The sequence below is a fragment of the Ceratotherium simum genome, chromosome 18 (assembly GCF_057802395.1).
Source record: "Ceratotherium simum simum isolate JZ-2026a chromosome 18, ASM5780239v1, whole genome shotgun sequence".
Lineage (NCBI taxonomy): Eukaryota > Metazoa > Chordata > Mammalia > Perissodactyla > Rhinocerotidae > Ceratotherium > Ceratotherium simum.
Genome location: NC_141917.1, coordinates 51976632 through 53130064, shown reverse-complemented (window position 1 = coordinate 53130064; position 1153433 = coordinate 51976632). Strand labels below are relative to the sequence as shown.

The 1153433-nt window shown below is 40.3% G+C and overlaps 2 protein-coding genes, 2 long non-coding RNA genes and 2 pseudogenes across 13 annotated transcripts; 2 read left to right on the top strand and 4 right to left on the bottom strand.

Moving 5' to 3' along the window:
* Positions 1–42083: 42083 nt before the first annotated feature.
* LOC101392861 (B-cell CLL/lymphoma 9 protein-like) lies at positions 42084–52417 on the bottom strand (annotated as a pseudogene).
* Positions 52418–266419: 214002 nt separating this feature from the next.
* LOC147914644 (uncharacterized) lies at positions 266420–338093 on the bottom strand. Its single transcript, XR_015555060.1, has 5 exons — positions 337972–338093; positions 276979–277078; positions 275919–275975; positions 268786–269011; positions 266420–266694 (listed from the first exon to the last, which is right to left on the bottom strand). It is a non-coding gene; the product is annotated as an uncharacterized LOC147914644 (long non-coding RNA).
* LOC147914643 (uncharacterized) lies at positions 336676–344489 on the top strand. Its single transcript, XR_015555061.1, has 3 exons — positions 336676–336844; positions 338284–338414; positions 344294–344489. It is a non-coding gene; the product is annotated as an uncharacterized LOC147914643 (long non-coding RNA).
* A 62698-nt stretch (positions 344490–407187) lies between these two features.
* Positions 407188–428337, top strand: CD180 (CD180 molecule). The gene is made up of 3 exons (XM_004422889.3): positions 407188–407451; positions 422760–422926; positions 426557–428337. Exons 1-3 carry the CDS (start codon positions 407362–407364, stop codon positions 428283–428285), a joined length of 1986 nt encoding a protein of 661 aa, XP_004422946.2. The 5' UTR covers positions 407188–407361; the 3' UTR covers positions 428286–428337.
* A 263-nt stretch (positions 428338–428600) lies between these two features.
* Positions 428601–979205, bottom strand: MAST4 (microtubule associated serine/threonine kinase family member 4). 10 transcript variants are annotated; one of them, XM_087443360.1, is made up of 32 exons: positions 978545–979205; positions 830134–830287; positions 804292–804416; positions 728682–728756; positions 700927–700958; positions 697871–697918; positions 686013–686048; positions 550451–550539; positions 514571–514640; positions 509153–509231; positions 502950–503107; positions 500931–501006; positions 498903–499112; positions 493577–493678; positions 490677–490809; positions 485749–485816; positions 483081–483166; positions 476621–476829; positions 475084–475222; positions 473333–473465; positions 472285–472450; positions 470327–470428; positions 464633–464755; positions 464330–464442; positions 462389–462516; positions 461808–462043; positions 457576–457776; positions 455046–455275; positions 454372–454494; positions 445973–446109; positions 443501–443682; positions 428601–443134 (listed from the first exon to the last, which is right to left on the bottom strand). In XM_087443360.1, the coding sequence occupies exons 1-32, from the start codon at positions 978908–978910 to the stop codon at positions 439242–439244; spliced, it is 8022 nt and encodes a 2673-aa protein (XP_087299486.1). In that variant the 5' UTR covers positions 978911–979205; the 3' UTR covers positions 428601–439241. The 10 variants fall into 10 exon arrangements, with proteins under 10 accessions (XP_087299486.1, XP_087299480.1, XP_087299482.1 ...); XM_087443354.1 differs by lacking the exon at positions 457576–457776 and adding an exon at positions 796077–796124 and having other exon boundaries at positions 428602–443134; XM_087443359.1 differs by lacking the exons at positions 457576–457776; positions 978545–979205 and adding exons at positions 796077–796124; positions 855383–856706 and having other exon boundaries at positions 428603–443134.
* A 75926-nt stretch (positions 979206–1055131) lies between these two features.
* LOC147914642 (small nucleolar RNA U3) lies at positions 1055132–1055203 on the bottom strand (annotated as a pseudogene).
* Positions 1055204–1153433: the final 98230 nt, after the last annotated feature.

Sequence of the window (1153433 nt, the reverse complement as noted above, 5' to 3'; positions counted from 1 at the left end):
CAGGCAGGAGAATTGAGGAGAATTAGAACAATGTTCTGGTGATAGGACTCCAACAGAGAAAGATCAATGCCTCCCATAATTAAGGATTGACAAATTAAAGTGTGGAAGAGAGTTTCCACCATACTTGAGAGCAAATTCCTACCAGAAACATTGTGGCTTGGGTGTGACTTCTCAAATTTCAACTGTTTGCCTGTATTTCTGATGACCATCTGCTCCTGGATTCCCTAAAGCCAAGCTCCACTACTGATCCCTGTGACTTCAAGTTGGGCACCCCTCGTGCTATGCCAGCCTGGCATGCCACCGGCCATCTATTGCCAGGCCTTTCGGATACTATATTCTACCTGCCACAAATAGGTAGTTTTCTTTCCTATCATCTGTTGTGCAGTTCTAGTCCCAATTCCCGACTTCTGTAGTCTGTGCCTCTTGCAATAATTAATGAGGTTCTGGTCAGCTACGTCTTTCAATATTACATTTACAATAACTATTCCAACTCAGTGTGCTGTTACAGTATTCTTTAGGGACTAGAAGATAGTTTACTAGCACGGAGTTTTAAATCTCTAGCTTAATGCACTGTAAGAATTCACAAACCTTGTAAGGTCTCTGGGCTCAGTTTAATACATACCTATTGATTGATCCAGGTCAGACTGTGCCCCTCTATTAAGCACACACTCTCATATGTTTATCAAAATTAATAGAGTCGGAGAAGGAAGGAAACAGTGACTGAAGTGAAAAGAGCTTGGTAATAAGGTCTTTTTCATATCTTGTACTGGGAAAGGCTGGCCTACAATTTGGTGGACAGCAAAGCCTTTGCTGCTGATTGTAACTCTTCTTCCTAGTGCTTGGTAAAGGAATACACAAACGCAAGAGTCCTTCTGGGGGAGTTACTAGGAGTTGAAAAGCAAACATCATGCTAATCTTGAAAAACCAACTTGTCTATTATTTTGAACTTACAATTCAATATATATAAAGAGAATTACATAGTCTATTATTTATTTAAATCTTGTCACAGGTTGAATTGTGTCCCCCCAAAATTCATATGTTGAAATCTTAATCCCCTGTGTCTCAAAATGGGACTTTATTTGGAAATAGGGTCGTTGCAGATGTAATTAGTTAAGATGAGGTCATACTGGAGTAGGGTGGGCCCCTAATCCAATATGACTGGTGTCTTAAAGGGAGAATTTGGACACAGACAGAGGAAGAATGCCATATGTAGTTGAAGGCAGGGATCTACGAGCCAAGGAACACCAAAGATTGTCAGCAAACCCCTGAAGCTAGGAGAGAGGCAGGGAACAGCTTCCCCTTCACAGCCCTCGGAAAGAACCAACCCTGCCAACACCTTGATCTCAGATTCCAGCCTCCAGAACTGGGAGATAATAAACTTCTGTCGTTTAAGCCACCCAATTTGTGGTACTTTGTGATAGCAGCCCTAGCAAACTAATACAAAGCTTGAGCAGACATGAATTATATTCTCTACAATATTTTAGTAACATTTTCCATCTTGCATTAATAAAAGTGCAGCACAATTTGTGCACATTTCAGAATTTTGCCAGCACAAACCCTCACCTCATCAAAATCACCACAGGGAGGGAGAGAAAAAAGCCCAGGTGTGTGTATGCAAACACACGCTCGCTCTTCTGAAGAAACTGAAGGAGCACTTAATTTAGGCATATTTCCAAAGAGGCTGAAGAAAGAAAATCACATTTAAAACAAACATTTACCCCCGTTGCTAAGTAAATGCCTCACAACATTACAATAGTATCAGACATGAAAATTAAGCCCAAATTATGCAGCTGAGCCTAATGCTGTCTATTCAGGAGCTAGTGACAGACAAAGAGAAATAGTTGCATTTTGTATGATAATTGGTTGGGGATGTGCAGCATGCATTTAAAAGCCATGTCAGGACACTTTTGCATATCAGGAAACAATCTCATTAACACATTTCATGAGACATTCGTACAGTCAAAGAATTTTAGTTATCCCCAGGGTCTTGGACAAGGAGTACAATACAAATCACAATAGTGATTTGTATACAAATCAGTAATAGAAAAGATAAATAATCTTTATATCGCCATTGGTGTTGTCAATCTCATGATTTCATCTTTATTAATATTTCATCACTGTTTTATTGGAATAATTACAACTTTGCAGTAAAGTAAAAATGTGTGTTTATGGAAATATGGAACACGGAAGTATATTACTTCCATTTAGCAGACACAGTGGAATCTACTGAAATCAGAGTGCAATGAGATAGGGTAGGAAAGAAAAATACTAATTTCTTGTTTGTTGTTTTCAAATTTGTACAAAATCCAAAGAATAAAACCAGCCCAAACAACAGGTAACCTCCCCAAACTTGATCTGGTGGTTTGGCTCCATGAAACTTGCACTGAACGAGACATTAGGTTCCATAGCTGACCAAGGACTTTGGAAGTCACTGCTCCTATTCTGACCTCACATTCTAGATCTGCCCCACACCCACACCCAGACACATAGGGCTCAAGGCTCAAGACTCCTTCTGAGTAATTCAGACAGGACAGAGCAGCATGTGGTATCCACCCAGCCAGACCTTAACCAGCCTCATTTCCAAAACCTGTCTGTTAGAACTAAGGTAAGGGTGAGTCACGGGGCCCCTGCTCACCATTCAACCTGTTTAGGAGCATTGCTGTCATTTTCATAGCTAGACCTGCAGGCAACATATACTCTGTTATGATAGGACAGGGAGTGTTCACCTCCTCTAGGATCTGATTGGCAGAGCAGCCTTAGTACTTTATAGTAGTTCTTAGAAGTGTTTACAGAACAGCGTGTTTTGCACCACAGTGTAAATAAAGCACACTGTGTGAAGCCTGTCCCAACCGGTGTGGAATAGGGGACAGTGAGCAACTTCAGTTTTCCCAAGAAGGGGCAGTCTCTCTCTTTACTCCAAGCACGATAGAAGAGGCATTAAATTTAAGTGAAAACAAGAGAGAGGTAGGTAAGATTTAAAGAGCTTTGGGCTCTAAAATAAGAGTCGTTTGTCTTTCTTAGAGTTCAGAGTCTCCTTGGGGAGTTTTAAACAATGACAAGATAGGTTTACCTTTCACCCATTTTGGAATACTTAAATTCAGTGCACCTTGAAAGATATCAAAGAAGTGTATAAGACTAAGTGGTGCCTCCTGATTTCAAGACTAGGACTCTATGTTTTTTTCTGTTGTTATGAAATCTCTGTGGAGCTATAGGGAAGAAGTTAGTTATTCCAACTCTTACTCAATGTACACCTCACATCCCACCTATGGGTGTTCTTCCTTTAGGTGTTGTTGCTGCTAATTCTCTTTAATCTCCTCTTTCTTCTCTGTGCTTGGCCTTCAAAAACTGGCTGTGCACTGTACATTCAAGTAGTCCTCTTGTGGGCAAAAAACTAAAATTAAATAATACAATGTGCTTTCAAAAACAACACTTTCTGTCTTCAAGCTTAGTATGTCCACATACAAAGAAAGATCCAAGAACTCACCTATTGCTATACTTTATCTTAGTTTGCTTGACTTGTAAACTGAAGGAAGGATTTTCATGTTCAGTCATACTCAGGAATAGTGAGGGAAAAGGAAATTTGGATTTGAATAAGGGCTCACTAAAAAGGAAACATTAACAAATGGATGGAAAAATCAGCTTAGTATAGAGACAAAGTTATGTTAATCTCAAATCCAAACTCAAGTGGGCAATACAATGCTCTAATAAGCTGAAAGTTAAGCTTTGAAATCCCGGAACTCTCATGTTCCCAATTAAATTCCAGATTTATTTGTAATTCCATGGTTGGTTCAGCTTGCCTAGAAGTAGGGAGAAAGGGAAATGAGATTTCTGTTTTCATGTTTCTCTTCTTTGTGTGTCTCAGTGATGAATGGTGGGTGAATGAGGGCAAATGGTTTTGACCAATTGAAGAAAATTTGAAAACCCTCTTGCTGCCGCCTCTGTCTAGTTTTCAAATTATTTCATTCAATGGACAAGATTTGATAATGAGAGCTCAGAGAGATAACCCTTTTCCCTCCCAGCTATGCCAGAAACTCCCACAATCACAGTCTCCTTGATTCAAAAGCCATTATTAAATCATTCTTTCACTAGTTCAACAAAAATTTATTGAGCACATACTACATGCCAGATATCATTCTAGATCCAGGGTTACAGCTGTGAAACATTTGACAAATGTTCCTACCTTCGTAGACTTCATTTGCAGTGAGAGGAGATGGACACGAGACAAGTCAGTGAATTGTAAGGTGTCAGGTGGCTGAAAGGGCTATGTAGAAAAATAAAGCAGGGTAGAGGGATGGAAAGAAAGGCGGGATGAGTGAGTATTGAATTTCAAAGTGGGGTGGGCAGGCAAGATGGCTGAGAAGAAAATATTTCAGCAAAGACGTAAATGAGTGGGGAGGACTAGATGTAGATATTTGTTGGAAAAGCATTCCAGGCAGAGGGAATAGCAAATACAAAGTCTTGCACATGCACCAGACAGAACATCTGTCCAAGCATGCTGTCTCCCTTCTCCTACCAATGTAAATGTCACGTAGAGTATCATTCTGCTCTAAGAAGGTAGCCAATAACATGTGAATCCTGCACTGATCCCACAGGTTACTCTGCTCAGCAAGACTACGACAACAATCTGATGGTATGAAGCACCTTGGGACTTTGTCCATGTGTTACATCCATTTTACATAGCTTTCTATTTGTTTTTCTTTTATACAGGTAATATATAAATACTTTGTTGTTGAAAAGATGCAAACAATGCAGAAGTTTATATAGTGAAATGCGAAGGTTCCAGCATCCAACTTCCCTGTTCTACTCCCCATCCACCTACTGACCTCCTCACGCCAGAAGAAACTACTGTGAATAGTTTGATATCCATTCATCAGTCTTTTCTCTGTGTATTTACATACATATAGGTGTACATGGAAACAGTTTTATTCATGAATGGGATTGAACTTTGCGTATGTGTGACAGCTTGGTTTTCATACCGAAGAGGGTGGAAGATTTACCTGAACTAATACAGAAATATCTCATTATTCAATGACAGTGTAGTATTTCGTGGTATAGATTTACCATAAATTATTTATACTTCCCACTGATGGAGTTTTTAAAAAAAATTTTTAAATGAATATCTTATACTCAAATCATGGTGAACACATGTGGTTCTCTAGGATAGACATACAGAGTTTGGAGTAGAAGGATATACGCAGGTTTTTAGAGAATTTTTTTGGTAACAGCTTCTTTGAGATTTAATTCACATACCATAAAAGTCACCCATTTAAAGTACATGATTCAATGGTTTCAGTATACAGTCATGTGACACATAACGATGGTTCCGTCAACAAAGGACCACATATAGAATGGTTGTCCTATAAGATTAGTACCATATAGCCTAGGTACTACAGAATCACCTAATGAACAAATTTCGCAGAACGTATCCTCGTTGTTAAGTGATGCATGACAGAATTCAGAGTTGTGTAGTCATTACCACAATCAATTTTAAAATATTTTCATCACCCTAAAAAGAAACCTCATACCCTTTAGCCATCGCTCCTCAATTCCCTCATCTTTTTCAGATCTAAGGAGTCCCTAATCTACTTCTGTCTCTATGAATTTGCCTATTCTGGACATTTCATATAAATGGAATCACACAATTTTTGGTCTTTTGTGTCTATGTTCTTTCATTTAACATAATGTTTTCAAAGTTCATTCACAACGTAGCATGTATTAGTACTTCATTTCTATCTACAGCTGAATAATATTCCTTTATGTGGATATACATTTTATAGATCCACTCATCAGTTGAAGGACGTTTGGGTTGTTTAGACCTTGAGATATGATGAACAATACAGCCATGAATATTTGTGCATAAGTTTTTGTGTGAACAGATGGTTTCATTTCTCTTGGGTATATACCCAGGAGTGGAATTGTTGGGTCATATAGTAACTTTATGGTTAACCTTTTAAGAAACTGTCAGACTGTTTTCCAAAGTGGCTGCACCGTTTTAAAATCCCACCAGCAGTGTCTGAGGTTTCCAATTTCTCCACATCCTCCCTAACACTTGTTATTATCTGTCCTTTTATTACAGCCATACCAGTGGGTGTCAAGTGGTATCATGTAGTCTGATTTGCATTTCCCTGAAAAATAATGATGTTGAGTATCTTTTTGTGTGTTTGTTAGACATTTGTATATATTCTTTGGGTAAATGTCTATTCAGATTCTTTGCCCATTTTTAATCTTTGTATTACTGAGTTGTGAGAGCCCATTATATATTCTAGATATAAGTTTGTCAGATATATGATTTTAAAATATTTTCTCCCATTCAGTGGATTGTCTCTCCACTTTCTCTATGGTGTTCTTTGAAGCACAAAAGTTTTTAATTTTGATGAAGTCCAATTTAACTATTTTCTCTTTAATTTTTCTTTTGGTGTCATGTCTAAGAAGTCAAGTCATGAAAATTTACTTCCATGTTTTCTTCTAACAGTTTATAATTTTAACTCTTACATTTAGGCCTATGATCCATTTTGAGTTAATTTTTATATATAGTGTAAGGTCGGGGTCCAACTTCATTCTTTTACATGTGAATATCCAGTTGTCCTAGTACCATTTGTTGAAAAAACTCTTCATTCCCCATTCAATTGTTTTGCCACCCCGGTCAAAAATCAATCGACTGTAAATGTGAGGGTTTATTTCTGGGTTCTCTGCTCTATGCCATTGACCTATATGTTTGTCCTTATATCATTATGATGTTGTCTTGCTTACATTTGCTTTGCAATAAGTTTTGAAATCAGGAAGTGTGAATCCTTTAACTTAGTTCTTTTCCAAGATTATTTTGGCTATTTTGAGTCCTTTGCATAGTCATATGAATTTTAGGATCAGCTTGTCATTTTCTGCAAAGAAGCCAGCTAGGATTTCGATAGGGATTGCATTGAATATGTAGATCAATGTGGAGAGTATCACCTTCTTAACAATATTGTCTTCTAATCCATGGACATGGGATGTCTTTCCATTTACTTACAGCTTTTAAAATTTATTCCAACAATGTAAGTTTTCAATGCACAAGTCTTCAACTTCTTTTGTTGAATTTATTCCTAAGTGTTTTATTCTTTTTGATGCTATTGTAAATGGAATTGTTTTCTTAATTTTATTTTTGGATTGCAAGTGCATAAAAATACAATTGATTTTGTATATTGATCTTGTGTTCTGCAAACTTGTTGAACTTATTAGCTCTAAAAGTTTTTTGTGGATTCTTTCAAATTTTCTATATATAAGATCATGTCAACCACAAATAAGTATAAAATTGGTTGTGGGATTTTTGTAAATGATCTTTATCAGGATGAGGAAGTGAGCTTCTATTCTTAGTTTGTTGAATGCTTTTATCATGAAGGGGTGTCGGATTTCACCAAACGCTTTTTCTGTATCTGTTGAGATGATCATGTTGTTTTTGTCCTTTATTCTATTGATATGGTATATTACATTAATTGATTTTCAGATGTCACACCAAACTTACATATCTGAAATAAATCCCACTTGGCCATGTGGGATTTTTGGGCCGTGTATAATTCTTTTTATAGGTTGCTGGATTTAGTTTACTAATATTTTGTGTGTGTGTGAGGATTTTTGTGTTTACATTTATGAAATGTGGTCTGTAGATTTTGTGTGTGTGTGTGTAATGTCTTTGATTTTGCTATCAGTATAACACTGGCCTCATGGAAGGATTTGGGAAATCCCTTCTCTTCTATTTTTTGGAAGAATTTGTGAATAATTACTAATAACTCTTTAAATATTTGGTAGAATTCATCAGGGAAGCTATTTGGGCCTAGGTTTTTCTTTGTGAGCAGTTTTTTGACTACTCATTCAATCTCTTGTTATAGATTGTCTACAACGTCTTGCGTCAATTTAGGTGGTTGTGTTTTTCTAGGAATTTGTCCATTTCGTTTAAGTTATCTAATTCATTGGCATGTAGTTGTTCACAGTATTCTCTTATTATCCTTTTTGTTTCTGTAAAGTTGATAATAATGTCGTCTTGTTCATTTCTGATTTTAGTAATCTGATTTTTCTCTCTATTCTGTTTTTCTTGGTCAGTCTAACCAAAGGTTTGTCCATTTTGTTGATCTTTTCAAAGAACCAATTTTTTTATTTTGTTGATTTTCTCTATTGTTTGTATATTCTCTATTTCATTAATTTCCACTCTCATTCTTACTATTTCCTTTCTTCCATGTATTTTGGGTTTAGTTTGCTCTTCTTTTTCCAATGTCTTAAGGTGGATGTTTAGGCTATTGATTTGAGATAGTTATTCTTTTTTAACATGGGTATTTATAGCTATAAATTTCCCTCTAAGTATTTCTTTACTTGTGTCCCATAAGTTTTTGTGTTTTGTGTCTTCATTTTCATTCATCTCAATGTATTTTCTATTAATCTTTATGACTTCTTCATCGAATCATTGGTTATTTAGGAGAATGTGGTTTAATTTCCACGTCTTTTTAAATTTCCCAAATTTCTTCTTGTTTTTATTTCTAATTTTATTCCATTGTAGTTGGGGAGCATACTTTGTATGATTTCAATACTTTTAAATTTTTTAAGCCTTTATATGTGGTTTTTAGAAATATTTTTGATAGATATTGTCACATAGCTCTCCCAAACTAGTACATATCTTCTCATTATATGATTACTTAAAATAGTCAAAGGATTTATAGAAAATCAAAGTAAAAATAAGATATATTTTATGATTCTCTTTCTAAATTTACTTAATCATTAAAATTAGCTGAAATTATGGTACTCTTATGGACATCATAGAACGATAAGCGAAGTGTTCCCTTAACACTATGGTCTGTGATATGCTCCATATTTAAAATATACGACCTGCAATCCTCACTATAAAATAGGTATTAATATTCCCATATTGCAAAGGAGGAAAATGGGTCTCAGATTATTTCAGTAACTTGTCCAAAATCATATAGAAAATGAGGACGTGTTGGGGTTAAGAAACGAGCTTATTTCTACCATCATACTCTTCTCCTAACACCGAGGAAAACGGGTTGCTTGGAGACCATGCTTTTCCCTTATCTTTTCTTGTTTCTGTAGTACCCTAGAGCCCATCAGGAGTCATGTTCAGACAATTCTTGGCAACCATAAACTTCCATTTTCCATTTCCACTTTTACCTTTTTCCTATTCCAACAGCATCTTTTAATTAGTATCATGCTTATTGTGTTGTTCCCAGGTGAATTTGCTAATAGGTAAAAGGGATTCAGATCCTGTTACACTTAATGCAAATGCATTGATATTTTCATAATTCCAAATTAGCCCCTTCTTTTCTTTTGAGTTGGCAGGTACTACACAAGCCTGGTTCTGATTGTGTTGCTTTTGTTTTCTCCATGAATCCCTCAGAGGGGGGAAAAGATTATGTCAATGGAAAATAAAATCATAGTAACAGTTGTGTGTATAACGTTGATAAGCAAAATTAAAATAAACTAGATGCCACATTTTACAAATTCTTTGGAAAGCATTTTTTTTAATTTACAAAGTCACTCTGATTATCTTATTCAGTAATAGTTAAAAGTCAAAAATAAAATATAAAAAACATTGAATAATTAGATTGTGAATCTTCATCAGGGCAATGGCTGCCACACAATCTGTTTTCTGTCTTCAATGTACAGTGCAGGACTTAGAACCTAGTAAGTACTCAATAAAATATGGTTGACAGATAAATTACTAAAAAAGAAATGATTTATGAAAATAATGTTTTTACTATGCACTACTAAATATGTACTCCTTAATATCCCTCCTAAAGAGTTTATTCACACATCCCACAAATTTTCACTAGTGGCCTATGATGTGCCAGGCACTGCATAAGGAACTGGGGCCACAGAAGTGACCTGGGCAGATACAAGCTCTGATTTTGTAGACAGTCAATCATTAAACAAATAGTCATAGGAATAATTAGATAAAATTGTGATAAGTGGTTCATTGGGAAGTATATAGTGCTAGAATATCATATAACACAGATCTTCACTGGCTGTGGAAGGCTTCCCTGAGGAAATGACATCTAAGCAGATCCTAGAAGGAAGTAAGGGGCTCTATGCCGATGCTTTTTCTCAGGTCTGCACAGTGGATTTTGTGTTGTAAAATATTGAATTGTTCATGCCTTTAGATAGGGCATGCACGCTCCAGTAATCTACCATGTTCACAGTCTTGGTCTGACTGATATCTGGCCTGCATAAAAATTTGTGTTACCTGCCTGGCCCCTGTAAGTCTCTGAATATGTGAATATTGGTGTAGAACCTTGGCTCTTGTTTTTGTAAAACTCAATCTATGGTCAGAAGTGCATTCTACATCTTGGTCCGGTACACACTCATTTCCTGTATGTGAATGTGCAAGAACATATCCTGACTACTGATATATTCCATTTCACTATTTAAAAAACTCGGGACATGGTCCAATCAGTTCATTTTATTTCATGAGACAATAATGTGCTATAAACTATAGTTAAAAAAAAAAAACTTATAGTTTGAGAACCCAGAGAAAACACTATACTAGGCCAGTTTTTCATTGTGCACTAAACAATTACTCATCGTAAAAAAAAGAGACATCTTTCTTCCCACCATACCTCCCAAACTCCAGGGTCAAACCTACTATAATTCTTGTCCTCACAGCCAGCTCCCCACATGCTTGACTACTTTGACCTCTAGAAAGCCGTAGCACAGGAAATGACGAGCAAAAACTAGACAAATTACCCTACTCGATTGCACATAACCTTTCAGAAGGCTCTTCTGACTGGATTTCCAGCACTCCCACCTTCATATTGCAAGTCTCAGTTTAGAAGATGATGAAATAAGGAAAACAGAAAGCCAGACAGGAGAGGAGGAATCATAGAGAGACTTGGTTGGGGCTTTGGGCCAGCAGATCCTCCACAATAAAGGAGTTCATTCTATGGCATTTAAGAGGTTACATATTAAAATTCTGAAATGGGACTTGGACCAGCATGAGCTTCCCTGGGGGCTGGAGGAGAGGCAAAGGAATGGATGGTGACATATGTGAGGTGAGTCTAAAGTCCAGAGACACAGAGTTTGTGACGGGCTACAGGGCCCAGATGCCTGTCAAGGGTCACTTTGGGCAATGCCAAGGCAAAAATCAGCATGTGATCCTGCCTCTCTGGGAGAGGCCATGACAATCCACCTCCACTATGAGTATCTGGAAATTGTTTTCACATATCTGCCCCCTCAACCCCAGCCCCACCTACCCCCTGTTATTGCATTATTTAATGGGATTAAGAAAGCTGGTCTAACAATGAGGCATCATTCAACACACTCTATTCTGAATAAAAATTTGAAAGAATAATATTTGGAAGGGACACTTTCTGGGCAGCTCTAGACAAAAAAAATTACTTAACAACCCTTGTGGAAAAATTACAGTAGTTTACAAGAGTGGAGGAAGCCACGATAATTTGGAAGCAATGTATGTTTCTTTGGAACAGATTTAACTAATAGAAGACACTTGATTTTGCTGGTAATAATTGCAACAAATTTCCCTGATGAAGTAGGTGAAATGTTCCCATGCTTGGAATTTTATACAGAATTGTTTTAATATGTTGACTTTTCCTTTGCTGGTATTCTAGAGTCAAAATACAGAGTTTCTCTACAACCCTAGCAACACTTATATGGAATTCTGGATTGTTGAGGTTAAATTAGACTTCTTTTCAAAAAGTCAGTTACTGCAAGTATTAGAAGGATCTTGGTATACACAGCCTTATTCATACCACAAGAACATAGCCTCTGTCAAAAGACGGTTTCTATCAGTTTCTGCTTAGTTGGTTTATAATTTCAGAGCTTTCCCTGAAGCATGCATGAGGTCCTACTTGACCTATTTACAGTACGTGGCTAGAACAATCTGTTAGGTTGGGCTCTCTGGCAGTCTTCCTTGGTTTTCTGGAGTTAAGTCCATCTGCTTTTGCTGCAATTTAGTGTTTAACATTAGTATAACTTGGAAATGTAAGTTCAGAATTCCAGTCTAGGTGTCTCACTTATACCCAGGAACACGTACTTTTACTGTGGCTTTGTTATAACCCTCCTATAGGTGATGCGCTTTGCTGAATACAGCTTGACACCTACCGGTCATTGTTCTTAGGCAGTTTCTGCGCCTCATTAGTCAGAATAATTGAGAACCGGCTGGATTTGTAAAACAAAGTCCATTGGCTTAGCTTCAAATTCTCCTTGCATTTGTCCTACAGTGGATGACATTAGGAAGATGACAGTGATAGCAGAGCAACTGTTGTACCCAATAGCCTAATGGCTTAGCTGCTTGACATAATGACCGATATGTTCTGCAGTGATGTCTGCTGGCAGGGGGTGAGGCAAAATACTGTCTGGCTGGGACAGATAGGGGCCTCACTCTTGGAAAAAAAACATATTTGCTGGGTTATTGTTGGAAGAGCTGTTTGAAAATTCTTCAAGCAAGGGGTAGGGGTGGTGAGGAGTTGCAGGCACAATGCCAAAAGGGTCCCTACCTCCCTAGCTCATAATCCCCACAGATGAAAGCCCATAGGGACAGAAACAGAGATAAAAAGTGCTGACTACTTGGACCACTCCTTCCTGCAAGCTCATTCTGTGCATAAAGTGAGAGAAAACCTCATGTAAACCCCAGACTTTGGGAGCCACAACTGCACAGGCCTTCAGAGTCAAGGAAGACCTGCACCTGGGACTACAGCCACACTGAACAAGCCTCTCACTCATCTCCTACAGAGAGCAGCAGCCAGAGATATCAAGCCAGCATCCCAGGGGATACCATGCCTCACGACAGGCAGATTCTTAATGTCCGAGGTTAGAGGGTGAACACTGAAGCCAAGTCCAGCATGTCCACCTCACTGAGCTTCCATCTGTCTGGACTCCCCTGCTGTCACTTCCATGTCTCCAGCCATTGTTTAGACTCTCCTTACTGAGCTCCTCTCAGGTACTCTGTCTTACTCCACTTCAGTACTACTCTTTGAGTGTTACTGATGACTTATAGCTTTACTCTTTCTTCTGCTTCATGTACAAATGATCAGAGTGCAAAATTCATGGGATTTGGAATGAAGCAGATCTGGATTTGATTTTTAGCTTTTTTGCCTATTTGTAGTGGCAGCTTGAGCAAGATGCTTAACTTCTCATCTGTAATCCTCGCAGGATGACTGGAAGAATTAATTCATCCCTTCATTCAGCAAATGTTCATTAAACCTCCTAAAGTGGGAAAGGCAGAAAGCACAGTGCACGGCATGTAATAAGTACATGATAAATAGTAATTATGCTTATTATGATGAGAATAATAATAGACACAGAAGTAATATTAAACACTAACCTATCCTGGGTCCCACATGCTTAGCCACTTCATTCTGAGCTCAGTGAATATCTATCCCATTGACTATTGTTTCTATGGCTTTTATTGAGCTCCTAATTTCTAGTCCATTCTCACTGTATATAGCACTTCTTTCTTGACTTGACTCTTGCAAAGTTCTCAGGTTATAGTCCCGTCTTTTTCTCTAGATAATATAGCCATCTATGAGAATTTGAACTCCTTCACAAGCTTCGTGTATCAAATGACTCTCAGTAGAAGAATTCCAGTGTTGAGGAGACATTGGCTGGCATCCTGAGAAATCTCCACCTGCCATATGGTGTGGTAAATGTCATGAGGTAATTGCTTCCTTTATTTCAGTCCAGCTCGCCAGGAACCTGATGCCACCTCTCTAACACACAACACCAATGGCTTAACTGTGCTCAGGCTTCAAAAGCAACTACTTTGAATGTTCTAACCCCTTGGCTTCTCTGAAGTCTCCACAATCCAACAGAGCTTGGGTTTCCCCAGTTCATCCTCATAAGTGCAGCTCTCTAGTTTTCTACTAATTGTGCTTGTTCTTACCACTAGTTTTTGAAATTGGTTCTAAGTTAATAAGAGTGTTCCCAGTACAATTACCAAGTGACTATTCCCTTAGTATTTGTGGTTAATAAGCCCCAGCTCATGTTCTCAAAACTTTAAGGGACTTCTTTATAACTGTTTATGAATGTTTTGTCTATCTTATTTTCTTTACTTAGAACAAAATACTAATGATGTATTTTTTTATTGTTCTACAGCTGATTTATGTCATTAAGTGATAGCTTCTGCAATATGGGTAGCTCGGGGGTATTGTCTTTCTTTAGCTGAATATATTGTCTAATTTATTAACCACATGTATGGATAATTGGTCAAATTAGTTGCTTTACCTAAGAGGCCTTGTACAACAAGCCTTTTATTTAGTTTATTTTTCTTGGTTACATCATTAGGGTTAGGTAAGCAACAACATAATTCATCCTTAACTTCTTGTAACATTTATTTACTAATTGCGTCATTAGCCATTTTGATATTTTCTCCTAGGGTTGCAAATTCAAGTTCCCAAATGGAGTGGGAAGGGCATGTGGAAGAGAGCTGAAAGGAAATGGTGAGTCCATGCTCCACACAGGCAAGCCCAGTACTGCCAGGGTTTCTGATTTTTCAGAATGTTAATAAACTAGGTACTAGAGGCCAAAAAACTATCAATGGACCAGGCTTAATTTATGGAACGGCAGTTTACAAGCCCTGATTTACTGTCTTAGAGTTTTCGTTTCCATGAGTATCCTTTACATAATAAAGGCCAAGGTACTTTGATATTGACATTCATGCTGTCAGAGGATGAGTACATTTCATTATGCTAAGTATAGTAATTATTTTTATTTTATGACTTCAAACATATTTTAGAGTGTCATTGGTTAATCTGTCGACATTTCAACTGCTTCTGGAGAATGTGTACGTTTGTGTGTAAAAAATAAATGACTCTCCTCAGTTCTATACATAGGCATTTTCGTATTAGCATAATGTACATGTATCTGTAGAACTTTAATTGTTTCTACATTCATATAATGTCTCAAAGGCTTTCTTCCCACAGTTATTAAAGCCATGGAGATTATAAAATTCAGATTTTTCCCTCAGATCTTCAAGGTCGTGGCAGAAGAAGCAACTCACTAACATTTTGGTTGACACGTCCACAGGTTTGTTGTTCAGTATTAGATAGGGCTCTCTCCCTCTGGTTAGCACATCATGTTCCCCTGACTTTCATAGAGTGTTAAAATGTTACTAGAATCTAAATTCTTCATTTCCTTTTTCATCTGTGTCTCTATAGTTTCTTGATATGGTCTTAATTTCATCCTAGAAAAAAAGAAATCATGGCCACTATGGACTAGTCCCAATCTCTAGTGGATTATAATGTGCCAGGGAACCTGAGAGTATCTTAATAGACTCACACAGAGATCAGTGACTATGGAGGGGGAGAATGGAAGGCGAATGCAGAAGTGAAGGAAAAAGACTTCTTCTTTCACAGAAACTTTATGATATCTTTGACAAATACAAGTGGAACTTCTGCTGGAGAACAACTGGAGGAGTGCACACTTACCCAAAAAAAGCTCTGCCCTCCCTGGTGGCCTTTACCCTCACCCTGCAGAGAGCTTATTTAATGTTTCAAAAACATGCTGCCCCTCTCAAAAGTCTCGGCTAATTCTTACATAAACCAGAAGAAATCTGATCCATCTCTGAACAAAGATTCTGCTTATGTTGCCCCAGCAGGATATTTTCTTACTCCATTAGATTTCAGTTTCCTTGTCTTTGGCCGATTTTTTCAATAAATTTTTTGGTCTTAAAATTCAGCAGAAGACTAAAGTTGCTGTAGCATTCACCGGGATCTTTATACTTGGATCACGATATGGTAGATACTGCCGTGTACCACTTGGATGCCCCCTTCAGGGCCAAGGGACTCGTTTCCTCAGCTGCCAGGATTGTTGGGAGCAGATGGCTCACAGCTGAGTCTCAGGTCAGTATTTGCCCCAGCACAAAGGAAGCTGCCTCATCCAAGTCAACATACCCTCCCTGGAGGCAGCTGGCACCCAATGACCGGTGCCGGTGGCCCTTACCTCAGTTTGGGAAATCTCTGAAGCACCATCACAGTGCCACACATCCCGGTGAGACCAGCTAAGGCCTCTGTTGCAACCACATTGTAGTTCAGTTTCTCCTTCTCACAGCCCTGCTTCTCTCATTTTACCCCTGTACACTTCCTGCATACAGCTCTCTACCTCAGAGACTGTTTTCTAGGGAATTGACAAAAGAGAATTGATACCAAGAGTGGTCCTAGGAAGCAGACTCTAAATTGGAATTTTTGAGCTAGATTATCTGCCAGCCAGCTGGCAATGAGAACTCCATCAGGAGTGGTGGGTAGGGTATTAATAGTCCTTGGTGTGCTATACTGGTACAATTGTTAATGCTATTTCTAGTGGTGAACTGGAATGGGATACCAGCTAAAAAGAATGTACTGGTTGGTGCAATATCTGAGGAGAGTTTAAGAAGTATGGGGGAAGTAGTAATCATGGAGATTATGAAATTAGATGGCTGTTCTGGTGCTACTGATATGTTGGATAAATATAGCAAAATGCTGAGGAAGATTAATCCCCAAAATAAGAGAAAATATGAAAGTTAATGGGTCTTATTGGCAGCATAGATAGAGACTCATGTCTAGCAACTGTAGGAGAGAAAAATCTGAGAACCAGGCCCAGAGCTTAATTATAAGCATAGCAGAGCTCAGAGCATGTTGAAGTCTCAATCCCAACCAGTGCGATTCACTAAGATCAATTTCTAAACTTGAGCCTTATCTCAGATTCCAACTCATTGACAAAAAGGGAAGCCATGTTCTGATAAGAAAGTACCCTGCAGCACCATAGCAAGAATATACAGGAATGAGTCTCCTAGTCAGAATGGAACAACATCCACCTCCTTGGGTAACCATATACAGGGAAAGGGGAATAACCACATGTTTGGAGGTCTCTTTGGCAAAGGTTCTGTGTTAACATTGTTAGCTGAGGACTGAAAGCCTCATCTTAGGCCCGGTCAGAGTGCTGGTATCTGAGTGCCAGGTAATAAATGGAGTCATGTCCCACGTCTGGCTCACAGAGGGTCTAGTTGGTGGTCATTTCCCCATTTAGCATGGAAGGTCATGCTTAGCAGTTGACAGAAACCCTACAATGGTTCCTTGGCCTGTGGTGAAGTAGCCATTATAGCAGGTAAGGCAAAATAGAAGTTTATGAAACTGCTCCATCTTCTATCCAAGAGAGTGAATCAAAAAGATTTTTGCATCCCCAGTAGAATGTCAGAGGTTAGTGTCACCCTTAAAGACCTAGAGTGGTGGTCACCTTCGTGTCTCTACCTAATTCACCAGTCTGACCCCTACGAAAAGCAGATGGATCCTGACTGATGATAGTGGACTTCCAGTAACTCAACCAAGCATTAGCCCCAATTGTAGGCACTGCACCAGATGCAGTTTTCTGCTCAAGCAGATTGACATGGCCTCAGGAACATAATCTGGCAAATGCCTTCTTTTCCATCCCTATCAAGAAGGAGGATCAGAAGCAATTCCCATTCATGTAGGAAGGACAATATTTAAGATCTTGCCTCAGGGCTCTGTCAGTTCTCTAACTCTCTGTCATAAGGTGGTGTGAAGGGACCAGAACCATCTGAACATTACCTAGAATATCACATTCGTCCACTAGGTTGATGGCATGTTAATCGGATTTGAACATCATTGTAAAACACTTTTGCTCCCGAGGGTTAGAGAGAAATTCCATGAAGATTTGAGTTTCTTCCACATCAGTGGACTTTTTAAGAGTCCAGAGGTCCAAGGCATGCTTAGACATTCCTCTAAAGTAAAGGACAATAATGTATTTAAGTTCATACTCAATTAAAAAGTCTATCTTTTTTGATATCGCTTCTAATAATAGAAATCGTTACATACAAGGTAACCACTAGGCTTTTTGCTTGTTTCTTTTTGGTCTCAATTCTTGTGCTTCTAGAATACTCCAGGACCTACACTTCCTTTTTTAATTGCCAGTCACTTTTTGGTGAGTGTGTCTTCATTTTGGCCAAAAAATTAAAATTAAAAAAAAGAAATATATGACGCACTTTCAGTTTTATGCACTCTATGCTTTTCCTCTAAATCCATCAAGTATTTCCCTTGTGACTATAATTCTATAGAGAAACAAGAAGAGCAAATAACAAGTCAATTCGAAAATATTAATTCTACATGGAGTATGTTAAGTAATTAAGAAGACATATCTATAGTGGTATAAATGTATAAATTAGATAAGAATAAAAAGTAAAATACGAACCCTCCCCCAAAAGGCATTTTGGCACATATGAGTGTTTTTCTAGAAAAAAATTACTTTGGGATATACTCTAGCAAAATTAAAAAGTAACAGAAGATTAGTCATCAGGAAAATGCAAATTAAAATGACAATGAAATACCACTTTATACCCACTAGAATGGCTAAAATAAAAGATAGAAAATAACAAGGATTGGTAAGGATGTGGAGAAATTGGAACCCTCAGACACTGCTGGTGGGATTTTAAAATGATGCAGCCACTTTGCAAAACATCCTGACAGTTCCTCAAAGATTAAACAGACTTACCCAGACATACCACATGACCCAACAATTTCACTCCTAAGTATATAACCAAGAAAAATGAAAATAAAGATCCACACAAAAACTTGCACATGAATGTTTATAGTAAACGTTATTAATAATAGCCAAAAAAAGTAGGAACAACCCAAATATCTATCAACTGATGAATGGATAAACAAAATGTGGTATATCCATACAATGGAATATTACCCAGCAATAAAAATGAGTAAGTTTAGATTACATGCTGTAACATGAATGAACCTTGAAAACATTATATTAAGTGAAAGATGTCAGATGCAAAAGGCCATATTTAAATAATTTAAATAAAATGTCCAGAATAGGCCAATATATAGAGATAGAAAGTAGATTAGTTGTTGCCTTGGGCTAGGGTGGGTGGGAGGAAACGGAAACGACTGCTAATGAGTATGGAATTTCTTTTGGGATGATGAAAGTGTTTTAAAATGGGTTGTGGTGATGGTTGCACAACTCTGTGACTGTACTAAAAATTATTGAATTGGTGAATTGTATGGTATGCGAATTACTTCTCAGTGAAACTGCTATAAAACATGATAGAAGAGAGACAAAGACTTGGAATATAAGGTATAGTGCACAATGCAATGAAGAAAGGAATGCAAGGAAACCTACCATGACGACGATGCAGCAGGCTGACAAGAGGTGGTACATATTAGAGCCAACAGGGCTATAGGAAGAATATCTTCAATAAGAAAATAGGTGTCATTACACAAATCACATGTTTTAGAAGTACAGTATGATATTGACACAATGAAGGCATGTATTTCCTCTGATGAAGAACAAAGAAAGACAAGGAAAAGCGCTGTCTGAAACACAACCACCTCCACGGGCCGAGTCACTCAGGAGTGAGATGACCAACAGTCACTCGGAATTCATCAGTGATGTCTTTGCTCCAATGACAAAACAGCTCGAATCATTTCCCTGTGATGGGTTTGTATTTTTTCTGAAAGTGATGTGTCACTTTGATAGCATATTTGTTCACACAACAGTCTTTCCTTCCTAATCATTTATGGAAAATCGTCCAAAAATATGTTTGCATCTTAAAATTTGTTTTTCTTTTATAACAAATTTTATATTTGTTATAGAATATGTTCTGACTTTTTCTTCTGACATGTTTTTAGAGACAATTGATCAAATTTTACCTTCTGGAAAATTTAAACTTATTCTCACGTAAGAAACATGTAGTTTAAAAGGTCAAATAACCCCAATATCTTAATGATTTTCTTAATCTCTTTTTTGAGGATAAATTGTTAGAATCCAATAGCTCTAGTTTTGCTCTAGCTTTAGAGAAGTTTTGGCTGAAGTTTAACAGTTTTTAAAATTTCAACTCAGTTTCTTTTCATTCTATTAATTCAAATATAACTCGATCAGATTATTCCTATTTAAATAGTTAATTACTTCTAGCTTATGTAATGCATAATAATTATAATTTTCTTCTTTTTATTTTTCTGTATTTGCAAGTTTTTCTGACATGATCATATGTTACTTTTAAAATAAGAAAAGTACTATTTAAAAATCTAAGCCCCTCAAAACTATCTTTGAATATATTAATATGTAATATTATGTTATCCGATAAATAGTATAGGATTGACTGGCTAATTAAAAATAATATCTTTCTCTCCATCATCCCATACCTCAAAATATTTTTAAGATACATTAAAAGTGTATATTAAAAAATAAAACCCTTGAAGTACAGTCAAAAATAACACATGGATGAGGAAAGTTTTTGTAACCTCACATCAAAGGCAGAACCATAAAAGGAAAAGTAATAGATTGGTGGACATAAAAAATGCACTTTTATATGTGAAATAGCAATGTTAGCATCAATGAAAGACAAAAAGAAAACAAAAAGGACGTACTCATAACATGTGACATACAATGGAGTTATTTTTTTAACTTAAAAAAAAGAGATGTCAATAGAAATAAATGGGCAAAATATATAGGCACAAAAGAAGAATTACAAAGGAACAATAAAATATTCACTCTTTCTAATAATCAAGGAATGCAAATTAAAACACAAATGAGATATTACTCTTCCCTAGCAAAAGAATTAAGGCATTTTATTACAATAGAAGTTTTATATATATAATGTAATAATGTACTGTATATATAAAACTTTGTATATTAGCAGGTCATGAATTTGCTGAAAGAAAAGATTTTTGTATGAAAACAAAGAATGAAAAATAATTGTGGAAAGCTCTTATTCCCTTTTCTAAATTAAAAGTTCTTTTTAGAATAAGTTCTGGGGATTTAATGTACAGTGTGGTGATTATAGTTAATAATACTGTATTATATACTTGAAAATTGCTAAGAGAGATCTTAAATGTTCTCATCACAAAAAAAGAAATGGTAATTATGTGATGTGATGGAGGTATTAGCTAACCTATGGTGATGATCATTTTGCAATATATAAATGTACCAAATCAACAAGTTGTACACTTTAAACTTCCACAATGTTGTGTGTCAATTATATCTCAAAAAAGCTGGAAAATAAATTAGTAAATAAATAAAACTTCTTCTTGGTTAGGGACTTTCTCTCATATATTGTTGAAATCTATTCATCACTTGCTGCCTGTCATTGAACTTAAAATCTAACCCAGTGGTTGGCAATTAAATATTTAATATTTATCTGCATGAATCCATAATGATGTATCGGTTTAATAAAACAGTAGTTTTTGGTTCCCAGAATTCTTTTTTCTGCATGGTTGAGTCTTCACCCACCGAGGCTGTCACTTCTCACGCGGTGAATGAGATTGCTGATCTTGCAGAATAGGTGGGTGGAGCTCTTTTGTCAGCCTACAGGGCCCCAAGGAAATAAGGCCTCATTGTCCAGTCCAGGAAGGAGCAGCAATTCCTCGGCAGGCAAGTCTCCGCAAGCCCAACCGTGGTGGCCCCATTTGGGTCAGCTATCAGCAGGCTCAGCTGTTAGCGCTTAATAAGTCACCCGTGAATTATTCAAAAATACTGCTAAAAGATTTTCCATTTTTATGCTCTAACAAAAATAACGTTGCAAGCTAAATTTAAGCTCCTATATTATAATCGACTTGTGTCAGCCCACTTATATCTTAAGGCCTACAGGTTTCTATTTATTTAGGAAATGAGATTGTATATACTTAGGGGACCAAGCCTCTAAACAGGATTGTCCCAGAGACTGCTATCAAAACATCAAAGGAATATGTAATAAAAGCTAACATTTATTAAGCACATACCAAATTCCAGATATTGTTCTAAGTACTTTGCATATATTAATTCATTTAATCCAATGAGAAAATTTTACAGTTGGAAAATAAGGCTCACCAAAAACATCACTGACCTGTCTAATGTCACACAACTGGAACAGCAAGGCCAGAATTTGAACCCTCGTGATAGGATTCCTGAGACTTTGTTCTTAACTTACCTTATAAGCTATTGATAAGAGAAAAGAAAACAAGGCTGAATATGGAAGAATACGGGCTATTTTTCTGATTATAAATTGTTCTAGCAAATATAAAGTTGGAAATTTATGATGTGTCTAAAGAAATAAAATTACTATCTCAGAATTTAAAAGTGAACGAAAAGGTTTCAAAGTCAGGTAGGCTCTGGCTAGGATTGTGAGTTAAACACTGTGTAGTTGAATGGTGATTGGCAGCGATTTGCGTCTTGTAACGTGCACCAAGCCAACACACTAAGCCTCATTACCTCAGTCATATTGAATTACGTTTTGTAATTTAATGAAATGTGAAGTATACCATGAAGTGCAGTCATCAGCTCAAAGTGCTGATGTGTTCTCTGGCAAAGGATCAACTGGGCAGACCAGACTCCCAATCTTCCCTACTGATGGAGGGGATCAGATCATGACCCTGCCACATTTTGGCCAAAGTACAAAATGCTTCTTTTTCTACATCTTTTCTCAAAGTGCTTATGTTAGAAGTAAAATAGACAAATTATATTTTTATTTTTATTTTTATCTTTTATTGTTATTTTTCTTTTCCTTTTGATAAGAAGCCCATGAGTAGAGAGATTTCCAGAAAAGGGTAGCCCAAGATTTTGAAGACTCTACTATGAGACAGAGTCTTGCTCAGAAGGACGGCTTTAGTGTCAACATAGTCGAGACATTTAAGTGTGCTCTTGTATTTTTTAGAAAGATTCCAGTACTTTGGTAACTAGATCCTATTAGATGAGCTGCAGGAAGAACCTGCCTCATGCCCAAGCTGTTTTCTTTGTTTGTTTTATTTTTGACTTTTTGTTTTTATATATGAAGAGGGTGTTACAGTGAGGTTGCAGAGCTCTGTGTTGAATTGACGTTCTAAAGGTGCCTCTGATGGGCCAGCCAGGCGGCGCAAGCGGTTAAGTGTGTGCGCTCTGCTTCAGGGGCCCGTGGTTCACAGGTTCGGATCCCGGGAGCACACCTACGCACCGCTTGTCAAGCCATGCTGTGGCGGCGTCCCATATAAAGTAGAGAAAGATGGGCACGGATGTTAGCTCAGGGCCAATCTTGTGGCGGTGTCCCATATAAAGTAGAGAAAGATGGGCATGGATGTTAGCTCAGGGCCAATCTTCCTCAGGAAAAAGGGGAGGATTGGCATCGGATGTTAGCTCAGGGCTAGTCCTCTTCACAAAAAAAAAAAAAAAATGTGCCTCTGAAAGTAAAATAAAGGCACGATGTCAGAGGAGAGGAGGAGATAAGACTGGCTTATGCCCTAGATCTCTTCTATTTTGTCTCTGGTCAATTACTCCGTGAATAAAGAAAAAGAATCAATCCCTTAAAACAGTGATTCACAAATTGTGGCCCTTTCCAGCAACACCTGGAAATTTGTCAGAAATGCAAATTCTCGGGTCCTGAATCAGAAACTCTTGGGGGGGGGGCGTGGCTCAGAAATCCTCGGTTTCACAAGCCCTCCAGGTGATTCTGATGCACTCTCAGGTTTGAGAACCACTGGCTCAGGCTGCTCATAAGTCTTTCTCATCTGTCCACATTTAATAGTCAACAATTAATATTTGAGGAGTAAATAACAATGTTGACCCAAATGCATAAAAATAGGGGATATAGTCATTATGAGTTACTCCTGATCCGCGCAGCTGTGTCAGGTCCTCACCTTAAGTCCGATTTGGTGTTCTAACTCAGGTATCACATCCAGAGGTGGGAGTGACAGGAAATAAAAACCAACATTCCCTTAGTTGTAAATACCATTTCAAAAATAAACATTCTTGCAGATAATCTTTGTACCCTTCCCAATTATTTACTTAAAACATACTCTTAGAAGTGGATTTTCTGAGATAAAAGACCATGAATATTTAAAATTGTAATCTATTTTGCTAAATCCCCCTTGAGAACATTATAATAATCTATATCCTCATCCCATGGGTGCAACACATTGCTTGGTTCAATCTTTCATATTTTTCCCAATTTAATTGGCAAAAAATTATGACATTTTAAATTTGTTTCTCTCTATTATCAATGAGATTAAATAGTCTGTCAGATGGATTTACTTGTCACCTGTATTTCTTCTTTGAATAGCTTTCCTTTATTCTTTTTTATTTCCTCATATAGTCTCTTAGAATATGCTAAGTGATACTGATAGATTTCTTGTTGCATCCCAGGGATAAATTGCAGTTCGGCATGATTCATATGCATATAAACACACACATTCCCACACTCAAATGCACACACTGGATTCAATTGATTAATATGTTTAGTATTTTTCATCTACCTTCATAAGAGTAATGGGACTAGTTTTTTTTTATACTTTTCTCATCTGATTTTGATATCTAGGTTATACTACCCCTACAAAATGAGTTGGGTATTTTTCCTCTACTTTTTTATTAACAAGTTTTTATAATGTATGGATTACCTGTTTCTCAAAGTTTTGATAAAACTTGCTTAAAAATCTGGGGGCAGTTGGGTGTTTTTTGTGAGAAAACTATTTTTGCTATAATTTCAAACTCTTGATAGTTATTGATTTACTGAGATTGACTATTTCTGAGTCAATTTTGATAATTCATTTTTTCTGGGAGAATAGTTTACAAATGTTGACTCAAAAATATGGAGGAAACCTGATTAACCAATTACAATCAGGAAACTCAAAGGCTATTGCAGTCTCTACAAGCTAATATGTAAAGTTTGATTTTTTCAAAATATCTTTTTATTTTGAGCTAATTTAAGAATTACAGAATAGTTGCAAAAATAGTACAGAGTTCCCATATGCCCTTTATCCATCTTCCCCTAACATTAACATCTTACATTACCCTAGTAACATTATAAACACCAAGAAAGAAATTAGCATTACTACAATACTATTAACTAAACTACCGGCTTTATTTGGATTTTACCAGTTTTTTCACTAATCCTGTTCCAGGATCCAATTCAAGATCTGGATCATTTTACTTAGTTGTCATGTTTCTTTCAAATTGTGATATTTCCTCGGTCTCTCCTTGTCTTTAACCAACTTGACACTTTTGCAGAGTACTGGTCAGATATCTTGTAGACTGTCCCTCAGTTTGGGTTTGTCTGATCCTTTCTCAAGATTAGATTAGGTTATGCTTATTGAGAAGAACACCAGAGAGATTTTCCCTTCACAGTGTATTATATCAGGGTTTAAATGATGTCAATATGTCTTATTATTGATGATGTAACTGTTATCATTTAGTTAAAGTGTTATCCACCAGTTTTCTCCACTGTATTTTGGGGAGATACTTTGAGTTTGTTCAATATCCTGTTTTTCTTAAACTTTTATCCACTAATTTTAGCAGTCATTGGTGGATCTTGCCTGTGGCAATTATGATGATGTTCTATGGTGATTTTCTATTTTCTTCGTTCCTTCTACATTCATTAACTGGAATTCTTCTGTAAGGAAGAGTAATCCTTGCTTTATCCTTATTTATTCTTTCAATTATTTATACCATCATAAACTTGTGGATATTTTTTTATCCTCCTCTAACTCTGAAATCAACCACTTCTCCAAGTAGCCCTGGTTACTTTTATTGGAGAATGGTATTTTGAAAACAAGTTCTGGACTGTGGATGTTTTAATCTTATTTTATACTCTGTGTCTTTTATTTTTTATTTTATTTTTTTGTGTGTGTGTGTGTGTGTGAGGAAGATCAGCCCTGAGCTAACATCCGTGCTAATCCTCCTCTTTTTGCTAAGGAAGACTGGCTGTAAGCTAACATCTATTGCCAATCCTCCTCCTTTTTTTTTCCCCCAAAGCCCCAGTAGATAGTTGTATGTCATAGTTGCACATCCTTTTAGTTGCTGTATGTGGGACGCAGCCTCAGCATGGCCGGAGAATTGGTGCGTTGGCACACGCCCAGGATCCGAACCCGGACCACCAGTATCAGAGTGCGCTCACTTAACCGCTAAGCCACGGAGCTGGCCCCTACTCTGTGTCTTTTAAAAAGTGAGTTTAATTCATTTATATATTTTTTTTTTTTTAAAGATTTTATTTATTCAGTTTTTTCCCCCCAAAGCCCCAGTAGATAGTTGTATGTCATAGGTTCACATCCTTCTAGTTGCTGTACGTGGGACTCGGCCTCGCGTTGGACGGAGAAGTGGTGCCTCGGGGCGCTCCCGGGATCCGAACCCGGGCCGCCAGCATCAGAGCGCGCGCACCCAACCGCCAAGCCACGGAGCCGGCCCTTCATTTATATTTTTTATTGAGACTGACATATTTGGAGTAATTTCTATCACCTTTTTTTATGTTTCTGTTCACTATGCATTTTCTTTCATTTTTTACATCTTTTCCACTTTCTATTAACTTGATGAAATTTTCTTTATTCTCTATTTTTTAGTTCTGCTGACTTCAAAGCTGTAGAGTGGGGCCAGCCCCGTGGCTTAGCGGTTAGGTGCGCGCGCTCCGCTGCTGGCGGCCCGGGTTCGGATCCCAGGCGCGCACCGACACGCCGCTTCTCCAGCCATGCTGAGGCCGTGTCCCACATACATCAACTGGAAGGATATGCAGCTATGACATACAACTATCTACTGGGGCTTTGGGGGGAAATAAATAAATAAAATCTTAAAAAAAAAAAAGCTGTAGAGTGTATTACATACTTCATTATTACCACTAAATTTTTAATATAAATATTTACCTAAAATTTTTTCTAGCAAAGTGCAGTGTTATTCAGTGTTTCTAGCCCCCTCCTAAACAAGGCACCCATCCATATAGCATCTATACATTGACTCCTACCCATCTTCAATGATTGCTGTCTCTAATTGTACTTCAATATTTAAAAAAATTTTATTTGAGTATACATATTGTAAGTGTATAATTTGGTCAATTTTCATAAAATAAATAATTAAATGCATTGTATAAAATGTATGCAGATCAAGAAACAGTATTACCAGCACTCGTAGAAGTCCCCACTAATCCTCTCATCCTGGAATTGCATCCTCCCCACGACTCCTGCACAGGTAACCATTACTTGACTTCCAACCACATAAATTTTTTTTGCCTTACTTTGTTCTTTTACATCAAGGGATTCCTGCAGCATTTACTCATTTTTTTTTTTTTTTTTTTTTTTTGGTGAGGAAGATCAGTCCTGAACTAACATCCATGCCAATCCTCATCTTTTTGCTGAGGAAGACCAGCACTGAGCTAACATCTATTCCCAATCCTCCTCCTTTTTTTTTCCCCCTTTTCTCCCCAAAGCCCCAATAGATAGTTGTACATCATAGTTGCACATCCCTCTAGTTGCTGTATGCGGGACGCTGCCTCAGCATGGCCGGACAAGCGGTGTGTTGGTGTGAACCCAGGATCTGAACCCGGGCCGCCAATAGCAGAGCTTGAGCACTTAACCGCTAAGCCACTGGGCCGGCCCCCATTTACTCTTTTATTTTTAGCTTAATTCATTCAATATTAGTTGTGAGATTAATCTATTTTTTTGCATATAGTAAATAGTTCAGTCTTGTTGCTGCATACAATTTTGTTGTGTGAATACAAAACTTATTTATACATTCTACTGTTAATAGGCACTTGAATAGTTTCCAGGCCTGGGCTATGTCTGCTATATATTTTGGTGAATATGTATAGAAGTCTGAAGCCAGCATGACTTTTGTCCCATTTTAGGTGATCTGTTTCTTCTGTCTCAATGCTTTTACAACTCTTCGCCTTTGAATTTCAGGATGTCATTAGAAATTGTTGATTGTTTTCCAATAATTTTGCCTAATGAAGTAATTCTTTTTACTCTGCACAGTCAAAACTTCTTTCAGTCCAATTACAATTTTTTTCTTTTACCTTTTTAACTCTTTTTTAAGTACTTCATTCACACTCATTATTCATATGTGGGACCTCTGTTTTTGCATTTTATATCTATTACCTTCTCTGATTATTTCCAGCTTTCTGTCCTTCCCCTGTGTATGCTTTAGAATTTCCTCCTGCTCATCCTCCATATTACTGATTTGTGTTTCTGCGTTGTTGATTCTTCTCTCTCTCTCTCTCTCTCTATATATATATATATATATCTTTCAACTTATAATATCATTTAAAATTTTGAGATAACTTGTTTTCCTAGCTAAGCTGGTACTTTTTTTTTTTTTTTTTTTTTTGGTGAGGAATATTGGCCCCGAGCTAACATCTGTGCCAATCTTCCTCCACTTTCTGTATGTGGGATGCTGCAATACCATGGCTTGATCAGCGGTGCATAGGTTGGCGCCCAGGATCCGAACCAGTGAACCCCGGGCCACCAGAGTGGAGCACGCACACTTAACCACTATGCCACTGGGCCAGCCCCTAAGCTGGTACTTTTTAATTTCAATCTATTTATTTATCATTTCATTTTTTATCTCTTTTCTTAGAGTTCATGTTTTTCTCTTTTTTCTATCATCTCTTTCAAATGAAAGTATTTATTATCTACTTTTTTTCAGTTTCCCAGAATAAATATTTTCAAAAGCCATGCTCTTTTTTGGAATATGGTATTTATTTTCCTCTTTTTTATTACAGATTCTTTTCAAAAGTCTCATTTTTTTCTTTGCTTGAGTTAAAAAGGAGACAAGGCTATCTATAACTGTCATTTTTTAATAAACAAACAATAAATAGTATAGATGGAATCTTCTTGTACTTCCTCTGGTGGTACTTGGGTGAATTTCCTGTCTCCCCTTCAAGTCTGGGCTGAATGCCTGTCCAGAAAAGTTAAAGTAACCTTTGGCCATTTAAGTCATCCAGCAGCCTTTGGTTGAGGAGATAGCTGGGGATTATGAGCCATCATAATCAAAGAATTTTGTGATTGTAAGCTTTTTCTATATGTTTTTGAAACTACTTTACCAAATTCCAATTCTAATGAGTTGGGAGAATATTGTGTTTTACTCAGTAGATGCTGTTTCATTCAGTAAAACCATACTGGTACAAATTTAACATCAAGAATTCCCACCTCTATGTCCTTTCTGTTTGGTGAGAGGGCATATATTTTTTTTCCACCTCCAGCTTCTCACCTTCACATATTATCATGCACTTACAATTGTAATATGTAGTAGCAGAAATAGCTCCAAGTGAATCAAGTGCCATCTCTTCAACGATCCATCTTCTAGACACTACTTCTTCAGATTACCGTTGTTAATAACCTTCTGGGACAATGAATACTGGGGGAAAGATCCCTTGCTTTCCCCAAGGGACCTATGATCTCTAAATGCAGCACAGACACGGGTTCCCAGTTGCAGTGGTTTCTCCCACCGCCTGCCAATTCTTTCAGCCCTTGACTTTCAAACTAAGGGCTATTTAGAGGAATTTTCCAGAATGTTCTCTTCTTACTTGTCACAATTCATACTGCCCCATTATTCTTTCAGTTGTGTGGTAGCTCATTGAATCTTTCTTTGCTTTGATTAAAGGTCATTTTTTTTTTTTCCTGATAGAAATGTCAGAAATTTTATAGTACCAGATTGACACTGTTGCAAAGGTTAAGTGCCGGCATAATTTTATTATATATTTTTCCCTCTCTGTAATCTTTTAGTCAGTTTTGATGACTAGTAGGGAAGGACTGCTAAACTTGTTTTCACTTCCATTTTCTGCTAAATCCTTGTTTTTGATATTAGAAGTCCTGGATTTTTTTTTTTTTTTCTTTTTCTTTTTCTTTTAATGAATCCTGTATGGACCTAAACCTTATAGAGTATGATATCTTGGGACAATTCACCACTTTCTTTATCTGTTTAATAAATGTGGCTTTCCTTAAGTTAGGTTTAATACATGTGGAGCTTAACTGTGGTTATGGCAACACACTTCCCAATTTGCTCACTTTTTTCTTTTCCTCTTTTGATTTTGAATGAGGCAATTACACTCTTTTTCACATATGCAGAATTCTTCTGCTGGGAGTAATATTACAACTTACTTTGCCAATAAAATTTCTGTTGCAGCAATATGGCAGAAAGTAAAGCATTTTTTCCATAGGAATTCAATTTTAGTTAATTTCTCTAAGGTTTCCATGCATATTTTGAATACACTACAATCTATATACAAACAGGAGAGCTTTTGAAATTCAATGGCAAAAGATGATGAGAGATACTGTAACACCACTCTCATATAATCATCTTGTCTTAAAACTTCCTTTGCATGGTAGAGGAGTATGGGGCTGGGAGAAATGCCAATATAAAGGTAAGTTATTAAAACTAATGTTCTTGTGATCCATAAACCTCTTGTTTCCACCTCTTTCACTTTCTTTTAAGGTCAAATTTGAATCAAGGGCTGTCAGTGCCGGCATTCTAAAGGAATGGTGACAGTGTTCACCAAGAACTTAACTGAATAGAACTTCTTTAATAGGAAGACTCAACATCATAAAAAAATAAATTTAAAAAAATAAAATAAAATAACATAGAAGCAGTGGGGCTGCTCCTTAGTTTGTCCTTCTCCGGGGGCATCACCTATCTGAATCATTAAATTTCATACAAGTGTGCATGAATATGGTATAGTGAAGAAGTCGATGGAGTGGTAAGTAAAGACTAGATTAGGAGTCAGGTGATATGGGTCTAGTCCTGCCCTTGCCCTTAACTAGTTGTGTGACCTTGGGTAGTCACTTTACCTCTCCAGGCATCCGCTTCTTAATCTGTAAAATAAGTGTGTTACATTAGAACATTACAAGTTCCCTCCCTTTTCTCCAGTTCTATGAAATACAAACAACCTCAAGTGAGGAATTACAAACAAGAGCTCTGCTAAAAAGAAAAAAGGAAAACCACTTTCCTGAGATATCAGTCTCGAGCACAGATCGTGGAGTCTTCACACAGCTTTGGCCGGTGACCCTGAAGCTCATGGACGAGAACGAAAGCAATCACATAGGCAGGAAGATAGAAGTAGTGTCAGTAGCCCCTGGGATATGCTTAGATACTGTCCAACTAAATGTTGTGGGAACGACACTGATCACCACGGATATCGCTAGAAATTCACTTAGTCAAATACTGGAATAAGCCCGGCAATTTAAAACCAATTGTGCCACCAATGTTGCTACCTTAGACACATGGCAGCTGTTACTCATCATGTCTGAGCATCATCACTGAGCCCACTCCTCCCACTCCCTCTTCCACAGAGCATTCCAGAAACTGCCTCCAGTCAATTAGGATCAGCATATAATATCTGCCATCCTAAACCCTAAAGAGTTACTCAATATCCACAGTAGGTACATTTTAAGAAACCTAAGGGAACTTGCAACATCCTACAGTGCTTGCCAATTACTTACTGAGAAATCATCCTTGAAGACACTACACAGCTGAAAATACTTTGAGAAAATTTGGGGAAGCAATTTCTATTAAATATTCTCGGCTTATGGAGTTTAGTTTTATCTCTACTTTAATTTTAGTTATAATTGATCCATTATAACGACCTGATATTAATTCCTTCTTACATGGATAAGGCTTGGAAAAAGGGGACTAAGAGCTTGAGAATTTTGCCTTGTGGTAGAAGGGGTGCTGGAAACTTTCCAAGGAAGTGTCCCGCCCTGGAGTGCCTCATCATAGGAGGACACTCAGAACGACCTCAATTGGTCGTTCCAGCACATTCCCAGCAAAAGTACACTACTAGATCTGGGAGAAAGAATGCATTTTTAATTGCCATTTTTTTCTATTTATATAAGAAACAAATACTCAATGTCAAAAATTGTAAAAGAGATAGAGAGTGAGAGAGAGAGAATTATAAAGAGAAAGCAAAAATTACCTGCTATCCCACTATCTTGGAAAAACTGCCATTAATAGTATATGTAGGTATTTCTAATACAAATTGATAATCAGAACATATAACTCTGTTTTATTCCTACTAGAAAGGCCCATTCTTATAGCATTGCCCTACCCTCAAGCATATTTTCATTTGTCAGCTCAAGTTTTTTTGAAGTTGGGAAGTTCCTTTCTCACCTCACTGAATCCCTCAAGCTCTAAAGCCATAAAAGAACAAACTTGGGATATAGCTTTTAATGCTCAGGTTTGTGTTCTTTGAATTTTCCTTTAGAAACAAAGATATATTTTTATTTGGAATGGAACCCAGAAACTCTAATCAGAACAAAGGAAATGTCCAGATTCGTCAGTCTCCAGTTTACTTTAGCAGTTTCAAGGTTTGTTTGTTTGTTTGTTTGTTTTTAACATTTCCATTTGATTTTCTTCTCTCCCCCACCCTTCACTGTTTAAAGGGTGAGCGCTGTTTCAGCATCTCTCTAAAGCAGAATTATGCCATTGCCTGGAGCCTAGTGACAGCAACCTGATGTTTGCATCAGTGTTGCTGTAACAATGAGCGTTGAAGTGGAGGAGAATGAAGATACAGTCTGCATTTTACTATGATTTCTAGTGCTTTTTAGCTTTCTTGGCCCACTTGCAGGAAGGAGAGGACTTTAGGAATTATGTTTGTTTACATTAAGCAACTGTGCTAACTCTTCATCCGAGGACCATTTGGAAGCTTCTCCTCCCCTTTGGAATGTTGGCCAGCACCGCGTCCTTCCCTCCACACGGTAAGAAATGTGAACTGCCTGATAACTCGGCTTTTTAGGATCGGTGTGTTTTCTGAGGAGTGTCAGTGTACTCCCTACCTGTTGGGGATCACAAACCATGTGACTGATAGTCAAAGAGAACCCACAGGAGATTCCCCTTTCAGGAAAACACATCTGTCAGTGAGATAAAGAAGAGGGAACCGGGTGAGTAAACTTCTGCTGACTGAGGGAAAGAGCACAAGCGGCCAGGACGCATGTCCATGTGAATGGGTGGAAGACTCCAGCAAGATGCCTGCTCTCCTCTTGCTAAAAATGCAGTGCACAAAGAAGATGAGAGGACAGTTCTGGCAATGTCTCCATGAAAGCACGTGCAACATGCTCTGAAACACCAAAGAGAGGAACTGCCAAACCCTTGAGAAAACTACAACCACAGGGCCTCCTAAAACTTTCCATAGGGCCAAAAAAAAAAAAAAAAAAAAGTTAAATCCACCCCCCTGGTTAAATTAGCTATTCATCTTTCAGCCTTGTACTCCATACTTGTCATCCTGTTTCCTGGGAATCAAGGATGGAGCCAGGTAGGGACGTAGTCAAAACTGAGGAGAAGGAAAATTAAATTGTTATATCTGGCTTATCTTTTTTCAGGAAGCAATGAAACAACTGTGAGGCATATACTGCATACTTCATGTCTTGGGTCAACAAGGAAGCCATGCCAAATGTCAGATTAAATATTCCACAGCTGAAGTGTTTGCATAACTTTTCGGTGGCTACCATTTAAAGAAAGAAAAACAGTGATGGGTCTTTAAAAAAAAATATTCCCTTAACTTGACATGCTCACAGTGTACTGCCAGCAATTGCTCTTCGCTTGGAAGACGAGGCCATGCATATCTTGTCCCTGGAGCATCATTGCCAGCTGGCAAAAGCAACTCTGTGCTTCCATTCGCTCCAGGAGCATGCAGCCCCACTGTGCGCTGTGACGGTCACAGCTGCACTGCTATATTGTTAACCATGTCGGCTTTGGCTAAGAAGCAAGTCATTTTAAGAAGGAATTTCCTGGTTCTTGAAGTGTCTGCCGTGTTTCAACAATGAGTTTGCAATCGCTGCGTGTGTTTTCAGTTTGGGTTGGCTCTGTGGGTCTGCTGAGGAAAGTGGAGACAGGTCTTTTCTTGAAACAAATAATAAGTCTGAACAAATCAGCTTTATTGTCATTGGCTCTGGCGTGGTTTGGATTAATTTTAGCTTGATATTTCTAAAGGATTGCTCAAGAGGTGACTTTCTTCCGTCTCAGGTTATATGAGGGAAGGGAGAGAACTGACATATCCTAAGCACCTACTACATGTCCCGTGCTTTTCATGTGTTATCTCAATGGCTTTTCCTAACAATCGAATAAAGGAGCTGTTCCTCCATTCATTTTACTACTGAGAAAATGGAGGTGCCAGGAGGGTCCTGCACTCACCCCAAGTCAGGTAGTGTAGTTAAGAGCATGGGCTGTGAAGTCCAATGGCATTATTTCATCCCAGTTCTGCCACTTACTCTCTGTGACCCTGGGAAAGTCACTTCACCTCTCTGCTCCAAATTTCTCATCTGGAAAGTGGGAATTGTCCATCCAGGATTAAATAGAGTAATATGTGTAAAGTGATCAATATGGTAACTGGTCAATAACAATAAATTGTCATGCAACAGTGCAGAGATGTCAATCTAGTGCAGCTCCTTTCCAGACTGGTGCTAATGCGCCCTCAGCACTCTGCTGGTCAGTGCTGCTCTTCTCCACGGGGAAGGTTTAAGTCAACACTGATATCCAGGAGACTCAAAGTAGAAGGCGATTTAACATCCTCGTTTAACAATTATTTTCCCTGTTGAGGCAAACGAGGCCTGTAGCTCTGGTTCGGGCTCAGGCTCTTACAAAGGCAGATCTCGCTGAAAAGGAACCAGAAACAGAGGAGAACGGATGGAAGATGTAGAGACCGGACGGCTCTGTCGTCTCATTGTCCAGGTCAGTGGCTTGGATTCAGAATTAAAAAATAAAAAATTACCACGTGATATGTTTTCTCATGACAGCTGATGTCTGCTCTGTTCACTGCAGCAAAAGCAGAGCTTAACTGGTGATGCTGATACCTATCGCGCCTGGTGCCTGATAATCAAACTGTAAAGGTGCCTGCCACCTAATGCTCAAACGCCACCTGGGTGCTTCCTGGGTGCCAAGCTCTGTGCTGGGCCCTGAGATGCAGAGATGGATCAGATCACCTGCAGAGCTCCAAACAAGTGATCAAGTGAGCCTATACAACGCAGAGACCTTGCTTTTCATCGAGGCTGATTAAATTCTAGACCCTCTGGAATGGATTCAAAAGGAAGCCTTGTTTCCTTCATTAGCTGTCACATAACCTTAGATTTTTGAGGCTTTGTGAACAGGCTTAGGTAACTTTCTTTACTAAAGCAAAATCCACAAGTAGGAGGGAAGCCCATAAGGCACCAACTTGGTTAAGCATTTGAAAGTTTTTCCAGCCTCACAAGGATTTCTTGGGCATCAGTTGCAGCAATAACTACCCCAGGGAACTGGAATCAGGAGACCTGAATATGAGTTCAGTGTTGCCACGTAAAAGCTGTATAATTTTAGCCAAAATCACTCAACCTGTCTGAGTCAAATTTTTTATCTGTAAAATAGAGAAGATGAATAATATTCAGGCTACAGGTTTATTATCGAGGAGTGAATAGATTGTCTTTGAAAGCCTTTTTATGTAGCAAAGACTTGTAAGTATTTATTCTTGTTACTTCTATTTATATTTTCACTTCCACCCATTTTGGATAGATTTTGCATAGTGTGACTTTCAGATGGTAAGTTTCTTGCATTATAGTTTGATTTCTGTGAACATTTCAATAAAGAGAGGGTGACAAAGAGCAGCATCAACTTTTCAATCCCTCGTCCATGAGGGGCAATGGGTAAAAAGAGGGCGTCGCCCACTATTTGTTTGGTTTTTGTTTTTAACGATTGTTTGTGCATTATTTACTTTATTTCAGGGATTGTGCCAAATACTATGTGTGTGTGTGTAAAATCTCAGTTTATTCTCACAAAAAACTCATTAGATATTATTATTTTCATTTTACAAATAAAGAAACTCTGGTTCTGATGGCCTAAGCAATATTCTTAAGGTCAGAAATCTGGTGAGTGGTTGAACTGGGATGTGAGCTTCTGCCTGCTTGAGTCCAAAGTACAGGTTCTTAATGACAATCTACTCTGTGTCTGAAGATGATAATAATAATAATCTGAAATGGGAAAGGGATGACCACTAGCAATGTCCGTTTTTTATGTTTATAGGAAACAAATGTGATCCTTTATGGCTTTCTTTGAGAGTTGGATAAGATTTATAAATATGTTCCTACAGAGAGGAATTTATGAGATGTGATCTAAGCAAAAGACAAGTGAAAAGTATAAAATACTGTATAAATACGTGGTGCTTTTACCCAAGTCCCTTTTCTAACACAACCTCTGTCTTCCCTGGACTGGCCTCAAGGGTCTTGTATCATTATCACCCCTTAGCCAGAAATAATCTCATCAACTCTGAATTCACAGAGCCTCTTAGAGGAATGTTTTTATGATTAATATTCCTGCCTCAGGGCCTTTGCACTTGCAGTTCTCTCTGCTTGAAACATTATTCTCCCAAAAACCTGCTCAGCTCATTTGCTTACTTCATGGAAGTATCTGTTCAAGTGTCCCTTATCAGACAGACGCTACAGTTTGACAGACCTGACTAGGTCTTTCCTCATCACATTCTACAAAATAGCCACATCCTCCTCATCACTCTATCCATTGCCTTGCTTTATTTTTTTTCAAAGAAAATTTTCTTGAAAATTTACAGAGATTTTATGTACAATGTCTCACTTGTGTCCTAACAATTCTATAAAATAGGTCAGTATTTTTATTCTCATCTCTCTTAGTCAGTTTGGGCTGCTATAACAAAATACCATAGACTGGGTGACTTAAACAATAGACATTTATTTCTCACAGTTCTGGAGGCTGGCAGGTCCAAGGTCAAGGGGCTGGCCAATTCAGTTCCCAGGGAGGACCCTTTTCCTGGCTTGCAGACAGCCATCTTCTAGCTTGTCCTTCCATGGCAGACAGAGAGAGAGAGACAGAGAGAGCTCTGGTCTTTTCCTCTTCTTATAAGGACATTAGTCCCATTCATGAGGGCCCCACCCTCATGACCTCATCTAAACTTAATCACCTCTCAAAGGCCCCACCTACAGATACCATCACATTGGGGGTTAGGGTTTCAATATATGAGTTTTGGAGGGACACAAACATTCAGCCCATAATACCATCTTACAGATGAGAAACCATAACTCAGGGAAATGTAATGACTTTTCCAAGGTCAGAGATAAGGGAGAAGTCATATTTCAAGCTCAGTTTTTTTCCACAAGTCTAGAACTCTCTCTCTGAAGGACCACTGCCTCTCCTTGTGTTGGAACCCATAAATAACTGCTGAACCGGGGATGAATAAATGGATACTGAGGTAGAGCTTCCCTTGGAGACGTGGAGGAGAAGGACTCTTCAGGGACAGAAAAACTTCTCATACAGGCAACATGTAGGTAGATTTCCACTTTCCTTTTTTTTTTAGTTTTTAATTTTTTTAACTAACTATGGGTTTTAAAGTTTCTTTGTACTAGGAAATTGATCCTCACACTGTTACCTACTCGCTCTTTAAGTTGAAAGAACGGAGGCTCTGTGAGATAGAATAACTTGAATAGGCCACACAGTAACTAAGGTGAGAGAGACAGGATTTGAACTCAGACCAGGCTGTTACGTTTTTTACCTGCAAGGGATCCCAGTTCTTAATATGCCCATTGAGAAAGCATTGTGTGCCCTTCTGTTTGGTCTGCTTGCTCCAGTGGGCGTGGGTCAGAATAGCGTTCTCTCCTCCCATAGAAGTGAAAAAAGATATAAGTCTCTGAAAATTTAAAGCCTTGGTCATTCATTCTCCTCTTCTAAGTATACAATATATACAATGTTTTTTTTTTTTTTTTTGGAAAAAGTCCTTAAAGGTCATGCATTATTTTCTGGATTTGATGAGCTCTTTAATCCCCAAATATTTGTGTAATCTGTCATTAAGCCTCAGAACTCCTGGACCCCTCATCTGAAGTGAATCCAGATTCCAAACTTAACGAGATTTATCCACCGCTAATCTCTGTATCTATTTTTAACAGAAATATCTTATTTATTTTCAAGACAGAACACGTTTCCATAATGCGCCACCACAGCAAATTCTGCATCCTCATAGATGGGAGTATAAGACAGAGCAGAGAGCTAGATCTCAACTCAGGGACTCTTTTGTCTTTTATTTTTTAGGTAGGACTATAGATAGAAGGAAGGACTGTGTGGTTTAGAAATTATGCAGACTAATTCAAACTCAAAGCTAAATTTAAATTTGTATTCTTGTCAATGCATGGTTATGCTTCATAATTTGTAATTACATTCTCTGTTCTATCCCACCTGGGCCAAAGCAAAATAAATCAAAACTAACAGAAAAAAACAAAAACAAAAATCCAAAACCTGCTTTATTCGATGACAATAATAAATGTGGAACATTCTGTCAATTCACATGATGAGCTGATTTTCCCTGGTACCCACTGTACATAAAAAATTTGCACGAAGCTAGTGTTACCTAAGACTCTAGCCTTCAGGGAGCCGCTTCAGGCCTGCACTAATGATGCCAATAACACCATCCCCCTTTGGAACTCTTCTTTGGAAGTAGACCCATCTTTTAAGGTTGTCTTGGAAAGAGGGGAAGAAATGCTGGGCAGACAAAACTAAGATGCCCACCATACTTTTTGCATCTACAATATGAAGGATTGAGACTGATTAAGAGAATGCTAAGGACCACTTAAGCTCCAATATTCTCTGATGACCTGATTTTCTCCACATGTAATATGCTATTCTGCCAACTCCAATCACATTTTCTTTCTTCGCAGAAACCCAAACTACTTTACATGGAGCAGGCTGCTTAATGTGATTTCCCTGTGGGCAAAATAAAATGACTTTTTGAGGTTCAAAATTGATTCACAGCAAATCAATCAACAGGGAGCTAGAACAGTTATCTTCTTCTTTGCTTTCTTATTCTGGACTCACGAGCCGTACAGTACACCACACCCTTAGCTGTTCATCCTACTTCTAACTGGCTTCAGAAATTGCCGAGTGCTAGATCGTCTGTGGTAGAACAATGAATGGAATATAGGTGTATCGCATTTCCAGCAAACCCAGAGGTCCTGGGAAATAAAAGTTTCAAACTTTAAAATGTACTAAAGCTTGTTATTTAAAGTATTGACATGGCAAAGAATCACTTTCTTCAGCAGATAATACTCTACCGGCTATTCTACTGGGCAAGTCTACATTTTCATAAGTTAGATTTATTTAAAGGGAGTACAGCTGTGAGTTAATAGAGAGCATTAAACTCAGGAGTGTGACTAAACTCCTTGTGGGCTGGCTGTGGCTTGTCTGTGGTGCCTAGAGCACCAATGGCTTGGGGTTCCTCATTATCGTTGCATTTAGAGGCTAAGAATCTTAGAAATGACATTTCTTAAAGGCATGTGCTCATGGCACCCATTTGTCTATGGCTACTTTCAGAGTGCTATCATCATGATACCTAAGCAAGTTTAATGGAAAACATTTCAAAAATGAAGAGTCTTCAGAAGATTAATTCTTGAATGTAAATAGAAATAAAGTGTAGAAAATAGTAACAAAAAAAGAGGGATGGCTGCAAAAAATTAAGATGTAGGCGTGTACTCAGAATATTTTCTGAAATGGAGAGACACAGACCTTCTTCTCTTCTTTGTGTGTGCTCTGTACTTCTAAGCCCTCATTGAACTAAGCAGGGACTCCTTTGAATAAGAAACTAATTTGGAGATGCCACAAAAGAATCATTTTATAATGGCACTGAATCTAATAAAATTTTAACCTCTAGCTCTTCTGGAAGGACACTGTGAGGAAGGTTTTTATTAATGCCCAGTGTCCACAGCTTCAAGAGGCACCATTGGCAGTGTAGGGCTGTCATCAGCATGACTTTTCTCCTTATCTGATGTGGGGAGTGATTTCTGAGCCAGCACAGAACCCTAGTGTTATAGACTGAATGTTTGTATCTCCCCAAAATTCACACGTTGAAACCTAACCCGCAATGTGATGGTATTTGGAGGTGGGGACTTGGGAAGTGATTTGGTCATAAAGGTGGAACCCTCATGAATGTGGTTGGTGCTCTTATAAAAGAGACCCAAGAGAGCCCCCTTGTCCCCCCCACCATCTGAGGACACAGTGAGGAGACAGCCATCTATGAACCAGGAAGAGGGCCCTCACCAGACACTGAATCTGCTGAAGCCTTGATTTTGGACTCCCAGCCTCCAGAACTGTGAGAAATAATTGTTTATTGTCGAAGTCACCCAGTCTATTATGCTATTTTGTTACAGCAGCCTGAACTGACTAAGACACACAGATAGCCCTGATATTGCCTGACTGCATTGCTAAGAAGCAAACTTTATAAACTTCCCTTTCCTTTTCCAGAACTCAGGCATTTTACCCTCCTTGTTAACACCTTGTTAGTTCATACAAACCCCTCTGTCCTCTGTTGCTTAGTTTCTCTGAAGCTATTTATAGTGCTACGGCACCAGGTCCGTTTTTGCCTGCCGCTCAGAAAGCCAATCGGTCAGATGACGAGATTGCAGAGAGAGAGGGTTTAATAATCACAAGGCTGCCAAGCGAGGAAACGAGAGAATGGATCTCAAATTCACTTCCCCAGAAATAGGGACTGAGGGATATTAATGGAGTAGGGAGCAAGGTGGTCTGAAATGTTTGGAGGTGAGGAGAGATGAGGTAATTGGTGATGATGATCTGCACAAGCGGAGTCAGGCTTCACGCCTCTTCATAGGGGCATGTTCACAGAATGGCAGCGTTAGCACGCCCTGAGGGTGGAGTTCTAACCTCTTGACGTCAAAAGGTCACTTATCGGACATTTGTCTACGTGGGCCCAGTTGATGGGTTGGTGGTCTCAGCTGGTTGAGGTGGACAAGGGGTTCCAGTTGAAGAAAATAGCTCAAACACCCATTACCATGGTGACCCCGGCTCCAGGGGGATGTTACCTATAGGAACCTAGTGGGAGTCAGATAGCACATTGCCTAAACAGCACAGTTAACAATGGGTAAGCTTATCATGCAGATTTAAGTCCTCTCCTTCTATTCTGATAAGGTTCTAGGTAAGACCATCCCCTCCTTGTTCCTGGTACAGGGAAGAGTATACCTTTACAAATGGAGATTTTCTTTACAAATGTAAATATCTCTTATAAAGGGCAACCAGAACTAAGAATGGGCTTAGCAAGGACCCTCCCAGATACCCAGAGATGTCTATGGTGATGGCCTGTTCCCGGGGCAGGCCTCCCATCCCAAACTCCTTTGATCAGTGAGTAGGGGTGGGAGCCAAAGTGTCTTTCAGGCAGAGACACATTTGGAGGTGGCCAATTCCGATCCCTCATAGTTACTAGCTGCTTAATCATCAATGGCCAACTGTTTGCCAGTTTCAATAGCTCAGGTTATGTCTTCTTCGAATCTACTCGTAATTTCATAAATTGAGTATCATGTCCCAACCTGTGAGGCTTGTTCTAACTGCTCCCTCCACCTCTCCCCATGTTAGGGATAATGTAAAGTGGTTAGAGAAAAAATTGTATGCCTAACCTTCAATGAACATCTATATTCAAAACCCTGGGGAGTATCCAAAGTTGAAGCAGACTCAGACTCAACTCTCATTTAGTTTCAATTTATAGGAAAGATAAAACACAAAAAAAATACTTTACAAGAAAAGGACGAAAGAAAGTGTTTGATGTCAGCAGCAAGTTCCAAGGAAAATGATGTTCGGTCTTTCCGGGGAGATCAGGAAGAGTCTCATGGGAGTCATTTTTGGGTTGAGCCTTAAAGTATTCTTTTTTAAAAAAAATTTATAAAAAACAATATATTTCATTTTTCTGATGTCACAGCCCCAGTGAGTGGTTTTGTACCAAATTTAATGGCAGTTACACAGAATGTTTTGTGCGGGGGAGGAGGAAGAAAGGGAAGTAACCACAAAATTTAAAAAAACAAAATCAAAAACAAAATCCTGGATAACTTTTAGCATCTGTTCCACTCCCACATTAATAAAATTCACCTGGGAATTCAGAATAAAAGGAGAACAGAAAACAAGAATGGAGGGAAAGGAAGGGCATATTGGCAAAGAAAAAGTCACAGGGGAGAAAAAAGCCACAAAACATCCCAAGGACAGACCTCGCTCTCCCTCCCAAAACCAGGAGGACGCTCAGCAGGGAAGCTGAGACTCTACTAGACTGATCTCCCCAAAATAACGTCGCGTGTACTGCAGTGCCCAGGAGGAAAGAGGGAGGGAGGCACGGCGTGAGCAGCCTGGGGTGGGGGTGGGGCATAAGGGAAGGAAACACACTTAACAGAGGCCGCAATGGCGAAGGGTGAGGGGGTGGATTTGTATAGAGAGACACACAGACAGGGCTGAGGAGTACTTAAACTGAAAAGCAAGTGTCCTAAATTTCATTATTTTTTAAAAAGAAAGATTTCCTTGCTTTCCCTACCCTATGCTGAACTTAGTAATTTCTTTCTTTTTCCTTTCTTTTTTTCTTTTCTCTCTCTCTTTTTTTTTTTAGTGTGTTTTGTTAATACTTTGCTCTTGCTTGAGAGAGGCCAGTGATCTCACTGGGTTGAGGACTGGCATGGATGTACCTGTACCCAACCTGAGACCCGAGTTTCCACTAACCCCAGACCTCCCATGCCAGGCAATGCTAGTGCCATTCTGGGGGCTGGTCTGCCCATCATCCCCTGTGCAAAAAGCCAGGTGTAGGACCCTAGGGCTGTTTACGGCCTGGGACTTCCCCTCATGGAACTATTTCAGGGTCTGGCTGGGCTTCTTGAATGTAACAGAGGACAGATTCAACTCAGGTATGACCTTCTGCCCATCTGGGTCCATAAACACTGAAGGCATGCTGTTCCCCAGCACAGTGAAGGGCCCCCTCGGGCCTGCAGTCTTCCAAAGTGCTGCTGAATTTGGAGGCAGGTTGTTGGGATGGCCAAGTGTGCCTTTTCCTGCAACACCCATGTCTCCTGGGAAGATGCTCTGTCTCCACTGGGGCCATGGTAAGGAAATGGTACCTGCTGTGGAAGAGATCCAGACTGGAGGGAACCCCTGGGAAAACCAATCTGTCCTTGAGATACCATCCGAGGTTCCTGAGACCCATGACCCTTCGTAGGATTGTGTGACATCAAGTCAGGCCCCATCAGAACACCATGAAGCAGTATTTTGGATCCCATGGCATTCAGGAAGGGCATCTGTTGAGAGTGAAAAGTAGCTGGGTCATTCCCCTTGGGCTGAGGGTTGGCACTGAAACCTGAAATTCGAGGATTTTGCATACTAATGCCCGTTCCTGGCATGTTATTCATTGATGACAAGTTGAGTGAAGGAGCTGGAGGAGAGTTGTCATCTGAGTTGACTGCAGTCTTGATGGTATGATGGTATAATCAGGTAAAACTGAGCATTGCAAACTTGGATATTTTTCAGACATCATAATGGAGAGCAGGTTTGGGGACAGCTGGGCTCTGGAGGCAAGTTGTGTTAGAGAGAAGACATCTGGATATGCACAGAAGCAGATCAACAAGCAGAGCAGCAGCAAAGCCTAGGATGCGGCTGTTTAGTGAAAGCAGCAGAATCTGGGCCTGCCATCAGGCTCACCATGGACACTGGAATCTGGAAGAGCTTGAGGTTCCCCGAGGGCAAGCCCAGCATGATGACTGGACTGTACGTGGCGGGCGGTTTCAGAGGGTTCATAACAAGAGAATGCACATGGCTGCTTGACACAGATTTATTCAAGGGCTTCTGCCCCAGGTCATGTCAAATTGGAGGAGCTGTGTTGAGGCTAATGGGGTTTCTGAAAGGATTGAGAGGTAGCGGTGGCTATGACGGAGCTGGCCATTAATCATGCTGGTGGGTCTGACTGGTTCCCTAGATTTTGCAAACCACTCTTTGTTTCCTGGACCTTATGGGAAGGAATGGCCTGAAGCCCATGCCACACTCCTGCTGAGGGTGCTCACCAGATGGCAGGGGAACTATCTTCTCCTGAGCAGGCAGCATCTCAGAGCCACCTGAGTGTAATTCGTCATCTCCCCAGGGCACACAGAGCCTCTCATCATTTGAGGTATCATCTAAGAGTTGAATCCTGTGTTGACATTTAAATTGACATATCCCTTCATGACATTAAGGACCATCCCAAACTCAAGGCCCATTTGTAGGATATCACTTTTGGAAAGTCATCCCTGGTAGGACTCTGAGGGAAAACGAGAATGTTCTCTGAGAGCCTGGGATCATCCTAATCTTTTCCATGCAGAGGCTGATGCCTGCCATGCTTACCCCAGGGAGAAGGCCTTGACGTTTCTCTGCCAGCTGCTGTTGAAACATCTCTGCAGACAATTTTGAGGCATTTTGGAACCACTCCCCCCTCAGTCAAGACCACTTAAGACCCTTGGCCAGGAGAGAAGTTTTAAAAATCTGCAATTTTTGACATATTGTCTGGCCAACTGACTCCAGAAAGACCTGGTCTGGATGCAGAGTTGAGGACATTTGCCCCTTCCATTTCAGAGCTTATCATTCCTGCAAATCCAGGGAGGCATATCTGATCCCTGGCATGTTGGCGTCAAGGGCCATGACCCTAGGAGCAGAGAATGTGGTATAGTCATACTATCAGAAGATGGCTTTGCTTGTCCAGGTCACTAGGGGTCATCTGGTATCGAGGATGAGGCCCTTGAACAAATTCCCAAGGTCCATGCTGATAAAGCTCCGTATCCTGGAGGGAGCACTGTGGTACAGCCATTTGTCCCTGATTCCTCTTCTTCTCTTCATAAAAACTCCTGCTGTAATTTCAGCCAAACTGTCTGCTCAGGAGTCATATGGTCTGGGTGGTTGGGTCCTATGGCCCCAGACTGGGAGTTCATGGAAGGTGGAACCGCTTTATCTGGAGAGAAGGGCACATCTCAATATCCCAGAAGGACAAGTGGAGCCCCCACATGTGTCTGGAGCCCAGTCCCTTGCCGAGGCTTTGGCGTTGAGCCATCATGGCCTGTATGAACCCTTGTAGTCTTTTCAGAGGTCCATCTAATAAGCCGGCATTCTGCGTTCTTTGTGTTGCTGTGAATGTTTTCTCATCAGGGAAAAGCATACGCTGGCTGTCTCTGACTTTGTAAGGAGTGCTCCAGAAGCTCTGGCGGCTCATGAGATAGTCTGTCTGGGCTCTCTCCCAGGGCGGAGGAATCTCCACTGGACACTAGTGGAGAGGGGGCAGACACTGAGAGCTGCCAAGGAGCTGTTGCCCCTGTGAGAGACAGAGCCAACTGCTTGGTTTGGAGGCATCAAATTTGGCCCAGTACCAGGTAGGAGCAGTGGAGTAGAGCTGGCAGGGCTGCCTACTGAAGGAATCAGTTTGTTCTCTACCTAGGCCTATCTCAGGCCAGGGGACAGCAGGTTTGTGTTCTGGTGGCAGGATGCACAGAGTTGGCTGCAGTCTGGTATTCAGGGAGGAATTCTGGCCCTGGTTGGCTGGAACTGGGGGTTGTTGTGGGAGAGGTTTCATTACAGGACAGATATCTGTGTGTTCAGAGGGGCTTTGCTCCTCTCTGTCTTGCTGCTAAGGATGTTCTAGATGTGGAAAGGGGTGGTAGTTTCAACTTAACCCTCAATGCAGCTTCTGCAGCTTGAAAACATATGCACCACTTGGGCTAATGTCTTATGAGCTGGCGTGGGCTTTGGACAATAGTCTGGCTATGGGAAGGTCTAGAAGAAGACCTGTGGGTCACAGAATTTGCTGGGGTCATCAGTGTGTTGCATGCTGGGAATCCTGGGACTTTATGTGGTCAGCAGAATTACATTCTTTAGGCCAGGGGCTCTCTGACCAGAAGAGTAGGTGGGAATACCTTGCTCCCTTGGCACCACTTCCAGTCCCATTGATCAGGCCCATGCTCCCACTTTGCCCAAGAAGTGCTTGAGGGGTATAGCTCCCACTCTTGGAGTCACAGGGGGTGGGGGGTCTGGGATTGACTGGCCAGCTCCGTGATCACTCTGCCTGGAGAATTTGGAAACCAGGTGGAGGTTCCCAGATGGGGACGTCACTGCAGGGGGAAGGCCTATCACCTCGTCCTTGACTCGGGCTTTGACTCTCTTTCGTGGTGGAGACTTCCTCCCTTTGGGGTCAGTAGAATGCGCTGACGGAACTCCTGAGCTTGCAGTCACAAACACAGCTCCTCTCGGACCGCAGCAGGAACAGCTGCTGAGGCAGGGGCAGCGGCCTGCCACTTGCTGGGTGTGTCCCTTCACACTGGCCGCCTCTGGGTCTTGTTCCTCTTTGTTTTTCTCTGTGCTGGAAGTTGGCCTTGCAGCTTCAGCATTCTCTGGGTGTGCCTCCTGCTGCCAGAGGAGAACCTTTCATCTCAAGGGCACACAATACACAAGGGTTACCACACGGCAGTGTTGATCCTGGAGCTCGGGGATCTAGAAGCTGTGTTCTCAAAGGCAACCCTCACCTTCAGGACGTTCAATTTGCTCTTTTTTCTACATTGGGACACAAAAGAACTTTCCAAAGATGACCTTTGCCTCCCAAACAGAACTGAATTTCTAGGTCAAAATCAGGCTGACACCAGCTAGTTCCACGTTCAGTCCCTGGGGGCAAGGTGGAGGCATGGAAGTGGGGTGGGCTGCAGGCTGCACCCCACCGCCCCCCAGCTCTTAAGGTGGATCATGTAAAGGAAGCATATGGGAAATAAGCTTAGAAAGGTAAGTTGTGACAAAATTTAGGAAGTCTTAAATGCTTGATTGTAAATTTGGAGTTTTTCAGTAAGGAGTGAGGAACTACTGGAAATTTCTAAACTCGGGGCTAACGTGATCATGACTTGGCTTTAGAACGATTCACTCTCCCATTATTGTTGAGAGGAAAGAGAGTCAAGGTGCTTTCAGATGCAAGCAAGAGAATACCAAACCAAGATGGCTTAGATGTTAGAGATTTATTACCTCAAATAACAAGTCCCATCCATAGCTATAAAGAGAGATTTGGTTGTTTCTCAGAAAGCAGTGGTGATATGTGAAACCAAGGGATTGGTTGAGGGTGTCAAGAGAGGACATGGAGACAACAACAAAAAAGTGACGAATAATAGAAATTTAGAGAATGTCAAGGAGGAAAGTTAGGAAGCAGAAAAACAAAAAATAAATTCCTTATTATCTAATTTTTTGCCACTTCTAGTTTAGTGCAAGAGCTCACCTTTACCCCCTAAATGATTATTTTTAAATGAAAATCATTCAATATGAACACTCAGTCTCTCAGGAATATTACACTCTCATTTCAGAAAACCAATTTAGCCAAGCATGAGGATAAGTAAAAGAGTCCTTTATAGAGAACACCTCTGATCCATTTCAAAATAGTTTTATTTACTGTAACCAAAAGTAATTAGAGCATTCATCCCTAGTGGCCATTTGTTATCTTATGAGAAGTTTCCACATTCATATCGGGAGCACCCACTGAAATCCATGAAAACGCAGCAACCCACAGATCAGTCTCCCACTGGAAAGAGGAAAGGTGCTGTTTCAGAGACTTGCCACGACTGTCTATAACCAGGCCGGGTGCTCACCCAGAGTTTCAGACATGAATGCCCAAGTCGGGGCACCTCTTCTCGTGTCTTGGCAGAGCGCCCTGTAAGACGTTATTATAATCACTATGAGGTTCTATTCTACATAGCAGGATAAAGGGAAGTGGACTTGAAATTAAAAAATGAAAAGACTAGCATCTTTCACTTTTGACCTAACCTAGTTAAGTGTCGCCTCTCTCTTTCTTCTGTGCATTCTTCTGTGACTCTAGGTTACCCAGCCAAGACAGGCATCCTCAGGACTCTGGCACATCACGGTTTTTCTCACCAATAGACCAAAATTACCCAGTCATAGAAAATGGGCGCTAATGATTCTGTGAGGAAACCAAAGAGAATGAAGAACTTGGTAGATGATGAAGCAGATATCAAGCAACCTGTCCTTGTAGACGGATTCTACTGCCCACACTGAAGGGCTCGACTCCTTGCCCCGGGGGAGATGTGCTTTTGCCACAAACTTGAATTCAACAGCGCTTCACTCTGAGGACTTGGTCTTCACCTCAGTGGGGTCTTCACTGCGGGTGTTCCTTTGGGGTCTGGCATGGTGCTGGAAACCCACTGAGGGGGGAGTCACTCAGTCTGGAATCCTTGGAGATATGTAATTCACTTGGGGACTCAAGGCTCTTGTATGGCCATACAGTCAAATGTGATTTTTTGCCCTAGTCACATATTCAAGTCAATCTGCATGGGTTTTTGTAAAAAAAAAAAAAAATTGGTCTAAGCACAGCTACACCAAGTGTGGTCTGTGGACTGGGGAGAAGTAAGTACAGAACTCAGCAGTAAGCATTTAGAAACTTTTATAGCAATTTGATAGAGTAATTTTTTTAAGTCCATTAAATCTAGTAATTTAAAAAAGGGAAATATTTTGTATGTCATTTATTGCTGTTTCATTTTTATTATAATTCATCTTCTAACAGTTGATTTTATATCCTGCTTCTGGATTGTATTTTCTGCTTCTTTGAATACCTGCTAATTTTTTTATTGGACTGTAGAGAGTGTGAATTTTCACTGTCAGGGGCTGGATTTTGCTGTGTTCCTTCACATAGTGGTGGACTTTGTTCTGGCAGGCAGTTACGTTACCAGGGATCAGGTAGACACTCTCCAGGTGTGCTTGTAGGTAAGGTAAAGGCAGTAAGTGGTGAGCAGAGGCAATAGTAGGACTCACCTTATTTGCTTCCCTTCTCTGAAAGGCTCATACTCCTAAAGGGACTTTTGTCAGATATCTGAAAACCATTGTTTCATATATTTTTCTGGTTGTCTAATTGTTTAAGATGGAAGAATTGATCCCTTTTACTTCATTATGGTTAGAAACAGATGCCCTAGAACTTCATCTTAACATATTTCATCTTGATATCCAGTAATTCACTGATAATAATTTTACTTTATTTTATAAAAGTATCAATCTACAATGGAAGAGAAGTCAAAAAACAAAACAAAGCAAAGCAACAAAAGAAAAACCGAATAACTCAATTAACAAATGAGCAAACAACCTGAATAGACATTTCACAAAAAAAGATATGCAAATGACCAATAAACACATGAAAAGATGCTCAAAATCACTAATCATTAGGGAAATGCAAATCAAAACCACAATAAGATACCATCTCACACTCATTAGGATAGCCATTATTGAAAACAACAGAAAGTAACAAGTCTTGGTGAGGGAGAAATTGGAATCCTTGTCCATCACTAACAGGAATGTAAAATGGTGCAGCCTTTGTAGGAAAAACTATGGTGGTTCCTCAAAAAATTAAAAATAGAATTACCATATGATCCAGCAATTTCACTTCTGGATATATACTCAAAAGAATTGAAAGCAGGATTTCAAACTGATATTTGTACACCCATATTCATTCATAGCAGTATTATTCACAATAGCCAAAAGGTGAAAGCAACTCAAGTGTTCACCGACGCATGAATGGATTAAAAAACATGTATATCCATACAATGGAATATTATTCAGCCTTAAAAATGAAGAATATTTTGACATATGCTATAACATGAATGAACCTTGAAGATTTAAGTGAAATAAGCCAGTCACAAAAGGACAAATACCATGTGATTCCAGTTATATGGGGTACCTAGAGTAGCCAAATTGATAGAGTCCAAAAGTAGAATAGTGATTGCCAGGGACTGGGAGGAGAGGGAAATGGGGAGTTATTGTTTAATGGGGACAGAGTTTCAGTTTGGGAAGGTGAAAAAAGTTCTGGAGATGGACGGTGGTGATGGCTGCACAACAACGTGAATGTACTTAAAGCCCCTGAACTGTACACTTACAAATGGAAAAACAGTAAATTTTATGTTATGTGTATTATACCACAAAAAAAGAATACTTGAAAACAAAACAGCAACTGTATCATCCCTCCAGACAGCTTCAGAATCACTGATCTTCAGAGGCTAAAGGGAGGAAAAGGCCTAAGTGAGGGAGAGTTGGATGAACTTTCTACCTAGGATTAAAGATGACAAACAATAGTCTTTCAGGCCACCCAGAGCCCACTCAGCCAGGAATCAGGAAGGTCTGAGTATGTCACATCTATAGAACCTGCCATGGTGGTTATTTGTGTATCATCTCAATCAGCAGTGAAGTCCTTAACAATGATCTGTGCGGTGGACTTCACAGACAGTGAGGAAAGTAGAATCCGGGGAGGCTGGATTGTCTTCTGCAGTGAGTCTTGGGGAGAGACGTCCAGAAGTTGGGTAGGTGGCGGCTGCTCTGAAGAGGAACATAAGCAATTATTCCCTGTGGTCTGAATGGAGGAAGAGGGACAATATCAACCCAGGACTTATTGTTTATCATGAAAAAGAGAATGCTATTAATTAATATATATATAACATGATCCCATTTCTATGTATTAGGAAAATAAATATATATTTCTACATATACATGTATAGAAGAAAATTCCCTGGAAGGATATAAACCAAAATGCGAACAGTGGTTATATCTGTGAGGTTGGATCATGAGTGGTTTTTATTTTCTCTTTGTAAGTTTTTTTTTTTATCATCTGTTGTTTTCACAATGGGTAGGTAAAACTTTAATAGTCAGGGGCAAGAAAGCAATTTTTATTTAAAAATTAGAAAAGGATTGAAGCGGGATGTTATGTGACCCAGACTTGAGGTACCTTTAATTTTGTTTTTGGAGATTTATGCATAAAATAGTCTATGTTTCATTATTTCTCATTCTGTTTTTAACATTAGAGATCTGACTAGCAGTTTACACATTATAAGGTAACAATGCTTACCATTCTATGTACTGGAAATGCATTTCATTCATCTAGATCAGATAAGATTAGAGTAATTAAGGTCACTGGACTTTGTCATGTAACAAATGCTTAAATCCGACTCTAATCTCATTCATTAATGCCACAAACAAAAGGGTTAATTGCTAACATAAAATGTTTCATACTCATCCAGACCCAAATACTATAATATTAAATGTTATTAATGCAATGCTTTGTATCTTTAGAGAGGAGCTGATGTATTCAGCACTCTAAGAGTTACAGATTTATTAGTTCTGAAGAGGTTATCCCTGGGGTAACTCATTATCGCTCGTACAAGCACGGAATGTTCTGTGACAGGAGAATGTCCAAGATGAAACAACCCAATTAATCCAGATGGGGCATGCATGCTGTGACTATGGAATAGGAGCAGATGCTGTCAACTCCTGAATTGTCACCAGGCAGCCTTGTGGCTGAGACAGTGCCCCACTAGCACAGGTTGGCTGCTGATGTGGGAATGCTGCTAGCCTGTTGCCACATTGGACTCATGCTCAGTTGCCTCACTTCAGCTCTGACCCAGCTGGAAAGGACAATCCTGTTGTCTTATGATTCTCCTGCACCAAGCCTTTTGCCACTTTAAAAAGAAGACAAACAAACTGATTTGAGTCTTAATCTCTCTCTCTCTTTTTTTCTTTTTCCAATTCTGGCAAAGGTGCTAAGGAGTGAAAGTTCCCAAAGGCAGTCTTGAAAGATCAGCCTCCAAATATGTTATCTCAAAACTGGAATCTTATGCAGCCATTAAAAATGATGTCATAAAAAGTTTTTAAAGACATAAGAATGTGTTCACTTCATGCTATTATTGTGAAAAGAGCAGCATACAAATGTAACCCTATGAATATAAGGTATGATTCCAATTTTCTAAACTAAAAAGATGGAGAGAGTTTCCATCTACTGTAAAAGATGAGAAGGAGTAAAAGACTTAAAGTCAACATTAGATGGGGAGAGTAATGCTGGTTTTGGGGGTTTATTTTTTTGCTTTTTTTTTTTTTGCCTATATACTTTCTTACATTTTCCAAATTTTCTAAAGTAGAAATATATTACTTTCTAAAAAATAAGAAAAGACTCCCAACAAATGTTATTTTCAGGGTTAGTCTGAAAACTAATTATAGAGTAGCTTCTACTTCTTGATATTAATTCAACAGCAACATATATTTTCCTATAAATCTCTTTCATCTTACCATGTCAGGACGAGGCTTAAACAGAAATTGTTCAACTATGCCACATTTTTCTCAAACTGCAATCTTACATGGACCTTGACCTTCTCTACCACAAAATGAGAAAACTTTTCCAGAAGGGGGAAAAGACACTGTCCAATCAGCTCTGCTTTTTCTCAAAGCTCTACAGGAAGAATTAATAAAGAGGCTGCCTTGGGCCAAGCGGTCACGTCCTTTGGGAATGCTTTTCCCTCTCCTTGCCCTGACCCCAGGAAGGAAAAAAATAACAATTGGCATTCATACTGTGCTCAGAGCTTTAAAAGTACTTTCACACATAATAAGAAGAATGAAAAGAGAAACTCTCTCCAGAACAGTCTGATGCTCTGCTGACAAACACACCCCTTACCCAAGTGCGTGCTAACTTGGGTCACAGAGGCAGCCAAATGAATCACAGAGGCACAGGATGAGAGAACTATGTCTCAGAGCTGACGCTATGCCATGCACTGTTCTATTCACTCCACATATAGCATAGAGTCCTTATGACAACACTGAGAGGAAGGCGTCATCACCTACATCAGGGATCAGCAAACTACAGCCCGTGGGCCAAATGCAGCCTATAGCTTGTTTTTGTAAATAAAGTTGCGTTGGAACACAGCCACATCTGTTCGTTTATTGCCTAGGACTGCTTTCCTGCTGCAACTGTAGAATTGAGTAGTTGCAACAGAGACTGTTTTCCTGCAAAGCCTAAAATATTTATTATTTGGCTCTTTACAGAAAACATTTGTCAACCCCTGATCTATATGATACCTATGAGGAAAATGAGGCTCAAAGAAGTTCGATAATATCTCAATGTCACTCAGGTACTTACCGGCAGGGCCAAGATATAAACATGTGTCTGTCTTACTTTAGGCCCATATCCTTTCATGTCTCCAAATGAGAACTTAAAGAGTAAGGCCCCAACATCCTCCAAAGTATCTTGTGCGTGTGGCACATTACAAGCTGAGAAAGATGAGACGTGGAAAACAGTGCTATTATGTTTAAGACACATTATGAGACATAGTAACTCTTGGATTTCTTAAGCTATGTAAAGAACACTCCACTGTAAGTCATCTTTTTCCTTCGACTTCTAATTTAACTCTACAGCAAAAATTATAAGACAGACCATTTAAAAAAAAAAGTAGTGGAATTTCATATGCAAAATTGGCATTAGGTTTCATTGCATAGCTTTCACATGAAAACGGACCCTAACACATTTGATGTGTTCCCTTAGTGTGATGTGGCACCACCTGTATGAACTTGCCAGGTTCTTCCCAGCCTAGAGAGGGAGGGGTAGGGAAACGTGTGCTCAGAGTAAAAGTCTAACCTATTCTTCATTTTTAGCATGGTTTTTGTTTTAAATGTCAGTTTCTCTTTCAAAACCTCTTCTGTTTCACTGCTTAAGCACTCAATTAGCTAAGGCAGGGGACTTGGCAGAGACTTTTGTACCTGATGGAAGAAACTGCTACCTCTCACCTGCTCATACTACCTCACCCATTGGTGACGTAAAAGTACAAGGTGCTAAAGATGGAGACCAGAGAAGGGTGGTGGGCTGGCTCAGTTCACACCAGGGGCAGCAAATGTAGGAAAGGCAGCATCTCCCCCAGATCTTAGTCTTTCCTAAACAGAGTCCAGCGGTTTTGTGGAGGAAAAGTAAGGGAAAGTCTAGAGGATTTGTCCTTGGCATGCTCAGTGGCGAGGAGGACCTGCTTCATTTTTTTTCTTCCCCTAAAGAAGGAAAATGTCGTGACTTTGTGATAAGGTAATTTCTCTAATGTTTACAAAAAGGCATGGAGATTCAACTGTCTTCTGGAAGGAGCCAGCAGGGGCAGAATGAATATAGAAAGCATAAAGTGATATCCTTTCCAGAGAAACAGAAAGGAAGGAGATTAGAACAATGTGGTGGAAGTAAGAACAGTGAAGTATCTTAAAGTCTGTAAAGTCGTAAATGCTAGTACCCAGAGGAAGCTACTATCATACAAGGAAAGTAAAAGCCTCAGCTGCCACTCTCGTCACACATTAAGAAGAGTTAGCAAGAGACGGAAAGTGGAAAGAGGTTTCCCCTTTATGTTCCCGCCAGTAATGTATAAGAATTCCGGTTGCTCCACACCCTCACCAACACTTGGTATGGTTAGCCTTTTTAATTTTAGTCATTCTAATAGGTGTGTAGTGGTATCACCTTGTGTTTTTAATTTACATTTCCCTAATGACAAACAATGCTGAATATCTCTTCGTGGACTTATTTGCCCTCTGTATATCTTCTTTGGTGAAGTGCTATTCATATCTTTTGCCTGGTGTTTAGCTAGGCTGTTTATTTTCTTATTATTGAATTTTATGAGTTCTTTAAATATTCTTCATATAAGCCCTTTATCAGATATAGATTTGCACATATTTTCTCCTAGTCTGTAGCTTGTTTTTCATTCTTTAACAGGGTCTTCCAAGAGCATAAATTTTTCATTTTAATGAAATCCAACTTAGTTTTTTCTTTTATGGATTGTGTTTTGGTGTCATAGCTCAGAAATCTTTGACTAACCCAAAGTCACAAAGGTTTTCACTTATGTTTGCTTTTAGAAGTTTTATAGTTTTTGGTTTTATAGTTAGGTCCATGATCCATTTTGAGTTTATGTTTGTATATGGTGTGAGTTGTGGACTAAATTTTTTTTTGCACATGAATATCCCATTGTTGAAATGGCTATTCTTTTTACACTAAATTGCCATTACACTTTGTCAAAAGTCAGTTTGTCCGTATATACGTGGGTCTATTTCCATGATCTCTATTCTGTTCCATTGATCTACTTGTCAGTCTTCACACCAATACGACAGTGCCTTGATTGCTGTAGTTCTATAATGTCTTGAAATTATGTTGTATTAGTCCTCCAACTTTGTTCTTTTTGTCAAAATTTTTTTGGCTATATCACATCCTTTGCATTTATATGTGAATTTTAGAATTAGCTTGCTAATTGCTGAGGTTTTGATTGGGATTGCATTGAATCTATAGATCAGTTTGGAAAGAACTGGTATCTTAACAATATTGAGTAGTTTACTCATGAATGTGATATATCTCTCCATTTACTTAACTGTTCTTTAATTTCTCACAGCACAGTGTTATAAATTTCCGTGTACAGATCTTTCTCATCTATTTCAGATTTATCCCTAAGTATTTCATTTTTTTGATGCTATTTATTGAGATTTTTTATTTCAATTTCTAATTGTTCCTTGCTAGTATATAGAAATACAATAGAATGTTTTATATTGAGCTTGTATCCTGCAAGCTTTCTAAACTTACTTGTCAGTTCTAGTAGCTCTTTTTGTGGATCCTATCAGATTTTCTGCATAGTTGATCATGTTGTCTATGAATAATGACAGTTTTACTTCTTCCTTTCCAATCTGGATGCCTTTTGTTCATTCATTTTTGGTCTTATTGCACTGTCTAGAACCTCCAGTACAATGTTGAATAGAATGGTGTGAGCAGACATCCTTGATATCTTCCTGATCTTATTCCTATAGATCATTTTAGAAGTAGTTTTTAAAGTAGAAAGAAGAAAAATGCAAGAAGTGGGTCAATATCATTCAAGTAAAGATTTAAGAGGGGAAAAAGAGTAGGGCAAGGGAAGAATAAGCAGGTGGGGGCAGGGTTTAAGCAAATTCTGTGGAAAGGTCAGGCGCTGTTCCAGTCTTTGGGGAAATCTGATGTAGGTAAATAGCATTTGTAATCTCCATAGCTGGGCCCCAGTGCGGTCAAGCTGGAAGAGGGCTGATCACAACGTGACTCCACTAGTGATTGTGGATTTGTCCCTCCAATGCGCTTTTGCATCGTAATTGGGGGAGACTACATTTTCACACTCACAGTAACCGTTTATTTATCGGCCAGTAAGATTGAAAATATATACGCCTCAAATCCTTAGTTACAGTCTCTAGGTTGCTGGGATCTGACTCAACTTCTGGACATTACTGAGAAGTAAAAGCACACCGGGATAAAGAGACCCAAAAGAAAGCAAAGAGATCCAAGCCCCAGATCCAGCATGAACATATTTCTTACCCGTAGGATAGCACCCCATGAAAAAGAAGTTGAGTTTAAGTTAAAATAATTCTGCTTGGAACTGAATCAGACCTGTTCTCAAAATGTAGGCCAAGTTTCATGCTCTTCACAGAGATTTTGCGGTATGCATCTCTCTGTATTATGATACGTGAACGCAAACATCATCAGTTTGTACTCATGTAGGCAAGTAAGCCTGGTGCCACAAAAACACCACTCAATCAGCAGTCGGGAGATTTGGATTCTAGCTTCATCAGACTTTTAAAAAAGCATAGAGCAAATACAGAGGCAGACGTGAGCAGCGGGAAAGAACGCTGGAGTCTCTGGAGTGAGAGGGGAATGGAGGGAGACAGAGAGGACAGTGAGCGGGGTCCCAGCCATTTGGAAGATTCACCTGAGGGCTGAGAGGTAGAGCAGGGCGAGGGACCCGGCTCTTCAGTGGGATAGACATGGGTCTCAATTCCAGCTCTACCTCTTCCTGTGTGTGTTAAATCAGGTTCTTTACTTCTCTTGCCTTTGTTTCTCATTCTGTAAATTGGGATGATAATAATGCCTGCGACATAAGGTTTTTGTGTGGCTTAAATTGTGCCACACAAATGTGCAAACCCCTTACAAATACGCCTGGAATATGAAAGTAGAATCTGATAACATTACAGCTGAGGTGACTTCATTCATTCGACAAATATTTATTGAGAACCTACTCTGCGCCAGCACTGGTCTAGGCACTTAGGGAACATCAGTGACCAGAACAGAGGGAAACCCCTGCTTTTGTGGTGCTCACACTCCATTGGGGGTGAGGGACAGCAAACACAATAATGAGAAAATGGTACAGTATGATTAAAAGTGATAAATATCCAGGAGAAAAGAAATACAGCAAGTAAGATGTTAAGGGGGTTGAGGGTGCTAGGAAGTCTCAGTTATCATAATTAAGGGGGCGGTCAGGGCAGGCCCCTTTGAGAAGGAAACATTTAAGAAAAGATGAAGTGGGAAAGCAAGGCAGTCAGCTATGTGGGAAGAGAATTCTCAGCAGAGGAAACAGCAGTACAGCGTGCTCAGGCAGTGGCATGCCTGGGTTGTTTAAAGAACAAGGAGATCAGTGGAAGGGAGAGACTTGTAAGGGACGAGTCATGGGCCAGGTCATTAGAGCTCTGTGGGCCCTGATGAGGACCTGGGCTTTTACCCTGAGTGAAATGGGAAGCCATTGGAGGGTTTGGCGTAAAGTGGTAATGATCTAATTTCTGTTTGAAAGGCTCCTCTAGCTGAGAATAAACTCTAGAGTCACAAGGGTGTCAGTAGATACAGGGGGAGATGATGTTAGCTCAGATCTAGGGCGGTCACAGTGGACGTGATGAAAAGTATTTCGAAGGTAGAAGAATGAGGATTTTTGGAAGAATTGGATGTAGACTGTAAGAGAAAGTGAAGAACTGAGTTTTCAGCCTGAGTAATGGGAAGGCTGGATTTGCCATCAATAGAAGGAAATAAGCTTTAGGGCCAGATTAGGAGTTCAATTTGAGGCATGTTACGTTTGAGATATCTATGAGTCTATATGTCTATTAGTGATGCTCACATGAAATACAGTATGTAATCTGGACAATCCTTAAGCTGTACCCGTGAAAGGAAGAAGCAGATGGGGTAGCTTGTTCAGAGAGAATTTGACTGGAGGTAATTTCACCCTCAGGCCAGAAAATGTGAGGTCACTGTGTTAATCCTGTTGCCTATCACCTGCTTCCTCTCTCTACTGTCACTGTTTACACATAAAAGTATTTTAAAAGTTAAACAAAGTCACATGACTCCCAGATTTTCTTTCCACTTTGCCTGTTACATTTCATCTAGAATGTTCATTCTGAGCTTATTTCCTAATATGAAAGGTACAAGACTGAAGTTTGGTTGTCACCTGGCTGGATGACAATGGGAATTCTGGACCACTTGACAACTCACCCCCAAGTCACCACTACATATACCATCACATGCCTTACACCTGGACTGAGCCAGGCACTATGTAAAAGCACCCTTTCCTTTCTTCCACCCTCTCCCCAGGCCTGAAGCACCAGGGTCCCACTTCAGCAGTCTTGTTGCGAGGCCTGCCTGGGGCAATACTCTAGGGATGTGTTGCAGATGCTCCTGTCTGCAGGAAGGAAGCCCTGCATAGCACATCAGATGAGGCAAAACCACATTCTATCAGCCACGAAAGTTATTTGAAAGTTTCCTGAGGACTTTAAATCTGAGCAAGCGGAAATGGTAATGATGATATTTATGGCGTTTTCCCACAGCAAAGCTGATAGGAAGTTGCCGCTAAGCCCTGTTCTCCCGGGGGCGGTAGATGTGTGTGTTGGTGATTCATGACATCAGGAATCAAGGAGACGCCTTCCTGTCCCTCAGTTCTGTTTTCATGTCCTTCTCCTGTAAGCTCTGTCTCTGGAGGGCAGATGGCAGGCTCTGGGGAGCTACTCAGGGGAGCTATAGTGCCATTGCTGTATTTCCCCTTCTCTGTGCACTCCTTTGAAGACACTAGGTCACCTCAAAAGCCAGTTTCTGACTCATTTTTTCTTAACTACCAAAAAAAATTTTTTTGACGTTGCTCATTAGATATTTGAACTGAAGAAAAATGATAAAAATCAAAACAAGGTTTATCCCGAGATTCAAAAGAAATGAGGAAATATAATTCCCAGCTTAAAACCCAAACTGTTCTTTTGAAATCTATTTAGGGGTGGGGGAAACATCGATATTTTGCTTCAGTGCCTTAGTACTTAAAAGGGATATATTGGGATCTATAATTTAACTGCCAAATCCAACATTCATATCCATCTGGACAGTTTTAAAAGGATCCTTGAGCCAGTCAGAATTGGCAGTTGGCTGTATAATCACACCTGCATATGGCACAGGAGTTTTTTTAATGGGCGACAGTTAGAGCATGAAAGTATTGCATGGTTTGCCTTTGTTGAGAACCCGCACTTCAACATGTTTGCACGTGTGAGTAATTACATTTTAAAGCTCTCTGTTAACAAGCCTTTGTTCTTTATTTCCTACAAATCAAATTAGTTGGGGACCCAGTTCATTTTGAAATTATTTGGAAAATGTTTTGGTGTTCTAAAATTTCCTTTGTACCAAAGTTTTGCAAAGTTAAAAGGCAAGCCACAAACCTCCACAACCAGTGAAAGAAAAATGCATAAAACCAACAACAAATTAAATATGACAAACACCCACACAACAGGAGAATGTAAGTAACACGTGTGTCTCTAAATACATGTCAACCTCCGTGTGGGATTTAGCTCCAACTCACTGTAGATGAAGACAATCTTTAATGCTTATAAATTCAGAGAATCTGGCTTCAAAAACATCACATTTGTCTCAGTCCACTTTAGGCTGCCAGGTCTCTCCTTCTACCTCCCTTGTAATTGTAAGTCTAACTGCACATTCCCCCAGCACCATCCAGGAGTGAAGCTGTTGTATAATTGGGAGCTACTCTTTGAGATGATTTTCAAAGAAAGATTGAAGGTAATGAGGAACGGAGCCTCATTACGTGGGAGAGCCCAAGCAAGAAATTGTCTTCAACCACCTACACTGCCTCCTTTGCTGGTAAACGGAGCTCGATTTGGGAAAGGCAGTGAGAAAAACTGCAGAAAGCACTTGGGACATTCTTGTTAAGGATGGCGCATTGACTCAAGCTACTCTGCCTCTTTAGAATAACAGTCACTGGCATCCCTACGCAGGAGATTCCGTCTAAACAGCTTTTGGGAATGCTTTAATAACTTTCAACCACCAACATGGAAGGAGACATCCAAAACACATGGAAAATTAAAAATTGTATTTAAAATGCAGGGTGGGGCCTATAGGCAACTTCTCTCTCACATGTGCAGGGGATCTGTGGCTACTTTGGTTGTGCTGGGCCTTCCCTCTTCCTCAGTCTACCATTTACCCTCCTCTTTCCCCTACTTTCTCTTTTCCTATCCATGCCCTTGCTGGACCATCAGTTTCTGCCACCAAAATTGTTACCCTTTGTGTGTAGAAAATACTCTTGAAAAATCAGAGATGCCTAATGTGAAAGACTGTAGTCAACGCAAATATCACTTGAAAATAAAATCATGTTTCTAACTAAATTTGGTTCTCTTGCTTTGGTAGATATAAAGCAGATATATAAGTTTATAGGATAAAACTCATGCCTGGTTTTGACTCCTGAAATAAGTGAAAAAAAAAAATCGTTTTATATTTCTTAGCCAGGCAGTGAAGGAATCATTCTTGCCTTTCCAAATGGGCAGGGCTTTTAAGACTTGGATGGGGCAAGGTCAGTACACAAGATTTTATAATCATCACAAATATGACTTGAGCACTCAAGCCTGGGAGGAATGTATACTAGTGGGAAGGGTGGGGATAACATTTAGAAAAAGAGCTGTTCTTAACTAGGATTGTTAAATTTGGATTGCATAGTAGTTTTCTTATGACTAATTTTTGTTTCTGATGACAATAATCCAATTCTTAAATGGAAAGAAAGGGATTCATATTACACAAAACATGTCTCAATTCAGCCACTTCATGAACGATCAATGACTGACATGAACACGAATTTATATCTTACATAGATGGAGCAGTCAGAGCTCAGTAGCAGATAACGAAACCACTGTCGCTGTTTAAGTGGAAAAGAATTTAAAAGGAATCAAATGCTTACAAAATGGGTAGAAGGGCTCTAGGATGACTTGTAGAACAATACCACAGAATGTGCTCACCAGAGGGACTGTTCTCCATCATCAGGTACCCAGGAAACCAGGGAGCTTCTGTTCCCACTGCAGGCTCTAGTTCCACTGCACCGCTGCTGAGGTCCACCCCAGTAGAACGGATGCCCTACCTCTCGACACGTGTGAAGCCGGAGATAAACACTGGGATCCCTGAACTGCTACTACAGGAAAACCATGACTGCACACACACGCAGAGTCAGATTCTGCTTTGCATATGCCTTCCATGCTCAGATACACTTGCTTGGAGGAAGTTAGGTTATTCGAAGAAATAAGACAGCTGGAAAATATAATATTAGTTTCCCAGTCTCTATTATGACATAAGGTGGTGGTTCTCAAACTTTGCTGCGTATAAAAACTACTTGGAGAGCTTTTAGAATCCAAATACCCAGGCTACACCTCCTAACAATTCAATTTAAATCTCTGGGGCTTCAATTTGTTTTTTAAACTCCACAGGTGATTTCAATGTGCAGCCAGCATGGAACCAGACTCAAGACATGGCCTCTCAAACCTCATTGTAGACATGAATAATCTGGGTATTTTGTAAAAATATAGAATTTGATTCAGTTGGTCTGAGTTGGGGTCCAATATTCTGCATTTCTAACAAGCTCTCAGGTGATGCTGATGCAGATGACACTTTGAGTAGCAGAGATGTACAGCAGTAGTTCTCAAACTTGACTGTGCATCAGAATCACCTGGAGGGTTTGTTAAAGCATGGATTGCTAAGGCCTGCCCTGAGAATTTCTGATTCAGTAGGTCTGGGGGGAGCCTGAGAATTGGAATTTCTAACAAGTTCTTAGGTGACGCGGAAGCTGCTACTCTGGAGACCGCAGCACCACTGTTGCAAAGCATGTTTCAAAGGGTTTGGAACGGAGTTCACTGAGCCAGTCACTCTATCTGCAACAGATGGCCACCATGTGGAGTTTCTAATGAATTCAAAGAGTTTATATTCCATTTGGATGCAACAGATAGAGAGAGACTCAAAGGAGAAAGTGAAATCCAATTACTTGCACCAAATCCAGTTACATTTCTCTATCTTCCCTCCATGCATGAAATTACTGGTGAGTTAGCTGGGAAACATCACAGGAACATATAGCTGGATGGCAGAAGCAAGGAAAAGAAAAGAGAGAACATTAGTCTTCTATATCCAGTAAACAGACAGGACTATTCATCTCCACATTTACTCTTTGGAGAATCAAAGAAAAATGTGTGAATGTTAGATGGATGACAGAGAGAATCTATGGCTCATGTGGTTCCCATGATAAGAGATTCCAAGTGACACCCAGCTTACAGCTGGTTTATTAGATATACATCAGATGTTGGGTATTGTGTCTTCACTGCAATGCATGCTGGGGGAAAATCTCCTGAATGCATCATCAGTCAACAGCTTTGAGAAAGAGTTTTATCATAAGCTAGGAAAATAAGATTAGTGTAAGGCAATAATAGTTTTCAAACAATGTGTTTCATTGTAATTTACCATATCAAATAGAGGTTCGCTCAAAATCATGGTTTGGGATCATTGCCTACACTTTATTAGAACACCTCCTATTTCCCCATTTACATTTTTTCTACTCCACATTCAGATAGTATTGGACTCCCAAAATGGAGGTCCAGTCTCTCACTCACGGTTACTGCATAAACCAAATGAACCTGAGAATACTATCATGACCCGAGCCTCTAAGACCTCCATTTATTGAGGAATTGAGATAGCTAAGCACCTGGACTTACAAAAATACAACAGCCACCAATACGGAGGATGAAAGCACCCCATGTGAGCAGAAAGTTTGACTAGTAGTTTCTGACTCTTTTCTTGAGTTTCAACTCAAAATGACCACAATGTCTCCCCCTAACTTGCCCCTAGTGGTTCAAAGCATTTTCTCTGACACCAGTAGAGAGTCTGTCAAAACTACTGAAATGCATGGTGTACTCTTAGGCCTTGGGAATGCAAAGATGTAGATGACAGTGAGCTATTTTTACTCATGACAATTCTGACACCAAATGAGAGGAGGTTTTTTTTCCTCACAGCAACCAGTTCTCTCATTCTACAGACACTAACCCCAATTCTGACACTAACTATCTAGAGTTAGAGTAGACCCCACAGGTTAAGGGCTCAGTCTCACAAGACTGCCCCTCTACTTCAGACGCCAGTCACAAATACCAGGACTTCCGTACTTCTGACAGAACCACTATAAATTGGGGTTTTCCATGACCCCATCCTCAGATTCAATAATTTGCTAGAATGGCTCGCAGAACTCAGAAACACACTTTACTTACATTTACTGGTTTATTATAAAGGATACAACTCAGGAACATGCAAAAGGAAGAGATGCATACGGCAAGGCCTGGGGGTGGGGGTGCTCAGAGCTTCTATGCTCTCTTTAGGTGTGCCACCCTCTAGCACATTGATGTGTTCACCAGCCCAGAAGCTCCCCAAATCCTGTCATTTAGAGGTTTTTAAGGAGGTTTCATTACATAGGCATGATTGATTAAATTATTGGCCACTGGTGATGAACTCAACCTCCAGCTCCTCTCTCATCCCTGGAGGTTGGGGGATGGGGCTGAAAATTTCAAGCTTCAGTTGAAAATTTAAGGCTTGGTCTTTCTGGAGATCAGCCCCCCTCCTGACATTAGTTAGAAGGCCACCAAGAGTCTCCTCTTTAGAACAAAAAATGCTCCTATCACCCTTATCACTTAGGAAATTCCAAGGGTTTTAGGAGTACTGTACCAGGAACTGGGGACAAAGAACAAATATCTTTCCATGATACCATATACAGGGTCTACAGCCTTTGAAGGTCTTACAACCAAATTGTGGAGGTAGGACGTGGACGTGATAATACGATTAACAACGCAACAATGCGTCATCTTTGAGTGTTATAGGCATTCAGAAAAGAGAGGATTCAATCACCAAGGGCTAGAATAGCCTGGACAAATCCAACCTCCCAGGGGAGAGTGGAGCTTATTGCACTTACTCTGTACCACGCTAGGCACACACGTACAAAAAAGAAAAGCCCTGAAGCTCAGTTCTTCTGATCTGAGGGACAGTGGAGAAAAGGAGAGAATGGAATCAGGAATGAAACTCCACCTCCATGCCTGGATTTCATTCTCCCTATCACCAGTCTATACCCCAACCTTGGAAAGAGGGGGATGCGACAGGGAGGTAGGGGGAAGGAAACTTTAGTAACATTAGATGAACGACTGTTGGAGGTACTGGCCTGCTTTCCTAGTCACAATGAAGAGCAGCTTCACCCTTAAAGGAACCCCAACCTACAATTTGGCACCAACACAAATGTAACACAGGAGTGATAGCATTGGAGAAGGCAGCTGGAGGAAAAACAATGCAAGAACATTTCAGCCCACCACACTTTGCGTAGGCTGTGAGGGAGGCCAAGAAGTACTTGTGTGGTCCATAAGAGTTACAGAGGTTCTGAAAGAACCTGTAGAATGGCAAAGGCTCAGGGACAGATGGAAGATGCTTCTGTGGGCAGGAAATTCAAGGCAGCAGCAAGTGGACAGGACCTTGAGTGTTGGAAGAACACTCCAAAAAGCCAGACAGGACCAGTCATACCTCAGCAGGAACCAATCAATGAGCAGATCAATCTGGCCACTCCTACTGCAGAGGCCAGCAAAAATCCAAAAGTCACATCAAACGTTTAGTTAGATCAGACAATTGCAAGAAGTTCAGAGAAAAATATAGGTGTGTTCTGTGATTCTAAGAGAAAATGTAGTTGGTACGTAGATAAGGAGCTCATTCATATAGACGTAAAAATTGAAGTCATGATAGGGAATGAAATCTCTGAGGGGCAGTGTAATAGAAGCCAATCACATAGAGAGAAGGAATGTGGCTGTAAAAGATGGAGAGGTGACCACATTAAATTTGCACTTCTCCGTTTCGCTGTAGAAAGTGAGGCTCAAAGGCAGGGATGGCAGTTTGTGATTTATAAAGATGTTGTTGAAATATTCTAATGCTACCCAAAACGTGTTGCCAATTCACTATTCACACATCAGATGCTGGGAATTGTGTTATCAACACCATGTGGCAAGGAAATTTGGTTAAAAAAACTTTTGAATTTTATCAATGTACCGTCAGTTAATGATTATTAAAGAGAGACAGCAGAGCGGCTTCTGAGGTAGGTGAATGCATATAAAGCAGCCAAGGAAGAAGATGGCTTTACAAAGAATCGAGTGGTCAACAATGCTGAATGTCCAGTGAAGCCTGAAGTCTAAGCTAAGGCCTTGTAAGGGATAGAGTTAGAAGAAACCAGAATAAAACACAAGGGGTGAGGATAGACAGAGGGAAAAAGACATTTCTACTCATATGAGAAATTTTGCAGTATAAAAGAAAGAGGGTGTATTTCAAAGGGTTTAGAGACAAGTTTTTGAGTAATCAATCATTTAATATCTATTTTGGGGATTCCTACTAAGTTAGGAAAACCTAGTCCATATTCATAGACAAAGAGGAAACGGGCAATTGTAGGAGAGATGATAAGGAAAGATGTAAGATAAAGGAGTGTGTGGGGGAGTGAAGCTCTGGAGGAAGAAGGAAGGGTTTGAGGAGGTGGGTAGGGAGTGGAGGGGATCTCCTCTTCCTTTAAAAGGTGGAAGTGGAAGACAGCACCATGGAGTTCTAGACCACGAATTGCGGACAAGGTAAGGAGGCAGTCATTGCTTACAGTGTGGTTTCTCAACTTCGGCATTATTAACATGTTGGGTTAGATAATTCTTTGTTGTGGGGGGCTGTGCTGCACAGGGTGTTGTAGCATCCCTGACACCTTCCCATTAGATGCCAGTAGCAAGTCTCCAGATGTGACAATCGAAACGTCTCTAGACATTACCAAATGTCTTCCAGGGGAGGCAGGGGCATAACCGTCCTTGGTTGAGAACCACTGGGTTAGAGAGACTCGTGGGAGACACCAGGCTGAGAAAGCTGCTCCCATATGCCAGAGGAACTCAGACCTCTAAGAGGAGAGTCCATATGGGAGAAAGAGGACCGTGTGTGTGCAGGACAATGGTATAAACACTGAGGCGGGGGTTATAAAAGATGAGGAAGGGGCTAAGTCTGAATAGAAAAATCTCCCTCCCTCTTCAGTGGTCTCCTAAAGCAGCAAGGTCACGTGGCCTTGTTAGAGCAATTTACTGCCTTTCCGAAAGGCAGCCATGAATCTCACAAAATCCTTGTCAGTGTTACACATGTGGTGGTAGCTGAGGTTTAGAGTTGACACATCTCTGCTCTTGCAAAATTATGTCATGTATTTCTTAGGTTCAAAAGCCTTGTGGGGTGTTTACAGTCAATTATTGCAGCCACTGATGTTTCAAACTGTACGTGATAGGGCTAGAGGAACACATACCCTGCCACACAGTGGGTCCTCACAGCCCCCTCAAAACCCCAAGGCCGTGAGTCACATGCCGTGGGACAGGGAATGTGGTGGCCGGGCCAAGTGGGCAAGAGTGGTTGGTCTCCATGTTCTCAGGAAAGTTCTGTGGGATAAAGATGAGAAGAGTTACATCAACTGGTGAAGGAAGTAAAATTGTATTAAAAATTAAAAAGTTACTACCTTAGAGACAGGCACCTCCACGCCCTAAGGATTCCTGGTATAGGAGGGAACGTTTATCGATCCTGACTGACTCTATTCATGAAAGACCCACCCTAAACTGTTCGGGGAAAATTGAGAACAAGAGAGTGCTCCAGAGGGATAAGTTTGGGAGGGTCGGGGTGGAGGGGGTCCAGATGGGGACGCGTGTGTGTTACCTGATAATCGCTTCGCGCCATAGCAATTCGCGCCATAAAATGTAACTGTTTAAATGTTTTAAATTAGCCAATCATGTAAGACCGCGCCAACCTTTTCCCGCTTTGTGCTTCCAAACCCTATATAAGAATTTGCCCTTTAAGGTCCGGGGTCGACTCCTCTGTCTCCTGCGAGAGATACGTGTCGACCCGGAGCTCCGCTTAATAAACCTCTTGCGTTTGCATCAAGCTCGGTCTTCTGTGTCTGTGGGTCCGCGCCTTCCCGAGACTGGAGTTGGGGTTTCCTTTTTGGGATCCTACATTTGGGGGCTCGTCCGGGATCTGCGCGGTCACCCCAGACTCCGAAGACCCCCTGGAGGTAAGCCTGAGTGACTGGGTGTGTGAGTGTGTGCGGCGCCGCGAAGCATTGTTTTGGTTTCCGTATCTGGGCAGCCGCCGCTTCGGGCCGTGAAGACCGAGCGGCTGCAGTGGCAGACGTGCTGGGAACTGCAGGCTGCAACCCTGGGGGACGCCCCAAGGGACAAGGGGAGTCAGGAAAGCCTGACCACCCCCCCTTCAGGTGGAAAAAGAAACGGCACTCTTTTTCCCAGGGAGGACACGAAAACCCTTCCCGTCTGAAGCCGCCTTCGGTTGGCTTGTAGAGACGCCAACTGGGCGAGGTTGTTTATATTTTGGTGTGTCTTTGGTGTTCGTTGTTCTGTTTTTGTTCATCACGTGGACCTCATTTGACGGGATGGGATCCTACAGCTGGAGGACCTGCCTTCTCCCTGGACTACTGCAGATGGTGAGATACGGGAACGCCTGACAAAAGCCGGCAAAAAGGTAAGACTTCTTACCACGTCAGCCTCCCGGAATCTCTATCTGCGGAGTCCGGCGGAAGGAAATGGTGAGAATTTTTTCTCTTTCTAAATTTAGATTGGCAGGAGAAAATATTTGGGAAACTAGTTTCTTGGGCTTTTAGTGACTCTTGGTTTAAATTTGGTAGAGTACTCTTGGTTTTTGATCTTGATCCCTTTTCCTCCCAAAGGTAGTCTCTGTTTTTCTCTTTTGTCTGTGTCTTTTGTCATAAGAAGGAAATACCACAGGGTAGGGCCTTGAGCATAGGCCCTATTAGCCTGCTGTCGGGCCGGCCCACAGACTGGTGAGTTTGTGGGTCTCACCAGACCGGCGTCTACAAACTTTGCTGTGGGTTATTATGCACATGAAGTGAAGGTCATTGCCGAGGGCATCTTGGAAGCCAAAAAGGCCGCAAATTTAAGTGGGCGCGGGTCGAGCAGTTAAGAGCCATTAGGGCGCTCGCCACTTTCAGAAGACTCCCGTGACAGGATAAGTTGGGTCACGGAACGGGGTAGATGACACAGGTCCCCCGCCAACTGCAAGAAAATGTCCGTGCAACGACGAGGTACTCTGTAAAGCACACAGTCCCCGACCCCGCGGCACCTCCCCCCCAGGTATTATTCTGGCTCCAAGAGACCTAAGGCGTGGCGTGGTTAAAGCTGTCATTGTGCACATAAGAAAAACAAACCAAAAAAAAAAAACCGGATGAGGTTTTTCCTTCTGTCTTGTTCTGTGTCCTGAGAAAACTTGGCTTTGTGACCAGTGAGAATATTCTCCTTGGTCTCCACCATACGGAAGGTGCATTTACCGGGGTGCACCTTGGTGGCCAGTCGAGTACACTGGGGTTCCGAACTGTCTCTGTCCGGCTGTGCCAAGCTCTCAGGGGAGTCTAAATATCTTTGGGAGTGAATTCTGTGGATCATGGGGGCTACATCATCTGCGCCCTCACCAGGGACGCCTCTTGCGTCCATGGGAAAGATTTATTCTAAGCGTGGAAAGTTACCTCCGGGTCTTTCCTTAAAAAGGCTTATTGGTTTGAGTCACTATTGGAATAAATATACAAGTGAAGATCCTACTCGTCAATGGCCAGACGACGGATCCTTTGAATTAGAAAAACTTCTAAATTGGAAAAAAAAAAAAAAAAATGTTTTGAGAGCTCTCACATAATTGCTTAATTGGTACCTAAGAATTAAGGCTAAAAAAAGGAAGGAAAAAATTTGACTAGTCTTAAGACCTTGACTCAGGTTACAATTGAATTGAGAACATGTAAAAGTGTAAGTGTTGATAAGATTATAAAGGTTGGAATGTTTGAGCTAATTTTATATAAAGAGGTTACATCAACCTTGCCTGAGTATGTTTTAAAATGTCTGACTGGGAATGCTCCCCTGGTCCAAAATTATAAGATCAAGACCTATTGATAAAAATCTTAATGATAACTATGTTTAAAGGTATAAGAAGTGATGAAAACTGCATGAAATTTTGTAGGAAAAAACTGATGTTATTTCTATTACAGAACTGGTTAACAAAAATAGTAATTTAAATGATGGCTAATTTTATCTGAAGTCTTATGAAGTCTTGTAGGCAATCTAAATAATTATTGGGAATAAGTAACTAAATAGTTGTGAAAAAGATGAACGTTGGATGAACTTTATACAATAATTATGTGTTATGGTGGTTACAGCTTCCAAACTCTTTCTGGTAACTTAAAACTTTAGAGTTTTGCTAAATTTTATGATAAAAATTCTCTGAGTATCATCATTTCCAAATAAGATAAGATATTAGACATTGATTGCTAAATATACATTTGTCTACTTTTGGCTTTTCATTACAGAAAAACTAAAAGGTGTTTTAGGTCTATTGGTAAACGTGTTTTATTAAAAGATTGTACTATAAAGTAACATATTTCTAGAAGTTATGAAGTGTTCATAAATTTTCCAATCCACAAAATGCTAATGTAAAAAAGTTTATAACTGCTTACTTAGTTTTTACTTAGAAGTCAAAGTCTATAAGGGTTAAAATTTCTAATTAATATATGTGATTGAAGCTACTAAAAAATTAAGAAAAATATGTCTGTGTACAAGAAAAGTAAGATGTATAAAGAAAGAACAAAGAATGGAGATGTTTTGTTTGGTCGATTAAGAAAGATAAATTTGTCCTCAAGTACTAGAAGGGAAAAGAAAGACATGGGACAAATTCTAAATGTAAAAAGAAAGTTATAAGTTTGTGAAAGAGGAATTCTGGAAAAAGAGTTTTTACATGGTCAAGTTGGCTAAGATTAAAATAAATTTAATTAAGTAAATGAGTTTTAATATCAAAAGTAAGCTGGTACAAAATTATAATTTGGTCTTATTTCTCTTAAAAGGATAATTTTCTTAAACTTGATAAAGAGGTTACAAAAGATTTTTCTTTACCTTTGAGTAAGTCTACCTAAAAGACAAAAAATCTATGTTTTGTTAAAATAATTTCCTGTGTTCAAAAGACTGAGGTCTCTCTATTAAGGCTTTTTGGACTGTTAATGCTATGTTTGCTTTGACTGTTTATATTTTTGACAAGCTCCCCCAAAATTCATATCTTAAAGTCTTTTTTTTACTTTTTTCTTTGAGAATTTTCAAAGGGCCCTGGAACTTCTCAAAGAAATTTGCTCTCTTCCTATAAGGGGAAAGATACTAAACTTATTAGGCTGATTCAGTATGTTAAATTACATGGAAAAGATTGTCAGACAAATGATGATAAGTCTGCTTAGGTGCTATTATGTGGGTAAATGTTATTGATATAGGTGTTTTAAAATTGTACAACATTACTGAAATGCTGATCTGTCCTGATTATCAGTCATAATTCTGGTTATTATTATTTTAAAGTGTTGTATGTCACAAAATTAACCAAATTTCTCTGTCAATTGCCATTTTGAGGTCTTGTTCTTTACAGACTTATTTCTTTGCTCTAATGCTTTTGCAAAATGTTTCAACTTCAGAAAAATTCATAGAAAGGACTCTGACATTTACACTGAAGTACAGGCTTCTGATAAACTTTCTGATCATAAAACTGAACTTGATAAGAAATTACAGAAATCTGTTGGAGAGACTGATAACTTCATGAAGCTGCTAACAAAAAGATTGGGATCAAGAATGGATTACACAGGACTGAATGAACTGATTATAATTTTTATGATTTTTCATTTGAAGTATTGCTGAATTTTTAATGTTTTGTTTTTTCAGATTTAAGGAAAACTTTTTCTCTTTTCTCCTGAGCTAGCTATGACTTATAGCAATTTGGTAAATAATACTTTTGTAAGTAAAATTGAAATATTTATCTTTTTCTCTCTATCTGATCCCTCGAATTTGGAAACTCTTAGTGAGTATTGTTGTTTTCATGGCAATATAGTTATTTGCATAAGTTCAATAAGAATCTGTTCTCCTTGTAACAGGATGACTGGAACATCATATTTGCGATATAACCATACAGCTTTTGAGGAATGAAGATTGGACTTTATGGAATAAAGCCACGTGGAAATATTGGCCTGGTACCTTGTGTTCCAAGCAGCACTTACCAGGATAAGTAAAGAATGTCACTTATCTGGCAGGTACAAGGAACCTTGAAATATTTTGGGGAAACCTCGGAATAGAGGAATTCACCCAAATTTATAGGTATTGCAGGCAAAGTCTGGTGACAAAATCCTTGGCTTGGCTTTCCTGGCCTCGAGAGGCCTTTAAAGTTCAATGTGAGATTCCTTATAAAAAGTTCCAGCAAAGCAGATTTGAAAGAGCCTATGTGATCAATTGCTATTCTTGCTGTACTTATGTTAATAATTGGGCCAACTCTATTAGAACTAGACTTATTTTGCAAACTAGTTAGTTTTAATTTTGCTATCTTAATAAAAATGAGGGTGATTTTAGAGAAAAAAATTATATTTCAGTAAAAACTATAGTATACATTTGCAGATATTAGATCCTAGTTTTGTTAATTGTCTTTTGAGGTTTTTATTTTATATCTGTTGACTAGACTGGATCCTGATTTCTTCCAGTCTCCTGAAATATCTGGCTACAGATCTCCAAACTAACGTTTTTGATTTTTTCCATCATTTTCATTTGGAATCACTGAGAACTGAACCTGCCCTTTTTCCTGAAGCCTTACAAACTGAAGCTGATGGACTTGATACCATAATATAGGCGTAACCTTGAGAGCCCACCTGCATCACCATCTTCCAAAAGGAACTCAATTGAACTGATCTATCATCAGGACTATGAAATGTGTTCAATGAGATGAAACAATCTACCAACTCAGCTTCTGGACTATGAAACTTCTTTAAGTTTCAAAAGGACTGTGAAACTTTTAGTTTCAAAGGCGGGACTGTGGGAGATCAAGATTTGGCCACCCTGAAATATATCTCTTTACCTTGATTGTTTTCTCTGAAAGACATTTGACCTCCCGCAGTACCTACTGGGCAAAGATGGCACAGACTGTTTAACTTAGTACGGGGAGCTTACTACGCCTTAAATGGCTCCAACCCTGAAATGACTGAAGCATGCTGGCTATGCCTAGCGGTCAGCCCCCCCTTATTATGAAGGAATTGCCACCATGGGGGTCCATAATAACACCACGGACCACACGACTTGTCTTTGGGGCAAAGAAGGGCGGATAACCCTAACGGATGTATCGGGGACCGGTTCAGGACTATGCTTAGGAAAAATTCCCCCGGGCTACCAGGCTCTATGTAATAAGACTGAAGTCAGCCTTCCGACCACTCCTGGTTATTTTTTGATACCAGGGCCCAATAGGTGGTGGGCTTGCTCCACAGGCCTGACCCCCTGCGTCTCAACTGGCGTATTCAATTCGTCACAAGATTTTTGCGTGCTTGTGCAGTTGGTGCCTAGAATTTATTATCATACTGCCAATAGTTTCGAGGATGAATTTGACCAGAGATCCAGATTATGGAAAAGAGAACCAGTATCCCTCACCCTGGCTGTACTCCTGGGACTGGGAGTTGCCACGGGCGCAGGGACTGGCACTACGGCCTTAGTCACAGGAGAAAGGGGATTAACTGCCTTGAGCAATGCTATAGATGAAGACCTCAGGACCTTAGAACAGTCCATCTCTAAATTAGAGGAGTCCCTCACCTCCCTGTCTGAAGTAGTGCTCCAGAATAGAAGAGGATTGGACCTGCTGTTTTTAAGAGAGGGAGGACTTTGTGCGGCCCTTAAAGAAGACTGCTGTTTCTATGCAGATCACACAGGGGTAGTCCGAGATTCAATGCAAAGATTAAAGAAAAGATTAGACATGAGGCAGCAAAGCAGGGAGGCGCAACAGAGCTGGTTTGAATCCTGGTTCACCAAGTCCCCCTGGATGACGACCTTACTATCCTCCCTAGCAGGACCCTTGCTGATTCTTTGTCTACTTTTGGTTTTCGGACCGTGTGTTTTCAATAGAATTACTGCTTTCATAAGAAAAAGGGTCAATGCAGTGCATGCTATGATGCTCCAACGCCATTACCAAGCTCTCCCACGCAATGAGCCACTGATAGTAGACACCGAAAACTAGGTTCTAAGATTAGAACTAGGGACAAAAGAAGAAGTGGGGAATGAAGGAAGTAAAATTGTATTAAAAATTAAAAAGTTACTACCTTAGAGACAGGCACCTCCACGCCCTAAGGATTCCTGGTATAGGGGGGAACGTTTATCGATCCTGACTGACTCTATTCATGAAAGACCCACCCTAAACTGTTCGGGGAAAATTGAGAACAAGAGAGTGCTCCAGAGGGATAAGTTTGGGAGGGTCGGGGTGGAGGGGGTCCAGATGGGGACGCGTGTGTGTTACCTGATAATCGCTTCGCGCCATAGCAATTCGCGCCATAAAATGTAACTGTTTAAATGTTTTAAATTAGCCAATCATGTAAGACCGCGCCAACCTTTTCCCGCTTTGTGCTCCCAAACCCTATATAAGAATTTGCCCTTTAAGGTCCGGGGTCGACTCCTCTGTCTCCTGCAAGAGATACGTGTCGACCCGGAGCTCCGCTTAATAGACCTCTTGCGTTTGCATCAAGCTCGGTCTTCTGTGTCTGTGGGTCCGCGCCTTCCCGAGACTGGAGTTGGGGTTTCCTTTTTGGGATCCTACACTGGAGATTCTAGAACTCCTCACTTCTGAATCAAATTGGTAAGAATAATAAGTCTACCATTTGCAGGTATAAGCTTAGGGATACAAACCACTGTGTCAAGGAGCTAGCTCCTTCAAATCCCTCCTAATCTCTAGTCCCCACTGCCACAAAATGATTGGTAACAGTGACTATTGGGCACTTATTTCTTCACATATTAGGTATTTTCAGTAGCAAAGCTATAAATAGTTACCCCACCTCAGTAATACATAAAATAGGATTGGGAAACTTCCTCTGGCCATGGACATGGCCGTCTATGCTGTTGTTTAGTCAGACACATGATTACAAGAGGTGAGCCCACTTGATTCAGTATCAAGAGGGCTAGTGATACATCTGATGTCACCAAAGTCAGAAATCCACTGGTCTATAGCCCATGGCACATCAAGCCCATGGCACAAGATGGAGACATGTATTGAGAAAGTGGAGGAGAAGAGAAAAAACTCCCCTCTCCTGGTGATTCTGATCAAGGGAATTTTTCCTGTCTGCTTTTATGGAGGAAAATACCTTCAAGAAAGTGAAGTAGAGATTCCAAGAAGAAATGCCTCTCCCATTCCACCAAGCTTATCTGACCTGCCACTCAGGGGGAGAATTTATTTTATTTTTTCGGAATCCTCATTGCATTATCCCTCTCACCACTTGAAAATAACCTCTTCTGATGACATGAGGAAGAGTGCTTTGGAGAAATAACACTGGATGCACTCATTCATTAATTCATTAACTTGACCTGTATTGATTGAGCAGCTGGCACTATGTTCAGTTCTGTGGATAAATAATGAATAAGACCTGGAATGTTCCTGCCCTCTTGGAATGTGATTGGAAGGTGTGGTGCTAATCATCACTCTGCTTCAAAAAGCTGTTGGTCTTTAGGCTTCTTTTATCCATAAAACAAAAGGCAAGGACTTCCAGACCTATTCTATCTTTAACATCCACAAAAGGTGAGTCAGTCTACCAAAACATTTGGTCTATGTTACGAGCTGAATTGTGTCCCCCCACCACCCCCCAAAAAAGTCGTGTTGAAGTCCTAACCCTTAGTATACCAGAATGTGACCATATCTGGAGAAATGATTTATAGAATTAAGTTAAAATGAGGTTATTAGGGTAGATCCTATGCCAATATGACTGGTATCCTTATAAAAAGAATTGTGGACACAGACAAGTATAGAGAGAAGACCACTTGAAGACACAAGGAGAAGACGACCCTCTACAAGCCAAGGAGAGAGGCTTCAGAAGGACCCAATCCTACCAACACCTTGATCTCAGACTTCTAGCCTCCAGAATGGCAGGAAAATAAATTTCTACTGTTTAAGCCACCCAGTCTGTGGCATTTTGTTATGGCAGTCCTAGAAAACTAATACAGTCTGTATTAAGACTCGCTCAGAAACACTTTTTTAAAGATATGCAGGCCTGGTGCTAACCCACCAAACTGAACGAGAATGTCCAGGTATTAGGGCCCAACTATATAAAAAATTTGGGAGAGTGTCACCAACTAGTGCCCCAAGGAACTAAAGGGTGTGTTTGAAAGCATTTAACTCTTTTTCCAAGTTGTTTTTTTATGCTAAGGAGACACAACCAGCAACCATCCTGAAGCTAACCAAGCTTCCCTACCAGACCTACACCCATGACCTTGCCTTATTTTTAACGTGAAGATCTCTTCAGGAGGAAATTAAGCCTCATTACCGTAATCTGCAGTGTACCCACCTCTCCATTTGGAATATTCATTCCCTGACTGAAATAAAAGTTCTTGCATTCCTTTGTTCTGGGACCACCATGACTTTAGAAATGATTCCTCATGGCCTCCTATTTCCTGCAAATACACTTTACTTTCTGAGACAACTTCCACTGGTGTAGAGTCTTATTTAACTCACCAGGAGGCGAGCCCACTTGGCTCAGTATCAAGAGGGCTAGTGATAACATCTGATGTCACCAAAATCGGAGATCCACTGGTCTATAGAACTTAGTGAAGCATCAGTCTGCTCACCCTGGTGATGTCTCTCATTTTTTTGGATGTGTAATTTACTTTCACGGAGACATTTACTGAACCTTCACCTCATGTCAGATGCTGAATGAAACACAGGGATGAAGAGACCAGTCTTCCTGAGACGTCCACTGTCACAAGTCATTTGACCTCTTCATATCTCTCTTGGTTTCCTTCAAGGAAGAAAAATACAAGGCAGAAAAATAGTGCACTGCTTGCTTCATAGGGATGTTTTGAAATTTAATCACTAAATGCTTGTGAAAGCTCTCCATGCAGCCTTTTGATGAAACAAACTCTCTAACTACAAAGTATTGTTTAACATGGAGGTGCAGCCTGGAGGCACTGCAGCCTCCAGCAAGGGCTAGCTCCTTTTTTATGCAAATGAAGCACCACCTTAATCCACCTGGCAAATTACAGAGCCTACAGCAAGCTTTAGTCAGGGGCTCTGTGGGTGTCCTTGCTACTTCCTCCCAATTCCTCTCTACTTTTTCACCTCAATTGTTTCAGTGTGTTCCTGTCAGAAAATCCCACTAGTATAATTTCACACCAATAGCCTTCTTGACACCCGTGTGTTGTTGTATGGTGGGGAAATACAGTGTTGACTTAAACATTAGTGTGACTGAACTAATTGGCTTTGTCACTGTTGTACTCACTGTCATCTTCTTGTAGTAGAGCCCTGAGGAAATGTATGAGGAGGGTTGGCTCCTATAGTTGAAAGGAAGTAGAGAAAGGTATTTAGAAGACTTGAGTTATCTAGAAGCCAGTAGGAGAGGACGAGGCAGAGAGAGCGGGGTAGTAGGAAGTTGGAATGGGGAAGGCTCAGTGGCAATTTAGCCAAAGGCCCTTCTTATCTTTGAGGCTTTTTGCATTCACATTGATATTCTTAAAGGAGAGAATGTAAGCACCAGAGATAGGAGTCAATCAGAGCTTTCCAACAGATATGCAGAAAATGGCTTACAGGTGTGCCAAAATGCCTAACTATTGATTCTCTTCAGCCCTGGGAGCACTCTACCGGCCTGGGGGAGCTGGTCCCCAGGCCTGTCCTCTCCCACAGCTGTAAGCCTAATCAGGGCGTCCACATTCCCTTCAGTTTAAACAAGATGTAGAAAAGCATCTTTTTTTTTTTAATGTGTTCTATGCTGGGAAAAAATTTAGGGACAACTCAATTAATGACCTTCCACAGCTTCCTCTATTTTCACTGCTTCCTCTCTTAGCTTTCCAGTTTAATCTCTATACAACACCCAGGCAGATCCTGCTAAAATGCCCTCCTTGGTTCAAATCCTTCCCAAATTCCATCGTTCTTCAGGTAAATCCCTTACCATGGCTAACAAAGCCCTTCATGACCTGCCTCTATGCACATTTTAGGCCTCCCGTGTCACCATTTCCCACCTCATTCTCTGCTCTGACCAAGCTGAACTGTTTTCAGTTCTTCCAACAAGTTATACAGACTCTCAATTCAGGGTTTTAACACATGATGCTCCTCTGTCTGGGACACCACTGCCCACTCCCAATACACACACACACACGCTTGCTTGTTCATAAGGGAAGGAATCATATTTGTTTGGCCCACCACTGGTATCCAATGCCTAGTACACTGTTTCACGTATAGTAGAACTTGTGGGATGGGAGGGTGGATGAATAGATGAGTTTCTTTCATACTGGACTGTGAATAGTTATGTTACTTTTAACTTTTTTGTTTTAGTTTCTGTTTCTGTTTTGTTTTTAATTCTACGTCAGTACTGGAAATAAAATAACTTTCCCCTCATTGAATATCTTCAAAGGGTTCCTACCATCTCTGGCCACATTATAAACAGAAACTTGAAAAAAATCAGGGTTCTGTTAGCAAAGAAGAAGGCTGGGAAATAAATACTGGGTAAGAAACTACTAATGTGTTCTGTTGTGTTCAGGAGAAGGAAAGAAGATAGAGGGAGAAAGTAAGGAAGGAAGGATTACAATTTAACAAATATTGAGTTTCTATTACACAATGGGCATAGTGCTAAGTACTGGAGATATGGTGGTATACAAGCTAAAGGGTCTGTCTTTTCAGAGATCTTGGACTCCGGCTGGGAATCCATACACTCAGAGAAATAATTTCATTTTGAAGAGGGTGTTAAAAGAAGCATAGTTGCCATGAGCAAGCAGAGTTAACCCATTCAACCTAATCTACTTGGTTAACACTTCGTTGGGGGAAGGGACACCTAAACTGAGATTTGAAAGATGGTAGGGGTTGTACAAGCAAAGTGCAAAGTAAAAGAGTGTTCTAGGCTGTATGCCAAAGGCTTGCCTTCTAGAGAAAGGATGACAGGTTCAAAAAGCTGACAGGATATCAGTGGGGCGGGAGTATAGACAATGAGGAGTGTGCCCTGAAGTAAGTGCGGAGAAACAGGCAGACCATGCTATCCAGATCCTAGCTGATCATGTTACAGATCTGAGGCTTTATCTCAAAGGTAAGTGAACACAAGTACTTCATGTTGAGGAGTGAGGCAATTAGATTTGTGTTTTGTAAGATCATCTTGCACATACCGTGGAGAATGTTCAAGAAGGACAAGAGGGAACGTAGGACCCTATACCGAAGGTCCCTATTGAACATCAGATTACATTGCGTGAACTTCCGGTAGCAGTGGGACTGAAGAATGGTAAATGGATTGAAGAGAGACCTAGTAAATAGAAGCAACAGGGCTTGGTGATTTAACTAGCTAGGGGACGGGATGTGAAAGAGAAGAGAAAAGGAAGACTTGCTATGTGAAATATGCTGCCACTTACTACAATGGGGGAAGATGGGGGGTTGGCAGGTATAAGGAGTGGATAATGAGATCACTACTTCATACTTGGGTCTAAGGTGACTGAGAAATATCTCTATTGAAGAGTTATAGAATTGCCAGTACAGTGGTTCTCAGAGTGTGGTTACAGGGCCAGCCTTTCAATACCACCAGGAAACTTGTTTGAAATTCACATTTTCAGGCCTCACTCCAGACCTACTGAAGCAGAAACTTTGGGGGTGGGGCCCCTGCCCTATAGCCCAATGTTCTTCACCTTAAAATTCACTACTTACCACGCTCTGCTTTTTATGAATTCTAGGATGCAATGAGATGTCATGGAAGTAACAACACTGGGAATTCAGAAGATATGAGTTCAAATCACAAGGCCCTCCTTTAATAAGGCTTCCAGGTGATTCTGATTCACTCCCAAATTTGAGACCCACTGGACTGTAGCAAATCTGTGATGAATAGGAATAAGAAAGGGTTAGAAGAAAGAAAAGAAAGCAGGACAAAGGATACATCAGACCTTCACTATTGTGGGTGGGAAATTATTCTTCTTTCTCCTACTTTGCTGACCAAACTGGATTGATTGGTTTAATTTATCACCTCTGATTGACCTGTTTTGCATCTCAATGATGGCTCTTCCTTTCAAAAGGCCTCCCTTGCTGCATTTTCTCTTTGCCAATTTCAGATGGCTGCTAGAGACATCTTAATAAAATACAGAAGTGACCATAACTGTCCTTGGTTTAAAAAGCTTCAGAGGCCACAGGGGGCTACTCAACAAATCCCAAGTTCCTTAATGTCAGCCAAGGCTGTCTACACTCTAGACCTGGAGTGACCACTCACCCACCTACCCACAACTTGTGCTCAAGACCAGCTGAGCTGGCCATCATTCCCAGAACATGCTTGGTACTTGCCCACTTTTATGACGTGCCTCTTGTTCTTTCTCCTCCATCAGTACTCTATCTTCACCTGCTGATATCTTACCCACAGCCCAGAAGTCCTCAGTGACACTCTCAGGCAATGATGTGCAGTGACTGGCTTATACACTCATCATTGAGTGAATTCATGCTGGTAGCATGAAGTCAGCCATGATGGGAGGATTTACATCACAGAAATTAGCACACATTACAAATCAGGCTCCGCTACCCACCCACCCACCCAGAGATCCAGTTGTTAAATATTACCAGTACACCACTGCCAAGAAAGGATGAGTCTGTCCTCCTATGACCTTCTACAGCAAAGGTAGACACACCACGGGACAAATCTGGACTACTGCCTATTATTTTATATAAAGTATTATTGGCACACAACCACACCCATTTGTTGACGTGTAGTCTACAGCTTCTTTCACACTAAGAGAGTAGAGTAGTTGCAACAGAGACCCAACTGCCTGCACAGGCTAAAGTACTTACTATCTGGACCTTTATGAAAAAGTTTGGCAACCCTCACTTTAGCACAATATTGTATATTCACTACTTATCACACACTGCTTTTTATGAGTACTAGGATGCAGTGAGATGTCATGGAAATAACACTTGGAATTCAGAAGATGTGGCTCAAGTCTCTACTTGCTAATTGTGAGTCTTGGTCAATTTACTTAACTTTGTTCAATTTGAATTTTCTCATCTAAGAATGGCCTACCTGAGCGTGATGTTCTGAAATCAAACATATGTGAAAACAGCTTGTAAATTATAAAGCATTATGCAAATATAAGATAATGCAACTGTAATTTATGTGTAGATCTTCATTCCCCACTAGACTCTCAGCACAGGCTGCGCACCTCCTTCATGCTTGCCTCCATCACAGGTCACATCTTGCACGTGGGTGGTATTCATTGTGTTACTGTGGAACGAAGGATGAATGGTGGGGATTCCCTTTTTCAAGCTCTAATAGCTAAATTTGTTTCTCAGTAATGACGGCAAGATTAGCCTAACAAAATCTGTGAAACGCTCCTCTGGCCTTCTGGCTTCCCTGACTGCTCCATTCCCTACTTTACCCATGCTGCTGCTCTTCTTCCGATCTGAACCTCCTTCCTTCTGGGAGCCACCTTGTGCCCATTAAATGCAGATGTAATTTGTGTGCGCTGATAAAAATAGGTAAACAGTCTTTTGAACAGTCTCCTTGGGATATAAACATGAGATGGCTTTATTTTTTTTCAAACGACTGTCCACCACATGTGCTTTGTTGAGCCTCTTCTCCCACTTGATGGTGGTTCCTTATAGAGTGTCTTCTCCAGGTTTTATAATTTGCCTATCATTTTCAGTGTTAGCCTGTGTCCTTTGAATCTTTCATTTTGTTCACTAATTATTTTATACACCTGGAGCAGTACTGGCATACAGTAGGTGATCAGTTAATGTTTGTGGAATGAATGGCCTTCGGTATTTAATATTCAGTCCTCTTCATTTCAAGACTAGCGTCAAACTCAATGCAGAGGTGCATTCATCCTCTCTGCTAGCACTGGCTAGGCCTGTCTGGGGGAAGGGGAACACACACTCCCTCTTCCTCTTCCCGGCTCTTTCCCTTCGGTGTAGGGGCCAGGAGAAGAAATTAGGAGAGGCATTTTTCCTTAGGGGACTGTTTTGGTCAGGCTGAAATCTTCTCCTGGGCTGATTGCCACTGCCTCTCTTGCCAGCACCGACCAGTCACCAGTGTCTTCACACGGCACTCGTCCGCATGCTGCCTGTCTCCTAAGCCAAACACATGTGTTCCTCAGAGGAAACGGCTGGGGTCTCCTCAATGCATGGTTCCTGGTGAGAAGACTCAGCTGTGACTTAACCTTTCTCATCATCCCCTCCTTCAGCTCCCACCTTGTTGGTCCACCATTCACTGGTGATCTACTCCTGCTATTTAGGCTGCTCTCTTCGGTGAGACACTAGCAAGCTAAACTATCTTTTGTTGGTCCACTAAATCTGAAAACAGTTCACACATTTTTGCCATGCTAAGTGGTAGGAGTACAGGCTTCTTGGTCTTTACCTCTTTTTGTAGCCCCACAGTCGCTCTCCAATTCTCTTTCTCTACCTCTGCTAGTTACACTGTTGCCTAACAGGGTAATGAAATTGCAGCACCCTCAATTTGACAGGTGATTCTCTGGAGACCTTCCTGCACTGGCTTCAGAGAAGCCCAGGTCCCCACCTGACTGCCACAATGTGAAAATAAAAGAGATCTTCTCTCCAAGAACACTATGCTTCCTAAAAGCGACCAGGATTTCTCCACCCAGTCTTCTTGCTAGAATCATCAGGTTGGGGAAAGGAAGAGTGGTTGATTAAGGGAGCTGATTCTGGGGCCTCCTGACAAGCGTTTTAGGATGGAAGGACAGCTCTAAATATTGGCAGCTCTCTAGACTTTGTAAATTGGGTTCTTGGTGATTTTGGTATCCACTTTGGCCTTAGCCAAATTCTGGGACCCCAAGAAAATGCATTTCCACAGCCTGTTATAATTAAACGGTGATATCTTTTAAACTCTTCAAATGTAAAAGCTAAAGTAGTTGTTGATGGTAGAGGGGGAGGTGGTAAGGTCGAGGGTCAGGAGATTCCAGGAGAAGCAGCCATCCCCACCTTCACAAAAGTGCCCCGGACTGCAGCAACTCGAAATAAGAAGACTCTATTTCCAAAGTCCTAAGGTTGTCTCAGGATTGTGCTTCACATCTAGTGTACTGTTGGCCATGGAGTCCTAAACATTCTGTACCAGGGAGTTGGAAGACTGTGGAAGGAGCAATGAACAGAGAGCAGATGAAAGTGAAGCAATGACAACTAAGGTCCAAGATTAATGAGATGGGCTCGGAGGAGGAAAACGTTGGATTTCCTTGGAGAAAGACTAGATGGAGTCTGAATCATGAGTCCTAGTAACCCCGCATATTAGTAAAATGAAGTAAAGGGACCATTTAAAACTTTTTGTGTGTGTGTGAGAAAGATAGCCCTGAGCTAACATCTGTTGCCAATCCTCCTCTCTTTGTTGAGTAGGACTGGCCCTGGGCTAACATCTGTGTCCATCTTCCTCTATTTTACATGGGACACTGCCACAGCATAGCTTGACAAGCGGTGCGTTGGTCAGCACCAGGGATCCGAACCTGCAAACCCTGGGCAGCTGACGCCAAGCGTGTGAACTTAACCACTACTCCGCCGGGCCAACCCCCCAATTAAAACTTTTAATAAGAACTACTTGAAATTCTTTAAATTAGAGAAACTGTCATTTTTCATTATCTTTCTTATTTTCCTTCCAATTAGAGACATCTTGAACAATGTTTAATAGTTGTTTTCTGAGAGAATATTTCTTCTCACAAAACTCCTCCGCCACAGAAATCAGTGAATAATCTGTAAGTGTTCTCAAATGATAAAAAGGGATGGAAATGGAAAAGTAATTGCATGTCTTGCACCTGCCTCCTGAAATTCATTAACAGCTTACGGTACTCTGAAATCCTCTTTGAGGTTGTTAAAAACAATGGCACAATTGTTCTGCCTCATCCTGTGTTTTATGATTCCAGCACTTAAGTGGAATAGACACAGAGAAAAGTTTTAGATACGTAGCTCGTTTTCAGACACAGAAAAGATCTCTGCGTGCCATTAATTCTGAATTCTCACCACTTCTCAAAAGCACCTGTTTTTGCTTCAAGGGGTTATACCAACTCGAAACTAGCAAATTAAGGAATGCATGGAGCAAAGAGAAGTCTGAAAACTGGTTGTCCTTTTAAAGTAATTCCACAAGCAGAAACCTTTAATCAGCAGCTTCTTCACTACTATAATATATTTAGAAGAAACACTGCATTTCCTTATACAGAAATGCCAAACAAATTGAGAGGTTTAGATGCACAGATAAGAGACTCTTTCTCCTTTCCATATCTCACTCTATTGATGTTCCTCAAATACTGCCTGTGTGGACACCACCTCGGACTCCATGGATGCTGCCTCTTGCTTAGTACTGTTTGAACAGGGCTTCTGCAATGTGCTTCATCCAGTTTACTCCCCACAGTCATCCTGCAAAGCTTCCATGACAACATTTTCACAGAAAAGGAATCTCACGTCTCTCACTTGCTTCCCCCATGTCCTTTCTGTTATAGCTGTTTGTGAACGACTCTTTCTAGAAGACGATATGGCAATCATTGCTGCCATTCATTGAGCATCTACCATGTGGGGCTATACTACATTATCAATGCCTCTTCTCAACAATTCAGAAAAAAGTATGTTTTACCCCATTTATAGTGGGCAACTGAGGCTCAGAGAGATTGTGATTGGTCAAAGACCACCCATCTCTCTGTAAGAGGTTTTGTCTCAACAAAAATGGTAAAAAGGTTATAACTTGGGCCCTGTTAACAATTCTAGGGACGAATATCTGCGGGGTGATACTAGACTATTTATTCCAAGAGTTCAAGTAAATCTGGTCAATTCGTCAGGAGTTAATTTAGACCCCAATGTCCCAGGTGCTGAGAGGGATAGAGAGTAAGCACATGATGACATCCTCCTGCCCCCAGGAATATACATTTCACCTCCCAGACAAGATTAGCCTGGGATAGAGAATCAGACCCAACAGGTACAAGACAGTATATTCACAAAGTGAAAACTGTGTGGCAGACAAAAAGTGTTAAAGAGGGTCAGATCAACAGCTTCGATTTCAGGAAGGAAGAGGGAACTGAGATGGGCCTGTAAAACTCATTGTGATTTCAATGAAGGGACAAGGGAGCAAAAGGTTTTTCAGACCAAATTTCAACCAGTTGCTGTTTAATCAAATCCAAGCCTTCCCCCATTTCTGCCCAAAGGTGAAACCTCACCTTGCTCTCACGTAGTGCCTGGAGCACAGGGTTCCCACAGAGTGCGAGCTTAGGGAGCTGACCCAGGCTGCTCTCAGCACCTCCCAAACCCGAGGAGTTAGCCAGAACTGTGGACCCCCGGGGGCTGCTGCCAATGGCACTCAGCTCTCATTAATCGACCAGATAGTCAATGTTTAGTTGCTATCAGTTCTCCCTGGAGTGAGGTGTATTTGCCTTTCACAGTCATGACAGAAAAGAGGCAGCTATCGGTCTACCTAACTATTCACGGTCCTCATACAACCTAGCATCGGTCATCTTTCCATCAGAAAAAGTGTTTCTCTGGGAACCACACTTGTGTCATTAACTATTCTCTAGCCCCAAGCAGCCTCCTTTGGGACAGCTGTTTTGTATGATGCTTTCAAATGCTCGGGTAGAGTACATTTATTAACTATTCTAGCATTTTCTAAGCTTATAAATTTTACGAAAGTTTTGCCTTTTTTTGCCCTAAATATATATATATATTTAGAATGAAAATATTATTAAAAATGTTCAGCTTAGTCCCTGGTATGTAGTAGGTACCCAATCACCATTAACCACTCTTATTCTTCTTGTCTCTTTCTCTTTCTCTCACAATTTACAGATGAAGAAACTGAAGCTCATAGAGATTAAGAATCTTGCCAAAGTCACAGATCTAAAAGTATTGGTCATAGGAGATGAACTTAGGACCGTGGGAGGCCTACGTGCCTATTCTTTCTACTAGACAAAACTGCTTCCAAAAATATAACCGAAAGTTTAGTTTATTCGTAATACATGAATCAGATAGTCTCTCTCTCTCTCTCTCTCTCTCTCTGTCTCTCTCTTTGTTTTGGTTAGGTTTATTGAGCTATAAGTTACATACAATAAAATTGAGCTGTATTAAGTATACAGTCTCATGGGTTTGGCAAATCCATACAGCCATATGACCAACACCATGATCAAAATATAGAACTTGCCATCACCCCCAGAATCTTTCCCTGCCCCTTTTTAGTTAATCCCCTCCCCCAACCCTCAGGCCTTGGGATTTGATTTCTGTTACTATGGTTTTGTCTTTTCCAGAATGTCATATAAATGGGTCATATAGTATTCAGTCTTTTAAAAATTGAGATCCAATCCGTGTACCGTAAAATTCACCCCTTTTAAGTGTACAGTTCAGTACATTTGCAAGGTTGTGAAACTATTACAACTGTCTAACTCCAGAATATTTTCATTAGTCAAAAAACGAACAAAAAAAAAGAACACATGCTCATTAATAGTCACTTCCCCTAGCCCCTAGAAACCACTAATCTACTTTTTATCACTACGGAATTGCCTATTCTGGACGTTTCTTATAAATGGAATCATATAATATGTGACCTTTTGCATCTGGCTTCTTCCACTTAGCATCGTGTTCTCAAGGTTCATCCATGTTGTATCATGTATCAGTACTTCATTCCTTTTAAGGCTGAATAACATTCCACTGTATGGATATACCACATTTTGTTTATTCATCCATCAGTTGATGAACATTTGGGTTGTTTCTACTTTGGGGCTATTATGAATAATGCTGCTATGAACATTCATGCAAAAGTTTTTGTGTGAACATATGTTTTAAATTATTTTGGGTATACGCTGTACCTACAAGTGGACTTTCTGGCTCATATGGTAACTCTATGTTTACCTTCTTGAGCAACTGCCAAGCTATTTTCCAAAGTGGCAGTACTATTCATTTATATTTCAATTGGGTTGTCTTTTTTATAGCCTTTTATCTGACTCTTTTCACATAATATAATGCTTTGGAAATTCCTTCATGTTGTTGCACTCCCATTTATTGCTGAGTAGTATTCCATTGTATGGATATACTATAATTTGTTTATCCATTCAGTAGTTGAACATTTGGGTTGTCTCCAGTTTGGAGTAATTATGAATAAAGCTACTATAAACATTCTTGTATGAGTTTTTGTTTGAACATATGTTTTCATTTCTTGTGTGTAAATAGAAGCAAAATTATTGCATCGTATGGTAGTATATCTTGATCTTTAAAAGAAACAAACTGGTTTTCAAAGTAGCTGTCCCATTTTGGACTCCCATTAGCAACGAATATATGCAATAACTCATGTTGCAATAGCTCCTTGCCAGCACTCGGCCTTCAATATTCTGTTGGGTCTTTTGCCTTCCCATATAAACTTTATAATTGGTTCAATGATATTAACAAAATAAGTTTTGAGATTTTGACTTAGATTTGATTAAATTTATAGGATCAACTTGGAAAGAACAGACATCTTGATAATATTGAATATTTCTATCCATATACATGGAATGCCTCTCCCTTTATTCAGATATTCTTTGATTTTTTCCATCAGTTTTATAGTTTTTCTCACATAGATATTCTAATATTTTGTTAGATTTATACCTAAGTAGTTTGGGGTTTTTTGTTATTATTAATGTAAATGGTATTATATTTTTAATTTCAAATTCCCATTGTTTATTGCTGGTATATTGAAGAAAGCAACTGACTTTTACATATTAACCTTATATCCTAAAACCTTGCTATAATTACTTACTAATTCCAGGAGAGTTTTTTTTTTTTTTTTTTTTTTTTGCTGATTATTTGGAATTTTCTACATAGATAATCATATCATCTGCAAACAAAGACAATTTTATTTATTTCTTCCCAGTCTGTATAACTTTTATTCCTTTTCTTGTCATATTGCCTTACCTAGCACTTCCAGTACAATGTTAAGTAGGAGTGGCAAGAGCAGAATTTTTGCCTTGTTCCTGATCTTAGCGGAAAGCATCTAGTTTCTAAGCTTTAAGTATGTTTTGGGTTTTTGTAGATGCTCTTTATCAGGTTGAAGAAGTTCTCCTCTATTCCTAGTTTGCTGAGAGTATGGTTTTTTAAAATTATGAATGGGTATTGGATTTTGCCAAATGCTTTTTCTGCATCTATTGTTCTGATCGTATGATTTTTGTTCCTTACCCTGTTGATGTGATGGATTCCATTAACTGCTTTTTGGATGTTGAACCAGCCTTGGAGTAAATTCCACTTGGTAATGGTGTATAATTATTTTTATATGTTGTTGGATTTGTTTTGCTAATACTTTGTTGAGGATTTTGGCATCTTTGTTCATGGAGGATATTACTGTGTTGTTTTCCTTTCTCGTAATATTTTTGGTTTTGATATAAGATTAATGCAGGCCTCATTGAATGAGTTAGGAAGTGTTCCCTATGCTTATATATTCTGAGAGAGATTGTAGAGAATTGGCATAATTTCTTCCTTAAAATATTTGGTAGAATTCACTAATGAATCCATCTGAGCTGGCTACTTTCTGTATTGGAATGTTATTAATTATTGATTTAATTTCTTTAATAGATATAGGCCTATTCAAATTATTTATTTCTTCCTGTTTAAGTTTTTTAGTTTATGTCTTTCAAGGAATTGATCTGTTTCATCTAGATTATCAAATTTATGGGCATAGAGTTGTTCATAATATTCTTTTTTTTTTTTTTTTTGTGAGGAAGATCAGCCCTGAGCTAATATCCTACTGAATCCTCCTCTTTTTTACTGAGGAAGGCCAGCTCTGAGCTAACATCTATTGCCAATCCTCCTCCTTTTTTTTTCCCCCCAAAGCCTCAGTAGATAGTCATAGTTGCACATCCTTCTAGTTGCTGTATGTGGGACGTGGCCTCAGCACGGCCGGAGAAGTGACGCGTTGGTGCGCGCCTGGGATCCAAACCCGGGCCGCCAGTAGCGGAGCGCGCGCACTTAACCGCTAAGCCACGGGGCTGGCCCCATAATATTCTTTTATTATCTTTTAATGTCTATGGAATCAGCAGTGATGGTCTCTCTTTCATTTATAATGTTGGTAATCTGTGTCTTCTCTCTTTTTTTTCTTAGTTAGCCTGGCTAGAGGCTTATCAATTTTATCGATCTTTTAAAAGAATCAACTTCTGCTTTGTTAATTTTCTCCATTAATTTCCTGTTTTCAATTTCATTGATTTCTGCCCTAACTTTTATTATTTCTTTTCTTCTGCTTATGTTGAATTTAATTTACTCTTCTTTTTCTAGTTTCCTCTGGTAGAAGCTTAGATTATTGATTTTAGATCTTTCTTCTTTTCTAACATGTACATGCAATGCTATAAATTTCCCTTTAAGCACTGCTTTCACTACAACCCACAAATTTTGATAGGTTGTATTTTAATTTTCATTTAGATAAAAATATTTTTTAATTTCCCTTGAGGCTTCTTTGACTCATGTGTTAGTTAGAAGTGTGTTGTTTAATCTCCAAGTATTTGGGGATTTTCCAGCTATCTTTCTGTTATTGATTTCTAGTTCAATTCCATTGTGGTCTGAGAGAATACTTTGTATGATTTCTATTCTTTTAAATTTGCTAGGATGTGTTTTGTGGCCCAGAATGTGGTCTATCTTAGTGAATGTTCTGTGTGAGCTTGAGAAAGCAGAGCCAATGAGGACAGATGTATCTATACTACTAGATGTGGTAGCAGCAAGTTTGTGAGAGTTCTCTTATTTTTTAAATATTTTTTTTAAACTATGATATACATGCAGTAAAGTTCCCAGATATTAAATATATAGCTCAATAAACTTTTACAAACTTTGACTCATATAACCACTATCCAGATCAAAAAAATAGAACATTACTAGGAATCCACTGGCAATCACGTTAAGTTCACTCTGAACTATCATGACTTCTTCAAAATGGTGGTTGGGCACAATATATGGGGGAAAATATTACAAGAGGAGAGTAAAACGGTGGGACAGGGGCCGGCCCGGTGGCGCAAGCGGTTAAGTGCACACGCTCTGCTGCGGCGGCCTGGGGTTTGCCGGTTCCGGTCCCAGTCGTGCACCAACGCACCGCTTGGCAAGCCATGCTGTGGCAGCATCCCATATAAAGTGGAGGAAGATGGGCATGGATGTTAGCCCACAGCCAGTCTTCCTCAGCAAAAAGAGGAGGATTGGCAGATGTCATCTCAGGGCCGATCTTCCTCACACACACACACAAAAAAATGGTGGGACAACTACAGCCCCATTTCTGTGGTTGGTCACCGTGGTATAGTGGAGTTCATCATCTCCATCCTCTATGACACAGTCTAGATTCTCTTCCTTCTAAGCCAGCATAGCTGTCAGGCTAAGTGATTTGCCTGATGGAGTGACCTCAGACTTCAGCCCTGAAGATCCCTGGTTACCATGCTTATAAGTCTACTGTTGGTGTAATTTCCCACTTATAGGTAAAAGTGAGCATGTGACATCCATGAAATGACCCACTGGATCTCCTGAGTTCCAAAATGGACTCTCTGTCCCAATATGCCACGGGAAAATTTACCTCCTCTTGATGATCAGGATCCAATACCCCTGCTAATATGGTAGCTCCTTTCTTTGCCCATGATCCACCAAAATCAGAAACCCCAAATTATCCAAGTTGTGATGGGGGAGAGGGGTTGGCCAGTCAGTTCCTATAGTTTTTTGTTTAGTGGGATTCTTGCTGTGGTCCACAGCAGAGGTATTACTTCTCTTGGAAACAGTATGGAAGCCACTAGCCATGCGTGGACATTTAATTTTAAATTAAACTAAAATTCACACTAGCCATATTTCAAGTGTTCTATAGCCACATGTGGATAGCGGTTACCATATTGGAAAGCACAGAACATTTCCATCATTTCAGAAAACTCTATTTGACAGTGCTACTCTAGACTCACACATTCTACGAATTAGACACACAGTTCATATAATGGCCATTGATATATATTTTATCGTATATTTTATTTATAAATATATTTATCTTGACAGTACCCCAACCTCACAGACTGTCATCTCTAATTTGACACTTTACCTGTGTTTTCAAGAAAGCAATTCCAACGCTGTCTCAGGCTGACAACTTCTGGGCTATGTAATATATGGTAGCACAAGTGGATCATATGGTCATGTGCCCTTTGTCATAGCTCCCCCACCATAAAATGGCTCTCTTGATCTGAGGCAATGTCAGTTAATCAGACATTCTGTGTGCCTTTGGATAATGGTGCTGGCTTAGGCACCATAGGCAGGAAAGGAAACGTCATACTGGAAATCAAATGTCTCCTGGTTAGGATAGTTCATGGCCCTTACCAAGGTAGAAGGGATCTCATATAATCAACTTTTCATGTAGCTGGTTAGTCTCCTTGAGGTGTGGAGCCATATCATGGGCTCAGAATTTCTCTCAGCTGCCGACAGATTGGACATTCATCAACAACAATAACTAGATCACTATTGGTGCAAGCAAGTCCATGCTCCGGGGCCCATGTGTAGCCTCTATTTCTTTACCATAGCTATTCCTAAGCTACTCATAGCTTAATATACAAAGATCCTCACCCTTTGAGGACCCTCTCCCATAGGTCTGATTACATAACTCTTCCCCAGACTACCTTGTCTTCATTCTTACAGTCTTGTTCCATCCTGATGAGTGCTAAAATATAAACACCATAGATCGGTAGTCATATACAATGTACCAGAGGTTATGTTGAACTGTTCTATTAAAGATGCTATATCTAACACAGCAGTTGTGACGAGCACTACCACTGGGTTAAGTTTGCAGTAATCGGCTGTCATCTGCTTTTTGTAGGGGAAAGACTGGTGACTTAAAGGAGGATGTAATGAGAATCACTAGCTCTGTATCATTTAAGTCTTTGAGAGTGCAATAATCTCTGCTGTTTCACCGAGGATGTAGTATTGCTTTTTAAATTTACAACCTTGGCCAGGAAGGGGGACATTTTCAAGGACTTCCAGGAAAGACCTTGGTCTTTTCTACTCTTCTCTACAGGTCGAACAATAAATGTGAAGCTTCTTCCAGTTGCTAAGTATGTCCATTTTGATTATGAATTTGGGAAATGGAATAACTGCCACACGGATCTATGGATTCAAGGAGCCTACTGTAAGATAGACCTGGGTGAGGATTCTGCTTATCTCCCAATTGTCTCTGCCTCGTTGCAGTTACTGGATTTCATAGGCCACCTCCAATTATCACTGTGTAAGTTTATGAAATGGAAGAGAGAGTTTTATAGTATGAACTCATAATGCTATCTTGACTGGAGGTGTAGAGGTCTTAATGCTTTGCTTTTATAATATAACCTTTTATCCATCAGAGATTGGCAGTTACTACTACATGTATTTGATTGGTGTGAAGTGTTTTTTTTTACATATTTTCCTTATTAGATCATAAGTTCTTTCACATTGTCCTATGTGTTGTTTGATGTTCCTGCAAAGGCCAAATACTAATAATTAGTCAATAAATGTTTGCTAAAGAAACAATACCCTTTATAGGTTTTCTACACTTATGACTTTATAAATGACTAACAATAGTTTTCCAATAATAATAAATTGAAGTGATTTTAAAATACGCTTATGGAATCTGACACTCCATAACTGTAAGATATTAGCCCCCACATTTGGACATAATGTGAACTGTCTATGCACCATTCAAAACACAGTTGGTTCCAAACACCAATTACTGGCTCAGCCTGTCACCACATGTTGGCTTTAATCTCTCTTACCAGATCCCACTTTTCCGCAAAGGGCAGGAGACCTGGCCATCAACTGCACCGAGTGCAGTTTATAACGTCCACCACCTGACAGGAGCTGACCTGTGCTCACTCTCAAGCTGGAGAAATCCTGATGTAAGTCTCTGGTTTATCAGTTTCCAATAGGTGCTCTGGGGCAGGTAATTGAACCACTCAAGCCTCAGGGCAGAAGGCAGAGGGGTGGACTCATGTCAAAATAGGGAGGCTTCTTCTGAACCACTAGTGGTAGTACGAAGAAGAGGCATTTCTAGGCATTTCTAAAAGTGATAATCCTGAGATGACTAAAAAACAGGTGTCCATCATCTCCAGTAATAAATTTTAAAAAAGAAAAGAATTGTATCCATTTCTCTTAACAAAAATCAAATAGCTTGAACATGAAAAGTCAGCACTTTTTCGATACTGTATTATTCTACCTTCACTTTATTAAAAATTTCACATTTTCATAAACAGCTTTTAATAAAGGAATTAAAATACTTCCTTTTCCTTTTTTTATCTTTTTAGGCAGCAAAGTCACTGGCTCCCTGACAATCCAAGGCAGTTGCCTCTTCATACACGCAGCCATTGCCGTAGTTATAGCTTTTTGACAGCGGGATCGGGGCTGGATAAATCGACTTCAACATTTTTGTTAAAAATAAAAAGCCCCACAAACTGGCTCATCGTTTCCAACTGGCAGAAATATAAATAGCTGATGCACTTTACTATGCATAAAGCCAAACAAAGGCCCAAAGGCCGAAAAGATGTTGTCTAAAGGTGATTAGAATGTGTGTGTTTATGGGATCAAGATGTGACCACCCTCTGGCTTAGGGTCTATCTGATTTGGTCTGTTTATAAATAGAATTCCAAAGTGAATGAACCCACTTCCTGTTAGTCTCTCTCAATCTTGGTTGTTTTTTTTTTTTTTCCCTCTAACGTATGAATTTGATGTCTTGCACTGTTTGGAAGGAAAAAATGCTGTTTGTCATTTATCAAAATCTAAACAGCTGCAATCCAACAATCTTCCTTCAATTTTAATAGTAAGTAAATAAATGTGAGTAATGACTGTATTATGGGAACATGTGGACCTGAGGTACAAATTCAATGAATTTTGCTTCCAATTCAGTTTCACAAACTGTCAGATTTTCTTAAGCTCCCTTCAGGTTTCCCAACTTTGCTAGATTTCTATGGGCAGCAGATTCTGCAGAAATATCCTCGTAACTCGCTCCCAATCCATAGTGCTAAGCCTGTTTGGATTTGAAGATTTTTTTTCTCTTGAAAGTTCAAAATAATTTACTTTGAGAGCAAGAGGGAGTGTTTTAAATGTGCTGGCTTGAAAACCATGGAGCAATTAAAGGCATCATTAGGCTTTCCAGATAAGTTGTAAAATGGACGGGAAAAATGTGCATTTCTCTATAATTCCACCCATGTGACTCATCCTTAACCCACAGTAATTATGGACTTAAGACTTCCTTCGCTCATTAGCCAGCCAAGTCAATGTACTTATACTTTGGATCAAACTCTGGGTCATTTAAGTATTTCATAGAATTAAGGTGATGAAGGCCCTCAGCCAACAATATTTATTATGAACCCACTGTGTGCCCTTTACAGTTTATATCCTTCAAAAAGCAACAGTGGTCTGCCTTTGGACATTTGAAGGGTGTTTGCAGTAAATTACATGGTGGGACAGCTTGAATTAAATAATGGTCTTTTAGAACCAAGTTAACATTCAATTCTATTGAAAGACTAATTTGAAAATTAAAGTTCTATTAAAGTTCTATTTTTCTGCTGAAGCATATGTAAATATAAAACTAATTTGGAGAGACTCCTATGCTAACATAAAATATGCTCTGAATAAATACATCCTTTTCTCCTAGCTAAGAGTTTTCAATCAAAGGATTTTCCAAGGTTGACTAGGACAGCTATACGATAACTACTGGGTCATTATTAATTTCTTATTCCTTCCCTAGGGCACTCCCCATGACAACTGGTCTAATGGTCTAAAGCTTCTTTAGTATTCTCAAGGCCCAATTTTGTTACTATGCCTCTATTCTCAGCAGGTCAGAGGGAAGTAAAACTTTTCCTTTTAGCTTATTAGTTGTTAGAGCATGAGAAGCTATATCAAGACATGATATAAAGAACCATCCACCACCAGAGATGGTGAACTTCAAACTGGATGCACTAACTGTGTGAGACTTTAGGGGTCATCACTCTTGGGAGGGGTTAGTGCATGCCACACAAAGCACAGATAGAAGAGTACTTCTAATTACAGCCATGGTGGACTAACAGGCTTACCTTTCTGCCTTAAATAACTAGAAAACTGGACCAGTTTTTAAGCATTGGACAATACTCCACACAAGACTATGATGCCTAGGAGGAAAGAAACAAAGACAGTAAGGTCTATGAGTGCCCCACATCACAACCTTGAGAACATTTCCAGACTACTGCAGAACGAGGAGGAGGAACCCAGTCAGAGCCTAGTGGTTTCCCCGTGTTGAGGAGATGGAGTTTGGAGTTCAGTAAGTGGCTAGAATTTGCAAGGCAAAGTACCAGAGAGGAGAGAGTTGCACAGAGAGAGAAAGACCTACAGAGATATATAGAACGTAAAGTTCAAGTCTGCCTGAGTTCTGACTTGTGCGTGCATGAGAGGAAACTCTGAGGGCCAAGGGGAAGTCATCAGACAGAAGTAGTTAAATAATTCCTGCAGCTTAGACAAAGCTGGGGGTAGTTTGTTTTTCCACCACCCGGAGACTAAAGACTTCCTAACACACAGGACATTAAGTAGTGTCCCCATAAAGGCATTGCCTCAGTAGTGAGGCATAATTAGGCCTAGAATGAAGTCTGTTCTGGACCCACCCTAACAAAGCTCAAAACAAAGGATCAAACTGATTCCAAGTAATTTCACTTCATCTCAGAACAAAACCCCAAAATATTTAACAAAATACAAAAATTTAAAAAAAGAGAGAGAGAGAAAATATGGTACCTAACAGTGTAAAACTACAAATATTATAAATATTCTTCACATGTTCAGGAAGGTAAAAGAGAATGTGAGCACAATGGGAAGAAAAATGTTCGATATGAAAAAGACGCAAATCAAACTTCTAGAGATGGAAAATATACTACCTGAGATGAAAAATTCACCTAATGGGATTAACAAGAGATTAGATTTTTCAGAAGAAAGATTACTAAATGTGAAGATGTAACAGTTGAAATTACACAAAATGTTTTGCAGAGAGAAAAAAAGTTGACAGAATATCAATGAGCTGTGGGATGACACCAAGTGACCTCCCCAGAAGAAGGAGAAGGGGGGAGGGGCCAAAAAAGTATTTGAAAAAATAATGGTTGCTAATTTTCCAAATTTGATGTAACCTGTAGATCACGGATCCCAGAAGAGCAACAAATTCCAAATTCCAAGTAGAAAGAACATTAAAAAAATCACACCTTGGCACATTATAATCAGTTGCTGAAAAATTGAGAAGAAGGAAATCTTAAAAGCAGCCAGAGGAAAATAAGACACATTACAGGGGAACAAAAAGAAGAATAACAGCAGACTTCTAGTCAGAAACAGTGCAGACCAGAAGAGAGCGGAGCAACATCTTTAAAAAGAAAAAGTCTCACAAACTAAAATTCTTTCACCTTCTTTTCTGTCTAAGGCAACATGAGGATGTGACGTCTACAGCACAAACTGCCAACCGGTCACCATGAGGCAATAGCTTGGGGACCAAAAAAAATCATGCTAAGAATGACAGAGTAGAAAAATAGAGCCTGGTCCCATCCATTTTTGAGTAGCCAAGTCAATCTTGAAACCTCCTCACTCTGGATTATGTACTAAGTAAATAAGAAACATTATGTTTTAAGCCACAGATCATCAGGTTCCTGTTATGTGTGGCCAAATAAAGACTAAGGTCTTGGGTTTCCTTCTTCACTTGGAAGATAAAGTTCATTTAGCATACAATGCCTCACCTAACCTCCTCTCTGTCTCTGTCATGATCCCCTAGTACGCAGCTTTGCCTCTAGCCTTAGAGAGAAAATACCCCCCTCTCCTACCAGTGCAAAGATCTCCATTTGGGTTCTGTGTCTCTCTTTTCTTCCCTGTTTCCTCCAGGAACTTGTGTCTTCTAGAATTTCTAACTACTCTCCTCCCATTGCTTTTACTACTCTTTCCTTTTTGCTTAGTTCAGTTGACTTCTCACTGGGTAGAATTTATCTTTTTCTCTTTAACACGTCAAATTAGTGGTCAATGCTTTGTGTTCTATATCCCCACCCATCAACTTGTTCCTCACCTTGCAATATTCTATTTCTTCTCTTCATTCTGATTCCTCATGAAAACCTCCCAATACTTCCTTGCCATATGTGATTTTTTTTACTCTATATGCATTCTCCTTGACTTCTACAATATATAACCTTTCATCTAAAAACTCTTCAACACTAACTTTCATGATATATTATTCTGAATCTTCTGCCTGTCTCTAATTGCTTTTCAGTGTTGTCAAGAACATAACATTCTCCTATTCCCTGGCTATGGCTATTCCCCAACATTCAATTTCTGGCATTCTGCTTTCACCTTTCCTCTAAAAAACTCATCCCTCATGGTTGTAATCCTTATACAAATGCAGGTAATTTCCAAATCTCTAGCCCCCTAATCTCTCACAAATTCTCAGTGTCATATCTCCGATTGCATTCTAGACAATCATGAGGCTAGTCAACATATCTAAAAGCTGACTCATCTTATCCTCAATCCAGCTCCCCTTCATTATTTTTCTACACCTATTGAGGGTACTACTATTATACCAGTCACCAAACTTGAAATTTTAAATTCACCTTCAACTATTCCTTCTCTATCCTTTATTTAAAAGCATTCATAAATTATGATCAAATCTTGTTTTGGACAATGTCACCCTATTTTAGATCTTTATCATCTTCCACTTATAAAAATTCAATAACTTCAGTTCTCCAACCTTCAAATCACTCTCCTTCCAATGAATTTACATCTGTACTCCACTAGAAGCATATTGATACAGCATTCTTTTTACCAGATCACACTTAAAATGGCTTCCCATTACCTGCTAGATTTCTGAATCCAAAAGTGGCTTTGAAGGAGGTAAAACCTGGCACAGCAGGTAGCCTTTAGAACCCCACTGTAGCAGAGGTCTAAGATTATTAAGTATTTTGTATACAACACCTGCAGGCATCCTGCAATTAATTACAGGTTTGATGGGCTGTCAGCCGTGGGTAATAAAGGTGGAACTTGATTTTCTCAATTCTATGTGATTATTCAGAAACAGGGTTTCTTGATTCTTGGCAAGTATGTTATCAACAGACTTGATATTAGCAACAAACCTTCAAGTAATCTTCCTTCCCATGCAGAACTATAACTGCTAAATCAAGCTTCATACCTTTGATACCCACTGATGTTTCAAAGCCCATGTTCAGACACAACTCACCTTTCACCACTTTCAGTTCTGCGTTTTGATCCTCTATTTCTTCCTAATTATAAATGTAAAATGTAATTTTTCTTCATTTTGTCTTCAGTTGCTATGATGTGATCTCCATTGACCATACAAGCTGTGAAAAATTGTAAAGAACGCTTTTAATTGTGCATAATAAAAAGATTTGGGCTTAACTAACAAAATATTAACCCAAGCCCTTTAGTTCAATTATGTCAGTCGCACTTTAAAATGATGAGAAATATGCCAATGTGTCTAATGTGAAAATATATGCAAAGCATGTTTTTTTCCACTTTAAGCTGAGGTCTCGGCCTTTGATTAGACCAAATCAAAGAGACAAGATCCCTATGTTTCATTGTCAAGGAGGAAGAGGATTGTTTTCTAAATTTGTAATCAAGGAAATGTTCAAGGCCTCTGATGGTAGGGTTCATCTTGATTTTATTGACTTTGTTTATATTTTACAAACCATTCTTTTGCATTTTATAAATAATAACAATTTTATAATAGTAACACAATTTCATTTCTAGGGCTGTTTCTAAGCTTGGAAGTTAGTTTGGTAACAGATTTTACTTCAAAGATAAGCAATTTACAATAATAGGAATAACGAATTTGGGAGTTTAGATTCCTGGGTCTTCCTCAGAACTCTATGAGTAATCAACATTGTGATATAGATCAATGGTTTTTCAATGTGCACAGAATCACTTGTGATATTTATTAAAATGAAGATCATGGGACTCCATTTCTAGAGATTTATTGTTAGTAGCTCCAGAGTGGGGACCAGAAATCTACATATGAAGCAAGTTCCCCAGGAATTGAGACAAGTATTCTTCTGAATACACTTTGAGAATTACTGCTTTAGGCAAGTAAATTTCTCTGGGTTTCAGTTTCCACATCTGTGAAATGAGGGAGCTGAATTAAATGTCATTTGGGGATATTGTCAGCTTTTAACATTTTGTGACTTAATTAAAGTGTTTCCTGTCACTAGGAATAAAGTCTTGATCAGTTCAACATAAGTGGCACTCAAGTGACTGACCTTCTCTTTTTTCATTAGTGTACTGCCGAAAGGAACATTTTGCTATTTCTATATCTACTATTATCTTTTTGTGTATCCATAGTACCTCAAAGGTAGCCTTTTATGACTAATCCCAACAGCTGCCCATCACAGAACTTAACAACAGGAAAAGGCAATAGAGACCATAACATCCCAAATAGGAGGTCATCCAGCCTGTTCTTGTTTACTTCCATTATTGGGAACTCACTATCTTGAAACATGGAAATGTCTTTCTTCTCTTAAACGAAAATCTTTCTCATTGGAGGTTCTATCCATAAGTCCTGGTTCTGATCTATGGTTCTATACAGAATAAGTATGATTCCTCACCCGTGTGACAACCATTTGAATACAGTCTATGTTCCATACTTAGTTTCAATTCTTAAATACTGTTTATGTTTAGTTGCCCTTCAGCAGATCTCTCCCAAAATGTGTACCCAGCTGTTCTCTGGGCAGTATCGTTTATAGTAGGACCATGCAAAACCAAGGGAAGGGAGATACATTTGAAACCCACATCACAGAAAAAGGAAATATTTCCCTAATACGTTGTTCTAAATTAAGGTGTGCTTCCTCAGATCCACATACTTACTTGCTTTTCTCCTGGAACAGCCCCAATTCCCCAACACAAGCTCACCTCATGCCCGTACTCCACAGCTCTTTATTCCCAGGACCTTCTTTATTGCCAATGAGACAACAGGGCCTGTTGGACCTAGTCAATAGCTTTTTTTTTTTTTAATCCAAGAGGAAACAGGAGTTGATCAATAACTTTTTCTTCTTCCCTCCATCACCACAGCCACTACTCTCACCGGATAGCTGAAGATAAAGAAATATTATCTTCAGGGAAACAACAAGAAAGATTAGAGCTGATGTTTTAACATAAACAATGGGAGATATAAAGCAATGGAATGGCAGTTTTAAGCTGGTGAAAGGGGAAAAAACTGCCAGATAGGTGTTCTATATCTAGCAAAAATATTCTTTAAAAATAAAAGCTAAATAAAGACATTTTCAGACAAGAAATGATGAGAATATTTGTTGCCAGCAGAGCCATACTATAAGAAATAATAAATAAATTTCTTCAGATTTAAAGGAAATTATCCCAGATGGAAGCATTGAACTGTAGAGACAAATAAGACTAAAAAGAGTAAATATAAACATAAAAGTAAAATAAATATATAATATTTATATGAATATAGAAAATATAAAATAAAATGTTTTACTTCATAAAAAACAAAGTAAAAAAGTCTGTCTAAGGAAAAAATAATGTTTTGTAGGATTTATAGTATACGTAAATTCAGCTATATGAGAACAACAGCAAAAGAGCAGGTGGGGCTGAGAGCCTCTTACATTATCTATGAAGTGGTTAAATCTTAATTCAAGGTTTTACGAAGCTAAAGATGCATACTTTAATATATAGAATAAACACTAAAAGGAAATACAAAACTATGTTAATAAAATGCCAACAAAACATATAAAATAGAATAATAAACATACTTGAATATTCCAAAAGAAGGCATGAAAGAAGTAACAAAGCAACCAGACAAGATGGGAAAAATAAAAAATGAAATAGTAGCCTTAAACCCGACCATATGACTAAATACATTAAATGTAAAACAAACACACAAACCTAAATACTCCAACTAAAAGATGGAGGTTATGAGAAGAGATTTTTTTAAAATCCATGACTCAATATGTGCTAGTTACAGAAGGCACACTCTCAATATAAGGATCCAGAGAGAAGAAAAGTAAAAGGATGGAAAATGTTATGCCACATGACCACAGATGCTAAAGAGGGATATTTTATTTTATTTATTTTTTTTATTTTTATTTTTATTTTTTATTGATGTTTTAATGGTTTCTAACATTGTGAAATTTTGGGTTGTACATTTTTGTTTGTCCATCACCATATATATGACTCCCTTCACCCCTTGTGCCCCCCCCCACCCCCCACCCCCACTGCCCCTGGTAACCACAGTCCAGTTTTCTCTGTCCATGTGTTGGTTTATATTCCACATATGAGTGAGATCATACAGTGTTTGTCTTTCTCCTAAAGAGGGATATTTTATAATGAGAAAAGGATCAACTTATCAGGAAGATGTGATAAGCCTAAATATATAGGCAGCTAATGCCATAGCTTAAAATATATGATGCAAAACTGCTAGAATTAAAAGAAAAAACAGACTAATCCACAATCATAACTGGAGATTTTCATGTACCTCTCTCAGTCAGAGACAAAGCAAGATAATTAAAATAGCAGTATATAGAAGACTTGAAAAACTCTATTAAAAAACTTGACATAATTAATATTTATATACATTACAACTAACAAATGGAGAATACAGATACTTTTCAAATATACATGAAATAATAACAATGTAAACCATACGTGTGTCCTTTAGATAATTCTTAGTACATTTCAAAAGATTGGCTCATTCAGAATACATTCTCTAACCACAATGAAAATTAACTAGAACCCAATAACAAAAAGTTAACTAGAAAGTCCCCAACATTTGGAGATTAATAACATAATTCCAAATAGCCCATAGGTCACAGAAATCACAATGGGCGTTAGAAAAGATTTTGAAGTAAAAATAATGAAAACACAACGTATTAAAATCTGTGAGACTATGCTAAAGCAGTGCTTAGAGGAAAATGTACTGGCTTTAAATGCTTATATTAGAAAAGAGTAAAGGCTTAAAAACAATGATCTAGGTAACTATCTCAAGTGTCTAATAAAAGAAAAAGTATTCTCAAAGAAAGAAAGACGGCAATTGTGGTGAACCCAGAGACACCCCACTCAGACCCTCCATCAACACCAACGAAGACAGGTTGCTCCAGCTGTCACAAGGTAGCCTTGGCTGCCCAGCTCCATCAGGGTTTGCCTCAATTGCAGAGAACCTCCTTGCTGAAGGGCATGCCCTCCTTGGGCAGCCCATATCCAATGACTGACTGAGTTAGAGGGATAAAGTCCCAGACATTTCAGACCAATGCAAGACACCCCAACAGCCTAAATACCCCTCAAACTCCCTATAGGGTTGTCTGAGCTTTTTCAGGCTCTGTCACAGATTTCTCCCTCTGAACAATAAGGTTTCAGCCTCCTCCCTTCCATGGTAGCTAATCTCTAATAAAATCCTTCATGCCAAACTCCATCACAGGATCTGCTTTCAGAGACAGACTTTCAACAGAACAATAAAAATAAGAGCAGAAATCAATGGAAAAGGAAATGGACCAAAAAATACAGAAAGTCACAAAACCAAAAATTGGTTCTTTGAAAGATCAAAAACATGAATAAACATCAAGCAAGACTCATTAAGGGAAAAAAGCAAACAAAACAAAACAAGCAGTCAAACAAAATGGTTTGACGTTGATACAGTCAAGATATAGAACACTGCCAACAGCACAGGAATCCCTCCTATCGTCCTTTTACAGCCACAAGCACCTCCCTCTCCTCACCCCGCAATCCCTAATCCCTGGAAACCATTAATCTATTCTCCGTTCTATAATTTTATCTTTTCAAGAATATTATATAAATGAAATCATATAGTACAATTTTTGTTATTGGATTTTATTCACTCCATAATTCCCTGGAGATTAATCCAAGTTACTGTGTATATCAATAATCCATTCCTTTTTGTTGTTGAGTAGTATTCCATGGTATGGGATGTAAGAGTTTGTTCAACAAGTTACCCATTGAAGGACATCTGTGTTGTTTCCAGTTTTTAGCTATTAGAAATACAGCTGCTATGAACATTCATGAACAGATTTTTTTAAACATAAATCTTACTTTTTCTGGGATAAATACTCAAGTGCAGGGCCTGCCCATTGACATAGCAGTTAAGTTTGCACGCTCTGCTTTGGCGGCCCTAGGTTCACTGGTTCGGATCCTGGGTATGGACCTACTCACCGCTCATCAAGCCATGCTGAGGTGGCATCCCACATAGAAGAGCTACAAACCTACAACTATGATGCACAACTATGTACTGGGGCTTTGGGGTGAAAAAAGGAAAATAAAGAGGAAGATTGGCCACAGATGTTAGAGCAGAGCCAATCTTCCTCAGAAAAACAAACAAAATTCTAAAACAAAAAAAAAATGCTCAAGTGCAATTGCTAGGTTATATGGTAGTTGCATGATACTGTGGACTGAATTGTGTCTTCTCGAAATCTATATGTAGAAGCCCTAATCCCTAGTACCTCAGAATGTGACTGTATTTGGAAATAGGGCCTTGAAGGAGGTAATTAAGGTAAAACGAGGTCGTATGGGTGGCCTTCATCTAATATGGCTGGTGTCCTTATAAGAAAAGCAGATCAGGATAAGACAACACACAGACGGGGGGCGACATGGCAGGACACATTGAGAGGAGGCCATCTGCCAGCAAGGAGAGAGGCCTCGAAAGAAGGTCTGCTGACACCTTGATCTTGGATTTCCAGTCTCCAGAACTACTAGAAAATAAATTTCTGTTGTTTAAGCCACCCAGGCTGTGGTATTTTGTTATGGCAGTTCAAGCAAACTAACACACACGGCTGGTTTTATAAGACACTGCCAACCTGTTCTCCAGAGCTGCTGTACCTTCCGCACCAGCAATGATGAGTGATCAGTTTTTCGGCACCTCCTCCAGAACGTGGAGGAGCTGCCATTTTTTATTTTAGCCATTCTGATAGATATGTGGCGATATCTCATTGTTGTTTTAATTTGCATTTCCCATGTGACTGATTATGTTAAACAACTTTCCATGCGTATATTTTCCATCTGCATATCCTCTTCATGTCTTGTGTCCATTTTCCAGTTAGATTTTTTGTTTGTTTTTTACTGTTAAACTTTGAGAGTTCTTTATATGTTCTAGATGCTAGTCCTTTGTCAGATACGTGGTTTGCAAATATTTGCTCCCTGTCTGTAGTTTGTCTTCTCATTCTCTTAACACAGCCTTATGCAGAGTAAAATTTTTTAATTTTGATAAGCTCCAATTTATCAATTTTTTCTTTTATAGACCATTTTTAGTGTCAAGTTTAAGAATTCTTTGTTTAACTTCAGATCCCAAAGATTTTTCTCCCATTTTTTTCCTATAAGCTTTATAATTTTATTTTCCTTTTAACTACATGAACCATTTTGAGTTAATTTTTGTATCACGTATGAAGTTTAGGTCAAGATTCATTTAACGAAAAGGCCATCCATCCTCCATTAAATTGCAGAATCCCTTTATCAGATTCTGAATGGGATGTGTGTCTCAAAAAGGCTAATAATAATTGTTTTACAGAAAAGAACCTCCATAAAGATCCCTAGCCTTTACTGAGGAAAGCAAGCACACTGTGAGTCTCTGTTCATGTTCTTGCCTTCAAACAATGGACGTGAGCCCTCTTCTACCCTCCCTAGCTGGAGACATAAAAGAGCAAGTGAGCACGTTCTAAGATCCAAAATTTTCTGTGGTGATACCTATAGGTTCATGACACTCTTATTCTGCTCTGATTCAAGATTATGTTTGTGTAGGATCAATGCTTTTTTGACTTGTCTGAATTCCTGTGTTAAACCTCCGGCCTATTTGAACTCAAGGAACTAGCCCAGTGACTTAAGACCAAGCTGCTTCTTTGCAATTCAGTGTCTTGTACACTGGACCAACAGACTCTCCCAAACTAGATTCCCTGCCTCCTCCAACCACTCTGCACTTGGTTCATTCACATCCTTTTGTGAAATTATGAGAACTTCCATAGTTGATCTTCCTTTCCCTGGAATTGGTACCATTAATTAGGTAACTTAACAGAGGGAGGGAAGGTGAGCTGAATATTTGATCCTAGAATACAGACTGAGGGAGTCATTTGTTCTGTATACCAAATATTTCTTCTTCTGGGCACATGAATTGTGGTACCTTACCCCTTTAGAGTTCAGAAAACCATGTGAATTGCTTTGATTCATAAAATACAAGCTGAAGTGATGCGTTCCATTTCCTGGGTGAAGCCTTTAAGAACTCAGGTGCTTCACCATTGCCTCCCTGTATAGGTTAGTGATGCTCCAGACGGAGAGGCTCCATCAGCCTTAAAATCTAAGTGAAAACAATATGGGACAGAGCCCTGGCTACCCAAATGGACATGTAGCATGAGTGAGAAATAAATTCCATTGTTTTAAACCACTAAATTCTTTTTATTTTTTACCACTGCTCAATTGCATCCATCCTTATTGATATAATCCCAATGGCATTATATGTATTTATTTAGTTGTGAAAGTTCATTAAATGGAAATCCAAATTCGAATTAATCTTTATATTTTTGTTAGTCTATTTATAGAAATAAATTTACTAATTGAAAAAAAGTTATGGTCACACCATGTTCCTGAATTAGAGTTTTAAAAACACAGTTTCTACATGTAGATTAGTAACAGCATTCCATGGGCTAAGATACAAGCACACCAAAATTCTTTCCTGGCCCTGAGTCAATACGTAATATTTTTTGAATAACTATAATCCACAAGAGGGAGATGAAGCGATTAAACAGCAAAATGCTGAGCAGAAATAGCTAAGTAAATATTTCAACTCTTTGACAACAGCTTAACAACAAATAATTTAACAAAATTTTATACCCACTGAGCAAGGTGCTGGATGGATAAAAGAGAAACACAGCTCTTTGTGCTTTAGTCTGTGGATGAGGAAGATACTAAAGAGATTATGACAGTAGAGATGTGCTCCGGGTTCTGCGGGAGCATGGAGGAGGGGTAAATGTCACGGTATCCAAGTTTACACATCATGGTGAAAACCCGTTTTCAGATCACACCCCCACCGGAAAGTTACGCTCCTGATTAACCAGAGCAAAATTTATTCCAGAACGCTTAAGGGCAGAACCCAGGAGAAGCCAGCCAGAGAACACAGTGTACTCAGATTAAACAGCCAGAAAAATGCAGGGTCCTCCAGTAAAGACAAGAAGTCACACCTCACTAGGAAGTAATTAGAGACAGGCATTTCACAGAGCTCACCGAGAGGAGCAAAATCTCCCTAGCAGTGGAATTGGTGAGGCCTGAACCTGCTTAAAGTGAACTTTGAGAAGTGCGTAGGCAGAGACAAAGTCTCCATAACTTCAGGGACCTCAACAGAGAAAATTGTGTGGAGTTCACACACGACAGTCAGCAATTCATGGACAACGCAAAGCAAGAGGCACCCAGAGGGGGAATATAATTGAGACCACGTTTTTAAGACACCAGACTGGGGTTTTTCAGCAATTCTTTAGTGAGGATGGAATGTATATTAATAGCAGTCCTTGATCTGTGTGTGTGTGTGTGTGTGTGTGTGTGTGTGTGTGTAATTATTCTGAATTGTTTTCCTTAGTTTACAGTCAGGTCTAGAGTTCTCATTAGATTGTGGGTTTATTCATCTTCAACTAATCTTACTTCTATCTTCATTAAATCCTAAATTGAAGAACCATTCTAGGAAATGTTAGAGGTGGTTTGGGTTGAAGTGACCTGAATATTCCCCAGAGTGGTGAAAATGAGTTAAGCAGCACCCCACACAAAATGGTATCTTGACAAGGCTGTTCTTGCATACTATGCTTACACCCTTTTATAGTAGTGATGAAGGAAAAATGATGCGACTAGGAGATTAAGTTGAAAAAAGGAAGAGAAAGCATTTGAGGGTAAAAAAATCTATAAAAATTAAGCAATAATATTCCTCTTCCTCACCATCACATGCCAAATCATAATTTTCTTTCCATTTACAAAACATGCCTTTTAAGAAGGTCCATACACTGTGACCCAGAAATTCCACCTCTATGACTCTAACCCTAGAGAATGATTAAAGATGTGCATGGAAATTTATAAGCAAATAGTATGAATTGCAGAATTAATAATATTGAGGTGATATTAAAATTTTAAAAGTTTATAAATATTAATAAGAAATGAAACTAAATTAAATTATTTTTTCTAAATTGTGAAGAAAAAATGATATATAATATTTTAGTGATCTCATATTAAGAAATGGAAAGCTATGATCAGCTCGGCTCAAATGCCAGGGAACCCTCTAACCTCTGGCCAATTCTTGATAGAATGTACAGCGTTGAAACTATTCTAATCCTGGATCTCAAAGTGCAAGCTTGGATTAGTTTAGAATTTACCTCTTACTTCTTCCTCCTTCTAAAAATGAACACTTAACAAAACTGAGAATTTCAGAAGTTGAGTCATTATCGTGGTTTTTTTCTTTGCCTGCCTCTAAAGACAAGATACAAAATGTACTTCATGAAGCCAGACTTTGAACCAGAACTTGATTATCATACTTGCAATTAATCTTAGTGGGTGATTTCCTTGTCATCAACCAAATCACCAAGTAGGTATTTTATTATGTGAAGATTGTGTTTAACACTAAACTGGGGCTACAAGGCTACAGAAGCTGTGTGTGTAAGAGATGGGCGTTGGCTTCAGGGTGCTTTTTCTCCAGCAGACTAGTTACACCCACAGGAATGAACCAGGAGCAAATGGTGCAGGATGAAATGGAAAAAAGAGCTCAGTCAGCATGTAGAGGCTAGGTGCCATCAACACACTGATGGAAACTCAATAAGGGCCACAGTGACTAGGGAAAACTTGATAGGAAAAGTGAGTTTGAGCTAGCCCTTGAAGGATAAATAGGATTTGTATAAGGAAATAGTAGGGAATTCCAGGAGTACAGAATAGTCTGAATGAAAGAAGGGCACTAGGGATAGGTTTGTTTCAGGTTCAAGGGACTTGACATAGAGGGGAGCAATGAAAAATGAAGGTGGGAGAGTGCCTGGGAAGAAAATAGAAATAAGTCCCTCTGGACAAAAAAATGTTATGGGTCTTTTGTGTTTGTGGTGTGTGTGTGTGATATTTTTCTTGAAACTTGAAAGGTAAAACTGCTTTAAATGTTAACTAGTAGTCCTGATGAATCTAGACTTAAACATTTCCTTTGTGAATACTCTGTATATTTGACTCAAGATAATGAAAAGTAACAACAAATTGGGTTTTCTCCATCAAAAGAGGGTGATAGCCACAGCCCAGGTGCCCAAATCATAACTTGTAGAAACTTTCTGAATCCTCCTCAGTCATCTTCAAATAATAATAGTGACCAAGCTGGCTGCTCACACTTTCTGCCAGCATCAGCATTCCTATTGTCAAGCCCAGGTCTCATTAACAAAAATTCTTTCACCTCTGCTTATAAAAAAATCCTTCCTATCCGCTGCTCAGCTCTATCGTGCTATCCCTTTCCTTTGCACTAATGAGGATCCTATATTCTATATGTATTTACTACTACAATTCAGTTACCAGCCATATTTTGAAACCACCTGAGGTATGCATGAAGAGAAGGAGAGGGAGAATGGATAAATAGAACAGACAGATGAATACGGATAGGTGAAAAGCCAGGCAGATTGCAAACAATCTGGAATGGATGGAATAAAAATTCCATCTCAGCCCTCAAGGAGTTTACAAACCAGCAGGAGCCAGGTATGCAAATCATGATAACATACAATGGCTTCGATGCAGAGATACACAATGCATATTCAAGTAGGGGCCAAGGAGCACCCAAGTCTGCTAGGTCAAGATGGAGAAAGCTTCACAGAAGCATTCGAGATAGAAAGAATAGATGGGAACTCTTTGAGCAGGCTGGGTGGAGGCATTCCAGACAGTATGACACGTGTGGAAAGACACAGATGCATTAGAAAGTATAACATGTTTGAGAACCTATAGAGAATCTGATATGGCTGAGAGGAGGGTTGGGGGAAGAAAGGTGGGAGACGAAGTCTGATAGGTGAGCAGCAGCCTCTTCATGAGGCACCAGGAAGAAAATGTCAAAATGGTGGAATAAGCTACAGAAAAAACTAAAAAATATTCAGTTCAGTCATAAAAGTAAAGCATGCTTCACGTTTTTCTTTTTAAAGAGTGTTTTATTTAGTATTCACATCTATTTTCAACTTGGTTTTAATGTGTGCCAAACAGTGATTAGATAAAAAGACTACGTAAAATATGGGTAAGGTAGAAATAGTAACAATGCAAATAATGTCCATCTACTTAGTTTAAGGAAAGGAAAGTTACTGTTCTCTGTAAAGCCCCTCTCAGGTCCATGCCCTTGCCTTCCTGCTCAGAAATAACCATTAAAGAGCTGCACCCAAGCTAAGCCCATGCTCTCTCCACTCCCTGCCTCCCTGCGGATATGTAACTGCCTCTTTCCTTCCCATCCTAATCTCATTCCAGGACCACAAAAATAAATGCTTTTATTTTTTTCTTGTTAACAGGAAGGGATGTCCCAGATTTACACCAGAACGCTGAGGCACAGGCAAGTGGAGTGAGTTGCCTGCCTAACATCCTCTTCCTAATTGGTGGTAAATTCAGAACTAGCACCTGGAGCTCCAAATTCCAACTCTAGTTTGAGTCAGAAAACTGACCCTGATTTTACCTCTAGTTCTGTCATTGTCCCACCTTGCATGGAGCAGTCACCCCTTTTACGAAACTCTCACTTCCTCGGAATTTTGTAGTTTGAATCATAGGGAGATTGCAAGAAACAGATGATAGAGAGAACAGACTGTAAATTGCTATCCCTGTATTTGGGTAACTTTAGGAGCAGTACTATAATAAATTATATCTTCTCTATTGCTGCTGTAATATTTATTTTGAGGGCTTGAGGGTACATAGTTCCCTAATGTTTAATGGACTAATTATCAATAGTCTGAGCCAAGAGGTGTGTCCAATTAAAGTCTGAGTCACTAGGAGCTTCAATTTAAATTTCAAGAATCCTGTTGGCTCTAGATCAAGGATGCCATTTCAAGTAACACTAAAATGAGAAAAATTAAAACTTATCTTTTGTCCTCACTAAAGGACCAAAAAATTACTGCAAAAATTAAAACATTATAAACAAGTACCATGGGGCTCTGCTCTCGTATGCTGGGCACAAACCTCGGACGTGTTTGAATTTTGCCTGCGTACGTCTATTTACAGACTCATTAGGGAAGGTGGCTTTTTAAAGGCTTTGTCCTAGGCAGGAAAATCATTATTCAGCCAGTAACTTTCAAGCTTCAAATCATTAGCTATTCTTCCCTCATCTAGGTCTTATCTGTTTGTCCTTTAGAATAAAACAACCACAATGGCTGGAACAGACATCCAAAGGCGTTTAACTATTGAGTGTTGGAGTGGGACGGGACTTCAAAGACTGCTGAATCTAACTCTGTCTGTGTACAATGAGGGAAACTGAGACGCAGAAAAATATCAATATCCGTTGCAGGTCACGGAAAGGTGGGACTCAGAACACTGTTCATTATTCTTTTTACTCCATCAGCCATTTTGTCAGGCAACAGTCCAGGCTCTGCATCTCCGACACAAAATGTCCGCCCTTGCATGAAGACGCTGTTGGCCAAGCCTGCGGGCAGATGAGCCACAGCCCTCGACTCTTCTCTTTGACTCGATGCCTTTGCTCAGAAGGAGCCAGCAATCTGTGTTTCAACCCCGGGAAGCCATCTGGAAGGGCTCCCCAGCAGCCCCCAGAGATACACCAAGCCTTCCAAAGTGAGCCTGTTGGATCATCAGTCCTGTGGGATCCCGGGGCAGGGAGGGGTGGTGATTCCCTGATGAAATACGTTTGGGAGAAACAGCGCATTAGCCTATCAACGCCCTACAACAAGCTGCCTGACTTTGTTTAACCCGAGGTCTTTCCAACTTATTTGACCACAGTTTCCTCTCTCCTTTATTTTTCTTTTTATATAATCATTTTTATCCCACAGAGTTATATTCTGGGGAACGCACCTCGTGAATCCTGCACTAAGGAAGTTCTGCCCACCTCCTTTCCTCAAGTCAGCTTTCCAAAAACCACCCCTGCTCCGCTTGGGCATGCAGGTAAGCAGAGCTTCATGGCCGCTGGGTGGATTCATTTCATCACTTCACTGTAGAGGATCCAGAACATCAGTTACTGTGACACATGTCAAGGCAATGATACTTGTAGAAGACTTGCTGCTAAGTTTCTTCCACAAGGCTGTGACAGGATAAAAACATCAGATCCTCATTCCCATCCCTAAAAGAAAAAAAATCACCTCAAACTCTGTGCCAGTGCTTTTGTTTTTTTAGGCAACAAAGACACATTTTTCACATCGGATCATATATTATATCAAACATAATTCAACTGATCCTTACAAATATCAGTGTTTATAGGTGAACTAAAATCCCTGTTCACTATCTAACTCCTTTCTGAAAGCCAGTTCTTTCATTTATTCATATTCATTAAACAAATATTTATTTAGCAACTACTATATGCCAGATACTGTTCCAGGGGCTGCAGATATGGCTGTGAACAAATCAGATCAAGGTACCTACACTCTAGGCTTACATTCTAGTAGTGGAGACAATCGCTCAACTAATCAATAAATAAACAAACAGATAAACAAATCTAAACATTGTTATTATGTGCGTGTATATAGAATATAATAGAATATATATGATACCAGGTGATGGTAAGTGCTATGGAATAAAATAAAGCAGGAAAAGATGATAGGGAATAAGATGGGTGATGATATTATTTTAAATAAAGTAGTCAGGGAAGGTGTCAATCACATGTTTGTAAAGAACCAGAAGTTTGCTTTGTTTTCTGACCATCTCATCCTACGTGTGATCCCCTGAACACCTCTGGGAGAGGAAGGCTGGAAAAGCAGAAAAAGATGGCTGCCTTTCTCTGTGACGCATCTCCCAGCACTGCCTCAGCGGCAACCTGACTCCAGTAGCTACGCTTTTCCATTCCACTGTGGCCATCCAGGTCAGACAGCCTATGGAGAGTCACCTGTCTCCCTTCAGCAAAGACTCAGTTGAAGGTGTCATTTGAGAGTAGATCCATGTTGATGTTGCCCACTGCCTTTCATCCCAGGGTTACCTGGAGGTGGGAGACCTGCCCTGGGGGGACAGGATGTGATTTGGTGCTATGCAAATGCTTACAGGGGATTCAGGAATTGCACATTAAATAATATTGTTGTTATCTTTTAGTTCTCCCTTAATCCTTCTGGTTCCTTCCAGGAAAAGTCTCAGATCAGTGATAGTCCCTAACACTCCTCCAACACTGCTAGCTTTCTTTTTTTTTTTTTTTAACAGGAAGGGACCAGAACTGGGGTCAGAGCCTTAGACAATAACAATATCTAGCCAAAATTTAACAATATTGATTTATTTTCGTTGTATTTAATTTTGCTTAAAATAAATTTATTTAAGCAAAAGTGAGTAAATTTAAAGAAAATATTTAGTAAATAGCAGTACAGGTGATTTTAGATGTTGCAAAAATTGTGAAGTTGGAATACGAGTGACTGAAGTTAGGAAAACACTATCTTTGCCTCACAAAGCTGATGGCAAACTTCTTGATTTTCTTCTTGCTGTTAGATTTAATTATCACTAGATAAGTGATAAGTGCACTGACTGAGCACTATGGCTACTCAGACCGCCATGGTTAGCAGTAATTTTTATCTCTGTGCTATATATGGAAATTCCTGCCTGCATCTGAATACTTTCCTGATGATAATAGTATCCCACTGATAACCAATATGTTTCAGTCCTCTTTGAATCTGCAAGCTAACCTTAATCCCTTGAAAATCTTCCTCCATGTCGGTTTGGCAAAAATAAGCAGCAATCATGAACACACTGTATCTCCCTAACCAACCTGACGACTGTTTCAAGGGTTTCTGGTGACACTTGTAAGTGGTGTGCAGAGAGCCTCCATGGTGGCCGGAGAGTGTAACTATAATTTTTCCTTTGACAAAATGGCTAGAATTATTATAAAAATCCTGGCATCTGTCATTAGCGTCCTGGAAGGAGGTGAAAATTCACCCCAAAGCAAGGATATTTCAGCTGGGTCAACTTTGCCAACTGAACTGATCTAAGTACCCATCCATCCCTCATTCCTCATGTCCACAGATGGGATGCTAGATGTACTGATGTTGCAGTGGTGTTAAAAATGAAATATCTCCCCATAAATTCAAGCATAGTCAAAAGTGACACTCATGTCACACCTAGACCTTTCTCTCCACCCCCTCTCTCTCCCTCCACGGTCACTTCACATGTTCTTCCCTGCCAACCTGTCTGCTGATAGAGGGGCTAGACAGCCTGAAAAATATATTTTTAGCACAAAGCATCTTGGTATAAATCAGTCAACACATCGAGAGAACAAACATTTTATTCCTCCTGTCTTCTCTCTCTCTCTCACATACGCAAACACAAACACAACCTTTCCTTTTTCCAGAGTATGAATCCACATGTGAATTTATCTTATCCTTCAAAGTTCTTGCATTTTGATATTATCTTAAAACTTAGGATTATCTCATTCCAAGAAACTAGTAAATCCAAACAATCCTTTCTTCAGTTCTTCAGTTCTCAATCACTTTGTTCCTTGAAAAACAGAATGTGAAATTCAGCTTTATGCAATCTTCCCCTCCTCTTAAAAGTAGCTGCTTACAGTTGTTGGTTGTTATTCAAGTCATTTCAACAAAGATCACGCCTGAGATTGGCTTTCTATAGGTAATTGACAACGATATTTTTAATAGTCCTAGAGAAAAACTAGAAAAAATTGGTTGAATCTATGAATCTTTCAAATATATTCCCAACGAAGCCATGTTGAGTTAAATTTCCTAAGCAGACAGTAAATTCGCTGAAGGAGTAGGTTATAAACTGATATCTGAGAAGAAGGGAATGAGTTATTCCACTGATCTTTCTGTTTTCTGCCTTCTGCTCACAACAAGGTCAGGGAGGGTACAGAGTGATGCGAACCAAGGCCAATGGGGCTGCGAGAAGTCATGCTGCCTTTTTGCCTCTGAGTGCACATGGGCTGGGGCTGGCTTACTTTTTTTTTTTAAAGAGGAAACTTTTTTTTTTTTCGCCCCGAAGCCCCAGTAGATAGTTGTATGTCATAGCTGCACATCCTTCTAGTTGCTGTACGTGGGATGCGGCCTCAGCATGGCCGGAGAAGTGGTGCGTCGGTGCGCGCCCGGGATCTGAACCCGGGCTGCCAGCAGCGGAGCGTGCGCACTTAACCGGTAAGCCACGAGGCCGGCCCGGCTTACATTTTTTTTTTTTTTTAAACTTTATTTATTTATTTATCCCCCCAAAGCCCCAGTAGATAGTTGTATGTCATAGTTGCACATCCTTCTAGTTGCTGTATGTGGGACTCAGCCTCAGCATGTCTGGAGAAGCAGTGCGGTGGTGCACGCCCAGGATCCGAACCCAGGCCGCCAGCATCGGAGTGTGTGCACTTAACCACTAAGCCACAGGGACGGCCCCCGGCCCGGCTTACTTTTAATTTTTAATTTTTTTGTGCTTGCTGGCGACCACTGCTCATCCTCAAGACATAATCCAAACAGAAAAAGTATAGATTTTTCAGACTGGCTCCACATGGAGTATCTACAAAGGCCTACAGTGCACCTTGGATGACTTTCAAGTTTTTTCAAAGCCATCTGGAGTCTTTTAAAGTTGTCATTGTTTAAAGCGTCCACCTACCACGTTTACTATTTCTCACTCTCTGCGTCTGGTCACTTCGGTCATGATGCCGATTTCTGCTCTACCAACTTAGGTTACGATTTCCTGTTTTTCTCTTTTTAGCCTTAACTAACTTTCTTCTCCATCTCACTCTTGCTACTTTAACAAATTTCAAAGATCCACATTAGCAAAATGAAATTTTTATGACACAAGACTTTAACTGAATTTCCCTTGAAAAGCACAAAATAAAAGCACAATTCAAAGAAAAGTTGGCTCAACTTGACCCAACAATGTTCTTCAGTAAATTCAAATAAGGGCAATTTGCTGTCCACTCATCTATTCAAGAACATACCCTGTCGGTATCATGGAAATCCCATAAGCACTGTTCAAGGGTAAAAGGTACACTCAGTTCACATTCTTCCTGTTTAGATAACATAGTCTTAATCAGCAGAGATTAATCAAATAGAGATCCCTGGTTCCTGGAAAGGATTGACTCCAATTTCTCTTTCCAAGGAATTGGAAATGAGAAGTCAAAGGGTCTTTGCCTCCTGGGAATATCCAAAAAAAATTAAAAACACATTTCCTCTACCAGTATTTTCCAAACATAAGAAGGTTGATGAGTACATCTAGGCTTTGAAAAACTTTTTCTGTGCAATGTATAACCTAGAGAAATACATAGTTTCTGCTTTAAATTGAATATATTTATGAGCCTTGAACTCTTGCAGAAAAAGTAAAAGTCCCAAATCTGTGAAATACAACCTTCCAAAATGTAAAGTTTTACTGTAGAAGGCTAATTTTCTTATCCTTTTTGTCTTGAGAGTTACTAGAAGTACTTAGGCATATAGATTATCTATCTATCTGTCTGTCTACCCACCTACCTATATATCTATCTACAAAAGGGTTTTTTGGGATTATTGGGTTGGTCAATCTACCACTAGATTATAAATTGATGTTCTCAAATGTGGTCATCTGCATGAGTAGATCAATAGCAAACAATTTATAATGTTCTGTTCCTCAGTCCTCAACTGATTTCAATTATCATGTGTCATTCTTCTCTGTTTGGACATATAAAGTTAAGAAAAATGAAGTTCTGAATGCGCCTGAGTTATGTGGAGAGGTGAGTTTGTCACCGACTAGGGGCCTCAAGGAACTCAAAGGTGGGTTTGGAAGCAATTAACTGTTTTTCCAGGTTGTTTCTTTTCCTTTTGTGCGTTAAGGAGATGTAACCCCCAGCCATCCTAAAACTGAGCAAGCCAGGATGTAACCCCCAGCCGTCCTGAAACTGATGAAGGCTCACCACAAGAGCTATGCCCATGACCTTTGCCTTATCTTTTTTTGTGTGTGTGAGGAAGGTCAGCCCTGTGCTAACATCTGCCAACCCTCCTCCTTTTTTGCTGAGGAAGATTGGCCCTGGGCTAACATCCGTGCATCATCTTCCTCTACTTTATATGGGACGCCGCCACAGCATGGCCTGCCAAGCGGTGCATCAGTGCGCACCCGGGATCCGAACCAGCAAACCCCGGGCTGCCGCAGCGGAACGCGCACGCTTAACCACTTGCGCCACCAGGCCGGCCCCCCTTTGCCTTATCTTTAATACAAAGATCTCTCCAGGAGGAGCTTAGGCCTCATTATGTGGAAGCATGTTCTCCAACTGAGCCTGTGCAAGCGAATACCCACCTCTCCCTTTTGAGTATTTATTCCCCAACCAAATAAAAGTTCCTGCTTTCCTTTGTTTAGGACACCATGACTTTGGAAATGATTCCTCATGGCCTCCTATTTGCTGCAAATACACTTTACTTTGTGAGACAACTTCCACTGGTGTAAAGTCTTATTTAACTCACGAGGAGGCGAGCCCACTTGGTTGGGTATCAAGTTCAGGGTAGTATTGGAAGTCATTTCCAGTAATCTGGCACAGTGATACATGAAGATGAAGAAAACTCAGTAAACATTGATTATGCTCATTCCCTCCCACCCCCAGCCTGAATGAATCACCCACAGTGACCACCCACAAGGTCCTGTTTTTACTTAATGATTACTCCATGCTACCGTGACCAAGTAAAATCTGATTACAGTATTTCAGGACACTCAGAATTCTGAGTGCTATAAAACCCAAATATATGTTATATTTCACTCTCCCCTTTTCTACACAATGTCCTTATGGAGAAGAATGCATCTTCCCTATTATCAAAGCTTAGAAACAATAAATACCTAGGATCATAAGGTTCAAGAAATTTCCCTGAGAATTAGGAGGGGTATTTATATTTTGTAATACTGATATATCATTGAGTCATTTTTCTTCAGAGAGCTAAGTTACTTCTTGGAAATAAACTCAGAGCAATGAAAAAAATTGGTTTAAATCTTCTGGGCTACTTTTAGGGCTAGATTATTATTCAGTGTAAGTCTCTTTTAGGGACTCAATTTGCAGTTTTTCATCAGTGAACATCATTTGTTCATAAACTCAAAATACAAATTGTTTTAAATCTATCTCTGAATATAATAGGAAGAGTAATAAACGAATTATATTTACTGGTAAGGAAGAAAAGAAAGACAAAGAGATAAGTTATGTCATATAGTATTTAGAAAAGAATCAGTGAGAATAAAATAGAGCACTGCTGGCACAAAGAATCTCCTCTCACCCTTCTCAGCTTTGCTAAGTGATAGAAGACCACACGATCTGAACAGCTACAAGTAAGCTGATGCTTTTGGCTGGGTGTTTCAAGGGCAAAGAGGTAATACTAGGTTGTTAAATATGCAAGCACCTTTCCAATAACACTGCTGTGCAAATGTCAACATCTTCAAATAAATGGCAGGTCACTAAAAAGCTAATAATTAAGTCCCAGTTTTTTGGCTAGACATCAAAAAGGTGACACATACCTAACATATAAAAAGCATTGAGATTTAACTATAGAAATGAAAATGGCTACTTCTGGAAATACCTCAGTTGCACATTTCTGGAAAATAAGATTTTTTTCTATTTGAAATGGTCTTTTAATAGATGAAACATGAGAATATGAAATGCAGAATCCCAAAATTCAGGTAATTTTTTTTATTTTTATTTTTTTGGTAAATTAGTCTGCTGTTAAAGAATGAGTCAGGAATAGAAATGTAAAACTTTGAAAGATTGTCCAGTTCAACCTTTGAAACAACGCATTCAATTGAACAATGCCATAGGAAACTCCCTTACCTTCTCTTGTTCCAAAAAGTACTTAGGGTGGAATATATACAATATGTTCTGAGCCAAGTGTAATGAAATGCATAGAAAAAAAGCACCAGAAAAAAATATGTTAAAAGTCAAAAAGTGTTTGCCTTGCAGTGGTAGAATGACCAGTGACTTTTTTCTACTTTTCCATATTTTTTAATATCTCTTTATTTTCTAGATTGAGCATTTATAACTTTTATAATCACAAAAGAGAAGGAGGGAGGAAAACTACACTCATTTACTCACTTATATACCAAACACTTCGGGAGTGTCATGCTTGATGACAGAGGAGATACAGCGCATTTCTCAACTAAATTCTGAACCACCTACATCAATCTTCCGGGAAGCTCGTATCTGGAAATCATAGATTTCCAGAGACGACTCTAGACCAAGCTGATTCTTATCCTCTGGAGTGGGGCTCAGGGAGCTGCATATCTGAATCACCCCCAAGGGAGTCTTTTGCACACGAGTTTGAGAAACTCTGCTATTGAGACACACTGGAGGAACTTCTATACCTGACTGATGTGCAAGTCTTCCCTAAGCTGAAACTTAGAGGAGAAGTGATTTATCAGGTAGAAAAAAGACTCAAGAGAAGAAGGACAAGGTGACCCTAACATCTGATTCTTCTAGCTCAGCATTTCTCAATTCTGGCAGTCCATTATAATCATCTGAGACTTTGCTTCTCAAGGATGCCATGCAAGATTCCTGGATAATTTGCATGCCTGTTAAGTTTAGAGAACCACTTTTGAGAAGCACCCTAGATTAGGGCTTCTGAAATGGATACCTTTCATTAACTTGACCTTCCGGTAGCATATTTTACCTGTCTTCTCTCCTAAATTTGTACATGTCTTGAGTGTAGTTTGTTTCTCTTTGCTTTGAATAATGCTTAAATTCACCATAATCCTATCACTTAATTATATAGAATAGTAAATGAAAGTGCCGTGTCCCTAAAGTAATTGACAACTAATATCAAATATTCTTGATCTTTCTCCTGAATTTGTGAAAATATACATCAATTCCTTTCCATATTGGGTCCTTTGCACCCACTATTCCCCATCCCTGAAAGAGTCTTCTCTCACATTTCACTTGAACTCTGACTCATGCTTCAGGTCTCTTGTTAAAAAGTTATTTCCTTAGAAAAAAATTCTGATCTCCACACTCGGTCAGTTTCCCCAGTATATGCTTGCGGTTTTTAATTAATAGAAAATTTTTATTTTACTCTTTTGGCTAGCCAATAATTTTAGAATTTCCTACAATAATTTTGACCAGATGGGGGCATATTTTTAAAGAACTTTAACACACAATGCTGTAAAGCAGTCATCGGTAATTGATAAAATGTTTAAACTTTAAGCACTGCAATACACAGAATTTTGTTGCATAACTGAAAAAAGAGTGAATTTCATCTTAGATTGGGGATTGAGGTATCAAATCATAAAATTATGAACTCACTTTCTATTAGATGAGAAATCATTTCTAACTCAACTTTTTTGGTCATTAAAAAAAGTCTTTATAAAATTCTGTTTCCTTCAATGTAAAGTTATTTCTTTGGAGTCATGAATCTTCCCTCTACATAGTTTCAGAACTCCTTTTGTGAACCATGTTTATTGTGTCTACCATCCAACAAGTGTGTTGGTACTTAACATTGCCAATGAATATGATATTCTGTGGTTTAAAATTCTTTGGTTATTCTCATAGTACTATTTACCTGGAATCATAGGGGTCTACACCAAATGTTTACACTTACTTTATGTTGACCTTATCTCTTCTCTATGTATTTTTTTATTGTGAAACTGAATCAAATTAATTTAGAAACTATTTTAGTCATCTTACACCCATTTAAAAAATATGCAAGTCAAGCATGCCAAATATTTCCTCCTGGGCATAGTTTAGAATATATAAGTATAAATTATATCAAATTTTAAAATTTCTATAAAAAATGATTGCTACAAAATCAGCCAAGTGCTAAGGTGATTATTGAAACCATTCCCTCCCGAATGTTTTATCATTTTCATGCTGGTTTCTCATTTTTCTACACCTTTACATGTTTGATTTTAAAATGCATCTTTTCTCTCCCTCACTTTTAAGTTTTTGTAGAGTCTCAGACTAGTTTGTTTTACATGTTTTCTGCATGCAGACACTAAATTTTATAGAGCTTATTCATTTTTACCATCTTTCACATAACACGAAGCAAGCGATCAGTTAACATTCTGGTCAGCACTCTCTTCTGGCAGTGACTGGCTGACTGGATGCAAGAGATACTTTCTCTAAGACTCTCCATCTCTTCCTCAAAAGTGTGTGGGGTACCAGGCAGTGATGAGAAAGGGAAATGCTTTTATAGCACTATAAACCACAAGCCACGCATTCGCTGATGTTAAGAAGCACGTGTGCTGGCAGGTGCCGAATAAGTATTTGTTAAATAAGTTAGTTAATTCTCTCTTGCAAAAGACATCATTCAAGACACATCCGATAAACTAACTTTGTTAATTATAGCATTCAGTCCCTCTATCTCTTTTTATTTTGTTTGATTTTTGGCTATGCAGTCAAAGATAGTTAAAATCTTTCACCACAGTTGTGTCCCATTGAGTTTGCCAATTTCTCCTTAATCTCTAACGAAGTTCCTGCCCTTGTGAAGCTTATATTCTAATCAGGTGGGCTGTCAATAAAATAAGCAAGCAAATACACAAAAATGTATTTGTTAGTGGTAAGGGCTATATTTTAATCATAAATTTTATCTTCAATCAATACAAAAATATAACGGTCGTTTTTTTCTAATAATCTCCACTTAAATCTTTTTTATGCTATCATGGCAATTTCTAATTCTAATTGTTAGCATTTGCCTAATACAACTCTGTCCTTTTATTTTTAACCTTTTAGTTATATTTTATTTTGAGAGTCTGTGTCTTTTAATAGAAGAGTTAATTCCATTCACATTTGTTATTACAAATGACATTTGGACTTATTTAAATAAGTATACAGGGTTTTTTATATTACTGATTTATTTGCAGGAAAACTAGACCATTTAAGGAATACATAGCTAAAGTAGCCTAGAAAGGAGATTACAAATGAAGAAACAGGATATGAAGGAACCAAGGGAAAAGCATTTGGTCAAAAGATGAAAGATGGTCAACAAGCTCAAAAAGCTACCAAGAAATCAAGTGAAGTGATTGATGGCTTAAGTCAATAATGGCCTTAAATTTTCAGCAAGTTGGGGAAAGAATAGGAGATAAAATCAAGGGCAAATAACGCGTATTATCTTCTTTACGAGGCTTGCTCTCCTCTCTCTCACTTCAGAGTCCACTCTGTTCATTTCCCTTCTCTTTCCCTCCACCCTGCATTCTCCCTGCACACACATGTGCACAATTATTAACAGTTGCATTAAGAGGAACATGGGCATACAACAAACATTCATTCTCATAAAACATCTATGGCTGTACTGATCAGCTGACCTAATCCTCTAGAAGGGCATTCAGTGCACATCCCATTGTCATTCAGCCAAAACAGAGCAGTCCCAGCAGTTACAGCCTGTGGAGTTGTGCCATCCACTCTCAGGAGTTGATTTTCCAAACTCAGATGTGTTTATTCTAGGTTTTATATGCTGCATTCCAGGATTTAAAAATTTTTTTTAGTGCCATGGACTCTTCCACGTTCTCCTTTGTTTCTTTGCTAAGTCATTGCTACAGGAATGTAGCCCCTGAGGGAAGATTTTTCTTAAACACACACTTAGCGTGATTCTTTGACTAGAACCAAAACCTAAATCACACTTAAATTCCACTGACTGCAAAGTGAAGAAACAGATCAGTAGTACTTATTTGCTAAGTGATTCTTCCTTTTAATTGTTTTGATTGCTTTTAGAGGAATGGTAATTTTTTTTATTGAAAATTGCATTAATATCTAATGTTGCCTGCCAATCTGCAGTCTTGTGGTCAAGCTAAGTTTGTAGCGAAAGGAACATGGATGAAGATCCAGATGATTTAAGTTTGGGTCCAAATTGTGCCTCTTTCTAGTTGAGTAAACTTGGGCACATCATTCAATCCTCTGGACTTCAGTTTCTTAATTCCTTAACTATCAAACAGAAATAGCATCTGCAGAATTGCTATTGAATTACTGAGATAGTGTGACATACTTGTTTATGGTAAACAGATAAAAGAAAATTATATATTATTAGACAGGCAGTATGGCATTGTAGAGTTAGAACCAATCAGATCTGTATGCAAATCCCCACTTTATCATTTATCAGCTATATGAACCTGAGCAAAGGTTTACCCTCTCTGGGCCTTCATTTTCTCAAATCTGTAAAACAGAGAAACTATCAACTAACCTAATATTTGTTGTGAGGATTCATAATCATGTATGTAAAATATTTAATAAAAGCTAGTATATAGAAGATGCTCAATAAATATTATATATCCTTGATTTCATTATTATGGCTACGACTGGGAATACCCAATTGTTTTTGAGTGAGAAAAACCATTTGTATAAGGAAATATTTTTGTCTACAAGCTAGCTGAAGAATGAGAGGAGTAAAAACAAAGATGAGATATTTTAGGGACAGAAAGCATCCACATCTAGTCTAATGTCCTGGCTCATTTTCTAGAACATTTCATTTAATTCAGCTTTTCTGAATTTTTCACCAGACTCCTCATAGCTCTTTGGAAGGAGGGAGATTATTATGTAACCAGGATGAGAGCTGTCACAAACTTTATTAACTCTAAGGAACCCAAAGACCCTTTTCTAATCCTGTTTTTGTTTAGTTATAAGCAAATCATAGAAGCAAGTAGATTTAAAATTTACACTGAGGTAATTTGTTATTTTGCTTGGCATTTTTCTTAATATAAATCTGATATATTAAAATCCCCAAATGAAGCCATTTTACTGTCATATTATGTTCCCAAGAGTCCCTCTTCTTTACTGATATGTGGCTTGATACATTCCATCCACCTAGATTGGTTTTAGCAAAGAAAGGTGGAAACAGTAGATGTTCAAAGCGCTTGGAATGAATTGCACAAGTCAACACAACAGCCTTGGAAAATGCACTTTCATCAGTGTGATTAAAACCCGTCCTTAATTTCAGTCCACAGCGTCTGCTCATATCAGACCATCTCAAGTCAAGACCCTCCTCTACCCTCCTCCTTTCAAACACTTTATCTCCAAAATCCACAAAAGAGATTGAATCATCTCTCTTCATAATTCTAAAATTATAATCATATGTTTGATTCCACATGCTGGCCTGGATCTCTCATTCCAAATTAAATTAATTCTCAAAAGCAAATCTAAATCAGAGATAACCATATGCTCTCATCTCATAACAGGCACACAAAGCTATTTCTAGGATGTTGTTTTATTGTGTAATCATCAGTGATTCCACTTTTAGGGTTTTTCATGTATTATACTGACCACAGGAAAATCTAGGTTAGTAAGCATGACATCATATATAACTCCTGGACAAATTATATCAGTAACACCTGCAGGTCATATATAAAAACACCGGGACAGAAGCCAGAAAGAGGCCTTGGAGCACAGCCAAACTCCAGTCGCAGAGGCCACATCGAGCACAAGTGGAGCAGCCCTGAACCGAGTTTGCACGTGACGGATGGACCTGGGAGGCAGTGCCATATCATCAGTCCTCATGGTCATCATCTGGAGGTGCCTTTTGGCATATCTAGGAGGGTTAGTGGGAAAAGGAGAAATTCCTGTGTTACCGTAAAGCTATTAGTAGCTCTGCTTATTAAACTAGTTTACTTTCTTCTTTCTTAATGTTGAACCATGCACCTCAAATACCACAGCTCCTTCTGCATAGACATAAGAAAAGCCTCTATCAAGTAGAGGGAAGAAACATATAGGATCCCTCTGTGAAAAGGCAAAATACAAATAAACAGCCAAGACTGAGAAGCCAAACCATGCAGCCAAGAGGACAAGCAGTGCTCAGAAAGAGATGTCTTTATTTAAAGAAAAATACGACAGCCTTGGAGATGATTACCTGGCTAGATTCTAATAAGAAATACCACTCTCAGATAGGCCAAAGATTTATCCAGCTCAGTATTTAGTCTTATACAGTGCCCCTAAGCAATTTTATCTGGAAGGATCTAACTGCTATCATTGCCAGCAAACATAATTAGAAAAAAAAGAAGAAGAAGCTAGGAGCGTACCTAGACCTCCTCATCCTTTTATAACAAGTGTAAAGTTACCCTAAAACATTCTAATGGATTCCCACAGGGAACTGTAGCTGGTGGGATGGTTCTTTTACTGCCTGTACTACGTTTCCAATTGAAAGGAATCTGTTGTGGAGGGAGGGAGTCTCAATATTTTAGCTGACGGTGGGTCAGAAAATGGAATAAGGAGTATATTGTGCACAGGAATAGAAAGAAAGTAGAAGCCCAAACTGCCTCCCATGGATCATCACCAGAAAACATCAAGAACCACAGGCCTGATTCCTGTTAGAAAAATCTTAAGTTTTATCACCTCCTCTGCATATTATTTTGACTTGACTCTGGTTCTATCCCAATACAAATCTAATAAGACACAGGAGAACTTCTTCGCCAATTTTTGGTTGAAAGTCTATACTCAGAAGGATAAGAGTGTTGAAGTTTCAAAAGCTGCTTTTGTCTGGAAATCAAGGATTTGAATTCTGCTTCCAGCTGGGCCGGAGAGAGAAAGCTCAGAGGCCCAGGCTTTATCCAGAGTAGGGAGACTTGTAAGGAATTTCTCTCTACTGAGATGAGGTCCCGAGGACCCATTCCCTCAGGTTTAGAGTAAAGACCTAGATTTGGCCCACCTCCTCTCAACCCTGGTGAACCGCAGAGAGGGCTGTCTTGGTGCCGTGTGGAGCTGAAGAGGAAAATTAAAGGAAAAGGGCAAGAAGCTGTCCCTGAGAGGTTGGGCTTCAGAACAACCGTAGCATGAACCAGGACCGAGGGTATGCCACCCACCGGAGCCATTCCAGGGTCCCTGAACTTGGTTTGAGGCAACCCAAATAATAGAGCCTCAGGTGTCTGACAAATGCAAAGGCAAATTCCCTCTAACTAAGCTCACTCAAAAAAAAATAGAAATCTTGAATAGTCCATAGTAACAATTTAAAAAATGATTAGTCATAAATATTTCCTCCAAGAAAACTTAGGCCTACATATCTTCATTAAAGAGTGCTATCAACTTGTTCAAGAAAGAAACAATTTCCAATCTTATCCAAACTCTTCCAAAGAATTACATAACATTGACAACAAAACCAGATGATGTCAATATGATACAGAAAATTGACAGGCCAATCTCCCTCATGAACATAGATGCACCACATAAATAAATAAATAAATAAGAAAGTGAAATCCAGCAAAATCTAAAGAGAATAATACCTCAGTACAAAGCTGGTTCATTTTTTTAAAATCCAAGAATGCAGAATTTTTCTAACATTCAAAAATCAAACAACATAAATTACCACATAAATAGAATAAAGGGGGAAACTATATTATTGTCTCAATGAATGCAGATAAAGTATTTGATAAAGTTCAAAGTCTATTTATACTAAAATCTTTTAGCCAACTAGGAATGGAAGGCACGCCGGAGTTTTTTTACAATAGTAATGCTGTGTAACAAACCACTGCAGAGCCCGGGGGTGCCAGCCGTGGTTACAAGTCCTTGGGTGCGTTATGACTCTGAAGGGCTCAGCTGTTGTTGGTTGGACTTAACTTAGGCTGAGTGTTGTGTTCTGGTCTGCTCCACGTGTTTCCTCACTCCGCCTGAACAAGCAGTAGTCCCGGGCATATGGTTTGTCACAGTGGATGGCAGAAGACAAGCAAGTGCACTTAAAATATTTGCTTACATCACATTCACTGACATCCCGTCGGTCAAAGAAAGGTCACATGGCTGAGTTCCATGTCAAGGGATAGGGAAATATACTCAGCATTTAGGTGGCAGAGTGTTTAAAAGGTACAATTCTAACATAGGGAGGAAGTAAAGAATTAGAAATAATGATTAAATGTGCTACAGAGGAAAACTTCCCTAATCTGATAAAAGGTAGCTACAGAAACTCTACAGCCAACATCATATCCAATGGTGAGAAGCTGGAAGTTCTCCTTTTGGTATTAGGACTATGACTAGGTTTCCTACTATCATCAACATTGATCCTGTGCAGTGAATTAAGAAATTTTAAAAGGACATAAGAATTTTTTTTTTTTTAAAGATTTTATTTATTTATTTTTTCCCTCCAAAGCCCCAGTAGATAGCCGTATGTCATAGCTGCACATCCCTCCAGTTGCTGCACGTGGGACGCGGCCTCAGCATGGCCGGAGAAGCGGTGCGTCGGTGCGTGCCCAGGATCCGAACCTGGGCCACCAGCAGCGGAACGCACGCACTTAACCGCTAAGCCACGGGGCCGGCCCGGACATAAGAATTTAAAGGAAGAAAACTATCACTATTTGCAGATGATAGGATTAATTATATAGAAAATCCAAAAGCATCTACGTGTAAACCTTAAAATTAATAGATGAATTTAGCAAGGTCATTGGACACAAAATTTAATACACAAGAGTCAATTGTTTTTCTATATACCAGCAAGAGTTAAAGAACAAAATTTTTAAAAAGAATTCATTTACCATAGCATCAAAAATATCAAGAACAGGGAATAAATCTTATCAAAGGTATGTAAGACCTCTAGATGAAAAAATATAAAACTTTATTGGGAAATATTAAGACCTACATGAACAAGAGATTTACCGTGTTCATAATTTGGACATTTTGAAAAGATGTCAATTCTCCCCAAATTGATTCATAAATTCAATACAATCCCAATAAAAATCCTAATGAGCTTGTGTGTGTGTGTTTGCTTTTTTAATTTGACAAGGTACTTTTAAAATTTATTTAGAGATTCATATAATATGAAAACACCAAGAATAATAATGATACTCTTGAAGAAAAAAGAACAATGTGGGGAGACCTGTTTTACTGGATACTGAAAAATATTATAAAGCTATAGTAGTAAAGACAGCATGGTATCAGCAGAGAAATAGGCAAATAGATAATGGAACAAAATAGACAGCCCAGAAAAAGACCCACTAAATATGTGCATGCTTGGTTTATGAGAGAGATGGCACCAAGGATCAGTGGGAAAAGAACTACATAATAAATGGTCCCAGGACAAATATCTGTATGAAAAGTATTTAAATCGAACACTTACCTCATACCACATGCAAAGATTAATTTCAACTGGATAAAAGAGCTAACTATGAAAGGCAAATATATAAAACTTTTAGAAGAAACTATAAGAGAATTATCTTTCAACCTTGGGGTACAGAAAGATTCTTTTTTTATGTAACATTTTTTATTAAGATATAAATAATGTACCATAAAAATCACTCTTTTAAAGTGTACAAGTCAGTGATTTTTAGTATATTCACAGAGTTGTGCACCCATCACCATTATCTAATTTTAGAACACTTTCAACTCCCACCCAAATAATCCCCTTTACCCGTTAGCTATCACTCCTATTCTCTCCCGCTCCAAGCCCCTAATCTACTGGCAGCCGCTAATCTACTTTCTGTCTCTGGATTTGACTATTCTGGCCATCTCATTAATATTTGGTCTTTTGTGACTGTCTTGTTTCACTTATCATAATATTTTCAAGGTTCATCCACGTTGTAGCATGTATCAGTAACTCATTCCTTGTTATGACTAAATAATATTCCATTGTATAAATATACCATATTTTGTTTATTTATTCCTCAGTTGATGGAGATTAGGGTTGTTTCCTCTTTTGGCAATTATGAATAATACTTAATGAACATTCACATACAAGTTTTTGTGTGGGCATATTTTCATTTCTCTCCTGTCTTCAATACCTAGCAATGGAATTGTTGTGTCATATGGTACCTCTATGTTTAACATTTGGAAGAACTTCCAAACTGTTTTCCATAGTGGCTGCACGATTTTACATTCCCACCAGCAATATATGAGGCTTTCACTTTTCTCACAAACTTGTCAACACTTGTTATTGTCTGTCTTTTTAAATTTTAGCCATCTTAGTGATTGTGAAATGGTATCCCATTGTGGTTTTGATTTGCATTTTTCTAATGACTAATGATGTTGGGCATATTTTCCTGTGCTTATTGGTCATTTGTATATCTTTTTTGGACAAATGTCTTATTCAAATCCTTTGACCATATTTTTAATTGGATACTCTTTTTATAGTTGAGTTGTAAGAGTCCTTTATCTATTGTGGACATAAGTTCCTTATCAAATATATAATTTGCAAATATTTTATCCCATTCTAAGGGTTGTCTTTCCACTTTCATGATGGTGTCCTTTGAAATATACAAGTTTTTAATTATGATGAGCCTAATTTACCCTTTATTTTTTGTCACTTGTACTTTTGGTGTTGTATCTGAGAAACCATTGCCTAACCTGTCACAAAAATTTACTCTCATGCTTTCTCTTGAGAATTTTATAGTTTTAGCTCTTACACTTAGAACTGTGGTCTATTTTGAGTTTATTTTTATGTATGATGTGAGGTAGGAATTCAAATTCATTCTTTTGAATGTGGATATCCAGTTTCCCAGCACCACTTGTTGAAAAGAGTGTTCTTTCCCCTATTAATTGGTCTTGCCACCCTTATTGAAAATTAATTGACTGTAAATGTAAGGATTTATTTCTGTACTCTCAATTCTATTCCAGTTATCTACATGTCTATTCTTATGGTAATTCCCCACTGTCTCAATTACTCTAGCTTAGTAGTAAGTTTTGACAAGTGTGTTTAGTAGTAAGTTTTGGGAAGTGTGAGGCCTCCAACTATGTTCTTCTGTTTCAAGATTGTTTAACTATTCTGGGTCACTTGTAATTCCAGATGAATTTTAGGATAAGCTTGTCAATTCTAAAAATGCAACTTGGATTTTGATAGGGACTGCAATAAATATGTAGATCATTTTGGAAAGAATTGCCATCTTAACAATATTAAATCTTTTGATCTATGAACATGGAATGTCTTTCCATTTATTTATGTCTTATTCAATTCCTTTTAATAAAGTTTTATGGTGGTACATATTGTCCTTTTGTTAAATCTAAGAATTTTTTTTTTGGTGCTATTGTGAGTAGAATTGTTTTCTTAATTTAATTTTCAGATTGCTCACTGGTAATGTTAGAAAAACAATTGTTTTTATATATTGATCTTGTATCCCACAACCTTGCTGCACTCATTTATTAGTTCCACTAGTTTTTTAGTATATTCTTTAGGATTTTCGATACACAAGACCATCTTATTTGAGCCAAATATAGCCAAAAATGTAGAGATCATGTTGTTTCTTCCTTTCCAATCTGGATGTCTTTCATTTCTTTTTCTTGCCTAATTTCCTTGGCTAGAACCTCCTGCACAATATTGAATAGAAATGTCAAAAACAGACATCCTTGTCTTATTCCTGGTCTTAGGGGGAAAGCATTCAGCCTCTCACCATTAAGTACGATGTTAGCTATGGGTTTTTATAGATGACCTTTATCAGGTTGAGGATTTCTCCTTTTGTTCCTAGTTTATTGAGGATGTACAGAAGGATTCTTAAAGTAGACAAATTTTAGTAGAGTAGAAGATTGATCAATTTAACCACATTAAAATTACAACTTCTGTTCATCAAAAGATATCATATAAAAAGAGTGAAAAAAGAATCATGGAGTTGAAGATATTTGAAACACATATTAACCAAAAGTTGGCTATTTTTCAAAATATATAAGAAACTCCTATAATTCAATTAGAAAATGGTAGGCAACTAATAGAAAAAATGAGCAAATGACTTGAACAGGTACTTCACAAAAGAAGAAACCCAAATAGCCAGTAACCCAATGGAAAGGTGCTGCACATTAGGAAAATGAAAATAAAAGTCATGATACCATGACTCACCCATCTAGCTGAAAGAATAAAAGTCTGACAATATTGAAAGTAGGCAATGATATAAGCATCAGGAACTATTCTCTTGGTAGGAGTGTAAATTGTTATGACAACTTTAGAAAGCTGTCATTATCTGGTAAAATCAAATATATGCAAACACTAAGATCCAGCAATTCCACTCTTACATATATATACCTTAAAGATATGTTTGCTTATGTATACCAAGACTCATGTTTAAAAATGCTTATAGCAGTACTGCTCATAATTACCAACTTTTTGAAAGAACTTGCATGTTCACCATTAGTAGAATGGATATGTAAAATGTTTTATGTTTTTATAATGAAATACTACATCAAATAGATTTGAATAAATTACAGATATGTAGATAAACTTACAAATGTGTCTCTAGGAAAAAGCAAGCCATAAAATAGTAATTACAGTATTATTCTATTTACATATAGTTTAAGAACTAGTCTTTTTTTTTTTTTTTTTTTTGTTGAGGAAGATTTGCCCTGAGCTAACATCTGTTGCCAATTTTCCTCTTTTTTTTGTATGTGAGCCACCACCACAGCACGGCCACTGACACGTGAGTGGTGTAGGTCTGCGCCTAGGAACTGAACCTGGGCCACCAAAGTGGAGGGCACCGACCTTAACCACTAGACCACTGGGGCTGGCCCAAGAACCAGTCTGTTTTTTAAGGATGCATACATAGTTGGTAAAAAAAAAAAAAAAAGTAAACAAACAAAAAAGGAGTACTAGAAAAGTCACAGTCAGAGTTACCTTCAGTGCCATAAGTTACTTTATAATGATATAGTGAAGACAGAGTGGTGAAGGATATGGGAGAAAATCCGTGGTTCAGCAATGTTCCATTTCATGACTCGATGGAGTTATATAGGTGTTTGCTTTACAGACAAATGTTAAAATGTACCTCCAATCTGATGCAATTTTCTGCATATCACATTTTATGAAAAAAATGTTTTAAGCCAATAGGCAAACACATTGCTTTTCCCTGATTAGATTACACCTACCCATGCTGTAGCTAACCCTGCCTTTTACCAGAGATAGATGTTTGCAAAAATTAAATCTTGAAAGGAGACTCTTACACGGAAACTCAACACAGAAAACAGATCAAACCTAGCTCTTCTGTCTGAAGTGGGTATGGAGGCCAGGATCACGGTTCACTAAAATCTCTCCCTTGGACACCCCTCGCGCAACTCAGTAACACCTTCATGAAATCCTAGACCTCCAGGGCATGAACAGGTTGGAAACACTGTTAAAGACTGTTGGGGCAAGAAAAAAACCTTGAATTTCCTCTAACTTAAGCTCCTCATTTTACTGAGAAGGCTTTATGACACGCCCAAGGTCATCCAGCTAGTTAATGGCGGAGTTGGCTTAAAACCAGATTTGATTTTTAGCAGTGTGTTTATTTTCATGGCTTAGTTTTTCAATGAATATAGCATTGAGAATCACTCATCTGTAATTTCAAATATGCCTTTCAGAATTTTTCTTACAGCAACTAGTTCTACTAGCAATGCATTAGCAATAAACCAAAGCACAGCCTACAATTCTACGGGGATATATGTATATATGTATTAATAAATATACATCTATACTATATATCATATATATACTAATAAATATATATTATAATGCATATTCATGCAGTATATATGTTCTAAAAAAATAAGGCCACTGTATAAAGGTAAAATCAGTTGGGCTACTTTAACCTCAATGAAAAAAGCAAGCCAGGGTAAGCATTTATTATAGGGTTGGTGAAAATCAGCTGTGTTTTTTCTCCACTAAGTCAAACCAGAATGAAATGGGTTGAACACAGCAGGATGAGAGATTGAAATCATCATACATCAGAAGAATTTCCTTGTAGTATGAGTGCTAAATGTAGAAGTAAAATGTGTCACCTCTTATAAAGAAAAGATTCTAAAATTCTTTTCACTGATGGTTTGTAAAACAGAATAGATTTCTATGGAACTTTTATAGTAATTGGAAGGACTAACCACTTTCTTCAGAGGCATTTTATGTGTAATAAGATAAGATTCAGGCTGCTATGGAGGTGTGGCTCCAGGGCCAGCCTCATCCTATTCCCAGCCCTGTGTGGCAGGCAAGGAGAGGCACTGTCCATATCTGCCTTCAAGAAAGAACTTGCCAGTCAGCTGTGATCAGTGGTATTTGAGACAAGGTCACCCTCTTCCTGGGTAGTCTCCAGCCAATGTCTCAGCACAACAGAGGTACCAGGGCACCATTTCTGACAACGTGGGATGCCTCTGTGGGTAATTTTTGTGCCACAGTACCCATTGGACTGGCCAAGACTTTCCAGTCTGAAGCTCTGCATTCTGAAGCTCTTCCTACCTAATCCTCCTTCCTTCCCCTTCTCCTTTTATAGGAAGCCGACCTACTTCATGATCTAAAGGTTTTCCTTGCTTATTCTTGCTCCTTCTACCTTCTATCTTTTGAGACCATTACCACCATTCATCTCTGGCCCCTTGAACCCTGTCTCGTATCCCACAGAACCCAGCTGACACAGAGGGGCAGAGAAGCTCTGGTCTCTTCAGTCTGTGCTCTCTCCTTTCCTAAGGACACTGTAGTATGCAGTTACAGAAAGAAGAAAGTCATTTTACTTCATTATAGTATATGCAGTTTAGGGAGAAACAAAAAATATATATTTTTAACATACTGCTCTAGGAAAACTTATCATACCCACAAAATGGTTCCTTCCCAGAAAATTTTTGAAAGGGCTCCTTTTCACTCCACACCATCCATCCCTTCCCTCTTCTTTATAAGATTTAGAGAAAAAAGAAGAAATAAGAAGGGCAAGAGACCAGAAGAATTTCTCTCACCCTCTATCATGGGCTAGGAAGAAGAAACAATAGGGAGGGGTGTGGTGGGGGGCTCCTGGGGAGATTGTGGAAGGAGGCTTCATCAGGATTTGCTCCTGCTGACCTTCTGGCCCTCGCAGTCCATTGTATCTGGTTGTCACTACCTGTCTAATTCCACCAGCATATTTTATCCTCCTGAGACACCCTTACCCTAAAGAAATGGCAGAGAAGTCCCATTGCTGAGGTAATCAAGACTCATTAATGCTTTTTTTTCCTGAGGGATGGAACCATATTCCTCTTCATCCTAAATGCTGTCCTTGATGGTAGTTCTGTTTGAGTTGGACTCACCCTTTGCAGGGCTTCGTCTTAACAAGCATGTTTCTGGTGCCTGAGCTCTCTGTGTGCTTGTCTGTTTCCTTGCCTCCCCACTCTCCCTTGGAGTGTGTTTGTCCTTCTGGTCCACTGTTTGGTAGCTTTAATATGTGCCATGACTCTGCTTGTCGGACAATGTTGACAGGCAGCCTCAGAGGTTAGAATTGGACAGACGAATTCACCTCTGTGTGCTTGCCTGGACAATCATCAGGTTTGGACAAGGGCTGACAAATCATCTCCATTCACAAGATCCAATCCAAACCCACCTCTTCCTTCCAGTAACCCAACTCTGGCTCTATTGATCTTACTCTGTCTTGAACATGAGCAATCTACTTTCTGCCCCACTCATCTCCATCTACTTTTTGAATTTTATTGTTCACTTCTGTGCATAGGAGACCCTTGAGAGTTAAGGTTTATAAACCTATAAGCTGTGATTTTGAACACTCAGGGCCTACTCACCCATGGCTATTCGTAGTTCTACTTGCAGACATCGTGAACTCAGAATTAGCCCCAGTTGTGACTTTTTCTCTGGTGACATCAGAATTGATAAAAGAGAGCCCATGGAGGAAAACAATGCAACAGTTATATCTTATTTAGCTTGAGGAAAATACTTACAGAATTCTCTATTCCTATGTGTCTTTGGAACCCCCTAAACTCCTGATCCTAACACACCACACTTGCACACATGCGTACATAAGTGCACAGATACACACACACATGCAAACAACTTGGGCACTCTTCTTTACTCTCAAAGCTCCCATACCCACACCTCTTTGACTCATATTGTCTTGTCTCTCTTCCTACATGAAATATAATCACTTTTACCGTGGTTATTTTCGTCTCGTTTCTTATGTATCTTTGTACCCACGCACCTATCTTTAACAGCAGAATCATGGCAGGCATAAAATAATTCAAGGAGAAAGGAAGGGAGGGAGGGACTAAATGAATCTGGGGTTCATTTAAATTTAAGATCTACCTAGACAAGTGAACATGGATCGGTAATTTGTTTCTAAACCTGAGTTTTCTCATTTGTAAAAGGGGAATATAATAATGCCTTTAGAATATTTCTTTTCTAGTGCCTATAACTCTATATAAAATCTAAAATTAGAATTGCTGTTAAATCAGAAAACAATTTGTGTTCACCCAAAACAAGCTAACCTTTCTATATATTTAAAATGTAAATATTAAATATCAATTTGTGTTAAAAGCAATCAATTTAGTTTTAAAGGTTCATGCTGTGAGATTAATGTTCTACAATAAAATTTCATTTAATTCTCACCCTTACCCCTCAACTACTTTTTTCAGCTGAAAATTTTTGTTTATATAAAAAATCTTTTCACTTATGTTCACCATGACAGCCTGAGTTTTCTCATCTATTTGTTCAGGTTGACTTAAAATACACCAAGATATTTTGTGGATGAAGCAATTGCACTGACATTATAAAGTAAAATCTTTCAGAAAGAAATTGTTTAGACTTGTCTATGTGACCTATTTGTTGAATTCTCCCAGAAGGCTTTATGCCAGGAAGAATAATTTCTTCTCCCTGTAGATTAAATCAAATATATATTGCCAATACACAGACACACTGAGCTGCCATCCAATAGGTTGACTCATTTGAATTTATAGTTATGATAAAGTCATTTGGAAAAACAAACTCAAGCTGTTAATCAGTGAGAACTAATCCCAGATTCAGAATCCAGTCCACAAATGGGACTGAACCACCATGGCCGTGAACACTCAATCATGTAAATGTTCCCCTGAAGGCTCTGAATGACAAGCCTGATGGAAAAAAGGGGGAATATTGGGCCTACAACATTGCTCACCAAATGTGGTGACTAAAGAGAACATGAAATTCCGTCTGGGACCCAGAGTCTTTGGCAACTTTCAGAGCAGCTTCTGCCTTTGGTGGCAAAACAAAATTTGATATATTTTTTTCATTGTTTTTGAAAGGGAGTGAGTATAACCATTTTTTAACATTGGCTCCTTTGTGTTACAGACAGTCTGTTAGCACACATTTTCAGATTCACTTCAAAAAGGAAACAAAATAGAAGTGTGGCTGCATGTTAATTACCCAAAAACATGGTGCACCAGATGGCCACCAAGGTCTGCTTCCGTCTAGTAGGTAAATAATGCTTCCCAATCCCTTTGTCCCCTCTGAAAACCAAATTTTGAATTATTTTTCCTCCAGTTACTGTTAATGCAGGAAATAACCAAGGGCAACAGAAAAGCTACATTTACAAGTGGACCATAGGGGATGAAGGCAAATATTTTTTCCCTCTTGCTAAATTCTGCAGAATTATTGGGTCCAAAAGAAGTCAAGAAAAATTCTTATAATACCAAAAATCATGGAGTTGGGCCTTTAGTCAAAGCACAAACACCAGAGAAAACTAGTTGATTTTTCCAAAGCAGGCATAGTATTTCTGGCCTTATCTGCCTTTTTGATATAGGTGTGACGATTCTGACTTCAAGGTTCCCCTCACTAGGCTGTGTAATGAGTCCTCTTGTATTACTTATGAGAGATTTTAAAATTCATTAAGTCAGCATTTACAGTCATGGCTTATTCTAAGAAAAACAAAACTTGCACTTTTAAAATGTCTTTCTGCTGAGTTGGGTATACATAATAAATTCTGCGTGACACTTCATTTACTACATATCACCTCAGTATGCTCCATGGTTGAAAGCATTAACCTCCATAATACTTCTGTAAATTTGAGGGGCAGGGCAGTACTCTTGAGACACTGGCCTTTGGTCCTTTGCTCTCTGATGGACCCCTTACTTTTTTGCTTACGAAGTAGGTAATTGGCTTTGCCTTCATTGCTACAAATGAGGGATATGACAAGTGAGAGAGCAGAAACAACCTGCAAGTCTTTGGTTTTTGTATTTTAAAAACTGGGAAGAAAGCTTCCTCTCCCTAGGGAAGGAGTCCCATGTGCTAGCAGACGAGCAGTTAGAGGAGACAAGGTGGGACCATGCACATACAAACCACGGCTTCCCAGTGGGACTAGAGATGATGGATGATCAGCACCAGGCCAGAGCATGGGCATCGCGGCCACTCCTTGCACATTTAAGGACAAATGTCCTTCCTTCCGAAGCTTTGGCATCATGTATGCTTCACACATTTACATACAACCCCAGGGAAAGGAGTGGGGGGAGGGGAAAGCGAGATTCTCAAGTTGATGGAGATTGGCAGAATAAGATCTCAAAGATAAGATAAGATCTCAAAATAAAACTCAGGTTGAGTTCAAGGAAAATAAAAAACTTATTTTGCATAACTGAGGCCATTTTGAGGGCTATACCTATAAGGCTTATAAAGACAATCTCGAAGTTTGAGAAAAGGTGATAAGGGAGAACAGAAAGACGTTTCCCAAATGAACTTGAGACAGATGAAAATGAACAGATTAACAATTCTCCTGAGGAAACACTCGCGTTTAAGAATATAGGCCATGCTATCTATGAGAGTTTCCTGTATGCCAAGAGCTTTGCCTGTGTTAACTTATCCACTCCTCCTAACAGCCTTGTGAGGATGGCAGTACTGTTATCTCCAACTCACAGATTAGGAAAGTGATGTTCATAGAAGTAAATAACGTGCCTAGGATTCAAAACTGGGCTAGCAGGGTTAAAGGTGCAAAATACGGGATGTTAACTTCGGTGCTCTGCTGCACCGTGAATGTGCGGAACTCACGCAGAGTAGGAGGAGCTATTTAAAGCATCCTCCTCTTACTCCCTCAGCCTCCTTGGCTCCGAATCCAAAAAGAATTTGGAGCTCTGACTTGCCCTTCAGAATGCCATCTAAAACTACAAATTCATCACGACCCATTTATTTCCTTCATTTCCCAGTCTCTCCATGGTGTGATTAGGATTAATTACTCTATTTCCCAGTAAAACTAGTATTTTTTAGTGCCTTAAAGTAAAATGCTATGTAATTGAAAAGCAAGGCATAGAATTAAACCCATCTCTCCCTTTGGAAGTTTTCTGCTTATCTGAAAAGAAGTGGTTTTCATATATGTATATAGTATAAAGAAGACTCATTTCTTTTTTATGAGGTCAATCATCATTTTTTCCATATAGAACGAGGAAAGTGTCAGTTTTTATAAAAAAAGAAAACTAGGAAGAGGGATAGTTGTCTATGGGATTAGAATTCAAGAAAATGAAATATTTTTTATTGAAAAAAATTAAAGGTTATACATTGGCCAGAACTATGAGTAAACAAAATAAAATTTTCTTCTTTGTACGTTTTTGTTTTCTTCTCTAACTTCACTGATATTTTTTCATTTTATATAAGTTGACTCGTTTTAAGTAGCACCTCCCTATAGACCGAGAATCTCATAAGAAATATGGATTCAACTTCCAGATGACCAACTGTCTGGCCCAGTTTCCAGGACAGGAGCCAAGATTTGATTTAAAATAGAGAACCAGATAGTTTCTCAACAAAGTTTGCTGCCTGATTATCCAAAGAGCCTGCTCAAGTCTCCAGTCGAGTTTATCCAGGGCACCCTTTGTAGTTTCCACTCATCAGATCTTGCAACCACACGCCGTATCATTGACGTCCTCTTCAGAATGCTAGCTTGCCTTGCCCTTATGGGCAGAGTTTTCCTTCTGCCTTGCTGGCCGCCCCTTCTAAGGCTCCTTTGCTGATTCATCCTCCCTACTTGATCTTTAATGGCTGGAATTCCTCAAGGTTCAACCCTTGGCTCTCTCTTACCCAACATTCTCTCTCCAGATGATTTCATCAACTCCCCCAGCTTTTGTTATTGTCAGAAGCCAAGGACCAGTAGAGGTGAACCTCTAGACAGAGAGACCAGACCTCTTTGCAAGCCTGGTCCCTATGTCTACAAACAGCTAACATTTATTGACTGTTCACCAAGAGCTATGCCAAGCACTGTACATGCATATTTTTAAATTTAATCTTTTATATCTATTTTCATATTTTATTTTGTTTGTTTCTAAGTATACATGTAATAACATACACATTCTTCTGAAAATTTAAATGACAGAAAAAGGTGAAGAGTCATCTCAGCCTACCTTCTGCTCCCCTTCCTACACCACCTCATTTTACGCCCACCCCAAGTATCTACAGTTAGTTTGATGTGTATTCTAACTTAATCTTCACAACAATTCAGTGTTGTGAAGTTGTTGCTTCACAACTGCTACTGTTATCCCCATTTTACAGATGTGGAAGTGATGCACGAGATTTAAAAACTTGTCCAAGGTATCATGGATAGTAAGTGGCAGAATGGAGGCTACAAGTTCAGATTTGTCTCACTTGAGCACCTGCATTCTTCCATTTTTATTTTGCCACTTCAGCTGAGTGTCACTCAGAGGCACCCCAAATTCAACTGTTCAAATTTGAACTCACAATTTCCTGCCCTGCACCCACTCACCAAGCCTGGTCCTTCTCTTGGGTCTTAATGTCAGCTTCCGACACAACAAGATACCCATTTGTTCACTGAGAAAACTCTAAACACCACTCCCCTTTCATAATTCATGTCTACTCGGTCACCAAACCTTCCTAAATCTCTCTGGATCTGTGTGATTCTCTCTGTCACCACTGCCACCAGCGCCTCTTGACTAAATCTGCTTCCAGACTCGCCACTTTCCAAACCAACCTACGCACAATCGTAAAATGGACCTTTTCAAAATGCTCACATTGGAGCATGTCATTCCCCTCTTTACGATCTTTGGTTTCCCATTGCTCTTAGGATAAAGTAAAATATCATTAGTATGGTTTACAAGGCTCTCTTTAGTCCAGTCCCTGCCTACTTCCCTGGCCTCCTGTTCCAGGTCTCTGTACTCCAGTCACACTGGTCTTCTCTCAGTTCCTCAAACAAGTCACTCTCCTTTCAGCCGCAGAGCCTTCACACATGCTGTTCCCTCCATCTGGAGTTCTTTTTCTCTCTTTCTTAACCTGCATAACTCTGTTCATGATGCAAGCCTTCAGTTGCCCAGGAGAGCCCTTACTGCCTCCCTAATTTTTTCTAGTGCCACTCTTATATGCTCTCCTATCACTCTTTACTTTGCATTTATTACATTTATTATCATATAATTAATTCATTAGTTTAATTTGTTTCCCCTACGAGACAGTAAGCTCGTGGAGGACAAGCACAGGGTGTCTCTCACTCACCCCAGTGCCTGGAGCATGGCAGGCTCATCAGAACTTACTAAATGAAATTCAGTGTGACCCTTGGTAAGCAGCCTGCTTAATTGGCTCTCAGGTTTCTATTCCTGGAAAATAGGGATGGCAGCCCTAGCTTAGAGTCACATTACCTCTTTCAGGCAAGTTGGATTCACACCCAGCAGGCCTGGCTTCTGGTAAGAGTAGCTAGAGACAGTTTAAATAGTTCAAGGAGTTAAGGATGTTCTCCAGTGGACATCCCTGGGGAACAGAAATGGGGCACTTCAAATCTTGGCCTGCTCCCTTCCTTCCCCGCTCCAACCCAAAAGTCATTAGGGGAAGTCTAAACACTTCAAAGCAAGAGTACTGGAAAATCTTTTGCAAACTCACTTCTCTGTATATTTCCAAACAGTACTACTTTAATTGATTCAAGTTTGCAGGATTGGATTCTAATTTCAAGACAACTCCCCAAACAATTCACCACAGAACAGAACATTAGAATTATGGTAGATATAATTAAAATGCCATTGCATTCTAATATTGTCTCTGCCTCCATTGCTCCCACCCACAATTGGTTTTCCGCACCAACAAAGAAACAGCTGTATGATCAGCGGGCTTCCATCTGTGAGCTTCCATCTGTGGTTTCTTTTGCACTTGCACCAAGCGGATCTGGAAAAGCAAAATGCGTTCTATTCTTGATTTTACTCTTTTCCTCGTTTCATGTGGCAAAAACAATAGTTGAAAGACGCTTTGGGGCTTTCCCTAACATTAGTACTTCCCAGAATTTCAAGGGTAGATAGTTAATTGACATTAACATGTCAATGTTAATGACATTCTTTTGGTCCTCTGATTAATGTGATCATCAAGAATTCAGACGCAGTTGAGGAGGTGAAGGACAAAAGGAGGACAATCTTTATCACATTACCTGAGAGTGAACTGTAAATGTTCAGGGTAATGGCATTGTTATGACTGTGCCTCATTCAACCTAGAAAGAAATAGAATCTGAAAAAATGAAATGATGAGGCACCTAGTACTTCAGAACAGTAGTTGTCAAACTTCATTCCCCACCATCACACTCCCATCAAATATTCATAAAGCAGGTTCATTTCTTACTTGTCGCCTCAGCAGACTTTAAAGCCTGGGGAATGGGAAATGTGCAGGAAGTTGTAGTAGTCTAATTCTGATCACTTAGCTCTTGTTTCCACCAGTTTTCTGGATGTTTGTTCTTTGCAGCAGCTGTTTGAGCCACTGCTGCCATAGGCTCCACATTTTATGTGTGTGTGTGTTTAAGGAGGATCAGCCCTGAGCTCACATCCACGCCGATCCTCCTCTTTTGCTGAGGAAGACTGGCCCTGGGCTAACATCCGTGCCCATCTTCCTCCACTTTATATGGGACGCCACAGCATGGCCTGACAAGCGGTGTGACGGTGCGTGCCCCGGGCCACCAACAGCAGAGCGCTCACGCGCTCACACTTAACCGCTACACGACGGGGCTGGCCCCCTAGGCTCCACATTTTTTAACATGCTTTTGAAGAATCAACTGGCAATCTGTTACTCATCCTTCAGTACTCAATTCAAATGCCACCTCTGCAGAAAGTCTTCCCTGATTTCTCCAAGAAGAGTTAAGTGCTTAAGTGGTCATTCTATTTTTCTGTTGTTGCATGTTCATGCCAATTATACCTCTGATTACTATGCTATAATTTTTATTTACATGTCTAGATCCTTAATTCACTGATTCTAATGTTTCCTATTTTTGCTTATCTCTCCAGACTTTAAAATATAAATGAATAAATGAATGAATTTGTTTCTTGATTTTTATAAATTTCTCAATGGTACAGCAAAATGCAGCAAATAAGTAAAATCTCTGTGAAATATAGTATGACATCTGTTGTCCAGAACACTCTCTATAATCATGAACAGGAAGAAGGTTTTTTGAAGAAATAAACTACAAAGATAAACTCAAATTCTTGGTTTAGCTCCTCATTTCTACCTCCTCTCTGATCATATTTTTGCCATTTTTAGATATAAAGAATTAGAAACCAGCTCTAATTATGTAACTGTGACAGCTTACTTTACAATGCCAAACTTTAATTTCCCCAACTAAGACTTGTAGGGTTGGCATGAGGGTTTGATGGGATAATGCACAGTGCATGTAACAGCACTCATTATGTGTCTGACAGAAAGTGAGTAGGGAACGGTGCTTCACTGTCATATTTACGAATATTAGGAACTTAACATCACATTTTGATTTTTCAGCTATTCTTCCTCTATCCTTGCTCTTACAAAGCTGTTAGCCATAAAGAAATGATCAAAAGACAGGAAATGAGAGGAAAAATGGCCTAAAACCCAGAAAATCCATCTTTGAAGAGTAACAATATTTTATTTATGTCAGATCCACATGCAATCTATCTAAAGGAATTTTCACTACCCACATGTCATTTCTTCTTTGATAACTAATGATTTGACATATCTTTTGGCTCAAAAAGCTTATCAGCCTATAATGCAAGGTTTGTGTTTACTGGGAGCAGGTGCCACAAAAGCAGCTCTCAGATAAACTGTGTTGAACTAGCTGCTTTCAGACATCAGCAGTCTTCTATATGTGTATATGTAGTATACACATATTAGCCAACTGTCTTTAAAATATCATAGATTACATATATGTATCAAAGGCACTAAAGCATTGGTTTCATAGCTATAGTATTCTAGTTAAGACTAATAGAAAAAAGACCGTAATATATCAAAGGGTAACCACATTTATATCTGCTTTTTAATCAGTGACTCCAAATGGTCCTTTTTTTTTCCTTACAATAAAAAATAATAAACTGGACATCAGAGGCCAAATTTTGAATTTAAAAAACAAAAAAAGTTTATTCCTAAGATTTTCATCATGTGTACAAGGATCTCTCATTTGCCACCCAAGTAGGCACAATCAATCAGCTAATCATCAACAAACACATATTGAGGTCCTGGGAGATGCTAGGTTCTCTGCTGCTAGTTGAAGATTCTTAGTTAAATGCAACACAGTCCCTGCTTTCAAGAAACTTATGTTCTAGTAGATAAGACAGGCTAATAAATTAAAATTGTCATACTTGGTAACAAATGTTATTTTAAAGTTAGTAATATAGCACTTGTGGAACCCAGAGGTGGTGGAGGATCATGGAAGCCTGCCTGAAAGAAGTGGCGCAAGCCAAATTTTAAAGCATAAACAGGAGACATTAGTCACAGAAGGAGGAAAGGGGCAACCCGGGGGAGGGACCGCATGTGCAAAGGCATAAAAGGCAAGTAGAACTTGTCCACTGAGCTACAGATAAATGGTGCCAAGTGGGGTAATCTGGAGGCCATGGAGAGGAGATAAGGCTGGAAAATAGCTTAAGATCTGGAAGGGCTTGTGTGTAAGGAACTTACCCTTTCTCATGAAAGCTATTGAGAGTCATTTATAAAGAGTAAATTGGAAAGCGACATAACCAGATTTGCATCGCAGTAGATCTCTCCAGCTGACTTAAGAGAATGGACCATATGCAGAGATATATCCAACTTTGTCACCCATAGGCCATGTTCTTACATAGCAACACAGTACACTGAGGCACAGAAACAGAACTAAAGAATAGTTCACAAACAAAACAGAGTTGCACTGCATGAGATGCACTGATATCTTTTATTCTGCTTCATTGTTTACAATTCTGGTCTTGGCCTACTATGTTAATTTCACAACCTTCTAATGCGATGTGACCCATGGTTTGAAAAACCCCTGATAAGAAGAAACAGACCAGAGTCAGGGACATCAGATAGGAGGTTATTGTAGTAATTCAAGCAACAAGAGTTGCAGACCTCAGCTAAGGTGACATAATGAAAAGGATCTGGTAACTTTTGCCTTATTATTAGAGCTCTCTTTATTTCACTTGCTCTAACCTAGTTAAGCGAACTTGGCAGTGTTGGTGCATTTCTGAGATAATCATCATCTGAGTGCTTGCCATGTTTCACACTGCAAAGAGCTTTACACGTATATTAACTCTAATTCTGACTGCAACACTGCAGGATGACTATTGTTATCTCCATTTTAGAGAGAGGAACACCAAAAGGCCAGAGAAATTAGGTAGAATTGCCAAGGTCACATAGATAGAAATTAGCAGATAGGTACACAGCCAACATACTTAGCACTAGTTAATTTATGTTAACTACTGTACAGTAGTCTATTGAATGAATACATGGCAGGAGCTCTTAATGATTATTTAGCTTATTTCCAGCTTTTTGCTACTATAAACAATGCTATCATAGACATTTTAGAGTGGAATTCCTGGATCATAAGGTAGGATTAGGTTATAGATATACTTTACCCTTATAAAGGAAGTTTCCATCAATTCCATTTTATTGAGTGTTTTGAACATCAGTAGGATTTTTCCCCAGGCCTTTTCCACTTCTGCGGAAATCATCGTATGATTTTCTAATGTAGCTCTATTATTATGATGGATTTTTAACGTTTTTTCTAATATTAAACCATCTTTGCACTACTGGAATAAATCCTACCTGTTCATATTTCTTTTTTGTTTTTTGTGTTTTTTTTGTGAGGTAGATCAGCCCTGAGCTAACATCCATGCTAATCCTCCTCGTTTTGCTGAGAAAGACCGGCTCTGAGCTAACATCTATTGCCAATCCTCCTTCTTTTTTTTTTTCCCCAAAGCCCCAGTAGATAGTTGTATGTCATAGTTGCACATCCTTCTAGTTGCTGTATGTGGGAGGCGGCCTCGGCATGGCTGGAGAAGCCGTGTGGCGTTGCACGCCCGGGATCCAAACCCAGGCCTCCAGTAGCGGAGCGTGTGCACTTAACCGCTAAGCCACGGGGCCAGCCCCCATATTTCTTTTTTAATGTACCAATGGAGTCTGTTTATTATGAAATATACTAATATTTAAATTTATTTAAGACCTTTGTATTGATATTCATAAGTAAGATTAGCCTGTTTCTTTTCTGTTGCAATCTTGTGTTAGCTTTTGGGATGCAATACCTACCTCATAAAAACAAACTTGAATTTTTAATTCTTTTTAATGCTCTGGAGTAGTATAAGTAGCATTATAATCACATCATCCTTAAAGGCTTAATTGAATTCTCCCATGAAACCTTTGGGAGATGGTGTTCTTTTGTGGGGTGTCTTTAGCTAATTTCTCTATTTTATTAAGGTACTTTTTCTATGTAGATTGTCTCTCCTGGGATCAATTTTTATAATTTTCATTTTTTTCTAAAAATTTATCTACTTAGTTTAGGCTTTCAAAGTTTTTCCATTGAGTTATGTAGTCTCTTACAAGTATTTAAAATTTTTCTGTTTTCATGGTTGTTTATTTTTGTCCTTCTTAATTGTGTATATATGTGCTCTCTCCCCTTTTTCCCTAATCAGGTTAGCTAGTGCCTTATGTATTTTTTTTTTCAAAAACACAGCTTTTGATTTATAGTATTTCTGTTTGCTAACTTGTTAATTTATACCTTTAGTTTAATTAATTCCATTCTTCTGCTTACTTTGGTTTATTTTGTGTTTTAATTTTTAACTTTTGAATCGGGTTTTTTAATTCTTTATTTTCCACTTTTTAGTCTTATGGCTGTAGAATTTAACGGCATAAGTTTCCAGGTGTTAGAATGTTTTGTGGGGTTTCTTTTTGTCTTTACTTTTTAGTTTTGTTGCATTATGGTAAGAAAATGCTCCTGTACTATATCTAATACTTGAAATTTATGGATTTTCTATAGCCTAAATTAGGGTCAATTTTTATGTATGTTCCTCATACACTAGAAAAACATATTTTATATATATTTAATTAGGTAGCTGTATATAATCTATTTAATTACATAGAAAGACATATATGTATATTTGATGATGTTATTTAGGTTTTCTATATCAGGGGTTAGTTAGCAAACTAAAGTCTGGCCGAGCCTGTTTTTGTAAATAAAGTTCTATTGGAAAACAGCCACTCTATTTATTTATGTATTGTCTCTGGCTGCCTTTGCATTATAACATCAGGGTTGAGTACAGTCACGTATCCCTTAAAGATGGGGATACATTCTGAGAAATGCACTGTTACGCAGTTTCGTCGTTGGGTGAACACTATGGAGTGTACTGCAGGGGAACAAAATTTGCCACCCCAAAATGTGACTCTGTAAGATGGGGATTATTTTCCACTCAAGAAACAAAAGACTCAAAGTTTTTCTTGTTACCTCCCCCTTAACTGCCTAAAAGAATACAGATTAAAAAACCTGTCTTGGGAAGTGAGCCTAACATGAACTTGGTGGTAGACAGGGAGGAACCTAGAAAAGCCTGTTTATTGGGCTTCCCTCTGTGGTCTTCTGTTTGTCTGTGATCAAACACTTGTCTTGCCTTTGTTCCCTTTGAAGTCCTTGACTCTCCCCACCCCCAACATCTTCTTCTGCCTTTAGCTGAGAATGGTATTTAAGGTGAGGTCTTCGGGCATTTTGGCAAGTTGCTCGGTTTTCCTGCGTTTCTCCCATGTATGCATGTTATTAAACTTTTGTTTGTTTTTCTCCTGTTAACATGTCTCATGTCAATTTAATTCTTAGACCAGCCAGAAGAACCTGGAAAGGTAGAGGAAAATTTCTTCCTCCCCTACAGAATTTACACAAACCTAAATGGTACAGCCTACTACACACCTAGGCTAATGGTACTAATCCTACAGGACCACCATCATACATGCAGCCCATTGTTGACAAAAGCACCGTTACGCAGCACGTGACTGTATTGCCACAGCGACAGTAAGGCCCACAAATCTAATATATTTACTACCTGGCCCTTTACAGAAAATATTTGCTGGCCTTGTTCTATCTCATCACTAATTTTTAGTCTAATTCATCTGTTTTGAATTTTAAAAGTGTATTAACATTTTCTGATATTATTAAACTTTTGTCTATTTCCCATTCAAGCTCCTATAGGGTGAAAGCTGCTTCTGTGAGTGTGTAAATATAAGTAATTTTTATATTTTCATTGTGAATTTTAGCCTTCAGCTTTATAAAGTATCTTTATCTCTTTTTATTATTATATTTTGGTTTAAATTCTAACATCAGATAATCAATGTTTTGACCACTGCTTTATTTGTATTTACTTGATGTGTCTTTGAGAATTATTTTATTTTCAACAATTCTGAATCTCTTTCCTTTGGGTGGTCTCATATATAATGTAATGTTGGATGCTGCTTTGCTCATCAGTCAGAAAAAATTTTAATAGGTCAATTAACCACATTTTATTTTTTTTGATATAATCGCTATTTTGGCTTCAACTTTGTCACATTGTTTTATGTTATATAATACACTTATGAGCAATATTAAGAGATGATAACTTCTTATTTTTTTTGCCCCTGCATCCCCTCCAGTACCTGTTTTGAAATAATATTAATTAATTTCCAAATAATAACTATGAAGTAATTAGTATGCTTTTTCTACTTTTCGTATGTTTTCTTCGTTCTCCCCTAACATTTTGATAGTTGTAGTGTGTCAACACTTTCAGAGTATGTAGCCATTCCATACTATACTTTCTCTTATATAACCACCATTTACAGTTCTACATGTCAGTATATATTTAGTATTCATCATCAGTACTTATATCAATTTTCTGTCATTCTTTATTGTTGCCTGAAGCTCATTCTCTAGTAGATTCCTCAGAAAAAATATTCCCTGAATTATGACATGTTCATAACAGTTTGTGTGCAACTTTTATATCAGGAAGTCATTTTGGCTGGGTATAAAGTGATTGGCTCACATTCTCTTTTATTGAGTATCCTCAATATACTACTCTATTGTCTCCTGGCATAAAGCATTACATCAAGAAGTTTGATGATGTCAAATTTTCTTTTTTTGATAATTATCTTGGTCTTTTTTCTAAGTTTTCAATTTATTTTTGTTTTTCTTTGAAGTCCAGTAATTTCACTATAATATGACTTGCTGCTGTCTGAATATTTTAAATTACATAATTCTGTGCCAAATTTCATAGACATACAGTGAGCTCTTTCAATATGTAGTTTTGTCTTGTTTTAATTTCAAAAACATTTTTTTGAATTATAGTTTTTAGTATTTGTTCTCTTCCATTGTTTTTGTTTTCTTATTCAGTGATTCCTAATTAGAGGCATGTTAGACCTTCTTTGTCTACCTTCTTTATCTTTCACTTTTTCTTGAATTCTTTTCTCTTGCTGCATGCTTTTACTTTTTGCTTACTATTTATCTTCAGTGTTATTGGTTGTATTCATTTATTCTCTTGTTTGTTCAAGTTTAGTCTTCACGTCTGAAATCATTTTTTTTTTTTTGGATTACTGATTCTTTCCTGACACCTGTCATCTCACTTCTGAGTTGTTTTATTTACATTGTTCTTTCATATCACCTATAACTTTCTTAATTTTTAGCTCTTTTTGAAATGTTAGGTTATCAGGTGATACTTTTTCTTTGTTTTGTGGGCGTGTCTTTCTGACCAATTTTCTGTAGGGACATTATTATGCTCCTTATTCTGTTTTTTTTGCTTGTAATTACTTTACATTGAATCCAGTTTAGTTTTCCTTAACTTATAGCAGGGATGGACGACAGGTCATAATAGCTTTTCTAGCATCACTTATCTAGAACTGTGCCTTGTAGTTTTAACGAAGTGCTAAAAGATACAGCCTCGTATTGCATGACAGTCTCTTGGCTCTGCTCCCCTCCCCCACTTTTATATAAACCTTCTCCTTCTGCTCCTACTGTCACTGTTCTGCCTAATTTACATCATCTTCCTGTCGGTTTCTCATAGGTTTGTATTTAGTTTTGAGAGTTAATAGTGCTGCTCTGGTTTCAGACCTTACCACATCCCTTGAGCTCATCCTCAAAGCGGTATGTAAAAACATTTTCCATTTTCAGCTGCTGTTCTCAAATTGACCTATAGTATTTTTTAGTAAGCACCTGTTGTTTATTTTTCAACACTCCCACTTTTTGCTTCTTTCTGCTTATTCACCCATAGATTATACAATGTCATGATTTGTCCGAACCTCCTCTAATCTGTGGTTTTAGGAATACCTTGTCTCCTAGTTTTGTCGTAAATAGTGTTCTTTTTTTTTTTCCAAAGTGACTATCCTAGTTGTTTGTCTGCATTTGTAGACAGATTCCAGAAGGTTCAAAAATTACACCACTTCCATCATTTTTCCAAAATCCTCATCCAAGTTTTTAAAGTGGTCTTTAAAATGCTTATCTATAATAACAACCAACACTTACAATTGTGAAATTTTTATACTTCCTCTTCCCCAGAAATTATTGCTAAATCTGCATTACATTCTCTTTCTTCCTTTTTTAAAAAAACTAATCTTTCAGGTGACCTGTATGGAAATAGGTTCCAAGGACACAACTCCTGTTTCTAAATATGTTTTTCAATTGTTATTTCCAACTATTTGTTCCTATATCTTGGACTAAAATCCTCCCAAATCCACCAAGTCATCACTTCATATACTTCCCATTCCAGTTTTATTTTTTTTCTTTGTTATTGGCCCCTACAGATTTTCCCAGATATATTTTGAAATTGTTTGAAAATATACATTTTATCCTGATTTTTTTCTGTTTGTAATGAGTAGGGACCCTCAAAAGCTCAATCTCTCAGGTTTCTGGAAGCAGAGGACCAACTCATCTTTTTTAGCGTATATGTAGTATGTACTTAAACAGAAAATGAAATGTCCTACCAAGTGAACATTTAGATAGTTTTCAATTTATGGCTTTGACTTACAGTGTTTTAAAAACATTCTTGAGTAGTTTTGTGAGTATTTCCATAGAATACTTCTTCATTCTTCAACATGGAATTGCTCTGTGCATATTTTAAATTTTAGCATAAATTTTCAAATTGCTCTTCAAAGAGGCTATTAGAAAGATCTATATTCTTTCATTCCTAGCTTAGCACTGCTACACTTTTCTGAGAGTTGGAAAGCCTAACAAGTATACAGTGCTCCCTGTTGTAGAGTGGAAGTGAGTCGAAGGTCAAACTAGAAAGAAGAAAAAGATTACAACAGAAGTTCAAGACAGCAAGTAGAGTAAAAACAAATTTAAAAGAGAAGAAAGCAAAGGAAAAAATTTAAATGACAATAGAGCTTTAAAGGTAATGTGAATAAAACAAATTAAAGGACAAAAAGAAATTTAAAGTTAGAGAAGCAGGTAAACTAAAGTAGAAATTTTTAAGTATTATACAGCCTATATCACAGCAAAGATAAATATTAAAATATTACCTAGTTTCTGAGAAACAAAACAGAAAACCACCTTCATACATAAGCAAACAGCACAAAGAAAGTAAAAAAGAAGAAAAAATGTTGACACCTCACTGAAGGCAGGCTTTCTGCAGCAGAGTACCTCACAGCAGAACATGGAGACAAGAGCCCTTAGGAGCTCTTTTTAATTCTTCCCATTTACTGATACCGACTGTGCTTTAAAACAGCTTTAGAGAAAATTATGTTCTTGTTAAAGAAAGAGGAACGCTCCTTCTCTGGCTTCAGCTAAATGTAAAAAAGTGGTAGAAGTCCACTGATATTATGAGACTCATCCTCATCCTCCCCCTCTATTTTTTTCAAATATAGTGACTTTAAATCTCAATCCACACGCTTAGGTAAGTGAGACAGTATAACTTTGTTTATTACTCAACTAAATTTCTATTTTGAACTCCCGTTATGTCAGATGACAGAAGCTAATTTTCATCAGTATGTTGTCTCCCCATCATCTTCAGCACTGAGTCTAAGTTCTAGGGGGTTGACCAAAAATGAAGGCACGGTGGAGTACGCGACATTCTTCCGAGTCTTGAAGACTTCTATCTACATGGGTAGGTTTTGAAATATTCATTAACTTGTTGGGCACTCAGTTTGATCCCTGCAGGACTTTAGGCAGCCATCTCTGCTCTCTTCGTGGCTTTTTTAGGGCTAAGTCTTCTCCACTACTTTCAAAGAATCTCTACTCCAGGACATGGGACCATTCTGGTACTTCTGCGCAAAAGTGGCAGTCTAAGATCCTTTTGGAATGTCACCATAATATATTTCAAGCTCTCTCTAGTGTCTCCCAAGTCTATCTGGTGTCTCCTTACCTTCATGGGGCAGTCCAGAAAGCAGGGTCCAGGGTCCCTCTGTCCGGGACACAGAGTCTCTCTCCTCCGCAGCCCAAGGAAATCTTTTCTCTTTTCCAAAGAAAGCTCCACTCTGCTCAACTCCACGCCACCTGTTTCTCTTAAATCTCAGGCCTTTGGAAATTTCTATCGAAAAAGCATCTAGGAAAAAATGAGACCTAGCCAACTATCAAATTGAAAGATAGAAAAAAAGGGAACTATTTGGAGAAAAAATATTGGATAATAGTTTCAGAAATATGTTTTTATCATGTAGTCCTTTCACTATGTCTTGCTCATCTCAAAAATTTTTGAACTAAATTCAAAAGGTTGCTTTTTATTTTGATCTTTTATTTTTTAGATTTTTAGAAACACATTTTCCCCTTTTAATTTATAATATTCTTTTTTGCATTAAAATATTAACAAGACCAGATTAACACAACACTTAATTATTAACACCCCTCTCCTTGGCTAAACAAATATTGCCCCTACGCTTTGTGAGATTCTGTGCTAAAATTTGGAAGTTGGCTTTTAAACTTAATTTAAAAAGAAAACAAGCCTACAATTTTGATAAATGTGAGCTTTTCATTGTCTCCCTTTGATTTTAAAATAATCTTAAATTTTAGAACTTTCTTTTTACTTGAATTGAGACCAAGTTTAGAAAAATGGTGAGAGGAAAGGGAAGGGAATCTTCTCCCTCAGTATCAAGTCTACAGATGTGGAATCAAAGCTTGCTTCTATAAGACAATTTCCAACAATTTTATATTGTTTAGTTTATGTCTCTCTTTTTTCTCCCACATCTTATGGAGGGAAAAGAACTAGGTGTTACTGACAGCCAATTAAGAAGCTTTTGTGTAAAAACTCCTCAGAAGAGCTGGATAAGGGAACTTGAAATATATCTTTTGATGTAGTTTCAGAGGGCAGTGGCAGCCCTACTTAAAAACTAAATGTATATAATTTGAAACCTTCATCCCATGTATCATTCTTGACATATTTTTTTTCACATTAACAATCCAGAAATCCAGTTCATGCAAAGCTTTGTGACTATTCTAACTTAAACATTCAAAAAGCCATTACAAAGAAATATAGTCTATGATGTTCACTTTTGTTCAAGGACAACTATGCATAAACCACCCTAATAGGAAGAATGTAAATATCCTATATTAATAGGTGATACAAAAAGAAAATGAGACAGTGGGCATTTGGATTTTTCTACATCATCGTTTTTCTACAAATTGTTCCCAATTTCCTCAAATAAGTTTCACATACAAAATGACTGCTAATTGTTTCACTAAAATGATTTCCTTAAACTTTCTGATGCCATTTCTTTAACACAAAACCTGTACATTAAATGAAGGATTCTAATCATACATTCTCATTGACAATAGCATAAAGGGCACGTCTATTATAATGGTTTCATAGAGAATATAATCAAGTTAACTGAACAGGGAAAAAATCATAAAGACTGAAAAAAGCATCAGAAATAGAAAAAAAGAGAGGATGTGAAAGAAAAAAATAAATAATGAGGCTTCCAAAAATCTACAGTATGTGTTTTTTGCTATCTGTTTCCCAAAGTGTGTTAAAATACATCCATTCCAATCAGGAATAGCCAATTATTTAAATTTGTACTCAACATAGAATGCTAACTGAGGCCGTGAGAAAGAGTGAGCAGATGGAGAGACCCTTGAGAGAGCTGCTGTAAATAAAAACTCCTGAGACAGAAAGGATCCTTTCACTCAAAGGAAAAATCCAAGCTTTTCCCTGAAAAAATTTTCTCTTTGTGCACTTAGCTATTTTAATAAAGAGTGCAATACAAACGTGCAATAATGAGTTGGGTCCATCAGGATATTCAACCTTCCCAAACAATGTCCAACTCTTTGTTAATAATTCAGTATGGTTGACCATTTTGGAGAAAAGAAGATTCTCCTTTCAGAGAGCTATTTTTTACCAACTACGTTCAACTCTGAATTCAGAGTTCAAACTCACTTTGAAGCTAGTAGGCCAGAGATCTCGGCCACTTTCTCACTGGTCTTCCAACCACAGCAGTTGGTAGTAAAACAAGGATGCTCATTTGGACATGATCATGATGGTGGCAATGAATCTCATTGCTAATATTCACACGGTCATCCTCTATGGAGTGGGAGGAAGGAAAGGAGGTAGGTGGGATTTTATCTTACATATTACTTTTTTCATCGACAGCTTTTATCCTGCAGTCTTTTTTTCCCCTTGCCTTCTCTCTGTCCTTTCCATCTTTACTCTGTGCAACCTCTCCAATACCTCCTCATCTTGCCTTTCATGAACTGAAGTAAATAACCTGGTGGGTATTCTTCCCTACATTTCTAACTGGTCATTGAGACTATTGAAGGGAGGACTTGCCTTATCAGAAATGAAAACATTCTAGAAAGCTACTGCTAGCAAAAGACTATGGTCTTGGCATAGGAATAGACAAATAAGTCAGCAGAATGAAAGAGAGTGAAGAGAAATAAATCCTGATATTATAATATATGACCAAGGTGGTATTTCAATCAGTAGGAAGAGGTAGTTTATTTCATGAATGAAGCTTTAACAACTGGTTATCCATCTGGAAGAAAATTATGTTGGACTCTTAATTCACACCAAATGCAAAAAAGAAATTCCAGATGGATTAAAGATTTATGTGTAAAAATTAAAACAATAAGAACCTTTCAAAAATGCTCTATGTAGAATCCTAGAGGCAGAGGATACTCTTTTACCAATTCTGGGAACCCAGATCCACAAAAGAGGAAGTATTGAGGTATTTAAACATTTAAAATTAAAATTTTTGTTTGATAAAAGGGACCACATTGGGAAAAATATTTACAACACATATGAAAGTTAAATGGTTAATATCATGAGTACAAATAGCTCTTATAAATTAACAACAAAAAGGCAAACAATCCAATAGATATTGGGGTAACAGATGTAAATAGTCAACTGAAAGCAGAAAACCAAAAAGCATTCAACCCTGTTGAAGCAACAATGAGATAATTTATATCTATCAGATTGTCAAAAATTAAGAGTAATAATACCTGTTTTTGGCAGAGATTCAGGAAAAAGCCCACTATATTTCTTGTGGAAATGTAAATTTTTAGAGTCTTTTTTGAAAAGTAATCAGCAATATTTATTAAATTGAAAATACATATACCATAATCCATATAATTCCACTCCTATGAATTTATTCTATAGAAACAACAGTGCTAATCTATAAAAGAATATATTTATGAAGCATTTAAATGAAGAATTATTTTAGTGAAAAGAAAAGAAATAAAGGGAATGTTAATCAAAAGGGGAATTCTTGAATAAATATCACTGCATCCATAAAATGTATTTGGCAGCATTAAAAAGAATGCATTAGATACATGCCAATTAACTTAGAGGGATTTTTTCAGTGTATGGTTCAGTAAGGAAATCAAGATTTAGAGAAGCTTATATGATATGACCATTTTTTAAATGAGAAAAAATAATACTGTGTGGATGACTAAATGTTTTTTTCCTTTTTAAAATAATACCTTTATTGACATAATTCAAAGTATACAATTCAGCATGTCATTTATTTTTATATTCATTTTAGACATTCATGGAAAACTACCAAAGCTAGCTTACAGCACAGAAAGACTGTCTAGCCAAGCAGAGGAGAGCAACACAGAAGCACTAGGAGCTCATCTTTGGGGCGCAGGCAGAGTGAAAGACAAAAAGAACACCTGTGGTTACTCATGCCGTGGAGAAGCATTCTTGGTGAAGAAGGTCAAAGAGCAGGATACTCAAAATATGTTTCACCTGGAACTTCTTGCTGCTGCAACAAAACTCTCCTTTCTCCTAATTATTCCATTACAGGAGCAAACAATATTAGAAGACCATAGCTAAGAATTTGATTGACACCTCATTCTAGAAAGATTTTCTACCATCTGGCATCATCTCTTTTCACCTATAGATCTACCCCACATGGACTCATGCATTAAAGGCAAGAACAGGTGACAGTGAGGTGTCGCACAGTTCCAGGGAGCAGCAGTCTCACCCCCCTGGAGGTGTGCAGTGTGGCAGTCCTGGCCCCATGAGGTTTGAATATTGAAAATACTTCAGCAAACATTAAACTGATGATTTTTACTTTCTCCCTTAATGCATATTGCATTGCAGTTTCTCATCCTGGAGGTCAAGCTATGAAAACTATCACCCCTGGCAGGAAAGGGCTGGAATTTCCCTTCTTAGGGAGATTTTAGGCTTTAAAAACCAGACATTGTGGAAAGAAAAGCTTTGTTAAATTCCTGTGTCTACTCCGTTAGCATCCTGGAGGGCCCAGCAAATGGACTGCTGTAGTGTGGAGATGATATCCCAAGTACCCTTGTTTAAGGCTTAACAGGAGCAAAGAGGAAGAAGGGTGCCAAGGAAAATCCTATTCCTTTATCTCTATCCTGAGGAAAATAAAGGGGAACCGGGGGGGAAAAGCAGCAATTGGACCTGTGTTTCCTGATTGCCCCTTGCTGGGCTTTGTTCCCAAGCTGGAGTCATGAGAGGGAACATAGAAGTCAAGATGCTGCCCCTCAGGCTGCCAGACGCCCACGTGAGCTGGACCCCAACTAGGCAGGGCGTCACAGTCAGGTACAGAGGAACCCTGAGCTTTGCTTTAGAGCTGATCTTCACCCCTAGGTGGCCCACAGGCTGAGTTGACAGAGAGTAGGCCTGCCAGGGACCTCACCAGGGCAAGGCTAGGAGACCTTGCAAAGGCAGGGGGATGTTGACACAGGCCGGTGAGTCTCCACAGCCACCGAGAGCTATGGGGAGGCTGAATCAGCAAGGAGAAGGGGGCTGAGGCTCCGTGGGCACATTCTAAGCCAAAAGAAGCCACCTGCTTACCAGCTACAGGTACAGAGCCAGTAGGGTCAACCCCAATAGGGGGCCAAGGGACAGTGCCTAGGAGCTGGCTGCTACCAGCCACACACTAGGGTGAGCTAGAGGCCAGGGGCCATTCATTTCCTCACCCAGAGGCCATTGAAAGGAGAGAAATGGAGAGAAAGAGACTTTCAAAAGACCGAGCATTTTTGTTTAAAAGAGGTGTTATTCTACCTGAAGGGAGTGATCAGGAGAAAGGTAAAACATTAAATGCATTGGGCATTCAGTTCATTTTGTTTTCCTGCTAAACACCCAGTGACGGCAAAGGGAAATGCCAGCTAAACCACAAACAAAAGTAGTTAATTTTCTCTGCAAAACCAAGTGGCGGTGCAAGTTAAATGCACTGTTGGAGCCATTCACTCTCTCCCGTGCTGCTCCCAGATAGGATCCCTGTGGGCCCCAGGACAACCTCTGTCAGGAGGCTCTGCCCCCAGGCCTACTTCTGGATTTCTAGGGCCATGTCAGAGAAGCAGCTCCAGGGCACACAAGAATCCCCCTAACCACTTGGAAAACCCAAAGAATACAAGGCTAACTATTGCCAAAATGTGTATTCCTCTTAGCCCCCTCCCCAGAGAAACTGAGGTACAGAAAAAGCTACTTGTAAAAAGTTATATCATCAACAAGTAATGAGCTGCAGAGCTTAAACAGCGTGTAAATAAAACTCTTCTCCGCGCCCCCGTACTTTGCTGTCTCCAGCCTGTTTCCACTTCTCCCTCATTTGGGCCTTGGGTCTTGGCTAAACCAAGATGTTCTGACTTTTTCCTTTTTCCTTTTCTTTTCAAACCACAGTAACTCACACAGGAGCCAAACTCCTTAACTAAAGAATAATTTATGACAGAGCAACTAGCGTTTTAAACAAAATCGTTCAGGGGAAGAGGAGAGAGAAGCCGCTAGGTCAGAAGTTGATTCTTGAGTACGGTATGCCGGTGGCCTCCCCCCCAGGTCTGGCCTGCCGGGATTATCACATTACTCCAAGGGCCTGTGCCAAGCAAGGCCAGAAACAATGCTGCCAGGATCTTATTCATCCCCTCCATGCTCTCAGCAGAGCCCACAGAGCAGTGAGGCTCTCTGCTCTAAGGACACCGGCCCTGCTGGAGGGCTTGTTTGTCACCAGTGGGAGAGTTATTGAAATGTAAGAGGTTCAGTTGCCTCAGTGAAGAGAAGCCATGTTGCTTGGATAAGTGAGCCTTAAGCACACCACGTGGTTTAATCGAAGGCAACACAGCCCACCAACAAAAGTGCTAAGTGGTGCTTAGCAAGGCAAGGCCCAACCAGCACAATACAAAAAGATGACTCATTCCAGACTTCGTACACACATGCTCAGCGTCTCCTCTCCACTCGAAAATCACAGCAGGAGCCGTGGATCATGAAACCAAGTTCCACGCCTAGGTTACCTTATCAGCTATTCAGGTTCAAGACCAAGGTGTCTGACCCAGATGCAAATAACTTAGAGTTGGCATGCAACCTCGGACAGTGGGACAAAAACAAAGCCAGCTGGGAAAATCTATGTGGTGGGTGTCACTGGAGGCAAAGGTTGAGCCAGGACTGGCAAAAATGCTATTTCTCCTTTTTCTATTATAGAGAAAGTTTCAGAGTCTCTGTAGAAAATGAGACAATTAAGTAAATGCCCCCCGGGAGACCCAGCAGTGAGTATAGGAACAAATAGTGTGCGGGCACTCGCTTGAGTGAGAGGGGCTGGCTTGGCCGTCTTCACATCTTCAGGTGCAGGGAGCGGCTGCTGTGTTGGAGAGCCCACGTCGTAGTGATGGCCCTTCCTCCTCCCACCTTCTGGGGTTGCTGACCAGAGAGAGCTGTGTCAGAATGCACAGTGTCACTGCTGATGCCGTCTGCAGAGAATCGTCCTGCCCTGCCTCCAGGATCCTGTGTGCCTACGGTAAGCTGGAGATCTGTGAGCTTAGGGAGCTGCTGTCATCTACAAATGGGCCTCCTTGGGGATTAACTGGGCTGGCAAAGAGTGAACAGGCTCGTGAACACTTCTGTGGTGTGGTAAAATGTGGCTGACTTGGCAAGGCTACGCTGTATATGAATCAACTACATAAGTGTCACTCCAGTCAACTCAACAAATACTTCCAGCAGAATTTCCCAAATGGTTTATTAACAGTACATATTTTGCATTTCAAGAGCCAGCTTTCCTTTGGAAGACTATGAAGTATACCAATAATCACAGAAAATTCCCCATATCACATATGCTGTTTACTATGGCATAGCCATATAACATCTAATAACTTTTCCTCCAGATAAAGAAAATTAATTTAATCCACTCATTTTCCTTTTACTATCTTTTCAGTTCCATTGGAGAAAGAAAAGAAAAAGTGGAAAACAAATTATTTTTGTTTTAAGAGAATTAATATAGCTAGGAAAGTATGCCCTGCCAGACCAGTAATGATAGGCCCTGCCTGGCTCCGACAGTAGATACTGTTTCAAATATTATAGCGTTTTGCTGATGAACATGCCCCATTGAATTCCTAACCATTAATTTTCTAAATTGTACTTTTTAAACTTGACAAAACTTGTTTGGTTACTGAATTATATCCTCTTCTGTATTTCTTCCTTCAGAATTTTTTTTCCTTAAAGAGGTATTATCCTTGCTTTGCACAACTTTCTTAACAGTTAGATGTTCTCAATGTACTTCACATTCCCCTCCATCCCCACTTGTTAATTTTCACATCTGAAAGACGGATGGTAAAAGCCAGTGTCACAATCAGAAGGTGTTGTCTTAATAACAATCCACTAGAGGAGGAAGGGGAACACGATGTCAAAGCGGGTCTGACCCGGGATCTGCATTTTACTCTGGGGCTTCAACAACCTTGATTTTCTTTAAAAAGAGCCATATCAGATACAAACCCAAGGACCCCACTTCCTGAGACTTAATGGTTTATGCCCAGCAGACAGAGAGGACCTCATGGTACCGGGCTTGTTGCATCCTCCTCCTTGTTGGTCTATACAGAAATCCCAATAGATAAACCACCTTCCAGGACCAGGAAGGAAAATAATTTTTTTTTAAATATAGAACTATATCACCAACATTTACTAGGATACATGTCATTTTTATTATCATATCCCAGATGCCCACAAATCCCAAAGTGAATTCCATATTGAGATTTAGGTTGCTATTAGGAAGACCACAACTTCAGAAGGGAAAGGCTTGCCTTCTTTCATGAAAGTACGAGAAGGATACAAAGTAAAGAATGAGAAAAGGCAATAGAGGTCTAAAATATATCTATTAATACTGATCTTATTAATATTTAAGACTGAGCTTTAATATTGAGCTTCAGATTTTCCACCTTTCTCTTATTATGAGAAATTCTTATGCCATAAAGAACATAATCACTTAAAGCTTTACTTCTATCCAGTCTATCAATTGCTTTTGCTGAAAATCAGTAGGTTCCAAACTTTCATGACCCCTCAGTCATGTTACCCACCTGGGATTCTTAACCTGAGGTTCACTTGGACGGAAAAAAGAAATTGGTAGTGGTATCTGTGACTTAGTCAACAGTATAAATTGCAGACATTTTCATATCATGTAATAGCTAGACATATGGATGAATTATTTATGCTACCATTGTATTGAAATCTAGTAATTTTTATCAAAACTCACCAGTAGATATTTTTAGTGTATTTATAAACAAGCAAATTTATTACTATACTACACATTTAAAAAATATTTTGGTAACTACATGTCAAAATAATCCTATGTATGTTACTTTATGCATTACATTTTTTTCTGAAAAATAAACTAATATTATTCTGAGAAAGAATCCACAGACATTGCCAGACTGCTGGAGACTGTGGCATACACACACAAAAGCCGAGAAACTGCATACCAAGCCTACACAATTGCTGGTGCAGCCCAGGTGACATATGGAGAAGAATTCAAAGGAGCTAGACAGAAGAGTGCCATGCTTAGTTATCCTTGTTGGCCATGCGTGTGGGGATGAAGAAACACAGGAATGTGCAGGATCTATCTGCTATTCCCAACTCTAACACCTGTGGGCCACATTTACATATTTGTGGGGGGAAAATGGTGAGCCACAGCATGGTTCAGTCATCATAAGAAAATGCTTATTCCTTTTGAATCCACTATTGCTGAACGTTCTCTTCGCAAAATTCATGCAGCTAATTCCATTGTAAGGATAGTTTTAAAACCCCACCAGTGCTTCTCTATTTTGAGGCCAATCTAGGAACAACAATCTGAAACAGTGTCCCTTCTTCCATAGAGATGTTAATTATTTTTAAAATAATCTCACTTAAGGCCTTATATTGAGACTATGCTGTTGTTGAGTCAGCTGCTTCCAATCTTGTCACATATTTTTGCAGCTTTGTGCTGCCAGTGATTGTAGTTTCATAGTCATTTCAAATACCTTCTCATAAAGTTCATTTCAAATTCCCTCTAGTGGAGAAGTCTCCTATTAAATCACTCCCTCAGCAGATTGAGTGTCAGCCATGCGGTCTGGAATGGAGTACTTAGCATTCCCAAGGAGTGGCTAAGGAGAATGCAGGTAATTGATGTAATTAGCGGCACTTGTACATTAAAAGCATTTTACTGCATTTCCTGACCCAGCGGAGGCCCTTTTTCTGATTAAAATAATAATAATGATAAAGTTGGGCATTTAAAAATGTAATGTATAGAAAAATGAAGAGGTACAGCATAGGGAGTGGTCCACACTAGAAGAGATCGTCAGGAATTGGAAGCTGGGTCTTCCAGAAACTTGAGGCCTGAAGAGAAATTCCTTGTGAAATTTATAGCAGTAACTTTCTCCATGTCCTTCACTGTTCTTTTCTACCTGCCTACTCCTTCCCTTCTCCTCTCCTCACTATTTTCTCCTTTGAATTTCCAAACCTTCTCCCTCTCTCCTCTTGTCCATTTTTCATTCTCTCCTCTCCCTCTCTTCCTACTATTTTCTAGCTCTTTCTTCTATTTCTTGTTTTTTTCTCCTTTAATTTCCATTTTTCCTTCCCCTTCCTAAAGCCCTCTGAGGAAATCCCACCTTCATAAAGAAGATAGAGTAGTCAAAGTCCCCCTCAGGTGGTAGTGTTTGCATGATATATCATTTCCCATTCTTTTACTTTCAAACTACCTATGTCTTTATACTTGAAGTATGTCTCTTGTTAGTAGTATAATTTGGGTCATGCATGTGTGAGTGTAAGTGTGTTTTAATCCATTCTAATAATCTCTTTTAATTAGAATGTTTAGACCATTCATATCAAATGTAACTATTGATAAAGTTGGTATTAGTTCTACCATTTTGCTATTTGTTTTCTAATTGTCTAATCTGTTCTTTGATCTTTTATTCTTCTCTTCCTTACTTCTTTTGAATTAAGCAAATATTTTTTATTATTCATTGTGTTTCTTCAATTGGCGTTTTAGCTATATCTTTTTGTATTATTTTTAATGGTTACACTGGAGGTTAAAATATGCACCAACAACTTATTATAGTTTACCTTGAATATTTTATGATATCACAAACATTGTTTTTACCACCCACTCTGCCTTTTGCTATGGTTATCATATATTTTAATTCTACATGTATTATAAACCCCACAATGCATTGTTATTTTGTTGTCATTTTTTTAAAACTGACTTTTATGTTCACCCATATATATATCCTTTCTGGTGTTCTTTCTTTCTTGTTAATATAGTTTCAAAATACACAAAGCAAAATCTGATAGAACTGCAAGAATAAATAGATAAATCCACAATATACCCCTTCTCAGTAAATGATAGAACACGTAGACAGAAAATCAGTAAGGATATAGAAGACTTAAACAACACTATCAACCTAATAAACACTTATAGAACATTCCATTCAATATCAGCAAATACACAGTCTCTTCAAGTGGACACAACACATTTAATAATATACACATTAGTTTGTGCCACAGGACAAAACAACTCAAAATAAATTTAAAAGACTTTAAGGTGTATGTAATACGTTCTTTTACCAGATAGGAATTGAATTAGAAATCAGTAACAGAAAGCTATCCAAAATACCCAAATATGTATCAACTAAATAACACATTTCTAAATAACCCATGGGACAAATAAGAAATCAAAAACGAAACTGGAAAGTATTGTGAACTGATAAAAAAAGGGAGTATATTAAATTCAAAGTTAGCAGAGGAAAGGAAATAATATAGATTAGAGCAGAAATCAATGAAATAGAATAAAAATACAAAAGAGAATATCAATGAACCCAAAAAGCTGATTCTTTAAGAAAATCAATAAAATTGCTAAACCTCTGGACAACTAATTAAGAAAAAAAATAAGCAGAAAGATACAAACTGTCAGTATCAGGAATGAGAAAGGTGACATCATTACAGATTCTGCAGCTATTAAAAGAACAATGAGGGACTATTATGAAAAACTTTACACCAATAAATTTGACAATTATATGATCAAATTCCCTGAAAGGCACTAAATATCAAAGCACACTCAAAAAGAAATACAGAACATCAATAACTAAATATTAACTAAAGATACTGAATTTTTAGTTAGGAACCTTTCCACAAAGAAAATTCAGGGCTCATATGGCTTCATTGGTGAATTCTACCAAACACTTAAGGAATAAATAGCATCAAACTCTACCAGAAAATTGAAGAGGAGGAAATAAATCCGAACTCATTCTATTAAGCCAGTGTTACTTGATATCAAAACAAGATAGACATTACAAGAAAAGAAAACTGCAGGTCAATATCCCTAATAAACATAGCTACAAAAGTTCTTAAAATTTTAGCTAATTGAATCTAACTACATATAAAAAAGATAATACATAATGACCAAGAAGGGTTGATTACAGGAATGCAAAATTAGTTAATGTTCCAAAATCAATCAAACATCCACTTATGAAATAAATGTCATGGGGAAGCAATGTACAGCATGGCAACTATAGTTAATAATATTGTATTGCATATTTGAAACTTGCTAAGAAAGTAGATCCTAAAAGTCCTCATCACAAGAAAAAATTTTTTTAACTATGTATAGTGATGAATGCTAACTAGATTTATCATTTTGCAATATATACAAATATCAAATTATTATATTGTACACCTGAAACTAATATAATGTTATATGTCAATTATACCTCAATAAAAATTCAAGAAAACTAGTTTATTGTGATGGAAAATCAGAGTCTGGTTACCTTTAGGAGTGAGAAGATGCCTGAGTAGAAGCACAAGGAATGATTCTGGGAGAGGCTGGTAATGTGTATATTTCGTTCTAGGTAATGAATATGAAAATGCATGAACAAAAGGAAGAAAACAGTTTCATTAAGACTATCAACACTAAAAAATAAATAGGTGTTATTCACAGGTGAAAAACAATAACAAAAATCTGCTGGCCCTTTTCAGAGACCCTAAATTAAAACAACAACAAATCTTTGCATTTGATGTCATGAAAATTTAAACATCTATATAGAAAAAAACACTGAACAATTAAAAAGGCAAATGATACACTGGTTTTATAAACTGCAACATATCCTTAAGATACAATGAAAAATAGACATCAGCTATGGCCAGAAAATTCTCAAAATAAACAATACAAATTGTTGACCAACCTATAAAAATTATGTTTATAAAAAAAGAAATGCATTCCAAATCACAAGTCACCATTTTTAGCTTATCAAAATGCTACACATTTTTAAAAGATAATAGTACATTTAAGAGTGAGGGAATAAAGTGCTCTCACATATTGTTGGTGAGAGAATAAACTGGTACAACTTTCAGATAATAATTTGCAAACGCCTTAAAAAGATGTACTCATTTTAATACATGAATCCTTTTTATAAGAATTTATCCAAGAAAAAAATATATGCACAAATATTTACTGTAGTGAACTTATTGAATGAAAAAGTTAGCAAAGTAATACACAGAAAATTCCATTTTCAGAAAAATACACTTATATGCATATAAAAATATCTGAAGAGATCAAACTAAAACGTAAATAAATATAATACCTGGGATGGGGGTATTATGGGTAAATTATAATTTTCTTCATTTTTTTCTATTTGTATGTTTTAATTTTAAAAACCATTTGATTTATTTAAAATTCTACAATATGACCCTTAATTTATATTTTTGAAAATTATAAATATATTTAAATGAGCATATATATATAGAAAACGACTGTAAAATTATCACAATATTTACTGCAATAATAGCCTTTGAGATATTACATTTTTTCTTTAATGTTTTTTGTTTTTTCTTCCTACAATGACCATATATTTCTTTTTATAATAAAAACGAACAATTAATTTTTTTAAATAAATGAGAGATTTAGTGAAGTACTAATAGAAAGTGTATATACATAAACATGCTTTTCAGTTAGGCAAAGCAAGAGAGTCCACCATGGAAAATGGTAGCTAAAACTGTTCAATTATAAAATAGTTAAATTAGAAAGAAACAACTAAAGTAAGCACAATAATGGAGAAAAGTCAGTGGAAAATCCATGAACAGAAAGGCCTCAAGGATTCCAGTGCTGACCTAGAGCATTGCTGGCGGGGCCATTTCTTTACATAATCCAATTAGGTCTAGTTAGCTGAAAATATTGAGTAGATTGAAAGAAAATCTTCAGAGTGGCAGATCTGTTTTTTGTCTCAAGAGTTACAGAGAGACTTTCTCTCAAGAGTTAAAGAGAGAGATCCTTTCATACTTTTCCTGAGGACATTGATGCTTTCTTGAGACTCAGATGTCCAAGGCATCTAGACCAGAACTAGTTTGGCTTTGAGCTTGCAGGAGTAATCTAATTTTGTCTACTGCATCTTTTATTACTGAAACAGTTGAGACAAAATTCTGGCTATTTTATAACCAAATCGCAAACCTAACCAAATTCTCCAGTTGTGCACAGTGAAAAATGCGTGCAATAACTTTCTCATGACACATCCTCAATTTTAGAACCCATTTAGAACTCAATGACATTCGGACTGAAAGAACCAATTTGTTTCTTTTCTAACTTTACCCCAATATGTGATGAAATGTGGCTAAGAGAAATGGCTTATCTAACCCCTGGATGAATGAAAACCATTTTGCCATGTGGTGACTTGAAAGATGTTTTAAATTTAAAGTATATTTCAGACAGTGGTTGTTAGAAAAAGCTCTACACACACAATAGGACTTTATCTTGTTTCTCCGGATCAGTAGTTTTCAGTGTGGTCCTTGGAGCAGCAGCACTATTAGAAACGCAAATTCTTGGGCTCCACTCTGCTACTGAATCAGAAACTCCGGGGTTGGGGCACTGCAATCAGTTATTTAAGAAGCCCTCTAGATGATTCCAATAAATACAAAGTTTGAGAATGACTGCTGTAGGTGGTCTTTGATGCAGATCCTTAAAGATCTACTTAGAGAACAGAATAACATGATGGCTAACATCTACAGGAAAAATTTTCTTCCGTGATGAAACTTCTACAGCATTGTTTATCATTTATTATGTCTGAAAGGCAAAAATTCTGAAATTTACCAGAATTCTTATGATGAATAAACAACATAGTGACATTTCAGAAGCAGAACCACACGTCAATGTGTTCCTATCTAACATGGAACATGGTGAAGACAGCAAAACCCTATAAAAAGAACCTTGGTCTTGTTTATCTTCCATTACACGTTGTCACATAATATCTCTTTGTACCCTATGTGTGTTCATGAAGTAGAACTCGTGCTAACACCAATGCCCTGAAATCTTGGCATCCACCAACACTAATATAATAAGAATGTTCTGCTATCATTACCATATAGCTCAAAAATTAGAGTTTAAGATTACCTTATTTACTAACTCAGAAATAGAGGATAGAGGTGAAGAAGTTGGGGGCATACATTTCCAAAGATAATAGAAATCTGAAAATTATCTATATATAGCTATGCTGAGTTTACATTCTACAGCAAGGATGATTTCTAGAAAAGAGAATCAGAGTATTCACTTTGGAAGAAGGGAGTGAAATTTGGCAAGAGATTCATGTCCATTTTTAATTATACAGGAAAAATATATTGGTAGGGACAATGAATAAAGCCATTTTTGTTCCACAGTAATCTCTAGCATCTTCAGAAAGTTTTGAACACATCCTCTCTTTAATCTTTAAAGCAGAGTGTTTCAGTTATCTGTAGTGGTTATCTATTTATTTTACTCACAAATCTGCAATTTGGGCAAGACTGTATGGGCACAGCTTGTCTCTGCTCTGCATTGCGTTGGCTGGGATGGCTTGAAACCTGGGGGCTACAGTGAGTGAACTCTCATTTACTCACGTGTCTGATGGTTGAAGATTTAGCTGGGATTGTAGGCCAAACACTTACCCATGTCTTCTTTATGTGGCCTTGGCTTCTAAGGGGGAGCATTCTGAGATAGAGCCAGGTGGAAAGCCATTTTACCTTTTGTGGCCCAGCCTCTGAAGTCAAAGATGGCAAGACTTCTGCCATACTCACATAGTCAGAGCATTCACCACCCTCCCAGGATCAAGGGGAGAGAATATAAACCCCACTTCTTCATAGGTGAGTGCCAAGTTTCTGCAAGAGCATGTAGGACCAGAAATATAGCTATGGCTACTTTTACAAAATACAATGTGCCACAGTCCTCTGTCCACAACAATTCACATTCCTTCCCTGGACGTGAGAGTAAGCAAGCCTGCAGATGATTCTGGACTCTATCCTTAGAGTCAACCCAGCTGATTCCAAGTGGAGCAAAAGAGAGCTATCTCCACTGAGCCCTGCCGAGGTTGCAGACTTATGAGCAAGAAAATGTTGTTTTGTCTTAAGCCATTAATTTTTGGATTGGTTTGTTTCGCAGCAATAGATAAATGGAACACAGATTCTCAACTTTCTCCCTGGCTAAACACAGGTAGGAGATACACTGCACAGGAGACACTATTCAACTCAACCAGATTTTAAAATAAGATAGGTTAGCTCTCAAGCTCTAGTTTATTCTGTTTCTCCAGAAAGCATTTTGGAATACAAGTAAGTGAGAGTTATATCATTATAGTGATTACCCTGAATTCATTTGAATTTATACAAAAATCATATGTCACAAATTTTGGTCTGTTACCTATTATTTGTGACACACTTCACAACTTATTACACTCTGGCACTTTACGACAAGTTATAGGTTGAAAGCCACTGTCCTAGACACTCTTGGGGGTAAATGTTGCTTCAAAAAAGTTTAACAAATAACTCCAAAATTAACAAGAGGACACAAAACCTGAGTTTAGTTATTTCTGTCTTTCAAGAAGGTTCACCTACAGTAGCTTGCTGCTAGCTGGAGGGGAGCATGTATAAAAGGAATGGGAAATGGGAATATTATCAATAAGCAACTTTTTCTTTTCATGCTAAGAGGTGCTGGAGGAACCATCAGTCGCTCTCTCTGATACCTAGCCCATTGGGCAAGTGCTTCATAAGCACAGTGACCAGATTTCTCAATGTGCCCAGTAGAATCTTCACATTCCATCTGATTTCACATTCTTCCCCCCAAAATTTTGAATAATAATTTTTGTGGTTATTATGTTCATAAGTAAAGTGTTCAGAATAATAACTTGTGGATTTGTGGGATGTCTTCTGATGTCTCTGGACAAATCTTTGGAACAATTTCTAAGAGAATAGATCTGAATAATGTGCTTTATATCCCAACAGTTAGTTCCAATCTGGAATCAAGACATGGGAATCATGTTTGCCCTGGATTCATCATGTTAGGCTCTGTTAGCACTCCTCCTCCTAACAATCTGACTCCCTGCCAGTTATAACACCACATCTGTTGGTTCCAACTGGGCAGTAAGTAGAATTTTCACCAAAATCACTCAACACAGTTTTCCAATCTTCTCTATTGGCACTTTAAATTCAGCTTCTAAGGGCTTTGTAAAATTAATTTGCTTGCTCAGGATTTCATAATCCCTTTATCTCAGTATGCAAGGAAGCTGTGGGAAGAAAGTCTTTGCCCAAGTTTCTGTTGACTGAGGAACTTTGCCTTCTATCCAGCCCAATCGCCTTGCAGAAGAGCCCTAGCTATACCACTTCCATTAAAACACCTTACCTGATTGCCTATTAAATCATCCCCATAATCAAAACATTTTGTTGAGTTTTCCAACTGGAACATGGGGTCTGATAATTAAGTCATCAGACTTAAAGCTTTCATACCATTCATTAAAATTTTTCTTGATCTAAAAACAAAGCCCCAAACAGGTTATGATCACTATAAAATGGAAAATCTGAAAATTAAAACAAGTGTCCTAGTACATGCTGTTCTCAAAATCAAGCCAAGGTCTTGGTTTTAATCTGCAAGGAGCACATACTTTGCACATATGGGAAGGCACTGGGTCCCTAGTGTGCCGAGCTAAGCCATAAATAAAGGGCATGTCACATGACAGATAAAAGCAGAGCCTGATTTCCCTGTCCACTCTGAACACCCAAAAGATCAGAAGGTCAATTCTTGTCTCTGAAGTCCAAAACCATCAATTATGAAGTCTTTCACTTAGGGATGACTTTTATTTTCATCAGTCTCCATAAACTTGGAAGCACTGGATATGCAAGTTCATAAGAGGAATGTCTCTAACTTGCTCACAAATACATAGAGCAGACTTGTATGTGTATACGCATATGCATAGATATTTGATAATAATACTTAACACCAGCTCTCAATATTTTGTGAAACAAAAGCAAGCCATTATTTGCATCCATAAATGAGCCCCTCTCTCTTTTTCACAAAACCAGGGCTTTTTAAATAAAAGATTCAATATTCCCGTGAGGCAGATCTCTGCCAATTGCCTACTACAATCATCATTTTTAGTGCACTTCCAACTGAGAGAGCTAACTTTGAGCATTAGTGGGACGCTCTACAGGCTTTATCATCTATTTGCCCAAATCAAAAAGACCGTAGCCCTGGGGATCACTTACCGTAACTGGCTTCTTCCTCGTTACCCAGCGTTAATGAAGAGATACAAATTTGGAACATCTTATTTGTGCCAAGTGGCCAAAATGGAAGTTTACAAAAGTAAACTGGGTAAACAGCTTTTGAGGCTGGGCCACAGGCATCCAGGAAGCCTGCTATGGCTGGTGAGGCCTGCTGTGTGTTCCCCTGGCCCTGCGCTCTGTCATGGGTGGATTAGACCCAAATTCTCCCTGCCAGTCAGGCTGGCCCATGGGTTTCACAATAGGGTGCCTGGGAGGCTCCGCATCCTTCAGCACTGTGGCTCCTCCAACTCAGCGTGGGGTGCCAACCAGGAAATGGATGGGAGTGTGAGGAAGTTCACAGTGCTCAGGCTCTTTTCTGTGTATCTCAGCAAGAAATCTTGCTCAAAGAGTTCGAGTTTAGGTAGTTTTGAGATGAAATGCAAGAATCAAAAACTAAAGAATTTTCATTGGCTTCGTTACTTTCTGACTGTGGAACAGTGAAAACTGTCAAAAATAACTAGCTCTCATGTAGGTAGGCAGGAAGTGAGACCACATTGAATGGCCCCTTTTATGTCTCTTATCAATGAGATATCAACTGCCTGTGTCTAAACATGTCTAGGTCCTGAGTTTAAACAGTGGCTATTTCCCAAAGGTTTGGAGCTTCTGCAGTGAGCCTCCCTTGGGGGCAGAGACTGTATCTAACTCACTATCAGGTTGCTAGAAGTTAGCACAGTTCCTAGCAAAGGTGCTCTGTAAATATTAAAAGAATAAAGCATTGTAGGCACAGACAATTTAGGGTGTAAACATGCTCTAAGGTCATCCTAATGTTCTGGAGCCTGTTCCTTAAATTTATGTATATGATTCACTAAAGCTCTTTCAAGTGATAATTGTTTAACCAATATTTTTATCATCATCTGCAGGGAAACAATTACAGGCTCTTAGGACACCCCTCCCCCTGCCAAGAAAAATAATCTCTTCTGCTTATCTTGTACTTAGTACAATAATAAAGAGTTAAAAGTGTAGAAAAAGGCTTTTCTCCTGGGAGAGCAGAATTAAAATATAAGTTGCCGCTCTTGCCTGGTAGCCATGCAGATGAAAGAGAGATGCTGTTAAAGAAGAAACAGTGCAAACACAACGCTAGGGAGCTCTGTTGTTCCTAGAGAGCACTCTTTATGGAAGCATTTTACCACAGTCCTTCCTTTCTCAAATCACAATGACAAATAAATATTAGTTCTTAGAGGGATCATAAAGACCTTAGAGTCTGGAAAACTAGACTGTGGGGTAACATGCTATACAGTCCATGCAGCTGCTAACAAATATGGCTTTTGTTGACAGAGGAATCATAAAAGTGGCCAAGAAGATCCCTGTAAAAAGAATATAGCCAGTGAGGGTATCACATCTTAGAGGAGGCTGAGACCTTCTTGACCTGGGATTGAAGAAGCCAGAGAGAAAGCATGGAAACAAATTCCTATGACACCTCAAGAAGAGAGTATTGGTTAGCAAAGCACAGGAAGGTAAGCCCAGCACTGACCACCAAGTGTAAAATCTACCTGACAAAAGTATTATCACGTCTTTTTCACACTATCCAAAATATTATATATTGTATATCTGATATACAAACATATGAGATGCAAAAAGGAAGAGGAATGATAGGAAAAGTAATCACAACTAAGACAGCCCCGGTAGCCAAGGCTGAAGGCATTGACTGGAAAAGCTCCAGTCATCAGCATCTTCATAGAAGAGACATTACTATCATAGGAAAGCCACCCCGGTGAGGACCAGCAAGATAAAGGATGACCCAGACCAGGACCAGTACCAAGGCTGAGATGTTGCTTCTCAGCACCTGTGAGTTGAGGCTTTTGCCAATCCAGGGGGAAAAATCCAAGTTCAAAGAGAATAAATCTGCATAATATGTCTATGTCTGTGCCCATTCATTTATAGTCAATTTGCATTTATTAGAAAAATAAATAAATAAACCGTATCTTTGTGTGTGGTGTGTGTGTGTGTGTGTGCGTGTGTAGCTAGCTCTTACATACTGGCTTAAGCGCTTTTACTGCTGGATTTCTCTGAAGAGACTGAGTTTGTCAACTTGGATAAGTCTCTCAAATTTTCAGACATATTGCTCTCATCTGGCAAACTAAATCACTTGAGAGAGACTACCCATGGTATAAGCAGGCTCAAGAAATGCCCAAGCACACAGCCATTTTACAGATTTCCCATTTTTGCTGCCTTGGAAATTGCAGAGTACCAAGGCTTTCTCAAGACTCTGGTGCCTTGCTTTGGCCTAAATTCCTCTCAGACCCATTTATCCACTTCTATTAGGTTTTGAGCACAACAGCTGGATAGGTCAGGGAACGGCTAAAAACATTTTCAGTGTATTCAAAACAATTATATTTTATTTAATCAGATACCTCTATTCATTCCATAAGAATGTTGGGAATATTCTCTTCCTAGTCATAAAAATACCACTTAATCTACTTATTTTCTGAAAGAACTAGTTTTGTTCCCAAAGAATGACTTGAGTCAATGCTTCCCAGGATTTTAAATTTCACAATATTGTAAAATTAGAAAAAATAATCTGGGGAGCTATATAAGTTACTGATTTATTTTGCTAAGTAAGCACAATAAAAATTTCCCACTACTATCCCCATTTTATTATTTTTTAAAATTATATTTTAAACCACAACAAGTAAGAATAATATAAGATGAACATACAAACAAGGAAATAACTAATTTAGAATTATAAAAACTTACTACATTTTCCCAATTTTACTTAATTTTTTATGTAAGCACGTTTAAGCCATGTTGAAACCCGATGGTTTAAACTGAAGTGAGATTTCTCTCACAGGTAGAATAGAAAAGCACATAGCCAGGAAGGCACTGGTGAGGGTAGATTGTTATAGTTCTCTGAAGATTTTGATGAAAAAGATACTAGAATGAGAAACAAACATCAGCCAGGCTGGACAACTGAGAATTGTTACAGAACTGTGTCTTTTCTTTTCTGCTGCTTTCCTCACTGACATTTACATTGGTCTTTAAAACAACAGGAACAGAGCATCTGTCTTCCCTGCATGTACTAATTTGACTCAGAGATACTCTCATACAAGTATGTACACAAGATGTTAATATTGGAAACCTAAACCCCTCCCAGATCTGTTTCCATATTTAAAACGAGACTCATATTTAATAAATAAACTCTTGAGCTCATTATGTTTGCCCCATGTCACATACCTTGTCGCACATTAGCCGGAAGAGAACACTGTGTTCTTCACCAGACAGTTTCAGCAAAGCACATACTGGAATTGAGTTTTCTTGCTGACTTGATTTACTTCTGCAACTCCTGCAGCAATCAAGCCAGAAGGATATAATTAGAAGGAATATGTTCTTTAGTATTTAAAGTGTAATCATTGCAAACCAGGCCAAGGAGAAATGATACCAGGGTTGGACAGCTTCTATCAAGCAGGCATCAGGGTAAATTCACAAAATGCCAAACCATTAAGCAGAACTTTTAGAGAGACCACTATCATTTACTAAGTATGCTTCCTGAGAAAAGCACAAAAGGCATAAGTCCCTATAATGATGTCAAATTTTCTTCTGACGTAAGTTACTCCTGGTTATAATCAATTTGTTTTCTCTATTGGTGCATACGCTTACTTCAACTAAGCTAATTCTGTGTCCAGTTTGTATTATTCTTGATTTTTGAAAAAATTACTTTTTGTGACACGTTTAGCTAGGGTTTTTCCTTCATTCTAGGTCACTGGTTTTCCCCACCTTTATTAGAGAAGAAAATTTACTGGCTCCTTTTTGTCAGCTGCACTTTACAAATCAAGCCCCCTAAATCTTCAGGAAAGTCCTGGCTCTATCTACAGACCCCTTTATGAACCCAGTGCCATGAAGAGCTAGGGAACCTTCTGCTCAACCTCTACTAACCCACTGCCATAAAGTGGTAGGCAACCTCCTGTTCAACCTCTACTAACCTGGTGCCATGAAGAGCTAGAAAACCTCCTGTTCAACCTCTACTAACCTGGTGCCATGAAGAGGTAGGGCAACATTCTGTTCAACCTCTACTAACCCAGTGTCATGAAGAGGTAGGATAGCCTTCTGTTCAACCTCCACCAACCCACTGCCATGAAGAGGTAGGGTAACCTTCTATTCAACCTCTACTAACCCAGTGCCATGAGGAGGTAGGGTAACCTTCTATTCAACCTCTACTAACCCAGTGCCATGAAGAGCTAGGGTAACCTTCTGTTCTACCTCCTCTACTGACCCAATGCCATAAAGAAGTAGGGTAGCCTGTTCAACCATTCCATGAGACCATAAGGTTGCCAGCATCACAGGGATCAGTGACATGGAATACCAGAACTCTGACCTTTACTTCCAGCTCCCATCCAAAGCCCAGCAGAGGACTACTAGCCAAGACGGGGCAGAAAGTCAGCCCTCTGATGCAAACCTCCTGCTCCCAAAACATAGCAACAATAGGGAAAATATACAAAGAAAATCCCCCCAAAAGACATAGGCAGATTAAAATGCAGCTAAATTCTTCTTATAAAAGGCATTCAGAAATGCTGAAAGCAAAGGTATAGAAATTTCTATGTGGCAAAGAGCTGCTGTGGCAAAATAATGGGAGACAAAGAATTTAAGGCAAAATTATTAATAGAAATAAGGAGAGATACATTCTAATAATAAAATAATCATTTCACCAAGGAGTTCTAACAAGAATGAACTTATTTGCTACAAGTAATAGAGTCTCAATATAAATAGAATAAAAGCTGATAGAATAATAGGGGGTAATTAACTAATCCACAATATCAGAGTAGGATATTTTAACAGTCCTCTATCAGACAAAGAAAAAACTTGGACTATATAAGATTTAAATAAAAAATTAATAAGACATATACATATTTATCTTTAGGACAACACATCCAAGAAACGTAATAATTTTTTTTCAGTTCATGTGGAAACTTCATAAAAATTGATCACATACTAGACCACAAAGCAAGTTTCCAAAAATGTTTCATAATCTACATAATAAAGACTACACTTGCCAATGTAATTTAGATGAAAGTAAATAATTAAAAGATAATTTATAAATATATTTGAGGGGCTGGCCCAGTGGCACAAGTGGTTAAGTGCGCATGCTCCACTGCGGCAGCCTGGGGTTTCCAGGTTCGGATCCCGGGCGTGCACCGACACATCATTTGTCAAGCCATGCTGTGGCGGCGTCCCATATGAAGTGGAGGAAGATGGGCGTGGATGTTAGTCCAGGGCCAGTCTTCCTCAGCAAGAAGAGGAGGATTGGCAGATGTTAGCTCAGGGCCGATCTTCCTCACAATAAATAAATAAATAAATAAATAAATAAATAAATAAATTTGAAAACCCAAAATGCACTCCTAAATGACTCCTTGGTTAAAGAGGAAATTAAAATGGAAGAGAATGACAGTAAACATTCCACTCAAAACTGCAGCTGACGTGGTATGGAGAAATAAATTACTAACTTCTTTATGAAGACAAGGCTAACATGAGGTAGAGTTTAATGAAGAAAACATCACATAAGTCCATAGATTCTAAGAGACTAATAATGACATTTGAACTCCTGTGCAATGTCTGATGTCCTATCGGACATTATTGCATCCGCTCTCTGGTGTTTCATTAAGCATTTCTGTGTTATATTTTTACAAACCATAAAAGGTTCGATAGCTACAAGGTTTATGCTTAAAGAGTCAGACCAGGAACACAGAAGTCAGATAGCATGGGTTTGAATTTCTGCTCTATTTCTATGACTAAGGGCAGGTTATTTAGCTTCTTAAGCCTCAGATACTTCACCTAAAAAAATTTACATAGTAATAATCTCTACCTTGCAAACTCCTCATGATGTTAAATGATTTGAAATACATAAAACATAGTGTAATGCCTAACCAACAGTAAGAGTTCAATAACTGTGAACTAGTATTTTTACATATACAGTACTCATCTGGTTACTTGTTCCATCACTCCTCCATGATTGTATGCTCCTACCTGAAGAGAGAAATCATATTTTGTTCATCTTCGACTATGAAGAGCACATTCTAGTGCCAAGTACACAGTTGGTGCTAAATAATTTGTTGTATTAATGAATGAAATTTAGGAAAACTTATCCAAGCTACTTTGGTGTTAGGTATCAAAATTATCTAACAAAATGAAGCAATAAATATGAAGATATTGCTAATGATTTGTAATTATATTTAAGTCTGATATTTAATTACCACTTCTCACTGAGTATTGACTTGATGCTTGAAATAGAGTCAAATCAATTTTGCTCCAAGTCTGATATTTTCAAATATTCATTAAGAATTAAAACTGTTCAATAATAAGATATTACTATTGGGTGATGTTGGGGTTGGAGCCTGGGTTGGTTTTCTAATTTTAGACATATGATGATGATGGAAAACATCCACTCACAGATAAGACACACAAAGACAAATGCATAATTGTAAAGGGCATAAAAGACACAAAATGTGTTGTTAGATGGAAAAAATACAATTATGTAAAGCTAGGCTAGGATCCTTTGTATTCTGACAGAAAAAATTTAAATTCTATAGTTTCCAGAATCGCATGGTTCCTACAAAATTTAATAAAATTAAAATGCTAATTTCATCTTGATTGCAGCACATTTCCTTTTTTTCTTTTTTCTGTTTCTTTTTTTGTTATTGAAGTAACATTGGTTTATAACATTATATCAATTTCAGGTGTACATTATTGTATTTTGTTTTCTGTGTAGACTACATCATGTTCACCACCTGAAGACAAATTACCATCTGTCACCGTACACATGTGCCCTTTTGCCCTCCTCCCTCCCCCCTTCCCCTCTGGTAACCACCAATCTAATTTCTATATCTATGTGTTCGTTTGTTGTTGTTGATTTTTATCTTCCACTTATGAGTGAAATCATATGGTATTTGACTTTCTCCATCTGACTTATTTCACCTGGTAGAATACCCTCAAGGTCCATCCATGTTGTCACAAATGGCAAGATTTCATCTTTTTTACAGCGGAGTAGTATTCTATTGTGTATATATACCACATCTTCTTTATCCATTCATCCACTGATGGGCACTCTGGTTGCTTCCAAGTCTTGGCTATTGCGAATAATGTTGCAATGAACATAGGGGTGCATGTATCTTTTCTAATTAGTGTTTTCAAGTTCTTTGGATAAATACCCAGCAGTGGAATAGCTGGATCATATGGTAGTTCTATTCTTAATTTTTTGAGGAATCTCCATACTGTTTTCCATAGTGGCTGCACCAGTTTACATTCCTACCAGCAGTGTATGAGAGTTCCCTTTTCTCCACATCCTCTCCAACACATGTTGTTTCCTGTCTTATTAACTATAGCTATTCTGATGGGCATGAAGATGTGTCTCATTGTAGTTTTGATTTGCATTTCCCTAATAATTAGTGATGTTGAACATCTTTTCATGTGCCTGTTGGCCATCTGTATATCTTCTTTGGAAAAATGTCTGTTCAGATCCTTTTCCTATTCTTTGATTGTTTGTTTTTTGTTGTTGAGTTGTACGAATTCTTTATATATTTTGGAGATTAACCCCTTATCAGATATATGGTTTGCAAATATCTTTTCCCAATGGTTAGGTTGTCTTTTTGTTTTGTTGATGGTTTCTTTTGCTGTGCAGAAGCTTTTTAGTTTGATGTAGTCCCATTTGTATATTTTTTCTTTTGTTTCCCTTGCCTGGTGAGACATGGTATTTGAAAAGATACTGCTTGGACCAATGTCAAAGAGTGTACTGCCTACATTTTCTTCTAGAAGTTTTATGGATTCAGGTCTTACACTCAAGTCTTTAATCCATTTTGAGTTAATTTTTGTGTATGGTGTAAGATAATGGTCTACTTTCATTCTTTGGCACGTGGCTGTCCAGTTTCCCAACACCATTTATTGAAGAAACTTTCCTTTCTCCATTGTATGTACTTGGCTCCTTTGTCGAAAATTAGCTTTCCATAGATGTGTGGGTTTATTTCTGGACTTTCTATGCTGTTCCATTGATCTGTGTGTCCATTTTTGTGCCAATACCATGCTGTTTTGGTTACTATAGCTTTGAATTATATTTTGAAATCGGGGAGTGTGATACCTCCAGCTTTGTGCTTTTTTCTCAGGATTCCTTTGGCTATTGGGGCTCTTTTGTTGTTCCATATAAATTTTAGGATTCTTTGTTCTATTTCTGTGAAAAATGTCTTTGGGACTTTGATAGAGATTGCATTGAATCTGTAGATGGCTTTAGGAAGTGTGGACATTTCTAACTATATTAATTCTTTCAATCCATGATTGCAGAATATCTTTCCATTTCCTTGTGTCTTCTTTGATTTCTTTCAACAATGTTTTGTGGTTTTCACCTCCTTGGTTAAGTTTATTCCTAGGTATTTTATTCTTTTTGTTGCCATTGTAAATGGGATGGTATTCTTAATTTCTCCTCCTGCTACTTCACTGTCAGTGTACAGATTTCAGTGTCAGTGTACTGATTTTTGTATGTTGATTTTATACCTTGCAACTTCACTGTATTCATGTTTCTACAAAATTTGATAAAATTAAAATGCTAATTTCATCTTGATTACAGCACATTTAATTTTTTTTGAATCCATTAATTATATCTGGTAGAGCTCTGCAGGTTTTTTGTTATTTTTTTTCCAGTAATGTCTGTGCAGTTTAACTTCTATTAAAATTCGTAGTACCTTAATGTGGGCTGTGCTTGGCTGAGTCCAGTAAAAGGCCACTGTAGATAACTGAGGGCTAATGCACCTTGCTGCTCGTGCAGACACCTCTGGTGCTCTTTTCAAAAGCTAATGTTGGGGCAGAACAGGCATCTCTTTTCTTCTCTTACTGAGTGAGTCTTTAGACACTGGAACATATCAGGAATGCAAGTTTTTTCTGAAGATTGTTAAGAAAAGAAAACAAGAGAGAGAGAAGAAAGAAAGAAAGAAGGGATGGAGGGAGGAAGTGAGAGGCAGGTTATTTTAGCATAATAGTCGTGCTGTCCTAACCTAAATGGAGATGGGACAAGAAACTAAACCACATGGTGATGGTCTTTCCAATCCTTAGATTTAAATTTTTTCAAATTGTTGAGGCTTAAATTAAAAATAAAAATCATGCAACCACACATATACACACCCACAAACACGAAGATGATCTGAAATGAAAAACTTTAAATATAGCATTAGTTTCCATGACAGCACATCCCAAGAATGGAGATTCATTTTAGCTCCCCATGAAATACAAATGTATCCAGTAATCTTGCATGCATCAGCTTCAAGCTACCAAGTCTTCTTTCTCTCTACCTGAATCCTAACTTGTTAAATGCTGGAAGGTCAGTGTCAGTTCTTTATCAGCATTTTTAATTTAGTTCTCAATGATTGCCTTTTGTGGATCCATTGTCTCCCTTACCAATAAACCACCTTTCTTCTTTATTGCTTTCTCTTTCTAGTACATGAGAGTAAAGTAACTTAACATTTCTTGTTAGAGCATAGAAACTACCCAACCTTCCACAGAAACACCTTTGAAACAGGTGAATTAACTAGTGAGTATTTTGAAGAGGGGAAGGAGATAGGATACATGTCAGCTTAGGAGCTGTGCGTGTTGATTGGATGTTCAACTGTCCTTAACAATATGACACCTCTCAGAAATGCATTTCTTTAATTTATAAAATTGTCCCAAAATTTTAATAGTGTGTGCATGTGTGGAAGGGAAAGATTGAATTCCACCTCTTCTCAGGGAAATTTTCAGAGACATAAATGCCTCTTTTTTGAAACATCACTGCATCCAAATGCCTCTATTCAACCTATCTTTAGCAAGGCTTTGTGTCTCCCAAATGAAAAACATCTACCTACCTGTTACATACAAGGAGTTTCAGTTGCTTTGTACCCATAGCTAACCCAGCCCTCCTTAATTATCTGTCTGTTGCACTCCCAAGATCATTTTTTGGTTCTTCCTAAACTCATTTCTCGTACTGAATGCTGCACTATAAGATACTAAAATAGGTGTGACGTTATTAAACTTCCACATATGTAGTCCTGCATAATAGTTCCTGGGTTGATCCTAGTGGTTTTTGTTTTTGTGTTTCAGTTTGGAAATTCCTGAGTTATATACAGATTCAAATCAGATTACATCATTTCTGGGATAGTGTTATTGCTAAGTGTATTGTATTAAATTCAAATTCATATATCAAAATGTTCAGTTAATCAGAATATTCATTCAACTAGAAGTCAGTCCTACTGGAGATAAACAACCTCTTGTGAAATAAGATAAGTCCACTAGTGCTAAACCATAAGGAATATGCAATGAAGTCATCACTACTTTGTCAGCCACACAATTAGAAAAAATTTTAATGGGTATTTATGAATCACAAAAAGGGAAGGCTGATGGCTGCAATTCCTAATCTTAAGGTCCCACACTTTTTTTCATTCTTTAAAGGACATTTTAAAACCTCCTAGGAAAAAAACTCAAATAACTAGTACTCACAATGACCTAGCTGCCGTACCACCCCAATTTTCTTAAAGGGACTACATAATGAATGCTCTTTATATTTTATCTTCCCTAATGTAAATGTCTTGACCCTTTGGACAGTGACTATAACTTTTTTAAAAATCTGATTTATTTTTCAGCATTTTGTGTGTAGAAAGCAATTATTAAATAATTGTTGAATGAATGAATGAATGCAAGAACAAAATTCTGTGAACAAAAGCAGCAAAACAATTCTGCCAGTTATGCCAGTGAAGATGCTAATCACAGCATGCCACAGTGCTAAGGGTGTGTACACAGACCCCACCTTCTTCTGTACCTTTCCTCTGGGGTGAACAGATGGGTCTACGGTCTGTAAGCCCTCTCATAGACCTATTACCTTGCACTCTACCCCATTTCTCTGCCTAATTAAAGCATTCCTTCTGAAAGACATTACTAAGTTAAAGATGTTTCAAACCGGATGTGTGTGACATGCAGAAACATTCTGGCCCAAGCAAACTGCAGTCTCTTCATCTGGGTGACGTAAGCACTGGCCTTGGCTGTACCCAATTTAGACATCAGAAACTTGTCCATTTGCACTACGCTATTTACCCATTACACTCATTCAATTTTCCCACATACCTTTCCCAATTATCAACCAATTTAATCCATTTAATCTCTCTCTACTACAGTAAATATGTTCCCCTTTAGCATTTACTAGCACTTGGGCCAGACTTTCAAGGGCCTCTAACGGGGTTTGTGATTCATTTATTTTTCCTCTTCCTGTTCAATTTTGTACTTATGACTCATCACAAAAGTGGATGCTACTGCTGTAGACAAATGCACTGGCAAGAACATAACTACACAATTGGCCATTTAGTCCTGAAACTAAATGAAACAGAATAATGGCTCCAAAATTGATCTGGACCACAGGGCAGAAACCATACTCAACCTCATTCAGCACAGCACCTGCCGCAGAGCTGATGTCTGGGTGCCATTTACTTTCCTTTCCATCATCATTGATAATAGCAGTGCTTTCAAATGGAACAACATCTCTCCTGCTGCAGATCAAAAGGATTTAGAAAAATATCCTATCATCTTATTTGAGAGATAAATAAAGTAATAATTCAATTTCCTTGGTTTTTCTGGGACATTGGCAGCTAATATTAATTATTATCTCTAGCCATTGGGCACTGGTGAAACTAGTAAGTACTTCTAAATGAAAATAAACAGCATTTGTCTATTTTTGCTTTGTGGGTGAATTAGCCCATTCTATGTTTTGGAAAGAGGAACAGTCTGGCTCATCTGACCCATAGACACTTCTCTCAGGTACTTCAAAGCACCCCTAACTTTCTCCTTCAGTGCTGATCGTTTGGCATAAAGATCCTGAAGGCTGATTTGTAATCAGTTTACCTTTTCATCATCCATAATATGTAGTATACCATCCCTTCATTAGGAAGGCTTCTCTGTCTCCATATGTTTCTTTGCACTTCATGAAAGCTGTTTCTCCAATGTGCCAAGAAAAATATCTCAACACTACACAAGAGAAGTACACATGAAACCTCAGGAACCCCAGCATTTGCCACTTTGAAAATTTTGTCATGGAAAGGAAATCCTTTGGTATAACCAAAAAACTGATCAAAAGATTGTCAAATTCATAAGCACTTTATAAGATGACAAATTCTTGGGAAACATAATTATTTATTTGGCAGCCTTATTGAAATAGGGTCCTTCTTTGATGTGGCCAGTTTTGAAAGTCAAGGGCTTTCCATGACCAGTGGATGAAGTAACAATATCCCCCACACAAATCAGAAAAAGAGGGAAAACGTGATCACCTAGTCGGCAATAGCCACATTAGGGTTCACAAGCCCAAGGTGACTAAAAAATGCATCATGGCAAAGATGGCTCTTTGGCCACCTAGTTTGCATTTCTCCCTCTTCCTTACTTAGAGAATCTGATTTTATTCAGGGAGGCAACACACCCAGCTAAAAGAGTATATTTCCTAGTCTTTCTATAATTAGTAGTGACTGGTGAGACTTGACAGGAAGTAATCGGGTGGGGCTTCTAGGAAAGCTTTTTAAAGGGAGCTGATTCCCCAGGAAGGTGTTCATTTTCTGCCCTCTCCACCACTACAAACCACTTCTTTCTGATTGGAATACAAATGTGATGGGCAGCAGCATTCCAGCAGTTATTCTGGACCATTGCGAAGATGGATGAGAGGTGCAAAGGATGATGAAGCAAAAAGAAGAGACGCCTGGGTCCCTGAGAACTATGGCCCTGATTTGCCTGCCCTGGACTTCCTACCTCTTACGGGAGAGAGAAAAGGAAACCTGTGTCTTTTTAACGTCGCAGTTATTTGAGTCCTCTGTTCAGGGGATTCTGCCAAGCCTAATACTAACTAACAAACTGATCAAGCAATCGTACAAGTTGATGGAGCCCTATCTGTGTTCTTAACACTTAGTTAGGTGCTTACATTAAGATAGCAGGCATTCAAGAGGTTATCCCTGCCCTCTTCTTTGAAACATTGGGAAATAAGAGTGACATTGAGCGCAATGAAGTGTCAACGGTTCTGTCAGAAATACTCATGCACTCACATGGCGCTCTGTGCTTCTGTTATGATGCCACTTTCCGTATGATTTCTCCTTCTTGGTAAGACTGGGTAATCCTTGCAATAGAAGCTGCTCTAATTCATGAAACGGGTAATCAATAAGCGCATTACAACTATGACACGATGATGATGATGGCATGTGAGTTTCCTGGCGCTCTGCTTGCCTCTCACAGCTAGAGATGGGTCCAGCTCCGTCTGTCCTGTGTCTGGGACACTCCTCGCAATCAAGAAGCTCCTGCCTAACCAGGTGAGTGCTTGGCCTTGTTAAATTAAACCAGGAGGCCGCGAGACTGAGGTGTCTCTAATGCCCCGGCGGCCTGCATAAGCAAACCAAAACCTAAGCCTGTAAATGCCTCAAAGTGACAAAATCGAAACCTAAGGATGACCAATCACAAATCGCCATCTGGGCTGTAAGCTACAGCCAATCAATGATTTCCTTACTCTACCTCTGCCAAAGTACCGGCAGCAGTAAATGAGAATTCCAGTTACTCCACATTCTCAGATGCACTTGTTCCTGTCATTTTTGTTTTAGCCATTCTAATGATATACAGGGGTATCTCACTGTGGTTTTAATTTACATTTTTCTGATGACTAATGATAGTATCTTTTCATGTCTAAATGGCCATTTGTAGATCTTCTTTTGTGAAATATCTGTTTAACTTTTTGCTCATTTTTAATTGGTTTGCTTAACTTATTATTATTGAATTATAAGACTTCTTTCTATATTCCGGATACAAGTGTTTCATTCTGGATGGTACCTATTATTGTGCCTTCAAGTTCACCAGTCTTTTTTCCTTCAGTGTCTAATATATTAAGGCTATTCTGTGAATTTTTCAATTCATGTATTTATTTTTTCAGCTATAGAAGTTCCACATGACTCTCTTTTTTAACATCTTCCAGTCCTCTCCACATTATGTTTGTGTTTTACTTTATATTATGGAATATTTCAAAGAGACTTTAATATTTAATTTTATTTATTTAAACTTAGATATTTAATTTATAATTTTATAATTTATAATTTATAATATTTAAATAAATTTAATATTTAAAAGACTCTTTTAAAGTCTTTGTCTGCTAATTGCATCATCTCTGTCATTTCTGGGTCTATTTATTATGCCTGAATTTTCTCTTGGTTGTTGGTTACATGTTTTGCTTCTTTTGATCTCTAGTAATTTGGGACTGGATATTGCATTATGAATACTGTGTTGTTGAGTATTTAAATTGTGCTATCTTCCTTTAAAGAATGTTGCCTTTTGATTTGTCAGGCAGTTAAATTGAAAGGACCAACTTGATCTTTTTTTTTTAATAATTTTATTTATTTATTTATTTTCCCCCAAAGCCCCAGTAGATAGTTGTATGTCATAGCTGCACATCCTTCTAGTTGCTGTACGTGGAAACGCGGCCTCAGCATGGCCAGAGAAGCGGTGCGTCGGTGTGAGCCCGGGATCCGAACCCAGGCCGCCAGCAGCGGAGTGGGCGCACTTAACCGCTAAGCCGTGGGGCCGGCCCCCAACTTGATCTTTTTAAAGCTTGTTTCTAGGCTTTGCTGGGACAGGTCTAATTTGACCATACTCCTGAAGTTTGGCCTTCTAAGAGTCTCTTCTGAATGCCCATGTGTCCACTGAGTCTCTCCATTCTGGTTAAAACTAGAATGTTCCCAGCCCAGTATGACCTCTTGGAATTGTTCAGTTTACAGCTCCTTGGTCATTCTTTGTCCACTTGAAGTTTCACCCTGTACATATACAGTTTAGTTTTCATTCAAAAACTCAAAACATCCCCTCATGTGGAGTTCTGGAGCTCTTTTTCTGAGAAGCTACCTCTCTTTTGGTACTCTGTCCCACCTTCCTGCTGCCTCCGTTTTCATGAACTCTGATCTCTGTCAACTCAATCGGTGAAACCACCAATGCTCTACTTGAGTTCCCTCTCTCTGTGCCAGGGTCCATTGGACACATACAGGCAGAAAGCTGGGTTAGTCATAGGGCTCACCTTATGGTTCTCTTCTCCTATGGGACACAGTCCTGTCTGCCTTTTGTCTGATGTTTGAAACCAATTGCTTTGCACTTTTTTCCAGGTTCCTACTTGTTTACAGTAGAAAGGAAAGTCCATTACTAGTTACTCTGCCATGACCAGAACCACACTTATCCTAGATGAATATTTCTGTGTGTGGATGTGTAATGGGAGGGTCATTGAGAAGAGAGACATTGGAGCAACTGTGGTGTACGAGGGCAGTGGGTGCAAGGAAACAGAACTGAAGATGAGTGGGTGAGTATATGCTCCCTTCAAATAAAGGACTTTTATAGACTGTGTACGTGAGCCTGTGACATCCCTCAGGAACCAACTATGTAGATTATAAGCATTATACAATAATGGCAGTATACATTCAAGTATAAAAATAATGAGATATTGACTATAAATACTTTAGGATACCAGAAAAGAGAGATATAAATGGACTAGAAAAAACAAGCATATTTATTTAGAGGAGGTTAGGTTTGAACTGAACTCTGAAAAAGTGATAGGTTTGAGATAAGCTAAAAAAAGTGAAGACAGGCTTATGAAGGAAATTTCCAAGTCTTCAGCTGCCTCCAATAGGGAAAACTGTCAAGGCTTGCATCAAAAAGCCGTTTGAATCTGCTCAAGTGGTTAAGCTCTGTGTGGATGCCTGGGATCCATTTCCTCCCTAGTTAGCACTACATATCCACCCAATTTATGAGATATCTGTTACAGTCCTTTGAAAACAATAATGTAAATAGTTATCTATATCGTTATTAATCCACGCATGCGGGGTGGAGATCAGGTAGCTTTCTCCTTGAATACTCACCAGCTGTTATCAGAACAACTCTTTTATTGAAATGAACAGAATCCAACCTATAAAGGCAGTGAGTGTCACATGTTTCAAATATAACCTTTACCCAGTTAAACTTGCCTGACCAACCCAACGGTGATATCCAATGATACCACTTGGATATACTCAGATCTGCTGTTTTAACGACATCAACAGGATTAGCAATAAACAGGTAAATATGTTCTAGGCAATAAATCTGCAAATAGACATTCAGGATAGCACTAAAAAAAAGTTCTCCATTCTTTCCAATGTAATCACAACAAGCAATATTTTATGACTACTTACAGATGCATACAAACGTTCATGATCTATTGGAAGTAGTGTCTTGATGTGGTATGACTTGCAAAGACCTTAGACATCTTCTGCATTATTATATACTTGAGAGAACATTTCAGCATTGTGAATATTCTGTATTTCACATGTCAGGTGGTTATGTGACTTGGTGAAAAAATCACCACTTATTCTGGTCACATCTGAGTTACAAATTGAATGTACTACCTTGAGAACATCATTTAATACTTCTCTATGCCTGAGTTTCTCCATTTCTAAATTGAATTATTTTCTAAACTACTGAACAACTTGGTGGAATGAAGGAAAAACAGAAAGTTGTTCTGATAAAGCAAATATTCTATGTACACTGAAAGAAAAATAATTTTGATAATATAATATGGAATTATTGCTGACAAATTTCCCCCATGGACACTACCATGAAAAATTAAAACTGAAGACAGAAGCAAATATGGCATTAAATTCTTTCAATTTTTAAGATAAATAGGAGGCATCAATCATTCTCATTTTATCCTTTCCTCTAGCAAAATAGAAATCTTATGGCTTATAAGATAGCAATAAAATTATGCAAAGAAGCTGCACTCAGCAAAATAATTGACTCTATCATTAAAGATCAGGATTATAAAAACACAGAGCTAGGGCCGGCCCGGTGGGTTAGCCGTTAAGTGCGCGTGCTCCGCTGCTGGTGGCCCGGGTTCGTATCCCGGGCACGCACCGACGCACCGCTTCTCCAGCCATGCTGAGGCCACGTCACACATACAGCAACTAGAAGGATGTGCAACTATGACATGGGACTAGCTACTGGGGCTTTGGGGAAAAAAAAAAAGGAGGAGGGTTGGCAATAGATGTTAGCTCAGAGCCAGTCTTCCTCAGCAAAAAGAGGAGGATTAGCATGGATGTTAGCTCAGGGCTGATCTTCCTCACAAAAAAAAAAAAAAAAACACATAGCTAAAGAAAGATGTTTATGCAAAATAGAAAAGATCCATTCCTTAGACCAAAAAAAATTTGGACAAATGTCTTTCATGTATTTAGTTCACCAAACAATTACTATTTGGCTTTAATTCTTCAGAACGGTTAAGCCAATCCTTCTAATAAGATGATTTCCCTAAGAGTTACAATGTAAAGCAATAATTAATTGCATTTAAACAGATAAAGTTAACATATAATACTTTTAGTCAATGAATGGAAAGAGGTTATTCATTTTGAGCAATATCACCATTGTTTCTCTGGACTCCTAGCACCGTGGTGGCATGTGATAGGTGCTCAATAAATAGAGGTTGAATAAATAAATGCATAGTAGTGGGAATTTCTCATAAGATTAGTTATAGAAAAGTAAACAAATCCAAGAAATTTATAATACACATTGGCAAAACATGCAACTTATTTAAAAAGTTATTTTCAAGTACTCTAACATTGTTTTAGCCCTGTACAGTAAGTTTTTTTGTCCCCAACCACTAAAAACTAAAAGAAGAAAGTAAGGCTTATACTTTAGGGCTCGATTGAAACCTGCGAATTAATCCACAAAATCAGGAAACAATTTGTATACGAAGACCAGGGGTTCCAAGATCATTTTTCTGTGGTCCTACAAGTAGTTACTTTACACCATCCTGTACTTCACACACTAGCAGTGTTGGGCAAAGCAAATATGTGGATTAACCTGGTTCTCCTTTTCCATTCTATTTTCATTATTCCCATCCCCGAGCACTGTTATTCTAAGATATAGCCAATCTGCTTGAGTATGCAGTTTCACAGCTGTTCTTAAAACAAAATGTCTTAAAACAATACCTAAAACGATGTGTCTAAATAATCTCAAGCATATAGTGGCAAGGTATTCTGTGATGCCAAGTGGAACCATGAGGAAGCACTGGGCTCATCTAATTACGGGCTGGTGTCCATCTGAAGAGCGGTTGGGGCAGTTACCCAGCCACTTAGCTGTGTGCCCTGTTGTCTTCATTACCACAAACCAGCCACTTCTATTTGTGTTTTAGTCTCCATGGTGGCAAGATAGAGTCAATAATAATGAGTTCAGAGTAAGAATTATTCACAATACAGAAAAAAAAAAGAGTCTACCAAGCACTTTGAGCTCCTGGGAAACTGTATAAACACTGTTTATCATTTGTATTCTGAGACCCCGTCCTTTTGGAATCATGTGGTTCCCAGCGCCATGTTGCTGTGCATTCATTCCACATTGGCAGCTTTTTCTGTTTGATGTTTGGACATAACGGTCCAAGGTTTCACGGTTTCTAGCCAAACTTTTTTCTTTCTTTTTTTTTTTTGGTTTAAGAGAAAAATTTTCCTATGCCCATAATCATGCATTTTTCCTTCTCTTTAAAAAAGTGAGGTTCTTTGTTGTCGCTTCAATACCAAGTGTTAATTTGGAAGTCAGGAGACAATGTGCAGACACTGTGATTTTTAGACAGCATTTAATCACTGATCTAGGTTCACTTTCCATTACCATCAAATGAGGATGGCAGACTACACAATCTTGGGGCACATTTTTCCAAATGTAGCCTAGGGGCAAGAATATTTGCAGCAGAAACACTTAGAGGGCTCAATCAGAATGGAGTAGGTACCATCCTAAGTTTCACTAAACAGAAATACTTAGTTTGAGACATTTTCAATAAGCACCCAGCCATAGTTATCCATGATAAGGTTTGAGAGCCACTGCTCCAAGATCAGCAATTGGTGACGTCCTGGTTTCAGGGGCTTCTAAAAAGAGATTCAATGGCCCTGAGAAAGACATCCTTAGTGGGGCTGACTCTGCCTTACACAACACCTTTCCTCAGAACATGTTGGGCAGAGCCATGGTGAGCTTCTCTCTGCAGTGCAGTGTGGCGCAGTGTAGGGAGGGATCCACAGTGGTGAGGAGAGTCACATCTACCAAATCCTGATCTTAAGAGAGCAAGGCCTGGGTGTTTTCTTAGTCTATCCCTGTAACAGCTTTCCCCAGTGCTGACTACAAGAAACATGATGAGAATGCATGGTCTCAGAGAAATCCAAATCCTACCAACTAGAGTTAATCTAGTTAATCATCAGTATAGAGTGATTTGTTCTTTTACTTCTTGGGAGTTTATAGAAGCACTTCTGATGCCAAATCAATGCAAAGGCTTTTCTTAAATCCCTGCTCTAAAGACCATCTGACTTTTAGGTAAAGAACATTTAGGTAAAGAACCTCCAAAAATGTCTTTTCCTTCTGTCCTGAAAGAAGAATGCATCTTTAAGACCCTCTTCAGTCTAGCCAAGATATAGTATGAGGAGGATAGACTGTTAGAACACCAATCAACTCTACAAACAGGAAAAAGATTGCAGAGATTGGTCAAAATCCTCACTCAGTACGACCAGACAGAGAAGCTTTCACTACATTTAATGCATCATCTTTTACTTCATTACTAACCTGCCACTCCCACCTATAGACAGTGGGGCTTTATACCTGTCAAAGAGTTTCTTTGACATTGTTCAAGAATAAAATTAGAAATTTGAGCTATATCATATCATATCCTATATCATATGATACGTATCACCTATGTCATATAATTTTATAGAAAGTTTCATCTCAGTTTTTTACAATATTCTTTAAAGACAAAAGAATTCTTGTCATTTTCCTAGAAGAAAAAATGCTTTCCACCTCATGAAGAACAATAAAGAAAAAAGGCTACATGGCATATAGCCTTTTTCATCTAAACAGTTAATGGAAGGTAGCTACAGAGGTGTGGTATAAAAGGGTTCCTTGTAGCGATGGAATAGTTCTGTATCCTGGTTGTGGTGGTGGTTACATGAATCCATACACAGGATAAATTTTCTTAGAACTACAAACACACAAAATGAGTGCTCATAAAAAGTAGTGAAATGTGAATAAGATTTGTGGTCTAGTTAATTGTTTATGCCAATGTCAATTTCCTGGTTTTGATAATGAACTAGAGTTATGTGAGATGGTACCATGGGGCAGGGGCAGGTGGGGAATAGCCGAGTGAAGAGCACATGGGACCTTATTATTTTTTATGACTTCTTGTGAGTCTTTAACTAGTTTAAAAGAAAAAATTAACAGAAAATTTGGGAATTCATCCCATTGTTTATTCCTCTTCAAATACACTGATGGCCGACGCTTGACCCATACACATGTTATCTGTGCAAAATATACTTGATTTAATTTGAAAACATTCAATAGGAATCAGAGTCAGCTTCACTAATCACTCACCACCTTTTAAAACGCAAGCTAAATTCGACAGAACATAAGTAACCCAAAAGTGAAATTCGAGCAGGTGTTTTAGCTGACTCATAAACACAGATTTCTCAGACTTTGAAAAACTGTCAAGAGATTTATTGCCCAGACCCGGGCTGTTCAGTCACTTGAGGGACTTGCCTCTCTTTTAACCCTTCTCTGTACACTCTTGCTTTTTCCTCGTTATAGCTTCCTATCTCCTCTCACCTCTTTACTTGCTAAAAACAATCAAATTCTTCTTGGAAGTTCCTGGATTTTCCCCCAGAAATTGGATCTTCATTGAGCATCATGGATGGTCTCAAGGATTTGAGAGGTGATTTCTTGTATATTTCTCCTTCTATGCTCGGGAGAGCTTGAGGAGCACCTGCCTGCTCTGTACACTCTTCTGAAATGATTGCAGAGGAAGTGATTTGAGTTTTAATTGCTTAATCACCATTTGATGGCACTTCAGGAACCCCAGCTTTACACTCAGCCTACTATTGCCAATGAACCCTAAACAAAACCAAAATTGGTAACACGGAAGTGTGTTTGGGCGGGCGGGTGGGAGCAGGCAAGGGATGTGAATGCATGTTAAAAAGAATTAGAGGTGAGTGGGAAAAGAGGGAAACCTGTATGTTAAGAAAAGAAGATCTGTATCTCTCTTGGTTTCAGTTTCTTCATCTATAAAATGGGAGTTTTGACTGGAAAGACCAATACAATAATGTTCTGTTATTTGGACCACTTTAATAAATTAAGCAAATGATCCAAAAAGCAGAGAAAATCACTTCTCCAAACGCAGCTCATTTTGTAGATCAAACACTAACATTTTCTTGTATTTTATTTTGGAGAATTCAAATACAGGGAGCAAGGAGAGATTTCAGAAATAACTTTCTCCCTGATTCTATTCATAATTTAATTGTAGCCCTCGGATCATGCCTGATTCCACTCCTGTCCACAATCTTCAATCTGTTTCCTAGAGCTTTATCTGAGCGAGAATTGGCATAGAGAGAAATGGTCTGCTGTTCTTGGTCCTTCCTGTGCACAACCCACACTGAGAATTGAAAAAACCGTGAAAACCATGCTGCAGGCTCCAGAGCTGCCTTGTCCATTGCATGGAGGAAAGAATGTTTTCCTATCTCAGTCTGCCTTGGCCCTGCAGGATTTATTGCCTCTGAAGCCCTCTGGATCACCCCAGTTTGTATAAATAGGAAACACAATTCCAAGTAAAGAAGAAAAGGAAAGAGAAAGCCGGAGCAAACTAAGAACTATAGGTACAATGCACAATGAAAAATTAGCATATTGCTAAATTTCCTTTCCCTTAGATTATACAATTCTGGACTTCCAAAGAGCTTGAGATCATATATAGTTGATGCAAATAAAGTGCCCTGGAGTCCCAGATGGGAAGTTCATAAGTCCAAACTTAAACGTGGTGGGGTGCCCCATTGCAGACACTAGAAATATGATTTCAATCTGCCTGGGTCACATTCTCTCATGATGGGTGGGCCCTGTAAATAGCGAAGTGCTGGCGAAAAGGAAGTATCATCTGACACAATCCAAAATGCATTTAGGAAGTGAGAAATTGAACAGAATTTAATGATAGAGTAAATTGTGATACTGCTAGAGGTTGTACAGTAATAGTGCGGAAAGTTATGCCTAAGCTTTCATAGAGAACAATTTCCAAAACAATGAAAACTTGTAGTTAAGTGAGACACTATATCTATCTGTATATAGGGTTACAGTTTATCTGTATACATAAAATGCATAATTGAAAAACTGAGTTTACACACTTTTAGTATCCCCAAACTTCAATTTCCTTATCTGCTGCTGCAAATAGCTACATCAAGAGGTCATAGTTCACACCAGCATTCTAATAGTGCATTGGCGGCAAAAGCTACACAGATGTAGCCCTTTCACCTTCTGGGTCTTCCCGTGTACGTTTATGCACAGTTGCAGTGACAAGCTATTGCCTTCAGATTGTGCTTTTATGGGATAAGATTTAAATTGGTCCCTAGAATCTATTTACAGAGTAGAAAATGCTATTTGTGAAAACTCTGATAAGTGAGAGCAGGAAGTAGGGGTGGCATGGAGATAACAATGAATAAGAGAGAAACAATTCCTGTTTGGGGTGCCCACAGCTTTGTAGTGGACAGAGAAATAGCGGGATCTGAAGATGTATGCTTAGCTGATATGGGAGCTTCACATGTTCTGGAAAATTCTGGAAACATCCCAGTTTAATGAGCAGATGAACAGTGGCATCAATCACAAATAATGAATATGAGAAGGATATGCAGGGTGATGAGTTTGGTGTCAGACATGTTTGATTGTTAGGTGTCTACAAATCATCCCCAAGTGAATAATCTGTAGCAATCAAGGGCTCCAAGAGAGAGGTCCCAATTGGAGATGCAGCCTTGGGATCATGACAGTGTCCATGATCAAAGCTGTGAGTGTGGCTGAGGTTGCCAAAGGAGAGGGCATAGAGTGAGGAAGGAGAGGAAAGGGAATTTAACTCTGGGAAAAATATCCATGAGAGGTGTGGATAAATGGGGAGGCATCCATGAAGGCATCTGAGAAGACGCAGCAAGACACGGGAGCAAAGTGTCACACACCCAAGGCAGGATAGCATCAAGGAGGAGGGAATCATCAACAGAGGAGACTCAGGCAACAACATGGAAGATTTACCACTAGATCTGACAACTTTGTTATATTGGCAAGATAGTTTCAAAAGAGAACAAAAAGAGGGAGTTCAGGGTGAAATTATGAAAGCCTTGGACAAACTTATGTACTGAGAGTGAAGATCATTAGAAATGAAATAACTGAAGATCAAGAAGAGAGGAGAGATTCTTTATAAAGTAGAGTTCACAGAATGAGAGTGTGTTGGGAGGAGTTGGGGAGTACAGTCAGCAAAGGGGTTCAGGACACAGGTGAAGAGATGAGCCCTGGACAGTGAATGAATACCTCTCTCACTGAGTGAGTAGTAGACGAGAGAAGAGGTGCAGGAAGTTGAGAGAGAGCACCTTGGTATGGCTTCTATTTTCTCCAAGAGAAAGGAGGCAAGGTTACCAGTTGCCAGTGAATGGGGAGAAAGTGAGATAAGGAAAATGAGACTAGTGTGAAGGTTTTATTCATTCAACAAACATTTACTCAATACCTACAATGTGCCAGCTAGGACCAAAAATGGAACTCAAGTTGCTCACAGATGCAGGACAAAAAAAGGTATAGAAAACCCACCAGAAGGAACTTGAGCAAGAGCTGACAGGTTACAGACTGAAGGATCACCCCAACCAGGCTGGAGACTGTGCATTGCTAATAGCATCAATATGAACATTTGAATGGAGTGAGAGTTTCTCTAGCAGTGTCCAGAAGTCTAAGTGAGGGAGTAAAATGTAGATGCTTAAATGGATCCAGAACTGGGTACTGTGAGGAGAGTGCAGCAGAAAGGCAAGGGGCAAAGAGAGTATTGGTGAGAGAACTAGAGAGTAAGGTATTGGTGAGACAGGGAGGTATTTAAATAGAGAAGGAAACGCAGCCTCTAAAATGCTGACAGACCTGGACACAATGGAGGATTCGGAGCACTGACTGTCTCAGTGAGCTTGAAGGGAAAGTTTAGGGAGGCAAAGGAGTAAGATTGGTAGACACACAGGAGGTTTTTTTCAAAACATAAGACAGCAACTATGATTTCAAAAGATAAATTCTTCTGGAACATGTTCATGGGAGTGAGTTGATGAAATTGAGGCAACGGTGACTAGGAGATCAAGAAATTTGGAGGCTAAGGAGCTAGGATTGTGGTCCACATAGACATTGGAAGGATAAACAAGAGTGTGATTCATGTGCAGGAGTTGGGTCAAGAAATGGATGATCACTTAACAATGGAAGGGATCTCAAAGGACGAGAACTTTTACACAAGAACGAGTATGTATTGACCTGGAAGTAAAAATGGGAATTTAAGGGGACACCCTCAATCCTGATCCAATGGCATGTGGCATGTGGAAGAGAGAACACCATCACCGGACAAAATCAAAAGTAATGTTTTCAGAAGCCAGCCAGGTTTCTATTACGGCAATAAACTGGAGGAAACATTCAAGAAAGAAGATATTGGGGAGACTGGTGAAGGGAAGTTTGCTGGGAAGGATTGGGATGAAAGGCAGTAGAAAAAGGGATGTGGAGGAAAGCCCCAGGCAATAAGGGCCAAGAGTAACAGGATGGATTCCTAGAGAAGCTAGTATTTTGGGAAGTATCCAAGGATGACAGATGCTGAGTCAGACCAACCTAGATGTGAATGAAACTCTGGTTGATAAGTTATTTCAGTGACTGCTGAGGCTTGCGTAAGGAAGTTGTCTACTGCCTACTGCACTCTGGTGCAGTTGACGGCAAGGTGGAAAAATGGTGCCAGGCAGTGAGAGTGGAGTTTGGGAAACAAATTGGAGGAATTGCCATGGTAGAGCTGCCAAAGAGAAGGGAAAGACAACAAGGAAAGATGGAGTTTCCATTGGACTTAGTGTTGGCATTGAACAGCATGAACGTCTCTCATATTCCTACCATTCTATTTTCTCCCATATGGACATTGTGAATCATGTAACTGACCAAATTTCTTTTCACTGGCTGCCAGGAAGCTCAAAAACAAAATTTTGGCCTGTTGCTACAAGACTTTAAAGCATACATTTGGAGTAATAACTATGTCCCAGGTTTCATCTTATTTTTACTAACCTTATTTCTTCCTTTCATTGATTTTTCTCACTTTTTTTTTCTTTTTCAGCTTGTTTTTTTTACAACACTTACTCTGTTTAAAATAAGAATGGGTAATAAATAATAAACATTTTAGTCTGTGCTTAATTCAAGCTTTGCACAGAGGACATATATACTCAGATTCTAGACACCTGAGAAGGAGCATTTATTACCACAGAACTTTTAAGAACATGAATGATTCTGCAAGTCACATTTGCTGCCAGGTTTACATCTTGTACGTAGTCATGCTCTACACAACGACATTTTTGTCAACGACGGACCGCATATAGGATGGCGGTCCCAAAAGGTTAGTACCATGTAGCCTAGATATGTAGTGGGCTATACTATCTAGGTTTGTGTGAGTACACTCTACGATGTTCATATAATGACGAAATCACCTAACAACTTATTTATCAGAACATACCCACATCGTTAAGGGACACATAACTAACTGTACACTATAATATTCAAATTAAAATTGCATAGGCAGTGCTCAGGCTCCAAATTCCATGTACTTCATCATCGAAGTGACCATAAAATTAATTGTCCAAACTCAGGCACTTTTGAGAGTCACATAAGAAGCACCACTAATAATTAGGCCAGGATCTAATCTAGTCTCAGTATCTCCTGAGACTTGATTACCTTCCACATAGATCAATTTTAAAATATGGGTTTAAGTTCCAAATTGCCCACATTATTTAAGGAAAATCCTCAACTCTGTTATATTATGCTTGCCATTTTCTAAAAGAAGACAACTTTGTATAAGAGTTTGTTCAGTTCCAGAGTGATTTGGAATATCCACAGGGCTCTGCTGACTTTCGACAAAGGATTTTAAAGCTACTGGTCGTGATGGCCAGGACCTCTCCTGCCAGTCAACCAAGCAACTGGTTAGCTCATTACACTCATGGTGAAAGTGCCCAGAGGATGGAAATGAAGGAGAGAGATTGACTTTAGACAGCTGTTCTGTTACCTTCCCTGCGCCACTGAAATTCGTTCACTTGATTACACCTATTCAATATGAAAATAAGTCTCATGCATTTGAAATGCACACTGTAAAATATCACATCTACCCTGTGGACCAAATACAAATTGAAATCATTTGTGTTGGATTATGGCTTCACATGAGCTGTCAGAAAATGACATTCATGTCCATTTTGGTAGACAAGTAAAAAAAGATCTTAAAAGGAGCTTTGTCCTTTTTTTTTTTTCTACACTAGACAGTATAAAGCCATGTCCATATCTCAGATGGCCCTTTGGTCTCATGCCTGGCGACTCACTGAAATGTCAGAAAGAAAAATGCAGGGCACAGTTCCAACCAGATGAGAGTGGGGAACAAAGGAAATTCCCGATAGAAATGTGGACTGACAAGCTTCCCGTTCTCAAATGGAACTCCAAAGACCACCCACGCGCAGGGTTTTCCCAACTCTGAAGGAAGGGCCCACCCTGTATCAGAGAATTTATATTAGGTATCTAAAAATAGCATGTAAGGGCTGAGTTATTTTAAGCTTCCTACTCTGATAGATCCATTTTCCAGATCATTATTAAGCAATGCACCCTTTAGGAGGAGATGGTCCAGAGACTCTGTGAACGTTTAGGATGCTTCTGACTATAACTCTGATCTACTTGCTCCTGCCAAAGGGTTGCAGTGATACAGGGATAGGAGACCTCTTACTCCAGCTTCAAGTTTGTAAAGCTGAAGGGCATTTGGTCCCAGAAAGGTTCTGTGGGCAAGTGAGGTGTTAGGTCTCTGAGGGGGAAATAAAAACCCTAGCTGAAGTTTGAGCTGAAGCAGAAAAGGGGCATTGAGAGGTAGCACAGCAAAGCAAAGCCCATGGGAACTGGGGTGGAGTCATTCACGGAGGCCGGCCGTGCTTCCAGGTGCCTTTTATCTACTCCCAGCCCTTCTCTTTGGACGTCGGTTCACTTTGGCATCGAGTCAAAACCTGAGCACCTTTTGGATGAGACACTATACCATACCCCGTGTGGTTCAGAATTCATCAGTGTGGGGTTTCCTCCCTTCATGCACCTTGAGGTTAAAATTAGATACACTAAGGGGCCAGCCCAGTGGCGTAGTGGTTAAGCTCACGCACTCTGCTTTGGCGGCCCCAGAGTTTGCATGTTCGCATCCTGGGTGTGGACATACACACCGCTTATCAAGCCATGCTGTGTGGCAGGTGTCCCACATATAAAGTAGAGGAAGGTGGTCATGGATGTTAGCCCAGGGCCAATCTTCCTCAGGAAAAATAAGGGGAGGATTGGCAACAGATGTTAGCTCAGGACTAATCTTCCTCACCAAAAAAAATAATAATAATAATTAGAGACACTAAAAATGGTCTAATTCTCTGTACACATCTGCAAGTATAACATATCTTAGGTCAATATTTATATAATAAAATTTAAACCTCCAACAGAATTTATCAATGCTGCTGATGATAGTAAAAGAAGATGTGCTATCTTTTTTTTAAAAAATTATCAGTTCCTACATATGAGCAATTTGTTAAGCATCTTGTGTGCATTAGCTTGTTTACTTCTACAACCATCCTGCAAGGGAAATTCTGTTAATAAGTCCCTTATACAGATGAGAAGAACTGAAAACAGGTAAGTGAAAAGATAAATAAATTAAGCAATTCACTTAAAGACATATGATCAGTTAGTGACAAAGCTACGATTTAAACCAAATCCTTTTGACTTTAAAACCTTAAACCCTCTAAGTTTATTAATGAAATTTCTAAAAGGAATCAATACAAAAAACTTTTAATCTTATAGCATGTGTAGGATCAACTAGTAATACAGAGGCTCCACTTGAACTTCTTTCCACCTTCTTTCTACCTTTGCAAAGATGGTCTAACCCACATGCAGTTAATTTCAAGGACTCAAAGGTTTGGGAATAACATTGATGAGCAAGAAATTTTCTTCAACACTTTGAACCTATTTGTGGGTGTGCTAATGCCCTCCATTCTAAGAGTATTTTTCAAAGAAACAAAATAGGTTTCAACTGCTTCTGCATTAAGAAAGGATTCATGGTACATTAAAAGAAGGCAAAGTAATACAGTGGTTTTTACATATGGTAGATTGTATAACAAAGCACCAGTTTATTCTCCTATGGTTTTGCAAATCATTTACTGGTGATGTTCAGAAAATACGTAAATTACTAGAATTTTTGCAAGAAAAAAATCTGTTCTTTGTCAGTGTGTAAATAATCTCTGACTATATTTACCGAGGATAGAATGAAATAACATTAGGCAGTTAACCAGGAAAACTCTCTTAATGTGGATCTTTTTGCTATAATCAATCAAGTGGATAACGGTTGCCCTGAACAGAAACAACCTGAAATCGTTAGTCGATCTGGTCTCAATAATTCTGTTTCTTTTCTGCTTAAAGATCCCACTACTCTCCTCCAATGCTACCAGAGTTTATCCTAATAGATCCGTAAAACTCCCTATGAGAATCAAACATAATCTTCAACATTTTATAGAACGAAAATCTGGCTTTTAAAATTGTTACACTTCAGACTGCAGCTACTCCCCTGACAACATAAGTAGAGAGCTCCACCAGAGTCTTGGCTCTCCTCAAGCCCCAAGTGTTGAGATAAGCAGAATGTGGAGACAGCACTGTTGTGTCACCCCTCCACATTTATGTCACCACTTTGTCACTCTCGTCTGTCTCACACTAACTGCTGTCCCAGCTGGAGACTTCTGCCTCTCTTTTAGTTTCGCTCTCAGTTAGTGGGGAAATTTGATGGAATCTCCCTGGGATATAAAGTAAGAACGGTTTAATTATTTAAGACTCTATAATAAAAGGGGGGAATGGTAAATTCCAGTTTGTTCAAAAAAAGAGATGTATTTAAGGCAGATTTGTAAAGGACATTCCATCTCTCCCTAAAAGAGCCAGGTTAACAGCTTTAACAAGGAAGAGAAATGCCCCTCCCACAGGTTAACATGGTGCCCCCTGAGAGAGGCACTCAGTTTCCCCGCAGGTTGGCAACATGCGTGACGGCAGGGTCTGTTGCCTGGGAGAAATGAACTCAAATTCTGGCTTCATCTGCTGTGTAACTTAAGAAAGTTACCTAATCTCTCTAACCAGAGGCCCACATATGTAAAATAAGGATGATAATAATAATATCTACTGCACTGAGTTGTCCTGAGAAGAAGATGGAGTAACACATGTAGGAGTTTAATACAGTGCCTGGCAGGCACTGCCAGTAATAAAAGCATTATTACTTTATTATTATGTTCCACATGAAGACCTAGTGCTAAGAAATGTTTGTAAAACCTAGTAAACTTAGAATGTTTATTGGCAGAACTAATGGTAAAGCCATAGCAATATATTCAAACAAATGTATTTATGTTTTATGTAAACATGGGGTTTTATTATTCTCTCCCTGTCACGTAGTTCTCTAGTTCTGTCAACTTGCTTTTATTAATTTTCTTCACTGAAGTAAAATTATACCCACATCTGAACAATTAATGATGTTCTGGGACACATATTTGCTAAGGTCTTTGCTTAAATGAGAACTTTCAAATGCAACCATTTAGCTTAAATATTATCAGTAAAAGCACCTTTCCCATTTGTTAACAAGTAAGCAGAGAAGAAATTCACGAATTTAAACAAAACGTTCCACACGTTGTTACTGTCATTGATATTACCCAAGTCCTACAGATAAGGTGATAAAAATCAGCATACGGCAGCACTGAGACATTGAGGGGATCTCTGATAGTTCAGGCCACGGCACCAGTGGGTCAAGAATCAATTAAATTCATCAGAACAGACAGTCATGTCAAAAACACAGTTTCACTCATCATAGCCATACACTGTGTTGACTCTCCATTAGTGATCTGTCCTTGCAAATTTCAGATATCCAGCCGTTTTCGTTTATGATGTGTAAGATTCCAAAGGTTGTAAACACTCGAGATGGAGAAATGATTCTAGGTGGTCTTGGTAAGGGGGAAGAGGACATAATTAGGAATGACACAGCAAAGAGGAAGAAAGGCAGACTTTAATCTGAGAACAGAAAATAACTTTTCTAACTACACCAAAAGCTAACATGATATTATCCAAAGGAACATGAAGGAAACCAACAACACAAAATAATTTGATGAAGCCAAATGAAGAATTTTAATTCCTCAAACCTCATTAATGCAATTTTGAGCCGAAAGCAAGAGCATTGTAAAATAAATAATAGTACACATTTCCTTTATATTGAATGTGAAATGAACAGAATAATCAAGAGGGAGCATTTATATTTCAGACCACGACTTTCGTAGCCAGGTTGGAGACTTCACCAAGGAGCTGAGTGAACGAGGGCAAGGACACACAAGAATCTCAACTTTTCTCCTGCCCCATTCTCTGGCTTAGGATGGTGAACACCTCAGCCAAATGAGACCAGGAAACCCGGGAGATCTTTTTCTAGAACTCATATTTTGGATTCAGAGATGAATCATTCCAAAACTGGCAGCGAAAGTGTGAAGAATTTGGAAAGGCACAAGGAGAGCTGTGCAGCCAACGCTGATGCCTCAAAGAGGAGGGAGTCAAGAGGGCTGAAGGACAGCCAGAGGACAGCCGGAAAGAGTGGGGGAGGGGAAGCCAGAATGGCTCTGGAAGAAAAGTGCATGCTGAGAAAGAGCTCTTCCAAAGAGGCCCAGAGCAGGCAGCCTGCCCTTGTTTTAAAGAGAAAGTGTTTTATTTCATCCAAAATGGTTGGTCTCTGATATTAGGCTCATCCCTTTCATTCCCCTCTCGCCCCACTTCCCCAGGTAAAGCTTGTTTGGTGCTGGAAGAAAAGATGGCAGAATTAGAGTTAGTGACCTTAATTCTCAATGCTTTTGGATGTGCTTAATTAAAACTCAGCAAACGAGGGAGATGAGGGAGGATTGGGAGATCAGAACGTGAGGAAGAACACGGAGTGAGAGAATGGTTGGGAGCCTGTAGGAGCTGTAAAGAGAAGAGGAGGAGGAGAGGGAACTTCAAGTGGAGAAGACGGAGGGGTCAGGAGGCCCTGCTGGGCTTGAGGATCTTGGGACATTTTCAGACGCAAAACATATGGATGAAGAAATAAACAATACCAATTCCTATGGCTGAAATGAAAAAGAGGTCTCCATTTCCTGTGGAAAAACTGGAGCCAGCTCAAAACACTGGTGGTGATCGTGTTTATTTTTCTTCACAAACGCTTTACTATAAAATGCTAATATTAAATAATCTTGAAGTTTTAATTTGCAGGCTCAGTTAAGTTGCAGAACAGCTTCCCTTGTTTTTATTTTAGAAGAGTTGGGACCATGGAAGTCGATGGGGCCAGCTCTTATCTGATTCATAGAAACCATCTCACTTGATGAGCCAACACCTCCCGTGGGAATCTGTTAAGCAATGTGGTCTAAGCCCCACATATTCCCAGTAGGGTGATATCTCAGAGGACTGGCCAAGGAGTGGGATTGAGAAATGTGAATTTTGCATCCCAGCTTTCTAGGCACTTTAATGAGCAATCACGTGAAATCCTGGAACTCTCTTGATACTAATAACAGTCCTTGCATTTAGATAGCACTTGAGTATTTGCCAAAGCCATTTACATCAATGTTCTCATCTGATTCTCACTGTAGAAACAAGAAGGATTATGTTTCCTACTTTTCAGGTTAGGATACTACTAGGACTCAGAGAATTTATGGGACTTGCATGAAGTCACACAACTAATAAGGTCTTCTACCAATCTACTTCTGCAAATATACAAAACGCTTACTAAAGTAACTTTCATTTCAAATCATTAAATTGTATAGTACTTAAGAAACTTACAAGAAAGTGGATGATTGAGAACGCTAATACAAGCATAGTATTGGTAATTAATCTGATCAAAGACATTTTGCTTCTCTCAGTTTGTGTATGTAAGAACTGAAGTATAAGTATTTGAAAATCTGTATACATCATGAATCTACTGCATCTGGTTACTACACAAGAATTATGGTATTCCTACTCACTATTTTAGGGAAAAAAGTTTCTGCAGAATTCAAGGTATCCTACATATGAGAAAGGCATACATATTCCATAAATCCAAATCAAAGCCCTAGATTCCTTAACAGAAAAGAGCTTTCCTGTTGAGAGAGAGGTTGGTATGATGGTTAAGCACACAGACTCTGATGCCAGTCTGCCCTGAATTTGAAGCTTGGTTCCAACACTTACTAGATATCTGATGCTGAGCAAGTTACTTAATCTTCTGTGCCTCTGTTTTCTCATCTGTAAAATGGGCATAAAATATCACTGACCCATTGAGATATTGTGAGAATTCAATGAGTTAATATCTTTAAAGTGTTTAGAACCATGCCTGATACGTAGTAAGCCCTAAATGTGTGAGTTATTACTATTTCCATCTGCCAAGCAGTATATACTAGGTGCGTTTGGGTCTTATGCAATTTACAAAATAAGCCTGAGAGAGAGGTATTATTAAACTAATCTAGAAGAAAAAAAAAGCCTCTGAGCAGTCCAGGAATTAGCTCCACATCACACAGCTGATAAATATCACAGGCAAGCTTCAGTCTAGTCTCTCCAAGTCTAATTGCCCTTAATATTTCCAGCCAGAAAGAGAGTGGTGGGGTACAGGTCAACACGGCTGCTGTGTGTTATCCTTACAAACATACATCCACATTTCAGGCTTCAATTCTAGAAACCTATAATTATTCATTTAAAAGCTATTCTTTTAACAAATGAAGTCTCTTAAAGAACCTGGTATTGGTTTGACCAAAAGAAGTCATGAAGTTACGAGGCATGCTGCAATTATACTGGATCTTATAGTCTGCCAAACGTTTTCGTAGAGAGTATCTCATCTCATTTTCACAGCAAATGGTCATTGTCTGCATTTTATAGTTGGAACCACAGATTCAGAGATGCTGGATCATTCTGGTATTTCTAGGCCACATCATTATGGAACCATCCTGAATCACAGGTCTTTCCTCTGGACATTTTCATCTCTGCTAATTTACACTTGACTTATGTGTTGTGTCTACTTTTCTTTGAAATAAGTAATGTATTCTACTAACCAGATGTGCCCCTGCTGAGCCACTCACCGAAATACATCCTACTGTACCTGCCACAGGATATAAGCCATGCGAGGGAGACACACCCAATCCACCAGAACCACATTAGCTCTGTGATGAAGGTCCCTGCACAGCACGGCTTATTCTTTAAGCGGCTTCTCCAGTGAGTACTAATGGAACATTGGTGGAAAACTGAAGAGATTAAAAAAATAAACTTTCTTTTATGAGTGACTAAAAATTGCATATCTACATCTATAGTCACTAGGGTGGTTTCAAGTAACAAAAGAAACAGAAAAACTGCCTTTATTAATTTTACTTTTACCAGAAAAATATACTTTACTAATGAGCATTAAAAATGTGGTCATGTTCAATCCTGTCTCAAACCAAAAAAGGGGGCAGGAAATATATGCATATATGGTGTTTTTCAAGGTTCTTATATAAAAACTCTCAGGAACATCAATGTGGAATTAGGGTGTTTTAATATTTATCCAGTGAAGGGATGGTGAAGCTAGCCATGTTTTTCACTCCTGCTTACTAAATCCCAGGAAAAAGACCCAAAGGAGCTTCTCTGAAATTTTACTTCTACATAATTTCAAAAGTACTCCCTCCAAATTGCTACTCAGCAGAAAGAAATCACTAGTTTCAGATCACTCGGGACCTATAAATTCAGAAATCAAGAGAAAAAGCTTTGCATCCACTGATTTGACGTGAGTGATGCAATTGAACAATTTCATAGGACTATTTCAGAACTGCAGTTCTAAGTAGAAAGCAAAAAATAAATAGGATGCCACAGTACTTCTCACTTCTCCAAGAACTTTAGACAAATCAGATTTTATACCCTCTTCAGAACACGTCTCCATTTCAGTGCTCATTCCGACATCCTCTAAGAACAAAGTGTTTCCAGGACTAACTTCAAAGGCAATCACACAAGCAGGACTTATAAAGCTTTATACCACAAACACTTCAAATCAGTAGGTATCTTAAATCAATTTTGCCAATATCATTAGCTAGACAATGAAAGCGAAAATAATCCAGTTTTTTCAGGTCCGTTATTCCTCCTTTCACAAACTGGAAAAAATTATATTATTATCTGTGATTCTAACTATTGAAATTGGCACCCTTAGAAGTTTTCAGTAAGATTTAAATCATGTGTATTTCACATGGGCCAAAATGGGAGCGATGCAGGGAGGAGTTCTCTTGACCTGATTGAATTCAAGCTAATTGTTTTAGTGTTTAATTAATGACCTGGTGACATGTTTTGAAAACAACAATGTTTCAGGGCCGGCCCCATGGCGCAGCAGTTAAGTGCGCTCACTCCGCTGCTGGCGGCCCGGGGTTCAGATCCTGGGCGCGCACCGACGCACCGCTTGTCAAGCCATGCTGTGGCGGCGTCCCATATAAAGTGGAGGAAGATGGGCATGGATGTTAGCCCAGAGCCAGTCTTCCTCAGCAAAAAGAGGAGGATTGGCATGGATGTTAGCTCAGGGCTGATCTTCATCACACACACACTGAATAAATAAATAAATAAATAAATATAAAAGAAAAGAAAACAGCAATGTTTCTAAATCCCTTAGCAATGTCAAATCCAAGACTTCCTCCTCACAATTCCTCCTTCAATTCCAACTCCATTTGTAATAAGGAAACCATTCTGTTATGGTGGCTGAAAAATGCCTGTCTACCCCGTGTCTGTGGACTGTGTCATGAAACAAAGAAACAGAATATAGAACAACAAAGAAACAGAAAGGTGCAGTAGGAACAGAGCTGAGCTTAAATAACTGGGCAAGTTGGCCCCAGCCACAATAAACAGCAGATTATTTGAAACCGCTCTTGCAAGGCTCCTTCCATCCTTCATAATGAGAGCTCAGGAATAACTAGACATAAAAGGAGAGGACCTGCAGAGGTACATTAACAATGCCATGAAAAATAGAGAAAAGATAAGGGAAAACACTGCTGTTAAAAAAAAATAATAATTATTGCACAATGTATTCACTTTTGCATTTGCATTCTCTACAAGAATTCAAACATTGTTTTCTCAAAAGCATGCCTAATCCATTTTTAACCTGAAAGAATATACTTTGTATCAGAGAAATACATTGTTAAATTACAAATGCCCTTTGAGAATATCAGCTTCTGGCTGGTTGCACAGTTTCCTGCTCCTTCCATCCACCACGTTAGTTTGAGTCAATGGTGCTACTGTGGACTAGCAGAAGAAAATCTGTCACTCAAAAGTTTTTCCTCACAGTCTTTTTCCCACTTGGAAGGCATGTACGTAGACCACCTACTCTGCTTCCATTTTTTAAACTAATTACAACTCAAAGGGTCTCTATTTACAAAACAAGATTTGTATTCTCTATAACTTCTTTCCCTCTTTTCTTCTCTCTAACTCTTACCTAATTACTCCACAAAATCTCTCATTTTCTCTTGGTTATATATGCAAACAATAACAACAAGAAGTCCTTGTTGTTTGGAGTTCCAGAAGTATAAAAACACTACTACCAGCACAACTATATCAAATAAAAGGAAAGCCTTTAAATTTTAAATGACATTAGATAGAATAAACATTTATCTCCAAAGCCCTTTGAAGTATTCACAAATCTAAAATCTTCTCCAAAGTTTCTATCTAATTCCTCATCCTCCTTTCCCTTAAGCACAATCAACTAAGAGAAAAATATAATAACATTTGGCTTTCTCATTTTACTAATGTTGTGATAGTATTGCTCTTTTTCTCTTATTTTATTGCAAATGAGCATATGTAGCTATCTCGTGGCTTAAGTAGACTATAAATTTGTCTAGAAATTTAACTATTCTTTATGACATTGTTCCTGTGGAGAAATATGTCGGTGTTCCAGATACTTCAACTTCAAATTAATGTTCAAACAGAACTCATTCAAAAGGTGCAAAACACTGACTTCTGAAGAATCTGACACAGTTCACTACCTATTAAGGACTAACAAAAATATGAAGCCCCTAAATGGGCCTGCTCTTTCATTCATTGTCATTAAGAGCTGTATTGAAAGCCAGGGTGGCATGGCGGTGAATAATTCAGGCTTTGGAGCCAGATAGCCCATGGACCAACCTTAGATCTGCCACAGACTAGCTGGGAAAGCTAGAGCAAGTCACTTACTCTTTTAGTGCCTAAGCTTCTTCATCCGTAAAACAGGGATAATTGTAGTACGTAAGTCATAGAGGTGCTATGAGAATTTAATAAATTAATTCATATAGAGTTCATAGAACAATTTTTGGCAGATAGTAAAACTTCAATAAATGTTTGGGACCATCATTATTGTTATTATTTTATCAGACACTAGAACTCTTCCTCTCTTGTGTCTCCTTACCAAAACTCACATGGGGATGGGTACACCAAGGAGCTCAAAAAAGACTGGATGACACCCAAATGTGTGGTATGTGTGATAAGAGCTGAGTAATTTGGGAAGCAAGGAGGCCTGCAAAGTGGCTACTGCTATCATCTGAGTTGACAGGGGCTTGAAATAACTCAGCCACAGTGGGAATGACGATGGGTAGATAGGGTCAGGAGATGTGACAAACTCTAAAAATCAAAATGGGACTATTACCCTCCTCCCAACACTCATGCAAACACTCCTGATGTGGGGCAGAAGTCAACCAGTAATAGAAAACCAAATATTGTTGGGACGAACTCTGCCGTATTCCCAGAAATCTGCCTACTTTCTAGAATCTTCAGGACTCAGTTGTGGAAAGAAGTTGAAATGTATGATCCCTAAGATCCCTTACAGTTCTTACGTAATGCCATTTTCAATATTACTGAAGGATTTTCCTTAACAAACACCAAGATGTCAGAGGCAAGAAGAGGGTAGGCACTGTAACATTTTATTTCTTCACAAATGAGAACAATCTGGAGCAAATAGGGTAAAATATTAACATTTGTTAAAGATGGAAGATGAGAATAAGGGTATCATTCTATTTTCTGAATTGTGTATATGTTTCAAATATTTGATAAGTAAATTAACAACTAAAAAAAAATGCAAATACAATCCATGAGAGGCAGAAGCTAACGTGTAGTCAAAATGAATAAAAATACACTGATGTGTCTGTTAAAATTTCTATTTTAGTTTCTGGTTATATGTTTTCACTTGAAGGAATTGGATCTAGATAGACAGGAGGAGAAATAAAGAGGCCAGTTTAGGGTGGGGTGGTGAGGCAGCCAGTTTCCATCACTGTACACAGGATGGAACCCTGGACAGATGGAGGGAAATGAGCTGTTCACCGAGTGGTCTTAATTTCCTCCAAAATAAGCCTCTTCATGTTCAGGTTCTAAAATGATCCCAGATTCGGTTCCAAATAAGGACTCAATGTTGAAATAATGCCTCTGTCTAAAGTCACCCCATCTGAGAAGTCTCCCTTGACTCCCCAGGCCTCATTAGCTCCCTCCTCTCTGGGCTCATCACACTACAACGGCATCCACCACACAGGGGGTGTTGGGGAGGCTTCAGTCATGTGATATTGGGGAGCGGCTTAGCATAGCTTGCTTAAGTGTAGGAGTTTGAGGGTAAATCTGCTCTCGATCTTGATTCTTTCCTTTTGCCCTCCAGGGTTAGACTGTTAGAGTGCTCCATCGTCTTCTCTAATGAACTTACTTGTGCAGTAGAGATCCATGTTCCTTTTCGCCCTTGAATATTTTACTTTCCTCATGCTCTGGTTTAGGGATTCTCAAACCTGCTATGAGTGGCAGAATATTTGGGGAAAAGTATTTTAAGTATACAGTTATAAGGCGCCATACCTGACACACTGGGTCAGAGTCTCCCCTCTTGGGGCCCAGGTATCTGTGGCTGAACTGGAAATTGAACCCAGGTTTCCCTACTCCCAGACGGGCATTCTTTTACATTTTGTGGCTTTATTGTTCATCCCCAAAGTTTGGAGCCCTTACACCTGTCTAAAGTGAGATTTATTTCTAAATTCCTGCCCACAGACCCCAGCAAATATTTCATTAGGAAGAAGATGACTCCATGCAGTGAGAAAGCATGGAAACAGCAGGCTGAGGCCTCAGGTACAGGAAATACAAAGTGAGGAACATACATAATCCAGAAGGCCTAGCTGGCTCCTGAGTCATGTCTAGATTCCACACAGACTGCTGAAGTTTGACTAGCAGTGAGGCAATAGTAAGGTGGTTACGAGCACAGCTCTAGAGTCAGACTTGTCTGAGTTCAAATCCTGATTCTGCCACTTACCAGCTGTGACCTTGGGCAAGTTACTCATCATCTCTGTTCCCTCCTTGATCAAGTGGAGATAACAGTGGACCTCCCTCATAAGGTTGATACAGGGATTAAATGAGTTAAAACCTTAAAAAATTTTAGAACAATGCCTAGATCCTAGGAAGTGCTAAGTGTTAGCCACTGTTATCATCATCAATGACACAATTATTATTTGTCCTGCTATTCTATTCCCTGGACTGAGTCTTAACTGCAGGAAACTCTCTTTCTTACAGATATGCAAACCAACTAGTTCTGAAATTACATTCACCCTTCTGCTCCATGGTTTGTATGTTCTGTGCTTCTAATAGGTCCACGTCCACGTATATGGGCAGCGGCCAAACTGGCTGAACAAATAAGACAAAGAGGGTAAGGCTCAAAGGCTAACAGGACCTCATCAAGGTTGTACCAGGACGTTCTCTGAACCCTGTTAGAATAGTCACTACTTGCCTGGATTATGAGCAAAGAACACATCCCCAGCAACAAGACTTTTCCTGTATCATTCCATCAAATATCCCCCTGGACATAGCAGTAAATGTATAATACTACCGTTTCCATTTATGGCCAATCATTTTGTAGGTGGGTTAAAAAAGGGTTTTTTAAAAAACATATTGCTGAACTTTAAAATATCTTTGGTTCATAGAGTTGGAAAAACAGAACTGGAATGGTGCTATATGCACAGGCAAAAATACAGTCAGACCACAGAATCATAAATGTCACAAAAACTCACTCTCCTGTGTAATGTTGCTCATGTCGAAAAAAATTTCTCACATGCTGCTAAAATCCCTGAGGCTATAATATCTTGGACCATTGTCACTATATCCCTTTAGCAAGGAGAGATGCAGAGAGACAGCAGGGGAGGCACAAAGCCTTAGCAGCAGAGAAAATGCTGCAAGAGTGTCTTAGAGGCAGAAAGGACCAGAAGGCATCAGCTGGCCCAGCCTTCTCAGTATCACGTGTGAGCAAACGGAAGCAGGAGAGGAACCTGTGTCACCCAAGGTCACCTGGATGATTGGCGGCACATGTGGAACTGAGGTTTCAATGGTCCACCTCCAGTCTAATGCTGTTTTTACAGTGCTTCGTGGTGCTGTTGTATACAGGAGGAAAAGGGTAAAATTACATTTTACATATAGCATTTTGATTAAATATATTTTTAGTCCAACTAAAGTAACTAAGCAGCAAGGAATGTCCTTAGTATAAGTGTAAGTGTCCTTAGTGTAAGTCCTTTTGTGATTTATATTAGCTTTTTGGTAACCCAAGCCATTAATAAAAAGTAAAAGAAGAGACATCATTTTATAGAAGTATGCTTTATATATTCTATTCTAAAAGCAAAACATATGCATTTGAGCTAAATTAGACAATAGTGCAAGACCAGAAACATCAAAATAAGCCTTAGACCCACCATCCAGTCACTCTTAACAGGTTGGTATATTTCATTCTAGTTTTATTTTTCTGTCATAATTTTTATATATTTGTAGCTAGGTTGTACACATAATGCTGAATTTTCATTTTCACTTAACAGTATAACATAAGCATTTTTTTCTCCATTTTCAAAAAGCATGCTCTGAGAGAAAACTGGAAAAGAGAAAAATAAAATTCATTTTAACTTAACAATTAAAATTTATATTAATTTAAACATTTTAAATAAAATTTAAATCATCCGTAATATTGCACCACTGCTACATGGTCTTTCCTATCGCTGTCTGGCGTGCTGTCCCACTCTTCCGTTCTCCCTGTATGGGCACCTACTCTACTCTGTGTTAATTCCAGGGCTTGGCTTTGGAGCTCAGAACACATCAACTGAACAGAGGAGAGAAGAGGAATTAGTAAGAGAGGTCAACCCCATGACCTCTCCCTTACCTCCTGCTCAAGTTCCACCCCAGCCTAAACTTCCTCCATTTAGGATTCTATAACTTGTGGTCAGCTGGAGGAGGAGATTCCAAGAGGATAAAGAGGGAACAGAATGATCCAGAGAAGGGGAAACAGTTAAAGATGTGGCTTTGACCGCAAGTGTATAATAAATCTCAAACAGAAAGCCACCCAAGGAAGTCAGGGCCAAGTGGGTGAAATCCAAGATGGGAGAGTGGAAGGAAGAATAACAGAAAAAAAAGAGAGCAAAACTAAGAAATAGGAAAATATAAAATAAAAAGAGGAGATTGACAGAGACAGAGAGAGAGAAACTGCTATTCCCTTCTTTCCTACCTGCTCTTCTGTGGCCTGGACTGTTAATAATGTTACTGCCCACAGCATGATGGTGAATTATGTGATAAATTTTTTCCCTCCAACTGATACTCGGCTTGGCTTCTCCATCTTATTTTCACTTTGATTTAGGACTTTCCCTCTGCCCGCCACGCCCTCAAATGGGAGCACTGTGATCACTGAGCTCCTGTTACCACCTGTCCAACAGCTGGAACAGAAACTTGTGAGAGCCAATGGTGGAAACAATGGCAGGACAGGTGTATGACGTTTATAGACACATTTGAGAGAGAAGGTTCTGAGGTTTCATATCCCTCAGCTTTTACGATGATGTTTTTACCTTCTTCCATAAAACAGGTTTCCACTTCAGAAGGGATTGACCATCATTTCAAGTGATTGGCCATAGTAGAATTATTCAGTCGAGATTTGCACTGCTGTCCTTGACATCTTTCCTACAGTGGAAAAAACTGTCTGTGTAGCTTTCTAATGGGTGTCTCTGGACATACCTACTGAGTTTAGAGTTCTATATTTAAAAATTTCTTTAGGCAAGGAAAGATACCAGAGAGAAGGGGTTAGTAATTGAAAGCTATTAAAACAAGAAAACTGCATGTTCCTCAGTTATGTTTTCCAGGGTGAATTTAATAGATTTATGAGAATTTACAATTAGATAATATTTATAAAATAATTGCCCATTGTTTAGCCTAAATATTCTGAATATGACAGCATTTATTTGTAAATTAGCTACCCAAGATACTCTGAGAGCCAGAGGTGAGCTCATCTGGCTTCCTCATTCCCCTTGACACCTGGCTACTCCGCACCTCCTGGGGGTATCCCCACTAAACCTGAACTAGTGTGAAAAGTAAAGATTATCCTAAACTGGACAAGTTTCCAATGAGTGCTGCAGAACTCCTCCCCTGGGTCAGACCTTGCACCTTTTCTAAATCCTCACAGGCTCATTCATGGTGGAGCGTGAAGCTGAAGAAGAAGTAAAGCTCTCCCCTCCAGCTTGTCTTCAGACACTTCCCACATCTCATGCAAACGCCTGTGCCAATACTAGACTGACAGGCCTCACACACAGTTACCCCAGGGTTCTGTCTTCGCAAGTCAGCTGCCACCACACCATCTGTGTATGTGCATGTACATAGATACGTTCTCCACTCAGAAAATAACTGCAACTGTATTTTCCTGTATCTTTGAGAGGCCTCTTGGAAAATAAATAAAAAGAATAGAATCAAGTCCAGTGATCAATCATGGCCAAATATGTCAGGCCAATGACTTTATGACTTGGAGGTTTTTGAAGCACCAGGCTGAAACCAAATCGTACTGCGACCAGGCTGTACAGATGTATTTCCACCTATATGAAATAGGAAAAGAGGATAAAAAAATCAGACAAATATAATGTTTGAAAGAAAAAGAAAAGAGTAAGTATGCATTATTTCTTGAAAAGAAGATAAACCTATGTGAAAAAGAGTACATACATATTTTTCTCATATGCAAGTAAACCCATGTTAAAAATCAAATGTTCCCTTTATCTTCTTTTTTTTTTTTTTTTGTGAGGAAGATCAGCCCTGAGCTAACATCCATGCTAATCCTCCTCTTTTTTTCGCTGAGGAAGACCGGCTCTGAGCTAACATCTATTGCCAATTCTCCTCCTTTTTTTTTCCCCAAAGCCCCAGTAGATAGTTGTATGTCATAGTTGTACATCCTTCTAGTTGCTGTGTGTGGGACGCGGCCTCAGCATGGCCAGAGAAGTGGTGCGTTGGTGCTTGCCCGGGATCCGAACTCTGGCCACCAGCAGCGGAGCGCATGCACTTAACCACTAAGCCGTGGGGCTGGCCCTCTCTTTATCTTTGATCTGCTTTTGTTCTCTTTTAGATTTATAGTGTTTTCTCATTTCTAAGGACTTATCCCTTATTGAATCTTGTCCTCAATTCTCACATTTCCAAAAGAAATGTTAAACAACCCGCCGTGCCCCCCTTTTTCCTGTATGGAAACGACATAAGTAGCAGGTCAGACACAGCAGAGAGGGTGCCTACTAAACACTCACACCAAATCTTCCTGCCAAAGTTGCACGAAAGAAAGTTTACGAAGGTCGACTGAGCCAGGGCCAGAATGCCACGAAAGCATATTTTATATTAAAGTGAGCTTGGCCAAGAGTCTCTTCTTTCCGAGTTCTCAGGCAGACGCCAGCTCACAGCCTCATCTTAGGACTAACAGCATAGCCGGTCCCTGGCCCCTAGACACCGCCCAGCAGAACCTGCCAATGGGTCTGAGAGTCCATTAAAAACACATTCCCTCAGGTTAAGACGCTGCCTGTTCCTAAATAACCTCTTTTTAAATTAATCCAAATGTTAGGAAAGATAAAATAATAATATATTATTTATCTGCAAAATCGTTTTGTAAGTATCGTCCTGGCTCTTTTCTCTCCTGATTGGAAAAGCTTCCTGGGATCTGTGTTTGTTTCTGTCTCTTAGTAGTTGTGTGAGTGTTCACAAATTACTTTATCTTTCTGGGCACTATTGACTTTTACAAAAATAAGAGAAAATATTTACCTTCTTGGATCAGTCATTATTCCCAGATTCATTCACTTATTCATTCATTCCAAAGCACCCTTCCAGGAGCTGAGAACACAGCAGTACCCCAAACAGGTAACATCTATGCCCTCTTGGAGCAGACAATAGTTGGGGTGGGGGGAGGGCAGGCTTCAAGGAGACAACAAATACACAAATAAATAAATAGTTGCCTGGTGGTAAGTGCTGTAGAGTGTTCCCTTCGTATATAAGGTGATTAGCCATGGCCTTCAGCTGGTCATGCAGATATTTGATGGAACAGCTTTTCTGGCAGAGGTAAGAGCAGGTTCAAAGTCTCTGATGCAGGAATGTGTTTGCACTTTCACACAACAGTGAAAACACCAGGGTGTCTGGAGCACAGTGAGTGAGGGAATCAGCGGTGGGGGTTGAGGTCAGAGAACTAGGAAGACTGAGAAGCACGTAGGCCCTCGTATGCCGGTGTAAAGGGCTTTGGGTTTTACTCTGCATGAGACTCTGGAAATTCTAAGCAGAGGCAGGACATGGTCTGACTTGCATGGTGAAAGGATCACTCTGGCTCGCATGCTAGGATTGAACTGTAAGGGCAAGGGCAGAAGCAAGGAATCCACTTAGGAGGTCAAGGCAGTAACCCAGGAGGGAGGTGGTGGTGGTTTGGCCTGGGATGGTGGCAGGGAGACGGGAAGCAGTGGCTAGATTCTGAAGATACTTTCAAGGTTGAGGGGCAGGACTTGCTGATGGTTGGAGGAAATAAATGAGGGAGAACAAAGTCTGATGTTGGCACACAGTAGATGTTCTATACATGTTAGGTTTCTTTCATTTCTTTCTTCCTAATGGACATTGGAGATAAAGCATTGGAGAAAGGAGGGATTTGGAGGAATAGGAGGAATGAAGACTGAAAGGGAGAGGACAGAGCATGGGCTTGGTTGGTCACAAAGACCTACCTGCCTGGGTACCTTTTTCAAGCAGCATGAGATCTTTGAAAGTTGCTCAGGAGGAGGGTCTCTGCCCCATACTTCAGCCCTGTCCTCTGCTGCCCTAAGGGAAAGCTGCAAGATGAGGGGAAAAAATTCTTAAGTGTTGATCAGGCCTTAAGGTCTTAATCAAGTCTCATCAGGGCTTAAATCTCCCCCCTCCCCTCAACACCCACACTGACACACGCATGGCACTGGACACCTTCTGGAACTTGGATGCAACTTAAGGGAAGATAGGAGCATGAGAGGACCAGAACTGACTGGGTTTATTTTTACTTCCCAGACAAATGAGGGCTCAAATGATAAATAATGTCATTAAAAAAAACAAGCTGTGTTTCAGCCACAGCCCAATTTTGTGGAATGAGATGCTACCCACTAGAGTAACAATTCCCTAATGTTACTATCTACTCTAGTAGTTTAATATTCATCTGTCTATGTTCCTCCTATAAAAAATATATCTGAATTGCATTTTGCAAACATTTCTTATGAATTTATTTATTTGATTATATTTCAAAATCTCCTACTCCAGCAGGGTAAAATAGCTGAATTTATCAGCATAGGACAGTCAGACTGAAGTAAACTATCTAGAGCCTTGAAAAAGGTGGCATCACAGGCAGCGAACCCTTTTCCCGGGGCTTTGCCACAGTAGGACTCATGGAGCCCAAGGGACACCAGACATCTGGACACAGTGGCAAACCATGAAAATTGGGAAATCTACAGGGCCCTGCCGTTTCTTCCCTTGATAAAAGACAGCAAAGAAAAAGCAGTCTTTTCCTTTCCTTCAAGTTTCTGAAAACCTTGCCATGTTGTGCTGATAGTGAGCCTCAGGCAGAATTCTGGACTCCTGCTCTAGTCTCTCCCTGGGTGCATATTATGGAGACGAATTATGACCATCAGGAAATACTTGTTTTACCCTCACTGCTCTGGGAGTTCTTCTCACTCTCATACCTTAAGACAAAGTTTCATTCCATTTCCTTCTCAACATTGGCCACAGCCATTCCATGCTCTTGCTACACTTCAAAACTTATTTCTAACAGCCAGAAATCACTTGAGATGAGAATGAACGTCTTTGAAAAGCAGAGGGTTTCTAGATGCCAAAAGCTTCAGAAGAGAAGAGTGAAGCCAAAGGAGGCTGGGTAATTGCTCTCGGGTATGAGAGGAGACAAAAAAAATAATGCTGTCACATGACATTCAGGTTTTCTTCAACTTTACAAAATGTTCAGGTTACATACTATAAGACGCTATTTTTAATAACATCTTTGAAAGGATAAATTTGAGAAATGAAGGACAGGTTAGTGGTTGCAGAGATTTGTGGGGGAATGCAGGAGGAAGGTGATGGGGTTATAAAAGGGCATCGTGAGGGATCCTTGTGCAGTGGTTGGAATTGTTCAGTATGTGGGGGCTCAGATTTGGCCACGTCAAAATATCTCTTTACCTTGATTATTTTCAAGAACAAAAGACTCTGAAAGAAACTTTGACCTCCCCCCGCTAACTACCTAAAAGATATTTACCATAGATAACTCTGGGTATGGATAGACTGGGAGGGTCCTTGCTAAGCCCATTCTTATCAAAGCTCTGAAAACCAAGTAAAAGTAGAAGTTACCCTTTGTAAGAGACATTTACATTTCTAAGGGAAATCTACATCTGTAAAGGTATCTCCCTCTCTACCAGGAAGAAGGGGGGATGACCTTATCTCTAGAAACTCTTATCAATGCGGAAGGCAAGGACTTAAATCTGCGTAATAACCTTACCCTTGTCTACTGTGCTTTTCTGGTAATCTCCAATAGCTGACTCCCCCCACCCCCAACATCCTCCTTTGTCTTTACCTGAAGATGCTATTTAAGATGAAACCCTCCGCCATTTTGGCAAGTTATCCAGCTTTTCCTGGGTCTCTCCCATATATACATGTTATAAAGCTGTGTTTGATTTTGTCCTGTTATTCTGTCTCATGTTAATTCAATTCATACTCCAGCCAGAAGGACCCAGAGAGGGTAGAGGATATGTCTTCCTCCCCTACAAGTATCTTGACTGAGGTGGTGAATATACCAACTAACACAGGTGATGAAATTTATTGAACTTAACACACACACACAAGTCGTGCAAGAAAAAGTGGAGAAATCTGAATTAAGATTTCTGAATTCTATCAATGCCAATATCCTGGTTGTAATATTATTGTATAGTTTTGCAAAATGTTACCATGGGGGAAACTTGGCACAGAACACAAGGGATTGCTCTGTATTATTGCTTACAACTGCATGTGAACCTACAATTGTCTCAATAAAAATTCAATTTAAAAAAAGTGATTAACAAAAAGACACTCAGTGTTTAAAATTGTCTTCAGGCTACAGATGCCATCAAGTCAAATGCAGAAAAATTGACAAAGAGCATATTTATTGGTGAGGAATGGTTAATAAAAAATAATGAAAAGTATCCAATCTAGCTAATAATTAGAGAAATGCAAACTAAGACAGTAAAACATCATTTTCACCCATCAAGAGTTAATATTAAAATGAAAAGATGTGGTGAAGATATAATAAGACCTATGCTCCCACACAATGATACTATGAGTGTAAATTGATACAATACTTTTAAAAAACCATTTAATAGTTTATAAAAATGATCCATGGTTGGTATTTAAAATTCAAGAAATAAAAAATATTAAAAGAAGAATGCAAAAAATCATTTAAAATTCTATCACCCAGAAATAGCCATTAACACTTGGCAAACATTTCAGATTACTTTCTATGCATATAGCCAGACAGATAAAAATAACAATTTAAAAAAATGAATCATATTATACATAATTTTAAAACAAAAGCATTTAATTCAGTTTTCCTTGAAATTAGCAAAAGAATATAATGGCCTTGAAATTGAAGGAATTGCTGAATATCTGGTAAAACCTTCTTTGTAGCAAGCAATATTATTTCTCAAGAGATTTTTCCAATTTAAAAAGATTAGGTAAAGGGGCTGGCCCAGTGGCATAGAAGTTAAGTTCATGCACTCCATTTCAGCGGCCAGGGGTTCATTCGCAAGTTTGGATCCTGGGCGCTGACCTGTGCACCTGTGGGAAATCAAAATTGGCCACCCTGAAATATGTCTCTTTACCTTGCTTATTTTCTCTGATGGACATTTGACCTCCCCCAAACTGCCTAAAGAATTTAACATAGAAGATCTGTTTCAGGAAGGAGTTACTACCACATGATGGCTGTAAGATAATGTAAAATAGATGCTACAATAGGAAAGGCACCATCAAGCCCATCTTATAAAAATTCTGTCTCTCCCTGGCCCTGAAAGGAGTTGCCAGACAAACATTTACATTTATAAGGGAAATCTCCATTTGTAAAGGTATCTCCCTGTCTGTAGTGGGAAGAGGGGAGATGATCTTATCTCTGGAAGCTCTTTTCAGTGTGGAAGGAGAAGACTTAAATCTGCATACCCTTGATTATTGTGATTTCTGTCTCCCATCTGTCTCCCTCCCCACCCCCAACATCCTCCTTTGTCTTTAGCTGAAGATAGTATTTAAGATGAGAATCTCTGCCATTTTGTCAAGAAACTCAGTTTCCCTGGTTTCTCCCATGTATGCATGTTATTAAGCTTGGTATTATTTTCTCCTGCTAACCTGTCTTTTAATTATTTGGCCAGCTATAAGAACCTTAGGGGAAAGGGTGGAGGGGGATTCTCCCTCTTCCCCAACACACCACTTATCAAGCCATACTGTAGCAGCATCCCATATAAAGTAGAGGAAGACAGACATGGGCACAGATGTTAGCCCAGAGCCAATCTTCCTCAACAAAAAAAGAAGAGGCTTGGCAATAGATCATTAGTGCAGGGCTAATCTTCCTCAAATAAATAAATAGATTAGGTAAAATATTATGAATGGGGATTATTATGTGTCTCTATGTGTATTTTTAATATGTGTTTATTAATAAACATCTATTTCCATTTTCAAGTAGTAAAATTTAGTCAACTCTGTGATAAAAAGCAGGAGTCTAAACAAGCTCATAAACTAACCACAAATATCCCATCCTATTTTCTAAACACACAAAACACTTCAAAACAAGCTTACTGATAGGATGAGTTTTCAAGAAAAAATTGATCATGGAATGCTAAGCCACAAGCAAAATCATATATAAAACACAAAAAACTATATAGGGGTTCCTGAGCTGGTAGCGATTATAGCAATTTTAAATACAGAGAAATTACACATGAGTTCAGATTATCAGTCCATCTCCTTCTCCCTGAACTACCTGTCCAGTGAAGATTTGGCTGTGTGGTTTCATCAACCCTTTTACATACAGTCAGTAACTCAGAACAATACCATGTTTTAACTTGCCTCATGGTTTTCTTCTATAACTTTTTCCCCCAATTTCTAATTGCCTTTCTTCTTTTTTTCTTCTTCTTGATTATTAGACAGGTGAGTACATTCACTTTTCACTAAAAACCTTCAGGTTTGGAATAATGAAAGGTATACATCAGTATATACTATCTTTTTAAAATAATGGAACCATATGCTTTGACCCAATAATCCTATAAATTTATTCCAAAGAAGTGACCAGAGATGCGTTCAACATTTATGTGTAAAGCTATTTGTTATTATTTATAATAATAAAAATTAGAAACAATCTAAGTAATCAATAGTAAAGGATTTTTTAAATAAATTATAAAGAAGTATAAACCACAAAAAAGTATTTTCTAAATGTTCACATATAAAAATGCAAATGCACAGAAAAATGTCTGAAAAGGTACATGCGAAATTGATGACAGTTACCTCTGAGGATGTGATATACTGGAGGACTTTAATTATTTGAGACTTTTAAAATGAAAATACATTGGCGTATTACCTGATTTAATTTTAAAAAATACACAAATACTATTATTAATGTTCTACAAATCCTACATAAAGAACTAGATCAAAAATAAATAGCAATGAACAAAAGTACATCCGTAAGATGAGTATTAATATTTTTGAATAAATTTTAGTGATATGAGCAAACGTTCATTATATATTACTAAGTAAAGAAAAAATAGAGGATAAAATGCTCTATCTGCTACAAATATCTGTGTATATTCATGTATAGGAAAATAGAAGAAAACACACCAAAATAGTAATACTGTAGTTGTTATACCTGGGCTCTGAAATAGCAGTGATTTCTTTTTTCTTTCTACACTTATTCACTTTCCAAGTTTTCTGTATTTTTTTTTCTTTTTTTTGCTGGGAAAGATTCGCCCTGAGCTAACATCTGCTGCCAATCTTCCTCTTGTTTTTTTCCCTCCCCAAAGCTCCAGTACATAGTTGTATATTCTAGTTGTAAGTCCTTCTACTTCTTCTATGTGACCCACCACCACAGCATGGCTACTGACAGACAAGTGTTGTGGTTCAATGCTCAGGAACGGAAACCAGGCCACTGAAGCAGAGCATGCCAAACTTTAACCACTAGGCCATCAGGGCTGGCTCCTGTTTTGTTTTTGTGTGTGTGTGAAGAGGATTGGCCCTGAGCTAACATCTATTGCCAATCTTCCTCTATTTGCTTGAGGAAGATTGTGCTTGAGCTAACATCTGTGCCAGTCTTCCCCTATTTTGTATATGAGATGCTGCCACAGCATGGCTCGATGAGTGGTGTATAGGTCTGTGCCTGGATCTGAACCATGAATCCCAGGCTGCCAAAGTGGAGCGTGCAAACTTAACCACTATGCCACCTGGTGGGCCCCTGTATTTTTTTACAATAAAGGTAAAAACAGTTTAAAGCCAAACCACAAACTGAGTTCTCTTCTGAAGTGAACAGTACATTTCCATCAATTCCCAGGAAAAGACTTTCTGCTGGATATTCATCATAAAGGTTGTGCATGGGAGATGACACACAATGATTCCGCTAACTAGAAACCAGCAATGGTCTGACACGAGCTGGGAGGTTCGGTCAGTTTTACTAAAAACAAACAAACAAAATGGGGAAGCCGACTAGAGAGAGTCTTAAGAGTTTTTCTTAACAGTCAGCGAAATGAGCAAACACCTACTAGACATCTTCTTGGCCTTAATAAACAGGTGCATCCTGAATGGCAGCTCATGTAATGTTGTTGTTACACCCTGGAGACTGTGGGTTAAAGGTGAGAAGTTCTAACAGAGGTGGTAGCTTTCAAAGCGAGGTGAGGAGCCCCTCTCTGGATGGAGATGATGATGATTTCTACGTGGTCTGCTGAAGGCAATGGGCTGGACCAGTGGGCTGGCAGTGCTCTATCACTATAGACAAGAAAAGTAGCAAAATACTCTGTAACCTAAATGACACATTTTATAAGTTGGGCTTTACACAAGGTTTTAAGTAAAAAGTGACCTGGGGGAGAGATTCTCACCCATGTTATTTTAGAAGTTCAAAGTTCTCAAATGATTTCAATAGACATCATAAAACTCTCAAACCAAAATTAATTTTAACTCACTTTAATTTCTTTAAATGGCAAAAAATATATACACCATGCAATTCTTTTAGGAGGTTGTGTGTATACATACATATATGTGAACAGACTATGTGTCAATTCACACACATGTTCATGAGCATGCATGCACACACACAAATAGGAGTTGCTGAACATAGCAGCGGGCATTTCCTCATCATCTGAGGCCCATTCTGTAGGAAGCTACTAAAGTTTAAGCTTTAAGAAACTTCACTTGTGTAGACCCCTTCCAAGGCCTTGAGTTGTCCCTAGTAATCTGCTTAATTGACCATAAGTTTTGATAAAATTTGTAAAAGAAGATATTATTGTAATTTTCTACTTAGATGGCCCAACGTTGTGTATGCTTTTGGCCCCACAAATCTGGATCTATGGCTCAGTAGCATTAATATGGCCAGTGTGTGGCTAGAAGGAGAGGAGCTGAGAAGAGGGAATGATATAAACATTAACTGAGTGCTAAATATGTTCAAGGCCCAATAAAAGACATTTTGCACAAACTAAAGCTTCAATAGAATCCCAGAGCTTCAATTTCCCTCTTTGGACCTGCCCTCTCACTTCCTGGCTCAGTGTGAAGTCAGTTCAGCTCAGTTACGGGGCCCACAAAGAAGCCTGGGTCACAAGTACTGCCAGAGGCATGAGGGTAGTGGGAAAGAGAAGAGATGTTTATCCCTGCCTCGATTCTTTATTTTCTTCCACTTCCTTTCTTTCCTTGCTTGATAATATTGCATTTTATTTATAATGCCCTCCTTGGTTTTAAAGTGCTTTTTAACATATTTCATCTGACCCTACAACCACCCTAGAAGATAGGCAGGTCCTATTAAAGCCATTGACATAAAAGAAAACTAAGATTTGGATATATTGAGTAGTTCAGTGAAGGTCATAAGACAAATAACAAACAGAATGGTCACCAGAAACCAGGCTTTCTGACCTTCTAGGTCACCCAGTGACCTTCGCCTACTCCATCCCCTGAAGCAGTGTAAGAGATAAATGATAAACAGACCTCTCTTCAACAACATAACACTAGTTTCTACAAAAATGCCCCCGGGACCATCCCAGGCTAAACTAGAGCCACACATAGCTGCAGGAACTCAGGAGCAAAACCACTAACATAGCGCTCTTTCCTCTTGACTTTCATTATGAGAGCACCAAAAGGAAGCCCAGCCGTCCAACCCAAGGCCAATGCCAAGCACTGAGCCGCTGAATCTCTGCCTCTAAAACAAATGCTTTGCTCTTGGCCTACACCACCACATCCCTCAAATCTTAGTCTTCTCAACCGTCTTCCACAAGCTTCTTCCTCTCCACCCCCTCCCCACTGTCACTTTGGTATTTCAACAAATTTGCCCTTTAAAGAACTCAGATCTCATTTCACTGCATGTGGAAACCTTTGAATTGAAAGTAGTTGAATTGAAAGTAGTTCTAATGTCAAAACAGAACCACTCATCTTCATCCAATATTATTAAAATAGAGAAAGGAGTTGAATGTGAAGATGGCCAAAGAGGTGACCTTGCCAACTCTGCCCAAATTCCCCAGCTACAGGAAATTCTTTTCCCTCCCTGACTCAAATGAAAAGTTTTTATAACTCAGACTGAGCCAACAGAATGGAAAACTAAAAGTAATGGACATGAAAAATGATTTCCAGAGAACATGGCCACATTTCTAGAATAAGCGGGTTATAGTCATTGCTTTCCTCTCTTAGCCACTTGTTTCTTCATTACCTCTCTGCCCTCCCTTTCACTCTACCTTCCCTCCCTACCACTCTACTGAAACGGCACACTGGAGAGTCTCCAACAGCCCTTCCTGAGAAGTCAAATAGCTTCTTTACTCAGCCCTTGTTTCCCGCATTCCTTAGGCGGCCCTTCGCTGTGTTAACTTCCCCTTCCTGAAACTCTCCATGCCTTTGGCCGTTGGGACTTGCCAGGGTTTGGTTCTTCCCTGTTTCTCCACTTGCAACTTTTCTCTTTTATTCTCTGGGTCTACTTGCAAAACATTCTGCTAATCTCTGCCCTTCATCTGTTTTGCTATTTTTCCCATTCCCATACCCACAACAAAAAGGATTCAAAATCTATGTGTCACCCCCCAGTCCATCTGAGAGATAGGCCACTTGTTTCTACTTGCAAATATAAGTTGTTTTCAGAGTTTAGCTCAGAAAAGACTCTGGAGGAAGGCATGGGAAACCAGGAATTTTCCTTGGGTCAGGACATACATAATCTCAGGCTGAATGAGGTTGTCCAAGGATTCAGTGAAAGCTCACAGATCTCTCTGCCAATGTCTTCCCCAAGGTGGAAGCAGATAGTGAATCTTTTTACGTCCATCACAGATGCCAAGGACTCAAGGTCCATAGCACAAGGGCCATATGCTTAATTTGATACTCTAATAACCAGAATCTTGTTGCTGATCAGTCATAAGCTAAATTGAAAAATAATTAAAAGCATCTTTTGCCTGTCAGCACTGAGTGAGAATCAGCACATTTGTCTAATAGAAGGGCAATGTAATTAAAGAAGTTCTGAATAATGGAATTAGGAACTCACAGAGGGATGTGCTTACCCATAGTGTATCCTACTTAAACAAGGCATTCTCCAGAGTGTCCACATGTCACATGACCAGGAAAAAAAGCAGTGGTCATTGACTAAATACTTGATTTGATAAAAACGGAGGTAAAACGCCTTGCTTTCCCAATAAAGTATTCATTGAATGTTAATAAGTAGGTAGCAATAAATATGATTTTAAGTTTTATAGGGTTTCTTATGATTCATTCATTCAACAAGTTACCTAATTGATTGTTGAACATGTGTAGGCACTGTAGGAAATGTAAAGATAAATTAGAAATAGTTCCTCTGGACAAGAAATTGACAATCTAGTAGTATGACTAAATACACACTTAAATGTCTATAAAATAAGTGAAAAGTACATGATGCAAGAGCTATCCAGATAAAATACTACAGGTGTAGCTTTTTTTTTTTTTTTTTGGTGGGGAAGATTGGCCCTGAGCTAACATCTGTTGCCAATCTTTCTCTTTTTGCTTGAGGAAGAGGGTCCCTGAGCTAACATCTGTGCCAACCTTCCTCTATTTTATGGGATTTATGGGCTGCCGCCACAGCACGGCTTGATGAGCAGTGTGTAGGTCCACACCTGGGATCTGAACTCATGAAGTAGCATTTGATCTGTATTGCATATCCCAATTCATTCATTAATTTGACAATTATTTATTACTTGCTCACAAAACGCAAGGATGTGAAGGATACAGAGTGAAGGAACACAGTGATCCAGCCACTATGTAGCTCGGAGTCTCATCAGGAAAGCACATATCACACAAGCAACTGCAAGAACGCTGAGAATCACCAAAACAATGCACTGGGTCTTGTAACTTGACAATATCCAGTCAAGTTCTCCATCCCCTATAAGATGTCCTTGTGCTTCCCCTTTCCTAGTCAGGAAGCCCCAGAACGTGGCTGTGGAGTTAAAAGAGTCTACCTCTGATACAAAAGATCCATTTACAAATCATAAACAATATTGGTGTTTTATCTCCCAAGAACCCCATCTCTAACGAGAAATGAAATTAGGGCAGCCAAACATATGTTGGCCATTCAGTTGACCATGGATGTAGCCTGACTAAATACTAATGTTCCTCAATTAGACATGATAATCCTCTTCACAAAAGCCAGATAAGCATATTATGTGTTTATACCAAGCCACTTAGTTTATTGGTGAAAATGGCCTTAGGTAGCTGAAAGAACTCAGCTGGGACACAATCTCAAGACTGCAGGTAATAAACAAGGTGACTCCTTTTACGCCACATAAGCAAAAGCATTCATATCCATCCTCGGTAATTCATTCATTCCAGATATAAAAACAAACTCATTAGTAGATAGTTTTAAAATATACTATGGCTCTGTATAAAATGGAGGTTTCTTTATAAAGTGTTTAAGGTACTTTTTCTTAAAAAAATAAATCATCTTTTTCTGAAAGCCTAAATGAACTTTAAGAAATCAACAAGCCTACCTCATTTATTCACTGATTCATTCTCTCACTTGTTTGTGTATTCCACACATATTTAGCATAGTGTGCTGGACGCTACACTTGGAGTCAAAGATGAATAAAGCACAGCCCCTGCCCTCAAGGTGCCCACAGTCCAGCCGTCGAAGTACAGAAGAGGGAGCGATCAACACCAAAGGTTAATGATGGAGGTGGGTCTTAAAGGGACGCAGCAGCATTACTGGGCCCAAAAGGTAGCCATGGGCATGCCAGGCCAAGCTAACAGCTGAAGAGAAAGAGCCCAGAGGCTTATGGGATAGCAATGAAGAAACTTTCACGTTTAGAGCTTGGTTTAATTAAATATTAATTTAACAAGACTTTTTATCCTGAGAGAGTCTTGGAAGAATCTAAAAATAAAAACACATTGGCTATGGGCTTGAAGTGTTTCTATCTAAATAAAATCCTCCTAGAAGTCCCATCTTCAATCTGAGCTTGAAGGTTTATAAAAATTCTGTTGGTTAAAAGCTTGCCTTCTCCAGAAGGGAAGGTAAACTCTAAATCCTAAGAACAAATGTGGAAAAAGAGTCAGAGTGTAGTGAGTGGTTTAACAGGTACAGTTACTTGAGCAAACACACCAGAATTATCAACAAAACAGACCTTTACAAGAGGGTAAACAATATGAATCTGTTATTTTAACAGCCCAGTTTCACTGAGAGAGAGAGAGTACTTTTATAGTCATGAAATAATGACAAATGTTTTCCTCCCATTCTTCCATTCCTACATTCCAATAGCCTTGACCAGTATCATCTGATGTAATTTATATTCTTCCACATCTGGAGTCTACAGGGGTTAAGAATTTGACACAAATACGTTAACTCAGGAGAGTGGAGATTGTGCTGGATTTAAGGCCCAGGGCTCAATCTACCATTCTCCTTCCAAACTAATTTTAGACAACACTTTCAAAAATAAGCTATAAATCAGAAAGGAAACGAACTCTGAGTCACCTTGTAACTAACCAAAAACACCTCAATTCAGTGCCACCACACCCTCCAACTTAGAAGGACCAAGGGCCAAGAAATCTCATAGATCTTGTGTCTGTCATGCTGAAACAGTGCATTTTTGCTTGGAACTGCAGAGAATTCCCCCTCCCCTCCCTTCCCATCCTTAAGATGTAGGAAGTGCCCTTTCCTTCTGCTATACTCTCTGGGAAGGGAGTAGACTCTTCTTTAGTGGCTGTTAATTTTTTTCTATTATTAGCTCATTTTAATTTATTTTTATTGTTAATTGTACAGTTTAATTAATTTTGACAAATGTATAATTCTGTATAACCTTTACCCCTGTCAAAGATACAGAATATTTCCATCACTTGAGAACTTTCCCTAATGCCCCTTCCCAGTCAATTCCTGCACATCCCCAACAGAGGCAACAACAGCACTGATTTCTATTTCCATAGAATAGTGTTGCCTGTGCTAGAATTTCATAAAGATACAGTCATCCAATATGTACTTTTTGTGTGTCTGGCTTCTTTCTCTCAGCATGTTTTTGAGATTCCTTCACGTTATTGGGTGTATTGGTACTTTATTCCTGTTTATTGCTGAGTAGTGTTACATTATATGAATAAACCACAACTGTTTGTCCGTTATCCTGTTGATGCATATTTGGGTTGTTTTTGGTTATAGGCTGTCAAGAATAAAGCTGCCATAAATATACCTTAAGAAATCTTTTTGGGGAAAACCACTTTCATTCCTCTTGGGTAAATACTGAAAAGGATCATAAAGCAGGTATATGTTTAACTTTGTAAAAAATTTTTTTTAAAAACTTGCAAAACGTTTTCTTTGGAGATTGCAACATCGTACCCTCCCCCCAGCAATGTATTGCTGTTCCGTGTCCCCAGTAAAAGTTGCTGTGATCAGTCATTTTAATTTTGACTAATTTAGTAGGTAGGGAGTGGTATCTCATTGTGGTTTTATTCTACATTTCCCTGATGACTAATTGCATTGACAACTTTTTCATATTTATATAAGCCATTCATATATCTTCCTTTGTGAAGGGTTTGTGAGGTATATATATATATTTTTTTTTTTTAATAATACTGGTGTTTGTATCCTGCGTTTTTTCTAAATGTGTATATTAGTTCTAATAGATTTTTTAAAGTTTACATAGGATTTTTTATGTACCAAATCAGTTCATCTGTTAATAAATATTTTTTTATTTCTTCCTTTCCCATTCATATAATTTTTTTTCTTCCCTGATTGCACTCGTTAGGCCCCCCAGTACAATGTTGAATAGAAGTAGTGAGACATCCTTGCCTTATTTCTGATTTGAGAGGGGAAACACTAGTCTTTCTTCATTAAGTCTGATGTTATCTGTAGGTTTTTCATGGATGAGTTTTATCAGATTTAGGAAGTTTGCTTCAATTCCCAGTTTTCTACAAGCTTCTATGGTGAATAGATCTTGAATTTGTCAAATGCTTTACTCAATCTGATGATTGAGATGATTATATGATTTTTCCCTTTATTCTGTTAGCATGATGAATTGTATTGATTGATTTTCCAATAATAAACCAATATTGCATTCCTGCTATAAACTCTACTTGGTCGTGATTATCGATTTTATATTTTACATATGTAAAATATAAATGTGTATATATAATATATAATACATATGTAAGTATATACATATACACATATCTCATAGATTTATATACTTATATATTTAAACTATTTTTTTTCTAAAATAAGAATTTAAATCAATAAATTTCACTCATCACTGGTTTATCTGTATCCCACACAACTTTTTGGCTTGGTTTTCATTATCTTTCAGTTTGAAATATTTTAAAATTTCCTTCATGTGTTCTTTGACCAATTTAGAAAGGTGCTCTTTAATTTCCAAGTATTTGGGATATTCTAAATGTCTTCTAGTTGTTGATTTCTAGTATAATTCTATTGTACTCAGTAAGATTTCAACCTTTTGGAATTTACCAGTAGTTATTTTATGGTCCAGCGTATGATCCATCTTGGTGAATATTCTGTGTACTCTGGAGAAGAATCTTTATTATGAAGTTGTTAGAAGAAGTGTTCCATAAATATCAATTTGGCTACGTTGGTTGGTAGTTTCGTTCAAATCATACAAACACACATATATGATTCATGCTCTTTGTGCTATTATATACTCTATTTCTACAAATATTTTAAAACAAGTTAAGAAATTAGGAGGAAAAGAGTAGTTACAGTTACCCAAATACTTACTTTTTTGACATTCTGTATTCCTTCCTGTGGATCTGTGTTTCCATCTGATATCACTTCTGTTGGGTCTGAAGAACTACCTTTAATATTTCTGGTTAAGTGTCTGCTTTTGTTTTTTAAAGTCAGTACCGCACCTTAATTTTTGAAGGATGTTTTCTTTGAGTAAAGAATTCTAGGTTGACCTTATTTCTTTCAACACTTTCAGTACCATTCTTTTCTCCTCTAGATAAAGATATTTACTTTCTTTGGCTTTCAGAAACTTGACTGTAGTGGACCTACATTTTATTTTCTTTATGTTTATCATACTTGGGGTTTGCAGATATTCTTAGATCTGTTGGTTGATATTCTTTATCAAATTTGAAAAATTTTTGATGATTGTGTCTTCAAATATTTTTCCTCCTCTGTCTCTCCATACATTTTTTCTGACGCTCCAACTACACGTTGTTATATCGTTTGATATTGTCCCATAAGTAGCTGAGGCTAACACGCAGACAATACACAAACACACACACTTCAACAGATACCTCTCAACAGAAACTCTTAAATACGCAAAACCTTCCAATGTCTGAAATTTGGGACCTACACGCTTCCAGTCATGATTAAATTACGCACACACACATACACCACAAAAACAAACACGAATTTACTGGTGCCAACACTTCTTCCTTTGTTTTAGGAAGACCAAAAAAAGGCAAGAAACCAAACCACATCTGGAAAGGTGGCTTCATATGGCACGAACCACACAAGTTTGACTGCCTAGATTGTCAACCAGCTTAAATTTGTTCCTGTGCATGATTATCAGCTCTGCACACATGAATCTCTGATCACCTTTAAAGTTACATTTAGCCCATTCATTTAGTGAAAATGCAACTTCTTTGGAGATCAGAATCTCTTATAGCTAGGATGGTCATATAATTTATTATTCAAACTGGGGAGCTTTGACAGTTTTAATAAATATGCAAGGACAAGAGTCATACACCATGACTAGGACATATGGTCACCTGTTTATATTGTGTTCATGAGGAAGTAGTTATAGAATGGTCTCCTGCCTGGAGCTGTGGAGACAAGAAAGGAAGGTGGTTCTAACACTTCTTTAAACTACTTGTAGTCAGCATGCTATGGGAAAGTCTGTTACTTACTTTCTCTGAAGAAACAGAGGTCTGAGGAGGTATACAGATCTACTAGTTTCAAGTGGCCAGTTCTCACTTTCCTTTCTTTTAATATATATCTTGTCATGGTTTGAAAGACCACTTCACTCTAAAGGCAGGAATCAGCATTATGTATATGCTGCGTATATGTGTGAGGGGATAAGGAGAGGGAGAGGAAGAGAGAAGAGAGCTAGAGAGAGAAAATCTCTTTTGCCATTTTTTCTTGATAGGCACATTAAATTGCTTTCATCTTTTCTATTGAAAGTTGGAGAAGCGGTGTTCAGGTCCTATTCAGACCAATTACATAATTTGTTGTATTGTCTTCCTTAAGGGCCCTTGTGTGACGCATCAAAGTGAAAATCTTTCTTTATTAAAGGTTATCTCATTGTGATAAGTGGGAAAGCTAATCAGCCAAAGAAGAAAAGAATGGAAAGATCATTCAAGGATTAAAATAAATAGTTTGTTAACGGGAACAGCTTTATCCTAGTCCTTGAAAAATATTCTATCCATATCCTTTGAAAAAGGTTTGCAGCATAAAGCATCCTCAGTCCTCTTCTCTTTAGTCCCTTGATTCTATTTAATAGTTGTTCCAGAACATTTTACAGCCATTCAGCTTGGTTTCCATTGATTTCTTTAACTGTGCTCAGAAAATATGATCACAAAATGTTCTCATGCCATTGGGGTATGAAAGAGAAAATATAATAATGTTCTTGCAAAATAAAAACCTTATTTGTCCTATAGTCCTGGCCAGATAGGAAACATTTTTAAAGAAGAAATGAGCAAATGGCTTCTCTATTGTTTCCTCTTAATTAGATGGATAAGAAACAGGAAATGTTCTTGATACGGGTAATGTAAGTAAATGATGATGTATAATTGGCAGATTTCTGACAGAGGCTTGATTGGTCTGATGTCATCCATGCATAAGTGGGCAGGAGATACTTAAATGGAAAAAAACAAAACAAAACACTGATGCTGTTTGGGCCAAGGGTAGCATTTAATACCGCAACATGGTGCGTTGCAGTGAAAAATAAGGCATTCCTCTAAAACGTCTAGAGTTCTGCAGCAGACATTTGTTTGCAGTGCAGATGTCAAGAGCTGCATCTCTCTAAATTTTAGTACTATACCCATGTATGAATACTAATCAGAACATAGATCATCATAGCTTTATTAAGACAGTTTATAAAGATTCTGAACTTAAAATTTGAACTTTCAGGAAATGAAAAGAATGATAAAAACTTCTCTCCAGTTAGTCTATTAATCGTGATATAAGAAGGTTATTCATTTGACCTAAATCAGGTACAAATTGGAAGAAGCTGGAGGACTGCTCAGAACCAAGAGATAAAAGAGGAGAGACAATCAAGACTAGGATCAATACTTCCTTTAGCGCCTTCTAGATAAACTTTTCACCTGTACTTTGTTGAGGAGATTTGGTATGAAACACCAGTTACCATTGCAGTTGATGGCAACTTAATCCTTCTAATTGCCTGGCCAACACCTTGGAGTCATCAGTGACTCCTGCATCTTATATCCAATCCACCAGGAAATCCTGTTGGCTCTACCTTCAAATGTATCCAGAATCTCAACAACTCTTACTACCACCACTGCTGCTACACGACCCACGCTACCATCATTTCCCAACTAGATTACTGCAACAGTCTCCTCTAAGTGATCCCTCTGTTTCCAATGCTTACTTCCCTACAGCCTAGCTTCAACCCAACAGCCAGAGCAATCATTTTAAAAATAAGGTAGATCTTGTCACTCAGTTGCTCAAAACTCTGCAATCGTTCCTCATTTCACTGAAAACAAACCCTAAAGTTCTCATAATGGTGTATATGGTCTACACATACTGATGCAGAACCACCAGCATCATTCAGTCAATAATCCTACCACATAGTCCAGTAACCAGGTCCACACTTATACACAAGACAGAACAGACTATTTCCAACATATAAATGATATAACTATGGAGTCAGAAAGTCTCCCTCACTTAAACACCCTCCTCTTGCTAATGGATAATAGAAATTCAAGCAAGGAGATCTTTATGTTTGATCTTATGACTTTGATCTTTGTTGAATAATAGATATATTTAGAGAGGCAAAATGTATGCTCTTAGGAATTATTTATATTTAGTAGCATACGAATTTCTCCTACGCTTTTGGCAGTTAATTTTGATAGAAAAATAACATGAATGCTGCAGTAAAGAGAGAGGGAAATGGAATCAAATCTTACAAAATAAGGAGGCAAAAGACACCGACCACAAACTTGAGCTGCATCATAATTTTACCAAGGGCCAAAACTAAAAATTATTTGTGTTAAAAATGTAGTGGTCTTTTAAAAATTCACTATCAAAAATAACAGTTCATGGGGATGGCCCAGTGGCATAGTGGTTAAGTTGACGTGCTCCGCTTCTGCAGCCTAGGGTTCCCATCCCAGGCAGCGACCTACACACTGCTCACCAAGCCACGCTATGGCAGCATCCCACATACAAAATAGAGGAAGATTAGCACAGGTGTTAGCTCAAGGATCATCTTTCTCAAGCAAAAAGAGGAAGATTGGCAACAGATGTTAGCTCAGAGCCAATCTTCCTCACCAAAAAATAAATAAATAAAAATATGAATAAATAAATAAATGAATAATAACGGTACACACTTTTTGCAACAATTCAAGTAATACAAAAATATATAAAGAAAAAGAAATCTTCACGCACCTTTAATACTATTCCCAACACTAGGATACATTATTCTAACAGTTTAGTGTATATGTTTCCACTGAAATACACTTAAATTTAAAGAACACCCCTAAGGCTAACTGAGCTAAAACTTTTACAATCAGTTCCACTATAGCATTTCTTCAAAAAAATCATCTTAGCTTTCTATAGAACATTTGAAGGTAATTATTTAAAAAAAAATAAAATCTTTTATGACATCTCTCACTAAGTCTGGCAAACTAGCTCATTAGGCAATTTTTTGCTTAAGTTTGAGATTATTGTCAAAGGTCATGCATTCTTTCAAAAGAAGGAAATGAGATACTAACATCCCAGTGGAAAACTTACAGAATTATTTTCCTTGTTTTTTCCATTGAAAATACACTTGAATAAATCAATGATAATTTCTGTGATTGAATGCTAACTCAGAAACAGGCTCTGTGTTCAATAAGGACTCTTGATGAATTATCTCCTGTAAATTTTCAAAACAAGCAGAGGTTTATTCTGGTTTTACAGATTACACAGTTAAGGACTAGAAATTTTAAGAAATTTCCAAAGCCCAAAAAGAGAATATGTTAAAACTAAGGTTTCTCTGATTTATAGGAAAGTGTCTATAAATCAATTCAGATTCTGACTTTTTTGGTTTTCAGTCTGGTCTTCAAATTTTTGAAAAACATGTCTTGGACTAAAATCTTTCTTTCTTTTTCTTTTGCTAAAACAAAAGAGAAATGCCTTTTCTTTTGAGAAAATGGAAGAAGAACCAAGGTAACAAAATTACTACAATCAACTCAGCATAGTATAAACTTGTAAACTATCCAAGGTTTCTTGGAACCATTTTTAGAATATGGGAAAAGAAATAGAAATCAAGAGAGGACATGGCTAGAACCTGAACTAAAACAAAGTCAGAAGGCAAAGTGCTAGACTGAGATGGATTGGGAACTAAGCAAACAGATGTAGCAGAATCATATTTAGAAATGGGAAAAAAATTCTCTTTCATTTATTCAGGACAAGACGACAAATAAGTTTTACCTCCTGTGTGAACTCCGTCTGATGGATGGTAACTGCCTGCAGTTTTATGCTGAAAGGGGTTATAAGGCTGTCCTTGGGCTCAGCTAGAAAGTGTTAAAAAGACTTTGACAAGTCTAATTTGGGCATAGAATAGGGAATGGCAACATACATGCTGTGCGTCTGCTATCTCTTAGTGAGTGGACAAAGAATAAATGGGGACTAATAGTCACTAAGTGCTTGCTTTGCATCAAGTGCTTCATACACACTCTCTTACTAAATTCCTACAGATCCAACGAGGTAATGTTATAATCTACATTTCCCAGATGAGGAAAATCATTCTCTGAGCAAACTTTGCAGAAAGAGAAAGAAACGATGACTACAATAGAGGTAAGGGAGCAAAGGGCCAGTCCTACATATGGAAAGTTTGTGAGTCAGCTGTTGTCATTCAGGAAGAACCTATGTACACTAATGTCTTCCTATCCCATCGCTTCCAGTGTTTCCAACCTTCCTTCTATTTAAGTATCACAAATATTCTGCAGTCTAAATTGTCTCATTTCTTAAGATGTGCCATTATGCTAATTACAACCTCTTTATAAATGGTGAATAAATTTTCCCTTTGGAAATTATTTTAGAATTTGAAAGAAACTTTATTTGAACTCTCTGATTACCACTCCTAGACCACAAAGAGATTATTTTAGAACAATCAAAAGGAAAATATGCTAGCCCAAGAGGAAAGAACTCATTAGCAGTCTCAGCTACCCAGATACTCAGCTCCTGATGACGTGATTTGCATCTTGATTAGCCATTCTCTCCCTCTGGGCCTTAGTTCTCTTGATTGGGGTTGGACCAGTCCCTCTAAGTTCTACCTAGACTCCCAAATGTTGTGGTTTCTACGAGTTCAAATCCAACTCTTACTAGAAAGTGTCAGAGAGGCTTTACTATGAATAGTAAGTAATGTTGGTTGGAAATAAAGAATAAACGTTTCTTTGTTTCTTTTTTCAAATCATGTAAGATATTTTTAAAACATATTGGGCCTCTGCTAGCTGAAATCTCCTTGCTAGGCCCAGAGACGCAAAGGGAGTCATTCATTCGCTCAACGTGTGTGTACTGACCACTGACTATAAGTAGATTTGAGAGGAATTCAAAGTTGTATCAAGTATAAATTTGCTCTAAACTTATGAATAATAAAGGTACTTAAGTAACTAAAACATAGAGCAGAAAGTAAGAAGGATCATAGGAGTTATACAGGTAAGTTTCTATGAGAGGTAAGTGGAAGGGCATATTGGGGCTACAGAAGTGGTAAAAGAAGTTCTCATATAGAGCCTTGTGAGCAGGCCTTCAAAGATAAGGAAGACTTGGCCACACAGGGAAGAGTGTGAAGAGGAAGATGATCTAGGCAGACGGCCCAGCAAAGGCAAGGAGGTGGGCAAGTGCAGAATATAAATAGAGAAGAGTAAAACATTCATCCTGGCTGGACCGAGAAGTCCCTACAAGGGAGTAGTCATAAATGACAGTGGAAAATAACACAGAATTTTCAGTGCCAAACAAAAGAGTTAAAGATTTTATTTTCTAAATTAAATCCTTTTGAGCAGGAGAGTAAAAATCTTTGCCATCTGTCAGATTAATCTGGCAGCAAAATGTAAGGTGAATTGGACTGAGAAGATCCTGGGGATGAGATCAGTTAGGAATTACTTCAATGTCCAACCAAGAACTAACAAGTGCCTCAATTAGCATCATTACAGTGAGAACAGAGAAAGAGGGGCACAGGCAAAAACTAATAACAGTCATAATGATAGCTCACGTCATTGGGTGTTTACTGTGAACCCTGCACTGTTCTGAGAATAAGTAAATAACTTGTTTATCCTCACATCAGTGCTGTGAGGTAAGTTCTATCTTTCAGTGTTACAGATGCAGAAACTGGTTAACTGGCACAAAAAGGTTAAAATTGCTTAAGGTCATCCTTTAAGGGATTCAACCTCTGGTTCCAGAACGTTGTTTCTTAACCATTCTGGTACACTGCTTCCCTGCAGAAATAAGATTACATGACATGGCCATTGATTGATGATGAGAGGCAAGGAAGAAAGAAGAATCAAATCTGATGCTAAGATTCCAAGTCTGGTTGCCAGGAAGATGGAGAAGCAATTGTAAAAAGATGGAGGAGAAAAAATGTGGGCAGGTTTGGAAGAAAGATGATGAGTTTAGGGCCTGTTGCTTTGAAATGGCAGCTGTGATTGAAGGTAAATAGCAATAACAAAAAAACGGAGGTGAGGAATTTGAAAGAGAGACTGGGGGCCAGTGATACAGACTTGTGTGGGTGAGAGTTGATGCCATGACATTTCCTAGGCAGAGACCGTGGTGAGAGGAGCCTAAGGTCAGATCCTGGTGGAGCATTTAAATGGAAAAGAAGAGGAACCGAGCAACAGAAGGGGCGAAAACCCAACACTGCCCACAGAGAAAGAGAATGAGCCTGGAGAGCACAAGCTGTGGAAACTCAAGAAAAAGTGGCTCCAAGAGGAACAAATGAAGATGTCAGTGGAATTAAGGAGGAGAGAGCAGTGGGTGAGGCCATCCAGGAAGGCCCTTTCCAGTGAGTTTGATGTTTTGTAATGATCCAAAAAAAGCAAAATCATTTCCATAAGGACTTAACTCATGATCAAGGACACGGAGAAAATCTGATTTGTCGTTGAATGCGACTCATGCTCAAGAAGCAGAAATGAGCAAATCATTACCTGATTCTCTCAGGGAGCCACTGCATGTATATGTAAAATATAAAATAAGTAGATAGGTAAAATATGTAATAAGTAAAATAAACATTCCCAACTTACCTATATCACTTGCTCAATTCTTGAGAAATAAATTACCGAGTGACTGACTCTATTGATAAAACGGCTACTCCATGACCTCATTTACTAGATAAAGCATGCTGTGGGCTTCTCAGCCCCACCTGCCATTGCATACACTGTTGCTCCCCCCACAAAATATGTGAGAAACTCATCTTTGAATGTAGTAAGGAAAAGAGTTCCCACCTCGTCCCGATTGTCTGACGGCTAGTTGTGCCATGGGAAGGTGTGTGGCTTCATGCCAGGTAAGTCAAGGATGTGGACTCTGCCGTCCCCTCCCAAGTCTCCCTGACCAGTCATGCTGACTCAGCCTGAGTCCTCTCAGCTTTCGGCCACAAGACCCGACTTCAGCTGAACCAGTGATTAGCAATGATGTGTCCTTGGAGAAGGACACAGTACAGGAGTCTATTTTAAAGGAATGGAGAACCACATTTACAACTCCAATTTTCCCTAATTCTCAGAGGTAACTGTGACATTTGTGAGAACAGGCAGTAGCCACCCCATAACAACCTGAGTCCATGTTTATGCTGCTACCAAACCATTTTCTTTTTCCTTTATTTCATCGCTTTTTGTTTGTTTGGCTGTCAATAACAACGCCTAGGAATACAATGACATAAGCGACCTCCAACGTTGGAAGGAAGGAGAAATGCCAGTGATTAAAAGTCAGAGAGATTCATATTTAGAAACTGAAATAAATGCCAGTTACATAATTCCACAGACTAGGCCCCTGATGTGGCGCAGCCCCCTTCCGGTCCAGTGCCTCTGCTCCCCTGCAGCCCTCTCACATCTGTCTCTGGCTGGCAGAATTCAGCACAGGGAAGAGCCTAGTTGCCATTTGATAGAACACATTTAATTCCCAGTAGGGAAAATTAATTGTCTTCACAATACTGCTCTCAATGTAAATATATCGTGGATTTAATTCCAAACCACCTACTAATTTGCTTTAAATTGGCCTGATAATAATTATTGCTTAAAGTTACAGCAGTGCGGGCCGGCTCTGTGGCTTAGCGGTTAAGTGCGCGCGCTCTGATGCTGGCGGCCTGGGTTCGCATCCCGAGGCACCACTTCTCCGTACAACGCGAGGCCGAGTCCCATGTGCAGCAACTAGAAGGATGTGAACCTATGACATACAACTATCTACTGCGGCTTTGGGGGGAAAAAAATGAATAAATAAAATCTTTAAAAAAAAAAAAAAAAGTTACAGCAGTGAAACAGCTTCTGCTTTTTGAAAAAGCCCATTTTGACAGCAGGTGCTTTTTATGCCACTGTAATCTTTCCCATAAAGATCATTATCACTTAATTGTAAATGGCAGCTGCTTTGAGGGTATTTTGGTTCCTGATGATGGTTTGATTGATGATTGGAGTGCCAGTTCCACTATCATAAAGAGCCTGGTCTGCTGGGATTTCCAAAAGGCATCATCAAAATTCTTAATATTAGCTCACATTGGTTCACTCTGTCACAAACTGTCAGCCATGGGGTAACGTTTTTTACAAAACACAAAGACAATTATCTTTTCCTTTTTGGTCAAGAAACTTAAAAACTAAACAAAACATTTGCGTGTGGCTTCAAATAATATGTTTCTTCAGCTTCCAGCTCAACCAGATATACTTTGAAGAAAACTAATTTAGGCAAAGCGTTTTGTTCGAAGGATATTATTATATTTAAAGAGGAACAGTTCTCTAGATTTTAAGAAAAAAAGTATGATGATGGTAATACATCCAAGACTTCATGTTTTTAAAAGTAATACCTGTCTTCTTAGAAATCCAATTTTGTTATTTTCTCCAAACTATATGATAAACATAAAAGTGAGACGTGGTTACTTATCCTTGAAGCTCGTGCCATCCTTAGGTCGCAGGCCCTCTAGATGCAGGTCGATCTACATTTGTTTTCCGTCACAGAGAGGGAGGTTGAATACATCACTCGCAGGGACATTCTGTCCTCTTTGGGAGCCTAACCCAGCAGAGGCAAGACACATACAATCGCCTCTGTCCCAGCCCTACTCCTCATCTAACTTCTTAAAGACATGCAGCTGTGTGATCTCTGGTGCGTCTCTCAACTTCTCCATGCCGTGACTGCCTCGTCATAAAATGATGCTGACAGTATGACCTGATTTTGTGCAAAGCAAACGATATAACCTACATTAAGTTCTTAGAAGAGTTACTGTCACATATGAAGCATTCAAATAATATAGGACATTTTATGTTCATTTTAAAGAACTGCACATTTCTTTAAATGTACAGTTCTTTAAAGAACTCAGTTCCCTGAGCTTCTTCACAGGGTCAGGCCCTCTATGGAACAAAAGAATAAAATACAATCTCTCTCCTCTAAAGCTGAGCTCAGCAGGCTGCAGCCTGTGGCAGCATATTTTTGCCTGGCCCCCCCAAGCTAAGAATCAATTTTATATTTTTAAAGGGTTGTAAAGAAAGCAAAGAATAATATGCAACAAAGACCAGTAGAGCCCTCAAACTCTAAAATATTTATTATCTCGTCCTTTACAGAATAAATTTGCCAAGTGCTGCTCTGGAAGAGCTCTCAGTTAGTGAGCGAAACTAGTGAGTACTATGGCGAGAGCTCCAGAAGGAACAGAAATGTCCTAGTGGGGGAACACCAGGCTATTAATCTTGCTCGGGACAATGAGGAGAAAGTCACGGGAGGCTTTACAGAAGAGGTAGACTTGCAGAGTAGGTAAGATCTCATCAGCCTGAGAAGGGAAAGGGGTATGCACAAGGAAAAACATCATCAAACACTAGGATTATCATTTCAGGAATGATGGTTAATCGAGTGTGGTTGTTTATAGGATGCCTGTGTGGTAGTTGGTGGGGGGGGGGGGGAAGGACTAATGGCCAAAAATGAGTGTGGAAAGAGCCGTAATGTGAAGGGCCTTAGATGCTCTACTACTGGTTAGAAGTTTGAAGTTAAAAAGTTATCTCCAGGGCCGGCCCCGTGGCTTGGCGGTTAAGTGCGTGCGCTCTGCTGCCGGCGGCCCGGGTTCGGATCCCGGGTGCGCACCGAGGCACCGCTCCTCCAGCCATGCTGAGGCCGCGTCCCACATACAGCAACTAGAAGGATGTGCAGCTATGACAGACAACTATGTACTGGGGCTTTGGGGGAAAAATAAATAAATAAAATCTTTAAAAAAAAAAAAAAAAAAAAAGTTATCTCCAGGGGCCGGCCGGTGGCGCAAGCGGTTACAGTGCATGCACTCCGCTGCGGCGGCCCAGGGTTCGCCGGTTCGGATCCCAGGAGCGCACCTACGCACCACTTGGCAAGCCATGCTGTGGCGGCGTCCCATATAAAGTGGAGGAAGATGCTCACGGATGTTAGCCCAGGGCCAGTCTTTCTCAGCAAAAAAAGAGGAGGATTGGCAGATGTTAGCACAGGGCTGATCTCCTAGCAACAACAACAAAAAAAGTTATCTCCAAAGGTTTTTAAGTAGGAGTCTGACAAAACTAGACTAGAGATTCATAACAATAATTCAGGCTACAGTACAAAAAGTAAATTGTAAAGAAATTTTGGTTTAGGGCCAAGATGGACCAACACGAACCAGATTTAGCCTTCTGCCTGAAACAACTAAAAAAAAACTAGACAAAATATATAAAACAAAGTTTTCAGACATTGACAACAGGCAGTACCAGACAATGACTCCAGAGAGAGGGGGAAAAATGAACTGAGCCCTGAGTGCCCAGATTCTTGGGTGGAAAGAAGTTCCAGGCTTCAGCATAGGAGAGGAAAATAGAGCATAATGAGGAGAAAAATCAATCAACAGAAACAGACTGAGAAATGATAAAGATTAAGAATTGGTAGACAAGCATATTACAAGTTATAACTATATTATAATGTCCAAATGTCAAAGTGACATCTGAGCATCTTAAGTAGAGAAATAAAAGATATTTTTTTTTTTTTCGACTTGAAACAGCACCTTTTTATTATTTCACCTCTATATTATATCAGGGTCTGAAGTCCTGGAAAGGCCTACATGGGTCCTTTGCTCAGGGTCTCCCAAGGCTATAATCATGGTGCTGCCAGGGCTGCAATTTCTTTTTTTTTTTTTTTTTTTTTTTTTTGTCTTTCTTGGACATCTTTTATTTTAACCTTATAAGAATGAGAAAAAATGCTGAATTTTCTAAATGTGGAGAGATCTATTACAGATTTCACTGAGAAAAATTACAATTATGACCTTCTACCTGGTTTTACAGTCATCATATTTTAGATAAATTAGCCAGCCAAATGGCACTGCAAATTTTACTTTTCATTTTGTAGTTACTTCTTTAAAAAGCTTATGCAAGCAGTTTAATGTGTCCACAATTTCCTCCAAAGTGTGAATATGAAAATGATTTTTTTTTTAATTTTTTGTTTATTGCAGTAACATTGGTTTATAACATTGTAAAAATTTCAGGTGTACATCATTGTACTTCTATTTCTGCATAGATTACATCATGTTCACCACCAAAATACTAATTACAACCCATCACCACACACATGTACCGAATTATCCCTTTCACCCTCCTCCCTCCCCCCTTCCCCTCTGGTAACCACCAATCCAATCTCTGTCCCTATGTGTTTGTTTATTGTTGTTATTATCTACTACTTAATGAAGGAAATCATACGGTATTTGACCTTCTCCCTCTGACTTATTTCACTTTGCATTATACCCTCAATGTCCATCCATGTTGTCACAAATGGCTGGATTTCATCGTTTCTTATGGCTGAGTAGTATTCCATTGTGTATATATACCACAGCTTCTTTATCCATTCGTCCCTTGATGGGCACTTAGGTTGCTTCCAAGTCTTGGCTATTGTGAATAACTCTGCAATGAACACAGGGGTGCATGTACCTTTGCAAATTGGTGTTTTCAAGTTCTTCGGATAAATACCCAACAGTGGAATAGCTGGATCATATGGTAGTTCTATCCTTGATTTTTTGAGAAATCTCCATACTGTTTTCCATAGTGGCTGCACCAGTTTGCATTCCCACCAGCAGTGTATGAGAGTTCCCTTCTCTCCACATGCTCTCCAACACATGTTGTTTCCTGTCTTGTTAATTATAGCCATTCTGACGGGCGTGAGGTGATATCTCATTGTAGTTTTGATTTGCATTTCCCTGATAGTTAGTGATTTTGAACATCTTTTCATGTGTCTGTTGGCCATCTGTATATCTTCTTTGGAGAAATGTCTGTTCAGGTCTTTTGCCCATTTTTTAATTGAGTTGTTAGCTTTTTTATTGTTGAGATGCATGAGTTCTTTATATATTTTGGAGATTAAGCCCTTATCAGATGTATGATTTGCAAATATCTTCTCCCAATTGTTAGGTTGGATAGCCACATGCAAAAAAATGAAAGTAGACCCTTACCTTACACCATACACAAAAATTTAACTCCAAATGGATTAAAGACTTGAATGTAAGACCTGAAACTATGAAACTTCTAGAAGAAAACATAGGCAGTACGCTCTTTGACATCGGTCTTAGCAACGTCTTTTCAAACACCATGTCTGACTGGGCAAGAGAAACAATAGAAAAAATAAACAAATGGGACTACATCAAACTAAAAAGCTTCTGCACAGCAAAGGAAACCATCAACAAAATAAAAGATATTTTTTAAAACACTTAAATTGAACTTCTAGAGACAAAAAAAAATTGTCTAAGATGAAAAATAAACTGGATTGGATTAACATAATATTAGACAGTACTGAAAAAAGTACCAATGAATCTGAAAACGTAGTAATAGGAACTATCCAAAATCACACACAGGGAGAAAAGAAGCCCCCTCCCCAAAACTGAGATGGGTGTTAGTGAGCTGGAGGAGAACATCAAGCTTTCTAATATACGTTCACTGAGTCCTGGAAAGAAAGAAAAAAGAGGTTGGTCAGAAAAATATTTGAAGAAATAATGGACAAAATTTTCTAAACTGAATATAAACTATAAACCCACAGATTCAAGGGGCTAAATGAACCCCAAGCACAAGAAACATGCATGCAATAACACCAAGTTTCATCATAATCCAGTTGGTTAAAAACCAGTGATGAGTAGAAAATCTTAAAAGAAGCTGGGACAGGGAGCAGAAAAAAATAATTGTGCTGAGTGAAAGAAGGCAGAAAAAAGAGAGAACATTCTACTTATGTCAAATTCTAGGACATACAAACTGATCTATAGTAGCAGAAAGCAGATCAGTGACTGTCTGGGGACGGAGGTAAGTGGGGAGGGGGTGAGAGGCAGATCACAGAGGAGCACACGGACTCTTCTGAGGGTGAAGAGTATATCCATTTTCTTATTGTGGTGATGGTTTCAAAACTCCTCAAACTGTACACTTTAAACGTGTACAGTTTATTGTATGTCAATTATACCTCAGTAAATCTGAAAAAAACGATGTTCAGGATTGAGATGCAGAGGCAGGGATTCATCTAGGAAATAATGACAATAGACAAGTGGAGAAATGCTTAAGACCAGAGTTAGAGAGGTGACTTTGGGAATGAAGAGAATAAACAGGTGTGAGATATCCTTCTGAGGCTGAATGGACAATTGGGAACTGGGTGTGTGGTGTAACTCTCAACATTGTTAAGAAACACGAGCATCTGACTGAAAGGTAATGACGTAAGTTCTAAACATGTCCTAGGGGTCATCTAACTACAAATTGAAGAAATAGTTTCATATATAGTGCTTGATTTCAGGAGAGAGATCTTGGTTGGAGATATAGGCTTAGAGAATAAAACTGTTCACATAACCACTGTCTCCAATGGCAAAAATTTACATTTTGCTTTCTAAGAAAAAAATTCCAAAGAAGCAAAAGCCTCTGTATTCTTTGCTGTGTTCAATTAATTCAAACCTCTCAGTCCTGGAGGCATCAAAAACAAGTGGAACACAAAATAAAGAGCTACAGCAGAAGGATATTTTTCCTGGATAACCCTACAAGCAAGGGGGCTACCTAGTCAGTATTTTGACTTTGGGAGAGAAAAAAGATTGCAGTCAGACAAGGCTGCCTCTTGCTCTCTGACATTTAACTTGATCCTGTATTTTTTTTCCACCTTCCACATGTAGATCAAATTCAAACTCATTAAACTCTAATTGATCAGAAACACTCCCCTGAAAATACAAAGATGGAATGTAGCATTGAATAACACTTGATGGGGCCGGCCCCATGGCTTAGCGGTTAAGCGCACGCGCTCTGCTACCGGCGGCTGGGGTTCGAATCCCGGGCGTGCACGGATGCACCACTTGTCAGGCCATGCTGAGGTGGCATCCAACATACAGCAACTGGAAGGATGGGCAACTATGACATACAATTATCTACTGGGGCTTTGGGGAGAAAAAGGAGAAAAAAAAAAAAGGAGAAAGATTGGCAATAGATGTTAGCTCAGGGCCAGTCTTCCTCAGCAAAAAGAGGAGGATTGGCATGGATGTTAGCTCAGGGCTGATCTTCCTCACAAAAAAATAAATAGATAAATAACACTTGAAGTTGTGTTTTTGTTTTTGTACTCGTGAGTCACACCCTGGCCTGCAAACTATCCCTTCTACCTGGTCAATTCAGAAATCCGTGTTTCTAGGGTGGGTACAGGCAGAGAAGACAGCAAAGCTTCAGATGGATGGAATAGAAAAAAAGAATTCTAAATTTCACTGCACAAGTATGTAGCTAGGACTCCCACAAGGACTTCCTTCCATAGGAAGATAAACTAGTGGTTCTCAAGGAACTCCCCTTGTGCTGGTTATGAAGTAACTGTTGACCGTAATTTTGCAGGTCACGGCCAGAAGACATGGCATGGTAAAATCATCATCCTCATAAAAGGATGTGTTACTTGCAAACACAAGCAGATACTAACATCATTTACTTTGCTTTTAATTATCTGAGATACACTGTATCCAAGAAAAACAATTTAACTGAACATCCAGGGGACAACAGTAGATCTAAAGAGCAGAACAAGGCCACTTGGAGCACAGCGTCCAACCCCGGGTGCAGAAGGGGTGAGTGAGCGAACCCCAAGTCTCTTGAAGATTCGTTGGTCAAGGTCTTAATACATTCGTTAGACTTTTATTCAAACAGGCTTTTTTGAGTTTTGAAAGTTTTAATAGCTTTCTTTCATTGCCTCTAATTGTTTTCTTTCTTCTGTGTCCTCTTTCCTACTTGTAGCTTTCATTTATTTCAAAAGAATTAACAGTATTTGGACCTCCTACATAATGATTGTCAAAGAGATTCTGCGCTCAGTTTAGTTTAAAATACAATATGAGAGGGTGAGAAATATAAGTCTAGAACAACTGCTATTTTAAGAACAACATGTAACCCAGAAGAATGGAATTACTCAAAAGAGGCAGCCCCCTGAGGAAATATATGACAATAACTCTTAAAAAGTAATTAAAACATTCCTGGTATCCTCCAAAGTGGCCAGAAGAATTTAATTACAAACATCATAGCTACATTATGAAGATTTACACCAAGGCTAGAAGCAAGAAGTGACCAAGCTGGGAAGGACTTAATCACAGAGCATCTTAGTTATGTCTCTCTCAGGGAACCACTGGTCTCCTCTCTCACAGGAGCACTTTTCACGGTTTCTGATAGTATTCACCTAAGCTTTTTAAAATGCTCTGTAAAGCTCACAAATGACAATGATGGGAAATGGTAAAGATGTCATATTAAGATCTTCTGTGAGCAAAAGTAATGAGAGCATCCACATCTAGAATGGTCAGTAGCCATCACAACACCAACCAGAGTATACATCCATCCCGCAAGACATTCTCTCAGGTTCCATGAACAAGATGGTCAGCTTCCAGCACAGTGACATTTAAGATTCTCCATTAGGCCTCATCTGCCCTAGAATAACTAACCTCCCACTAACTTAGAGTTCTGCTTACCTGATCAAGCCTAAGACTTGAGTCACTAGAAATGGGAGTAGATTAAACAACAAAGATAATGTTATTGTTTTCAGAAGGCTTCTTTTGTAATATAGGCACTACTTAGGAGCAGAGGAGACGGGTCATATCCTACTAGCCAAGATCCCGATCCTCAGGATGCTTTTGGCTGTAAGTAACAATAAACACAGATGCAACTGCCTTAATCAATTAGAAAATTTATGATCTCATGTATAAAGTACAAATATAGGAGACCCATAGACACATACTGTGGTACAATAAGAAATATATTTGCGGGCCGGCCCCATGGCTTAGCGGTTAAATGAGCACGCTCCGCTGCTGGTGGCCCAGGTTTGGATCCCGGGCGCGAACCAACGCACTGCTTCTCCAGCCATGCCGAGGCCGTGTCCCACATACAGCAACTAGAAGGACGTGCAGCTATGACATACAACTATCTACTGGGGCTTTGGGGGGAATGAATGAATGAATGAAGGAATGAATGAATGAATAAATAAATAAATAAATAAATAAATAAATAAAAATAAAAGAAACATATTTGGTCTTTGTCCCTGGTTCCTGGCACAGAGATCCTAAAACCTTTAGATTTTCCTGGGTGAGAGGAGTGTATTTTGTTGTTCATAATGAACCCCTTTCAATGACATCTGAGTTCATGCTAATGATGGGACTTACGCTGGGGCCCTTAGTAGCCTCATGATGGGACTGGTCACCAGAATGACCAAGTGACTAGAGTGTTGGAATTTTCGGTCCCAATCACCAACCTCCAGAATGAGATGGAAGGGTTAGAGATGAAGCCCTATAAAAGCTCTTGAATAATGAAATTTGATGATCTCTGGGTTGGTCAACACATCAAGGAACTAGGAGAGTGGCATGCGAGGAAGGGGAAAGAAGTTCTGTAAACCACCCCCCACCATACCTTGACCTATGCTTCTCTTCTGTTTGTCTGTTCCTGAATTGTACCCTTTATAATAAGCCCGTAATAGTAATTAAAGCACTTTCTTGAGTTCTGTTAGCCATTTTAGCAAATTATTGAACCTGAGGAGGGTATTGTGGGAACCCCCTGATTCATAACTAGTTGGTCAGAAGTACTGGTGGTCTGGAACTTTCGATTGGCGTCTAAAATAGAGGCAGTCTTGTGGGATTGAGCCCTTAACCTGTGGGGTCTGTGCTAACTCCTGGTAGGCAGTGTCAAAATTGAACTAAATTGTAGGACACCCAGTTGGTGTCCAGAGAGTTGTAGAATTGGTTGGTGTAAGGAAAACCCCTCACACATTTGGCGTCAGAAGCATTGTGAGTAGAAACAGATCATAATACATACCAAGCTGGGTTCTAGTTGAGGGCTTGGCAACTACAACCCACAGGCCAGATCTGACCTACTGCTTTTTTTTTTTGGTAAATAAAGTTTTATTGGAACACAGCCTTGGCCATTCATGTGTGTGTTGTCTATGGCTGCTTTTGTGCTGCAAGAGACAGATGAGTAGTTGTGACACAGATCATATGGCCATAAAGCCTAAAATTTTTATTATCTGGCACTTTACATAAAAAAGGTGGCTGACCCTTGCTCTATGTCTATCTTCCTCTAATTCACTAGACTCTGCTCTCTTCCATGTATTGACTCTATGCCCAGACTCTATGCCTATCCCAAGTCAAAAAGGAGATATTCCAGGTATCATATCCAAGTATGACAATATTCCCAGGTATAAAAAATAAAGCCATATTTTTCTTGTATCTTTTGTAAGGAAGCTTTTCCTAGAAGCCCATAGAATACTTTTATTTATGTAGCATTGGCCTAAAACATGTCACAAGCCAATGTCTGAACCAGTCACCAGCAAGCCAACTGGAACTGCCATGATTGGCTTAGGCCCATCAGAATCCATTCTCCAGGCTGGGGGTGGGCCAGCCTCTCCTGGAGCACGTGGCCGTGGCCATGGGGACAAGAGTGGATTTCTAAACCAAATCAGGATGCTTTTAGGATAGAGGATGACCAGGAGAATGAACGTTGGCTACTGCTAAAGGGGTGACTTTTAGGAAAGGTAGAGGAACGGAGCTTGACCTGGATACCCGCAGGGGAAAATACTGCCAAGAAAGATACAAGAGGGGGGCTGGCCCCGTGGCGGAGTGGTTCAAGCTCCGTGCGCTCTGCTTTGGCGGCCCGGGTTCACGGGTTTGGATCCCAGGCGCAGACCTACACCACTCCTCAGCTATGTTGTGGCAGCATCCCACCTACAAAAGAGGGAGATTGGCACAGATGTTAGCTCAGGGCGAATCTTCCTCAGCAGCAACAAAAAAGAAAGAAAGATACAGGAGGAAATGAAGAAGATTCTAGAGAGGAGCTAGCAAGGGAATTCATGACACCCATTTTGAGGTTTTCTACAACTAGTCCCACAGTATCCAAAACACTGAATGCCTTATTGTCCACACGGCTCTACTGTAAAAAAGTAAGCTATATACTCCCTTGAAGAGTGGCACCAAGAGAAGAACCAAGAATGCAGTTCTCCTGGGGAAAACTCTCTGGAGTAATTCTCTGATCGTGTGTGCTTAATAACTACGTGACAGTCACATTTGATGCAAGTTATCAAAGCAGATCCAAATGACTTCTAAAAACTATTGTTAGAAAAGAGTTCGGGGGCCCACCCGGTGGCAGAATGGTTAAGTTTGGGTGCTCTGCTTTGGCGGCCTGGGGTTCCCCAGTTCAGATCCGGAGCATGGACCTACTCACCGCTCATCAAGCCATGCTGCAGCGGCGTCCCATATAGAAGAGCTACAACTCCACAACTATGATATACAGCTATGTGCTGGGGCTTTGAGGAGACAAAAGAAAAAGAGGAAGATTGGCAACAGATATTAGTGCAGGGCCAATCTTCCTCAAAAAAAAAAAAAAGAAAAAGAAAAGAGTTCAGAAGGTATCCTTTCCAGCCATCACTAATCAATAAATACTTGTTACATAAAATGTATTACAATATAAAATTACAAGAGCATAAACAAGTAAGAAGTGTAGCTCATGTTTTGACCTTCACAGGCAGACTTTTCATAACTTCAATATGGAGCAATAATTTTTAAACATTTCCTATGTATAGCTCTTCTCTGATACATTAGAGTAAATGACAAGTGGTTTAAGTTAAGGCAAGTCTGGACAGACTGCAGTATATTCTTTCAGTTGAATAATTTTATGGGTTCTGACCTTCAATAATATGTATATTTGATACCACCCATTTAGCACACAAACATACATTGTTATATCTTAGTAATAGTTTCACTAAATTACAAGTTGACGGATTGTGTGCTCCTCCCCAGTGTAGGTATTTTGTTTCCTCCTGATAAACGCTGCCCATAATAGGTGCTCAACATAAATTGAATAAAGAACTCTACCTTTTTAGCAATCCATGGTTTTAAAATGATTTGCATTCCAAAATTTTATTTGTAAACTTGAACTTGAAAGTCGAGTCAAATTTCCCCCTTCAAACAAATGTTAAAGATAGTAGTTAGGTCTCTAGAGTAGTTTATAAAAGATTCTTTAACAAATAATGCAGCTAATGTAGTTTACCTTTACAATGAAAAGCTCTGAAAAACTGTACTAATTGAAGGCTGCAATGATCGCTTTGGAAGTTCGTGATTTCAGATCATTAAGAGTGCCGTTGAAAAGTAAAAGCGTTCAGTAGCCATCACGACAAGGAGCACCTCCACAATTAAAAGCATTACAACAGAGAACATAGGTCCTAGCCCAAAATGCCACCCTATTTCACAATCACTAGCATCCAAAAAATTCTTTACCTGGCTTTTTGTGTGTCAGCACAGGCTGAAAAAAATCACACAAGCACACTAGCAATTTTCATCTAAAGAATAGTGATACCAGGGGCCGACCCAGTGGCGCAAGCGGTTAAGTGCGGGAGCTCTGTTGCGGTGGCCCAGGGTTCGCGGGTTCAGATCCCGGGTGCACACCGATGCACTGCTTGTCATGCCATGCTGTGGCGGCGTCCCATATAAAGTAGAGGAAAACGGGCACAGATGTTAGCTCAGGGCCAACGTTCCTCGGTAAAAAAGAGGAGGATTGGCGTCGGATGTTAGCTCAGGGCTGATCTTCCTTACAAAGAAAAATTAAAAAGAACAGTGATACCAGTTCAAATAAACTAATATTTTCATTTTGTTTGACTCATTTGACAAGAAAAATTTTACATGCCAGTCGCATTGGAGAAAGAGAAAGAGAACACGGGGGACGGAGGATGGAGCGAGATGAGGAACACTGCACAATTTATCAATTAATGAGGAGAATATTTTTCAAAGTATTGTTATTCCACTTAAAATAATCCAGTATAAGTACTTGAAGTTACACAGCTTTTAGGTCTTATTTCTAAAATCTTTTGTTCAAAGGAATCTCTCTTAAATTTAGGATCAAATCCCATAAACCATGGAATCAATTGCTCTCTTCTCTTTGCATAGATACCTATTACAGATGCAGAAATGGTTTTAATAGTCTATCTTGTGCCTCGATTTAGCAACTCAAAACTAATTCTTAGAGTAAAATTCAAGTCACATGCTTGCTTGCTCCCTGCAGCTGGTTTTATAAATAGCATAATTAGTCAAAGATGGCGAAATCATGTCATTTGCTTCCCAGGAACAGCCCTGCAAACCTTGCAGTGTCTTTCGCTAATGGAGAAAGCAGAGGTTGTGTAAACCTTGCTCCTCAGTTGGACTCAAAGCATAGAGTTAATTTTCAATATCCACATTACTTACACTTTAAGACTAGCTCAGGATTGATTTCTTATTCACCAATATGTTTAATTAAAGCACACAAAACAAAATTACGGTCTAGGTGATATTTTGTCTAAGTTCAAATTCTTCATAGTCACCAGATTTAAGGCAATAAACAAAGTATTTGGTGATTACTTGAAGAATAAAGGAGGTGTTATTTTGTAAAAGTGATGACTGCTCATAAAGAAATCAAGTGATAAATGAGAATTTTAAAAATCATGTCAATCTTGTAAATTACCATTGCTGTTTGGTCAAAAACTTTCTAGACATCTCTTTATGAATATGGACGAATAAAAGATGGGCAGATAGATCGATGAATAGACTGAGATCATTTTATCAAAGTAGATCTGTATTATATGTTCTACTTTTAAATTAAAATCTTGAGTTTAATTTTACTTGAATTTAACAAAAGAGAGTAAAGTGAAATTAAAGAAATAGCTAAGCTTTAGATAGATTCTTCCAATGTTAAAAATATAGTATACAAAACCTTTAAGAAATAAGAACAATTTCCTTTAACTTTAGGCAATACCCATGGATGCCCTGTAAAAGATAAAGTATTAATCTTATATTTCTTCCTACTTAACCCTCTTTAACATCTTTTTTGTCAATCAATTTTATATGCTCAATGCTTATAATATTTAGATTCAGTTCTGTAATCAAAGTTCTCACAGTGGTTTCAAGTATTAAACCTAAAAGGATTCAAACATTAATTTCTGCTCTTTTACAAAAGCTTTCCCATTTTTTCTATATTTTGATATGCCTCTTGGTTGGCTGTGATACCAGACCTCTTAATCTCAAGTTTGTGTGCCTGATGCCCAGCAAGCCAAAGACTGAGATGTGGGTGCTTGGAGATGGAGACAGTTTTATTCAAATTGGCCAAAACGGGTAGGTGGGAGCCTGGGTTCACTCAAATCCACCTCCCCAAGAACAGAAAGCAGAGGAGTTTTATAGAGCTTGGCAGGAGGGGCTTCAGGGAAACAAAGAGGTCACTCCTGATAAGCCTCTTGGCAATCTGACTTCTGGGCTTCAACAGCTGCTGAGGGCCATCCAGTGATCACAACCTCCCTGAAGGCATTCTCTTTCTCCTGCAAAACAAGTCCTCGAGACCCCTGAGTAACGCCTCAAGTTAAACAGAAAAAACAGCAAATTGATTTAACATCTACAGTACCCCTCAGGTACCCAGCTTCACTGGCCCTCGCCACAACATGTACATCTGCAACCAGGCCCTGCCACTACACAGGCACGTCCTTTCCTTCTAAGATCAGGAATAAGAGAAAGGTGTCTACTCTCACCACTCTTTTTTAACATAGTACTAGAAGTCCTAGCCAGAGCAATTAGACAAGAAAAAGAAACAAAAGGCATCCAAATCAGAAAGGAAGAAGTAAAACTGTGTCTGTTTGCTGATGACATGATCTTGTATATAGAAAATTCTAGGGCCAGCCCCGTGGCTTAGCGGTTAAGTGCGCGCGCTCCGCTACTGGCGGCCTGGGTTCGGATCCCAGGCACGCACCGACACACCGCTTCTCCGGCCATGCTGAGGCCGCATCCCACATACAGCAACTAGAAGGATGTGCAACTACGACATACAACTATCTACTGGGGCTTTGGGGGAAAAAAAGGAGGAGGATTGGCAATAGATGTTAGCTCAGAGCCGGTCTCCCTCAGCAAAAAGAGGGGGATTAGCATGGATGTTAGCTCAGGGCTGATCTTCCTCACAAAAGAAAAAAAAAAAGAATGCAGGTTTAAAAAAAAAAAAAGAAAATTCTAAAGACTCCACCAAAAAACTAGTAGAACTAGCAAATGAATTCAGTGAAGTTTCAGGATACAAAATCAACATACAAAAATCAGTTGTGTTTCTATATGCTAACAATCAACTATCTGAAAAAGAAATGTAAAAACCAATACCATTTACAACGGCATCAAAAACAATAAAATACTTAGGAATAAATTTAACCAAGGAAATAAACTATCTATACACCAAAAATTCTAAGACATTGATGAAAGAAACTGAAGAAGACACAAATAAAGGGAAGATAGTCTGTGTTCATGGATCAGAGTTAATATTACTAAAATGTCCACACTACTCAAAGCCATCTATAGAGTCAATGCAATCCCTATCAAAATTCCAATGACATTTTTCACAGAAATAGAAAAAACAATTCTAAAATTTGTATGAACCATGAAAGACCCCAAATAGCCAAAGCAATCTTGAGAAAGAAGAACAAAGCTGGAGGCATCACATTTCCTGATTTCAAACTGCATTACAAAGCTGTAATATGGTACTGGCATAAAAACAGATACATGGACAAATGGAACAGAATTGAGAGCCCAGAAATAAACCCATGTATATATGGTCCACTAATATATGACAAGGGAGCCAAGAACACTTAGTAGAGAAAGTATAGTCTTTTTAATAAACAGTACTGGTAAAACTGGATATTCACATGAAAAAGAAGGAAATTAGACCTGTATCTTATGCCACTTGCAAAAATTAACTCAAAATAATTAAGGACTTAAACATAAGACCTGAAACCATAAAACTCCTAGAAGAAAACATAGCAAAAAAGTTTCTTGACATGGGTCTTGACAATTATTTTTTGGATATGACACCCCAGGCACAAGCAACAGAAACAAAAATCAACAAGTGGGACTATGTCAAACTAGAAAGCTTCTGCACAGCAAAAGAAGCAATCAACAAAATGAAAAGGCAACCTAGGGAATGAGAGAAAATGTTTACAAGCCATCTATCTGATAAGGGGTTAATATCCGAAATATATAAGGAATTCATACAACACAATAGCAAAAAAAAATAATCCAATTAAGAAATTGGCAAGGGACCTGAATAGACATTTTTCCAAAGAAGACATACAAATGGACAGCATGTACATGAGAAAGTTCTCAAATCACCAATCATTAGGGAAATGCGAATCAAAACCACAATGGTGGGGCGGGCCCCGTGGCTTAGCGGTTAAGTGCGTGCGCTCCGCTGCTGGCGGCCCGGGTTCAGATCCCGGGTGCGCACCGACACACCGCTTCTCCGGCCATGCTGAGGCCACGTCCCACATACAGCAACTAGAAGGATGTGCAACTATGACATACAACTATCTACTGGGGCTTTGGGGGGAAAAAATAAATAAATAAATCTTTAAAAAAAAAAAACCATAATGGTGTATCACCTCACACCTGTACACCTGTTAGAATGGCTATTATCAAAAACACAAGACATGGCTATTGTCATTATTTGCTATTAAATAAAATGATCTCTTTAATATTAACAAGTGCTGACAAGGATGTGAAGAAAAGAGAACCCTAGTGCATTGTTGGTGGGAATGTAAATTGGTACAGCAACTATGGAAAACAGTATGGAGGTTCCTCAAAAAATGAAAAATAGAACTACCATATGATCAGTAATCCCACTTCTGGGTATATATCCAAAGGAAATGAAAACACTATCTCAAAGAGATATCTGCAATCCTATATTCATTGCAGCATTATTCATAATAGGCAAGGCATGGAAACAACCTGTGTCCATAGACAGAAGAATGATTAAAGAAAATGTGATATATACATATATATATATAGTATATATAATACAGTGGAATATTATTCAGCCACAAAAAGGAAGGAAATCCGACTATTTACCTCAACCTGAATGGACCTTGAGGGCATTATGCTAAGTGAAATAAGTCAGACAGAGAAAGACAAATACTGTATTGTATGATCTCACTTATAGAATCTTAAAATATTATACTCATAGAAAGAGAAAGTAAATTGATAGCAGGAGCTGAGAGGTGGGGAATATGGGGAAATGTTGGTCATAGGGTATAAACTTTCAGTTATAAGATAAATAAATTCTGGGGATCTAATGTACAGCATGTTGATTATAGTTAACAATACTGTATTGTATACTTGAAAGTTGCTGTGAAAGTAGATCTTAAATGTTCTTACCATAACACCAACAAAAAAAATGGTAATTATATGATGTAAAGGATATGTTAAATTACCTAATTGTGGTAAATATATACGTTTATCACAATATATACGTTTATCAAATCATCACATTGTACATCTTAAACTTACACAATGTTATATGTCAATTATATCTCAATAAAGCTGGGAGAGCAGCAGAATTTAATAACAACAAAAAAGAATAACTAAGAACCTATCCTGAGCAAAGAAGAAAGAGGTAAAACGTGAGGCCAGAGAAGTAGGCAGGGGTTAGATCCCACAGTGCCTTGTGTCCCAGCCATGTTGAAGACTGTGTTTTAACCTAAGTGCAATAAGAAGCCATTGTAAGCTTCAAAGAAGGGAGTAAAATGCAACTTGAAGTGTAAAAGGTCATTCAGGGTTCAGTATGGAAAAAAAGACTGTAAGAAGACAAAGGTGTGAGAGTTGAAGGGCCATTAGGAAGATGAGGAACAATTAGGAAGCTCAAGGCAGGAAACTGTGAAAGCACTTCCAGGAGAAATGTGATTTTGAGTTGATCCAGGGTGGGGAAGGCAAAGATGAAGAAACAGAAAGAGATTCAAGATACACTAAGAGAAAGGGTCATCAGGATATGGGTCATGAAGGAGAGGCAGAAGTCCAAGATGACTTCCAGTTTCTGGCTAATATAAGTGGGTTGATAGAGGTGCCATTTACTGAGAGGAGGAAAACTGAGGCAGAGTACCTCTGGGGGAAAAGATTGAGACGTCAATGGTACATCAAAGTGAATTTTAGAATACCCTTTGAATATGTGGTTCTGGTCTTCATGCGAGCTTGAGGTGAAATTTGGGAGTTGTCTATACGGTACTGGGATTTAAACCGTGATGTAGAGGGAAATGGCTAGAGGAAGAGTGTAGAGTAAGCCCAGAAAGGGCCCAGACCTGAGCCCTGTAGTCCCAACAATCATTGGCTGGTAAGAGGAGACGCCTTCAACAGTGCCTGAGAAAGAGCTGTCAGAGAGAAGGAAGGATTCAAAACATATGGTATCAGGAAAACCAAGAGATAAAGTTTTTCAAAGAGAGGGAATATTTAACCACTGAGAGGTCACATAAGATGAGTAAAATGTCCATTGGATTTAGCAACTTGGGAAGTCATTGGTAAATTTACTGAAAATTGCTTCTGGGGAGGGATTGGAGTACAATCCAGGCGTCAGTGGCTTGGACAGAAAATGATTCTGTCACATGATTTCTCTGCTTTTGGTTGTAAATTCAGGCCACTAAGGTAGCCTAGGTTTCTTGAGGATTGGCTCAGTTACGTGATACAAAGGGCCATATGTGTTATCCACTATAATGACATAGGAATTCACCTGCCTGGAGCGAGCTGCAGTCTCATGAGATTCACACATCCTGAAGAGAAGAAGCAATTGAAATTTCCACCGAGTGCAAAAACAAATAATGAATCAGCTTTGAAGACATATGTCTAGCAGCCGTCTCAGGACTCCTTTCGAAATGGGTGATACGTGCATACAAGCATTGGATGGAGGAAAGAAATCGCTCAAAAATAAGACAGTATTGGCTTCCCTTTCCCAGCCAAGCAGCACTAGAAAACACTGGATCTAAATTAGTGTAAGAAACATACCGGGTTTCTTGTTTGTTGGTTATGGGGTGGTGATGATGGGTTTTGTTGTTTTGTTATTGCTGTCATTATTTGCTATTGAATAAAATGAAATTTTAAAACTGAGTCCATCCATAACTGTAGCATAGCAAAAATGTACTGTTTTCCACCTAAAACATAGGTGTCATATTTCTAGGGAAACATTTTAAAAAATACATGTGCTATGTTTCCAAATTCTTCACACTGAAAACAGAAAGGTTAAATAAATTATGATTCTTTCCTCAGAGTAAATGATCTGCATTCTACTATGACTAAGAACCACTACTGGTCAACTTCAGGCTTTCCTGCTCTGGTTTCTTTAAAAGACCGTTTGGCAGACTGAATTATTTCTTCTAACTATTTGCTTAAAACAGATATTTCGTAAGTCTATTTTTTCTCTTTATAGTTGAATGTACAATTGTAAATTTAAAATCTTTAAGTAACTAGAAAAAGAAGACAAAAGATACCCTTACTCGATTTAAATAAATATTTTTCAAATAAAAATGTGTACTAGCAGTCTAAATTATACATTTTTCCACATTGTGCCCCATATACAGAATCTACTTATACTACCATTAACTTGGAAATTTATAGTTGAGAAATTTAGAAGTTGAGAAAAGCCTTAGAGATCTTCCTAGTCAACTAATAATCACAGAAAATGAACATATCTGCATAACGTTTTTGCATGTAGTCTGCACAATGTTGAGTTTCAAATTTCTAACCAGAGACATATGGTGAATATTGGAAATAACCTTTGTCCTTTTGAAAAATTAGAATTTGAATGCTGTGTTGTGGAAATTTCTCTTCTGGAGATATAAGAGTTCTAAGATATAGTCACATCCATACCGTACATATTAACCAAATGGGAGATGAGAAAAGAGAGGTGAGTAGGGGTACAAGGGGAGATCAGTCAAGCGATCTTTGCCATAATCCAGGCACGAGGAGAGTAGGGCCAAAGTCTCAAGTGCTGGTGGTGGGAAATGATAAATGAGAAGAGGGGAAGGATGTAGAATGGAAAGTCAAGGGGATAGGGCCCTGAATGATTGCTCTGTATGTTAGGGATGGGAGAGAAAGGAAAACACGAAGGCAGGTGAAATTTTCAGTTGCAGTGAGAATGGGCCACGTTGAAAGAAATATGGAACCTAGAGTGAGACTTATGAGAAAGAGTATGAGGTCAGTTTTAGATGTACTGCACTGAAGTAAGGGTAGGACCACCAAATCATCAGGAAGAGACAGAAATGCATTGTAGTTCAGGAGAGAAGTCAGGCCCAGAGAAGTAGATTTGTAAGTCATCTACGTTAGCGTGATGGTCGCATCAAAAATGGATGAGCAGTGTGAGGGCAAGAACAGAGAGGGAGGAGAGCAAAGGATTCCTCCTGATGCCCCTGAGGAAAGCCAGTGTGTTATTGGGCAGCAAATAGAAGTCAGTTGGACATAAGGGATCCCTTGTCAAAGAAGTATAGGTTCATTTATTCTTTCAATACACATAAAAATGCTTAAATCTCATAAGCAGCTGCAAACAGATTCTAGAAGAACTTTAAACATGAAGGAGACAAAATGAAAATAAATGAGATATAAGAGGAACTAATTGCAAAGTGAAATCTGAAAATAATGTCAGAGTAATCGCACTTTTTAAAAAAAATTGAAAGATTTTGAAATGAATGGGTAAAACAGGGATTTTTTAAAAGAGTTCTTCCTGTCTTTTGTTTTCTATTATCCAGAATACAATTTGTTGAACCCAAATATGAGACTCTATGCTCGTCATTTTCTCTTTCTAGAAATATTAGTTTTCCCATTTAAGAAAACATTTAAGAGATTCTAAAATTAATTCCATATTTTAAAAGGCTTACTAAGTGGTGTGGGTGGAGAGAGAGAGAGAGTGTGTGTGTGTGTGTGTGTGTGTGTGTGTATAAAGTGCTTTAACCCCTTGAGACTGTTAGGTCAGCAACAGGAAAGACTAAGAGTCTTTCAAGGGGTAATTTCCCATGTAGCTCACAGTGGGAGTAGCGGTAAGGATAGAGGCCACAAGCCTCTACCATCCCTTTCCCTGTCCTAAATTAGGTTTATTTTATCCTCAGGACTTTCTTTATCTACAATTAAAAGAACTAAAATTGAATACATATATTTTTCAGGAGTGACAAGTCCTTTTTCCTTTTGTAAAGTGAAGACAGAAAATCTACCATTTGTTAACATTTCTTCTTTTGATTTCAAAAACCCAAAAATTCGATACAGCAAAACAAAGGTAAAATGTTTACTAAGATGGAGGTGTTAAAAAGTAGAATGAGTATATAATTGAATACAGTTGGCCACCTTGGATTGCTTCTTCCAGGAGGTAGGATCTGTGCTCACAATGCCAGCTAGAGTTTACAGGCTATTTCTCTCCCACCACCTTTCTAAATGCAAAAAAGTTTCAAGTGTCCCAACCGGCAGATGTGCCAGGGCCTTCTGGAGCAGACATGTCCAAGGAACTGGGAGAAAAGAGGCTTGGGGAAAACCCAACACTTTTTGAAAGGAAGAAGAGCAGATATAAAAATGAAAAAGAATTTTTCCTAGGTGGTTGAAATTTTTCGTGTTTGCTGGCTGAGCCGTGGCACGCTCAGCTCCATTCTCCAGCACTGACCAGTTCTGGCTGCCTGCCACCGCTGCTGAGTTACAGATATGCCGCCCCACGAGGCACTTTGTCATCTGCCCCTTGTTGGTCATCATCCTGGCTAACTCACATTCACATGGTATTAACATATCAGGAAACAGAGCTGACAGTGAATATTTCAGTACACCCAAAATACACCGTGAGTGTCATTTATGTTGACAGAGAGCAAAGGCTGTATCGCTAACAATCCACATTTTGAGCTTATCAATGTGCAAATGTCACTCCCTCAGAGTGGTTCTCCCGGGACCCCATTTAAAACTTCAATCACTTGTCTACTCTAGCTTTGCTCTCCTCCTCTCTCTCTCTCTAATACACACCCACACACACGCACACACACAAGTAACACACATATGTATGTACTTATTATCTGTTGTGTGTGTTTCCTCTACTAGAAGGTGGGTTCTGTGAGTAGAGGTATTTTTTTCTGTGCTGCTCACTGCTATATCCCCAAAACCTACAAACACACCTGCCATATAAAGGCACTAGTAGATATTCAGTAGGTGAATATGTGAGTTATGCTATTTTTATTTAGTGCCATCAGAACAGTTTGCTTATAACTAGATGTGTATATTTAGATTGATGGTCATAAACTAATGCTATATGAGCTGAAAGGAGCCATAATATTCTTTTTTCTCACCAATGACTGCTGATTAGTTTGAAGATATATGTTTTCTTGCTAAGTAACTGTCAAACACTTATAAAATTATGTCAGGACTCAAATGTATAATAAAACTGTGGACATTTGGGGAGGGTTTTTTTTTTTTTTTTTGTGAGGAAAATCAGCCCTGAGCTAACATCCGTGCTAATCCTCCTCTTTTTGCTGAGGAAGACCGGCTCTGAGCTAACATCTATTGCCAATCCTCCTCCTTTTTTTTTTCCCCAAAGCCCTAGTAGATAGTTATACATCATAGTTGCACATCCTTCTAGTTGCTGTATGTGGGATGCGGCGTCAGCATGGCCGGAGAAGCGGTGCACCGGTGCGCACCCGGGATCCGAACCCGGGCCGCCCATAGCGGAGCGCACGCACTTAACCGCTAAGCCACGGGGCCGGCCCCTTGGGGAGGGTTTTGAACATAGTGATTGTACAAGTAATTTCAGGAGGCATTTGATTCTAAGTTATCCGTAGAAGAATAAAAAGTATAATTTACCTCTTTCAAGTATTTCCAATATAGACATAATAGGCTCTTGATCAGCACTTTACAAATTGCTGGCTTTGATAAACAGAGCCAGTGATGGACTCTGCCCAATGAGAAACAAAGAGTTACCCACCTTCAAATGTTGACCTCATCTTAGACACTGGCGGTGATGATGATAAGAATAGCAAAAATCACAACCCTAATTGGCAGCCACTAATGTTTATGGGATATTTTATATGCACTACCTCCCCCCACAACTTGATGAAGTTGATCCTATTGGTACTAATTAAATGAAGTAATTTGTGTAAAGTACTTATAACCATATCTCACACCTAGTAGTTGCTCTAAAATTACGAGACGTTATTTCGATTATCATTTTAAAATGAGCAAATTCAGTTTAGCAGCTTGTCCAAAATCACAGACAGTAATTGGTAGAAGTGAGATCTGAATCTGAATCTAGAAACGAACTGTGTCTCCAAAACTGAGCCCTTAGCTTCTGGACAATTCTGCCTCCCTTGGGCTCTTTCCTCCACCCCTAATCTCATTCCTCCATGTTCCAAAATCCTGCACCTGTTTATAACTTAAAAGGCTGAGTCTGGGGGCCAGCCCCAGTGGTGTAGTGGTTAAGTTTGGCATGCTACACTTCTGTGGCCCGGGTTCAATTCCCGGCACAGACCTACACCACTTGTGGCCATGCTGGTGTGGTGACCCACGTAAAAAGCAGAGGAAGATTGGCAACAGATGTTAGCTCAAGCTGAATCTTCCTCAGCAAAAAAAAAAAAAAAAGGCTAAGTCTGAATAATAGAATCAGTAAATATGGTTAATCAAAATTATTTACCTGAAGAAAATTCAAGTACCTATGAATTCATTGATTTTTTTAAGGTAAGCATTAATTTGTAAATGCTCATATACTGACACTTTTCATACTTGCTGTCACTGGTCAAAGTCTTGGCTGGATTGTTGAATGAAATTGTCACCAGTTCAGCTCAGCTAACTGGAAATGTGAAAAATTCATTCCTTCTACGTTGGACAACCCGCTAAATTTAATTGCATACGATAAAGTGAGCAGCCTCAACCTAATGCCATGAACACGATTCTGAAAAACTTCTTTAAACCCAATTTCCATCATAGACATTCTTCTCTCTCATTGGATTTCATACAAATTACTTTTTGTCTTTTATTGAAAAAAAACTGGATTCCTAAATAAATAAAGTCATGTACAAACAAAATACATGCTGTAAAATCACATTAGAATGATAATGTTTATAAAAAGCTACCCATTTGAATTATGACAAGGGACAAAATATTACTGACAAGTCCACACTCCGAGTAAGTCATAAGGTGCCATAAGCCAGGCTTGCGGTGTAGCGTCTGAAGATGCAGGCAGTCTGGCCCACTGTCTGCCTAATCTGCTTTGAGAGCAGCAGGAATTTGAGTTAAGCAGTATTTCTGTCCTTTTCTATTTCCCTTACGGAATCTTCAAATAATAGCACACAGATATAATAAGTAATTCATTTATTTATACATTTCCTACCAAGTATTTTTCACCCTAATCTGCTTTAATGAACAGCTCTTCCAGAGAAAAGAAAGCTGACCATCTGGCAGACACAACCCAAATACTTATTTTAGTCAGAGTAATTGAATATGAGGATGTGATGAGGAGAATGAGATTTTGCTGAACAGAGCTGATCCTAGTCAGCAATTCCTAGCTAATCAGAAGCTAATCCCACTTCAGCTGCATGAAACCTGAAGCTAGGAAAAACTCTAAGCTTCTTTCAAGTACCCAAGAGTCACCTTCTAGAAATAACGACTTCATCTAAGAGGCAACCTATGCTCTTTGCACCATCCAAGCCTTCTAGGTCTATAAGTTTAGTTCAAATTTGGCCTCCCGCCTGGGGGCATCCCAGCCCTCTTTGCATGGCCCTTGTACTTACCTTACACTTGTCTTCAAGCTGCCCTATCTTCCCACCTTCCTACAAACAACACCACTTTCTACTGATGCAAATGATTTTTAAGTCTTATTTCTATAACAAAAGCATAAATTCTTTGAGGACAGAGGCTGCATCTAATTCTTCTAAAGCAAATGCTTTCAGAGTAAATGCATGATTCATTGATTTAAATATAATTGTTTATATGGGATACTTAGTCTGTGCTATCAGTTTGCTGCAGGAATCGACTGCCTAAGTAATTTCTGCAGTCTGGTTTGAAGAAGTGTTTTAAATTTAATCTGGACTTGAGAAATTACTAGAATCTTCTCTTTTTTTGTAGGAGGAATTGATGCAGAACTAAAAAACAATGACAACACTACTTCCTTGTTGTTTTTCATGATGAGGACCAAGTCCTGTTATCTACTTCCAGTCAATTCTTTGCTATTGAAAGTGGTATCCATGGCTTGGTCCCTGACATTCGTGTCACCTGGACTCTTGTTAGAACTGCAGCAACAGAGGCTCCACCCCAGAACTAGGGAATCAGAATGTGCAGTTTAACAAGATCCACAGGTGAATTATATGTACATTAAATCTTAAGCACTGATTTAGTTCATAACTCTTTTTCTTTATAACATTATATTTTGTATTTTATTTGATTGGATTTTTTTAAAGTACTATGTGTTTGACGTGACAAATCAAACAGTATAAAATTGTATATGTAAAAAGTTAATAATCACTCCCATCCTAGCCACCTGTGATAATCAATGTTAAAAGTTGACTGTATCCTACATCTTTCTCTGGATTCATATATACTTACACAAAAATACATATGCACATAGCTGATAAGTTCTGAATGATGGAACAATCTTATTTTCAATCAGCTCCAGAATGTGGACATTGACACAAATTGGCTATTAACCCAAATCAGCATCAGCTGCCTACATCTGCCCACGTCATTTCCCAGATTCCTGAGGTCCTAATGGGCATTTCCACAGCAATCTGTGCACAAATGCCAACCTCCAAGCAGTAAAACAAAGATGAATCAAGAGGATAGAATAAATCCCCAGGTTACGAAGGCCTAAGCCTTTGTATATAATGTATTTCACATGATGGTTTGCACATGATGTGAATAGAACCAAATGTTTATGTAATCAAATCAGCACATTGTGGTATTTTCTTTCTCCATTTACAGTCGGGCAGCACTAATAGTGATGAAAATTATATGGCTTGATTCAGAGGACAAAGGACATTGTAAGCACAATTTGACCCTGAGGTCAAATGGTAATGTTACAAAGCCAGAAAATGGCTCTGTTATATAGTCAGAAGTTTTCCCTACGCAAACAACACACATTTCTGTTTATTGCAGTAACATTGGTTTATAACATTGTAAAAATTTCAGGTGTACATCATTGTACTTCTATTTCTGCATGGACTACATCATGTTCACCACCAAAATACTAATTACAACCCATCACCACACACATGTACCCAATTATCCCTTTCACCCTCCTCCCTCCCCCCTTCCCCTCTGGTAACCACCAATCCAATCTCTGTCCCTATGTGTTTGTTTATTGTTGTTATTATCTACTACTTAATGAAGGAAATCATACGGTATTTGACCTTCTCCCTCTGACTTATTTCACTTTGCATTATACCCTCAATGTCCATCCATGTTGTCACAAATGGCTGGATTTCGTCGTTTCTTATGGCTGAGTAGTATTCCATTGTGTATATATACCACAGCTTCTTTATCCATTCGTCCCTTGATGGGCACTTAGGTTGCTTCCAAGTCTTGGCTATCGTGAATAAGGCTGCAATGAACACAGGGGTGCATGTACCTTTGCAAATTGGTGTTTTCAAGTTCTTTGGATAAATACCCAACAGTGGAATAGCTGGATCATATGGTAGTTCTATCGTTGATTTTTGAGGAATCTCCATACTGTTTTCCATAGTGGCTGCACCAGTTTGCACTCCCACCAGCAGTGTATGAGAGTTCCCTTCTCTCCACAACCTCTCCAACACATGTTGTTTCCTGTCTTGTTAATTATAGCCATTCTGACAGGCGTGAGGTGATATCTCATTGTAGTTTTGATTTGCATTTCCCTGATAGTTAGTGATTTTGAACATCTTTTCATGTGTCTGTTGGCCATCTGTATATCTTCTTTGGAGAAATGTCTGTTCAGGTCTTTTGCCCATTTTTTAATTGGGTTGGTAGTTTTTTTGTTGTTGAGATGCATGAGTTCTTTATATATTTTGGAGATTAAGCCCTTATCAGATGTATGGTTTGCAAATATCTTCTCCCAATTGTTAGGTTGTCTTTTCGTTTTGTTGATGGTTGCCTTTGCTGTGCAGAAGCTTTTTAGTTTGATGTAGTCCCATTTGTTTATTTTTTCTATTGTTTCTCTTGCCTGGTCAGATGTGGTGTTTGAAAAGATGTTGCTAAGACTGATGTGGAAGAGCGTACTGCCTATGTTTTCTTCTAGAAGTTTCACAGTTTCAGGTCTTACATTCAAGTCTTTAATCCATTTGGAGTTAATTTTTGTGTATGGTGTAAGGTAAGGGTCTACTTTCATTTTTTTGCATGTGGCTACCCAGTTTTCCCAACACCATTTGTTGAAGAGACTTTCTTTTCCCCATTGTATGTTCTTGGCTCCTTTGTCGAAGATTAGCTGTCCATAGATGTGTGGGTTTATTTCTGGGCTTTCGATTCTATTCCATTGATCTGTATGTCTGTTTTTGTGCCAGTACCATGCTGTTTTGGTTACTATAGCTTTGTAGTATATTTTGAAATCAGGGAGTGTGATACCTCCAGCTTTGTTCTTTTTTCTCAGGATTCCTTTAGCTATTCGGGGTCTTTTGTTGTTCCATATAAATTTTAGGATTCTTTGTTCTATTTCTGTGAAAAATGTTGTTGGAACTTTGATAGGGATTGCATTGAATCTATAGATGGCTTTAGGAAGTATGGACATCTTAACTATGTTAATTCTTCCAATCCAAGAGCACGGAATATCTTTCCATTTCTTTGTGTCCTCTTCAATTTCTTTCAGCAATGTTTTATAGTTTTCGGTGTACAGATCTTTCACCTCTTTGGTTAAGTACAACACACATTTCTTAGGCATCTACAATGTAGATTATATAAGGAATAACGATTTTGCAGGAAATAAAAGTTATAGCTTATCCTAGGACAACGGGTAGCTGGAGTCATCAAAATAAGACAAAGTTGAAGAAACAATAATAAAAGGCAGGGTATGCATCAAATTGTGAACTGACCAAGTCCTCTGAAAGATGGCTTCCTCGGTGTGGGACAAGTCTAATTCGGGAGCCCCTGATATGCACAGTTATTACATCAGATACTCAATTAGCTCACGTAGTATTTGTACATGGCCCAAAAACTGGCTGTACGTTTTTTCCTACAGATAGGAATTTGATGGGTCCATCTAGCGCCCCATCAAGGGGTGGATCAATGAAGGGCGTAAAGCCCTTCCTGGTAAAGCAGTTCTCCCTGATGGCACAACCCCCCGGCACAGGGCACAGTTTGTCATCAGAAATGGAGTCAGTCCTTTTAAGGTATCCTTGAGATCTCGTCCCACAGCTTAGCTCTCCAAATATCTAAATCCTAACACTACAGGGTTTTCAACTTTGACCCAAGCCTTCTAGTCTGGTCTAGTCTGTTCTGAAGAATAACTGTAACAAAAGAATCCTTAAATAAATAATGACTAGGTAATACCAGTTGGTGATGTAACACAAGGTCATTAACCAAGACCCAGTGTCCTATAGTTAGTGGAATTGATCAGGATCCAACTAGCTCAGAAACAACTTTATTTCTCCTTTCTTGTGAAATCTTGCTTGTGTATGTGTAATAGAACTCCATTACAAGAGGAGAGGCAGTAAAACAGAACACTGGGGAGGTTGAAAACACTTCAAAAAGGGTGATATTTAAAAAAATTTTTCCCCACGAGTTACTCGGCCAAGAACATCCAATGGCCTGACTTAAAACACGAAACAAAAAAGCGCTAGGAATCAGCATTATTGAGTGAGAGCTAACTCTGTGCCAGGCAACATGCTAAATGTTTTACCTACACTACCCCTTGTAATCACTAACACAACTCAGTGTGTTAAAAATTACCACCAGGTTACAGATGAGGAAATAGAGGCTTAGAGAGATTGAACGGCTTCCAAAGGTCACACAACCATAGCAGCAGCAGAGATGCCTTTTGATGGCAGGTTTTTCTGCCTCTGGAGCCCGTGGTCTTTTACATGTTTCTATGGAGTCTCCAGAGTAAAGACATTAACATATGCGGGAAATAAAGCGCTGGATTTGGAGTCACAAAGTGGGCGTCTGCACACTGGCTCTGCCACCTGCCACAGGCAAATTATTTAACATCTTTAAACAGCAGAGCCCTCATTTTAACAGAGGCTGTTTTAAGAATTAAATAGGTTTACATGGAAAATAAAGTGCCTGGCATGCGGTAAGACTTTATAAATCTTACTTCCCCCAAAGTGATCTTCCTCCTTAGCCATTTAGAAGAATTGCAGACTCATCCTTGACGTCTATTTTTAAGCGCTGCTGCATGGTAGACAATGAAGAAGCAAGTGCCGTGAGTGCTTAGTTATGGCGTTGAAAGAAAGATGACATCATCCGTAGATACATTGAAAAATGAGGTGGAATAAAAGGTGGTGTTTTACCTTTCCCGTTAAAGCACAGCTTGAAACATAAATCGACAAAGATTGTTATTGTCCTAATATCAATCCAATTAATTCAAACAGAATTTGAAATTAACATGTAGATTTCAATACAGGGACATTATTACTTTTTAACTAGTGATGTATATCTAGGCTAATACATAAACAGTACAAATCTTATTTAGCAGAAAGTCTGCTACTAAGCGAGGCGACGTGCAGGGCTCCCTAAATCTCATCAGTACAAAAGCCAAAAAGGTTAATCCTGCTTTAGCCGCCTAGACATTAAAAGCTGATCAGCTGCTTCTGTCCTTTTGTTCTGTCCCACCTGCACAAATCCTAAAGGCTCCATCTAATGCTGCTCCAACGTGCTGGGTGTCAGGAGGGCCCCAGGCTGGTGACATGAAGGGACTCTACTGAGATTGTTCCATCATCACCCTTACCCCGCACATACTGCCAGAGGGCTCAGGCGTGGTGGGCAGAAACTCAGAGAAAGTCATCCATCTGTCCCAGCTTTGTGTTGTGTAGGGTCTTATGAGAGTTGGTACATTCTCTTTATTTTCAAAAACAAAGAACGAGAGAGAGAAAGCAATCAGATTTTTGAAGTATCAGGGGTTATAGGCTGGGGCTGGTACATCTGCAAACTGAGAATGTGCAGGAGCTGTGGTGCTCCAGGTGCCAACCCAAGAAGCTCTGAGAGTAGACAAGGCAAGAAAGACTGAGTCACAGAGACTTCTGCAGCTCAGTGGGTCTTTTGCTAACATCACACAAACAAACAATCAAGAAAGAAAAACAAACAAACAGGAAATTATTTGGCCCAACACGTGCATTTTGCTGATTGAAAAAAAAAAAAAAGGAAGGTCCAGAACTGGGGAGGCGGGGAGGAAGAAACTCAAGTCTCATTTAAAAGACAAAAAAAAACCAGGCCTCTCTTTGACCCAATCTCCTCCTCTAATTATCATCTCCTTTCTCTCTTCCTCATATTGCCTAAGTTCAAATCCTGCTTTTGTGAGATTTACTAGCTGTAGGTTCATGGGCAAGTTATTTAAATGATCTGTCCCTTATTTCTTCATCTGTAAAAAGAGGATACTAAGAGTCCATACCTCAACCCTCATACAGTGCTGCTAGGAATGTAAATTGGTGCAGCCACTATGGAAAATAGTAAGGAGATTCCTCAAAAAATTAAAAATAGAACTACCATATGATTCAGTAATTCTACTTCTGAGTATTTATCCAAAGAACACAAAAACACTAATTCGAAAAGATACATGCACCCTTATGTTCATTGCAGCATTATTTATAATAGCCAAGACTTGGAAACAACCTAAGTGCCCATCAACAAATAAATGGGTAAAGAAGATGTGATATATACACAATGGAATACTACTCAGCCATAAAAATGATGAAATCATGCTATTTGCAACAACATGGATGGACCTTGAGGGGATTATGCTAAGTGAAATAAGTCAGATGGAGAAAGACACCTTATGATTTCACTCATATGTGGAAAATAAACAAACATGTAGACACAGAGAACAGATTGATGATTACCAAAAGGGAAGGGGAGTAGGGGGAAAGTGAAAGGGGTAAAAGGGAACATTTGTGCAGTGATGGATGGCAACTAGACTTTTGGTGGTGAACACGATATAGTCTGTACAGAAGGCGAAATATAATGATGTACACCTGAAATGTACATAATGTTATAAACCGATGTGACCTCAATAAAGAAAAAGAGTCCATACCTTATGGAACTGTTGTAAGGATTAATTGAATACCTGGAAAGAGTGCTGAACCTATGAGGGACAATACGAGACCGGGGCAAGTCTGGGTCTGCCCATGTCTGCAGGACGGGACTGGCCATTAGACTTTGAGACTGTCCCTCAGTGCTGTGGGGGTCAGTATGAAGCAGAGTTCTAGAGTGGGCATTTTAAGTAAAGAGGCTGAGGGTAGCATGTAGTCCATGGAGGAGGGGAAACGGACTTTAACTCGAGGTTTTGGACATAAAAAGCTGAGCAGGTGGTGGTAGAAAATAAGGAGGAACAAAGGGGCCTTTGGGAGGTGTCCACTCCGTGGGGAAGAAACTTTGGGTTGGGAGAATAGAGAAATGGTGTTGGGAGGGGGAAGAGGAGGACGCAGGCCAGAAGGTAGCTCATACCCAGCATCAGTGAGCAGAGACCCCACGAGAAGGTAAAGAGCACTGCTGTGTGAGTTCAGGGTCTCTGAGAAGCAGAAACCAAGACAGGATTAGATACAGAGGAGATTTACTGGAGGAAACACCTGTGAAGGAAATAGGGAAGGGAGCCAGAGAAGGTAGGGGAGAACCTTGAGACTGTGATGCAGGTCTGAGTCCTGTGAAGGAGAGGGGGATGGAAGGAGGTTGGGCAGGAGGAGTCCCAGACTACAATGCCATTCCAAGAAAGTTGTGGCCAGGCCAATGGGAAGTCCTCAAGTCAAAGTTGCCCATCAGAGGAGCCCCACAACTTACAGGAAGGGCCTGTGTTAGTCCCCCATTGAGTCCAGTCATTGGCTGAGAGAAGCCTGTAGGAAGTGAGGCTCCAGGGGGAACATGGTGGTGGATCCAGCAGGACAGCAGCTGGAGCCATCAGTCAATTATGCTCCTGGAGCAGGAGATTTGAGAGCTCATTTTCATGGCCACCACACTCCACTTGTGCTACACAGATTTATTCTGTACACAGGCTTAGAAACAGCTCCTCCATGGCTCCTGGTTGGCATTTCTTACTAAAGGAGGTTATTGGGTCTCAGGGCCACAACTGGTTCTCCTCCTCTTCCTCCTCCACTATCCATTCTAAATTCCCTCACCCTCCACTATCACCTTAGCAGATCTTGGTGGCTTATTTGGTAGTGTGATCCAAACTTTCATTCCTTTTGGGGAATCACACCCTTCTGGGCCCGAGGTTGCTGCACGTATCAATGGGGTAAGGGAGTGCTGGCAGATGCCAATGTGGATCAGAAAGTTTCCATGCACATTCCTCCCTGCTCCAGTTGTGCAAACACAGTCCTACTGTCCCTGCTGGGCAGGATCAGTTACCCCTGCCAGCATGGCAACTTTTCTTCTTGCCTGCTAGCCCCTGGACACAAGTTGTCCAAAGTGCTTTGTCAGTAGAGGTAGCTTGGACTTCAATAGGACCTGACCACATCCTCCGGCAGAAGGTTATCCTCTTCAACCCCTTGAGCCCAGAGTTTCAGGGACAGGAAAATCTCCAGTGGATTACTGGAACCACTCCTGTGTCCACCCCTTATTTCCCAGATTCATATATTTTTCTTATTGGAGACACGGTATCATAGAGAGGTCTCTGATTTAATGCATAAACTGCATCTTGAAGGATGGCAGTCCATCCTTTTGTAGAGTTGCCTCCAAGCCAGTGCTTCAGCTATGCCTTCTGATGACCGTTCCAGAACTTTTTAAGGGCAGCTCCTTCTAGATGGTGGGCAGTGCAGTATGTGATAAGATTGGTGGATCCTATCGTCATGATCCCACACCTGTCCCCCCTTTGCTATAAAGTCGGATCCCTGGTCAGACCTATGTCTGTGGGTCAGGCATTCGGTGAGTCCCTGGATAGTGGTACTGGCTGAGATTCTGCAGACAGGAAAGGAAAACACATACACACAGTATATATCTATCCCTGTGAGGATGAACCACTGTCCCTTCTGGGACGGGCCAATGTGGCCACTTGGCAGTAACCAAGTGGCCAGTTGAACTCCCCAAGGACTATACTATATCAGGGGCTCGAATTTGGCTCACTTGCAGACAAGTAGGGCATTCAGAGGCAGGGGGCCTACATCTGAGTGGTGCACAGTTCACCACCACCATTCCATCTACACTGCCAAATGTACCACGTGACCTTGAGCAAATCACACGTCGTCTCTGCAACTTAGTTTCCTTTTACGAATAATAAGGGAGGCTGGACTAAACGTTCCCTGAAATTTCTTCCATGTCCAACACTACGAAATACTACAATATAAAGATCTGAGATATAACTGAACAGGGATGGGGGTGTTCCTCTAACCCCCGAGTCCATGCATGGCGAGCCCTTCCTTGAATTATTTGAATTACTATTTTCTGTGGAGAATTGTATTGGCAGAAATTCACAACAATTTGGATTGTAAAACATTTGAGGTTTTGTTCCTTTCAAGTAAACTAGGCTAATGCCTACTAAAGAACCCACTTTAATCAAGGGAGAAAACTACATTTATTTTTCATTTCACTAATTTGCACTAGTGGATTGTTAAAAAAAAAAAAAAAGCTTTCTAAACCTCTGCCTTCTCCTCCCGCCTCAAATTCACTACTCAGTAGGGGCTGTAATCACCACCAGCCGCGGCCCTTGGTTTAAATCACTTAGGATAGGGTATCACCAGGGTGGCAGGTGTAACCAACAAAGTAAAATCCAGATGTTTTATTATCAAGATTGGGGTCTCAGGGCTTCAGCCAGTTATCTGTTTTCCTGCCTCCTCTGTCCCTGCTGTTTCTCTCCCTGAGAACTTCCTGGTTCCTCTCGTCCAGCTTGACCTCATACAAGTTACTCAAGTTCTCTGTAAGCTTGCTCAGTTTCTTCACCTACAAAATGAAGATAATTATGTCTGCTCCATAATGTGATTGTGAAGATTAAATGAGATAATGTACATAAAGTGGTTAGCCCAGATCTGGAGGGTGGTAAGTGTTCAATACAAGATCATTTTCATTATTTTGATTTGTTGAAAATTTAATTGCTTCGTTCTGCTCCCCCATGCCAGTAGATATCTTCAGCATTATTTGCATAGGCTTTGGGTCTCCTCTCATCTTTCTCAGTTCTCAGGAGGAAGTTAATCTTAATTTCCATTGTTCCCCTGTTCCAGACACCGGCATTTCACATACGTCTCAGCCTTGGTAATTTCCCAAAGCCCAGGACTCTATGTCAAATTCATACTTCCAAAGTGAGGATGCTTAAAAGGAATTTTATTTCAAATATTTTAAATAGTCTTCCCTTCCTATACCCAGAAACACAGTCACTTTTCCATTCATGATAATTGGCACAATCTGTGAAGAAAGACTTCGTGTGCCCAACAAAGATAAGCCATAGCTCTGACTTGGTCCAAAGTACCAGGGTCTGATTGGGGGGCAATGTCCAAGGAATATGTGCTCAAAGCAAATAATCTGATGAAAAGTGTTGTCCCTAAAATAAAGTCACCACCAAATATAAGTCCATCTGTTTGCCCTCCTCAAATTTAAAAGCAGTCCCATCAAAACTCTTATTTTTCAATGGAAAGAGGCTACAAGTTTTGGATGATACTACCTACAAATGTCTGGTTACAGGTGATGGTTTTCAAACCTTACCATTTTCTTTTATTTGTGAAGTTGTCAGGTTGAATCATCCCAAAGTCACAGATCAGGGAGCAGGCTCAGAGCAGACATGCAGTTTGCCAAGGATCACAACGAAGATGGAAGGGCACTAAATCCCTCCTTATTTAAACTATATTCGAGTCAGCAAACTTTTTCTGAAAAGAGAAAGATGGTAAGTATTTTAGGCTTTGCAGGCCACATATGGCTTCTGTTGCATATTCTCCTTTATTATATTTTTATGACCCTTTAAGAAAGTAAAAATCTTAGCTCACCTGCTGTATTAAAACAGCAGTTGGGTGGATTTGGCCTCCAGGCTATAGCTGGTCAACCTCTGGACTAGAACAACTTTGCTGATGTATTATTTGCATTTTATTTTTATCCCTGTCCCATGAACCAGATAAAATTAAAAATGCCTTCAGGTTTCACAGCTAGTTTTTGTTTTTGTTTAGGGGAGGTGGTATTGTTTGTTTGTTCAATAGCAATTATGGGATTTGGGATTCTTTTTTCATAGTTAATTCTCTTCCCAAAAGTTTTAAAAATAAATTTAGAATTCATAGGTCTCTAAACTAATGGATCCTTCTGCCTAAAATAGCTAAATAATTTGACTATATTTCTATGAAGAGTAAAACATGTCAGTTCTAATCCCTTTGATTCAAAAATATCTGATGTAGCCTAAACTTGCAAGGATTCTGCATGGCGTCCTTTATTTCCAAAACTGTCTGGATATAAAGGGGGAGACAATGAGCCTTCTGAGCTTCTTAAGCTGAACTGTACCACTTGTCAGCTCTTTGAAGGCAGCCAGTGAGTCTTGCTCTGAGAAGTTCGTCAGACCGTATGAATGGCACACAGAAAAGTCAAATGAACGTAAAGAATTAGGTTTTTTCGTCAACATCCGCTTTTGTGACTATTTAGTCCTCATGACTTTTTTAGGGGTTAAAGATCATTTTCTATGTTGACTCAGTAAAAGCAAACAGGAAATCAATACCATGTTAATAAATACAAGGGTCACCCTGGGTGAAAATAAATCGTTCTTCATATGTTATTGGCCTTAATCTGTTATGGGAATTTCTCTTCTTATGCCCTAGAGTTATAGGAAATATGGAGTTTCAGTAAACCAGATGCTAAGATGACCTTCTGCATAATCTATTTCATATGCTAATGGTTTCACAAACCCACTCATTTCTATGACCAGGTGGGTCAAAATCTTTTTGGCCTAGTGTTGATGAAAAACATATCCCATATGTTATGCATTACACAATTGGCATCCACGCAATAGAGACAGGGTCCATCCTTCTCCTCTTTTCCCGCACATTCCTTTAGAGAATTAAGGATTGGTGACAGCCAGAAGCTGGATACTATATGTGCTCCTTCAGTTCCTGGGGGAGCGTTTCTAAACCAGGCCCCGGGTTACAGTCAGTCTTTGCCTGCTGTTCTACTGTTCTACACAACTACCTGTTTCTCTTTCATGGACCTCAGTGACACCTTCCCCTCTTTGTGCATCTTTGTACATTTCTTTTGTGTTTTCCTCATTTCCCCTTAAATAACAGAATTACACTCTGGGCTATTTCTGTGATGTTTTAAATTTGAATCTGTCACATACTCCTGTCCAATAACAACAACCAGATCTCATATTTAAAAGAAATGTATCACCGACCCATAACTAATTTTCTTTAAAGTATAATCCATATAGAATTTACATCTAAGTACTTGTTATTCCCACTGCTGAATTCTTCAGTTCCTAGTTGTGGTCTAGGTATAATAGTCTCTTCTCCAGCAATTTCACTGTCCACGCAAAACCAAACATACACCATAGAAACCAATGGTTCTCAAACTGTTATGTGCACAAGAATCAGAAAAACTGGTCAAAGATACAGATCACAGAGTCCTATCCTCAGAGATCCTGATTCAATGTGTCTGAGGTGGAGCCTGGAAATCTGAATTTTAGCAAGCTCCCCAGGTGACTCTGATGTAGGCGGTCCATTGGACAGGTATATAGTCTAACAGGTTAAGGTCCTTTGGGAAACACTCTGAAAATCATGGGGTAAAAGTTGGGCTGAATTTGCTTAATGATGTCACAAGAGAGGAGTAATATAATAATCACCAATGTGTAAAATTACAGGACAGTGTATTAATCAGGGTTCTCTAGAGAAACAGAACCAATAGGATGTGTGTGTGTGTGTGTGTGTGTGTATGTGTATGTATGTATGTATGTATATATTTTATTTTGTTTTAAAGAATTGGCTCACGTGATTGAGGAGGCTTGGCCAGTCCAAAATCTGATGGGGGAGTCTGGCAGGCTGCAGACTCAAGGAAGAGTTGCAGTTTGAATTCAAAGGCAGTCTGCTGTAGAACCAGGAAGAGCTGAGGTTGCAGATGAAGTCTGAAGGCAGCCTGCTGGAGAATTCTCTCTTGCTCAGAAAAGGTCATCCTTTTATTCTTTTCAAGCCTTCGGACTGATTGGATGAGGTCCACCTGCATTAGGGAGGGCAGTCTGTGTTACTCAAAGTCCACCAATTTAAATGTAAATCTTACCTAAAAACATCCTCATAGAAATATCCAGAATGAAGTTTGACCAAATATCTGGGCACCAAGGTCCAGCCAAGTAGATACATAAAATTAACCATCACAGGGTACCCAGTACAAGGGGTTGAGATCCAGGAGTCATGGGTTGTAATCCTATAACCCTCTGCTCGTCTAATTCATCAGTTTTCCAGCTTTAGTACCACCTCTGGGATATAATTTCTAAAGTAAAATTCCCACCTTTAATAGGCAAACACACCTATTGACTGTTTTGAAGGGTTGTTGAGCTGACGATACCCTACTCTCTCTCTCACCCAAATTGCCAGGAGAGTGATGGCAAACATTTCTAAATAATTCCTTGTGGTTAAGGATACGCTCAGTGACTTTGGGATACACTTAACTTATACATTTAGGAATCAAAGTCCTCAACTTCTTTAGTATCAGGCTCTAACTAATTGAATAACCTGATTATAAAGAAAAAGACTATAACAGGCTTTGAAATAGGCTGAGGTTTTCCCATTACTTTAATGTGTAGGTTGTAAGCTGAAGATTCAGGACGCAGTTTTACTTTCTTTCTGATATTTTGCCATTCATTCATTCAATCACTTAACCTTTGTTAAGCTACTACCCTGCTCTAGGTTTCAACATGCTGGGCATATTAACGTAGGTAAGATAGTCTCTGACCTCAAGTAGGTCAAAATATAATGAGAAACATACGTACAGCAAAAATCATCATAACCAGTGTCTATTATATGATAGGAACTGTGCTGTATATTATTTTTTTCTAGGCCTCACAAACTTCCTGAAGGGTAGTTAATCCCATTTTACTCTGGAAAAACTGAGGCTAAGAATGGTTAAATAACTTGCCTAAGATCTCATGGCTGGTTTCTAAGAGACTGACCTATAAATCTACTAGTGCATATTTCTGACTCTGAACTCCACACTCTCATTCTACTATACAACTATCAAACAACAGAAGCCCAGTAATTGTCCATAGTCAACATGGCGTGAAGAAAGAAACATAAGGATGATTGGTTTGGAAAATATGAAATTTAAACTGGCCCAAATGGGCAAAATTTTCCCACACTAAAATGATAAGAAAGGATATTCTAAGTAGATGCAACAGCATAAAAAAATGGTACGGTAAAATGAAAGTGCCTATTTTTAGGTATCTAGGGGTAGACTGTTACAGGAGAATGTAGGGATGTAAAGAAGAAAAATTCAGAGATGATGCACAGGATATATAGAGTCTTAAACATTGACTTTTCCCCACAGGTATGGAGTGTTTTAAATTAAGAGTTTAATAGCCATTCTGTCATGATGATATCATAGTCTAAACAGCCAGTATTAAACTGTAGTTATTATTCAACTGAGTTATTAACTTTTTTCCATTCAATCAGCATTTACAAGGGAATAGAAATCTCTTAATTTTAAAAATATAACAACATTAAACTTAACCTATTTGTTAGTAACATGATGGTTCCAACTTTAAAAACATCAGCTTATCATAAAATGTTAAAAATAGTGCTTGTTTCAATGGAGGAAAATCTGTTAAAAGCAACAGAAATTCATATTTATATAATAAAATGGTTTTTCCTTTAGAGTTCTAATAATCAAAGTATTTTTATTGTATATTTTGTTATTGTAAGCTAAAAATAAGTTGGTTGAATGAGGTAAATGCTTTTTTGTCAGCCCTTCAGTCCTCACACTCAGGGGACCCCTCATCTCCTCTGTCATCATTGCCCTTAGTAGTGCTGCTGGCAATTCCGTCACCAGCCACCAACAGGAAGGAGAAAACCAAAGGCCAGCTACTCAACAAAGCACTTCAACTTTGTCTGCAGAGCTTTGATTTACTTTTGGGGTGCTAGTTACAAATTCCAACCATATCCTAGACAATGGGTCCACACCGTTCAATTGGTGTCCTTGAATTAACTGACATTACATTTGATTTGCAGTTGAATAACTTGTATTATGGAAACTCAAGCTTTAAGACAAATGCTGGTACAACACACTGGAAAATATTTCTAAAATGAGGTTTAAAATATCTGTATACAATTCAAAAGCCTACTTACTTCTCTTTAATCTTTAGGTCTTTCAGGTTAGAAACCATTAGTTCTTTTCCATCGCTTACTTAACGTGATTCAAAATATCCAGACTTTTGAAGGGTAGAGTTCTACAGAACTCATTTATAGGCACACCCTTTGTTCCCAACTTCCTTCATAACTGTGATTGTAAAAATCCACCAAATGATTGCTGTATGTTTCCTTATTGGGTTATCAGAGGCAGCATGGGTCTTTGACACTCCCTTTTAAAAAATATATTCATAAGTTAAAACTCTAATTTCTTAAGTCAATGTCAATCAAACCGGGTTCCAAGGAACTCCAAGGGAATCTGGAAGAATTTTCTTTTGCTTTTAAAAGGAGCCTATGTGACTTCCAAGCTTGAGAAACACTGTTTTCCAAAGGCGATATCTAGCTAGTTTAACACAGCAAACATCCTTGCTGTTTTGGGGGCAATAAAGTAGAAAATGCATGCTCTGTACAGACATTCCAAATTTTCTTGGTACTTACATGTTCATTTTCATAGTGAAATTTCTGCAGGGTAGAGCCTGGAGGAGGGTATCCAAATGCCAACACAAACAAATATTATCAAAGCTGACATCGTTTCAGGAAGCAGTGCCTACTAGAGAAGCTACTCCGCATCAGAACATTAATATTTTGAAATATTTTATAAGAAAATTCTATTACAAGTCAAAAACCATGACAACAATCTCCAAGATATAGTCCAAGTTCTTCACTTGTCCAGGAATTTTGCTGTATCAACAATGTTACACATAATCTAGCCATTACTGGGGTCTAGAGATGCATTTGTTTCCTTTAGCATGGCATTTGACAGCATTGGGTATTAGTGAGTAGATGGTATGCATGTGCACCCAGATATATACACGGAGCAGGTTTAGAAACCAGGTGTAACATATAACAAGTACATATTTGTACATGCAAATTGAATCAACAGAAGCTATTTGCTCAATCAGAATTTTTTTTCATAGACTGTCACAGAGGCTTGCCACTCCACGGACTCCTTTCCTCAAAGAACTTAGTTCTGTCCAAATCTTGGTTCTGTGTGTTTCCTCTTCTCTCTAACATCAAGAAAACTTCTTATTACATGATCATCATAAACTTTTATGGGCCTCTCATACTCATGTGTGTGTGATTTTGCTCATGTGTACACTTTTTTCTCTTCCAAATCGCTAAGAGATTCAGTTTGGTCTCTTGAAAACCTGAATAAATTCTTGGATTAAATCAGTCAAATCAAATGTTGGCTAAAGCACCAGAACAAACACATTTGTGCTTGTGGAAAGTGTCCTGGGGTTATTGGTCAGACCCACTTTGGGTGTTGGATTGGTTCCTCACATAGCACCTGGAGAAAGGTCCATACTTCTTAGGAAAAAAAAAAAAAAGTCCTCCTCAGAACCATCTACTGCATTCTTGAAAAAGTTAAGCGTTTCATTTATATTCTGAAAACGAGTGATTGGTGTACCTGTTGTGAACCAATTGTACTAAGGGTACAAAGCATAAAACTGAAACATTTGTCCATCTAAATCTTCCTTGAGCATCTGTGCTCAGTGATGAGGATAAACAGCTGAAATGGATGTATTTTCTCTCCTCTAAGCGCTAAAATCTACTGAAAGAGACACATGTATAAACAAATAATTATTGTACCATATAATAAGTGCAATAAGGATACGTGAATTAAGTAATATAGAACCCAAAGGAGGGGAGGGTTTTTGTGTGTACGTGTGTGTGTTGTTATTTTTCCCCATTACTGGTATCTTTTTAAAGAAGCCTCATGAGATGGAGGCAAAACAAAGAAGTTTTGAATATGCATCTGGAAGTATCCCACAGGGACGAGGGCTTCATTGTATTGGGATTGACTAAGGTGCTGATTATATAAGTATCATTACCTGCCTGTGTTGAGCTTTGACTATTTCTAGCACGTTGCTACAAATGGAGGCTTCTCAGTGGTGGTGCCAAGGAAACTGTTGGAGGTTGCCAGTCATTTTAGAGAAACGCCACAGAACACTGCATGCCAGATGGCTACTGATGAAAGTGATGAAAGTTCATGCTTGGAAATGAAGTCCAATTCCATATTTGGTCCTTCTTTCCTTCTTTCTCTTCTGAATGCATAAGAGAGCACAAACCTAGCCTTATTCCACTCTTGCCACACAAAATCCTTGTTATGCTTTCTTCTTTTAACAGGTCCTGGAGTGATGGAGTCAAGTTAAATCTACTTTATTCCCAACGCTCAGAGCCCCAGTTCTGCCTGTCTCTGAGCCAGGCCCTTTCTCTTTTACCTCTTATTCATGACTGCCAGAAACTACTGTCAATGGAACTCACTCAGGGTCGGCCTGCCAGGTACTAAAGTTTCTGTGAGGTAAGTTTTTCCCATCTCAACACCTCATGGAAGGGGAAAAAAGAAATGCCCCTCTGGAAATGTTTTAATGGTTCTGTTTTGTGGAAGAAGTTCACCTTGACTCTTTTGAGGACATTTCCCACAACCACAACCCCTGGACACCTTTTCTTTCTTTGACTAGTACAAAGTATTAGGGGTAATTGTTTCTTCCTCACTCCTAATGTCCCAGGTGGAGGCAGCTCCACTGGGGTAACAATCCTGGTCTATCTCTCCTGACCCCTCTTCTCACTCTACTCCAGGGAAGTAAAGTGGCAATGGGAAAAGTAAACTGAGCCTGCTTCTCCCAGCATCTTGCTTCTTTCACACTAGGGCCAGGTGTGGGTTCTGTGGGTTCTTAGTCTGGGTTCAGTATCAGTAGGCCATCTTGCCTAGAGTCATACAACCACTGTCCAAACTGAGTTTTAGCACAGTAAAGGTGACGTTTTGGTTTTCTATCTGTTATGAGGTCCTCTCAAATACCTCCTGCAGGTGAGAAGCAGTGATATGAACTCCAAAAAAGTAGCCTTCACCCTCTGAGTAGCTTCTTATTGGAGAGAAAGCACTATGTCACTTTCTGTTCTTTGGCCTTGAGATATAGGAGGCCTCACTAGGAGAAAGGAAAATGGCAGTACATCTCTCAATCCATCTTGAGGCTACAAGAAAGCCCTGAGATGGGGCAGAACAAGTTAGGAAGATTTCACTTTGTGGTGGCTTTAACTTGATTCTTGTCCTTTAGAGTAGGTAAAAAAAACATTCTGACATTCAGATGTTCTGTTTACATAATTGTCCTGAGTCTCCCCCTTCCTTCCACCTACTGTGTCCTCATAACTACATCTCCAAAAATCTTTGCTAAAGCTTTCCAAGAAGTGTTCCGTGGTCTCTGACAGCCAGAGTACTATCTCCCTCCTCTAGTTTTCCACTGTACCTGCTCTAAGGGCATTTGAATGAATGAGTGAAAGAATGAATAATGATAAAAGAAATGGAATATCCCTTGCTTGCTCATCTGTAGAAGAGAGATGGAGCCTTCCCTGATCTTTTACTTTTCTGCCCCATTGAAATGCCTCAGGGACAGCAGAAGTCCAGAAGCTCTTCACCCAATAGCCTAATAAAAAGTGTGAAGAACAAAGCAGCTCAGAATATGTAACTTGATTTTCATCACACTGGACTTTGTTTTGCATTGCGTTGGACTTTGGGGTCATCATAAGGTCTGTAACCTTTAAGGTTTGGAGTCTTTTCATTTCGGGCCAGATAGCCAGACCGCCCAGCCTGAGACCAGGTCTCCACCGGCACAGGATGGTGAGGCAGAGGGCAGTTTTCCAGGCAATTTGGAAGAACAGAGACTGAGCTTGGCTAGAAAAGAGCTGAGAAAAGCAATTCTGATGCCTGGATAATCGCCCCCGGTGCTTGCAAAGTATGCCAGTGGAAACCTGTCCCAGGGGTTCCAAGCTTAGAAAGTAAAGTGATTGAAGCTCAATCCAGAATTAGGGTAGTCAGGCAATTAAGCAGGGGAACAAGTGGGGCCTTTGCCTGGAGCAACTTCTGTTCCATCAATTGAAAGAATTTACTTACCCTCAAAGGAAAGTTATTCCAGCACCTGGCACCAGAATTCTCAATATATGAGCTTTGCAGTTCCTTTGATCTGCACTTACTGGTTCCCAGATTATCAGGCAGTAACTAAGGGAAGGAACATGTTCTCTAGCTGCACTTGGCCCATGAGCTGTGATCAGCTCTAAGGGCTGCAGCCCCATGCAGTTAGCCTACTTCACATATAGGTTTACTCATCAGGGCTCCCTTCCAATAACCCAACTCAACAGAATTTAGTCACTTCTAAGGTCAGACTATATCTATATCTATGCCACGGGTTACTTTTAGCTTCATACATCTTTCATCTCCAAGCCCCAATGACGTGGTGCCACCCAAAGAGACTCAAGGTACTATTTTTTTTTTTTTTTTTGGAGGAGGAGGGACTTTGGGTTCAGGCAGTCCTGGATTCAAATCTCAGGTGTGTGACTCAGAGAAGTAATTTCGCTTCTCAATTTCTTCATCTAAAAAATGGAAATAGCAAGACATAATTTTGTATATTTGTTTTAAGGACCAAATGAAACATTTTATGCCAAGGACAAAACAGTGACTAGTGTACAGTAAGTGTAGAATAAGTAGAATAAGTGATCACTCCCTTCCTCAACCCTTTCTCCCAGGCAGGACCTGCAGCGCTGTTCAAAACCAGCGGTTCTGGTGGTGTGCTCATGAGAGCTGATTGTTAAATTTTCAGGAATTTTGTGAGCCAGTTAATGACATGTTGGGAGCTTGAAACTGGCCATGATGGGAGTATTCACATCACAGAAATGAGCAGACATTGTAAAGGGCCTTCCACCCACCTGCCCAGAGGTCTGGTTTATCAACATACCACCAGTTGTCCTGAAGGTGTGATCCCTGCAACAGCAGCAACACAGTCACCTGGAAACTTTTAGAAATGCAAACTAATCAGTCACACCCCAGCCCTGATAAACCACAAACTCTGGGAGTGGGACCCAGAAATCCGTGTTTTAACAAACCCTCTTAGTGAGAGTTCTGCCCAGCATGTTCAGTGACTAGCAGGGAGATCAATGAGGCTGGAGTGAAGCAAGTCAGATGGAGAGTGGTAAGAGGAGAGGCGGTGGTGGTGGTGAGTGTAGCAGACCACTATAAGGATTTTGATTTGTGTCCCAAGTGATAAGGGAACCATTGGAGAGTTTTGAGCACTAGAACATAATGTCTTGTTAAATCTCATTTAGAAGGATCATTCTGATGGCTGAGAATAGACAGGAGGGACGAGGTTGCTAAGAGAAGACAGCAGGTTGGACCAAGATGGTAGAGCTACACGTGGTAGGCAGTGGTTGGCTTCCAGATATATTTTGGAGATAGAGCCAATAGGATGTTGTTGATGGTTTAGATGTAGAGAGTGAGAGAAAGAGAGGAACCAAGGATGACTCAAAAGTTCTTAAGCCTGAGCAACAGGGAAGACATAATTTTACTAAGATACAGAGAGAATGGGCTGATAGAAGGTGGCAGGTTGGTGATTAGGAGATCATTTTGGACATGATAAGTTTGGTAGTCTATTAGATGTCAAGAGTAAATGTCAAGGAGGCCATTAGAAATGAGTTTGGGGGAGAGGCTGGGCTGAAAACTTAGCTTTGGAAGTAATCGACTTCCAGATGGTACTTGATGAGTCAGTATAAGAGAGTGAATGCAGATGGAGAGAAGTGGGTCCTGGCCCTGGAAAGCATAAAGGTCTGGAAGATGCGAAAGAATCAGCAAAGGGCACAGAGAAGGAGCAATCAGTGAATATTATTTCAACACAAATTATGGAAACACTCAAAGAGTTGAAATAATACATTGCCAATAGCTATACAACTTCAGTTGATGTTTCCCAGGGCCTGCTACATGTCATTTCTTAACCATCAATGAAGAATATAGTCTTCGCTCACCCTCTACGTTAAGGCAGAGTCGAGTTACATGTGAAGAGTGATCCACTGAGCCAGTCTGCTCTTCCTTCACCCACCAAGATCCTGCAGGTCTCGCTTCTCCCTAGGGAGTAGAAGCGTTGTTACCACAGGCTAATCACAGCCGGCAGCCAGTTCAGCAGACCAGTCTGAAAGTACACCTGTGTTTGTGAATGTTTGTACTTTATCAAGAAGAACATGTAATTACCTTAAAAATATAATTTTCCATCTTTAACATAAGCTGGAACAGTCAAACCTCCTTGAGCTCAGAGTGCTTTTACAAGGACAGTTTATACAATTACCTGTTTAAGCTTTTAAAAGTCCCTGACTCATTCGGGCAAGTGAGGAAGCAAGACAAAACATCAGTATCTCGCTGGAAGAATATTGTGGTTATTGGCACTGAAACAAAAATAACACTATGATAAAGGCATTGTGTTCCCCAAATCAAGTGAATGCCTCATTTTTTCTTAAGAAATCTTCCCGCATTGGGGACTTTATGAATTGTGAATGTTTACAACCTACACGATGTGGCCTTGGACAAGTTCATCTCTCTGATCGTTAATTCCCTCCTGGGTAAAATGAGGATAGTAATACCTACACAATAATATGTGCGTGGGAAGCACCCAACACAACACCTGACACTCAATAACTCCCTCCCACACTTGAAAGAACTGCTGCTGCTCTCTGTCCTACCCCATCCCTACCTCGCAGTCCCTCTCCAATCTGGAAGGCAAGACAACGTGTTCTGGGGATCGTTTTTGCCAAAGCAGAACATTTTGAATTGGTTGTTTATTTGTAGACAATATTAGGACATAGCCTCATCAAAACAGCTGTGAACAAAGCATAAAATAACTTTTTAAAAACTTACAAAGTGCAAAGCAGATATCACTGACCTTTTACTCCATCCATGACCTTCACCTCGACCCTGAAGCGCTTCCTCAAAAGATGGATTAGGGAGATGTAGTCTATTTCCCACATCACTTAAGTTTTTATTTATTTATTTATTTATTTATTTGCTGAGGAAGATTCGCTCTGAGCTAACATCTGTTAGCTCAATCTTCCTCTATTTCGTATGTGGGTCACTGCCACAGCATGGCCACTGACCAGTGGTGTAGGTCTGTACCAGGAACTGAACCCAGGCCGCTGAAGCAGAGCACGCTGAACTTAACCACTACGCCGCTGGGCCAGCCCCTATTTGAGTTTTTCTAAACTTAATATTTAGTGCTTATTTTTTAACCTAGTCAAAGCATATGATTCAAAAGGCATCTTGTGGTGGACACACGTCATTTTAACATTATACATTTATTCCAACTCATAGAGTGGACAATGCCAAGAGTGAACCCTAATGTAAATTGTGGATTTTGGCTGATAATGATGTGTCAATGCAGGTTCATCAGTTGTAAAACATGTACCGCTCTGGTGGGGGATGTTGATAATTCAGGAGACTATGTATGTGGAGGGGTGGGGGGCATATGGGAAATCTCTATACCTGTCTCTTAATTTTGCTGTGACCCTAAAAATGCTCTATAAAATAAAATCTGTTTTAAAAGTTTAAAAGCAAAACTAAATTATATTTAAAAAATAATTTTTTTTAAAAAAGTCATCTTGAATTAGCATGTAGCCATCTTTGTGGTCAATAGGAAGGCTCAGTGATAACCAAGGAAATAGTTCTCAAATGCAGATCAAAGCTTAAGGCAGCAGTCTTGCTCAAGGCAGAAAGCCAACAGAATGGCCTCCTCGGGGATGAGGGTCTGAGTCAGGGCTGGCTGAGCCTCCATCCACAGATGGGACTTGGTATGTGAATCCCTTCAAATGCACTTTCCCCAAGTAACTGGTTCTCTCATAAGTTAGACTTCCCCAAGGGAAACTTTTCATTTTACTTCACTCTGGCTCCTTTAGAAACTTCATTAAAAATGAAAAAAGATCATAGCAAACAACAAGCAATAGGGCAATTATTGTCACTGTCTTCTGGGAGAATGCATCCAAGGCAACCCAGATTTTACCGCTGTAAAGGAAATCCAGAGGAGTTGTTTCTTGACCACTCCCTCTTTCTTAAAGCTCTCCTGCCTTAGCCTCTGTGACATAGGTTCTCTTGAAGTCCCTCCTGCTTTTCTGACAGGTCCTTCTCTGTTTCCCCAGTGAGTTCCTCTGCCTTCACCTACTTCTGAAATGTGAGGGCTCCTTCACTTTCCTCATGCTTCACATGCTCACACTCAGATTCCCCCTCCCAGACACAAAGAAGCTCCTGGATTTCTCATCTGGCTGGGGTTTCAAGAGATGGTGTTAGACCCAGGAAAGGAGAAGACCTAGTTTGGAAATTTGGAGCAAATGGGGTAGCAGAGTTGAATGGGGAAGCATTGCCTGAACTGCCAGTGTAGAGAAAATCAAGAGCTAAGTCTTTCTGTTGCTCTGATTTCAGTTACTATTTATATGCTGAGGAATCCCCAAAACTATATTTCTAGCACAATATTTCTCATGGGCTTCACAAGCTTATATCTTCCCCTGAATATCCCACAGGGAACTAAACTAAAATGTCTAAAGTCATGTTATTCATCTTCTACCTTCAAATCTACTTCTCATTCTGTTTTCAACACTTTTTGTGGGACCACCGTCTATCTAGTTATCCAAGCTAGAAACCTATGCCCAATTTCTTCCACTCTCACTCTCCAAACCCATCAGAAATCTTATAAATACCACATGCCAAATATTTTGTGGATCCATTATACCTCTCCATGTCTAAGTCAAAGCATCAAGCAGTTCTATAAGCTGCCCTGATCTGGCTCCAGGCTAGCCCTAGTGATTAAATCCAGGAGACATCAGACCTGCTGGTGGTGTCCTGCAAGGAGAGCTCAAGAGACACATCACCCTTCTGGCCACACAGATTTTCTCCTGTCAGTAATTAGTTTTTACCCCTGTAGTAAAGTGCTGGGAATTTTTAATTTTCTTTGACATTTTACATACTTCTTGCCCTCCCAGTTTCTCTTTTGGCATATAATCAATTCTTGAGAATTCTGGGATTCAGGTCTTTGCTCAGCCAATGCCTTCATCATCTGTTAGCAATGGTAAAGGGGTCCACCGCGAGTCAGAATGATGCTGTAGGCTCATGACCATGACAAGCTGCACATGCAGAGGTTTCCAACACCAAGAAAAGCAGACATGGCCTTGGGTCCTCTGTGTCCTGGGAGAACACCATCAAAGAAGAGATGTGAATATAAACTAGGGAAAATGCTGGAGAAGGTTATTAGGCATTTCCTATCTTTGTTATGAACCTAGGAGTCCAGTTCCTGTTTGAGTACCCTGAAGAAATTAAAAGATGTAGAATTTGGGTATAAGCAGGCGTTGGGAGAAAGGGAGGACACTGCATAGGTACATCTCCATCCCAATCAACAGAAAGAAAATCAGAAAGGATTGTCAATTCTCATGAAGTTAAGACATCATTTCATGGTATTGTATTACTCCAGAGATATTTAATGAGAATCTACTCCGGCTAGGCGATAGGGACAGACAGAGAGAGCTGCAAATACGATAACCAAGATTATTGTCTTCAACAAGCTTACAGTACAGAGGGAGAAACAAGCACTTACAAAGCAATGTCATTAGAAATGACACTAGTGTATGGGGGAGAGTGGGGAGGGGCTGTATGTGGCCATGTGAAATGCGTAGAGAATCAGATTTAGGGGAGAGTGAAGAAAATCTTGCTGGAGGAAATGAATCCAAGTTGAGACCAGAAGGCGAATAAGAGTCAGTCAGGCTGCAGCAAGGGGAACGTAGTTGGGGGAGAAGTGTTCCGGGAGAAGGAAACAGTGTGAAGAAAGGCAGAGATGAGAAGTTCAGTCTGGCTTGTGTAGAATTCAGACACAAAGTAGTGAGATAGAAAACCAGAAAGGCAAACAAGGTTTGGGCTTTGAAGCCTCTTATTAGTCACATGAAGAAATTTAGACGTTGTTATGTTTTGTGTCTTAGAAATATCACCTTCAGTGGGGAAAATGGATTACAGTGAGAGAAGACTGAAGGAAGGGTTATTTATTAGGAGGCTTATTGCAATAATTTAGATGAGAAATTCTGGTGGCTTTTATTAGGGGAATAACGATGGGGATGTAAATAAGCGGTTGTGTTCAAAAACTATTCAGGGGTTAGAGTCCATAAGAATTGATGACAACATGTGAGAGTTGAGGATACAGAGAAACGAAGGATGAATTCAAGTGTCTGACATCATGGTTGGGTGGGAATAGCATTCGCTATGGTAGGAAACTAGAGGGAAGAAGCAGGTTTAAGGAATGATAACAGAGAAGCATAATAAGCTGAGTTCCTGAGGTGTTAAATTCTACATTTTTACAGTGTATTCAAGCGGAAGGATGCAGTTAAGTAATTTATTAATAAGGCAATTAAGTATGAAAGTTAGAAATGAGATCTAGAGAAGAGATAAGGATTACGGAGTCAACAGTATGTAACAGTGAATGATAGTAGATGACATCTACCGTGGAGAAGTTGAGAACTGAGACAGACTCTAGAACAGGGCCCAGGAATTGGTCCTTGCAGAGATGGAGAAGATGCCTACAGAGGAAGGAGGAGCACTGCTGTGGTCTGGAGAGCAGGATCTTTTCAGAAGGAGGGAGTTGCCAGTAATACACTGCAGTTATCAAAAATGGAATCTATATGTGTTGGTATGTGAAGATGTTCAAAATACATTGCGTGAAAAGAGCGTGTCAAAGAACAATATGTGTGGTATGATCTCAGTGTATTTTTTTCATATTGAATCTGAATTGAATATTTGTAGAAGGACTCAAAAAAATTGTCAAAAAGAGGTAAGAAAGTGAGACTGGAGAGTCACAGAGAGAAAGGGACTGTAAATTAACATTTAATGTACCTCCAGTATTGATAGAATATTTTACCTTGAATGTGTATTACATTTGTATATTTTTTAAGTTAATTTAAAAGGGTGGGAGAGATCAACAGTATCAATGGTGCAGAGAAATAAAGTAAAATAAAAATGAAAAATATTTATTAGCTTTGCAACAAGGAGGTCATTAGCAAGTTGGTGGAAGTCTTTTCAGTGGAGTGATGGGGTTGCATTTGTAGATGGCTGCAATGAAATGGGAGAAGAATAGGAGAAAATCTGTGTAAATAACTCATTCTAGAAGATGGGTTATAAAGAGAAGGGAAGAGATAAGGTAGTTACAGGAGGAGCATGGCATTCAGGAAAGGGATTTTTTTTTATATGGAGAGTTTAGAGCACATTGACATTTTGGAATTCACTTCATTAGGAAGGGAGCTTCTGTAAAAGCAGGAAGGAGGACAGGGATTTAAGAGACATCTCAGAGAGACTGGAAGAGATGGGACTCGGGGAAAAGGTACAGGAATTAACCTTGGAGGAGGAGAGATACCTCTCTCACTGCAAAAGAATGGGGAAAGGAAAGAGTAAAGGCGATGCAGGTAAGTCTGTAGGGTTGCTAGCAGTAATATCCACCGTGATCTTTGGCTTTTGAAATTTCCCTCGATGCAATAAAAATATAATCAAATTCCATGCTGCAGGCCTGCAGCAGAGTAATTTAGAGTTTGAATATTGATGCCTCTGATAAAAACGTATTCTTTCTTTAATATCTGTATCATGCAAAGCAAGCACATGTAATAGTAAAAGATCTGATGTACAGTTAGTGTTTTTGAAGGGGTTATCATTTATGCCTGGATAAGTTGTATAAATTATAAATTACCTCTTCCTTATTTACACCCAAGAAGTCATGCAATACGGTAACATTATTTAACGAGTAACGCTGTGAGTTTCTAGAGGACAAGGTTTATGTCTTTGTCTTTATGGACCGAACTCAGCACATGGCCCAACACAGAGTCACTGCCCAATTAATGTTTAGTGAAGAAATGAAGGTAATCCTGAAAAACAAGTTGGTGCTTTATTCTGACCTATATCACCACTCAAATTTTTAAATGTATATATGTACGTATATAAACTGCTGTACAGATTTTATTCTTTAAAGCCTAAAATGAAGCAATGGCAAGGGTGCTTTCAGGAACAGGGAGGTAAGAAGAGGTTACAACAGCTCTTAACAGTGAGGACTTGCCTGTGTGTATTTATTCCATATTGCTCACTCCAGCGTTAGTCTTGACTTCAAAGCAATAGCACAAGTTAATGCATTTTCACACCTCAAAAAAGGTTACACTCTTCATGCCAGCCTACTGTGGAGATTATAGGAGAGAAACCACAGGGAGCAACCAGTTGCTAATGAGCATCCTCCAGAACATCCGAGGACTTTTACCAATACATCCACTCACCAGAGCTGCACAGCACAAATTCAATCAGACCTTTCATTTGGAAATTATGCATCCCAATAGCAGACTCTTCTGAAGGACCAGATTGCTCCAAGAGATTGCAGGAAGTGGAGCTTTGTACATCTAAATAACTGGCTCCATTATTTTTTTCTCTTACTTGGCTACAATTACAATTCATTACCATCTGAAGGCTATTTACCAGTCTGCATAAAAGAGTTAAATGTTAAGCTAGCAGATTGGAAATATGTCCACGTAACGTGATTTGCTCTCCCCACTGGCACTCATAATGGCAGCCTAGAAAAAGGGCCAAGAATGTAAAACATGTCCCATCGACTTAGCCACATCCCCAGGCAGACCAGCTCTGGAGGGTTAAGGCAGACTAACCAGAAAGCCGTTATTGATCTGCACTCTCTGATTTTACTCAATAGGAAGAAGACCTCTCAGAAGCACTAGATTTATTTTTAAAAGTACATTGAAGGGCTAGCCTTCTATGCCAAGCACTCTCCATATAAATTATAGGATTGCCTTATGATGGCCACAGTACGATGGCCGCTGTTTGATTGCAGCATCCCTTCTGAAATACTTTGTGTTTCTTTCTGCTCTCCTTCTCATCACATACGCTAGACTTTGACAAGCTAACCTCCAGCGGTTTTCTTTCCTTTGCCAAGTTTAAGAGATTTGAGAAATAAAAAAAGAAAAAGAGAGAAAGAAAAGAGTGAGGGGATGACACAAAATTCAAGAGTAAGCAGAACAAGATGGAGGTCTCGATGCGGGTGTGTGACATCTTTCTTCTGGGCAGTTTAAGGTGAAATTATGCAAACTCACCTAGACTCCCAAGTATATCCATGGCATAAGCATTCATCGCCTCATAAAAGCAAACAAGCAATCATCTGAAAGTGGAGCAGGCAGAAGCGCCAGGGAATATTAACTTGGTGCAAACTCTACCAATAACTCATGGAAGCTGGTGGATCACTAGCTCCTCAGGTGGGGTAATCTGAGACATTTATAACTGTCCCCCAGAACTCCCCAACAGGATTGAGTCCTGGCTGCGCACAGCAGTAACCTGCTCAATAATGCCCCCATTGGCTTCCTTCCCCTCCTTCTATCACTTCCCCACTTTCCTACTGGTGTTTCCTGGGACCAAATCCTTGTCTTCAGGGTCTCCTTCTGGAAACACCTAACCAAACACAAGCAAAAAAGGTCCTTCCTTCAGGCTCCACAAGGAGCTCCCCCAGCTCCTCATCATGGAGTTTCCACCACACTCCATTCCATCATGGGCATTATAGCAATTGCAATTTCCATTTGTGGGTTTCTAATTTAGAGACATTGGATAGAGCTCCCAAAACAACTTCTCCCTCTGGGAAATGACACCACCAACATTTCTTGAGAGCTCACCTTGTAGCACAAAGCATCATAAGAATCAATTCTCGTGTATTATCTTCTGACCTTCACAATAAAGAAGGATCAGTGTTATCCCCGCTTAACAGATGTGGAAGTCCAAGTACAGGGAGGTTAAGTCACTTACCAAAGTCTAACAGCAAGTGAGAGGGAGAGCGGGGTTGGAACGCATGTTGCATTGGCATCAATGCCCATGACGTTCAATTCCATGTGCTCTCCATAAATCCTGCTAAGTGGCAGTTATGGGGTCCATATATTTATAGGGCTTGCGTTGGGCAACTGGCACATTTGGACTTATTGAAACAGTTGATCACTTTCCTTTTTCTTTCCCATTAGCAACTTGCAGTCTGGTCTGCTTTACCTCGATCCTCAACCATTTCCAATATACAGTTTAATATCATGAGTGGTATGGCAGAGACAGATATTTGTCCCCACACATCGCTCTCCACTTCTTCCCTTGGACAAAAGAGCCCCTTAGTTTTAACTGAACACTTAGCCGCCAGCTAGAGACTTCTTCTCCCAACCCGACTTGCAGTTAGATATGGCCGAAAGGATGTGAGTGGAAGTGCTGAGGACAATTTCCAGGACCTGCCAGCTTCTGCTTTACCTGCACATCTTCCTTCTCCCTGCCTTTGGGAGAGAATTCAGAAGTGGGAGTCACAGAGTGTCGACACTGACCAGGAACGCGAGGGCAACACCCCTACGGGGTGGCAGGACAAGCTAGAAGAAGCCTGGTTCCCAAGAGCCCCACACAGACAGAGCCAACTTGCCCATCCCTCTGATCACCCACCAGCACATATTGTCATATGAGAGATAAGTAAACTTTTATCTAGTTTGAGCCACTGTTATTTGTTCTACTTTGAAGCAGCCAAACCCAAATCCTAATACAAAGAGAGAAAAGAGAACGAGGGCCTGAGCGGAAAGTCAGCAAGCAAATGGTGTAGGACAATCAGAGGAAACCTCAGAAAGGAGAGCGAGGCTCACAAGGGGATGAGCTATATTTTATTTGTTTGCTTGTCTAAAGTTTCCAGAAACACAAAGGAAGAGGAGAAAATCAAAGCCAGAGAAGAAAGGAAAAGCAACGACATTCTCTTTTATCCTGCCTCTTAGGAGGCTGTGGGTGGCAGGAAAACAGAAGGGGAAAGGAATCCCCAGCTGTTACCAGAGCCCATAAAAAGTTCAAACTCAACCTTCTGCAGGGAGCAGGAGATGTCATTGCCTTCAAAGCAGAGGGGGTTCCTGGGATTAACTAGGTGTCCACAGAGGTCTTTGCACATGCAAGGACCTCAGTCAACCCTGGGCCTCCCTCACCCTGGAATAGAGCAAACCTCCTCAAGTTAAGGGGAGGGTACAGGTCCGTCACTACAGTTGACCATGGTTCCACTTTACTCACAAGTATGATAATCATATAATGCAAATGTGTGCAAATTTTGTTATTTTCTAAGAGGACACACGCTTTGAAACGTTCATTTCCAGAGCCCACTCAATGGGACGTTGTCAGTTATTTATGTAAAAACAAATACAGCTACTCTGAATTAAGGAACACTTTAAAAATTACATGCTAATCATTTTTCCATGCAATGCCTTACCACAGCAGGCAATTTTGTGAGTGAACATCATTGACTGACTTTCAGGACTTGGCAAAGCCCCAGTCCCACTGAGTCCCACACACAGTGTTGCTTAAGCTGGCAGGCAGACCTCGGCAGCTCAACCACACTTTGCTGGTGCAGTGGTTCTTGATGTGGCACTTTATAAGCAACACGCAGATCAATTGGAGAAGCAAATTAGCTGTGGTCAGTGAATAACGATAAGTAAGAAAAAATGCACCAGCAGCAGACAACTTGATCAGGACATATCAAAACTTAAAAGCCAGCAACGCTGGAAGAACATAAATTAGAGTATGCCAATCCAGGTTTCCCATCTCCTTAATTGTCATGATTCGTTCTTGCCTTTAAAACCCAACTGAGAACCTACTCTGAAGAATTTCAAGACGCCCAGTCCTAGGGGAGTTTTTCTCCCTCAACCATTTCTGAATCTTTCTGGAGAAACTTACACATCACACAAATCTGCCCTGGCTGTTACCTGGCCCTTCAATCAGCCATCTTGTTCTCAGCAACTCGTCCCTTCTGTGGGTCATTACTTGCCAGCTCACAACTAGTTGTCTGGGCTGTTGTATTTTTCCTTGTACTCCTTCTCTCTGAGCATTAACACCCTCAAGTATGGCTGTGAATATAATGTCTACCAATAGACAGGATAGAGGATAACAATGCAAAAAGCAAATCTTAAACAGACTACCAAATATCATCCATCCAAGGATTACACACAGACCAGGCCACTCCATAGGTGGTGTGATCAGCTCTCATCTCAGTCTTCCCATGCCTGCCAAAATGTTGTGAGAGAAGAGAAGGAGATCTTACTTTACTCTAACTGGACTTCAAGAAGTCCAGGACCCCTGAGCATCTCCACTAGAACACAGCTTCCTTTTTGCCCTTGGTCATTGGTTGGCCCTTCTGGTCAATATCCTTCAAAGATGCAACTTTGACTCAAGAAAGGTGACTTCCATATCATCAGGCAGAGCCTCTTGACTCCTTAACGTCTTGAACCTGATTTGGGCTTTATCTTGCAGAAACCATTTTATGTACTTGAGTATTCTATTTAAACCACTAACTAAACAGGATCTGTTAACAGCTTAGAAGAGCAATTATCTCTCCTGCCCTCCACTTTATTATGACCAAGGTTTCAGAAGTATTGGGGTTCAATAGGCCTGGATTAAAACCATTGGAGAGCACTGAGAACATAATAATTCCCCAGCCCATATGAAATTCAACATTAAAACAATCATAAACCACGATATAAGTACAAAGAAATCCAACTAAATTCTCATTTTTCTCATGATGATGATTTTAGTGCCTTTTTTTAACACCAAACAATTTTTTAATTCAAATCCTTTCTCAAGATGCTCTCATTTTCTTTGGGATCCTTTCTTGCTAGTGCCCCCAGCTCACTCAGCTTCCTGGGAGGCCCAGCATTGGGTCCAGTGTCAGAGTCCCCAGTTACACATGAGGAACCTAGTCCCAGAGCCCTGCTAACATCATGGCAGCATCTGCCTAGAAATCCACCAACCTTCCCCAAGTAACAAAATAATGTTCTCTCCTCAGTGTCTTCCTACCGGAGTATTCCCGAGAATAATGGGCTTTTGTACTCAACAGACAGGTTGAGCTGGCCCCTAGATTGTTTAGAACCAAAGGTAGCCCTCCCTTTCTTTTTATCCTCAATATCCTTTAGGGCTTAAATCTGAAAGTCAAAGGAAACTTCATAAGACTCATTAATTCAACAATGTTTGTTGAGCATCTATGCTGAGTTGAATAGGGTCCCCCAAATTCACATCCACCCAGAACCTCAGAATGTAACCTTACTTGGAAGTAGTGTCTTTGCAGGTGTAATTAGTTAAGATGAGGTCATATTGGAGTAGGGTGGACCCTAAATCCAATGACTGATGTCATGTCCCTATAAGAAGAGGAGAGGTCACACAGAAATGCACATGGGAAAGAAGGCCACGTGATGAAGGGGGCAGAGATTGGAGTGATGCAGCTACAAACCAAGGAACTATCTCCAGGGATTGCTAGCAACCACCGGGGTCTAGAAGGGAGGCATGGAACAAACTGTGCCTTCAAGCCTCCAGAAGGAATCAACCCTGCCAACACCTTGATTTCTGACTTCTGGCCTCTGGAACTGGGAGAGGGTATATTTCTATTGTTTTAAGACTCCTGGTTTGTGTTAATCTGTTATGGCAGCCATGGGAAACTAATACAGCTCCTAGCATTTTCTAGTCACAGTACCAAGCACTAAATGTATAGCAGTGAGCAAGACAAGTAAGGTCCCTGTTCTCATGTAGCTGAAATTCTAGTGGAGAAGACAAACAAACAGCAAGCAACCCAATACATAAATAGGATTACTTAAGAATATGATCAATTTTATGAAAAAACAAAACAGAGTTATGTGATAGAGCATGACCAGGGTGAAAGGTGGTTGGGATATTTCCATAACGTTCACAGAAAGTGTCTATACTACCCACTAACTCTGCTCCAATCCAGCCAGGACTCTCCAGGGAGTGTGCTCCCTTCCAATTCTGTGTGTTCCTCATCCCAACCACAGAGATCTGGCCTCTCTTCTCCTCTTCCAAATCTCAGGGCTGTGGAGTTCCAAAGGCAGCTTTGCTTCTGATCTAACACTGTTTTCACCCACTGAAGTTTTTCTTCCTTCACATGCTCCCCAGCTTGAACATGTATCAAAACTGACAAGAATTGGGTTTTTTCACCCCCATCCAGCTTGTACATAATGGATGTCAGTACATTTCCTCACCATACTAAGAAAGCAGATCCAATTTGACTTAATTACCACCAGAGCTCTGTAAACAGCCACTCGTTAGTGCCGAGCCCCGTGGTTTATGAAGAGAACACCACAAATGACAGGAAGCTGCAGGGAGAAAAACAGTCTGAGCTGCCTTTGGCATGTGCATTTTTGAGTACAGATACTTCTATTCATCAATGGGGACATTCAGGAAATCTGGTCTGCCAAGATGATATTCCAGAAAGGAGCAATGGAGACCCAAAGTGTTGTAATTATGAGGCCATCTCTGAGAAGCCCTACAACTAGAATGCAACATACTCCATGGCAACCAGAATCAGCTAGACACGGTGAACCAACCTAAGTGTGCATTTCAGTGCTCCCTGTCCCCCACCACCCACCTTGGCAGTCTGGAATCAGTGCAGACCCAAAAGCAAATGCATTTCACCAGAACTTCCCTTCAAAAGAGAAAAATTTCCACCCAACAAGTGCATGGTGTCACAAGTTGCTACCCCACCATCTGATAGACTGAAAACTGCAGCATGAGCACAGAGAGGAAGAGCAGGTGATCCAAAAGCAGGTACCTCCATCCTCGACAGGGACACTGGAGCCCTGAGCTGAGGGCCTCACAGCACATGATGAGGAGCACGACAGAGGTGGCACGTGCTCAAGTGTGAAAGTGGGGATCTTGTTAAAATGCAGATTCTGGTTTAGTAGCTCTGGGACAGGGGCCTAGAATTCTGCATCTGAAACAAGCTCCCAGCGATACGGACAGGTCTGGAACCCAGAGAACCAGCTGCAGTGCGAGGAGGGACAGGGAAGGGAGTCCACTTAGCAGGCCACCGTGAGCGCCTAGGAGTCCAGGTAACAAGCAATGGCACTCTGCTTCTCGTGGAATGCCCAAATGGGGACAATGATAAACTTTGTTGCTTATTAGATGTAGTTTATCATCAATGAAAATAATTTATTAATAATTCAATAGTGTATAGCAATTCTAAATGTTGCATTAAGACAGGTTCAAAGATAAATATAAATAATTTTTAAAAGATGATAAATCAGAGTATCTCAAATCAGTTTGCATGTGACAATCGTCTGGGGAGCAGTTAAAAATACCAGTGCCCCAACCCACAGCAACTGAATCAGGGTCTCTTGGCCTAGTGTGTGTAGGGGGCGGGGGAGGGAAAGGAAGAGGCAGACAGCTCTGAAGAGAGGGAAGAGAAAAATTCAAAACAAGAGGGACGGGAGAGAAAGATTAGATCCACACATCTCTTACTTCTGTTCTCACTTCATTCAAATTCCTTTTCTCTCTCGCGTTGATGGGCTCGCCTTCTCCCCAGCATTCTAATCAAAGTGTGTTCCGTGGATCAGCAGCATAAGCATCACTTGGGAGCTTATTAGAACAGAATCCCAAGGCCCTCCTGACCTGTTGAATCAGAATCTGCATTTTAACAAATCCCCAGGTAATGAGCATGCATGGTAAAGTCTGAAAGCGCGGCTCTACACGTGAGCCCAAGCTTTCCTGCACAGACACATGCTAGGTACAAAGACAATCATTAAGCTGCTCTGGCAATGCAAACTGAGATCAGCTGCTGCATATACCCCCGCCAGGCGACTGTAGGAGAGGGTGCCTGAGAAAGTGTAATTGATTTACAACAGCATCTGGCTGTACCCCAGTGAAAGCTAAGTTGTCTCTTTCTCTGTATTGATATAATTACCAACATGAGGGGAAGCAGGTTCTTTCTTCAGATCAAGTAACCTTGTTATTTATCAGCCTGTGCTAGCTCCGTTTCTGATTAGCAATTTATTCTGGGTGGTTATTGACTGACCCCATTTGGCTCTCATTATTCATTCTGTTCCCACCAGCAACAATTATTTAGCTCTCAGGATGATGGAAACAGATGCGGTTATACATGTTTGCATTTTCTGTACATTTTCCTATGTTTCTTGCCTGCTTCTATAAACATAACATTACTTAAAGACCATGATTGGCTTTTTAACTCCTCACAGTACCTAGTAAAGCAGCACGTACTGAAAAATGTAATGGATGGTGCTGGATGATGCCAGGAACCATCCTTAACACTGTTCATCTCAATTCTCCATCTCATGAGCTAGAAACAAAATTGTTTTAAAGCCACATTGGAACACCCTCAATTCAACAAAACTCACCACCTGCCTCTGTGCACTGACCCTAGGCTGTAAGTCAATCATAAAAGCAGATGCTTTCACCAGCTTAGAAGTTGTTTCCCAAGAGTTCATTTCAAAGTCATTTACTGGAACTTCAAGTGAATTATCCCAAAACAAAACCTTCAGTTCCCTCTGTTGCCAGGCTGGACCCCAAGAGTAGGAAGTGATACTCTTAGAATACTCATCAACAGCAACAGTGTCAAATTACATCCAAAGGGTTCTTATTCAACTTGATGTTGGTGCTTCTCATGGTCTTCCATGAGAAGGAAGAGTTTGTATCAGAAAACTATTAGGAAGTAGGAATGGATGATATTACAGTTTCTGACTTTTGTATATTCCATAAGAGCGTTAAAGATGGATAGCACTAATTTTTCAGGGCAACTTTTTTTAATTAAAACTTCTGATGTTCCTTTTTCTTGCAAAACGTGTAGGTGTGCCTTAATTTTTTACACTTATTTTCCACAAGTATCACCATCTGTGACTCACAGATGACCTAAGAATAGGGGAAAAAAAAGGAAAGGAGAAATTAAAGGAGAGAAACAAAAATGAAAGTGATCACAAGCCTAGTGCGGCTGATGTACTAGAAGGAATTAAAAGGTTGGTTATATACACGAGGGAAGGACTGCTTAGATAGAAAATAATCAAATTTTAGACCTGGAAAGGACCACAGTCACAATTACCACATTTTCACTTAGGGCAGTTTTTTCAAATGGGGGTGGGGGGACTGACTTTGCCCCCTAGGGAACATTGGGCAATGTCTGGAGACAGTTTTGGTTTTCACAACTGGTGGAGGTGTTCTACTGACATCTGGTGGGTAGGGGCCAGGGATGGTACTAAACATCCTGCTACACACTGGGCGGCCCCCACAATAAAGACTCATGCAGCCCAAAATGTCAATATGCCAAGACTGAGAAATGGCCTTGGAGGTAAAGAGCAACAACAGGTAAGATGATCACGGGGGGGTTGAACAAAGAGAGGCATTCCTGAGGTGGTTCTACAGCAAGATAATGAGGTAGAGAATTGGAATGGCTGACCCGACAACTCAAGGTTCAGTGTAGTTGAGATGATATTGTGTGTCAAATACTAAGAATGAGACAAAGTCAGAAAAAGAGACAATTGTTGGAAGACTTATGGGTAGAAAAAAACAAGATGCAAGGAACAGGTCAAGGAGAGCAGTTCCGGACTGAGCGCCCCTGCTGTTGTGAAAGTAGACAGGACAGCTTCAAAGAGTGCATCAGCCTGATCAAGAACTTCCTGCATGTGGAGCCTGACACCTTAGTTGAGCTTCAAAGTTGGTAGAAGTGGAGACTGGGCCAGTTTCTGTGCAACAATTCATTAATATGAACAGGAGATGTCTGTAAGGAAGAGCCCTGTAACCTGCAGGGCATCAGCACACAAAATGGTCTCTGACCTCCAGGCGATAACAATCTCATTAAGCGGAAGTTTACACATACATGCTGATGAATCCTAAATTTTTATCTTTAGCCAGACCTCCTCTCCTGAACTCCTAAATGATGTATTAAATGTCAATTCACCTTCTCAACTTAAATATGTAACAGGCAACTCAAATTAACATATCTAAAAATAAACTCTTGATAATCCCCCAAACCTGTACCTTCTACAGTTTTCTCCATCTTAGTTGCTCAAATAAAAACTTTGGAATCATTCTTTATCCTCTTTTACTCACACCAAACATCCAATCAGTCAGCAAATGCTCTCAATGTTACCTTCAAAATGTATCCAGATTGAAAACATTCTAAGTGAAAGAAGCCTGTCACAGAGGCCTGCATATTGCCTGATTCTATTTGTCTGAAATGTCCAGGACAGGCAAATCTGTAGAGACACAACATAGATTAGCGGTTGCTAGGGCTGAGGGAAATAGGAGGATTGAGGGGTGATGGCTAAGGAATGCAGGGGTTTTTTTTTTTTTGGAGGGGTGATGAAAATGTTCTAAAATTGATTGTGGTGATGGTTGCATAAATCTGTGAATATGCTAAAAGCCATTGAGTTTTAATGGCTTTAATGAATGGTATGTGAGTTTTAACCTCAATAAACCTGTTATAAAAGTTTTACATATACTCAGGTACATCATCTCTAGAATCTGACCTCTCCTCCCCATCTGCACCGTGACCACACTGGCCGGCGCCCCCAGCAGCCCTCACCTGCATTCTTGCAGCAGCCTCCTGGCCGGACTGGTCACTGGCTGCTCTTCCTGCTCTACTTGGACCCTTCTCCACGAGCAGCACAGTGACCCCTTGAAAACATAAATCAGATCCCATCATTCCCCTTCTCAAACCCTTCTGGCGGCTCCCACCTCACAGGAGGGAAAGCCAGAGTGGCCTCCCAGGCCGCACACAAACTGGACCCCACTTGCCACCCCAGGCCCATCTCCTCCAACTCCCCGTCACTTACTGCTGTAACCAATAGCTGCCTCTCTGCTTCTCAAACACCCAGGCCTGCTCCCTCAGGGACTTGGAGCTTGTTGTTTCCTGTACCTCTTCTTCCAGATCCAAAGGCCTTATTCTCTCACCTCCGCCAACCTCTGCTCGAATATCACCTTCGCTGTCAGGCCTTCCTGATGACCCTATTGAAACTGCAACCCCCCCTCACCTCCACCACTTCCTAGCCCTGTTTCTTATTTTATTGTTCTCTTGAACACTTATCACCATCTAACAGAGTGTGTATTTTACTTATTTCTTTTTATTCTCTGGGTTCCCCAAAATAGAAGCTTTATGAGAGCAGTATTTTTGTCTGTTTGTTCATTGCACGGTTCCTTAGCACCTAGAACACAGCCTAACACAGTAGATGCTTGATGCAGATTTGTTGAATGAATGAATGAAACAAATAAAGGACAGTGTAGGATAGAACATAACTAAATGTTAAACTATATAAAATTGAAAATATAAGCTATAGAAGTTTTAGAATGAAATCACCTCATATCTCTGTTTTAAAACCCTGATATCTTTTACTTTCTTTTAAGTATGTTCTATTATAGCTACAGTGACCTTATTTTCAAAACCAGTAATTAGTAAACAGAAAAGGAATGTATTGTCTTTAGAGAAGCAGAACTGTAAAAAAAACATAGTAAGAACAATATACTTTTAATAATTTACTGAGAAAAGACTGTTCCTTCCAAGAAAGGGGCAAGAGTTCCTTCCAATCTGGACATCATTCTCTGGTTAACTTGTCTTCTGCTGGTTTTGGCTTAGCCCCCAAAATGAGAAAGCAGTTCTCTTATATGTACTTAAAAAAAAAAAAAAGCAGGGAGAGACGATGAGAAAGAGGAGAGCAGAGGCCCCATGCATGGCTGGAAAAGAAAAGTGACCACAAAGAGCCAATAAGTCTCTTTGATTAGGATATGACTACAGGGTTTGGCACCTCCTAGGGTTACTTGAAGTCCTAGAGTTCCTCATCTTCCCCAAAAGAGCTTTTGAATCAGATAAGTGATTGCAGATGAATAACAGAAAATATTCTAATAAACCTAGGAGAAAATCATGATTTGATTAAGGACTCAATAATGATTAGTGAATGGCCATCTATCTGTACCTATGCTTAAGCATTTCTCTCAGCCTTGCTCTAATATCTTATTTAAATAGATTTTAAAATAGAATAGTTATGCTTAGCCACATTGAGTGTAAAACCATGCTAAGTTCTCAGTTAACTGTGCCTTGGGAGAACCTAGAGTTTGGGGCCACACGGACCCCTAGTCCAGGAGCCACTATTTACCCAGTGGTCTCATAACAAAACTAAATTCAAATCACCCACAGGAAAAGGGCAGTGACCTGTGGAAACCCACAGCTACAAATGAGTAACAATATTACATTTCTGAAGACAGGATTTGTATAATCAAAGAAAACTTAATGGAAAAAGTAGAATTTCAGATAATGAAGGGTTGGATAGGTGGAGAAAAGTGAGAAAGGGATTTAGGTGGATAAAAGGGATTCTAGGTGGATGAATGTAAAGACAAGCCAACTAGTATGACCGCAGAGAAGCCCCCCAACTCATGCCTCTCCAAAAATTTAAAGGAAACTGTGTGTCCCAAGGGAAGTCTCCAGAGGCACAGTGATAGCTGTGGTCTGGAAGACAGTGCTGGAGTCGACGAGCAGATTATTGCCAACAGCGTCGATATTTTCTCCACTTCACTTTGCGCATAAGCAGGTCTGCCTCAAATATTTTCAGAGCCTAGGGCAAGAGCATAAGTGGAGGCCCACATGCCATATATCTGAATTACAAATCAAGAAAGCAAACTATCAAACAAAATGTGTTCTATTCTCCTACCTTAACAGGTATACCTTTTCAACAACCTGGATGGCCATACTCCAAAGTAGAATTCTCAGAATTTGTGTCAGAACATGACATCAGAGGATGGCGTGTAGGAGGGAACCAACCCTAGCCTCTGACCTGTGGACTGTCCCTTTGTCTTCCCAAACCCAGCTCTCTCCTGCACCTCCATCCACACATATGTGGACACTCAGGCTGCAATCATCCAGACTCTGTCCAGAGCAGCCATTTGACTACCCTTCAGGCCCAGCAGTTGGCACATCAGTGGTCCAGGCTGCCTTCTGGAGATAGACCTGGAGAAGAGGAACATGGAGGCCCTAGAAGTGTGCTCAGGGCCATTTGGGCAGAGAATTCCAGAGTTCTGGGTACGAGGGGCATGATCTTGAAGGAGTGGTGCAGGCCCTAGATGGTCATATGCGGAAAACATGCATGGACAAAGGCCAGAGAGGATCTATAGCGTGTGATCCCTTTGTCTGGGTGATGCAGAAATCACTGCCTCAGAAATTGTCTTACGTCTCCTAATGCTCCCAATTCAGGTGGAAGAATCAAAGGTCATACATCTCCCAATCAAACAGCAACACACCTCTTACTGATTCAGAAGATTTCCATTATATCGACATCTCAAAAAATCATTCAGGAGAGGGGCCAAATCTTACTTACAGAAGAATTCCAACAACTAAAAGTAGATATCCTTCCACCAGGAAGCGGATCTTAAACCCCTCCCCCCTTGAGCATGAGCTGGACTCAGGGATTTGCATCCAAAGAACAGAGTGTAGAAAAGGAAAAATAATAACTTTATAGTGGAGAAACCTGGCAACCACTATCTTAACCAAATGATCAAGGTTAACCTCATCAGTGAAAAGTCATGTTGATATCCTGTACCCCCCAATAACATATCTTGTTGATGAGGAGGGGCCTTCTCTGTGGTTTTCCCCCCAAAAACCCATAACCCCAGTCCAACCACGAGAAAAACATCAGACACGTCCAAAATGAGAAACATCTGCAAAATACCTGGCTAGAACTCCTCAAAACTGTCAAGGTCCTAAAAATCAAAGAGAGACTTGAGTAACTGTCACAGACCAGAGATTAGGAAGACATGAAAACTAAATGCAGTGTGGTACCCTGGCTTGGATCCTGGCACAGAATAAGGACATTAATGTGGAAACTTGTGGAATACATCTGGATTTTACTGAATAGTACTATAATAAAGTTGGTTTGTTCATTTTGACAAATGTACTGTGGTAATGTAAGATGTTAACAATGGGAAAACTGGGTGTGGAATGTATGGAAACTTTCTGTATTATCTTGGCAACTTTTCTATAAACCTAACATTATTCCAAAACAAAAAGTTATTTAAAAATATGTTCATCCACAGCATCAAAGAATCACAGTCTATCCATCATTCTGTCTCATTGCAGCCCACATTCACTTGAAGGAACAATGGGATGGCATTTCACAGATCTGGAATGCTGATTTGGGGCCCTTTTCCACGAGATCTCAAAGATGCCAATTCTCACGGTCAAAATCAGTCTGATCCCAGAAGGGCACATAAATGACAGCTCCTTGGAACAGCAAGATGCGTCTATAATCATTCCAAAGAAAATAAATAAGGTTAGAAGAAGAAGAGAAAGGGAAATTCCTTGTGGCATGTTTACAGTTTGGAACAGCATAAAACAGGGAACAAACGACACATATAAAACTCCAGTAATAAACTTGAGGAGGAATCCTCAAACAGACCACAGAGGCCGACTGTAACGCTCTGGGATAGAACATTCAGCTATAAAACCTCCCTCTAGCAAGCATACAGTAGGCACTGCACAAAATTGACTCAAAATAAAATGAATTGTAAACATACGCCATCGCCTGCCTCTACTGTTAAAGACGGGATGTTAGGAGTTTGCATTAAACTCCAAAGATCGACTGTTTTTAAGAAAAGCATTTGGTTTATCATGGGAAAGTAGCACAAGACCTAGATCTTGCCATGTTCACTCAACGTTCCAGAAGAAAACATGGTGAATCCTGTACACACAAATGTATAGGATTTGATAGTGAATGAAACACCTGACTTGAAGTATATTCAGTATAGTAATTATAAATTTGCTCCAGGCAAAGCTAACGTCTTTCCTAATTAATTTAGGTATCCTTCCATCAGCTGCACTGTTTCAGGGGGGCAAAATCATGTAACTCTCCCATCACTGTTCCAACTCAAAAGAGAATATCAGGAAATGCATAAGTACCTCTTTCAAAAGCCACATTTTGCTCTCCTACTGGGATTCTTACTGTTGAGAAGTTGCTTTGAAAGTGCTTAATTAATTACGTGCAACTCTAGGCCTTACAAAATTTGGCAGCAATTTAGAAACACTGTTTACATAGGATTAGCTACTTTTGAATAGGTGTTTCAAAATCCATGTAGGACTTAGTTGTTAAACCTTCCTTTGTCAGATCACCAAAGCAAGAGAAAGAACATATACGTGTATTGAGCGCAGTCTATGTGCTATAAATTACACATGCTTATTTTATTCACTCCTCCCCCATCTCTATGAGGCAGGTAATAGCCTTCTCTTACACACAAAGTAACCAAGTCTGTGAGAGCTGAAGTCTCAGATAAGGCTCCTTGGACTCCCACACTCCTAAGAGGGCCAGAATAGAGATTTGAACTCAGGACCATTTCCTGTGGAAGTGAAAGATATTGTCACAAGCCCATACTGCTTCCCAGAAATACTTTGGAAGACAGGGAGGGGGATCAAGATCTGCTGTAGACAAATTTTGAAGTAAACAAAGTTTCTATATCTAGCCATGCTCTGAGCATTTGCTTTGCCCTCTTCTCCTTTCCACATCCAAAATTCCTGTCTTGGAAATCATTCCCGCAGGTTTACAATCACTTCAGTTGCAATTAATAGAAATCTCAGCTCAAAGTGGCTTAGATAACACAGGAAATTTTTTAGATCAATCAGTAGAAACTCCAGAAATGCGGTATATTTCAAACCAGTCTCTATCAGGGACTCAAACAATGGGGCTGGGACCTGTTTGGTCTCTCATTTCTTTTTTCCACATTCCCAGTGTTGTCACCCTTCTCAGAGTGGCCTTTCCCAGTGTAGCTCCCAGGGTGAATGCTTCCTAATTTGAATCCAAAGAGAAGCATGTTAGAAATTGAGATGAGATAGAGAGATGAATATGGCCAGAATAATACAGAAAGGTCCAAATTATGCCTTGGCCCAGTAAGCATTGCCCCTCATCCTCATCACCACCATCCCCATCTGTCACCTCCAGCTTTGTGGCTTCCCATGGGACATATGGAAGGGGCAAATAAGACACCAGTCTACTGCTCACCAGGTGCACATTACCTGCAAAGCAGAGTTCCCTGGTAAATTCAATAAGAGTCCTTGATGTAGGCTTAAGACTTCAGTATAGTCTTTCCCTTCCAGCCACCAAGGAATATGTCATAAGAACTTCCAGATACATAAATGCTTCTGTGAGAAGAGGAGAAAGATCCTACCTAGCTGACAACATGGTGAAAAAAGAGAAAGAGAAAACAGATCCAGGACCAACATTTTATTCTAAACATAACTCAGATGGAGGAAGCTGCAGAGAGAGCCATGCCCATGTGTGGGACTTCTCCCACTGGAAAATGTGATTCCATTAATGTCTTGAAATCTGACCAAGTCATTTCAGTATTACTTCCTCTTAGAAAGGGAAATAAATTATTATCAGGCATTGCCTCCAAGGCTGGGAAGCTATTTGTTCCTAGAAGGAGCTTTCTAGCTTCTTAGATAGAATGAGTAATGTTTCTTATGATACTGCTAGGACAGGACAAGTAAGCCAAGGACTAGCTGGGAACTTTGCTTTGCATCACTATTCTGGGAAAACATGACCTTAAGCAACAGGTCAACTCTACTTGATTTTTCCACAATGAAGTAACTGACAAACTCCATATGGATTTGTAGTACAGAAATTTGTTGAAAACTGTCTGCAAGCTAAGTCTGGTCTTCACACCCAAGTTATTCAGAGCTTAGAGACTATCACCTATTGAGTAACTCTAAGCAAATCCTTTTCTTTCCCTCTACTTTAGTTTTCTCATTTACTCATTGGGAGAAAGTGGGATTGGCTGAACCCTAAGATTTTTTCCAGAGGTCTCAAATATTGGAAAGGAAGGGTATTTATATATAAATGTGGATTCGAGTATTTTCTCTTAAGAAGTAACATTTATTTTTACACTATCTTGTTTTACAATAGATGTAAGGCTGTTGTTATTTTTTAAACCCAGCAGAGAAGACTCAGTGCTTTAAAATGATATATAGTGCCTCATGTTCAGAAGACCCTAGGTAAATATTTAGTAGTGGTACTAATGGAGATGAAGGTACTCTTACTCAAGGGTCTAGTAAAGAAATAAGATCTTGGTCACCAACTCAGATATATAAACTATTCCTATACTTGTGTGAATTAATAGACCCAAACAACAAAAACAGTTGACAAAAATTAATGTATTTGAGTCTACAGAAATATTCTAACAATATTCTATGTCCAGCTTAGCTTTTGGCTTACCACGGAAGTGAAAATGTTCCTTCTTGCTCATTTTCTCTTTCCTCAAAGAGTATATTACTCTTCTGCCCCTCAGCATAAGCTCTGTGTTCGATATGTCTTCGATTCTAGTGCTTTTTTCTCCATTATTAGTATTTTTTGAATAAGCCATGTGGTGTGGTGAAACAAACATGGGACCAAAAGAACTAGGTTAAAGGCCCAATTCTTCTACTTAATAAGTGTGTGACCTAGGCAAATGACCTTTCTAATATAAAACAAGGAGAATGATTACATTTACTTTACAAGATTATTGTAAAAATTATTTTTATTTATTTACTCCTCGTGCTCTTTCAGAAAGGAGTCAAGAAGCTGCCATGAATATATAAGATAGCCTACGAAATGGGATCAAGAAAAGACTGGAAAAAAGCAAGACTTGGGATGTGAAATATAATTGGGAATAAAGTTAAAATAATTCATCACTCAAAGACCTAAACACTTGCTACAGGTAAGCCACAAATTGGACAGCAGTGGTCAGGAAATGACATCATGGACAGAGAGTGCCTCGCAAGGCATCAGGCCTTACAGGATCGTTGCTTGTTTTTGTGGAAAAAGCCCACGCTTGGAAAGCATTCAATCTCAGTGTGACCACTGGCTCTGTGATTTATCTTTACAGCCTCTCAGAACCTCATTTGCTCATGTGTACAATGAGGAGAATTAATCCTACTTTGCTGGGGTGTGGAGCCATGAAGTACCTTGCACGTAGTGGACGTCAGCTTCCTGCCCCTTCTTCTCTCCTCGCTCCTCCTTACTTCACTATCTCCTTTTCACTTACTGCAGGTAGTAAACACTCCTTGTGAGGAATTTTTTGTAGTTCACTAAATTACCCTCTGTTTATCGCGATGTTATTTATAATAATTATTAACAGCAACACAATTCCCATATCAACCTCAGAGAGTTACATACATCTGTATTTGCTAGAAAACTGTTTCTTCTCAAGATGTCAACAATAATAACGAAACAGAAAAGTACCTTTAAGAACTTGCCCTGAAACACACAGAGCCATTAATGTCACGTGCAATATAGCAGAGTTGAGTTCTTGACACAAGCTTAATTAGTTCTCTCCCATAGGACGGCATTGCCATAATTAAACCAATAATGACAAGGCAAAAACACACCCCTGGGCAATTGAAGACATTCTGACAATAATGAGAAATGGCAACAGGCACTGTGTAGCAAGGCTGTTTTCTAGTTGCTGTTGTTTAATTATCACTGGCACAAGAAAGCCAGTCCTCCCATGCCAGATAACGTCTGTCCCTGAGAGAGCCCTGTTTTAAACAGAAAGCAGGTCTTTCAGCTTTATACTACGCCTACCTTTACAATCTCTTGGTAAATAAAAGCAAGAAGATCCAGATGTATATAAAACCTTGTACCTGTGCTTATGTGGTACCGTATATCATTTCCCCTGGTGATGATATGATTAATAGCATCTGTTCTGTGACCTAATTATAGCCAAATCATGCATATTCATGACAGGGAGGGGAGGAGAGGAGCCTGGACACATTAGGAGCCTACCTGCAGGGGCAGTTTCCTCTAAAGGAGAGTGCTACATGAGACCCCCACAAAGGCCGCTGTTCTGAGCGTTCACTGACACCCGCTGACATGGCCGGAGGGCACATTTTTCTCTCCTCCTTTCAGGCTTGGTGGAAGTGCTCAGTGTCCTGGAGACACCTTTCTCAAAACCCTGGAGAGGGTCCAGGGAAGTGGAATGAGGCAGGTTGGACTCATTGGGATACCCTTCAAAAATGTTTGGTGGGGTTCAAAATTCAAAGACAAAGAAAAGCAGTACCATGTGGTCACACATATCCCTACACTTGGTATGTTGGGGATAATACAGCCTCCCATTCCCGGTACATTCAAGACTCTATCCGTGTCCAGTCGGACCTTGATTTAAACACTACCACCTTCAAGGCTCAGCTGAGTACCTGGGGGCTCAAGGAACTAGGAAAAATAGAACCAAACAAAGATGACTGCTCGGAATATGTAAAAACTGCTCAAAAAGTCTTCAGTCTGCATTTTAGAGTAATGTCTCTCTGCTAAGCCTTGTTTTGGCAGGACTTTGGAAGGTCACAGGCATTAACAGCTCCTAGGACCTTTGCCATAATCCTCCAACAGGAACTCGGGTGCTGAATATGCAGGACCAAATGAAGAGTAGTACTTCTCAATCTAAAACTTGGCTCCGTGGTAATTTGGAGACCCTGTTTTTCTTTTCAGAAGCACTACTGAATCCTCTCTGTCAGTTTCCTGGGCTCAGCCTAGTTTTCAGGGTAGCACACAAACAAGTGTTTGCCAAGCAAATAAAGGAGTCCCCTCAGAGGAAGCAGGTACACAGGTGGTTATGCTTTCCTCAAAGATCTAGGATGCTAGCAGACATAATCAATGGGCTCCGTGATCGGGCACCCTTGGAATGTATCCACAGTCACTGCAAAGTCATAAGTCGATGCTACTCCCAGATGGTTCCTCACACATGATATTCAAAAAGGTTCACCTGCTTGGAAATAATTTATAAGAATCTTTATTGAGATGTGATTCAAGGCAAGGTGTCAGAATATTTCCAAAAATGTGCAGATTTCTGCAGTGATTGAAACACATCCTTAGCTAATTCTAGATAATGTGCTAGAAATTTCAGTTCTTATGCAATCAAGATGCATGACTTATTATATTCAAAACCCTATGAGGGATACAACAGAAATTACAAAATAGTCACTGATCTCTAGGAGCTTAAAACCTATGTGAAAAAGGAAGTGATGTAAAATGAATAGCCTTAATGTGAAACAGGATGTGATGAATGCCATAGGATGCTGCAGAACTTAGGGCACCTTGTCCAGGCATAGAAAAACAGGAAATTAGACAAAACCCAGAGACCTATTATTCCATCTCCAAATAATATGAAACTCCTTCTACACACACAAAAACATAAACTTTCTTGTTCTTCGTAGATTAGGTCCTAATTGATACACATTTCAAATCAATTATTCATTTTGTGGCCTAATGCTATTACCTTCTCAAGTAGCCACCACTATAAATTCACCAAGATGACGAGGCCAGTTAAACAGATTACAAATGACATGTTCTAGTGGCACCACAAACCCGGAAGGCAAACCAAGTCTTCAAGATGGAAAGTGTTTGACATATTAGGATTTAATCTTGCTGTCTTACATTTAACTGACGGTGCTCGTGGGAGAAATGCCAGACACTCTAAATGGAAAGTTCATTGATTGAATCTAACCTCAAAGTTTAAAAATACACAATATCAAGATAAAACCCTTAGTTTAGGCCTAAACCAAAGACCATTTAAAACTCAATTTAGTACTTGGTAAATATTTATTGGTGACTGAGAGAATACAATTACCATTCACATCGTACGATATTTTGTCATTCAGGTTTTCCACAGCCATTTATTATTTACTCCCCAAAATACCATGGCCCACATGAACTAAGGACATTACAGACAGGAAGGGAAGGGAATGGATCTCAGTGCTCTTGACTCAGGGGTATTCCACGTGCTGCTAACAGCTGAACACTTGGAATGTGTATGTCCCAATACGTGTGCTGAGCCTCCCAACTCATAACATCATTGGCACCATCATCTTTATACTGACTTAAACAAAATCAGTACCAAGGAACATTTAAATAATAAGTCCCCTTTCCTTTATCCTTCCACCTTCCGCATTCCCTCTTTTTACCTTGACAAAGGAATTCATTTATAACTAAGAATTTGATCAAGCTGTGTGGACAATTAGACATCTTAGATAGGTCATTTTTCACTAAATTAGGATATAAAATTTAGGTCACATCTTTAAATATTCTAATTGAATGACTTCAAGCTCCCTTATCAAGAATGAATGATGGTCTTCCCTTCCTGTGATAAGTTCAAGACCCCAAAAATGTTGACTCAGCAGAGAATCAGTCCTGGTGATCACCTCACAGAAAGAAAAACACAAAATCAATCTCAGCAAGCTCCTTGGAATGGCCACCTTTTCTGCTGCTGTTGTTGTGAGAACCATTACTTGGTGGTGTTGAAATAGCAGCTCAGCACAATCCTTGTCAACTGCTGGGACAGTGCAATGAACTAGGCATGCCCCTTCCCCGCGGTGAGTCTGCGCATCACAACAGCTTCATGCAGAATAAAGGCCTCAAGGAGCTGTGGTGATTTAAGCATGTGCCCACCTGCACTGGACTAAGTTTGTCCTGCTCAGGCCTTAGACACGTGCCTTGCATGTTGCTTCTCAGCCACAGAAGCCCCAGCAATGGCTCAAGACGCTCCCGTAGTTGGAACATCTGCTGCTGCTGGTGCTATTGCCACCACCATGACCAACAGGCCGCCCTGCCACAACTGACAAGGACAGACCTGTGCACTGGCTGGCTGGACCCGCAGAGGCAACCGGCTGCCCTGTTTCCCAGAGCTGCGGGAAGGTGGGCGGATCTGAGACACGCTTCATAAGGCTCTATGAAGACATCGCACGTGACCGAGCAGTCAGCTGTGCTCGGGGCCTGAAGCCACAGTCTGCCCTGTAACACATCCCTCCTTCCCTGCCTCATGTCTTTTTTCCCCTCAGTCTTGCTTCCCTAGAATGATAACCTCTCCTTAAAGCACAGGGAAGCATGGAGGCTTTTCCCTCAGGCTGTTTTCTAGTGAATCTGGGCTAAGACTCCACCTCTGCTGATTAAACTAAACGTCTCAGGTTCCCAGTACGTGGAGAAAATCTCTCTCCGTGTATGTTACCTGCGGCTCTATTCACTCTACATCATTGTAGCCTGGGCTCCCAATGCTACGGTAGTTAGTTACGGGGTACTTGCAGCATGCACGCACGCACACGTGCGAGCACAAGCACACACACGCTCACGTTATCTCCAAGAAAACATCACACCTCCATGCCAGTGCCAGAGTTGCTAGGACAGAAGGACCTTCAATCCTTAACCATACTGTGTTCAGAACCCCACTCCCCTTTAACACCATGATGTTGGTGTCACATTTGAGAGTAGAAGAGAAAGGATCTCCCTCTTCCAGTCTCAAGAGCCACCTTATTTCTTGCCTTAACAGGACTGATTTTTTTTTTTAGGGAAAATCTCAGCTTATTATACAAGGTTATGAGAAAATCAGGATCATTCAGAAGTCTCTTTCAGTTAGCCCCCTTGGATGGCCCTCTATTCCCCTGTGGGTCACAACAGGACATCACAAAGCAGATCATGACAAGGAAATGTCTTTCTCCCCTCATCATTGTTTAGCCAGGACAAAGTCTACTGGGTGACATTTATTCAGCTTTCTCCACTATATAATTTGAATGGCAAATAAAGAACTTTCTCACCAAAACCATCCAGTCCCTTCTTCCCTTCCTGATGTGTTTTTAATTCCTGGCCTTGAATTCCTTTCTTAAGAACCTTCTGGATACATGTGAATCTAACCTGGATAAGACCATGAAGTGGGGAAGACAGGGAGGGGAATGGTTATATAGTAGCTAGTCAACATACTTGCAATAGATGCATTGGCAGAAAGCCTGGTCCTAATGTAATTGGATGTCACTCAATGACTTTCAGCCAGTGTACACTGAGCCCTCACTATGTGCTAGGCACTGTGCCAGGTGCTGGGGAAAAAGAAAAGCAAAAATCATTATCTCCATCCTGGAAAGACACACTGGAAAATGATTGAGGCTTGTTCTGTTTGCTTTATTATTATCAATTGTATTATAAAACTTCATGTTTTATAATAAATAAATATTGAAACAAACCCATATCATTGTCCCTCACTCTGAGTGCATTTGGGGAAGTCATACAGAAGCATAAATGCCTCTTTACAGTTATGATCATTGTTTACAAAGTATTTTTCAATAAATATGATGTCATATATATCATGTCCTTGCACAAACCTAAATGTTAACATTTCAATAATTGTATATAACAGTACCTTTCAATAATTGTATATAACAGTAATTTTTATCCTTCTTTCTGTTCCAGTAGGCCTTATGAAAGTGACAATCTCCTGCCAGTGACAATGGCTTGTTAGAATAGTGGTCAAGTATCCCCTTCACTCCTGCCCCCTATGCTGAGCCTCACCAATATATGACATTTCATAGCGATGAGGAACCAGAGTTTACTTAAACATTACTCGACTTAGCATCATTTGGGTGATTGCTCTCTTTTGTATACATTAATTGCTATAGCTCACTGCTATGGACATTTTTAAATAAATTATTCTCTCTTTCTTTTTGGGTTATATTCCTCAGAGTAAGTGTGTAACTTTTATTATACCATGCCAGATCCCTGCCCAGAAAGACGAAAACAATAGAGAGCCACTAACAGAGCAGTTAATGTGTCTGTGTCCCCTTAGCCCACTAAGGTTGATCGCTTACAGCTATTTCTGCTAACTCAAGCTGTTTTCATTTTCATTTCCTCGATTATTTTCAAAGCTGTGTATTCATTCAATGTGATGTTTTACTTCCCGTATTGCCTTCTATGTAAACTGTCTGTTCAAACCTTTTGACACTTAGAAAAAGTGAGCATTGCCCATCAGAATGGCTATTACTAACAAGACAAGAAATAAGTGTTAGAGAGGATGTGGAGAAAGGGAACACTCACACACTGCTGGTGGGAATGCAAACTGGTACAGCCACTATGGAAAACAGTATGAAGATTCCTCAAAAAATTAAGAATAGAACTACCATATGATCCAGCTATTCCACTGCTGGGTATTTATCCCAACACCACAAAAACACTAATTCGAAAAGATCTATGCAACCTTATGTTCATTGCAGCATTATTCACAATAGCCAAGACCTAGAAACAACCTAAGTGCCTATCAATGGAGGAATGGATAAAGATGATGTTGTGTATATACACAATGGATTACTACTCAGCCATGAGAAAAGACAAAATCTTACCATTCGCAACAACGTGGATGGACCTGGAGGGTATTATGCCAAGCAAAGTAAGTCAGACAGAGAAAGACAAATACCATATGATTTCAATCATATGTGGAAGAGAGAAAAACAGCAACAAACAAACACATAGATGCAGAGAACAGATTGGTGGTTACCAGAGGGGAAGGGGGTGCACGGGAGGGTGACAGGGTAAAGAGGCACATGTGTAGGTGATAGATGGCAACCAGACTGTGGTGGTGAACACAACGTAGTCTACACAGAAGTCAAAATATAATGACGTACACCTGAAATTTATATAATGTTATAAACCAATGTTACCTCAATAAAAATAAATAAATAAAAAGTAAATTAGAAGAAAAAAAAAGGAGTGAGTGTTTATGAGCAATAGGTGGAGGTAAGAAGAGACTTAGGACACAGTAGGGCCAATGGGCTTGACTGCCAAGGGTAGGGTCCTAAGCATGGGGCACAAGTCCCAAGAGGAAGTGGGTGGGATCAGGGGAATTCAACCCCTGGCCAGACCTACCTTCTGCACAGAAAGACACAGACCTCCACCCAAGAAAAGGAAATTCCCCAACCTTTGTGCCAGTTCCCAGACCATGGAATACAGCCAGTCTTCTACATGAGCCGGCATTTTCAAAGGCCTTTCAGACATGCCTCACAGCTCCCAAATTAATCTGACCACCCCCAATTTGCAAAGAAAGGAGCTGAGTCACAGAGGGTTTGGCTGACTGACTCGCAGGGTTAGTGGGAGAGCCGGAGGCAGGAGGCAAAGCTCCCGAATTCTTGTCCTGGGTTGGGGGGGGGGGGGGGGAAGCCACCCTGCCTATTTATTGTGTCCATGAAGGAACAGACAACCAATTGTGATTTGCCCAGCTCCCACAAAAGAGCAATTTGCTGCTTTGCCAACAGTGGGACGTGAATAGACTGGCCCTTGTGCTGCGAGGATGCTGAACCCAGTTCTCTGCACCGAGCGAGAGCAGCCCAGCCTGCTCGCCAGCCATATCATGTGCAGGCCGAATCCCCTGGGGGTAGGAAGTCTTCCATGCAGCTGGAGATGGCTTGGGTATGAGAGAGTCAGCAGCTTGGCCATTAAAATGCATAGTGCGGGGCCGGCTCCGTGGCTTGGCGGTTGGGTGCGTGCGCTCATGCTGGCGGCCCGGGTTCGGGTCCCGGGCGCGCCCCAGGGCACCACTTCTCCGTCCAACGTGAGGCCGGGACCCACGTACGGCAACTGGAAGGATGTGAACCTGTGACATGCGGCTATCTGCTGGGGCTTTGGGGGGAAAAAAAATGAATAAATAAAATCTTTAAAATGCATAGTGCGTAAAAGACAATTTTTTTTAAAAAAAGAGGTAAATTAATCCTAATTTCTGAATTACACATTCAGACTCATTGACTCTCCAGAGGCTTAAAGACAACATCAAAATGCCTGGTTAATCTAACTGACCCCAAAGTTGCTTATAGCCAGCATCTTGCCCAACATCCGTGTAGGCTGTAGCACTACATTATTGGTACCCAACAGACCAGATGTTTGTCAATGAATGAACGTTTTCTAAAAAAGCCAGGGACTCTAAAAACCAGGTCTCCAATGTTCTGACTTTTATATTTTGTATCATCTGGAAATGAGAGAAGAAGGCAGAACTGTCTGCTTCCAGATTGACCCTTTTCAACTCACTGAAAGGCAATTTGGATGCTACTTAAAGAGCTAGGTCTATTCTCCCATACAAAACCAATTGAGATTCTGTTGTCAGAGTTTTATTTCACTTTCCAGCTATTACTGAATAGACACATATATATATTTTTTAAAGGGATAACGGATCATGAAAAGAAGAGCAAGATTTTATGAAACCAACGTTCATGCACCCCCTGGGAAATTTACTGCTAAGTGTATGTAGTGGGAGTCTTGGAAATGAAGATAACTCTTTAAAAGCCTTTCCTTCGAAGTGTTGTAATCATTCTAAGCAAATAAATAAAGCAGCATTCGCTCTGGCCTCGTCTGCAGCTGGAGGCAGAGAAGCACAAAGGCCACCAGTGCTCTTGGGGTCCTAGGCCAGCTCTTCTTGTCTCCTATTTGCCTCGTGCTCCTTACAGAGGGACAGACGGTGCGTTTATTGCTGGCAAATATCCAACATTTACCTTGACAAGAATGCATTCTGTGAGTTTCATTCTCCAGTTGGAGGAACCACTAGGGGAAATGCTTCTGTTTTTATTAGGCTCCCAACAAACCAGCTCTTATACGCATAATCTGCCAAGAAGGGCAGGCACACAGGTGGCAGCTTGCTCACTGTGACACCTGGGGCTGCTCACGCCTGGCTTGGGCTGCTGTTCCCTTTAGCTTCCATGGCCCCTAGCACAGGAAGCAATAATTCAAGCAGTATTAACTGAGGACCCACGTGTGCCAGGTTCGGTGTAAGTGCTGCAGATATAGCAATGAATGAAAAAGACAAGGTCTTTGCTCCAGGGTAGCTTATTTTCTAGAATAGGAAACAGACAATAAACAGTAAAATAATAAATAGGTGTGACCACTGCAAGCACTGTTAAGGCCTGGTGAAAATGTAATTGGGCGACACGAGAGTGAGTGACTTGTGTTACATTGGGTTTCAAGGGAATTCTCTCTGGGGAGATGACAATTGAGCTCCTTGAGGCTGAGTGATGAAGGCAGAACGAATAAAACACTTGATAGAATGGGCAGAGGGTGGAAGCATTTGTGGCCTTAGAGAAGTGTCCACGAACTCTGCGAAGCCCATCTCAGGCTGTCAGACTTACCAGAATAGGTGCCTAGGAGACCAATTTACCATTGAGACACACAGCAGAGAACCAACTGTGGCCCTGGAGCTCTTCTCATGAACTCCTCATTGTAAAGTTAAAGAGCAAAGGCTTAGAAAGACAATGAGTGATTTGCCCTATGTCACGTGGCTTCAGGTAGGTATGGCAAGCGCATGGGCAGGGTGGGGGCTATGAGGAGGTGGTGATATTCTAAGTAGAATAGCCTTTCTGGAAACTTTAAAATTATTGCAGGCTCTTCACAACAGGGAAGGAAGACCCTGAATTCTCATAAGAAAGAGGTAATTGCCTAAATTGATCAGGGTGGGCCAGGTTATGTGGCCATAACAAATAACTCCAAAATCTTAGTGACTTAAAAGCAGTTCAGATTGCTTTTCATAGGTCAGCAGAAAGGACCTGTTCATCATAGTCAAGTCACCATCTGCAGCATTCCCCAGAGGGATGGGAGGGCTCTGGAGGGTCTCACATTGGCAATGAGCTCTCCCAACTCAGGTGACGATGTCACTTTGCTCACAACTCATTGGCCAGAACCACTCAAATGGTCGCCCCAACCCCAAGGGGGGTAGGATATACAGCCCACATATGTACACAGGAGAGAGAAGCACTGGAAGTTATTTGACACATTGTACTTAAAACTGTACACTGAGTTCTTCTATACTCTACAGGCTGCACCAGCAAATAGAAAAACCCTCCACAGGACCAAACAACAGGCCTTCCATTTTCTATCCTAGAAAGGCTGAGGCACTATCAGGTATAAATTAACCAGAGAACTGATTAGGAGAGAAATCCCCAACGAGCAATCACAATTGTTACCGTCAATAGTAGGAGGGAGGGGAAAAGTGTGGTTGGCTGAGGAGGAAGAGGCCATGATAAAATCTGGAAGTCAGTTCCCACAACTTTCAGGGCTTTGGACCATGGATCTAGGAATGTTAGGAATAGAAACCCTAAAATAGTTTCTATTATAATAACATAGTTAGTAGGAAGTCTTAATGTTATTATAGAAGATGGCTCCAACGGTGACCTGGCTCCAAAAATAGTCTTGGCTCTGACACAGAACCTGCTCACCTTCAACCTTCTAGAGATGTTTCCCTGCCAGGCAAGGCTGTCTAAATAGGTAATCTCAGTCCCATGCATCCCCTGGGACAATTAATACCAAAATAAGACTCACCCACGTGCTCATACCAACTAGACCTTGCCTTAGGAATAGGCACATACAGATTTGCTGCCTGCCTGTGCCTCAGCACCTGCAGCCCACCTACGGTTTCAGCCTACTGCCTCTCCCAGGCTTAGTGAGCTAGTGCAACCCGGGGATTATTGCACCATTGCTGCATCTGGTATGAGATACAGAAAACGCCACAAACATACACACATGCACATGCTCTCTCTAATCCAAACAGTGTGAATACTGAAAAATAGAATTATCTTCTATTCTCTTTCACCCCAGCATAAACGTCCATGATAGAGGTTTAGGCATCTGATCCCAAAGGCCACAATGAGATGAGTTTAAAAACTCAGTCCAAGGATCCAGCACTTCAAAGAAACCGCACAACAGAGTTCTAGTCACATGAACCCCAAGAATGCGTTGGTTATTTTTAAATCTTCAAAATCTTCCCACTTTTCCCACCTACATCACTCTCTCAGAATCCCCTTCACCAAAGCCCCGCTACTAGAAGGAGAAGCATTCCAAAATCACACAGACTTAACGGCTACAGAATTCTTCACCACTTTTCCATGGAAATTGTGCAGAAAAGCTGGCTTTACAGTAGGATGTCAAAATGGCCTCAGCCTGCCGGCCTCTCCATATGAGACACTGGAATCCTTCTTAAGGAAATTCCACCCAATGACCTTTTTCAGCACATAATTAGAGCGCGAGGTTTTCTTAAGCCCTGTGCTAAGATGTTTCTGGTATAAACCCATTGGTGATCTGAAATCTCCCGTGATTACTGGAGATTGCTGTGCCACTTCTCAGAGTTCAAAAGCCAAGCAGGCAAATACCACTGGGCTTTGGGGACATGCAGCACCGAGGTGTTTGCCAAACTAAAATGCTTTCTCATTAGAACCACACAAAATCTACAATTACTGGTCTGCTGAGGCTTTGGAGAGAATTCCTGTACATTTTCTCCACCTCACAAAGAATCTGCAGGAGTTTGAAGACCACCCCCACCCCCACCCCCATCTGGCTCAACTTTGTCAAGGCTTGTTTTAATCGTATTAAAATGTCACATCTGGGGGATAAACTTTTTCATGGGGCCGCACATATGGTCTTTACAAGGGACTTTTAATGCTGATTCATGAGCTGTTTCCTGCTCAAGCTGAGGTTCTGGTTCAACTTCTCAGTTTTCTCTCCCACCTTTCTCTCTCCTTCCTCCCTCACCTCACCCCTTCCCCACCTTCACCACTGGCACTTGGTCTAGTTTCACCAGTTCCACAGCTGGGGAAGGAATTCTCCCTTGTCATCTACTGTGCAGCTCACTTCCTCCATTGAGTCATCCAAGAGCATTGGTTTCACCAGCTAAGAAGTAATTTTTCAGGAGTGGTACACCCTCACTCCTCCAGGGAGCCCGCCAAAACTCTCTCTTTATAGGCTCAATCCTCACTAAAATGTCCCTATTCCATGTCACCTTCCAAGGTTAATATGAGAAAGGACTCTTTGCTGATGTGAAAATGGGTGAGTAGTGGGTTACTGGTATTGACTACAAGGTTATTGTCACTATCGTGGTCGCAGCTAACATTTTTGAGGGCTTACTCTCTGTCAGGCACTAATCTATTTCTCTTCCTAGATCATCTCATTCAATCCTAAAAACAAATGCATGAGGGGCAACTATTATGATCCTCATATTAGAGATGAGGATGCTGAGGCTCAAGGAGAGTAAATGACTTGCCCAATGTCATACAGCGAGTGAGTGATAGAGCCGGGATAAAAACTCAGCCAGCCTGACTTGGGACCTCAATCTCTTAGCAGCAGTGTTACTAAGCGATTCATAGAGAAGCACAGAAGGTGTTTTCCCAGGAAAGGATGCTCTCTTAACCTGTGACCTACCCATTGTCTGCTCTCTCCTTCTTTCCTCCTGAGGAACAAAGGAACTCATCCACCTTGCCGAATGGCAGGGATTTCAGTGAGGGAGAAGGTGGCCCACCTTCCAGCCCAGCACGGCCTCACTTCCAAACACAGTCTAATGAACAGATTTCCATTCCCCACCTATGTGAAAAGAAGGTAGACACAACTGCCAGCTTTCACAGTCTTGGGCTCCCCTGGGACCTGTCAGGGTCTCCATTTAGTACCTATGCAGGCCTGCACCCTGAAGGAATGACCAGCCGCCAGTTTCTGTTATACCAGGATGAAAACCAAAGTTCTCAGCTCAACCTCAGTCCCCAGACGGCCACTAAGTAGATCCAGGACGGAATCATTGCTCCAACCGTGGCAGAGTCGGGGTCTGTGATTTGGCGTAAGTCTCTGAGTCTCAGTTACAGGGAGACAGGGCTGCTCTACGTCTGCAATGAGTCTGTGGTGTTAAAGCACAGTCCTGTCACACAGGTCTCACGTGTTAGTTCTTTCTCTGGAGATGGGTGGTCTGCCCTCCTGTCCTGGCCTTAGTGAGCTGCACTGTAGGATCTCCAAATCCCATAGGCTCCTCAGCTCCTGACTGATCCTGATTCTGTGACCTTTGACGTTCTCGCTGGTTCCAGTTTTGTTGAGTCCCTCACCCCTGACCTTCACTTTACCTCTCTCATTCCTGGCACCATGTCCTCCTTCCCTGATCAACCCCTGCCTCAGGGCCGGCCAGCCCACCACATGTGTATAAGGCTCCTCGGGGGCACAAGAGTGAGGGCCACCATGTGTTTGAGCAGCATACTCACGGTAGGCCCAAGGCAAGATTACTAAGCAGGTGCCTTGCTTCAGCACACCCATCAAATGTGCCCAGTCTGTCCCACTCCTGGCTTATCTCCTAGACAGATCCTGGCGCTGGTTTCCTCACTCTCATACTCAGAGATTTTGAGTAATATTTTATAGCTCGCAGAATTAAGCACAAATCCTTGCTGAGGCATTCTAAACTCACCCCACCCCTTCCTTTGGCCAACCTTTGGTTTCACCCTCACTACACCTCTCCGTGGAAACCCTGCTCCAGCCAAGCAGAAGCACTGCCAGCTCCTGTACAGCCCCTGACCTTCAGCAAGTCTCTTCATCTCTCAGGACTTCAAGTTCACCCAAAAATTGCAGGGGATCTCTAAAGCCCTTTATCTAAAATATTCAATTCTCAGACTTGAGAAAATGAGGGCTCATTTGACAGCAACAGAGCTAGACAGCCACGTTTTTTTTAACCTTGGGGGGAGTTATTTTTGAGTTCACATTACCTTAAAAAACAACTGCCACTTCATTTTATCGAGCATCACCTTGACCTGTGCTGCCTATCTGGTCCCTGGAGTGGTTCCTACTCTACAGACAGGCCACGGTGCAATAGCAAGTGTCCTCACATCCCTCCAGACCATGCCCAAGACTCGCCAGGGTCTGGAATGATCCAGTAATAAAAACGGACTAAAGATAAAGTTGCTACAAGGGAGAGAACATTTATGAATGAGATTTTTCTCATTACACTAACACCAGGAAGCGAATCATTCAACCTCCCACCTGCCTGAAATTCCTCCCTTTAGATCTACAGGATTCACCATCTAATAGTTTTTATAGGAACAGGAAGGAGGTTCCCCCTATGGTGGGTATTAAAACAAACAGGATCTGGCAGTGTGAAGAACCTCTTATTTCTCTAAGAAGAATCTGAGACAGAGAAGAAAGTGCATGTACGTAACACACAGTTTTTTACATACTGTCCGAGTGTATAAGCCAAACTCAATTTACAAATTATGACACGAATATCCATTTCTATACAAAGCCACAAACCCCCTTTTTGTTTTTTAAGGGTTTATGATGCTACATTCACTACAGGCAAGAAGACAGGAACTGAGAAACATAAAACATCATGGAGGTTACAGATGCTACAGAAACCGCCCAAGTCTTGTTTTTACAAGGTACACATATTTTTTGCTCAAAGTAAATAGGCCCTGGCCCACACTTAGCCACTTCCAGGAATTGCTTTCCTCCTTTTTTTACTCTTCATTCCTGGAGGTGGAGCTCGCAGGACACATGAACCCCCTAAAACAGTATCCACATCCTCGTATGTATGTGTACCTGTGCATTTCTTTAGGAAGGGAACCCGTAAATTTCATTAAACTCCAAAAGGATTCAGAAACCCAACAAAGTTCAAGGACTCACCATTATACTAGGAGGCCCTCATCCATCTTTTAGGGCGGGAAATAATCAAATGGAGCCACATGGATATCTCTAGATTCCACAGACTATTTATACCAGGAGGGGCTGCCAACAGACATCTACAATCTGTAGCCTCAATGCTAGGTAGGACCCTAACTACATTATATTCAAATTATCTTGTTTCAATTCAAAAAAATATTTATTGGACACCTACTTATGCTAGGACTGTGCTAAGCATTAGTGATATAATTGACATGTACCAGTACGGTTGTGTGGGCTGTTAAAATATTGAAGTTCTTTCATACTGCCCCCTCCAACGTCCCCTCCCACTAGAACCCCTGGAGTTCCCCCAAATCCCTCAACTAAAGGGTTGACACCTGGCAGGGCAGAGGGCCTCCAGGACCCTCCTCAACGCTGCAGTCAGCGTCTGGGTGGGTTGATTGCTCCCAGAGTCATGGTCTCTGCTAACATTTTGAATATCACCCCCGGATATAATCATGAGAAAAACTAGGCTGGTCCTTGCCCTCTTTTCCCTTCCAGTCTGTATTAACCAGAGTAATTAATAAAAGCTGCTGTGAGGACACCAAAATCTTAGTTGCTTAATACACTAAAAGTTTATTTCTCACAGTCCCATGCAGGCCGGCAGTATACCTGTCAGGACCCAGGCTGTGACGTGTGTTACCTCACTTCCATGGTATTCTATTGGCCAGAACCGAGTCACATGGCCAGTTTGACTGCAAAAGAGGCTGTGAAATGTAGTCTTCCTGTGTGCCCAGAGAGTAAACAAGATTGGTAAGCATCTAGCCATCTCTGACACACAGTCTGAACTTAAGCCTATTGATTAAACAATCACATTAATAAATATAAAACAGTACCGTGACAAGCTTCTCTCTCACTCTGTTACCACAGGTCATCTGGACGGCTCTGTATGTTTTAAAGGAGTGCTTCTCAAAGATTAGGTGCATCTGAAACCTGGAGAGCTTGCTGAAACCTGGATTTCTGGCCCCACCCCACATTTCTGATTCAGTAGGTCTGAGCACTTGGTTTCTAAGAAGTTCTTAAGTGATACTCATACCAGGACCGCGCTTTGATTCCTATGCCAGAGTTTTCCTCTCTCAGCAAAGAGGGCCTGAGCTAGGAATAACTCTCCGTTCCCCTGCTTGGCACTTCGGAAGCCCTTCTCTCCTCTCTCAGGTTTTCATCTCCCTCTGGGATTTTGGCATTTAGGTGGGATTGCTATCTTTCTAATTGAGGTGAGGAGGGCCCTGAGCCCTTCAAGGCTAATTGGTGCCCTCTCTCTCTCTGCCCAGGGTCTTTGCCCAATATCAGATCTCTCCATAGATAGACAGGGCCATGAGGCCACACCGTGGAGAGGTCTTCTTCAACCACCCTCCTGTCCTTTCCTTTCCCCACTCCGCAAAACGCAACAGCCCTCACTTTCTTTTTGAATATTAACTCTGACCAGAAAGAACCACATACTAACAATTTTACTACAACCAGGAGCTAGCAAATCAAATTTTATCTGAAATAATGACTCTTCAGTTCCTCTTAGAATCCTGACTCCCCAGATGTCAGTGAGTCCATTGCCCACTGTGTCTGTTTCATGTCCAGACATCTGTGCTTTTATACGGTCCACAGGCAGCCCATGGAGTGGAGTCGGATAGAGTAGAGTTCAAACCCTCTCACTACCTCTGCAGCTACGTGACTCCGAGTCTCAATTTTCTCATTTGTGAAATGGGGTAGCAAAACCAACCTCATAAAGCTCTTGTGGTGGTGAAATGAGATGAATCATGTGGAAGCTCCAGGCACAGACAAGGTTGAACCCCAGCCTGCAGCCCAGGGTGTATTTTTCAGTTACCCCATATACAGAGAATATTAGTCACTTGAGATGCAGTATCACTGTCAAGTGCTCGCAGCATTAAACAGCGAGCAAACATACATGTTTTTACACCAGATCCCAACTCTAGCCGTGTGACCCTAGACAAATAAATCACTTAACCTCTCTGTGACCCTTTGCCACCCATCAGAAGGGAAATTTAGTTACCATCTTGTTTCTCCTGAGGGCATTCTGCAAATAAATAGGAAAGAAGATTAAATTCTTTGAGCTCCTTGGAAAGGAGTATTCTATAAACTCAAACCTATAATTACATGATCCTCCAATATCAAAAAGTGAACCGTTTGATGCAAACTTGTTTTTAAGGTGAAAGATTTGTCTCCTAAGAAGGAATTATCTACAAATAATACCCACTGCAATTTTAAGTGGGAGGTTGGTTTTTGGTTTTGGGTTGTTTGTTTTGTTTTGTTTTATGTTTTGTCTTAGCTGATTTATACCCAGGTGAGCCTGAACATGAGAGCTATAACCTGAGATCCAATCCCTAAATATTTAGAAAGGTTCCATAGCAATTTGAGGATTAAACCTCAATACATCATTCAGGAGAAAGCAGGAGTCACTATTTTAATGCAGGGCTGAGTCCTAATGTCCTCTCTCTCCTCTTACCGCACCCGGAGTGCCTGGACCACTTAACGTGTGCTCCAACAGCCTCCAGAATCTGGAAATATCCAAAAGTAGTGCTGCTGCTGAAAATAAATTAGGAGGACTTTGCCGCCATCCATCAGGAAACTGAGTATTTAGCATAATGTGCTCTTCCCGCTTAAAGACTCTGAACGACATCTTTTTCATTCTGCTCATGACAGGAAATGAATCATTCCCTGCTTCAGTTGGCCAGTGAAGTTCCATTTTCCCATCTGAGGGCGTTTGCCTGCAGCAGGATTTTTCTCTCCTGAGGGCAGCACTGGAAAGGCCTCCCAACACTCAGAATTTCACAACAGGCCTGGACCAGACAGGGGAGGTTGGCGCAACACAGCACGTGAAGAACACATGTCCACCGGGCTGGGAATTCAAAACGTGGTGTCCCTTCTGCTTCATGCTCCATGGAACAGCAAATCATCAGAGATTTGTGTGTGTTTTGTTTGCTTCCTGTCTTGCTGCCTTGCACAGAGAGATGAGACTTAAATATCCCAATATCAATCATGCTGCATAGTAAAATGAGAACTTGCCAGCGTAGAATCTAGTAAACAATATTATATCACCAAACGGATTCTAGTGAGTGTGAGTCGACACATTTTGTAATCTATCTCCTTCCCTATGCCACCCCAAAGCACTCCTTCCACCAGGGAAGCCTGAGCCGGTCCTAAGTGTTCATGGAGAAAATAAGTTAGGAAGCAAGTAAAAGAAGAGAAAGTTCATTGGTTAGTGCCTCGGTGTGCCAGACTCTCTTCTAAGTGCTCCATGGGGCTTATCTCATGCAATCTGAACACATCTGGCCTAAGGATGGTCCAGCCCTACGGACTAATGACTTCTTCCAACCCCGTGTCTTCTCCTACTTCTCAGGAGCAGCCCTCACATAATGTCTCTGGTTTTAAGTAGGGACACTTGATTAGGGGCAAAAATGCAAACCCACAAAACAAGAAAGGGTGTGGTCACCCCCATATAGACAGGGAGCCATGGAGGGCTGACCCGAGAAACAGGACTTCCCCACCCACAGAGGGAGCCTGATCCCAAGCCCCTGTTTAGAGCACGTTCCATATAGAGCACTGTATCTTAAGTGGGTTGTGTGCCAAGAAAACAAGCAGATGCAGAGACGAGGGGCAGGCCTTCTAGGTGAGGAGAGACCACACTAAAGCACAAAATGACCCAGAACAAATGCCAAGGAACAGCAAACTGATGGTTCAACCACACTGACAGGGAAAGAACAGTGGGCTAATTACATATGAAAAGACAGAAGGAAGGAAGGAAAGAGGAAGAAAGCGGAGAGAGGAGAGAGAGGAAGGAAGAGAAGAGAGAGACACAGACAGAGAGAGACAGAGAGTAGGGCCGCTTGTACTGTATTTGGACAGGATCCTTCTTCTCTCCAAAGTGCAAGCAAAATGATGGTTAACCCTGATGTTGAAAGTAGACTTGATTTTATCCCTTTCTTTCTACGCTACTCGTCCCCACCTCCCACCCCATATACACGCACAGAGCAGAAAGTCTAGTGATTTTCAGTTTGAGGGTTTGAAATGATCAGTCTCCCTGGAACCATGGGTTCAAATTCTAGCAGAATAGAGCCCTCCTCCTTTAATGGCTGCCAATTGGAGGTGTATTCATTTTCCTCAAGGTCCAAGTGGGTGAATTTCCAGTCTGTAGCAATATTCTCTGTTATTTATCAGGGTAAGTAGGACAAAGATGGGTGTATTATTATGAGGGTAAAAGAGAAAAAGATCTAAAATGCACGATGGAGAAAACACTTTAGCAAATTACCCATCTTCGTGAGGAATAATCATCTGTTAACTTAGGTGAGTGTGAGATGAAAGGTCTTGATTCCAAGCATCAGTAAAAGAATGTGTTGATTAGAATTGAGTCCAGGGCCAGCCCTGTGGCTTAGCGGTTAAGTGCGCGCGCTCTGCTACTGGGCCCGGGTTCGGATCTGAGCGCGCACCAACACACCGCTTCTCCAGCCACGCTGAGGCCGCATCCCACATACAGCAACTAGAAGGATGTGCAACTATGACATACAACTATCTACTGGGGCTTTGGGGAAAAAAGAGGAGGACTGACAATAGATGTTACCTCAGAGCCAGTCTTCCCCAGCAAAAGGAGGAGGATTAGCATGGATGTTAGCTCAGAGCTGATCTTCCTCACAAAAAAAAAAAAAAAAAAAAGAACTGAGTCCAGCCAGGAGATGCCAGAGCAGGAAATTCAAACATATTCGGATTTGCTTCTGACCACGCATGATTTTAATTGAGGCGTAACAGCTTTTGTAAAAACAAATGATTAACTGTGACTATAAGATGAAAACGAGGCCATCTAGTGGTTCCAAGGCCATTTGTGGTCAAGACCATTGACGCTGGAACAGGACAGCCTAGGTTCTCTCCCTGATCCATCCCTTATTGAAGGGTGTGATCTTGGGTAAGTCACACAACCTCTCTGTGCTTCAGTTTTCTTATTTGTAAATTGGGGAGACAATAGTACCAAGATCATTGAGTTGTTGAAATATTTAAAATAAATGAGTTAATACATGCACAGCTATGAGGAACAAGGCCTGGCAAATAGCACAGACTTGAAAGTGACAGCTCTCATGATTTCAAACACATCTATAATGGGATAGAGCAGTGATTTTTGAGGAACTGGGAGGAAGGAGGGAAGACAAAAAGGCACCGCCATCTACCTTGTTGTTTAAGAATCGCTACCCGAAATGAGAGCTGTTATAAGGGATGTGTGTTGCCTCTGTGAATGGTGTGAGGGTTTAAAAAAAAAGTCAAGAATAACTGAAACACAGGCATTAGTTAGTTTAGTAGTTAACCATGAACATTCACCATACATAGATACATAGCTGAAAGAAGTTATTTCATTTCCAACAACACTTATCTTCCAGACCCTAGTAGCTAAATGGGAGCTACAAATAAAGAAAACCATGATCCTCACAGTTTAGAGTGGCCACAGCCTAAAAAGAAAAGATGCATTACAATGTAAGGCTACAGGCACTGCTGTAAGAGTGTGTTCAAAGTGTTAGCAGAGCACAGATTGACTCTGCCTGGGGAACCCAGAAAGACAATGTGTGCCGCGTCTTGAAAGATAAGTATTGGTTCTCTAGGGGATAAGAAAGGCTTCCAGGGGCAAATGGGACGAGACTGTGAAGGGCTTTATATGATATTCTGAAGAGGATGAACTTTATCCTGTAGACATTGGGGGCTCTATCAACAGTTTACTGAGTGAAGTGGTGTGACTGTCTGTGTTTCAGAAAGATGCCTTCCGTGGCAATGTGGAGGATGGGTTTGGTGGGGAGACAGCTAGAAGGCGGGAAAATAGGCAAAGACTACTGCAATAGCCCGAGCGTAAAAGGATGAAAGCCTGAACTAGGACAGAGTCACCAGGGATGGAAAGATGAAGATGGTTGTGTAGGAGAAGTAGAAATATCAGGACATGGTGACCACTTAGAGGTCAATTAAGAGTTAGGAGTCAAAATGATCCCAAAGACTCCATCTTGCACTACCAGCTGGATGGTGGTGCTTGATTTGAAAGAATATGGAATAGAAACAAATGTTCCTATTTGGATTTTGGTGGAGGTAGGGATGGATACAAATTTATTTGGACATGATGAGTTTGAGGAGCTTCTGAGGCGATCAGATGAAGGTGTCCCATCGGTAGTTGGGACCAAGTCCTGGAGTGTAAGCAAAAGGTGGGAGTCTGAAACATAGACTTAAACATCACTGGCATTCAGGCTATCTTTGAAGACAGAGTCAAGGAGAGCACGTAAAGTGAGGGGAAAGTCAAGGATGAATCCATAGGCACACAAAGAGAGGGCAGCTGATGGAGGTGTCAGAGAGACAAGAGTGTGGCTAGAGCACCTGGTCGGGGAAGAACTCAGCTAAACTTTGACTCCTCAAGACTCTCCTTTTCACTGTGTATATTGACGAGAAGAGTGTTTACCTCTATTTGATCTCATGATGAACAGTTAAGTAAACATCTGTGAAGAATATAGAGCCTGAAAGGTGGCATTGGAAACCTCATTGACGTATAACAGGGACACTACTTTCTGTCTCACTACCCTTTCAACAGCTTAGACTCTGGCACAGGACTACACATGTTCTTTGTACGACCTGTCACCATTGAAGGATTAGCCTTTTCACCTCCACTGTTTCTCAAGAGGCACCACCCCATTTCTGGCTCTGTGACAGATCACGCTGGCTACACACAGCCTTCTCTGCATTCCACATTGCTAAGTGTCAGGCTTCAGTAGGTCCATAAGCTTTTACAATCTCCTAAAAGAATCTTAACTTTAAATGTACTCTCACGGTCTGAGTATTTGCAAAAGACACAGGACAGCTATATATTTATCTGTTTTAGCGATGTGTAATTGAAGTCAAAAGAACCACGGATTACAATTTTGTCTCTGTCCCCTATGCTAGCCACAGGACATCAGACACTTTACTTAAGCTTTTTAATTGCCAGATTACTCATCTGAAAAATAGGGATGATCCTTTAATTTGATGCTATTGGGTGCCAACCCTGCATCCATTCTTCCTTCTTAACAAGACCCCAGTTTTTCCAGGTATCCACCTCCTCTCATGCAGACACAAGCTTCAGGACAGCTGATCCATCCTTAACTCCAAGAGTGGATTTGATTGATTGAAGAGTAATTATGTTTGCTTTTCCAATGATTGGTATAGAAACAGACAAAATTCTGAATAATAAAATGTAAACAAATATCTACTGCAGACATTCGGGGAAAGTTCTGTCACTTCTAAGAGAGTGCCACACACAGAGATGATCTCACTCTGGACTTCGCTGTGTTGGGCTGTGAGGTCTGGAACTACTGCCACCATCTTGCTTCTGGCTTGAGAGTGAAGCCAATGTCATGGATGGCAAATGAGAGAGAACAAGTCAGAGTTGCACTTGACATTTTGGATCGCTGAATCAACCAACTCTGCAGACTGCTCTAATTCCTGACTTCCTGTTGTGAGAGAGAATGCATTTTCTTATCATTTAAGCCAGCTTGCTTTTGGGATTTCAAATATTCTGACAAAGTGGTGGTATCCACTTCAAAAGATTGCGGTGAAAATTACACAAAACCCTGTGAAGGGCTTGGAATGGAGGAAGTCCTCCAGCAGCAGCTGTTGCTACTAGTGTATTGCTCTATCACTTCCATTTCAACTCACCCTCCATGTCAGTGATTCTTTGCAGGAAAGTTCCATCTTGTATGGCTCACCTTGGGAAACTATCACTTGAACACTGCATATTACTTCGTTCTACAGTCTTGCAGTTGGCGAACTACTATATTCATAAACTGAGTACTCTCCATATCGTGTGCACTGGGCTGAGCACATTTCCCGAGTTATCTCACTGAATCTTTACAATAATCCTGAGTCAACTGCTCACTTTTAATATCCCATTTTGCAGATGATAAAACTGTGGCTAAAGAAACGGACCTGAACCTAGGCTTATACATCCAAGCCTAATATTATACTGCTTTGCGTTTGAATGTTGAAATGGTACATCTCATAGGCAGCTGTGAAGGAACAGAAGGTGCCGCCTGCAGCTCATCCATGTGTAAAAACTTCTGCAAACGGGCATTCCCGTCTGTGAAGCTCCAGATGGGGCTCGCTGAGGTAGAGAATTGAGGCTATTTAGACTTAGCTAAAGGGTAGAGAAAACATCCTGAAAGAGAGTAAGCAAATGCAAATGCTGAGATGCACATGACTGACCTGAGCAGATTAAAGTAACTGGTGAGCTTACTGGAAAGGAGCACAGGCTCCGAGAACATTGTAAACATCAGAGAACGGCAGCAAATAAGTTCCCTGTGTCAGACAAAAAACATATTTATTCTACTTTGGCCTAAATAGAGGCCAGGTAGGGGCCAGCCCGGTGGCATAGTGGTTAAGTTCACACGCTGCGCTTTGGTGGCCCAGGGTTCGCAGGTTCAGATCCCGGGCGGGGACCTATGCACCGCTTATCAAGCCATGCTGTGGCAGGCATCCCACATATAAAACAGAGGAAGATGGATGCAGATGTTAGCTCAGGGCCAATCTTCCTCAGGAAAAAGAGGAGGATTGCCAACAGAGGTTAGCTCAGGGCTAATCTTTCTCACCAAAAAAAAAAAAATAATAATGGGCAAGTATATGATCATTTCTGGTCTAAAATATATGTTATATATGAATGTGTATAGTCATGGAAAGACAACTGGAGAGAAACATAGCAGTATTTTAGCAGTGATTTCTCTGGATGGTGAAATTATAGATATTTTTATTTATCTGCTTTGAGTTTTCCCATATTTTCCAAATTTTCTAACCAAAATTATTTTATATGCATTAATTATACAATTAGAAAAATAATTCATAAGTAATTGTGTGTGTGTGCACACTCACGTGCATTTTATATTAACCAGTCTTCCTCTGCTGGGACAGCCCAGCTTTAGCCAGCTCCTCTCGTTTTTGCCCAGGCTCTCCTCTCCTCTAGCCACTTGCCACATTTTTGCTTGTTCCCTGCTTCTCTTCCTCGAGGGAGTGAGCTCCTCCCATGAGGGGAGGGAGGCAGTCTAGAGATGCATCCTGACACCAACCAGCTGTCCTGCTCCAGCAGCCACAGAGCCAGGACGGGAGATGGCACCTTGGGCGACAGGCACTCTAAGCAGATTCTGCTGAGGGGAACAACTTGCTATCAGATGATGACTCCCCAGGGGCTCCACGCTCAGTCTGTGAGAGAACTAGGAGGTAAATGTGATCAATGAACTATTCCAAGAGGTAACTGGAAGAAAAAGGAAGGATTCTCTGAAAATTCAATAGTACTAGAAAGGGACAAAATAACATTTCAAGACACATATTAATCTTGATATTAGAAAATACCCATCTAGTTAATATGGCACTTGTCTTATGTTTTGGAACAAGGAAGGAAGGGAGGAAAGAAGTGGGGGAGGGAAGGAGAGATGAAAAAGGGGGACCAATAACAACAGAAAAGGCTTCTCTTCCTTGAAATCAGTGTCAGAGTTAAACAAAGAAATTACCTTAACAGCCAGATCCAGGATTCTCTTTAGGAAACTGTTTCTTGATGAAAACATCTTAATAAGGTAGAGTGTGAGGCTGTGAGGACAGGGGTTAGCAGGAGACAAGGCAACAATGGATACACCGTGAACAATGTGGACTTTGAAGAAAAAGTGCATCCAATTCTCAGCTGAGGTGATGTGCCTTTCTGAGAGGTGAAGATGTAAATTTGCTCCTAATTCCCTCAAACCCTTGGTAAAACCTACAAAACACACACACAGAGGCCTGGAGAAATAAGGGTAGTTTTTATGGAAATCAAAAGGACTGAGTTTTATGTCAGTGTTGGCACGGGGGTGGGACCCAGCTACCCAAGATGAGACCCTCCATAAACTGAATTTATTTAGCAGAAGCAGGAGCCTGGGTCCAGAAATAGCATCCACGGTGATCATCAGGGATGGTCTGTGAGCGTTGCCATGTGCTGTCATGGATGAACTAGTTTACTCCTCACAACCACCCTCTGAAGTAGGAACTACTCTTATCTCCATGTTACATGAGGAAGGTGAGGCGCAGTGCTCCAGAGCCCATGCTCTCAATCACTAAGCTTAACTACCTCTCCTGAAAAGAAGATACATCCCTGGGAACTGACAAAATGCTAGTGAACTTTTCTTCACACTTTTGGATGGGAGTGAGTTTCAAGGCCATCTTGTTTATTCACATCTGAAGTGGCAGCAGGGCCCAACTGACATTTGGGTCAAAGTGATACAGAATGCTTTGTAGTCAGACACCCCAGTTTTGCTTTCTAATTTCTATCTCTGTGACTTTGGAAAAGTTGTTTATCTTCTCTGATCCTCCATTGTCTCTTCGATAAAGTAGTGGGCCAGTAAGAAGACCTGCCTCAGAAGATCAGGGAAGTAATAAATCAGCTAATGAACCTAAGGCATGTAGTGCGGGGCCCAGCACGTAAGTGCCCAATAAATGGAGCCTTTTATTTGTTCTCTGCAGTTAAAATATATACCGATGCTGAGAGTGTGAGCAAACAGCTGGCCAGCAGCAAACCTGCTCAGACTCTGACGATCAGGTGCACCTTCTGTAAATGGAAAACATCTGGTTTACTTCATATGGGCCACTAGGGTTTCAGTCAAATAAAATAAATATAGGCCTAAAGAAAACGTAGGGAAAACGTGCATTCAAAAGGTCACTTTAATGCATGATTTTGTAAACTGAATATTAAAATGGGAAATAAAATGTTCCTGCCACTGTCTGGATATATTGTGATTAATTGCAATCTGCAATTTACAATACCACTTTTCTAAGGATTAAAGTTTCTTATTCCAAGTTCAATACACATGTTAAAACTTTGCTTTCTTTCTCCCACCAGGATTATTATAGAGGAGCCTGAATTAAGATTAAACAAACATATAACAAACCCATATCACATTTTCAGCTGGAAAAAAAAAAAAAAATGAAAGCCTGGATCAGCCAATCCGCCTCTGTACTTCCAGCTGGGCCATAAATGTCAGTTGTTCTACTTAAACAGAAACAGAGGGCCTGTCTCATGTCTCTGTGGGAGCCAAGTGAGATGAGAAATCAGAGAAAAGAGACGATTGTTTTAAAAACTGCAATGCTGGGTGTACTTGGAGTTCTCAAAAAGCAGTAATTGCTGAACACCAAATTTTGAGCTATCAAAGGGCCACTGTTCAAGAGTTCAACTTCATCCCACAAGACGGCTTTGACAACATGTGATGTGAATAGAAATGTCTCTATACATTTTCTTTCTTAAAATATTCTAGAGAAAATACAAAAGCTGGTAAAAGAGAATCACACAGTGGAAGGGACATGATGAACTGTCCTTGCTTTCAAAAATCCTCGAAATTCATCCTGCAAAGACAGTGAACTAAATTGTAGGGTCATATGCATTCATGTTGATGTGCTGAAATTAAGGATAAGAAGTGTAAAATTGAATCTATGAATTTGTATCCATAAAATAACTCCTTTTTTAAAAAATTGTATATTTGATATGTCTTAGATAAAGAAGAGCTCTCAGTAAAAAAAAAAAAAAAAAAAAAAAAAAAAACAGAAATCCCAATGTTTTCAGAACTTCAATTGGCTTAAATTGAATGTTTTATCTTCCGAAAACAAACTCAGAGTGCTTGAAGGAGAACACAGGAAGGTCTCTCTACTGCACCCCCACTCAGGCTTTAGCGACTTGTCCAGAGCGGACACCAGCCAACCTTTAGCAGCCATGCCCTAGCAACTTCTTGGTCAACTCATTTTGCCCTGTGCCTTAGAATTGGACAATCCCAGGTGCCAGTTCAGGGAAACGGTTTTCCCACAATTCAAGGAAAGTAAAGCTGTTAATCACATCTAATGAACAGCGGTTGGTAATACAGCACAACTCTCTCCCCACCCCACACCACACGCCCTACTCCTATTGAGAAGCCCATGCTCTGTCTGTGACTGTCCGTGGGTCATGGCCTTGCACTGCGAAGGTCACACTCAGGGCAGAAGGCACAGTTCTCAGAATATTCAGTAATCCCCTGCTGGGCGGGGCAAAATCCTTGGGGAAAAAAATCTAAAGGAACAAAAAAATCACGTTGAAAGTGTTTTGAAACAGTGAATTTTGTGTATGGCAAACAGAGGATCATTTGATTTCATTTTGTTTTTTAAAATGCTGGTGGGCAGAATGGTCTGATGTGCCACTTCTGTGGGAGTTCCCAGCAAGTTCACCCAGTAGGAAAATCTACCCCAGGAAATCTCCCCTCCAAAAAGAACACATCCCCCCATCTCCATCTCCTCCTGCATGTACAGAGGTTAATAATTTAGCAGTGTATGTTCCTTTACCAGAGGCAGAGGGTATCCTGGGGGTATTAAAACGTTACCTGCCCAAAGATCACTCCTCATTTAGCTTTTCAATTACAGTCAACTGTTTGAAGACGGGGATGTAGAATGGGTACGTTTGGGTGGAGGCTAGAGAGAGGTGAAAGGGACCCAGCAGCAAAGGGAGGAGAGCAGAAACCTGCCTGGGCTTCACAACAGGGCTGTCTAAGCCCGTGGGGTAGGGGTTGGGGCATAAAAAGGCACATTCAGCACCTGGGAAGATTACACAGAGTAAAGACTCATATTTCCTACTCCTTAATTGGTTTTCCCCAGAAAGCCCAGCCAAGACCAGGAAACAGGAGTGGGCCAGAGCACATACCTGCAACTGTTCTTACGTTACAATGAAAACATAACAGATTTAGGGAAAACACCATCACAGCCCCCTCTTAGAATAAACCAGAATCATCTTAGAATCACAGATGTGCAACAGCATGAAGATATGTAATGGTACATGTAGTTCAGGAGTTCTTAACATTTGGGAAGCCGTGGACCACTTTAGGGAACGTGACAAAAGCAATGAACCTTCTCTCCGGAAAAATGCCCATTTACACAAAGATATAGCACATCACAAACTATTTTGGAGGGTTCACAAGATCTCTGAAGCCCTCTGGATCATGAACAAAAGCCCTCTAACCCAGCCACCTCCGACTCACTCCTACCCAATCATAAAATGAGGAAGCAGAGGGCCCAATGGGTAAAATAATATCTCTAGTTTTGAATAGCCAAAGGTGCAGCAGAGCCAAAGCTGGTTCCATTTCCCTCGATTCCTAAAGCAGAATTCTTTCCACTGCTTTGTGAATCATTAGAAGAAATTTCTATCCTTCTTGTTTATATCTCAGCCCCAAGATAACTTACATAAAAATCAGCATCTTCTGCTGCCACTCAACTCTAAAAGGGGCCACAGGGCAAAATGTAAGGGATCCAGACAATTAAATAAGAGCATCCTTGTTTTATATACAGATTCTTTTTTTTTAATTCTGGGAAAAGAACATTCTAATGAGAGCTGTCTGGATCCTCTTAAAGTGAGCATCCCATTTATCCCTGTCAGCCTGCTCCCCATATGACCGTGCTCGAATCGTCTGCTGCATGCACAAATGTACTCGTCTACTGCTGGCTGGACATCTTTTTGAAGCAGTTTCATCTTATTCTCATTAGTGTTCAGCTGAGAACTCTGTCCCCTTTTCCCTCTCTCTATTCAGAACACGGGCTGCCGTTCTTTCCAAATCAACATCAAACCTTCCAAGTTGTCATGGGGCGAAGCATCCCTGCCCCCCCCCACCCCGCCACCACCACTTCACACCACTGACTAATGAATCCTCTTGAAACCCAGGCCTGAAGAGTAAGCTATTTTACTGGGAAGGGCCCCTTAGGCAGTAAAGTAGGGATTTAGGTGGGCTCTCCCAGAACTTCGGAGCATGTAATAAATATATCTTTATCACTTGGCTAGGGGGCCTGATTGAAAGTTACTGTGGACCAATACTTTTTGGATCCCTTTCTCCCTTCACTTTGCAAGAGCAAGAACTAGTCCTTAGAGAAACACAGATTCTAGGAAAAAGTAGAACACTAGTTGCATAATTTTTTTTTTAACCAAGTATGTAGAATGTTAATCTTTCCAAGATTGGTCATTATCTGGGATGCTGTAGTCACGATCTAACGGAAAGGCAGCACAGAACAAGAATGCAGGTCCTTGGGGCACTAGCTGGACCTGTCCCAATGAGAGGAGGTCTTGGTGCCAGGTCAGATCATTCTAGGCCACCAATGGTGACCATTCTAAGCCTTTGCATGACTTGAAAGCTTTTGCCCATTTCATCTGCCCTCTCACCGAAAGGCTTTCACAGCAAGGAGGGTGCACACAGCAGAGCCATCTTTTGGGGACTCCTTAGGAGCCATGTGTTAAACTCCAGGGTCTAATTTGGCTCCCAGGGGCTGATTGAATCCAGGAAGCTGCAGGAAATGCACCCATCCTTACTACCCCAGAACAGCTTCAAGCCCAGAACACTCTGGGATCATCCCCATTTCTCACATGGGAGAACCGGCAGACATCCTAGTGCTGGACCATTGCCGGGCAAGGGACAGAGCTGTCTGTGGCAGGGCCTCACCAGCAGGAGAGAGGAGACAAGCTGGCGTGGTTCCCCTACATGGTCACCTGGTTGTGTGCTTTAAAATGACTCCTGGAGGTACTGGCCCTGGCTTAGCTCTCTGGAGCTCGCTCTAAGCTAGCTACAACCTCACCAAGGAGTGTTTCGACATCTAATCCTCAACTCACCAACAGCTTGACCATCTTTAAGATCAAGCCCGCCTCTCTTGTGTTCCCCACCCTGCTTGGGAGACCGCCTCCACCAGTCCCACTAGGCTCCGAATCCGGGACCATTTACCTCTGCCCCTTCTCTTCCAGTGTTTTGATACCACATAAATTGTGTGATCTACTTCCCTTTTCATTTTTGAGTCCACTTTTGGCAATTCCACTTCTGGAATTCAAAAGAACCGAAAGCAGAGACTCGAACAGATATTTGTACATCCATGTTCATAGCAGCATTAATCACAATAGCCAAAAGGTGGAAGCAATCCAAATGTCCGTCGATGAATGAGTGGATAAGCAAAATGTGGTGTATACATGCAATGGATATTATTCACTCACAAAAAGGAATGAAGTTCTGATATGCTACAACATAAATGAATCTTGAAGACATTCTGCTAAGTGAAATAAGCCAGTCACAAAAGGACAAATATTGTATGATTCCACTTATGTGAGTTACCTAGAGACAGAAAGTAGAATGGTGGTGGCCAGGGGCTGGGGGTAGGGGGAATGAGGAGTTACTGTGTAATGGATACAAGGTGTCAGTGTGGGAAGTAAAAAAGTTCTGGAGATGGATGGCGGTGATGGTTGCACAACATTGTGAATGTACCTAATATCATTGAACTAGACACTTAAAAATGGTAAAAATGATGTTTTATGTTATGCATATTTCACCACAATTTTTTAAAATATTTTTAAGTGTCTATATTTGGAAGGAAAACAAAACTAACAAAAAATCAACCAAAGTGTCACCTCTCTGGGGCACAGGTGCTGAATGCAATACTATTGAACTTGAAGAGAGAAGTCACTTGTCAGACTTCCCTTCACTTGCTCACTCCCCTGTTGTGCCTCAACAGCTGCCCTCAAGTTGCTGATGGCTCCTGGGGGCCTGGGAGGCGTGACATGGCTCTGGGAGCTGGAGCATCCCTGCAGACCCAAGAAGATGCCATCTTTCCCACATATTTCTGCTGAGACGATAAATATTCACAGTGTGACATTCTGAGAAAAAATTACATAAAAGCAATTTTCCTCAGTACTATTTCTGGACCTTGTATGAGTCACTCATCCCCTCTGAAGTGCTTGCATTGCTAATAAGGGCTTTCACTACACTATACAGCAAGAATCTTTCAAAATTCTATTGGGATGGAGAATAAAGAAATTGCTATTTCATCCTTAAGTTTATCCTGAACGGTTAGAGACAACTAGATGGAAGAATTAACCACTTACGCAGTGGGTGCTTTATCTACAAAGCTAACCTCCTGGGAAGTACTAGCTCAATGCATCTAGAACCCCCCGTGCCTGTCTCAGTCATGTTTAATGCTTCCAAGAGCTTGTTGTGCCAGGAGTGAGAAATAGAGTGACACGTTCCTTAGAGATAAGTCCAATTCCAAAGAGTTGGGATGTTGCATTGAGTATGACCAACGATATTTATAATGACCACCTTTATAACTGCTGTAAGTACAAGAGACCTCAAGGTTGAAGGGCTCCTAAAAGATCAATTCAAAAGTCACCCTAGATAGACTAGGGCCCTAATCCAAAAGCTTCTCATAAATGGGCTGTTCACGGGACAGACCGTTATCAAGGGATGGGTGCAAATTAGCGCCTGACTTCCTTTCCATCTACATCCCTGGTGGAGTGAAATACGCATGCATATGAGGCTCCTTTGAAAAATATAAATCATTAAGTGAAGAATTCTATCAGCCCCCTTTGTAAAAATGAGGAAACAGAGACACACCAAGACGTTAAAGAGTGTGATGCGAGGCCGCTCTTAGTGGCTTCAGGGCTTTCGCTTTTCCTCCTCCACTCCACTTACATTCTAAATCCTCAAAACTCAAGGAGCACCCATCTGCTGAAAGCAACTTGGATCCCTTGTTCTATTCAAGAGAGGGGCAGAAGACCAAGGCAACAACCAGCCAAAGAGAACTTCTTCCTCCTCCCCCTTCTTCTGTAGATGACCTACTGGATAGAAGAGCCCCTTACATTCAAAGGAGCAGATGATCCCCTTTTGAAGGGGACTTCTGCTTCCAGTTAACCCCCCTGAAATGAGCTGCTTTCTCCTCGTGTCCAGGTAGATGTTGTCTTATTTACTGTTTTCTTATTCTTCCTCTGAATAGTATTGTCACCAAACAGAACATCCTTTCAGGAGTCGTTTCTGTCACTGACACCAAAGTTAACTCCCTTCCCCATTTCTGTTGAATTCTTAGACTATCAGAGAAAAAACCAATACTAGAGATTCAGTCCAGTCCCCGAGAAGTTCAGTGACTTGCCCGAAGTCACACAAATAATTAGTGACACACCTAGTTAGTAGCATATCATCTTTTTCTCATCACTCTATCCCTTATCTCTAGCTCAGTGCCTGGCCTGTAGTAATCACTCAATCCATACTTGATATAATAAATGAATGCTCTTTGTGTCTCACATGGAACCAATCATTCTGTTTCTTGATGGGAGGCAAGATAGGGAACAGAAATGTAAACCATCTCTGTTAGTATTTGTTTGGCCAGCAAATGGAAGGAACAGGCGCCTGGGGCTGAGAGTGCACTCCATCTTCCTATATGGAAGGTCGCCTTTCTGTCACCTGCCCATCTAGGTGTGGTCACGCTTTGTGTAGTGTGTAGATGAGCACCACGCCTGGCCCTTGGTCTTGCATGGGAAATTATGAAATCGTGTGCGTGTGTGCGTGTGTGTGTTCATGCATGTGTGTGCACGTGTTAGGGAGAGATGGGGCAGAGGCAAAAAAAAATCATCACTGACTCTTACAGGTAGGGACAGTAGGTGGTGAGAGAGAAAGAACAGGAGCGTGTGCCTAGGGCTTCAGTCCCTGTGCCACCAAGTCCCTCTGTGTCAGGCGGTGTTGGCAGGAGACATCATGCCACATTTGCAGGTGAAGATGGAATTGAAGAAGAGCAAATTCTTAGTCACTGTTATGGAAGCCTGAACCCCATCAATACTCCCTCCCATTGAGATGGGAAAAACTTTGCTGCACTGAAGGGTCTCTCCCCCTACCTGTGAGTAGGTGGAGCACAGAAAAGCTGCTTCCCTTGTGTCGAGAGTGACCCTGAACGGGTAACAATGATTCACAGCTAGGATAGCTCAGGGCTGGACTCCATTTGAGGCCATTGACTGCTCCCTGGCCCACAGGTGGGTCAGCTCGGCCCTGGGCCCTGCTGTGTGTCCAAGCAGGACGGGCTGAGGGATAAGGTCTGGCTTGCTTGTTACACTTTTGCGTGTGGCTGATAAAGCTTTTGAGCATTTTCAGAGGCCATGTGTCGTCTGAGTGAAGAATGACACTATGATTTTCAATCTAATTTACTATAAATTGTACTTCGAAATGCTTTCCAAACCTCAATGCATTAAAAAGGGCAAAACTATTGCCTCTGTCTTCCTTTGCCAAAGAAAATCAAGAAGGAGCCAGTGTTGGTGCAGTCCTATTCTCTGTCAACGGGATGACAAAGTGTTGTAAGCTTATCTCCCAGCTCCCTTGTAAGGACAGAATCAATGCAGACAAAGGCAAGAGGGGGCCCTTTGTGACGCACTCTCACTTTTTCTTATCCCTATATATTGGTTTTTTATTTGAGGTTATGGGCCCGAAATACTCTGAGCAGAGGTGCAAAATTAAAAGCATCTTAAAAGTTGTTCAGACCTAAAGACAACAAAAATCACAAGTTGTGGTTAAATTCTCACGAGGAATGTTATCTAAAGAGCTTATTATATTTTCAAGTATAGAATCATGTCTGACACAAGGGTGTTCAAAAGATTTTTTTCATTTAAAGCTCCACAAAGGCAATATATCACATTGAGAATGAAAAGACGTCCGAGAAATGGTTTTCTTCTAAGCAGAGACAAGAACAGAGAAATGGACAAGACAGAGCTTTTAAGTGGGACCCGCTGGGAGCTCAGTCGGGCTGAAATAGTGCCAGCAAAACCTCAACTGGCCCATCAGCATGTTGAAGCTCAATGACTTTTCACACTTCGAAATCTAAGTGACAAGCTTGTCTCAGTGAAATTACTACAATCTTCAAAACCAACAAGACTCTCAGTACAGGTGGCTAAGAAGGAAGAAAATGTTTCAAAACAATAATGGATATGAGAAAAATGGAAGTAGAAATAGAAAAGATGTTTGAACTTGAATTCATGGTTCTTTGAGGACTTTTCCATCATTAGTTCATTCCTACATCAGGATGCTAGGGAGATAAGGGTGGTTCCAGAGAGCAGATGAGATAACCAAGGCTGAGGTACCACAGGCCGGGTCTAGGGCTTCTGACCAAATGTCGACCTCTTATGTGCCTCCCCTTCCAAATTCCCAGTGGCACCCTGAGATGCTCTAAAACCAGGTGCACAGTCAAATCCTGCCTCTGCCTGTTTTGGTAACTAAGAATAGCTTTTACATTTTTAAATCAAAGAAGAATATTTTAGAACAAAAAATGACATGAAAAGTTTCAGTGTCCATAAATGAAGTGTTACTGGAACATGGCCCCATTTGTTCACTTATGTGTTGTCTGTGGCTGAGTTTTATGCCACATGGCAGAGCTGAATAGTTGCAAGAGACCTCATGGCCCACAAAGCCTAAGATGTTTACTATCTGGCTCTTTACAGAAAAGTTGCCCATCTCTCTCTAAGATCACAAGAGGGAAAGAATGAAGAACAGGGAGCATTCTGAGCGCCTCTTCCCAGGACAAGAGAAAAGAGGCCTGTTTTCTCCATTAAAGATTCCCTTCATCAAGGCAAAGAACCCAGAGGCCATGTCGCTCTTGAATGCTGAGGCCTGAGATAAACTACTCTGTCAAGAGATTCTGACCCCTCTGATCATTTCCAGGGTTGTGCAGCCGTTAAAGTAAATGATCTGTGCATTTTCAGCTCCCGCACTCAAATTGCTTGGGCCCCCCTATTATCTCATGGTAAATAGACTGTAATCACACAAACGTGTAATTACATCAGCTAAACACTGAGGAGGGAAAAAGAGGCAAATGGCCTCCCAGGTTGTGGCACTGGGCTGAGTAATGTCAGACATTCCACACACTCCACAGGGCAGAACCCTGGACTTGCCTTGTTGGTAAAAGGACCTTCCCAAGATGAAAATTACTTGGATTGAAGGTTTTAATACTGCCTCTCTCTTATAATGTTCAGATCGAGTGTCAAGCAAGTCTGGATCTTGGGGTAGTTGGCATTTATCTGCTGACTATCCCCCAGGGCTTTGCACCCAAGTGTTCAATGCTTCGCCCAGCTCAGAGAATGTTGCCCCATTTGCGGGAGAGAGGGAAGATAATGCAGGATTGTTTGCCAACAACAAGTTCAATTCATCCCTTTGTTAAAATGAATCTGAAGAGCTGCTGCATCTGTGTGCGCTGTGAAGTCAGCACAATTGGCATTGTTTATAGCCCAGTTTGTTGTGGCTGCTCCATGTGCACAGATTTGGCGAGGGGAGAGATTTCCATATTAAAGTCATTCTTCTGAGTGCTTGGTGGTTGCTTCTCCAGCTACATAAATCTTTCCTTACCACGCTCCTGTACTTGACAGCCCAGCCTGGAATGATTTGGGGATGGGGGTAGTGCATAGAGCAGCCAGTGCTGTGAGTCTGAGGATGAACAGGCATCTTGAAATGGAGAGAAAAGGCCAAAGGAACACTCACAAACAGAGGACACACAATGATGCAGTTCTAGTTTCAAGCATGAATTTTTCCAACAAAAAGCATTCTAAATATCCAATCTTCAGCTTGGAAATGCTTGAATTCCAAGTATCAAATAAAAAAAGTTTTGAATCTCTTTAAAAAGGAAGGAAGGGAGGGAGGGAGGAAGGGAAGGAAGGGTGTGATGGTTTTTTGATATTTCAAATTGGCTAAACAACAGGGCAGAAGGGAGGGCAGCAGGCATTTTGTAGCAAATACACACCTTCTCCCACTTATTCAATCACTCACTAATCTAGGCACTGCTATGAAAGGATTTTGGGGGATCTAACCAAAGACCTTAATCAGTTGACTTTAAGTAAGATTATCTTGGTAGGCCTGACTGAATCAGTGGAAGCCCTTAAAGAAGGTTTGGCTATTCCCCAAGTCATACTCCAGGTAGCATCTAGGTCTACAATTGCTCTCCCTTCACTGGAACGACCCTCCTTGCCTACCTGTGAGTAACAGCTTCTGCCTGTGCTGTGGGGTTCCAACCTGCTCTTGGTCTTCCTTCCCAGACTGTCTGCCCGTGGATTTCAACTTCCACAATCATTTAAGTCAAATCCTTGTAGGATTTATCTATCTCCCACCGGTTCTGCTTCTCTGGTTGAAGCTTGTTCTCTGGCACATAGAGAGGACAAGCTAATCTAGACCCCTAGCATTACAAAGTCCACCAGCAACGTTGTTCTCCACCGCCACTCCACCTAAAGGATATGATACTTTTCTATCAAATCCGTGGATCACTAGGGCCATGATTTTCAATAAGGGGGTTGTAGGCCACTGTAGCAGAAATTCTAAGAGTGTCAAGTTCACAAAGCCTCCTGCAGGTTCTGCTGCCCTCCTCCCACACCTCAGCTGAGAATCCTTTCATGAAGGGCCTCTGTGCACAGGCTGGGGCACTTTGGTCTCATTTCTTTCCTTGATATCGTGTTCACCCAAAAGAGTATCCAGGTAGGAGAATGTCAGGACCCGGCAATGATGGAGTGCTCACAGACCACCAGATCTTGATTCACACTTTTCTCTGTTCTCCCCACTTCCAGCACCAGAGCAGGAATGATTAGGCGTAACCGGGGCATTGTTTGTTAATTTGCGTACTCCTTGAGTTACTTACTCAGTATTATCTGTCGAAAACCTTTTTTCTGTATTTAGATCATCTGGATCCACTACTCCCACCTGGCCTTGGGGCAGAGTTGGAGGAGGGTGCAGGTTTGCATGGTGGGGAAGGGGAGTGTCTGTCCTTCAACACTGGCCTATCCTGGGATCCTCAGGTTCCCTAGGGAAGGATGCAGAGGGCCTCTACGTGGCAGAAGAGGAGGGGGATAAAAGAAGGGAAGGGAGCAGGGATGGGGAAGAGCCCCTATTCCATCAGCCTCCCCATCCAATCTCCAGAATCCCCATCCAGGGAGGCCTCAGATCCAGGTGGGAGTCCCTGAGGCTAGAAACTCCTGTGTTTGATTTTATGTTTATGTCGGGTGTGGAGTCAGATCAACAGGCGCTCGAAACGCAAGGTAGGAGGTTTCTGCTTGTTGTTTACTTCAGAAACGACCAGGAGAAGTTGACACACAGGTAGGAGGTGTTTAATGATTCACTAATTTAAAATTCTATGTATGAGAAGACACAGTGCACACAGTCCCTATCAAGATCAATTAATCCTGTGGTTCTGCATCAGAGAAAGCACAGGATTGAAGCTGATGCAGTAAACAGGAAGAGGAACACGGGTTCCCCGTTCAGTATCCCTGCTCGTGTGGACATCCGCAGGCTGAACACGCTGCCCAGCTCAGTAATATCACGGAAACAGTATCTTCATATTTTCTTTATGAAAATGCTTTCTTTCACAGAACATTTATCTTTAGCAAAAACTATTTCTTTGGGGATTAGACTATAGGATAATATCAATTTGGGAACAGACTTTTGGCTAAGATTGAAGATTCTTACTTGGCTGGATCAAGTTTCCGGAAAGTTAAAAAAAAAAAGAAAACATTTGAGACAAGGCACCCCTTTGTGTAGAGTTGATTCAAAATCAACTTTGTATCAAAGGAGGGAAAAATGACACTGATCATATGAATACTATTCCTGAAAGGAGAGAGAGCATTTTTACCAATTAAAAACATATAAGCAGACATACATTTACACACACACACACACACGTACACACACAAACACCTATGTTTCAGGCTCACCAAAAGCAAAAGAAGTAATACGTTCACACAACTAAACTTTTGCATCTTTCAAAACTAAAAAAATTAACATTATTACCGAAATAATCCTGAAGCCTGTTAGTCTCAATGAGGCTTATGAACTTTCCCGTAAAACATGCATTATGTCTATGATTAATATATTTCTGAACCAAAAATTGAGACACCATGTCTGACACACGGAACTTGCAGGGGGCAGGAGGACAGTTCCAGGAAATCTTGGACACATGGTTGCTGTAATGATCCCACATGTTGACTAGCACCAACTTTGAAAGTTCTTCAGTAATAAGAATTACGTTTCATATATTCCTTATATCCCTCCCCCTACAAAGGGCCTAGAAGATTACTGATCATGCAGCAAGTCTCAATATGCTTGAATGGTCCTTTATGGTTTATAAAATACTTTTACATTTCTTATTTCATTTAATCATCAAAAGTACCTTGAGGGGCTGGCCGGGTGGCGTAGCGGTTGATTTCAGCACACTCCGTTTAGGCAGGATTTCAGCACACTCCGTTTAGGCGGCCCAGGTTTGTGGGTTCAGATCCTGGGCGCAGACCTACACGGGTCATCAAGCCACTCTGTGGTGGTGTCCCACATACAAAATAGAGGAAGATGGGCACAGACGTTAGTTCAGGGCCAATCTTCCTCACCAAAAATAAAAAAAGTTACCTTGAAATGAAAGCAAAAAAGCTATTATGATTGTACCCATTTTATTGGAAGTACTATTAAATTTCCTCTTTTGTCATTATAGAAAAAGGGACCAGATGCCAAAGGTCACACAAATAGCAAGTGGCAGAGCTGAGCCTCATAAACGCTCATTGGTTGATTAATGAATTGATTGATTCAAGGAATTGCTCTTTATTACCTGTGTAATCGGCAAAGGTAAGAATAGAACCGAATACTTTGCTGATGTGGTAGGATGCTCGTTCCCAGGCAGCTCTGCTATGAGTACACTGGGAAAACCTCTCTGTAAAGGAATTTGGCAATTTATATGAGAAGTGTTTAAAATATCCCAATTTTCCCAAAAATCTCAACTCTAGGAATCTATCCTACACACAATCCAATGTCCAACAACGGAGGACTGATTAAATCATTTTGCATCCATACAATAGAATATTCTGTAGCCATTAATAATTTATCTTCAAACAATATTTAAAGACAGAAAAATACTGTTGATAAAATATTAAGTGACAAAACAAGCTACAAACCTTGATTGTAGAATGCATTTTTAAGAATAAGAAACAAGGAAATGCAACAAAATATTTGTGGTAGTTATCTTTAGGTGGTATGTTACGGGTCACTTTTATTTCCCTAATGCTTTTCTTTATTTTCACATTTTCATATGATCAGAAAATAGTTCTTTTTTCCCACTGAAGAAATAAGGAGGGGGGCTGGGTCTGGCCACCCTAGTATCTTGAGCTCCAACAATTTTCAGCAACTAAAATCTTAGCAGTTAGGATGTACTGGGATGAAACATGGCAGAGATGAAATTATGATCAGAGGGAAGGCTGCAAGGCATCAGAGGGCCAGTACTGAGGACGTAGGGCCTCATTTCCTCAAGAGCAGTGGGTAATGAGGAGGGATTGCACAATGGGCACTTCCCAGGCAGGAAGAGCGGAGAAGAAAGGAATCAGTGCCCTGGGTGGCTCCAGACCAGCAGGGTAGGAGGGGCTACGGAAATACAATTGGAAGCGGTCAACAGGGATGGGCCTTAGGAAGAGGAAGCCATATTATCTCTAGGCTTTCCCAGGTCTGAGATGAACAAGCCACACGGACATTACTAAGTCAGCTTTTCAGAACGAAGTGCAGGAACTGGGTAGTGGAGAAATGGGGAAGTCTCCTTGAGTTCCACTTCCTCTGCTTTTCAAACCCCAACAGATGCCCCTCTCCATAGCCACTGTTTCCTAAAGTCTGTCCTTCTCCCACGAGATGCCTTCTGCCTGTTAGGGCTCCATTAATTTCCCTTATGGAAGGGAGCACAGTAGACACGTCTCAGAGTGCCCAGAAAGACGCTCCAGGATCCCGGCCTCTGGGCTACACATCCTGCATAAAAGAGGCTTAAGAGAAGGAGACACCTGAATGCTCCTGTCTCTCAGACGTAGCCCCTCACCAACCTATTTTCCACCCATGGAGCTGCTGTGTCCCTTATAGCTACTTCATTCTTCCCTCTCCCGCAAGTCCTGCCCTTGGTTCTGTGTCCCTAATATGACCTAAAGAGTGTGTGTGTGTGTGTGTGTGTGTAATGGGGGGGGTGGGGTGTGTCCTCTGCCGGGTACTCCACAGGTTTCTTATCTATAAGCGCTACCAGCTCACAGGTATTTCCCCTCCACTGGAAGGGAGCTTCACCTCCTGGGTCTAAAAGAGGAGACAGGTACAAAAAGGGGAGAATTCTGCCATCTGCTTTACAACTTGGCATATACCGGGAACTTCTTCCATGTCACTGAGCACCATCAAGAAGACACTGTAAGGAAATTTGGGACAGGCTTCTCCCCAGGCTTGCCGCATGGAGAGAACAGTGAGGTCAGAAGCCAGCAGGGATGCGTGAAGCTGCTCCCTATGTTTCAGAAGGCTGAAGCTGGCATGGAGGCAGCTTGACATAATGGACGGAGCAAGCTTGCTTCAAATCCCTGCTGAGAGCGTTATCTTAGACAGGCTAGTTAATTCCTCTAAACCTTGATTTCCTCACCTATGAAATGGAAAAATACGAATTCCTTGTATGGATAGTTTAAGAAAGAACGAGAGGCAAAGTGTACAACGTATATTTAAACACAGTTTCTAGAACATAGAATTCATCCAATAAATGGTGGCAAATAGGAAGGCAGAAGCAAAACAAGGACTGAAATCCTAAATTCTTACACAAGCACCCTCTTCCCTCCACACAATTCTCTCCATTTGATAGTGACATTTTTAGGGAAATTAGGGCTGATTAATAGGAGGATAGATGATAGTTCATATTTTTATCATGTTTGTGGTGTATATTTAATATTCATATTAGAGAAGAAGGCTTATATGCAGAAAGGTCAACTTGGTGAAGGTGGTCCTTGTGACACATGTAAAGATTAAAAGGAATGGGGAATAAAATAAAACACAGAAGTAAGAGAATACTTCAGAAATAAGTAGAATTAATAATGTAGGCATGGGAGAGTGGGAAATAGCATTACTCTCATATCAGAACCAAAAACATATTTGATAAGAAAACGAGAGACCAATATCCTTCAGGAACAGAGATGCAAAAATCCTTAATAAAACATGAACAAATTGAACTAGCAATATATGAATAGAATAATATATTATCACCACGTGGGATTTATCCCAGGAAGGAAAATTTGGTTCAAATTGATTTGAAAATCAATCATATCAGCAGACTAAGGAAGAAAACCCTTATCATCATCTCAACAGACGCAGAAATCGAATTGATAAAATTCAACATCTGTTCTTGATAGAAATTTCCAGCAAACTAAGAATTGAAAAGAACTTCCTCAAACTGATAAAGGATATCATGGAAAACCTACAGCTAGTAGCATACTTACTGCCGAAAGAATGACTGCTTTTTAACTAAGATTGGGAACAAAGCAAGAAGGTCCAGTCTTATCATTCCTATTCAACATCTTACTAGAGGTCCTAGCCACTGCAATAAGGCAACAAAAGAAATAAAAGGCATCCAGATTGGAATGGAAGAAATAAAATTGCCTCTGTATCCAGAAAATATGGTTACCTACATAGAAAATCTTAAAGAATTTGCAAAAAACAAAATGGGCTACCAGAACTAATAAGTGAATTTAGTAAGGCCCAGGATACAATACCAATATTAAAAAAAAACAAAAAACAAAAAACTGTAATTTCTATATACAAAAAATGAGCAATTATAAGTTGAAACTTTTTAAGTAGATTTACAAGAAGACCTGAATAAATAGAGAGCTAAAACATATTCAGAAATTGAAAGACTCAATAGTTAAGATGCCAATTCTCTCCAAATTAAGGTACAAATTCATTGCAAACCCAATGAAAATTTCAAAAGTTTTTTTTGAAGAAATTGACAAGCTGATTCTAAAAGTTATATAGAAAAGCAAAGACCTGAAATAGCCAAAACACTTTTGAAAAATAAAAGGAAAGGTGGCGGTTTAGAAAACCTCACTTCTCCTCCTGTGTGTCTCCTTTACTCTCACACGACTACCACACTCACAACACTTCCGACAGCAGATGTGTGGGGTTTTTCCCCACACCAAGCAATTCTCTGCAACACTAGCTGGGTGTCCTACAATTTAACTCAGTTCTGTCACTATCTACCTGGAAATAGCGTCAGCTCCCACAGGTTAAGGGTCCAGTCCCACAAGACTGCACCCCCACATACTTCAGATGCCAATCGCAAGTCCCAGGTTGTCACCTGTCCTGCTGACCGAGCAGCTGTAAATCGGAGTTCCCACGACTTCTTCCTTGGGTTCAATCATTTACTAGAATGGCTCACAAAACTTATGGAAACACATTAACCAGTTTATTATAAAATGATTTGATAAACAATACAAAAGAACATCCAGATGGAAAAGAGACATAGGGCAAGGTATGCAGGAAGGGGCACAGAGCTTCCATGCCCTCTCCAGGTGTGTCACTCTCTCAGCACCTGTACATGTTCACCAACTGGGAATCTCTCAGAACCCCCTACTTTTTGGATTTTTGTGGAGGCTTCATCAAGTAGGCATGATCGATCATTTCCAATGTCTCTCTCTTTTCTTGAGAATGGGGAGTGGAGCTAAAAATTCCAAGTTCTAATCATCTTGTCTTTCTTGTGACCAGCTCCCATCCAGGAGCCATCCAGGAGCCCATGCAGAGACATCTCATTAGAACAAAACACACTCCCATCACCCAGGAAATTCCAAGGGATTTAGGGGCTTGGGCCAGGAACCAGGATCAAAGACCAAATATTAGAACAAAAGATGCTCCTAGCGCTCTTCTCACTTAGGAAATTATAAGGGTTAGACCAATATAGTGTGTGTGTGTGTGTGCGTACGCGCGCGGGCGCGTGTTTTCTAAATGTCACCTCTAATTTCAAGACTTCCTATAAAGTTACGATGATCAAGACAGTCTGGTACTGATGAAAGGATAAACCCATGCAAGGGAACAGAATAGAGTCCAGAAATAGACCCACACATATATGGTCAATTGATTTTTAACAAAGGTGCCAAAGTAAGGAGAAAGAATTTTCAACAAAAGAGGCTGGAAATTTTAGACAGCCATATGCAAAAAGTGAACCTCAACCCATACCTCATGCCACACACAAAAATTGACTCTAAATAGATCATAGACCTAAGGGTATAACCCCAATTCTATAAAATTTCTAGAAGAAAACAACAGAGAAAATCTTTGAGACACTGGGTTAGACAAAGATTTCTTTGATAGGACGCAAAAAGCGTGAACCACAAAAGAAGAAATTGATAAACTGCACTTCACCAAAATTAGATGTTTTTGCTGCAGAAAAGACAGTTGTGACAATGAAAAGAGAAGCCGCATACCATGAGGAAATATGCACAAAACGTGTATCTGGTAATGGACTGGTATGCAGAATATATAAAGAACTCTTATAACTTAATAATAAGAAAACAAACTACCTGAATTAAAAATGGGCAAAAGATTGAAGAGACATTTCATCAAAGACATACAGATGGCAAATAAACACATAAAAAGACTCTCAAAACCATTGGTCACTAGGGAAATGTACCTTATGATCACATTGAGATACCACAGCACACTTATAAGAATGTAAACAAATAAAGAACTGGTATTAGCAAGAGCTGGCGAGGATGAGAGCCCCTGGAACTCTCACACGTTGCCCATGAGCATAAAAAGTGGTATGGGCATTTTGGAAACCTCTTCAGTAATTTCTTAGAAAGTCAAATATATGTTTCCCATACAACACAGCAAACCCATTCCTAGGTATTTATCCAAAGGAAATTAAAATACAGATTCACACAAAAAACTATAAACAAATGTTTATAGCATCTTTATTTATAATTGTCAAAAACTGGAAAAAAATTAAGTGAATATCATCTGGGAGATAGAATAATTGTGGTACATCTATATATTGGAATACTATTCAGCCATAAAAAAGTAACTACTGATACATGCAACAACATGGATGAATCTCCAAAGTGTTATTTTAAGTGAAAGAAGCAAGATACAGATGGCTCCTATTTTTATGACATTGTGCTGAGCTTCCCCAAACCTTTAAAAAAAAATCCATCACCTCTTTTCTCTTCTCTACCTTTCCCCCTTCTTTGCCCCTCCTTTGTCAACCTAGTCTGTAGCAGCCTAACATCCTGGTTCAAAGTTCAGGCTCTTCGAGGTCAGACAGACCTGGGGTGAGACCCTTTCTCACCTTACCCTGTCCATGTGACCCAGACAGGTGAGCTCTCTCTCAGCCTCGGGGCCCATCAAGGTAGCTTGTTGCTGGGATCATTCCCTCTGCCTCACCATGACACCCAAACGGTGGGCCTGCCTAGAGAGGGAAGCAGAACCACAGCTACTGCAGCAGAGGCTGCTACTTGCCCACCCAACCACCTTCTCCCTTCTTCCTTAGTAACAGACACCTACACGGTTAGACACATTGCCCAGCTGAAAAACCACATTTCTGAACCTCCCTTATAGATACAGGTGGCCAACAAGATTTAAGCGGAAGTTATTTGGGAACGTTTCAAGGAAAGCTCTTCAAAAGAAGTTGACTCAACTGGGACGCAGGCGCCTTTACCCATCTCCTTTTTTTCTTCCAGATGTCTGCAAGGCAGAAGTGATGGATGGAGCTACAGCAACCATCTCTTGACAGTAAGATGACCTCGAACATAGAAGGCACGCACTAAGGATGGAGGGAAAAACAAGACAGAAGGAGCCTGGATTACTAATGACTGTGGAGCCGCTGTACTAGTCCTGGACTGCTTGCTTCTGTTTTACACGAAAGGAATAAAAAGAGCCCTATTTTGTTAAAGCCGCTGTTATTTTGAGTCTCTATTAGTAGCAGTCAAAAGCCATTCCTAACTGATTCAAGGATCTACTTAACTTTGTAAAACGATACCGAAAACTAGAAAGAGAAAGTTAAAAATGAAAAGTTGTTGATAGCTTGATTTCTCCCCTGGTTTAGCTTTCTGAGAACAAATTTGCTGATGTCAGAAGATTTCTATTATTTTAATTCACTAATCTTTGCTCTTTTTCAGTTAAACTAAAAATGAATAGAAATGTACAAGTTATGTCACACCACTCTATGTCCCCAGAAACTGCATGAAAAGAGTACTGATTCCTGTTACTTGTTCCAAATCAGGAAAAAGTTACCTTAGCAGCCAGATTACTAACTTCCTCCCTCCTCTCATATTAATACCCAATGTACTCAAAGAGCATCAAAGCACTTCCTTACAACTTTATAATTTTGGACTCTAAAGAATTCAGACAATTTTCTCTTGATCCTTGAAAATATAATTAAATCTACAAAACAGGTATAAGGTGCAACCTTAAAAAAGAAAAAGTGAAGTCCCATATGGGTAAAGAATAGGGAGAATTGCTGATTGAAGTGATTTAAAGCAGATTTATAAAAGAATAGCTAGAAGAAATGATAAAAATAATGATAAAAGTACCTCTTCGGGTTATAAAATATCAGAGGACCAGCAGCTGTGTGTCTGATTGCCCCTAGGCCTGAACCTTCTCGGCCTTGTTCACACCACCTCACAAATCCTCATTCACACCACCTCACAGACTGTCCTGGGGGAGCCATTTGGAAAAAGCAAGGACTGTACACAGAGGGCATCACCAGCACTGCCAGGTATGGGACATAAGGCAGAACTCTCATCCACACTGGGCTCCTCATCTAATTTCACCCTCGTCTGAGCTTCCTTCACCCCCACAATATTTCTTAGAAGGAGGGTTTAAACCAGTACAGAGGAAATCAAAACTGAAAAGGTTCTGTTGCGTGGACTTCCAATGGAAGGAAGCCACTCTGCACGCACAGGGGATGCGGCCCCGTGGAGCACTGCCCAGGGAACCATCCCAAGGACACTTCCCAGACAACCATCAGCACAAACGTGTCTGCTTGGTTTATGCCACTGGCTAACAAAGCTGAGAGGGACAGGGAGTCACTTCAATTGAAGTTTAATTTCAGCTCTGGAACATTCTCTGAGAAAACCTGCAAGATCATTCGCACCATGGAGAGCACTGATGTTGGCTTGGGAGGGTGGAAAGAATAGAGATCTAGGTGTCTAAAGACTTGGGCATGGATCTGCCATGATTTTGTTATATGACCTTAGACTAGTTACTTAACGTCCCTGAGCTGCAGTTTCCTCATCAGGAAAATTAGGTTGATAACACGTGTATCCCAGGATTAGGTGAAAAACGATGGCCCACAGGTGCTCAGTAAAAGTGGATTCATTTTCCTCTTCTTCCACACATTTCCATAGCCCCAAACTGGCAGCCTGCAGGTCAAAACTGGCCTAGAGACATGTTTTTTGCTGCATATTGTGTGTGTGTGTTTTTTAAGGAGCCACAGTTGATTTTCCTAAAATCGCAATTTCAGTTTATCTTGAAAAACTGCAATGGTAACCCTGGGCCTGCATTTCTCCACGGCCACATGACTGTTGGAGGTGATTGTTTACACAGGGCAGATGTTATCTAGCCCATTGGCTTCCTAACCCAGCCGTGTTCATTCCCTTGAGTTAACTGCCTGACAATATACAGTCAAAGAGTCTGCCAAATCTGCCAGCAACCACAAAGAGGTCCACTCAAACCACCATCTTTTCTTCCCTCTACTGCATCACATGTTCCTTTGGTACCCTAATCCAGTACTAAAGTTAAACATGCCATTTGGCTAATTCTATTCACGATGGAGAAATAGATTGAATGTGAAATTGAAAGTTCAGTCAACCAGTTACAGGAAACTAAGTTATGCATGAAGGAGGTAGAGGAGACACACACACACACACACACACACACACACACACACCCCATGATAGACTGACATTAGTTAGGTTCATTTGTTTCCCTTTGTGAATTCAGTGAAATGAATTTGTGGGAATAAACAAATAATAAATCATGCACTTAAGTTCTACAAGTGTTAATTAATGTTTAAATGCATTTCTGTATTCTAAGATAATTTACACATAAAATCAAAAATTAAATTAACTTCATTATCAAATAAATAGATAATGGGAACAAACTGTTAGGAGACCATGGAGAGACAGGTAATCTCATACTGTAGTTGGGAGTACAAAATGGTACAACCCCTGCAAAGGGGAATTTGGAAATATCTAATAAAATTCTAGCAACTTTACCATTTACACCCCCAAAAACTCAATTCTAGGAATCTATTTTGCAGCTACACCTGCGTAAGTGAGAAATACCATAGACATAAGTCTATTAGTTACCTACTGCCACGTCACAAATATGGCGACCAACCGTCCCGGTTTGTCCAGGACTGTGGGGTTTACTGAAACTCATAACTTTCAGTGCTAAAACTGGAACAGTCCCAGGCAAACCGGGTCGGTTGGTCATCCTAGTAACAAATTGCCCTACCATTTAGCAGCTTAAAACAATATACTTTTTTTAACTCCCAGCCTCTGTGAGTCAGGAATCCAGGCACGGCTCAGCCGGGCCTCTGCTCCACAGTCGCTCACAAGGCTGTGAACAAAGTGTCAGATATGGCTCGGGTCTTGTCTGAAGGCACAACTAGGGGAGGACCTGCTTCCAAGCTCACTTACCTGGCTGCTGGCAGGATTCAGTTCCTCAGAGCTATTGGAATGAAGGTTTCGGTTACTTGCCGGCTGTGAGCTGGAGGCCTCCCTTAGTTCCTTGCCATGTGGACCTCTCCAACATGGCAACTTGCTTCATCAAAGCCAACAGAAGAGAGAATTTGCTAGCAAGACAGAAGTCACAACTTGGTAAACTAATCACAGAAGTAACATCCCTTCAAAATTGCCAGATTCTATTGGTTAGAAGCAAGTTACTCAAGGGGAGGGGCTTACACATGCCAGGAGGTGGAAATCACCTGGGGCCAGCGTGGAATCTGCCTGATCCCTGGCCTGGGTGTAGCAGACATGTCTGTGTTCCATTTTAAGTCCCCTCGACTCCCACCTCTTGCTCTAGCTACTGCTGCAGCCAAAGCCCCAGGTCGCAATGAGCCTTACACAGGTGCAACCTGACAGTGCTTTGCTTCTAGCCTGTGATGACATCTGATACCAATCTTAGTATTCTGAGGGGTAATGTACATGGACAGCAGCATAGTGTTTCTTCACTTTTATTTGAAAAGAAAAAATTTAACAGCTAGGGGGCAGAAAGCTGAAGTCAGATGCTATAGGGGAAAAATCATGGCCCTCCGCCTGGGTTCCCAGTTAAGTTAGTCCGTACACCCAGAGCCCACTGATTGAAGGGGAGCCTGGGTCTCCTTGAAGGAGAGCCCTGCACGTCCATTACAAGTATAAACAATAAACATTCCCCCAGTCTTTCCCCAAAGTGACCTGTGGCCACATACCAGAGTAACTGTATATTGTGGCAAGGGAAATACAGAGACCTTTCAAGGAATGGTGCATGTGGGTTCTAACCTTACACCACCACCAAGAAATCACAAATGCCATTTACTACTGTTCTCTGGTTAGAGAAGAAAGTATGGAGGACAGGTGATAAATGAAATTCTGGCCAAAGTCCACCTCAAGGTGGAACCAGTAGTTATTTTTCCAGTAACTGAGTTTATAATTGGGATAGATAAATCTAGAAGATGGAAACCCTTCACATTTGTTCCCTGAATTTTGAAGTTAGAGACTTTAAAGTAAGAAGGAGCAAGTGGAAGGCCACTGTGATTTTTATAACTCTAACAGCTTTGGGTGATAGGTACATGCAAAGCAAAATCAGATACCACCTGCTTTCTTCCGAGGCATCATTTGAGGTGGGGCTGAAAGCCTGAAGCCAGAGTGTGTCCTACAAGTGTGACTTGAGGCATATTCGGCAGGTTCCTGGACCCCTAAGTGCGTCCTCCAGCCACTAGTCTATCTTTGTAAAAGGTATTTACCCCTGAGAGGAGTAACACATTCACAGGAAGTCAGTTATACACTCTACCGCCCATCAGAGGATCTTCTTAGCCTCGACTAGACACTCACACTCAAGATAATCACAGGCCACCACTCGTCTGCTCAGAAGGATGTAGGGCAGGACCACAGGTCACCATCAGGGCAGCACCAGAGGTTTCCCTCAGTAAAAGTCCTACCTCACTTGATCAGCCCACATCAGCCATTCAGCACTAACATCTCCCCAGGAACAGCTCAGGTACAAGGGATGAGATCCACACTGGGCAGGTGTGGGAGCTAACCTGGCTTAAAATCCTCACTCCCCAAAGGAACCAGTGTCTCCTGTAACAACTCCCTAGATATGGCTTTCATTGCCCCCAAGGGACACCCATTACAAGTCACCACACTCACAGAAGACCAAAGCACAGTGTCCCTAGCAGATATTTATGGTTCTTTATAGTTCCTTCCAGTCCAGATGCTATTTACCAGTCAGGGGTCATTTTTATCATCAGCAATGTTGCCTAGAAATATAGTTTGCATTCTTCCCTTAAGAGGTTGCCAGAGTAACAGAGCTATACACTTAACCAAAGGTCAAGTTCTCGTGCAGAATGAAAAGGTTTGTTTACCCTTTACCCACCCACCCCTATATGAAAGAGTCTCCAAGTCTGCTCTTCTTTAGGAAGGAGCTACTGTAGCTCCAGGAGCGTTCCAATGTCTTTGGGAGCTGCATGGAGAGATATGGGTGGAAGGAGAGGAGTTTCAGAACTAGCTTTATCTCTTCCTCTTGTTTCTCTGAAGCAAGCCCTGCCTGAAGTATGAGGCTGACATGCTTTTGTTTTGTTTATTTGTTTGTTTCAAATAGGGAGGCTACTGTGGCAACCACCCAGCCAACCTTAGCGCTTCATCTGACAGACAGAGACTGAGGAGCTCAGGAATATTAGAGCAGAACATAAATGTCACCCACTCTCTACTATGCCCTTCAAATCAGAGAGCAGGACAGTCTTACCCAGGGTCCAGAAAGTCACCTATCAAGCCACATTAGGCTCACCCTGGGTGGGTAGTCAGGAACAGTTCTCCTTAAACCCTGGGAGCTCCACTGCTCCCCGGAGGGCCTGCATGCCTGCGACACATGTCCTGGGTTGGGGGGAACCTCTCACCTATAACTTCTTCTCGCAGGCCCCTGAGCCCATGGGCCCCCTCAACTCTCTGCTCCCTTCCATAGTGCACCCGCTTTCCCTCTCCCAGATTTTGTCACTTGGCTCCATTCCATGTCCCCTGGGATGGAGCTAGAAAGAGTTTAGGGTCCAAATGGAGGAAGGGCGGAATGAAGGTCAAACATTTATTTAGACAACAATCAAAGCATTTTCCTTGTCAGAGTGAGTGCCTCAGTAAAAATATCCTGCTCTATTTTGCTAAAAGGATCTTTGACTCTTCTACCCCTTTGAGTTACATTAAGAAAAGATCTTTTTCTGTCCTCTTAGCTTGATGGGTGCCATAACCCAGGGGATGGGGGGAAGCAAAAAACTCATTCTGCACATAAATACTTCCAATTTTACAGAAGCCTGCCTTGTTTGTTCCAAGAAACCTGAATGTCTGTGGAAAAAGGTTCTCTCTGAATGAAGATGTCACCTCCTCCCAAGGATGTGCAGCAGGCAAACTCTTTATGGAGACCTGTATTTTCATCTTTAGGACTCTGCTCTGTCCTCCTTACGGTCAAAATCTCCCTTTGCAGCTCGTGGACTGGCACCAGCCCAACAGAGAAAACTCGGTTCTCTTCTTCTGCAGCAAGTCCAATATGTGTCATTAATGATTCTAATGGTGCTTTGGTCAAATGTCCAGAGAACCAAGAACAGACCCTGGAGGGAGACAGATGAGCTGGCATTCGTGGGCCGAAGAGAGTTGTGCGGCGATTCCTTAATGAATTTGTTTAAAGGGGGAGATGAAATGTAGGGCAAAGTCCAAGAAGACAGAGGGGGAGAGCTGGGGAAAGAGAGCAGATGTTGTAAAAGATCCTCTTTCATGTGTCCTGTGCACTAGAAATCTGCAGATGTATGTTGGCAGGGCTACAGTCAGAGAACAGAGGGAGGGAGTTTACACATCTGGAAATCATTTGGCTGGGGGCAGAGTTCAAATGCTTTCTGCTTCAGCTGCTTTCAGACATACCTTGCCGTGCAGGCCGTTGCTGAGTGAGGGGCGGCCATTCACAGGGTCCCTCTGGCCTCACTCCAGTGGAAGCCCTACCCAAGCCAGTGGGTTTTCCTCTGTATCAGTTCAGTCACGTGGAAAAGTTGAAATGATTATAAAAAGAGAGAAGGGGACAGGGGAAGGAGGGGAGCGAAGAAGAGAATACACCACAACTGAGAGAAGCCTGGCTGGAAATCAAGAAACAAAATGTACTTGGACCAAATCCAGTGCATGAGTTAACTTGAGAGCAAAGAACACCATTCAGGGGAGGAAAAAAAAAAGAAAAAGGGATAAAAAAGCCTTCTCTGCTTCATAGTGACACCCAGAGATCATGCTCACACCACATTTACTTTTCTCAGAAATCCTTGTACATTTTGCCTTCATTGATTTCAGGAATGTAGAGGGCTCTCTTGATCCTGAGGGAATTACTCCCTTTGGAAGGATTTATGGGGTTCTGCAAAGAGAGAGAGCAAGGTCTCTGAATGCCCGGTCATCACCCCACTGACCCACAGCCTCCTGCTGCCACTGTGAGACGTGGTCCTCCCTCCCAGAAGGGGGCAAGGTCACCTCGGGTGTTTAGCTTCCCTCAGAGAAGAAATACATCTGCGGGGTGAAACTGTGTCCTGGCTCAAAGTTCCTACCATGCTCAACTGTGCAGACCAGATTGGTTGCAGCTGCTGTCAGGCTTGGCGTGGGGTTCATGGAGCCATGTGTGGCGAGGTGAACTTGCACAGAGGGGTAATGAGTTAAAGGCACTGGAGTGTACCCAGGTGGGTAACATGGTCCAGGACCTCAGAAGGATCGAGGCCATGTGGGGGGAGAACAGAGCATGTGAAAAGATGAGTAACAAAATACAACCAAATATAATAAATGCCAAGTGTGGGATAAAACACATTCAGATGGATCTCCTCGTAATCTCCAGCCCCAAAACCTGCCTAACTTCCTGTTCCCTCTACCTTGATGGATATCCCTGCCCTCCCCCCAGTTGCCCAAGCCAGAAATGTTCATTTCTCCCCTTCATCACCCTGTGGATCCAACTTGGCCCAGGTCCTGTTGATGTCATGCCCTTTGCATCTCTCAAATGTGTCCACCACCCCCAATCCCACCACCCTCAGCATCTCTAGCTGAAATCACTGTAGCTCTCTCCAAATTGGTCTCCCTGCTGCCAGTTTTGTCCCCTTCTCTGAAATATCTTTCTGAAATATCAAATCTGAGCATGTCACTTCTCTAAATGGTTAAGTGGTTCTCCACAGCTTTCACGATAAAGCTTCACCTCCTGAGCATGACATACAAAATGTTCACGATCTGGTTTTTGTCTACTTTCTAAACTTGATCTTCAGTGGTGTTCTGGTAAATGTTTAACAACCAGGCCTCCAGACACACCATGCATTATCTTATACAACTCACACACCTCCTCGGACAGTGAACTTCTTCCAACTTCCTGATCACACCGGAATCTCTCCCTCACCCGGGCTGTTGCACATCTTTCTCTGCCCAGAAAGACCTTCTTTCTGCCTCCCTTATACCAAGTAATCCTCCAAGACATAGCTCCTCCAAGAAGTCGCCCTATAGCAAGCAAAGTGAACTGTCAGGGGCTGACGAAATGCTGCACAGTAATTGTGTGCTCATGGTGTTTGCTGCTCCAGCCAGGCGCCATCGAGAACAGGCACTATTTCCATCTTTGTATCCACATTGCCTTACACGCTTCCTGGCATGCAGTAGGTGTTCAGTAATCACTGAATTAAAGAATACAAACAGTGCTCGTTTTTTAATTTACTAGTTACACTCTACCCTCCTGTAAAAAGACTCAGGGTTGTGAATCAGTGCTATAGGCCTTGCACGAACAGTAACCTATGGGACATACAGCAGTCAGAGTGGCCAGAGAAGACTTCTTGGGGTAGAGTTGCCAGATTTAGCAAATTAAAATACAAGATGCCCAGTTAAATTTGAATTTTAGATAAACAATGAATAACCTTTTTAGTATAAGTATGTCCTATGCAATATCTGAGAAATACTTATAGTAAAGTATTCATTTATCTGAAATTCTTATTTAAGTGGGCATCTTGTACTTTATCTGGCAATCCTATCTTTGAGGAGGCAGCGTTTGAGCAAGAATGTGATGGATGAGTCAGACTTAGAGAGGACAAAGAGAAAGACTGGTTCTTCTCATTGGAGACTGGTGGGAGGGGAGAGAAGTGCACCGAGAATGGAAACCTGCAAGGGATTTTCAGATTGGTCTGGTCAGAGCGTGTGGTTTGTGCCCACAGAGGATGAGAGGCTGAAAAGGAGGAGAACACTGAAATTGAAATTAAAATTAAAGGGACCAGGGAGGAGACCACTGTGATAATTTGTTCAGAGTATATAAGTCCTGCCCTGGCCCAGAGGTGACTGGGAGAAAGGACAGAAAGAACAGGCAGATTTCTGAATGTGTGGAGGTTGGAAGGTGGGGATCTAAGGAATCCACAGAGATTTAAGACTCAAGAAGAGAAACCAGATTGGAAGAGGCAGGCAGAGGAGGATGAGCTTCCTTTAGACAAAATGACTTTGATGTGCAAGTAGGACCACCAAGGAGAAATGGACAGCCGAGTTGGAGACGGGGTGCCAGGGCCTGGGCATGACAATAACTGCGGAGTGTCCCTACATACGTGACTGTGATGGTTTCCAAGGGCTTTCTGTCACTTACATGCCCTACATACATGACAGAGGAATGGGACGATCCTCACAAACATCCCAGGCACTGTCATGTTCTAATATGCTGACGCGTTCCACGACTCCTCATTCCAGAGCTTCTCCAGAGTCCACGAGGCCACTGGGGAGATGTCTCGTTCTCTGGCTTCCTGAGGGAATGCTTGACGCAGTTCACTATAAGACATTCATAAGATGGAAAAGAGCATTTTTCCAGTAAGTCGTCTAAAAGTATTGTAAAGTTCAAATTTAATGTAGTTCAAATCTGTGCCTGAACGGAGCAAATTGCTTATCTGAAATTGGCCGAGGCACCGTCTGTGGAAACAATAGCTATGCAAGTGCTTTGAAAATTATAATACACTACGCAAATCTAGGAATACTATTATCCACACAAACTGAATATCTATAATATATAACTGAAAAGAATCATCCAAACATCCAAAATTATGTTTTTGTATTGTCAGACATCTGGGTATTTCAAGACAATCAAATTCAACCCTCTCCCTGACACTCCCTATGCCCCTTTTGTCTTTCTTTTACATAGCACTTACCACCATCAATCATACTTTATAAGTAATACCTTATTTGTTTTATGTTTCCCCTGACTACCCACAAGAATATATGAGCCTTGAGGGCAAGACTTTACATGCATTTTGTTTATGGCTATACCTTTCCATGCCCCAGGCAATGCTTATTTCTGACTGAGTGAGTTAACGTTAGTTTTCACAGGAATGATTGAGCTTCCATAGATATATCTTGGTAGCTAGGAAAGACAAAAGTGAAAGAAATCTCAGAATCACAACATCCATTATCCTATAACTGGGCATCAAACTGTCATGCAGGCCTATTAGGAGACACTGTCCACGTGAACAACTGGATTGTCCTCACAATAAGACATTTGTAGGCCAATTCCCAAGTCCTTCCTGGTAGAGGACACTCTAGGCATCTCAGGTGACCTGTGAGAGTTAATTCCCCTCCCTGAATAGGGACCGTTCTAAGCTTGGCTGTTTGATATTTCCTCTCATATCCCAAAAGGCTTCAGAGCCTCACTCCACCCCTGCTGAGGATTGACTCAACAAAGACACCATGTGGACTGTGCTTTTCTCATCCTCCCGGGATATTGTGCTTGTTTCCAGTGCCAGGGAAGAGCCACATTTGAATTCAGACTCCAGAGCTCAGCATGTCTATTTGAGCCCATGGTTTTTTTGCACAGTTCAGTCCCCTGTTTCCGTAGCAATCTAACTGCCTTAGAGTGTTGACTGGACACCGCCTTGTACGTGGTGTTCTGCAGAGCAAATGGAAGAGAAAGGATTCCTGCTCAGCTTCCCAGCATGAACTGGCATCCCTAATGTAGACAAACACAAAAACACACCGCAGTTGAAGCTCAGATGAGCCTTGAAAGGCATCCAGCTGCACTCTTAAACCCAGCTGGTATGTGTCCTGGTTAAATAATGGAACAGACTGGCAAGTCTTGGAGAACCCAGTGCTGAAGTCCAAAAGGCTGTCATGTCTGAGTGTGCTCAGCCTCCCTGGGAGGCAGGAGGCTGGGGGAAAAAAGACTTAGTAGCAGGGTGTTAAGGAAGATGGAGAGGTCCTAACTAAGGAGGACCCTACTAGATAGCTGACTCCTTCTTGGAGTCTACTTAAAAGGAGATGGATGAAAATTAGCGGCGACAGGTGGGCCACAAGGCCCACAGAGGGCAAACTGGAGAACCTGAAGAAGTCATGGTGGTGGCATCTGAATTCCCAACAGGTCATCTTAATAGGAAACCTCATGCCCCTCTCACCACTCCCTCCATCTACCACTCTGCCTCCTCTCTTCTCCTGTGTGTCAATCACCCGACCACCCACAAAGAGACCAGAGAGGAGGCTCCCCTGCTATCTCCTTCTACCTCAGGGGACTGCCTCCTGCAAGCCCTCCCCTTCCTCTGAGAGGCCATCCGCTCCACAGAGCTATCAACCCTTTCTCTTTTCCATTCTGTCCTCAGTTGATTCATCACAGTATTCCTTTGGCCTCTTAATTACTGCCAGACGGGAAGCTGATGGGTCGGGCTTTATAGACACTATTACTGCCAGATCCTCTTCCCTTCATTGTCTGGAAGCCTGTCTTTATTTAAGCCCTAATCTTTTTTGCCATTTTTGACCTAGTTCCCATTATTTTGTATTTTTCCATATTAAGTTAAATAAGCCACTTGTCAGCCTGCGTATATCTTATTGGATCCAGCTCTTCTTTTGTGACTCAAATGAATGCCTGATGGAAAAAAATTCCACCAGCCAGTTCTAGGGATTTATCCACTTTCTTAACTTACAGCATAAAAGACTAGATGGAAAGCCCCTTTTAAAAATTCTGGTGATATTCCTTTACTAGGCAAAGAGGTGCTGTAATTCATCACCATCCTACTTCCTACTGCCTTCAGGTGGACAAATATGTTTAAATAGATCAAAAATATGAAGCAAGTATGTATAAAGCACTCCTTATGACTATTAAATATACCTATTCCTGGATGAAAAATTGATAACAGTTGAATGTGCTCCACAGATGGGAGGAAGAAGAAATTGAGCAAGAGAAGAAAAGGAGAGTGAGGAATCAAGAGTTGAACAACAATAATTAGACACCCATCTAAGGCACAATTAATCCTCTGTTCTCACCTTAAGCCCCAGACAACTGTATCTGTAACTGAACAGAAGACTAAGAGGCACTGCTGTGGAAAATATTATTTCTTGAAACATGCATGGCATGACCATAGGTCTGAACAAAGACACCTTTAGTGATAAATAACCCACAGACTGGTCCCTTGCCCTCTCTGGGCATATTTCAAAAAGAGTCACATGCACTGTGTTTGTACCACAAACCCTTTGCACCAAACCAAACTTTTCAAAGCTCTCACTATTACTTTAATATGCTCTTATCTTGCTTATCCATCATTTAGGGAAACATTAGGACTACTTCAGGGTGTTTTCAGGTGCTATTCTTAGTCTATTTTTCTTCTTCAAAATCAAGTAGTTTCACAGCCAATCAACTGAAACTGTAGAGCACGTGGGCCTCTTGGGGATTACACCCAGAAACAGCGACGTCCAGGTGGTTTTATTGTCACTGCAAGGAGTGGCAGCTGCCTTACCCGGACTGGTGGCAACTTGCGTTGTGCAATCCAGAAATAACGTCTGGGATAGGTGAGAAATAAAAAATAAAACCTATAGCTTTTGACCCTTCAAGAAGAGCTGATGCTTAGTTTTCCAATCCTCATTGAATTACAGAGTCAATCCATTCTATGTTAAAAGAATATTTTTTGTTATTGATAAAACATCAACAGTAAAAAATAAATAACATAAATAGCTGTGACAAAAATATGCTATGCACTTGTTATTCATTATTTTAACACAAACATCTACCAGGTAGGTATTATTATGATGTACACTTTATAGGTAGAAACCTGAGGTTCGGTTAGCTAACAGGTGTCAAAGGAGACTTGGTAGATGCACACAGGCCCAGCTGAACCCAGAGCCCAGGTTCTTAGCTACAATGCTTTAAAATACGTTCACGAGAGAAATTTTTTTAATTCGATATGTAAAAAGGAGAGCAAAACCAATTATAACCACACTCAGAGAAAACTTGACAAAACCTCTTATACAAACATACATTGTTTATACATCCACAATTTAACAAAAAGGGGGGTGGAGATCATGCTTAACATAACATACTGCTTGCTATACGAGCTTTGTATTTTCATTTGAAATATATTGTGGAGGTCTTTACATCAGTAAATACACTTCTACTACGTCATGTTTAATGACTGCTTTCCATTGTTATCCCTACAGAATAATGTATATAATCATCCTCTTTTTGGACATTTTGGTTCTTAGACAGAGTGCTCTGATAAACATCCTAATAGCTGACTTCTTACACACATTTTTTTTTTTTTAATATCTCATCCTTCGACTTTTTTTTTTTTGTGTGAGGAAGATCAGCCTTGAGCTAACATCCATGCCAATCCTCCTCTTTTTGCTGAGGAAGACTGGCCCTGGGCTAACATCTGTGCCCATCTTCCTCCACTTTATATGGGACGCCACCACAGCATGGCTTGACAAGAGGTGCCTCGGTTCGCGCCTGGGATCCGAACCTGGGACGCCAGCAGCGGAGCACGCGCACTTAACCGCTATGCCACGGGGCCGGCCCATTTACACATATCTTTATATCTTTCAGACAAACTCCTGGAAACAAGATATACATTTTTAACATGCTGCCAAATTGCCTTGGGAAGTGTGTGTGAATTTCATTCCCTCCAGCAACGAATAAAAGAGCCCTCTTCCCCACGCCATTACCAACATTGGGTATTAGCGTCTCATCGTCTCTGCTAATTTGAGAGGAGAGATAATAAGATCTCACTGATGTTTTATTTGCTCTTCCTTAAATAGTACAGGGTGGAACATTTTTCATATGTTTTTTGGTCTTTGTACTAGTTCTTTCGTGAAATCTCTACTGATATCTATAGCTCATTTTTCTTTTAGGGCTTGTTATATAGTAATCATTTGCCAAAATAATGTGTCAAATATATCTCTCCCAATTTTTTCATTTGTTTTTAATTAAGTTTTTTAATTGCAGAGAACTTTAAATTTTTCTTTTCTTTTTTGGTTTCTGTCATTGACATCATCCTTAAAAAAGAATCTGTTCCGGGCCGGCCCCGTTGCTTAGCGGTTAAGTGCGCGCGCTCCGCTGCTGGCGGCCCGGGTTTGGATCCCTGGCGCGCACCGACGCACCGCTTCTCCGGCCATGCTGAGGCCGCGTCCCACATACAGCAACTAGAAGGATGTGCAGCTATGACACACAACTATCTACTGGGGCTTTGGGGAAACAAAGGAGGAGGATTGGCAATAGATGTTAACTCAGAGCTGGTCTCCCTCAGCAAAAAGAGGAGGATTAGCACGGATGTTAGCTCAGGGCTGATCTTCCTCACAAAAAAAAAAAAGAATATGTTCCTTCTTCCAGTTTATAAAAATACCTAAATTTTCCTCTTGCACCTCCAAAGTATTTTTTACATTTAAACGTTTAATCTACCCAGCATTTCTTGGTGTAAGACGTAGTTTGTTTCTTACAATTTATTAAACCAAATGTCCCAACACCATTTACTAAATAATCTATAAATTCATAATTAATTTGTAATTACATCTTTATTTTATACCAAAACTTTACATATACTTATGTTCATTTCTAGAACTATTGCTCTATTCCACAGACTTTTCTCCTGATTCCTATGACACTATTATCTACTTTAGTTTTTACAGCTTCCTAAGCCATATTAATGTCTCAGAGGGCAATTTTCCCTTCATTATTACCAACCGTTTATTCATTCAAGTTCATTTAAGAGTTATTCTGTCAGTTTCCCCCAAAAAAATGGTATTATGGTTAGAATTGTGTTACACCATTAGAATAATTTGGAAAGAAATGAAGCCTTACAATTTGATTAAATCGTTCCTCCCAGGAACAAGCAAGCCATATCTATTTATTCAAATTTTATTTGCTTTCGCTCAATAATGCATTCATTTTCTTCATATACCTTATAATGTGTCCTATTATATGAATGGAATCTTCTTCTTCCAGTTATATTTTACAACAGGCTATTGTGAAATGTAAACTTATACAGCTGGAGCCCAAGTTGTCCTCATTTTTACAAGGGTAAAGTTGATGCCAAAAGATACTAATTGTCATTCAAAAGTCACCCACTTCAGTGAAGGGGGTCAAAAGGTACAAACTTTCAGTTATAAGATAAATAAGTCAGGGGGATGTAAGGCACAATGTGGTGACTATAGTTAATAATATTGTATCATATTTCATATTTACTAGGAGAGTAGATCTTAAAAGTTCTCATCACAAGAAAAAGAAATTTGTAACTATATGTGGTGACGGATGTTAACTAGACTTATTGTCGTGATCATTTCAAATCATGTCATACACCTGAAATTAATATAATGTTATATGTCAATTACATCTCAATACAAAAAAAATCACCCATTTCATTTGTGACGCAATTTAGCGTATGGGGCACTAGCTAGTCCTGATGACTCTGACTCTGGGACAGAGCCCTAAACAGTCCACTTCTCCTGGTCTCCGCCACCACCCTGTCGAGGCACCAGCTATCTTTGCCTGGGCTGTGGTCCTCCTGATTTCACACTTCCTCCTTTAATCCATTCTTTCAATCTCACAAGTAAACAAATCATATTACACCCCTGCTTAAAACCTTCCAGGGGCTTCTTAAATCCAAATATCTTACTCTGGCCAACAAGGCTCTATAGGACCTGGGCCCCACATACCTTTCCAATCACATCTCCTGCCTGTTCTCCATTCTCAGCATGCTCCACCACCCTTGCCTTCTTCCAGCTCTGCACATAATCACTTCCTCCTCAGGGCCTTTCTGCAAACTGTTCCTCAGCCTGGGAGCTCTTCTTCCAGACTGCTGCTCCTACTGATCATTCAAAGCTCACCTTAAGTGTCACTTGCTCAACAAGTTCCTCTCCAATCATTCAATTTAAAGGAGACCCCATCACTCTCATATCACATCCTCCTGTTTTATTTTTATAAAAACTTTTATCATGAAATTTTAATTTATTTGTGTATTGTGTATCATTTCCCCTCAACCTGTCTCCTCTATCCCCATCTTGAAGGCAAAGTCTCAGAACAGTCACAATTTCTGTCTTGAACACTGTGGAATCATCAGGGACTAGATGAGTGCCTGGTACACAGCAGGGAGTCAAAGAAATCAGTGGAATGAATGAACTCGGGTCTTCTGAGTGGCGGTGAGCATTGTTTGGTGGGAACAGCAAGCATTTCATCACCTGGCAGACCTGGCTTGCATCTCACTTCCAGTCCTGCTTTAATCTGAGTCCTTGGGGAAAATACTCCAAGTCTTGGAATATTGCTTTATGTAGTCATAAAATGGGGTGAGTAGTAATTGCCTCATAGTATTGGTTTCAGAGTTAAATGAGAAAATATACATAAAGCACTAGCTTAATTCCCGGTACATAGTAGGTACTCAAGATATGTTTGTTCCTTGCCCGTTCTTAAGCTATTTTCCCTCACCAACTAGCATCTTTACCTGTGTTGCAACTGGGAAGCTATGGAATTTAGTTCCCAGAGAGCCTCAATAATAGATTAAATGAAACTTGCAAATTAGGTACAAAATAGGAAGTGCTACCATGTAGGACTGGTCTTTATTGCAATTTGTTTTCTGAAATTCAGAAAAAATAGACATTTCAGCAAATTATTCTCTACCCTGAATTGAAACATAGAGTCAAAGACAAGGACAGTCAAGCAAGTCAACAAAAAAGTTCATTTGGCTACAAATCAACACAATTTGGATCTCTAATCTTAATGCCACATTAGGGGAAAATACTCATTGCTCAGATGTCACCTAGCACATTGGAATTATAAAAGGGGGCATTAAACATAACCCCCAGAGGAGGATCCAAAATTCAAATAAATCGATGATTATGGTTTCCTCGAGCGATTTCACTGAGTCTCCATGAGCCTCCAACATCAGGGGAGTACATAAATTATATAAGGCTATAAAGTCTGACACGGTAAAAGTGGTTCACTCTGAAAAAGGAAATTAATTCTTTGACCTTGACTATCAAAACGCCACCATTGATTTTTCTACACTTTCCTTTAGAATTTACAATTGAAAGTCTCCTTCACTTTGTTTCTCTTTTATTTATATTTTTGAGGTTTAAGCCCATGGATACAAGTTCCCTAAATCTTAGGAAGGGAGGCAGGTCACCGAAAAGGCCAACAAGCCCAATTTGTGGCACTCTCTGAATCGTGAGTGGCCCTGCTTAGGATCAGGGCTAACTCTACTTGAATACTACCTGGAAAACAGGGGGCACAAAATTACGGGTCACCCCCTATTATGAAGAGGTTGTATGAGCCTGTTGGTTTTGTGTTTTTTTAAACAAATATGCAGTATGTTTTCTCAAGAGGTACCAGAGAAGATCCAGCCGGCACCAGGAGGAAGGAGCACCAGCCAAGCACAGGGATTGAGGGCGCAGACTCCACAGCGTCTTGCTGGGTTTGAATTCCTGTTCCACATCTTACTAGCCATGTAACCTTGGGCAAGTTACTTTACCCTTCTGTGCCTCAGTCTTCTTGTCTATAAAATGGAGTGATAATAATACTGCCTACATTGTAGGGTTGAAATGAGGAGCCAAAGAGTTAGGATTTGTAGGGGATTTAGTAAAGCTTATTAAAGCCTTTATGTAACTCGATTGTAACGCAAGGGAGATTTTTAATGTTTTTGTTCTGTGAACTTGTGTCCTCAGTGGGAAGGGAAGAGATAAACCCCTCCCACTCCCCTTAGTGGGTAATGGACAGGATCTCTCATCACCTTGCCCCACCCTGCCCTAGCTTGTCCCACAAGGTGGAAGAGGAAAACATGAGTCGTCCACTCACGTTTATCAATGAAAAACTGACATAAGTGAAATGAATAAAAAATCCAGTGTACTCACCTTAAAAATCAAAGGAGGATGCCCAAATTAAATCCCGGTTCTTGGGTTTCCAGTCCTCCCTGCCACTTTCTACAGGTGTCATTACACATTGTGACCTGTTCTCAGGGTGCAGATCCTGAAGGTAAGTTTCCATTGCTCAGCAAAGTGCATAATATAAAAATCTCCACCTTCAGAGGCCCCCACAGTATTGAAAGAAGTAAAATAAGACATCATTCTAATGCTCCTGCAAATATAAAGCCTCGAGATGGAAAAGAACCCTCCAAACTCTCCAGGGTGGAGATCTGACTGTGCCCTGCTCCTCGCCACTCCCTGCCTTGCTATGCCTTACCTTTGCCCCTGAGTACTGGGTGGTCTTTTTGAAATCTGAAAACAACCTTCAGTCCAGTCCATGAGAGCGGCTCATCTACTGCGAAGAAATTTAAATGAAACTTCAGAATGGCCTTCTTTACCACTAGATGGGGTGGTTTTTAAAATCAAAGTTTGTGAAAGGGAAGAGGAAGGGCAGTCTGTGAACCTAGCCTGGGTGCCCACCAGACGGGGCCAGTCCAAATGAGCTGTGGATTGCCCAGCACCCAGGGCAGACTCCACTAACTAGAGGGAAATTCTGGAAAGTAAGAACAAAGACAGCATCAGCCACTTATCACAACTGTAATAATGAATAGCCACAACGGCAATGGCAGGAGAAAGCAGAGAAAATAAAACGTTACAAGACGGAGACGCAGTTAGAAGAACTGCATGCTGATCATTTTTCTTCAGGACACAGCATTGAGAAAAATTAAGTCTTTAACCTCTGATGGTTTCCTGTGGCTAAGCCACAGAAATCTAATTGAGAGACTCAGGTCCACAGATATCTGCTGTCTGCTCTGGCTGCAGAATCATATTATTAGAAGCCTTTGACTCGATTACTGTAAGAAACAAAGAATTGTTGCTATAGCATCATTATATAGACTGTATACCCAAATGAGGCTTTTCTAGTCTTTGTTTACAAGTCTTTCCCCCCATTATCTCCAGCAAACAGATGAAGGAGAAACCTCGGGGAACACTGTATTCTGTTTGGTTCTGGGGGTTTTCCAAATGCCTTTTGTATTTCCATTGTAGAAAAGACACAGAATTGAGTGCCTGTATAACAGACAGAGGACAATTACTTCTGGGATAGCATTGTATTATTACCGAGATGACAATACACTTTCTTATCTTTGGGTTAGTCAAGATGTTGGAACCACAATGGCTTCTCACGATTGTGTGCTTGCTGCTCATTACATCTGCCCATTGCACATTCTGAGACAGTACAAATGTATCTTTCCATTTGTTCACAAAATTTAGCTCCAACAGTATCTAACCCCAGCCGAAAGTTGGGGTCTCAGCACTGTTTTGTACTTTTTCGTTCTCTGGCTAGTGGCAGGTGTAAACAACCTGACAAAGCCAGTGGGCTTTCAGAGGAGAAAGAGGTGGCTCAGACGTAGTTCAAATCTTCCTCCCTGTTCTCCGTTAGAGTAACTTTAATCAGTGTTGACTTAAACCTCCATCTCTTCTTCATCAGGAAGATCCCCATGTCAAACACCCTCTCCTCTGGTGGCCTCTTCTAGCTCTCCCAAAACAGAGCATTTCTCACACTCTTTATTTCCAATTACAATGATCTCTCTGCAACTCTGCCTCCCCGCCTTGGCGTTTGAAACCCTAGCGCCAGGCTCAGTGCCTGGGTCTCAGGAAATGTTCTCTGAATACATGAATGGATGAACAAGTCAATCAACCGAGAATTGCAACTAAACTGTCAGGAAGCCTCAAGAACATGGAACGTTGACACTTGCTAGGAGTACGATTCTCTCATTAGCTATGCAGTTGAGGCTGCAATTGCAAATAGAGGACTCCCAAAGGAGCATGGGGATTTTTGATCCACCAGAAGTGTCCAGTTTTGGTTGTATTAGCTTAATCTTCTATGGCATGCAGTTTACACAGCCTGTGGGGGTATAAAATTTAATATCCAGTATATTCTAGAAGTCTATCTGCAAGTGTTGCTCAGCTCAAGGAAATAATAATAATGATGATAATGATAACAAAAATAACTAGTAAGGGATAACACAGGTTATTTACCGTAAAGAGTAACACTATGAGTAGATGTTATTTTTGGCGATGTCCTTGTTCTGGAGATGGGCATGTGTTCATGGGTATTCATTATTCTATTAAAAATATTGAACCGCAGAGGCCGGCCCAGTGGCATAGCGGTTAAGTTCGTGCACTCCGCTTCAGCAGCCCAGGGTTTGAAGGTTCGGATCCTGGGCGTGGACCTATGCACTGCTTATCAAGCCATGCTGTGGCAGGTGTCCCACATATAAAGTAGAGGAAGATGGGCACAGATGTTAGCTCAGGGTCAATCTTCCTCGGCAAAAAGAGGAGGACTGGCTAACAGATGTTAGCTCAGAGCTAATCTTCCTCACAAAAAAATATTGAACCGCACACATCTTGAACCAAACATTATGATCAACAGTCAATAAAATTCTGTGCAGCTAGGGGTTAAAAATAAACCAAAGAGAACAAATCTTCCCACAATGTATAATCCTCAATCTATTACTATAATTATCTGTCTTTGCAGAGCACTTCAACTTAAATAGCACTCAGTGTTCTATTTCACTTAATGATTTAGGTTTTTGTCTCAAGTTTCATAAAATCCTTTGTTAATATTGAAAGTCGTAGGGCTGGCCCCGTGGCTTAGCGGTTAAGTGCGCACGCTCCGCTACTGGCGGCCTGGGTTCGGATCCCGGGTGCGCACCGATGCACTGCTTCTCCGGCCATGCTGAGGCCACGTCCCACATACAGCAACTAGAAGGATGTGCAACTATGACATACAACTATCTACTGGGGCTTTGGGGAAAAAAAAAGGAGGAAGATTGGCAATAGATGTTAGCTCAGAGCCGGTCTTCCTCAGCAAAAAGAGGAGGATTAGCATGGATGTTAGCTCAGGGCTGATCTTCCTCACAAAAAATAAATAAATAAATAAAACTGTTTAAAAAAAAAATATTGAAACTTATAGATAGACAGTGCTCAATATCCATAAGTGACGTGAATATGTGATAACAAGGCTTTGATTATACGCAGATGTTCTGTTTTAGGGGACGTTATGGACTCATGACCTATTTGAATCTACACAATAAAATGTTAAAAAAAGAAAAAGAAAAACAACAGGGTCCTACTACATTCAGGCACAAAGCTTAAAAGAAAGACTGTGAAAACCAATTAATCCTTATTTTCCCTAATTCATGAGCAATGTCCTTAGTTGTCATAAAAACTAATCCCGGTTAAAGTTCAATTCAGAGGACAGAATTGAATTAACCAACGTGCCAACAACAATAACAACAATAAAGAGAATAATAACTGAGTGATGACTTTACACTCGTAGAAGGCTTTACTGTTTCCATGACATTAGAAACTGTATTTGTTACCAATGCTAGGATTTACTCAGCATGCAGCCAGCGGAGCAGAGCACCAGACTGAGCTGGGTGCGTAAGCATTAGTGACAGTGATCTCGCTGACGAGACCACCCATAGTTTCTACATCATTCGCTCAGGAGTCAGTATGAAATTTGACCATATACACTTCTTCTTATGGCCTGCTCAGTACTTACCTACAGAGAGCAACACAATTAACAGGACTGAGATGAGAATCTAAGTAGAGGGAGCATTTTACCCTGTGAGGCTACAATTGTGCCTAAGATGCAATTAGCTGCAGGTTGAGAGCTAACCCTGAACACAAGAGGATTTTTAATCATGAAGAAAATGTCATTTTGCTATATTTTATTGGAAGGAACTCTGGGTCACAATTTAAACCTGGGCTATGAACAATTGTTGCCTTTACAACAATTGTTCTAAAAGTGGTCTTGTGGGCTGCAATGGGTCATGCACGGACCTTGGAGGGAAGTGCAACGTCACAGAATATTGGCTAAGGAACGGGCTTTCTTGAGGAACATGGGGGCTTGCACAGCTAGGCTCAGCAAGGGTAGAGGAGGCGGGGTCACCCGTTGTCCCGGTAGAGAGGTGGCCAGGGCGTGCCTCTGGACAAGCGGTGTGGCTTACGTTCCAATAAAGGAATCCAAAGCCTTTTTCTCTGTATCTTTGTTAAGGACATGCAGGAGAAGGTTGCTTCATTATAGGAAGTACAGACAGACTCCTGCTGCTAGGTGGGCTGGGTTTAGATGCCAGCTGTTCCCTGGAATTGTTCAGGAAAGGCAGCCACCCAGCATCCAGAGATCCTGAGGCCCATGGGGGCTTGCAGGCCTCCCTGCTGGGGAGAAAGCCACCCTTCATGTGAGAAGCTGAGCTTTGGCGCAGCATCTCCCCCTGCCAGAGTGAGACCCTAGGACAGACTGAATCACTGTCAAGGCAATCCAGAGAGGGCACCTAAGGTCGTTTGCAGATATCTATCTCTTGCATCACAATATGACTCATGAAAGTTTACAAGAGACTGTGAAATAAAATCATGCTAACCTGAAATCTTTGTTTTCCTGTGTCTTGATTTGGTTATATTAGAATGATCCTGTTATGGCTAATGTCCAATAAAGTCCTCTGTTTCTTCTTGTAAGGAGAGGGCATCCTTGGCCGGATCGCTTTCTTTTCTTAGAACTAAGTGTACGTATTTCTCTACAAAGCAATTGTCCATCCTTTTCTTGTATAATCCATTACACTAGGGCCAATACTGGGAAAAAACAAAACCACGGGGTAGGCCACATTTGTCATCAGAGCTCCTTGCCGGCACACTGCTGTCTCCCTCCCCAGGTCCAAGACCCTGAGCCAGGTTGCCCACTTGAGTCTCAGCTGCAGGGCACGAAGCTCCCAACTGGACCCCCTTTCACCAACAAGACCACCTGCTTTGTGCCCCGTTCTCTAACAATAAATGGTGATTTGATGTACAGATACATTAATGCTATTAAATTTTTTCACTAGATAGTGTGCAATGAAATGAGTGATGAAAATCCTAAACACTCAGGATCTTTTTGTCAGGGAAGGTTTCCGAGTTCTTTACTTTCTGTCTTGGTCCTTTTACACTTGGATTCAGTTTGGCTTGCTGCCAGATAGGAGGCTGGACTGTAACAGCTGATGCACCCTCATATAACGTGCGTGAATTCCTTTGGTTAAGTCCGTATCATCCTTTTGTCCTGATCTATATCTTCTAGCTCCTCCATTTTACCTTTCACCCCTATTTATTGTGTGTGTTATTTTTGCAGACCACTTTGTTCCCTTTATGGAATGAGGATTTGTGTAAATAAATTAGTAATGAATGTACGCTGTGGGTGTTGCTCCCTAATAGTCAGTTTTGGGTGCATGTGAATCTCAAAAATGGAGCCACAGTCTCAAGTTCTTGTTGATTAGCTATTAAACATTTGCTTGGTTATTAATAATGCCAAAACAGTGTGCTGTGCTTGGAACCCAAAAATCTCAGTTTGATTCCCAACTCTGCATTTGGTTATTTTCCCTAAATTTTCCTTTTTCCTCTGTTATTTCTCCACACTGGGGAGGGGCGGGGTGTCATAGAAAAAGAAATGCAGAAGGCATATTCCACAGGAAGCCATCAAAGACTCGGCTATAGTCTTGGCAGCCCTTTACTGTCAGGGAAAGGTTTTTTTTAAGAAAAAAGGAAATATCAGATTGAAATAATTATTAACTGATTAAATACCAAGATAATGTATGACTCTCAAGTCTCATTAACAAATGAACTGCTAGCCAACCCTCCAAGCTTCTTTAATGAGACCTTTTAATATTCCTTAAACTAAGTCTCCTAAGGTCTAATACAGATTGCTTGACCTTGAGCCCAAATCAACAAAATGCTCCCAAGCTTCCCCATGCCCTCCCGGTGAGGTTCTGGCAGCTGGTGTGGCCACGACACAGGAAGTGCAGCGGGTACTGCACGGCGCGTGCCCAGGAGTGTCTGCAGCGCTGGAGAAGCAAGCAGGGACCTGTCTGTTTCCTGTGGTCTCCAGGAGCTGGGAATTAGACCAAGTCACACCACGTTTCAACTACAGCAAATCATCAGCAAAACAGGCAAACGGCAACAGTGCAATGGAAACAAGTAGGTGGTACTTTTTCAACACCAAAGATGTTGTCCTGAAAACGTAATTAACAGGCTAGAATATAAACAACACACCTTTCTCATAAGCCAAGAAGTCCTGCAGCTGTCAGTTGATCCCAGTCTTCTGATTCGCTTCTCCACAGGGGACATTTGAGACCCCTTCCTAATATATATGAGAGAATAAATGAGCAAAGAAACGACTAAATAAATGGCACGCCTGTCAAAGTTTCAGAACCACTCAAGGACACAATTAGAAACTTCAACATAAACCCCAGGCCTTCTGCTTCTGTTAAAATGCTTCCTAGTTGCTCTTAGTTCTATATTAATCAGCCTCCAGCTGGTTCATGATTTGTCATCATCGAACGAGACTCTTTCCATTTTTTATATCAAGTTAGGAATTCAATCCCTTTGGGATGCATCTCTCTGAGATCTATAATGATTTTTTTCTTCTCAAATATTGTGTCACATTCAATTCTGATAGCTGTAGGACACAGGGGATCTCTTCTCATTGTTTTTAAATCATCAAAATATCTGAATATTTTAAGTATGACTATGTGATGAATTGTCCTAAATAAATTACTTAGATCCACAATGTACTCTGGGACTTGACATCCAAATTGAAGATTCCACAAATCAAAAGTACTATATGTACGAGAAACAGCCTGCTGCTCCAGCATGAGCTAGGGTAGATGACAAGAGCCCACCTCCCCAATTATCTCCCTCCACACACCCCATCACCCCCCATACACAATCTTTCCCTCCACATAACCTTCCAGATGGACATGAAGGCACCTCCACAAAATATAGGCCAAAAACTACTACCCCAATTATAATTCAACTGGAAATTCTAATAATAGATATACGGTTCTTGCAGATACTTCAGAACATTAAAAAGCAATTTTTTTGGTATTGCTGTAGTTCAGATTCTACCACCATGTTGAGTATCTAGTTTGTACCACCATCCTTGGAGTTACATATTCTCATTGACATAATTTTTCCCTAAGCAGGAACCAGTTGATTTCTATACCATGAATTGTATTTCCAGCTGGGTCAATGTCTCTGTAGTATGAATTTTCTGGGCGATATCACAGCTACAATTTTCAGGATTGACTTGCACTGCTTTCTCTAGCTATGGCAGAAATCCAGCAGTTTTCCCAGGCCTCCTGCTTTGTGAGTGGTGGAAAATGTTATAGTTGTGCTGAGATGGAAGTTGATGAAAATTATATGAGAAGTAGAAAAAAATATGTGTGTGTGTGTGTGTGTGTGAGTGTGTGTTACTCTATGTACAGCCCTCATCTGGTTGTGGGGGAAGCAAGTGTTGGAACAGAGCAGGTCTCTTTTTCTTTCAAAGAGATCTACACTATTTTACCAGATTTATCTAAATACAAATTGCAAGACAATTTAGACCTTTTCCCTTTCACTTCCTTGCATTTTTCTTCTTAGAATAATTTCTGATCTCAACTCCTGATTCTGCCACACAGTAGCTTTGTGATAGTTGACAGTTTACTTAATTTCTCAGAGCATCTCCTTGAGAATGGAGATATTAACATCATCTGATTTAGAGAGTAGCTATGGGATGAAATAAGGGATCATCAATGTAAAGTTCTGGGTGCTTCTGCTCACTTGCATTAGATGCCTTTCCACTCCTGCCTTTCTTCAAGAGTAAGATTATCTGGACTGTTATATCAGTGCCCCACCTTCAATGTACAAACTTGCAAAATATCAGCTTTTCATCCTTCTGTCAGTAAATGCACACACAAAGTGCACAAACATGAAAATGTTCACTTTTAATAACAATGGTACAGGCATCAAGGTAGTCACATATGAGACAACATGTTTTAAAGTAAGGAATTATTTTCCAAGTATTAATTTACCAACTTTCCACAAGCCAAGTTCCCAAAGCACTCAAGAACATCTGAGACCCTGCAGATTTCATGTTTCCCCTAAGGGGGCACTAACTGTTTTCAAATACATGCCCGTAAGTGTGCCAGCTCTCTATGGAAAATGCAACTGGATTAAGGAAAGGTAAACTTAACCCATCGTTCTGATGTCTACAATGTCACACTTCAAAGATTCCAGGAAAGAACTGATTGGGATTAAGTATACTTAATATTCAATAAAAATATTTAGTATTGAATTGTAAGAGTATCAATCAAGGTATGTTTTCCCTTAAAAAACAAACACAATTCTATCACTACTCCCCATAACATTTAATTCTCCTAAAACATCTTCAATACGCACACACACAAAAATAAGCATCACACACACACTCTCCATTCTTTTGATACAAAATATTTTCTATGTGAAAGGCTCTGTAATTTTGTGTTTTCCTTCTTTATTTGCAACCGTTTTTTTTTTAGGACTTTAAATTAGGTGTTTTAACAGCGCCACCTTGTGGTAATGAGCCATTGCAAATTCATCCACCCACCATCACTTCTCTCCCCCCACGTTTTCTCGCTTCTGACTTGTGAGCTGTTTTTCCATTTGTATTCGTTAATCATTCCCCAGCATTAGTGTTACTGAAGAAGATAAGGATTTCATCAAAATGAAGTAAGCCATTAAAAAAAACTAACAAAAAAGCAATAATGGGAGCAGAACAGTAGAACCTGTACACTTAAGAATATGTCACTCTTCAGGGGAAAGAAGTGTAGCTAAACATCAACCAGAGATTTATTAAGAAGCAAAAGGAAGAGAGGCAGGAATTCCAAAAGGCGGTTTAAAGGGAAAGCGAGCCTGATATAAAGCATTTGGGCTAGAGTTTTCCTCTTCTATCCACCACATTCTCTGCCGTACTGCCAGTCTGAGAACCAAGCAGCTCAGAACAGCAAGCAAATGCATCCCAGCCACAAACAATGGAATATTAAAGCCATTGATATTCTTCTCACAGCAGCAGGAACTGTAGCCAGGTGCTAAAGGAATTGGTTGTTTATGAAGATATAATCAAATATTCCTTCCTTCCTTTCTTCCTTCCTCCTCATTTCTACTGCCTCTCACTTAACTACCAGCGTCCCTTTCCCTAGGGACCAGAGTGCTACTTCGGGAAAATAATAAGAACGTACAATTTTTTTTTCCTAAATCAATTCCAAAGATTCAGACGTTTGTTAGGAGCATAACGTGCAGTAGCAGGTCTGGCCAGTTGGTCTTCAAAACAGGTAATACATGTACTTTTTTGAGGATTAGATCATTAAATCCATTGAAAATTTCATCCAGCCTTTGAAAGTCCTTGACTTTTTCAATTTTGAAACAGCTCATCATGTGGATTCACATGGTGAAAAATGGGAGGGAAGCAGTGGAGACTTGAGAATGATGCCCAGAGAATATCCACACACGAGAGCACCCGAGCTGCTGAAGAACCTTCCCTGAGCAGAGAGCCCCGAGGGGAAGGTGGCCTCCTGATGTGAAGGTCAAGCTCAGATACATACCCACGTGCACACATGAACACATGTGCACATATGCATGCACATGAATACGCATGCACCAGAACAATCATCCAGTCCATTGGCACAAGCATAGGGTTTCACCCAAGCTCCTTGAATTGACCTTCTATGGAAAGACGTGTCTTCTCAAGTCTCAGACCTGGGACCAGGTCCCAGAGATGGGGGCATGGGATGGGGGTCTCAAAAGTCAAGTTGTCAAGTTTTGTGGAAAATGAAATTGAGAGGAGACAATCTTTGTCTATCTGAGATTTTGGTTAAGAGGAACAAAAGCTCAGCATTGGCAGATGACTAATGGGGGTGAAATAGTGGGGGAATTATATACCTGACTATGAGGAGGATGAGATGGCTGGAGCAGCCAAAGGAAGCTCTGGCTGAACCACAGAAATCACCAAAACTCAATATCTTATCCATGAGTGTAGAGCCCTGAAGGCCTGCCAAAGTCAGGCACGCATCGTGGCTCATCTTTCCAGGTCTGAGTGACGCCCAACCAGCCTGACGACTATGTCTGAAGACTGAGCAGTGAATTCCTGTTCCTTCCTGGTGACCTTACATTACTTTCCAGTAAGTTCTCCCCTGGTACAATTGTTCCTTTATCTGCACAGGAAGGGAATTTGTGATTCCTTCTGGAAACCAGAGCACTGTGAGTGCCAGGCTTACTCTGCTGGCTCCTGGCTCAGAGTCTGACCATACACAGACCTGGAAAGAAGCCCAATCATGTGTGGGTCATGATGCAACAGCCTGGCTCTGGGTGTGGGAGGCGCTAGGATGGGTGGTGGCTTTAACTCTCTAGGATCCGGTAGCCTTTTGGCGACCACCCAGCAGAAATCACTATGACTCCACTGGTGTAAAACATGAGTCAGCAAACTGCAGCCCCTAGGCCAAATCAAGTCTGCCACCTGTGTTTGTAAATAAAGCTTTATTGGAACATAGCCATGTTCATTCACTTAAGTATCCTCTATGGCTGCTTTCCCACAACAAGGGCAGAGTTGAGTAGCTGCAACAGCAACCATTGGTCTGCAAAGCCTAAATTATTTACTATCTGGCCCTTTACAGGAAAAATGTGCTGACCTCTGGTTTAAAAGAAGGATTATCAAGAGAAGGCAGTGTGGTGTACTGGAAGGACCACGAGAAGGGGACTCCAAAGGCTTGGGTTCTAGTCCTGGCTCAGTTAGAAACCACCGGGGTCTCCACCTTGAGCGTCTCTTCTAGCTGCAAAGGATACAAAGTTCTGTGATTTAAGCATTTAGTAATGCACATGGTTTCAAATGCCAATTTTATTGCCTGATACTTTCCATTTTCAAAAACTGTCATTTTTCTACGTGCAATCCAAGGATTGTGATATTTAAAAACATTAGATTGGAATCTATACCTTGTGCTTTAAAAAGAAACGTCCACACACATACGTGCATGCACACACAGATAGAAGCACACATATACACACACAGCAGAGCAAGCCATCCAGCCCATCACTATGAGCATACGGTTTCACACCCAAGCTCCTTCACTGACCTTCTATGGGAAAGATATGTGTCTTCTAGGCTCTCACCATTTGCTCAGAGAGAGCTGCGGTGTCTAGGGCCTCACCATCTGTAAAGCTGCGATCAAAACATCACTATTCAGTTACCACCTAAGACACAGCTGTAGAATTATGGAGAAGTGTTTTTACAACACTAAGCAATTGTCTGAGTCTGTCTCCTGACTGAAGAGAGAAGAAAGCCTAACTCACAAAACCTTTCAAACCTTATAGCACATTTATACACAATATAGTGGATGCTATCTCATTTACTTGTACTCCCTACCATCTGTAGTTAGTGGCTACTTTATGAGACTTGCAAACAGTTGCCAAACATCTCTCAATCTAAGAAAAATTTAATGTAGTGAAGCTGATTTTAAAGGAGGGTTCTGTCTTAGTCTGTGTCTCCCCAAAAGCAGAGCCTGAGACAAGATCATTTCTTTTGGGAAGTGATTCCAAGAACAGGAGTGGAGGACTAGGCAGATTGAAAGCGGGAAGGAGAAGCCCGTCTGAGGGCCCTACGTTGAGCTGGTCTCTGATACGGGCCGTTGCAGCTCCATCCCCCTGCAGTTCTTAGAGTGGCCTTGCAGAATGAACCCCGATGTCGTCCTGAGGAACACAGAGGGGAGTATTTATCACCAACTCCCCTCAGGGCCCCTAGGGTTTTAGTTCACTCCCCATTTCAGCATGTGCCTGGGATAGAATGGTCGACCTGGCTTCTGCAAGCAAGATCCTCAGAGAAGCCCCAGATCAGAAAGCAAGAGTTACATGGTGCAGCTGAGACAAGTTGCTGACAGGTCACAACTGCACATAATTTCACAGCAATGGCTGGCGTCAAAAGGTAGACTAAGAGGATAGAAGGAAGGGCATAAGAAGCGACTCATACAGTGTGTAATGCTTAAATTGTACTACTCTGTCCTCCCAGCACATTATCAATTGGGTTAGCGTGATCACAATATTCCCTCATCCAGCATCAGAGGAGCACCTGCCTCATGCTAGGTACCTGGAATAAAGAGATGGAGACGCTGTCCTTTCACTCAATGAGAATTCCATTTAAAGGAGGATATAACTTTGTAAATAAATCATTTTAATGCATTTAGATTAACACTACTAGTTAGTTAATATGTGAACACAGATTATCCTGCTTCTCTTGGATGGGTAGCAATGAATGGAGGTCAACATAAGGGAAGTCTTCAGAAGGAGGGTGATTGATGTCTGAGAGGTGTCAAGGGACCAATAGAAGATTTTCAGGAAGTAAAGCAGGATGGGAGAATGAATCACCCATGCAGAGTCATGGAAGTTGGAAAAGTCAGAATGTGTGCAGGAAAATACAAGGACTTTAGAAAGGTTGAAATAGAGATAACATATGGAGGAATGGTCAGCCATGAAGAGGCAGCAGGGAACCATGAGACCCTGGATTCCATCCTAAGAACCTTGAACTCTATTCTATTGACAATAGAGGAACGTTGAAAGATTGTAAAAAAAAGTAAAGGAGTGATTCAGTTTACTTTTAAGAAACATAATTCTGATAACATCAAGAAGGGAGTGTATAGGGGCCAGCCCAGTGGCACAAGCGGTTAAGTGTGTGCGCTCCGCTGCGGCGGCCCGGGGTTCGCCAATTTGGATCCCGGGCGCGCACCGACATACCGCTTGTCAAGCCATGCTATGGCAGTGTCCCATATAAAGTAGAGGAAGATGGGCATGGATGTTAGCCCAGGGCCAGTCTTCCTCAGCAAAAAGAGGAGGATTGGCAGATGTTAGCTCAGGGCTAATCTTCCTCACACAAAAGAAAAAGGGGGGGAAGGGGGGTTTATATCATCTCAAAGGAATTTCAGAGGTAAATTAAACTTTGTGTATCTTGATGATCCCAAGATTAAAATAATTCAGCTCTGTCAAACATTTCAACTCACGGAACATACAATAACCTGTTTTTCTGTAAATGTTCAGAACATTACAGCTAAATTTAGCACAAGAATAAATGGAAACCACTGCAGGTTTTCATCAGAGCAGAACCTTGTGAGAGTGCAGGTCTGTTATTTATTATTTAGTGTGCACAGCACTTTATAGTGTGGGCCTAGAAATAATTTAAAGCACTGTTCATTTCCCCAGCCCTTAATTTCTGTGAAGTACTATGGTAATTCAGAAAGACTAATGCCAGGACTCAGTCCAGAAATGGAGGTTTTTCCCATCTTGTTGAGGAGAAAATCAGTCATTTAGGTTTTTTTGTTGAGACCATGAACAATGGGCATCCGATAAATAAATTTAAGTTGAGTCTTTCTCAACTTAAATTCGGCAAAATGGAGTAATTCTAAGGCTCCTTACAAGAATTTGTGGGCCAAGTACAAGAGATAGAGTCATATCAGTGAAAAAGAAGGCAAAGATGTGAAACTGAACATGAAGGGACAGACACAGAGACAAGAGAAAGACTTAAAGGACCAAAAAACTTGCTGTGCCTCAGTTTCCACATTGCCTAGAATGAGCAAGTACCCCATTTCCCCCTTTGTCAGACCATTTGCAGTAATTAATGCTGATGTTGGGTGGCTAGGACTATGACCCATTTCTAAAGAGGCCTCCAGAGACCATCAGCTTATGTTCAAGCCCCACCCCCGCCTCCTGTAGCCCAGGCTTTCCTCTGTTTTGGAGCCATGGCCCACTTTGGTGGTCTGGTGAGACCTGGAGACCCCTTTCCTTTTTCTATTTTCTAAATAATAATGTAGTTAAACACATAAAATAAAATTGAAATACAATTACCAAACTATTACAGAACACATTTTATGATATACTAATACATGTGCTTCTTTATCGGTACACTAAATTTCAAGGTCTAATGGTGACTCTAATAACTAGCATGATTTCAATGACGTGATGAGCATGAATGACATTATAAAATATCTGCAATACCGTGAGGTGACATGAAAGTATCAGTAATTACAATTGGTGACAAACTTACATGTGCTGGTAATACTGCTATGGTTTATTGCCTACTGATAAATGATGTTGATGCTAAAGCTTGGTTAGAGGCCAGCGAAACAAAAGATGTAATTCACAAATCCCCAGTCACGCCTGCTAGCCACACTTCTGAAGGTGTGGCCTCCGTCTTTCAATCCATCTCCTGGAAAAAAGCAACTCCAATTTCAAAGAATTCCTCAGATCTCCATATAATAGAAGTTGCAATTTTTAAATCAATTGATTGAAAACATACATAATAACTAAAAGCTACCATGAATTTAGAGTTACATAGAAATATGTGAATTTTATAAATCACAACCCCATCTGTACGTATTAGAACTAGAACAGTACACATATACCCATACGTGCAAGCCCTTGTATTCATTCAGGCCATAGACAATGCATTAAGCACAAGAATTTGGAAAGCTGTTTTTTAACATAACTGATGTCCGTTTTGAAAAGGAATATTATTCCAAGTATAAGCCATAGACTTTGGTTTCTGTACGTGACCTTAAACAAATTAATTCAGTTTTCTCATCTGTAAAATGGGTATTAAAATTATGCTGACTTCATAAGATTACTGTGAAAACTGAAGTGAGCTAAAGAAGTGTTTTTCTAAACAATAGGTTATAAGCCATTTAGCAGGATGTAAGATCCATTAGTATGTCACAATCGGCATTTTTTAAGTGAAACAGAATAAAATGGACAATAGAAAAGTTTGTCACACATATTAACAGTAAGTGTTGTTTTGTGAAACTTTTATTCCAAATATATATATATAACTTCGTCCTGCTGTAAACTTTTTTTTAACTGTGAGTTATGAAAGTTATTTTTTGAATACTGAAATAAAACACGTGAATTATATAGCAGAAGGCCCGGCCCACAGCAAGCTATTGTTAGTGATAACAGTAAATCATTGGTGCCCCAAGGTCCAGAGTCACAGATGGGGGCCACTCCTTTAAAGAGGCTCCTTAGTGACCTGGCTTGCTAGGAATGTGTGGGACCAGCATTTTCAACGTACTCTAATCCTGCAGAGGGACCAGAACAAGACTTACCATGGAGAGGGGAGAAAATAAAAATATGACTCTGGAAAAACAGCATAGAGTTTTATTTAGTTTACCTCAAGAGACAGCTTAATACCCTCTCTGTTAATTACTGGCCATGTGCCCTCATACTAGTCATTTAACTTCTGTGGGCCTCAGCTCCCTAAAAGTGAGAATAATAATAGTAGCTACCTCATAGGGTTGTCAGAAGGATTAAATTAGTTAAATATGAAAAGTACTTACTGTCCTGGCACCTAGTGAGCACTCAATAAATGCTAGCAGCTGTTGTAGCTGCTGTTATTGTTACTATTACTAGCTGCTGTTATTATTATTATTACTACACTAAGAATAGACAGAGCTACCAATCTTGACCATTTTTCTACTTCCTCCCTTAGTTTCAAATGATTTTTATCTTTTATTGTGATTTCTGCAGGAAAACAAAAAATTCTTTCATAACCAATTAAAGGCTACAAACAACTTTATCTTTAGGAAGTCCTTAACCACCTACATTCTTCTCTTCTCTGACATGTAAGTTATTTTTCCAGGGTCATTCTTTGTGTTTCTGTCTTGTGTGGCTGGCAGAAGGGGTGTATGTGTGTAAATTCTCGCATCCTAGCCCTATGCTGGAATTTCCCTAGGAGGTCCAAAGGCTCTAAGTCCACCTCCTTCCAGCTTCCAGGGGGGAAAGACCACATGGAAATGATATGACTCGTGCAAATGGCTTTTGAGTTTTTCTAATATTCACAGACATACTGGCCCCTGGATTAAATCTAGGATTTAATACACCAGAGCCCAAACCCTCCACAGTGTCTCGTAACCACCTGACTGGAAATAGACTTTCTGGATGACCGCTGAGTTTCTAAATCACATTACTCTTTTGTCATGTCACACAGCAGGTAAACAGTGGAATCATTTAGAACCTCAACATCAAGGAAAAGCACACACTCCAGAAAGGAATTAGCCTTTCCAAGGCTGCATTTCTGCTTTGCCCTCCGCTTGCCCTAGAGGTGTCTCTTAAAATTGTGAAGATCCACCATCCTTGAACTCCCACACATGTCCTCCAGGGCCCGCCAGCCGGAAAGAGTACCACCCACTAAGCGTCCTACCCAAATCTCTGTGCTGTGTCTCCTTTAAGTCTCCAGAGGCAACATTTCTGATCCAAAGTAAATAAATTGCCTAGGGGGCCAGCCAGAATCTCATGAGAATAAATAACAGCAACCAAAAGCAGAGCCAAAAGAAATCGACCACAGCAGAGAGGTATTTTCCCAACTTAATACATTTTCTAAAATGAAAGTTGATACACTAGCACAACCAGTATCTATATACCCACCACCTAGATGCAACAGTCGTTCATATTTTGGCATTATCTATGTGTGTAGGTATCCATTTGATCGTGTGTGTGTGTGTGTGTGTGTGTGTGTTGACTGAACCATTTGAAAGTAAGTTCCAATATCATGACGCTGCACCCCTAAATATGTCAGTGTGTGTTTTCTCAGAATGAGGACCCTCTCTTATATAACCTTAATAGAATGATCACACCTAAGCAAATTAAGAATAATCCCATAATAGCATCTTAGTCCACGTTCCAATCTCCCTCCTTATCCCAAGAATTAAAGCATTGTGTTTGATTGCTATAGCTCTTTAGGCCCTTTTAATATAGAGCAGTGCTCCTACCTCTCATTTCAGTGACGTTAGGTTTTGCATGTATCCGGGCCAGCTGTCTATAGGAGTCCCACATATAGTGATGTCCCATACAGTGAGCACTGGTAAGTTGTGATGAGAAGGGGCAGGAGAAGAGAAAGGTGTGCAGCACAGGGTAGCAAGGAGAGTAAATTGGACTTTCCATCTCACTCAGAGTGGAGGACAAAGGCTCCCTGCCCTCACCCTACTTCTCCACCCCAACACACTTCGCTGCGGCCACAGTGGCCTCCTTGCCGCTCCCCGGCATGCTAACAACATGCCCAGCTCCACGTCTCAGCCCTGACTCTCCCCTCTTCCTGGAATGCTTTCTCCCACATATCCACCCTCTGCAGGTCTTTGCTCAGGGAAACCTTCCTTGAACATCTCATTTAAAATTGCAAACCACTCCCCGCACCTTATTTTTCTTTACAGCATGTTCTGCCATCTAGCTTTCTGTGCATTTTGTTTCAAAAGCTGATTGCCTGTCTCACCACCTGGGGTGTATGCTCCTCTGGGACAGGCTTTTGGAAGGATGTGCTCACTGCTGCATCCCCAGCTGTATTAGTGCTGGGCTCCACTCAATCCACAAGCGTTTATTCAGACCCACTGCTGTGCTCCAGACCCTGGCAATGCAGCAGGACATCAGGTGCACCCCTCAGTGCTGACACAGCCTGGCTGTCCAGTCCCTGATGCCCCAGGCCAGCGGGGAGGCCACTGCCCAGCATTAAGAATGGCTCTCAGAAGTCAGGGGACACCCTGGGGCTGCCCAGAGCCATTCTCCAGCCCTGGCATTTGCTCAGAGCTGGGCCTGACCACACATGTCACTCCTGATGTCCCATTGTCCCTCTCCACTGCGTCTACTGCAAACTCTCCCTTCCCCTCCCCCAAAGGACCACTTCACCCCCTCCAGTCACCCACCCTCCCACCTGTCCTCCTCAAGGCCATTGTCCTGATCTTCCTAAGAAGCAAACATGGCCAAGCCGTTACCTCAGCTCAAAATATCTCACCGGCATTCCTCCCCGCACAGGATAAAATGTAAGCACCTCGGTTGACAGATACACAAGACCCTTCTTGATCTGACTACCACCGCCCCCACCCCCATCTCCTGCCACGCTCCACCTCACATCTGACGTCACTAGATTATTTTCAGTAGTTTCTGGAATATCCGTGCTCCTCATGCCTTGCAATTACTTTACCTTCTGTCCAGCATGCACCTCCACTCCTACCCCATCACCTCCACTGTGTGGTCCTGGGGAACTCCCACTCTTCCCTCAAGTTTCAACTCAAATGCTCCCTCCTCTGGGAAACTTTCCTGCCTCCGGAGGTGAACTTGGGCACTTCCCTCTGCTATACTCACCCAGGGCATTTTGTTTAAAATGAAAATCACTCTAACAATGACACCTCACGATTATTTATTTCTCTGTCTGCCAGAGAGAGCTCAGCGCAGTCCTGAAAGGCATGCCCTGTGACGGGGCTGGGGTCTCTGCATCTTCCTATCGACAGAGTCTTTGGCAAAATACTAGGTGTCTAATAAATTTGGACGACTTGGTCTAAGTAGCCATTTTGCCCCAGGCAGAGCTGTTTGCTGAGGGGCTTAAGGGTCAGAGTTGGTGACCCTGATCTTCCCCATTCTGCTTTTACGGCTCAGGCCTAGAGTTAATGGTAAATGCCCTCATTGTTTCATTTGCTGAAACATTATGTAAACGCAACATCAGGCGGCTGTTTGACTGGCAACAAACAATTCTGCATTCCAGAGCACGCTGACCCTGTGGCCGGTTCATTTTGTTTGCTTTTCACTTACAAAGAGGCTCTCATTTAAGGCTCTGAAAGTTGAACCACATTCTATGTTCCATCATGCCCTCCTTAGTACAAAAGTGAGTGTGCATGTGTGTTTTTAGGCTAATTTTCTATAACTCAAGAATCTTCTATATTGTGAATATACTTCTGTTATTTCTACCTATGACGTGTTCACATGGCTGCAATATCACTTAATGTTATTATTCAGAAGTTTTCAGTGATGATTATTACCCATCACAGGACCTGCGTCCACCGTCCTGTGTAGTGGGGGTGCAGAAGGACTGTCAGGCTGCTGGCACACTCCTGCTAAGAGTTTACAGACTTCAGGCCGCAGGTGAGGAAGCATTTCTCGCAGGGTCTTGAGACTCCTTCCTTGGCTGTTAGCATTGTTTTAGTTTGTCTGGTTTGAACCGAAGCCAGCTGAATCTCCTCCAAGTTCCAGTTTTGGTCAGATCTCAGGAGACAGCCTGTCTGGTTGTTCAAACAACAAATATCTGCCTGAATATCCACCCAACCTGGAGCCATGGCAGATCACTGATACCTTGTGACCCTGCCAAGTATCCGCATTTGTGGTGGAGGGGAGGGTAATGACATTAAATGCTGTAATCTCCACATCTGAGGTTACTGAAGCCTAAATAAGTCCAATGAGCAGACAGTGAGGCTACAGAGCCGGTTCCCACTTGCACAATCCCTGTCTCCTGCCAGGCATCCATGTCATCTTCATTTTTTCCCCTATTTACTCATGCATGTCTCCTCTCACGGCCTCAAAGCACTTTTGATTATTTACCACTAATTAATGAGCATATAATGGGCCTGACTCTGATCAGTTGCCTGGAAAGGTAGGAGACAACTAGAAGAGAGGTCTCCACTCACAAGGAGTTTATAATCCAGAGGTGGAGACAAAAAACATAACATTAAAAATGGAATACACATATGGGATTATTGTATTATACACACATCTTAGGGGCATTTTGATCAATAGTTTTTTCTGAGATCATCTTCAGATTGGCATTTACGATCTGTCCGTGAAGGGGGCAGAGGCGGGGTGGGATTTGATCCAGTGCTTTAAATAATCTACTTTTAAAACATTTAAGGGCCGGCCCCGTGGCTTAGCAGTTAAGTGAGTGCCCTCCGCTCGCTACTGACGGCCCAGGTTAGGATCCCGGGCACGCACCGACGCACCGCTTCTCCAGCCATGCTGAGGCCGCGTCCCACATAAGGCAACTAGAAGGATGTGCAGCTATGACATACAACTATCTACTGGGGCTTTGGGGAGTAAAAAAAAAAGGAGGAGGATTGGCAATAGATGTTAGCTCAGGGCTGATCTTCCTCACAAAAAAATAAATAAATATAAATAAATAAATAAATAAAACATTTAAAAACATTTTGGAATTGAATTACAATGACTTCAAATATTTTTCCTTTAATTACAGTCTGACTTTTTAATTTAGTGAAAAATTCCTCATCAAGTTTACCATTTTAAGTTTATGTTTAAAGGTGTAAGAATACGTATAATTTAACATACGCTTTTCTCTTCTCTTTCTTCCTATATCTATCTATCTACATACATATATATATCTCCTTGTTTTTCTTTTTTACTGGGAAACTCAGAGCAAATTTTAATGCTAATGCTAATCTCCAAACACTGATATAACAGAAGTATCTAGTAATTAATATTATAAACACCTTAGTAAAGAGGCAGCTACGTACAGTAGAAAGAGCCTGGGCCTTGGAGAAAGGAAGCATGAACTGGAACCTGCTCCTTTCTCATTATGTGAATTTAGAAAACAGAAATAATCCTTATCTCATGGGTTTTTTAATGAAGAAAAGGATTAATGTACATGAAGTATCCACCACTGTGTTACATGTGCTGTTTTAAGCTGCCGGGTATAGTTTTGGGAATTAGGTATAAATCATTAAAAACCACGATAACTTAACTTCCTGTTTTTAAAAGTTAATAAGTGTTTATGAATTAACTGTACTGTCTTTAAGGATGAAATCGTGCTCTCAGGCCTGATCTGGAGACTTGTGATAACCAGACACCTGCAATACGACAGTTTAATCCAAGTCGGGTCAGGCGTAGTTAGTAACAGCTTTAAGGAGGGTTGTCTGTTAACAGAGGTTTAAATTAGGAGGGATGTGTTCTGACAGAGGGAATGGAGAGGACATTCTGTGCAAGGAGCACATGAGTGAGACTGAAGGACAGGAAAAAGCTAGACAACAGAAATTGTCACCTACTAATTACGCCAAGAAACTCAAGTGAGCTTTCAGAAGCGTCTGTTTCTCCAAATTGTTTTGTTGTTGTTGTTATCTTAAGAGATGCAATCACCAACCACCCTGAACCAGACGAGCCCCATCACAAGAGTGGGCACCTGCGCAGATGAGCAAACTGAGCCTGCCCTGCCGAATACTCACCTCTCCTTTTGAATATTCATTCCCCATCTGAAATAAAAGGGCCCTGCTGTCCTGTGCTCGGGGACAGCTACGACTTTGGAAATGATTCCTTGTGGCCTCCTATTTGCTGCAAATGAGCTCTACTTTGTGTGACAGCTACTTCTGGTGGAAAGTCTGATTTTAACTCGCCAGGATATCAACTCACTTTGGTTCAGTAATGAAATCAAATCTATCAACTCAAGTAGAAACTCTCGAGTCCCTCTGGAGAGACAGCACGGTACAGTGGAATGCTCACAGACTTGGCACTCAGCTGGCCCAAATTTCTGGTCAGCCACTGGTAGTTGTGTGACCCTGGGCAAGGCATGTGACCTCTCCAAACCTCTACTTCATCATGGCAAAATTGGTCAAATAATACCTCCCTCGTATGGAAGATTAGAGATGATCTATGAAATTGCATGACACAATACCCTGTCCACAGGGTCTAATAAATAGTTTATTATTACCTCTTAGTTGTCATTAGCTCTTGTAATCCCCCAACACCAGTGTGAAGCACATCTCTAACATCACAAATGAAAACTAGCCAACGATCCAGCCAAAACAAGAGCAGTTACTGATGAGCTAGAAAACAGACAATAAACAAGAAAAAAACTTTTTGTAGGCCTAGCAAGATCAACCAGGAAAAAAAAAAACAGAAAGGATAATGATGGAATATTACAGAAAAATGTTTTGATGTGCCCACAAGGAACGAGGTTTTAGGGGACCTGGTAGCTAAATATTAGGAAACCAGAGTTCACCGGCTCCTTCTTATGACCTTCAGTGAGTGCAGCCATGTTCCAATGCAGAGTTGCCCAGGCGGAACCAGACAGAAAAAACTGGGCTACCCAAGTAAAATTGCAGACATCTGATCAAGAAATTCATTATGCAGCTGATGGAATAGCACCGAATGATACCCTTCCTGTGGGTGTGAAGATTCATATGCTGATTTGGGAGGTGGATTCTGGCCATTGGAAGTGGGTACTCAGGTGGAGGTAGTGAGGTTTCCTTCTCCCAGAGTTCCCCAGGGTGACTCACAACACAACAGTGATCAACAGTAGAAGGACAGTGCTTAGGGGCTGACTCTGCTCCAAAAAGACAAGGAAAATAAGTAAACCCACAACAACTGGGATCCAAAACATTCCTTAAGAATTTCCCTGCAAAAGTTTCCATTCCCTCAGGGGCCAATGAGTGGGATCATTTCAGGAAAGATACATCCCGTTCATGGGTCCTGGGTGCCAGATCTCAGACAGCAGCATCATCCCACAACACACAGGAAAACAAGGAAGCAAAAACCGTAAGCTCCAGAATCATTTAATGTAGTCACACTATGTCCTAAATCTTGCAAAATGAGAATAAATATATTGTACGCATTGGCTATACAAGGTGCCCTGTGTTCTCTAAACAGCTCTACAGGATTTAGCCTAAAAGATGTATATTTCATCTATAATGAGCTTTAAACATGTAGTTGACAATAATTGTCTTCTTGGAATTCAGAAGAGTTTTTGAGGTGATGCTGCAAAAGGTCTAGCTCTCCTAACAAAACCAAACAAATACAAACTCTAACCCGAGAAGTTTGTGCTGCTGCCTTCTTACTCTTCTCACATTTGTTAAATTAATTAAACAAGGATGCCATTAGACTGAGGTGGCTCCCATGCCTTGGCGGCCTATGTAAGCAAACAGAAACCTAAGCCTGGCAATGCCTCAAGTTCACGAAATCGAAACCTAAGGACGACCAATCACAAGCAGCCAACGAGACTGTCCCAAATAAGGCAACCACTGAAGCTATAGGCAATCAAAGAATTTCCTTGCTTCAGAGTCTTCTCTATAAAAGTCTTGCCCCTAGCTCCTCACTACCTCTGGTTTATCTCTGCCTGATTAGAATCAATATTTGATCAAATAAACTCTTAAACATTTTAATATGCCTCAGTTTCTCTTTTAGCACATTCAAACTTGGTCCTAATTACCCTCCTAGCTTACTGTCATGTTCTCTGACACTTACAAAAGGAAAGTGTTTTAGAGACCATCCAGCCCCCCACCTCCACCCCACCACAGTTTAAAACAAGTGAGCTAAGACTCAGGGAGGTTAAGGGCTGGCCACGATCATAATGATGCTAATGTTTACCCCTCCATGAATGCCGACCAAATAATTTTAAAGACACTTAACTATATCTACATAGGTTGCCACACCTCAGCACATATGAGTGACAAACGCTACTCAGTTACAATTGAGAGAAAAACTAAAATGAAAGTTACAGTGATGTGTCCTGTCCAGTCACGTGAGAACACTACTCTTTTGAAGGTTGCCACGAATGCACTACAGTTTGGATGTTCATATCAGACCAAAGACAATTTGTAAATCATGAAGTGTTTTTAGTCACATGAAGCTTATAGTAACAGCCCTCCAAGCAATTCATGCATCATAGAGAAGCATTTTTAAAATTATCATTTTATAAGGCTGTGTTTTTAGAAGCAACTTTAAAAATATTTCACTAGGGGCCGGCCCGGTGGCGCAAGCGGTTAAGTACATGCGCTCCGCTGCAGCAGCCCGGGGTTCGCCAGTTCGGATCCCGGGCACACACTGACGCACCGCTTGGCAAGCCATGCTGCGGCAGCGTCCCATATAAAGTGGAGGAAGGTGGACACAGACCGGCCCAAGGGCGGTCTTCCTCAGCAGAAAAGGAGGAGGATTAGCAGATGTTAGCACAGGGCTGACCTCCTCACAAAAAATTAAAAAATAAAATAAATAAAAATAAATAAATAAAATAAAAATACTTCACTGAAATGAATATTTCACTAAAATGGCTAGAATTCTGAAATCTGACTGCAGCTTCCTATACTTCCTATCCTCCCCTGACCCTCCAGGCCCCCATCAGTCCACGCTGGATTCTGGCCCCACTTGCCCTGCAAGAGCCCGCGGGATCCATCATTTCAACAATGCTCATCCCGCTGGCCTCTTGAGAAAATCATTCTGGCCTCTCCCTTGGTCTCTCTGCCACAAATCTGCAAGTCCCTCTCTGAGGCCTTGCGGTCCCTTTGTTTGCCTTGAATAAACCTACTTCCACATTGTCTATAATACCAGCAGCAAACTGATTCCACATTGCAGCCTAAACCCTCCCCAAATCCACACGGAGGAGTGGGCTGTCCAAGCCCCTACTACAGGTACCAGTTTATCAGGAAGGTGCACTAAACCAACACAGGAGTAAATCCACAATATGTTGCCAGTGAACTCAGCTTTCCACATGAAAATTTTCACCCAACTGGCCAGACGTAAGCCCACGCCGGGTTCCCCACAACGTGTATGTATAAAAGCATTCCACATGGCACCACCTTCTCTCTGTGGTGGCCCCAGTGACTTGGATGGTTTGCCCACAGACTGAGTCACAGATCTTAGGATCAGCTGACAGAGCAGCCGAGTCAGCACTAAGGGGCCAATGAAAGGCAGAAACTGCAGGATGCAGGGTGCAGTATTATTTACCAGTAACAAGTGATTGGCACTATCATCTCAATTTGAAGCACTCACATAAGACTCTTATGAAGTTGTCTGTTCAGGAAAAAAAATCTCAAAAAAAAAAGAGAGAACTAAAGAAAAATGGGAAATATTTGCTATCATGGCAGTCAGGAAAAAAACTTTTAAATACATTTTGAACAAAACTTTGCTACTGTTCATGCAGTTTTTCCTATACTTAGTAAATGGGAGTACCTATCACTATAGAAAAATACGTGAGGGGAAAGACAATTTCAACTAAGTCCAAATGCTGTGCTATATTCAGTACATGTAATATGTAAACCCTAATTTTTACATATAAACATAGGTATGCAGTTTTTTAAAGAGAAAATCAGAACATTCTCCTTGCTATCACAAAGTGACTATTAGACAAGTATTTAAAGAATGTCCATTTGAAGGCTGTCAAGTTATTGCCCTGCCCCAGAATCCCACCCACACATGCTGGTCTCGCCTGGACCTCAGTGCCATTTTATTAGCATAGCCTCTCACTTGACATTAATCCCAGCTCTTTTCTGTGTTCCCTCATCTCCGTCGCAATGTTGCCCGCCTGCCATTGCTGTCTGTTGCTTCTCCTATTTCAAAAGCAGAGAGGTTTCTTTCCTTTGCAAACTTGCTTCTTCCTCAGCTCCCACATATAATTTGGTTTTATCAATCGTTTCCTCCCTCACTTCTTCAGTCTCCTATTCTTCACTCACATCCTTCCTCTTGAGCAACACCAATGGAGCTTGAGTCTCTATCCCCCAACACACCCATTTTCCCCTCCCCAGCAGCTTGGCTTACCATCCTCTTTCTCTTGTGTTCATTATCTCCAAACTTTCGAAGGAGTAGTCTACTTGAAAGAGTAAATGACCTCTATTTCCTCACCACCTCCACACACCATAACCACAAGTGCAAAGAGACAGGCAGCAGAAATGAGATGGGGCTGGGTGCCGCTGAGGCAAACTGGAGGGGCAGATCACCCCAACCACATCCCTGATGCAGGGGCTCCAGCCAGCATCCAGCCCCAGAGGAATCAGGGCCCTTGGGTGGCCAGATCACTTAGGTTTGGAATTTGGGATTTTTATGTGGAATCTAACATTTTTTTAAATTAGTAATTAATTTTATTTTTAAATATTGAGCATCAAATAAAATACCGCTTCTGGTTGGATTCAGCCTATGGCCTTGAAATTTGAAAACTATGATTTTAGCCTTTGCCTTCCTTCACCCGACACGCTCCAAAAACAGTCCTCTTAAAAGTCATCAGTGACCTTGTAGCTGCTACAAACGGTGGCCTTTCTCATCTCATTTTCCTCAACCTTCTGTGTGGGGGGCATGATTTATCACAAACTCCTGTGTTCAATTGCCATAACTAAGGTTCTGTGATTCCACCCTCTCCTCATTGTTCTTGTCTCCTCTTAGGCTTATCTTGCCTGATCATTTTCTTTTTTCTCTTTCAAAAACCCCTAATTGCAAAGCTCATCTAATATCTGGGATTCACCTATTCCCACAACAGAGCTCTCTTGCCAAAAATCTCCGGCTTCTCTCCCCAGCTCCAATCTCAAACTTCTGTGTGTCGGGTGCAAGAACCGCCAAAATACCCGGTGCTGACTCATCCTCTTCTCTAGCACCATCGCCACCAAACCCACTTATTCCATCTCTATCCTCCTAGCCAACTAGCCTCAAAATTCCCTCAGCCTCAATTGCTCCCTCTCTCCTGACACCCAGTCGTCACTTCTCTTCTACACCATCTGCAAACTTGTCATGAATGCCTCTGCCTCTTCTTTCTTCCTCCTTGATGCTCAGTTTAACTCTCCAGCTGGACTGTTAATCTCAGAGCCTGCAAATCAGTCCCCCAGGCCCAGGCCCTTCATCTCTTCACCTCTGCTCTGCTGCCAGATTCATCTTCCTGAAGGACGCAAGTCCTGGCCTTCCTGTGCTCAGAATAATTAAATGGCTCCCCGTTGCTTACACAGAATGGAACTCAAGACCCTCTCTGAGCTAACCCTCCCCAACCTTTTCAACTTGTTCACCCTCCACTCCCCTTCAAATGCCCTGCATTTCAACCAGATGTACTTATCTGTTCCCTAAACACTCCGCTTTCTCTGCTTAAGCCACTCTCCTGCATGAAATAGCCTCCCTTCCCTCTACCAAACTCCTAAATGGCAAGCAAAACCCTTTTTAAACGCCCCAACTGCCCCAAACGCCCAAATGTAATCTTTCTCTTCTCAGAAACCCTATAACCCTGTATCTGTTCCTCTGGCGGGACTGATCACGGCCCAGCCTTGGTTAGAGTTCTTGGTGTAAGTGTCATCTCTGTAAGATGGTGGGTTCCTTGGAGTGCAGGCTTTGGGCCTCGTTTGTCTTGGACCCTGCACAACACTGGCACAGTGACTTCCATCTACATATTTGAGGACCAGGTGACTGAGCCAGTCTCCCGACTGCCTGTGACAGTAATAATGATCACCTCATAGGTTTGCACCAGCAGGGGTGGAGTCTAGTAGTGTAAGAAAGTGAGTCTGCTTCTCTGTCAGGCTGAGGCAATCTTGGGATCAGAATGATATACAGTACACGTGGTGGACAAGTTTCAGGTGCAATCCCACTTATTGTAGCTTGACACTGGTTCATGTCAAGTGAACTTTAACTGCGACTTCCAGTTCTCCTTCCAATTTGAGATTAGAGCTATCGTTTTGCTACCAGTATAGCAAGCTTCTTTGTGTCAAAATACTTCCCCTCAAAGATGCCCCCTCCATCCTGCCCCCTGGTACTCTATCCACTGTATCACCCTGGACTTGTCCTCCTCCAGGATTCAGCCCACAGCAGCTGATCCACAAAGTTGCCTTGGGCTATAAAGTTTCCATTTCATCCTCCTTAAAAATAAATGTAGTATTTTTTATTGAAATAGGAATACATCCCACGTGGATAAAAATAATTCAAACAGAAAAAAATAATTCAAGCTGAATGAAAAGTCTCCCTTCCACACCATAGTTCCTCATGTGAAGAGTCTCTCAGTCTTCTAAAAGACAACCACTATGACTTTTTTGGGGTACTCTTCTAGAAGTTTTTCCCCACTTGTAAATATATATAAAATATTATTGCTTTTTTATAGAAACAAAAGAACACAATGCACCCTTTTGTACTGCTTGGTTTTTGTTCTTAACAATATGCAGTAACTTGTAAATCTAAGTTAATACATGCAAAGCCCTTAGAACAGTGCCCGGCCCACAGTAAATACTGAATAAATCACTCTTCACAGGGAGGATCTCAGAGGACATCCCGGCATGCAGGAGTTTAAACCAATTAGACCCCAGGATCACCCAGACAAACACTGTGGTTCTGCTGGACAGGAGCCCAGAGGTACTTCTTGTCACTCACATTCCCAGAGACAGGCTCCCTGCAGGCTTGGCTGTCACCTCTCCCCATCGTGTGGCGTTTGCAGGAAAGCCTGCCACCAGGGCTCACGCTCCCCTAAATGAAGTCACACCCACCTTCCCCTAATCCCATCAAGTCTAAACAATTCATGGAAGAGTAAGGCCTCGTGATGGGTTTTGCTGCAACCACTTTCAGAAAACAGAGAAAAAAGCCTTCTTGAACTTTAATTTGATTACATGGTGTTGGGGGAGAGAGGGAGAATGTCCCTCTGCCCTTTCCCTTAAGGTTCTTATGGCTGGCCAAATAATTAACAAGACAGGTTAGCAGGAGAAAATAGTACCAAGTTTAATAACATGTATACATGGGAGAAAACAGGGACACTGCGTTTCTCAACACAATGGCAGAAATTCTCATCTTAAATACCATCTTCAGCTAAAGACAAAGGAGGATGTTGGGGATCAGGGGTGTCATTTACAGGAGATTACCACTAAAGCACTGTAAACAAGAGTAAGGCTATTATGCAGATTTAAGGCCTCACCTCCCACATTGATAAGTTTCTAGAAATGAGGTCATCCTCCCTCTTCCCAATTCAGAGAGGGAGATACCTTTACAAATGGAGATTTCCCTTGTAAATGTAAATGTTTGTCTGGCAACTCCTTGCAGGGCCATCTAGAGAATGTGGCCAGAGAGACAGAATTTCTGATAAGATGGGTTTGTTGGTGCGTTTCCTATTGTAACATCTATTTTGCATTATATTACAGCCATCAGATAGAAGATCTGTTCCAGGAAGGAGTTACTACGTCAAATTCTTTAGGCAGTTAGTGGGGGAGGTCAAATGTCCGTCAGAGAAAACAATCAAGGTAAAGAGATATATTTCAAGGTGGCCAAATCTTGATCTCCCACAATGGTAATGAAAGATAAATTATTCCCAGATATAATGAGCTGTGTTGAATCAGCACCCCACTTTTGCCCAAGCTGGCTCAGCTCTGCACTAGGTCATGGGGTGTTTCTAGAAGGAGAGTCCCAGCATTTGGCTCCCGTCCCAAACCTCTCCACTGAGTCTTCTAATTAGAGCACAACTCACAGGAGATGTAAATTAAGTTAATCGGGGCGAGGGCAAGGCTGCGGGTTCCAGCGGCCTTGGGAGGAGACCAGAGAAGTCTGTTTGCCCTCATTAGCAGTTTTCAGTTTGGACAACTTTGTTCAAAAGCTCTGGAGAACACGTGCCCTGTTTTCACCATTTTCAGTTCCCTAAGTGGAGGCCGGCAGCACTTCTGTTGTTCCAAGGGCACACCTGGCGAGACTTTCACTTTCCCTGCTGACAGCCACCTCACCAGAATGCACCTGTCAGGCTGGGCCACCACAGAGGGGGACAGGAGCAGGGCAGGACAAGAGCTCTTTGAATATTGAGTTATTTGGGTGTCTGTGGAATTTGAGAGAGCTTGTGACTGCATTTACGAAGGAAGCTGGTGACTTAAACATTGACCGCTCCTGAATGAATAGTTGAGTCAATTTAAATTCAATCCCCTCAGAGACTTTCCTTTCCAAGTACAGTGTTCCCCCGTTATCTGTGGTTTCGTGCAGTTTCAGTTACCAGGGTCAACCCTGTGGGAGAATATTAAATGGAAAATTCCAGAAATAAACAATTCATAAGTTTTAAATTGTGCGTTCTGAGTAGCATAATGAAATCTTGCACCCACCCTCCCGGGTCGTGAATCGTCCCTTTGTCCAGCGTATCCACACTGTATATACTTTGGGCCCGTTAGCCCATTAGTTAGGAAAAAACATAGTGTGTATAGGGTTGGGTACAATCCACAGTTTCAAGCATCCATTGGGGGTCTGGGAACGTATTCCCCATGGATGAGGGGGGACTACCGTACACATGGTTTTAGGGGCTCCCAGACACATGTGCTTACAGTGTCCCCCCAGCAACTGACAATGGGGAGCATTGCCACCAGTGGCACTCCTGAGTCTCATCAGGGGAAGAAACATGAGATGCTTGACCCTTTCATGGTACTCGCTGAGAGACTTCTGTGGGGTGAGGGACTAACAACAGGGCCTGTCATAGACAACTGTTCTTGCCACCAACTCTCCGAAACCTTTCCCAAAGCCCTGCAGCTCCCGACACACGTACCCACATAACTGCACACACACAGGGAAAGTGAGCCTCCTTTCAGAACAGCTGCAGCTTCTTAATGAAACAGCCTTTTCACCGAGCCTGTCATGCAGACTAGTCCCAAGCCCCTGTCAATGAGAATATTAAAAGTCCAGGAAGAAGTTGAGTAAACAGGGCAGTTACCTAAAGCGGCACTTAGCCAGGCCACCTGGACCAACAGAGATCCAGGGGCTACTGAATGACCTCAACTGTTCTGGACCAGAACGAGGAGAAACTTTTGTGAGCAAAATAATAATCAGGCCAACCTCCTAGAGCCCTGGGTGTGAACACAAAGCTGAGGGTCAGAGGGGCGCCCCAAACAGTGTGTCAAGGCTGAGACCAACCTCAGGAGGAAGGCCAAGGATGCACTGTGACTGGGTCATGGATGGAATGTAGGCTGCGGGCTGAACAGGGGGAATTGACCAAGGCCCCTGTGCACAGATGTGGGAGAGGAGTGGGGCATAAGTTTAGGGAAGGGATCAGACACTCCCCAGGGAAGGATGGATCACAACTCTGTGCAGCTGTCTGGAAAGTTCAGGGCTGTTGAGCCGTTCCACTGACTTTAAAGAATTAAGATGTTTGGGGTAGAAGTTCCAGACAACACTTTGAATTTAGTCTCGCTTCCAGTTGCTTAGGCCAAAAGTCTTGGCGTCATTCTTGACACCTCTGTCTCTCTCTCTCTTTATCTCTCTCTCCCTCCCTCCCCACAGGCAGTCTATCAGGAAATTCTATTGGCCCTATTTTCAAAATATATCCAGATTCTGCCCATTTCTCACTACGTCTGCTGCTATCTATCACACTGGTCCAAGCCGCCATCATCTCTCGCCTGGATTACTGAAATAACTTCCCCAGGGTTTTGTTTCTATCCTCGCTCCCCTACTGTCCACACAGCAGCCAGTGAGATACTCTGAAAATGTAAGTCAGATAGTGTCCCTTCTCTGCTGGAAACCCTACAGTGGCTCCCCATCTTACCCGGAGGAGAAGCCAAAGTCTTTCCACTGCCTTACAAGACCCAATACAGCCTGGCCCCACGGCCACAAGGCCTCATCTCCCACTACTCTCTGCCTCACTCACTCACGCCAGCCACTGGCCTCCTCATCCTCCTCGAACTGACCACACCTGCCTCAGGACCTCCTCAAATTCAGTTTCCTCAGCCTGGGAAGCTCTTTCCCCAGATATATTCATGCCTCACCCCTCGGCTCCTTCAGGCCTTTTCTCGAATGTCAATTTCTCAGAAAGTTCTCCCTCATCTAAAATCGCAAGTGTATACAAACCCCCTTTGAATGGCTCTATTTTTTTTCATATCATTTATCGCTTTCTAATTTATATATAAGGATATATACATATATAGAGTGCATTCTTTATATGTTTATTATGCTTTCTGTCTTTCTCCACATTAAAATGTAAAGTTCAATGAGAGCAAGGATTTTTACATAATTTCTTAATTGGTGGATTCTTTGAGCCGATTAGCGTGTCTGGCATATAGATGGCTCTCCAAATAAGTAGTTTAAATGAAAGAATGAAGTAATTTAGGGGGTCACAAGCCAATGAATGGCCCTTTCACTAGACTAAGAGCTCCTCCATGGCAGGAAATATACCATCCATCCATTCATACGTGTCTTAGGTATTTATTAAGCACCTACTCTGTACCAAATACTATGCTGAAGTCTAAAACACAATGGTGAACAAAACATATATGGTCCTGCCTTCATGAAGTTTACAATCTAGTGACTAGAGACAGATACTCAACAAGTAATCACACAAATAAGGAGATAATTGCAATTGACATAAGAGGACTATGAAAATAGTCCAGGAAAGACATTATGTTATGGGTTAGGTTGGTGGCAGAGGAGATGGAAACAGCTGAGCAGATTCAAGATTATTTAGAAGGTAGAAAATAAAGGTAATATCAATGGATTACACGAGGTTGAGGGGAATGACAAAGGTGAGTCCCCATTTTCTGGTTTAAGAAACTGGGTGGATTAAAGTACTATTTGCATGAATTAGTACAGTTAGCTGAATAATGGTTGCCCAAACGATATCTGTGTCCTAGTCCCTGGAGCCCGTAAATGCTGCTTTATTTGGAAAAAGGGTCTTTGCAGACGTGATTAATTTAAGGATCTTCAGATAGGGAGATTATTCTGGATTATCTGAGTGGACCCTAAATGCAATCACGTGTATCCTTATAACAGGTAAGCAGAGGGAGATTAAAAGATGATAAACACACATATACACACACACACGCACACATACACGCACTACTATTGGTTCTGTTTCTCTGGAAAACCCTCACTAATACATCAAAGAATGCTGGCAGCCACCAGAAATTGGAAGAGGCAAGGGGCAGGTTCACCCCTGAAGCCGCCAGAGGGATTGCAGTACTGCTGACACCTTGATTTCAGCCTGGTAGAACTGATTTTAGAATTTTGGCCTCTGGGACTTCGAGAGCATAAATGCGTGCTATTATAAGCCAACCCATCTGTAGTAATTCATTACAGAAGCCACAGGAAGCTAATACACAGGAACCACTAGAAGAGGAGCATATAAGAATGGGGGGCATCAGGATTCAGTTTGGAACATGAAATCTGAGATGCCTATCACACACCTAATGGAATTGCAAGTCAAATAGGGATTTGGATAGGCAGGTGTGGGACAGACGGAGTGGTCTGAGCAGGCGTCATAAACCCCAAAGTCCCAGGGACTGGAAAGCATGAGATGTCGTGTGGGAAGGAAAGACGGCCCAGTACCACATCCTGAGGAACTCTCAACATTGAGAGGTCAGGTAGAAAGGTAGCCCGAAAAAGAAACAGGAGTGCATGGGGCCTTGGAGGCCAAGGGAGGTGAGAATGACTGAGTGATCAACTCTGGAGCAGAATCCAGTCTGGAGTAGATTTAACAGTGAGTGGTTGACGAGGAAGCAGCGACAGCCAGTGTGGCCAATTTCTTCCTGAAGTTCGTTTGGCTTGGAAAGTGCATCAAGAGAGCAGTTAGTTGCTGTAATTATTGGATCCAGAGAGGCTTTTTGATTCTTATTTTCAGATAGAAGAGTTTGGAGCATTGTGTGTGACGTGGGAAATGACCCAATCGAGTGGAAATGGGTGGAAATGCAGGAAATGCTGAAGCCTGCGAAGGCTGAAAGTGGAGCATGCAGAGAGCAGATCTCAATCCAGGCTGTAGCTTAGGATCCCCTGGGGACAGTTTTAAAATCTTGATGCCCAGCCTGCACCCAAGACCAATTACATCAGATTTTCTGAGCTGGGACCAGACATCATTGCTAAAGCTTCCCAGCTGGTTCCAGTGAGTCGTCCAGGGGATTCAGGGCATCTGGAAGGTGTGGCATTGGGTCCAAGGAGGATCAGGTTGCAAGCACAGGTGCAGGTAGGTCTGGAGGTTTGGTGGGTATAAGTTAGGGAGTTCCCAACTTCTCCTTTGTATCCAAAATTTAAGACAAGGCCATGTGCTAAGCATGTGCTGAGCATATAATGGAATACAGGGGAGGCTGAGATCTGAAGAAAAGGAAGAAAAGATGACATAGTTCACACTGAGAGTGGAAAAGGGATGATACCCCAACTGGAGACACGTGGTAAGAGTGCTGGAAAGGGCTGTGAATTTATAGCCACACTGTCCGTCCATCCATCCATCCGAAATTCTCAGACAGACACCAGAGTAGGCTGTGGGGATAAAACACAAGCAAGACATTGTCCCTGACCTCACAGAGTTCACAGTTCAGTGGAGGAGGAGACATAAGTAAACAGAAGATTCAGGAGCTGTAATAGAATCAAGCACAGGAGATAGTTGGGACCCTAGCCCTTGTGGGGACAGAAGTCATCTCCTTCCATCACAGTATTTGGCATGTAGGATGCTCTTGAGACATGTTCATTGCACTCCAAGCACATTTCAGTTATGGAGAAATAGAGGGGGAAATGACAACTCAGCCTTTATTCTCCAGCCATGACTACGGCAGCCCTAACACAGTAATGACATATTGGCAGCACAGTGCTACATGGGGTCTCCGGGCAGGGGAAAGTCTCCGAGCTGTCAAGAAGCATGGAACGCGGAGGCCAACATGGGACTTTCTACATGGTAATCTCCATGTGACATTCAGAAAGTGGTCACTAGGTGGCAGGGTTAACATTTGCAAAACGACTGCCAGTAGCTGGATACTATGTGGAAACTAATCTGATACCCCTTGGTGCCAAAAACCCAAACCTCCTGACCCACAGTTTCCTGTGCCCACGTGATCAGCAAGGAGAAGAAGAATAAATAAATGATGGCTTTGGGTCGCTGTTTAATGTGAACTCACTAACATATGGTTATTTCGTTTCATTCATCTCTGTCCTCTAGAACTACACTGTCCAATACAGTAGCCCCTGGTCACCTGGGCCTCTTGAGCACTTGAAGTATGGCTATTTCAATGAAAAACCAAGTATTTAATTTTATTTCATTTTCATTCGTTTAAATATAAAAACTGATACTCTATTCAGTTGTTGAAAAACTTTTAAGTATGCTTGGAACAACTTGGGTATGTCAATCTACTTGCTCAACTGTAAATTTTGTGAAACCTAAATACAGATCAAGTATGTATTTACAATGAAAATGTAGTGACAAAATTGAGATGTGGGAGCCGGCCCAGTGGCGCAGCAGTTAAGATCACTCACTCCACTTCAGCGGCCCAGGGTTCGCAGGTTCGGATCCTGGGCGCGCACCGACGCACCACTTGGCAAGCCATGCTGTGGCGGTGTCCCATATAAAGTAGAGGAAGATGGGCACAGATGTTAGCCCAGGGCCAGTCTTCCTCAGCAAAAAAGAGGAGGATTGGCAGATGTTAGCTCAGGGCTAATCTTGCTCACAAAAAAAAAAAAAATTGAGATGTGGTGTAAGTGTAAAATATAAAATATACAGTATGAAAAATAGAAGATAAATATCTCATTAATATTTTACATTGATTACATTGATTTTTATATTGACTGAAATGACAGTATTTTGATATATTGGACTAAATAAAATACATTATTAAAATTAATTTTGCCTGCTTCTTTTTATATTTTTAATGTGGTTGTCTTAATCTGCTCAGGCTGCTGTAACAGAATACCATCAACAGAGTGGTTTAAACAACAAACACTTATTTCTCACAGCTCCGGAGGCTGGAAAGTCTAAGATCAAGGTGCTGGCAGATTCAGTGTCTGATGAGGGCCTCTTCCTGGTTTGGAGACCACCAGCATCTTGCTGTACCCTCACTTAGCAGAGAAAGAGATCATCTCTTTCGTGTCTCTTCTTACAAGTGTGTTAATCTCATTAGGAGGGCTCCATCCTCATGACCTAATTACTTCCCAAAGGCCCTACCTACAGATACTATCAAACCGGGGATTTGGGCTTCAACATATGAATTCTGAGGGGACACAAATATTCAGTCCACAGCAGTGGACTACCAGAAAATTTTAAATTACATATGTAGCTCCCGTTATGTTTCTATTGGACACTGTTGATCAGAAGGAGGTGTAGAGTTAGCCTAGGCATTGGGACTGTTGTTTAATGAGACAGCAGGAGACTGGGTGAGTGAGAGACAAGAAAGAGGATGGGAAATGAGGCTGAGTTGGAGGTCACAGAACAGTGGGCTGTCATTCTCCCACCTTGCTCTGCTCTTGACCCTGAGACCCTGACCAAATAGGCATTTTTTTGTTTCTACCCCAAAGGGAAAGTGGATCCAATTCCTGGGGGGACAGAGTAGCTGGGAAGGGTCTCTCAAATTTCACCCAGAGCCTCCTCCACACACAATCCCTCACCTCTAAAGTGGGACCCCTCTCTGCATTCAGCAGCGCTGGCCTCAGTACAGACTCTGTCCTGAGAGCAGTTTCAGAGGAGGTTTGTTGGGGAGGGTGAGTGGAGCAGAGAACGGGCTTCAAACGTTTCTTCAAAGCATTGGGGACAAAGCTAATTGTTGTTTTGTGAGGAAGATCAGCCCTGTGCTAACATCTGCCAATCCTCCTCTTTTTGCTGAGGAGGATTGGCCTGGGCTAACATCTATGCCCATCTTCCTCCACTTTATATGGGACGCCACCACAGCATGGCTTGACAACTGGTGCATCGGTGCGTGCCCGGGATCCGAACCAGCGAACCCCGGGCCGCCGCAGCAGAGCGCACGCACTTAACTGCTTGCGCCACGGGGCCGGCCTGAAGCAAATTGTTCTGATGGGCTTTTCCCTTCTTCAGACTTCCCTATCACCTTCCTTCTCCTTTTTTATCTCTGGTGCCCGACTCCCTAGGTTCAAGCCCTATGTCAGCCACGTAGCCAAATGAGCTTGAACAACTTATTTAGCTTCTTTATGTTTTTTTACCCAGAAATGGCTACTCAAGAGGGTAGTCATAAAGATTAAACGAGTTAATATCTGTTACATACTTAGAACAGTACCTGGCGATAAATAGTAAGCATTATGTGCTAAATATTAGTATTATTTTCCCAAGGAAAAAAAAAGATAACTTTTTTTCCAAGTTCTTTATGAAGATGGTGAATAGTTAGCATTGTAAGTTGTAATTAAAAAAACAAACAAACAAACTTCCAATTCTAATTTTGCAGATGAAAGTATAAAGAAAAAAGTGACCACCCAACAAAAGGCACGTCTCTTCTGGAACAGTGAACCATGGTCAGGCTATTTTCCTGGTAGAATTCTGGATTGGAAATGGGTCCCCTCCTGCCCAGGGAAGCACCCAACTCTCCAGGTATCCAGCTTCCTGCTCCATCCTCTGCAGAAAAACAGAACTTGAGGCCCAGGGCCAGGATGTGCATAACCACCTGTCACAGGTCTTGGTTGTGGGGGTAATTCAGCTGTTCCTCTAATTCAGCTGTTCCTCTATTAGCGCACCATTTTGGCATCACAGTTAACCTCCCCAGGCACTACACAACTGCATCGCCCCACCAAGGCTGAACATTTTTCTCAAAAAACCATGGCTTGGGATAGCTCAAAGTCAGTTCCAACAGGCTCTAACATTATTGACTTACATGAAGCAAACATTTTTTGTCATTTGTTTGGTTTCTTATTGGCTCTTGAATATTTAGTTTGCACATTTCAAAGCTACAAGTCAGCCTCACTTTATGCAATAGATATAAATGTAGTTATATTTTGAAAAATTGGATCATCGAAAATGCACTAGATTTGGTTACAGTTTAAAGGAATTCTATGATGCAGTGCAATCACAAATAAACTGAGTCCTTTGATAAAATAAATCGTTGCATTTTATCAGTTCTACAAGTTTAAATCTTTACGGTAGATTTGTTTAAAGCAAATTAAACTATATTTAGAAAGTGAAACGGGAGTTTTAGAATTTCCTCTTTTTTCTTCTTCTTTTTTTGTTTGTTTGTTAATAATAGACTGCAACAGGAACAAATTGTGTTCCAAAGAGGAAGACTATGCTAGAATTCAAGCTACAATCTTACAGTTTTCCCATACTTGGCCACCATTGATTGAATCTCTGTGAAGACTTTCTCTTACCTTGATGTCTACTGATGGCTGGTCTTATCACAACAATACATGTTTCTTCAGCAATACAAAATGGATTTTCTCTCCCTTGTTGAAAATCCTAGAAAACACCAACTCTTGGCTTCTTATTTTCTTCTCCACAGGCTCCCACATACTTGCACCTCATTTGAAAAAGAAAAGGCCAAAAGCTAGGTTTGTACCATTTCGGAGGTGACCTGCCTACTGTGTTAGTCAATGTCGGTGCCCTGGGGGGTGTCAAGTCCCAGGAATTTAGGGCCCGCTCCCTGACTTACCTCCAACCAGGCTCATCCCATTGGCCAGGCTCAGTTCACCACTGGGGCCCAGGCCCGGAAGTGGAGGAAGCTCAGAGCTGAGATCTGAGGCAGCTCTCCTCCCTGACCCTGCTGACCGCTGACCTGATCAGGCATCTGGGCAACCTCACAAAGACTGGAAGATTGGATGCCTACAGAACAAAGTTCCGAGGAGAGAAAACACATAGATGCTGCCTGGGCCTCCAAGATCAAGAAACTTGACGATCCCACAGAAAAAACGTTCTGACGAGTAAGGAACAAATGGGGTGTAGGACAATGAAAAGCCATAGCTAAAGGTGAGGCTCAAAAATAAAAAGGAATATAAAAATCTGCGGGAAAGAAAAGTTAGTGATAGACGCTATTGAAGCAAGAATCGAATGCTAACAAAACAGGCCGACCTTACAAGAAAAAGATTTTCAGAAAGGAAATGCAATAGAAGTGAAGTGCAATAGAGGTGAAGGGAAACAGGGAAAGAAAGACATGCAACATGTCTGCAACATGCATGAGGGGCAAAGGATAAGAGGAAGAGGCCTTTCCTGGGCACAGAGGTTGAGGGATCACACGGTTCTGACCAACTCTTCACCCATCTCTACCTAGACTGATAAATTCCCACTGTTGGGGTTGGATTTCTTTGGTGTTTAAGTCAGAAACAATAGTAACTTGGTAAACACTTGTAGACACAATATTTTTCAAGATTTTGAAATTAAAAACTCTCAAATGTAAATTGCCCCAGACTAGCAAATCTTGCCCTCAAACCCAAAAACCTTCAATAGGTTCCAACTATGCAGGAGCTAAGAGAGAAGTATTTGGAATAGGTTTTATTGGTGCCACTTATGGGAATTGGGATGTCAGGAGTCTATGTTGGGTGAATAGTGCCTCTCGTCAGACAGGAGAGCTTGGTTCCATTCTCGCAAATTCGGTGGCTTTGGGCGTTTATTGGAGGAACCCAAGCCCTGCTTTAAAACAGACAGAAGCTGGTGTGCGAGATTCAGGCCTCTCTAGAAATGTGTTTAGAAAAAGTGCAAGTGTTCACATGTTGCCACAATCAAAGCCCTTTGTGCAGAATCTTAACTTTTTACTTCTCTCTCCTCAGCTCTTCCCCAAACTCCTCCGTCCTCCACCCAGGGCATCCACACGCAGGCTGAGGGCTCAAGAACTCCTGTGACTGGAGAGAGCCTCCCTCACAGGAGGAAGCAGCAGCAGTAAACAGAGATCGGGTATGCAAACCTGGTAAGCCACCTTAATTAGCTTCTCTGTATGTACAAATATTTCCTCTCAGCCCTACTCAACAATCAGCAGTCGTGATGTGCCCTAATTACGGCAATAAATTGGGCCTGGGGCAGCCACCTCCTGCTCCACCACTACAGAGGACTGTTTACAGTGGCCATGCAGTCAATCCATCTCCTCAGCACTGGAAAGTCACCACAGCTCACAGTGGTCACTGGTTGTGAGCAGGGAAGCCCGTAGTAGCCAACAGCATCAGGCATTCAGCCGCCCCAGCAGTAGCTCAGAGCTGTAGATTCTGTACAATTAAGAAAATGTGTCTGCATGAAGCGAGGAGCGGGCCGCAGGCCTGAGGACCAAGTCAGCATGTCCTCGGCATTTACTGAGTCCAGACGTCTTTATCCTCTGGGCAGGAAGTCAGAGTCCGTCCAGATGGCATCTTGATTGCTCTCAGCCCAACTGATTAAATTTCTAAGGCTGACATCTCTTCCAAATACCCTCTCCATGCTATGAAAATGTGGTTGTCAAATAAGTGCCAGGAGGAATCCCTGCAGACGACGGCAAACTGGGAGGGCCCAAATGTGAACCTGAGTGCCTGGGACAGCGGCGCCATGCAAATTGCCTGCCACATGGCAGGGCCTCTGGGAGACTTTCCACAAAAGCCGGGGAATTTCTGGAGAGGCAGTGTGGTGAAGGGCAAGATTGTGACGTTGGGATCAGACAGATGGAGTTAGGAGTCCTGGATCCTCCACCTTCTGACCTGTGACCTTGTGCACTCTCTGAACCACTCTGTCTCAGCCTACTCACCATACATTTGGGATAACAATAGGACCTACTTCAACAAGTTTTTCTGAAGATTATGTGAGAAAATGCACGTCAAGAGCTTCCAAGGGTCCCTGGCACCTAGTAAGGGTCCCCTGCACACATTTTATTAGTAGTCTTCTTTATTTTTGTCCCTAGCTTTACTTTGCCTTCCGAGGACCTGCTCCTTAAAAACACAAACCTGAATGAGAGCAAGGGGCCAGCCCGGTAACTTGCACATTCTTTGTTTAGGAAATAATAAATAATTCTCCATAGTCCTTTATGGGTTACCTTTCTTTCACAAGCACTCTTGAGAGGTAAGCAGCACAGGCAGTATTTCTCTTTTATAGAAGTTGAGACTCTGAGAGGTTAATGACTTGTCCAAGGTCACATGGGTAGCAGTGTCTGAAGGGGGAAACCCGTGAAGGCTATTGAACTCCTGTCTGCCACTATCCTACCACACGACGAAGTCAGTGCTGCACACGGAGCAGAGGGATGACAGGCTCCCCTCCAACCACCACCATCCCGCCCCCCACAAACGCTTCCAGTCATAACGATGGGACGTTCTGAGGTGCACCAGAATGAAGAAAGGACGCCATGTCGCCATTTACAGAAATGACTGCCTACCTCTTTGCTTCAGAAAATCCTTTCCTCCCATGCTTCGCTGCGAAGGGCTATGGGAATTTAATCTAATACAATGCTCACAGCAAAAAGCCTGACAAGAGACAGGATGTGAAAAATGTTCCAGAAGGCCTAAAAGTAAATGGCTTAATAATATTATGAATAATCTTAACTCTTGGGAATGTTAGATTCATGTTTTTCTTTACATTCCTAAAAAAATAATGGCAGGGTCAGATTAAATTGCTTTAAAGCTTATTTTTAGCTTTAAAATTTCTGATGTTAATGTGCCAGTATTAGCACTACTTTATTTCAGAGTTGAGAGTTTGTCTCAGAATCCCAATTCCCAGTCCTGTGCTCTAGTCCCCGTACTCTACTGCCTGTTATTATCATATCCATTTAAAACTTGAGAGAAAAATCCCAAGGATGCCTTTAACACTTCTGCCTTTATAAAATACACCACATGAAAGGTAACTTAGTGAATGGCACTGACCTTATGGTTAATTAGAAGTTAATGTTTGACAAATATTCTAATGTGTTACACATATTACCAGAATCATATATGTGTAACCGGATGACCACAGATAATAGTGAAACCTAGATTTGGGGAAATGTCTTTACGTCAGACAGTTTTTAAATTGTTATAATGTGGGCCCCAGGGAGTGGATATTTCCAGTATTAGTCATCTCGGGAAAAGGTGAATCCTGGGGCAGGAAATGCAAACTGTCTCTGGATCAGGCAAGGAAGAACACTCCCTTTCCCGGAGTACAGAAGCCAGGAAGGCAAGGTGGGAAAAGCCTGGAGTACTTTTTGCAGTGCAGGGAGCTGGCTCTGTCACATGAAGATGCTGTGCCTGCTTTGTTGCTGGTGGTGGTGCTGCTGGCAGAAGTGCCGTGCACAACAGGGCAGAGAAATGGCCAGTTCTGGAGCAGCAGGATCAAGGGTGGCTTTGTGGTGCTGTCAACACACTGAGCTTGAAATCAAGCAGGATGTGAGGAGAGCTATGTCCCCTCTCCAGGCAGGAGAGGGCCATCAGCATCACTTGCTCTGTCTAGCCTGGTGACCTCACAAGAGCCATCAACTGCAAAGGCAGCAGCACAGCAGCGTGACAAGAGGGCTGGAGGGCTCTGCTCCCACGTGCCCACCAGGCAGCACAGCAGGAAACCCTCAGAGACGTAGGGATGGCTTCGAAGAGGGCTGTACTTCTGGCCTTTATGGCTCTGAACCTTGTGTCATAGTAATTTGGTAAAAAAAAAAAAACAAATATGGAGAAATATAACAATAAGAAGTAAAATTGACCATAAAATGCATCGGAATATTCAAGTTTAAGTAGAATTTTAGATGCAAGTAGATTTAACCATCTGGGGCCATGGGAGAGCAGGCATGACCCAAAAGCAGAACAGAAACTAAATGAGCAGAAAGAAAAAAAAACGATAGGTCGCTTAAACACCAATTGGTGCCCATAAGCTATAATGGAAATTAAATATGTAATTCTTTGCTAAAGTTAGATCACAAAGGCATATCTGGGTTTGTATACCCTTGAAAGAAAGTAAATTAGCCCTTGGGTTATCACTAAGAAAGGGCTTGAAGAGCTGAACAAGGTATCCTAGGGCCTCACATCACTCCCCAGACTATAACCACCTGGAAACACAGGGAACTGAGTGCACAGGCCGCCCAGACATGGAAGGGGGCCATTTTGTGGACTCACACATGGGCTGACCGCTGACCCAAGGGATGAACTGTGTGGAAACCTGGTGGAATAAAAGACAGAACAAAAACAACCAAAAAGAATGGTTTGGGGTTTGTATGTAAATATGTAATACAAGGGTTTTTGAACTTTATGAAAACTTCTGGAGTCCACAAAACTGTTTTTTCTCTGACTTGGTTACTGGTCAGCATAAATAAATGTTTCCGGTGACTTTTCTCATCTTCTCCTTTCCCTCTCCATACCTCTGCAAGAACTGCTTCTTAGAAGGGGTGACAGCAGTTCCACTCATCCACGGCACTATGCATGAACTGAGATTGCAGCAACCACGACTCCCATTGCTCCAGCCACACTCCTCTCCGTTTTTTGTATTTGCCAGGAAGGGTTGAGACCACCTGGAGCAGGAAAGAAGGAGCAATTGTCAACAAAAAGCAAATGTAACTCCATTTTATTGGCTCAAGCCAATGACTGTTACATAAGTAAAATGGAAATCATTATTTTGAAATAGAGTAATGGGATTTTAGACAAAGTGCCTTATAGATAAGCTAATTCAACTCCATCTTTTTTACAGATGAGGAAATTAAGACACAGAGAGACTTTTCCAATGACACACAACCAGTTAATGGCAAAGCCAAGACTAGAATTCAAGTCAGTGCTTTTCTTCAGAGATTTGGAAGATATTCAGATAAACAGACTGTTGGGGATTATAAAGCATGAACTTGTGACACAGTTGGAGGAACTAGAGATTTTTAACCTAGAAAGAGGATGATTCAGGGACATCATATCTATTTTCAAATATCTGAAGGACTGGCAAGTAGAAAAGGACTTGAATTTGTCCTGTTGGCCCAAAGAAACAAGGAAGTTAGAGGGGAAGTCCCTATTGTGGGGAAGTTAGAAAAAAGACTTTAATGGTTTCGTATAAACCTTTTATACAGTCAAAACTCACCAAAACAATTTTGGGGGGGATAGTTAGTAAGTTTTCTGTCACCTGAGACATTTCAGAATAGACTGGAAAATAACGTAGTGTGTACGTTTTTGTCTACAGAAAGGGATGGGGTAAGGGGTGTGGAGGAGAGCATTCAGGCATGAAGATCATTTGGATGAGGTGACCTTTAAGAGTATGTGATTCTTTACAACCTGGGACCAAATAAGTGTTTCATTCTTGCCTCTGAACTCTAAAACCTATCTTCCCATCTATTTGCAATAGTTTAAATTTTAATCTATCTCATATTTCAGGGTATTATGCCCTGAATATTTGATTTGAATGCTGTGGCAGAAGGTTACTCATATTCATTTATTTTCTTTTACTCTTATACACCAGCAGTGAGTCTTTTGAATCCATTATGCAAACACATGCAAAGCATATGCAAATAGTGTGGCCTCAGAAAATGACAAAATCGTGTGGCCTTAACTGAGCCATCAAACCTTTCTTTAATAAGGAAAATAATATGCCTTTTCAATGTCTCTGGGGCAGGAGACAATTTCCTGAGAGTGATATTTACATGACATGGGAATTGGTTACTCAGAGGAGCCTTTGCCTCACATTCTTCATATTTATGTAGGACTTTAAGGTTAAGAAAGCATTTTCATCTAAATGATCCCATTTGATCCTCATAATTACCCTGCAATGTCAGCAGAACAGTAATTGGAATTCCTGTTCTCCTTTACAGATGGGAACTAGAGAAGTGAAAGGACTTGCCCAAGTTCTCTCGGTTGATAAGCGATGGATCTGAGGCTCAGAACCAGACCAGACCCAGTCCAGAGCTCTTCCCACTACTCCACGACGCGTGCCTGCTTTACAGAGGGCCGTCTGTCGTCACTCTGGCTTTGCTTAGACTGTGTTTTACCAAAAGTGTCTTCAGAGGTGCTTTGGTTGATGAGGATGGCATTTTAAGGGTGACCAGAAAAGGCTGAATATTTGTAGCAGCCCCAGCACAGGGCCAAGTGCACGCTTTCTCCCAGCCCCTCTGCTTTTTAGCATCTGCTCCGAAATCTCCAGATGAAGAACTTTCTTCCCCCATTTACTCTTCAGCTCCTTCAGGAGGGAAATTCTTTCTTAAACTGTGGAGAGTAATAGCACAGTCTCTGCAAGGAGACTGCCTGGATCTGAAGCCCCCATCCACCACTATCTAGATGTGTGGGCTTGGAGAGGTCACTTAATTTCTCTAAGCATCAGTTTCTACATCTATAAAATGAAGGCAATCATAGCACATCTTTGATAGAATATGTGATAAGGAGATAACCAAAAAACAACCACACCCACCCCGTGTCTGACACAGAGTCAGTGCTCACTAACTGGCAGCTGCCGTAGTATCGTGGTAGTGGTAGCATCTCAAATCACTGTGAAGTCCGATGCTAAGAACTGGGCTCTTGGAAATGGAACGGGACAGTAGTAACGCCGAGTATCTCCTATAGGCCAGAGGGTGGGAGAACAGATGGTGTCTGAGGTAGCTAAATGCAGCCCGGTGACGAACCCTTGATCTTTGACTTTCTTTAATCATGACCACATCTTACACCATAATGAGAGTAATTGCAATGCTGCTGCAAAGCTATTTCTAAGAAGAAATAGAGCCAAGGTTGATATCCTTAACTCTGCTCTCTCTTAGTCAGACTGTCTGTATATGGCAGTGTCCCCGACTTCCCTGGGTCACGCTGTGAGGGAAGGAGGGTGTTCCACCCCAGCTGCTTTAGCAGGCCTGAGTCACGCGGTCAAGGGATGGATTCAGCCTCTGCCTGTGCCAAGACCAGAGTTGGGCACTGATGAAGTGGCCAAGGCAGCAGCGGAGGTGCAAGAAGCAGCTGCACTCCCTTTCTAGGGACAGCCCTGTTCCCTTCTGCTCCAAACCCGGCTCTAGCAGGCGCCACAGCAGGACTCCTCCTTCCGTCTGCCGCCACAGGGCGCTCTGCCCTTCCAGCATGCCTCAGCACATCTTCCAGTCACTCACCTAGGACAACTAACAAGGTGGCCTTCTTTCTGAGGACAGTTTCCTGCTTCCGCAACCTCGCTCATGGAAAGGTCCCCGGAAGCTGTTGGAGTTGGCCAAAACCTTGACGCTGGCCTAAAGCCAATAGAAGCCATCACATTGAGAGTCTGTATGATCAGCCCAAGAGGGCTGCACAACTCAATTCATTTTTGCCAGGAAATGTACCAAGCCATTCTTCGGCTGAGGCCTGAGCTATTTTTGGCAAGGATGGGTGGTACGCAAAAGGCACTTCCCCTTTTTTGCAGCGCAGAGCCACCAAATGCTGAGCCATCAACAGCATTTCTTGTTCTGAGATCACCCTTCTGAGCACCTCTCTGGCTGTCAACTTGCTGAGGCCACCATAGCCTGATTCGCTTCCTCAGCCCCAGGCATTGGATAAGCCCACCACGCTGGGGTTGCCTCGGTCCAGTGATGGCTCCCCGTGTCAGCTGCTTCCTGTTGGCAGTGCTGTTTTCTGCCAGCTGTAGAGTCATCACTTCCTTGGATTGGATGTGCAGCGAGGTGAGTCCAAACTGTTTGTCTTTATCCAGATTAAACTGTCTGGAAATTTGGAGATTCAGCACACAGTCCCACCTGAGCCTTGGCATCCCAATAGCCACTGTCGTTAAAGGGGCAACGAGGCATGTAGAAGTTTTTCTTTATTGTGAAAAAGGAGCCAAAGGGCTCAGCCAGGGGGTGATCTCATAGATTCTTAGTAGGAAGAAGTGAGAGATTTCCTCCTCTGCAAACAATTCCCTCAAAATAATCCTAATTGGGACATAAGATATCAACAGTCTCTCAGTGCCAAGAGCAGACCTCCAAACCTGCTTCCAGATGAAGGTACTGTTTGTGCAACATCCCAGCATGTGGCCGCTTCGCCAAACAGTCCTTCAGTTTCCTGGATCTCAGAGTAGGGGTTGTAAAGACGACCTGTGTCAGGTCTTAGAGCATATGAAGATCACTCTGAAGGAGGCCGGCTTTCTCCTCAAATTGGACAGCCCTCCATCTGTTTTACTAACCCACACAAGTAACATCTGAGAATAGAGCCAAATCGCACCTTCTGTTTTGGACCATAGCAATATTTATCAACCTGTGGGAAGTTCTGGGAGGGTGGTGAGAGAGAGAAAGGAGAAAGGCCTCATTCTCTTGCCATCTTCTAAAATGCTTCAACCTTCCTCCCACTGTGTCTGACCCCAGCAAGTGTCCAGCACCACATAGCCTGTCAGGCAATGGCTGTGGACAGGAAGGATCATCAGTCTCGGTAGCTGGGTGGGCTGCTTTCCTAGATTGCGACTGAAAGAAGAAAAAGAGGCAGGAGGAGCATGATGCAGAACAGCAGTGCTTGGGGGCCATGATCAGAAGAATGATACAAGAGAGACCTGCCAGACAAGAGAGAGAATCACAGCCAGGACTGGAATAAGGCCTAGAAGCGGAAAGCAACAGAAGCTTGCTAGTCTGGTATTAGGACGGAATCAGGACACGCTCAGACCAAGAGGAGGCATGATGCCCAGGGGAAATTAAGGCTGGGAAGGTATATTAGTTTGCTCAGGCTGCCATAACAAAGTATCACAGTCTGAGTGTCTTAAACAACAGAAACTTATTTTCTCACAGTCTTGGAAGCTAAAAGTCCAAGATCAAGTCGTCTGCAGGGTTGGTTTCTTCTGAGGCCTCTCTCTTTGGTTTGTTGATGGCCTTCTTGTCCCTATGTCTTCACATCATCTCCCCTTTGCCCCTCTGTGTCTGTGTCCAAACTTATTCTTCTTATAAAGACGCCAGTCATATTGGATTAGGGCCTATCCTAATGATCTCATTTTAACTTGATTACCTCTTTAAAGACCTATCTCCAACTAAGGTCACATTCTGAGGTAGTGGGATTAAGGCTTCAACATATGAATTTTGGGGGAACACAATTCAGCTCCTCACAAAAGAGCACAAGTAAGAGGTTTTTATCAGCCCAGAAGGCTGTCCCCTTATCATTCAGGTTGGAAGGTCAATTTCACACAGACATGTAAGTGGCCGTGAAAAAAGGAGAGGAGGGGGCATACCACCTCCTAGTGATCAGGTAGGCATGTCATCCACCTTCTGGCAATATCCTCAGATGGGACAATATTACCATTATATTTCTGCTCATTGTGAAGCAGGCTATTTTAAATGCCCTATTTTTAAGCCTACCAGTTCAAATCTTAAATCCCCACATCACTGCAAAGCCCTTTTGAAGCCCACAAAGGCCCTCACTGCTGGGAGATTTTGGAAAGCCCGTGGAAATATTGGACCAGTCTAGCTTCCTATTAAGGACATCAGGCCCCAGAGTTGCCAATTCCTTTTTGCAAACGACTTCTGCTTTGGCAGAAGGAAGGAGAAAGAGACAGGGAGAGCCCCCTAGTCCTTTTGATGCCTGTCCTGGGGACTTCTGTGCTATTCAGGTGGAAGGAGTGGTGCTGAGGGTCCCGGGATCTCCAAGCCTGGACCCACGCTGCAACAGGAGCCTTCCTTTTTGGATAAGTCAGATGAGACTGGAATCGGCCAACACAACAACCTCCCTGCGGCCCTCCCTCTGAAAGGACTCTGAATTTAAATGCCTTGGGACCTATTCAATTAACATTGGCTCCATATTTTCCTTTACCTCTTCTGTAATGTCTGAGTTCAGAACAGCAGGCTTCTAAGGCTGTTTATTGAGCCCTCCCTTCTAGGTGAATACGGGGGAGGGAACTGGGAGATACAACTTGTTTTGGAAGGTAAGGAACTTCTAGGCTGCAGGCAAGGGGGATAAAAGTGGGAGTGGTGGGAGAGGAAGCTTTTGATTTAAGGGTTTGGCCCTTTTTCAAGTGCAAATCACCCCAGTTTGTCCACTCCCCTACTTTCCTCTTTTGTTCTTCCCCTCCAGTTTAAGCACAATTCACCACATACCCTATGTATGTTCACGTGACCCCCACTAACTTATCAGGCCTTATTCTGAAAACAAAGTTTTGTGTTTTATTTTGCTTTGTTTTGAGTTCAGTAAAGTTTTTATTGAAATAAAACATACGTACAGAAAAGTTCATCAGTCCTAAGTGGACAGTTCACTGAGTTTTCACCAAGTGATCACATCCATGTGACCAGCACACAGATGGAGAAACAGAACATTCTCAGCACCTCAGAAGCCCCCTCGTGCCTCCTCCCAGATGCTAGCCCCCAAGAGCATCCAGAACTCTAACTTCTATCGCCATAGATTGATTTTGCCTTTTTTTGAATTTTACATACACGGGACCATACAGTGGGTACTTTTTTTTGTCTGGCTTCTTTTGCTCAATGTTAAATGTATGAGACTTGTGTGTAGCAATCATTTGTTCATTTTCATCGCTGAATGATATTCGGTTGTATTACTGAACCGCCATTTATTTATCCATTCTACTGCTAATGGACATTTGCATTATTTCCAATTTATTTGCTATTGTGAATGCTGCTGCTTTGGACATTCTTATCTACTTCTTTAGTAAACAAAGGTACAAATCTTTATTGGGTGGATACTAGGGAGTGGATATATTTGGTCATAGAGTATACATTTGTTTAACTTTAATGGATATTGCCAAAGTGTTGGTACCCATTTATTCTCATTGGCAATGTATACGAGTTCTGATTGCTCCATAGCCTCACTAATACTTGCTATTGTTTGTTTTTAAATTGTTAAAGCATTCTGATAGATGGGAGGTGGTATTTCATTGGGATCTAATTTTTATTTTACTGATAAATAATTAAATTGAGTACATTTTCATACTTTTTTGTTGTCCATTTGCATATCCTTTTGTGTGTGTGTGTGTGTGTGTGTGTGTGTGTGTGTGTGTGTGTGAAGTACCTTTTCAAGTCTCTTACCCATTTTCTCTTGGGCTGTCTGTCTTTTTTATTGATTTGTAGGGGTTCTTTGTGTATTGTGGATACGAGTCCTTTATCAGATTGCAAATATCTTCTCCTACTCTGTGGCTTGCATTTTCACTCTCCTAATGATATCTTTTAACGAATAGACGTCCTTCTTTTTAATGTAGTTTGATTTATCATTGTTCCTTTATTTTCAGTGCATTTCTGTTCTGTTTAAGAAATTTTTGCCTACCCCAAGGCCACGAAGATATTATCTCATGTTTTCTTCTAGAAGTTTTACAGCTTTGCATTTATTTCTATTTCTAGGTTTCACATGTAGATCTATAGTCCATATGGAATTGATTTTTGCATATGATGTGAGGTAGGAGTCAAGATGAATTTTTTTTTATTGATGTTTTAATAGTTTTTAACATTGTGAAATTTTGGGTTGTACATTATTGTTTGTCCATCACCATATATATGTCTCCCTTCACCCCTTGTGCCCACTCCCCACTCCCACCCCCATAGCCCCTGGTAACCACAATGCAGTTTTCTCTGTCCATGTGTTGGTTTATATTCCACATATGAGTGAGATCATACAGTGTTTGTCTTTCTCCTTCTGGCTTACTTCACTTAACATAATACACTCCAGGCCCATCCATGTTGTTGCAAATGGGACAATTTTGTCTTTTTTTATGGCTGAGTAGTATTCCATTGTGTATATATACCACACCTTCTTGATCCAATCATCAGTCGAGGGACACTTGGGTTGCTTCCACTTCTTGGCTATGGTGAATAATGTTGCAATGAACATAGGGGTGCATAGGCCTCTTTGGATTGTTGATTTCAGGCTCATTGGATAGATTCCCAGTAGTGGGATGGCTGGGTCATAGGGCATCTCTATTTTTAATTCTTTGAGGAATCTCCATACCGTTTTCCATATAGGCTGCACCAGTTTGCATTCCCACCAGCTGTGTGTGAGGGTTCCTGTTTCTCCACATCCTCTCAAACACTTGTTGTTTTTTGTCTTGGTGATTATAGCCATTCTAACGGGCGTGAGGTGATATCTTAGTGTTGTTTTGATTTGCATTTCCCTGATGATTAATGATGTTGAATGTCTTTTCATGTGCCTATTGGCCATCTGTATATCTTCTTTGGAGAAATGTCTGTTCATTTCCTCTACCCATTTTTTGATCAGGTTTTTTGGTTTTTTGTTGTTCAGTTGTATGAGTTCTTTATATATTATGGAGATCAACCCTTTGTCAGATGTATGTTTTGCAAATATTCTCTCCCAGCTGGTGGGTTGTCTGTTCATCTTGATTCTGGTTTCATTTGTCTTGTAGAAGCTCTTCAGTCTGATAAAGTCCCACTTGTTTATTTTTTCTTTAGTTTCCCTAGTCTGGGTAGGCATGTCATCCGAAAAGATTCCTTTATGACCAATGTCGAACAGTGTGTTGCCTATATTTTCTTCTATGAGTTTTGTAGTTTCAGGTCTCACCTTCAGGTCTTTGATCCATTTTGAGTTAATTTTTGTGAATGGCGATAGCAAATGGTCCACTTTCATTCTTTTGCATGTGGCTGTACAGTTTTCCCAACACCATTTATTGAAGAGACTTTCCTTTCTCCATTGTATGTTCTTAGCTCCTTTGTCGAAAATTAGCTGTCCGTACATGTGTGGTTTTATTTCTGGGCTTTCAATTCTCTTCCATCGATCTGTGTGTCTGTTTTTGTACCAGTACCATGCTGTTTTGATTATTATTGCTTTGTAGTATGTTTTGAAGTCAGGGATTGTGATGCTTCCTGCTTTGTTCTTTTTTCTTTGGATTGCTTTAGCTATTCGGGGTCTTTTGTTGCCCCATATAAATTTTAGTATTCTTTTTTCTATTTCCATGAAGAATGTCATTGGGATTCTGATTGGGATTGCATTGAATCTGTAGATTGCTTTAGGTGCTATAGACATTTTAACTACGTTTATTCTTCCAATCCACGTGCATGGGATATCTTTCCATTTCTTTATGTCATCATCAATTTCTTTCAATAATGTCTTGTAGTTCTCATTGTATAGGTCATTCACCTCCTTGGTAAGATTTAGTCCTAGGTATTTTATTCTTTTTGATGCAATTGTAAATGGTATTATCTTTTTGAGCTCTCTTTCTGTTGGTTCATTATTAGCATACAGAAATGCAACTGATTTTTGTAGATTGATTTTGTACCCTGCAACTTTGCTGTAGTTGTTGATTATTTCTAATAGTTTTCCAACGGATTCTTTAGGGTTTTCTATATATAAAATCCTGTCATCTGCAAATAGTGAGAGTTTCACTTCTTCATTACCTATTGAATTCCTTTTATTCCTTTTTCTTGCCTAATTGCTCTGGCCAAAACCTCCAGTACTATGTTGAATAGGAGTGGTGAGAGTGGGCATCCCTGCCTCGTTCCTGTTCTCAGAGGAATGGCTTTCTGTCTTTCCCCATTGAGTATGATGTTGGCTGTGGGTTTGTCATAAATAGCCTTTATTATGTTGAGGTACTTTCCTTATATTCCCATTTTGTTGAGAGTTTTTATCATAAATGGATGTTGTATCTTGTCAAATGCCTTCTCTGCGTCTAATGAGATGAGCATGTGGTTTTTATTCTTTGTTTTGTTGATGTGATGTATCACGTTGATTGATTTGTGGATGTTGAACCATCTCTGCATCCCTGGTATAAATCCCACTTCATCATGGTGTATGATCTTTTTAATGTATTGCTGTATTCAGTTTGCCAAAATTTTGTTGAGGATTTTTGCATCTATGTTCATAGAGATATTGGCCTGTAATTTTCTTTCTTTGTATTGTCTTTGTCTGGCTTTGGTATCAGGGTGATGTTGGCCTTGTAGAATGATTTAGGAAGTGTTCCATCTTCCTCTGCTTTTTGGACTAGTTTGAGAAGGATGGGTATTAAATCTTCCTTGAATGTTTGGTAAAATTCACTGGAGAACCCATCTGGTCCTGGACTTTTATTTTGTGGGAGGTTTTTGATTACTATTTCAATCTCTTTACTTGTGATTGGTTTATTCAGATTCTCCATTTCTTCTTAGTTCAGTTTTGGGAGGTTGTACGAGTCTAAGAATTTATCCATTTCTTCTAGATTGTCCAATTTGTTGGCATATAATTTCTCACAGTATTCTCTTATAATCCTCTGTATTTCCGTGGTATCCGTTGTAATTTCTCCTCTTTCGTTTCTAATTTTATTTATTTGAGCCTTTTCTCTTTTTTTCTTAGTAAGCCTGACTAAGGGTTTGTTGATTTTGTTTATCTTCTCAAAGAACCAACTCTTTGTTTCATTAATCCTTTCTACTGTTTTTTTGGTCTCAATTTCATTTATTTCTGCTCTGATTTTTATTATTTCTCTCCTTCTGCTGACTTTGGGCTTTGTTTGTTCTTCTTTTTCTGGTTCTGTTAGGTGTAATTTAAGGTTGCCTATTTGGGCTTTTTCTTGTTTGTTAAGGTGGGCTTGTATCGCTATGAGTTTCCCTCTCAGGACCGCTTTTGCTGCATCCCATATGGTTTGGTATGGCATATTTTCATTTTCATTTGTTTCCAGATAGTTTTTGATTTCTCCTTTAATTTCATCAATGATCCATTGGTTGTTCAGTAGCATGTTGTTTAATCTCCACATTTTTGTCACTTTCCCAGTTTTTTTTCATGGTTGATTTCCAGTTTCATAGCATTATGGTCTGAAAAGATGCTTGTTATGATTTCAATCTTCTTAAATTTATTGAGGCTTGCTTTGTTTCCCAACATATGGTCTATCCTTGAGAATGTTCCATGCGCGCTTGAGAAGAATGTGTAGTCAGCTGTTTTAGGATGAAGTGCTCTGTATATGTCTACTAGGTCCATCTCATTCAGTTTTTCATTTGTCTACTATTTCCTTATTGACTTTTTGTCTGGATGATCTATCCATTGATGTAAGTGGGGTATTAAGATCCCTTACTATTATTGTGTTGTTGTTAATGTCTCCTTTTAGGTTTGTTAATAGTTGCTTTATGTACATTGGTGCTCCTATGTTGGGTGCATATATATTTAAAAGTGATATGTCTTCTTGGTGGAGTGTCCCTTTTATCATTATATATTTCCCTTCTTTGTCTTTCTTCACCTGTTTTATCTTGAAGTCTACTTTGTCTCATATGAGTATGGCAACACCTGCTTTCTTTTGTTTGCCATTAGCTTGGAGTATTATCTTCCATCCTTTCACTCTGAGCCTGTGCTTGTCTTTAGTGCTAAGATGTGCTTCCTGAAGGCGGCATATTGTTGGGTCCTGCTTTTTAATCCATCCTGCCACTCTGTATCTTTTGATTGGAGAGTTCAATCCATTTACATTTAGGGTAATTATTGATATATGTGGGCTTAATGTTGCTGTTTTGTCATTTATTTTCTGGTTCTTTTGCGTTTCCTTTGTTTCTTGTCCCATTTGTTTCAGACTGCCAATTCAGTTTGGTTGTTCTGTCTTACGACTCTTCTAGTTTTCTCTTTGTTTATCATATGTGATTTTGTTTTGATTATTTGTTTAGTGGTTACCTTGAGCTTTGTGTAAAAAATCTTGTGTATGAGATACTCCATTATCTGATGGCCTCCTATTTCCTTATACTAAGTCATTTCAATCACTTTCCTCTTCCCCTTCTAAGTTGTTCTTGTTATACCTTATTCTATCTTGTGTTGTGGCTGTATGTTTACAGATGAGGTTAAATTTATTTTTGGTGAATTCCTTCCTTTGATTTTTGATTTTGGTATTTAAGTGGTTGCTAACCTATTCCAGTAAAGATCTACTATTTTTCTGAGTTTATCTACCTATTTTTATCCTTGCTCCAAGCTTTGTATTCCCTTTCTCTTCTTGTTTTCAGGCCTGAGGGCCTTCTTGAGTATTTCTTGTAGTGGAGGTCTCGTGGCCATGAACTCCCTTAGCTTTTGTTTATCTGGGAGAGTTACTATTTCTCCATCATATTTGAAGGATATTTTTTCTGGATAGAGTATTCTTGGCTGAAAGTTTTTGTCTTTCAGTATTTTGAATATATCATTCCAGTCTCTCCTAACCTGTAAAGTTTCTGTTGAGAAATCTGCTCAGAGCCTGATGGGAGTTCCTTTGTACATTATTTTTTGTTTTTGTCTAGCTGCCCTTAATATTGTTTCTTTGTCCTTGACTCTGGCTAGCCTTACCACTAGGTGTCGTGGTGTGGGCCTTTGCCTGTTGACATGTTTAGGTGACCTGTTGGCTTCGCTTACTGGTATTTCCTGCTCCTTCCCCAGATTTGGGAAATTCTCAGCTATTATTTCCTTGACTAGGCTCTCTGTTCCTCTTTCCCTCTCTTCTCCCTCAGGAATACCTATAATTCTTATGTTACATTTCCTAATAGAGTCAGATATTTCTCAGAGACTTTCTTCATTTCTTTTTAGTCTTAGTTCTCTCTCCTCTTCTATCTGGAGCATATCTGTATTCTTAACCTCTAAAATGCTAATTCTTTCCTCCATATTGTCAGCTCTGTTCTTTAAAGATTCCAGATTCTCCTTTATCTCCTCCATTGCGTTCTTCATCTCCATCAGCACTGATTGGTTTTTCTTTATGATTTCAATCTCTTTTGTGAAGAAACTCCTAATCTCATTGAATTGCTTGTCTGTGATGTCTCATATTTCGTTGAGTGTTTTTATGATAGCTATTTTGAAATCTCTGTCATTTAGGTTATGGGTTTCTGTGTCTTCAGGGTTGGTTTCTGAGTGCTTGTCATTTTCCTTCTGGTCTGGTGATTTCATGTATCTTTGCATTGTGGTTCCTGTGTTGGCTTTGTTTTTCCTCATCCTGGAAATCTATGGTTGTAATTTCTACCCGCCGCCACTGTGTGGGGGTAAAGGGCTGTGTAATCTGGGCCCCCTGTGCTCTGCCCCAGCTGTTTGCTGTGATCCGCGATCTGCAGATTGCTTGGTCTGGTCTTGTCGACTGGGTCCAGTTTGCGTGGGGGGCGGGGCTCTCTCTTTTGCCCGCTGGGTCCCTAGCATGGGGGGCTTCTCGTTCGCCCCTCGTTATCCGCTCTCTGGGGTACTCAGATGTTGATGGTACCCTGTAGCAATTCTGAGTCCTCTGTGTGGGAGTTTCCCACTGGCTGAGAGAGCCCGAAGAGCTACGGTTTCCCCACAGAGGGCCGCCCCTCCCCCCTCTCTGGGAGCTGCAGGGCCCAGGATTGCTGATCTGATGGGGAGGGAGAGGAGTTCTCCTTACCTTTCCCCACTTCCTCGGGGGGCCCAGCAGGTTCCACTCTCAGATGTGCGGCAGTGTGGATCTTTCTGATCCTGTTTTTCACCGTCTAGGATTCTGTTGTTGGTCTGTGACTGTTCCTTTTGTTGTATCTTATCGGGGGAAGAGTTTACGGGAAAGCTCACTCCGCCATGACGCTGACATCAGTCTCAAGATGAATTTTTTAATAAAAGTTCTTGTTTGAAAACAATTTCAAACCTAGACAAGTTCTAAAAATATTACAAGCACCCATAAACAGTCCACACAGAATCTTCATTGTTAAATGCTACATTCTCTCTCTCATTCTTTCTCTGTGTTTGTGTGTATCATAAGTAACAAAATTAGAACACGAGCAAGTCTTTGTAGGCTGACAAATATGCAAAGCATAGCTGGAATTCAGTGGTCTGTGATTTGGATTCTAGTAACATTTTATTTTATTTTTTTGTGAGGAAGATCAGCCCTGAGCTAACATCCATGGTAATCCTCCTCTTTTGTTGCTGAGGAAGACCAGCGCTGAGCTAATATCTATTGCCAATCCTCCTCCTTTTTTTTTTCCCCCAAGCCCCAGTAGATAGTTGTATGTCATAATTGCACATCCTTCTAGTTGCTGTATGTGGGACACGACCTCAGCATGGCCAGAGAAGCGGTGAGTTGGTGTGCACCCGGGATCCGAACCCGGGCCGCCAGTAGTGGAGGGCGCGCACTTTAACCACTAAGCCACGGGGCCGGCCCTCTAGTAACATTTTAGATGCACTCAGGAATAGTTGCTTGGGAGTACAGGCATGCCTCCTCATTTCAAATAGGCTTACCTTGGCTATGCTGTCCCCTCAAAACCATGGTAGCAGAGAGTCCTTCAGTCCTAGGTACGGGAGAGAGGGGTGAGTAGAGCTCTTTTTTAGGAGAAGTCCAAGCTCATGGATACAGGGGTTTCCCAATAGCCCTAGATAATGACATCATGTTGTGATGAGCCAGTTAAATGCTGACTGCTCTTGTTGAGTGCTTGACACACATTATCTCTTTAAGCCTCAGACGTGGCCTGAAGAGAGGGGTTATTATTTTCAATCTACAGTTGGAGAAAAAGGAGTCTCAGAGAACACAGCTTGGTGGTTGAAAGCTGGGATTTGAACCCAAGCAGTCTGACTCAAGACAAACAGAAAATGAACTGCATAGAGTTGGAATACCCTTTGCCCAGAGGTGTCAGACTGACAACAGAGTTTTAGGACTACGCCCTCTGGGAATATTTTGCTTTATTTTCAGAGAGTAAATGTTACTCTGGGATTTGGCTCAGTCAACTTGCCATCTCTGGATAGAGGAGTGATTAACGAGGGAGGTTGGGGTTCAGTGTCCCAGGCTCCTTGTGCATGGGGGAGCTGGCTGCTGCTGTGCCAAGTGCAGATGTGACATCGAAAGGGTGGGAATCAGCGCTTGAGTGAAACTCAAAGTGTTCTAAGTTAGAAAATGATTTCAGCACTTGCGAGGAGAAAAGGTACAGTGGGATGTCAGGGAGTTAGAGAACAGCAGAAAGAAGCAAAATAAGATCCTGACTGAAAAAAGGCAAATGAATAACTGGAGGGAAAAGGAATTGCACACCTGGATGCAACGCTTAGGAGACCTGCTCTGTATGAAAGGCATTGTTCTGACACGTAGCTAGAGACGAAGTGGTTGGTGCAGGTCCGAAAGCACAGCAGGTCCTGAGTAAATGCCCCATGACTTGGAACGGGGGTTGTTGTGAATACCACGTGGCTGTACGAGCTCACGTCAGGAAGGGCCCTGTCTGCGGTGGAAGCAGCCACAGCACAGGAGTGCGAACATGACTTTGAAAACTGACCCTACACTGAGGTCTAGAGCAGGAAGGCCGGACTGATAGAAAGCGGTCATGTGGGGCTCAGAGAAACTGCAGCGGCTGCAAAAGTGGCGGTGGCTGTCTGGCTGAAAAAGCAACTGCACTCGTGCTGCTGGCAGCAGGCCCAGCCCTGGGCAAAATGGCAGTGGCCAGGCAGTATTCCTTTCTGCATCCTGCCCTCTCCTTCTCTGTGGCATTATCATCCTGCTGTTCTGGAATCCTGTGCTATGCCAGCAGAACTCGCTCTCAAAAAGTTTTGATATGAATCCTCACAGCGAGAAAGACATGACCTCACTGATGTAGTATTTCTATCAAAAATGTATAATCTGAATCAAATCATGAGGAAACATACAAACCCCAAATGAGGGACATTCTGTGAAATATGAGCCTGTATTCTTAAAAAAAAAAATCAATGTGATGAGAGACAAGGACTGAGGAATTGCCTCAATTAAAGGAGACTACAGAGACATGACAACTAAATGTAGTGTGTGATCCTGGATTGGAGAAACAAAAATGACTATAAAAGACAATATTGGGACAAGTGGCAAAATTTGAATGTAGACTGTATGTTGGATAATAATATTATATCAATGCTAAATAATCCGAATTTGGTAATGGCACTGTGGTTGTGTAAGAGAATATCCTTGTTCTTAGGAGATTTAGAGGTGAAGAGTCATGATGTCTGCAATTTACTCTCAATAAAAAAAGAATGAGAACAGAAGTGTGTGTGTGTGTGTGTGTGTGTGTGTGTGTGTACTTCCTGCCTTAAAAAATACAATAGACTGAAAACAATTTAATACTGCTTAGATGATTCCAGAGCGTACGGTGCTTTGGTGTCACCATTCAAAATGGTAATTTTAGTTATATGGGAGTATGATTGCGAAAGCTGAAGGGGAAGGGCTAGGGGTGTGGAACCCAGAACATTCTCTGACATGTTTTGTTTTTAAATTCTCTTATAAGCTGCGATTCTTGTCATTTGTGTCTTTCTCCCATGAATCAAGGGCAGAGAGTTCATTGCAGTTTCTATATAACTAGAGATTAACGTTATGACACAGGTTCGTGGTGCGACACAGGCTCTTCTCAGTACCGCTTGGTAGTGTCATCCACTGGTTCTCAGTTTGTCACTGGGTTGAAACCAAACTATTTCATTTTCCTGCCTTTCCATTTGTTGGGAGCTCCCTCTGGCCACTGGCTCACTAGAGCTCCTGCTCGACTCTCAACTTTCTGAACCACATTAATGCAGTACAGTGCTGGTGAAGCACACGAAAGGAGTAATGTAGACCTCACGGGCACTTAGATATTCAGGAGAAAGCGGGAGTTGCCAGCATCGAGCCTTTTGCTGTAGGGCCAGAATAGAGCAAGACGAATTGAGGAAAGGCCCCTTTCTCCAAGTGTACGTGACGTCAGTTCTGCCAACGGAGACCAGGAAAGAAGAATGTCTCCTCAAAGCTAATCTGGAGCAGTAGCTGCACACACATCTTCTCTCTGGGCTGTCCATGTTCATGGGCACCAAAGAGGGGTCTGGCCACACGTGGTTTTCCCACCAGTCAGCTAACTCTAAGCGATAAATGCAAAGTGTGCATTTCAAGGACAGCAGGTGGATTTGCGGCAGTGCCTGGAGGACTTAGGGTCTATAAAACGAAGAATGGATTGCAAGGAAATATAAATATGGCGTTTTCCTCAGCGATACTCTTAACATTGTCACAATATAGACAAAAACTGGATTTTCTGTAGCTGTGCATGCTCGCTGTAACTACAAAAAGTGCACCACTCAGCAGAAGTTGGAGTGAGTAAAGCAAAAAGCAATTAAAATGATGACATCTCTAAAACATCATGCTTCAGAACAAAGGTGGATATGTGTAGCCTTCTGTTTCCAGCTAAGCAGGCCTGTTTGCAACTCAGTGTGAAGAAAGCTGCTGATCTAGTATTTGATGGGGCAGGTCTTTCCCAGACCAAGGCATCTCAATGGAGCCTCTAGTGAGACCGCTGTGTGCTCAGGGAAGGCAGGGTCTGAAAGGTTGGATTAAATCACGGGGATCCTGACGTGATCTGAGAGACAGCCTGTGGTTCTGGGATGCCCATCTTCTTTGTGTCTCCAAGTGCACTTTCCTTGGAGATCATTTCTTTCTTTCCTAGGAGCCTCCCCATGCAGAACATATCCCATCAGACCTGCATACCTGCCCCTCCATCCTTAATCCAAAGGCATCTTCCAGATAAATTATGACCCCATAATTCTATAGGCTTCTAACCAACCCCTTTCCATTTTTACCTATTTAGTCCAAGACGTATAACTTGAATTAGAGCATCTAACAAGCAGTAATTGGCAGCCTCCAGAATATCTGACTCTCCTGGGGCATAGGAGAAGGAAGTCCTTTGAACGTGTGTGTAGGGCTGTGCCCAAATGCTGGCATCTATTATCAGCAGACTGCAGTTCCAGAAATCCAAAATTGATTCATACTTCAAGATTGCAAGGCCTCATGAGCTAAGGTCTGTGCCACACTGCTAGTTTTTTTAAACACCGTATTAAGAAAACTTCTAACATATACAAAAGTAGTTCATTACAAGGCAGCTCCATGAGTGTGTCACTCAACATTCAACAATCATCAACGTTTGCCTGCTAATCTCATCTATCCACTCCTCCCCTCCTTTTTTGCTACAGTATTTTAAAGTAAATTGCAAACATCCAGTCATTTTACACCAAATACTTCAATATGCATCTCAAAAGAATAAGAACATTTCTGTTACATAACTGGAAGGCCATTATCATTAACAAAATTCACAATTCCTTAATAACATCTAATACCCTGTTCTCATTCCAAGTTCCCTGACAGTCTATAAAATGTCTTTTCCCAATTTCCTTATTTGAATCAGAATCTAAGCAAGGGCTACTGTACCATTTGTTGGTTATGCCTCTTAAGTAGCTTTTATATCTCTTTGTCTTTACAAGAGCAGTTTCCTCCCTGGTCCTACTCCCCTCTCTCTCCCCTCCACCAGCATCATCCATATGTGGATGTGAAAACAGAGTCAGTTTTCCCACAGACTGTCCCACCTTCTGCCTTTGGCTGATCTCTGCCTGAGATGCTGCTTAACTGAAATCCCCCATATCCCTTGTAGACTGGAAGTTAGGTAGAGTCTTGATTGGATTCAAGTTTAATTATTTTTTTGGCAAGAATACCTCATAGGTGGCACTGTGTCCTTCATGTTGTATTACATCGGAAAGTATGTAATGTCTGATTCTCTTATTTTGTTCATGCTAATCTAGAGTTGATTTGATTGTTTTGAAACTGAAATAAAACATTTTCATGCATCCGAAATCAAGACTATAAAACAAAGTACATTCAGAGAAGTCTTGCTTCCATCCCTGCTCCTCTATCTGGTTCCTTCCCTCCCCTTAAAGACAACCAGTTTGGGGGTTTTTTCCATGGTTTCTTTTTGCAAATATAAGAAAATATACACATACCTTTCTTACACCAAACCTAGCATACTACATGCTGTATACTACATACCATATACTATATACTATATACACTGATATACATTATGCACCTTGCTTTTTCCACCTTACAGTATACCCGGATATCACTCCGTGTCAGTGTATGGAGATCTTACTCATTTCTTCTCAGCTGCAGAGGGTTCCATTTAGTGAATGTACCATATTTTGTTCAGCTAGTATTATATTGATGGATAATCTGGTTATTCACAATCTTTGGCTATTACCAAAAAAATGCTAAAATGAATAATGCTATGCATAAGTCATTTTGTGATTTTGCAAGTATTATATTTGGTAAAGATTACTAGAAGTAGGATTGCTGCTCAAAGGATACAACATGTAATTTTGCTGGATAGTCAGCCAAATTACTAAATCTGATATTAATTTACATTGTTTCTCTCATCAGAAAGAAGCCAACAAAACATATAACTGTGAAAATTTAGATCTCAGAGAAATTCCTGACACTTTACCAGACACAACAGAATTTTTGGAATTCAGCTTTAATTTCTTGCCTACAATTCAAAACACCACCTTCAGCAGACTCACAAACCTTATCTTTTTGGATTTAACCAGGTATGTATCTGAGTTCTTTGTGTGCACTTGTGATGTTTTACTTAAGTGATGACACACCTTGCATTCAAGTTGTTTCTGGGGCCTTCTTTTGGGGCACAGGGACAATCTGCTTATTCTGCATGTTTACCTGTTCCCGTGAAATGTTTCTATGCAGGTGAAATATAATTTAAATAAACACCACCCAGGGGAGAGGAAAGTGGATCGTTCTCAAACTAGATTGCATCAGCAGTGCTGTTTAAGAAGTTCTAAGGAGTATTGATAACAAAACTGAAATAAATCTTGTACTAAATCAGATGCTATATCATACTACATTTTAGCATAGTTGACTATTCCTGGATGTGACGTTACAAGAAAAATTTATAGGAGAAACACATACAATCTACTAACTTGTTTTCCCTACAAACTGAGAAAAGAGTTCCATTACTTGGTTTTAGAGGCAGAATCAGGATTCTAAATGCTGAACCAGTGTTTGTGAAGCAGTGGGCGGAAGTACCACAGGAAAATAAGGAAAGAAGCAAAAGGGAAATGCGGCGTGTGCACGCGCGGCAGCTCCGTGTACTCTACTTTGGTCCTTCAATTTGCGCTGCTGCAGATGGGGAAAGCAGTCACTTCCATGGTACTAGTTAATCTGTATGACCACCACTGTGAGGGAGGCATGGTGAGTATTACCATCCAACTCGTGTCAGATGAGGAAATGGAGGCTGAAAAAGATTTTGTGAGCTTGCTTACGGTCACACAGTAAAGAAACTGGGACTCTGCTCTCCTGACTCCCAGTCCAAAGTCCCCCAAATGACCCCAGACCACTTTCCCAGCCAAGATTCCATGTGCACATGCTTAGAAACACTTACCTGAGAGAAAGCCTTGCCCTTTCAGATAGAGACAAAGATCATTCTGCTACCTACCTATTATGCCCCAAGGAAACTGACTTTCCCTCTCCCTTACTATTTCTTATTTTTAGGTGAAATCAGTTTGACCACATTTTTAAGGAGTGCGTGGGCAAGGATAGCTTTTCTAGCTGGAATACTCCATTTCCTCTTCTGTTATTTTCAATAAGGGATAAAAATATGACCTCATACTTTCTAAAATCCTCCTCTGCTCCCCCTCTGCCTTGTATCTGGCCACAAATTAGAAACTGCTTTTATTACTTGATGCAGTTTTTTCTTTAGCTTTACCAATATGTTTTCTATTTTCTTTGCTCCTTCCATCTTGCTCTTCAGACCTTCCTCTCTGGAATAATTTCTCTTTTTCCTGAAGTATATCCTTAGAAATTCCTTTAGGGAAAGTCTGTTAGCAATAAACTCCCTCAGTTTTTGTTTTTTCTGAAAATGTCTTTATTTCATTCTGATTCTTACAAGATAGTATTTTCTGACATACGATTCTAGGTTGACAGTTATTTTTTCTCAGCCCGTTGAGGCTATCTTTCCAGTCTTCCATTGTTGCTGTTGGGCAGTCACCTATCTGTCTAATCATTGTTCACATATAGGTAATCTTTTTCTCTCTGAATGTTTTCCATGGCTTCTGTTCGTCTTTGGTATTCTGTAATATTGCAGTGATGCATTGTGTAGATTGTTGGGCTTCTTGAATCTGAGGTTGGTGTCATTCATCAATTCTAAAATATTCTAGCCATTATCTCTTGGAACCTTAGCTTGCCTCCATTCACTCTTTTATTTTCTTCTGGATCTCTGATTAGACTTACATTGCATCTTCTCATCTATCCTTCATATATCTTAATATCTCTTTCTTGTTTTCTATCTCTTTGGTTTTTTGGACTATATTCTAGGTAATTTTCTCATATCTACTTCTAGTTTATTAATATTCTCTTCAGCTATGTCTAATCTCTTGATAATGAATAAACTATTCATTAGTATTCTAATTTCAATTATAAACTTTTCCATAAATTTCATTGATTTTTCATTTTACAAATGTATCAGATCAATTTTAACATTATTCCTTCATCATACTTTTCGTTCTTACTATCCCTTTAAAGATATCAAACATGTGCTTGATATAAACATATTTGTCATGTATTCTGATAATATCAGAAATATCATATTTTTTTATGTTACATATATATTATCAGGTATATCTGATACTTCCGGTATCTGCTGCCTTTTAAAATCTGATTCTGTAGAACTTTTTCTTTTTGCTGTGCTTCCCTTATGTGTTTAGTGTTTAGTAAATTTTTATTTTGAGCTCATTCATCTTTTGGAACTTCGTGTAAATCTTTGTTTAAAATGCTTTCCTGGAATTAGATAATACCAATGAATTATTAATATTGTTATATGTGACAGTGCTATAGAAAATAAGCCTATATATTTTTGGAAATGCATACTGAAATATGTATGGGATGTCTAGGATTTGATTCTAAATAATCCAGGAGAAAGAAGAGGGAAAGGATAAAGCAAAGCAGCATAAATGGCAAAATCATGAGAATTGTGGCATCTGTATGATAGACATATGAAGGTTCATTGTACTATTCTCTTTATTTTTATGTAAATTTGAAACTTTTACTTATAAAAAGTTAATTAAGTACATAACTCCAGAAAATGTTTCTATTTACTTCTGCCAGTCACTACCATCCTGGAAACATTTTAAATTAAATTTTCCACTTGGGTTTTTTTTTGGGCGGTCCGCAGAGGTAGCATAAATTCAGGCCGGAATCCTCATGAGTGGAAGCTTATGGTTAGGGAATCTCAGAGGAGACTTTTCTTGTTTCACTCACAGCCAAGGCCACAACAAATATCCTCAAGGTCTCCCTCTGGGAGCTTTCTTTTTTCAAGGTCATCCACTGAAGGGATCTCTTTTGAAGGTCTTGTTAGTTTGGAGGGTTTTGATACAATCTCCTCTCCTGCTTGGACACCAAGCTTTGTCTCCGCCACTGGTACATGTGGCTCATTAAAACCCGGACTCTAGGCCACCAAGGATTAGCAGATATTGGCAGATATGACAAAGCTAACTCCAGGGCTCACCTGCTCCTACGGAGTCAAGCTTCATTTTCACAATGCATTTCTAAGGAATTGCCTTATTGACCTCCAGGGCAGTTTTGTGTGTGTGTGTGTGTGTCTGTGTGTGTCTGTGTAATCCAATATTTTTAGGTGCAATACCAGGATGGGTTTCTTTGAACCTCTAGTGTTCCATATGTCTATGGAGCATTTTCATATATATATCATTTTACTTACAACCATTCTACAAAGTAATCATTATTTCTCTTCTTTATAGATGAAAAAACAGAGGTTGAGAAAAGTTGTGACTTGCCAAGAATGGCACAGATTCATATATTATGCATTATTATGACATATTTTATATTACTTAAAATAGTAAATTTTGATTTTGTCTACAGTCAAACCTCTAATTGTTCCCTAGATTTCAAGCACAAACCTCTGAGAATTCAATCTAAAGGGGCAAGATATCTGGAAAATTTTCTAAATTACAGTGTTCAGAACTGAGGCTAGTCTTGAATTCACAGGCCATCTGTGGATACTGAAGAAAGTTTCTTATGTTTTACTTTGAATAATAATGTATACTGTTTTTACTATACACAAATGATAGCTTTGTTAATATAGGTCACTGTGACATGAGTTTTTTTCTTTTTTCTAATTAATTATTGTTAAATACTATTATCTTTTTAAGGTGCCAGATTAACTGGGTACATGAAGACAGTTTTCAAAGCCATCCTCAATTGGACACAATTGTGTTGACTGGAAACCCCCTGATATTCATGGCAGAAACATCACTTAATGGGCCCAAGTCACTGAAGCATCTTTTCTTAATCCAAACAGGAATATCCAGTCTTGACTTTATCCCAACGCACAATCTGGAAAACTTGGAAAGTTTGTATCTTGGAAGCAACCATATTTCCTCCATTAAGTTCCCAGAAAGCTTCCCAACACAGAATCTGAAAGTCCTGGATTTTCAGAATAATGCTATACACTACCTCTCTCGTGAAGACATCAATGTTCTGAAGCAGGCCACCAACCTAAGCCTTAACTTCAATGGCAATGACATTAAAGGCATTGAGCCTGGGGCTTTCCATTCAAAAGTCTTCCAAAGTTTAAATTTTGGAGGGACTCTTAACTTGTCAGTTATATTAAATGGTTTGCGGAACTCTACTACTCAGTCTCTCTGGCTGGGGACATATCAGGAATTGGATGACCAAGGCCTTACTTCAGCCATGTTTGAGGGACTTTGTGAAATGTCTGTTGAGAGCATCAACCTGCAGCAGCACCATTTCTCTGGCCTCTCATCCACCACATTTCGGTGCTTCACTGGAGTCCAGGAATTGGATCTGACGGCAACTCACTTGGACAGGTTACCCTCTGGGATTGAGGGTTTGAGCTCGCTCAAGAAATTAGTTCTCAATGTAAATCATTTTGACCAGTTATGTCAAATCAACGCTGCCAGTTTCCCATCCCTTACAGACCTCTACATCAAAGGCAACGTGAGGAAACTTGACCTCGGTGCTGGCTGTTTGGAAAAACTAGAAAATCTTCAGAAACTTGATTTAAGCCACAGTGACATAGAAGCTTCTGACTGCTGCAATCTGCAACTCAAAAACCTGCGCCACCTGCAGTACCTAAACCTGAGCCACAATGAGCCCCTGGGTCTCCAGAGTCAGGCGTTCAAAGAATGTCCTCGGCTAGAACTCCTGGATTTGGCGTTTACCCACTTGCGCGTTAATGCCCCACAAAGTCCTTTCCAAAACCTGCATTTCCTGCAGGTTCTGAATCTCTCTCACTGCCTCCTTGATATCAGCAATCAGCACCTTCTAGCAGGCCTGCCGAATCTCCGGCATCTGAACTTACAGAGCAACAGCTTTCGGGAAAGGAGCATCCCAGAGACCAACCTACTTCAGACAGTGGGCAGCTTGGAGATTCTGATTTTATCCTCCTGTGATCTCCACTCCATAGACCAGCAAGCATTCCACAGCCTTGGAAAAATGAGTCACGTAGACTTAAGCCACAATAGCCTGCCAGGCAACAGCATTGATGCTCTTAGCCATCTTAAGGGGATCTACCTCAATCTGGCCACCAATAGAATTAGCGTCATCCCACCCCATCTCCTCCCCGTCTTGTCCCAGCAGAGCATCATTAATTTAAGTCACAATCCCCTAGACTGCACTTGCTCAAACATTCATTTCATAACATGGTACAAAGAAAACCTGCACAAATTTGAGGGCTCGGAGGAGACCACGTGTGCAAACCCTCCATCTTTAAGGGGAGTTAAGCTGTCTGATGTGGAACTGTCCTGTGGGATTACAGCTGTGGGCATGTTCTTTCTTGTAGTATTTTTATTCTTGTTGACCATTCTGCTCATTTTTTCAGTTAAACACCTTCTTAGGTGGAAATACCAGCACATTTAGTGCTCAAAGTTTCTAGAGATGGCAAATAAATGTGTTCAGAAAACTTGCCCCAAGAAACTGTCATCTGTTAGTGAGCAGACATTTCAGGCGGGTTCCTGGAGCTGGCAGGGATTCGCCATGCTTTTCTGAGTGCCAGGACTAACGAACCTCCCTGGCAAGGAAACTGACGAGGGCCGAAGGGCCAGACACTGCTGTGAGAGCCACAGCCATTTCCTCCCATGGCAGGTGGGTGGGGGTTAAGGGAGGATCCATGGCAGAGAAAGGCTGGGAGAGGAACCCACCAGGAGGCCGTCTCCCTTCCGTGCATGGACATCCCTCGAAGTACCTCCCGCCCTGTCCCCAAAAGGAGATTATCAACTCCTACATCTCAGTGACCCCAGGACCCCGACTCTCTCTCTCGTGCTCAGGCTTGTGTCTGAGTTCTCAGTAATGTAGCCATTTGGGAAGCTTATTGGGGATAACGTCTCAATGCTTATTTTAAATGAAAAAGGGAAAACAATGAATTTTTTTAAAAGAGGCTGAGAAACGAACTTTGCCATCAAATTTACTCCATGAACCTCCTTAATCCTTAGGTCTCTAAGGTCTCTACAATGCCACTAAGGTGCAAATATCTTCAAAAAAAGCCCCCACCCTGGCCTGACACCCCTCCCTCAAGGTTTATGATTTCTGCTGCACTGGCCCCCCTCACTCCAGAACCAGGAGGCTCCTTCTGCCTATCTGGTGTTCTTGCTCTTATGTTACATAATTTACAGGTGGGCTGTGGGCCAAATGCCCTTCTCATTTGGGTGTCTGGTCCTCAGAATCTTCTTTCCCACAGGAACCATGAGACAAATGATGGGCCAGCCCTCAAAAGCCTATTCAGGGGCCGGCCCCGTGGCTTAGCGGTTAAGTATGTGTGCTCCACTACTGGCGGCCCGGGTTCAGATCCCGGGCGCGCACCAACGCACCGCTTGTCCGGCCATGCTGAGGCGGCGTCCCACATACAGCAACTAGTGGGATGTGCAACTATGACATACAACTATCTACTGGGGCTTTGGGGAAAAAAAAAGGAGGAGGATTGGCAATAGATGTTAGCTCAGAGCCGCTCTTCCTTAGCAAAAAGAGGAGCATTGGCATGGATGTTAGCTCAGGGCTGATCTTCCTCACACACACAAAAAAAGCCTATTCACTGGGGACAGCAATTGAGATGGCACATTTATAAAGAAAACTAGTGGAAGAAGGCGTCCCTGCACACTAGCTGTCGGGAATAAGACGAACTAGCTGAGTGAATGGTTTCTGTTGAGGCTGGGGGTGTCAGCAAAGGTTGTACCAGTGACAGGAAGGGGACAGGACCACTGAATGCAGTTAAAGAAAGATGACAGGGAAGCTGGCAGGGTTGTGACTTAGGCATTCCCAAGGCCCAAAGGGTCACACTCATGCAGGTCTTATCTTCAGCAGTCTGCATTGCTGGACAAGAGTTGAGAACTCTTGTACACAGGTGTTGCATTTAGAAGGCCTTGATTAAGTTCTATAACCAATTTCAGGCTAGAGATGGTGAATTCAGTTATAAAATTCTGATTGGATGTCAAAGTAAAAATTAATTCACTTTAATATCCAATCAGAATTTATTAGCCCTTAGGTTGAGGGCTATGATTCTGACCCCAATTCCAATGTGGGTTATTTTCCCCACACCAACAAGCAATTCTCAGACACCAGCTGGATGTCCTACAACTCAACTCAGTTCTGGCACTACCTACCTAGAGGTGGCATCAGCTCCCACAGGTTAAGGCTCAGTCCCAAAAGACTGCTCCCCCCTCCCCTTCAGATGCCAATCGCAAGTTCAGGTTGTCACCTGTGCTTCTGAACTACATGCTAAGGATTGGAAGCTCCAATGACTCCCTCCTTGGGTTTGATTAATTTGCTAGAACTGCTGATAGGACTCAGGACACCAGTTGACATCCCCAACTCCTAGGCTCAAAGGCATCCTTCCTTCAAAGCCGAGAGAGGTGGCAGAGATAAATGGGTACCAAATCCCTCTGCACCCTGGGTAGCCTGGGCCTGGTGAGAGAGGAAAAGCAGAGCACTACTCTGCTAATGAAATGAAACATCACACAATTAACTGCTTTAATTATCTTGAATACCAGCATTTGGGAAAACAAGTGCCTGAGAAGGGAGCTTTCCTGAGGGAGCATTGGAGAGGCAGTCATTTAATGGTGTGTGTTCAAGAGGAAAGCGGCTGGAAGTCAGAGGACACTGGGACACATGCCCTCAGCCACCTTTCTTCCTTCCCTGGCCTAGGATGGTGGGGCATCATTCTGAGAAGGCCAATCCAAGCTACTGCTGGGTTGGTATTGGCCTTGAGTCTGGCAGCGACCAAAGCCTTTTCTCAGCGAGTTTTGGGCTCAGAAGGGACCCAATGCGGAAGTGGGCATGGCTGCCCTAGCCAGGCTCCCTATGTGTGCAGAGCAGGGCTCCTCTAGGCAGCTTCCTAACTGCTGCTACAGTAAGGGCCCCTCGTTCTAAGACCTGAAGGCAGTGTCGGTTTAGACAGGTCAGACAGCCAACCCTCCCAAGTCAGAGAGAGCACGTCCCGCTGACCACAGCAACCCGCGCTGCCCACTCCTGTGCAGGAATCATTCACCATTGGGAATTCAGGCAGGAATGTTGCAGGACACATAGTTATTTTGTTTTGTTAATTTTGTTCATTTGTTTGTTAGCAAATTAGATGACCAGCTCCGGAAAGTTCAGGAAGTATTCCTGGTGAATACGGTGACCGTGAAGACGCAAAAACCATGCTCACTGGTCCCTCCCTCCCTTTCCTCTTTTTTCTCTGTCCCTTTTCTTTCCTTGCTGTTCCTTCCCTTCCTTTTTTCCTTTGCACCTTCTCTCCCTCTGTGCTTCCCTCCTTCATTAGTTATTTTGTGCTTTCCTTCCTTCCTTTATATCACAAGAGTATGGAAGTCCACACTCTAAGAATCCAGTCTAAGACAGCACCAACCCACTGAGTTCTCTGTGTATTCTAGCAAATTTAAGCTTCTTCCTACCTTAAGGATTTAAGCTGCAGAGGGAAAATACTAATTGCTGACCCACCACTCCATAGCCACATTGTCCTCCGTAACATTTAATGTGTAACTTGGAAAACCAAAAGCATTCTGTAGAACCTCTCTGATGTGGATTGCATCACACTAAATACTATAGGGTCCTGAGCCCTAGCACAATGTAATCGCCCATCTTGCTTTCATTTCTAGGGCATGAGACCCTTCCACACAATGCAACTTGCTACGCCATAACTGCACACTGATCTAGGGCTTTGTGACAGCTCCTCTGTTTTAAGCAACGGTAAATTCATCCGACAAAGTCAGAAAGGGAGCTTTTTGATGGCTGCTGTCAATTTTATTGCTTTATCCTGGTTACTAGGATAGAATCTGTAGACATGGTGTGATTATCAGTTTTATGTATGGCATGTTGTTGTTGCTCTGACAAGCTACTCCTATAAAAATGGGTTATTATTGCAGGTTGTAGCTCAGTGAGCTGACCCTGCATTTCAAAGCGTACTGAGGCAAACAGCACTGAAGTCCATAAAGGCTGACTGGCCTTCCTCACAGAGGACTCCCTGCGTGAGCTGCAACTCTCACAATCTGGGAGCAAATTATACCTTTCCCCTGTGCCAGCGGCCATTGCTGCTAACTGAACCCAGCACAGACCCAAACACAGGCATTACCTGTAAAGTTCCAAGACAGCAAACCATCTTATCATTCCTGCTAGTCCAATTCCCCAATAAGTGTTTGTTTGCAATTTTGAAGTTTACAAAGGTATTAAATAAATGGCTTTTTAATGTTTTTGTATATTAGTATAGGATGCAAGACAGGTAGCTGACGTTGTTTTCTATCTGTCCTGAATGCTGAAGAAAAAATTAACTTGAATTACAGCAAGAGAGGATGCGGTTAGATTTAAGCAAGTCACGACTGTGGGTCCCGAGTGTTGAGCTGGAATCAATTGCCTGATACGTTAAGAGTTAGAATGTGTAATCTGGGGAGAGTTAGCCTGAAGGTTGCAGAGGAATGGGCCGGCCCAGTGTAGCTCCCAGAGCTCCCAGATACTGGTTTATCAGCAGAATCATCCGGAGGATTCTTTATAAAACAGATTCCTGTGCCCCACCCACCCTTAGATATTGGGATTCTGCTGGACTGAGGTTGCCCCTGGACTTGCAGCTAAATGATTTCATGTGAAATTATTCTCTAATCTTAACTTTATCAACCAATAGCAGAAGCATGTGTTAGGCTCCGTGAGTCAAATGAGCTGAAGAACTGCTCCATATCCTGGCAGAGGAAGTTTTCTTAAAAAATTGGGAAAAAAGGGCTAAGGAGCCTTCAAATCCGAGGGTGAGACATCCTAGGCAGGCAGCTCGTTAGTCTCTTCTGTGGTCACTGCCAGGCCACAAGAGTCTGCTCCTAAACTACCCTGCTCTCCCTCCTACCCCCACCCACTCCCACTCCAGCCGAGCTATTTACAACCAGAAAGCATTTATTAAATATTGTGGGTCTTGAAAAAGGAAAGGACTCATTGACAGATTATTTTTAGAAGCCGTTATTGCTTATGAAAGATTAAGCAGTGAACTTCATGGAACATCCTCCTCTCATCCTCTCCATCTTCAGATAATATTCTCTAAGCATTTGACTATTCAAGACATGGTACTAGATCCTGCAAAGGCAAGCAGAGGACTGTGGCCACCAGAGATCCATCTCCGTCTCCCTTCATGTTGTTTTACGGGGTCTCTAAACAGCTTGTGTCTCCCTTTTCCTCTTTCTCCGGTCCTTGGAAACAACCTAAATATCCAACAACAGATAAATGATGAAATAAATTAGGGGATGGTCTGAATAAATGGGAGACAGTCCATGTTTTTGGGTGGGATAACAACATTATAAACATGTTGATTCTACTAGGAATTGGAGAAATACAAGTTAAAATGAGATAAAGTTTTATGTCTATTAGCCTGGCAAAAAGAGAAAGCTGGATAATAGCGTAGGTGGGATGAGGAGTTATAGGAACTGCAAGCACTGCTTATGGGTGTGTATACTGGTGTAGCCATTCTAGGACCATGAGGCAATAATTAGTCGAATTAAATATGTGATGACCCACAAATTCTGCACTAGGTATGTATCCCAAGAAAATTTCACATTTCCACAACAATATTCATTGCAGCATTATTTATGGAGGGGGAAATTCAAAGCAATTTGAGTGTTCATCACTAGGAAAATGGTTAGGTAAAATGCAGAAGACTCTCATCATGGGGTACTATACAGCATTAGAAGCAAGGCACTAGATACAGCTACAGCAATGTAGTTGAATGTTAAGCATATAGTGGTGGAGGAAGTTGACAGATGTGACTGCTGGTTGACTCCTGAGCTGGACACAGGCAATCAAAGGCTCCTCACCCCCTCCCATTCTTGGAATGTACACTCTGCCCACCGTTCCCACAGTGGGAGCCATTTTCAAGGATGCAGCCTTGAGAGAGCAATGTGTTGTTGAGACCATCTGGATGGTATATGTGACTGAACCCAGTTAAGGTTCTATATGCACCTCTAGGATTTTGTGGGGGGCGGGGTGTGTGGAGATCTACTCATCTTGTGGCTGTCCAAGAGAAGCCTTGTATGTAAGATCTCTTGCTCATTGAACCTGCCACCTACCTATCTGGAGCGGTCTGCCTCTTTCTTTGGTCTCTTCTTGACCTCCATGTACAGGGGCCAGTTTGCAAATCAACATATAGGGCTTGATGGAAAAAGCAAGCAAACCCAAAATGACATATTAACATGATCATTTTTATAAATTAAAAATACATGCCTACAAAACAATGACGCCTATATTTTGTAAGAACACAAAAAGATAAACAATTAACACAGTGGTCTGTGGGGTGGGAGAGGGGATGAAAGGGCATGTAGGGATAAAGGAAACGACCCTTGGCCTAAGCCAAGGTTGATATGCCAAGAACTGAAGAGGAGGATGAGCGCAATCACCCGCACCTGAGCTGCCCTGCGGTGGCGTCCACATCATGAGCTGCCCCACGGCTGTCACAGCAGAAGCATCTTAGAGACACTGAAATCGATTCATGATTTAAGAGCAAGCAAAAGAGCAGGGCACCAAACCTCAGGCCCACTATCATTTCATTTGTTTTGAAAAACAAAAAAATCTATATAAATTGAAGAATGAGAGTGGCTGGTGGAATTGCAGTGATTCAAACATTTTTCTTCATGCTTTTTTCTGTTTCTAATTTGTCCTCAGTTACGGTGTATTGTGCAATAAAGGGAAAATGAGGGTTTTTTTTTTTAAAGACGACTTTTTGTTTTTACAAATAAAGAAGTCATTGGTTGTGAGAACTTACAGGTACTGAAAAAGGAGGCAGTCTTTTTCTAAGGCTTTGAGTTTTCAAATGCAAATAGTCAGGCTCAAGCTTCATGGCTTGCTCTTTCCTTTTCCTTGCGGACAGAAGGAGGTACAGCTGTGCTAAGGATCCCCACCTGAATGGGGCAGTAGGTTGGGGAGCTGGGACTCACGCTACACGGTGGCCCGCGCTGATGGGCGTGGCGTGGGCGTCCACAGGAATTGCCCTCAGTCCCGACAAGAGTAAATCTGTCTCCAGCCTGGGCAAGCCACTTCAGCACAGTACTGTTTAACACAGCGTATGTATTCCAAAGTGACAGAACTTTCAGGCAAAGGATTTTTATTTAGACAGGTTAGGGCTGGAGGATATGGTGATGCCAGCCTGACATATGGGGACTTGGTAGCTGCAACATGCTTGCTTCAGGCCTTGCAAACATCTTCATTCTTCACCTCCTGGCTGCTGACAGCCATCTCTGGGCAATCCTTAATCAAACAGATGAATATTTGCTAGAGCTTTTCAGCTTTACAATATTAACAGACTTTTTGGAAAGCCATGTGGGGCAATGACTAGTAACCATACGCGGCAGATCTTTCTTTTCCCCACATCTGAACAGGCTTGACTGGCATGTGAGAGTGTACAGGGAACTTCAGTCTTGGGAGCAGATTCCCCTTTTGAAGGGCTTGTGTGCATCAAGTACTGGGAGTGACTGCCATCCGCTGGTGACGTACAAGATGGTGAGCTTGGCGTTTGGACTGCACGGTCCCAGAAATCAGAGAGATGCTGCTGCATGTTTTCCTATGAGGACTGGTGCCAATGACTCCAGTCCGGGGTCTGAGGTGTCTGAACTGCCAGAGAACTTGAACGTGGGCGAGACTGACTAACTTGCAACATGCAAAAAGCAATGAAACTGAGGTTCAACAAAGCTGTGGTCATTTCTAGCTTTCCTAGATATATGAGACGTGGACATTAACTGGGGTAGGAGGTAGAGAAGGAGAGGTATAACACAAATGATTGTCTTGAAGAATGAGTTAAAAACATACTGGTAGGAGGAAAATTAAATTTAGAGAACTACCCTACCATTGAGTTCCTTAAGGCCTGGCCTAGATTGAAGGAAGCAAAGTTCTGTAGTTAAAATAGCTACACTTTTTCATGTTACATTTGTGTTGTGAACCAAAAAAGCTAGATGGGAAATGGCTTACTGATTAATTGGAACTAATAAAGAAGCCCTATTACAGAGAATGATTAGCTTCCTTGGCTCACGGTTTCCCACCAATAACCAAACTTGTAATTTTGTACCATATGATTTTTCTGCATGTAAAGAAAGAAAAAATGAGATGGCTTAGATCATTTGCCGAGGGGCCTGGATCTGAATTCAAGTACATGACACCTGGTAATGATTAGAAAGGTCAAGAGCTTTAGACAGAAATCTAAACTTTTTAGAAAAGTCTGGATTCTAACCCAAGCTCTCTTTACAGGGTGTGCATCAAGCAAATTACATAGCCTGTCCGTGCCCGTTTCCTCATCTGTAAAATGGGGACGCCAACACCATCTGGTTTGAAGATTGTGTTAGGGCTCAAATGAGATGGAAGATGAAAAGCATCTTGCCCACTACTAAGCCGATGTATAGAAAGTGGACAATAAAGGTCAGGCTGTTTCCTTCCTTCCTGATGGTTTCAATGATTTTTAATTAGGAGGAAGGAGACAGGAAGGAGGAGAGGAAAAGAAAGATGAAACGGTAACTGATGGAGCAAGGTTTGGGGAGAACTCAAGGAAATGGCGTCACTGAGAAAGGACGGACACCTTTCCCCAGACTGTAGGGAAGGTGGTGAGTGTGGCGTGGAAGTTGGTAAGTTCTGCAGGCACGAAAGAAGGCTGGTAGGAAACACAGGAAGGAGTTAAAGGAAGACTTGATCGTGAAGGATGGAACATGTTTGTGTAAATTTAAAAAAATTAACAAACCATTCCACTCAACAAAAAGCAATCTGTAACAACTCATGCTTTCCATAATATAGAGTTATAGTCAGTAACATTTTGGAGATGGTATGGATGTGTGTATATGGGACAAAACTTTTTAGTCATTATCTTTTCATGCTAAATTTTTATTTCAATGTTATGCAACTGCATAAGTATAAATATTTGTTCAATATACAACAATTATGACATCCATAGGGAATTTCTTAGAGAAAATAAGACCACAAACACTTTATTGCACAGATCCTAACAAACTTTTAAGCTGGTAAATCTACAGCTGGGAGTTCTACCGAGGAGCACATCTTACAATCACAGGAGACGGACCAAATAGAACACAGGAGAATTTCTACCAGCTGATTGGAGAGGTTTACAACAACAAACAGGTATTACATGAATGCAACCTTAGGTACTCTTTACTCATCCAAAATGCAAAAACATATTTGGCAAAAATGATAACACACTATACAAAATATACATAAAAAATATCATTTGTAAACAAGCAGCTAGTTGTGCTTTAAAGGAAACTGGACAGTTGAAAAGCAAAGGCTGTAAACCATGAACTCCCGCCCCGACAGACCTGTCTCGATGTCTGAGTGCAGAAGGACTGCGTTACGACAACCGCCAGACACAGATATGAATTATAAACGTTGAGACCGCTTTTGAAACTCATTTAAGTTCTTGTAAAATATTTGTTTCTTCTACAACTTCAAAACATAGTGATGGGAAAAGGCTAAAACTACATGGGGAAAAAGATTAGGGGCAAGGAGACTTTCTTCTTTTTTTGCCATTGCCAACCTCTTTTCCAATGAAGGACAACCAGGCAGTAGGTTAAGTTATGCCTTTGTTTTTGGAGTGGAGTTTACAGCCTTGGTAAATGATTTACAATACACAGGGCTGTAGGATGATGCTGCGCTTAGATGAACAATTTTATAGCCTGAAGATACTAAGACATCCCTGGCGGGGGGGGGGGGGGGGTGCGGGGGTTGGGTGCTGGATTAGCATTTATTGGTAATTTTTTTCTCTCACAAAATAAAACCAAAAATCCTGCTCTGGATCCCAAGCAGCTTATAAATACTTATCTGTGTGTATTTCTCTTAGTGCCTTAGTACGTATGTCAGCAAGTGCTGTCTTACAATACAAAAGAAGCCACCAGGAAAACTGCAACAGAAAACAAACAAAAAACCCCATCAGCACTAAAATGATTTGACAAATTCTATATATTCCATGGTATAGAAAATTTAAATAAGGCTTAGCAAAAGTAAAAAGGACAGTCACATTCAAGCACCAAATAGCTCCAACAAGTCTTTTTGTTACAAAAATGCTGCTCTTTATTAATACAGTATTTTTTTGCATACAAATAAAGAGACCATGTTATGAAATGTATGGAGCTACTCGATGCATCAGGAAAGAATGTGAAACCCAGGAACTTGCTAAAAACAGCAAGCTTCATCTACAACATAAGGCCCCAGCTATGTATTAAAATGTATCTGATGTCCTGATTATTCCTTAATATATATGCTATGATGCCAAAATCCACCCCCCTTTTCCTCAAAAAAGCAAATTTAAATCCTCTTCCAATGCCTGATGCTTATTACTCAACCTAAGTACTAGCAGATTTGTGTGCAGCCAGTAATTTTCCTTTTTATTCAAAAGCAGGGCTGGCGCAGGACTCCTACAAACTGTGTGCTTTTTGGACTAGTGACTCATAGCATAAAGGCCTGAGTTTAAGAGCATGAGAAGGAGGGAAAGCAAGGGAACAGAAATGAAGTCACGTGTGTTCATAGCCCCCGTTCTACCTAGGGTGAAGACCGGACAAACACACCACAGACAAGGACAACTGGCCTTTCAGACAGTTGGACCCAGGATCAAAATGTCCATTACCACGACCGTGAAATGAAAACGGCTAGCTCCATTCTTCCAGCCATTCCTAATGGAGGAGGATTCCAAATGCAGCCATTAGAGTAATTCTTGCTTTAGATCTGGAAACACAGGGAGCCAGATACAGTACTACCAAAATCTCTGGTTAAAAAGACACATGAAAACTCACAATCTACTGTATTTAGGGCTTTCTTTCATCTTTAACTCTACTCAGAACGTTTTAACCTAGAAAGATGTAGCCTTGAAATATTCTCTTAAACCACAAAACAAAACACGTGGGTGGATGTGTACACACACGCACATGGGTGCAGCTGTTCTTTTACACACACCCCTCTGTAACCATTTTGTTTCCTTACTACATCATGATAGGTGGTAAAGCAAAACTCTTACTTAAAAAAAAGCTGGAGTAAACGACGCAATCAGCAGCAAGGTATTAACTCTACATCCCAAACCAAACACATTGCTAGATATTTACAGAGAAAATCTTTTTCCTCAACAACCCTCAACTGCAAAGGTTTTTTTTTGTTTTCTTTTGTACAAACACTATCTGGTAACAGTTTTACCGGTTACAATTGGGAAGGCATTTGGAAGTCCCCTCTTTCTTTCCATCGCTCTCTCTCTCCCCTTCTCAGTGAGGCTCCAGGCTCCGCCTGGCAGACGCGCCCACACAGTGCTGGTTTCACATGGTAGCCAAGACTCGGTGACACATTCAGGTGGGGTCTCCCCTGTCCCGTACGGTCCCTGCCTCATCACGAGGCCTTTTTGTGAGGGCTGCTCCGCAAGCTCTCCTTCCCCCGCCTCTGCCGTACCACAGAGTCCTTCTCGGAGGAAAAGGCGACGGGGCGGTCAGGGTTTGGAGCTGGGGACAGCTTGGTTACCTCCCTGCCCACATTCTGTTTCCTAGTCTGGGGAGGCTGGGCCGGGGCAGGCTCTTTCCCTTTGGTTTCTCCTACGGTGGCAGTTACCAAGAGGGCCCTGTCCTGGGGGCCGGCTCCCCCCGCCACGTTTGTGTTGGGGTGGTGCGACTCCAGACTGATGGTGGCGCTCCGAAAGGATGGCAAAGAGTCGCTCTTGGTCATGTGGGTTCTGCCATCGCCCCCAGGCAGGGACTTCCTATGGTCCCTGGTGCTGGAGGCTTCGGGCTCAGCCGTGGCCCCGTTGGCCCCGGCAGACGAGGTGTCACCGCTGGCTGCAGAGGCCTCTTGAACTCCGGGTCTGGCTTCAGGAAAACTGGAGGAGGAGCTCAGCGACTTCTCCGGGAGGCCGGCAGATCGGAAAGAACTCTGCCCGGTGGCTGAGGGCGACCGCTTCATGCCGCTGGGCTTGCCTGCCTCAGTCGGTGGCTTCTGGGGACCGAGCCCCTTCCCCTTGGCCTCCGGCAGGCCCTTGCCCGCCGCGGCCGGCCTCTCGGCGCCTTTCAGCCTGGCCTCGCCGGGCGCCAGGGGAAGGCTGGCCTCCAGCTTCCGGCCGTCCGCTGGAACATAAAGTGCTTCTGTGCATCGCTTCCCCTCGGCCTTCCTGTCTGTGGGCGTGGCCTGCGGACTTGGGCTCTTGTCTGTCTGTTTGCACAAAGTGGGGCAGTCTTTCACAGTGGATGGTTTGGGGTGCTTTGGAGACAGGTTTTGCTTTTCACTGACAGTGGGAAGTTTCTGGTCTACCGACTCACTAACCGCTGGGTGTCCTTGCCGTGGCAGATGCACGGGCTTCTCCAGCATCTCCGGGGGATGCCCACCACTGGCAGGTTTCAGCTTAGTGTCTAGAGGACCCCCTTCGGTGTGCAGCGGGACTGAGGGCCCACCTCCTCCCTGGCCAATCGCATCACTGGCTGTGCTCCGGGAGCCTGGGAGGGCGGGTAACGCATCCAACATACCCTTACTGCTGCCCTTCCCCTCTCGGCTGGGGCCACAGGGGGGCTGAGTGCCAGGCTCTTTGCCCACCACAGGCCCAGTGCTTGGCTTCTGAGAGGAGAGGGGCCTGTCTGGGGGCTTAGACTTTGGAGGGCCCAGGTCCGGGCCAGGCCTGGGCTTGTGGCTGCTGCTTTCACTGTGCACAGCAGCAGGCTTGGGAGGCTCCTGGAGGCCCAGGCTGGGTTCTGCAGCACCAGGCTTGCTCCCCGGCTCTCTGCCTGAAGGGGGGCTTGGTGCACTGCAGTGCTGCCGAGCGGCCAGGCTAGGCAGTTCTTTGGTAATCGGTGGGGGCTGAGAGCTACTGCTAAGATGCTTTTGTAGAGGCTGTTCTTTCCTTTCTGGTTCCTTGGGACCATCTTTCTGCAAAGACGGGAAACCGGAGAGCTTTCCGCTCTTCCCACTCCCAGTCCCGGGAGGCTGCAGAGACTGCCTGGCAGGAGAGGCTTCAGGCTTGGGTTCCACACCACTTCTTCCCTTGCCCAGCTCCCTCTCCCAAAGAGGCCCCACTGAGTACAAAGAGGAGTCCTCCCTGGCCAGGAACCTCCCCTCATCTCGGCCATCTTTGTGGATCGTTTTCCCACAAGGCTCCCATGCTTTCTCCACGGCCTGGGTCTGTGTGTAGAGATCTGGGCAGGCCCTTCCTGCAGAGTGGAGATTTTTGGACTTGTCACTGGTCTTAGCTTCCGGAGGACGCAGCTCCACAGAGGGGTCTCTGCAGACGTCAGCCCTTGCAGCAGCCCGCTCGCTTCTGGCTGTGGAAGGGCCCCTCTCAGATGACTCCCTCAGGCCCAGCTTCTCCCTCGAGGGGGCACCTTCAGGTGGGAGGGGGCTGTGCAGCCTGGGTGGGTCGGCAACATGGAGGTTCTGCCCCAGGAAGGGAAGGCGCATAGTGTCGGGGCTGTGGTCTTGGTGCTTGCTGAGGCCGCCCTCTCTCCGCTGCGGATCATTTTCCGCGATCGTCACGGGGCCCCTGGCAGCATGAGAGACTCTTCTGTCCCGCTTCAGCTCTGGGTCGGGCAGGGAAGCTGCTGGTGCATTCTGGAGGCCCCGACTGGGTGGTGGGAACCGAGGCTCAAGCAGGTAGGATTTATTCATCTTAAAGCTGGCAGGGGAAGGCTCCCTCTGACCCGAAATTTCACCTTTCTTGCCCCCACTGCTGGGGAGAGCAGGTGGCACAGAGGGCCCTATGTCACTGCCCGGGCTGGGGCTCTGCGCAGGCTCTGGGGAAAGCAGCTCTGTCTTGGAGGCCTGAGGTCCAGAGAGGAGAGCAATGTCCAAAGTGCCCTCAATTGGCTTCAGGCATGACACAGACCTACCTTCCAGCTTGTACTCCGAGGGGCTTTTCCGGACAGGCGACTCAGGAGCAGCCAGTCCTGGCTTCTCTGCTCCGCCGTCCACCCGGCCAGCTAAGGCCTTGAGAGGGACAAAAGAGACAGCACTAATCTGAGCTGCGTGGGCGCCACTGATGAATGCCCGGCTCTCGGAGGCTGGCGGGGCCTCCTGCTGCATGGGCCGGACTGTGTTCCCAGGCGGGCATTCATGGCCACTAGATGTCATCTTGGGCTTGAGCACAGTGCAGAGGCCGTCATCTTTGTCTTCAAGTGACATCTTCTTTCGGAGGTAATCAATATTGGCCAGCTTGCTGTCTAACTTCTCACATCGGAGACACTCCTTGGCCTGGGGGGCCTTCTCCATGTTTTCCCCCTTCCCAGAGGTGGACCTATCAGTGGAGTGACAGAGACCGTCTTGGAGGGTGCCAGGAGCGGAGGCTCGCTTGAAGTCACAGGTGCCCTGGCCATGGTCCCCGGGTGCTAGGCTGTAGCTAGCTGCTGCCCCGTCTGAGGTGACGCCCTCACTGGCTCGCACGCTGGCCTGCTTGTGAAGAGCATCTTTCAGCAGACTGCCCAGGGACTGGGCCTCCGGCATGGCTGCTTTGTTTTCAAAATGATTTGACCTTTCTAAAGCCTTTGGATGTATTTTCTTCTCTCTCTCTTCTAGCCTAAAAGTAGAGAGGTTTTCCAAATCACTACCAAGTCCGTGGGATTTCTGGTGGGATTCTTGCTTCTCTGGGAAGCCGCCTGCTTTCTTCACCACCACCTTGGCCTTCAGCTTCTCTCGGTCCACGTCTTCCATGGACTCCTGCCTTCCCAGCTTCCGGGAGACGGGGCGTTTCAGGCAGCCTTGTTCCACAGGCCGGGCCCGGGTGAGCGAGGGTGCGTCACACACGTTCTCCTCCAGGCTCTGCAAGGTCACTTCCCGCTGGGATGGCTCCCGCTGCACCTCCTCCTGGGTCACCTCCAGGCTGTGCTTGCGGGAACACAGGTGCTTCTTGTCGCTGCCATAGGCGGGAGAGAGCTTCTCCTCCGACTGCACACGCTTGAGCAGCGGGGACCGTGGGGGCTCTGCGCTCTTGGGCCTCACGATATGTCTGACGATGGTGGGAGGGGAGTGCATCTTGCTAGGAAAGGCTTGAGCGATCTTGGAATTGCCCAGTGAGTGTCCCAGCAGAGGTGACGGTGACCGCTGCGGGGAGGTGGGCTGTGGAGTTGGAGAGGGTGTCCGGGCCAGGGGGGAGAGCGGGATGTTGCCAGCTGACTTACGCCTTCCGGACCGGTATCGCTGCCCACTGAGCTTGGGGGCCAGACCATGGAGAGTGCTGGGCCGGATGTGTCCTGACCCTGCTGGGGAATTGGGGGCACTGGAACTTGGGGAGCTGCTCTGGGAGGAGTTGGTACCTGTGGGTGGAAAACAGAATGCTGTGAGCAACGGCCACCTTCCTTTTTCTTTCCATGCTTCCAGCCAAACTGTTTTAGGTGAGGTCAGGTAAAGGTCAGCAAATTGCCTGGGCATCTAATTCTAATGAATAAACACTTTTCAGATAAACCTCCCCCACTCCACGGTTGAACCCAATACTTCCTGTCTTATTTTAATGGTCCAAAGAGCCATATCTCATGACCTCCCTGTAAATCCTGTTCTCTGTCATTTATGTCCTCAGCCTTCTTCCTTAAGTTGGAATAAGCCTCATGTCTTTCAGAATCTCAGGGGGTGACTCTGACCTCCTCTCAGCTCTCCCTGCTGTCTAGGCCAGGACCCTCACTCACCAGATGGGAAGTCGGGGGTGGAGCGATAGCTGGGCGTAGGGGATCGGGGAGACAAGCTGTGAGTGGGGGACCCCGGGAGGCTCTCCCCTGATGACAGGGATCGATTCAGACAGGAGAAACTTCGGCTGGTGTGGAGTAAAGGAGAAGGCTGCTTGGCTAGTTTTTTGAAAAGGGATCTCCTCCTAGAGCGAAAACAGGAGACAACCGATCAGACTCTGCACTCAGAAGCACCCCTGCCTCCTGACAATATCAGTGTTTTCAGTTCACACCTCTGTCAGTCATATGATGAAACAGTGAAACAGTGATACGATGGTAGATCCTACTAAAGAGTAGGATCCCACTTTTAATATAAAAACATTTTTATGACTTAGAAAGGAAGAGTCTTTGATGTATACAATGGAAGCTCTCTTCTCTTAATTCCAAACACCTTAAAAAGAGCTGGGAAATTAGGAAAAATATGAAATATATTAAACATATATTCATTTATTTACTTGTCAGTTTATGAGGAGAGTGTTCTCCTGAAAGCTTCTTAGTAGGGAGCCCTACACACACTGACACAATTTAATTAAAAGATAACACAACGTAAATCTCTGGAAGAAAAACCCTCATCTTGGATATAGAATTTTTTTTTTTTTTTTGTGAGGAAGATCAGCCCTGAGCTAACATCCATGCCAATCCTCCTCTTTTTGCTGAGGAAGACTGGCCCTGGGTTAACATCTGTGCCCATCTTCCTCCACTTTATATGGGAGGCCGCCACAGCATGGCTTGACAAGTGGTGTGTCGGTGCGCGTCCGGGATCCGAACCCGGGCCACCAGCAGCGGAGCGCGCACACTTAACCACTACGCCATAGAGCCAGTCCCTAGAATTCTTTTAATTGTGATATTGGGCAGAAGCTTTCTCTATGAGGGGCTGTTTGCTGTGCTCATTCCACGGTGGGCTCGTGAATATTCCTAGCGACATTGTAAGCTGTGCATTTACATGGAAAAAATGAGAATGGTGAACTGAAGCTTATCACAGTAGCAGGGCAAAGACACCACGCTGCAGCAGATGCAAATGTGATCTAGCGCTCAACAAGCACATCTTAAAGCCCAAAGCGCAGCTTCAGGCGGCTTAGAAGTGCAGGTGGCTGCAGAGTTCCTTCACATCACGTGAGCCTGACTCACCCCCGGGGAGCTTAAGCAGAAAGTCTAAACACTGCCACCCCTCCAAACCTATATGACTTAAGGCACAGTAAAAACACAAAGCATGCGTGCACACACACACACACACACGAGGGATCTCAGAATTCATGTGCGTGCATCATTTTAATCAAAGTAATAAATGTCCTTGGGTTAAAAAGTCAAATAGTTTTATAAACGTACAATGAAAAATAGCAACTCCCTACTCTGCCATTTGCCCAGTGCCCCGAGAAACCACGTTCTACTCCTTTAGTTGTTCTCTCCCATTGTCTGCATATTCCTAAGTAACAAGCTTACAGTATTTTGTAGTTTTCCAGTTTTAGAGATTATCTGTTGACTTTGTACCACAGAAGATGAGAATTAAGCTCTTACACTACCCCTTCCACCTCCTGACCACATGCACTTCCTCTTTTCTATTCCTCCCAATAGAGTTAAACCCAAATTTTTGGTTAGAAACTGATGTTTTTTTATTTCACATTATAAATATTGCTCACAGCTGGGCCATGTAAAGCATAGCTCTATTTCCTTTCTTGTATAAATTTGTCTTCCTGGAGTTAATAAGCATTCCTTTTGCATTTGCTTATTTTTCTACATTTCTGTCATCAAAAATCCTCTTAATATGATCAGGCACACCAGATCCAAATGCGTAAAGGCGGGATGCCGCGGCATCATGCCGGGAGCACGTCCAGACAGTTGCCCGGCAAGAAATGTCCCCAGCAGAAGCACATACCACATCTTGCCAGCGTCTGCAAAGAGCACAAAAAGATACTCACGGTGCCTCCCAGAGCAAACATGGAACCGGGTCAGATTTTCAGTCAGTAAAACAAAGCCCTTTTATTTCTAGGTTTATTTGGTTTAAAGATATAGTTATTTTGGAATATCTAGCATTTAAAAAATAGCAACTGTTTGTTTCTAGATAATGTAAAGGACATTATTAAATGTAGATTTAATGCTAAAAACTGCCTGAAGGTCCAGTTCCTCAGGTCTAACTCAACTGAAATGAAGTCTAGAGGATTAAGAAGCAGCAAAGGGCTTTTCCTGGTCCACACACACACACACACACACACACACACGAAAAAGCAATCTGAATCCCTCTACAATGTAACTCTGTGAATTTTTTCACTATGAAAAATAATGCTATTGTGAACATGAACTTGAACGTATAAATGTAAGTGAAGCGCAGCCTAAAACTCCTCACCGAGAAGTGGGTCTTCCCATACGTAATTAAGTAGGGAGTAACCTTCCTCCAGCCCGGTATATGCCACACTCACACAGCACGCTGCTCGAACCAACCTTTCCAGGCTCTCTTTCTTCTTAGACTTCTTGCTCCGCCTCACCATCCGGCTCTTATAGCTGTTTCTCCTGGCTGGTCCCGTTTTGATTGACGTGTTTTCAAATGGGGTAGTAGTGATTGACACCTTATTTCCGCTCTGTAAACCAAATGGGGTGGTATTAAAGGAGAGGCTAGGATGAAACAAGATGAGAACAGAGATGGGAGATTCAAAGACGATCAAGATCCACAGGGACATACACACAGAAGGCCTTCCAGTTCTGAACACCCCTCGGGCAGTGAAGTCCCGATGGAATACAACTAGGGGAAGGCAAACCGTAAGGTTTCTCTAAGACGGTGGGCTCTGGGCTCCAGCGGCCTGAGCTCCAGTCCGAGCTCGGTGACCTGAGCAGGTTGCCTCTCCTCCCTCCGCCTCCACTGCCTGTACTCTCTAACAGTGGAATCGCACCTCTCTCAGAGGGCTGCATGGGACAGGGCTGGTAAAGCCTTTGACACCGGGTATGACACATGGAAAGGGCTCTATAAATACAGTTCTCTTTATCCGTATGTATTAAGGATAAATGTGCCCAGAGGCTGTCTGCTCTTGGTTGATTTATTTTTCTTTTTCCTCCTTTTTCTGTTTTCCCTTTGACCTAGAAATCATAGAGTAGCAAAATTGAAGGCGACTTTTATTTTTAATTATTTTAAAAGGTTCCTTTTCTATCACCATAAAGCCTGTCAGCTTGCAGAGCCGGAAAGTTTATGCCAGCGACCACGGAATAACCTCTCTTCAACCAGGTCACACATGGTGAGGTGATTCCTGGTGGCCTTTTGTGCCCTTTCACTCGGTCATGGGACAGGGGCTTGCTGGGCAGGCCCTGGGGACGGATTTGAGAGTGGAGTCAGAAGCCAGGCTGAGGGGGTTCTGGGGGTGCCCAGGGCAGGTGGGGAGGACTGATCCCTTTCACTCTGGCATCAATGACGTCTTCTTGAATTTTTTAATAACCAGGGGAGAAACATGTCGTTTCAAAGTCACACATGGCCCTGATTACCTTCAAAAGACAAGAAGTCTAAGGAGTAGGGCCTTTTAAAAGGTCTATGCCTGGAAGACATCTAGCAACTCAGCTCTAAGTGGTCTTAAGTGATGGCAAGTTAAGTACAGAGGGGGCAGGGGACTGGAAAAACAGGCAGTGACTGTTTTAATACTAATACCTACTCCCCCCCAATTTGAGAAGTAACACGTGCCATTACAAGAAGAAAACAGTAAAGCATAAATAAAAAAATAAAAATCATTGAGAAGCCTACCACTCAGCTGACACTGGTAATATTTCAGTATATTTCCTGCTGGTCTCTCTTCAGGCATGTATAAATTATGCACATATATAGCCATAATTTATAAATAATTTTAATCTTAATTAATCTACTATTTAGTTTTATGTTGTTTTTTCATTTTACATTACATAACTTTGAAAAATTTTCCCCTCATCATTGAGTATTCTCTAAGAACATAATTTTTATTGTCTGTATAATAATATGCCATGAGATGAGTGAGTCAAAATTTAACTATTTCCCTACTGCTACTGTTTTCTACTTTTTAATTCTTATAAGAGTTGAAATAAATATCCCTATCTACAAATCATTGTCCTAACCTTTGACAGTCTCCTTAGATTATGTAATCAGACAATACACTGAATCTAAAGGTCTATCTGAACTCTTTAAAGACTCTTGGTACCTACTGATATGCTATTTTCCAGAAAGTTTATGTCAATATATACTCTTGCCAGCAGCACATGAGTACCTATCTTCACACAGGCTTGTCAGAACTGAATATTAACATTAAAAAAATTATCAGTTTCATAGAAAAAAGTTATATCGAGTTTCAATCTTCATTCTTGGACAACTAACAGGCTGAATGTTGTTTCATTTATTTTGGTCATTTGTATTTCTTCAAGGAATGATTTGTTCATGTCCTATATCCAATTTAGTATCCGAAAGTCTTTGTATTTTATTATTGATTTTAGAGTTCTTTATATATTTAAGAACATATAATCCCATACCTAAGGTCATAATTGTAAAAGAAATATTTGGGGGAAATTGGATTTGAATGTGAACAAGAAAAAAATATATTATTTTCATTCTGAAATAAATTATATGTTCTATATGCAAATGACAAAACTTAAAAAAAAAAAAACCTTTATCTGATAGAAGAGACTGACATTCCATTTATTCTTTAAATGGAAAATTCAGCTTATGAAAGGCCTACTGATGAAAGTTGTTTGAAATGGTGTCTCCTCTTTACAAATTGAACGAGGGAAGCCATGCTAAAATTCTAGTTTTTCCTATATGCCTTGGGTGAAAGAAAAGGGCAACAAATGTGGGTGGAGTTCATCTTCACTGAAGTTCTTTCAATGCTTTTCCACATTCCTGCACAGAGTGGACACAGAGCCGTAGTGATCACGGGGGCGGCTCTTGTTCATGCGCCCCGAGCCTGAATCCAGTCCTACCCTTTCCTAACACAACTCAGCTTTGACATTCACATCTTTATCTATAAGAGGCTAACAATGCCACCTGGCACTTTAAAAGCACATTTTGAATATTATTTTTCACATATATTCTTTTACTTCATTTTCACAAGTCATGAGGGTTGTATTTTTCACAACCTTATGAAGTGGGAAGGGATTGTTATCCTTGCATTATAGATAAAGAAGACAGATTCAGAGACAATGAGATTCTTCTTTCCTAAGGTCACAGAGCCCAGTAGAAGAGCCCAAACGTGCCTCTCCTGCCCCTCCCCCAGTTCTCACTCCTCTGGGCAGGGCAGGCCCTGATCCTCCCCTCTCTTGTCCCAGCAGAGTACAGGCTTGTATTTAATGAGTGGTGGTGAGGGGACCAGGCACTGGATTGACAGGAGGAACAATCATAACATCAGGTTGTAAAGAAGAAATTTAGGAGACGTAATAGCATCATAAACATTATATAAAATGAATATCGTATAAATGCTGAACATTTCTCACCAGAAAATAGTTACGCACAGGGCTTGCTAAATCAGAGCACATCACTAGGCTCTGTACAAATGTCCCCTTCCCCTCTAAAAACCAAACCCAGTTTTCTCGTTTCTACACATGGCTGTTCCAGAGGACAGTTCACCTGACTTATGGAAATACACCAAGAGATAATTTCCCTAAGGGAAATACAGACACGAAAGATGCTGAGCGCAAATATTTGGTTAGAAACGTCAATAAATATGAAAATGGTAAATGACTGGACAAATAACTTGAGAGAGAATAGGTGAGCAATCTCAAGCCTGCCACCTGGTGGATCCATCGGCTGTAGCAAGTGTTGCCTGACCTTGGTGCCATGTGGCTCCCTGGGCAGCTTAATCCTCAATCAATTCTTTTGGAGAATGAGCAACCTCTCATCAGAGAAATTCTGCGGCACTTGTTTAAAAAATAACAAAAAATGGGGCCAGCAGTCTGCTAAATGTTCAATTAGTTCACTTTTACTTTAACCTCTCTGTGTGATTAGTGCATGGTGGGACTGGCCGCACTGAACACAGTAGCAGAAGTCAGGCTACCCAATCCCTTCTCTCAGTCTGGGTCCACATTAGCTTATCAGTTGGCCTCGAGTAACTCATTGAACTGGACTATTTTTACATTTCTTTCTCTGCAAAACGCACAGGGGGAACGGTGCTCTTCCTGCATAGCCGCGTCCTTGCCCTGATTCACACCCTCCACAATCCAGGCTCAGCCTCCTGCATGCTCCATCCCACATAGGAACCCAGGCTCTAGCCACACTGGTTCACTTACGCACCTCAAGTACTTTGAACTCTGCTGCCCTTGCATTTTTACGTACCCTCTTTGATCTGCTGAGAGTACCCTGCACTCCCTTCCCATATACTAAATCTCCACCCACCCTTCACGTCCCTGCACAGATAACCCCCAACTCTTCATCCCTGGCCACCCAGGTGGAAAGCCACCTCTCTTTCAGAACTTTGGCCATATTTACAGTCTGTTCCTTATGTTTAACACTGTGATTGTAGCCTGGTATTGCCACTGTTTTCTCCTGTGAACACGGGACTGTCAGTTACTGGCAATAAGAGAACTTCCCGTCTGGAGCACTATGGGGTAGCAGTGGAAAGCGTGGGCTCCAGAGCCACGCTGCAAACCTCTTCTGCTCCTTCCTAGCAGATACGCTGGGGCTGCTTTGCTAACTTCCCTCTACTTTAACTTCTTCACCTGTAAAATGGGGACATTTATATTTACAGCCCTTATCTCACAGGCTGTGAGGATTACATGAGTTTATTCGTGTGAAGCACTCTCTATCACCTCTTACTCTGATGTGCCATTTTTTGGGTGACCTTTCAGTACCTGGCACAATGCTCTGCACATTTCCGGAGCTCAGCAAATACGTGAGGATGGGAGTGCTACTATTTGATGGCTCCCATTTTTCAGTACCCAGAGATTCCTCAGAGTTCACAGAAAGGAAATTTTTGAAGCAGGGGCAGGAGAAGTTTCAGGGCTTCTCCTATGCATTGGGGATTTAAACTAATACCATCCTAAGAAAGCAATCTGGTTGAACAAAAAGTTTCCTGGATTAGAGAGGTTCAGCCAGGCAGTTTATCACATGAGCAGGGGGAGGACTGGGTCAATATAGCCTCCACCCACCACTGCAGTGAGTGGAGAAAGATTTCAGTGCGTTTAGGAAGTTCTTTTACAAAGATTAATGCTACCCAAAAAACAAATGCCTGGTGACAGGAGAGGTTTGAGGCAAAGCTGAGGAGCACATTTTAAGGGATTCACAGAGCCAATGGGGAGTTGATCTGGATAACCATGAGATTCTGTAATTCCACAGAGCCAGGATGCTAAGCGACTCGAGACGAGTTTCCCTGAGCACGTAAGTTAGTGCTTCCGTAGCAGGCTCACTTTGAAGTTGTGAAGACAAATGAGACTAAATGTGAAGACATGAAACACGGAAAATGCTTACTATGTTCACAATCCAAAAGATAAGTAAGTATTATACACGTATTTCTAACGTAGACACACAGCCCTAGCTGATGGTTCCTCCAGCTTTTTCTAAGGGTGCCATGAGATCTTTCAAAGTAGTCTGCAAGTATAAAACATCGTGTAAACAGCATTGAAGAATACCAAAATGCAGCTAGTACTCTGATGTTCTGCCAGTGATGGCACATAGGAGCCCAGTGGAGACACTAGTCACTTTACACTTTGTCCAAGAATCGCTGGTTAAATGTAGAAGAAAGCTGCATGTTTACACAGTTCGCTGGGAAGATAATTAAATCCCTTGTATCCTCTCTGTGTCATTACACTGGTTACTCCTCTTGAGTGCTTCCTTACACATCAGAGGCAGGATGCTCTGCTTGGATCTGTGACAGAGCACGCCACAGCTTCGGAGGGTGCCAACGGCTCTCCATACAGCATGTTTACACAATTTCAGAGACACACATGGACTAGACCCAGGAATGAAGGCACTCCATAACCAGATGAGGGCAAAATGTTATAAATGAGGTCATTTGATTCTGCCAAGAGATCTTGCCAGAGACCTTTAGAGGAAATGTACATTCAAATTTCATAGAAGCAGGAAGAGAGGTTTTAAAATCCAGAGTCATATTAAAATACTTTATAAAATAAATCATAAAAATGATAAATTATGTCCAGCAAAACACACAATTATTTTCTAAGGACATATATTTCAGTTTATTATTTCTTCTTCTGATTTTATGAGCAGATAGAGGAAATGATGCAGGGCTATGCTGTGGCAGGACCCACGCTGCAGATAACACAACACTGTCATAAAGAACGGAGAGGGCAAACGTGTCACCATTTAAACCCCCTTTGACCTTTTAATTCCTGATGCCAAGATTTGGAAAAGCTCTGGTAGGATGAATAACAACTAAGAGAAGCTCACCTATGAAACGCAGACTTATTATCTAAAACAAAGGGTCAAGGTGAGCTCCTAAAAAGCTCAAGGAACATCTTAGAGACAGATAACACCCTCTGCATGCCTACCTTTGTGGTCCCTAACCAATGGGAAATGCTTATATACAGATACAGGAGACAGAGGGAAAAAACCAAAAACTTCTCTGGTCTCTTACTCACAAAGGGCCGATCTGTGAGCCAGCGACAGGGCACCCGGGACCACGGGATCGGGTATTGTGAGGGAAGCAGCTAGCCAGACTCAGGAATCTTTGTATCTCTCCTTGACTTTGTCTTGGGGAGTCTGAGGTCATTTCAGGTGACTTTCACAGCCAAGGGATCTCAAAGTCAGCAATCCTGCTCTGTTTCCCATTTCTTGGACATTTACTCTGAGAGAGTAGTTCCATGCCAGTTGGAAAAAGAATACTATCAGAGACAGATGGTGAATAAAACTAAAAAACCCAGGTCTTATCTACATAGGTATCAGAACTGGCATTTGTCTCTACTCAGTAGCCGTATTGTGAAGTGTAGATTAACTCCAGCCATCTTAAGGCTTTTACTACCAAACTGAATGGCATGTACAACACGACATGAGTCAAGACACAACAAAAGTAGTCGTGAGGTACTTGGCTCCTCCCATGGTAACTTCTGGACAGCAAGCAAAGGAGGACCCCAGGGTTCACCTTAATTCCATGAATATTTATTGAGTACCACCTACATATATACCAGGCACTGGGTAAGTGCTGGGACAACGTGGGAAGCTTTAACAGCAACTCCCCGTCTCTCCCGTAGAGCTGCTGTCAGATTCGCTGTGTTCGGCATGACCATAGGCTGATTTCCAACACAGCCTACGGCTCTGCAGTGTTCTCTCAACATTCAGTTCTACCCCTCCAGTGATCAATAGCATGTCTTTGTGAGGAAGTTGGCCAGAGTCAGGGGAAAGCCCTGTGGGTATGCCAACAGCAAAGCCAGCCCCCAACCTCCAAGGGGCCTGAGCCCAAGACCAAAATCTCCTCACTGCTGTGAATTAATCAAGGGCAATAACTCTTTTACAATCTACTACTTCACACTGGACCTTTGAATATACATGCTATTACTACACCCCAAACCTGGATCAGACCCTGAAGCTTTCAAAGAACACGCTTGTGTTGGCTATGGAATGACAGAGAAGGAAAGAGAAAAGTCATCTAACTGCACTTACTTTTGAAATGCTTTATATACCCACTTCTCTAGAGTACCTTCCAAATTCCTAATTTTCTTTCAAGTTCCAGTTAAATATTACTTCCCTGTGATATCTCTCCCTACTCATAGAACATTATCTCCAAAGTATGACAGGCCTCCCCTTGTTAAGCCCTGACTGTAAAGTTGTCCTTTATCTACATATAGACATCTCCTACATCTCCCATACTTCTCAAGGGCAAGGACCATACTTTAATTCCTGTGTTACCAATGTCACACTGTACCTGCCTCACAGTGAGTACTCTAGAAACAGTCTCTCCACGGGTGGTATTCAAATGACATATATGTGTTGATGCTTTATTTCCCTAAATAGGCTGTAGGTTATTTGAAGCCATGGCTCACACCTCTGTCTGGTACCCCGGACAGCCCCTTACAGTGCTGATGAAGCAAGAGGTCATCCAAAGCTATTGATTTGTAAAACAATCCTACAACTAGAGACTGCATTTCTGACCACAGATAAATTAGTCTTCTTTTTGTGAAAAAATTCAAAATCGAACTCAAATTCACCCTTACTTGTTTCAACCAGATCCATATTTGGAGCTATAACTTTATATTCTACAGTCAGCAGGTGGCAAAGCACACAGCAGAACCGAGAGGATCGGTGTAGACTCTCTCTCCACTCACATTCATGCTTCTTTTGAGCCTCTGACCCACAGGCTTTATTCAGCTTACATTTCAAATAGAAACTGATCTCCATTCAAATTCACTGGCATGAGAGGGGGAAAGGGCTCATAATTGCTGGAACCCCCTCTTCCATCACCACCTATTTCTATGATTTACAACATTTGTGTATATTCACAATTCTATCTTTCAAAGGAAATCCAAGTCTCAGACTAAGCTTTCAGATCAGACCCCACAGTTTAATATCACTTTGTCTTCCACTATACTAGAATAAAACCACTGAATGTTCCTGAAGAAAATCACCTTTAGAATACGTGGTTTCCAAACAGATTTTACTATGTAAGGTACTTAAAGAGAACTTACTATTTATAATTTAGAATAAGAAGCAAAATTAAATTAGGAAGTGATTGTGCAGATATAAGGACGTGTTTTTCACAACAGAAAAACAGAATTCACGATATCTTTGTCTTTACATTAAACTACAGACTACTCAAGACTTTCTCAGTAATACGACTGTGCGTGTATGGGTGTGCCACAGAGACAAACTCTGGAACTCAAGCATAGAACTCTGGTCCTAGTCCTTTCTGGCCACCGGCCTCATCTGTATGGCCACGACATAAAAAGGACAATACCTTTAGCAAGAGCTCTATCACTTCTGTGTGGACAAGCCCATGCACCGGTTCTCCATTGACGTGTGTGATCAGGTCCCCAGCCTTCAGTCCCGCGTGGCATGCTGGACTTCCTTCTTCTACATTCTACAGTCCGAGAGGAGAGTATATATTCGTAAGCAAATAAATGACGACCCTAACGCCTACTGTTTCTACTGGCAGAATATTCTGAGTTAATTAGCAAATGATCCTAAGCTCCTAAGAGAAAATCCGAAAGCATGGTTAGCATTCCTATTCTGCCGTCACCCTAAGATAGGATAAATCCTATAGTTCCTTAAAACATTTCAGGTGATTTGAGAAGGTGTTTTTTTTTTTTTTTTTTAAAGAATATCAGGAAAAAAAAACTACGGAAAACAGGATGGAAATAGGACTGTCTCTGACTATTTCTACCAGCTTGGTACAGAGAGTGGACAATCAAATATGAAAACTGAACAGAACTATGAGAAAGGATTCGTTTTTGCTAAATTCAATTCCAGCACATAGATAAAGGGAAAGAGCAGTAAAAGGAAGGGGAACAGGTCCCAAATGGCAGCTTAACAGAAAATACATTTGCTGTTAACTACGTCTCAGCCAACTTGTCCATTTTCCAGTTTTGCTGGGAATGAAAACTAATAAGAATGAGAGACCGTGGGTCTTACCCAAACGATATGGTGCACTGTGTAGATGTCACTGTCTCCCACGTACACCCGGATAGCACGGATGGTGAAGCCATAGTTCTTTCCTGAACTGTGGATCACAATGGGCTGATGGGGACTGGCAGAAGCCCCTGAAGAATCTCGGCTGGGAGAGGAATCCCGTGAAGAAGAAGGGTCCGAGGACAGGGAATGGGGAGACATTGGGCTTCCCAGTGGAGACACAGCAAACATATCTGCAAGAAAGCAGCCAGCCATCAATGCTGATCCTGGTCACACCAACACCCACGCAGCCAGCCCTCAGCATGCCAGCCCTGTCAGGAAGGGAAGCATGGTCACAAAACAAGTCCATTCGCTTCTAATAGCAGAATAAACAAGAAATAGTATAAAAATATTTATATTGGTAACTAGCATGGATTTCAAAACAGAAGCCTGTCAAGGAAACTTCAAAAGTTCTCTATTTTAATTACTTTTTCAATTAATACTCTAAAATCGTAATTTCTTAGTTTTCTGCACTAATTCAAACACACAAAAAACTTAGCTACCATCTGGCTGTGATATTTTTATTTAATTCATTTTATTTTAATTAAGGAAACAAAGCATAGATGCACGGATTTTCAAGCACACCGTCACACAGAGGACTGTATGGACCACAGTAAAAGATCCTCCAACTCCAAACCTTGCCCTAAACAACTTTAACATGGTCCTTTTCAAGCACACATGACCAGGACAGCAATTTTCAGTTTACCAGCTGCTTTCTACATTATTATTGAACTACTACTGATTAAAGAATTTGATCAAGAAAACACTGAAATGGCAACTGTCTATACAAAAATCACTCCTTGTTACTATGGTTACAACTGATTCTGCTCATATATTACCTGCAAGTCTTAATAAGGTTTCTAAGAGGATAATGCAGGTGAAATAGAGAAATTTTAAGAGAAACTCAGTTCACGTTCCAAAATACCAACTCTCTGTTTTCTTTGTTTTATAAGCAAACACACTTTTAATTTATAGTTTATATCACTGTTTCATCTATGTGAATCTAACCAGATCTTAGCTGGTCATGTGAAATTGTGTGTGTTTGAGAAAAAGAATCATCTCCAAAAGATGCTGAGGTTTAAATGTGAGCTCAGCCGGAGCCAGGCTACAGAGTGCCCAGCGCTATTGAAAACTCACCAGTTGTGGTGAGGACCACTGTGGCCACAGTAAGCTGAAAGTATCCATGCTACTATCATTGTTCCAATTCTTATGTCTGTCCAAAGTAGAACAAAGCTAAATGTGTCACTATCCATGCTCCTTCACTCTCTGGCTTCATGTGACATCTTGGTGCTCTTTTGCTGGTTACCTTCTGTCTAATCCAGAGGCCAGGTGAAGAGACACACACTGGTGGGCAGGGGACTTCAAAACATGCAAGCAGGAAGGGACCAGGTGGACACACATAGACCCAAACTGCTGAAAAGCCAGGCCCCCAATCCTGTACCTCATGACGGTTTCCCTTATCTCTCCAAAGTGAGTAATTTCTCCACTTTACCACAGTGTGGGCTTTCAAAAGTGAACTGGACCCCATCACACCCACCTTCCTGACTGTGGCTGCACTGAGACCTCTGCCTTCGGGTACGAATAGTCATTCAAACTAGGGAGACACGTGTTTGTTTTATGGTGCTAAACGTGACGTCTCCCAGAAAACAGAATATGCTCGAGTGAGCCTTACCCCCAAATGAGCATTTGTTTATATCCAATTTCTTTCTGCACAAATTTGAAATTTCAAAAATGTAAACAATCTCTTTTATACGTGGCCTGTATTCTTCCAAACGCAAGCCATCTGCAATATAATTCATTTGCCACTTCCACTCTCCTGCTGTCATTTGAGTGATAAGTCACAACCACCGGGGTGTGTATTTCATCTCTGCCAGCGGAATTACTATAGACATCGTGATTCATAGAGGCAAAACCAGGTTGTGGAAAAACACTGCAATTCAACAAAACCATAATTAAGCGCAGTTTTCTAATATGGGGCAGAAAATGATTTGACTACCAGTAGGAGGAAGCAGAGCTCAACAGACAGGGCTGGGAGAACTTATCACCTCAGTGCTGTGACTCTCTGCATCCCCAGAAATGAAAAACTTCTGTCCCTTCTGCCTATTTCCTCATTAATTAGATGAGAAAAACTATACTTAGCTTTCCAACACAGATGCTGTAAACAGCTCTGTATAGTATATAAATGATGCATAGTCTACGGAAGAAAAATTATTCAGGGGAGGGAAATTTATCACTTAACTTGGAGGGGAGAAAAGAAAAGGCAAGAAAACAAATAAAGAAATAAGGCTTTGTGCCTCATCTCCTGATGCAGAAAGAACAAGCCACACATGCTCCCGGGGAGCTCCAGAGGTCCTGCAGGGAGATGCTCAAGGGAGCTGTGCCAGGATACCCCCTACTCCTGCTTCAAGCCATCCTGCATCTCAGGCAGCATTCCATGGGGTGGGGGGACACATGCACAAATCACACAATTTCATGCGAGTCGATGTCTCTCTACCTCCTGGGATCATGAGGGACAGAGCACTGGCAGAAAGGGATTTTGTGACTTTCCCCGAGATTTTCTTTTTTTCTGTGCTTTCTAACCGCTGCCGAGCCATGTGAGAGGCGGGTTCACTGGATGGCTTTGAGGAATTATCTGTATTGTCCACACACTCGCTTCGTCCATTTATCTGATCCAAGTGCTCTGAAAAACTGCCAACTGTACAAAGAAGAAGGGATAAACATGTTCAGGAAAATCTGGGATAGGAGAGGTGGGGAGAGGGGAGAAGAGAGAGAAGGAAGGACAGAGGCTGGAAACACACTCCCACGCAGCTCCGGAGTCCTCAGAGAGTCAGGCAAACATTAACAACACATGACTGGTTTGAGAAAGGTGACATGGAGGAGGAAAAGACAAAAGTGGTGTCCACTCAGGTTTCATTCTACTTGTAGACAAGTCTGCTAATTCTCAATCAACGCCTCCATTTAACGAGGAGAATAATTACTTTCTAGAATCTATATTTTACAACCCTTATAAAGACAACTCTTCTCCCCCATCATGAAAGGCCATACTCTGAACCAAACATCACCTTATGAACACCACGACTGCCCACTGTATACTAGGATTACCCTACGTTACTAATGATCATTATTAGCAATGCTGTTAATAATGGTTTTTTGACTGTGGACATCATTTAATTACTCCATTGCAGGCTTATGCCTGTCATCTCCTACCATCTTCCTAGGCCACATCTCATGCTAGGCTCAGGTATGAAACTTACAGAAAAGTGCCTAACGTTTCTCCTTTGACTTCCCACACCATATGCCCCCTTTTATTCTAAGCTCCTTGTAAATTTCATAAGACAAGACAAAGGATATCGTGTGCTACGTTACTCAATGGCTCACTACATCTTCCTGGCTTCTAATCTAGACAGTGCTGATCTGCCCTGAAGTTACTGGACCAGTGGGACGATCCCTTCTGCTCTAAGCCAGCCATGCCTTCTTTATTTTTAATTTTATTAACCCTTAATATAAACTGGAGGGTTTTTTTTTTTTTTTAGTTAAAAAATGAGGACTTCCCTCAGCAGAGGATCATAAGAGAATATAACCATGTAGGAGGATGCAGAAATGAAAAGTCACTCTTGTTGGTCTGTGGACTACACAGGCCAAGAGTAAAGACAGTTCTTGAGCAGGAATGACATGTTGAGTCCCCCAGAGAAAAGTCGAATGGCCACTCCTTTTGGTTTTTCCTACTCCTTCTCTCATAGGCTATCAGTTTTCTGTTTTCTTTCTTTCTTTTTTAATCATTGATAATATATCTTTGTCCATCCAGAAAAAACAATGCTAATCTCATTTTTACTTCTAAATGCTACATATAAGTCCCCTGTGCTTTACAAATCATCAACACTATCATCACCTTAAAATAAACAATCTAAGCAGAGAATTTAATACTATTATAAACTATCCGTTGAAAGACCAGCCAGCACATTTTAAAGTGCTGACCATATGACATTCTTTGTCTAGGAAAGAGTGAGGCTTAATTAGACTTAACTAACATTTCTGTTACACTGCTATATATACACTACTCCGTTGTACAGTTGAAGCTTGGCCCTAGTTCACGGGAGGTGGCACAGGCCCTACAGGTGGGGTCCAAGCACAGGGAGGCCTGGGATTTGGGAGAGTGGGCTTGGGCTTAGAACAGTTCCTGGCCATCTACTTTCCTATAGGTATAGGAAAAGATTCACGGGCTTCCATGTGGCACCCATTCGACCCACAAACAAAAACAACATTAAGGTAAATTTCAACAATCTTTCTACTCCCATATGCCAAACTCAATCTCGCTTAACAGTACATCTATTCCATTCGCTCTAAATAAAGAGATCAACTGCCGAAGGACTTGATAAAAACTGCTTCACACATCGAAAAATCTCATCTCACAAAACGTAAGTTCACTTTCGGGTAAGTTACACGCTCCCTTCTTCTCATTTCTAATTTGGTTTGGATGGGATCATTGACAAGTATAAAATGAAAGCTGAATCTCTTTACAGTGAATAATTTGTTGGATGCATTCAAGCACCACACCTAAGACTTCAAGACTTTTACTTTTCACTGATTCAAATACAAGGTAGTCATGAAAAAAGAGAAACAGGTATGAAGCTGTATTTCCCTAAACGCCAGAGTGTGAATATACAATGTTCTCTTTTATCATCTCTCCTTTTTGCCTCCACCATCCCATTTCATAGCACTGTATATAAGCGTGTATTTCTTTTCTGCCAATGGTGGAAAATGTCACCTTAATGTTCTGTAAATGTCAGGGGTTCTTCCTTTTTGATGGTGGAGCAATATAAAAATCAACAAATTTAATTTTACTACAGTCACGGTTTTCAGATTCCCTAATTACCCTGGGCTATGAGCAAATCAGCTCATCCCTCTATTCTGTACAGCCCCCAAGGTCTTTGATTATTTTAGTGTGTGTATGGGGGAGAGAGAGAGAAAGGTGGTTGGAATCTATTAATCAAAATGCATGGCAGGACCTAGGCAGATTTTTTTTTTAATTATGAAAGTAATCAATCAAATGCTTAGACACTATTCCCCTTTCTTTACGTCCTCCCTTTCTGACAGTGAGCAGGCTGAAGAGACTAAGAGGTCATAAACAATTCACCATATTAAGAAGTTTTAAATGGAGGTAAGTATACTCTATGCAGAGTAAGATAATAAACTAAGAAACAGAAGAGACCTTGGTAACCAGAAATACAAACTACTGAGCTATCTACATTTGATTTGACTACCAAGATGAACTAAAAATGGTCAGGAATCTTAGACTACTAGGTTGTTTCTACACTACTTCTTCATTGCTATTCTCTTGGCTTTATAAAAGCAGTAGGACAAGTGGAATCATCCTACATGGAAACAGAACTGAGGTGAAGAGAGAGAAGAAAGAAACCCAACATTATTTTTCCGCATGATAAACTATACGCACATGTGGAGTTCCACAGAACCAAACTTTTTAGTGATGCTAAAATAAACCTAGCCTGTAAAATTTGTTTCTTGAAATGATTTCTAAAAAACTCTACACTATGAATATTCAGTTAGTTAAAAAAATTTTCAGGAAAAATCTTGGAATCACTCATGGTTATCAATATAGCATATTGAATATGACTTAATGAAAACATTTATTATAGCAACCCTAAGCCATACCCATGTTTTATTTTTTTAAAAAAGCATAAATGCACATTGCTCTGTAGACAGATATGCTGTGCATAAAATTTTTATAAACCAAATAATATTTTAAATGCAGTTCAATGGCTTGCTCTGAGGGAAGTGCAAGTTTGATTACCTAATGAGGATACCTCCATTATTAAGGGCAAGCAAGTCTCCATGACACACAAAGCATTTTAGAAACTTGTGAAGACATTGTTCCTGTAGTCAGGATGGTTATTTCACATAAAAGTGACATTATAAAGTGCTTCATAGAAAAGACCCAAAACTCTTTGACTGCCTCCCAAACAGCCAAAGATGTCTCAGGAGTTTCTTTATTCCAGTTACCCAACCTGGGAAGGTCACTGTTGTCTGCTGTGGAGTTGTCTCATATGCACATAAAACACTACTTTGAACTGTGTGGGTATTTCTGCCTCCCTTCTCCCCTCTCAGTCCTGGATGCGTGGAAGGCAGTCTTGCATCTTGTTGCACTCACTGAGGGTCTAGTGTGGACAGGGAAGTTATTTGGTACAACATGGCCCCATAACAAAACCAATTCCTTCAAAGAAACAAGCACTCATTTCAACATTGGAAGGAAAACTGGCTTTATACTATACCTTATGGGTGATTTAAGACATCTGTGAGGGTAATTTCGACCATTTGACTATTTGATATTGTCCCTTACTCCTAATTTTAGCTAGATGCAACTCCACAAGACACGCCTTTGTATTAACAACAGAGAACATGCTCCCTTAGTGTGTTCTGACTGCCATCCAAGGATCCCACCGAAACTCAGCTGTGAAAGCTAAGGCTGGCTCTCTGGACAAATGGAAGCAAGAAGGATGTGCCGTGTGGCCATGCACTTCTGAGACAGCTGATCTTAGTTCTCAGAAGGTCATCCCCCAAGCCCAAGAAGCGCGGCCACGGAGGGAGTCTAGTAGCACAAAACACCCACCACCACCGCCTGGGAGGCCAGGCCTGGGACTCAGAGCACCACAGTCACTTCCCAGGGCGGTAGATGATGCTCCGATGGCAGGTTCCGGCCTAGGGGCTTACCTGACAGAGTGGAGCTGCTGATGGTGCTGGCCGGGGTGGTGACCTCGGGCTCCTCCTGAACACACTCTGCCGGAGGAAGGGCTGGCTTTTCTGGCTCCTCACGGGGGTCTCCGGGGCAGGGAGTAGCAGCGTCTTGTCCTGGCTCTGTTGAGATAGCCAGTTTGGGAAGCAGGCCAGAACTGAGTTTACGTCTGTTGCTTTCTGTATCTGAAGAGTTGGATGTGGACAACTGTTGCCTTAATTAAAAACAAAAACAAAGTCATACATACATACAGGAAACTGTTCAAGGTGAATTCTGGAAGAAACCAGGTAACAGTGGAACTTGGAATAGCCTAACCAACACATGTCTAGTGCAGTGGTTCTTAAAGCCTGGTACCCAGATGAGCAGCACCAGCATCAGCTGGGAACTTGTCGGAAACGCACATTCTCTGCCCCCAGCCAGACCGACTGGATCAAAGACTCCGGGCCCAGCAGTTGGTGTTTTCACAGGCCTCCAGAGGATTCTGACGCACACTCACATTTGAGAACCACTGCTCTAGTAGCTACTGTTTATGATATTTTTTAACAGGCATTTCACATACATTTCAGAAAATTCCGAACTCCAGCTTAATGTTTCTGTGGATGGCAAAGTTGTGCTTTTGGTTTTGTCCCCAGGGTCTTCCTTCTCTTCTCCTGAATTCTGAGTTACTCGATCTATACTGCTGAAAACCTGGAAGGCAAATAGTCAGTGCTTATTAATAGCTTCTAAAAGAGTGTGTCAGAAAAAACTCCAAAACTTGGAAGAAAAACCTGAGACCACGACTAGAGTTTGAATTGGGACCGTGAATTTAGAAGGTACTTTCCAATGCTGTTGACTTAGTCATGAGATGAATGGTCACTGTATAATTTTTTTCTTTTGGAGTGGGGAGCTATGAATCCATCACCCTCTCCCATATCTCATTATGGACTTGGTATCTGCAAACAAAATCCATAGATGCATTCAGGTTTCTAGGCCTAGGGATCAATGCATACCTTAGATTACTTTTTAACCATGAAGTCAATCAGAAAAACAAAATCACAGAGAAGAAGATTTAATGGCCACCAGATAGGGGTGGGAAAGAGAAAAACGAATTGGAATTGAGTGTGAAGAGAATAAATTACCTGTCTCAAGACTTGTGCGTAGGGGTAGATGCAGTACATATTTGGTTACGAGTCAGAAGTATTTCTTTGGCTTATAAATCACACATACAGACAGGCAGCTTCCTATGCTGGTACTGGGATTTCTGAAGGGGATCAGCACTTAGGCAAACCTGAGATCTCTGTGTCCCACAGGAACGATGGAAGGTAAAACAGGCTGAGAGCCGGTGCAGGAAGCACTCCCTACTGTCCCACTCTGCCACCAGCTGCTCTCATGGGAATGGCCCTTAGACCTCCTACAATCTACTGGGGTTAGGAGGAAGGTGGTTAAAGAACAGGAGACAACGGGAAGGAAACAGTGTTTAGGGGTTGGCTTTGACGGGCCAGAGAATAGGTACTGGTGTCAGCCCACACTCAGTGTCATCACAGCTTCTGTCCTGGCTGTGAACAGACCTGCCACCACTCCAGGGAAATCCCTACCTCTCTATGTCGTTCCTACAAACAGGGAGGGCAGTGTGGGCCAATCTGCAGATGCACTCTAGGTAGTCGCTTAGAAAAGGGTACAGAACACTTTAAAATCACTAAATGCTATAGAAAAGCTAAACAATAATCATGCAAAATGCCATGGCAACAGAAAATATATAGCTACTGAAAATAGCAAAAGGGAAGTAAGGTGCCCTCTAGTTTCACTTCCATTTTCCTAGGGCCTTGCCCTGCCTCAGGACTATCAGGTCTCTTTGTTTTGTTTGTTTTTTAATCTTACCACAATCAGTAAAAAACCATCTTTCTCAAACATCGATTTTATTATCTTCTACCATTTCTAAAATTCTAACTTGGCTTCCTATTGCCTCTTTAATATAGCTTACATTTTCTATTACTGGTTACAAGGCTTTCTCACTCCACAATCAATGGTTCCCCAGTGTCTCAGCTTACGTCAAGGACAAAGCCTTCTCTTTTGTGTCGTATTCTGTGCGATACTAGGAGAGGGCTCAGTGCACAATGAGCTCAACGTTCTTGAGTATAAGATGAAAGAAACAGGGGCATGCCCCACAGCCGGGCACTAAGCTAGACCAGGGCACACAAGGCGAGGTCAGCATATACATGGCAGCATGTACTCCAAAGATAAGATTCTGAGTGCAACTCTGTGCCTCTAAGAAAAAAAGATTAATCTGTGAAGAGTGAAACAGAGAAACAGAGTCCTGCAGCGGGGCCAGCACTCTGGATTATCAAGATGGTGGGGTCACTTCTCCTAAACAAAAAGGAATTTTAAGTACAGGTGATGCCAAACTCCAAAACACTGTAAGTGGTTTGCACAATCCTGCCCAGTTGTTTAGGGGTACCTACTGTCTGGCCAGTGGGAGGTTCTCCCAGAGAGACCCTATATATTTATGCTATATTTCACTTACTTTTGAAAACCTATGTGAACATGAGGAAAACTGCCGTATTTCCACATTAAAGTCTTCATCATTCGTGTCATCTTCTTCCTCAGTCTCCATGTGATGATACTTCTCTGACCGAGCTGCAGAGAAATGGTTGGCAACAGTTCCAATTACTCAGAAATCTAGTTTTTACTTTAGGTATTTTAATTATGAGTTTCTATATCAAAGCAACATTATGTTTAAGAACTCACAGGTTCAAGATTGGAAAGTGCTATCGAAAGTGGAGATAATTTTCTATAAACAATGTTTTATATCAGATAATGCACATACTATCAAAATAACTTGTGTCATCTTCGGATTCCAGTTGGGGAATAAATTCTGCCTTCTGTCTCAGCAAACTGTTCCAGTCTAAAGAGCGGAAGAATCGATGCTGTTTGACTTCATATGCACCACCTTGGGGCGGGGAGTGGAGGAAGGACAGAGAGGAAAGTGTTAAATTATCCTCCAAGCAAAGGGAAACATCTGTTTTTAAGAACAACCAAAAAAAGAAAAAATCTATCAACAGAGAAATGAAGAAGTCATGGACATCTTTTTCATTCCACAACCAAAACTCCCCCAAAATTTTCCCATAATTTATCAGCAGGAGATTTGATTTTGCTAACAGCAGTTGCTATGGCACAGTTTTTTCTTTGTTAATTTTTCCATGACTTCCTCCATTTTTCAAAGGTTAATGATGCGGCCACTTAAAATCACATTATGCTGAACCTGGGGACATGGACGCACATTGAGCCAAAGCAGACTTGCTCATTACACACCCAAAGAAATTCTAACAGGGTGCAAAATGTGTCCACAGCAGTATTTCCTCTGGAGGTAAGGTTAATAAAGATGAATTTTTCCTAAATAATGGTTACTCTTCAATGTTATTGGCTTGCTTATTAACACATGTAGGAATTAGATTCTATGTATTACAGATTCTTAAGTAAGAAACTGGCAAACCTCTTTGATAGATTTATAATGCATGTGATGAAAATCAATTATAATTCCTAAGTTTTAGGCTTCTTTTTGCCAAGTCAGCATGATAGCACCATTCAGTGAAATAATGTTTTTAAATTCAGTGCATGATTTGAGAGTGATTTTGAAGGGCAGGTCCCATCAAAATATTACACCTTACCCCATGTAAAGGGAAGAATGTACACAAGTTATAAAATCACAGTGTGAGAATCAGGCCCCTGTCCTGCCCACCCCCACTCCCTTGATGTGGGAGATAAGGAAGAACCAATCCTGCAAAAACACGAGGAAGAGAGATTTCTCACAAGACTAATACCAGCGTCTAATCAGCCTCCCTGGCAGGAGATGCCCTTCTAAGTGTGATGTAAACGCCTCTTGAATGCAGTGGTCACCCACGCTTCTCATCCTTTCCTCAGTTGGGTACAGAAGGAACAGGATGAGAAATGCAAGCTGAATGAAAAATGGGCTTGGATCTTGGGGCGGGGGAGCTGTCTGTGTGGTTCAAAGATGTGGCTCTGTCCCCATCACGCCTCTCGAGCACAAGGTGCAAGGCAGAGCTCCAAGCCCAGCCAGGGGAAACTAGTGTTCTGAAAACAATGGAATGAAGAGAATGGGGTAAAGTGGGAAAATCACCCCAAAAAAGGGAGAGTGGATTCTCCTTTACAAAGCATTCGACTGGAATCTTTATCCAGGATCCCATCCAGGCATCCTCCGTGTTTATGGCACAATGCTCAAGTCTGATGTTGGTCACAACAGCAACAGCATTAGCAGCTGTGATCTGAGGGCTGACTTTGACAGGCATTGCACTGGATGCTAGAGGCATCTTGTTCCCTTTGCCTAAGTAACTAAAAGGGACCCCACGACGAAGTAGGCATTATCAACTCCATTTTTGGATGTGGAAACTAAGGACAAGCATTGAAGTATTCCGGACCAAGATCACCCAGTGAGTAAGGCTTAGAGGGGCTGAGCTGAGTTCTGTCTAAAAACACCCAGGTCCATCCTCAGTGCCATAATGCCACATGCCATACATGAGGGAGGCACGTTTTATTTCAGGTCCTACACTGCCATCTCTCTTGCACAGACTGCGAAACGGATTCACAACTGCCAATATTGGGGAACTGAGTCGAGCAGCCGATTCACAGCACCTCTGCACAGTCCAGTGCCAGTCCTCCACGGATCCTGCCTCTCCTCTACCCCAAGCAACATCCCCAAACACAGCTGCAGTGAGATTTTCTTCTAGTGCTCTCATCTAGGAGGAGCTTACAAGGCTTAAACATTTATCCATCCAACTCCCTCACTGAACCAATGTCAATGAGGTCCAAAGAGGCAAGCCCTACTTAGTGGCGCACCACACACCACACTGTACTTCAGCTGCTGCTCATGGGGCCACACCAAATGACAGCTCTGACGCTTCGAGGCAGCTCAACGTTACCCAGAAACACACAGTTCTCTAGAGCCAAGGGCTCAATCAACACTTCTGGAGCACAGCCAGAGTCTCTGGCTTTTCACTCCCCTGCCTGCCACTCTTTGGGACCCAAGTCAGGGAGAGCATTTGCTTCATCTCTGTGGACGATGACAAATGTGTCCTCCCCAACGAGTCACGGCCCACTGCTGACCCGGCTCACATTTCTCACCCTTTGGCCTTCATGCCGCACTGGGAAGAGGTTGCTTATCACCAGGTCCTGTTTCTCATGCACTTTTAAAGAGATGGGGAACAAAAGAATTAAAGGGACACACTGGGGAAGAATTACCTCTGGGCTAAACTGTTGGTACAATATGGCTGACGGCTTTATGAGCCAAATACAAACCATCAGACACAGGAACTCATGCACATGACAGCTTTCATTGTAAGAATTCACCAGGAAGGGCAGGGAAGGGCAACTAGTTATTTCTTGAGGTCCTATTATGCACTAGGTTAATGTACTAGATACTTTCGTGAACATGTTTATATTTAGTCCTCACAATAATCCTGTCAGGTGCACAACACGCCCATTTTCATAGACTAGGAAACTGAGACTCAGGGCAATGGAGAAACTACTCTAGACCTCCCTCTGGGTACATGGGTGGGAGTCAGTCACATCCGAGCAGCTCTAAAGTGCAGTCAGCCAGGCTGCCACTCAATACTCTACAAGTTCAAGAGTCTAGTTCAAGGATGACATGTTCCTCATGTCCAAAGCAAGTATGCTTTGGCACTACTGTTCTCTCTTGCGTTTTTCTCTCCTTTCATGGAAGTTTCTCAAACATCCATCATGTTCTTCACACTCCTTTTCTCAGCCTCTCTAGTCTCTCGGGCAAATGTGCATTCACACATTTTCATGATGCATTATTTTGCCCGCTAAATATGCATTAAATCCAAAATGCTGTCATTGGAAGCAGCATGGCAGGCCTGCGGGATTCTCCGCCTTATTCTCCGGGCCCTACTGGGATCTGTCATGTTGGACCTGCCTGTTTGGCAAGCACTTCCTGACAAAGCTAAGAGCTCAGGCAGGGTCTTCTAAATGTCTCTTTTGAGCTTCTGCTAGGAGATTTGTTTCTCAAATTGTCAAAGACTGAAAGTAGCGGTCAAGGAGAAAATGTGCAGAGAGATAACATGCAGCATACAATAGATAAACATGAATGTACTGACCATCGTCACAACCCCGTCTCATTAAATCCAGCCCAATCCAGAATCCAAGTATTCTCAGAGGAGGGAAACGGACAGAATATTAAGTGGGAAACTCCAAACTGACACATGAACACTGAGGGGAAGGGGACTCTTTCCAGGGGGTGCGCTGATTGCCATATATATATATATGGGAATATATATATATATACACACACACATATACACATATTTGTGTGTGTGTGTGAGGAGACCAGCCCTGCGCTAATATCTGCCAATCCTCCTCTTTTTTTTTTTGCTGACATCCGTGCCCATTCTCCTCCACTTTATATGGGACGCCGCCACAGCATGGCTTGCCAAGCAGTGCGTCGGTGCGTGCGCACCCAACCGCTCGCATCACTGGGCCGGCCCCTGATTCTCATATATTTTTAATCATACCTTAGGACAACACTTCTCCGGGAGAGTTGATTAGAACATATAAATAAATATTTGTATTGGTGCAGGAGAATCTTAAAATGCCACTGCTTCTCATTTTTGGCTCAAAGAGTAAAAATCCTGCCTCAAAACTCTGCCCCATACAGAGCCTTGACACCAATTCTTTGACAGTGATTCATATCTCTTGAACCATAAAGCAAATCTGACTGCAGGTCAGAGGGTGAGAAATAACAAGTTTGCTACTCACTTCAGACAAGAGGAAAATCAAATAGGATGGGAAGAAATATAAAGTACTCTATTCCAAGAGTTCAATCAGCTCAAAGGTAGGGGTACTACCAGCATTTCTGTATCTTGTATGTCCAAAGGGGAAAGCGTGAGATTACACATGCAGAAAATTAACGATGACAATACCAGCAGCAGTGTCACATCTGGTTCTAAGAGCCAGAGTGCCTGATCTTGTCTCCTCACAATAACCCTGTAATGTGGCACTACTATAAGCTCCATTTTACAGATGAGGACATGAGGGAGAAAGGGAAATAACCTGCTCATGCTCACACAGCCGAGATTTAAACTCAGGCAACCTGACTCTGGGGTTTGTGTCCTTAACGTCCATTTAAATCGCCCTTCCTAGTTAAAGGCCCACCCACTGAAAAAGGCAAAAAGGCACACGGTATTCCAGTAAGAGGCTCAACTCAAAGAGGTTTTCCCAATTGAGCCCTGATTTTAAAGCTTCTTGGATTCTCTAATGCAGGGTCTGCAAGATTTTTCTGTCATGGGCCAAATTCAGGCTTTGGTGGGCCCTCGAGTCTGCCATGACTCCTCAGCACTGCCAGTGCAGCATGACAGCAGCCAGGACAATCTGTGAGTGAATGGCATTACTGTGTTCCAATAAAACTTTATTTACAAAATAAAGATTTGGTCCATGGGTTTTAAAGCATTCTCATAGGCTCTAGTAACACAGCACTCCATACTTAAGCAAGAACAGAGTCCTCCAACTGGGAAAGCTGTGGGCAAATGTGGAAAGCAACACAAGATATATATTTGGAGCTGTTGCAAATGATTTTTGTCTTGGAAAAAATAGGGGAGAGAATTATTTCTTCAGTGTTTTTTGATATTTCTATTAAAATGGGGTAGAATGAAACAGCTCAGAGTAAACAACCATCAAGTCAACATTTTCACTGATGAAAATTATGGATACTGTGTGTGTGCGTGTTTCTATTTAATATTTAGTCTCATTTAGATAAAATCATATCCTGGGGCAGGCTGGGACGCTATATTGAAATCTCTAAGTGTATCTACTCAGAATAGAAGGAAGAAAAAGAAAAGGAGGGGCAGAAACAAACAACTGGAAGCAGAATAGTCAGGAAAAATAATCAGCAAGAAACAAACCTACTATCTCCTTAATCTTGAAAGTCAATGGTTTTTAATCCTCTGTCTTGGGCCACGGTGCTGATCACCATGATGGCACAGCAGGGTTCAACCCCAGGCACTCATTTCTAGTAATTAGTTCAAGTACCGATAACCTGCTTCAAAGCCTTTAGACAGTATCGTGCTGGGTCAAATCCTTCTGGAAATATATATTTTTTTAAAAAACCCAGACAAAAAAAAGCTCCACATCTTTAATCCTCTGTTTCAAATTATTTAAGATGCATGCTTGCAGGACAGAAGAGTTACATATGCCCTTGAGGTTTTCTTCCAGAGAAGTTTTATTTATTGAAACAAATTAAAAATAATTTCTGCTTTGCAAAAAACAAGAACAAAAACCACAGACAAACAACAACCCTCCTAGTGTACATACCGCTCTGAATCAGGAAAAAAAAAATCTAAAATATGATTGTTGTAATGGGTTGTAGTCATGTTCTACATCAACTAACAGATGTTTCCTATGCCAAAAACAAAACACAAACAAAAACCTCTGAGTGCTCCACAAAGATATTATTTCTTGCATATTAGCAAAATTAAAACATATGTGCTCTAACCTGTTCCCAGTCTCTCCAGGGGATTCTGCCTGAGAAGCAAGGTAATCAGATCCTGGGCATCGGGTGGTGGCGCCTCATCCTTCTCAGGCCAGTTGATTTCATCTAGAGGGAAGAAAAGTAGTTTACGACTTGATTGCTTAAATGCTGGTCCAGGTCCCAACAGCCTGGACATCACTTGGGAGTTTGTTAGAAATGCAGACTATCAGGCCCGACCCCAGACCTAGTGAATCAAAATCTGCATTTAACAAGATCTTCAGTTGATTCCTAGGACCAGTCAAGTTTGGGAAGCAGTGCTTTACAAGACATGAAGAGCACAGGTTTCAACAAGGCAGGGGGAGAATATTTCAATAAGCAGTGTCTTTCATTTGTCTTTTTGATTCATTTTTTTTGGCAGAACTAGCTCACAACAAATTGCTCCTTCTAGTTATTAAGAAGACTTAATATAGTAGAAACTCTGAACACCTGCATTTCAGGTGCTCACCCATCCAGGGATCACCTGAGAGTAAGATTTTCTCTCCAACGATTCTCAAATGAGGATTTGGCCATAGCCATCGAGTTCTTCAGCTCCAAGAAGCAAAAAATAATTTTGTAAAAATAACTGTTTCCAGAGACAAAGAAAAGGTCCAAGTGCTAAGACTGAAGAAGAAAAAAAAATCCAAAGTAATCATAGTAATGGAAGTATTTAAAATCTGTCATAAGTAGTAGAATATGTTCTACATTCTAAAGGAGTTGGCCTGAAGATAGGTGTGCATGCTTGTGTGCATGGAAATGCAATAAAAACATGAGTTATATCTGTGTGTGCCTGCCTCTAGCTTCCTCTGCCGCAGTTTAAATCTGATTTGGAAAATAAAACATGAATATGCATCTGAGCCGTGAGGCATTGAGAACAAAGCCAGCATTTGCTGCTTGTGTTAATTAAACAGTTGATTCCTCTTGCCATTCAGGCCTTGGTATATCAGAAAACAGCCTAGTTATAAATCCATAAACAGCTCAGATATTGTACAAAAGGGTTATACACTGCAGGCAACTCACAAATCTACTTTGTTAAAGTTTACAAACATGCCTGGCTTGCAAAGTCAATGACAGAAAATAATGCTGTGATTAAAGGGCTCCTCAGATCAAAATGAATTCTCTCCCTGTTTCCACTGCTGGACCCTGTAAGCACAGTCCAGAATGAACCGGAGGTGGGTGATGGAGATGTCAGTGATGACTGACAAACTTGGAGGGAGAGGCTTTTTTCATCTACGCTTTGGGGAAATTTACGAAAACAGCAGGTAGGGTAGTAATAGAGCCTATTTAATTATCATTTAGTTTTGCCACAAGCCGCATAACAACAGTTAGGGTCAGCTTGCAGGTTAAGATCTAAAGGTTATTGAATTTTAAATGAAAGATGAACAGCTGTTACAGAAATAACATTACACCATAACAACTACCAATGAAATCATTAACAATCTGTGGATTAAATTTGCTTCCTTCCCATTCTCATTATTTATTATTTGGTAGACATTTGTTTTAGGGTTTATTACATTTTTGTTAATTTCTTCACTGTGCCATTAGCCATTTTTCCCATTTATGTAAATGGTACCCACATTAACCTTTTCTTCCCTGGTGCAACTTTCCTATTATGGAAAGGAAGACTGGATGGCAGTGAAATCATTTGCAAATCCCACATCAATTTCTTTTGCAGAAAAAGCACACCATAAAAGTCGGTTACACTGCTAGTACAATTCCAGATTCTATGTTAACACAACTTCCTCAGATCAATTTTCAACACAAATTGCTCTCTTGAGATTGTGAAAGTCAGTTATGTGCTATGATGAGTGAGTTCTTTTAATTCGTTGGCTAAACCGTTTGATAAAGGTTAACATTTTAGCAGTAAAAACTGCGATACTCCACAGAATTACATTAAATAGCTGCTTCCCAACAGGAGCTTAAAGATAACTCCTGATGATACTTACCACTGATGACTTGTCCAAATAGCTCTTCTGGAGTGTCCCCAAAGAATGGCACACATCCAACCAGAAATTCATAGAGGATAATCCCCATGGCCCACCAGTCCACCGGCTTCCCGTAGCCCTGCCTCAGAATCACTTCTGGTGCGATGTATTCAGGTGTGCCACAAACCTAAAAGATGATTGCAATATTAGAATAATTGGAATATTAGGCATGAATTAAAATGAGCAAGATGGCTAAACACCAATTATTTTGTCCAGAGTGCACCTGCTCAACCACATGGAACCACATGGACAAAGAACTTAAGCACAGCAATTGTAAGCTGGTATCTCTAATATCGAAGGTGATAAATTACTTAAATACCAAAAAAGGGAAATTTAAAATGCTGCTCTAATGCTAAACTATGTGTAATGTGTAATTTCAGATTGAAGATTGGACCCTTTCTGGTAGTTTTACTTATTTTAAAATATTAAAAACATTTGTAATCTTTAAATTTAAAATAATAATGCATTTTTTATCTGTCACTGTCAGAGATAGTTTTAGTATTTATATGAAAAAAACATATACGCACCCTGGTTACTCCATAAAAACATGACAGTTGAGATGTGTTTACCTTAAGTAACTTTACAATGAACAGATTGTGGGCACATGGTAATGAGGCATGCTTAAAAGGAAATGGGCCATGGCTTGGATTTTAGCATCCGTGATTGTACCATGCATCATGAGTTTCACGAGTACTCTACTGAGACTCCTGAATTCCTTACAAAAACAGTTTTCCATTTGTCTCTCTCACACTCTCACTTGTGTGCAATTAGATCGTTCGTCTTGCTAATAGACCATAATGCTGGGGAAGGAATGCGGAGGAGCGGACAGTTCAAAGAGGCCCAGGGAGAAAAATGGAAGCAATTTGCACTTTATTAAATGCAAGGCTTATACAGACATCTAACCCCCCCGGTACTAATGTGAAGATGGCCTACACAAGCGGATTCCGAATTTCACTGGCAATATTGTACTTTGCATTTCTCTACAGACCTGAACAGCATGCAAACTTACCTGTTTGTCCAGGAACTCTCGAGCGTCCTTCTCAATATGACCTTCATAAAGATTGGTAGTCATGCTCATTAGTCCCACCTTGGATAATCCAAAATCTGTCAGCTTTATGTGCCCCATGGAGGTGACCAACAGACTACGAAGCACAAGGACATATATTACAACACTCACTTTGAAGCTGGTTCTTTTTTTTTTAGCTTTCTCCCTCCCCCATCAATTTGTAAGACTATTTAGTATATAGTATCAACCTTATTACAAAACCCCGCCTGGGAAGAGGTGAAGGCACACAAAGATGTCAGATACTTTGGATCTGGCAGCTGAGTGTAATTCACAAGGGATGGCCAGAGACCAGGTCTGGTTAATCTTTGTTGGAGCAGCCACACAGAGTATCATTTACAACTTGAAACTCTTAGAAAAATTCAAGTATGTAATTCTGACATTTTCCTTTTCAAAATAAGGAATTACAAGAGAAAGGGCTGCCAATAATCCCTCGTCACACATCAGGAACTAAGATAAGCAACCCATCCATGATCCAAATGAGACATGAGATAAAGAACTCAGAACAATGTAGCATTGTTTCAGATTTCAACTTCAGCTTGAATGAAGACTTCTACTCATTAAGCACAAAACCTACATTTCTTTTACATGCAAAGAATTCACATTTGACAGCTTTATGAACACACATATATATTTTTTGCTGAGGAAGATTGGCCCTGAGCTAACATCTGCTGCCAATCCTCTTTTTTTTTTGGCTTGAGGAAGATTAGTCCTGAGCTAACAACTGTGTCAATCTTCCTCCACTTTGTATGTGTGTGGGACACCGCCCCAGCATGGCTGGTGAGTGGAGTACGTTCGCGTCTGGGATCCGAACCTGTGAACCCAGGCCGCTGAAGCGGAGTGCACGGAACTTGAACTACTCGGTCACGGGGTCGGGCCCTGAACTTATATTTTTAAAAATTTTCATTTTAAGTGGAAAGATAAAAATTTTAATTAATTAAAAAATGAAAGGAATAGAGGAGTTGGGGGAAAAAAAGCTACTGGAAGTAAATATGCCAAAATTCTAATAGTTGTCTTTGTTTGGTAATGTCGTGAATGCAATTTTTTCTTTAAGTTTTTCTGCATTTTCCAAATTTTTTGGAATGAGCATGAGTTAATTTTATCATAAAATTTTCAGTACACTTAAAATCTCTACATATTAACATGTAATGTATTTAGAGGTGTCTCAAATTAGTGGACAAAGCATGAAACATTTAATAAACGGTGTCAAGATGAATAGCTAGACATTTAGGGAAAAAGAGTCTATCTGTATCTCAAATCAGACACTAAAATGAACTTCACATAGATTAAAAATTAAATTAAAAATTAAATTGTGAGTAAAATAGAGTATAATATCAAGTATATCATCTTGGAGTAGGGAAGGATTATCTATGAGACTAAATACAGAAACTATCCAGAAAACAAGCAGCATTCTACACAGCTCTTTGAATGTTTACATAGTAAAAAAATTTGAAAAATTAACTAACCCTGGCTTTATAATCATCTTTTTCTTTTGTTTCTTATAAGCTATTATTATTAGCAGCATAGCCTTTAAAGGATTATATAAAAATTATCATACATATTGTTAAAATAATTCATTTAGGAATATTATGGGAGAATTCTAAAATGTGCAAAGCAACATTAAAACATTTTTATAGACATAGAAAAACTTTTTGTACTGTGTGAAAAAAAGACCTATGTTTCATCAGTGTACATACTTGTCTGGTTTCAAATCCCTGTGTACAATTCCATAATTATGCAGATACTCCAAGGCCAGGACTGTCTCAGCAAAGTACATCCTGGCCATATCAACAGGGAGAGGACCCATGTTTTTCATTAAGGTAGCACAGTCGCCCCCTATAAAAGACAAGAATAAGATTCAGCAGGTATAGTATGAGCTAGGATTAAAGGAGACTGTCAGTTTAGATCGCAGAATGTCAAAGTAGAATGGCCTCTACCCTCAGACACAGCATATCACGTTCATAAGTGGAGACTGTGTGTTAAGTAATCATGTTTCTAACTAAGATGTGGTACGGAGAAAATATAGATTTTTATTTAAGAAGCAGTACTCATAAGAGAGCAGATCTGGCTCTGAAGTGGAATAGAAATTTGAAGAACTGCTGGCATAATTTTAGAAACATGGTGACAATTTAAAATATACCAGTATAAAAAACATGGATTCCAGAATCAGCCTGCCTGAGTTCAAACCCTAGCTCTGACACTTACAGGAGGGGAGATCTTAGGCAAACTAGTCTTAGTTCTTTCATCTGTAATATCGGGATAGTAACAGTGCCATCCCTCTTAGGATTATTGTGGGGATTAAATGAGGTAATCTATGTAAAGAATTTAGAATACTGCCAACACAGATTAAACATGTGAAAAATCTTAGTTATTGTTGTTAAAATAACCACAACAAAGGTTAATACAGCAAAATATTGGTGTGGTGAAAAGAAAGGGAGGAAATCAGGCAAGCTATGTTTCTGTCTTGTATCTACCACTAAGTACCTAGTAATCCTCTCTAGGGTTTCAGTTCACTCATCTGCAAAATGAAAAGGTTCAACCTAAACGATATTTAACGTTTCTTCAAGTTTTATAGTTTTGGGACTGTGTTCGAACAATTACAAGAGCTTAAATTAGATGCTTTGAAAATTTAGAAAAGCCCTTGCTGATCTATTCATTTTATTAACTTTGTTTATGTCAACAAGTCATGGCCACTCAAACACTCAGAAATTTAGTGTAAAACGGGTGAAAATAAGATTACTTGGAGCATTTAAAAGGTAGATCGTAATTACTCAAAAAAAAATAATAATTTTCTTGAATGTATCTCCTTTCTCCTAACTCATTTTTAATTTCATACCATAGACCAAAAGGATATATTTTTAATTCACTCTTTAAGAAGTTCAATTATAATGAATGTTTTTATGATATGTGATAAAAATAAGTAGGGAAAATCCCATCATCTATATTCTAACTTTAATGACCAATTGAGAGGAGGTAGTTAGGACTAAAAGCTATTAAAAAACGAAAACAACCTTTTTCCACATAGCACTAATTTTCCCTTTGTCATAGTAGAGCAGGCACTTTACAAGCAATTATCAGACAATAATGACTGGGAATATAGCCATCTCATCGCTCGGCCTCAGTTCCTAGGTGGATACGACCATTATGTGGCACAAATACAGAAGCTTCAGCCACACCTATGCGTGAGGGTTTCTGGGAACAGATGTCATGTTCTCTGTGTTAGAGAAGGTTTACCTTCCACATATTCCATGACCATGCACAAGTGGCGCCTTGTTTCAAAGGAGCAATACATGCTGACAACAAAAGGGTTTTCTGCAAAAGTCAGGATATCCCGTTCCACAAAGGCCTGCTGGATCTGGTTTCGGAGGATGAGGTTCTGTTTATTAATCTTCTTCATGGCAAACCTCTGCCGGGATTCCTTATGCCGAACAAAGTAGACCGCCCTGAAAAGGAGCACAAGAGTTGGGATTCACAGGAAGAGAGGATGCTTCTGGGTACAGTAAACCATGCGATCATCAACTCTTTAAGTTCATACGGCAGCTGGAATTCAGCTCACACACGCTATGGGGGCAGCTATAAACATCCCAGTCCAGGCTAAAGTCCTCTGGCTAGATTGATTTTTTTTTTAAAAAACTCTTTCAATAAAGTTCACAGGTCATACATAAGGCATCAAATTCATCTTCACTGCCGAAGGAAGGAAATGGACAGTCTCCAGAGTGAGCTATTTTCCAATAGCTAGCTGACGTTTTCAGTTTTTCCACAAATAAAACAAAATCCAGTATATAAGTCAGAACAGGAAAGAATTAACAAAGCACATACATATCATGAGCTAGGTCTGTTAGGTATTTTTTCTCAACTGACTAAAGCAATAGTTTTCTATATGATACCCTTGGGATCTGCAAAAAGGACCAGAGCTTCTTAGAGTAGTTGGCTTCCAACTTGAGAGTAATTTATTGCCCATGAAATTTACAGATAAAAGAGAAGCATGTATGAGGCTGTCCTGCAACAAAGAATAGCATATTGCCTCACTACGGACCTCGGCATGAGTTACACCTGTGCCTGTTTCAACAGAAAATGCATTTCCAACATAAAAGGGGACAACAATACACTGCTTTTCTGTTCCACCTGATCCCTGAACAAGGGGCCAGGTAACCTCATTATAAAAGTGAGCAGGATGCATTTAATCTCTGCCGAAAGCCTCACCCAAATACTCTATAGAACCAGTTCTGGCAGCGGAAAGACAATGGACTCCCTGAAGCTTTGAATGATGTGGAGAGAACAATTAGGAGGAGGAGTCATATTAAAACCCCACCTGGAAACGATGAGCAACAAGGAAAATGTCTTAGATGGGCTCCTTTTCTCCTAAGTCACTCCTTACTTGTCATTATCATAGGAGAACAGGTTTGAACTCTCAGGTTAGGCAATGCTCAAATAAGTAATAATTTACCTAAAGAGCCATCAATCATTAGAAGTGTGTAATAGGTTACATGAGGTTGTTCTGCAACAAACACAATGATCAAATAAGTAATGTTACCTAAAAAGCAATCAATCCAGTAAAGTATATCCAACGGCCTGCCTCCTAAAACAAGGGGTATCTGATCTGAGATGCATTTTCCACTAGTTATTTTCATTGTTCCTGAAAAACGAATGCAAGGGGGACTAGAACATCCTACATTCCTGCTGAACCAATATATCAGGGTGATCCACTTCCATAAACCTTAAGTATATGTAATCTCAGTTTAATCGATATTCACATTTTCTCCTTATGTGTTCAACCAGGAATTTATTTTTCTTTGAGGTATGCATATCTTTATCTTGGTCTTCTCATTCTATCTGCCTTTTCCCTTCACTCATAAAAATCACACTTTTTTTTTTTGTCTCTGTTTAAACTTTACTTTTTTTTTTTGGCTTACTCCTTGTTTTCTCTCTCCTCATTTCTCTGGTCTTCCGGTTCTTCCTTTACTGTATAGTAAAAAGCTCGCTTAACCACACTCCACATAACCAACTCAAGGAATAATCTAGTGCTGTCATTCCCACCATACAACAAACTGACATGGGAGCTGGCCAGCTGGGTGCCTAAGGGGCTTTCCACATGGGCTAGTGGTCCTCTTTCAGGATGCCCTGACCCTTGGGCTCCTCCCACTAGCTCATTTCCACATTGTTTTTCTGGCTAGGCTTGATATCATGATTAACTAATTTAAACAAATATTCAAACTGATGAGACATGAGTATGAAAAGGAACAATGGTGTTTATGAGAAAACTAAATGGAATGCTTTGGAAAGCCTTGATAAAGGTGAGTTACTAAATACAATTCCCACTGATTTAGTATGGGTGAGATTTCCAAAAGTTGAGAAAATAATAAAAATCTAAATTCCTACATTCAGATTGCCTCAAGTTCTTCTTTACCTTTAGAAAAGCTAAAACTGGAAAACAGAAACAACGTATTATAAGTATGGTTTATATTGGCTGTCTTAAAATGGCCTTACATCAAAAAACTAGTAAATTGATATATACTTAGGTTAAATTAAAATGTTTAAAGTACATATCTTCTTTTATGATTTCCTACTTTGACCAACTTTTTAACTAACCAACCAAACACTCATTCTTTCTAAATCAGATTAAAGGCCTTTACAATATTTTTCTTTTTCTAATTATTGATGGATAAAATCAAAGTTCAAAGAAAACTGAGCTCTCAATCAGGTGATGGTAGCAGGACAGACAGCTACAAAGGGAGCACAGAAAATATAGGACAAGCAATGTAAACAAATATCAAGAAGAGGGATTTCTGAAATAGAGAATCTATTTTTTAAAATGAAATTTAGAATTCAAAATGTTAAAAGGACAAAAAGTGTCTTTATAAAATCACTTGCCTATTCTTGAGAGTCAATGGAATATAGCTTACCTTCCATCCCGTTTTCAATATTTAACATTGAAAAAGGTTAGTGCTGAGGACCCTCAGACATATGATATTATGAACTTCACTTGTACTATCAGACCGTTGCTATTTTGATTTTCAATAAAGCATCATCACTTCTTACATAAATAACTGCTCAGCAGTATGTTTGAGAACAATAGGAAGTAGAGGAAAAAGAATGGATTTGTATACAATTTTATTTAAGAACAAAAGAGAAAGATACCTCAGCCCCAATCTGACCAGCACCCAGACCAGATTTCTTGGTGTCACTGTGTAAAAAATGGCTTCAATATTTATTCCCACATTTTCAGTTCATAAAATTTGAGTTGACATTCTACTTTCTCTTGTTATGATATACTTAGTAATAATCAGTTAATCTTTAGAAAAATTTACCTAACCAACCGAAATTAATCCTATAGGTAGACTGAGATATCACTGCCTCAGGACACACTTATCTTGATCAAGTCCCAAAGGTCAACTAGACTTCTTAATTAGAACTTGCTGTAGCTGGATTTTTGTTTGTTTGTTTTGTTTTATGTTCTTTGTTTTTCACATTTCCGTACTGCCTTGGGAATATTATTCTTAATGCTGAAATTTGTTTATTTAGTAATAATTGTTATCTCTCATATACACTTTTCCTCCTTCCCTGTAAGTCAATGTTTCAAATCTACTTAAGTCAGCAGAAAGAGAGGGAGGGAGAGAGAGATTGAAAAAGAGAGACAGACAGACAGACAGCAGCCAACAGACAGACATCTAACACTGTTAAGCAGGGCTATAAACCTCCCAAGGTTATAAAACCGACTGAACTGCTTCAGCCCCACATGTCTCTCCTTTCCAGCCCCAAGGGTTGTCTTCTTTGAAAAGGCTGCTTCTGTCTATCTTCTTCCACACTGACCTCCCTGTGAAACAGGAAAACCCAGGGGTGGGAGGTGATGCAGGGAGGGGGCAACCAGGGACCCTGTTCTCTCTGAGCCCAGCTTCACTACAGCCATGCAGAACTGAGGGGGAGGGGAGGAATGGGACAAAGCTGATGAGATCTAGAGCAGAATGAAATCAGTCCTCTCTGGAGTGTGACTGTCTAACGCGCATAAAATTATGCAGAATCCGAGAGCCCAACACATGAATCTGTGCGAGCACATCTGCTTGTGGGGATGCGAGTGCAGGTGTCCGAGGAAAGCTGAGGACGGCCATGGGGAGAGAGGGTGCAGGAGGGGGCCCACGTCAACTGGCACACACGGGCTCTCAGGTAAATGACGCCGTCCTCTGAGAGGTGAAAAAGAGCATTGTGCATCGAGGCTAGAAAGGAAAGCAAAGTGGGGGAGAAACCCTGTGCCTTTCAAATTTAGTTTTTTACGTTTTAGAATTTTAAGTCAATCTTGTTCTTCCACTTTAAAAACATTGGAAGTTGTAATTTAAAAATCCAGATGTTAGTGCTCAACTGAAGAAGGATCTCTATATCCCAATTAAGATGGCTAAAAGATATCTCATAAAACATGTTATAAAACAGAAGACTACCTAGAGGAGAAGGGGCTCTGCTGGGAATCAGAGTGTCTGTGACCAGGCCTTTCCCTTTGTGTGGGGAAAGACCAGAGTGTCTTTCCCCACAACTCAGTGGAAAAAATATCAACTACCCCACAGGGCTCTTGTGAGAAGAGAACACAGATACAGAAACCAGCACAGCGCCTGGCACACAGTAAGTGTCAGCTTTCCACGGAGTGCTAAGTTGGCCTGAAGGGATGTGTAGCTTCCAGTCAGGGATCCAAAACATGTTCAACAGAGAAGGAAATGAGATGCTTATCAAATTAGCAAATTGGCTTTATAACATGACTTGTGACTACGTTTGATGTTGAGACAACCATGACGTGTTTTAGCACGACTGGGAGATGTTCTTCCTAATGAGAGGCTTAGTTCCCAGCAGTCACGGAAATCAGTGTCACTCTGAGTCACTGACGTGAGCGGTAAACTCTGTTACACTGATGCCCATGAAAGCCTCTAACAGCCCCAGTTCATCTCCTCATAGAGGGATCCACTTGTTCAGCCAGCTGACATGAGCCTGCAATCAGCATCTTGACTGGGCAGGCCAACGGGTGTAGCTCTATTCAAATTTTAAACTAAAAATAATTAATATGTAGAGGAACTCTGTCAGAAATGTAATGAGAGATTAAATCTGAGAAGAGCAAAAGAGGAAAAAAAGTTTTGGCTGCTCGGCAGAGGCTCCCGCAGGCAGCTTGTGAGCCCATTAACGACTTGGCCTGCGTCCTGGGTGTTGACTGAGTCACAGCTTGTTAAACTTGTATATTCCCAACCATTCCCCAAAGTGTGATATACCTCATCTACTAGACGGTGGTTTAATTGCACTACAAATGCGTTAACTCAACCAACTAGAACTTCAAATACTACTAAGATATATGCCCAAGTTTTATAAGAGTGGCGCGTCACAGATAATCTTATTCCAGAATTCCACCGCCAATAAAATCTAGCAGTGCTCACACCCACTAAATCAAAATTCAGTCTTCTCTCCAATAAAGGAGGAGATCCTCCGATGACCTCCAAAACTAAAAATAACTAAAAACAAATAATAAGCAAACAAAACCCACAAACAATTGCATGCTAAAACAATTTTCTTAGGTAGAGAAGTTTCAACGAGGTCCTTGAATAAAGTATTGCAAAAATAAAACGTCAGAAAGCACTTAGAAGCCACAACACGAAATATGCCATTTGACATAATCCTGAAAACAAATCAGTGAAGCACAGAAAGGACTAACAAATATTTAAGTTCTTCACTAAGTTAACGGTGCAGAAAATATTAGAGGTTAAAAAAAATCGTAAGAAGAAACATCCCTCATGGCACAACAAAAATCGCTTTTATCTCATCTGCTCATATGCGTGATAAATGGCAATAAATGTCTATGGGATTGTTTATTGCCCTCCAAATACAGATGGAATTGGGATTAATAATTAAACTAGAGTTCTTGGGCTGTCTAAAATGGATCAGGACATAGTTTGTGTATTAATTACCCTTCCAAACTATTTATTAGTAATTTAGAAGGATCATGTCTCCGTTGACCCTATGCCATGAGAAGGAAATCATGTGTCTATAAAAATGGATCAAGGAAGGGACACCACTAATGTGATCAGACTATAGCACAAAGTTCAACCGAAAAAAAATCCTGCTGTAATATAAAGATTAAAAGAAATGTATTGTTCTAAATTTTCAACCAGCCTCTTATTTAAGTACTTCTTTCCAAGGCTGACTGCTAGTCAGATGGGAATTAGGCTAATTCTCAAGTAGTAATGCTACATATGAATGCATATATCTTCAGAGATATATACTGTATATGTCCAGATGTGTGTATATGTATCTATGTATATGCATACACACATATAGACATATGTATGTATGTCATATATAATATATATCTCATATCAACTTGTGAACCCAAAATGGCAGAAAGAAGGAGGTAGAAACAGGCATATATAAAAATTTTCCTTTACTTTATAAATTTTCCTTTACTTTACATGTTTTCCTTTACTTTATAAATTTTTACTTTATGAAGTCTCCTCCTCAACCCTCTAAAGTAACTCTAGGGTCACTTGATGTTTTCTGATGGAGCATCCAGTGAAACGTGATTTTGGCTGCACCCTATGCCAGTCAATGAAGGAGCAGTGATCTGAACACTCAGATCCCTAACAACATATATTTGGCATAAGATAAATGTGAAGAATGTTAGTACTCAGGAGTGTTAAAATACAATAGAGAGTTTTCTTGAATTACTCACCCATAGGCTCCATTACTAATCAATTTAATTGTTTCAAAATCACTTTCCCGAGGTTTCCTTCGAAGCTTCAGGGAAGTATTAGAGCTCTGGGAAACAAAATACGGAAGTTAAAAAATAGTTGAGAATTTAAGAAAATGATTTTAACAGCAAAATAAATAACACCTGAATTACATGCTGTGTTGGTGAATACGCTGAAGTGCAGTGTTCTAGCAAAGGAGCCCGGGGGGCAGCTTGAAGATCAGTTTTCCAGAGCAGTGCTGACCAGCTCCTCCTCATGCCAGTGTCTCCGCCTCACATAAGTGAACCCCCATTTCCAGGAGATAAGGCACCAAGCTTTTGAAAATTCCTTATTTTAATTTATTTCTGTAAACTATTTACGTTAGCCTCATCCTAGTCTTTTAAAGATTTTATTTATTTATTTTTTCCCCCCAAAGCCCCAGTAGATAGTTGTATGTCATAGCTGCACATCCTTCTAGTTGCTGTATGTGGGACTCGGCCTCAGGATGGACGGAGAAGTGGTGCCTCGGTGCGCGCCCGGGATCCGAACCCGGGCCACCAGCATCAGAGCGCGCGCACTTAACCACCAAGCCACGGGGCTGGCCCTAGTCTTTTAAATTTTTGAGATTTAAGTCCCAAATGCCAAACCTTCCTTCTGGTCTCATTTGGCCAGAAAAGAATGGGCTAAAGTGCTGTTCATGGGTTGGTGGATGATGGTGCTTCTCTGGCCCTGAGCAGAGTATGTCTATTTCACTCCTGTGGCAATCTTTCTTGTGTGGAAAAGGTAGTTGGCAATGAATGGGACACCCAAACACAGAATGCCTGCCTTTCTTTACTTCCATACCATAAATCTTACCACAGTTTAATTTAAATACCAATTTTCAAAAAGGTAGCTCTTTAAAATTTTAGCTCAAAGGACAAGAATAAACAAAAAAAATTTTTTTTTTTTTTTAAATTCTCTCACATCCCATGTATCCTAGCACTGAGAGGGTGTTACCAGCCTCTTAGCTCCCTCTGCAGAGCCCAGAATTCCCTTCCTATAATTTTGGAAGAAACCCCCTGACTCGGGGTATATGCCATCCTCCCCCATTCAGTGCTGTCTTCGCTGACCCTGTCATCAACTCATCTTTGGAAGACATGGGTACCCAGCTTCCCACCTTCCTCTCTGTCTGTGTGTCTCTCACCATCCTGGGTGACTTCAGAGTCTACATAGACAACTTACCAGACACCCTGGCCTCTGGGCTTCTTCACCTCTGCAACTTGAAACAACCCACTCTCTCCTCTATTTCCCCTTGGCCACTGGCCACAATGACCCACAGGACCTGGGTCTAGTCATTACCTGCCAACGCCCCATATCAGAAAACGTGGTCATTCAAGACTGCGCCACTTAGTTGTTTCACCACCCCCACTACAACTGCTCTTCCGCAGCTTTGGGCTGCAAGGTCCTGTCTTCTTACTCTTCCCCACTCAAGTGACCTCACTTACGCCCATGGACGACTCCTAAGTCACTTAGACCTCCACCAAAAACTCTCCCTCTCAGTGCCTGAAAATACTACACCTTATATACCACTGCCAGTTTGATGGCTCTTGGATGTCTCAAAGGAACTTCAGTCTCAACACATTCCAAATTATGACAGTTTTGATAATTTAAAAAAAAATCTATCATTTATTTAGCATTTACTATGTACTGTTGTCCTAACCATTTTACAGACTATCTCATTTAATCTTTTATATCTATTTTACAGATGACATCCCACAAAGAGAGCCCATAGCTAGTAAGAGCTGGTGGAGCCAGGTTTCAAATCCAAATCGGCCTCCAGAACCTGGTCCTCAGTCCCCAGGCTACACAGCTGACCCTCCTTCCTGGCTGCCCCCACCTGCTCTGTCCGGGTTCCTCTTCTGGTGTCCACAACTAAGGAAAGCAACACCAGCGTCCAGGACTTTTCACCTGTGCCACTGCAGCCGCCTCTTAACTGGCTTCCCCATGTCACCCCTGCCTGCTCCCCTCACCCAATCTACTTTCCACATTGCCCTCAGTGTGATATTTTTTTCAAGTCAGAACTCTGATTGGGTCATCTCCCTGCCCACTCCTCCTCTACCCCACATACAAATATACTTCCTCCAAAGCTCAACAGCTTACCATTGTTCTTTAAAATAATAATAATAAAAAAAAATTGACAAAGATGAATAAGGAGGACCTCTGTGTCCAGTGTTTACTCCAGCTCTCCAGTCCTTTGCTCTTAGCCCTCAGATGCACTCTGCTCCCCTGTGTCACAGTCTTTGTCCATGACGTTCCCTTGGCCTGGAATGTTCCCTCTGCCCCTTCTCATCCTAGTAACTTCTCACATCTGAGCTCAAGTGTCATTTCCTCGGGAGATGTTTTTGGACTGGCAAGACTAAGGTAAAGCTCTCGACGTTATGTTCTAGTAGCACACGGCCTTTTTTCTTCATAGATCTCATTTAAGCTTATGATTTCTATTTTTGGGGCATGATTTCTTTTTATTAATTTGTTTCTCATTGAAGAGAGGGGCTAAAACTGTATGCCTAGTGCCTTGCACATAGAAGCACAATAAATATTTGTTGAACAAATAAAGTAATTAACACAGCCAAAATCTCCAGATGCTAATCAACAGAAAAACTAACATCATATTTCATCAAGAAAGATACTTACACTCACTGATTCATCTGTTTCTGGTGTTTCTGCTGTCCCACTATCATAGTTTCCCAACTGAGCCATTTCTAAGTTATAAAAAAAAAAAAAAAGCAAAGTTTAAGAAAAATAGGGCAATTGCAATTAGACAAGAGTATTATGCTAAAGCAAAGGAAAAATAATTTCTCCAATATTGAAAAAAGAAAAATTTACTCTATGTTCCAATGTACCCATGGGAAAATCTTAAATCCAAAATGGCAAGAACCAGCAACTGATGTTTGTAAATTGCTCGTTGCGCACCCTTCCCTGGAACTCCATTTCTGATGAACACCTAGACACAGGTACTTTAGAGCTGGGCCTCTGCTCCAGCTAGCAGGATTCACTGGCTGACGCAGTCACTACAAGCTTGGAAAAGGTTTGGGGAGGTCAATGACTATGCTATCCAAAAAGAGGCAAGTCTTCCCAGGATCTGATAGGCACCCAAGATGTACTAACTACAGCTCAGAGATGATTCTCAAGTTGTGGTGAGCATCTTTCCTCCATTCCTTCACATCTACTGTGAGATATCCTGCCTAGTACACTAAGAATTCGCAGATAGTCAGAAAGGAAGTAATAGTAGTGGTTAAGAGGGGTTTGGAGACGAAAAGACTTGGGTTACCACCACTATCAGCATTTACTAGTGACCTTTTAACCTTAGGCTCTTCCCCTGTAAGATGGGAACAATATTATTTATCTCTTAGAGCTTTTTATGAGTATGATTTATGATAATGCATGTAAAGCTCTTAGCATGTTGACTGACAAAAATTAAGCGCTCGTTGAATATCGATTGTTATTTATTATTACTGATTTTATCATGGAAAGCAGTCAGTCCTGGGCTGGATGCCACCACATGCTTGACACCAGCTTAAGCACGACTCTGGCGGTCTAGTTAAAAGAGACAAAGGTGCCTAACGGCTCAACCCACACTGAACTTGAGTCTACATAAGTACATGAGAAAACTGATTAATTTTACTGTTCATTTTGATTTTTATACATAAAAAAATGTTTTATTAAAAAAAAGAACATGAAAGAATTTTCTCCAGAACTTTGATAGTGGTTACGTCTGAGGGGTAGGATCACAGGTATCTGTATTTTCTAATTTTTCCAAATTGAACACATATAATAAAAAGTTATAGTTTTTATTTACCTATTTTTATATGCATCAAATTATTTCTTAGGCTATTATTTCATGTATTCATGTTCTTATAAATATAATCATCCTTTTTTGGGAGAGATTACACATAAAAGATATGAAGCAAAACAACGTTGGACCAAGAACATACAATGGAGAAAAGAAAGTCTCTTCAACAAATGGTGTTGGGAAAACTGAATAGCCACATGCAAAAAAATGAAAGTAGACCCTTACCTTATACCATACACAAAAATTAACTCCAAATGGATTAAAGACTTGAATGTAAGACCTGAAACTATGAAACTTCTAGAAGAAAACATAGCCAGTACGCTCTTCGACATTGGTCTTAGCAACATATTTTCAAGCACCATCTCTGCCCGGGCAAGAGAAACAATGGAAAAAATAAACAAATGGGACTACATCAAACTAAAAAGCTTCTGCACAGCAAAGGCAACCATCAACAAAACGAAAAGACAACCTAACAATTGGGAGAAGATATTTGCAAACCATACATCTGATAAGGGCTTAATCTCCAAAATATATAAAGAACTCATGCATCTCAATAACAAAAAAACTACCAACCCAATTAAAAAATGGGCAAAAGACCTGAACAGACATTTCTCCAAAGAAGATATACAGATGGCCAACAGACACATGAAAAGATGTTCAAAATCATTAACTATCAGGGAAATGCAAATCAAAACTACAATGAGATATCACCTCACACCCGTCAGAATGGCTATAATTAACAACACAGGAAACAACATGTGTTGGAGAGCATGTGGAGAGAAGGGAACTCTCATACACTGCTGGTGGGAGTGCAAACTGGTGCAGCCACTATGGAAAACAGTATGGAGAGTCCTCAAAAAATCAAGGATAGAACTACCATATGATCCAGCTATTCCACTGCTGAGTATTTATCCAAAGAACTTGAAAACACCAATGCGTAAAGATACATGCACCCCTGTGTTCATTGCAGCGTTATTCACAATAGCCAAGACTTGGAAGCAACCTAAGTGCCCATCAAGGGACGAATGGATAAAGAAGATGTGGTATATATACACAATGGAATACTACTCAGCCATAAGAAACGATGAAATCCAGCCATTTGTGACAACATGGATGGACATTGAGGGTATTATGCAAAGTGAAATAAGTCAGAGGGAGAAGGTCAAATACCGTATGATTTCCTTCATTAAGTAGTAGATAATAACAACAATAAACAAACACATAGGGACAGAGATTGGATTGGTGGTTACCAGAGGGAAAAGGGGGAGGGAGGAGGGCGAAAGGGCTAATTCGGCACATGTGTGTGGTGATGGGTTGTAATTAGTATCTGGGTGGTGAACATGATGTAATCTATGCAGAAACAGAAGTATAATGATGTACACCTGAAATTTATACACTGTTATAAACCAATGTTACTGCAATAAAAAAAATAGTAAAAATAAAATAAAAGGAGCAAGGAAAAAAAAAAAAAACAACGTTAGAGTGCTGCCTTTAGAGAAAAATTAACAAACTCCGGATTCTAAAATAACTGGAGACTGACACTAACTTTCCCAGTTTATCTGTAGGGGAAATTCAAGAACAAAAATGAGCTCAGGAAAAACAATGTGGTTTCTTGGTGTCATTCAAATGCTGTCAACATCCTACACGACTAGCACTTCAGATTCACAGACTAGGAAGTGAACTAAAATGTATTTGGTTGGAGGGGCCCTCGAGGAAAGGGACAATTTTAATATTGTTTAAATAAAATGGTAACGGCAGCTAACCTTTATTAAGCTTTACTACTTCTTGGGTAGAGAGATAACTCAAATAATCCTGAAAACACCTCTAGGAATAGGTACTATTATTACCCCATTTCTACAGAAAGAACATTGAGGCACAAAGAGATTCATCAACAGCATAGTCAAGGTCACACAGCCGGCAGCCTCGGCCGCCAGGGTGCAAGCCCGGGCAGTGCCACTCCAGACCCTCACTCCTAACGGTCAAATGTCAGGCTTTAGGTTTGTTAGTGTACATGTTGACAAGAAGGGGAAACAGAGATAGATCCAAGTTTGTAATAATCACATTTTAAGTGACAACAAATAGATTAAAAACTATCCTTGGATCTGAATCAAGAAAATGAAATGTCAAGAGTTAAAAACATAACTCCCAGTGATAAATTTGTGTTAGTAAACTCGAAACTTGTCAAAGATCACTATTAATTTTTTTTTAAAGACTCTATAAAGGTACCTAAATGGGCCTCAGTTTATTCACCTACTAAAGTGCAGGCCACAGTGATATTTACTGCCAGGTAAGAGCCCACTCGGTCTGCAATTCAAGGGCTGACACAACCTTAACCACATTGGCGTGAAGAGTCACTATAATACACTTTGACAGCCTCCCCCACTCCAATTATTTTCATAAAAAAACAAATTAAAAGATGGTTCTGTTTTAAATAGAATTTCTGCTAAATAACTATTATCTGGGAAATACATATTATTTGTAAGCAGTGGGTAGTAATGGAATGGAACCAAGAGTCAGCTTTTGAAGCAGGAAGCTAAGGCATCATTTTGTAATGCCTGAAGAGATTTTTAAAACTCATCTAAATACCATTAAACATCTGCCCTTTTTATTTCATTGATTTAAACCATTTCTGAAGACTCATGATTCAAAAAGGTAAAGATGGTAATTTAAAAGCCATGGGGAAAAATCTCTCCCCAGGCAACTTTTCAGAAAAGCAGCCACCAGTCTCTGATAAGTGATGAATCTGTTGTGGTATTGCTTTCAGTACAGTATAAATTTATCTGGCATTATCTCCCAGTAATGCATGCATCATTTCACTGGAAGCAAAGATCCGATGGCCCTAAGAGCACACAAAGCAGTGGAAATAGGAGAGCAGGGCGGAGAGCAGCAGGTTCCCTGGCTTTAGATGGAGAATAGCTGTGCCAACAGTTACCATCATTACAAACAATTTAGCAAGATAAACACTGTTTGCAAATTCACTTTAATGAACCAGGAAGACAATTTCGAATGAAGGAGTCTATGATTGCTTTTGAGTCTTTTTAGGCAGTATATAACCTAAATGTTTTAAATGACAACCCCAAACAATAATGAACGGAAAAGGTGGAGGGAAGGGCAGTGGTTTCCCAATATTAGATTTTTTAAAGATCACTAACAGGGCACTTCCTCTTCTTTGTATTTAATAGCATTAGACCTATTTTTTTCATTTGAATCAACCATAAATCCTTTTATAAGCTTTAAAAAAACATTTTTTCCCCACTGGCTCTCCTGTATATTCCTATTTTTAATACTTTTGGGGGACAAGTAAGCAAAACTATATCTACCAACACGGCACCTGATTTAAAGTAATCTATCATCAGCTACATTACTTCTAAATTACTTTAAATTTAAATTTCACTTTTAAATTAATTATAATTTCTTTATCAACATTTTCAAAATTAAAAGTACGCTCAAGAAGAACCGAGAGAATAAATACGCAAAGAAGACTGAAATCTAAACCCTTGCGGGACACTCTGGCATTGCCAGGCTGACAGGCCCCTAAGATTTCAGGGCCTCTCCCCATACCCCAGGTAAACACAAAATGGGTCGTGTTCCCTTGCTCCTCCGGACTCAACTTCTACCACTTGCCTTCAAATCACAATCAGCCCCCAAATTTGGACTTTTCCATAGACAGAGCCAAAACAGGAAAAATAAAGACTCATCACATAGTTCTTCAAGGAGGCCATGGTGTGTAAGCAAGTGAAAGGAAAGTCAGCCCCACCAAGGTACTCACCTTCCAAAGGATCCTTATTGAGCCCCAGCTGGCTGATGATGTACCTGGGAATGTCAGTCTTAATGCCCTGCCCTTCTTTTGCATGGCCTTCTGCTGCTTCCAGTAGGTAGTAAAATTCTTCAGGATCAAATTCCTAGCAGAAGACAAACACAGATGGATACTTCTTTGAGCCAAAATTCTCTGAGGTTTTATTACACAAATTCCATTCACAATAAAATTGCTGGATGTACATGGTTGTGGGTTGTTTACGCAGAAAGGAGGCAAATGGCTTACTTCATTTAAAAAGTATATAATTCTCACTTCATATTCAAAGCCTATTTATATTCTAAAGCGATACATTTATGTACTTGGTAACCCAAAGATGACAACCATTTCCAATTTCCTTGTAATGCAACTTTGAAGGTACTATGCTCCACTTGACATATCTATCTTAATGAAAATGAACAGGCCTTATTTTTTAATTGTGCCTTTTTAGCAAAGTTTTAAAAATCTGTGAATCTCATCCAGAAAATTCAGTTTCTTTCTCTGCAGAAATAGCCACAAAAGGAGTAACGTTAGAATACATTTTCTCAAAGGTTTTGCAGGAGACTTCCTTATTACAGAGGTGTCCATAAACATTAGAAAGAAAAATCTCAAAATTACCACTTTTATCAGTAAACTCTAAAATTAAGTTATTAATATTCATATAATGTGAAGATTAAGAAAAAAATATGACATTAGTGCTTCCAATTACCTCTGTCTTCTGTAAAAATTTGATAATACATTTTTTCCCTAAGTATTTTGCTTTCTTTGGCTGTCTGTTGCTTCCAGTATGTAATAAAAATCTTTAGGATCACATCACTCTAGATAGATCCGTGGATTTATGTGTTGTAAACAATTATGCCTACAGATTTAAAGCACGGTTGCTATTTTCAGTCATATTTCTTAGGTTTTTTTTTCCCCTCAGGATTTTTCTCATTTTGATTAGTGCCCCAAATAGGCAACTTTGGAATCTCAGCATTTCACCAGAGAATTACTCATAAGTTTCTAAAGGCCATATAAAAAAGCATGCTGCAAATGGGGTAAAGCTTTAAAGAGCTTTAAACTCCATTTTAAAGAGCTTTAAACCTTGCCCAAAGCGGCAACACTTGCACATCTACTTCTAAATTCACTTGCTTCTGTCTTGGAGAGGCTGTATTTTTACTTTTTCTCGTCTGATTAGAAGTGATTACTGTAAAAAAGTCATTTCCTCTTTTAAGGTAAGATCTTCTCTTAGCATATCTGCTGCTGTCTAGAGAAATACATTCTAATGATAAATGGTATTTTCCCCCAAATTAAACTGCAGGAAGTACAAGCCCGAGGTGCATAATTCAAAAGGTACAATGAGAGAAGCAGTAAAAAGTAAGTTTTCCTTCTGCCTGCATTCGCCAGTCACACAGCTCTCCTGCCCAAAGGCAGCCAGAGTACCAGAGACACTCAAGGGCAAATGCTGCTGCAGGGCCGGCCCCGTGGCTTGGTGGTTAAGTGAGCGCGCTCCACTGCTGGCGACCTGGGTTCGGATCCCGGGCTCGCACCGACGCGCTGCTTCTCCGGCCATGCTGAGGCCGCGTCCCACATACAGCAACTAGAAGGATGTGCAGCTATGACACACAACTATCTACTGGGGCTTTGGGGGAAAAATAAATAAATAAAATCTTAAAAAAAAAAAAAAAAAAAAAAAAAAAGGGCAAATGCTGCCTTTGCCCCTGTGATCCAAGGGGTCCTGGCCATTGAGGGAAAGCCCCACCCCGCCCACCCCTACCTTCCTCCTCAAGATTTCCCTCCACCACGTCTCCTGATGCACTGGTATATATTCATGGGGCTGTGAACATTTCACTGTTATAAAAAGCTATAAATGTTAATTAAAATAAGAGCAAAACCAAAGCAATACCACCATATACGTAAGTGCGAGTGTGTATGTAAAATTCTGAAAAGCCGTATTGTACATGGTATTATAAATACTTTAATGGCCAGTGAAACTTAAAATTAGTGAGTTTTGATACTGTGTTAAGTCCCTTAAAACTATTCTTATGTTGAAAGCTTCATATTTGTTCACAGTGTTGACTAGAAATCTCAATCAAAATTATATAAAATAAAGCAAAAAAGGAGAATGATCACTGATTAAAGAAAATATAATTTTTTTTTTTTTTAAAAGATTTTATTTATTTATTTTTTCCCCCCAAAGCCCCAGTAGATAGTTGTGTGTCATAGCTGCACATCCTTCTAGTTGCTGTATGTGGGACGCGGCCTCAGCATGGCCGGAGAAGCAGCGCGTCGGTGCGCGCCCGGGATCCAAACCCGGGTCGCCAGCAGCGGAGCGCGCTCACTTAACCACCAAGCCACGGGGCCGGCCCAGAAAATATAATTGATAAAATAAACTTATCTTTGAAAGTCTTATTCCTTCAGGTCTGGAGGAGGCCCTTTTGTATTCTCCGAAATGGGTTGCTGACTAGCACTTATTTCTAACATGCCACATTTTAAATATAAATAATAACTAGAATCACAAGTCACCATATATCACATCTCTGATTTCCCTCTCTCTGCATCTTGGCAACTCCAGAAAAGTGAAGCACAGCAAGTGTTCTAAATTAGCTGTAACATAGTATGCTGACATAGGCTCAAGCACATTATTTCATGATCATTTTTCAAGTTTGACCAGAATGTGATATAATGATCACCGATACAGCACAAGTCCTAGAATTCTTACTTAAAATCAGAAAAGAAAAATCACACATGGATGCCATCATAAACATTCACGAGTTGTAGTTCCTCTTTGCATTTAGCTCTGGTCTTTGAAGCCAAATGGAACTGGAACTTTCCGGTGGTCACTGCTTTCCCACAGTTAACAATAAATAACAGAGTCACATGTAGAGGCAACTTACCAGGCACTCTAATAACCGAGCAGGGCGAGCAATAACAATTAGGATCTTTCGAACCAGTTGTTTAATAAATGCCAATTCTCCACTTTCTGAACGATCATGAGCCTACGGGAGAGCAATGAAAAGAATGATGATACAGTGCTGCTCCATTAAATGGAAAAGAAAATCAGCAAAGCATGCTAATTAGATAACTGCAAATATTCAAAAATTAAGTGATTTCGAAAATACTTCTAAGAGATTGATAAGCAGACAGTATCTCTACATAAATGGACACTATTAAACTTCTATACTGCAAAATGGCTCTATTAGCTAAATTTTAATTGCAAAACTGTGATTTATTCTCTGTGTTAAAAATCAGATGTTAGGGCTCTTAATGTGAACCATGAATGAAGGAGACATTAAAAGTTTATGACGTATTAAGTACATGGTAGAAGTAGATAGAGTAGGCAGCTGATGAGGAACCTTGATATTCTGGATGTAACATCTTAAATGTCTGAAATGGCTACCATACTGAAGGATTGCTTTTGTTATCCTGGGCATTGAACACATTCAGAAAATCCATTTTATATATGCAACACAATTAGCCTATAAATCAGCTATTTCATAACATATAAGAAGTGTGCACTGCTTATTTCAAATATTAGGTTGATAATGTTTCTACTTGGATATATACACATGAATTTGATTTCACATACTGAATAAATAATACCTAGGCACTCAACTCAGTAAAATTTAACTGACTTAAAATCTTTTTAAATTTTATTTTACATGTTGCCTACACGTGAAATCTAAGCACAAAAAGTATCCTGAGAACAAAACTCAGTTTATTAAGAGTCATTTTAATTTTCAATGATATTTTCTTGAAGAAATGATGTAAATCTGTATCAAGGCAGACTTAAAACGAGTTATAAAAGTTTAAATCTAAACTTCTATGCATGCTCACTTTTAGGTTTTCTTAATTTTTAAATTTTTATGATTTATTTTCCTATAAAGATTAAAAAAATATGTCAAGGTGATGCTGGTGTAATAGAATATAATTTCACAGACACAGTAATAAACGCTTAAAATCATTCTCAAAGGTGCTTCATTCTGACAAGGACTAGCCCCCCCATGAAAAGAACTGGCAGACCAAATCTATGAAAAATGATTATACTTAGCAGTAATATGTCTACTACATTTAAGCCATCAAATCAAAGGCAACTTTCCAAAATGTAGGTGCAGAAACCAGATACAGGCAAAAGCAAAACAGCTAACATTTAAAAGAAAAAACACAGGATAAATGAGCATTGGTAAATAATTGTAGAATAGAATGTGTTCAAAGAAAACCAACTAGTAACTATAACTACAGGTCCTAGTAACTAAAAAGGTTGCTAGGATATATATAAGGAGATACAATATTTAAACTGTCTCTAAGTTTTCTCTCCAATTTTTGTTTTGCAACAAAAACAGATTTTGGAAGACATAATGAATGCCAAGAAATATGGTTATATGTCTTCTTTATAGTTTATCCTTAATCAAAACTAAACAGAAAACCTTAAAGATGAAGCAAACACCTAACATCTTGATCGATAATTTGGCCTAGAAACCGAATTTCCTCTCACTATAATTACTATTTTATAAATTTAGGGATATAAAGAAAATCAAGAAAGACTGAAAGGGGCCAGCCTGGTGGCGCAACAGGTAAGTTCACATGTTCCGCTTTGGCGTCCTGGGTTTGCCGGTTCGGATCCTGGGTGTGGACCTACCGCTCATCAAGCTATGCTGAGGCCGCGTCCCACATAGAAAAAGTAGAAGGATCTACAACTAGGATATACAACTATGTGCTGGGGCTTTGGGGAGAAAAAAGAAAGAGGAAGATTGGCAACAGATGTTAGCTCAGGGCCAATCTTCCTCAAAAAAACAAAGAGAAAAAAAAAGAATCTCTTGTGTCAGATCTTAAAAAAAAAAACAAAAAACAGACTGAACATGTTTTGGTGGTTTCTTCAAAGGGAAACAAGAACTCTATATCTCAAAAATTTTAAAAGTAGTTTAGATTATTCAAATTCCATTCCAAAAATTGTAAAAATAATCAGTTCATTCCAGCTTCTTACTTCTAAGAATTATCAGCCACAACCAAGGCCAAAACATAGAAGTTATACTAACACAAATAGTATTTTATCTACTGTCACTGGGGGAGGAGGGGAGCTTTGTTAAAACACCACCAAGCGAAACCACACTCTTAGCATGAGAAGAGAAACAGTTTCTAGGTTGCCAGCAGCAAACTCCAATACTCAGGGATTCCCTGTGTTTGTACTTTAAGTGTTGGCCACTATAAAAAATACTGAGATCCGGATTTAAGAGAGGGTTACAGCTTTTTACGTATTTTATTTTCTTTGGTTAAATACACCTAAGTGAATAAAAGAATGGAGACATAAAAGCATTTATCTGGAATTGACCTAGACCTCAGGACTTTAAAAAGGCATCAAGCTGCTCAAATCTCAGGGAGATCTTGCCTGGGTATGCAGAAGATTGACAACAGGGAAAAGTGGCTGGGAGACAAGCGGGCAGGCACACAATGTCACAGCTGGGAAGTGACAACAATTGCATCATGGGACAAGCAGAGGAAGTTCCCACAATTCCACTCTATATAGAAGAGACAAGTTCCCCGGTGACCACTTAGCTCCAAACTCTGGAAGGACATCGTAAATGTGATTCTGCAGACAGTTTTAGTTTTCACAAAAGGACTGAAGGAAATGTTTACTTGTGAAGATTAAACAAGAAGACATTCTAATTCTTACCCAACAATGCCCTTTATGCCACAAGTACACGTTACTCTGCCCCAAAGAGGAATTCCTCTAAAAATCAGCAATTTTCTATCTATTATATGGCCCATTCAGATGATTTTTGAAACCCTACGATTTTAATTGCCGTTCAACAATCTGTGAAGTCTATCACTCAGAAACAAAACCAAGCGGGAGGTTTCAATGTAAATAGGTTTGGATATGGATTTTACCCTTTTTAGGGAATGCCTAGAAAGGAATAAAAAACCTAGGACTAGGCGCCAGCCCCATGGTGTAGTGGTTAAGTTCTGCATGCTCTGCTTTGGTGGCCTGGGTTTGCAGGTTCGGATCCGGGTGTGGACCTACACCACTTGTCAGCCATGCTGTGGCAGTGTCCCACATACAAAATAGAGGAGGACTGGCACAAATGTTAGCTTAGGGCCATCTTCCTCAAGCAAAAAAAAAGAGGAAGATTGGCAATGGATGTTAGCTCAGGGAGAATCTTCCCGAGCCTCAGCAAAAAAAAAAAAAAAAAACCAGGACTAAACTGGTAATTATGGTAACATCCTGGGACAGAACTGTGGAATGAAGGAAGGAGTATCTCACAAAGAGTTCCTCTCTTATCTGCCTCCTCTGTTTAAAAATGCACTGTTAATTATAATATTCAAAGTATTTTCATAAAAAGTAATATGCATAGTGTTTTAGCATTTTCCAGAAGCTGATTTGATTAAAAGGAACAGCAGCATTAGATTATGTGATGATAAATCATAATAGATCAAATATTTTGGCATGCAGACATATGCATCTTCCTCCTCCCTCCTTCCCAGTTACTGAGGAATCAATAAATACCAGGCATGGTGCTAGGCACCAGGGAGTTAGAGATGATTTGGAAATGATCCCTGTCCCTCAAAAAACCCACTGTATGCTGAAGAAGTGAGGGCCCAAAACAGATCATTACAATGCACTGTGGTTAAATGCACTGAGACAGAGAGTACAGCCACAGGCCATGTTATGGTTTTCACTTGTAGGCAGAAGGGAGCCACTGAAGAATGTCAGATAGACATTCTTGCAGCTGCACAGAAGTATAAATTTGAGGGGTTAGGACTGGAGGGAGGCAGACCAGTGAGGATGAGGGTCTGAGTTAGATAGTGGTTATAGAATAGGAGGGAGGAGTTGATCTCACATCAGTGGGTTTAGGGAGAGGGAGTCAGAAGCCATTCATTCAACACATACTATGTGTCACACCCTATCCTAGGTGAACAAAACAGACAACATCCCTGCCCACACAGACACTATGTTCTAACGCAGTGCTATTCAAAGCATGGTCTGAAGACTGGTGCCAGTCCATGAACTGTTACCAGTCTGTGAAGAGATAAGCACAGTTATTGAGAGTAAACATTTAGCAACTCCTATAGCAATTTTATATTTCTGGGACACCGAAATGCATGGTCATTTTCCTGTAAATTAATTTTCATTTTAATTTATAGGAGAATTGGTCCACGAGAAATTGGAAATGAACAATAAAACCCCAAAACAATGTGTTAATCCCCAAAGATAGTCTGAGAAACACTGTCTTAGTGGGCCGCAATAGGCTGAAATGTGAGAAGTGGGAACAGAGTATAGAAAACTCAGTTGAGAGGTTTGGATGGGAAAGGAAAAAAAAAATATAGTGGCTGCTAGCCAGAGAGGGACCTTCTTATTTTGCCACAATCAAATTCAGTAGGGGCAAGGACAAATGGATTTCTAGAAAATTAGGATGCTAATATTTTCTCTCAGTTCCATGCAATTATTTACATGTTCATGCTTATAGAAAACCACCTTCGATTATGTTTACATGGGCATAATTTATGCCCTATGAGATACAGAAATAGCATATATCCAGGCTAAATATAGGCTAAATAGGTTTTACTTGTAGGCTGTGGCTGATCAATTTCAGTCAGAATAGCAACATTATGCACTAATTCCACTCCACCATACACAACCCCTTCCTGTCCTGGGTGTTATCAGGAGCTGGGCATGCACGAGTTAGACCTAGACAGGTCCTGTGTTTATCTGTCATTTTGGAATTGGATATTTTGTTAGAAGAAGAACTGACACTAATGAAAATATACATTGCCATTTACTACCCAACACCACAAGCAGGTTAATTAATAGGACACACGGCCTGGAAGGAGCTAGCAATTTTCCATTTAGCTTTTGGAGATATTAGAACTAGATAGCATCATCAAATAACGCACATACACTCAGGCAATTTATAACTTTATGGTTGTAGGGGAAAAAATCACTACTTCAAAATCCTTCAAAATCCACTTATCCCACAGCCATAGATTGTTGGGTCCCAAGGTTCCTGTAAAGGTTATTACATTAACTTTCTATTACTAAAAATGACGACCAGAATCAATTTATAGCAAGTAGCAATCAATTTTTTTTCTTCTTCTTCTTTGCTTCCCTGGTATATAAACTACATCTCATGGTTAAAACTTGTTAAGCAAATGCTCTCATACAATTTTTCTTTTTTCAGAGGAAAAGCAAAACAAATCAGAAAACTTTATATGGGGTATGATCCATACCTCGTGTAGCAACTTATCTAATTTGTGCTGTAATTCAAGGAAGTATCGTGAGGTGATGAGCCCCTGGTGGGATTTATCCAAGCAATCTCGAGCCAGTTCAATAATCTGATGGTGAGTGAAACTAAGCACTCCATCCGCGAGGGGGAGGACATGGTCAGGCGAGTAGCTGGTGATAATTTCCTTCAGACGTTCTTCCATCTGAGCCGTGGCCTATTTAGAGAAGAGAGGCACACATGGATATCATACAAGGAAGTATACGTGTGGACAATCCAATCATCACATTCCTCTTGCATTTTCAGAGACCTCCACAAGTTATTACACAGAATTCTAGCAATTAAATTTGAAAGCAGCCTCACTTCTGTATGATACTATAATGATGGATACATGTCATTATATATTTGTCAAAACCCACAGAATGGACAACACTGAGAGTGAACCCTAATGTAAACTACGGACTTTGGGTGATGATTATATGTCAATTAGGTTTATCGACTGCAACAAATGGACCACTCCAGTGGGGGATGTTAATGGGAGGGGCTGTGTGTGTGTGGGGCCAGGGAATATTTGGGAGCTCCCTCTACTTTCTGCTCAATTTTGCTGTGAACTTAAAACTGCTCTAAAAAATAAAGTCTATTTAAAAAAAAAAGAAACAGCAGCAGCAGCCTCACCATGTGGAAGAAAGGTTTGAGGTATATGAAGGAAGGTGAGTATCCCAGGGTGATAATTACTTCTTTTCTATGCCCTATCAAATGTAAAATGGTCCATGTAAGCTTCTTCAAATAATTCAATATCTGTGAATTATTATGCTTTCATTACAATCTTGGGCTCTTTCAGATAGTCAAAAATATCAAATAGCTCTGTTTTTACCTATTCAAACATCAGAACTGTTGCTAGAGTTCCACGGGGGCAGGGGGCAAGAGTTTGTTTTCTTGGCTGTGTTTTAATGTACCAGGAACAAGCATCTTACCCACTTTATCCTTTTCTCAAAAAACTACCTCACGTGCAAAAGGCCAAGGGGATTCCCTTGGTAACATAAATCTAAAATTTTCTTTCCAGTTTTCATTTCATTCCTGTGATCCCCTATTGCCTAATCAAATTCTTTGCTTCCATTAACTGTACATGTGGGGAGACTCCCTCTGCCTCCTGCTCCCCTCTAAAATCCTAACTACTATTAACTAGTCTAGTCAGGATCTGTTTCCCTGGTGAACAAGTGACATGTAATAAATAGCTAAAACGGCTTTAATCAATGACATCAATGTCGGGTTCATTACAAATAAGAAGTACTCCACTCTTGATTTACGAAACCAAAGATTTCCTTTTGTTCTCTTGCCTACGGCTACAGAGGTAGTGGGGGAGGAACAGGAACAAAATGGAGAAACTGCCTCTTCCCAGATGTGTAGGACCACTCTGGTGGAAAAGCTGTGGAAGCGAGGTGACGGGGACTACCCGACAGCAGCTCGGTACAGCCAGGGTGTCTGGCAACAACCTTCACCAAGTCCTCTCTGGCTCAATTCCAATTCCTCTTGCCAGTCTAATGGGGAACACTGCAATTGTACCTCCCCCTCTAAATTAATAGGGTTAGATACATTATTGCTAAAGGGATAGGAAGTCAACAGAAAAGAAAACTTAGGTAAATTTCTTGACATACCATTCTACAGGCTGCTGAGGAAGAAAAACAGTCTCTGCCTGCCAACACAGCAGCAGGCCCAGAACATGGGCACAAGGAGCACGCGGGCCTAGGCCTCTCTCTCCAAGCCGGCTCTCCGCGCAGCACCTCACCAGGCCCCCCAGCGGGCGGTACAACCGCAGGATTCACTTCAGCCGGTTCAGCACACAGACAGTGTCGCTAGTTCTCGGCAGTTTATAAAAACGTTTAGAGATTTTATCTTTCCAAGAAGGCTATGGTACTGTTGTATGCAAACCACTACTGGACGGGACCATTATTTCCCACAACAAAACCACCCTACAGACGCTAACCCTATGTTGCCGTTCATTCAGATGCTAGGAATCTTCAACTCAATTCATTACCTTTGGGAACCTTTCTTTGTAGACATGGTTCATCATAATTATTTCATGGTCACAGCAGGCGGGAGAACGTCCAGGGCTGCAAGCAAAGCAAATTACCCTTTTAAACTTGCCACAGCATGAAACGAAAATAAGCCTTTTATTTATAAACAATTGGTTGCATCAAAAGTACTATGCAACATTCGTAAGAAAAGTATATTAGGTAATAAACTACAAAATCAGTCACTAGTACACATGTACACATAATACCCATAAACACAGAGATGCCCTAAAAAGGATTCAAAAAGAAAGCTCAAGAAGTGAAATGCCACTATTTAATAATAGCTACAATATAAAACTAGCTCACAACACATTCTTAAACTGAGATTATATTTTGTATGTAGCACGCACTTGTGTAGTTCTGGAAACCAATTAATGAACTGCCATAGGAAACAAAATAGGGTAGTTACACACAACCCCACCCAGGACACGTTGAACAGTGTAATTTCACAGTTTCATCGTACACCTGCGCTCTGCCACGTACCACTCAAGAGCTTTAAGAGTCTGCCATGGCACAGGTGTCACCACTGAAATCCATTTTCTAGGCTAGCAAACGTTTATTTAGGATGCCGAGGTAGGCACTGTTTACAATATGCAACAGAGGCATGCAACTGTTGGGCGTTTTTCTCTATTTCAGCAGTAGGTTCACATTCCTTCCTACTGGCATATAGTTATGCAACTTCAGTGTGAGTATTTATATTCCTGGGAGCTTATAGCTTGCACTAGATATCCTAGGAACTGCTTTCATAAAATCTAAAAGGGCACCTGTGTGGTAAGATACAATGTCATTAAAGGAATTCATATAATTGATCTTTTATTCCATATCTCAAAATAACCTAACACACCCACAATTATCCAGTGTGGCTATATTTACTATCAGTTTATGATACTAAGTAAGAAAGGTACAAAGGGAAAACCCTTCTCAGTAAACTCTGATATTCAACTGAACATCTGACAAACTATTTTTTATAATAAAACCTTAATATATCAAAGTACACCAATTCTATAGCATCAAAATCTCATACTGTAGTGGAGCCGAGGATGGACTGCCCTGATCCCCCTGGAGAGAAGGATGTGTTGTCCCAGCTGCTGGGGCTGCAGAAGCCTTCTGCTCTCAGCAACCTTTAGGGATGGCCTCAGCTGCAGAGTCACCTCACGCCAGGCCAAGTCCTTCCCAGGGTTCTACATCCAGTGACTGAGGTGAGATTTAAAGGAAGGGTCATTTAGCCCAGAGGGACGACTCTGATGGTCATGCCATCCCCAGAGCTCCCTGAGGGGTCGGCTGTGGCTGTTGGGTCTGTACTGCAGCTAGACTTCTCCCTCTGACCAATCCTGATTCCTCCCCCCGTTCCACAGGTGCTGATCCTGAGCACTCCCTAATAAACATCCTGATCTCTGTTTTAGAGTCTGCTTTCTGAAGAACCAAACTGTTTAAAAAATAGATTATTTTTTAAAACAAGGTCAAAATAAACCTGGCCGTACTCAGGGTCAAATGGACTACACTTGGCATCCACAAAATTCAAGGGACACAAACTCCTGGAGAAAGTAAGACTCATGATGAGAAGAAAGAATGAAAGATCTGGGTTTTTATAATGTGGAATCTGAATTCCACGTGTGAATCTGAAAGTGCTGTCTTTCCTTTGCAGTCAAGCTTCTCCCTCTTAAAATATTAACTGCTTTTGCACCGTACCTAGATTGTCTTGAAATTTTCAATGGCTATAAGTTTTTATAGGTGGTCCCTTTAGCCCATCATGACTACTGCCACTACAGTAATTAGCAAATTGTGAGAATTTAAAAGAAAAGTAATAAGATGCCTTTCAATGGTAATTAACAATATCATGTGTAGATGGAGAAATCGCACTATATTTATAGTAGTTCACAAATCATTTAACATGTATGAATTAGAGGAGCAAAAGTCTTCCCTTGAAATGGTCGAAAAGAGATAATCCAATTAAGTAACATTTTCCAACCAGGTCTACACACCTCAGACTTCGGGAACGGGGGCGCATGGGCGTGTTCCTGCATCTGTTCTCCGTGGCGATGCTCTCGGTGGTGCAAAAATGTTTCGATAAGAAGTGTAATTCATCTGGTGTTGGTTGGTATGGTAACTGATGCAATTTCTCCTGGGAGGAACAGGATGACTAAAAGAGACCAAAGTGAGGTTACATGATCACCTCAAAAAGAAATTCTTCAAATAAGTATGATATCAAAGCACTAAACTTTGATATACAACCATTTTATATTGTTCCCTTTTCATGTTATAATTACAATAACTAGTGCCTAAATGTATACCTTGATGCTTTCTCTGGGAGGTCAAAACGGCTTCCATATTTCATCTCATTTGTCTATAAGACAATTTCCCAAAAAGACAGTTTCCTATCTGGAGAAAACATAGGCTCTGAAAATGGATAGGACTCAGTCAAAGCCAAAGCAAGAAGGTGACAATTGGAGTGAGAATCTGAGTGCCCTAAATGACACATTAGTTCTCAAGTGAGTATGGTACCCTCACATCTACTGCTGTTCACAATCAAATACTGTGACTTTTAGGTAAGTACCATCACATGAATTCTCTGATGTGTGATCATAAATAAGGTAATGAGGTCTCTCTTTACAAAGCATGCTGTCCTTTGACGCAATTACCATCGATACGTGCCCTGTAAAAAGGGGAAGGAAAGAAGGTACTTTTCTCAAAAATGCCATTGTTTTAAAAATTGGCATTTTTTTCCTTTCTTCTTTGGCTAACACTATCATTTTTTTTTTTTTTTTAACAGCTTCGGTGGTGGTGAAGTTTTTTATCTCTTGAGTATAGATTTGCTTTTTGAAAATCGTCACTCAATACTTGGAGCAAGACAAGGTAGAAAAGGTAAATGGATAAATAAAATTGCTTTTAGTCAATCTGAGAAATATAACTACAAAGCAAAGAGACCATTGTTTTTGTTTTTGTTTTGATTGGAAGGTGAACCCTGTAAGCAATTCTAACAAAAGAGATCAAGAAATGTTTGAGTAATGGAAACATGGTTAGAATAAGCATACATTGAAAGATACCATTCATTTGAAAATTCAGTTATAGTAGGCTTTTTTAATTAAAAAAACTCTGTCGTTACATTAAGAGCACACTTCATAAACACAGAAGCACCGCAATGCAGTCATTCTAGAAATTAATGACTAGAGCTTAAAAATATCCTTATACCTTGAAATTATAAAACACCTTACTAAGTACATACAGACACAAAGAGGGTTTTTTAAAATAATGTGGATTATTTTATAAACCATAAAAATGAAAACACTATGAGAAAAACTTATGAGATAAACCAAAGCTCTATTCAGAAAGTACAGGCACAGCCTTAACTGCTCTCACTATGAGAAAAGAAATAAAACACATCAACGAAGTCAACTCAAGAAATCAAGAAAAGAATAATAAAATTAATGCAAGCAGAAGATAGGCAGCAGCGATAAAAGCAAAATAAGGAAATCAGTGAACAGAATAACAGAATTAAGAACTGTACATATGTCTCAAAGGTACGTCAATGTCCACATTCTGTGTCCAAGATTTCAAAACTCCCAAAGCCATAAGTTTATTCTTAAGTTTACAGTAATCCCTTTTGGTGGCAAAGCATCAACTGAACTGATAGGAAGCTATTTAAAATACGTATTTAATCCACTTAGTGTGAATGTGATTCAGGTTGCAGTGGAAATACTAATATATTTGACTATGAGCTGCTGGCCCAGTTGCTGTTGGGTTGTTATGTACAGTACAGGGATCATGTTACCTTTCTAAAATGCGAAAATTAATTCCAAAACACACCGGGCTCCAGAGTTTCTCATGAGGTATTACGGACCTGTACTTGCATGGGGACGATACCAAGAGACTTGAGGAGAGTGGTTCCCTCCGTGGAGGGAGGGAGGATAAAGGGATTGGGTGGGAAGGACTTTAGTGGTGTCTTTAACATTTTATTTATTAAACAAAATAAAAATTTATTTTAAAATAGCCATAGCAAATTTAACAAAATGTTAATGTGTTAACTCTAAGAAGAGAATATGGTGGTTATACCATAAAGATAGCCATATAACTGAACTCCACAGGGAATGTGCCCTGTGTTTACTGATGCGAGTATGTTAAACTGAATGATGCAGTGGTATAAGTAAGTATTATAACCTTAACAGTATTAAAGAAGCGAGGAGGAAAGGAGCTTCTCTGGGAGAGAGCCTCTTCTGTCTCAGTTGGAACAAGCAAGGTCTAAATAGGAAAAGGGTGACATCAAACCCAAGTCACACTAGGAGGAGTCTACAGCACTGGGAACAAGTGTAGGCCAGTAAAATATCCTGGGGATTTGAAAGGTGCCAAAAGGGGCCCAAAAAGTGAGTTGATATTGGACCACAGAGAAGTCCAAGGTTCAGTTTCAGCAGCGACCTGGGACTCAGAGGACTCGCAGTGCCAGTGAAGAGAGCTGCCAGGACAGCAGACAGTCCAGGGGCTGCTCCCAAAGCCTCATACACTTATTGAAAAGATACCTCCACTGGTCAAAACATCCTTAGAATGCCACTTCTACAAGAGTTTCAAGAATGAGTTTGTGAGTTTCCCAATAAACTGAGTCTCATTACTTTATATTTCTAGTATGTTCTCTAAGTGTGGTGCCAGTGAATCTCAGCACCCAACTAGTTTGCATATGACTTTTGACTACATCATAAATCAAATCCACTTTCAGAGAGTGAAGATTTACATACAAAACTGTGCTGCTAGTTCTCAAGGCAATTAGAAGAGTTGCAAAAAATGTTATGAATAATGATATCATTCAAATAAGCATTTAGTCTCTCAAGATAACCATTTTGTAAAGGACAGTATTCTTATGTATGCATAATTTTCTACTTGTTATTTATTAAAAGTAATATCATTTTATGGCCATACCTCATATTTATAGATATTTATATTCTTATTTCCATTCTTTCCCTCAGCATAAAAATACTTTATCTAGTAAGAAATATATGGGAGAATGCCCTTCTACTGCTGCAATTCAATATTATTTATTTTAAGATTAAAAATTATGATCTGAATATTATCTTGGAAAAGTTCCACAAATTAATTTTAACTGCAAAATTTGAAGTTAAAAGAAGTTGCAATACTGAATATTCTCTGGAAGGAATGATTAACTTCACATGACTGAATCTTTCCAATTTCAGAATACAGCATTTTTAACACTTGCCAATTTTGCAGTTTCTGTAATATTCAAAGGATAAAGACATGATGTTTACGTTTCAGCATAAGCAGTTCTGGAATTCAGCTAACAACACAATGACCTGTAAAACTTAAGCTATATTTTTAAAGTGTTTATAATTTTATTTGTATGTATTCTGTATTTTTATTTAAAAAGTAACTAAAAGGCATTTCTGATTGGCCAAATGACTAAGAGTTAACCCAGGAAACAAGAATCTAAGAGCGATTCAGGTTTGATTTAGAAAAGAAGAAAATGCAACTACTAAGCGGTTTTGCACAATTTTTGCCCCAATATTTACAGGACAAGAACACAAACTGAAGGAAATGAGAAGTAGCAAATGGTGAGCAAATTTTCGCTTACCATTTTTATCAACAACCAACAGGAAGAAAAGATAGCTGAACTTTGTGCAACAGCACCTACACTCCACAAACTTCACAGTTCCTTATGTCTTTTGGCAAAGAGAATAATTTTGAAAGCTAAAATTTCATTTTGAAGGAAAAAATAGGAATCTGAGATCAACAATTATATGATACTACCTTCTTCAATAAAATAAACACTTCAGAGAAAAGCTGTCTTACCTCTGGGTCAGAAGCTGTTAGAAACATGGAATATGTGTGTGTGACTAGAAACTGTCTCGGGAGGCACATATGGAATCAGGGACAGCAGTGATTCCATTATGACAGATGGCCAGGTCAGGCTTACTAATTACAAGGTTTGTTTTAAGAAATACCATGTAAATTCCTTAAAAAGAGCCAGGGGCCTGGGGTGTAGAACACTTACTGTCTTCTTATTGGTAAAACAAGGGGGTTGGTAAACAGCCCCTCAGTTCATTCTCTGTGCTGCACATTTTTGATCCACAAAATGAAGAAAACAATGGTAACTACCTTACAGGGTACATTGCTGGGATGAAAAGAGCCAATGCATTGTAAGTAGACTAGTGCCTAGCACATAATAAACATTTATTTAAAAAATGTTTTTTAAAATTATTTGTATCAGATGAAGTCCGATTCTACGTAGCTCACCCCTTTTTTATAGATTTACTTTTCTTTTTTTTTTTGGTGAGGAAGATTGGCCCTCATGTAACATCCATTGCCAATCTTCCTCTTTTTGCTGAGGAAAATTAGCCCTGAGCTAATATCTGTGCCAGTCTTCCTCTATTTAGTGTGTGGGATGCCGCCACAGCATGACTTGATAAGCAGTGTGTAGGTCTGCACCCGGGACCCGAACCTGAGAACCCCGGGCCACTGAAGCGGAGCGAGTGAACTTAACCACTACGCCACCAGGCCAGTCCCTACAGGTTCACTTTTAAAAATGGTGTATGATTTACTAGTTAGAGATGGAAAGGAGAATGATCCTCTACTCTCCCCTATTTTTCTTGCAAAAGGGAAATTTCTGTATCCAAACTATAATAAAACTTGACTGAAGGGCAAAGCAAGGTGGTTTAGTTGAAGTAAAAAAGAATTTGGAGTCAAGAGACATAATATAAGTTTTGAGCATGGAGATGCCCAAGTGTCTGGGGAAGAACAATAATTAAAATTTAGAAAATTACTCTTTTTTTCTCTCTGGTCAATCAATTTTAGCATTTGTTTCCACACTGTGGTTGTTCACATTTTCAACATCTACAATATGGGCCAATAACTAATGATGGTTCCTGACACAATAACCAAGGGTGACTTTACTGTTATTTAGTGACAATTTTATCCACTGAAGCCACTCAGGAGTTTTAAGCATCGTTTCCTGATGTGAAGCTGATGTGCCACTGAAACTACTCAAGGTTGTCAGGATGTTTCACAAAATTGATCTAAATGAACAATAAACTCACATAGCACAACAAAATGGAATAACGGATAGGAAAACAAATTACCTCTCCTCAATAAAATACTATAAGGAGATGGTAAAAATAATCCAACAGATTTTAACAAGTCCGTTTTAAAGGTGCTCCAGAAAACCTACATTGTATTGCATATGGAATTCTGAAAACACAAAATATAAGGCATTAGTGATACCAGTTAGAGTTTAAAAATTTAATTATAGTTTCTTTTCAATTCAAGTATTATTAAGCAGCTGAATCTATATGCTTAGCACAGTGCTGGAGTCTGTGGGAAAAAACAATAGCTGGATAGCCCTGCACAATAAACCACAGATTTTGACAAAAAGGAAATGGAAACGAATCTGAAGGGCCTCTAAAATCATCATCAGGGCCACATTCCTGGCTGGTACAAGAGCATTCAGACCACTCCATTAGGTATTTATTGAACACCTATAACATACCAGATCTTTCTAAATGACCACTGGCTTCTAAAGCTCTGCAGAGACAGACACCTGACAACATGACTAATTTAAACTGAGGAAGCATATATCTAGCCTACTGAATCATTTCCAGTAATTGCTAAGGCTCTTGTTGAAAGGTTATAGTTTGGGGCAAGCGTATCCTTCCTCCTCTATTCTATTTTCATGGTTTCATCTTGTCTCTTTATTTATCTTAACTTACTACTAAATTCTTTTAATCTCTCCTTAAAAGAAAGTTCTTACCTAGAAGGCACAGACAAATTTAAAGCTTGCCAAAAAACCCCCCCAAAACAAACCCTGCATCTAAGCCACACAAGAGAAAAAGACCCAGGCCACAAAGTTTAATGGCATTTTCAGTACTAATATCACTGGCGTGGAACCAAAGCAATAAAACCAGATTGCATTTTTCCCCCCAAAACACCAAATGGTATTAAAACGAAAGCTCCCAGTCTCCTCCAAACTTGTGATCGTGGGACTTACTCAATTTGTGTACCAGAGTTTAAAAGCTTGCAGCAAAAAGTATGCCCTTTTTATGTTTGTCAGCTCATCACTTGATGTGTAACCTATGCAGAGTGGCAGACATGCAGAATTTATCTTCTCCTTCCTACCAGGAAACACGCAGAGAAAACAGCCTGCATAAGAGCTCTGTGGTTGTGAGGGAGAGCAAAGAAGTCGGGCACTTACAGAAACCGTGGAGCTGGGTGTGTTTGTCCCATAGCCAGAGGAGGGGAGAGAAGCCAGGGACCAGCGGCGTCCATCAGTCCTATTGAGAAAGGGAGATTAGCTTAGGCTAATGCTGGAGTAATGTTACCCGGAGACCGCAGGGACACCAAGTATTCTCAGTCAAACAAGGGACACAAATACAGTCAGTGAGGATATGGCAATGCTCAGCAAGGGCCAGGGTAAACAAACATTATACAGCAGGTTGACTTTTATTTAAACTGAATCAATACACCCAAACAAGTAGCAAGTGAATGGGTTGATCCATATTATTGATCTCTCACTAATACACTTTGACAAAATGAATACCAGGGATAATTACAATGGTCAGACTCAGCATATTCAAATGAATAAAAAGAGAAAGAGAGGAGGAAAAATACTCTTATCTGGAAACTGATAACTGGGGCCATGATCTTTGGAAAGGCCTGAATTCCAGCATGGTACAAGACTTGCACTGCATCCTAAAGACTTGCCGCTTATTATTTTCAAGAGAACAGTTCCACTCAGCACACCTAGGGAAGAAGGGATCAGCGGGCTCATGGCTGGCTCAGGCCTTAAGTGGCAAATAACTTTAGCACTAAGAAAAGTGACTGACCTTATGCTCCAAATGTCTTAAGAGTTCCTGCCTTCTGACATGACCTGGCTTTACAAAGTGTTGCTGCAAAAGCCTCTGGCAGAGTTTATGAGTATGCAGCCCAGCTCCGGCCACTGACAGCAGGGGCAGAATGAAAATCCTCCACTAGTGATAGAACCTAATGCAAAGAGTAGAGTTGTCTGCCCAGTCATAAAAGCAAAGCTGTCAGGAGTCTTGAAGAGACTGGTTTTTATCTCCAAATGGTTATAGAATGGGTAGCTTCTGGGTGGGACTCTGGTTTTGATTTAGGGTCATTACAAGGGCCTCAAATGAGTAAATGAAGTAGTAGAGACAATACTGTTGCTAAGACAAGGGGACACCAGAAAACAAATTTTCTGAAATCTCCGGCCCTCCAGAGACATTACTTTAATAGCAATTTCAAGTAAAGACTGTGTCTTCAAAATCACATAACATTGTGAAAACAAATACATGCACATTTGCCAAGGGGAAAACAGAAAAAACACACTGTATAAAGCGCTATATTGCATTCTTAGACAGAGTATCATATGTAGACTTTGTAATTCACGATTATATTAATTTACCAAGTGAGAGATAAGAATGGACCAAATTTACCACAGACATATGCATAATAAGTTGAAGTCAGGGAATTCAACAGTATTAGACTTGAATTTGAGAAATGTCACAATTAGATGTTCATGTAAAAAACTGACATTTTAGCCTAAATTACATTCAAGGGAAAATATAATCATAGGGTACCATAGATGTTGCCTCCAATAAATGCAAATGGTCCACAAAGACAAAATGGAGAAATTCAAGTGGACAAATCACAGAAGTACTACAATGTTAAGATTTTAGTAAAATTTACCTCTCATTTCTGTGATCATGATTGAAGTACAATTGAATCAAGTATGTTTTTAAAAAAAGAAGCAAAATAAGATGTTTATAAATATACCAGATAAAATGAATGGGGAGAATTAAGCCATATATTCTTTAAAAATATTTTTAAACAAGTGAAAATGTTACAGACTTAAGAAGACAATTATAATAACTTGCTTATAAAGACGTCTATCAATTAAATAGACACAGATTGGTCCTATTTTATTTGGCTACTTATTAAAGACTTAAAAACTCATGCCTGTACTTTATATTTTAAACACCTCCAACTTTTAAAAGAAAAGCATATGATTTTAAAAGAATTATTCAGTCCATTTAATAGCAATTATCTTTGGAAAGAGTGAGGGACACAATTTCCCCAACCATGATTTTGTTTTGTGATTCATTAACTCTCCTTTCCCTCAGGTATCAATGAACATATTTCAGACGAATGAACAATTCCAAGAGGCGACATGTTCTTATGAGTTCTGAAGCATAAATTACACTTGCTTACTCTGGAAAACACACAACTAGAAAGACGTTTAAACAAGAATGTGTTCAGCACTCTGTGTAGCCACGGACCAGAAATAATTTATGTCTCATAAGGTTCCCTAAGTTGTCCGTGTCTATTTACTCAAATGGAGCACAAAGGACCATGACAACTGCACATCAGAAGTTACTATATACGCTATATACAGTAGTACTTAAGGAAGAGCATGCCCTTTCTTCAAGAAAGCTATCACACAAGTGCAATTTGGATCCCACTAACAATGTTGTCTTTTCTTTGCAGTAGCTATCAATAAAACGTTATCTGAAGACAAGACTACAGTCTTGCCAAAGCAACAAGGCTTTTTTGAAAAGAGTATTTTCTTTGTGGGTGGAAATATCAATGTTACACTAAATGAAAAAGTAAGAAGGGAAAAACATCTGATGGGAACACAGGATGCAAAGAGATTGGCAAAAAAAAAAAAAAACATTTTACACCACCACCCACAAAAATTTAGATTAATATGGTGTATAACAAAGAATGAAAAGTCCCAATATCAACCTGGCTATTATAACTGTATAAAGAGGAAGTAGATTTCTTTATTTGTTTAATTGTCATGGTCACCTGGCGTGATCCATTTTATATTCTAGTTGGTATTGGAACAAGTTGAACTATGCCAATATAATGTAACCAACCAAAAGAGTAACTCTGCCCACAGGCACTCAACAAGTGTCTGATGACCTGAAGTCAGCAAGCAAGTCTGTTCTAGTAATTTACTTGTGAAAACATATTCCGAGATTTAACCTGGTAAATATCAACTAGGCAACTAGGAGACACCCATGGCATATACTCAGGGCTGTGAATTTCTTTTCAATGCAAGTGAAAGCAATTTATAACGCAGAAACCTCTGCAGCTTCTGGGAAAGGCAGAACATTATTACCTTCATCTTACCACCAAGGAAAAAAAAAGTTGAGGAACTCCACGATCAGATGGATTGTAAATCAGTATCACAGTTATTAGCAAAGTAAAATATGTTTCCTTGTTCCAGACAAAATCTACTATACTATGATGCTCATTTTCATCCTTATATTTTAACTTACTATTAAAAAATTAACTTGATAATTTTACTGTCAAATATGTATCAGATAATATGGAAAGGAAGTGTGTGTCATCATATTTTCCAGTCTAAGCTATTACATTACAGGGGATGTCTACCAGGGGAGCATTATCACATGGTATAAGTAAAATCAGAAAAGATTACTAAGCCTTAACTTTATCCCTTCACCCAAGAATAATTTTTAAAACAGGACAATCTCTCCTCTGTTGGACTAAATATACAAAATAATAAAATGTGGGAGATTTAAAATGGCATTACTTCCTAAAGGCTCAGAGCTGCATATGAAATGGAAGGAAATGGAGAGACCTAGGAGTGGAATTTCTGTTTCCTGAATGAAAATCAACTTTAAAATGGAAGAGAAAGACCCCAGATGTTAAATAAAAATATGCCAATTTGAGTTTTCATAGCAAACACAGGGTTCTGCTTACTTGACTAAAAGTATAAATAGATGATCACTCATGTCCTAATCTAAATTAATACTTTTTGAAGAGTGTGGAGGGAGTTCCATCTGGAAATTCGTGCAAAATGAACTAGAGGTCTCCTGTGATAATCTTCTGTCACGGTTTATGGTTTATTTGTCAAAAATTAACATGCCTGGGGGTTTGTGTATTTTTTTAATAGCACAGAAACCAGATTCATCTGTCCTCCAGTCACCCACTTAATTATTAAATTCTCTTCATTTTTATAAATCTGGCAGGATTAAGAGACTATGATTTCTGTCATGTTTAAATGCAAGCTGTAATGAGGTTTGCACTTTTTTATTACTTAAAGTAATTAAATGCATTCTCTTTTTTAAAGAGATTTGTTTTAAAGACTATGGTGGGTTCTTGTTTATCAATTTTTATAAGATTTTGTTTTTCACTTAGCATAGTTGCACCATCATGAATTAATATTCATTGGGCAAACACAGGCTTTGTGGGCCCAGTTAATTTTCACATTTCTTTACAGTGCTTAAAATGAGGACTGAAAGAATAAAAGTCGGAATTGGGGAAAATCGGAGTATGGGTCTCAAGAAGTTCCTCGGAGCACTGCTTAATTACTCTTGTGCCCTCCCCACGGTGGAGGGCTGGCACCTCACACACATGGGCATTTACCATATGGTGGGGAATGTGTGATGTTTACAAGGGAATCTTAATTACTGAGAATTCTGGAAATGCGGCAAACTGACCCTTTTCTCTGGAATTAGTAATATGAAATACGTAACAAATGGCTGTGAGGACACTGCAGGTTTTGCTGGTTAGTAACATGTTAAATCTATTTTTTTCAAGCTACCTATGTGTCTTAATAAGTGCTACTTTAATTCACTTCAAGGTATGGTTAAGTCTCTGAGGAAAATTTAGCAAATATCTAGGACATTCAGTCCATAAACCAAATTTGTCCTGAATATTCAGAGATCTGGCTGAAGGGGCATTTTGTTTTCTGTGTGTTTTTCCTGGGCAGAAGAGGACACGGTATATATATATATGTGAGAGGAAGGACGGAGCCCAGGAAGGTGAAGGTTTGAATACGACAGGGTGAAGTACACTAATTCCACATGCAGGACACAGAAGAGGTGGCTGTGCGGACTCCTCTGACTTGACAAAACCACAGAAGATCCAGAACTGAAAAGGTTTAATATTAGATCACACGCACACTATCCCTGGAGCAACAACCACACTTCTTATTGACTCAGTGACCCAAATATGAGACATAGGTATCTATGATATTTGGTGCCCATTTCTCACTAAGATAGGAAGAGAAAACATAAACCATCCTATAGTTCACGCATGGCTTTATTTCAGGGATCACTAAATTGCTGGCTTGATGCTCTCAAATAAAGGAGCATCTTAGAGAGTTTAGTATACCTGGTGATCTCAAGAAAGGTCATTTTTACTTAAAAAAAAAAAATATTTCAACAAAAACAACTGCACCAGGACACACAGATAAATCAAGTCCTTATAATACAAGCTCAGATAATTCAGTAAAAATCTGTTGAGCATCATGCATGTATAAGGGACTGCACCAGGGATGGGAGAAAAGATGGAAACAGTCATTTCCTATCCTCATTGGGAGCCCACCATCTAGTGAAACCAAGAGAAGTACAGATAACTCTACCATGAGGCAGAAATCATTATTAAAACTGTTAGAGCAGGAGTGTTTATAACAAAGTTCTGCAGTGGCCTAAAGCTATCTTTGGCCAGGGCAGCTTCAGAGAAGGACCTCGCAAAGGAGAAGGCGGGGGAGTGGGGACGGCAGGGATGATGGGAGAGGGGGTGGGGCTTGGGACTTTCTAGATAACACTTGATTATTCCACTCACAAGAAGCCCTTACCTCCGTGCAAATGAAAAATGGGCTGAGGCACTGGGGGAGAAATTTCTTGGACTATCTTGAGGGCTATTTCCTGTAGAGAGAAAGAAGAGAAAAATTTACAACATGATTTTGTTTTTGTGTCATTTTCCACATCCAGAATCTTCTCTTTAGTAATAAGTTTCTGTACACTTTTGTAAAATGTCCATCTCCTCAAAAATGTTTTAGTTTTACTTAAAGCAGGGATTGGGGTGGAGGGCTCCAGTTCCAGCACAGCTTTCCAAGTGTGCGAGATATATGCAAAAAGACATTCATCTAGATCACCAACCAGCAATCTTCCAGATATTCAATAATTTAAATATTACAGTCCTATAAAACAGCAAATACACAGTCACGCACTGTATAACGATGTTTCGGTGAACAACAGACAGCACATATGACGGTGGTGCCTTAAGATCAGTACCATAGAGCCTAGGTGTGTAGTGGGCTGTACCATCTAGGTTTGTGTAAGTACACCCTATGATATTCGTATAATGACAAAATTGTGTAATGACGCATTTCTCAGAATGTATCCCCGTCGTGAAGGGCCACATGGCTATACAAATGTCTTGGTTCTTATGTTAACATTTCAAACAGCAGGATGAATGGGGAAGTATATGTTTCAACTGTGGGAGTGCTTTCTAATTTAGGAAGGCAGCCTTAGTCTTTTTTATTTACAGAAATTTAATAAAAGTCTGAGTTCTTAAAAATAAATCCTCATATTCCAAAGCACACATTTTAAAGGTAGAAATGTCAGAACTAGTCATAAAATACTGGGAAGAAGCCAGCAGTTTGGACCTATTTCTAAAATGACCCAGCTCTATCTCAGCATGGCCAGAGTGGCCAGCAAAATCAGCCCTCATCAAGACTTTCATCAACTGTCCCTCTGCTCCTTAGCAGCTGGGCTGCGACTGGCCAGGCAGCCTTTAAAAGCCAAAGCCACACAAAGCTTGGCAGAGGCTGTTCTCCCCAAGTCCTTCCGAGGCAGGCGGAGCACGGACTGCTCATATAAGGAGGCAGCTCCTTGGGGGCTTGTTACTTTTTCTATTAGAACACTCAACCTGCTGCCGATCATTGAGAAATTGAGCTTGGCAGGCAGCTGGTGAAGAGAAGTTCAGGACACTCCAGACCACTCTGCTTCCCTTTGCATGTTCAATGAGATTGGCAGAATTGTGAGAGGACTGGATGGGACTGCAGCTGGTTTAAATAAGGAGTTGAGGAAAGGCTGCAAACTAATCCTGCATATTCTTGAAACACAGAAAATAAATCAGGAAGATACATTTAATCCTTTACAGCAAGCCAGTTGCCACATTACTGATTCTTTAGTGGAAGCAACAATTGTAATTAAGTGTAAGGAATACAAGATTGCACGTTCAAGTCAGTACCTAGCTGTAAAGGTAAACAATTTATCACCTGTATGCAACAAGATTAGACTAACACATTAAAGAGGATAAATTTAGTGTTACTTTGAGAACTTCTGGACTGGCTACACCTCTAATGAAATTTTTCAATTAAATCAAGGTTGCAAATTTTATAGCGATGTCTTCAACAGATGCTATTAACTTTATGACAGACAGCACAATTCAAGCCATTTAACTGGGAAGAGCTGAGAAGCTCATTTCTTTATGGATAGAGAATCAAGAAGCATTTTTCCCCCTGCTGCAATGAAATTTATCATGCCTTTGCATCTGTTGTTCCTTGGGCCCCTGGAGAAATGGATTCTGCTTTTGTCATCCAGTCATCCGGGACTCTTTTGTCCATTTATCTACACAGCTAAATTAAGTTCTTTCAACTTTTCTCAACAGCCTTCATTCCCCTCGCCCCCCTCCTCAACTTAGCTTGTACATCACTCTTCATATTCCTTAAAAGGTCTTGATGATTTCAAGATGGCTGAAAATTTTGATTCCTGAAGAGAAACAAATCTAACTCCAGAAATCTTCATGTAGATTTTGTTTTTTATTTGAAACAAACATGCACTTTGCTCACACCCCATATAGAGCAAACTACCGGTAAATTATTAGGAGAAACGAACAATGGATTGTTTGAAGCCAAGGCATTCTGAGAACAATCCCTGCTCCCCTATTCACTTAGAATAAATAATAAGGCCAATGAAACTTGGCACCAAAGTCTTAGCCCTGTGTTCTTTGTAAAGAGAACACTATATCTAGAGATTTTAATGAGATCAACCAGAACAACTACAGAGAGCTTATTAAATATCTTTAAGAATCTGAAGAAGGGAGAAACCAGGAATTAACTTAAAACCCTTTTCACTTTTAGCGATTTTAATGAGTGGCTCCCTGGAAGCCATGTAACATCTTATAATACACAGTGACCCATCACTTTGAGGATGAATGGATAGAGACAGAGATACAGAGGTACCTTAATTTAACTCTGCTCTTCAAAAAAAAAAAAAATCAAGGCTACCATTAACCATTTCTAATCTTCGACTTTTGCCTTACCATCTTGTGCTGCCTTTCCAGGACCATCAATTGAAAATATTCCTCATTTTCTCCTCAGCTACTCCTACACTGCTGTAAAACCAAACTCAAATTCCTACATCTTCAATTTCAAGACTATACAGCCATCTGTATTATTTCACTAATCACAGATCTTTCTTCTTGTTTCATGTCAGACTGAAGAGCTAAATTGAAATGGAAACACCCCCCCCCATTACAAAGGCTCTTAAGCATAGTGAGATATTAGAGAAAATGATGGTGGTGTGAACTAGAATACCTGATAATTCCTTAAGGGCAAGAGACTAATTTGCTTAATTTGAGGGCAGTTCAGCAAGTCGAGGTAAGAGAAGAAATGGAAGGACTTCAGGAAGGTGACAGAAACAACCCAAACACAGCAGGGCAATGCAGGAGAGACAGGCTCTCTGGAAGCAGGGAACTCAGACTGGTAAAGCCAACGCGCTGTGAACTATGTTGACTGGTACTAAACAGTGGGAGGCCTTAGGGGTGTTTGGAGGCAAGAGAGAGATGCTAGAGATTTTAACCTGGCATGTGTGTGCTGGGTGGAGAGGAGTGGCCAAGGAGGAGGGCTAGATTATGACATGGAAGGCCAACAGAAAAGATATTTTGGTGAGCAAACCAAACATAATTGGTGACGGATTAGAAACAGTGACGAAAGAGATTACAGACTAAAAGTGAGTGATGTTTCTAACGTAGGTAGATTGGAGAATGACTGCCTCGTTAATAGGGAATTTTGAGAGAGTGGGGTGGTAGTGACAGTATAGGAAAAGGGCAGATGAGTATTCTGTAGATTTTTGTGTCGTTTATCATGGAATTCCTCAATTTTCCTTAGGGAGAAATTACAAGATTAGCAGATTAGACAGTAGAACTCAATCTTTGCAGTCTTGTTCTTATTTGAAATAAAAATTGATTTCTAAGTTATCTACTAGGTCTCTGAAGACTTAGGGACACTATTTTGTTGTACAGTGATCAAAACACTGCTAATTTAGAATAGATCACATTATAAAGCATGGCTTATATATTCTTAACTCAGAGATGAGGACGAGACTGCCGTGGACTTGCACAGCGCTTCCCCAGGATGAGAAAGCAAGATGGACTGAAACCAGAGTCCTATACATGACCTTCACTCCTCACAGCACTGCTCTTCGAATTCATCCCCCCATCTGCAAAGCAATACCTGAGAGACCCTCAAACGAAAACTGGTGCCAGTTAATTCTCTGCCCATATGTGCAGCACTCGCTTATAACTCCAATCCTGCTGCTCTCAGGGATTTGCTGGCTCTTGGATGTTTGAGTGCTAGGACACTTTATAGACTGCTGGTATCGCTGCTGATGTTTCTGACCTGGTAAAGTAAACCTTAGCAGGTCAGGCATTGGGTAGGTAATTAACTCCATGATCCCCAGGGGGAACTAGCATGGCTAATACACAAGCAGTACATCAAAACGGTCCTTTACCTAATGGTGCTGCTCAGGGTGCCTCATGTTAGAAGCAGTTATTGTTAAGAAAGTGATTTCTAGATTAATTAAATTGTTTGATTGCTTTGTAATTAGGTTGGAAAAGTCCTGTGTCTTCACCACAGAGAAACAAGCTGCAAATCTTTTTAAGAGGCATATGCTATACCCACTATAGATCATTAATGCACTTTTAATAGCTGTCTGTTCACAAAATGATAGTTTCTGGGTGCCTTGATTGTCTATCAGGACTGAGGGAATCCAAGAATTAATGATAATTGCCGTTTGAAACTCCTGGTGGATCAAACATCGAGCCCTATCCGAATCCCTGCTGTCATTACTCTATGATCGCTTAAATGAGTTGTGATGTTTTACACAACAGTCGGTGCTGTGTTTCCTAGTGCTTTGTGGAGATTCTCACCGACGCACTGGCTCTGCTTAAAAACTTGAAGACCAAACTTCAGGGAATCAAACCTAGGATCTTCCTGCAAGATGAATGCCAGCAGAGACAGTGGGCACTCGAACAGCTATGCAGGAACCTCAAGCTGAGTGAACTTGGAAAAATAATAGGCCCAATCACCTGAGAGGTTTGAGCCTATCCTTCCAGACCCAGCTGATGCAAGAAGCAAGTTAGGAATCTTCCTCTCACTTAGACAGCTGTCTCAGAAACTGGCTCCTCTCCAGGTATCATCATAGACTATTAACCAAACCTAGGCAGCTGTTTGGAATCTAAGTGAATACAAGAAAACCTTGATGGGCCTTCAGTGGATTGTCTCTGCGTAAGCAGTGAAGTGTTCACAGCAGGTCAATGCATAGAAGCAGACTTCCACACCTGGGTTTTCAAGTAAAGAGAGGACTATACACATGAACCAAGGCTTTCTTAAAATTCTGGCTCTCTGAGCCTCTTTTAGTTTTCCCCGTCCCTGCCATATGGATCTTTCTATGGTCAGCACCAGTCCTCACTGGCCCCTGACTGATTCATTCAACAAATATTTATTAGTCCTCCACTCCATAGAGGGGAATGGTATGATTTGATTTATACTTGAGAAACATCCCTCTATCTGTTCTCTGGCCAACGAGCTGTAAGCAGGCAAGAGTGGAAGCAGGGAGATCAGTCAGGAGGCTGCCAAGGTAAGAGGTGACAGTGGTTTGGAGAGGGAGACTGTACATCTCAGTATGTTCTGGCTGTAGAGTAACAGGGTTTCCCGAAAAACTGGATTGAGTAGAATGATGGGGAAAAGAGAGGAAACGAGGATGACTCCTAGATTTTAGGACTAGGCTAATGGGTAGGTGGGTGGCATTAACTGAGATGGGAAGACTGACAGAGGATAGGGCTTGGGAGTGTGAGAGAGAATTAAGAGCAAAACTTAGATACCTGGGTAGGCTTTAGGCTCTTTTACTTAGGGAGGTACCATCTCAAATAATTTCAAATATATTAAAATGTGCTCATAGTCCACATTCTATGTAATTACATATAACAATGTTTAGTTGCAGTTCTCAGAATTTAAAAATTCTGTTATTTTTTAACTGTACTTTAGAGCAAGTAACATTTTTCCACCTCACACTGTTTAGTGCCTAACAGATTTAACAGCCCTGATCTGTTTCTGACATTCAAACCAGTCCACAGTGCTAGTGAAAGGTTTGTACAGAAGGAAACTTCTAGAAGCTAGTGAGATTTGAGTGATAATAATTTCAATCATTTTGTCTCCTGTCACCATAGGTAAAACTGAATGGAATATAACGACATGTGTACTATATTCCATTTCTTTCTTCTACTCACTAACTTATAATTTTAAACTCTGGTGAGGAATAAACTCTGATTGTATGGGTAGACACACAAAAAGTGTATCTTGGATTCTCAGTGCCTAACTTAGTCCCTGTTATATAGTAAAATAAAAATGTATTGATTTTGGTTTTTTTCCTAACTCAATAATTACGTATTATTAAGTTCTTTTTCTGCACAGAGCTTTGAGATACCTGCTAGAATAGATTAAGTAGGTTAAGTTGGTGAACAAGACCCAAAGAGCTAAAAATCTGCTGACAGAATGAGATCTGTACGTTGCTGACTCTAGACTCATCTTGCGAAACCAATTCTGGATCCTTATTCATGTGAAAAGGAAATTTTCTTAAACCAAAGCCCTTAGATGTATCAAAATTACTTTCTACAAACAACCTCTCAATGATGATACCATATAGAGAATGTACTGTGTCACAACAGACTATTGACAAATGTACATGGACTGCTTTCTAAGGAATGACTGATGAGGTTACAGGGTGGAAAACATGTAGGGAGTAGAAAAGAGATCCAATAACAGGTCAATTTTTATGTCATGAGACTCGCACAGATGCCTATTGTCTCCATTTCATGAAGCTGTACCTCTGGAATTTGTGTACTGTATTTGAAACGCTGTGGCATTGACGCGAATCCCTCAGAGATGTGTTATAATGGGTTCTTGAGAATGCTGTAGCTTTTCATTGACCCTTCCTTATTACTCTGAATTGATGTCATATCTCAAGGTGATCCTGAGTAAAGATTGGTGAATGTCAAGAGTGATGAAGAAAGTTGATTTTTAGTTGTATGTTTCCCCCCGCCTCCACAGTAATTCATCTTCCCAGCAATAGAGAAGAGATTACTTTAGCCTTTGTTTAAAGTTACTGAGTAGCGTTTGTAAGGTCAAGGAGGGGGGGTAGGAAGGTAGCCAGTGTAACAGATACTCCTAAATTTCATGCAATTTTATGAAACTTGATGCATTCTATTAATCTTAGACAATTAATTAGTCTCTGAATCTGGATAAAAGACTGAGTTAAAGAACGTAACCTAAGGTGTGCATAATATTTTTTTTTCTATCTCACATGAAGGCATTTCAATTCTTTAACATAATTAGATACAAAAAATTTCCCTTTTTACCTAGAAGAGGAGTGGATGCTATCAGGAAATTGGTTCTTCTCAGATCGTTTGCTTCAATTGCTGGGTAATTTCTAGTCAAAGAGGAAGTATTGAAATGAAATGCTGCACATCCATATAACTTGCTAAATGTAATCTAAATGTATTCTCTATTATAAACCCCTTCCTTTCAGCTCCTCTTAGTTAAAAAATAAATACTGAATTTAAGGTGGTCACATTTAACAAATGCTAAATGTTCCTTTGGCTTCTGATACACAGGAATTCTATCTGAAAGAAGTAAAATACCTGTACCTATTTTTTTTCTTTTAATAGTTAATCATTTTTCAGTTTCTAACTTCAGAAATATGTTCAGACTTAAAAGAATCAAGGACATTTAATTCCATTGCTTCATAATAAAACAATATGTAATGTGCCAAGTATCTAACAAATCAGAATTCCGACTTTCACTTCCCATAAACCACACAGATCTTGGAAATCCCCGGGCCCCGAGACTTTCTCCTCTAACGGTTTTCTCTTAGTCTCCTCTTCCATCTCGTTAGATCAATAAATAGTTCTCAACCTGGGGTGCAGAGGAGAATCACTTGGGAAGCTTTGAAAATGCTGATGTCCAGGCCCTACTCCACCTCTTTTAAATGAAGTCATTCTAATATGCTGCCAGGGTTGAGAACCACCACCTCAGAATTTTCTTAGAATGTCCCTTTCATACATTCACCTCATTCTGACCTCCCAGTATTCTCGAAACAGGACTAAGACCTGAAATTCTTTCCCTTTCAACCCAAACAGCATCCTACCATGTCGACACTCCAGAAATTCCACCTACCCACAGGTGCCCTCTACTTTAATCACGAAAGTTAGTACACTTCCCTCACCCAAATTCTATTGCTAGCTACTTTCCTCTAAACTCAGTCAATTATTTCCACAATTTCTCCCTTTCTCTAAAACAGGAACATCCCCCAAGCTGAGCTGTGTATCATTCCTATGTTCCTGGGCTAAGATTAAAAGTCTCTGTAAAAGGAAAACATAGGGAAGAAAATATTTATTAATCATAATCTTGTTTACACTTTACTATCACCTTTAATCATTTGATTTTTCAAACCAGTTTTCATTTTAGTCAGTACCTAACAGAACATGAATGAGATATTTGACTTAAAACTGCATATCTCATGCTTTCCTTTTTTCATAGGCAGAATGGCTATTAATTGGCTCATGTAATAGTAGAACATTTAAAATTGTTTGGACAATTAAAATCAAGGCATGGGGTCTTAATTGAACAAGTGATTATTGGAAGCAAAAATAAGATCACTCTAATTATTCTAATCATTCCTCCTTGCAGAAAACATGATTTGCCCTTAGCCATGATAGAGACATGTCCATTCGGGGCCTTATTCTGTTTATGTTCTGTACATGTGTCCATGATATTTTTAGCATAAACTCCTAAGTAACTGTTGGGTGGAGTGAGAGGAGCTTATTTCAAACAACATGCAACCCCGAGATTCTGCATGCACAAATATCAACCTTCAGAGAATCACTAACCTAAGGAGCCACAGTTATTAATTATAATGTGTTGAACCCTTCAAGTACGTTGGGGTGTATTGAGGCAGGAAAAAAAGTTGTGATTACTCTCTTAAAGAGCATGACAGGGTCTTTAAGGCTTTCTTTGAATGAAAAATTAGGTACACAATAGGTATATATTTTGGCACGTTAAATCATCTGATAAATACTTATTTTACTTAAATGTAAGACCTGAAACTTTATGACTACTAGAAGAAAACATAGGAAATAAGCTCCTTGATATTGGTCTTGGTAACAATTTTTTGGATATGACACTAAAAGCGCATGCAACAAAAGAAAAAACAAACAAGTGGGACTACATCCAACTGAAAAGCTTCTATACAGCAAAAGAAACAATCAGCAAAATGAAAAGGCTACCTATGGAATGGGAGCAAATATTTGCAAACCATCTATCTGATAAGGGGTTAACATTCAAAATATATAAGGAACTCATACAACTCAATAGCAAAAGAACAGTTTGATTAACAAATGGGCAAAGAACTTGAATAGACATTTTTCCAAAGACACGGAAATGGCCAAAAGGTACACGAAAAGATCCTTGGCATCACCAGTCATCAGGGAAATGCAAATCAAAACCACAATGAGATATCACCTCACATCTAAAATGGCTAGGTTAGGATGGTTAGAATGGCTATTATCAAAAAGACAAGAGACAACAAGTGTTGGAGAGGATGTGGAGAAAAGGAAACACTTGTGCACTGCTGGTGGGAACGTAAACTGGTGCAGCCACTGTGGAAAACAGTATGGAGGTTCCTCAAAAAATTAAAAGTAGAACTACCATACGATCCAGCAATTCCACTTCTGAGTATTTATCCATAGAAAATGAAATCACTATTTTGAAAAGATATCTGCATTCCCATATTCACTGAAGCATAATTTACTATAGCTAAGACATGGAAATAACCTAAGTGTCCATCAACAGAGGAATGGATAAAGAAAATGACACATACATACAAAACAGTCATAAAAAAGGAGATCTTGCCTATTGTGACAATGTAGTGAGGGCATTATGCTAAATGAAATAAGCCAGATAGGGAAAGACAAATACTATATGTTCTCACTTATATGTGAAATCTAAAAAACCCAAACTCAGAAATAGAGAGTAAAACGATGGTTGCCAGGGGCTGAGGGTGGAGGAAATGGGGAGATGCTGGTCAAAGGGTACAAATTTCTAGCTGTAAGAGGAATAGGTTCTGGGGATTCAATGTACAGCATGGTGACTATAATTAATAGTACTGGATTATACATTTGAAAGTTGTTAAGACAGTAAATCTTAAATGTTATCACCACAAACACACAAAAAAAGTGATTATGTGAAGGATGGAGGTGTCAACTAACCTTATAGTGGTAATCATATCACAATATATACGTGTATCAAATCATCATGTTGTATGCCTTAAACTTACACATGTTATATGTCAATATCTCAACAAAGCTTGGGGGAAGAAAAGAGTCAATGTATCCTGGGCACTTTGCTAGACCCATTGAGTCAAAGATGAGTGATATTTGGGGCTTCCTTGAAGTGATGTTGGCAGTGACAATGGATGAAATGGAGTACTGGCAATTCTAGAGACTGTTTAAGCTAGAGTTTTATATTCTGAGAACATTCAACGGGTCAGAAATGGCCAATCACTTTAGCTGTCAGGACAGGGGAAGTCAGACTAGTGCTTAGCAGTTGGACAGGAAAGTACTGGCAAAATTTCCCCCTTTTTGGCTACAATGTGGCCTTTGGAGAAAGTCACATGAAGCAGACCATCTCTGACCACAATGCTGTCACCACCTGGCAGGGAAAAAAGACCCAACAAATCATAATGGGATACTGTGCTCATGGTGGCATACATAAAGTGAGGAAGCCATGAATTTAGAATAGAGAGGAATGAATGGCTGCACAGAGGTGACCTTTGATCCAAACCTTGAAGGAAAGTGGTAGATGAAAAAGTGAAGGGTAAGGAGACTTTTGAGGCAGAGGAAACTGAACGAGAAAAGGACAGAGTCCAAAGTGAACAGCATATTTTTACGTTTTAATTTTTTTATAAAAATAATTATACACATGGTAAAAGAAATTCAAATAGTTCAAGAAGGTATACAATAAAGACTAAAAATCTCTTCCAACCTCTAACTCCCATTCATTGATTCATTCAAACATTTATTATGAGCTCCTATGTGCCAGGCACTGCAACAAGCTTTGGGCCCCCCTGCCCCTCCTCACCCCCAGTTCCACTCTTCAGATGTAACCTCTTTGATAGTGTATGGATTTACCCAAAAATACGTACAAATGTACAAGCATGTATATTAAAACATTCCCCAAATAATACCATGCCATATATAGTTTTATATATATATATAAAGTTTTATATACATATAAATTTCTATACTTGCTGTTTTTTCTTAATAGTCTACCTACAACTTTCTATATCAGCCCATCTAAATGTCTGTCATCATCTTTAGTACCAAATAAAATTCCAGTATGTCTTATACCATAATTTACTTAGTCTTCTATTAATGGATATTTAAACTGACTTCAGTGTTTTGGTGAGTCAAGGAATATCTTCTGAACACTTAAGTGACTCTATCCAAAAGCGAAATTCCTAGAAGCAGAACTGCTGGATCTGAAAGACAGTTCATTTTTCACTTTGATGCTACAGCTAAACTGCTCTCCAGAGACACTGCACTGACCTATACTCTCACCAGGGCACATGGGGCGCCATCTCCCCTCAGTCTTGCCGATACTGAATTTTTTCAGATTTTGGTGGCATCACATTATTTTGATATGCATTTCTTTAGATTACGAGTGAAGCCAAGCATCTTTTAATATATTAACTGACCATCCGTGGGTTTTTTTGCGCACACTACGTGGCTCATACTTTATTTCTCTGAGCTGTTATGCTAGTCTTCTTTTTTTATTGATTTGTTGTTTTGTTTTTGTCTTTTGCACATTGAGGCAATTCTGTCAATATATTGAAGATGTGTCTCCCATTTGAGCTTATCTTGTAATGTTGCTTATGGTAACCTTTCTGTGGAGAAATTCTTATTTAATCGAATTTATCAACAATTTTCCATTATGGCGTTTAGGTTTTGTATTATTTGAAAGGCTTTCTCCACTCCCAAATTATTTTCTAAATGCAATCATATTTTCTTCTAGTACTTCTATGGTTTCTATTTTTTTAATTAAAATTTTTTCTGTATGTATACGGGATTTAGTTGGTGTAAGGGGTGAGATGGCTGTCCAGTTCACTTCTTTTCCAAATAGCTAATCAAATGATTCCAGATCACTTATTGGCTCTAATAATCTACATTTTCCCCACTGATTTAAGCAAGGCACATTTAAGGAATGCCAAGTAATCTGATGCCATGGAGGGAGAGTTGTGGGAAATTAGGGCAGGGCAGTGAATGGTGGGGAGCACAGAGAATGGATGAAGATCACACTAGAAAAATCTGAAGGCCTATTGGAACTATCCTTTAAGGCAGTATTCCAGGTGATTCTTCACCTGGGTGGGACCCAGGGGTCCCTAGTTCCTATTTTTATCAAGAACCCCTGGTAACTCAGGCACACTAGTTTCAAAATCCTAGCTTTAGAACAGTGATTCTTAACTTTGGCTTCACATTAAAATAGCCTAGGGAACTTGAAAAAAGCCCAATGACCAAGTCACACCTCAGTCCAACTAAATCAGAATGGACATTAGGGTAGGGCAGGATCAGTCAGGTTTTAAAGCTCCCCAGGTGACTGCAATGTGCAATCAAGTTTAAGAAACACAGCTTTAGATTCTGCTGAAGAAAGTGGATTTTACAGATGAAGTTGTTCTCTAACCTTACTATGTATCAAAATCCCCTGGGGAGCTTTTAAAACGATATATACTGATGCTAGGCCAGACACATGAAGTTTCTGATTTAATTGGTCTGGCACCTGGGATTTTTTCCCCCCCAAACCCCCAAGTACCTTAAAGAGTTTATTGATGTTGTACACCTGGGTATTTTTTAAGCTCCACAGGTGATTCTCACGTGCAGCCAGGCTTTAGGACCTACAGTGCAGTAATTCTCCAACTGTAGAGTGCATCAGAATCACCTCGAGGATTGGTCAGACCACAGATTACCGGGCACCACCCCCACAGTGACTTAATTAGTAGGTGTGGGTTGGAGCCTGCGAGTTTGTATTTGTAGCTAGTCTCCCGGTGCTGGTACTGCTGGTCTGGGATCACACTTCGGGAAGCACTGCACTCGTGTGTGTCATGACAAACTATGGAACGCTTTTTTTTTTTTTTTTTTTTAAAGATTTTATTTATTTTATTTTTTCCCCCCAAAGCCCCAGTGGGTAGTTGTATGTCGTAGCTGCACATCCTTCTAGTTGCTGTATGTGGGACTCGGCCTCAGGATGAACGGAGAAGTGGTGCCTCGATGCGCACCCGGGATCCGAACCCGGGCCACCAGCATCGCAGCGCGTGCACTTAACCACCAAGCCACAGGGCCGGCCCATGGAACGCTTTTCTTTAGTTAAAAGACATAATTAAGTTCATGTCTTTAAACAAAAAAATAGCTTCAATGTAGAAGAGAGATGTGATGGAGGTGGGCACAGGCAGTGAGAGCATGCAGAGAGAAAACGCCCAGTTCTCATTCTACTGCAAAACCCGAATCACTGGCTGGAGAGGGGGGCCAGGCACAACACACACTTCAGGGGAAAGTAACACTTAGCAGGGAGGGTGTAACAAGACGAGGAGGTTGAGAGGTTGCTAGCTTGGGTGAACAGGTGGATGATGTTGCTAATAACTGAGAATAAACAGAATTGGTGATAATCAACTTGGAACTGGATAACAGTTGGATTTAAGGTACTGATGGGACTTCAGATGGAGTAAGCTCCAGTAAATAGAAACATGCATCTGTGTTCAGGAGAAACGTCCAGGCCCAAGATAAACCTGTGGGAAAAAGCACATGCATGAAGCAGAAGACCTTGGTCAAGGAGCGCTTGCCACAAGTAAAAGGGTGACGAAGGACATAACCCAAGGGATCTCAATAGTTAAAATGGATAAGGAAACAAAAAAAGCCAACCAGAAGGACGGAAATACAGAAGAAAGTATCATAGAAAGCAAGGGAAGAGAAATATTCAAGAAGTAGGAAATGGTTCCTGGTATCAAATCCTGCAGAGTGCTCAGGACGAATGATATTATTTTACAAAGAAGTCACTGGATCTGACCACGGGGAGATCATGGTTTCAGTGGAGCAGTACGACAGGAGTGGAGTCAGCCTGAGAACATCTCAACGAGGCTTGGCCAAGTTGGCCCCGAATACCAAGGTTTTGGAATAGGAATTGCTGGCTCTGTTTCACCAAGACATAAAATAGAACAAATAATAACATCTACCTTTGGTTGTTTTTATTTTTAGTTTTTTGGTGAGGAAGATCAGCCCTGCGCTAACATCTGTGCTAATCCTCCTCTTTTTGCTGAGGAAGACTGGCTCTGAGCTAACATCTATTGCCAATCCTCCTCCTTTTTTTTTTTTCCTTCCCCAAAGCCCCAGTAGATAGTTGTATGTCATACTTGCACATCCTTCTAGTTGCTGTATGTGGGATGCGGCCACAGCAGGGCCGGAGAAGCAGTGCATCGGTGCGCGCCCAGGATCCGAACTCGGGCGGCCAGTAGCGGAGTGCATGCACTTAACCGCCAAGCCATGGGGCCGGCCCTACCTTTGGTTATTAATTGAATCAAGTTATAATTTTAATTAAAGTAAGAAGTTTCAAATGTTTCATAGAATGATTTAAAAACCTAATATTAAAAATGTGCCATTAGGTGGAAAATGGAAGAGATAGTCCCTGAGGGGTTAGCTTTCACATTTTATGATATGAAGCTACAGCAAAACAAAAATGTTTCCTCTATAGGATACAGGATTTACAACTTTTGAAACTTGGCACAGAAAATTTTTTTTAGAATATTTTTATTAACATCTTTTTTACTAAAAGATAAAGGAAAAAGTTCTGCTAAATAGTTTTGTAATGTTTTCCAAATGCAATTAACTCAGACCCTTCCCCCAAAGACATTTTTATTCAACAATATATGTCATAAAAAACACAGCAATCTTCACTCAGATCCTACACTACCCTCTGGCAGACGCGTGCTTTTCTGGTGACGTTAGGTAAAAGTTAGTAGCGTATGCCCCTCACCACCGTGGGGCTAAGGATAAATTAGACAGAGGGGATAACTTCAGAACTGCTACTAATATTGGAAAACGCTAAACATAAAACTTTAACTGCTTTAAACTGGAGGCATATGGTGAGGGTGGAAGTAATATGCACATGGGATTTTGCTGGGGAAATGTTTAAATCCATAGAAAAGGAACTGCTCACTTTTAAAATAACTTAAAAACCTGATTCTAAAGGTAACACATGCTCAGGGTGGAGGACTGGGGAAACACATTAAATTATAAAAACGAAGTTGGTAATCCTACCAATGGAATGTTGTGGTGTTTTCTTTAGTCTGTTTTTTGATAGTATGTACATGTATACACAAACATACTTTTAAATAGGATCATCAACCATATTCAGTTTTTGTATCCTGCTCTTTATAATTAGGTTGTAATTATAATTTTCCTATGCTATTATTTTTTTAAATGTGATGATTTTTCAATGGCTACAAATTAATCATTATACAGATGGACTACAATTTAAGCATCACTCTTCTTACTATTTAATGTTTAGGCTGTTTCTACTTTTGTACGATTATAACTATGCTACAATTAACATCCTGAAATACGTATTTCTAAGTACTATTTTTCTGATTATTTCCTTAAATTATATTTCATGAAGTGCAAATAATAGTTCAAGTGATATGAACTATTTTTAGGGTTTCTGACATAAAATATCACTTTTCTAAAAAGATTATAAATTTATATTAATGTACTGAGAATACCCATCTCACTAAACCAGTCACCAGAAATGATTACTACCATGTGTGCTTTTTAATATTTGCAAATCAGGTGAAAACTGATACTTCATTATTTTGATTTGCATTTATTTGATTAGGGAGAGATTGAACTTTTCATCTGTTTACTTGTCATTTCTGTTTCTTCTTTTGTGAGCTGTCTGTTCATGTTCTTTGACTATTTATTTAGTGGGGCATTCGAATTTTTTTTAACGTTCATCTAAAAGAGCTCTTTATGACCTAATGTTAAACTTCTGCCCATTATATTTGCTGCAGGTATTTTCTCAGTTATCTGTGTGTTAATTTTGTTTTTTAACTTACATAATTTTAAACTCTTAATATTCTCGCAGTATCAATTTTTTCCTTAGCATTTTCTTCCACTTTTTCATGCTCAAAAATTATTTCCCCATCCTAAACATATTAAATATTCAACTATGTATTAATTTTACTTCTTAGGGTTTAATTTTTACAGGTAATTTAAAATCCATATGAAAGTCATTTTAGTATATAGTATGAAGGAAGCTCACCTCGCATATTTTCATATAGATAGCCAATTTTCCCAACACCATTTGCTGAGTAAACGATTTCTTTCTCGGTGGAGTGTGAAGTTTCTCTCATCATACCATCATCAGTCCCCGTCAATTTTTATTTCCTGTGTGAATGACTGCTCCATTGTTATCACTTTATGATGTGTGTTAATCTCAGGTAGTCAGGTCTGACTCACTCAATTCACTTGGCCAATTGAATCTACTCAGTCTTCCAGATGTACTCCAGAGTCGTCATGTCAAGATACCACAGAGAGCATTTGTCATCTTTACGGTCACCCAGTATCTTCTGAGCAGCCTCCCTATAGAAGAGGAATTTCCCATATCAGGAGACCTGCCTCCCCAAGGCTGATGCCACCACCCACGTTTCCAGCTTTCCTTGCAATTAGAGCATGAGTGAGGCTTTGCCAATTAAGTCTAAACTCAACTTTGGCTTGAAAGAAGGCAATATGAGGAAGCAGGTGCCTAAGGAATCAACTTTGGTGGCAAAAGTGATGGCAGAGGCATCCCTCTTGGGGAGCAACATTGCAGAGTTTCTGAAATCCAGGGATTGGGGCAGCAGTAGCCAGGACTTGCTCTGGCACAGTGCCATGTTGTGGTCTCGGTGGTTTTCCAGGCTCTGTGGCCTTCAATGCTCACTCTCTGGCCCTCCTGAAAATTCTGTGAGCTACCTAATACACTAATAAGTTCCTCCTCTGCTTCAACTAGACAGAGTGAATGGGGAGCTTGCAATGAAGGAGACAGAGTTATACACACACACGCAAAATCATAAGGATTCTGAGTAAAATTGCTTTAGAACTGTAATTTAATTTGGGAAAATTATAAGATTTGGCCTTTTCTCCAATGAATATGACATGTCTTTCCATTATTCAAAAATAGTTTAGCTTTCAAATAAAGTTCTGTTTTCTCATGGCAATCTCTCTCAAGACTCTTTGAGGTTACTTCAAAGGCATGGTATTTTACACCCTGTTGTTTTTTTTTTTTTTTGGAGGGTGGGGGAAGGAGGCATGGGAAAAGACTGCAGAATGCTATCATAAATTGATTCCTTTCTTTTATTATCATTTCTAACTGATTATAGCTGGTAATATACAATAATATTAATTTCTATATATTCATCTTATATACAACCTACTTAATGTTTTTATTAATTTTAATACTTATACATTTAATTCTCTTAGATAGTCTAGGTTATTTATATCATCTGAATATAACAAATTTTACCACCTCTGAGTTACAGATTTTGTTTCAGTTTTATGTGTTGCTTGATTGCAAAGAACCTCTAAATAAAGTTAAGTATTAACGAGAAGAGATTTTAATAGAATTACTCTAGTATTTTGCTAAAGTAAGATACTGGCCATTCATCTAAATTAGATATGTCTTACTACATTATGGAATTCTCTGTCCACTCTCATTTCCTAAAGAATTTTTAGCAGAAACGGATGTTTAATTTTATAAAGTGCTCTTTCAACATCTATTCAGATGAACATTGCTATGATGTATTAATAGTGTTCATAACATTAAACCAATTAGCATTCGTGGGATAAACCTCAGTATTTTAAGTAAATAATTCTTACAGTGTTCTACTAAATTTTAACATTTATATTTTAAATTGAGTGGGTTGGTCGTTTTCCTACTCTGTGTCATATGAGTATTTTCTTTTTATTTTCTTCTGTGACATACAATGAAATCATTGCTTTCCATGCTAGTAAGTTATTATCTTTAAATGTTTAAAAACACATCTGGATGCACATTTTACTAGTTAATGAATTCCAAAAGGATACAGTATAACTCTTGTTTCCTGCTCCACTCCCCAAAGTAAGTCAAGGAACGTGGCATCAGTGTACTTCTGCCACACCTCCATCTCTCATTTAGTCGATACGCGCTCTGGATCTATACTGTTATTAGTGAATCATTATTTATACTATTACATATTAAAGAATCTTTTTAAACTTTCATTTTTCTATTAATGCTCACCCATCATTCCCATTCTTGAGTTCTTCATTTTAATTTAACTATTAAGTCATCTTTTGTATATCTTTAAGTGAGTTTCTCAGAAAAGACATGGAAAGTATATTTTATGTGATCTCAAATATATGATAATGCATTAATACATTCATAGATACATATATGTGTATAAAATCTTAGCAAATAGAGTTCTTTGGCCACAACATCAGTATCTAGCAATTTGTAGAAGGGGAATCTGAGGCTAGCATGAATTTTATTCCTTTGTAAGCAATCAGTTTTTGTTTCTTTTTGTTCAGATGATTATTGGTGTTTTTCCTTCATTGCTTAAAAATTAAAAAGCCATAGGACTGGGGCTGGACCACTGGCATAGTGGTTAAGTTCGTGCGCTCTGCTTCGGTGGCTCAAGGTTCGACGGTTTGGATCCTGGGCGTGGACGTGGCGGCATCCCACATAAAGTGGAGGAAGATGGGCACAGATGTTAGCCCAGGGCCAATCTTCCTCAGCAAAAAGAGGAGGAATGGCAACGGATGTTAGCTCAGGGCTAATCTTCCTCCCACACACACACACACACACACACACACACACACACAAAATCACAGGACTATATGTAGGGGAGAGTTTTATTTCTTTATTATTTTTGTTACTCGATTTTTCTTCTAACTTGGAAAGTCTTCATTAATAGTATCTTTGATGATTGGTTTTGTTCCATTTATCTGGTCCACCACGAAAAAGATATATTGTTATAAATTGATTAATGAATTCCAAATTTATCCAAAGTGGATGTTTAATACAAGAAAGTATAGTTTCTCAAATATACCAGAGAAAAATAAGGCTGTTGAGAGGGCAATGAATGTCTTTGGTCAGCTCAAAAAGTAGCTTTATTGTGGTGGGAGGTGACTGCCAGATACTTTGGTTGTTGGCACAGGTACCAAGTCTCTGTGTCAGGGCCTGCAGTACAGGAAGGGGAAGCCATCTTCCATCTTCTGCCTTGTGGGCTGTCATACTATTTCTGAGGTCTAGCCACTAGTTGACTGTTTTTTTTTTTTTTTTTTAAAGATTTTATTTATTTTATTCGTTGCCCCCAAAGCCCCAGTAGATAGTTGTATGTCATAGCTGCACACCCTTCTAGTTGCTGTATGTGGGACTCGGCCTCAGGATGGACAGAGAAGTGGTGCCTTGATGCGCACCCGGGATCCGAACCCGGGCCGCCAGCATCGCAGCACGCGCACTTAACCACCAAGCCACAGGGCCGGCCCTAGTTGACTGTTTTTGAATCATGAGATTTTGTGTTGTACACAGGAGTAATTCTTTCTAAAGATGTGACCAATCATTGGTATATTATTAATATCCAGTATTATTGCAGTTTTACAAATTGGGGACGGCTGGATGTTATGGCTATTTCAATGAAAAGCATGACCAGCTAACAAACACACGACCCATAAGTCAACCCCTTACTCTGAAGTATGTTAATGTCAGTGACTTACATTTAGGTATTAGAACTTCTATCTTGCTAGTAAAGACAATTTCAGGAAATGAAATGGTAAGCACAAGTCAGGTTAGATAGACACATATTCATGAAAGAAATGGTTAAGGCCTCACATCACCAGAAGAAACGAACATCCATCATTTATGTCAACAATAACAACAGGAGGGATGAAATAAAACAGCTTCACAGAACTACTGACAAAGGAGACTGCTATTGCTTATGTGAAATTTGTTGTCAGGGGAGGTATGTACATCCCTTGATGTTAAAAGTCTGCCTGGGTCTCTGGAGGAAGGAGAAGAATTTGCATTTGGCCTTTCTCTTTTGAAAATCAAAACTGTCAAATGACATGACTAGTGATAAGCTTAAAACCCACATTTCCTACTGAAATAATGGCACAAAAGTACTAAATGTGAACCAACTCTCATGTTTTTTTCCTTTCAATTTCAAGGATGTTAGAATGTGTCCATTCCCAAGCCAAATTACTGATCCCACAAGGAAGTGGGCTTTTTAACAATTAATGAACTTGTTTCATTTCCTGCATTTGGCCTATTCAAAATGATTTGCATCTCTCAACATCGAAGTGGGGCATGCTCTTTGCCTAAGGATCACACACATACACAAGCACAGACACACACAGGCACACACACACTGACTCATTCTCTTCCTTCCTTTCTCAAAACCTACAAAACTAAATTCATTCCTTCAACGACTGGCTGGTCACTCTGGTAACTATTGTGGAGTAGTTCTGGAACATTCCCACATGTGCAAAAGGAGGCTTTTAGGCCTAATTGTTCCAGTTCATGGATATATTTACGACAAACTGAGATGTACTGCTATTCCAGATAAACAAGGAGAGGCTTTCAAAGTGTGCCTGGAAGACCCAAGCAACAGGACAACCAGGTTTCCCATCAAAAGTCCTTCCAAATGGAACAATCATCCTCAGATGCTAATGAAATGAAAAAAGTGACCATATCCAGAACATGCTTGTGGGTCACTTAGGCATACCCCGCCCTCTCCATCTTAGGTCTGTGGAGTCCAAACTGCTATCCCATGCTAACTCTTTTCCGAGAGACCATTTTTCATCAGACCTAGAATACCAAAAGCATGACGCCAATGAAGAACACAAGGCCAGTATAAATTAATCCTGAGAACATAGGATGAAGAAAATCTCCTTTAAAATAAAAGAACTAGAAATACGGAATTATAGCCTTAGAAGGAATATTAAAAAAGAATATGAGAAAATATATGTAATCCAACTTCTTCCATTAAGAGAAAAGGAAATTAAGGCCAAGTGAAGATAATTGATCAAAGTCATACTTGATTGATAGGAGACCACCATAAAACGTTAAGAAAACTAACGGGCAATAGACATTCTTTATATCTAAGGGAAAAAGGTGAACATAGTCCATGTAATTAAATGCTGTTTTTTTGTTCATTGACATCTGACCCTTTAATAGATGGATGACTTTAGAATATTTGAAATCCTTAGGTGCACCTGTAGTAGAGACTCCACTAAAGAGGGGGAAGTGGGCACGAATTCAGCAGCAGGGTAGTTAGGGGATGCACAGGTTTCATAGACGAGGATAGGAATTTTCTCTCAGGCCACTTGTTTACTAGGTAGGTGCCATTTCCTGCTGACCATCCTTGACCTGACGGAGTCACACAGGGACCTGTTAGTAAACCATTACCCCACTCATCTCCTGACTACCAGTTACTCTTTTACTGTATTATAGCAACACAGTTCCTTCCTAAAATAATCTGGAATTTTTCTCTATCCTTAAAACACACCAGAAATGACAACCATAACAACAAAATGCCTGCAAACCTATGTGTTTCTTTTTGGAAAAGTAAGCTTCCCCCCAACACACACTTCAGGTGGGGGATCCAAGTTCTTTGAAACAGTAGGACAGAAGAAACACACATGGAGAAAACCATTGATCTAGACACTGTGTAAAGCCCCAGAGAGAAAAGTGAACCAAAGCTCACTCGGCGGATGTCCCAGGACTTTCCTGATCCCTCCAGAAGGCAACTTCAGGGCCAGATTCCAGGACTCGCTGAGAGGGGTGCAAGAAGCAGTGACTAAGAAACTGGGTTCCAGACTTGGCTCTGATGCCAAGAAGCCATGGGATCCTCAACACTTGGCCGCACAGTTTCCTAGAATGGTTTTCAAACGTGCATGTGTGCATGTGTACACGTAGCTCAAGTGAAAGATAACGCTCTAGCCCAAAGGGTGACAAAGGCTGATCTTCTCTAGCTGAAGCAAAGGCGGAGCAGGCGGGCTTTGAATCCCATGCAAATCACCCGTCCCACTCCCTGTCCCTGAGGCAGCTGCTCTGGAACTGCTGGGGTTTTGATCCACTGGAGTTGACTTTTAAAAACATGCCATTCATTTCCCAAATCAGCTCTAAACTAGAGTAAGTACACCATCCGAGGGACCTCCAAAGACTGGTATGCCAACATGAAAATATCACAGACTACTAAAAACGTGTCCCAGCAGAGACCGTTACAAAGATGCCACATTCCACTGCCAGCAACCCACTTGCAGACTCCAACAAACGCGTGTTCTGATTCGCTTCATATTTACACACCATGGTGTCCTATCATTTTAACAACATTGTGAATTCAGATTGCTTATAATAATACTTTAGCAGTTTTTAAAACCTCACACTGTTGTGGCACTTTATAATATTACAAATACTGTCACATGTAAGCAATCATAAGAGGTTGCAAGGGCAAGTTCTATTTATTTCCATTTTATAGATAAGGAGGTTAAACCTAGAGGGTGATTTCCCCAAAGTAGCACTGCTGACACATGCTAGAGCTGAGCTAAAATCTAGATCTTTACCTTGAGGTCCAGTGTTTGTTACTTACAATATTTAATACTTTCTTAGCTGTTTTTCAGTTTGTTGTTGTTAGTGCCACTATTCAGACTCCTAGCGACCCTGCGTACAGCAGAGCGGAACCCTGCCCAATCTTTTTGCGCTATCCTTTCAACTTCCAGCACTGTATCAGACGGTGCTCCACTGCTATTCACAAAGTTTTCATGGTCAATTTTTCGGAAGTAGGTGGCCAGGTCCTTCTTCCCAGTCTGTCTAGTCCGGAAGCTCCGCTCAAACCTGTCCACCATGGGTGACTCTGCTGGTATTTGAAATACCAGTGGCATAGCTTTCAGCATCACAACAGCGTGCAGCCAGCACAGTATGACAACCGACAGACAGGCGGTGTGCTTCCCTGACTGGGAAATGAACTCAGGCTGCAGCAGTGAGAGCACCAAATCTTAACCACTAGATCACCAGGGCTGGCCTGATTAGTTGTTAGAGATCTCAAAATTAGCAAGGCTCAGGTAGCCCTGTTACATAGCAGCTGCAAATTTCTACACTAGAGTCTAGTCCTCAGTGTCTGGGAAAGGCGGAACACAAGTGCGAAGTGTGATCAGATCTGCAGCTTCGTGCAATAGTTCCTTCTTCATTCACCTTATAAATTCACCAGGTCACCATGATGTCACTGGGTAAAAAGAACTAGCTATTGTTTCACCTAGGGAGAACATACTTGAGATGTACTTAGGTACGTGTAAGGTTATGTTGGTGCCTATATAGCACATTCTTGATGCTTATTAAATGTTATTTGCAGCAGGCATTAAAGAGCATTTCCTGTGGATACAATCTCTGACTCTTAGGGCCTCAAAAATTGAAGTCAGACAACAATGGATGGCCCAACAACACAAATACAAGACAATAGAAGCCCAGCATGTTAAAGAATTCCTTCCCAGACTAAGTTGAGAACCAACCAGAGCTTATTACAAAGATTTATGTATAATGCTACTCACCACAACATTACTTATGAGAACAAAGAATGAAACAGCCAAAACAATTCATTACGGGGAGGTAGCTAAGGCACATTCATGAAATGGAATATTTTGTATTGGTCAAAATCAAGTATTTAAAAAAATATTAGACATTTAATGATATATAAAAGTTTCAAAATATAATACCAAAAGAAAATGATCTAGACAAAAAATTATATCTATGATTCTATATTTATACATGTATATACAAATGTATATGCATATACATAAATTTATGTTTGCATGCACAAATTTATGTATATATAAATGTTATAAATATTATACCAGATGTAGATATTTAAAATATACATAGTTAGACAAATACTCAAATGTTATGTAGTTAATCCTGACTAGTGGATAAGAATATGAATGATTTTCATACTATTCTTTCTACTTTCTTGTATTTTCCAAATTTTCTACAATAAACACATATGGCTTTTGTCAATACAAAAAAAGGTTTTTAAAAACATTTTTAAAACATCTAAAACATTTCAGTTTTTTTTACAGCAGAGATCATCTCTTTTTCCTAAAACTATGACTTGACTCTTCTCAATTCTCTCACCTCTCTCCCCCAGTCTAGGAAAACCAAATTGGCTATCAACTCCAATGCAGGTCTGTCAGTGGGCCCCTCTCCCCCACAGCTGAACCCTCTAAACTTGAGATGGTTACCACAGTGTCTGTACACCTTAACATTTCATGAGGAGCTCTGTAATTACCCACTGTTACTCCTAACATAAAAGCTTAGAACTTGAAAAGCCTGCAATTTGCATGGCTTTTGTAAAGAAGTACTCACACATTGCTGCAGTAAACACAAAAATCTGCATTAAAGGGTCATTAAAGCTGAAACTGTAATTATGCCAGAGTGAGTAAGTTCAAAGACAGAGATGGCATTACTGCACACGATATTTAAGAAAATGCTCTTTAGCATATGTACTTGAATTTAAAATACAGACTTTTAACCTCCCTTGCAGGTTGCCCAATAGGTAAAGGTGACTTTGGTTGTGTTGAGCATCTAGCCTTCTATCAAGGGCACTGGGCACTTAATGAAGCTAGCTGGCTGATCCCCATGCTACGAGATCCCTGCCTCAAGTTCCTTTATCCCTGGGGGACAGTGAGTTTTCCTGTGATACAAATCCACACACTCTCACCAGCTAATGGGCTGAAGAAGATAGTCTGTATTTACATACAGCTGAGGATTTCTAACTTAAGTTCAAAGACAACTTGGGGGTAAGCTGGCGATGAGTATGCCAGAATCACCATAGTACCAGGAAAACCACAGCCACGGTGACAGTCACCAAAGCTGTCCAGCCTGAGAGCATCAGGTTCTGAAAACCTCGAGGGTAAGGAGAGAAGTGATTTAGCAAGGATTTTAAATACACCTTTTCACTTCCTAGGTGATCATTTATCACATAGATATCTTAGAACAGAAGCAGCCAAATATAAGGCAATCTCCTATTTTTCAACAAGTAGATAAAAAAAGTTTTGTTTTTTCTTGGGGGGGTGCATTTTGAATATGTAACTTGCAGGGATTTAGAAGACATAATAATACACGTCATTTATCTATTTTAAAACAATGAAATACTTAATTATCACACTGTATGAGATTTAAACCTGAAAATGTCTAATCCAAAAGTAGACAATGTTAATAAATCGATTATTTTAATTTCTAACTATAATATTTTACAGAATTTGAAATTAAAAAGATTCTTCTATCTCACTAACTTTAAGCTATTTTGAGACTTTATCAAGAATTCTTTCCCTTGGATGAGGAGAGGGTGAAAGGGGTAAAGGGGCACATAAGTATGGATGGAAACTAGACTGTCGGTGGTGAACACGATGCAGTCTATACAGAAGTGAAAATATAATGATGTACCTGAAATTTATATAATGTTATAAAGTGACCTGAATAAAATAAAAAATTAAAAAATTTATAAAACCAAAAAAAGAATTATTTTCCCTCCCCAATTTATAAGAATCTCTTTTCTCACAGAAAAAAACAACTTCAAGAATTTCCAATGTCTGTTTTCCATCAAAAAGAGAACAGTTCCTTAATTTTGGTAAGACACCGCCTGGCTGACTACCCTGTAGAAGTCGGAGGCTGTTAGCACCTTAGCAACTGAACTATTAAAGAGCATGAGAGACAATAGCTGCCCATCAGCAATGGCTGAAACAGATGATATAATGGACAAGGTGAATGAAAGATTTGCTAAACGACTTTCAAAGTAAAGTTATTAAGATAATGTAGTATAATATGTGGGGCTTCGTAAGTACTTAGATATCGAAGAGGACTTTCTCTTTTAGGGAGAAAACAAACCTTGCCTTCCATTAGGGAGTACACTGCATTTTTGGGCACCAGAGTAAAACGAAGCTCTGTGCCTTTCTTTATAAACAGTTATTTACTCTTTCAACAAATATTTGTTGAGAGCCTGATAGGAATTGCTGACTCGATAGTAAAATTGACCACTCCCTCTTTCTGGGAGCCCTGTCTTCTCTTGGGTTCTGAGACACTCCATTCTCCTCTTTCTCTTCCACCTCTTAGGTGGCTGCTTCTCAGTTTCTTGCTGGCCACTTGCCCTTGCAGAACCTCCAAACGCGGGCAGTGCAGACTCAGTCCCAGGTTCTGTCTTCTCCTCACTCCAAAACTCTTCCCCTCAATGATTTCATCCCCTCCCAAGGTTTTAAATACCATCTCTGCAGGAATGGCTTCCACACTGACATCAGCAGCACAGGCTCAACCTCTGAGTTGCAGACCCGTAAAACAACTGTTTGTTTATGTCCCTTAGATGCCTCATGGGCACCTTAAATTCAACATGCAGCAACGTGAACTCGTAAGCATTACCTCAGATCTGTTCTTCCTGTCTCCTCCATCTTGGGAAGTGCCCCTTCTACCATCCATATTCTCAGAAAGACTTCTGGAAGCCATCTCTGATCAACTTTCTCTCACCCACATCTAATACATCACTAAATATTGTCAATTCTAAGTTGAAAAATACATAATTAAGATCCAACTGGTACTTTAGAAACCAAACCAAGCCAAAGAAAATTCATAGTTGCCGCATAAACACAGAAAAGTTGCAAAATTTTGATCCAAAAAAAAAAAGAAGAGCCCTTCACAATGGATGGGAGAGTAAAATCTTCCTGAGTGTCTGCCCAGGGGACCCATGTTCTAAAAACAAAAACAACTAATACCACTTTTGTTAACACAGGAGAGCTTGGAAATTAAATTCAGGAGTCAGCTTCCAAAGCTTCAATTTATAGTGAAGGAGAGACCAAAAAGCTAAATCAAAGGCCATTCAGATTAAATTCTACATTTAGAGATTAGGGGAATATGACAGATGTCAGTCATTAAATCATTATTAGGAATAGATTACACGCAAACAATGCAGTCTTCTCAAAGAACCAAAACGATGAACGCAGGTCACAAGGCAGATGGATCTGCATGAGGTAATTCACAAATAGTAATGATGTTGGTATATACCCCCTATAAGTGACTCAACACAAAGCAATACCAAAAACTAGGAAAACACATTGACTGACGTCAGTCCATCTGATTTTATCATCCTTTTCCTTAAGCAGGAAGGGCAAGATGTGTCACTACTCAAGCCCACGATTGGCAATTACACAAAGGCTAAGGATTAAAAAATAAAACTGTGAGTGCTTATATGGAATAAACTTATATGGAATAAGAAAGATGGGATTTCCCATAATTCAGAGAAACTGATTTATGAAATACTTAAAATCACAGAACAGATGCATCAAGAAATCATATAGCTTAGAGGTTAAGAAATCTGGTCCTGGGCTCATTTAAGGTTTTAATAAAACCAGATAATTCCAAGGTGATGCTCCATGCAGGGTTGACTAAATTTAGCCATACGATTTGCCTATTTTAACCGATATAGAATGAAACTCTAGGAGGAGGACATCAAGGTGCTCTGACTGAACACAGCGTTTTCCACATTTAAGTTGATTTTGTTGAGATCTGCTTATCATTAGAAAAAAATGCCAATGAGTGAGCATATCAGAGATTCCACTTGAGTAAAAAAAAGAAATTTTCTATCATTTTGAAGAAAGAATGATTATATGGGGCATCAGGAAACTTAATTCCTATTAAGGCTAACAATCAATTTGCTATGACTCAATGGGCACATAATCTTGCTTTGTCCTATTCCCCACATATAAAGAACCAAGGGAACCATTTGTTGTACTATCATGGCTTTGTGGCCAGAGGATGTTACTGCCTTGCTGAATGAACATTTTTATTAAAGATCTACAAAGCAGATTTAAACAGTTTGGCAAATAATATTTCAAGCATGGAAAACCTGCTGAGGGCTTCTGAATGAAAGTCACAAAATAAATGAAACACAGGCACCACAGCACTCAGGGTTATGTCCCTAGTCTCACTAAAGTTTTTTAAAGGAGAAACCTTTCACTGATACCTAAAGATTATTCATCCCTATTAACTCAGTTGTTCCCACCAGCAAACTAAAATTCACAAGTCACAGCCTTCCCCGTGAGCTGCATGCAAACCTGATGGCACCACAAATACCTGAGCAGAAATGTGCAAGGGTATAATCTCCCCTCCTCATCAGGGAGTTGAGAGAAACTGCCTGAATGCCTTTTTTGTTTGCTATCTTCCTCTCTTTGTAGGCTAGCCTACAAAATTCAGGATGTTTTCAGAAAAACTCTCGCTGCTCAAAAACTCGCTCGTGGCTTGGGAAAACCCTCACCCTACATGACAGACTAAGAGTGTGAGAAGGTGAAGAAATGCATCACCAATACTCAACTTGTTAAGCATGAAGAGGGCAGGGGCAACAGTGAGGCCAGAGCAGGCGATTCTTAGAGCAAGACCAGCCTTGTTAACAAAAATGAAACTCTACAACAACAAAAACGGAAGAAATCAGAAAGAAAAAGACTGACAAACGGGACCACAAAAAAATTAAAAGCGGGAAAAAGAACAACTTACGTAAAGCAAAAAACACCATTAAAAAAAGTCAAAAAGCAAATCAGAAAAGAATATCAGTGAGATTACAAAAGATTAATAACACATGCACATTGAAAATACTAAGATATTCACCTCACACTTGTTAGAATGGCTATTATCAAAAAGACAAGAGACAACAAGTGTTGGTGAGGATGCAAAAAAAAGAAACCCTTGTGTTCCTACTGTTGGTAGGAATGTAAACTGGTGCAGCTACTATGGAAACGAGGATGGAGGTTCCTTGAAAAATTAAAAATATAACTACTATATGATCCAGCAATTCCACTTCTGAGTATATACCCAAAATCAGCATTATTTGCAAGAGCCAAGACACAGAAATAACCTAAGTGTCCACAACAGAGGAATATATAAAGAAAATGTGGTACATATACACAATGGAATACTATGCAGCCATAAACAAGAAGTAGAGTCTGCCATTTGGGACAACATAGATGGATCTTGAGGGCATTTGGCAAGTGAAATAGGTCAGACAGAGAAAGACAAACACTGTGTGATCTCACTAATATGTGGAATCTAAAAAAACCAAACTCACAAATACAGAGAAAAATCAAAAACCACCAGATTGGTGGTTGTCAGAGGTAGGGGTGAGGAGTGGATGAAATGGGTGAAGGTGGTCAAAAGGTGCAAACTTTCAGTTATAAGATAAATAAGTTCTGGGGATGTAATGTACAACATGGTGACTATAGTTAACACTACTGTGTTGTATACTTGAAAGTTGCTATAAGAGTAACTCTTAAAAGTTCTCATCACAAGAAAAAAAATGTGTAATTATGTGAGGTGATGGCTGTTAACTAAACTTACTGTGGCAATCATTCACAATATACACGAATAGAAAATCATTATGTTGTACATCTTAAACTACAATGTTATATATCAATTAAATCTCAATAAAACTGGAAAAAATACTATGATATGTTTGGCTTATATTGATGGAACTTGAAAAACTATAACATTAGTGTTGGCAACGGTAGAGTAAAATAAAAAGTTTCAACATATGCATTTTAGTCACATGCATAGATGTACAGACACGTACATACACACACACACAATGCATATGGGAAAAAAAGACAAGAGATACAATAAAATGTTAACAGGTGTTATCTCTGGGTAGTGGGTTTATAGAGGATTTATATTTTCCATGTAATTTTTCATATTTTCGACAAACTATCAGCTTTACTGTTACAACCAGAACATCACATTTTTTTTTTTTTAACCATACTAGCTGTGAAGATTAGAGTCATAGGAACATAGCCTGCAAAACGTCTTATGATTTTTTACTGTATCTTTAAAATAGCACAGAGTCACATGGATATTGGTAAGCAGATTAAGGACTTGGGTGGCACTGAAGGCCAAAATTTCAGGTTTTACTAAATCCCTTACTGCCCAGCCACTTATCTTCCAAGCTTATGGGTCACATTCTCAAAGCAGTGGGTTATTATGAAGCTCTTTGCCAGTAACAGGAATGCTCCCAGGTATGTCTCTGGCACCCTAGAATGTTTACTAATCCTGTTCTATCTCAGACTGGCTTCTTTGAATTCATTAGTCCACCTTGGTTACTTTTTACCTATCTCTGCTTCATTGCCAGACTATTAACTCTCAATTCTTTGCATCAGCATGCCTGTCTGCAAAACCATTGCCTTTTGCCTCCATCCAATTCAGTGTCACACCTGATGAACGAGTACAACTGACCCAGCCCAAATGCAAGGAGAGCAAGCTGTCAAGTGGGGAGACCAATTCTCATGTGTGGCTCAAAGAGAGACTCTAAAACAAGTCCAAAAGAAGAAGGTCCTCACAATTTTATGAAATAATAACTTTATTGAAAAAATGGTATCTCATAGTTTCTACTTGGAAATCACCTTAATTTATACGCTGGGTTGTGTTTGTTAAGCCAATGTCCCAAGGATGGAGGTGGGGAGGAGGGAAGATAATGAAGGATCAAAGATAATGTGCATCAAAACGTTCACAAGGATTCATCTTGAAGAGTGGGATTTGGGGTATTTTATTTTGTTTCCCAACCCCCATGTGCCTACCTAATGCTTTGCTGGGTTTTCCAAGTTTCTACCCAGAGTTCTATTATTTTCATACAGTCTCTCCAGTTCTCTAATTATTTTCACCTCTACGAGCCTCCTTTAGCTCAGTTATTTCTTTGGAAAAGGACTTGGTGAACAGAGCAGCAGCAAATACAGTGGTGACTAATCTTTCAGAAGTGAGGCCCCTATATTTTATTTTATATATATATGATAATTTATGAAAGTTTTTCCAACTAGATACTAATCTAACAGGTTATGTGGACTCAGAGGTTTAGTGATATTTCCCGTCTTTAATAATCCCTAGAGTTGTCCAACAGGAAGTGTGACTCCTTTCCTTCCTTCCAAAAACTCTCTTATAAATGAATCTAAGTAGTCACCTGAAAATTCCCAGTAAAACAATTTTTGAAGACACAAAGGTTAGGTATTTTGGCCAATAGAGCAACATTTGCTCCTAGGACTTTAAAAGCCTGGAGTCAGTAGGTCTCAATTATTTATCTACATCCAGTCTGTGGCTCATCCTTTCTAAGTATTATTCTTAGAGCTCATACTTTTACCTTTTGAGTCAAAATACAATATGGAAGGGATATTGTGCTTGCAGAATTCTAAAAATGGTCTCCTCAAGATTCCTGTCCCCTAATTATTCAAGCAAACACTCATCTAGGTACTACTATGAAGGGATTTTGCAGATGTAATTAAAGTCCCAAGTCAGCTGACCTTAATATATACAGATTATTCTAACCCAATTAGAAGAGCCCTTTGAAAGAAAGAATTTTCTCTGGCTGCTGGCAGGAGAAGTTAGGGATCTGAAGCACGACAATGATTGGATGTGCCATTGTGGGCTTGAGGATGGAGGAGGGCAGCCTCTAGAAAGCAGCCTCCAGCTGACAGCCAGGATGAAATGGGGGCCTCAGTCCTACAACCGCAAGGATCTGAATCTGTCCACAAGCTGCATGAGCTTGGAAGTAGATTCTTTCCCAGTCTCCAGCTCAACTAACACTTTGATTTTGGCCTTACGATACCCTAACCAGAAAAACTAGGTGAGGGTTCCTAGGGAACTAGGAGCTAGGGATTTTCTACCTTCCTTTGATTTTGGCCTTGTGATACCTTGAGAGCCCTTCCAAGCTCAAACAAATCAAGCCTACCTAGACTTCTCCCCTAAAGAACTATAAGTTAATAAATGGATATTGTTTTAAGCCACTAAATTTTTGGTAATTTATCACACAGCAATAGAAAACTAATGCAGGTATTATTTTGTTTTCTTTATTGGTTTTACTTTTATTATAAAACCACTTTACTTTATTATAAAACCACTTTACTTTATTATAAAACCACTATATGGTAATTTCCCTACCTTCCTATTCCCCAAAGATAAACACCGCTAAGTTTCTCCTTTCTCTTTTCAAAAATTCCCTATGAATATGCATGAATACACAAGTGTGTATGTATGCATATATGCCCTCTAAAACACATACACACATATAAAACTCAACAATGTATTTTTTCACTTAATAATCTATCCTGGGGATCTTTCTAATATCAGAACATAAAAGCCCACCTCATTCTTCATAACAACCATGAAGTGCTGGATTATATGCCTGAATCATTTTCTATTAGACTAGCCCCTTATTGAAAGACAGGTTAAATAATAAAGTGGTAACAACTTACCTTTCCATTTGCTAGTTACAGGCAATGCTAGACATGATTTTCTGTTATTTTGTGAGAATATCACTAAGATAAATTCCTGGAGATGGATTTGCTGGGCCAAAGGGTCAATGCAGTTGAAATTTTAACCAGTACTGAAAACTGCTAACCAAAATGGTTGTACCAATTCACACCAACACTTCTACCATGTGAGAAGGACTGCTTCTCCACACCTTGCTATCATTGGAGTCTATCAATTTTTTGAAATTTTTGACAATACGCTAGGTAAACAATACTATCTCGTTATTCTGGTTTGCATTTCTTTTACGATTGCGATGAATCATCATTTCATGTTTTTGTTAGCCATTTTTATTTTTTTTTCTGTGACCTGCCATTTACATCTTTTGCCCATTTTTCTCCTGGTACACTCACTATTTTCATAACAATTTACATAAGCTCTTGGTACATTAAGGCAATCAGATGTTTGCCAGTTATGGGCTATAAAAATATTCTTCACACTTTGTTTTCTTTTGCTTTTGTTGACTACATAGAAATTGTCATTTTAGGAGAGATACACTAGTCTTATCCTTTGGGGCTTCTGGATTAAATTTCATGCTTAGAATCTTTCTGGATCTAGGAGCCTGTGATTTTCTCGCTTGCTTTTTGTAACGGGACTGTCCTGTTCACTGTTCTTTTAGGAATCCCGGGCTCTCCACAAACACTATTTTCTTTGTCAAGATAAGCTCCAGAACACTACACCAGTGTCTCTCCTTCCTCAGAGCACTACTGACACATCTACACAAATAAATTAATGTTCTCATCTCTACCAATTCTTTTGATGGGTATAAATTCGTGTGTCAGTGGCAAATGGCCTGACTCACATAATCCCTACTTAAGAAAAATAGAAAGTGTAACTTTATCTTTTGGGTCAATAGGCACTGAGAGATGACAGTTTTTCTTTCTCATGGAGACATCTAGGAACCCTCACCTGGCATTCTGTGTAACAAACACACGATGGAGACTGTAGCAATAGGAAGGAAGAAGTAAGAGGCGTGGGGAGTGAGGAGGCATTTCACAGTATCAAGACATGAGGACTGGTCCTTCATTTAATTACATTTTCTTCTTTTATACAGAAATAGGAATCTATCAGACTGTGATAAATGATACTTCTCACAAAAAATCTGACAGACTTCTACCCTTTCTGAGTGAATAATAACCTGTTTTGGCTCCATAACACAAGGAAAAATACTCTCAGAACCTGAAAGACTGGCTTCTCAGCCCACTCCTCTGATTAAATATTACTAAAATTATGTCTGAATGGAACAAATTAAGCTAAGTCTACATAGAGAAAAGAAAAAAATAATTAAAAGGATTATTAAAGTCTTAACTACATTTTCTCTAATCTCAATATTAGAACTGAAGAAAATCACAACAATAAAAGACGAATCAACAGGCACGTAAAGTACGGTACAATTACTGCAGAACACTACAAAGAGGAGCAGGATCCAATGTTTGTAATCACTATTGAATTATCTGTAAGAAACAGAATTCATCACTCACTCAGCACCTCGTATGTACTGCCAGGCACTGTGCTGGAGGAATGTAAAGATGAAAACAAGATAGGATTCCAGTCCCCGCATAAGGTATTTGGCCTTGCTAGACCCTCTGTCAGCTTTTACTGTTATGACAATGATGTAGTATAAATCTCCACAGTACAAATGGTAATAATATAGACAGTTGTGAACCCATCACACAGCTTTGGAAAAATAATATTACCAACTGCTTACCCCTCATCCCTGAGGTATGAGGTAACTAATATCATGAAATTGGTCTTTAAAATTACCAAGTTTTCCTTCAGACTCTTACTACAAACGTATATATACATATGCATACATATTCATGTATCTATGTGTGTGTGTAGCCCTAAACAAAATGTTGTATGTAGCAACATGTTAATCTTACATGAATGGTTTAAGTAATACTCTTTTGCAGTTTGCTTTTGTTGCCCAACACCATCCTTGAGTTTCACCCACATAGACATGTGCAGTGCTAGTTCATTTGTTTTCTACGTGCACGGTGTTCTGTGGCTGACTATGCCACGATTCACTTATCCATTTTCTAACTGATAGATATTCACATTGCTTCAAATGTTCAGCTCTTACAAACAATGCTGCTATGAGCAGTCTAGAACATGTCTTCTTGTGTATATGTGCAAAAGTTTCTCTGAAGTTTTACCTGGGAGTGGCATTTCTGGACTTCGGTGGTCTTGTGACAGTATCACAATTTTATCAATTTATCTTTTACCTTATTTACCTTATCATCTTTCATTTATTACTATGGGGAAAATAAAATTTCATTCCAAAGGGGCACCTACCTCTCTCTCCCCCTTCTGCTCCTCAAACATGTTACAGATAACTCCCCCTCTTGACTTGAGAGCCCCTCTGAGCAAAAGGATTGCCTTCTGGGGGAGAGTCACAGCCCTACTTTCAAATATGAAATCAATATCATCTGAAAGCCCATCAGTGTTAAACTCGAGTTTTCATAAGAGTACAATGGAGGTAGGGCTTACTCGTTCATCCTTTCAACCCACCATCCTTAAGACATTCTGAAGACATCTTCCTAAAACACATATCCTCCCCAAAATCCTTGAAAGGCACCCAAAGTCAAATTTCCTTCTACTCCCTGACTTTCCTCTCTCTCTCCACCTTTATGTTCTCTTACAGCCACGCATACACATCTCACACTCTAGCCACACACTGAGAATTCCCCTTCTCTCACTCCATTTCTACCTGCCAAAATCTTGCCCATATTTCAACATCTTGAGCAAGTGACTCCTTCAAACTCTCCCAGACTTTCCTGATTGGAATTAACCCTTTTCTTCTTTGCACCATATTGGATAGAACTTAAAAAACAAAACAAAACCACGATGTACAAAGCAGTCTTCATTGTAGTTGTTGTAATATCGCTCTACCTGCCTTGTAATTAGTACTTGAGGCCAAGGGCCTCATCTCTTGAATCTTCATTGTCCCTACAATGGTTATGGACGCATTAGATAAGTGAAATATGCCACTGCCAGGTCAAAGTTTAGATAAACTCTTGCATACCTACAAGAGAAGACACGTTCAAGACTGCTCATATTTTGTAAGCATTGTTTGTAATAGCTAATATATATAATAGATAATTTCAACTTTACGGAGAAAAAAATGCTAAATAATTCTGATGGAATTTAGGACACCTGACCTCAGAATATGGCATGTTAGCATACTGAATATTTTAAGATGAAGGAATCTGAGAAACAGCATGTGCAGGAAGGACTTTCCGACCTGCCCCTAAAGTAGGTCATAAAACCCTTATGTGAGAAGTACCCTCCCTATACCCGGAGGAAGGAGCATACTTATCTCTGAAGACAAAGGGACACAGAGGAATGTGAACGAACAGGCCTTGCTAAGTTTCCCCCAGTTTACTACAATTAGCTCACCTTTGTCCTGTCACATCTTTGCACAACTTTCCATCCTTCATCAAATCTAGCATAAAAACACTCAGGTTTAACCGTTTCTTTGTGTCTTCATTTCCTTATGAAGGCTTGCATGTCACGTAAAACTTGTATTAAATAAATTTGTATGCTTTTCTCCTGTTAATCTGTCTTTGGTTACAGGGTGCCCAGTGGGGAACTTATAAGGGTAGAGGAAAAATATTTTTTCTTCTCTACTGTTCTTAACAGCAATCCTCTTCATGTGAACTAACATTTCTGCATTTCCTAAAGATAATCCTAACATGGAAATGCCTTGTATCATCCACAAATTTAGAAATGAAAAAAGACATAATTGAAAAGAGACCCCATACAAAAAGGAATTCTCAATTTCAGAGTCCATAAGCTCTGAAAGAGAGGATAAGGTTTGGGCTGACTTATCAGAAAGAACAACTTATTGATAAAACAACAGGAAAACCAAGATAATAAGATGTGAAGACACCTGAATTTCAAAATGCCTGGATTATTTTAAAAACCAGCAAAAATAAGTACAACAAAACTCAAGAAAGGGTAATTTACCTGCATGAGCAGAGAGAGGCGAGTGTGGTCGAGGCAATGCTGGTGACTGCCCATTGCCTATCAAGCTCTTTCGGTTGCTTGTTCGGCAACTGTCAAAAGGAAAGTAAAAAGAAAGCTTTAGAAAGAGAACACAGCATCAATAACGTTCAGGTATATTCAACATAGGTATAGACTAGAGGTTGAACAACCTATCTGCTCACGCTGCTGATAAAGTTTTTGCAAGATAATATGCACTCGCTAATGTTTGAGGGGTGGCTGCCTCTTGCATATTAGAAAACATAATGTATTCACACAGTATAACACCATCAGTATTCCTCACCACCAGTGAAGCTATAATCAAATGCCTTCTTTCAGCTCTTGACTGCAAATTTGTAAGCCATACACACAAGTGATAAATTAAGGATTGAAACCAGCAAACCACAGGTAGCATCTTTGTTGACACAAAATTTCTAATACAAAATTACGTGCAATGAAGTGCAATGACATTAATCTTACAATGATGCACTAATTAAAAATCTAATTATTTATACAAATTTCATATTTGTGCCTTTTGTCAATAGAACAGCTGATGCCTAAGATGAATGTATTTCACTACTCATTCATTTTTCATCTTGTATACTGCATTCAAATTCCTTATTAAGGTAAACATTTTGGAATCATAAAAACAGATTCTAGTTTGTATTAAAATAACAGCGGGCCGGCCCTGTGGCTTGGTGGTTAAGTGCGTGCGCTGCGATGCCGGTGGCCCGGGTTTGGATCCCGGGTGCGCATCGAGGCACCGCTTCTCCGTTCATCCTGAGGCCGAGTCCCACATACAGCAGCTAGAAGGATGTGCAGCTACAACATACAACTATCCACCGGGGCTTTGGGGGGAAAAAATAAAATAAATAAAATCTTTAAAATAACAGCAAAGCCTTTTTGCACAGGCACACTACCTACTGTTTTTATCCCCAGTGAGGAGAAATAAATTGCTACATATGGGCACAGGGCAACTATTTTTTCCTGTTTCTGCTAGCAGAAAGTTATAAAATGGTTAATTTGATTCCAAAGTAACTTTCATAAGCCTCAAAGGATAAGACAAATGCAAAACTGGTTGATGACGGAGTAGACATTATCTTATTTTCATCTGCTTTTCTTCAGTACAGACGGGCACTTCATTCTCTATTATCAGTACAGTAGTTAGACAAGGCTAATAAAAACCAGCAGGTTACCTCATTGAATTCACCTCTAACAAGGTTCAGGGCACTGTGATTCCACCCTCCCACACTCAGGCTGCCCTCAACCATCAATAAAGGTTTATTGTAATGTCTTCTTAACGCAGAACATACATCTGTTATATCAAGTTCTTGAAATAGGAATTTTCACCTGACTTCTAAACTAGGTATAGGAGACATATTTGAGAGTTTGTACAAAATATTTGAAAGGAACATTTCTAAATATTCAAATAATACATTTCAAAACCAAACCCAATTTCTTTCAGCGATATTGACGCGGGAACCAATCCTCTCTCTTAGATGTTTGCTGCTTACTATCGTTTGTCTGTCCGCGTTCCCATACTCATAACTTCTTAAGGTCAGGCTGCAGCCTTTTATTTCCCTCACTGGAGCAATCAACAGCCCATAGCACTATCTGCGAGGTTAATTAAGATCGTGTTTACGCAGCCTTAAAGAAGCTGTTGAATAAGAATAGACCCTTGATACTTAATTATGAAGGTGGACTGTGATATCAGCTCGTCTATCAAGAACTGTATTCGCCTAGTAAATTCATAATTATTAAATCAGATAGATTGTTTTTAAAAGATACTGAATAATGTATTTAGTGTTAATTCAAATTAATGTCTCTTTTCATTTCAATACAGGAATATTAAATATATCAACTTGCTGATGTTAATAAAAGAAATTATAAATGACAGATTTATACCCTGTAAATCTCAGTTAACTTATGCATTAATTTGAGCAAATTAATTGAAATACAGGTTAACTATCACAAAAATGGCTACTTGTATTATTTTTTACATTTAGTATTTGATTTAAATCATTTATGAAGATTTTCTCTTGACATTTAATTATTAATGTTTATATATGTAAATAAAATGAATAAGAAATGTGTATCAATAGAAATAGTAATCTAGGGCCGGCTCCGTGGCTTGGCGGTTAAGTGTGCGCGCTCTGATGCTGGCGGTCCGGGTTCGGATCCCGGGAGCGCCCCGAGGCACCACTTCTCCGTCCAACGTGAGGCCGAGTCCCACGTACAGCAACTAGAAGGATGTGAACCTATGACATACAGCTATCTACTGGGGCTTTGGGGGGGAAAAACTGAATAAATAAAATCTTTAAAAAAAAAAAAAAAAAAAAAAAAAAAAGAAATAGTAATCTAATGAATATCTTACATAGTGAAATATGCTGACTTACTTAAAGCTAAAATTTAGAAAATATTTCTTAAAGAAAACTTTAAAAATTTATATTTTCCTAAAAACACATAGAATGACTAATACACTACCACAACAAGCAAAATAAATAGGCAACAATTTAAATTTAAAACAAAAACACTTAATAAAGAACTCTCACAATATTATCAGTTATTTAAAATCCACCAAAAAAGGGTGGAAAAGTACTGATTTAAAAAATGTAATTCAAAAAAATCTCAAAAAAATGTCTAAATAAAACCTGAAAATGTAATATACTTGTTTAGTCAATATAAAAACATAAAAATATAAAATTTAAAAATATGAAAACAGTCTATATTACATTCATCCTGTGTTTGCCAACTCTCTATAAAAGTTTGTAATCTTTACAAACAGATGATTATGAACGCAATTTAGAGTGAAAGAAAACATGGGCTACTTCGTCCAGGAATACATGAGCAAGTTAAAAGAAGTTAAAAACAAATTGCCTCCTAATTTGAACAGTTTCCCATATTTAAGGTACTGGTAGCATGTTACACAAAACCTTAAATATCAGAGGCATATCTTGTGGACAAACGCTATGAACAAAACAATCAAAGCACACTCCATAACTGCAAGTGTCTTCTCTAACCCCTCTGTGGATCTTCAGCATGAAGCTAGAGAGGGTATTAAAATTATAACAGTTGGAACTTTCTTGAATCTCAACAATCCAACAGGAAGCTTTTAAAAACGCAATACTACTCAGTATGGCAAAACCAGACCATAAAATACAGGCCAAGACAGAGATCTCCACATGTACACAAAATTTTCACAGTCATGAAGAGTCTAGGCCTCACCAAAGAATTTATTTGTTGCTAACATTCTTAGGGTAAAGAGGCATTTTATACTGCATTTAATCTCCAAATAGCTAAATCCTGATATATATATATTAATACTTTTAGAATCCTGGGACCTTACTGAGACATTCTGTAGATAACTTTCCAAGGTGGGGCAGAGGGCAGTCCAATCTCAGTAGTACCTGCTTCTGATATCTCTGAGAGTCACCTAATTTATTGCTTTAAAAACTGCATTTAACCCCATAGTAAGAAAACTATGGGGCAGGACCTATGAGTACTTAGTACCCAGATTGCCACAGCACCTGGCACTGCCCACGTTAATAATGACACTGGTGCAAAATGCTGAGCTGACTTCTGTTGTCATTATTTATTCATCCAGGTAGCATGCACTTTTCGATGAAAAGAGAAGCTTATAGCATCCAAGTGTGAGGTAGGCTCCCCAGGTGCTGGTGACCACACCCTACTCATTTAATCTACAAAGCGATACAGTAGTAGAAATATTGCCACTTGGGCAAGATCAAGGTCCCTTCCCTTCCACTAACATGACTAAGTCAATTCAGTCTTACTTTTTCTCAAGCAGTGTCACCCGAGGTAAAAACAAGTGATGTCCTACCAGGTAAAACAGGAACATCACTTCTCTAATAGCAGAAATTTCTCAACTTGTTTAAAATTTATCCTCACCTAAGCATTTGAGCTTGTAAAGAGTTATCTCCAGTTTTCAGCCTTAGAGACACAGGTATATGATTGCAAAAATGGAACCGAAGATCAGTTATGAACTGAAGTTTCAGCTATCCATCCCCAAATGCATTCTTTCTGCTTCATTCTTTAAGCAGAAGTGGAAGCCATTCACCCTGCCCAAGTTCCTATCTGAAAGCCAAACACAGGCATACCCACTTCCCAGAAAGCACCTCCTCCTCTTTAGTTCTCCAGTTGAAGCAACACATGGAGACACTCTGCCTGTGGATAACACGCTCAGTTCATTCTCTCAATTTGGAAGGTGACACAATGGCACAGTTAGATTCTTTACTTGCAAAATCTGAATTTAGCACAGACAACACACACACACACACACACACACACACACAGTACAACAAACACTGCTGACGGTGGACTTGGGATCTGAGAAGAATGGGAAGGGGGAAAGACAATGACAGTACTTTTGAGTGAGTAGAACTGGCTGGCCCCTGGAGGCTGGGAGGCAAGGCAGGCAGGGACAGAACACTCTGTGAGTAAGAAAGCCACAGTTGGATGGGCACTGGGGTGGAGATGTTTTAGTGTGACATGAGCCACCACCAGGAAGTGTTTTATGGGTCGGCAGTGAGGATTGAATAGGGCACCACTCCTGCTCCCTGACTTCACTGTTCCCATTCTCTAAAGCAGTTTCACAAGGAGCTTCTCAATCTCCTAATAACCACCCACAGCGCCTTCCATTTGCTAGGAAGACAAAGAGCTGGATCGTGCATTTCATCATCCAAGTCAGGCCCGACTCAGTGTGAGACAAAGAGAAATACGGGCTACTAAGCTGAAGGAGGGGTGGGGAAGGTGGTGCATGTATTTTTGGTCCAAAACATCTCTATTCCATTTTTGCTTAGGTTGTCCTTATGCTCAGGGCTCCATATGGAGGGTCTGGCGGGACCTCTAAGCATTTCACATCTGGATCTGTCATATTTCTCATGGTAGAAGAACCTGTTAATTATCGCCTACCAGGTCTGTAAAAGCCATGAGGCCCACCAGGCTATGGCCTTTTGCAATTGTTCTGAGTAGCTGAAATCCAGATTAATTTCAAATTACATTCATTTTGAGACATGAATACTGATCATGTCTGACCATGGCAAGACAAGCTGAGGAAGGAAACCCCAACAGGCAGTAATTTCTAACAGTCACAGCTGACTTGAAAGGTCAACACTCAGTACGACACATGACTGACCACCACTGAGGGGCAATGATCTCACAGCGAATTGCATAAAAAAAGCCCCGGTCATTCTGAAAAGCTAGGCTACAATATATTAATTCATCTTGATGAAAAGTTTGATAAATTTGCACAGGAGACCAATTATAGACCTAAGCTTTACTGCACATGAACATCTGCTAACCATTTCCTAATACCTTAATAGAATCTGAAAGTAGGAATCTTCCTAAAGCAAAGTGGAAGGCTGAAACGCAGGAAACCGGGCTTGACCAGGAGGCAGAAACTGTCTAGCTAACACGGTATTGCTGAACAAATGCTATAAATCAGGTAGGCTTCTGTTTCCATACAATGGAGGGTTGGACTAGATGATAAAAATAGTTATATACTTTTTTTTTTAGCCCCAGAAATTTTAAAGAGATAGAAAACATAGAAAAATAATTCAATAATTCCTACCACCTGCAATGAACAGATGTGTCATTTTGTCATATTTGTTCCCAACCTTTAAAATCTATCTATCTATCTACCTACCTACCTACCTACCTACTTACCTATCTATCTCAGAGATAGGGAGAAATGTACCCTCTGACATCCAAACCAATAAACATTTCCACTCCCCAAACAGGCGACTACTACAAGAATTACAGCCTGTGACTTTCCCATCCACTTTTGTACTTTAGCATTCCATACATGTATACCTATGAACAACGTTTGTGTATGTGTTTACATTTTTGCTAGTGGTATCACATATCAGGAAAATCTAACAAAGACTTGGAGTTGTGCAAGAGATGAATGGCTTTCCTTTCAGTGGCTTGTTAGGCTTTGTATAGTGGACCCTCCAGGGGATTATCTGATTCTATATAAGGGTGTACACCTTTCATTGTCTTTCTAATGACTAGGCTATTTTAAAGCTCTGTAGGGGTAGAAGTTAAGTTCTAGAAATCTGGTAGTAATACAAGTGATTCTTGTCCATAATAATGTAAATGAACTTTGTATGGTACAGATACAATTGACCTCCACTCCATAGAAAGACAACCCCAAACATTTAATATCATTGTCCTACAAGATATTAACCAGTTTTACATCTACTAGCAAATTCATTTCATCATTCCTGATTGAGTGAATATCCATATCTGTATTTATGTCTATATCTATACATCTATATCTCTCTGCATAGCTGGCTTTCAAAATCTCCTTTGAATTTGTTTTAATATTTTACTGCTGTCCTCATTAATTAATAACTTAAATAAAATCTTTGACACGTTCATTTGATATTTCTATGACAGTCATGTTTTTGACTTTTGTAAAAATTATACTTTAGAACACACTGTACATTATAGATATTCTGTACTTATGTTTTCACTCAACATTATGTTTTTGAGATTCAACCATGGCAACATAAATATGGTCTAATTCATTCCTTTTTTAGATTATTCATTGGAAGCAAATTTTAGTATTCTTATACACATTAAAATTATACATACCGTGGACATTTCTTTTTCCTTTTTGCACATGAAATATCTAGGCCTCTGTGTATTTGCAAATCTGATTGCAAAAGCCTTGAAAAATATCTTTGAGGCTGTATTTGAAAGAAAAACTATATCATGCAACATAATCCAAATCTTCCATAAAATCTTCTTTGGATACTTTCCCCCCAAATCTGATTATTCCTTCAGAAATATTCCTACCTTATCTCCATTTCTGCCTTTATATTATTGTCTTCTTCCAGAAATAACTTTCTTTCTTATGTAAATCAACCTATCCTTTCTCTGGGCTTCAAGTCTTCAACTCTACCCCTTTTCCTGAACAGCAGCACAAGGCCATACCTGCTGGCTGGCTGGACAAGCATTAGTCCTCCTTAGAAGGCAGCAGAGAACAAAGCATTAATAGTTCTGCCTCTGTGACATACTTTGTTACTTATGTGAAGTTAAGGCACTGCCAGTGTCTCCCCTATGGCCCGTCAAATCAAGGCTCCATCCAGGCTTTCATTAGTTCATTCAACAAATTCCTTTTTGAGTCCCTAATATATGCTAGGTACATACTATTCTAAGCAAACAAAAGTCCCTGCTGTCCTCAAGGGGCTTACCTTCTGGAGGAGGAAGCCGATAATAAACACAATAAATTCGTAAAATTTATAGTATGTGAGATGGTGATGACATTTATAGTATGAGAGATGGCAGTGAAGAAAAATAACGCAGACAGTAGGACAGAGAGTGCAGGTGTGGGAAATCACAATTTTAAAGAGGTGGTCAGGAAAGGTCTCACTCTCACTGGAAAGGATGAGGGAGCCTTCAGTAAGAGCAAAGGCCTTGAGGCAGGAATGCTCCAGGAACAGCAAGCAGGCCAGTGTGGCAGGAGGGGAGGAGCCAGGGAGAGCAGCAAAACATGACGGTGGAGAGATGACAGGGGCACATCTGTGGCAGCTCGCAGGCCATAGCACAGAGACTGGTTTTTAGTCTGGATAAAGATGGAAGCTGTTCGAAGGTTTTGAACAAAATCTGATTTTTGTTTTTTGAGGGACTTTTTTGGTGAGGAAGATTGGCCCTGAGCTAACATCTGTTGCCAATCTTCCTCTTTTTGCTTGAGGAAGATTGGCCCTGAGGCACCAGCTGTGCCAACCTTCCTCTATCTTTTTGTATGTGTGACACTGCCACAGCATGGCTTGATGAGAGGTGTGTAGGTCGTCACCCAGGATCCGAACCTGCGAACCCCAGGCCACCAACGCAGGGTGCGTAAACTTAAACACTATATCATGGGGCTGGCCCCCTGATTTTTAAGAGAATCATTCTGGCTGCTAGATTGAAATAACTGAAGGAGGAAGTAGAGAGACCAGTTAGGAAGTTAAGTTGATGTGCATTTCTAATACACTCTCATCTCCTGTGATTCTACTTTAAAACATAGTATTTTATTTTTAAAATTAATTCATGCAAAAAAAAATGGCCCCAAAATTCATTGCAAACATTATACAAGTCCATGCTCTTTTGTACAGCCTCCAAAAAACTGCAGAAAGAGTAAGTGCTGATACTGTGCTGACAACAACACAGGCCTGAGTGCTTTAGGCCTTCAATGTAATGACCTAGTTCATAGTTATCCGGGGATGTAATGATGAATGTTTATTATTGATGTTATCAGCTTGATATTTGAACTTAAATTTTCCACTAGCAAAAAAACTCCTTTTTATTTATTTATTTATTTATTTATTTTATTTATTTTTTGAGGAAGATTAGCCCTGAGCTAACATCTGCTGAGAATCCTCCTCCTTTTGCTGAGGAAGACTGGCCCTGGGCTAACATCCAAGCCCATCTTCCTCTACTTTATATGTGGGATGCTTGCCACAGCACAGCTTGATGAGTGGTGCGTAGGTCCATGCCCAGGATCGGAACCCGTGAACCCCGGGGCGCCAAAGTGGAGTGTGCGAACTTAACCACTATGCCACACGGCCGGCCCCAAAAAACTCCTTTTTAAAGGCATTAATTATAATAGAAATGAATGGTTGCTCACACTGTTTTCACTTATGAGCAAAAAATTTAGGCTAATTACACACCTAGAGGAAGGGAGAGGTCTCCAAGCTTTCAAAAATTCTGAAGAAAATCAGTAGGAAAATATATATTTTACTGTATACAGTACTTGGAAATATATCTAATCCATTAAGATAAGCCCATAGTGAAGTCTGGCCCAATTTTCTGTCTTCATAGAGGAAAAAAGAAATGGCTGAACATACAGGTATTAGCAAGACACTATTCACTGTAACAAACATTTATGGAATGTCTATTCCTATGTACAAAGTACTATGGGAGATAAAGAAATGAAAATATTCTCAAAGTGTTTAAAGTATGAAAGAAGAGATAAGACTCATTCACAGATAACTGTATTCCAAGGCAGAATCTGGAAGAGAGGCACAAACAAAAATTTGTTGCTATCTAAAGTGTGAGATAAAATCCCAATCAGCTTTGAAACATATTTTCATAAATCATAAGCACTAGAATTGCATAGTACATAGTATGCATGGCAAATTATCCTTCTATTTCATAGGTCTTCCATAAATAATTCCTTAATCTCAGTGATCTGCCAGATACACACAAAAATTTTTAAATCTTTTTCTTCCAAGTTATTCCGTTTGGCGGCTGTTTCAAAGCTGGACATACCAACAGAGCTATTTCTATGTGGCTGACATGGTGAGCTCTGATGTCACATGTTAGCACACGACTGATGGGTAGCTGACATTCACCATGTTATACCACAGTGATCCTGGCACACAGAGTATCCACTCGTTCATTCAGTAAATATCACCGGGGATTCCACACGGAATTTACAATCTAGGAGGGGGGATAAGTTCCTTGAGGGCAAAGGTTATATTTTATATAATAGTGAATCTCTTTGGATACCCAGAAAAATACAGAAAATAAAAATGATTTGAATAAATATTCAGTAGATATTTTTGAATGACTAACTAAATATGGTTCCTGCCTTTAAGTTTATAATTTAACCTGGAGGAAAAACATAGTCTAATTTATAAGACTAAACTGATTGAAGACAATATTATAATAGAGTCTAATACTACTAGATTGATCAAGGCCACGTGTAACTGAGAAAACACAAAGAGCTGACAGGTTTGTGGTGCTATGTGGATGGGGTGAAACATCTCATTGGGAGAACCTACATACCCGTCATTCTGAATAAAATTACAATGGGATAATCAGTGGAATTAAAAGAGAGCCCTAACACAGTGGTCAAAGTCAAGGAGGAGTCGGTAATGATACGAGATTTACAGCAGCAGAGTAAGTTCAACTGCTGAAAATGTTAGAAGTAAAAAGTAATTAAAGTGAGAAGCGTCTCAATACCTGTGAATTTTTTTAGTGCAATTTATCTGCAACACAGTCACAGGAGGTACCTGGTCTGTGCGCCTCCTAGGAATCCTAAGACAGCAGGGCAGGTCATCAATTTGAATGAGGACACTTGAGGGCTGGGAGAGTCAATGAGGAGACGACTTCTGGATTTAAGATTAGTCACACAGAGCACAACAGCTCAAACCTCACACCAGAGACACATAAAAAAGATTGTTTCTACTTGGGATGAGGTGTGAAGAGAGTGTAGGGAAGGCAAGGTAATTAATTCTGATCTAAGTGTTGAAGGGCATGTGCTTTATCTTGGGAAACTGCTCCAAGGGCTGATGTGGCCAAAACATTGTATGGAGTCATTCAAAACTGTGGTCTAATCTGTTCTGTAAGGCTAAAGAGCTGCTAGCACCTGGCTGGGCGTACCTGGGGCTGGGCCATCAAAGTGGCAATGAGAGGCAGCTGGGGGAGGGGTGGAGTCGTGGCCCCCAACTTTATAACTGGGTAAAGAGTCAGGGTCAAATACCTATGAGGCCAATACCCAAGCCTTTGATTGTTCCCAGGGCAATTGTGGTCAGGGACCAAAGATAAATCTACAGACGTGTTGGGGACGCAAAGAAAAACAAACAAAATACAAACTAATGTTTTTCTAAACCTCCACTTTGCACGTGTGTGTGTGTGTGTGTGTGTGTGTGTTTGGGTGGGCTGGGGTGGGAGGATGTGTGTGACATAAAACATTTTTTTTTTAACTCTCATGTTTCCCTCAGTATGGATAAAAGGCACAAGTTGAAACATTTTTTCCTAAGTAGCAGAAAACTAAGTTCAAAGTCCAACTATAAAAATTACTTTTAATCAATTTAATAGCATTGGATTATGCTCAGTTGGCCAATGACAAGGAAATAAACAATGAAAGTGGTGGCAGCACCAAACCAGAGTAAACACAACAGCTTAAATCTAGCATTCTGATCTGCCTTTTTGGAAATACCACAATAAAATTTTACTACTAACTTCTTTCCCCTGTACTATTTCCTACTTTTATTGTTTTTAAGAAATGGTCAAAGCTTTAGAAGGCTGGATTGGAAGATTTTCTTATATCCAAATAAGATTTGGATATATATATAACAGCTGAACTGATATAATATTGTTTTTCCTATTCAAGCCTTCTCCATTCAGAAATTAAATCTCAGTTTAACTTGCTACACCTAGAAACATTTAATTTGGTGGATCTATTTTAGTCTTGTAGGGTAATTTAGCTACATAATTAAACAGTACCCATAAAAATCAAAGCTCTGCTCATTTTTTCACATTCAGAGGACTCTGGGATCGCTTCCTCCTGACCCACAAAAGGCAGGAGAGGCCGCTTCCGTGACCACCGGATCTCCTTTTACGACACTCAACAGAAATTTATGACAAGCCCAGAATGAACAGCATGACTACTTAACACCCTTCCAGCTCGGAAAGCATTTTGCATTTACAGCAATTTGGCATAACGCTTTGCCCACGAGGGAACTGTCCCTGACTCCATGTGCCTCCGCAGTCGGAACACAAACACACACACATGTAGAGCCGACACCAGAGCTCCACTTTGTTCTCTTCTGTGAGGAAAAGTCATGTGGCAAAAAGCCAGTATCTTTCTGTTCAGTATGTTTTACTGCTAGCTGCGCCTAATTCAGTATCTTGCAAAACGACATTCTGTTAATGACATGCATGTCAAAGCTGTGATAATGGGCAGAAGTAGAAGAAAATGTTTCCTAAATGGAGAAACAACAGGAAAACTGCCAAATGGAGATTAAAGTTAGTTGTGTGTTCATCCCGTACTTAAGCACTTGGTCCCCTACTATTTATGTCCAACATGAAAGGGACGCAGCCCTCCAAGGAGGGAAGAATAGCCCACCTTCGTGAAAAGCACAGAAGAAAACAAGAGGTCAAAGGAATGTTTTCCCTTAATTAACTTGACATATGTCTTTTCTTTTTCTCATTTGCATCCACTGATGTTTTCTTAGCCGGTCTCTCATTTTGCAAAGATGAAATTGGCCATGAGGAGCCAATTCTGTTGCTAAAGACAGGAGGGCTGGGGAGATACCAGAAGAAGCTGGCCTTTAAGTTGCTCAGTATTCAGTCTGGGTAATGAATGCTCCTCACTCTTGCCATATGTGGCCTGAGTAACACAATTTTAGGTCTGGAAGACGATGCAGTGACTGCCAAGGCGGCACCACCAGCTAGCGGAAAACAGGGCCATGGAAGGGAGGTCATGTGGCTCCCACAATCAGGGCACATTGAAAGTTACAAATCTGCGTTAGACATAGAGACACATTTAATCACTTCTTATGTGACTGTATAGCAATTCTAGTCCACAAAGGAAGAGACAGTTCTGTTTTAGATTTCATGGATTGGCTATTTCTTAGGAGAGTGGAGCTAAGAAATATAACTACTTGCCGTTGGTAGATCTGGTTTCAAATTCCAACCTCCTTAAGCCTCAATTTACTGATCTGTAGAATGGAGATAAGAATATGAACTACCTCAGAGGGCTATGAGGGGATTAAACGAGATAACGCACGTAAAGAAATTATCATAGTGCCTGGCACACAGCAAGTGCTTCATAAATATTAGCTGTCAAAATAAACCATTTTGGTCTTTCTCTCTTGCATACATTCTCTCATGCATATATGTTTTCATACTCAGAATGTTACACTAAGGCCTTCTCTCAAGGATCTTAGAACAAGAAGCTTAAGAATGCCCATGGAGGGCCGGCCCCGTGGCGTAGCGGTTGTGTGTGTGCTCCACTGCGGGCGGCCCGGGTTTGGATCCCGGATGTGCACCATCGCACAGCTTGTCAGGCCATGCTGTGGTGGTGTCCCACATAAAGTGGAGGAGGATCAGCACAGATGTTAGCTCAGGGCCAGTCTTCCTCAGCAAAAAGAGGAGGATTGGCATGGATGTTAGCTCAGGGCTGATCTTCCTCACACACACACACAAAAAAGAATGCCCATGGAATTAACTTCTAAAATCAATACAATGAATTATGCAAGAGCTAAAGAGGCGGGTTCCATTTACTGGATAGTAAATGTAAATATTAACACAGTTATAGAAAGAATGTAACAATAAATTGGTTGGTTGGCTTTGGAAACATAGAAAAACAAAAGCTGCAGAACCACAAGTTCAAGTGTCCATCCAAGCACTGGCCAAGGGCTTCAAATTGGAAACATCAAAGTAGAGGGACATGCAAGTGACTGCACCCAACAGACTTCAGTGTGTCAGACCAATTGTCAGGACTACGTGCATCAGTCCACCTCAGCTCAATGCCTTAATCGTTCAAGCCAACTAACATCCCTTGCTCTGCTACCATACTCCCCAAGCAACCTCTGATAGCTTCATGGAGAGGTCTACCTAAATGTGAATAACAAGAACAATAATAATAGTAACTGCTAACTTTGACTAAGTGTTTAATATATGCAAAGCAATGGTTTAATTTTCATGACAATCCTATGAGGTAGGACTTTTTTTTTTTTTTTTGCTGAGGAAGATTTGCCCTGAGCTAACATCTGTGCCAATCTTCCTCTACTTTGCATGTGGGTCGCTGCCACAACATAACCGCCAATGAGTGGTGTAGGTCCAGGCCCAAGAACTGAAGCCGGGCTGCCAAAGCAGAGCATGCTGAACTTAGCCACTAGGCCAGGGGGCCGGTCCCAGGTAGGACTTATTTTTATCCACACCTTATAGACGTGAAAACTGAAGAACTGAGAAGTTCAGTTTTCTGGAGGCAGTAAGCCTGACCCAGGCAGAAAGACACCCCAATGTCAAGGGCTTTTTGTCCCGGGATACACTTGTATACAGAGTTTTCAGGCTCATGGTAGACAGACAGATGTCATGATTTGGACATTCCCTCCTCCACAGTGTATTCTTAAGGATCCAAAGGCAGATGACCCAACACACGGATTATCCATGGCAAGCAGGCACTTCCTCTTCATCCCTGCCCAAACCAGCTGGTCTAGTCAGACACAACTAGGGAAGAGAATTGTGTTGAAGCATGTGTGAATCCGATTTTTTTGTTCTACTGTTTTTTAATGGATTTCAAAACTGAACCCAAATTTCTGGATCATGCCCCTTTTAATATGGCTTTTTTTGCTTCTCTATTTCTAGATACCTGACTCTTTAAGTGTTAGAGAACACAGACATTAAATCTGTGATGTGCAGCATCTTTGTATGCACTGGCTTTGGAGAAAAGGACCAATTGCCCACACTGTAATATGCATCAGGAAGCGAATTTGGCCAGCAGAAGATCTAAAGCGTACAATAAGGTATAACGAGTGTGTTATTGAGACAAGCTTTTTTGTTTTTAAGTTGAAGTATTTACAAATGATATATCTCAAAATAAAACAAACTCAACACTATAAAATCCACACATTTACAACTTCTATAAACTTGTGACCCCAAATCTTAGATTCTTTGTTGTACTTCTTCTTTCAAGATGCCATTCCTTTAGTCTGGCATCTTCCCCTATTCTTGCTCCCCAGAGACCTCCCAGACTCTAGGAGAGCATGTATGAGAATGTGTCTGTGTGTAGAAAGAGGCTTCACCAAATTGAGTGAGTTACATTGATACTACTACAGGCGTTCAGCCAAGTTAGAGTGTCATGAAAACATCAGTTACTAAGGAAAAGTTTAATGCTGGCTTCACTCACCTTCAAATCCTGGCCTGCCTCTTCTGGGCATGGCCATCTAGTTCTCATAGGTCCAGCCTTGTGTTTAAAGAGGTGACCTCATTTGTCCCTAGCCTGGGGTTTGGTCCTTATTAGTAAGTACCTTGAGCTCCAGAAACACACCAACTCCGCCTCTTCACTGTATTCACCAGACATCCAACCTAAACGCATTCTGCCATGACTCAGAGAGTTCCTGTTCATTGTGTTCCTGGATTCCTGTTTATTAAAGTTATGGAATCCCTGACCTTCACACAAAAACATTTTTAAGTAGAAATTCAATGGTATAGAGAGATGGCACCCTACTCTGTAAAATTTCCATACTGAAAAGGACCCTGAGTAACTTCCCCATATGAAATTAAATTGCATATTAAGACTAGAATTAGGATACTTCAACTTACAGAAAACAAATCATTGACACTATGAAAGAAATGAATGTGAAATCTTCCACTGGCTACTTTTGTTTGTTATTTTTCTAAATAGACCCAAAATCCTCCTGCAAGAGCAAAACACATATGAAAACAACAATGCAGCTGAACCATCTTAAAAATAAAATCTGTCAATAGCTACTAAGTGAGTCATTCCTTTGGCATTGTGGTCACATCATATTTTCATTTGCAGTATAATCATAAAATTGTAGGGCTCACTTACATAGCAAAGAGTATTTTCTGCCTGGGTCTTCAGATATTAGCTACACTGACTGTTTATTACACCAGGCACCAAAGTTTCTGAACTCACATAATTATACAGTAGGGAGCAAAACCACTTTGTGCTACTAGCTAATCTGCCTCATGGACAGTACACCAAATTGTTGATGCTATGTTTTTCAAATGACAAAAATAGTCTCTCATTTTACTTAAAAAAAAAAATCACACGAAGACCTTAGTTATGTATTTTTGCATCTGAAAGGTTCAATATTTTAAAATAATGTAAAAGAAAGCAGATGAGTGGTAAGCCATAGGTCATGTCATCTTTCTACAAAATGGAGGCTATAAACAGTCTCACAAGAATTATCTCCTACTCTCCTCTGCCAAAAATACAACCATCAACTTGGTTTTCTTGTTTTAACTCAACTTGGCTTTCTGACGTGCGGCTTTATGACTCTGCCGAAAACCCCCCAAGGTTTTTAAGGGTGTCTCTACCCCAGGCAGAGGAGGACTGGTACCAGGCCCCAAGAGATGTGCTTACGCGTCTTCAATCAGGAAATCTGGGCAGGGAGACATTTTCCTGAGGTTTTAAATAGCTCCATTGTTTAGTTAGGTGATATTGTGTAATTGAGAGTACAAAAAAAAACCAAAAAACTGCCTACCCAAGATTTGACAGAAAGTAGGCAGTCATGTTAAAAAAAAAAAAAAAAAGACTGAAGACCAAAATAAAATAAATAAAATAAATCAACATACAATCACCTAAACTAGAAATGCAACTGTTAAGGAAAAATTCCAATATTCAAGCAGGCAAATTGTTCCTATCCTAATCAGATTAAGGCATTTTCTCAAGTAAGTCCTATAGAAAGTAAAAATACTTAACAAGGGAGTAATTTTATCATTGAGAAATATGAAATAGGGAATGAGGGGGTAGGGGAGGTCCCAGAAGGATTATTTACTGTGTCTATAATAGATTGTTAACCTAAGACATATAATTCCATTTATAAAATATTTTTTAGAATTATTGTATTATAGCAAATATCAGTAGAACTAATAATTAATGTCTGTGTTCTAATTAAAAAAAAATACTGGCAACGAGTCTGGCACCATAGTCAGGAAGAAGTGTATATTAATGATAGATAATAACTGTCCCTCAAATACTCTGGGTCCTCATTGTCACAGCCTTGCTTCAGAGATTAGTCATTTTTCAACTGTTAAAACTTCCTCTTAGAGAAAGAACTTTGATTAGTTTTCAACCTCCTCTTGTAAGATATGATTTTACCTCAACAAGATTAATCTCTAACTCATCTATGAGAAAGAGTTAATCAATTTGTATAGAAATGAAGAAAATTGCTTCCCTAATCGTTTTAAAATGTTTTTTTAAAAATTGATAAGATTCAGGAATAGAAATAGGGTTGGCAACTTTCCTTAGGATGGCTCATTTTTTGGTCATTCTGTCCTCCAATTGCTTTTTATGTACTAAATGAAATATGTATTTTTAAAAATTTACCCCACAGTAAAGACCTAGTTCTGCCTGACTCACACTAGCCTGAAATCAAATGACCAAGAAGTCCAGAATTGAGGGAAGAAAGAGGTACAAGGACTGAGGCTGACAGAGACTGCCTTACCGCCTGAGAACCAAGAAGCTGGAACTTGCAACAAAACGTCTCTGCTTGCCCACTCACTTTTCTCTTTTCTTGAGATCACTCAACAACCACCCTAAAATGAACTGTCTTCTCTCTGTGGAAGATTTTTGTTTCTTATCAAGCCAATTTACCATCCACGCCCCCCCCCCCATACACACCCCTTTTTGACCTGTCTCTGAGATGACAGAGAACAAAAGAGGATGTAGGACAAATGATCAGTCTTATTCCAAAAACCCTGAATGAAGTAGTTAATAAGGTTTGCTACAACCACAAGATAGGATAGCATTCCAAAAATGCTTACAAAGGCAGAGGTGGAATGTAGATATCAAATGTGATATCAAACATGTTTAAAATATACAGAATGCAAAGAAAATGCACCGGAAGGAAATGTACATAAATAATAACGGTGATTATGTCTCAGTGGTAGGAGTCTGGGAGTATAAAAGTGTGTGCTTATGCTTTAGTTTTCAAAAAATTTAATCATGAATCCTGTAATCTCTTAATCTGAAAAAAATATGTGTGTTTTACAAAGAAAAGCTGATGTCTTTTAATATTGCTAGCCACGATTCCCCAGAGGAACAGAGGAAGGTAGAGAGTGATGACAAATGTATCCTGTGACAGGATAATTTATTGAGATATTAACTTGTATTCTTTCTACTGAAGGAGAACAGAAAGTATGGTTTCCTTCCCTCATTCCAAGAAGTCTTTGTGTTCAGAGTCTGGGCTCCTGGGTCTTACAGGGTCTTCCTTGGGTTTTGGTTACAGGAGTGGAAGAAGTTAGGAGGCAGCCTGAAGGCAAGTAGGTTGGTTCTGAGCACCCAATTTCAATGTGGCGAGGGTGTTTCCCCACAACAGCAAACAATTCTCAGACACCAGCAGAGAATTCAACTCAGTTCTGACACTATCTACCGGGAGATAGGGTAAGATTCCACAGGTTAAGGGGTAAGTCCTATAAGACTGCCCCTCCCACCCCTTACTTCAGACGCCAGTCGCGAAGCCAGTCGCGAAGCCAGTCGCGAAGCCAGTCGCGAAGCCCAGGCTGTTACCTGTGCTTCTGATCTACTGGCTACAGATTGGAGGTTCCCATGACCTCTCCCTGGATTTCAGCTGCCAGTTGCAAGCCCAGCTTGTTACCTGTACTTCTGACCGACTGGCTATAAATCAGAGGTTCCCAGACCCCCTCCTCGGGTTTGATTAATTTGCTAGAACAGCTCACAGAACTCGGAGAAACATTTTAATTACTAGATTACAAGTTTATTATAAACGGATATAACTGAGGAACAGCAGGCAGAAGAGAGGCACTGGCAAGGCACAGGGAAGGGCGCGGAGCTTCCATGCCCTCTCCAGGCACACCACTCTCCCAGCACCTCCACCTGTTCACCAACCGGGAAGCTCTCCGAACTCTGTCCTTTAGGGTTTTAGTGGATGCTTCATTACACAGGCATGATTGATTAACTCACTGACTGTTGGCGACTGATTCAACCTCAAGCCCCTCTTTCCTCCCTGGAGTTCAGGGGTTGAGAGGGAAAGCACCAACCTTCTAATCACATGATTGGCTCCATTGGTAACCAGCCCCCATCCTTGGGGTGCTTTCCAAAAGTCATCTTATTAACATAACAAAAGACATCCTTATTATTCTCAACACTTAGGAAATTCCAAAGGTTTTGGGAGCTGTGAGCCAGGAACCATAGGATGAAGACCAAATATATATGAGAAATATATTTTGGTCATCTGAATGACCAAATATATATTTTTCTTACAAATCACAATATCGCAGCAAGTCTCCACCCAGTCCCTTCCCTAAGGACAAAACAGCCTATGAGTGATGCTCCTCCAGGGAATGGAATGGGGGGAACTACCTAAGCCTAGAAGATGAGGTGAGCTTTTTCCGAGACTGAGGTGGGGAATGGGAGAAGGCACAGGTGTCTGGTTGTGTATCTGACTATGTGAGTGATGAGGACCTGGGTCCACTCCCTTGCAATGTAGGGCTCCAAGAGGCACAAGATGACAGGTCCCATAATGGGCATGTGTGTGGCTGGGGGACAAAGGTGAGCAGGATAGAGTTAAGAACAGAGCCATGTTTTGCAAGTGCCAGTTACAGATTTTCCTGCTACAGTAGGCATCCCAGAGTACCATACCCCAGCGTAGAACAGGCCTCATCATTCCACATGGGCCTGGACTATAAGCAACTCAGATGAGTAGGAAACAATTGCTGGTTTCCCCATCACTTGCCCACATCAGAAAGGCTGTATCAAGCAGCTATGATGTGGCGTCAATTGTGGGGACGGTTGCATGGGTGTATATTTATCTCCAAACTCATCAAGTTGTCTACATTAAATATGCACAGTTTTTTGTATGTCAACTATACCTCAATAAAGTGATTTTAAAAAAAAGAAAGTGGCTATAGTAGAAAAAGCGAACACCAGATCACCCTTGGTTGAGACGTACCAGCCAGCCCTAACTCACTCACAGCAACCCAGAAACCAGCAAACTATCTCTCTCACGAAATCACCAATAAATGTCATTTTATTATTTTAGCAAAAGCCCATCCCTCCTCAGATTTAAAACATGAAAACAGACACAAAGCACAGAATGTTGACCATACAGTTTGCTAATGGAAGGAACCATTTGCTCCCCTTTAATTACAATCCAATGGCTCCTGGCTGTGTTGTCACAGTAGCGCTAATCAAAGCCAGACCAGGCCCAGTTCTAATAGTTATTAATGATGTGGGGGAGCCACTGCTAGACCCTGGCATGCTTGGTCAACTCAACAAATAGCACAGCCATGAGGAAAAAGGTCTCCTTGACTTAAAATGCCAATAAAAGCCCCACATACAACCCTGGAGTTGCAGAGGCTTGAAAGTGAATGCAGGTAATCTCAGTGGTTTGCTCTAAACTAGCAGTCCTTCAGGGGAACCATTTGTTTGTTTATAAATTAACCTCCTGAGTTACATGAGTGCACTCATAAATGAAGACTACCCTTTTAGAATATCCACACAGAGCATACTCTTTTTATAGCAGTAGACATAATCAGTTACTCCAAAATAATAAAGAACTCTATAGACATAATCTTTCCCTAGCATTTATTGTTAAATATAGTCACACCTTTTGGAGCTTTAATTACCGAATTTATATTTGGGTGGTGATTACCACACTGCATTGGAATATCAAGTATCACATTCAATTTGCAGAATACTTACAAAGTTGAAGGTGCGATGCCGAACCTAACTAGAATCACACTGTCACATGTTAAGAGGGCATAAAGCTCCCAGTATTGGGGTTAGTGATGTGGAATGAATCATATGTTATCACACAGCCCGAGATTTCAGGAAGGTCACCTGGTCCTCACTATAGAACTGTGGCTGTGGAACCGATGGGGAAAAATCACTTCAGTAAGAAGTCAATTAGGAATCCAGCACCACAGGGAGAAGGGTCGGACCTTGTCATTTTGGAATCGTTACATACCCCACCACGCTCCACCCAAATGCCCACAAGTATGACTTGGCATGAACCCCAACCATTTCCTTCCTGAGACTTTTCCAAAAGTTGCAGAAATGCCATGCTTTTGTGGTGACAGAGAGCATTTCAATTACGTTAGGAGCTCAGGGCCCAGAACAGATGTGTTGCTTTTCAACATCTTACATAAAGGCACTTTAGCAGAAAATATCTGAATAAGCTCTGAGGAATAATTCTAAATTCCCTAGGTGTGGCTTGTGATGACACCACAACAAAAGATATAAGCCTTTTAGGTAAGCTTTTTTAAATGACGAGATTGCACAAAGCTAGATAAGACATTTTATACTAAGTCACTGGCCAACTGGTTCACGCGCTAATCTCGTTTGAAATGTGGTCAGCTGTGAAGAGTAGCTGCCATGAAGGGCCTCTTTCATTGAGACCCAAATAGATAAACAGGGTCATAGCTATAACGAAATGTAATACAGTGTAAAAACCTGTTCTGAGATTTCGTTGTTTATATGCATCTCCAGATGAATGGCATATGTAGACGCGGATTCACAATGACGTATTATTTGACAATAAACTAACACTTTCTTTGAAACTTAAACCTATTTTGCTTAACACAGAAAGTGGTTGCAATCGCAAAGATAAAGGTAACAACTGTAATGAGAAAATGAACATAGGCAGACTGTCTTCCCACAGCAGAGTCAAAGTTAATCAGTTATTATATTGCAAAATCTAGATCATTCTAATGCGACAAAATTCACAGGGCACCACGGATCATTGCTTCGGATCATCGTTGTAACTGCTTAACTAGCTCTCAGTTACTTTAGAATTGGCTGCTTCGCTTATGACTTTGACCAGAAGCTTCCGTTTCTTGGTCGAAAAGCACAGAACATTTTTTAGAATATGCACAATGCCTATGCTGCAATATATCATGACAAACTAGCTCAGCCCGATCCTAAATTTCTTCTCTATGTGGTCTCCCCAAAAAGGAGAGGTATCTGTAACAATGTGAAAAGAGCAGAAAGAAATTAAGACCCAAATAAAGTAATGCTCACAACTCCATCCCTTGCAAAGAACAAAATTCCACTTTGTTATTTTAATGTTAATAGCTGCCACTTTTTAAAAAGTGCTACCAAGTCAGCAAGAGTTTCCTTTTTGTTTTTTAAAGGGTGAGTTGTTCACAGTAAGAACTAATTAACTGCCAAGAATGAGAAGGGCTTCAAAAAGAATACTATCCTATTCAACAAATGCTGGTTTCTTCCTCTGTACATCTACTTTAAGTCAGACTATTCATTCCTAATCTGAGAGGTCTGTAAATACAGTCAGACCAGGGCAAAAAGTATTTCTATATTATTCTAAGACATAAAATACTTAAATAATGTTGAATTGAAATTTACCTTATTTAATGTGTAAATATGGTATATCACCTCTAATTCTTTGAGGTCTGTACAATATTAGACACAAAATAAACAGCAATAAATCTGAGCTACTATATGTTTGTAATTGCTATACATATGTGTTTATGTATCTGTGCTTAATAAAATATATAATATACTTCATTTCCTTTTTATGAAGTTTAGAGTTCTGTTATTTTCAATAAATCCTTTCATTATTTGCATAAATTTCTATGGTAAATAACCATCTCACATATTGACCTATGTGACTGTGTGGAACAGGTAAACCCTCTGGTCAAGAGAGACCAGACGAATGCTAACAGTAACCAAGTTAGGTAAGAAGCAGTCCTTATTTTGTTCTCAGTGTGGAATATTCTGCACTTCTCCACACTTAATATGGTGTTTAAAATTGGTCTCACTCCAAAATGACTCCTTGTAGTTCTACTAGAGACTGTAAACTCCTTGCCGGCAAGCTTATAACTTATTCTTTTTGTGACCCCCGTCTAATACTTGGCACAAAGACACACTTGATTAAACCCTGCTGAATAAATGAGTAATCTTTAAGAATAAGCTAATAAAAATGAGAAAAGGAAAATTTTGCTGAAAACGAGAGAGGAGGTAGTTTGGTCATAATAAACCCTGGCCTGATAAATCTTCCTTTCTGAAATTAGTCAAAGTTACCATTTTACAGTTCTCGTCGAGAGCCTAGAATCTTCATTAGAAAGCAGTGACTGTGCTTTCAGCATAAGGATATGCTGAGAGCTTTACAAAGTCAGATTCTACCCCCAGCCCCCAGGGGCTCAGTGTAAAATGGATTACACGGACAACAGAATAATTGATGGACAGATTTAAGTAACTGTAAATATCCTAAAAGAGCCTATCAGCTAAGGGATTAAAGTAGCAACAGGGCAAGAGTTTTTGGAAGGGGGACAGATGGCTTTTGACAAATAAGCACACCTTCAAAGCAAGTGACAGAAGTAGGTCACGATGAGTAAGTGAATTTTCCACTGTCTCACTTCCACATGTATCATGGACAGCAAAGGATACCAGTGATCTAATTCTCCACCTAGAAGAGCTGTACAAATTAGTTCTCTAACGAAAGGAGCTGGAATTAAAACTGACTTGTCAGGGAAAACCACCATCCTGACCTATAAACAGGTCATAGGCAGTAAGGTCAATGGGCCTGACAAATAACATGCACTTAATACAAATCCTCACATACCAGAAAATCTATCAATTTAGATTGCAGCTGCACGAGAATAGTAAGGTAATTCCTGCTCTTTTTCCAGCTAACAGATCCATGCAATCAGGTTTAATAGGGTTGCACCAATTAACATATCCAACAAATCTTCACTAAGTCTGCATGCAGTTTTTCAGTTTTTAACTTTGAATGCAAATTACCTCTATTTTAGGTTTGATAGGAAAAAAAACTGGTAAACTATTTTTAAATACAAATTCATTTATTTTAGTGCAAATGGAGCATACCATTGTAAATGTCAAATAGTCACCATCCGTTATGATAATAGGGTCCAGCCAATCTTACTAACTTATTCAAAGTTCACTGCATGAATGATCAGAGCTCTCAATCACCAGACAGAACTTAAAATATGTCCTTATTAAAAAAAGCAAAGGCAACAAATCAAGTTAAAGAGGTGACAATAGATGACCCTCCTCTGCCATCTACTCTGGGAAATGCCCAGTGCTTTCTGCTGGAGCAGCCACTTTGTCTGTCTATGCAGAGGACACCAGGATGGGGTAGTACTAGGGAGACTGATGGTCTCCACCTACCAGAAACTTACATTAAAATAAGTCTGCTGAAATACACATATATTTTACCCTAGTGGGAGATGACCTGCAGATGAAAGTAAATGTTTTCCTTCACAGTGGAAAAAATGTTATCCCCATTTGGAAAGATTCCACCCAACGGACATCAGTTTTATTTTTTCCAGTACAGTTAATGAGGTAGGCAGCCTCATTCATACTTTGAACAAAAGTAGTAAAAGATTATCTGCCAATTCTGAAGCACCGGTTGAGGCTATGGGAAAAATAATTTTCACTGTAAAAGCTGACTGGCGTGGGATCAACACTCATGACCTTGGCCTCTTTAGCACATGCTCTATTGAACCAAGATACTGAATAAAAATATAGCTATGGGGACACCCAAGGCTCTACAAAATGAGACACTGTCAGCGAGTGGCACATTCAAGATACGAAAGTGCTGAGGCAAAGAATATTTACATGACATTAGGCGCTCCAAATATATAACGCTCATATGGTTTTAATGTTTCAAACTAAAGCCACTTGAAACTACAAAATAGAATGGAGGGGTTTAAAACCACAATCTCATTATTATAAACAAAACGGGTCTTACTCCAAGGAAATCTTGCAGTTTGTGACGACAGGGATGGACCCTGAGGATATTATGCTAAGTGAAATAAGTCAGACGGAGAAAGACAATTACTGTATGACTTAACCCATACGTGGAAGATAAACAAACACATAGATATGGAGAACAGATTGGTGGTTACCAGAGGGTAAGGGCAGGTGGTGAAGGTGGTAAAGGGGCACATGTGTACAGTGACGGATGGCAACTAGACTTTTGGTGGTGAACATGATGCAGTCTATACAGAAAGTGAAATATAATGAGGCAAACCTGAAATTTACGTTATGTTATAAACCAATGTAACCTCAATTAAAAAAACAAAACTAAACGGGTCTTATTCCAAATATTGCTCCTGGGACTCTGACCGATTTGTCTCAAGACTGCTCTGGAACGACGATTCACAGAAATGAAAAAGTATTTTTTTTCTGAATTAAAATGTCACTCCGACAATCTATTTCTGTCACCAGGGTTACAGTTACCTCTTCAAGAACCAAACTGATGAATATGTCATTTTACGACAGCTATCCAATAACCATCAGTTGTCATCCCGGAGCTTTCCCTCAGTCCTAACCTGGGTCAAGCCAAAGTTTAAAAAGAAAACAACCCTAAACCATCAAATATCGCCTCTGAGACTATAAAACAAAAGAGACATAGAACAGAGGTATCATGTCACGGAATTACTGAATTAATTATAGAGCTTTTGTATTGTACTGCCCTGGGAAATTATTTCTTAAATGAAGACCTATAAGGATATGAATGAATGATATTTATCCACATGTACATAAAATATTTAGATAATAAAAATATACACTTAATTTGGAATTTGGATTTACAATTCTCTAGATGGTCCTAAAAATAGATAACACTTCACACTGAATCATGTGAAATCCTGGTAAACTTCAACTTCAAACAAGTCTACATTTTTAATTTAAACAAAAAAATTCATTAAATTCATTTGCAATATGTAATCCAGATAAGTTTAAAATGTATAAAAATAATATATGTCAATGGAATACTACCAAGCCATAAAAAAGACAAAATCATCCCATTTGCAACAACACGGATGGAACTTGAAGGTATTATGTTAAGTGAGATAAGTCAGTCAGAGAAAGACAAACACCATATGATTTCACTCATATGTGGAAGATTAACACATGGACATAGAGAACAGATTAGTGGTTACCAGAGGGAAAGGGGGTTGGAGGGTGGGCATAAGGGGTAAAGGGGCACACATATATGGTGACTGATAAACCATAATGTACAACTGAAATTTCACAATGTTATAAACTATTGTGATATCAATAAAAAATAATAAAAATTAAAAACATTTAAAAAAAGGAAAAAAAATAATGTATGAGTCTCATTTTCAGCTTAATTAGGATCAACTTTATACAGACCTGTACACAGCATAAACTTGACAAGGCCACAGACAGTCATTTCAATGATGTGGTTAACATCAGATTATGAACTCAACAAGACTGAATTTATACTTTCCTTCCTCCTACTCTTTTCCCCATATGAGCAAACATGCTATCCCTCTAAAACTCCTAGACTCCTGTCACCTCATTTCTCCTCTCTGTGGACCCAGAAATCATGCTGCCAACAGAGGACTTCTACACAGAAAATGCTTGTTGTCCTTGTCTTGAAAAATAGAGTGAAAAAGCAAAACAAACTCAACAATCAAAAAACACTGTCACTAGGCCATACATTTTTGCAGCCCCAATTTCCTGCTCAAATCCTATCATCTCTTTCTGTCCTTATTTCCTTTTCCTTAGAGATGGAATATATAGGATGGTGAGGTTCCCCAACGTACTCTAACTATGAGGAAAATGCCAGCAGTACCATGAAACTTCAGTCACTATCGGATCCTCCCATGACCAAAGATGCTTAAATCCCAAACACTACTCCAGAGTAAAAGAAAACACATATGCCTATGGAAAAGCTAAGTATATGGTGCTGCGGCTTGTCCTGCCTAGAAAACACTACTTAAACCATGTGCAAATCATCTTCCCACTCCCACCTCCATTTTTCACTTGGGGACACAGAGGGCCCAAAGATTAGATTCAGTCCCTGAGTCTAGGCAGCCCTAAATACTTGAAACTCCCGGGAGAGAAACAGTCGACAGTAATTAACTTTGGCACTCTTCATTAATCTTTAAGTGGATGACTCTTAATCCCCAACCTGGAACTCTTTCCTACACTCCAGACCCTCGTATCCAACAGTCAGCTGCACATCTCCACTGGAGTATCTCCAGAAGCTCCAATTCAGTGAGTCCCAAACTGAAATTATCATCTTTACCCAACGTGTCCTGCTTCCTGTGTCCCCAATTTCAGTGACTGGCACCATTAGCCAACAGCCTAAAGTGGAAATAAGGGCACAAACTCTTTTGCCCCTCCTCACTCTAATCATCCAATTGGTCATCCAGTCCTGTGATTCCACCTCCTGAATGTCTCCTTTCACCCTCACCGCCACCACCCTGGTTGTGGTATTATCACCACCTGGGGCCTGGAAGCCTGTTGAAGCTTGCTCTAACTGGAATCCTGGCTTCCTTCTTGTCCAATCCCAACTCATCCTCCACTGCCAGGAATCTTTCCAATGGGCAAATGTGATCTGCCCTACATAAAACCCTTCAGTGGTTCCTCCTGTCCTCAGAGTAAATTCCAGGTCTCTATCCCCCTAATCGAATTTCTCCTCAACTCTCACTCCAAGGTCTCTCTGTACAGCTATTTGTCTCTTTGCCTGGAATATTCTCTTCCATCTTTCATTGACCCTTCTCTCACCCACCAACCTGGTTTACTTCCCTGACAGCCCACTTTTTGTTATGTGTCCCTGGGATGCTCTCAAAGCCCTCTATATTCCCCCTACCACAGCATGGCTAAGAGAGGGTAAGCACAGACACTAAATCACACACACAGTTATAAATTCTTGTTAATCCTTTGTATTTTCCTTCCTCCATACCCACCCGTACGTTCTCCATGAAATTGCAGGCTTTCAAGAAGGCGGGAGCTGTCTGTCTCTTTCACCACTCCCTCCCCAGTACAATGTCTGACATCAAGAAGATACTCAACAAACATTTACTGAATTTATGAACAAACAGATGCAGAGAACAGAGGGCACATTGTACCCAGCTCCACATTCCAAGCCTCATCTCCCAAATGAAATCTCCTCTGCTTTAGTTGTATTTTCTTAAACTCAGAGGTGGCCATAACAACAGACCCTACCCTAAGGGGTGGCTTCCAGGAAGTGAGGATGTTTCCTGACTGAATTGCTTAAAACAGACTAGGACCGAAGCAACTCCTTCTTCATCCAACTCTCTATTCATTGACAATCCACAAACCTTTTTTAGACTGAAAACTCTCATGGGGAAAAGGCTTATTATTTTTAGGGAATGTAGAGATTCTACTTTTCATTCCGATAGGTAAAGTTTTTATTTGAAAAGATCTAAAGAAAACTACAAAGAAGCTCCCTCATCTTCCATGCAGTTCCATGGGTAGAGGCAACTATGCACCCAAGCACCATGTCTAAGGCTCCGTCACTAATGGGGTTTCTTTCTGGAGTGGTACCATGAGGTCCCATTAGCCCTTCCAGATCCTTATGTGCACAACACATTCACATTCATCTGTGGCTGTGTACAGGAATATGGAACACAGCCAGCGCTGACCTTGCTTCCACGGCAGAGTTGGGACTCTGATGAGAATAAAGCACATATGTATGAGCTACAGGTCAAGACACATATATTTTACTTTGTGTTTGTAATAACTGTATATTTCAATGAATTCTGTACCTCAAATAAATGTGAACTATAGTAAGACCATCTATCTTAGTACAACATTAAAGTAAAAAACTGCTGCCTTCTACACTAATTCTCTCAATTGTATCATTAAATATGTAGATAATAAATATCCTGATACATCTTCAACTAATAACTCTGATAATTTTCCACAATTACATAAACATCCCTTCCCGATGAAGATAACTTTTAATAATCTTATATAGAAACATTAAAATAGGATATATTATAGCTATTCTGCCTTACATATTTAACGTGATATATTTGGATTTTCACAAATAAAGGTAACTGGCTAATTTAAACCTGATTTCTTTTCATAGGGAGTTTCATTTTCATTAGCATTCAGAATTAAAATATACAGTGAAGCCCAAAGGTAAGGAGGGCAGAGTCCTCGCCATCCACATCTGTGTCAACTCCATGAGTCACTAAAAAATGATGGATTGTTTTTCTCATCTCTTTTGAATGGAATCCTGTGGTCTCAAGTATTATAGGAGGGAAAAATGTGCCTAAGGGGCTCTGATTCACAATTATTCTGTTTCACGCTGATCAGCATAAACGATCATGATAGAAAATTGCATGCAAACCCCAGAAGAGTCAATAAAAGAAATTGATCCATAGCAGCAACTAAAGGAGGAAAAATTGCTTACAGCCTATGCTTCAAGCTTCCTATCTAACTTGGTGGAGGATCTTTTAACCTGAAAATGATCCCACGTTTACAAAGCATTCTTACGGCCGCACGAATTACCTTTCATAAGCAGATGGGCAAGTCAAATCTCAACACTTTGCTCCACTCCCAGGTTTATTAGGCTAAGTTTGTACCCAGATTAACACGGAGGCATTTGTAACGCAACTTCAAAGCCAAAAGAACTCCCTGCTCCATTTGAAACTAATATCGTGAGATGATGTTGTAACAGGCAAGTGTTATGACATGTAAAAGTATTCATAGTTCTCTCTTCTAAAAAAATAATATTCTCTCCAAAATGCAAAGTTGAAGATGGTATGTAGGTAATGAGAAAAAAAATGGTTTCCATTTTCTGAAAGGATTAGGATAAATTTTTCTTGCCACTCTTCTTATTCAGAACATACTTAGCCCTTCACCATTAGAACATTTATAAACTCTAGGAAAGAAAACGACTTTAAGACTAGTAAATGAGAAATGCTTTATCACTATTATTCCTCAATTTCTTTTTATTTCAAAGATCTCACTTTCCAGCTGGGAAATACAATTCAAGCCTGGTAAGCAGGTAGGTGCAGCCCAGGATCTGCGTGTTCATGGCCCTATTTAACTAGGGAAACGCATACGGTTATGACAGAGATCCTGATGCTCTGATGGCCGGATGCTGAGACGCAGGCTTCTCTGATGTAAGCAGGGGACACAGCCACGTCCCCACAAGCCCCGGCTTTTGGGTCCCTCCAAAGGCCAACGATCGGGGTGACAGCTGCCTCTAGCACACTCATGTTGCTGCTGTTGTTTGTTTTCATATACTTCTGGGCATTCCTAGCTACCTGCTAAGTCAAACCCAGCACAGTGTCACTGCTTACTTCCCAGGCAGGTGAATCAAAGGTTACTTCTCTGGCATAACATCCCCTTACTTTTGCCAGGCCCCCAAGTTCCAATAAACTCGAGAAAGGTCAGCCTTTCTCTATACTACTCCAGTGTCTGAGCTGCCAAGGATGTCGGTGAGTTTCTGATCCACCTATTCCCAACCTAGAGTCCAGGGACTTCCAAGGGGTCTACGAACAGAATCCATTGGGTCTACGAGCTTAGACTGTTTTGTGGTTCTCACTAACCACAAACTGAAATGTATCATTTCCTTCACGAGCATTCACAGTATTAGCAGTCCTCTTGATTTTGCCACCAATAGAAATCACATATACTTTCATATCAAGTTACAGTTGCTGCAATTATATTAAAAAATCACTTATACTCATTATCACTTCAAAATTACAGTAGTTACTAGACCCACCTCTAGATCTTGATATCTGAGATGCTAATAAAGAATCACATATACCACAAATTTTTTAATGTTTTAATTACTATTTCAGTATAACTGGTTTCTTTTATAATCCCATATACTTTATTTTATGGATTTTAAACCATTATTCTGAAAAGTAATCATAGGCTTCACCATACTGCCAATGGAATCTATTTTAAAAACAGGTAAGCAGTAGAAGGCCCAGGAAGTCTTGCCAACGTCACACAACCAGTTAGTGGCAGAAATGTGACTAAAAATAAGATCCTCTGGTCACACTTCAGGGATCCTTTCATTATATTTCATGGCTTTAGTTGACCCTAGCTAAGAAAAAATAAATGAAAGCTGAGGATCCCCAAAAGAAAGAGCATGTAATGCTTGTTCCAGGCATTAAGGCATGGGGCTCTCAAATCTATCCCCCTTCCCTTCTTACACTCACTCATTATCATCAGTACATGTGGAACCAGAAATTTCTTCTTTCAAGGTATCCAACATTAAGTTTAGATATTGATAAGTGTGCCACAGAATTTAAACATCTAAGTAACAGAAACCCAGTTCTCCTATTTATCATCAGAGAAGATTATCCTCAACTGCCCCAAATAGTATTTAAACATTACTTAGGATGAAGATTCTATATCCTTTCTAGAAAACACATTTAAAAGTCTTTCCCACTGGTCACAGAAAGGTAAGAAAGACAAAACATGAGCGAAAAATAAAAGGCTTGAATCACTTCACACCCACCAGGATGGCGACTATAAAAAAACAAACAGAGGGCCGGCCCCGTGGCTTGGCGGTTAAGTGCGCGCGCTCTGCTGCTGGCGGCCTGGGTTCGGATCCCGGGTGCGCACCAGCGCACTGCTTCTCCGGCCATGCTGAGGCCACGTCCCACATACAGCAACTAGAAGGATGTGCAGCTATGACATACAACAATCTACTGGGGCTTTGGGGGGAAAAAAATAAATAAATAAAATCTTTAAAAAAAAAAAAAAACAGAAAACAATAAGTATTGGCAAAGATGTGGAGAAAGTCACACCCTTGTGAACTGCTGGTGGGAAAGTAAAATAGTGCCACTGCTATGAAAAACGGTATAGGAATTCTTCAAAAAATTAAAAATATAATTACCATATGATCTAGCAATTCCCCTTCTGAGAAGACATCAAAAGAACTGAAAGCAGGGATTCGAAGAGATATTTGTATCCCCACGTTCACAGCAGCATTATTCACAATAGCCAAAAGGTAGAAGCAAACCAAGTGTCCATCGATGGATGAACAAAATGTGGTATATACATACAACAGAATATTATTTGGCCTTAAAAAGGAAGGAAATTCTGAAACATGCTATAACATGGAGGAACTTGAGAACATTATGCTAAGTGAAATAAGCTAGTCACAAAAAACAAACACTGTATGATTCCACTTATATGAGGTATCTAGAGTAGTCAAATTTATAGCCACAGAAAGTAGAATGGTGGGTTGCCAGGGGCTGGAGAAAGGGGGACATGGGGAGTTGTTGTTTAATGGGTATAGAGTTTCAGCTTTGCAAGATGAAAAAGTTCTAGAGATTAGCTGCACAACAGTGTGCATGTACTTCACACTACTGAAATGTACACTTAAAAACGGTGAAGATGGGGCTGGCCCGGTGGCGTAGCGGTTAGGTTCGCGCGCTCTGCTGTAGCAGCCTGGGGTTCACAGGTTCAGATCCAGGGCGCGGACCAACCCACCACTTCTTAAGCCATGCTGGGGCGGCGTCCCATATTAAGTAGAGGAAGATGGGCACGGATGTTAGCCCAGGGCCAATCTTCCTTAGCAAAAAGAGGAGGATTGGCAACACATGTTAGCTCAGGGCTAATTTTCCTTACCAAAAAAAAAAAAAAACAGTGAAGATGGTACATTTTATGTTGTGTATATTTTACCACAATTAAAAATGTTTTTTTAATTCTAAAAAATAAATAAACCAAAGGCTTGAATGGAATGGAAAAGAGATGAACCAACGATTAGAACAAAAAAAAAAGAAATGAATGCACAAATGAATAAGTTAAGGAGGCATATTTATGCTACATTTGCTAAACAGTCTTTCAATACTCAAAATATCACTAGTCATAATTATCCCACCATCCTGCCCTACCCCCATAAGTTTGTAAATAACTCAGAATAAAAGTACTCTTATCTCAAATGAGTTAAAATAAAGCTTTTTGGGTTAGGAGGATCTATCCTTGGTCCTCCGGCACCTTCACTCTAACCTTTATGAAGCAGATGCGTTTTGGTTGTCTCTGAATTACAGAACCCAGGATTCACGGAAAGACTTGCTCACTTTGCTTCTCCACGGTCACCTATCTGTAAGGCCTGTAAGCGATGGGGATCCAGAAACACTGACTTCATTGCTTATAGAGTGCTTTACAGCTGGGGCTTGGAATGATCAAAGTGTGGTCATGTGCTACCATGTAATTGTTGGCTTCTCAAAGATTCCCCTAAAAAATGTCTAACTAGGTCAACGCCCACAGACTCTAGTTTGCTGGGAAAGATGAGGGATAGTCTCTGAAAGCCAGATCTAGCATGTAGGAAGTTTTTCTAATTCCTTTATTTCATTATCTCTCAAGAGACTGAAGTCATGGCTTTTAGTATGGACTGAAGGCAAGTTGGAAGAGAATATATATATACACACACAATGGAATATATAACACAGAACACTCATAAGTTCTTTAGAATGTCTGTTGAACCTGTGTATTCACCAGAAGCCTCAGTCTCCACAGAGGACATTTCTCACTGAACACTGTTCTTGCTCAGTTCAGCTTGGCCCCCACAAACTTTTTATGCCATCTATAAGGTGGTATTTAGGTGACACTGTGTGTTCATCAATAGCATACTTGTTCTAAAAGGTAGATATGGCTGTTTATCATTGGTAATTTATGAGCCTGCCAAATACCAGAGGAGGGAGGGGAAAATATCAAACTCAAAAAAAGCTAGTGTTGCCCAAGGTCACAGCATGGAGGTTCAATCTTATTTCACACACACAAATCAGATCAATTGAAGATGGAAATGCATAATACATTAGACAAACAGTTTCAAACCTTGATAAAAGCAGACCTTGGAATGTGCATTAACAGCAATTTGCATTTAGTAATGTTTCATTTTTGAACATTAAATGTGTTGAGGGGGAAAAAGCAAATAAAAAAATATCCAATTGCTTTTCTGAAATATTGATGACAGTACAATACAACTTCAGAGCAGTAATAACTCTAGGAATTATCTGCCCCATGACAATATCTTTTATCCTACACTTTGCCCTTGCTGTTTACTTCCCTCCATTTCCCAAGTTCCACAGGAGGGATTTTTATTCTTTAAGAAGCTTTTCATCCTAAAGCATATGCAATGTTCATTCCAGACTTGAATCTGGTGATGATGTACCCTTCTGTCACTTTTTTTGCTAGAGAAAATATGGAACACCAGACTGCCAATCTAGCAATAATGTACCATGCAATATAAGAGTCACAAACTTGGAAGGAACCTCAAGTAGACATAAAAGCTACTTGGCATTATGCATCAAGATTCATAAACATGTTCACATCACTTTGGCCTAGAAATCTCTATTCTGGGAATTTATCCTAAGGAAATAGTTCCAAAAGACAGAAAAAGCTATATTCATGAATATGCTCACTGTGGAGTGCTTTCATTCAATAAACCTTTATTAAGTATCTATTATGTGCCAGGCACTATGCTGGCATAAAGTCTCTGCCTAAAGACATTCACAGTCAGCAGGGAATTCAGATAAGTGTACACAGAATTACAACATGTTGGGATAAATGTTAACAGGCCTGTACAAAAGCCCTAGAAACACTAAAATATGCTGGAATAGAAGAGCAAAGAGAGTCGAGGAGAACTTCATAAAATTTTAGGTAATGCTTTTATAATTTCTTCACAGTATTCTTTTTAAAGACACAAGGTAATGTTAAAATATTGAAAAAATTCCTTTATTATTCTAAAAAAAATTCCTCAATATATTTTGAAAAATAAAAAAAAAAATAAACAAGCGTAATTGCCCTGAATAGCTCTCAGAAACCTCCCATCTTTCTCTCCACTATGTGTGGGAGCTGGAGTGTAGCCATCGATCACAGTCTTCATCTGCCACATTCCGCCAGTCTGTTCTCCATCTCAGTTTTCAACTAGACACCAGGGGGTCCCTAATCAAAACTGCTGTGGAACTCTGAGTTCATTTTGCTTAAAACACAAAAATAAACAAAAAAATCTTATCGTTCCTTTGAGAACTTTCTCTTTCAAATGGCCCAGAGTTGCTTCAGAAAACTCTCGCTTTAAGATTTCACATGGTCCTTTGCTAAATAGGGTGTTTACAACATGTAAAGATTTGTAGTGTATCTAGAAATGAAAAAATTTCCAAAGTTTTGGGGTTGTGTTGGGCAGTTTTTGAAGAAGCATAGATTGGACACACCTAGTAATACATAGTGATAAATAATCTAAACTAAATTGGGATATGTTGCAATTTAAATAGCATGTGTGTATTTACACTTAGATTAGAGAAAATTCTATTCCTGTTACATGCATAACACCCAATTCAAGTCAAGACATGCTACAAATCAGGGTGTGGGAGCCGTGGAGATGCCTCTCTCAGCGTGTTCTGTCCTGTGTCCTGTGTCTTGGCTCAAGGCTTTGGCCATACTGTAGAAGCAAGCAGGGGCTTTAGAAGGATTCCTAGAGAAGGACACACCTGAATGATCTTTCCTTAAAGAGTGCCTAAAGAGAACTTGAAATAATCAATGGGAAGAAGGAAAAGAATCAACATTTACTGAGTGCCTATTTTTGCTAGGCATTGCCCTGGGTCCTGGGTTGGCCAAGTCTTTCTGTAAGGGGCCGGACAGTACATATTTTCAGCGTTGCAGGCCAGAGTCTCATGTTACAATGACTGGATCCTGCTATTGTAGCACGAGCAGTCATAGGTAATACCTAAAGGAATTGGTTGTGGCTGTGTTCTAATAAAGCTTTACGTACAAAAACAGGTGGTAGGCCAGCTTTGGCCTGTAGGCTGTAGTCTGTCTACCCCTGACCTAAGTGCTTCACAATTTATCTTATTTAAGGCACAAAAAAGGTTCACTGGCTACTTTTCATACTTAAAGATGAGGAAACCAAGTCTCAGAGGTAGGGTGACCTACCAAGGCCACATGACTAGTTTGTTGCAGAGGCAGGATTCCAACCAAGGTCTGCCTGAATCCAAAGTCTGAACTCTCTCTACTATATGAATAGGGTCCTTAGGTTGAATACAGGTGAAGAAGAGGAATCATCTTGAGTGAAATAAAAAAAAATGAGAAGTCTAAATCCTTCCTCTTATTTAACATTAACCAATCTATGCCTATCAATGACAAGACACAGAGGACAGCAAAAATGTTGGTAAACAGGGTTACAGTTGAAATACTTCTCCCAAAAGAAGCTTCTGGAATATTCAGTACTGAACTCCTTCACACCATAAGGGAAAAGGAACCAAATTCTGTATTATAATGTGTCAGATTATGGCAAAGCTATAATGAGGTCACTCTGTCACTCTTCTAGAATTCTAACACCCCCTGAGAAGATTTTGTAAAACAACCCCATTGATGTTCACATATTCAGTAACTCATTCATTCCATGCCCAGACAGCATACTATATAAGTACTTAAAAAAAGGATGTGGCACCTGTCCTTCAGGAACTTTAACAGAGTTGGAGGCAACACAAAGACACTAAACAGTTAACTACCTGCTGATCTGAATTGCCACTTGAGCATGAAAAGAAACTACAGGTCTGATGTACACTTCAGGGCCTGAAACTCAAGGGAGAACAGACAATAAATATGAGTGTGCTTCTTCTCCTACTTGAACCTTATTCAAGGTTCCTAGTCTTCTTATTCCCTTTGAGAGATCAAAGATTCTGTTTTCACCATGGTTGTCCTAATTTGGAACCTATTCTACTGGAACCTAAGACCAGGTTCTAAGTCCATCCAGGTTCCAAGTTGCTTCCCAACTTGAAACTTTGGTACCTAAATATTAATGTCCTCATCTTACAACGAGGGGGTTTGACTAGATGTTTCTGAAGGCCTCTTCCAAGTTAATCCTTCTATGAATCAGTTTTTAAACATACGATTATTTTGCCCAACTTTCAAAAAAAAATAACATCCTGGATGAAACTTAGATGTCTATACATTTTAATCCATGATACAGGGTTCTTTAAATCCTTACAGTAAGAAAAACTTTCAATTATTAAAACTATCTCCCTTAAAAAGCAGAAAGTATCACTTAGAGAGTTACACAATTTATTTCTGAAAATTAAATGATGATTTTTCCCAAAGGACAGAGGGGAAAGGAAGATGTGGAGCAGATGGATTCATTGTTCCCCTATGGAGAAAAACATTTCCGCACCTTGCAAAAATATATTAATTGGCCTGCCATCTGGCAAGCCTGCTCACATACATAAGGGATAAAGTTTAGATCTTGAGGTTTAATATTTAAGCCTGTGGGGAGATGGTAATTGGAATATTTCTGAGTTAGCATGAGTTTTTTTAAAGGGAACATTTCAAGAGAGATCTGAATACAGGCAGAGAAAAACAGAACCTAAAATGTGAGACCATCCAAGGTAATATTACTGGTGTCAATGGCTTCGCCTGACTCTGTACAAGACTAGTGAGCCAGCCTTGGACACTCCCTCATCAGGTGAGGCTGTGCATTGGCTCAGCAGCTTTCAAAGTGCAATTACGAATGCTTTCTCACAACTTTATGGACAACTCCCTCAATACCTTCTTGTACATTATAGATATTTTTCAAAATTTCTGGAAATCTTACCATTGTAAAGCTTAGTATTTAAAAGAATCTCTTTAAAGAAAAAAGCAGCTCATAAAACAGGAGATACTATAAAATAGGAGTTTGCGATATGTATGTACACATGTATGCACACATGCACCCCCCAAAAAACTTGGAAGGATAACCCCAAATTTCTAAGAGTGGTTATGTCTGAGTACTAGAAATTGGGGTAATTTTTTTCTTGGTGGTTGTTTATATTTTCTCCATTCTCTGTCTTGAGCATGTGTTAAGTTTAAATTTTATTTTAAAAGCTACATATGTTCCATTGAAATTAAAATATAATAAAAATAATGAAAGGACTTGGCAAATTATTTTACAGAGTAAATAAGGTACTTTGAATTTATCTTTTGAAAAAGGCATATTTTGTCCTGTCTTCACTTGCATAGAAAAACCCCCAAGATGCCTTCAGAATCTCTATATTTATTTTCTAACAACCATAATCTATGTCTTAAACTACATACCTTCCAAATCTTCTACCTCATGGCCCTATTTCCTTCCCCAACGAACAACCCCAAATTATTTTTAACCATTTCCTGCCAGTCAAATTTGTTTGTCTGATTTCTTATTTCTTCACCTATGTAGCATCAAAAGGGCTATTATATATTAGTAATGAACCACACGATTTAGTTAGTTTATGTTTTCTTCCAAATACCTCATTCTGATGGACTTTCCTGAGACCTACTTGAAACTATCAACCATGTAATCCAACTACGTGTTAATCATCTTCCTCAAAAAAATGATTTTAAAAAAGGATGATACAATCTAACATGGTATCCTGGCTGGGATCCAGGAATAGAAAAGGGAAATAGGGAAAAACTTGTCAAATCTTCATAAAATATGGAGCTAATTTTTTAAAAAGAGGGGCAGGGGAGAACAAAACAACACATCTTATTCTAATCCTATATTAGCATTATCAAACGATTAAAAAACACCCAAAACTTTTTGAGGTGATGGAAATATTCTACATCTTAATTGCGGTGATAGTCATATGACCATATTTGTCAAAACTTACACACCTAAAAAGAATGATTTTACTGTATGTAAATTGTACCTCAATAAACCATATATATATATATATATATATATATATATATATATATATATATATATATATATATAAACAACAACAAAACAAAACACACCTAGGTGCCTGGACTTTCTTTTTCTAGAGTGAGTAAATATAAGTGGTAAACCCTCTGTCAGTAGGAATCTGAAGAAGTCTTGGGCCTGGATTAGTGGCCATGAAAAACACCTTTTTTAACATTTAAAAAAGTACCTGAAGGGAAGACTTCTCTCACTCCATCTTTAGAATGGGGCAGCCATTCCTCAAAGGCAGCTCACATATCCTAACACTGAGATCTAAGGAATGGCCAGTGAAGGGTTTTTGTGGTTTACAGAATTCTGGATACAATATTTGTACCCTTTACATGTTGTAGATTATTTATACTTTATTTTAACACAATTGTTTTATGCATAACAAACCAGTTACTTCTTAGCTCTCTAAATACAATGATTTTCCCAAAGAAAAAGATGTATTTAAGTGAGTGCCATCAATTCACCTCCTGAAAAACATAGTTAGCATTAGCATATTCAAAGGGAATTATTATATTTTTAAAAGGTGAAGAAGGAGCTTGTAAGTAATTCATCTCTAAAATCTCCCAATAGATCTTTTCTGGCATCCACATTGTACTGCCATATAAGATGCAAGAACTTCTGTCTCTTCTATGAAATGAACTACATGCACTATTACAGGCTCAATAAGGATTTTGAGATGTGTGTGCATAACATATACATTCATGTGAATGCACAGGATTTTATAATACATAGAGGGAAATCTCAGAAAAATAAGCATGGATGCAGTGAACTGTTATTCATTCAAAAGGCCTGTAAGAGAGCAGCTGTTCAGAGCTACACCATAAGTAAAACCTCAATTTTAAAAGCACAGCCCACTCAAATACCATTATAAACCGTGAAACTTTTAAGATGAAGAAATTACAGGAGAATACATATACAATTTCCATTAATGGGAAAGAGAATCAGCAGGTGGCAATTTTAAAACAAAATAAAATATACTTCTACTTTTCACTCTCTTCTCTCAGACAGCAGGTGGTATTTCTACAGCAAAGACCAAAATTATCAGGGCTCTATATTCCACAAATATCTTTGAGTTTCTAAGAGCCTGCTATACTATAAAAATTAAGATACTAAAATCTTACTTTACAAATATTATTTTTAACATTAGAATATTATTGGAGCTATATTTCCTTTGGAGACAAGAAAGTATAGTTAAGTTTTTATCCAGATTTATCACTTACTACTGGTGAGATTTGGGCACAATTAATTTCTCTAAGCTTCAATATTTTCATCCGTATAATAGATATTATAGATGGGATTAGATGAGGCAACATATACCAAACGGCCTCAACAGATAGTCTCTCTCTCCTTCCTCCTCTGCTGATGCTGGTAGATCTCCGACACGTTATTACATGTTACTGTAATTATCCGTCTACGTTGCTTTCTAACCCAACTAGATTGAACTATGTGAGGAAAAGGATCATGCCATATACATCTTTGTTTCCCAGGTGACAATCACAGCCCTGGTCACAGAAAAGATACTCCATAAATATTTGGTACGTAAATGAATAAATGACGCGATGTGATAAATCCCCAGATCCTGTCCACAGAAGTCAAACATAGTCAAACTAGGTTACTAGGTTATCAGGTTTCAGAAGGTGATTCAAGATCATCCACAAGCCACAAAGCAGGAAAAGGATCAGAGATTCCTAATTCATAAACAACCCCCTCCAAGTATTTTTAAATGTAATCAATGTCTCATGTTTCAGAGGTTAATCAGCCAGCTCTTGGCTTCTGGTGTCTCTATCTTTTGGCCCAGTTCATAATCATTTGACTCCTCTTTAGTGCTTCTAAGGCAGCCAAAGAAAAGGCATTGAAAGAGGAGCTGCATGGCCTTCAGGACTGGGGTACCCCCTCCCAATCCAATCCCTAAGACATCTTAAGAAATGCAGTCTATGACTAGAAGGCAAAAACATAACAAAGCAAAACCAAACCAAAATCATTTTAGTGGAATAGGTCTTAACATAGAGTTTAAAATATATACACACCTGGAACTTCCCAACAAAATCCATCCATGTTGGGCCATGAATCCCCTCCAAACATATTAGTTTCTTATTAAATAGATTTGAAACCAAACCTGTTAAGTGGCTGCAGGAACAGCTACAAGCCAGTGCCTGCAGGATACGCCTAAAAGAATAGAAGGTTTGAAAAGCGAAGGCTGTTTCCTCAGCTCCAGGCTGGGCATGTCACTTGCTTGGGAACTAGAAAACTGGCTTAAAATGAGAACTATAATCTTTCTGGAACAATAGGTCATGACGAGCTTCCTTAATGCCAAAATAAGTGTTTAGAGATGACTTCTGCTAACTGAAAGAAAGCGTAAAGGGCATATATATTTACTCTGGCTTGAATACAACATTGCTGAATATGTCTATCAGTGCCAAGAGCCAGAACCCATTTCTTCATGGATTTCAAACTTGGGACCCATTCCACAGAATGTTTATATTTCCTAGGAATGGCATCAAAAGTTGCATCATATTAATATCTAACCAGCTAATTATTTGCACCTTTTGACCCCCAAATCACCCTAGGTCTGATGAGAGAAAGTAGACTAATTTTAAGGTTAAATCTCAAAAGGTAAGACAAACCACAATTTCTCTTATTTAAAGAGTTTCCTTTAAGAAGTCATCAAACAATAAGTAATGAATCACAATTTCAGAGAAAACTGAAGTCTACCTACCAAGAGGGCATCTTGGCAATGGTGATGCTGACAGAATGACACTAAAACCACTAAGATACAAGAACCGGACTGAAGAGAGCAGAGCTCTGATCTTGAGCCTGGATTCCTACATTAAGAAGACTTATAAAAACCACTATTGATTTTTTCGACTTAAAAATCCTAGATTTCGGGGCTGGCCCAGTGGCGTAGTGGTTAAGTTCATGCACTCCGCTTCTGAGGCCTGGAGTTCACAGGTTCAGATCCTGGGCGGGGACCTACACACCACTCATCAAGCCATGCTGTGGCGGTGTCCCAGATACAAAATAGCTAATACAGGTGTTAGCTCAGGGCCAATCTTCCTCAGCAAAAAAGAGAAAGATTAGCAACAGATGTTAGCTCAGGGCCAATCCTCACCCCCCCAAAAAAAAAAAAAATCCTAGATTTCCAAGGCTAACTTGTCTGAAATTGACAAGAGAAAAGACATCTATTGAGAAAGAATACTACATACAAATTTTTACAGGTCACATAGTAAAAATATGCAACTTTTATTCCTTACTAACTCTGTGGTCCAAACATCTAACCCCAGACATCAAATCCTAAACATACGGGAAATTATAATTCATTAGCATAGAAGCTCAGTTTGCAGAATCCATAACAAGAATGGGACCTAAAGCACCCCTGAACTATCCCCAACTCAACCTGCTCCACCACTGGCTACCACGACCATCTGAGATCACAGATAAAAAATTCCTTTGCTTAGGGACCTATGGTTCATGGAAAATGCAGATTCATAATCATCCATTCAACCTGCCAAGTGAGTGTGCCTATCAGCCTTTTTGCCACCTGTCTGCCCTTTGGAGCGGTTGAGCAAGCACAGGCTAATTTTACAATGAACTATTTTTTGGATTAGCAAATTATTTGTGTCTATCTGGATGGGTACTAGAATGGAGAATACCAAGCAGATAAAAATCCTCACATGGAAAAAAAATCCATCCGACACAGCTTCAGTGTCTCTAACGCTCAGTGTCTGACCAAGGTAACCTACTTTGAAAAGTCTTTGATTTTGTATCAAAAGTCTTGAGATTAGCCAAGTGAAAGTAATATTTTTACAGGAATTATTTCTCACGTTCCAAGATCAACAAGCCATTCCAAATCAGACTTAAGAAATAACATTACATAATAGTCACTTAACGGCTATTGTTCACAGTAACAAAGGTTTCATTTACCATATTTCCTAGAGTGCTTTATTCAGTGGCAGTTTTTCCCATGACATTTTTTTCCCTTAACCCCTCCATACATCTGCAAAAATAAAACATTTAATAATTATAATTTCTAATGTAAAGATACTCATCACATAGCATGTTAAAAGATATGTTAAACGGACATAGGTGATTTTCATGCAGGCCACAGGTTCAGTGATTTTCTTCAGATTTAGTAGCTAAGAAATCTGGTAGTGGCTAGATAATATTCTGATAGTGACTCTCAAGAGAGAAATACAATAACATCAGAGTCAGGGTCCTGAGACATCAACACGCACCATAATGTTTAAAATTAGACAGAAGAACTCATAGCAAAGACAGCTTAGCAAATACTCATATGGCAAAATGAGCCTGGTGAAGCCACCTGTTTTCTTCCCTCTGCTTCTACACCCTAGGAGACCTCAGCAAGTTTCACCACTTCCTCATTCCTCCCCCGACCCCAGGTGATTCACTCAGAACCTAATACATTATCTCCAAAGGGTATCTGCAATTTGAACTTCCATGTCATGTTAGAAAGTTTCCAGGGACATGGGGCTGGTTCTCACCTTTGAAGAGCTAAAAGGTTATTCAAGAACTTCAGAATACAAATGGTGGTTGGCCCACCACGTGTCAAGATCTGGATTTTGCCTGTACTTTTGCCTGCAGTTAGTTTCCCAGGAGATCCCAAACTCTGAATCACTGATAAATGTAAGATCACAAAGTCAGCGGAACATAGAAAGTCCAGGGTTTTTTACTAAAGCAAGTAATGGGGAGCTTCAGATAAGAGAGAAACATTAATGACCATCTATTCTTCTTACCAGTCTATTTTACCCTCAAACGCCAATCAAAGCCTAAATTCTCTGCTTGGGCCTTTTTTCTTTAAAACAAAACAATATGATGTTTCAGATTGATATTGGTATAATTACCTTTTCTAATAAGCATGTCCAATAGCCATTAGTGTAGCTGAAACTCCCACAGGTCCTTGCATTCTATTAATAAGGTTTAAGGTCGACATTTTCAGAATTTACAGCCAAGTTCACAAGGGAACTTTCCTAATTACTAAGACAGAGGAAAAGAAAATAAAGTACCATATCTACAAGTGTTAACAACTGTGTGAACTTTTATTTAGAGATCTCTCTAGTGACAAACTGTGCCACATCACAAAAACCAAATTTGCTAGTATACAGCCAAGACTTCTACTGACAGAGATTGACTTTGCTTTTAATAAATGCCTTTATGCACACCCTGTGCCTACTTTCATCCAGGTAGCCCCAGGACCATTTTAATATCCTGGCTCTACTATTTAACTTTCAAAAGGATTACTCAGTTACCATGATGTCACTCCCAAATGACTAGGTTACATGTAGTAAAGACAGCTCAGATTAAAATAGCTTTGTGCATGCTCACTCACACTAGAGATGGGTGTGTACGGCAGGGGAGGTGGCGGTTCAAGGCCTCCAGTCTTAATCTCCCTGAGAAACCAGCCTATTTCCATTTCAACCAACACAAGGAAGAATCTCCCGAATTATTCAGAATGAGCCCTATTCCAAGCTTTCTCCTCTATGGGCCATCTCCACACAGGGACTCAAGAGATTTCTCAGCCCCAACATCTGTCAGTTTTTAGCCCAGGAGGCAGATGGTCTCTATCCTGAGGCTTACAGTTCCTCTGTTTTAAAGACATTACTTAGGCTTCTGATAACAGGATATACGTGTAAAGAGAAGCAAGCAAAGCCATAAAAGCACATAATGTTCTACTCCCTCACTGTGAACTCACTGACACACACACACCTCTCCCAGTGTTGACCAGTTACAGCCTGAATAGCCCACGCCTTCCCAAGGAGCATACGCTCCATATTCTAACAAGTTATTTTCTACAAACTTCTTTTGAAATTTACTTTTTGCACTCTCACACATTTCTGTCATTCCTTTCTTCCTCCCTCCTTCTTCCCTCATGAAAGAGCTACATAGTCAAGAGGCAAAACAATCTGTAATCCCCTATTGTAAGCTTCACACTAGAGGCTAAAAGCAACATTTTGAAATGTGCATATTCCTGCTCATGTCCTCTTCATCTGGTAGCTTTAATAAGGTACACGATGAACACGGAGTCTGCGAGAACACACTGCCCTGGTGTAGGGCGGCCAGGCTCTCCGGAGAAATCACTCAGCGAGTTGCTGGAAGCTCCTGGCCTGGCGTCTCAGCTTTCTCCTCTTCCCTGGGAGCATCCCTCACTAGGCTGGGGTGAGGAAGACTCAGGAGTGAGGGCCTCACGGAACAGGACCAGTGTGAGAGCTAACTCGGAGAGAAGGATGGAAAGGCAAGCCCCGCAGTGACGCGCAGTCCTGTCCTGCCTGCAGAAAATACAGTCTAGAGAACGAAGAAAGGAGAAGGATGAAAGGAAGCAGTTATGAAACAGGCCTGGGCAAAGCAAGGAGTGGGAGGAAATGGGTGCAGACTCGGGAGGGGCAGAGGCTGCAGGTCAGGCGTGGAGAGGATGAGAGGAGCAGCAGCATGACGTGCACCAGGTTTCAGCTGTGGAATAGACTGCAGGGGAAAGGCAGGGTACCCGACGCTCAGGCCCAGGAGCAAAGTGGTGGTGGGTGGGGGCTAGAGACGCTCAGAGCCAGGGATTTAAAGAAAAAGAAACCCTAACTGTAAACAGGTCAGAAAGGAGATACTCATAAGACCGTGCAAAGGAGTTGAGCTTTCAGAGAGGAGGTGAAAAGGAAACTGTCATTGCCTATTTGGGCAATGAAGCAGACAATAAAGTGAGCAACAGTGAGTAAGGGGATATGATTCAGGAAGAGGGCTGACGGGCCAGCTGTGAATGCACAGAGGCTAAGACACAATGATGTGTCACTGCTGTATTTAGCTACCCACAGAGAGCGGTTACCACCCACGGTCTCCAATTCCTCACTTCACTACTGTTTTCTGGCTCATCACCCCCCACCCCCACCCCATCACTCTGCTGCTGCTGCTATGCTGAAGTCACGCATGACCTCCCAGTTGTCAGACACAGCGCACACGTTCGAGTCGTCTCTCTGTGGAGTAGCAGTGTTGACTATTCTTGGGATTTCTGTGAGAACACTGTGGACTTCCTTCCTTCTTATGGGACTCTCCTCGAAGTCTCCTTTCCTTTTTCTATCTGCATCTCTGCCCATTCCTTAAATGGGCATCTTTAACTCTCTCACAGATTAATCTAACATATTTCTCAGATGGTCCTAATGATGACTCCCAAGCCTATTATTTCTGGTCCAGCCTCCCTGAGTGCCCTGGACCTACACACCCAACTACCTGCCTAGGGGCTCTTTATTTCCTGCCTCAGAGCCTTTGCCCTTCCCAGATGCCTGCTTCCAAACTCTTCCCACAGATGACTCTTTCTCATCCTTTAAGTCTCCCATTAAATATTACCTCCTCAAGGGGCCGGCCTGGTGGTGTGGCGGTTAAGTTCTCATGCTCTGCTTCGGCGGCCCGGGGTTTGCTGGTTCGGATCCTGGGTGCGGACCTATGCACCGCTCATCAAGCCATGCTGCGTCGGTGTCCCACACAGAGCAACTAGAAGGATGTACAACTATGACATACAACTATCTACTGGGGCTTTGGGGAGAAAAAAGGAAAAAAGGAGGAAGATTGGCAACAGATGTTAGCTCAGTCTTCCTCAAAAAAAAAAGAAGAAGAGCTCTCTTAAATATTACTTCCTCAAAAGATGTTCCCTGACCACATTATCTAAAGTAGCACTTACACTGTTCTCTCTCTTCTCAGCTCTTGCTTATAGCCTTCAGAACACTGACCACCATTTGGCAACTGACTTATTTAGATGCTTGTTTATTTGTGAGGTCTAAGCACTCTGTCCTGTTCACTACTATATCCCTTGCCCAGCACAGGATATTGGTGTTGCAGATATTGGCTGAATGAAGGAATGAATGCTCCATTGTACTCAATATACAACAGATGCTCAATAAACCCAGATTAACTGAGCTTCTGGGGATAGAAGAGGTGATAAATCTTCCCCTCCCCAACTCTTATATGTATAGGTGGTCCCTCCATCTCCCTGGTGCCCCAAGTCAAAAATCCCATTGCCATGTGGAATTTTTCTTCATCCCTCAGAGCCAATGGCTCATCAACTTCTATCAATTTTATATTCTTAATATCTCTCAAAGGCATAATCTCACTACATTCTTTGCTCAGGCCTGCAAAACCCTTTAGATGGGCTTCTGCTATAACTTATGAATTGGTTTCTAGGTCTCACACTCCCCTCCCAGCCCTAAACTCCCCAGTGCTGCTAGACGTGTCTCACTCTCTAGATAAAGGCCAAGATCCACAAACACCAAGCACCTCGACTCTCCTCCTCAGCCTCATCACCCACTACTCACCCCCTTGCTGTAATGATAGTAACAATATTAATAGTTAGGATTTATGTTTTTAGGAGTTTTTATGGGCCAATCATTGCATTAAGCATTTTACACATATGAACACATTTTCATCTTTACAACAACCCTGTAAGTAATTTACTTAACCCTATTTTATCGGTGGAGCAATGGAAGTCCAAAGAAGTTAACTTACACAATATCATTCGAACCCAGGTGGACCTGCTTCAGATCAACTCTCTTAAGCATTGTGCTATACTATATCACCTCTTCAAACTCCATGCTTCAGCAAAACTGAGTTCTGGTCTTTTATGCTTCAGCAATACCGAGCTACGTACAGTCCCTTGAACTCTGTATTGCCAAGGCCACTATGCCTTTGTATACGCCATTTCTTTGCCCCTTGGGAAGGCCCCCTCCTTCTGTCTGATAAATACCAACCCATTCTTCAAAACCTCCCTAATGTGCTGTCTTTTCAGTGTGGTGCCTCTCCTCTGCCTGAGACCAAAGTCTCTCTTACCCCTTGACCACTCCTACAGCTTATGTGTACCTTGTAAATACTCCTCTATTGCCATGGTTTGCAATGATTCATTTGCATGTCTTCACTGAAGGTAATCCTATGGCTTTCAGCTTTGGGTCACAGTGCCCAGGCACACAATAGATGCTCAATAAATGTGGATTTAACTGGGCTTTCAATAAAAGGGTTGAGTATAAGTTCACTAACACTCTACCTGTCAGGGCAGGAGAGAGGTGTATTCTCCATACTCTTTAAAGACATATATTCATGAGCAAAACAAAAAGAAAAACTCACCAAACAGTACAGATGTATCTAAAGGGAAGATGCAGCATGCATAAAAATTCAATACATTCTGACAACTACAGCAGTTAGTTTAAGATCCCTGAATGTACCTGCTGTTCATAGCAACTGCTGAGGAATGTGATTTCAGCAAGACAAAACAAAACCAAAAAAGACTTTTATCCCATGGGTTCTCAGAAAAATACATTTGGAAACTTGCTGAAAGTGATTAACTGAGTCACAAACCGCTCACTGGCATGGATAAGAGTTTTACTGATTTGGATGTCACTGAGGTTTAGAGATCATCGCTTAAGCCCAATGCAAATATGACATTTCTGACCACTAAGGTTAAGATTCAAGCATCTTCTGGATTTTCTAGGCTGCGCTTCAGCAAAACTAAAGGTGTACCTCAAAACTGAGCAGCAACATTTAGAAATCAATGATAGCCCCTTCTTTACAGCGTGACATAGAGGAGATATAAGTGAAAGAGAAGCTTGGTCCCTTCTCCTCAAAAGTTTTTAATCCAACAGGAAAAGAAAAGATGTTATAAACATAAGCGGTAACATAAAGCAGGCAAACTAATTTCCATTCTGAGTTGTGAGCAGATCAAGTCAATGGAATATCCACAGATCTACGAAATTTACAATCTCTAAAGCACACAATCATTACTTCAGTTTAAAACAACAAATTTTGGTTGAAATAATCTGTCCATTCAGCCTAGATTTCTGTCCCTCAAAGCAGCAGGTCGATGGTTGTATTGAGATCGCCTTGAGGAAATAAGGGAGGGGGAGAGAAGGCCAAAGCCAGTCATAAAAAAGGAACCGTTTCCAATGGAACATGTGAGCTTTACAGCAAAACAGCAGACAAAGTCAGTGTGCATCCAGACAACCCAATGTCTGCAACCCAATGTCTGTCAAGACAAAAAGAATGAGAAAAACAATATATCGTCTTTGGGACACAGCACAAGGAACCCAGGCTTTCAGTTCATCAGTTCTGTGTAAGAATCTAGACCTCAAATTAAGTCCATAGGCTCCTTTCCCCAAGAACTCAGAGAGTTGTAGGCCCAGGTAGGGCTCTGAGTTGGAAGAGAAAGCTTCCAAGTTTTCCTGTGACAGGGCAAACCAATAAACTAGTGCCATGCTGAACTGGCAAGGCAGATGTGACGGAGCAAACCAAAAGGCTTCCATGATGACAATCTCTACCATAACATAGATTTAAGGGAAGAGTCTGAAACCATTCAACCTCTCTTTCTTTTGTCTAAGTGGTACAAACATCTTATCCCTAGGAGCTCTAAGATGCTCATTCACAGGCTCAAAGCTGGGTTTTACTCTTTGATAGATGCAAGAAGTTGATGTTAAAGAAAAGGGTAAGAAGAAATCCTCTGGATTACAACGTTAATCAGAACAAATAGCCGGGATCAAATGCACAAAAGGAATGTGTGGAAAGGAAGCTAGGCTTGGGCAGGAGAGATATTCCCAGGGCTAAGGCATGTCCAAATGAGGGAGAGGGCTAGGCACCCTCGCCTGGACACTGGGCACACCCTCCATGAAGCTGGCGAAAGGAGAGGACAGCTTGGGAATGGCAAGGTCCTTTGGAAAGAACAGATTTGGGTAAACCGATCAGCCATGTAAGGAACAGTGTTAACGTGGGTCTTGGAGGAGGAGACAGACTTTAGAACAGTTAAGGGAGGTCACAGAATGGGAAGAGTCACACTGTAAGCATATGCTACATGTCCTTAGGGAAGGACATAGAGCCAGATTTGATCAGTGTATAACAGGAGACTACAACAGCCACATACATACTGTCCTGGAGAGGAGGACACCGCCCTTCATCTTTCCTACCCTACATAACAAATATAAAGTAGTGCTGGCCCTTTGAGACCAACAATGAGTAGATGTATGTAGATGATCTTCAGGACACATATTCCCAAACTCCACGAATCCCGGAAATCCCCAGTAACAAACAGGCTATGACAACCTTTACTCTTAGAAGGGAGGGAAGAAAATCCACCTCCCTCTCTGTTTCACCAAACTGAAGATATGGGTCCCTGACCTGGGGAGTGGAGACAGCCCTCCCACACTCTCCCACTTTGCTGGGAAGAACCCAGGTTACTTTAGAACCTAGGCTCTCTGTCAGCGTGAGCTGTTGGAATCGGACTGTTGCAGGCTGGACTGCTGGAAGGCCAGGGTGAAACCAACCTGAGAATTCTTCATGCATTTGACTCTCTCAATAATACTATCAACAGGTGGGTGAGGGGAAGAAAGGCTCTAGCCACTTGTCAGGTTCAGACACACAGGTGTGATGCCAGAGCAGACTTATTTTTCCAAGAAGTGGCTCTAGTGAGAGCACAGACTGCATGACAGCCAGGACAACACCACTCAGACTAATATTTAAGGGCCCCTGACAAACTGAAAAAGTAAGAAGTTATAGGACGTACCGCCCCGAGGAGCAGTGGCCTTGTTTACGCACAGCGTGAATCTCTTCAACTGATTAATTGTTTTGGGGGCTTGGTACATGGATGACAAAGCTTGAACAAAAATGACCAATACCAAAAGAGAATGTCTCTGAACACACATAGCAGAATGATAAAAGCATAGCCACCTTATTTAAGAGGCACTTTAGAATCTAGCATGGTTTAGTGGCACCAACACTGTTCAAGTTGCATTAATAGTAAGCATGACTTTAAAATCTCCATGATATCACGCATGTACATGTATGTGTTTTACATATGTGTACGTGTGTGTGTATAAACAGGGCATGTGAGAGTATTCTAGGACACTTCTGAAATGTAGGAAATACCATGGGAAATTTCAAAAGGAAAAATTACTAAGTCTTCCAAAGTATTGTGTATCTGCATTTACGCTACAAAACATTATCGGTATAACCCGACAGAAGGAACCGTTTTCTTGTGTTCTTTGAACACTGGAGCAGAGAGATTATGACGCCCCAAATCTGACAGCCAGCATCCTGTTTATTGACTGCACCATTGCTCTCATGCATGTTCACGTGTACGTGCAAGGCAACTTTTAAAGAAAAACAGAATCTGTATTTACACAACTCAGAGGGTGTGCCCCTCTAAAACCACAATAATGCCACCTCTCTGTGCTGGACACAAATGTGGAGAGAGGAGAAACACCCCCTTTAAAATCACATTCTCTCAACCCAACTGTCAGCAACTAACTCTGACCTGTCTTTCATTTGTGGCACGAGCTTCACCTTGATTTTTGAAGTCTTTCCCCCCCCCCCCCACTTAATTCTGTCAAATATATGTTACAAAGTGAAAAGGCCAGTCCCCTATTAGAAATAAATGTCAGCAAGCCAGTAAAAAAAACAAAATGGCAAAGTTATGCAGACCTGTCTCTTTAAGCAGACAATATGAAACAGGCTAAGTTGAGCTATCTTTGCATTGTACATCTGCATCTTATAAAGGTCAAATATTTAATAGAGGGGAACATCTGAAAGGCTCTACAAAGAGAGGCAGAAGCCCTGAGGTCTGGGTAAGCAAAATGGATAAACACGATTAGATCAAAGAGACAGACTAAGACAAAGTATCTCCTCCCCCTTCCCTTTTTCTCTCCCCACCACTCACAACTCAACGTCCCATTATCCACATTTCAAAAGAAGAATTCTGGAAGCACATTCATCAGAATTACCCAGGAAATCTGAGAGGAGGAGGGACTACCTGAAACAGTGCCCCCCTGGCAGGGTATAAACTTTTCAAACTGTCACCCAATAAACAAAACCCCAGTTGCTAAGGGAGCTCCGGCAGTCGGGCGCCTCAGAAACCAAAGCATTCCCTCTCCAGGCAAAGGATTCCCCCGTTTTTACCTTTGTGTCCGCCGAAGCCTGTTCCCACTCCTCAAATGGGGCAAAGTAAAGTTTGAGAGCACAGTCCAAAAATTGGGGTCAGACATATCCATTTCTTTCTCTCTTCAATTCACTGCGGGTTCAAGGCCATAAGGCCAAAACGGGGAGGGGGGAAAAAAGAAAAAAAGATCCCAATTATCTACTCACTCCCTCCAGAGGAAGCGTGCTGTGAACTGTGACCTCAAGAACAACTTGGAGCATATCAGAGAAGTACCCGTCCCAGCCTTTAATTAGCACACAGCCATTTCTCCGAGGTTCGGGAAACTTATTTCCTCTTAGGTTTGCCCTCTCCTGGTCAGCCCTGGCCAGCTGCAAACAGTCATTACAAGAGTTGGGCCGTGCGTTCTGCTCAAAATGCTGTCTGTGTGTGATTCAGTCCAAGGTACTTTGTCATCTGTTTGGCAGATACCATTTGCAGCTCCTGCGGGGAGGAGGGGGGAGACGACTATTTTAAGTCTTTGGTTCCGGGAGGCTGTTGCTTATCGGCAAAACCATTCAACATCCGAACATGCCCAGTGCTGAGTTTCCTTTTGGTATCTACATACAAGGAAAGGAATTTAAATAGAAAAGGCTCCTCTTCTTCTGCCTCCTCAAAAAACGGAAACTTACAAAAAGCACTTTGAGCAAACTGGCCTATTGGGGGACTCGAGCCGGACACCTTTGCGCAGCCTCCCCGCCTCCCGCTGGAAGGGGCTGGGCGCGGGGACCCTTCCCCGGGCAGACACTCCCAGGAGCGGGGCCTCATGGGAAAGGGGGCAGGCGGGGACCTGTGTGAGCCCCGGGGAGGCCGGGACACCGAGCATCCGAGCATCGCCGCCGCCGCCGCCGCCGCGCCCCCGGCCCGCAGCCCCAAATGGATCATTCCCCTAAAATAAATAAATAAATCGAGCGGTGGCTCCGGAACACCGTGAAGCGTGCGTCGCGCGCACCTGAAGGCTGGTTTGTGATTCACTGCAGAATGGATCACCAATAAAACACTCCAAGGAAGTCAGTAATAACTCTTTCCCCAGACGCTGTTTGTGGTGTAGGAAAAGCACGCCAATGGGATGTCACGCTCACCTAAAACCTCAGTAAACTAAATTTACGCGTTTACAGCCACTTGATAAATTACTAGAGTAGACACCTGTTTGGCTGCAACGACCTGTCTAGGGAAAGGTCAGCCATTACCTGTAAAGACACTAGCTGGCATTCATTTAACAAATGCTAGAATTATTTTCCTTCCAAGTGGTTAGAGCTTGAAACGAAGGAATGAAGGGGAGGTTGAGTTAATGTTATTGTTATTCATTTTGAAGAAAGGCATGGTATTCAAATAACTCCCCAAACCCACAAATGCCTGTGTAAAAGTATATAAAGAAAAAATTAGAATTTAAAGTAACGGCCCAAAATCTGGTGTAATATGGCAACAGATACTAAACTAAAAAAAAAATTTTAAGCAAAAGTCACTTGTTAAAAAATAGTTTGGTTCATCCAGTAAATACTGGGAACAAACTGCTTAGAGAAATATGAGGGTGACTATGAGGGGGTCAGCTGACAAGGGAGGAGGGCAAACAAATAAGAGAAGTCCACCATGGGGTCCTCTGTGTCTACTTCTTGTGACCCAGAGACCCCAAGGAATCTAAGAATTGCTGATAATAATTCTTATACAGGACTTTCTTATATATCATCTCCTCACATTTTCATAGAGCCTCTGCTCAGACCCTTGAAGTAGACAAAGATAGAGAAAGAAGGCAATATTTTCTCATTTTGCAAGTGACAAAATACTCTTGACCAGATGCTTAGGGGCTTGGTCCAGTATTTTTTGCCCCATACTAAGCCATCTCTTCTTTTTAAAAATGTATTAAGTATTAAAAAGGTACTTTTTATAGGCCAGAACAAATACAGTACCTAAGCTCTAAAGCAGAGTTTCTCAACCTCAGCACTATTGACATTTTAGGCTGGATAACTGTGTTTTGTGGGAACTGTCTTCTGCATTGGAGTGTGTTTAGCAGCAACCCTGACCTCTATCCACTAGATGCCAGTTGTGACAATCAAAAATGTCTGCAGAGGGGCCAGCCCCGTGGTCTGGTAGTTAGGTCGGGCGCACTCCGCTTCAGTGGCCCAGGTTAGCGGGTTCAGATCCCCAGCGCAGACCTACACCACTCATCAGCCATGCTGTGGCAGCAACCCACATACAAAATAGAGGAAGATTGGCACAAATGTTAGCTCAGGGCTAATTCTTCAGTGAAAAAAAAAAAAAAAACAATGTCTGCAGACATCACCAAATGTTCCTTGGGGGCAAAATCACTCCTGGTTGAGATCACGGCGCTAGATAAAGGCTCCCTCCAAGAAAGGGGGCATAGAGCATTGGTTAAGAGCAAAAATCTTGGATTTGAATTCTGCCTCCAACAGTCACTGTGACTTTAGGCAAGTCACTTAATCTGTGCTTACTTCTCCCATTTTTATGGTGACCATAATAGGACCAACCTCTAGAGGTTGACAAACATAAATGAGATGACATACATAAACCCCTTCATGCAGTATCTAGTATACACTGTACATAAATGTCCACAATAGACAGAAGCTAAAAGAATACCATGCTGAGAGGTGTAAGACTGGAGTAGGGGGCATCCCACATGGTGCCCTCCACTTTCATGATACCTCGAACATGCCTGTTTCGCTTCGGGCCACTGAAGCGGAGTGCGCCCGACCTAACTACCAGACCACGGGGCTGGCCCCTCTGCAGACATTTTTGATTGTCACAACTGGCATCTAGTGGATAGAGGTCAGGGTTGCTGCTAAACACACTCCAATGCAGAAGACAGTTCCCACAAAACACAGTTATCCAGCCTAAAATGTCAATAGTGCTGAGGTTGAGAAACTCTGCTTTAGAGCTTAGGTACTGTATTTGTTCTGGCCTATAAAAAGTACCTTTTTAATACTTAATACATTTTTAAAAAGAAGAGATGGCTTAGTATGGGGCAAAAAATACATGAGCTGCTGGTCACACTGTATTATAATTGACTGTTTATGGCTGTCTTCCCTATTAGTCTGTGAGTTCCTCAAAGCTAAAGCCATGTTTTATTGATCTCTGTATTTCCAAAATCTGACAGTTACTGATTTATATAAGCATTTCATAAATGCTTTTTGAATGGAGACACTTCAGATGCCCAGGTATCTATTCTTTAAGATGCCCTGAAATTATCAGTATTAACAAGTCAACTGATTTTCTCAAAGAATCCTGCATTCTTAAGAATCCCATGAGGATATTTTTAAATTCTAAAGACTTTCTCTTATTGACTCATTTTTATCTATATTCTATAACTGGAAACAGAAGTGTAAACATTCCTCAGGTCTTATCATGGATCTAAGAAATGTCACAAGCAAATCCAAGGGGCATTCTCTTTGAATCCTCCCTCCCTTCAATCCCCAATAAGCCCAGGGAATAATTTTTGTGCTCAGTTTTAGGTATTTGAGTTTAACAGGGATAATTACATATTAGAGGCTGCCCAGAGAAGAGCAATCAAGATGGTAAAGGGGACTTGAAAGTGTGCTATATAAATTATGGGTTGAGGAATTCTGTGTTGAAAGTGGAGAAGAGAACATTTAGGAAACAAGTGACAGCTGTCCTTGAATACTGACATAACTACAATGTGGAAGAGTCTTTGGGTCCAAAGATAAAAAGGGCTGAAACAACAAGGGAGCACTTCCTGTAAGGGTGTTGGAGTAGAGGTAACTTGAAGGAGATGCTGTGAGTGGGACTCAAGTTCTGGATGGTTTCAAGACCTGAAGACTCTGTACCTCCCAACTCTTGTATTCTCTATGGTCCTTCTAGAAAAGCCTATGTATTTGGGCAACACCCATAAAGATGATAGCAACTAAAATGGATAAATCGATGACATAAAACATTTATTTCTTCTCTTGATTGAATGATGCATATCCTGGCCTGTGGGCAACAGATGTCATTACTATCTCCAATCCTGTACATTTTGAGAAATCTACCATGCAGATTCTCAAAGGGATGGGTAAAGATATGAGTATTTTTAACTATGTATACTTTAATATGTTTTTTGCACTTAAAAAAGGCTTGGTAGAATTTGGATTGTATCCAAAATTAAAAAAATAAATAGGTAAAGTGCATGAGGAATCAGAAATGAACTAGTTAATATAGTGAAAGTAGCTAATATATTCCCACACTCCTTTAAGATAAGAATAGGTGTGGCACTAAAGTGTAACTTTTCTTCTAACCCGTTTGACTTGATTTGGGAAACTATGATTCACAAAGTAATGCAGTCAGTAAATAGAAGAATTAAAATTGTCAGAACTACTGACATTGTCCTACAGACAAAATAATTATATGGGCAGAAACTAGAGTATAGTTTAGTTGCAAATGTAGTAAAACTGGCTACAGAACTAAGAGGGAATTGAGATTATTGGAAATTCTTAAGACTATAGTTGGTCTAGGTCAATATACAGATATTCATCAAGATTTTCTACTTACTGCCCAACAACTAAGCCTACACAGCAATGGACAAGCTTTGTGATCCAGAATGCTCATTCACTGAATCAGGATGATATAATCTGCCATTGTTTTTAAGAGAAAGGTAAATGGGATTAAAAAATAAGCTTGTCACGCTACTGAAATGCTAGCTTAGGACAAAATGAGTATTTAAGAAAGAGTCAAATTCTTCACTATTCATCCTCCTTCCACATATAAAATATTCCAAGTCCTTTTCACTGACTTGAATTCTCCACTTTACTTCTCAGCCTCTGACCCATGCCCATTCAGTAGAATTTTCCTCCACCCTACACAGAACAGTGTTAAAGATAATATCCCTGGAGTCTTACCTTGAGTTTAGACAGTATAGGAAGGAGACTAAGTTTTCCAGTGTAGGTATGAGGTTTGGGAAGCTGTCAGCTCCCTGCACTGACACTCTGGCCATACGGCCACATCCAATGAGAAGATGCTAGGGAAAGTGGGGTTGATATTGAGTTTCCAAATGTGTTCTACCTCATCTTGGCCTGGGCTGGGGATTCTACTATAAATTAACTTTGACCTCTGTCTACTCCCATCTTCAGAGCATAGAAGTGACTACCTCCCCAAGGCTGTCCACACCTACTGGTCTACTTGGATCACCTTCGAAATGCTGTCTGGAGAGTTTCACTCTAGGAGTGTGAATAGCAAACTGCCCATCCTGAAGCAGCAGTCCTTGTAATCACTGCACATCTTAAGAAATAAAGCTTAAAGACTGGGCTAGAAATGTGAAGAAAGTCACATCAATGGGGAGCAGATTGAAAGAAATCTCTTCTAGAGTTATTAAGCAAATTTTTTGCTCACATTACTAAAATATGAAGGAAGATAAAAAGATCAATGAAAATTAACTTCTAGGGATAGATTTGAATGCTGAAAACCAAGAGACAGATTTAAATAAGTAGGGTTATATCGACTCAGGAATGTTTAAAAAATTCTAAAAAAATATCACAAAGTAAGAGAGATTCAGATTTCTAAAGTGAATAGAGAAAACAAAAAAGACAAAATTAAATTGATTTATCTTTCCTGTTAGGTTGAGCAGAAAACTGCACAATTCCCAAGGGCCGGGTGAAGGATAAGGTTCCAAGAGGGGAAAGGACAGCTGAAGACTGGCCAGAATGGGAAGAGAATGTAACGCTTTCCTCAGATATTCCCTGGATCCCAGGAGAATCAGAGGCTCAGAAAATGTAGCAAATAACAATAACTTGATAAAATCTGAGAGGAGAGAACAGATAGATGTGGGAAACAAAGCGCTTTTCTCGTAAATTAATGACTCCTTGATTTGTATGATAGGGAAGTAGAATAGAACATGCATGATGGCAGCCCAGCACAGGGGACTGAGGCGAGTTCCATAACTACTGCTTGTAAGCATATCACCGTAGCAGTCTATCCTCTGACTTTTATGCAGAGGAAGGTCCTGGGAGAGCCCCTCAGCTTATTCTGACGGAGTTCTACCCCCTGGGAGAGGAGCTGGACAGGCTGCCAGAAAAGGTACGTATGTCATCCATACAAGGCTGGAGGGGTCATCCTGTAGGAAGGAGACTACCAGGAGAGAGCCAGCGATCAGTGTGTCTCTCCATTCTAAATCAACTGTCTGGAAGATCCATCAATAAGCCACACAGAGCACTAGCCTCTAACAGAGCTAGGCAATCCAATTACGGAGCAGAGAGAGCAAGGCTTGGAGATGAACGCCCTCATCTGACAAACAGGAAGGCTAACTCCTATCTTGTTTTAAGACCAAACTTCCTTGCCACTTAGTCTAGGCAGCCTTCCTGTGAGCCTCCTTATCCCCACTGGGTTAGGTATCCCTCTACTAGGCTCTGCTCCTGACAGCTCCTGCAGGAAAAGGGTTCTTCCACTGTATCAAATCAAAATCCGTTTGTCTGCAGATCAGTCTCCTTAGAGTAACAGCTCTTTGAGGGCAGGGCTGTACCTTCCTCATCTTTAAATCCTCAATACACCCATCAGGATGAATGTTAAGACAAGAGAGAAAGGGAAGAGGGATTTGCTCAGGTTTAGAAAGATACCTGATAGCAAAATTAGGTCTAGAATCCCGATATTCTGAAGACTCACCTTGTATATGTTTTAAAAAGATTTTTCTGTCTATTCTTGAGTGTCATGAGTCTATTCCATTATCTATATACGCTGTACATGTTACACAGGTCTATTGTCTCAGATTTCAAAATCTCAGAAAATAGAGACCAAACATATGCAGCTGTGTGCACGTATACATGTATATGTACATACCTAGTTTGTATGAAATGCTGAGTGCTTTTTGAGTTTAATAGTGACCCTTAGTTACTAATCATTGCATTAGACTCTCAATCTGGAGTTAACTTCAAGGACATAGTGTTTCTTGATCCAGAAGCTTGGGTCTAAAGTACATCATTTCTCATCCACCTCCTAAGTTTACATTTACAATTACAGTGCAATTATAAGGAGTGTCAATTTGGTTTAAGTGGGTCAGTGTAGTTATATTTAGCCCTTTAGTAGATGACACTAAGACCTTTCTGTAATATAAGATTAAGGTTAATTTATCAGTTCTTCTCTTCTTGAATATTTTTCCAGATCAGACATCTAAAGTTATGGAAAATTATCCCATTAAACTAAGAGGTAAGAGTTTCCATTAAAGTACCACATAGGGAGCATATACAGACTGAGGTAGAAACCATGTGCTTCTGTAACAATCAGAATTTTATTCCATTGTTAAAGTTGATTCAAATTATTCCACAAATCAGAGGAGAATATGTCAATGAAGGCAAAAAATTTTTTAGCTATGGAGTTCTCAAGTAAGCTTTAGTATCTATATCTATTGTTACGTGATTTTTATACCAAAAAAATTTTAAAAGAAATATTAATTCATAGGAGAATAAGATGTTAGGCATGAAAAGTGTTCACTCTAGTTATCGTAGAAATGCAATTAAAACATCAGATTTTTTTACCCATTTAAATGGCAAAGATTAAAAAAAGATAATACTGAATATGCTGGTAAAAGGGCAAGGAGATAAGTTCTCTCCACTAACTTTCTGGAAAACAATCTGGAGAATGGAAATACACACACACAGACACATACATTACTTCTACACAGACACATACACACAAATGTATATTGCATATATACACATATACATATAATATACACACACAAATATATATTTGAACTATAAATTGACATCCTGGAATTTACACAAATATAATCAAGTATGTGCACAAAGGTTTACGCATACGGAAATTAATCTCAGAATTCCTTATAATAGCATAATATTGGGGGAAAAAACCCAAAGGTACAAGATAAGGGCAATTGTTAATAAATACTGAAACAGGCATAAAATGAAATATTATAAAACCAATAAAGACCACTGTGGTAGATGAAACAGATTCCAAAGATATCCAAGGTTCTAATTCCTGGAATCTGTGAACATGTTACTTTATATGTTAAGAGGGATTTTGTAGATGAGATTAAATAGACAAGGAGATTAGCCCAGATTATCCAGGTAGGCCCTAAATGTAATCATTAAGTATCTTTATACGAGGGAAGCAGAGAGGGGGCCAGCCTGGTGGCATGGCGGTTAAGTGCGTGCGCTCCACTTCGGCAGCCCAAGGGTTCACAGGTTCGGATCCCAGGTGTGCATCGACGCACCGCTTGTCAAGCCATGCTGTGGTGGCGTCCCGTATAAAGTAGAGGAAGACAGGCACAGATGTTAGCCCAGGGCCAATCTTCCTCAGCAGAAAGAGGAGGACTGGCATCAGATGTTAGCTCAGGGCTAATCTTCCTCACACACACACACACACACACAAAAGAGGGAAGCAGAGAGAGATTTGAGTACAGAAGGCGGCAATGTGACACTGAAGTAAGGATGCTATGCTGCAGGTTTTGAAGATGGAGGAAGGGGTCATGAGCCAAGAAATGAAGGACTGCAGCTCTAGTAACTGGAAAAGGTAAGGAAATGTATTCTATCCTAGTGTTTCTGGAGAGAGCTCAGCGCTGCTGACACCTTGATTTCAGTACACTTTCATTTTGTTACACTAGTAATCTGTTAGAGTAGCCAGAGGAAACTAAAACAATGTTTTAAAAAAATATGTAATAAATGGGAAATGCTCCTGAAATGTTTAAAAAAAGAAAAAGATGTTTAAGAAGGCGTTCTATGATATAAATTGTTTAAAATATAATATATATGAATTTATATGAATAAAAAAGGTGGAACTAAACAAAGTATTTTTAGTCGACATCTATGAGTGTGAGATTATGGTTGATTTTATTCTTCTTCATACTTTTTATATTTTTTTACAACGAGTCTATATTATTTTCAATTAGAAAAAAAAGCTAAATTTCCAGAAGCCACAAATTTGACAGTATCTTTTTATCATAACCTAAAAAGTTCAAGTTCCTGAGAATTTTAGAATACTTCGAAGAGTTTACAAACTTAGTAATACACACTTTTAGTTGGATATTTTCATAAAATTTGATTGACATTTTTTGACAAACACAATAAAATGCATATGTAAAACCTCTACAAACCTTAGAAATAGATACTAAAATTGCTTTTAAAAAGAAGTCTTTCCTACTCCCAGGAATTTTACAATATGAAAATGAAAAATCTCTGTTTTCTAGACATAAATCCTTACCTGCTATGGCAACTGGGCAAATGAGTATTTTCAAAGCTGACTGGGTTATAAATCCATACAGTGCTTTGTTTTTGGATAAATATATCTTATTATTTACACATTGGTCAGGCTGCACATTTCATGTGAGCAGCTTTGAATTCCAGACCTGCTTCACTACATTATGCTGTACATGACAGCTTTCTTCTTTCTTTGCTCAGAAAAATCATATACTCTTAAAAAGCAAGCTCAATTTTAATATTAGCCAAATATATATACAGTAAAAAATGATGTTCTTAACTTCAAAGAATTGTATTAGCTACAATTTGGGATTACCTCTCCCCTCTCCCCAACACACACAAACTTGTTATTTTCTATGAGGCTAGATAATTCAGATTTTACTGTCTTTGTTAGCTAGACCGTACGACTGAAAGGCAAAGACCAAGTTTCTGGTACCAACCATGGAAATATTCTTTGAACCAATGTATTGTCATACATGTCATAGAAGACAACCATATTCAAGTTCATAGTGATCAACAAACTTTCAAAAAGAAGTTATTCCAGTTAATAAGAGCTATAACAACAGCCAATCATGTCATCCAATAAAGGCACAGATGGGTGATGGATGAATATCAATATGAAACAGAATTATCTCTACCAGTCGCTCCCAGGAAATAAAGTACATAAAGAATTATAAAGAATGCCAATACACCAAGGATAAAAGAAAACCAAGGCCAGATGACATGTACACAGCAAAACAGAAAATTGAAGAGGGTAGAGCAAATCTCACTTAAAAGTGGCAGAAAAATACACTAGTTTGAAAAATTAGAAAACAGGAGAAAAGTAAACTGGGTAAGGTTTCACTGTACATGAAATGATAAAAGAACAATAGATTTTCATGTTTTCTTCCTGCTGGCCACACCCTGGTTATGGCCTCTGATGGGGCTCAGGGCAGGCTGCCCCAAAATACGCCCAAGTGGCATACTGATTATTTTGAATTAAAGTTACTTGAGAAACAGCCAATGCAAGAAGGAGACTCTGACCCTGCTCTCCGGCCCCCTGAAAGCAGGAAATGAATCTCCCATGTGAAAGGTATCCTCCCTGTGCCAAAAGGTAGAAAGACATCCTTATTGCCAGAGATAGGGAATTCAGGGCAAGGCAAGTTGTGTAAACAAACTTTGCTTCTTCACTAATTAGTGCCCAAGCCTAAGTTTCTCCGTCCTGTCAGTTCTTCACAAATTTATTGTTTCTTTGGTTAAAGCTCTATACACAGCCTTCTTTGGTCACTTCTTGGGTCCCATATCTAAGAGACCTCCATACATATGAAAGTAATTTTTTTTTCTCCTTTTAATCTGTCTTCTGTCAATTTAATTATTAGACCAGCCAAAAGAACCAAGAGGGGTAGGGTAAAACTTTTTCTCCCTAACACCTCCGTTACCTCTTGCCTGGATTAATACAATACCCTTCCCACTCCCCATTCCAAACTATTCTTCCAAAGCTGCCCAGCTCCAACATGTGCATACAGTCATTTTACTCTCAAAGTTCAATGGCTCCCCACTGTTCTAGCAATATTTCTTCAAGTATGGTTTCTGTACTACCATCACTGAATTACCTAGAGTACTTGTTAGAAATGCAGATTTGGGGAGGCTTCGCCACACTCATGGATTTAGGATTTCTGGGAGCAAAGCCCAGGAATTTGCATTCTACCCAAGTGCCCAGGGGAGTCTTATGTGCATTCAAGTTGGAGAAGTTCTTCATAGGAAAATCAAAACCTCTTTAAATGGAATACTTTATGACGTGGTCCCTTGTTATCTCTCTTGCCTCATCCTTTGACACATGTCCCCTTGTGTCCTCTTGTGGTTTATGCTCCAATAACAATAAAATATGTACTTGTCAGAAATATTGAATTACTTTAAGGTCCCCAGACACAGTAGCTCTGCCATACCTCACTGCCTTTGCACATCCTGTTCCCTGTTCCTAGAATTTCCACCTCCTCTGCCTGGAAAATTTCTCCTCATCTTTCAAGTATGAGCTGTAAGGTTACCTCTCCAGCAAAGTTTGCCTGACTTTCTCTTGCAGACATATGTGTTTCTTCTCCTGGATCTCTAATGAATTTTACGCATGTACGTGCCTCTTCTATGGCAGTCATTCTACTACAGCAGGACTGTGTGTTTATAGATCCAATTCTCCACTAGGCTTTAAGCTCGCCAAGTGCAAGGACAGTTACTATTCATCTGTGTATGGCTCGTAGTACACAGTAGCTACTCAGCAGAATCCTTGGCTGCACATTACTTTCTAAGGTTAGTTTAAAAAAACCCACATCTGTTATTTTTCTATTTCTCCAACTTCTACACACAAGCCCTAGGGGGATGCTTCCAAAACCATGTTGCCTTTTGTCAATTAGTTGGATGATTTTTCTTGTAAAGCACTGTCATTATTGACAATCTTCATGATGATTAGTAAAAAGAACAATAAAAGTTTAAGTCTATGAATTTTGGTAGATTTTAATGGTTCATTAAAAAATGAACCAAGAAACATTATTAGCTTTTTACTTTCCTTGACAATAAATATGGCTGAAGTAAAGTGTTACTTTGTCTCCCCTGTAAAGATGGCTAAAAACAAGAACTCAAGGAGCCAGGGTGACCTTTTTCCGAGGCTGGAAACTCAATCTTGGGGATATGATCAACACACACTCCCACTGCAGGGAACAGATGGGAATTGAGAGTGTCACAGCAGTAGTGCTCAAGGCTTGCGATCTGCTGGCTCCACCTCATAGCCTGGGGCTCCTGGCTCAGATATGTCAACTTCTACAGCAAAACCTTCTATCTCATTTAGGAGGAGTTGGAAAGATGAACAGGCACAGCTGATCTAAGCAATGATTGACGATCAGCTTCCTCTGTCCATCTCCTCTCCTAGAACTTCTCTTCCTTTTTGGCAAATGCCTATTCCTACATCTTGCTCTTATTCCACAGTCAACCAATCCCATCTAAGGGTTTAACAAAGAATTAATATTTTAGTTGCTAATGTTGAAGATGTGACTATTCAGCTAAGTTTACATTTTAAAGAGGATTGAAAGTTTTAGAGACACGTACAAGGAGTAGGTATTGAGCAGAGCCCACCCACGACCGCAGGAGTCCTAGTTTAGTGGATGACGCTACCTACCAGAACCCGGAGACGGGCTTCCCAAAGAGTGCTGGCCATCACACCATCCCGCACCCCTTTTCATGAGAGAAAACCAGAAGTGAAAGTGCAAAACCTTCCACTGAAAGGGCTGTCAGTCCCTGATGTGGATACTACCGTCTCTTATCTTCCACATAGGCATTAAGGGTAAATGACTTATATACTAATTATGCAGCCACCAAAAATGACCATTATAGATTATATAACAGCATGGTAAAATGTCACATAAAAAAAAACAACAGAGGGGCCAGTCTGGTGGTGTAGTAGTTAAGTTCTCGTGCTCTGCTTTGGCAGCCCAGGGTTCGCAGGTTCGGATCCCAGGCGCAGACCTATGCACCGCTTATCAAGCCGTGCTGTTGGCAGGCATCCCACCTATAAAGTAGAGGAAGATGGGCATGGATAGCCCAGGGCCAATCTTCCTCAGCAAAAAGAGGATTGGCAACAAATGTTAGCTCAGGGCTAATCTTAGACACACACACACAAACACACAACAGAAAAAGTATAGCTATGGTATGATTACAATCATATAAACTCATGTATGCATATAGAAAAGGATTGGTAGGCATGACAGAAAACTGAAAACAGTTCATCTTAAGTGATTTGTTTTATTCTTTCATTTCTGCTATTGTTGTTTTCATATATTATTAAAGCACATTATATATTTTAACAGTTATTTCCTGGTCTTTAGTAACTTGCCCCACAATTATATCAGTTTGTTCTACTGCCAACCCATCTTTCCTGAAGCAACTCCAACTGCCTTCAAATGACACTACTTGATGCAAACACATAGAAAAAGTGGGAGGGCCCAGGTTGTCTCTGGTGGGTGCTCGGGGAGGGACAACCTTCAACCGTTCAGAAACACTGAACTAGAAATTGCTAGAGGCTAAAAGATAAACATAATCATCATTGTACATCTTGAGTGGCATTTGACATTATTAAAGTCCTTTCTCTCCCCTTCAAAATAATCATTTCTTCTATTTATCCTTTGTTAGTGCCTAGTACCATAGCTTTAAGAACATTACTGCAGAATTCATGGCTCAGACAGATCCATCTAGTGATTCTGTCCCAGAAATGGGATCAGATATACTTCAGTGAGCTGCCAGGTATCCATAGAGTACCTAACAGTTGAAGTATTATTTGTTACTTTCAACTTTATTGGGGAAGTAAAGTCTGCTGCATGTAATTTTCATAACTGGAGAGCTCTGCCCAGTCTCCCAAACCAGAGAGGCTGTGTATGTGCTTTTAAAATATAAGCCAGGTAATAGAAGTTCTAGGTGGGTCTAATATCATTTCATCAACATGCAATCAATGGATTGAGCCCATTCGTTAACATAAGTATTCAAACAAGAACAATTTCAGAGGGGAAGGGGAGAAGTCTTCATGGTATCTCATAAATATGAGTCATGCCATCAATTACTGAATTCTTTTCAATGTGCTATTTCTTAGGGAAGTAAATGAAAGAACAAGTGGGAAACAATGAACAGATCAGAGTAGACAACCCAGACAGCCAGTTTTCACAAACACATAGTGAGTATCAGAAGAATGTCTCATGCCTGGAGTCTCTGTAACATCCCTCCTCCTACCCTACTTGCCACATCAGAGCAGATTAGGGCATAATTGCTTCTCCGAGTGAAGTAGCAATTTAAAGTCCTATATTTCAGAGTCAGTATGTCTTGAGAAGCTTTCACTGAAACAATTCTAAACCTTGCATATTTTTATTTTTCATCCAAAGAATCAGCAATTTAGGAGGGAATAACTAAAATCATAACATGCTATTCTCCTGGAAATAGCAAATAAAAAAACAATAACATCAGGTTCTCCAATGAAATCACATCTAATCTACCTGTTAGATTCCAGAAAACTCTAGAATAGATTGATATCTAGAAGTTTCCAAGACCGGTTAAGTAACTTAAAAAAAAAAAAATCTCATGGAGCAATATAACCACATAAATTTATCATCAACTGAGAGAAAAAGTAATATAGAATAGTTATGGTCATACTGCTCTTTAAATTTGGGTATGAAAACTGACTTCATAAATAGAATATACTTCTAATTAAAGTTTATTATTGATTTTAAAACAAAACTAATAGTTTCTAAGGCCATATAAAAATGTTTTTATTTCTTTGGTAAAAGAGAATAAGCAAAGCATGAGCAATAGAAATCCACTGATAATCCATAAATTTCACCTGATGAAATTATTTTAACTTCTTGCCACACTGAACCTTCCATAGAGCTGTCAACAACTGGAAAACTCTTAAGTCTGAATTTCTCTTCTTCTGCATCTCTCTGTGGAACCTGGGTGGGCTTGCTGGAGAGCAGAGAGATGCCCTAGGGTAGACCTAGAATAAAGCTGCAAAAGCAAAATTCTCAGCTAACATATATCTGGTCTTTGACTATTCTGGCTTGAACTACAGATAAAAAAAAATCAATGAAAATAAGACATAGAATACAAATATTTAAAACAAAGATTTAAGATAGATGGTCTAAAAGTTCTTTTATGTTTTAACTAAAAAACATTGATCATGTTTCCTTATGCTAGAAAAATGTTTCCTTCTTCCTTAAAAAAAACTTCTGCCTAGTATGAATATGTGTTGAATTGCAGACTCTTGGGAATGCCCTTAAAAAGTTTGTCTGAAACTGTATTACTTTCCTTAAAGGAGCTGGTTTCAAAATGTCAGTGGGGGCAAAAAATAACACTTCACAATGTAAAATAGTATTTTCACAGGGCTATGCTTATGTGCCAAGTGAGTTCTGGCCACATCCACACCTGTGTTGCTGTGGTGCCTCCATTCCCACATACCAGAGACTCTGCCCAGTTTGCTCGAATAATCCTGGGCTGTCACATACTTCAATGAGACAGTGAGAACTCCAATTAATCTATGACTGAGCAAAATCGCTCTGAAGACAACCAGCTCTCCCCAGATTTTCTATACTGATACTATTTTTGAAGCCTTGAGAATAACTGGCTTCCTAAAGGGAAAATAAATTGCCGCAACCAGATTATGCACAAGGAGGGGCAAAGAGAGGGACATGATTAGAGGTGCTTCTGAGAATCCAGGAAGAGGCAGGATTCAGGGCCATTTAACAAACATCAAGGTCCTAGGAACTCGCACCTTTGGAAGCTCCATCTGACATACTGTCAAACATTAAAATATACCCACATCCCACATTAAATCTTTTTTCCTGTGAAACGTTGTATTTTATATTTTTGCTTTATATCTAAGCAATCATCACACACACCTGGGAATTCCCATGAAGTGCAAAAATCTAAAATAGAAATTGTTTTCAAATATTACATTTTTGTGAATGTTAAATTTAACAACGAAGTTGTATGTTATGTTTACAGACAAATATCTCATTTCCTCTAATAAAGCTGTAAGCCACAACCTGATTTCAGACATGTTAAAATGTGATAAATGCATGTTTTCATAGATAAAATACGGCATAGATTTTGATTCTGTAGTTTTCTTCTTGTGTTTTTTGAACCAAAATATCTTTCCCCTTTGCAGACTCAAACTTGTTATAATTCTGTGAACGTCTCCTCGTGCTCAGGAAACTGAGTGTGTATGGAGAGGTGGTATCCCACAGTGGCTGAGAACATGGACCAGAGCCATTGCCCGGGTTTGTGATTACAGCATCAATACTTACTGGTTCTGTGCTCGTGTTAAGTTATTTAACCTCTAAAAGCCTTACTTTCCTATTCTGTAAAATGAAAATAAGAGTACTTACCTCACAAGACAGTTGCTAGGATTATGTTAGTATTTTTTAAGTGTTGAGAACATTGCATGATATTTGAGAAGTATTAGTCATGTTACTCTTATGAATGAAATGATTCTAGAAGAATCATTCACTCTTCCCAGCAAAGCCAGTCATCCATTGGGGATGACAGAGTCATCCATTTCTGTCTTGAAAGAAATGGATGGACTCTACATTTTGGTCAGACATATTCATATACCAAGTCCTACACCATAGTTAATTCTGCCCTTCCTTTCCCAGAGAGTCTTCTCTAGAATAGGCGCAGGAGTGATCCTGATGCTAAGGATAACCCCTTCCCGGTTAAGGGTCAATGAGTACAAGATCAGAGAGATTAAACACCTCCTCTCCTCAGAATAAATACTAGAGTCACTTCCCTCTAGTGGCTGAGATAGACAATTACAACTCTCCCAGCCAACTGGAATTCTTTGGGTCTGTTGTAAAGGAAATAATTCAGAGGATGGTAAACTTAAGTGAAAAGTCAATTTTAAGCCAGTGGGGAGCAAGGCACAGAATAACAAACCATTGAGTTTGTTTTTTTTTTAAATAAAGCAATATTAAACATTTGTACAGTGTCATAAGTATTAACCTTAGCATCACAAAAAGAGCAACTTTAATTAAATGTAACCCTATTGTATTTAATACCTAATTCATTGTCCTCTAAGTATAGTCAGTGTAATCCACATGATAAATAGCTTTTTCTTTCCCTAAGTTTTTTAATGGATGGGGCTCATTAGTTTACATAATTATCCCTAAAACTAGGACAGTGCTCCCACTGTCGCTCTTCAGTAAAATATTAATCCTACCAAACCAAATATTTGACATGATCTGTTGGGCTTGGAGTGTTTTCCTCAAACCATTAACTTCTCAGGGGTATGGGGAGACAGGGAAAAAAAAAAAAGAAAAAGAAAAATACCAAGTCTTTCACCACAGTTTTGTTACATAAGCAATATATCACAAAGGGAACGGGATTTTCTTTAAGAGTATTCTCATTATTTTTTAGCAGTTTATGTCCTAAGCCATTTCAGCCACCCAGGCATCCAGCTCTTCTGAAAGGTTCTGATTTTAAAAACACATTGCACATGATTCATCAGCATACACTCTGTGCTGTACACTGACAGAGGAAGATTACACCAAGTAAACTGTACAAGCGTGACTCACTTTTCATTTATAAATTCACTGAAGAAGGTTAAAAAATGTCACCTACGAGACACAGAAGATCTTCCTAAAACAAGGCTCTCTTGTTTTTTTCTCGTAGACTTTATACACACATATATACACATTTGACTTAAAAAAAAAAAAACTCTTATAAAATACACCCATTAAAGAGCGTATTTTATTCTTTCATGCAATTAAATATACAGACATCAAGAAATATTTTCTCTAGCACATAAAGTACCATGAAGAATCTAGTTAATCTACATAATTTCCTACTCAAGATATTGAGAGGTATACAAGAACACACCACACATATACACATGCATATTAGTGTGAAACAAAATATAGATGGTGTTGGAGAGGGAAGAGTTTGGGATATTTTTATTCGATGTGGTAGCAATTCTTCTAAGGTGTGATGTTCTCTCAGCATTTGGACACACAGGGCTGGTAATAAGCACAGGCAAAGAGACTAAAATGCATAATTACGAATTCTCTTTCTATAACAAAGATCAATATTTCTCTAAAAACCTATGACCCCACAAAACTAAACATACTCTTACCACACGATCAAGCAATTGTACTCCGTGGAATTTACCCAAAGGAGTGGACAACTTATGTCCACACAAAAAACTGCACACAGATGTTTATAGCAGCTTTATTCATAATTGCCAAAACTTGGAAGCAACCAAGATGGCCCTCAGTAGCTGAATGGATAAAATGTGATACATTCAGACAATGGAATATTATTCAGTGCTAAGAAGAAATGAGTTATCAAGTCATAAAAAGACATGGAGGAATCTTAAATGCATATTACTAAGTGAAAGAGGACAATCTGATAAGGCTACATACTATATGATTCCAACTAAATGATGTTCTGGAAAAGGCAAAACTATGGAGACAGTAAAAATATCACTGGTCGCCAGGGGCTGGGGAGGGAGGAGTGAATAGGCAGAGCACAGAGGATTTTTAGGGCAGTGAAAATCTCTGCCCATAATGATGGATACATGTTGTTATACATTTGTTCAAATTCACAGAATGTACACCACCAAGAGTGAAGACTAATGTAAACTATGGACTTTGGGTGATAATGGTGTGTCAATGTGGGTTCATCAATTGTAACAAATGTACCGCTCTGGTGGGGATGTTGATAATGGGGGAGGCTATGCATGTGTAGGGGCAGGAGGTATATGGGAAATCTCTGTACCTTCTCCTCAATTTTGCTGTGAACCTAAAACTGCTCTATAAAAAGACTTAATTTTAAAAAACATTCAAAAAACCCTATATTTTAAGCCTAAGGATATCTATGATTACCGATAAATTATTCTTAAAAAAAGAAAAAGACAAAAAAAAACCCCTATGATCTCTACTGTCTACAAAAATAAAGCTTGGTCTCAGTCCCCCTCTCCAGACTCAGCACTTAACACTTCTTCCCCTCTGTTCGTTCCTACCACTGTGCTCACCAGGAACCAGAGCTCCCTATACCGTAACCACAACACGTGCTCTCACACCTGCCAGATCTGCTCCTGCTGTGCCCTCTGCCCAGGAGGGGCTTCCCTGCCAGCTCCTCTTCTCTTCCTGATTGACATCTTTTCATCCTTCTACAGTCAAATAGCATCTCCTCTGGGAGCTCCCTGTTGAAACTGAATCAGACAGAATTAATCCTCTCTCTCCTTGTCTGTTATTATATTACACTTAACTGTTGTCATATCTGTCTTCCCTGAGGGAAGGTCATGGGTCATTCATCTCCGTAGCCCAGCCTCTACTATGGGGTCATTATTGGCAATCAATACATGTTTGTAGGACGAATGAGTGGTTCTACAATGTATGTCTATGTGTAGGTGGCTTCAAATCTCTTTTAGAAGTAGGTGGTATGCAAGTAACAGGTTTCCATTGTTGCTGTACTACTTATTGGAGTTTTCACTAACATGTTAAATACATTGCTGATTTTTTTCCTAACTCAATTGTTTCTATTCCCCTCCCCATTCCCCACAACCTTATTTCATCTACCCAAATCTTACCCATCCTCCAAGCCTGGCTTCCTATCTTACCTACCCTAAAGGCCTTTTTCAACTACACAGACATGCACAGACAGCCTACAGATTGAAGGACAAGAAATAGTTAAGTCATAAAATCACTCTAGGCTTACTGCTTACATAAGGCTGGAACTAAAGATAAACCTGATTTGGTAACAAGGAAGGGAAAGATCTCAAAATGGATAGTTCTCAGGTATCCTGTAATAACCAAGAGCCTCAATTTGCCCAGGAGGAAAATCTAGTGCCCCTCAAGCTGCTGGTGACCAAGGACAAAGGCCCTTAGGATAAGAGTTTCTTTCAGCACCTGCATTCTTCCTTCCACCCAACTGTCCCCCCACCCCCACTGGCCCCTTCATTCCCTGGCCTAAGCGCAGTCAGCACTGACCCTTCAGCATCACTCTACACAGGGGACCACTCTCCTGCTTCAAACTCCTTCACTTCGCTTCTGTGAAACCACTCACCTGGTTTTCCTCCTAATCTCTGGCCACATCTCCTCCAGCTCCTCAGCCTGACATCTATATCTGCAGTGTCTCAGGATCTGTCCTGGAGCCACTTCTCGCTAGCTGATTTCATCCATTCCCGTGGGCTTATGCACCAACTACTTGCCTAGAAGTCCTACACTTGCTTTTCCAGACCTAACCTTTCTTTGGAATTCCAGACTCCACATGGGTAACATATAAACATCTCAAATTTAACATGAATAAAACCAAACTCTTGGTTTTCTGCCACAAGCTGCTCCTCCTCAAGTCTTCCCCACCTTGGTAACCAGAACCACCATCTACTCTGTTACTCCAGCCAACAAAAATTGATTTCACTTTTTCCCTGCACCCTCCCTTCAGAATGCAGTCTGAATCCAACCACTTCCCTCCAACTTCACCATTACCATCTGGTCCAGCCACCATTATCTCTCATCTAGACTACTTCCTAAACCTCCAAGTTGAGCTCAATCCACCCTCTACCCAGTAGCCAAAAGAAACCTTAAAAATGCAAATCAGATCATGTTATTCCCCTATTTCAAAACCTCAAATGCTTCCCATCAGGCTTAGAGGAAAAGCCAATCCCTGACTCTGACTTAGGGAGCCCTTCAGATGCGGCCCTGTCTGTCTCCCACCTCATCCACATGCCCTCCCCTTCCCTGCACTGCTTTTCCTTAGGTTGCTCTCGCCGTGGTGGTCGCTCCACTTGGAATGCTTTTGCTTTGGCGTTCTCACGGCTGACATGTTCTGGTCACTCAGGTCCAGCTCATATGTCACTCCCTCAGAGAAAAAGAAGCCACCAGACCATCCTGTTTAATTTCTCTGCAAATCCCTTGTTACTCTCCAGTGTTTTTCTGGCTTGCATGTTTACGGTAGGTCTTCTTTCCCCCACCCCCATACCCACTAGGATATAAGCTCCATGAGAGCAGAGACCTCCTCCATCCTGTTCATTGCCGTATCCTCAGAGCCTAGAACACAACCTAGCCAGTAGCTGATACTCAACACGAACGAGTCTTGCATGAAGGTAGATCAAGCCCAATGCCTGTGTCTCCCTTGTGTCACCTCTAAACACTTTCGGCCAAAAGACTTTGAGATGCCTGGTCCAGGATTTCTCTGTCCTCTCTCTGTTTACATTTAAGGATAGTCTACACTCTATGCTCCATAATCTGATGTTGTGAGTTACATCTTTGTACTTCTCTGGGATTTCTATCTTTAATAAGACTTCCCAGAAGACATGTCACTAGAATAGACCATCTGTCGATAAGTTACAGCATTACATAAGGAAGTGACTCCAAGCCCTCCTTCCCCTCATCAGCTTGATAGCTACTATTTACTAATCATCTTTCTGCCTGGTACTTAATCATTCCCAACACTGAATGATACCAGTGAACTTCCCCATATATAGATGAGGAAACTGGGGCTCAGAGATCCTAGGGAACTATCCCCAAGTCCCTTAAAGCAAGTGACAAAGCCACATGTGCCTTACAAATGGTAGGCAAAAACGTCTCAGAGGGAGCTCTAGATATATTGAATTGAATAACTGTCTATCCATCTTTAAACCAGCATCCCAAATCCCAGCTTTTGTCAAAATCATGAGAATGATGAGATCCAGAGTCACACATTCAGATTTCTAGAACAAAGCTTACTGGCGGCCATCTGTGATCATGGAGAAGCAGCACCACGAAGATAAGTGACATCAACTAATGTCTCCAAAACTAAACCTATACATTGGCTTTCCTCGGGCTCTCACTCACAAAAGCTGCCATGTGCAATGGCACTAGTGACATTTCATATCCTCCTAATGAAGAAGCTACACATAGGTATCGACAGCACAAAAAAAATCTTACTGTCAGCAAAGAGCTGGAACTTTAAACCATCTATCTCCCCCTATGAAATGAAGTCAGCTACATAGTACAAGCAATACCTACCACTGAACTCCCTAAATAAAAATGCTATTAGAATGTTATGTGCTAAACAAAAGCTCTAACTCTCTGATGATTGGGGTAGCATTCCTCAATACATATTTTAGTGTACTTTAGATGGATATTAAAACTAAACTTAACTAGATAATGAACTCTATGGAGTTGGGCAAATTAATCACCAGCAAGAGGGCATAACACTCTGACAGTGGTTGCAGGCTGGCAACCTCCTCTGAACAAATTGCAGATAGGCACTTTAATGAGGGAGAAAATATGAGCTAACATAACTGGAGTCAAATCAGCTCCTACAGGCGGGGAAGCACATTAACTGATGTGCTGATATTTGCTGCCAAAATATCAGCCAGGGAGAACAAAACGCTGTCAAAGCAAGAGTGTCACTAAGCCAAGACAGCCCAGGGTTTGGGCTTAAGAGGCAATGTGACATTCTCAAGGGCAACATGAGTTCTGTTTCTAACGTCAGCTCTTTAAGTGAGTTTTATTGATGTCATTTTTTTAGGACTCACTAGTCTTCCCTACTACCAACAGGAGATTCCAATAGATTGTCATGATGTCTTCAGATATAGACACTTTGATAAACAACAAAAATTTCCTGCCATTCTTAAATACTCTTTTATGAGATAATTTTCCTACCTAGGCAGGTAGCAGTGTCCAGACCCATTCATATTACTCGACTGCATCTCTGAGGGACCCTTCATACCAAGTGAGACACTTTACCAAACCCTTATTACAATCAACCTCAGCCTCGAGTAAAGAACAATGGAGAGAAGTTAAAGGTGAGTACACACGCACACACTCACACTCACACTCACACACACACACACAGTGATGCCATGGTTCACAATGGGATGAGGCCGATGAAGTTAAAGGGAAAAGAAAGCTGAGATGTGCAAGGCCATCATGCAAGGAGAAACTGGGTCCTGATTTCACCACTTTCTAGTTTGAGAGACTCTAAACAAGTTACTTAATCTCTGTAAACCCTGATTTCTCACCTATAAAATGGGAATAACACCACCAAATAACTCCACCTGTTCGACCTATTCCCATAAAGTGGAGGTCACAAGTCATTTGAGGCTGCCTCAAAAACTATAAAGAAGTAAATGATGGGATAAAGTTCAAATAAATAAACAGTAAGAATGACCTCATTGGGCTTTTATGAGGAACCAATTAGAGTTTGTATGTACAGTAAGAATGACCTCATTGAGCTTTTATGAGGAACCAATTAGAGTTTGTATGTGAGAAGTACCCCTAAATTGGAGAGCACTTCACAATTATGGAGCCAAATGATCTTGGCAGAGACGCTGAGTTTTTAATGCTTCTCCAGAAGCAACACCATTGCACAGCCCTAGAATCAAAGTGGGTCAGAGAGTCTCTTGAAAACTGAAATCCCAAAATTAAATGGGGCAAAGATAAGGCTTGCCCTAGCCTTCCTAATCTCTCAACAACCCAAATCAATTTATAGGGTGATGGAATGAGTGCTCTCCAAGCGTAACAAACTAGGAATGTCTTTTTCTCAGAAGCATTTGAAGCTTCTGGCCAATTTCTATCAAAATAAATTCAATACAACTATGCCAATTTCAGAAAGCAATTTCCATTGGCAAATCTATGGCATAGGTGCTGCCACCCCCATCCTCATCCCTACCATCACCACGGAAAGTACTTCTGACTGATTATAGAGTTTTTATCCACTAAGTTTTCAGCCCTGATAGAGCCTCAGAATCCTTCTCAACATGGAGTTCTGAGTGGATTTTACAAAAGAGAAATTGGAAAGAAGTATCTATTATTAGCCATCCCCAGAATATAGAGAAACTTACAGTCAAATGGCTTTCCAAAATGAAAATTTCTACCTTGGGCTGATAATTTCCAATAAATAAAAGCATCAGTATTAAATAATTTCATTCATCACATCTATATATTCAGCTATTTTAGGTGACATTTTACAAGTACCTCACAATAGGTGGCTTAAAAACAAGCAATGCTACTCAAAGGCACACGTTCTATTATATTATGAGGTATGTGTGGAAAAGGTAGCAGACTACAAAATGTTGCCTTTAAAGTTTTTGTGCCCAAATGATCTCTCTCACACTCAATTGCACAGAGCTTTGGGGTCTCAGTCCAGGACCATTTTTTCTTTAGCATAGTCCCTGTTCTTTTCTCAAGAAAGAACAGGGGCCTGGTTGACAGCCACCCTGCAGTCTACCTCCACAAATGAGAGAGAGAGACTTTTATTACCTCTAGAGTTCCTCAGACCCCTCACTGGCGTCAAAAGCAGAAGGAGCTCTTCTGCCTGGCTTCTGGGGGCCTCTGTGGGGGGCTAGAGGCTATGGCCCAAATTGGAACTTCAGGCTACTCAGGAGTTTCTGCAACCAGAGCACTAGGCTTACTCCCCAGTTTACTGCACTCAAGAAACCTCAGTGCAGGCTGCAGCTTAACACGCCTCCCCAGGGCTAGTCCCTGTTCCTTGAATTGGGAATTGTGTGCTGTTTTTCCTTTGTCTAGACCCAAACCACAGGAACAATGAGCAAGGTGGATTTTGCAGAGCATCTGCCTCTCCACTAGCAATCTGAAAGAGGCCTCAGTTACTCTGTTGATACCTCCCATACTTTCATCCACAGTATACATGAAGCCCTGGAAACCCTTCCCAGCTCTAGGCTGAATCTCCAGCAGCATGCTAGATGTTTCCACTGGGCCATTATGCCATCATTTCCAGATTCAATATTAGTAAACATAGCTAAAAGTGAAACTGTTATCTCCAAAATTGATTTTTCTTCTAACTTCTCTATTTCTCTGAGATACCACAATTCCTCCAATCTACGTAATGCCTCCCATCCTTCAGCAGGTCCTGTTGACTCCTCCTTCCTAACACCCTTCGCATACCTCCTTCTCCTTCACAATGCCGTCTTTCTAGTTCTATTATTTATTGTTCCTTTTCTGCGCTTTGCTTCCTCCACTCTGTTCATACCATGTTTCTCCCGTGCAGAAATCTTACTAAACTACCATTTTCCTAGTTAAAAACCTCAGACACATCCCTCACTGAAAAAATAAAACCCAAGACTTGCAGAATGGCATGTGAGACACTCTACAATTTGTTCCCAACCTTTCTCTTCCATGAAATCCCTCTATCCACACTCTAGTGTTCCGTAAGCTCTTGGGCAAGCTGGCTTACTCCTCATCCTGGATCATGTCTCCATCATTCCTTTCCTTCCTACTTCTGTGCTCATCCCTGATGCCCTTCCTTCCTCCTCTCACTTACTTAACCCATAATCAACCTTCATAGTCCAGTTCAAATCCTGCTTTTAAATTCCCAAATCTTGGGGCCGGCCCCGTGGCTTAGCGGTTAAGTGCGCGTGCTCCGCTACTGGCGGCCCGGGGTTCGGATCCCGGGCGCGCACTGACGCACCGCTTCTCCGGCCATGCTGAGGCTGTGTCCCACATACAGCAAATAGAAGGATGTGCAACTATGACGTATAACTATCTACTAGGGCTTTGGGGGGAAAAAAAAGGAGGAGGATTGGCAATAGATGTTAGCTCAGAGCCGGTCTTCCTCAGCAAAAAAAAAGACGAGGATTAGCATGGATGTTAGCTCAGGGCTGATCTTCCTCACAAAAAAAATAAATAAATAAAAAATAAAAATAAAGTGCTCCTGACTTAAAAAAAATAAATAAATAAAATAAAATAAATTCCCAAATCTTCTGGCTGTACCACTTATGTAGACTTCATAACATAACAATTTACATTTTATTTTTTCAGGTGTCTAGGCTTAACCAAATTGTAACAAAACCAAAATAAGTTCCAAGAAAGTCAGAACACCTCCTCTTCTTGATATCCTCCATGGCATTAGTAGAACAAACCAACCAGTGTTGGTTATATTTGCTGATTGACTGATACACTATAACTCACAATAGTTTTGACATGACTTCCTATGGACTGATTTTCAAACACAGAGTAAACTAGAATGGGCACATTTTAGGTCTTAGTTTCCTTTAGTAAACCTGCTCTCATTACTACAACTTACTCAAGGGCCACCCAGCCTTGGAAGCTCTTAAGAAACTATATAATTTTGGGCCGGCCCCGTGGCTTGGTGGTTAAGTGAGCGCGCTCCGCTGCTGGCGACCCGAGTTCGGATCCCGGGCTCCCACCAGCACGCTGCTTCTCCGGCCATGCTGAGGCCGCGTCCCACATACAGCAACTAGAAGGATGTGCAGCTATGACACACAACTATCTACTGGGGCTTTGGGGGAAAAAATAAATAAATAAAATCTTAAAAAAAAAAAAAAAACTATATAATTTTGGAATGGAAAGGGAGAATAGAAGAGTTCATTTACTTTACTGGAAAGATTATTTCTGATTTCAAGACTGTGTTAAAATGATCACAATAATTTCAAAGTATATCCTCTCTAATGTTCATTCATGGCCAAACTCACAAACTTGTGCATATAATAAAATTGTGACAAAATAAGCAAGTAATATAAAAATTTACGTGGGATTTTATGACAACACTATTCTAGGCAACAGATTCTGCACTGAAAAATGAAATCCACTTTGAAGCGCCAAAGAAACAAAGAAGAGAAGTGAAAATATCTTAGGAGACAGGATAGTCAAAGAGTTACAAGTACCGTATTCAAATCCTCTGCAGTCACTGTCATTTTATCAAAATGCCCCTGGAATGCACAAAATTATGCAAAAACCGACATCACAATGCAATACACTTTCCATCAAGCTCGTTCACTTCTGTATTCACAAAAGATTACAGCACCAAATGGAATCTCACTTATTTCTATAACTGTGGTGATTTTTAATCTTTTTTTGTTTTGGAAACAGTCAATGGCCAGTGTAAGCTCCGAGCACAACCTGATGGGTCAGTAAGGTAGAGGACAGTGACTCATGCACATGAAGCTATTACAAGAGATCTGTGAGTCCAAACACGGCCAACACCCTGAATAAACAAAGCCACACACAGGGGCACTAGTATTTTTTTCAAATATAGCTGCTGGTGTGATCAATAAATCAGAAAATTTTAAATGTTCTGGAATTTGCAGAAACTTTCTGTATTCTGTCTTTTCTCAATCAAGAGATACATTCAATCAAGAGATCGTGTGGGGTGTTCTACAAAATGCCTGACGTTAAAAAGGATCCCCAGAGTCACAAAGGTCAGAACCCCGATGCTGACTCCATACATGATCCAATGCCATAAAGCTCTGGGGTTTATTCCAGCTCTCAGGCTGCTGGTCTCTGTGCAATGCCCATAAAATTGAGCTCCTTTTATGCCTCCCATCATCAGTAGAAGAATATAGAGGCAAAGGTTGAGGACAGTGGTCAGTGGCTATTAAAGGATAAAAGGCGTGCTCAGTTATCCATATCTATTTATCTCACACTGAGCTAAACAGGAAACCCATACGATCAAGGCTCCTAGACAGTGCTGTAAGTTCCAGAAAGATAACAAGTGAAGGACGGATAAACCAAATGAAATTATAGTCATTGCACACAAAATATCCATATCTACACTGTGGGGATGCTAACTGTCTAGATCCTCCTGCTGGACGCCATAGTCTAGGGGTTCTCTTCCATCTGCTGGTTCCTGGATGAGCCTGCAGAGTCCCCTTTATTGAACACATCACTTGTTCTCCTAGTAGCTGGGCAGAGGGAGCAGCATGGGATGATCATCCCCCTATTACTGCTATCACACTTCAGTGCAGCTGTTTGCTCGTCTGTTTTCCATACACACTTGAAAGCTCCCTGAGGCCAGGGATGGAACCCCATTAACCTTCATCTCCCCAGCACCATGCCTGGCTCACAGAAGCCAAATAACTGTTGAATAAACTAGGGAACGTGAAGGCCCATCATTAGGTAGCAGTAGGAGGAGCAGTGCAGGCCACGAGGGAGGCCTAGAACATAGGTCTGCAGCAGGGACTGCAATGGCTTCCAGGGAGAAGGAGTGAGCCAAACCAAGCGCTTTCCAGGAAGGGGTAAGGCCTTGGAGGGTTGGAACTGCAGTTCATTCTGTGGCTTTTTTTCTGGAGCCTGGTGTAGAGTTACCCAGATCCCATTGCCTGTAACGTGTCAGGAAGCCGCCATGGACATGGAAACTGAAGAGGCAATGATTCCACGAGATGGGGCTAAAATGTACTATCAACTAGATAGCATGGGATTTTCTCTTCCATGCAACTATAGACACATGGACACACACATACTCAAAGGCACCCCAAATCTGGAAGGTTAAAACCACACTTGAAGATGGAATAAGTCCCCTGGACTGTGGGAAACAGGCTGGTCATCTTCTAACTCTTTAAATATCTTTATCCTTTAAGTATGCCCTTGGGGTTCCACCTCTCTCCAGCCACAGCGGTCTGTCTCTTTTATGAACTATCTCTACGAGCAGTCTCTGCTGTCCACTGGCTCTAGTTACTAGAAGAAGGCAGGGGGCCAGAGTGAAAGGAGCACCGGACTAAGTCAGAAAAGTTGGTTTGGGTCACACGACTCTCTCAGCTCTTGCTCTTTCTTCTGGGAAATGGAGGTGAAAGTGCCCACCACCTGGCTCTCCCAAGGTCATTTGATGGTCACAATAAAAAGAAAATAATGTACAGTTTACCATTATCTTTGGTACCTATGGCTGCTGTAACAAATCACCACAGACTCAGTGGTTTAAAACAACAAAAGTGTGTTTTCTCACAGTTCTGGACACCAGAAGTCCAAAATCAGTATCAACAGGCCAAAATCAAGGTATGAGCAGGCCCTGCTCCCTTGGAGGCACTAAGGGAGGAGCTGTTCCTTGCCTCTTCCAGCCTCTCTGTGTGTCAAATCTCCCTCTGCCTCTCTTATAAGAATACTTGTGGTTGGACTTAGGACCCACAGAGATAATCCAGCATAGTCTCCTCATCTCAAAATCCTTAAATTAATCACATCTGCAAAGACTCTTTTTCCAAATAAGATAAGATTTACAGGTTCGAGGGATTAGGATCTGAAATCTTTGGGGCCGCTATTCAGTCCACTAGACTCATCAACTACACTAAGTGTTAACGTACAATTCCTGCCCCATATTCTTTTCTTACTTCTCATAATCTCAGCTAGAACAGAAATTCTCGAGGATAAGAACAACTCATACTTTGCAAATCCCATGAAGGCTTTTCAGGTTTTATGCACAGAACAAATGATTATTTGTTTATTTAGAAAATAAAACCCCTATTCTACTCAATTTTTAGTTCCCAGCATTAGATCCCATGTAAAAATTTTAATGTAGCATCAAGTATCCCATTTTTTATTTCTAAAATAGCTGGGCCTTCTGTTCACAGAAGCTGGAGAAGGAGGAACTACATCATAAATGCTTCCACTGTCACTGCCAAGTGTCTTGCATCGAGAGTCATTTGTGATGCATTGTTAGTAATAGTTCCTAACATCACCAGAATCCAAAGGCAGAAGAAACACTAGAAGTAAAATTGAAGTAAATTCTAGACCAACGAGTGTGAAGCCCCTGAAGCCTGATTCACTTCAGGGTCAAGAATAGACATGCAGCAGTTAACCCAGAAGAGCTTGAAGGAGGCTCAAGATGGGGGTAAATTCATTCATTCATTTTTTTCAACAAGTATTTGTTGAGGACATACTATGTACCAGGTACTAGGGACCCAGTGGTGAACAAGACAGGCAAATCCCTGCCAATTTGGAGGTTTCATTCCAGCTGGGCAAGATAAACAGAAAACAAATAAATGTTATATATTGAGTGGGGTCATGCACCACAGGAAACATTATGAAGCAGGTTTAAGTGAGGGGATGGGGTGGGGCTCTCCTAGAGGGCTAGGAAGGCCTCTCTGCGCAGACATTGAGCTGAGACATTAAGGAAGTGAGGGAAAGATCAGGTGACTGGGGATCAGGAGGAAGAGTGTTCCGCAAAGGTAGAAGACCTTGATGTGCCAGAAAATGAGGAAGTGCTCAAAGACCAACCGGGTCATGGCAAAAGGACCCAGGACTCAGCTTGAAAGGCTTCCTACTGACAAATTTTGGGACAACTTGACCAACAAAAAGAAGACTAATGGTTATAAATTATTACCCACCAAATAAATATTTGTTTTCTATTTTATTCTTTAAAAAATGTATCAATCAATAGTAATACTCTTAAAAATGGAGGAAGAAGAAGGAAAAATTTTTCTTTAACTGAAAAACATCAGCTAATAATAAAATTAGAAAACTGTCATTTGACAAACAGCAATATAATAACTGATTCAATCAAGGTCATGCAAAATCCACTGGGGGAAAGCTTCTTGAGAAAAGGATATTCACGTGGACTCAAAATGCCACTCCAGAGATTACTTAGTAAAGCAAAAGGGGCAGCACCACAAGGGGAAAATCGGGCAGACCCCAGATTTGGGGCTTCCCAATGTGATGCCATGCGGAAGACATCATCACCTGTTTTTGCCAGATATGTCAAACCTGAACCTAAGGATGAAGAAACGGTTGGATAAATTGAGATGATGGGATGGTCAACAAAACAGCTGTCTTGTACTCTTGAAAAATGTCAATGTTATAACAAGACCAAAAAAAAGTGGTAAAGCTGCTCTAAATTAAAGGAGACTAAAGAGATATGACATGGAATGGAATATATGGAATATATAATCTTTAATTGGCTCTTGGATTTAAAAAAACAACTATAAAAAACTTTTTGGGGACATTTGGAGAAATTTTATATGGACAGCATATCAGATAATACTGAAATCATGTTCAACTTGGGAGTATAATAATGATAAAATGATATTATAGTTATGAAGGAGAATGTTTCTCCTTTTCTTAGGAGAAAGGGACCTTTTCTTAGGAGATACATATTGAAGTATTTAGGGGTGAAGTGTCCGAATGTCTGCAAATTATTCTCAAATAGTTCAGCAAAAAAAAATGTTTTTTAAATATATATAAGGGCTAAGAGGGAATAAGATAAAGCAAATATGGCAAGTGTTAATTGGTGAATCAAGGTGAACACGGGTGTTGACTGTACTGTTCTTTCAACTTTTTTGTAAATTTGGAATTTTTTTGAAAAAGGTGAAAGGTTAGAGGGAGAATATTCCAGGAACAGAAGACAATAGACCCTGACATGAACATTCTTGGAGCGGTCAAGATAAAGCAGAGTCCAGGGTGGCCAGAGGAAATGAGTGAGAGGCAGCAGGAAGCCAGATCATGGAAGATGTGAGGGCAGCCTCTGGAAGACTCTGAGCAGAGGAGGAGTGACTTTCACTACAGAGATCACTCTGAGAGCCGGATGGAGACTAGACCGTGGGAGGGCAAAGGCTGAACTGAAGCAGGAGGATAGTTGGGAGGCTACTATGAAAATCCGGGGATAAATGATGTTGGCTCAGACTAAGGTGGTATATAGAGGTGTTGAGGAAAGCAGATGGCGAAGGTAGAATCAACAGGATTTCTGACGGATGATGCACACACATGCACCCATATATACACACTAAAAAAAAAAAAGGAAGAATTAAAGATGACTTCTTGACTCAGAACTTGATTAAGATTGAGCCAAATTTGTATTTTACATAAAATACAATTCCAATATCACTGCAGGAAAATAAATGTTCTCTCCCTTTGGCTATCTCCATACTGTTTTATTAACTGGATCCAGTAATAATTCAGCTGAGCATATTGTCATGGGAAAAGTAGGAGAAAAGCATAAGAATCCACAAAATTTAGCTCATTTCCTTCTCACCTGGGACCATTTGTACCGCTATCCCAGTTCATAATATCTCATCATTCACTGTTATGTTCAATTAGAATATGCAACATTCTTGATACAAAGGCTAGGTTTTGTAATTCATTTTGAATGCTGCGTTTCCAAGAACAATATGAAGCTAATAATAATAAAACAGAACACTCATCTTGGAACTTTTCACAAACGTTACCTAATTAATTCTTATAACACCTCCAAGAGGTATTATCTCCATGTTACTGCTGGAGAAACTTGAGAATTTTTTTTTAATTCTGCATTTGTATCACTCCCCTTATGGAGACACCTCTGCGCCTCACATTATCATCACCATCTTATGCTTTCAAAGAACAGCACAATTTAATTCTCCTATCAACAGGGTGGGGTGTTAATGGCTGTAGCCACATTTTAAGTGTAGGAAATAGGTTTTTAAAAATGATGTGAAATGCCTTTTTCCTAGTTTCAGAGCAATGCAGTAACAAAATGGAGCAGAGGCAGGTCCTCCCTCCCAACACACACACACACACACACACACACACACACACACAGAGTAAAGTAAGTTTTACATTTGCCAGAAGATGATCTAGTAAATAAGAGATAACTGCTAAGGCTCCATAGAGTAATTTCAATATATTCCAAAACCAAAATTGAAAAAATTGGTTAAGTAAAAAAGTCACAATATTTGGTGTAGGAAGACTATGTAATAATGAATACTTCTGATTAGGGCCAAACGTCTTTAACGGTGGGTGCCACAAGGTCATGTCCTGGCTCCCTGCACAGGGAGTGGGCTCCCTCTTCAGGCTTCAGGCTGAAGAGGCTTGTCTTCTCATAGGGCTCAGAAGGCCTGGGCCCTCACAGCAGTGGTGAGACACGTCGCCCCCGGGGCAGCAGCAGGCACAGAGCACTCAGGTTAAAGCAGAGGCAGATATCAGAGCCGCTGGGACCCATGGCCTGATTTCCAAAACGAAACCAATCTAGCCCTCATCGCAACATCTAGATTCTGTCTAAAATAAAATTAAAACAAAAATAGGAATATAGGGCGCCACAACTCCAATTATGCTCCCCAGCCCCATAACCACATTCTCAACAGAAGACTGAAAAATCTACGTGTCGAGTGAACCAAGCAGAGGAGCTCCAGACAGAGTAACAAAGCCACCTCCCCTGTAAATAGAATATTCTATGCTGAATGCAAATTTAAAATGATCGCCAACTGAAGTGTGTTGAAGGAAAATGTAGACAGTGCAGCTTTATACCACAGAATCACAACCTGGGCTCTCCCTCCGGGTGCTTGAGTTTGAACCAGACCAGGCCACTTTCTCGACATCGGTAAGTGGGTATAATTTGCTGTCCAAACTTGGAGGGTTTGAAAGTGAAAGGGGGCACTTTTTATAATCACTCTGGGACAACAGGCATAAGCTGAACCGAACCTGGGCAAATCGAGATGGATGGTCACGACAGATAAGTTTGTTTCCTGGTGCCTCAGTTTTCATGTCTGTGAAATGACAACAGTAGTACTTCCCTCACAGACACAGTTAGAACTCCTTGAGTTAATATATGTGAAGCACTAAGATCAGCACTGCATGTAGCAGGCTCTCAATAAATGCTGGAAACTAAGCCACTGCACATGCAAATAGCTTAGTAATTTTGGCCTCCCACTCAAGTCAGTAGACCAGACAGAAAAGTTAACATGAAAAAGTGAATGCGTAATAAAAAACTGAGATCCGTCAGGATGAAAACCAAGGCCCAGCACAGCTCTCAGGGCCTGGCATACATACGCATCTACACGTGCATGAGGGAAGGCTCTGAAAGGACTCGTGTGCTCCAGGGACCCGAGGGGCCTTGAAAGCTCTGCTTGCCATCTGACCTCAGAAGACTTCATCCCCTAGGTCAGTAACTTTATGACAGGTAAGTTTATGATATCAGCGCAAAAAATAACGTATTCTAGGAAAACCAAAGGAAACTACCCAAGCATATTTCTGCAGCAAGTTTATTATACTTACCCTTCCCCATTACTGCACAGGTCTACTCCCTCCCCCACCCCTCCCCCTCTGGAGGACCACGGACACATCAGCCCGCTCTGCCTTCTTTGGATTCTTAAAAGCAACAGAAGCCTCCAGGTGGGGGCACCGGGGTGGGGCTGAGGAAGTGCTAACTGGCCTGTCCACACCTCCCCCGCACCCCTCCAGTGACATCTGAGACTGCCAACCTTCCTCATCTCTGCCCAGCCCCACACTCACAGGACCAGCCAAGTACTCATAATCAAGCTCATCTCTGCTTAGCAGAGCCGTTCCTTGGAGTGTCTGCAATGAACAGATTCGGTCCTACACAACAATTCAGAAATAACACTCAGGGATGCATAAGGCAATTCATTAAACCATCACATTCACAAAAGCACGGGAACTGGTGTCTGTAGAGTACGAAAGAATTGCCATCTGGTAGCAGCTTCTTCAGATTTTTCCAATGTTCTCCACAAAATGAAAGGGGGAAAAACAGAATAAAGAGACAAATGGTCCTGCACATCCTACAAAGTAAATAAAACTAAAAGGGGTTAGCAGTCAGGTAACTTTCCCACATTCACAGGCTCCCCATGAAAAGGAGACACAAAATCACAACATACTGCCATGTATTTTGTAAATGTTTATTATGTCTGCCCCTCACCATGGCAACAAGTGAGGGGGATCCAGGCGGCCATGGATACCCAGTAACCTTTCTAGCGGCAATAGCACAAATGGACAAGCTCTTGGCAAAACTGGATTAGGTGACAAGAGCCCCTGAGGCCCTCCTCTGTTAAAGAATTGTCTACTTGTCCTTCCCAATACCCTTATGACCATCATAGGTCCCCTTCTTGCTAGTACAAATTTATCACACCAAGTCCCTATAAGCTATTATTCTGATGCTGTCAGTTAGGTGGGGGATTCGCAGATGAAGACAATGAAGGCCCATAAAGTTCCTGACTTGCCCAAGGTCACAAAGCTTGTAAGTGGTGGGGGCAGTGACAAAGACTCAGGCACTATGGTTCCTAGTGTGTCGGGGTCCCTAACAATCCCTCCAGGGCCTGTCAGGTAACACGCATGAAGGAAGCTAGCCAAGTGGGGTCTGCGATGCACTGGAGAACAGGAGCCCCAAAGAAAAAGGGCGGCAGTGACCCAGCTCTGGACTAGATCCCACCATAAGGGAATACAGACTCACCAAAGGGCTTCGGTTTTTCAAAAGTAGACCCTACAACTCTCCAATTCAGACTTTTGTTGTTGCTTCAAAGTATATTCAACGAGAACAACTAAATAATTTTATTAAGTATCTACAGTCATGTACTACACAATGACTTTCACTCAACGATGGAGCACATATACGATGGTGGTCCCATAAGATTAATACCCTGTAGCCTAGGTGTGTGTAGGCTCTACCATCTAGCTTTGTGTAAGTACACTCTATGGTCTTTGTACAACGATGCAATTGCCTAACGACACATTCCTCAGAATATATCCCCGTCAGTAAGCGATGCCTGACTGTCCTATATACCAAGAGCTGTGATAGGTGCCAAGGAGATGGCAGTAAGGAAAACAGACAGGCTGCCACTCCGTGGAGCTTACATGCCATCTACCTCTCCTTAAAGTGACTTATCCTCTTCAGCGTGTGATCTGCTGTGACTTCTAGATCATTTTCTCCGTCCCTCACCACGGCCGGGCACAGTCTCTAATGTACTCTGGAGTTTACCTTTCTTTAATAATGCTTTTCTATTCTGTCCTTGAACCTTACTTTATTTATAATTGATACCTGGTCAATTTCTACATTTTGATGGCTATAATTTAATATTTATGGAAGAATCAAAATGCATGCCCTGCCTCTCCAGGTGTCAGCTCCATTCTCAAAGTGTACCTACTACATGAGCGTATGCCACACTTGAGCACAGGTCAAAACTTGAGAGCAGGCTCGGGTCCCAGGAATACCAGTCACTCATTCCAGCAATACATATTTATGGAGTCTCTACTATGTGTGTCAGGCACTATTTTAGGCTTTGTGGATACATCTGTGAAAAAATAGACAAAAACTGTTGTCCTCGTGGAGTTTAAGGCACAGTGGCAATATTCTTCTCTGAAACTAGCACTGTATCCTACCAGCAATGTGGCATGTGTGATTTCAGTCACAGTTGAAATGGAAGGGGGATTTGGGAGACGTAAGGAGAAATGGAATACCTGCTCTCCTGCCAACTCTGGCATGGCTGACTGCGAGACTACCTTGAGACTCCAGGGACCAAATGGAGAGGTGGATGAAAGGGTGAAGAAGTAAAAGAGAGGGGGCGCAGGAGGTGCGGCAGATGCTCTAAGGGCTGCCTCCACTCAGAAGGCGGGGCATGAGATGGAAATACAAAAGTACATTGCTATGTCGTAACAGAACTGTGGTCATTGAGAACTGGTAGCCTGCCTCCAACTACTTACTGGGTCCCTGTGGAGGGCGAGGCATACGGGTGTCAGGACAGATGCTGAGAATGTAAAATGAGGTGGCTTCCTCTGGAATCTTGCTATCTAATCACAGTCCAGATTACGAGCTGGCATGGGTCACATCCGCATCACTCATGAGGCACTGATGTCATGATTATATGAACAGCCACTAAACTGCAGTCAATTTATTAAGTATTGGGGACTATGGAAATTCTGAGTGGCTATGGTTGCCTCAGAATGGGGAAAGGCAAGGCATATATAAATTCCACTTAAGGTTTCTAAGATGCTCTCTGTCACACTGGTACTGATAAACTGATATTTGGGCCTTATTTTTTTAGCTTGTGGACAAATTGTACATTTTGCCTCTCAAAAGTGTCGGAATTTCAGGATGAGAGAGCCTTTGGGAATAATGGGGTCTCATACTCTGCTCCACGCAGGAATGACTTATCCTTAAGTGATCTAATACTCCACTTGGTGCAGGAATGACCTTGCATCTTTCTAGCTAAGTGGGAACTTGGCCTTCCTGGGAGACTTCCAGTGTCATGACACTGATGGTCCGATGAGGAAGCCATTCTACATTCAGGAAGCTTTCTTAGAAAATTCTTCTCCTCATACTGAGCCCAACTATGCGTTGCTGTACCCTCCATGCAGCAGTGCAAGGTTTCATTCCCAAGACATACAAAGAAAACTTAAATTTCATTGAGCAACTGAGCTGACCTAGAAGCTGCAGATCTCTTATGTCTGGGCAAACGTCAGGAAGCCTGAGCTGGAGAAGCCCATGGAGGTAGAGAGCTAACTTACATCTCAGCATAGCCTGCCTTCAGGGCATTACCATGAAAGGAACAGAATCTTCCATTGCCATATTTAGAAACTCTGTGTTAGCGCCTCAAAAGGGCACAGCCACTGTTAATGCTCACCACCATCACACTCCCCCAGGCCTTCAAACCCCACTCATAAAAAAGGAACAAAGAAGAACTCTGATCCATCACAATCAATGGAAGAAAAAAAAATTCTGTGCAGGGATGCAATAAATGCTTTTTCTGGTAATCGCATGAACATATTTGGAATCTCTCCAATTCATATTAGACCATCATTTGGGGGCACACTATTAGAGATATCTAACTCCAAGCTGCCAACGAGATATCCCTACCTAGTGATGTCTCAATGTGTTTAAGACCAGACTCATTATTACTATATTTTCTTCCCTCTCCAACTCTGCTCTCTTGGGTTCCATTCAACTAATGCTAGAAATCTCAGTGCCAATCATTCATTTAAAATTATCTACTGAACACCTACTATGGGTACCTTTCTTTCCTCAATTGCTGTGACAAATATTGCTAACTATTTACCAAACTCATTTCCTGTTTCCTGGATACAGGTAAGCTGTATTTTCCAGCCTTCCTCGTCCTCAGGTGTAGTCAGAATACTAAATTCTAGGAAATGGAATGTGAGTGGAAGTGATGGGTGCCACTTTCAGGTCTGGCAATGCACCATCCCCTCTGCTCTCTCCGTTTTTCACCAGCTGGATGTTGATGCCCAGGGCAACCTTGAAGGCCACGTGCTGAAGATCCCCCTGGATCCCTAGATGACTGCATGGAGCAGATCCTCTCCCACACTCTAGGTCTATGAATGAGAAATATGATTCCATTGTGTATTTATTATGGCAGTTGATTTGTGAGCAGCATTGTAACTAACACATCTTCTACTTCCAATTCATTCATTTATTCATTCTTTAATAAACATTTCTCAAACACTTACTACATTCTAGGCATTGGGAGAAGCACTAGGGAAATAAAAATGCGGGAGGTCACAGGGTCTACTTAAACCAGATAATTAAAACTCAATATAAAAGATCTCATAGCAATGTGTAGTCACAGTGGAAAGATTTGAGACTTCATTTTGAATCCTAGGCTAGTTAAGCTGCTTAAGCCCTATGTGTGTTAGTTAGCATCTTTATCTGTAAACAGAAGCAAGATTCCTTCTTGTTTTACAGTAGTGTCGGGTGGATTAAATTGAATGAGATAATGTATATGAAAGCATTTGATCAACTATAAAGTACTTTGCAAATGTTAATTTAATTCATTGCAATCGTCCTAATCCAGGACCTGCTACTCATGAAATATTGTACCAGCATCCTCATTGGCATTTCTACCTAAAATCTCATCTATTCTTAATACTGATAAAGGTAAATTTTCTCCTTCTTAGTTCAGATTGGTCATTTCATTATTCAAAAAATCTTCCAGGGGGCCGCCCCAGTGGCGTAGTGGTAAGTTTGCATACTCTGCGTCAGCGGCCCAGGGTTCACAGTTTTGGACCTCGGGTGTGGACCTACACACTGTTCATGAAGCCATGCTGTGGCAGCATCCTATATACAAAATAGAGGAGGATGGGCACAGATGTTAGCTCAGGGCTAATCTTCCTCACCAAAAAACAAAAAAACAAACAAAAAAAAACTTCCAATACTCTGGAATGCTTACAAAACGAAAGTCAAACTTTTTAGCTCAGTATTTGAGGCCCTACCTAGCATGGTCCCAAATTAATTTTTAAGTCCATATCAATCTCTGTACAACCCCATTCTGTCCTTCTACTCCACCCCTCCTATGTTCTAGCTACACGCAACATTCCTGCCATGTGCCACACCTTCTTACCTCCTGGCCTTTATTTTGTTCTTTGCCTGGTTCTGTCCTTCATCACCAACTCTCCCCATTAAAACCTCACAACTTTTCAAGGCCTGGCTCAAATATCACCAGTTCCAAAAAATCTTTCTCGAAAAATACTCTTCAGAACTTCACCCTCCTCTGCACTACCATAGCATTTAGTCCGATTCTCTTTTCTTCTCCACTATTGATAGCACCTTCCTTTTGAATACCCTATTGTCTTTAGGAAGGAAAAAGAAATGTGAGCATTTAATGAAGACATGTTCCATTGAAGAAAAAAATTCAGAAGGCAGTCCAATTATTTTTGGTTGGATCACCAAAAATAGATAAACTATAAGAGCAATGGAATTCTCCAGATTGTCAGAAAACTTTTCCCATGCTCTAGGATCTATTATATTCAGAGGATGCTTTATAAAAGCTATTACATAGAACTTTCATGTTGAAAGTCACTTTTACAATAATAAGTATAATCCTATCAGCAGAAGAGTAGAACCAAAGTTCAAAGTCATTAATTCATTTCCTCAGTCAATTTTCTTCACACATTTTAGTTCAGCCTTATTTTAGAAAAATGAGAGAAACAAATTTGTTACATTGTCCCACTGATATTATCCAAGCATAAAGCTTGTAAGTTAGTATTTCTAAGGCACTGGCCATGAGTGGCAAGTTTTTCATTCATTTGCATATATGAAATAAAAAATACTCATTAATTAATAATTTAAAACACTTCATCAACTAGAGTTTGATTTTACTTTCTTCCTTAGGATTAAAAAAAGGGGGGAGGGGAATGCTGGCTACTCTATGTTTATCTTCTGATTAGATATGGGGAGATCTACTCTATCCATAGATACTGAATTCATGACAATTCCATTAGAACATATGTTCTGTATCTACAATACCAACAGTATTTTCTATCATGTATACTTGTAACACTGGGTTAAAATGCAAGTAGAGTTCCTTGGAGATAATTCTGTAAAGAACAAAGAAGAATGAATTTATATAAACCTATGAGTGAGGAGGTAGGGTATGCAACTGGGAGTTCTAAAGAATACTTAAAAATACTTTTCCTTACCATGGAGGCCAATGCTTTTTCCATCTTATTAAATGTGATGTGACTTTTTTCTTTGTACAGAAGAGTACTGTATTTTTGAATAGTCTACTCCCAAGAAAGAGCAAATCTGTACGATAACATTTTTTTCTTTGGACATAAGACATAACAGTAACATGATGTACATTTACAAGCGGCCTTACGTACATTTCCCAACAATATTTTTAAGGCAAAATTGTGACCATATGTGCATAATTAAAAATGGTTTTTAATCCTTTGCCTATGAAAATATTTTGGAAAAAAACTTGCTTTGTATATTCAGTTTCTGAAAGATAAAGAAAGTGCTTTGTATTGTGTTGAAGTCAGTATTTTGTATAAAACATTTATGTTGACCCACTTGTGTTTAGTGCTGAAAATTAATGAACCAGGCTATCTCTTTCAATTGAACATGTAAAGCATTTTTTTTTATTAGAAGTCTGCAGAAGAAAAGCAATTTTCTGAGCACAATATTGAATATAAAGGTTTTATCACTTAGCTGTTCATATCATGAACCTAAAAATAATGGTATAAAGTTTGGAATGTCAGGCATACTTTTTCATCTTCGATGTTGAGTTATTCTAGTTTTCTAACCCAACATTCCATGTTGAGGCCATTAAATCCAGCCACTTGTCCCCCCTGTCCCTCTCCCTTCTAGTCACTCTGGTTCATCAGCATGTCCCAGTCACAGTGGCAGTGCTTTCCCCACTTCACCCTTTCCTGCTTTGTTTTGCCAGCCTCAGAGGGTCTTGGCCCCATGTCAAACTTTTCTTCCCAGTATCAGCTCATGGTTCCAGGATCAAAGTTGTCCTTGTTGGAGACTGGTAGTGACTTTCCTAGATTTGCACAGTTGAATTCCTACTTTTCCTTTGTCCTTACCCTCTGTTGGCACAGGCAATTAACTCTGCAAATTTAGAAAGTCCTAGAGAATAGCATATTGGGAAACAACCCCCTCCTCCTGGGGTCCAGATGTTCCCATGTGTCCCGGTGTTGGCAACCCAATCTTCCCAACACTTTGGGGCCTATTTTAGAAAAACACCTGTTATTGTAGAGATTTTATTGTTTGCTATTTTTGGTAGCCACCTCTCTGATTCCACCTTTTAATAAGTTGGCATGGAGTTTTGGTAAAATCTGAAAAATGACATTTCAGAATAAAGAAACGTAATTGGGCAGAACCACTTAGGCTTTCCTCTTGAGTATCTCCTTTTGATATGGATTGTTTCTCTGGATCAGTTTAAGTCCTGGCTCTTACTGGTTCATATGAAATAATGGTATCTTCTTTGTATATTATGGATAAATTAGAAAATGAAAGATGTGTGAATAACATTGTATGAAATAAACCTGGTCTTGTGTTTTTCTCTAGGAAAAAAAAAATACTTTTCCTTTTAGACAATTTAAATACTTTGTCCTGTAAATAACAGGATACAAAATAACTTGTGGCAACAGATATTATGATACTCTAACATGAATTAAGAAATATTCTCTAGAATTGTAATACACTGTATATTATTAAGAGATGGATCAAAATTTGTGGAACTTAGCGCAGATCATTTCCTAAGAAAGCAATGCGAAAAACTGTAGTATACACACAGGAGTCAAACAAACAACTAATCACGGACGCTAAGTATCAGTAAGATGTGTGAAATGGGGTAATAAACACAGTACATTTTCTCAGGGCTTCTGTGAGTCATCAAGTAAACAGCTCAACCAGTTTCCTCACTCTGTATTTTAACATGAAGACGACAGTTAAGAAAAAACTGTTTATTGCATATTGCAAAGTCCAAAGTGCTCAAGTGCCCGTGGTGGGAGCTAGGGGAAGGGAGGGGGAAACAGCAGCCCCGGGCAGGCCCTGGAGCGCGCTTACCTCCAGAAGTGGAAAGCGAAGAGAGGACTACAGGGACTGCCTGGGCTTGACAGGGTGGGACTCAGGCTCCTTGGGGTGAGACTGAAAGTTAAAATAACGTCATTCCAAGTGGAGAAATGGTGGCCATAAAAAGAGCAGAGCTCATTTAAGGGACTGTATTCCCTTTAGTCCAGAATCACTAGGGCAAGACTATCAGTACCACTAGGTAATCATCTCATCACTTGTGGCTTTTCAGCTCTGAAAGGGAGAACAAGTACAATGCTTCCTGCTGAAATTTACACGCTCGAAACTACTGCTGCCATTTTTATTTGTGCCTTTTCTGTCACAAAGCAGTATGGCAGATATGTTTGACATGTGATGTTTGCAAAGGAAATCCAGTGCTGTTTTATATTGAGTATATTCTCTTTCTAATTAAGAATCAATGGTAAACCTGCAGCAGAACTAAAGGGAAGTAGTTCTCAGACAACAGAATTCAGGTTAAACACTGCAGTTTTTAAAAAGCAAAGCAACAAACATTTCCAAATAGGAAGATACGTTTTTAAGTACTTTGCAGTGAAAAACACTCAGTAGCATTTTCTGAAATCCTCAAGAGCAATGGTAAAAAGTGTTCTTATGCTTATATTTATAATACATAACTTCAAAATTTCTTACATATTGCTATCAGTTATTTTATTTTCCGGAGAGGTTTTTTTCAAATTCATCTGTCACTGGACCATTATAATCCCTGCTCCCACCAACCCATCCAAACCACCAAGCGTGTTCACCAGCCAACTCTCAATTACTCATCATAGGGTGGTGAGCTGACATACAGTCCTTTGATCTCTTTCCCTTTTGGTCTCATGTCTCTTCTCTTTTAGGGAAGAAACGAAACCTAAATTTGTCAGATATCTTATAAAAATTTTGTCAATGTATCTATCAAAGTATGAAGTTAATACTAGTCAATTCCCGACTATTTTTACATGGCAAAATCAAAATAAGAATTAGTCAGGTATTCTGGTACCAACTCTTAGGCTGAAGCAAGCACTAGAAACTCCTGCTATAGTGCAATGAGTTTCTTAAAGAACATTCTTCTGCCTCTCCACTGGACCACGGCTCTACACCACACCATGTTTTCCTATGTTAGAGAAAGGGCTCTTGGAACAGAGCTGCATATTGGCTGATTTCCCTTCACTGAACAGAGAAATGGCAACAGTGGCTAAAATCAGATTTGGGCTTATCAAATTCTCAATTCCATCCTTGTTTCCCACTCTATGAGTAATTGAGATTTGGCTGTACTTGTCTTAAATTGAAATATAAAAGTATTGCTCAAACTGCTCCGAAACATTTAATACAATATTTCAAAAGTAAAGTTTTATATCTTCTAAAACCATTTTCTGGTTTGGTGTTAGTACTTGGTAAACTAACGAACTGGTTTCCTTATATATTCAGAGCATGTTCAAAAGCTGCTGTACTCTAACTTAACAGCTCATTGGAAAGTTCTCAGGAATGCCCACTGATACAGCCATCGTTTTATCTAAGTACAGTCTTATCTGTCCCTTCCGCTCCTAAAATAGGCAGCGTGCAAACGCACTGACGCCACCCGTGTCTCCAAGCTGAGACACATATGACGTCTGCTACAAAGCATCTATGAACCTAATTCGACACTAAAATTGAAAAAAGCAAGGAACAAAAAACCTACTTTCTTTCTCAGAAATTGGAAAACCACACATAGGCTATCTACATGTCATAAATTTCTAAATAAATTAATAATCCATTAATTTCTGAAATACTTATATATTTGGTGTCTCACATCCAAGATTATCAATTTCTGAAGCAGGAATCAGAAAATGCCTCATGTTATTGTTAAGTCAGATGGAAAATTCTGAATTGCATCTACAGAGTATAAAACATGCCAGTGTAATAGTCTGTGGCTGCAGTACCTATGGAATAAACTCTCCTGAATGAAAAACAGTAATGTCTCATGAGAGAACATCCAAAAACTGTTCTACACATCTGGTCTATTATAAGGTCTCTAAATAATTAAAATTTTATACATTAAATCTGCTCTTAATCAAATCAATAATAAGACTTTCCATTATAACATTTCTCTGCAGTGGTTAGAAACTGAATTTGCTCAAAGACTGCAGAATTAGCTTTCTCCATGAAAGAATGTAAAATTAACTATGTCTACCTAAGAGTAAGTTTACATTTCAAGGTAAACAAAATGCTGAAAGTAAATTTCATGCTAACACTACAGTGACATTTAAGAGTGATCCTCTGTTCCACTGTGCCAAGCTCCTTAAGGAGAGGAGTAATCTATTTTAAATGTGCATTAATATTTACCAGGTAGAAGCTAGACCGATCGGTGTGGCCTGACACCAAAACAAAATCCAGGGGACCCCCGTGTTTAGCTGACCTGTATGCTCTGCGTCACCCTTGGCAAAGTCATAAAACTCATGGCATACCTCAGTCTTTCCTATTATAAATCAAACATTTGATACAACTGAGTTTGTATTTTAAAAAGTTACTTTGAAGTGTCTCCTCTTAATGTGGACAAGATGCTAAAAATGAAAGAAAGAAAAGGCATAATGTGAAATGATATATGTAAAGTGAAATGATATATACTAAGCCCAAAGAAAACAACAAGGAAGTAGCACAACCAGAAACAGGTGAAAGCAAAGCCGGGGGTTAATGCTCCTGCATCTTGAACATAGAGCTGGGGTCATCTTAGTTGTACGTTTCCAGAATGCTGGAGAGAGGAGGGTTAAGTAGAAGAATGAGAGCATGCCATTAAAATATTCCACACAGATGGTGAGAACTGAATGTTAGGGTGGAAATAGGAGCAAAATATCAGGGTGATGGGTAGATACTGACTATATCTCTATTATGAAACATGCTGCATCAAACAAGGAGGTTCTCAGAGCCCTCTAACTTTTTATAAGTGAGTACTCGTTAGTATAAAATCAGTATACAATTTGAGAGCAAGGACTGATTAGAAAAGTATCCAAAGCACATCAGAAATGTCCTGTTTTTATTAATTTATTAATTAAGGAAATAATTTCTCTTGCATGACACATCTACAGAATTCACGAGGAAGAATTGATACTCGGAACTGAGCACAGCTCTCTTCCTGCAGTCTCTTCCTGGAAGTAGTCCAGTATGAGGTGATTGGGATTGTACTGATTTCAACTAAAATGTAATTTTATATCTATATGGTAAGTTAGAAAAAGGGATATTTACGTTTTTCTTCCACATTTCTCTTTTACTGGTTATTATTTTAAGTGTGCCAGCACAGACTAATGCACAGCTTCTGCATCTTTGACTAACAGATTTAAAATAAAAATTTGCTGACACTTCCTGCATCACAGATGTTTAACTTCTGCGCCACAAATTAGAAGTGGACATTTTCATGTGGTACATCAAATCAGAAGGCAGTCAAATGAATTAATGGGTTAAAAAAAAAAAAAAGCCACCTAAGCAAACACAGAGCTCAACTAGGTAAACATATTGCATGCAGTGGCTGGAGACTCTGCAGAGAGGATTCAAATGCACTACAGTTCATTAATATTCTGTTGCACAGATAAAACACGGATCACATCTAATGAATGTCACAAATAACCCTTCTCTTGCACTCTAATCCATTGTAATGTCTTCTATTATTCAATGCAGACAGAGGCCTTTCTTTACAAAAAGGCAGCATGGGGATAAACAAACAGTAAGAGAGAAGGAGAAAAAAAAGACACACCGTGGCCTGCTGATACATTCTTTCACAATGAGCTGTTAAGATGTTTCCAGCACTGAGGTTTAGTAACTTTAAATATGCAGCAAGGCTTTCCCTCTGACTGCAATGCAAAATGCTGGGTCTGGGTTTCCACATTAGCTGAAACCAAATGCCATGCATTTAAGACATGTTCCTCTACCTCACACTGCAGTGCTCTGAGGCTGTCAGTACAAACAAATGCTAAATAGCTATTGGTCGCAGGAAAGCGAGTGCCATGCAGAAAGCATTAAAATATTAAAGACAGACAATACTTACTCCAAGGTCAGCCCTGGAATCTGTAGCCTTTCCCGCTGGGCTTTCATGGTTGTTATATGTTAGCACACTCTATTGTAACCATGACACACATTCCCTGCCAGCGTCCCGGCGATGACAGAGAGCCAAAACGAACCTCTATAAAGGACTGGACTAACAATCTCTCGAGGGGGAGGGGAGCCTGCAAGTTCGGGTCGGTCCACCTCTAGCCGTAATCAAGAGATGTCAGCCGCCTTCCTCAGGTTAACGGCAGTGCACACTGCACTGATTTCGTTAAGGGAATGAGGCTTCCAGCTCTGCATATCAAGTAATTGGTTTCTGATTTTTTTTTTTAAGTCGCTCCACTCACAGACCCAGTTTTCACCTCAGTGAAATGAAAAGTCCTTTTCACCATGCAGACTGGAAAAAAAAAATAATAAAGCAACAGCATCATACTTGTAAAACAGTTTATCTCAGCAAACCTCAACTCTTCTCCACCTCCCAGAGAGGCTCTCACATAGAATTCGGCCACCCTGAGGAAGTTCCGCTTTTTCCTTCCTTGCTGGAGTTAACAAAACCACTCATGTTCCACAGGACAGCCATGAGGAATGGTGCCGAATGAAAATAATTAAATTTTTTCCTATATATGGCAATCATCAGAAAGAGGAATAAACTAAGTGCATTAATTTGGGGGAAGTTGAACTTTGCTGGGAGGCAAAGACTTGTGTGAACAGGCAAAACCCTGAAATGGGAAAATACCAACTGGAAATACAAGAGACAGGAGCTTGTATTTTTATTTTTGAAAGCTGATTTTTAAGAACATTGCAGTGCTGCATACTTTACAAAGGCAATCAAACATGAATAAGAAAAGAAAGGGAGAACATATATTTTGGAAGCCTGAAAGTTTCATCCTGTATTTATTCAAAGAACACAATTTTTCACAGCATTCATAACTCGGGACTAAGTGTACTCCCATTGTCGTGGATGAAAAACGTATCTGACTCACTTCCTCTAATGCATTTTAAAATCTGGCAACAACTGGTTTGTTGGAAGAAATACTAGAACAAATCAGAATTTTATTTCAGCAAGATTTCTAATCTTCAAGCACCGCAGGTCTACAAACACACAGCCAAGGTGTAGTGAAACAACTGCGCTCAAGCAGTTACATTTAAACGGCTATGAAGTCAAAGTCCATCTTTTCACAGATGAATAAACTGAGGGCACACAGTTGGTGGCAGTGCTAGTATCAGATTCTGGTGTATTTACTCCTCTCCCAGAGGGATGCCCTGTGTAGTTGTTCAGCTTGTGTCCTGCACAAGGGTGCTGGGCAAGGAGGGAAGTGAGGGCTGAAATCCAGCCTGTGTCCCACTTTGCCAAGTCTACACCATGGCTCCTGGCTACTTCCACCCCATTTGTTTTCATTTTCACAGTCACCCTCAGCTCTGCAGCCATCTAGACGGTTGCCTGTTTCTAACTCTACAAAGGGGCATGTGGGCTACAGGAGGTTCATATGATATTCCCAGAACCTTCTCTAAACCCTTAGCTGCCAACTTGCTCTGGGGCATTTGCTGATGTTAACTAGGTACCAACTTCTATGTGGGCTCACAGAAATAACCAACCCTCCTCCCTTTTAGAGACAACAAATCTACACTGAGAATATAGCCATTGCTTAGTGACCATAGGGAGGCAGACAGAAATGTAAACAAGTAATCGTAACTAATATAAAAGCATAACAACAAGAAATAATGATACAATGGAACACAAAGGAGGTGGGATCAACTTTGCCCTTCCATCCTACCCTCCCCCCAAATAAGCTTCTTTGCAAAGTAAAATATCCAGAATCTCACCCTTCTTTTCACCTAAACCACCCTGATCCAAGACACACCATGTCTTGGCTAGATTACTGTAATTTCCTTCTAGCTGGTCTCTCTATTCCTCCCTGTCACTGTCTACACTTTGTTGGCCACACAGACTCCAGAATGACCATCTCTAGAATATCTTACTCCTCTGTTCAAAATCCTCCAACAGTTTCTCTCTTACTTCAAGTAAAAGCCAAATACCTAGCAAATTTGGCCAAAAAATGGGATAATAGAGCATCAATAGAGGTGACAATGGCAACATATTAAACATATCCAGTGTTTAAAGCCATGAGTTCAAGAAGATAAGGAAGGAAGGAAGGAAGCCCAGGATCACCTTTGGAAGATGCCAGGGAATAACCCCATTAATTCTGAAAACTGGTAAAGGAAAAAAATCAAGCACTTATCCTGATTTCCCTACGAATTCCACCTCATAGATGGGGAAATGATTCTCTTTAGAGAAGTATTCCAACTGGTAAATAAAGAAAGGATGACAGAATTAGAATATCACCATTTTTCAAACCCTAATGAATCAATGGATCTAGGCCAGGACCATCAGTGAGTGCTGACATCACAAAGAGACAACCGGGTATCATGTGTCTCTTGATGCGACACAGATGAAGCAGTCTCACCAAAAAGCCACATCACCCCTGGATGCAACTAAGCCTCTGCATCAAAATATCAATTTACAGGAAACACAGGGACAAAGGAACTTGTTAAACAATATCACAGAGATGTGATCAGCAAATCTAGATTGTGAAAGCCAGAACAAATGACCCCGTTTCTTAAAAATTTTCAAAGAGGGAGGAAAAAAATAACAGATGGAAAGAGCACCTAAAGATTAAAAAAGACTTAAGAGACAGATCAACTAATTGCAACATATGAACTTTCTTTGGTCCTGATATCAAACACATAATCAAACATTTAGAAAATAATCAGTATAACACACACACACACACACACACACACTGACGGGGTATTTGATAATACCAATCAATTATTTTTAAGTATAATATTGGGATCAGGATGATTTTTAATCCCCTATCTTTTAGAGATATGTACAAAAATATTCACAGATAAAATATGTCTAGGTTTTGTTTCAAATTAATCTGTGGAGGGAGAGTAAGATATAATATAAAATAATATATATATATTATATATAATATATATAATATAAAAGAAAACTGTTCATGAGTAACCATTTATGAAACCTGGGTGATGGGCAGATAAGAGGTTCACTATACTGTCCTCTCTATTACATGTTTGAAATTTTGTGGAATAAAGAATTGAAGAAGAGTTCTTACCACACCTACAAAGCCCCCGTATGGCATGAACACGCCCCGCCCAGCCCCCAGCCTCCTCCCCTGCAGCTCTCGCCCTCACTCCTTGCTGTTCCTCACCTACATCAGCCGTTCCTACCACACGGCCTTTGCACTTACTACTCCCCCTGCCTGGAACTCTTTTCCAGAGACGTCCAAATTTCCTGCTCCTGAACTTCCTTTACGTCCTCCCTGAGCACGCTATTTGAAATTGCAAGCCTCCCCACACCTAGTGTTTACTTCTTCTCATCCTGATGTATGTTTCTCCTCAGCATTTGCCATTGCTTGATAATATTTTTTATTTATCGGTTTATTGCCTGTCTTCCCCCATAAGAGCGTAGGCTCCAAGAAGGTCAGTGTGTTGTGTGTATCTCCAGCGTCATGAACAGCCCACACAGATATTCAATAAATACCTGCTGCAAATGAACGAATGACCCTCCCTGCATTGCTGAAACCACCAACTAAAGAGACATCCTCCTTTTTCTTACGATTATAGCTCTCTGTAGTGTTAGATAACTAAATAGTGTCAGAACAATGACCTCAGAGAATGGCCTCCAAGAAACTGGAGAATGGGGACATATTTGGGTACCACATGAAGACCCAGAAAGGCCCCCACTGGCTGGAAGGCACACGCCAAGGACTAGGGCTCACACGTGTGTGCAGAGGAGGAACCTAAGGTTACACTAGAGCAGTGTGCTACGTTTTGCTAGGAGGCGGAAGAATGGGGAGAACATTGGTTTAAACTACTTTGGTATGTCTGAGAAGACATACATACAACAAGGCTGAAGTTAAGCAGCCTTCTATTCTTATAGGAAAGGAACACCACTGTCACATCAATGGTGGCAATATGGGTTCTGAACAAACCCAGTGGCACGGCTTAAGGCTGGGTTCTTCTAGATATTCTCTAGAGTAGTGGTTCTCAGCCAGGGTTGGCGATGTCTGGAGACATTTTTGGTTGTCACACTGGAGAGGAGGGGGTTCCTACTACTGGCATCTAGTGGGTCGAGGCCGGAGATGTTGCCAACCATCCTACAATGCACAAGACAGCTTCCATTACAAAGAATTATCCAGCCCCAAATCAATGGTGCTGCTCTAGAAACCCTGCCCTAAAGACAAGGGTCAATTTCTGCAGGACCCTCAGCATCATTAACCAGTTTTAAAAACTTTGGTTCTGACTTCATTGCACTCAACTTAGAAAAAGAAAAGAGCAGTCTATTGTTTCATTTCTCATTCTGTATTTCCTCTCTCGGCAATACTACTAATCTAAGCATACGTATATGCTTCTGTCTTGTTTTCAGGGGGAATGGCTTTTTATAGCCAGAGCCCCAGAAGTGTCTCTAAGTCACAGAAACCTAATTACCAGGGTCTCCATACCACGCCCGAGCAGCAACCTAGATATGGAATTCTGCAAAGCAAGGTGACCCAAACGAAATACAAAGTAAGTGCACGGCTGCTCCGAGGCCATGGTTGAAGGGGCGGGCCCACAGGTCCAGCGGGTACATGGGTCCAGGGCAGATGGGCGGACAGGACTGACACACAAGAGTTTTGACTTCTCAGACGAAATTCAAGGGACAGATCTCCCCAATCCAGCATTTCCTCATTTTTTCCCCTCTCCAGTCTCAAGGCTTCTGTAAGGAATACACAGACCCCTAAGGCAAGAGTGGAAGTGGCCATCGCTCTCCCTGAGTATTCAATATTTATGTATTAAGGAAAGGTGTGCAACGTTGAGGGAAACTTTCAAAAAAGGTACGTGTGTTTATGTGTGTGTTCTCTTCTTTTACCACTCATGTAATCCAGTAAAAGTTAGACCACAGTAACATCTTCACTCTCTCAATAGCTAATATCATTCAGTTCATGCATTTTTATTCAGCAGTCCCTGTTCTGGGTGCGAGAGAGAGAGCAGTGGATGAGACAGAAAGACCCATCTACGGAGTCCATTTAAGTCAGGGGAACTCAGTAAGGACACAAATAAGATCACTTCTGATAAGGACAGGTACTGTGCAGGTGCCCTCACAGGTGACATGATGATCAGTGACTCAGGGAGCAGACAGTGCTTTTAGATCCCGGCCAGGCGAACTGGGAGATACACAAGCTTCATTTGCAGAATGAAAAGGAGCCAGCTCATGAAGAGTTGGGAAAAGAGTACCCCAGGAAGAGAGAACAGCAGTTGCAAAGTCTCTGAAGCTGGGACAAGCCTGGCTCATTTAATGGACATAAAGAAGCCACGTGTCTGATGTGTAGTCGTGCAGCAAGTATTTATTAGCATTTATATAATGCATGACATTATGGAGGATGCAAACATGAATCATACATAAGTTTGGTTCTTAGGGATTGTTTCATTTGGCAAAGCAGGAGGAAAGACAATAAAAGTGAGAGGAGGAATCAGTTTTACGTTCTACAAGCCAAGGAGATAAAGAATCGGGTTTTGATTTTAAAGGTATTTTTAATAACTGGAATTAACTTTTCAAGCAGGCCTTTGTGAGAAGCTGTTTAATGGCTTCTAAGGATTCTCCATCACTTCATAGAGCAGGGAACATGAGGTTGTCTGTTTGTGTTCACTCACTGAAGAACATAGATTAAGTGCTTCCTATGGGCAAGACATCAGAAAAGCGAGATGACTAAGACTGGACCCCATCCCACAGGGGCATGATGAATAAAGATCAGGGTAGAAAAATCTTCTACTTTTTCCCCCTCCCTCCCGCCTGTCCTCTCCTGTTCTTTTTCCTCCTCCAAACAAAATAAGACCCTTTCTCAATAGAGAGCATTTACCACTGGCATCTACATAGCTTGCTAAAGATAGCTTAAGACATATAAGGTATCAAATTTACCACCTGCCCACCTTTTCTCAAGAAACTACTGGAGGATATGCTCCACCTAAACAATGAAGCAAACCATTTAGGAGAAATGCATGAGATCAAAGAAAGGGCAGTGCATGGAGGCAAGTGAAGGGAATTACCAGGATGATGGTAATGACGGTTGAGGGAAATCCCAAGAAAACAGCCACGCAGCAGACCTAGAGAGCACACAGACCAGTTTGGAACAGAAAAATGAAGGGAGGGCTCAGGAAGAGGCTTCAAGAGAAAAAGAAAAACAAAAACAAAATTTAGAGGATATCTGCTATGTTTGATAATGTAGACAGTACAAACCGGGGTTTTACAGTTGTACTGAAGAGTATGGAAAGGACTCATGATAGCTACATAAAATCTAGAGAGAGGAAGAACAAAGTAATTATTTACTCCAGGAGAAACACAAAGATAAAGGAGGGGGGATATAATCATTGGTTAGGAAGAGAAGGGGAAGAAAAAAATAGAGAGAGAGAGTGGTAGGCAGAACAATGACTCCTCTAAAGAGTCATTTAGATAACATAACCCCCAGAATCTATGAACAAATTACTGTACATGGCAAAAGAGACTTTGCTGATGTGATTAAATTAAGGGTCTTGAGATTGTTCTGGATTATCTGCACTGGTCCAATGTAATCACAAGGGTCCTATTTCTAAGGGAAAAGAGGAAGGCAAGAGAATCAGAGTCAGAGAAGGAGACAGGCTGGAAGTGAGGTCAGAGGGATGAGGCCCGGAGCCAGGGAACACAGGCAGCCTCTAGAAGCTGCAAGGGGGAAGGAACAGATTCCCCCGCTAGAGCCTCCAGAAAGAATGCAGCCTTGATGTTAGCCCCGTAAGATCCATTTCAGACTTCTGAACCCCAGAACTGCAAGATAATAAATGTGTGCTGTTTTAGACCCTAAGTTGGTGGTAATTTGTCACAGTAGCATTAGGAAATTAATATGCACATAATCAGACCAATATGAACACTGAATATTGATTTAAGAAAAAAATCACACTATAACAGTGATATAACTGTTTTCGGAAGTTGGGGAACAGAAAAATGAGGTAGAAGAGGTGGAATAAGTTAAGTTCTCATGTTCCATGACAGGAAGTCAATATACAAGGTACACAATTGATAAATAAAAGAGAACAACCTAGATGCATGGCTGTGAAACATGGAGAACATTATTAAAAGGGCGAGCTCAGAGCTTTGAAGCAGTTCTCTCACGGAGGCAGGCCTGGAGGGTGGGGGGTGAGGCAGATCTCTACAGTTTTCCATAAGCCTGGTAGCACCACTTAGCTTTTCAAGAAAATCTTTTGGGAAAACAGAGTAGCTGCCAGAGATCCCAGTGATTCCTTGCTGTATCTCTGGATTTTCCGTTATTCACTTTCATGAAAACGCTGCCTAATTTCCGCACACTTGTTATCTACTATGGAACCAACACAGACCAGAGCAGAGCTGAGTGTGCATGAAATTGTCTGAGCCTTGGATCAAGCCATGGGTGAAGCTGGACCCCTAAACTTCCCAGCTAAGTGATCCAACAAGGCCCTTCTCTTAGGCCAACGTGGGTGGGACATGCTGTCACTTGGTGATACTAAAGATTCCCAAGTGATATAATCAGAAAGTTTTGTCAGCTGTACAAATAATATCTTCATTGTAACCACTTTCCTTTCCATAATGTAATAAAATAAAACAACTAAACAAAGTGACAGAACCTTAAGACCTAATTGTAAAATGCCCTGTAATAACAGTACACTTGTAATGGCTCTCAAAGTGGAAATTACCCAAATGCCCATCAACAGTAGAATGGCTAAGAACATTGTGGTGTATTTACATAATGGAATGCTGCACAGCAATGAGAATAAATAACCTACAACTACATGGCAAGGTAGATGAATCTCACATACATAGTGTTGAGGAAAAGAGAGTGTGACTATCCCGTGGGAATGATAAATGGTGCCGCCTGTGTGAAAACCGGTAGGTTATTCCTCAAAAAATTAAACGTAAAATTACCATATGATCCAACAATTCCCCTTCCGGGTATATACACAAGAGAAATGAAAGCAGAGACTCGACCAGATATTTGTACAACCATGTTCACAGCAGCATTATTCACAATAGCCAAAAGGCAGAAGCAAGCCAGGTGTCCATCAATGGATGACTAGATAAACAAAATATGATATATACATAAAATGGAATGTTATTCAGCCTTAAAAGGAAAGGAAATTTTGATACACTATCATGGATAACCTTGAAGATATTATGCTAAGTGAACTAAGCCAGCCCACAAAAGGACAACTATCATATGATTCCACTTAAGTGAGTTACCTAGAGTAGTCAAATTCATAGAGACAGAGAGTAGAATGGTGTTTGCCAGAGGCTGAGGGGTGGGTGGGAAATGGGAAGTTAGTATTGAATGGGTACGGAGTCTCGGTTTAGAAAGGTGAAAAAATTCTGTGGATGGACAGTGGTGATGGTTACACAACAATATGAAGGTACTTAATGCCACAGAACTATACACTTAAAAATGGTTAAAATAGTAAATTTTATATTATGTATATTTTACCACAATTAAAAGAAAAGAAAGTGTACTTCTCCTGTGACTGTACTTCTATGAAGTTCAAAATCAAGCAAAACCAATCTATACTAGTAGAGGTCGGGACAGTGGTTACGGGGTAGGATGGGGCAGCGTCAGGGAGATAGAGGCAAGCAGTATCACGGGACTCCTGAGGCACGAATACTGTTCTGTTTATTGACCTGAGTGCTGGTTACAAAGACGTGCCCAGTTTGTGAAAAATTCCTCAAGCTTGTGAATTTCGGGATTCCTCAAAGTCTCAAGCTGCATCTCTCATAAAAGCAAAGAATCTATTTTAGAGGTTTTACAGCTTTCTCACACACTTCTCAAATATACTCTCTCTTTTTAAAAAGTTATTTATACTCTGCATCACTCCATGCAGGATTTGAGGCAACAGATAAGAATACACACATATACTACTCAAAAAGTATTTGTTAGGGGCCAGCCCGGTGGCGTAGTGGTTAAGTTCACTCGCTCTGCTTCTGCGGCCCGGGGTTCACAATTTCGGATCCTGGACGTGGACCTATGCACTGCTTATCAAGCCATTCTGTGGCAGGCATCCCACATATAAAGGAGAGGAAGATGAGCACGGATGTTACCCACAGCCAATCTTCCTCAGCAAAAAGAGGAGGATTGGCAGCAGATGTTAGCTCAGGGCTAATCTTCCTCACACACACACAAAAAAGTATTTGTTAAATTAACAAATGATGCAAAGTAAAAAGTAAAAGTAAATTAAGTCAGAACCAGAGAAAATAGAAAACGGAATAAAAGGACAACTCCATGGGAAAATATGAACCCAAATACACAGAAAATACAGAATCCTAATGTAAAGGGGTAAATTTTATGGAGTTATCTGGGATCAAAGTAATTAATTACTTGCCCAATATTATATAGTAAGTTTTAAATCAGATTTTCTGACCCCAACTACTTTATTCTTTGTATTACAGTACACTACACTTTTCCAGGTCATAAAGTACAGACATTGAGTTACCTGACAAAATGATTCCAGTAGCATTTTTCTAGGTAATATATTCAACATATTTCATATCCAAAATTGATTTTCAATAGCTTTTTGGAAAACATATCGCATAAAGTCAGATATATGCTGGATACGTAATCCAAGAGGTACTTGTTGAAAAACTGTCAAAAATGGCCAATAGACAAAAATATTATATTAAATGACACAGGACTTGTGAGAAAGCTTTGCAAACTACAAGGCACTCTCAAGAGGTGATGACTGATAAAAGAGCTCTTCTACACTCAGCAACGCCACGGGCATCTCCTGTTTGGACAGATTATCAGGGGTATCGAGTACAGCACCATCCTTACTAGTTTCCATTTTTGTTAACTGCTTAATTACATGTGGCTGATCCATTGTCAGCCACACCATCTTCTTTCAAGAGCTCAACCCACATCAGCAGCAGCCCTCATTAGAGAAAGGCTCTCTTCAATAGGCTATCCTAATGATGTCTGATTTTTAATATTTTTTAATTTTTAAGTTGTGAAACTAAGGTATTTTTCACAGTTGAAGTTCAGTGAGAATTTTATAAATAACACATGCGAAATCTCTCCACCTCCAGGATTCTGGTTGACCAATAATGGCAGAATGGCATCTGTTACATCCTCATTCTCCATGCTCGAGCATAACTGTGTCCTTCACAGTAAACTCTCATTCTGAATCCTTAATTTAAGAGACATCTGTGGTGTGCATTAAGGACAAGAGGTATCCCTTTTCCCCTTCAAAGAGAAATCAGATAACATATCTGAGGCTAGGAAAGAAGGACTTCTTCATTGATCCAGAGTGTAAGATCTTTAGAATAAGTCATAGAAGAGGATTTCTTTTTTTAATCTAAGACCAAGAGTGGTCAGGTGAGTTAGAATTATAGAGACCATTCACAAATGAAAAAAAAAAGAAAAATCTTACCTTTTAAATAGGAGGGGGGAGCATGGTAAATGTAAAGCAGTTGAAAGAAAGAAGGAAAAATTCAGAGGCTCATCAGTGAATTTTAAACATATGGGGCCATACGCAATACTTAAGTTCTTTTAGGGAAATGTTATCATGAACATTTATGGATACCAAGTTTTGAAACCCTGGCAAGACAATGTGTAAAGAAGGGGCACACATGTCTGCATCATCACTGAAGGTCTATATTCTCCTTTGAACAATGCCCATCTTGCTGAAATTTCTTCCCCCAACACGTCTTGCATAATTCCAAGTCAAGCACACTCTTTAGTTATTATGAAATGCTAGGATGACTTGACAATCCATAACAGATGATCCATATGAGTGTGTTTCTCTGCCATTCAAAGCCACGGTAACAAAACACCAGAATGATATGACTGGATGCAATGCATGCCGTGGAGACTAGCAGAGCAACGAAAAGACAAATGTCATTTCTTTATACTGCATGTTTGCTAACTACCATTCCTTCAGCAAACATTTATTGAATACCTTCTATGTGCAAAATACTGGAAATAAGAAAATTATTATTTCCTAGTTTTATTATAAAATGTTTTCTGGCTTAAAACAGAATTTTGTGGAAAAGGCTTTATTGGCTATATTCTAAGGGAAGAAAGGGAGGCAGGGTGGGACAAGTTGGCCCAAATTTATTTGCCTTCACAACAGTCTTTATATTGATTTTCATCCTGATATTCCAATTCCACTAAACAACAGAAGCAGTGAACTAGAAGACTGGAGAGACGAATGCTGGCTTTGTGGTCACCACATCTGCTTGGACTGCAGGCATTTTGTGTAAGCAAAAGAGAAAATGAGGCATTACCCCTGTCTATTTCGATTAGTCAAGCAATGCAAACAGAATTCCCCGTTGTTGTTAACGTGATATTTTCACATCCTTGCCAACGTGTATTTTAAAAAGTTTGAAAAAAGAATATGCCCCGTCTCATCTCCCTCATAATCAACTATTTTTTCTGCAGCTTGTAAGAGCTGGTCCCCAAGTACAAGGAAGCTGGGTCTGTTCAGCATCATGAACCCAGGAGAGAAAAGCAAAAAGAGGATGGGCAAAACACAAACATCACTTTTTTGGTAACCTGCAAATCCTTCTCCAGTTCCCATCTCTTCCAGAAATAGCTAAATAAAATTATAATCTTCAATTCAAATATAGTACCTTTTTAGGAACACAAGGAATTGCTGAAATAAAAATCTTATAAAATATAGAGACCAATGAACTTTGCAAGAAGATCAAGTGATCACTGAGACAGATGTGGAGATGGGTCACCTGAAAACACAAACACATTCTATAGAACTATGCTGAAAAACACATTTCAAACTACTGATTTTTTGTTGAACAGAACTTGAATAAGTTTTTAAAATAGTAATATTTGGGCTGATCATTATTATTATCTTCTACAGAATTTCTAATTTTTTTTTCTTTTCATCAATCTTTATTCAGGAGAATGTTATTTCCAAAACTTTTGAAAATATTAACATTATTAATTTCTAGTATTCTCCTGTAACATTTAGCACTTACATGTCAATTTCACATACTTCCACCTACTGGCATTCTTATCCCCATTTTACAAGTGAGGAAAGGGAAGTAGAGAGGTAGTAATTAACTTGTCCAGGGTCATCCAGCTAGAACGAGAAGAGAACCTTTAATAGCATGCTTTGGATAATTTATTGAGATTGCTTTCTCTAGCCGAATGAAGGATCGATTTAACGAATGTTCCTTAAGTCTTGGAAGGTGGGCTGAGAAGATATAGTCTACACTTATAGCATATAACATTCAATATAGATCCATTCAAATCCTAATTAACCTTATTTTTATTTACTTGGCCTAATACTAATAACCTTGTGTTGAAACACCTGCTCCCTCCCAAAAAGCAAGTGACTCTTAGAACACTATACCGAACATTTTTGGTTTTGGGGATTGCTGAATGACATCATTTGCTTCTGAACTAAATGATATACTTGTGGAGGGCTGGCGTGGCATCTTATTCATATCCTAGCACGTCCTCTGTCACATAGGAGTTACTGAAACTTTGCTGATCTGAACTCAGACCTCTCCTATTGCCACAATAAACCATCATCTTCATTCTCTAGTGCTACATCTGTTTCTAACCCCCATTACTTCCATATTCAACCATTTTACCACAACATTTGTTTGCCCCCAATATTCTTCCCCTTAAAATGGATTATTATTTATAAAAACTTTATACATTTTAAATTATTCTATTTGGTTTTTTTTGGTAATATCTAAAGTTTATTGCTTGGTTAGCAGTGTAAGATTTAAACATATATAAATGATCTGTGATTTCAACTTCTTGAAGAACCCTATGATGAAACAGAAATGCCCAAATTTTATCTTAGAAAAAATGCCTTTATTCTACTTTATTAAATTAAAGTATTTATCTCAACTTAATACCACTTGCTCAAAGAGGTTTTCTCTGACCTCCCAGTCTAAATTAGACCTACAATTATCCTCACCTAGAGCACTCTGCTGTTTTCCTTCAGAGCATCTATCACAATCAGGACACATTTTAAACAATATCTGTTAATAGACGCTCCATAAGGGCAAGGGTCATGCCTTTTCTTGACCATTTTATAATAAATGCTTAATTAGCACAGAGCTCACACATAGGAGGCATTCAATTAATACTTGACAAAGCAAAGAGTTAACTAATAGTTAACAAAGATTATTTAAAGTATAGTCACAGGGGATGAAGTATCAAATTCAATTGGGAAATTATTTCTAGAAGACTTAGTTATCTTCTTGACTAGAGAAATCAGAATTACTCTGGGCTATCTTGAAAAGTCCAACATGCCATGTTTTTACTCAACTCCATCCAAGCCAGTGATACAGACGGCATCATCTGTGAATAGTAATAACAGTCACATAGCTTGGAAACTGCTTTGGAGGAAAGCTTAGAGCCACTGTGAGAGAGAGAGAGGCTGAAGTGCTTTGCCCTGCCCTGCACCAGGGGCGGGAGTGGGTGGAGGCAAAAAAAGGCTTTGGGTATCAGGAGGTGGGAAAGTAGAAGTGTAAAACCACAAATTTTGATAATTCTGTCATCACATCAAACAGTAGAGAACTACTCAAGAGGAATCTGGTGACATTACACAGACTTGATATGTGAATACCAGTAAGGCTTACCCCTGCCCAGATAACCTAAAACCCGCAATCAGATTGTAAATGGTTCTCATCATCCCCACATTCCAACAGAACTCAGTCTTTGGTTCCGTGACAAATAATCCGATTCAGACTATGACATGGGTTCTTATCTTCACCTTTCCTTTTCTATCTGCTCAGCCAACTTGGAAAGTCAATTTTTGAGTATGTTTAAGTCCTGTTAGCCACTAGTCTCCTTCAATACCCGACCGCCTTCTTTTCAAGTGTGGTACTCAGAACAGGACGAGACCTGTGACAGTTGCCTTGTGGATAAGAGGGACAGTCACCTCGTATGAGAAGCACATCATGTAGATACTCTGTTCCTTCGTATCTTGCAGGGGGAGAAATGTTTTAAAAGTTCCCACACTGCACAAGATAATTAAATAAGTTTAACGTATCTTTACCAAGCTGCCTCCTCACATCACAGGCTATTAAAAAGAGTGGAATTCTTGAGACTCAACATTAAGATTTGAAATGTGGCCATGATCTCAAATCCTAATTAAAATTCAACTTTTCTTTTCCTCTGGGGCCCACCTAGCCTTTGGTAACATGTACAAGCTTTAAGAGTTATTCTATCTTCTGCCACAGAAAATACTTTGCAGGATGGGCAAGGATTATGGCAGCGAAGAGACTGTGCTATGGAAATTTCACTATAATAATTCTTCTAGAAAGAAAAGACCACAGGGAAAAGTAGTGTTGAGTTGTAAAGTGAGTGGGAGGCTAGCTTGCAATATCTGGATGGCAAAGTAGAAAGCTTAAAATACTTGAAATCTCTAAGTAATCAGAGAATAGTGTTCACCCATTCCCTGGTGATTTCCATAGAAGTAGAGACTTAAAATTTGACGTGCTTTATGAGAAAAGGCAGGAGAAATGTTCATACATTTTTCTTTTTGCAGAGATGGATACGGTACAGAAATTGAAAAGAAAAGCTGTGTTCCTTTATTTCAATGTTCCTTTGACAGGTCAGGACCAGACAGAAACTCAGGTCTGGTCCAATCCCTATAGGGACCATGAAAGTCATCTAGAAAAAAATATATCCATTTTCCAGGGTCCTACTTCTTCTAGGGCAGACACAACAATAAAGAATTCAGAGGTGAAAAGAATTAGTGCATCATAAAAAATAGGAAAGAAAAAAAATACTTTCACATTGACTGTCCCTAAGAGAATTTACTCACATACTTAAATTTATGCACCAAGTTACCAGGAGCCTCATAAATACTGGACCCATAATCAAGCCGTAATCATTCATTTTATTTACACTTCATTAGAGAGCACTAAGGTAATGATCTTCGAAAGATTTCGCTGCAGCCAATGAAAATGGAAGTGGACATCCTAAAGGGGAGGGCATAAAAAGGGACTGTCATTTGTCCCAAAGGCACAGAATTATTAAAAACAATCCATTTTAAAAGTTACTATGGGCTTTTATGCGTTTCCCACTCGTAATTGCATCCTAAATTATTTTTACTCCACGCATTCCATGTGAGGTAAGACCTGACTCTGACTACAGAATTTAGACTGAACTTTGGACATCACGTGGGAAACAAACTTCCATGAAATAGAAGCGGCAACAGTAACGTGTAATTCACCTAGAACATTCACCATATATATTACCACTCGTCATTTACTGTTGGCGACATCCATGACAACCTTTCCACAGCAATTTGAATAGCGGTACCAAAGGGCAGAGCAGCACTACACGGAATAAAACATCCACTGCCTGCATCATTCCTTTGAAGGCTGTCAGCCACACATTTTGAATAACCTGAAATGAAGATTAAAAGGGAATGGAATTCATTTATTTATTTATTTTACCTGAGGCAGTGAACGAAAAGAAAGTAAAATTTAGGATTAAAAAAATGTTTAAATTTAGGCAAACATCAATACTTTGTTCCTAAGAACCATAAAGTTCAATAATCTCATTTAAGTCACAAAGCATGACACTGAGTTATAAAATTGAAGCCAAGCAACAAAACGAGTTAGAGAAAAATACGGCCAGCTATTCCTCCCTCTCACTGTCTCCCTTCTCAGTCACCTTCCATCTGACCTTCCACAGACAGTTTCTCCTGCATTCCAGTCATGAGAACCACCGCAGTTCTCCTCAATAACTTCAGCCTGCAAGTGGTTCCTTCTTCCTGTGAGGATTCTCTGGGAACTGTTCATGTTTCTCCCTCTTTTCTCAAGTATGTTTTAACGACAGGAAGAACGTGATGGAACTCAATATGGGAAGGAGAGAAAAAGAGAGGCTGCGTTCTTTTCAAACTATTCCACCCAACATGTAGATATTAGTCTGATGTAAGCCTTATCAGCCACCTTTTTATACAGATTTAAAAGAACATGGTTAAAGAAATCTCACTGAAGGATACAAATGGTTGTCGAATAGTGTCACACACAACCTACTGTGCAAGTTTAATGGCACCATTTAGAAACCTGTTATCACTAGCTGACTCTATATAAAAGATAATTCAGCTAATAAGATTCTGTATACACAGTATAACATAATTACCTAATTGATAAACTAAATGTGATCGCAATTGCTCAATGCTGGAAGCCTCCCCTGCAGCTGAGGGGCAGCACGTGCTCCTGCCCCGCTGGGTGGTCCAGGCCTCAGGGACTTCCATCTCTGAGTTGCTGCCCACACAAGGCAGCCACAGCAGCAGCACAGGGCCAGGAGCTTCGACTGCCTCCATGCGGCTCAGGGTCCTGAGAGGTTCTGGATTACTCTTCTGGATCACTCTGAAGACAATTTTCTTGAGAGTATGTGTTAAGTTAGATTCTGTGGAGCAGCCTGGGAACTCATCCATCATTTATAGCATAGCTTCCCCGGGGAAATGCATTCATAGGTTTTAAACAACCAATCTGAATGTGAACTGTTGAAAAAGAGCTCATTTGAAAACCTGTGGCTGTTGGTGAAAAAGCAACTCAAAATGAGGCTCCCAGTTACTCGGAGATTTTGTCTCCAAAGTTTCCTGTTTGGCCCTTTAAGTCAGCACCCAGTTACTCGGAGATTTTGTCTCCAAAGTTTCCTGTTTGGCCCTTTAAGTCAGCAACACCTTGAGCCCATGTAGTCTCCGTGAGAGTAAGTTTCACTCATTTGTAAAGTGGAGGTCATAACACCGTGCCTAGCCACAGATGTTCATGTATTTCCTTCCCCATAGGAGAATTTTTTAAACTTTTTAGCCCAGGATATGGCAGGCAGAATTCTAAGAAGACCCCCAATAACTGACACTCTTGTATACGCCCCTCCCCTGTCCACCGTGCGCAGACCTGTGAACATGAGGGAAATCACTCCCATGATTTGGTTACAAATCAGCTGACTCTGAGTTAATCAGAAGGAGATTATCCTGGGTGGGCCTGACCTAATCAGGTAAATCCTTTAAAAGAAAATGAAGCCTGAGAGAACTGCTTCTCCTGCCTGCCTTGAAGAAAACGGAAGCCACCATGGGCTCTACAATTGTAAGGGACTGAATTCTGCCAACCACATGAGCTGGGAAGAGAATCCAGCTGAGCCCTGTCCAGACTTCTGATCTACAGAACTGTGAGATAAACAGGTGTTGTTTTAAGCCATTAATTTATGGTAATTTATTATACAGCAATAGAAAACTGATACAGACCATAGCTATAAATTTACGTGTTTCTATAACTCTGAGGAAAAGAGGCATCAGAAGTAACAGTGTTCACATACTCGAAGGAGAAAGGAAGAGGGAAGGGAGAGATTTGAGATGTATTGTGCCAGACACTTTGGTAGATAGATGCTTTACAAATGTTATCTCTTGTAAAGACACAGTTCTATTTAGAAAGAAGTTCTAGTGTCTTCTATTATTCTAATATAGAGTTTCAATTTAAAGCCAAATTACCACCAACTTAATAAAAGTTTTAACCTCATTATCACGATAGAAATCTTTGAACTAGCAAAAGGGTATAATCCAAAGATGGCTTTGAAGATTTTTATTCTACAAAGCACTCAGGACAACCAAAGGGTAAGTGATTGTGACCTTTGAAACAACTATATGAAATAAAGCTTATTGCTTATCATATACGCCATTCAGAAACAATTTTCTCTATTGGTGGGAAAATAAACACATTATTTTAGAAATAGATGCAACATAATCCATATGGTAATGCAGAAAGCAACTAGCTGCACCAAAGACACTCAGAATAAAATATGAATTTTGGACTATTTTTTTAAAATAGCAAAATAAGAAAATACCCCCACGATGTTTTAAAAATAGGAATTGTACACATCAACTCTAATGAATCCATAGAGCAAAAATGGGGAGAGGGTTACCTGTATTTTAAAGTCTCAACATCTATGTGAGATATGTACCATTAACATTACAAGAACCCTTGAAGTTCCTTGAAAACTGAAATTGATTTCTCAGAGAAGACCAGTGATTGCAAAGCATACCTTTGCTACTTCAGAATTATTTTGAAATTCCCACCATTTATCATGCTCTAACTTTGATTCTTTAAAAAAAAGAAGAAAAGCATTTGCATCAAGCATAGCCTGAAAACATTTCAGAATGCTACCAAAGGGAAAAGATAGCACTGTTTTTCTGTAAGCACATATTTCTCAGTACTGTAATTGATAGCTCAGTGTTCCAGGAGACAGAATGGAAATATTCAAATAAACACTAAAAAGTTTTAAGTACTATTAGAAATAATTTTTGTTTAAAGACAAAACTTGAGGAAGTGAATTTACCATGCAATTCCATTAAGTAAATGAGCCTCTTGAAATTTGCTGGGATCTTAATTTTATACAAATTTATTTCATCTGTTGTGCTTCGGCTCATGCAAGACAATGACAACAAGAGCTATTTAGGCACCTGAAACTTCTCTGCAGTTGCTGCTTACTTATTAAAAGCAGTAACAACTTTAGAAAACGGGAAAGAATCTTTAAACACTCCGTAATCTCAGAGTCTGACCTCTGCATTTTGATGTTTGGTAGCTGTTCATTCAACACCCTGTACTCTAACCACAATGTGAACCGGCATGTTTTACTAGAAATGCTAATCACAGCTTCCATTCATGAGTGCTTGCTCTGGGCGAGCCCTTGACTTGCATTATCACATTTAATTCTGTGAGGTAGATGCTATTATCAAACTCATCTCATTTAGAATGAAATTAAGACCTAGAAAGGTTATTTAACTTGCCCAAGGTTAAGTGGGTGGTAAGTGGTAGAACTGGGATAGTCAGTCTCCAAAGCCAAAATAACTATCTTTCATGACATAATAACTTTTAATGAACCAGCAGAGGGATGATGTCTATCATGGCTACTTTACCATGACAGGGAGAAATCAACAGAAATTTTTTGTACTTATGTATACCAATAATATAACAATTTTAGATCTACAAGGGAATACCACACTCGCTCTCCCTCCCTCGCACACACAGACACACTCACATATTAGTATCAACAGAATGATACCTCAAACTGCATGAAAGCTACTAGCTACTTAATTATACCTAATATAAATGCTTAATGTGCCAATCAGACAATGATTATATTGACTAATTTCTATGCATAAAGTAACCTGACATAATTAATCCAAGACCAAGAAGTCATGAAAAAACTTAACTGAGAACATAAAGTTATTTCCAACAGCTTTTGTCATACAAGCTAAATTACAAGGATATTATAAGATACATGCACACACAAATATGTATATATGACAGTCTGGAATATAGAAAACAATGACTGTATCCTTATAAATGCAGTGTAGAATCACATTGTGAAAGCTAATTTTTATCATCTTATATAGTCTTCCAGTATAATTCTCAGTATAAAAAATCCAGATTTCTTTGCTGCAAAATAGCATATTAATCACAAATGTTTTATCTATAGATCCAGAAAATACATTTGTAATGGAGCTAACAAGAGATTATATCTCAGATACAAAAAAAATGTACAAATTGATAAGAAAAATACAAACGACCTCAGAGACATAATGGCATATATATGAATAGATATTTCTCAGAAAAGAAATAGCAAAATAAAAAGATGATAAAATGTTTTGTTAGTGAGTGAAATGCAAGTCAGAGTAACAATGAAATATCACTTTACACCTAAATCGGCAAAATATAAAGAATGTTAAAACACCTACTGCTGGCAGGGATATGGAAAAAGGTGGTTCTTTTCAAATCATTAGCTAGTGCAAATACATACATATATTATTTCTTCTCTCTGGTTCAGTTTGGATATTTTCTATTAACCTGTCTCACAGTTTATTAACCCTGTCTTCTGCTGTGTCTAGTCTGCTGTTAAACCTATCCATCTAGTTAATTTCAGATATTGTATTTTTTAGTTATAAAATGTTAAATTTCTTCTTTTTTCCCCCAAAATTTCAATTCTCTGGTGAAATTTTCCAATTTTTCTTTAACATATTAGTCATGTTATTTTTAAGTCCCTACATTCTAACTTCAATCGCTGGAGCAAAATTGCGACTATAAATTATGTTGTCTTTCTTTTCTCTTGTCTTTGGTCATATGGTCCCTGTCTCTTAGTATATCTATAATTTTGGTTATCAGGCATTGTGTATAAAAAACTGAAGAGGCTCTAAATCAGTGTTTCCCCACCCTGCCCAGGTCATTTTAATTACACAGATATACTGTATATCTCTTTGTGTATTGTGGGCCTTTGAAGAGCCACAAACCATTGTAATATTTAATATTTTTCAACCCCTCAAGAACCAGTTTTTACCCCCTTGGGAGAGATATCACCTCCACTGAGAATGCATGCTCTAAATAATGTTATCTTCTATCAGAGAGCATTTTTCTTCTTCTTCTAGGCAGACAGAGAATTAATCATGGTAATCCAATCATGGCCTGAGCTGATTCCAGGTTGGTTACTGTTCTGGTATAATTTAGCGCACCTCAGATTTGCTCTTGTTCCTACGGTGGAGGCCTCTAAGGCATTCAACTGGTAGTATGGTGAGTCTTTGCTTAACTCCTCTCTAAACTCATGACTAGAACATAGAAGTTAGCATTCTCATTGTAGAACCAACCAAGACAGTGTTCTTCTGATTAAATGGGATCAGTCCATTAAATTCAGGCAATTTATTCATCTCCTGAAGCCATTTTCTCTTTCCGGATGGCAAGCAACTCTCAGTTAAATATGAATAAGGTACTATGTGACAAAATTACTACGCAACTTTTTTTAAAAAAAAGTTCAGTTATGTGGCCCTTTTAATTGTAGTATTTCTTACACTAGAGAGTATATTTCACACTAACAGTCTACATTTATCTTAATAAGGCACTAGAAGCATTCCAGGAAGAAACCACCTGCCATGATTGTTATATAATGCTTATTTGGGAATATACAGTATGACAGGTAAAAATATTGAAGAATAAAAATTATTTGTACATGATATAATTTTATGTCTATAAAGGCAAACAGAATCAACTGAAAAACTATTGGAGTTAATAAAAGAATTAAGTAGCCTAGATAGATCCCACGTGAATATATAAAATCCAATAGAGTTTTACTACCAGTGACAAAAAGAAAATGTGATTTATACAAAATTGCTATTTACATAAAAAAAAAAATACTCCACGACAGCTTAATGAAAAAAGTTTGTGATCTATAAGGGGGGGGGAGACTTTGGAAAGAGAAACTAATACTAGTGTCACTAAATTGAATATAATAAATGTCCTAGGGGGAAAAAAGAAACCATCAGAGGACATTTCCCTCCAAATAAAATGTATACTTTTACTATTCCACTTAGGGAAATGGGGCATGGTGAGCAAACCCCAAATATGATTCCAACATTTACCTACAAAAAAAAAGAATAGGCAAAAACAAACGAATAGATAAACCTATCACATAAAAACCTGAGCAAGAAGTGCAAATATATGTCTACAGTTGTTAAAAACAGTGTAGTACTAGTTAAAGAAAACACAGAACACAGAAACAGAAGAGATAATAAAGAACATACAGTAAATACAATGAGACATAAATCAGCGGGGAGAGAATTATTCAGTAACGAGAGAAAGGAGAAACTGGTTAGCAAAATGGGAAGAAAATTTTATCCTGTACCAAATAAATTACAACCACGTATCAAAATAAATTACAAATCCATTTAGACAACAAACATTTATTTTGTCCCTACCAGGTGCCACCCTCTGCTAGGTACTGGAGAGTCAAAGATGAAAAGACTGTCTAGGAGTAAAAAAAATGAGGTAGCACATTTGAAAGTTCACTGAGTTCCCCCAATCCCTTCCAGTAGAAAATATTTTGTTATGCTAATTTGAATGACCACTTATGAAACTTAGAAGATGCTATGTGTGTCCTATTCACTGCATCTCCCTTATGCCTTCACACCCAAAGGCACAGTGCCTGACACACAGTAGGTGCTGAAATACTGAAGAAATAAAGCACAATGACTGCTTTTCTGTGTGGGTGTGTTTCCCATAGAAAAGCCTGGGCTCTTGTCCTTCCACCTCCTATGAGTTACAGTTTACTGCACTTTGTCATTTGCAGAATGATTAGAGGGGCAGAAAGCAAGCGTGGGGGGTGGATTTCATTAAAGAAAAAGAGGATATTTTTCACATTACACCAAGCACTGCACTGAGGAGGAAAGAGGGGATCTAGGTAAAAGAGACTGAGTAAGAAATGGATGAAAGTATTTCTGAGTAGCAAAGAAGATAATGCTAAAGGTTAAGAGCACAAGACCAAGGACTTAAACGGTTCAGCTTTCCGACTTTCTAAAAGCAAAGACTAGGAGCATAGGAGCTCAGAGACGAAGATTACCTAGGACAAAGACACTGCTGGGAAAAGAAAGAAACCAGACTTTTTCGTTATGAAATGATTGTATTGTATTTTTTTAATACACCTACACAATGCTTAATATACACCAGCAACTGTTCAATGTGCTTTTACAAATACTATTTCATTTAATCTTTATAATAACCCATGATTTTGGGTGCCATAATGATTATGTCCATTGTATAGATGAAGAAACTGAAGATTAGAGATGTTAAGTAACTTGGCCAAGATCATGTAACTATTAAGTGGTAAAGCCAGGATTCAAATTCAAGCTGTTATAAATAAGTTCCCATTGATATGATTCATCCTCATCCTCAATGCATGACCCCTAAATGAACACCTTCTTCTCTTAAGATGGAAATAACAGAACAACAAGAAATAAAGGGAATAGGGGCCTGGCCCCGTGGCATGGTGGTTGAGTGCGCGCGCTCCACTGTTGGTGGCCCGGGTTCAGGTCCCAGGCGCACACCGAGGCACCGCTTGTCAGGCCGTGCTGTGGTGGCGTCCCATATAAAGTGGAGGAGGATGAGCACAGCTTTTGGCTCAGGGCTGGTCTTCCTCAGCAAAGAGAGGAGGATTGGCATGGATGTTAGCTGACCTTCCTCACACAAAAAAAAAAAATTAAAAAAAAAAAGAGAAATAAAGGGAATAGTCAAAGAAGTGATGAAGACTCGAGTTTGAATCCTCTTTCTATCAATTACTAGCGTCAGACCCTGGGCAAGTTAAACAACTTTTGTGGGTCTTAGTTTTCACATCGGTTAAATGGAGATAATAGTATCCAGCCTCAGAGTTAAGGATCGAGAGAAATACGTACGGAGAAGCACCTGACAACTAAGGAGCACAAAGCGTGAACAATAGCAGCAAATGTAGCTGCAGCTGCATTAAGTATTGAGCATCACACTGAGTATTAAGATGGCAAAGCTCGCCATGGGGTCCCCCAGACAGAGAAGGAAGAAAGGACAGAACTTGAAAGATGGCTCAGAGAATTTAAAGCAGTTGAGGGATAACTAGGTTGGAAAAGGCAAAAGCGCAGATTCAGTGGGTAGCAAGGAGGTTGCAAGGTTACAATATAATTGGCCTCCATAGGCACCTTGGAAGATGGTACTTCCTCTTATGAAAGAGCTAATAATCATAAGAGTACCTAGTAGTTATTGCTTTCAAATACAGATGTTTTGGGGAAACATCTTTAGAGAAAGTATGGAATCACCAAGTAAAGAGCACCATGTTTCCACTCACTGCGGAGGTCTACCACCTTTCAACTCATCAACAGGTGGGTTGCCGACATTCCTCCCCACCCTACCCTTTGGATCCCTCCTCTCTTGTAAGGTTAGTTTACCTGCAGTAGGTGAGATGGCTAAAAGCAAGGCTGGATCGGTGAGACAACCAAAGGCAAATGCCAAAAAATAAAAAACTTAGGTACAAAGAATTATTTCAGTGAAAACCATGAAGACAAGGATTAATTAAGCCCAGACTCACCTATTCTAAGTATAAATATGACACCAGTCTACTTACAAATCAAGTCACATCCATCAATGCACTAAAAGTAATTTGCACCAATTCTGGCATTTCGTATATTCTATGCCAGTGTTCCTCAAACTGGAGTCTAAAAGTGATTATTAGGAAAATATAAATATTTAACACATCTAAAAAAAATTTATTGACATTTCATTGATAATCTTAAAAAATATGAACTGTTTAATGACTACCCTTTAATTTCACACTACTCCATGATGTCAGTGCCATATTTCCATTTGTATTAGTGATCAAGTTGGCCACATATTACTATTTCAATTGCCCTGAACTAATGAGAAAAGACCAGAGGTCTAAATACACAAATGAAGTGAGGGCCAAATGATATCACGGAGCACTATGGAACCATCACTAAAGGCTTTGTCAGCAAAGTCACAGGAGAATCGAGCTTCATATTGCATGTGATAAATATGCCAACTCAAAAAAACAAAGAAAGCTTGTGCAGCAGCATACTCATATTGCTAAGAGCAATTTAGTGTCAGCAAAGTATCATCATTAATATGTAATATTAAATTGATACTGTTATTTTGAATGTTACACTTTGCTGTTTTGTTGTATTAATTTGTTTCAATTGTAGTGGTAAAACCTTTAAACATAAGAAGTTTATATTTTTTTCCTTCATAAACATTTATTTTAATGATAATTATGTATGTTGACATTGTGGGTGTGAAAATTTTTCTCTTTTAAAGAAGTTCATACATCATTCATATCAGAGGAACACCTCTAAGTGTAAGGTCTCAAACTAAATTGAAATCAGTCAGCAATCCCACATGCTCCTCTCTGCTGTTAGGTGCTCCATGGAGAACAGTGTGAGGCGAACTACCTTCCCAAAAGAAGCCTAAAATTTAGGGAGAAAAAGTTCATTTGAGGGAAACAAAATAATCCTTCTTAACTTGTGGCAGTCAAGGAGGCTTTTGAGAATCATATGAATGCTACAGAAAACACACACAAGTTTATTTACAATTTCAGGGGAGTTCAGATTCCAGAAAGCTATCCATAGGTCCCAGGATGAGAACACCTAAATAATTAGATAATAAGAATAGTTTATAAGAGGTGAATTATTCTATGTCATTAGTAAATGGACGTATGTGATAATGACATGCAAGCAGGAAAGAAATAAGTAGGGACCAAAAATTTGAAAATAACTTGCTAGATTAGTAAAAGAACTAGGAATAACTACAAATAGGTTTGGCTGAAGAAATTTCACTCAAATACATGTATATACAATTCCAAATCTCATGATCTCACTTTCAAGGAGTCAAATTACAAAAATATCTCATCACCACTGAATTTATTTATTATTTTTATTTATCAAAAACTTTTCTACATAATAGTTGCATATAAGTACAATGTAGACATAGGGAGTTATCAGAAATATGAGTAGTTTACTCCAAATAAAGAGATATGGACAGAATATCGATAATAATGTTATGCATATGTATAATAATACCCATAGTAATAACTGATAATAAACTGGAGATATGCAAAAGGTTTGCGATATTAGGCTTTGAAGGGCCAAAGAAATCTCTGGCTTCCCAGTGTCTATGAGTTTCAAAATATGATTCCTGTTTAGATGTGAATTAAAGGATATGACTATCAGATTAGAAATAATTATGAAGAGTTACATTTACTGGTTGCAAAAGAACTGGTAAGTAGTGTTTTGAAAACCCTAACACAAGGTTTTGTTGAAATTTATTTTAACCCAGTGCAGACTCTGAATAAAGGGATTTAATTGCTAAATTTCATGGTTTGTCATAGAGAAAATATCAAATTTCACTCTACCAAAGATTAACAGAAAAATCATAATAAACACTGCAAATTATTTACATAGCTTAAGTAGATATCAAAGATTGCAGACATGCTCTGAGGAACAGAACTAATCGTCAACCCATGACCCACACATAGCTAATTACCAACCTCAATATGGAGAAAACCTTTATCGCCTATTCAGTGTATCCCGTAGCTTTCAGATCAAGGTTTCATTTCTGCTCTTAAATAAGAACCAGCCATGCAGGGAATTTAATTCAAAGTGCAAGCACAATCTTGATACAAGTTTATTTCACCTCCTTTTTTCTTTTTATTTTCATGAGAAAATAAACCATGTTATTTCTTGAAATACACAACATGTGGGGTAGCCTAGAGTTCTCAGTCACTTCCACTTCTGAAATCACACTATCCAACTATAATAAAATCCTGAAACTAAAGTCTTCTACAGAAAAGCCATCTGATGAAATTTACTATTTGAGTAAGCAAACTAGAAGTTAAAATAAGACATTCATTTCTAGGATTCAACCCTTCTCTCCATGCCCAAGAATTCCCAATGGAAAGGCCAATCTCTTAAAAACTGATGTGCTTTGGCACCTTTCCCAGTAAAGGTGACAGAGCCTTTCCTGATGAAGACGTCTTACCTACTTATCTCCAGAAACCTCTCAAATGATTCAAACTGAAATTTGACAGGCTTATCTTTAAAGAGCCTTCACTGGTCAAGATTTTATGTATGGCAATTCTGAAGGAATAGTTAATGGAAGGAAGTCAGTATGTTATATTTCTTACCGGCTAGGTTATTGTTTGAAGATAGTCTCTATACCACCACCAACCCCGAAAAAAAGAATGCTGGATACTAACCTCTTTATATAGTGTTTCCACTTCCCTGAAGATAATATAGCTTCAGGGCTCCTTCTATGTACTTAAAAAACTGGTGATACCATCCAACAGGATCACCAGTACTCCCACACAGTTGGAATGTCAGTGAGAACCATTACAGTCTTGCACTTGAGAAAGTGGATGCTGTCCCTTTGTTATAGTATCTTAATATATACATGCCTTCATGGCAGCAACACTGCCATCAATATAATCTGAATATTTTTGGTGACGGAGGTCAAGGATAGCATGGATAAATTAAAATGCAAATAATTTTCAAACCTTCTGGATTGCTGCAGATTAACAACTAGAAATTAATAAACAAAACCCAATGTAACATCATGCCCAATCTTGTTTTATCTCCAAGTGTGATCACTATAATAACTTTGTCAGGAACGTGTTAAGGAAATGGTGTGAATCAGAGTTGGCTGGGCTCTGTTTACCAACCTCACCATTACCCTGCTCCCCCTCAAAAAACATCAAGAAGACATTTACCTAAAACCAGTGCAGAAATACCTCTCCCACCACAAAGAATCAGGATCCTGAAAAGTGCCAAGAAAGGTGAACACACAATTGAAAAATCAATAGCTTGGAGGAAGAATAGGGTAATAGGAACTGAGGTTACATATGAAACTTTAAAAGCCTTGGTAAATATTTGAAACCCCATAAAAATAAAATAAGGAAAAATAAACTCAGTGAGAAAATAATACTTTCTATCGACTTTAATATAAATGGACAGCATTAATTGCCTTCGGAGTTCCTCAAGCTGTAGATACTTTTTGGGTCTCACATCATTGTGACTATAAATGAGACACTTAGAAACTGACTTTGCCTTGTTATAGATAAAATAAGTTCTCAGAAGCCACGTTTCCCCTAAATATGGACCTCCATGAAAATGTTCATCTCTAGGGGCTAGCTGTGAATCCAGAGATATAGAGAAACATGAATAATTCAAGATGGATAAAGCAAGCTTTGGGATAACCTTTATTTATCCTACACAGCTGTGTGGAGTGTGTCCCCTCCACAACACCAAGGATATCACCTTAGTTCTACAGCAGTTTCATAAATTTCTGCTTCTCCTTCCTCACAGGTCCACCACTGTATAGTCTAGAGCAGACTCACTCATCCCAATTCACTCCACTGTATCCGAGAATCAGTTGGTAAAAAGATAGCGAATCCACATATGAAAGCAATTCTCTGCTTTCCTGCTTCATACATTCCTGAAAATATGTCAAAGGGTCAAATATATATTACCAGGGAATTTTTTATTCAAACTTCCTAATTATTCTTCATACACTCCTCATTGACATACCTCAAATCTATCCATATTCTTTAATTTTGTTCTTTTCAATCACAATCAAGTACACATACCACTGGCCTAAGCACAATGAATGTCTGATTGAAGATAAGTATTAGTCCTTTTTGGAAAGACAACCTCCCTTTGGCATCGGCTGCATTAAGTTTATGAGAGCTACGCTTCTTAACACTGATACCAGCATGTTCTTTCCTCTGATCTCTATCCAACTTTCTGAAACAACGGTAAAAAACAATGAAGTACTAAAAACGTTTTACTGCCAAGATGGTGATGCTACTGAAACTGTTAGCTGGCAGAAAATGTAACACCATCGATAGTATTAGGAAACAGAGTTTTCAATAAATAAGGGAGCAGTTAAAGGGGACACAGTGTCAGAGTCTTCTTTTGCAGTCCACACAAAGATGCTTTGGAGACAAGAAGCCATGGGGCAGAGCAGACTAGTTCTTCTTCAGGTCTTGGGAAAGAGATCTTTTCTTCATTTTCATTGAACTGGTCTTTCCTTTCCGATATACTGTACACTCCAAAGGGCAGTGATTGGGGTTCCTGTGGAGAGGGTCTCTGTTTCAGTTAGGATTAGGTGCAGCTGCGTATAACTGGTAACCCAAATAAGTGGCTTAAACAAAATACCTTACTGCTTTCTTATGTAAAAAAGGTTCAGAAGCAACAAATCCAGGGCTGGTGTGACGGCTACCCAATCAACAGACTCAAGCTACTTCTACCTTTCAGTTCTATCACTGTTAGTGGGCAGAGTCTACCCTTATGCTCAACTTATGGACCAATATGGCTGCTGGAGCTCTAGCCAACACAAATGCATTCCACATAGGAAGGAGGAAGGAGAAGAAAAGAAAAAGGATCCCCACCAGCTGACTATCCCTCGAGCAACTTCTGCTTTCTCATTGGCCAAAATGTAATACCACAACAATATCTAGCTGTGAGAGAAGGAGGCTGGTAGATACAGCCTTTTAGTTGAACACACTACCACCCTGACAAACATGAGTTTTATCAGTAAAGTAGAAGGAAATCATGGATACTGGGTATATAGCTGGCCGTCTCTGCCCGTGTCTCAACTGGTTTTAGTTTTGGGAATGAGCCTTGTCTCAGGGAAATCCATTCGCAGAGAAACCACATTACAGATAGTGGGGCAGGTTTCCAGGTTTATCCACAAAGGCCTACTTCACAGGTAATGTAGTGGAAAAGTATTCATTTGCCATCATCTAAAGTAGAATCGATTGGATTTCGATAGATTAGTCTTTGCTCTAATGAGGTGTGCAGAAGAGCCTGGATGTAAGGAAAAACAAACAGCAAGGAGCAACACATATTTCCTCCCAGCTTTGTTCTCTGGCAAATGCACCTTTCAACTGCTTCCTCCCTAGCAAGTAACTTGTCTTATCCCCGTTTTTCCATAGTCCTTTCACTCTCTTCAACAGGACTATGAAGCCCATTCAGAGAAAATTACTGAGAAAAGGAAGAGACAGTCTACTGACCCAACAAACTCAAGCTGGACAATGCCTATCGGCAGGCAGAATCTGCCTTCCAGACTTGAGCAATGGGGATGAGAATGGAGCAGTGTTATGGATTGAACTGTGTCTCCAAAAGATGTTCAAGTCCTAATCCTCAGTACCTATGAATGGGACCTTATTTGGAAATACGGTTTTTGCAGATGATCAAGTTAAGATGAAGTCATTAGGGTGGGCCCTAGTCCACGAGGCTGTGTCCTTAGAAAAGGGGGAAATTTGGATACAGAAAGAGTCAGGCACACAGGGAAAATGCCACGTGACAATGAAGGCAGAAATGGAGGTGAGGCATCTACAAGCCAAGGAATGCCCAAGAGTCCCAGCAAACCACCAGAAGCTGGGAGAAAGACCTGGAATGGATCCTTACAGTCCTCACGAGGAACCAACCCTGCTGACACCTTGATCTTGGACTTCTAGCCTCTGAAACTGTGCGACAAGACGTTTTTGTTATTTAAGCCACCCAGTTTGTGGTACAGCAGCTGTAGCGTACTAATACACGGGTGGCTGGAGCATCTTGCCCCATCTTCCTGGGGCCAGCACAATGCTTCCTTTCTCCCAAGTGTCCACATCCGGTGTGTGCCTCAAGTTAGTTCTCAAGGCCCATAATATTCAGCCACCCTCATTAAACATACCTGGGGCTCCAGCCATGCAGATCCCAGGACTATTTGCTGATGGCCCAAGCGAGACTGAGGGGAGGCCACAGGGCCTTCTACCCTAACCATTATGGGTCATCTACCATTATGACCAAGATAACGTGAAGTCAGACGATACTAAATTGGGTATCCATGTTTCAAAGTCTGTGCATGTGACACAACTGCGTAGATAAGTAGTTGCCAGAAACACAACTATCTGAAAAAAGAGTAAGAGTAAATGATTACACATCAGGAGGCACTGTAATCACTCACTTCTGATGATTCAACAAGCTCACGTATCTAAGTGTATTCTATTTGTCAGTGTCTCTTCACTGAGCTCCGCTGCTTCCGTAACACCTCCTTTCTACTCTTTTCTATTTTTCTCCTAGCCACATTGCCACAGGATCTGTCTGGAAGACACTGGAAATGGCAGAGGCTGAAAAAGCTGGTAAAGAAAGCTAAATTTTTTAATAATAAGAGTGAACCAGAGGAAATCTCACTTCCATGCATATCCACCCTCCATTTTATTGGAGACAAAACCTGTTTTTTAATAAAAAATCTAGTAAGAGAATAACATAATGAACACTTTCCTGTACATCAACTACTCAATTTGGTAAATCAAACACACACTGTTGAAGGCTCCAGCACTCCTCCCAGATCTCAGTCTCCCTCTTTCCCCCAAGAGGTAACCACCGAGATGCATTTGATGTTTATTATTCTCATGCATGCCTTCATACTTTTACCACAAAGACAACCCAAAGAGCACTTGATGGTGCTCTTTGGTAACAGTCTTATCAGTTACTATTTTTTTCCAACTCTATCTTTTTCCTTTATCTAGCAAAAAAGTATCAGATAAATGTATTCAAGTCATGGGAGTAATAATTGAAAACTGCTTAATTTTATTCCTATCAACTAATATCTATTTTCTTCACCTGTATTACCTGCGTCTTCCCCCAGTAAAGCTGTGATATAGGGAATTCAAGCCAGACCAATAGGAAATACACTTCGAATAGGTATCTATTTCTGGCACTGCTCAATGAGATTGGTAAATGGAAGTCTGTATCACTGAGGCTTAAAATTCTCCTTGACAAAGTAACAAAATGGATAAATTAGAATTTAGGATAATATTAAAATTAAATTATACTCCTTTATATAGAGGACTGGAAAAACATTAAAACTAATCAAAAATGAATCCATCACTCTTATCTGTTCTCATAAAAGACTTAAATGTAAAAATAAAATAAAATTGCACTAGACTCAAATGCATTAAGTGGAGGACCTAGCATCCACCATTATATTTGGAGCATAGCAACTTACTAAAACTTGGAACTTAGGGCTGGCCCGGTGGCATAGTGGTTAAGTTTGTGCACTCTGCTTCGGTTGCCTGGGGTTCGCTGGTTCAGATCCTGGGCGCAGACCTACACACTGCTCATCAAGCCACGCTCTGGTGGCGTCCCACATACAAAATAGAGGAAGAATGGCATAGATGTTAGCTCAGCAACAATCTTCCTCAAGAAAAAAGAGAAAGACTAACAACAGATATTAGCTCAGGGCCAATCTACCTCACAAAAAAAACAAAATAAAAAAACTTGGAACTTAATATAGGACATCAGTAATTAATTGCTCAATCAATCAATTAACGGGTTAGTCCAAGAAACTGTTAAGTGGGAAAGGAGATATGTGATTTTAAAACACACAAAACAATATTCTCCAAATATTTATGGCACACCTGTTACATGCCAGCATGGTTCCAGGCACGGAGAATATAGCAGGGGACAAAATCCCCTGGCCCTAGGGTGCCCCAGTCCAGCAGGACAGCAGGTAACAAATTACACTAATGCTACATCCTGAGGAACTCAGAGAAACCCTCCCTGATCAGTAAATCACTCTACAAATCACAACTTATCTAAGAAGGGCTGCAGTGCTGGTTTCTGAGGAAATACTATAAAGCCCCAGTGTTAGAGCAAAACAAAGAAAATATGTTCTAGTCCCTAAATGAATATAGCATCTCTTCATTGACTACTGAAACCTATTAAAATATGTTGTGCAGAGTGATTTCCTGCACATAAAAAGTAAAAGCTTCTCTGAACCTAAACAAATATCTCCAACAGCTATAGAAAAAATGTTAACATTTGGAATTTTATAAAATGGATTACTGGAAGTGAGAAAATGCCTCGGTCCCCTAAACAACTATACATGACCATTAGAAACAGGCCAGCACTTCGCTTTCCGGCTGGTTCTGTTTGATGACAGAGCCAATTTTGTGGGCAAGCAGGGCACTCAGCTCATATATGACTGGTCAGCTCCAGAAAGTACTTCCCAGCTGGAAAGAAAATGTATGCCAAGAATGAATAATCATTAAGTAACAAGGATTTAGAAAACAGCCTGAAAAGAAATATACTACAATGCTTGCAGGGACTATCTCTACATAGTGAGATTATGGATGAAAACTTTTATTCTTCATTCTTCTATATTTTTCTATAATGGAAATAATCATGAAAAATGAATAATGCTTTATGATCTAAGAATTTTCACAATAAAATAAAATGCTACCCCATTCTTAAACACTAAGAGACTGTAACACTGAAAATACTTCAAGGAAAAATGATTTAATGCATCAAAAGACACAAGTGAAAGCTAAATTCTATGCTTCTTAAACTATCTTTTCTTTAAGTGATAAGATATGGGGTAATTTTGAATGCAGTTTTTCCTGTCTATGTTTTCTAGTTCTTCTACAATGTTCACCTGTGTGACTGACAGAAGTATCATTTGTTATTATTTTCTACAAAGACCAATTAGCCCTAACTTATTAAGATACTATAAATTCTACATTACTCAAAAAATAGACCACAATAATAGGGGTACACATATCAGTTTATTCTCCAAAAACAATTCTTGGAAACGCCTCCAGGTTTGAATTACTTCCCTCTTTGAGAGGATCCATAGAAGTTCAGAGAGGTCAAAATGTACAAACTATTCTGAAATTAGCTATTTCAATGGAACACAGGTCCCTCGTCCTCTGCCGCTGTTACTCTGCCAGCAAATCAGCCCCACATCTGAGGAGTCAATGAGAGGGGATGGCAGTGGGAGAAAATGGAATAGTGAGGTGGTTTGGTTTTCAAACCTCTATCATATGGCATACACTGCAGGACTAAAGTGTTTCCTGATGATGGAAAAACCACTGAACCCAGGGCCAGCTACCTCTTTTAGGATAGGTTTTTAAAGCTCATCTTAAGACGAGCTTTTTCTTCCTTTTGCTCCAAACCCCATTTCCCAATAATGGAATGGTAGGTTATGAAGCCAGAGAACAATTTGCTACATCTCTGAATCCCTCTACCTGCAAGGCCAAGTTTCATCAATGCCTCCCAAAACAATCTGAAATATATGACTGTGTTTTAGGTTAAGGTCAGTGCTCAGGGTTACAAACACGGGCAGAATGATCTCCACACAAGCAACAAAAAAGAGCTCCAGCATCCTCAATAGACCCATTTACCCTCTACAGAGAAGAGTGACGAGTGAGAGTGGCCCTGAGGTGCGAGGCAATGGAAGCTCTGGGGCTTCAGGAGGATGCAGATCTTGGACCACAATAAGCAGCAGCCAAGGATGAGAGGATAACTTCAAGTATGTGAGCCACAACCTCAGGAGTATCTACAACTCTTAAAGCCCTGTCCTCACGGGCCAGCTTCATTTCTTTTCAAGGCAGTTCTGCAAGTGGCTGGCTAGAGATATTTTTTCAGCCTTCATTTTGAAGGCTCCTGCTGCCAACACCTGTCTCAATTGTCATTGGCTGACCCCTAAAGACGGGAGAGTGACATTCCCCAATGTTAACATACCCCAAGAGGACAATTCTGCCAGGCTCACATTGGTTATGAAAGCCTTCAACTACCTGGCATTTCTTTTAATCAGTTATACTGCTTTTGGGCTCATTTTACAAAGCCATCTGGCTTTGCAGATATCAATGAAAGGACTATGAAAAACCTCACTGTTTTATTGTGGCCCCACAATGGGGAGCAATCCACTTTAAAGTGTGCTAAGCTCCCAGGGTCCTGGTGTAGAAATAGCTCGCTCACATTCTTCATTGTTCAGATATCCAAGGAGCCTAGCCATCTAGGGGATAAAAAGATTCTTCTGAAAGCACCATGTAAAAGAAAATATTTGTTCAGTCACAGTGTCCCTACAAATATGATCTTATGCTCCATGGCTGGATGTCTAAGAAGATGAAAATGAAGGGGCCTTAACAGATCTGGTGGAGACCTGGTCAGATAAATTGGAGGTTGGGGGATATGTGCTGTCCTAAATTGAAGAACGCTGAGGTGCCCTTTTCCCCGTGAATATTCTATTCATTCTTACAAAATGTTCCACACCTCAGGATGGCACTAAAGAGAAATGCTTTGATGTTTTTTTCACTACTGAATACAACTGCAATTATATTTAAAATATCTTTCCTTTCTATTGCTTTGACGGGTTCACTTTTGAGGTTTTCTATTCCTACATTTTAATAGTCCTATCTCTTTCTAAGAGATAGTCAGCTGGCCTTTAACAAATCCAAATCTAGGAGCAGGGACCAATGTTTCTTTTGATTGTTTGTTTTTGCAAACAGTTATTTCATTCGTCAGAATTTGAATGTTAGCAGAAATGACAAGAGAAAATTCAAGGAGACTGACATTTAAACATCTAGATGTATAAATATATTGTGGGGATTAATAACTAGGGGCCAAATTTAATGTGTCATTTTAAAAAGTTGTCCTTTGACATAACTTAACCTGGAAGTTAAATGCAGCTAGCGGTACATGTGACATAACTTAACCTGGAAGTGAAATGCAGCTAGCGGTACATGTGACATAACTTAACCTGGAAGTGAAATGCAGCTAGCGGTACATGTGACATAACTTAACCTGGAAGTGAAATGCAGCTAGCGGTACATGTCACCAGTTCACAATAACTTTCCCAAAAGAGGCGGCTATTCCTCTTCAAGGCACAGAGAATAAGGGTCAGTGACTACTGACCCAGTGGCTTCATCTGAATAAATGGAGCAGTCTCAACACATTTCTTAATGGCCAGAAGACCTGCCAGCAGAAAAGACAAGTGCTGAGGTCACGATGACAGCTGATTTATAATTTCTGCAATGAGCCCAGGGCAGGGAGGGTCCTCACTCCAAAAGAACTAAATCTTCTCTGGTGATGCTGCACTTTACCACCGACAGACCTGTTTAAAATTGAAGCAATACAGAAATCTCACACGCATTGTATTTGTTGCATGAATATTTTTGTTCTACCTCCTATGTGTAGGAGGCTTAACATATTCTAGTGGTGGATTAAGGCAAAATAAAGATGGGCAACTGGTGATATTTTATTTTGAGACAATGTAAGATAGTGCCCAAGACACGAAGGTAATATCTAATGAGGGTTACATTTTAACAAGAACAAGAGAATAGTATTAAATTAGAACAATTTTAAGTGAAGTTACATTTTACTTTGGCCATTTGTAGGCAAACTTTACAAGTCTTAAACTGATAATGTGTACAAAATATTTACCTTGATTCAGTTTTAATTTTTAGTTACAAATTTTTTCCATCTTTTAAAAGTACAATTTCATATAAGGTTGTTTTATTTCAGTTTGATCTAGATTAAGAATACCTATGAATTAAGGTGGTTCAGTTTACCTTATCTCATTAGGTCCAGGAGTGACAGCCCTGGCCTTAAGGAATACTGCTTTGAACATAATACTAGAAACATTTTTGGAGGTACATCATTATTTCCTGGTAGCACAGTAACATCATCACTTGCTTAGTATCTTCACTTCAACATAACCTTAGTTAATTCATTTAAATCAACATATATGATTATTTTTACCCATTGTTGCAGTTTTGGGGCATTTCCCTCCTTATTCCTCAAGTCCTGTGAGCATTATTTTAATTATTCTAGTGCTTCAGTCATCCCAGTTTATGACTTCAAGTCCTCTAATCATAGTGGCTTTTTGAATATGTCGGTACACTGCAGCAACTAGAGTTTTTCTGGCTTCAAGAATAAAACACTCTGTTCATTGCCTGTGGACTCCCATAGTCACTCCAACCCCTGGTCACAGATGGCTGTTTATGTTTATTTGTTTTACAAAGCAGAGAGGTTCTCTATCCTAATTTAAACAATCCTATCTTCCAAAGTCTTTAGAATTGGTCAGCCTTGGAGAAAATTAAAGGCTTAAATATTTGACAGTTTTATAAAAGAAACATTTATTATTAATTTTATGATATCCTTACTTATTGCTTTTTCTGTGATTTTAAGTTCCTGTGATAGCCTACATATATTTAAAACCAATTTTACTTTATTTTAAGAACATACAATTTATACACATGCATAATTACACTTGAAATATACTCTATTAGGGCCGGCTCTGTGGCTTAGCGGTTAAGTGCGCGCGCTCTGATGCTGGCGGCCCGGGTTCGGATCCCGGGCGCGCCCCGAGGCACCACTTCTCCGTCCAGCGCGAGGCCGAGTCCCATGTACAGCAACTAGAAGGATGTGAACCTATGACATACAACTGTCTACTGCGGCTTTGGGGGGAAAAAAATGAATAAATAAAATCTTTAAAAAAAAAAAAAAAAAAAAAGAAATATACTCTATTATATCTTTTTATATTTACTTTTATCAACTCAATTTTGATGATGATTAAAACTTTAGTGCAGGAAACACAATTTAGTCTGATCAAAATACAGCTTATTTGGAAACACTGGAAACATGATATGCCTTTTATTTAGCACAGTTTATATCATTTGTCACCTTGGATGTAGCATGATTGACTTGGCTTTTGGTAGGCGCAACTTGTTCAACGGCTTATAACTACCATTTCCTCTGTCACTTCAATTTCCACTACTGGCCAGCAGAAGCTCCTACAATTGGTTCATCTGTCCTTTATAGCTCAACCTCCATATACAACTGAAAGCATCCCTGCTCTTTAGCAAAAAAAAAAAAAAACTGCTCTGAAATCAGCAAAATTTTCCCTATCCCAATCATGGCATCCAGTTATGTTCCAAAAAGAGTCTTGATACCGTTTAGTGGAAAGTAATATAAGAAACCAAAATCAGGGTACATGGAGTGCTTATTAGATGATTTCATATGATCACGGGATGGAAGCCAGGAAGTAACTGCTCATTACCTCCTTTAAAACAGAGCAGGAAAATTATGTTTGGTTTTGATTTAATAAAGCTTGTAAGTTCATACAGAAGGAGTAAATTTAACTCTAACTTTTTTTTTGGTCTTGATGTGAATAATTTAAATTAATTTCCACTTCTTTTTTCTAAATTACCATCTTTAATATTTATACACATGCTAAATTGCCATACCAATCCATTTCTTTGGATTATAATACCTTTGAAAGTACTAGGAATCTCATTTTATAAAGCATAACTGTATTTTTTCCAAGTAAATCATTCAATAATAATCATAATATATTAATTATTTCACCATTTCATTTTTGGTTGTACAACAAACATGTTTGTTTCTAATTAACCAAGTATACATGGGTAGAACCTACATGGGCATGTCCCTTTATTTTCATAAGCAAAATACAGACCTCGTATATATTTGTATGTGTGTCCATTTGTAAGACAATATTACTATTATTTTTAATTGCAGGCAGATTAGTGTTTGGCTCCAATATTTCAAATGCCTTTAGAAAAACACAAAGGTATTTATTATCCTAATATTGAAGTTTCCAAAAAGCAATTAAGAATATCAGTGAACACAATTAGGTTATCACATTAATATAAATTTAAAATTAAAAACTGTCAAAAAACATACAAAATATTAGACAACTTTACCCAAAATTTCAAGTATGACAATTTCTTGAGTCAACATTGTTTAAGTTTAAAAGAATCAAATCATAAAAGATAGAAAAATACAAGGTTTATTATGCACTTTGGTGACAGCTCTTGGTTCATATTATTGTATTTACACAACTCTCAACCAATCCAGATACAAGTATTATTTATAATTTGGTACATAAACAGAAATATAAATATTTATAAGGTTACAGTAACTGGAAGCTTTAACCACTTTAGCTTTAAGGCAATAATCTAATTTTTGGATAAATTAAAATATGTCACCCCTGTATCCCCATTTTTGCATGTGGGGTACTTGTACAATTATCACAGAGAAAGTAAAATCACATTAAGAATTAAAATTCACAGAAGAAATAACCCTTAGGTTATCAATAAATATTTTCCAATTAGTAACATCAAGTAAAGAGATCTCCAAACCGAGAAATATTAATTTTTTGGTTCTACTTACCATATATTGTTATATTGCCTTTTACATTCAAAACATTTAAAAAAAAAACTCTGAATTTAAGTTTTAAAATTATTTAACCATAATATTAAAAAAAAATGGCTAAAAACAATCATGAAAAATATGAAAAGAAGAGTAGTGAAGGAGAACTTACCAGAGATTACAACTCACTAGAAAGCCACTGCATTCAAAGCAGAATGGTGTTGGCATAGAGATAGATAAGGATCAGAATAGAGAGACCAGCAATAGATCCAAGGACATATGGCATCTTTCTATGTGACAAGGGTAACATTTCAATCCCATGAAAAATAAAGGTTCTTGTCATAATTAGGACTTAAGTAACTGGTTAACCATCTAGCGGGAAAAAACAAGAAAGACTCCTACTTCATACCATATACAAAACTTCAAACTGGAGAAAGATTTGAATGTTTTAAAAAATTGGGGAGACAATTTAAGAGAATATTCGTATGACCTTGGGATGGACAACACTATCCTGAGCAAAACAGATAACTCAGAAGCAATAAAGAAAAAGATAGACATATTTGATTAAACAATAATTAATTTTCATTTGGTAAAAGACATCATACACAGAGATAACAACTGTAAAGATATATTTGCACACATATAACAAAGGATTAACATTTCTAAAACACAACAGCTCCCAGAAATTGTGAAAGAAAAACACTATGAAATGGAAAAATGGGCAGTGGAAATGAACACAAAATGAAGAAAACAGAAATTTGAATGAACAATAAACATATGAAAACGTACTCAACATCAGTGGTAGTGAAGAAAATGCAAATTAAAGTCATGATCAGAGATCATAAGATTGGCAAGAATTAAAAGGAGCAGTGGCAGCCAGTGCCGGTGAGAATGTAGGAAATGGGCACTCCATGTGCAAATGTGATTTACTATTCCTTTGGGGCAAATAATCTAGCAATATCTATTAAAATTAAAAATACACATACCGTTTGACCAAGCAATTCCACTTCTGGGAATCTATCCTACAGAAAAAAAAAAGGACCAGTATGTAAGGATACAGGTACAAAGATGTTCATCTCGGCAGCATTGTTTGTTGTGGGGCAGAGGAGGAGGGGGGGACTGGAAATGACATGAAATGTCCATTAATGCGGAAATGGTTAAATGAAATGTGACATATCTGTAATATAGAATATTATATAATTCTGTATATGTATGGGATAAATCTGTAAAGACTTGGAAGACTGATAAGGTGAGAAAAGCAAATTGAAGAGTGAGTGCTGAAATCTCATTCTTAAAGAGACAGCAGCGACAACTGCAACAGAACAATACGTGTGAAGGAACACTATGTGCATGAAGGAAGCAATGGAAGAACACAGACCAGACTAACAATAACTACCTAGGGTTGTGAGTGGAGACAGGGATCGGAAGGGATGGGGAGTATGTACTTTCTCTTAGCATATCTTGGGCGGTTTCACTATTTCCTATGAGCACCATATTAATTTTATAATTTTCAAAAATATATTTAAGAAAAAATTATTAGCTTTCATTAACAGTAGTAGACTAGTAGTATTTCCAGACATTCATCTTTAGTAAAATAGTAGCAAATAAACAAATATTCCCTTCTCTCCTTATGCCAGTCACCGTAGTGTTCATTTTTGATGGCTTGCCCAATATCCATTCCATCTCTCTCTCACATGTGAATCAGCCATGTGGTTTGGGTGGAATTGACTCTACCCCATTTCCCAGGGACTCCTGAATGGTCTAAGCCAGTTCTGTCCACCAGACACACAATTTTAAGCCACTTATATAATTTTAAATTTTCTAGTAGTCACATTAAATAAATTTAAAAGAAATAGGTAAAAGTAATTTTAATAATGTATTCGTATTCTAACCCAATATACAAAAAATATTATCAATGTGTAATTAATGTACAAATTATTCAGTAGATATTTCCCATCTCTTTTTCATATCTCAATTTGGACTAGTTACATTTCAAGAGCTCAATAACCACGTGTGGCTACTGGCTACCATACTGGACGGCAGTGGTCTAAGCTAATGAGAGTAATGCTATAAATATTACCATATTCAAGGGTGGACACACAATTTAAGATGGTCCAATCAAAGAGAAATTCATAATGGTAGGAGAAGAAAAATCCTCTCTTGAAAATAAACAAGAGAAAAGTAACCCTGAAAACTGCTAGCAGTTGTCTACTAGCTAGGAAGGAAGCCTACAGCAGGATGGAGAAACTGGGTCCTTGTGTCAACACTAAACCTCTGGACCAACCCCTACAAGAAGCCTGGACTTTTTAGTGATATGAGCTGGTAAATTTTTTTTTATTTTTTCAGCCACCTTGAGTTAGGTTTTCTATTACTTATAATCAAAAGTATCCGAATTGATGAACTCATCTATGGGCAATGTCATGTCCAAATATTTTCTTCTTAAGTGAATTAACTCAAATGTTCAATATTTCTTCCATTTATTTGTAGTCAAGGCATGCTTTTGTTAAACTAGCCTTATTTAAAAACATTTTTTTTTTTTGATGAGGAAGATTTTCTTCTTAAGCGAATTAACTCAAATGTTCAACATTTCTTCCATTTATTTGTAGTCAAGGCATGCTTTTGTTAAACTAGCCTTATTTAAAAACATTTTTTTTTTTGATGAGGAAGATGCTAACATCTGCCAATCCTCCTCTTTTTTTGCTGAGGAAGACTGGCCCTGGGCTAACATCTGTGCCCATCCTCCTCCACTTTATATGGGACGCCGCCACAGCTTGGCTTGACAAGTGGTGCGTCGGTGCGTGCCCGGGATCCGAACCGGCGAACCCCAGGCCGCTGCAGCGAAGTGCGCGCACTTAACCGCTTGTGCCACCGGGCCAGCCCCTAAAAATATTTTTAGGCATTCTCTGGAAACATGCCCAGAGATTTCCACAGATTAATTCCTGATCATCCAGGGTAACTTTCTTTAGTCACCACACAAGAGAGTATTACTCCGAGACAATACAGATATGGGGTGTCAGAAAAATCAATCAGCTCCACTCTCATTCCACCCTCTTTTCTGGCCCTCCTTTCTAGACCAGGGTTCCCCAACCTTGGCACTAATGGCATTCTGGGTAGATAAGTCTCTAGCGGGGGGGAGGGGTGTTTTTCTGTACATTGTAGGATGTTTAGCAGCACCCTTGGCCTCTACTACTCACTACATGATAGGAGAAACCTCCCTCTCCAGTAGTTGTGACAATCAAAAACGTCTCTAGACATTGTCAAATGTCCCCTTAGGGGACAAAAATCACCCCTGGTTGAGAACCACTGTTCTAGACGAACCATCAGTTCATATGTACAACTGACCTTCACCGTTTCATAAGACTCAGTCATTGCAGCAATCATTAAAGCATGACTCTACCCCCTCTAAGTGTCTCCTGCAGCACAACCTTTCCAGACCTTGTGGCCCTCTCCTCTACGAGACAAGAACACATGAGGTTCTAGACGTGAACCTTGTCTAGTCACCCTCTTCCTCCTCTACTCCCCAAGCATGCTGAGCCTGAGTTCTCCATTGCAGTTCTTCTTTCCAGAAGAAATGTGCATAGTTCCTTCTAACTTAAGCTTGAAATTATTACTTGTGCTGCTCCCAGAACCACCCACCCAACCATTTCTCTTGGGCTTCTCTGACGGAATTTTCTGACAAAGTATTTGCTCACTGATGGTCACTCATTCCTCAACTCAGTCTCCCCTGCCTGGGTCACCCATCTCCTCCATCAGTACATCTTGGGGGACAATTCCATCCCAGTCTCTCCACACTGTATCAATTCACACATTATTCTCCCTAATCCATCTCTAAGACTAGAGTTTCATTATAACCACCGGAAAACTCTTCACGGCTTCTCAAACTGATCTACAGATTTAATGTAATTCCAATAAAAATCTCAACAGGCTTTTTTGGCAGAAACTGACAAACTGATTCCAAAATTAAAGAACCTAGACTACTCAAAACAACTTTGAAAAGAATGAACAAAGTTGGAAGACTAACACTATGTGATATCTAAACTTATCATAAAGCTACAATAATTGAAGCCATGTGGTATTGATATAAAGACAGACATACAGGTCAATGAAACAGAATAGAAAGACTGTAAATAGACACACACATACGTGGACAACTGATTTTCAACAAAGGTACAAAGCAATTCATGGAGAAAGGAGAGTCTGCTCAACAAAAGGTCTGAAACAATTAGATACCTATATGCAAGAACATGAACTTCAGTCCATACTTTACCCCACATACAAAATTAACTCAAAATGGATCATAGACCTAAATGTAAAATCTAAAACTATAAATCTTTTGGAAAAAAACATAGAAGAAAACCTTTGTGACTCTGGATTAGGCAAAGATGACTTAGATGCAACACCAAAAACATGACCACTTACAGGACAAATTGGTAAAGTAGACTTCATTAAAATTAAAAACTTCTGCCCTTCAATAGATGCTATAAAGAGACTGAACACATAAGCCACAAGCCGGGAAAAAATTTGCCAATCACGTATAGCAGCTTTATTTATAATGGCCAAAAACTATAAGCAACCCAAATGTCCATCAACAAGAGAATGGATAATCAAACTATGGTGCATCCATTCAATACAATGTTATTTAGCAATAAAAAGTAATGAGCTATTAACATATGCTACAACATAGATAAATCTTAAAATAATTATGCTGAGTGAAAAAAACCAGAATGAAAAAAGAAGACAAACAGTATCGTTCCATTTATTTAAAATTTTAGAAAATACAAACTAATCTTTAGGGATGGAAAGTATTAGTAATTGCCTGATTGGGCATATTGGGGTGGAGGGAGTGATTGCAAACCGGTAAGCGGAAACTTGGGGGGCAGATGGATGTTTCATTCCCTTGGCTCTCGTGGTGGTTTCACAGGTATATACATATGTCAAAATTTATGCAATTGTGAACTTTAAATTAAGTGCAGTTAATTGTACGTCAATTGTGCTTCAACAAAGCTGTTTGTTTTTCAAAGGGGAGGGGAAGCATTGTTAGCTGTTGGGGAATAACGCCCAGACCATGTAGGGTGAGACTGTTCCTAGGACAGCTGAATTGGTTCACCATACATGGGATTTCATAAGAGGAAGCTGTTTTGGGTTTTTTGTTTGTTTTGTTGTTTCAAATTCTGCTGTGGGTTAATACAAATAGAATTCACAATTTCTGGGTACTTAACATAATACAACCTAGGTGATGTTAAATAGTAGATAAAAGGTGCGTGTTGGGTAGGGAGAGACTAGATAGAGCCTCAAGAAATTCCAATTTGAACTCTCTTTGCTTTAATTCTCTTTTTAAGTATCTCTCAAGACACCTACCACCATCACCATCCCCTACTGTGGTCTTAAAGATACGTGTGACCAACATCTTTCAGCAGAAAAAAATTAGAATAGAGCTAAGTGGCCTGAATTCTCCAAGATAATAATTAACATTCTTTTAACCAGATGTTTGATGACAATATTTTTCCCTGTGATTCTATCAGAATCAACTCTATTTACATACAAATTGGTAATACCTTGGAATCCCACCTAAAAAAGCCACCATTGTTCCCCTAAGACATGAGACCGGTGTACTGATCTATTAATTTCATTTCAGTATGTGATGTCAAGTGCATTTTTAAAACATACTCCATTGCTTCCAAGTGCTTCTTTAATCCACAAGAACTGGTTTTAGCATTTAAACTAATTTATCCTAGACATAAAAAACCTTCTGCTTATTCTCCCAGATAATTGATTCTTGATTTGTTAAGAGACTAAACACTATGCTTTATAAGATGAAATACAAAACCCCTGGTGAACTCACTCACATGCCCCATGCCAAGCAAATATTGTTTAGTGCCTCAGCAGAGAGGCCAACGGGGGCTAAGAAAAGGAGCAGAACGCTCCTCCCTTTGTCCTGCTGCCAGCCCAGGGGAAGGTCCCCACTGTCCCTGCAGTAAACATTATCATTTGTCCCATAGCAGCTACATAAGGATATCATACGCTGCCAACGTCTCAAAGCAAATACCCTCCTCAGTTTTCAAAAAATAAAAATAAATCCAAGAGATAACCTCTGCCTCAAAGCTGACCTTCCTAAGTAAAAGCACATACCACCAGCACCAATAACAATAAATGACTGCATTGGAAAATCAGGGTTTAGTAAGAATTCGGGACTCAGTGCCAATGTCACCACAAGGTTAATCCCATTGATCTCCACGACACAACAAAAGTTAGAAATAATTTTTCTTGCACAATAAAGAGCATAAAGCATATGCCAAATTAATATTTTCTAATAGAGTGCGAACACTTTCACATAAACATCTACAAAATATGCAAATATTTCTTGAAAGATTACTTTATAGTTCTAGAATAAAGGCATATAAAAATCTTTCCCTCAATATAATATGCATATTTGAATTTATTATCGTTAGAATTTTCATTCTTAAAACAACATTAAAATTTATCCTTCTGTGCTAGGTCAAATTGATGCCACCCATTTCCACATGCAAATAAAATCCATAGAATATACTTAATAAAACTTTTTCCTCTCATGCAATTGTGGTTACAGAACAATCTGCATAGAATTTCCTTATGGTACTAGTCAAAAGTTACCTGGGTCAGGTATGAAGTGAAGCAGAGCCCAGAAGGCCACTAGGAAGAAAAGCGTACAGTTGCTGGGGTGTTCTGTGGACAAATCTTATGTTCTAACACGTGAGCATGGAAAAGTCCTCAGCCTCATCCCAGAAGAGGCGACTTTATAACAACAGCACGTTAAAAGGCAATGCATGTGTATTCAGATGAAAGAAAGACCCGCCAGAATTCTCAGAGGGTGAGGCTCCTAGTGCAGAAAAGCAGAGAAGGAAACTCTAACATTTCTTCCCAGCTGCTTAGGTCTGACAATCAGCTGCACAAAGAGTAAAAGAGTAGGGCGTTTAATTCTCAGGAGTAAGAATGGCAGAGGAAATAGCAGAGATTCTAAGGAGAAACACCAAGACACAAGCACAATCTTCCAGCCACCACCCACCTCTCTACGGTTCCCCTCAGAGGGCCTGACTCACTACAGCACAGTGAGGTGAGAGGACAAGACAGAATCCAGCCGCTCCGCTCCCATGTCTCACCGGATAATGGACATATTTGGGGATTGCCAGTTACTGCAGCTGGGACCGCCACACCCACCAGTGTAGCCATCGTTAGTCTCCTCATTAGTCTGAGTAAACTTAGCATCCTGGTAGTGCTGTGTGTGGCTCAAGGTATTCCCTTTGGTTGCAGTTTTAAGTATGAACTCTGTTTTATTTATTTATTTATTTATTTTTTCGTGAGGAAGATCAGCCCTGAGCTAACATCCATGCTAATCTTCCTCCTTTTGCTGAGGAAGACCAGCTCTGAGCTAACATCTATTGCCAATCCTCCTCCTTTTTCTTCCCCCCAAAGCCCCAGTAGACAGTTGTATGTCACAGTTGCACATCCTTCTAGTTGCTGTATGTGGGATGCGGCCTCAGCATGGCCGGAGAAGTGGTGCGTTGGTGCGCGCCCGGATCCGAACCCAGGCTGCCAGTAGCGGAGCGCGCGCACTTAACCGCTAAGCCACGGGGCCGGCCCAAGTATGAACTCTTAAGAAGTGTTTGAGGTCGTGCTTTTCTAGAATGTTCAAAGAAACCATGATGAGCATGGTGAAGTCAAGCATCCTCTGTGAAGTCCACCCTTGATGTGATCCACATTGAGGATGTCGATGTTAAAATTCACATCTTTATAGAACAGAACGCACCCACACCCTTGCTGGTTATCTCTTTTTGACTCAACTGTATTGCCCTTAAGAAGCAAAGGTTGCTTTCCAGTCCCCGGGGAGGAGGAAATCTCAATTTTGGTCACAGTTCACAGTCAAGGAACTACCTGAGCACAAGCAAATCTCAAGTCCTCTGAGGTGCTAGTTCCTCACTTATGAAATCAAGGTCTTTTTAATCAGATTTCTGTGAAGGTTTCTTCCAGCTCTGAAATCCTATGATTAAAATTTTCCATATGGGCATCTATAATATCCCACTTCATTTTCCTTAACACCTGTCTGTTCCAAAACACAGTTTCAAGAAGTGACCTGTATACCATGCTGAGGAGGATGGGCAGGTCTAAAGTGATGGATTATTCTGGAAGAGGGGCCACTGAACACAGGGAGTTCCCTCACAGTCTGATGACACAGAGCCAGAACATGTGTGGGGTCTGCCTCCATAGCACACTTAGAAACCTCCTGTTACCAAGGTTGACCACCACGGGGTACAAGTGAAAAGACCTACCGAAGGGTACGGGGTCAACTGCCCTCTTTAACTCCTCTCCATTGACAGAAGAGTTGGTAAACAAAACAGCCCCTCAGAAAATGCAACTCAAATGATCTAGCTTTAAGTGAACTTCTTCAGTCTACTTTGCTGTCTTTTGCCTAACTCTATAGGACAAAAATAAGTGATTGTTGGTGGGGGTGGGGGAGGGGGCTTGATTCCCAATATGTTTTATTTATTTAAGGAAACACATAGCACTTACTGCATGCAGGCACTGTATAAACACTTTACAAATATTAACTAATTTAATCCTCAAAACACTCCAGGAGAGAATAGTATCCCCATTTTACAGATGAGGAAACTAAGACACATAGAGGTTAAACTTTCTGAAGGTCACATGGCTGCTTAAGTGGCAGAGATAGGATTGAAAACCAGACAGTGCGGCTTCTGAGGCCATGCTCTGACGCGTCTATTAAATAACAGACTGAGAAGGCGGCTTTTAGTGAGAAAGCGCAGGTATCCGCCTGCCGCAGTGGGCCACCCTATACAAGCCTTGCCAAAAAGGACTGCTTACTGAAAAACTCTCCTCAAATTCCTGTTTGATTCAGATTTGCTAAAAAGTTATCCTAGTATATATGAAATAGAGAACTTCCCTTCTTGCCTTCAGACACCCAGAAGCCCACTTTGCCACTGCACACACCCCGAAGCTCTCCTGAGAACAGGAGTTCCCAACTAGCAGGTGGCATTTCAGACTCACCTTCAGAACTAGCTGAAAGTCCACAAGTCTCTGGCTTCTCTTACTCTGCCCTCAACAAACACACACACACATTCTGATTTGTGTTCCCCCAAGAGTGTTTGGAAATGCCCGTGTATTTTGATAAACCTCCCTATGTGACCTAAAACCCTTATTCCTCTGGAGCAAAACTAAGGTCTTCCTATAATTTTCAAAGGTGAGAAGGTCAGTCTTACATTGTTTCTCTCTCTCAGGTCTCCTCCCCAACCCACCTCACAGAAGATGAATGCAGGCGTGATAAGGGATGCTGCAAATACATACCAAATACCAAACTGGCTATTCGATGAATATATAAATGCAACTGACATTCTTTCACAGTCTGAAATCCTCTCTTTACTCTCAGGATATATTACACAATTCTCTTTTTATATAAACATGCCACTTTAAATGCTAATTCAGATACAACACTCAATTTTTTCTTTGTTTTGTTTCTGGGTTTCTAACATTCAAAATGACACTGGACTTCCATTTGGCTTCAACGATAGGTATTTTGAATTCTTTGTTCAAAGAATGTGGGGGTGGGATGGAAGAAACTACTAGGAAAAATACTAAATTCATTTTAAAACTTTTCCAAATGTGGTTTACATGTCCTTATTTTGCTTGAATTAAGCTCTTTCTCTCTCTTTCAGGAAATGTTGCCTTTAGCTTGCTGAAATCTCATAAATCTAATTCAACCCAAATGTAAAACCAAGGTGATTCCCTTCCCTCACATTCTAGAAATAACCTCATTTTACTCAAACTACTTTTCTAAACAGTTTGTCAAGGCAGTATGTTTTGGCTGAAACACAACTGGCCTGAATGTAAATCTTTAAACAATACATAGACCTATATATGCCAATTACATGAACCTAAGCCTATTCAATTACATAGAAGGTCTCTTCCTATCTTGTCTCAAAGTAAGTAATTCCAGCCTAAGAAAGACCCTCATCTGGTGCATTCAGTTCAATATAGCTACAGTGAGATAAACCATCTTATAATTCCAGCACTACCTAGAAGTTTCCAGCAACCACCAGGTTCCTCTGCCTCTGTAGCCCTAACCACTCTTCGACAATACTCTCTCCCTCTGCTGCTCACTCGCATCTTCCATCCCATACTTGGACACCCTTTCCTGCCCCTGCCCAAGAGAGACAAAATTAGAAAGAAGTAAAATAAGGTTATAAGCCTTTTCAAACCTTTATTAATTTATAGATGTGGCAAAATGGTTCTCGACAGCTACTCCCCTATCTGGTAGTCTTTGTCTCTCACCAGTCCACCAGAAGCATCTCATTAATCTATGGTCTTCTGCCGTGCTAAATACAGCTCAGTGACACCCTGCCCAAAGCTATGTACATGTCAATGAGACACTGAAGAGAAAACATCTTTAAGTTTCAACTGCATGAATTTCTAGTACTGGGATGTCTGGCACTGTGGGAGGTATGTTTAAGATGCCAGCCTTCTTTGTGCATAGGGAGGGGGACTTCCTAGCAGACCAGAAACTACTGTATGCCAGTAGACACCTACCCTATTTATTGCATGGCCAGCCCTACTAGATCTCACTCACTTTCAGAACAATAACGAAAGGGTGAATGGAGAAGCTACAAAACTCTATAGAGAGAGTTACTAGACGCTAGTATTGTTGCTAGATCAAGAAATTAAAATGAGCCAAGAAGACTCCTAAGTTGCCTCTTGGTAATTTTGATACTCCCAGCAATTCCTCACCAAGCAGAAACCCTTTTCCAGCAGAAACACTTTTCCAGGACTTCTCGGCACATGAGGAGCTGCCTCTGCCTCAGGTTTTTGCTGCTGGACACTCCTTCAAAACGTGTGCGGCCAAAGAATATAATGCCAAGAAACTGACCAAGTGTCAGTCACTGTTTCTACTAAAAGAAAGTGACAACTGCAGATAGTTTTATGGATCCCAGACCCACAGGGCTCCATGAAACAACGCACTCGTGCTCATGATTAAAAGACGTAGAAGAAAGGCTATTTTAAGTAGCGAGGAGAAGTTATTTTAGATAGCGCAGTTTCCTTCTCCGTATGCAGAAATCACAAAGATCATTAAATAGCAAGATTGGAGGAGGCAAGGGAGCTGGCCCCAGCCAATTTCCTGTTCCTCTCTCCAGGGAATTCATGAAAAAAGAAGCTCTCTCTGTCCCGGAGAGCTGTTTATTCCGCAATTAACAAAACACAAAGGGGTCCTTTGAAAATAAAGAGTAGCAGTCAGGGACACCTCGGTTTTGCTCCTAACCATCCATTAGCTTACACCTTGGGCTTTTGCCCTTTACCAACTGTCCCTGCCTGAAAACAAACACCTCCCAGAGAGTTTTTCCACTTAGAAATGTCATTTCAGGACCCAAGTTCTAAATATGAGTGAAGATTAGATAAGGGACCCACAACACTATTAGCATTTCTATAAATATGGACAGTTGAGATTCGCTGTTATCAGAAAAATCAAAATAACGTCAAGAGAGTCTATGTGTTCACACTGAATGTAAACCAAGAAGGATCTGGCCTGAGCCACCTGTCCATGGAACCACCGTTGGTCCTCACGTAGCAGACATCGTGATAGGAACCAGAGAGAAAAAGCAGACGGGTTCACTCTGTGGGAGGCTCAGAGTCTGGGAGGGGACAGACTCATGGACAACCTACGAACATCTACACTGTGTCTGTCACTCTGCTGGGCCCCTTGTGGAAGACAGAATAGTTAGAGTCACTTCTAACAGGCAACAAACCTAGTTCTGCAGCTAAATGTCATAATGTACTATGGTACATGCTACCATCTCATTTGCCTCATTTCCTCCACCTCCAGGTTGGTACATCATAAAGTACTTCAAGAGTACCAAAATTTATCATCATAATTTCCCCTACAATGTTTTGGCGTTAACCAATAGGTACTACCACAGCAGATATTCCTATTTCTGTAAAATTGCACTCATTTGGGCCAATCTTCATCATGAGATAAAAGACCAAAAAACAATACAACTAAAGTACATTCTTTCACTTGAAACAGATTAACATTTATACATTTTTTCCTTCAAATTATTTTTAAGACTCCATAAATATTTGGTTAAAAGTTTGAATTCAACCTTCATATAATTACTGAGCATTTTAAAGAAAATAGTTCAAGAATATCAAAACATAGAGGGTATATTATAAACACCCACACACACCCCACATTAATGATATATATGAAACTCCCTGCAGAGCCCTCTCGAATCCCAGTTCTTTCACTCCCTCCCCCAGTAAGTAAGCTTTATTGTAAATTTGCTTACCATGCATGTTTTTATACTTTCACTGTAAATGTTCATATTCAGAAACAATATAATATCTTGTTTTGCATATTTTTAAATTTTACAATGTAAATGCTAGCTCGTATCTGGAATTTGCTTTTAGCTTTTATTCAGCATTATATTTTTGATAATTATACTTACTGATAACATACTCTAGTTCATTCTTTCCTCCTGTTGTATAGCATTTCATTCTACGACTCTATCATGATTTATTCAAAGGATATACAGATTTTGACAGGTAGCTGAGAGGAGGGGGAAGAGAGAAAATGGCAACTTTAGTTCCAAGGAGAAAGAGAGAGAGAGGGAAAGTGCCCGAAGAATCTGGGATCAAGAGCCCTGGCAAATGGCTATTCTTTGAAAGGAAAAAGAGAATTAGGTAAAGCCCAGCTACACAGGGAGCCAGAGTAGAGATGGGATCTGGGGCCTTGAAGTTGGTAAAGGGCTGGAAAAGCCCCTGGAAAATTGATCTGGGGTCACTTGGCTATTTAGTAACATCTTGCCTGGAAAGCAGTTCCCTTGACTTCTCTCTTGTCTGCTGCCCTTTGCACCTTAAAAAAAAAAGGTCATAATCACTGCCTTTGCAACCTTTTAAAACATATATGAAACAACAGAGACTTCAAGTTAGTTCTTGAGAAAATGATCATTAATGCAAATCAATGGGGATCTGAATTACATTTTTCTGGACAGAATACAGTTTGCTTTTTGTATTTTTAAATTAGTAATAAAAAGAAAAGCCTATTTTCTGTGTTCTTTTACTTGTGAAAGCTTTAACTTTTATATATATAAAAAACATGAATACGCGCTTTTATCATATGATTCCAGACATAAAAATTATCCTGAAGCTTATTTAAAACAATATTAAATTTTTTTTAAAAAAACCTGATAAATCCTAAGCATCTGAATGATGAAAATATATTTTGAAAATATTATGCTTGAAGGCATACAAACTAGAAGTGGCAGATATGACAAAATCAGGTGCCTTCATCCAAGAGCACAGCCTTTCTGAAGGTGCACACCCTCTGACAAGTTCAATCCCATCGGTGTGTAACCATAGACAACGAGGAACACATCACACTGTGCAGTTGCTCACTGTTAACATGGAAAGAAGACTCAACAGAACAGCCGGATCAGATCCCCAATCTTTCCGGGAGAGGGTACTGAAAGATCTGAACGCTCTGACGCAGTAAACTGCGGAAGTAGTAACAGGTTTACTAATCAGGTCCTGTTATGTTGACTAGCACCAAAACCCAATAAAGACACACTCTTCATTAGATTTGTATTAAAATCACTCTAGCATTTATTTTTAAAAGTATTTATTTTTAAAAGTATTTTCCTTTTCTCGGAGTCATAAAAGAACCTTGCATGAGGAGAGTAATTACTGGCATTCTGTACGGTGGTCACTGAAAATGCTGAGTGGTGTTAAGTCCCAGAACATCTATATCATACATCATTATTTCTTTGGGGAATATTTGTATTTAATAGAAAATACAAAATAGCATGTTTATTTTTGGTTTGCTTCACTTGGAAGTATTAATTTTTTCAGAATTCACTAAAAAAAACCCGGTAGATTTATGTTGACATATATACTGTGCTTTACTCCCATCATCCGATAGATCAATGCATTTTTATCAGGGAGGGGATTTTAAATGGCTTAAATGTCATTTTTTTCTTTTTCTAAGTATTCAAAGGATGGACTCCAAACAAACTTATGCGACCATCCTTTTTTTTCATTAAAGAGTCCATGCTCTCAAGTAGAGACATTTAAATATTTTCTTTATCATATATTCCCCCATCAACTCATGGCTATCAGCTAACATTAACAGAATTGATAATTACACAAGTGCAAAAGGAGATATGGCCTTTAAATTGATATGGGAATCAAATTTGCTAATTAACATTACCTTAATAATAATTTATTTATTTATTTATTTTAATTTAGGGTATTTTTTTTTATAATTTTATTTATTTATTTTTTTTCCCCCCAAAGCCCCAGTAGATAGTTGTATGTCATAACTGCACATCCTTCTAGTTGCTGTATATGGGACGTGGCCTCAGTGTGGCTGGGGAAGCGGTGCGTCGGTGCGCACCCGGGATCTCAGCCTGGGCCACCAGCCGCATAGCACGCACACCTAACCGCTAAGCCATGGGGGCGGCCCACCTTAATAATAATTTATATGAAACATACTAACTCAGAAACGGGGGGAAAAGTGCAATCTATTATAAAAGCTAAAAGAAAGATCTGACTGACGTTCTCACGTTTTCAAGTAAAATATAAATGACAAACCTAGGATGCTTTTGGCATTAAATAAAAGTACGAAGGAAAAGAGATTTTTTTTCTATAGAGCTATTTCATGTAGTTTTCTTTCTTGATTTTTATTTCTCATCATGATGGGAAATATCACGAAGTTTGGATATTTCCAAGTCTACGTGAAAGAGTCCTAATCATGATGCAGAAGGAGGAAAGTTTTTGATTCTAAGGGCATTTCCTATAGCAAACTATTAGGCCATTAACCTCTAGTCCAAGGATATATAAGCTGGGAGCTAGTGAAAAGTTATCCAGGCACATTCTCCAAGAATAATAATCCAGCGTCCTCCTGGCAGCCTAAATTTGTAAAAAAGTAGGATCCAAAATGGATAGTAATGAAATGTTCATGGATGATGAAGCTTTGGTTCCTAGATAAAAGGCTGAAATTTTCCAAAATTTAATCAATAGAATGAATTCTATCTTTCAACAGTCACCATATACGTTTCTAATCCTCCAAGTTGAGACTTGCATAAATTTATCTTAAATACACTTATTTTTAAAAAAGGACATTGCCCCATTCACTAAATTCTTCAACATAAATTAGATACCAAATCCAAATATTTCCACACCAGCCCTTGCATAGTACCAGTTGATAATAAATCTACCTTAAATTTAGTGGAATATTAAAGGCAATTAACTTCATTCTGCCACTTGCTAATGGAAAAAACTATGATTTATGCAAATATATTAGCCTTAAAAATAAAAGGTTGAAACACACTATAAAGAAATCGAGTCAACGTTCATAAATCTGCTATTGTAATACAAGAGCATTACATGAATCAGTTCAGTAAGATCTAGATCTAATAGTAGAAAGTTCAGCTGACTCAGTCTTCACCAATTCAAATGCAAAAGTGTATCATTTACTCTGCATAAAATCCATAGTATAAAGAACAATCATAGATTTCCAGATCATATAGAAGAGCACTAATTCTTGATTCAGATCAATTTATACTACATGCAGACCAAATAATGTTTTTGCTTGATTACATTATAGATTTTTAAATTTAAGATTCTCCCAGGAATATGCATTTTGGTTTACAATGCCCATAAGGAACAAATCCTGGAAAATTTCTTCAAGTTATCTTGAAATCATTAATATTTGACATTTATAAATAAATACAGTTTTTTGCTTTCTTAATTCAGTTGATTATCATTAATTTTCCATTTACCACTGAAAATCTAACAAGTCAGAGAATAATCACATTACAAACTGTACCAAATAAAATAAGGAAACAAAATTATGTTACTTACAGACTTCCTCTTCTGGGGAGACTCAGCTCCTTCTGCAAAAGAAAAGAACAAAACAAAACATATATATGAGATGCTACATTACCCTTGGACTACTAGGATACCAAATGGATAACAGGAAATGCATCGTCCTTCATGATGCTTGGTTTGGCATTTTCTGTACTGAAAAGATTTTAATGTCATAACTTTATGCTGGAGCCCTTCTTATATTGTTCTCTTTATACATTATGTTTAAGGTACAAACACAGTTTATCTAAATACCAGAGCAGAAAAAGACATTAATCCTCCAAAGCAATGACAGTAAAACACTGAGTTGAGTTCACAGACCTATGATTGAGCGTAAGGAAAATCTGAGGAACCAAGGGCTTATCCAAAGAGGAAACAGATATAAGGAGGAGGAGAAATTTTGCAGGATTATAATTACATGAAAGGTGAAATGAAAAGGGCAGTTAAATCAAACTATTTGCCCCCAACAGAAATAAACTCATGCAAAACATTGTTTAAAAAAATAATAAAGTGAAAGGTTTCCTTTTGGTATTATTTCTTAAATGTAATTTATGACTTAGGATATTTAAAAGTAGGTTAATGAACCTCTAAAAAGGTAACCCGACAGCAACAACAATTAATAGAGTGCTTTATAGTTTTAAAAGGGTACTTATCTCAAATTAAGATCATTATCTACCTAACTATAGAGAGGCTGTGGAAAATTTGTTGGCAAACAAGCCAACAAACCAAACAAAGAAAAAAGGATACAGAAATATCTGCACCCACTAATGTAGTTTTCAGAAGTCCAGGTACTCAAGAATGATGACTTGATGACAATAATTATAGAATGGGAAGCAATGAGTCATCTGGCTATTTAAACTCAAACAGAGTACACTATAAATTTGAAAGACTCGACTAAATTTGGTTTTTCATTCCCACAATTATCGTTTTTTTTTTTTGCCTTCTTGGAGCTCGAGCATCATCTTTTGAAAGGTGTTTCCCCCTCAGCTTCGAACTCACCTTTCCTGTTCCCTATTTTCACTGGATCCTTAAATGTTTGTAATGGACAGTGGCCTCAGACCTTACTTCTAAACAGTGCAATTTACTTCAGCACAGCTTACAGAAAATGGCCTTGAGAGCAGCAGACCACAGGAAGGATGCTACTTTAAATATAAGATGCCTTACTTATTACTGGCAAATATATTTTGATAGTTATAATAATCATGTCACAGTTTAATTGCAAGAACAATCAATCAACGATTTTAGGAACAGAGTATCTTCTTCCTTCTCCCAATAGCTAATATTTTCTTTTCAAGAGCTGCAGTGGTGATATGCTGTATTTTGTTTTGTTTTGCTTTTTTCTTTAAATCTTTGATTAGCCCCAAGAAATTATAGTGTTTGCTGAACTCGGCTCCCTGATCCTGAAACATAAATATACCGTCATTTACTACAGCCCCTAATGACAAGAGAAAAATCTCTGACCAAGACAGTTTTCCTTGGGAACTGACACGTAAATAGAAAACCAATAAGTAATATTCTCTATGTGTATCTTTGGTTACGACAAGCACTGAGAAATTGGTTTTGTATTTAGGTTTAAAAAAAAAAAAAAAAGAGAGAACTCCCTAGAAGTAATTGTTCACCAGGTTGTTTCTTTGTAGAAAGGAATTACTGAGACCCACTGCACAGCAAAAGGCCAGGAGCTCAAATGAGAAAACACCGCTCTGTCCAGTAAGTTGATCTGACAGCAGCATAAAAAGAAAAGGAGGGCACCTGAGGTATTACCATTAATAACAGAAAAAATAGTAAGTCGGATGTTACTCAACTCTATATGCAAATAGATCACTCAGAAGATATAAGAGGGAAACGGCCAAATGAATGATCCCAAATAGTTCAATCAATCATATTCCACCAAATGACCTGCCCATAAGCTGGCTGCCTTGCTCTGAGAAAAATATGCTGAAACAGCAGGATAAGGGATAAAAACGAACTCTGTTTTTAATCAGAAGTCTTTCCAATAGGTCTAGAATTATGAGTTCTAAACAAGAAAGGTTACGGTGGGTAACCCAGCACTGCTGCTCCACGGGACGGCAGCCGAGCTTCCAAGACGAGGAGCAGAGGACATTTAATAGGCCACTGTCAACTGACCTGAAGCTTCCACGCTAACCAAGCTGAAGGAGCTAATCCACCTGACAGCCTGAATGTCAGGCTCGGGACTGGAAACTCAATTTGGTAGCAAATTGGAATCAGATGTGATGGTAATAAAGTGAGAGAAATGAATGTGCTGTGGCCAAGACCTTGTGAACAGCAGCTGCAAAAGGCTGCAAATACCAGGAGGGCTAAGCAATTGCAGGCTGAGCAGCGAGTGGCCGCTGCCGGAATGTGTGGGGCCCACACACTGATCAATCCGCACCAGTCAGACACGAAGGAGCAGCATCAAGGCATTTACCACCCAGGCCCCTGCAGTACTTTTTTTTTTTTTTTTGTGAGGAAGATCGGCCCTGTGCTAACATCTGCCAATCCTCCTCTTTTTGCTGAGGAAGACTGGCCCTGGGCTAACATCCATGCCCATCTTCCTCCACATTATGGGACGCCGCCACAGCATGGCTTGACAAGCGGTGCGTCGGTGCGCGCCCGGGATCCAAACCGGCGGACCCTGGGCCGCTGCAGCGGAGCGCGTGCACTTAACCGCTTGCGCCACCAGGCCGCCCCCCGGCCCCGGCCCCGCCCCTGTGGTGCTTTGTGCGTGTGTCCTCATTTTATTTTCTTAACGACAGGATAAGGTCACTGACACATACTTAGATAATTAGATAAGACATGCAGTATTGGTCCAAGTCACAAATCAAAGCTTGTGCTAAGTCTATTTGGAACATGTGTTAAAAATTCAGCATCAGGTAAGATTTAGAGGAGGGAAGACAGGAGCGAAAAAAGGGCAAGAAGCATCAGTCTGAACTAAACAATATGCAATTATTAATCATCACAGGATTAAACCATTCATGTAATATTTAAGAATATTACAACTTTTAAAATTATTTTCACTGATACTGATTTCTCAGTGACTTCTAATATTTTTTAGAATTGCTACGTATCATTACTTGCTTGATGTTATGATCTCTTTGCCCTCCTTTCAAAAGTGCTAACTTGAAAGTAAAGGAGCAGGAAAGTTAATCTTGTTTGAGAATTCTGCTATTTTCTTGTGATCCTTTGATAATACTGAAGACACATGAGGGTTCCTCAAACCCAGGAAGAGAATTCTTGCAGAGTCCAGAAGAAAAGAGGGCCAAAACAAATGATTCTGCCCCTTTCCCCTGGCCAACCTTGGTCCCAAAAGGAGAAAATAACTTGTTTCATTCACAAAAGCAATAGAGAAAACTGCAGTGTTTAATATGTACAAGCAATTTCCACATGGTAATTTAAAAAATATACTATTTAATAAGCATTTAATAGCTATACATACACGAGTAAAACAATATGGCTACACATGCCACATGTTTTTAGGGAATCTTTGAACCATTCTTTTTAACTGATGAGTCAGTTTATGATTTAAAAGAGAAAGGAGATTATATATATTACAAATAATATATGTAGATAGCCCCTCCTCCAAGAGGTGAAACTTAATTCTCTTCCCCTCGAGAGTGGGCTGGACCTAATGACTCACTTCCAAAACCAGAGTAGGGAAAGGTGAAAACACCACCTTTCCGTGGAGGAACTTGACAGACAAGTGATCTGGGTTAACACCACCAACGATAAGTCACGTTGACAGGATGTGCCTCTTAGATGATGTGATGAGAAGGGACGTCACCTCTGTGGTACTCTCCCTAAAAAATCTTTAACTCCAGTCTAATCATGAAAAAACAGTAGGCAAACCTAAATTGAGGGTCATTCTACAAAACATCTGAGCAGTACTCTTTACAACTGTCAGGGTTGTAAAAAACAAGAAACGGTTGAGAAACTGTCACAAATCAGAGGAGGCTAAGGAGCAATGATAACTAAATGCAATGACGGATCCTAGACTGGATTCTGGATCATAAAAAGGACATTAGTAGAGAAGCTGGTGATATCCAAATAACGTTTGTAGTTTAGTTAATAGCAACGTACCCATGTTAATTTCACAATTTTGACAAATGTATTAAGGTTATATAAGCTGTTAACATGAAGGGAAACTGGAGGAAAGATACAGGGAAATTCTCTGAACTGTCTTGCAACTTCTCTATAAAGCTAAAATTATTTCAAAATTTTTTAAAAAGTTCTTTCTCTCAAAAGAGGGGGCAGAGAGAGGGAGAGAGAGAGGAAGGCTGGCGGGGCGGTGTAGGCTACAAAATAGGAAGGATGAACAAATAAATATCCAAATATTCGAAGCTTATTTTAAGGCAATATTTAATCCCAATTTTCTAGGAGGTTATAGAAATAGTCTAAGGGGGAGAAGATTGGGGCTAGGACCATCAGTGCAGACAGTGGGAAGCCGTCAGATTTGAGATAGGTTTTTAGAGAATTTACAAAAGAATCAGACGTTGAATGTGAAAGAGAAAGCAAGGAAGAGTCAAAAGTTTTTGGCCTGAGCAAATGTAGTTTGAGGGAAGAACAGTTCTGTTTGGATATGTTACATCCAAGATGTCTATAAGAATTCCAAATAGAAATTTTCAAACAGGTGGTTGGACATATGAACCTGGGCTCAGGAGAGAGGTCGGGGCTGGAAATAGACTATGGAGTCATTATCATCTAAGATGGTATGTAAAACCACAGGCTGGATGAAATAGGAGAAGAGAGAACAGATAGGAACAGGGCCATGGGCGTATCCACATTCAAAATCTACAAGTGGGGAGAATTTTGCTACATGTTGTTAAACGTGTTGCACTACACAGCAGCTGGGGTTCTTAAAAACAATAGAAACTGAATGAGGCTATCAAGTAAAAAAATCTATCTATTGGGTAGATACTAGCTCTCATACAGGTTACAGGACAGGTGACAGGTGACATAGACAAGGTCAGAAAATGGGCAGGAACCAAGAAATTAAACCTCAGAGAAGACAGCCACACCTGGGCAACAGCCAGTTAGGACACCTCTGTAGCTGAGCGTTCCACTCAAGCTCAGAGCCCAGGAAGGAGCTCTGAACTGTCCCCACACCTCTCCATCATCGCTCCTGGCAGGGTCCCATTCCCTGTGAGTGCCAGCGTGATCACACCTGGGTCTCTGACCCAGCTGCCAAGGGTGCAGGAAAAAGGAATACTGGCTCCCTTCACCATCACAGTGTGAGGTGGGGCAAAGTCTACCAAGATTCATACTCAGGGAGGTCCTCCAAAACAAGGAAGAGGATCCAGAAGGAAGTTCGGCAACCCGCCCTCCCTCCAAAAACAAAGAAAAACCAACAACCCCTGCCCCTTGTAAACAAACAGAATGGCTATGTCTAGCACACATCCTTTCCCCACTACTTTTTAGAAACGATTAGATCTCAAGTTCACATATTTCCCCATTATCTTCGTTCCTTAATTAGTCATTGGTGGCCTCACCCTATCATTGAGGGGTACTACAACCAGTCTGCACTGACACACAAACCATTAATTCAGGCAGAGAGTTCAAATGGCCGAGATATGCAAGGCAGTGTATCAGGCGCTGTTAGGGACACATGAGGAAACAGAATAAAACAGATTTAAAAGCCAGTTGGGGAAACATACACACACACAAAAGAGATATCACCAGGCGTAAGATTTATGCAGCATAACTTGAATGTGTAAATGCTAACAGGGGAGAGAAAATACAAGGGGTTGAGGTAATTCAGCTCGAGCAGTGGTGCTGAATGCAGCCTGGCTACACGTTAATGTTACCCAGGGAGCTTTCAAAAATACCAACGTCTGAACCCCAGCCCTGGAGACCTAGAGAGAGAGTTGTTTGTATAAGCTGTTTAGTTGAGGTTGGTACTTTTAAGTCCCCTTAAGGACTATTAGTTTGCATAAACTGTTTGCCTTTGGATTTTCTTTCTTTATGAAGTATTACTCTTCTAGCTGTCATTACAGTAGTGAAGTTTTAGGTTTTCAGCTATTTCCTTTGCAAGTGGAAAGTATTGTAGGGCAAGGAAAGGTACCCCAAATGGAACTCTCCCTACCTGATAAGAGTGTAAAATTAGCTAGGGGTCTAGGCTCATCCGGGGATTGGTTCTCTTAAAGAAATGCTTTTGGTCCCATTTTTCTGGCCTCTGTTTCTGAGTCACCTGTGAAGGCAAAAGCAGAGGACAGAAAAGTTCACACCACAGAACCAGATCTGATATAAAGGTTTGGTTCTGAATCAGAGCAGCAGGCAAAAGTGGCTTATATTCAAACAACCCTTGAAAAACCCAGTGAACTGCCCATTAAGTACATGGTTTTCTGTATAAAAACCTGTAGAGTAAAGCTTGAAAGGCAGGAGGTAGACCTCTACAGACACGCTTGGACAGTCAAACCATTCAACCTGTAAAATGCCACTAAAATCCCTTAGCGGGTGTGTGAGATGGGTGGAGAACCCTAAAGGATCTCCCCTTTCTTGCAGGTTTTATTTCATTCTATTTTTCTATCTATAACCATAATACACCTTAATGTATTTATTTGTGGTAGTAAAGGTCAACAAAATAAACCACAAAAGGTACACACAAAATGCTTGCCGGGTTTTCACATAAATTTTACTTGATCAAAACCACATACTCACTTCTTTGAAAAATAGAAGAAGGTAATTACCATCTTCCTTTCTTTCCAGGTTGGCTTTTTTTTGTCATGAACCCAAATAAACAGCTTTCATCCTCAAGACTTGGCATTAGTCTCATAGGCCCTTTGCATAGACAAAGTTTCTCAGTCACAATATGAGTATCTGCCTCTTTTGGCTGAATAAGATCTTATCAAAAACAGAATCAATGAATTTCATAACAAAATCCCCTGTCTGTCTGGCAGGACATGCAAATATTCCTGTGGAAAGCCCAGAGGAGATAAGCAATAGCCCAGGGTCACAAAGCCAGGAGATGGTGGAAGGAAAATTTGAACCTATATCATCCAATCCCAATGTTTTCCCCTACACTCCACTGTGAAAATGCCAGAGATGGGACAGCCTGGTGATGTGAGCGACTGAGAGAGGCAATTTGAATGAATACACGAGCAGAGGGTTGGCATTAACAATAAAAAAAAGAGGGCGGCCTTTGCTCTAAAGAGGAAGACAAGTAGTGAACAGTGAAAACAGGTACCTGTTGAAGAAGAGCAAAGTAAAACTGAAGCAACTCACTTGGGGTTCTGTAATTTCGGAAACAACAGAAGGTAAAATCTTCTGCCAAGAGCGAGGGCAAGGGGCACATGTGGGGATTAAAGCAAGCAAAATGGGGTTCCTTGATTCAATCACACACTTTTTAGCAAAGGCTGATATGGCAGGTGTTGTGCCAGGCACTGCGGATAAAGGACTTTGCTTGCTGTAAAATACAGTGTGGAAAGGCCCGGAATAGAGGTCTTTTCAAAGTATGCAATAGTACCAAGGGAGGGGGTGAGCAGTTTTCTTTGAGAGTCAGGACTGTTTCTTGCCCAATGATGCTCCCCATTATTTATGACACAAAATCCGGTGGAACTGACACATTCTCAATCTCAAGGCTTAGCTCAGGTCAAGTTAAGCTAATGACAAAGTTCACTGCTGCGGCCAAAGTAATTGGTTCAAAGAGGGCATGTGCTTCAGTCTGGGAAAACAAGAGGCAAAACAATGTTTGCTCTGGGCTGCTGGGAAAGAACTCCCTCCCTTTTCCAAGAGAGCTGGCAGGAAAGGAGTATTAACCTGGGGAAGCTAATGGCAGCCACAGGGTAGACACCAAAGGTGCCAGAGAAGAAAGACAGCTAGAAACTGGATCTTGGGTGATGTCTTCAAAACCATGGGTCAGAAGCTTGTCTATACCTGGATCTCTCAGTTATATGAGCCAGTCGAGTCCCTTTTTTTTTTTTTTTTAAAGATTTTATTTATTTATTTTTTCCCCCAAAGCCCCAGTAGATAGTTGTATGTCATAGCTGCACATCCTTCTAGTTGCTGTATATGGGACTCAGCCTCAGGATGGACAGAGAAGTGGTGCCTCGGTGCGCGCCCGGGATCCGAACCCGGGCCACCAGCATCGGAGTGCGCGCACTTAACCACCAAGCCACGGGGCCGGCCCCAGTCGAGTCCCTTTATTCTTTAAACCAGTTGAACCTGTGTTTTCTATTCCTTGCAATTCAAATTTTCCTTAGTGACACAATACTGGAGCCTGGTCTTCAGCAGTGTCTGGGAGTTGGCGAGGCAGCCTCAGGAGTGGGCGAGGAAAGGGGCATTCCAGAAGAGGGAACAGATGTAGCAAGACAGGGTGGAGTGAAACAGTCCACAGCTCTTAGTAAACTTGGAATGGCTACAACAGAGGGTGGAAAGGAAAACACAACAGGACATGAGTATGGAGGCAGGGATGGGCCAAACCATAGAAGATTTTTGGAAGAGTCTGCCTTTACCCTATAGGAAATTGGGACCTCATGGAACATTTTAAATAAGAGAATGAGATGGTCAAGGCTACATGTTTAAAGGGATCACTCTGGCGTCAGGGTGTCAAGGGACAAACAGGAAGGAATCAGGAGGCTTATTCAATTGTACAGGAAGCAAGGAGGCAGCAGTGGGGAGGGACAGGAGCGGCAGATTCAGCAAAGACATGTGTGTACAGGATCTACAGGAGCTGAGAAGAAATGCCTAACTTCTGGGAAGGTTTAGAACCCTAGGAGCTAAGGGCAAGGTGCCATTTCAGATATCAGGAAAAAGGGCCATCCAAAAGGCTTGAGGGCCTCTTAGAAGTTAAATCACAGACATCTGAATGTGGAGGGGGGGACAGCAAAACTACTTAAGTTAGACCAGAGGGTCCCTGAGGGGCAGGAGCATGAGCTAAGTTGCAAAGCAAGATAAAGAGCAAAAGGTCACATCCCAGGTCTTTCTTGCATCAAAGTTAAACATCAATCATCACAAACTCCTTTTTCTCGTTAAAAGTTTTACACAAATGGTGGGAATCATTTTTCTTTACTAAACTCATCTGCCTTCATCCATTTAATAACAGTACCTAACATTTCCTGCGTGGTGACGTACATTATCTTATTTAATCTTCACTATTGTTTCCATTTTATAGAACTGAGGCATTGACAGGTTGTGTAGCTTACACGAGGTCACAGGGCTGGTAAATGGCTTAGGTTGTCTCTGAATCCACGTCAGCCTGAGTGCAGAGCGGTCTAATTATTCTTCATCACTAAGTAAGACCTGGTGTATCTGCACCACGGACCCCCTTGTGAAGGCCATCAAGCGGCATTCACAGTTGACACAGTGGCAATTACTCTTAGAAAGGAGTGATACAACACAGATCTTTGCACCTCTTTCTAAGCAAATTTCACACTTAAATTATTTTTATAGACTCTGATTTTATTTGAAGCAAAGCCTTGCAAACACATTACTTTTAACACAGACCTTTTAAAGCAGAAAAGCGTAACAAGTCAAATAATCAGCTAACTCCAAGTAAATGAGCAAGTGCAACAAGCTTCCTTTCTAGCCAATTACGATGGTTTCTGAGGCTTCCTAACATGTTACACCCTTGACATCAAAAAATCAAGCTTGGGAATCAGATGTTTGTATACATATTGCCTTCCAATTCAGTATTTTATAAGAGAAATCTGCCTCCTAAGTCAACTTTTCCACACTTCTCTGCAGAGTTTGCTGAGTAATCACTAGGACTTATATTAATATCATCATCAGTTTCATCATCAGTTTATTGAGTGTTGACTACATACTAAGTGAAGTGCATTTATTTCCTCAAGGTTAGGAGCTTCCAGCGCACAGTCATATTGTATTTTATGTGCTCATTTTCTTCTCAAAGAACAAAAAGACTTTCTCTTTCAAGCAAAAGTGTGTCATTTGTGAAATTAAGGAAACTCATTTTGATCAGATCAGAGGAGCCACAGTTCTTCACAACAAAAGAAGGTAAACAAGAAAATATATATTAGATCAACTAAAAAGCCTTACACTAAAAAAAATCCTTATTTAACCCAATTGTATACTTCATAGTGATTAAATGAACAAGATCTAGATTCAGATGTACCTATACTCTAACACAAGTCAACGCTAGAAAGTGGCCTTGAAAAACGTCCTTAACTCCTCTAAGCTTCAGTTTCTTAAATTATAAAATGAGAATATGACAATTTATGTCATAAGGTGTTGAGAAGATTAATGAGAACAGGTGTCCTGCATTTAGCCCCAGTCCTCAACGTGAGGGCACCCCAGACGTCAGCTCTCCCTATTTAAGCATACTACTCCCATTAGACCAGCACTAGGGCATGAAGGGAGAGCTCGGAGAGAGACAAACGGGTAAAACTGAAGAGCCAGTGCCCAGGCCCCACCTCCTCCTCCTGAATGCCGGACCCGGGCACAGTTCTGGAACACAACTGGAAGATTCGAAGCAAACAGGCTTCAGTGAAAACACACACCCTGCTACTCGTTAGAAGGAAAACGCCTTTAGCAGAAAGAGAGCACACATAAATGCCAGATATTTAGAATTTTGATTGCCTTTAAGACAGTGCATGTTTGGAGGTCCTCAGGACTATAAAATTAAGGTTGTCCTGGACCAGTTTTGTGATTTTCTTTTCTCCCTTAGAAGGGACTTATGAAGGTTCTTGATAAATACGTGTATCAGCCCTGCCACTTAACTATGTTTCTTGTTCGCCAGGAAAGCCTGTGACCTACAGTGAGCTGAGATAAAAAGGCAACACTGCACAGCTGTGCCCCACAAGGCTCTGCAATTTTTTTTAGTTCTTCCATCCATTACCAGCAAATTACAGTAAATTCAAAATATTGATCTGCACACCCCTATACGGGAAGAAAGTTACCATCGACTTTTATTGCTTATTGTTGGGTACGATTGTCTGGAATCGATAAAAGCTACAATGTTCATAAGCTTCTAAAAAGCTAGTTAATATAGTGGATATGAGACACCTCTTAGGATCACTATAAATCTATAGGATTCTTCAACAGAACAGTGGCAAACATCTTCAATGTTCAAAAGCCTTATTTGATTTCAGAATTTTCTCGTTACCCAGGAAAACGCCCAGGGAAAGAAGTGAGCATCAGTGACGGGGAATAAAAATTAAGCAACCAGAAAGAACCCTGCTTAATGGATTTTCACTTTTACCTTTCAGTTCTCTTGCATCTTCCACACTGACATCACTTCCCACCAGAGTTGATCATTAAGAGTTGTGATCATTTTTTAAAAAGTGTATCTTAACACAGATTTAAGATAAGTTTTCTTGACAGTGGTTTCCAGGTTCCAGCAAACAAGATCAGTTTGCCCATAAACAACATTTCAACTGCCCCTAACTTAAAGAATCAATATCCTTTCATGAACCAATTTTTAAAAATCAGATAATAATTCAAAGTTTCCATTAAAATTACAGACAACCTTAATACAACAAGAAAAGGGCTTTTCATAGAACCAGGAAATAGAATTGGATGAGACTATTTGACCAGTGATAGTGAATTTATTCAGCTGAGATGAATCATTTTTATTTACTAGGGACACTTCATAGTTTATCTAGCAGTCATTCTTCTGAAAGCCCATTTTAGTGTAGAAATTTACTGGCAAATCAGCTCAAGGGAGTTTTCGAAGTGCTATATGAAGCTAATACCCACATGTCTGCTTTCTCCTGACCGTTCTTCTCCATCTAAATGCAAAAGACGACACTTAAAATGTACATATAAAATGTATGAGGGCGATGGAAGATTAATGACACACATATTCAAATAATCAATAATGTGACTTAAGCCTTTAATGGTACTGAAATTTATTGTAAAGAGGTCACAGAATAAAGCAAACAATCGGCTTGTAGAGGATATATTTTACTTAGTAAGCAATAGGTCCTATTTGTTAAAGGGTACGGTATCTGACCTTTTGTAAAGTATTTTCTCCAACTTGCTATTTCAAATAACCTCAACTGGAAGTATGCTGGAATTGGGAATCTAAAGACTGAAGAACCAGGTTAAGGCGGGACCCCCTATTTCCTACTCCCACCTTTGGCTCCATCCCTGCTACGAAAACTGGTGCTGCTGAGGCTGCTGCCCCAGGGCTAGAAAGCAGCCTTGGTCTAGGAAGGGCCAGGCACGGTGGTCTACGTTTTCTCCTACAGGATTTCATTTAAGCCTTACCCCTACCCTGCAATTCCACAAAGAGTTACCACCATTTTTTCCTTTTCCCCCCATTTTAATATATTTTTTTTGTGTGTGAGGAAGATCAGCCCTGAGCTAACATCCATGCCAATCCTCCTCTTTTTGCTGAGGAAGACTGGCCCTGGGCTAACATCTGTGCCCATCTTCCTCCACTTTATATGGGACGCCACCACAGCATGGCTTGACAAGCGGTGTGTCGGTGCGCGCCCGGAATCTGAACCCGGGTCGCCAGCAGCGGAGCGCGCGCACTTCACCGCTAAGCCACGGGGCCGGCCGCTCTCCGCCCCCCCCCTTTTTTTTTTTAAAGATTTTATTTATTTTATTTTTTCCCCCCAAAGCCCCAGTAGACAGTTGTATGTCATAGCTGCACATCCTTCTAGTTGCTGTATGTGGGACTCGGCCCCAGGATGGACGGAGAAGTGGTGCCTCGATGCGCACCCGGGATCCGAACCCGGGCCACCAGCATTGCAGCACGCGCACTTAACCACCAAGCCACAGGGCCGGCCCATCTCCCCCATTTTTATTCAGAAATAATTGGCACACGTCGCTGTATAAGTTTAAGGCACCACTATTTTTTCTGATGGGAAAACTGAATCTTGGAAAAGTTACATTGTGATTTGCCCAAGGTCAGAGGCCTCATGTTAAGGATAGCAGAGCAAAAGACAAAAGTAGTCTTGATGACACAGTTTCCATACTGCACCAGGCCCGGATATTCAACCAACAAACACTGTTATGTGAGAAATAATAAATCCTTATTTATGTAAGCCTCTATTAGTTGAGTTTTCTGTGATTTGCAGCTAAATACATTCCTGACACACTCCAAAAATAGTATTGAACTTTGGAAGTCACCTTTGGAGTAGTGTATCCAAAGGCACACCAGCTGTCAAAAGCCCTGGCACCACTGACTGAGCATTAGGAGGGCTGCTGTGTGGTACCCAAAGAAACTGACCAAATGTTCCTGAAATTAGGATTGGGTTCCAGGAGAAACAAAAGCCTTGGAAGTATTGATTACAGATCTGTCGATGTGGTTCCTTTTTCCAAAATAGATTTGGGAGGGCTGCACAGTGTATGTTAAAGACTTTGAAGTTAACCAAAGAGACTCCACACTCAACGGCATCACATTTGTGACAGTTAATTAGCAGAAAATATTACAGTGCGGTGAAGTTTTTGCCTTTTCTTTTTTTTAACGCATCAAAAGCAATAAAAGGCTTTGGGGTTTTAATTGCTTCTTCCCAAAGACTGAATTCTGCTCTCACTGCAAAGACAGAATCCCTCCCTCAAAGTCAAAAGAATCCCTTGTGATGTTTTTGGATCACAAGGACTACAACAGGGGTAGACATTTAAATCTGAGAGAACTAAGAAAGTTTTCATAAGGTGGTCTCTTATTTTTGTTAACCAAAAACATATAATTTCAGAGCAGGAAGATTTTCCCTCTATTATATGTGAATGCTGCCATCTGTAATTCAGGAGTGAGCTTAGGTGGTTTCCACTTTGGTTTCTATTACACTAATTAGGTTCTTCCCATGAAAAATAAAAAGTATACTAGACCTTATTGTACGGATACGATTACTGTATTACACAGCAGCTGTGTGTTCCCACACTGAATTACACTGGATTACCTTGGAAACCTGAAATGGATAGTTGATTCTCGATTCCTTAAAACCTGACGATACTATAAAATAGTATGAACAAAGAGGGGAAATCAACTTTAGACACTGAAGAATACAAAGTTATAGGCAGCCTAAACTATATTTCAAAGCCACACTATTTAGACAAGCTGATAAATTTGCACTAATGCTTTTAAATGGTTCTGTCACTTTAAGTGCTAGTTAAAGAAAAGAGAAAGTAAAAAAAGAGAATTATACTGAATTGAATTATACATCAATCAGAAAAAAAACAGTAGCTAAGTAAAACAGACTGTTAAAGAATTGCCTCTTTTTTTACTGAGGTATAATTGACATATAACATTGTGTAAGTTTAAGGTGTACAACATATTTGATACATTTATATTGCAATATGATTGCCATTGTAGCAGTAGCTAACACCTATCATGTCACAGAATTATCATTTCTTCTAGTGGTGGGAACAATTATGATCTAGTCTCCTAGCAAGCTTAATGTTTATAACACAGTTTTGTGGTCTATAATCACTGTACTGTGGATTAGATCTCCAGGACTTATTTATCCACTAGTTGCAAGTATATACCCTTAAACAACATCTCTCCCATTCCCCCACCCCCCAGCCCCTGGTAACCACCGTTGTCTGTTTCTTTGAGTCCAGTTTTTTAGATTCCACATATAAGAGATTATATGTCTCTTTTAAGGAAAGAATCTAAATATAAAAATCCTATATGCTAAGTGCTGTACGCTAATTGAGTTAAGATGCTAACCCATGAGTCCGTAGGCCCACCAGGATGAATGTGTTGAGGTGGCAGAGCCTCAGGGAGGCAGCCAGGCAGAATGGCTCAGAAGACTGGCTTATGAGTATGGCCTTGAGCAAACTACTTGCCCTCCCTGTGGCTTTCTTCTCTCACTGGAAATTATAGATAATAAGAGCTCATAGTGTTGTCGTGAGGATTAAATGAAACAATACACATCAAGGAGCTAGAAAAGTGACTGGCACACATCGAGCACGCTGATACTAGGTTATTATTCTACCTTAAATATTCATGCAGAAATCTGACATTGCAACCTGAGGTTTTGCAATTTGAAAGTATAAGGTGTTCATCTACATAATAGGTAGTTATGCGGATGTATCTTCTGTGCACCAAAGGACAGATGAAAACTAGTAATAAATTTAAATATTCTCTAAGCCTACTTGAATGAAAGCTTAGAGAATCTATCCCTGAATTCCTTATTGGTACTCTCAGGTGCTTTCCAAATGAGATCTGCTACTTTAAGCCAAAGTAGATTACCTGGGCAGTTGTAACTGCCCTTTATGGAGCTGAAGTCCATCTCAATGAAAAGCAAACTCCTTAAAAAGCCAGATTCCATTTTTATCTACACACATGCTAACCAAGTTGGCATATGTTCCAAGCATTCTATAGTGCATATTTTAAGCAGACCCTTCTCATCTCATGTAGCTTTCATTCAATTACAAAAGAAAAAGTGTGTCTTGCTATGACCAGGAATAATGCTAGATTTGTTGTCTACTCTGTTTGCATTCTGTCTTTTTCTCAGTCTACCTTTCATCAATAAATAACAGTGTTGCTTTAACTAAAAAGTGTGGAAAATTCTGATTGAATTTTCCACTTCAAAGTACACAAAATCATTTCATCTAACATGCTGTGTTACAAAATCTATGCTCCATTCTGACCTCCTGTTGCAGTCTATTTCAAGTATTGGTGATGTACTGCCTCACACTGCATGGCTGCTGAAGTAAACATATTGACTGAGAAATGTTTTGAAAAACCCCTGTTCCACACAGATCCCAGCAACTGTCAAAAATCACAACAATGTTTGCATTCTGTCTATGCAAGAGCATGACGGAGCTCTAGGAGAAATTCCCACAATAAATAAAACCAGCAACTTGCATAACTCTCCATCTAAGCAGGACTGTGCAGGGCTTAGGGTTAGGGGGAAAAGAGAGCAAGATTCAGCCCAAATAATCTGCTCAGAGGTATATGAGAGAAGATGTTATTAACTGTGCCCTTCCTTTAGCCTATTTGCAAGGGTAAAATAAAAATTTAGCAGAAGAGATTACCACCACCAGTGAGAAGGCACAACTCAGCCGGCAGGCAAGGAACACCGGGAAGGAAAGGTAACATATTGATTGACCTTTCCTTCCAATTGCAGGCTAGGCAGCTAGCTGTCTTTTTTCATTTGGGGAGATATGAGAGCTGCCCTAGCTTATTTTCCTGGACTAGCAAACTCAGACAGTCCCTGGACAAGTTAGGCAGCTGAGACCAGTATTCACCTACAATGGTATACCACTACAGCATTAACACTTTATAAGTAGAAGACCCTAAGCAGTAATGCTGTAATCAGATAGGCTTCTGGGTTAGAGCTCTTCCTTCCTTCAAAAATGCAAACTTCCTTATCAGAAAGCAGTGAGACAGATGTTTTCCAGGTGTACAGAATGGCAGCCAATATGAACTATTCATATTCCCTGAAATAAATAGCAACAGGGTCCATTTAACTCAATATTTCCCAAAGAACTTTGTTAATGGTATTGCTTGACAAGAAAAAAGTTCCTTGGCAAAAGGTTTTGTATTCAAATAAGTTTGAGAAACACCTAATTAAATATAGCCCAAAGATTTTACTCACTGCAAGATTTCCCCAAGATCTTTACAATTATTAGCATTTTATTTAACAAGAGCAAGGGGCACGGCCTACAGTGTTCCCCAAATTAATGGGACCATGGAACACTTTTGGGGGGAAACACCACTCAGGCACATACAAAGAACATGCTTTGAGAAGTGTAAGTTTAACGGAGCCTTTATCTTAGTACAATGATAGGATGACCATAGAAGCAGAGACCAAATTATTGTCCTGTGACATACCAGTTACTGCACTTAGTAACTGAATTTCACAGTGTTGTACTGCACCATGATGAAAGAGGTGGGTGCCCTACACTGTAATTCAACAGTGTCCCCTAGTACATCTTGCAAGACTGCACAACAAATCCAAGAGAAGACTGAAAACAAGAGCTACACAAACAAATCCCTTGTGGACAACAGTGATCAAATTTCTAAAGAACAAAGCATAAAAACACATGACTACCATTCCATAGGCCTATAGTTCACATGAAACCCAGTAAACAAGGACCATTACCATTTCCATGTGTTTATAACAGTGACAGAACAACAGAACCAGGCCCCTATTTATCAATGGCCAAGGCTTATCTTTGTTCTCTTTTCCCTTTGGCAAATTTCCTGATCTCCTTGGACACGTTTCCTATTTCTGAGACTTCCACTTAGGATGCAGACAATTGCAAGAGACCATTACTCTCAACTACATGAATGAAGTTACAAAGAAAAGCTGGAAATGAAAAGTATGTTATAAGTTTGGCTGGTTCCTCTCTCACCCATCTATGGCAGATTCCGCTTCCTCCTACCATTATTAATCCACCACAGTTGAGAGCTAGCCAAGCCTTTTCCTTCCTTTCAAGAGTGTATTACTTTCTGAAATTTACTTTTTTAAGGTTTACTTATGCCCTTAGCTTTTTAAATTTTTTAAACTATGATTTTGTAGCTTACCCAGCTTGTTTTGATTGTTAACGTAACAGCAATGGTCTCCTGTCATTGTCTACATCCTAAGTGGAAGAGGAAGCCTCAGAAATGGGAAATTTTGCTTCTTCATGTATCTATAATTTTGAGTAGGTGCCAAGCATTTTGAATAAAAGAACAGTAGAAACTGAGGTAAATAATATTTAGCTCCAGAAAAAGGTGTGTCTCTTCTATGTCACTCCCCTTGAGTAGGGGTGCTGAGTCATTCCGCTCTCTACTTGAGCTAGGTCTAAGTATTGTTGTGACCTATGGTCAAGAAAAGAGACAGGCAATACAAACAGATGCAGAGATAGCCAAGATCTTTGCGTTATCAAACAAAGACTCAAAAAGTAACTATGCTAAAGAATGCAGTGGCAAACATGTATGAAAACATGAATAAAGACATGAGGTATTTCTGTAGAGAGGCAGAAACTACAATAATAAAAAAGAACAAAAGGGAAAAGTTAGACTGAAAGATATCAGAATGAAATGGACTTACCAGCTGACTGAGCAAAGCAAAGAATAAAGAAAATTTAAGTCAAAATGATAGAACTTACCCAAAATGAATCACCAACCCAATAAGCAAAAAACAAAAAAGAGTATCTAAGACCTGTGGGACAATATCAAACTGCCTAACATAGGTTAGGTATAAATGGAGTCCCAGCAGGAGAGGAGAAAAAATGAGGTAGAAGATATATTTGAATAGATAACGGCCAAGGGCTTTCCAAAAATTGATGGGACCGGCCCGGTGGCACAAGTGGTTAAGTGCGTGCGCTCTGCTGTGGCGGACCGGGGTTCGCCAGTTTGGATCCCGGGCGCGCACCAACGCACTGCTTGGCAGGCCATGCTGTGGCAGAGTCCTGTATAAAGTGGAGGAAGATGGGCATGGATGTTAGCCCACGACCAATCTTCCTCAGCAAAAAGAGGAGGATTGGCAAATGTTAGCTCAGGGCCGATCTTCCTCAAAAAAAAAAAAATTGATGCAAGGCATCAATCCACATATGCGAGAGGCTCAGTGAAACCTAAGCAGAATAGACATAAAGAAAACAGTACTTGGGCACATCATAGTCAAATCTCTTTTTCAGGCAGGAAGTAGGTAAATGTGTGTGAGGTAATGGGAGGGGAGTATTTATCCTCCCCCTCAAAAATAAATAACTTGAAAATGTGTTAAAACAGGCAACAGAGTTATCATGATACTGAAGCCAGTTACAAAAAGATGTCCTGGTCTCTCAGCACCGCCAGCAAGTCTATTTGAGCTGTTCAGGTTGCTCTTCTCAAGTATTGCTAGGAAACAATCCCCAGGCAAGATAAGAGTTACCTGGCTAAATGTCTAAATTACTTTTTAGAGTTGCTGTTTATGCTTTGATTTGTTTCTCTTTTTGTATAGTGGCAAACACGATACAGAAGTCCTTAAAGCCAAAGGGATGATTGGATGATTTCAGTAATTCTTCATAAATCTAGAGTCAAACTGGGTAACCTGTACTTAACCCATTCCGTGATCTTTTCATCTCTAAATTAAAAAGATTTCCTACACTCTTCCTGCAAATAAATTGCTAATCTCATCTTGGCCAACTGCCTATGACACAAGTCTTTGGCAAGCCCAACTCCGATGACTCTGAGAAAAGTCAACAAATGTAATTCACCAGCTTTTTAAAGCCCTTGAAAAAAAATCCACCTCAGGACAAGAAGGGCTGGGCTGTCACAATTCACTGATGCATACTTAACCTTTGCCAGCTAATAAACAAAAAAAGGAGAAAGATAACTGCAGCAAAAATCTGTGTTAGGAAAGAGAAACGGGCCAAACTAAACAGTTCTTCTTCCTTAATGTTTTTTGTCACAACATTCAAATAAACTTAAAACAGCAATTCCAGTAACTGAAATATTAAAAGCCATAGTGACTGTTGTCTTTACACCTGTTCTTTATTTTACCTGTATTTTCAAGCCCGATCCCATCTTTTTCTTAAAAACAAAAACAAATATCATTTTACTGGATAATAAGTTAGGATGTTGGAAAGCAGTACCAGGAAAGACATAAGACTTTGACAACAAAAGCAATAGAAATTGAAAACATTCTGAAAACCACTACAAGCATAGCATGAGGGGGTCTTCCGGAGTGCTGGTAACACTCTTTTTACCTTGGTGCTGCTACGTGGGTACAGTGAGTGAGTGAAAGTTCATTGATATCTGCACTTTTTGGAGATGTGTTATTTTTAAAGAAAAAAATGAGCGTCTAAGATGTGTGGGATAATATCAAACTTAAAATATCTGCAGTTTTCTGTATATACGTTACACCTCAATTAAAAGGTGCTTTAAATAAGATCAGGGAGTGATTCTTCAAAAGGCAGTTGGCTATACTCACCTTCAAGTCTAAGCACTAAATCTCACAGAGCCTGGCCACAAAAGGGATGCTCAGTATGTATGACTGGAATGGAATTCCAAAGACATGTTTTAGCCCTGTAATTTTGAGTGCTTTAATACTGTGTTTAATCATACAGGATAGCATCATGGAAAACAAATACGTGGAATCCACTTTCCTTAGAATTACTTGTATGTGTCTAAGTAGAGAGACGTTAGGCTGAAAAAATTGGGGCACCCTTTGACCATTTTTCAACTGAATTGTGAGGGGTCTGGAATTCTGTTAAAGCTGACAGACAAAAATTCTTGTAAACTGGGGTAGATACGTCAGAACAACAAGAGAATAAACACTTTTCAGACAGCTTTGCAGCATCATCTAGGTTCACGGCAGTGTGGAGTCAGGTGGCAGGAGACCTTGAGGCAAAAAGAACCTTACCTGGGGCACAGGGGTGGCCTTCCTTTTGAACCCTGAGAAATGCGGCCCGCACGGTCCAGGGCGTCCCCTGGGAAAGAGGCGAGCTCCTCCTAGATGGTGCCGGCAAAGGGCGTGGTGTGGTGGCTAAGCACAGGGACTAACTGGGTCTGAATCCTAGCTTCCTCTTTTACTAGCTTTGTGACCTTGTACAAGTTATTTAACTTCTCTGTGCTGTCCTGCCAAAGGCAGTCAATTGCTGTACACAGGTTTGCCAGGTAGACAGATCACATTATAAGCATAGCCCTAAAATGCAACATGACCCTCTTCTTCGACATGCAGAAAGGGAATTGATCATCTGGAACGTGGGAAAACATTATCCTTTCAGTGTGATGTACGCTCTCATAGCTTTGTCCTGTAAACTGGCAAATGCAGCCCACAGGAGTCGAGATTGAACATCAGAGACAGTTGTCCACTAGAGTTAAAGAATGACTGGAGGAGAGATGAAAATATCATTTTCTGCCCACTGCAAGGTCTTCCTTATGATCCAAACCATGGTAGGTGTTACCTTTATATTTATTTATTTCTAACGAATGCCTATAGCTCAACCTGTTTTATCCTTTGATAACAGGAGGTTGCCTTAAATTCACTTAGAGACTTTTCTGCTTTCCTTCATGAGCTGTCTGTGCCCCTTGGCCAGTCATAACAGAAGCAACTAACTGGTAAAATCAATGAAAAGGTAGAGGGGTTTTTTCTATGCCTTAGAAATGCCCCATACATGTAGCAATTTTCAGAATGTTTGACATTTCTATTGTTTTCGCTTTTAATGGTTTATGTTTTTCATGATGTTGCTTTCCAGCCTTGTAACTTAGTGCCCACTAAAAATGACAGAAGTTTTTCTTTTTCAGAATTGCCCATCGTGTGCTGTTTCTTGATCTGCGTGCCGGTTGCACAGGATTGCTCAGTTTGTGGACCTTCATCAAGCTGTACACTTGTGCATGTATACTATATTTCAATAAAAAGTTTTATACACACACACACACCCAAGTACACACAATTAAAAAAAACTTGTCACCCTCCACAAAAAGGAAGTAGTTGGGACTGCCAGGCATGTGACAAGGGCGCCATGAGTGGAAAGTGTCTGTTCCTCCCTGTCCACCTCAGTTATGTCCATTGGAGGCAGCAAGGAATGATGGTTAAGAACAGGACTCCACGAGCTAGACTAACTGGGTTCGAATCCTGGCTTCCTAATTTTACTAGCTGTGTGATCTTGTGCAAGTGATTTAACACCATCAAGCTTCAGTTTCCTCACCTGCAAAATGGCGGTAACAGTACAGCCCTCCTAAGGGTACCATGAGGAGTCAAGGAGTGAGTCCCAGGTGGAAGGCACCTGGAACCATGTGGGGCACACATCAGGGCTGCAGAAGTGCTAGCTCCTCCATGATCTGCAGTAGCCATACTTCCCTCACACGTGACTGCTTCCACTCCTGGAACATTTAAGTCTCCCATATATCGTACCTATTGGCCTATTTATTTTTGCATGGGAAGAATGCAGAAGAGAGGGGAGGGTTAATACATCTTCTTCAGTCCAGAGCATATTATTTTCACCATCAGTTTATTCACCCGTATACCTATTTCCACTCCATGCCCCCCACCCCTTCTCTGCCCTGCAACCTTTCCAATGCACCTGATGGATATTTAGCTTTTGTGTGAGCTCTTGGAAAATGTAAATTGTATGGTGTGCATGTATTTTTGACATGAAAAGTATGGAACTAGAGAACTGGATATTTTTTAACTTGTTTTCACACGGTGATATGCCTTAGGCTCCATCCGCACTGCTGCGTCCCCCTCAGGCTGTTGTTCTAACTGCTAGATGTTACGGATGGCATCCACCCTATTTTCCCAATCACTCAACCGTCTGCACCCACAACACCCCCCAACTTTCTGGCACAACAACAATGCTGCAAGAAGCATCTGTGTCCTGGGACAGAGGCCACTTTTCTCAGGTTGGGATTGCTGGGTGATAGGGCAGACTATGTCTAGTTTAACTACATATTGCCATTTTACTCCCCCAAACAGCCTGATGACTCTGTGGAACAGCTGCACCACACCATTTAATTACAACATTCTTAATGAGGTAGATAGTGTTGTTCCTCCACTGTACTGACGAGGTAACAAGAGACCTTCCCTGGGCCACATAGCTAGTCCACAGAATTCGAAAACAAGTCTGCATGATCTCAGAGCCCGCACGCATTCCACTATGGGGGCCAGGACAAGGGCATTCCTTCCCTGTCCACCTCGAGTCACCTTTCCTCCACTCCAGTCTGGCGGATAACTTTATGACGCGCATTCATGTAATGTCCATGCCCACTCATGCTGTTTAAAAGGTTCTATCCTTCTTTCAAGGCCCTGATGAAAACCCACCAGCTCCAAGAAGCCTTTTCTGACTGCTGCTCACAGATCTCCCTCTGTACAAAATCATCACCACACTGATATTACCATATAATTTATTATCATCTCTGCTTTATTTCTCTGCTAATTATGTTACATTCTTGAAGGTAAAAACCAAATCTTGCCATTTATATTCCTCTACGCCTAACATACTGCTGAGTGCATGCTAGACATTCAAAAACAAGCAGAACTGGGGGCTGGCCCCATGGCACAGCGGTTAAGTGTGTGCGCTCTGCTTTAGCGGCCCGGGCTTCACAGGTTCGGATCCCGGGTGTGCACCGATGCACCGCTTGTGAAACCATGCTGTGGCGGTGTCCCATATGAAGTAGAGGAAGATGGGCATGGATGTTAGCCCAGGGCCAGTCTTCCTCAGCAAAAAGAGGAGGACTGGCATGGATGTTAGCTCAGGGCTAGTCTTTTTCACAAAAAAAACACAAAAAACAAAAAAAACCAAGCAGAACTCTACAGACTTTTAACACTACAGATGTTCTAGCTCAAAGATCATCTAGTCCTAACCCTTTATTTCACAAAATGGGAAAAAAAAAAATCTCTGAAAAGTTGAATAATGATTATCTAATAACTAGGATAAGAGTAATCATTATTTACAGGATAGCTACAATTTGTCTGGTACTCATTAAGTACCTGACTGTGTGGTAAAAACTTTTCATGCATTATCTCATTTACTACTTTAAACAATTTGATGAGGTGGATATTATTTTGTTCCCCATTTTTCAGATGAAGAAATTGAGGCTTTCAGGGTGATTAAGTAATTGGTTCAAAGTCATAGCTACCAAGTTTCAGATATGAGATTCATGCCCATTTTAGCTGGGACCAAAGGTAATTTGTAGATGGCTGATGTAAAAACAAACAAAAACTATAACGCTGCCTCAAAAATTTCTATTAGAAATGTAACACCCCTAAAAGCCTTTGTAAAAGAGTTTACATAGTACATTTTATGTGACTAAAATACTCAGAATAATTATGGCAACCAGTCTTCCCAACCCCTTCCCCATCTTTCAACATCCTTAAATATAGTAACAAGTATTACATCCTCCAAAAAAGAAGAAATCCTTCTTCAACACTTGAAATTCCTAGGACTAGGAAGGTGTTAATTACCATCCAGAAACTCAATGCATAATAAGGCTCAAAAATGTAGATATTTTAAAGCCTATTCCCTTAGTGCTTAAAAAATCAACCTATTTCTTTTGGTTTTACAGACAGAAGCACGATTCCATGATCTCCGTCGCCTTTATTCTACATCATCTTTGCAACTATGAATTCTAGTCAATGCAGCTTCTTGTCGCCTCTGAACGGTGGGTTTCTAAGGTCTCAAAGACATTTACTCTTTGGATAGGTAAAAATGAAAAAAGGGTCAATCCTAAACGGTTTAGAGTAGTAAAAAAACAAGACCATCTGCTCTGAGATAGCTCTGGGCTGATTTTCCCAGCAAGGAGCCCAGGTTTTATAAACCTTGTTCTCGTTAGAAAAAGGTAGAGAAATCGCTGAGAATCAGTATAAAGGATTTTCAAGCCCTATAACAGACTGAAACAATGTATTTTAAAATTATGTACAGGTTTTTGGTAGTTGGATCATCTGTCCATTTGGGTAGTTGGTTTGTTTTTTAAAGGAGGATAGAAAGTTAAACACATTTTGGTTTTGAAATTTATTAAATGCTATGCCTACCACTATTTACTCTCACATGCTCAAAATTTCAATACAGTCTTTATGACCCTTTTTATTCTGGATCAGCAAAGCCTCCAATGGAAAATGACAGCTCATCTAGAATAAATCTTCATCATCCTTTTGTGCTGAAATGCCAGGAGATTTGAGAACTAATCCTCTGTACACTCTCGTGCTTTTTCCTGTCCAGCTCCTGTCTCCCCAGATCCTGTTCCTGATGTTCTCATACCAAATTGATTTTTATTTAACAGAGGCCTTTACCAGCTCCACAAATAACTGCTCTGTGGTCTTGGAACTATTATTCCTATTGCCTGTTTTGCCTCATTCTTTGTTCATTTGCTGTATTACAACGTTCACACTGGTGGACAGACAGGTGGGCATATTCTCACACAGACACTTTAGAATTCCCAGTGGACAAGCTTACCCAATCAGAGGTACATTACATACCTCTGATTTCCCCTTAACCCTTTATTCTTCTTCAAATAAAACAGATGTGAAAGCTTGCTTTCCTATACTCAAAGCATAAAATGCTTGCTAAGACTAAGAGAAAAAAATTCAGGCTAAAAACAAAAGCCAACTCCTTGAGCAGAAAATGAGCCCCTTCTATCTGGTCCATATTTTCCCCATAGCTTTAAAGTAATTCTGTTTTAAAAATTAACTTCCACTGAAGACACTGATAGAAGACTGCCTCATAGTAATGCTTGGCAAGTAATGAGGAATGATGGCATTTGTAGAGGGATTTTAGGATCGAGAAATGCCATTCAAAAATCTCAGACTAAATGGTCAAGTATTTAGCTATAAATAGCCTTGATAGAAAAGAAAAATAATCCCATAATTTGATTAAGAGAACATTTCATATACTCTCATTTTATAGACGAGAAAACCTAGAGCAACGGGGGCTCAGTGTTAAGTGGCTACCCAAGGCCATAGAGCTGGTTTATCACAAAGCCCAGTGTACAGCCCAGCCTAGTATATTCTTTCCACCACACCGTATGGCTACTGGGAAACTAAACGTTTCTACCTGGTCACATTTCTTCCAAGATTACACAATGCAACTCATAATAAAATCAATGTTCTCCAAAGATTTGGCAGCTGGTTTACCCTAAATTGTTACTGACCCTCAGAATGTGGGCACCTGTAATTTGCAAGAGTTCTTTACTGCAACTCAGGTGTATTGAGCTGAAAATGATACAGTGCTGATTCTAAACCAATGTGCTTATAATGAAAGGTCACTGGCTACACAGATGCACATTTCCATTTGCTATTTACTGTCCAAGTAACATATCCACACTGCAAACAGTGGCTTCTCCCATCATTTCTTAATGTTAGAAAAGATTTTTAGGCCCTTCTCAAATTTCTACTACTGCAGTATTTTGGGGAGGAAAGGCTCTGACCTTTAAAACCTATTTGGTAACATGGCTGAACCTTTTCACACAGCACATTAAGGCACCAGACATCATCTTTATAGCAGTTTAATGAGTTCCTTTTAGAGTTTGTCTAGAAAAAGAAGCCATGATTCTCACTCAAAACAAAATGGAACAACAAAAAGACTGTCACCACCAATAGAAGAAAATCAGCTAATTTACAGTGTAATAGATCACACTTTGCATGAGGCACAGTATTTCTGAAAATGCCAAGGCAGAATGAAAGGAATACAGGAAAAAAAAAAAAAAAGAGGAGAAACAAAAGCACATGCTCAATTGAGTCCTTACAACACCACTGACCAAGAGGCACATGCTGGGTGTAACAGTGGATGTGCTTCATCACATGATATTTTAGTGCCTCATTAGTTAAAACTCTTGGGTGGGATCTGAGAAGGACCTGCTATACTCTTGAGCTATGCTCTACTTCAGCAAAACGCACATCTTACATGATGAAACCATCTGACTTTCTCAAAGCTAGTTCATTTTTTTCCCTCACATACCAACAGAACTTCTGTGACTTGATCACAAGGATCCTGAGCCAAAGTAAGCTTTGGAGCGTGGAGAGGGGGACATCCAAGGCACTTAATGAATGTAACAAAAGGCTATGACATCGAGTCCACTTTCAAATACCTCAGCATGAATTATATAATATTATACATTGGTTAAAATTATATCCTATACACAGTCAGTTGTCCTAATCAGAATCTGCTCCCCCAGAGTGGTCAACTAGCATTGTATCTACATCTCAGTCGACACCAGAGATTTTGCTAATTAGCATACTGAAATGGGTTTTCATTGCTGAAATCAAAATCGGTGGCTTCCTAGTCAGCATAACGGATGTGAAAAACAGGCTTTCCTTGTTGAAACTAGTGGTATTTAAGGTAAGGAAATTGGCAAAATGATTTGAGAGACATTCTCCACCTTTGCGTGAACAAGGCATAAAAATCTAGCGAGGCCTGAAACGTGTACCTTAGCACTTGGCTCCAACTGCCCAATGGCCTCATGTCCAGCAGCTGGGTCCGAGGAGCCCTGTTGCATGATGCCCACTAAAAAGGTGAGAGAATCCTGCCTCTAGAAAGCTGTCAGAGGCAACTTCCACTTGACCTTGTGTGGAACTTTCCAGAAAGATTTGGCTGGAGCATTTAAAAGGCCAGAGAGCAGGGACTTCGCTGAGTCTATAGGACAGGCTGCAGGAATGCTCTGTGCCTGTTTGCTAATAAATGTTTGTTTTCTAGAAGTCTGTGTGCAGCACAACTAGCCTGCGACTTGCTTGGGCTGTGTGGGATTAGCAAAACCTCAGCCACTTTTCTGCGGCCGTTGTTATCTCCCAAACAGAACATAAGATTTGGACATGACCAAACGGACTTAAGACTGTTCTCCACAAATACGTAACAAATATGGAGCACGTACAGCTGCTGCACTGGAGTGGACCCACCCAGCTCAGGAAGGTTTCAGGGATTTTACAAGCCAGTTGTTAAACACAGCCATTACTGTAAATTAAAAATATCTCAACTTATAATTAAATACATTATATTGAAAACAAAGGTAATAGATACCCAAAACTGATTTGCTTACTAATTACCTTGCTAAATTTTACTAGGGTTTATTTGTATCTATACGTTAATCGTTGATTGTATATTATATTGTATTGTATATATATAATTGTATATTATGTTAATCTATATGTTAAAAGTTAATTGCATCTCTATGGTGGAAAAACTAGAACAGCGCTCCCGTGGGCATCTCTTCCCAGCTCTGAGCTCAGTTTTGTCGCACGGCTACTTGACATTGGCAGTGGCGGGAGTATTTACACCACAGAAACCAGCAAATGCTACCTATCAGAGTTTTGTTTGTTTTCAGGGCTGGGTGTTAAACATTTACCAGAACTGCACTGGTGTGGATGGTCTTGAATTAGTAGAGAACACTTTGCCTCCTCTAAGGCCTTCAAACGCACCAGCATAAATAAAACCCCACAACCCCATTTTCCGCAGAGGGACCACAGGGCCATGCACACCCGCCGCCCAGGGAGACGGGACACACTCACTTTTGAAGCAGCTGGGTCCACTAGTCTCTGGCGATGTCGGGCTGAGTTGAAATGGCTCTTCGGAGGCTGCCCTTCCTGACAGTGAATGGAAGATGGGGAATGAACAAGAGGTGGGAAGGGAGAAGGTGGGGCGTGGGATGATGGGAAAATGGTCAGAAAAGGGAGAGGGACAGTGTTTAACGGCACATACTTTGTCTGTTTTAGCTAAAATCTAATAATAAAAGCACACAACAGATTTCCCCCACAAAAGCACATGCAAGACATTTTGTTAAAAACAGCCTCATATATGCATGCGTGTAACAAAGTCATGAAGACAGCCCAGTCTTAAGACATCTCCCATCAAATCTTCATTTTCCTATTATCTGATATTGTCTCTAATTATATTTCAAGGACACTAAGGAAAACTGGAACACAATTTCCCCAAACACGAAGTCCATCTCCCTAGAATAACAGAAGGTATTAAGGGGCATTCTTAGAGTTAAACTTGCCACCCATTTGGATATCACCAAAATGATACGGAAATCAGTCTTCCTCAAAACCATGAAAAATCTCCTGCCTTGGAAGCTCCTCTCTCCATCATCCTGGAACAATTCCTGGTGTCTGGCAGCCTCCAAAAACTCTGCCCCTACATACAATTAAATTTTATTGGCTCAAACAGGGATTTGGCATTAAGTTTATAACTTAAACTATGAAGAAGGGTGGTCTTTCCTTAGACCAACCCTACTCAAGTCCTTGTGTAAATATATAGGACAAATGGACCACAGAGAAAGCCTTAACATTTCCCCGTTACTCATCCATACCAAACACACACATACACATATGCGCGTGCACACACACACACACACACACAAACCAAGGAACTATATTTTAAAGGTTGGAATAGGGGTTCCCATAAATGGTATAGAATTTCACTTCTCATCTTTCAAAGCTGGACAATACCAAACCAGAATTTCAGAAGCAAGCACTATCCATGGTGCGCACTGACTCCAGGGATAGGGAGATTAAAGCAACAGAGAGATGGTCTCAGAAAACCCTGGGTTTAAAGCCCCTGGTCCAAGTGAGAGACTACACACGGAGTGAAATGCCCTTCAGATGGAGTGTTAGCATTTGCTCAGCTGTGTAGACAGAGGAGAGTGAAAAGACATTCTACTTAGGTAAAAATGCAATGTCTATATTATAATACTTAAGAATCCTTTTCTTTTTTTCTAGGAATAACTGCTCTGTTACTTTTAAGACATGGATCAATCACACCCACTTGAATTGCCAACAATCACTGCTTCGGTGTCCAAAATATAACGCTTACCTTTCAAAAAGGAAATGTCATAAGTAGGAGACTGCAAGTCAGGAGTATATTTTTCCTAGTGACTGCCCTGCCAACACGCATTCTCTCCCTACTCTCTTCTGAAAAAACGCAAGGAAAGAGTCTTAAAACTCCGCTGACCTAGAAAATGTACCAAAGCTTTAACAGCATAAATGATGCTCATTAATTCACTGAACACTTCTTAGCAAAACAGAAACAAACAAATAAAAAACTGAGTATGACCTCCCATTCAATAGAATCAATAGTTTTTACATGAGAAATCGTTTTTTTTTAATCGCAGATTATTTGGCTTGATTTGAAAATTCTCCTTTAAATTTAAAGCTTTACCAGAAAGTGGTTTTAATGCTTTTTTCTCCCTAAAAAAAGTTATCAGATGTAAATAAATAACTATCCTCATTAACATATCTGTAGAACTATCCGCCCTTACTAACTTCCCTCTGGAATGATTACAACGATTTAAGAGTTCCAATGCACAGTGCCAGGCTCCCACTCATCATGAAAAAAAATTAATCTCAGCGTTAAACACAGTCAATTACAGTCAATGTGCAAATTAACTAAATCCTAGGTCTGTGGTTTATTGCTCTTCTTCTGACTCCAAGGTGAAAATGTTCTTTTTTTAATTAGCTAATTGCACCATGAACTCAGCAGGGGGCAGATACAGATATTAAACCTAGAATCTGAATCTTCAACTCCCCATTTCTGAAAAGCTGGTTTAAAGAGAGCAAGCACATCTTTCAAGGAGAGTGAAGGGGGTACGTAGGTTTTTGAAACCTGGTCTCCATTTTATCTCATTTATTATCAAGAACAATGAATCTGTAACAATAGTCTGCTTTCAATGAACAAATAGGTCTATGAAATAATCAATATATTTACACAGATTCTAGTAATACATCTTAACAGAAACTAAAGAACAGCCTGGAAGATTAATGTCATTTTAATGGATTGTATATGGAGTGAAAATAAAGAAATTGTGAACAGCTCACAGTAAGTTTTTCTCCATATGACTCCTATCTTAAATTAATCTTAATTTTCAATATAATAGTCACATTGTATCCTATTGTTGAAAAAAAAATTGGTGGTGGTTAGTTGCTCATGTATTCTAGAGTTAGTCTGATGATACTGAGACTTTGCGGAAAGGTGTGCACAGCTAGGTCCTAGATAGGAACCTTTGAGAAGAATTTAATTCATTAGAAGCCGGACATGCCCGCTTCTTCACTTTGGGAGACCGTACGTTAAAAGCTCTCTCTTTCTCTTTCTCCAGTCTTGTTACAGGCCAGATTCCCCGACACATCCTGGGAAGGTACAAACATTCATCTTTGAGCACAGTCAGCTCTATCCGTTCAATTATGAAATACTTTACATTTTTAAAAATGCGAACAGGGCTCTCATAAATGGTATTGCAGGAAACCGATGTCCCTGTGAGACAATTCTTAGATATAGTTTTCCATGTTCAAGAAAAGCATCAAATTCTATCACTCAGGACAACATTAAAGACAAAATTTGTGGCTTCATTTTCTTTTCCCAAATTCTTAGTCCCAAGAATCAATTTCTCCTCTTAAATGACAGCCTTCAGACTCTGGTATCTGTCATTCCAGACAGAAACATCAGTCTCCTGGTACCATTTACCTCCTGGCAAATGCCATCAACATCAGCCAAATAACAGATTGGACCTGGGCAGGCCCCACAGGCCTCTCAACTGAATGGCTTATTTACATACGTAAAGAGGGGCTCTCGACTGTAGGCGGAGGGTTGGATTCTTCACCATTGGTTCTGTGGCAACAGAAGCACATTATATTGCTTAGGTCAACTTAACCAAAGTCATTTTGCTGTGATAACCGCCACTAATAAAAGTAGCAGCCCTCAGTTATGTAAATAAACCATTAAAAGATGACAAAAGAAGTGTTGACATGTGCATAATCTGGAAACTTAATCAGACATATTTCATCTCCATGCTAAATGCTTTCATCAAGGCTTCTCCTGTTAAGTAAGTCATTTTAGAAATTATAAATATCCCTTAACATTGCAGATCATACTTTTTAAAGAAATTATTGCTCCCTAAACATTACAGATCTGATAGTGTAGTACTTTAGCCTAATTTGCATCACATAAACATATTTACAAGAATGCTCTGTGAAAAACCATATATCAGGCATGAAATAATGGGTGCCCAATGAATTTAGTGGCTGACATCAGATTATTTAAAAGCCTAATTCTTTAAAGCAGGTATAAGTTACTCTGTCTCAAAATTAGAGCCACAAGGAAAATTTAAAACTAAATGTATCCATAATTTGGGCATTATTTTTTATTATCCCATTTTTTTAAAAAAAATCTATCATTAGACATTTCCAGCCTAGAGATTTTAACATAAGAAAAAATGCCCAGAAAATCACATCATTGTTTCAAGGGCTCCTAGACTACTACTTAAAAGTCCATTCAAAACAGTTTTAATTCTGAAAAGAATCACATGCATTCTCAGATGAGAATAAATTTTTTCACCCAACTCTGAGACACCCTTTTGTCTGTGATAAATATATTTCAGCCCTAATTGAAGCTCTTACTAAACACTATACTTAAATATAACAAAGCTATTGCCAACAAGCACGAGTAAAGGGGCTCCTGCACGTCAATAAAGCAATCTAAGACCAGGCAAAGCCAAAAAATTCCATGAAAATAAATTGACTGAAAGAATTCACAAGCTGAGGAGATTTCACAATTACCGAGCATATCCAAATAGGGATCAGAAATCCAAATGAACATGGAAGAAATGAGCCATTTAGAAGCTAGAGCACATTTTCGACGATGACATCATAGGCTTCTAAAACCCATGGAACTAATCACAGAATAATTTATGAAAACCTCCATCATTAATAACCTTATAAAGATGAAAGTACATCATTTGTTCTTGTCTACTTTCAAATCCAGGTTTTTCAGCTTGGCTTAAGAGGAGTCACCAAAATGGCGTAGGGAAGGGATACCCTATTCTGAGAGCAGACCCTAAGACGGTGGCTTCTAACTTTGTTCACTGTGATGCTCAATAGGAAATGTATTTCACATCATGAAACAATACTTGCCAATACCACCAGCAATGCACTCCGTGTTCTCATCTAGTATAGTTACTTTTTAAACAATGCTGGTCTCTACCAACTAAATCGATGACTTGACCTGCAGTTAAAACTACACCAAGGGGGCACATATATGTACAGTGACAGATAAAAACTAGACTATTGGTGGTGAACATAACGCAGTCTGTACAGAAACTGAAATATAACAATGTACACCTGAAATTTACACAATGTTATAAGCCAATATGACCTCAATTAAAAAACAAAACAAAAACAAAAATAGCAAGGGAATGGTTCTTAAACTGTGACACGATAGGAATCACATAGTAATTCCTTACAAATGCTTTAGGTTGTGCCCCAAACCGCAGTCATTTACTTATGAATTTTTTCCCCACATCCATGTTCTATGTGTGCTATTACATCTACTCTGAATACTAGTTTTTTCTTAATTGTTTTATTTAAAAAGATGACTCCATTTTTTAAAAACTTAAATACTTCCATTTTTAATGATGGCCTAAGTAACAACATCTTGAAATCATGGCTTTGTTGGGCTAGTTACATTTTTCTTCTAATACACATAAGATAAATATATTAAACACTATATAAAAACACCTGTGTACTCCCTCAACTTCTACTTCCTACTCTGAGAAGTCAAACAGGGATTGCAAATTTCACATGTCCATGACCCAATTCTTGACCTTTGCCCCCTTTATCTGCCGTCTTCAGTATTCCTCATCTCCAGGAAAGGGTACCACCATTCACCCAGTTGCTCTGACCAATGACCTAGGAGTCACCCTTTCTGTCTCGTTCTTAATCTTGGTTGCCATGAGTCAAACAATAACCCCCACCATCCCTATTTAATCCATCCCTAAAAGAGGACCCCCCATCACTACCTTCCCCTTTGTCCTCCTTTACTTCATAACAGTTATTACTACCTGACAATATATTGTATACGTATGTGTTTATCTTTTTTTCTATAAGCTCCTCAAGGCCAGGAACTTTGTCTCATTTGTTCTCTATCTGGCACTTGGTGGATATTGGTCAAATAATTATCAAACCAATAAATGAAGCACATTTATGTATATGATGTATAATTACACCAGCTCATCCATACCCAGTGTTTTAGTCAGGGTTCCTGCAGGAAACAGAGGGCACACTCAGACTAGGTGGTTTGAGAAGAATTTGATACAGGAATTATTTACAAAGGAGTAAAAGGAGTAGTGCTCCTTCACCACCCCTAGACCAGAAGAGGCAAAGGGAGGGAGCTGCTTCCAGAAACTGAAACCGAGAGCTGGGTATGGAGGGTCACCTGACAGATACCCTTACTTGCAGAACATTCAGCCAGCCAGTGCTAATGCCACAGGAAGGGAGCCAGAGAACAATAATTTCTATCATATTCTCTGTTCTTCCTCCTTCCTTCTAATCTCCTGCTCCCCCACTAGGCCAGACATCAGAGGGCAGGGAGCCCTTTGATAGACAGACAGACAGACAGACAGATATGGGGAAAGGCGCAAAGTGATTTGGAGGTCACAGAGAAGATACAAGGTACCCACAGGGTCACTGAGCAAAAGTTAACAGCAGCAACCACAGGGACTGCTTCCCTTTTCTCTTCTCTGTCAGGCCCAGTTTCTTAAACAGATTATGTTGTTCGACCTTCAAAACTGCCCTTGCTGTATTAAATATGGTCTACTCACTAGCACTGAAGCACTGTGGACATGCCTATGTTTGGTGGGAGGGGAGGCAAACAATTTGAGCAGAGAAGCCACACAGTACTACTTTTCTTCTCTGGCTCTCGCTTCCCAGAAATGCTGAAGAGGTGAACTAGATATTATCTGTGAAGCACCACATATCTAATCACGGGGATTTTTCTTTTGTCAAGGTTTCACATTAATGTAATTTTGGTAGGTCTGCAGTCTCAAGTCAAAAGAAAATCCTGGGATTGGATTCCTGATGAAATTCTTACTTTGAATTCAAATTTACTTCCCAACACTGGTACACTTCAATTTGCCTTTTAAAGTTATTCAACATCAGGGAAGCAGAAAAGCCAGTCTGCACAGAAACCGCTACGATTCCATGGAGAAGGGAGCTCTGGCACCCTCTGAGGGTTAGTGGGCAAAGCAGATCTCACTGAGGGCCAGTCTCCTTCCTGCCACCAACCTTCCCGGACCTCAGCATCCACATATGTAACTAGTATGATCCATATGAAGGTTTGAAACTCCTTTGAACGTTAGTGCAATATTGTAAAGATCAAAAATATCCAGAATACCCTGCTTTAAAAATAAGTAAATTCAATTTTGGGGCTCATGTCATAGTTTAAATTTCTTGTAGGCATCATAATATGTGTGTTTTGGGAATCATAGTATTGACTGGCTATTTAGAAAATGTTTATATTCACTGCTATTCATAGAGAAATGTTTGGGTCTTAGACTATATTATACCCATCAGTCAATGATCCTTTGTTAGAGCACTTCAGAACATTACATATTGATTCAAATTAATGAATTTTATGTCAAAGACCAGTTAACATATTTTACCATACACAATAAGTTTATGGATGTAATTACTGACTTGGGCTCCAAAAACACAGCACAATTATACTGCAGCACATATGTCAACCCACTTAAGTCACTTCAATTTAGAAAAAAATCTAATATCACATGCCACACATTTTTTAATGAGAAAAATTACAAGATACCTAAATTAAGAGAACCAATTTTCCACAGGGAAATCTGGGGGAAAAAATTTAAAGGTAAACCAATTTTCTGAAGGCAAAAGAAAATTTTCAACATAGCTCTGAGTGGTACCCAAAGCAAATTATTGCCAGCAAGTATTATGGCTCTGATAATTAGACTTGATTGGGGTTTAAATTAGGCAGGGGGATGCACTAGACTCCTCAAAGCTGTTTTGATTTGTTTCATCTGTTCTAGCAGCCATGCAAAGAATGGTCAGTGTCCCAGGAAAGAGGAAGCAGCCTGGCTTTGCAGATTGGGGTAGGATGCCACTTAACTGACCTCTCATCTTGCAGCTGCTCATCACACAGATTTGTATGTGAAACAGATGAAGGGCCTATATACACACCCCAATCATAATTACTACTTTGAACACCTGAAACAACACTGCTAACCCATAACACGACGACAATCACGTGTTTTACCAACAAGCACAATCACTATAAATTCTTGGGTGTGATATATGGATGAAAGGTCTTCTTGTCCCTTCCTCTCATTAATGAGGCCCTGGATGCTTAGAAGACATGGACTTTTTAAACAGGTACAAATAAAATCATCAGTTCAGGTCACATTGCTATAATTACATTCTCCATCCGTTAACCAAAACCTCCTTTTATCTGGAGAATGTAAACAAATTGCGTTTTGGCTTCTCCACAGTAGTTCCACTGCTGGTCCTTGCCCGGTGGGGTAACACAGCGTGGGTGGAAGGCACTGTCACAGTGGAAAAGGTTGAAAAGACCCGCAGATGTTTGCATCTCTATGATGGGAATAAAAACAGCTGCCTCCATTGGGTTGTGGGAGGAGATAACATGGATATCATGTTCAGCACATGCCTGGCATGGGTAAACACTGAAATGCTGGCTATTAAGGTACCAAGATGGCTCTCAGGAACCGCTGATTTATGGTGCCTCTAACACTGACCCACTTCGCTTCTCATTATAAACTCCACATAACAGAGTTCATGAGGATTTTCAGCATGTTCTACATTTGTGAATAGAGCCTAGACTGGAGGTTCCAGGCTTTCTGGGGACCACCAATGGCTCAGATTCCCCAAAATAACATTTAAAAATCCCATACTACAAAAGCACACAACAGCTTCCTCTAGTTACCCAATATAAGGCAAATCCTAAGCTAACCTCTGAAAATAACCGAGCAGTGACTACAGACTAGATGCAGATGGCCTCACAGCCTGCCCCAGAGCACCTGAGCCAGCACTGCTTTCTGTTATCCCCTGTCAGCCAGTCAGTCGTGTATCCTGACTACATTTTAAAACTGCTGTCCATCTAGTGACACAGTGACTTTCCCATGCTACCCGTGCACTTCCACTCTGATTGTCCCAGACGCCCAGGGGAATGCAAAATAGGAAGGAAACATGCTAAACAATCAATGAGCAAAGTTTGTGTTTTTTTTAAGTGAGAGGATGGGAAGTGGTGGGAGGGAAGTGCTGAAGCATGGAGAATAGAAGGAGGGCAGATGACAGAAAGAGAACCAGAGGAAGCGTTCGGGAAGAAAAACAAGGAAGGCTGCTGACGAAAAAATACTCCAGCAAAAAAAGGAAAAGGTGTTCTTTGCCAAGAAAAATGTGCTAATCTTATGCAGCTGAAACAGATATTTAAAGAAACATTGTAAGACTTTTGTCTTTAACTCCTTAATACTTAATCCTGAAGGAATACTTCTAAAGGAATAAAGGGCATTCCATGACTTACAGCTGTGAGCAACACTTCTCTAAATGAGAACCTCTCTTCTTGTGCAACAATAAAGAACCAGGGAAGCATATATATTGTCTCAATCAAACTGCATGATCCTTAGAGGACAGTAAATATTCTTGTGAATATATGAGTTTTTAAATAGTTACAGTTATATAGAGCACTTACTGTGTGCCTAGGCTCTGTTGTGCATTACATGTATGAACTACTTTAATCCTCATAAGAGCTTTATGAAATGGGCACTATTATTATCCCCATTTTGAAGATGAGAAAATAAAGGTATAAAAAGGTCTAAAAATGTGCCTGAGGTCACAAGCTGGTAAGAGGTGGAAAGCGGCTTCAAATCCAGGCAGATTGGCCACAGAGTCTGTACCTTCAACCACTACCCCCAAGAACCTCTCACTGGTCATTATGATCAATAGTAAGAATACTGAACCACTTACTTAAGGTGGCACTGATTTATCGGTTTGGCTTTTTAAGTTCAGTGACCTCAAGTATGCTGAGATGTTTGTAAAGGAATGCAAATGCCTACTAAAATCAAAACCTTATTGCTCTATTAAAAGTTCAATTCTAAGAGAGCCATAAACAATGTGACCTACAATCTCAGTCATGTCCTGGCTTCCAGGAGAAAGAGTCTTTACATAGCACAGCACTCTTCCTGTCGCCGCTGCTGTCACTCACATTCTGATGATGTGAGATATGGACGGTGCTGTCTCCATTACATATTCTTCTCCTTGTATTTAAATCATTCATTTTGTGTGATATTGCAGTGACAAGCCTTCACCCAGCTCCCTTAAAACCAATGGCTACATTTAAATTATTCCTTAGTATCACTGCTTTCCAATTATCTTTGAATTTGATAAAAATAGATGGTAAGATAAAGATGTCCATTGGAAAACTGTTATAGTCTAAAGATGCCAATGAGTTGAAGAGTTAACCAAGATAAAGCTCTCCAATCTGGTCCTATTGCTGGTGAAGGAAGAGGGTTTAGGGGAAGGTACCAGGTTTGGGAAAGTGAGGAGGCAAGGAAGGGCAAGTGGGTTGGGAGAGAGAACCAAGAATCAATGAAACCACTGATCTATGTCTTTACTAAAGGTATTACACCAACATCAATTCCCTTATTCTGGTACTTAAATACAACACAGTTTTAGGGAATACCAAAATACCGAAAAGCAGAATGGTAATTACCAATGTAGAGGGCAGAATAAGAAATTTTAATGTATGTCTAACAGGGACTACAGAAGGAAAGATTAGAGACTATGCAGAAGAGGCCGTATGTAAGTCTTCAGCTATACAGCAACAAGATAAGAACTGTTATAATATTGCCATGATTTGACAATGTACTAGATGTCCTCACCAATGCAGCACGGAAGCAAATAACTGGAAAGCTATTGTATTTGCAGCTGATATAATGTCTCTACTAAAATATCATGAGATTCTACAGACAATATTTTTTGAAGGACTAAAAGAGCTTTTAGATATAAGATCAATATATAAAAATAAACAGTATTTGTATACACCAGCAATAACCAATTAGAAAACATTAAAAAAAGAAACAATTCACAATAGCAACAAAAATTATAAGATATCTGGGAATACAGCTATTAAAAGATTAACAAACATACAGTGGCCAACAGGTACATGAAAAGGTGCTCAACATCACTTATCATCAGGGAAATGCAAATCAAAACCACAAAGAGATATCATCTCACACTTGTTAGAATGGCTATCATCAAAAGGACAAAAAGTAATAAGTGTTGGCAAGGATGTGGAGAAAAAGGATCCCTTGTGCACTGTTGGTGGGAATATAAATTGGTGTAGCCACAATGGAAAACATATGAAGGATCCTCAAAAAATTAAAAATAGAACTACTATATGACCCAGCAATTCCACTTCTGGGTATACATCTACAGGAAACGAAATCAGTATCTCACAGAGATATCTGCACCCCATGTTCACTGCAGCATTATTTACAGTAGCCAAGACATGGAAACAACCTAAGTGTCCATCACTGGATGAGTGGATAAAGAAAATATCAAATATATATACAATGGAGTAGCATTCAGCCATAAAAAAAAGAAGCAAATCCTGACATTTATGACAACATGGATGGACCTTAAGGGCATTATGGTAAGCAAAATAAGTCAGAGAAAGACAAATAGTGTATAATCTCACTTATATGTAGAATCTAAAAAAACCGAACTCATAGATACAGAGAACAGTTTGGTGGTTGCCAGAGGCAGGGGGTGGGGGGTTGAGCAAAATGAGTAAAGTGGTCAGAAGGTACAAACTTACAATTATAAGATAAATAAGCTCTGGGGATGTAAAGTACAGCATGGTGATTATAGTTAACAATACTGTATTGTATATTTGAAAGTTGCTAAGAGAGAAAACCTTAAAAATTCTCACCACAAGAAAAAAAGATGTAACTACGTGAGGTGATGGATGTTAACTAAACTTATTGTGATAATCCTTTTGCAATATATACATATATCAAATCATTATGCTGTACACCTTAAACTAATAACAAGGTTATATGTCAATTAAAAAAAGAATAAATGTACAAAAAGCATTGTTAAAAAAAAAAGGATGAACAAGATCCATATAGTGAAAATTATAAAATAGTTTAATGGGTACAACTGAATACCAGACTTAATGGAGACATATACTGCATATAGATGGGAAGACTCAGATACTCCCCTAAATTAATCTGGAGAGCCACTGAAATTCTAATCAAAATTCCAAGTAGATTTGTTTTGGTGGAATTAGACAAATGATTTCTAAAATTCACTTAGAGGCCTAAATAGCCAAAAATATCCAAATCAATTATAAATAAAAGAAGCACAAGAATAGGGGACTTGCCCTACAGAAGTCAAGATTTATTATAAAACTGTAGTAATTAAATCAGGTGGTGTTCACCAGAAAATAAGCAGATTGGGGCAAGTAGAGAATCCAAAAACAGGCCCTTTCACAAATGGGAAGGTAGTAAAAATAGAGATGAATAACAAACATGAAGGAAAGATACACTAATTCAGCAAATGATATGGTGAAAATTCACTGTCTACCCGGAAAAATAATTTCAATCCATATCACACACCATACTAAGAAAAAAATAATCAGATGAGTGAAAACTTAATGTCAAAACACATCGTTAAAAATTTTAGAAGAAAAAATTAAGTATGAGATATTTTTATGACCTCTGAATAGGAACATATTTCCTCAACAGGTATGAAAAGCAAAACTCATGAAAAAGATTGATAAACTGGACTGTATTTAGAATTTAAGCCTTCTGAATGATGTCATAAATTTTAAAGGAACAAATAAGATATTCATAATATGTAAAATTTATAAATTAATAGAAAAAAGTAACAATAAATAGGTAAAAGATATGACCCAACAGATTAGAGAAGATGAAACCTAAAACGGGCATTAGACATATAAAAAGATAACCTCTTTAGTATAATTCAAAGTAAAAGAGCAAAATAATTTATACCCGGCAGAATAGCAAAAATCAAAGAGTCTTCAAAATGCCAGGTGCTGGGGAGTATGAGAGAAAACAGCAATCTGCTGGTAGAAGTGTACACTGGGTTCAAGCACTTTGACAAAATTTTAGCAATGTCTATTAGAGTTGAAAATGAGTAGACCATACAACCCAGTAATTCTGCTTCTTGGCACATATCCTAGAATAATCCTTACAGACAAGCAGCAAGAAATCCGTACATGGATGTCCACTGAAGCATTCTTGTAATAGTAAAAAACTGGAAATAACTAAACAGGTCTATTGTTAGGGAAAAGAATAAAAGATTGTTAAATATTCATAAGATGAAATACTAGTCAGGATTTAAAATGAGTGAACTGAATCTGTATGAATCAACATAGATACATCAAAAAACAATTCTGAGTGGGAAAAAAAAGCTGTAAAATATCTATGAGAGAATAAAAACACAAACTGGAAATACAGACACCAAAATCATGATGGGGTTGCTTGTGGGAGGGACTGTGAATAAGGACACACAGGCCTGGAGAGGAGTTTTCAGTCACATTCCTTTTATGATTTAAGGTTTCTTTTTTCTTGTTATAATGTTCAATTGCTTTCACTAACATACTATCTGGCGCTGGCCCCGTGGCATAGTGGTTAAGTTCAGCGTGCTCCACTTTGGCAGCCCAGGTTCTCGGGTTTGGATCCTGGGCGCAGACCTACACCACTCGTCAGCCATGCTGTGACGACGACCCATATACAAAAGAGAGGAAGATTGGCATGGATGTTAGCTGAGGGTCAATCTTCCTCAAGAAAAAAAAAATATACTATCTGCAGAAAAATGACAAAATGTAAATATTTCTTAATTCTAGATGTCAGGTATAGAAGTGTTTGTTATATCATTCTCTATACTATTCAGTATTTCATACACTTCAAATTTTTTAAAAGACTACAATTTAACAGCCGGTCACGTACCTGTGTAACCATCACTCTTGTCTAGGTCAATGCTTACAAACAAGGACATCCCAATTTCATAAAAAGCACAATCAAAAGATCTTCTACAATAATATGGGCATATGGGCAGCGTTTGTGCAAATGCACAGTATTTGATTCAAAATCAGATAAAAAGTAATCAGATTTAAAATCAGGAAGGCAATCAGTCAGTATGTGCCTTCCTGATAAAGACAACATCCAGGAATGTCTAATCTGTTCCTCCAGACAGCAGTGACATTGACTGGCACATGTGAGGACAATTAATAACGCTTCAAAACTGAGATCAATATCTCACTTTTCCTTTTGTTCAAGTGGAAATAGCAAAATAAAAGAGCATGACTCTTCCAGAAACTACTGTACAAAAGGATTTATCCACTTAAATTCTAGGTTAGGGCCAAACAGGTCTTGGATCTCCCTCAGTTTCCCATTCTGACCATCACGGTCCAAGGCCCCACCTGCGATCAGGCCTCAGCACCCTCTGCAAGCGTGGCAGACACCACGGGTGCCTGCATCTCGTTCCACAGGGCCCCCCACACCCCTCTGATATCAGCCTCAGCTGCAGTGGGGACTCCACAAGATCAGATCCACCTAGTGGGAACAGCGTCCCAGAGAAAACACACATATTGTACATTTTACTGCTTCTGCCGCACGCATTCTCCAAGACAAGGGGAGCCTGCCAGGCCAGAGGGAGGAGGAGTTAATTCCTCTGGGACAACCTTCAACCAATGGAGACAGCAGCTGGTGGTGGGTAAATGCTCCAGTTCCCTGTAGCAGTCCTTCAAATGGATGATTCCAGGAAAGGTTTTTTCAATGTGTGTCTCAGGAGGTCCCAGCAGAGCGACATTCCCAGCGCCCATCACAGCAACCTTATATTGGCCTGCCCTCTACATCCCTCCTTCACCCAAGTTCCTGCTTCCTGGGGTCACCTCTCAAACTACTTGCCTTCAAATCCTCGTCTCCAGCCTTGCTTTCAGAAGAAAGAACCTAAATTAAGAGAATACCATCTAGCCCAGCTCTGAATGCATCTTTTCCAATTCATGGATTCTATTATTTTTTAAATATTTAAGTGCCAAACAGTATATGTACTGCAGTCACAAATATAAATAGGATAAGGTCCCTGTCGTCAAGGAACTCAGTCTCAGAAGGGAGAATTCACACTCACTCACACACACACACACACAGACACACACCCTTGTAATGAATGTGAAATGAGCTAACATGAAGGCATGTAAAAGATAATGTCGTGAAGTGGGGGTGATCACTTCCACCTGTGGAAGTGCTCCCAGTACACAATCCGTTCCCTTTTCTAACTCTAGTAGGCAGCATCTAAAATGGCCCCCAATGATCCTCGGCTCCTGGCATCTCTACTCTTTGTAATCTCCTCCCCTTGAGTGTGGAGCTTAGTGATTCACTTTTAAACACCAGAATAAAACAAAAGTGATGAGGTGTCACTTCGGAGATCAGGTTACAGAAGACTGTGACGTCTGTCTTGCTCTCTCACTTGCTCACTCTGATGGAAGTGAGTTGCTGTGTTGTGAGCTGCCCTGGGGAGGCCAACATTTCCGGACAACACCCAGGAAAGAAGTGAGGTCCTGGCTCCAACGACCTGCAAGGAGCTGAATCCTACCAACAACCGCTTGAGTGACCTTGGAAGCAGTTCCTCCCCCAGAGGAACTGAATCTCCCCCTTGAGATGCTGCAGCTCCAGCCAATATCTTGATTTTAGCCTTGTGAGAGATGAGTCAGATGACCCAGCTAAGCTGCACCTGGATTCCTGACCCACAAAAACTGTCACACATAAATGTTTGTTGTTTGAAGCAGCTACATTTTAGGTTATTTGTTACGCAGCCATAGCGCTATACACACTAACCATGACGAAAGTCACCACCGCTAGGGATATAGTCTAGACAGAGCATGTGTGATGTCTAATTCTTGTTCTTTCACATACTCATTCAATAACCATTTACTATGTGCCAGGCAGTGTGGACACAAAAGTTAACTTAAAAAAGACACTGTCCCTGCCTTCTTGGAAAAGGCAAGCTTGTAAAATTTGTAACAAACCTATTTATGCAACTTCACTAACATTTTAAACCTGACTTGTTATAAATGTTTAATTTCTGCTGGCTCTCTAAGTAACTTATGACGTATATAATTAAATGTCTTTGCTACATTAATGTACTTTGTGTTCAGTGCAAGTCATCTAAAGGTTTGTTCCATCTGCTCAAAACATAAGTTATATATTTAGAAAAGAATTCTGATTTTCTTCTCCACAAAAATTCTTACAGGAATTAGGCCTTTTCCTTCCATTGATTCAAAAAACTATTCCCACAGGCAGAAAACCCACAGAGCAGTGAGTTGGAAAACTTCATGTCCAAACATTCTGTAATATTTTCCAAATTAACTACTTGGAAGTCTACATTCTCCTCTTACTCTCTGATGAGACTCAGTAACCACTGTGCAAACCCAGGATAAACATGAAACATTACTGAACAATATTGCTTCTGTGAGACTTCCATCTTCTGTGATAAACTTTTCCCTCTCACATGACACTAACTAGAAAGAATAAACTGATAAAAACAAAAGCGTTCTCTTGCTCATTCATAAAATATTTCTTCAGTCCTATTCGTTTAAAAAAAAAATACCATCAGCTTTCCCACAGCATCACAAACAGCTCTAGGAAGACAAAAAAAAACATGATCATTTGGAATAAATAGAAAAATAAAGATAAGGGGAAATGATTTTTCAGTGAAGAATTTAAACACACAGATGCACTTTGACCTATCAAACCGATATGACTAGAATAATTAAACTTATCCCAGGTAGATCTTTTAGAATGTTAACTGAACTATCACACTGGTTATGCAGCCTTTTCGAATATGTCTCTATTATCTTCCCATTAGTACCACCCTCTTTAACCAGCCATGGCTTGAGCAAACGTGCACTTTAATTAGAAGCAATTCCCTGACTCACCACCAGTCATGGCATAAGGCCACAGAATATAGAAACCAGAAAAGGTGGGGGGAGTGGGGGCCAGGGGCGATCACAAAAGAACTTAAGATTTATTAACCAGCTTCTCTTATACTAGCTTTGGGCTTCAACCAGGGGATGCCACCCACTATGACACTGTTGAAAAGACTGTATCATCCTAGTTTGTTTTCCAATTTCAGATGAGAGGATACTGTACTTTTCATCCCACCATATTTTTCACAAACCCATTCCCCATCACCAAAAGGAATATAATGGGAATTCTATTTAGGGAGGGAAGAGAGTTTACACTTTATCAGGGTGTCCTTTGAAGAATACTAATGCTTATCTCTGCAATTTTTGTAAACTCACCGCACACAACTGAGCTTTGCGAATTTGCACTGCAATGATATTTTCTACATAAGAGATTTACCTCTGTTTCTAATTTTGGAAAAAAATGTAGTGCCAATTAATGGATTTCAGCTATGCAAAATGTCTTTCAGCCCAACCCCTCTCCCCAAATCACTTTGGAGTAAGAAAGGAGCAGACCACAGTATAGAGGACAAGTATAAATTGTGAAGCCAAAGAAATACAAGTTTGCATCCACACAGACAAGTCCTATGCGTCCCAGAAATTTGTTGAACATCTCTGAGCCTCAGTTTCCTCTTTCATAAAAATGGGACTAATAATGCCTAGCCAGGTCATCTTGAGGAACAGAGCTAGTATACACAAAGCATCTAGCACACCATCTAATATTTAGTGAGCATCCATTCCACTATGGAAGGTTCTTATTACGTTTGGGTCACCACACTGAAGCCAATACTAGAACGGTTAGTGGATATTATTATTCATTAAAAATAATAGGAGCTTAGCGAGTGTCAGATAACCTCACTGGGTCATACAGTACAGGGTCAGCCTGGGTGATCCTCCAGAACCTCTCCAGCTCTAAATAAATAATGAAATGAAATGAGGCACCACTTAGCAAGTCTGAAAACAGTCAAAAGGAAGGGTATAGATAGCAACTGTGCTTAAAAAGAATTATTACACAATTAATGAATGCTCACCTTCAGAAGGAAATCTGCACCAAGGGAACGCTGATACGAAGAAAGACTCAACAGAGAGCAGGAGTGCACACACTATGATAATCTGGTAATATGTGGTGCTAATAAAAATAAAAAGGGTCTTAGATATGTAGCACAGGTTTTTAAAACATTAAGAAAGTGGTGACTCTCAAGAGTCATTTCCCAAGGAATGAAAGAGACAGCAAAAGCTGGAGCAGTATCTCACACAAATTAAACTGTCCTTTAAGAGCAATGGCCAGCACAGAAAAGAGTGCATCTAAGGCCACTTGCTGCAGCCTCACAGCTTTTGCCATGGGTGTTAAATTTTGCGTAACAAAAATTTGTAAGTAACGGGTTGGTTCAAATTGCCTGGCAGCCTAATCAATTAGACCGCTGCCCCGGCCCACTCTCCTATTAAACCCTAGTTAAGGCGATGCTCTACCGGATTCTTTTTCTCTTCTCCAAGCCTTTCTGCTGAGTCCTTATGTAGGGACATATAAATAGACAGCGAGATAAATAAATAGATAGATAAGATTATGGTTCTTACACACACAAGAAACAGGGCCAAGATGGAATACTGTGCTAAAATCTCATTCATTTTTAGAATGATTTTAAACCATTCTAAATTATAAAGGACTGAGATTACCATCTTTGGGGAAATGTTCGGCATGCACTGAGTATAAATGCTGCCTAAGCAGCCTCTACTGGCAAGAGAAACCCCCTCCCCATTCCAAGAGCAAATTCTTCCCACTTGGAAGCAATTTTGTGATATTTTCTCCAGAAAACGGGGCTGGGGGGCTTAAAAAGAGTTCTTTGTAATTTTTTTTTAAGGGCCTATATTCGAAAGGAATCACAAACACAAGTTTCAAAGGTTAGTTCTGGCCTACAGATATGTTCTGCTTAGGGTTTCCAAATAAAAATATAAATTGAATGCCTTTAGACATGGCATATCCTCTCCAGTTTGACCACAGACTCCACCATTCCCTACTGTACCCTTAGTGGGCTTCACACGTGTGTCTTGTGTGTCTAGTTCCTGAAGACATTTTAGTTTGCCTTCATGCTCTTAAAATATAAATAGTTAGGAAATACATATGAATTCAAAGTCTAGAAAATGAGAGGTGGCAACAACTCATGACAGACTTCTGCAATTAAGTTAAATCAGAAGACTCACTCAAGGATATTAATGAACTTTCTGAAATGGGATCATTTCTGTTTGGCAAGGACTAGTTTCTTATTTAAAAAGTTATCATTTAAAAGTTTAACATGGCCACAGACAAGAACTCAAGTATCTGCTATACACAAGATGGTCGAGTGAACAGACTACAAATGAAAATACCTTGATCCTGATATTTACTATTTTGATAGCTTTGGTTCAGTTACTTTATTTCTCCAAAACTCAGTGTTCTTAGCTGGAAGATGAAGGAATTAAGCTAGATTAAGTCTAAATTCTCTATAGACTTAAAATTTTGTGATGCTCTAATTCTAATCACCTTGGGCATTAGTTGTTAAAGAAAAAGGAACACTTTTTTTTTTTTTAACAGAAAAGCTCTAAACCTAGACCCTAAAGGAGTTACAGAGGCAGTGAAAGGCAAATCAGGCAAATTCTCTACCTGGAATTCTACAGTGAGTCAGAGGATGTGCAAGGACAAGAATCTAGAATTTATCATCTTTATTCTGGCTGATGTAACCACTGTAAATAATTGCCTCATGCCTGTGAGGTAATATGCTTTTTACCAAGGAGCCCATTAACATCTGAGCAGACCTTTAGAGATTCTCCTTTATTTCACACATAGCTTTTATCAAATTATATATATTGTTAAACTTTCTGTTCTGATTATAAAAATAATACATAGCAGATTCATAATAGAATGGCTCAAAAACACAAAGAATTAAAATCACCTGTAACCTAGCCCTTGAAAATAAACTTTATTAATCCTTTACCACATGTCTGACCATGTATTTGGGATCTCACAGGAGACAAGACCATTTTCTTAAACTCCGGAGGAGGTAGAGGTAAATGAAAAGAGAGAGGGAAGAGAAAATAGAGGTGAGGCAGAGGAAGAGGGAGGAGGGGAACAGAGAAGAGAAGGAGGGAAAGACAGCAGGGAAGGGGAAGGCCTTGGGGACCGCAGAGAGGAGGAGGGAAGAAGGATGCAGGAGGAGGGAGAGCTGGGCAGTAAAGGGAGGGATAGGGAGAGGCGGACTGCTCAGGCAGAAGGCAGAGGCATTTCCTGGTGAAGATCTGATGCAGACTCAGGCCTCCGCTGCTTCCTCAGCCTCCTACTGGGGTAGGAAGCAGAACGGAGCAAATTGGGCAAGGTTTGACAGAATCCTCAAAAGCTCCATCAACTCTGCAAAAATGCTTCATGGTCAACCTCCAGGCCACAGAACCCCAGTGTGACCACATCACAATTCAAAAAAGCCCCCAAAGAACCAAGGGAACCCAGAACAAGGACACTCCCAATTATCCCAATTACTTTCACAGAGGCTGCGATCCTCACCACAATTCCACCACAACAACGGATGTGAACAGAACATGAATCTGGGGCGGGCAGCATGAAAGTCAACCACCTCCACGTGTCTGATGCAGCTTTCTGCTATGAGCACACCAGCCATCCCAGCTGCCTACCCATGTGCATCAATGCTGCGGCAACGGACATACGTGTGGTTTGGCACAAGTGTCTATGGAATTGGATCTTCCATCGCGAGCACAACAGACCACAAATCTGAGAACATTTCACAAAGTCAGTGTGCTGCAGAGAAGAGGAACGCTGGGAAGAAAAGGCAGAAAAGAAATGGAGGATTAAAAAAGTCACTAGCCAGGATTTCCTGTTCCACAATCCTACTCTCCACACAACTGCACCTATTAGCCGAGAGACGTGAACAATTATTTACAGCAGTAATGATAAAAGGCAATAATGATATAAAGCTTTATGCTGACTTGCCACATCAGTTATTTATCACTGTCAAATCATTTACGTTAAAAATTATAACAACTTAGGCTAACTGATCATCAGTGAAGTCACGCCTAATAATTCTTTACTTGCTAAACAAACAAAATATCCACCTGCTTTTAAGAGGTTAGCAGAGTAAGAGCACAAACATACTAATCCTTCAAAGAAGAAAATATTTTATTTTTAGTGCAAACGTCACTGAAATAAATTTTCATTCCTTAAGTATCACCTTCTTTTTTGTGCTTCTTCTAACCTCTTCATAAACAAATTACTCATATATTAAAACATATTTACATTGTAAAATAATGAAAGTAAGCTCTTTGTAGAAGGAAAAATGCAAAATATTTTAGAAGGGAAACACTAAATTTCCTTCAACATCAAAATAAAAATTTCTATTTATTCAAAAGGAAAAATCATTATCTTAAGCAAATAATAACTAAATAAAAGCCACAAAATAATAAGGATGCTTTTTATTCCAAGTAACAAAATACACAATTCGAAGCAGCTTAAATAATATAAAGGATTTACCCACTGGTGTTATTGAAAAGTCTAGTGAGAGGTTTTGCTTCAGACAAGGTTTGATCAGCAGCCTTATGTTGTTAAGGACCTGGTTTCACTGCATATCTTGGCCCTACTTTTCATGTCATTGCCATCTTCCTAAAGCAAGCTTTCTTCAAGCTACTCTTGAAGCTATGTATTTCCTAATTTATGCCGAGCAAGAAAGAGCATCTTTGCCTCACCATTCCTAATAAAGGGACAGAAGTTCACTCTGCTGGACTCAGTTTAGGTCACACGCCTTCCCTGCAATCACTGTGGTCCATGGGATAAAAGACACTGATCAGCCCAATCTATATCACATGCTCCCCTAGATCTGGACCAGATTCAGCTTTTCCAAAACCAAATGCAAATCAGGGGCTGCTAAGAAGAAGTAAGGGAGGAATGGACGCCAGGGAGGTATTCAGTATCAGGGGACCACATCTTCTAACTCAACAAGATCTCAATTTGGTTAAGTCATGCAAAGTTATAGGCTCCAACTCAAAATTATTTTCTATAACAAAATTAATAATTGTTCATATGCACCATTTTTATTTCCATGAGCCCCTTGGATTTCTTTCACCCTATTTTCCAAGAACTAAAACTACCTTGAATAGTAACTAAAATTTGAAATTGTCCATCTTTTTGTCTTATTCACTTCTTCCTTTTTACCAGCATGGCTCTCCATACACCAACTAGTTTATGCAATCCTTCCAGAATTCAAGAGAATATTCCAAGCATTTTAAACCAGAATCGACCTCTTCTGACGCAATTACATAATTTACAATTTACCATTATGGATTAGCTCTATCTTCTCTAAGACTCAAGTCATTAATCTCTAGCAACAAACTAGCTGCACTTCCATAGACCAAGAGAGCCTGCCCTCTTGGGACAGTGGACATGATTTCACCCTGCCTCCCATGGATAAAATACCCAGAACTGATATCTAAGCCTATAGTTGCAAAAATACAACACAGCTTTAGCTCCTCAAGGCCAACGGAAAAGTATAGATGAGTGAAACTCCTTACTATTTCTATCCAGCTTACTACCTTCACATGGACACCCCACCATAACCATCGCTGGGTGTCCATATTATCCCAGATACAACTTCTACTGAACTTGTCACAGTAGATAATGATTATCAGTTGGGCTGTCTCTTTTGCCCACTACAGAGAAGCAAAAAATCATCAGACCATTAAGAGTGTTAGAGTGGTCAAACCACCTGGAATTGAATCTAGGCACCTAGGTTTGAAGCCAGGCTCCACCACTTACTAACTGTTAAACTCTGATACCCAGAACGGTTAGTTAACTCCCCAGTTTTCGTCTCTGAAAACTGAGGATAATAGCACCTTTCTCAAGGGATTGTTGTGGGCATGAAATGAGCTGACACATGTAAGCACTTAGAATGGTGCCTGGCACTTAGACACTCAGTAAATGTTCTGCTTATGACAATGACCATAACTATTCTAAGAGCATCCCTGAAGTCTCAGCAGAGAGCAGGACCCATAAATACTGTTGAATGAATAACTCTCTCTCTTTTATTTATAGACTTGGTCATTAATAAAGTGTTCCTAAAGATTAGTGACCCTATGGGTCAGGGGTATATTCTAGGTCCCTCTTTTTCTCATGACTACTCTCTCACGGAGTGATCGCATCCACTCCCATGGCTTCAGTCAACACAAATGATAATTCCACCTAGACCTCTATCGCTGGTCCATTTTTGTCTTTATCTCTCTGAGCTCATATATATCCTTCTTGTCTACCAGGCATCTCCCTTTGAATTTCCTGAAACTTAATGTGAACAGAACAGAAGTCACATGCCAAACTACATCATTGATGTGATGCCTCTGATAACCCTGCTGCTGGGTAAGTGTCCTCTTATGTGCTACCATGGCATCTTATATACTCACTCTCTTCATCCATCCATCCATTTACTGAGGACCTACTATGTGACAGGTTAACCATCATAACATGTCACTCTGCATCTAATTGTCTAGTTAGTAGTCTGCCTTCTCCACTTCTGGGTCATAAGCTCCCAGAAGACCACAGAACTGGATCTTGTTGGTCCTCGTATACCCAGCCTTGCACAAGTAAAAACACATGTTGGGTAAGTGAATGAATGTTCACATGAGACTGCTCTAATGATGAAGAACTAAAACACTTCCCATAGATAGTAAGTTAATGATAGGAAGAGAAGAAAGTGCTAGAAGAATGCAGCTGATCACTGTTTTCAGCTAAGAGATAAAACCCAAAGATGCTTTCTCAAATTAAATCGATATTCTTATACTATGTCCAAAGCAATGTTGTTTTTAATAAAGATGGAAAGAAGATTAAATAAGCATGTGCCCAAAGGTTTAAACGGTCATAGTCCATGACTGAGAAAACCCAGGGGGGAAATTGTGGCAAGCAGAAACCAACAGCCCCACCCAACAAACACACACACACACACACACACACACACACACACACACAGAGGCCTGACTGGGACCAGCTGTTAAAGATGAATGCCAGGCTTCACACCAGTTTTCATTTGAGAACAACTTAAGGAAAGCATCTGACAATGACGGGAAGGACTATTGTAATGAAAGACACCCTCCTAGTGCAAGGAGGCAGGAAATGATGCAGCCACTTTTCACCACCACCACCACTCCCCACCCCAGCATATCCACCGAAACAAATCTGAGGGCCCGGGGAAAAAAAGGCTGAAAACTGAGACAACTCATGAAAGTAAGAAAGAGTATCCAGTCAGTAATTTTTGCAACCTCTTTCTGCTCTAAGCTTGGGCACAGATATACCCCCGCCCAATTTTGTACCAAAATTCTTATGAATATTTGTTATTTTTCCAGAACAAATGACCCTACTTTGAAATCACAGAACCTTCAAGAGTGCAAAGACAACTGATCAAGTCCATTTTCATATGGCTCCTATAAAGTGACAGAAAGCTTAATTCAAACCCTCACCAATATTCCTCTATGAGGACACAAGGTTTAAAACAAAGGATTTCACTTAAGTCTATGTTCCTTCTTTCAAACATAGCACTGGAGAGTCAGCCTCTCACGTATTGAAGGCTTTATCAGAAACAGTCTGTGCCAGTACCAAAAGGCATTAGGCAGGAAGCAGGGGCAGGGGCAGAGGCGGTGGCAGCTCTTGATCCTGCTAGGAAAATTATTCTCTTCTCTGTTACCGGTGAAATGACCAGAGCTTAGGAAAAAAGGGATTCTTAAAGGCATTAACTGTCCCAGAAAGGCTAAATCGTACAGCAGATCAAGTGACAGAGGAACTGCCTTGCTGACACACAACATTCTTTTAAAGTACTTGAAAAATGAAAAGTGGTAGATGATTGTCTTGAAAACACAGGTGAATGGAAAGCACAGGAGAGAGTATCCCGTTTCAGGACCACTAGCGTGACAACTATCAAACAAAGAAAAAGTGCTTTGACATCAGCATTCTATCTCATGAGAGCCTTACAACCACCACATACTAAAGAGTCAGGTTTTTCTGGGGCAAAACAACATAAGGAGTTTTTGAATTCTTACCCATTTTACACAGAGTAGATTTAAATAAAAACAGCTGTTGATAGGCAAGACACAGGTGTATATGTAAATGCATATATGCAGAAACACACAAGAAATCATTTAAGTACTGCATTTCAAATTACTCTGATTGGGTACAGTTGTCCTGGCTAGTGTGGCATTAGAGATGCAAAGTTTCATTCTGGAAATTTTAAATAATAGTGATAAGATTTATCTAGACATACAAGCGGAACCTAAACATAAAGCATATGAATAATAGAATGTGCATGAATTTTGAATGCTTATTTTTCAGAAGAAAACAAAGAACTGAATGTGCGAATTCTTAGAGTCTCTAAGTGCAGTCTGTATTTGCATTTCAATAGTTTGCAAGGTAAGCTCTGAAATTGGGCAAACGTATAGACTCTCATCTCTCCTCCACCCCAAACCAGTCAATTAGCTTCTAGAGAAAGTGGCATACAGAAGTTAATATCCAGCAGCTCAAAACCTATTCCAGCTGATACAGATCAAAATAATTTCAAAGCAAGTATGTTGAGGACACAGGTTTTCTACGGAACAAATTCTGGATAGGAAGCAAACAATACCAGGAGCTAACAGCTGGTGTGGTTAGTGAACACATACACACACACACATGCACACAAATGAAATAGAGAAGGCAGTACACAAGATTTGTACAAAAGAGAAAAACAGGCAAAAATCAGAAGACCAAGAGCCAACACATCAAAACATTTTTCCAGCAGGCAAAAGGGTAAGTTGAGCAATCTTTGTCCACTGAAACAAAGGCATTTTAGGTGCCAGCTCTGCTACACTGATTAAAAGAGACATACTATAAATATGAGCCCCCTTGGGATCCCACCCTAATCCATGCACTCGAATGCTGAATCTCTCCTCATTAGCATTTTTCAGTCCTCCAATCAAAAGCCTCTACTGGCTCCACATTAGCTACTCATTGCCCTTTATAAATTTCCTTATTCCAAAGGAGTTATGTTTTAATGCCCACAGGAGCAAAAGTACAATACACAAGTGTTACATATCTGAATGATGTTATCAATATATCACACCTTTCCAACTGCAGCACTTTTGCTTTTTCATTTTCTGCTTTCCACAGTCTTGCTTCTTTCCTTTTAATAAAAACAGGGATTGCTAGAAACCCAGAGGTAAGTCAAAAGTGAAAGGTGTTATGCTTGGCTCGTAGTAGGCATTCTAGAACTAGGAACGGAAACTTCAGTTTAAAGCAAGGAATAAGTGAAGGAATATATCGATAGTGAACATAGTAAAGTTACTTTTACTAAGTACCCACTCACCTAGCCATGGTTGGTGCTATGGACTGCATGTTCGTACCGCACCCCCCATGCTGAAGCCCCAGTGCGATTGTATTTGGAGGTGGGGCCTTTGGGAGGTAATCAAGGTGAGACTAGGTCATGAACATGGGGCTTTCATAATGGGATTAATGTCCTTACAAAAAGAGGAAGAGGGGCCAGCCCTGTGGCCTAGTGGTTAAGTTTGGCATGCTTCGGCTACCTGGGTTTTGTTCCTGGGCATGGACCTACACCACTTGTTGGTGGGCGTGCTGTGGTGGTGACCCACATACAAAATAGAGGAAGATGGGCACAGATGTTAGATCAGGATGAATCTTCCTCAAGCAAATAGAGGAAGATTGGCAACAGATGTTAGCTCAGGGTGAATCTTTCTCAGCACAAAAAAAAAAAAAAAAGAGGAAGAGACGTGAGAGGGCTCTCACCAAATATGAAATCTACAGCACCTTGGCCTTGGCTTTCCAGCCTCCAGAACTATGAGAAATACACGTCCATTGTTTAAGCCACCCTGTCTGTGTTATTTTCTTATAGCAGCTTCGACTGACTAAGACAGATTTTTGCCTACCTTTGCTGTAGTTCTCATAATAATCCTGCCAGGTAAGTGTTAGTATCTGCACGTGAGAGAAAAAGGAAACTAAGGCTCAGAAAAGTTTTAACCTGCTCCAGAGTCACACAGCTAGAACATGGCAAAGCCACAGGGTGCAAGGCCAACAGAGGAGGAAGGCTCAACTGTCTAGAAACACAGTAACAATGGCCATGACCACTTACTGTGTTCTTCCTATCTGCTTGACACTGTTCAAAGTCATTTTCATACATACGTATTATTTTTACAACATTCCTGGGAGGTAAGTGGTATTCTCATCTTACTGATGGCAAAACTAAAGTTTAGAAGAGAGCAGCATGCCCAGGAAAAGAAAGCCAGCAGGTAGTAGATCAACACTCGAACAGAAGTTGAGAAGACTTCAATGCCTCTGCTCTTAACTGCAACACAAGCTTGCTCCCTGTATTAGTCATCAATGTCATCATAACGCTGGGTAACAACCCATCACAAAACTAGTGGCTTACAACAATGAACATCTATTCTCACATTTGCAGGTCTGCAGATAGACTATGGGGCTGCTGGGCTTGGCTTCCGGCTGTAGGCTTATACAGGTCAGCTCCACAGGAGTTTGTTCTGGGACCCAGGCTAAATGGGCAGTGGCTACCCAAGGCGTGTTCTCCTCACGGTAGATCACCAAAATGCAAGATGGCAAGTCCAACTGCACAAGCATATTTCAAGCCCCTGCTTGTGACACATCCACTAACAGCTCATGGCCAAAGCAAGTCACGTAGCTGAGCCCAAAATCAAGTGCAGCAAAGTATCTCTGCCACCAAGAGGCCATGGCCAGGGAGTGAATGTATACTTCCATTACAGAGCAGCGAAAAATTGAGAGAAAAATTGAAGCCATCACACTATCCAAATTCCATTTGTATTTACCATGACTTTTAGTGGGATTGCTAAACAGTTAATGGAAAATGAATCTGTGAACTTAACAATTTATATTTGGAATAAAGTTTTAATGGAAAAGCGTAAATAGTCAAATCAATGTTATTATTCCATCTTCACCTTCACAACAATGCTAACATTGAGAGAAGAGGCAATTAGAAAATATACAATCATCAGTATCTCATCATGAAAAATATCATGATGAAAATATTATCAAATGAAATATTTCTAGACCTAGCTGATATCTCACTTTGAGCATTAAGCTAAAAAAAAAATCCATTAAAAAATACTTACTGTTTTCTACAATCATTTCGAGCTCATTGTAATACATTCTACCTCTAACTGCCCACCACTTTCCTGAGGATTTGCATGAACTCAGCATACTAAATTTTCCAAGCAGAACTTGGAAAGTGTTGCAGCTAATAAAGTTAAGCTTGAATCCTCATTTGTTGCCAAAAAAAGGGGGGAGGGCATTCAGCTTTTTTATCAAAATGACTTAATGTCTTTGTGTAAACATACACAAATTGGAAACAGTATGTCAGAAAATTGATAAAATTGTACGTATGCCATGTGTCTCTCTTGGTTGAATCCCTTATCTTCAATTACAGGTATTCCATTCAAATGGAACAAAAATCTTGGCTGAATTTGATGTAATCTCACCCAGGTTTTAAATTCACTCACTGTTTCAAGCAATATGGTACCAACCTCATCATCTTCATTTAAGAATGAATTGCTTTTTCCATTACAGCCTCTAGTTTGAGATGTTTCATTTTGCTTTTTCAAAATTGTATTGGAATGAGACTTGTAGGCAACTTGTCAAAGTTGGAAGCAATTTGCAAAAAAAATACACATCTTCAAAATTGGACACGTTATTTTCAAGGCCCGACACTAAACCATGAAACTACGTTGCTCTCTATGCAATTTTTAACCAGTCCTGCAAAATAAGTGTTCAAGTACACATTATGGTAATTCTTGAAAACTATTCTAACAGAGATCTATTAGTCTGGGAGAAACTGTGTTGTTTCTTTATTCACAGTCTAGTTCAACTAATTATTTCAAGTGGATGACTTCAGAACCTATATCCAGGCTTGACCTCTCTTTGGAAGTCTGAGCCCATACATCCAACTGCTTACTGAACATCTCTACCGGGAAGGCCTCCACAGGTGCTTCAACCTCAAGATGCACAAACCAACTAACCATCTTCTCACCAACCAAATCATTTATTTCTTGCTTTTGTTTCTAGTCATAATGCCTGAAACCTGGGAGTCACTTCTGGCTTCTTCCATCTCTTTTCCCAACCATCCCAACAGGTCACTAAGTCCTGTTAATTCTACCTTCAGTTTCCTTTTCTCTACTTCCACTGTCCACATCTCCATCCAGCAGCATCCCTCACCTCCTCATTTCTAACCTCCTAGCTGTTCCTGGCCTCCTCACACATTCTTCATTAACAGTGGACAGAACAGTTGACAGCTGGGGAAACGTTTCTGCACCCCGCTTAAAATCTTTCAGCGGCTTCCCATTGTTAAGACTGAAGTCGAAATCCTTCACTATGGCATCACTCTTGGGACACTGCTCATCACTTCCTGCCTCTCACATGCACTATTTGCAGCTCCTTGGAAAGGGTGCACCCTGTGTGGCCACGGCACCTCCACGCACGCTGCTCTTTCCCCTGCCTGGAATGCCCTTCTTGCCTAATCAGCACCTGTTCATCCTTCACCATCTGGCAGAAATATCCCCTCCTCCACAAAGCCTTCCTGCCCTCCTCTAGCAGAGCTGGGCACCATCCCCAGGGCCCCTGCATTGCGACTGACATGGGTTGTGGCTCTTGCTGTTGAAGAAGTTGCTCTTTGCCTCCTCCAGCACACTATAAACCCTTCACAGGTCAGTACCATATTGCACTTTTTTTTTTTTTTTGTGAGATCAGCCCTGTGCTAACATCCGCCAATCCTCCTCTTTTTTTTTTTTTTGCTGAGGAAGACGGCCCTGGGCTAACATCTGTGCCCATCTTCCTCCACTTTATATGGGACGCCGCCACAGCATGGCTTGCCAAGTAGTGCGTCGGTGCGCGCCCGGGATCCGAACCAGCGAACCCCGGGCCGCCGCAGCGGAGCGCGCGCACTCAACCGCTCGCGCCACCAGGCCGGTCCCTGCACTCATTTTTATACTGCTAGACCTTGGGATAAAAGTGCAATAGTGTATATTTAAGATACAACACTCCTCTGACACAAACTTCTTCAATATACTCTGCTGTTGCTATTATTATTATTACACATTCATTGAAAGAAAAGTAAAGAATGGAGTTCCGTCCTTGACTGCCTGAATCAAAAGCATTTACATTCACAATCTAAGTAGAATAGCAAATGTTTTGAGAACTCATGCACGTATTACTGAAGAATATCTAGGATAAGCTTTCCCAAATCACAGGCGTTTATCTCTAGCATTAGGAGAATGCTTCAAGGGGTAAAGCAACTGACTTACCATGCCCTTGAAGTGGTTCCTGATGTAAACCACAGATCATGTGCCAGCAATTTAAGAAATACGAAATTGCACCTGGGCACCACCAGTGCCCGGGGTCCTTTTGGGGTAATGGTCTAGGGCTGCCTCTGGCCACACCACTATAATACCTGCCCCCCAAGGTGGATTGGTTAATGGTTTGAGCTCTCACATTACTACCATTGCCATTATTTAGGAAGTCAAGAAACAAATACAATGAGTACATCCACCCTTCACCCACCTCTCCATAAATCAAACCCAGGTATCACTGGAAGAAAGGAGGCCAAACCTCCCATCTCTTTTAAAGGTTGTCACACCTCACATTTAGAGATACGGAAGTGGTATGTTCCAGACTTGGGAGTTCCTTGGACACGTAATCCCCTAGGAGCAGTGGGTCTCAACCCTGGCAGCACACCACTGAGAGATGCTAATTTGACTGATGCGGATTGCATCCTGCCTTAGGCTCTAGAAAGCTCTCCAGGTGGTTCAAGAGGGCAGCCTCAGTGGAATCACTGTCCTAAGGTTTGGAGCTATGCATTACACGAAAGTGATTTACCTTCTCAATTCCAAAAAAAAGCACAAAATAAAAAACCGTCCTTAAGAGCCTTTCATTGATGGTAGTGAGTAGTATCAAGTTTTTTCTTAGAAAACGAAACAAAAAAATTAAGACTAGGCCCTCAAAACCCACTTTTTAAATTGATTTTAAAAGAATACATGCTTACTATAGAACAGTTCAAAGAAAAAAAGTCCTTATGATTCCACCATCAAGATATAATGAATTAACACTTTAGTGCGTTTTCTTCCTGTTATTTTAGATGATGATAATGAAGAAAAAGAAAATAGATTCTTAATAAATGTCAGATACAATGGTTATTTTTTAGCTTGTTTATACCTCATTTTAATTCATCCTCAACTCTGCAAATAAGTGTATTTTATTGGTGAGGAATTAACTAGCCTGGCCAACATCAGACAGTTTAGGGGCACAACTGGCCTGGAACACTCCAAGGCTCACACATGCTCTTTCCTTCCATCCCATGGGGCTATCCTATACACACACACACACACACACACACACACACACACACACAGTCTCTCACCCCTGCCTCACACACACATACATGTGTGTGCCACACATTTTTACAGAATTATACATACATTATGTACACAGTTTAGTGACCTGTTCCTTTTTTTACTTGACATTATTGTCAACTTTTCCCCATATCATTAACATTTATCAAAAATATGATTTTAATGGCAACGTTGTCTTCTAACGTGTCTCACAACTTAATTGCCAATCTCCATGCTTTTGGTTGCTTCCAAGACAAACTTATGATTTCTAAGACACTTAAAAAAGCTCCATTGTTACTCATAATTTATTTGAAATGTAAGTTTCAAGTAATTTCAAACACCCTATTTGATTTCTTTAGACTCTGGTGCCAACAATAAAATGATTGGTTGCCACATGCACGTTGATCTTTGTAAGTTGATGTGATTCTTAATTTTTATAGTTTATATTGTTTATTGATTAGCTGGTCTTTTAGTCTTCTTTTGTCTTCTAAAATTATTCATTTAAATAATTTCACCTTTTTTTTTTTTTTTTGGTGAGGAAGATCAGCCCTGAGCTAGCATCCATGCTAATCTTCCTCTTTTTGCTGAGGAAGACCAGCTCTGAGCTAACATCTATTGCCAATCCTCCTCCTTTTCTTCCCCAAAGCCCCAGTAGATAGTTGTATGTCATGGTTGCACATCCTTCTAGTTGCTGTATGTGGGGCGCAGCCTCAGCATGGCCGGACAAGCAGTGCGTCGGTGTGTGCCCGAGACCCGAACCCCGGCCGCCAGTAGCAGAGCGTGCACACTTAACCGCTAAGCCACGGGGCCGGCCCCAAAATTTCACTGTTTTAAATGCAACATTATTAAATTTTTAGGTCTTATCTACTTTGAGAAATTTTTTCAGGCAACTTAAGATTTTAAAAAGATATAATAAATAAAACCACACAACTCTTAAAAGAAGGAACTAAGAGCTAGACAGTGAAGAAGTATCACTAATTTTATCCAGAACACTATTGCAACTGAGTATGAAACTCGGTTCTGATCAGCTAAGACAAAAATGGGAAGAAACAGCCAGATCTCACTATCTGATTAAAAGAAGCAAACTGCTTCACCAAGGGAGAAAGAAATTCTGAGTACTACCTCTAAGCTAATTTATCACGTGGGCCTAATATAAGAGACAATGCACAACACAATGGACAGGGCTTCAAGGGAAGTTTTACAAAAAGTGCAAAGATGTTCTCTCACAGTCATTTCTTTTAGCAACCCTCAATAAAAGCCAAGGACGTAACGTGAAGTTGTAATTCTGCAAAGGGATTGAGGGGAGCAGAGATGTACAGCCTAAGTGTGATAGGACTCACTGTAGGGCGGACCTCAGGGAATCCAGGAAATAAATGGTAAGAGGTCTCTTGGGCTATTCCTCTCACACCTCACGTCTCTGAGCCAGGATCTGTAGAGCAGAGCAATTCAAAACTGAGATTGCTTGCAGGACCTGAAGTGCAGGTATCCTGCAGTATTGATTCAAAGGAGACCCATGTGCTTTAGATATTAAAGCAGAAGGGAACCAACTAATATTTTCCCAGGAGGATTAAGAGCCTGATTGGAAAGACATTACTACACAAAAGTGGGAAATGGTTGGGGGCCATGACTTTTCACAAAAAGCAGCTTTGAATCAGTTCAAATGTTTGAACTCAGCTCAGGCCCCAGAGATCTGCTCTGTGAAACTTGAACATTGACTTTGGCTGGCACAATGCTAAGAGCAAGGGGCAGTTCAACACGTGTTCATTATAAACCACACTGCACGTACTTCAACTGCCCATCCAGATCTACTCTCCACATCATACTGGGCCCTGGAGTCCGTCTGCACAGACGACATCCACGGGCTCCCTTGCCCCTCTGGATCCTGGTTTCACTAATGGGGAGCACCAGCAAGACTTCAGAAGGACAGAGGAAACTAAGCTTGAGATGTCCCCCTGGCACCTCCCTACAGAGTCACCACAGGCTGGCTGTGGTCCTTTACAGAAAGCACCGGTCAGGTGCCTTCCCTGTCTCCAGGTTCTGTAACTGCTCCCTCCCTCTCACTCCTTCAGGCCTAGCGCGTTCATGGCTCCCTGTTCCTTCTGGCCCCTGGTACTATACCATCCCTTAATTTTCCCTACACCCTGCCCACACCTTTTAAATAGTTCTTTTTATTAAACTCTCCTCAAATTATCTAATTCATGTATGTCATGTTTTTATTACCTAGACTCTGCCTGATATTTAATTATTTAAAATTGTATTATGCAAGGCTCTGTAGCAAGACAGAGGGAAGTAAACCAAGGTTAACTAACAAAGTACTATGTGCCAGATACTGCACTAAAAGATTTACAATCTCCTTCAATCATTAAACAATTCATGTATTATCTCCATTTTACTGAAACTTGTCTAAAGTTACAGAACTATTCATTGTCCCTGAGCACATATCTGACCCTTAAATCACTAACCCTCAATGTGTTCACAGTTTCAGTGTAAGAAACTCAAAAATTAAATAATTTTAAAATAATACAATGCAATGGGATTAGGTGTGTAAATAAATAAAATAGACAATGACTATTATAAAGTTCAGAATGGAGTGCAGTAATTATGGAAAATTTCGTGGAAGAATTAGAATTTACTTTGCTCCCTAATGAGCAGGAAGAATTTGGGCAAAATAAGGAAAAGACATTGTAGGTAAAAGGGATACATGAAGTCTGGACATAGGCTGACGGAACAGGGTTTTGGAAAGCAAAGAGTTGGAGATGAGACTAGAAAAGCAGACTGAGGCTAAATTAGAAAGTCATGTGTGTTTTTACTCTTTCCTGAGGTAGGTAATGGAGTCACACGGGATTTTAAACCATAGGATTGATGGGATAGCTGACATGCAGGATGGATTGGAGAAGGGCCTGGACATAGAGGGACACTGGACATTTCAGAAACTCAGGTGTGAAAGAGGGTAGCCATGTTTTTATGGTAGAACTGATAGGGCTTGGTGATGGTGGGCAAGAGAGGGAGAAATCAAAGTGGGAATCAGGATGACTTGGAGAATTAGTATTTCATTGACAGAAATACAGAGATGACAATTTTGCAGGTTATGAACAACTATACCAGACAAGGAGAAGGCACAAAAGAGGACCTATTATTCAAATGTGTTTATTTTACACTGTTTAAAAAAAGGTTAAGAAAAATAATTCTTAGAATACAAATTAGAAATGTGAATGAACATAAGATTTTGAGGGCACTCCATTCTTATCCCCCATGGATCAGGAAACGGAAACTACAGTATTTTATCTCTATCTCAGAGGCAGAAATTGAACTCCTTCACTGGATAAGAAACACCACTGAGATATGGCTGCAACTGGTATAATTAATTAGGTACTCGTAAATACCAAAAGTTCATTTATCATCTTGTTTCTTCCTGTCCCAAAGAAGTCTCTATGACTTTCTGGAACCTCTGAAGAACAAAAGCACTTTACCCAAAGTATTATTATCATAAGTGTTTCTATTACAATCCTCGAGACTAGACTTCTTCCCTATAACCACCCAGAGTATTCAAATGAATAAGGACAGAGTATTACTCCCACATAATGATCCTGCTATTAAAGTTCAGGTCAAATGTAAACACATCCACAATTACACTAAGGTTGACGGAGAAGAAACATTCAGACATTATGACTAGAGTTTCACAAAAACTCTGTGAAACAGAGGTAGCTGGATACCCAATCAGAACCTAAGAGTCCACCTGCTTCTCTCCCTTCTAACACTGAATTCCAGACCGAGGGCAGTGGAAAAGCAGAGCCGAGGCCAAGGTAAGAATGGTAGCTTTTTGTTGTTGTTTCAAATAAGGTTGGGAGATGAGGTCAGATATAGGTGAAAGAGAAGAAAAACCAAAAAACCTTAATACAAATCTAGAAATCTAAATTATAAACTTTTAGTTGTTAACTGCATCACATAGGAAAAAAGAATTTTAACATTCTCGCTGCATGTGACACTCTGGAAGTGGACTGACATGGTAATATCTAACTGAAGAGGAGGGAGGTGAACAGAAGATGATACCAGGCAAAGCAAAGCACCCGAGGATGGCAGGAAAGCAATCCCAGAAGGCCTCTCGGGGACACCCCTCCCTCCTCTAGTGACTCTTCCTGCTTTAATGGTGCCTGTGGTTCATATTTCTCCAGGCTTGGGATCTATCACCTTAGGGGTAGGGAGACTTTCATTAACACAAATAAAAGGGAAACATACAATGGCAATCACTGCAACAATTAATTTCCCTGACAGTTAAAAAATACGATCCATGTATGAGGAATATTAGGCCCGTAAGGAGCCAGTTATCCTTTGACGAATTAGACCTGTCTAGAAATTCAAATTGCCCCAAGTCCAAGGTCTGCCCAAGCCCATCCATCCGTCAGGATTTCCCATGTTTTGAGATGCAATCTGAAAAGTTTCCCAGATTCTAACAGTGGAAGCCATTGGAGTGGCTCTTTCTCTCCTTCTCATTTCTTTTTTTTTTTTAAAGATTTTATTTATTCATTTTTTTCCCCCCAAAGCCCCAGTAGATAGTTGCATGTCATAGGTTCACATCCTTCTAGTTGCTGTACGTGGGACTCGGCCTCGCGTTGGACGGAGAAGTGGTACCTCGGGGCGCGCCCGGGATCCGAACCCGGGCCGCCAGCATCAGAGCGCGTGCACTTAACCGCCAAGCCACGGAGCCGGCCCTCTCCTTCTCATTTCTAAGGCAGTGATTGAAGTGCCATCAGCAGTCCTGGCAATATTAATACAGTCCGCAGAAAAGTGCAGTCACTGAAGACGAACAGCTCAGCTGTGCTGCCATTTTATGAGGTAGTCACGCCTTGAGAAATTATATGTCCTGACTAAAAATGACTTTTCAATGTCCAAATTTTAAAACACCACTAGTATGCCTGTATTTTAAGAGCTGGAGGTACTGAAATTCCAAAAATAGTTTCCAAACACGTACTGCATTATTATACAATTAAATTTTAGAGAATTAGAATATCTGTTGCTCCAGATTTTTGAGACTAGGCTTTAAGTTATTTAAAGAACTGGCTGGTTCCAGTTCTAAGCATCTAACACTAAGTATCTATTCAGTGTGACAACCAACAGACTCCTTTAGTATATAATAGCCTGTAGCCTGTCATAATGATCCCTGTAAATAAATAACGTTTACTGTCTTCACTGATGATTCTTCTAACTTAAAGACAAATTCAGTGCGGAATAACAAACACGGAATAAAAATGATAAAGAATGTTATAAAGAACAGAAATCATCCCTGCTTTTCAACAACATAGTTCTTATTGAGTACCTACTATATGCTAGGGTATTTATTATATGGCCTTTAACTTTAAAAAACTCAATTACACCTATCTCCTATTTAGTATACTCAAAAATCATATGTTACAGTGAGCACTTTACAGAAGAATAAACAGACACCAAGAGGGCTTGTGACTTGCTCAAGATTACCTAGCAACACAGGGTCAGAATCAAGAATACAAACGTGCAGATTTCAGCCCAGCTCCACTACAGGTGAACCTCATTTGCATGTTGAAATGTTTCACATAGTATATTTTTGTAAAGTAACAATTCTTAAATTCACTAGGTGGCGATACTCTTATGAACTCTGCAGTGACATCTTTGTAATACAACTAAATACTCACATCTTGTATTTTGTAAATAGTTTCCTTACATCGGAATTTCTTAAAACAGCTACTCTGTATATGTGATGTCTTTAAAAAAAATATTATACATAATGGCAGTCAAAGAAGAACAGGCTTTGTTTAAGCCAAAGTAAAGGTGTTACTATGAGGCAGCAGAACTTTTAAGCACTTTCATATTATTTTTCACAGCATGAAGACTTTTATTTCATGCGTAATAGAAAGCAGACATTCTTTACCCATTATATAGTAGATTATGGCAGGCCTAGTAAAAGTATGTTAAGTACAATGAAAATCTAGCACTCAGAGTACACATTTCCTTTCTTTTTGTTGCAAATATTTGAGATAAAAAAAATAGCTCCATTATTTTAAATAACCATAATGATTTCTTTATTTCTAAAATTAAAAGATCTATGCGATCCATACCCCTCAAAAGCACCACGTGTATCAACTATATCCTTTGAAGTTGTGATAATACATATTACAGAAAAAAAAACACAGACACATACAAGAAGGAGTTTCTTATAAAAATATATTTAAAAATAATCTAACAGGAGTTAAAGGAAAGAGAAAACTCTCAGCAGAACTGCCATCAACTCACTAATAACAGTGAACCATTAGTAGTTTAATAGAGTTTACCATCTTTTTAACAAAGAGCCTCTCCACATTTAACCAGTGATCCCAGAGAGGACGTGGACTCACACAAACAGCTGTGCATTACCAGAATTTTATAGATGTGATGAAAACAAAGAAAAGGAAACCCACAGCAGTGACTAACCACACTGTACATTCAAAACAATGACCACACCGAAAATCGTTAAAGAGGCAGTCTGTTTACTTAGATTTGGAACAATAGATGACATTTAACCCCAACTTCTTTAGTCCCTCTTTTGTTTACCTGCAAATAATCCTTTAGTTTACCCATAATATAATATTAGAGTAATATGAATAATATTAGTATTAGTAATTGACGCTTAGAACAAAAAGCAGACAGCTAGACCAGCTGTGAGTCAAAGACTATTAAGGAATGTGTGAGAGCATTTCTAAATGTGCGGTATATTCTGTATTCTCAAGCACTCATTTTTTAAAAAATTCCAAAAATAATGAATGAGAGTTTAACAATGACTAATGATTAAATTCTTTCACAGAGAAAAATATCACATACACAGGAAAAGAGTGATCAAGGAGTTAAACATACTAATTTTGAACCTACTTATGTTTTGGCTTTAAACTTACAAACTGCCAAGCAGACGTTTTTTTCAAGTTTTCTGATTTGCCAAGTTGTAACTTGTAGTATATTTGTAAAGTCAGAGTAACTTAATTAGAGAAACTTGGGCACAAAAAGCAAGGCAGTAAGTTACACATCTTCCCCCATCTCAATGTAAACAAATTACAGTGAACTTGGATGGAGCTGCCAGCAGAAACTTTCATCTCACTGACAGGAAGAAAACTCTCAGCAGCTGCACACATCTGCAAGGCGGTCAGACAGACGCTGCTGCTGCGTGGAGGGTGATCCCCGTGCTCCCAGAACTGGATGGAGCTGCTACCCTCGACAGACTTCCCAGACACCTCACAGAACGCCAAATCGGCTCATCAGCTGTCACTGCCAGCCACGATTTAACTACTCTTGAACAACCAGCAGAAAAACAAACAACCAACAAAGTATCAAACTAAAAGTCGTATTTATTGTCTCTGACAAAAGAGCCTTTCTCATTGAACCCTGCGATGTGTCACTGAACCCTGTAACTAGAGACTTAGCGTACCACGTTGCCAAGTGGATACCAAGAACTGTGCACATATTTGTGCCCAGTAAAGGAATGAAAAGGGAACTTTGAAATCCCCCATGGCTGGCCACTGACAACGCTACATTTCAAGAATGGAAGGATGTCCTACCTGAAGCCCTCTTCGTCTTAGAATGCTGGACTCATCCATCTCCCCCTCCGCTTTCTCTGAGCCTCTCACAACAGTCTAGCCATGCTGTACTACCTCTACTTCGGCATGCTAATTCAGAGCCCGGCAGCTGCTAAACACTTACATCACGCTCTAGCTGATTGGAGCCCGGAGTCAGCTGGTCCCGCTTAGTTATTCACTCCAGCAACTTCGGAGATCACGGATGCTTGCAGTTCGGTGGGAGCGCACAGCAAGTGTGCTCAGACACCTAATGCATTTTTCCAGGCTGAGGAGGCTCTTACTATTAGACAAGAAATCGTGGGATCCCTGTTTTTGCTGCTGCTTCTTCAAAACGCTGGCCCCGGCATTCCAGGCAAGCAGTAAATGGCTTTCGGCAGTCGCTTCGGGTCAAGCAACTATAAGGTCAAAGAGGCTAAGTAAATCAGTGGGGACAGACCCCTCTGTCAAAGGCTGAGGCTGACTGGGACGGTGAAAAACCAGGCCACAGCTGTCCAGCCAAGCAGCAGCACCATGCCTGGTGCTCGTCTCTTCCGACGGCATCAAAGAAAAAATGTAGCAGAACACACATGCTGCCTGAAAACCTGAAAACGGAGGGCTAGGGCAGCTGCGCTCCAGCCACCGCGGAACACTTTACACCTCCCAGCGTGAAAGCCAATTCATTTACCTAAATACCTCGCCAGGCAATTCCTAGCCCAAAGATAGAAACAGTTTAGATTTTAATTTCCCTCGTGATAATAACTTAGTTCTGTTGATACCTGACCAAAATGTAAAAAGGGAGAAGAAATTCTAAGAGCCATCCTTAGTTGGAATATTAACCTATTTATAGTCTATCAGCAGCTAAAAAAAAAAAAAAAGATTCCCATCATGTGCAATTTCACAGTCTGTTTCAGCTTGTTTACTCCGCTCATCCTCATCTTATTTCAATTCAAAGCAACCAAGAGATGAATATTAAGTTTTCATTACTGGCCTGGCACAGGACTAACAATATATGATACTACCAATTTATAATAAATTATTCCCCCTTGATTTCTATTCTGAAGATATTTAAATTGAGAGAATAGTTGAGCTCTGAGAGGCAGATACTAGGACTATCTGTAGTTTGTCTGAGAACCACCTCCTCCTTCATTCTATTAGACCAAGTCTTTCTTGGAAGAAAGGTAATCAGGAAGGCAGGCATAAAATTTTAAAAAATCAGTAATTCCTGGGTTTTACCTAATCCAGATATCTAGTGATTCCTAAATGTAGGGGGTGGGGAAGGACATGTTTAGTGGTTCCTCATCCATCCACCTGCTATTACACTAGATTTTTGTCTCTTTCTGGCTGTCAACACACTATTAGGCTTGCTAGCAATTGATTAGATTATGTCATTAAAAATAGCTCAGGGATTTATGAATCTAACCACTGAAGAAAATTGATTGCATTTTATGTTCCCAAACGGTCTTTGCATACATCTCCAGACATACAAAGAGAAACCTTGTCACAAACGCCACCACCAGCAGAGGCATCAGTAGAGACAGGTGTCAGGGTGTTCTTCCACTTGGTGGGCTCATTTGATCCCACCTAAAGGAAGAAAACCCCTGAGAGATTTTAGTTCTCACTCTCACGTGGAGGAGTAATGCCATCTCTAAAAGCACAGAAACAGCACAAAACTGGTCATAGCTCAAAATGTACCAACAAATTCTAGCACAAACAATTGCTTTTAAAAGATTTTTTAAAACGATACACTTTTGTTGAAATTAAAAGACAAAAAAAGGTAGAAAAGAAACAAAAAGAAAAACTCTAAGGGCTGGGAGGGAGCGATCTGCTTGCTACCTGTGGGTGATCTGCAAAGCGGGTGGAAACAGATCCCCATCTTCGACAGGCCCACCTGTACTTCAATCTTCTCCTGCAAAAGACCATTCTCTTCAATGTAAACAAAAGGAATGAGAGCTGTTGTCCTTTCTCCCTCCTGAGAGGGGAGCATAAACGGTTCCCTGAATTTGAAGTGCCATCTTAGACAAAGTGCCTTGGCAGCAGGTCAGAAGGTGTTTACCACTTCACAGTGTCATTGTTATCTGCCCACAGAGGCATAAGGAAGTCCTAACTGATTTTAGAAAAAAATCATGACCCAAGAAGCTGAACTTTTAAAAGCAAAAGCCAACCATGGTGTCTTTATACATGCTGTGCTCTGAGGACTGTGATCTTTATTGTGCTGGTCCTTCCAGAAAAAGTGGGGTCTAGTAGGGAGCACCAAGTTCTCACTAAACAGAAAGAAGGGAAAAGACTTTTCCCCTCGAAATAAAGATCATAGGTTGTCAGGAGGGAAAAAAAAAAAATTAGAGTGCAGAAGTATCTTTTTCTGTGACCAATCAAGTAAGCTAGTTGGAAGTGCTATCAGAAGACATTTCGAGGACACACTGTCAAAAAGTCAAGTGATGTGTATCCTAGATAAGTGGACTCTATGCATCTTAGGCACTTGGCAGCTCAAGTTGTTTGGTGGGTGGGAGTGATAAAAAGAAATCTGGCTAAGGGGGAAAAGTATGTTTCTTAACAAAGGAATATTTTGAGATAAAAATCTAGGTTAGTATTCAACCATTAACTAAGTCTAAGATGAGGATTATGACCATTGCACCATCAAATCTAGTATGAAAAAATATCGATTACCTGTCAAAATGTATCACTTTGAGAAGTGATACACATACATTTTAAAGAAATAAAACCAGCCAGAGGCAAAAACATTTGGGACAAAAATGAAAGGCTGCTGAAAAATAACATCAAGCAATAATGGCTTAGCAGAGGGAATAGTAAAAGGAAAATTGCTACATTTACCCTTTGCTATATATTTTCTCATCAAGATAAGCCATGTGTTAAAATGCAATAAAAACTTCAAATGATGACACTATTCACAGGTAGTAATTAGGATCCAGACTAATTTCCATTAATAAACTCATTTTTCCTGTGATTTTATACCTTCATGGAACATATTCACAATATTGTGAGTCAATTCACAAAGTACCAACCTCAGCGTGTATTGCTTTTACATGAGTATTCAAATAAAATCTGGTAGGCTTTGTCAGTAATTGTAATCTGAAGCCAGTAGCTTCGTGGTACTTGATGTTTTAAAAAATTATTTGTATAGATACACCACATGTGCACTCTATCATAGGCATAATTTACTTCAAAAAATACTCAAAATCCATGGGCACTGTAATAGGGTAAAATTTAAATTTTATTAATTATTACAACTAATGACTCATGGAAACAAAAACAATTCCAAATTCCAACTAAGAAAAATCAGAGGGTGGGGGGTAGTATTTGGTTGCACACATTTTCACGAAGGGGTAGGTTGATATTTTGTAATTGTCCACAGTAATGTCGTTGGTATAAGGACAGGTTTGCTGCCTGATTTATATGGTCAGGTATTTTTCACCAATTTAGAAACAAGTTACCTCTCTTCACTAGTTCTACATTGGTTACTCTAAAGTAAATGTACCTTCTGATTTTACCCACTCTTCAGCAACTGAATGTTCCCTGAGGAACACTGTGAGGAGTTTTTGAAAAAACAACGATGGGAAGTTTCCACACTTAACCTTACCCCCTATATTCCATCAACCTAACCCACTCCCCGCCAGCAGCTCTCAGCCTTGGCTCCTGACCGCCTATCCAGGAGTCAATGGAGCGGAAGTCGGAGGAGGAGTGAGAGGATCATCTCCTGGTGGAGGAGGGGGTTGCTCCCTCCACACAAGCCAGAGGGAAGAGTGTCAGAAGAGCACCCCTCATCCCACCCGAGTTCTCCGTGTGCTCCGACTGTGAGTTTTAGCACCATCACCACAGTCCGGGGTGGGATTTCCCCTTTGTGTATTCTTGTGTATGTGTGGCAGCGATCACTACTTCTCAGCAAGGCAGACAAACAGCCACAAAATGCATTAACCACCATATCCTGTCTGTTACTTTTAGACAACAGACCAAGGTTCCTACATCTCTACGTTCATTCACGAGGTAAGTCAATATGGCCAAGTGGATAAATCCCTCCATTCATTCACTGATTACTCTTTCCACTCATAAGATAAATGCCAGTGGCCAAAGAATGTGTTGTATTTTAAAAAAAGTAATATAAAGTTCATAAACAGTTACAAAAGAGAAACACCATTCATGAAAATGCATGCAATATCCATTATTGTGATCTAGTCATACCTCTGTGTCAATTTAAGTGGTAAAGAGAACCTTGGGGCCAGCCCAGGGGTGGAATGGTTAAGTTTGTGTGCTCTGCTTTGGCGGCCGTGGGTTCACTGGTTCAGATTCTGGCCGTGGACCTACTCACTGCTCATCAAGCCATGCTGAGGTGGCATCCCACATAGAAGAACTAGAAGGACCTACAACTAGGATATACAACTATGTATTGGGGCTTTGGGGAGAAAAAGAGGAAGACTGACAATGGATGTTAGCTCAGGGCCAATCTTCCTCAAAAAAACAAACAAACCAAAAGAGCAAAACCATCTTTTAAAAAAGAAAAAAGAGAACCTTGAATGCCAATGACCAAAGTAACTGTGAGACTTGTTCAAAACAAACATTTCAGTGTTTACATTTAAATTTCTTCTTAATTTTTGCAATTTCCCCCCATGTTTCACTTCTAAATATTAATAGTCCACATTTATTGATCACATACTAGGTGCGAATCTCTGCTCTGAGTACTTTATACAAGTCATTTCATTGAGGAAACCCTCACAACAGCCCTATTAAGTAAGTATATTATTACCCCCATTTTACAGATGAGGAAACTGACAGAGTTGAAGTTGAGTAACTTCCTAAGATTACACAGCCAAGGAAAGGCAGAACTGGGACACCAACCCTGACAGGCTCTTTTTTTTTTTTTTTTTAATTTTTTGTTTATTGCAGTAACATTGGTTTATAACATTGTAAAAATTTCAGGTGTACATCATTATACTTCTATTTCTGCATAGATTACATCATGTTCACCACCAAAATACTAATTACAACCCATCACCACACACATGTACCGAATTATCCCTTTCACCCTCCTCCCTCCCCCCTTCCCCTCTGGTAACCACCAATCCAATCTCTGTCTCTATGTGTTTGTTTATTGTTGTTTGGCTGACTCTTGAATGTGAGTTCCTTACCACTCCATTGTCTCATAGTGTTTAAACAAAGGAGGAAAAAGTGCTTTCAAGGTGAAAGGAACACATGAAAGGTGTCAGGCTCTTTAGCTAAGAGAAAATTACCACACTGTAAGCTGTAAGTGGTCAGAACACACCAGAAAGAGTATTTGGAACCCCAGATTCCATGGTCCATGTGTGTCTAAAAGCGAAAAGGAGCAGGGTCTCAGCGGGATGTGGCCTCCACTTTCTTCTTAAACATCTCTGGGCCTCCGGGGGCTCCACTCTGAGTCTGAACAACTCTTTACCCTTCTGGCTCCAAAATTAGGCAGTTCTAAACATAACATATTTATTTACAATCAAGACAATTCGACAAGACCAAGGGCATCTTTCAGTTACCGTGCCAGGCATGATACTCATCCCCGGGAACCTGTGGGGCTCTGGGCAACTCTTCGTTTTCTAGTCTGATACTCTTCACCTTTTCTGGAATTTACCACTGAAGGCACTCCTTAAGTCACTGTTTCCTTTCAGGTGAAATGACTCAGGGCAAGGCTGTTCACCCAGTTCTGAGCAGTGCCGAGAAGAAGAAAAGGGGGGAAATCCCAACTCTGACTCTCCCTTCATTTTCCAGAAGTCATGACTCTTAGCATCCTTAGAAGAAAGTACCCTGCGCTGAGAGCCAGCCCCTGTTCAGGCTCTGATAACGAGAAACCTGGTAGCTTGGGGCAAGTCCCTTAACTTCCCTGAGCTTCAGTTTCTCATGTGCAAAATGAAAATATTATTACGGGCTTAGGATCAGGAGGCTGGGGAAGAGGAGGAGGCCACCTGCTGGGAAATTGGGAAACTGGTCCCACTGCCCTCAAGGTAAGAGCAGCCCACGCCCCTCACTCTGGACAACTGGTCCCTCCCTAGTGACCCCACAGCCATGTCTCTCAACTGTCCTTCCTCCTCCAGGCCGTTATCATCCCCCAGAGCACCTGCTTCACATGCTGCTCAGCTACCTTCCTGGCTTCGAGGCTCCTTCGCCCTGCCCTGGAACATGCGAGAGGCAGAGAGCTAAGCTGAACTGCCCAGCAGTGCCTCCTCATCGCCGCTCTCCCAAGGCAGAAAGCAGCGCTCCCACACCAGGGATGGGCTGAAGCACGGAAGCCTAAATACACACACGGTCTTCACGTTAACTGTGAGAACAGGTTAAACAGCTAAGGTTGACACTCGTCTTCATTCCTGTCTACTACTAATACTGTAATATTATAATATTACTGTCCAACGTTATTACTGTCTAATCTTTAGAAATATTGACTGTTTATTAAAGTAACATACAAGACATTTATCATCAGTGTCATCAATGCTCAAAAGTAAAAAGACATCTGGAAATAGGTTCTATTCTATTTAAAGTCCCAGAAGATACTGTACTCAAGAACAAACACTGAAACCACAAATTACCTTGTCCTATATTTTAAAATAGTCATTTGAAATTTTAAAATAAAGTCCTAATCTCTAAAGTCAACAAAGGTAAAGGAAATAGCAGTTCATACTGTATGTGTCTTTTTCTCCCCAAAGAAAAGATTTTTAAACCCGTCAAGAAGGAGACTAAAACAAAGGGCAAGCTGCCTTCCAGGGAAAGACAGAATTTTTCCCATTCAAAAGAAAGAGAGGATCTAACACCTTTCCACTGACAATATACCAAAATCTGAACTTATCCAAAGAGTAGCATTTTCTAAAACAGGTTTCATTTAGCAAAAATTGCAGGTGGGGTCAGTAGCAAGCATATGCCTATAAAATATGCTGCAGCCCACGCATCCACATTTAGTTCCATTTGCCATCCTGCCTGTAATCCTGAAGACTTTTTAAATGTATGCAATTGGTGATTTCTACAATGTAACGTGCATGATTTCGCTTAAGGCTTTTCACAAGAAAGCTATATTGTCTTGACGTTTGCATCACCTTTTTTTATCTAATTATTTCTGGCATATTAGCCATCAAATCACTACTGACAATATGACAGGAATCATGGTATTGAAAAAATTACATCCTAGGAGGAAATAATAAAATATAAATCACATACATAATTTTCTTTTGAACATTTTAACAATGACACCCTCATATACATATGAAATATAGCAGACTATCCTCATAAATGCCCTAACATCAATCACAGCGGGAAAATATTCTCTACTTTGCGAACACACGGATCCAACAAAATATAGCATTTCTAATAAAACTGGGTAATACAACTTCATTTTTTTCGTATGAGAGCATTTATGAAGATCTGACAATTGGAAATAGCTCCAATATATTTTTTTCAATTATATCCCTTCATCTCTAAATGATACACAGCTAACACTGGGACCATGAACTAATATTTAGCGAACTCCTATATTTCATATTAATATATAGATCAAGATGAGAGTAGAAGAGTGAAGTGATGGCAGTACTGCCACATAGGATGCCTATGAACTGCATGAGCTTTAGAAATGAGTATGTCAATATATATAGCCATGAGCCACATAAGGGCTTTTCAGTCAACGACAGACCACATATACAATGGTGGTCCCATAAGATTAGTACCACACAGCCTAGGCGTGTAATAGGCTATACCATCTAGGTTTGTGTGAGCGCACTCGGTGATGTTTGCACAATGATGAAACTCCCTAATGACACATTTCTCAGAATGCATCCCTGTCATTAAGTGACACATGACTGTATACGGGTGATAAAACTCCTGGCATCAATTAAGTATTTTCCAGCTTCTGAAACAGAGAGAGAGTCCTAAAATTATTCCTAAAGTGATGAGATATACCTAGAGATGAAAGATGAAGAAAGATCATTTATAAAAATTTTGATTATATCATCTATATTCCACGTATAGCTACTGAATCAGAGATTATAAAAACACTTTTAGGCTACGTATGTATTAAACTTTTTTTTAATCCCACAGTGACACGAAGCTAATTTCTAGGTTAATACTATTATCTAAATTTCTTTAAAAAAATAAACACAAGGTAGAAAAAAAATCTGGAAAATCTTCTAAGGAGAAAAACCAAGTTAGTCACCTTGGAATTTAAAACTTGAGTGACCAAAGAGAGTATGCTAAATAAAATTAGGATGGGATTCCATATATGAAGTAATCAAGCATTCTTTCTACATCCTTACGTTTATATTGACATCTATTACAACATCGATCTGAAGAGCCTTGTGCAAGCTGTTTTAAACTCTACGATTGTGTCTAGAGCCTTATTCTAACCTTGAGGCATCAGGTTAGATTAGTTCTGAGGTTTTGCCTGGGAACCTCATTCTGATCCTGTTTGCATTATGCACTTGTTTGCATAGCCAAGTACTTTTAGTGACTCTTCTACAAATACTGAGGAACGAAATAGGTCTGAGAGGTATATAGAAATATGATTTTAAAAAATGACTAGGTTTCTTTCAGGCAAGCACGCAGAAGTCAGATACCCCCCCGAATCCTGTTTGTCATTCCACTGCTCCCCACATTTGGTGTGCCTTTCCTTCCATCACCCAGCACCAGCATGTCATCCAGTTCTGAAGTGAAGAGAAACGGGGCTGTCGCCTGTAACTCCTTTTCGGTTGACGCAGACTAAGGACTCCCGGGGACTCTATCCTATAACCTGGCAAGCAATGTGTGTCCCACTTCTCGACTTTATTAACTCTGTCTTCTAGCTTCCCTTAAATGGGCTCTTCAGAGAAACACAAACCGTCCTCTGGATTCTACCTCATTAATCCTCATCAGTTTCTTGTGAAGTAGAAAGGGAAGAGCCTGGTCCAATTTACCAACGAGGAAAGTGAGGCAATGAGGTTAACAGAAGAGCCCAAGGTCATGAAAACAGTAAAAACACAGAGCTAAAAAAAAATTTAGGCTTCTAGGCCGGGTCCCAGTGCCCAGACAGCAGCCATGTTCCAAAATATCTCCCTTTCCTCTTACGCTTTCAACGTCCATCCCCCCACTACTCCAATTACAATTCAAGGGCAAGGGCTGCCCTGCAAAACTTTCATATACACACACACAAATAGAAACCCTAATGTATGTGTACCCACACATACGTATGCATATAGAAAGAGAAACAGAAGCACTAAGAAGGTCAGACCAAGGATATATACGTACGAAGAAGCCACCGTTAGCACTACCTAATGACACAGGATTTACACCTACCTAGTTTAGCAAAAGGATTTTGAAAACACAGTGCTTAAATTACAGGTGCACAGACCATAGATAAATCTGTTTTGTTTTTGTTCTTTAGTGGCAAAGTTTTTCTCTACACTACAAAACCATATAGTCATGCACTAATACTCAAAATACCTTACGATTCTTGGAGTGATGTTATGCATTTAGTCTACGGCTCTTCCCTAAGACCTTGATGGGCAGCATCTCTCTTTGTTTTTCCTTTCTCCATCTCTTAGCTGAAGAAAAATAAACACTTGTCTAGCTTTCTTAATAATATTTCAAAATTATAACTGTAATAGATGTCTATTGTAGAACATCTGGAACATACAAGAACACTATAAAGTCATCTCTAATTGTAATGAACAATGATTTATTACCCTTATTTTTTTAAACACCAAAATATACATGTATTTTAATACACAAAGGACCTAGAAATTTCTATTAAAAGTTGTCTTTAAACAGTTCTTAAGTAAAACTAATGGGAGGCTTTCTTTAACTGAAATCAATATACATCAGTTTTCCCAAAAATGACAGTAAATGTTTAAAAACTTTGATCCTTCTGGTAGTTGATTTAACTTCTTAGACATAATTTCTCTCTAATCTATATAAGAGTGCAGGAGGGGCTCTAAGCACATCATCCTAGGAAATCTACCTCAAGTTTTACAGACTGATATCAAGTCACTATGTTCTGTTTGAAATCCCCAGCTCATTCATTTATATTCATTAATCTTAATGATATCATTAATGCACAATGTGTTTCACAGAAACTAATTGTATTTTGCCAGAATCAGACATTAACAATTATGCCTCCCATTATCACCTAATATAATTTAAAAAGTCTCAGGCACGTCAGTGAATATTTTGGTATGGTGACTGATATGCATTTTTAATGCTACAATAAATTGACCAGATTATCAATTAGGCAAACTAATATTCTTGAAGTAAGGCGATAGGGAATTATTCTGTTAGAATCGACAGCACTTTACACTCACTTCCTTGAGCTTTATTGAACACAGGCTTAGCCCTCCTTTGTCTGCTTATCTAAAGCTGGCTTTTGTGACTCAAACTAATACCACACCACAGAACATATTCCTCTTTAATTTTAAATACTTATCATTGCTTTAAGGAAAGACAGGAGATTAGGAAATCTATGCTCTTCAAGTAAAGGAGAAATACCTACCTGGGCAATAAAAATGCCCTGAGTCAGAAGTACATGAATCGATTTGTTTAAATCATTGTATTACTATATATTGTTTTATCCCTTTGATTCAAAAACCAATGGCTAAGCCTCTACTATGAGTCAGGCACTATGAGGGATGTTGAGAATAGAAAGATAAAAAACACTCAGTCCCACCAGAATGCCATCATGGGATCCCAAGACACGTGAGCAAATAAACAAAATACAGGGAGATCAGTGGAGACACAGGACACACACTCAAGGTGCTGGTGCTGCACGAGTGCCGAGGAAGATGCACTCAGAAGGGTGGGTGGAGAATAAAGGTGGTTTGGGGAGGAGGAGGTAAACGGCAGCTCCCAAATTTATCTGCACATTAGAATCACTGGGAGATCTTTTATAAAGTCCAAAAACTAAGGCCACACCCAGATCAATTAAATCACAATCCCCAGGACAGGCCCAGGCATCAGCAGTTTCTGAAGGTTCCCAGGTGATTCCACTGTGCAGACAAGTGTAGGAACCACTGGTCTAAAGGGCACAGGAATACTAAGCCGGATAGTAGTGGAGACGTGCTTACTACTGAGTTCATGTAATCTTCCCTCTAAGTAATTATAAAACTCGAGAAAAGGGCAGGGAGAGAGAAGTGATGGGAAATAGCAAGGTAAAGGAAGGATTGATTCCTGTGGCCATAAAAGAATATGACTTGAGTCTCTTTCACCAAAGACTAGCATTTTCATGGAAAGACAAGGCACTTTTTGTACAATCTTCCTCTAACACTGAAGTTCAGTGAACTGGGTAAGTCCCACCTGACTTGATCTTACTAAACGCATCACGTGACTCCATCATTAAAAGCAAACAGGATCCTCCATCTTGTCTTTCTTGAGGTTCCTCCAGTGCCATTGGAGCTCTGGTGATGATTTCATACCTCACCTGACAACCCTGAATGCCTGTCACCTCTCCTCTGAGACAGCAGGAAAGGACATTTGTGAGGAGGCCGTTAACAGTGTTCTCTAACTGTCCTCTAAAGAAAACAGATACAATAGGATGTGTGTATCCCGATTGTTTTACCTACAGACAATATTAATGGATTAAATCTGATTCCACTTTGTAAAACAATACACCGAGATTCTTTACCTTAAGCCATCAGGAAAAAATAGATTTCTTTAGGGAAAAAAAAAATATATATATATATAATGAAATTCTAATACTTTACTGGAAATCAAGATTTTTTTTAATCTATATTCGCCTTTTGCCATGCTTGTTTTAGAAGTATGTTGCCAATTTCACTACTCAGTTTTCAGAGGGGTACTTGTATCAATAAGTGAAAATGTTGCTTCCTTTGCATGCTTCCCAAGAAGCATCTTTAACCATCTTTGAGTATAAAAACCATAACTAATAGACTCTTAGCACTCGAACACACTCTTCGAGTTACTAATTTGGCTGCAGTGTTTAATTGCATGTTCAATAAGAGCTACTATTAATGCATTCCAACAAAAATAAGTCTACTCCTTCAAGAAGTTATACCTAACATGTTCCACTAAAATGTTTTTAAAAAGTTGCTGCAAGGAATTTCTCCAGCTCAAGTATTCACCAGTTTCTGAACATAATTCACATATATAAACCTAGGATATGTCTACCATACATTATTCTCTGAGACTCAAAACGCCATCAAGATTAACAGCATTCTCTTACTTGCAGCAGTGATCTGCAGCCCAAATGTTGAAGAAAAGAAGCTCCATGTGACATGACAAAGCATTTTAATTTCAACCACGCATTAGCTTTTAAAAAGTTCTTCCTGACAATCTTCTTACAATGAGAGAATTAGTTTTAAATAATCAAACTGCTTTGTTCCAGTTGACTTGGTGAACCACCCTGCGCATAGGGCGTACCTTTCTCTCACATGCACCACGGATGCATCTTTTAAAAAATTCCCAAAGTATTTACTTATCAGTTGCAAATGAGATTTGCTGACGCGCCACCTACTGGACAAAACACCATTTTCATCAGCGCACTTCTTGTTGCTTTCTTTCAGCTTTTAATACTCTTGATTCTCTGAGTTCACGGAGATGAAGATCAGTGAAAATACTTTTCAGACGAGGGTAATCAAACAAGAAACACGGAGTTTGTCCCATCAAGGGTGCTCTAGGTGGTGATGTCTGAATGATCCTGATGGGAGTGCAGGCCTCTTTCGCAGATCTACCACTGCTCAGCCTGCTTGATGAGGAGAAAGGCAAGCAACCAAAGGTCACGAAAGACCCACAGGAGGATGCTGCTTGCTTAAGACGTGGATGCAAGTCATCACCTCCCTCCCACGCTGATGATCCACCAAGAGCTCACCCAGCACTGACTACACAGAGGAACAGATTCTCAGCTCTTTACAAATGCCATCACGTCAATGAGGTGCACACCGACCATAAACAGATATTTTGATTTCATAGTTTGTTACTAGGCCAAGTAACATCACAAAACTCTGAAACATACCTGGAGACCTTCCTTCCCTGAGGTTCCAGAGGGAGAGAGAGATGACACTGGAAAGGTACCAGGCAAACACCACTGTCTGTCCATGTAAAGCTGTCCCTGGAGACCCTTAACCCACATAGACCTGGAAGCAGGCAGAGTAAGGGACTGTTCACCATCTCTCTCCTAAATTGCCAGGGATGCTAGAGAAAGAGGATAATTAACGTCTTTCTCAGCTCTATCTGCTGTTCAAGACGCCCTTCCAAGGAAATTCTCCATTCTGAAAACTATGGAAGACTGCACTGTGCAATTCTGATTTTGTCTCCCCTTCAGACTATCAGATTTGATTCTAACATTCCTTCCTCCAGTGCTAAATACTGCTTACCACGAACTCCTTTTTCTGTTTAAAGCTGTCAGAAATGAAAATTCTAGGTTCAGAACTGGAACCATCCATTTCTTCTCAATGGGTGAAATACTTACCTAAGGCCATTCAATTAGCAGTTTTATAAAGCTGACAGGTATCTATCTCCTGCTTTGCCCACTTGGATAATTCACAAGTGGAAATGCACAACAATGTTGCCAGGTTCAGACACATTTTGTTCAGAAGCAGAACGTGGAGGAAACTCCTTCCTACATCTGTCTCCCCTTTAGGGAAGAGATATGGCCTAAAATGCATGAATGGCAACTGAGCAACTGGAATCTATTCTAGGTTCTTCCATGTAATTCTTAATTGCCCTTGGGAAAGTCATTTAATAAATCATTTCCTTTAATTTATCATAGTTTCCTTAAGGGACAAGAAAACACACCTGTCTGTTTTTACCCTCTAGTATTTTATTTTTAAATTTTTCAAACCTATAGAAAAGTTAAAAGAATACAATGAATATGCTTATACTCTTCACCTTCATTCACCAATTGTGAACATGTCTCCATAATTTTTTTGCTATAAGTATTTGTGAAAATACAAGGCAGACAAAAGTGTTTTTTTCAACTTAACAGAAAAATCTTGAGGAAAATCTCCCCACAAGAAGGCAATAAATGGTCAATAATTATATATATTGAGCAAGATTTCCCAAAAATATTTTTATCAGGAATTAGACTTCTTTAAAAACTTAGAACTGTAGAAGAGTTCTCATTAACCTTTTCCAGAGAATGCTTCAGTAAGGACGGTCAGTCTTCGTTGAACCCTAAAATCATTCCATTTCAGAGCTGGAAATCATTCATTTCAATCCTTTGCTTTTAGAGATGTGCAAACTGAGACCCAGTGATGCTGCTTCTTATCACCATTCACCTTCTATCTGCTATAAATAATACACTTCACTGCAGGAGAGGTGGGGACTTCAGAAGGAAAGTGAGAGAAGCGGGAACACGGGGCCTGAAGGGAGTAGAATAGGAGGTAGCCAGGCATGGTCAAGGGCAGCAGCTCCCAAAGCCACCGACATTCAGCCGCAGGAGCCCAGCATCACTATCCTCCAAGGGCAATGCAGGAGAACCTTCTATCCCCAACCTCTCAGAATTCCCCTTTCCACCCTTAACCTTTACATCCCCCCACTTCAAAGGTCTGTTTCACACACTGCAAGCATTTCTATTTTCCCTCTTTGTAGATTATGCTGTTAATATTTCTTCTGACTAATTATTAAACACAGGTTCTATCAGAGCAAAGATTCGACCCTGGCAAATGAAGCTTTACCATGTGTGGCTGTGCAAGATAACTGCCCCTTTAAGCAAAGACAGGCAGGGGCGCTCCTGAGGACACACAATGCAAGTTCTGTTTCCTGAGCCCTGTTTCAAGGTTGTATCTTAGAGGTGGGATTTCATCTGTTATTTTGGTCTTCTGCTCAAGAAATACAAATGCTTTCGTTCATAATATTATCTATGGCCACCTTCAAAATTCCTGAATCAATAAGAATAATTCAGCAGCAGAATATTAATTTTCAGTAATACATCTCCTATCGATTGTTTCTTGGCACACTGCCTGGTCTGGTGTGGCTCTGCGGTCAGCTGGGCCCCCACTGGCTGTATTGTAATGATACTTATTGACAGCGCTCTAATGCGGAAGCCCACACCATTACCCAACCGGCCCTCTCTGGCCTTTTATTTTGTTGTTGGCTGTTCTCTGTCTTCTGACTCAAACACAGATCTAGACTGTGGATAAGAAGAAGATGACAGTCAGCCATCAATTGCTTCATTTGTAAAATTACAGCACTCCTGAATAATACTTTGAGGTGCTTTGATAAATTACAGCACAGGTATACAATTACAGTATTGATTCTGAAAGTCATCAGGTTCCCTGCCAGCCCCTGTTGCATTTGCAACTATCTTTTTAATATCTCTTCTCCTTTCTTAGAAAAGTGTCCAAAAACCTAACAGATACCGTTATTTAAGGAGTGTGCAATGCCTTCGTCATTTGAGAGCTACGGAATAGGTCTTGTTATTCCTTTTAATGTATCCACTTGCCTCTTTCACAAACTACTGCGCTAGGACCCAACACATGGCCAAATCAAGATGTCGACCAGATTATACTCTCTAGATGCAACTGATGACTAAAATGCTTAAGATAGCAGGGGCTAACCTACCCAGAATGTACTCGATGTTCTATCAAGACATCAGAAATACTCTGAGGCTTTCCCAAGCTCTGACACGCATCCAACTTACTTGAGTAAACACAAGAAAAAGTGGCAAAGGATTGGGGTGTGTAAGGGACAAAGTACCTATTTTTCAACATTTCCTGGATCATTTTCTCAGTTAAACTTTGAATGTATTTAAACAAGTCTGTCTTTTAAAGTATTTGTTTCTCACATTGAAAACACATCCATATACCAAGAATATAGCTGTTTTTTATTTTTTACTCCTACCCTAAAATGGTACAAGAAAAAAGAGTTTTGATACAGAGTAATATATTATCAATTCTCAAATGCATGCGGCCATAAACTGCTTACTCTTTGCCATAGCCTGGCTGGGATTCCTCAGCAGCAGAGGTGGGGGCAGCAGAGCATTACTGACATCCCTCTCCAGCGCTCAGGGACCAACTGTCAGGGAGCCAGCTGGCAGCGCAGAGAGGACAACATGAGCCACTTCTGCCTGGCAGATTCTCTGGGCTTCTACCCAGCTTCTATACATTCCCAACACCACTCTATTCCAGAAAGTCATCACCTGAAAAGGCCCCAGTGATGTCTTTCCTTCAAATAGGTGTTACACCTAGAAGGACAGAGGGAATGGAGACCCATTGTTTTGCAGAGCCATAGCAGCATTCTCTTAACTTCTGCTTTCACAGGACAGTCCTTTGGGGGACTCAGCAAAAACTTTCCCAACCCATTTTGCTATCTCTGTCGTCTTCTCAAGTTCAGCCACACATTTGGATTAAGATCTTTGCATATAGCCAATACCCTAACACAGTCACTAAAGAACTCTGAGAGTAGAGGGGAAAAGGTAGAAGGAATTGTAGAGCAACCTGTCTGGAATTACTGGCTAGCAGACCTAATACCAAGAACAACAAAGAAGATAGGCAGCCAGATGCACCACTTCCAGTGACAAGTGATGCTTTGGTGGCACTGCCATTCATGTTTTTTGCCATGTTAACCAGCTATTTACTTCTTCATCAAGCCATTTCCTTTTGTTTCTGGGTATGCAGTTAGAATATATTTCCCAGCCTCTCTTGCAGTTGGGTGTGGTCACAAGACTGAGTTCTGGACAATGGACCACAGGGTAAATGTGTGCCACCCTTCAATACCTGGCCCATTAACACTTCCCATGCAATCCTTCTCCATACACTATTACTATCTGGGTGTCAAAACCCAGCAGGACCTTGGAAGGGATATAAAGATGGCAGAACTTCTGTCAGCCTGAGTCCCCAAATGACTGCATGGAACAAAGCACATCTCTGCCAAAATGGCCTGTAGATGAGGAAGAAATAAACTTCTATTGTTTATAGAAGTAAATAACAATAGTAAATAGTAAAATAAATAGCAAGAATTCTGAGTGTATTTGTTATGACAACTAGCATTTCTTTAACACAACGCAATGCACTCTAAGTCATCCTGATTAAACACTGGGAGAAAACTCACCTCACCAACCACCACAAATCATCCTACAACTAACAATAACGGTGTGCAAGCATTCTCACAGCAGATGTCACTCAGGTCAGAGCTGCAGGACTTTCACACTTGGTGAGTTCACCCTCTCGGGACTGGTCAGGCAATTTCTATGACGGTGCATCCATGCGATGAAATACCGTGCCACCATTAAGGGACACAGTAGAGAGGTATGTGCTGATATGAGAGAACTTCATATTAAATTAAAAAGCGAGGCTCAAACAGTGTTTAAAATGTTTTAATTGTATATATTTATGGAGATATATACATAATTTTTTTCTGCAACAACTAAGAAACAATTAGCAATGAGTTACCTTTGGGGAGAGGGACAAGGAGGAGAAGTGAGTCACTTTTTATTTTATACGTTTCTGTATTCTTGGAATTTTCTAATACTGTATATGTATTACTTTTTTTTTTTTTTATAATTTTATTTCTTTCTTTCTTTTTCCCCAAAGCCCCAGTAGATAGTTGTATGTCGTAGTTGCACATCCTTCTAGTTGCTGTATGTGGGACACGGCCTCAGCATGGCCAGAGAAGCAGTGCGTCGGTGCATGCCTGGGATCCGAACCCAGGCCGCCAGCAGTGGAGCGCGTGCACTTAACTGCTAAGCCACGGTGCCGGCCCCTATGTATTACTTTTTATCAAAATGTCAACAACGGTGGCAACACTGCAGGCTATTTACTTTTTTTTTCATAATCCTTGTATTTAAAAAAAGTTACTGTTAACAAGTAAATCAGCAGCATTGAAGGAAGGACCATATCAATGGAACAAGTGAGCTTTCTTCCCTCCTCTGAGGCAGGTGATACCCCATATGAGGACACAGTGAGGTTGCGGCTGACCAATTACCAGTCATAACTACACAGTTCTGAATTTGTATAGTTGTCGTGGATGACCATGAGGCTCCCCTATTTGTTTATTTGGAACTCAGGGCTCTCTATTTATTTATTAGAAAAATGACACGTGGCAAGAGCATTTCCAATTAGTGATCGCTGAAGAAATGCCTGAAGAGCCAGCTCCTTGTAAGTATTCTCCCAGATGAATTAACACGCCTCTCTCTCTGAGTCTAAAGCTATTTGTCTAAATGCCACATTCTGTGGAGGGAAAAAAGCACTTCAGTTTCAAACTCTGGAGAAAGGCACCAAGAAAGAAAAATGCAGGGTGAAGGGGGCATACGCTGGCACACAAGCACACGCCAGTGGGTCTGTAGTTAGTAGCAATGATCTCTCCTAACCCCAGGAGAAATTCTGGGTCTCATTTTAAAGATACCCTTCAGAAAAGGAGTACCTCTTCAACCTGCACGCTTCCCAGTACAGTACAAAAACGCATTTTATGATTCAGAGTCTGGCTCGCCTCTTTCGCCTGGGTTTAATTTCCAGAGCAGCAGAGAGAGGGCTGACCGGGACACAGGCACCACATCCAGTGTAAGGCAGGTCTCGCTGAGCTGTCTGATACTTTGTTTATATCGACTGAACACAATTCCACGGAACGTGGAAGTTAAGGCAGAGAGACTGCGTGTTTAAATATTCTGAGATAAACGGTTTGTGCTGTGGTAGCAGGGCCATGACCAAACGTAGGGCACGGAGGCCGCTGTTAGGGTAAGCGAGGTTCCGGGAGCACCTTGTATGTGCCGGCCGCGACCGAGGACAATGGAGGACACAGACACGGGCTGCCAGGAGCCCAAAGTTTCCTGGGGGAACAGACGGGTAAAGAAAAATCACAACTAGCCAAACATTCCAACATAATAATATATATATTTTTAAAAAGCTGAAGACACTCCTGTACTTGATTTCAACTCTGCATTATGTTTATCTTTAAAAGATTCTGAACCAGGAAACAACATAATTTGATTTGGGGCTGTATATTTGATATCAGTGTTAAACTGAGCTGCTCAAAAACAAACTCAGCGTCACAAAGTAGGGGGCCTGCCAAGAACTAAGAGAACAGGACCCAGCATCTAGCATTGCAGCTCCGGCCCCACGCCAGCAGCACCACCCATCAGGCCGCCCCAGCATAACTTAAAAAAATTACTAACAAAAAACCTCAGGCTACATTTTAAAGCAATGCTCCTCACAACAAAATTCCACTGGCCAACACACAACTGAACAATTTGATTCATGTCTCTGGCTTCACAAGCTGGAGACTGATGAAGAACCGAGGAAAAGGATGTAGTGGATATTGCCCCTTCATGATCGTCTGCGGAGTTGAAAATGCACTTGGAAACAGAAGAAAGGGCAGGGGTAAGCATGTGCAGTGAAGACCAGGGCGACACACTAAATATGATCCTCAGGGCTACAGTCAACTGTTCTTTTCTATTCTAGCCTCAAGGCAGAGGGAGGTGGATGCTGCCATCTAGAGATATCTAGGGATATCAGCTTTGATATCAATGCCAACACAGAAGGGCTGACGGAGCTGAGTGGAGGACTTCACAGTCTCAGGGAAGCCTCTGCCTGAGGGACACATTCTTTCAGGAACCAGGTCCCCTGCTTATCTGAGGAGAGGGCAAGCAAGGAGGAAAAGCTGGACCAGACAGTTCCTTCAGCTCCACAATTCCCACGGGCATAGGAACGTAAACTCCTCCGTGAGGGAACAGTGGGGTGCAAGGAAATAGAAGAATGAGAGGGAAGAGATCACAGCAATACAAGATGGGTAGCAATGGTCAGTCAGATGGGGCATCCAGGACAAAGGGTTAGCACCCACTGAGACATAGAAACCCTGAGAGTTCCACTGCCAGAGTTATGAACCACAGAAAAGTAAAGTCGGCAGAAAGAAAGCCAAAGGGCGAAATTAAGATCAGACAGGTAATCAGCCTAAGACTGGCATCCTGGAGAAAACTAGAGATGTGAGTAATGAAAAGTACATATGTGCTGTCACAAGTTACCAGAATGCATGAAGAGAAAAAGAAAATCTATGTTTAGAGAAAAGATGTTAAGGATGGTTGTATATTATGCATGATTTTTTTTTTTATGTGAGGAAGACTAGCCCTGAGCTAACATCCAATGCCAGTCCTCCTCTTTTTGCTGAGGAAGATCGGCCCTGGGCTAACATCCATGCCCATCTTCCTCTACTTTATATGGGATGCCACCACAGCATGGTTTGACAAGCGGTGCATCAGTGTGTGCCCGGGATCCAAATCTACGAACCCTGGGCCGCCGAAGTGGACCTCGCACACTTAACCGCTGCGCCACTGGGCTGGCCCCTATGCATGATTTTTATCTCTACCTTTTAAGAAAATTCTCTATATTTCCTATGGGAATTTACCATCTTATGATAGAAAAATAAAGTTTACTTTTTAAAATAAAGAACACAGAAGTTATCTAATCCTGAATTTCCCAATTGATCAACTGGATCTAAGATTCCTAGGAGAGAAAGCTAAAAAAAATTCTACCTGATCAAAGATGTGGTTTCATTTGCCCTGAGATTGGATTCCTACTAGTTCTTTTTTTTTTTTTTCCTGCTGAGGAAGATTGGCCCAGAGCTAACATCTGTGCCAATCTTCCTCTATTTTGTATGTGGGTTGCCACCACAGCATGGCCGCCAACGAGTGGTGTAGGTCCGCACTTGGGAACTGGACCAGGGCCACTGAAGCGGAGCACGCCAAACTTAACTGCTAGGTCATGGGGCCGGCTGCCTAATCATTCTCTCTTAATGAAGAGCTTTCAGCACTGACAGGCTCAGATGACGGGCATAAGTCAGACACACATTTGTCACATCCGTCAGCCTGATGGGACAGGTTATAAGCTTAGGACTTCAGTGAAAACTCTTGCCACCAGCAACGTTGGCTGCATCCAGTTAAATTCATATCAAATTCAGATTTGCTTAAAATGCCAGACAAGTGGGGACCATTCAATCCTGCTCAAGCCTCTCCCTGTTCTGACAGGGTGAGGAATCCAAGGGTTGTCAGCGTTGACGGATGAGGGGAATTACTCCTTGTGCGCTGTCACTGCCCATCCGCTTGCGAGCACATCCTTCTCGTCAGCACAAGAGGCAGAGGATGTTCTGAATAACTCAGAATAAAGGCAGTCTGGGAAAACAGCTCGTGCCCAGCAAAGTGGTACAGTTATTAACTTTTCACTTCTCTTTGGCTGGCTCTGTGACACTGCTGGCAAGAAAAAGTTTCCATAGCAGAAAACATCTCTAGAGCTTACATGGCATTTTATGATTTCACACCTGCAAGCTATAAGGAAGTCTGGTCACTCTCTCAGGAGATAAAGCAGTAGCCCCTGAGATTAGCAAAGCAGGCGAATCTCTACAGATAGAGGGAGTCCTGGACCTCACAATCACCTCTTGTCTCTGCAAATAGCCTCAGACTTTGTAGGCCTGCTCCCAGCACACTCCAGCTTCTTAGGCTGGTGGCCACAGTCATCAGTGAGTCCTGCTCCAGGGAACAGCAAGGCCCAGGGTCATGTGTCTCATGATCCTTCAGAACTTTCCACATTAAAGCCTCGAGAAAATGATGCCCTCACGCTGCACAGTGCACAGGCCAGGAGGCTGAACATGGAAACCTGATAAAGGAAGAATGGTTTCTCTCCCCACTGATGACCCAAAAGTACTATCATCTTATAAAAGTAGCAAATGTTTCATATTTTCACAAGGTATGATTTTTTTCCTCTCACTAGTTTTCAAAGAAAATGAGGAAGTTATTTCCAGAGATTAAAAAAAAATGTTAAAATGAGAAGAAGTCTTTTAAATGTAACTGAATATAAATTTAACTACAAGAGGTATGAGGCTCCCCTACCAGCCCTACTAGATGTTAAAAATAGCATAAAACTACAGGAATTAGATTATATGATATAAATACAGGAAGACAAATGCAAGGAACAGAGTCAAGAAATAGATTCATAACGTATGTGGGAATTCAGTATACGCTAAAAGTGTTATTATAGATTAGGGGGAAAGAGAAATTATTCAATACTAGTGCTGGAATAACTGATTAGCCACTTGGAAAAAGAATAATAAGCTGAACTGCTCTTTTACTCCTTAACAAAAATAAGTTCAAAAAAAAAATAAGCACCATAGCAAACACCATACTTAATATGAAATGTTCAAAATATCCCCTTTACGTTTAAGAACAACACAAGAATGCATGGTATCACCACTTCTAGTCAACATAATCCTGGAAGTCCTGGCAGTGAAGTAAGATTTAAAAAAAAAAACTAAAAGCTACAAAGATTGGGAAAAAAAGAAATGAAGCCGTTATTTGCAAATCATCATTGTCTACACTGTCTACAAAAAACTCCCATCCCCCAAATCTACAGATAAATAAGAATCAGTAAGAATTAGCAAGGTTGATTAATCTAAAAATTAATAAACAAAAGCCAAATGAATTTCCATACATTAGCAAACAGGCATCCATGTTTATTTTTAAAGGATGTTACTTCAAGTTTCTGAGAATAAATGTAACAAAGGATACACAAATTCTATCTGTAGAAAATAATAAAACCTTATTTAAATACATTAAAGAAGTCCTAAGTAAAAGGAGCAATATACTATGCTCTAGAATAGTAAAACTCAACATCATAAAACTGTCAATTTCCCAAATTGATCTCCAGATTTAATGTAATTCTAATCAAAATCTCAATCAGCTTGTGGAACTTCACAAGTGAATTTATACAGAAGATAAACATGCCAAAAATAGCCCACACCCTTAAAGAACAACAATAACACAAGGGAACTTTTTGGCCAGTTATTAATAAGACTTGTTATGAAGTTACAGTAATTAAGAAAGTGTAATGCTGGCACAGAAACAGACAAATTGACCAATTATAGGATAGAGAGACCAGAAATAGAGAAACACACAAAGAATGCCTAATACTTAGCAGCTAGCTCTGTTATGTGTTATGTTCTTTAATTGTTGTGACAATGCTGTCAGGATTAACCATTCCCATTTTACAAATGAAGACACCAGGGCTCAGGAGGTTAAGTGACAATTGTCTAAAATTACTGAGCCAAGGAATGTCATTACTGGAATTCAGTCCTAAGTTTCCCAACCCCAAACATGCCAGTGTTTTTTCATCATCTGCTGTGTTCTGAAGAACAGCTAGTAAATAAAGCAAGACAAAGGGCCTGTAGGCTAAGGATGACAGGAGCCCCAAAAATGCTGAACAAAAATCTTAGCGGAAAAATAGGCAGAACACAGCACCTGCCAGCAGAATTACAGTGATCAGTGTAAGAGGTTAGGAAGAAATGCTCTTCCCTTCTGAGCATATCACATTGGAGCCAGACCATGAGCCCACTTAGTTCAGAAAGGCATATTTTAAGACCTAGAGAATTAAGGTCATGGCATCGACAGTGTTGGGCTGATTTATGTGGGTCACAATTGGGAAAAAAAATCCACACACACTCAAATTAGAAGAGGGACAGTCACATCGAAACTCTCAATAGAAAAAAATATACTCAAAACTCTAAAAACTACAGAGACCAAAACTCTGTCTTCAAGTAGCTAAGGCCCCCAAATCATCACACAGAGGCATATTTAACACTACATACATAAGAAGTGGTGAGGATTTAAAACCTATGACAGAAATGCTATTTTCTAAAGCACAATAACAGAGGGTAAATTAAGAACACCATGTCCCATAAAGTTTGTTTCCAAAGAGCCATAATTCTCTGGTAGGGCTCCCAAATACTTAGGTTAGTTATGTGAAATTCCTATTAAAATGTTTTATGATCTCAGCTCACTTAAAAGCTTGATTTTTCTAGTAGTTTGTTTATGCCTCGCTTCCACAAATATAGAGAGAATCATGCTTTAAATAAAAATGAAATACAAGAAAAATGGCACTTTAAAGAATGGAAATTAAAATCTAAATTGCAAATCATCTAACATGTATAAGAAAGCTAAATTAAAACCCCAAGAAATGCTGAAAGGAAATATATTTTTAAGGGTCATAAACCAAACGATAATATTAATTGCAATAAGAAGTCTTATTTAAATGAAAAGCCCAAAACTAAGGATTTCATAAGCAATGCTCCTAATTTATATGCTTAACATGCTAACATTTGTTTCTGTCTTTTACATAGCTAACCAATTAGAGTGTATTTCTCAACAACCAATTTTATTTGCTGGCAATTATTTGTTATCTTAGCTATAATTCTGCAGCTTTTCAAGCAACAAATGAATGAATGTCTTACATCTGGAGAAGAAAACACAAAGTGATGGTATGATGTTTGAATACATGCAATTACTGGTATGTTACATTCTAATTAACATAATTAGCTTTGAAACAGTTCTCACAATAACTGTCAACATTTGTGTCAATGCAGTTAATGACATGTGTAGCAAAGATCTGCTATTCCTTCCACTTAAAAGTAAAATAAAATGAATCTTTCCAAAAAAGAAAAGAAAGGCAGCCTCACTGAATATTCAAAACTCTTTTTAATCACTAAAGCTCTACTCTGGCAGGTTTAGAAGGCAGACGTCGTAGCTGATTCCAAGGACCTGCCAATTGGAATATGGGCACCCCAGGGGTACAGAATGTAATCAAATGAGGTTTAGGAAAAAATTATTAGAATATCAGTTTCCATTTTCTATGGCTCCCCTTTTTGTTGTTTTTAGTATATTTCCTAAGTTGATATTCAAGCTGATACTCAGCTGATAGGCATCAAATCTGAAGGCTAAAATACTTCCTTACAGGTTAGCAAACAGCACTGCCTCAAGCACTCTGAGCAGACTCCCTTCCTCCTATCACCACCCCAGGATTCCCGGGACCTCCCATGAGGTGGCGACCGAATAGTTAACGCCTGGCAAACTGAGCTACTTCCAGGCTCCTGCTAAAATCCCAGAGTAAATGTTCTCTCCACGGTTTCCTAGTGGAGATCTACAGATCTGTTAAAATATTTTTTAATACCATCTCTAAGAACATGTAAATCATTTAAAAATATATTCACATATTATGGATGCATACTCAAAAATGTTTTACTGATGAGGTAAGCCAGCAAAAGTGTTAGAGGCCCATCCTCTAACTTAGTTACACCTGGACAAATGATAGCAAAATTTGGGGGAAAAAAGATAGCAATATTAATAGTATTTTCAGTAAAATAGATGTTAGTATTCTAAAGGTCCAAACAGTTATATACTACATAACTACAGTTATATACTACATACAGTCAATGACGGACCACATATACAATGGTGGTCCCAGAAGATTAGTACCATACAGCCTAGGTGTGTAGCAGGCTATACCATCTAGGTTTGTGTAAGCACACTCTAGGATGTTCACACAACAATGAAATCGCCTAAGGACACATTTGTCAGAAAGTATCCCTGTCAGTAAGCGACGCCTAACTATACAGGCACTGTGGTAAGAGGTATACAAAATGTCATTTCAAAAGAAACCAAGTCATATATTTGGTACAAAAAGAAGACTCATGAAGACCAAGATCCTGATAAGTCTTTTGTGTAATCCAAAGGGAGGAATGAAAAGAAAGGAGTTGAGGGTTTTTTTTTCTGGTTGCCTTTTAATTTTTTATTGTTTAATGACAACACCCCTGGAAGTTTACTTCATGTTGAAAATGCCACATTATCGTTTCCCTATAAGTTTTAGTTTCAAACAACCTTCATGCCCTACAAATTATCCTGCAGAAAACAGCAGACCTGCAGTTATCTGAAAATAATCATAGAAAATCATAGCTTTACAAGGCCAGCTTCATCAATTCTTTAAACCACAAACTTCAGATATGCATTTAATAAAACTTAAGTTCCCTGGCTTAATAAATTAATACATCAGCTTACTGCTCTTGAACAAGATGATAACAACAGTTAACATTATTGTGCTCTTCCTATGTGTTCCAAGTGCCTGACATGTACTATCTCACTTGATTCCAGCAACAACCACATAAGATAGGTACCGTTAACATTCCCATTTTTCAGAGACACAGGAAGGCTATGTTCTTTGGTCACACATCTAGTAAGTGGTCAAGTCCAGATCCCAGCCCAGGCAGCCTGGCTCTGGAGCCCATGCTCTTAAACATTATTCTAAACTGCCTATAATAATTAAATTCTAAATCAAGTGCTTGTAAAAAATGATCACAATTTAGATAAAGGTCACTGCCGTGCATAAGCTCTCTAGGCAAAGGGAGAGGGGTGACCCAAGGTCTGTTCCATCCATAAAATTCTCCAATTCCAGGATTCATTTTCAGAAGCAAAGGTCAATTAAAACGTAGAGAGGTGCTATGGGCACAACCTAATATAAGCCCACGATATTTCGTCTAGCGTCATTTCTAAGAACCCATCTAATGAAATATTCTAGGCTCACATCTTCATCAGCTACAGATCATTTTCCTGGGCTCTTGAGGCAATCAGACCATTTGAGGGTGAGGAGGGAAGGCGGAGAAGGAAAGCAGAGAGACCCTTACAGTCTTATGTGATCAATGCTTTGGTTTGGATATGCACAATTCAAAGGAGGGTTATAACCCAGGTTGGGGTGAGGGTGGGGAGAGACGTCAGGGAAGGCTCCTGGAAGAGGAAGTGCACGTGCTCAAGCATCAAGCAGGCATTGGCCAGGCATAAAGAAGGGAGTTGCATAAAGAGGTATTTTTTTTCCAGAACAATGAAGAGCATGGGATAAGGAATCTGATGCCCTCTGGGGAATGGTAGGTGGTTCACCACTGCCCAAGTTATTTTTGCCAAACCTTACAAGTACTTAAAGATGAGAAACCTGCGACCCCTCCATCAAGTGAATCTGTCAAGGGGATGGATGTTTTCCAGCAAATGGGGGAAAACACAGAAGTTCCTTAAAGTTTAATTAATGACTTTCTGATCAGAGGTATGTAAAAAGGGGGGACAAAATGATATCACTGGTTCATATTATGTATCACTGCTTGTGTCCAGGAACCAAAAAAAAAAAAAAAAAAAAGCAACTGACTTACATTTATACAAACAAACAAGGAAAGAAACAAACATACTTAACTGAGCATATATATAAGCATAACAGGCAGCATTTATAACGAAAAACAAGTTGGCTTCATGCAACAAAGAGATATCTCACAGGAATTCTAGAAGAAGCATTCATTCTTGCAAAAAGAATGATAAATGTATACCCATTTTCTTGGGTGTATATATAAAAATCCATGACATATGAAAGCCCAGTTATTACTTAGTCAACGCAGACTCCTACAATGTGAACAATAACGTAGTACCTTGGATTCTTAGATTATTAGGATATTACCATCCAGAGAACAATTCAAGTTTTAGTGGTGGATCATCTTGGATAGGAAGAAAGGTATAGAGACAAAGAAAGAAAAAACAGAAGTTAGGGCTCTAAGGAAGCAAACTTACAGAAGCAGTAGTGCTTGGAATGACGATCAGTCTTAGTGTGAGGTCAGAATTATCAAAACTTAAGTGAGAGCTTTATGCCTTTGCATATTATTTGTGAAAATGCTCTCTGCTACTTATTGATCACTGTTTAAGTTTTTTCTTTAAATGCAGGTGATGTTCCCTGAACAAGAAAAGCAAGTATTTCGTATACCACAAATAGCTGGGATGGAATTGCCACACTGCTCCCTTCTTCACTTAAAAACAAACTAACATAGTGTCAGATCACAAAGAAAAGATGTCATAACCCAGTAAGCCACTATTAACATCTAGTCATTGAATCTAACAAAAATAAAGACTTATTTCCTTTTGGCTAAAATACCTGAAGATACTAGGCTTTCCACTCCCCAGAGATTTCCTACGTAAAAAGGCACCACTTGATGGGTGCTTGAAGGCTCCCCATCTACCTCATCAGACATTCTTTCTATGAGAGAGATGGGATGGTGGTGGTCTTCTAGGGTTCACATTAAGTCAGAAATAATTATATCACTGATATCCATGAGCCTCTGAGTTTTCATGTGGTCCTTTGCCTCCCTGACTATTCTAGAAACATCATGGTAAGAAGAAACATCACTGTAGACACCACATTGCCCACTTTATCTACCATCCCCCACCCCATTCCACTATGCACATAGTTCCACTATGCCTTGACGTTTGCCTAACCAAAACTGTCCAAAAACCTGCAGCCATGTCATTCTTCTGCATCTGTAAATACAGCTGCAAACTATCTAGCATATTATTATCTTCTACTTTGCTCTCTAATTTCTCAGAAGTCTTATTTCAACTCGCTGAGAAGCTCCTTAAAAAGCAAGACCATGTGTCACATCTTTTCTACACAGGTTTTAACACTAGCTGTATAATAGGGACTCCATTAATAGTCAATTAACTGATAAATTAGCATAATGAGGAATACACTGATTCAGAGTCCGACACTAGATTGATAATTCAACTACCAACGAACAAGAAATAAGTATACCACTACTACTCACTCCACTATATCTATAAAAATAAGGTAGGAGGGGGCCAGTCCTGTGGCCAAGTGGTTAAAGTTCCACATGCTCCGCTTCGGCAGCCCACGTTTGCAGGTTCGGATCCCAGGCATGGACCTGCTCCACTCATCAGCTATGCTGTGGATGTATCCCACACAAAATAGAAGAGGACTGGCATGGATGTTAGCTCAGGGGTAATCTTCCTCACCAAAAAAAAAAAAAAATAAAATAAGGTAGGAAAGATATTGAAGTATGTTGGCTTTTCCAGAGCCACAATAACCAAGAATTTCCTAAGAAGTCTATGAATTAAAATGGTAATTTTTCATTTTTCCCAAGAAAGGAAATGTTACATTCCAATACCTTCTCTCCCACAAACCACTGTCTAATTACTATGGGTTTCTTGGTTTCTCCTGAGCTGCAGAATCCTTTTGACAATAACACAGCAAAGAAGCAAGTGATGATATTTCACCACAGGGGCAAAAGGACACCAGAGATGACAAGCTGTGTCACATCAGGAGTCCACCAGAGACGTACCTGTCCACCAATACACCAAGGGACACTTCCATGATGGTGGCTGTGACTGCATCACCACCTTTACCTCAATCATCTCCCCAGACACACAACCCAATCAAATCCCTGATAACCCAACCATTCAATTAGTCTGGACTCCAGGAAACAGAACAACAGGAGCCTCAGACAACTACTGAAACTTGGAATTAAGACCTCCTCAACCTTTGTTAATAAACAACTATTATCTAAGTACTAAATATACCAGGCGCTGCCCTTGGTGCTAAAGATACGGTGAGGAATAAGACCGGCTGAGGTGCCAGCACTTACCACTCTATGGATCATCTCATGATGCTTCGTGAACAGGTTGGTCAGCTCCTAAATAGGTACAGCAGTTGGGTAAGTGGGTAATAAATGAAACCTAAGCTTTAACACACACACACAACGATATACATACATATATAACGTATTGCTGTTACAAATTCATTTTCTCCCCTCTATTAAAGCAATTAAAAGAGGGCATGCATTTCTACTCTTTAAATGCCACAGAATATTTATGGCGCCATTCGTCTCACCGACTGTCAAAAGCCTTTGATAACAACAAGTCCACACTTGACCAGTCTGTCTAGGCATACCCAAGCAGAGAGCCGCTCCAGCAGGCACCCCGTCCTTCCCAGGAAGGACAACATGTAGTACATAAGGTAACGCATATTTTTTAATCCTTGCAAAATATAAGGAGGATAAAACTGGGACGGGAAGTTTTAAGCGACTACTTCTGGGTGAAATTTCATTTTAGGAAAAAACCTTTTCCCCAAAATAAGAGGTTCTTCATTCATTCAGAGACTGAATCACAATGCACTTCGCATGTTCTGCTAGTTGTTCTCATGGCACCCAAGCATGTTTAGAGTACGGATGCACATTTAGGGTATCTCTTCACTGAGGCAGTAGCTGGATTAGAGCGAGGAATTTATAGTTTGTTTTTAGGCTGATCTTTGATTTACAGACTCATGTTAAACCAACTAATCTGTGGATGGGCCCAGGTGAGCCTATAATGAGATTTATCTTCATGGATTAGGCCTGACCTATAATAATCTGCTCAGGGGTCTCTACTGCTATTTCAGCACTGAGTTATGAAAATTCATCCCTTCACTATAAACAGAACCTAGCTCAGAGGGTAATAACTGGGAGATGTATTACTACTGGAATACAAGCACTCCTGAGACTCTGATTATAATGTCCACAGCTGAAGGCATTATTTCACAATTGAGATTACTACTTTCCAGATGAAAAAAATTCTGAACTGTGGAATAATGCCTCCAGCTACATACACTGTAATCACTCTCAGCAGTTCTTGTATCCCAAGAGCAACACAGGTTACCAACAGTTGGTATGGTAAGCTGATTTAGGGACTGGAAGAAGTTATAGGAGGAAGCACAGATAACCCTAATTTCCTATTTGCTTTATCAGGGGGCTTTAGTGCAAGAGTTCAACACGTCCAATCACCATATCAACTTCACTAAAAATCAAACATAAATTTAAAAGAGTAATTATTTTTCACCTAACTACCAAAGTTGTTTGTGTTTTTTTTCAGAAGACAATATTGACTGCTGGCCAGAGTGTAGTGAGGTGTGCCTTCTCAATAGATGGAAGCATAAATTTGTGCAGCATTCCAAGAGACAATCTAGCAGAAGTATGGAGGACCTCAGTAATGCGCACATCCTTTGCCACAGTAATTCCACTCCAAGAATCTACTCTGAAAAAATGATAAGAGGTGAACAAGGTATTATTAAAAGCCTGCTCATCACCATTATTTGCAATAGGAAAAACCTGGAAATAACCTAAAGGGGGAAATAGTTTAAGAAATGGTGAGAAATCCATACATTGAAATATTCTGAAGTCTTTCAACTGAGTCATAATGGCTAAGGAGAAATGCTAATTCACAGTTGTATTCTACACTTTTGTTAAGCAATTTATCCAAGGGCATTCAGATTGTTCCTACATCAATATTTAACAGATACTCTCTCAGAGTTAACTAATTGGACTTCGGCTCAGGTTTTTGTTTTTGAGCTATCAGGCTAATGAAGTATTGATATAATATTAAATGATTGCAAATAAAATCTGTATCCTATTTAAACGCTGACATTATGTCAGTGCACTCTGAATGAATTAAAAAGGAAAAATGCACTTTTGCATATGTTTAGTGAATTTTCCCTGACTCTTCATAATGCATTTTCGCAAAGGGAAAGATGAATATTCATCAAGGCTCTTTGAATATATTACAGTTTAAATAGTTTGGTTTTAATATTTATAGTACATCATGAAACACAATTTTTCCATTAAAAGAAATGGATACAATGTCAAAAAAGGGCCACTGAAGAAACATAAAATTATACCACTTAACCTAGTATTAAAAGTTGAAAAATAATATGTGAAAGCACATCCCCTCTTCAAAAAAGTTAACTATTCTAGAAAGCTATCTTCCAGTTTGTTGGGTCGATGAATTTTGAGTGAAAAGGAGGAAGAAAGAAACAACAAGCTGGTCCGCCATAATGCAAGGAGGTAAGGACGGAAGCCTAAATCACTACTTCAACTCAAATGACCAGGGAGAAAAGTGCTTCTTTTCCCCGCTTCTGATAATACCATCTCAGCTAAACCCTGCCGACAACACCAAGAAACATTTTTCCTACCAACCCCAGGAACAGTGACGCCAGCATTTCTTGAGTGACAGGCACTGTGCAAAGTACCGCACAAGAATTCACTCACTCCATCCTCCCAGTAACCTCACGGGGTCACTACAACCATTGGCCCCATTTCACAGATGAAGAAACTGAGGCTCATACAGCTAATAAGCGGTAGACACTGGAGGTGTTAAGGTGGTTAAGGTGATCTCTTAACCACTGTGCTTTCCCCCCTCATTTCCATTTTCAAAGTGTACAATTATAGTTTAATTCCTGAATACAGTTTCCATAGTTAACTGCTCTCTGGCTTGAAGAATAGCTTCTTGATTAGGCTAAATAATAGAAACCTAAAACGTTAATCACAGATTAAAAACAAACAAAAATAAACAAGAGTCTGTTCTAGGGCACGAAAAATGTACAGAAAGGAAATACATTCCCTTATGCTTTCTCCAAGTCTTCACTGAGTACCCACCATGTGTCAGGCACTATTCCAGGCCCTGGGGAAATAGCTGGGAAAACAGAAAAAATATCTCCACTCCCATCAATTTTTCATTAGAGTAGTGAGATATATAATGAAATAAGCAAATTATGTGGTATATCGGAAAGGGATAAGGCTATGGAGAAAAGTGAGTTAAGTAAGTGGGGCATGCAACATGCAGTGTGGGGAGCAGTTTCAAACAGGAAGGTCAAGGAAGACCTCACTAAGAAAGAATGCGATGGGCTGTCCACACAAACAAAACAGATGAGGCTCATGATTCAAATCAAACAGAAAACTGGAGAAAAACACTAGAAAGGAATTTGCACTGTGCTTCTGCCATCCATCTATTACTCCAAAGTACAAAAGAAGTGAATATTTCTTATGATGGCCACATATACCATTTCTAAACTTTAATCATCAAGGCTTACAACCTTATTTTCCTACAGAAAAATAAGTTACCACTGGTCCTGCTTTTGCCTTCCGAAATTTCCATCTTTCTTGCCAGAAAGCAGCATCTGTATATAAATCCCCTGCTTTTGACGACTGTGACTTCTTTGATAAACTACTCATGTGTGTGGCGAGGGACAGAGAGATGGAGGAAGCAAAGGGGGAAATGAGTTTTCCCCTCTTCAGATTAATGTATATGAAGTATACATTTGACACCTCATCAGCACTCCCGGCTGGTGTCCCAGCAGGCAGACACTGGCTGAGCATGTATTCCGCCAGCTACCGGGCTACTTAGGACGAACTGGCAACATGCCATTTATCTGAAATGCCCCATGTGTCTGGGAGAGGGAGCACAACTACATTTAGCATTGCCAAGGAAAACTAGATACTTCAGGCTAGGAATTAATCTCCTCCTTGAGAAGGTAGTTAGCATTGCCTTCAAGTCTGCCTATGGCATTTAAATCATTACAGGTCATGCATTTACTACAATTCATACCTACCAAACCACAGGGCCTTCATTTACATCTTACTAACATATGAATACCTCACAAGTTGAAGGTCTATACTCTTCTGAACTGTATGTTGTTGTGTTGAACATGAAATTTTGTTACAGTGAGTGTAATGCCGTCATTTGGACATAAACCACTTTGATTCTGATTTTTCCACACTTGAACACACATATCGCTTCAACTTCTTCAATGAATCAACGACATATTTAAACCAATGTGATTACATGACTGCTTTCAAGCAGATTAATGAAATTTCCTTCAATGTGGACATTGATAATCTCTTCCAATTTTGTCACCATATTTTTTGAGCAGCTGATGTGGAACTAAACGGGATTTGGCCCATTATACGGACTTTAAGGCTAATCACATTGTAAGATGCATGCTAAACAGCAAAACCAGAGTGGTTTTAAATGGATGGTCTTATTAGGCCACCCATTACAGCATATAGAATCACACCATCACTCTCGTCTTGCAACTAAAGAAATCTGTCACTTTCCACCAATAACTATTCATTTCACCAACATTATTTGTTGAATGCCTCCTATATGCAAGGTGGTGTGCTAGGAGCAGTGAGGAACAGCAAGTCAGATCAGACAGGACTTCTGCCTTCAAGGAGCTCGCAGTCTAGCAGGGGGATATGAGGCATTAACACAAGAACTAAAACAAAGGTGAACCATGAAAAATGCTAAGGAGAGTCAGGAGGAAGGGTGACCTACAGCTCTAAGACCGGGCCTTGGGGTGAGGATAGCAGCCAGGAGAGAAGATGAGAGTGAAGCATGTTCTGTTGAACAATGCACCTCCAGAAACATCAGCTTGTTTAAAAGACAAGGAAAAAAAAGAAGTTCTAATAGGTGTACATTTCCACCTCTTCAGCACCATTCTCTATCAAATCTGTGAGCTGTAATCAGCAGAAATAATTTAGATGTAATCCATTCCAAGAAACATGAAACAGATTAACTTTAATGGTTCTGCAAAGGGTACCAAAAGCAGGAAAAGTCATTAATATGTACTGAGCGACATAGTGAAATACGCGATACGGCACAGAAATCGGGGCAGACGGCAGCAGAACAAGGAGGAAATCAAGACGATGACCCGCCTCGCAGCTCTCCTCCAGCTGCTGCTGCTCTTCACAGGACAGAAGCGGGGGCCGGAAGATGGTCAAACAGCCCACAAAGAGCGTTCCTGAGACCACAATCAGGAAGTGAGGAAACCTCTGAAGGAAAGCTATGATGGGGGTACATCTGAAACCTCCACTGTCTAGGAGTAAACGGTGCATCACAGTCCGGCATCTACACCCAAGCTTACTCACAATACAATAAGAACAGAAGTATTAATACTGCTAACATTTGAGACTGCTTATGTGCCAGGGACTGTTTTAAGTTTGCTCTCTATGGTATTTTAGCATTTTCTCTAGTTTTGCTCTTAAGCAAACACTATAAAAACTTGCAGGGTAGATAAGCTAACAATTTAATTGACTCTTTTTTGTGTGTGTGTGTGAGGAAGATCAGCCCTGAGCTAACATCCATGCCAATCCTCCTCTTTTTGCTGAGGAAGACTGGCCCTGGGCTAACATCCGTGCCCAGCTTCCTACACTTTATATGGGACGCCGCCACAGTACGGCTTGACAAGTGGGGCGTCGGTGCGCACCTGGGATCTGAACCCTGGCCACCAGCATGGGAGCACACCCACTTAACTGCTACGTCAAGGGGCAAGCCCCCTAACTGACTCTGAAAAGAATGTCATTGAACAGATTTTGGGGAGTACTCTTCTTGTGTTTTCTATTCATAGTTCGTATTTTTGTATCTTATTCCCAAACATCTTAGGTCACCTAACATGTGTCTTATTAATGAATAAATCAGCTTCTGTGTCTGAGCACGTGACTATCAGTATTAGATAATAAGATAAGAGTACTTTGTGACAGTGTTGTTTTAATCAGAATGATTTACTTGGCAATAAACATACAGGATTACTATTTAAGTGTTAAGAATAATATTGTAGTGGCCCACAAAGCACTTTTGTTTAAAAAAAAAACCTAATTGTGAGGAATTTACCACTTTCCTTAAAAAGTAAATGCTTACAGTAAAATAAGCTTTTAATAAAATTCCCCAAGAAGAAAAAGTAACTTCAAACTTGGGGATGGGATGGAAGAAAATGCTAACTAACAGTTCCTTTAAAATAAGTCCCAAAATTTACATAAGAAGAAAAAGATGAATTCTCGTTTAAAGATCATAGTCAATTTTGAAGTCATAAAATACCCTGAAAGAAAGACTTTTTGGGGATAATTATTCAGTACATTCAGAATCTTTATTATTCTGAAAGTAGAATCAGGTAAGTCCAAAGTTGAATTCCAGAGACTGCTTAATACTCCTTTTCATCTTGTAGTTGCAGATGAGGTGATAAAATCTGAGAAACTCAGTGACCTGCCCAAGTTTACACAGCTACCTAATGGCAAAAGCAGGACTAGAGGCTGGAACGAAATCAAATGTCTCTGCATTACTGAATGACTCCCAAATATCCAAGATAACCTATTACCAATGCATTAAGGCATCATAGTGCACTGATTTATATATTATTGCATCATCATCAGTAAAAGATGTTTAAAAATCTAATCCCATACCATACAACCTACCACCAATGCAACAATAACTTGTACAGACCTCTAGGCTGTGCCAAATGTTAAAGCAGAGAAGTGGATCCACTAGAAAACAAAATTCTAGTAAGCATCACGGTTAAAAATAAAGGTCTACACTGAAAAAACATAGGAATCCATGCTGCTAACAAATACACAAATATTTACACTGTGCGCCAACTGGTAAATGTGGAGAGAGTATTAGAGTTGGAATAATGGCCATATTCAATTATCCTAGAAAAGAACGGTCCAGGCAAGAATCACGAAGGAATGCAAAATCTAAGGGAAATTTTTGACTAGGAGAAGCATGTTTGCGTGGCCAAAAACTATCTCCCCACAGAACTGGTGCACAGAATTGCAAAAGAAAAAGTCAAACTACAGTGGAGAAATTGGGCAACACTTTGATTGGGTGAAAAAAATTAACATCACAATGAGGGGAAGATGGAGATCATGCACCTGCAGATGTCATGCCTACAGAAGACACAATGTCATACTCTGGCCTGGAATGCAAAAACCTGAATCTCACCAGGAGGAAACATCAGACACACATAATTTGAGAAAAGTTCCATTAAGAAAAATGGGGGGATACAGGTACACAGTCTTCAAAAACATCACTGTCATAAAAGGCAAAGAAAGACTGTGGAAAGGCTCCAGATTAAAGAAGACTAAATAGATACGACAATTAAATGCAATAAGTGACTGGAAACTGGACCCTATACCAGAGGACAAAAAAATACTACAAAGGACATTATTGAGCCAATTGATAAAACTGAAACACAGATGGCAGAGTAGATAAAAGGCTTGTATCAGCCGTTAAGTTTACTGAAGTTGATAACTGTGATAATGAAAGGCCATATGTCCAATTTACTCTCAAATAGTTCAAAAAAAAATTATACACATATACATATATGCATATACGTATATACAGAGAGAGAAAGCAAATGATAAAGCAAACTGGGCAAGAGGTTAATAGTTGAATCTAAAGGATCAACTGATGTTCTATGTATTTTTCTTACTCTTGCAACTTTTCTGTAAGTTTGAAATTATTTTCAAATAACAATTGTGAAAATTAATGAAAACAAACTTCATTTAAAATGGAGTCAGCAGTCCGGAAAGAGGAGCTCCCACACAGCACCATTCAAGGTCAATGACAGGAAAGACAGTCAATTACAGACCCCAGTAGAAGTCCTCAACAGGAAAGAATGGTTAATTACAGGAAAAAACGTACATTGCATCCCAAACAGAAATCGACTACCCCAGCAACTCAGCCAACGAGAAACCATCACCACCCTGAATTCTTGCTTTTCTCCAACGGCCTTTCCTTCAAAACAACCTCTCCCAATTGCCTCCTTCTTCTCTATAACGTTCCTCTCCTTTATTTGTCGAATTTGCCTATGGTCCACCATAGCATGCACGTGTGAATTGCAACTCTGGTTATTCCAGAATAAACTCGTTTTGCTGATAAAATAACTAGCTGTTTTATTTTTAAGGTTGACAGAAGTTAAAAAAAAAAAAAAGGCTTAGAAACATTTTCATTTCTTTCGAGGGAAGAGTGGAAACACAGTCAATTTGACAGAAATACCCCAAATTAGGTTGCGGGGGCGGGGAGGGGGGGACAGGGACGCCGGGACTTGGAAAAAATTAGCACACTGAAAGCATGGAATTTCACATTGCCAAATATGTGCTTAATGTAAAATGTGGGTAAGCTCAAATCTAGTTCAACTCGATAAACTTAAAACAGTCTCTAAAGAGGTGGCAAGATGGAGCAAATCCAAATCACCGGAGACAGCCGGAGGACACTCACCAGGCTGGCCGTGAGCAAGGGTGCCGACTGGCCCAGGGCCTGGCTGCGCATGCGCACGAGGTTGGACGTCTCCGCCGAGGCTGGGCAGGCCAGACCTGCTACTGGGTTTGGAAGGAGGTACCTCCCTGTTGGGGTTAAAGAGAAGACAATGTCAGTAGCGGGCAGAACGGCAGCACTTCCATGGCAATGGCAGATCACTTCTTGGCCATCTTTCTCGTGTACTACTTCTGCTATATTCCATAATTACATTTATTTATAGCAACCAGTGGCAAATTGTTTTAATTAAGTCAGGAGATCCAGTTGCAAGTTCTGATCCTGATTTCCCACACAAACCCAAGTAAACCTCTTCGTCTCCAGCATCTGTAGTTTTCAGCCAGGGCAGGATGAAGTGTCTTGTTACTTCTGCCTGTTCCACGGGACCATGCTGAGGCCATATGTAAATACACAAAGCATTCTCAGCATCACAGAAATAAGCAAGTGCATTTACAAATGTATTTTTAAAATATCTAATACAGAAAATGATCTAGGAATCAACTAGAAAAGAGACTACAAAGTGGAGATCATAACCAACAAAAAGAAGAGTTGGAATACTTTCAAGGTGAAATGAGGCTAGTGCCTCTTTCTCTCACCTTCTCTCTCTAAAGCACTGGTGGTCATCCAACCGCGTCCAGACGACACATAACGGTATTCATTTGCATAAATCAGGACATTACTGTCAGTTTAGGTTCACTGAGCAATTTACATCAACCCTGAACTCTAATATATACGTATACGCCTTTGAAAGTCAAACAGCTGAACCAATTCACACCGTATTACTTCCTTAGTACATGGACTAGACTAGTTATAAACGCACAAGAAACAAGGCTTTTTGACTTCAGGAAGATAGGATGGACATGAATATTCACATAATAATAAAAGCTCAGTAAAAGCAGAGACTATGTTTGATTTTCATCTGCTTTGCCCCAGTACTAGCACAATGACTGGCCATAGTAGGTGCTCATTAAGTCTTTGCTGAATGATGAGAGGACAAGTGGGCACTTCTTTCCCAGAAAACACATAGGAAAAGACGGCAGGCAACCCATAGAACCTCATCCAAGGGATGTGTGTGAAGACTCCAGCTTCGAACCTCTCAGAATCATGGGGGATTGAGGCATACGTGGCTGGTGGCCCTGCAGCAGAGGTGACATCTGTTCCCAGGATTTTCCCCAGCACATCTGTTCCTTGTAAAAGAGCCTCTCTCCTACCTCAGGCATGCACTTAACAAGCATATCCCACTGGTTAATAACTACTGTGATATATTAACTAGTTTACTATTAGTGCACATGCTAACTACCAGCATTATCATAGCACAGGAGCTAGGGGAGGCTCCCATCAATTGTCCATGTTAAGAGGTCTAATGCTTTAATCTAAGTGCTTTCAGAAGTTTATATTTTAATTGCAAAGGAAAAAATGGCTTCTTATTTTGCCAAAATGGCTCTTTCACTGTCTTATTTTATAGTGAAAAAACAGACTACAGAAAATGAGATCTGCTTTTAAGATCTTGACCTGTAGCTGAAGGACACTGAGGAAGGAAGTTAGCCAACCTCTCTTGACTGGTCTTTCCATCTCTAAAATGGAGATGATAGGATTGACTACATGAAGTTGTTAAGGGGATTAGTGGATTTTATAAGTAAAGCACTCAGTATCTGTTAGCTATTTAGCCATAACAGTAGTAAAAATGCAAAGTATCTTTTTTGCTTGGGTTTGGTTTCTTTTCACTCACAAGTAAAAAATATAAGTATATATAAAGAAAAAAAAAATCACCTATAATCACACCAGGGAAAGCTACTATTAACATTTCAGTGATTTTCTGCCAGACTTTCTTTCTGTAACCTACATTTTCTTGCAAAAATGGGATCATATTGATTTTTGTTACCTGCTCCCCCTCAACCCCACATAATAGGTTATGATTTTTTCCAAGCAAATAAATATAGCAAACACCAATTAATTGAAGTATAAACTCTATCACTGAAAATTCAAATATAATTACCCTCTGTGGTTCTGGTCACCATCTCAAAAACATTAAGATATATTTTCGTGCAGGGTATGTTACATCTGAACATTTGAAGTCTAGAATTTTTATTTTTTCCTTGCCTTATTTTGAAACATGAACTAAAAGCTGGACTAAGAGGGGCTTTGGGAAACCTGTCCCCTTGTACCCAAAAGCAGGACATTAATAAAGAAGAACAGGAGAACTCTAGCCTGCATTTAGGAACGCTAACACCAGTATTATAGGAAAAAATGATTTCTTTAATGGAAATAACTCTTACTATTTGAAGGACTTCACTTGTGAAAAATACACCAACCTCCAGTAATCGGAATCCTAGATTTCTTTTCCTGGTCCCTCCTGTGTCTTTTCCTGTATTTTATGTTTTATATTTTCTTCCTCCATGTTTCAGAGAGTCCTGACAGGAGGTGTAGAAGCTACATGGTGTCAAGGTGTATACAACAGAGAAACTCGACTCTGGCCCCACCACTGCTCCACCCCAGATGCTTTGTTTAAAAAAAAAAAAACACTAAGGGTAGATACAAAAACACTTGAAGAATTTAATCTTATCATGGAAAAACTTAAAGGGCAAACATTTTAGTTCACTGAAGAATTCTATAAATCACTCTTTTTTTTCTTTTAGTAGAAAATAATTATTAGACTATCTCCCTGTAATCCTCATGAGATGAAGAGGTGTTCATTTCTGTATCTTCAGTACCTGGCACAATGCCTGCTACTTAGGAAGTGCTCAATAAATGTTTGTTGACTGTAATGCAGTTAAACTACACTCTTTGATCAATACTTAATCAAGCCTAAATAGGAAGAATAAAACTGAACAAATTATTTTCTTAAATTTTATTTGTAGTACAGCATAATAGCTAAAATACATTGAGGTCTCACTATACGCCAGGGACTGCAACGTCTTAACAATCCTATGGGATACTAGATAATATTATCCCCATTTTAAAGCCCAGACAGGTTACACAATTAGACAAGGGGACACAGCTACTAAGTAGGAAAAATAAGGATTCTTACGCTGAAGCCCAAATCCTATCACAGGAAAATATTCATCACATATGCTTAGGTGAAAAAACAAGTTATAAGATAGGATGATTCTACATTTATAAGAAAATAATATATATTTTATATATAGAGAGAGAGAGAATAAATCTTCTGAAAAGATGGGAAATGGTAGCAGACAGGATTAAACGAGATGATGCACTTAAGGCACTCAGCCTGGGACGTGGAAAGCAGTCAATACACTATCACTATTCACATTATCATAAGAACTTGATAACTCCATCAATGCATCCCCCAACCATCGTAGCAACAAAATAAAATGTGGTAATCAGTTCTTAGGCCAGATCACAAAAGAAATAAAGAAAAATACTGAATAACATTAAAATAAAGAACAGTATTTCTTTATGGAAAAGATAAACAGCAAATTCAGAATTGTCATTAGCTCTGGCAGGGAAAACGGGGAGTGGGTCCAGGGATGAGTATACTGTAATATTTTATTGTTTTAAAAATTAGCTGCAGGGAATAAATGGATTTATTAGTTGAACTCAAAAGTTTAAAGAATTAAGTTTTCACTTGTGGTTTTAATATATTTAATTTTAACTTTTTTTTAAATGTATCTGAAGAATATGGCAAATATTAAGCTTTGATAAAGCTAGCTGGCAGGTATATGGGGTTGTATTTAATGATTCTCTATTAATTTCTGTATATAATATTAATGATTTCTATCAAAAAATGTGCTCCATAATCTAACATGGCAAACTAGCCAGGAGCATGTTCTCTCCAGCCCTCAAAATGGTAGTTCCTAAGGCCATGTCAGGGAGGCGTCTGAGCAACGTGGGGGCTCCCCAAGGGGTGTGGGTGGAGAAGCAAGGAGTCAGGGGAGAGGTTCCATGGAGAAGGGGAGCAAAAACGAAAGAGGAGGATGCTCATCATGGTCCCACCATTAAAGTCATGGCAGCTGTAACTGGAAAAGGCTCCCTTCTGCCAGTGGGAAAGTGGAACAAAAGCAGGGACAGTTCCTGAATAACTCCTCATGCAGGAAATTCATACGCTAGGATCCTCGCTCAATAAGCCCAGATACGGGTCAGGTGGGAAGTCCCACTCGGGATAGATCCAGAACAAGCGCTGGGGGAGGGCACCCAAGGAACCAGAGCCACTTCCCTTCTCTCCATTCCCTCCAAACCATGCTGTGAACACTTCAGCGTTGTTAATCTCACAGGGCGCTCTGAGTGAGCAGAGACCACTGCTGACAGGACACGCACGCCATTAACTTCTCTGAAATCACTGAGCCTAACACCACCACATACGTTCTATTTGTTGCTATCTCATGTGTAAGTCTAATCCTGGTAACAAGACCTCGTCAAAGATAAAGCTGGACACTCCGTAAAGTGGTAAAGGCAGATTTTAATCAGTAATAACTACTTCAGTAGGGAAAGAGAGGCCAGTGTGAACTAACCCACCTTCGATTAGCACAGAAGTAACTGGGTGTTGTAAGAGGAGAATGAGGGAGGAGAGCAGGGAGCAAGGGGGTGCTCAGTGGAGTCAGGGAAATGAAAGTGCCAGTCTGCCAGCTGGCAATGATGGAAGTTAGGATTCTATCGTCCCACAGAAACTGGGAGACAGAGACCCTATCTGTTGGCTGAAACAAATAGTAAACTTTTTTGGCAGCCTTCAGTTTTCTCAGGCAGGCACTTGAAGGGGGCTAGGGTCATCCTAAGGATGTGGCCTCGAGCTGTTAGAAACTATACTAGTATTTGTTCAAGTCGTTATCGGCCAAGGTTGAGGCCTAGTTGAGACAGAGGGCTCAGAGGAGCCTGGAAAGAGTTTGGCCAAGGAGAGACTCTGTCAGCCTTCAATTCTTTTGTTCTTCAACAGACCCTAACCCAAAAGGAGGTTTTTTTTTTAGTAAGGAAGATCAGCCCTGAGGTAACATCCAATGCCAATCCTCCTCTTTTTCTGAGGAAGACTGGCCCTGAGCTAACATCCGTGCCCATCTTCCTCTACTTTATATGGGACGCCACCACAGCATGGCTTGACAAGCGGTGCATCGATGCGCGCCCGGGATCCAAACTCCGGGCCGCCAAAGCGGAGCACGTGCACTTAACTGCTGCGCCACCTGGCCTGCCCCAAAAAGGAGATGTTTTTTTTTTTTTTTTTTTTTTTTTTTTTTTTTTTAAGATTTTATTTATTTTATTTTTTCCCCCCAAAGCCCCAGTGGATAGTTGTGTGTCGTAGCTGCACATCCTTCTAGTTGCTGTATGTGGGACTCGGCCTCAGGATGAACGGAGAAGTGGTGCCTCGATGCGCACCCGGGATCCGAACCCGGGCCGCCAGCATCGCAGCGCGCGCACTTAACCACCAAGCCACAGGGCCGGCCCAAAGGAGATGTTTTGATGTTCAATAAGTGATCAGTTTTTGAACTGAGCTTGAAGTAAGTGTTTGAACTTAGCCCATATACTTATCTTATACTCTCTTCAAACCCAACTGGACATAAAGGTCTTTGCCAGTAACGGTAAAAATGGATTGCTCTAGTTATGGCTGACTCTAGAGTCAGACTGCTGAGTGCCAATTATGATCCCCAAAACTGATCATCACTTATTCATGAACTTCTCCAAGCCTCAGGTTCCTCAGCCGTCAAATAGGGGTAAATTTATGGGATGGTTGTAAAACCAAAAAAGAAAATACATTATCCAATGAACATTCAGTAAATATAAACTTAAAAAAATAAGAAACACAAAGAGCTACCCAACGCACAATGGATTATAAGATGAGTAAGAAATAAAATTTTAAGACACTGGAAAAATAATTAAATTAGGAAGCATTTATACACTTACACAATGCCATGTTTATAATCCTTTCATGGGTTAGATTCACATGTCACTATTCTTGCATGAGTCTTGTCTTTAGGAATCATATGAATGTTACAGATTGGAAGGTCTGTTAGCACAACACATGGGATGTTTTATTCCTGCCTAGACCCCCATTAGTGTTAATAGGGGAAAAAGGACAACAGATGGATTTAAGGCAGTCATTAGAAGGCACCAACATTGTGCCATAGTTGGTAGTGATTACATCAAACTTTATATAAATTCACTTTCTGATGACTACCAAGAGCCTCCAAAAAGTGTGTTGCTGTTGTATTCATGCATCATTTGCTGCCTACAATTTAAGAAAATTAGCATCTGTCAACTGCATTATTCAGCTGCACAGGGTGGAAATTAATGGATAATACCATTCCCAATTTATTGTATGAGAGGGTGAGCTTGCCTAGCAATCTGGCTGCTATATTTTAATACCAAATCAAGCTTGTTGTTACAACTGGAACTTTGATCAACTCTGTGCTCTTTAGAAACACATTTCTAAAATTCAATATGTTTATTAGAGCATTTATTAAATATTTTCTACCAACGTAACTAGAAATTTAGAGGCAATAAATAAAGGTCCATAGAATCAGTTGGCCAGAGTGATACAAGAACTTGTCAGGCTTCAACCATGAGGTACAGGTTATTAGAATGTGCTTTTTATACTGGTTTTTGTTACTGTTTTGCTCACAGGGCCTCTACTTAACAGAGTGAGTGGGAAGATCTGCAGTCTTTTAAGGTTATATATGAAACTAAGCAGATTACTGAGCCTAGACCCAGATTATGCCTTTGTTATATCTAGGCTACATATGGTCTTTTTCCTGAAATGTGTTTTCCTTTGTTTACATCCTGAATTCCAAGAAACAAGAAGCAAGAACTCCATAAACACATGCTTTCAAACATGAGATACATGCTTGCAAAGTACCCCAAAGCTCAAAGTATCCTTCTGAAGTAGGAGAATATCAGGCCAGCAATAATTTTAGCAGAATGGTTATATAAAGAATTAAATATAGCCTCTGGAGACCCACTTCATCATCAGCGAATAGTGGTAACGGCTAGATTTAAAAGCTTCTAGTAAAAAGTTCCATATCACCCGAAGTGCAACATAGATTTACAGTCAGTCCACAGTCTTACATTTTGGGTTGTTTCTCTTCAAACAGGACATCAAAGGGAAAATAAGACCTAGTAACTACATAACAAAGCAGTCTTTAGATATGGCTTCTGCTGCTCAGTTATACATAAGAACTCTGAAAAAATTTATCCTCTAAGGCACCAACCAGGAACAAAGGGAAGCTGAGGTGACCAATGTATTGCTCTCAAGAGTTTTGATGAAGTGGGGGAGCCACAGAATGAAGGGAAGGAGAATGGGGGTAGCATTACAGAGGTGAAGGGGCTGGAGACAAAAAGAACAATGGGAAGCTAGCACTGTGCTGGGCCATGAAAACGCAGGTGGGGCCACGAGCTCACATCTCTCATCCTGTATCTTTACCTCTTGGCTACCAGGCTGCTGCTGACCTGAACATTTACTGAAGCTCTCACAGTAGCCCCCAGAAAGTTCATGGCCACTACTAAAGTGGGAGGAGGGACGTTCCCACCATTTTACCCTTCCCACTGCTGACTAAAACCTCCCTTGCTTAATTCCACTTCTGAATATATACACAAAGGAATTGAAGCAGGGACTCGAACAGATATTTGTACAGCCATGTTCACAGCAGCATTATCCACAATAGCCAAAAGGTGGAAACAACCCAAATGTCCATTGAGGGATGAATGGATAAACAAAATGTGGTTATACATACAATGGCATATGATTCAGCCTTAAAAAGGAAGGAAATTCTGACACATGCTACAACATGAAGGAACCTTGAAGACACGCTAAATGAAATAAGCCAGGCGCAAAAGGACAAATATTGTATGACTCCACTTATATGAGGTTCCTAAAACAGTCAAATTTAGTGAGAGAGAAAGTATAACAGTGGTTACCGGGGGCTGGGGAGCAGAGGGAATGAGGAGTTATTTAATGGGTATAGAGTTTTAGCTTGGGATGATGAAAAAGTTCTGGAGACTGACAGTGGTGATGGTTGCACAACAATGTGAATATACTTAATGCCACTGAATTGCATAATTAAAATGGTTAAAATTGTAAATTTCCTTATGTATATTTTACCACACACACACACTTTGTACAAAACCACCTTCTTCCTTGCTTAGCCAAAACCATTGCACCATCCAGAGAAAAAAATAAGGTGTCCTTTTTGTTGTCCAAAGAGAGGTATCCACATTAAACTACATCAGCACCTGCTTTTGCAAATTCCACTAAATAAGTGAAGCCCTTTGAATCATTCACAAGTCAGAGGAACTGAGTTTCTTGAGAACCCTCCCAACTCTGGAAATGGAGAAAGGTTACAGACCATGATAAGTCACTGGCTAAATCTGAGCAGAATCCACGAGTCAGCAGCCAGCGTCCTAAAGGGTACTCCATCATCATCAAGACGTTCTTCTTCTATGCCCCATTGCTCACTCCTAAACACTGGTTCCCTCATCACAGTGACTGTCGTCCTCACAGGCAATTATGGCCTCCCTTTATTCATCTTCAGCTGTGCTACTACAGCACAGAGACATGGTTCCTTTCATCTTCCCTCTCCCATGGGTGACTGACTTCCAATTTCTTGTCCCCACTGCAAAAGAATAACTATACCTAGACTGCATCAACAATGCTGCTAAATCATTCTTCTTAATGGCATAAATAAATATAATTTGAGAAACCAAGAGACCTGTGAGCAGAGTGTGAAGTTCACTGACTCCTATATTGAGCTGCTGTTCTAGTCTGTGTGATGTGTGTTTACTCACACAAGACAAGTCCAAAGCATAACCTTGACCCTAAGTCCTCGAAGACATCACTGCCACTAGCCGGAGATCCCCAGTTGACACGGAAACTGAAAGCCAAATGGAGAGAGCATGCATGTCTTTTGGGAGGTTAGTAGTCAGAGCATGGGGATGCCAACGGGGCCTCAAGGTCTGGATCAGATTAACCGCCCAATGCAGCAGTGTCTAAATTCCTGTTTTGCTACAAGACTGAAATCTACCAGAGATACCCGATTTCACTTTTTAGAATATTATCACCAGCATTCTGTACTTAACACAGAATGGCAAGGCAACAATACTAACCACAAGGGCCTGGTGATAAAGTTAGGGGGACGCTTTAAAAGGAAGCTCGCAGCGAGCAGAGCAGGTAGCAGAAGATAACAGTTGACGGCAAGCACAGACTGAATGGTACATGACAAATGTTTCAAGGAGTCACTAAAGCCCAATCCCATACCGTGAGAGAGCTCAGGACCATGCAGAACATACATGTCTGCAATAGAGAAATCCAAGCCTTTGGACAACCACAAGGCTATGGAGCCATTGCCACTGTCAACTGCAGCTGCAGTTTTAAATCAAAAATTGGACTGGACTAACTGGGTTAAGATGATTCAAAGGTACAGTGGTCTTCTCACCCTCAATCACAGACAGCCATGCTGTTACTCTTGTCATTTTATGGTAAAAGGGCAAAAACGCCAACACCGTCTATTTTTAAATGGAACCATTCGAATCCATACTTAACAAGAGAAATATATTTGGCCTTTCCTTTCTGTGGTTTTCCCTTAACTTGTTCTTAAAGAAGAAATATTTCTTCTCATCCACCAAGATTACCACTCTCAGTCAAATTCTAATAAGGGAAGATATTAGGAGCAAATGAGCTAACACATGAAATAGAGTTTAGTAAGCCTCAATGTTCTTATTATTACAAGCGCTCACATCGCTGTGTCCAATGTACCAACACCCAGCAAGTTCTCCCATTCTGCAAGGAGACCCAGCCCTGGCCAGCAACTCCCTCCTGCACCATGACCACCAAGGTGGTCTCCCGTCAGATAGTAACTGTCTGGATTTAAAATTCTTATCAAAAAATACATTATGGTTTGGCCCTAAGCTCTAGCTGTACAGACCAAAGGTTAATGTGACAACTTAAAACTGATTTTTAAAGAAGTATTAAATAGAGCCCACTCTAATGAGAACATAACAAGAATCTCACACCAAGCAGAGTTGCTTGGAATGTCTGAGTGAGGCACCCAGGAGCGGGGTGGTGGTTGTGTCTAAGTGACACTGGGCACAGGTCAGAGTTAACATCTGCAATCTGGCCTCCCTCCATCCGTGTATTGAAATATAATTCAGCAAAATGAATTGCTAGACATGTCTAAACCCCCTGGGAAATGACAGATATTGATGAATGCTGTTGGGAAGATATATGGAAGGAAATGGCAAATAAATAGAACCATTTTTTCTCGGAGTCAGTTTGCGGATATGTGGAGCAGCTGTTAAACTACTTGTCACACCTCTCTGTTCTCTCGCCTCTCTCTCCTTCCTCCCCCCGCCACTTGCCTCCTCTATACCTTTCTAAAACCTCCCTGAGGACCAGTACCCTACCCTCTTCAAAATAATAAAACTAGTAAGAGTCATCTCCTCCTCCCCTGTCATATTCTGACTCCTTAACCCAGTTAGTCCAATCCTTTCCAAAATTTCATTCCATTCAAACACATTTGCTGCCCCTCTGGATCCTTGGAAATATGTTCAATTTTTAAACTTACGAAACCATCAAATTCAAATCCATTACCATTTGGCCCCAGTCACAAGGTTCACATCCAAAATTCAAAGCCTGACTACTACCATGTAGTAGCTGTGTGACCTTGGTGAGGATTCATAACCTCCTAAGCCACAGCTTCCCATAAACGTTCTGTAAAGTGGAGATGACGGACTAACCTCGTGGGGTGATTGTGAGGACTAATTTAGGATGTAAACAGAGAGCCTATCCTACCATCTGGCACATAGAAGGCCCACAACAAACAATGACTCATTGTCCCCTCTACTTTCCATCGTGAAACTTTCCATTGCGAAACAGCTCTTCCTGGCAAGGGTACTCCTCCTTGGCATCATCCTCAGACTGGACCAAATTCTCCGGCATGGGGCGCTTCAGGGATAACTGGTTCTCATTCCATTCACTAGTGGACTCAGGAGCACAGAGTGGGAAACCAGCCAGACACTGGTTTGTATCCTGGTTTCACCATTTATTAGCTAGGGAACCCTGGATAAATTACTTTCCCTCTCTGAGCTTCCATTTCCAGACCTCTAGTGATGGTGAAGTAGGTAACACATGTCAAGTGCCCAGCACAGTGGTGAATACAGTTTGTGTTCAGTGGTGGTGCAGGTTCCCCTCCAGAATGCTTTACCTGTCTTGGCATCATTGGCATTGAATCCACAGCCAGGGGCACTACTAGCCTCACCTTCCCCCAACACACCATCACCTTCTATGTGGCTGCATGTGTACAGAGTGCCATTTATTTCTGTGCACAACATGCTCTTCTACATTGTAAACTCTGTGTCAATTGGGACCGTAACTCCTCTGTCTTTGTAGCCCCACATCACACCCCACACACAGAACCGACTGAACTTTTACAGAATCACATACTTATGTCTGTGCATATTAACTCTATATTCTGTCTCTCATTTATGTTTCTCCAAGGGTTCATATTTTTCCATTATTGTTTAGTTCCACATTGCCTAGAAGAATATTCAAATTTGGCTCAGTTGTTTGTTTCGTAACAATAACAATAACGAAAGACTCAGTGGCCTTAAACTTGATAAGGAGAACATCAGGCACTTCTCCTGGCTTTGATTTTCTCTTCTGAAACTGATCTCCAAAAGAGTCCAATACCTCCACAAAATACCCTATACATTCAAAGTAAGCTGGTTAACCTCGTACACTACAGGACAATTTGTACTTAGGATTTTACTTTTGGAGAAATTATGAACCCTACTCAATAACATTCTTTTGCACACTAAGATGCTTTGATTGACACACCCAATGTCACTGGCAGCCATGAGATGCTAAACATTTCTGACAACTGCCCTGCATCTAAACCATTATGACAGAGGCCAAGGAGTTGGGGATCAGGAGCTTTACAAGAAAAGCAAAGAGAACAAAGGCAGCCACAGAGGGGATAAAATAAACTCTCTACCACAATCTAAGCAGAAATTTCCAGACAAGCCCAAATTTCCCAACAAGTTCTCTATTTTCACAAGGAAACTTCTATATACAATCTAATTCACATTACCATGCATTTCCACATATACCTCTTTGTAACAGTTTCTAGTTTCATGTTGGCTTATATTCCAGACAGATTTCAAATTCTTCCTCCTCAATGATAATGTCTGTGCATACTCCCTAAAGAATCTAATATTTTTGTTTTAAGAAATGTTTGTTGATACTGATTAATGAATAAGCAAAAAACCTAGAACACAACTATAAAATATTTCTTCAAAAATACCACATAGATCTCCTCCAGTGCCTCCAAATGATCATCTGTTCAAGACCCCTATTTCTGGGGTGAGAGATCTCAATCAGGGACTGTATAACCTGCTCTCCTGCCTCCCTTCAGGAAATTCAATGTCCACTCTACCTGGTTTAAAAGCAATAAGATCTAGAAACCACTGTCATCCAAACTGCAACCCTATGCCCCGAATTAAATTCTAAAAAAATCACTAGGTGCTTTACAAAACAAAATACAACAAAAAATAACATCATTGCCCTTGTTTTTAAGGAGAGAAAAATTAAAGCCAAGATTAGCATCACAACTGCCTCAGCACTGCTTGGAAATTAATGACTGGTGTAGGGTTGGAATTCAACCTTTCCATTTCTGGTCTATTATTTAGCCACTGACTACTCCTGAAAGCTCAGATGACATTAAGTAGCCTTGAACTCCAGTTCAGGTGCCTCATGTTTTAAAGTAACAGTATCACTAGGCTACTTAACAGTCATTTCTAGAGAATTCAGCCATGCTTATGGGGAGAACAGTGTGCTGTGGTGCTCTGGTGGGGGAAGGGAGCCATTTGGTTGTTCCAATCACCCTCCAGTCATCTCTCAAGATTGAGAGACTGGTCATTTTCTTCTAGTCATTCCATTAAACACAGTTAATCTCTATTATTTGAATCCACAGGGAGCACTGTGATTTCACTGTGCGAAAGCACAGCAGTGGGGCTTATGCACACAGACTTTCACCTGTCAAAGGGTATATCATATATCAGGTCTGCTTGGGGTCATCTGCAAAGATGGTCCTATCTCCAAGGTGACTAAGCAGCTAGAGGGGGAAAAAAATATAACAAAAGGATATTGTACTAACGTCTGTGTGTAAGGCCTGTAACCCCTTGCCTTTCATACCATGCATGTGCCTATGAGACAACATGCCTGATAATGCCTAGGTACAGACCATTCCAGTATATACTGATAGAATTGCCAGATTTCACAAATAAAAATACAGGATGCCTAAAAAAATTTGAATTCAAATAAATTTGACTATGTACACCCCAAACATTACATTGGACATACGTATACTAAAAATATTATTAGTTGTGTATCTGAAAGTAAAATTTAATTGGGTGGCATGTATTTTATCTGGCAACTCTATCTATTGAGCACTTGGTATTTGCAATGCACGAGGCTTTGCTTTGAGGATACACAAGTAATAGAGAGTTCAAGGTGATCCATCCTGTAAGCAGAGAACAATACGAGATGGCAGAGGGAGGAGAGAGGGAAAGCATGGCTGTGGAGGAACCAGCAAAAGTGACATGAAGGTGTTTGGGATGTATCTGAATGTAGTAAAGGATCATGAGCGTCATTTCCCTGTTTTATACACCTAAGGTGGGGGTCTCACTGCTCTGGGTTTGTGTGTGTATTATTTTCCCCTATTTTTTATGCTACTTATATAGACCACTGCAGCCAAAAGCTAGTAAAATGGAGCAAAAACAAAACAACAAAATGCTTTTGCACTGAGATTCCTGGTAACCAAGGCAAAGACAGAAACACAGTGGGTTACGCAGCTCTCACTGCTTAACAAAAGAAAGAATTCAAATTTATCAGACCAATCTAACTCCTTTTTCCTTGTTCTGAGCTCAAAGAAATCTGCTTCAGAGATTTTAATAAAAGGGCAATGACATACATAATTGTTACTGTCCTCTGGAGTAATTCAGGGCAAAATTGCAGGCGCCTCCTCCATTGTGGAACACCAAATAAAACCAAGGGTGCAATTTGTGTGTGCACGCATACATGTAAACACATAATGAATGTCCACGTATGTCACTTAACATATGTGCACACCTCTCCTTTACAGGGACTTGGAAGTGGGGAGCTAAGGTACCTTCTGCAAAATCCGTCTTCAAGTCTAATTTGGTGCAGCATTAATCATTTAAGGTGGTCATGATTCCACCTGTGTTCTTATTTGGAAAAAGAAAAACAGACATTTAAATGATAGTGTCGTCTCTTTTCAAAAATTTTACCCTCCAGTAAGCAAGTCAGCAATGAGTTAAAAGCAAGGAGGGCACTTACCCTCAGCCCTCCCTTCAGGCCCTGGTACGATGCAGGCGCCTGAGACACTGCTGTCAAAGAACAGAGAAATTATCTGGCTAGGCAGACACAAGAAAATAAATGTAGCCCTGACAATACACATTGATTAAGCACTTCAATGACAATGGAACATGACAATGACAAATGCAGGCCACCACCACCAGAGTCATTAATATATCAGAAACACTAATTTTTATAAATCTTTAAACTTCCCTGTTGGTGGCATCTGCATTTCCTTGCCTACTCTTCTTCCTGTGGAGTTGACATCAAGTCAGCTTCATTTTCAGTTTCCACCAAGGAAGTTAAAAAAAAGTCTACATTCTTGATCTTTGATTAGCCACTGAAAATGAGTTTTAAACAAGAGATAGATGGCCTGGTGTGCTCAGTTTCAAAGGACAGTGACGGGACATCACTGGCACACTCCTCGAGGGGAGAAGGTGGGCTTCCTTGCTCAACAATGGAGAAAGTATACGTGAAGGGAGAAAATGTAGGAAAACCAGTCTCTGCGAAGATTTCCCCTCTCCCTCATCTCAGTAGCTAAAATTATTTAGTACTCACTCTCAAAGGGAGTGTGAGTATCTGGTCCTCAAGAGTACCTTGAGAGTATCTGGTCCAACCCACTCATCTTACAGATGAGGAAACTGAGAACCAGAAAGGAAGGCATGGCTACTTAGTGGTTGACTTGTGACTAGAATCTGGGCCTCAGATCCCCATTCCATGCCCTTCCCGTTACACCTTGAAACAGCAGTGTAGGAAATGTCAAGATGCCATCTCCATCCAGCCAAGTCACTTGCTTTCTATCTTTAAACCCCATTCAGTTTAACTCAGGTATCTCATTCTCTTTCCGACCTACATCTCCCCTAATCACTATTCATCACACCCAACTACCATGCCTGTGTTGTCTAGAGGACTGACTTATGTTCCAATTCACCAATTCCAGCACATGAGCAGTTAGCACCTCACATGCACCTCTGGGCAGGGACGCTGCAGTTTGTACATAAGAAAATGTCACCCAAAGAGCCAGTTTCTACGTCCAACTGCGTACATGGGTTCCAGTGTGGCATGAAATGGCAGCATCCACCATCTTCCTTGCCTTCACCAACCTTATCTCCCCCTCCCCAATAACTCAAGGAGTGTTGTGTGTATGATTTAACAGTCAATAATAACTTTCTATTATTGAAATTTATATTTCATGCTCTTAACTGCAACATATCAATTCAGCTTTTGTGGTTTCCTCATATATACTGAAGCGTCACAGGGTGCTAAAACCATTTCATCTCTTATAGACAATACGTATAAGAAACCAAGAAGATAAGCTTGGAATCTGCAGGCTTTCCAGAACGTTCAAGTACACAATGCATGGAGGATAGGAAAATCATGTCCAGCCGCACCCAGGCCCCAGTCCTTCCTATCAGAATGAAACAGATTTTCAGGAAGGTACAAAAAAACAGTTACTGTAGAGAAAACAAAAGGAACATGATTATGCCCCTTCAAACAATTCAACCCCTTGATAAAACGCTAAAAACAACTGAAATAAATTTTCTATTCTAAAGGAAATTTTAAGAGCAAACAACTTGAATTTTTGATATATGGATTCAATAAATTCATTTTTCTCTCAGGAATAAGCCAAGTCCGTTATTTATAGAATCACATAAGAACACAAGAAATAAGGGGGAGAGATTGAGAGAAAGAGGGGAAAGCCTAGTGCTTAGTGGATCCTGATATTCATACATCTTAGGTTTGTTTCTGTTGAGCTTCGTCATTAGCCTAATTGGTATAGAGAGCCTCCTTATATAAATATATTTAGACACAAACAACTTTCAAAATAATGCCAGCAAAATCCTTAAGTGACCACTAAACACTCTCTTCTTTGATGTCCTTTGAAAAATTTCAGTTACTGAATTTGATCATATCCAACATACTCAGCAGAAGGTCAAGAAGGCCACCTGATTTTGCAGGTGATATGGTTTATCCGTATCTCAGTACACGACTGATTTTCCTACCCTATCAATCTTGGAATTCTACGTCAACCATGATTTAAGGCCCAAATCACCTTTTTGCTCCGCAGCAGGCGCTTCAAGAAACTTCAGAGCAACTGAGTCTGCCGCAACAACATCTTCTTAATTAACACTCAGGACTAATTTTTAAGTCCTTCGAACTGCATCTGGTACAGAATTACAAAATTGATTTCCGAAGAGCCCGATTTGCAGATCTAGCCTGGCTCCCAGCACTCTGGAGCTCAGGCACACATCAAAGCAACAGCCCAGTCTCTCATCTGACTCGCGGTATAAGAGAAACGCACTTGATTCTTCAAGTCCTCATTTAGACTCTTTCCTTAATCCTCCCATCATGCCTGACATCAGCACCTCTTGGGGAGGTTTTGTTGGTGCAAAACGCCTGAGAGAGAGATCTGAGCTTCAACCAGGACTCTGTAGCTTGTCTCTGAAGAAGGTGGCCACTTGGCAGTTCCCGAGCAGCAGGAGACCGGGGGCCTGGGACCCACCATGTGAGGATCACTCTGTTAGAGAGAGGGAGCAATGACTCATCAGGAGGCCGTCTGCATGGGGGCTGAGCCACAGTAGAAGGCTCCCTGACAAAGCCACTGGGAGGCAGCATCTGCCAAAGGAATTGGTTAACAGCTGCCCGCGCGATTAAGTCCGTCTCTTGAGATCTTCCTACTCTGACAAGGAGCAACTGCAAACACAAAAATACACCAAAATAGTTGTGGGGAGAGAGGGAGAATCCCCTTCTGCCCTTTCTCTTAAGGTTCTTATGGCTGGCCAAATAATCAACAAGACAGGTTAACAGGAGAAAATAATACCAAGTTTAATAACATGTATACACGGGACAAACTGAGAAATGAGCAACTCGTCTCTCTGTCTAAGCTGCTTGCTTAAGTATTGTAGCTAAAGGCGAGGAAGGTGTTGGGGGTGGGTAGTGGCCTGGGACTTCCGAGGGCAAGAAGACAATTCTTTTTAGGGTCATCTATAGATAATGTGGTCAGGGAGAGAGAGTTTTTTGATAAAAGGGGCTTGGTGCCCCTCCCATTGTAACATCTATTTTACATTATCATTACAGCCATCATGATAGAAGATCTGTTCCAGGAAGGAGCCACCATGTCAAATTCTTTAGGCAGTTAGTGGGGGAGGTCAATGTCCCCCAGAGAAAACAATCAAGGTAAAGAGATATATTTCAGGGTGGCCAAATCTCAATCTCCCATATAGTCATCTTCTAATTAGAACACCTAGATATAGCAAACAAAATGTCCAGACATACACTGACAAAGGAGCAACGAAAACAGCAAATGATTTAAAGGCTACTTAAAATCATGCACTCACCAAGAAGAAAATGCTAATGGATTTACTTCTTGATTGCTTGGTGACTCAGAAAAACGGGTAGAGACATCCTCCAGCCTAATAAACTATTGTTAATGAACTACACAATTTTACAAGTTCTAAAACAGACCACTAAACCAACTTAAAAGAATTCCTGCCCCCAGTTACATGCCTTCAGCGTAGAGATTTTATAAGTACCGAGAAACAGTAAAACAAATAGAAGCAGGATGTTTTTAAGTCAATAAAACCTTAAGTGTGAATTATCTGTGGATTTGAGGGTTTTTTCCCTGTTGGCCAAGAGCCAAGAACCCAAATTGAGAGCATCACAAGAGAGCACCATTTATAACACTTGTAAAGATCTTTGCCCTTTAGGAGTTTCAAAATTTGCCAGATTTCAAAATATTAATGCTTCAGTTATCCTTCAGGGGCTGGTTAAGTCAACTCAGCCCACCCACTGCTCAGCCCCCAACCCCACCACACATCAGGTCCCCATTTCCAGTCCTCACTCCAAGCTCCCAGGGCTGTTAGCTCTAGCCCTGGGAAATCCCACCAAAACTCCATCATTCTCACACAGTCAGCTCCACCCTCCCCACCACTCTCCTGAGTGCCACTGGACCAGGCCTCTGTCCTAGGTTCCCAGGACACACATTTCCCTGGTGCCTTAACCCTAACCTCAAACATGTGGACCGACTTCACTTTCAGTTCATGATCTGAACTTAAACGGGTTGTCAGTGCTTCCAAGAAATCCTCCTGCATTTATAGCTCCCCCTCCTATTTGCCAAGATTATATGACCTCTCTACTTAACTCCCATATAACCCTTCTGACTTCTCATAATGCATTGAGAAAAGTGAAGCCACCAAATCTATTAAGCTACCTGCTTTTTATCAAAAGCAAATTTATTAAAATCAGTGATCTGGAAAAGGAACATTTTAAAAATAAAACTTCTTATTTTGAGACAAGTGTAGATTCACATGCAGTTGTAGGAAATAATGCCGAGATCCCAGGTACCCTTTACCCGGTTTCCCTCAATGGTAACATCTTGCAAAACTGTAGTACACTATCACAACCAGGACAACGGCACTGATACAGTCAAGTCACAGAACACTTCCATCACCACAGAATCCCTCCATTTATAGCCACACCTACTTCCCTCCCGTCTCCCCCTCCTTAAATCCTGACAACCACTAATCAGTTCTCCACTTCTATAATTGTCATTTCAAGAATGTTATACACAAATTCAATTATACAGTATGTGACCTCTTGGGATAGGCTTTTTTTCACTCAACATAATTCTCTGGAGATTCACTCAGGTTGTCACATGCATCAATAGTTTGTTCCTTTTTATTGCTAAGTAGTATTCCACAGTATAGATGCACCTAAACTATCTGCTTTTGCTTCTATTTTCTCCTTCTTCCTCCTGTTAAATGGAGGAAGTGCCCCTCCTCCTACGAAAGGCCAACCCTTTTACACGTGCTCTGGATACCCTGCTGGGTTCCTCCAAAGCACTTCACTTCTTCGGCTATCATCTCTTTTCTCTGAACCATCGCCTTACAAACACGTTTGCGTGGCTCCCACACTAAGACGGCTCCCTCTGACCCCTCATGCCCCTCCAGCTCGCACCCTATGTCCCTAGTCCCTTTCACAGCACAACTTCTCAAAAGAACTTTCTATACTCTTATCTGTCAACACGTCAGCTACCTCTAATTCCCCAATTACCATTGGCTCTTAACCCACTCCCCTCCAGCTTCCACCCATGCCTCACTCTCTCCCCAAGGGTGCCAGTGTCTACACTGCTGAATCCAATGATAAGGTCCATGTCCTCATCTCACTCTCTCAGACGGAGCCAATCCTTTCCTTCTCAAAATACGATTCTCTCCGCTTCTGTGATTTCACAGTCCTACTTGACATACCTCTTTAACATATCTCATAGGCATTTCAAACTTAACATACTGAAAACTGAATTAATTACATTCTATTTCTTATTAAAACCTATTTCTCTCAGTTTTCCCTGACTTAGTGAGCGCCATGTTCCCCTGCCTCTTGTATAGTTGGACTCCGAGGCAACGGTCCAGCAGGGACCATCCTAGTGCCCCCCACACCAGCACCAGCCTTGCATTCGGCTGTGACCAAAAAGACTGTGAATGGAAGTGAAGTGTGTCTCTTCCAGGCTGGGACTTCTAGAAAGTTGGAAAAGTTTCTCTTCTCTCTTTCCACTTCCACCAGCTAGAAGCAGAGTATCTCGAGGCCACACAGAAGAGCAAAACCAGAAGATGGAAGGAGTGTGGGTCCCTCACTCACCATGAGGAAAAGAGCTGTCTGCTAACCCAAAACACTTACATGAGCAAGAAATAAATGGCTATTGTGTTAAGCCATTGATATTTTTTGGCTTGCTTGTTCCACCATTTAGCATTAACAACACACCATTTTTATACAGGCATTATTTTGATAGCATTATGACAGTGAAGAAATATAGAGAATATAGGAGAGTATTAGGGGCAATATTTACTAAATACCAAGACTATCCATTAATTAGTCATATTTTATGTAAATCTGCTTTAATCTGAATTCTCTCCAATCTGCCCAACAAGCTAAGGAGGCCTTTAGGATGAGAATCCCATAAGCTCTACACAGCACTCAAACACAATGGCCTCCAGGTTAAGAATGAAGGAAATCAGGTTTTCTAGGATTGTGTTGTTTTTCCTTTCCCTCTTGAAGTAAAATTCACTCTGAAATGCCTTTTTGTGAATTTTTAGATGTTATTCCAAACTGATTTCCATAGTCTAAGAAAGAAAAACCTCTCAATTTTTCCCCCAAGATAGAAAGAACACTATGATTCTAACAGTTTTAGAAGCTCTAGTTTATACTGTCCAAAGTTGATCTCTTATTATGTGCAAGTTACACACATAAATAGATTTGTCTTTGATTTACATTCCAAACAACCCAAACATGTTTGAAACACACAATTCTTCATGAGGAAAAGAAGCCTTCCTCCTCTGATTATTAGGGCTGCAACACACATACATCACAGCTGTGGAATGCAGGACTAGGATTGGGGCATTATTTGCATATCAAGAAGCCAGGATTCCAGATCCTGAGGCTCTGCCCTTCATTCTACAGCTTCCTTGCTGTGAACTGTCAGGCACATTACCACATATCCATGCCCAGATGCAAGGGTCTGTATAATGATTAGAATAAAGCTCCTCTTCCTCATCAGGGGGCTCCAAAGCTCAGTCAATGTTTACTCAATGCTTCTGGGTGCCTATTTAGCAACATGTAGGCCATGAAGACAGAAAACGTCAGCCTCAAAAAAAAACAAAACAAAAACAAACCCAGGCCATGATGGGCATAAGTAAACACTAGGTCTGTTTTTAAATGTCAGCCCTGCAAAAAAGGTACTGGTTGTTTTTTCCTTTGATCTAATACTTTTAGTGATTCAAAACTTGAGTTAGGAAAGAAAATGTCGAAAGTTCAACCACGGGTGTCTATGCATGGTGGAATTATGGGCTTTTGTTTTCTTCTTCATGGTACTCTGCATTTTCTAAATTGTCCACATTGAATACATATTACTTTTATAATTGAAAAATAGGTAAATGTAAGTATTTTCATTGTAAAAGATTATGTTTAAGAAAAAGAGACAGAGGCTAACTATGATAGAATTATTGGTCCCAATTCTTTTCTCTCCTCCAGTCGTGTTATATCTGCGCCCTTGCCAAGGTGTCATGGTGGCTAGAGCGTGCTTCCACCCCTTGACTCTGGGCTTGACCACATGACTTGCTTTGGCCAATAGAAAGTTAGCAGACATGATGCCAGCAGAGGCTTGAAACATGCCTGTGCAGGTGGACGTGGGCTGTCATGCTCCTGTCTTTTACCAGGAGAACATAATGCCCTGGGTAGCTGCTGGCCCAAGGAAGAAGACAGTCACGTGGAGCAGACCTAGACCCAACCTGCATCCTAGAACCAATCGCAGCAGAGCCCAGGCTAAATTCCCCAAAACCCAGCTGACCTGCAGCCATGTGAGCAAGAAAGAAATCCATATTGTTGGCTGACATTGTGGTTATTCAGCATTATTGTCACCAACTGATATATCACCTAATGCCACTAAAAACTCAGGGACAAAAAATGTCTCATGGATTAAATTGCAAGGTGTAAAAAAGGCTATAGCATCCTTCACGTGCCCATTTTTAAAGGGAATCCAGTCAACCATCACCCCAGTTTGAGAAAACTCCTTAGCAGACAGGAATTGTTTTCCTCCCCTTGTTAAATATATAATTACTTAATTACAATTATAGTAAGTCTTATGAAGCACAAGATACTATGAGACCACTCATCAACGGGAGTTCACATTAAAAATATATTATGAGCCTTTTTCAATGTTAAAACGTATTTTTACAGCATGATTTTTAATGTTTACAATTACTTTCCATTTTATATGTATACCATAATATGTTTAATCAACATTCTTTTACCAGATATTTAAATGATATGCAATTTTAATTATTATAAATGATGCTGCTCTAAATATAACCAGAGTTAATTCTCTGCACATATTCATAACTATTTCCTTGTGATGAAATCTGAGAAACCGAATGGCTGGGTTCACAAATATATAAATTTTAAGATTTTTAATATGTTTTAATTGCCCACTTTTCATTTACTTCTGTAATTAAGGGACTAGAGGACCTACAGATCGAGTCAGCCCCGGATTTCAACAGAACAAAGATTTTCCCACCTAGGATTCACTCCAATTAATCCTGCTGGAATTTATTGAAAACCTATTGGGTACCTGCTGTGCTAAGTGTAGTGGTTACAAGCATGGACTCTGGAGCCATAAGGCCTGGGCTGAAATCTTAGTTCTGCTGTTTATGAGCAACAGGATCTTGTGCAATTTACTCAACCTGTCTGTGTCTCAGTATTTTCATCTGTAAAATAGGGATAAGAATGTCTCCCTCATAAGTGCATAGAGATTCTGTAAGGATTGAATAAGTCAATAAATGTAATTCCCTAAAAACAGTACCTGCCACATAGCAAGCTCTTAATGTTAGCTGTCATTATTAGGGATAAATAGACGAAAAGATCATTGATCTTCCTCTCAAAGAGCTAAGAGTGTAGTGAAATTTAAGGATAATTGGTGGCAAAATTTTCAAACTATAAACTAAGCCTTCACAAAATCTTTGATTTAAAGAAAGCAGTAGAAAACTACAAAAGAAAAAATCCTTGGATTAAAACAAAGTTAAGCAATAGGAAGGTGGCTGGTCTTTAAGTTACAGAATATATGAGGCGCAGAGTTCTGACAGCAAAACCAGTTCGACTTAATTTAAGTTCAGCAACAAGGCATATCCCAAGATAAGATCATATGTGACTATTTATAGTTGCCTGAAACTAGTGGAAACCATGTGTCATAAAGACCAGAGATGATGCTTTTGTCCCTTGGCTCCAACACCCGACACTAGCACAGTGCCTGACACAAAGTAGAAACTCAGGAGATAAGGGTTTCAAGCTGATGTTCATGAGCCCAAGTTCTCCCTCAACAGCAAATACCCCAAATTCAATTCCTTATGCACTTAATACTAATAGCCACCATCACTGGGCTAAGTGCTTTACATATATTATTTCACTAAGTCCTCAGCTAAGCTATCTAGAGGACCAATTAAGAATGTTTTCTTCATATTCAATAAAACTTGCAAGGAACTATTTTTAAAAACAGGCTGATGGGGGCCGGCCGGGGGCGCAGCAGTTAAGTTCCCTTGCTCCGCTTCAGTGGCCCAGGGTCTGCAGGTTCAGAACCCGGGTGAGGACATATGCACCGCTTATCAAGCCATGCTGTGGTGGCGTCCCATATAAAGTAGAGGAAGATGGGCACGGATGTTAGCCCAGGGCCAGTCTTTCTCAGTAAAAAGAGGAGGATTGGCATGGATGTTAGCTCAGGGCTGATCTTCCTCACACACACAAAAAAAACCAGCTGATGTACTAGAGATTTTTTTAAGCTCTTCCATAGAAGAGTTTCCATGCTTTCAAATTTTTTGGAAATTATCTGACCAAAGATTTAATTACCTAAAATAATTGTACAGCAAGCTAAATTGTACAAGTACAGAATTGCTAGAGTTGCTGAGATTATGAAATGGGAATCAAGTCCAGCTTTTTTTTTCAAGCTAAAGATCAAATTTCATGTTTCAGGTCATGTATCTGCATCAAGAGCTACACCCTTGCATTATTTTAAAGCTTTAAGTAAACTTCTTTAGCAAAAAGTAGAGAGAACCATTCCTGCCCCTCCCATGGGTCAAAAACAGTTTAACCAAAGTCAGTAAAATTCTTAAGTGAAATTAATAAGCAAAGGGGTGAGCCTTTTAACCTTTAAGATTTAATTTCCCCACCTATAAAATAAGGGTTGGACTGAATAATCTTTAGGATCTCCCACTTAAGAAAGCAAACAGTATGCATCTATACAAGGAAAGCATAAAAAAAAAAGAAAAAAAAAAAAACAAGTCCTACCATGCATTAAAAGAACATCAGTAAAACTCAAGTGTGAACATTTGCCTTAAACTCAGTGAAGCGCAGCTATTTTTTGATGAATTTCTTCCCCTTGGCCTGAGCTCAGTTTCGCCCTCCATTCTAGTAGTGTGCCACACTGAGTCAAATATTCTAGACTCTACTGACCACATGGCAGAAGCATCTCTGTTCCCAGAAATTTCACTTCCTAAAAGTCAAATCCATAATTCTCCAAAAAATGTGACTAACTCAACTTATTTTCCAGACCATTTATGAACTGGCAGGCAAGACTGTCATATGTAGAAAAAAACTTTGTTTCAGGGTTTAAATACAGTTTCTTCAAAATATTTACATTTAGAGGAAAAAGCACTCAGAATGAAATAACAGAACATGAGAATATGATGTAATCTATGCAGAAATAGAAGTATAATGATGTACACCTGAAATTTATACAATGTTATAAACCAATGTTACTGCAATAAAAAGAAAAAAAGAAAAAAAGAAATCTAACCTTTAGTGATTTAAAGTTAAGTTTAATAACAAGCAAATTTAAATACTGGGTTATTTTTTTTTAAAGCCATGCTTTATCTTAATTTGGCTATCTTTCAAGTCAATGAAAGTTATTTGTGGGTTTTCTGAATTTTTCTGGAAATTTTAAAAAATTAATTTAATCTTAAGAGTGCAATTAAAGAAGAGGTGCAGGAGGAGGCCAGCCCGCTGGCGCCCATCAAGCCAGGCGGTGGCTGCACCCACACACAAAACAGAGGAAGACGGCACAGCTGTCACCGCAGGGACCCTCTTCCTCAAGCAAAAAGAGGAAGATCGGCAACAGGGGTTAGCTGAGGGCCAAATTCCTTCCAAAAAAAACAAAAAAAAGAAAAGAAAAAGGGTGAAAGATTAGAACAGATACCTCAAAAAGCAAGATATATGAATGTCCAATAAGCACATAAAAAGATGTCTGGCATCATTTAGTCATCAAGAAAACACAAACTAAAACCACAATGTGATATGAGTATCTATCCATTAAAATGGCTAAAATTAAAAAGACTGGCAATACCACGGCTTGGCCAAGAAGCCAAGAGCAATTGGATGGCTCATCTGCTGCTGGTGGGAATGCAAAATGGTCTTTGGAAACAGTCTGGCAGTTTCTTATAACATTCAACATACACTACCGAAACACCCATCATTCCTGGATGAATCTGAAAAACACTGCACTGAGTGAAAGAAGCCAGACACAAAACAGCATGCACTATATGATTCCAGTAATATAAAATTCTTAAGATAAATTTAGTCCATAGTAACAAAATGCAGATCTATGGTCGCCTGGGGCCAAGGATTGGGGGTGGGGGTAGGAATGACTAGGAAGGGGCACAGGGAACATTTGATATTTTGACTGTGATGGTAGTTAACACTGGTATATAAATTTGCCAAAACTCATCCATATGTACACTTAAAATGGGTACATGTCATTGTATGTAAATTATATTGCTATAAAGTTTACTAATAAAATCCTCAATTTAAATGTTCTCTGGATTGGACTAGATTTTCCCAAATAGTCCACAGAGGGGCAGGCCCATTCTTTAGTAGGCTGCTTTTCACACATGGAACTCCACAGCCGCCCGGGACCTTCCAGTGTATAAATGCAATCCCTTCTCTTAGACAAGTCACTCACGACTCACCGGTCAGAGCACCTCCCAGGCTCCCCCGCCGCAGCTGTCGTCCATCCTCACTCAGCTGCCTCTTAAACTTCAGTGACCGTCCAGGGCCAGAAGCCACATCTGGGTTGCTGCATTTCCGGAATGGCATGGGTGGAGGGGACAATATGTGGTCAAGCTGCAGAGAGACGGACAGTGGCATCACTCACTGGGGACACTCTCAACACAACCGACCGGGCACACTTTCTTCCTTTCCCTTCCTTCTCTAAATCCTTCTCTCCCAACCCTGTTTTTAATTTGGTTAGTCTAGAGAATTCAGGATTTCACTGTTATGTCTGCCATCTGAAATAGAGTCTGGCTTGCTGCAAAATCTCAATAGCAGTGTTTTTCAAGCTGTGGGTCACAACAAGAGTGGGTCATGAAACCAAGTTGAGTAGATTGTGACAGTATTTTTTTTTAATGCAATAAAAGAGAAATTACTCAAGTCCAGTGAAGGAAGGCAAAGTATTGTTTCATGAGACGTTTAAGTTACACGTGTCTGTCTCCCGAGCCACTATGTGAAATATACATCTTTCTGTGGGCCATGATTCCCCTAAAAAATGAAGAATACTGCTCTTAGAGAATCAGTGGATCACTTCTTTAGTTGTTCACAAAAGAAAATTCACAAGCTCACAAGTGGACGTAGAAGAGGGAAATTTCTAAGCACCACAGCCCTTAATGGAAATCAATACATCCCTACATCACTTTATAGCTTTTTAAATGAAAACCTGTCACAAGAATCAGAAACCAAAGACACTTCAAGAGACAGCTTTCTACAAAAGAATCCCTTGTGTCACAACACTTATTTCAAGATCTGCCCTGCTTTTATAAGAAAAACCTTTCATACTTGAATAGGGCCATATCTTCTGAAATGTTCACCTTCAAGTAAGTCTATATGAAAATATGTGTGTCTAGATAGTTATTAAGGACAAAAATATTCATGTGAATATACATATATCCAGATAGTTAAGAACAAAAAAGAAGTACAAAAGATATTCATAGAAATTCCAACTGCTACAGAAAAGAGCCAACTCAGTAGAAATTGAAAAACAGAAAAGAGTTGGGTAACTGCTCAAAATCAGGCATTTTTAGGAATGCTTCACCGAGATTTGTTTTGTTTTGTTTTCATGAGTAGAGATGGTCACCTTGTTATACCTGTCTGAATTTTTTCAGATTAACACTATCATGGATATATTTATAGGAAGAAGGAATTCAGAGATGAATTCATCCATTTGTCTGTCTATGCAGCCTATTTGAAACCATGGCACAAAAAGAAATTTGACCCTGCCTATGAGTAAACTCCTCCCAAGCTAGTTAAGATGCAACAGACCTCACTGGCTCAGCTATTACAAGATGTCACCTCTCCCCCAAGCTCAACTGTATTCATTAGTAACAAGGAACAGCTGGATTTCAAGCACTTGTCAATAAGTACCATCTGAAATTCACTGCCAGTCAGCATTTTACTGCATTTCATTGCCACTTAGTATTTTAGTGAGAAGTCCTCAAAGAACTAGCAGTGAATCCACTCCGGGATCAAGCCAGATCAGTAGGGAAAATGGATTCCAGATTGTACTTTTGGAAGGTATTTGTTGAGGTTGCTGTTCATTACATCAGTGTGCTACATAGGAGGCCTCTGAGGAGGAATTTCTGTCTGGTCTTAGACTTTGCCCTTAAACCTTACGGACAATGAATTGTAGCAAGGGAACTCTGGACAGTGAAACATCAGCTACCAGAAAATGCAGAACCCAGTCAATGGTCCAAATGCAGTCTGATCCTCACACAATGTAGAGGTTATTTTTGCCTCCATTTTATGTCCTTATCCCATTTTTTCTGCCAGTTTTTTATTTTGAATATTTTCAGAAGAAAATTTGCAACAACAGAAAAGTTGTAAGAATAGTACAATGAACACCCACATTCCCTTTACCGACGGTGAATTGCTAACCTTTTGCCACGTTGCTTCTGCTCCTGCCCTCTTTCTTTCTCTCCCCTGCCCCCAGAGAGAGTGAGTTGCAGACATTATGGATCTTCACCCCTAAATATTTTAGCATGCCTCTTCTAAGAAAAAAGACAGTCTCTTAAATCCTCCCATTCTGTATTGTATGCGTACTTATAAGGCGTCTCAAATCTTTTTTATTGAGGTGAAGTATAAATACTAGGAAAAATATAAAATAAGACTATATCATGTAGACTTCATATTAAAAATTTGCTCTTTTACGTTAAAAGGAAAACTTGCAGCCACAAGGTGGCAATGTGCCACAGACATTCAACAAAATGTTCCATAATAGCTCCCAGTCCTGTAAATGAACAAAGAACCCCTCAGAGCAATCGAGTGAGTTAGGGTCCACTCCACTTAGTTATTTTCCCTTAATGACTAGTGGCAGCTGCATAAAATACAAATATTTATTGTTTAAGGTTCATCAACTTCTGCTAATTATTTTTCACCTGAAGTTAAAATTTTCAGCTTGCAGAATTATAATTAATTACTCTGGGGAAGATTGTTTATCACAAATTAACAGAGGGTGGAAAAATGAGAAGAGAAAGAAGATAATTCCTAAACAGGAATTATGTGGTTTCCTTACGTATTTCCAACAAAGCCATAAAAGATACGAAACAAATGTAGAAGAAAGAGAAGGAAATCAAGGAGAAAGTATAGGAAAACAAAAAAGAAAATCTATTTCATCACATATATATAGCCACAAGCTATTAGTCCATAAGCCAGAGTTTTTAATCAGAATCACAACCCCAAGAGGGGAGTACTATTTTCAATCTGGGAAAACTGAGGCAGTGAACTGTGAGGGCTGCAAATGTTTCAAACACAATATAAGCAGAAAAACCCATAAGCATAGTGCAGTGTTCCGGGATCCCATTTCCCTCTTCACATCAAATCACACTCCCAACAGGGCTCTCTCCAAACAGATCATTTTTCCAAATTTGCTGTGTTGTCAGTGGCTCTACTTTTCTTTCTACAATTAGTCAAAGCTTCTCATAATGGTCCACTGCAGCCCTGCAATTTATTTTTCATTTTTTGTCCTGATTCAAACATTCATGGTCCCTCTAAAAACATTTCATCACACCCTAGAGTTTATGGTAGAGACCAAACATATCACTTTGGACACTGCCCTTTAAATAATTTCAGTTTAATGTTTTCCAACTTTTGCAAACTCCTAAAGTCTTCATACTATAAGGAGCTCAACTAAAGACAGAGGTTGTCTTTAAACTTTCACTGATGCTCAAGGGCATCTAAGCCTGCGCTTGTCATACCCATTCAAACACTTGTAAGTTCCCTCACTCAGCAGACAATGGACTCCTCGAGAGCCAGACCCTAGTCCCTTGTCACATACTTACCTAGCACGCTGCTAGCCACAAATATCCTGGATTGAATCACATTCTCCAGAAATACGTCCTTACTTCACTCACCAAGAGCAAATCTTGATTCGTGGTAGACTACATTTGCTCAAAACTTCCTGTGTTAGTTTTCTTAACCTCCTGTAGTTCCAAGAGCCACAGAACAGTTTAAAGAGGCGCATTTGCACATTACTGAATTTAGAAGCCCGACAGGTAGAGAGCAAGCACACTACTTACATGTAAGCAATGCTCTTGCCAGCAGTTTATCACAGGAAACACGTGAGCATCTTAGAGAACAAAAGGTGTACAACTACCATTAAATCTAATGTAGATTTGGGGGAAAGTTTCCAAAATTATCAATCCTATCGAAATGTAATCACCAGAATTCTAGATCTATGTTTTCTATATTTATCATCTCCACCTATTGTTTGCTATGTTACAAATTATCAGGCTGAGAAAAACAGAAGAATCCACCTCAATTACACTGTGGCTTCTGCCATCAGTGAAGAATGAAAAGTAAAAGTAAAGGCAAATCATTTATGAGACCCGCTCTTATTTTGTTTAGTGTCTCTGCCATCACCACCACCACTCTCTCCAAACAGGAACCATGGCTTCTTCTTTATGCCTATATCCCCTAGAAATACCATCTATCTCTGTCCAAAAAGGCATACTATACTTTCAACGAACACTGAACTTGCAGTCAGTCTTCTTAACAGACAATTTTCTCCAACCTCATTTCCAGACACTTTCATGCCCAAGCACACAAGTTCTGAAATTTATAATTTCTAAATAATAACAATGATCATAGGAACATAAGGAGGTTGTTCCAATTTCAGTAAATAGCAACTCCTTTTTTCGAGCTACTCAAGTCACAAACCTTATAGTTATTCTAAATTTCTTTCTTACTTCATATCTAATCAGCAAATCCTCTAACTCAACCTCCAAAATATATCCAGAATCCAATCACTTCACCATTTCCACTGCTATCACTCTTGCCATCCAGATCTCTCCTGCCTTCCATCCTAGTCTCAGCACAGCAGCCAGCGACTCTTCTAAAACATAAGCCAGATGCTCCAAATCCTCTGCTAGAGTCCTTCCATGGTTTCCCCTTCACCCAGAACAAAACCAAAAGTCTTGACAACGCCCTAGAAGGACCTACCACCTCTACCCCACCTCTCTGATGCCAGCCACTACTAGGTCACTCAGTACACTCTTGTCTGTTGCCAGACCTCAGATGCCGTGGGCATCTTCCCACCCAGACCTTTACACTGATCATTTCCTCTGCCTGGGACACGCTCCCAATATTGGCTCCCCCCATCCTCCAGGTCTCTATTCAAATGTGACTGTTTCAGGGGAGCCTTCTCTAATGGCCCTACGTAAAAGAGCACACCCACCACTTTATTCCCTTTTCTATTTTTATTCAAAGCGTCTATCACCACATGACACGTTAGATCTTCTATGTTTGTTTATTGTCCTTCTTCTCCCACTAGAATGTAAGTTTTATAAAATTATGTACTACTGTTTTGTCTACTGCTCTATTTGTCCACTGCTCTACATAAAAGACATCCTGTAAATATTTGTTGAAAGAACAAATGAACTGCAAATCTCTGGTATTTAGTTAAAAATATAACAGAAAAATAAAGAACATATGCAATAAAGGGTTTTTATTGTTAGAAAAAACAGAATAAAATTATATTAAATGTTACTCAAGGTGAAAATGCCAAAGTGAGTCTCTAGTATTTTGACAAAATTGAACACTTCATGTATGAAAAGACTCTTAGATTATAGCAACGGTTTCTTTTCAAAGAATCTCTTCCATATACAAACTAATACGCTAATTTTTGAACACTGCTACCTCTGAAGGTGATTCCTAAATAATGAATTATTTGACCTTTTAGCTATATCCTAACTAGCATATTCGCTTGTGTCTTTCAATCCAAGCCTTTTCATACCCCCATCTCTCTTTTCTGTAATTTCTCATTCATTCCCAAGATGTGACACATGCATTTTAAAGACCCATCCAGAATGCATGTGCCCTAAGGCCAAAGTTCATTAGTTCAAAAGGATCACCACTGTCATCCCCAGACATAATGTGAGCTCACCAGTAAAATCTTTTTTATGCTAAAAAAAGAGAGACTGATTAGTAACATAGGGTTATGAAGACATTGTTTAGTTATTCTATTTCTTGATATTAAATATTCTAAGAAAGTATAGATATGAAAATAAATGAATAATTATAAACCACATAGACTATGCTTGTAATCTTAACTGTTCTGTGGCTCCACCAAAAAAGGAATCAAATTGGCAACCTGAAATGACTTTATTTCAAAATTGGATTTTATTTACTTTTAAACCAAAGCCTATAAACATTTCAAAATTTGATAGAGTTCTATAGTGAAGACAGTTGTTACTGGATTCGTACTAATTCCATGGTGGTTAGCAATGCCAATACTTACTATTCTAATTAAGACATTTAACTATTTCTATGCCTGTTTCCTCATCCACAAAATGTTAGTAATAATACTACCTATCTCCTGAGGTTGTTGTGAAGATTAAAAGAATTCATACATGCACTTAAAACCATGCGTAGAACACAGTAAGTGCACAAAGATGCTAGCTGTGGTGGTTATTAACATTCCCAAATAGGGAGTCACCTCATTCGCCAACATCTCTGCATGTGTACATCATAAACGGTGTGCAAGGAAATTACACTGATTACAATTTTATTGATTGTCTTTATTTTCTTTATGGCTCAGATGAAAACTTGGTTTGAACTGCTTTAAAATTATTTCAGGCTGTAATTCTCGTGCCTGCTCTAGAGCAGGATCTCCTGGGCCTGAGCACCCATTGCTGTGGGGTTTTCAGAGTGCACGAGGCAGAGCGACACAGAGGGGAGGAGCATCATCCAAATTTGAATTGTCAGGCACCGAATCCCAATGCCTCGCCTTGAGTAAGCTACTTAACTCCCCTCTGAAGTCGGACCTCAGAGGTGGGGAGGATGCAGAGGGATGATGGATGAAAAGGGCTTGGCACACATAAGCACTCAATGACTCATAATGTTGGTGATAACTGTCACCATGGCCCAGCTCAAGTGCCCCTCTGTTAGCCTGCTGACTGATAAAGCATATGGCCCTTTATTTACCTGGCCCTTCCGAGTGGCACCTCTCAGGCATTATTCCCACCATCCTACACTACTCAAAGAATAGAGAAAAGAGAAAACATTTAACATTCTCGCCACTGCCTGAAGAAGACGCAACCTCTCTTCCCCCAGCATCCTAAAATCTAACTATAGATTGAGTCAGACACTGAGAGAGCTACCATCTTGGACCACATTTTAGTGGGGCCCATTTAATTGACTTTGCTGACATTTATTTTGGATTATACCACCCAGAATGCATCCTTCCATTTAATGATACTGTAAGAATCAGCCCTATAAATCCTGCCACTCCGCTCTATAAACATGTAAGGAAGGGCCTATTTTTAATGGCATCCTCCTTCTCAAGGCTCATGTCTTTAGAAAAATAGTTACTAAGCAGCTGTCTGCAGGTTTTCCTCCGGGCACAACAGTGGACAAAACAGACAAAAATTCCTGTCCACCAGGAGCTTCATTCTAGTCAGGGAGACAGAAACCTGGAGAAAATACTGTCAGTTCTCTGCACTAGAAACAGTTGTGCTTCTGCTGGGTTATGGTCTGATTTTATCCTGGGAACCCCATTAACCATATAACTACTCATGTTTCTCTAGTTCAGCCATTAGAAATCACAGGGCAGAGCCTGAGGCCCATCACCAGCAAGCGTGGCATGTCCAGTCTCCAACAAGACTTCACAGATCTGACTGCCGCACTAACCTCACTCTGGACTTCACCTTACCCTCTTGCATAGACTGAATGTTTGCGTCCCCACTCCAAATTCATATGTTGAACCCTAATCCCCAATGTGACGGTATTGGGAAGCAGGGCCTTTCTGAAGTGATTAGGTCATGAGGACTGAGCCCTCATGAATGGGATTAGTGCTCTTTAGAAGAGATCCCACAGAGCTCCCTTGCCCCTTTCACCATGTGAGAACACAGCTGGAAGAGGGCCATCTGTGAACCAGGAAGCAAGCCCTCACCAAACACTGAATCTGCCAGTGGCTTGACCTTGGATCTCCCAGCCTCTAGAACTGTGAGAAATAAATGTTATCAGCCACCCAGTTGACAGTATTTTGTTATAGTAGTTCACTCTAAGATAACCTCTACATCAGTGGTTCTCGAGTCATAGTAATTTTGCCAGCTAGGGGACACTGGCAATGTCTAGACCATTTTTGGCTTTCACAACTTAGAGGGGACAGAGGATGCTGCTGTTATCTACTGGCTAGAGACCACAGATGCTACTATACATTCTAGAATGCACAGGACAGCCCCCAACAACAGAATTACCCAGTGTAAAAGGTCAATAATGCCACTGTTGAGACACTCTGCTCTATACTTGCTTTCCTTTTGTCTATCTTCACCTTTTTTTAAGTTATTCATCTTGCTGAGTTATGTGTTATTGTAGGTCATCTTAAAACCTTTTGAGAACAAGAAGGGGGGCAGAGGGAGAGCACAGATGGAATCTTAGCAAAAACCGTTCATGTCAACGAGATTTGTTAAGCAAATAATTTCCTGAGCCACATTAATTTACCAAACCCATTTAGCTGTTTATTGCAATTCACTTTCTCAATGAATGTCCATGTTTTGAAAAATAATACATCAATAGAATGTATTTAAACTGGAAGATGTACTAGATACCAATATCATTTTCCATCTTCAGTTTTATAATTAATTCTTTGAATCATAAACTTCAATTAGCAATATAAAAAGTGTTTTAGAAACATCCTGAAATACATTATTAGATCAAACTACAATGGCATTCACCTAAACAGAGCTGCACCACTAGTTTAATCTAGTTTAAGAGAATTGATTTTCTTTCTTCCCTTCTGAGAGAAATATGTAAATTAGCACTTTGATACCACTATCTCACTTTTGTCTGTCAACTCAACTTCAAGAAAGTCAATTCCTTTGCTTATAAACATCTCTACAACACACACCCACACACACACACACACACCCTCCCCCGCTAGCAACATCATCACAGTTCCAAGGACAGAGCACCACACAGCAGGCATTTAATTGTGATATGATGTGTACAAACAATAAATTCAATAGTCTACAGATATTAAAAAAAATAAAGCTAACATTATATTATGGTTTTTTTAAACATAGCACTTCTCAAAGTTTAATTTAGGAACAATGACACTGAGGAAAGCACAGGGAATATACTGATTTGACTTTGCATATGTATTACCTGTTTTCCTGTCAAATTAATATTCTAGATGTTTCCCTGACCTTTATTTAGGGATCTGATCTATGCCTGAAGCTGTTTATCTGAAGTCATTAATTTCCCCTGGTACCATCATGTCCCCATCAGTGACATAACTAAAGATTCTGACCATGGGTAACAGAGCAGGAAAAGAATATACTCCTCACCAGCCATTTTCCTTCCATGTTAAGTTAGAGGGGACAATTCCCACGACTCCACAAAACTTGGCATTATGTGTCCACTTCTCCCTCTGGCAGAGAGTAGACCCCAGGTAGGTAGCATTATTATTCCCATTTTACCAATGAGGAAACAGATTCAGAAAGATTGCCCCTCCAAAGTTATCAGCTCCACAGGAGGCACAAAAGGAATCAAGGCCAAGATTCCTAACTCCAAAGACCATGTCCTTCCGCTGTTCCCAACTGTCTCCTAGAGAGGGGCTCACAGTGTTCACCATGAAACCCCAGAACATTAACTTTAATTTCCTCTTCCCTGGTCCTAGAAGACTCCCCAGAGAAGGCTGGATCTTTGATTCTGGTGTCAATCAATCTGAACGGTCCAGTTCAATCCTAATTGGCCGTCTACACAAGCGGTTTCTAGGGCTTCTACAGCTGAAATCCTTAAGTCCGAGTTATAGAATCACAACATATTAGCAGTGGAAAGGACTTAAAAATCCCTTGTCTAGGGGCTGGCCCCGTGGCTTAGTGGTTGGGTGTGCACGCTCCGCTACTGGTGACCCTGGTTTGGATCCCGGGCGCACACCGATGCACCGCTTGTCCGGCCATGTTGAGGTGGCGTCCCACATACAACAACTAGCAAGATGTGCAACTACCACATACAACTATCTACTGGGGCTTTGGGGAGAAAAAAAAAAAAAGAACACGATACTTCTATGAGGTGAAAGATCTATACACTGAAAACTATGAAACACTGATGAAAGAAATTGAAGACACAAATAAATGAAAAGATATCCTGTGTTTAAAAAAAAAAAAAATCACTTGTCTAATTTCTTGCTTTTTGGAAGACTGAGGCCCAGACAAGTCAAGTCAAGTGTCTAGGTTTACAAAGACAGCTGGTGCATGAATCCAGACCTGAACCCACATTTCCACATTTCCAGACCTCCAATCTATCACCTATCTCACCTGGCTCCCTCACCTGCTATGCTTCCTGCAACCCCACTGGTAATCATCACTCTCTTATAATTGATTGATTTGTCTGATTTTCTATGGTTTTTTTTTTTTTTTGGTAAGGAAGATTGGTCCTGAGCTAACATCTGTGCCCATTTTTCTCTATTTTGTATACGGGATGCCGCCACAGCATGGCTTGATGAGCAGTGCATAGGTCCATGCCTGGGATCCGAATCTGCAAACCCTGGGCTGCCAAAGCAGAACGTGCAAACTTAACCACTACGCCACTGGGTGGGCCCCTTTCTATGGGTTTTATTCATACATGCTCTATCAACTCAGAGTTGTTTTAAAAAAATTTTAGCCAAATGTCTACTACGGACTAGACATTGTGCTAATGGCTGAAGACAGAGAACAGAATAGACACAGTCAAATTCCTCAAGGCACTTCTACCCGCGTGCAGGAGATAGACACAAAAACACAACCATAAAACAACATGGCAAATACAGGGAGAGAGTTAGGTACGGAGGACTATGGTGGCTTTGAGCAGAGTTGTGGTCTAGCACCTAATTAATTTCTTTTCCTCACTGTGTTGGCTGAGCAATGCTGGTATTACTTAACGCCTGAAATGTAGGAGGCGGTTGACTTGCATTTATTACATAGATTATGGTCCTCTCAGGTACCCAGAAGTCAGTCCAGGGAGGAGTACAGAGTGGTGTGTGAACACTTGCTAATTTTCCTTCTGGCTTGGGGCTTTTCCATCTCATCCACCATGTCCTAAGGTGTGAGAGAGACAGTGCAGAGTTTATCCCACCGTTAGCGCCACACAGCGTGCCCGGGGCCCTGTATGATCCTAAACATCTATCTTTCTTTAGGCACCAACTTCCCCACCACAGGCCATGTGCTCCAGGAACAGTGCAGAGCATCACATCCCACTTCCTGAGGGGACCAGAAAACAGTGGAGAAGAGGAAGGCTGTGGTTTGAGACAAGCCCACAGCTGAGACTGCATTCAGCCGCTTACACCATACAAAGGGGGTCAAATTATAATTTCATCTATAAAATAAGGATAATTACATCCTCCTCACAGGATCCTTCAATATAAAACTCCTAGCAAGAGAAGGCACTCAAGTGTTTATTCTCTTCCCCTTTCCTTACCCATTCTTAGCCTGGTTCATTTTGTCAGAACCACAACAGAAAATAATCAAGCACTAGAACCTCTGTCCAATAACATCTACTGAAGCCAAAAATAAACTTCATACGAGTTTCTGGGAAAAATTTCAAAATATGCTCTTTTTATAAAATAACATTTAAGCTCTTTAACTGGACAAACATAAATTAATATTCACTCCATGATTTCACATTAAGAGGCAAAACGGCTGTTTGTGCAAGTCCGCCATGGGCAGCAGCAGCAAACTGAACTCTGACCCGAGAGGCAAAACAAACGTTCTTAAGAAAAGCATTCCTAAGAAACGCGAGTCACGAGTTCCCAGCAGCTTAAGGGCCTCACCTGGTTAAGATGGAAATAATTCAGAAGGATAGGAAAAACAATCACTGAGAAATTGGCAAATAGTAAGAAAACTAAAGGAGGGACTCTGGGGTGGGAGCGGGGCAGGGCCATGCAAACTATTTTCTCCTTAAAGAGGGAGAAAACCAGAGAACGTGAAGTGAATGGAGAAGAAAGAGAAAGAAAGGACTGAGGGAGAAAAAAGAGGGAGAGGAAAATGGAAAGAGGAGAAAGTTATAGACAAAGAGCTGTTCGGGGAAATTCATGCCCTGTTGGCTCCCGGTCTCCGTGTCATCTCCCTGCTCCACTCCAGGTTGTGTCTCACCATCCAGCCTGAGACCAATCTTTCCTCTTAGCAAAATAACAAATAATAAAGAAATAATTATAATACATAAATAAATGTATTATTAATTATAAATAAATATATTCCATAATTATAAATAAACCAATCCTAAGGCCTTCAGTCAGTAGCTCCCTGCCTTAGCACCAAATCCATCTTACTCCTGGATTCCTACTTGACCGGGCTCCACCCTGATGTCTCCCCTGTTGCCCTAGGCTGAGTCTCTCCTTCTCAATTACTAGTCTCCCTGGCCTGTGCCCCCAGAACTTGAGGTCTGAGAGCTGCCTTGTGCCCAGGGTCTTGTACTGACTGACTCTTGACTCTGAAACGCAGCCTGTGGGGGACCAGATCCTGACATGGTGCCAGGCCTCAGAGCCGCCTGCCTGTCCAGTGAACTGCCACACGTCTGCCCCGCCTCTGCTGGGAGCCACACCCTGGATTTAGGGCTTGCTTTAGAACTTTAGGTAGCGGCGCTAATATCCAGCTTGCCCTTGTCCAGTTCCCACCATCCCAGGGCTGAATCCCAAGTCATCGTCCACCACCTGGACTCCCAGTCCCAAAGAGTCAGGCCAGGTCTAACCTGCCAGCCCCTCAGGGGAACATGCACTAGAGCAACATGGGAAGCAGAAAATGACATAGAAAGACACACAAGAGAAAGAAAGGAGGGGCTGGGAAAAGCAATGAGGGAGGCAGAAGAAAAAGAAGAAAGGAGAGCAATTAATAGTTTTGTAGATTCTGCAGAAAATGACTCTATCTTAACTTTTCTTCATATTCTCGTGTTTACTTGGGTCATGAGTACGTGAGTAATTTGAACACTCTGACCCTCTGATTACTGACTACACTGTCCTGTGCCAGTCTGATTGGCTGACCAGCCATTACTGGAACCTCCTCACATGTTTTTATCTCTTCTTCACAAAAAGATGTGGCTCCAAACAGGAGCCCTCTGCTCTGACCCCCATGCTTGCCAGGAAGAAAACTTCTCCAGGTCACAGGAGCAAAGGACAAATCAAGACATTCCCTGCAGCCATCTGAAATCAAGTGAGGAAAAGATTTCCCCTTTGGGTATACTATAATATATAGTATTGGGAATACTGCTAAAAGTAGTATTCACCAGAAGCCACAGCGCAGTAAAAACAGACAGAAGATAACTCACTGTCAAGAATCCCACGAGTTCTCAAAGCAGCCCCCAAGGATTGGGTAGAGCAGCAGAAATAAGACCAACGCAGCAACCAAGAAGAGCCAAAGAGGTTTGAGAGTTTATCGTATTGTTTTTTTCTTTAACCATGTCTGTAAACAATAATTCTAAAACTATTTTTAAAAATATACCTAACTTCAGCCAATAAGAAGCAGCAATTCTGCTTCTCTTCCCACTAAAGAACAAAAACAAAACCAACCAATACACAAGAACCCCAGGGAACCCCCTGACAAGCTGGAGTGCCAACCAGTCCCCACCTGGGACAGTGTGAACACATCAACATCTGACCATGTCTGAAATACACCTGGGCAGATGAATCTGGAAAGCAACTGCACAGTCAGCATCGGACCCAGCTCTGGCTCCCATGTCCCAGGGCTTTATTTCCCCATTCTTACCTGAGACTCGCTGGTAGAGAGCTCTGCATTGAATACCTGTGGGTCTACAGGCTGGAATCAAGAGACCCGCTAAGTTAGGGAAAGTTTCCAGTCTGAGCTAGAATCAGGCTGAGAACAGAGCACTCCCTTCTGCAGGTACAGACAGTCTTCCTTTCAATAAATCTAGGGCTCTCGTATATAAAAGCCTGAGCTTACAGGTGGATAAATTAGATTTCTTCTCCTTATATGAGGATTTTGAACAATGAATCCTTCTGCCATGTAAGTGTTTAACTAAAGATTAACAAAAATCAGTCCACAACAGATGAAAGCATAGCTCCAATTTACAAGGCCATGCCCACTGGACTGGTCTGGCTGGTGAAGTACACAATCCCCCATCCGTTTGAACCAGAAGCCAGGCTGCCTCCACATAGGGCTATGGATTTACTTTGTCCTCCAATTCCACATATTCCTCTAAAAGTTACAGTCACCCCTTACTGCTGAGAGGCCCCACTCCCACCAAGCTTAAACTACCACTGCCACTAAAGGTCCTCTCCTGACCGTCACTCTTCGTTAATACTGTAGAGATCAGCAAATGACAACCCACGTGCCGAATAAAGTTCTACTGGACCACAGCCATGCTCATTCATTTACATATTGTCCACACTCTGCCTACAAGAGCAGAGCTGAGCAGCTGTCACAGAGACGGAATGGCCCACAAAACCTAAACTATTTACTATCTGGCCCTTCGCTGCACAAGGTGGCCAGGGCCTGATTTCTGCAGTAAATTCACTGAGCATCTCCTGTGTGCCCAGTGCTGATGGGCACTGTGGGGAGAATAGTGAACAAAGTCCCTTTCTTTGGTGGCAATGAGGGCCGTGAAGAAGCGGCAGCAGGACATGGGACACAATGAGGGCCACTCTATTATAGAGGGGGTTAGAGGTCGTCTCTCAGAAAGGGGGCCATTTGAACAGAGACCTGAAGGGAGGGAGCCCTCCCTGCAGGGGGAGAGGCTTCCAGGCAAAGAGAAGGGCAAGTATAAGGGCCCTGAAGTGTGAGTTCAGCATGTTTGAGAAAAAGCAAGCATGGTGGCTGGGCAGTGTCCCCTCTCCCTAGTCTCAATCCACCCGTTCCCCCTTCAGCGAGGCACAGCACTCCCTATGTGCTATACACCATCCTAAGCACTCTAGGCATGTTATCTCATTTAATCTTTAAAACAACCCTCTGATGTGGTATGGTTTTCATCCCCATTTTATAAATAAGGAAACTGAGGTTTAGAGATCTGAAGTGACTTGCCTAAGGTATCAGAGCTAGTGACCAACAAAGACTGAGACCCGTGGCTAGCTGTCAGACCCATGCTCTTCCTATATTGTTCCCTGTTCCATCTTTGTGAAGGCAGCACCAGCACTGTCAGCCAGCTACAGACCAACAGCTTTACGTTACTATTGTACCTGGTCCAAGCTGCAGGCCACCTGGGCAGGTGGAAGAGGCTTCCCTGGGCCTGCTTCCTTTTCCACTCTACATTATTGACCGTATTCTCAATGAACTTCTCACTCCCTCACCCCCAACAGTACATAAGCCTCCTAAGGCTCCAAAACAAACCATCGAGCCATGGAAGATACACTGATGCAGGGAAATAGCCTGCCAAAGAAGAAAGGAGAAAGGGAACTAATATTTTCAGAAGGTCTTCTGGGTGCCAGGCTCTGATGGAAGCAACTCTGCGTACTTGGTTTCTGGGAGATGATAGTGGAAATACCAAAACAGAAAAATCCAACATCTTCTCTGTGGGTTTCTGCATTCCACAATGCAGGAACTGCTTAAGGAGTCTCCACGGCAGACATGATATAGATTTAAGAGACAGCACATATTACTATACAGTGTTCCTCAAGATCAATCATCATCCAACGTCCTGAGACAAGACATACACCAACTTCCTTTTCTTTCCTACATCAGATGACATTTTCTGGTGCCCTCATCTGTCTCCTGTCTCTTTTAAGACTTTACATTAGGCTTTGATGCTTTGCTCACAAGCGTTAAGATGGCATCTTGGACACAACTGATTGGTCCTAAAGCAACCACCTATCCATACACACACTTAGTTCTTCCCAGAGGCCTAGAAGCCCTCAGGCAGTTAAGTTTCTTGCTAGCTTACGACCACTGTGATTTCTCAAGCATTCCCAAGACAGGTATGTGGATTAATCCCCCAGTGTAGATTAATCCCACAGGGTAGCCCTCAATATATAATACTACTAAGAAACCTGAAAATCACTCGCAACCAAGATCCAAAACAACACGTACTAGAAAACAAAGAGCACACCTCAATAAATGCTATCTACAAAAAATGGAAAATGGCAAGAGTGACAGAAAATAGGTTTCCCTGTTTGGTGGGAAAAATTTACAAAAATGCTTTGCTGATTCCTCTATTGTAGCACATGCACAGGAAAACATAATCCCATTCTTGGTTAATATGTCTGCTGCCCCCTAGGAATCCTAATCTCTTATCTGCGCCCCTCAAAACCTAGCAAAAGTCCTGACAAAATCAACACAGTGTATATGCCTTAGAATAAATGTCTATTTTACTTGAGGGTATTATTAGATGACAAGTACCACAAGGAGTTAAGAGATGCCCCATTAAGAGGAAATGAAAAGAAGACTGAAATAAGGTTAAAATGCCTCCATACCTGTAAAATGAGAGGAGAATTAGCGATGCAAAAAATTCCCTGGAGCTAGTTTAGGAAGGGGCCCAGGTGTTCTTTACTCCCTGTTGCTATTCCTCTGAGATTGAGGCGCACCGGTTTTACCCATCTCCTCTTTTTTTCCCCAAGAATTCCTGCCACAAGGGGTAGAGAGGTCAAAAAAATAAATAACTAAACAAGAATAACCTCTGCTCCAACAACTGGAGAAAAACATGGATAAACAGGTAGGTGTCCTGTCTGAGGAAGGAGGCGGTAACAGTAGGACTATCTGGAAGTAAAATATAATTTTACATTTTATGTCACATAAACGATATTTCACCACAAATGGGGAACTATGTACCATTTTCTCACTTCTCAAATGAATATAAGAATATAGGAAAAAGAATATAGGAAAGTCAACTCTAAGAATTATCTTTGAAAACTTAGAAATGACTACACAAATCACACAAACGTAATTAAGTAACATTTTTTACTTGATAATAAAGTACTCTTCATCACTGTAGCTAATTAAAACCAGGAAAAATAATCTACAGGCAAATGACAATGAAGGTTATCAATAATTCAAGCCTTCAATAGCTCTAAGAGAGGGAAAAAAATCCACCTAAAACCTTTTAAGGATTCTTACATTTCAGAATCTTACGTGGTCACAGTCTCTCCTAATCAAAATTTACTCAACAACGAAGATACATAATCAGGTTAGAAATAATAAGTCCAAGAAGTTAGATGAAAGGAATCCATAAGCAGCCCAAGAGGATGATGTGGTTCACAGTGCAGAAGGCCCGGCAGGAGCTAAGCATCCACCGCAACAAAAAGAAGGCAGACCTGAGTCACAGCATCTTCCAGCTGCAGGAGAACATCAGGACCACCTGCTCTGGCCTCCCCAAAATACTTTTAGAATGTAGACACCCCCCCACACACATACACTCTTCACCCTCCTGCTTTATTCCCCTCCATAGCACCTATCATACACCGTATACACGGTATACAATACACTGTGTATTTTACTTGTTGGCTTATTGTCTCCCTCCGTGATTAGAATATAAACTTCAGGCAGGTAGAGATGAGGGTCTGTTTTGTTCCCTGGTGAATGCCCAGAGGCAAGAAAAGAGCCTGGCACGTGGATTAGGTAGCCTTTAGTGCTGCATAGGCTACTTTGGGCCCTCCACTTTCTGGACACAGGATAATATCGTACTTTCTGCCCCCTTGTGGTTGGTTAGAGCCATCTGACAAGATCTGACCAGTGAGTGTGAGGAAAAGTAATGTGTCACGTCCAGGCTAAAGCACTTTGTGGGTGTGAGACCCTCCAGTGCCCTCATTTAATTCTGCTTGAGCGACCGCTTGCTCCAGATGGAGCTGCTCTGTCAGCCTGTCCCAGAGTGGGGACTAGACCAAGTAGAGCCCCAGCAAACACCCGACGGATATAAAGCATGCGCAGAAATTAACTTTGTGCTTTAAGCCACTGAGGGTCTAGGGTTATGGCCCCTCCTAGCTGATAAGGTATATGCTCAATAAAAATTAGTGGTTGAATGTGTCAGCTCCCTTCACAGAGCTCATATAGCATAATGACCTCTGAGGGGACTCGTGTACTTACAATGCAGACTATTCTAATTTGGAACAATTCACAGGCTCTTCTTGGTATTGTCAAAAACTCTTAAAGAAGAGGACGTTGTCCTGGTTAATTTTATGCGTCAACTTAACTAGGCTCTGTTTCTCTGGAGAACACGGACTAATTCAAAAGCATAGTGCAGGACAGGGTTGTTATCCACCTCATTCCCTTCTTTCCATATCGGCCTCAAGCATTCCTGAAGAGTTTTTCGATTAAAAAAAGTCAAGAGAGAGTAACTTAGAAATTATGTGAGAATTGATCAATATTAGCAGGAGAAAAGTTTGTCTTGTAGACGTTTCATTCAGAAGCCTCTCAAAAGCTTAAAGCTCCTACCAACAAAGCACGGACCTCAAGGATGAAACAGCCCCGTTAGGATGGACCCTAGACCTGAGAAAAGCCCAGAAGTAGAAGATCTAAGGGATCAAACATACGGATGAAGGCCAAGGAGGGGACTCTCAACTGCCCAGGTGTGGTGGTTTTATAATATGTCTTAGGTACTCCTCCCTTCAAGAGGCAGACCTTAATAACTCTCCCCTTGAGAGCAGGCTATACTTAGTGACTTGCTTATACGGAACAAACACAGCAGAAATGATGGTGTGTAACTTCTGCAGCTTGGCCATAAAAGACATTGTGGCTTCTTCCTTATTCTCTCCCTCTCCCCACTCCTCCCATCTCCCCATCTCTCCCTGTCTGTCCATCCATCCATTCCTCCTTCCTCCCACTTCATCAGATACTTCATCTGGGAGAAGCCAGCTGCCATGTCATGAAGACACTCAAGCGTCCCTATGGAGAAGCCCACACAGTGAGGAACTGAGGTTTCCTGACAACAGCCAGCAGTGTGAGAGAACCATCTTGGAAGTAGACCCTCCAGCCCCAGTCAAGCCTTCAGACAACTGTAGCCCTGGCTGCAACCTCATGAATGACCCTGAGCCAGAACCACCCAGGTAAGCTGCTCCTGAATTACTAATTCAAAAAACTTTGGGATAACAACTTGTTGGGTTTTGTTTTGTTTTGTCTTTAAGTTGCTAAATTTGGGGGATAATTTCTTACATAGCAAAAGATAAGTAATATATCAAGTGTCCTCTGGCCTGGGCATGTCCATGTGCATGTGCTTGTATGTGGTATGAGTGACATGTTTAGTGACTTTATGGAATGGACTACACACTGACCCAGATATAACTGAGGGATGCAAATATGTTCAACCTAGTACAGCACTCCCTGGGGTCCCTAATCTCAGATTTTCTTGTTCATCATATTTAAGTGTAGAATAGTACTTCCCTTCATTGCTATCTTGATCTTCTGAAAACAGCCTTCCATACATCACATGTGAAACCCAGTTTCATTTCTTCTTATCACACCATTTATCATAGGCCTTTCACTTCTGCATGACTCAGAAAACTCTCAAAGAACCACAAAACAGCCAAGAAAGGAATGGACCACTGCTAACAGTACCTGAATGCAGGACTGTGGAATGACTACTTTTATCTTTATTTATTCATATTCTAACTTCTTCCAAAAAAGACTTATCGACTTTAGTAGAGGAACTCTAGTAAGAATCCCTTCCCCTGATCCTGACCCACTGCCATCTTCAGCAGCTAAATAGTCGTGGTGGCCTTTCTACCTCTCCTCAGAACTTGCACTTGATTCTCTGGGTAATCTACTATTTTATTAACAGTAATTCAGTGACTGACGCAGAGGAAAACTACAGCTCCAGTTGTGTGCATGTCAGCAGGCTGGGAAGCACACAAAAGCTAAGGCACACACATAACAAAAGAACAAAAACAAACAAACACATGGTTACCAAAGAATTCTCCATCTCCTGGCATTTTTCATCTTCTGCCCCTGTCCTAGCTGCGGGTATAAGTGATAGCAGGGAGATGATCATTAAATAGTCCAAGGTTTAACTTCTTAAAAAAAGGTTAACTGAGTCACTAGGACAGGAAAAGAAGGGACAATAGTATGAGGGTCAGGTGAGGTTAAAACAAGATGATGTTAAGGTTTGCAAGGGAGTCAAGTTCAACAGACGGCAAGCAGTGGAAATGAGAAAATTAACTTCTTCAGATCCCCCAAATCCCACAGCTATTTCCTCTAGGATTAAGTGTTCCGTATCACCATATCAGATAGAATAATGGAAACCTAACATCAGAAGCTCTGAAAAAACAGAAGTTATCAGAGATTCCTTTTGCCTAGATAAAAAGAAAGGCAGCATATCAGCTATGAAAGAAATGGTTTCTAATTCCATTCCAGGAGTATTTATTGAGTGCTTACTCTCTGTTAAGGCACTGTAGCAGGACTGCGGGGACAGAGTGATAAGTAAACACAGCCCGTGCAATCGAGAATATCTCAATCTAATAAGTGACTCTTAACCTTTGAGGATCTCAGATCTGTTCGTGAATCTTATAAAAATTATAGCTCCTCTTCACAAATAAACACATATAAATACAAAATTTTGCTAACAATTTCGGGCTATCGATAAATCCTCAAGGTCCATGGATTCTAGGATAAGTATTTCTTGATCTACTAGGAGAAAAAAATATGCAGAATTTTATTTAATAAATGTATTACATTATACGTAACATTAGATACTAACCGAGCCTCTCTTCCAAGCAGCTGAAAGCACCATCTTCTTTCTTATCAAATACCAGATATTGTAGAGCACAAAATACATACATTCATGTAAAAGTAACATTTATGCAAAAGCAACATTTACTAATATTTCTGGGATCACATTTTACAGGTAATAGTGACGGAACTGAAACAAAATTTGCGCGATACCTACGTTTGTAAGATCTATATTTTTAACCTCATCCTTATACTAGGTGTAGTTATTTTGTACGATTAATTCTGAATATAAAACATTTTTTGTAGCTCCAAGAGAGCAAGCTGAGCACTTCTCATTAGTTTCAGTGGTTTAAATAATTTTGGGCTACCATATTGGTAGGAAAAAAATTCTCTTGAATTTTTCATTTTTTAAAAAAGCTCAGTTTCTCTACATAAACTGTATTTATGCTGTCAAAAAGAAAACACGAATCACAAGTGAATTAGCTATCACGGATTTTTTAAAAAATTCTTCCATCGTTTCTGCAGTGTCTTCCAAGAGACATGTTCTCAGATCCAGTCAAGAAAGTGTTCTTTAAGGTGGAGCATGGAATGCTAACAGGTTGTGTCAGGTGGAAGGATTGAGGAATAACTAGAACAAAGAGAAAGAATGACTCTGCCAGGGCTGGGGAGAGTCAGGACACAGCTGGACAACAGGAAAGAAACAAACATGAACTGATGTGTTTTCAAGTTTCTAGGTCTGTGCTGTGCAACATAGGAGCCACTAATCACAGGGGGCTATTTATATTTAAATTAATTTAAATGAAAGATTCAGTTCTTCAGTTTCAAGAGCTTCATTTCAAGAGCTTAAAAGCCACATGTGGCTAATGGCTACCATATTGGACAATGCAAAATGTAGAAGATTTCCATCATCTCAGAAAGTTCTATTGGACAGCACTATTCCAGAAAGTGAAACCCCAGAAAACACTGAGAATCTAATTAGTGTTGAACAGAAAGTACATAGATTCAGAGATGAACTATTTTCAGCTAAGTTCTTCCATTTATAAAGGAATGTAAATTGATACAAAGGAGGTAGGAAACAGTTAAGATTAAGAATTTTGAGTGCAATGGAGAAATGGTCCCACACTACACCCTGGAATCCATCTGAGATTCAAGTGGTTCTGGAGCTGGCAGCCAGCAGAAGGTCTGTGGATTATTCTTCCTTACCAGCCAATAACAATATTTACTGAGTTCCTAATATCTATATATGCCCTGCAAAAAAGAGACTGCTAAAATAATATGTTTTAACCTTCAGGAATTCAGTGGGGAGGGAAAGAAAAAAATTTATGTGTATATTTATCTTATTTATTTATATACAGCCCACATATTTTCCATAGCCACACATCAAAGTTATGCTGCATTTAATGATAAGCATTGAGGGAAAGGCAAAACATTATCGCTATGAGATATAATTTTGATTTTCATTCAAATATTATCTTTTCCAGGGACTCATTTTCATTACATGCTTCCTAATTCCTTTTGGCTCATGACTGGAGATTAGGTCACTTGAAAATAGAACCTTTCTGGAAAGCTTCACTTTCTTTACCTGAAAAATTAAGCAATTGGACAAATCATCTAAGCTTATTTCTCCTTTTGGTTCTCCAAGGTCTATGGTTCCATTTGTTGTTCAGAGTGGTCTAAAAACCCAAAAAAGTTTGTAGTTTGGGGAACTGGGAATTTTAAAAGACTCACACAGGAAGTATAGGAGAATTACAAAACATGTGTGACTAAACATAAGGTAAGAGAGTAACAACTTTTCATAAAGAATACAAAGGTGACATAGTACAGAAATGAGAAAAGCAAAATTTGAGCCATATTTTTTTTAAAAATATCTGGTAAAAAGAAAGGCAATCGCAATGCTTGTATGACAGTTATGTATCAGCTTATTATTTTGTCACAAAAGGGTTCATGAAGGAAGTTATTAGTTGAATAATGAAGAAACTAATTGTTTTGTATTACTTCATGTCAGTAACTTTCAAAATTATTTGACCATAAACCTAAGACATTTTAGATGATTATCTAGTAGGCATACAACTGAAACATGTCACAGAGCAATAATTTAGCCTTACTTCAATGTATTTTCTGATATTCCCTATTATAATTTCATTTTGAAAAAAATACAATTATGACCCATTAAACTAATTTTATGACCTATTTATGGGTTCTAACTGACAGGATAAAAAATATTGCTGTAGGTTAAGACTTTCTATGGTAGGACTTGGTAAATGGTCTACCTGAAGACAGGGAGCCATATTTGTAAAAATAGGATTAGAAAACCGTGTGTATGTGTGTGAGTGAGAGAAAGAGAGAGAGAGAGAGAACATGTTGGAGGGATATGTCTAATGAAAAGTCTTATATGAATTTCTAAGTTTGCCAGACAAGAAGGAACCACTTTTTTGTTGAAAACAAAACTTGGGGCAAATATGGTAGCAGCTCTGTAGAAAGCAGACTTGAAAACGGACTTGTGGTACAGCATATATGGACCTGAGAGGCCAGCCATGGCTGTTTATGAAGCATAAAAAAACACGAACACAATGAAATGAAGACCTGGAGAATGGTGGTAAGAAAAAGGAGAGAGAGGGACTGTTGGGGATCAGCAGGACTTCCCAATGGGAACAGAAAAATGATCCTCATTTTTAAAAACAAGAGGAGCTTTGGAAACCAAATGATATAAATACTAATGGAAAGATGTAAGTGAGGAGGAGAGAGAAGAAAGCTGATCAACCCACTCCACAAATCACACTGGTCCCATCTGATCCACTTCTCTTCCTAACAAGCTGGAACAGGCCATGGTTAAACACCCGAAAGAAAAGAGGCAATCTCTGTCCCCAGGGCCCAGCACATCCAGCTGCTAAGCCATCTACAGATCGAGGATGCCTCCATTCAGTTTTTCATTCAATGAACCAAACACTGCCGACCTACCCTGTGCCAGGCACCAGAGGTACAAAGTTCATAAAGCATAGTCCCTGCCTTTAAGAAACCACAGTCAAAAATCAGCTTCCTAAATAAATAAGTACAGCACAGAGTGACAAGTACTAGGATAGAGATGTGTAAAAAGTGCTATAGGAACAAATACGCTCTGAGTAGTTCTGCCGGGGTCAGCGAAAGCTTCATGGAAGGAGAGGCAATGTAAGAAAGCTTTTCTATTGTGGGCCACAGCGTATGCAAAGCAGGGGAGCCTGGAAGTGCATGGTGTGTAGAAGGACTGATGAATACAGTGGGGCCAGAACATGCGGGCTAGGGAAGAGATTTGAGAGGGAGGGAGCCTCTGCTGGAAAAGGAAGGGGGACCAGTTTGTGAAGGGTCTTGTATGCAGTGCTGACAAGGGCAAGCTGCATCTTGAAGACAACCAGAAACCAGATATTTTTAAGCCAGGAAATAGAACAAATTAGGCACACGCTTTAGAAAGACAACACAAGCAGTTGTCTAGGAGGTGAAGAGGATAGTGGAGAAAGCCAGGAAAGGGGGACAGTGCGCAAGGCTGTTGAGAAAGAAGGGCCTGCTTGAGAGCAACATCAGCAACGGGGAAGAGCAGACTGCAGATGTTTTGAAAGTAAAGTGACAAATTTTTGTGCCTGACGGGACAGAAGGCGAAGAATACTATGGGGTTCTTACTTGAGGGGAGCAGGGGCGGCTTGGACTTGGGGAGGAAAGACAAGAAAACCATTCTTAAGTTGAAATGAGGTTGCCTCTGGGACACTCTAATGGCTATGTCAACAAAGCAGGTGAACCCAGCTGTGAGGAGCAGGAGAGAAACCAGGCAGAAGTAATCAATTTGGGAGTCAGCAATATAGCAATGATTAGTGAAATGAGAGTACAGACAAAGAAGAGGTCACAAATAGTTGGGGGGAGGAGGGGGCTAGAAGACTATCAACCAGAGGAAAAGCTGACTTTTCTTAATAAGAAAAGTTGGACAAAAAACAGGACAGAGTGTTTTAAAAAGCAAAGTTAAATGCCATAGTGAAGCCAAGTAGAATGAGGAGCACAAGTTTTTTCTTTTTTTCTGTGTATGTTTTAGAAATGAGCAGATATATAACCTAACCAAACAATAACAGAAGTGAAGGCTGTTAAAGAAAAACTGATAGGTTGCCATTCTCACTGGATGCTCTTGAATCAGGAATCAAACTAACTCCCAAGAAAGGTGATGTAATTAAACTATCATGACACATTGACTGAAATACCTTGTTCTATACGCAAATGTCTGACAGATACACCCCAGCGGCTCTGCAGATAACAGCTGCTCTGATCTTTGGATATTGCTAAGCTGCACCCAATGCTGCTTTATCATAAAGCATGTCACGATGAAATTAAAGTGATATTATACAATTGCGCATCCCTTTGGGATCTCCAAAATGCCTCTAAACAACAATTACTCACCTGGGACACGTGTGATGTTTTTCCATAAATGAAAACAAAACCACTCCAATAATTTTCAGAGGTGGGCTAATCCCGATTTTAAGGAGTATCTGTAACTAGGTCACACTGCTAAAGACATACCTGATTCAAATTGCAATACCTATTTGGATTAGATTTGATATCTGTTTCTATTGCCAATATCTTGAAAATCTTGAAAGGCAACGTTTTGTTCTAGTCCCAGTTTTCATTTTCTAAAATGTTTAAAAATATTTTCCCTTTTTCGAGGGTATATATGGGTACGTAAAGTAAAATGGCATGTTGTTAACCATGTCTTTTTTCACGATAATTTGGTTAAGGGAAAAAATACAGTAGATAAGAATAAGGTGTATGTACATTCACGTGATAGCCTGCTTTCAAAATCTACATTTTACTCAGAGACTTTGAAAGATACCCGTAATATAGGCTCTCCTGATCTTAATTGATTAATGTGAGGAAAATGGTCTACTTTAACTACTGCTCAGAATCCCTTTAAATTACCACTGATGGGCAATCCGTCATCAGCAAATATGCTTATGTCAAATGCCCTTATAATGAGCTATCACATTTTCAAATATTTTCCTCCATTACCTAACCAGGAGATTAACACAATGCATATAACCTACAGAGAAGAGAGGAAATGAAATATTGGATCTTGGCTTAAATGAACAAATCCCACCCTGAACAGTAGGGGGGAAAAGAATGTATAAATTGAGAAAAGAAATACCTATTCATCTTCATCAATAGCTGACACCATCATCATTTGGCCTCTGAAAAAAAGGATGTTTTAATTTGCTGGGAAGAATACATCTCTTCAGGGAGGAGATTTGGGGATTTGACCATGAATAATAATGAAGTGAGCAGAGTTTCTTCATTGTAAAATCTAGCTCTAGTCTTTCAACCCAAATGAGATTCTTAAAGTTGCAGGTGGAGGGCAAGGGATTCAATTTATTCAAGTCTGTGTAGGCATCCCTCATCCACATGAACCAGACCTGTACTTCCTCTCACTCAAATTAACATTAAGACAAAAGAAAAAAATAAAATATTCCCACTTGTATTGGCCAGCTTGTAGCAACAACCCTAGGTTCATGGCCCTGCCTAGAATGCTCCTCTTGCAAGAAATTCAGGCACCACTGGCAGTCCTGGTCATTACCCCATTCCTTTGGTAAATGCAAAAACATTCCCTTGGCATCAGCAGCTTGCAATAAATCATTCAGGCTCATGCCAAAGCTGGAAACTCAGCATTTATTAATTTTAAATAAGTTCTGATACCCATTGTCAGTTATGGACAACGACAGTGTTTCTCTAAGCCCATTATTTGTTCTCTGCACTTCAGAAAGCTGAGAGAAAGCAACGATATTGCTGACCTTTTGTGGCTTCCTAATCATGACTGCTTCCCAAAGGAAAAAAAAAAAAAAATTTAAGACAGTCCCAAAGCATTATGCAAGTCAGGTAGAAAGAATGAGAACCCAAGTAAAGCAGACTTAGAATAAGAGGCCCTCAATATGAAGCACTGAATTGATGTATAAATCAATAGAGAATGATTAAAACACTGCTCTATGAAGGGCCTGCATCGTTAATATACATTTCATTACGAAAAAAGAACACTGTAGTCAGACTAAATGCTTGAGTATGCAGTATGACAGAAGCAAAACATGTGCCAAAATGTTTAACTACATAGAATTTCAAGGAACAGAGCTAATCAACACCATCATTTCTTTAATTTCACTTAAACAAAGCTCCTTCAAAGATTTCATTGTAATTTAAATGTCCATGTTAACACACACACACACCACCCAAAACACCTGACTTCTAATGTACTTCATCATTTCACAGATAGCCCTCCTTCAAAGCCCAGCATCAATAAAAACCATACTATACTTACTCAGACTGCAGCACAAAATCCATAACTAAATATCCCTAATTACGTCATCACTGTACTCACTGGAATAAAACACATACTTATCTTATGCTTCCTTTTAAATGGGTCAATTAACTCCTGTTCCACTTCTTTCCCTGTTCCAAAAAGCAAATTTAAGGATGTTATGTTTTTGTTTCATTTAAATTCACTGAAAATACAGTATAGTGTTTACAAAACAGAGATGGCAAAAACTACCAAAAAAGCAAATGGTACACAAGGAAAGCCAGGAACCACAGAGCACTCAGCAATTCCCCTCCCTCCTCCTCTCTTAGCTTACCCCTCCCGCCCCTCCACTGGACCCAAATACCAGGGACTGACCTCTGGGTGTTATTTCTTTAGAAGTTAAATTTAGCACCCACTGGTGTGAAGAAATCCATCATAACTTTTGTTAAGGAACATTTTGCCAACCCCTTCCAAAAGAAAATGAGGTTCCTTCATCCTGTTTTCTACATTTTACTTAAAGGGAAAGTGAAAATTGGTCCCAGTAAAATTCTTCTGATGGAGGTATCCTCTGTTACCTATTTCCATAGACTTCTACCAATGACTTCTTTGAGCTAAATGTTTTCACTATTCAACAGAAATCAATCTCTTACAGCCATGACTTTCCCGTCATTCAAAGAAATCTCATTCAAAACTTGAAACTTAATCACCCGAAATACACTGGAAACCTACCATGCAAAAGACTATGTACAGCAAAGATATTAAAATATTCAAGATTATATATATTTATATGTCATTTAGAAGGCAGAAAACCAGTACTGTTTAAAAGCTTTGTTCACTCTAAGCAAATTCAGGATGTGCTATTCCAAAGAACCAAGGTCCTTCAGAAGCCACCTAGAGACCCATCTCATCTTGGATGTACTTTAATATCTTTCCTTCCTGAATTCAAATGTGTCTTTATTTTTCATGGAAATTTATACTCTGTTAAAAATTTCAGCACATACCAACATAAGAACTTTAATTTTAGTTTATTCTATATATGAAACTCAGAAAGGTTCCACATCTTTCCTAGTGCTAACTAAAACGATCAAAGTAGTTCAGTGTCAATTATACTTTAGTTACATGATTAAAATAACAGTAGCCATTTATTTAAAATGTTTCCCATGCTTCAATGTACTTTCTACATGTTATCGCATTTAATCCTCATAAAACAAACAAAACAGGTAGATGGTATTATTCCTCATTTTATAGCTGAAAAAACCTGAGTTATTTGGTCGAACACCACCAACAGTGGCCCAACTCAGAGTCCCACAGGCAAACACCACAACTGCAGCACCCCAGATTCTGCCATTCTGTATTTAATGAGGACAGGCATTTAAACAGCAGAGTAGAAAAAGAAAGATGGCCTCCCTTTGCCTCCCCATCCCCCCCCCAAAAAAAACCCCACAGAAACAGTGTTTCCAGCACAACTAACCACCCTCTCAGCAGAGATACATTATCTAGGCATTGGGCGGTGACATATTGTGTGCAGCTCTTTAACTGTCCTACTAAGAGGTCATCAGCTGGCTTAGCACACTATTTCCTCAAATGAATGCTCCCATAGTGTACTGAACTTGGAAACAATACTTTTTTACTGCCTCCTGCCTCTCTCCACTCTGCTGAGTGGAATGTGTCTGGAGATATGAGACCACAAGAACTCAGAAAGGGGGAAACATCCTGTCTATTAGAAGATAACCTGAAGAAGCCTGTGGAGTCAGTAGAATCAATTTAGAAAGTCAAGCCAGCGTTTTAAAGAAATGGAAATCACATGAAATAGAAAATAGAGTATGCTACACACCATAAGGTAAAAAATTGTTTTAGGAAACTTTGTTTCAGGAACATATTCTACAGTTAGGTGTGTATTTGTAGCATGTGTACTAGGTTGTGATATAAAATGTATTTCTTACTGTAGGTGAGAAAAGTTACTTGATTTCTCTCCCCTTTACCCTCACATTGCAACTATCAAGTTCTGCTGAGATTACTTCCTAAATATACCTTGACCTCTATGTTCCCCAACCCCCGACTCCCTGCACATCACTTCCTAGGTTACGTCAACATCTTTCACTAGAACCACGAGAACAGCGTCCAAACAGATCTCCATTATATTGTCATGACCCCTTAAATCAACCTCCACCCCTTTGCCAGAATGATCTATTCACAATGCAGATCTGACCTGGTCAATCTCTAACTTAAAACCCTTCAGTGCCTACAGAATCAAATCAAAGCTCCCTTAGCACGGTGTAAAAGGCACACCACAAACCAACCCCAAGTACCCTCCAAATTCATCTCCTACAACTGCAGTCTCAGTCACCACTCTGTAGGAACACCCAAGCAGCCATCGCGTCCTGCATAACCTAGCTGTCTCTCAGCTCCATGCATCTGTTCCTGCTCTTCCTGAGACCCAGGCTCACAGAGTCCTCCTGGAACCCTGGAATGTGGTTAAGTGAACCTGCTCTGCGCTCCCAGCACACCCTGTCTCTACATCTGTCTGATCTCTTACCTCAAGAAACTTACTTTTCCTGTGTTCCTATCTCTTCCACTAGGCAAGAAAGTTTTCATCCACTTCCTCCAGGTCTTTACTCAACTGTCACCTCCTCAGTGAGACCTTCCCTGCCTTCCCTGACCACCTTATCTAAATTTTCAACCTATTATTGCCTCCCTACCCTCTTCCTAGCTCCCTCTACTGGATTCTTTTTTCTCCTTATCCCTTACAACTATCTAACTTATGTGTGTGTATATACACATATACACATATGTTAGTTATATGTATACATATTATATATATGCATATACAAATACAATGTTAACGTATGTATACATATTTTTAACTTAATATCTTGTTTAATGTCTGTCTCCACAACTAGGAACGCCAGCTGCATTTTTTGTTTATTTTATTACTGCTATATTCCAGTGCCTGACACATAGGAGGCACTCAATAAATACTTGTTTAATGAATTAATGAGTGAATACCACCAAGATCAGATATTGCAACTAATTAAACTTTGAGTCTCCAGCACATATCATTGTGCCTGTTGCAGAGCTGGTACTAAATGTTTGCATTTTAAAAAGTGAAAACAGAAACTCGCATATGCTTTCTACACTTTGCCTCCTACTTTTCTCCGTTTAGTAGACACAAGCACTCAAAGAAATACAAGGCTAGACAGACCAGTTAGCTGACCAAGGCAAAGCAGAAATTTTAAAATAGCACCATACCTGGCGTATGGGCTGGCCATCTAAGAAATTTTTACGGTTCTGTCATCTTTTGGAATTAAATATTATAAAAAATGACATTTCCTAATTTAGCATGCAAATATAAATGTTAAGAGCTTTAAATATCCATATTTTCAGCATTCCTATTTGTTGACATTAGAACCATTAAAGCTCTGAAGGCATCTGAAGCAAATGAATCATCAGGCATCTTGTTCTTTCGGAGGAAGGAGGCTTTTACTTGGTAATAAGTCATGGCCACATCCAATATTTATAATCATTTTAAAATCAGATTAAGAATGTAGGGAGAATGATGAAATATGCATATATTCTTGAAGCTCAAAACTAAATCTCACACACATACTACAGCAATTTCTGTTAAAACACAAATTTGTGAACAATACTTGAAACTAGAAAAGAAATATGAAGCCATTTTTAAAACATTCCTTCTGATCAAATAAAAGATTAATACAGATGTTCTAACAAGCAAAGTATATCACTTCGTCCTTGAGATATAAATTAAACAAAACAGGCAGAAATTTAAAAAGAAAAAAAAAAAAACCAGTAAAATCATATGACCAGAAAAGTAGCAGTATTTCTTAAAAATGACATAATATTTCATTAAGAGCAAGGCAGACTTAGGTGAAAAATAAGGAATCAACCTCTTTTGAGTGTTCTCAAAAAGAAAAAAATGGAGCATTTCAAGAGAAATAAATGGATGGTTACAGCCTACAGAGGGACTATTTAAGATAACACTCTTTGAAAGGGTTCTACATTTCATAACACATAAATACACTCTCCAGTTACTAAGTTTAGGGCAGGAATGACCCAAACCCAAATTCCTAACTCATCACTAGCAGTCCAAACTCCACCTGGATAGTTTACTGTATTTGAGTTTAAAACTTGCTCTCACTGTGACATCTTGGTTAACCAGGGAGCCAGTTCAATACACAAAACCCTGCCCTGTATTTCTCTGTGCTCCACACTTTATAACTATATTTTTAAATCAACAACTTACAACCAAAATATGAAGAATTAAATATTGATGCAATTGTTGTAAAAGGAAAGAGAAAAGAGTGAACAAAACTTTTCCAAGCCAGGAGGAAAATTAATACTTTGCTTAGTAAGGTGGGGCAATATGGAATCACCATGTTTACTTGGTAATAAAACAAGAATAATTCTACTAAAAGTGACAATTTCATATTTCATATCCTTGAGTCAAACTCTCAAAATCTCTCTCTTGTTTCCCTTCAGCCCACCATCCCCAGAAATAACCTGGCCACGTATGTGGCAAGGGAGAAGAGGGGAGGGGTTCCAGCAACTGCTTAGGGGAGAATACGCCTGGTGTAAATTTCACCATCACCAAATGTTCTTCCTATTTTTTTTTTTTTTTAGTAGGTGACAACCTAAGAGAAGTCAGCTTCACAAAGCATAATGTTTTAATAAAAATGTGATTTGGTTTTAAATAATTTGGTCTCTCCTCTTAAATGACTTGGTTAACTAAGAAAAATGTTATGCAATAATCTCTGATTTAAAAGGAAAAGGGAATCAATTTGAGAGCATTCCTGGGAAAAGCACACAACTATCATCTTTGAAGATTCCCATTTTCTTCAATTCACACAAGCCATAAAGAAAGCTCAAATTTTCCACAAGGAGAAAGAGCCCTTTCCCTTAATTTATCAAATTCTTTACATGTCTATGCGATATCAAAAATGAAAAATAATTAGCATTTTTCTTATTGCTAAGGTTCTATGCCATTTTTAACGAATTCTAGAAGAAATCCTCTGAAAGGTCAAAGCCAGCAGTGCCATTGCTAAGCCTCCTTGCAGCAATTCCAGTCTACAGCACTGAAACAAACCTGGTTCTGGGCTGTTTCTCAGGTCACTTAATAAATCAGGCTTAACAGGAGAGCTCGAGTCAAGAATTCTAAAATAGATCTCATTGTGTTTAAGAAGAAACATTTGAATAACCAATAGAAAAAAGAACCTTTTAGGACTTAAAAATGGCCAACCAATATTCCAGACAAAGGCTTCCATGAACTCACACCTTAAAAGAAGAGACTCCTGATTAAAAATGGTGTCCCACTAAGTTCTTGGTGCTGCCTCTCCCAACTTCTCACTAAAATGTCACTCAAGATTTAGAAAAGAGTGAATATTACTACCTCCAAAAACCAAACCTGCTGAAAACACAAACTGCTACCAGAATCTGGAAAGTACCCACTGTAATGACAGGACAGAAACATACCCACGCTTCTGCTCAAAAGCACACCCTCACTTCACTTCATTAATAGATTTTAAAAGGTGGGAAATGCTTCATAATTCTTCTACCACTTTCCCGACTCAGGCACATCCTTTTTCAACTGAAATATTTAGTAACTGTCCCATTCTCAGCCTCAGACACTGATCTGGGAAGTAAGGAAGGCACTACTCCCTGAATACCTCTCCCTTGCTACAGCAACTATGACTGCCTCCCTAAATGGTCATCTCTCTCATTCAGAACAAGACTACAAATCCCAGACAACTATCTGGAAACTAAGGGCAATGAGTACACTGAACACCAAAATTTATGAGCTGCAGCCAATATTTCTCACAGCAACATCACAGTCTTCGTTCACCATTCATTTCCCAAATATTCACAGAGTCGCTCTCTGTGCCAAGCACTGTTCCACTGTGCTTCCGACACATTAGCGAAAAACAGAGACAAAGATCTCTGCCATCCCAGAATTTACATTCTAATGAGGGAGGCAGACAAGAAACAAATACAGTAAGTTATATAATTTGGTAGACAATTAAAAACGCTATGTAAACAAAAAAAAAATTAGAGCAAGGTAAATGAGGCTGGGAGTCGAGGGGAGGGGTTGCAGTTTTTAATAGGGTGGTCAGCGTAAGCCTCATGGAGAAGAAGGCATTTGGTGAAGACTTAAAGGGGTTGATAGAATTAGCCTCCTGAATATCCAGGGGAAGAATTTCTAGACAGACTTAAAACAGCCATAGCAGAGGCCCTGAGGCAACAGCACGTCTGGCACATCCAAAGAACAGCAAGGAAGCCACGCAATTGGAGCGGAGGGAGAGAAAAGTAGGAGTTGGTGAGGTGTGAGGAGTAACAGGGGCCACGTCATGTGTCAGGACTTTGGCTTTTACTCCAAGTGCAATGCGGAGCAACTGCCGAGTCTTGAGCAGAAAAGTGGGTTGATCTGGCTGACATTTTGAAAGGATCACTCTGGCTGCTCTTTTGAACACAGACCATAGGGGGCAGTGACGGAAGCAGGGAGACCATTTAGGAGACTAGAGCAGTACTTACAGTGAAACACAGTGGTGACTCAGGCCAGGGTAGCGGCAGTAGAGAAGATGAGAAGTGACCAGATTCTGGATATGTTTGAAGGTAATGCCAAGAGAATTATCTAATGGCCTGGATATGGTATAAGAGAGAATAAAAAGCCAAGGATGATTTCAGTGCAGCCTGAGCAACTGAAAAGATGAAGCAGCCATTGACTCAGATGCAGAAGACTTGTGGAACAGGACTGGGAAGCAGGTGAAAAGTTCCGTTTGGGACACATTAAGTTGGAGATGCCTATTAGACATTCAAGTAGAGATATCAAGTAGGCAACTGGATATGCTCATCTGGAGTTTGGGAGAGAGGTCAGGGCTAGAGACACAAATTTGGGGGCCAGGAGTATATACATGGTAGCCATCATACCAGATAAGATAAAAAACAGACAAGAGAGGACTAAGAATACACTCTAGGACACTCCAACATTAAGAGGTCAGGGAAAAAGAACTTTCAAAGGAGAATGAGAAGGAGCAACCAGTGAGGTAGGAAGATAACCAAGAGTTCAAAGTGTCCTAGAGACCAAGTGAGGACCATAAGTGACAAAAAAAAGAAGGACTAATTGTGTTACATAAGATGAGGTCTGAGAACTGACCATTGTAGTTCAATGACCAATGGAGGTCACTGATAATTTTGACAAGAGTAGTCTCTTTGGAGTGAGGGGATGAAAGCCTGATAGACTGAGTTCAAGAGAGACTAAGGGAAGATGAATTTGAGATAGTGAGTAGAAATAACTCTATGGAGGTTTTGCACAGCAAAGCAATGAAATTGTGGGCATCTGGTGGGAAAGCAAGGACAAGAGAAGGTTTACAGAAGATGGAGCTATAATAGCATGCTGTGTGAAGACAGACGTGATCCAGGAGAGAGAAAATCTGAGATATAAGAGAGAGGAAAGAATTGCTGGGATGGTTTCTTTCTTTCTTTTTTTTTTTTTTTTTACATTGAGATATAATTGACATATAACGTTGTGTACATTTAAGATGTACAACGTGCCACCTTGATACATTTACATATTGCAATATGATTACTACTTTAGCATTAGCTAACACCTCTATCATGACACATAATTATCTTTTTTTTGCAGTGAGAACAACTAACATCTAGTCTCTTAGCAACTTTGAAGTTTATAATACAGTATTGTTGACTAGAATCACTATGCTGTGCTTTAGAGCTCCAGAACTGATCTACTAGTTGCAAGTTTGCACCCTTAAACACCTCCTCAATACCATCTCCCCCATGGGGTGATTTCGACTAGGTGAGAGGATTCAGGATGGGGGCACTTGCAGAGGGACCAGCTTTAGATAAGAGCATGAATAGTTACCTATGTCTATTCTGTGACTATCATGAATTGTTACCTATGCAACAAGTAGGAAGAGAAGATAGGAGTGGAGATGCTGGGTGTCTCTGGAAGCTCTCTTCTGACTGTTTCAGTTTTCTCACCAATGTAGGATTCAAGTTCATCAGCTAAGAGTGAGGATGGGAAGAGAGAAGTTTAAAGTTTGATGAGAGAGGAGAAAGTGAGAAAAAGAGACACCTTAAAAAAAAAAAGGAATTTTCATTATTAAACAAGAAAATGAAACATTCAATTACTCAACTCAACAAGCTAAAAAAAAACCCAACAATTAATAAATCAAAGGGAAGCAAAAGAAAGAACCATTAAAAAGATAAAAGCAGAAATTAAAGGATTAGAATATAAACAGCAGAACAGCTGGTTCTTTGAAAAGATCAATAAAATACACAAACCTCTTGCAAAGCTCATCAAGAAAGAAAGGAAATACAATTACATAACATTGGAAACAAGAAAATGGATATAGCCAAAGAGACAAAGGAAATTTAATACAAGCACAAGGGAATACATACAATTTTATGCTGAAACTTTGAAACACTAGATGAAAGAGATGATTTTTAAGAAAATATAAATTCTCAAAATTGACTCAAGTAGACTCTGAACAATAACTATACAGAAATAGACAATGTTGACAACTATTTTATAGGGAAGCAATATGAAACCTTTAAGAGACAGAGTTTTTATGCTATTTAAAATGTTACATGGTATAGAAAAAAAATCAAGGAAAGTTCCCATTTTATAAAACCCAGCATAACCTTGACATCAAAACTTCAAAAAATAGTACAAGAAATATAAATCCATCTTATTTGTAAATATAAATCAAAAATTCTAAAATAATTATCAAATCACATACAGCTACAATGTGATCGTATTGTTAGATGCCATAACTGCATTTGAAAAAAAATCAAAAAATCATTCCTGATTAAAAAAGTTTGGTAAACTCACATTAAACAACAGCTATCACTAACCAACATCTGAGATCCTATTTCACAATAAATTACCAAAGGTCTTCCTATTAACCTCAGAAACACATAATAAGTTTAGCGGCTATGTTAGTAACAGTATTACATTAAAATAAGAATGCCTATTCCTACCACTGATACTTAACATCTCTCTATAAAAGTAACTCTCCCCTGTCCTCAAGGAAGGTAATGGTCCAATGACTATGACCAATGCTTAAAAACATTTGAGCATAAATTCAGGCAGGTTGATCACAAGCCTTTCTGAAATATAACCCAAAACACAAATACTCTAATAAAAAAAAAAGTCTGTTTTAATGGTATTTTTTTTAACAATGTAGTAGATCTTGGCATTTACTCAAATTTCAATGAATTAAGAAAAGCAAATCTGTAAAATACTAAGAGTGAAGAATATTTTATTTCATCTCATTTTGTAAACAATTTAGGATAATGTATATAACCCATTAAACATTCGGTCTCAATGTTTTCTCAGCTGATAGTTTACAAATAGGAAATTCTTCAGCTCAAAGAGGAAAGGAAAACTTGAAAAACTTGAAAAACTTGTTTCTCCTTCCCAGGTTTATTTCACTGTGATTTCCCATTGGGAAGAAGGCTCATTACGATCTAATTAGTTGGTTTATATTTCCTCTAAAAAGAATGAGTTACATCCCTACCTGCAATTCTTGAGGTTTGAGAAAGCTTTAAACCCATTAAGCAAAAAGAAGTAACCAAGAGGATGGCTTCTTGGTAGAAGTTAGCCCTCCTGCAAGGCAACTTCACGCCATCCTCTGTGGTTGCATTGTTAGTTTCCTAAAGGAAAATAATTCCCAAACACATGCAGTTCACTTCCATAACTGACTTCAACCTTCTGTATTTGCAAGATCCACTGCTTCACCTCGAGAGAATTCAGGAAACTGGATGTTTCTTACAAAATGCCAGGCTATAACTGTATTTGGTGTAAAGACCAAAAAACAAACGGAGTTCAGAGCCAGATAGTAAGCACTAATATGCAAGGCCACTGTTTAAAAATGCAAAGCTTTATTGAAGCACTCAATGGGAAGTCAAGCAACAGGCATAGAGAGTAACAACACGAGGCAAGAAGACCTCAAATGCAGGATACACATGAGGAGAAAGATGGAGGAAAACAAAGCAGTACGGTAACAGGGCACCATCCAGGTAAACTTGTAGAGATTACGAATTAGTGAAAAAATCCAAACACTGATATTTCTTAAAACAACTAAATTGTATTATTTTCAAACACACACAACAGCCCTCTAATAGATATCTTTAAGGTTGTCCACCAAGCCCGGAGCTCCTTCCTCTGAAAACGGCCTCCCGGGAGACGCGGCCGCCATGTTTGTACCACGTGACCCCGCTACACCCAGCGGCCCTGGCGCGGCCTCCGCGCGAGCCCGTCAGGTTCCCTCTCGCCAGCCTCTGCTGGGCACGTGTCCCGGCCCCAGGCCCTTAAGTTGAGCAGACACCAAGAGAGCCTCCATACGAAAAGCCCCTACTAAACTACCACAATACCGGCACGTAGAAGAGGCCGTGTGTCCGATTTAATGAGCAAGAAGAAGTTATAACTTAACCGGTACTTAAAGGCAAGCTTTAAAGGTACTTTTAATAAATACCTTCCAATATGGCCCCTTGCATATTGCTTACGCTTTATTTCCTTAGAAAAGCTAAAAAAACACGGGTTTTAAATATATTGTCACACCATATAAACCCCATAGATACTAAAATGTCTTTGAAAGGACATTTTTAAAGCACACAGGATGTGAGCCGCTGTGCAATGGCCAAAAGCAACAAAACACTGTCACAGCTGGAATGAAGTCCCTCATGTCCCAGCGAGAGCTCAGGGATGGAAGAAGGCAAACAGCTGTGCAGAGGTGGTGGGAACCAGGCCTGGACCCAGCCTCACTTGGCCTCCTCCCATCTCTCTGTCTGTTAGCTGGGAATGAGTAGGACAACTAATACCTGAGGACTGTTTAATGATAACAGGTGGAGATAGTCATCTAGAAACATTTTATAAATATGAACATAAAAGAGATGAGATCAGCCTCCACAACACAAAACTGAGGCCAAGGGGGAAAAAAAACCCACCTAAGACTGAAATGCTAGAAAGAATTTTCCTAACATGGAGATCTATTAAATGCCTAGCAACCTCCCCAGGGAAATAGTAGCAAAGTCACTCAGAGTGGAGCGAGAAATTCATTTCTGAAAGCCTCTTTAACGACTTGGGAAATTTAACTCTATGCTTTTGTAATCCCCAGAGATGGCTTGGCTGAGGCTGCACTGGGTATAACCACATGTCAAAACTAATACATTGGATATGCTACTTACCCACAATTTGCTAGAAAATAGTCAAAACTTAAAGTGCCAAAGGAGTCTTTTCTTTATGGAGAGGAGCATAAGCTATGCCTCTACAATATTAAAAATATTTTGTCTTTGCCTAGGTAATTATTTAAAGAGGAACTGTTTAAAAGACCATAGAAAAAGCCATTTCTTTTTTAGGGGGGAGAGCAGGGGTCAGGGGCAGGAATGTTGGCCTTCTTTCTATCTTAACAGCAGGATTTTTTACCAGAAGTGAATCCTCCTTCTCCTGGCTAAACAGCCCTGGTCCAAACCCAGGTCCTCATCCTCCAGCAAGCTCTGCTAGAAAACCCTCCTCTGAGTGTCCAACACACCTTGGAAACCTTTGCTTCCCTCTAGCTTAGTGCTCATCACCTAGGATCAGATAGGCAGTCTCCCCCTACAGACTCCAGCTCCTGGAGGGAGCACTCTGTCCTCTCCATCTGTGAGACCCTTGCTGAGCACACTAGGATGCATGTGACTGTTGAATGAATGTTGACTTATTGGGGATTGAGTCAAAACAGAAGGGAAAGATATAACTGATAAAGGTGACATCAGTTCTGGTCATGGGCTCCACTACACTGATGAATGTGGTCAAGGTGACAGGCCACAAGAACAGAACAAGAAGGTATGTCATGAGCCCTACTTGCCCAGGTCAAGTTCGTTGAAGAAGTGGTCTACAAACATTCTGGTCTTCCAAACTCATCCAAAGAAATCTGAAAAAACTATATACACCCTAATACAGTTTAAAGTTGACATCTAAACTTGTGCAACCCAGTTTTAAATAGTGGCATGGAATCTAATTTCTGGCATTTTGTAAATACTGACATTTTTAAATGAAACTGCTTTTATTCAAGCTTTTAAATGTGTCCATTGTTATCTAAATACCATAGTGATTTGACACCCAAGGTTCATATAAAAAAATACATGAACAACCTTTTCTTTCGCACTCTCATATTTTTATAATTCCTTTTTTCCTTAAACTAGTATTGTCATTCCATTCCCCCACATAATCTTGTCCTAATGCAATACTTCTATGCTTTAAGGTCTTTTATGGATCACACTATCATACTTCTCTGCAACAAACATAGTTATAAAAATTAAGATTTTTTATTTCCTGTGACAAAATGGTTCTAATTGTCAAAAACTTCATCTGGATTCAATTATTATTACAACTATTAACAGAATGCAATTTAACAAATGTCTAATTTTATAATAATAATTAAAGTAAGCATAAAAGCCAATTTTTATTGGAAATGCATTTCTCAATGAGATGAATGGTGGTGTTTTATTTTTCTCCAAGAAGTTCATTTATCCATGAACAAATATTTTTTATTGCTAGACTAAGAACTGTTTCAAGAGCAATTCTATTCCATTATTTTTTTTAGAAATATAAAGTAAAAACCTTATTCATGTAAATAAGTTGATAGAAATGGAAGAAGTTTTATTATACCAGTGGTACTTAATTCTTTGAGCTCCTTCTGAGATTTATGCCCTCCAAATCATAGATAATTAAATAATTTTATATGATAATCATTATTCCCTGACAAACTATTTAGGGTCATCTTTGATTTTGTTTACAAAAAAAAAAATTAGAAGTCACTGGATTTGCAAAAGGATTAATTTCCAAGTCCCTAGATTCACTCCCTTTTTAACAACATACAAACATTCTGATGGTCCCTTTGTCCGGCACCCCAGGAGGTAGAGGAGGTTATCTCCTGTGACAATACACCATGATGAGATTTCAGAGAAGTCAAGTCAGGCAGCCCATTAGTACAGGTGTGTTCCTGGGCAGCTCCATTTTAGGAAAGAGTGCATAGGGAAGGTAAAGATCTGAGATAGTTTCCTTATAACTCTGCGTGGGTCCAGTACCTTCTGGAAAGTCTTCACGTACTGCCAGAGGTAGCACACACTCAAGTTTGTTGACTTCAAGGACCAGAGAGCCAGAGGCCTATTCCTAGGTAGAGGAAACAGATCCAAATATCAGCACAAGAGGAGAATGCTGAATAGAGAAGCCAACTCTTTAGTTGAGCAGAAGATAACACAAGCCCAGCAGAGACGCAGGTGGGACCCTCACTGCAAAGTACAGCAGACATACCTGAGTACTTCTTCAGTGACCACACATGAGCAAGAGCTTCTACTCAACATGTGGCAAAGCAAGAATGCAGCATCTCAAAAGTGAGATTGAAAAAAAAAAAAAAAGCAAAAGAGCAGCAAGAATATAACAGAAGGGGCAATGGCAGAAAGTTTAGGACATTATACTTAAATACTGGATTTAAGAAAATGCAGAGGGCAAGTGAGAAATCACTTTCAGTAGAGAAATAAGATTTGCCAGCAGAAGGCAATGCCCCACGTGCCAAGGACAAGCAAGGACCAAGGGAAGATGCAGAGAAGGGAGATGAGACAGTGATGCTATTCGCTGTGCTACAGGATTAACCCAGGCCTGGGATAGGCACTAGCATACCCAGAGAGGGTCCTTATGCTATCTTCTTAAGTGAGAGGTCTGTGCTTGCCAGTTCCTGGATTTTTAAAGTCAGAGAACTTCATTCTTGTGTTCTCTATGGAGAAAACAGCAGAACCTGGCAGATGGTTCCAATCATTTGGTCAACATGGTGCACAGGCAGAAACTGGCTGCTCATGGAGTCCCCTAGGCCGAAGGACAAACTGGTCTGCAATCAGCCACAGGCCTCTGACGATACAGGTCTCCCCCTTGTAGATCCAAGTAGTTGAGAAAGACTAGAGACCACAATGAAGAACAACTTGGATTGGTGAACTGTGTAGCCAGAGAGAGACAGCCTAGCACAAGGGTTAGGAACATAGACTCTGGGGCCAGGCTGCCCGAGTGTGAATCCTGGCTCCTCCACTTACCAGCTGGGTGATCTTAAGTTTCTGTGCTGCAATTTTTCTACCTGTAAAATGGGGATAGCAAAAATACCTTCCTCACGGGATTCTCATGAGGATTAATGAATATATATATATGACATCTATAGGAGTAACAGGCATATGGAAATAAGTGTTAGCTATCATGATTACCATCATCCCTCACAGAGAACAAGACTACATCAAGAAGTGACTTAAACCATTATACTGTATACATCAAACTTACATAGTGATGTATGTCAATTATATCTCAATAAAACCGGGAAAAAAATAAGAATTACAAGATTTTTTTTTTTTAAGTGACTTAAGAGGCCATCTGGTCCAGGCTGCATTTCTAAGTCTTCAAATCTAAAACTGAGCTCACCAACCTCAGATTAGAACGTTAGTTCTAATTTTCCACTGGCCTCGCCAGCCACTGTGGAGGGAAATAAATACTGACAACTAATCCACTCAAAAAAGCATCATTGGGGCCAGCCCAGTAGCATAGTGGTTAAGTTCACGTGCTACACTATGGCAGCCTCGGGTTCATGGGTTCGGATCCCAGGCACGAACCTACACACTGCTCATCAAGCCATGCTGTGGTGGCGTCCCATATATAAAGTAGAGGAAGATGGGCATGGATGTTAGCTCAGGGCCAATCTTCCTCGGCAAAAAGAGGAGGATTGGCAACAGATGTTAGCTCATGGCTAATCTTCCTCACCAGGGGGGGAAAAAAAAGCATCACAATATTCCCTCAAAAGGGCCATTTCTCCCATAAGCATGAAAATTTTGCAATAAGTAACAACACTAAAACATAAAAAAGAAGTTCTAGTGAAGATGATCCAATTGAAGAAATGCAAAGGAAATTAAAGGGAATAAGCAATTAACCCCAAACTTAACAGCATAAAATATTATTTGGGCAATGTATTCCATAGCATGTCTAGCTTGATACTCAATACTTTCCAAGGCAGGGGGATGAAGAAATTATGAAGAGAATGCTCAGGGGTATACATACTCTGGCTGTGTTAACTTCCAAACTAAATTTTACCTACTATGAGTGCTTCTCCTACTCATATTCCATGGCCCCATCAGTCTCTGCCCCTCCTTCTCCATCTGACCAACACCAGCAGGACACTAATGTGTAACTCAGGAGAGAACAGGGCTGTTTGCAGCAGGAGAGCTCGGTAGCTTCTGGGTAGGCTGTGTGCCCCAGGGCAGGGGTCTTATCTTTTGTGATGGTACAAGAAGGGCCATCTGGTGATGCAAACAAGAAAAAAAACAAAAAACAAGACCAAGAGAAAGAACAAACAAGAAGCAAGATACTCCCTCTATTGTAGGCTGGTTTAGAGAAGTGAAAAAGGTGTAGGTGGTGGAATATGTGGCAAGACCTAGATGGAGAAAAAGTAAATCAGAGGGAAGCACTTTTGGATGAATCTCACCAATACTGTCCTGAGTTAGCAGAAATTATTTTTTACCCTGGGCTCCTTGGTGCAAAATTTAAGATCACAGTAATGCAAATCAATTTTCCTAAAAGTATAGGCCTCACTAAAGGAAAACTAAATAGAAGCAAATTCAACCCATTTTCTGATGGGTCTTAGTTCTCTATAGATAGGTCTTTACATTATGGAGAGAATACTCAAAGATGTAACTAGTGATTTTTCCTTCTAAAAGGAAACTGTAACAACTTTTCATTACTTTTTCAAGAATTATCATCCTGACTCAGTATTGTCAATATGTTAGTTCTTCCCAATTTGATCTACAGATTAAATGCAATCCCAATCAAACTCCCAGCCAAGTTAGTTCGTGGAATTGACAAATTGATTCTAAAGTTTATATGGAGAGGCAAAAGACCCAGAATAGCAGAGAAGAACAAAATCAGAACAACTTCAAGACTTACTACAAAACCCCAGTAATCAAGACAGTGCCGTATTGGCTAAAAAAAAAACAAATAGATCAGTGGAGCAGAACAGAGAGCCCAGAAATAGACCCACATAAATATAGTCAACTGATCTTTAACAAAGATGCAAAGGCAATACAATGGAGCAAAGACAGTCTTTTCAACAAATGGTGCTAGAGCAACAGGACATCCACATGCAAGAAAATGTATCTAGACACAGAACTTACACTCGCCATAAAAATTAACTCAAAGTGGATCATTGACCTAAATGTAAAATGCAAAACTATAAAACTAGAACATGGAAGAAAACTAGATGACTCTGGGTTTGGTGATGACTTTTTAAATACAACACTGAAGGCACGATCCATGAGAGAAATAACTCATAAGCTGGATTTCATTAAAATTAAAAACTTCTGCTCTGCAAAAGACAATGTTAAGAGAATGAGAAGACAAGCCACAGACTGGGAGAAAATTTTTGCAAAAGACATATCTGATAAAGGACTGTTATCCAAAATACACGAAGAACTCTTAAACAATAACCAAATAAACAGCGTGATTAAAAAATGGGCCAAAGACCTGAACGGACACTTCACCAGAGAAGATACAAAGGTGGCAAATAAGCAGATGAAAAGATGCTCCATATCATATGTCAACAGGGAAATGCAAATTAAAACACCAATGAGATGCCACTACACACCTATTAGAATGGCCAAAATCCAAAACACTGATGATACCAAATGCTGACAAGGATATGGAACAACAGGAACTCTCACTCACTGCTGATGGGAATGCAAAATGGTACAAGACACTGTGGAAGACAGTTTGGCAGTTTCTTACAAAACTAAATATACTTTTACCATAGGATCCAGCAATCATGCTCCTTGATATTTATACAAAGGAGTTAAAAACCTTTGTCCACATAAAGACCCAGACACAAATGTTTTTAGCAGCTTTATTCATAATTGTAAAACTTGGAAGCAACCAAGACGTCCTTCAGTAGGTGAGTGGATAGATAAACTGTGGTGCTCCAGACAATGGAATATTACTCAATGCTAAAAAGAAATGAGCTATCAAGCCATGAAAAGACATGGAGAAAACTTAAATGCATATTAACAAGTAAAAGAAGTCAATCTGAAAATGTTACATACTGTATTATTCCAACTATATGACATTCCAAAAAAGGCAAAACTATGGAGACAGTAAAAAGATCAGTGGTTGCCACAGATTAGGAAGGAGAGATGAATAGGCAGAGCACAGAAGATTTTTAGGGCAGTGAAAATACTCCGTATGATATCATAATGATGAATACATGTCATTAAATATGTGTCCAAACCCGTAGAATGTACAACACCAAGAGTGAACCCTAATGTAAACCATGGACTTTGGGTGATAACGATGTGTCAACATAGGTTTGTCAATTGTGACAAATGTGCCACTCTGATGGGGGTTGGTGATAATACGGTAAACTATGCATGTGTGGGGGCAGGGGGTATAGGGGAAATCTCTGGATTGTCTTCTCAATTTTTCTGTGAACCTAAAACCGTCCTAAAAAAATTAAGTCTTTAAAAAGAAATCATCCTGAGTTATAGTGTATTCCAAAATTTTCAAAGGATATTCCTTGGAACTCTTTGAGACCTCAATAAAGGTAAACTGAATCAAAGTTAAATCCACTTGGGAAACTTAAGTCAAACAAAAATAAAAAAGGCTTAAAACCTTTAGCATGTTCATCTGCCAAGTCAATCTCCCAGCAGGATCCAGTATTTCCCCAATTCATTTGACAATATAAGCTTTGTCTCCTACAGTATCTCTCAGGACTCTTGTTCACATAAACACTTTCGAAAATCCTGGATTATATACAGAGGGTCTAAAATGGGGGCTATCAATGGGTCAAATTCTGGAACAAAGCTGCCAGGTCCAAACTATGCTATTTTTTATAAAAGATATCTGGTACTCTCTTACAGCACACTAGGAGGGATATAATTTGGTACAACCACTTTGGAAAACTGGCACTAACTCCTAAGACTGAACTTACACCTACCATATGACTGACTCCTAGATACATATGCAAGGGCAATGTGTGTGTGTGTGTGTGTGTGTGTGTGTGTGTGTGTGTGTGCATGTGCATGCATGTGTATGTATAATGGTAGGAAAAAACATGCATAAGAATGTTCCTGGCGGCATGATTCATAACAGCTCCAAATTGAAAACAACACAAATGTCCATTAGTGGTAGAATGGATAAATGATAGTCTCTTCACACAGTGGATGTGGTAGTCAGAATACTGCCCCCCTCCCAAAATTCCACATCCTAATCCCTGGAAGCTGTGAAGATTACCTTACATGGCAAAAAAATTTTGCAGGGGTGATTAAGTTAAAGCTGTTGAGATGAGGAGATTATCCAGATGGGCCCTAAATGTAATCACAAATGTTCTCAGAAGAGGGAGGCAGAGGGAGATTTGATGACAGAAGAGTTGATCTGAAAAGAGCAAGCAGATATTGGAGTGATGTGCTCTGAAGCTGGAGGAAGCGGCCACAAGCCAAGGAATACGGAGCCACCAGAAGCTAGAAAAGACAAGGAAATGGATTTTCCCCTTAGAGCCTACAAAAGGAACAAGCCCTGCCAACACCTTGACTTTAGCCCAGTGAAACTGACTTCAGACTCTGACCTGTAGAACTGTAAAAGAATTAAGTGGTACTGTTTTAAGCCACTAAGTTTATGATAATTGGTTACAACAGAAATAGGAAACTAATGCAATGGGATACTAAACAGAAATGAGAAAGAATAAACTATCGTTACACGTAACAATAAGCAGGAGTCTCACAGACACAGCACTTGGTAAATGAAGCATGACACAATGGGACATACCATATGATGACATTTATAGAAAGTTCAAAAACAGGCCAAACTCTAATGCATAGTGTTGGAGGTCAGGACGGCAGTGATCACTGGGAAGTGGCTTGAAGGGAGGCGAGGTATCCCGAATAACGGTCTCTGAATATGGGTGCTGGTTACACAGGTTTATGCACTCCAAGAAAATTCATCAAACTATACACATATAATATGTATACTTTTCTCTCCAAATATTATACAAGAGGTTGTTTTTTCCTTAAAAAAACTACATGTTATTTTTTCTTTTTAATCATTAGATCCAAATGACTCATAAAATAAATCCCTCTTGGGGAAGCACTGGCTGGGAGCAATCCCAGAGCTTGGCTGTTCTCACAGAGTGAGGGAAAGAAACAAAGATAAGGAGGCCACTGACCATACCCAAACAGTCGATAAGGAAACAGGAAGAATTCGGTCTCTGGCAAACAAAAATAAATCAATGCTTCCAACAGAAGGAGGGTGATATGTTTTTGCAAATAAAAAGACTCCATACCTAAAAATCATTTTTTCCAAAAATTCATCTATTATTTTATACTAACAAAAGTACAATAAGAATTTAGTAGATAAGGTCCAGTGAATCCATGGGGCTAAGCAAGATACATGTGTGTCTGCAGACTCACATCTAGGGAAGAAAGATGATGGGGCAAGACAATGACCAGTGAGGAAAGCCCTGTCCACCTAACAAGGTCACGATGCAACTACAGCATCTCTCTCTCCTGTTCTCTTATCCGGTGAAAGAAAAATAAAAGTGTTAATACTCTGACCTTGACATATGACATATGACCATGACATATATTATAAAACATAACACCATGTATCATGGTAGAGTTTAAAACAAACATACAATATTTCCCCGTCTAAAAAAAAATCAATCAACCATTGCTTCCTCTGGCAAATCAGATCAGAATGAATCTGAATGCAAAGTCACGTAGTTTTTGTAATTAAAAATTAATAAATCCAGGAGGGAGGTGGAAGAAGCTAAACTTGAAGCACTATCAGGAGGACCAAAGCAGAGATGGATCACATCAATTCCACGAATGGCAAGGTCTGACTTCAGGAAAGTAAGGAGAGAGGAAGCAGAGACCAGCACTTTTTTCCCTTATATTACTGGAGCCAGGAGTATCAAGCCATATGGTGGGCAACTAAAAAAGCCAGCTTGGAAAGGCAAGGGTCAGTCCCTAGGTTGAAACAGTTCGCAGTACACATGCCTGTATGTCACCAAATTTTGGTGGAACACTTTATTTTCTACAGCTTAAAATCACCTTACTACAACACTCAGATGTGCCAAAGGCGGCTCAGAGAGGTTAGGAATCACAAAGCCAGTCAGTCACAAAGTGGGGATTCAAACACTGGTGATTCCTTCTTTTTCCTCACATTCAGCTTCTATTGAAGCAGTATCAGCATTAATACGCTGATATGGGATTGGGCTTAATATTGCACTCAAACACGAAATTCAGATGTAAAATGAACAGTGTACAACTGAATTTCATTGAACTCACATAATTGAATATAAAAAAAAACTTTTACAATAAAACTTGCAAGGAAATGGAGAGGTAAATAGCCAGAATGTCAATTTGGCTTTAAAAATGCATTTTGATGCTTCAATGTCCCTGAAGGTAACACAGCCAAGCCCAAAACATAGATTTCTGATGCCTCTTCTGATGAAGGTAGAGCAGTGAAGGACTTTTAAGCTTCAGAAAACCAAGAATTTAAAAAAAAATTCTGAAAGAAAGCAAAATGTCAAACAGCTAAATCTGGGTGGTATCTGTGATATCCTTGGTGCTTTTCTGGAAATGTGGAATGCCATAATTTTAAAAGAAGGAAAAATTAAAGAATTTCAAAAAACATTTCTATGAAACAGCCAGCCACCTGCAAAAAATGTTTTGAGTGTTTTGGAAAAAAGAAGTAACAGATATGAAAGAAAGAGAACCCTAAACTTGAAAAACAGTTGGAGTCCTAGCAAAGAAAATTATATGCTTTCCAACTGCACAGCCCATAATTATCTCTCAATGTAAATTCTGAATGTCTATCCCATTTTCTCATAATTTTAAAATTTCAGCATTTTTTAATGTTGTGTTTTCCCCTGATCATTTATATTTTCTGCAACACTGCCATCACCCCAAGAAATGAATTCACTTATGGTCAAGGAAATGCATGGAAACTGAAAATCAACTTTTTTCCACATTGGTGTTGTTTTAAATGATGAATGGCTAATAAATGGGGTTGCAACAGACAGCTCATCTAAAACCTTAACAATGGCCAAATGGCAGCTCACTATCACCAGGGGAAAATGAATGTTTCCCACTCATAAACAGGAGGCCAAGTTTAGACAAAGCAGAAAGCCAACAGCAAACTGGATCCTGATAAGGAGGTCAGAACAGTCTGCATTGGCTGCCACATGCCAGCCATTGACTTCCTTTTAGAAAAGGCAACTAAAGCTCAGAGTTCAAGTGGCTCAACAGAGTCAGTTAGGTGTGATGAGTTCCAACACCAGATTCATTGCGTATTTATGCAATTCTGCCTTTACCAACAAAACTCAACATGACTGAGAGTTGCTGAGATTCTAAGACTCAGATTCTGAGATAATCAAGAAAGTAAAGTTCAGACAAAGTTTGACCCAAACTGGTCAATCTTTGGTGGTTAAGCCAAGACACTAATCTCATCTTCCAACTCCAAGTCTTGCACTCTTTCCACAAATCATAAAAGCAAGCATGCTGCTGAGGCTGCACAGTGCAGTAAAACTAGCACAGGCTTGCAGAGCTGGGTTTGAATCTCACTTGGTAGTTGTGTGAACTCAGAAAATTATTTAATTTATTTGAGTTTCAGTCTTCTCATCTGTAAAATGGATCTGCCAGCACCATCCCCTTCCCTAGGAAGACCGGAGTCGACGTGCTAAGGGTCTGGTACATACAGGCACTCAAATGGTAGCTGTTACTATTATTAATGAGAACAGAGGCTCTGTCCTTGTAGTAACTATTTCATAAAGCACCACTGAGCATATGCTAGCAAAAGAAATCAACTCTATGAAGTCAACACAAAGGGCTCCGGTGCTTAAAGAAAAGAGTTTGAAAGGCACTGTTGTTTACCAAGTATATGTCCTTGGTTTCCATCACTCTAGGATCTAACATTTTTCCGTTGTTTAGGGCTGAATTATCTCACCCCCCTCAAATTCATATGTTGAAGTCCTAACCCCCAGCACCTCAGAATGTGACTGCATTTGGAGATAGTGTCTTTAAAGAGGTAATTAGGTTAAATGAGGTCATTAGAGTAGTCCTTAATCCAACATGACTGGTGTCCTCATAAGAAGAGATTAAGACAGACAGGCACAGAGAAAAGACCATGTGAAAACAAAGGAAGGCGACAGCCATCTACAAGCCAAGGAACCAGGCCTCAGAATGAAATCAGTCCTGCCAACAACTTGATCTTGGACTTCCAGCCTCCAGAACTGTGAGGAAATAAATGTCTGTTGCTTAAGTCACCCAGTCCCTGATACTTTGTTATGGCAGCCCTAGCAGACTAATCCACCCACCAAATGCCATCTTCTCCCCCACCTGAAGCCCAGATCAGGTATGAGGAACACACAGCTGTGGCTCCACCATTATCTCATCAGGTGCTGGAAAACTGGCTGTCTTCACAAACAAGTGGCAAGGCAGAACCTGTTGTGTACTAGTCATTCCAATAATTCCAGTCCACAAAAGGACCAGTCTTTTCTAGCACTTTCAACTTTAGTGGCTAGTTCACAGAACTCCATGAGGAGAGACTGAAATTCAGGAGCAGAAGATCCCTGGCTTCTTACTGGTATCTTCTTAAGTCAGACTGGGCTCTGCTGTAGGGAAACAAGTTAAGGCACAGAAAATGGAGCCTCACTGTCTGAACACCAGAAGCACCACTAAGCTTTCAGAGATATGGTAGATATAATTACAACTAAAAATTACAATAGCCTTGAAAGGCCAGCACTGCATTTGTAGTTTCTTGACTTAGATTTTGAAGAAACTGTATTGTTATTGCTATTATTATTATTAGACATTCAAATGAGGCCTAAGGACAAAGTTTCTTGTGGTCAAAACATTTAATAGACAATGAGTAATTCAGCTATGGCTGTTTATAAATCTAAGTCAAATTCTGCTGGATCATCCCCAGAGAACTAAATCCCCTTTTTACATAACGGCAATTATTCAAAATGCCTGGTCTCAAGAATGAAATGGACTAACTGAAGATGAAAAATGTTTATGAATCATTAGTTTGAGGGTTTTATTTGATCATTTTAAAGAACAAAAAATGACTATTTCTCTCTTCCATCATTAAACACACATTTTCCTAGAAAATTCTATATGTTTGCAGAATATCATTCAGTAAAAGGAAGTTATGGACAATATTATGACAAGTAATAAATGTTCCTTAAAAGAACATATAGGATAACATGTCTTATTAAGCTCAAATGTTGCTTCCTTTTACAATGAATTTAAATTAAATTTCAAATTATAAATTGCCCTCCCATTTCACATGGTATTATGAATAAGGGGTGGTTTTGGGCTTGACTCTGTCCCCCAACTCACCTTGTGATGTTTACTGAGTCCCCTCTGCCCCGGGCATGGATTACAGCAATCATTACATGCACAGATTAGATTATGAAAGTGTGTGTTCCCCTGAAGTCCTTTGTGCTGCTGAAGATAAAAAAAGACTCTGGGGACAGCAGAGCAATATTTCTGAGACACGTCTCTGGATCGATTCAACTAGTACCACAGGGGAAGGCTTGTTAAAAATGCAGATTCTTGGGCTACACCTGAATTTACTGATTTAATCTTAGGGCAGGACCCAAGAATCTTCATATAAATCAAACTCCCCAGATGATTCTTAATGAGTACAGTTTAAGACCCAAAGCAACATAGACTGCCAGCTAATGCCACGAGGCACTGGAATCTGACATTGCCATTATAGCACATGTGACAGTGGGAAGGTTACTTCACCTCATCAAGCCTTGATTCCCCACCTGTATTCTAGAGGCAACAGTGGCAACCACCTGCCAGAGGTGTGGGAGGATGACACAAAATAATCTACATAAAGCCTTCAACACACTGCCCAACCCACTGCAAATACTCAAAAATGTTAGCTATTATGATGATGATGGCATGCAAAAGAACTTTGCATTTATTGATTATAACTGATTAACCCTTCATTACAGCAAAGGGAATAGTCTAAGGGAACCATGGAAACATGTCTTCTGATTAAAAATCATAAAGCTTTGAGTGCTCAGATTTTAAATAATATTTAATGGTAAATGCCAGGCATATGGCTATAAGAACACGTTCTGAAAATTCAGTTCTGTAGTCAATTAGGTTTTCATTTCACAGCATCTTAAATGGAGGTGTCAGAGCAGACTCAGGGGAGCTGGCAACTGTTCCTGTGAAACATTATTTGACTTTGCTGTCCAATATCACACCACAGTATTTGACTGTATAATTATATATTTGGCTCAGTTTTCTTTTTTTTATCATTTATGTCTTTTGTTTTTATCTTTTAAAAAAATCCCTATGTACTAGTAAAGCAGAGATTAGAAACACACCTGGGACTTTTGTAGACCTGAAGCAGCACATGTATTTAATTATGGTGAGGTTTCCGGTATTATCATTCTGAACATGCACATGCTATGCCCATTAAAAACACACAAAAAAGGAAGCTACAGGGAAATGCAGGCAGCACACAGTAAGTTTAATCTTTAGATGATCTCAAATGAATTTGTGCAAGCAGAATGCCAAATTACTGCATGTACATAAAAAGCATGAAATCTGCCCTCCAACATCCACTCTCCAGAGATGGTTTCTGGAGCATTTCTGCAATGGATCCCCACCCAAAATCGAGGACACCAGGGGACCCCTGATGACTCTGGCAGAGCCGTTTCTGTGGCTTGGTGAGCACCAAACCTTCACAGCTTGATCCCAGACCAGAAAGCTCTAGAACCCTTGTACTGGGTTGAGTGACCCCTCCTTCAGGGCAACCAGCACCCTAAAATACATGAAACTTCTCTGTTTCCCTGGAAGACAGTGAGCTCGAGATTCTCACAAATGGGAAGAGAAAACCCCCAAGACACGCAAGAAGGAAGCGGAGGAGCAGGAACAATCCTGATGATAGCAGGCTTTCATGAACGGGAGGGCAGCACAGTGAGCATCAGGGACGACGTAGCTCCCATGCGGGATGAACAGCAGCTTCACGGCATACAAAACCGGGGCATAGTACTACAGACACGAGAAACAATCATTAATTATAATGACGACTACCAATTGCTGAAAAGTTAGTTTTTACTCCCATGACTAAGTGCTTTGCATACATTACTTCATGTAGTCTTTATAACAACCCATAAGGTAGTTGTTTGTTTCCTCATCTGTGAAATGGGGATCCTGAGGTTGAACACGGGGCACTTAGTAAGTACTCAATACACAACAGCTATTTTTCTGATGAACAAGTGAGTCGGCCCAAATAAGTGTACTCTCAGAAGGATGACTTTGGCACTCCAAACAGACACGGCATAATGAAACGAGATATAAGTGGTTAGAGGGGAAAAAACAGGCACTCAAGAAGTCTGTGTCTTAATCATCAACTCTGGAACACACTAGCCCAGAAACAAAATTATAATGTTGATGAAAATTAGTCCATTTGAGCCTTCTAGCTAGCCTCTTCCACCTTGGCAACCACCAAAAACACACCAACCAGCTTCCTCCACTTGCAACATTCTTGCACTATATATAAAATATGAACAAGCTGACTGATGGTGTTCACATGTGTTAATGCTTCAGGCTCCTATAAAAGTTTGTGACTCAAAATATTATGATCTTTGTGTTTCAAGACAGCTCACATTTTCTGATTGCCTAAACAGTTTAAACTGGAGCACAGATAAACAAAATTATTTTCCTCATTTAATCTTTTACACACAAACTGAATGGCTATTTCTGAACTTTGGACATTCCTGAGAATAACAAAACCACTCCACTGGATGGATGGAACAGGGAATGATTGCAAATGGGCACAAAGGATCTTTGAGAAATGATCTGAAATTAGATTATGGTGATGGCGCACAAACTCTGAATATTTACTAAAAATCACTGAATTGTACTTAAAAATAGGTGAATTTCATGGTAGATGAATGATACCCCAGTAAAGCTGCTAAGACAACAATACTCCATTGCTACATACTTGTAGAGTTCACCCTGAGAAAATAGGGCTATGGACTGGAAAAAGAAGTTCTAATCTTGCTACCCCCATTCCCTACTCCTACATCCCCACTCCCACCACTGATCCAACTAATAAACCCAGATATTACCCAAAATGTAGAGCAATTTTTATGGGAATGATCATACTTCTTTCAGATATCATGTAATATCTTCAATATTATCATGACTTTTTTTTTGTTGTTTTTGGTGAGGAAAAGATTAGCCCTGAGCTAACATCCATTGCCAATCCTCCTCTTTTTCCTGAGGAAGATTGGCCCTGAGCCAACAGCTGTGCCCATCTCCATCTATTTTATTTTTGTTTTTTATTTATTTTATTTTACTTTGTGAGGAAGATCAGCCCTGAGCTAACATCCAATGTCAATCCTCCTCTTTTTCTTGCTGAGGAAGATTGGCCCTGGGCTAATATCTGTTCCCATCTTCCTCCACTTTATATGGGACACCACCACAACACAGTTTGACAAGCAGTGTGTTGGTGCAAGCCCGGGATCCGAACCTGTGAACCCTCAGGCGGCGGAAGCAGAGCCACCAGCCGGCCTAGGCCAGCCCCCTTCTCCCTCTATTTTATATGTGGGACGCCTGCCACAGCGTGGCTTGACAAATGGTGCATAGGTCCACGCCCAGGATCCAAACCCACTGCACCCCAAGCGCTGAAGCGGAGCGCGAGAACTTAACCACTACGCCACCAGGCTGGCCCCCTTATCATGACTTTTTTTAAAGGAATCATTTTTAAGCTTTCTTATAGAATAAATGCTGTGCAAAGTGAGCTTAAAATTAAGAGCTCTTGTCATGTCAGTGTCACCTTCTTTCTGAATCTGTTTGCTGGGAATCAAGGCTTCCTCAAAGCACCAAGGGAATTCCTGAAAGGCTGAGAACTTACTCCCTCCTCCTTCACCACTCCCAGGACTACCCATGAGAAATACACTCACGAAAGGTGGGAGAAATAATGTGGTGTGCGCTATGTGTGACAAACCACCTTGTCAGGAGGGGGAAGCCACAAAGATGTGCATTCAATCCATAACGTATCCTGAGGGATCTACCCTCTAAATAGGTCCAGATTCTGGTCACAGGTCACTTCTCCCTGGCCGAAGCCGCAGTCCTCTCCCTTCTCAACTGCTGCAACAACCTCTTCCCTGATCTCCCTGCTTCCATCCCTCTTTCCTGTAGTCTGTTCTCAACACAGCAGCCATAGAGATCCTCCTAAAATGTAAGTCACATCACGTCACTCCACTGATGAACACCCTCCAGTTGCTTCCCATCTACTCAGTATTAAAGCCCAAATCCTGACAATAGCCTCAAGTCCGTCCCTCATTCAGGCCCTGACAGCTCTCTGATCTCCTTTCCTCCCATCCTGTCCCTCCTTGCTCACTCCATTCAATCCACACTAACCTCTTTTTCTTCACACCGATCAAACACAGTCCCACCTCAGGGCCTCTGCACTTGCTGTTCCTCCGCTGGAGGGCTCTTGCTGCAGATAGCCTAAAAGTCGGCCAGCTCACTTCAGTCTGGCCTCCTCACAAATGTCACTCTCCCTGAAAGGCCTTCCCTGACCAACTTATCTAAAATATGACCCCTCACATACACAAACTCTCCGCCCCTTCTACCTGCTTTATTGTTATCTTAGCACTGACACCACCTGAACACTGACACAGGTAACTGTTTGTGTGTTGCCCATCTCTATATGCCCTATACCTGAACGTCAGCTCCATGAGAGGAAAGACTATCTCCAGAGCCTGGAATGGAGCCAGGCCCACAGAAGGTCCTTAATAAATTCTTGGTGGTAGTGAGTGGCAGGAAAAAAAAAAAAGAGTGAACCCCATGTGAGAAAGGAGAAAAACCACAAGAGATAAAGATGCTCTGCTTTGCATAAGCCTCGTTACACACGCCCAGCAGGTCCAGCAGCCAGATGTGCCCATCTCCTTGTGGAAGAAAGAAGAAAGGACCAAGGAGCTAATCAACATTAGGGACTTTTTTAATCATGAAAGTTCAAAGTCTGCTCCTGGGAATAGCACTCACTCAGGACACACAATTATCTGGGAAAAAGTCATCCTTCAAAACACTTGCAAGGTAAGAAATATTTTTTCAATAATAGAAAAAATACATAAAATAAAAATAAAAGTGAATAAAAATGAAATAGTGAATACAAAGTCTGTTATATTTTGACCTGTATGTGAATTTAATTTTTTTTAAAAATTTACCTTGAAAAGTCCATGTTCTTGGTAAAGCAGAGTCCTTTGAGAGGTGAAGACTAATATTAATAGAGCATTTTCATCATTTTTTTCAATAACCCCATGAGGTAGTATGATCAGCATTTCCATTTGGTAAAAGAGCAGACAGAGGTGAAGAAAGGTTAAGACACTTGCTCAAGGCCATGAAATTCCAGCCATCAGGACTTGACCTTATTCCTTCTATTTCAAATCCACTTTTTTCCCATGATTTATGTTGTGTTTATTGAAAACCAAGTCCTGAAAAGGAAAAATGGTCTTTGAAGTAAAGACCTAACTAAAGAAACATTTAAATTCAAATAGTGGTGGCCTTCAGCCCTTGAGAAACTCCATGATGCTAGATCAGAAAATCAATGTCTAAGGGACCACAGGAAACTGGAGAGGGAAATACAGGTTGTCTCGTCTAGCATGAGACACAGACCAGCAGGAAGATCATTAAGTGAAACAGAAAATTAGATCTAAGAGGTACAGACATCTGTAAGGAGAGACCCAGGGATACACCTTATTAATTATAAAACGGAACAGAGGCAAAATAACGAAAAAGAAAACACAGCCAGATACTACAAGACATCAAACCTCAATACCATAATCTCTCAGAATGAAATGAAGATAAATTTATAGAAAAGCAAGTTGCATAATTTGTCTCAAAAGTTATGAGAATCATTGCATGCAGGTCCAACTGATGCAGAAATAGTCAAGTTTTGGTTAGTTGCTAAAATTCAACCTTTAGTCACCATTTGGTGAAATATGTTTAAAATATGCACTAGTAGTGACTTGGATAAATAATAATTGTCATTAGTAAAAATAATCAATAATTATTTTAATTATTATGTTAATGGTTTTATTAATGATTATGATAAATGTTCTTTATTATGTTATGAATAGTAAATGTAAACAGCATTTACAATGTAACACAAAAGATTAAAAACATTTGCTTATCACAGTCTTAAATTATTCCCAAGATCTACTTCTCAGTATGTTAATATTTACAGATCTAAAAGGCCATAAATTACCCAATTTGTTTTAGAAAATAAAAATATTTGAACATGTCATTCAGAAATTCTAATACAGTGATATATGTATATATTTCTTTTAATTTCACAGCCTCAGTTCATACAGAGAAAGCACCTCCTCACATCACAACAGATGAATATTCAGAGGCAAAAGGCCATACAAGCAGAAGACACACTTTCATGCAGGAGATGTTTAATCTAGGAAAAATCGACTAGAAAGGTATACTTCTAAATGGTCTAAATTGCTAAATGGTCTAAACTGCTAAATGGCCTAAACCGCTAAATGACCTAAATTGCTAAATGGTATACACAAGAATTGCACTAAGAAGTTTAAAAAGAAAAATAAAGTAACAATATTTTAACTAAGCCCTTCCATAAACTATTTTTTTCTGCTTCTGTGTGATTTTGGCTTATGAAATGCTGATAGGTTACCCAATTTTAACACATTCAAACAAGACTAACACAAAATTCAAAACATTTAGGTATATCCTATCAAAATCTAAGGTTTAAAGGATTTTACCAAGATTAAAGACAATTTAAATACTAAAAAAAGAAGAGACACAATAAAAATTTCTATGGGGTTAGGATAGAGAGAGATAAACTATCAGAATTTTCCACTATGAAACAGCAGCAAACAAATTTCTATAACATATCTTGGTACTAAGAAATGCAACGGTAATATAATTCTGCTTTTCAAACTACAATTAATTATTCTCTTTGCTCCCAATAGAACAAACATAAAATTATCAACTTCCATTTTAGCCCTAACACCCTTATGCTACAAGGAAGGAAGGGAGAGAAACAGCCGTAAAGCCACAGAGCAAAAAGAAACCAGGCTACAGGTAACAACAAAAACTACTGCAACACAACCACGCAGTGTCTATCCTACTCCAGTTTCACAATCACAGCCGCACTGCTAATTGATCTGTTTGTACAAAAATAGGTGTTGCGTACCTACTATGAAACAAGCACTATTGATGGAGTTGTGACCAAGACAAAGTGCCATCGGAAGTTCCGCTCAAATAAAGCGAGACGAATGAACATCAACAAAAACCGTTACATCTTAGAGGACATGGGGCTTTCTGAAGAAAATAAAGCGGGGCAGTGTGGTTAAGAATGCCAGGGCTTGGGGGGTGGGGGGTGGGGGGTCAGGGAATGTGCTGCTTTAGCTAGAGCAGTCAGGACATTTTTCTGAGGAAGCTAACACTTGACCGAGAATTAAATGATGAGGAAATGCGACCACAAGATCTAAGGCAGACAGCATTTAAGGAAGAAATAACAAATTCAAAGACTCTGAGATGAGAGCTGGGTATAATGAGGGAAGAAGGAGGGCCAATGCGGCTGGGGAGACCTTGCTGGAAGGGGTCAGAGTGGGAGAAGGGGGCTGGATCACACAGGGCCTGGAGGTGGCAAAAAGAAATGTGGTTTTATCCTAATTGCACAGAGATGCCAGCAGATTTTAAGCAGAGAAGTGACATGACTTAGTTTCTGCTTTAAACGAGATACAAGCTGATGAATGGAGAATGGACTACAGGAAGGAAGAAGTGGGAGCAGGGAGACCAGGAATGTGCGAGAGTCTGAGTGAGAAAGGTGGCGTCCTGGACAGGGATTATGGCAGTGGAGGTGGTGAGAAGGGGGCAGGTTAAAGGCAGAGACCATAGAACTTGCAGAGCTTGGTGGTGGATGTGAAGAACACAAGGGGAATGAAGAATGATTCACAATTTGGGGGGCTGAGGGTACATGGTAGTGCCATTTATGAGACGGGGAACCAAAAACTCTGTTTTGTGCTTATTAAGATGCCCATTAGATATCCAAGTGGAGATGCCAGGCAGACGGTTGGACCATGAATCTGGAGCTCGTGGGAGAGATCAGGAGACACAACCTAATAGGTGTGTTTATAGTCAAGAGATTAGCTAGATCACTTAAAGCCAATGTCTTGATGGAGAAGAGAGCCAAGGACAAAGCCCTGAACTACTCGAACCCTTGCAGATTGGGGCAGAGGAGGAGGTCCCTGTGAAAGAACAGAAAAAGAGCAGCCAGGGAGAGAGAAGAAAAACCAGAGTGTGTAGGGTCTCAGTAGCCTAAGAAGAGGAGTGGGTAGAGGTGGGCAAAGCAGTAGAGAGTAGAGGTGAGAGAAGAAAGAAGGGGAGGTGATGTGACACAGTCATCTCAGGGCATGGAAATGAGATAGTCTAGTAGAGCTGAGGCCAGCCAGTGAGCTCGGTTGTGTGCTTATCCACCGAATACTCAGCTGCAAGTGCTGAGAGGGTAAATGCATGGATTTTACAAAGTCAGGGCTGTGTTAAGGCCAGTCCACCGGGAGAGGGAGAGAGAGGGCCAAGGGATTTGCCCGAGTCCAGACCACACACTCTAAGTTGGGTTAGGAGGTAAGCCAGGCCATGAGAAGAGTGATGGATTGCAAAACAGAGGCAGAGCCAGTGGATTGGGGGTTCCCAAGCAGAAATGGGGGTGTACATAAGTGGAAGGACAGGAAGTGGTGGTCAGATAATGGAATATTTGAAACTGAGATTTTGGATGTGATGTAGTCATTTGTGTTGACTTGACCTCAAGTAGCAGTTCTCAAACATTTTGGTCTCAGCATCCTTTGTACTCTTAAAAGTTACTGAGTGTCATATCTATTATAAATTATTGTGGTTATAGCTGTTGATATTTACCATATTAGAAATTAAAGCAGACCTTTACTAATTCTAATACTAATACTAATTCACTGAAAAATAACAATAAATCCATTACACATTAGTATATTCTTATGAATAACAATTTAAAAAAAAATAATGAAAATAGTGGCATTGTTTTACCTTTTTGCAAATCTCTGATAAAAGAAGACAGCTGCATTCTTATATATGCTTCTGCATTCAATCTATTGCAATATGTTGATTTCGTTGGAGTATATAAGGAAAATTTGGCCTCGCACAGATATATGTAGTTGCAAAAGGGAGGAATATTGTAATGGCCTTTCAATAATTGTGGATATTCTTCAATATTACACTAAAACTCAACAAATGCTAGTTTTTTAAAGGTTAGTTGCAATCGAAATTTGAAACCATATCAATGAACTTTTGTACTCTGTAACATTAAATCCATTGGTCTATCTTGCATTTTGAATGAATCTTTTATCTGCACATGATTTTTAACATCATTTATCAGTCATTTGGAAAATATTGGTTCCTTGAGTTATACAGATCTTCCAAAAATTGACACATTAGAAAAGTCTTCAAGTGTTGGGAAGCTTTCAAGCCCAGGGTAGTAGATACATATAAATTTTCCAAATTCTAATTTTCACTTGAAGGCTTAAATTTATCACTGGCAACAAATACAATCAGTTATTTTCCTGAAATGGCAAGAAGACTTCCTTCCTTTCAAAAAATGTCTGCCAATTACCCAAGTCTGATAACCACAGTTTGTCTGCCAGTCATTCTTTCAAGCAAAAATGTTGTTCCATGGAGGAAAAACGGCTAGTTCAGCTCACAATTCAACCAACTGCACAAGGGCTCTTTCTCGAGACAACCACCGTATTCCACTAGGCAGAAATACTTTATGCATACTTCCCATTTCAGCACATGGAATATTAAAAAGAAGTACTCGCAAAGGTTAAGATTTAATAAAATTCATTTTTTTTAACGTTTCATCAAGGATATTCGTAAGTGAAACTGGCATTATTTACTGCAAGTGAGCGACAGTGAAGAAAACAATGACTACTAGTACTACTTGGTGCTAGCAGTTTTGCTTACCATTGCTTTTGTCCATCACTGCAAATGCCAACATAATAAAAAAGGCAAATAATATCTCAGTATTATTATGAAAACAATTGTGACCTTGCAGACCCTCATAAAGGTCTAGTGGCCCCCAAGGAGTCCATGGACCACCTAGATAACCGTTAGCCTAGGACATGGCCATGAATGTGTGTGCATGGCTGAAGTTGAAGGGAGAACAGATAGTTAGATTGAGGAAGCCAAGGACCTGAGAGGCCAGAATGTTGACTTGACCATCACGTGGATGCTGAAGTTACTGAGAATGACAGGAGTATTGAGGGAAAGAGAGAAAAAACAAGCAAGGTGGTAATGACATTAAGGAATGAGTGGGTAACTAGGAAGATGCCAAAACCTGCAGGGGATGCTAAAGCCTGATGACATGTGCTTCAAAGCAGTGCCGATTTCCAAAGGAGAAAGAAGGGACAGTAGCTTGGAAGTGGCAACAGCAGCAGAGAGAATACTTTTCCTACTTCCAAACTCAGACACATATCAGGTAAGGGAGAGGAACCTCTGGCTGCCAGAAACCACTGAGGGAGGTGGGCCTTTAGCACACCTTCATTGGCTTCTCTTACCCATGGCATAGTTCTCAGACAGATCCTCATCTTATAATCATCTGGGGAGCTTTTTAAAAACCACCAAGATTGGGCTCTACTCTAAGAAATTCAAATTCAAGATGTCTGGGGTGGGTACTGGGCATCTTATTCTTACAATGATCTTCCTGATGATTCTGATGCTTCATCCATGTTGAAAACCACTGGCAGGTGGTAGAAATGCCACACTACTGAGCCATCGTCAATTTGAACTTATCCTCATCTCTATGAAGCCTTCACTCTAGCCAACTTAAATAGAGCTTGAGCTCAAGTATGTGCTCGTACCATCTCCTTTACCTAAATATCCTCTCCCTACCTATCTAAGCCTTATCCATACTTCAAAGATTGGAGTAAAACCTTCCCCTTGTTTAAAGGTTTTTCATGATGATCACAACCTTGGTGAAGGCCTCCTACCCACCAATATACCTGCTAGTCTGTCTTCTCACAGTTGCACGCGCACGTGTTTTGTGCTTTCTGTAAATGTGGTATGGCCACATCTAGACTGAAAGCTCCTGGAGAGCTGGGACCACATCTTAAGGGAGTTGATAGCATCTAGCACTGTGTTTTACATTAGTGGGCACTGAATAAATCTTACTAAAATCACATTTTGTTCATACTGTTAGTGATCGTGGCAAGTGCATTTCCTTCACGTTCTTGTGGTGGAGTGAAAATACAACAAAACACAAATCTGGTAGTCTAGAAATTTCATTTCCAAATGAGGGTTCTCCTGAAAGGGCTTAACTTATTAAAAGAATACGAAAATGAATAATAAAGTCTTTATTTTATAGCTTTCATTACCCGTAAAATATTCATACATTTTAAAATATTTTCATCTTGAATTGTTTTCTAGAAGTATTACAATTGTAAAATTACACACACTCAAAATTTGTAAAGCTTTTATATTTCATATGATTCCAATATTGATCTTTAAAGACTTGTTGAAAGCAAAGCAAAGCACAGGACAAGAAACATTAGTAAGGAGGTCCAGGGGAGACAGGCTGCTAACTCCACAACAGAGACCTTCAAACTTGGAGTCCCAAGAACATGTTAAATGGAGCAAGGGACCCGCTGGTCCCTAGAAAGAAATCTTGTGAAATCTCGTAACCTTTGTACTTTTACGGCTAGTTCATCTGGGGGCTTCTTAATGCAGCAAAAAACAATACAGTCAAACTTTAGAATCAGAAAAGTACATTTTTGCATTCATGTGGGCTAAAAACTTTCATTATTCAGTTTATAGACAAGACTGTCTAACCACACCCCTACTCTTTTCTTTTTACCTGGCTGACAGCTACCATCAACCTATTTTCAAAGCTCACTGGGAAACTTACTACAGAATGGTTGGGGAATCAAAAGGTAATGAAAGAAATGCAAACAAGTGGATTGTTTTATATATTAGACTCTCTCACAAAATGGTTGAATGAGTCCATTACCTGGAAGCAGTCAGTGAAAGACCCATTTAAGTGTTCTGATGGTAGAATACCTATTGCCTCTAACACAAAGGAACACCTACCAGGAATGGAAGATGGACATGAGCTATTCTGCAAGCTAGGTCTAGCCTGTGTGATTCACGATAGCCCTAAAATAAGGCCAAACAAGAGACCCAGCAAAAGAGAGGTGGGCTGGGACAAAGAATGACTACAAGCACAGAAGAGTTTATAAAGGAAAAAAGAGAATGCGGAAAAGCAACGAGAAGAAGTGTGCGTGAGTCTCTGGCTCGGTTTCTGTTAAGTTAGAATTAAGGTTCACTTTTCTTATAACTCTTTGAAAGTTTCTCTTACCATGGGACTGAGTTCTCAACAGAGAAAATGAGAGAGAGGGAGAGAAAATGAATCATTTTTTATACAATATACGCAAGGGTATAGCATAACATTCATCATCTTTCAAGGCTACACAAAAATAAAGTAAGACTTTCACTAGGGAAATTCTATATATGACCTTGGGTTCCTATAATAACTACATATACGCACATAAAATTCCAACCCTGATGTGAAAAATAAAATTGGGTACCATTAATAGTACATTAATAAACCCTCAATCTGGGACACTCATAATCATTACCATAAACAACTAAGAGACGGCCATTACCAAGCTCATTTTCTATGTAGCCTTTTGTTTTTATTTATTGTAACCCATCTACTCTGAAAAGTTTTACTTTTTTAATCTTTGCACATTAAAAATGGCCTCAATATCATATGAGATATTTCTTTGGCATTGGCAAGAACCCTAGGGGAGTTAAGACACTTGTAAAAAGTAATAATTTAAAGTTAAGCATCATAACCAACAGTACAAAAAGGTAATGATTTCCTAATAAAGAATTCTCCATAAAGCGATCTGAAATTCCCCATTTTTTCCCCAGAAAATTTCTCTTATTTATTCAAAATTTCTTAGTATATAAAATTTGTGGGAAGAGGAACCAACCCAATTCTAATGCTTGACAACAATAACAATTGCAGTTCCATCACTTACCTGGTTTGGGAACCTTAGGCAAGTTGCTCACCTAAATTACTTTCTAAGTTACTGTCAATCTAAATAAGTTATTGGGAGGATAAAATAAAGTCCAATGAGGCAATATTATATAAGTCACTTACCAAAGTGCACTCAGTAACAGTGTCATAATAAGTATGTTGAAATAAATATGCCCAATTCTTATTTACCAGCCTAAATTGAAAGCAGCTATCGATATTCTACTTCAAGATGTCCCACAGGCCTCATAATGCTGGAGAAAGAGTAGCCTTCCTACATAAAAATACCATCAGCAGAACCACCAGTGGACACATTCATACCTCGGAAACTACAGAAATAAGGCTATTAAAGTGGAGACAACACCTTCACCAAAAGTTCCATTGCTCTGGCCCTCTTAAAAGTCACCTCCCCAAACTTTCAACAGTGAGGGATAAGAAGGTCTTTAACTGTGTCTTCTTCTCTCAGAACTCAAACAAGTACATGAAGAAGGCCCATAAACGGTCACCTGCTTGAGTGAAGTGATCATCATCAAGGGAAGAGAAGGGAGCAACGAGGTGTCTTTTGGAACATTCTAATATTTGAAGAAAAGAAAAAGGACTTTGAAAATCTTCCGAAAATTGATAGCTAATGGCATATGAAGTTTTATTTCAAGGCTGAGAAGCAAAAACTAGAAAAAAAACTACAGCAAATACTTTCTAATCTTAGGCAATGAAAACAAACTTACACAATTCCTCAACAGGGGTTATATGGTTTCTCAAACAATATGAGAATCATAAAAATTAATCTCCTTCCAGATTTCAACCCTATAAATAATTAATAGCAGCACTAAACACCTTATACTGACAAAATATTCCCAAGCTCTTCAAATGCTTCTTTATTCACTATTTAATCCCCAAATTAGTGATCTTGCGAGGCAGACAAAGCAGGCATCATGGTTCTCAGTTTTCAAATGAAGAAACTGAGACATTAAAAGCTAAATGACTCGTCCAAGCTCACATGCGCAGTAAATGGGGAAACAGGAACAGAGTTTCCCTAAATCAGAGCTTTTCCATCACCCCACACAGATTAATTATTACTGTTGATGATTAATGCAACTGCCAGGGCTTTAACTGCTCCAAAAAGTTTCCATATCACGCACCTATAACATACTTAAAGCTTTCCAAGAGAGGAAGCCAATTCTAAGTGTACCCAAATCACACGAAAAAACGGAACCCTGGAAGGACTATGTTACTACTCAGTAGGAGAGAGAATATAATTTGAGATCCTATTACCCTCTTGTAATACTTACGCTTTCCATGCGGATAATACTATACAATATACTACACTACTAGGTATTATACATTTTAATGACTGTTAAGATAAAAAGTAAATTGCTTAATCAGAAACACAGAGCTGGGGTTACATGGTCACTGGAGATGTTATTCATCAACTTCAGGAACAAACACCCAGAGGTAACCAGCATACACTGGACAAGGGCAGGCTTAGAATTCCCAAGGACTTTGATTTTTAAGATCAAGTTCAAACAAACAATAAGGTACTGGGCTGAAGTTTTATAGGGAAGATAAAGCAGTGGTAGGTTTAAGAAGAAAGCCAAGTAAGAGAAAGAGAAGCCTCTGGGAAGGGATGGATAAGAAGAGTCAGTATCCAGCAGTGACATGAGTAGACAAAAGCAGAGCCATCACTGGGGGCTCAGTGAACGTGAGTGCTCCAGGGAAACTGCTCTCCCCCTCTCCCTGGGATTGAAGAAACCCTGATTAGGGTACAGATCCAATCTGGCCCTGGGTCTCTCTTCTAAGAGCTCACAAGATGTTCAGTGGAGACCTAAGATAAAATGATGAAGCAGCATGAGATCAGATAGCCTGAAGAAAAGAATACTAAGTAGCAATTAATAGTCGCCACAAATATGAAAAATTTTTGTAAAGATTAAAGTAACCAACTGTTTTCATTTTCACTAAAGCTTAAATTGCAAAAAAAGAGAAACTGTTTAAGCAGAGCAGTTGCTGACTCTTAAGACACTGTTACTAAGAGACCCTCAGATCCTCCTTTAAAATTTTTTTTCCACAGATAGGATAAACGTTGAAGTGCCTGAAATGCCTAGAAGCCCTCTTGTGGTTCTCTTCTGATGAGAAGTTAGGCACATAAATTTAAATGTAGGCCTCTTAAACCAAATTTTACAAAATGCTCCTCTTCAGTTAACTATGTCCCTGGTCCCCCCATAATGGAAGGGCTGCCATGGGAAGGTCCTCACTGGACTGGACTGCTGGCCTAGTGGCCATTCTTGGTCCAAGAAAGACCCTTCTCCATCTCTGCCATAGCCTAGGTAAGAGTCCAGAATCTCATCCTAGTTCTCAGACCCTGAAATCACTGAACCTTGAAAGGGAATCATTTTTCCATGAGTTAATCTTGTACAGTACAGCAATCATACATTCCTCTTTATCTCATTCCAGAAGTACTAGAAAAGACACCACTCCACTCACCAACCATCTAAGAGTGTGTGGAAAGACTGGTACTTTTCTTGTCCAAGAAAACAGAATAAAGGTATAAAGAGGCAGCAAGCCTCTTCATCCTTACCCTCTCACCACAGCACAGAGTCCCAGCCATCCCCGCGGGTTCAACCTCTGCAGAACTCAGCCCTACAAAGCGGCCAGGAATTAGCCTGGCCAGTAAGGCTCAGCTCATCCAGACATGGTCTGAAATCTTGAACAGAACTGATTCCAGATAGTGCTTCAGGAGGTATGACTGCCAGAACATTCCCAAAGTTACCTCATACCTATTTGACTGGGTGTGTCAAAGCTGCCGGCACCCCATTGATGCACCCGCTGTCACCGATATTGTAGAGCGGTCTTGGAAAATAGGTCATCCCCTTTGGTCTACTTGGCACAGACGTGCTCCAAGGCAGAGGCACCTGAACCTAGTGGGAACTGTGCTAAAAAAACAAATCTGAAGCTGGCATGACCTTAGATGGATGGTGAGTCACGCTGCATTCATGTCCAAACCAAGCCAAAGGTTTACCCAACAGTGAAAAAGTCTGACAGTTCTCATGGATCTAACATCTGGACACAAGGACACTCCAACTACTTATGCAGTATAATCACAAGATAATGTTTTGCGCTATACCACGCACCTGGAAAATTGTTACATCGTCTTCAAATATGACAAAAATACCAGTTGAATTCAGGATCAATGTCTTTTTTAAAGTCAACTACATCCTTGACAAAAAATACCTGCTAGAAAACAAGACAGTTATGAAACCAAACAACTTTAGATAGGTAATTGAAGTTAGGATTTCTACCAATCCTAACTAAAACTAAAAACACCGTATTTTGAAGACAAAACATTCTTTGTACACTTGACTTTCAGCCTTACAAATGGCAACCAATTCAAAGGCCCTAGAAATAAAAAGTTTAAATAAGGCTAAAATATGATGGCTATACTTTTACGTTGTAAATTTTGTATAAATGCTCTCTGTGTAAGGTACCAAATTAGGTATTTGGCGATATCAAAAACGTACATGCTATAATCTCTGCCCACAGACCTCAGAGGCTCATACAAGGTTGTCAGGAGGGTGGGGGGTGGGGGGTGGGAAGAAGGTTTGAAATGGAGTAGGGAGAAACTGGAACATACAAAGTAATTTTTTTTAAAAGAAGGAAGAATCATAGGGAAAGAGTTGATTACAGGCTAATGAGGAAGGAATCCAACTTGAAGGGTACAATTGGAATTTTGATATTGTGAAATATGTTGCTTTTAAGTTACATCCTGGCAGCAGAGTTAGTGGAGGAAAATCCTGTCCCAGTGGAAGACGGCCAAGAAATAGAAACAGGAGACCCTCCTTTAAATCTCATCAAAATAGCTTTACTCCCATGACAAATCTTTTATCTAATTTTAGATCTCTAAATTCCTAAATTCATTATGAATCTTCAGTTTGCTTACTCAGAAAAAGAAATCTCTCTAAAAATTTTATATGCTTTTGAAAGTGTACACAGCTATAACAAAAACATAACAGCAATAATAATAGCAGTAACTACTGATGGCTGACATGTTGAATGTAGATTATTGTTCCAGGTACTGTTCTAAGTACTGAAATATATTAATTCAATGACTCTTATAACCACCCCATGATGTTAAGTAACGTTATTATCCCCATTTTACTGATATGAAAACTGAGGCTTAGAGAGGTTATAATATTACCCTAAGGTCACAAAACTATTGTCAGGGCCAAGATTTTAACCTAGGTGGTCTGATTCTAGCACTCACATTTTTAACCCTCTATGCTTGGATGGAGTCAAGCATCACTCTTCCCTCTAAAGCAAACTTCAGGAGAAAGGACATCCTCTTCTGTAGTGATGAACACAGTGGTAAGATCTCTCTCCTAAACATGGTTCCCCAACATGAAACGAGGGACAAAATTATGGTGAATCTAGTTGTTTCTATGAAACACCTACTCAACCACCACTATTCTGTGGGGGGATTTTTCTTCCCTACCTACTCTCTTATTTTATCAATGATTTCTTTTAGAAAAAAATCTCTACAAAGTAAGAAAAGCAAAGTGGTCAACTATGTCTCCATTGAAACAACTATTCCAATGTTTTATTTCTTAACACCTATACCCTACTTCAGCTTTTTCTGTTTTATCTTCTCTGACGCTCTAGAAGTTACCAGATTATCTTTGTAGAACTCATTTGGCTGTGTGCGTAGTTGATATTTTGTTAGGTACACGTGCCCAAGCCCACAGCCATCTGTTCCTGTTCTTACACTGTAAGAACTACTAGAATTCCTTGAGGCCAGCACCACGCCCTTTTATGTCCCCAAAGCTCAGCAGGTCCTGAGTGAACAACAAATGCTGGCTCTGCAGCATTTCTTTTTTTTTTTTAATTAATGTTTAGGCTTGAAAGCTTCTCCTGATCTATATAATGTGCCTTTTCTTCTTTTTTTTTTTTTTTTGTGAGGAAGATCAGCCCTGAGCTAACATCCACGCCAATCCTCCTCTTTTTGCTGAAGACGACCGGCTCTGAGCTAACATCTATTGCCAAGCTTCCTCCTTTTTTTCCCCCAAAGCCCCAGTAGATAGTTGTATGTCATAGTTGCACATCCTTCTAGTTGCTGTATGTGGGACGCAGCCTCAGCATGGCCCGACAAGCGGTGCGTCAGTGCGCGCCCGGGATCCAAACCCAGGCCGCCAGTAGCGGAGGGTGCGCACTTAACCGCTAAGCCACAGGGCCGGCCCCTCTGCAGCATTTCTAAATGGTCCAGAAAATGACCTGTCTTCATAACTCTTCCTCTCACTCCTCCACTGTAAGCCCTCAACAACTACTAGCCCTTACTCTTTCCAGGATCACTGGGATGAAAATGAAAACTTCTCTGCTTAAAACTGACAAAGCAATTGTTACATTTTATATGCCTAACTAATTAGACATGTGACTGGCAACTAGCCCTTTAGGCAATTTTTCAACTCTAACTCTTAGCCAAATGTGTATGTATAAAACATACACATGCACCTACACCCACATTCATGTGCATATATGTAAATATTCAAATTCCTTCCAGAGCAATTTATGCACCTGATTTCCAAACATATTTAATTGAACCTACTGTTGCTTCAAATGAAATTTCTGCTTAATTGGTAACTGCGTGTGAATTATTAACTAGTGCTCTTTGAGAACAGAACATAAAAAAGAGGAAAAAAAGCTCCTGGTATAGCTGGAAGATTCAAGAAATGAGGACATTTTTCCTGCGACGATTGCACAATAGACTCCCTTCCTTTCCTCCAGTTTCATTGCCAGCCTTCAAGCGCTGTGGGCAGGCTGGCCTGGATGGCCGTGCCAGAGGAAGGCCACTCAGATCTGTGCCCTATTTGGATGGAAAGATGTTGAAACAGGCTCTGCAGAGCAAGTACTGCCTCAGCTTTCGCCAGAAGTGTGGAACAGAACCTGCTGACCTTCCTTGAACATCCACCCGCCCTACTGTGCCTTTTAAAACAGGCTGCCACGTTAGTACTTAAAGCAGTGAAGCCCCTTCTCCAAATTCTAGATTAGGGTGAAAAACACATAAGACTTGCGTGCTCTGATACTGTGATTCATGAGGCACAATACCTATCTTCCCAGCACAAACCCCTGCCCTCCAATCCAATTTTTCCTTCACCATGAATAGCATGCTCGGGTACAGGTCAATGGGAATACCAGTTTCTGCATCATTATGTCAGCCCACCTCACAGTGCCAAGGGAACACTGATGTTGAACACTGACCCACTGGTTATCTGAGAGCTAGAAAGACGGCTGGAAGATGTGTCCCATGGCTCTAGCTTACTCCGGGGCAAACTGAATCCATCTCAGCCAATCCTCTGGAGACATACAACCTTTAATGACCCCAAGGCAGGCCATCTGCACATATTGGGAACATGGTATTTAGGTATGCACAGCTGACCAGAGAAATCCGCCCAGAGGTGCCAGCGTGCCAGCTAGGTCACCTTTGGGACACTCTTTTTTCATTACTTCTGATGACCTCTCAGCCCTGATCCTAGCTTGAGGCTTGGATCGGCTGGTCAACTTAAGAGAGAATAGGACAGGAGAGGTAAGAACAGCAGTTTGAAGACAGATGTTCACTGCATCAGGTCAGGTACTAGATGCCAGGCTACTTTTGAAAACACTACTACATGTACCTTTTGAATACAAGTGGTCAACAGCCAGCAGAAAGCATCTAAGGGTCCAAAGTACCAGAATAATGGTCAAAGGAAATAAGCAGTAAAGGGGTATCCAAATGTTAGTTCTTATGTTGATGGTATTCTTGCTTCAACCCACATGATCCCAAAGGGCTATCTTCCATAGCCAGACGTCAGGGGTAAACTAAGGAGCTTATCTTTTAAATGGCAGCCAAAATGATAAGGCCTGGAGAAAGAAGAGCTTGAGTTTTGGGACAGTGAGGTTGCTGCTCATCAGTCAGAGGAAGTGAATTTCCATTTGCAGCACTCAGGATCTTGTTTTCCGACTAAGGTGAGCCCCGAGTGCCGGGTCTCCTTTTGTGGGTCCTTCCTTCCCACAAAGGTCACACCATCCCCTCCCCATCCTTCATTCCATCCAAGGCTCCCTATTACCACCAGAAAAGAGAACAGCCAAAGAATAATCTAGAATAATCTCCAAAGGTTTCTCCAACCTTTGGAGAAAGAACCTCTCCAAAGGTTGGCCTTTGAGGAAGTAAACACCAGATGGTTTTCTCAGCTTACTTGGGCAATTATTTGTTCCCCACCCCCTTCACCTCTTCAGGTACATAGGTTATTAGCAATGGCACTTTCTCTCTTGGGCAGTAATAACAACATATAACATTTATTCCAATGTTATATTACAATTCCAAGAGATAGGCCCTACAAGGGTCCTCTTCTCCCAGTTATAATGCATGTCAAACAGTAGGTCTAGAATTCAAACCAGGTCTGACTGCAAAGCCATAACTAAACTGAACGCACTTTTATTTTTGGCTTATCTCTTGATGCAATTCACTGCCATCAGTGCCAGCACTGACACAGCATCTTTTCACGTGTGAAAACTTTTACTGTCGAGGCGATTCCTCATGCTGTCCTTCGGGAACTCACAGGCCTATGAAGGCACTTCAACTATAACTGGGATTAATGAAAACACTGCTGAAATTAACCTCGGTGCCCACATAGTTCAGGCACCAAGCACGCAAGGCCAGGTGTGTCCTGACACGTTCTAATCCATTTCTGGGCTGTTGGTGCCTCCACGATTCCCCTTGGCCCTGATCTAAGGGGTAGCCTTGTCACTTCTGTCCCTGTGGAAGTTTCACCACAGTGACTGGCAGGAGACCCATCCAACCCAGATGCTTTTTCATGTAGGTCAAGTAGCAAGAACGTTTATGATCTGAAATAAAGCCTCGACACCTGTCTACAGATTAAAGCAGTTCACACACACTCGACTGTCCAGCTGTTCTGTCCTCCTACTTACTCCTGAGTTACCCGTCTCCTTAACTGATGCTCTAGCTGCCATCACCCATCCCTCAAAAATCCCAAACTGAGAAGTTTATGATGGTAAAGCTATGGTGGTGTGGGGGGTATGGGGGGAGAACGCCAGAGAGGAGAGATGTGTGGAAAAGCAGTGACAACTGAAGTAAGTTTGTTGTTGTTGAATAAAGAGGCAGTTTGGGAGAAGAGAGATGACAACAGAGGTACAGGGAGGTCAGCATTCAGTGGTTGCACTGTCACCACCACAGTCCATTCCTGAAACATCCAGACCCTCTTGTCAGCCAAGCTGTGCCATGTAGCATGAGAAGAACAAATATAAAAAAATTATGGCCAAAGAAGCATGTTCAGGCTTAAGTCTGCAGTTGACCAGGAAGGGCCGAGCCAAAGTTCAATCCTGAGGACTCCCATCATTAATGTGGTGCGAGTCACCCAGAAAGTCTGTTTCAAATGTGGGTCACTGAGACCCACCCCTCCTGGATGCTGATTCAGTCATTCTGAAGTGGGGCCCAGGAATCTGATTCTCAGTGGGCCAAACCCTGACTCAAGCCATCCCCACCCAGCGGATGGGGAAGCATTCTAGATGAAGAGGTGGAGACCTGGGTTCAAGTCCTAACTCTGTTGCTCAGAAGTTGCAAGACCTAGGGCAAGTCATTTGATCTCTCTGGGTCTCTTTCTTTTTCTGTTAAATGAGGAGACTGGAAATGATCTCTAAAAGGTCCCTTGTAGCTCTGAAATACTGTGACTGTGGAAAGTGCTTTTGATAGTAAACCTGGTGGCTCCATACATTTTTGCTTCATGAACTCTCAAAGTTAGCACCTTTGGTCTGCATATTCATGGGCCTGGGTATGAGAGGTAAACTAAGACTGGATTTGGGAGTATCACCTTGTTAATACCTCACGGAATCAAATATAGTCATGCGTTGCTTAATGATGGGGACACATTCTGAGATGTGCACCGTTAGGTGATTTCATCGCTGTGCGAACATCACAAGAGTGTACTTACACAAACCTAGATGGTATAGCCTACTACACACCTAGAGTGTATGGTACTAATCTTATGAGACCACAGTCATATGTGCAGTCTATCGTTGACCGAAACATCATTATGTGGCGCGTGACTGTACATACTCTGCCACGGTCTCCCTTGTGGCCAAAGACACATACCTCATGACCAAGAGGTCAGAGGTACAGGCTGCCCCCCAGAAAGGTGTCAACAGCTGACCCAGATGGCAGCGAGGCCTGCCTGCGGCCTTGGGCTCCTCAGACCAAGCGTCTTGCTTCCATGCACACTTGCTCCAAGTCCAGGGGAATCCTTCTCTAGAGAAGGCTCCTCAAAGATCTTTCCAGTGAAAAGAGCTTTCATCAAAACCACCACATCACTGCAGTCTTGATGTTTTTTTCTACTTCGGATTTGTCTTTTTGGGGGTGACACCACCAAGAATGGAGGAAAATCTCTCTCATGCTTCAGAACAAGCATTACTGCACAAAGAGCTTTTTCCCCCAGAAGTATAGCACTTATTCACTATTCTCTGCGAAATCACAGTTTGTTTGTTCAGTAAATAAAGCGTCTGAATTAATAGGGGATTTAAAGAAGCTAGAGGGCAAAGGCCTTGCCCTAAAATAAGATCTGTGGTTAGCGCCAACTCTCAGTGAGAGGTTGAATTTGACATTCTCATTCCCTCTGTAATTATTAAGGGAGGGGCGCTGGCAGCAGGCGCAGAGGGGACTGTCAATGAGGCTCAGAGGGACCCTGGAGGACAATGAATGACAGCACAGATACAGGTTTAGCAACTGCTACCTGGCTCTTCCCTTATTTCCTTCTAAGACAACCAAATAAATAAGATTACAAACCAGTGAATCCTATAAAAAAAAAAAAGTCAACAGAACTCTGCCTCAATTTAGTGTGTGGTTCCAGTATGAAAAGAGCCAGGAACTAATAAGTTGAGGGGAACCCAGGTTCACAACAAAGCGTATTCCCAGCCTTTCCCTGGCTCCCCTTTCAATTTAGGTTCATCATTTCAGATTGATGCCCAAGGCCCGATCCAAACAATTAAAACTGGGCTCTCTGTTAAGGTTATAAGGTTCTCCTTCCTTCCTCAAGGTGCACATGATCAGTCATTACCCAAAGGGGAAGTGAGGACCTAATTTACACCCAGAGTTCGTAAATTTATGTGTAATAGAAAAATAATATGTAAGTAATAGCAACTGTAACATAAAGGACTAAGTCTACCCCGAGCTTAGTGATTCAGAATATAGGCTTTGGGGGACAATGACTTCCACCATCAGCCCAACGGCATCAGTCAAGGTGAGGGCCCAATGATGGTCCCGCCCCGAGCGGCCCAAGCCCCCACTGCAGAGCACATCTGGAAAGCACATATGCTCAGAATAACTGCCTCCCCAGCAATGGAAAGTCTGCAACACCCCCACCGTGCAGAAGCCTACAGCTTCCATCTCTTTAGATTTGCTGGAATGGTGTAACTATGGATGCTTTTCACACAACAAGTTTGCTTCAGAATTGCCAAGTTTATCAAACTTAAGCAGTGGTGAAGGAAGAGGGGCAGAGGTTAAGGCAGTTGGGAAGAGAAAATCTCACCAGGCCTCCTCTTCAGTGGAGTCTACACATAGGGCTTCTAACGGGCTTCTGGTCTCAGTTAGGAAAGCAGAGATGGCAAATGCTCACACACGAAGCTGCCCGAGCCACCTGCCACCAGGACAGCTTCCACAACAGCACTCCTGAGCATCTTTCCGAATACAAAGTGCCCTTAATTTCGACCAGAAGTCGAGTTGTCCCCACTCGGCCACTTCCAATTGATCGCTACCTCTGATCAATTATACCTCCTGAATACCACTTACATCTGCCCCCTCCTTGTCGACCTCCACTACAGCTTTAAGCCTTGCCCTCACCGCTCCTGAACTATCACAACATCCCATCGGCCTCGAGTCTCACATTGTTTTCATCTGTCTCCACCATCAGAGTAATCTTTCTAAAATCTCATCTGACCATGGCTCTCACAGCATTACATTTTCAATGCTTCCAATTCCCACAGAAGAGGGTTCTCAAACTCGGACTTCACAGTCAGATATACCTGGTCCCACCTCCAGAGAATCTTATCTGAGGGGGGAGGCGGAGGGGTTGGGTCCAGGAATCTACATTTTCAACTGGGGTATCGGGTAATTCTGATAGAACTACATCGCAAGAACCCTATCCTGAAGTTTAAACTGCAGCCTTTCCTGCATGTCCTGGCCCTCCTCCCACTCCGTCCTCCTCCAAATCTCCGCAGATGCTAGTCTGATTTCTCCACTGAAGTTACTTCTTTAAGTGTGTCTGGCTAATTTCTAACCCCCTTTCCAGGCTGAGCTTAAGCATCACCTCCTTGGAACTGCTCCCCAGACACACAACCTTCCTCTGGGCATCTCAAGCTTTCTCTGCATAGCAGCTGTAACTGAGATGAGATTTCCTTTCCTCTCTCTCCTACTAGCCTCAGAGCTGCAGAAAAGATTTTTTTTTTTTTTTAAATCACCACTGCTGCCTTAACACATAGTAGGCACTCAATAAATGTTGTTGACCATACACTGAATAAATGGACATATTCATAAACTTTGAGCAAATCCAAAATGGAGAGCTGGCAGGGTTTATCTTCAGACAGTCTTTCATTATCCCAGAACAATAAAGAAAGGTCAGTTAGAGAGCAGGGAGGAGACATGCCAGAGTGAAATGAGCCCAGGGAGCAGCACAGACTTTTACAATACAGTTTCTGGTGATTACACTTTTCCAGCCGTTGTAACTTGGGGATCCTTTACAAGGCTGTAATCTTCAAATCGTGCTGCAAGCTAAGTACTTTTATGCTAATCTCTCCCAATAAATACTATTGCTGGAGAAGACACATGCACTTGTTTGCATCAGAAAAGGCGAAATACCTTGAAAACACCACTTTTTAAACCTAATTTCTACTCTGGGTATTTGTGCCAGAACTCTCCTCGGCTGCAATAATGGTTTCAGGATGCATTTAGTACATGTCCATTGAGGAGCATGGCGATCAATACAGGCTACAAAGTTACACAAAACCCTAAAAGCTGCTCCTTCACTAAATGACCTTCAAAAAGGAGATGTTTTATGAACAACTCTTTAGCCCAACTCCCAATACTCCAAATACTGGATGATGAATCAATATGTAATTTTCTTGACAGAACCATTATTTTGCAACTTGTTTATATTTTTTAAAGTATGAAAGAGACTTCTCTAGGTCTCTAGCAAGTTAAACTCCCATAACAATTACCTTTAGAATTTACTTCATTAGCCAGGCAATTCTAATATACTGACATCTTAAGGATGAAAATAAGTTTAGTCAAACACCTTTAACGTGAACACTACAAGCCTCCTGAAGAGTGGCCACTTGGGCTACAGCAGTCTGGTGCCAATTAAGAAAAACTTCCTTCTCACCAAGTGCTTTGCTGATTGGTTTATGATCCCATCTTTTCAAATCAAATATTTATCATCTCATGTCGCTCTTTATTAAGACCTTCCCTTCCAGCTTTATGATGAATTAATATTCCCAGGTCTGAAAGCTATTCTGAGTCTTTCACTAACCTCGTGCAGATATTAAAATTTTTCAACAGCCTTGAAGCTCTTTGGCCCTTCAACAATCAGGGAGTCTTAGTGGCTACAAGTGATGTGCAGCTCACTACTTCCCTTCAAGGTGTCGCCAGCTCCTGGTGTTACAAACGCCCCTCTCCACAGCTGACATGCACTGGGTTTAGCTCTGCCCTCGATGGTCCTAACACCTACTCTCCCTTCCAGACACCCACCTGCATTTGTAGCCGGCAACCGCGTCTCCCAGGTCTTGACGTAACAACTCATCCCTTTAACTGCCCTTCACACGCCATGCTTGTACACCCACTTCTATTTTGGTCACTTTCTGCCAAAAAAAGCATTCTTTAGGGTGGCCAGAATCAATGAATACTTCATATGTCATCTGATTCCAGAAAAGAATAGGGAAAACCCCTCCCTTATGATGGACATTTCACTTCCACGAACACACTGTAAGATCAGCTCAGGAATTGTTTTTTGTTTTTTTGGTTTTTTTTTTAAAAAAAAAGACATCAAACTATTGACTCATGCAGCGCTTCCATTCAACTAAAATGTTAAAGGCATTTTCACAAGTGATGCTGTAAAATGCTGACTTCTTTATTCATCACATATATGCAGCTGGTTTCCTGAAGATCAGAACAAGATGTAATATTTATTCCCTATTAAGTTTCATCCTGTTAGATTCAGCTCTTTGTTCCAGTGCACGCACATCCCTTCCCGCTTTACTTCAAAAGCAGATTTGATGAGCATCCCCCGATGTTCCCGGCCAAGTCATTAAGAGCCCAGGCGCTCCCCCCTTGAGATGCCTCAAGGCACCACTCACATTACCCCTGCTCTTCGGGATCAGAGGTTCAATCAGTTATGACTTGTACATGAGACGTTTGTGGGGGAGTTTAGCAAAGGCCTTTCTACAATTCAGAATAACCATTTTTGTACCATTCTAACTGAAGAATCCCATCAAAAAGGATGAATTTCATCTGATATGAATGGCCTCTAGTTACCACACTGGTTCCCAGTGGCAATCCCTTTCCTTTCCTAGGACCACCATAGTGAACATCTGCCATTCCTGCTGGATCTCCGATTTGTGAACAGTCTTCCTATGTTTGAGGGTTCTGCCAGTGAGAGTGACCTGGTGGGGATGGGGGAGCCTCACCTTTTTCTAAGGAAGCTAAATATATGCTTAGTCTCCCAGAACACAGGCAGCTAGAGCATGAACAACTTACCTAAGCCTAGCAAACAGCTGCGCCTATCCGAGTTTGCAGTGAATGGCACAGAAAAGCCAGAGCATTCAGAATGCACACTGGTGTCTGAGTCAAGAGCCCAGCAGGCAGCAGTGAATATCTAATAGCAGAGAACCCAGTAGCAGCTTTCTAATAGTTCCTTTCCCTCAGCAGAGGCTGGCTGTGTTCTTAGCTGTCTGGCCTTGCCTGGTGTCTGCCATTTTCTGAGACTGGCTCGCTAGTTTTCCCATCAAGATATCCAATACTCTTCTTTTTTTTTTTTTTTTTTTTTTTGTGAGGAGGATCAGCCCTGAGCTAACATCTGCCAATCCTCCTCTTTTTTTTGCTGAGGAAGACTGGCCCTGGGCTAACATCCATGCCCAACTTCCTCTACTTTATATGGGACACCACCACAGCATGGCTCGACAAGCAGTGCGTGGGTGCGGCCCAGGATCCAAACCAGCGAACCCGGGCCGCTGCAGCGGAGCGCACGCACTTAACCGCTTGCGCCTCCAGGCCAGCCCCTCCAATACCCTTCCAATAAGATCCATTTGTATTTAAGTTATTGAGAGTTGGATTCTGTTGTTCAACAACCAGAAACTCTCTCGACTGATAACAGCCTCACAATCAATCAGGCTAGAATTCTGCCTGGAGTCCATACCAACATGGCATCCACCGCTTATCTCTTTTACAAGTTAGACACCACTCTCCACTGCTGGCAGTGTTCTCACTCCTCAGGAGTTCTGACAGAGGAGTCAGCTGTAAGCTCAGCATTCCACCTACAGCTTTTCTCAGGACACTAGGATACAATTCAACCCAGAGAGTCTGAACTCATTTAGACCAAAAAGCGCTTCTGTCCAATCTTTTCACTCATCTTAGGTTTCAAATTCCTCTTACCAAGGTTTGTTCTTACCCTTTCCAATCATCTTACCATTCTCTTTAACAAGGAAGCAAAAGCTAAACAGAAACTTAGTATTTTTCCTTCTCTGTAATCCTTTCAGAGACTCCAAGAAATAGTCTCCACGTTTTTTCTTTGAATAACTAAGTGGTCTTTGCCCACAAGGTCCAGAAACTCGCTTACAACAAACTAAGCAGGTGGTTGGCTTTTGGATATATTCAAATGAAAGCCAGTTACTCTCCTAAGACCTAGTACCTCTTCCTTCCCCCCAAAATTAGTCATTACACTTTGTTCCGGCATAGGTCATTTTATTCCCAAGTCATCCTTCCCAAGTTTAGACTCGCAAAATTCCCATGCAATATAGTCATTCTTATTTTTAACGAAATATCAGATGCTATGACAATGATTAGCCACATTCTTGTCAAGTTTTAACTTTATATATCTAAACTCTTTTCTGGGGAAACAAAGCTGAATAAATAGACTTTTCCATCTCATGACTTTTTCAGATTTTGTATAATCTAGAGAACCTTATTCCATATAATGCTTTTAAATTTTTAACTAAACATGAAAATGCAAGGTACAGCTTCATGTAGATGACCACTCTGTTACACTAATAAAAATGAAGGCTCAAAAGCCATGAAAGAAGCTAAAACTTTCAACTTCTATTTCAATTGAGTTTAAACTGTTCTGTCTACAGAGTAGCTAAAAAAATCTAGACTATTAGAATTCCAACAGATAAAAATATAGCAATTTATGCCTCAGAAAGGCACAGTGATTTCATAAGATGCTAAGTAAAAAGAATGTTTCTTCAAAATTAAGATACAATAAATGCTTTTAGAAAATCTAACACTAAAAAAAAGAAATGAGCCAGGTTGGTGGCCTAGGAATCTATAAAAACAAAAAAAATGATGACTATGATGAAAATTTAGAATTTCTGTCTAAAGAAGGACACATAGACAAAGTTAATAAGCAGCTGAGAAAACTAAGCAGATATTTTAAATGTATAAAACTGACAAAAGACTAATTTCTACAAGACATCTCTACAAAGTAGCAAGAGAAAGATAACTCCAGCAGAAAACTGAGCAAAGGATGTGAGCAAGCAATTTACTGAAGAGAAAAACACACACACACAAAATATGCATTTGATGGCACACTCAAACACATTGGTAATCAGAGAAAAGCTAATTAGAACAAAGAGGTACTCCATTATACTAATCAGATTGGCAAATATCAGGAAGCTGGAACAGACCAAGTGCAGGCAGGGATGTGGAGACGGAAAAGCTCACCTGACTGCTGAGGGAACTGTACCTGGTGTGACCACTAGGGGGCGCAGTCAGACACTATGGAAGTAAAATGGCGTACGTGATTATCCCGTGACCCAACAGTTCTGCAAATGCATGTAAGTCCTATGGAAAGGCTCTCACGGATCCATAAGGCAACATGAAGAGGAATGTTCACTGGAGCATTGCTTGTGTGTGCCCCTCTCCCTGGGGTCTGGGAGGGGATGCACTCTGATAAAACTAGCCCCTAACAGTGCTTGCCTTGCTGACAAATGCACCTCTCCCAAAGTGAAATGAGCAAGGGAATAACAAGGTGTGTCCATGCCACATGAAGAGAGCCCTGGAAAAGACCACCATGCCATTGTGGGGTCACAAGAAGCAGGAGGAAAATGCTGGACATGGTTAGGAAGCAACCTAAGTGCCCATTAATGACAAAGTGGATAAGTAAAATGTGGTAGATGTAACCCAGGCAACAGTTGGAGACACAGACTGCATGTACACATAGCAACACGGAACTGATCTTAGCAACACGGTGTGGAGTGGAAAAAGTAGGAAAGATTTATACTACATGCATTTTAAGATATTATGTACCCATTCTCTTTCCTACTTTCTTCCATCATCCTTGGGGATATATAATATTTAAAAATGCAAATACAAATAGAAGCAATACAAAATATAATAAAACATAAGTATTATTTTATTTGAATGCATTTATATTATTTTGCAATAGCTCATTCAAATAAAAAGATGCACATTAAAGTGACTGCCTGTAGGGGATGGGAGAAAATACGAATTGGCTGTGGGATAAAAGGAGGAGGAGGAAGAAAGGAAGGACATATCATCTAATAAAACTTTCAACTTACAAAAAGGAGATCATATTTCCCAAGCATCAGTGGTTAGGGGCAATTTTTCTTTAGGAATGGGAAAGGGAGCTAGGGAAGGCCATGCATGTATGCGTATATGATCTGGGTAAGCAAGCAAAAACCCAGGTATATGTGTGTAATTCAATTACATTTTGTTACTTGTATCGAACATTGATGAAACACAGTTTGGATTCATAGCAGCACCCAATATAAAATACACTGTATATTTATATTAAACAAAATTAAGGCACTTACAAGGATCAGAAAGAATTAGAATATTCATGTACATCTTTGGTGGGATTCCTAGCTCCGCTAAAAGTAGGAGAAATTAAAGTCAGTTTGCCAACGTAAGATATTTGACATGACAAGATGCTTTTAAAACTTAAACAGCATTTTTTTCCAAATTTTTAATAACACTAACTACCTTGTAGAGTTGGTCATGCTTAATACAATCTAAGCTAACGAAACACACTCTTGAAACAGCTGGTGAATCAGTTAGCTTTATTTTCAGAATTAAATTAGGGAAAAATTAAGTTGGACATTGTGTAAGATCCACTGCACCTCACTTGAAGGAGCTTAATTTAACCTCTCATAATTCTTGCTCAGCCATGGATTTTACAGAGTTTTGTACTGGTGTGGCCATGGTTAACTCTTGAAAGAAAATTATTATTCCAAAAACCACACTTCTATGTCAAACAAAAGAGTATTTTACAGCGGTTACAAACTCTGTGGACTGGCTACCATTCATGGCCCTTTCTTCCTTGTCATTGTCTAACATAGAATTTGAAAAATTTCCCAGAAATTCTTGCAGCTAGGAGTAAGCATGGGACCTACTTCCAACCAATGAGACATTCACAGAAGTTGCTAGATAGGTCTTAGGGAAAAATTCCCACAGAGCAACAGATTTAGCTAGCGGAGCCTCTTTTGCTTTTAGCCCTTGCCCCATCTTTCCATTGGAATATAGAGGCAATGCCTGAAGGGCAGCTTGAAGATAAAAACCATACCCCAAAGATGGCAAATGGGAAGATGATGCCTCCATACTTGATAACATCCTTGAGCTGCCCTAGACCATCTATTTCCAGATTTCTTGTTAAGTAAAATAAACAAAATCCTTACTGTGTAAGCCACTATTAGTTGAGTTTTAGCTAAATGCATCCTAACTGATACAGCAGCAATGAAAAAATACAGAAACTGGGAGCCGACTCAGTGGCGTAGCAGTTAAGTTAGTGTGCTCCACTTTGGCGGCGTGGGGTTCACGAGTTCAGATCAGGTCCAGACCTACGCACTGCTCATCAAGGCATGCTGTGGCAGGCGTCCCACATATAAAACAGAGGAAGATGGGCAAAGATGTTAGCTCAGAGCCAATCTTCCTCAGCAAAAAGAGAAAGATTGGCAACAGATGTTAGTTCAGGGCTAACCTTCCTCACACACACACACAAAACTAATGCATTTGGTCCAAGATTAAATAGCAACAAAGTAAAAATAGTTGTGTCAGGGAGGTGGGCCTATACATGGGTAAAGTGACAAAATAATTTATCTTTCCCAACTGGGACATTTTAGAGTGAAAGGGGGCACTATTAATAATGACACTGAGACAAGTGTAAATGGAGACCGTCCCAGGCAAGTTGCAATACATGAGTAATGTTTTCGGTTTGTTCAAAAATTTTCAAGTAACATCTTTATCTCACCTTTTCAATTACAAAAGAGCAAAAAATTTATGCTTACTTCTCTAACCGACTTCCTAATCGTAGCCCTTCGTTTTCTTTGGAACAGATCCTGTGCTTGTCCTTATAAGCAAGTCAGTGCAAAACAGTTTCAGCAACATACGCTGCCGGCAATCTCAGTTAAAAGGAAATCTCTTGCTTAATATTTCTCTATGCACCTTCAATTAAAAGTAGGTTTTCTGAGAACTTTTCCAGCCAAATCTTCCTCATAAACTAGTATATTTTATCTAAAATATGATAATACAGCTCACATTCATCAGATAACATAATTAAGTGGCTTCCAGAATCCTGATTTACAACAAACTTGGGAAGAATTGATCCACCCAGAAGAAAAGTAAATCAAAGATTAGGGGTTGGTAAATTATTACAAATTAGTACGATTGTTTTGAAAATTAAAATATTTTAGTTGTATGTCTCTTAAAACTGAGACCCACACACGACCAAGCAGACACCGGAGAAGAATCTACAGAGCTATGATGAATTCAAAAACGACAGGAACTCCAAAAGCCGTTTATATTTGACCTTGGAGCATTTGTTCTTATACTTCCTTCTGAATAAGATCAGGACACACAGGGCTGTCAACTTCTGTAATAGCCTCACAAAAATTACAACCACGTAGTGCAGAAGGTTAATCACCACACCTTCACTGGGAATCACCCCAATTCCGCAGTGTAAACTACCAAACTTGAGCGAGGCATCGCAAAGCCCTGCACGTCCCAGCAGTAAGCTGGCTTCTGGGGCTCATCTCTGGTCACTTTTCCCTGCTTGCTGAATGCTGAGCATTCAAGTTCAAACCTGGGAGATAAGCTTTGTCCTCCAACTCTGCCTTTGCCCCCTTTTCTCCCGGCAAACTTCTATTCTTCATTCAAGGCACAACTCAAATGTCACCTCCTTTCAAATGCCAACACCAGTGACCTGCGCCAGAAGTATAATTATTCCCTCTGTGCTCCCCACTGTACTAGCTCACTCATTCCAGAAACAATTCCCCTTGGCACCTGCAGGGCTCTCCAGACCCTCAGCAATTTCCTCTTCTCCAGTCTGGGCACTGTGGACAAGCCCCTCAAACACCCTCTTCAGCCAGTAGCTGCAAGTCCACATTCTGATCACCTGTCGGCCTTCCCAGCCCAGTGAGCTGCCAGCCTTGGATGATCCTGCTTTCCTGGTCTTTGCTCCCCACCATCCCCATCGCTGCCGCCGAGTCCAGGGGAGAGAATCTCCAAACTGCTTCAACACTGCAATCCTTTGTATGCCACCCACACAGCTCCCTCCCACAGCCACTGTTCCCAGCCCTGATCTTACCTCAAACAGCCCCAGACCTGCTTTAGCCACGCAGTCTTACAGAGAAGCAAAGAGCTCCTTTCACTATGCCAATTGATTAAGTACAATGGAATACTATTCAGCCATAAAAAACGACAAAATAGTCCCATCTGCGACAAAATGGATGGAACTTGAGGGTATGATGTTAAGTGAAATAAGCCAGACAGAGAAAGACAAACACTGCACGATTTCACTCGTATGTGGAAGATAAACAAACACATGGATAAAGAGAACAGATTAGTGGTTATCAGAGAGGAAGGGGGTTGGGGGTGGGGGAATGGGGTAAAGGGACACATATGTATGGTGACTGATAAAAATTGGGGGCTATTGGGGGTTGGCCTGGTGGCATAGCAGTTAAGTTCGCACGTTCCGCTTTGGTGGCCCAGCGTTTGCTGGTTTGGATCCCCAACGCGGACCTATTCACAGTTCATCAAGCCATGCTGAGGTGGCGTCCTATATAGAAGAGCTACAACTTCACAACTATGATACAAAACTATGTACTGGGGCTTTGGGGAGGAAAAAAAAGAAAAAAAGAGGAATATTGGCAACAGATGTTAGTGCAGGGCCAATCTTCCTCAGAAAAAAAAAATTAGACTATTGGTGGTGGGCACGATGCAGTCTGTACAGAAACTGATAAACAATAATGTACACCTGAAATCACACAATGGTATAAACCCTTATGACCTCAATAAAATAACTGAAAGAAAAAAAAAAGAATTGGTACACCCCCTGTCCCCACCAGTAGCACCCATTCTATAGAAGCTGTAGCCCATTTCTAGATGGCCAGTATGAAGACAGCGTCCCAGCCCCTGAGCACACTAAGCTAGAGATTATTTGAGATGCCTACCCTTGTGTCTAAGACAAGCTTCTCTGACAGCAAAGCCTGAGATACGGTAGCTGCTGGACGAGAGGAAAATTCTCTCCGGCTGCTTCCACAGTTTTCCTCTAACTGAATTCTCATGCGGGCACTAGACTGCGATTTAGGAAAAGGATGCGGCGTTCTCGCTATATCCACTAAGCTCCGGATTCTAAGAGCTTTGGACACTTCCCGAGTTCTGTTTTTCCTCAGCAAGTCTAGGGTAGCTCTCAGATTTCTCTCCCACTGGATTCGTCCCCTCTCTGCCAGAACAGCTCTGCTAAGTTCCATGGTCCTAGTCTCTGAGCAACCAGCAGCTGGAGACCAAATGCGGCCAAGGCTAGGTTTCCTCCTACCCCTGGCTTCTTTCTTCTATTACCTCTGAATGTCAAGCAAATCATATATTACAAGCATGAACAGTTTTCTAAGTCTGATGTCCTGAATATTCTCTTAAACAAAATTATAGTAAACCAATAACAGTTAACATTTCCGCACTGCCTATGTGCCAGGCACTCTTCTAAGCATCTTACGTGAATTAACGTTTAGACCTCACAGCCACCTTGTGGGGTGTGTACCAGTACTGTCCCATTTTACAAAGAAGGAGACTGTCTCTCTTGGGGAACCTACCTAGGACAGAGGGTAAAGCTGCTTAGTTCCCCCTGTCTGCCCCTGACCCTCAGCATCTCCCACAACCACTCCAGCCCTTTCTTAAACGGGTACAAGTTACCAACCTAAGCAGAAAAGCCATCTTTCAAACTCTTTCTAAAAAGAGGACAGAGAAGCTTGGAGATTGGGTTTCAAACATCTCATGTCCTTGCTACAAGCAAGAGAACTAAAATGTCAAAGCAAGTAATTAAGCAGAGGCAATGCTAATACTCAAAAGGACTGTAAAGGCTGTTTTTATCCTTTCTTAGGATAAAAACTATACACAAAATCCACTAAAAATTAAAGTTAACTACATTAAGCTTCCTAACCATGGGTATTGATGTCTAACTACAGAATATAAAGGTAAAGATAAAATTATAACTCTAGTTCTTTCTTTGCATCTCAAATTGTGATCGTTACAAAATAAAACTGTTCCACATTAGCACAACCTTGATGGCACTCTGAGTAGTCTGGCATTTGGTGCAAAGCCATGGGCCAACTCACTAATCCCGTGGAATCACTTCCTCCTCGTTTGAATTCAAGTGGAAGATTTCCTTAATATAGAGAGAATAGGAAGTAATTCAATAAATTAAGCAATCTAAAGTTCAATGCTTGAGGAAAAAATCTGTCATCAACTGCTAAAGCAAACTCTAAAATGCCATTCTTTGAAAAGCTAACCTCACTGTTGATAAACAGTGGAGCTGGCCTTTAACATTTTCAGATGATGATGAATAGGTGAAAATGAACTGCATTTTGACAACGTGAATCCCAAATTCAATCACCATTTTCTGGAGGAGAACAAAAACTCAAGCATCATTTGTTGAAGATGCTATTGGCAGCAATAGCCCCATTCCACAGACCAAAAGTATCAAGCACACAGGTAGTGTTCTCAAGATTTCAGTCTGTGGACAGTAACATGAAGATGAGAATACAGTTCACTCACAGTGACGGGTGGTGGAGTGGAACTCAGCACCAACAAGGACAGAAGACAACTAGGTGAGAATTTGAGATAAACCATGAATTGGGGGCTGCTAACTGGGGGTCACTGCCCTAGATGATGCTGCCAGCAGCATTTGGTGGGTCTAGTCCAGGGCATAAAGATGATGAGAGGAAAGAGAGGACAAGGGCCAGCAGAAACGTGATAAGAAGCAAAGATCATCATGCATCCTCAAATGGGACTGGACCATGAAAAAAAAAATTAAAGAAAAAACAAAACAAGGAATGTTTCCCACAGAGGAAAAGGACATCAGCAGGAATATTACAGTTGTATATTTAGAATAACTCACTATTTCCAAATGGACTAATTAGCTAGCTATGAATGACAAGCAAGCTGAAAGGAGAACAACTAATGAATCAAACTCCTACACGTTTTCTTGTATCATTCCTTTGCATAAATCTTAACCACGGGTAGGGGGACTATAAACATAACATATTGTCCAAATCAGTTCATTTTTGTGAGTTAAAAGGGATGCTATTAATAATTATACAGGATAGGCATAAACAAGTATGGTCAAACTTCCCATGGGCCGCACAGTTTCATAACCCCCAGCATGCGCTCCTCCCCTTGGTCCCCTTTCCCCCACCCCCTCCCCTTTGCATCTGGCTACTCCCACTCCTCCCGCAGTTCAGTGTAGACTCGGCCTCTTTCCCTGTGCTGTCCCCTCCACCCCACAAGACCCTGGTGAACTGCCCTGCCACATGCCTTCATGCAACCCCAGCATGCTTACCTCAGCATTTGCTACACTCCATCAATGTCTGTTGACTCATTTGGCCCCTTTATTCGCTATGCCAAAGTGTATTCCTAAATTTCATTTGCATGCTGTGACTTTAAAATGGCCTCACATTTCTCAGTACTATTAATTTATGGGGAAATAACATTTAGAATTATAAAGTCACTGCCACATGAGTTATAGGGGCTTCTGTATCAATCTGTGGGCTTGTAAATTTTATGGAAAAACAGCAGTCCTTGAAAAGAAGAGTCACTAAAGTGGTTTTGTGTTTATTTCCATTAGAGGAGACACTCCAGCCAATTTCTCTACTAAATTAGCTTTCCTTGCCATAATGGAGTCAATGTGATAACAACTGTCCCAAGGGCTGTACATTTTAAGTCACATGAAAAGCAAATGTGCAGGAATGAATATTCCATTTTATTTTTGGCATGCCGCACAATTCATTTGGTGTGATTTGTGCAATTTCTCCCAGACTACAAAGTTTCATACAAGAGAATCTATATTCTGACAGCAGAATATAGATTACCAGATATGACATGGGAAACAAGAATGCTACACACTTTTTCTAGCTGGTTAGGGGTCTGTAGAGATAAACATTACCATCACAGACACTTCAAAGTCACCCAGAATAAAAATATGAGCCAAGTTTTAAAGGCTCAACCCAGAGCACATCTGTAAACATGGCTTGGCAAACTTACGCCTAGTACAAGCTTCCTGAGGGCAGGGAAAGCTGAATAACTGAAGTCATCACCTTCTAGGGCCCGTGCAACCCCGGCCACAAATGAGAATAATTGAAGTGTTTTTGTTTTTAATAAAGTACTAACGGTCTAGGGAGCTGACCCTACACTAAATAAATTAGAGCTTCAAGGGGTAAAATCCAGGCAGTGGTATTTTCTAAGAGCCCCTCTGAGGCTCTGACAAACAGCCAACGTGAGAACTTTTCTTCCACTTCCAAAGGTTTTTCCAGAATCAGAGAGAGTAGCAAGAAATTATTTCCTGTGTGGTAGGCACATTCTAGGAATGTGTATGTACTAATTCATTCAATACTCATAAAAACCCTGCAGAGTAGGTACTATTACACCAGCCCACCACATTTTCCCAGTGAGGAAATCGAGGCTCCAACAGGTTAAATTATTTGCCCAATTTTCTACATCTAATAAGCAAAGAAAATGTGATTCAAACCTCAGCAATCTGTCTCCAAGTCAGTTCTCCTAACGACTCTATAGTACAAATATTGCCACTAACGAACATCACCAGAGGGTCCAAGGAGGTGTCTCCACATCTAACAGGACTTTGGGAGTCGGAGTCAGGTGGACCACCAGAGTGAGGCATGAGAAGGATTTTGCCTGAATATGCTATTAATACTAGAGCAAATCAATGATAGTGAGAATTATACAACTTAAAATACTTCTCCGTTTTCCAAGAAATAATATTCTCACAGCAGATCTACTTTCCTAATTATATAATCTAAAGTCAAAAAGGGACTTGGGGGCACTTATGCAGAAATGTTGGTATTATTGTTGCCACTGGGTCCCAGCCAATGTTGCCTACTGAAGGACACAGCACAAGCAATCGTCCTCACCCTCCTGTGCCAACAGTCTCTCTCCTGGATCATTCCTATCAGCATATAAACCAGCTCTAATATCTAAAAAGAAACCAACTAAAAATCTTGCTTGTCCTCAGGTCCCATCAGCCATCACGTCATGTCTCTGCTCCTCTTTACACAAAACTCTTCGGAAGAATTCTCTATATAGACTGCATCAAATTCTCCCATTCCTCTTTTGGCAATTTTGAAACATTCTCAGCCATGATCTCTTCAAATATTGCTGTGTTCTATTTCTCCCTCTTCTCTTCTTTTGGACTCCAGTTACATAGGTGTTAGATCTTTCTCTCATATCTCATATAGTTCTTCAGCTCTTTTCTCTGCTTCACTCTGAAGATTTTCATATGATCTATCAAGTTAACTTTTTTTTAAATTTTGCATAGGGCTAGAACCTACCTTTATTTTTTACAGCAGTTTTAGATTCACAGCAAATTTAAGAGGAACGTACAGAGATTTTTTGTACATACTCCTGCCCCTACTCATGCATAGCCTCCTCCATTATCACATCCCCCACTAGAGTGGTACATTTGTTCCAATCAAAAATGAACTACATCAATGCATCATAGTCACCCAAAGTCCACAGTTTATATTATGGTTCACTCTTGGTGTTATACAGCAGTCCCCCCTTATCAACGGGGGATATGTTCCAAGACTCCCAATGGATGCCCGAAACCATGGATAGTAAGTACTGAACCCTAAATATACTATACTCTTTCCTACACATACATACCTATGATAAACTTTAATTTATAATTAGGGCACAGTAAGATTAACAATAATAACTAATAAAAGAACAATTATAACAATTGTTATAAAAGTTACTGTAGATCTTAGCAAACTCAGAATATGATTTTTTCCTTTCCTTATTAAGTCAAGAATTTTCACCCTTTCATTTAAAAAAAGCACCTTATGGCTTCTCTTCGGCATATCCGAATTACCAGCATCACTACTCTTGTGCTTTGGGGCCATTATTAAGTAAAATAAGAGTTACCTGAACACAAGCACTGTGATACCTCGACAGTCAATCTGATAACCGAGATGGCTACTAAGTGACGAATGGGTGGGTAGCGTATACAGAGTGGATATGCTGGACAAAGGGATGACTCACGTCCAGGGCAGGATGGAGTAGGACAGTGTGAGATTTCATCATGCTACTCAGAATGGCATGTGATTTAAACCTTATGATTTATTTCTGGAATTGTCCATTTAATATTTTCAGACCACAGTTGACTAGGGGTAACAGAAACCATGGAAAGCGAAACTGCAAATAAGGTGGGACTACCATACACTCGATGGATTTAGACAAATGTATAATGATGTGTACCCATCGTTCCAGTATCATACAGAGTATTTTCACTGCCCTCAAAATCCTGTGTTCTGCCTATTCATCCCTCCCTCCCTAGTACCCTTGGTAACCACTGATCTTTTTACTGTCTTCATAGTTTTGTCATTTCCAGAATGTCATATAGTTGGAATCACACAGTATGTAACATTTTCAGACTAGCTTCTTTCACTTAGTTTATGCATTTAAGGTTCCTCCATGTCTTTTCATGGCTTGATAGCTAATTTCTTTTTAATGTTGAGTAATATTCTATTGACTGGATGCACCACAGTTTGTTTATCCATCACCTACTGAAGGACATCTTGGTTGCTTCCAAGTTTTGGCAATTATGAATAAAGCTGCTACATACAATCCGTATATAGGTCTTTGTGTGGACATAAGTTTTCAACTCCTTTGTATAAACATGAAGGAGCACAACTGCTGGATTGTAGAGTAAAAACATGTTTAGTTAACTTTTCAAATGAGTCTAATCTTCCATTAAACCCATCCATTAAGTTCTTTATTTTGATTATTTTACGGTTATAACATTTCTACTTGTTTTTATATTTTCCAGTTCTCTGACAAAATTCTCAATCTCATCTTTTTATACCTTGAACATACTGTTATTTTTTATTTTTTTATTTTTTTGGTGAGGAGATCAGCCCTGAGCTAACATCTGCCAATCCTCCTCTTTTTTCTGAGGAAGACTGGCCCTAGGCTAACATCCATACCCATCTTTCTCCACTTTATATGCGACACCACCACAGCATGGCTTGACAAGTGGTGCGTCAGTGTGTGCCCAGGATCCAAACCGGCGAACCCAGGGCCGCCGCAGCAGAGCGCACGCACTTAACCGCTTGCGCCACCGGGTTGGCTCCCATACTGATAGTTATTTTGAAGTCTGTGTTCATTTTTTGAATTCCCTGTGAGTCTGTTTCTATTCTTTTTTCCTTTGGTTTCTGGACAAGTCTTATCTTTTCCTCGTTCTTCTTCTCTCCCCTTTCTATACTCACTGCGCCTCCATGACCTCACCCAGTTCCCTGTTTTTAAATACCTCCTATATGCTGACGACTCCCAAATAGTATTTTCTGTCTTCACCTCTCCCCTTAACTTCAAATTCTTATTTCCCACTGCCTACTAGATACCTATGCTTGACTCTCTCATAAGTATATCAAAATTAATATGTCCAAAACCAAACTCTTGATTTTTATCACTTCTTCTCTAGCAATCTTCCACATCTTGGTAAATGGCAACTCTATTTTCATTTCTTAGACCAGAAACTTTGGAGTCATCCTTATCTCCTTTCTTCTTTATACCCAACATCCAAGTCCATCAGCAAATCCTTGGATCTACCTTCAAAATGTACCCAGTATGCAACCACTTCTCATCACCTTTTCTTCTGCCACCAGCTTGGCCCAAGCACCATTCCCTCCCACCTGTATTACTGCAGTAACTTCCCAGCTGGTCTCTTCCTGCTTCTACCTTAGCTTCCCACAACCTATTAACACAGTAGCCAGCATGATCTTGGCTTTAAGACTTAAGAAATATCATTCACTCCTTTGTTCAAAACCTTCCATTGGCCTTTCTTCTCAATCAATATAAAAAATAAAGTTCTTAAAATGGTGCATAAGGCTCTATATGATCTTCCCCCTATCTCTGAGCTCATCTCCTATTTCCTTGTCACTTGCTCACTCCACTCTAGCCATAGTGGCCTCCTTGCTGTTCCTTGAACAAGTCAGAAGGCAGACATGCTCTCATTTCGGGACTCTGCATTTTCTGTTCCCTCCGTCTTAAACATCCTATCCCCTGACAGCCATGTGACTCGCTCCCTCACTTCCTTTAGGTCTTTATTCAAATGCCACCTTTTCAAGGCAACTTCACATAACTGACCAATAAAAAACAGGAACTCCTCCCATCACTTCTTATCCCTCTTACCCTGCATTATTTTTCTCCATAGCAATTACCACCATTTGGCATTAATTATGTGTTTTATTAATTTTGTTTAACTGTCTCCCTCTTTTAGAGTTCAAGCTCCGTGAAAGCAGGAATTTCATCTATTTTGTTCACTGCTGAGAAATCAGGGCCTGGCATGTGGTCGGTACTCAAATGGCTGTTGAAGGAAGGAGTGAATGAATAATGAAGAACCAAGTTAGCTGATTAATTTGTACCCGCCTAACTAACATGAACAGATGAAGACCATTCCTAAAAAGCTGTATCTTCCTTAGGATTTACGACATATTAAATACTAAAAAATGCAAAATACCCAAAGTAATATACAACACAAGTACACGATACTGAGAGCTCAGCAATGGAAGACCAAAATTATCAAAGAATCCATAACTGAATAAATATCTTTAAGAGATCACTCAAATATTTCTTTTTTAAAAGCACATTCTGTAGTTAACGATCTACAGTCTCCCGGAAGACTTTTTTCCAATTTCTTCTTTTCATTATCTTTAAACAGATGGAAGCAATAAAAGGCATCCAGCATGTTCAGCGTTCTAATTACTTGACTATAGCTCTTTTAAAATACCACTGTCCCTTTAATTTTATTTTTTTTTATTTTTTTTTTTTTAAAGATTTTATTTATTCATTTTTTTCCCCCCAAAGCCGCAGTAGATAGTTGTATGTCATAGGTTCACATCCTTCTAGTTGCTGTACGTGGGACTCGGCCTCGCGTTGTACGGAGAAGTGGTGCCTCGGGGCGCGCCCGGGATCCGAACCCGGGCCGCCAGCATCAGAGCGCGCGCACTTAACCGCCAAGCCACAGAGCCGGCCCTGTCCCTTTAATTTTAAAATAAACTGTTTACACACCCAAAGTTCAGAATATTGAGTGCTCTTGCACACATTGAGAAGTGCCTAAAGAACTAAAATCCTTGACTGTATTACAATATTTAATTAGGAAAAGAAAAGGATTCTGTAATTAAGGTACTTTACACGATGGAAATGTGAAATGAAGAGCTTAAAACGAAATGATTTGATAGACGCTCAAGAAGTCTTTGTGCTCACGACTTCTGATTGCCTGTTTCCCCTCTCTGAAAACGAAGACTATAGCTTAATTAATTAACCATTATGTCTCACATACAGCCAACAAAAGTTTCAAAGATAGAAAAGCACAATGGAACAGCAATAAAAATAGTCCGGAGAGTGTTTTTTTAAAAATAACCCCGATTATTGGACTATAAAAAGCTCCTGTAACAGTCTAGATTGCAAGCTGTATGAGGGCAGAGATTTCTGTCTGTTTTCCTCAGTGCTGTATGCCCGGAGCCTAGAATAGTGCCTGATACATGTCAAGTGCTCAAAAAAAAATTCTGAAGGATTTACTAGTACCCTGAATACTGGGCACAGTATAGGGCAAACTTACCTATTTTGATTATCACCACCACCGATAAAAATATCACCTATAATGCATGGCCCCGTTTTTGGTTCGGTTAGCATCCAAAAAGTGTATTTTAGGAGGAAAAGCAAGCTTTTAACAAAAAATATTACATCCTGCTGTTTCTTTCAAAATAAAAACTTAGGTGGACCTAAAATTGACGATGGCTCTTGGAATTCCATCTTGCTAAATATTTCAGAATATTTAAAAATATTGAAAATATTAACAAATTCTTTTTTGTAGCCTATTTTTTCCCCAATTTATTAAGGGCAAATACAGGTGTCTACTTTGGCTTTATCTGAATTTTCTTTTTTGGTCCATCCTATTGCTAGAAGCTATATTAATTCCATCTCCAAGGTGATGCAGCAAATGCGTTAAGGATTCAGGCTCTGAACAGGAATATCTGAAGATCCTCAGATTGGGTGTGGTGACACACACTATAGTTGCCTACCCAATATCCTTTTCTCCTTCTTTCTCAATAGCAGAGTCCAGATTTATTTCAGAACAGCAACATGCCCAGGTAAGGAAAAAGACACCTACATTCCCGGGACTCTTTTGCAACCAGGAATGGCCACATAACAGTTCTTGCCAGTGACATGAATAAAAAAGTGGTCAGATGGGTTCCAGTCAGGCAGACAGCAGGAGCCTGTGTTTTTCTAACCCCTCCATCCTGTCAGGAATGGAGATGTAATACTAGAAGCAGAGCAGCCATCTCAAGACCATGAGGGGAGGCACACACCAAGGACGGCTGACAATAAGGAGAGAAAGGTCTGGATCCCAGAGGGAACACCAGAGCCACCCATCAGCTATGTGCCTCCTACCTCATTTTTTCCTTCAATGAGAAAAATAGAACCTCTACTAGGTTAAAGCCACTGTTTTCACATTATATTTCTTTCTTTCTTTCTTTCTTTTTTTTTTTTGTGAGGAAGATTAGCCCTGAGCTAACATCTGTCGCCAATCCTCCTCTTTTTGCTGAGGAAGACTGGCCATGAGCTAACGTCTGTGCCCATCATCCTATATTTTATATGTGGGACACCTGCCATAGCATGACTTGATAAGCAATGCATAGGTCCATGTCAGGGATCCAAACCTGTGAACCCCAGGCCGCCAAAGTGGAGCATGCAAACTTAACCACTCCATCACCAGGCCAGCCCCCAGGCTGTATTTCTTGATGCGGTAGCAAATCCTCACTGACACAGATATTAGTGGGGGCTAGAGGATCAGAGGAAATAATAGCTTTTGGTAGTGCCTTCCCTAAACTTATTAACTCAGCATATTTATAAAAATAAAAAACTACATGCTAACATCTGATTTTTCACATTTTAGCAAGGCAATAGTATTGCGAGACTAATTGTCGGTGTCTGGCTCTAAAAGAAATTAAACTTTTAAGAAGACGTTCTTTTATTGAATAAAATTAACTAAAAGATATTCATTCAGGGGTTGGGAAATCTAAGCACCACAAATGAAAAGTCTGAATTATAGAATTTAATTGCATTCCTTTTCTCTTGGTAATTAACAAGATAATTTTTACATATAAATAATGTTTCCAAAATATTTACTACCATCAAAAACTAATTGAATCTCAAAACTTAAATCTCTTCTAAAGCTTCCAAAAAGCCACTGACTTGCAACGTGAAGACAATGTTTCTTTACCATGGTCAACAAGTCAGACCAGCCTTATTGTATTTATCACAAATTTCGAGTTACTGCAGACAATACAACGAAGTTTTACTAAACACTCACAGATGTTCTTTAAATAAGTCCTGGTCACTGTCAGGCTGGAGATGCTGTGAGGCTTGCCTTTTACAATCCCACAGCCCTCTGGTTTTGGAGAAGACAGAGGCTACTGCTCATGGACATCACATTCCAGTGATTCCCAAACCCTGAGCAGCGCACGGTGGGGAAGCACATCTCCATGTCTTCACAAGCACTCCGCCATATGCCAAGGCAGTCTTTCCAGCACTGTCCCACCCAGCAAACTTCTACTGACCCTAAAAGACCCAGAACCAAGGCCTCATCCTCGCTGCAAAGACTATCCCCTCAGTACTTTATTCAGCACCTTTACACAGCAGTCTCTCTACAGCATTATAATGATCTGTTTATGTATCTGTTGTTTCTTATTCAGCTATAAACTGCTCATAAAGACTATGCTTTCTTCATCTTTGCATCCCTAGTCTATGAAAGACAGAAAAATATCAGTAATGTTTGCTGAATGATTAAATGAACAATTCAGTGAATATATCATGGCATTCACTATTGCCAATATCATAGGAAAATGCATCAAAATTTAAGTTATGACATATAGGGTATACAAAATGCTAAGTTGACTTTAAATAGAATTTTCAAAGGAAAACAAAGGGTTGTTCTGCTCGTCATTTGGCCTAGAAATCTTTTAATCCTGGCTATCAAGGCCACCTTACATATGAAAAGCCCTCTAGCACTTGTTTGCACAGTCATTGTCTGACTAAGCTACAGCACCCAGATAAGGTGGATACTGCAGGCAACGTGGTGTATGTAGCAGAGATGATAGATCAGAAATCGGATGACCTGAGTTCAAGTCCCAGCCCAGCTACTTCCCAGCTACCAGACAGTAACTGCTTACCACCCACTTTGCAGGATGCTGTGAGGATTACGTTTCTTATTTGCTGCCGCCCTGAGTCACAGCACAGTATCTGGCACCTAAGAGGCATGGAAATGTTGCCGAATGAATGACCCAGAGAAGACACAGTGTCTGGACTCAAAGACCAGGCCTTTTCCCATGACACCCTGCAGGCTCATAACGCTTCTTTACAAAATACCACTTTTCTACAAGGTCAGTTTAAAAATATCAGTTACTGGTTCTCTCCTCAGTACAGTGTTTTCTTGAAAGACTATATGCCAGTTGTTGCCTTGACAATTCCACTTGCTTAGGTTTAATTTGATATTGATTTAAAATGAAAGAGAGAAAAACCCCATAACCGTTCTACAATTAACATTTAAGCTGACATAAAACTTGGTTAGAAATAGGCCAGTCTCTGTGACACACTGTTTTCTCTAGAACAGAACTATATTCCTCTTCAGTCTAGACAGGCCAACCCAAATGATTAGCTGGAGAATCAAGGGTATGTTCCCAATTATGCCTAAAAACCAACTACCTAACCTATGTATTTTCATAAGGCAAATAAAAAAAGCGGAATAACGTAGCCCATGTTGGTCTATTCCTATTCCCCAGCTCTCTTTATACACTGTACATAATCCCATTAATGCTGCTCTTCACAGGTGATCAGCTGGTTCTCAAGTGGCAGCCCGGGGAGCGGCATCTTGCACCAGAAAACACAAACTGATAATCCAGAGCTTACTAGTATCCGTAAAATACGTGTTTACATGCAGAGGCTAAATTTGTATACAATCATTTTTTATATAGTTTAAGATAAACATATTCCCCCATATAAGAGCACTAGAGAGGATTTTAAGAAAAGATCTTTCAACTTTTTACCTCCTTCCTTTATTTTCTATTTTGCCATCTCCTGTGTGGGTGGGTTCCATTTTTTAACTGTTTCTATGTTTTACCACGTTGGAATAGAACTGAAGAACCTACATAGCCATCAGTAACCAAGGCACATTTTCCAGTCATCTTCATGGTTAACAAGGAAAACGACAGGCAGCAAAGTAAGAAGAAAGAGCATATAGAAATAAGCAGAACTCAAGCTGAATGGAAATTAAACTTCCCTTGCTGATAGGACTCAATGCCTGCATCTTTCATTCTGGACCATACATTTACAAAAGCCAAATTTGATTAACTGGAAACGTATACAGGGAATTATACTACAAATGCCTGTTTCACTTTGTTATAAAATGCTGAGAAATACTGCTACTGAATCAGGATGGGAAATGGAATATCAGCACATTATTACAGAATATGCAATTTCTTCTCCAAGCAATATTAGGGTAGCATATTTATTTCATGAGGACACAATTAGAATGCTAAGGGGTCTCTGGGTATTGTCCAATTGTGATTAGTTTGCAGATTGCTAACCTATTAGAGATGCTTAAGACATTCTCCTTGGTGATAAGACAGTGTCCTCTGCTAAAGCAATGATAATTTTTATCTATGCTTGTCACCCAGTAAACTAGATAGGCTATTGATTTAGGTGGGACATCCAAATACCCAAACAACAATCAAAGGTGAATAAATTCAGTCATTAATAGAAGGCAAAGACAGATCCGCTTTATGTAGCTAATCAGTAATTGCTCTGTAAAATAGAATTTATAAAACCTCTGGAACGAACATTTTCCTTTTAAGTTTCTTACCTTTCCTGAATCCTCTCAGAAATATGGTGAACCACATTTATTCTACAACTGCAAAAATTAAATAAATATATAAAAAGAGATATTGGATACTACTGGGCAAAGTAAGACATATGGGCTCTCAAAACACAATTTTGCTTGGGAAAAATGAAATTGATAACCCAATATTTGAACTTACATGCATTATATACCCAAGAATTACGTCTCACAGGTATAAACAAAGGCATTTTTCCTTTCCAAGGCACTAGAAAAAGGAAACATTTCATTTAGTAACTTATAAAATATATGTGAGCCTAACACTTCAGAGTACTTTAAAACGGGGAGGTATCCTTTTTTCATAAAGTCAAGTCACATAAGCAAGAAGATGCACTTGCAATGCAAAGAGTATTCTTTTAGCTAATAAAGCAGGCTATCTTAGAATTGTCTCTCGATTACATGGAAAAACCAGTGAACCTAATCAAGTGAGGTTATCAGAGTTTCTTTAATGGAATCTCGAGTCCCACCCACATTGTCTTCTTATCAATATTCTTCACCACTTCCTCTTCCCCAATCACACAAGAACAGATAACCCTGTGACTGATGGGTGATACCACAAGCTTATTTTCCATGTTAAACAGAGTTAACATTCCCAGGGAAGCTATTTCAATTACTGAATAAATGGAAAAGGGTTAAATGTGGAATTTAATGGGACAGGATTTAACAACATTCCCAACCTCATCAGCCAGCAAACAGGCAATTTCTGAGGAAAATATGCTAAAGATAAATCCTATGAAAGATAATATAGAGACCACATTCACACTTCAGGGTTATTAAAAAAAAAAATCGTGAGCAATATTTGATACGCAGCAGCCCATTCTTAAGACAAGTATAAAGTGGAAAGGTCTCTCCCCTCACACAGCCCCCTGTTCCCACCTCCATGCCTTTGGCCCATGCGTGGCCACCTCCAAGCCTGCCTTTCTTGCCTCCTCTGGTAAGTCACATGCACCGCTTTCTTCAGTATCAGGTTCTCGGTTCATCTCCTTCAAGAAGCCATTCCCAACTTTCACACACTGCTCCTGAACTTTTAAAGCCATTAAGTTTCTAAGGGCTTAAGTTTTCAAATATTTTCCAAGTTCAAAAAAAGAAGGACTTATTGCTACTGGTTTGTGGATTTCTTTTTTTAATTTTTTTTTTAAGCACAGTAAAAGTTCCAACACGCCATTCTTTGCCCTCAGAAAAGGTACTACCATGCTCCAGCTGGGTTGGCCTGTTTATTAACAGGCCAATTTCCACAGTGCGAATGTTAACACACTCATGTTAACACACGGGCACGTTACACTGCTTTATGACACATGAGTAAGTGTAGAATTTCACAAAGTGATGCATCTTGCTTCCCAAACTGGGGTGTCAACTCTGGTAAGAGGGAAACTACTCAGAGTGCCCTCCTTGCATTCTCTCCCCAGGGCACCCTAAGTTTGAGTATTTGCTAGAGAGCAGGCTGGACCCACCCCAGGACTGGTTTCCTGAAAAAGAAACTTGGGACAAAAGGGTGCCTCAGCATCAAGATTATTGGTCTCTGGCAAATCACTCTTAGAACTGAAATCTCTTAACATCCAGCAGTTCTTTCTAGTAACTTCCAGTTTCTACAGTGGGCTCTTTGTCTTCTTTTATTACTGACTGGGACTGGACACCTGGTTCTGGTTCCAGCTCCGCCACCACCTAGCTACATAACTTAGTAAACCACTTTTACTTCTCTGTTCTTCCGCCCCCTCAGCTGCAACACTTAAGCCTATTCTTCTATGCAAGTCCCCTGAATCTAAGCTTAAAACTTTTTTTTTTAAGTGTAGCAATCTTCTAATGAAAGCATAATACCCTAACACGAAAGATAGTTTTGAAGCTTTTAACACCAAAGTTCTAAGACTCCAATCACAACACAGCATGTCTGAGCTGATTCCGTGGGCAGCGTCTACCTCACAATGTTGCTGTTTGCAGTGAAGGTTAAACCAAGTAATGAATATAAGGCATTTAGCTCAATGCCTGGCGTTTAGTAAAGCACTCAAAGATTAGCTATTATTAATACTGAAACAAATATAATTGGAACTAGTTCTATAGATTTTCAGCAAAACCTATAATTTCAATGTAAGCAAGCTGACAGAACTGAGTTTGTTTAGAAATTCCTTAAAAAAAAGGAAATCATGATGTATTCACTTGGCCACTAATCATATAATCAAGAGAAAGCACATCCCAGCAACCCTGAATTTCCATATTTAATTTTGTGTGATTCTCTCATCTCTTGGCTGAATCTTGTTTGTTTCCAGCTAAAAAATAATGTGAACATAATTCTCAATACCACCACCTAACAAAGTGAAAATTTGTTTTTGTTCTCTTAAAATGGTATATTGCTACAGTGATTATTCTTTCCTCAAAACCTCAATTCCACCTTTGCTACTTATTTTGTACTCAAAAAAGACTTCAGCAACAGTTAAACCTTCAATTTTTTCCTATCTACCCTCTCCATCCGAACCTCTCCCTCACCTCATCTCTTCTCAGAAGCAACAACTGCAAGGCAGCAACTTCTGCAGCACTGTTGTCATCCTCAAGCTCCCTTCCAGTCTCTTCTCTGACCGCCCCAACACCATCTCTAGATCCCCAGTCCCCTCATGAAGCCCCCAGAGAGATTTATCTACTCCATAGCAACCACAGTCCTTCAGAACCAGACCACCTCTGGACGCCTTATAAACAAGACCAAGGTGTAGGATGTTTGATGGATACCACTCTCCCTTCTGGATGCCTACAAAGAGAATTACCCTGTACTTCTTTCTATTTTTCAGACACAATGCTTTAGCATCAGCACTTTATTATTAAACATTATCTCCCAGAGAGGTCTCCCCTGACTGTCCCATCTAAATCCCCTATTCTTCTTTATTCCAACATACTTTTTCCTTCATAGCAGCTATCACAACATTATTTGTTTAATGTCTGGCTTCTTCACCAGTCTTCAAGCCCCATGAGGACAGGGACTTTATTTATTCATTCATCAATGGAAGCCAAATGTCTACTACGGTGTCTCATAAAACACAAAGTATTCAATCTATATATGTGATGAATAATTAATGAAATCTGGGATGCTTATGCAGTTCACCACCGTGTCAGGCTCTAGGGGGAAAAAACAGTAATAGACATGGTCCTCCACTATGGAACTTACAATTTAACACCAACTATTTTACTTGGGAAACTTACCATTTTATGGAACTTTCAATTTATTTGGGAAACAAGACACACTAACCAGAGAAAAATACACCAAAGGTATGGTATAGATTACAAGCACCCAACAGGAAAGGAATCGGAGTTGAAAGAGATGAAGTAACAACCACAGCCATCAGAGAAAGTTACATGGATGAAGTGGGACCCATGCTGGTCTTTGGTGGATGAATTAAATTAGGGCTGGAGAAGAGTCCAGACAGCATTCCACAACGAGAGCAAGCTGGCAGAGCATATGCCAAGGAAGGAGATGCGAATAAGCCTGGCCTATGCAGAAATGACACACGCAAGACTTGTGCTGCTCAAGAGAGAACTGGCTGGGCAGCCTGAAAACAGATTATGACAGGCCAGTGAGGAAGAGCCTCGACTGCAAGAAGGAAGTCTTACGTTCGATGCCATGGTCAAAAGAAAACCTCCACAAGTCCGCAGGGAGTATCGCGCTGGCATTGGCAGAGGATCAGCCCAGCAGTTACAATCAACCAGGTAACAAAAGACTGGAGGGCAAGGAGACCAAAGATGTGGCGGTCACTAGGGCAATGATAGGGAGAACAGAGAAGCAACAAATACAGATGACTGTGCAAGTTCTCACAACTGCCACCTCTATGTTAGAAAAGAAAAAAAGCAAAAAGGGAGAAATTATATGGGTTCAATGGGAATAAGAATTAACATCTATTCTTTGCCTCAGATGAATGTACATTACATGCCTGAGAGATGAGAACATAGTACTATTAATGACAAATGCTGTCTTCTATCAATTAGCAACACAAGACTATCTAAATGAGGTTGATCACAAGAATGAACTATTGAAAATCTATTATGGATCTAGCCCAGATCTGCCCCTCTCAACAGCCATAGACTACTAAATGAACTACTCCCTAAAGATGTGCCAGAGAACAGAGCCACATGGCCTCTCAAAGGCATCAGAACCCACATTAATAAGGCAAAGTTCAAAATCACACTAATTCAAATGTTCAAGGCTGGTACTGAGAGGACAGAAGCAAACAAATATGGGAGCACTTGCCTAAAACAGAACAATTTGTTCTCCTTAAATAAAAAAAAAGAACCTAAAGAAAGTTAAAGGTAATATTAGTTTATGCCCAAATCCCCAAAGCCACATATATTATTTAAAAAATAAACATTTAGGCAACTGGACTCTTAAGACCTACTATCACCAAAGAACTACCTGTTAAAAAATACGAAAAATATGTTATTGTCTCTCAGCTTGCATTAAAGATTGAATTCCATTTCTTAGACAATATGGATATTTAGATAAATGGATATTTATGGATATTTATCATATTGTTCTTTATACCTTATTCTGAAATAAAGACAAAATTCTAATTGTAACTGCTTTGTCAACAAATTAGTTATATAACTTTAGTCTTCAGACTCAGGCAATGGAGAGCAACCATTTTTAAACAAGTTGAAGCAATATAAATAATCCAAGCTGATGGATTATTTTTTTCAAGCTTGAAAAGTATTTAAACGTGTTTGTTATAACGTACTATATCTTTGTAGTGAAGGAAATAAACACAAAGAAAGCTAGAGGAATAGGAACAGCGAAGGAAGTAATGCTATCATTGTCATTGAATCATTCATCAGCACAAGTAGTTACAGAATACTGATTACATCTCTGGCACTGGAGAGGGTGATCCGGTGCAATGAACACCTCCTTCACGCAGTCTACAACCTAGCTTCTGCTTTCACCTCTGTGTTGCCAACCGTCTTCTGGGAGGGAGAAGATTCCAAGCTGAAGAACCAGTTACACTGTATGCTGGCATCCTGGCCTTGAAACAAATAGCTTAACCTCTCCAATCCCTCACCTCCTAATCTGAAAGATAGGAGTTCTATAGGATGCCAGATACAACGATAATTGTGGTAGGCAACCACTAAAATAGCCCCCAACAGTCACTACCTCCTCACATCCATGTCCTTGTGTAATCCATCCCCTTAAATGTGGGCTGGACCTAGTGACTTGTTTCTAACGAACAGAACATGGCAAAAGTTAATGGTATCACTTCAAGCTCAGGTTATGAAAAGACTGGCTTTGTTTTTGCTCATCCTATAGAGAAGTCCCATGGAGCAAGGAACTGAGGGAGTTCTTTGGCCAACAGCCAGCGAGGAACTGAGGCCCTGAGTCCAACAGCCGCCAGGAACTGAATCCTGCATGAGTGAGCTAGGAATTGGCTCCTCTCCCAGCTGAGGGTTCAGATGAGAGGCCTAGATGACATTCTGATTGTAGTCTTATGAAAAACCCTGAGGACAATGCACCTAGCTATGCCACATCCAGATTCCTGATCACCAGAAATTGGGAGATAACAAATGTTTGTTGTTTTAAGCTGCTAATTTGGGGGGAATTTGTCACACAGCAAAAGATAATAAATACAATAACGTAAATGCAATTTGTAAAACAGAATACATTATGTAAGGTTTTAAAAAATTATATCTGGGACAATAGTAAAGGGAGTTTTAAAAAAGTCCTTTTAAGACTGTCCTTGCCTTAAATAAAAACAATCTATTTTTTATCCACTGCCATCTAATACATCTGAAATTTATCTAATTAACACATCAATGGTAACAATCATTATTAGTACTATCCCAAATTAGAAGTGCATCAACCATCAAGACAAAGAATTTTGACAATTTTTATGAAGCTATCAGTGCTACTTAGGACACACAGGGCCAAAACATAAAGGGAGAGCAAGACTGATCATTAACATCAGACAGTCTTTAGAGGGAAAAAAATTAAGCATAAAATATACTGAATGATAAAGGAGCAGTATACTATGAAATAACAAGCCTGCATTTACAGCTGCCAGACACTGCCCCACAACATATAGAGCAAAAATTCAGACCTCATTTTTTAACCCTAAATCTTTCCTAACAGCTATTGCATTGTATGATACATACTTAAAAAAAAATTATCTTAAGCAAACCTGCTAACAGAATTTATATTCTTATATAACACCCTTATATGCAAGGTTGTTCCCATAAGAAGTATGAGTTAAGCATTTCAAAGACAGGGTTAAATGCACTTAACATAATACAGATATTGTTTCAACATGTAACATGGCCAGTAGGCAACATATGTGATAGACTGAATCACAGCCCCAATTCTTCACCTTCCATTGAACCACACCCCCTGCCACGTAACTCTGCATTTCTCCCTCTAGAGGCAGTGTGCTTCCCCCTCCCTTTGAGCTCAGCCAAAAACTCACCTTGACCAATGGGATATGAACAGAAGTGACAATGTGGCAGTTCTGAGCCTAGGCTTTCTTGCACATCATGTATGTGGGTTAACCCAGTGATACATGGAGCCAGCTTGTACAGCTCAGGAAAACTCATTGTTCAATTTTCAGGAATTTACAAGCCAGTTGTTAAACACACCCATTAATAAAAATTAAATTACATAAACTTTAAAATAAACAAATTATATTAAAAACGAAAGTACTCAAAATTCATAACTTCCTAATTATTTCACTACGTTTTACTATTACAGGTACTTTGAGGTTGTACCTGTAGGATGAAAAATACTATATAATGGTGTGCTGTTGGGAGCTCTTCCCAGTGATATCATACTGGTAGCTTGAAATCAGCCATGATGGGAGTATATACGCCACAAAAATGGGCAAATGCTACAAATCAGGGCTTGTCTTTTCTTCCAGAGAGCTGGTTAGGCTTCTATCACTGTGAGAAATGCTTCTTGGTAGTCTCTACCCCGTCAGCTGGGGCCCTAGAAGGAAGACATGTAGCAGATCTGAGCCCAGCTCACAGCAAGGAGACAAGTCCGGCCAGACCACAGCTAGAAGCAGAGCCACCAGCCGAGCCCCGCCTAGATCAGCCAGTCCACGGCCAACCAGGAGACCCTGAGTCTGAGAACAAACCCTGATGGAATACTCTGACTCAGGAGAGAGTTAGTTATTCAACATTACTGTGGCAATGACTGACTGAAACACAGGATAAATTGGAGTTTGGTCAATTCGTCTATCTGAAGAGGTGAGACTGGCATTCAAGAAAAACACAGAAAAAGGTGAACTGGTATAGGCCCTGAAAATGAGAAGTTGATGGGCAACCCCTGAGAGACTGATAAAAATGCCATGCTCAAATAATGCAGTGAAACAGCAGTACTAAGGACTGACTGTGAAGTTAAAGGAAGACGGCCTGAGAAGGGAATTCGGCAAGAATTCATTTACCATGCACCAGGCACAGTACCAGGCAGCATGGATTCAGCAGTGAAAATGAGAGATGCAGTCAACGTGCTTACACACTAGTGGGAGGAACAGCTAAGTACAGAGGCCAGGGTGCTGAGGGGCTGGTGAAAGAATGAGGGCAGGATGCTAGGGCAGCACAGAGGAGAGGCACCTAGGCCAGTTCTCAGGCTCCAGGAAGGCTTCCCAGTGGGCGTGCCCTCTGAGCTGAGAGTACTCCAACAGTTCAATTAGAGATAACTGAAGGCTAAGGAAAGAAGACGGCTGCTAGAACGAAAAAAGAAAGATTCTGTAGGAAAAATGAGCAGGATGTGACAGGTGATTTGATCAGAATGCCTCATAGTTGGCCTTAGAACACCAACTGGGTGAGGGTACAGCCCATTTTTGCTTCCCCTACATCCAGGTGAGGGCTGCTCATAGGAAGAGGTCCTTTGGTCTATGCAACCTCAGGAATAAGCAGAGTCTGGCCCAACATTTGTGCTCAGACACTGAGTACTGCAATCGTTCTCACCTCTCATTTGATGCTTTATCCCTTTACCTGCCAGACAACCCTGAACATGTCCCAGAAACAAAACTCAGCAGCTCAAAGTCAGCATTTCATAAGAGCATTTATGTGCAAGGACTGTTCTATAAGTGGTACAACATCCAAGTGGATTAATTCAGTGTTTGAGCAAGAGCTTCCAGGAAACATTGCATCACAAAAGCTGGAATGCCCTGTACTCCCAACCAAGGGAGAGAACGCACATAAGTGGAAACCACTACATTCTTTACATACTTTTTAAAATCCAAAGTATAAACCTATTACCTACACTATGAAGGTATATCCAAACTACCCAGGTAAAACAAGCAATTTTAAGTAGCAACACAAAACGTAAAGGTATGCTAAAACTTAATCCTTTAGTTTAAACAGTCCCAATTCATATTGGATGGTCACAATCACAAAACAGCAAGTCCTACCGTAAGATTTTTGCTTCAAGAATTAATTCTACAAGTATGACTACCCTGCAAATAATGTAAAAGCCAACTTCAGTTTAGCCACACTGGTAAATGAAGCATACAAGGCCATTCCACTAGATGACAATTCAAATATTGAAATACAGAAGGAAAATACAATATTTGACAAGGCTTTCATTTAGAAATATCTCAGGATACAGTTCAATCGAGCACCAATCTCTCCATCTGAGATTGTTAGCCTGCAATGAAATATTAAAATTAATAAGGACATTTTCTTCAGAGACGTGGATAAAAACTCAGTAGAAATGCCACAGACAGGATAGAGTCATTTAAGAAAAAAAATCAAATCACCAAACCATTACCCTCTTTCTCTGCTACCGTGAAATATACACCTAAGGCATTTCTGGTATAAAAACCAAAATATGAGCTGTGGAAGAGACATAACACAAGCACCCTGTTTTATTTGCCTGCTTCTGCTGGACTTGACTCTTGAGCATCCTGTACATTTGGTTCTTTTTTCACCAAATATTTTTTCTGCTCAACTGAATCTCTGCCGTGCCAAGTTAAACTTTCCCAAATCTTCTTGTTCTAATCATAGCACAGCGAACTCTGGTACAAATAAACTAAGGAGAGCTTCCTTAAAACGAGTAGGATCTATAACAAAAAGCTGCTTCAGAGTTAAGATTTTTAAAAATATTATGACCAAAGTCACCACATTGCCACAAAGTCTGAAAACAGCATGTAAATACTAAGTGCAATTCGTACACACACACACACACACACACACACGCGCGCGTGCGCGCTACATTAAGCACTCAAAGTTAGAAATTTCCCTCAAATTATAGATCATCAATGCATAAATGACTTATCAGATGCAACTAAAGTCAAGGTTATTAGAGTTAGGTCTAATTCTTACCCCTAAATTTTTTAAAGTTCAACTCAAAAACTCAGTCTTTTCCCTTTATGTTTATGACAGCAAAGACAGAGGCATGAAAACTGGATGGTCCAGTAAATTCTCAAGAAGCAATGATGGCCTGCCAGCGGCAAAAGATGCAGCAGTTAGCCAGGGTGAGTATATAACAGGCCTTTACCTCCTGCACCACATTCAGAGGCTGAGATCTACTACCCCCCAACCACAGGAATTTCATTTGGTTATACAAATGCTAAGTCTTCAATCAAACTATAAACCACCTAGGCCAGTTAGATTTGATTATTTAGGGCATTTTAACTTCTTATATTTTTTTCCTTATTTGAAACAATGCAGGTAATTCTTCGTGATTTTTCTTTAAAAATTGGTTGATCAATGCAAAACATTAGATGATAACTTTCAACCTTCAGTATACAGTAAACACTTAGCTTTTGTTCCTATTGATTTTCTATTCAATATTTAAGTCACTTGGTAAAAACATCTTATTAGATATTTTAAAGTATTTAGATGTTGGACTCAAGGACAGGGGCAGCCACTTGACAGTGGGAGGAGAGGGTGAATCAGAGGCCTGAAGAACTAGTTTTGGAGAGGGCTCTTCCAACTCACCATTTCTTTAAAGATCTTATGATTTGTTACAGAACCACAAAATATTTGAAGGATGTCCCAGTAAGTGATCCCGGAGCCAAGTTTTCAAAAATGTCCAGGTTTTTCAGAATAGAATGGGGACACAGGTTATGAACAGGCAGCTTACTTGGCCATGGATTCAGTATCAGAAGGTCACTTAGAAATGTGTTTATGAAGCACTGACATTTATAATCCCAAACCTCAGTCGTACACTGGGAGTTAAGTGCACTGGAAAAACCAATCAATGTTATATTACATTTGGAAGCAGAGAGCAAATCTGCAAGTTTGAAATTAACCGGAATGACTTAGACAAATAGCTAAGTTGGACAACTTATTTAAAGGTTAAGTCATTTAAATTTTCAACCACATTGATAACAATAAGCTTTTAAAAGTTACAGACTTTAAGCCCAGGCATTACAAAGAAACATGACGTCAATCTCGAGTCTGACATTTGCTTCTGTCAGCTAGGGTAGCTGCTTGGGGCTACAGCATTCTTGAATTATTTGGCCTATTCTTACAGTCGTGATAAATGGTTTCATAAAGTGCTCGTGGCACACCTGACGTCACCCGCTGAAGCTGAGCAATAATTGAAACATGAATTAGAGTGAAATGGAAAATAAAGGGTACAATGATTTTCTAATACTTGATGTTAAAACAGATTAATAAAGGAATTAATAATATCTCTATGAACATAGATTACGAATGCTGTATTCTTCCCTAAAATAATAATACTAGCTTTCTGGAAAAACTGTATTAGATTTACACTTTATCATTGTGTTTTTGTTATTCCTACATAAGCAAAAATGACAAGTTAAGCAGCAACAGAATGTCACTTTTTCAAAGCTAACAATTGAAGAGAATTTTTAGCACTTAGAGAAGCTCAAGGCTTCTGCAAGAAGGATTAAAATCAGAGTCTATAATTGAGATTTAAAATCTATCTTGTTGTCACAATTCAATTTCTGATGTCTACCTATAACCAGTGGCATCCCTTATAAATGTTGGATTCTAAAAACAATCACAATGATTTATCACAGAACATTTTTAAAAGTATATCCTTTATCAACGATTAATGACCAAAACATTCTCTCATCCAGATATCTGATTGAATGGCAGAACGAAGGGTTTACAAGATTTACCCACTGCATGCCGTAGAGGGAATGAAAAGGAAACAATTGGGGACAGAGGGAGGAGATGTACAAAACTAGGTACATTGTTTCAATTGTTAGCAAATGCCTTATAATTTCCCATGCCTTCAATCCCAATTCCAAACATTTTAACCTGTTATAGTAACATCTGAGCATTAGCAATAAGGAACAAAAGATACAACTATTTTAAGTCTTATATGAATAAAGAAAATATGTCTCTGTAAAATGCTTTAAAACCAAAGACGGAAAAAGTTTCAAATCTGGAAACAATGTCCTACCAGAGGGGGAAGAAAGGGGAAGAAAGGTGGAATGGACTAGAATTTGAAGGACAAAATAAAGGTTTTCCACATTTGAAAAGTGAAAATTCAAAGAAAAATTGCAAACGCTGCCAGAGGATTCCAAGCAGTTCGAAATGGTTTATCATTATAAAAGCACATAACTGTAGACCTAAATTACCTTTACTTTTCAATAATAAAGGGGCAGTTAAGCAAATACTGAAAAGAGTGCTTGCAAGGTATTTAACTTCTTGGGAGGAAGAAAACTGCATTTAAGTCTCTCTTTACAAGTAGACATTTACTAAGTTAGTTAAAGCATAAAAACAGCTTCTCTAACCATGTTCCACTGGTTGGGAATGGTGAACATATGTAGTTGAAAATAAAACATACATTTTCTGTAACTCCAGACTGCCTGACACCACTGTCACCTCCCCAAGTCCCAGCTCAGGTTTCATCATATTAAAATAGCATTGGCCTCGACATGCCCTTTGCTCATCATTCTGAGAAACTAACTAGAATAATTTTTTTCCCTTCTACTTCAGTCTGAAAGAACTAAATTTAGGATGCCACCTTTTAGATAACGGCCTATAAAGTCAATGTGCCTATAAAACCAATGGACAAAGAGTAACAGAAACTTAAATCCTCATCCAGATTTTTCTGATGACTCAGAAAAATGACTTCAAGTACAGCTTTTTGTCTCTCTGGGCCTTAGTTTCATCATCTGTAACATAAAGAGCTGGGTTTATAGTGGTTCTAATCTTTCCTGGTCACAGGGCCCTGTGACATTTGGAATAAAATCCCCAGGGTCTCCCCCCTGCAAAAAACAGACAGATGCTCAACACTTGATATGTGACTGTACGGAGGTAGACCACCATCCGTCTCCCTGAAGCCCATCCATCAACCCTACCTCTAATCCCTATACTGCAGGATTTCTAAGGTCTCGCCTAGTTCTCATACTCTGATGCTGTCATCAGGGTACTACTCCTTTACAAATTACCTCTCAAAATGAAAAGACTGAGCATGCCCACCACTGATGAGAGGTTAGAGCCTGGCTCTGACATGGTCAAGTACATTTCAGAGAGTTAAGAAACGTCTTGTACGCGACATCTTATTCCATTTCAATAAAAAAAAATCAACTACTTCAAATGCAGCTCTCCAAAACAAAGAATCCTAACAAAAGAATTCCTTTGCGGTCATCTCTTCCAGACCCATATTTGAAACACTGTAGAGTGTCGGTTTGGATCCCAGCTTCTGTAGGCCTGACCATCCCCTGTAGCCCTTGGAAACCAACCCCACCAGATGGAATGCCCCCATTCCAGGACAGTAATAATTCCACAAGGTGTGAATACCTCTCTCAGGGAGACTCAATCCACAAACTGAACTAAGCCAATGAGATTTCTCTCAATAATGTGAATTAAGAAACAAAGCAACTAGAGTAAGATGGTGGGAATGTATGAACAAAGATTACACAGAGTACACACTTTGATTGGCACAAATGTTTTGTAATAACTGTTTTCATCCTTTCCTCTGCCTAAATGCAAACTAGCAATAAAGCCAATAATCTCCAAAATAGTCCTCAAATATAATCTCTAGAGAGATGAAGGTCTGGTCAGTAGATCCTATTACATAAAGCTGTTTGCTGCTATTCCAAGAATTTAAGAGCTGTTGATATTGTTCATATATATATATCTAACGGAATCTTACCAGCTCCTTTTAAATCCGAAAAAAAGAGAGGAAAAACTAAGTCAAACTGAACTTTTCCCCAACAGTTTATTAACTACCAAAATACCATAGGTACTAAAAATCAAAGGGCATAGTTTTTCTAAAAAAAAAAAAAAAGTCTTGTAAAGAAATACTTATTTTCATAAAAGACTAGAATACAGAATACAGTAACTCAGTAAATAATGAATATCACAACACTTGGTGAAAATTCATCTTATACTTCTGAAAGCTATTTGGGTCACTTGAATATGATAAAAATCAAGCCATGTTCTTCTTTCCTTCCCAATAAATCCCTTAGAAACATCAGCAACAATTTAGGAATGTAAATGGATCTTCCATTTGCATTTATACTTAATGATGACTTAAACAGAAGGACCACAGCTTAATTTTTTGGAGGTAGATTGAACTCAGAGGAATATGTTGTATAAAAAAAAAAAAAAAAGGAAAAACTCATTTTGACTAGCAAAACAAAAAGAATTTCAAAAGGGAAAACCTGGTATAAAAAAGCAGCTGAAGTCAAAGAGAAATTTAAAAATACAGGGTGATCCTGATCTGATGGTGAGGGATACAGAGTGCTCATCCTCCAATCTTCAATAAATTAAATACCAAAGACCATCTCTCACTAAAACCCCTCAAATATCCATTTTATTTAGTTTCAGTTTTAGATTCTCACTCCTTTTAATTCCTTTTGCTACCTTGAACTTTACATGTGACTAATGTTGAAAAACAAATTTTTTTAAATAGTATATGGGAGCATTGTCATATAATACACCATCTGACATACACAGGGACACATCAATAACTTCAACAGATAGTACCTCAATAATAAGGGAAGTTCTGCACAGACTGAAGTCAGCACTCCTGGAAGTCCAAATAGTACCTTCTTCCGATAAAATATGCTTCCCCTGACATTTTACAGGAAGCAAACAAAAACACATCAAGTGGATTTTTTCTAAGTCTCTCCTGTAAGTACTTTCTATATTTAATTCAATCATGTTAGATAACTCACCCAACCAAAAACCATTTCTCTCCTCGAGCACAGATCTGAACATAAGCCTATGCCAGCCTTATATATGTATTTTTTAAACACCTTCATGCCACTGAAAGAAATTAAATGGCACATGTTCAAAAATTCACATTTATATGATGGGTTATGTTCAAAAGCTATGAGTTCAACTTTAGATGAAGGACATGGTGCCTCTTCTTCACACTTCTCCAGCCATGTGAGCAATAATGGAGAAATCATAGGAAACGATACTCAAAGGCCTTATTAACGCCATGTTCAGCCTAAGCTCCCAGAAGAAAAACATGAGATGTTGTACGAGACAGTGCAATACAATTCAGAACCAGCATTTGACACAGCACTCAGCCACTGATTTTGAGTACTCTCAGAATTGAGTATTCTCAGCATGTATAATTATGGGCAATAACACCATAATTACATCTAGTGATTCTTGATGGAGATAAGAAGTCATTTTTAAAAGAAATGGAAAATTTCAAACCTAGACAAAAGTAGAGAAGACAGTGATCCAGTTGACAGTGATCAACTATGTTTATTCTTGTTTCCTCTGTCCCTGCCCACTTCCCCACCTTTCCAGACATCATTTCATTACATCCATAAAACTTTCTGTACATCTCTCTAAAAGATAACAATTCTTTTTAAACATAACCACAATATCATCACATCTAAAAAACTGAGTAATTCCTTCCTAATAAATATCTAGTCATTGTTCACTTTCCCCAATTGTCTCAAAATGCTTTTAGTTTGTTTGAACTAAGATGCAAACAACATTCATACGTTGCAATTGACTGACATATTTTTTAATCTCTAGGTTCCTACTCCACATTCTCATTCATTGCAATCTATTTGTTGAAGAAACCATACAGTTTCCCGTGGTTCAGATTTTGCTAATTGCATCCCCGTGGTGTCATTTAACACATTCCTCTTTCCCCTGTATGTCTGATAAATTGGCAGTTAGATCCAGAGATCTGAACAGAATCAAGTTCCTATATGATCTCACTTACATATGCAATTTAAAAAAAAAAAAATTTGAACCCATAGACATAGAGAACTGTTTGATGGTTGTCAGGGGTGGGGACTGGCAGGGGGAATGGGAGTGTGCGAAATAGGTGAAGGTGATCAAAAGGCACAAACTCCCAGTTATAAGAAATAAGTCAGGGGGATGTAACGTACAGCATGGTGACTCTAGTTAATACCACCGTATTGTATATATGAAAGTTGGTAAGAGAGTAGATCTCAAAAGGTCTCATCACAAGAAAAAAAAAAAAGTTTAACTATATGTGGTGATAGACGTTAACTAAACTTATTGTAGTAATCATTTCACAACATATATATATCAAATCATTATGTTGTACACCTAAAACTAATACAATGTTACACGTCAAACAATTTAATAAAGTGTTGTCTTTAAAAAGTCAGTGTCCTTTTTTTTCCCCTTAGAATACATCCTGGGGGGTGTTGTCTACTTCCATCAGGAGGGACATAATGTTAGATTGTCTCTGTGTGATGTTAGTAGTTATTAATGATCACTGCCTGAATCCATTATTTTATTAGGGTTTGTAAAATGGTAATATTCTAAATCCATCAATTCTTCATTTATTGGTTAAAATACTCTGTAAAGTGAAACTTATGAATTATTTGGTTATCTTGAGGTACAATTTCAATTGAAAAGGCAAGATAAATGATTACTTTTTTCTCTTCTGATTTTTAAGGATTTTTGTTGTTTATTGTGGTAAGAACACTTAAGATCTACTCTCAACAAATTTTTAAGTTTATAATATAGTATTGTTAACTATAGGCACAATGATTTTAAAATTTTAATTTTGCTTTATAATTATGTAAAACATTTACTTAGCTCCAAAGTCAAAGATACAAAACAAGATGTATGTCCTTCCACCTTCCCATGCCCACCCTCGCCCCACCACAGTATTCTTTTTTTTCCAGTTTGTTCTTCCGTTTTTTAACATAAGCAGCCTCTCAGCAGCAATCAACACTGACTACTCCCTCCTTGAAATACTCTCCTGGGTTTCTGTGACATCCTGCCCTCCAGGTTTTCCTTGTCTCTGGTTTTTCCTGGTCACTCTCCCAACTGTTCCCATCTCCCAAACCTCTGCCTATTGGGCTCTTCAGGGTTCAAACCCAGACCCCTTCTCTTCTCTCTACACCTTCTCCCGTGCAAGTTACCTATTCTTATGCCATTAAATATCATCTATATGCTAATGACTGCAAATTTACATCTCCAGCCGGAAGGTCTCCTCTGAGCTCCAGACTGAGGTATCCAATTACCTATAAAACTTTGGTACTTGGTTGTCCAGTAAGTGCCCCAAACATGCACAAAGCAGATCCTTAAACCACTACTGTTCCCCCAAAAGTGTTCCTCCTCATCCCCCCATCTCAGTAAATGACACCCCAGTTACTCAACCTGAAAACCCAAGCACCATCATTGATCTTGCCTCTGCCTCATACTCTCTACCCAATCCTGTTGTCAGTAAGTCTTTTTTTTCCTACTTCCTGTCTCTTCTCCCCCTCCTGTTTCATCCCCCTCCCCTCAGGGAGCTCAACAGCCTCCTCACAGGCCTCCAAGCCTCCACTCATGCCCTTCTCTGCAAGATTTGTCACCCAGCATCCAGAATGGTCTTTTCAAAGACTATTTTGAACATACCACCCTGAAGTGTAAAACATATCAATGCCTTTCTTTTGTACTTTGAGTAAATTCTGAAGTCCCTCTCAAGGCCTATAAGGTCCTGCATGATCGGCCCTGCCTCCCCCTCCCCTGCCCCCATGCTGAACCACAGTGGCCCCCTCCCAGTCCTCAAATGTGCCCAACTCTTCCCTCTGCCTCACAACCTCAGCACATGTGGTTCCCTCAGCCTGGAAAATCTTCACTGCACTCTTCTCCCATTCTTTACATGGCTGGCTCCTCCTCATCCTTTTAGGTCTCTTCTTAAACGTCATCTCTTCCAAGAAGCCCTCCCTAACAATCCCATCTAATTAGGTCTACCTCCGTCACTTCAACTTACATAGAATTATGTATCATCCAGCACACTAACTTCTCTTGGAGAGAGGACCTGTGTCCTGCTCACAGTGCTAGCGATCTTAATGCACTGTACACAGGGCACTACTCAATCAGACTAGGCAGAATTAATCTCAGCCTCCATGAGCACTCCCTGTCTATTTCTGGCTCACTTGGTAACTGAGTCCTACTACTACTTCTCTACCCAAGAACTACAAAACATTCAGCCCAACTCTTGGTTGTATTTCACTGGATCATGTGGTAGATAAATAGTCTTTAAACTGAAAGACTTAGTTTTTCCTCTTTTTTTCTCCAGATTTAAAAGGAGCTAGTAAGATTGCATTAGATACATATATGAACAATATCAATAGCTCTTAAATTCTTGGAATAGTAGCAAACAGCTTTATGTAATAGGGATCTAATGACCAGATCTTCATCTCTCTAGGGATTATATTTGAGGAATATTTTGGAGATTATTGGCTTTATTGCCAGTTTGCATTTAGGCAGAGGAAAGGATGAAAATAGTTATTACAAAACATTTGTGCCAATCAAAGTGTGTACTCTGTGTAATCTTTGCTTCAGACATTCCCAACATCTTACTCGTGTTGCTTTGTTTCTTAATTCACATTATTGAGAGAAATCTCATTGGCTTAGTTCAGTTTGTGGATTGAGTCTCCCTGAAAGAGGTATTCACACCTTGTGGAATTATTACTGTCCTGGAATGGGGGCATTCCATCTGGTGGGGTTGGTTTCCAAGGGCTACAGGGGATGGTCAAGCCTACAGAAGCTAGGATCCAAACTGATACTCTACAATCTTTTTTTTTTTTTTTTTTATTTTTTTTTTAAAGATTTTATTTATTCAGTTTTTTTCCCCCCAAAGCCCCAGCAGACAGTTGTATGTCATAGGTTCACATCCTTTTAGTTGCTGTACGTGGGACTCGGCCTCACGTTGGACGGAGAAGTGGTGCCTCGGGGCGCTCCCGGGATCCGAACCCAGGCCGCCAGCATCAGAGCGCACGCACTCAACCGCTAAGCCACGGAGCCGGCCCTACAATCTTTTAAGTAGGAGTCCGGAAGAGATGACCTCAAAGAAATAGCTCTAGTGAGTTAGGAGTCAGAGTTAAGGGGGAAAAGGACAGGAGTGTTTTTAGATTTTAAAAAGATGAGGCCAAGACCTAGTTTAATTTTTTTAAAAAATCAAAACTAAACTAAAAGGACACATGATTTGAGGTTCTGTGCACTATACATAGTGAGGCCACAAATTTGGCTTTTTAGCATGTTCTTAAGCAGCATGAGAAAGAAACAGGATCAGTTACATGAAAAACAATGTTCCTAAGAGCAAACAAATGGGTTACTCAGAGCAGCACAGTTCTCAGCACCGACACCAGGGAGAGACTTCTCCCCAGCGTCCTCATAACGAGGCAACTGTGTAACACGGAACACAATCCTTAACGGTGAATATGGGTTTCAAGAGATTTTTCTCAGGAGTGTGCCTCGGTGTAAGCTGACAGCCTCCAACCAAGCACCACTCAGAAGAATCAATTCCAAGATCTAAAGCCAGGTTTTCACGAACCCAGCCGTCTGGTGAGCTGAACTGATCCAGCAGCAAATTTTAGAATATCTAAAAGAATTAGATGACAAGCATGTATTAAAAAAATAATTAAAAAACAAAGGCAGGCACTCTGGCTGCAAAAAAAAAAAAAACAAACCAACCAACCTAGTCTCTGATAAACACTTTAGGAAAGTGCTTGAATTCTATGAAACTATACTCAAAAAATTCTAATTACTAAAATTCAAACACTCTCAGAATCAGAATCTAATAGGATGTCAGAGGGATCTACAGAAACATCTAACTGAGACTGATATACATTTGGGTATATAATCACTTGGACCAAATGCTGTGCAAATAGGCATGGTGATAATATTTTTAGTTAAAAAAACATTGGACTGACTGCATATTCTTTAGGCACTTCTCCATAACTACTACGCTTCCAATCTAACGCTAGATAATTGAACGGCTATGAATTCCTGGTTGTATTCCCCATAAAGTGCCTGGTGGACAATGGATGCTTCAGTTGCCCTCAAGTACAAATTCAAATGTTTTACGTGCCAACCAAGCTGGAGGCGGCAGCATGAACCTATCCCTGAACAGAAGGCGTTCTCACGGTTGTAGAAAAGTCAGCTGAGGAAATAGCTACAGGCGTGGCCAGATGTCCCTCAAAAACATAACTTGGGGGTCTTTCCCACACAAGGTCAAATGGGCATCCAAGGTCCCAGGATCAGGCTTCTCACACTGATGTCCCTGTGACCCCAAGGAGTATACAATGGGTGATGTGTATACACAATGTACATGTGAGCCTCAGAAGGAACATGGGACATCTGTCTAAAGCATCCCATTACACTGGTAAGTAGTCATTTAAAAAAATTAACATATATATGACAGAATGCAAAATGTACATGGTTCTTAAAGTAAAGTTAGAGGACTTCAAAGAAAATTCTGCTGCTTTGAGGTATGTTGCCAAACCCCCAGGAATTAGCATTCATCATCACTAATTCAGAATAGCTAAGAGACTACAAAGAAAATTAATATAAAATATTGGTTAACTAAAAGGAAGAAAAAATTCAAACTCATTTATACTAAAATATATGTTTATATATAATATATACATATAAAAATATAAAAAATATAAAATATATATAAAAACATATAAATATATATATCATTTTACACTTACGAACAATACCTGAATTGTATAAGAAACTCCTCCACATCTCGAGACCAGAATAATTTTTAGCCCGGAAAATATTTTGTACTGAGTATTGCTAAGCACTTGTCTCAGCCATTACACACACACTCACCCCACTTCACCAAGATAAGTTAAGCAATGGAACTTTTAACAAACTACCTGGATAAATTGTTCAGAAAACAGATGGCTTGGTTGCAAACACATGCACAGGGGTGTTAGGTATATGCCAGATAGATGCAGGGGTGTATAATGGCTAATAACCTCCATCTGTCAAACAAACACCATGTGAGACGACATTCCCATCCCCACTTCACAGCTGGGGATGTTTCAGCTTGCTCCAAAGCCCCTGCTCACCCACTATGCTGTCCTCCAATAATATGACCATCATTTGTATTAATAACATTAATGGTATCATTAGGACTGGTATTTTAAAAATACTCCCAAGATCCCAAGCACTCCAGTAGACGTACTTTACAGAAGAAGAAAATGGAAAACACTAAGGAAATAATTCTACAATCCTTCCAACAGCGTTCTTCAGAAGGCAATCGACAGAACTATCAACAGCAGCCTAACTGTGCCTCACACCTGCCTCGTTCTTAACACGAGCCTAAGAAGCTCAAGTCTACAACTTAAAAATAAGGCAGCTGTCACACATTTCCGAAGGTAAAGTAAGAGAACTCTAACCAGGAGGGAACAGAGGAGTAAATCTCCCCCAAGGTGGGAGGAGTCGATGGATTGCTGTCACCTTTGACCCTGTCTATGTAGGTTCTGTGTGAGGAATGCAGGATAAAAAATAAAAATCAAACTGTAAGACATATATCCAATCAGACAAAGCACAAACACCTTTCTAGAAGGTTACAGAAATCACATCCACCCCAAGAGTCTGATTCTGAACACTGAAGGTGAGGGAGGAGAGTTGTGGGGGACATTTATTTTGAAGATGCTCTCCAGGTGTGCACCACTTATTCAAAACAATGTGTCCGCTGAGAGATTCAAAGCTACCATGTTGCTCTCAAGGCCAGGATTGGGAGGACAGTCCCAAGGCAGATGTGAACTCCTTCCTACCTCTTTCCTGATTTGTGGCATGCCACTGGCCAATATGCAATTCCTCATACAAAACAACCAGAAGTTATGTGTGCTCTCTGGATAGAAATGATAATTATTGCCTTGGGGGAAGGGATTCTATGGATTTCCTAAGTCAAAATCCACAGTTTTTCAAGATAAACACCAAGCTATTAAAAGATAATACATTAGTGGACTACAACGAAAATTAATATAAATTATTGGTTAGCAAATAGAAAGAAAAAACACGAAATTCTTGTACTAAAAAATATATACTGAAAAAATACACTTTATTTTACACTTAAAATTACCAATTTTTAAAAATTACATTACTCATTGCTGGTAAGTTGGAATAAAATAGTTATGTTCAAACTTTGCAGGATGGATTGATACATCCCTTTTAGAAAATCAGTTTGACAATACCAATCAGAGCCGTAAGAATGCTGAGGGCAGCACAACAAAGACATGTCTGTCCGTATAATTCTAGGAGGACCAATACGATGTGGCCAGATACGCAGCTCTCCAGGGACTAGGCTAATCCAGATACAGGCTTTGGAGATTACAGAGGGACACATGTACTATCTATCCTTCAGGCAACCTTCTACACATCATTTCCCTGTTTTAGTCAGGGAGTATTTGGTTACAAGAACTAAAACTCACGAGGAATTTAACAAAAGCAAATAGAGGTATCTCCACAGGCATAAATGCAACAAGGACAACTGGGCATCAAGAAAAATTCAACCCAACATTCTACACGATCAAGAACCAAGACATCAGCTCTCAAATTCCCTTGCACACTCTGGAGCCACTGGTCTCTGTATGCGTCCCACTCCTGCTTCATTCTCCTCTACTGCTGAGTCGAGCTTCTCTGTTCATTCACCAGCCTACATGCAACCCCTCCAAGGCTGCCCCCGAATGGTGGCCTTAATCCCCATCTTCTCATGACCCTTCAACTCAGCTCCCTCACAACTCTCTCGATTCCAGGTAATCTGAAGAGCCAATCTGACTGTTCTTCCAGGGACCACATGCCCAGCCTGGTCCCATCAGCTGTGAGGCAAGATTCATGGTCAAGAAAGCTACCCAGGCAGACTATAGGAAGATCCAGTTATCCACAAAAGGGTATGGGACACGAGGAACACAACAGCATCTCTGCTCTAGTTTCTCAGCGATACCGAATAGCAGCGAGTTTAGGATTACTCTTTGACCTAGGAGAATTTTTTCCAGGAATTTGTATTGGTTTCCTATGGCCGATGTAACAAAATACCACAAAACAGTGGTTTAACAACAGAAATTTACTGTCTCACAGTCTGGAGGCTAGAAGTCTGAGGTCGAGGTGTCACAGAGCCATGCTCCCTCTGAAGGCTCCAGGGAAGGATCTGTTCCAGGCCTCTCTCCTAGCATCTGGTAACTCCTTCCCTTGTGGCAGCATACCTCCAACCTTCACATGGCATTCTCCCTGTGCGCATGTCTGTGTCCAAATTTCCCCTTTCTATAAGGACGCCAGACATTTTGGATTAGGGGCCCACCCTAGCTCAGTATGACCTCATCATAACTAATTACATTAGCAATGACTACTTACAAATAAGGTCACATTCTGAGGTAGGGGGGGTTAGGACTTCAACATATGAATTTTAGGCCGATATAATTCAACCCATAATACCTACGATTCTGCTTATGGGATTTCTTCCCAGGAAAATATTATTCTCGAAGAAGAGAATTTTATGCACGGAAAGGTTCGGTACATTGTTATTTGTAAAAAAAACTCAAAATTGAGTTCTTAATAGAACACCCTCAAGCATCTCTCAAGGCAGTAGATCATGGCTTGTCAGAGCATAGGGTCACAAGTCAGACTGCCTTGGCTCAGTTCAAATTCCGACTTTGCCAATTATTAACAGTGATTTTGGGAGAGTTACTGAAATTCTCTGTGCTTCAGTTTCCTCATCTATAAAATGGGGATAGCCATAATACCTACCTCACAGGTTGTTTCAAGGATTAAATTAATGAATCCAGTAAAATCTCATCACAACACCATTAGAGGGTCCAAAATATTAAATCATGTAAAATACAAAATCTTGTTATTGTGAAGTTATGTATAGGGCAAAGTTTTGCCATTAGCCTGGCTCCATAATGCCCAACAATCACCAATAGCTTTATATCCAAAGTTATACTATTTTGGAGCACACTATTGAGGGTGTATTATACACGTAAAGCACTTAGAACACTGCCAACCACATAAAAGGCATTAGATAAATCTTCATATTTACTCTCCTCACTCTGGTCTCCCACAGCTCACGGTGACACTGGGTCTGATTGTGGCATCTCTCCCTTGTGTATGTGTGTCTTATCTCCTCAGCAAAATCACATATTGAAATACGGGATTCAGATTTAGAGATACATGCGTATATAAAATGTGGAAACTCCAAATTCCAGAATATTTTTCATTTAAGGCCCCACTTCACTGCTTCTTTACATACAGTAACTCCATTTAGAAAATTACCCATCAAGCTCACCTTTCTAGAACATAGCCAAAGGACCAGAAGTAAACAAAAAAGTTAAGCCCATTCACTGCGATTCATCCATTTTATTCTTTTGAAAGGTCCTTAGGTCTTTACTGACAGCCTATTTATTCTTATTTGACCCACAATTCTTACTAATTTGATCACTTCATTTCCAGGTCCATGGCAGATTAGAAGCAACAAATTAAAAGGGAAAAATGGGAACTACTACAGAAAAACTTACAAATAAGATAGAATACAAAGCATTGCAGTCTGAGGGCACTTAGTCAGACAAATAGACCCACCCACCTTCCCAGCTGCTCCTGAAGGCAGGACCTCTATGACCCAGCACGGTCACCATAATGTAATGCTGGTTCTGGGTCAATATGAAATAGTTTAATTATCCTTAGAAATCTATAAAGGAGCAGAGATTACTCTCTGAAACTACTTTGTTTTTTTAAAGTTCTGATGCCCTATACTAGGGTAAACTCTGAGCTATATGAGAAAACTGAGATATCAAAATAATCGTCAACAGCTCTAGGAGTCCAAGTTTAACTGTACATATCCTGTGATAAAAACTAGTTGATGAGGTGTGCCAGGCAGAGTCTTAAAGAATCTTTAGAGAAAATGACATAATTAATACACAAATAGTTTGAATGTCAATATATGCTATAGAGTGCTTATAAATTTGTTTTACCAACTATATTAAATCCCCCTACAACCTTGTTTATGCTGCTTATGTTATAACAAAGTCTTTTCAAGGTAGAACAGGTATAAACTTCAGTCCAGGAACCCCCCAAACCAACTCCCACAACATCAAAATTCAAATTAGGACTGTTACCCACTGCACTTGTACAGTTATTATACCTTTCCTAAGGACTTTCATGAAAACAGAATGCAGATTTAGCATGATAATGCTGGAGAACAAAAAGGATTGTTTTGGAGGCTCCATCAACTCTTCACAACCAGTTATGGTTTGATATTACTGCATTCTGATGGCCAGAGTTTGCGACTTCCTTGAGCAGCGGTTCTCAGCCCTGGCTGCACCCTCGTTATCACCTGGGTACCTAAGCAATATCTAAGGTGCATCCCAGAGAGTCGGATTTAATTGGGCTGGGGTGCAGCCAGGGATTTTTTCCCCCAAACTCAAATGACAACCAAGGATGAGAACCACTGCTCTCAAATAGTCCTTTCCCATCAATAAAGTTCAGACCTACTGAGTTAAAAATGGTTGTTCAACCCTCCACTTCATTCTAAAAAAGCCCCCCACTCCATTATCATTTGCAAGTCAACAAACAGTTATCTCAAATATTTCAAAGTTTCAAAATAAAAATACATTCCTATTTATATGTGCATATTAATGACTCATAGGCATTCTTTATAGTTGAATAAAATTATTAAGAGCTAGCTTCTTAATAAGCTGTTTTAATGTTAGTCCACACATTCACAGTCACTTTGCACCAGCCCCCCAGCAGCCAGGGGCAAGTAAACAGACAATTCTTAGTGGTCTGAGAATCCCTCAGAGTGTTCTACTAAATACTGAGTTACACCAAAGAAAACCAATGAGAGACAGGCAGAGAGCAGCTGCTGCATACGCTGTAAAACTCACTGAAGCTTTATTTGAAATTCTTTCAGTGAGATAAATGGAAATATGTATGGGCCCAGGTGGAAATAGTTCATAATGCTAAATATGAAATGCTCTAAGTAATTTGCTAAAACTTGAACAGAATAAGACAGCTGGGATTGGAAAGAAAAAGGCTTACAAAGGGAAAGGCCCATCCACAGGTGGGTGTGTCAGTCAGAGCTCCGCCAGGCTCATCACAGAGCTAACTACGCAGGTATCGGATGCAGGACCCCACTGGAAATGTGCTTCTTGCAACCCTCATCTTTTCTAGTTTTCACTAGAGCCATCAGTGTCAAAACCAGAATCTGGGGGCAGGGAGAGCATTTCTGTATATGCCAAGTATGTTTTTCTTCACCTAAAGGGATTCCAGTAAGAAAGAAGCACAGGCCTCCCTAGCCTCCCCTCCCTGGTGTTGGTGTCACCAATGCAGGCACACAGACCCACTAGGCTTCTTAACATCCCAAAGAAGTCCTCAGCTGACACTCCACTCACTCAACTGTCAACACACATGCAGATGACTTAAACTGGCCACATCAAATATCAGTAGTACAGGTTTTCTCCCAAGAATGATAGCGTTGTTTGGGTCCCTAATACAAACATGATTTTAGCATTATCCCTCAACGTTAGATGCAGTCTAGGAACTCTGGAACATCCTTCACAGGGACATTGTTGAGGATATTGTACACTCATCATTCAACATTCCTTATGTTGTGGGACAATTTCTCAGACCTTGGCACCAAGAAAAGCTCTGCTTCACGTCGTAACTGGCTTGTTTTTTCCTTCAGAACACTCATAACAATCATGTGTCCTTCCTAGCCGAGGCTGCTACAATTCTATGAAATCCAGAATCAAGTTTCGACCCTCTTCCAGTAACTCTATAGGACCTGCTCTCATACATGCTTGTACACTAACCACCTCCCCATGACTTTATTTTTTTCCCCTCTACTTTTAATTTTCCCTTTGCTCCAATTTCCTGATCTATTAATTCTATCCTCTAAGCGCAAGTCAAAAAAATTCCCTCTACGATCTACAGGAAGAAATTCAATCTGACCATGTTAGATGAAGTAATTGTACATAATCAACATGTGATTTTGGCTAAATAGATGAGCTACAATTTCCCCTATACCTCTGATCTATTGATAAGGACCCTCCTTGTTCCTTGTTTGATAGCTCTGTGATCTACGTTTAAAAAAAAAAGGCGGGGGAAGCACAGATGGCACTGGGCCCAAGAGCTGAAGAGTTTTTAATAAATCTGTACAAATTTCCAGCAAGTCTGAAAGAACATGATATGAATCCACTGAAACCGTACTGACAACAAGACCCCCAAGTCACCTGGCTTAACTGGGAAAGACCAATTAAAGTTTCGTAAGGGAAGCTTTACATCTTCCTATTTCAGCTTTTTTAATGGATAGGCCCTGAATTTTACCATACAAAGTTGTTTTTTCTTTAATAATACTAAAACAATAATGATGATAATGTTAAATGGTTAGAAGAAAAATGGCAATGATTATACATGTGACAGCCCAAATTGTTTATGCTGAGTTGAATTATTTGCACCCATTGATCTAAAAATTCTCTCATGAGCACACCATTCTATCTACACTGCTCTAAGGTACCCTGTACTCTGGTCAAGACTCACTTCTCAGCCTGGCCTGCCTTGACTTTTCAGCAGCACTGGACATGGTTGATCACATCCTCCTCCTCAAGACACCATCTTTACTTGGCTTCCAGGACACCACTGGTTTTTCTCTTAAATCTCCTCTTTGGCCATCCGTCCTAGCCTCCTTTGCTAGTTGCTCCTCATCTCCCTGACCTATAAGCTCTGCAGTACCCAGGCCTTGGTTCTCTTTATCTACACTAATTCCCCAGTAATCCCATTGGTCCCACAGCTTATCTACCACCCATGAGTCCTCAGATGTCTCTCTCTAGCCTGGATGACTTTCCTCACCTCAAGATTCATTTATACCACCTTCTTCACATCTCCCCTTGGATGTCCCATAGAAATCTTAACCCCCACCCCTTGAAAAGATTTAATACCTTCTATATCATACTGTACAGCATTTTAAGCACTGACACACAACTCCCTAATGAGATAGAGGTAAGACCAAAGCATCTGTCTTATTAGAAACAAGAACCACCACTTACAATCTTCAAATCATTATTGTGCTTTAACTGTCATAAATTTGGCAATGCATTCGTGAAACAACCTGCAGATGTTTCAGCAGACAACTGACAGAACACTCTAAGCAGGGATAACTGTCCTAAATTGCTGATTGGCACTGAATTTCACATGTTCTTTATATGCACAGTAACAGTAGAGTGGGCGAGTATTGCTCCTTCTCCAAGCAGCACAGTGAGAACCACCAACAGTGCGTGGAATCAATGATTCACAAGAGGCCTTGGCTCTTGTAGCCACCAGATGTCAGCCCACCTATCTCTTTGTGTTTGAGGGTTCGCTTGGTGACCCACTGGACATCAGATTTCTTTTGATTAACTTTATGGATTAAAAAGGATTCCTTCTGGACCGGCCAGGTGGTGTAGTGGTTACATTCCTGCGCTCCTCTTCGGTGGCCTGGGATTCACAGGTTCGGATCCTTGGTGCGGACCTACACACTGCTCATCAGGCCATGCTGTGGAGGCGTCCCATATACAAAAAAGAGGAAGATGGGCACAGATGTTAGCTCAGGGCCAGTCTTCTTCACCAAAAAAAAAGAACTCACTCAAAGAATTTGTATTTGGAATCTTCACCTGCCCCATAAGAGTTGAAGATCCTCAGGAACCAACAGTAGCACAAAGCATGAACCTCAGCAAAAGACTGAAGGCTGCAAACAAACCCCAGTATGGACACCACAGACTACAGCCTTAGCAACTGGGCACTTAGGCCACCAGGGCACACACACATCCAGAGATGACATCACCTTGCTTAGCCTTGAATCTCAGGCTGTGCGCTTTATCGGGTCAGGGGCTCTGTTGGGCTGGCTGTCCTTCTACCATCACCCCATTCAGTAAATGGCACCCCACCCTTCCAGTGCACCTGGCCAAAAACTTCAGGGTCATCTTTGACTCCTCCAGTTCTCACATTCCAGTTCCACTCTGTGAGCAAATCCTGTCAAGTCTACAGTCAATGCACATCCAGAACCCAGTTGGTTCTCACTACCTCCACCCCTAGGAGCCTGCTCCAAGCACCATCATCTCTCACCTGATTACCTCAGTCACCTCTTAACTGGTTCTCTAGGTTTCCACTCCAGCTCCCATATAGTCTATTACCCATACAGAAGTCAGCGATCCTGTTAAAAATTAGATCATCACTCTTCTACTCAAAACCTTCTAGTAACTACCCAACTGACTTACAAATTAAAAAAAAAAAGGGCCTTACAAGGTTACATGATGTGACCTTGGCCCTCATCCTCAGCCTTTGCCTCTGATCTCCTCTCCTGCCACTCTCCCCTCACTCACTCTGCTCCAAACGCCCTGGCCTTCTTACCATCCCTTGAATTCTCCAGGTATGTTCTATCATGGGGCATTTGCAATTGCTGTTCTCTCTGTATGGATCATTCCTCTCCCCAAATATACACATAGCTAAACACTTTATGCAGATCTTTACATAAGTCACCTTCTCAGGGAGGCCTCCTCTGACCACCTTGTCAAAAACTGCAATATCCCTTGCCCCCACACCCCAATACTCCATATTCCCTTTCATTTTCTTTTCTCCTTAGGGCATACTACCTAACATACTAACACAGGGGTCTGCAAACTATCGGCTGCAGGCCAAATCCAGCCTGCCACCTAATTCTCTAAGCAGTGTTTTGCTGGAAGACAGCCATACCCATTCATGTACACATTGTCTACAGCTGCGTTCACACTACGATGGCAGGGTTGAGTCGTTGTGACAGAAACCACCTAACCCACGAAGCCCAGAATGTTTACTATCTGGCCTCTTACAGAGAAAGTCTGCTGACCACTCCTCCACCCTGCTCCAACACAGGGTCTATCTCCCCTCTGCACAACGAGACCAGGGGCTTTACCTGTGTGCTCATTACGGTATTCTCAGTGCCGATAACAGGACCTGGCACACAGGAGGTGCTGAGTAGATAGAGGAATGAAGCAATGATGAATTGATATGGTCGAGTTGGACCGACACATTAGTGACTTTTCTTTAAAACATTTTTACTTGGAAATGTACAGAAAAATACCTAAAACATAAAAGTACAATGTAATAAATTGTAAAACTCAAGGAATCACCACACAAGAAGCAGAGCACGGCTAATGTCTTTTCAGTCAAAATACTATGTTTCTGGGTCGGCCCCATGGCTTGGTGGTTAAGTGCGCACGCTCCGCTACTGGTGGCCCGGGTTCGGATCCCAGGCACACACCGATGCACCACTTCTCCAGCCATGCTCAGGCCGAGTCCCACATACGGCAACTAGAAGGATGTGCAACTATGACATACAACTATCTACTGGGGCTTTGGGGAAAAAAAAAAAAAAAAGGAGGAGGATTGGCAATAGATGTTAGCTCAGAGCTGATCTTCTTCAGCAAAAAGAGGAGGATTAGCATGGATGTTAGCTCAGGGCTGATCTTCTTCACACACACACAAAAAAATACTATGTTTCTCTAAAATCCAAAACTCACCAAAATGCCAAGTAGAATAATACCTGACAAGATGAGTCTATCCACCTAACAGAAGAGCCCTGGTTTACTCTGCGTGCCCCGGTTCTGAGACACCACTCAGACATTTCTCACTTCTTCTGATACAATAGCACACTTCAATACAAAGGAAGTACAGGAAAAATTCTGGGCCCTTGCCAGAGAGCCACCCTGTTCAGGCTCATGCAATTTAAGTTAAGTTGCCTTATAGTGGGGCTTTGGGCATTTTAATATAACCATTCCTTCCCACCTGGGGTCCCAGAATCCAATTCCACTCTAAAATGAGCACTGTACCATTGCGGCTCCCTCGGATTTATGTAAGCCTCTGATTTCATTTTTCTTAAGCATTTGTGACCCCTCAGAGCAAAGAATTAAGACAGTCACCCCCAACTTCTCTTCTTCTATATTTCTCTTCCATTTATTAACAAGACACTGCTGTGGGTGTCCAGAGAATTCAGAAAAAAACAATCTATTTAGAAACAATTCTGACTTAACTGCTGTGTCAATTCCTATCCATGTTTCCCTTCCTCTGAATTAGGGGGGACATTTGGATTAAAACAGTATCTCTCTTACTTAGAATGCACCTGCTCAGGCTGATTAAGCCCCAACTGGAGTCATAATTCTCCACTTTTGAGATCACAACCATTCTAACAAAATGAGTTATCACTTCTGGGGAGACATAAGAAAAAACTAGGACATGTGAAAACAGAATTGTCCTCAAATGAGGTGGGAGAAAAGAACAGAATTGTCCTCACAGGAGGTGGGAGAAAAGAAGGACGGACAAGGAGGCAGGAAAAAAAGGATGTGAGAAATAAGAACTAGCAAATATTTTCTTCTAAAATTCATAAAAATGTTTTAAGTCACAATTTATAATTAACATTCCATAACTAAGACTATTGCCCACAGAGCTAAATTCTTCTCTACCACCAGAAAAGCTACATACTGTTTTGTTTTTTCTAAAAGACATCAGTTAGGTTGACTGCCATAACCGCAAGTACTACAGATGATCTGCTCATTCTAATGTCACACAATAACTTCTTTGTTCATACAAGTCCTATGTAACTTTATTCGAAATTCAAAATTGTACTGAGCTTTTAAAACATTAATTTACAGGCATAATTCTGTATGGTTTTAAGGTAGAGGAATAGTACTATTTTGGAGTTCCACATATTTTCCCCCTTCACAAACATACTCACACAATACAGTATAATCTCCGTTTAATAATAGTGCTGGAGGAAAGGATAAGCTACCACTTTACACTGTATCAAGGCTTCATCTTACATAGTTAAGCATAATAGGATATGATTTTCCCTACAGAATATTTTGGTAATGGTGCACTATAATTACTGGGTAACAGTTATTTTTAAATATTGCCCCTGTCCTCACTCTATCAAAAGGAAAAAATAGTAACCTAAATCTTTCACTCAGTTTAAGACCAATATTTAAAATACTAAAATTTTTGTATAATGCATTAGGCCAACATCATACTTTCTTTTTAAGGGCACAAGAATATACACCATGTCTCAGTAAGAATTTACAAATCTGTTGTTTCTAACAACACAAAAGGCAACCTCACTAAAAATATTAATCATAAAAATAATTAAATCCACTAATTAATTTTATTTCTTTCCAGATACACAAGTGATGCATCATTATGGTAATAAAATAAATAGGTAGGCTGAAAAGGTATCTGGTAAAATATATACAAGGTTAACGAAATTTAAACTATTCCCCAGAATGGAATCTTCTGAGAATACGCATACAAATATCTTAGCCACATTAAACCAGTGGGGGGAACATTAGTTTATTTCATTTCCCTCGGGAAACCTACTTTGGCATATACATGAGCCTCCAACACAGATTCACAAGCGCACATCTGTACCCCTGCATATGAGGAGGATGATATATCTATTAGGAGAAAAGGGTGTAAGCAGCTCAACAAAATTCTACTGGATCCTGCAGGCCTTAATATTACAACATGAATTTTTATGAGTTTTCAGGGGTAAAAAAATATTTCTAACAAAAGGTTGATCAGACCTGACAGCTCCGAGGAAGTGAAATACATACACCCTCAGGCTCTCACTCGCCAAGTTCCCGCTTCACAGGTAGCATGGCCATAATTCAGCACCCAGTGAGCCCCAAGGCTCAGGGGCAGGAATCCCATCAAGTCCCAAGTGTAAGCCGTCCACCACAGTTACTCCTGTAAAACTTCCTCTCGCATAATGGTCACACTTCCATGTGAGGATCAACACACTAACAAATGATGACAATAATATATCAGACGAGTGTTAGTCTCCTCTTTGCATACTGATTTCTTGCCACTATTTTCACTATCCATAAGGTCCTCCACAAACGTTATGAGCCTGCCTGGGGCTGGCATTTAGAACGTTGCCACGAAGAGAATACTGCATTCATAAATGGCACTTTGGTTGGACAATATCCTTTTGCTGGCTTAAAAGACCACCGAAGACACTGATGCCCTAGAAAGGGTGGAAGGTAGGCTTCTCTCTCCATTTCCTCTCTCCTCACATCCCCCAATATCCATCAGTTCAGCAAAATTAAGTCATAAAAAAAAAAATCTCTTTTTGTAAAAAGTGCACTAGCTATTCTCAGACTACTAAAGGAAATGAAAATCCCAATGCTCATAATGGGAATGACACTTTTTAATAGCTGCCTTGCTATTTGAGGATCCACTCAAAGATGATCAGGATAAACATCACAAGTCATATCCAGTTAATCTGAGGTCTTTTAAACTAGTGTGTCTGATGTTTCCCAACATAGAGAAAAGTGCTTAGTTCTGCAATGAGACATTAACGTTTGTCCAGAAGTTAGGTTGTGGTGAGGATGTAAATTTTTAAGGAATTATGCTTTCAAATAAACACCCACAAAAAAACTTGGCGTCTTCTGCAAGTTACAACATATTCATGAACAATGCAAGAAGTAGAGACAAGTGTGCAAAATCCTTTGTGGCTCGGAGGACACAGGTCAGTGTCCTTTACAGAAGGCCTTCAGGTCAAAGCTGAAGGTCAGGAAAAATCCGAGTGCAAAAGTTAGACACTTGGAAGGCAAATAGATGAGTTCAAATCCTATCCCTGTCACTAATTAGAAGACGAGGTACCAACTACTTGAGTTCTCTGAAACGCCTGTTTCCTCGCCTGTAAAACGGGGCTGCTCCCCTCCACCTCAGGGACTTGCAGTGAGGATGGAAGCGAGGATATCTGCAAAGCATCCAGCTCATAAAAGGCCTTCAGTAACCGGCACTGGGCAGTAAACAATCTTTCTCCACATGCCAATCTCTCTCTCCTCACTCCTTTGGCCAACAGGAGCAAGAACAAAGCTTCTACACCCCTGGCCACTCAGAACCACCTGGCTGCCTTTAACAGATGGGCACGCAGAATCAAGACCTCCCAGCGGAATCCTGACATGTCAACGCTCCATAAGAGACTAGAATGTAGTCAAAGCTGAGACCACAAAGCACTGCCACAGCCCCCATTTCCCTATTCAGCCCGAGCTGCTGGAAAGCCAGGCTAACTATTTTGCTTATTGTGCTCCTGGCTCTCCCAAGCACTGTCTTTCTCCCTTTCTTAGCTGGCTTTGTGTTTTATTTTGTCGATGGTCATTGGCTTTTCCAGATTTTGCTTATATGGTGCGCTTCCCTCAAGGTGACGGTACTGTGGAGGGGAGAGGGTGAGCATCCTGAGCGAGAGAAACAGAAAGAACAAGGGCCTGTAAGCTGCTTATCCAGTGTGTGTACGTTCTACCCCAAAACACAGTGGCTTAAAACTTCCACTCTCTCATTTTACCTCACAATTTTGTGAGCCAGAATTCAGGCAGGGCTCAGCAATTCAGCTCTACATATTTTTTACACTATTTTTTTAAGTAACTGTCACAACAAATTGGTAAGTCCGTTCATGAGCAACTGTAACAAAGCAAAAGAAAAAAAAAAATTAAGCTCCTCTCTGCTTTTACTGACCCACCGTGGGAAAAAGCACTGGTTTTCATATCAGATAAATTGTGAGCAAGTTATTGAATTTCTGCGAACTTCGCTTTCCTTAACTGTGAAATGGAGATATCCCCACCTTCCTCGTAAGATCACAGGTAGAATTAAAAAAATATAATGTATGCAAAGTGCAGTGCCTAGCACATAGTAGGCCTTCAATAAGGCCCATGCTGAAATGCATTAGCAACATTTTCCAGAGCAAGAGAGCCACAGAGAATCACTTCTAATTAACAGCATCAGAAAACCCATACATTTGAGGGAAATAATGCTTCTGGTTGTATTTGAAGGTAAATTAACTGCCTCATACTCAAATTTAATGTCTTCTTTTACCTTTTAGGAAGAAATTCAGTCAATTAAATCATTAGTGACAGATTTGATGCTCTCCTTTCAGTCCAGATGTGAATGTGCAAGGTGTCCATTTTCAAGGCTCAGCCACTTTGGTCGAAGCCATTTTTTTCCTGGCTCTATATGTTTTTATACCATGTTATTATACAGATAATTGAGCACTGCAATTCAGCTACCAATTGTGGAGAAGAGCCGCCAGCAAAGCTGTCAGGGAAATTAATTAGTAAAAGGAAAGAAAGGAACAGTACTTACCAACTATTTACACAGGGAAGTCTTGGTCTTCCTTCCAGAATCTGCTTTTGCAAACATTTTTAAACATTTGCCCGTTCAGAGGATGGGGCACCCACGCCCACTCACACAGAAGCCCCTGCCAGCTGCTCATCCTGGGAGCCTGAGAAACAAAACCCTGGCTTCCCCAGGGCTCACAGAACTCATCAATCCAGAAAGGAAGCCCTTGACCTCCGAGGAGGTGGGCCTTGGGCTTCACCCCTTCCTGGACCAGCACTCTCAGGTGTTATGGGAAGAGAACCAGGAGCCCCGAGACATCTCCTCAGACATCCAGCCAGCCTGAACTGTCTTACTCCAGGCATTTCTGCCTAACTGGTGACGCCTGGCCAGCCAGCAGCGCCAGACTTACATATAACTTGAACATAAAATAAAGTTTTTAAAAGAAATTTTTTTTAATCATCTCTTCTTTGAATCCCATTCTGAATTGCTCACTTTGACAGCACATGGAATGAATGTGAAAAATGCACACGCTGCACCCACCCATGATCCACGAGGTAAAGTGAGGGGACTCTCTCCTGGAGTCCTTCTCATGCCAGTCTTTCAGTGCCAGCTCTCACTTCAGAGCTTCATCTTCCCTTCAGCTGCAGAGTAAAGTTCCCTTCATGCATTTATTTATTCAACAAAGATTTACTACACCCTGGGAGCAGCTGCTGCGGCTACAAAGATGCTTAAGACAGGGTCTCTGCTCTCCTGTAGCTCCCAGTCTGGCGAGGGGAGAAGACCTCAAACGCAATCAGGACAGCGCATTAGGAGATCCGCGGGTGATGCCCTGTGCAGGAAGCCACGAACTTGCTGGGGGCGGACAAAGGGGAGGGAGGGAGGAAGGAAGCACAGGACAGACCTTTGAGCTAAGAGAAACTCAGCTCTCAGTGCCGCCTTCTGATTTGCCTGGATCACCAAACTTTAATTTTTAGTAAAATTACACAGAAGGGCAGAACCAAGATTTTAAGTTTATGGTAGCATCACAGCTAGGCATTTTTACGAAGCCAAGTTCTGATCGTGGGTACAGCAGGTACGAAACCTCACCTCACAAAAGTCAGATGTACAAAAAACATTCTTAACATCCAATTAATTCTGATTCCAAGGCCTGTGGTATGAAACTGATCCCTCGGACTTGTTCCTGGGATGGCACACAGGGAAGCCTACCATGCGTACTGCTGAGTCCTCATGGTCAACCAGCCCCCGAGGGGCTGAAATCCATGTGCTTCCATGCCCCACACGTGGTCCCAGAATCTTTGCCAAGGCAGGATGCTTGCGGTTTCTCAAGTCGAGCCTTTCCTGGCCTCATGCTGCCACCGAGAGGACCATGGAATCCCAACCCCTGTACCCCTGCGCCAACCAACCTTGACCCCCTTCCCGTCTGGAGGAATCTGCTTTCTCTTTCCCTGCTCTCAAAGGGAAACCACCCCTGATCCCAGGAGGCACAGCCTTCTCTCCTCTACAGGTTTAGACTTTTTATTTATGAAGAGACTGAGAAGATCCTCTACTTGAAACTGCTTCAGTTTTCTACCAGGCAAATATCCCCAAGGCAAGGAATTACAACCATCCCAGTTCCTGCTTGCAATACCAGAGAAGAGAAAAAGCAAAGAGCAAGATACAGGTTTAATTGCTTAAAAAAATTATTCTGCCACACGTGCCCCTCGAAACAAAGTATCAGAGAGGATGCTGTGTCCTTAGCTCCAGATAAACACAGGCCCAGTAGAAGCACCTCACCACCTCCCAACGGGAGGGGTCCCTGGACCTCTCACTACGTGTGGACCACGAAGTTCCTGCTCTCCCCAAACCACTGTCCTAGCAGCCCCTTCATGCTGGGACCCCTTCATGCTGGGAGGTGTGCAAAGTACAATGTCTTTCGGCACAAAAGAAATCTGCCAACTCAAAGAACAGGAGGAACTTGTTCTCCAAAAGATGGGAAAATAGGGGTCCCTTGAGAGGTCTTCTGTTCTGCAACATAGAAAACCTCTAATTAAAGACTTTTTTTTCAAAGCTTAATCTAAGATTGGGATCTCACTGCCCTCCTCAAGAGTCAAAGGATTCTAGAGACCCCAAATATCATTTCAATAAGAGCCAATAAACTCCTTGACTTCACATGCCAGACAACTCAAATCTTATAGGAACAGCTTCTACTCTCCCTATCATTTCATGCATTAACCAGGCTGTCTGCAAGCTCTATGTGGAGAGGGTGAAAATTTATAGTTTTCAGAGTTAAGATTAATAGCATAGTTGTAACTGTAAATTTCAAAAGTCCAGAGTACACATTGTGGTTACAATAAAAATAACTGGGACAGAGAATCTTTGAAGAAGCGGTGGAACTGGCCAGACATTCACCCAGGGCCTCACAGATTGCTTTCTTAGTCATTTTTCCAGAAGGAAGAGCGAAGGATAAGAGTGCTGGGCCAGGGAAGAGAGAACAGGGCTACAAGTAAGTTCACTTGGGAGCTTAATGTCAATTACAAAAGCAGAACTGCCCTAATCATTCCTCTTTAGCTTGGGCATTTATAAGTAACACCATCTCCTCTAAATTTTCCCCATTCACGCTATAAAATCATTTTCTCCAGTGCCCCCTGCAGTCTTGCTTTATAATTTTGCGTGGCTTTTGAAAGCAGCCCCCACATCACATGTGGCCCCCACACAGGTAGACCACAATTGGCAATCACTGAATCTTTGGTGGAGGGATCTTCCCCCATGCCTGCAGAGTCCTGAAGGAGACAGATCAAGTCCAGAGAGCCTTTTAGAGAGTAGGCTTTATCCTCAGTAGGCTCACTTCCCTCCCCACCGGCAAACACTGGGAACTAGCCACCCTGACAGGTTTAAGCCTTAGAGAAACTACCTTATAAAGTCACAGGATCTATCTAAGAAGACCAGTTAGTCTCTGGATACTGAGGACTTTAAGCAAGTCCACCTGGCTCAGAGGTGTCCGCTCCTGGGTCAAGGGCTGCCATGGCCACAGGGCGAGTCCTCAGCTATGTCGGGGACTCCTCTCTGACAGAGGCCATGATTCCTGCCAAAGATGCAAAGGGTGAGAGCTTCTCCTTGAAGAAGTTTTTCACACTTTGAAGAAGAAGAGGAAAACAAAAAGATTGAGGGAGTGTTTGAAATTTCAGCTGGGCCAAAAACATCGCTGCTCTAAACTTGGCAAATTTCAAGTAATGAGCAACCAAAAGACATCCCAAAGCAAGAAAATAAAATGCTTTCCTCACGAGACAGCACCAAAAATGCCTTCCCTGGTAAATTCTTACCTGACATACTTTCTCCCTAAACTCTGCCCCACAAACAAAAAGTTCCTGAAGACAGTGACTAAAAAAGTAGAAAAACTATAAACATTGCTTAATTATCTAGGGAAATATCAATCTTTAAAAAAATACTCTTGATTAGAAAGTTATGAAGCCATAAATAAGCTGGTATTAGAGAATATACTACAATCCTGGTAGTTTATTTCGTATCAGTAATTTTAAATTACACAGGCACAAAGAGTTAACCATAAACATATGGAAAAACCAACCGTCCAGTTACTATTCCTTCCAAACATTATTCCTTTTAAAGAGAAAAATAGATTTTCCTAAGACTGCAAATAGGTCTGGTGAACATATCTGCTGGGACAAATCACTTAATCTGGTACCAACTCCTCTCGCCTTTCCAACACTTACAACCTCGAGGCACCAGGAAGACCCACTTCCAGATGAAGCCCATCAGCTTGATGATTCTGTACTTCCCTCCCTCCCCACACCCACCTTCAGTTTGAATCATGTTTTCACTTGTTGATAGTGCACTGTGCACATTCAGGTCAGCTCACTCTGTGTACGCTCTGTCTCCTAATCCAACCGTATGTTGCTTGAGGTGCTGACTAGATTTTTTTTTATTTCTTTTGCATCTCCCTTCCCTCCTAGCTGACAACTCCTATAGAGCTTTGCAAGCAGCAAGGTTCAATAAATACCTCTTGACTTGACAAAGCAAGACAATGTGCACTTTCACACCTGCTCTGCCCCACAGCAGGAAGGGTTGGCAGCAGCCTGGGTACAGGGAGAAGTGTTACCCTCCCACCTCCAACAAGGTCATCTTCACCAGCAGCTGCTACGGAAACAGCATGCTAAGATAACACCCTCACTCTCCAGGACCCTATGTCCACTCACCCAGTGCTCTAGTATTTCCTCCCTCTCTGGCCTTCAAAAGTGCAGGCCAACAAGCAAGAAGACAGAGGCACTCCAAAAGATAATTATAATAACCCAAGAAGTAGTTGACTTGGCTCCACACACTCACCACCCCTGTACCTCAATAATACTGATATATAGCTCCAGCCTGTAAGTTTAGGTTAAAATGAGCCTCCCACACAAAATCCCACTCTAATAAAGCCCTAGTTTTCTAGGATATCCTAAGTGAGCAGCTGTTTTAACCACCTGAAACTGAAAGCTACCCATCTCAAAAGTCAAATTAGTCTGATTGCCCAAGACCTTAAAGTAATGCTTCAGAAGTCATCAATTTGTATTACAAGTTTAGCAACAAAATTTTGAATACCTGTGAAACTTAACTTTAAAAAAGCTACATCTTAGTGGCAATTTTGTTATATAATCTGCCACTTTTCATCCCAGCCCACAGAGAAAGCAGCAGCAGTAATTACATTTACATCCTTAGATGTCCTTAGGTGTCAAAACAAATTTCTAAAAACTGCAGGTGACAGTATCTGAACAATTCAAGAAAGTGCCCATCTGATTGGATGATTTGCAAGAGGACAAAGGGAGCGCTCCCTGATGTTTCTCAGCAGGGCTCATAACTATCATCATGAAATCACTCGGTAAACCTGTATTTATCATTTTTAAATATCTGTGTTTCACTTTCCTTTAACTCCACAGACGATCTCCAAAGGGGCACAGAGAGGCTCTGACAGGATCATCCTCATTGCTGGAACTTAGCTATCAACTATTTTGATGGGGCCTTCGACATCTCTTTGAAAGAACAAATTGCAACAATTCCACAACTCAGCCTTAACCATCTCATGAGAGGAGGGGAGAGAGATGGCAGAGAGAGAAGACAAGCAACTCGAGACATAATGAATAAAACATCCCCCAGGCGGAGTGACGCGGCCACCCTTCCTCAAACTCTGTGGACTCGGGTTCCTGAAAATACACATTTAAGCATAAAGTCCCCAACGGAACAAGGACATGTGGCAATTATTTAAAGCCTCATCTACAGGAACTATCAACCCTATCATCTGAGTTAAACTAAAAGAAAAAGCATGGGAAAATTGAATTTCTGCTTGTGAGGGAGAGACAGACCATGCAAATCAGAGCATCATTTGTTCTACAAAGATATTTTATTACACAAAGAAAAAATGTTTTGGATAAATGGCCTCTAGTTTTAATTATTTCTATTAATAGTACTTGGTTTATTTAAAAAGGCATTCTGATGTGCTCTGAGGAAACCACCTTCTACCTTAAATTCTGAGCCTTCACAGGCCTCCCCCATTAGAAGTGAACTGAGAAGCAGCAGGAGACATTTTGCTTTGGGCTAAAATGATTTGTCCCCATATGTAAGGGAGTCTTGGGCACCCAAGAAGGTGTCCTAAAGACAAAGAAATGTCATCGCCACATCTCCAGGAGGATCTCCAGAGCCACCACACGGCTCGAGTGGAGGCTGAGTGTGCGAGCTCCCTCTCCCCTTTGAACTGTTCCCTAACTCAGAACACCCAGGAGGGTAGTGCTCATCCAGGTGTGCAGATGTTGAGAACAGCCAATGATTATTTGTGCCACAGTCATCCACCTCCAGAAGCTGCTATATTGCCCCCAACACTATAGAGAAGAAAGACTTGCCCCCGGTACCCCAAAAGGAACCTCACATTAGAAACTGAAAGCTGGAGCAGCAGTGCCCTGACAGGCAGGAGCAGCTGACAGTCAGAAGGCCCCAGCTCGGTCCCGCTCTGGCCAAGTACACACTTAACCTCTCTGGGGAAGACAGGTGCAGAGCAGCCTTTGACCTTTCAGACCCAAAATTCTACTTTCACCATTTCTAGCACTATGATCCCATTTCTAAGACTTTATCATCCCATTTTGGGGGTTAATTAGGCTTTTGTAGGCTGATCTGGAAAGCAAATCACCATTTAAAACTACATCTCTATGGTTAAAAATTATTTTAAAGATTATTCAACAGATAGCCTCCATGACAATTTCTAAAGGACAGCCTAGTTCATACAGTTAAGACCCTATTACGCAGGCCCTAAAGTTACCCTGTACTGAAAAGGGGGCTCATGTTCGACACCCTCGTCTCCCTGCTAGCCAAACCAATTTGCTATTACAAGACTTCTATTCTAAAACTGAAGCTTCATGCTCTATTTAAAGACTCTAAGTATTTCAAAAAAACCCACAGAAGCCTGGCAACGTGAAGGGGTGAGGTAACACAACAGGATGCTACAGCATCAAGAGAAAGGCAAAACTGACCTTGTGATCCAGAGTTAAAGTCCTTTGCAGGGACTGCAGAGTGAGAGATAGGACCCTCAACCTTTATTCATGATGACCGACAGAAACATCGCAAAATATTTTAAAAGATGGATAAAAGTGGAACATAAAGAAAGCATATTTTTTCTGTATGTTTAAGTCAGCATAATCTGAAAGGAAGAATCCACGAGTAACTGTCCCCCTGAGAATGCCTCTCAAGATCACGTGCTTATTCACAAACAGGAAACCACCACTATCTAAATTGACTATCAAGTTTGTCAAAAGAAAAACGTGGATAAACAGTTCTATAACAAATCATATACTGATGACAATTTTAAAATTTTAAATGAATGTTTCTATTGTAAGAAGGAAACAAAAACAAGCTGGACTGGAAAAGAACCTATTTCATCACAGGTGAAGATCACGAAGGCTGATAATTTGCCTATTAAGGAGCCAAGGCAAAGTTCAGGTCTCCTAACTGCCACACCAACTCATCCACTACTGACAAAATTGCCAGAATTCCTGCAACCCATTTCCACTGACAGCAGCTTTATCCTGAGCACTAATGAGTGCAGCCAGTATCACTTAATATTTTAAGGCTAGTTGTCAATATTTCATCAGAAATTAAAATCCCTTTAAACATGCGGCAAAAATAGCTTACTGCTACAAGTGTGATTGTAATGAATAACCAAAAATTATCCCGGCAGAATACAGTTTCCCAGTGCCAAGAGAAAAATAAGAACTGGTTTCGAGTCAAACCCTTTCATTTGTAGAAACCCACTCAGCCCACTAACTGATGACCTAAAACCCAGAGTCATAGCTTTAAATCTTAGCCCTGACCTTAACCAAAGTTCTACAGACAGACAATCCAAACTCTTAACGCCAAAGACACAAGGACCTATCCACTAAGTAGTATTTTCATTCATTTAACAATTATTCATTCAACCATCATTTATTGTGTGCCACATCATATAAGGCTCTGTGCTAGGCTCTGGGATAGAGATGACCAAGAGGCTAAGGCCTTAAGGAATGCACAGTGCTCCTCAATTGTCTCCTCAAACCGTCTCTTCTCACTACTCTCTTCATTTGTATAACCTTCAGAGGCCACTTAGCTACAGCGTGGTAGTATGAACCAAAAGAATTATCAATTAAATTTAAAAAGACTTTTGTAACAGTTAAGTGAATAAATGCATGTAAAACACTCAGAATGGCGTCTTGACACACAATATGCCTCACCTGCAATTTTGTGCCAGATATTGTTACTATCCACTACATGCGATGCACTCTCTCTGCTGCAGGGACTTGAGTTGATAGGACGTTGTTCCCACTCTGAGGAGCTCACAATCTTGCGGGAGGGAGATATATTAACTATTAACTCTACTACAAAGAGAAATGTGTACAAAATGGGAACGAGAAAACAGTTGAAATAATAACAGTTTGCACAGCCTCTTCTGATAAGTACTGTACAAATATTAACAATATATACAAGATCTAGCACAACCCAGGAACAAAGATAATGCAGCCCAACACTGAGAAAAACAAAACTGTCATCTTCAACTTCTAAAGTTTAAAAAAGAAGTCAAGATTATCTACTTTCGTTAACAGCACATGCAATTTTATACTCATTTTCTACCTCTTCTTATACACTTCTACGTCTTCCATAGTTTTCAAAGATGATTGATGCCCAGAGTGAGAGCCCTAAAGCTCTACAAGACGTCCAGTCATTAAAAAGAAAAAAAAATCCAGCTTGTTCAGCACAGAATAATAAGGCAGCAAAACTGCACCATGACATTACAGGGAAAAAAGGTAAGCAACAAAGTGACAACAAAGGCCTTCAATTAATTTTTAGTGAATCATGAAATTCAGTAACCAGAAAGGGTTTTTCCCCCAAACATTCTGTTTTGTTAACAAAGGTTTCACTACAATCTCCCAGCTAAAGTGGTTTGTCGTGTTCTTTTTCAAACTCCAATGATCAAGCTATAGACAGGAAGGGAAGAAAGAGCAAGGAATGAATTAGAACACAGAATGACAGGCAACCCAATACAAAGAAAGTGATAACTCCGAATAATTTTAAAGGCATTTAAACCAGTATGATTTTAGCAGGTTACAAAATCGTCATGATGCTACTCTACTGGTATAGCTCTTCCCAACCACTCTTACTCCATAATTTTAAAACTGTTGCCCTCAGCTTGCTCCAGTAGAAATGTTTTAACTTCAGAAGTGGAACTCTTGAAAACAAAAGCGGTACTGACATTTTAATAAAGAAAATCAAGCGAGTTCAAAGTTGTTATTTCCATTTTACCTCTTGTCCTCCTAATACAGAATTTGCACCATGGCTGCGATCCACCCATCACCACAGGTTAAAGCTATTCCTACAAGGTCTTAGAGGCACTGTTGAACCATACTCCCCTGCCCAACCAACAAAGAACTGGGGTAGCCTATTAGGGTAATTTAATGTCCATAGCGCAAAAAACCAAGATTTTCCAAGAAAATAAAGTGGTACATTAAATAAAGTTTACAAAGGTAATATTTCAAACAATAGATAAATAATTTAAAGTACCAAAACATAAGGCAAAGAGAAGATATTTTCTTCTTACTTGACAAGTAGTCTCCCTCTCATTCTTCACTCTCTCATGCTCACACACACTCAGTCTTTAAACTTAGGCCGCGCTGACTGAACACAGCACTTCTACTTACTAGTCTGAGAAAAGCCACAGGAACGGGAAGGTCGGCATTTTCTTGGGTCTTCCTGATTCGTACACTACTCATCTGAGATGAGTCTAATGTTCTCCTCCTTAAGTAAAACTTTTCTATGGTCCTTTCTCCCCAAACCAGCATTTGGGGCTGCTCCTTTCTCTGGAACAATTCTCCCCTCCTCTCCTTGGCAGCATCTAAGTGAGTAGCCTCAGAGCCGCCCTTGTAAAACGAGAAGCCTGGGGTGATGACGAGTTCAATTAAGCCTCAGGTGATTTCAATTACGCACTCCAACTAAAACTAAGGGAGTGACGAAGCAAATTTTCTGAGTTTGTGTGTACAGGAGCTAGACATATTTCTATGGGATCAATTTATTTATAAAGAACCTATTTGTGAAAATAATCCTTTAACCTTTACACACAAAATGGATTTCATCACAACTGCATTCTATTTCAATACCTTAATGTAGTTCAGCTAGCAATGATTGCCCTAAAAAGCAATTTTAAATTTGTAATTTCTCTGAATATAAGTCTCAATGACCGTGTACAACGACATAAGGTTTTAATCACCAACTCTAACCCAATTTTACTTTATTTCCCCGGCACTGATGAGGCACTGGGGCCCTTCCTGCATTGCAGAAAGTGTATCCATCTCTGCATAAAGAAATGCCTGAAAAGACAGATGTTAACATCAGAAGCCAGAGAAACGATGGTATTATTTTTAAAACAAACATAGAATGGCACAAAATCATCAGCCAGGAGTGAACTACATACCTAACTTCTCAGCTTATTAAAAAAGTAGCTGAGGGGCTGGCCCGGTGGTGTAGTGGTTAAGTTCACGTGCTCTGCTTCAGCGGCCCGGGGTTCGCAGGTTCGGATCCCAGGCGCCGACCTATGCACCGCTCATCAAGCCATGCTGTGGCGGGGTTCCACATAAAAAATAGAGGAAGATGGGTGCAGATGTTAGCTCAGGGCTAATCTTCCTTAGCAAAAAGAGGAAGATGGGCAACAGATGTTAGCTCAGGGGCCAATCTTCTTCCCAAAAAAAAAAACTTAAAAAAAAGTAGCTGACCAAGTTCTAAGGCAGAGGCCAAAAGACCCACATCTGATGTGATTTTGTTATGTACACTCAACTCCCCAAACTAAACTGGGTGCACCTGTGAGCTTGCTGGCCACTGAAAACACCATTAAATTACAAAGTCAAGCACATTAAAATTAAATTTTCATTTTCCACATGATAGCCTATGAAATTAGTTAAGAAAAGAAAGCCAATTCGTCAGTAGTTCCATCCTCCCTCCCACCTCCCCACCTGCCCCCACCCCCAATATCAAGACAAAGCATTTGGGCTGAAAGGTTCAGTGAAAGTAAGTACCATAATCAAAATTATATTGACTGTGTCCAAGAGAGGAATTGATGGGCTAGCAAAAGAGTACAGGCCTAGGGTACAAATTTATAAGCTGTCTCACAGACACATGTGTCTAGTTATGAAGCCAAATGATTAACTAAGCAGCGAATGCTTTTCATTAGAGAAGTTGGGTGGTACCACCAGAAATTTCACACAAGTTCTATACATTTAAACTTCAGTGTATGTGTACCGCTGACCACGGTCCTGAACCAACATTTCACATTTAGGGCAGGGTTCTCTCTCCTAACCCTGGAAGTGACTACTGTCCAACCCTTCCCAGGAATTCTGGACCAGGTGAGAGGGCGCTGAGAGAGAGGGCAAAGAGAGGCAGAGAAACAAGTGCACAACAGCTGTTGGAGAAAGAGACCTCTGCTTAATCATAGTTTATGTTATGCTTTAACCCAAAATAACATTACCAGATAAGAAACCAGACAAAATAGTGCAGACATCAAAGAGAACAATAATCTTTGAACTAATGTCGACCTGAACAGGTGCAGAGGGCAGAGCAGCAGGATGGTGGAAGCACTGTAGTCGCTGTACCAGCATGCGAGTTATATCAAGAGTGCTCTGAGATTATGTGCATTTTTGCCTTAAAAATTGAAATATTAAGAAAAAAATTGAAATGTTTCCACTATCCCAAAAGGACAAAATAGAATTTTTGTTGGGCAATTTACATACATGAGTTCTTGCATTTTTAGAAGTTTTATCGCATTTCTAACAGATTTCCCCTTTGAGAAGTTGGGGTGGCCCCTGGACCACCTGCCTCACCCCCTCCCGGCCCCCAGTGCTTACACGAGCCCAAGTCGGCTTCCAGAAAATCACTGGATTCCCTTGTTACTCTCCTCTCAGCCTCTAAATATTATCTAGGAAGCTTAAGAGAAGTACATGGTCACCTCACCAGCCTCACCACACGGCTGACATGCTGCCTTCTGACTAAATCCCCGGGCGCAGCTAGTGATTTACATGTTCACAGAGCCTTTGAGTATATTATTTAATAAATGATCACTAAGAGCAGGTTCCACGAGCAAAAGAGAGACAGTGTCTTAATAGAAGGGTTAATGAACCATACACCATAAAGCTTTGCTGTTAGTACATCATAAGAAATGCTCTGTCCATGAAATTAAAAGTGATAACTATGTAACACATCTACCTACTCATGAATGAAAGGGCCTGCCAGGACTACCAACAAAACATGCTGGTAGCATACTCCATGATGGAAGGGACTCAAGGCTTCCGATTATTCCCATTTGTGGCCGTGATATTCTGCATAAACCAGCTTTTCCATACTCAGTAATAACAGCAAACATAATTATGGAAGGCATACTGTGTGCCAGACATCATGCTGAGTACTTTATATAAAACATCTCATTAATTCTCATAACGACCCTCTGCAATAAATATTGGCATGTCCATTTTACAGATGAGGAAATAGTCTCAGTATTAACAACCTTTCCAAAGTCACAGGGCCTATAAGTGGCTGAACCAGGGTCATTAGTCCATGTCCCTCGGCACTAGAGACCTTGACCTCAAGAGCAGGGAAAAACTGGCTGCCAGCTCTGAAGGGATGAGGGAGAGGAGCACAAGCCCTTTCCAGGCAACACTATAGAGTGTGAGAACGTGATTATAAACGGCATGGGGTGTCTTTCATCTAAAAAGTACAATATTCTCTTCTAAGACGTACACATGCATGTGTGCGTACAGACATACACACACACATACAAACACACACACACACCCCACTCAGTTTTCTCTAATGCCAGGCCACCTGGTTATGGACTCCTCTCATTGTGAGAAATTTTCTGCCAGGATTCTTTCTACAGTTTATCGTCTTTGCACCCTGCATTGTAGCACTTCCACGCTCTTCCCCACAGGGACAAAGTGAAATACAACCGGACTCATAGACCATATCCACTAAGTCTGAGGGCATAGATAGCCTTTGTCACTGGCTCTAAAACACTGGAAAAATATAAATATTTGACATTTCCTGGAATACCTCAGACCAGAGGTGGAAAGGGTAAAAGCCTGAGTTCTTTGATGCTGACCCTTCCCTCTGTAGGAAAATCCAAGCAAACAAGCTAGACTATCACAATGTGTGTTAGCTCACCAACACCACACTTCCCATCACCAGAGACTCTCACACAATCTCAGGGCAATTTCCCCTCATATTCACCTCAGGTAAATGTTTCCCTGCGATTTACTATGGAAATGAGTATTTGCAAGGCCCTCTTCTCAGTCTCCATTCACGTTAATAAAGCTTTTCCTTCAAGAAAATACTAGGCTTAAGGCAATATCACAGTGAAAAGAAGCATTAATATTACACTAAGATATTCTCTTGAATAGACCTAAATTCTTTTCCTATTATATTTCATATGTGTTTACCTCGAGTACCTGAACTATCAGGAATGAGCCCCTGTTCCATCTACACACCATTTATTAAGATGCCATCCTCTCAGGTTATCAAACATTTAAACAGGCCACAGCAGCCATTCCCAACACGTGGGCTTCATGCTGCCTGTCCTTCCCAAAATACAAATCTGATCATGTCACTTCCCTGCTTCAAATCCTTCGATAGCTCCCAGTGCCCTCAGAATCAAGTCCAGAAGACTCTATATGACCCAGCTGCTGCCTCTCTCTCAAGCATCACCCGATGCCATGCTCCCCTCTCCTCCACGCCAAACAACCCAGATTCCTCTCAGATCCACAGCCCCACCATGCTCTCTCCTGCTAGCTGCATCTCTCTCATCTCTTCCCTTCTCCCCACTAACTCCTGCTCATCCATTCAGTCTCAGCTCAAACCTCACTTCCTCAGTGAGGCAGTTCCTACGCCCCAACTAAATGGGTTACACGGTGCCGTCACACACCCCCTCACAGCCTGTCCCCACACCCCATTTACCACCCTTGAAACCTATTAATTAACAATCATGTGTTTAGTGACTATCTCCCCCACGACACTAGAAGCTTCATGAGGTCAAAACTCTCTCTGTCTTCTCCATCTTCGTGTCCTCAGTGCCCAGAACGATGCTTCACACCGAGGCAGACTCTATAAATTGGCTGGCTGACTGATTTTCTGAACTCATGGCTCTTATTGAAGTAGTGAGTCAAAAAGCAGATTAAATAATAAATATGCGAAAATTTATGCACTATTTTTTTTTTCAAATTATGTAGCTGCTGTGATTAATAAAATACAAATTCAGTGAAAAGCTTTACTGAATTCATGGTTGCTTTTTGCTATTTATTCTCTTAACCAATGAAATTCATCTACTGCATTACTGCCATGTGGGGGACACCCCCACACACAACCACCCAAAGTGATGTTAAAAGCAAGCCTCAAACTCACACACCATTTAATAGAACAGTTAAAAGACATCCCTTAATTGTGCCTATTATCAATGAGGGAAACTGTTTCCCAATTTATGCCAATAAAACAAATCCTTTAGTGCAGCAGAGTATAAATGAGCCACTCTATATTGAGTTGAAAACCCTTTTGACCACTAAGCCTTTTTTCTGCCATTCTAAGAATCCCTGAAAGTTTCAAGTTCTAACATACACAGTGAAAAGCACAGTAATGCAAAAGTCCCTTCACAGGTGTTCTGAGTAAATCCTCAGTGATTTAAGTTTGTTCAAAATTTACCCAGAAAAACTGTTCATAACATTTTCACTGTGATCCATGAGGTTTTTTTGATAACAGATCTAAAGTTTTGAGCATCATAATTCACAATACACAAAAACAAATGAACACATACAGAGTCACCCTTCAATCAAATGTGCAACTATTTTCAAAGATGTCATTTTTTCCTCATTCATTCAACATATATTTACTGAACCCCTATTAAGATATGAGAGGCACCATGCTAGGCATACAAAGACAAGATTTCTGCCCTCCAGGATTTCATTGACACACAGCAAACAGCACTGAGTACTTGATCAGTCATCACAAGGTGTTCTGGGAAGGGACAGGGCAGAGTGCCTAAAGGCAAGTCTCAGAAACGTTGTCAGAAGAACTGTCCTCCAAGCTAGACCATGTAACTATCAGAAATGCAGCCCGCTACCTCTCAGCATGCACAGACCCCAAATCCACAGGCCCAGGGAAGCCGCAGAAGTCAGATGCAGTTTATTAAATAAAAAGTCATGCGCCATCTCTAAGTTTCATGTGTTTGACATTAAGTACCTAAAAACTAAAATCAGTGCCATGTAAACTAAAGCATTGTTTTTAAGACACCAAAAGCTTACAGGACTGATTTAAGTCTATACTTCGTAAGTTCTTTACACACATATCAACAGAAAGATAAAACGTGAAATAGGTCACACACTACTGACCCTAGTAGATATATAACAAAACAGCTTCAACAAGATTGCCCCCAAAAATTAGCTCTGCAATCAATATACTAGAAACTTAGAATTTTGCTGTTTTTAAAAACTGATGCAATAAGCTACTGTAAAATAATCTTTGGAAAACAATGACTCTCCCAAGCTAGATGTAACAATTTTAAAATCTAAATGAACCTCTTTCCATTTTATGAGTTGCACGTAAGCCTTTTAATGCTTTACATTCAGTGCCTTGCTACAGTACAACTAACCCTGCGCTAACAATGCCGTAATACAACCTGATACAAATAAAAATAGTTTCCCAGCATAGTATAACGAAATGGGAAGAAACTGAATAGACACAGCCTCAGGTTCTCTGAAAGTAGGTATCAGGTTAATTATGCATAAATAACAAGCCAGCCCAAGCTTGCACTTCCATTTCACAAAATTTTTATCACAAATAAATATGAAAATTAATATTTACTGACCACCCAATGCTATATGTTGATACTGTGCTAGGATTAAATCAGATGGTGTGTATAAAATGCCTAACAGCTCTATCGCTATAATTCCCATCTAAGAGGTGAAAAAATGGGGCTTACATTAGTTGAATGGTCCACAACCTCACATCTAGTTAAGGCGGCAAACCTAGGAATCAAACTCTGGTTTTTCCACTAAACTGAGTGTTTTTAACTGGGAGTTCATGACTGAACCTTACGGTATTTATAATTGTGTGTGTTTTCTGAGGAGAGGATGGAGAGCTTACATTAGATTCTCAAACAGGCCCACAACCACAACCCCCACCCAGCCCCAAAAGGTTAAGAACCACTGCACCATCCCTTCCCCAGTGTAAGAACCAGAAGATGCACACTGGACTTCAACCCCTTTCACCAAGACTGCCACTTCTCCATTCCTGAGAGGTGAAAAAAACCTCTAGTTTTAGTTTCGCTTTAAAATTCTGAAAGCAAATCAAAATTTCCACTCAACAAATTCCAGCATCCCCTGCGACAGGTTAAGTTACACAATAAATTGCAATACTGTATCAGTTTCCATCCAATTCTGAGATGGCACAAATCCTGACCAATGTTATTTAGTCATTCCACTTGCCAAAATGTGCTTCAATCAACCAATCCTCACTGCATTGCCTGTGAAATAAGCTATCATTATATCCACTTCCGAGAAAGTAAAACACTGTCACCCTGAGGGCACGCAATAAATCAGCTACAGAATCGGGATCAAAAGTGAGAAGGTCCCGGCGTTCCCCACCTGAGATCTGCAAGACCATGTCATTTACCACGGAACACCCTCCTAGCTACACAGAAAACACAGGGAACTAACTCTACTATCTTCTCTACCAATGGCAAGGCTCAATTAGAATCAAGTGGTAAATCAGTAAGTTAGGGCATACCCCCAGCTGCCCAGGGACAAGTGTGCTCATCTCTGCAAGTTGAGGCAGATGTCACAGGGCGAACACTCAGAACATGCCTGGCATCTTCAAAAGGAGATGCAACCACTGAAGAACGCTGCTTCAGTCCCGAGTTTGCTCAGGTAGTTCTGTGATGGGTGTGGCACTCAGCTTAACACCTGGCATCCTGTCCCTAGGATCAATCTGAACTTGGGATCCATCCTAAATTCTTGATCAGAAAAAGGGAGCATTCATGTGCAAATGAACTTTACCTTGAAGTTCACTGGTTCAAACCCCTCATTATACAGATACGGAACTGAACCTCAGAGGAATGAAACGACTCACCCAAGGCCTCACAACTCAGAAGCAGAGACAGTTCTAGAAAGCAGGTCTCCAGAAACCTGTCCAGGATGCTTGCAAGCATCCTGAGCACTGGGACATGGGTCATGGTGACTGCCAGAGGCCTGAACAACCACCAGCTAGGGTTTGCTCCATTTCTGCCAGGCTAGGACCTGACTCCTCTCACCTTGTGCCAGATCTAGTCTTTGCATCCAGGCTCGGGTCCCAAGGGGCACTGGCCTCAGCCTGCATCTTCTGAGGGACAAAAAAAATTACTTTATAAAGCTAACTCCAACAGAGATGAGGAGAATACCATGCTGGCACTGAGGAATTAATTTGACAAGGAGGCTATGTTAGGGTGATGTTTTATTTATGGCCCTGCCTGATCAAGATGACTCCTCCAGAAGAAATGTCCAAAGCAAATAATTTTAAATAAATGAGGAACTTTATGCTTCCTTAACTGTCCTCCAAAGGCAGAAAAAAGCCAGAGAAAGCAGGCAGGAGGAGACCAAAGTCATATGCTCAGTGTGTCAGGACACGACCCACAAGTTTTGGACGAAGATCCTTCCAGGGAACCAGGATGGAAACAATCTCTCGAAGAAGGTGGGACGTTCCCTATATTCAGTTCTGCGACCAGCGCGTATCTGCACACCCTGGAACAAGTCCGAATTCGAGCTGCAGGCGCGCACGTCAGCACCGCCGCCAAGAGCTGGGAGTCCTCCTCTCCCGGAGGACCGGCGCTGCCGCGACCAGCCAGAGCCATCCGCGGGCGATACCCCGGGGCCGGGGCCACTGAAACCCCGCCGTGCAACTCGGCGGGCACCGCTCCCCCCGCCCCCAACACGCTGCCTCTCCCTCTCACACTCATCCCCTCCCCATACTCGCCCTCGACCCAAGCGCTTCTAAGTGGGAAGCAATGCCCACTTCGGAGAACGAGACCTTAGTTGTGGGGACAAGCTAGGCGGTCAGATCACATCCCTTCACAAACCCACGGAAGCAGATAGAGACATTAAGGAGTTTGCTGCTTTGACGTTTTAAAAGCACACTATCAGGCAGCACAAGAAGACAAACACAAACACGGAGGTAACCACCCTGGGGAAGTCAATGACCCACAGGGAGGCTCCTAACTGTCATTACCCCGGGCTCGGGGCAAAGCACCTGGGGTCCCTCACCCTCTGCACGCCCCGGTGCGCCCTGCCCACCGCGCGCGAGCGCTGGGTGGAGAGCCGGGGACCCCGCCAGCCAGGACCCGGAGGGGGCGAGGTGGGGGAAGGCGGGGCCCACCTCCTCGTCCTGCTCCTCCCGGGACGCGCTGCTGCCCCGGGGCGCGGGTGGCGCGGCTCCTCCGGGCAGCGGCGGCGGCGGCGCTGGGACTCCAAGCTCGAGCACCACGCGCGCGGGAGCCCACGCGGCCGGCGGACGAGCTCCCAGGGCGCCGCCCGGCGGCGGCGGCGGCGGCGGCGGCGGCTGCTCGCGGCAGAAGCCGCCGCGCTCCCCTTCCTCCGACAGAGTTTCTGAGCCCGAGGAGGACCCGGCCGAGGAAGCGCCGGGCGAGGACGCGGCGGCCGCCGCAGGAGCGGGAGTCCGGGAGCCGCGGCCGCTGCAACTGCGGGGCACCGGCTCCGGCGCCTCTGAAACTTTCTCCCCCATTTCCCTCCCGGGCCCAAAGTGCGGCCCGAGGGGCGGCGGGGCGCGGCGCGCACTAAGAGCCTCCGGGGGCAGCCGCGGGCAGCTCGGCTCCGGCAGGCTCTCGCTGCCGCTCCCGGGCTGCGGGGAGCCCCGCCGGCGACTACATGGCCGCGGCACGGCCGCAGGAGCCCGCCACCAAGTTAGCCGCCGCCCGGGCCTGGCGGCTGCCGGGGGCTCCCGCGCGCAGGGACATGCCAGCTCAGGTCCGCGCTCGGCGCTCCACGGTCCTCCCGCGCTGCGCCCGAGCCGCCGGGACTGCGGCTTCTCCAGCGAAACCTGCCTCCGGGACGGAGCGGGGCGCGGAGGAGATGGGCAGCCCGCGGAGCCAATGGCAGGGCAGGCGCGCCGGTGGGCGGAGGCTGCGGCGCCCCCTGCCGCGCGGGCGTCAGGTGGGCGAGGCGGGGCCGAGGCGCCGGCTGCGGGGTCCCGCCCGAGCGCTGGGGCCCGGGGGACCCGAGCGAGGCACCCGTACCCTGGAGGGTGGGAGTGGGGCCCGCAATCGAGCCAAAGCCTGGGAATCCGAACTCAGGGGAGGAGTGGCTGGCCGTCCTTGGAACACCAGGGGGAGGGGGCCGAATGGGGCGGTGAGACCTTGGAGAAGAACTGGACTTTGTTTCGGAAAAGTGGAATCGAGGAAACTGATGAGAAGAAGTAGCAGGACTTTAAGGGTGCACACACGCACCCACCAGCGTGCTGGAGGAGAAAGGGGAAAACTTCGTGGTATAGTGAATGGATCCAAACGGAGCTGATCTCCAATCCCGGATTCTCCGTTCAAGCTCTTTGGGCCTCAGTTCCCTCGACTGGAAATGGAGACGTTAATGTATGTCTTGTCTGGCAATGGGCAGAATTAGAGCAAATATATAGAGAGCTTCAGCAGACTGCCTGGCTTAGACATATGGAAAGTTCAAAAGACTATTTTCTGTCTTTATTTCTGTTTGTAAACTAAAAAGTTAAGCCAAAGACTCGTACCTTTTGAAAGGGAAGAAAATAAATTATGCCCCTATGTTTAATTAGGACAAAGAATATGCCAGGCACTAAGCAAGATCCTAGACAAAGCTGAATTAGAAAGGACTCTGTGGCCCACCTCTCCACATCAGCTAAGCAGAAGATGAAAAGGGTTCACATTTCCAGTTTACCTTCTCCCAGGCCTGGACTGTAAACCAGCAAGATGCAGGACCGGGTGCTTGGTTTACCTGATCTTTTTTTTTTTTTTAATTTTTATTTATTGCAATAACATTGGTTTATAACATTGTATAAATTTCAGGTGTACATCATTATACTTCTATTTCTGCAAAGATTACATCATGTTCACCACCCAAATACCAATCACAACCCATCACCACACACATGCCCCGAATTATCCCTTTCACACTCCCCCCTTCCCCTCTGGTAACCACTAATCCAATCTCTGTCTCTATGTGTTTGTTTATTGTTGTTATTATCTACTGCTTAATGAAGGAAATCGTACGGTATTTGACCTTCTCCCTCTGACTTATTTCACTTTGCATAATACCCGAAATGTCCATCCATGTTGTCACAAATGGCTGGATTTCATCGTTTCTTATGGCTGAGTAGTATTCCATTGTGTATATATACCACATCTTCTATATCCATTCGTCCCTTGATGGGCACTTAGGTTGCTTCCAAGTCTTGGCTATTGTGAGTAACGCTGCAATGAACACAGGGGTGCATGTATCTTTATGAAATGGTGTTTTCAAGTTCTTTGGATAAATACCCAGCAGTGGAATAGCTGGATCATATGGTAGTTCTATCCTTGATTTTTTGTGGAATCTCCATACTGTTTTGCATAGTGGCTGCACCAGTTTGCACTCCCACCAGCAGTGTACGAGAGTTCCCTTCTCTCCACATCCTCTCCAACACATGTTGTTTCCCGTCTTGTTAATTATAGCCATTCTGACGGGCGTGAGGTGATATCTCATTGTAGTTTGGATTTGCATTTCCCTGATAGTTAATGATTTTGAACATCTTTTTATGTGTCTGTTGGCCATCTGTATATCTTCTTTGGAGAAATGTCTGTTCAGGTCTTTTGCCCATTTTTTAATTGGGTTGTTAGGTTTTTTGTTGTTGAGATGCATGAGTTCTTTATATATTTTGGAGATTAAGCCCTTATCAGATGTATGGTTTGCAAATATCTTCTCCCAATTGTTAGGTTGTCTTTTCGTTTTGTTGATGGTTTCCTTTGCTGTGCAGAAGCTTTTTAGTTTGATGTAGCCAGAGCAATCAGGCAAGAGAAAGAAATAAAAGGGATGCGAATTGGAAAGGAAGAAGTGAAACTGTCACTATTTGCAGATGACATGATTTTATATATAGAAAACCCTAAAGAATCCACCAGAAAACTTTTAGAAGTAATAAACGAATATGCTAAAGTTGCAGGATACAAAATCAACATACAAAAATCAGTTGCATTTCTATACACTAACAACGATGCTGCAGAAAGAGAAATTAAGAATACAATCCCATTTACAATTGCAACAAAAAGAATAAAATACCTAGGAATAAACTTAACCAAAGAGGTGAAAGATCTGTACACGGAAAACTATAAAACATTGCTGAAAGAAATTGAAGAAGACACAAAGAAATGGAAAGATATTCCGTGCTCTTGGATTGGAAGAATTAACATAGTTAAGATGCCCATACTTCCTAAAGCAATCTATAGATTCAATGCAATCCCTATCAAAGTTCCAACAACATTTTTCACAGAAATAGAACAAAGAATCCTAAAATTTATATGGAACAACAAAGGACCCCGAATAGCTAAAGGAATCCTGAGAAAAAAGAACAAAGCTGGAGGTATCACACTCCCTGATTTCAAAATATACTACAAAGCTATAGTAACCAAAACAGCATGGTACTGGCACAAAAACAGACACACAGATCAATGGAATAGAATCGAAAGCCCAGAAATATACCCACACATCTATGGACAGCTAATCTTCGACAAAGGAGCCAAGAACAGACAATGGAGAAAAGAAAGTCTCTTCAACAAATGGTGTTGGGAAAACTGGATAGCCACAGGCAAAAAAATGAAAGTAGACCCTTACCTTACACCAAAATTAACTCCAAGTGGATTAAAGACTTGAATGTAAGACCTGAAACTATGAAACTTCTAGAAGAAAACATAGGCAGTACGCTCTTCGACATCGGTCTTAGCAACATATTTTCAAGCACCATGTCTGACCGGGCAAGAGAAACAATAGAAAAAATAAACAAATGGGTTTTCCTGATCTTTAAGAACTAAGAGAAAGAACTTTCACCAAAGGCACCAATAGAATCACCCTAAGGCCTTCCCTGGGGCTGGAGGAGGCAGTCTTCGGGGCAGTGGGGTGACTTGAATTTCTTAGACGCTAGCTCTCTGCTCAGCAGTGGGAAATAAATGATTCCTCACTTGCATTCAGCTCCCATCCTATTCTGAGCTCTGGCACTGCGACCTGGAATAGAAGTTCAACCCGATTCAGTTCCACAGACATTGATAGAGATGTGTGCCAGGTGCTTGCAGGGGATACAAAGATGAATAAGGCGAGTCCCCTGCCCTTGAGGAGCTTATGGTCAAGCAAGAGATTGATGCTGCATAATATTGCTCCATTATTAATTTTTAAAAGTTGTGGTAGTGCTGCAGGAACAATGTGCCACAGGAGAAGAGGAGGGGGTTACAGAAAAACAGCAGGCCCTCAAGCTGAGGAGTCCTCAAGAATCTTAGATTTCTCTCTGTCAGAAGTTTTGCCCAAGGTCCTTAAGCAATGAAGGACTCCAGTTGAAAGTCCCTTCAGCTAATGAGCCCTTTTATGCTATCATGCTCTTTACAAGTGATACATCATACAAAGTGCTTCATCATATTGGACAGCAAACTTTGTCCTGATCAGTTTCCTCACCCAAGATGAAGGAGAAGGAAATATGACGTGACCCCGTTGCCATAGACAGCCATACTGGAAAACGGACTCCGGCTGTCAGGCTGGCATTGTGACACTTCAGAATTATCTGCGGGGCTGTGAAGACCTGCTGAGGCAAAAGGACAATTCTAGTGACTTGACTAAGTTGTGAGAGCAGGGCTGAAGAGAGAGCACAGTGGGGCAGTCCAAATCCAGCCCTGGCCTCACAATTGCTTTCCTAGTCAGGAATATTGGTCTTTATCCGAGCCCCTATGTGGTTGATTTGCCACAGCTGAAGTGAAATGACGACTTAAGCAAGCCATTCGCATGAAAAAAGAGACAGGTTGCTTTTCAGTTCATCAGGAACTGACATGGCATGATCTGAATTACTAACAGGAAGAATGATGACAGCTACGGTCGCTTGAGCCCTAATCATCGTCTATGGATGGTTTCATTTAATCCTGGCAACAACCTTGAGATAGAGTCTGTTAGCTCCACTTTATAGAGTAAGAAACTGAGGGTCGCAAGGTCAAATAATTTGCCAAAAGTCACACAGCAAGCGAGCGGTAGAACTGTGGTTTGAACGTAGCAGTCTGGTTCCGAGGCACTGTCTTAAACGTTCCAGTAAAATGCCACTCAGAAAAGACAACTTTTTCAAGTACATGTGTATACAATAGTCCCCCCTTATCCCTGGGGGATATTTTCCAAGACCCCCAGTGGATGCCTGAAACCACGGATAGTACCCAACCCTATATATACTAAGTTTTTTCTAGACATACATACCCATGATAAAGTTTAATTAATAAATTAGGCACAGTAAGAGATTAAGAATAATAATAAATAGTTGGGCCATTATTAAGTAAAATAATGGTTGCTGGAACACAAGCACTGTGACACCTCAATAGTCGCTCTGATAACAGAGATGGCTACTAAGCGACAAATGCGCAGGTGGCATATACAGCCTGGATACACTGGACAGAAAGATGATTCACATCCTAGGTGGGACACAGTGGGACAGTGCCAGATTTCATCATGGTACTCTGTGCAATTTAAAACTTATGAATTGTTTGTTTCTGGAATTTTCCAGTTAATATTTTCGGACCTCAGTTGACCAAGGGTAACTGAAACCTCAGAAGTCAAAACTGCAGATAAGAGGGGACTACTGTATTAGATTACAAGTATCCATAGGGCAGGACTTTGTTGTCTTGATTGAATATGTAAAAGGATACTTTCAGAACAGATTTTTTCCCACAGACATTTATAAGGCACTTACTATGTGCCAGGCAAGGTTTTAAGCTCTTTATAAATGTTAATTTTCTTAAGCCTCATATCAACACTATGAGGTAACCACTATTATTATTCTCATATTACATATGTGAAATGTGTGAAAACTATGGCACAGAGAAGCTAAGTAATTTTCCCAAAGTCACATAGCTGGCAAGTGATGGGAGCCAGGATTCAGACTTGAAGATTTTGGCCCCAGTGTTCATGCTCTTAAACCCTACAGATCAAAGTCAAGGACTAGATCAATATTTCTTGAACTATTTAAACCTTTGCTCTAAATAAGAACTATATTTTACATTGCAACTCATGACACATATACAAATAAAATTCCATGAAACAATACTTACCCTATAACAATCGCAGTCTGAAATTTTTATTGCATTTTATTGGTAATAAATATGCTAGTTGTGATTGGCTAAATGGGTTTCACACTCCATTTTGACACATGCAGTCAAAAGCAGGGTACTTGATGGTCTCCATGGCTGACCCAGGGGGGAAATGTGACTATGGTTCAGGCTGAGAATTTCCAGATCAGGACTAGACAAACTCAAAGGATGAGTTTGAGATCATCTATAAATAAAAGATGATCAGAAGGTCAGGATAGGTCCCCAAAGGTGTCCCAATTAGACCTATGGACAAATGCTGGGGTACAGCCAAACCACTGAAACAAAATCAGTTTTGATTTATCTAAATCCTACAGTTCACCTTTCTTATCTCACTAATTAAATTATAAATATCTTTCTCAGTAGCCAGGAAAGCACTCCTTCAAGTGAATTTCTCATAGATGTTGCTAATGTTGGAGACTTTGGAACCAGAGATGGGTGTAAATACGTGGCTTTTTTCCTGCAGTGTCACTGTAGGCAAGAGCCAGAAAAATAAAAACTACTTAGTCATAACTCCTGGAAAGCCAATAGTGCAGCTTCATGTGACACAGCCAGCCTAGCCAACAGACTAGGAAGGACAAGGTCAGTCTACTCCAAAGTAATCAGGATCCATCCACTGTGTTGGACATGCTCCCAAGTGTTTGGTTCAGGGATAAGCCCCCCTGGGCGCTGAGTAAGTGTTCATTGTGTTTGGTGATTGAACACTTGCCTCAGTTTTCTGTCTTGTTCTCCTAAGTGATGGGAGATATTGCCTCTGGGAGTCCCTGTTGTCTCTGCCAGGCTCTGCTGTGTGAATGGGGCCGAGTGTGAATGTCAGTGTCCAGCTCTGTCTCTGTGAGATGGAGGATTTTCAAGGACAAGTCGTCACATTCTTAGTCCATTCCCAGTGTCATGACCTTTCTCCCAAGGATTAGGTTTAGGTTTAATAAAATTGAGAACAATTGTCCTTCTTTCTTACATAAAATTAGAACATCATAAACTCAGAATGAACATTTTGCAAAATGATAAGAAAATAAGTTCCTACTTAATACACTAAAAAATCCTAAATATCATATTGTCTTTGGATTATGAAGATGATATTACTCACCTTTGGTAGGTTCTTTTTATTACCTTTATTAATGATGGATTTACCTGCTGCCCCATGACCAATGAAGTGCAATTCTGAGACAAATTAAACATGAAAAAAATGTGGACTTTGAGGCAGCCAAGATTGGGGTTTCTCATTTACACCAGAGGGTGTAGCATGATACAGACCACGGCAGTTTCTGACCATCAAGCCAGGAGGAAAAGCCCTCACAGCATCTCAAGCTTTTGTTTGTGTCTGAGCCTCTGGGAAAGGAAGGGTTACAGTACAAGGTTCCAGAAGATAAGTAGAAGAATTTTTAAATGACAGTTGAAAAGGACAGCGATGGAAGAGTAATAACGTGATTTGCAGCTGTTGGAGTCTCTGACCTAGAGGTTGAGAAGGATGGGAAACTAAGCTATATTACCAAATTGAAATCAGCCTGCAATGGACCAAAGGGGAGGATGCTGCTGGTCTGATCTCTTAGATCAACATTTCTCGATGTGCTGTTTGTGGAACACTTGCATCAGATCACCGGGATGTGGGATGCGAGCAGGGGAGCAGGGCATGTTGTTTCTTGGCCACACCCAAAAGTCTGGGAATCTGCATTTTTTTAAGCAACACCCCAAGCAAGTATCAAGTATACTAAAGGTTGAGGATTGGTGAGGATGATCCTAATTTGGAGATCAAATAGCCATTTTATGGGGCAAACGTGCATGGCTCTATAGAAGGTGACTAGAACGAGCTTGACTGACCCCTGCTTGTGTCCCTTTCAACTTCTTTGTTCTTATTCTCCTGGAGAACAGCTACCTTGGGGAGCCCAAGGCAGCTTAGCAGCTGGACAGGAATATACATGTTCTGAAAACAGTGGAAAAACTGAGCTAAGACACAGAAAAAACTGAGGACAACGTTCCCTCGAGGATTCTGTTTAAACAAAATTCAAAATGGTGACCTATTTCCCACAGAAGACTCCAATCTTTTGCATTCGTCTTTCCAAGATGGATAAGATGGATATTCACATCTGGGATTTTTTTGTTATGCTTTCAGCATGAAACGTTCTTTTATTATCACTCTTCATTTTTCAAAAAGATTGATTCAGTACTCTTTGCCTATTTAGGAAATAGAAAACAAGCAAACACATTTACTCATTTTTATTCATTATAGTGGTTTGCTTTCAGAGTCAAATGGTTCCATTTTCAATTCTTAGAGCAATCTCCTTGACTCTGTCTACACTGCATGGCAAGTAGTTCCTTCTACCACTAACCCCAATTAATTAGAAAATAAAGTGATGCTAAATAGTAACCGAGCAAGTAGCAACTCTTTCCACAGCTATGAGCCAGTTTGCAACCTTAGGGGTAATTTTTAAGGCTTTTTGTAGGTGAGGAAATAGTATCTTCTAACCCCTTTCCCCTCAAAGTGTGGTTTGCCAATAAACAGACCTAGGAGCTTGTTAGAAATGCAGAATCTTAGTCCCCACCCCAGATCTACTCATTAGAATCTTAACAAAATTCCCAGGGAACTTCGCAGCCACATTAAAATTAGAAAAGCATTGCTCTAGCTTGGTTCTCAAACGTGGCTGTGTCTTGGAATTACCTGCGGAACTTTAAAATATACTAGTGTCCCATCCCCAAGATCTTCTGATTTAATCGGTTTGGGTTGGGGCCTGAACACCAGGATTGAACAAGTTCCCTAGATGGGAAGTGGTTGATTTTAGGGCCGAGGCAGGGAAATACAAGATGGGTCTGGAATAACTCATGGTGCCAAAAATTAAGGAAATGCTCAAAAAAAGGACCTTGTCAGAAGAACACAGTGCCAGCCTAAAGGAGCTCCCAAATGGCCAAATCTAGAACAATCTGGACAACAAAATAAATCAAGATAGTGTTGGATTTTAAACCATAGAATAAAATAAACATCCATGAGTCCAAATTCATATTAATAATGAAATTAAAAAGTGAATGGAGGGGGCCGGCCTGGGAGCATAGTGGTTGGGTTCACGCACTCTGCTTGGCGGTCCAGGATTCACAGGCTCAGATCCCAGGTGCAGACCTACGCACTGTTCATCAAGCCATGCTGTGGCGGCATCCCACATACGAAATGGAGAAGTATTGGCACAGATGTTGGCTCAGGGACAATCTTCCTCAAACAAAAAGAGGAAGATTGGCAACAGATGTTAGCTCAGGGCTAATCTTCCTTACCAAAAAAAAAAAAAAAAAAAAGTGAATAGAGGAACAGAGATAGCTCTTCCTAACAATAGAATTCCAATTAATAAATGTAGAAAGAAACAGGGAAACAGAGAATCACCATTAGGCAAGCACCAAAGGAATAATTGTTGCAGATAAGACCCAAAAATGTATGCCCAAATTAGTGAGCAGAAGTTTGAGGAGAAAGTGGATTTGCATAGATTCGAAGTACTTCCCCCACGATACTTACCATTACAAGGTGAAAGATAGTAAATTTACAGGGGAGAAATCCAGCAGACACCAACTTAACCATATAAATGTCACTAGTAATAAGACATATCAACATCCTGAATCACTTGCTATGATGCACAACATCATTTTTGTGGTTTTCTTGACAAAAATGCGTAACCTTACTCCAATAGTAAGAAAATATGACAAACCCAAATTGAGACATTGTACAGAATTACTGATCAGTCCTCTTCAACCCTATGAACGTAATCAAAGATAAAGAAAGTGTGAGGAACTATTACAAAAACTAAGGAGTAACAACTAAATACAATGTGGGATCCTGAATAGGATCCTGGAACAAAAACAGGACATTAGTGGGGAAAAAATGGTGAAATTTGAATCAAGTCTGTAGTTTAGTTAATAATATTGTACCAATGTTAATGCTTGTTCTTGATGATTATACTATGGTTATATCAGATGTTCTCATTAGGGGAAGCAGGGTAAGGGATATTACGGAACTCTTTGTACTATTTTTGCAACTTTTCTGTAAATCTAAAATGAGTTCAAAATAAAATGTTAAAAAGTAAATGTCCCTAGGAGAATCTAATAGTAGCCACGGCTGAGAACTACTACTCCAGCTCTCAATGGCTGAACTTCTCCCTCCCTCCTTTCTCCTTACTCGAGGCAAATAATTTTTTCCTATCTTGCCCTCACCAAGTGGACTAGCTTGGGGTGGTTGGAGTAGGGCACAACACTGTAAACAACAGTATCAGTGCTCCACCCAGGAAAATGTCCATGGTTAGTGCTGTGGGGACCATACACTTGGAGCATAAACATAATGGTAGGCATATTTGGTATCTGGCGTCTCTATATCCATTCTGCCTCTTTTTGGTAAGAGCATCCCAATGTATTTTTTAAGGAATTACCTATTTCCTTTGATCAGTCTTGATGGCCTTAATCCAGGAGGGAGCTATCCTCAAACTTTGAATCTTGAGAAGAGTTAACACAAAGACAGCAGTGTCTGGACAAAGCTGTCCACTAGCTTCCGTTAATTAGACCCAGAGCTGTTTTGGTTCAAGTACTTTTCCAAGTCTTATTCTCTGGCTTTTCCTTTGATTCTCTGAGCTACCAGTAAAACTTCCTTCTGATTGAATTAGCTAAAATCACCTGTTGCTTGCCACCAAGGAACTCTAAGAAACACAGGTGTGCTGACCTGAATTGACTGCTCACTCAGGCCAAGTGGGAAGAAGACATCTGAATGCTATAAAAGCTATTAGCGATACTAAACTTAAAGATGTATTCCTAACCTCAATAATGGTGCTGCTTCCATCAAATTTTAGGAAACCGTTAATGTTTCAGGTATAGGTATGGACCTCTCTTTCCAGAGGTTAAAATACTTGAGAAAAAGAGTGCTCTGGTGGTAAAAAAGACTATTTCCAGTTACGGCAGAAACAGATCCTAGCACCACACTATGTTGGACTTGTCAGTCTGTCTTCCTTCTAGGTTACAAGAGTCTTGAAGGCAAAAGAATACCAAATCTGATTTATCTAGCACCTTATTTGTGCTCACACCTAGACAATGTCTGACACAGAGTAGTTCATGATAAGTACTTATTGAATGAATGCTTGAGACTACTACCACCATATGACTTTAAGCCAGTTTTCTTAAAACCCTATGTTTATCTCAGGTTTGCTGAGTCTAAGGCTTGTATAGGTTGATTAAAAGAACCCAAGATATTTTAGGAGGAAAAAAAAATCTGCTTATGTAATAAAGTGGCCTCATTCCTGAAGAGTCCTTCATTTTAATAAAATAATAATTGCATAAAAATCTTTAGCTCAAACCACTATTACTGTCATGCTCACAGAAGTTTCTTCCCAATTATTTGCCTTCCTAAAACAGCCAAACTAATAAGAACTGCCTGCATGTAATGTGAACAGGATGGAAGGAACACTTGAGGTGCCTTTGAGACAACTTACTGGTCCAGCTTGTTGGCAAAGCAAGAACCTCCCTGCAGGCAGCCCAAAGACACCACTCAGGACCTAGTCAGGGTCGGGAGAGTCTGTAACCTTAATTAGAGAAAGCCTCATTCTTATAGAAACTCCATTCTTATGTAAGAATGTTAGGACCCTTATTATTTAAGCCAAAATTAATGCAAGGAAATTGTTAGGGCAAGGAAGGTGAAAAGAAATGGTGGGACATTTCAGCGTTGTGAAAGTCAGGGTTCTTAGTTGCCAACCACAGAGTCTATTCTGTCTGGCTAAAGTAGGAAGTGATTTATTAAAAGATGTTAGAATGCTCACAGAGTCTTTGGAAGAACTGAAGACATAGGCTCTAGAGTGAGCTTCCAGGAACAATCTCTAGAACCTCAATGCAGAAGTGGCTGGGAAAGGAATTGCTGCTTCTGATGATTCTAGAACCACACTGCCTCCCCCACCTTCTGTGTCTGCAAAATGGATGCCCTGCACCCCATCTGCTTCCTCACATAAATCATTCTGTATCTGCATCTGTCTATGTGCATCTGATTAGCAGAACCTAAGTCACATGACTGCACCCTGGAGGCAAAGGAAACTGAGAAATGTGGGAGTTTTGCATTCTATCTTGGGAAGATGGGATTCACACTGTGGGGAACCATCCTAATGTAGAAAGAGTGTCAAAAGATTTGGCTAACAGGATAAACCAGAATGATTTAGACTTTAAAAGTCCCCAGCCCTTGATTAATTGTACCAATCTGCCCCCTGGCATCATGTTTGAAGCCATCAGGTAGAAGTGGGCCTGAGAATCGGCTTCAGGATGGCTGCTCCAAACATCAGTCATTTCTTGGCTAAATATCTCATAAGGGAAAAGAATTATCATGTACTGAGCACATTCTATATGCCAGACACTGTGCTAAATGCTTTATATGCATTATGTAATCTCCTCAATAACCCCAATTCAAGGGTACAATTTCCATTTTACAGATAAAGAAATTAGTGCTGCAAAATTAAATACTTTTTCTCAAAGTTACACAGTAAGATGGGGCTAGGATTTAATCCAAGGTCTCTCTCGAGTTATGCTTTTTCTATTATATTGAGTTCTTAATCAGAGCATTCATGGACCTAGTGAAGGTGGTACTGGCTTCAGGAACCCCTGTAATTGTGGTTGTGCACCTCTCTGGGGAGGTCGTCTATAGCTTGTATCAGAGTTCCAAAGGGTATGTGACCCCCAAGCAGTAATGAACGACTGCTCTACCCAGAGTTGTAGTAGATCAGTTTATGATCATAAAGCTGTTGACGGGAGAGTGGGCACACTACAACTAATTTTTTGATGTTTGATCTTAGCCCTTATTGATTGTGATGTGATTTTGCAAATATAAGATTCAAACGTAAAATTTGAGTCAGGAGCCCTATCTCTTGGGGGAAAAAATACAAGTCCGTGTAGGAATGAGCAAGGGTTAAAACCCATGAGAAAGGTTCTCTCTGCAAGATGAGAAAGGGCTGAGCAAAACAGGAACATATTTTTCATTTAACTACTGATGTCCTAGCTGTACATCAGAAGGCCTAGCATCTATTCATGACTTGGTCACCGACTCCATTTATCAGGGCCTCCATCACCTGTGCGATGGGGGTAATATAAAACCTGCCATCATTTCCTCCATCACAATGTTATGAGATTGTTTTTGGAAGTACTTTCATTTCTCCAACAGAAAGGCATTATAGGTCTATATATATACCTGTTATGACTTCTTTAGGGGAAAGAAAATCACCTCAGAGAAGACTTGGCTTATAACGTCTAGGACTGAGTGATTTCGGAGCCTCGCAGGCACTTATACGTGGGATGTTCTTTGTGAAGAACAACTTGTTTATTTCTTAGTTTGTCATTTCTAGTGGGTTGCTTCTTCCTCTCTTGCCATTTGTTGTGTTTAAAAAAAACCCTCCAGTATAAATAAGTCTCTCCAATTGTCTTAGCTAGCTGGAATATTGCTTTAGATGGTTCATTATTTATGTCTTGCTGTCAACATGCATATTATTTTACAGAACACAAAAGCTTTACTCTAGAAACAAGATAACAATTGTTTTAAAACAGAAAGACGCAAAGGAGCCCAGGAGAGTTAGCCTACTAGTAGTAGGCCCACTAGTAGAAGTAGCAGTATACCCCCTAAATATAGGAGAATGCCTAAATGTAACATTTTAGGAACAGGGTCAACCATCTGAGTGTGAAATGTCCCCTTCTTTGCCGTCTAGTCCCCAAACAGTTTTTTTTGTGTGTGTGTGTGTGAGGAAGGTTAGCCCTGAGCTAACATCCATTGCCAATCCTCCTCTTTTTGCTGAAAAAGATTGACCCTAGGCTAACATCTGTGCCCATCTTCCTCTATTTTATATGGGACGCCGCCACAGCATGGCTTGACAAGCGGTGCATTGGTGTGCGCCCGGGACCCGAACCTGCAAACACCAGGCTGCCAAGCAGAGCCCGCGCACTTAACCGCTACGGTTAAGTGCGGTTAAGAAGGAATGGCCCGGCCCCCAAGCAATCAGTTTTTAAATGGCATTTTAGAAAGGTAATGAGTAGCTACTAACGCTGGATGTAAACTTAATCTCAAAGCTGTGGAATAGGCCATAAATGAAAACATTGAGTGATTTCCATAGCTTAGCCTGTTCGTACCAATGGAAGCATAGATTCTCAACAAGAGAAGTCAAGATCTCTTCTCAGATAGGGGAAAATGCCAGATAGTATGAAATTCAATTGTTTGTTGTTGTTGTTCTTGCTGTTATTGTTGTGTTGGTTTTTTTCTTGAGTGGTTTTCATAAAGAAAAAGAAATTCACTATTAAGAATTTCAGGAAGAAATTTCACAATAATGGTGGCATCCAATATAAGGATTCAACATATGATATTTACTAAGCAGGTGGCAGGGAGGAGAGACAAAGGAGAAATTTTGAAAGCAGCTTCCCCTTGATGTTTTCTTCCAACTACTGTAGCTTGTAATTTCAAACCATAATCTTACATATTACATTGCTTGGATGAAGATTAATTGTAGTTATTCAATTAGATGCCTAATGTAGGAGCAGGAGCTACCTTCCTAGGAGTTAAATTTAGAGTTCTTCAGATTGCCACTGGCACAGGAAATCTGAGATACAATGTTTTGACTCAATAGGAAGCAGACAATGCTCTAGTTCTCATGATTCTTTCCATGGCCAATCGGTCATCTTGTTGATTCCTTCACATAACTCTCCCATTCATCCCTTCTTTTCCGTGTTAAATTCTGCTTCTCTGACTCAGGTCCCAATCACCTCTAAGATTACTGCAATAGCCCCTTAAATGATGTCCTAGTTTATAGGCCAGCCCTTCCAATTTATCCTGTATCCCTGTGCCAGATTAATCTTTCAGAAATACTGCTTTGATCATGCCACTCTTCTGCATAACAATAAGATAAAGGCCAAAATACTTAGCCCAGCATGCAAGGCCCCACTGTCTTTCCAGGTTCACCTCCCAGGCCTCCCTCCACAAATCTTACACTTATGCCAAAGTGGATTATTCATTGTTTGTGACTCATACTCTACTCTAGTCTTGTCCCCCCTAAGTTTCTATGTAACTAGAAGCCTATTTAGCCCTTCTCTCCATCCATTCAAATCCGACAACTACTTAAATTCTATCTATCTGCCAAAACTCAACTAATATCCAGTCCCCTTGGTGGCAATTTTAAAACACGCCCTTTAATTCTTTGACACTTCTCTCACTGAGGGGTGGGGTCTAGGTCCCCTATCCTTAAATCTGGGTCGACCTTTAGGGATTCACTTTTAACCAATGGAATGCAGTGGAAGGGATGCTGCATAACTTCCAAGGCTCTGTCAGAAATGGCCAAGTACCTTCCACCTGCTTGTCTTGGAATGCTTGCTCTGGGGGCAGCCAGGTACCAAGTAAGACATCCCAAAACCCTGAGATTCCCACACTGGAGAGACCACATCTAGACACTCTGCTCGGCAGCCTAGCTGAGCTCTAGCATAATTGCTGGTTAAGGGAGACATCGAGGCAGTTCAACGCAGCCAAGACTTCAGATGACTGCCCTAGTCAACATCCTAGAAAAGGATTGCCCCACCAAGCCTTGCCTGAATTCCTGACCTCCGAATCAGGAGCAAAATAAATGGTTGTTTTAAGCCACTAAGTTTTGGGGTAATTTGTTATGCAACAACAGTAATTAGAACAACTCCCATAAATTCTCTCCTTGACCTCCCAATCCTAGGGTCACTTCTTACTCTTAAATTCCAAGCAATTATTCTCTATCATTGTTCATTTAGGAAGCATTAATTGAAGGCATCTACTAAGTGATAGACACTGTGCTGGATGCTGGGGAAGCAACAGGTTTTAAGAAAGACAATATCCCTGTTTGCAAGATACTCACAGTCTGGTGGAGATAGACAAGAAAACAGGCAATTATAATTCATTATGTCTACCATAAATATTTGAGTACCTATTCTGTGCCGGGCTCTGTGCCACAGAGAGATGAGTTTGGAAATACTGATTTTTATAAGCCATGGGACATGGATGCAGAATTATCCAGAGATCACTGAGTAGGTGAGTCTGGGGTTCTGGAGAAAGAAGTGGGCTGGAGATTTAGATGTGGGAGTCATCAGCGTATGATGATAGTGAAAGCCGGGATCAGGATGAGATTCCTCAGGGACTGGGTTGCGAAAGACAGAGAGCCTAGGCAAGAACCCTAAGGCAAAGAAAGAGCATCCTTCAAAGGAAAAGAAAGATCAGAAAGAAAGCAACGCAACCAAAGTCTGTGCATTCCCCAAATCAAGGTAAACAAGTGTTTCAAGGAGCAGGGAGGAGTCAGCTGTGCCAAATGCTGGAGGGGCCAAATAAGATCAGGTCCAAAAAGTTGACCATCATGTAGACAATCAGAATGTCTCTGACATCCCTTTTATTGTGGTCTTAGATTGTTATTTGAAAACACTTTTACATATTAAGGTCTGTTTAAAGTTATGAGTTCTTGGTAAACATGGATTATTTATGTTGCAAATTTGAATTTCACATAGTTACAAGACTCAGATGTGTGAAGTGAAAATTATTTTTTGTTAACTGAAATGAACTATCCAGTCCCCATCTCTGCTGATGGCAGATTTAATCTTGCCATCATTCATGTAATGTAGTTCCTTCTATTTTAAAACACATTCTTTTTTTTTTGTACTTGCTCAAATCCAAGTCTCTACTCATTCCCCTTTGTCTTTCCTTCTTGGAAATGGTCTGGGTTCCAGGGGTGCTGATGTATGGTTCTGGAAGGGAATCTGTTTTCCAGCGTCCACTGCTTGTGCTGGACTCTGCTCAAGTGTAGGGTGTGATCCTCTGTCTTCATTGTATCCACTGCTAACATCTGAGGCCCATCATGGCCTACAGCTGTTGATCCATGCAACCTCAGTCATCTCTATTTTCTCAGGTCTGCTAGTCACTCCTTCCTTGCCCTTCTCCTAGCTTCTTACTTTATCCTCCACTATGGTGGGCAGAATCCTGGGAACCTGCACATCTCCTTCAGTGGTTCCTACTCTACCACCCAGGGACCAGAGTGGGCATGGGCTTCTTTTTCATGGTATAAATTATCTAAATTTGTACCCAAAAGAAAAAACACTGTTTTATATTTCTTATTATGTCATAATACCAATTCAGAGCGTAGGATATCATACATGAAGCCAAGTTTTCAGACTCTCTCCCAAAACCTATTCCCTCTAAAGACCCTTATGAGCTCTTGAAAATCAAAAATGTTTTGGCTTTCAGGCTACTTTCTTTGCTCTGGACTTTAATAGCTTTCTTTCTTTCTTTTTTTTTTTTTGTGAGGAAGATCAGCCCTGAGCTAACATCTATGCCAATCCTCCTCTTTTTGCTGAGGAAGACCAGCCCTGAGCTAACATCTATTGCCAATCTTCCTCCTTTTTTTCCTTTTTCTCCCCAAAGCCCCAGTAGATAGTTGTACGTCATAGGTGCACATCCTTCTAGTTGCTGTATGTGGGATGCTGCCTCAGCATGGCCTGACAAGCAGTGCACCAGTGCGCGCCGGATCTGAACCCAGGCCGCCATTAGCGGAGCGCACACGCTTAACCACTAAGCCACGGGGTGGCCCCTTTAGTAACTTTCTTGAAAGTGAAAATTGCTTTATTCTAGGCTGTATTCACCATTTCTTGACCAATAAATGCCATTGATACAAATGGGGAGAAAACAGGACAACTAAGATTTTTCAGGACTAAAACAATACATCAGATAATATTTCAAAAGTATTATCCAATTATATTGGTTACGTACATAGTAGCTGATCAAATCACATAATTTAAAATATTTGCGGATGGTTTTTGTTATGAGGAAGGCAACTTGGCCTAATATTTGCTATCATTTTGTAAATTTGGGTTTCTAAGGTCAATCCTTAAAGGACTCTTTATTCCATTACTAGGAACTAAACTATAAAGGTTTAAACTACAAATAGTGTCAGCTGTCAAAGTGTTGTTGTTGGTTATGACTTTGCTGCCCCCCAAAATGATGTCCCATAGGCATTATTAAATGAGAAATAAAGATTAGTATGTTTTCCCCTGTAATTATGCTTCTTTACATGAAAGTAAAGCTCTTCATTAGAACAGACAAGCACAAATATTTATTAATATTACTAATTGCTCTGTTTAAATAGGATGTATAATTAGGATGTAATTTAAAGAAATGTAAGATACTTTATACCATTCAGTCCTCCTTTCTCATAATCTTTGTTGTTAATCACTGCTTAATTTAATCCTGGGTTTATCCTGAGTTTAAATAGAATTAACTTACCTTTACCTTCCCAAGAATCAAACCTCAAATTTCTGGACCACTTTCCCCAACTGACACACCTTTGGCTATTTCTGATTAAGGAATATTCTTATAACTGCTTATTTTTCCAGGCTACTACTAAAGCAATTTTCCACAAGTTCTAACTCTCTTCTTTTTAGAGCATATCCTTGTTCTTTTTCTGTTCTGTTCTTTCGTTTTTTTCAGAAATCTTAGTGGAAATTTAGAGACAGAGAGAGAGAGAGAAATATAGACATGTAGCACCTCTGCAATTACAGTATGAGTGCCCTGGGACAATCTCCTCCCCAAACCAGAAGAAAGTTCTCCATCTTACCATCTCTCCAACTCTCTCTTTGTCTTTTAAAGAAACCTGACTCCCTCCCATCTAGCAATGAATCTTGAATCACGACTTCATATGTAAAACTGCTTTCAAAGTGGGCTAGCGTTATAAAGCAAAGCTTACCAAAAGCTACTTTTCTAATTAGAGCTGATGGTTTTTAAAAAAGAAATGTGAAAGAAAGTCACCTTAGTTGGGCTAGTTACACTAGCAGAAAAGCAAGGCAATAATTTCAGGGGTGAATACGTGCCCCTGACAGTGTTGTTGTTTTTGTTTTTGTTTTTACAAGGAAGAGAAGGTAGAGAGGTTGATTAGAAGGTAAGAGCCCATCAAATCTTAGGTGGGAGCCTAAAAATATAGCAGAGTTGGGGAAATAAAATTGTTGAAAATAAATAAATGGTGGGAGAAATAAATAAGAAAACAAAAAGCTACTAAAGAAAACAAGAGAGGGAAAGAAAGCTGAATCTGGTTGCTTCAGAGAGAGATGGAAGCGCTGAAACTCAATGAGAACAGAAAGAAGGAAGAGTATGGATGATCTGTAAAACAAAGGAAACAGAAATATTGGTCTTATGGTTGGAAAAAATAATTTTGTTGTAATATTTACAGTGAGTGAAAGGACTTGAAAGCAAGTGCCTAATATCTTGTGGGTCCCCTGTGGGTAATTAGCACACATTTGTTGACTCACAAAAGGTAGGGAAGGAGGCTCTTGGCAGAAGCTGAAGTTGAGGGTCAGGAAGGAGCGGAGGATCTTCCGTGCAGAGAAAATGCAGCTGGATTACAAGCAAGCAGAGCGTCTCTTACTGATACCTGATCTATGACGCACTTAAATATTTTAGGGATGTGTTTATGGCTTTCACTCCCTTGAGTGGCTCAAGGTGGGCGGGTATGTGGCACACCACACTCTAAAAGCCTCTTACTGACTTTCTGGAGGATCACACTGAACAATTTTTCTCCACACATGAACCATCCTTTCACTCTTTTTCTTTCCAGTTTCAGTGCTAAAAGCATAACATGAAGTTACAGAAAATTTTATACTACTTATAGAGTAAATGTGTCTTCTAGTTATTTTCAATATTTTCTCTCTTTACCATTTTTGGAGATTCAGAGGTGACGTTTGTTTATCTAGGAAGGGCAGTGTTTACTTCCTCTATTTCAGACAGTTTTTGGCCGGAGAATCCAAGTGATGACTCCTTTGCCCTCAGACAATCAGGCATAACCTAAAATTTACTAAAATAAATTTAAGAACAATGTGTTTACTTGCAAACCACATTTTTCAACAATGCTGTTTTCTACTTATTGTGAATCTTCTCATAATACTTTTCCTAATAAATTACTAAGTTAAAAATTTCAGATCTGTCCAACAAAAAGACCCTGTAAAGTTGTTATCTGCCTCAAATGATCATTTTCCTATTGTGTCTTATAAAACGAAAATGTCCTGGGCTATTTGCTTTAAAATAATCCACTGGGGAGTGGGGATTTGGAGGTTATAGGCAAAACAAGAGTGGCCATGTGTTGATAATTGTTGAAGCTTGGTGATGGGATAAGAAAGTTCATGATTCTATTCCATTTTCTTAATTAAATAAAATGAGTATACAAGGATGTTCACAGTGGCGATATTTATAACGCCAAAAAAAGAAGAAATAACTGAATTATTTAATAGTAGAGAATGGCTAAAAAATAGTTAAATGATGACATATTCAAAAACTCAATTATCATATGACCACAAAAGAAAAATCATGTTTTCAATGAATATTTAATGACATGGAATAATGTGCACAATCTGCAAAGTGAAAAATCTGGGTGACAATCCATATGTATAGTATAATATCAATTTTTAAAAATATGAATGTTTTGAATAAAACTCCCCAGGCAGGCCTGATTCTAATTTTTATCCTAAGAAAATAATCAGAAATTCCTAAAAAAATTAATGTATACTGTTCATTATAGAATTTATTATAATTTTAAAAATTATAGACAGTTTAGTAATTGGTCAATTTAATGTGATACATCTATTTAGTGGAAAACCATACAGTCATTAAAAGTCACATTTTTCAAAGAATATTTAATGAAATTGGAAAATGTTTGTGAAATGATGCCAAGTTAAATAGCACAAGGTGAAACTCTATATAGCACAATCCATGTTTATGGATAAAGGAATCAAATCTATTTGGTAATAATGAATTTAAAATTTTCAAGTATAGGGCCAAGGATTGAAGCACAAGGTAATTATCTGAGTTAGAGTTATGCTTAGGTTAGAATTAAGTCACAGATTAAAACTTAGAGTATTCCTACTTATTCCTAAATTCTTTTCTAAATCACATGAGGCCAATCAAATTAGGCTCTCTGATCCAGGCTTTAAAGCAGGCTTATCCAGGCACTATGGTAGATAAAGAATCCCAATACAGTGTGACCTTCATGGTCCCTGTCCCGAACCCTCAGTCCTAGGCAGAAGCTTCTTGGCTTGTGGTACTTTGACGACCGACTCTAAATATCCCATTCTTTCTTGAGCCCCACAACTGCTCCTCCCAGGTGGGGCACCTTCTCGGCCTTTGTCTCCAGGGTTGTCAGGAGAGACCCACAGACACGGCCCTTCCTCCATTCGGATACAGGAGCTACTCTCAGGTGGGCGTTTCTTTCCCTGGCTGTGTGTAAAGATAGGAAATGAACCTAGATGGGTCAGTAAATAAAGGGTCACTTTTATCTTACGTCCTTATCTGTCTTCATATTTGTCCAGCATAAGCCTTTTGACATTCATTTTAGATGGTTTCTCGTGCTCATTCACCTGGAACAGGAGACTCTAAAGCAAGGTTATACCCTGACTGCTTACTCTTTCACCAACATTGCTCAGTATACATGTTCAGTAACTAACCTTCCACTCTGGTTCATAGCAAGGGATGGTGACAGGAAACAAATGGTCCAAGTAATGTGGTACAGCTGGAAAGTAAACCATTTCTAAAATCACCCCTCTACACACGCATGTCAAGTAATCCCTCATATAAAAATAGCTCTTATAAATCAACACAAAAAAACATTAACCTCCAACAGAAAATTGGGTAAAGGGCATAAAGACATAACTATACTGAAGGAGAACCCAAAAGGATAAAAAAGAATATTCCATTTCTCTGGTAATTAAAGAAAGATAAATGAAAACATAGTGGAATATATTGTTTGCCTACAAATTTGGTGTTTTTTTTTTTTAAAATGATGATATATAATTGCAGCAAGAGAGTAGAAACCTGGGTACTATCATGCCCTGGCGTGTGGGTGGAGAGAAGATACAGCCTTTCTGGAAAGCAATTCAGCAGTCTAAATCAAGAAACTGCAAAAAGTTTGTTCTCTTTCACACAGTAATTTAATTTCTAGGAATCTGATACAAGGAAATATCAGTAATGTTGACAAAGATTTAAGTACGAGTTGCTGATTAGAGTATTATTTATAATGGCAAGGAATCAGATACAATCTAGCTATCCAGTAATAAGAGACTAGTTAAATTGTGGCATGTTTATATCATGGAACATTATATAGCCATAAAGGTAATCATATTTTCTGGCTAACCTCTACTCATCCTTCAGCTATCTGCTTATTTCTAGAACGTCTCCCCAGGTAGGGGTTAACTCTCACATTTTCTATTCTCAAGTTGTAATATTTACCTCATTCCATTCTTGTTGCTTTTTAATTGCATGTTTTCCCATTCAACTACAAACTCCAAGAGGCCAAGGGCCGTATCTATTTTCTTCTTAGATATACCCCTAGTTCCTGGAAAAATACCTAACATGTTATAAGCACTCAATAAATTGTTGCTAAATAAATATTAAATAATTTGAGGAAATTCGCATGATAAAACTTTAGGTAAAGAAAACAGGATACAAAAATGTGTGTAAAATCTGATCTAAACTTAGAAAAAGAGGATAAAGAAGGAGGAAAAATTGTACATACATACTGAAGAGGAAACAAAATTGCTTATATTTTGGTGGTTTCTGGGTGGTAGGAATATAAGTAATGCTATATTTTAAACTTTTTAACCTTCTATATTTTCCAAATTTTCTGCAATGGGCATGTATATACTACTTTTGTAAATGGAGAAAACATTTTACAAATTCTCAGTGTAAAACTACGAGTGAACGATTTCCAAAAATAAATTTCAATATATTTCTAATTACCCAATTACTTTGGGTTTTTTTTCTACCCTTAAATTCTTTACCATTTCCTTTTGAAAGGAAAGAAAAAATTCCTACTATGAATATGATTTAGAAAACAAATGGAATGTAAAAAATTATACTTTTTTATAATCTCCTGGAAGGTGTGTGTGTGCGCACGCCACTAGGATTTTCTAGGTCTGAAACTAAACTCTGTTACCACTCATAATGACTGTTCATTCCAACTACTCAGACTGGATGTGTTTGGAAACTCGCCCTGCAGATATGTGAGCTAACAGTCTTCCATCGTGCCTTCTAGCGCCCTACGCCTTCCAGCGTGCAGAGGTAGTTGTCCTAGTTGCTCTGGTTACCAGTTTTCAAAAAGCACCAACATAATTTATGGGGAGAATGAAACCTTTGAAGCTAGAATCACTAAATTTTTGTGCTATTATTTGAAAATGCAACAAAGACAACCCTAAAATGTGTAGGTATAGATTACTTGAAGTTTAATTTTATACTTTTTATAGATACTAGTAGTTATGATTTATGATACTATTAACTGTTATTCATTTATTCTGGCATTTATATACAACACTGAGCACTTGTTCAAGTGCCACAAATGACAAAGGGACTTTTGAAGGTCAAAAGTACTTCAAGGAAAAAGAAAATGATGAAATGGCATAAAAAGAGATGTGTCTCAGGATGACCAGAGAAAAGACATTTAGACAAAAGAACACTGTCCTGACCCATTAACAGTTTGAGTCTTCCCTGAAGGAGGTTACTAACTTAAACATCGTAACATTCCCTCCAAGGGGCAGCACTCTGCCTTCCCCACTACCCAGGGAATTGCACCCTGCTCCTCCTCAAGACTTCACCAGCCCTCCATTCCCCAGCCTTCCAAACTCTGCAGGCCTGCAGGTAAGCTCAGGAATTAATCAATAGAATGGAACTTGGGGACCTGCATAATCTGTCAACATGAGCCTAGCCCATCCTAGGAAGTACAAGGAAGAATGGTTGGTCCCTCCCGAGAGCTCAGCAGTCTTGAGACACTTGGACCTGTGCAGCTGTTTGGTCTGTAGAACGAAGCAACCCCTGTGATCATATCTGGCTCCACTCCACTGGCCCCAAGTGCACATGCCTGCTTCTGAATTGGACTCCTGCAGTTTTGAATTATAATGGTCTCTACAATCAAGATATATAATATCATGAAGCAAGAAAGAGACAAGGTGAGTGTGTGGATGTGGAATAGTTCAGGCTCTTCACTCAGAGTAGTGATCTTAACAACTTTATTGTGCTTTCTATGTCTTCCCTTCAAGCTTTGCTAAGTATATTGTTAATACCTTTTTGGAAGACAGGATCAAAACTCTTCAAGTGAAAATTATAAATTTGACCGAGCAAATGCTCTTGTAGAAAATTATTCTAAGGAAATAATCACTACACAAATATTTATGTACAAGGATATTCAAAGTGTTGTTTATAATACCAAAGTATGAGAAACAACCTATGAATTTTGATTAAATAAATTATGGTGTATATACACAATAAAATATTACTGATCCATTAAATACCATAATGCAGTCATATTTATTATTAACTTAGAAACTGGTCTAGATTTTGTTAAATGAAGAATTTAGGCTAAAAAAAGGATACATGGTATGATCCCATTAAATTCAAACATATACATAGAAAAGAGTCTAGAAGGTTCTACATCAAAATATTAGCAATATTATCTCTGGAAGTATTATGGGTAAATACTGCTTTCTTCTTTATATCTTTCTATATTGACTGAATGAAGTATAAAAATAAAGCAAGTGAAAAAGAATCCATCCCTGCCTTCTAGGACACAGGAAGATTTTTATTAGAATGATAATTCAAACAGCCTAATATCCCTTTTTCTGTGTAACATTGTGTTTGTGTCTGCACTGGGATGCATTCTCATCCTGTGCTTACGTTTGAACCAAGCAGTAGGTATACAGATATAACATACTTTATTCTCCAACTTACTGGATTTGGCAAGTCAGGAAATCACTCTGACTACAAATTGAATAAAATCAGTCCAAATATCATTAACATCTTATCTCCATGCTGTCAGAATATGCCCATAATCTTCCAACTGCAATCTGGAAACCTCATGGATGAATAGTTCTATTCAACAGAAGATTCTTATTCAGGGATTAAAAATACATGGCATGGCTACCACCACTACGTCCTCTTCACAACCATGGCAGACATCATTAATCACACTTTGTCCTGTGAACCCAGCTGTGGCCTCAAAATCCTTTCCAGCACATCTGTGCTCCAGGCAGCCCATATCAATCATTTATTTCAACTCAAGTTGAAACCTATTAGCCGTATCTGCTCTGATTACTCTGGCTGGAACACTATTATTCCTTTGACTGGTTCCCAGGACTATGGAGTTGAGATGCATGACCACTTTCTTTCTTTAATAACCTCTCTTCCCCTTAAAATGTTTAGAACTTATAAAGGTGTTGCTGACATAAGGTTAATTCTCCAAGCAGCAAGTTTTAAAAAGCCCCCTACCTCCAGCCCTGAACCTTGTAAAAGAACCACCTCTTTTCAAGATCTTCAAGAATTACAGAATGAAAATTTGAACCCTATTCTCCATATAATGATTGTATTTATATTCCACATAAAATAATAGAATATTAAGAACAGAAAGTAGGACCCCCAGGGGAATGTGGCAGACTAGAATGGAAAAGGTTGACTTACGTGGAACCAGAGCAATAAAGGAATAATTTTTGTATTCTACATCCACAAAAATCATATTTCTTCCAAAAGTTTGTCTGAGGAAGGCATTGTGAAATCCCAAATATGGAACTTCCACATGTGAGACAGGCAGGATCCAGCCTTATAGAAATGATCCCTTGGGAACCTGGATAAATATGGCTGCCTAGTCACATATTTCTAATATGCAGCCTCAAATCCCAAGAAACAAGCTAATGCACGCACACATACTATCAGCCCTGGAAAAGTAGAAATAGTGTGTTATTAGCAATCCAGAAATTTTGAAGTAATCCTAAAAAAATAAAGATGACGTGATCACATTTGTAGAGGAAACCACAGCCAAAATCACATAGAAAAAAATATAACTAAGAAAGTGGAAATGGTTTAAGAGGAACTCCAGAGTGAGACAATACTAAAAATGGCAGAGACAAAAATCAAAGAAATAATATAGGAAAAATTCCCAAAGCTGAACAATGACACATGTTTTCAGATTGAAAGGGCTCACAGAATGCTAAGCAGGTTGGAATAGATACATCTTGATGACATGTCAGCGTACCAAGAATAAAGAGAAAGTTTCCATAGAGAGAGACAGAAAAAAAAGATTACTTAGCATGAGAGTCAATTTGGTATCAGACTTCTCATCAGAAACACTGGATGCTAACAGGTACTACCAGGAAAACTCCACAAAATTTTAAGGGGAAAGTATTCTGAACAGAGTATTTTGTTCCTAGAAAAACTAAAGTTTACATTACAGGGAACAAGAAAGTGACAATTTTAAGTGTGAGAAACTCTCATTGCCTTAAAGAATTTATAAGGAAATTAAAGTTTTAAAATGTTGAAGGAGTTGGGAACTTGTATTTTAGTTTGAGGGAAAGAAGGATTTTGATTGCTTTTGAAATAATTCTCAAGAGAACTTTCAGCAAAGTTGCTAAAGATGCACATTTTAAAAAAGAATGGAGCAAAGGGAGTCTTCTCAACAAATGGTGCTGGAACAACTGAACATCCACGTGCAAAAAAAGTGGCTCTAGACACAGACCTACACTGTTCACTAAAAGTAATTCAAAAGGGATCACAAACATAAATGTAAAATGCAAAACTATAAAACTCCTAGAACATAGGAGAAAACCTAGATGACCTTAGGTATGGCAATGACTTTTTAAATACAACATCAAGGACATGATCAACGAAAGAAACAATTAAGCTAGACTTCAAAATAAAAAATTTCTGCTCTGTGAAGAACAATAACAAGAGAATTAGAAGGCATGCCACAGACTGGGAGAAAACGTTTGCAAAAGACACTTCTGATAAAGGACTGTTATCCAAAATACACAAAGAAATCTTAAAATTAAACAACAACCAAATAAACAACCCAATTAAAAAATGGGCCAAAGACCTGAACAGAAATCTCACCAAAGAAGATATAGAGATGGCAAATAAGCAGATGAAAAAATGCTCCACATCATATGTCACCAGATAAGTGCAAATTAAAACAACAATGAGATGCCATTCCACATCTATTAGAAAGATCAAAATCCAGAACACTGGCAAGACCAAATGCTGATGAGGATGTGAAGCAATAGGAACTCTCAGACATTGCTGGTGGGAATGCAAAATGGGACAGCCCTTTGGAAGACAGTTTGGTGGTTTCTTACAAAACTAAACATACTCTTACCATACAATCCAGCAATCATGTTCCTTGGTTTTTACCCAAAGGAGTTGAAAAATTATGTGCACACAAAAACCTGTACATGAATGTTTATAGCAACTTTGTTCATAATTGCCAAAACTTGGAAACAATCAAGATGTCTTTCAGTAGGTGAATGGATAAATATACTTTGGTACATCCAGACAATGGAATATTATTCAGTGCTAAAAAGAAATGAGTTATCAAGCCACAAAAAGACCTGGAGGAACCTTAAACACATATTACTAAGTGGAAGAAGCCAATCTGAAAAGGCGACATACTACATGATTCCAACTATATGACATTCTGGAAAAGGCAAAACTATGGAGACAATTAAAAGATCAGTGGGTCTGAATAGGCAGAGCACAGAGGATTTTTAGGGCAGTGAAAATACTCTGTATGATACTATAATGATGGATACATGTCATTATACATTTGTCCAAACCCATAGAATGTACAACATCAAGACCGAACACTAATGTATGCTGTGGACTTTGGGTGATAATGGTGTGTCAATGTAGTTTCATCAGTTATAACAAATGTACCACTCTGGTGGAGGATGGTGATAATGGAGGAGGCTATGCGTGTGTGGTGGCAGGGAATATATGGGAAATCTCTGTACCTTCCTTTTAATTTTGCTGTGAACGTAAAACTGCTCTAAATAAATCAAGTCTTAAGAAATAAGAATATTGCAAAAAAGAGAAGAAAGAGAAAAAGAAAGAAAAGGTTGGAGACAACTTCTTATTCAGCAGCTTAGTTAAGGGGCAGTGAAAAGTTATTACCCTCTGATATCTGTTTAGTGACTTATGTGAAATGAACCACTTCTGAAGTCCAGTTTCCTATATTTAAAATTTTGGGTTTTACACTCTCAGCAAATATGGCAAGTGCTCCGTCGTTGTCCCGCTTTCTGTGGCAAGGCCAAAGGGCAAACAAACAGATCTACTTCCCTACAGATTGCTCATTGTCACCAGAAGAATAGCTGGCATCCTATGAGGCTGTATGAGGTCCTCTTTCCCTTATGGAGTTAGGGAACAGGAAAGAGCATTGTTTGTCCTACACTGCAGTAGAGCATTGGTTTCCTCAAATAACCGTATAGAATGGTTGTTTGTATGCCTTCTCTCTGTTACCCTGGTGTATATAGAGCATACAACTCAGTCATTCATTTACAGCATTTTCCTGACCCCAAATCTGTAAACAGGAGGATGGTCAAATGAATCATGAGGCAATCCTCTCATAAGAATAAAAACACCTAGCTTTGTGTCCAAAGCACTTTCACATAATTCTGATTCAAGCCTCACAAACAGCCCTAAGAGGTGGGAAGGACAGATATAATTATCATCTATTATTTTACAGAAGAATAATTTGAGGATCAGAGCATTTAATAAAACATCCAAGAACATTCAGCAAGTCAGTCTGGCTTAGTGAGTGCCTCCTGTGTGTAAGCACTTACTCTACCGCACATGGTCCAAAAGGTGGATAAATCCCTCAACAGGGAACTTAGGGGCTAGCAGGGGGAGACAGGTGGTAAACATGTGTCTTAAGCATGTGTCTTGGTCTGTTCCGGCTGCTATAACAAAATACCACAGACTAGTTTATAAACAACAGAAATTTATTTCTCACTGCTCTAGAGGCTAGAAGTCTGAGATGAGGGTGCCAGCCTGGTCACGGTAAGGGCCTCCTTCCAGGTCACAGACTTTTTCTTGTGTCTTCAATGGCAGAAGGGACAATGGAGCTCTCTGGAGCCTCTGTTATAAGGCACTAATCCCATCCATGAGGGCTCCACGCTCACGATTTCAGCACCTCCCAAATGCCCCACCTCTAAATACTATCACCTTTAGGGGTTAGGATTGCAACAAATAATGTCTGGGGCTGGCACAAACATTCAGACCATAGCAGCATGTACAGATAAGATAACTTCAGGTACTGGTAATTGCCAGGAAGAGAATAAACAAGTAACGTCACAGAGGATGACTTGGGTGGCAGTGGGGAGATGGGGAGAGGTTGGAGCGTTGCTGCTTTAGCTCAGATGGGGTTGAGGAAGTTCTTTGAACGGAGTCCTGAGTGTTGAGAAGGAGGCAGGTGTGTGAAGATCTGAAGGAATAGCAACTCTTGCGGAGGGAAAAAACACCTTTACACAGGAATGAGCTTGGCATGTTAGAGGGGCAAGTACAGGACCAGTGTAGCTGGGGTACAGTGAGCAGAGAGGGGGCCGGTAGGAAAGGAGGTCTGGGAGGTGGATGGGGGTCAGTCATGTAGGGCTTTGTGGACCACGGTAAGGGGTTTGGGTTTTATTCTAAGTGTAATGGGAAGGTTCAGGTTTTTTAAAAAAACATCTTTATTAAGGTGTATTTTACGTATCACAAAATTCACCTATTTCAAGTGTGCAATTCAATGATTTTTTTAATAACTCAACTGAGGGGTGCAACCATTACCATAAATCAGTTTTAGAAGATTTTCATCCTCCCCATAAGATCCCTCATGCCCACTTACGGTTATTCCCTGTTTCTATGCCCAGTCCCATGCAACTGCTAATCTACTTTCTGCCTCTTTAAATTTGCCTTTTCCGTATATTTCATACAAACGGAATCACACAATGTATGGTCTCTTGTTTCTGGCTTCTTTCACTTGGCATAATGTTTTTGAGGCTCCATAGCATGTGTCAGTGGTTTGTTCCTTTTTATCATTGCTGAGTAGTGTTCCGTTGTGTGGATATACCACAATTTATCCATTTACCTGTTGATGAACTTGTGCATTGTTCCAGTTTGGGGCTACTGTGAATGACGGTGCTGTGAACGGTTGCACGCAAGTCTGTGTAGACATGTTTTTGTTCCTCTTGAGTAGACACCTAGAAGTGAAATTACTGGATAGTATGGTAGTTTTATGTTTAAACTTTTGAGAAACTGCCAAACTGTTTTCCAAAGTGGCTGTACCATTTTACATTCCCACCAGTAATGTATGAGGGTTCCTGTTTCTCAACATACTCACCAACATTTGTTGTTGTGTGTCTTATTAATGATAGCCATTCTAGTGAGTGTGAAATGGGATCTCACTGTGGACTTAATTTGCATTTCCTTAATGACTAATGATGTTGAGCATCTTTTCATGTTTATATTACCAATAGAAAAGTTGTAAGCAAGGGAGAGATATATGATTTATGCTTAAAGCTCAATCTAGTTGCTAAATGGCAACTAGACTATAGGCAGGACACTAGTTAGGAGATGATTGCAGTAATCCACAGGGAGACGATGGGGTCTTGGATTTGGGTTATTACAGAGGAGGTGGAGAGAAGGAGTTTGAATAGGGACACATTATGGAGGTAGAGCCAACAGAGTTGGTTGATGGATTGGACGTGGGGTGTGGGAGTGTAGGAAAGAGAAGTATTTAGCTGAACAGTTGTGTAGGTAGTGGTGCCATTTATGGCCATGAAGAAGACTTACGGGGGAGCAAACATAGTGATTACGCTGAGGGTTGGTAATCAATACTTGTTTTGGTCACGTTACATTTTTGGTGTCTATTAGACAACCAGGAGGAAATGTTGAGTATGTAGTTGGATATGAAGGTCTAGAGTTCAGAGAGGTCTGGCCTAGAGACGTAAATTTGAGAGTCATCGGCACATGGCCAGCATTTAAAGCCTTAGGACCTCAGGAGAGAATGTGGAGAAAGAGAGAATGAGGTGGAGAACGAAACCCCAGAAGCATTTCTAGAGAGTAGCTTACAGAGATCAAAGGGTAAGGCTGATGTTTTGAAAGTTAGGACTGGGGTGAAGGGAGGCTAAGGGAGACATCTGACATAGACATAGAAAATTGAGTTGAATAGTGAGCCTGCACCTGCACTGTCCAATACTGTAGTCACTAGCCACATGTGGCTAGTTGAGCACTTGAAATGTGGCTTGTTGAATTGAGATGTGTGTAAGTATAAAATACACGCTGGATTTCGAAGACTAAATACAAAAAGAATGTAAATTCTTGTTAGTAATTTTTATATTGATTACATGTTGAAATAAATATTTTTGATATATTGGGTTAAATAAAACTATTATTAAAATTAATTTCACCTATTCCTTTGTACTTTTTTAATGTGGCTACTAGAAAATGTAAAATTGCATACGTGGCTCACATTCTATTTCTATTTCTATTGGGCTGTTCTATAATGTTCTGCCCACAGTCTTATCCTGGTTTTCCAGAAATGTCATTGTGGCATATCAGGGTATCCTTGAATTTATATGAGAATTCCAAAGGTATTTGCTCAAAGTCTTTCTTAAGGCATAGATCATGTCCATGACTCAAAAGAAAAGTGCCAATGTCTTGGGTATTTTGGATATGTGTTTACATTGTACAGTAGACCTATATTTTAGCAAAGACAATGTCACGTGGATCATTTGATCCTTGCTGAACTGGGAAACTCTTAAAATGAAGGTATCATATCCTTGATACTTGTAAGACTTAAGATGTTCCTGCTGACTATGAAAAAAGTTCAATCAAATAAATCCCCTCTTCCATCTGGTGAAGTACAACTTGATTAAATAAAGAGAAACTTAATTATTTAATAAGGTCACAATATGAGTTAGAAATTACTTGATTTTTTTTCTGTTCTTGATCATCTATGAGATTCTTAGCATACAACAGAAATCAGTTGCATCAAATTCTCTTCCCATTGTCATTATGGCAAGAGTTTCCCTTTAGAAATAGAAAAGTTCCCTTCAGTTAGGGATCAGAGATATAAACTGTATGGATGCAATTTGGTGAAATTTTCCCGCTTTTTTCCCTGTCCCCAATGAATAAGGTCATTTGAACAAGGTAATTCTCTCAAAGGGGTAGAGCTACACAGTTTTTTATGTTTTGTAGGATGGATAACTGGGCAGATTGTATATAGACTCTGAGAACTTTTGAGATCTCACTATAGACCTTTCCCCAATGCTCATGATTAAAATTATCTAATCGGGAGATATACTAACTGTTCGTTCATCTAGGTCATTGAAGGGTTAGTTGGCTGTTCCACAGAGATGAATATTCTTAGTGGCTAAGCTTTGTACAGGTTGCTACTTGGAGCACTAAATTTTCCTTTCTACATACATTACCTCATAGCTGGCCTGGCTGCATTGGCAGAGCATGCTAAACACACTTTCAACCTTACTGGATAGCTCAGAGAAGCCACTTGTTGTAGAAAGCCTACTGAAATTGTCTAGAGGATAGGGAGTTTGGTCCTACTATGCCATCAACTTCTCATGTGATTTAGGGAATGATACCTCACCTCTCTGGGCTTCAGCATCCTCACCTGCAGAAGGAAGACATCACCCTAGATCAGTAGTTCTTAAATAAACTTCAGTGTACATCAGAGGGCTTATTGAAACACAAATAGCCCAGCCCTACCCCCAGAGTTTTGGATCCAGTAGGTCTGAGCTGTGCCGAGAGAATTTGCATTTCTGATCAGTTCCAAGGGGATGCTGATACTGCTGGCTTAGGGACCACTCTGAGAACCACTGATCTCTCTGCCATGTCCCTTATAACTCAGCCTTCTATGATTTTGTATGTGTTAAGTGCATGTTTGCTGGTTGGCTCACTTAATGCAGAAATTCCCTAAATATCTTAGACAGTTGGATGACTCTGAAATAGGCTTTCATAAAGCAAACCAGTCATCAGAAATTCAGGCATCTCTAATTTTGATAAATGGAAACTAGATTATTTTATTAGCATCCTGAGATTGTATATAAAAAATACACTTTACACTTTGGAGAGAAGATAAGTCAGTATTAATATCTTTGCTCAGTGTACCAATTACTCCTTATCCATCTAACCAAACCATGCAGCTGAAGTATAAATTTGGGAGAACAGGCAGCACAGACTGCTTAATCACTCCCTGCACGAAAGTGTCTGATGTGAGAGGTTTTCTCCTTGGCTCACTTCAGCATTATCTACTCATGTTTTATTTTTCATTTCTGTGGCAGTAAAGCTGAGAATCAAAAAGATTATTTAAAATAGTGTGCCATAAAACTATTCTTATTAATTCAAACATTTGCACTGGGAATTAGCTAGGTCATGTGTTTTAGTGTTTTAGCAGTAAACCAAAGATCGTGCCTGTCCTAGGTTTGATGCAGAATCTAGTTTTTGGTAAAATATAGATACTTTGAAATGTTTTAAATCATGATTGAAAACTTTAGGAAAGTAAATGCTGTTCGTGACTCTGCTAGAGATGTGCGAGCTGGAGTTGAAGTCACTTGCTCTCATTTTATTTCTGTTTCTCTATTTGTGAAAGAGGAAGAGTGGTTTTCCTTGTACATAAGTGTTTGTTGAGGACATACTTAATTTTAAGCAATGTATTTCCCCAAGTTATTGACCGAAAAATACTGGATTCCCTATCAGAGCAGGTTGTCCTCTTTCAGCAGTTGTGCAGCTTCTGAAGAAGCAGGCACCCTTGGAGGCAGAGGGAGGAAGGTGTCACCGGCCCAGCCAGCCAGCTGGAGATGAGGATTGCAGCTAGCTCAACTCACGTCCAATTCTCGAGCAGTAATGATCACCAGCATCAGAAATAGTCAAGAAGTGCCTCTTTGAAAGGAGTTAAAATATAGTATTCAGTGCTGTCCAGGACCCAGTGTTACTGGGAATGAAAGGTGATACATCATTTCTGGAAAGTGGTTTGGCAGGAATCATCACGATCAGTAGAAATTCACTTCCTTAACTCAGTAATCCCCTTCCTAGGAATCCATTCCCAGGAAATGTCAGAGATGCTGACAAAGATTTGTATGCCCAGGGAGTTACTGCAGTGAGATCTGTGACACGAAAAACAGAAAACCTCCTAAGTGACCAATAATAGAGTGAATGGTTAAATAAACAATGGTTCATCAGAATTTCTTCCAAATTAGTGTGGAGAAACAATGATATAGAAAAATGCTCTTGCTATGCTAAGCAGGGGGAAAAAGCCAGGTGAAAGTCTGTAAAACTTGTGTGATCTAGGTTGGAATGTGCTAGGTCAACTTGGCTAAGCTGAGAACTCTGGGTCCCAGAACTGTGAATTCTGTTCCCTGTATGGATTAGAGCTGGCCGAAAGAGAAACTTGTGTGAGATTTAGAAGGCAAAAGCGACAAGGCCCCCATTGCTTTCTGAAGGTGCTGTGGTCAGGTGTAGTGAAGGACAGATCGAGAGGAGACTGAGTGGGTTCCAGCGCTTCTCTGCTCTGCGTCCAGCACTTCCTGCTTCTGGCCTTGCTCACCAACCAGCAGTGGTCTCAGGCCCAGCACCGGCTGCTGTCTGCTGATTCGTAGAGGACAAAGCTACACAGAGGCCACAGCTTTCAATAGACTTCTGCAGATGTGCTCCCTTAGTGACCTCATCTTGTGGCTGAATGTGTGCATTTGTTTCCTCTTGCTCCTATAATGAATTACCACAAATTTAGTGGCTTAAAACAACACAAATTTAATCTCTTGTAGTCCTGGAGGCCAGATGTCCAAAATCAGTTTCACTAAGCTAAAGCCAACTTGTTGGCAGAACTGGTTCCTTCTGGAGGCTCTAGGGGAAAATCTGTTTCCTTGCCTTTTCCAGCTTCTGGAGGCCACTTGCATTCCTTGGTTCATGATGACTTCCTCACATCACTCCAACTGTCATCACATTTCCTATTACTGTGGTCAAATCTTCTGCCTCCCTTTTACAAGGACACTTATTATCATACTGGACCCATCTGGATAATCCCAGATAATGTGCTTGGCGTCTCAGTTGACTGGTTAATGACTCCTGTCTTCCTCAAACATCCGCATCTTGGACCTTCACTTCTCTCCTCCCTACAACTCTGTAAGGTCCAATTCCTATAATAAATCCCATAGCATAGTGACTCTGTTCCCTTGTTTGAACTTTAACTGATAGAAATCCCAATAATGTATAAAATGTATGCTTAAGTATGCACAAAAAAGACTGAAAGGAATGTATCAATATGTTAACAGTGCTAATCTCTGGGTGGTAGGAATGTAACCGTAGACAGGAAGAGGTTGAAGACACAGGAGAGATGGGGAAGCATTGAGGAATGAGATCCAGAGCACTCAAGAAGACATTGGCTTAGCTAGGAGGAGAGACAATGAAATAGAAGGAAGGAGGAAAAGCCAAGTGTGGAAGCAGGTATGTTTTTAGGTTTGGTAGCAGATTTCTCATGGCTTCTATTTTCTCTGTGAATTGGAAAGTAAATTCACATATTGAGATATGGGGGAGGTGGCTGGGTCTGCAGTTTAAGGGGAGAGGAGAACTCTTGGCACGGTCCCTGTGCAGAATGAGAGAGTGAGCCGGCTGGAGGAGCACTGTGATTGCACAGTGTTGAGAGCTCGCTTGAGCAGCATCAGTCGGCCTGGGTGCGGGATTTTCTCTAGTCACTTTCAGTAGCTGGGTGCAGGGAAGAGAAGGTAGATAGCAGGGTCATCCAGAGTTGGGGTTTTCCAGGCAAGCGAGAAGGAAAGACAACAGGGCAAATAAGTTTAAGATCCCTAGTGCAATTTCTCTCCCTGCTCCGCCATGCTTTAGAGGAGGAAATAGAAGCACAGGGAGTTAGAGGGACTTACCCAAAGCCATAGAAGTGGGGGCAGAGCTAGAACTACACCCAGGTCTCCTGACAGAGGAACAGTGCTGTTCCTCCACAGCAGAGTGCAGGGTTGCTTAAAGTGTGATCTCCTGACCAAGTCAGAATCACCCGGAGTGGGAGATGGAGCCTGCTGGTTAAAGTGCGGATTCCTAGGCCCTGACCCAGATCTCCTGAGTCAGAAACACAAGACAGGTGGCCCAGGAATTGAAGAAGCACCCCCAGTGATTCTGAAGCACAGTAACGTGTAAGAATTGTTGGGATGGTGTAGAGTCCCTGTCTTGTGGCTAGACCACAACACGCAGAATTATGGCAGGAAGAGCAAGGCAGGGAGGGGACAGACACAGGTCAATGCTGGGAGAGGCAAGATATACGAAATTCTGGGGAAGACAGGTTGGGGCATAGTGAAGGTCAATAGACACCAGATGCTGGCTTTGCCTTCACGAGTGGAGAGGGCAGACCTAGAGGAAAACCAAAGACAACATCCACCCTTTTGCCACAGCATTTTCTTTCTTCTCTTGTTGAAGCCTCAAGGATATTCATAACCCAAGCAATAACTGTGCTTCTAAGTGAGACTTAGAGGAATTCAATGCCATCTCAGTGTTCCTACTGACTAAACATCAAAAGCAAATGGAACCACCACAGACCCAATGGGTTCTAATTCCAGACCTGGACTTGGGCAGGACTCCTGGACTCCGATATTGCCAGAAATAAAACGTTGTGTGCCCCCAACTGGCAGGGAGACTGTAACTGTTTCACAAGATACTGTGGTCCAAAACCCATACCAACTGGTAGGAAGAACAGATGCAGCTCTTTGGGGAGTAAGCCTCAGGGGGTTTGCATTGTCAGATCTAAGCTGGAAGTTGGTTTCATGCAGCAGAGATTTGAAGAGAAAAGCTAGCTTGTCTCCATAGTAAATTTATCTAAAATATGTGTAATCAGACACATTTATCTAAAACTCATTTCTACCTATGAAACATCCCAGATCCAAGGAAAATTTTTGTTTGTTTGTTTCTGTTTGTTTTGATCAACATCTGATTATAAAAATACTAGCATACGCAGTCTTGAGATACTGATGTATAATGAATGTATCTCCTCTTGCCTGCCCATGACCTGCTAGCATCAAGGACCGGTTATCTCTTAGAAAGTTGGGTGTTTTAAGGAATATAAGGAGAAAAATCATGAAATGATTACTTAAGTTTCCTGTTTATTGGTACAAAAAAATGGAATCTCAGTAACTCCAAGCCCTGGTTTTGTGATGCCCTGGATCTCCTTAGTTACCTTCACAGGTATCACAAAAATGTCAACTTAATATATCACATGTGCCAATTTAATAGTTAATAAAATTGAACAATAACAGGATGCTGTCATGCCAAACATAATGCAAGATTTACCACTTTATATTTTAATGTATAAATACAGGATGTCTTGGAGAAAGTTTCCTGAGTATATTGGAGTGATCAGCTTTTTAACAATAGTGCTATGTATCAAATTTATAAATGCTTGTTCCCTTTGATATGTCAAGCCCATTTCAAAGACGCACATGTCCACATACAAAATGATGAATGTACAAGATTACTATTTGAGGCATTTTTCATAACAGCAAAAAGACTGGAAACAATCCAAGTGTCCACAGCAGGGAACTGGTTTAACAAACTATGGTACATCCGCACCATGGAATAGTATGCAGCTGTAAATAGAAATAAGGAAGCCGCTCTGTTTACATTGATGTGAAAGGTTATGCAGGATATACTATTAGGTTGAAAAACAAAACAAAATAAAGCAAAGCAAAACAGAAGGTCAAGGTAAAGAACACTGTATAAAGTAGGCTGCTGCCTTTTGTGGAAAAAAGGAGAAATAGGTATTTGTATTTACTGCCGTTTGCACAAAGACCCTGGAAGGATACACAAGAAACAAGTAGATGACAGGGAGGGAGACTTCTCAATGTATACCTTGTAAACGGTTTGTGAATTTTGAACCATGTGAATGTATTACTTGTTCAAAACAAATAATAAAATTTTTAAAGAGAGAGAATGATGTAAAAATATTAACAATGTAGTGTTGATGATAAAGGAAGGAAACATATCTGTTTATTTGGTTTGTTATAGTTTCTTTCCTTCCAGTGAATGCTTACTGTTTATCTTGTCAGATTCAGCACCCAAAGGTTCATGGCTACGGCTGAAGAGGGGAATATCCTAGTCCATATATCCCTCCCCTAAGGAGAGGAATATTGCCCTCTCCTTCACCCCTTCATTGGCTGGTCACCAAATCCAGTCCAAGTAATTATCCGTCTAGTCCATCATTTCTTTCTGTCCTCCCTTCTCCTTGCCTGAGTTCAGGCCGCCGGCTTCCCTTCCCTGCTTTATGGCATCAGCATGCCCTTGCTTTTCCTGCCTCCCATCTTGTCCCTCCAAGTCATCCTCCGGGGTGCAGCCAGAATGTTCTAGTTAAAATACACGTCTAATCTTGTCCCATTCCTATTCAAAGGCCTTTATTAGCTCCCCTTACTCCATTGCCTTCAAAATAAAATCTGAACCCCTTATCCAGCACATGAGGTTCTCTGTGATCACACCCCTGCTTACCTGTCTAGCCTCACTCCTTCCAGCCCTAGGCTCCCTCCCCAGTGCCACACAGGAAGCACTGACTCAACTTTCCCAACCCACCACCTCTTGTCTCCAGCCTTGGCGTGTGCTATTTCCTCTGCAAAGAACACTTCCCCTCCCCTTCTTGGTTTCTCCGGCTTCCTGTCATTTTTTCCTTAAGCCTCAGCTCTGGTAGGATCTTTGTAGGAAATCGTCTCTGACCAGCCCCTGATATATCTCACATTTTAAGAGTTAATGAAATTGAATAATAACAGGATGTTACCTTGACAAACAGTACAAGATTTACCAGTTTATATTTTAATATAGAACTATAAAATCCTGGAGAAAGTTCCCAGATAATTTTGGAGTGATAAACTTTCTAAAAATTGTGCTATTTAGCAAACTTTTAAAAGCTTTTAGCCTTTCTGGGTTAAATCTGTAGGACGTAGCCTTTCTGTAGGATCCCATAGCACCCCCGACCACTACCACCTGCACACCTCTATCATAGCGCTAATTACACGGTTTATAATCCCCTGACTCCCTCACCAGACTGTGACCTCCTTGAGGACAGGGACCCTGTTCTTTAATTGACACATCTCCAGTGCCCAGCAAGTGTTGACAGTAATCTACACGATATTGACTAAGAAGTGATTAAAGAGCAACACTTCTGAGCTATTCCTAACCTACTTTTACCTGGGAGGGTGTTAAATGGTGTTGCACAACAATTGTTGTGGACTCCCTCTTGCTGAGCAATGACGAAGGCCTTTACAGTTAGACCTCCAAGCAGGAAATGACTCGTTTGTTTCAAAGGGTTTTTAAAACACCCCACCCAAAGCCATAGGGCTGAGAAAGAAAATCCTACAGAGAGAACATTTAGAGAGCTCTCGTAAACCAGACCTCAAGCAGTCCTTCCCAAGGTTAAGAAACGAAGTCTAATAACTCTCTGGGGCTAGTAATAAGAGATCTGCAGCAAGGAGAGCATCTCCAAACACACGTAGGAGGAAACAACATGAATACACCACTACACTGGAAGAAAATAACCCAGTCTGGACCAGAACTTTTCTTTGTTACGGTAGTTGAAGAGGATTACAATTTCTTCAGTGAGGAGAAATTAGAGGCTTATATCAGACTCACTGTGGAGCCTTTGTGTTTTACAGAATGAATTAGTAAATACACAGTTCTCATTTATATATTCAGTTATTCTCAGCAAAGCTTTGTGTTAAACAACCTTTAGTTATCATTATTATAGACACCTAGACCCAGAGGCTCCCACCAGATAATTAGAATCAAAATTCTAGTCTGCAGAATGGGCAAAACCAGGTAAGTAGCTCTCCATCCCCCTGGCCCCCTGTGCATCCTCCCCACCACACATCTCTTTCAGATTCGGTCTTATTAGGGTTTATTTTTATCTCAGTGTGTGACATGTACACATAGTTGATGCTCAAGATTTGTTGAATGAATAAGTGAATGAATAAATGAAATATACATGCCACCTGCCAACATTTCAGGTTGTACGTCTTAACATTTTATACCCTGTACCACTTTCTCCATCACAAGCATAAATCTTATAAATGGATTTCATGTACTTCTGCTCTCTTATATTAACAGCTAGATGTAGCTCTAATGCCAAAAACTGTATTTTCTTCTACCATTAATCTTTCTCCAGCTTGTGAGCTGGAAAAGTCATAATGATAGGAGTTGTCATAATGAACCCAAACAGTAATTGTAATAAGAAAACGGAGGAAGAAAATTGAAAAAGAAAATGTCTCTCCCACAGCACCACAGATAAATGACCCTATTCTCTCCTGATTACAAATCCCACATGGTTGTATTTGTTCTTGTCAAGATCATTAGGTACCAAAAGACCATTTGACATCAGTGGGAATGATATTTCCAATAGGAGTAATGTATTGATGTAAAAAAAAAAAAAACAGCATACCTCTTCTTTCTGTAGGTTTCTATCTAATTTGCAAAACTTTAGAAGTTAAAATACATTTAAAATACTTAGTATAAAGTTTATATGAATGAGACATGAAAGTGAGTAACCTGCCTTAGCCAATCTTCTTAAACCAAGATAAGCAATTACTTCTAATAAAACAATCAAGGGCTTGAATTATAACAGGTTTACTGCTAACTTAGTTAAATATTAATTTGGGGATTTAAAAGACTATTTCTGCAGCTCTTTTCTCCTCTTAAAAAAAAAGGATGTTTTCAAAGTCATTCACAGTCATTTTGATAAGTTACATCTTCCTGTCATTCCAAAGCATTTAACGTACAACGAGAATTACTAGAGAATGTAGAAAAATTTATAAGACTGGTAAATCATTCTGACACCCTCTGGGTCCTGATGGATTTAGTAATGAGTTCCACAAGAGATCCTAGACAAATTAAGTAATTAAGTGCTTGATTCAGAGGAAAAAGTGTGGCCCTCTTCCAAAATGCCAAGAACTTAGCTTGAAATGATTGCTCTAACCACTCTGGCCATTTAACAATGAAGCTGTAAGAAGGCGTTACTTATCTTAAACTGATAATAATTTCGTATTATCTCTTCCCACGCTGCCCACATCCTTGTCCCAGTGCTCAACCTCCTTCCAGGTAAGTTAATGACAAAGAACCCTGGTCTTGTCCCAAAATTTATGCTTTATTTTAGGAGAGTGAAACAGACGTTCTTAAAATAGAAAAATTATTTCTTCTCCAATCTCTTTCTTTATTTTTCCTGGCTTCTTTAAAGTGACTATTTTATATTCAACCCAACTCTTAGACAAAAATATGCAATCAGAGAAGTACTGGGTTAAGTTCAGATTCTCAATCCTAGCTGCACATTGGAACCATCCAGGGAGCTCTTAAAACAGTCCCCAGGCCAATTGTGTCAGAAGATCTGGGATTGGATCCAGGTATCCGTTTCTAAAGTTCTCCAAGAGATTCCAACATGCAGCCAGTGTTCAGAATCTTTAGGAGAGTTGAGTCAAGTTGATGAGGTGTGCTTTGAGTCTTCCAAGAGCAGTTAGCATCTCCAGCACTGGGCCTGGAGATGGCAACCTCTAGTAACCTACAGCATAAAAGAACATGAATGATGATTTATACCTAGGAAATTATCTATGGAAAGACTTTTCCTTAGTTTAACTTAAAACTCATGAAATTTCAAATTCATGCACAATGCTAGTGTAGGGACCTCAGTGACTTACTATAACAGGAGGAGTCAAATAAAAAAGCAAAGCATTGCTATGTGCCCAAGGTTCCCAGCACCAACTTTTTCATCAAGTTAGTTTCTCTCTGCAGAGAGATCTGTAGAGACATTACTAACTTCAAAAGATAGTCAATGCAAAGAACACTAAAACTTCCTGGGAAAATTAAAATCTCTTCTTTAAAAGGAAAAGAAAGCATGGAAATAGAACAAAGAATCCTAAAATTTATATGGAACAACAAAAGACCCCCAATAGCCAAAGCAATATTGAGAAAAAAGAACAAAGTTGGAGGTATCACATTCCCTGAATACAAAATATACTACCAAGTTATCATAATCAAAATAGTATGGTACTGGCAGAAAAACAGACACACAGATCAATGGAACAGAATTGAGAGTTCAGAAATAAAACCACACATCTAGGGACAGCTAATTTTTGACAAATGGGCCAAGAACATACACTGGAGAAAGGAAAGTCTCTTCAATAAACGGTGTTGGGAAAACTGGACAGCCACTTGCAAAAGAAAGAAAGTAGACCATTATCTTACACCATACACGAAAATTAACTGAAAATGGATTAAAGACTTGAATGTAAGACCTGAAACCATACAACTCCTAGAAGAAAATATAGGTGGTACACTCTTTGATGTCGGTCTTAGTGGTATCTTTTCGAATACCATGTCTACTCAGGCAAGGGAAACAAAAGAAAAAATAAACAAATGGGACTACATCAGATTAAAAAGCTTCTTCAAAACAAACCATCAACAAAACAAAAAGACAACTCACCAACCAGGAGAAAATATTTGCAAATCATATATCTGACAAGGGGTTAACTTCCAAAATATATAAAGAACTCATACAACTCAACAACAAAAAAATGAACAACCTGATCAAAAAATGGGCAGAGGATATGAATAAACATTTTTCCAAAGAAGATATACAGATGGTCAACAGGTACATGAAAAGATGTTCAACATCATTAATTATTAGGGAAATGTAAATCAAAACTACAATGAGATATCATCTCATACCAGTCAAAATGGCTATAATTAACAAGACAAGAAATGACAAGTGTTGGAGAGGATGTGGAGAAAAGGGAACCCTTATATACTGCTGATGAGAATTCAAACTGGTGCAGCCACTATGGAAAACAGTACGGAGATTCCTCAAAAAATTAGAAATACTATATGATCCAGCTATTCTACTACTGGGTATTTACCCAAAGAACATGAAAACACTGATTCAGAAAGATATATGGACCCCCATGTTCATCACAGCATTATTCACAGTAGCCAAGCAACCCAAGTGCCCGTCAACGAATGAATGGATAAAGAAGATGTGGTATACACATCTTCTTTACACACACACACACACACACACAATGGAATACTAGTCAGCCATAAAAAAAGACAAAATCATGCCATTTGTGACAACGTGGATGGACCTTGAGAGTATTATACTAAGTGAAATAAGTCAGACAGAGAAAGATATTTGACCATATGACTTCACTTATAAGTGGGAGATAAACAAACACATAACTTAGGGAGAACAGATTGGTGATTACCAGAGGGGAAGGAGGTGGGGGGAAGGCGAAAGGGGTAAAGGGGCACATATGTATGGTGATAGATAAAAACTAGACTATTGGTGGTGAACACAATGCAGTCTGTACAGAATCTGAAATATAATAATGTACACCTGAAATTTACACAATATTATGAGCCAATATAACCTCAATAAAATATTTAAAAAACAAAAAAGGAAAAAAGGAAGAAAAATCCTCCTCAACTTGAAGAAGATGATATTTCACTACTATATCACCCAGGGCTGCTGCCCCACGCCCAGTATGACTTCACTGACACCATAGTATTTCAGGGTTAGAGGGCTGGTGATGTTGCAGATGACAAGGAGCAAAACAACACCCTCAGGTAGCCAGCAGTGATTTCATGGAGGGTGTTCTAGATGGCTTTTTCAAGGACTCTCCCTTACACTGAAGTGAGACCACTAAACTGATGGGCCCAGCGCCCAGTGGGCCAAATGTGTGATTATCACGGCGGGTAAAGCTACATTATATGGTCAGGTTGCATCTGCTTTTACCAACAATGATGGTAGAAGTGCCAACATTGTTAAGGCCAATTTGACTCACTTGAATCCTGCTTCAAGAATGCTTGCTGTGTTAGAACTGAACTAAGCCCAGTTCACAGGAATGAGCAAGATTTTCTCCATGTCTTATGATCTTTTTTTTTTTCTTTTTTTTTTTTTTTATTGATGTTTTAATGGTTTCTAACATTGTGAAATTTTGGGTTGTACATTTTTGTTTGTCCGTCACCATATATATGACTCCCTTCACCCCTTGTGCCCACCCCCCACCCCCACTGCCCCTGGTAACCACAGTCCAGTTTTCTCTGTCCATGTGTTGGTTTATATTCCACATATGAGTGAGATCATACAGTGTTTGTCTTTCTCTTTCTGGCTTATTTCACTTAACATAATACGCTCCAGGCCCATCCACGTTGTTGCAAATGGGACGATTTTGTCTTTTTTTATGGCTGAGTAGTATTCCATTGTGTATATATACCACATTTTCTTAATCCAATCGTCAGTCGAGGGACACTTAGGTTGTTTCCACTTCTTGGCTATGGTGAATAATGCTGCAATGAACATAGGGGTGCATAAGCCTCTTTGGATTGTTGATTTCAGGTGCGTTGGATAGATTCCCAGTAGTGGGATGGCTGGATCATAGGGCATCTCTATTTTTAATTCTTTGAGGAATCTCCATATCGTTTTCCATAGAGGCTGCACCAATTTGCATTCCCACCAGCTGTGTATGAGGGTTCCTGTTTCTCCACATCCTCTCCAACATTTGTTGTTTTTTGTCTTGGTGATTATAGCCATTCTAACAGGTGTGAGGTGGTATCTTAGTGTTGTTTTGATTTGCATTTCCCTGATGATTAGTGATGTTGAGCATCTTTTCATGTGCCTATTGGCCATCTGTATATCTTCCTTGGAGAAGTGTCTCTTCATTTCCTCTGCCCATTTTTTGATGATCTTTTTTTTTTACTGTAAAATATAGTCTCTTTGAGGATAGGCCCTTTTCTTTCAAGTTCTCTGCAAGCATTAAAGAACAAAATCCTTTTGGGGCTGCATAATCTTGTCTCTCTTCCTCTATTAATTTAATGATATCTGGCATGGGTTCTAAATTTTCTGATTTTACTATTAACCAAAACATTGGGCCAGAATTTTATTTTTAATGAAAATACCCAGAGTTAGTAGGTTAATTTGTACAGACTTTCTAAAGGACAATTTTTGCAATATTTATTTTAAAAAAAACCCTTAAAATATGTATACCCTTTGACCCAGAATTTCTGCTTCTAAAAAATGTCCAAAGGAAATGAGTAAATATATAAATAAGCGTATGTGCCAAAATCAGCTGTACAGGTATTCACTGCAGTGTTGTTTACAACAGGAAAAAGTTGGAAATAACCTAAATAAAGAGAGATTGATTAACTATATTATGGCACATCTGTAATGACCCTTGGATCCATAAGCTTCTTTGGTGGTGCCCCAGGGGCCACTGGGTGAAAGGTAGGGAAGGAAGAAAGCCAGTGGGAGCCTCCATGGGTGGGGCCCTGGGTTTCACATTCCTGCTTCAATCTCAAAAGCTTTAATTTCATCCATTTCATATAGGGTTGTTCCTTTTGGAAAATTAGTTCTGCTGCCAAAAATAGTTGGAAACAAACTGAATATTACTGAAATAGATAGAGGTTTACAATACTTTCTAAAGTGGAAAAAAGACTATAAAACTACTTCAGTTTCAGCTCATTTTCATTTATATACATGTATATATATGTATACATAAAAATAAACAAAGAATTTATATAATGAACACGTTATTCTTTTGGGTAATAGGAAAAAAGTTATTTTAACTTTAAAGATATGTTTCTATGTGATTTTCAACAACATTTCAAGTTTTTCAACCATTATGATGCCAAAATCAAGTCAATAGTTAACTACCAATTCTTCACCTAAAGCTATAACTTTCACATAAGATTCTCAAAACTCTTATTCCATCCATTTTAGAGACAGAGACACTGAGGAGTGAAACGATACTGTGACCTACTGCAAAACTGAGAAATCATCATGGATCCCACAGATAGTTTCTTTTCCAAGTTATGTTTCAGGTGTTACCACAAAACACTTCAGTTTTTCAAAGTTGGATAAATCAGCTGTTAGAGTAAAAACATGTTTCCACAGTAAAAACATAAAGTTCTTATATATCTTGTACTCATTGAAATTATGACAGCAAAGAGATTATGACAGCAAAGAGATGTTAATGAGGAGTTAATATGACCAGAGACAGATGGGAAAGTAAGAGGAACCTGGCAGGCAGGACAAGGTGTGGTAGTTGTGAACAGCTGAGGACAGCAGAGAGCAGTGGAGCGATAGCTTTTTCAGAGTGTTGCACACATTGGTGGCACTTAATTCAAGTATAAATCATGATGGTGGTGATGATGATGATGATGGTAGCACTAACATTTATTGAGAGGTTATAATGTGCCAGAGACTGTTCTAAGCACGTTACATGTATTAGCTCTTAATCCTCACAGCATCCTCACGGGGTAGGAACTATTAATAGCCCCATTTTCCTGAAGAGGAGGCTGAGGAACAGAGAGAATGCACAATGGGTGCCGATGCCAGAATTTGAAGTGCCTCATTAATTTTCTTATCAGCACCCTGAACCTAAAAATACAAATGAGACAATTTTCACTTCCTGAAGGTTAAAAATATTTTGTTTCGTGTTTTAACACAGAAAAGCACAATGACAAAGGCTTCTGATTCCAACAGACATCAAGATTCAATTCTGGATCTGCTACTTTCCCTCTCAGAGCCTCAGTTTCTTCATCTGTCAAGGAGTCTAATAATACTCACCCTACCAAGGTGCTGTGACTGACTCCATATAGAAAACTTTGGCCCAGAGTTTGCTGCAAGTGGGTATGGAATAAATAGAAGCAAATACTGTTATTAAGGCAAGAAAACGAAGCAAGTGATGAGACTTAACTGAACAACATTTTAAATTATTTTACTACTTAAAAAAACACTTGAGTGAATGGACCTAAGAATAATTATGTTTTTATGGTGATTATATAACTTATTATCTAAACCAGGAGACTTTAGAGAGGAAAAGAGTTCTATTAATAATTATTCTGGGATAACACGTATAAACAGACTCTGTCCTGGGCAAACCTGGACAGGCAGTCACCTCCTGGTAAGCAGTGGTTCTGAGTCCACAGTTATGGGGCCTTTTCCAGGCCCTCACCTGGCCATCAGCCCCTACTTCAAGATGGTCATTAGGCTAAGGGAGAGGATCATCAAAGAGAACACTCCCTAGGCTGTACATTAGCAATATGCAAGAGATTGTGAGTTTATATTGCCTTCTGTTTAGATGAACTCCATTCTTAAGAATTATCTAGAAAAACCAATCCTCATCTAGAACACATGCTCCAGGATGACATCTTGTCATATGATCACCCACCCCTCCATGATCTTTGAAAGGAAAGACATTACAAGCTCATAGGTAGGAATTTAAAGTCAAGCCCCACACGTGTGCCCTCCTTCAAGAGGCTCTGCTGCCCTGGGAGCTGTGAGTACACTGCATGAGCACCGTGCTGTCTGAAAGTTATGTAATTGCAACGACAGGGAAGTTGGCTTGCATACAGCACTTCTCATTCACAGGATCACAGGATATCAGAGCTTGCAGAGATTTTTCAGTCCAATCCCTTCATTTCAGGTCCAGCAATCTCAAATGACTTAACTTAGCCAAGGCCACACACCTAGCTAACTGCAGAAGAAGAACCAAACCCAGGACTGCACTCATGGCATGCTATTCTTTCCATTGTTTTACAGCTGCTTCCCTGAAAAATAGCCCTACTAGCTCAAAATGCAATATAGTAATTCCAAAAATAACACATGATTTCAGACTTGTCAGGGTTATTAGTAGAAATTGAATATTCTCCCATTCTAGTCTATAGTATCCTTATAATTAAACATGTTTTTCAGTTATTATTGGGAGAAAATTAAAATTAGATTTATGTTGACACTTTAAATTCTCTAAATTGGCCAAGGAATAAGGAGGTTAAATAACACATGTCAAGCAATGGCCAGATGATAAACATTGCCTCCAAGTTGGGACATTTATTTCCCAACATTGACATAGATGGGAATATTAAAGAAAAATTATCAGATATTCCAAGCCAGGGTGAGGAGGCCAAAAAAGAAAAACTGATAGTCACTAATCTGGTGGTTGGAGATTCCAGTCCAGGTATATAAATAAAAAGCAACATAAGTTCATCAGTTTCTATTGATTAAAAATTACATTTTCCTGTCCTTTGTAGCCAATATGGTGGTTTAGGATAAGACAGGAGATTGGGAGTGAAAGAGAACAGGGTGAATGCTGGTCATTGGAACACCAGGTGATATCCAAGAACACACTTTTTTAAAGAAAAAAATGAAAGTACTCTGCCTCGAATACAGCTGCCTTCCTAAATGGGGGAATCAGAGAAGAGAGATGGCTTAATTAGGGAAAGAAGAAATCAGAATATCAGCAAATACATTTATTTGCAAGATCCTGGATTCATAGACAGTCTTGGCCTTGCCCTTCTTGACCTTTTCCTCTTCTAGTAAAAGAAATTCTAAATTCCCCTGACTCTTCTTAAATTGAGTTTAAAACACTCATTGAGCCAAGGTAATTAGACAAGAAAAAGAAATAAAAGGCATCCAAATTGGAAAGGAAAAAGTAGAAGTATTTCTATTGGCAGATGACCTAATCTTAAGATAGAAAATCCTGAAGAATCCACCCAAAAAACTATTAGAACTAATAAACAAGTTCAGCAAGGTTGCAGCATGTAAGACTGATATTCAAAAATCGATTATATTTCTATACACAGCAGTGAACAATCCAAAAACAAAATTAAGGACACAATAGCATCAAAATGAATAAAATACTTAAGAATAAATTTAACAAAAGAAGTGTAAGATTTATACACTGAAAACTATAAAACAACATTGGGAAAAATTAAAGAAGACCTAAATAAATGGGAAAGTATCCCATCTTCATGAATCTAAAGACGTAATATTATTAAGATGGCAATATCACCCAAACTGATCTACAGATTCAATGCAATCCCTATCAAAATCCCGGGGCCAGCCCAGTGGTGTAGCAGTTAAGTACGCGCTCTCTGCTGAGGCGGCCCCGGGTTCACAGGTTTGGATCCTGGACGTGGACCTATGCACTGCTTGTCAAGCCATGCTGTGGTGGCATCCCATATAAAGTGGAGGAAGGTGGGCATGGATATTAGCCCAGGGCCAATATTCCTCAGCAAAAAAAAAAAAGGAGGGGGGGAAGGATTGGCGACAGATGTTAGCTCAGGGCTGATCTTCCTTCCAGACAAAAACCCAACCAGTTTTTTTGCATAAATTGACAAGCTGATCATAAAATTCATGTGGAAATGCAAGGAACCTAGAAGAGCCAAATCAATCTTGAAAAGGAAGGACAAAGTTGTAAGACTCACACTTCCAGTTTCAAAACTTACTACAAAGCTGCAGTAATCAAGACAGTGTGGTACTGCCATAAGGATAGACACATAGATCAATGAAATTGATGTGAAAGTCCATTTATGGTCAAATAATTTTTTATATTGGTGCCAGACAATTCAATAGGGGAAAAAATAGTCTTTTCAACAAATGGTGCTGGGACAACTGGGACATTCACATGTAAGAATGAAGTTGGATCTTTATTTCACACCATGTACAAAAGTTAACAGAAAATGGATCATAGACGCAAATGTAAGAGCTAAAACTATACAAGGCCTAGAAGAAAATATAGGGGTAAATCTTCATGACCTTGGATTGGGCGATGGTTTCTTAGATACGGCACCAAAAGTACAAGCAACAAAAGAAAAAATAGGTAAATGAGACTTCATCAAAATTTAAAACTTTTGTGCTTTCTTCACCAAGAAAGCGAAAAGACAACCTACAGAATCAGAGACTATATTTGCAAATCATATACCTGATAGTGGACTTGTATCTAGAATATACAAAGAGCTCTTATAACTCAACATTAAAAAGACAACCCAATTTAAAAACGGGCAAGGGATTAGAACAGACATATCTTCAAAGAAGATATACAAATGGACAATAAGCATATAAAAGGATGCTCAACCATTAGGAAAACACAAATCCAAACCACAATTAGGGGAGGGAGGGGAGTGGTGCGTTATTGTTTAATGGATAGTTTTCATTCGGGATGATGAAAAAGTTCTGGAAGTGGATAGTGATGATGGTTGCCCAACATTGTGAACATATTTAATGTCACTGAATTATACACTTAATGGTTAAAATGGTAAATTTTATGTTATGTATATTTTACCATGATAAAATTAAAAATCATATTGAATGCTACTTCACACCCACTGTATGGCTATAATCAAAAAGACAATAACAAGTGTTGATGAGGATATAGAGAAATTTTGGAACCCTCATACACTGTTGGTTGGAGTGTCAAATGGTGCAGCCACTTTGGAAAACAGTCTGACAATTTCTCAAACAGCTAAACGTAGAATTACCCTATGACCTATACCACTATACCCTATACCACTTCTAGGCATATATCCAAGAGAACTGAAAACATATTTCCACTAAAAACCTGTACATGAGTATTCATTGAAGCATTTTTCATAAAGGCCAAAAGTGGAAAAAATCCAGATGTCTATCAACTGATGAATGGATAAAAAAAATGTGGTATACACATACAATGAAATATTACTCGGCCATAAAAAGTAGTGCAACCCTGATACCTGCTACAACACGGATGAACCTTGAAAAGATTATGTTAAGTAAAAGAAGCCAGACACAAAAAACCACATATTATGTGATTCCATTTATATGAAATGTCTAGAATAGGCAAATCCATAGAGACAAAAAGTAGATCAGCGGTTGCCAGGAACTGGAGGAGGGGGAAATGGAAAGTGACAGCTAATGGTACAGTGTTTCTTATTGGGAACAAAAATGTTCTGAAATTAGATAGTGGTGATGATAGCACACTTTGTGAACATTAAATTATATCTCAATAAAGCTGTTATTTTTTTAAAAAATGATCATCAAGTGGAGTGCTGAGTAGGCATGACACTTCCAAGAGCTGAACACCCTGTAATTATAACCCTGCCAAGTGCATTGAAAGCAAATATTTTAGGGTTGGAAAAATCACACACCTGACATACTCTTTTCTATGCCTGAGGCCATTGTTCATCCTCTGCAAGTGATTCACATCCCTTTGCTCTGATCTCTTGTTCCACGCAAGAAGGATCAACTAAAAGAATGGAAACATATAAGCGTCTGTCGGCTCCCTTGTAAAATGTTGAGAAAACAGTGACCATCATGCCTGTGACTCACTGCCTCACTCATCCTTGGCTTTGGGGAAGGCAGGGAGCCACATACTCAGGGAAATGAAGCCAAGCAAGACTTAGTTATGGGTAAACCCACTTTGGCCAGAGAGAAGCAATGCACACGCTTACTTCTGATGGAGCACGTGCTCTCAGTATCCTCAGAGCTAAATAGTAGAGAACTCTGTGAAATGGATCCTCCCAACAGAAACGCAAACAATTCTGGAGAGATTTAAATTGTAACAATTTAGTGCTCAGGGAAAGCCTCCACCACACACCCAGACGTACCTGTGGTCTGCCAGGTGTACAAAAGACAATAAAACTTAGCTTATTACACTAAGCAAATCTTGGTGCAAAGTGAAGTAATGAGAGTAAATGAAGGCTCTCTGCCACTTTGGTAGAAATTGTGATGTTTTTAAGCATTAAATAGCATTTTAAGCATTTTTTTTTCTTAGTAGTATCTTAAAATAAATAGAACCTAAAAGTGGTTTTAGGTTATTGGAGAGAGGTAATATCATGTACTAGTGAAGTTCTAGAGTTTAAAAAACTTTAGCACCTCTTCTTCCTAGCTATAACTTTGTGCAAATTACCTAAGCCCTCTAAGCCTCAATTTCCTTATTTATAACATGAGGATAACAATAGTATTGACATTGTAGGGTTACTGAGAAGATTAGAGAAGGTAAAGTGCTCAGCATGGAGCCTGGCATATGGTAAGCACTCCGTTGATAAAGGAGCTCTCTTGAGTGACAATTCTCTTTCACTGGAGCAGGGAATATGATGGTTTGAGGAGGTGCCGCCTACCAGTGTCTCTTGTGCCCCAGGGACATTCTGGCCTTCTTCTCCTAGGGGGAAAAGTACATTGTGCTCATCAGGACCTGCCTTCTATTCTCCCCACAAATCGCCTTCTCTTTCAAGTCTCACCATTTCTCTCAATAGCAGTCTTATTGTTCCTCTACGTCACACTGGAAATATTGAAGTTATCTTTGAGTCTCTCTCCATTCCTCATATCCAAAAAATTTAAAAATTCTCAACCTGTCCTTTCAATCTGTCTGCACTCGCTGACTTTCGCTGCATTGCTATTGCCATCCCCGTAACCTAAGCCCGTCGTTGTCTCTGACTGATCTCCTAACCCACGTGTCTTTCTGCTACATATTGGATCAAAGTTGAATGTCAATCCTGTCTTAAGGACCAATGATTCTGCCTGTTCTGTTTTATCTTCCACCATTTCCCAATATGAATTATTTGCTTTATGTTGTTTAAAAAATGATATTATGCAAGTAATAAAGCCTAATCCCTGTTTTCATCAAATTAATTTCCTTATTGTCTGTCACAAGCACTAAACAATTTGTCTGGTCCTAGTTGTTTTTATGTAAATTTATTTTTTAAATTGTCTTACAGTAAAATTTAGTTTTTTTCTTTTGATGTGCAGTTGTATACGTGTTAACACATGTATAGATTCACATCACCACCACCATAATCAAGATATAGAACAGTTCCATTATCCCAAAAAGCTCCCGTTATAGTGCTGTCCCTTTACAGTCAGCCCTTCTTTCCACCATAATCCCAGACAACCTGATCTACCTTTTGTTTATGCTGATCTCACTACCTAGAACATCCACATTCCTTTTCTCTTCCAAGTCATATAGAAATCATCTTTCAAGATATCATGCAGTTTCCATGGCTCCCTGAGACTTTCTCTGATTACACCCATTCACTGGCTGGTCTATCCAGCTATTCATCCATTTATTTATTCATTCATGTATTCAAGAAACATTTATGAGGCACTTATTATGTGACAGACACAATATCAGGTATAGGGAATACAAAGATGGGTCGAAGTAGCCTCCTGCTCCGAAGAAATCCAGAGGGAGGTAATAAGTGATTTTTTTTTTTTTTTTTTTTTACAAACAGGAAGTTGATTTTATTGCAGTAACATTGGTTTATAACATTGCAAAAATTTCAGAAGTACATCATTGTACTTCTATTTCTGCGTAGACTACATCATGTTCACCACCAAAATACTAATTACAACCCATCACCACACACATGTACCGAATTATCCCTTTCACCCTCCACCCTCCCCCCTTCCCCTCTGGTAACCACCAATCCAATCTCTGTCCCTATGTGTTTGTTTATTGTTGTTATTATCTACTACTTAATGAAGGAAATCATACTGTATTTGGCCTTCTCCCTCTGACTTATTTCACTTTGCATTATACCCTCAATGTCCATCCATGTTGTCACAAATGGGTGGATTTCTGCTGTTTCTTATGGCTGAGTAGTATTCCATTGTGTATATATACCACAGCTTCTTTATCCATTCGTCCCTTGATGGGCACTTAGGTTGCTTCCAAGTCTTGGCTATTGTGAATAAGGCTGCAATGAACACAGGGGTGCATGTACCTTTGCAAATTGGTGTTTTCAAGTTCTTTGGATAAATACCCAACAGTGGAATAGCTGGATCATATGGTAGTTCTATCCTTGATTTTTTGAGGAATCTCCATACTGTTTTCCATAGTGGCTGCACCAGTTTGCACTCCCACCAGCAGTGTATGAGAGTTCCCTTCTCTCCACATCCTCTCCAACACATGTTGTTTCCTGTCTTGTTAATTATAGCCATTCTGACAGGCGTGAGGTGATATCTCATTGTAGTTTTGATGTGCATTTCCCTGATAGTTAGTGATTTTGAACATTTTTTCATGTGTCTGTTGGCCATCTGTATATCTTCTTTGGAGAAATGTCTGTTCAGGTCTTTTGCCCATTTTTTAATTGGGTTGGTAGTTTTTTTGTTGTTGAGATGCATGAGTTCTTTATATATTTTGGAGATTAAGCCCTTATCAGATGTATGGTTTGCAAATATCTTCTCCCAATTGTTAGGTTGTCTTTTCGTTTTGTTGATGGTTTCCTTTGCTGTGCAGAAGCTTTTTAGTTTGATGTAGTCCCATTTGTTTATTTTTTCCATTGTTTCTCTTGCCCGGTCAGATGTGGTGTTAGAAAAGATGTTGCTAAGACCGATGTCGAAGAGCGTACTGCCTATGTTTTCTTCTAGAACTTTCACAGTTTCAGGTCTTACATTCAAGTCTTTAATCCATTTGGAGTTAATTTTTGTGTATGGTGTAAGGTAAGGGTCTACTTTCATTTTTTTGCATATGGCTATCCAGTTTTCCCAACACCATTTGTTGAAGAGACTTTCTTTTCCCCAATCTATGTTCTTGGCTCCTTTGTCAAAGATTAGCTGTCCATAGATGTGTGGGTTTATTTCTGGGCTTTCGATTCTATTCCATTGATCTGTGTGTCTGTTTTTGTGCCAGTACCATGCTGTTTTGGTTACTATAGCTTTGTAGTATGTTTTGAAATCAGGGAGTGTGATACCTCCAGCTTTGTTCTTTTTTCTCAGGATTCCTTTAGCTATTCGGGGTCTTCTGCTGTTCCATATAAATTTTAGGATTCTTTGTTCTATTTCTGTGAAAAATGTTGTTGGAACTTTGATAGGGATTGCATTGAATCTATAGATGGCTTTAGGAAGTATGGACATCTTAACCATGTTAATTCTTCCAATCCAAGAGCACGGAATATCTTTCCATTTCTTTGTGTCTTCTTCAATTTCTTTCAGAAATGTTTTATAGTTTTTGGTGTACAGATCTTTCACCTCTTTGGTTAAATTTATTCCTAGGTATTTTATTCTTTTTGTTGCAATTGTAAATGGGATGGTATTCTTAATTTCTCTTTCTGCTACTTCGTTGTTAGTGTACAGAAATGCAACTGATTTTTGTATGTTGATTTTGTATCCTGCAACTTTACCATATTCGTTTAGGTAATAAGTGATTTTTGATCACTGTGCTACGTGCAGCAGCAATGAACATGCATGAGGTACGATGATAGTCCAGGAAAGGGGGTCTCAGCTCTGTTGGAGAGGACAACGTTTAATCCATGTCTTCAGGGAAAATGAGCATCCTACGAAGAGGGAGCCTTGTGTACTACAGGGACAGATTCAGTTAATGGGGCCTGAAGCTACGGCCATTTGGGGTCCTCGATTTAAAAAGAATACAACTTTACAAATATAAGGTAAAATTGCAAATTTTCTAAAGCTGATAAATACCATGAGCATCACAAATTTCAGAAGAGCAACATATTATTGTTATTGTTGTTGTTATTATTATTAGTTAACTAACTGCCCAAACCACCTCTATGATACTTCCCCCCTACATTTTGGCCTTCTACTCTAATTGGTTTTGTAATATCATTTCCTATAGAGAGACTGGGAAGACAATTCAGTCTTTCCTCTGGCATGGGCATGAGAAATATTTTTTCTTATTGATGGTTTTAGAAGTTTCTTTTGGTTTCACAAATTTGTTATCAGCCATGCCTCACCTGTGACTTCCTCTGCAGCATCTTTCTCAGGCAGAGGAAACCTGAGAGTCTCTCCATCTCCTGACGGGGCCCTGGGTTGGGCTGGGAGTGAGATGGCTGTAAAGCCTGAGTCATAGAGGCCCCCCAAGGAGGGGCAGAGCGGCTTCTAGTTCCATCTTCTCCTGAGGCTCAAAGACAGAGTCTGAATGCTCAAGGATGTTGCCAGGGGCAGGTTATCATTGTGGTCTGGGCAGATGGGGAGGTGGTGCTGGCAGCCCACTGGCCCTGCCTGTAGCCCCAGGACTACTACACCAGGGTGTGACAGTGCTCCTTGCCTCAGGTTCGTCACTGGGATGCTCCTTCTTCCCTGAGTCCTGGAGAACATGCCAAACCTTGGAAGGTGCATATGCAAATGAGGGGCCCTAAAGTGTAAGCTTCATATCATCATTGTAAACCTGTATCTGTGCAAAGCAAGGATGTTTAAAACAGCAGGGCATATTCAGGGAACTATAAATTGTCCAGTATTGCTGCGAAGTTTGAACTTGATTCTTAGGCAAAGGAAGCCAAAGAAGGTTTTAAAGCACGTGAAAGAAGTGGTCAGATTTGTCCTCTAGGAAAGGCAATCAGGTGAAAGTTGTGGGATGAGTTAGGGGAAAAGTCCTGAGAAGGTGATTGTAATGGTCCAGGAAAGGAGTGACAAGGGCTGGAACAAAAGCAGAAGGAGTAGAGTCCAAAATGTAATAACAATAATGATATTAGGAACGTCAATAAAAACTAACATCTACTGAGCACTCTGCCAAGTGCTGGTAGGTATCTTACTTAATCCTCATAGCGCCTCAGAAAACAGATGAGGAAACCGAGACTCTCAGAGGTTCAGGAACATGTATGAGGCCAGTAAGTGATGGGGATTGAACCCAAAGCATCTCTTTCCAGAGCCATGGAAAATGACAACAGATTAGATTCGAGGTAGAGGGAGACAAAAAGAAATGTTGGAAAGGGAAAAATTTAAGATGGATAAGATACTATAAACCAAATTAGGAAATATTTTTCCCTCTTCTTGATTTTTTTTTTTTGTGTGTGTCTGTGTGAGGAAGATTCACCCTGAGCTAACATTTGTTGCCGATCTTCCTCTTTTTGCTTGAGGAAGATTCGCCCTGAGCCGACATCTGTGCCCATCTTCCCCTATTTTGTATGTTGGTCGCTGCCACAGCATGGCTGCAGATGAGTGGTGTTCCACGCCCGGGAACTGAACCCAGGCCACTGAAGCGGGTGTGCCAAACTTAACCACTAGGCCATGGGGCCAGGCCCTCTTCTTGATTCTTATAGCAAATAATTTATATTATTCTCTAGATGTCTTGCAGGTGAATGTACTGCCTTTCCAACCAGACCATAAACTACCTGATTACACCTTTACTTATGCTATATGTCATATACTCAATCAACAATGACTGGGCGTCTGCTGTGAGTCAGACCTTGGCTGGGCACCAGGAATACAAAGATGAGAAAGACACAATGCCTTCCCCGACCTTCAAGATTTATAGCCCAGTGGGAGTGATAGGTAAAGTATTTTGATGTGACATTACAGGGCAACCCCAGAGTTATAAACACCATGATCAGAGAGCATAGGGGTGAGGAGCTCATCTAGGTCCCCCTGAGGAGGTATGAAAGCATTCAACAGTGGTCATACCTAAGCTAGGGATTAGCATATATGTAGGAGCTCATTAGATGAACATATTGTAGCTGTTCCAGCCTGATGAAACTCCTGTGCAGAGGCCAGAGATGTTGGGTGTATTTGGTAAAAGATGAGATCAACTTAGGGTAGAGTGGAAACCTAGTGGTGTGTGGCTGGAGACTGATAGGAAGTAATTCCTAAAATTACCATTAGCAACCAGTCTGTACTTACTTGGCTGACTGGAATAACTGATGCATGGGATGATTTAACCAGGGTGTTGAGAACAGGAGAAGCGAGATGTGGCTGCCTATGGTGGATTGCAATTCCTTATATGCATGCCCTTTTCACTGTGACTGCTGCTCTCCCCATCAAGAGGTGGGTCTATTTCTTCATTACTTGAATTTGGGGCTGGCCACGTACCTAGCTTTGACAAAATAGGTCATTAGCAAACGTGATGCAAGCAGAAGCTTGAAAGCTGCTTGCACGCTGGGGTTTACCATCTCCTGCTGCTCTCCGGACACTCTTCCACCACTGTGTGAATAAGCCCAGGCTAGCCTTCCCGAGGGTAAGAGACCTAATGGATAGAGGCTCTATCCCAGCCATTCCTAAATCATCCAGACATCTGAGCGACACCAACCTGATTCATCTAGCCTCAGCTAAGCTGGGCTAGATAAGAAATGCCCATAAAACACACAGAATAGCAAGAAATTATAAATGGTTATTGCCTTAAGCCACTAAACTTTGGAGTGGTGTGTTACAGAGCAAAAGCTAACTGATACACTGCCCTACTTACTCTCTTCATCATGATCGCAATCAGGATTATGAACATCAAATAGCAATCATTCACTTAGATTCTCTCCTTAGACTTTGAGAGGGTAAACCAGTGAGTCCTTACAGTTAGAAGAAAATAAATCTTCCAAACCTGGATGTCAAATTACTATTTGATTCTAGGATTCCAATGCCCTTATAACCTATGAGTAGGTGCAAGGATTTTACTGGACACTTATCAGCTGTCTCTCTCTCTCTCTCGTCTCTCTAACCACCTTTTCCGGAGATGCTGGGTTGAGCTTGGGCTTAGATATGTAATAACAGCAAAGCAGCCTCATGTTCTACCTATGAGGAGGATCTAGTCTTGCTCCTCGCTCCAATCTTTACTGAAAAATTGTAGAGAGATATTGAGGGGCTGATTTTTCCACCTCACGGGGAAAAACTCTGGGTTATTGTCTGGGATATTCTTGGTTCCTAAGCCTGTATTGCACTGGCTGTTCTACAAAGGAAGCTACCCTCTTACTTAGGATCCCAACAGAGTAAAGCTTAAAAATTTCTCCTTTGTTTTCTATGTAGTTAAGTTCATCTGGTACTTTCATTAGTTAATCTGAAATATCTTGAGCGAGTGTTGAAAGGGGTTTCACAACAAACAATTCTACTGGAGGGAAAAGTCAGGAACTGAGCTATGGGTAAAACAAATGTGAAACGTGCCATAGTCTATCTGCTTCACTCCACATTCCACCCTCTAAAAAATGAGTACAGATCAAGATGAAAGATGGTAACTTGGCCATTTGAAACTTCTATAAAAAATTCACTAAGGTTAAAAATAAAAATCTAGGGGCCGGCCTGCTGATGTAGTGGATAATTCACGCACTCCGCTTCAGCGGCCCAGGGTTCACAGGTTCGGATCCCAGGTGTGGACATACGTGCCACTCATCAAGCCATGCTGTGGCAGTGTCCCATATATAAAATAGAGGAAGATGGGCACAGACGTTAGCTCAGGGCCAATCTTCCTCAGCAAAAAGAGGAAGATTGGCAACGGATGTTAGCTAATGGCCAATCTCCCTCACCAAAAAATAAAAAAATAAAAAATAAAATCTATTTCTTAAATTTGTTTGCTTAAACACAGAGGGTGAAGACAGTGAGGACTAGAGAAGAAGGGACCTAATCTTCATCCCTATCTCAGGGTTCTGAGACCTCAGGGCGGACTACCAGTAATCCAATTTGCATGAGAGCAAGAGACACCAAGATAAAGGTTCTCAAGCAGTGAGAGGAAGCAGAGGTAATGTTCCGGTATTCACTCTCTTGAAAGCAGCTCCCCAACTTACACACTGGGAAGGCCATTCTTATCTCCAAACTCAACTCAAACATCACCTCCTCTAGAAGCCTTCCTGACCACTGCACCCTAAAAGAGAGTACATAATTAATTTGTGCTTCTATTTTTGCACTTATCAGTCTGTCTTATAATGCACTTCCTCACTTATCTGCTTTCACTAAACTGAGAATGACTTCAGATTGCAAGGGCTGGAGGGTCTATGTCTCATTCTTCTATCAAAGGAGCTATCAGACAAGAGATACAAAATAACTATTTGTTGAATTAATGAATCAGACACCAGTTAATGGAGAGTGAATAAGATAGAGTGTAGAGCTACTCAAATATCCTTTGGTACAGAGACTAAGGAACTTGTTCAGGTTTTTCAACAGATGGAGTAAACAGAAGACACTCAATAATCTACGTCCTTGCTATTCAAAGTATGGTCCACAAACCATCAACATCAGCATGATCTGGAAGCTTGTTACAAACACAGAACCTCAGGTCCCACTCCAGACCTACTGAATCGGAACCTTGATTTTTTAACAAGATCCTTAGGTGACCCACGTGCACATTAAAGGCCGAGAATCACTGATCTAAGATAGAGGCTTTCACAGTTGCCCGTACACTGGAATCACCTGGAAAGTTTTACAAACTATTGATGTCTGGGTCCCACTCCAGAGATTTTAATTTGAATGGTCTGGGAATTCTTTCTGACCAAGATGGAGTAACAGAGACCTAATTTATCCTCCTGCTTTAAGTGACAGAACAAAAACAAACAGCATATGTGAAATAATGATTTTCAGACTATATTAGTTATCTATTGCTGAGTAACAAGTTACCCAAAAATTTAGCATCTTAAAATAATAGGTGTTTATTATCTCACAGTTTTTTGTGGTTCAGGAATTCAGGCATGGTTTAACCATTACAAAATTACCACAAATTACCAAATCAAGAATGATCCTCTAGCTCAGGGTCTCTCCCAAGACTGCAGTTGAGGTGTTGCCCAGTGCCATGGCCTCATCTGAATACTCAGCTGGGAAAGAATCCACTTCTAAGTTCACTCATGGGTCGTTGGCAGGACTCAGTTCCTTGTGGGCAGCTGGACTGAGGGCCTCTGTTACTCTCTAGCTGCTGGCCAGAGGCTGCCCTCAGTTCCTTGCCGTGTAGGCCTCTCCAACATGGCAGCTTGCTTCACCAAAGCCAGCAAGAGAGAGAGTCTGCTGGCAAGATGGAAGTCATAGTCTTCTGTAACCCCTTATAATCATAGAAGTGACATTCTATCATATTTGCCGTATCCTATTTGTTAGTCACCAGACCCAGTCCTTACTCCAGAGAAAGGAGATACACAAAATATGAACACCAGAAGGTGGGGATCTCTGGGGGCCATCTTAGAAGCTGCCTACCATGCAGACATTGAACAACAGATATCAAGGGACTGTGATTTCTAACAGAAGGGAAACAAAGTCGGTTGAACATTTGTACCAGCTTACTGCCAGGAGGCTTTTCCAGGCTGCAGTGCATGAAATGGGAAATCAAACAGAGTCCAATGGTCTTCACCTCTATGAGGTGGCTTCACCTCTATGAGGTGAAGACACAGAGAGGCCAAGGCAGCAAGAGTTTATGAGTCAGAGTACTAGTTGCAGAGGGAGAAAGCTCAGGAAATCGACTGAGAGGTTTCCTTGTCTTTGGACAAGAACTAATCTGTGCATGTCTGAGCAGAAGCTACCTGAATCCAGGGAAATAATCATCAGGAGGGAATAAACAGAACAATTTCCAGAGTTCACAGAGAGCAAGAATGGAAAGTGATCATAATCCACAAGACATGGAGTAGAATCTTCAAATATTCTTTAGCTTATATTAACAGCTGCTCTGGACTTGACCTAACAAAATTTAAAAGGCAATCTCTAAAGTTTTCAACTAATTCCAAGTAAATTAATTGTGTGCCAGAACAAAACCCAACACTATTTGAAGAAATACCACAAAATCCAGCAATCAATAATGAAAAATTTACAACATCTAGCATCCAATAACAAATTATCAGGCATGCAAAGAAATAGAAAAATAAGAGCTAAAACCAGGAGCGAATTCAATCAATAGAAATAGATCTAGAAATGACAGAGAGAGTGGAACTAGCAAAAAATATTTGAGGAAATAATGGTCAAAATTTTCCAAATTTGATGAAATCTGTAAACTCACAGGTTGAAGAAGCTCAGTGAATTCAAGCAGAATAAGCATCTAAAAAGGCGCATTATAGTTAAATTACTAAAGCCAGAGATAAAGAGAAAAATTTTAAAAGCAGTCAGAGGAAAAAGATGTTGTATGTACAGAGAATAGTCACAAAAATTATAGCAAGCTTCTTAACAGAAACTATGCAAATCAGAAGACAATGGAAAGTCACCTTTAAAGTATGAAAAGAACAAAATAGCAACCTAAAGTTCTTTACCCATAAAAAAAAAAAAACTTTCAAATTTAAAGCAAACTAAAGATATTTTAGACAAAACTCATTGCTGGCCAACATGAATTATAAGCAATGTTAAAGGAAGTGCTTCAGGCAGAAGGAAAATGATACCAGATGGAAATGCATCAAGAAATAGAAAGGGCCAGAAATGGTAAATATGTGGATAAATGGAAAGTATTTTTTCTCTTTTAAAAAATATTTTTTAAAAAGCAATTGTTTAAAATAAAAGTAACAATAATATATTCTGAAAACGCAAAATACAGCATATAAGAAGTAAAACTTATGACAATATTACAAAAGATGAGCAGGCAGAAATGAAAGTACCAGTTGTAAGTTTCTTATACTTAAGTATAAGTGATCTGAGTGTAATTTGTGGAGAAACTTCTTCTTCATTCTGTTCTATCACAACTACAAAAATGATGAAAAAATAATAACACTGTTAAGTGTTCGAGCCACATAGAGCCCACTGGAATAAAGGAGGCTGAAGGCGCCCAGGCCTCAGCAAGTAATGAGTTGGTGGGGGATTAGGATGAAGGACACTGCAATTGTTATCTTCATTTTGATTTTTCCCTAGGGGTAGCCCAGCAATAGGTTTCTTACAATTAAAAAAATTAAGGATTTTTACCACATACCCATGAGAGCTGCCTTAATTTTTGTTTATGTAAAACTTGCCTTAAAATAAATTGGAATGAACCCCAAATGAACGTGAACCGGATTTGCATTCATTATTTGAACCCCATATTAATTTTGATTAACTGTGAACTGAATCAATTTGTATAAATCTAACGGCTTCTTTGAATTCATATGTCTAAAAAAATAATTATTAAAAACAAAACTCTGCAACATTACAGCATTCCTCAAACCTGAAGAGATGTGGATGTGATGCTCTCCCACTTCAAGGATGCAGGCTTAGCAGAGCAAGGCTAGGGGCTCCAGGAACCACAGGATTAGGAGCCTCCACTGCTCAGGGCCCAGTGAGGAGGGCACGTCCATCAGCACCCCGGATTCACAGTTTGGATCTGGGTTTTAAGAGAGGGGTCTGGGAAAAATAGGGTCTATAGGACAGTTATGAACAAATTAAGGACACGAAAATTAGGATCTATGAGGGGAGCTTTAAAAAGGGTTGGAGGTAATTTTGCATGAAAAAGAAAAAGATAACAAGTGACTAGCTGTCTTCAAATAAATTAAGACTAATTACCAATAGATAATTAACAGTATTGTTCATTCCCACTCTACAAGATAGAAACAAGAAGATATGAGTTTAAACTGCAACAGTGAAGTTTGGTCACTAAAAGTAGAATTTATTGACCAGCAGGGTGATTAAGCACAGAGAAAAATCTAGGTTCCTAAAACATTTCCAGTGAAGCTCTATTTTCCTGACAGCAAAACATCTGATGATGTTGAAAATTTCATCTAGCTGACCTTTTAAAGTCACGTGGATAAAACATCTGTAAGATAACTGAATTTTTAAATGGATTAATTGAACGAGTAAATGTTTTGTGGCTTTTGGGAAATTTCACATAGATAGTGAAAAGCACAAGAGTCGTATTCTGACTTTGTTTTGGAGTAATTTATATCATATAATTACAGTAACAATCTCCATCTGACAGTGGAGCCATTCCTTTGGGCTCCTACAGCAGACAGAGCTCCACCTAATTAGTCAGGTCTCTACAGTGAGTTTTACTTAAATTACTCCGAGTCTTGACTCCCCGGTGAATCATTGCTTTCTACCACCTATAAACCAAGCTGTCCAAATGCTTATAGAAACCCTAAAAAAACTGATAAATTTTTCAGAACTGAGAATGAAGGTGTTGAGAATTCTCATCATATTTCAAACTTGTTGTCTTCTTGGATTCAGGCAGGAAAGGTCTTTACCTACTGAAGTTTTAGGGCATGTGAAAACTAAGATGAAGTTAAGTTGGAGGACTGTCATGCATCCATAAGCTGTTTTTCCAGAACGCTAGTCACCAAAGGATTAAGGCAGTGGTTTTCCAAGTGTGTTTTCCAGACCAGCATCAGCATAACTTGGGAACTTGTTGGAAATGCAAATTCTTGGGTCCCACCCAAGACCTACTAAATCAGAGACTCTGCAGGTAGAGCCCAGCAATCTGTGTTTTAATAAGCCCTCCAGGCGACCCTGAATCACAATAAGGTTTGGCAACCTCTGGATAGAAGGAATGATTGTAATTATTCTCAGCTGAGCCCAACCTGGGTCTCAGCGTCTGGCTGCTTGTGTAACTGGTGATCCTTATGGAACTGAGATGCACAGGAGTTCCAGGTTTTCTAGATGGAGAAAAGGGACAGGGAAGATGAGAGTGTGGCAAGATAATTGGATAGTAAGCATTATGGTGTATATTCAATATCTATTGATGAAAAAAATAGAAGCTTTGCACATAATAGAATCCACAAGTATTTGTTAATTATTTAATTCAGTCTAGTTCTTCTGCCTAACGAACAGGTTTTGATCCCCAAAGGAGTGGAGAGGGCCAGAAGCTGAAAGATCTATGCTCATTAAAACAAAGCAAAACAAAATGAAAATTTCTGAGTCCCTCCAATGGGACTCAGAGCCTAAGCAGCTGCTTAGGGCCCAGGTGGAAAAGTGGAGGTCAGCGCCGTTCCACACTGGAGCCTGGACACTCCGAGGGCTTGGAGTAGCCCCCAGGGGAAGCCGGCTACGCCTAGTGCGAGAGTGTTCTCTTACAAAGCAGCAGCTGTAGAAATAATGGTAAGACCAGCGAGACCTAGAGAGGGGCCGAAGTACTACAGCTGCTGTGATTTAAATATCAATATGACCTTATCTCTTTATCCACAGGTTGGTAAGGCCTGGGACAATCAGGTCACAAATATAAAACGACACTAAAGTCAACCAGGAGAAGTGAAAAAGCATGTTACCCGGCTTCCCTTCAGGGTGTTACAGAGAGTAATTGTAAGCTTTGCAAGCTTGGTCCAGGTGCTTTCAGATTCAAAGCAGTGCAGTGATTGTCAGGCTCAACAGCTAGCTAATTGTTGATGTCGGTGGTTTGGGAATTATGCACCCCTAGAAAAACCAATTCCTATAAAGTTCTTTAAATGCAGTAAGCTGCAGGAGCTTCTATATGATCAGTAGAACAGAGAACATTGAAGCTGAGAGGCTTCAAGTCTATCTTGAACCAGTGGTCAACACGTATGTATTGCTTTTACAATGTGTGAATCATTAACTCATTCTAGAAATATTTATTGAATGCCTGGTATGTGTTAGGAATGGTGCTAGGCACTGTGAGTCATTGGAATCAGACAGACGGTGGTCAGGCGCTGTAGAGCTGCTCTGTTCAATACTGTAGCCCCTAACCATATGCGCCTGTTGAATTTCGATTCCTTAGTCATGTGCACCACATTTCAAGTACTCAACAGCTGTGTGTGGCTAGTGGCTACCATCTTGGACAACACACATAGAGGATACAAGGTAACATGGGAGTTTCCTGTTGTCTGTCCTCTCAAGTCTTAGTGCTGGGCTTCTCCTTTCCCACTTCCGTCTCCCCAGAGGACTCCTTCAGAGTCAGTGTTGTTATGAGTGTCCTAGACCATGGTAAGGGCAGACGGCGTCTACATGGATAATTTCGACTAGGTCGCAGAAAAATCTTGAGGCAGATGCAGGCCTCCTTTGGCTGAGTGGACCATGGGCAATATGCCCCATTCTCTTTCCAATTCCATCGTTGTGGTATAAACCCTGGGCATTGTATAAAGCCCTCGATTTTCCTCTTTGGGGTCTCAAAAAATCTGTTTCAGAAGTTAAGAAAAAGAGAAACCTGAAACATTAACTATTCCTTGCTTTTTCTCTTGCTCCCATTTTTCTCCCTGAGGCAATGTAGGTGCCTCTGCCTGAGAAGGGGAAAGTCACTGGCAAGGACAAGAGGAAAACAAAAGCACAAAGATTAATATTTCAAGATATTATCTTGCTACATCAAAATAGTAGAAAACATGATTCTTGCCTCCAAGCTGCCTATATTACTGGGAAACATGAAAAATGGGAAAATTCATGAAAAGTTAATAACCATAAAGAGTGAAGTAACAATATTAAACAGACATGAAAGAGGTGTCACCCGGATCTGCGTGATTAATAGCCTAGGGCTGGTATAGACCCTAAGTGTGGCTTGTCACAGAAAAGTGAGGTCTGAGCTGCACAGATTTAGAGGGATGGAGGGGAGAAGGGGCGGAATTTCAGGGGGAGAAACATGATAAGGGGGGGTGAATGTGGAGTGCAAGTGTTGTTTAAAGTACAAAGAGTGTAAGAGTTTGACTGTCACACAGGGTGAGGGGCACTAAGGCTGCAAGAGCAGGCTGAGGAAATACCATGGAAGATCCTGAATGTCAGGCTGAAGGGTTTGGTCCTTATCCTGTGGCGGGATGGGGGTGTCATTGAACGATTTGAATAGGGAGGTGATTAGCTAAAGCAGTGTTATGACAATCAGTCTAACATTGAACCCTAGCAGCAATCCTTGGATATTTGGATATACTGAAGCTGATGCAGGCTGGAGACAGAAGGGTGGTTAGGAGGAGATCGCAGAGGTGTAGGCATGAAGTGACAGTGGCCTGGACCAGGGTGGGTAGCAGTGGAATGAAAAGGGAGCAACGAGTGTGGGTAGCACGTTGAAGGAAAATTCAACAGGACTTTGCTTCTTAGGAGCTGAGGGAGAGAGAGCAGTCAAATATACTATTAGCTTGGGCAAATTACCGAGCATCTATAAAATAGTGATAATAGCTATCTACGTTTTACATGTTTACCCTGTGAATTAATAAAAACACTTTTGTAAAATACAAGAGGTCTCTGGCATACAAATGCAATTTAAATCCTTTGTTTGGAACTCAGATTGCCCAAAACTGTCCTCCTCTTTCCAGCAGTCAGGGCCCTAGGGAAGCAGATCTAGCTGGAAGGACAAGTCAAATGTACCCTCCTTCCTACGGTCCAGAAGATGATGAGCTTGCACACAGACCCATAATTCTGAACACTTCTTGCTTATACAGAGTTTATATCCTCTTAGTCCAACCCTCTGTGATGGTCTCAGGCCAGAACCCACTAGACTATAATAGAACTTGCTAGAACATACTGGAGCCCTCTGCTGTATTTTCAAGCACATGCCAGGTTTCAGATCTCTCTTAAAGATTTCTGAGTCCCCTCCCACTAACAAATAAAAGACAACAGCTCCAAAGCCTGATGTGCTTGTGTCTTTTATTGTCTCAAACATCTAGTCTCATTCCATAAACCACCTCACCACCGGCTTTCCCTCTGTTTCTAATCATTCCTAATAAAATGGTGCTTCCATTTCCACAGAGTCTACAAAAACTTACTTAACACATAATATTGCTGCATATGTCTTAGATTTACAACGAAAAACATACAAGGGTGCTGCCACACTGCTAGCTATTGCTAAAAAAAAAAAAAGAAAAAAAGAAAACGAGGAAAAAATGAGTAGGAAATTATTTACTTCTATTTATGTTGAACACTAGTGCTTGAGGAAAAGCTGGTTAATTAGTGGAGAATAAAGGGAGAGATGGAGATTTTTGTAAACATTGTGAAGGAAATCTTCTGAGCACTTTCAAATGCTGTAGAAGTTGAAGGTCCTGAGTTTTCATTATCTTTAATTTAACTTCAAATCTCTGCCCCTTCTTTTCGCTTGAAACAGGTATATATAAGCAGGCTTTGAGGACATAGCTATAGATGTGTGTGTGTGTACACATGTACATACATACACACACACACACACACGAATGCGTATACTCATAAAAAAGCACCGGAAGGGAAAGAGAGGATAATGTGAAAAAAAGAAGATTTTTCTGAGTAACTATAAATAAGGGGAAAATGGGAAAGATGTTAAAAAGAGGAGGAGCGTATAGAAGAAGGAATGAATTGATCTATGAATAGCAAAAACAGAACGGAAAAAGAAAAAAAGATAAAGACATAAGTCTGCCACCAGGGGATGTTTGGTGGTGGTTTAATAAATGAGACCCAAATGCAGGGGAGTGCAGCTGTGCAGCGACAAGACGAAAAACTAGTCATGAATGTTCGAGGTCTGAGTTGGTAACTTGGAGAGTGTCAGAGAAGAAGAGTCAGCACAAACCATAAACTGGATTATAAATAATTGGTGACTCTCTTCCAAGGGACCCAGTGCCTCTTACTGCCCTGGCTGGACAGAAAGTGCCCCTGAGGCAGCTGCTAGAACACCACTCCCAGATCTATTTATTGCCCTGGCCCCATCAAAAGAGTCCCATCTGCTGTCTTCTAGTTTCAGAACACTGTTCTAAGTGACGGTTTGGTAAACTTACTCATACCAATGGGAAGGGGAATACTAATGAGTTAATCTGCAGTAGCTCTTATACTTAAAGATGATTTTCTAGAAATAATCATTTAGGCTCCAAAGATGTCTTGGCCAAGTTGACAGGTCAGTAGAGAAGACAAGTTTGAAGAGGAGAGTTCTTTTGGCACGACTTCTTGTGTCACACCATATAGAACTTTGACTCAGCCCCAATAGGGGAGGCAGAGAGGGAAACTTCCCTTCACCTTCCATAGGCCATTGCCAAGGGGCGTGGCCAGAGACTGAGAGAGATCCAGGGAGCTGGGCTATTTTGCTTTTTTTCAACTTAATTCTCAGAGAATCCAATCAAGACTGCTGGCAGTTCTTGGACGAGGCTGACCAGTTGTCCTGGTTTTCCTATGACTGAGTTGCTCTGGGAACTTTCAGTATTAAACCCAAGAGAATCCTAGGCACATTCACACAGTTGGTCACTTTAATATACCTTCTCACCTAGTCGGGCCTGACTTGAGTGAGGAACAGGAAAGGTTATTGCTCTACCATCCTTACTCTGCTGGCTCTTTAGTAAAGAAGTCATAGAGCTCAACACATATATTATGAAGTCTTTACTATTTCCCATTGTCCATCCACCTCACCCCATAGACATTTCTGTAGTCATATCAAAGGCAAGTTCTGTTGTTTGGTAGCATCAGCCCAAGTTAAATAGGCAAGTCAGAAATTACAGAAGGACACAAAAGCATTCCACACATTTGAGTGCAGAATCTAGGGTCCCCACAAGTTCTAAGTCTCTGGTTAGTTATAGCACTAATAGTCTGGGTTTATAAAGTCCAAGGCTGGCACTGGGCAAAATTACAAGTCTTCTCCCTAGTTTAAGTGTCCCAAGTCTATCACTATCTTCTCCCAAACAGGACTGAATGCTTCCCACCTCTTCTTCCTCATAGTAAAACCTATGCCCAGGGAAATATCTAATACCAGCAATTTACTCATCAGTGTGAATGAACTGGTATCTCCCCCAGGTTGATTTAAATTGTTAAGTCTTATCTTTAATTGTATTCTTTCGTTCTTTCTACTAATAAATATTTGCTAAGAGTGGTCCATCACTAAGTTGGAATACAGTAAGCAAAAGTGACACAGAGCCTGCACCCAAGGAACTTACAAAATCTGGCCTCCGTCAATTGCAGGCATCAGCTCGCCAGTAAGAAAGGGACGTTTGGGGGCAGGGATGCATTTCCTAACTGCCCCTGAAATGGGAGCTCTTAGGCTGGTGCTGAGAGAGGTGGTTGTGTCAGGGTGAACTGGTTAGAACTCACTGTAGGAGTTAATATGGATGTTAAAGCTTAAAGTCCCAGAGTCTTGTCTTCTCTCTCTATTATATTTGTTCTGAACTGAGAGATGTGAAGAGCAAAGGGGAGGGGGATTGGAGAAGTGGTCCCACAAAAGTCTGGACCAGGAATAAAAGTAAAAAGGAGGAAATGTAAAATAGAGAAACATAAAATCCTGATTCTGGTTCAAAAAGTCATTTGATTTCAAGGACTATATTAAAATCTCCCCGAAAGGAAAACATTTTATGTATAATGATAGAACAACCTCAGTGTCTGAGACAGAGGATGATTGAATAAACATGGTACCTCTTACTGTGGAATTCAGTGCAGAAATTTTAAAGTACAATTATAAAAAATATTGTAGTAGCTTGGAAAGATGTTGTATGTTAGCCTTTAAGGTCAGGATATAAAAAATTACCTAGGTTATGTTGAAAACTATATAAAATTTATATAAGCTTATGAACGAGAACTAGAAAGGACCTTGGTAAGATTCCGGGTCACTTATTTCACTTTTATCTATCTTTTTATAACATCATCTCTACAACAAACATTACAATAGATCCATTGAACAGGTGAGGATGGGGGAAAACAATTGCTGTTTACAAAGCACCTGGTGATCTGATGGACTGTAACTCAGAATAAGCCAAATGACAATGTTTTGAGACTACTTTTAAACACTGATGAAATCAGGCTTGATCAATGGAAATACTATCCAGATCCAACAGAAACATAAGTCCCAGCATACTGTGCACTAACGCAACCACATCTGGAGTACTCTGGCTCTGGGTAACTCATTTTAGGGGAGATACTGATAAAATAGAGTACAGCGAAAGAAGAACAGCTAGACCATTTGGAAAGGACGCAAAAAGAACAGTAAATGACAAATGGCTGAAGAAACTTTGGAATTCTAACCTAGAAATGAAAAGACTAAAAATAAATAAATAAAAGTAAAGACTCAGGGTGAGGACTGTTATTATGAAAATTGTACTGGGTTTTTGTATATTTACAGGGCAGAATGAGACTCAAAAGATGAAAACTTTAGGGAAGCAGTTTCCTAGCTAAAAATAAGTAAGAACTTTCTAATAAGAACTGGCCAACAACGTGATGAACTGTCTCAAAACGTCATGAACCTCTCCTCGTGTAAAGTGTTTAAGCAAAGACAAGTAAAGAGTCCTGACATTTGTTGGGAGGTTGTTCTGGATGGTACCTGAAGACCCAGTGATTCCTTAGATGATATGTTTCTGTCAAATTTGAGAATGGAGAAATTCCCTTTGGTTTCTACAATTCTTTAGGCATGGGCATGAGACAGGTCAAGTCTTCCCTTACTCATCCTCATTCAATTTAGAGACATAAAATGTAATTAGACTGAAGCCAGATGAGAAGAAATAGATTTTATCAGTTCTCATTGTATTGTGGGGGTGTATCTTCTGAGTTTAAAATTCCATTACTCAACATCCATTTGATTACTCTTGACCTAATTACTTTTGGCTACACTGTAATTACATTCTTGACCTTTAGTCTAATCACTAAGAGGTAAAAGAAATAATTTTTATGAAGGATTCTCTATGTGCCAGGCACCATAGTAGGCATATTATACACATAATTTTATTTAGTCCTCCAACTCTAAGAAGAAAGAATTTTCATCTCTGTTTTATTGTTAGGCAAATGTACCCAATGTCCCATAGCAAGAGCCAGAGCTGAACTTTAACCCCTGAGTCTGGTTTATCCTGAAGCTCTGCTTGACCATGCCACTGCTCCCATTTCCCAAATCAAACTGTTGTGAGATTGAAATTCACCCAGAAGCAATATAATCCTACCTCTATGCAAGACCCTGCCCATGTGTTTTATTAGTTTAGTCCTTGGAAACTGAGCTCCTTCCCACAACAGGACCTAAAGCTGCTGGTTCTTTGAATGAGAATGTTCAAGCCAGTACCTTGCTTCTGTGATCACTGGCTCCACAGCTGTGGTAGAAAGAATAATGGCCCCCAAAGATGTTCGTGTGGCAGGCAAAAGAGACTTTTCAGATGTGATTAAGTTGAGGAGTTTGAGATAGGGTGATGATCCTGGATTACCCAAGCAGACTCAGTGTAATCACAAAAGTCCTTGTAAGAAGTGGGCCGGAGGGTCAGAGTCAGAGAAGGAGATGGGGTGATGGAAGCAGAGGTGTGAAAGGGAGAGACAGAGATTTGAAGATGCTACACTACTGACTTTGAAGATGGATGAAGGGACCATGAGCCAAGGGATGCAGGCAGTATCTAGAAGCTGGAAAAGGCCAAGAAATGGATTCTTCAGAGGGAACTCAGCCCAGCTGATACTTTGATTTTTAGGACTTCTTTACTTCCAGAAATAAGATAGTAAATTTGCATTGTTTTAAGCCACTGAGTTTGTGGTAATTTGTTACAGAAGTAATAGGAAACTACAGCCTTGAATATTCTTTCTATTTGAATAAAGAGAAATTACCATATTGCAGAACATCTTGACAACTGTGTTAGTGGAGAGGCCAGGAAGTTCTTTCAGTCCTGCCTGCTGATGAGAGAACTAAGATGCCCTGAGTGTCCCTGGCAGACCCAAGACTCAGGCAGGAGGGAGGGAAGAAGGAAGGGAAGAAGAGAGAGAGAAAGAGGGAGGGAGAGGGAGGAGGCAAAGAGAAAGGTAGGATCAAGAGAAAAGGAAGGATAAAAGAGTGAATGTAGAGGAGAGAGAAAGAATAAGGCATAGGTGGTAATGAGCAGAACCTTTTTCACTAAGAAAGACATATTGCTAAGTAGTCTATTCCTAAATGAACTTATAATGTTCAAGTTAATATTTCCATAATACAGTACCCACAAAGAGTATTAACTTGATTCAAGTTGTTGGAATGGAGGTTTTACTTTGTTTCTAACCCTCTTGGATTCACTCCAGTGTTACTTTCTGTCCACATGCAGAGGGAGCCTCAGAGGAGATGGGGTCAGACAGCCATCTTTTGGGCGGGATTCCCGTGAGCTCTGAGTAGAGGAGAACATTACTCTAAGTTCCGAGCCCACAGGGGCAAAGTGCGCAGCCTTCTGCCCTGCTTCTCATCAAGGAGCAGCACTCAAGCTGTCAGCCTGGTAGCAAGTACCTGATTCTATCCCTGCTTAGCTTTTCAAAAGAGAGCCACAACCTGTGGCCCGGAAGAGCACCCTGCCAGGTGATTGTTCAGGTACTCACAGGCCATAGGCAATTCTAAGTATCTACTCGGGTGCTCTGCAGTATTAGGAACTTTTGTCTTCCCATGAGGTTTGCCTCACTTATCTAAACCAAAGTAGAACCTGGTGTGAGCGGGTACAACCAGAAACTACAAAATGCCATACTTGATTCTACGTGATCACTGACTGTAGATTTATTTTTAAGTGAATACCTCTTAAAGATTATTTAGCATACTACATTGACTAGAAGTCAGCTCAGACTTTATTTCACTGTGGGACCTTGAGTCAATTCCTTCATCTCTCTGCACGCAGGTCCCTCACCTAGAGTCCTGCTTGTGCTGGGATTGAGTCTAAGGAAATGCAAAGTGCTCCATTCCCTACTTGCACTTCAGTGGCATGCACACTCCCTAGCCCCTCATTAGGTCGTACATTTTTTAAGTCATTTGGTATGAAAACCTCTCTTCAATGCCAGGAAGATATCTACTCTAAATATAAAATTTGGCTGATTTTTGTCTGCCCTTTGTCATTGATTCTTCATTTAAAATGAACTCATTGTCTCTGTAAACCTAAAAGTCATCAGTTGTGATCTTTCGCTTGGTCACTCTGAGAGCAGAGAAAACAAGTAGCAGAGCAGAGCAACTGGAGAACCAGCCTCAGCAATCAATAATAAGGAGAATATATGTCCACGCCTTTACTGAGCTCCTCCTTAAACATCACTTCTTTCCTTCAGTGACTGTTTGCTCAGGGCCTCCTGTGTGCCAGGCCCTATTCTAGGCACTTGGGTGCCACAAGGAAAAAACAGAAAAAGTTCCTGCCCCTCAAGAAGTTACATTCTAGTGGGAGAGGACACACACTAAGCAATGAGCACAGATCAGAACAATAATGCCCAGTAAATGGCCAGACAGGGGTGAGGGGGCGGAGGGGGGTGTGCATCGTGCTGTGCTAGGCAGGTGCTGTGAGTAATGGCAGAAATCATAAAATACCATCCCCGTGATAAAGTTTACAATTTGGACAAATGGATTGAACACCACAGGTTGACATTTAGGGGACCAAACAAGATAGTTTATATGTCTGAGCTAAATTCAAAATAGATCTGAGATATGCTGGGAAATTAAAGACGTTGTGGGGGAAGAGAAAGTCAAAGAGCAGAACTCCCACCTTAAGGTAACTGGGGTTCACTGTGTGGATCAGAAACAGGGGTGCCCTGAAATAAAGGAGCTATTCCTGATGGTTTCCCAGCTGCAGGAGCCCCACCATGGACTCAGGAGCCCACATTCCTTTGTGAAATGGGGCCCACACCTCTGAGTCATGTTCCTAAGAGAAAAACCTGATTTCTGCTTTCTCTTCCCTACACGCCTGACCCCATCTCTCCCGAAGGACCACCGGGAGGATTGATGAGGTAATGTCTCCAAAGGGGTTAGTGCTCCACTGACTCTCTTGGTAAAATGCAAATTAAAACCAGGTGGAGTCACACAATCTAGAATGGAAATCCTGGAGTTAAAATATTCAAACATAACAGCAAATACACAATCTCTTCCTAATCAGACGGTTCAGAGTACATAAGAGGTGGCAGGTTTTCCTGTCCTTCCCTACCATTTATAACTCTAACCTTTGGCCGATAGTATGTCGGTTTGGGGATGCGAGACACAAAAAGTACAATTGACTTTTTGCACGCCCAGGAACGGCATTCCAAAGTCAATCAGGACACACATAGATCAGGAATGTTCATTTCCTTGGCTCTGTGTTTGGCCAGAAGAGGTTAATATAAGGCTTGCTGTAACTCTAGTTCCAGCTGGCGAGCCGTGTCTGTGCAAGTTATAGGATTTCAAGGACTGAAAGAAGCAGCATGAATCAGAAGATGAAGTACAGAACAGTGAGACAGAAAAACTTCACTTTCAACAGACTCAACAAATCAGCTTATCCTAAAACTTCAATTCATCATCCAAGGGAAAGCCTCTTGCAGAGCTGTGAGGAGCCTTATTTAGTGGATGCTTTCAAAATACATTTCAGATATGAAATTCTACAGCAACACTGAAGGACAACCAAATTGTATCCCTTAACTCTCCTTTCTGAAGGTGTTGTCTTATGAATCTGAGGTCTTATGGTGTTGTCGAAAACGGAACATTAAACACGGAAAACTGAACAAAAATATAGATGTGTGTGTGTGTTATTCTTTTCTGATAATATAGCTTCATTTTTAAAAATTAAGGATTGCAAAAATATATATAAAAGTAAATTGGTATCGTCCGTAATCCCACTGCCCTGAGATTATCATAGAAATAATTTGGAAAATAGCCTGCTATATTTTTGAAGGCACACCTTCTTAGTAAACTTAAGATCATATTTTCTATGTTTTGTAACTGGCTTCTTCAATTTGTAGTTTTGAATCAGAATAGAAATTATATGAGATGTGACTGGTTTCTTGAAAAGGCAGCTCGGAATTCAGCCTCATAAAATATATTTTCAAATATTAATTTAATGAATGCCTAGGAGAAGCAATGAGTGTCCAGAGCTGGCCACAGAACAGACATTACACGGGTCATGGCTATAACATAGGACTTTTTTCTCTATGTATTATAGAATCGTACCAACGAAGAGAACACGTTGTCGGGGGGAAGGAAGTCAACCAGTCTCTCTGCTCTTTCCTGTGCTGGTTCATTGAGGTTTTCCATAGCATCTGCTTCTTTCATACACTTACTAGATTTTCTGATTGAGTTTTATAGGAACTGAATCCACACAAAGAAGACATAAGGCTAACAATAACCTACACATAGGCATTTCTTTCTAAATCAAAGTAATTCACAGATATTTACTAATTTCTGTTTCAACCTAATTTATTATCCCAACATGCTACGGCACTTGTGAGGAGGTGAGGTGGGCAGAAGCTATTTTTACTCTTATTTTACAGTTCAGAAAGTATGGCCAAAAAAACCTACCGAACTTGTCGAGAGCCATTCAATGGGCCGATGTAGTGGTCTCTTAACAGGAACTCAACTCCCCAGTTATTGCACCGATTCCTCTGTGCTCCTAGCTAACATTAAAGATTTGCTAATTCTTTAATGAAAGTGTTCCTGATCTAAATAACCTATTTTCTCTATTTTTTCCTTCCCTGTCTTTAATTTCTATGAATACTTAAAATGATACATTTGTTTTTAAGAGTCCATCAGCTCCTGCTACAAACCCCTCACTGCAGGCATAATGTTCTTTTACTGTTGCCCTATATGTGATTGGAGTGGGCATGATGGATGTAGGCAAAGTGAACTTTATTTTTAAAGCCGTATTTCATATTTCCCCATGTAACTCTCTCTTTTTCTCCATCATAACCTTCTAGGTGGACCAGTTACTATGTGATTCTTCTGTAACTGGATTCTTATCCCAACCAACCAGAAACCATGGTGGGAACTTATTGTTCCCATCCCTGAGTCACACAAGGGGATCTGCATAGTCTCCCTACTGAACACTGTGGTTGGATTGGTGTGCTGGTAAACTGGCTCTCTCAAGGGGGTGGAGGGTAAGCCCTGATTTGTAGCATTTGCCAGTTTCCATGGGGTGACTACTACCACCAAGGCTGATTTTGAGCTACCAACATTCGGTCACTAAATATGGCATTGGGATGAGATGCATGCAGACGACTCAGGAGTAAGCCAGCCCCAGTACAGTACTCATTGAGCTCTTTGGAGGAACCTGTTCACCTTTCTCCAGGGCGGCATTAGGGAAGAAAGCCTGTAATACCACACAATGCAGTAGCCCTGGATGCCCCCTCAGCAATCTTTTGCTAAATGTGCATATCCACGGATTGCTCTGGGCCCAGGGTGAGCTCTCAGATGCCCTAAGAATAACCCCTTCCACAATGTGTTCCAGGTGAGCCTTGCTACCCAAAGTGTGGTCTGAGGGTCTGCGGTGTTGGCCACAACTGACAGCTTGTCGAAATGCAGAATCTAAGGTCCTTCCCAGACCTACTCAATCTGAATCTACATTTTAACAAGATTTCTGGTTGAAGAAGCCCTCATCTAATAAGCTTCATCCAATCTTAAAGTGTGATGCAAATTAAGACCCAGGAACAACACTGGATATCCCATAATTCCCCAAGGTAGATATTAAACAGAATCTAAAACTGACCAGAGACTGCAAATGAAAATGAGCCTCCTGAAATTAAAATAAGTATGTAAGCAAACTGATTAGACCAGGTGGATACCAAAATTGCTAAGGAGAGAAAGCCTTTGTTAGAGTTGGAGGATATTTTTCCTATCAAGAGATGTAGACTCAGGGGAAATATGTAATCAACAGAGAGCCATTTCTTTTGTCTGATTTTGTCTACCTGCTTTTAGATAATTATTGGGTTTAAAATATTCTATTACTTTATTTTAATGACAAAAAGGAAATAAAAGCTTTTTCCATGTTGCTATAAGTAAATTTAGTAATGAACTATAGAAATGATCCCTGAAAGTATAGTCTTGCTATTTGTAAATTTAGTTTGTTACATCTGACTGTTGCATAATATTCCATTGCATGCACATGACACACCATAGTGCTCAATTCTCTGGTAAAAGACATGTAGAGTGTTGCCTACTCTTTGCTACCACAACAATGCTTCCATGGATATCTGTGTACATTTCCCTTTCGGATCAGTGTGAGGGTTATTCTGAGTATACATACAAGAGTAGAATCACTGGAGTTGTAGGATATATGCACACAATTTCATTGAATACTTTCAGATGGCTCTCTAGAATGGCTGCCCTTATTTACACTTCTACCACCAGAGCTTGGGAGTTTCCACTACCCTACTTCCTGTTTTCTGACTTTTGAATTTTTGCCAATCTGATGGATATAGATTGTTATCTCGTACATTTTTCGTTTACATTCTTCTGATGTGAGATTAACTGCATCTTCATAGATTTATTAGCCATTAAGATTCCCCCATCTGGTAATTGCCTACTCATCTCCTTTGATACTTTTTTATGGGATTCTGCTCTTTTTTGTGACCATTTATTGGAATTTGTTTATTTACTCATTCACTTAAATTTTTCTTGAGCATCTACTGTTTGTCAGGCACTATTCTAGGTGCTAAGACAGTAAAGTGAACAAAACAAACAAAAAGTCCTGACCTCATAAGCTTAGAATTTATTGGGGAAAAGAACAATGAACAAAGAATCATATAATATTGGGTTTTGATAAGTGTTATGAAGAAAAATAATGTAAGTTAAGGGGATAAATAGTAAGGGGGGAGTAGTATTTTGGATAGAATGTCAGAGAGTCCTCTCTGGAGTGGTAATATTTGAGTAGAGACATGAATGAGGAATTACTTGCATGTGCTGTGTCCGTTGTGAATCCTTTGTCCATTTTAGATGCTATAAATATATTTTCCCAGAAGGTTACTCATCCGTTAACTTTATCCCTGGTTCCCTTTGTCATTCAGAAATCTTTAATATTGATGCAGTCAAATTTATCATTTTTTTCCTTTTCTGGTTTGTGCTTTTTTGAGTCTTGTTTAAGAAATTCTTATTCAAGGTCACAAGGATATTTTCCTCCATTAACTTTATAATTTTACCTTTTATACTTAGGTTTTTACTCCACTTGATGTGAAAGATCAATTTTATTTTTTTCAGACAGAAAGCCTTTTGTCCCAGCATGATTTATTAACTAACCTCTTCTCTCTACATTGATTTGGATGTCACCTCCCCATAGACCAAGTTTTCAAGTATTCGTGAGTTTTTTAATGGGCTTCATTTTTGTTTTATTGAGGCATCTTCCTGTTTCTGACAAGCACCACACTTTTGTCTTGTCTTTTTGTACCATGGCTTTGTAATATACATCTTAGTATCAGGTAGGAATCTGCTTTGGATAATAGATCATTGTAAATTTCTAAAAAAGCTTTAAGTTGCCTAAAGGAAAGACTATGACTCACTCACTTTTGTGTTCCCTGTAGAACTTAGCATACTGTCTTATAGCCAGGCATTGCTCAATAATTATTTTAAAATTATATAGAGATAAACTGTGTTCTTCAGATCTTGCTATTCACTTGAGCTGTGAACAACATAAACAGTTATCAACTACTGTCCTTGCCATTTGTAGTGTTGAATTTACCTTTTCTGGATTGGGAAATTGATTTTCTGCTTTTATCTTCAAGCATAAATGTTCATTTTGAAAAATAGGCTTATTTTGTTGTGTAAGTCAGAATATTATACACGGGTGAGTGACAATGGTATAGGAACTTAAAATGGATCAGTCTATTTATTATTTAACAGTTTTGGGTTACCTTGAATTTTGTGAAAAATTAAGACTCACACATTCTATCATGTTTAAAAAGCAACTTGAAACTAGCATATTTTTTATTATTCTCCCATCCAAGTACTAATCAGGCCTGATCCTGCTTAGCTTCTGAGATCAGACGAGATTGGGTGGAACAGCCATAGACTATATTTTGTTATTCTTACCATTTTTTTCAAAATCAATTCCAGTTCTAGTGAAGATAGGATAAAATTCAGTTTATTTTATAAATATTAAATTAATACTACGAGACTAGAACTCCTGCTTTGGTTAATGTTGGACTGGGTAATGTAGAACAACCCTCTTTTTGAGGAACATTGAGCACATAGGGGAACTAACAAGACAGTGAAGAATTGCAGGGCAAAGATACAGGAGAAGAAGGAAAGACCAGAGAGTTAAGCTCAGCATTTAAATATTCTTTCCCCCTAGGAGAATCTGGCAATTAAAAGAGTCATCTGAGAGGTTGAGAGGTTAAACACAGATTTTGTCAGCCTCACCAAGGGAATGTGTTAGAGTCCAGGAACCACCAAGGAAGAGGACCCCTGATGAACTCCATGATTTTGGTTATTATCCCTAAGGGCTACACCTTAGCAATAAAGGTGGACTAGAATAGTCTAGCCCCTACTTGGACTGAAGTCTAGCTTTAAATGATCCCCATCCCTATATTAGTATTAAGGTGATCTGGGATAGCCATGTCCCTTGCCTTTGCCAAAAATAAATGTAAATCTTCTTATGCCTCAAATTATTTCTACATTTTTAAAAGGGTAATGACAAGTAAAAGGTAAAAAATAATCAGGCACAGGAACAAACAAAACAATGTAATTTAAAACCAAGAAAAACAACATACATTATAAGTAGACCCATGTGGAATCTGGACTCTATATTTTAAAAGAACAAAACGTAAATTCTAGAACTGAAAAAATTTAATAATTGAAATGATAAACTCATTGCATGTTTAATTGCCTATTAGATACAGTTGAAGAAAGAATTCATGAACTGGAAGAAGAAAATACATTCACGCACTGGACTACATATATGACGGTGGTCCCATAAGATAAGTATCATATAGCCTAGGTGTATAGCAGGCAATACCATCTAGGTTTGTGTAAGTACAATTAATGATGTTCACACAATGACAAAATTGCCTAATGACACATTTCTCAGAACGTATCCCTGTTGTTAAGCGACACATGACTGCATCCAAATGAAAGAGAAAAACAAAGAAGGATGGAAAAGACTAGAAAAGAGTGTAAGAGACATCCAGGTTTAGTGAAACAAGTCTAACATACATGTAATGAAAGTACCAGAGGGATAAGAGAGAAATAAAAGGGCAAAAGCAATATTTAAAGAAATAATAGCTGAGAATTTTTCAAAAAAATAATGAAATAATAAAAATCCTTAAGCCTCCTTTTCGAGAAGCTCTACAGATGTTGAGCAGAATAATTCAATAGAAAATCACAACAAGGTACATCATGATAAAACTGCTGAAAGCAAGCAAACAAAGAAAAAACAAAAATAAAAATCTTAAAAGCAGCCACAGAGTCATACAATCTTTAAAAAAGTAACAATTAGATTGACATCACACTTCTCTCCAGAAACAATGAAAATTAAAACACGATAGACTGATATCTTCAAAGATACCTGCCAAATAGAATTGTATATCAAGAAAAAAATATATCCTTTAAGAATGAAAGTGAAATACAGACAATTTCATACAAAAAAAAAAAAAAAAGAGAGAATTTGTTACTGGCAGACACACATTACAGTAAACACTAAAGGACGCACACAGTGAAAATGATCCCAGTTAGGGGCTTAAAATTCAGGAAGGAATGAAAAGCAACCAAAGAATAAATGTGTGGCAAAATATAAATGAATACTGACTGTATAAAACAGAGATAATAATTTCTAGTGTGATTTAAACTAAACATAGACGTAAAATACATGACAACAAGAACACATATGTAAGAATGAAGGGATTTAAAGCATTCTAAGGTCTTTGCATTGACCGAGAAGAGATAAAAGTATTAATTTCCAAACCATGATAAGTCAGTATACATGTCTTCATCTCTGGGTAAGCACTAAAACAAACAAAAACAGTAAAGAAGCACATAACTATATACAATGTATAATCCATGATAGACTGTGTTTTCCAAAGATGGACACAGCAATATCTTTTTTCCCACGTGTTTTTTGGCAATATGACCTTGCCCCTCCTGTGATAAGTGATAGACTTTATTTCTCCACTCCTTTGAATTTGGGTAGGCCGTGTGACACCTTTGACTACTAGGATATCACAGAAGCGATGCTGTGTCAATTCCAGGAAAGCTGTGAACTGGCCTGACAACTTCCACTTCTGCCTCACAGAAGCCGATCTTCATGTAAGAAGTGTGATTATCCTGAACAGCTATGCAGTAAGAAGCACAAGCAAAGCATAGAGACTCTACAGAATGAGATGCCACATGTGTGGAGAGAAAGAGAGAGAAAAAAAGAGGCCAAGGAGCTCCATGACATTAGATATATGAGTAAAAAGGTCATCTTAGAAGTTGATCCTTCAGCCATGCCATGTGAATCAGAAATGAGCTGCCCAGCTAAGTCCTTCCTGAGTCCCTGTCTTACAAAATCATGACCAAACTAAAATGGTCATTATAAGCCATTAAGTTTTGTGGTGGTTTGTTACGCAACAATAGATAATCAAAACAGCTACCAAGATAGGTGGTAGGGTGAGGACTGGAATAATAAAAACTACTCTAATCAACCCAAAAAGTGGCAAGAAAGGTGAGAATAAAAAGAATATAGTAAGATGGTAGATTTAAATTCCAATATACCAGCAATTACATTAAATGAACTAAATGTCTCAGTTAAAAGACAAAGATCACCAGCTAAGATTTACAAAAAAACAAATACATATGATGCTTACAAGAGATAACATTAAAAATATAAAGATACAGATTGAAAGTAAAACAATGGGAAAACATAAAGTAACCAAAATAAAAATACCGTGACTGTTTTAATATCAGAGAAAGTAAAACTTAAGGCAAAAAGCCTTGTTTGAGATAAAGAGGGACGTGATATATTATAATAATAAAATGTTTAATTCACCATAAGGAAAAATTATTTTAAATTTGTATGCATATAATAATATAGTGTTAAAATATATAAAGCAAAAATTTAAAGCACTTCAAGGAGCAATAGATGAGTCCATGATCAAATTAGTTAGCTCATTTATTCATTTAATTTCTCCTTTGGATTCTCATTCAACAAATAAGAAATGTGCTAGATGATTGTTGTGGGTGTTACACATTCTATATTGTAGAAATTATTGTAAGTGATGTTTCACCATTCTCTCTTTGTGCAAGCCAAAGAAATTAAGGGAGGTCCAAGTTTAATCTGAAATCTTAAGGTTTCTCACTGATCCTCTGCCTAAACTTTATATCAACTAATAGATTTTTGGAGGGACTGGGGAAGGACTAGCTGTCTAGAGTCTCATGGAGATAATTCCACATCAACCTATGGACTTATGGGACTATCTGTGTAAAAAAAAATTTTTCCTAATATGTATTTAGCAGGAGTGAGGCACTATGTTACAATGAGGTAACCAACAGATCAGAAACTGGATTATCATCCAAGACACACCTACCCATTCCGTAGAGCAAATCAGCTGATCTTACTCTTCTGTGGCTCAGTTTTCTCTGTTACTCCATGGTGATAATAATTACTTCCCAATAACAACCATTACAGAGCTTACACAAATATTTAATTAACAGCTAAACTGTCCCATTTTCCTCTATTCTACTTGTTGATAACCACTATATGACAGTTCGATTGCATTTTGAATTATCTGCTTAATCACACTTGTTCATGAGACTTTAGGTCTATTCACACCATTCAGCTCCTTAGGAATCGAGGATTATTTTAGTATTGACTATGGCCATCAGGAATATGAGCCCTTGTCTTATCTCGATAAGAGAACACTGACTTCAATTTTATGGTCATACTTGGTAAACTTTTTACTTTTCTAGGTATGCATATCACTTGTACTGCATGAACAGTATGGTTCATTTTGAGCATTGTTTTAAATAACCCAGTCCTGAGATGAATATAGACTCCTGACAGCTAGACAGGGTACGGGCAGTCTATCACCCTCCATCTCATGCAGGTTTCTAAATAGAGTCTGGACGAATCTGTGCAGTTGCTCTTGCCAAGTCTTTCTACCATAACCGTCACCATCACTCCATGGTCCTGATTCTCAGCCAATAATACAATTAAGTCTACTAAATTGAAATTGAGGAACAGGTTTTTTGCTTATCTGCCAGATAAGCAGCAAGGGTTACTCATTGAAGCACAGTCAGAGGAAATCTTCCTACAAAATACCTGCCAACGGGATATAGACCCAGTTTAGGTGGAATACCACTTCTAACAGGGATGATGTCTTCTAGCCTCTAAAATCTCTAGTACAGGCATTTCTTGGAAATATTGCGGGTTTGGTTACAGACCACCACAATAAAGCAAATATCACAATAAAGCAAGTCACATGAATTTTTTGGTTTCCCAGTGCATATAAAAGTTATGTTTACACTATCCTGTAGTCTATTAAGTGTGCAATAGCATTAGATCTAAAAAAAAAAAAAAAAACACCAATGTGCATACCTTAATTACAAAAACACTTTGTTGCTAAAAAATGCTAACCATCATCTGAGCTTTCAGCAAGTTGGAATCTTTTTCTGGTGGAGGGTTTTGCCTTGATGTTGATGGCTGCTGATTGATCAGGGTGATGGTTCCTGAAGGTTGGGGTGGCTGTGGCAATTTCTTAAAATAAGACAACAATGAAGTTTGCCACATAAATTGACTCTTCCTTTCATGATCAATTTCTCTGTAGCATATGATGCTCTTTGATAGCATTTTACTCACAGAAGAACTTCTTTCAAAATTGGAGTCAGTTCTCTCAAACCCTGCCACTGCTCTATCAATTAAGTTTATGTAATATTCTCAATCCTTTGTTGTCATTTCAGTTATCTTTACAGCTTCTTCACCTGGAGTAGATTCTATCTTAAGAAACCACTTTCTTTGCTCATCCATAAGAAGCAACTCCTCACTGATTAAAGTTTTATCATGAGATTTCAGCAATTCAGTCACATCTTCAGGCTTCCACTTCTAATTCTAGTTCTCTGGCTGTTTCCACCATATCTGCAGTTACTTCCTCCACTGAAGTCTTGAGCCCCTCAAAGTGATCCATGAGGGTTGGAATCAACTTCTTCCAAACTCCTGTTAATGTTATTATTTTGACCTCCTCCCATGAATCATGAATATTCTTAATGGCATCTAAAATAGTGAATACTTTCCAGGAGATTTACAATTTACTTTGCCCAGATTCGTCAGAAGAATCACTATCTACGGCAGCTATAGTCTTATGAAATGTATTTCATAAATAGTAAGACTTGAAAGTTGAAGTTAATCCTTTTATCCATGGACTACAGAATGGATGTTGTATTAGCAGGCATGAAAACAACATTAATCTCATTGTACATCTCCATCAGAGCTCTTGGGTGACCAGGTGCATTGTCAGTGAGCAGTAATATTTTGAAAGGAATCTTCCTTTCTTAGAGCAGCAGGTCTCGACAGTGGGCTTAAAATATTCAGTCAACCATGTTACAAACAGATGTGCTGTCATCCAGGCTTTGTTGTTCCATTTATAGAGCACAGGCAGAGTAGATTTAGTGTAATTCTTAAGGGCCCTAGGACTTTCAGAATGGTAACTGAACATTGGCTTCAACTTAAAGTCACCAGCTGCATCAGCCTGTCCTTTGAAGCTTTGAAGCCAGGTGCTGACTTTTCCTCTCTGGCTATGAAAGTCCTAGATGGCATCTTCTTCCAGTGTAAGGCTATCTTCTCTACATTGAAAATCTATTGTTAAGGGTAACCACCTTCATTAGTTACCTTAGCTGGATCTTCTGGACAACTTGCTGCAGCTTCTACATCAGCACTTGCTGCTTCATCTTGCACTTTTATGTTACAGAGATGGCTTCTTTCCTTAAACCGCATGAACCAACCTCTGCTAACTTCAAACTTTTCTTCTGCAGCTTTCTCACCTCTCTCAGCCTTCATAGAATTGAAGAGTGTTAGGGTCTTGCTCTGGATTAGGCTTTGATTTAAGAGAATGTTGTGGCTGGTTTGATCTTCTATCCAGATCACTAAAAAACTTTCTCCATATCAGCCATAAGGCTGTTTTGCTTTCTTATCATTCGTGTGCTCACTGGAATAGCACTTTTAATTTCCCTCAAGAACTTTCCTTTGCATTCACAACTTGGCTAATTGTTCAAGGCAAGAATTCTAGCTTTCAGCCTATCTCGGCTTTTCACATGCCTTCCTCGGCTTTTGACATGCCTTCCTCACTAAGCTTCATCATTTCTAGCTTTTGGTTTAAAGTGAGAGATGTGTAACTCTTCCTTTCACTTGAACACTTAGAAGCCATTGTAGGGTTATTAATTGGCGTAATTTCAATATTGTCGTGTCTCAGGGCATAAGGAGGCCCGAGGAGAGGGAGAGAATCAGGAAACGGCTGGTTGGTGGAGTAGTCAGAACACACAAAATATCATGCCATCTTATATGGGCACCATTGTTGGTGCCCCAAAACAATTACAATGTTAACATTAAAGATCACTGCTCACAGAGCAGTGTAACAAATACAATAATAATGAAAAAGTTGGGAATATTGTGAGAGTTACCAAAATGTGATAGAGGCGTGAAGTGAGCAAATGCTGGTGGAAAAATGGTGCTGATGGACTTGCCCAAAGCAGGGTTGCCAGAAACCTTCAATTTCTAAAAAATGCAGTATCTGTGAAATGCAATAAAATGAGGTATGCCTGTACCCAAGCTCTCTAGAAGACCATTTACAAAGCTAATATAGCTTTTCCTCTGTTTCTCACTCCAATCCATAGTTAAATGTATCTGCTTTGCTCAGTTTGGTTGTCTTGACTTGAAAGCTAGCCTGATCACCATAGAGAAGCAAAGTGTCTATTTCACTGTAGTAAGGAGGATGCCTCTCCCTTGATGATAGTTAATACTCTTCACAAGGCTAGGTCTTGTCTTTGATCTGCTGACACAACTGATCCTGCATTTCCATTGGTTCTGATGCATCTTGTTTTGAGATTTCTCTCACAAGGCTTTGTTTAATTCTCTCTTGCTTGTTGTTTTATGTCTGGCCTTTGAACCTCCCTCAGTGGCTTGATTTCCACCCCCAGCCCCTTTTCTCTCTTTTTTTTTCCTTATTTTTTAAGCTGATTTAGCAAGATCTTCATGTAGTGTTTTAGAAATCAGGTGTGTGTTGGGGGTGGGGGAACTGCATTAGCAAAGAAGCAGTGGTGTATTCACAACTTGTTAGTTTTTAAAATGTGTATCATATCCTCAGGGAGTCTTCGGCATGCTTCTGTTTATGGCAATTGTGTATTTTCCACATCTTAAGGACAAGCAAACTAAACAGTCATTTAATATTATGTTTCAGTTCTGCTGCCTTTATTATGGCTGCCTGAGATTCAAAGAAGTGGGCTGTTCATGCATGGTGCTACCACAATTTTAGTAAAACAATGCCTCCGCTTTGTATAATACTTTAAAATTTAAGATCTACACTGGAGCTCACATGATTTTCGGCACAATCCTGCCTATTGACAGGACAGGAATAGACATGGGGACTAGACCCAGAGGGGTCAATGAGAGTCTCTCCAGGAGACCAAACCCTCCTCCTTTTTCTCCTCCTCAGCAGAAATGGATGATAAACTATTCCCTTTGCCTAAAAGAACTAAGGCCAACTGAAATGAAGATGCCAAAATGAAAAAATGCCTGCCTGGAGCACTGTATGCTGTCTTCAGCTTACAAACTACCCTTCCCTAATGGGGAGCTGAAAGGTGAGCCACCTCCCTTGCTTCAGTAAACAAATAATGATGAGGAGGAGGCTGTAGTTAGATGCACATTTCCCAGGCCTTGATGGGTAATTAGCTCAGTGACTATCATTAAGGTTAATAGACTTCCTTCGGTTAAATTCCTTTCCATTGTACACCATTGGAAATAGATCATTCAGGTCAATGAAGCCATTTTAGGGTCTCTGCTGTTGTCCAAAAAGTACATTCCCATAGCCCACCTCTGGCTTGGCTTAACTGATGGATTAGCAACAACTTCTATATTGCTTGGGAATAGAGCCCACTTCCTGGACAAGCACATGGAAATCAAGCACTAACGAAAGTTCATCAACAAGCCAAGTAGATAGCCTGAGAGGGGCTGCCACACGGTGGTGCAAACAAGAGCGCGGCATCTGGGAACAGCAGGTAGGGAAATGGAACCCAGCGATGGGGGGAAGCAACTCATGAAGGCGCCATGAAAAATCACCTGTCTACTAAAATTACAGCAAAACAGCATGCTGGGGAATTTCAGGAAGATTTTTATGCAGATGGAGATTTACTTCTTTTTGCACCTGCTGTCAGTAAGCATTAGACCATAAACATCAGCAAACATTGATTAAGCATATTGCCTTGATGAAACTTCAGTCGAAAGAAGAAAGTGGTTCAGCAGCTCCAAAGCCCAGAAGACAAATTACTCTTGGTATAGCAATTAGAATGGGGAAAATTGCTGCACCTTTTTGAAAAAGCACTCCGAGCTTGTTTCTATAGGCAATCTAATAATAGCCAATATGACTTTAGAGAAAGCAGTGGCACTCCTATTATGGTTTGCAATTTTTTTTTAAAGTACTTCAGGTATATAAAATGCCTCATGACCAAAACTATAAAGGTCAGTCTATTTCGAAGGTATACCTCAGACTGGATGCTTTAAACTAGTTTGCTTCAAGAACTGTGTGGTATGTTAAGTGAAATAAGAAAGACTTTTGGGACCCAGAGTTCCTGCGCTTCCTGTAGAAATGTCCATCCTGAGCGAGGTTTTCTGTCAATTCTCCTCCAGCAAGTCGATAACATGAATGTTTCACAAGCAACTTTAAAACGCATTCATCATTTTGGGATTTATTTCTTCAGTGTTCTTGCTGATCCTTTGGATCATGCAGCTGCAGTTGGGCCATAAGCACAAAACAATAACATTCTCAGCTGAGAGGACCTATGAACGCTGTGTAAAAGTGCTGGCAACGAACACAGTAAATTCTAGTTTACTTCTAGTTGAAACATATCACGCTGAATACGAGTGTAAATGAAAGCAAGGTTGTGTAAGTTTATGTGTGTGTGTGTGTGTGTGTGTATATGTGTGTTTCATGCACTTAGCCAAAAATGCAGGTATTTATACTTATGTTTTGTTTTGCTTCTCTCCTTGGAGTGGAAGGAAACTAAAATTTGTCTTTATTGTGTTTTTATTAGATGTCAGGCTCTGTGCTGGTCCTCATCAGAGCAGCCCAGTGCTTAGGCTTGGTGGCCTCTGAAGTCAGGCTGCCTCGGTTGAAATCCTGGCTCTGCCATTGCTAGCTGTGTTACCATCAGACAAGCACTTAACCTCTCTAAGTTCCTTTTTCTCACTTGTGAAACATGAATATCAATAGAACTTACTTCATAGGGTTATTGGGATGATTCAGTGAGATAAGGTATCTCACTGTGAGGTAAGATGTGAGATAAGATATGTAAAGTGCTCGGCACAGAGTGTGGCACAGGGTAATGCTCAATAAATGAGGTACTGTAACATCTCATTTAGTATGACAATAATCCAAAGAGGTACAGAACATTAGCCTCATTTTATAGATGTGACAACAGAGGCTAAGGAAAACGAATTAACTTCCACAATTTCAAAACTAATAGTGATCTCATCTATGGAAAAAATTAACGAATTTTCAAGTGAACGGACAACTATATTTACTAGGGAGATGCTAGCTGCTGTAACAAATAAACATCAAGTTTTTAAAAGCTCAAACATATCAGAAATCTATTTCTCCCATATAACATTTCACAGTGGGTGTTCCTAATTGGCAATGGCTCTCTTCCTTGCCATGACTCAGACATCCAGGTTTCTTCCTTCTCGGAGTTCTGCCAGCCCCTAGGGCCTCAAGGTCATTTATATCCAGCTACAAGGGGAAAGAGAACATGGAAAAGGCATAATGACTTCTGAAAATCTCTGGCTCAGAGTAACACACATCACTTCTGCCGACATTCCATTGGTAAGAACTAGTCACATGGCCACATCTGGATGCAGAGGGTGCTGGGAAATGGAGTCCCTGGCCAGGCAGTTGTTTCCCAGTGACAACTCTATTTTATGTAGGGGGGAAATACAGTGTCAACATGATACAGTGTTCACTCCCTGCTGCCAGTGGGTCAAATGACAGCATCTTTCAACGTGATGAATATTATTTGATTTAGCAGGTTTCTTTTATTTCTTCTCGTATTTCAAAAATTTCTCCAAATTAAAACTTCATTCCTGGGCCGGCCCCGTGGCTTAGCGGTTAAGTGCGCGCGCTCCGCTGCTGGCGGCCTGGGTTCGGATCCCGGGCGCGCACCGACGCACTGCTTCTCCGGCCATGCTGAGGCCGCGTCCCACATACAGCAACTAGAAGGATGTGCAACTATGACGTACAACAGTCTACTGGGGCTTTGGAGGGAAAAAAATAAATAAATAAAATCTTTAAAAAAAAAAAACAAAAAAACAAAAAAACTTCATTCCTCTTCTACCTATCATTGTCCTTATTTCTCGCCCAGGGAATTTCAGATAGATCTCTTTCAAGGTCTTAAACAACTATCTTCACGGGCCAAGGTGACTGTACTATGCTAAGTCTGATGGAGAAAAGAGCAGCAGGAATCTACCCAATTCAATTTATAGCCTAAAGCTTGTGGTTTTGTTATGTGCATGCTTTTCTTGGCTTCAAATATTGATAAGGGCCATCAAATGAGTCCATATTTCAAAAAATCAAAGCCCTACACTGATTGTGAACTAGAGGGGTTCTGCATTGAATAGCTAACATTAACCCAGAGAAAAACACACTAAATGCCTGGAAGTGGAATTCAGTTAAATGAATAATTAAACAAGACCACACACATAATCAATGGCCCCTGTGTCCGTTATCTATTGCTGTGTAAAAAACCACTTCAAAACAGTGGCTTTAAACAAAAAACATTTTATTATTCTCATGACGAGTGGGTTGACTGGGCTTATTGGAATGGTTCTGCTCTACATGATATCAGCTGGGGCTACAGTCATCTTGGGGCTTGACTGAACTAGAACATCCAAGTTGGCTCTCTCATATGACTGGTGCCTGGGTGGAGACAGCTGAAAGATTGGGTCCAGCTGGGACACAGGGACAGTTGGGTGCTCACTCTTTCCCCATGTAATCTCAAGGCCTCTCTCTTTCCATATGGCCTCTCCTTGAGGTCTCTGTATGGTCTCTCCAGCAGGGTAGGCACACTTCTAATAGGGCAGCTCAGGATTCCCAAAAGCACAGAAGTAGAAGCTGCCAAGTCTTCCCAAGACTTGGTCCAAGGTCTAGCATAAGGTCATTTCTGCCAAATTCTACTAGTTAAAATGAGCCACAGGTCCAGCCAGGTTCAATGGGCTGGAAACATAAGAGGATATACCAGGAGGCGTGGCCCACTGAGCCCCATCTAGGAGACTATCACCGCACCCCTAGCTCAGCAATGAGAATAAGCACCGTGCCATAGTCAAGGTCAAGAGAAGTCAGGATGACCTGATAAGAAATTTGATGTACTTGGCCTCTGATCTTTTCCTCAGTGTACTGTTTCCTAGGGGTCAGTTTTACAGGAGAGAACTGTGACCCCATAGCATTCCTGATCTCAGAGTGAGGAAAGGCTGACAGTGGTCATCTGAGTTGTGATGATACAACTTAATTCCATTTATTTAGAGAGGGTTCTCTTACTGTTCTACTTTTAAATAACTGAAGAGCTGCATTAACAGAGCAGAAGAAAGTAAACTAGAGGATGAGGGAGGCAGACAGTCAAATAATCCCATTACAAATGGAATGATAACTGTGCAAGAGCCATGGAGTGATGTTAGAGGTTGGGAGAATAGTTATGGACCACCTGTGTGATGTAGGCAAGAATTGATGAATTTTGGGTGTGGTGTAAACACAGTAGGCTTTCAGAAAAGGAGATGCACTTAAGAAACATTTATAATGTATAATCCATAGGATGTGATGACCAGTGGCTTTAAGAAGGGAGGGAGATTAACTCTGAGTTTAGGGACTTGAGTGGCTGGATGAATAATTCCATCAGAGACCAAGAAAGGAAAGAGAGTGGGAGGTATAATTTGGGGTAAATGATGGAGATTCCACTTTTGGACACCCAGAATTGAGGTGTTTGCAGGCGAGCTAATGAAGTGGTACAGTGGGCAATCAGATACACGCGTCTGTGGTGGGTATTTGTTTGCTTTTCCTCTCCTTTACCTTCCATTCTTTCCCTTTCTTCCTTATTTATCTCTATTCCCAGAATTGTCTCTTGATTTGTGTAGATGGGAAATTCCACACTGAATGAGACCAGATGAGACAGCCCACGTCCCAGTATAAAATCTTAAAAGGCCAGATTTTTGCTTTCCCAGCCCCCTTACACCTAGGATATGTACACATGGTCTAGGTTTACCAGTTAGATACACCCATCCAGGGCTGAATTAGGAATGAGAGACTCAGAGAAGCAAGGACAGTGGAGACTTCATTCTGGAGGTGGCAACAACACCCATTTCCCAGGGAACAACACTGTTAGTACACACTGCAGCCTCAGGTGCCTGGGGCAGCAGAGACCCCCCTGGACTAATGTTGTGGCTTAGCTTTGACTTCACTTTCTTCCAGCCCATTTTCCCGGTCTTGTTGCTCAGTTTTTCCAACAATTCTGAGAGCTACATAATATCTCTTTGATAATTTACATTTCTGGTTGAGTTAGCCTCTGTGGCTTGCAACTCAGATCCTTGGCCAGCCTGTACTCTGAAACCTGGAGGAGGGACTGGCAATTCATCAGAGAAAAGTCAGAGGTGGAAGCCATAGGGTTGAATGAGATTGTCCAGGGAGAGAGCCTGAAGGTGAAAAAAGAAGTTGGCTGAGGACAAGACACTGAGGAATTAGCCACATTTAGAGGATGAGCAAAGCAGAATGCCAACACTGCCCCTGAGGGCAATCACTTAAAGGATTATCTTCCTGCATCGGTTCAGTAGTGAAATAATCCAGGCCATAGTGGATTCAGGTGTCGGTGGTGTTTAGGACTCAGAGTCCCACCAACATGAGAGATCTGTTGGTGTCACAGGTCAGGGAGACCATGAAGGCTGTCAAGGGAAATAGACAGAATTGGAAGCAGGAGACTGACCTCAGCAGTCAGGCGAGGAGCATCCAGAGAACAGAAGAGGGAGAAAGGATGAGGTACACCTAAAAGGTCTAGATACAGGGATGTCTAAAGTCCAGAATTAGGGAGAGAGCACTGGCAAGGAGGGCTCACCAAGGTATGGGCAGAGGCTGTTTGCCATCCTGTCCGTTTACACTCTAAACCACCTTCTCAGGGGTGCCTGCTCCAGGCCTTAAGGACATGTACTTATAGCCAGAGAAAGAATAAGGGCCCCATAGGGCATGGATTTATAATTGAGGCAACACAGGAGTGCTAGGCCTCTTTGGAACTTGTTACTGCAGGCAACACAAAAGACTAGGTAGTTTAAATTTAAAAAGATTATAGCCAAATAATACATATTTCTGGGTGTGAGTTCACCCCTGGTGTCAACAGCTACTAAGGGTGGGGAGCACTATTGGTCAGCATCTTACAGTCCCCGATATCTGCTGCAGTCACTGCCTCTCCCATCTAACCGGTGCTCTGTGGTGCAGAAGGCACTTATTCCTCACTAGTCGTGTATTGCACGATTTAGCCCTGTACAGTCATGCTCTCATAATGACTTTTGGTCAAGGACGGACCACTTATAAGACCATGGTCTCATAAGATTATAATGGAGCTGAAAAATTCCTATCACTAGTGACGTCATAGCTGTTGTAACATTGTAGCACAATGTGTTACTCCCCTGTTTGTTGTAATGCTGGTGTAAACAAACCTACTGCACTGCTAGTCGTATAAAAGTATAGCATGTACAATTAGGTACAGTACATAATACTTGATAATGATAATAAACGACTACGTTACTGGTTTATGTATTTACTATGCTATACTTTTTATCGTTATTTTAGAATGTACTCTTTCTACTTATAAAAAAAGTTTACTGTAAAACCGTATGCCATGTTATGATGGCAGCAGCCTCATACATTTTCTGTTTACCACGTCTCTTGATTGCATCATTTTCTCTTGTGCTCGATTTAATCTCATGTTCTTTTGTTCATCATGGCCCCTAAGTGTACAAAATCCACTGCTAATGTTGCCAGTAAGAGGCGACATCGAGTGATTGACCTGGAAATGAAATTAAAAGTGATTAAGGACTGTGAAGGTGGAAAATCGGTGATGGTTATTTTTTGCCAGTCAGGCATGTCCCATTCCACCATAGCTACCATCTTGAAGAACGAGAACAAAGTGATGGAAGCTGTTAAGTGATCTGCTTCATTGAAGGCAATGAGACTAACAAAAATTCGAGAAGGGCTTGTATCAGGCATGAAGAAACCTCTAATGATCTGGATTGAAGACCAGACACAGAAGCATATTCCTGTCAACACATGACAATCATGGCCAAAGCAAAAAGTTTGTTGCAGTGTTGAAAGAAAAAGCTGGACTCAGCTACGACATTGAATTTATTGCTAGCTCTAGGTGGTTTAAATGATTCAAGAATCATTATTCATTACATAATGTAAAAAGTGAGTGGTAAGTCTGTGAGTGCTGATGTGAAGGCAGCTGAAGAATTTTTGGAAACTCTAGGTAAGTTGATTGTGGAGGAAAATTACTTGCCAGGGCAAATATTAGTGGATGAAACCTCCCTGTTCTGGAAACAAACGCCTGAAAGGACTTGCATCTATAAGGAGCCCAAGTCAATGCCAGGATTCAAGGCTTTTAAGGACAAGATAATAGTCTTGCTTGGGGGCAATGTTGCAGGCTACAAATTGAAACTCTTTGTGATCTGGCGCAGTGAGAACCCCAGGGCCTGCAGGCACATTGATAAGCACACGCTGCCAGTGTACCACAGGAGCAATAAGAAGTTGTGGATGACCCAGCTCCTCTTCTAGGCTGCCCTCCTGAATTGCTATGCCAGCGAAATGCAGAAGCACTATTTGGAGAATAACACATCTTTCAAGATTTTGCTTATTGTTGGTAATACTCCCAGACATCCTTGTTTTATTGGCCATCTTCATCCCAATATCAAAGCAGTGTTTCTCCCTCCAAAAACCACCTCTTTGATACAACCAGTGAATCGGGGAGTTATAGCAGCTTTTAAGGCCTATTACCTGAGGAAGACCCAGCTATTGCTGCAACTAAGGAAGACACTGAGAGACACTGATGCAATTCTGAGAGGATGACAACATCTATGACTGCATCAAGAATCTTGCTTGAGCTTGGGGTGATGTCACCAAGGAGTGTATGAATGGCATCTGGAAGAAGGTACTCATGAGGTTTGTCCATGACTTTGAAGGATTTGCCAAGGATGATGAGGTTACAAAAATCCACAAGGCTGTGGTTGAGATGGCAAACAACTTTAACCTGAGTGTGGATGAGGATGACGTTGAGGAGCTCCTAGAGGTGGTTCCTAAGGACTTGACTAATGAGAAGTTGTTGGAACTGGAACAGGAAGGCATAGCTGAAGAGGCAAGAGAAAAGGAAACTGCAGGAGAAGAAGAAGAAGAACTCCCAAGAAAATTCACAGTGAATGGTTTAGCAGAAGCTTTGCAGACCTCAACACGCTCCTTAAAAAGTTTGAAAACATGGATCGCAACATTAAAAGGTTTTCATTAATAGAGAGGAATGTTCATGGTGCATTATCTGCTTACAAGCAAAACTATAATTAATAAAAGAAACAAACCAAGCAAACCACCATGGACATATTCCTGAAAAGAGTGACACTTCCTCAAGAAGAGCCTTAGGCAGGTCCTTCAGGAGGTATTCCAGAAAAAGGCATTGTTATCATAAGAGATGACAGCTCCATGCTTGTTATTGACCCTGAAGACCTTCCAGTAGAATGAGATGTGGAGGTGAAAGACAGTGATATTGATGATCCTGACCCTGTGTAGGCCTAGGCTACTGTGTGTGTTTGTGTCTTCGTTTTTAACAAAGAAGTTTAAAAAAAAAAAAAAAAAAATTTAAATGGAAAAAAGCTTATAGAATAGGGATATAAAGAAAATATTTTTGTACAGCTGTACAATGTATTTATGTTTTAAGCTAACTGTTATTTTTTTAACAAAAAGTTAAAAAAAATTAAAAAGTTTATAAAGTAAAAAAGTTACAGTAAACTAAGGTTAATTTATTATTGAAGAAAGAAATTACTTTTTAATAAATTTAGTGTAGTCCAAGTGTACAGTGTTTATAAAGTCTACAGTAGTGTCCAGTAGTGTCCTAGGCCTTCACATTCACTCACCCTCACTCACTGACTCCCCCAGAGCAACTTCCAGTCCTGTAAGCTCCATTCACGGTAAGTGCCCTATACAGGTGTTCCATTTTTTATCTTTTATATGGTATTTTTACTATACCTTGTCCATGTGTAGATGCACAAATACTTACTATTGTGTTACAATTGCCTACAGTATTCAGTACAGTAACATGCTGTAGAGGTGTGTAGCCTAGGAGCAATAGATTACACCGTATAGCCTAGGTGTATAACAGGCTATACCATCTAGGTTTGTGTAAGTACACTCTATGATGCTTGCACAATGATGAAATTGCCTAACGACACATTTCTCAGAACACATCCCCATCATTAAGTGACGCAGATCTGTAGTACACACTGTCTTGGGGCTTAATTGTCGTATGTCTAAATCTTTTCTTTTCAAATAGGTTGAAGCATCTCATAGTATTTAATGCTTTTTTTATCCTTCTCCAGAGTAGCCAGCAAAGCACTAACATATATAAGTATTTAGTAAGTACCGACCTACATGGCTTATATATATAGAACCAACACTAAGCTTTTATGCCTAAAACTTCAGACCAATCCTTACCTTAGGTCATGGTATATTTTCCTTACCATAGCTTTTTCTTTTTTGCTCTAGTGCTTCTCAGAAAAACTAGGCCACTGAAATTTGAGGACTTAATGGAGTTTGGTGACTTCAGTTATCTGATGTCTGTCAAGCCTGACCAGTCTACTTCTAGTTTATAAGATCATATGGAAGTTTCAGTGACAAGCTTCTACTTTGCTAACGATTTTATGATCCTGTTACCCACTGTAATTGCTTAAATGGCGTTTTAATTAGCTGCTTTAATTGACTTTACTTTTTTACTAAAAGCAGTGTGTTTTAGTTTAAAATATGGGTCACTGGTGTTTTCTTTTAGAAGACCGCGGTGTTTAGCACAAGGGAAAATGAGTATGTATTTGTAGAGGTTTTACTCCACCACTTCCGTAGCTCAGGTTGATTTCTGGAACATGAATGCTTCAACACTTTTATGGGTTCACTGGTGTTGTATAAAGATTTATTAAGTTTTTCCTGGTTTTTAAATACTGTTAATGCTTTCATGTGCTTTCTGCAGTTCCAGTTTATTTCTAGTAACTGCAACAAGTCAGTCAGCTGTGTTTATGATTACATACAGTTTTAGAACAGAGAATTGACTTAGTACATTGTGTGCCAGGAAAAAAAAGACACTTACTCTGGATACAGATTTGTCTTCCTTGCATGTAGTGCTTCTGCCAAAACTACCATCCGTGGTCTCACAGAACGCCTTATCCACCATCCTGGTAGTCTGCACGGCCTTGCTTCTGATGAAGGAAATCACTTCACAGCAAATGAAGTGTGGCAATGGGCCCACACTCATGAATTCACTGGTCTTACCATGTTCCCCACCATCCTGAAGCAACCAGCTTCATAGAACAGTGAAACGGCCTTTTGAAGATTCATTTACAGTGCCAGCTAGACAGCAATGTCTTGTGAGCTGGGGCCGGGAGGCTGTATACGCTTTGAATCAGTGTGCAATATACGGTTCTTTTTTTCCTGTAGCTAGGATTCAGGGGTCTAGGAATCAAGGGGTGGAAATGGGACTGGCACTGCTCACTATTCCCTCTAGTGACTGAATAGCAAAATTTTTGCTTCCTGTCCCTGTGACCTTATGCTCCGCTGGCCTGGAGGTCTCAGTTCCAATAGGAGGAATACTTCCACCAGGAAACATAATAATGATTCCATTGAACTGGAAGTGAAGACTGCCACCCAGTCACTCTGGGCTCCTTATGTCTCTAAATCAACCGGCAAAAAAGGGAGTTACTGTGCTGGCCTGGGTGATTGATCCTGACCACTGAGGAGAAACTGGACTGCTACTCCACGATGTAGGTAAGGGAGAGTATCTGGAATACAGGAGATCCCTTAGGACATCTCTTATTACTACCATGCCCTGTGATTAAGGCAATGGAAAACTACAACAACCCAATCCAGGCAGGACAACTAATGGCCCAGACCCTTCAGCAATGAAGGTTTGGGTCACCCCACCAGGCAAAGAACCATGACCAGACAAGGTGCTTGCTGGGAGCGAAAGGAATACTGAATGGGTAGTGGAAGACAATAGTTATAAATGCCAATACCACCACGTGACCAGTTACAGAAACAAGGACCATTAACTGTCATGAGTATGTCTTCCCTCTTTTGTTATGAGTATGTTTGTGTGTGTGTGTGTGCGTATAGCAAATATTCTTGTTGTTTTCCCTGTCTTATCCCCTCATCATATAGCCTAAGATGTACCGACTTTATATCATAGTATTTAAGCATTGTTAACTTTACATTTTAGTATTTCAGTTACAGGATATCAAGGAGAAGAATAAACATCACCAAGGACTTTGGATCCTTTTTGGGGAAAGAGTTAGTGCATTTTCAGTTGTATGTAGTTGTATCACGTTAGGCATAAGGACGACCTTATTGTTATTTTTATTTGGAGATTAAACATGATTTAAGAAGATGAACATGGGCACCAAGTTCATAAGGGTGGACTTGTGACGGTTAAGTTTATGCGTCAACTTGGTTGGACCACAGTGCCCAGATATTTGGTCAAACATTATTCTGGATGACTCTGTGTGAGTGTTTTCAGATGAGATTAGTACTGAAATTGGTAGACTTTGAACTAAACAAATTGCCCACCATAATGTGGGTAGGCCTCATCCAATCAGTTAAAGGCCTAAATAGAACAAAAGACTGACTTCTCCTGAGCAAGATGGAATTCTGCAGCACACTGCCTTTGGACTTGAACTGCAACATCAGCTCTTGCCTGGGTCTCCAGCCTGCTGGCGCATCCTGCAGCTTTTGGACCTGCCAGCCTCCAGAATTTTGTGACTTACTTCCTTAAAATAAACAAATAAATAAATATCTCCTATTGGTTTTCTTTCTCCGGAGGACTCCAACTAATACACCAGATGATTAGACTACTTGTTAATGGTTGCCGTGGTGTTTTTGTTAGGATGGTACACTAAAGGGACAGGCAGATTTCTGGTTCTGAAAACATGGCAGACTGAGCTAACCAGCCCCACTCCTGATGCACATACATAGAAATGCTACACAAAATATAACAGAAAAATGCTGAACTTAAAAAAAATATTACCTAGAATGCAGCACAGATTTCTCTATATATTTTACTTCTAAAATTATAGAAAATATAACTAGAGATTGATAGATCTCCCTATAAAAGTGAGCTCCCCTTTATAAAAAAAAGCTAGCAAAGGCCAGTTTACTCTTGTTGGCTAATCCCCTCCGAACTTTGAAGACTCTTTCTTGTTCTCTTCTCCCTCTGCCAAGTGGCATTACAGTTTCAATTGACCTTGGCTATGACATTGAACAGTGTTCATTTGTGAAGGCCCTGTTGACATGAAGCGTCTGATCATCGATTGTTATTCACATCATATCCTCCCTGCCTTTGCGTGAGGAGTTAATATACATAAGAGGACAGCAAGGTCCAAACATTCCTCATTAAAACTGGCAAGCCAGGATTACCACAGGGACCGGTATCAAAAGCATCACACGCACGAAAATCATTCTTAGTTACTTTTCCTTGTTTATATTTAAGAGAGTCTGATAGGCTTCTTTATGGGAAAGCAATCTTCAAGACATGCTGCTCTCACCAGTGCTGGGGAAGGGAGACAGAGAAACACAGCCCTTGGCTAATAAGGACAGAGACATCTGCATTAGATGCTTGAAGAAGACAAAGGGAATTGGGAACATATTTGTTTAACCACATTACTTATGGCTTTATTATTATTCCTGCTTAAAGTCTGGCTGCACTCATGTACAGTCAGTGCTGGAATCCACAGTTTGAGATGCTTAACTCCTTACTACAAAACAAACATGTGCTCCTATCTGAGGAGCTGGGAGATGTGATCTGAAACTCAACACCAGGACTGCTCGATGCATAAATTATTGGTAAAAGACAAAGGTTTTCATGCATGCATTTTTTTTTTTTTTTCCTGCTCTAGAACTGCATTGATCTCCATTTTAAAAGGTAAGCTGAAAAGGTAATGAATATACTTTAAGCCAAGCTATCTAAAATCAAGTTACTCAAACAAAGTAGGATGCAAAGATCTGAGGCTTTCTGGCCAAGGGAACCTGAGGCCATGGATATTGCTTGTTTGTTAGTTGTTTCTTTTTTGACACAAGCTATTCTTTTGGAAAGGCAAGGGTGGGAGCTGATGGTTCACCAGGCAGAGCGCACTGTGCCTGCGGCTCCGGAGCTCTGAGCAGCCAGGGTGTGGCAGAGCTAGTCTCTGCCATGTCAGCGCGTTTGGCCTCTCCTGTCATCGTCACTGTAGCTCAGTTAAGATGGTGTTGGGTCGGCTCCAGCAAGATCTCTTCCATATGTAATACCCATCCTGCATGAGAATCAGGTCACTCTTGGAAAAGCACCACTCGTTTTATTTTTAAAACTTTTTATATAGGAATTCAGAAAACCTCACAAAACAAATGTATAGCTTAATGAACAATTAAGGCAAACATCCTTATCACTCCCATTCAGGCCAATAAACTGAACTTTGCCAGCAACCCCAGAAGCCCCTTGATGTGCCCCAGTCACAGCCCTCCCCTTCCTCCCAAAGTAATTACCATTCTGATTGTCACAGAAGTCTTTCTTGTGTTCCTGTATAGTTTTTCCCTATAGTGATAAAATCTATAGATTAGCATTGTCTATTAAAAAAAAAGATATGTTTTAAGTCTCATAAACCTACAATACTCCCCCCCCCTCATCCTTTTCTTTTCCTTACAATTTATTTGTTGGAGAACTCAGGAAGTTTGAGTGGTTGAGTCGGCCACAGTCTGGATTTTGCTGATGGCACACTGATGGTGCAGTCTGACATGTTCTCTGCCCTTGGGATTTCCTACAAGTTAGAAGCTGGATTCATTACACTGCTTGGCTTTAACCAGTCTGGTAACTAAAATTTCTTCCTTCTCTCTCCCACACCCAGAAGGATGGGGCCTTTCCTCCAAGGGGCAGAGTCAGCCTCCTTGGACACATCACCCCTTTCATGCTTCTGTATTTTCTTACCAGCTTGTCTCACTGCCTAAAATGCCCTCCGTGCTTTTCTATCTAGAAAACCACCACTCAGTCTTCAGGGCCCAATTCAAAAGTCAAATGTCACTCACCAACTCTGTGAGGTCTTCACACATTCCCCAGATAGAATATGTCACTGAGTCCCCACTGTGTCCTCACTTGCCGCTATCATAGCACTTGCTACACCATGTCCTGATTGCCTTTGTTCTTTCCACCACCCACTGTCCCCACCCCATCCCTGCTCTTTGAGAACAGAGACCATCTTATCTGAGCAGACACAGGTATTCTGCAGTGGGGGCAACAGACTTCTGCCTCACCTTGTAGGGAACACCTGGGTTCCTATCACTTCCCCACCACCCAGTGGTCCACAGAGGGCTGCTCTCCCCAAAGGGCTCCCCTTCCTTTCCTGGTGCCTCCAAGGTCAGCTCTGCTCTTAAGCAACTCTTTTGTTTCAAAATGCACAGCATGTTTTCCTGCCCTCAATCGCCTCTTCTTAAGAAGGATCTGTACTCTGCTGATCCGAAGTTGGTTGGGAACTTGGCACTCGAAGAGAAGGATCATAGAATATCAGCCTGTCCCCTGTCTGCCCTGTAGCTCGGCACTTCAACAGCATCTGCAGTGTAATGCCGCCTTGCTGCAGTCATACCATGAACCAACACAACAAATAACGGTGAATAGACAAACCCCACATTACACCCATTGTCAAGAGGGGATGGGCAAGCAAGAGGGAGGTATCTTCTCATACCGCTTCATTAAACTCTCTCTCACCTTTCAAATCTGGCTTCAAAATTACTTCATAAGAACTTCCCTGATTAACTTGACCCAATTCTCTTAAATTCCTCTACTCAATGAGCCCTCATTAATTATGTACCTAGAGAGATTTTATTCATATGCTTTCACTATATTATTCTATGAATATGCTTTTCATTTCTTTTCATATGCAATTTGTTGAGGGGAAAGTCTGATCCTGCAGTTGTTTTGAATCTTTCCCACCATGTCCACATTTCTGCACAGAAATGACTCAATAAGTGTCACAGACTGACGCATGTATGTGATTCCACATGTACCTGGGCCCTTGTAATTTTCTAGTACAAGAACAGAAAGACCTAAGGAAGAAAACATGCTAAAATTTCTAGTCTCTCTGAAGAACATTTTATCCAAAATGTCTGATTTTCTTTTCCTCTTTTTTTTTTCTTGCTAATCTGCTGAAATTTGCTAACCTGCCAATCCCTTGAGCTCTTTAAATAAAGACTTACTGAACAAGTTTTGCCTTTTGAAAGAAGGGTTTCAGAACCCAATTTAAAGTCCTAAATATAATAAAGTATATTACTTTGAGAATTCCTATAGCTATTTGTGTTCACTGTAAAGAAACCCCACTGAGTCACCCACCTGTAGAGTTTTCACAAATTCTTGCCGCAGTCGCCTGTGATATAGCGATGGTTTCTCTGAGGCAATGAGCCCTGGTAATAATGTTGTGAGTCAGGATCTAGATAATTTACAGAAAAGGTGTAAGGTAAGATTATCAGTGTGTGTGCACACGTGTGCCATTGTGCACATTTTGGTTTCAAATCATTAATTAGTAAATACATACATAGACTTCACCTATTAATTTTAAAAAGAATTACAGCCTTGGTTATGCGGACCAAAGTGACACACATTTCATTTACTCATGGTAATTTAGGTATTTAAATTGGGAGATATTACTTAAAATAAGTGAGTGGTTAATTTTGATAAAATGAATAAAAGAATTAAGTTCACACTCTTTGTAGTATGATTTCTTGATAGGTTGGGCTCCCCTAGCAGTGGGCAGCCTGCAGCCGTCGGACTCAGTCATTCATCCCTGACAGATTTTCTAACCTCCCTTCCTTCCTTCCACACTCTCTCTTCTTCCAAAGATTGTCAATACTTCTGCCTTTCTTATTTCTAGCTGCTACCACAGCCTCCCCCTTGGGTTATTTTATTTCCCAAGCCTATCTCTATTCTCTCTCTTTTTATTCTCCCTAAAATAATCAATCTGACCCTTGTAGTTCTAGGTTCTTATTATTTGTCCCTAAAGGGGAGGAAGTAATGGGTTCAGAGAATCCTAAAAAGTTATATCTATAACTTATTGAACCAGAAACATTTACAGCTTCTTTCTAGACTTACAGCATCCAATAAGGTAGCCACTAGCCACAGATGGCTATTTAAATATAAATTTAAATGAATTAAAATGAAATAACATTAAAATGCCAGTTCCTTGGTCTTACCGCATTTCAAGTACTCAGTAGCCACAGCTAAGGTTTTGGACGACACAGAATATTTCCATCATCACAGGAAGTTCTATTGGACAGAGCGCTATTCTAGATTCCCCTCTTTGAAGGAGAGGCCTAATGCTTTTATTCTATCACTCTTTCCTTTCAGCAAATGCTCTGTCTCTGGTGGAAGAGGTTGTCCACCTTCAGGCCTCTCCAGACCTCCTCCCAATGGTGTGTTCAAGCAGGACGGTCATCCTGTTTCTGAATCAAGTGGATCATATATGCCTCAGTGTGAGACCATCATAAGGGCTCCATATGAATAAATCTTAGGGGAACTCTAGAACCCAGAGAGAGCCGAGGAAATTGGCAAGCCCGATGGAGCTTCGTCTTCTACCTGAAGATCCGTATAAAGCACGGAGGGGAAAGTGAAGCAATTTGGGGAGTACATTTAAGATCCAAAGATATAGTACTCTCCCTCTCCCCCCCCCCTTGCAGTGACACCTCACTTTATGCAACACTTGATGTGTAAACAAATAGGTAAAGAATGGAAGCACACAATTAAAAGAACGCTGCAGTGAAAATATCGCAAATTTAAGGATCCTTTTACAAGTGTAAATTGCCATCCATTTAAAGGATAAAGGCTTTCAGAAAGGAACACGGTATACCTGTAACCAAGGCCTCAGGGAGTTTGCTGGAAGCATTACTAACACAAATTACTTTTCAATCTCCCCCATGAGACTGCGCACTCCTTGCAGGCACACCTTCATCACCCGGCCACCTTCAGCCTCGCGCAGAGCTGGACACGCCTCTGGAGCCAGTGAAGCTTTGTTGAATGCATTTTTTACAAACAGATTCATTTATATCTTTGGTTTCTCTCCTCTACTGTCATCCTCCCAACATAGCTAAATGGATATTTTGGGTTTAATGAATATTAAGGTTTACACGATTATAGTTGTATAAATATTGTGTGTTGCTGAGCCAAGTAATGTGTATGATTTCCTTTATTGACCTCATTGTTTTTCCGTTTCTTAATTTTCTACGTGACTTTCACTGCTTCTTCCTACAGTTCTAATAGCTCTGCAGAACCACTCTCGGTACCCTTCTTCATTAGGTCAGACTTACCACGTCATCTTTTGGTCCTATTTCTTTCTGGATACCTCCCCCCCTGGTATCCCCTGTCCTTCTGCTCCAGTCAAAGCTAATTCACACTCGGGCTGCTGCAGACGGTTGTCCTGGGGCTTTCGCTGTTCTCTTGGGACCCATTTCCTGGTCAGTTGTCCTCTCCTGTCTTAGTCAACTCCCTTGTTTTGCTAGAGAACATCTTCTAGCTGTTTCTTTTAAAACAAGGTGCATGGAATGTGTCTGAAAATGTCTTTCTTCTCCCCGCACATTTGATTGATAATTCGGCTGTGTTAGGAATTTTAGGTTGGGAGTCACTTTTACTCAGATTTTGAAGGCCTTGCTCCATGGCCTTCAAGCTTTCTGCAGTGCCAATGAGAAGCCTGACGTCATTTTGATTCCTGATCTTTTGTATGTGACCTGCATTTTTTCCTCTTTAATGTGCATTAATATGAATATTTTTTAAATTATTATTTTGGGGGCAGGGAACTTGGTGAAACCTTCATGTCCGGAGATGTGAGTCCTTCAGTCCTGGGAATGATTACATGCTTTTGTTAATAATTTCCTCTCCATTTTATCTGTTTTACTTTCTAAAATTCTTCTTAGCTAGGTGTAAGACCTCTTTAATTCATTCTCTAACTTTCTTCTTTTTCTCCTATTTCTTTTCCTTTTTTCCTTTTTACTATTTTTCTAGGAGATTTCTTCAACTTTCCTCAATCCTTCAAATGTTCTCCTGAGATGATTTCTGCTATTATTTTGCAAGTTCCAATATTTATGGCTCCTTTTGTTTTATGGACACAATATTTTCTCTTACCTCTCTGAGAGTCTCAATTAAGAGTTACTTTAATGTTGTCAGTTTCCCATTGTCTCTGTTTCCTCAGGTTTCTTCTTCCATTTGGTTATATTGGCCTTTGTCTTTCATACACAAAGCTTCCTTCAAACCTTTGGTGATCTTTGGTTGACTGTTGTGATGGTTAATTTTATGTGCCAAATTAACCGGCCACTAGGTGCCCAGATATTTGGTCAAACGTTATTCTGGGTGTTTCTGTGAGGGTGTTTTTGGATGAGAGCAACATTTGAATTGGTAGACCGAGTAAAGCAGATTGCCCTTCCTAATGTGAGTGGGCTTCATCCAATCAGTTGAAGGCTTGAATAAAACAAAATGGCTGATCCTTCCCCAAGTAAGAGAGAATTCTTTCTTGCCTTTCAACTCAAACTGAAATATTGGCTTTTCCTGGGTCTTGAGCCTGCTGGTCTTCAGACGGGAACTACACCGTTGGCTGTCCCAGTTCTCGGATCTTCAAACTCAGACTGGAACTAAACCTTTGGCTCTCCTGGGTCTCCAGCTTGCCAACTTACCCTGCAGCTCTTGAGACTTGCTGCCCTCTATGATGTTGTGAGCCAATTCCTTACAATAAATCTCTTTATATGCACACACACACACACACATTCTATTGGTTCTGTTTCTCTGGAGAACCCTGATTAGTACAATAGTTCATATGAGAGAGAGAGAGACACTAAAATGTTGGTTTGAAAACTCTGGGTCTGGGTAGGGCTTGTTGACTAGAGGATTTCACTGTCAATATTGTAGGTCTTTTTTCTGTAGCTCTTCAATCTCCCCAAGGAAGCATCTTCTAATTCTGCCTCAGAAAGTATAAATACAGTTGGTGGGTGGGGGAAGGGCTAGAGGGTCTCAGAATTCAGTGTTTTCAGTAGTGGCCACTCAGGGTACAGAGGGCCCTGGAGAGTCCAGCTGTTCCTTCTCAGCTGGTTGCTGAGAGGTTTAAGCTCTGATGCACTAAGGCCTCTGATGCCCTAAGGCATCCATTGTAGGCAATGAAGGAACTTCTCTCTTATGAATTGAGAATTGCACTAACCTTGTGCCATCATTGGGAGAATGGAGAGAATAGTCACTCAAACCATTCTCTGTAGGATTTAATTCTTTTGCAGAACTCTAGTTGAGAAATGCTGATAATGACCGCACATCCAGACTCTCAGACACTCCCCTTGTTTTCAGCCCCACAACTCACCCCACCTTCCTACAAGTCCTGCAGCTGTTGGGGTTTTGCAGGTGACAGGCTTGTGCCTCTGTAGGCACTTAGGTTGAATCCTGACTCTTCTTAATCACTTATCACCATCCATCTGCCTTAAATCTTGTAACAATTTGTTAGCGTCATGCTTTCTTTGTCGTCTCCATGCTTCTACTCTGGCTTTATGGGTTTAAAGCATTTTATTGCCTTACAATAATTTTGGTGGGATTTGTAGGAGAAAAGATAACTTAATGTATCAATTTACCATGATAACTCAGAAGTCCAGGTATTCTGAGTACATGATTAACAACTGTAACTAGCATTATGTAATTTATGAACCAAACCAGGACATCACTGAGAGTGAAAAGGGCAGTAAAAATAATTACAATTATATAATATTTACAAACTTCTTTTTATTAACTAACAATCGGTGTCATGATATTAGTGGATCTACAAAAAAGTTCTATTCAAACTATTTTCAGATATAAAAAATTTCTAGGGGCTGGCCCAGTGGCGTAGCGGTTAAAGTCACGTGCTCCACTTCGGCGGCCCGGGGTTCGCAGTTTCAGATCCCAGGCGTGGACCGTCGCACAGCTTATCAAGCCATGCTGTGGCGGCGTCCCATATAAAGTAGAGGAAGATGGTCACGGATGTTAGCCCAGGGCTAGTCTTCCTTGGCAAAAAGAGGAGGGTGGGCATCGGATGTTAGCTCAGGGCTAATCTTCCCCACAAAAAAAACACAAAAAAACAAACAAAAAAACCCACCTGGAATAATGATTCCTGGAACATATTCATGTACTTTAATCAGTTTTTCAGTTGTGTCTATTTCTAATAGCATGTCTTTGTTACTTTTCTGAACAATATACTTTTAAAAGTATAATTATTTAGTATAATTATTAATTTTTTTCATAAAATTTGCAGTAATATTTTCAACATTGCCTTTATAATCACTAAATTTTAAGTTGTTGACATCTCCAATTGACTTTTCCCTGGGACCATAATATTTTAGATGAGAAAATACACTCTGTACAGGGGCTGAGGTACGTGGGAAGCTCAGAACAAATTCTACTAAATGGAAGATATTCTCAATTCTACTTTTTTAAATTGAAATGCACAAATATTTGAGCCTAATATTTTCTGTAGTACTTCCTTTTTGCCTCAATTCAGAGTAATTTTCTTTGACAATTCTATCGAATAAAATTTCTCAAATATATTGTCCCTGTTTATTATTAAATGCTATTTTCTGAACAAAATGCAACCAAGGTTCAAAGGACTCATTTATAAAATAATATAATACCGTTGTAGGTCACTTGGGTGGATTTGCAGTTCTCCAAAGGCTCAAAATTTTCTAAATTCCAATTGATGATGGACAATGAAGAGAGAAAACACATACAACCAGACTGAAATATCTTCTGAATTCAGCATCAGCTTTGTCACAAAAATTTTGTAGTTCAGTTACTCTATGCATGTGTAAAAATATTTGTAAATCTTAACAATTACAACTTCTATTTTTATTGGTAGGTTACTGCAGCTTGTTTGAACACACAATTATGAATCACGCATGCATACAATCAATTCAAAACACATTTCTGCTCCATAGTCTCCTAATCTAGATGATCATTGCTATCGCTATGATTCTGTGCCTTACCAAAATTCGTATTATGACTACAAAAACAAATCATTTTCTCTTCAATGTTAAACTTTTGAACTGTGTTTACAGTGAAATTCACTATAGTGTCAGATATTTCAGATTCTACACAATGAACTAAAAGCTTTACTTTGACTCCATTAATTTGATGAAAAAAATGAAGCATTATTGGCATTAACTCAACTGATTTCTGTCTGAAGCATCTAATATCATGGATATAAAACGGGCGTCAGATATCTGTTTGCAAATTCCTTCTTTGTTAATGGAGACAACACACTGACAGTTATCACTTCATTTTTTGGTACATGCAGAAGAGAATTTGGGGTTAAAAATGAGAGAAATTAATTTAGAACAACAGTCATTTTATCCAAAGAAAAGTCGTATTTCACAGAGTGATGTGTAAACACACTTTCTGTAGCTGTACATGTTAAATTGTCTTTAAACATGGTGTTCTTAGAATAACTACCAACTTTTCAAGTAGTTGTTGACAGTGCTTCAGCAAATTTGTATCTGCTGACTCCAGGGTGAATGGTAAAGTTGAAAAAAAATTTCTCAGATTATACATTCACCATTGATTTTCTTGCAATATTAAAATTCAGTTCTTAATTTTTCATTAAACATGTGCTCTTAAAAAACTCACTGCTGAAAGGCATACTGTATGATTTCACTCATATGTGGAACATAAACAAACAAACACATAGATACAGAGAACAGATTGGTGGTTACCAGAGGGGAAGGGGGGTGAAGGGAGGGCAAAAGGGGTAAATGGGGACTTTTGTACACTGACAGATGGCAACTAGACTTTTGGTGGTGAACACAATGCAGTCTATACAGAAGGCAAAATATGACGACATACACCTGAAATTTATATAAGGTTATAAACCAATGTTACATCAATTTAAAAGAAAGCTCATTGCTGAGACAAAATAGGAGGATAAGGAACTCCAAAAGCCCACTCCTCCATAATAGCAATGAAAAAACTGACAAAAACAGTCAGAAATGAACTTTGAAAACTAACCAAAAACTTGCAGCAACCCAGGGAGCACTTATTCAAGAAAAGTGGCTGAATCTCAGTAAGAATAGTGAAATCTGTGGCATCTTAACTTATGATAGTCCCATTCCCTATTCCCTAGCTCGATAATAGTCTTGAAAATAACAGCCCAAATTCCTGGTACTGGTAGAGGAAAGAGCAGAATGGATATCATTTGCAAATTGTTCCTAGGTGATCTGTCTGGTGGCTTTCAGAAGTCTTGTCTGTATAACACCTGATTGGAACCCTCATTTGGTGCGAGAGCTGATACAGCGGCAAGGACTCTTTGTCAAAAATATTTGTAAGTAAATGTCTTAGTCTCTGTTGCCTGATTCAATAAATAACAGTTGGAAAAAATAATAGATACACCAAAAAGCTTGGGAGGAAAGTCTTAGAGTGAGATGCTTTAGAAAATGAGGGCTTAGGAAAGCTTTGACATATTCCTGGGCGTTTAGAAAGTCACACACACGTCCAGTTCATGCTCAGGTTCAGCTATGTTCACGCTCAGGAAAGATCTGAGAAGGCCCTAAGCTCTCACTTCCGGCTGACTTTGAGGCTCTGCAGAAGCAGGAAGTGAAGGCTGAGGCAGGGTTGTAAACTTCCTGGCTAAGTGTTGAAGGCATGCCCCAACACACAAAAAAGCCCCTCTGTGAAAACTGGGAGATTTCTTTGGTTCTAGGAAATCTCTAGGTTGAAGGAAATCTCTATCCAATCATTAGCTGAACACTAAGCTAAGGCCATTTAGGGACCTTCATCAAAGCAAACACGAAAGAGAACAAAGCTGGAAGAGTTACACTTCCTGATTTCAAAACTTATGACAAAGCTACGGTAATCGAAACAGTGTGATACTGGCATAAGCATAGACACACAAATCAATGAAATAGAATTGAGAGTCCAGCAATAAACTTACGTAACTATGGTCAGTTGATTTTTGAAAAGGATGCCATGACCATTCACTGGAGAAAGAATAGTCTTTTCAACAAATTGTGCTGAGACATCCGGATATCCCCACATAAAAGAATGAATTTGAGTCCTTACTTCACACCATAAATAAAAATTAACTCAAAATAGATAAAAGATCTAAACGTAAATGCTAAAACTATAAATGCTTAGAAGGAAACATATGTGTAAGTCTTCATGACCTTGGATTAGGCAATGGTTTCTTAAATATGACATCAAAATCACAAGCAACAAAAGAAAAAATAGATAAATTGGACTTTATCAAAATTAAAACCATTTGTGCATCAAAGGACACTATCAAGAGAGTGAAAAGATAACCCACAAAATGGTAGAAAATATTTGTAAATCATATATCCAAGAGAATGGAAAGCATATGTACACACAAATACTTGTACACAAATGTTCATAACTGCATTATTCATAATAGCCAAAAAATGGAAACAACACAAATGTCCATTAACTGATGAATGGGTACAAAATGTGGTATATCTATATAATGGAATATTATTCAACTATCAAAAAGAATAGAGTACTGATACATGCTACAACATGGATGAACCTGGAAAACATTATGCTAAGTGAAAGAAGCCAGACACAAAAGGCTACATATTCTGTGACTCCATTTATTTAAAGTATCCAGAATAGGCAAATCCAAGGAGACAGAAAGTAGATTAGTGGTTGCCAGAGAATAGAAGGAGAGGCAACTTGGAAGTACAGGGTTTCTTTCTGGCATAATGGAAATGTTCTGAAATTAGATAGTGATTATGATTGCACAACATTGTAAATATACTAAAAACCGCTGAATTAGATACTTCAAATTGGTTGAAATGGTGAATTTTATGTTACGTGGATTTTATCTCATTAATAATAATACAGCTCCTGCTGATGACAAGATTTTTTTTTTGCAAAATAGAAAGTGTTGCCAAGCAATAAAATAAATCAATGTTGGTTTGCACCATATGATAAACGAGAGAACTGTTGCAACAAAAGCATTCCAACAGTCTTCTCTCTGTGTGCTGTTGGCAGGATTGTGCGGTCTCTGTTTTCTGGATATATTCCACGGTGCAACCTATAATTTCCCACTGACCCTCACGCCAAGTGGCCTGGAGCCCTTGCTCCTTGCTCCTAGAGGCCCTGGCACAACTGGCTGGTACGCCATTGTCCAGCTGGAGCAACAGTGTCGATGACTTCCATCACCACCGTAGGCTGGCATGAGCAAGCTGTCCTTCGCTGTTTGTGTTCCCAAGCAATCGCTTCTGTCAGTGAGTGTCCTGCTTGCTGTCCTTGAAAGGAAAACGTTAATTGACATTGTATCTAAAAAAGAGCAGGAGAAAAGAGACAGGTGACTGCTCGTCGTCTTTATGTTTAACTACATGTTAAAGTGAGAACTCTGTTCAGAGCGCAGGTATCTCACACGCTGCTGGATGAGACCTTGGCACAAGATGGAAGTGCAAAGTGGAGATCTTCCAAACCCATCCTGGCCTATTTTAACATCATTATTAATAATACATCTTTGTTATAAGCAAAAACGAAAAATCTGGGACAAATGCTAAATAAGAAGGGCTGCCAGGAGAAGAGGTTAATCTGGACTTCCCAGTCAAATCAGCACCTATGTCACGTCAACTCTAATGCAAGTCATGGTAGGATAAGTGTCAAATGCCTGGCACAGAACTTAAGTTCTACAGAGGTCAGGGGTGCAGCGCAGGTCACATCTGGCCTCTTAAAGACTTGTGTTTTGCGCTATAATAATATCATGTAATATTACCCCGTAAAGATGGGGAAAAAAGATAATCTGGGAGGAATGGAAAAGGGGCAGAAAAGCAAAAGGTGCATTTAGAAGAGAGCAGAGAAGTTTCCCACGGGTTCATCTGTTACCGAATATTCACATAAATCGTGTTTTAATTTGATTATCTGTATTTCCCTCATTTTCAGGCTGTCTGTATAAAAACTATGCCTAGAAATTGCTCACATTATCTAACTTCTGGCATAGTGCCTCTTCCCAAATGATAAGGAGAAGAAGAACAGGAAAAAAAAAGAATTAAACAGCTTGCAAAAGCTTTCTCAACTAGTAAACATGTAAAGTCCCCCACAACACTAAATGAATGAATAACCATCATTGGTAGGGATAACCTTTATAACTCCTCTTAAAACATAAAGATTTATTTTTAAAAGTATTCCTTCTATTAGGTTTGATCAAAGATTTAGCACCCACCAAGATGAAACATAATAATGAAAGAAATTCAGACTGAGTGTATTGCTTACACTTTCTACCCTGCCCAAGCTGACAGCTGCTTCCGGCTTTCTAAACTCCCGTACGGAGCCACGACTCCATTCCAGAAAGCACTAAGTTCCCAGAGCCTTTCATCCTCCTCCCTGCCGATTTCTCCAGAGCCTTTGCCACATAAACACAAAGCCACAGAGACAACTGGTGGCTTTATGTTTACCAAATACATTTGACCACGTTTTCAGCCTATAGTCTGAAAGTTCCTACTGCTGTAATTTGGCATTTCCAAAGTTTTGCCAGAAATATGAGCAAACAACCACCTTTTGTAATTTGAGTAAATATAATTCAATTTCTGGAATAAGACTAGTCACACAGAGTTTTACACAGATACTCCTCAATTCTTTTGTCCTCTAAATTATCCCCTGTCTCTCTCAGCCTACTGAGTGTAGCTCTTTGAGAAGGGCACCTTCCTAGAGGAATACAAGTGTTTTAGCAACCATCACACTTACAGGAAAAAATTAACTGGACTTAAAGGTGTGGTTGGTTTGTATTTCAGTTGGTCACTTGTATTCTCTGCAGGAGGGAACTATTATGGATCCAAAACATATTTCCACCTACTATTCAGTTGATGGATTTTCATGTAGATTACAAATCACTGGAAGATAAATTTATAGTATGGATGAGCTTCATAATTAGAAAATTTGAGCTGAAATCAGTATTTTAATATTTATTAGACACCAAAATGAGGTTTTTCAAGTATGAAAAAAGTGGAGGAACTATATGCTATGCCAATACAATCTTGAAACACTCACTTACTTAAGCTATTTCTGAGGGAGAAAAATTCTATTAAATCAGTTGCTGTGTTTCCTGAGATCAGAATATGAAATAGAGGTTCCTGTCCCAGCAAAGAGATAAGACTTGGAGTTTTATTGTGTCAGCAATGAAGCTAAAAAAATGAAAAAAATATTATTTTTAAAAGTTAGAAGAAATCTATGTAAAGCAGTTTAGAGTCAGTAAAGCTTCAGGTCTAACCCTGGACACTCAGGACATCGTGTCAGACTTCTGCTGCAGGTAGTACTAGGCGGCTGGCTAGAGGAAAGCAGGAAACCGGTCAGCTCAGAGAGCAATCATTCTTTTTATTGTTTTAAGAAAAATGTAATCTGAAAATTAGGTTTATGAGAAAAGTCGTGAAAAGGTGAGCCGTTTCTCCCAGGAGAAGTCAGAATGGCTGTTTATAGGAACAGGACTTGTTATTCTCAAAGGATTTGTTATTTTCAAAGATGTGACCTGAAGTTATGCACAAGGTCATGGCTGCAGCCAGCTGTGGGCTGAGTAACTAAGCTGCCTTGAGTCAGGGTCAAGCTGAGAAGGAGGTACTCGGGACGTGCTATGGGTTAGAGTCCTTTCCTCAGAAAATTGAGAGAAGGCAGATTTAAATGTGGTATTTCCTGAAAGATGGACATTTTTCTCAATAGTTAAATCCAAAGGAAATATCATCCTCTATTATCTCAGGTATATACGATAGCTATCGTTCCCTCTGCAAATGTATTTCTCCTGGTTTCTTATTCTGTAAGCTCTTAGGAGCAGAGCACCGAGGCCCAAGGCCCATGGCTTGCATGGCTGCCTGGGGGTTTAGAATGTCTAATGAGTGGCCGGACCCGTGGCACAAGTGGTTAAGTGCGCGCGCTCCACTGCTGCGGCCTGGGGTTCACCGGTTTGGATCCCGGGCGCGCACGGATGCACTGCTTGGCAAGCCATGCTGTGGCGGCGTCCCATATAAAGTGGAGGAAGATGGGCACGGATGTTAGCCCAGGGCCAGTCTTCCTCAGCAAAAAAGAGGAGGATTGGCATTGGATGTTAGCTCACAGCTGATCCTCCTCACAAAAAACAAAACAAAACAAACAAACAAACAAACAGAAAAAGAATGTCTAATGACCAGCATATCACCAAAGGGTGAGGGAGAAGAAATGCGGCTGCCCTTCTTCTTCATGAGTCACCAGTGACAGGAAGATTCATTTGATGCCACCAACTTTGAAGGGGCTGTTTAGTACTCTGCGGTTTCCTTAAAGCTAAATACAGTAGAACTCCCTTTGGTATGGAGAGAGAGGCCTAAAAAAAAACCCATCTTTTTATGCTTTGCCAAAGCTAGGCTGTCAGTTTTGCATTAGAAATGCAGAGAATTTAAGCCTTGACTAAACCTTTAAAGCATTTCTGCGCTCAACACTTCAAGTCCGATTTCTAATCAAGGTCACTGGACTCCGTGCCATCCCATTCCTGGGTTTGCAGCTGTGATTATGGATGAATCAGAGCCAGAAAAGCACACCTGCCACAAGCCCGGTATTAATACTGAACGCCTTTCCTTACAGAAACAGGCCAGCAAGGTACTTACTCTCCCCCGTGCTAAGGCTCCGCAGTGATACCCAGAACAGCTCATCCTGAGAAAGGCACAGTAATTTGAAAAGGTGAGATTACATAGGCATAAACACAAATTAGTGCTATATGTCGGAAAGCCTTTGTTATTTATGCCTGAACCAGATGCTTCTATCTCCTACATTATATTTGCTATCAATCATTTTTTAGCTCTTTTTCCTGACGCAACCTCAATTTAATAAAAGAATTCTACTTCCTTTTTTCTCCATGACTATGAAAGCTCTCATGACCAAATAACCTCACTATTTCAGCTCTGAAAGGTTCCCCTTGGAATTAATTACTTTGAAATCAAAGTATTCACAGTTCCTTTTAAATACATCATTGGCACTTCTTCACAACAGATTATCTTCCATAATTGAATCAAATTTTCACCATGATGTCACAGAGAAGAGTTAGAGCAATAAAAACACATGGTGAACCGTTACACCATGCCAGTTACTGGACAATTACTCCATGCCAGTTTTTAAATGATATTCTTATTCTTATTATTACTTTACATTGTAAATGGATTTTAAAATGTCCTGCTGTGGAATTAAGCCTGAGATTTAGATATGGACATATGGGATCCATGAAATTCTGCCTTGAGTATGACATACATCATCAACATTGTGCAAATATATTCTCGTTTTAAAAAAATACTAACTGAAGTATATACATATATTGCTGTTTTGGAAGTTCAGAGATAGTTGACTTCAAAATAAGGTGACTTTCAAGTAATGAAACCCATTCCTCAAGCTACCCAAGAATATCTCTCCCATTATTTTGTTTTCTCCCTCTTAATTCTTCCTTTCTCAACATAGTACCCCTGCATCTGCCTCTTTCACTATTTCCTAATGAAAACTCATCTCCTAGATTTTTCCTTTTAAAAAAAAAATATTGTAATAAAATATATATAGCATAAAATTTACCATTTTAACCATTTTTAAGTGTACAGTTCTGTGGCATTAAGTACATTCACATTATACTTACCATCCCCACCATCCATCTCCAGAAATTTTCATTTTCTCCAACTTAAACTCTGTACCCATTAAACACCAAGCCCTCATTTCCCCTCCCTTCAGTCCCTGGCAACCACCATTCTACTTTCTGCCTCTATGAATTTGACTCCTCTAGGTCCCTTATATAAGTGGAATCATACAATATTTATGCTTTTATGACTAGTTTATTTCACTTAGACTAACTTCTTCAAGGTACATCCATGTTGTAGCATGGGTCAGATTTCCTTCCTTTTTAAGCCTGCATAATATTCCATTGTATGTATATACCACATTTTGCTTATCCATTCATTCATGGATGGACATCTGAGTTGCTTCTATCTTTTGGCTATTGTGAATAATGCCGTGAGCATGGATGGGTATACAAATATCTGTTCGAGTCCCTGTTTTCGTTTCTTTTGAGTATATACCCAGAAGTGCAATTGGTGGATAATATGGTAATTCTATTTTTAATTTTTTGAGGAATCACTATACTGTTTTTTACAGGGGCTGCACCATTTTCATTCCCAGCAGCAATGCACAAGTATTCCAATTTCTCCATATCTTTGTCCATACTTCTTATTTTCTGTTGTTTTTGTTTGTTTGTTTTTAATAATAGCCATCCTAATGGGCCTGAAGTGGTATCTCATTATGGTTTTGATTTGTATTTCCCTAATGTCTAGTGATGTTGAGGATCATTTCATATGCTTATTGGCCATTTGTATATCTTCTCTGGAGAAATGTCTATTCAAGCTCTTGTCTATTTTTAAATAGAGTTGTTTGTTTTTTTGTTGTAGAAGATCTTTATACATTACAGATATCAATCCCTTATCAGATATATGATTCGCAAATATTTTCTCCCATTCTGTAGGTTACCTTTTCACTCTGTTGATATTTTCCATTGATAAACAACAGTGTTTAATTTTGATGAGGTCCAGTTTATCTATTTTTACTTTTATTGTCTGAGTTTTGGTGTCATTTCTAAAAGACCCTTTGCCAAATCCGATGTGAAACTTCTCCGCTGTTTTCTTCTAAGAATTTTAGTCTTACATGTAGGTCTTTGATCCACTTTCAGTCAATTTTTTATATACTGTAAGGGAAGAGTCGGAGTACATTTTTTTTTTTTTTTGCTTGTGGATTTTCTGGTTTTAATTGCTTCTCCTTACCCCACTCAGTCTGGGCACCAAACTCAGACACTTTCTGTATTCTCTCCCCTCCCTCACTGATTGTGTGCCTCATTGACCCGTGCATAATATTTCAGTTTTGCTTTTTATCCTGGATAAATTTGCATATGTCTGTTCCTTGTCTTAGAGTATGAGCTTCTCAAAGGAAGGAAAAGAATTTTGTGTTTCTCTTCTTACAGTACTCAAAACTGGAGGCTTTCTTCATAAATGCTTTTGATCATGGCCACTATCTCAATCAAGGTTCAGTAGCAGCAAAGAGAAACAACTCTAACTGTCTTAAGTAGAAACAGATTTAATAGAGGTCCATAGGTGTTTGCAAATTCACAAGAAAGGCTAGAGTAGTGGGGTAGGCAGAGCTTCCAAGAAAATCTTGCAGACCTGGCCATCAGGGGAGTTGCTACTTCAGGCTCGGCCAGGAAGATAGGGACTCACATGGCTCCCACTGGAACTGCTGACTTCCCAAACAGCACCCTTGCTGTGATCCAGGAGTCAGCACGTCACTGCTGCTGCAGCTGGAAGCTCTAAGATTACACCCATGCCTGCTAGATCTGAACTGGCAAAAAATAGATGCTCCACATTCCACCTCTCGAAACCCATGAAGCCAGTGACCGAACACTGGAATCTTGCTGCAGAAAAACCCAGTGCCTTCACAATTGTGTTCGCCCACAAAACATTGAAAAAACAGCAGAAAGATGTCCAATACCTCACTTCTGCCTTTCAAATCTCATTTGGGTGCATCTGGTTGAAGAAACCTGAATCTCACCAAGAACCTTAGCTGCAAGGAAGTTTAGCAAATGCCACTTTTAGCTTTCCAGCCTCTGAAGAATAGGAAGGCGTGCCAGAAGGAGAGCTAGAAGTTGAGTGCCAATCCCCCATATTCCCCACATTTACCATCGTGAAGATGATGATGACAAGACTAAAAAAATATATACATACAAGGTAACAGCTGTCACCATCATATAAAAGATCTAGCAGCATTTGCAACCATATGACATGGCTTCACAATTTTATGCTTCCTGTTAGATTGTTATTGGGTAGTGCCTTTTTCCTGTTACATTAAACAGACCTAAATTCCTGGCAAAATCTTAAGGTCAGAGAGGTGACTATCTTTGTGGCCCTCAAATTGCACCCCAGAGTCAGCCACCCACACTCTCTCTCCAGGTTGATCTCACAACCAAGCCCTCTGCTCTTCTGCTTCAAGTTGTGTTTCACAGCGTTCTTGCTCTTTTCCTTTGACAAGGCAAGCAAACATTTGGGGTGAAACCAGGAGTCTTCTATTCTACTCCATACTATAGAGTCACATTAAGATCCTTCAGCATCATTGGTTACCCTCTACGTATTTTGCATTCTTAAAGTTTGTCTTAGGGCTGTTTCTACCTGATTTGGCCAGGTCACTCACATAGCAAATCAAGTCACTGAAAAATATGGGAGCTGCTTTGGTTACTTGGGACCAGGCGTTTAGAAATCTTGATTGGTATTTTTCACTTTTTCTTTTTTTACCTTTCATCCAATTGGGTCAGTATCATCCCAAAGATGGGGAGCACGTACAGAAAGGAAAGAATCCAACCACTCCATTCCACAGCAAATATTGTTCTATTTCTATTGCTCTCTTTCTACCATCCTCAATTTTCTTGATCCTGTTGATTCAGACTGAAGACACACTCAGCTCAGCCTTCTCTTCTGTACAGATCCAGTGAGCATTTCACCCTGATCTGTTAATTAAGAAGTCGGATATGTGATTATAGGGTATAGGGGTATAGGGCTGGCTTCAGGTACAATTAGATTCAGGGATCAAGTAATTCATTGTAACTGTTTTTCACTATCCCTTGGCTGAGCCTCCTGCTACTTTGGCTTAATGCTCAAACTCCATGACGACCCTTGACAGCTTGAGGTCTCTCTTTGGGGTGGTTAAATGCATGGAGCAGCTAGAACCTCTGAGGTGGACAAAAGAGCAAGAGTCTTTTCAGGTAGCAGAAAAAGCAAGAGTCTTTTTGGAAAGCTGTCTTAAAAGTCTGAGGTTCACTCTAATTGGATAAGGTTAGGTAACATGCATCTCTCAAATCAATCATAGTGGCCAAGGGAATGTAATGCAGTAATTGGCTTAAAGTGTGACCACATGTTCCACCCCTAAATCTTGTGGTGAAGGCCCCCAAGGCTGCATAGATCTAGCATGGAGGGTGAGTGCCCCACCTTCAAAGTCAGAGACTATAACCAGAAAAAGAATTGAGCTGCGCAGGTAAATGATGATGGTCTTTCTACCCAGTCTCTATAGCCTTAGTGCCTAGCACAGTGCCTGGTATAGTGTAGACTGCTTGATGAAAGAAGAAATGTGTGGTACATAAGTGTCACTGCCTCCCCAGTGTTTTCTTTCCTTGCTCCAGCTCAACAACGTTTGCAGTACAGAAAGGCATCTGATGAATTCTTAGCTGACATACACTGAGTGTTCCTTTAACCACATGGCCTTCATATTTTATACAACTGAGCTCTGTCCGAGAAGGTGAGAGTCAGTGAGTTACTCAGGAGCAATCCAATTCTTCCTAAAGAAATCAGATGAAATTGAGCTGCTTGTTGATATCTTCAGGGGCAACTGAATGCTGTCCGATGGATTGGGAACAACTGAATTGCATTTGAAAATTTCTTCTCGCTATTCAATTGGGCTTAAAAATTATTATGGCATAACTCCATGACATGTAACAATTGTAATAATTGTTCTCTGCATGAAAGCCAACCTAAGGGAGGCCTTTTTAAACAATTGTGACCAGTAATATTAATCTATTTTCTAGCCATCAACAATAAATCTGAATGTTCTTCTAAGGGCTATAAAGAAAGCTAGAGAGAGTTTCTCCTAAACAAATAGTGATTTAAATAGCTGGAACTGTGGCAGTAGTGGCCCAAAACATAAATCTAGTAGAAGATACAACTTGCAGTTTTAAAGCTAGAGAAAGAGGCCATCCAGAAGAGGAACGAGGGACTTACAGAAGCTTTGCTCTGAGAGGTTTTATCCTGTGGGTTTAATTATGATAAGGAGTGTGCTGTTCAGGATCTCTCCTCAAATGCAGTTCAATTCAGAGAATTTTACTTTGATTTATGATGAGGCTGAGAATGAATGCGAGATAACATGAATCAGGTAAGTTCACATAAGTGTATTTTTGATTCTTTGGCCTCACCTACTCTGACTTTGAAGACCTCTTGAGTTTCACCCTGACTTTTGTTCTAGTTATTATTATTTACAGCAAATAACTGAACCCAAATAGGGAACAGAACATTCGGGGGGAAGACGGTCTTATTACCCTATTTAGTTTTATCGTAGCAGCCCGTCCTCTGTAAAACTGTCGAGCAGGCAGTCTGTCTTTGGCAGTCAAGGTCGGCATCCCTAACCAGGTCGCTCAGAACTCTCCACCCCTTGGGTAAATGTTCATCTCTCAATTGCCCAGTGGCTCATGCTCTTCCTCTCCACATTTACCAAACTGTGTTCTTAAATCATTCACACACACACACCTCTACACATAACTGATGATGGCTTAAAATGCTACACCACCTTGGATATATGAATTTTGCTAAGTATCAGAGCCTCAAACTCATTAAACATCAACAATGGAATTCCAGACTCCAGTCATGGAGGAGACAAGTCTCCAAGTAACACTATGCTTCTTGACCTGGGTGTTGGTCGCATGGGTGTATTCGTTGTATACTGATGATATGTGCACTTTTCTGTATGCCTATTATACTTCAAGTCAACATTTAAAAAAAATTCCAGGAGAAATATAGGGAAGTCAGATTTGAGAGATTTCAACAGAAGAACCAATAGGGCTTGATAATTAATAGAATGTGAGCAAGAGAGACAGGAGTCATGGTACTGGGATGCCAGGTCAATAATGTTGGTGTTAACCAAGACAGAGTTTATGGAGGAAGGATATTAGAGGAAGAATAAATATTAGAGGAATATAATGGGTTTTATTTTTGAATATGTTGAGCTTGAACTGTTGTGGCAATAGACAGTTTGAAATAAAGGTCAATATCCTGGGAGAGAAGAGGAGTCTGGAAATAGATACAGATCATTGATGTGTCAGTGGTAAATGAAGTGATGTCCATTGAAAGTTAGCCAGGAGAATGTATTTGAATGTATTTTTTAAGAAGAGAAGTAGGTTGAGGTTGGACCCCTGGAAAGCATCAATAAATTATACTACACATTCTTTCTCTCTATATATTGATAGGTATGGATATAGTACCAATCAGGAAGGATGCCAAGACATAAACAACCCACAAGGTCACACTTGTGTATGCTGGCTGAATATGCACCTCCCAAGACCGTCATTGATTACTCCTGAGGGGCAGTATAAGGTAGAGGTTAAGAGGGTGGGCTTCAGGTCCAGTCCACCTGGGTTTTATTCCTGGTTCTGCCATGTTCTAGCTGCCATCTTGGGATGGTTACTAAACTTCTCTGTGTCTCAGTCTCCTTTTCTATAGAACAAGGACGATCACAGAGTTGTGAAAAATAAGGTTAGAAAAGTTTTTAGAACAGTGCCTGCATGTGGAGAGCACTAATAAATATTAGTTGCTAGTATTTTTTCTGAACAATGACCTAGGCCTTGGGGAAATCTGCCTCCTTATACCATAGAACTGAGTCTTGCTCCTTCAGACGTGTGGAATCTGCACGGGTGGGTGATGATGTGCTCATGCAACCATGATCGTCTCTTGGAAAAACTCCTAAGTTCAATTAGCATCTTCAGTTCAACTAAACAAACTGTGGGAAAAACCCCAACTGCTTCAGATGCTTTATTTTGATGACTTCATTAAGGGAGAAAAAACCCTTTGAAATAAAACGAAAAACAGCAGACACATTTCATGCTTGAAACTACAAGAATTTCAAAGGCATTTTCTTTTTTGGAGCAAGGTTTGGGGATTTGACTAAAACGCTATTTGAGAAATGAGATTTGGAAGGAAGAGACACTGTATTTGTATAATAGTTTCATCTCTACATCCTGAAATGGACTTTTGCGTGAGTAGTTGCTTAAGTTCTGTTTAGAGTGGCCATTATTTTGTGGGAAAGTAAAAGGGGCTCTTAAATTACAAATGAAAGAAAAAATTGGAGAAGACATGTTTGAAGGAAGAAAGAGATCGTAAAACATTTTCTGTGGCTTTCAGAAAAATCTGCGCCTCTATCCATCTTCTACAATTTGTAAAAATCCACAGAAATGAAAATTCCATGACAAAGCAGTAGTGGGCCAGCTTAGGCTTGTGGATTGTAGAGAAATTTATTAAAAACTAAAATTTCCAGGCTTCCTTCCAGAAGAGGGTGGGCAGACCAAAAGAAAGAGAATAGAATAGTGAGTTCACCATACTTAAAGATGGTGGCTCAGATGTCACCTTCAAAGGCTGGCTTGCCCTTATCACTCAGTATTAAATGATCCTGTTTATTGTTCTCCAATCTCTTGCTTTTCTTTTCTTGAGAACATTTCTCTCTGCTAAAATTACTAAGTAGATTATTTGCTTTCTTGATTATTGTCTATTTCTCCACTAGAATGTAACTCCCTGAGGGCAGGGATTGTTTTGTTCCAACTGTATCCCCAGTTCCCAGAACACTGAGGACACAATAGGATGCTCAATAATTTGTGTTGAATGAATGAATCAATGAGTGAATGAATGCAGTTGCTGTCGTAACCATTTTGAATAAACTGTTGTGTAAAATTCAGTGCCATATACATAAATTACCAGTCAAATTGGTCACCTGATCAATTTGATAAGTATTTCAACCAAATTAAGCAGTCAAATCAATCAAAAAATGATCAACCCAGAAATTTCATTCAAAATCTTGGTTTAGAGCTGTTCTGACTGTAACTCTAATTTTGACAGAGAGGTTTAAAAGTGTCCTCCTGGTACACCTACTCAATATTTTTCTCCTCTAATTGGTTGCTTCCATAGCCATAACTAAATGACAGAAAAACAAACAATGTATTAAACTGCAGAACAATTAAGTTGTTGAGGCAAAATGGTCGATCTAGGTAAGTCAAATCAAATCAAGGGCTTAGTGACTACTGAGCCATTGACCTGCGTGTGATCAGTGTGATGAACATTGAATCACCTGATGTAGAGCTTGGGCAGGGCTCATGACACAAGACCATGCTCTCTGCAGCCTTATTTTAAATGGATATGAAGGACTTTCTAGAGTTTAATAGGTGCTGAATCTTACTGAGTGTTTGAGAAGCACACTGGGAAAAGCAGTCTTTGGAAAAGATAGAAAGGAGGAAAAGCAGGAGGGAGGGAAGAGGGCAGACTGGCAGCCTGCAGCAAAATACACACACACACACACACACACACATCACCCACATCTAAATCAAATCAAAACAAAACAAAACTTAATTGCCTAAAATCCAAAACACTTAAAATGAAAATGAAAATGAAATGGTGCCTCTAAAGTATATTACCAGCAGGTACATATAAATGAGGGACCAGGGCAGTGTCTTAGATGTTTTTATTAGGAAGAAAAATAAACTACCTAGCAGCTGGCTCCACCATTGGAAAAGTTTTCTCGAAAATATATTTTACCCAATGCACTGAATTAGATAAGTGAGAGAAGGTCTCCTAATGTGAAGAAAATGTGAACTATTCTGTTTGCTTGATGTCAACTCTTTGTGGCTGTAATTGTAAAAAGAGAGCATTTCACAGCCACGTAGACAAAGCCCTCCCCAAAAGCCATGAGGGGTGTTTTGTTCATATCACAACAATGATGATTATTGTGGGTCTTCACTGAGAAAAAAAGATATTTTCTTCCAGGGGTTAGGTTGTGTGGAGTCAACGCCAGCTCTATCCAGGTGTGGAAAAGATCAGCATCCAGGGCCAACAATAAACGTTAGAGGTGGGGAAGGGAGAACTGATTTGTGAATTTACCAATTCAAATAGTTCCACACAGAGTGATGGAGGACTGGGGCAAAGTTACTTTTATGTCATAAATGGAACTCCTTTCTATGCTTTCTGGGTATTTGATGACTGAAAGAATTAACAAATTATCATTTCCATAATATATGCCAAGGTGTATACTAAATATTTTACATAAATTATTTCATTTTAGCCTCCTAACAATCCCCTGTGGTACATTGTGTCGTTCCTGTTTTATGGATGAGGATATTAAGCTCAAGGTCAAACAGCCACTCAGAAGTGGAGCTGGCTGGTGGTGAAACTCGTGCTCCCATGCAGCAGCCAGCAACTAGAGACTTCACCAGAGAGAGTCGGATTCTGGCCTGCCATAAAGAATGGGCCACCCTGAACTTTGGAATAAACCGACTGGGTCCTTAACTGTCTTGCTCCCTGGCGACGGCATGGAGAGAGCAGACAAGAAGGCAGCGCTGGTCACTCTCGGCAGACCCGGAACACAACCTGGGTGCAGACGCTGCTTGTGCACTGTATAAGGGGTTTTGTTTTGTTCCCACAGCACCTGTAGGCATATTTTCATATTTCAGGCGCTATGATGGATTCAAGAAACCTACCAAGAAAGGTAAGAGTCAATTCTGACGTTTAAAGATTTAATTGGAAACTAAAGGGAAGAGGGAAATTGAGGCGGTCATGCTGGGAGTACGTAGCGGATTACATCTAGATTTATTGGGTGAGATTTACTGGAGGAAAACAGTTTGGAAACCAGATCTTAAGTAAGGTGGCCAGGAAAACAGGAGGCTGTCCCAGATACAAAGTAAGGACCTGAAAGAAGAAAAAAAGAGGAAAGGGGGAGAAGGGGAAGCAGCGGGGACTGGACGGGGGAGGGGGCGTAACTAAAACTACAAATGAGAGAAGTGGACCAGAGCGAGCAGCCTCAGGAGATGGTCTGTGTGAGGGGTGACTCATTAGACCGAGGGGCACAGGGAGAGTTGAGGACTATATCTACCGCTTCACTTCTTTACATGAAAATGGAAGAGAATGGTTTGGCAGGAAACAAACAAACCCTCCAGGTCTCTGAGCGCCTTGGGTTGTGCAGCCCTGCCCCCGGCCGCTTACAAATGATTTCTGATCCTCAGCCTTGTCACCAGCAATGTGAAGCCCTAGCGTCGTAATGCATGCAGCAGGGAACAAATGAAAATCAAATGGGAAAAGGCAGGAGAACTCCACACTGCACGTCAAGAGAGAGAGGAAGCAAAAACATAACCTTGTACTGAAACGATTGAAAGATTGTTAAGACATCCCATGTACAAGTCAAATCATCATCTCAACCACGCACTTGCCTGATGCCCTGGCAGACAATACGCCAGGTGAACTTCTTCCTTTCCAGATAAAGCAATTTTGCCCTAAGACAAGAGCAATTCCCTGCATATTGCAGAGGAAGGGAGAGGGGGCACTTTCGGTAAGGGATTAAAAGTGCCTGTCAGGTGTGTTCTCATAGCCTGCTGTCCTTCCCAGGCTCCGGACGCCGGCTGAGAGAATTCTCTCTTGCTTTTCCAACTAATTCAGCCCCCCAACTGGCAATGGGAATATGAACCTGCCTGGAACTCACCAAAGGACTGGCTCTTCCTAGGAAAACAAAGAAACAATTTGGGTTCCGTTAACAGCCCATCTGCGTCTGGTGCATCCGGTGGAGTCATCCCATTTTTGACCATTTCTGTATAGAAGCCCAGCCACCCGCTGCTCCAGCCTGGGTTGGCGATGTGGAATTCTCTCTCTGGAAATGCAGTGTCTTGGCACTTAAGTGGGGTTTGACTGATAGTGAAATTGAGTGTGAATTTCAAGCAGGCCATTTCCTTTGACTACTACAGGGAAATGCTGTCATGTGGAGAGGTTTTTAACACAAAAAAGAGGAGAGTTGGTCATTAAGCCTAATGAGTGGCTGAATACCATAGAAGGCATTCATAGACTTTGGCCATGATTACATAATTATTTATACATTTCCGTAATAAGAATTTATTTCCAAGGGAGCTCAAATTGTTTTACAAATGCAAGTTCCTTAATCTTTGGAGTATCCCTAAACTGCAAATTGGGGATTAGTTTTAACTCCATTTAGAGATAGAGAAAATGAAGGCCTAGAAAGATGGTTTCTAGCTTCCGGTCACTGAGCAAATGAAGATGTAGATTAGGAATGGAACTCAAGCCCTTGCCTTCCAACCCAGGGACGTTTCTATTCCACTAGTACAAATGGGAGATGCACAAAAATGTCTTCTCGTGGCTGTCAGATGGTGTTTGGACTGTAAGGATACAGCTGAGGGTAGGGATAGAGAGTGTGAATCTACAGCTCTAAGCAGCACGGCTTTTACATTCTTGCTGCTGCACACTCTGGCCCCTACAGGCTTGAAAATACGAAGGTAGTGGTTGCGTGATCACGGACGCAGAGGCCTTCTCTGCAGCCTGGGAGTGAGTGTCACAATGGAAATTCCGGAAATCCCTTCCCTGTGTCCTTCAGGGGTTAACAGGGAGAGCAGGGTGGCCAGGGCTGGTGGTGCAATGTGAAGCACACTGCTCTGCTCAGAGATGAGAGACCAGGCCCTGGGCTCTTAGTCAAATCCTTTACCTCCTGCCTGGAGGAGGCCAGAAGCCTGGAGCACACCACCAGCACCAGCATCCCTTGGGAGCCTGTTAGAAATACAGAATCCCAGGCCCTGCCTCGGACAAATGGAATCCGTTTCCGCCATCAACAAGGTCTCTAGGTGATTCGTATGCACATTAAAGTCTGAGACTCATTCCCACAGTGGTAAGTGTAGAGCCTGGATTTATAGCATCTGAATTAGAATCCCTGGTTCTCTACTTAAACCGCCCATGTGACCCCAGGCATGTTCCTTAACCTCCATCCACTCATCTGTGAAATTAGGAACAGTAAGACTGTCTACATCAGAGGATTATTATGAGGATTAAATGGGAGAATCCATTGTATTAAGGACTATGAAAGACGATTCACACAGTATATTATGAACAATACCTACCACACAGCAAGTGCTCAATACATGTTACCTTCAGGATCCCTCTTGTCATTTATTTCCCCGTGATTTTACATGGTAGAATATTTGGAGGGATAACAGACTGATTTGCTCTGGGGCCCCACTTCTTTAGGAATGCCCTCCGCTTTATAATTCATATACTGTCATAAATCTTTCCTCCAACCAACCCCCTACCACCCCCCCCACTACCAAAATTTTGTTCGGTGGGGGGGAGTTTCCATATCATAGTTGCCTGTGGGGGCACAAGACCCTCCAAGAGCTTCAGTCAGTCCCTACCCCACGATTTAGCTACAATCTCACCCCCTCCAGCTCCCACTAGGATCTTGAATACTGTTCAGAAAAATGACTGTAAATAGATCAGTGGGACAGCCCTGCCACCCAGGGCTCTGTGGCAGAGCCACCCTCAAAGCCTTGTATTGTCAGGAAGGTTTGGAGGCTAAACTGGTTTTTGACGAGACAAGGACATAATGGGATGAAACAGGCTGCCTACTGTTCCATTGACCTTTATTTAGCACACAGAGGTTTTGTATAAAAACACACACGCTACCAGAATGAATTCTGCCAACCAGGTAAAGGCCAACCCAGACTGGTCTATTCATAAAAGATTGCCCTTTCTTTAACTACTAGAGAGAGGTTTATGGAAGAGGCCCACTTCCATCATAAACCCAGAATTACCTTACACAGGCTGTCAACAGGCATTAATTAAGCAGCAGAACAAGGGCCACTTCCTCAGTTGGCCCCCAGCACCCCGCCAGGAGAAGAGGCAGGGAGCGTGCAGAGGAGCTTCCCTTACCCTTTCCAGCCAGAGGGAAGCACGTCTCAAAGTTTCAAAGGTAATTTTCCAGTGAGTCAGGACCCCATGATTAGAATTTCTGAACATAATATCTAAATTTTGGTATTTTTTTTCCTCCTTCCTTCCCTCGTTTCTTCCTTCAGACCACAGGAAAAAGAGCAGAGATTTCAGGGTTAAGGTCTGAAACTGGCTGCCGTCAGTGAGGAGAGAAACAGACTTCGTTAAGCAGGTAACCATCTGCTAACCAGAGCACCACCTGGAAATATGACACTTCAGAGCTGATAGATGTTTTTAAACAGGTAAGATCCAGAAGTGTTAGTGACTTCTCAAAATCACAAACCGCTCAATTGTGGAGGTGGTGCTGCAGGTGCTGATGTGAATTCAGGCCCTTCCCTTCTTCCATGCCGTTCCTCAGCGTCTCCTCCCCTCTCAGCAGTCTCTATTTAGTTACCCTGTTTATTTACTCCGTAAATACACTGATAATATAAACGATGAGTAGGGGCATCAAGTGCTGCACTGGAGGGTCCACTTGGAGTTTGTAATTCCGACCTCCCTCATCCCTGGGCTCTTCTTGGAGAGTGGACAACCTCTTAGCTTCCAGGTGTGGACTGTGCAAATGTTTCTTGTCATTAGTGAGCACACACATTTATAGCAGGGATAGGATGTAACAGGAAGAAATAGGCTTCCCGCTGTTCTCCTGACATTTATTCAGTTGGAGTGGGGTACGTGTTTATATCAATGTAAAATAGCTGTCACATAAACACAGCTTGCCGTAAAGAAGAAAAACAAGAACCAAGTGACTAAGGGAGAAGGGAAATGACTGAGATTGAAATATTTACTAGGTGAACAACACACACACACACACACACACACACACAAACACAGGCAGAGAATTTGTTATTTTAGTTATTAAACATTTACTTTCGTAAAGTTCTAGTAATAAAAGCTATGAATCATATAAATGGTTGGGTTTTGGCTTTCTCAAATAAAATTGGAGCTGGCAAAAGTGCTGTGTTGACAGCTCTGCAGGTAGAAATATGCAAAAAACAGCTGGTTTGGGGGCCTCGGCATGATTTCTGCAAACTGAATCACTGTTCATGGCTCATCATGGGTGTGCTGACATCTCCATCTTCCATTCATGAAAAATCTGGGTGCCACTTAAACCTTGGCAAGACCACAGGGAGCCAAACAGAAAGCATCTAACAGCATTTTCTACTTACTGCTCTGTGCTCCAGGAAATCCCAGAAAATTCGGTGGGTTCTGGGTGCAGATAAGAGATGCTGTGGCTCACTGTTTGGTTCCATGAGCACTCTCCTCTTCTGGGGAGAAGGAGGATGGGCAGTCAAGGCTGGACATCAAACCAACTAACAAACTCACATCACTCTTCCTGCTCCTGAATGTCTTCTGTGGTCCTCAAACTCTAGCACCAGTATCACTGGCAGGGCTTGTTAAAACAGTAATTGCTGAGACCCCTCAGACCCCAGAGTTTATGATTCAGTGCCTCTGGCAGGGGTTGGGAGTGGGGGGTTGGAAATTTGTATTTCTAACAAGTTTCCAAGTGATGCAGATGCTGCTGGTCCCCAGATTGCACTCTGAGAACTTCTATATTAGGGAAACTTGGGGGGCTGGGGGCGTTCCCTGAAAGTCCTGGTGTGTCTTCAGTATTTAAGCCTGAACTGCCTTTGGTATCCTGGGAAGAACTGAAGAGTGGTTGACTCTGAAACAAAGCCCTCAGGCTTAGAGCTGACAGGAATAGGCCTATTCCTTAGAGAGAAAGGCAGAAACCTCTTGGACTTGGTGCCTGTACCGTGGGACTCTATTTGGTGTCACACCAACCTGGAACATCTAAGCCATGTGGAACCAGGTTCCCCTGTTGCCTGCATAGATGTGCCTGGAAGCCACACATCGTGAGACTCTGTGCAGTTCCTTCCCCACACTTCCTACCTGAATGATAAAATTCAATTAGGGATCCTCTCTCCTTCCTCATGACCAGTGTTGTTCAAATTATTTAGAGCCAAAGATCAAGGGAGACTGTGGAATATAGTTGAACAAGTACAGGATACTCTTGTTCTTGAACATTTTCCCAACCACCTCTGTGGCAGATTGATGAAACTGTGGAACATTCAATGAAACAATTTCACACCACAGATCCACATCACCACTGAATTTAATGTGCCACTCTAATTTATCTGAAATTTCATGTTTCCAATAGGAAACTTCACTTTCTTAGTCATCTTTACGTTTTTGCTCATTACCATAAGCATTAACTACTTGTCTAATGGAAAAAAAATAGTAATACTTCCCAAGAATTACTGTGTATTCCACAAGCATTGAACTTCAAAGTCTGAGATGTGGATATTTGCTTGCTAGCTCAGGGACATACTCCCACACATTAGCCTTGTAGTGTGTGTTTCATCAAAATTATAAATTACCACATATCATGGAGCTTTGAGGTTGAAAGAACAAAAGTTAAATCATTACATGCCAAGGGTTGACTGGCCTGGGCTGACTCACATTACGGGTGCCAAGGCAGACACTACACTAACTGGCCGTGCACCCTTGCCCAGGTCATTTAATCTTTCTGGACCCCATCTTCCTTATCTGTGCTGTGGCACTTCCCTTGACCGGCCGGAAGATCACTCTTTTGCAAGGCAGTGGATTCCATTGTTGGTCAGCTCCTTCCAAAATCAAAAGTTTCTTCTGTAATTTATGCACAAGTCTGACAGCCTTTATTGTCTACTCACTCTCCCTCGTTGTGCCCTCAGGAAAAACAGCTAAGCCTCCTCCTGCTTCACACACTTGAAAACAGCTGTCATGTCCCCTGTAAATCTTCTCTTCCCGTAGTACATCCAAAGTTCCCTCAGCTGTTTCTCATGGCAGATCACACAAAAGCATACTATAACTGTTGCCAAATCGGAGACATTCAATAAATGTAAGTTAAATAAATGAATAAGTGGGGCCAGCCCCGTGATCTAGTGGTTAAGATCAGCATGCTCCACTTCAGCGGCCCAGGTTCGCAGGTTTGGTTGCCGGGTGAGGACTTACACCACTCGCCTGCCATGCTGTGGCCGCGACGCACATACAAAATAGAGGAAGATTGGCACAGGTGTTAGCTCAGGGCAAATCTTCCTCAGCAAATAAATAAATAAAATAAATTTAAAAAATGAATAAGTGAATGGATGGATAATTGCACAGCTGGACACAGATATCAACCTTCCCACCCTCTCAAGTTAGTCAATGATCCTCTTTAAGTGAGGTGCCCAGGCCTGGGCTCAGAACAGCTGACTTTTCACAATCACCAAGTTAACATTTGCAGTTTTAATTATTCATGAGTGACTCTAAAGGCCTACACCTTGTAGTAATTTGTCATTTGGTTATGGCAAAAAAGAAATCTGGATTGATGTCAGCGGGTTGGTGTGACAGTTAAGTCATTTAAATCATTTAGCTAGTGAGTGAACCTAGCTGACACTCCAACATCTAAATCTCAATTTGACTTTTGTTGTGAGTGTATTTTGTCATACAAATGATGTTCTATCGTGGTATTAGAAATTCTGGGTATTTGCAAGGATCTTAGGTCATATTCCTCTCAAATCAGAAAGGTGAAAGATTTTCCAAATGGACTAACAAAGAATCCAGTGGGCTGATGATTTTCCATTATCTGGTCATCCCTGTGATAATTGTGGAAGCCGAGATTTCTTCAGCTTCCTTTTCTTAGTTGGGTCACACCATCAGATCACACAGGGATTTTTCATGTGAGCTGCTGTTCAGCATGCTCTCCTTTTTGCTTTGTTTATGCTTATCACGTTTAAAAAGAGGACACTCAACTATCCAAGAGAGAGATTGGCTGGCTACTCCACTGGCCTTAGAGGGAGACGGAACCTAAGTGGACACTGCTCCTCAGTTTTGTGTGTCAAGAAACTCCAACGTAGCAGAGCAATCATTGCTGTTCAGGCTCTTGGGCCTGATTCACATAAATCTAACCCCTGAAAGATTGATATATAAACTCAAATGCCCTTTTAAAATTTCTATTGAGGTCTATAGTTTTACAATGACTACAATACTTGTGTCTAACATGAAAGGGCTCTCTTGTAAAAACCTAGGGAAGCTTAATTAGCTTAATTAGTAACTAAAAGTTTGCTCGATTGAGCACAGAATCCAAACCAAGGGAAATGAATCTTCTTGGGTTGTATAAAATACTCCTCCCTAGTACTAAAGTACTCATGTCTGCTAAATACTTCCTTTCTCCCTTGGTTTGGGCAAACATCAACAAACCCTTACTATCTAATTTCCCTTTATCTAGACTCTAAGCAGACCACTCACCCCCTATAAATCTATTCTTTCTTTCTTTCTTTTTTTTTTTTTTTTGTTAGTGCTGTTGAGTTAATTCTGACTCCTAGTGACCCTGTGTACAGCACAGCGGAACCCAGCCTGGTCTTTTGCGCCATCCTCTCACCTTCTGGCGCTATATGTGACAATGCTCCACTGCTATTCATAGGGTTTCGTGGCCGATTTCTTTGGAAGTGGGTGGCCAGGTCCCTCTTCCTCGTCTTTCTAGTCTGGAAGCCCCAGTGAAACCTGTCCACCATGGATGACCCTGCTGGTATTTGAAATACTGGTGGCATAACTGTCAGTAGCACAGCAACATGCAGCCGCCACAGTTTGACAATCAACAGATGGGTGGTATGGTTCCCTGACTGGGAAACGAACCCAGGCCAGGGCAGTGAGAGAGCTGAATCTTAACCACTAGACCACCGTTCTCTCCCTAGATGGAAGAAAATGCCATGGCTTCAGTTATAACTTTCTTAAGTTATATTCCAAGCATGAGGATATTCTCCTAGCTATCATGATTATAGTACGAGGTTTTCTAGTTCTATATCAGCTGCACATTTAGAAACTATCTCTTAATATAGATGACCTTTCATCTATTTTAGTTTTCTAATTATTTAATTTTTTGAATAGATAATGCATGCACATGGTAAAAGAAATTTTTTTCAAAAGATATCAAAAAAGATATACAGTGAAAAGTTCTCTCCCACTCCTGATCCCCATCTGCTCCACTGTTATCAGTCTCTTGTGTATCCATCCAAAGATAATCTATCCATATTCTTTTCTTTTGTATTACATAAATGGTAATATACTATGCACATTTTTTTTCCTTGTTTAAAGAATTACATTATTCTTTTTAACAGCTGCATAGAATTCCATTGTATGGGTGTATCATATTTACTTAACTAGTCCCAGTAACAATACACATTTAGATTGTTTCCAGTCTACCATTACAAACAATGCTGCAATATACAGAATTTTTTAATTAACATTTCACGCCTATGCAAGTTTATCTTTGGATGTATTATAGATGTGGAATTACATTTTTACTGTAATAGATATTGCCTAAGTCTCCACAGCATTGATCCAATTTATATTCCTACCAGCAATTTATGAGGGTGCCTATTTCCACACATGCAACACAGAGCGAGTTAATTAGTTATCTATTGCTATCACAATACTTCATAGCTTAAAACAACGTGTATTATCTCACAGTTTCTGTGAGATAGGAATTTAAGAAGAGCGTAGCTGGGTGGTTCTGCATCATTGTCTCTCTTGAGGTTGGCCAATGCCGCAGTCATCCAAAGGCTTAACTGGGGATGGGTGATCCACTTCCAAAATGTCTCACTCACATGACTATTGGCAGAGAGCCTCAGTTCCTTGCTGACAGTTGGCAGGACGCCTCAGTTTCTCACCGTGTGGACTTCACAGGGGTCCTTGAGTATCTTCATGATGTAGCAATTGGCTTTTCCCAGAGCAAGTGATCCAAGAGAGAGCAAGCAGGAAACAGCAATGCCTTTCATGACCTTTCATGACTAGTCTCAGAAGTCACAAACCATCACGTCACTGTTTTATTCACTAGAAGTGAGTCACTAAGTCCAGCCCCCGCTCAGAGGAAGGAAAATTAAGTTCCCTCTCTTGAAAAGGAGGAGTATCAAAGAATTTGTGGACGTATTTTTAAACCTCAATGGTGAGTTATCTAACTTTTTTTTTTGCCAATCTGATAGGTGGAAATGGTATCTATTGCAGTTTTAACGTGCATTTCCTTATTATGAATGAGACTGAGTATTTTTTAACAGCTTCATTGAAGTATAATTGATATACAAAGAATTGCACATATTTAATGTGTACAATTTGATGAGTTTGGACATTTGCAAACTCCCATGATACCATCACCACAATCACATCCAACATCTTCCAAGATAAGGAAAGGGGCAAACCTTTAGGTAGAATAATTAAGGGGAAAAAAAGAAAAGACTCAAATTAATAAAATCAAAAATGAAAGAGGAGACATTACAACTGACACCAGAGAAGTGAAAATGATCATAAGAGACTACTACGAACAATTATTCGCCAGTTATTCAATTGGATAACCTAGAAGAAATGAATAAATTTCCAGAAACATACAACCTACCAAAACTGAACATAAAAAAATAGAAAATCTCAACAGACCAGTAACAAGTAAGGAGATTGAATCAGTAATCAAAAACCTCCCAGCAAAGAAAAGTCCAGAACCAGATGGTTTCGCTAGTGGATTCCAAGTATTTTTTTAAGAATCATCTCTATCTTCTTTCTGTAAACTTTCTGTCCAGGACCGTTGTTGGTTTTTCTTTTGGGGTTTTGGGGTTTGTTTATAAATGCGCATTGTAAATATTTTTCCTGTTTGTTGATTTTCTTTGTGGTGGGACTTTTTTTTGGTCACGCCAATGTTTTTTATGGAATTAAATTTTTCAAATGTTTCTTATCTGGAGCCAGCCCTAATGGCCTAGCAGTTCCCAGGCGTGGAACCACACCACTTGCCTATCAGTAGCCATGCTGTGGTGGTGTCTCACATAGAGGAGCTAGAAGGACTTACAACTAAAGTATACAACTGTGTACTGGGGCTTTGGGGAGAAAAAGAAAAGAGAGGAAGATTGGCAGCAGATGTTTGCTCAGGGCAAATCTTTCCCAGCAAAAAAAAAAATTTCTTATCTGGAACATCTTAAAAAAACCTTCCAGCTGAGTTTTTTTTTTTTTTTTGTGAAGAAGATTAGCCCTGAGCTAACATCCATTGCCAATCCTCTCTTTCTGCTGAGGAAGATTGGCTCTGGGCTAACATCTGTGCCCATCTTCCTCTACTTATATATGTGGGACACCTGCCACAGCATGGCTTGATAAGCAGTGTGTAGGTTGGCGCCTGGGATCCGAACCTGCGAACCCTGGGTTGCCAAGGTGGAGAGTGCAAACTTAACTACTATGCCGTTGGGCAGGCCCCTCTGAGATTTTTTTTAATCTACCATTTAGAAATGGTGGATTAGTAGAATACAGTAGAAATACATTTCTTCTGTATTTTTATGGTTTATTTCTTTTACATTTAAATCTTTGATTCATCTAAAATGTATTTTGGTATAAGGTGTGATGTGGGGAACCAACCTGATTTTTTTGTCCAAAGACTGACTACCTAGTTTCACCAATATCATTTATTGAATAATTGTTACTGTCTCCTTGTATCGGTTAGTGTCCTGTCAGGAAATCTGAAAACCATCTAGAGATTTCAAGCAGAGGGGAACTTAATTCAATGAATTAGTGACAAAGACATTGGATGGGGCTAAAGAAGCAAAGGGAGAAAAGGATGTTACTCAACGATCATGAAGGCACTAGTGCCCCGGGGCTGGAAACCACCACTTGGTGCTCCCTGTGGAACTGCTGGTAGCATGGTCATTGGGTTTTTTGGAATCTCACCGTGGACACTGAGCAGGAACCCAGGAACTTCAACTTTAATGATGCTGCTGAAACCACTACCATTCTCACTAATGCTGGTGGAGCCCAAATTGCCCACTGCCAATGCCACTGCTACCACCAGAAGAGGCACCAGAAACACAAAAATGGCTCCTTGTTCCCTCTTGCCCCTCAACCCCAACCAATGCCTCCCGTTCACAGCACCTAACCAACGGAAGCTGACGAGGGCATCTAGAAACACCGCGCACTGGCCTCCAGCCAGCACCTTTGTAACACATGGAACGCGTGGAGGAGTAAGAACAGAGCTGCGTGTTAACAAATAGTCAGCCCACCTACTGATTTGAAAAGCCATGTTTATCACAAAATAAATTTCTCCATGTGTGAGGGTCTATTTCTAGACTTTTTAGTTTTTTCCGTTAGTTGATTTAAAGTTCAGTATCACACTGTTTTGAACATTATGTTTTCATATCTAGTAGAGACAATCTCCTCTCATTATTTTTCCCTTTTAGAATTTTCCTAGCTTTCCTGGATCGTTTATTTTTCCATATAAATTTTAGAATTAACGTACCTAGTTCCAAAAAACTCCAGTTTGCATTTTATTGAAAGTATATTGTAATTTTAGCATATCATAGGGAGAATTAATGTCTTTATGATTATACAGTTCCCTATCTATGAACTCAGTATACAGTCCATTTGTTCAAGTCTCCTTTTGTGATCCTCACTAGTATTTAAAGTGTTTTTTTGTTTGTTTTTTGGGGTTTTTTTGGTGAGGAGAATTAGCCCTGAGCTAACGTCTGTTGCCAATCCTCCTCTTTTTGCTGAGGAAAATTGGCCCTGGGCTAACATCCATGCCCATCTTCCTCTACTTTATATGTGGGACACCTGCCACAACATGGTTTGATAAGTGGTGCACAGGTCCATGCCCGGGATCCAAACCTGCGACTGGGCTGGACTGGGCTGACAAAGCGGAGCACACTAACCCAACCACTATGCCACTGGGCTGGCCCCTCAAGTTTTCTTTCTATAGATCTTGCACATTTCTTGTTAAGTTTATTCATAGGTATTTCATATATTTTGCATTTGCTCTTGGAGTCTCTTGTTCTGATTGATTATAGTTTGTATATAAGAAAGCTACTGATTTCCATGTATGAGCTTTGTTCAGTTATCTAACTGAATTTCCTGACTGTAACAGTATTTCAATTTACTCTCTCTTGGATTTTTGAGGCATATAGTTATGTTATTTGCTAATAATTATAATTTTATGTCCTCTATTTCAACTTTTAAGCCACTAATTTTTTTCTCTTCTCTAATTGTGCTGAAGAACACCACCAGACCGTGATAAATAGTGACAGTGTGTCCTTTCCTTATTCCTGACTTGAACAGGAATGCTTCCACTCTTTCCCTGTTATGTATAATGCTGGGTTTTGCCTAATAGAATAATATCTGTTGATTCCCATTTTATTAAAACTCTTTTTAAAAAATTGAGGCTAGGTGTTGAATTTTCTCAAAAGCCTTTACAAACACTCATAGAAATGATCATATGATTTTTCTATTTATATTCATTAATGTGAAATACATTAATAAATATACAAACATTAAAGCATCCTTGCATTTATGGAATAAACTCCTTTGGTCATGTAATATTAATCTTTTAATATGCTATCTGTTTGCACATATTTTACCTAGGGTTGTTGCACTGATTGTCATAAGATAGACTGGTCTGTAGGTCTGTGTGTACGTGTGGGTACATGTGTACTCTTCATTCTCATCTATTTTAAGTTGATTTTTATTAGCTTCACTCTCAGAAAGTGACCTTGCTACCAGTGTCCTCAGGGTTTCTTACAGTGGCCTCCTACATGCTGATTACAATGAAACTGATCTTTTAAGCATAAATGTTGAACTTGATATTTATCCCTAATAATTTCATCTTATGGTTTTATTTTATTGTAGCAATCTACCAATATCTTTTTGATTCCTGATTTCCCTCCATATATTCTATTCTGTGATTTGAAGAAACAGTTGGCAGATGGGTCAAAAGCCAGTAGACAGACTAGCCTATAACCTCTCACTTATCTTGTGAGGAAATAGAGAAGGAATCAGAATCAGGTAATGACTCTCCATGGCCAGAAGGAAGGAAACTCAAGAAATACCTCCTAGTGGCATGTCAGGTGAGGACCCACCTACCAAGGCCTCCTCCAGCTAATAAGGAGGGGGCCGTGGAGGCTGAGAGCTCAGAGAATTTTTAAGGCCATTGCTTTGGTTTCCAGAGACGTCTTTTTCGTTAAGTTGGAAAGCAGAAAGCATACTGCAAACTGGCACTGAGGGCAGTAAGTGTGAGGTCATTTATGATGGCCCACTCCAGGCACGAGTTATAGCTGCAAACACTCACACCTTTTAGGGTCAGAAATCAGGAGCCAGGGGCCAACCCGGTGGTGCAAGTGGTTAAGTGCACGTGCTCCGCTGCGGCGGCCTGGGGTTCGCTGGTTCGGATCCCAGGCGAGCACCTACGCATCACTTGGCAAGCCATGCTGTAGCGGCGTCCCATATAAAGTGGAGGAAGACGGGCACGGAGGTTAGCCCAGGGCCAGTCTTCCTCAGCAAAAAAAAAAAGGGGGGGGGAGGATTGGCAGATTTTAGCACAGAGCTGATCTTCCTCACAAAAAAAAAAAAAGAAATCAGGAGCCAGCCTGTCAGAAGCCATTGCCGTATTTGCTCAAGATTCCTACCCTGCATGATGGCAGAAGAACACACACTTCCACGGAATGTTTCATTGACTGAGAAACAACTAGGAGTCCATTTTGGAAGCTATTACAGGATAATGTGACTTTATTTTTGATAAAGACTTCACTCATTCTTTTAGGCTCTGCCTACAGTGCTAAAGCTATTTTTAAAAACAAACAAACAAAAACTAACCAACTAGTTATTTAGTCAAACTACAACAAATTCTGAATACATATGCAGAATTGTTAGATCCTCTTGATGGAATGATACTTTTATCATTGTATAATGCTCCTTTATTCCCAGTAATATTCCTTGTTCTCAAGTCTGTCTTGTTGGATATTAATACAACTACTCCAGCTTTCTTTGGATTATTGTTTGCATGGAATATCTTTTTCTATCCTTTTACTTTTAACTTATCTATGTCTTTATATTTAAAGTGGGTTTTTTCATGTGTTTAGATAATTTACACTTTATCTAACTATTGATATGGTTGGATTTAGGTCTATCATTTTATTACTTGTTTTCTGTCTATTCTATCTGTTTTGTTCCTCTGTTCCTCCTTTCCTGCCTTCTTCTGGAATATTTGAATATTTTTAGTCTTCCATTTTATTTTACGTATTGGCTTTTTTAAGATATTGTTTTCTAAATGTTTTATAGTTTTACGTATTACATTTACATTCATGATGCATTTTGGTATGAAACTTTGGCCAAGGCTTTTTTCCTTTTCTTTCTCTCTCTTTTTTCTTTTTCTTTTTTTTTTTTTTTTTCCACCTATGAATAGCCAAGCTCCAGTGCCATTTATTGGAAAGGCTATATTTCCTTCCTTAAATTACTACTGAAACTTTGTCGAAAGTCAGTTGGGCATGTTTACGTGAGTCTATTTCTGAGGTTCTCTGTCTTGTCCCTTTGATTATGGATCTATCCTTCCACCAATACCACATAGTCTTGATTACTGTAGTTACATAAATCTTGAAATCATGTAGACTGATTTCTCCCACTATTCTTTTCCAGAGCTGTTTTAGCTATTCTAGTCCCTTTTCTTTTCCATATAAATTTTAGAATAATATTGTCTATATCTACAAAAAGTTTTCCTGGGATTTTGATAGGAATTTTCTGAAACCTATATATCAATTTGAGGAGAATTGACATCTTTATTGTGTTGACTCTTCCAATCCACAAACATGGTATGTCTCTCCATTTATGTATATATATGTTCATACATACATTTGGTGTATGTATACATACATACTGACATTATATGTATACTGTATGTATAGTGTATGTATATGTTCAGCTTTAGTAGAAACAGCCTGTTTTCCATAGTGATTGTACCAACTTACACCCCCACCAGCAATGTATGAGAGTTCGAGTTCCTCCACATCCTCATCAACACTTTTTCATTTTGGCCATTCTGGTGCATGTGTAGTGGTGTTGCATTGTGATTTTGCATTTCCCTGATGACTAATTACACATTATTTTTAATGTATACTTTTACATTTTTAGGTTATTTCATTATTTTCTTTTTTTCCAGAGTTATTGAGATATAATTGACACATAACATTGTATAATTTTAAGGTATACAATGTAATTATTTGATATATGTACATAATGTGAAATGATTACCACAATAAGTTTAGTTAACATCCATCACCTCACATAGTTACAATTATTTTTTTTTCTTGTGATGAGAACTTTTAAGATCTACTCTTAGCAACTTTCAAATACACAATACAGTGTGGTTAACTATAGTCATCATGTTGTGTATTATATCCCAAGAACTTATTTATCTTATAACTGTAATTTTGTACCTTTTGACCACCCTCCAATTCTCCCAACAGCCCCCCGCAACAACCACAGATCTGATCTCTGTTTCTATGAGTTTGTTTCTTTTCTAATTCTACATATAAGTGAAATCATATAGTATTTGTCTTTCTCTGACTTATTTCACTTAGCATAATGCCCTCAAGGTCCATCAATATTGTCACAAATGGCAGGATTTCCTTCTTTTTATGGTTGAATAGTATTCCATTGTATATATATACCACAACTTCTTTACCCGTTCATCCATTGATGGACACTTAGGTTGTTTCCATGTCTTGGCTATTATAAATAATATTGCAATGAACATGGAGATGCAGATATCAAGTGATTTCTGAGAGATATGAGATAGTGATTTAGTTTTCTTCAAATATATACCCAGAAGTGAAATTGCTGGATCATATCATAGTTCTATTTTTAATTTTTTGAGGAACCCCAATACTGTTTTCCAGTGGCTGTACCAATTTACATTCCTACCAACAGTTCACAAGGGTTCCCTTTTCTCCACATCCTCACCAACACTTTTATTTCTTGCCTTTTTGATGATGCCATTCTAATAGGTGTGAGGTGATATCTCATTGTGGTTTTGATTTGCATTTCTCTGATGATTAGTGATGCTTGTCCAGGAATTTTTGTTGTACTTAGCGGAATAAGGACAAGCGTGTCTACTCTATCTTCCCAGAAGTGGAAATATTTGTTTTGATATTTTCCTATGGATTTTATTTGGTTTTGTTTGAGGTTTTCATAGTTATCTGCATATTTTTGCCATTGGGCAGAGGAAGATTTATGAAACTTTCTGGTGATAATTTATGTAAGCTGGCAATAGCCTATTTGGGAAACATTGGCATCAATAGACTATGAGACTTTTCCACACTTATTATGTTCTATCAAAGAATCGAATTGCATTCACACATTTCTCAATTGTTTACCAAATGCTTACTGTATACCAGCCACTGTGCTTGGCTCTGGGTATAGAATAATGAACAAGGTATTGTTCCTGCCCTCAAGAAGTTTATAGTCTAATAGGAGAAAGAGAGAAGTAAAATGACAATGTAGAATACATTGTAGTAACTACTATGATAAAGATAAGCCTGTAGGAGGGCTAAGGAGCCATAAAAGACTTTATAGATTAAAAAAGAACAGAAACCAACTCTTTCTAAATTAAAAATAAAGAAACTTAGTGAAAGAGTATTGGTGCAAACAGAATCAAGAGAACAGCTGGAGAAGCAGGTTTCTAAAGAGACAGAAATCAAGACAATTTTGAAGAGTTGGGAAACAGGAACCCAGGCAGGGTCTCAGACCCAGAACAGTCCAGTCAGAGCCCTGTCACTTGGCATGGAAGAATCCCAATTTCTTTCATCCTGGCTCTATTTATACAAGAGTCAAAGTTCTGGAAGAAAGAATCTGATTTGGTCACATCTCATCTAGCTGGTTATACCAGGGCCATGAGAGAAAGGAGCTAACGCCCTTTAGCTTCTGTGATGGGGGGACAGACATTTGCCTTGTGATAGGGGACATACCATCTAACCAAGGATACACAAAGGAAAAAAGGGTTAATTGTCCAGAAGGCATTCAGGATGCTAAAAGAAGGGTGAACACAGCCAAAAAGTGACAAAAGTCCATGGCAACAGCTAGGCTGAGACTGAGTCATGGGGAAGACTTAGCTAGACCCAGAGTGAGAAAAGAGTATGTTTAGGAAGAGAGACCAGCATGCACAAAGTCTGGGACAAGAGAAAGTATGGTGAATTCAGACGATTAAAGTAATTTATAACGGCTAGGGCACAGAGTTGGAGAGGGGGTGCAGTGGGGATAGAGAGGCCAAGAATGGGAGGAGATGATGTTAGACAGGAAAACAGGAACAAGGCGACACTGTGTCTTGAAGAGAGATGAAAAGCTTGGAGTTCAATCCTGAGGATGAGGGAGATGTTAAAGTATTTTATGTAGAGTTATGACATTTTTATTTTTGAGAGGTGGCTTTGGCCGTTGCAATAATTCAGGGAGAGATGAAAGTAGCCTGAACGAGGATGAGACTGAGTCAATGGAGAGATGTAATTAATTAGACCTAGGGGAGAAGGAGGTGAGGGAGTGGGAGGAGACAGGATGATTCCCAGGTTTCTGGCTTAAGTTGCTGCATGGATAATAATGCCATGTACAGAGGGATGGAATTAAGGTGGGGGAAAGAAGTTTGGTATTGGACATAATGAGTTTATAGCAGATTGTTGAATACATGATTTTGAGAGTCAGGAAAGAGATTTAGGCAAAAGTTTTACATTAGCTATTTATCATTATATAGAAGCCAAAGTGATAGAGGAAACATCCTAGGAATAGTATATGGAATGAGAAGAGATCCTAGAATGGAACTCTTGCAGCATCCACAATTAAGGATTGAGCTGAAGAAAACCAGCAGCTGAAGAGAATGACAAGGATGACCAGAGAGGTAAGAGGGAAAACAGCGGTGCCAGAGAAGCCAAAGCAGGGGACTGTTCCAGCATGAGGAAATTGGCAATGATGTCAAATGGTGAGTAAAATAAGGAGGGGGATGTGTCCACTGGATTTGTCAACAAGGAAGTGGCTGGTGTGTAGGAAGTGTTTCAGAGCAGTGTTGGGGGCACTGGCCACACTGCAGTGGACCAGGAGCCACGAGGTGTAAGGACATGGAGGCAGTGTAGCCCGTTGGTCCTCAATCTTGCTGCATGTGAGAATCACCTGCAGAGCTTTGAAAACTTACTGATGCCTGGGCCCACCTCTCTAAATTCAGATTGGATTGGACTGGAGTAAATTTACGTGATGTATTAGTTTCCTCTTGCTGCTGTAACAAATGACCATAAACTTACCAGAGTGAAACAACACAAATTTAACTCACAGTTCTGTAGGTCAGACATCTGACATGGGTCTCACTGTGCTAAAATCAAAGTTTCAGCAGAATTCTGTTCCTTTCTAGAGCCTACAGGGAAAATCTGTTTTCTTGCCTTTTCTTCTAGAAGCCCACTTCGTCCATCTTGAAAGCCAGCAACATTGCAGCTCTCTGTTCCTTTCTTCCATAGTTACATCTCCCTCTTACCCTCTTCTTCTGCCTTCCTTTTCCACTTTTAAAGACCCTCATGATTACATTTAGGGCCCACCTGGATAATCCAGGACAATCTCCACACCTCAATATCCTTAATTTAATCACAGAGACAGGAATAGGACTTGGGGATTAGGACATGGACATCTTTGGGAAGCCATCATTCTGATTACCACACATGAGTAACATTTTAAACACCCCAGGTGATTCTTCTGAGCAGCCAGAATTAAGCATCACTAGAAGGAGGAAGAGGATGATAGAGTTTTTTGGTTTGGTTTTGTTTTAAAAAATGGAGTGTGCAATAGTAGAAATAAAGAAGAAAATCATTTCACTTCCTTGCTCTTTTTTTCCAGTGGCATCTTAATAGTGAAATTATATTAGAGAAGAGCTACTTTCACTTGACACTTTTTAAAGTCTGCCCAGAGCTGACTTTTTCCCCCTTCTTCCCGTTACTCAAAACATGACATAATGTATGAAGCTCCCAAACCCATAGTTATAATTAAAAAGACGAGCAAAAGAAATGCAGTCGCATGCTCAAGGTGAGCCTGAAGATATCCAAACCTAGATTTGTAGAAAATGAGCTTTTCAGAGACAGAAACTGAAGAGGCTAATGTGAAATGAAACTCAATTTTCTCTGACACAGCGGCCTGAGGTTACTCGAGACCAGTCTTTTGTCAGCACTGGAGACTCAGAAATGAGAGTGTGGAAATGATCAGATGACAAGATTGCCATATTGTGCAGGGAAGGCGAGCATGTGTTTTGGTTGGAAGGGGGAAGAGTGTTCAATTAATCCTGAAATGTTTGCAAAAACAAATGATGGGCAAAAAGAAACTCAACTTGAAAGGGGTGTGATTCTTGACGAAAGAACCATCTCCACCAGTCTGGCAGCCACAAAATAAACACATCAGCCAGCCAGGCCGGAGCAGGTAATTAATGAGCAGCAGCACATGGGAAGTTTTCGTTAAAACCAAGGCAGCGTGGCAGATGGGCAGGCCTCAGTGGCCACCACCATGGGCTTGGGGGAAGCTGAGCCATGCCTCCCCTGGTCTGCCCAGGGCCCAGGGACCGGCCGCTCCCCCTTCAAACTGGGGCCAGAATGGCCACATTCAGACTGTGCACGTGTCTGTCCACACCTTAGTCCCTGGCCAGCAACAGAGGAAGATGGGAGCAGAGTAATTAAGCCCCTGGGGGGATCCCACAGGCCTGTCAGAGTGAGGGGAGTCCTCCCTGCTCTTCAGACACTGTCCGTGTTCTGGGCACTCGCAGGATTGCAAAGTATCTGAGGGTTGCCTTGCCTTTGACCCCTTAACTACAGAAGGAGAAAGAGCCACAAAAAAAATGTATGTATTCCGTTTAAGCAATCACCTCATAGTTACATTTAAAAAAATGAATGTTTATGTAATTCAATTAAGGCAAACTGCTGATCTAGGTAGAACAAAGGCTGCTGTTTACAAGAACGCCTCTGCCACTGTCCCCGTGGTCGAGCTTGGGTCATGAAATAACCGTGCCTTTCTGGTCGGACTTGTGCCTGCTTGACAGGAAAGCACCAGTTTGACGACAGCGATCATCCTGTTCCCCAAGGCAGGCCGCTTAATGACTGCTCTGCTTCGACCCAATAGAATATTTGATTCACGTTGCTGTAAAAGGCACTGCCGACTGCCAGATTGAGGTGAACGTGTTGGAACTGACACAGTCAAATATAAGGAGGGGCAAAATACTCCGAGGCTTCCACATGCCTGCCCTGCCTCTCCCCTGCCTGTCTTCTCCTGAGGAGTACAGACGGGCTGGGATCTGACACCTCACAGTGGGGGGGTTTGCATCCGGCTGTCCCCTCCCTGCACCTTCCACTCCCTTCCAGCACTCACTCTTCTCCCAGCCTCTCTGCTCCTGTAAAACCCCTTCTCACCACTTGGCAGAGCCGCCTTCCTTTTCTGCTGTTAGCTCTGCCAGCATCGCTGCTCTGCTGCCCCTGGAGCAGAGCTGGACCACAGGAGACAGCGTGTCATGGCCTATGTTGATTGGATAGTCCAGTCCCTACTCCCACTTCTTTCTGGCTGACTGCATCTGCCTGCCCAGAACTGCCTCTGCTCTTGGCACTTTGCTCTCTTCAAAGGCGTTAGTTGCTCCAGGTGAGGGGCTGTCTGGAAGTCTCTGAGCCCTCCTGAGAGATACAGTCTAGTTTGTTGTTGGGGTATGTGCTTCCAGACTTTTCTCTGTGCATTTGTACATACCTACAAAGAGGTCTGCATACAGATCAACTGCCTGTTTATCCTTCCCCTGCTTCTATATCTATGGGCACCTGGTCAGCTCTGCCGATGGAAGGCACTGGCAGAAGATTGGAGGGTAAGAGGCAGGAAGAAACCTCTCTCTGCCTCCTATGGCTTCTCCTCCACAGCTTCACAACCCACATGACAGGTCCACCAGGTTCAGTCCCAGAACATGACCCTGATTCTGAAGGCCTGTCAATACTGTCTTCTCTTTGTTCCTCTAACAGATGGAAGGTAGCAGCTTCTTACTCTCACTAATCGCTGGATGATCTCAAGGTCTTCTATTTGCTTCTCTGTTCTTCCATCTCATGGAACCAATTTCCATACTAGATACACTCATAAAATCATCTTAACATTTTTAAGTATATAGTTCAGTAGTGTTAACTATATTCACCTTACTGTAGATTCATTTGATTTTAAATACTAGAGAAGTTTCTGTTTTCCTGGTTGATATAGTTCTTCAAGTGGTTTTAAGAAACAGATTCTCAAAATAGAATTCTGGTTTGGGTTACTCACCTGTTAGAGCATGAATGTAGTGATGTTCTCCTTGCAAATGAAAGTAATATGTGGCACGCAGTGGCAATGTCGTTACTTAAATTGTCCCCTGAAGGTTGCCTGGGATAATGATCCAGTTAAGACAAGGTTTTGGGAAATCAAGTAACTTCTGCACTCAACTGCTGTAAGCTCTTAGGTAGCCTGCTGCTTTTAAAGGTGTTGAGAGCTTACAGACAGGAAACTATAAGCTCAGGCACAGGTATAGAACCATTGAGCTGTTTTGGTGTCTTTAAAAGAATCTCTCATTTCTGGTATCCCTGGGTAGACATGTCTGAAGATTTGGCCCCAAATCTAGTAGTACATGCTACAGAATAACATTGTAAGCTGAATACAAAACGTAGCCATGTCTCATATGTCAACATCAGGGCATTGGTTGAGAAGGAGTGGGATCCTGAGCCTTGAGAGAAAGACATTTGGATGGTTTGACAACACTCAAACCTCGAACCAGCAAACTCTCTGAGCCCCCCTTTCCCATGGAGGCAGTCTGTCTCTGGAAACTAGCCTTCCTTTGCTTAATCGTTGTAATATAATGATCTTACCTTAGGTAGTATCGTACAATGGGATGCTATTCTCCTCAAGACCCACTCCTGCTAGTTCTTGTTGCCTCTGGACCTATAAACAGAATCTGATCCCACTGTACTCTAGGGGGAGAATCACAAAGCATGTTCTGATACCTTATACACCAAAGGAAATGGAAGATCTTGCTAATTCTTATGAGCAGGAGCCTGGAGAACAGCTGTGTAAGCAGATTCCAAGGGTAACAGCCTAAGAATAGAAAATAACGTTAGATGAGGCTGAATTTGTTGATAAGGATACACTTACTCAAGAATCTAGACAATGTTCTAGCTCACGCAGCTGGAAATAGTTACAACGGTTTCCTTGATTGGTTGACTGAACCTTGGATTCAACTGCCTTCACTGGATTACATCAAGATGCCAACACTTCCCTGGTATAGTGAGCTTTGCATACTTCTGTCAGTACTACAGTCCACAGATTTCAGGAATGACTCATTCATCATCATGGTATTTCATACAACATTCTCACACAACGCTATACATTTTATAGTGAAGGAGGTGCAGCAATGGCTTCACATCCATGGAATTCACTGGCTTCACCATGTACCTCAATTTTCCAGAAGAAGCTGGCCTGATAGAATGACTTGTTACAGACTCAGTAACAATGCCAGATGGGAGACAACACACTGTGAGGTTGGGTACTGTCCTATAGGATGCAATATATGCTTTAAACTGCAATAAATGGTTGGTGCTCTTTCTTTTGTAGCCAGAACATGTGGCCCCATTCATTATTATACCCATTCATTATTATACCCATTCTCGGAGATTTGCTTCCTGTCCCTGCAATCTTGGAGTTGTTCCCAAGGGATGATTACTTCCACAGGAAAGAGGAAGGGGAGAACTGTCAGCTAGCTGTTTGGCTTTCCTCATGTCACTGGGTCAAGGCAGAGAATGGGGTTGATTTCAATTGTCAAGGGAAACTGGGTTGTTACTACCCAGTTGAGGCTAAGAGGCCAGCACTGGAGCCCAGGGGATAATCTCGGATGTCTCCTAGTACCTCCAAATAAAAATCAATAGAAGAATAGAACAACCCAATAGAGGCATGGCCACAAAAGACTCAGAGCCTCTGGGAATTGTGATTTTAGTCACTACCCTGGGTCAAGAACCCAGCTACATGGAGAGCTGGCTCAGGGCGAGGTGACCGCAAGTGAGTGGTAGAAGGAGGAAGTGATAAATATCAACTGTGCTCTCATAACCAGTTACAGATTATTTTAGCAGCTATGAATATTTTGTTATGTTAATATTATTCAATTCTTTCCTTCTTCTTTCTTTCCTCTTCCCTTACTTTTTGTGTTAAGTGTCAGTGGTGTTTAACTTTACAATTAAGTCGATAGACCACCAGACTATGAGAAGTCACATCCAGACCTTTGTGAAGGATCATATCAACTGGAAATTATGCAGTGGAAATGGACGACAACTGATGGGACTTTGGGTATCCCCTTGTTGAGAGGGTGAGAACATTTTTGGTTTATATGACACGTGCCTCATGTCAGGCAGATGAGAATGGATGCCAGGTTGCAAAAGGGATGCACTGTGTAAGTCAACTCTCTGTTTGCTTTTATGTCCACTCTCTGTTCCTCCTTAGCTCTATTCCGTATTTCAGGGAACTACATTTCTCAGCCTCTCTTCTCCCCTGGCCTCTGAGTAGATATGCCCAGCAGGTTATGATGGGGGAAGATTGGAGGGTGGGAGGAGGAGAGAAGGTGAGGTGTTTCTCCCCATCATCCTGCTTCCTGTGGCATCTCTGTAGTGGCTGCATTTCCTCCATGGCTTCAGCTCCCATGGGACAGACCCTTCATGTAAGTAAGTGACCTAGCATCTGGTAGTCTTGACTCCTCACTTAATCTCTCCAATGTAAGGGTGTTTTCACCTTTGTAATCAATTCCCTGTATTAAATTCCCTCTCTTTTAAATATTTATAGGACTTTGTATTTTTCTGGTTGGGCCATAACTAATATAGTTTGTTTTATGTTCTAAAAATGGCTATATATATTTTTTAACAACTTGTTCTTTAACCCTATGATGTATCAGGGACATCCTTCTATTTCAGACAAACAGATCTCTCTTTTCTTTTTTGAGATATAATTTACATCCCATAAAATTCACTCTTTTAAAATTTACAATTCAGGGCTGGCGCGGTGGTGTAGTGGTTAAGTTTGTGTGCTCCGCTTTGGCAGCCCAGGGTTTGTGGGTTCAGATCCCGGCTATGGACCTACACATTGCTCCATGCTGTGGCGGCATCCCACATACAAAATAGAAGAAGATGGCACAGATGTTAGCTAAGGGTGAATCTTCCTCAAGCAAAAAGAGGAGGATTGGCAATAAGATGTTAGCTCAGGGCCAGTCTTTCTCACCAAAAACAAAAAAAATTTACAATTCAGTGACTTTTAGTCTATTATTCACAAAGTTGTGCGACCATCACCACTATCTAATTCCAGAATACTTTCATCATTGCCCTAAGAAACCCTGTATTCATTAGCAGTCACCCCCTGTTCCTTCCCTCTCCCAGTCCCTGGAAATTATATATTTTTTGTTTCTATGGATTTGCCTCTTCTGGACATTTCATATAAATGGAATTGTACAATATGTGTCCTTTTGTGTCTGGCTTTTTTCATTTTGCATAATGTTTTCAAAGTTCATCCATGTTGTAGCATGAATCAGTGTTTCACTCCTGTTTACGGCTGAATAACATTCCATTATATGGATATACCACCTTTTGCTTATCCATTCATCAGTTTGGGCTGTTCCCACTTCTTGGCTATTATGAATAATGCTGCTAGGAACATTTATGCACAAGTTTTTGTGTGGACATATGTTTTCAATACTCTTGGTTTTAGCCTGCTGGGTCATATGGTAACTTTGTTTAATTTTTTGGGGAACTGCCAAGTGTTCTCCAAAGCAGCTGTACCATTTCACATTTCTAATTTATTCTTTTTAATAGCTACACAAAATTCCACAATATAGCAATATGGAGGTTCTGTAATTAAACACTTCCCCTATTGAAATATGTTTAGGTTTTCTCCATTTTTTCATGATTACAATTAATCATGACCATTCATGAACACATAATTTTGTACACCTCCATAGGTATAGGGATTCTTGCATGTGAAATTGCTATGTCAGTTTAATTTTTTGCTTTTTAAATTTGTTGCTATTTAAATTTTTGCTTTTTAAATTGATTTTTAATTTTTTGCTATTTTGTTTTGCTTTGAAATGTGCCATAGTGCCCCCAAAACATTGTTATTAATCTGTACTCATACAACAGTGTATGACAGAGACAATTTTCCCACATCCCTGCTAACACTGGATATGTTTTTGTTTTTGCCAATCTGACAGGGGAAAACTTTGTCTTCTTGTTTTAATTGTATTGCTCTGATCACTAGTGGGAGTGAGCGTCTTTTCAAGTACTCGTATATTTATTACCCAAACATAAAAGCTAGACTGGGTGATTTCTAAAATCCTTTGCAGCTGGTAAATTTCACTTAACGTGATTTATGCTCTGGCAAGAAGTGCTGGTGACGACAACACTGGCTGAAGCCAGACCTGGCTTTACTGAGCGTGTGATTGTTTTAATAGTGTTTCCTGGGTGTTGGAACAGGCCCTCAGCTCACCAATATCCTCCCACAGGATGCCCACGAATTGAGCCACAGCTCTTTATCTTTAGCCTAGGAAAAAATGCCAATGCCTCTAGGAGAGGCACAAGTTAGCACAACCAAGGGAAAAGAGCACGTTTTGATTGAACTTAGGGAACTGATATCTGAGAGGGCAAAAGGTCATAGGAAAGAGAACCTGGAAGACTGAAGGACAGAATTGACCTACTTCTCATTTTTACCTAAAGCCAACTGTTTCCCGGAGGGGAGATTGTGTTGTAATGGAATGGGCCTTGAATACAGAGTCAGGAGATTTAGGGTCTAGTTGTGACTCAGACACTCATGTGATGTCTTGGGTCATTTCCATGCCTCACTCTTCTAGTCTGTTAAATGGTAATATTCCCTAATATGCCAAATTATTATAAAGTTCAAACAAGAGAACAGGTGAAAATGCAATGAAAAAAAGAGTGTTCTACCTAAAAGCCCGTGCTGTCAGTTCTTCTCTCCCATACACGGCAGTTACAGAAGCAGCATAACCTGGCCAGCAGTCCAGATGGAAGTGCCTGGCAACTTCACTCCTCCACCTGGCCGTAATCCCAAAACCACCCTTAGAAGCACGTACATTAGAAGAGCCAAACTCTTTCTGGGCTTCGCCATTCCAGAATTCACACACCTGGGCTCCGGTACCTGTGCTAGGCCTTTATCATCTCCTAAAAAGACTAAGACAGTAAGTTAGGGACCCAGATGGACTTGGTGTATGTTTCATTTATTTCTCAGGTTATCTTATTCCACTGTTTTCCTCTGTTGTTCCTATTATTTCCCAAATTCTTCCACATTTCCTTGTACATCAGCTTAAGTAGTGGCTAAACTTGGAAGACAGCTGGTGGGCTTACCCTGGCTATGTGCCAGAGGTAGTTAGCCATCCAGCCAGAGTCCATGCTTTCCAATCGAAAATTAAAGATTGTGATGAGAAGCACCTAGGGATTACATTTCCCGGCCCCTTGACATCTAGATGTGACTATGGGACTAGTTTTCACCCATGGACTGTGAGCTGGAATCATGTATGTCATTTTCTGACCAGAGTTTTTTAAAAGTGAGAGTACCTGCTTCACACTCTCTTTTATCTCCTGCCAGCTGGATGCAGATGATGACATGGCTCAGAGAATGGCTGGGTCATACAATAGAGGAGACTTTGTTCCTGGATAACCACGTTGAGGAAAGCTGACTTGCCTTGACTATTACATAAATGAAAACTAAAATTCTGTTATTTAATTTCGACGTCTATTTGTTTCAGCAGCTATCATTACTTTAACATCCTGCTTGAAAACAAGTCACCAACATGACCATTTTAATAGACCAAGTACTAGCAAATCTCATGACACTCCCAACAGACGTCTTCATTAGAGCCTAGAAGTTTCTTCAAACAGAAAGCTCATTAAATTACCCTCGTGTCATAGGACAGCTCGATCCTGCTATATACAGCAATTCTTGGCTTGTGCTTTGAAAAGCACTGAAGCATGAGAAACAGATGTTTTACAACAAAAAGTTACAACAAATATGTTGATTGTATGTTACTGAAAATCATCATGAAGTATGAAAGATTCAAAGAACTATTGTCAGAATAAGATCAGTCTTGCCCAGGAGCTTACAGTTTAAATGGGAAGGCAATATGCTTATTCAAATAACTCTACTTCAAGACAGTATGTCTGGTTGGTACCAGGAATAGATGCTATAAGACTTTTAAAGAGGCTGAGGTCATTTTTATTTGGGGACAATAAAGTAAAGCTTCAGCTTGGCTGGGATTTCAGCTATGGCTTACAAGTTGGGTGGAATTAAGTGGTAGAATAATGTGCAGAGGCCAAGAGAAACTAAACTGGCAAGCTAAGTTACTGTTAGATGCTAGATATCTAGAAGATCTTGAATGCCAGGCTGAGGAAGTTGGACATCATTAGGCATCAGGACATCATCAGACAACAAGGAGCTGGTAATTTTAGGTCTCTCTTAAGTCCAAGAATGTTAGAGCTAAAATATGTGACTTCACCAATTGCAAAAGCCATAGCAGCTGTCTGTTCTTTTCAGAGATATACTCCAAGCCTTCTTTATTTCCCTTTGGCTTACTTTCATGGTCCCTAAATTTCAGTTATTCAAATGCCACCTTCACATTTTTATTCCATTCTTATGTACCACTTGTATATTTGTTATTTAATATTTTTCTTTAAGTCTACTTCTAATTGACTCCTAAGCAAAAAATATCTGTGAAATTACAGAGTAGACGTGCACGTTGAGTAAAATTTTTTCTAATAAATAGTCAAATAAATGCATGCCTATTAAAATTTAAAAAGTATTCTTCTGTTTGCCCCCTACATATGCTCAGTGCCCATTAATGATTTACAGATCACACTTGGAAAAACATGGTCCAGCTCTGAACCATCACACGTGTCTTCTCTCCCAGGTTCCCAACTCATTTGTCTTTCCACATTCACTTCCCCATTTGTTTTGTCCATTTTTGGATTCAGTAACTGATGTGTAAGTAATGTTGCCACAGACAAACCTAAAGTCTTAGTGGTTCAACAAAACAAAATGAAAGTTTCTTGCTCAAGACACAAGTGGGACAGCCCTCCTCCGCCGTGTGGTTCAATCATCTGGAACAAAAGGCCGCCAGGGTCACCATGGCGGGGAAAGAGAGACGAGCTGGAGATCATGTGAGTCTACTGAAGGGCAGCCCTGGAAGCAGCCTGTGGCACTTCTGCTCACGTCCCATTAGCCACGTGGCCCCAACCCAACTGCAAGGGAGGCTGAGAAATACAGCCGACCCCACAATATTGGTGCGCACTGAGGGTCTCCACCATGGTAAACTAGGTCCTACTGACCCAGAGATCCTCTGGATCATTGTTCCAAAACTGTCCCAGGACAGAGCTGGGTGTCTCAGAATGAAAAGATCAGATGCATCTGATTGACGGGGCAAGTATTTTTATCAAAATGGTCACTAAGGGATTCAAGCAGCCAATTCACTCTCTTCATCAGTCCCTCATTATAATAAAGAGCAAACAGAGTTCTACAGTGTTTCTCTGCTTTCACCATGCTTACCCTTCCCCCGCTCAATCTCTAGATTGGAGTCTAAAAATAGAGGCAGTATTAGCTTCCTACTGCTGTGGTAACAAATTGTCACAAATTTAGTGGCTTAAACAACGTGAATTTATCATCTTACAGTTCTGTAGTTGAGAAGTCTGAAATGGGTCTTGTTGGGCTAAAATCAAGGTGTCGGCAAGGCTGTTTTCCTTTCTGAAGGCTCTAGGGGAGAATCTGTTTCCTCGCCCTTTCCAGCCTCCAGAGGCCACGCACCTTCCTTGGCTCATGGCCCCCTTCCGTCTTCAAAGCCGGCAATGTTACCTTGATTCTTTCTCGCGTCTTATCACTTTGACACTGACTCTTCTGCCTCTCTCGTCCACCTTTAAGGACCCCTGTGATTGCATTGGGTCCACCACGATAATCCAAGATAATCTCATCTCAAGGTCAGTCAATTAGCAACCTAATTCCATCTGCAACTTTAATTCTCCTTCCCCATGTAATGTAACATATTCACAGGTCCTGGGAATTAGGACAGAGATATCTTGGGGGGGGGTGGGCATTATTCTGTTTACCACAGAGGCCCACAGGCCATAGCCAGGCCATAGACATGTTATGTTTCATCAGTTTGGTGTTTTCTTTTTCTTTCTTCTTTTTAAAAATATTTTAAAATATTTTTTAAAAGTTTAAGTTAAATGTTTTTAAATTGGGATATTTTATATTCTTAACATAGCTTCTCTGGAAACCTCAGAAGATCTAGGAATAAGGGCCTGGATTCCCTCACCCAAACAATGGGCTGGCTGCCCCCTTTCAAAGGCGCCTGGCCCCCAGGCCGCTGTGAGCTCCTGCGCTTCCTATTACCAGTATTCCCAGCCCGCTTCAAGTCCTGTGACCTGCCTCGCCCCTTTGAAACTTACAAACTTTGTACCAGGTACCGTACTAACAGCTGGATCACAAACTATCATTTTACTCTCTGCCACCGGACTGTAGAGACCTTCATCCTGTGTTGGCAGCACGTACTCCTGTTCAGAACCCTGCCATCTGCACAGAGATGTCATGACAGCCCTTTCTTCTGACTCGGGAAAGCAAACAGGGGTGTGGCTGAGGAGATGGTATGTGGTATGGCTACATGATCAGGGGCGTTCACAAGACCCTCCCAGGCCTCTGTGTCATAAATCTCCTCCAGCAGTGGGGACCTAAGTGCATCCTGGAGCAAGGGACAAAGTTTTAATTTGTTGTCGCTCAATCAACACCCTCCCCCTTTCTTTTTCTGTGCAGTCCTTTGTATGAGATCTCGTCTAATGAATTTCTTTACTCTGACAGCAGGCCTGATTCTGGCTCCCATCCAAGTGGCACGCTGGCTTTCTTTGTCCTCATGGGCTCAAGTGAAGGACAACTCACTTTGTTTCACTTGCAGATGCTCACAGATCCGGCGCCAGCATTAATAACACTGCGGGCCTGGCCGTTCGATCTTCATCAGTGGCCGTGCATCACGCGCGCTCCGCGGATGATAAGCTGCCTCCACTGCCAGGGAGATGAACTCTTCATTACCCGGGTCGGGCTGCGGGGCCTCCGCACCAAATACCTGAAAATCACATTAGCCAGGCAAAATGTCTCCTGTCACACTGACAGTAGGTGAAACAAAGAGGCCTTAGAGATCTAAATTATGTTGAAAGTCTTACAGAGGTCATGGAGCAAGAGACAAGGGCGAGACTCTCTCCTGAGGCAAGTGTTTCCCCAACCTCTGCCATCTGTGCTCCACCTTTGTGATTTTTGCCATTCCTGCATCATACCTGTAGTTTTATTCAAGTAATATTTTCTTTAAATCAACTGTATATTGATTTGCTTTTATTTAGCCCCATCCTAGGCAATAATAACCACAAAATTAGAGCTTAGATGTGCTAGTTATACTTTTTTCTAATACATATTACAATTGATATATTTAATAAAAATTAGGATATTAATATTAAAATAATAAATGTTGATCCACATGTCATCTAAAATTATCTTATATGCTGTGCATTGGATGCAAACCACAACACGTTTTGGAAAACACAGATCTAATCTATTCTTCCAGCTCAGAGCAGAAACACACTTGAACTAAATGACACAGATTGCTCCTGAGCCATTCTCAAGGCTCTCTGGGTAAAGTTCCCAAAATTCTCTGGGAACTGATGCCTGTAGGTACCAGTATCATTGAGAAGTTCTTTCTGACATCTCACCTAAATCTCTCAGCTTACTCTAAGTCTGATTCCTCATATTTTGATCTATTGTTGACAGTGGCAGAACTAGAAATTCTAGACTGCTCAGTAAATGGTTCTAGAAATAGTCCATCTCCTCTAATGCAGTGATTCCTGGGTGGCATGGCAGAAACCAGGTTGGAGCTAAAAGCTCCAAGTTTGGAGATAGACAGCCCATGTTTTCAAGATGAACAATAAAGAAAAGAAGCAAATCAAGAAGAAAAGCAGCATGAGTGGGTGAGGTAGATGGAACAACAATATTCTAGAGCAGAGATCAGCCAACTGTTTTCTGAAACAAGTCAGATAGTAAATATTTTAGGCTTTGCAGGATGGATGGTCTCTGCCATAACTATTCACCTCTGTCATTACAGTGTAAGGCAGCCATAGACAGCACATAAACAAATACATGGTTGTGTTCCAGTAAAATGTTATTTACAAAAACAGGCAAGGGGCGGCAGTTTGCTGACCCTGTTTTAGTGTGTTGATTGATGATTCAGTCACTATAGATGGCAACTTCTTCTGGTGTATTAGTCAGGATTCTCCAGAGTAACAGAACAAATAGGAGTTAAATATATATGTATATATTATGTATTATATATAATATTCAAAGAGATTTATTATAAGGAATTAACCCATGTGATTATGGAAGTGACAAGTCCCAAGATCTGCAGGGAGAGTCAGCAAGCTGGAGACCCAGGAGAACTGATGATTTAGTTCCTTCTGAGTCTGATGGCCTGAGAACCAGGAGAGCCAATGGTGTAGTTCCAGTCTGAAGGCTGGCAGGCTTGAGCCCCAGGAAGAACCAATGTTAGTCTGAAGTCAGGAAAAAAGCCATGTCCCAGCCCAATGGCAGTTAGGCAAGAAGAATTCTCTCTTACTGGGGGAGGGTCAGCCTTTTTGTTCTATTCAGGCCTTCAACTGATTGAATGAGGCCCACCCACATTGGGGAGGGCAATCTGCTTTACTCAGTCAGTCTAGAGATTTAAATGTAAATCTCTTCCAAAAACACCTTCACAGACATGCACAGAATAATATTTGACCAAATAGCTGGGCCCCTGTGGTCCAATCAAGTTGACACATAAAATTAACCATCATCCCTGGCAAGGTTCTGTCCTTGGTCCTAGGCCTGGAACTTGTCAGACAAGGATGAAGTCCTAGATTTGCAGAGGAGGCAAGGCTGAGAGACTAGTTGGGTGTGAGAGATTTGTTATATTGCTGAAAGAGTCTAAGGATGGACGCAAACTTTTGAAATACAAGGCTGTTAGAGCTGGATAAGACCTTCAAGATCATGAAGCCCAAATCTTACATTTTTCAGATAAGAAAGCCAAGGTTTAGAGAGGTCCAAAACAAAATGACATAAGGGTTAAATATGAAATTATGTACCACAAGTTTTAAAATTAATTGCAGAAGCACAGGAGGGATTTGACTAAACTGTATGTGGTTCACATGCAAAAACAACTCTAGGAGTTTAGTTTATGACAGCTCACTGTGGGTTAATAGCATGATGCAGGTCTCAACAACGGTTTTGCAGCCTCAACATGCTTCAGTGGAAGAAGGGTGCTCCAATTAAGGGAAATAATATTTCCACGTTGCTTCACCTAGCCAATCTGCTTCTAAAGTATTGCCTTCCATTCAGGACCACACACTTTACCAGGGGCAAAATTACTACTGGGGAGGATAATGACCATCACTCATTGAACGTCCTCCATGGCCAGGCCAGGCCTGTGCTGGGCATTTCTAGGACCACACTGCTGACCCTCATAACCCTCTAAGGTGGTTGCTGTGGGCAGTGATGAAGGGTCAGACTATTTTAATACAGGAACACAACAGTTTTGTTTTTCTTCCCTTTCTTTACTGCACAAGGTAGGTTTGAAGTTTAAGCCCCACTCCTTGAGAGAAGGCGAGCTAGCTTTCCTTTGATTTGAACTCTTGTGCCCAGGAGCCTGGGAGCTTATCAAAGAGTAGTTGTTCAAGAAGACAAAAGGGTCTCTACCCAAGAATAGTGGGGGCGAGGAGCACCACGAAGGGCACCATTCGAGCGTTTTGAACGAGAGCCTCCACTCAAGAGAGCAGCAGCTATCGCCATCCTCAGAGGCTATACTGGCCAGTCCTTGAGAGAGATCCTGTGGGAACTTCACTTCACTGGAAACCACTCAGCATGTGGTCAAGATCTTTCTTGGTTTTCTTCTGATTCACGGTGGATGTCATAAGGGTGGTGTAGAGCCCGCACATGCCTGTGCCAATGAAGAATAATCTGAACCAGTCAAGAGTGCCTGAGCTTGCACAATAATGACTCCCTCATTACAGGGCTTTCATTTTCAGATGATGATGCTGAGGTTTCAAGATTAATTTACTGGCAAAGCCTAGATTTGAACACTTGTTTGACTCTAAATCCTATGTTTTAGATAGTCTCTTGATAAATGATACTCTCTTGATCAGTGGACAATGTCCAAATGGGAGTGTCTAGGAAACTAAACATGCAGAGCCAGGAGGAGACTTTGAGGCTGAGGGCAGACAGGGAGGAGCCTGTTTCCTCCTTTTGAATATTTAAAGGCTTATCATCTTGAAAATAAATTAAACTGTTCTGTGCTATTCCATGAGTAGACCTTGGGTCAACTAGAAGACACAAGGAGATAAATTTCAGCTGATAGCAGTAGAGGGACCCAAAATGGAATAGACTTTCTTCCTAGGTAGTGAGATATTTGTCACTGGAAGTGTACAAGCAGATGCTTAGTGAGCAGGTCAAGAATGTGGAACATAGAGCAGAAGACTGGATCTCGCTCTCTGCAGTTTTTCCTGACGCTAAGATTCTATGATGCTAAGAAGATAAGAATTTGGCAGAACCTCTGACCCTTAGCCTGGTTCCTGGCTCCATGTTCCATGTTCTGCTCACTCAAAGGAGCCAAAGCTTCCCATCACCAACAGGTGTCCCTTGGAGATGTCCGTGCCTGGTCTTCCCGCCTTCCCTCTCCGGGGCCCACGGTTAGTGCATCAGTTCTGTTCCCCCCTGCCCCGAGAGCTCATAAGAACCATGTTTCAATGCAAGCTTTCTCTTGAACCTTCTGCTGCAGGGCCTGACCCCCATGCCTTCGGGGACCCTTGAATGCTGCAGGCAGAGGGAAAGCAGGTGTCATGGGGCAGGAGGTCAAGGCACACTTCTGCGGCGACTTTCTGGCCCCATGAGGCCCCTGTGAAGCTCATAACATTCGTTCTTCATCAGACCTCACTGCCCTTTTCAAGTATGACTTCGTGTTTCTTGAAGCAGAGTGGGAAGAGACGAGAGACACACAAAATCTACCCACACGTGGAGTCAGAGTGTGAAAAGTGGCTCGGAAGTGGTGGCAGCTGGAGGGGGTTGTTGGGGGCCTGCTGACAGAAGGAGATCCGGGCCCTCAGGATGGGTGAGTGGATGTGTGAGGGGACGAGTGAGGAGGGTGTTAGTGTGAGATTTGCAGCTGAAGGCTCTGAGGAGTGGGCGCCCTCGGGCGAGAGTGTGAGGGAATCGCCTGCCCTGAGTCTGTAGGGATTTAACATCCTGGGGCCTGACCCCTGCAGGGCTCTAATGTCACCACAGAATGAGAGAAATGGCAAAGTAGAGCCTCCCCTTTCCTTTGAAAACCAATCTCCTCACACACCAAATCACTGTCTAAGCAACGTGGGAACAACCGCCCCTGCGGAATCGAGAGAACTGGTTTCAAGTTCAGCTGTGGGCAGACCAGCTGTGTCATCTCGGAAGGCACTTTACAGCTCTGGGACGTGGGGCCAAACATGCAGAGAGAGGGGTTAGGCCTCCATCATCTGGTGCATTTGTGACCTGCAGATTCTGGGATTCTGGGGGCCTCCCCAGGCCCACAGTACCTAACACATGTCAGCCTACATAAGGGCTGCTTATTGCTTCTGCAAATGAAATACATATCAATATTTTCACTATAGTACTTCACTTTCAAACCAAAATTAGGAAAATAAGAAGATTCAGAAACGGGCCAAGCTAAGGCGGAGGTGACTGTGCATGGCTCCATCTGAGGTTAGGGCCCTATCTCCCCAGTATCTGTGCCCCAAGAACTGAAAACTACTTCTCTGCAGTGAAGGACCACAGAGGCCTGGGCTGAGTCCCTGATGGTACCGAGACAGGGCAAGGAAGAAAGCAGGCTTCAAGGGCGTTCATCTGGGGTAGGGAAGGGAGATCCAGGGACCGGGTCGGGGAATTGTAGAAAAGTCACCTGGGATTCAGGGAAAGCGTATGGAATGCGGCACTGGATAGTGTGGGGTTCACAATTCCCTCCCGGAAAGGGACCGTCCACATTCCAGGTGCTCTGTTTCAAAAGGCCGCATTGAATGACCATAAAGGAGATGGTTCTAAACGGCCCATCTGTCATCCACATTTTGCAAATATTCAATTTTGTTTGCATTCTATTCACGAGGGAAATGGTGACACAGAGCTGTTTGCCCACCATGAATCTATCCAATTGAATGATTAATGAATCCTAAATGTCAGGTACACAAAGATAGCTGGGACCTGCATCTCCGAGAAGCCACTTAGCTCTCGTGAGGAGTTAGAGCTTTCTCTTCATCTCCCTCATTCAGCTCATCATCTCCAAATATGGGTGATGGGGCAGCCCCTCTTGACTGGTAGGTTTCCTCGCTGACAGAATATCAGGGGGAAAAACGAGACAGAAGTAAGGAAGGCTGAAAGACCCTACCCTATAGAGTCCAGGGCCTCCGTCTCATGGCTTTCTTCTGCCCCTCCCTGTCTCCTCCCTACTTTGAACACCCTGTGCTTTCCCTGACCTCTTCCTGCCTCATCTGAAGAGGAGCGAGGAGAGTATATGGCAGCCAGCCCACAGTCTCTCTGACTCCTGATTTAAACCCCTGCCTACCTCAGCCATGCTGTGAGTGTGAAAACTTTTAGCTGAATGTAATATCAACATGAACATAAGGAGCCAATTTGTAAACTCACAATCAGGACATACTGCAACCCCAAAAATTTGGGGTTTCTCACCTGGCACACGCTTTTCAATAATTATGAGGAAGAAATATTTTCTTTCATTTTTGATTTCCTCTATAAATTTTTCCACCCAATGGGCTATTACTTGAATAGTAGCATTGTATTCACTTATGGCCCTTGAATTTTCTCACTTAACAATGTACGCTGGAGTTGGTCCATGTTAGATCTATAGAAGTAGATCTATAGTTCTAATTCAATCTTGTTAATGGCTGCAGAGTATTCCACTGTATATTATAATTTATTCCATCAGTTCCATATTCGTGGGCACTTAGGTTGTTTCCAGTCTTTTGTTATTTTACGCAATGCTGCAGTCAACATATATACATCTTTTGGCACAAGTTCAAGTATATCCAGAAGGATAAATTCTTAGCAGTGGAACTGCTGGGTCAAAGGGTACGCTCATTTAACATTTTTATAGAAAAATATAGCTAGGTAGAGTATAAATCATAAATATAAATCATCAATAGCTTGCAGAAGTAAACTCTAGAAATTAACAGGTGAAAATTACCAATCCTTTGGGAGGAGCTATATATACACTCTTCACATCTTTTTACTTACCCTAGACATTTTGGTTTATAAGATGTTTGTGTTTTAGAGGGCCTCTATTTTCAGGGGTTGGATAGAATTTTCTGCAATAATTAGATATTTGAGGTAGGAAAGGTTGCAGACTAATAAAAAGACAATAGAGTGCTACAAGATCAGCCTCTACCTAGCTATTCCCAGGTATTTTCTTCCCCACTCGATCTGTATCTGGCATGTTATGGGCACTCAAAAAATATTTGATGAATGAATGAGTACACGGATGAATGAATAATATAGCTATAAAGACTTGCTCAAGGATCCAAGATCAGTGTTCTAGGTTTGGCCGTTCTCATCTCCTTCAGCTGAACCCTGGTGAATCCGTACCCTTTAAATCTATGACACTCCCTTTTGTAGCTTTATGTGTGGATCTATAGGCTTTTGGCTTTTCATTTCAAAAATCAATTACATGTTGACAGCCTCAGTAGCGAAGAACGATAGGTTAATATCCATATGCTGGTGTGTTTTAGAATCAATCAAGATCACTCAGTCCCTGAATGCTGCCTGATCTAGCAGAAAGGAGTCTGGAAATTGGAGAGGCCCTGAAATGAGTTCTGGTTGGATCCACCGCCCAACACTGGACACACAGAACAAGAAACTGTGCTGTGGCCACTACCCAGTCCTTCTTCTCCTAGACTGAAGGTGATTGAGCCCCAAACCTAAAACTGGCTAGAAATAGAAATATTAAATATGAACATAATTCATAGCCATGTGACTTTAAACTTACTGAACTCCTCCAAGCTTCAGTTTCCTCATCTGAGAAGTGGGATAAAAATACCCAGGTCGTGACAAAGCCAATTCAGGCACTAAACTCACATCTGTAAAACAAATGTAGCTGGAATCTTTTTTTCCCTTTATCTGATCTGGTTCTCCTCACGACCTCCACTGCCTACTGGGTAGTAAGGGAAAAAAAGCAAATTTAATCCAATCCAGTGACAAACAGCCAATTCAACACTTAAAGCAGTTTCTTTGGTTAATTCAGTCTCTTTCCCATTAACACCCAATCTTGCAGCATTTCACTCCCTCCTGTTTGTCCTCAGCTCGATGACAGCTGGCTTTGGGGCGCTTCCTGGGGAATTAATATCCACCTAGGTATGTCCCTCTACTATCTACTACTCCTGGGCTCCCTTTTCTGCCTGGTTGCAGGGTGGCCTACACCATGCAATAGTTGTATCTGTCTCCTCTTGTGTTGTGGTCTGTTCTCTCTGCTAAATCAGGGCCTGGTGACCTTGTCTGCTGACTCAACCCCAGCTGGGCCCTAGCTGGAACTGTGAACCCCTGAAACCTGGCTGGGACTCCCATTCGAGCTGCAGATTAAGCAGCCAGCCTCATAGTCCTTAGCTACAGTTTCACTTCATCCCAACCACTGTTAATCCATTTCCTCACTCCCACCTGTTCCCACAATCTCTCCAGCCTGACTCTAAGCAGACTCCGAATGTCTCTTAGGATTACATCTCTCTCAGTTAAAAAAACCTAGAGGTAGCTAGTCCAGGGTTTGTAGCTCCACAAAGTCATCAAGAATCCAGGCTTCCTAGATGTTTGTGTTTTGCTAGGCATGCTTCTATGCTCAAGATCACCTCATATTACAGGATGGCAGCTGGCGCTCTAGCCATTATGTCCAACTTCTAGCAATAGAAAGAGGGATGGGGAGCGTCTCCCTGCTAGATTGGCTTCCTTTGAGGAGCCGTCCCAGAAGTTCTACTCAAACTTTTGCTTACATTTCATTGTCCATAATTTAGTTCTATGGCTCTATCTAGCTGCAATGCAGTCTTTCAACTGGGTAAATTTCTGCCCCCAAGTTGGGATTCTGTTACTTAGGAAGACAAAGGAATGAACAGCAGGGAGATAGCCAGTCACCACTGCTGACCTACAGGAACTTCTGCATCCATTCCATCCCGTTCAGGGCTCCAGAGTTCTCACTCAGGCTTTCTATCGGCCTCGCAGCCTGGCAGCCCCAGGTTGAGGTTCATTCTGCAGGGTAATCTCCTCCATGAATCCCAAACAGGATGTCTCACCAAGATCTCTTCTGCTGCCAGATTGCACCTCAACCTAACAGTGCCCCCTCACCCACAAGCACACATTCACATGTCCCCCTGGGCACCGGCCAGAGGAAGCAAGGTCAGGACCCGCAGGTCGCTACTGCCTCTTCCCCTATCCTATCCTATCCCCTTCTTCCTCCCACAGCCCCCGGGGATGGAAGGAATACGATTTCTACTTCCTCTTCCTTTCTATCCTTATGTTCCTGCGTCACATCCAACAACCTGCCTCCCTTTCCCAGATGCAGTGGGGAAGGGAACGGCTGCCAGGCACTACGAGGGAGAAGAGCAAAGACGCACTGGCCGATACTCCTGCCGCACCTGTGTTCTTTTCCATTTATCGAGCACATGGTAAGCCAATAGGCCTTTTAATGAATAAGAGGGTTGTGGGAATCAAAATGCTAGAATATGGAAATCTCTTGCCACAATGTGCGGCATATTGTACGTGCTTAATAAATAGTCATTATTGTTATTATTATGACTATTTAAATAATATTACACGGTCTGCCTCAGTCTTCCATTCTTTTTGTCTCTCCCAAACAAACATGCTGCATGCATGGCTCTGACTCACAGAAATGCCATTACGCTCAATCACAGTATTTTCTGTTTTGCTCTGTTTTAAACCCCATTTTCTGGAAACAGGAGGAATTTTTTCCTAAGGAAAGGAGAAACTACTTAGAGACCTACCCCCTAATTACCTTTGTTACTGGATGCCCTGTAACTGAGCGAGTCACTGTTCTTTAGGGAAGGAGGCTAATGGGAAGTGGGAAGATTGATGGAGGTCAGTGTGGACCTTGACGTAGAGGTATGGCTGGAGGCTGGGTCAGCCGCAGTCAGGCCTTTCCAACCGCACCTCATCTCGCGACTCTAAATTGTTTCTTCCCCCTCGTGACCCTCCGCACTTTGTGTTGTTTGTGTAAGGGCAGCTCGAGAGAGTGCATGAGTTAAATAAGGCAAGATGAGGATTGATCTATTGACGGTCAGTCAGGGGGTTGGCTCAGCGAGTCTGAGAGGAAGTTGCCAGCGGCTCTGGATTGGAATTGCACTTCAACAGATTTGAAAAAGAGTTAGGAGGAAAATGAGGACATACACTCCATTTACTTGGGTGTATTTGGGCCTCAGAATCCACCAGGTGCATAGAATTTCCTAGGGTTGAGCAGGAAATCTCCAGAGATTTGAAGCTGTAAATAAGTAGGTCATGTTAATGTAGGGAAAATATGAATGAACGAATTTGTGAAGAATTATAGTTCAGTTACTTTGAAGTACATCACATAGACATCCAACAAAAATGTAAACAAAAATTTAAAATAGCCGCAGAAAATGTCATCACAGGGCTCAGCCGTGATCGGGCAGGAACCTCTCAGACCAGCAACCAGCGGGAATTTCTAGGTTGCAGCAGATAAGCAGGGAAGTTGAGGCGGGGTTTGGGAGGACGGGGGAGTGGCCTGATGGGGCACAGCAGCAGTCTGGGAACGGAGTTCTCTGAAGAGTCTTGAGGTGAATTGGTCCCCATGTCCTCTAGTGTCCAACACAAACGAGCCGCATTAGGTGCAGTCAGCCAAAGCTGGGAGGACTTGCGTTGATTTTACATTTCACCAGGAGGGCAGTGTTGCTGGTGAGAAAGGACTCTCACAGTAACACCTGAAATTCATCTACCTTTGGGGTAAAGAAGAGAGGTGTGAATGTTGGTAGAACTGGGACCAACGCTAGGGATAGCTCAGGGAATGGATTTGGGAAATGTCAGATGAAAGTCATGGTTTCCTTGTTGATGCTAACACATATTTATTAATAACTGACATAGAATGACCACCTACACCTATCGTCTCATTTAATTCACACAGCACACATAGGAAGCAGGTAATATTATCTCCATTTTACAGGTGAGGAAATTGAAGCACAGAGAGTTATGAAATTTACCTGAAATTACAGATTTCGTAAATGGTAAAGTTGAGATTTGAACCCAAGGAGTCTGACTTGAGACCCATGTATCACAGGAACACATTATAAAACCAATATTTGTCATACCAAAAAATCCCAACAGAAAAATTTATAAATCAGGGAACTGATCCTTTTTATATTAACTGTAAAGTACTATATTAGCAGAAATTTCCGTGAGGTAATTTTCAGTTAATTACAAAATTTTCAGTTCCTCTCAGAGCTGTCCTTCAATAAATGAGTTCATTTTTTTCTATGTATTAAAATAATTGCCTCTGATTTGTGTCTTTAACTCAGATCTATCTTTTCATTTTTAAAAGCCAATTTCCAAGAAATAAGTTCAGAACAACCAAAGAGTGATGCATTACCTGGAGTTGCACTTTGAACTCCAACTGTATTTTGAGGTTTCCCTCTGCCACCCAGGACTGGGGACCCCTGTGGTGCCCAGCACAGAGCCTGGTAGCTGCTCAGTTACTGGGGGCTAAAACAGTGGAATGGAATCCAAGGGAATTTCGGGCTCATATTTCTCTCATTGACTCAGAACTCCCTGCTAGTAGCTGGTCGTTTTCTCTAAAAAATCTTAGCTTTATTGCCAGAAATAAAAATAGCCTAAGCTATTTTGTGTTCATATTTTACGACTCATTTTGAGAATTAATATTTTATAAGAGAATTATTTTGATTCAAAATGTGACTTTTAAAAGGTTTATGGTATTCTTAAGTGTAACTTTTATTATGCCTTGGGGCTGCAGCTTTTCTAGAGGAATATACTGTAGTTATCAATGTATTGTACCCCTTGTGAATTTCCCTTCATGTTCTTCTGAGGCTGAAACAGGAGAAATTATTTTCTGTACATAATTCATTCCCTTCTTTGCACCTCTGTGACTCTTTTCCCTGGCTGCCTTTTTTTTCTTTCAGTGCAAAATAAATAAAATAACCACCATTACCAGTGGAAGACATTTTTTTAAAAACAAGTCACGTTTTAACCGAGCCAAAGTTAAATTAAAAGAACGTGCAGCTACTCATCAAAATCTGAGAAACGAAATGTGCAAAGCTATACTCTCAGTTCGACCCCAGACTAACGCTCTTCTTCTTTACCATTGTTTCTCTTCTCTCTTCCCTGTCCATGTTGAAATGATTGATCTCCTGGTCCACCTTCCACATGATGCAGGGGCGGGCATCGACCTTCGAGCTGAAGAAGCTCAGCTGCCTGATGCTCTTCCAGAGGATCTAGAACGCTAACGTCCCCAAATTAAAACTGGAGACGCTCAAGTCCTTGTATCCGTTAGTTAATGATGCATAACAAACCACTCCAAAATACAGTGGCTTAGAACAAAAACTGTTGATCATTTCTCATAGTCTATGGATTGGGTGGGGAAGTTGGCTGATCTGAGCCAGGTTCGGCTGATCTGAGCTGTGGTTTTCTCATGCATGTGGCATCAGCTAGTGGGCCAGCTGGTCTAGAATGGCCTCCTCTGAGACGACTCTGCTCTCCTCCACATGTCTCTCAGACCCCTCTTGCAGGCTAGCCCGGCACGTGCTCATGCCGTGCGGGGGTCCGGGAGGGAAAGAGGAGATGCACATGTGCTTTTTAAGCTTCTGCTTGCACGAGGTTTGTTAACATCCCACTTGCCAAGCCAAGTCAGGAGGCGACCAAGAGTGGCAGGGCAGAGAGCCTGATATTGGGAGAACAGCATGCAGGCCTTTAATGCAATCAATCTAGCATAGTTCCCAAATTAAAACTTAAAACTGTGTAAAAAAGGAACATTTTGAAAGCAAAATACAGTTGATCCTGATTATTTGCAGATTCCATATTTGAGAATTCTCCTCCTTGCTAAAATTCATCTGTAACCTCAAAATCAGTACTTGGGGCACTTTTGCAGTCATTGCTGTACAGGCACAGAGCAGTGACAAACGTGACTACCCCAGTGCACATGTCCTCAGCCAAGGTCAGACAGGTGATGCTCTGCCTTCTTTAACATTCCTTTATTATTATTTTTTTTTTTGAGGCAGATTGGCCTTGAGCTAACATCTGTTGCCAATCTTCCTCTTTTTCTTTTTGTTTTTTCTCCCCAAAGCCCCAGTACATGGTTGTATATCCTAGTTGTAGGTCCTTCTAGTTCTTCTATGTGGGACACCGCCTCAGCATGGCTTGATAAGCAGTGAGTAGGTCCATGCCCAAGATCCAAACCAGTGAACCCCGGGCCGCCGAAGTGGAACCCACAAACTTAATCACTAAGCCACTGGGCCTGGTGCTCTGTCTTCTTGTTTCAGCTCTCATGCTTCAAGCAAGTGTCCTTTTCACAGTATGTTTAGTGCTAGGTATTTTGCATTTTTATGCTTTTTATTGGTGATTTCACTGTTTAAAATGGTCCCCAAGTGTAGTGCTAAAGTGCTATCTGATGTTCCTAAGCACAAGAAGGCTGTGATATGCCTTCAGGGAAAATACATGTGTTAGATGAGCTTCCTTTGGGCATGAGTTCAATGTTAATGAATCAACAATTTGTATTAAATAAGGTGTCTTCAAACAGAAACCTACCTAAAACAAGGTCGTGTATTGATTTGTAGATGAAAAGGTTGTGACCAGAGGCTCACAGGAACCTAACCCTGGATCCCCCCTAGGCACAATGGTTCAATATTCACTAATTCAGTGTTTCAGTGACTTTGTAGAACATAATTCCCACAAATAATGAGAATCAACTGTGCTTCCATTTATTTTGAGCATTATCTTCTAAAAAAGATATTAAAATAAAAGGCATATACTTGTCTCCATATATAATTGTACACTTCTAAAAAGCAGAACGAAAACAACTCTCTCATGTAAATACCCAGCCGGCCTTACATAAAACAATCTTTTGTTCTAAGCAAAACATCTGAGGAATGCACTAACCAGTTGGTGAAGGGACACGTATTAGTGAGATTCCTGGTGGCGTTCAACCAATGGTTCCTGAGCTCCGCCTGTGAGTAATTCCAGCTTAGGCTTGATTCTGTAGCAAATGGATAAAAACTCTGAAAGAATAATAAAGATACCAGAGAGTAAACCAGGATTCAAATGTGTTTGAGTCTTTGAATGAAAATATTGAACAAGAAAGAAAGGCACCATCATAAAGTATTCATGTAATGAAAGCTAAGAAAAACAGGATTCAAATGAATACAATTTTCAAGAATGCATCTACTATATGTAGAAGTTCAAAGGCATTTTTTCTTGTTAAAGCACATAGTATCCCCAAAGAGTTTTGAGCCCCAAATTTGAGCTTTTATGTTGGGCGTGGTGAAGAGGCCAGATAGCGTCGTGTTTAAAAGCTCAGTCTCTACAGTCAGCCAGACCAGGGTTGGGTCCTTGCTCCACTTACTGGGTTGGTGACACTGCAAAGACACTCCCTCTGTGGGCCCCAGTTTTTTCATTTATAGACTGGGAACAATAAGAGTAATAATACGATTACAATCGGGTATTGAATGAGTGCTGACTGGGTCCTTGACACCCTGCTGGGCATGTTCTATGCATTACCTCATTTAATCTTCACAACTGTCCTATGAGGTGGGTGCCATCACTGTTCCCATCTTATACGTGAGAAAACAGAGGCAGAGAGAAGTTAAACAATCTTGCCAAGAATTAGAGTTGGTAGAGTTAGAATTTAATTCTAGGCATCTGACTCTGACTTCCTCATGGTGTTGTTTGTGAAAGTTAAATGAGATAATGCATGTAAAAAGTTCAGTACAGTGCCAGGCATATAATGAGCACATACTATAAATTTTTTAAAAGATCCTTTAAATAAGAGTGTCCCACCCTCCCCCCACTCCCACTACAACCCACAGATCTACAACATGTAGAGGCTATGTAGGTTTGTGTGGCGACCTTGTTTACATTGCATTCTACTCCAGTTGAAAGCACCATGGGAAAGAGTCTTACCTCACCAGGAAAAGCATTCCAAATAACCCCCTGGAGAAATGTCTACCTGTCTTTATGAATGAAGGATAATAAATATAAGTTGAGAGATCAGATCCAAGATTTGTGTTTTAAAAATCTCTCCCAGTGAGGTTAAAACTTCCAACAGTTTATCTCAACACTTCTTGAATCTGTTTATTTAATCTATATGATATTGTTAACTTATTTTTTGTCCCAATCTCAGATGTAACTGTATTGTTTTTATGGAAAACATTTTAAGTACAGAGTGAAGCCAGCTGTGTAAGCCAACCTCTGAGAGGCCACGTCAGAACACATGTTGGTATCTTCTGGGTTCTCATTCCCTATTGTAGGAAAGGGAACTAGAAAGAAAACAAAGCTGTCTAGAGCACCATTTTCACTCACATAACTTTCTTTCCTACTTTAATGCCTGTTGAATCGAGTTACCACAGTCACGCTTCTCCTAGTCCTGTGCTTTAAGGTTGGACAGACATAAGTAGGAGCAGGAATTACTGGTTGTCCTTTCACCTCCAGCAAACAAGAGCACTCTGGCTCTGTCCCCTGGCCCTCGCCAGGTCTGAAGGAGATCCTGACAGGTCAAGCAACCCATGAAGTGGAAGAACACACAGAAGAAACAAAAAGGAAAGAAAATACTCCCTCACCATTATTGGAAATCACGTGCTGGTTGAGAAAGCCTGAATTATACAGCATGCCCTGAGTAGGAGTCTAAAAGAGCACTCTGCAGCTATTTACAAGACTGAAGTAGACTGATACCTACTAATATGCAACAATCACCAGCACATATTGTTAAGTGAGAAAACTCAAGCATGTGTATACTATGCTACTATTTGAATAATAGAGCCATATATGCATAGACTCTTGATCCAGAAGGACACACAAAAAATCTAGTGAGAGTGGTTACCTCAGGGGGAGAGGTTAAGTGTGGCGGTAAACTTGTTTTTCAATCTACATCATTTTTTACTTTTCAAATCTTTATTATAAAGAATGTTTAAGCAATTATGAGCTGGAGGCTCCACTTTGAGCCACTGTGACCTCCATCTGTGTGATCTGCTCTCCCCAAATGGGGAAGAGCAGAAAACTGACGAAAGATATGCCCTTAGGGCAGAGGAAGAGAGATGTGGGAAGAGTCCTGAGAAGACTTCCCGAGATTGCCATTCATGACTTCCCCCATTACTATCCTCCTGTAGAGACTTGTCCCTTTCACATATTAGCACAAAGAACGCAAAACGAGACCCATGTAAAGATAGTACCTAACAAGCAAGAAAAAAACCTACCAAACGATAAGCAGATGAAAAAAAAAAAGAAACTATTCAGAAAGAGAATCACTTTAGAAAAGAGAAAAAAATTTATGTACTTTATTTTCAAAGAAAGAGAACTTAGGCTCTTTGGGGAGAGAGAGAGAGAAGAAAAAGAAACAGAGAATCAAAGATTAGAATATGAAACAATAAAATATGAACTAAAGTAGCATTGGAAGAAATTTAAGATAAGAATAGAAGCATAGGAATGAAAATCACATTAGAGATAGCAAGAAGACTAGATAATACTGAAAACGCAGTTAGGGATATGGAGGTGGAAGTATAGCTTAAGAAAATTGTATAAAATGAAATGGAAAAGAATTTTTAAAAATAAAAGTTATTTTAGAGAAGATGATAGATGGGGGAGAGGGATGAGGAGGTTCTTCATATGCATGATTGCTTTTCCTAAAGTGGAGAACAGAACAAATATTTAAAGATATAAAAAAGAAAATATTTCTGAAATAAAAGATGACATGAATCCACTGATTACAATCTGCAAAAAATAGAATTTTTATTCAAGGAAAATTACAGTCTCAAATTTGAGCCATACCTTAGAGGAGACCCCGAAGTTCAAGAATAAAAGAAGAATCCTATGGCTATTCCGTAGTTAAAAGCATATTCCCCAAAAGGAGAAAATGACTGACCTCGGCTTTCTCCACAGCAACATTCAATGCAAAAAGTTGGTGGAACAATATCTACAGCATTCCGATGGAAAAAAAGTAAAATATACACTTTATGTCCAAAGGTAGCAGATAGTTCTAAGAATGCAAAGATTCTAATAACACAGCATGTATAAGCCCTTCTCTTAAAAAAAAAGACATGATAATAAAATCCAGTCAACCCCAAAGATAAGTAAAATATATTTGAAGTCATGTCATGAACGCGAAAACCATGGAGGAAAGGACCGCTGGTGACCACTGAGTGTGTAATTATGTTTCCAGAGCTCAACTCTGTATAAGTCATAAATCTTAGTAATACAAAAAAATAATAATAAAAAGTGAGATGAGAGGAAGAAGCTAGAAAGAAGTGTGAAATATAAATTTTCCTCTTCTTTCATGATGAGATGTAAATCTGTCCAACATTGATAAAACAAGAAATAGAGGTTTAACTATATCAAAGTTTCAAATATTATTGTTAGAAGTAGGGGAAGACAAAGCAAAACAAAGAAAGCACAGAACAAATAGCCAAAAAAAAAAAAAAAAAAAAGTTAAGGCAACAATATAAGTAGAAAATATAGATATACTATAACCAAATAAATATTGTGATAAAATTAAGTGCAACAAATATATGTTATAAAAAATAAATGTAAATGAGATAAATCTATGTAATAAAAGAAAAAGACTACCAGTCTGGATTAGCAAAACTTATCTATTTATTATACCAATAGTGAAAACGTAGGGGACTTGGATAAAAATTTTATGGTATATTCATATAATAGAATGTCTGAGAGCCATTAAGAAAGAACTGGATTTATAAGAAATGATGTGGAAAGATGTCCAATATAAATTAATAGAAAAAATATGGTAAGAATAATGTATAATGTTATTCAATTTGTATTTTGCAAAGAATATATATTGTGTACACATATATTTATACATTTGCCCGTATACATATACACATGGGTTTGCCTATGTGTGCGTGTGCTCAGTGTTATGGCAATGGGGGAGGTGGGCTGATGAAAGTGGTCCATCCCATAGGGAAGAGTATTTTATCACTGACATTGTTTAGAATGGCTGATGCATGGTGCTAATAAAAAGCAGGCTGACTTTTAGATTTTATTATTTTTTACAATTCTCTTTTCACAGTGTACCTCCCTATTGCCTTCACCATGGTTGGGCCACTTGAATCTCCTTGCCCTTGGTGTGCCCGTGTGTGTGTGCAAGGTGTCTGGGATAGAAGACAACAAGTAAATGTGTGTGTGTGTGTTTAGTAGCTGGAATGATACACAGCACATAGTTAATAGTGGTCACACTTAGGAGTGGAATTGGAGGATGTATGAAGAGGAGAAAACCAATAAAATTTTCTGTATCACAGGAAAAGTTTAAAATGAGAATATATCTCTTTATAATATAATTGGAATCAATAATAAAAATGAGAAGAGTATAAAAGAGTTGTACCTGGGGCCGGCCCCATGGCTTAGTGGTTAAGTGTGCGCGCTCCGCTGCTGGCGGCCCGGGTTCGGATCCCGGGCGCACACCTACGCACCACTTTCCGGCCATGCTGAGGCCGCGTCCCACATACAGCAACTAGAAGGATGTGCAGCTATGACATACAACTATCTACTGGGGCTTTGGGGGGAAAAAAGTAAATAAATAAAATTATTAAAAAAAAAAAACACTGAACTAGGTGATTTTAAAAGAGTTGTACCTGGAAAGAGGTAGTCAATGCACTTGAAAGCTCAGTTTAGTTGGTGCTCCTGCCAGATGTAGCAAAACTGAATACACCTTGGGTTACATAGTGTTTATATCAAATAAAAGAAAACATACTAGTTCGCCCACATTCTAATACCTAGCTCAGTGCCTGGCACACAGTAGACATTCAAAAAAGGTTTGTTGGGAGAATTCATGAATTAATCTGGCCAAAGAAGCTTTGTCCTAGCAATGAATTTCAGGAAACGTTACATGAATTGTATGAGTGACACTTTCAAATCAGATATGCACAAGATACAAAAACTCTTGCAAAATGAACTTTTGCTTTATCAACTCTCAGAACTTTCAAAAGCATAACACTCAGTCTTCACTTCTTCTAGACCTTTCTTTAGGGAGCTCAAAAGCATTAGTGTGCTGTTTCCTGGAAGCCTGAATTAATATACAGATGGTGCTTAGAGGATGTATTGAAAGTGATGTGGAGCACGTCCCTTAGACTGTCTCTTCCAAGTGACAGATGTCTCAAGTGGCCTTTAGCAATTGCTGGGTCGCAGACAACTTCCAGTTGAGTCTCTCACAAGTATATGAGATGCCATTTGTTGTCGCTGTTATCTAAAGAGCCATCCATTCTCTTTAGACACCTGGTGAGCTGATGGCAGAGTCGACGTTGCATTCATCTGTTTAAGGACAAATTTACTCATTCCTGTGGTAGAAATAAAGTGAAGTTTTTTTCTTCTGCATTAATGGGTGTTTGCACAGACAGCCAGACTCACCATGTGAATAAAACCCAAGACAGCTTTCCTTCTGCCTCCCATTCTCCCCAGACCCAGTGGGGAGGAAAGGGCAGGATCCCTAGATGAAGTGGGGGAGTTCAGGGTTACAATTTCTCACCACTTTGGGCAGAATGATGCTCATACTGATGGTGGAAGGGGGCAGTGGTGCCATCTCCACATTTTAGAGCATCCCAGCAGGTCCAAGAGCAGTGGCAGAGACTCAGTGCAGTTCCCGTTCCTTAGGCTGACTCCATGGGATGGGCGTTGGGTTTCTCCTCAAATGGGACCAGCTGAGTTTGGTCCTGACTCTTGCTGAGTGATGCTTTCAAATACAGGCTTATAAAACACACATACAGCTAGAAGACAATCACACAGTAACAGGGCCATCAGAGCTTTGACATTTCAATTTAAACTGCAGTATTTCAATCAATGTACATCAACCAGGCTCATATCTAAGGCTACATACTTTTCCTGCTCAATAGGACAGACTGGTGACCAAAGAAATTCTCATCACACAGTGGCATTTTCTTGGAGGGACCCAAGCCCTAAGGGAGATTATTCCAGGGATCCCTACCATAATAATTTCCTATTGTGGATATTTATGGACTTCATTTGTATTTGGATACAGAATGGAGGCTGGCCATACAGGTGATGGCAGAAAGAACCAACTTTTCTGTCCCAAAATGGAACTTTAAATCTTCTCACACATTTGGAAACATTCTCACCCTTCAGGGATCCACCTCAATACCACTTTCTCCAGATAGGCCTCTCCATTACCCCTTCTTCTTGTTCCCCACACAGGGATCATGGTGCGCTCTGGACTGCAGATTCCAGGACATGGCTAGACCTTGTTTTCTAAGGGATGAGGGTACAGTGTGTTCAAAGTTCCTACCCATGAATCTTTTTCTCTGCACCCAGCAGATGTAAATAGGCAAGAGGAAGTCTGGCCATCCAGCTCTCTGTCTTTTCTTCCTCCCCACGCTCTCTCATCTGCTTCATTTTCTGTTCTCTGATATGGCTGATGAGTGGTCAGATGGTTTGAGTTTCAGAGGAGGCCGGCTTTGCGAACTAGGAGGACTTCCAGGAACTGGCCAGGAGATGTTATGGGGGATTGGGGATTTTGTGGGGTTGGTCTGCCTTGTTTGAGCCTGGGCTGGACTCCTGACCTGGGGCTTCCTGTTTCTCATTTCAAAAAATGAAAACTGGTAATACGACACACACACAAAAATATTTTAAAAGGAATATACTCTAGGGCCGGCCCTGTGGCTTGGTGGTTAAGTGCGCGCGCTGCAATGCTGGTGGCCTGGGTTCGGATCCCGGGTGCGCATCGAGGCACCACTTCTCCGTCCATCCTGAGGCCGAGTCCCACATACAACAACTAGAAGGATGTGCAGCTATGACATACAACTATCTACTGGGGCTTGGGGGAAAAAAATAAAATAAATAAAATTAAAAAAAAAAAAAAAAAAGGAATATACTCTAGAACTGTAACAAGTAGAGGGATAGAAGTAAAATGAAGTCTCCTGAGGCAAAAAAAAAAAAAAAAAAAACCACTAAACAGCCAGTCGGTGCCCTGAGCATCCAAGGGGGTGGAGCTGGGCTGGTGTACTGGCGGGCTGCGAGCCTTTGCAACAGGGCTGGTCTCTTCCCAACTCCAGAAAAAAATAGCGCTGATGGTCCATCCTCAGGCATTACAATGTTGTTTTCAAGCAATAATAGCTTGAGAAGGTAAAATGCTAATGGCTGTGAGCTGTGATGTCAGAGTGAGGGTGGAATCAAGCCTAGGAGCACAAGGCAGGTTCTTGCAGGAATATTAGTACCAGGCCAGATCCTGCGAGGGAAGATCAGAATGCTTGGAAGTTCTAGGACCAAGGGCATCGTTAGGAAGGGAAACTCATCCCCAGTACCAGTCAGGCAGTGGAGACCTACGTTTCTGTCACGCCTCAGGCTCCATTCTGGGCAAAGCAAACACTGGGTGGCTCCTGGCACGTTCACAGTCATATCTGTGTCAAGGAAAACTGCTACCCAAGAAATACCATCAAGACATCAAGACCCAGAATTGGGGAAGAAATTTGTTGAGGACAAATTTCAAATGCAAGAGGCAGGGAGAAGAAGGGGCAGGAGAGACAGCAGACAACTCAAGAGATGAGAGAGGAGGAACGTCCAGCTCGAGTCACTTGAGCGGGAGGCCAGAACTCCCATTATAGGGGAACACCAAGCTGCCCACTCCAGAACCAAGGTCCAGGAGTCCTGACTGCACACCTGCTGAGACATTTGCTGTCCCCCTACTTCCAGTGAGCTTCACAGTGCCTCCCCTCTCTGGGGCGTGGCTTTGATCCTCAAGCCTGGGGAAGCCTAATTAATACGCAGGGGCCCCAAGGGAGCAAAGTGGTGGAGCAAACCAGATAACTCTGTCAATTGTCACACAGGCATCACAAGGGTCAGCTAGGACCGTGAGGAGTGAGGAGGTGGGTAGGAGCCAAGATGCTGCTGATACTGGCAGATGACAGTTCCCATGCATAAGTCAAGCAGGGGATCAAAGGTTAAGAACAAGAGGTTCCCAAGCAGAGAGTGAAATAAAGACAAGAACAGATTTGAACATTAGCTCCAGGGAAGACTTTAACAGCACAACCGAGTAATTTACTCTTCTCACAAAGCTCATCTCAGACATTATGTTCTCTCTGAAAGCCTTCATTGACCTTCCTCCTGGGCTTGTGAGGGGTCCCTCCTGTGTGCACCTCTAGCATCCTGTTCTCACCCCTTTTACAAT

Excerpts from the sequence above, each read along its gene's own strand:
- CD180 (XM_004422889.3), top strand. The coding sequence starts at position 407,362 with ATGGCTCCCCGTGTCAGCTGCTTCCTGTTGGCAGTGCTGTTTTCTGCC. Across the intron at positions 407,452-422,759 it reads TGGATTGGATGTGCAGCGAG|AAAGAAGCCAACAAAACATA; the intron begins GTGAGTCCAAAC and ends TTCTCTCATCAG. Across the intron at positions 422,927-426,556 it reads ATCTTTTTGGATTTAACCAG|GTGCCAGATTAACTGGGTAC; the intron begins GTATGTATCTGA and ends TATCTTTTTAAG.
- MAST4 (XM_087443360.1), bottom strand. The coding sequence starts at position 978,910 with ATGGGGGAGAAAGTTTCAGAGGCGCCGGAGCCGGTGCCCCGCAGTTGC. Across the intron at positions 483,167-485,748 it reads AAACAGATGAATCAGTGAGT|AGCTCTAATACTTCCCTGAA; the intron begins GTAAGTATCTTT and ends TTTGTTTCCCAG. Across the intron at positions 443,683-445,972 it reads AAGAAAGAGAGCCTGGAAAG|GAGGAGATCCCTTTTCAAAA; the intron begins GTTGGTTCGAGC and ends TTTTCGCTCTAG.